General features: G+C 42.4%; 5 protein-coding genes, 6 long non-coding RNA genes and 1 other non-coding gene across 70 annotated transcripts; 6 read left to right on the top strand and 6 right to left on the bottom strand.

The window, feature by feature from the left end:
* Positions 1 to 1,305: 1,305 nt before the first annotated feature.
* SPRY4 (sprouty RTK signaling antagonist 4) lies at positions 1,306 to 17,661 on the bottom strand. 6 transcript variants are annotated; one of them, XM_527058.8, is made up of 4 exons: positions 17,559 to 17,661; positions 15,732 to 15,918; positions 10,642 to 10,692; positions 1,306 to 6,013 (listed from the first exon to the last, which is right to left on the bottom strand). In XM_527058.8, the coding sequence occupies exons 3-4, from the start codon at positions 10,661 to 10,663 to the stop codon at positions 5,067 to 5,069; spliced, it is 969 nt and encodes a 322-aa protein (XP_527058.5). In that variant the 5' UTR covers positions 10,664 to 10,692; positions 15,732 to 15,918; positions 17,559 to 17,661; the 3' UTR covers positions 1,306 to 5,066. The 6 variants fall into 6 exon arrangements, with proteins under 6 accessions (XP_527058.5, XP_001153185.3, XP_009448137.3 ...); XM_001153185.6 differs by lacking the exon at positions 10,642 to 10,692 and having other exon boundaries at positions 17,559 to 17,660; XM_009449862.5 differs by lacking the exons at positions 10,642 to 10,692; positions 17,559 to 17,661 and adding an exon at positions 7,919 to 7,996 and having other exon boundaries at positions 15,732 to 15,988.
* On the top strand, positions 16,071 to 43,771 carry LOC104006586 (uncharacterized). 2 transcript variants are annotated; one of them, XR_010157338.1, is made up of 4 exons: positions 16,071 to 16,257; positions 36,290 to 36,359; positions 37,908 to 38,113; positions 43,277 to 43,771. It is a non-coding gene; the product is annotated as an uncharacterized LOC104006586 (long non-coding RNA). The 2 variants fall into 2 exon arrangements; XR_001717951.4 differs by lacking the exon at positions 37,908 to 38,113 and having other exon boundaries at positions 16,171 to 16,257; positions 43,277 to 43,634.
* A 36,917-nt stretch (positions 43,772 to 80,688) lies between these two features.
* LOC107974888 (uncharacterized) lies at positions 80,689 to 405,978 on the top strand. Of its 4 annotated transcripts, XR_002943956.3 has the most exons (7): positions 80,689 to 82,080; positions 154,622 to 154,711; positions 273,080 to 273,192; positions 393,069 to 393,291; positions 394,228 to 394,337; positions 398,596 to 401,017; positions 403,664 to 405,978. It is a non-coding gene; the product is annotated as an uncharacterized LOC107974888 (long non-coding RNA). The 4 variants fall into 4 exon arrangements; XR_010157339.1 differs by having other exon boundaries at positions 80,690 to 82,080; positions 398,596 to 405,978; XR_010157340.1 differs by lacking the exons at positions 398,596 to 401,017; positions 403,664 to 405,978 and adding an exon at positions 396,466 to 397,128 and having other exon boundaries at positions 80,690 to 82,080.
* Positions 283,461 to 388,898, bottom strand: FGF1 (fibroblast growth factor 1). 14 transcript variants are annotated; one of them, XM_063811544.1, is made up of 6 exons: positions 388,774 to 388,896; positions 388,487 to 388,580; positions 376,557 to 376,730; positions 304,913 to 305,115; positions 291,708 to 291,811; positions 283,461 to 286,767 (listed from the first exon to the last, which is right to left on the bottom strand). In XM_063811544.1, exons 4-6 carry the CDS (start codon positions 305,079 to 305,081, stop codon positions 286,576 to 286,578), a joined length of 465 nt encoding a protein of 154 aa, XP_063667614.1. In that variant the 5' UTR covers positions 305,082 to 305,115; positions 376,557 to 376,730; positions 388,487 to 388,580; positions 388,774 to 388,896; the 3' UTR covers positions 283,461 to 286,575. The 14 variants fall into 14 exon arrangements, with proteins under 14 accessions (XP_063667614.1, XP_016809469.1, XP_016809468.1 ...); XM_016953980.4 differs by having other exon boundaries at positions 283,461 to 286,770; positions 388,487 to 388,577; positions 388,774 to 388,895; XM_016953979.4 differs by having other exon boundaries at positions 283,461 to 286,770; positions 388,774 to 388,895.
* Positions 316,806 to 316,942, bottom strand: LOC112209344 (small nucleolar RNA SNORA36 family). The gene has a single exon (XR_002944085.1). It is a non-coding gene; the product is annotated as a small nucleolar RNA SNORA36 family (small nucleolar RNA).
* Positions 405,979 to 406,121: 143 nt separating the features above from the next.
* On the top strand, positions 406,122 to 458,377 carry LOC104006587 (uncharacterized). 5 transcript variants are annotated; one of them, XR_008548287.2, is made up of 8 exons: positions 406,122 to 407,131; positions 408,912 to 409,062; positions 413,043 to 413,334; positions 436,002 to 436,506; positions 443,901 to 444,027; positions 447,530 to 447,626; positions 448,612 to 448,719; positions 449,871 to 458,377. It is a non-coding gene; the product is annotated as an uncharacterized LOC104006587 (long non-coding RNA). The 5 variants fall into 5 exon arrangements; XR_010157350.1 differs by lacking the exon at positions 413,043 to 413,334 and adding an exon at positions 440,914 to 441,022; XR_001717956.4 differs by lacking the exon at positions 413,043 to 413,334 and having other exon boundaries at positions 449,871 to 450,220; positions 456,742 to 458,377.
* Positions 458,378 to 461,203: 2,826 nt separating this feature from the next.
* On the top strand, positions 461,204 to 919,578 carry ARHGAP26 (Rho GTPase activating protein 26). Of its 28 annotated transcripts, none has more exons than XR_010157343.1 (25): positions 461,206 to 461,746; positions 564,204 to 564,299; positions 565,914 to 565,975; positions 570,308 to 570,379; positions 576,228 to 576,329; positions 585,140 to 585,250; positions 592,816 to 592,920; positions 594,421 to 594,550; positions 598,541 to 598,641; positions 604,036 to 604,130; positions 622,919 to 622,997; positions 704,806 to 704,842; positions 727,945 to 728,010; positions 732,552 to 732,626; positions 745,178 to 745,265; positions 746,766 to 746,824; positions 748,368 to 748,473; positions 811,547 to 811,706; positions 824,564 to 824,702; positions 837,839 to 837,989; positions 897,778 to 897,888; positions 898,024 to 898,053; positions 899,084 to 899,272; positions 904,575 to 904,666; positions 912,940 to 919,578. XR_010157343.1 is itself a non-coding variant. In XM_054685252.2 (24 exons), the coding sequence occupies exons 1-24, from the start codon at positions 461,593 to 461,595 to the stop codon at positions 913,026 to 913,028; spliced, it is 2,310 nt and encodes a 769-aa protein (XP_054541227.1). In that variant the 5' UTR covers positions 461,206 to 461,592; the 3' UTR covers positions 913,029 to 919,578. The 28 variants fall into 28 exon arrangements, 19 of the variants coding, with proteins under 19 accessions (XP_016809471.1, XP_009448139.1, XP_009448140.1 ...); XR_010157344.1 differs by lacking the exon at positions 912,940 to 919,578 and adding an exon at positions 906,764 to 906,965; XR_010157345.1 differs by lacking the exon at positions 912,940 to 919,578 and adding an exon at positions 906,767 to 906,965.
* Positions 613,952 to 616,987, bottom strand: LOC134810112 (uncharacterized). Its single transcript, XR_010157352.1, has 2 exons — positions 616,300 to 616,987; positions 613,952 to 616,204 (listed from the first exon to the last, which is right to left on the bottom strand). It is a non-coding gene; the product is annotated as an uncharacterized LOC134810112 (long non-coding RNA).
* On the bottom strand, positions 905,058 to 908,979 carry LOC129144109 (uncharacterized). Its single transcript, XR_010157351.1, has 3 exons — positions 908,334 to 908,979; positions 906,653 to 906,920; positions 905,058 to 906,545 (listed from the first exon to the last, which is right to left on the bottom strand). It is a non-coding gene; the product is annotated as an uncharacterized LOC129144109 (long non-coding RNA).
* A 29,905-nt stretch (positions 919,579 to 949,483) lies between the features above and the next one.
* Positions 949,484 to 1,000,543, top strand: LOC107974891 (uncharacterized). Its single transcript, XR_001717967.3, has 3 exons — positions 949,484 to 949,667; positions 974,975 to 975,067; positions 1,000,401 to 1,000,543. It is a non-coding gene; the product is annotated as an uncharacterized LOC107974891 (long non-coding RNA).
* Positions 968,323 to 1,124,061, bottom strand: NR3C1 (nuclear receptor subfamily 3 group C member 1). Of its 6 annotated transcripts, none has more exons than XM_063811547.1 (9): positions 1,123,820 to 1,124,061; positions 1,088,993 to 1,090,189; positions 1,004,298 to 1,004,467; positions 1,000,394 to 1,000,510; positions 990,799 to 991,077; positions 988,994 to 989,138; positions 985,784 to 985,914; positions 972,995 to 973,152; positions 968,323 to 972,454 (listed from the first exon to the last, which is right to left on the bottom strand). In XM_063811547.1, exons 2-9 carry the CDS (start codon positions 1,090,174 to 1,090,176, stop codon positions 972,302 to 972,304), a joined length of 2,337 nt encoding a protein of 778 aa, XP_063667617.1. In that variant the 5' UTR covers positions 1,090,177 to 1,090,189; positions 1,123,820 to 1,124,061; the 3' UTR covers positions 968,323 to 972,301. The 6 variants fall into 6 exon arrangements, with proteins under 6 accessions (XP_063667617.1, XP_063667616.1, XP_009448151.2 ...); XM_063811546.1 differs by lacking the exon at positions 1,123,820 to 1,124,061 and adding an exon at positions 1,093,711 to 1,093,852; XM_009449876.5 differs by lacking the exon at positions 1,123,820 to 1,124,061 and adding an exon at positions 1,093,321 to 1,093,416.
* On the top strand, positions 1,004,715 to 1,024,690 carry LOC129144110 (large ribosomal subunit protein uL30-like 1). The gene is made up of 2 exons (XM_063811549.1): positions 1,004,715 to 1,023,548; positions 1,024,248 to 1,024,690. The coding sequence occupies exon 1, from the start codon at positions 1,023,189 to 1,023,191 to the stop codon at positions 1,023,540 to 1,023,542; it is 354 nt and encodes a 117-aa protein (XP_063667619.1). The 5' UTR covers positions 1,004,715 to 1,023,188; the 3' UTR covers positions 1,023,543 to 1,023,548; positions 1,024,248 to 1,024,690.
* Positions 1,124,062 to 1,153,433: the final 29,372 nt, after the last annotated feature.

Below are 1,153,433 nucleotides of genomic sequence, written 5' to 3' on the forward strand. Positions count from 1 at the left end.
AATCGCTTAGAACCTGGGCGGTGGAGGTTGCAGTAAGCTGAAATTGCGCCACTGCACTCCAGCCTGGGCAGCAAGAGTGAAACTCCATCTCACAAAAAGGCTGGGCGTGGTGGCTCATGCCTGTAATCCCAGCACTTTGGGAGGCCGAGGTGGGTGGATCACGAGATCAGGAGTTCAAGACCAGCCTGGCCAACATGGTGAAGCCCTGTCTCTACTAAAAATACAAAAATTAGCTGGGCATGCTGGCATGCACCTGTAATCTCAGCTACTCAGGAGGCACAAGAATTGCTTGAACCTGGGAGGTGGAAGGTTGCAGTGAGCCAAGATTGTGCCACCGCACTCCAGCCTGGGCAACAGAGCAAAACTCTGTCTTGGAAAAATAAAAAAGTTCCCATAGCTATGTAAATTGAGAAGTGGCTGGGTCTAAAGTTTGAGTGCACTGGTCAGGGGTGGGGGTACAAGGGAATCAGAAGCAAGGTGCTGGCCAGGCATGGTGGCTCACACCTGTAATCCCAGCATTTTGGGAGGCAGAGGCGGGCAGATCACTTGAACTCAGGAGTTTGACACCAGCCTGGCCAACATGGTGAAACCCTGTCTCTATTAAAAATACAGAAAATTAGCCGGGCATGGTGGTGCATGCCTATAATCCCAGCTACTCAGTAGGCCGAAACAGGAGAATCGCTTGAACACAGGAGGTGGAGGTTGCAGTGAGTGAGATCACTCCACTGCACTCCAGCCTGGGATGCTGTCTCAAACAAAACAAAACAAAAAACAGAAGGAAGGTACATTAGAAGGTCATGAAATGGATGGCAAGCTTTCGAGGCTAAAAGGACTAGTTTTGTGCAATATGCACCAATCCTGTGAAAATACGGAAATGACCAAGGGCTTTTCTATTTAGTTCCTTGAAGCATGTATGTTGTGTGTTCATGTGTGTGAAAACCTGCTTTGGGGGCAATCAGGACATAAAGGGAGAGGAATGGACAGGTCAGATGACACTTTTCCCCCTCTACCTCTTCCCAGTTTTGGAGCTTTGCTGTCCATCTGCAGCACACTCCAGTTTAGGGGACAGCTTTCCTAGGAAGGAGGCTCTAGCAGCTCCTTGCAGTATTCCGCTTCATAATGAAGAGCAGCTTTCCTCCGATGGTTCTACGGTTGTCCTAGAGCTGGGAGAAGGGATTGCCCAGCCCAGGAAGCCCTATCTTCTCTTCCCCTTTCAGTGGCTGCTTATTCTCAAACTTGAGGCCTTGCTGGCTGAAGAGGTCAGGGAAGTAAACACACAAACACACCAGAAACGGCAGTCCCGTGTATATTTAACAATATATATTTATATATATTTTCTAAATCAGTACATTCAGTTTTTAACTTGTTTTTTTCTTCACAAACAGAAGAACTCTTACAATAGTAGACTTTCTAAAATAAATACTATTAAAATAGAGCTTCAAAATAAATATTCTATACAAAGAAAACCTTCTGTGGCAACTTTGTGGTGGGGTGGAAATGGGCTACAGTGAGGGGGAAATGAAGTTGGGATGTGGCGGGGTGGGAGCCTCGAGCTTTTCTGTTTGTAACATGAAACCAAGTTGTGGGACAGTGAGAAGAGAAAGCAAGGCAAGACACTGCACGCAGTTACCCACAGCAGAAAATGGCAACGCAAGATTCATCATCGACTGTCACAGTAAGCAGAGGGGGCACAAAAATGCTTGTCAAAGGCATGAACCAGAAGGCTAGTGAGGCTCGCAGGATGCCCTAGTGAATTGTACAGTGTAGAGCTGTGCTGCCCACGCCCGCCAGACACTTCCTGGGACAGCACACAAGGAGAACAGGATGCTTCAAAGTGACAGTCATCCGGCTTCTGGTGCAGATCAACTTTCCACGTGTGCCATCTTGGACAAGTCATTATCTAGCTGGGCCTCACTCGAGGTATGATGGCGACTGACAGGCTCCACAAGGCTGAAAAGAACTAGCCATGTCTTCCATCTCAGCTCTGAGGGGGTGCGTACCAAAGGACCAAAGGAAGGGATTGGTCTTCACCCCCTTCCTGCTCAGGAAAGCCTTAGTTGTGCCCATCTTTTCTCTGGGAGGGCTTTGCTACCCAAGACCCAGTTCCCAGGGTGCTCGCAGAAGCGCTGTCCTTCATTAACACGGGCAGCCAGAGCCCCCTAGAAGCGTCCTGGATCCCAGGTGCCCCTCGAGTTAAGACAGAACCCCCACCTACCCCAGGTTTACCAGGGGCGGGAACTAACCAGCACTTTTCAAAAAAGGTCAAGCCGAGGCATCGTCCAGCCAAACAGGCCATTGGTGACAGGAAACACACTCAGCCAGAAGCAGCTACACATGTGTGTTGTGTCTCTGAGTGCTGGGTCCCTCAGTGGCTCTCGACTGGCCCCAGAGCGGGGGAGGGTCCACAGGCAAGCCAGTTTATCCTTCTGTTTTTTGTTGTTGTTTTTTTTTTTTAATTTTTGCCAAGAAGCTGAGAAAAACAATGCTGAGGGATTGCTACACAACCAAGCTGGGAGAACCAAGGATGGTTCCTTCGCTCCTTCCCATGACCACTGAGCACACGAGGCACTGAGGTGGACTCTTAGAGAGCACTCTGCAGACATCCATCAAGCAGGTTGAAAGCAAACCAAGAAGAACAAGCTAGAACAGGGGCAGGGGGAAAAAAGGAAAAAGCAAACCAAAACCCAGAAAAATCCGTGTTTACAAGTATGTACACAAAAAGTCAGGGTTCAGGAGGCCGTTTGCCAGGAAATAGGGTCTTTGTCGGTAGACAGTCAATGTGGGGTAGGGGTGTGTGTGTGTGTGTGTGTGTGTGTATACACAGCTTATGTAAATCGACTCTCCACAGAACGGGTGTGTAGACCACCAAGATTACCAAAGTGCAACTTGCCACTGGGTCAAGTTTCCCATGGAGACAATTTGAGGGAGGGGCCCTGGGAAAAGTTCTGAGGCCTCGCAGAAAGCGTGCAGATGTGCACTATCAATTTTGGGGCCCCCTCATCTGAGGAAGACCATCTCCAGTCCCTTCAGTACACTTCTGATACATTCAATTCATATAAGTGGTTGGCTGAATGTGTTTTTTTTTCTACCACTCCCTCTGAAATGTTCAAGAAATTCCATACATCCGTCACAACTGTGGCAAGGGTAGCTACACGAATCAGCCTTGGAAAATGCAGATGCAATATTTCACATTCGCCTTTTACAAGCTAGCAAATGTTACATAAATAAAGCCGAAAATATGACCCTCCCTTCCTCCAATCAATAAATACCTATGGTTACAATTAACTTACTCTAAATCATAAGATGTTACTACTAGTCTTCAAGAAGGAAAAAATAAGTCCTTGAGAAGCATTAGGTGCCTGCCTATCATAGCTACCTACCTCGCTGCCTCCTTCCCGGAGGCACCTCTGTTCCTATACAGAACAAACTGGAAATGCTACGGACGCTCTGCCTCATGCACTTCCAGTTTCACCTGGGGTAGCTCTTCTGACTCAGGCCATGCCCTCTCGTTAGAGGGGAAAACAAAATACCACACAAAGCAAGAACCCCACACAACAGCTGGGGAGGAAGGACCAGATACACTACAGCTTTTGCATGCAACAAGTACCTACCCACTGGACGTGCTGCACCTTCTGAGTCCTTTAGCACCTTGAGAGAAAGAGTTGCTACGTCTTTGAGGGCTGTCAGGAGAGGGTGGCGTGGCTGTGCACAAAAGCAGGGCTCAAACCCAGTGGCCCCTGGAAAAACCTTTCCCCTACCCTCTCCCCAGCTCTTCCAAGCTCTTCCGACTCCCCTGCTGGGGCTTCCTAACACTAAAATAGACTCTTTTTTTCATCATCTCTCTATTTACATTAAAGATACAGACACATCACTATACACAAAAGGCTATGACAGTGAGCAGCAGAATCAGAAGAGAAGAAACCCAAACCCAGCCTGGCTCAGCGGTCATTCTGCCAATGGGAGGTGCTGCCTCTCTTCTTTGCTGTTAAAATCTTCTTGTTGATAGGGAGGGAAATTGTGTTCCTTGAGGTTGCTCGCCCCCAGATTTTGAAATCAGCCCTTCCTGGGGGTGGCCAAAAGGAAACAAGTTGTTTTATTATTATTTTTTAAAACACCGTTAGCATCCGGTTTAATTATTCTATAAAAACATAATGACTGGATCCAGAGACCACAGCCTCAGACTCATTGGCAAAATGATATTTGGTCTCGCATTTGCCGCCCTGGCTTCCTCTACCCATATAAAGTTTCTGGAAGGGATCTGAGTAGAGAGAACCCAGGACACGTAGTGGGCAGGCGAGTCTGTGACTCAGTAAGAACCGAAGGACGGTGTGGTGAGCAGAACACCCCCGAGAGTTAGTTGATGCAGTTGGAAGGGAGAAGTGCACTGAGCAGTGGCTCCTAAATCCATCCTGTGGCTCCGGGGAGGCAGGAGGAGGAACGAGGCTTGGACTCACTGGCCGTCCTCTGTTCTCAGTGGCTCCCAAGTATATACAATAGGAACTGCTAGGGTGTTCTACACCTTCCCCAAGACATCAGGGACAAAGTGGGGTGGAGTGAGATGGGGGAGGAGAAGAAGGTATAGAAGACTCCAAGGGTCTTCTTTAAAGGTACCCTGGTACTCAGTTAACAATTCCTCCCAGGCAGCTAGCTCCTGTGAGAGCCAAAGACAATGGAAAAGAGGAAGGCGGGGGGCGGAGGGAGGGAGGGAGAAGGAGGGGCTGGGAAGGCATTCAAGCAGCTGCAGTTTCCGGATATGTGTCCACATCTGTGTTCTGTCTTCTGAAAAAGAAAAATTTCCCCCCAAACCACACCCTGCCCCTGCATTGTCTGTTTGACACAAAGTTTCAGGACCCTGAAAAAGAAGCCCCAAAGTGCTTCTTCATCATCTTGGGGAATACAGGGTACGTGGTGGTGGTCTCTGTATTTTCCGAAGCTGGGGGTAGGGAGTGGGCAGACTAGCAAGGTCAGCCTCAGGAGGCTAAAACCTCTGACCTTGCTGCAGTCTTCTTAGATGTCAGAAGAGAACCAGGTTTCCAGGCAGAGCACTGGGGCTTCGACACAAACTGTCAGAAAGGCTTGTCGGGCCTGCTGGTCTTGGCATCCCCGCTGGCTGCTTTGCAGATGACGCTGTTCGTGTGCTTGCAGCGGCAACCAGGGCGGCGCAGACGGTCGTAGCCACGCTGGGCCAGCTTCACGCAGCCGGTGGCAGGCAGGTAGCAGAGCAGGCAGGGCAGCACCACGGAGAGAGCACCCATGAAGGACCAGCGGGCGCAGCAGTTGGAGCGGGAGCAGGAGCAGGGGTGGTCAGCGCAGGAGCCCTCATCGTCCTCATTCGTGCAGTGGTAGAAGATGCCCTGCACCAAACACATGCACGTGCCATAGTTGACCAGGGTCTGGGCTGAGCACAGGCACTCCTGGTTGCAGACCCAGCAGGAAGGCAACGTCCGGGGGGATGCACACTCCTTGCATTTACACTTCCCACAGGCCTCGCACAGCAAGAAGTGCTTGTCCAGCTCGGGTGGGACCGCCGGGCCCTTGAGGTCCAGCGGCTGGCAGTGGACCACCTTGGGTTGGATGCGCACAGCCCTCGGTGAGGCCTGGTCGGCCACGGGTGGTGGTGCCATGTGATCTAAGAGCCGTTGGTCAGAGGATGTGCTGCTGCTGCTGCTCACAGAGCTGGGGCGCCCGCTGAAGGAGATCCAATGGTGGGTGACATCCTGGTCACAGCGGGCGGGCGTCGGGGCCAGCTCTGGGGCCCCGCCCCGGGTCCGCTTTGGGCCGGTGGTCGGGGCCAGGCCAGGGTTGTCTATGTAGTCATTCTCCACGTGGCTGGTCTTCATCTGGTCAATGGGTAGGATGGTGAGTGGGTGCTGGAGCCGGCTGTGGGGCATCCGGCTGTCAAGAAGGGGCTGGACCATGACTGAGTTGGGAGTCAAGGGGGCGCTCTGTGGGATCGGGGGCTCCATGGGGCTGGAGGTCCTGGACTGTACGGAGAAACAGGCTTCTAGGGGCCCTGGGGGTGGGGTGGGGAAAAGGAAAAGAGAATGGATTCCAGGCATCAGTATGTGGCCTGCCAATACCTCACCCCCCATCAGGTCCTTGGGAGCCGCCCAATTGACATAGGAACTAAAAGCCCTCTGTGGACTTTCCAGTGACTCCCCAAGCTTAAGATGATTAATAATGACAAGAAGTCAGTGGTGGAAATAATACTACTGAGCACTTAAGATGGAGGTGCTCTCCTAAGCACCATATGCATTAAGTCATTGACTTCATGATAAGCCTAAAACGTAACTACTATTATCCCCCTTTTCTATTTAGAGAAAAGACATGTTCAAATTAATTTGTCCAAAGTCACACAAAACTATCCAAAACTATCAGTAGCAGGACTCAAACCTGGGCAGCCTGAGTTCATTCTCTTAGTCACTGTGAAACATGCTCCTTATTTAAGACACATAGCTCAGTGGATGTAAACACAGGCTCTGGAACAACACTCAAATTTGATTCTCACTTTGGTCTAGCAATATTGCTATGAATGAGTTCTTTCATCTCTATGCCTTAAATTTTGGTTTTGTCATCTGTAAAATGGGCTCTTGCAAGGATTAAATGAGAAAATACTATCTATTACCTAGCATATTACCTGGCACCCAGCAACAATTTATCGCTACCCCAGGGAATAAGTTTAGATCTCCTGAGCACTTACAAGCACTGCCTGCCAAGCACTGTGCCAGGCACTGGGGACAATGTGGTGAACTCAACAGACAGCTCTGGGTGCTCCCATGGAGTTTATCAGCTGGATAAACAAGCCCTTTATTTCAGATATTCACAAGAGAAGGGCTGTATCTGATGCGTGCACATCCAGGATATTAACTTATTACTACCACTTCTTAAGAGCAGCAACCTGCAGTGGCTAATAATCCCTGGGTATGTGAGCTTCTGACAACTTGGATGGGAAATCCTCTCGAGGGGCACTCACATCACCCATTTCCAAGTGCTGAGCTGAACATTCAGCCTAAATGCTATTTACTAGAATAGCTAAGCCAACCCTGGATCAGTTTCTAATTTCACCGAGAGAGTGCAATTTTAAGTTGGAATCCAGCCAGAGATTCAACTGCAGTGCCTGACACGGAACCCCAGGAAGTCACTTAAATCAAAGAGCGGAAACTGCTTGGTTCAAATTTAGAAAGTGCACATTGTTTTCTATTAGAAGTGCCATTTCCTTGCCTGCTGACCTTTACATTTGGAATTCTGCTGGAGATCAATTTAAAGAAATAGCAGCAGAAGGCCAAGACCTCTGCTCAAGGGGATACAATTTGGAATCCAAGGGAAAGATTACACTCTGGGAAGATTCCACCCCAATCTTAAGAACCCCAGGGAATGGGGAGGGAGGGTAAAAGAGAAAGATAAGTCTTTAAAACAAAACCAAAAAAAGGCCATTGCATTAATGTATTATGGGGTGGGGTTTTAGTAAATGCTTTTGCATTTACTAAATTTGCATCAAGATGCTAACGATGTTCTAATTAGGAGAGCTGATCCTGCCCCTCTGCTGTTAGGTTTATCTAGAACCTGTCTAAAATAAAAAGCTAGCTCTAGATAAAAGTTTATGAAGGGGATAAAAAGGGGGCTATCCACGGGGCTCCAGTATGTATATCACTTACACTGCTAAATCAAAAAAGCATCCAGTCTTTTCTGCGAGGTTCAATGCTCAGTCAACTGATATTTCCCATTCACGCAGGGCATCAACTATTGGCTTTGCTCCCATGGCCCTGCCTACTTAAAAGGATGCTGGTATTTCTTTACACGCCTTGTTTTTCCTGTCTTGGAGAAAGCCTACCTAGTGGCAGTGCCTGCCCCCATGTTCTCTTCGGATGAAACCATAGCATCACCTTTGAATTGGCGATTTCCTTGTGGCAGAGTTTACCTTAAGTGTCTGGCAGGTCTGCCACCAAAGAGTAGCCACTTGCCAAAGCAGCCTCCCGTGGAGATCCTGTGGTCAGGGCTGGAGAGAGGGAATGCAAGTAAGCATCTATGGAGAGGAGTTTTTCCAAGGATCAGGCTGATGACAACGTAGGAATTCCAGGGAATGCTACCTCAGCCTGCCCACTTATTCTCAATAGGTGTTCCAAAGCCTTGCTTCTAGAATAAATGAGTTTGGGGCAAGAGGCCAGGGTTAGGAGCCCAAGGTCCAACACTGAGGATGCTGCCTGGAGGAAAGGGTGTGACTTGGCCTAAGAATTAAAAATGCCACGGATAAGATTCTCCAGCACCAGCCAGAACCCTCACCCCCGGACAATGATAACATGAGTCCCTTGTTCCAGAAACCCATGTCAGGAATATTCAGGGTCCTGCCAACACAATGTAGGCAGCAGTTTGAAGCTTCTATTGCCCCATATAGTTGGGTTTTGTCTCTCAGGACCAGGATTGGGTCTGGTCATGCTGTGGAAGAAAGTAAAAGACTCCCTTTCCTTAAGCAGATTCACTTTTTTTTTTTTTCATTTGTGAGGTTCTTTAAAAACAGCCCATGTCCTACAGATAAAGCAAAAGAAATGGGCAATGCTCAGAAATTTTAATAGGCCTTGGAATCAGAAAGCAGATTCCCCAATTCATGGAAAAGTCCCACCAGGAAGCCAGGATGGGAGCAGCCGCTGCAGGCAATGGGGATGTTGGCATTCACAGGCTCCCATAACCCTCCAGAGGCAGCTGTCAACATCTGGGCCTGCAGTTGAGGCCAGACATGGGGATGGGAGCTTGGCCCACGATGACTTGGCTCTCTGGGGACGATGCAGCATCCGATGGCTCCACTGGGCATATTCTAAAATGTATCTTCCCTATTATAACCCCGATGTAGTAGGATTCCTTTCAACCACCAGCTCAGCAAAAACCAAATCAGAGTTCCACTGCTGGCCTCACCCCTCACCAGCAGGGACCCTCCAAGAGCCTCTGCTGAATTTATTTGGCTGACAAAGGAAAACAATTTTCTGAGCTGCCTATTTAAGAACCCCTCAGCACAGCTAAATGATGTCTCAAAAAAAAAAAAAAAAAGAAAAGAAAAAAGAAAGAAGAAAAGAAAGAAGGCCTGGCGCAGTGGCTCATGCCTGTAATCTCAGCCTTTTGGGAGGCCAAGGTAGGCAGATCACTTGAGGTCAGGAGTTCAAGACCAGCCTGACCAACAGGATGAAACCCCCATCTCTACTAAAAATACAAAAATTAGCCAGGCATGGTGGCAGGTGCCTGTAATCCCAGTTACTTGGGAGGCTGAGGCAGGAGAGTCACTTGAACCCAGGAGGCGGAGGTTGCTGTGAGCCAATATCGCACCACTGCACTCTAGCCTGAGTGACAGAGCAAGACTGCGTCTCAAGAAAAAAAAAAAAGAAAGAAAGAAAAAGAAAAAACAACTCTCAGTTGATTTGGTAGATCAATCTCTACTCACTGAGAAACACCCACCCTCCACTCTGAGCAATGCTGACAATATTAAGTGCAATTTAATATGTGCTCCCTGCTTCCCCTGCAAGGTAGTAAGAGATTTATAATATAAATAAGAGAGAGGAGGTTTTGCCTCATTTAAGCAGTTTGGAAGAGACTGATGGCCAATTTGGAAGACACTGGACAGAGAAACAAACCCAGCACTCAACTTAGCCAAAGAAGCACCTCTATCAAGTTTAGGTGGTACTCTTACGAACTGGCAAGAGGGAAGGGACTTTTAACTCCACTCAACCTTCTAATAATAATAAATAATAATTATGGAAGCGGCTAATATTTACGAAACATTTCGTGGTGCCAGGCTCCGTGCTAAGCCCTCAGTGATTTATTTTCTCACCATAAATCAAGTCATTTAATCCTCACCATACTTCAAGAGAGAACCCATTTTACAGAGGAGGAAATGGAAACACAAAGGGTCATAGAGCTAGCAAGTGACCAGAGCAGGATTTGAACCAAGACAGCAGAGGCTTCAGAGGCTGAAATATTAATCTCTCAGCCCTGACTTACAATGACTTGCAAAAGCCCTCCATAACCTCTGGGAATTTATGGAAAGGCATGAAAGTGCCATCACTTTCACAACCATGGACTCCTCCAGCCCTCACGGAACATCATTAGAACATCCTGGGGCTCTGCAATGCAACCAACAGGGAAGGAAAGCCAGATGGGGCTTACATCAGCCTGAACCCCAGGGAGGGGAATTTTCAATGTGGAGAGTGAAGGCTGTGGGGGTTTGTAATCTCTCTCATTCAAGGAAGGCTCAGAGTTCAAGTGCTCTTCACTCCAGTTCAGTGTTACATGCCATCCCCCGTCTTAAAAGTGGTTTCATTTTTAGTTTTCTTATAGTTGAATGGATTTCACTTGTAGGAGTTTATTACAAACCAGTCCCCAAAAGGAAACCCTGGGGTGGAAAGGAATCTCTACTCCTCCCCACCTATCTACTCCTCCCCACCTATCAAGTTGAACTTAAGGGTCCCTAGGGTACCTTCATTGATGGGGCTCCCTGGCCCAGGTCTGTGAGGAAGGGAGGGAGCCAGGGCACAGAGAGTCCTAGAATACTGAATCAGCAGGATATCAAAATCCCCAGAACACGCGCAACACTGTATTTGCTGCTTGGCGGGTCTGGGAGCCCAGAACCAGCCAGTCTGACACTCACTGCATTTGTACCTGTGGGGAGGGGGCTGAGCATCAGGCTGCAAACCGCTCAATACAGGCTGGCTGAAAAGAATCAAGAGGCATGTTAAATGTCCGCACAATTGAGCAGGATGCCTAATCCCACCCACCCACACCCTCCCCTTGACTTACCCTAGGGAGGTGAGTTGGGAAATATTGGGAAAACCTGACAGTTGTACTTTGAAAGCTACAGGTCAGCTAATGACAAACTGGCAAGAGGCTGTGAATGAATGAGTAGTTTAAGCACTGCCCCATTCAGTCTCAGTGGGTTCTTTCAGTGAAGGTTGTTTAACCCTTTAAACAACTCAGACTAAAGGTCTCTAGGCTGCCAGAGAGCCTGCCCACCACTATTGCTTGGTTCTTTGTGACACTATTCCAGTTTAGCTAATTAAGCTACAACCAAATAATGACTTATTGCTTTAAAAGGACTTTAAAAAGAGGGGGAGGGATGCTGAGGGAAGCAGAGGACTTGCCCCTCCCTATACCCTGCAAAGAAAGACAATCTCTGCTGAGAATGGCCCCAGTGGAAGAATAAAGCATTTGGGCAGCTGGATTTGTCTATGAATCCTTCTTCCTTCCCCCACCTCCCTACCCCCAGCACCAGCACTAAGAAGCTCACCTCTGGCCACAATCTGTCAGAGATCACAAAAAAAAAAAACGGTTGTTTTTCATCACTTCATCCCACCACGTTACCGGTTCCCAACCCTCTTCTCTTCTCTCTTTCACAGCCAATCAGCTGAGCTCCAAAGCCCCAGCACACGGAAGGGTGGGAATCTTGCTGGACTTTGGGCTATTTAATCAGCTTCGAGTTTCTGCTTCACTGTATTACCGCCTTAATTATCTGCTCGGATTCCCATAAAGAAGGATTAGAAGCCAAGAGTCAGTAAAGAAGGAGTCAGAAGGAGCCTGTTAACCACTGGCATAGTTTGGGAACTACTGGCCAAGTCCAGGTCTGGGTGGGACCAGAACCCTAGACTCCTAGGGCAGGGCTTCCTCCCACAGACACTAAGATCTTATTATTTGTCTTCTTACCCTCGACCAAGAAATGAACTTACAATAATAGATTTTAGCTTACTCCTGGGACAGGAGCAGGAAATGACTTCCCCTTCCCCCAACCAGAAAAAAGACTACTGACAAGGGAAACCACTCTTCTGCAAGTGGCCACCTGCCCCGAAGGGCCCCTTCCCTTCTCCGCCAGATCCAGCACATCTGTGCTCCCTCCCCTGTGCCCTTGCTTCCTTCACTGACTGGGGCCTGTCCTTGGAAAGAACAATCATGATCACAGCTGAACTGTGGAGCCTCTTAAGCCCAGCCACATGTCCCGGATACATTCCCCAGCCTTGTCAGCTGTCCGGATCTGCAGGGTGGCCCCAGACCCCGAGAGCCAAGAATACCCTCCCTCTTACATCATGCAACACCCCACACCTCCTGTGCAGGAAAGGGGCACCCTTAAAACTAGGCCCTCCTCCTAGGAGCCCAATAATAACAATGAGCATGGCCCTAGTCCTGGCCGCTCACTAGCAGCTCTGCTGGCCTCTGTCCCCTTGGGGAAGAGTTTATTTTCTCTACTGTGCAGATGGGGAAACTAAGGCCATGCTTAGCAGGTTTGCCTAGTCACACATCTGCTCTGTTCTGGCCCCTGGCTTGGTCTGGAAGGGACAATACAGCTTTCTGAAAGTTGTTCACCTTCCCCTGGCTCTTTTGAAAGAGCAAAAACATATTCTAATGAGTCACTGCTTTCTCCTTTCAGGGAGATAAGGTCGGCCCTGAGATAGAACCTTCTCCACTCTAGCCATTTCCCTTCCTTAAAAACTCTGTCATGTCTACATTCAAAACCCCAAATTTTCAACTTTGTCTCCAAATTCAGAGGCCTGGGCGAGAATCCTTAGCCAGGTTGTCATCACAAGGGAACTGCCACCTAAGTAGAGGCCAGATGACAAACACTGTGGATTTAGAACCAAATGGAACACTATGATTCTCCAAGAAACACTGGACTTTTCTGAATAAAGAGGGAGGGCTCCTTCCTAGGCCTCCTTTGCGCCAACACCCAGGCCCTCATCAACAGGATAGCCCAAGGACAGAAAAACACACTGTGGGGGCACAAATCTTGGAGCTAGAAGATGTCAAACCACGAGACATTCAGCCCTGTAAACTGGAATCCCCACATATGGTCCCAAAGTATTAAATCCCAGAGCAACACAGCTCAAGGGTCACTTCTGTAAGTATTAATGGGTTTTATTCCTCTCTTAACTTTTATATCACTGATTTTTCAAATTTGGCACTGAAAGGCTGCTTTCATTTATTATTCACGAAAGTCAGCCAAACCTTTGGTTTACCAAAGTTGGGGCTGGGGTCATGGGTGGGTGCGAACTGGGCAGGACAGATTTCCAAAGAGCCACATCTCTCCGCCAATTCTGGGAGGATGCAGATAAAAATGACATGTGAGGCCGGGCGCGGTGGCTCACGCCTGTAATCCCAGGGGAGGCAGAGGCCGGCGGATCATGAGCTTAGGAGTTCGAGACCAGCCTAGCCAACATGGTGAAACCCTGTCTCTACTAAAAATACAAAAATTAGCTGGGTGTGGTGGCGCACACCTGTAATTCCAGCTACTCGGGAGGCTGAGGCAGGAGCATCATTTGAACCTGGGAGGCGGAGGTTGCAGTGAGCCAAGATCGCGCAACTGCACTCCAGCCTGGGTCACAGAGCAAGACTCCGTCTCAAAAAAATATACATACATATAAATGAAAACGACATCTGTAAGCTCCAAATGTCCACCTGTCCACAGCCTCTGCCCTACTATGTGTTCTGTCTCCTCCCACCAGCCCCCAACTAAAGCTTCAGTGAGATGAGGCCATTTCAGAGGGTGATCTGGAAAAGGTCATGGGGCTGGGCAGGAGGGCTAAGGGCAAGAGGGCATTTACACTCCACCGAAAGGGAGTGACTCCTGATAACCAACAGATGCCTTTAAAGTCTGCTCACTGTAACTGACCAATATTTGTCCATGAAGATTTCAGAAATCTGCTTCTAAAATCCCCACCCTACACCCGTACTGGCCACACGGCGTGGTTGGTAAGTGTGTGTGCTGTTCACCACATTAGGATTTGCTGGAGCCTGGCAGCACGTGAGAACCCTCCCAAGAGATGGGAAAGAGGAAATGTGATTTCACACTGGACATCTCCACTAGTTCTTTCCCACCCTTCTGGGAGACAGAGAGGGAGAGAGAAAGAGAAATCTTTAACTGCAGCCCTGCCTCTCCTAGTTCTCCTGACACCCGCCCTAAAAAAAAAAAAAAAAAAAAAAGGCTGAAAATTTCAGAGATGTTTATGCTCCATTTGTGTGAAGATCTGGAGAACTCCAAACATTGTGAAATCCACCAGTGCAATATTGGGTAGGGCCTCAGGCCAGACTGAGCTCATTAAGAGATTGATAAACCCGCAGTTCCCAACTTCTCTGAGCCGTATACCTTCCAGCTTTGAATCCCGAGAGACTTGTCAGGGAGGTTAGTGCCTCGGTCAGCTACAGACACAGACGAGTGCTTGCTCCCGCCCCTCTGCAAGTTCTTTGGCCTCCAGTGTGTCTGGCCTCTCCCAAAACTGGAGAGAATCACGCCACTGATTTGGAGGCAGGAAAGAAGGGGCTGCCACTAGGTTTGGGCACCCCACTGTACACTCTTCTTTCCAGCACTAACTGCGCTGGGGGGTACGGAAGCCTTGCTGCGCCAGAAGGCGGCCTCCTGCCCTCACAGAGGCCTTGGCAATATGGATGCCCCTCCAGCAGCTGGTGAAAGAGGCAGCCAGCAGCTCCCTACTCTGCCTACCATCTAGCCCCTCCAGCCCATTTCGCCTCTTGCCCATCCTTCAGCCCTATAAGCCACGCAACCATTTTCTGTCTCCCCTGCCTCTCCTGCCCACAACCCCCTGCCCCCAATCAAGGAGAATTGAGAAACCGTCTTCTTGCACAAGAGCAGCTACTGTCTAAATGCTTTTTGATCGTCTGCATGGAGGGGGAACTGGGCACAGCCCTGGACCCAGTGATGGAGCCAAGCTCTAGCTGCCCTGGCTAGCCAAACCCGCCCTCACCCAGCTCACTGTCCCCGGGGTCTTGGCGATTCAGAATTTGTCAGAACATACCGTCTCTATCCTCTTCTCTGTGATGTCAAGCCTGGTACCACCAAGAAGGAAGGAGGGAAAGTAGGAGCCTTATCTCTCCTACGTTCGCAACCTCTTCCTCCAGCTCCCACACGCCTGGTGTTATGTAAACGCACCTTCAACCCCCACCGCAGCCCTAGCGCGGCCTGGGGGCTCCGGGGCCTGGCACAGCTCGGTGCCCGAGGATAGGGAGGTACAGGGTGGCCGAGGAGCCTCAGGCCTTACAGAGGCCAGGCAAGAAAAAGTCAACTGCAAGGCAGTTGCATAGCATAAAATGCGGCAGCGGAGCAAAGGTCAGACGGCGAGGAACCGCCTCGCCAAGGAGAGGGAGTAGGAATGCCCAGTCCTGAGCCAGCCCCTCGCTGACCATCGAGGGAGAGGCAGAAGGGGAGGGAATTCAGTCCGTCACGGCTCCGAAGAGAAAGAAAAAATCTACGTCGAGCATAGGCCGCTACGGCGGGCTGGGAGATACACGGCAAAGCTGGCACCGTGGGCACCGAGCTGGGAGGTGGGCGAGCCGCCCAGAGCGAGGGCGCCCCCCGACCCAAACGGTGGCTCCTGACCAAGCCCAGAGACGCCCGTTCCAGCGTTCGAGGCGGATGGTGGCAGGAGAAGGAAAGAGGCCAGGCCAGAGGCAAACTCCCGGGACACGCACGGGGCTTCCCGAGTCTCAGAGGGCGGGGAAGCCGGGCTTGGCAATGCCCAGGGGTCGGAAACGGCGGTGCCAGGCTGTGAACACCCCCGGCGCCGTGCCGGCCGGGCCGAGGGCGTCAGGGAGCTGCGGCGCACCGCAGCGACTCAAGGAGGCGCAGGCTGAGGGAAGGAACACTGAGGCGCGCCTAGAAATAGCGCACCATTTGCCCCAGCCCAAGAGGGGAGTCGCGTCGCGGCTCAGAGCGGGGCAGTTTCAGATCTCCAAACCGGCCATGGACTTACTTTGAGGAGCTGCAGGGTCACAAGCATCGCCCCACGTCTGTGTAAATCCTGGAGCCGGAGCAGGTTAGCCGCCGCTGTACTCGCAGACGCCGGTCGGAGGAACCGGCAAGGCTCCCTGCGCTCCACAGCGCCAGCTCCGCGCTGTCAGCTCAGCTCGGTACCTCCGCGGCGATGTTGCAACCACTGCCTGGGAAAATGGCTTTTTTATGAATGGGAGGGAAGGGAGCGCCAGTGCGCACGCGTGCCGTTCGCGATTCTATGAATGGGTGGGCACAACAGACCCTGAGCGCGCATGCGCTCCGCTCCTTTTTTTATGAATGGGGGGCGGGAAAAGATCTTAACCCGTGATTGCTGGGACTGGCTCAAGCTCCACCAGGAGCCGTCGTTCTTTTACAAAGAGGGGTGGAGGTTCCAGTGGAGGTTGTTGTTGCCTTTTTTTTTTTTTTTAAATGAATGGAGGGCGGCGGCGACTGCTGCAGCTGGGCCAGCTGCGCGGGCTGCACCCCCTCCCAGCCTGCGAGAGGAGGTAAAGGCCACCTTCACGCCACTGCGGGCCTGGGCAGGAACCGTCAGTGTCGCTGGGGGGTGGGGGGCGCTGCGGCCTCCGGATCCCGGGTTGAGAGCAGGGTGGGGGAGGACACACCTAGATCTGGGGATCTCTGCCCCCCGCAGGCAGTCAAAAGGGGGGGGCGGGAGGACCCCTACTGGGGGCCTTCTCTTGCTCTAGGCCAGAGACGCCAGGCGGGAGGGGTCTTGAAGCTGCGTTTACCAAAAATTAGGAAAATGTCCATCATTCATATCAAAGGGTGGGGTGAGGATTGGTGAGTGAATCTGGTTCTTTTTCCTGAGGCTGAATCTCTCGTGAGTGCTGGCCGCCCCTCCCCCCATTTCTTGGGTGTAGACAGTGACTGGGCCCAGGCCTCTTCCGGCTCCAGTACCCCCCGGGGCGATTCTGGCAACTCAGCCAGAGGAAGCCTGGCCCTCGCCTCCCAGCGTTCCCCCAGCCCCCCGCCCCAGTGCAATGTCCGCAGTGCCCGGGCGTCTGCCCGCTCTCTGTCGCCCTAGCTAGGTGTCCTCTCTCTGTCCCAGTCGGTTTCCCAGCCCTCACAGGACGCTGGCCTGAGGAGCCTCGGTCCACCGAAGGCCCACGGCCCTTCGCTGTTGTAGGCGCCTTTCCCCAATATCCCCCACCTCTCACCAGCCTCCCCTCCGGGGAAGTGGGAGCGGCCGAGAACTGGCCAGGTGGATGGGTGGAGCCGGCTGCGCCGAGGATGCTGCCGGGGTGGCCTCAGGATTAAATAACAACGGGGCTCTTGAGCCGCAGAGGAAATGGAAATGGCTGGGGATCCTTTCTTTGCTGTTAATGATGGTGGCGTTGGGGGGCGGGGGTGAGGATCAGCTCAAGCCGGTGAAAGAAAAGCCCCCGCCATTAGGCCTGACTCCAGGAAGGCGGGGAGCCCTCGCAGCAGGCCCTGCTCCTCCCTGGAACGGAGGAGCCTGTAGCCTCCGGGAAGTCCGGGGCGGGGGGTGGCTTTGAGGCGTGGATAAGAGCAGAGTCTGGGCCAGGGCTTGGCCCTGAGTCCCTTGTAAGATCTGTCTTGCCGCTGTTCTGGCCTCACGGGGAGATTGTGTGGCAGTCTTTTTCTTCCTACGCCACTATAGGATTGTGCTTGGCTGTTGTCAGAGGAACCAATGAAAGGCTCCCAGCCCAGGGCTGAGGTCTGGCCTAGGGCTGGGGCTGGGACTCTAGAGACAGGCAGCCCAAGGTCACCGAGTCCTAGCCTAAAATGCCTTCTCACCATTCGGCTCACCTCTCCGTGTACTTACCCAGCTCCTGAGGGCAGAGCAGACTCTCCCCTAGGGAACCTCAGCCTTCCTTTCAGGGGCGAGACCTTTCTCTAAGACCAAGAGAACTCTTCGCCAGAAAAATGGGTACAGCTGTGCAGGACTTCCTTTTAAGGGTGTTGAAGTTAAGTATCGCCCTCTCTGTCAGCTGTAGGAACTGAGGCCAAGGGTCCTGCACCGGGTATATGGAAGAGCTGGTAAATTGTAGCACTGATTTTCTAGGTCTTTGCAACCTGGCTTTGCTACCAACCCTTCTCAGCATCACAGACCTAAAAACCTGTTTCTCGCATGTCATTTAAGCATTTTAAACAATGAAAGCTGAAGCAGTAATTTTCCAGCTGGTGCTCACCCATGGCCCTTGCTGAAACAATTAGAAGGATGGGAATAAATAAATCTTAAATCTATGGCAGAAAAGGAGGATTGGAGGAGCCGCGGGGAGGGGGGTTGCTATCCTGTTTTCTTTATTAGAGAAACTCAGGAGACAGACAGGATTACATTTCATAGTCTTTCTCAGCTTCCCTGAAAGAGAATGCGAGGAGACCCCAGCCTGTGGTGGGGAGAAGGAGGAGCTCCCAATCTTGAGCTGGGAGGGGCCTCTGATGCTTAAGTACAGCGAGATTCAGAGCGTCTAGAAGGGCTCTGGAGGTCATATTCTGGTTGTGCTTGGAACCTAAGCTGAGGAATGGTTTGGAGCAGCAGTTATGAAAATTTCATTCATTCATTCATTCATTCACTCATTCATTGATCGATTCTGTAGTGGGGCCTGCCCTGACTCTGGAGACTCAGTGGTGAGGGACAGACAGCCCTCCCTGCCCTTGTGAAGCTCACAGTCTTTTGAAAAGACAGACAGACAGACAGACTGCAACATGAGGTTCTAAGTGCTAGGAGGGAAATGAGCTTTCTCTGGGGTATGTTGCTTGCCGGGGAGGTGGGGGATGGTGGAAGGAGCTGATTCTGATTTGGTCATCAGGGAATGTCTCTGAGAGGGCGGCTTCTAGTTGTGAGTTGAGACCCAAAGACTGAGAAGTGAATCTGAGGGAGGACTGGAGAAACATCTCAGGCAGAGGGAGCATGGGTGGAGGCCGTGTGTGGGAAAAGCCTGGCATATTAGAGGTACTGACAGAAGGCCTCTGTGGCCACAGCTTTATGAGCAAGTTTGAAGTGAGCCTGGTGAGGAATTCAGATGTCATCCTATTAAGGATTTTAAGCAAGGTCTGACACATTCTGATTTGTGTTTTAAACCTCTCCAGCAGCCCTGGGGCCACAGTTTAGGGGGTGAGGGGACAGAACGAAAGGTGGTTGGGGAATGCAGAGCATTTGCTCCATTGCAGGGTGAAGACATCATGTTCCTTCTTTAGGATTGGGTGGCCGGTAGGCCTGTGCTGGATTTGTTTTTCTGCTTCATCTGACTCTGTTCATTCCAAAGCTACTCGATGTCTTCCCCAGGTATAACTTTCCTGCTAGAGGCACATCCTAACAACCTTGCATTCCTGCCAGGGCTAATGACAATCTTTTACCCTGATTCCAATAAAAACAGCCTCACTCCCACCAGATTGTGGCCAGGGGAGTAGAGTAGGTTCAGTTTTGAGCTTTGTTCTTTTATTAATCTCCTAGGCTTGCTAGGACCTGGAGTTAGTGGGATTGAGGAGAGGCAGGAATTCCAATTCAATGACAGTCACTTCTGGAGCACTTACTGTATGCCAGTTGTATGTGCAGCATGTTTTCATATGTAAAATTGTTTCAAAAAGCTGGGTCTTTGGCTGGGTGCGGTGGCTCATGCCTGTAATCCCAGCACTTTGGGAGGCTGAGGCGGGTGGATCACAAGGTCAGGAGTTCAAGACCAGCCTGGCCAAGATGGTGAAACCCCGTCTGTACTAAAAATACAAAAAAATTAGCCGGGCATGGCGGCATGCGCCTGTAATCCCAGCTACTCCAGAGGCTGAGACGGAGAATTGCTTAAACCTGGAGGGGCGGAGCTTGCAGTGAGCCGGGATCGCGCCACTGCACTCCAGCCTGGGTGACAGAGCGAGACTCCGTCTAAAATAAAAAAAAAAAAAAATGGGTCTTGATTGTGTCACCCCTCTTTTGCAGACCAGAAGTGCAAGGCTCCATTTAAAAATTTTATTTATTCCACAAAAAATTGTTTTTTTGGTGTTATTTTTGTGACACACTTCTTATGTTTCAGGCATAGTGCCAGCTGTTAACAGTTATAGTGAGAAAAGGGACAGACACAATTTTTGCTCTTATAGGGCTTATAGTCAGTGGTGATGCCACAGGGAGGGCATGGAGAGGTGAGGATGGCATGTGTTTTCTTCCTACAATCTCCATCAGAACCCCCATTCATTTCTGTGTTCAGTTGACATTTCTCAACCTTAGTAAGTATTAAGCAATGGAAGCAAAGGCCCCCCTACCCAAACAGATTATTTCCTTCCACCTGTGTAGAAATTCTGGACTCCTACCATTTATAGTCAAGTTCGGGAGATAGACATTAAACAAATAGTTGATCAAAGAATCACTTAATTACAGTTAACATCAGCAGTGCATACAAAGTACAGAGAGCAAAGGAGGGGGGCACAGCCTGAGGCCCTCAAGAAGGTTCCCCAGAGCTCAGATCTGCAGAATTCAGACTCAGCCAGGCTGAGCTCAGTGGTAGAAGGCCCAGAACCAGGAAACAGCCTTGGGGACCCTAGTCCTTTGAGGAAGAGACGATGTGTCAGAACAAGAGGTTAGAACTCTGGCCTGGCACTACCTCCTAAGCTTTCCGGTTCAGCGTTTCAGCTGTTTCAGCTTTGGGCTGGACAGCTTGAAAGACAGATGGACAGACACTGCCTACAGATTGCTAGGGTTAAATCCTGCCCTTACATGCTCCATAGTCTCAGACAAGTTATTCAAACTTTATGTGCCTCAGTTTCCCCCTCTATAAAATGAAAACTGATAGTAGTACTTACCACAAAGGGTTGAGCGGAGCTTGAATGGGGTATTGAACATAAGGCACTTAGAACAGTGCCCAAGCCAGGCTCGCCTGTAATCCCAGTGTTTTGGGAGGCAGGAGGATCACCTGAGCCAAGGAGTTCAAGACCAGTCTGGGCAGCATAAGGAGACACCCCCATCTCTACAGAAAGAAAAAAAAAAAAAAGCTGGGTGTAGTGGTACACGTTTGTGGTCCCAGCTACTTAGGAGGCTAAGGTGGGAGGATAGCTTGAGCCAGGGAGGTTGGGGCTGCAGTAAGCCGTGATTGAGCTAATACATATTAGATAATTATTCAACATATGCAACTGTTTTGTTGCAAAGAATTAGTTAGAATTTCAACAGAAGCTCATTTATCTGGGTGCATCAAGAACTCAGAAAAACAATCTAAAATTTTTTAAAAGTCTTTATTAATAAAAAGTTAAAACAATTATACTGCAGTTGTCATCAGTGTTTTAACTAGAACAGTTTTTGCAGGACAAAAGCATTTTGAGGCCGGGCACGATGGCTCACGCCTGTAATCCCAACATTCTGGGAGGCTGAGGCTGGCAGATTGCCTGAGTCCAGGAGTTCAAAAACAGCCTGGGCAACATGGTGAACCCCTGTCTCTACTAAAAATACAAAAAATTAGTCAGGCATGGTGGCGCGTGCCTGTAGTCCCAGCTACTTGGGAAGTGGAGGTGGGAGAATCACCTGAGCTCGGGAAGTCTAGGCTGCAATGAGCCAAAATGGCACCATTGTACCCCAGCCTGGGTGACAGAGTGAGATCCTGTCTCAAAAAAACAAAAGTTTTTAATTGTGTGGTTGGCTACCTTAAATAGTTGACCAAAGGGTTGATTTTAACCAAGATCAACCCTTGTTTGAAGAGTTTCAGTGGTAACAGGTAGTGTGATATCAGGCTGAATGTGTATGCTGTTGGTTCTCTTGAATCTGTATAAGGGGGGGGACATGTTAAGCACTTGGTGACTTGGCATAATTCTTAATCTCTTCAGGCCTTGACTGTAGGAAGGGAATATACATAGCATCTACTTAGAGGGTTGCTGTAAGCACTAAATGGCATGATGCTTTTCAAGTAACTTAGCTCAGAGCCAGGTGCGTAGCTATTTTTGTGGTCTTCTAGTTGTTTTGTGTAACAGGGAGATGTTAAAGATTTTAACTTGGCTATGGTAACACAGGTCACTAGTTTCCTTTTCCCTGCCCTTCCTCCAAGACCCTGGTTTTCACTCGTGAATTTCTATGGCACAGTTCAAATTTGCATTTGTTGAAATTCACATTTAAATGCAAGCACACTGTCCATTATCAGATGTGAGAGCTAAATCCAGAACAGCCATTGTGAGCAGTGAATATGAAGAATAAAAAAAAAAAAAAAAAACCACAACCCACCAGTGGCCAGGAGTAACCTCCTTAGTCCTTGCTTGCAAATCACAGAAATTCCCTGGTAACCTTGAACACTCAGATGTGACAGTGGTTGACAAGCTCTGGCTTTGGGAACTCCATAAACGGACTTGGCCCAGGGTACGGCCACTTAGTTTGTTTAGAGATCTTAGGCAAGTTACTGATCACTTAGAGCCTCAATCTTATTTATGTAATGGGCATGATGATTCCAACTCCATAGGGTGGTTCAGTAAACACCTCATAAGTGTCTGTGTCCTTTATGTAAAAGAATGGGACCCTCAGGAGAAGCACAGGGATAAGGAATGCCCACCTGGACTCATCTGGATCAGTGACTTTTTGGAGGCCTGATCTTGGCTTTCATACTGCATGGGAGGGATGGGGGCTGGGCCTGTCTTTCTGACTTGACATTTGTGCTTTGGGCCACCTTTACTACTCTGGCCTCCATTCATGCCACTTCATTTGGTCATTCATTCATTCAACCAGTATTTAAGCCCCTTCTAGATACCAGGCACCATGCTAGACCCCAAGGACACAACAATGAATGAGTTAGAGGAATCCCTTGCTCTCAAATAGCTTAGTCTAATGAGGGGAGCATATAAAATTTAAACATCCACTGGGCGCGGTGGCTCACGCTTGTAATCCCAGCACTTTGGGAGGCCAAGGTGGGCGGATCACCTGAGGTCGGGAGTTTGAGACCAGTCTGACCATCCCTTGAGACACGACTCATGGGATGAATCTCAGTTTGTGTAGTGATTAAGCGCACAAGTCTTGGAGTCAGCTAGGCCTGGGTTAGATTCTCTCTCATCTCCTCTACCTATCTACTACCTCTGTGACTTCAGGCAAGTCACCTAATGTCACTAAGCTTCAGGTCCTTTATCTATCAAATAGTGTAAATACGGGAGCACTCATCTCATTCGGTCTTCCACCCATTCCTTTATTTGAGAAATGTTTATGGAATGCCTACTGGGCTCTGTTTCGGGCACTGAGAATTCAGAAGTGAACAAGACAGATAAGGCTTTGCTCTCATGGAATGTACATTCTAGTTAGGGGAGAGGGATGGTAGTTAAACAAATAATTAAGATCATTTCAGATAGTGATACATGCTCTGGAGGTATCAGGGGGCTGTGGTCAAGCAATGAGGTGAGGGTGGTAGGGAAATCAGGCAGGTGATGCCTGAGCTGAGACTCAAATGAAGGAACAGTGCTTTACACAGAAGGGCTAGCTGGTGCAAGGGCCTGAGGCAGAAACAAGCGTGGTGTATGTGAGGAGCAGAAGGAAGGTTGATTTTGTTGGAGCTAACTAGCCAAGGGAGAGGGCTGTTTGAGAAAGGCAGTAGAAATAGGCAGAGCCAGGTCATAGGGCCTTGAAGGCCGTGGTTAATAGTTTGCATTTTAAGATCGATGAAAAATCACTGAATGGTTTTCGGCAGGGGACCAATATGAGCTGATTTCCACAAAGATTTAAAAGAGATTTTATATATATAAAATCAATAACTTAGCACAGAGCCTGGCACAGAGTGATGTTCAGTATATGTTAGTTGCTGCTACTGTTATTATTATTATTATTATTATTGTTATTTTTTTTTTTTGAGACTGAGTCTTGCTCTGTCACCCAGGCTGGAGTGCAGTCACTATAACACCTCTGCCTCCCTGGTTCAAGCAATTCTTCCACCTCAGCCTCCCGAGTAGCTGGGACTACAGGCGCGTGCCACCACACACGCCCAGCTAATTTTTTGTATTTTTAGTAGAGACGGGGGTTTCACCATGTTAGCCAGGATGGTCTCGATCTCCTGACCTCGTGATCTGCCCACCTCGGCCTCCTAAAGTGCTGGGATTACAGGTGTGAGCCACCGTGCCCGGCCTACTGTTATTATTGTTATTATTGATGCCCTTAAAGAGCCTAAAAATCTTCATCCTCCTTAAGGATAGGAAGCCAAGGCATAGTTATTACCATCCACGTGTAAAGTCAATCAAATCAGAGAACAGGATGCAGATTTTGTTAATCGAAGGAAATGCTTTTGGTCCTTTTCCCAAGTGTGAATTTTAAAGCAGAGGGTTTTCTCTATGATTAGCAATCATCTGGAACCAACTAAACTCCTTCAGCCCCACTTCGCCAAAATGCCTGGAACTCAGTCACTTAGGTGCCATTGCCTATGGCCCCAACCACCATTTAGGACCCTTGGAAAGGCTACTGATTGATTGTTCAATCCAGCTGCCTTCGCTCTGGGTCTGACGGGCCCAGATGGGGAGAGGCTCCCTATCCTCCACCTTGAGTGCCCACCAGGTTTGCTGGGATACCTGGCCAATCTGCCATCGCTGACTTGGAGGTTCTCCCACAATGTTCATGTCATTAAAAGCCCAGGGGCTGTTTTGATGTTTCAGAGAGGCCCTTGAAGGAAGCTGCCCTGAATTCTCTCTGACCCAGAGAAATGGAAAGTGAGTAATATGTGCATGGGCTGGGCACAGTGGCTCACACCTGCAATCCCAGAACTTTGTGAGGCCTAGGTGGGAAGATCGCTTAAGCCCAGGGGTTCAAAACCAGCCTGGACAACATAGCAAGACCTTGTTTCTACAAAATAAATGTAAATTTAAAAATATATATGTGAATGAATGATTGCAAGCTGTGTAATGAAACTGGGATAAGCTTCTTGGGGTATATAGTATTTGTTTCTGGACAAAGTGCTTTACACCTGGTGAGGATTTTTCATTCCTTCATTCATCAGTATTTACTGAGCTTCTGCTAGGTGCCAGCCACTGTATAGCAGTTAGCAAAAAGGCTGCCATTCTCACCCTCATGGAGCTTCCAATCTAGTGGGACGTACACGCATCAAATAACTGCACAAGTATGGTCAGGTGTAGTGGTTCACACCTCTAACCCTAGCACTTTGGGACCAGCCTGGGCAACATAGCAAGACCCCATCTCTACAAAAAATTAAAAAATTAGCCAGGTGTGGTGGTGTGCGCCTGTAGTCCCACCTACTTGGGAGGCTGAAGCAGGAGGATCCCTTGAGCCCAGGAGTTCATGGCTGCAGGGAACCATGATTGTACTACTGCACTCCAGCCTGGGTGACAGAGCAAGACCTTGTCTCTAAAAAAAAAGAAAAATTAATTGCATAAATATAAGTAGAAAATGACAACAGCAATAAGTCTTCTGCAGGAGAGGCAGTAATGTTCTAAAGGTATATAATGAAGACAGAGTTTGGAAAAGTTTCTCTAGTAAGCGACATTTCAGCTCAGAGCTAAAAGATCAGTGGTATTAAGTGGGGTTTGGAAGGTGGAGTGAGAAATATTGCAGGCAGAAGACAGCATATGCAAAGGTCTTGAGGCTAGAGGGATCACAGTGAATCCAAGGAAATGCAAAAAGACCAGTGTGACTACGGGGATGAAAATGAGGTGGACCCTGGTCCCACGAAGAGCTAGAAATATGGGGGACAGGGCCCATGCTGAGGACAGAGCACAAAAGGCTTTGGAGGCTCTCTCAAGGATCTGCACTTTTATGCTTCTTGAGGACAATGGGTTACTATTAAAGGATTTGAAGCCATGGATATGTGTGTAAGTATTTGTGTTAGGGGGTGACAAGATCTAATTTGCATTTTGAAAAGCTCATTCTGGCCACAGAGTGAAGAATGACTTGCAAGGACCACAATGGGTTCTGGTAACTGCCCATCCCCACACTGCCCCTTCAGTTCTAGGAGTGATAGTGGAACCCTGTTGTTCCTGGTTCCAGGGTGCTGCACCATCCCTGTAGTTTCCCTACACTCTGCAAAGTATGTCTATTATGTTTGCAAATAGTTTCTTCATCAAATGACCTCTCCTCAAATGACCAAATTTGTTCTGCTTGACTTTATGGAGAAATTATATAGGCTGGAAAAAAACAGGAGGAAAGTTTAGCAGTCACTTACCCTAACTCCTTTGTTTTGCTTGTGATACACATGTATTACTGGATTTTGTTTCCTAGCAAGTTGGACAAGCTTTGTCTTTTCTCTATTTTCGCTACAGTGGATAAGCTTCTTGGGGTATATAGTGGAGTACATTTCAGATTGCTTGCATTAATATGAGTATTGAAAATTATTAAATTAGTCAGATTTCCTTCTATCTTATTTTCTTCTCTTTGTCCTGGTTTTATTCTTGTGTTTCTTTCTACTTTCCTGTCTTCTTATGGATTGGGCTTTTTTTTTTTTCAATCATCTCTTTTTTTCCCATTGATTGCCTAGTAAGTTACAGTCTCTCCATCTCTTCTTTTAGTGGATCCTCTAGATATTTAAAAAGTTAATCACAGGCCGGGCGTGGTGGTGGCTCACACCTGTAATCCCAGCACTTTAAGAGGCCGAGGTGGGTAGATCACCTGAGGTCAGGAGTTCGAGACCAGCCTGGCCAACCTGGTGAAACCCTGTTTCTACTAAAAATACAAAAATTAGCCGGGCGTGGTGGCAGGCACCTGTAGTCCCAGCTACTCGGAAGGCTGAGGCAGGAAAATCACTTGAACCTGGGAGGCGGAGGTTGCAGTGAGCCCAGATCATGCCACTGCACTTCAGCCTGGGTGACAAGAGTAAGACTCTGTCTCAAAAAAAAAAAAAAAAGTTAATCACAGTTTCTATCCTCCTAAAGAATACAAGGACCTGGCCAGGTGCGGTGGCTCATGCCTGTAATCCCAGCACTTTGGGAGGCCAAGGAGGGTAGATCACCTGAAGTCAGGAGTTTAAGAGCAGCCTGGCCAACATGCTGAAACCCCATCTCTGCTAAAAATACAAAAATTAGCTGGGTGTGGTGGCGCGTCCTGTAATCACAGCTACTTGGGAAGCTGAGGCAGGAGAATGGCTTGAGCCCAGGAGGTGGAGGTTGCAGTGAGCTGAGATCGCACCACTGCACTCCATCCTGAGTGACAGAGCGAGACTCCATCCCCCACAAAAACAAAACAAAACAAATAAAACCTGAATACAAGACTCTTAAATTGCATTAACTTCAATCTCTGCCCTCTCCCTTTACCTCAACACATATACACGTTTATATTCTGTAGTCCGGTGTTTTCATTCTTTTTTTCTTCCCTTAGGCCAGATTAGACAGTATTATTGTTTCTTTATACAGTCAAATGTTGCTCACATTGACCCACAGAACTACCAATCTCTTTTTTCACTGTTCCTTGTTATAAGACCATATGTCTAAGATAGACTTCCTTCTGCCTGAAATTCATTCTTGAGAATTTCCTTTAGTAAGAGTCTGTTGGTAGTAAATTCTGTTAGCTTTTATTGGGTTGAAAATGACTTTATTTCATCTTCATATTTGAATTCTTGAATAGAATTCTTGGTTGCAGTTGTTTTGTTGCAGCACAATGAGGAAAATACCATTCTGCTGAATTCCAGCTTCCGTTGTGCCTACTAAGAAGTATGCAGTGAGTCTAATTGTATCTTTTTAAAAATTGATCTGGGCTGGGCACGGTGGCTCACACCTGTAATCCCAGCACTTTGGGAGGCTGAGGTAGGAGGATTGCTTGGGTCCAGGAGTTTGAGACCAGCCTGGACGACATGGCGAAACCCCATCTCTACAAAAAATAAGAAAATTAGGCTGGGCGTGGTGGCCAAGGCCTGTAATCCCAGCACTTTGGGAGGCCGAGGTGGGCAGATCACGAAGTCAGGAGATCGAGACCCTCCTGGCTAACACAGTGAAACCCCGTCTCTACTAAAAATACAAAAAATTAGCTGGGTGTGTGTGGTGGCACGTGCCTGTAGTCCCAGCTACTCGGGAGGCTGAGGCAGGAGAATGGCGTGAACCTGGGAGGTAGAGCTTGCAGTGAGCCAAGTGCCACTGCAGTCCAGCCTGGGCAACAGAGCGAGACTCCGTCTCAAAAAAAAAAAAAAAAAAAAAAAAAATTAGCCGGCTTGTGGTGGCTCTTGCCTGTAGTCTCAGCTACTCAGGAGGCTGAGGCAAAAAGGATCGCTTGAGCCCAGGAGGCGGAGGTTGCAGTAAGCTGAGATCACGCCACCACACTCTAGCCTGGGTGACAGAGTGAGACTCCATCTCAAAAAAATAAAATTAAAATTAAAATTGATCTGGGCTAGGCACAGTGGCACACGGCTGTAATTCTAGCACTTTGGGAGGTGAAGGCAGGATTGCTTGAGCCTAGGAGTTCCAGAACAGCCTGGGCAGCATAGCAAGACCCTGTTTCTACAAAATGTAAAAATTGGCCGGGCGCAGTGGCTCACGCCTGTAATCCCAGCACTTTGGGAGGCCGAGGTGGGCAGATCACGAGGTCAGGAGATCGAGACCATCCTGGCTAACACGGTGAAACCCCATCTCTACTAAAAATACAAAAAACAATTAGCCGGGCGCCGTTGCAGGCACCTGTAGTCCCAGTTACTTGGGAGGCTGAGGCAGGAGAATGGCTGAACCCGGGAGGCGGAGCTTGCAGTGAGCCGAGATCGCGCCACTGCACTCCAGCCTGGGCGACAGAGCGAGACTCCATTTCAAAAAATAAATTTAAAAAATAAAAAATGAATGAATAAATAAATAAATAAAATAAAAATTGACTGGGCATAGTGGGATGCATCTGTGGTCCCAACTACTCAAGAGGCTGAGGTGGGCCAGGCACGGTGGCTCACGCCTGTAATCCCAGAACATTGGCAGGCTGAGGTGGGTGGATCACCTGAGGTCAGGAGTTCGAGACCAGCCTGGCTAACATGGTGAAACCCCATCTCTACTAAAAATATAAAAATTAGCTGGGCATGGTGGTGGGTGCCTGTAATCCCAGCTACTCAGGAGGCTGAAGCAGGAGAATCACTTGAACCTGGGAGGCAGAGGTTGCAGTGAGCTGAGATCATGCCAGTGTACTCCAGCCTGGGCAATAGAACCAGACTCTGTCCAAAAAAAAAAAAAAGAAAAAAGAGGCTGAGGTGGGAGGATTCCTTCAGCCCAGGAGTTTGAGGCTGCAGTGAACTGTGATCCCATCACTGCAGTCCAGCCTGAGGGACAAAGCAAGATCTTTTTTTTTTTTTTTTTGTATTTTTAGTAGAGACGGGGTTTCACTGTGCTCACCAGGATGGTCTCGATCTCCTGACCTCGTGATCCTCCCACCTCTGCCTCCCAAAGTGCTGGGATTACAGGCGTGAGCCACCGCGCCCGGCCAAAGCAAGATCTTATCTAAAAAAAAACAAAGAAAACAAAAGTGATATGTATTTGTCCCAGGCCCTCTGCTGTTTCACTGTAATATATCTAGATGTGAACTTTTTTTTCTTTATCCTGGACCCCTGGAATTTCTGGACCCAGAGTTTGGTGTTTTACAACAATTTGTAAAAATTCTCAAGGCCATAACTAGTGTGAACCTAGGGCACAAAATTTAAGGATGTGCTCATTATGGAGCGTGTGTAAATATAAGCCTGGCCCTGAGAGTGAGTGTCTACATTAAATTTTGTAGTCTACACATATCACTTACCTCACTCTAGTCTCTGTCCTATTCTATATAAATACTTCCTCTTCCTCGTTCTTTTCTTTATTAAATACAAATATGTATTGGAACTCTGGTTTTATCTTCCAATGTCACATATGTTGCTGTTTGTATTTTTTTAATCTCTTTGTGTCTCTGGGTCACATTCTAGATTTCTGCAGATCCATCTTCCAGTAAATGAATTCTGCCTTTAACAGTGTTTAGGCTGGGCCTGGTGGCTCACCCTGTAATCCCAGCACTTTGGGAAGCTGAGGCAGAAGGATTGCTTGAACCCAGGAGTTCAAGACCAGCTTGAGCAACATAGCGAGACCCCCATCTCTACAAAAAATTAAAAAATTAACCGGTCATGGTGGCATGCACCTGTGGTTCCAGCTACTCAGGAGGCTGAGATGGGAGGATTGCTTGAGCCTGGGAGGTAAGGCTGCAGCGAGCCATGGTCACACCACTGCACTCCAGCCTGGGCAACAACAGAGTAAGACCTTGTCTCAAAAAAACAAAAACAAAAAGTGTTTAGTCTGTTAATCTGCCATTTAAACCATGCTAGGTTTTTTTGTTTTGTTTTGTTTTTTCCAAATTGGCTTAGTTATTTTACAGCCTTTTGCTCCTGGCTCATGTATTTAAGCCTCACATTTACTTCTTGAAATATAGTAAATATACCTATTTATATGCTGTGCTTGATCATTTCTATATCTCATATTTTTGTGGGTCTGATGATGCTGCCTATTGTTTATGTTGGTTCTCGCTCATGGTGCCTTATTTCCTGTGTGTTTTGTGATTTTAACTTTAGGCTCAAGTTTCTTGAAACTTTATGGGCATTTCTCTGAGGTATGGGCTGAAATCAGTGATCTTGACTCACCACAACCTCCACCTTCCGGGTTCACCAGATTCACGTGCCTCGGCCTCCTGAGTAGCTGTGATTACAGGGGTGTGCCACCACGCCTGACTAATTTTTTTTTTTTTTTTTGAGACAGATTCTTGCTCCGTCACCCAGGCTAGAGGGCAATGGCATAATTTCGGCTCACTGCAACCTCCGCTTCCCAAGTTCAAGCGATTCTCCTGCCTCAGCCTCCTAAGTAGCTGGGATTATAGGCATGTGCCATCACGCCCAGCTAATTTTTGTATTTTTAGTAAAGACGGGATTTCACCATGTTGTCCAGGCTGTCTCAAACTCCTGACCTCGTGATCCACCTGCCTCGGCCTCCCAAAGTGCTGGGATTACAGGCATGACCCATTGTAATTTTTGTATTTTTAGTAGAGACAGGGTTTCACCACGTTGGCCAGGCTGGTCTTGAACTCCTGACCTCAAGTGATCCGCCCACCTTGGCCTATATTTACTTTTAACAGCTATATTTACTGGGGTTTATTCCTATTAGGAACTCCTACTAGCCACAGTGGCTTACACCTGTAGTCCCAGCACTTTGGGAAGCCTGAGGCAGGAGGATTGCTTGAGCCCAGTACTTCACGACCAGCCTGGGCAGCAGAGCTCCTTGTGCAAGGAACTTTGTCTCCTGTCCCCCTCACCTCCTATGTTAATCAAAATGGAAGCTTCAAGTCATCAAGTTGTAGCAGACATCCTCAATCTAAAGCTGTCTTGTGCACTCACTTATGTTTCAGAATTCCCTTTTTCATTTCTTTTGTTGGTCTCTGAATATTCCTTACTTTTCTGCCAGTTCAGCAATGCATTTTTGAAAAAAAAAAAAAGAGGGAGAGATTTCATTCAATGTTGGTCTGTGTTTTTTTTTTTTATTCGGAAGGCCATCTGATAGTATGGCTACCATACTATCAGAAACTGAACAAATTCCTTTACATTTTTGCAGAGAGAAAGAGGAGTAGAATGATGTAGTATAAGAGTTTTGAGGCCGGGCATGGTGGCTCACGCCTGTAATCCCAGCACTTTGGGAGGCCAAGGCAGGCAGATCACCTGAGGTCAGGAGTTCAAGACCAGCCTGCCAACAGGGAGAAACCTCGTCTTTACTAAAAATACAAAAATTAGCTGGGCGTGGTGGCACGTGCCTGTAATCCCAGCTAATTGGGAGGCTGAGGCAGGAGAATCGCTTGAACCTGGGAGGTGGAGGTTGCAGTGAGCTGAGATCATTTCACTGTACTTCAGCCTGGACGACAGAGTGAGACTTTGTCTCAAAAAAAAAAAAATTTTTTTTGAGGCTAGACCATACTGGGTTCAAATCCACATTTAATACTAGGGCTGCCATAACAAAGTACCACAGGCTGGGTGGTTTAAACAACAGAAATGTATTTTCTCTCAATTCTGGAGGCAAGAAGTCTGAGATGAAGGTGTTGACAGGATTCGTGTCTTCTGAGACTGCACTTCTTGGCTTGGGGGTGGCTGTCTTCTCCTTGTGTCTTCACGTGGACTCCCCTTGCTCTGTGTTCTAATTTTCTCTTGTTACTATTAGGACACTAATCATATTGGGTTAGGGCTCACCCTGGTGACCTCATTTTATCATAGTTACTTCTTTAAAGATCTATCTCCAAATATGGTCCTATTCTGAGTTGGTAGCGGCTAGAACTTCAACATATTAATTGGGTGGAATGCAGTTCAGCTCATAACAGGAGACAAGAAGCAGAAACTGAGAGGGGAGTGGGGAGGATGATAAAAAAGGGGATCCCGCAGTGGCTCACACCTGTAATCCCAGCACTTTGGGAGGCTGAGGTGGGCGGATCATGAGGTCAGGAGTTCAAGACCAGCCTGGCCAACATAGTGAAACCCCGTCTCTACTGAAAATACAAAAAATTACCCGGGCGTGGTGGCGGGCGCCTGTAATCCCAGCTGCTCGGGAGGCTGAGGCAGGAGAATTGCTTGAACTAGGGAGGCAGAGGTTGCGGTGAGCCGAGATCGCGCCATTGCCCTCCAGCCTGGGTGACAGTGCGAGACTCTGTCTCAAAAAAAAAAAAAAAAAAAAAAGTGGGAGTCCCCCAGAGAAACTGAAGGAGGAGAAAGGTGCTAGGAGAGGGATATCAAGTGTTTAGTGTTGTAGAGAGGTTGTGAGGGTTAAGAATGGAGGAAAGAGGGGCTTAGCAATGAGCACTCCCTGAGGATTACCTACGAGGAAGCCCTCCCAGCAGAGGCAGAGGCCAAGCCAGCGTGGTGAGGAGCACAGGGGAAGCCGAAGTCGAAGTGGGAGATACTCTGTAGAGGTTCACTGAGTGAATACAATGCACTTCTTTTCCTCACTCCTCTAATACTCCGTGGCTCTGGGACTTGGTTTCTCCTTAGAAACTCTGAGGTAAAGGCTGCATTCTAGGACCCTGACCCTGAACTTACTATTCATCATATGCAACTGGGTCTTGAGGATGAGCCAGGAAGAATAGAATATGTTTTCTCCTGGGAAGCCAGAGAGAGAGAGAGAGAGGGAAAAGAAGGGGGAGAAGGAGGAGGAGGAGGAGGAGGAGGGAGGCAAAGAAGAAAGAACTGAGAGAAAAACAAACCAAACCACATTGTCACTAATCTGCCACAGCCATAAAGAAAAGAATGGGGTGACATAGGAAGTTAGAGAGGCCTTGGGGGCCATTTTGCAATTTTCCTGTCTGCCCTCCAGAAAGAAAGAGGTTGTTCATTCAGTCACTTATTTAAAAAAAAAAAATTCTAATTAAGCACCTACTCTAAGTTGGATGCTAGGCTAGGCCAGAGGGAAACGTCAGTGAAGCAAATATCAAATATTTATGGACTGCTTATGTAACACCATGTCCTGTGCTAAGCACTTGGTGTACATCCTGCTCTCAAGGACAGTCTAAGACGGGGGCTGTTGGTGTGGCTTTTATACCAACGGGGAAATGGGCTAACTGAAGCTTAGGATGGTTCGGAAACTCACTGCAGGTCACAGAGTGATCAGTAAGCCAGTTGGACACAGCCCAGGGGCACCTTTTCCAGCTCTATCTTCACCCAGGCCCCTAAGGCTTCTCCCAGGGCACAGTCAGTGGCTGCTTGGAGTTGTGGATGAGTCAGGACGAGCTGGGGATAAGCAGTCCCAGTTCCTGCCTGCCCATCCCGTCCTTGGCCTGAGAAAGGACAGGCACTGAGGATGGATGTGGGCCGGGACAATAGTGCCGTGTCACTGCTGATGAGAGGCCTGTGTTCACCTCCTCCCAGCCACCACCTGAAGTCCATTTCAGCTACTGTCATTGCTGTCACACACACCCGTCCCAGCACCACTTAAAACACCCGGGATTGTGTCTCAGGAACCAAAAATGGCGTTTCCTTCCTCCTCTGGGGTTTCCTCAAGGGTACTTGAGAGCACAACCGGTTTCTGAAATTCGATTCCCAAATGCCCAGGATTTCCCCTGTGGTTCCAGAGAAAGGGAGATATGTGGCTTCTGTGAACACCTATTGAGTGGGATCACGAGGAAGCATCCCGTGACCTTTCTTCTATTTTGAGATGAGGACGTAGGTGGCTGTGCTGCTGACCAGTGAGTGAGTCAGTGGGCCCAGGGACTGAACATTGTGTATAGGTGGAGAACTTGGGAGGCAGAACCACATTGAAAGAAATGCTTCTGGTCATTCTGGTCTAATTTGGCAATCAAATAATTTTAAAACTGAAGGAGTCCACAGAGATTTGTATACAAGAATGTTTATCGTAATGTTTTAGTAGTAGCAACCTAAGTGTCCACCTGTAGGGGACGGAGGAAATCAACAATGGCTGATCTCTACAAAGGAAAGCTATGTTGTCATTAAGCAGTGTGTGGTGGATCTATTAGGTGTGGATACAAAAAGGTGTTCAAGACTGTTAAGAGAACAAAGCAAGACACAGAACAGTGCATATGTGTATATGCAGAAGTGTGTATATGCTTCTGTGTAGCCATGGGTGATTTCCGGAAATGCACATGAGAAACTGCTAACTTGAATTGGCTTACTTCCAGAGTAGGAATGGGGGTTTGGGTGGGGAGTGAGACATTTACTCTTCACTTTACACTCTTCTGTACTTTTACATTTTTTAAAGTAATGAGCATCTATTGCTTTTATAATACAATGTCATAATAAAGTAGAAGAAAGAAAGGTTTAAGAAGGCTCACAAACCAAAGGTACCAAAACAATTCAGCATAGCATCCAGGAGTGCTGGGGGCAGGAGGAATGATGAAGTGGGGTCGGAGATGAACTTGCATGTTGGAAACTGTCCCTAGCCACTGCTTGCAGAGCTATACTTTGAACAATCAAGGTTGGTCACAGAGGCAGGGACTGGCAGGAAATCACTATTTGCAAGGCTGATCAGTGACAGAAAGAATAAAACAAAGTCAAGGCCAAAGTTCAGCTCCAAAAACAGGGATTGAATTGTCTATTATAATAATAGCCAAGGCTGGGCACTGTGGCTTATGCCTGTAACCCCAGCACTTTGGGAGGCCAAGGTGGATGGATCGCCTGAGGTCAGGAGTTTAAAGCTGGGGAGATCTGCTGGAGGTGTGAGAATCTCCAGGTGTGTGATCTTGGCTCACTGCAACTTCCGCCTCCCGGGTTCAAGTGATACTCCTGACTCAGCCTCCCAAGTAGCTGGGACTACAGGTGTGCGCCACCACGCCCAGATAATTTTTGTATTTTTAGTAGATATGGGGTTTCACCATGTTGGCCAGGATGGTCTCGATCTCCTGACCTCGTGATATGCCCACCTCAGCCTCCCAAAGTGCTGGAATTATAGGCGTGAGCCACCACGCCTGGCTGATGAATTCAATTTTCATTCCAAACCCCCTTTCTTCCCAAGATGGTAAAGACTAGAACAAGAATTCGTAAGAACTCTTTCTATGCTCCTAATATCAAAGTGACTTTTTTCCCCCTAAAGCAATCCTATTCTCTACCCTAAAGTCTGGAGCATGCACCAACTGGTAAGGGCATTTGTCAAATATTTTATTATAGATTGTATCTTTTAATAAAAAATGCTATTGTGACCATTAATCTATTTATTTGTTCTATAAATATTTATTGAGTGGCACTATGGCTGTGAATTTTCAGCTGTCATGCTCACAATTGAGTGGAGGACACGGACAAGTTAACAGGTGGTAATGATATGACAAATGAGCATATGAAGAGGATAAGCACCAGGTGTTGTGCGATCTCCTAGGAGGCATATCCACCTAGCCTTGGAAGGAGAGGTGACAGGAAGGGAAGTTTCCCTGATAAGAATAATGAAGTGTTAGCTACACCAGTATAAGGGTGAGGATGGGGATATGTGTTCAATTGCGGGGGGAAAAAAAGCCCTTCTACTTTAAAGACCTGGACACTGGAGAGGCCTAGGCTTATCGAGGAACAGAGGTGGTGGTGTCAAGGAACAATTTATAATTTAGAGGCTGGGAATGGTAGGGGAGAGTGGGAAATAAAGAGTGGTTGATTAATGGGGACAAGTATATACTTGGAAGAAATAAGACTTGGTGTTCAATAGATCAGTAGGATGACTATAGCTAACACCAACCAATTGTACATTTCAAAATAGCTGGAAGAAAATAATCGAATGTTCTAAGCAAAAAGAAAATGTCAGTATTTAAGATGATGGATATCCCAATTACCCTGACCTGATTATATGAATACATGAAATTATCACATGTACCCTGAAAATATGTACATTTATTAATGTAGCAACAACAAAAAAATGAAGCTAAAAAAAACTAGAGTTTTATACCTAGCAAAACTATCCCTCAGAATATGAAAACAGGCAGGGTGCAGTGGCTCACATCTGTAATCTCAGCACTTTGGGAGGCCAAGACGGGCAGATCACCTGAGGTCAGGAGTTTGAGACCAGCCTAGCCAACGTGGTGAAACCCCCGTCTCCACTAAAAATACAAAAATTAGCCAGGTGTGGTGATGCGTCCCTATAATCCCAGCTACTCAGAAGGCTGAGGCAGGAGAATTGCTTGAACCCTGGGGGGTGGGAGTTGCAGTGAGCTGATATTTACTTCTGTGTATCTCTTTCTAGGAAGCTAGTAGAAGATTTGTACCAACAAAACCAAGGAGTAAACAACTTGAGAATAACTGCGTGAGCTCAGGTAGGCAGGGGCTGGATCAAAAGTGTTGTGTAGGCATAGTAAGGAGTTTGAACTCCATTAAATGCCAAAATTACTTAAAGTCATAATAGAATGATATTCTAGGCCAGGCGTGATGACTCACACCTGTAATCCCAGCACTTTGGGAGGCTGAGGTGGGCGGATCACCTGAGGTCAGCAGGTCGAGACTAGCCTGGCCAACATGGAGAAACCCCATCTCTACTAAAAATACGAAATTAGCCAGGCATGGTGACGCATGCCTGTAATCCCAACTATTTGGGAGGCTGAGGCAGGAGAATTGCTTGAACCCGGGAGGCAGAGGTTGCAGTGAGCCGAGATCGCGCCACTGAACTCTAGCCTGGGCAACAAGAGCAAAACTCAGTCTCAAAAAAAAAAAAAAAAAAAAAAGAATGATATTCTAAAATTGTGATTTGTTTCCTAGGACCCCTTTTGAGCAACATTGTGATTGGCTTCAACCAGAAACAATAGTTTTAATCTCGTTTTCATATTTTGCATTCCTTTAAAACGCTTCTGCTGCTTTTTTAAAAGTCTAGAAGCCACTATACTAGAAAGACCTTGAAATGTGTATAACACCAGTTAAACAGCCTTCTGCAATTTGGCAGGGCCCCCAGAAAATCCTGGGATCAAGAGGTTATAGGAATTTTAAGGTCTATGTAAGTGATCATAGGTTTATGGAAGTTCCTGGAGCAATACACTGTGGGAGGGGTATGATAGGGAGGTGAAATTCTTACTGAATTTCAGCAAGACTCTATTGGTCATTCTTCCTTCAGGAGCAAAAGTGATCCCTAGAACATTTCTACCAGAACAACTCTGCTTACCACTTAATTGCTAAAGCTGCTTTTGACTTTCCAGACTGCCAGCAAATACATTTTAGAAATGCAAAATGAGGTGGGGGAAAGACAATATGGCCAACGTTCTTCTTCTGCTAAATGCTGCCACAGCTGGAATAAGGCAATATCTGTATAAATGTGTGTGTGTGTGTGCATGTCTGTGTGTGTGTGTGTGTGTCTGTGTGTGTGTTCAGTGGGCTCAGAAGAAATTTATGGGTATGTTATATTCTAGCAAATCAGGGTTGAAGCCAGAGCAGGGATCCAGGTGTTCCCTAAATCTGAAGCCAAAGAAACTTTTTATTTATGGTTTCAGCAGACAGACATTTTCCTTCCAAAATCTGCGTTGTAATCTGTATCTACAAGGGTAAAAGATCAGCACACAAACCAAGCCCTATGTTATGATGTTTACTGATTTTCCTGGCCAAAAAGAGGGCATTCTCCAGTTCCCCATCAGCTGGGAGAAATCCTTCCCCCACCCTCTCCTGAACAAGTGCTTTCCCTCCCCACTAAGCAAGTGAATTTTAAATACTACTCTAAAGTTGTTGGCTGGTGACCCGGAAAATTCCTTTTGCTTTGTTATGCTGTTAATGGTCCATCAGTTTAAACCTCATATCCCCAGAAAGTTTCCTTCTCTTAACTAGATTGGAGAAGGAGGACGAAGTTTAAAAAAAAAAAAAAAAAAGAATTGCTGTTTCAACAGGCTTGGGGAAGATTCAAAGGCGGTGTTGGGAAAATTGGATATCCATCTGCAGAAAAATGAATGAAAAATGAAACTAGACCCCTATCTTTCACCATACACAAAAATAGATTCAAACTGGATTAAAAACTTAAATGTATGACCTGAAATTATGAAACTACTAGAAGAAAACAGGGAAAATGCTTCAGATCTGGGCAAAGATTTTACAGGTAAGACCTCAAAAGCACAGGCAACAAAAGCAAAAAGAGGCAAATGGGATCATATCAAACTAAAAAGGTTCTGCACAGCAAGGGAAGCAGTCATGAGTAAAGAGGTAATCTGCAGAATGAGAGAAAATATCTGCAAACTATTCATCTGACAAAGGGTTAGTATCCAGAATATACGAAGTACTTAATAATGAACCAAATAATCAGATTAAAAATGGGCTCATGATCTGAATACACATTTCTCAAAAGAAGACAGACAAATGGCTCATGCCTGTAATAATCCCAGTACTTTGGGAGACTGAGGCAGGCGGATCACCTCAGGTCAGGAGTTCAAGACCAGCCTGGCCAACATGGCGAAACCCCGTCTCCACTAAAAATACAAAAATTAGCCAGCTGTGGTGGTGTGCACCTGTAATCCCAGTTACTTGTGAGGCTGAGAGAGAGAATCACTTGAACCCAGGAGGCAGTGGCGCCAAGATTGCGTCATTGCACTCCAGCCTGTGCGACAAAGCAAGACTCCGTGTCAAAAAGGCCGGGCGTGGTGGCTCACACCTGTAATCCCAGCACTTTGGGAGGCCAAGGCAGGCAGATCACAAGGTCAGGAGATCAACACCATCCTGGCCAACATGGTGAAACCCCATCTCTACTAAAAAATACAAAAAATTAGCCAGGCGTGCATGGTGGCATGCACCTATAGTCCCAGCTACTCGGGAGGCTGAGGCAGGAGAATTGCCTGAACCCAGGAGTTGGTGGCTGCAGTGAGCTGAGATCATGCCACTGCAGTGTAGCCTGGCCATAGAGTGAGACTGTCTCAATAAAAAAATAATAATAATAAAGAAAAAATGCTCAACATCACTAATCATCAGGGAAATGCAAATTAAAACCACAATGAAAGCTGGGCTTGGTGGCTCATGCCCGTAATTCCAGAACTTTGGGAAGCTGAGGTGAGTGGATCACCTGGGGTCAGGGGTTCAAGACCAGCCTGGCCAACGTGGCGAAATCCTGTCTCTATTAAAAATGCTAAAAATACAAAAATTACCAGGCATGGTGGCAGGCGCCTGTAATCCCAGCTACTTGGGAGGCTGAGGCAAGGAGAATTGCTTGAATCTGGGAGGCAGAGGTTGCAGTGGGCCAAGATCTTGCCACTGCACTCTATCCTGGGTGACAGAGCGAGACTCCGTCTCAAAAAAATAAAACCACAATGAAGTATCTTCTCTTCCAGTTCAAGTGACTATTATCAAAAAGACAAAAAACAACAAATGCTAGCGAGGGTGAGTAGAAAAGGGAATTCTTATAAACAGTTGGCAGGAATGTAAACTGGTATAGCCATCATAGAGAATGATATGGAGGTTCCTTAAAAAACTACAAATAGAATTACCATGTGATCCAGCAATCTCACTGCAGTATTAATCCAAAGGAAAGGAAATCAGTACGTCAAAAAGGCATCTGTACTCCTATGTTAATTGCAGCACTATTCATAAGAGCTAAGATATGGAATCAGGCTGGGCGTGGTGGCTCACGCCTGTAATCCCAGCACTTTGAGAGGCCGAGGCAGGCGGATCACAAGGTCAGGAGATCGAGACCATCCTGGCTAACAAGGTGAAACTCCGTCTCTACTAAAAACACAAAAAATTAGCCGGGCGCAGTGGCGGGCGCCTATAGTCCCAGCTACTCGGGAGGCTGAGGCAGGAGAATGGTGTGAACCCGGAAGGCAGAGCTTGCAGTGAGCCCAGATGGCGCCACTGCACTCCAGCCTGGGTGCAAGAGCGAGACTCCGTCTCAAAAAAAAAAAAAAAAAAAAAACTGGAATCAACCTAAGTGTCCATCAAGGAATGAATGGATAAACAAAATGTGCTATAAATAAACAATGGAATACTATTCAGCCATAAAAAAAGAATGAAATCCTTCATTTGTGGCAACATGGATAAGCTTGTAGGACATTATGTTAAGTGAAATAAGCCAGGCACAGAAATATCAAGATCACATGTTCTCATTCATATGTGGGAGGTAAAAAAGTTGACTTCATACAAGCATTGAGTAGAAGAGTGGTTCTTAGAAGCTGGGAAGGGTAATGGGTAAAGGGAATAGAGAAAGGTTGGTTAATGGATAAAAAAATTACAGCTAGGCCGGGTGTGGTGGCTCAGGCCTATAATTCCAGTACTTTGTGAGGCCGAGGTGGGTGGATCACTTGAGGTCAGGAGTTCAAGACCAACCTGACCAAAATGGTGAAACTCCTTCTCTACTAAAAATACAAAAATTAGCTGGGCACTGTGATGGGCGCCTGTAATCCCACCTACTCGGGAGGCTGAGGCAGGAGAATTGCCTGAACCTGGCAGGTGGAGGTTGCAGCGAGCTGAGATTATGCCACTGCACTCCAACCTGGGTGACAGAGTGAGACTCTGTCTCAAAAAAAAAAAAAAAAAAAAATTACAGCTAGATGGGAGGAACAAGTCCTAGTGTTCTGTAGCACTGTAGGGTGAGAACAGTTAACAATTACTTATTATATATTTTCAAATAGCCAGAAGAGACAATTTTGGATGTTCCCAATACAAAGAAATGATAAATGTTTGAGGTGATGAATATGCTAATTACCCTGATTTGATTATTACACATTGTTTACATGTATCAATATATCACACTGTATCTATAAATACGTATAATTATTATGTCAATTAAAAATAAAATTGAAAAATGCAGTGAAGGAAATGGTTCTGTAACTACTGATGCAGAAATATTTATATTAAACAAAATAGATTGCAAATTAAATTTATTACAAAGCACAAAATAACTTTCAAACTCTTTGATTTGCCAAGTTTTGATAAGACTAGAACTTGGAATTCTGAATTGCAGTCTCAATAAGACAACTCTATTTTGTCATAGAAAAAGTAATTGAAACAAGAATAGATAAAGAATAACAGCTTAGCTTTTTAACAGCTTAGTTCTTTCATCTTTGTTTGAATACAAAGGCCAAGGAAAATAGTCTATGTGTTATTTTCAGGAAAATTTTCTGTATAAATTATTGTTATTGAAGCATTAATTTTCTATTTTATGGTCAGGTTGCATGCCTTGGAAAGGATGTAGTATATGATGAAATTGCCCAAATCATTTGAATGATAATAAAAGTTCAAAAAATAAAGGTGGCTAGGCTCCAGATGAATGGAAGGAAAGAATTTCATCTATTTCAATCTGTACAGCGGCTAGCACTAGGGCATATATAAGTAGGTAAAAAGGGCCTTATTAAATGATTTTAGATAAAGGCGATAATTTTTTTTTTTTTTTTTTTTTTTGAGACAGAGTCTCGCTCTGTCACCCAGGCTGGAGTGCAGTGGCGTGATCTGGGCTCACTGCAAGCTCCGCCTCCCGGATTCACGCCATTCTCCTGCCTCAGCCTCCAGAGTAGCTGGGACTACAGGTGCCCGCCATCACGCCCGTCTAATTTTTTGCATTTTTAGTAGAGATGGGGTTTCACCTTGTTAGCCAGGGTGGTCTCGATCTCCTGACCTTGTGATCCACCCACCTCGGCCTCCCAAAGTGCTGGGATTACAGGCGTGAGCCACTGCGCCCGGCCTGAAGGCGATAATTTTTTAATGAAGTAATTGATCAACCATGTAGGATTTTGGTGGACACAGGTCTTCTGGAGGACCTGTCATTCTGGAGGCCAAGATTCAGATTTCGATTTGAGATGTGTAAACTAGTAGGTGTGTCAGTGTTGATGAGCCACTTAGTCACCTTCCTTATTCTTATTTGTAAGGTACAGTTTACCACCTTCTTGGATCTTGTTGTTGTTAGTTATATACCACTTACCGTGTGTGCCAGGTTCAGAGCTAAGGGCTTTTCCTGTATTAGCTAATTTAATTCTCACCAACACCTCTCTAAGGTAAGTACTATTATTACAATATATTACATATTATAATGTTATATATTATATATTATATAATCTTATTATATAATATATAATTATGTCATATTATTCTATATTAATTATATGTTTTATATAATTATATAATTATGTATTATATTTATATTAATTACATATTAATATAATATATAATTAATGTTATATTAATTACACATTAATACAAGATATAATTAATGTTATATTACATATTAATACAAGATATAATTAATGCTATATTACATATTAATACAAGATATAATTAATGTTATATTACATATTAATACAATATATAATTAATGTTATATTACATATTAATACAATATATAATTAATGTTATATTAATTACATATTAATACAATATATAATTAATGTTATATTAATTACATATTAATACAATATATAAATGTTATATATAATTATATATTAATATAATATAATAATATAGCAATTACATATTATATATTATATTATTATATTATATTCTCTCTCTCTCTCTCTCTCTCTCTCTCTCTCTATATATATATATATACTTTTTTTTTTTTTGAGACAGAATCTTGCTCTGTCACCCAGGCTGGAGTGCAGTGGTGTGATCTCAGCTCACTGCAACCTCTGCCTTCTGGGTTTGAGCGATTCCCCCGCCTCAGCCTCCCAAGTAGCTGGTGCCCGCCATCATGCCCGGCTATTTTTTGTATTTTTAGTAGAGACGGGGTTTCGCCATGTTGGCCAGGCTGGTCTCCAACTCCTGACCTCAGGTGATCTGCCTGCCTTGGCCTCCCAAAATGCTGGGATTACAGCCATGAGCTACTGTGCCCAGTCTGTATTATGTTTATATATAGAATATTATAATTATACATTTACATTACATAAATATTATCTATATTATATAAATATTACATATTATATAAGTAATATTATTCCCATTTCAGAGAAGAGGAAACTGAGGCTTAAAAAGTTAGTGAAGCTAGAAATCCCACGTGGGTTTTCTGTCTCCTTAGCTCATGCTCTGAACCATGCCATTATGCTGTTTATAAACAGCAAAGATCTAAAAAAACAGAAATAAAAGGAAGCACAGAGTGGCCAAACAATTCCACCCTAGAGCATGACATTTCACCTTCTGCCAGTTGCTCAGGTCATATGTTTGCTGAGTTATCAGCTCCTAATTGGAGGGAACAGTCCTGCACATAATGTTGTAGGCAGACCTCCTACCCCTAGGCTTTCAGATTTTTGCAATAAGGTCTTTACCACAAAGCACTATTGTTTTTCTTCAGGGCTTGGACTGTCAGATTCCATTTCTAAGCTTCCAGAAGAACGACACATAGACACTGGGGAAGTCAGAGCCTTTGAACTCCAGTGCCATCCCCGTCACCCACCTCCACCACCAGCACCACCACCGAATGGCACTTTGGACAATTTTTCCCTCTCATGTGACTTTTGTCATTTCTTACGTCAGTTGGAGCCAGCACCTCTCAAATCCATCTTCTAAAACCCAGAAAATTGTGTGTAACACATGATGACTGAAAGGGAGTAGGCTGACCAGTTAAGAGCCTGCCACTGGAATGGAAGGCTGTGGGAAGGTGAGGGGACTGTGGACATCAACCGGGAAGAGCTGAAAGATGGCGTTACCAGGTATCTACCCTGCTACCCTGCATAGAATTCCCAAGACCCAGGGTGGGTTTTTATGCTTCCCCTTTTAATATTTATTTTTATTATTTGTCAGTAGAAGTGTCTTTATCTTAAAAAATTAATACATTATTGTTGTCACCAATTTAAATAATATGGAGATGAATAGAAAGTAAAAGGATAGATTTACACTACACACACCCCTTTACGACCCTCCCTCATGCCTCTGCCCAGCCATCACTCCTAACCCTAACCCTTTGGAGTCTATCCTTCCAGATGGTTCTGGGTGTGTGTGTGTGTGTGTGTGTGTGTCGTTTACAAAAATATCAGTGAGAGGACTCTATTCTGCACCTTGTATATTACAAGCATCTTTCTGGTCTATCAGCTCTCTTATTATTAACAGCAGCACAGTGCCGCACTGTAGAAAGGCATCATCTTCCTTTTCTTCTTATCTTTGGTTTCTCAGATCTTTTACTTTCCTGGGGAACCTGTCCCAGCTCATGCTTATACTCTCCCTGGGTCCTCCCTCAGGGAACTGCACAAATGGGAAGGTGGTCAAAGGTGAAAAGGGCATGGGGTGGGCCCTAGAAGGGAGATTGAGGAGGGTGGGGGAGTGTATCCTATCCTGGTTATTACTGGGGTACACAGGGAGTTCCTTTTCCTCCTCACCTTGCCAAATGTTTCCTCTGTCTGGCCAAGGCATACCTTTAACAATTTATGGGAATCATCTCTGAAAACGACCGAGAGGATTAGCACCAAGAAACATAAAAGTCTGTTTTCTTTGAGTTACAATCTCTCTTTTAAGACCTGAACTCTGGGCATCTAGGCCAGTCCGCTGCCTCTGTCCAAGATGTATGAGCAGCCTGGGCTTATAGCACCCCATGCTCTTCTCTGGGTAGCTACTCTGCCTTATTAACAACCCCATTAGGTAGAAATTTGTTCCTTGCCACTGGAAAGGCATTTCAGCTTACAGGATACAGACAAGACCACTTAATACCTGTGTGCCCTTGACCATATTTTGTGTCATCCCTGTACCCAGTTTCCTCATCTGTAAATAGGAATAATAATAATATCTAAGTTGGTAAGGTTTTTCTTTGTAACTTAAATTAGATAAAATACATATGTAGCTTACTTAGGGTATTATATAGCAGCTGCTAAGCACTCAATGAACGTGGATGATTATGCCCTGAATTGAAATAGCTCTTCCTGCACTTTATTTTTATTTATTTTTTTGAGACAGAGTCTCCCTCTGTCGCCCAGGCTGGAGTGCAGGGGCACGATCTCGGCTCACTGCAACCTCCGCCTCCCAGGTTCAAACAATTCTCCTGCCTCAGCCTCCCAAGTAGGTGAGATTACAGGCGCCTGCCACCATGCCTGGCTAAACATTTTTTTGTATTTTTAGTAGAGACGGGGTTTCACCATGTTGGCCAGGCTGGTTGGCCAGGCTGGTTTCAAACTCCTGACCTCAGGTGATCTGCCCATCTTGGCCTCCCAAAGTGCTAGGATTACAGGTGTGAGCCAGCGCGCCTGGCCTTCTTACTGCACTTTATTTTATTTTATTTTATTTTATTTTGAGATGGAGTCTTGCTCTGTCACCAGGCTGGAGTGCAGTGGCGCGATCTCGGCTCACTGCAACCTCTGCCTCGTGGGTTCAAGGGATTCCACTGCCTCAGCCTCCCAAGTAGCTGGGACTACAGGTGGTGCCACCACGCCCGGCTAATTTTTTGTATTTTAGTAGAGACGGAGTTTCGCCATGTTGGCCAGGAGATGGTCTCCATCTCCTGACCTCATGATCTGCCTGCCTTGGCCTCCCAAAGTGCTGGGATTAACAGGCGTGAGCCACTGCGCCCAGCCACCTTACTGCATTTTAAACCCAAACTTTAAATATCATCTAGGTCAGTGGCTCTTTTTTTTTTTTTTTGAAACAGAGTTTTGCTCTTGTTGCCCAGGCTGCAACGCAATGGCGCCATCTCAGCTCACCGCAACCTCCACCTGCCGGGTTCAAGTGATTCTCCAGCCTCAGCCTCCCGAGCAGCTGGGATTACAGGTGCACGCCACCACGCCCGGCTAATTTTGTATTTTTAGTAGAGACGGGGTTTCTCCATGTTGGTCAGGCTGGTCTCAAACTCCTGACCTCAACTGATCCGCCCGCCTCGGCCTCCCAAAGTGCTGGGATTACAGGCGTGAGCCACCGCGCCCGGCCCTAAGTCAGTGGCTCTTAACCCTGGTTGTACACTAAACTCATTTTTGAAGTCTTACAGAAATGCCAGTGCCTAGGCCCCATTACCAGAGATCCTCATTCCCTTGGTCTGAGGTGGGGTCAGGGGTGTCAGTGTTTTTGAAAGCCTCCCTGGGAATTCTCATTTGCACCTAGGTTGAGAAGTACTGTATCTAGTTCAGTGTCTCATTTTCCCTATAGGAAGCTGTGAGGCCGAGAGATGGAAGGAAAGGCTCAGGCGATATAGCAAGAGCAGAAGGACCCAAGCCCCTTATCAAGGCTTGTCCTCAAGGGGAAAATGCAGCCCTGGGGCTGCCCTTCACTCGGTCTTTGGGATGAGACTTCTGAGCTCTTTCCTGATAATAATGTTTGGACCTTTCCAACCCAGTTCTTCCTGGCACCCTTGCCTTTTCATCCTTGGATGCCTCAGGTCAGACCCCTCAGAGAGGTGTCCCTACAGAAAGCCGCTGTTCTAGAATGTGACCCATTAAAAAACTCATAGCACTTGTAGATGTGAAATAATCCTGTTCATTCATTTTTGAGAATCTAAGCCCCCTGTGGGCAGGAACCGTATCTGTGTTGTTCCTGCGGTGCGGGGGCTTAGAGTAGTGACCAGCACTTAGTAAAACATACTCATTAAATGACTGAATGAACGAAATCCCAGGAGGGCAGTTGAGTAGTTTTTTTTTTTTTTTTTCCTGGTCCCGACCATCTGATTCTCATTACTTCTACAGCTCGGGAAGTCTCTGCTTTGGCGTTTTATAAACCTCCTGTGCGTACGTCGACATTTTAACCATAAATCCACAGAGTTTTGGGACTGCAAAACTCGAGGCCAGGGGATTGGGGGAGGGGGATAACTACCCGGAGGTCCGAAGCCCGGCGGAGCTGCCCTGGGGTTGGGGGGAGGGAGGGGAACCCTCGGGAGGACGCCTCTCCGCCCCCTGCCCACCCCTCGGCGGGAGATGGCCCCGGGCCGGGACGTCCTTCAGATTGGTGCGCCGCCGCCGCCGCCGCGGCCGTCTCCTCCTGTCGGGCGGGGTGGGGGGTGGTGAGGGACGCGATCCAGGTCGTGGCCTGGCGGCGGCCAGCCCCCGCATTCCGGCCGCGCGCCCCCGGAGGTGACGCCTTGAGGAAGCTGTATTTTTTTGGGGGGAGCCGCAGGGAACCGTTGGGAGAGGGGCCCTGTGTGTGTCCCTTTAAGAGCCGGAGCGCTGCCCCCGCCTCGCAGGCGCCCGGAGCCTCACAAAAGAACAGGATGTTGTTGATTTGTCACCAAACCACAGAGAGGAAATGATTGTAAATTTCCTTTAAACATCCCCACCGCGCTCCGGCCGCCCCCGCTTCCGCCTCCTCCGCCCCCGCCCGGTTCGGCACAGCGGGGCCTCAGCGCTCCCGCGGGGCGCCTGTTCCCCGGCCGGGCCACGGGCCGAGCGGCTCCTGGGCGCCTGCGGGAGGAGCCCCCGGCCCGGCCGCTGCCCCAGCTCGCGTTCCAGTTGCTTTCTTGTGATTATTTTTTCTACAGTTGCAGCGGAGGAAGGTCATGGGCTTTTGTGTCATCCCGCGCGCCGCCCTTCTCTCCGGGAGCGAATGGGAACCGCGCGCGGGGAGCTCCGTCCTGTGTCTAGGGAGCGCCTTAGCGCGCCATCCCCGTTTAGCCTCGCAGCTTCCCTGTAGAGGCAACAACCGTTAGCTCCTTCGTTAGGGTCTGGAGGGAAACTGAGGCCCAGGTTAGTTACGTAAGCCGAAAGTCACCAGCTCTTAGAACGCTTTGGGGGCTCTTGGAACACACCATGCAGGTTTAGGTCACCCTAGACCTTATATTTGTTAATCAGTGAGCGACTGGAACATTCTAGAATCCCCAAGTCATCAAAAGTGGCAATTTACATTGGGAAGTCCAAAGCAATGATTGCCAAGTCCAAGTTTTTTCGTGGGGGAACGTCCCTCACCACTTCCAGCCGGGCACCCCCTTTTCAGAAGCTGTTTGGGTCTCAGTTTCTACCTGTGCTTTTTTGCACCCGAATTCCTCCTACTTTCACACCATTTGCTTGTAAGATTTCAGGAAGCCTCTGGTGGAGTAAGTGTTTGCTCCCAACCTGTGGCCCATGTTGGAGTGGTGTGGTCTGTGGTCTAGGAAAGGGCTGCCTTTGCTGTACAGAGTGTTCTTTTGGAGCAATTAATGCTTATTCCGGCATAGGCTGCACTGGGCTTCTTGAACTAAAAGCAGCAGCTAATGTCCTAGACACCAATGAACAGAATTCTCTCATTTCATCCTTTGACCAGCCCCAGGAGGTAGAGGTTACTTTTCTCTTTAAACAGTTGAGGAAGCAGGTTCAGAGAGGCTGAGGAAGCAGGTTCAGAGAGGCTGAGGAACCGGACCAGCTTGCACATTGTAAGTGGAAGACGAAAGACTCATTTAGTTACCACATTCTGATTACTGGTGATGTCTCTCTTTAATACTTTGTCTTATTACTCTATTGCGGAGACAGGTGGTGAAGAGAATACAGGATATTTTTGTTGGGTCTTGTTACCTCAACTTCCAGGGAGCTCTGGGCCGGACTCCACTTTCTGGGAATAGAGTTAGGTGGCCAGTGCTCTCAGACTGGAATCTTCCCTTTGCCAGCCTTATGAGGTCCTGAGTGGCTTGGGGACTGAGGTGGAGTTCTTTTCACTCTACTTGAATAGGAAAATGGGCTCCTTTAAACGATTACCTGGAGTTGGATTTCTAAGGCTGAATAGCCCCAGTCCAATGCAAGCCCTTCTATTCAGATTCTCAGCTCTAGGGGGCAATGGTAAGAGCTGGTGAGATGTATGGAGGGTTGACTTTGAATATTAAACGTGCGGTTCCTAACAGCTAATGTTTTCATGTGCCTGCTATGTGCCATGCACTGTGCCAGGTGCTGTGCACGTGTTTTCTCATTTGATCCTAAGCCACGAAAAGTTGGTACCCAGAGAGGTCATGCACCTAGAAATGATGGAGCAGGGGTTGGCATTTTTCTCCACAGGATCCCCTGTGTCTGTGCAAGAGGTCATCCAGGCACCCCAGAAATGAGACCACAGTTGCTTGCCTTCAATCATGTAGAAAGCCAAGAGGGTCCTTGGTGCGGGTGGATTTTGAGAGAGAAAGACAGTGGCCTTTGGCTCCTTTGTGCTGCAGCTGTCTGCAGTTCCTCAACTCTGAGGACATTTGTTGATGGATTTCCAGAGCGGACTAATGTGTCTCCACCTGTCCTTTTTGCTTTTATAGAATGCCAGTCACTGGGACATCCACATCCTGACACTTGGGAGGGTGAACCATCTCCTTGTTTCCATTCCTCAGATGAGGAGCACAGGGCACCAACCTGCTAAGTTGTTGTGGGCACTGAATGGGCTGACTTGAGGCAGAGCAAAGCCACTGAAGTCAGGGTCCCTAGTCCCCGCCACTCAGTTCTGGGGAAGCTGGAACCATAGGGCAGGTCATCTGATGCCACCTGGTCTGAGTTTCCTGGCCTGTGAAGAACTTTGGTCTAGGTGGTCTATGAGGGCCCTTCCAACCATTATAGAAAAAATAGCTTCTATTTACTGGTCCCGTTAATAATATTTATTAAACATCCATTACATGCCAGGCACTACTGTTACAGGCGTTGGAAACACAGTGGTCAACACAAGTTCTGCCTTCTTGGAATTTAGGTGAAGATGCCCGAATAAAATAATTTTATATATATGTAAGTGTATGTATATGTGTATATGTCTATACATATATATGTGTACAGTCGTAGGCTGCATAATGATGGTTCAGTTAATGATGGACTGCAGATAACGGCGGTGGTCCATAAGATTACAATAGAGCTGAGAAATTTCTGTTGCCTAGTGAGATCATAGCTATCCTAATGTCTTAGCTTAGTGCAGTGCATTACCTTTTCTATGTTTAGATACACAAGTGTTTATCACTGTGTTACAGTTGCCTACAGTATTCAGTACAGTAACATGCTGTACAGGTTTGTAGCCTAGTAGCAATAGGCTGTACTGTATAGCCTAGGTGTGTAGTAGGCTATACCATCTAGGTTTAAGTAAGTACACTCTAGCTCTACGATGTTCGCGTAACGATGAAATCGCCTAACGAAGCATTTCTCAGAACATTTCTCAGAACTTACCCCAGTTGTTAGGCGACACGTGAATGTATGTGTATATATGTAAAATGTCAAGGAGTACTTTGTTATGGACAAAAATGAAGCATGTAACGGGAAATGCAGTGTGTGTGATGGGAGGGCTACTATTTTATTTAGGGTGAGGAAGGCTCACTGATAAGGTAGAAGGGAAGGAGTGAACCAGGCAGCTTCCTGGGAGAAGCTTACTGTAGGTATTTGAAATGGCAGAGATAAAGACTGGAGATGGGACTGTGTTGCATAGCACTTGCTGTGTGTTGAGCACTGTGCTAAGTGCTTTGTAGTCTTATATGTTTAATCCTGCTTATCACTGTTTTGTTTTCTTTGAAGTGTGAGACTCAGGTTAAATGATTTACCCAAGGCCACACAGCTAGTATGTAGCGAAGGTGATATTCAAATGCTAGTTTTAATCATCATGCTGCTTCCCACTAGGGACTCTCCTTTTTGAGCTGGACCTGGCATTTCATTCATGACCTGGTTCTTTTGATTTCTTGGGGATTAAACAGCAACAGTGGCCAAGGTGACACCTGGCAACTGAGTTGCATGGTTGACAACAGCTTAGGGCCTGAAGTTCCTTTTTGTGAGTGGAGGAAGGTGATATGTTTAATACTGGAAAACCCCATGTTGTGTTTATGGCAGAAGGGGCGAGAAACACCTTCGGATTATTGTAAACAAGAGAAACGGGAGAACGGGGTAGCCTGAATCCCTCTGTCTCCCCCTCCTTTGTTTTAATTTCCCTAAGATAGGCCCAGCACAGCATGTTGTATTATACAGCGATAATTAAAACACTTGGATTTGTGAACTGAGATTTATAGGGCAACCAGGAGCCAGAGGAGAAAACGACAGTCATCTCTTTTATTTGCAGGCAGATATCCAAATTGCCACTTGCTTGCTTTTTCTTCCCGACACTATCACCTACTCTGCTTAATTAGATCCTTTCTTTTCCATATCATTTCCAACTGCCCGCTCTCCCTGCTGCACTGCAGTTTGTGAAGCCACACACTGAACACTTTCCCACAGCCCAGGGAAGATGTGAGTCAGAAACGCAGCAGCAAACAAGAGCGGAGGAGGGCACCTTTGCATCCATCGATCGGGCTGTCCCGCCTGCCTGTCCGTCAGCCTCAGGGAGCAGGGACGGGAGGAACCTAACCCAGGGATAAGATGAGAAAGTGCTAGACATTTTCCAGCCTTCCTAAGACAGTTTTCTACTGAGTGCCCGTTTGTTGTGGGGAGTGGAGAGGAGAATGAATTCCCCAAACAGCAGGCCACCCCCAAATCACATTGCAGTATCAAATAATATTTTGCTGTGTTCAAAACTGTCATTCTAAACTTGAAACAGGGAGGGATGGGGGGCAGTTATGGGGACTGAGATGAAGAAAATGCTGTCAAATTTAGAATCTAGTAGAAAGGACAGTCAAAAATAGCTAATGAGAATTTTTGGCTAAATTAATTTGTTTTGGCCAAAATATTTATTGAATACCTTGAGTATTTGCTGATACTACGTGTCAGACATTGTTTTAGGCACTGAGGGGATATAGCAGTGGCCAAACACCAAGAAATCCCTGCCCACATTGATTTACATTCTACCTGGGTAAAGGAGGGTTGTGACTGTTAATTTCTTACCAAAGAGCATAGAAACTATGCAGAAAAATGAAGCGAAGGGGCCAGGCATGGTGGGCTCCCACCTGTAATCCCAGCACTTTGGGTGGCCGAGGCGGGCGGATCACTTGGGGTCAGGAGTTCGAGACCAGCCTGACCAACATGGTGAAACCATGTCTCTAGTAAATAAAAAAAAAATTATCTGGGCATGGTGGCGCATGCCTGTAATCCCAGCTACTTAGGAGGCTGAGGCAGAAGAATTGCTTGAACCCAGGAGGTGGAGGTTGCAGTGAGCCAAGATTGCACCATTGCACTCCAGCCAGGGCAACAGAGCGAAACTCCATCTCAAAAATAAAATAAAATAAAAATAAAAACAAAGCAGAGAAAGTGGCTAGGGAGTAGTACTGGGATTTGTAATTTTAAAACAAAGTGAAGACAGTACAGTGTGGAGATTGACAGACCCGATCTTGAATCTGGGCTTTGACAAACCTGCCAGCTGTGTGTGACCTTTGAGTTTCTATAATCAACCAGTCTGAAACTTAATTTTTCTTATCTGCAAAGTGGGTCTAGTAATAAGGGGTTACATGAGAAAAACTATATATATATATATATATATATAAAATTTTTTTTCTTTTTGAGACAGAGTCTCACTCTGTTGCCCAAGCTGGAGTGCACTAGCGCGATCTTGGCCCACTGCAGCCTCCACCTCCCAGATTCAAGCGATTCTCCTGCCTCAGCCTCTTGAATAGCTGGGATTACAGGCATGCGCCACCAGGCTCGGCTAGTTTTTGTATTTTTAGTAGAGACGGGATTTCATCATGTTGGCCAGGCTGGTCTCAAACTCCTGACCTCAGGTGATCTGCCTGCCTCTGCCTCCCAAAGTGCTGGGATTACCATCATGAGCCACTGCGCCCTGCCAGAGCAAAACAATATAAATTTACATATTCAATCAGGGTTTCATTAATGTTAGCTGATATTAACTAAGTGCTTATAATATAGGGTGATGGGGGAGCCGAAGGAGGAGTGACCCATCGCATTTGGAAAACGGGTTATTGTCCCTGTCAGCTTTCTTTTTTCCAGTAATCCTAGTTCGACCATACACCAAGAAGGCAGCAGGAGTGCAGGAGAACTCTTGCAGCCAGGATTAAGGTTGGGAAGGATTTAGATCCTGGTTTGGTCTGTGGGACATAGGCTGAAGTTAGAGTAATTGTCAGTATTTTAGATTCTGTTTCAAAAATTATTTTCTACAAGCTTTGTGTTCAGCCATATAGTTCACAACAAGCCTGGTGGGGAGGCTGGGGCTGTCCACTTGACAAACGGGAAAACAGGCACAGGATGTGAGTGCCTGGCCAAGGTCACCTCTAGTCTCCAGAGGAGATCTCCTGCCGGCCCAGTGATGAGTCATGCTGGAGTGTTGCTCCCGGGGTGAAATCACAAAGGAAGGCAGGCTTGGATTTATTGCAGGCAGCAAGGGGAAGTTTCCTGTTCTTGAGAAATCTCAGAAACAGTAACTCCTCCACCTGAAGGACCTCACTGAGTAGCCCCCAAACCCACACAGGTACAGGGCCTGGTTTGGGGTGAGGGAGAGGCCTTTGGCCTGTGCAGAGGATAAGCAGTAAACAGTAGAAAGAAAAAAGAAGGGGCTGGGCACGGTGGCTCACACCTGTAATCTCAGCACTTTGGGAGGCTGAGGCGGGCGGATCATGAGGTCAGGAGATCAACATCATCCTGGCTAACACGGTGAAACCCCGTCCCTACTAAAAATACAAAAAAAAAAAATTAGCCGGGCGTGGTGGCGGGCGCCTGTAGTCCCAGCTATTCGGGAGGCTGAGGCAGGAGAATGGCGTGAACCCGGGAGGCGGAGCTTGCAGTGAGCCGAGATCACGCCACTGCAGTCCAGCCTGGGAGACAGCGAGACTCCGCCTCAAAAAAAAAAAAAAAAAATGGAAAGAGGAAACTTCTAGTGGAGAGCTTGAGCTGTGGGCCCAATGGACCTTGGTTTGCTGATTCTGCCCCTTACTGGCTTGGGCAAGTCTTATAACCCTTTCTGAGTCTCAATTTCTTCATTGGTTAAATGGGATCATCACAGTGCCTGACAGGTTTAATGAGAGAGTGAAATAACATATGTTCAGGTCACTTGATCCTAGGAGTTCAAGACCAGCCTGGACAACATAGAGAGATCCCTGTCTCTACAAAAAATACAAAAATCAGCTGGGTGTGGTTGTGTGTGCATGTAGTCCTAGCTAATCAGGAAGCCGAGGCAGGAGGATGGCTTGAGCCAGGGAGGTCATGGCTGCAGTGAGCTGTGATGCTACTGTATTCCAGCCTGGGCAACAGTGCGAGACCCTGTCTTAAAAAAAAAAAAAAAAAAAGATATGTGCCAGGTATTCAGCACTGTGCCTTGCACGCAGCAAACCCTTATAACATTGGTTGTTATTTATGGAGAGGAAAAGGATAAAGGGGTGGGAAGGCAAGAGAAGAGGGCTTAGAAGAGGCAAGAGAAGAGGGCTTAGGAATGGTCCATCTAATGCTGGACCATTCAGATGAGGTCTTGATGAAGCTCTGTCCACCTGAAGCTTTTATTTTTATTTATTTATTTTGAGACAGGGTCTCGCTCTGTCACCCAGGCTAGAGAGCAGTGGCATGATCTTGGCCCACTGCAACTTCCACCTCCCATGCTGAAGCGATTCTCCCACCTCGGCCTCCTAAGTAGCTGGGACTACGGGCACGCATCATCACGCCCAGCTGATTTTTGTATTTTTAGTAGAGACAGTGTTTCATCATGTTGCTCAGGTTGGTCTCAAACTCCTAGGCTCAAGCAATCCACCAGCCTCGGCCTCCCAAAGTGCTGGGATTATAGGCGTGAGCCAGCACACCTGCCTTGTCTGGAAGCTTTTAGAGTCACTCACACAGGAAATGCCGTCTTGGCTCTCCAGGGGTTCATGCTGGATCCAGCAGAGCAGGACTAGATAAACACCCGACATCTTCCCGTTTTCACTCACCCTCCCTGGCATCATGGTTCAGTGGTCACGGTGGGCCTGGGAGGGACCCCGTTGGTTCCCCCTGTTTCCCTTACCTTAACCTTTGCCTCTCTGACTGAGACCCATTATGCCTCCTGTCTCTGTTGACTCCATATAATGAAAATAATTGAGCCTGTCTCCACCGATAACTGTCTCGAAACAAGCCCCGCCCCGGTCATCTGCCTCTGACTGAACACACCCCGCCCACTGCACAGGGCCTGCCGTAGCCTGCTTCCAGAACCCAAGCAGGGAGAACCCGTAGGCGAGGTGCACGTTTCACAGTGAATGAAGGAACTGGGGCTGACGCCCTGGTGGACAGCCCTGTGGTTTGCTGAAGGGTGTCTAATGGTTCTGAGACTAAGGTTTGAAATCTCTGAAAGCGCCTCTAAACAAAACGTTAATTATGGTGTCTTTGCATTTCGACTTTGCCCTTCATCCTCAGCCTTCCTTCCTCGATGCTTCCTCCCCTGGTTTTCTGTGGAAGATTCCTTTTTTTTTTTTTGAGATGGAGTCTTGCTCTGTCACCCAGGCTAGAGTGCAGTGGCGCGATCTCGGCTCAGTGCAACCTCTGCCTCCTGGGTTAAAGCAATTTCCCTGCCTCAGCCTCCCGAGTAGCTGGGATTACAGGTGCCTGCCACCACGCCTGGCTAATGTATTTTTAGTGGAGACGGGGTTTCACCATCTTGGCCAGGCTGGTCCCGAACTCCTGACCTTGTGATCCACCCGCCTCGGCCTCCTAAAGTGCTGGGATTACAGGTGTGAGCTACCGCGCCCGGCCTTTATGGAAGATTTCATTAAGAAAACAGGTAATAGGCAGGGCTAAAGAGTTGCATGCGCTTGGGGAGGAGAAGCTACAGAGGCTCGTAATTTCTGATTTCTGTGTAAATTGTCCCAAGAGCTGACCTCATACTTGTAAGCACAGCACCTCCCAGGATGAGTGAGAAGGGCAGGGTTGTCAATTAGAGGAAACATTTAATTGTATAACTCTAGTTCAAAGCCCTCATTTATGTTTGTATACTTTGTTGAGATATTGTAACAACCTTAGATGAAAAAATTGAAATTCTTATAATGTTTCAGTGTCTTAAATGACCCTGCCCATTTGCCTGGGGTCTCTTCTCATCTTTATCCCTGCTCCTACACACATCTGCACATGGTGTGAGTTCTTTCACCATGGGCCTGGGTTGTGCTAAAACCTTTTACATATTTTTCACCGAATCCTTGCAATAACTCTAGAAGGAAGGAATTATTATCCCAATTACTCTGTTGGAGAAGCGGAGGCTCTGAGGGGTCCTATAGTCACAGTTGGCAGAGCTGGGATTCAAACCCAGGTCTGATTCCATCCAAAACCTGCCAACTTTGTGGACAGTATGATTTTGTGTCTGTGTTTTTCACTCAGTATTGTATTATAGATATTTTCCTTTATAGTTTTCATAATTATTGTTTAAAATGAGAGCGCAGAATTCCGTGAACCATTATTTGTGTAACCATTTTCTCCTCCTGGGCATTTGCACTGTCCTCAGTTTGTCACAGTTATGGACAACGCTCTAACACACATTATGCTTAAGGCTTTTCTCCTCCCCTCTTGCCCCTCTCCTCAACCCACATGTTGGATGATTTATTGACCTAAGTTTCTGATTCCCCTCCGGGGAGTTGCTTAAATATAGAAGGGAAGGCAGAGCCGCTCAGTGGTTCAGAGCACAGTCTTTACAGTCAGACAAAGCTTGGTTTGAAAATCAGTTCTGCTACTTCCTGGCAATATGAACTTATGCAAGTTACTTAACCTCTCTTTTGTCTCAGTTTCTTTTTCTGTAAAATGGGGATAATGTCTGTCTCACAGGATATGTTGTGAGGATTATATGAGATGATACATGCAAAGAACTTGGGGCCAGCGTATTAAATACATATTAGGCACTTGGTACTTAGAAATTGCTGGACTTGATCCACAGATGTGTTTAATTTGGTCTCCATAGTGTGAAGTTTTTAAAAAATTAAATGGCCAGCCCTTAAAAATTGGCAGTTTTGGCCAGGCACTGTGGCTCACGCCTGTAATCCCAGCACTTTGGGAGGCCAAGGCAGGCAGATCACGAGGTCAGGGGATCGAGACCATCCTGGCTAACACGGTGAAACCCTGTCTCTACTAAAAATACAAAAAATTAGCTGGGCGTGGTGGCGGGTGGCTGTAGTCCCAGCTACTCAGGAGGCTGAGGCAGGAGAATCACGTGAACCCGGGAGGCGGAGGTTGCAGTGAGCCAATATCGCAGGCCAATATCGCGGCACTGCACTCCAGTGTGGGCGACAGAGCAAGACTCCATCTCAAAAAAAAAAAAAAATCTCTAGACTCTCTTGAAACATCAGAATGTCTGGAAACATTGCACCTGCATCTTCACATGGTTGGATAGGCTGGAGCTGAGCAGCAGCTGCCCCCTTTAGATGTGGCATGAACTACCAGGTCTTTTTTTTTTTTTTTTTTTGAGACAGAGTCTTACTCTGTTGCCCAGGCTAGAGTACAGTGGTGTGGTCTCAGCTCACTGCAACCTCTGCCTCCGGGTTCAAGCGATTCTCCTGCCTCAGCCTCCTGAGTAGCTAGGAATACAGGTGTGTGCCACCACACCTGGCTAATTTTTGTATTTTTTAGTAGAGATGGGGTTTCACCATATTGGCCAGGCTGGTCTCGAACTCCTGACCTTGTGATCCGCCTGCCTCGGCCTCCCAAAGTGCTGGGATTATAGGCATGAGTCACCGCGCCCGGCCAACTCCCAGGTCTTTTATCTTAGGCTGGGTTACCCAAGGGCAGACCCTGAAACAGCAGAAGCTGACAAGGGAGTGAGGGAATTGGGACTGGAAAGGGGAAGAAACCAAGCAAAGGTGCAATTTCATGCAAAGGCCCTTGGAGAGTAGCTTCAGCCTGAGCCTACAGGGAACTCCGGAGTTGTCTTGGCTTGAGGCAAGGTCATTGGCTAAGGTCTACTGAGTACCTGGTAGTGGTAGTAAAGGGACACAGCATAGGAGGTCTAAGGTTTGGGCTGTTGGAATTACACTGATGTTCAGAGGGGCTCACAACTGGCAGAGGGATCTGGGTGAGGCACCGACAGTATCGGCTACATGTCATTCATTTTTGCATCAGACACTTGAGTTGGCAACCCCTGCACTACTTGGTCATTATTATATGTGTGTAAATTGGGTCACAGCTGGGTCAGAGTGGCAGCAGTTCTCTGCTTGGCTAAAGGTGGTAGGGAAGGAACAACTCTCTTGCAGTAGACAGGAAAGGTGTTTTTATCTCAGTTTAGATGAGGAAACTGAGTCTCAGGGAGGTCAAGAGACATGCCAAAGCGCAGCTTGGAAGTGGTAAGGTGAAGAACAGAGTGCTGGTGTTCTGCTTCCTGGTTTGTCTCTCTCCCTCTGGTTCATCTCATCCAGCCCATTTCTCCCTGTACATGGAGATGCTCCCTAAGCAAACCTTTCTGTGCAGATGCAGATTGAATACAGATGTTACAATAGGGTTAGTCCCACATAGCTGAACTCTTTCTAAAGAAAGACAGAATCGTTTGCAGAGAAAACCAGAGCTTGTTTCCTAAAAACTTCTCTGGTAGAGGGTGGGTTTTTGTCTTTTTGGCCCAAGACAGAGATGGTGGATGAAGCTTCTCCTTCAGATCTTCAAGATTTAAAGAAATTGCTCCGCCTCTTTGCCTGGAGGAATGCCGTGCTGCTAAAAACACACTTTTGGACACGGCACATTTTTCCGTCACAGTGGAAAGACCTGACTCCCTCAAAAGGGTGTCTGCAAAAAGCATCAAGTTCTCAGAATGACAAAACAGTTTTAAAAGAAAAAAACATTGTGTCAGCCCTGCAGCTTATCAATATAAAATGAAGACTAAGATTCATTTATGTGAATGGATCATTTTTTGGGGGAGGGAGTTGTTAAAAATTCATATATCTTGGCTAATGGAACCACTTCCATATCCACAATGAAAAAAATTAGAAAGGAGGCTTATAAAACCTTTCCTGGAACAACCAGAAAAGGAGTGAGTCCCTGAAAATACAAATTGGTGGTGTTATCTTTGCATATTTGCAAAATTCTTTGAACTTCTGAATAGTCTGTTGTGGACCTAGTCTGCTGTTACTTGACACAGGGTCTTGCTCTGTTGCCCAGGATGCAGTGCAGTGGCGTGATCCTAGCTCACTATAGTCTCAAATTCCTGAGGTCAAGCACTGCTTACACCTCTGCCTCCCAGGTAGGTAGAATTACAAGCATGTCACCACACCTGGCTAATTTTTTTTTTTTTTTCTTTTTGAGTAAGTGTCTCGCACTGTTGCCTAGGCTGGAGTGCAGTGGTGTGATCTTGGCTCACTGCAACCTCTGCCTCCTGGGTTCAAATGATTCTCGTGCCTCAGTCTCCCAGTAGCTGGGACTACAGGCGTGCACCACCATGCCTGGCTAATTTTGGTATTTTTAGTAGAGATGGGGTTTCGCATGTTGGCACAGGCTGGTCTCGAACTCCTGTGCCTGGCCCTAGTTATTTTTATATTAACAGTAATGACCAAGCTCTGAGAGGTTCCTTAATATTAGTAGCAGAGGTAGGATTCAAATGCAGGTCTGGATGACCCAAACACATATTGTTTTGCACTACTCAGTTTGCCTTAAATTAGCCCCTTCTTTGGAATAAAGCACCCTGTTAAGAAGACAAGTTGAAGGCCGGGCGTGGTGGTTCATGCCTATAATCCCAGCACTTTGGGGGGCCGAGGCAGGCGGATCATGAGGTCAGGAGTTCAAGACCAGCCTGGCCAACATAGTGAAACCCCGTCTCTACTAAAAATACAAAAATTAGCCAGGCATGGTGGCGCATGCCTGTAGTCCCAGCTACTTGGGAGGCTGAGGCAGTACAATAGCTTGAACGTGGGAGACACAGGTTGTGGTGAGCCGAGATGGCGCCACTGCACTCCAGCCTAGGCAACAAGATCAAAACGCCATTTCAAAAAAAAAGAAAAAGGCACCTTGAAGGTCACATTTGTCCTCTTCAAGGTACTTGCTATCTAAGGTGGGGGTGGAGAATCATCCTTTATTTTACAGAAACAGTGATTAGTTCTTAAGCCTTACTTCATAGATAAGGAAACTGTGAATCAAAGACGTCAAGTGGGCCAGGTGCGGTGGCTCACGCCTGTAATCCCAGCACTTTGGGAGGCCGAGGCAGAGGATCACGAGGTCAGGAGATCGAGACCATCCTGGCTAACACGGTGAAACCTCGTCTCTACTAAAAAATACAAAAAATTAGCTGGGTGTGGTGGTGGGCACCTGTAGTCCTAAGTAGCTTACTTGGGAGGCTGAGGCAGGAGTATGGTGTGAACCCGGGAGGCGGAGCTTGCAGTGAGCCGAGATTGTGCCACTGCACTCCAGCCTGGGTGACGGAGCGAAGACTCTGTCTCAAAAAAAAAAAAAAAAAGAGGTCAAGTGATGTGTTCAAGGTCACAGCTATGAAGTGACAAGGCTTTTTTTTTTTTTTTTGAGATAGGGTCTTGCTCTGTCACCCAGGCTGGAGTGCAGTGGCGTGATCCCCATTCGCTGTAGCCAGCGTCAAGCTCCCAGGCTTAAGCAATCCTCCCATCTTAGCCTCCCCAGTAGTTGAGACTACAGGCACTTATCACTGTGCACCACTAATTAAAAAATTTTTTTTTATTTAGAGATGGGGTCTATCAATGTTATCCAGGCTGGTCTCAAATTCTTGGCTTTGTGATCCTCCCACATCAGCCTCCCAAAGTGCGGGAGACAAGACTTTTATCAGGTGGCTGTTGCCAGTTGCCCTTAGCAGTTGGAGACGTTTATGTGGACTACCTCATTCCTGCATCCAAGGCAGGTGAAGGTCACAGCTGTCCTTCAGGGTCACCCAGAGGCCAAGGTAGCAAATGCCCCAGATATGTGTTTAGTGTTCCTGGAGTGGAGATTCTAAAGCAGATTTAGCTGTTAAAGATGCCTCTAGGGTCGTGGGTCCATGGCATTATGTGCAGCAGAACTCAGGTGTGTTAGCAGAACTAACCTACCCCTCTCTTTCTGTGGGGAAGGGTCCCTGCTTTGGCAGGCAGGCTTAGGAAACTTCCTGAGACCCATCCCCAGATTCTCCAGCAGGACAGTGGCCACTGAGGGCCGCTGAGTTGAGCTGTGCTTTGTGTTTGCCTAAAGGCTGCACAAGCCCAAGGAAGGTCTGTAGTGGCAGAGGGAAGGAGGGAGGGGAGCACTGGGAGATGCTCTTGTCCTCAGAGAGCAGTGAGCCCCAAGAGGCTGTTTCCAGGCCCCACTGCCCAGGAGCGTCATGATCTCCCCCCACCTGCCTGCTCCGCTGAGAAGTGGGGATCAGGATAACAGGGTGGTTGGGAGGATAGGAGAGGAATGGTTGGACCTGTATTTAGACATATAGTAGATGCTTCACGCATGTTTCTTTTTCTTTTCTTTTTTTTCTTTTCGAGACAGAGTCTCACTCTGTCACCTAGGCTGGAGTGCAGTGGCGTGATCTTGGCTCACTGCAACCTCTGCCTCCTGGGTTTGAGCAATTCTCCTGCCTCAGACTCCCGAATAGCTGGGATTACAGGCGCCTGCCACCACAACTGGCTAATTTTTGTATTTTTAGTAGAGGTGGGGTTTCACCATGTTAGCCAGGCTGGTCTCGAACTCCTGACCTCAGGTCATCTGCCTGCTTCAGCCTCCCAAAGTGCTGGGATTACAGGCATGAACCACCACGCCCGGCCTTCACATATTTTACTTACTTCCCACTTCCCTCCTTACCTCCCTTCCCTCTTAATTTCTGGCTGGTCAGTGAGCCCAGTAGGGCTATCCTGCTGCAATCACATCTGCAGTGACAGTGTTTCCCTGCTTCACACTCTGGGCTCCCTGGTGACTGTGCTGCTATGTACGAAGTTCATTGGAGGTGCACACATTAAGGGTGAAAAAATGCTGGGACCTCCTAACATACAGGGGAGGTGGGCTAGTGAGGCCACTCTGTATTTGGGCTTTAGAGTCACCCAGCCTGGGTGTTAATCCTGGCCTGTGCCACATTGGCAGTGTGACCAAAGGTATGTTATTTAATATATCTGTGTCTCTGATTCTGTATTTGCAAAATGGGGATGAGACCAGTACTTACCTCATAGAGATGCAGGAAGTTTTAGAAGCATTAGTTCATGACAGCCCTGGCACTGATAAGTGTTAGGGACTATTATCCAAAACAAACACAAAACATTAGATCCTACCTTGTTAGTTTTAGAGTTAATTGATTTAATTAACTGACAATAAAAACAACTAATAATAACAATAGCTAATATGTGCCCGGCATAGTGCCAAGTACCTTTAATTATTAACTTGTTTAAAAATCTGAAGGTACAAGAGGGATATGTCTCCCTCCTACCCTGTATTATTTAGGGTTCTGCAGAGAAACAGAACCAATAAGATATAGAGAGAGGCTGGGTTTGGTGGCTCACACCTGTAATCCCAGCACTTTGGGAGGCTGAGACGGGCAGATCACCTGAGGTCAAGAGTTCGAGATGATCCTGGCCAACATGGTGAAACCCCATCTCTACAAAAATTAGCCAGGCATGGTGGTGCACATCTGTAGTCCCAGCTACTCGGGAGGCTGAGGCAGGAGAATGGCTTGAACCCAGGAGGCAGAGGTTGTAGTGAGCCAAGATCGCACCACTGTAGTTTAGCCTGGGTGACAGAGTGAGACTTTGTCTCAAAAAAAAAAAATATGCATAGAAAGAAATTTATTATGAGGGATTGGTTCATGATATGGAAGCGGAGAAGTCCCACATTCTGCCATCTGTAAGCCGGAGAATCAGGAAAGGCGGTGGTGGAGTTCCATTCCAAGACCAAAGGCTGGAGGAACACAGGGCAATGGTGTAAGTCCCAGTCTAAGTCTGAAGACCCCAAAACCAGGAGTGCAGATGTCTAAGGGCAGGAGAAGATGGATGTCACAGCTCCAGAAGAGAGAATTAACTCGTCCTCTGCCTTTTTATTCCATGCAGGTCCTCAACAGATTGGAGGATGCCAGTCCACCCTAGTGAGGGTGATCTTTACTCAGTCTACTGATTCAAATGCTGATGTTGGCCCCGGTACAGTGGCTCACACCTGTAATCCCAGCAATTTGGGAGGCTGAGGCGGGCGAATCGCTTGAGCCCAGGAGGTTGAGACCAGCCTGGGCAACATGGCGAAACCTCGTTTTTACAAAAAATACAAAAATTAGCCAGGCGTGCTGGCGCATGCCTGTATTCCCAGCTACTCAGGAGGCTGAGGTGGGAGGATCAGTTGAGGCCGGGAAGTAAAGGCTGCAATGAGCTGTGATTGCACCACTGCATTCCGGCCTGGGTGACAGAGTGAGACCCTGTCTCAAAAAAAAAAAAAAAAAAAAAAAAAAAAGCTAATATTTTCTAGAAACACAGACACACCCAGAAAGTATTTTGCCAGCTATCTGGGCATCCCTTATCCCAGTCAAATTGACACATAATATTAACCATCACACCCCCATGGTTTCCTCCACAGAAGCAGCCATTATTACCAATACTCTGCGTATCTTTTCAGATATCATCTGTGCAGACGATTATTTAAATATCTTTCTACCCCTTCAGCTTTAAATGTAAGGAAACGGGCTCAGAGAAGTCATATAGTGAATTGTAATAATAGCTCCTATTCTGTGTGTGAGGCTCTGCCCTGGGCACTGTGTGATTTTGAATCCTGGCTACAACCATGCAGCATGAGACTTATTGTGTAGAATAGATGCTCCAGGCCTCAGTTTGCCTCAGTGGGTTGACTGAGGATTAAATGAAATAATCCATGTAGAGGGGCTTCTCAGATCCTAGCACATCATAACTGCCGAGTAGGTGATGACTGCAGGGGAGGGGAGGATCCGAGTTTTTTTTTTTTTTTTTGAGACGGAGTCTCGCTGTGTCGTCCAGGCTGGTGCACTTGGATCCTCGGCCGGGTGCGGTGGCTCAAGCCTGTAATCCCAGCACTTTGGGAGGCTGAGGCGGGCGGATCATGAGGTCAGGAGATCGAGACCATCCTGGCTAACACGGTGAAACCCCATTTCTACTAAAAATATAAAAAATTAGCCGGGCTTGGTGGCGGGAGCCTGTAGTCCCAGCTACTCGAGAGGCTGAGGCGGGAGAATGGCGTGAACCCCGGAGGCGGAGGTTGCAGTGAGCCGAGATGACGCCACTGCACTCCAGCCTGGGCGACAGAGCGAGACTCCGTCTCAAAAAAAAAAACAAACAAACAAACAATACTAGGAATGTAAGTGAATATTTATTTCAAGTGAGAAACAGAGCTCTAACGATTTACACATTTCATCTTTTTTTTCTTTTAAAAAAATTTTTTTTTTTTTTTTGGCTGGGACCGGTGGCTCATGCTTGTAATTCTAGCACTTTGGGAGGCCGAGGCAGGCAGATCACCTGAGGTCAGGAGTTCAAGATGAGCCTGACCAACATGGTGAGACCCCGCCTCTACTAAAAATGCAAAAATTAGCCAGGTGTGTTTGTGTACACCTGTAATTCCAGCTACTCGGGAGGCTGAGGCAGGAGAATCATTTGAACCTGGGAGGCGGAGTTTGCCACGAGCAGAGATTACACCATTGCACTCTGGCGTGGGCGACAAGAGACTGTCTCAAAAAACAAACATTTTTTTTTTTTTTTTGTAGAAATGGAGCCTTGCTATATTGCCTGGGTTGGTCTGAAACTACTGGGCTCAAGCATTCCTCCCACCTCAGCTTCCCAAAGTGTCCAGGCCAGTTTACACATTTTAAAAGCCAACAAATACCTCAAACACTACACACTCCAGAAGAATAATAGGACATTTTTCTTAATTTACTGCCTGACACACTTCTGTAGCACTTTTTATTCCTATATTATCCAGCTTCATACTCTTTGATCACTTCTTCATATGATAATGATTTTCTAAAATAATTTTCTGTAGAGCGAATAAAAGATAATTCAGCCTTTTCTCTAGCATGGGTGATCAAAATTTGCTTTTAGTTATTGATAGTCTAGACGCAAAAAATAAAGACATTCATAGACACAAACACTGTCTGTAGTATTACTACGTGTTTGTGTCTCTCAGAGGAATTTTAGTAAATTCAGTTTTGTGTTATTCCCACCAAAAATGAAAAAAGAATCTAAGGTGGGCCAGGCATGGTGGCTCACGCCTGTAATCCCAGCACTTTGGGAGGCTGAGGCAGGTGGATCATGAGGTCAGGAGATTGAGACCATCCTGGCTAACACGGTGAAACCCCGTCTCTACTAAAAATACAAAAAATTAGCCGGGCGTGGTGGCAGGCACCTGTAGTCCCAGCTACTCAGGAGGCTGAGGCAGGAGAATGGCGTGAACCCGGGAGGCGGAGGTTGCAGTGAGCCGAGATCGTGCCACTGCACTCCAGCCTGGGCGACAGTGCGAGAGTCTGTCTCAAAAAAAAAAAAAAAAGAAAAAGAATATAAGGTGCATTACAATTAAATGCACGTGTTAATAGAGTGTATTTCTTTTTTATTGTTATTATTTATTGAGGCAGAGTCAGGCTGGTCTTGCACTCCTGACCCCAAGTATTCCATCCACCTCGGCTTCCCAAAGTGCTGGGATTACAGGTGTAAGCCACCAAGCCTGGCCTAGTGGAGTATATTTCTGACAGACGAGAACTTCCATTTTGATTGACTCTTCACCTATTTTGCATGTCTAATAACGGGAAGCATTTTTCACAGGCGAGCATCTAACTGTATACATTTTAAACCTTCCTTCTTCCCCACCACATCCTTCAGGATTGGGCCCTGTAGGATGTGTTCATATGGTGATACAACTTCTGATGAAGTGTCAGGACCTTGGTGGGGGGTACTTGCTACTGGAGTTTTACTGGGAGCTGTTCCTACCCTGGGAGGGTTAGCAATACTCAGCTTAATGATCTGCTAAACTCAATGTACTACCGACTCAACTCCCATGTGCGTGCATCCCTGAATGCCCATGGCCACTCTTAACGTCACACAACAGGAAGGGAGAAGGGGCAGAAGGGAGACTGGAGTGGAGAGAGATGGAGGTCTTTCCACTTGTGGTTAAAAGACTTGATGCTGGCAAATGTTAGAGAAACCAAAGACCATCCGATGGATGCTTTTCTTTCCGGGCCCTTTGCAAGACCTTGGAAGGGGCTGATCCAAGCAGGGATCCTGAAGCTTCAGCTGTGTTAGCCTCACAGTGGACCTGGTTAGTTATCACTTATATTCATGGTTCAGGGCAGTGTCATTTGAGAGCGAGCCGTGGAGCCCACTCAGGAGCTGCAGGCCTCGCTGGCATGTTAACATGCTCCATAAACCTTGGTTCCTCAGCAGGAAGCATGACACTATTAATAGTCTCCACCTCACTGGGAATATAAAGTCCACGAGGGCAGGCACTGGTCTGCTTATTGCTGTGTCCTTGGTGTATAGAACCCATGGGCCGCACTGAACATATGGTATGCTAGGTGTTGGGTGGCTACCCCCAAACTCTCAGAGAAAAGGAAACTGAGGCACAATGAGCTTACATACCTTCACTTGAAGCCAGATGTGTCCAGCTCCAAATTCCTTTTCCTGTACAACATGCTGCCCCTAGTCAACTGGATGGAGATCCGGGGTCTCGGCCTCCTTTCCTTCCTGCTTATTCTCCCATGCAAACTGAACAAGCAGGGGAAACTTAGCCCACCTCTGAGTTCCTGAGATCATCATCTGAGTTATTCTCTCCCTTATGGATCTGAGAAGGAGTCCCTGGGATTTGTTCTGATCCATGGAATATATTGTTCTAGAGACTCTTTGGACTCCAACCTGAGTCCCTGGGAATGATGTGAGGTAGGAGATGTGGAAGAACAAAAATGAATGGTTTTGAGCCATAAAATAGCCTGAAAAACGAGTTTGGAAGATGAATGGCTTTGGGGCTTCTGGAACTTAGCAGGGGCTATCCTGGGAATTACTGACATTTCTGCCTCAGACCTCTGGGAGGCCACTGGTGAACCAGAGGCCCCCCCCTCCCTTCACAGGTCCATTGGATTCGAAGGGGTCCTCACACGAAGCAGGAAGTCATCCTGTATCTCAGAACTGTGGAGATCTCAGTCCGTGGTCATCTTGTCATACATGACATGGCAGGAGCCATGGTCCAGGGAACCAGGTGGCTGCCAACTTGCAGAACAGGCGATAAACCCCAGCCTGGACTCCCAGACCATGCACTTCTCCCTTTGCCCTGCTTCTCCTCTGCCTGGTACAGGTTTCCAGCCAAGCTCTGCACTGGCTTCTATGTCTGTTTGTTTTCCTTAGAAGCTTCCTATAGAAAGCACCAGGTAAGGCTGAAGATGCTCACTTCCCCCTGTTGTTTAACAACGCAACTGGGATTTTGCAGCCTCTGCTTCCAGCCTAATTCTCCATTGAGCCCTGGGATAATATTTACACACAAATGCTGGCTCTAATCTCCGCCCAGGAAAACACTAGCTGCTATTGAAAATCTTTTCACCCGTGATAGAAAGCAGAGCGGCCAGGCCTCACGCAGGCACCCTCGAACTTCTCTGGAGAGTGTTAGGGAACAGCAAGTGTGTTTTATTTATATTTTTTTAAAGTCATCCCAGGGCTGTGTCCAGGCAACTGAGGGCCTGTCAAAGAACCGAATGTCTAATTCCTTTTAGAAAAAACAAAGGGATTAGGTGTCCCTGGGACTTTAACAAATGCATTGTTGGTGGTTTTGATTTAGGTTTCATTTAGGGAAGGCAAGTGCAGAAACGAGGCTGCCAGTGTTGCGAAGATGCCTGGAGACAGGCATGCATAAAATGTTGGCGGGGATGTAAATTAGTGCAGCCTTTTGGAGGGAAATTTGGCAACATCTTTCATAAAAAATGAGCGTGACCTTTGATGCAGTAATTTCATGCTTTGTAAACTATACTATGTTAATAGTTGCACATGTATACAAAAACCTATGTTAAAAAAATGCTCACTGCAGTGACAAATAGGAAATCACCATGAATCTATCAGTAGGGGACTGGCTTGATAAATTATATTTTATCCACAGAGTGGACTACTACATGGCCAGTAAAGAAAAGAACAAGGTGGGGCCATGTGCGGTGGCTGAAGCCTGTAATCCCAGCCCTTTGGGAGGCCGAGACGGTGGATCACGAGATCAGGAGATGGAGACCATCTTGGCTAACACGGTGAAACCCCGTCTCTACTGAAAATACAAATTAGCCGGGTGTGGTGGCGGGCACCTGTAGTCCCAGCTACTCGGGAGGCTGAGGCAGGAGAAGCGTGAACCCAGGAGGCGGAGGTTGCAGTGAGCCAAGATGACACCACTGCCCTCCAGCCTGGGTGACAGAGCGAGACTCCGTCTCAAAAAAAAAAAAAAAAAAAAAAAGAACAAGGTGGATTATAACAATGGCCAACATACATATAGCACTTACTGTGTACACACTAGTCTGAAAGTTCTATGTATTTTAGAATATCTGCACATTTATAATATTAACTCATTTGATTTTCTCAACAATTATCTGGTTACTATTACTAGAATTTTTTTAAATCAGGAAAGAGATGTTAAGTAACTTGTCTAAAGTCACATAGCTGGCGAGTCGGGGAGCTGGGCTTCAAGTCATCTGGCCTCAGGGTCTGGGTCAATAACCACTACCCAAATGCCTGTATGTACAGGCATGGAAAGATGCTTTTGACATATGATTAAGTGGAAAATTCAAGTAGCAGAGAAGTAGGAGCTTATCTTTTTCAGGTAAAAAGAAGCTGCATGTGTGCATGCCTATGTGAATATATTTTATATATTTGTAATAGTAAAGGTTCTGGAAAAATACGTGTTCAATCAGCATGTCTCACCAGGAAGGGAGGTGAGATGGGCTACATAAAGAGGATTTTGGCTGGGGGCAGTGGCTCATGCCTGTAATCCCAATACTTTGGTAGGCCGAGGCAGGCTTGAGCCCAGGAGTTCCAGACCAGCCTGGGCAACATATTAAGACCCCATCTATAAAAGAAAAAAATTTTTGGCTGGGCGCAGTGCCTCACACCTGTAATCCCAGCACTTTGGGAGGCCGAGGCGGGCAGATCATGAGGTCAGGAGATCGAGACCATCCTGGCTAACACGGTGAAACCCTGTCTCTACTAAAAATACAAAAAATTAGCCAGGCTTGGTGGCGGGCACTTGTAGTCCCAGCTACTCGGGAGGCTGAGGCAGGACAATGGCGTGAACCCGGGAGGCGGAGCTTGCAGTGAGCTGAGCTTGTGCCACTGCACTCCAGTCTGGGTGACAGAGCGAGACTCCATCTCAAAAAAATAAAAATAAAATAAATAATAAATAAAATAAAATAAGTGCAGTGGCACAATCTTGGCTCGCTGCAACCTCCATCTCTGGGGCTCAAGCAATCCTCTCATCCCAGTCTCCTGAGTAACTGGGACTGCAGGTGCAAGCCACCACCCCTAGCTAGTTTTCATATTTTTAGTAGAGACGGGCTTTCGCCATGTTGCTCAGGCTGGCCTCGAACTCCTGGGCTCAAAGTGATCTACCTGCCTCAGCCTACCAAAATGCTGGGATTACAGGTGTGGGCTACTGCTTCCCGCCAAATTTCTTTTTTTTTTTTTTTTTTGAGATGGAGTCTCGCTGTGTCACCAGGCTGCAGTGGTGTGATCTTGACTCACCAAAACGTCCACCTCCCAGGTTTAAGCGATTCTCCTGCCTCAGCCTCTCAAGTAGCTGGGATTACAGGCATGCGCCACCACACCCTGCTAATTTTGTATTTTTAGTAGGGACGGGGTTTCACCATGTTGGTCAGGCTGGTCTCGAACTTCTGACCTCATGTGATCTGCCCGCCTTGGCCTCCCAAAGTGCTGGGATTACAGGGGTGAGCAATCATGCCCAACCATTTGGTTTTCTTTTCTAAATGGTCCTTTCAAAAGAAGACTTCCTGTTAATCGTGGGCTCAGAGTGACACTTTTGATTAACACCAAAGTAAGAGATGTGGAGCCAAGCCTAATAAGTCTTGCAATAAATTGGATGAAGGTAGACCAATTAATTGTTGTTCTGATTGGCTGAAGGGATCCTGAGATAATGACTTTTGTCCTCATTACCCTCTAGTCTTGCCTTCTCCTGGAAGCTTTGGCCCAGATGTTGGAAGAGTAATGTTGATTTTCTTGACATACAGCCCCTCCACATTCCATCTTCACTCCCCTGCCCCCCTGCATTTAATGTGTTCATTTAATGCATTATTGCACCTCATGTAAATACCCCTGGTACTTTACTTGGGCTGTTGTTTAAACCACTGTCCCTTCAGGGTCATCCAGTAAAAACTGGACTCAGGCTGCCTTCCATTTGCAGGCACTTTACAATCTGCTAATCTTGTTCCCATTCATTATTTTGGTTAACGGGGTGGAGCCTTGTCACTTTAATGCACGTTGTGCAATATCTCTTTCAAAGTAAAACTAAGCAGGGGCTTAGGAGAGGGTCTGATGAGGACAATGAGGGTTATCAAAATTTTAATCCCCATTTTAAAACCCCAGTGTTTAAACCTTGCTTTGTGAAGTGTAACCTATCACAGTGAATATAGAAAAATGACATAACAGCTTCTACTTACTGTGTCAGGTCAAAAAGCACCCAAAGTTTCCATGTGTTTTCTCAGTTTTATTCTTGCAGCAAGTTTAGGGGGTACTTTTTAAAAAAATCTCCCATTATCTCCATAAGGAAGCCGAGGCTCCAGGAGACTAGGTAATGTCCTCAACAATACACGTGTGGAAAGTGGAAAATGGATTTCTCAACCAGGTTTGTGTATCTGTCTGCAATTCCCAGTGCTGAGCCTCTCAATGGATGAAATAATTGAGAAAAGAAAAAAAGTGTAACTCAAAAACCACCTCCCTAATAGATAGTAGTACTCATATACCATCTCCCTAACATACTGTTAGCAATTTAGGTTTATTTCCTTTGTCTTATGTATCTAAACAAAATGAAATTTTGTTTGTTAAAAAAACAACTTGGTAACTAGAGGATATGTAAAATGTTTATATCCTGTTTTGATTTTTTTTTGTCCTACTAACATTGTCATCGTAACCATCTTCCTTATTGCTTCGTGTCATCATTTTAAATGGTTGCACTCTATTTAGAGAGTGGTGGCCTTGGGGGAGAGATTCCTAGACGTGGAAATTGGTAGGTCCAAGAGTATAAATGTTTTTATGGTTTTTGATACACATTGCTAAATTGCTTTCTAAAAGATCTATTTTAATTTGCACTTCAATCAACAATTTTGAGAGTGTCATTTTCATCACATTCTTGCCGGCATTAGTTATTGTTAGAAAACGAAAACAAGGCCGGGTGCGGTGGCTCACGCCTGTAATCCCAGCACTTTGGGAGGCCAAGGTAGGTGGATCACGAGGTCTCAAGATCGAGACCATCCTGGCCAACATGGTGAAACCCCGTCTGTACTAAAAATACAAAGAAAATTAGCCAGGCGTGGTGGTGTGCCTGTAGTCCCAGCTCTTCGGGAGGCTGAGGCAGGAGGGTGGGTTAAACCCGGGAGGCGTAAGTTGCAGTGAGCTGAGATGGTGCCACCGCACTCCAGCCTGGGCGACAGAGCAAGACTCCGTCTAAAAAAAAAAGAAAAAGAAAACAAGGCCAGGCACGGTGGCTCTGGCCTGTAATCTCAGCACTTTGGGAAGCCAAGGTGGGTAGATCACTTGAGCTCAGCAGTTCGAGACCAGCCTGGGCAACATGGTAAAACCCTGTCTCTACAAAAAAATACAAAAATTAGCCAGACATGGTGGCACGTGCTTATAGGCCCAATTACTCTGGAGGGCTGAGGTGAGAGGATCATTTGAGCCTGGGAGGTGGAGACTGCAGTGAGCCACGATCACACCACTGCACTCCAGCCTGGGCAACAGAGCAAGACCATATCTCAAAAAGAAAATGAAAACAAGAAAAAGTCCTAATATCTACCAAATTGTTCACAGTAGTTAGTGTCGAGAGTGGGCTGGGGCTGGTGAAGTGAGGAGGTGTCTATTTTCTTTTCTTTTCTTTTTTTTTTTTGAGACAGAGTCTCACTCTGTCACCCGGGCTGGAGTGTAGTGGCGTGATCTCCGCTCACTGCACCCTCCACCTCCAAGGTTCAAGTGATTCTCCTGCCTCAGCCTCCCGAGTATGTGGGATTACAGGTGCGTGCTACCACGCCTAGCTAATTTTTGTATTTTTTTAGTAGAGACAGGGTTTCACCATGTTGGCCAGGATGGTCTGGATCTCCTGACCTCGTGATTTGCCCGCCTTGGCCTCCCAAAGTGCTGGGATTATAGGTGTGAGACACCGTGCCCAGCCAGGTGTCTATTTTCTCCTGTATCTAATGTGGTATTATTAAAAATATTTTATTATAGGCACATATTACTTTTGTGTTTTTTATATATATACGTATATATATACACTTTTTTTTTTTTTTTTTTTTTTTGAGACGGAGTCTCGCTCTGTCGCCCAGGCTGGAGTACAGTGGTGCCATCTCGGCTCACTGCAAGCTCTGCCTCCTGGGTTCACGCCATTCTCCTGCCTCAGCCTCCTGAGTAGCTGGGACTACAAGCGCCTGCCACCACGCCCGGCTAATTTTTTGTATTTTTAGTAGAGATGGGGTTTCACCATGTTAGCCAGGATGGTCTCGATCTCCTGACCTCGTGATCCACCCGTCTCGGCCTCCCAAAGTGCTGGGATTACAGGCATGAGACACCATGCCCGGCCTGTCATATATATTTTAAACTTTATTTTGAAATAATTTGTCTTATAGAAAGGTTGCAAAAATAATGCAAAGAATTCCCTGTATACCCTTTGTAACACATATTTTTTTGTTTTGTTTTGTTTTGTTTGTTTGTTGAGATGGAGTCTCGCTCTGTCACCAGGCTGGAGTACAGCGGCGCCATCTCGGCTCACTGCAACCTCTGCCTCCTGGGTTCAAGTGATCCTCCTGCCTCACCCTCCCAAGTAGCTGGGACTACATGCCCGCGCCACCATGCCTAGCTAATTTTTTGTATTTTTAGTAGAGACGAGGTTTCACCATGTTGGCCAGGATGGTCTTGATCTCTTGACCTCGTGATCTGTCCACTTCAGCCTCCCAAAGTGCTGGGATTACAGGAGTGAGCCACCGCGCCCAGGCTGTGATACATATGTTTTTTTGAGATGGAGTCTCGCTCTGTCGCCCAGGCTGGAGTGCAGTGGCGCGATCTCTGCTCACTGCAAGCTCCACCTCCCGGGTTCACGCCATTCTCGTCCCTCAGCCTCTGGAGTAGCTGGGACTACAAGTGCCCACCACCACGCCCAGCTAATTTTTTGTATTTTTAGTAGAGACAGGGTTTCACCGTGTTAGCCAGGATGGTCTCGATTTCCTGACCTCATGATCCACCCGCCTCGCCTCCCAAAGTGCTGGGATTACAGGCGTGAGCCACCACGCCCAAGCCACTTATTTTTAAATATAAAGTAATTAAAATAAATGTTTTCTAAATGTCAGTCCTTACATCAACTTGTAAGTTGAGATTTCTTCATAGGTAGGCTAAGGCTCAACAGCAACTTGGGGAAATGCTTATTAAAAATGTAAACTCTTAGGCCTGAGCAAGACATCGAATCAGAATGTTTGGGGGTGAGCTTGGAAAATCTGTTTTCAGTAGCCCTTCTCCTGCCCTCTGAGGCCCATCAGGGGCTGAGAACCAGTGTCAGACAGGTTCCTCTTTATTTCCTCCAGCAATATTGTGGCTTCTTCACCTTGAGAGCCCTCCAGTGTGCAAGGGTTTGGAAAAGTGAGTGAAATCTGAGCATCTTTGTTGTAACTTTTCCCACTTGGTGCTGCTACTGCTCTGCTCCAGCCAAGCTGTCTGTAATTTGTTTTCACAAGAGCCTGCTCTCTCCCTCAAACTAGAAAAGACCCCTCCACAGGAGGCCAGGTCCGGAATGCAGGTTTAGGTGGTGTAGGCCCTTCTCACCCTCACCCCTTCTGTCCTGAGTGTTCCAGGTGGATGCCAAGGAGGTGGAGGAGGCTTCCCTGTCTCCTGGCTCTCCTGGAGGAGCAACTATGAGGCCCCGAGATGGGGAGGGAGCCCAGATTCTGGCTCTTGGTCTTCCTGCTGTTTCTTTTGTCTGATGCTGGTGCATTTCCATGGACAGTTTATTTCCCTTGTGGGCTTGGTTTTTCCATGAGTGTGTGACGCTGTGGTCATTCACCAGGCCCTGTTGGTGGTCTCGGTGGGGGCCACAAGGCTCAGATCTCACCTGCCCCTTTTCCTACCTCCTCCACTCTTTGCTTAGCCATCAACATTCCTTTCTGCCCCAGAAGTGTTCTTTCCAAAATGCAGATCTGCCCATGTCCCCTAATGACGTCACTTATTGACTTCGCTATGGAAAAGGAGCGATGGGGAATGCGGCCGGAAGGACAGCAGAGAGCCAGACTGTGGAGACCTTTGAATTCCAGAGGAACAAAAGTATTTTGGGTGGCTCACACCTGTAATCCCAGCACTTTGGGAGACCAAGGCGGGCAGATCACCTGAGGTCAGGAGCTCGAGACCAGCCTGACCAACGTGGTAAAACCACATCTCTATTAAAAATACAAAATTAGCCAGGCAGGGTGGGGGGTGCCTATAATCCCAGCTGCTTGGAAGGCTGAGGCAGGAGAATCGCTTGAACCCGGGAGGCAGAGGTTGCAATGAGCCAAGATTGCACCAGTGCACTCCAGCCTGGGCAACAGAGTGAGACTTGGTCTCAAAAAAAAAAAAAAAAAAAAGGCTGGGCGCGGTGGTGGCTCACGCCTGTAATCCCAGCACTTTGGGAGGCCGAGGCAGGCGGATCACGAGGTCAGGAGATCAAGACCATCCTGGCTAACACGGTGAAACCCGGTCTCTACTAAAAATACAAAAAATTAGCTGGGCGTGGTGGCGGGTGCCTGTAGTCCCAGCTACTTGGGAGGCTGAGGCAGGAGAATGGTGTGAACCCGGAAGGCAGAGGTTGCAGTGAGTCCACATCATGCCACAGCACTCCAGCCTGGGCGACAGAGCAAGACTCCGTCTCAAAAAAAAAAAAAGTGTCTTATATAAAAATATATACATAAAATATAAAAATAGGAGGGGGACAGTGTCTCACACCTGTAATCCTAGCACTTTGGGAGGCCAAGGCGGGCAGATTGCCTGAGCTCAGGAGTTTGAGACCAGCCTGGGCAACACAATGAAACCCCATCTCTACTAAAATACGAAAAATCATCCGGGCATGGCAGTGGGCGCCTGTAGTCCCAGCTACTCAGGAGGCTGAGGCAGGAGAATCGCTTGAACCTGAGAGGCAGAAGTTGCAGTGAGCCGAGATCGCGCTACTGCACTCCAGCTTGGGTGACAGGGCGAGACTCCGTCTCCAAAAAAAAAATATATATATATATATATACACACACACACACACAATATACAAAAAATATACTGTTTTATGTATAAACATACATAAAATATACATATACATGAAAACATACATATCAATATACATAAGTATATTATGGACTAATACAGGCAATTTGGAAAAAAAGAAAGTAGAAAGTAGGGGGAAAAAAGTTGCTAGTCGTTCTGCTAACCAAGTAAAGCTGCTGGCTGCATTTGGGTGTGGTCGTGTGCAGGATAAGGGCACAGGCCCTGAATCAGGTGAGTCTGGGTTCAGATGCCTTCCTTCTTCCTTATTAGCTGTAGGCAACCATCGGGCAGCTTAATTATCCTCTGGGTGCTTCAGTTTTCTCATTGGTGAAGTAAGGACAAAAAAAAGTTCCTAATGTGTAGGCTTGCCTTGAAGATGAAATGAGGTAAGTATGGAAAGCAGTTAGCTGGCTGCTTCCTAAGTGTTAGTTCTGTTTAATCTTGTTCATTTCCTTTCAGTCCTTTTACTCTAAAGAGGGGTGTGTGTGTTTGGTTTGTTTTCACATAGTTGTGATCATATTGTCTATATAATTTTATTTACTGCTTGCTTAGCATAACATCTGTAGCCAAGCATTTTCCATGTTATTTTCAACTCCTCATAAACATGCATCTTAATAGTTGCATAATAATCCGATGGAATGGATATATCATAGTTTAACCATTTCCTTATTGTTGGCCATAGGAATTGTTCCAGGTTTTCATTGTTACAGAAAACTCAAGGCATGACTGGGCATGGTGGCTCACGCCTGTAGTCCCAGCGCTTTGGGAGGCCGAGGCGGGTAGATCACTTGAGTAGATCAGGAGTTTGAGACCAGCCTGGTAAACATGGCAAAACCCTGCCCCGTCTCTACTAAAAATACAAAAATTAGCCAGGCCTGGTGGCAGGTGCCTGTAATCTCAGCTACTCAGGAGGCTGAGACAGGAGAATTGCTTGGACCCGGGAAGCGGAGGTTGCAGTGAACCAAGATCAAGCCACTGCACTCCAGCCTGGGTGACAGAGTGAAACTCCATCTCAAAAAAAGAAAACTATAGGCATGAACACCTTTATGTGTCAGATATCACCAGCAAAACCAGCCCCACTTTTCCCAGCCTGTTAGAACAAGTTCCTTGAGAGAAATTCTTAGAAAGGATGTTACAAAGTCAAATTATATGAATATTTCTCAAGATTTGTGACTTATCCTGCCAAATTCATTCCTGTAAAGTGAGTTCCCACTTCTATTTCCAAGACAGTGGATGAGACTGTGGCTGAGGGATGTGGATTTTGTTCTGCAGTGCTGCTGGTGAGGGCATGAGACCAGGGTTTTGATGGATTCATCCAGCAGCCATTGGGTGGGTGGCTGGGCAGAGTCGGTGTTAGGAGGCTCTCAGCGGTGACTTAACTATCTGCAAACCTGGCCCCATCCCCATGATGACTAGAGCTCCCATCCGTAGGAGAGGGAGGCCCTGTGGTCACAGTGTCACATTCCTTTTCAGTCCAGCATAAGCACTTTCACATTGTTTTTTTCCTCCGTGATTCAAATGACAAGAACTCTTCATCTTTAGGGATCACAGTATGAGACAGTGAATAAGTTCATGAGCCTTGGTGTTATCCTGCCTGGATTGGGATCTCAACTCTACTATTTATTAGCTGTGTGATTCTGGACCTCAGTTTCTCAATCTGAGACATGGTACTCACCTCCTAGGATTAAATTAAACAGGTATTTTATACACAACATAATAAGTGCTGAATGCTTCTTAGGTCTTCTTATCTATCTCCCTCTTTCTAAATGAAAGCGCCTGGTTGAAAGAAACTAATTGAACCTCTGTATTCACCACTTTCCTCCTCTTGAAAATGCAACAAGGGAAGCTGTATAAAGAAACAATACTGGGCCGGGCGCGGTGGCTCACGCCTGTAATCCCAGCATTTTGGGAGGCCAAGGCGGGTGGATCACCTGAGGTCAGGAGTTCAAGACCAGCCTGACCAACATGGCAAAACCTCATCTCTACTAAAAATACAAAATTAGCCAGGGGTGGTGGCACATGCCTGTAATCCCAGCTACTGGGGAAGCTGAAGCAGGAGAATTGCTTGAACCCAGGAGGCAGAAGTTGCAGTGAGCCGAGATCGCGTCATCGCATTCCAGCCTGGGCAACAAAGAGCGAAACTCCGTCTCAAAAAAAAAAAGGAAAAAGAAACAATACCAGAAAGCCCATCTCTACATTGCTAGGCAACCTTTCCAAGGTGTGTACCCACCCTGAAACCATGGGGATGAAGGGAAGGAGGTTGGGAGGCTACAGTGGTGCATGACCAATCATCTCGGGACATGGTACTGTCAGTGCTAAGACTGGGACAGTCCCTGGCAAACCAGGAGTGTTAGTCACCCTGGCATGGTGAGAGTGGGTGAAGGATCTGGTAAAGTTGTCCAAGGGTGGGAGAACAAGACTCTGGAGCATTTGAGAAGGGTTTGCTTTTCCTTTAATTATTGTTTGGCAAATCCCCTTGAAGCTCATTTCACCTGCAACTTCTGGGAATGAATTGGCTGCCAAAAATAAGACCCACCTGGGGTGGGGGCAGGGGGGTAATTAAGTGCCTCCCAGGAAGCAGGGGCAAGGATACTTCAATATCTTCCAGATTCCTAGAGTGTGAATGATGTGAGCTTGCCTTGGGGTGAAGGCTGCTGGAGTCAGCTCTTTCCGATCCTGGCTAGTTTTCTGCTCCTAATAAAGGCTTCTTTCATGGCTGGGCAAGAGGAAGAGTCAGATGGCCCTCCGTGGACAAGGGTTGGTTCCCGAATCTGTCCCAGGTAACTTCTTGTTCCTCTGGGTCTCTGTGTGTAATATCCCCAGAGACAGAGGCCAAGAGAGGGGAAAGTGACTACACTTACACTGCAGGCCAGCGGAGGGGGTGGTCAATAGCTGGTACTTCCTCTTCCAGCTCTTTTAAAGCATTTTAAAATTGGATTAGTGTTTCAACAAACACTTGAAGGTTTGCTTTCCTCGGAGAGGCCCGAAGGGCTGAGGAAGAGCCTTCATCTGTTTACTTTTTCTTTATGTGGAAATCTACTTGGGCTGTTTCTACAACTAGCTTGCCCCTCTCTCTTGGTGCCCCCTCCACCAGGTAAACCTCACCCCCTAACTTCCAGGCAGGTCTGCATTCACCCTCAGGGCCCTGGCCCACCATGGCTTTCTGGGTTGGCTGAACCCTCGTGTCCTCCAGGAGCACTTTGGAGCAGCAGGGCTCAGGCAGCTCTCTCTGACCTGTGCCAGCCTTGAAAGTTTTCCTGGAATGAAGAGGTGAGCTGACAGTGGACAGTCCTGTGTACTTCATCTGCTTCTTGCAGGGAAACCAACAGAAGCGGTCTCTTTCCTCCTGTGGGTAGAGAAAGCCAGGAAGATGGGGCAAAGCCTTGGGAAAACAGGTGGCTCTCAGCCCCACCAGGGCTCTTTGTCCTCATCCTTTTTATTTAAGCCCCTGCTTGGAGCCAGGCAGTGTGTGTGTGTGTGAGAGTTGTGCAAACAGATATGTGCATGGATGTATGTACAGAGGAAAAAAAGACTGGGGCAGGGCATTGTGGAGCTGTGAAAGGGAAGGAGGGCAGGCAGTCAAAGTAGACTTCTATGTTTTATTCTGTGTATTAGTATATTATATATGAACACATTTAAAGTACATATTGAATAATAAGAGAATTATCCTCTGAGATCCATATGATCACTGTTAACTGAAGTACAGGGTCAAGCCTTGGAAGATTCAGGAATGACTTCCCAGAGGAGGTGGCGGGCAAACAGAGATCACAGAATAAGTGGAGGTAGCTGGATTCATTTTATAGACATTTGTTGAGTGTCTGTTGTGTGTCAGATACTTTTTTTTTTTTTTATTTTTTTTGAGATGGAGTCTCGCTCTGTCTCCCAGGCTGGAGTGCAGTGGCATGATCTTGGCTCACTGCAACTGCTGCCTCCCGGGTTCAACTGAGGCAGGAGTGCCTCAGCCTCCCAAGTAGCTGGAACTACAGGTGTGTACCGCCACCCCCAGCTAATTTTTGTATTTTTAGTAGAGATGGGGTTTCACTGTACTGGTCAGACTGGTCTTGAACTGACCTTGTGATCTGCCCGCCTCGGCCTCCCAAAGTGCTGGGATTACAGGCATGAGCCACTATGCCCAGCCCCAGATACTATTTTAGAAGCAAAGGATCTAGCAGAGAATAAACACATAAAGATCTTGCCATTGTGGAACTTACAGTCCAGTGGAGGGAGAAAGATGAACAAAAAGATCATATGATGTCAGGTGGTATTAAAGAAGAATTAACACTTATGGTAAGGAAGACTTTATTCAAGACTATTGCAACAGGAGTTGACTTTTTTTTTTTTTTTTTTTTCTGTGAGATGGAGTCTCTGTCACCCAGGCTGGAGTGCAGTGGTGCGATCTCGGCTCACTGCACCCTCTGCCTCCCAGGTTCAACCGATTCTCTTGCCTCAGCCTCCTGAGTTGCTGGGATTACAGGCACATACCACCACACCTGGCTAATTTTTGTATTTTTAGTAGAGATAGGGTTTCACCATGGTGGTCAGGCTGGTCTTGAACTCCTGACTGACCTCAGGTCATCCACCCTCCTCATCCTCCCAAAGTGCTGAGATTACAGGCATGAGCCATTGCGCCCGGCCTAGGAGTTAACTTTTGCAATAGAGGAAGGAGGTTGAGTTCATCACTGAATCCAGCAAAGACCTAGTTGGGCATTTATAATCAGAGTGAGGGGGTCATTGGGTGGAAAATCACTAAGAGAAGACACGAAGGGTAGGGGAACTCTTGCTAAACCAACTCAACAGGATTCTGTGGAAGGCAGGCCAAGGACTTACACATTAAAAGTGGGGGATGAGGAACTTGGTCAGATATTGAGGGTGGGGGAATGACTCAGCTGAATTATTTGCTAAAGGCAGGCCACATGACGAAGAGGATCTAGAGGAGCCTGTCTAAAGTTTGGTCAAGGAGAGAGTCTTTGTTGGTGCTGTGAAGCAAATGAAGCAGCTGTGGGATAGTGAGGCTACAGAGTGACAGGTTAGGCCCTTTTTTTGTTTTTGAGATGGGCGTCTTCTTCTGTTGCCTGAGCTGTGGTGCAATGGCTTGATCATAGCTCACTGCAGCCTCGAACTCCTGGGCCCAAGCAATCCTCCTGCTTCAGCCTCCTTACTAGCAGGGACAACAGGCACCTGTCATTGTGTTTGGCTCATAGGGGTGCTTTTAAAATTTAATTTAGTTTTATTTTTGAGGTGAAGCGTTCACTGTGTAGCGACACGGTCTCGGCCCACTGCAATCTCCGTCTCCCAGGTTCAATCAATTCTCCTGCCTCAGCATTCTGAGTAGCTGGGATTACAGCCGTCCTCCACCACGCCTCACTAATTTTTGTATTTTTAGTAGAGACAGGGTTTCACCATGTTGGCCAGGCTGGTCTTGAACTCCTGACCTCAAGTGATCCACCCGCCTTGGCCTCCCAAAGTGTTGGGATTACAGGCGTGAGCCACCGCACCCGGCCTGCAGTGCTTTTTAATACTCAGTGTTAGCAAGGTCTTTAGGGCTGAAATCTGGATCATGTGTCAGAGCCAGACTTTCAAATGACCCCCCTGGAGGGTGTGTTCTGGGTAAAGGAAACAGCCTGTAGAAAGGCCCTGAGGGGTGTGTTCAGTGTGTTTGAGCAACAGTGAGGAGGAGGGGGTTTGTAGGGGAAGAGTGATAGGAAATAAGGTTGAAGAGGGTGGGGTGAGAGTAGATCACGCAGGCCTTATAGGATGTGATAAAAAGGGATGAGAAAGAAAGCTGGGAGGAAGGATAATTTGGATTTAGGGTAAGGGACAGCGTTGCTCATCTACAGGACCACAAGGGGTTCTGTGCTGCAGGGGCATAAGAAGGAGCATGTGCCATGTGGGGAAAGCAGGGAAGCAGGGCAGAGGGACGTAGGAGAGGAAGATTAAGAGCCAAGGGGGAGGGGCAGGCAGGCAGGTCCTTTTCCATCTTTTCAGTCAGGGTTTCTCAATCATTTTAATGAGAGCCTCAGCCCTTGCGTAAAAATCAAGCAATAAAGGGAGGAATGCCTCTCTGTTTAACTTGAAGGAGAGCTACAGAAGATGGAAAAGAGGGTTAGTTGAAATAAAGTTGGAGCTGATCTCGCTTGGCTGGCTGCCCTTTCTATAAATATCGCCCTCCCAGTCCTGGAAATGCAGCAGTTAGGGTCCTTGTGAGCTACTGAGGAACATCCTTCCTGTTCAAATGCCCAGGACTTGGCTGCCTGTGCACTTCCATATGCAAAGCGCCTAGAAGCTGGGGAGAGGGAGAGTGCAGGGTCAAAAGTGGGGAATTCTGAGCCAACTCCTTTTATCCCCTGGGGGTGGCCTCACTTCCTCTGGGGGCACTGACAGCTCTCTGGCCTGTCTTCAGCTTAGAAATCTGCAAAAGTCATTGGCCAGGCTCAGGAGAACTAATCCTTTGTGCCAGAGGTATGGTGGTATGGTGGGGAGCTAGCTCCTCGCTGGTGCTGAGCCCTGCTGCCCCTGGGGTTTTACTGGGAGAGAGGGAGAGGGTGGAGGGGCTAGTGTAATTCGGCAATTTGTGAGTTAAAAAGCAGATGAGAACCCACAGAGTAACGAGACATTCTTCTCTTTGCATGCAAGATTCTGCTGAATGTTGGAAGAGGAAGGAATATTTTTCTTGCTTTTCAGACATGACATCCTGTGAGGGGAAGATTTGGAACAGATGGGGGCCAGGGGAGCCTCACTGTATTTGCTTGTTTCACCACCACCTCCTCCCTCCCACAACCAGAAATGTCTTTTTCTTCCCCCCTAGTGAAGTTAATGTAAAGGCAGGTAGGGGGGATGTCCTGTAGATTAGGAAAGTAAGTTATCAGGGGTCAGGGAAAAATAATCCATTAGGTTTCCAGAAAGAATCCACTTTTCATTGCAGTCTCCTTCTAGGTCCAAAAATAGACAACTAACTCAAAATTGTATCTTCGCTTTAATCACTGCTCTGGTGATATTTGCATTAATGAAAGAGAAAAGAAAGCATCCCCAACAGATGGAAAAGGCGGCTCTCTGACTAGTGAAAGGTAAGGAATTTTTCTGAAATCTTGGGTGCACAATGTGGGAAAAACAAAATTGGTAATGTCTCATGGGATCAGCGCAGGCATCTGCACAGTTTTCACTCCGACTTCTGTCTGTCAGATTGACTGCATTAGAGAAGACCGTAAATGTGGTGATGGAAGTGGGCTGTGACACACTTGACTGGCTGTAGCAGTGTTCCTGGTAGAGCCACATTCCCAGCACAGCTGTGGGTAGCTGGGCAGCTGGTATGATGTTAGCCCCCAAATCACAGCCGATTCTTTCTGCTGTCAAATGTACAGCCCCTGAGCCCCCTTCCCCTGAACCTGGAAGGGGGTTCTGCTGGTGAAGTCAGATGGCCTTGTTAGCCAGGGTGGGCCAGTCTAACTGCCTGTTGCATCTTGTCTGTTCCCCAAAGACAGCTTAGCTTGATGTGATGTGAAAAGGATGGGGCAGAAGGAGAAGGGGACAGATTCTGTGCTTTCCTTCTGTCGTTCTTTTTTGGCTGGTGGGAGCCTGTGTTGTTTTTCTCTTCCTTCATAGGAGGGGATTTTGAGTTCTGGGGTCTGGCTGAGGAGACACGTGCCAGAGTGTCTGGCCCTTTTGGGTCAGGCTGCCTGACTCTGGCACACAGTTCTGGAAGGATGTCCTGGAGAGCTGGTTTACTGAGGCAACAGCTGCAAGCTAACTAGGGAAAGAGAAGAGGAAAGTACTAGGTTGCTGTGTGCTCAGGATCCCCGGTTGAGATATGGAGAATTATGTCTGGGGAACAAAACCTAACAGGCTGTCCTCATCACATGAGATATGTTCCCAGGCTGGAGTGCAGTGGCGTGATCTTGGCTCACTGCAGCCTCTACTTCCTGGGCTCAGGAGATCCTCCCACCTCAGCCTCCCAAGTAACTGGGACTACAGGCACGTGGCACACCCCATGCTTGGTTCTTTCTTTCCTTTCTTTTCCTTCTTTTCCTCCCTTCCCTCCCTTCCCTTTCCTTCCCTTTCTTTCCCTTTCCTTCCCTTTCCTTCTCTCCTTCCTTCCTTCCTTCCTTCCTTCCTTCCTTCCTTCCTTCCTTCCTTCCTTCCCCAGGCTGGAGGCTGGAGTGCAGTGGCACAATCTTGGCTCACAGCTGAGATCAAGCAGTTCTCCTGCCTCAGCCCCCTGAATAGCTGGGACTACAGTTGTGCACCACCGTGCTTGGCTGATTTCTTTTTGGTATTTTTAGAGATGGGGTTTCACTATGTTGGCCAGGCTGGTCTCAGAACACCTGACCTCAAGTGATCCACCCACCTTGGCCTCCCAAAGTGCTGGGATTACAGGTGTGAGCCACTACGACCGGCTGTCTGGCTTTTTTTTTTTTTTTTCTGTATTTTTACTAAAAATGGAAGGGGTGGGGTTTGCCATGTTGCCCAGGCAGGTCTCGAACTCCTGGGCTCAAGTGATCCACCTGCCTCAGCCTACCAAAGTGCTAGGATTGCAGGCGTGGGTCACTGCACTCGGCCAAGGAAAGACATAGTTGAAAAATCACTTGCTGGCCAAGCACGGTGGCTCATGCCTGTAATCCCTGTACTTTGGGAGACTCAGGCAAGTGGATCACCCGAGGTTGGGAGTTTGAGACCAGCCTGACCAAAATGGTGAAACCTTTCCTCTACTAAAAATAGAAAATTAGCTGGGCATGGTGGCAGGCGCCTGTAACCCCAGCTACTTAGGAGGCTGAGGCAGGAGAATCGCTTAAACCCGGGAGGCAGAGGTTGCAGTGAGCTGAGATTGCACCATTGCACTCCAGCCTGGGCAACAAGAGTAAAACTCCATCTCAAAAAAAAAAAAAAAAAAGGTCTCTTGCTAACAGAGTAATGTGGCCTGTGTGCCTAGCTAGGATGAGATTTCCCATCTTGATTCTTTACTCTTCTAACAACTAGACAATGTAAACTTGATACATTTAGTGGGAGCTCTAGGCTCTCCCTCTCTTCTCTGTTGTTACAGTTCCCATAGGCATGTTATCTGCCCATTGGAAAGGACGATGGAAAAACAAAAAACCTGTCCTGGACCCTGCAGTTAGGACTTCAGGGGACACATGAGTGAATATAAATAATACAGGTCCGCCCCATAGAACCCAAATGTAAATATAAGAACATTTAACTCGTAGTGGACTTTCTAGGGTCAGGCAAGGATATAAGCAACAGACATAATTAGTTAATTCAAGAAATATTAATTGAACCCTCACTATTTGCTAGTCCCCATGGATACAGTGAAGAATGGACAGACACAGCCCCACCTTTCTGGACCTGTGGTCTTGTGCTGTGTATGCAGACTCGTAGACAGGCTTTTGTGATACACTCTGTGAGAGGTGCTGAGATACAGGACATAAGAAGAGTTGTGGGCTTTTATGGAGTGGGGGGAATCAGGAAGACCTGCCCGGAGGAAGTGATGTTGAAGTTAATCCACGAATAAGCAGAGTTGACATTGAATGTTTATGCTTAGTTGACCTGCTACAGGCGTTTGGTCCTGGTATAATTTTTATTTGCACCATCTTTTACTCTGAAAAGTGCCTGGTTTGGATGGTGAGCTCTTTGGTGCCCTAACTATGTGCCAGGCATTGCTCCAGGAGCCCCATCATAAGAATAGCCCTGGCTCATAGTGAGTGAGTAAAACTGAGTTGTTTGCCAGTCACATGATTTATGTCATTCAGTCCTGAGCTGGGCCCTATTTTATTAGTTAGGGATGCTTTGGGCTGCAAATAAGGGGAACCTCTGTGAACAGCAGCTTTAATCAGACTGGTGTTTATTTTATTTTATTTTATTTTTTGAGGCGGAGTCTCACTTTGTCCCCCAGGCTGGAGTGCAGTGGCGCGATCTTGGCTTGCTGAAACCTCCGCCTCCCAGGTTCAAGTGATTCTCCTGCCTCAGCCTCCCAAGTAGCTGGGACTACAGGTGCATGTCACCATGCCCAGCTAATTTTTGTATGTTTAGTAGAGACAGGGTTTTACTCTGTTGGCCAAGATGGTCTCGATCTCTTTTTTTTTTTTTTTTTTGAGACGGAGTTTTGCTTTTGTTGCCCAGGCTGGAGTGCAATGGCATCTCGGCTCACCGCACCCTCCACCTCCACCTCCCCCTCCCAGGTTCAAGTGATTCTCCTTCCTCAGCCTTCCCAAATAGCTGGGATTATAGGCATGTGCCACCAAGCTCCGCTAATTTTGCATTTTTAGTAGAGATGGGGTTTCTCTGTGTGGATCAGGCTGGTCTCGAACTCCTGACCGCAGGTGATCCGCCCACCTTGGCCTCCCAAAGTGCTGGGATTACAGGCGTGAGCCACCGCGCCTGGCCAAAGGACTGCTGCCTCCTTGTCAGGGAATCGAACCCCAGTCTCCCGCGTGACAGGCGGGGATACTCACCACTATACTAATGAGGGACGACAGTCTTGATGTCGTGATCTGCCCGCTTCGGCCTCCCGAAGTGCTGGGATTGCAGGCGTGAGCCACCACAGCCAGCCTCCAAATTACCGTTTTAAACAAGCTTTTCCTTATAAAATGTTCACAGTTATCTATTAAAAGTAAAAGGCAAAATACAAGTTAATGTTAATGTTTTGATCAAAATTATTTCAAAACTAAGGAAATAACATTTTGAAAATTTAATCTTAGTTTTACTTCAATGAGATATTTAATACCTGAAATTCCAGTGCTTAATGTCCATTTAATTTCCAAAGAAAAGAATTGGCGTTGGCTGGTGCAGTGGCTCATACCTGTGATCCTAGCATTTTGGGAGGCAGAGGCAGGCAGATTGCTTGAGCTAGGAGATCAGCCTGGGCAACATGGTGAAACCCTGACTCTAACAAAAATACAAAACTTAATCGGGCATGGTGGTGAGCGCCTGTAGTCGCAGCTACTTGGGAGGCTGAGGTGGGAGGATCACTTGAGTCCCGCAAAAAAAAAAAAAAAAAAAAAAATTGGTATTATTGGTATTATGCATCCTTCAAGTTTTATTTTATAAATATATTTCCCATATCTATGTGAGATAATGTATCTGCATTTATGATACATATGTATGCAATGTGATATAATTTTGCAAAATATCCCTCTGCCACCATGTGCAACTGGTGCTAATTTAGTAGCACTGATTTGTGAGTCCTCTGGAACCATGAATAGGAACAGAAGCAAAAAAATGGATATTCAGTTCTCCTGAATATCCTATTCATGCTCCTATTCATTTTGCAAGAATGTATTGCATTTGTGCTGAGAGGAAGGATTTGACAAGCTAATTTGTCTTTTCTTTTCCCTAAGTGCTCTACCACTCCAATCCTTCCCACACTCCACTGCAGCATTGGTCTCTGGTGTTGGCAGTGGCATAATCCACAAACCTTCTTATTTAGACACAGTTACCTTTTGTTTTGAGGGGACAGGGGAAGAGGTGTGAAGTGTTTCTCTGGGGCCTGACTGGTGTTAGGTGTTACTTGTGCTAGGTGTTACTTGTGATGACAACATGCCGTGTGACCCTCGATGACAGAGGTGCCCATGTGTTGTTTAACTTTTACGCATGTGTTTGAAATAGGTGGGACCCTGAAGCACAGGGCCCAGGGCAGGGGCCTCTCTTGTCTGGTTCTAAGGGCAGTACTCTTGTTTTCCAGAAACCCTCAGTAGGCTTCCTTTTACATTTCATTAGATAGAATTAATCACTGCCAGAAAGAAGGTAAATTTCTGTAACTTCCTTCTGCCAATCATGAGTCATTCCCTGGAATGAGCACATGGTCTCTGGACAAAATTGGGGTTCTGTTAGTGAGGAAGAAGAAATGGCTGGACAGTCAACCAGTGATATCTCCACAATTATTATTCCCATTTTTTTGAAGGGGAAATTGAAGCTTAGAATGGTTAAGGTTGTACACCTGGAAGTGGTGGAACTGTGGTTTGAACCAAGGAAGGTTGGCTAAGGAATCTATCTTAACCACTCTACTTGCTATTTCCCATGGCTGAGGAGCAGGAGTTAGCTGTATTGGAGTTTGAGAAAATCCCAGGCAGAGGAAATAGCATGTGCTGCAGCCCAGAGAAGCAAGGGGTGGCATGGTCTCACTGCAGATTGAGAGATGCCGAGAGACTCAAGTCTGTTGTGTCAGGGGAGTGCTGGGGGATGAGGCTGGAGAGGGTGTGCAGCTGGGGCTGCTGAGTGGAGATGGGAGGGGACAAGATTGGGAATGGCATGGGCTGGAAGACTGTTGAAAGATTTTACTAGGGAAGAGATCCAGGTAACCTGAAATAGGAGAGGCAGAAGGGAAGGCATGCAATCAAGAGAGATTTAGAAAGCAGAATTGGGATTTGATGATATGAAGGTGGAGGAGAATCACCTGAGTTTATGGCTTGGAAATGGGTTACCATTCAGAAACAGGAGGCAGTGTTACCAGTGGAAGGTCTTGACCATGAGTTGTCCAGGTTCTTGGCATTTTGAACAAAGAATTGGACAACACACACAAATCAATGAAAGAATGAAGCAATGAAAGCACAGATTTATTGAAATGCAAGTACACTCCACAGAGTGGGAGTGGGCTGGAGCAAGCCCTGGTTACAGAATTTTCTGGGGTTTAAATACTCTCTAGAGGTTTCCCATTGGTTACTTGGCTACAACCTATGTCAATGAAGGCTTGGTCCATGACCAGTCTGTTTGGTTGTGGGAGGTGACCAATTAGAGGCTGAAGTGAATTTACAGAGTTACAACCTATGCAAATGAAGACTTGGCCAGGGACCAGTCTGATTGGTTGTGGGAGGGGACCAATCAGAGGTGCTTTCCATTTTTCATTTGCAATGCAGAAAGGGGGTGGAGTTGCAAAAGGAGTAGCCTCTGATCCTTTTGTTACTTGGGCGTAGAGAGGTAAGATTTTCCTTTTGATTCAGTTCTAGGAAGTCAGCACAAATCAGCCTTAGGTTCCCTACCTTCAGACCCTATTCTCCTGCCTTAACAGTACCAGGTGAGGGCATAGGGGAGAAGGAGTCCACTTTTTATTTTTTGAGTCTCATTTTGGACATGTTGAGTTCAAGGACATAGAATGGAGCTGTCGTGTAAACATTAGAGTCTGAAACTCAGGAGAGACATCTGGACTAGAGAGAAATGTGGGCTGCTTCAACACGTAGAACCCCTGGGTTCCATGGTGGGTGAGAGTGTGTAACACATGAAAAGAGAGTCTAGGACAGAGCTGTGTTTAAGGAAAGGAGGCCCACAGAGGAAACCGAGAAGACATGCCTCACATAGAAGAAGCCAGGAGAATTTGGTGATACTAACGCTGAGGAAAGGGAGTTTTAAGCAGGAAAGAAAGATAAGGCCTGAGAAGTACCACAAAGGTCATTGATGATGACAGCAAGAGTGTGACAGCCAGATAACAGAAAGTTGATGGGAATGTAGCTCCTTCATTCAAGATATTAAATATGAAGGGAAGGGTATGTGAGGATCCAGGAAAGCTTTTTTTTTTAAAAAACAAAACAAAACAAAAACCATGCAGGAAGATTGGAGCATGTTAAATTGCTTCTGAGAGGTAGACTTCTGGTAGAACAGAAGTTGAAGATAGAGACGAGGTGGGTAGTGGAAAGTGTGAGGACCTGAGAAGGTGGGGAAGAGTATGGGATCCTGACTCAGATAGAAAGAGGACTCCCATTGGAACAGGTAGAGTAGAGACCAGGAGAATGGGTGGGACTGGGACATTGAGGAACTTCCTTTTAGATGGTTTGTTTCCTATATAAAGTAGCTGCAAGAGAGGGAGTGGTGGGTCAGATGTTTAGGGAAGTTGAATTGCAATTTTCTCCTGTAAGGACAGGAGAGCTGAGTGGGGAGCAGGGCTGGCTTCATGAGTGGGCAGCTTGAGCAGTCGCACGGGTCCCTGCACTTAAAAGGGCTTCTTGCTTTGTATAATGCTCTGGCATCACTGTCTTGAAATTGTTAATTATTTTTGAACACAGGCCCCCTCGTTTTCATATTTGTTTTGAGTGTAAGTGTGTCCCATGCAATATCTGGGACATACTGAGATTAACAGTTACTCACAGCCGGGCACAGTAGCTCACGCCTGTAATCCCAGCACTTTGGGAGGCCGAGGCGGGTGGATCCCCTGAGGTCAGGAGTTTGAGACTCGCTTGGCCAACATAGCGAAACCCCATCTCTACTAAAAATACAAAAAAATAGCTGGGCGTGGTGGTGGGCGCCTGTAATCCCAGCTACTCAGGAGGCTGAGGCAGGAGAATCGCTTGAACCCAGGACACAGAGGCTGCAGTGAGCTGAAATCGTGCCATTGCACTTCAGCCTGGGCAACAAGAGCAAAACTCAGTTTCAAACAAACAAACCAATTACTCTTTATCTGAAATTCCAATTCGGTATCCTGTATTTTATCTGGCAACCCTAACTGGGCGCTACAAATTATGTAGCTGGTGCTGCTGGGGAGACAGGAGAATTGCAAAGTGGTGTCACAGGCTCTGGGGAGGTTTCCTCTGTGAAGTATCTGAGAGTGGGGAAGTGATGGGTGTAGAGACTGGACTTGTGGCTCTAAGTTGTGGGGCTGTGGAATGGTCTCCAGCAGGGCCAGCCACCTGAATGTCTAGACAGTGCAGGAAAGGCAGGTGGCTTAGAATATCTGGGTTGTCTCCAGATATCTCACTTGGGTGAGACCGAAAGCCCTTACCTTGGTTGGTGAGGCCCTGCCGTCCCTCTCACCCTTGCATACAGCAGCCCGCTGCTCTGCTGGCTCTTCTGCAAACACCCTTTGCTCCTTTAGTCTCAGGGCCTCTGCTCTGGCGGTTCTCTCCGCCTGGAATGTTCTTCCTGTAGTATCCCCAAGGCTCATGCCCCTTGTTCCCCCTGGGCCCCTGAGAGGCCTTCCCTGATTATTACTTCCTGCTCCATCTTTCTTTATGTCACTTCCCACCTCCTGACATATTATATATGTGTATTTTCTGTCTCTTTCCATTAAAATGAAAGTACTGTGAGAATGAGAGGTTGGTCTTGCTCACTGATATAACTCCTGTTCCTGGACATGCAGGGGAAACTGAGATATTTGTTGAACTGATATGTAAAATAATGATACATGGGCCAGGCAAAGTGGCTCACACCTATAACCACCACTTTGGGAGGCCGAGGTAGGTGGATCACCTGAGGTCAGGAGTTCAAGACCAGCCTGGGCAACATGGTGAAACCCCATCTCTACTAAAAATACAAAAATTAGCCAGGGGTGGTGGTGGGTGCCTGTAATCCCAGATACTTGGGAGGCTAAAGCAGAGAATTGCTTGAACCCAGAAGACGGAGGTTGCAGTGAGCTGAGATCGCGCCACTGGACTCCAGCCTGGGCAACAGAGCGAGACTCTGTCTCAAAAAAAAAATTAGTTGGGCATGGTGATGTGTGCCTGTAGAACCAGCTACTCGGGAGGATTGCTGGAGCCCAGGAGTTGGAGGCTGCAGTGAGCTATGATTGTGCCACTGCACTCCAGCCTGGGTGACAGACTGAGACTCTGCCTCTTAGAAAATTAAAAAAAAACAAACAACAACAACAACAACAAAAAAATTATTACCTAGATTTTGGTAGGAGTATTTGGGCATTTCTAGTGAATGTTAGCTAATAACTCACTTTGCCTGGGTGACAGAGTAACCCAGCCCTGTGGTGTCACTCATGCTTACCACTGCCAATGAATGTCTGTGCCAAAAATCAGATTTGATCTTAAAGCAGGAGAGATTTGTTTAGGTGGAAATCTGTTTCTGGTTTCCTTTCCATTATCGCTCATTCCGTCTGGGAAGAGAACACCTTTTCTTGTGGAGTTGGATGGGGCTGACCTTTGCCCTGTGTCCTTAAGAGTAGGCAGGTGGTCTGAGTCAGTTGAGTCCTTCCTGGTACTTCTCTGCCAGAGTTGTTGGCGAAGATGGTCTATTTCTGCTGGACCTGGTAGGATGTGAGTGTGAGGCTGTTGATTAATATCCTGCTCACTAAGTGGAGAAAGGGAAGGGAGAGCTGATGTTTGAGGCCTTAGATCCAGCCACTCCCTAGTGACATGAGCTAATGAATTCTTTCTTTTTTTTTTTTTTTTTAACTTATGCCAGATTGACTTTAGTTTCTGTCACTCACAGCTGAGCAAGCTCTGACCCATACATGTTATGTTGCTCAGGCTGGAATGCAGTGGCTATTCATAGACATGATCAGATCATAGTGCACTGCAGCCTTGAACTCCAGGGCTCAAGCAATCCTCTTGTCTCAGCCTCTCAAGTAGCTGGGACTATAGGCACACGTCACTGCACCCAGCCCACACAATTTCAATTGAAAAATTACAACAACTTGACCTGTGAGATAATAGTAGAAGATTAGACAGTTAACTGAATTAATGAGTTGTGAGAGGAGCTTCTCCTGATTTCCCTGATTCTTTTTATTATGGGAGTGGGAGCAGGGGCAGAGGGTAGAGATGGGGATGAATGAAGGAGACTAAAGTGAGCCCACAGGCGTGGCCTTCGCCAGATGGCGGTGGGGATGCTGAGGCCCCAGTTCCCTCCTAGCTGTGGCTCGCTGGCAATGGCTGAGGAGCCTGGGGTCGGCAGGCAGCTGGACTGGAGAGAGCTCTCCACTGTAAGCCAGGTCCAGGCTCCTGTCCTGTTTCTGTGTGTGCCTTGGGGCACATCTTCAATTTCCTGAGCCCTTGCTTTCCATTTCCTAAAGCGGGAGCGCTGACAGTGCCCTGCCGACCTCCGAGTTTGTGAGAGAGCCTCCCAGGAGCTGATGAGAATCTCTGAAACCATCGTGAGAACCATCAGGACTCTATAGCTGTAAGGTGGTTTGTCTCTCTCATTTGATTGAAGGCTGGACTAGACAAGTGCTAGGAAGACCCTCAGGACTTGGGCTGGGATCTGACCTTCTTCATGAATTGCAGACTATAGACCTTAGGTAAAAAGTGGGCAAGAGGAGGCCGGGCGCGGTGGCTCCCGCGCCTGTAATCCCAGCACTTTGGGAGGCGAGGCGGGCAGATCACGAGGTCAGGAGATGAAGACCATCCTGGCTAATGCAGTGAAACCCCGTCTCTACTAAAAATACAAAAAATTAGCCGAGCATGGTGGCGGGCGCCTGTAGTCCCAGCTACTCCGGAGGCTGAGGCAGGAGAATGGCGTGAACCCGGGAGGCGGAGCTTGCAGTGAGCTGAGATCACACCACTGCACTCCAGCCTGGGCGACAGAGCGAGACTGTCTCTAAAAAAAAAAAAAAAAAGTGGGCAAGAGGAAGCCTAAAATGTATGGCCCATGGCCTGAAAGTTCTTAGGGGTCATGGATGAGGATGTGAAAGGAGTTTGCTGGGCAGGGCAGTCTCTGGCCTGGGGCAGGTTTCTGGCTGGAGTAGTTAATTCAGTGCCTTTTACTTGTTAGAAAGACAGAAAGATACTTTTTCCCCCCTTTCTTTTAAAAAGTAATAGGGTTTTCTGAATACAAAAGAGTCACATATCTATTTAAGAATGTTGGGCTGGGCACCGTGGCTCACGCATATAATCCCAGCACTTTGGGAGGCAGAGATGGGTAGATCTCCCAGGAGTTCCAGACCAGCCCAGGCAACATGGCGAAACCCCCTCTCTACAGCAAATACAGAAATTCGCTGTGCATGGTGGCACACGCCTGTAGTCCCAGCTACTCGGGAGGCTAAGACCAGAAGATGACTTGAGCCCAGGAGGTCAAGGCTGCAGTGAGCTGTGTTCACGCCACTGCACTCCAGCCTGCGTGACAGAGCGAGACCCTGTCTCAAACAAACAAAAAAAAAGAACTTTGAAAATAAAAAGACGTGTAAGGAAATCAGAACCTCTCATGATTATCCAACTCCCATAAATAACACTGGTAATATTTTTGTCTATCTCCTGGTATTTACTTCATTGTGCCTATGTGTCATGTATATGAGAGATGGCTTACAAAATTTGATATGTACAGCCTCAGAATCTGTTTTGTACATAACATAAACATCTTCCTGTATCTTTAGATTTTTCTTACAGCCTGATGTTTAATTGTTATGTAACAGTTTTAACTGTTCTGCCATATATAACATATTCCTTTTATTGGATAGAAGCCTTTCCAATTTTTTAGCATTATAAAATCATATTGTGGTTAAATCTTTACAGATAAATCTTTGTGCATGTGGAATTACGGGGTCGAATGGGATGTCCATGTAAGAATTTTTGTATGCTCTAATTGACCTAAAGAAATGCTAATTTGCCTTCCTATTGTTGTGTGAGGGGGCATCATGATTCTCTGAATCCTGGCCCTTGCTGGGTATTATTGGATTTTTAGGACTTCGCCAAATGCTAGATGGGAGAAGCTTTGCTTTTTTTAATTTTTTTTTTTATACAGATCTTGCTCTGTCGCCTAGGCTGGAGGGCAGTGGTACAATAATAGCTCACTGCAGCTTTGAACTCCTGAGCTCAAGCTATCCTCCTGCCTCAGCCTCCTGAGTAGCTGGGACTACAGGCATGCCACTATGTCTGGCTAAATTTTTATTTTTGTAGAGACGGGGCCTCACTATGTTGCCCAGGCTGGTTTCGAACTTCTGGTCTTGAGCAATCCTCCCACTTTGGCTTCCCAAAGTGTCGGCATTACAGGTGTGAGGCACCATGCCTGGCCTTGTTTTTATTTTATTATGCCTTTTTTTCTGGTTCCCAGTAAGGTCATTTTTTTCCCCATATAATTAATAGCTATTTTTATGTTTTTGTGAATTGCTTTACGTATCCTTTATTCATTTTCCTATTGGGGTGCTTGTATTTTTCTTACTGATTTATGCAGACTCTGTAATAAAAATATTAACCCGTTGTGGGGATCAATACATTTTTAATAGTGTGATGAAATATTTTAATAATGGATCAAAGCAGAAGGCTTGATTCCAGGGGGAAAATTTTTTAAGCTACCCGCCTCTTTCCCTACACATAAATCCAGAGATAAGTAGTATCTTAGTACTTAAACATGTCTTAAAGCACGGACAGGCTCCCTTCCTTCCTTCCTTCTTCTCTCCCCTCCTTTCTGTCCTCATTTCTCTCCTCCTTTCTCTTTCTCTCCTTCTTCCTCTTTCTCTCCTCTCTTTCTTTCTTTCTCCCTCTCTTTCTCTCTCTTCCTCTGTCTTTTTCTCTCTTTCTTTTTCTGTCTCTCTCCCTCTCTCTTTCTCTCTCTCCCTCTCTCTTTCTCTCTCTCTTTCTCTTTATTTTTTTTATTTTTTATTTTTTTGATGGAGTCTCGCTCTGTCTCCCAGGCTGGAGTGCAGTAGCACGATCTCCGCTCACTGCAACCTCCATCTCCCAGCTTCAAGCTATTCTCCTGCCTCAGCCTCCCGAGTAGCTGGGATTACAGGCGTGTGCCACCACGCCTGACTAATTTGTGTATTTTTAGTAGAGATGGGGTTTTGTCACATTAGCCAGGCTGGCCTCAAACTCCTGACCTCAGGTGATCCGCCTGCATCGGCCTCCCAAAGTGTTGGGATTATAGGCGTGAGCCACCGTGCCTGGCCATTACCTTTGTTTCATGGGTGGGTTAGTCTGGCAACTAGACTAGGGCAACCCACCCACCCCACCCCTAGAGCTGGTCACAGGCACAGCTGAGCTTGAACTTGGGCTTCACACGTGTGTTTACACGCACCACTTGTCATTGCCTGTGACTTTCCTGTCCCTGCTCCTCCTCTTTCAAACACTCCCTGGAGCCATTTAGTGCCTAGATGATGCGTGTTTTTATACCAGCCACTCTACTCGAAAGCACAATCTGTTTGAAAGCTGTGTTACAGGTTTTTCCAGAACTTCCAGTTTTTAAGAATCTCTTCCCCTTGCTGCAGCTTCCTTTGTACCATGCAGCCACTGGCTCCAAAGGGACCTTCTACCAGGGAATTTGATTGCTTGGATAGAGCCCTTCTGTCGACCACTGACCTCAGGGCTAGCTCCCCAAAATGTCGCCTTCTCTACGCTCGTTTCTGCAAAGTAGCAACAGGTCAGTTAGGATGTGGATTTTCTTGCTCTCTCAAAGGTTCTTTTATTTAAATATGTTCATACATTTTTCTCCTACCACTCTCTTTCCTGAAAGAATGAAGTTAGAGGATTAGGTTGCTAAATTTAGCTCTTGCTGACGCACTGGCCTCTCACTAGCAGTCTCCTCGTGTCTCAGTGTTTCTTTAAGCCTCGCTTTTTTGCTGGTAGACGCACACCATCACATCCTACATAATATTTAGCTCTGAGGCGTTTCCAGATGGGAAGTGCGTTTCTGTATTTTCATAGCCGTGTTCTCTACGTGAATGGACTGGCGTGAAGCTGGGGGCTGACGGCTGGCAGGGCAGGTAGGGAGGCTGGCAGCGGCCTGAGAGAGGTGAAGATCCCCAGGGTGGTGGTGGGGAAAGCAATGCAGTCCTTGTCAGATGTTTGCTTGCTGTGAGGAGAGGGAGATGGCTATGAGAGGAGATCTGGGGATGGCAGTTGACTGGGATATGAATGGAGCATTTTCAGGCAGGGGAGACCCTCCTACTTGAAGCAAGCCTGAGTGTTGTTAAAGAAAAAAATTATTCTGGCACTTGTAAAAATGGTAAGGAAGACTTTACTCAGGAGTCTTGCAACAGGGTTATTGCAATAGGGGAGAGAGATGGGGCTCAACTCTAAATGCAGCAAGACAGTTGAGGATTAACAGCTAAGAAACAGAGAAGAGGGGGTCAGTGGATGGAAAGTTACTAAGAGGAGACATCAAGGGAACGGGATTCTCGCTAAACAGACCTAAAAGGACTCTTGCTAAGGGCAGGCCAAGGACTTACACACCCAAGGTAGGGGATGAAGCGCTTTATCAGGCATCAAGGGTAGGGGACTCCCTAAACTGAATTTGCAGGATTCTTGCTAAGACTGGGCTCTGCAGGCCTGGCAAGGACAGGAGGGACACAGAAGGCCAACGTTCAGAAGAAGGCTCAGAAGAGCCTAACTAAAGTTTGGTCAAAGAAAGGGTTTTTGTCAGTGCTTCCTCTCGTTCAAGGAAAGAAAAATTCTTCTTTTCTCTGAATAATATAGGTCAATTTTTTGTTCGGTCGCCTTTTGTTCATTAAGGACCAGCTTGAATGTCTGTTGGGGCCTGGCAGTAGAGGATACTTGATGGACAACCATCAGGCATTTAAACGAGGGAGATTCATGGTCTGCTGTGGTGATGGGTCCTTTGAAGTTTATGTCAAGTCACCCAGCTTGCAAGCCTAGTTTAGATCTTGGGGGGAAGATCAGCTATAAGACAGCCTAGAGTTGCAATGAGGATTTGGGCAGTCAGCCTTTAGCTCTCAGTGACGTCAGGAGGGTGGGAGAAAACGTAAAAAGTAGAAAAATTGAGAAGTTGGTAAGAACGGATGAAATGTGCAGAATGGCAAATCCAGTCCAATTCACAGTAGGTAACAAAGTAAACAGTAAAATGTAATTTATCAAGAGGTGAAAAAAGCTCAAAGGCAATGAACGGGACTAGAATTCGATAATCTGCAAGGATGTGCTATAGTTTTCTATTGAAATACAAACAAGCACTGGTCCCTGGATGGGCGTGTTGAAATGTCAGCATGGAGGGTGGCCTGGTGTTAGACAGGTCTCGGTTCAAATCCCATCACCTTACCGGAGATGCTGGGCAGATTGGCTGCTCTCCTAGTGTCTGTTTCTTTAGCTGTGAGACATAATGAAAGCTAACATTTATTATTTCTCATGTGCCAGGCACTGCCATAAGCATTTCACATGCTTTACCTCGTTTAATCCTCACAACTTAGTGAAGCAGGTTAATCATCATCTCCATTTCGCAGAAGAGTAAACTGAGGCTTTAATATATCCTATAATATGTCCACAGATGTTGCTAACCTGCAAGTAGAGATTGAAGCTCATGTACTTAAAATGAGTTTGGCACTTTTCAGGTACCTGATAAATGTAAAACATTTTTTTCCTCCAAAGTATATGTGGGAAAACTGAAGCTATAGAGTGTGCCTGAGCCCAGCCAGATTCAGTAGGCGGGGCTCTCCCCCAAAGAGGGAAAATCCTGAGACACTCATCAGTGGAGGGATGGAGCCTACTGTGAGGGTCCTGGCAGAGCCCCTGCGTTTTGTCCTCTGGGGGCAGCTCTCCTAGGAGTTGGAGAGAGGCTTTGACCCAGCCTTTGCTGGCCACTGGGCAGGACCTAGCTGGGAGCAAGTGCCAGGGCCAGCAGAGGCTTGTCCAGAGATGGCTCTCGCTGGCTGTGCTGTGTTTGCTGTGTGCCTGGTAGGCACGCATCTCAGTTATTCTCACATCTCTGCGGTAGGTATCCTTCACCTTCCCATGCAGATGGAATTGAAGCTCCAAGAGGGTAACCAACCGCCCAGACACATTTGAAGTAGTGAGGCAGGGATTTGAGCCCAGGTCTGGTCCCTGAGCCCATGCTCTCTGTTCTGCTGTGCACCCTGGGTGATCAGGGAAGCAGACCCAAGCTAGGGAAGAAGTCATGTGGGCAGGGCTGAGGCACTGGAACAGACTGGGTAACGCAGGACCTTGGGAATCTGACACACTGGGGTTCAAATCCTGGCTCTGCCGCTTCTTAGCTCTGTGAGCTTGGAAGTGACTTAATTTCTCTGATCCTTGGGTCCCCATCTATAAAAGAGGAGAGCCATAACTACCCAGAGAGTGTAAGGATGACATGAGAATGTATATAGAGCCTTGGCATTGGCCCTGGGGTGTGATGAGCATTCAGTAAATGCTGGCTGCTGTGGGCACATGGGAATTGCTGGCACTTTCTCATCCACTTGATCTCCTTGGCTCTTAGGGAAGGCAGACGCTGGACGGCAGGTCTCTCAGACACAGGAGAGACCCTTAGCTTTATTTATCCACCCTGGGATGTATCCCTGGGAGCTGTGTATCAAAATTATAGCCACTGAAGGTTGGAAGGACAAAGGGGAGGCTAGGCCTGGATATAGCATCTTTACAGTGGTCCAACTTCCCTCTTGCTGGTGATGTCCAAAGAGAAAGGCCAGCACAGCGGCTCAGATGGGCGTAGCGGGACTGCCTGGAGGAGCCTATGCAGTGGGCTTGGGCAGGGTCCAGAGTTACTGGTGGCGGGGGTGGATGCTGTCAGTGTCTCCCCCAGACTCCACTGAACCTTTTATATCAGGTGCCCTAGAGTAGCACCTGTTTACCTAGACCTGCCTTCCAGAGACACTGTCTCCCCACCTTGTGAGCTCCTGGGTGCCATGACCTCCGCACTTGCCCTGAGAGGCTGTGAGGATGAAATGCTGATGTACATGAAGCTCTTAGCCTAATACTTCACATTCAGCGAGCGCCCACCTTCTGACTGTGGCCATTAATTTGTGGATTCAAGTAATGTTTTAGGTTGAGAGGTCATAGTTATGAAGAAAACAGTCCCCACCCTCATGGAGGTCACACTCTAGTAGGGAAGATGGATGAGAAACATGTAAGCAAGTAGATTTGATTGTAATATTGGAGTGAAGAACAGTAAAGCAGGGAGAGGGAACAAAGACATCGTTGGTGTGGCTGGGAAGGAAGGCTTTTATTGGGAGATAACAAGTGAGCAGAGACCCTGGGGATACGGAGGTGCCAATCATGAGAATGTTGGGGGAGGCCAGGTGCGGTGGCTCATGCCTGTAATCCCAGCACTTTGGGAGGCCGAGGCGGGTGGATCACTTGAGGTCAGGAGTTCGAGACCAGCCTGGCCAACATGGTGAAACCCTGTTTCTACTAAAAATACAAAAATTAGCCAGGTGTGGTGGTATGCCTGTAATCCCAGCTACTGGAGAGACTGAGGCAGGAGAATCACTTGAACCCAGGAGGCAGAGGCTGCAGTGAGCGGATATCATACCACTGCACTCCAGCCTGGGCGACAGAGCAGGACTCTATCTAGACAGACAGACAGGTAGGTAGATAGAATTAATGTTGGGGAGCATCCCAGCAGAGCCTCCAGGTGGGACTGAATCTGGTACAACAAGACAGAGAGGAGGGATAACTAGGAAATGAAGCCAGGGTGGAGGCTACCAGGTCACATAGGACCTTATTGTTTTCAACAATCATTATTTCTAGATGTCGCTGGGCAGGATCAGCTGTTCCTTCTCTTGTGCTATTCTGCGTAGTATGCACACAGCCATTGTAGCAAGTCACCCTTTGTTAGGACTGTGTATTTTACCACCACACTGGGAGCTCTGGAGGCCAGGGACTATGGCTGTTTTGCATATACCCAGCACCTAGCATGGGAACTGTTTATCGAAATTATAGCCACTGAAGGTTGGAAGGACGAGGGGGCGACCAGGCCTGGGTATGGTATCCTTAGAGTGGTCCAACTTCCCTCTTCCTGGTGATGTCCAAAGAGGAAGGAGCATGGAGTCTGTGCTTCACACATTTAAAGATAATGAATCTTAGTGGCAATGGATGCTGTCTATTGGGGGTTTCTGTGTGCTATCCACAGCAGTTAGCATTTTATATTTCATTGTCTCATTGAATCAATACAATAGGCTTGGCCCCAAAGTGTCATCTCCATTTTACGGATGAAGAAATAAGCTCTAGAGGCCGTCCCATGCCCCAAGCACACACACCTAGGAACTTGCTGAGCTGAGATTTGAAGCCAGGACTCTAAGGACCACACTTTCAACTCTGACCAAGCTGGAAGGTCGACTGCCTCCGGCAGGGGCTTGGCCCAGGCCTGCCCTTCCAAGGGCTGTGGTGTTTACTGCCCAGGGTTTTGGCATCCTTCGGCCTTCTTGGTCCCTCAGGGGTCACCTTGCACCCCAGCCTTCCCTGTAGTATCCTACGGAGCATGAGGGGCTGTCCCTCAGACTTCCTCACAGCTTTGTAATCCACAAATGGAAAAGTGGCACTTAAAATGAATTTATTCAGGTGGGAGCTGTGTAAGACATGAAAATAAGGCTTTTGAGCTCCTCCACATAAACTTGAGTGTAAATGAAAAGCTTTTTATTTGGTTTCTGAGCCAGACTTTGAGAAGCCAGTGGTCCGTGCGGTCTGGAAGCGCATGTTATGGGCGCTGGGTCGGAACAGGGGCCACTTTGAATGGCAAGGAGGGAGAATCGCTCCAGCGAAGCTGGAACGGCCAAGAAGCTGGGATGTCAATAAACACAGGCAGGACACAGAAAGCCTTTTCCGAAGAGATGGAAGGCGGGGAAGCGAAGGAAAGGCAGTGCCTCACTCCCGGTGCATTTGAGAAGGAAAATGCTTGAGGTAACCCGTGTTGGCAGCTTTTATAGCTTCCTCCCGATAATGTGCTGGGCAGACCCTGAACAGGCTCGTGTTTTATTTTTGTGTAACGAAGCCGAGTGGACCAGGGGCAGCTCTCCAGCGATGGCTGGCCTGGGGCTGTGCTCACGGAGGGAGGCAGGGCTACCTGAGACCTGGGGCAGGGGGCAGCCTCCTGCCTGCTGGGGCAAACCGCGGGGAAGGCGGGGACCAGGATTTCTGACTTCCTCTGGATGATGTTTGGTTTGTCACAATCCTTAGACGTAAGGCCCCTTTATGGCCAGTGCGGGAGGTGGCAGGCAGCCGTGGGAAGGCAACTGCTCTGAGAAGGAGGGCACAGGTCCACGCTGTCTAAATGTTACTGGTTGTGAACTACACAGGAACCTTAGCGTGGGGAACCCACAGAAAGGTCTTTGTGCCCTTTGCTGCCTTTTGCCAAGGTACTTTCTATGACTAGATTTACCTTGCATTTATATTCTCTTCTCTTTGGTAATATGTACATATGTGTGTGAGGTATATTTGGACCTGGGATTATGTGTGTGGTTAAAAATATACATCAGTACGTTAGTGACCTGCATGGGCGCATTAAGCAATGTATTTTGAGAGCCATGGGCTGGAAGGAAACACCCAACTAGCTACTTTGAGACACTAGCAAAGCCCAAAGTAATTCTGTTAGATGAGCGTATGAGCTACTGTTTTATATGTTTGTTACAGATTTTTTCTTCCTGTTTTCTCCTGGATATTATGTGAAAACAATATATGTATTTAAACAAAATTTTAAATTTCAATCTTAAGAATTTCAGGGTTGGTTGGTTTGTTTGCTTTGAGATGGAGTCTCATTCTGTCACCCAGGCTGGAGTGCAGTGGTGCGATCTCGGCTCACTGCAACCTTTGCCTTCCAGGTTCAAGTGATTCTCCTGCCTCAGCCTCCCAAGTAGCTGGGACTACAGGCGCGCTCCATCACGCCCAACTAATTTTTTGTATTTTTAGTAGAGATGGGGTTTCACTGTGTTAGCCAGGCTGGTCTTGATCTCCTGACCTCGTGATCCGCCTGCCTTGGCCTCCCAAAGTGCTGGAATTACAGTCGTGAGCCACCGCACCCAGCAAATTTCAGGGTTTTTTTAAACCCATGTTTATTTTGAAAAATTGAAAATATCAGGAAAAATAAGAAGATAAAAGTCTTCTGCAATGCTATCATTCAAATAATTGCTGCTGTTCTTTAGGTATTTGTATGCTCTTCCAGACATGTTCCTAATGAGTATATATTAATGTAAAATAAAATATCAATGGCGAACATTTGAGTGTTACCATTTGCCAGCATTTTGCATGTAGGGACTCACTTCATCCTCAACAATTCAATGATTGGTTTTATTATTAAACTCATTGTACAGATGAGAAAGCTGAAGCCCAGAATGATTACCTTTCTTAAGATCACATAGGTAAGTAGCCAAGCCAGGATTTGAACACAGGCAGTCTGGTTCCAGAGCCTGTGCTCTTAAGGCACTTGCTATACTAACTTGCAAAAGCATTCGGAGAATACTATCCATACCAATTTGTAACCTGTTGTTTTTCCTACTCAAAATATTATGAACTCCCTTCCATGCCAATAACCTTATATCTAGAACATCATTTAAAATGGCTCCGTTGTGATGCATACATCCCCAAAATGGAATGCTGCAATGCTGTTTCCCTTTGTGGCTGTTTTGGGTAATAATAACAATTAAACTTAAAAATAGCAAATATTGAGGTTCTGTGTCTGGTGCTGTCCTAAGACCTGTTTACATCTCATCTAATTTAATCCTTGTAATAACTCAGGCTTCTTACAGGGGAAGAAGTTAGGGAAGAACAGGAAGAAATTTGCCATGACATCTTCCTTACATAAAACCTCAAGGTTAGATTTTTGACATCATCTTCAAATAAAATTATATATGTAATAATATTTTTGTGTATTTGTTAATTTTTTTAAACTTCTTATTTGGAAATAATTTGACTCACAGGAAGGTGCAAAAATAGTACAGAGAATTCCCGTGTTCCCTTCACCCAGCTTCCCCCAATGATATCTTAAATAACTAGTATGCATCAAAACCAGGAAATCGACATTAGCGTTTCCTGTTAGCTCAGGTTGTATATTTGTTACTAATTTTTTTTTTTTTTTTGAGATGGAGTTTCGCTCTTGTTGCCCAGGCTGGAGTGCAATGGTGCTATCTCAGCTCACTGCAACCTCCGCCTCCCCGGTTCAAGCAATTCTCCTGCCTCAGCCTCCCAAGTAGCTGGGATTATAGGCACCCGCCAACATGCCTGGCTGATTTTTTGTATTTTTAGTAGAGATGGGGGTTTTCATCATGTTGGTCAGGCTGGTCTCGATCTCCTGACCTCAGGAGATCTGCCTGCCTTGGTCATCCAAAGTGCTGAGATTACAGGTGTGAGCCACCACGCCTGGCCTAAAATTTTTCTTTTAACACTTAAAATACGTCACACTATGATAATCTAACTTTTCTATTCTTTGTTGGGAAGTATACAGGAGCCTCTAAGTGGAAGTGGCTCAGGGCTCTCTCCTGGCCTTTGAGAGGTTAACACTATTATTTGCTCCATTCAACCAGCAAGGGATTGGAGGTCTAGGGAGGTTGTCACTTGCACAGGGTCACACAGCTGTAGTAAACTTCTGAGTTTGGACTTAGCCCCTCTGCTTCTAAAATCCCCTCTCTGAACCTCATACTCTCCAGCATCTCTTCTAGTTTTTTGCTGTTCTTTGCTACTCAGGCTGAGGCCCCAAATATAAGTAGATGTGTGTTAATAAGTGTCTGTGCATGCATGTACCTATACACAGACATTTCCCCTGCTCTCTAGAGTCCCTTCTCCCAGACTGGAGAATGCTGAACTGAAGAGGACCTCAGGTATTGAGCACATAATCCTGACTCCTTATTAAACGGGATGGGAGGATCAGGCCAGCTTGGGGACCATCTGCTGTGTCCTGTGTGGCCTATCCCCAAGGGCTCTGGGCCATATTCTCCTGTAAATCCTCTGCCTCATTCTCATGGTTGCCTCTCCCCAACTCTCCTCCAGTTGCCCCTTTTGCCCAACTTCCAGCCACCTGGCTCTGCATGCTGTCAGTTCCATGCTTGGGTGGCAGTGGGTTTAGCCTGAGATGCCTGGACTTCACTCTCGCATTGCTTCTGTTATCCTCCAGCCTCTGTGCCCCATGGCCAGTGACTGAGACACGAGAAAAGGAGAAAAAGCCACATGTATAGGGAAGACCTAGGAGAAGAAATTTCTCTAAAGTCCCCTCTAGAGGAAAAGGTATTTTTACCTCCACCCCAGTCACTCCCTCTCTTTTGTTGCCTTCTCTTCCCCTTTTATTCATAGCTGTAGGTGCCAGCCCAATCCACTTTTGTAACCCAAAAAGCAGACAAAGGCCTCTGCCCTTGCCTTCCCAGACACAGTCAGGGTCTCATGATCTGCCAACCTAAGCAGGGCTGGCATGTGGGATTTAAGTAGCTCTGTCCAAGCTTTTACAGGAGTCTGCGCTTGGAATTGTCAGAGTGCAGAGCAGTGTTGTTCTAGATCCCTGCTACCCACTTCAGAAAAACCAGATGCGCCTGCCACTCTAGGTTGACCTGACAGTTGTTTGCACGTGTGTGCATGTGTATGAGAGCAACTGACAGCGTATGTGCGTACCTAGTGGCCTGTGTGGGCCTCCTGAACATAGAACTAAGCACTCGCTTGCTGAGCCCTGTGGCTGCTTTTGGTAGAAAAGCGACCCCAGGGCCAGGAGCTGCACCTGGTAGAGACCAGGGTGGGAGATTGATGAGTTTGCAGGAGTGCTGCCTGGAAGGGCTGGGAGCGCTGGTCTGTGAGCTAAGCAGGGGTTGCTAAGCAGCATCGCCACCCCTAACCTCATGGCACGCTGGCTCCTGCCCTTGCCATCCTCTGAAGCAGGTAGTAGGGCTATATTTCCTAACAGGAAGCCCGTCAGGCTGACAGAAGGGGAAAGAGAGAGGAGTAACTTGCTTCCCCCTTGGACCTGAACTTCCTTAGCTCTTCAAAGCTTGGTCTGCTGTTGAGATCTCTGGTGTGCAGGGGTGAACAGCTACCCTCCCTAAACATGTGGTGGGTTATAGAGAGAACATTCCAGGACTACAGGTGACAGTCAGGTGCCTGCCAGAGAGGGGCTTTCCAAAGGACAGCTAAGTAAGAGAAATCCTATCTACCTTGTGAGTATATCTGGACTCTTTGCATTTGTGACCACTTCTGTTACCACTACCTTGGCCCAAGCCACCATTATCTTTTGCCTAGATTATTGCGGTCAGTTCCTAACTGCTTCTACTGCTGACCTGCCATTCTCAACATGGCAGTCAGAATGATCCTTCTGAAGTATTATCAAGCCAGGCACCGTAGTTCATGCCTCTAATCTCAGCACTGTTGGAAGGCCAAGGTGGGAAAATAGCTTGAACACAAAAATTTAAGACCAGCCCGAACAACATAGCGGGACCCTGTCTGTAAAAAAACTTAAAAAAAAATAATCTAGGTGTGGTGGCACATGTCTGTAGTCCTAGCTACTTGGGAGGCTGAGGTGGGAGGCTTGAGCCGGGGAGGTTGAGGTTGCAGTGAGCCATGATTGCACCACTGAACTCCAGCTTGGGTGACAGAGTAAGAACCTGTCTCAAAAAAAAAAAAAAAAAAAAAAAAGGATCAGTAGGTCCCGTCACTCTGCTCAAAATCCTTCAATGGCTGCACATGCCACTCAGAATAAAAGCCAGAGTCTTTAAAATGGCCTTATGAAGCTCGGCCTGAACTGGCCTGTTGCTGCTTTGACCTCACGTCCTGTCACCTGCCCTTTGCTCATTCTATTTCAGTTGTCCTGCCCTCCTTGTTGTTCCTACAACATTCTAAACTTGTTACCTAGAATAATTTATTTGTTGTTCCCTTTGCCTAGAATACTTTCTCCCCCGCTACGTACAAGCCTTACTTTTACATCTATATTAGGTCTTTGTTAAAGTGTCTCCACTCCATCTAAATTTTCATTCCTTTCACTGCATTCCTTATCCCGCTCCCCTTCATTGTTTTCCTCCCGACCTCTTGTTGCCATCTGACATACTAGTATTTCGCTTTTTTATGTTGTGGTTTCTGTTTAAAATGTAAGCTCCATGGAGGCACGGATATTTGTTTATCTTCTTTACCGCTGTATCCCTGGCATTTAGGACAGTACCCTGTGCATAGGAGATGCTAAGACATATTTTCAAATGAATAATAAATAAGTCCATATTGGTGAATCATTTAAGATTCAACTTAGAAATAATGAACCTTCAAATCCATGAACATGGTAAACCTCTCCACTTGGCTAGATCTTTATTAATCTTTTAGCCATAGTTTGTAGTTTTCAGTGTACAAGCTATGCATATTTCTGTTAAACTTATAGATAAGTATTTTAAGTTTTTAAAAATGCTATCACAAATGGTATTTTAAATTTCACATTCCAATTGTTTATTGCTGATCTGTAGAAATGCAGTTTACTGTTGCATATTATTTTGACTTTGTATTCTGCAACTTTGCTAAATTTACTTATTAGTTCTGGTAATTTTTTGGTAGATTCCATAGGATTTTCTACATATACAATCATGTAGTCTCCAAATGAGGAGTTTGACTTTTCTTCTAATTTTTATGATTTTTATTTCCTTCTGTGGTTTTATTTCCCTGGCCTGGAATCTAGTACAATGTTGAATAGAAGAGGTGAGAGTGGACATTTTTGCCTTATTCCTATATATAGGCAAGTGCTTTCTCTCTCATCTGTCTCTATTTCTCTCTCTCTGCGTGTGTGTGTGTGTGTGTGTGTGTGTGTGTGTCCATTACTCTTTAGCAAATTTACAGTTGCCTGCACTTACCTAAGCCAAGCTCACAAAGATTTTTCTCCTATTTTTTTTTCTAAAAGTGTGATAGTCTTAAGTTTTATATTTGGGTCTATGATCCATCTCCAGGAGGCATTTTGGACACTGATGAGGGCATTGTTGTTTGTCAAAGTGACAGGGGAGGGGTTTAACCAGCAATGGATTGGCAGGAATGCTAGATGTACAAGAAATACACCCACCATAGCAAAAAGCCTCATGACTCATATGACCATCAAATGTCCTACCAAACATTTATATAGGCAAAATGTTTATAATTATATAGATATCTATTTAGCTTTCATTTCAAAATACCAAAAATTTTAAGGAAGATTTTGACAATGTTAATAGATTCTTTCCTTTCTTCTCTTAAATCCAAAGTTTTTCCTTAAAAGCTCCTATTTCATTATGTCTTTTAGTATATTTGTTCCTGTGAATTTACATATTGAATTAGAAATTTTATTATAAACTCATTTCCTTTCACTTCTTTATAATTCAATTATGGCATTAAATTAATTTTTTATCATGTGTGTAGCTGGTTATATATTAGCAACATGATGAGATTAAAAACATTGAGCTGAGTGAAAAAAGATTGGAATGACATCTATAAAATACCACTTATTAAAATATTAGCATTTTATAATTAAAAGTTTTGGAAACCTACATACATATTAACTATACACATCTTACAAGAACACGTAGGGAAAGATGCACATTACACACATTAGGATAGCTGCCTGAGGGAAGAAGAAAATGGGAGTAGGGAATGAGTTAGAACAGGAGATAATGACATCACAGGAGAGCAGCCTTGCTCAGCCCATCAAGGAGTAGACTTCATCCCCTGCCCTGGAGCTCGGTTAAAAAAGAAAATATTTTGGCTGGGCACGGTGGCTCACTCCTGTAATCCCAGCACTTTGGGAGGCTGAGGCGGGTGGATCACGAGGTCAGGAGATCGAGACCATCCTGGCTAACATAGTGAAACCCCGTGTCTACTAAAAAATACAAAAAATTAGTCGGGCGTGGTGGTGGGCGCCTGTAGTCCCAGCTACTTGGGAGGCTGAGGCAGGAGAATGGCGTGAACCTGGGAGGCGGAGCTTGCAGTGAGCTGAGGTCGCGCCACTGCACTCCAGCCCGGGTGACAGAGCGAGACTCTGCCTCAAAAAAAAAAAAAAAAAGTGTGTGTACATATATATATATTTAAATATTATTAAATTTAATTATATATTTTATATAAAATATAATTTTATACAATATAATATATATTTTTATATAAAATATAATTTTATATAATATAATATATATTTTATATTATATAAAATATAATTTTATATAATATAATATATATTTTATATTATATAAAATTGCTGTAGTCCTAGCAACTTGGGAGGGTGAGGTGGGGGAAAAATGGCTTAAGCCTGGGAAGTCAAGTCTGCAATGAGTTGTGATTGTGCCACTGCACTCTAGCCCAAGTGACAGAGCGAGACCCTGTCTCAAAAAAATAATAGTAATAAATAAAGTTACATACCTAGGAAGGTGAAAGCAGCAGACAGCCTCATAGGCAGGGCAGGAGGAGGAGGACCTAGGCATTGCTCTGCAACACTCCCAATATCACCAAGGGGCAGAGCAAGAGAAAAGCGAGCAAACAGACTTGTATATAAGTATTCATAGCAGCTTTGTCATAGCCAAGACCCAGAAACAACACAAATGTCCACTTGCGGATGAATGGGTAAACAAATTGTGATATATCCAAAATGCCCCAGGGTGGTATTTCCCCTCCGAGAACCCAAAATCCAAATTTCTTTTGAAAATTATTTTATTTTTATTTTTATTTTTTTGAGGTGGAGTTTCTCTCTTATTGCCCAGGCCGGAGTGCAATGGCGTGATCTTGGCTCACCGAAACCTCCACTTCCCTGGTTCAAGTGATTCTCCTTCCTCATACTCCCAAGTAGCTGAGATTACAGGCATGTGCCACCACACCCAGCTAATTTTGTTTTTTTAGTACAGACAGGGTTTCACCATGTTGGTCAGGCTTGTCTTGAACTCTTGACCTCAGGTGATCCGCCTGCCTCGGCCTCCCAAAGTGCTGGGATTACAGGTGTGAGCCACTGTGCCCGGCCTTTTTTTTTTTTTCTTTTTTCTTTTTTTTTTTTTTTTTTTTGAGACGGAGTCTCGCTGTATTGTGGAGGCCAGAGTGCAGTGGCACGATCTTGGCTGACTACAACCACTGCCTCCTGGGTTCAAGCAATTCTCCTGCCTCAGCCTCACAAGTAGCTGGGATTACAGGTGTGCCCCACCATGCCTGGCTAATTTTTGTATTTTTAGTAGAGATGGGGTTTTGACATGTTGGCCAGGCTGGTCTTGAACTCCTGACTTCAAGTGGTCTACCTGCCTCGGCCACCCAAAGTGCTGGAATTGCACGTGTGAGCCACTGCACCTGGCCTTCTTCATAGATTTTTTTTTTTGAGACGGAGTTTCATTCTTGTTGCCCAGGCTACAGTGCAATGGTGTAATCTGGGCTCACTGCAACCTCTGCCCCCCTGGGTTCAAGTGATTCTCCTGTCTCAGCCTCCTGAGTAGCTGGGATTACAGGCACCTGCCACTACGCCTGGCTAATTTTTGGTATTTTTAGTAGAGACAGGGTTTCACCATGTGGGCCAGGCTAGTCTCAAACTCCTGATCGTGATCCACCCACTTCCACCTCCCGAAGTGCTGGCATTACAGGCATGAACCACTGTGCCTGGCCAGATTTTTAAGTGTATGATATGGTATTGCTATCTATAGGTACAGTGTGATACAGCAGATCTCTAGGACTTAATCTTACATAATTGAAACTTTATACTGTACCCATTGATTAGCGACTACAAATTTCCCTTTTGCCGCAGCCCCTGGTAACCCCATTCTCTCTGCTTCCATGAGTTCAGCAATTTTTGATCTCTCCTATAAATAGAATCATGCAGTATTTGTCCTTCTCTGATGGGCTTATTTCACTTGGCACAGTGTCCTTCAAGTTCATCCATGTTGTCATGTATTGCAGGGTTTTCTTCTCTTTTTAAGGCTGAATAGTATTCTGTTATATGTATATACCACATTTTAAAAATCATTCATCTTTGGATGACATTTAGGTTGTTTCCAAATCTTACCTATTGTGAATAAGTGCTGTAATGAACATGGAGTGCAGTTAGCTCTTTCACATCCTAATTTTAATTATTTTAAATAAATAACCAGAAGTGGGATTGCTGGATCATGTAGTAGTCCTATTTTTAATTTTTTAAGGAATTTCCGTACTTTTTTCCATAGTAGTTGCACCATTTTGTACTCTCACTAATAGTGTACCAAGATTCCAATTTCTCCACATCCTCATCCATGCTTGTTGTCTTTTACAATTTATTTTTATTTTCTTAAATAATAGCCATCCTGACAGGCTTTTAGTAGTATCTCATTGTGGTTTCATTTTGCATTTCCCTGATGATTAGTGATGTTGAGCATGTTTTCATACACCTGTTGGCCATTCGTATGTTTCCTTTGGCAAAACATCTATTTAAGCCCTTCGCCCTTTTTTTTTTTTTTTTTTTTTTTTTTTGTAGAGATGGGGTCTTGCTATGTTGCACAGGCTGGTCTTGTGTATATACATTTATGTTGATCTTTTATTCCTCGTAGTAACCTTATGAAATAGATACTAATTATTATCTATTTTTAGATGAGGAAAATGGGACATGAAGAGGTTAAATAAGTTGTTAAAAATCACATGCAGGTAAATGGCAGAACTGAGGTTTATAAGCCTAGATGGTCTGGTTTTGGAGTTCCTGCTCCTAACTGTTGCACCATATTGCCTCCCAACATTTAAAAATGAGGGGCTTTCAGCTGGGCGCAGTGGCTCATGCCTGTAATCCCAGCACTTTGGGAGACTGAGGCGGGCGGATCACCTGAGGTCAGGAGTTTGAAACCAGCCTGAACAACATGGTGAAACCCTGTCTCTACTAAAAATACAAAAATTAGCTGGCTGTTGTGGCATCTGCCTGTAATCCCAGCTATAAAAGAGACTGAGGCAGGAGAATTGCTTGAACCCAGGAGGCAGAGATTGCAGGAAGCTGAGATCGCACCATTTGCACTCCAGCCTGGGCAACAAGAGCGAAACTCCATCTCAAAAATAAATAAATAAATAAAAATTAGGAGATTTCCTGTCAAACCGTGGAGAGCTGGCTTCTCTTGAAAAATCAGAAAAAGAGAGGACACTGGGCCATATCCCCTGAGGTCACAATTGGCTCGTGCTGCATCAGGCCAGCCCCTTAGCGAGGTGGTGTTCTCTGGCTCACCCCCAGCCCCACCAGTCCCCCACTTCCCTGACTCTGAGTTCCTGTTCACTTGACCCAGTTCCTACACTCGTTTGTACCAACAGACACTTTAGTCTTCAACCCCTGGGTTAAGGTTGTATGATAATATTTATAGATATGAATATTTATACAAAGAATATTTATGCAAGCACCAGGCACTTTTGTTCTGAGAGAGGAAGTGTTTTCTTCCCCATTTTATGTGTGAGTAACTGAAGCATGGTGAGGGCCCGTACTTGCATGAGTAACAGAGACAGGGTTTGAACTGTGCAGTGCTTTCGGCTGTATTATCTCCCCTTCCTTTGTGGTCTGGGGGTTCCTGCATCCTGTTAAAGATTCTAGGCTGGGCGCGGTGGTTCACACCTGTAATCCCAGCACTTTGGGAGGTCGAGGTGGGCAGATCACCTGAGGTCAGGAGTTCAAGACCAGCCTGGCCACATAGTGAAACCCCATCTCTACTAAAAATGCAAAACTAAGCTGAGCATGGTGGTGTGCACCTGTAATCCCAGCTACTCGGGAGGCTGAGGCAGGAGAATCACTTGAAACTGGGAGCAGAGGTTGCAGTTAGCCGAGAGTGCACCACTGCACTCCAGCCTGGGGGATAGAGTGAGACTCTGTCTCAAAAAAAAAAAAAAAAAAAAAGATTCTAGGGGTAAAGTTGATCATTCGAGCAGATGAAATTTCGGCACTGAAGGAACCACATGTGAAGAAGCCGTACGAACAGCCCACGTCTGTTTTTGTCTATGCACTGAGTAGATTCTAGCCTTAGAGAGCATAGTCAGCTCTCTAGAACTATTTATTGAATGAAAAATAGACCAGGAAGAGTCACCTGTTGAGAGTCTCATAAAGAGGAGAGAAATCTGACAAAATTTCAAACAGCGAATCAGTACCTAGTAGAAATTAAAAATTTTTATTTACTGAATTTTTTTTTAATAACTGGAGGAAATGCCCTGTTTGTTTTTTTGTTTTTTTTTCTAGCTAGTATTAAGGATTTTTTGTTTTTGTAAGAAAATGATACAATTCTGGCCCATTTCTCAAGCAAGTTTATTTTAAAATTCCCACAATTCTCTTTAAGTGTTTTGGGAGTTGGAGCAAGTGATAACAAAAGCAGCTGAGAAATGAGGCTTTGGCCTGGTTATTGTCTAACCAGGTGGGTTGAGGTCCCTGAACTTTAAGAAGCTTTTGTGCTTCCAGCTGTACCAGGGGGATTAGTGGCTTAGTCCTACCTCATGGGAGCACATTTTATTGTTACTTCTCATAGAGCTGAAACCATAATGTTATGGTTTTTTATACAGCACCATCTGCTTCAGGCTCTTGACATGCTTAGAGTGTTTCCCCTCACTCCCCCTTCAAGTTTCTCCCTCCAAATAAGTTCAGTATCTGGAAGAGTGAATTCACTTTGGGCATAGCAACAGATGTGCATGGTAATATGTAAAATGCAGTCGGTTAGTTACCAATCAGTCATGTGGTCATCAAATGTTTAATGCAGACAAGGCAGTGTGCTAGACTGCTGTGATGGAAACAAAGTTAAGTAAAATGTGGTTTTTGCTTTACGGGACCTAGTGGGGGCATATTATACAAAGACATACAAAAGGTTTAATAGCTGTAGGAAATAAAAAAGTTAATGAACATAAGTAGAAGAGAGTATATGCAGCTCATCATTAATTTCCAAATGAAGGCTGCAGTTGTTAAGTGCTATAGGAAGTCAGTGTTCTCTTTGATAAAGTTCCTTCTTGAGAAGCAAAGTCCAGAATGAAGTGCACAATGCAATTAGAGGGACACTTTGACAGGAACAAAGCTGCTTGTGTAAATGCAAGGTCTCTCTTCAGCATGGTCCGGAAATTCATTCTGTAACAAAGAACTGTAATTCCAAGTCAATGACACCTTCTAAATCCTCTCAGACTATGCCCAAAATTATAGAGAAGGAATGGCGAGTCAATTCCGTTCAGTCAGAACTGGATAGCTGTGTACTTTGCTCAAATGCCTGGGATCTAATGGAGATGGGACAGCAGCCAGGAGATAAAGCAAGTCAATACAGGCCTGGGAGAACTCTGATGCTAGAGCAGATAATGAGGAAGGGGCCAGGATTTGAAAGCGTGACCTCTAAGTCTTCCTGTGTAATGAACGGAATATAATGGAGGGCTGAGATCTGAGACCCTAGTGCACCTGTGTCTGTGGCTCCCCGGTCAGCAGCCTGGCTTTATCCCTAGATAACTTGGATGAGCGCTGTGGGAACTTGACAACCTTCAGGCTACCATTACTGCTTACTGAAAAGAGTAGAAGGCAAGAAATTTCCTCTAAAGGAAATAGGTGTGGGGCTTCGTGGTTAAGAACTTGAACTTTCATGTCAGGACCTAGCTTCCCCACTCACCAGCTGTGTGGCCTTGAGCAAGTCACTTACCCTTTCTGAGTCTCAGATTTATCACCTGAAAAATGGGAGAAAAAATGATATTACCTACCCTGTTGTGTTATTGTAAGGGTTAAGTAAGACAAGGGATTCAAAAGGCACTTAGCAGTGTATATGGCTCATGTGAGATCACAATAAATTATATGTTATTGTTATTAAAGAAGATGAGGCAGGAGGATTGCTTGAGGCTAGGAGTTAGAGACCAACCTGGGCCCTCAGCTAAAAAAAAAAAAAAAAATTAGCTGGGTGTGGCAGTACATACCTGTAAGTCCTAGCTAGTGGGGAGACTGAGGTGGAAGGATCCCTTGAGCCCAGGAGTTTGAGGTTGCACTGAGCTAAGATTGCACTGCTGCACTCCAGCCTGGGCAACAGAGCAAGACCCTATTCCTCAAAAAAAAAAAAAAAAAAAAAAAAAAAGAGTCATGAGGATAAATATTTTTAAATTACTATTTCCTTGTAGAAGTTCAGGAACTGGCTTAGAGACAAAGCAGGAATTATTCCACTCTTCCCCTAGGTTCTCCATGAGCAACCTTTGAGAAGATAGCTAACTCATGTTAGTGTTATGGTAACTCATGGTAGAGGGTGGGATGAGGTTTTACAGCAGGGCCCTCACTTCTAAAATCCAAACTTACATCAAGCTAAAAGGGCAGCTCTCTGAAGGCATAGGTGCAAGACTGCTGCTGAGGGACCAGAATATTTTTATTTCTCTCCCCTTAGAAAATCTTAGAGCAGTGCTTCTTAAGCTCTGACATGCAGATGAGTGAGAGCTTAAGAAGCACTGCTCTAAGACATGAACCTGAGATTCTGCACTTCTAACAAGCTCCCAGATGATGCCAATACTTCTGGCCCTCAGACTACATTTTAAGTAGCAAAGTCCTAAAAGGCCTTGGGTCATTTAGTCTAGTGGCATGACTGAACCCTCTCTATGACTTTCCTGAAAATGCTAATTCAGTTTTTTATTGAAAACCTGCAGTGATGACAAGCTCCCTACATGCCAGGCAGCCTTTTCTGTTTCCAGATGGCAGGCATGATAGGAATGTCTTTTTATTGAGCCGATGCTCACCTCCATATGACACCCATTCATTGGTTCTAGTTTATGACTTTGGCAAGGGGTGGGCATTACACAGGTGATGCCTAATCCTGAGGCTCTGAACGCTGGTTTTGGTCTTCTACGGGGGTTGTCTGTGGATGGGCTTTGGCAGTGGTGGTGGAGGGGCAGCAATCCCCTAAAAATGTTTGTAGAATTTGGTTTCCACGTACAATTTCCTGGGGAGAGTTCCCATAGCTTTCAACAGTTTTTCAAGAGAGTCTGTTGGCTGTAGAAGATTAAAAAGCACTGGATTCCTCATGGAATGCCATATCCCTCACAGATCTTCTGTTTGGAAGGCTAGACCTTCTCAAGTTTTTGGATCTCTTGTTTATCTGAGTCTCTCTTTTTTTGTTGTTGTTTTTTTGAGACGGAGTCTCGCACTGTCACCTGGGCTGGAATGCAGTGGCACGATCTCGGCTCACTGCAACCTCCGCCTCCTGGGTTCAAGCAATTCTCCTGCCTCAGCCTCCCAAGTAGCTGGGATTATAGGTGCCCACCACCATGCCCAGCTAATTTTTTGTATTTTTAGTAGAGATGGGGTTTCATTATGTTGGCCAGGCTGGTCTCAAACTCCTTACCTCATGATCCACCCGCCGCCTCAGCTTCCCAAAGTGCTGGGATTACAGGCGTGAGCCATCGTGCCTGGCCCTGAGTCTCTTTTATTTATTTATTTTTACATAAGTCTCCATGGAACATGGTTTCAGGGATCCTTGTAATCCTGATAGTTTTTCCTAGTATGTCTGTATCCCTCTAATTTTGGTACCCAGAATCATGTACAAGCTAAAAAGCCACCTGACCAGCAGGAAGGGTAAGCTGTCTGTCTTTCATTTGACCCGAGGCTTCTTTCAGTTCTTCCTAAAAGTGTAATATCTGCTTTGGAAACCTTGGTACACTTAATAGTGCTGTCAGTTTGGAATGTTTATGTTGCAGATTAAAAAAAAAATTTAAACAGAATTCGTTGGTGTATTTACAGGGCTGGGGGCAGCAGGGTAGCAGTGTCTTCAGGTGAGACTTAATCCAAAGGCTCAGATTCCTTTATCAAAGATCCAGCTTTCTTTTTCTTTCTTTCTTTTTGAGACAGGGTCTCACTCCATCACCCAATCACCCAGGCTGGAGTGCAGTAGCAAAATCTTGGCTCACTGCAGTCTCCATCTCCCAGGCTCAAGTGATCCTCCTGCTTCAGCCTCCCGAGTAGCTGGTACTACGGGTACATGCTACCATGCTTGGCTAATGTTCTTGATTTTTTTTTTTTTTTAAGAGTCAAAGTCTCATTACATTGCCCGGGGTGGTCTAGATCTCCTGAGCTCAAGCGATCTGCCCACCTTGGCCCCCCAAATGCTGGGATTACAGGTGTGAGCCACCGCGCCTGGCTGCCAGCTTTTTGTTCTCTCTCTCTCCACAGTCACCAGAGTCCTGAGTCTTTTTCACATGTACTACATGAGTCTTTTTCACATGTACTATCTTCCACCATCCTGGATGGTTTGTGTGGTTTCTGGACTATGTATGCGGGATCTGTTCCTGTTATTTATTTCTATAAAGTATCTTGTTAGTCCATCGTCCTGATTATACCATCTCCCCTCTCAGACTCCCTGCCTAGTTTAGGGTCATCTTCAAATCTGATCAGCATGCCAGCAAATTAATGATGTTGAACCAGACAGGGTCAAAGACAGAGCCAACGACATGCCCCTCAGTTACTCCTGCCAGGGTTGGTGTCACATCTCCTTTGAACATGGATGAGCATTTCTCAAAGCATATTCCTTTTTTTTTTTTTTTCCAATATCCTCTCTTGAGGTCACCTTTGGCAGGCTATTGATTGATTGATTGAGACATGGTCTTGCTATATTGACCAGGCTGGCCTTGATCCTCCTGCTTCAGCCTGAGTAACTGGGACTACAGGCACTGGCCACCACACCTGGTTCAAAGCATATTCTGAAGAATACCAGCCTGAAGGATACTCAATAACAGAGCCCTGTGAGCAACACTGGAGACTCAGAAGGGTGGGGAAGGAGAAAAGGGTGGATAATGAGAAATTACTTAATGGGTACGACATCCATTATTTGGGTGATGGATACACTAAAGCTCAGACTTAACCACTACACAATATATCCATGTAACAACATTGCACTTGTACCTCTTAAATTTATACAAAACAACCCCAAACCAACCAGAGCCCTGTAATCAAATATGTTTAGATAGTGCTGTCTACCGTAATCCCTTCTGGAAGGCTCATGATGCTTATGAGCATATCACAAACTCTGAGAAGAAGTTGTTAGATGTAATTTTCCAAACATAACTGACCATGAGGCTCTCCCCTTCCCTGCCATGATAACCTGTATATAAATGTTGTAGAGAGCACAGTCTGAGCAGTGCTCATGTGGATATTCCACCCGTTAACATTCCATTTCGTTGTGTTATCATCTGATTTCCTCTGTCATTAACCACAAGGGTGAAATGACAGATGACATAAAATGCCTTGCTGAAAACTGGTGTATCTTGCCAGCCTATCACCGATTCAGAAGGGAGTCTGTCTTCAGTTGGACACGATTCACCTATTGCTGCTCTCATCCTAAGTCTGCCAGGTTGGCAGATTTAGGCACCCTGGCTGGGTACTTTTCAGGTGTTCTGTTAAGAGCAAAACCCAGACAGGCCTGGAGGCTCTCAGGAAAACCCAAAGCCAGGGAGTAGCCTATCATCAACCACAGTGGTCATAGTAACTGAAATTTAATAATAGTCCACAGTTATTGAATTTTTACTTTGTGCCAGGCCCATAATACATACTTCCTCTCCAAATCCTCACAAGAACCAGATGAGATGGGCAATACGACATCCTTACTTTGTAAATGAGGAGCCTGACGCATGCAGAGCTTAGAGAAGTTACTCAAAGGGATACAGCTAACAACAAATGGAGCCAACTGTCAAACTCAAGTTTGACTCACTCTGTAGTCCATGTGTTCATCAGATTCACTCTGTTTTGTTTTTTTTTTTTTTTTTTTCCACAATCGCACAATCATCAGGCATTTATTAAATGTCAGCTTTGGGTCTGGCTCAGTATTTGGTGAAATTGAAGACACGACAAAATATTAATAGACACAAGGAATTGACACTTTATTTGGAGGAACTTTTGTAGTTCAACGGAGAGAATACTTAGCAAGCAAATAGAAGTGAGTGCATGAAAACAGAGTGCCAAATGCCACATAAGTGGCACAGGATATGCTTCCGTGGCCTGCTCAGACCTCAACGGCCAGATCTCTACAGCTTGCTTTTAGAAATCCACTTGCCTATGGATGCCTCACTCCCAGTCTTCCGCTTTGTCCATTCTCACAAATTCCCCTGTTTGTCTTTGTCTTCCCCTTGTGTGACCTCCGCTTGTCCCCAGGGGAAACCACTAACCTCTTGGCTCCTCAGTTCTCGGTCTGTGGTGAACTCCCCGCTGACATCCACAGCGCTTGGAGGTGACCTAGTTTGAGTGAAACGCTGGCTTTTCAGTTATATATCCAGTAGGCTGAGCTGGCAGCTTGTCAGCAGGCTTATGTCACCTAATGACTGTGTCAATTCCCTCCTTGCCTGGCTTCCTGCGAGTAAATATCCTCAGGATGCTCTTGGAATCCAGAAGGTGTAGGAAGCCTGTGAGGTGGCCAAAGAGAAAACAGGAAAAAGAAAGGGGGAGAGAAGCAGAGAGGGCCTGCTCCTCCCTGCCAAAGTCAAAAAGAATGCACACCAGGGAAGAAAATGCTCTAAAACAGAGAGAGAAACTTGTGATGAGGTATCTCCCTATAGAACAGTTTTGCTCTAAAGGACATTTGTTTTTAAACAAAAAAAATTTTTTTTTGGCCTAGTCCGATCTCTCATTTCCCCCCTCATGCCATTCCTTCCTGTTTGGCGCTTTTCAAGTGGTATTACTTCTCATCCACAATAGTGACCTGCTGGGAGTCATAGCGGAGACATTTCCTCTCCTGTGGCTCTAGTTGTATTTTTAATCATCGACCTCCCCCCTCTTTCTTTCCCCTCTGGTTTTCTTCATAAACATTTTCTTAAGGCTGGGCAGCAAAGCCTCAGGTGTACCCATCATGTCCCTCAAAGCTTAGCTGTGTCTGGGGTTGATTTTTTTTATCCCCTCTCCAGGGGCTGCAGCATCCAGCATTCTGCACCATGACCTCCCTTTTGCCCAGTGAGCTACAGCCTTGAGTTTGGATGGTGCATACTCAGCGGTTTGGCTCTTTGCATTTGAGGGGAATAGTAATTCTGTGAGCTCATTCCCAGGGGAGCTACTCTCAAGATTCTAGGCCCTTCCAGCCCCGTTGGAGTTGGGTTAAAGGTTTCAAGTGGCGGTAGAGACGCTTGCCTGTCCAGCCTTGCCTGGGGCCCCACAAGGTCATCCTGGGAGACTGGTCAGCTCCATGGTCCCCTCCAAAGACTTAAGAAGGCAATGTTTAAGTTGCACAAACCACCAGAACAGATGAATTGGTTAAGAGTTCTCTGTCATTTTCTCCAAACAGGTATTAATAAAACCATGGATTCATAATCCTGAAGTTTAGCCTCAAATTTTTCCACCAGAATACTGCTACTTTTACTGAATGTATATCTCCCAGTGTTGAGAAGCAATTCTTCCCTCTCTTTAGTCCTTCCTTTGATCAGTTCATTTGTTCATTCATTCATCCATCCATCTGTATGTTCAATCGATAAACATTTGTTGAGCAGTTCATGGCCACGCACTGGGTAAACACAACAAACAAGGCCCTGCCCTTTTGTGGTTTATGGTCCATGGGAAGAGACCGCCAAGATGTAAAACAGGAACATGTGGCCATCCACTGGGAACCCGCTGTGGAGGGAATGGCGAGGATGCTGTAGTAGAGAAGCAGAATGGGGAGGCCCATCTGAACTCAGACGCAAAGGATGTGAAGGAGCTGACAGGTGGGGAGCTGGTAGGTCTACTGAACATTCCCTGCAGACGGTCAGCAGGTATGCACATATATGGAGGGGGGGGCAGGCTGTTAGGTACAAAACTTTAGCAGTCTTAATCCAATAGGACCCTTGGGGGAAGAATGCCACCATATCAACTACTCAACTTTTGAATGCCAGGGCCCACCCATGGCAGACAAGAAAAAGATCCACAGCATCTGCCCCTATTCTGCGTACCCACCTGGCCCCACCAAGTTTTATATCCTTGACTGAGTCTGTGATGAACTGTCGGCAGATGTTTATGTGCTGTCTCTTCAGTCAGGTCTGTAATCTCTTGGCAAGCCCATTCTGTCACTCTCCCAGTTCCTGCTGTTGATCCATTCAAGGGAGTGGTTTCCTGAATCCTATCACAGTTTTATAGTACTTGGAGCCCAAAGTTATAACAAATGTTTGCATGATATATAATATGTTCCTTACAATATGTTCACTTATTTATATTAAAAGGTATTAACCACCATTCATAGCAAATGGAACTATGGCTCCAAGAGGATAAATAACCTACGGAGCTCCAGGCTGGTGAAGGAGAGGAGCTGGGAATCACTCCTGCCTTTTCTGGCTGTTAAGTGACTTTCTCACCAATTTGAGTTGCAATTACTGTCATGGATACCAGTTGGGTACAGTTTCTGTTTGGAGTCTTCTTGGGAAGGGATAGAACAGTCAAGAAACTGCCCCACTATCAAACCCACAGAATCCAAAGAATTTGCATCCACAAATCTCCTGCCTCTCATGAAGCCCATTCTGCTTGTCCCACCCTGGTGAGACTTTAAAGCTGATCCCTGAGCTGAAATGACCGGATGGAGTGAGCATTATGTATTATGTTGTTATTTAATAAAGGGTGTGTTGTTCCCTACTTGGCAGTGGGGCCAAGTCGCTGTTCTAGCAGGTGGTGGGTAACTGAACCCAAGCCCCCTGATCTTCTCTCAGGAACTCCCTGGTCAAGCCTTTGATATCAGAACAAGAGGAGAAAACAGTGACATAGGACACTTCCTGTCCCAAAGGGGATGTGACACAGGACACCTGAAACAACAGGCAGAAGAAAAGTTTCACTGGAGCCGCTTCGGAGAGCTGCCTTCAGCCTGCCCGCCATGAGCCATCTCAGATTTGGGAAGAGTGGGACTGGGCCAGCTGTTTCCATGTTTAGCTCAGTGGATTAGCTTTTGTCCTCTATGGGTTAGGCACTGACATTCCAGCTCCCGCCACTTCAGAGGGTGTGACGCAGTGATGGAGATGGACAAGCAGGCAATAAAAACTAGTATAATGAGGTTCAAGTTTTAATAGAGAAAGTAGAGCCCAGGTGCCTAGACTATCCTGGAGAAGTCAGGGAAGGCTTCCTGGAGGAAGAGGAGTCTAGGCGGGGACTTGAAGGATGAATAGAATTTGACCACATACAGTTAGTTGCACAGGCTCCAAAGGTCTTAAAAGAAAAATGAAAGCTTAGGCTTAAGAAATCTGACAAATTTAAGAAATTGAAACTTTAATGCCAGGTTTGTTTCCTTCTGCCCCCACCTCCACACCTTCCGCATCCGCCTATGCCCCAAGTCTCTAGCCCCTCCCTGTTGCTAGAGGCATGGCTCACATTGTGTGGGGCATGTGGAAAGGGCTGATATGTGGTTGGTTGTCTTGGGGCTAGATGTATGCAAATGAGACTTTTATCTTTAGAATCTTGGAAGCAAGAGTCCCAGATTAAAATCACCCAACATGTTTTTGATTTTTTTTTTTTAATCTGGTTCATATCCAACCAGCAATTCACTTCAGGGCTGTGAAAGTTAACTGTTTGAGACTGTCACAAATTCCAAGTGCATTGTTTTATGCAACAGAGATTAAAAAGATATGGGAGTTTGGATATTTTGGTCATAATCTCAACTCTGCCAGAGACTTTTGTTTTTTAGAGACAAGGCCTTGCTCTGTTGCCCAGGCTGAGTGCAGTGGTGTGATCATAGCTCACTGCAGCCTCAAACTCTTGGGTCCAAGTGACCCTCTGCCTCAGCCTCCTGAGTAGCTAGGACTACAGGTGCACAACCTTACACTTGACTAGTTTTTTTGTTTCTTGTTTTTTGTTTTGAGACAGAGTCTCACTCTGTCACCCAGGCTGGAGTGCAATGGCACTGTCTTGGCTCACTGCAACCTCTGCCTCCTGGGTTCAAGCGATTCTCCTTGCCTCAGCCTCCCAAGTAGCTGGGATTACAGGCACCCGCCACCATGCCCGGCTAATATTTGTGTTTTTAGTAGAGACAGGGTTTTACTGTGTTGGCCAGGCTGGTCTCCAACCCTGACTTCCGGTCATCTGCCCGCCCTGGCTTCCCAAAGTGCTGGGATTGCAGGCATGAGCCACCGCGCCTGGCCACTTGACTAGTTTTTTTTACTTTTTTTTTTTTTCTGTGGAGATGGGGGTCTTGCGTTGTTGGCCAGGCTGGTTTTGAATTCCTAGGCTCAAGCAATCCTCCCGCCTCAGCCTCCCAAAGTGCTGAGAGTACACGTGTGAGCCACTATGCCTGGGCAAGACTATTCTTATGATCTTGGATGACTCATGTCACTTCAACCAAAAAAGAGAACAAAATCTCTGACATTTATCCATCTATTACGTTTGTTTGTTTGTTTGTTTGTTTGTTTTTAGAATTTGACTCTTGTTGCCCAGGTGGGAGTGCAGTGGTGTGATCTCTGCTCACTGCAACCTCTGCCATCCAGGTTCTAGTGATTCTCCTGCCTCAGCTTTGGAGTAGTTGGGATTATAGGCGTGAGCCACTACACCCGGCTAATTTTGTATTTTTCAGTAGAGATGGGGTTTCACCATATTGGTCAAACTGGTCTCGAACTCCTGACCTCAGGTGATCCACCTGCCTCAGCCTCTCAAAGTGTTGGGATTACAGGTGTGAGCTACCGTGCTATTATTTAATAATAATAAAATTTATTTTATTCCCCCATTTTTTCACTTTGAAATATTAAAAACTATAGAAAAATTGTAAGAATAAAAGAATGCTATATGTGGGTGTGTATATACAAGTATGTATATTTTTGCTGAGCCATTTGAAAGTAAGTTGCAGGTATCGTCACATTTCCCTCCTACAGTACTTCTGCATGCATCTCTGCGTTCTCATAACGGTGGAATTCTCAAACTTGGAAAATGTATTATGGATGTAATACTCTTCTTTAAAATTTCCCTTATTGTCTCCATCATGTTCCTTTTCTGTTGTTTGTTTGTATTTCTGACCCAGGCCAATCAAGGATACATATTGCATTAAATTGTCATGTCTCTTTGGTGTGCTTTAATCAAGAATGATTCCCCAGCCTTTTTTTCTCCCATGAGTTGACATTTTTGAGGAGTCCAGGACAGTCATTTTGCAGATGACCCGGCTGGTTTGTTCAACAGTTAGCAGCAGTTGAATACCTCCCACGTGCTGGGCACTGTGCTGGTGATAGGAAAACATCTGAATCAAGGCAGGTGGGGTTGTTTTCCTTTTGCTGCTCACAGTCTAGTGGGAGAGCCTGAGGATAAATAAGTTACAGAAAAGTGAAAAATACTGGGAGAGACTGAAGAGCATTCCCGCCTAGGCATGCATCTGCTCTAAAGATAAATAGGGCCCGAGACAGGCCAGCCTCGGTGCTCACACCTGTAATCCCAGCACTTTGGGAGGCTGAGGTGGGTGGATCACGAGGTCAAGAGATTGAGACCATCCTGGCCAACATGGTGAAACTCCATCTCTACTAAAAATACAAAAATTAGCTAGGCATGGTGGCGCACGCCTGTAGTCCCAGCTACTCGGGAGGCTGAGGCAGGAGAATCACTTGAACCCAGGAGGTGGAGGTTGCAGTGAGCCAAGATGGCACTACTGCATCCCAGCCTGGCAACACAGCAAGACTCCGTCTCAAAGAAATAGGGCCCGAGACAAGAAAAGATGAAGTGGAAAATCATGGGGTGCTTTGAAGAAAGGTCTGTCTCTGAGATGGTGATATTTAAGTTGGAGGCTGGGGTGACAGTGGTGGCAGTGGCATTCCAGGCAGGGGAAACAGCATGTGCACAGGCCTGGAGGCTGGAAGTGTTTGGCCTGGTTGAGGCACTGAGCAACAGCCAGTTTGACTGCAGCATGGTGAGCAGGAGGCGGGAGGTAGGAGAGGAGGTTGATGCCGTGGGCAGGGGTTAGACCATGGTGTGGTGGCTTTTCGATCTAATTTTAGGTGCAATGAGAAGCCCTTGGAGAGTTGATAAAGTGGACCCCATGAACTGAGGCATGCTTTAAAAAGATTACCAGCCTCTGTTTGAAGCACCCCTGAAGCCATTTGCTGGGTTGGAATGAAATTTCTTCCACAAATTCAAGAGGATGGATAAATTCAAAGTGGTGTTTGTGAGAATTTAGAGCTATCACAAAAGGTGGTTTAAAACTCCTGACTTATGTTTGTTATTTGAAATTATACCTGGGTAATTTCTGAGGCATGGACTTGGCTTGGCTTTCCAGAGAGGTGGGTGGGGACATCTCTTGTTCTCTCGTCTTGTCTGGTTTGTCCCCTTCATCAGTGACATCATCACACCCTAGAAACCACACAGTAGTCCCATTGCCTCCCCGGCAGTTTTTAATTTGGACTTCGGCTGGTGTCTCTGGGGAATTCTGCCACCCCTGGCTGAGGAGTGTGTGCCTCCCACCTGCTCCCCCCGGGCGCCCCTTCCGCAGAGCCCACCCACCTTTGCTTCATGGTCCTTCAAGCCGACCACACTGGAACTAAACCAACGCTTAAGAGGAAACAGATTAGCAGGCGCGGTGAGGCCCCTGCCTGTTCCTGGGCAGGCCCCATGCAGCTAGAGGCGTACGCGGTGCCTGTGCTCGTTGGCCTCCTGCCTGGGCTCACCCGGCCAGAGTCTGGGGAGGGTGGCCGCCAGGTGTGTAAGGGCCACAAAGATGCTGGCAGTCTGCTTGAAGCTTCAGAATCAGAGACCGAGAGGAAAGACTCCCAGTTTGCAGAAGAACATCTCCAGGGTTTATTGCACTGAAGTTAGAGTTACCTTAACCTGTCTGCTGCAGCTTTATGCTGGTTGATGTGTATTTAATTCACAAACTTGTGTTAATTTCCTCTGCTTTTTTGTCCTCCACAAAGTGTGTCCTTGTCACTGTTCTTCTCATACACGCATTCATCCTGACCTTACTGAGGGCTTCCTGTGTTGAGAGCTGGGTGAGGTCACTGAAGAAAGTGTTCAACCCAGAGTCTGCAGTGGATGGAACAGCCATGATGCCGTGCTGCAGGTGTGGAGATGCTTATCAGATACTTCCTTGCCTGCGGCCTGGCCCCTGCAGCCCACACTCAGCTGCAGGAGCTCTCTCAGGTCCTGGAGCACACCATGCTCCCTGCTTCCTTAGGGTCTTGGCATTTGCTGTTCCCTCTGCTAGAATGCTCTTCCTGTGCCACCTCCTTCACCTAGCCAACTGCTACCCTTCTCTGCCCACCCTGGCAATGCCTGATAACCTTGTCATCTGCATACATAGGACCGTGTCTCTTTCCTTCAGACTACACAGCTCCATTTGGAATAATGTGTGTACGAATGTGTGTGATTATTTGATTCCTGTTTGTCTCCCCTACTTGGGTGTAAACTTTGTAAGGGATGGGAAGATGTCTGTGGTTGCTCATCACATAACCCCAGTGTACCCTAGGCCTAACTCTTTAGTGGTAGAGGGTTCTCTAGAGAACGGCTAGTTACTGATGGAATCTCAGGAAGTGTGTGCATGGTGGGTGGCTTCTGTGAAGTTGGGAAGTCAAGGCTTGCTCTCCCCTGGGCAGAATCCAGTACGATGAAATGAGAGAGAGATGGAATGCAGAGCACTCGAGAGCGTTTGGAGATACTGGGTGTTTTCTGGCATCCTAAACAGCAAGGACCCAGGATACCCACCCACTTGCCTTCAGAGCAGACTACAAGGAATCTTCCTGTTCATTTTCCTGACTGTCTCCCCATATCCCCATTCTCCATATTGAGTTTTTCTGGAAAGAAGCAAGGGGTGTGTTTCATTTTTCTGTTCTGTGCCAAACCTCAACTAGGGAGAGGAAGTTCTGTAATCAGATTTTTCCCTTCTGGGCTTCTTTGTTAGGATGTTGCCCTGAAAGAATGTCTCGTTTCACTGGAGACCTCAGCCAGCCTCAGCATGAGCCCTGTTCCACTTGGGTTGTATTTACTTCCAAATGGTGTGAGACAAATGCACTTCTGTGTCCCCACTTCCCTGGGATGTCCTGCTGTACAACCTTCTGAATTAAAACTTAGGATCTGTGTGGCAGTGGGTGAGTAACTCAGGAGCTGGGTGGGGACGTGGTGGTTGCAGTGTGGAGGAAGAGACTATTCTTGTGTGGTCCCAAACTGTGACCCAGGCATTAATATTCAACTAGCCTGGCTCCTCTGCCTTCTGATAAGATCAAATAACAGCAGCATTTGGTCAGAGACTCAAATGCCTACAAAGCCTGGGAAAGTGGAGCACCCCATTAGTTGAAAAACTGTACTCTCTAGTTAACTCTAGTCCCCACCACTCCCGATTGTCCCCAAGACAAAAATGACCACTGGTTTTGAAGAGCAGACTTCTTGGCTGGCCACACATCTTAGTTTCCATTTTGGTTGTTGGATATTTGGGGATAGGGACTATGGTGAACTAGAAAGCTTGTGCCCCTCTAAGAGGACAGCTACTTCTCAACTCCAGGTAATTGTTGCCACATGAAAATATGGGCCCAATGTCACCAGATAATCTGTTTCTTAAAGAGAAGCCAGATAGCTGGATTTGTTTTTATTTTTATAATTTTTACATTTCTTGTAGAGACAGAATCTTGGTACATTGCCTAGGCTGGTCTTGAACTCCTGGGCTCAAGCGATTCTCCCACTTTGGCCTCCTAAAGTGCTGGGATTACAGGTGTGAGCCACTGGGCCCAGCCAGATATCTGGATTTGTATGAAAAATCTTCTAATTTTTAAACGTTGGGAACAAACACGTTTTAAGGCTGGGTGCGGTGGCTTATGCCTGTAATCCTAGCACTTTGGGAGGCCGAGGCTGGCGGATCACCTGAGGTAAGGAGTTCGAGACTAGCCTGGCCAACATGGTGAAACACTGTCTTTACTAAAAATACAAAAATTAGGCGTGGTGGTGGGCACCTGTAATGCCAGCTACTTGGGAGGCTGAGGCAGGAGAATCGCTTAAACCCAGGAGACAGAGGTTGCGGTGAGCCCAGATTGTGCCACTGCACTCTAGCTTGGGCGACAGAGTGAGACTCCGTCTCAAAACAAACAAAAAACCCCAAATACATGTTTTTAAACAAATTTGTGCTGGGCATGGTGGTGCACACCTATAATTCTAGCTACCCAGGAAAGAATTCAAGGGCAAGCCAGAGATAGAAGAAAACAGCTTTATTGAAGAGGCAGTGTTATAGCTCCAACAGTGTTACTGCCCCATGACAGCTCCTGCAGAGCAGGGCTACCTCACAGGCAAAGAGGAGCAGCTCAGAGCAGTTTTGCAATAACATTTTTACTCACCTTTAATAACATGCAGATTAAAGGGCGGTTTATGCAGAAAATTCTAGGGAAGAGGTAGTAACTTTTGGGTCATCGGGTCATTTCCATAGAAAGGGGCGGTAACTCCCAGGTGTTGCCACGGCACACCATGGGGTGTGTCTAATTGGAAAGCTGCTTCCACCCAGGCCCTGTTTTTGCTAGTTCTAAGTCTGGTCCGGTGTCTGAGCCCCACCTCTGGAATCAAGTCCTGCCTCCTACTTCACTATGACTGTACCATTGAACTCCAGCCTAGGCCACAGAGGGAGACCCAGTCTTTAAAAAAAAAAAAAAAAAAAAAAAAAAAAAAAAAAAAAAACCATACACACACACATATATATATATAGCATATGTCAAACGCAACTTGCGTGTGGGTTTTGCTTTGTTCAAAAGTTGTCAGCCGTCTGTTGGCCAGTGTGGGGTGGTTCATCTGAAAGCAGCCACTTCTTTAGATGGCAGGACATGAGCAAGTGGGTGTAAATGGAGAAAAATAGAAGCCCAAAGAACAGCTGCAGGGAAGCTGCACGGGCTGGTCCAGGGAAGTAAGCCTTGGTCCAGAGAGGCCTGGATTTGTACTCCAGCTCTTCCTTGCACGAGGGTGTGAAGGGCCTGATCACTCCACTTCACCCAGCCCCAGCTTCCCACTATGTGATATAAGATGAGTGGCATTTGTTTCACAGAGCACGTCAGGGTGCCCAGCGCAGGGCTCAGGAGCTGTTACTCCAGCAGGCCTCACCTTTAACAAGCTCTAATGAAACTTTTTTGCTGTTTTTTTTTTTTTCTTTCGTGACGAAGTTTCGCTCTTCTTGCCCAGGTTGGAGTGCATTGGGGCAATCTCAGCTCACCGCAACCTCCACCTCCCAGGTTCAAGAGATTCTCCTGCCTCAGCCTCCCTAGTAGCTGGGATTACAGGCATGTGCCACCACGCCCGGCTAATTTTGTATTTTTTAGTAGAGACAGGGTTTCTCCATATTGGTCAGGCTGGTCTCGAACTCCCAACCTCAGGTGATCCACCCGCCTCAGCCTCCCAAAGTGCTGGGATTACAGGCGTGAGCCGCTCTGCCCCGCCATTTTGCTGGTTTTTAAATAGCTCCATGTCCCCAGTCCCCAGCTGGGACTCAGCTTTCTCCCTTGACCCCTAGGCATTCCTGGGGTTCTGACCCACCTCTCTCTGCTATCTCTCTTGAATTCCTTCTCACCTCTATTTTTCCTTGCTGCTCGCTCCTGTCATAGTCATTACCTCTACCTGGATGTGGTCATTGTTTCCACACCACCAGTGCTGCTTCCCCTCAAAGCGCTTCACATGTGTCTCCAGTCCCACCTTCCTGAAGTGCAGCTCTGCTTGTGGCAGTGTTCAGACCCCTCCAGCCTATTGGTTGAGCTTCCCTAGCCCTGTTGTTATGAGCTTCCGCTTGACCAGCCTCCATCCCTTTCTCCATTTTCTCCCTTGCCAACCTCTCCCTACCCATCTGCTGTTACTCTCTGCCTTACTCCCCTCACCTAGCGTACCCCAGCCCTTCAGCTTTCTGTCACTTCCTCCAATTTGCCATTGTCTTTCTACAGTCTGTGTAATTGTTCCTCCTGATACTTGGCACGGTGATGTCTCCTGTGTTCCCCCAGCTAACCTTCATTTGTGTCTTGGGGGGTCTGTCTCAGATAAACTTCTTTCTTACCTGCTCTCATTACACCCTAAACTCCTTCGCTCTTATCCCTAGAATTATTTGTGTATAAACTTGTCCATCTCTGTCTTCCCTATTAGACCAAAGTTCTGGAGAGGCAGTGCCATGTCTGGTTGTTCTGTGCATCTCACATTTATGGAATGAATATAGACTCTCCTTCCACCTCTTTATATACCTCTTCCTGGAGAGAAATGGAACTGCCTGCTATTCCCTGCACACACCTCAGAGTCCTTAAATGCGTGAATTCTGCCATTGTCTGCCTAGGTTTAAAGCCTCCCTCTACCCATTCCTGGCTGTACTGCATTGGATGGGTCACTTTACCTCTCTGGGTCTTAATTTCTTCAGCTGTAAAATGGGACTGATAAGAGTGCCTGTCTCATAGAATGCCTGTCCTGCCTCATGGTGGCTGTGTAATGCTGGGCCACTGAACCTCCCTGAGCTTGGTTTTCTTGTCAGTGCGATGTGGATGTTGATGATGATACTATATCATCCCCATTGTGTTGGGGATTAAAGAAGTACAGAAACGCACCGGAAGTGCATGGCCCGATGCCTGGTGCAGAGCGTGGGCTTGTTAAGTGCTTATTGCTGTTATGATTGTTATTAGTCTAGTAGTGGCTCTGGCACAAATTAGACCTGTGTTTCTGGTTATGCTTTAGGGCCATCTGTGGGGAGGTGTGTTAGATCCTCCTGGGTCCATCCTGTGCTGACCTTTACATTGCTTAGTGGTGAGGGAAGAGAAGAGACTGATTAAACAGAAAGACCCCACCCCCTCTTCAGTCTAATCCTTCTTTGGCTTGGCTCAAGTACTTCATTATTGGGTCTGTTTTTTGTTTTTTTGTAGTTTATTTATCTATTTGTTTTATTTTTTTGCCTAGGAAATAAAGAATTAGCAAGATAATCTGTTTTGTGTGACTGGTGCAGCCTCCGGTTATATATCGCTTCCTCAGGGAAGCCTTCCCTGACCACCTCAACTGAGGGTATATCCCCAGTCACTCTCCATCTCAACACCCACTTTATTTCTTTCATAGGATTTTTCCTAATTGATGACTTTATGGTCTGTCCTGTCTCCTAGACTGTAAGTTCCATGAGGTCATAGACTTTGCACTGCTCACTGGGAGGAAAACTGGAAGGGAAGGAAGGAAAGAAAACCTTGTAGGGGTCCTTGAATATGCTATAAAGTCTAAGATTTTAATCTGCTGTTGACTCTGACTTGGGAATTGAAACTATTAAGAGACACAGGGGCCGGGCTTGGTGGCACATGCCTGTCATCCCAGCACTTTGGGAGGCCGAGGCAGGTGGATTGCTTGAGCTCAGGAGGTCGAGATGAGCCTGCACAACCTGGCGAGACCTCATCTCTACAAAAAAAAAAAAAAAAAATTAGCCAGGCGTGGTGGTGTGTATCTGTAGTCCCAGCTATTTAGGAGACTAATGAGAGATGGGAGGATCGCTTGAACCCGGGAGGTAGAGGTTGCAGTGAGTGGAGATTGTGCCACTGCACTCAAGTCTGGGTCACAGAGCCACACCCTGTCTCAGAAAAAAAAAAGAAGAAGAAGAAGAAAAAGAAACAGAGGAAGGCAGCTCTATTGGTCTCACTGTAGTTTAACTCAGTTGCTGGTGGATTCTTTTAATTTCACACAGATGTTTCTTTCTGAGTGTAGCTTGTTAATCTCTAGGGAAGATGCCAAGCCTTCTCACCCCATTCCAGCTGAGGAGGCTCTTCTCCTTGGTCAGCTGGTGCCCACGCGAAGCCTCCTGGCCCAGCTGCACCCAGATCCTCTCTGATCATAGGGTTGGAATAGAACAGGTAGTACAAATAATAGCAGCTAACTCTCATCTGTAGAACTTTTCCTGTGTGCTTGGTGCTTTACACAGATTATTTCATTGAATTCCCACAGTAACTCAATGAGGTAAGTACTCTTATCTGATGGAAGAGCAAGGTGAGGCTTGAGGAGCATAAGATATTAGCCTAAAATAATAAAACTTGTAAAGATCAGGGCCAATGTTGGAACCATGTCATCTGTTTTAAAAGCTACTGCTGTGCTGCTGAGCTGCTGAAGACTTTCGATCATTGAATTTTGGCTTTGGGATGTGTTGTGGGCAGGCAGAGGAGGAGGAGGGGAAGGAAATGTTGCAGATTTATTTTCCTAATTTTGCTTGGCTTCAGCTAATATTAAAATTATTTTGAGCACTCCACTGACAAAGGCGGAAGAGAGAATCCAATTTGATATTAAATATTTGCAATGGAAAATTTGCAGAGTCTTTTTGAATAGAAGATATTTCCGAGTAATTCCCATGGGACTAATTCGGCCAGTTGTTCCCTTTTGCAGCATGCTTCCTGTGGTTGCTTCACTGTTCTCAGAAATGGACATTCCTGACTTTGAAGTCCTGGGGTTATGCTGGGCTAGATGCTGAACTGTGCCTTGGTTTCCCTGGCAATGTATGAATAAAGGGGAGAGGGTTACGAACTGCACTTAATTGTCTGAGTTATAATTCTGTGATCTATGACAATTGCATTAAACCAGGCGTCTTTAGCTGGGTGTGGGCTTTATCATAATAGTAATATTCATAGTAGCTGATGCTGACTGAGCATTTGCTTGTGTGCTACATAGGACACTGAGACCTTTATATGCCCCCACTCTTTTCATCCTGACAATGACCTTGTTGTGAAGGTCCCATTAACCCTATTTTATAGACTAAGAAACTGGGGATCAGAGAGGTTAAGTTCTGAGCCCAGTTGGCAAGTGTCAGAGCTGGGACAAGAAGCCAGGATTGTTTGACTCAAAAATCCCATGCCCTAAACTAGTATGCTGTGTGCCAGAACCATCTTTGAAGGTGTTTTTTTTTTTTTCTTTTCCCCCGAGATGGAGTCTTGCTCTGTCGCCCAGGCTGGAGTGCAGTGGCACAGTCTCGGCTCACTGCAACCTCCACCTCCCAGGTTCAAATAATTCTCCTGCCTCAGCCTCCTGAGTAGCTGGGACTATAGGTGCGTGCCACCATGCCAGGCTAATTTTTGTATTTTTAGTAGAGATGGGGTTTCACCATGTTAACCAGGCCGGTCTTGAACTCTTGACCTCAGGTGATTCGCCCATCTCAGCCTCCCAAAGTGCCGGAATTACAGGCATGACCCACTGTGCCCAGCCCATCTTTGAAGCCTTAACTGCTTGATGGAAGAGCTGATCCCTTCCAGACCAGTTGCCATGGTGAGCTAGAATTCCTGGCACAGAGTGTGGATGTCCTCCTTGTTGGACTTGGTTGCCCTGTCACCTACTGCATTACCACGGATGATTTCCATCTGGCATATAGCCAGACAGATAAGGGAAGAGGGTCTTTCCTCACTGTAAGTTTCAAGGCCCATGCTGTAAGGCCATCAGATGAAGACATCCTTGAGCCTCTGAAGCAGCACTGTCCATTTCCTCATTGCAGTCATGTAGTTTGAATCAATGACAGTTCTACCAAAGTCTAGTTTCTCACTAGGTGAACATCTGGAATGTAAACTCCAGGAGGATGGAGACCTTGCAAATTGTGTTCACAGCTGCATTTCCCGTGCTCAGAGCAGCACCTAGCATGTCACAGGCTCAGCACACATTTGTTGAATCTTTAATCCTGACGGGTCTGCAGCTAGCACTACCAGTTTGTCTTCCTCTGAGCTGGACCATCTCATGCTGTTCTTTGTGCATATAATGCTGTTCCCTCTGTGCAACATGCTGTTCCCTACCCTGCCTGCTTAGTACCCTCTCCCCTTCAGGTCTCAGCCTAAATGTCACCTCTTTAGATGGGCTTTCCTGATCTCCATATAGGCTGTCCCCTATGTCCAAATAGCGTGTCTGTGTTAAATGGTCTCATAACACACTGTACTTTTCCTTCAAGGCATGTGCCTCAATTTATAATTATACTTACGTGAATAGAACTGTTTTACATGTGACCTCTCCTTAAACTTTTAGTTCCATGAGGGCAGAGATCCTGTCTATTTTGCTCACTCTTATCCTCCTAGGGCTTAGTAGATGCTCACTAAACATTTGTGAGCAAATGAGTTCTCCACTTTCCCCACCAACACCAACATCCCCCAGAGTGATAGATTCTAATGCATTTAGTATTTACAACTGGATGAAGCCTTTTCTCTCCATCTCTGACCCTCGCAACCACTTCCTTGGCACTAATCAGACTCGCTGCTTCACAGACGGAAGGGATTTATTTTCCCTTTGGATCTGCCATAACTCAGGTTCAGGGAAGGCTGTGATCTACCCTCACTGCAGCTACCTAGCCCCAGGCCCAGGGAGCCAGGGCTGCTGTTTTTAGAGCAAGTGAGTAACTTCAAGTTCTCGAGAGTCATCTATAAAAAGTCTTAGTCTTCAACCCTTTATTCCGTGGGCAAGGTGAAAAGAGTGGTGCCTCTGCAGACTGCCTCCCTCCTTAGCACACACTCTGCCTTTTGTTCCTTCTCCCTGCTTATGATGTCTTGTTAGCACTGAAATGAATGGATCTTTCACCAGGGAAAATGGGGGAGGTTGGAAACATCAAAACCGGTAATGCTTTTTATCAGGTAGGAGCCAGAGGAGGAGGGAGGCGTGTGAGCAAAGCGTGTCTCAGGCTGTGAACTGTCGCTGGGCGCTGGCACCCTTGGCCTTTTAGAGTCGCCACTCTGTAGGATAAGACAGACGTGGAGAGAGGCCAGAGGTTTCTGCGTGGCTCCCTCTGGTCTCGCTCCTTGCTTCTTTCCCCTTTCTTCTTCTTGACATATGCAGCTCAGACTCCTCCTCACTTGGCCCTTCCTCGTCAGTATTGGCTTTCAGCTCTCCCAGCCCGACATCCTGTGGACGCTGCAGTTCAGACAAATAGCAAGATCATCAAAGAGAGGCGCATGAATGAAAAACTGCTTTATGACATGCCTTCAAAGTGTCTTTTTAGAAGTTCAAAGGATGTGGAGAGGAGGCAGGGGAATCAAAGAAGATGGGGGAGAGCAATGAACTCTCCAAGGAATCATTGGGTTTTTCATTGTATATTTTCTATGACGCTTGTGATGTAAAAATCAAAAGTATTCCCAGCCCTGAAGGGTTCTCAGTAAATAGATCTGATGCAAAGAAGGAAACAACACACCTTGCTGTGGAAGGCTCTACCCTGGCATTCTGAGTCCCCCATTTTGTATCTGCAGTTCCTGTTTGGACCTCACTCGAATACTTTGATTAGGGAAGACTGTCCAGAGATGGAGATTGAATGCTGTTTATGTGGTTCGATGCAAATGAATAATTTAGTCTGTGCAGATATTCCCCATTACCTCTTCCATTTAAAGACGAGCTAGGGTCCGGCTGTAGCGATGGATATGCAGAGCTTAGAAAAGATCTGGCATAGATCATACAATTCAGATACTTTTTTTTTTTTTTTTTTTTTTTTTTTGAGATGGAGTCTCACTCTGTCACCCGGGCTGGAGTGCAGTGCTGTGATCTTGGCTCACTGCAATCTCTGCCTCCCGGGTTCAAGTGATTCTCTCCTGCCTCAGCCTCCTGAGTAGCTGGGATTGCAGGTGTGCGCCACCACGCCCAGCTAATTTTTGTATTTTTGGTAGAGACAGGGTTTCACCATGTTGGCCAGGCTGGTCTTGAACTCCTGACCTCAGGTGATCAACCCGCCTCAGCCTCCCACAGTGCTGGGATCACAGGCATGAGCCACCACACCCAGCCTGATCCCAGAGACTTCTTTTCTGACACACAGGAGAACCAAGATTTGGCTTGTGGCTGCAGTTGGTCCTAATTGATATGCTGGTGGGAATATCATTGATATTTTCATGCAGGAATGCCTTACGCCCAATCCACCCAGAAGGTTTTGGCAGCTAACACAGTGCCTGGCACATAGAGGGTGCTTGAATGAAATGAATGAATGACCAAACAAATGAACAACTTTGTTTTTGTAACCCTAGAGTAGACTCTTTCTTGGGGATTCTCATTGGGCCAGTCAGGCCCAGAATACAAGGATATGAGATGAGATCTGAATGACTGCATTAGTTAAATCTGCAAGGGATTTCAAGGCAAGGGACATATACACCAACTCAAACTGGGTTGAGGCTGAAGGAATTTTGCTGGAATACTATTATTGAAAATGCCAGCCTAGTATTTGATAGCATGCTAGGGTGACCATAGTCAATAATAATTTAATGGCATAATACATTTGAAAATAACTAAAATTATATAATTGGATTGTTTGTAACAAAGGAAAATGCTTGAGGAGGTGGATACCCCATTTTCCATGATGTGATTATTGCACATTGCATGCCTGTATCAAAACATCACATGTACTCCATAAGTATATACACTTACTATGTACCCACAAAAATTTTTTGAAAAAGAAAACTCCAGGGGTAGACTTGACCTCTGCCTCGGCTGGTTTAAGGGGCTCCAGTGATTCCTGAGGGCTCTGTCTTACTCTCTGCATCTCTCCACTCTGCTTCTCTGTGCTTTAGCTCTCTGTTTTCAGGTAGACTCTCCTTTGGGGGTGCCAAGGCAAAGGAAGTATTTGATGGTTAAGAACACAGCCGGCTGGGCATGGTGGCTCACGCCTATAATCCCAGCACTTTGGGAGGCCGAGGCGGGCAGATCACAAGGTCAGGAGATTGAGACCATGCTGACTAACATGGTGAAACCCCATCTCTACTGAAAATACAAAAAAATTAACCGGGCGTGGTGGCAGGCACCTGTAGTCCCAGCTACTCGGGAGGCTGAGGCAGGAGAATAGCGTGAACCCGGGAGGTGGAGCTTGCAGTGAGCTGAGATCACGCCACTGCACTCCAGCCTGGGCGACAGAGTGAATCTCTGTCTCAAAAAAAAAAAAAAAAAAAAAAAAAAAAGAACACAGCCTCTGGAGTCCAAAACAGCCTCAGTTTAAATTCCCAGTCTGTCACTTGCTAGCTATACAAACTTAAGTCAACATTTCTGTGTCTCACTGTCCTGGTATGTACCTTAGAAATGATGATAGTCATAGCTAAATTTTATTGAGCATTTGCTGGGTGCCTGATGGTCTTCCAAGTGCTTTACATATAAGACCTTACTAACCTTCACAACAACCCATGGAGTAGGTAGTATTATTAGCCCCATTTCATAGATGAAGTAAACTGAGGCACAAAATGTTTAAATATTGCCTGTTACACAGCTAGTACCTATGGAGTGAGAGTTTAAACCCAGGCAATCTGATTCCGGAGCCAGTACTATTGACCTCCAAACTATGCCACCTCATGTAATAGAACTTACAACTTTTGGAGTTGATGTGGGAATTAAATGAGATAATGTTGATATATATAAAGACACTTGAGGCAGTTCTTAGCACATGAGGTGTATTCAAACTCATCAAGAGAAAAAAAGCTGCCAGTAACTTCTGACCTATATTCTGTGCTCTCAGTAACATGAGCAGAGAAAAGCAATTCTTCCTAAGAGATCCTCAGAATTCTCGGAACTGGGTCTTGTTGACTCTCTTTGGGTCCCATATCTGTTGCTGAACCAGTCATTACGGCTAACAGATGTCAGTGTTCCACTGAGCCAGGCTGGTTCATAGGCCCACCCTGAAGCTGAGGGTAGTGTTGGCACCACCTGAGCCACCTCAACTAAAAGTGAAGGAGGGTTGTTTCTTTGGAGCAAAAAAAAAAAAAAAAAAAGGTAGCATTACTAGAGGTAGAGAAACAAGAAGTCCTCTATATCATGCATTTACACTAGCAAAAGAGGCTGTCTGGATTTCTTGGGGAAAAGACACATTGTAGCTGATGAACTGAACAGAGAGGGTGGCCAGAGGCCCTTCCACTAAGTCCTGTTGAATCCTCCAGCATAGAGTAGGGAGGAAAGAGGGTTGGAGGGGTTTGGCAAGAATCACCATCTTTTTATTTATTTTTATTTTTTTAAATTTTAAGTTCCAGGATACTTGTGCAGGACATGCAGATTTGTTATATAGGTAAACATGTGCCATGGTAGTTTGCTGCACCTATCAACCCATCACTTAGGTATTTAGCCCCCCATGCATTACCTATTTATCCTGATACTGCCCCCTCTGCCCCCGCTCCCACCACAGGCCCCAGGGTGTGTTTTTTCCCTCCCTGTGTCCATGTGTTCTCATTGTTCAGCTCCCACTTATAAGTGAGAACATGTGGAAGAAGCACCATCTTTAAGGCTCAACCTGCTATGTCACTAGGGGCAGCATTAAGAGAGGTCGTCAGGAAGTCCATGGTCAGTTCATTGAATCTGCAGGAGGGTAAATAGGACATAATTACCCAAATGGCATGTGGGCAGGCCCCAGGCCATCCTGCAAGAAGTGCTGGGTAAGCATCTGCAACCACTAATGATGCCCCTCAAGGCCCTGGTGCTGCTCAGAGGTGGCGCCGCCAGCCCTGAAGCCCCTATTCCCATGCTCCTGGGTGAGTCAGGCTGTGCTGAAGGAGGGCCCCACCTGATTCACCAGTCCCACTTCCTTTACTTCCTGGTGGTCCCCACCCACACAGCCACCACACCCAGAGCAGCACTGACCAATAGGACCAAAATTAGCTTCTGAGGCATAATGGGAAAACTTGGTCCAAGATCCTGTGGGCGATGGGTAAATTACAAAGGGACCCCGGGTTAAAGATATCAGCTCACCAGTTTCCACTTAAATCCCTACCACCTTCCACTTACTGGGGCCATTTGTTGCTGGAGTAGGCATAAGGAGACATTTCCTTTAGTGCCAAGTTTAAGCAGCTAACTCCTGTCAAGCATCTAAGGGTTAGTTCGGAAATAAGAGTGTACAATGGCACCAGCACCATAAAAATAACTGGATGGTTGTATTAATCTGTTCTTGGATTGCTATAAAGAACTACCCGAGACTTAATTTATAAAGAAAAGAAGTTTAGTTGCCTTACGGTTCCACAGGCTCTATAGGAAGCATGGCTAGGGAGGCCTCAGGAAACTTACAGTCATGGTGGAAGGCAAAGGGGAAGCAGGCATGTCTGTCCTACATGGCTGGTGCAGGAGGAAGAGAAGGGAGAGGTGCTACACATTTTTAAACAACCAAATCTCATGAGAACTCACTATCACAAGAACAAGGGAAAAATCCGCCCCCATGATCCAGTCACCTCCTACCAGGCCCCTCCTCCAACACTGGGGATTACAATATGACCTGAGATTTGGGTGGAGACACAAATCCAAACCATATCAATAGTAGAGACTCAGCTGCTGTTTCACAACTACTTGTTTACTAGTGTGTGTGTTGGGAGTGAGGGTTCTAGTCGTTCCGGATATTATTTCTCAGGCTCATTTTTCTAAAGATGACTTCTACTTTACCCTGCCTTATCACATTCCATTCACTGATGACCTTGCTTAGTAATCAGTAAAAAATGAGACCAGCAACATCACAGCTTTCTCTCTCTCAGTTCTTCACTGAGACCCCAGAACCAATTCCTCCTGCAAACCCTGGGAACTTCATGCACAATATTTCCTTCTCTCTCCCTCCTGTTTCATCAGTCTGTGTTTTCTCACTCCTTCCTCTAAACCTATACTAAAATGACCCATCCTAAAAATAATCACCTTCCCACAACTTTCCACTCTCCTTGTAACTATCCGTACCCTTCCTCTCTACCAAATGTCTTTTTTTGTTGTTGTTTTAAGCGAAAGCATGTTTATTAGGAAAGCAAAGAAATAAAGAATGGCTACTCCATATGCAGAGCAGCAACTTGGGCTGCTGGACTAATGGTGCTTATAATTATTTCTTGATTTTTATGCTAAAAAAGGGTGGATTATTCATGAGTTTTCTGGGAAAGGGGTTGGGCAATTCCTGGAACTGAGGGTTCTTCCCCTTTTAAAACCATATAGGGTAACTTCCTGACATTGCTATGGCATTTGTAAACTGTCATGGCTCTAGTGGGAGTGTCTCTTAGCATGCTAATACATTATAATTAGCATATAATGAGCAGTGAGGACAACCAGAGGTCACTGTTTTTTGCCTCCTTGGTTTTGGTGCCCGCCACCAAATATCTTGAAAGACGTTTGCCTGCTATCTCCACTGCTCAACTCCAGTTACAGTCTGGTTTCTGCTTCTACCATGGCACTGAAATTGCCCTGCCGGGCTTATAGCAAGCAACTCTGAACTCTCCAGATGTTTTGAGAGTTTCATCCCTATCAGTGAAAACAAATTGAGTATGTGCCTCAACATATGAATATTTATTTATAAATTATATACATATGCTAATGTATAGATATTGTGTCTACTATGAAATATACACCAAAATAAATACTTTAAGAGATGATTTAATTATAGAAGTTTGAATATTTTCCCTAGTGGATTGTCTTCTGCCTGCCTCTTTGGTCTACTTACCGATTTCAATATATTTATTTTTTTGTCAGCTTTATTGAGACATAATTTAATGTGGTAAAATCAATTTTAAGTATACAGTTCAACGAGTTTAGACAAATGTATAAAGTCTTATAACCACTACCCCAATCATAATATAGAGCATTCCAACACCTCCAAAAGATCCCTCTTTTATTTTCAGTGAATTCCTTACCTCTTCCCCGACCCCTAGCAACCAGCAACCTGCTTTTTAATCACTATAATTTGCATTTTCTAGAATTTCATATAAATTAAATCACGCAGTAAGTAGTTTTTTTGTATCTGGCGTCTTTCACTTACCATGATGCTTTTGAGATTCATTCACGCTGCTGCATGTGTGGGTAGTTTTTTCATTTTTATGGCTCAGTAATTATCTGTTGTATGAAGATGCTATAATATGTTTACTCATTTACCTGTTGAAGGACAGGAATTTATGACTAAAGCTGCTATAAGCATTGACATATAAATATTTGTGTAGATATGTGTTTTTATTTCTCTTAGGTAAATACCTAGGAGTGGGATTTCTAAGTCATATGGTAAGTATATGTTTAACTTTATCAGAAACTGCCAAACTGTTTTGTAAAGTGCCTGAAAAATTGCATCCTCATCCGCAATCTATGAAAGTTCCATTTCCTCCCATATCCTCACCAACACTTAATATTGCCAGTCTTTTACATTTTAGCCATTGAGGGGGATATGTAGTGCTATATACAAAGCTGATTACTGCAGCCTTATAAGAATTTTTGAAATAATCCTTTAATTTTTTTAAAAAATCAAAATTGTTTAGACCTCTCTCCTTTTTTTTTTTTTTTTTTTTTGAGACAGAGTCTCACTCTAACACCTGGGCTGGAGTACAGTGGTATGATCTTGGCTCACTGCAACCTCTACCTCCCAGGTTCAAGTGATTCTCTTGCCTCAGCCTCCCGAGTAGCTAGGATTACAGGCACACACCACCACAACAGGCTAATTTTTGCGTTTTTAGTAGAGATGGGGTTTCCCCAGGTTGGCCAGGCTGGTCTCGAACTCCTGACCTCAAGTGATCCACCCGCCTTGGCCTCCCAAAGTGCTGGGATTACAGGCATGAGCCGCTGCACCCAGCCCCCTACTTTTTAATATAAATATCTAAATCTGCCATCTTGCTACTTGTTTTCTATTTGTCCCATCTGTGTTTTATTGTTCCTTTTTTCTTTTTCTGCATTCTTTTAGATTAAGTGCTTTAATATTATTTCTTAGCAACTTTATTGAGGAATAATTTACATATCATAAAATTCTTCCATCTTAAATATACAATTTGGCCAGGTGCCGTGGCTCAAACTTGTAATCCCAGCACTTTGGGAAGCTGAAGTGGGAGGATTGCTTGAGGCCAGGAGTTCAAGGCCAGCCTGGGCAACATAGTGAGACCGCTGTCTCTACCAAAAAAAAATTTTTTTTAATTAGGCATGGTGATGTGTGCCTGTGGTCCTAGCTACTTGGGAGGCTGAGGTGGGAGGATCGCCTGAGCCCAGGAGGTTGAGGCTGCAGTGAACCAAGATTGCACCACTGCACTGCAGCCTGGGAAACAGAGCGAGACCCTGTCTCTAAAATATATATATACATACACACACATTTTTTTTTCTGAAAAAAAATTTTTTCACCCCTTGTTTAGCACGTAATCAATAAATATAACTATCCTTAGTCCAGCAGCCCAAGTTGCTGCTCTGCATATGAAGTAGCCATTTTTTATTCCTTTACTTTCCTGATAAACTGGCTTTCACTTAAAAATTTTTTTTAAAAAAGACATTTGGTGGAGAAGAAGGGTATGGATAGCTACAGGGAGAGTGGAAAGTTGAGGGAAGGTGATTATTTTTAGGATGGGTCATTTTAGTATAGGTTTAGAGGAAGGAGTGAGAAAACACAGACTGATGAAACAGGAGGGAGAGAGAAGGAAATATTGTGGATGAAGTTCCCAGAGTTTGCAGGAGGAGTTGGTTCTGGGGTCTCAGTGAAGATTTAAAAAGTAATGGCAAAAACCACGATTACTTTTGCACCAACCAAATGTATAAATCATTATATATTTATAATGTGTATATAAATACAGTTGTGCTGTTCATTATATATTTATAATGATTTATATATAAATCATTAAATTACACACTTCATGATTTTTAGTAAATTTACAAAATTGTGCTATGATCACAACCATCCAGTTTTAGAATATTTCTGTCACCCCAAAAAGATCCCTCATGCCCATTTGTAGTCAATGTGATTATATTTTATCTCCTTTATTGGTTTAATTAGCTATACCTCGTTTTTTGTTTTAGAGGTTCTTTTGAGGTTTACAGTGATTATATTTTATCTCCTTTATTGGTTTAATTAGCTATACCTCGTTTTTTGTTTTAGAGGTTCTTTTGAGGTTTACAGTGTACATCCTGAACTTAGTGTAGTCTGTCTTCAAGTAATATGTCATTTAACGTTTGTCATAAGAACCTTGCAACAGTATATTTCCACCTCTTCTCCTTCCTAGCCTTTGTGCTCTTCTTGTCACTCATTTTATTTTTATTTCTACATGTGCTATAAACCCCTCAAAACATTGTTGCTATTTTCCCTTTGAACAGTCAAATTTCAAGGTTTGTTTTTGTTTTGTTTTGTTTTGTTTTTTGAGACGGAGTCTCGCTATGTCACCAGGCTGGAGTGCAGTGGCCCAATCTCGGCTCACTGCAACCTATACCTCCCAGGTTCAAACTATTCTCCTTTCTCAGCCTTCTGAATAGCTGGGACTACAGGCACATGCCACCACACCTGGCTAATTTTTGTATTTTTAGTAGAGATGGGGTTTCACCATGTTGGTCAGGATGGTCTTGATCTCTTGACCTCATGATCCTCCCACCTTGGCCTCCTAAAGTGCTGGGATTACAGGCCACCATCCAAGATTTTTAAAAGGGAGAAGAAAAGATATTTTATATTTGCCGACCTATTTTTCATTTCTGGCACTCTTCATTCCTTTGTGTAGATCCAGATTTCCATTTGGTATCATAGCCTTCTGCCTGAAAGACTTCTTTAACATTTCTAATGGTGGTCTGTTGGTGATGAATTCTTCCTATGTTTTAAAATGTCTTTATTTCACTTCTGGTTTTAAAAAATACTTTTGCTGGGTCTAGGTTAACCTTTTTTTTTTTTTTTTCCTTTCAGTACTTTAAAGATACCACTGTCTTCTGAGTTGTATTGGTTATGACAAGGAGTCTACTGTCAATCTTTATTTCTCTTTGTTTTTTTCTCTACTTTAAAAATTTTCTCTTTATCACTAGTTATAAGCAATGTGATTATCATATGCCTTGGTGTAGTCTTCTTTATGTTTCTTCTGTTTGAGATTTGTTAAGCTTATTGCACCTGTGGGTTTCTAGTTTTCCTTAAATTTGGAAGAATTTTGGCTATTACTTCTTCAGATATATTTCATGCCCCTTATTCCTGTCCTGTTTCTCATGCTCCAATTATATTAGCCTGCTTCATGTTGTCCCACAGCTCACAGATGTGCTGTTCATTTTTTTTAGTTTTTTTTTCTGTCAGTGTTTTTACTGACAGATGATTTCAATTCATTAACCTTTTTTTTTTCTGCAGTATCTAATGTCTTAATCTCATCCAGTTTATTTTACATCTCAGACATTCTATTTTTCATCTCTGGAAGTTTGATTCATAACCTTTTTTTGCCTTCCATGTCTCTCCTTAACACGCTCATGCTTTCCTTTAATTTTCTTGAACGTACATAATTAGAATGCTGTTTTAATGTTTTCATATACTAATTGTGTCATCTGCGGCATCTCGGGGTCTATTCCTCAATAGGGGGTATGTTTTCCTACTTTTTGCATGCCTGTCAACTTTCGATTGGATGCTAAATATTGTGAAGTCTACATTGCGGAGTGCTGGGGTGCTTTGCATTTCCATAAACATTGTTGGACTTTGTTCTGGGATGCAGCGGGATACAGCTGTGTTGCTTGGAATTAATCTGATCTTTGAGTCTAGCTTTTCAGCCTTGTGAGGGTGAGTCTAGAACAGAACTTAGTCCAAGTCTGGAGCTGACAAACTATGGCCCACAGACAAGCTGCCCGTATTGGTAAATAAGATTTTATTGGAACACAGCCGCACCCATTTGTTTGCCTATTGTCTAGGGCTGCTTTTATACTTCAGCAGCAGAATTGGGTTGCTGCAGCAGCAGTGGCTGTTATGAACCATAAGCCTAAAAAAATTTGTATCTGGTCCTTTAAGAAAAAGGTTGCCTGGCCGAGCTTGGTGGCCCATGCCTGTAATCCCAGCACTTTGGGAGGCCATGGCAGGTGGATCACTTGGGGTCAGGAGTTTGAGACCAGCTTTACCAACATGCAAAACCCTGTCTCTACTGAAAACACAAAAATTAGCCAGGCATGGTGGTGCATACCTGTAAACCCAGCTGCTCTGGAGGCTGAGGCAGGAGAATCGCATGAACCTGGGAGGTGGAGGTTACAGTGAGCCAAGATCCTGCCACGGCACTCCAACCTGGGGGACAGAGTGAGACTCCATCTCAAAAAAGAGAAAGGGTTACCAATTTCTCATCTAAGGTAACTTGGGCTCAATATTGAAGAAGTGTTCTCCTGAGGACTCTACTTGATGCTCCATGTATTAGAAGGTCTTTCCCCTTTGATTGGTTGGAACATGAACTACTCTTGGCCATGTCTTAGCTCTGGGGATTATTCCACCTACTTTATTCCTCCCTGCACTATGGCCTGGAAACTCTATCCAGACAGTGAGCTGGGGCGCTCTCAGGGCTCACCTAATTTGTTTTCTTTTCTCAGGGGATCATTGTCTTGTGCTTTGTCTAAAAACTTGTCCAATGTCTGAAAACTGTTGTTTCATAAATTGCGTGTGCTTTTCTAGTTAGTTAAGGTAGGAGAATAAATCACCCTCTGTTATTCCATTATGGCTGAAAGCTAACATTCCTCACCTTTTTTTTTTTTTTTTTTTTAACTTTTTGTCCTCTTCTGATTACAAAAATGGTATGTGTTCCTAACCTACTGGCTTCTCTGCCACAGTGGATCTGATTGGCCACCCCAGCTTTTTGCAGTTACTCCACATTTTTTTTGAGACAGAGTCTGGCTCTGTCACCCAAGGCTGGAGTGCAATGGCACAATCTTAGCTCAATGCAACCTTCGCCTCCCGGGTTCAAGCGATTCTCCTGCCTCAGCCTCCCAAGTAGCTGCTACAGGTGCCCGCCACCATGCACCACTAATTTTTGTATTTTTTAGTAGAGACAGGGTTTCACCACGTTGGCCGGGCTGGTCTCGAAATCCTGACCTCAGGTGATCTCCCCGCCTTGGCCTCCCAAAGTGCTTGGGTTACCGGTGTGAGCCACTGCGCCCGGCTACTTTTATGATATCTCTTCCATCTGCAGTCTCTTTATCTGTTCTTTGTTGGTTTCGTCCTTTTTATCTGCCTTAAATATTAGGATATCAGGTAGTAATAATCCCAGTTTCTCACCATTCCTCCATTCTCCTATAGCTTCAACCTCCATGTGGATGGGGATCCTTAGGGATTTAAAGTATACTTTTCAGTTGTTCAGTCCTAAATTGAAATCTTGGTTGTACTATTTGTTATGACATGGGCAGACTCAGGTTTTCTGGAGTTGAGAATAATCTAACATTTTTGTGCTCTTAATACATACCTGGACTGGGCACAGTGGCTCACACCTGTAATCCCAGCAATTTGGGGGGCCGAGGCGGGGGATCACCTGAGGTCAGGAGTTCGAGACCAGCCTGGCCAACATGGTGAAACCCCGTCTCCACTAAAAATATAAAAAATTAGTGGGGTGTGGTGGCAGATGCCTGTAATCCAAGCTACTCAGGAGGCTGAGGCAGGAGAAGCACTTGAACCCGGGAGGCAGAGGTTGCAGTGAGTCAAGATGGTGCCATTGCACTCCAGCTTGGGCAACAAGAATGAAACTCTGTCTCAGAAACAAAAAACAAACAAAAAAAACCATACCTGATGATGGGCTGTGTACATCACACATATCTCTAATCCTCCACAGCAACTCTGTGAGGGAGGTACTTTTGTTGTTCCTAGTTTATAATGGAGAAAACTGAGATTCAAATAAGTTAGGTTACGTGGCTCAGGTGGACAAGCTAGAATTTGGACCCAGGATTTTCTGATGAGACCGGGCTGACCAGCTGTCCTTTCTCCCTAAGATCTTGATCTGATCTTCTGTCTTGGCACTGAAAGTCCTGCTTGCTGGGAAACCCCTCAGTCCTGGAAAAACTGGGGTAGTTCACCAGCGCAGTAAATTGCCCTGTTCTGCCGGGATCGCTTCCCTGCACCCACTTCATACTTTGTATAATTTAAACTCTAAATGCATGTTGACCAATTTGTATGGTGCCTGACACACAGTAAATGCTTCAAAGTGCAAGCTGTTATTACTGTTCCTGTTTCTAACCCTTCTGAATATAAGTGGTGAACATTTGTTAGTCTTTCTGATGACCCAACATCTGAACGTTATTCTCTGTGTTGGGAATCTTGCACCTTTTGGGGCTGAACGCGCTTCCCACTCCAGAGTAATCCTTCCCATGCTGGCAGCGAGAACTCAGGCATGTGGCTCAGGCCCCACCTGTCAGAAGCCCGTGCTCTGATCCCGATTAGAAGCGGGGCCCACACAGATCTCTCCTGGTGAGGATGACAGTGGCAGGATTCTGGAAGCAGAGCCCAAGCCAGGGCTGTGAGTGAGCTAGAGTCAGTTTCCAGCGGTATCAACAAGGGGCTCCTCACTGGCTGAGGTCCGGAATGAATTCGATGTTTGCTCCTGGCTGTAAAGGGGCCAACCTTGGTTCTCTGGCTGTTCTGGAAATTACAGGAATTGCCAGATATCCTCTAGTAATTTCCTCTTGTGCTTGAATTAGCCTGAGTTGCTTTCGTTTCTCTACAACTGAGTGCACTGATGGATACATATACCATCTGGATATTGTGGGCACTTCAAACTTAATGCATCCCAAATAGAATTCATTGCCTTTCCTCAGAGACTGCCATCTCTCGTATTCTTCGTCACAAGCACAGGTCCTCAGCATTTGCTGGATTTATGAAATTAAAAACTATAGTCACCTTCAACTCCTCCTTCCTAAACCTCCAGCTCTCAGCATTTATCAAGAAAGGGTCAACCCCTTCTGGGTTTCCCTCTCTGTCTTCTCTGCTGTTGCTTTCACCCAGGCCCTCTTGCCTTGAACGTGGCACAGCCTCAGATCTGGTCATCTTTTTGCCATTCTCCTGCAGAGATGAAGAGCAGGAAACAGAGAAGGTCCAGCGTCACTTGTGAGGGCCAAAGATGAGGACAAAATAGAAAAGAAACGGAGGTGGATGAGGGTGGATCCAAACTAGAGAAATTAATGCTTGGGATGGAAGAGAAGAAGAATCTTTTTAAAGGGGAAAGAGTGAAAAATCCATATTTGTAGCACTTTTGTGTTCATTTGTGGACATCATGGGACCAGAACAAAATTTGAGTCACTCAGTTCACATGGTCCCAGCTGAGTTGGAACAACAAGACACTCTGCCTTCACTTTTCAGCCCTCATACTGTGGTCAAGTGTCCTCTTAGTATTCTGCGTGTGCTGTGTTTTTCACGTTTTTGTGCTTTTTGCTAGCGATTTTGTTGTTCATTTTTTATTTTTATTTTCAAAATTTTTTGAGACAGGATCTTGCTTTTTTGTCCAGGCTGATGTGAAATGCAGTGGTGTGATTGTAGCTCACTGTAACCTTGAATTCCTGGCCTCAACAATCCTCCTGCCTCAGCCTCCCACAGTGCTGGGACTACAGGTGCACACCACCACTCCTGGCCTTGATTTTGCTGTTTAAATGGCCCCCAGGCATTGTGCTGTCTAGTGTTCCCAAGCTCCAGAAGGCTGTGATGTGCCTTGCAAAGAAAATACATGTGTTAGATAAGCTTTGTTCAGGCTTGAGTTTTAGTGCTGCTGGCTGAGTTCAGTGTTAATGAATCAAAAATATGTATTGAGTGAGTTGTCTTTAAACAGGAACATACATAAAGCACATCGATGTATTGATCAGTTGACAAAAAATGTTGATCCGTTTGGCTAGAGGCTTTAAGAAACCTCCTTCTGTATTTCCCTTGGGAGAAATGGTTTAATATTTGCCAATGCAGTGTTTGCAGTCACTTTATGGAACATAACTACTGCGAGTTATAAGAATTGACTGTGTACTGGTGCTCATATTCAGCCCTTTGATCCTTAATATGCTTGATTTGGAAAAGGGGAAGTGGTTCATTGCACCCTCAAGTTAACACTTCTGAGAAATGTATCAGTCAGAAGTCAAGCAGAGAAGCAACACCAGTAGGAGATACATGTTTTAATAAATGTATGACAAAGAATTGGCTTACATAATTGTGGGGCTTGGCTAAGTAAGCCTGAAACCCACAGGGCATACTATCAGGAAGGAAGAATCACATGGGCATTGCTGAAGCTTGTCCACAGGCAGCCAAATAGGGAAAATCCAGTGAAGGAAAAGCAATTGTGGATCCACCTGCTGTTGGAATCTCTTTTACCAGGAAAAGCTCAATCCCTTTTAATGGCTCACCTGATTGAGTTGGGCCCATCGAATATCATCTCCCTAGATTAGAGTCAACTGATTAGGGCCTTTAATCACATCTATAAAATCCCTTCACAGCAGCACCTAGGTTAGGGTTTGATTGAATAACTAGGAGAAGGTGTATGTCACAAAAAGGTTGATGCCCATGTATTTAGCCACATAGACACATCTAAAGATCATTGCAATGATGTATCAAATGTAGATTTTAGGCTGGATGTGGTAGCTCACAACTGTAATCCCAGCACTTTGGGAGGCCAAGGTGTGAGGATTGCTTGAGCCCAGGAGTTCAGGACAATCCTAAGCAACATAGTGAAACCCTGTCTCTCTAAAAAATACAAAAATTAGTCAAGTGTGGTGGCATGTGCCTGTAGTCCCAGCTACTTGGAAGGCTGAGGTGGGAGGATGATCAAGCCTGGGAGGTTGAGGCTGCAGTGAGCTGTGATCATGCCACTGCACTCTAGCCTGGGCAACATAGCAAGACCCTGTCTCAAAAAACAATGTAGGTTTTAATGCAAGTTATTTTGTTTCTGTAACTTGGAATGATGAGTTCTGCACAAGTAAAGTCACATGATTTCACTTGGCTGTCTTCTTATCAGCTGAGGTTTCCTTACTTCTCCCTTCTTTCCTAGGACCAGGCACCATTCCGAGTTTCTTCTATAAACCAGGTACTCTGACCATCCTCATTTTACAAGTGGAGACACTGGAGCATTGGAAAGTTAACTATCTCTACTAAGTGATGAAGCCAGGATTTTAATCCAGGTAGTCTAGGGCCAGAGCCTGTGTTCTTAACCTTCATGCTATGCTGAGTCTCAATATGACATGAAGCAAGTCATTTCTATCAAGACCCCTTCATGTTTTAGGTAGGCAGGTCTGTATGAGAAGCACATGAGAACTCGTGCGGTTCTTGGTTGTCTGGTAGCACAGCGGGGCATATACTCTTGTTAAAGACATTAGTCTGTCTTTCAATACTGGAATCTTGGGCTCTACTCCAAGAACCCCAGTCTGTCTGACCCTTTTCTTAGACCATATACCACCTAAAGTCCCTTGAATTATTTAAAACTTGAAGTCATACAGATTCCCCACTTGCCCCACACTCATGCCTTCTTCCACAAAGTCACACAGATTTGTGTTCTGAGGCTTTAATTAACTCTCCTGACCAGGTTAGACCTTCCCAAAGAACTTTATTATTTGGTTCTGCTCCATCCCCCATTAATTTATTCATGCATTCATGTATTCATGTATGCAAGCAACCCAATGTTTGAGCATTTACTATGTGCCAGGTACATGCTAGGTACTGGGGATATAGTCATTAATAGGATAGACAGCTCTCAGCACCTTGAAAGTGGTTATAGTCCCGTGTCCCAGAGAAAAAGTCTGGGGAGTAGGATCACCTGCTGATATGGTTTGGATTTATGTCGCTGCCCAAATCTGGTCGAATTGTAACTACCAGCGTTGGAGGAGGGGTTTGATGGGAGGTGGTTTGATCATGGGGGTAGATTTCCCCCTTGCTTTTCTCATGATAGTAAGTTCTCATGAGATCTGGCTATTTAAAAGTGTGTAGCACCTCCCCCTTCACCTTCTTCCTCCTTCTCCAACCATGTAAGACGTGCCTGCTTCCCCTCCACTTTCTGCCATGATTGTAAGTTTCCAGAGGCCTCCATAGCCATGCTTCTCATACAGCCTATGGAACTGTGAGTCAGTTGAACCTCTTTTCTTTATAAATTACCCAGTCTCAGATACTTCTTTACAGCAATGCAAGAATGGACTAATACACCTGTCAAACAGGAAAGCAGGCCCACAATGCCTTGCATGCTGCATTTCTTCCTGATTTGGCAGATATTTGCAAAAGTGTGTGTTTTCCCCTATACAGGTGAATGTGTTAAAATAATTTTACATCAGTAAAAGCCCCTCTTCATCAGCCTCCTTGTTTTTTTCTTCCCCTCCCCTTTCCACTGTCACAGGGATCCTTGGGGGGTCTCTTCGCCAGCCAGAAACCTCTGTGGCCAGTGGTGCCATCTGCCTGAGTATTACTTGCACCCACTGGGTTCATTCTGTCTACTCGGCGTGGCAGGCAGCGCTCGGCTCACGCTAATGGGCTGGATCCACACCTGCCAAGGGTGAGCCAGGTGCAGAGCAGTGAGGGGTGTGTGGGTGAGCAAGTGCGGGGTCTGGCCACTGTGTGCAGCCAGGCACATTGGCTGCTGTGGCAAGGCAGGCACCTACAGGCACCAACATAGGTGTTGGCTCTGTGCAAGGCTGTGGCTGGACCAGATGTACTGCATGCAGCTTCTGCTATGGGCACCTGTGTCTTGATGAGGGGAACGTGGTGGCACCCAGAAGCTTGTAAACACCAGGAACCACAGAACCCCAAAGAGGGCGTCACAGTCCTGGCTTGGGAAACTCTAAGTCTGGGCTCCCCTAAGGGCTGCAGCTCTTTTCTCCTCGTCATCTACAATGTGGTGAGCAGGGGGCGTGTTCCAGCCCTATTTGTGTTACAACTCTTTTAATCCTGTCATTTGGCAGGTCCCGAGTTCTTGTCCCATGTCCAGGAATAGTGAGGTACACGTACAACTGGAGAGTGAGCATGGCAGAGAGGAGCTTCACTGAGCAGCAGAACAGTTTTCAGGAGACCTGAAATGGGAAGCTCCCATCCGCAGGCAGGTCATCTTGACAAGTGTACAGCTCTCAGTGGAGGGGAGACCTGCAGAGGGTAGCTCCTCTCTGCAGGTTGGGGGGCATCCTGACAAGTTCATTCAGCTCTCTGCTGAGAGGAGACCCACAGTGGGTAGCTCCTCTCTGCAGACAGGTCCTCCTGACTTCTGTCAAAGTCTGGTTGAGTTTGGGGTTTTTATGGGCTTCAGAAGGGAGGAAGTGCATGCTGATTGGTCCTTGGGCAGCCATGAGCAGGCCTGGAAAAAGCACTGTAAGTTCTCACTTGAGTCTGCAGAACTGGCAGCCCAGCCCCCAGGCCATCCCTGGCCTGAAGGTGGGATTTCACTGGGGACCCACCTTTTTTTGGCTGGGAACCTGTCTGCCTCCTGTTGCTGTCCATGGTGCCCAGGCTGTTCATACTGAGGGGTGCCTGCAGGCCCTCACACCTTGCTCAGCCTCCCTCCTGTGCTTATCAGCACCCAAAGTCCAGAGGGGGCTGAGGAAACAGGAGGCTGGTGTGTCAGCACTACCCTAAGTGTGCTGGGTTGTGACAGTGCCTGGGCGTGGCCTCAGCTTCACTCTGAAATTGGTGCAGGTGCTGAGAGTGAGGAGAGGCTAGGCAGTGGGAGGAGGCGCTTCTGAGCCTGCAGGGGAAAGGAGCCTTCTCAGGCCCCCAAAAGTGCAGAGATGCCCAGGTCCACAGCTGTGGCTGGGTGGCTGCAGCTGCACCTGGGAGGGTGGGGCTCCCACCCCTCCAACTCGGAAGGGTTGGAGCTTCTGCCTGTTTCTGGCTTCCACCAGCTCTGTGAAGTGCACAGCCCTGGCTGCATCTCCCCCACTGCAACCAGTGTCATGGCAGTGGCTGCTCCAGACAGGCCACTGCTGCTATCACCACTCTCTACTCCATCAAACTTTATTCATTTAGTGTATACCTTTCCAGATCTTTCTTCCATGCATTTATAAACAAATATGAATATATTTTGTTTGAAAAGAATTTATAATGGTATACAATATTCCATAAATGCTAATTGGTGGATGGAATCATTTTCACATGTGTTTCTCTCCAGTTTGCTTGCTTCCTTCCCTGATTTCTGTACCTTTTCCAAGTAGAGTGGCTAGGCAGATAAGGAGAGTAATGTCTCTGAATTCCTGTTTTTTCCCATCAGCCGTGTTGACTAGATGTGGCCATAAGAGTTTGCTGTTGTTAGTCAACTCAGGCTGCCATAACAAAACATTATAGGTTGGGTGGCTAAAAGAATAGAATTTTATTTCTCATGGTTCTGAAGCCTGGGAAGTCCAGCATGGTCAGTTTCTGGTGAGGGCTCTCTTCCTGGCTTGCAGACAGCCACCTTCTTGCTGTGTCCTCACATGGTGGAGAAAGAGAGAGTTCAATCTCTCTCTCTTTTTTTTATAAAGATCCCAGTCCTATTCAATTAGGACCTCATCCTTATGGTTTCATTTAACTTCAGTTACCTCTTAAAGACCCTATCACCTAATAGTCATTTTGGGGGTTAGGACTTCAACATGTGGATTTTGGGGAGACACGACTCAGTCCATAGCATTGTCCATGATGTCTGTACATGCCTCAGGGCAACCATATACATAGCTGGGCTGCTCCAGTGCAGCTAGCTCAGGGCTCTGCCCCCAGTGGGCACTCTTTAGGTTTGTTGACACATGCGCTTCTTAGATTAGAACTGCTCCTTGCCCTGTGTCTTGAGATAAGCTGAGGGCCTCCCAATGGCCTCCATCCCTAGCATTCCATTTGAATTAGTGGAAATTTCAGCTACCACTTTGTGAATGGTTCCAGGTGTGCAGGCATGGGGAGACCAAGATAGCTGGAAAGCCAAGCTTAAATGTTAAATCAAGCTTGGGGTGGAGGGCAGTTATCATCACCTAAGGATCTAGGAATAGGGAATACTACCATCATGGGATGACTCAGGCCTGTTAAAAACAGGGGGATAGGCCTATGTCTTGATGAATCAAGTGGCATGCCAAAGCCAGTTAATTAACCTCACACTTCAGCTCAAATCTTGGTTAGTTTTAAAGGCTCAGAAGGACAAAGAAGCATATAGAAAAGGATATGGAGTCCACACGGAGTTACTGAGAAGAGAGAACTGTTCACTGGGAGATTTGAGGGCCAATTAAGGCGATTTCAAAGAAGAAAACTGTCAAGTGGCCACACAGGATTCTGTCGTGGGGATTCTGAGTCACTAGGATGCTGTGAGACATGTTTCTGTAGTGGTTTAGATGCCAGGATGAGAGTGTGAAGCAGGGCTTCAGGGTAGATGGAATTGGAGGATGTTTGTGGAAGAAGTATTGGGAGGGAAATGAGCCCCTGGCTTGATATGGCATGAATACTTGCAAGACACGTCAAACATGAAGACTGCATATATTATCTAGAAATGAAATGTCATTCTGTCAAATGAAATGACAGAACCATATGGCAAGTGGGACGGCACAGGTAGATCTGCAAAAACCAGAAGGTTGGTTGAGAGTAGGCAGAGGACCAAGACTGTGAGGCTAGTAACCTGCTCTCATTGTGGGGTGACTTCTGTCAGCCATGAATGTGGACAATTGTTCAGCTTGAGAAGTTCATATTTGGTAGCTACACTGTGGAAAATCACTGTGCATCAACAGGCAGTGAGGAAAGAAGGTACCAGAATGGTTATAATCCTAGACCTTGTAATCAGACAACCTCCAGGACTTTCTGAAGACTAGTTATAATTTCTCCAAGCCTCAGTTTCCTTATCTGTAAAGGCAGATAAAAATAGTACTGATATGGTTTGGCTGTGTCCCCACCCAAATCTCACCTTGGGCCAATACAAGTACCTACCTGTTAGGGCTTTCAAAAGGACTAAATGAGGCCAGGTGCACTGACTCACACCTATAATCCCAGCACTTTGGGAGGCTGAGACAGGAGGATGGCTTGAGCCCAGGAGTTCAAGACTAGCCTGGGCAACATAAAAGGCCTTGTCTCTACAAAAAATAAAAAAATTGACCTGGCACAGTGTCATGTGCCTGTGGTCCCAGCTACTTGGGAGGCTCAGGTGGGAGAATCATCTGAGTTCAGGAGGTCGAGGCTGCAGTGAGCTATGATCACACCACTGCACTGCAGCCTGGGTGATGGTGAGGCCCTGTCTTAAAAAAAAAAGACTAAATGAAGAAATGCCTGGAAAGGGCTTAGATCATGGTAAGTGCTTATTAAATGTTAGTTATAATTATCACAGTTAAGCAATATAATTTGTGTCCTTATAAGGAAGAACATTCAGTTTCTCATGTCAGAAAGAATAGACAGTGAAGAAGGAAATAAACAGAACACAGGTGCACTTAAATGGATTTTGGCCAAAATCTTGCAGAAGAGAGCCTAGGAGAGTTTTCAAGCTATGTTAGAAGTGTTTATCAAGTTCAGAAGCGAGATTGAGTGACATGGGTCTGGGAAGGTTGAAAGGGAGGAAAGAAAAGAAAATGAATTTTATATCCCTGTTATCTTGACTGTCAGTAGCCTGTGTAAAGCACCCATTGTGTGCAGTGTGCCCCATTAGATATATAGGATTGCACAGATATAGATGAGCTGACCTCTCCTCACGTGGAGTTGACCATACATGTTGTCATGATCAGTAAAACAAGTGTAGCAATGATATAAGAACTAAACACAGCAAATGGGCAGGATCATAAATCTAGCACAGGCCTGACTGTATCCAGCTGAAGGCACATCACCTCAGGGACTTCATACATCTCTCTGATAAGTTGCATACCCGCTTCTTGTACTGTGCTTTTCTAGATGCTCTAGGAAATTCGCAGCCTTATCCCTGATTTTAGTGTTGTTTTGGAAGGTAACTGGGGAGCCTATTTAGGAAGCTTTGATGATAGTCCAGGTAATAGGAGATAAGCCCAAATGGGGATAGTGGGATTGGAGAACAGAGAGCAGGTGCAGAAGCTGGTGATATTACATTGGTAAATATCAGTAGGACTCAGCAAGAATGAGGGATAAAGGGGCACGTGCTGCAGTTCTAGCCTGGGTGACCACAAAGTCCTATTCGCAGAGCTTGGGAGACACTGGAGGAATTTGGACCAGTGGTTCTCATGTTTTATAGTGTTTAGGAGTCAACTTTGGAGATTGTTAATGCAGATTCCTAGGATCCACCGCAGGCCTACTGAATCTGAATCTCTAAAGTAGACCTGGAAATCTGCCTTTCTAGCAGGTACCCCAGAGGATTCTGATGCAGGTGGTCTGCAGATCACGCCTTGAAAAATGCTGGTCTAGAGAAAATAAACATCTTAGCTTTGGTCCTCCAGAAAGCAGAGTCGGAGGCAAGGACCCTGGTGCTAAAACTTCATCTGGGAGGTGAAATCGCAGGGTGAGGGTGTGTGGGGCACAGGGAGACACAATGGGATACATGAATTTCTTTCATTTTCTTTTTTTTCTGCTGGCTATCATTTCAAAATAAGCCATGAAGGATCAAGCAGGTCACTCAGCATGCAGGGCTCTTCCAGACAATTTACTGGAGGAATCCGGCCTTAGCATAGCGGGAGAAAGAAGGAAACAGGAATCCAGCTCTTTCCCACTCTGCCCCTGCTCCTGTTTCTCATTGGTAAAGCACTCCTTGGGGGCTCAGGGTTGTATCACCCATCCTCTCAGTGGCCTCTCAGGAAGCCGGACCTCAGACCATTAGGGGTAGAGGGGCAACCAGGACAGTTGGGATCCTGGCCTAGAGAGAAAGGAAGAAGGAAGCAGCGGAGGGTGTCTGAGAAGGTACACAGACTTGTTTCCAAAGAGAGTAAAGAAGTGAGGCTGGGAAAGGTAGATTTTTTTTTTCAGTTCTCTAAGTAATTACAGTTTTGAAGTTGAATAAGAAAGTAGGGAACTTGTCTAAATAGAGTTATATTAACAATGGGAATAAGAAAGGAAGCCTAGAATTTGTACCCATCGTACATTTTCTTTAAATTTTTCTTTATTTGTATTCCTTTCCTCAGAACAACTTCCAGTAAAAGAAGGCTCTGAGGATTAAGTGCTACGTGGGAGCAGTTGCCGATTTTTGCAATGGGAGGCTGCATAGATTCAAGGTATCACTTGTTTATTTTATATCCTGAATTAACTTTCCACCTTCCCAGTCCAAAGTTCTAATAAAAGATTTCACTTGGACTAGAGAGCAAATGATTTTGTGACTCTCATCCAAAATCCCACAGCTTTTTCTCTGAAGACCTGTAAGTTCCTAAGACACTCTAAAAGGAATATAAAAATAATAATTGTAATTCTTAAGGAGTGCCAATTGCATACTGGATTCCAGAGAGTAATAACTTTGCTTAAGGTTTACATGAAGCTTTCCCTCTGTGTGTTACCAGAACTTGGCTAACATTATATGCTGGCAAATGGCATTAATCTGTCACAGAAATAGGGGGAATTTAGTTACAGGAAGTTTAAATAACTGATCATGTCCTACAAGGCATTGGCAAGAAATGGACAATTACATTTACTTTCCACTACCATCCCGAACCATGTAAAAATATCTTGGGTGGCTGCGAGATCTGATTCTAGGAAGAAATATCCCTTGGCTCTCGTAAAGATGTTGATAACTCAGTTGTGAGAAATTGATTTTAGCGGGTGTGTGTGTGTGTGTGTGTGTGTGTGTGTGTATGCATGTTTGCTTGGGGACAGGGTGTAAAAAAAATAGCTGTTTTTAATGCAGTCGAACTATGTGTGAGGATAGGTTAGAGGATGGGTGACGACGGATAGCTGATTCAGGGTTTGCAGTAGAAGTTAAAGGATGGAGAAGTGAACAACGTGTAGATTCTTTTTTTTTTGAGACGGAGTCTCGCTCTGTTGCCCAGGCTGGAGTGCAGTGGTGCAATCTCGGCTCACTGCAAGCTCCGCCTCCCGGGTTCACGCCATTCTCCTGCCTCAGCCTCCTGAGTAGCTGGAACTACAGGCGCCCACCACCACGCTCGGCTAATTTTTTGTATTTTTAGTAGAGACGGGGTTTCACCATGTTAGTCAGGATGTTTGCGATCTCCTGACCTCGTGATCTGCCCGCCTCGGCCTCCCAAAGTGCTGGGATTACAGGCGTGAGCCACCGTGCCCGGCCAACAATGTGTAGATTCTTAAGTGCCTATAGGTAATGTGGAATCAAGAAGTAAAGAAAAGTTTTGAGCAAAAAAGGAAAGGGCAAAATAGAGAATAGAAAGAAATGAGAAGGTAGTGTCAAGCAAAGAAACAGAAGGAAGGAGAGACAAACTGCTGTAGGAGGTGAAAGTAATCCACTCAGGGAATTATTGGAAGAGATACATGCCTTGTAAAAAGAAAAGCAGGCCCGGCGTGGTGGCTCACATCTTAATCCCAGCACTTTGGGAGGCCAAGGTGGGTGGATCACCTGAGGTCAGAAGTTCGAGATCAGCCTGGCCAACATAGTGAAAACTCGTCTCTACTAAAAATACAAAAATTAGCCAGGCATGGTGGCACGTGCCTGTAATCCCAGTTACTCAGGAGGCTGAGGCATGAGAATTGCTAGAACCCAGGAGGCAGAGGTTGCAGTGAGCTGAGATCTCAGCACTGAACTCCAGCCTGGGTGACAGAGTGAGATGCTGTAAAAAAAAAAAAAAAAAAAAAAAAATGGTGTTTACTAGCTGCATGTTTGAGAGAGAGGTTGGTTATTGGTGACTGGCTCTGTAATGTTCAGTCAAAAAGGTTTTATTGAGCAACAGCCTCATACAAGGCATTGAGGCAGCAAGGGGAAGAAGAGTTTGCCTCTTGCTTACTATGTGCTGTCCTTCCTCCCTGGACCTCTAGGTACATACCCACTTAGAGAAAGAAAGTCAGCAATGGTGGTTGAACAGGATGTGTTGTCTCCAAGGTCTCTTCCACCTCTATAATTCTTTGACTCTGGCCGAGGTCTCCATGGCTCCACAGAGGCTTTGGCAAGTGTGTTCTTGGTAGGCTGGATCTCTGTTAGATTGAATAGTTGTTGTTTTAACTTCTGCCTCCTGATCTTATTGCTACCAGATAGGATGATTTTAGTTGCAAATGGACAGAAAACCTAACTGAAGCCAGCTTAAGCATAAAAGGAATTCATTGGCTTACAATACTGAAAGGTCGTGAGTGGATTCATTCAGCAATAGCTTAATCCAGGACCTCAGATGCTATTCCAGTGCTTTTTGTGTGTGCGTGTGTGTGTGTGTGTCTCTCTCTCTCCCCGCTTCCCGTGGGTTGTCTCCATTTTCAGGTCTGCTCCTTCCTATGGCAGCAAGATGACTGCCACACCTCCAGTCATCACCTTTCAATCCCCAAATTGCACAGAAAAACATAGCTACCCACGTGTGAGCTCCCACACACGTCCTGAGCATCATGCTGATTGTACTGGTTCAGGGCAAACACTCATCCTTGAACCAGACACTCTGGCCAGAGGGATTAAATTGATCAGTACTGGGCCACATGCTCCTCCCTGGAGCCCGAGGTATAGCCCTGCCTGAGCCTTGAGCACTGGGGAGTTTGGGATGACATAACTAGGAGACAGGGAAATGGATTCTGGGGAGCCAAAAATTAATACTGGGCTACCCCAGGCTCTGTGAAACCTGGGAAGAGACATGAGGTTCTAATCCAAAAAACAACAGGAAAAGGCCAGAGGGGCAAGAAAGAATCCTGATCCAGAGATGACCCCAGGATTGAATGACAGGTCCAGAGTGGCAGCTCACTGCCCACTCAGGCTGCCCTTTGTTCCGGGCACTGAATCAGGGATTTTGGATGACCCTGGTACATAGTTACTTCCAGGAGATTACGGGGCGGGGAAATACTCCACTTCCTGTTTAGGATTACACTCTCAACCCTCCCCTCCCACGCAAGCCATATGTTCATTCTAAGCCGCAGCTTCCAGCCAAAAAAGCCCTTTGTGTTTTCTTGGCAAAACTGGAGCCCAGTAATTAAAGTCCATATGCAAAGCTGCTCCCTCCAGCCCACACCAAGTTCTTTTAATTAGTATGTAATTGGTCAGAGAGGTACTATCAAATAGCTCCCAGTTTGGCCGGCTGGAAATGCAGTGTTTGAAAAGTCCCAGACCAGAGAGGGATAATAAATGCTTTAAGTCCCATCTGTTGGAATGATTTGTTTAAGGTATAAATCGCTGTTCTGTTACTATTTTTAACAATTCTGCTTGTAGCATTTCTTCAAATATGGTAACAACTACCAGAGTATTTATTGGAGGTAGGAGTATGAGTAAATGAACTAGAAGAAGGCTGAGCAAATCCATGTTTTCCCTTCAAAGAAATTCATATAATGCAGTGGAGGTGGGGAGACAAAGAGGTGAGTTGGGCATTTGGTTAACTATTTGTGGTCTTCACAGTGAAGAGCTCCTATCGCCCATTAACCTTGCTCCAAACACACCATGTGTGAGAGTGTCTGTGGTGATGTGAAGAAAGACTTTGAATGCACCTTGGTAGACAAGGGTCAGCAGTTGCAGAGAAGCAAAAGGAACAAGCAGGAAAGTGGACACTCCATTGCCCCTAGAAGCCATGGCAATCCAGAGTGAAACTGGAGTAAGGTTTGAGAAGCAACGGTCTAGGGCAGGGGTCCCCAAACCCTGGGCTGCAGACCCTGTTACGAACCGGGCAAACAGCAGAAAATGAGCAGTGGGCAGGTGAACATTACCACCTGTGCCCTGCCTCGGTCAGTTCAGTGGTGGCATTAGATTCTTGTGAGAGCGGAACCCTGTTGTGAACTGCGCATGTGAGGGATCTAGGTTTTGTGCTCCTTATGAGAATCTAATGCCTGATGATCTGCCACTGTCTCCCATCACCCCCAGGTGGAACCATCTAGTTGCAGGAAAACAAGCTCAGGGCTCCTATTGATTCTATATTATGGTGAGTTGTATAATTATTTCATTAATATGTTACAATGTAATAATGATAGAAATAAAGTGCTCAATAAATGTAACGCACTTGAATCATCTCAAAACCATCCCCCCAACCCCCGGACCTTGGAAAAATTGTCTTTTGCAAAACCGGTCCTTGGTGCCAAAAAGGTTGGGGACCACTGGTTTGGGGATCTTTAAAATTCCTTCCAGCTCTGACAGCGCAGGTCAATATTGATGCTATTCTTTTTTTTTTTTTGAGACGGAATCTCGCTCTCTCGCCCAGGCTGGAATGCAGTGGCGTGATCTCAGCTCACTGCAAGCTCTGCCTCCCGGGTTCATGCCATTCTCCTGCCTCAGCCTCCCGAGTAGCTGGGACTACAGGCGCCCACCACCACACCTGGCTAATTTTTTGTATTTTTAGTAGAGATGGGGTTTTGCCATGTTAGCCAGGATGGTCTTGATCTCCTGACCTTGTGATCCGCCAGCCTTGGCCTCCCAAAGTGCTGGGATTACAGGCGTGAGCCACCGCGCCTGGCCTATTATTCTTATAGTCGTAGTGATAATATAATAACAGTGCCACCATCATCATCGCAGCTGCCAGCTTTTACTGCATGCTCACTGTGTGCCTGGCACTATGCTCAGTGTTTTACATGGATTGTCTCATCTGAGCTTCACACCCAACTCTGAGGTTGCTACTATTGCTCTGCCTGTTTCATAGATGAGGACACTGATAGGTTTACTAACTTGCTCAAGGTCACCACATAGTAAGTGGCAGAGCTGGTGTGTGACCCCCCCGGCCATCTGACTCGAAGCCTGCGTTCTTACCCACCACGCTTGCCACCTTCTGCCCAGCATCGCGGAGTACCTGGGTTTTGCTTGATGAAAACGCCATGGAATCAGGAAGCTGGTGGAAGGAACGTGGCTGAGCCCCTTCCAGGTTCTTTTTGTTCAGTTAGCCCCTTGGGCAAACCTGTAGGAAAAAACTTATATTTCAGAACAAAAAATTTCAAGCTCATAGAAACAGTAGAAAAGCATTTGCCAGGGGCTGGGTGGGGGGCAGAGGATATGGGGAGATGTTGGTCAAAGGGTACAAACTTTCAGTCATAGGATGAACAGATTTGGAGGCACTGATGTACAGCCTGATATGACTATAGTTAATCATACTGTATTACATATTTGAAATGTGCTGAGAGTAAACCTTAAACCTCATAAAAAAAAACAGGTGATGGATATGTTAATTTGATTGGGGTAATCAATTTACAATATTTACATATATCAAATCATTACATTATACTATTTAAATATATACAATTTTTTTTTTTTTTGAGACGGAGGTTCACTCTTGTTGCCCAGGCTGGAGTGCAATGGCGTGATCTTGGCTCACCGCAACCTCCACCTTCCAGGTTCAAGTGATTCTCCTGCCTCAGCCTCCCTAATAGCTGGGATTACAGGCATGTGCCACCATGCCTGGCTAATTTTGTATTTTCTTTAGTAGAGACAGGGTTTCTCCATGCTGGTCAGGCTGGTCTCGAACTCCCGACCTCAGGTGATCCGCCCGCCTCGGCCTCCCAAAGTGCTGGGATTACAGGCATGAGCCACTGCGCCCAGCCTAAATATATACAATTTTAACAGTTATACCTCAATAAAGCTGAAAAAGATAAAAATAAAACCAAAAAAATGAGGTTTAGAAGCATAGACGGCTATGTGACATGGTTCTCTAGGAGAACGAGTCGGAGGTCCATCTCAGCACCTTAACTTCCCAGCTGGCCACTTCTAGGTGTGGAATTGAGGAAGTGTTGCCACAGCCCACAGGTGCAGGTGAGAATGTGCGCCTGTGTTGAGGAGGCTGGGGGAGGTGGATGGAGCATTCGGCTCCACAGCCTTGGATGCAGACTTGTGGGGCCTTTCTCACTCTGCTTTTGTGTGGCCAGACCCCTAAGCACTGGACTCCTGTTCCCTCCGGGGACCTCTCTCCTGCTGTCTCCTCACTCTCTGCTTCTGAGGGTAAGAGATGGGGCCTATTTTTGCCCTGTCTGCCCTCCTTCCCAGGAGGCTGAGAAATAACTTGGACTGAGGCCTGCCCCATTGAAGAAGGCCTGACAGTTCTTTTTTTGCCCCCTTGTCATGTTGTCTGTCTGTTCATTCATTCCCATTCATTCCCTCCAGGGTCCACCCTTACCCTCCTCTGGCTGGAGAGGACGGGGGGAGTGGCCTAGGTTTACTCCGTTCTAGGCATTGGGTCCGTCGCCCCATTTGTCTTGCTTGTTCTTCTTGCTGGTGTGTTGTGGTGGCTGGCTCTGGGTGGAGGCACAGATTTGGGTCTGGGGGTGGGCATTCAAGAAAACCCCTTGGGGCACTCAAGCCTCGCTAGCTCCAGTGAGGGAGCTCGCAAGCCAGCCAGTGTTGCTGGGGTTCTACTCAGAGCCAGAGGCCAACCAGCCAATAATAAGGTGTTGCTTTGCCTTGCTCTGTCCTCCTTGCACCCCTTTCCCTTGGGGCCTCATGGGGAAGGGTGGCTGATTTGTGGTAGGATTTGGGTTTTCTGTGTCCTGGCCAGTCCCTTCATGATGCCCTGTTACTCTCACTCCTGCAGACTCTGTGTGCCTATGAGTGATGAGCAAACTTTGTTAGGTGAGTGGGGTCCAGATGGAAAATGATGGGAAAAACCATGCTAATGTCATGATGCATTGAACAGGAAAGCCACTGATGGAGATGAAAGCATTTGTGTAAAGTAGCCTGGAAGCCTGGAAAGGGAGGGGAACTGTGGGAATTGACGGGAAAGGGAAGTCAGAAGGCCTGGCTTCTAGATGGAAGTCCTGTTTGAAGAGAAAATTAGTGATGCTTAAAATACCATGTTTAACATAAATTAAAGGGGATTTTGACTAGAATCTGGAGTAAATCTTATTTGTCTGACACTTAAATCCTTGCTTCTAGAATGCCCTCTCCTTGCAATATAACAGTATTTCAGGTTTTGGTTACAATGCTGTATGAATAGATCTTGGTTTAGAAGAGCAATTGATCAGCCCCATATGAGAGTTATTTACAGTACCTTTCCTTTTAGTAACATCTGAAACAAAGGTTGGTTTTTTAAAAAGTCTTTGTAGCATTCCTGACAAAACTTAAGAGACTTGCCTGATGGCACCGCTACATGCAGTTTGGTTTGTAATCTAGGGACAGTTCCAGCATGCAGAGATTCAGAGTGGGTTTCTTTGTGGTTTGTCTGCACCTGCCGGAGATCTGGTGCACCTATTAAACTTACAAGGCAGCTGTTAGCCACCAACTGACACCAAGATTATAGGTTAAACTCTGAATTGGTTTAAACGGTGTCATCTGTCCACCAGGGCAGAGAGCAAGGTGGGGGGCATGTGTTTGGCAAATGGTAGGAAGTCGCTCCAGCCTGGGGAGGAAAGTCTGTTTATTAGCAATGGTAACACACAAAGAGGAGCGGGGTTGGGGTGGGCTTGTTGGAAAAGCCTTGAACCTGGAGTCAGAGAGACCCAAGTGTTGAATCCTGATTGTGTAACTCTGGTAAGCCTCAGTTTGTCATCTTGAAAATGGGAATGATAGGCCGGGCACGGTGGCTCACGCCTGTAATCCCAGCACTTTGGGAGGCCAAGGAGGGCAGATCACGAGGTCCGGAGATTGAGACCATCCTGGCTAACATGGTGAGACCCCGTCTCTACTAAAAATACAAAAAAATTAGCTGGGCGTGGTGGCGGGCGCCTGTAGTCGCAGCTACTTGGGAGGCTGAGGCAGGAGAATGGCATGAACCCAGGAGGCAGAGCTTGCAGTGAGCTGAGATCACGCCACTGCACTCCAGCCTGGGTGACAGAGCGAGACTCCATTTCAAAAAAAAAAAAAAGAAAAGAAAATGGGAATGATAATACCTGATTTACAAAACAGAATTCAATGAATTTGAATTCACACAATTCTTGCTGACATTCACACAATTCTTGCTGACACATTCACACAATTCTTGTGACATTCACACAATTCTTGCTGACATTCTTGCTGAATTGTGACATTCACACAATTCTTGCTGACACAGTACCTCACACCTGTAATCCCAGCACTTTGGGAGATTGAGGCAGGTGGATCTCCTGAGGCCAGGAGTTCAAAACCAGCCTGGCCAACATGGCAAAACCTCATCTCTACTAAAAACACAAAAATCAGCTGGGTGTGGTGGTGCATGTCTGTAATCCCAGCTACTCGGGAGGCTGAGGCACAAGAATCGCTTGAACCTGGGAGGCGGAGGTTGCAATGAGCTGAGATCGTGCCACTGCATTCCAGCCTGGGTGATAGAGCAAGATTCTGTCTTAAAAAACAAAACAAAAGAAAACAAAACAAAAAACAAAAAAAAAAGCTACACCGAGCTGCCTTAGTAGAAAAATAGCAGCAGCAGCACTGAAAAGAGAATTTTGTATAAGTCTCCAGCCTGCTGAATAGGGTAATTGAGAGAAAAGTTAAGCGTGCAGCTCTGGAGTCACACAGACTTGGATTTAAGTCTTGGCTGTGATACTTACATATGCTCAGGGTGTGCGACCTAGGGTGACCTCTCTGAGCCACAGTGTCCTCATTAGGATCATGGTAACATACATATCTATAGAGTCATGAAGAGTAAATGACACTACAATACAGTGCTGGGCTCACAGCTCCGGAAATGCTCATAGGCTCCGGAAATGCTCAGTCACCTTCTCTGTTAGTCACCTTGTTCCATCAAGCAGCATTTTTTCCTCTTGCATCACCACTACTTACTCTAAACTGGATTTTACCCTGAGTAGGGTAAAATTTTTCCCCTCTTCCTACAAGTACCCCCAGAAGCTTCCCACAAGCATGCCCCAGACTTTACTAATTGCAGGCCACCTGCCCAATTTCTGCCACCATTGCCTGCCTCCTCCATTGTTATTTAATATTTCTTCAAATTAACCTTTTAATACTTAAATGCATTTAAAGAAAACTTCACATCACTATTATAAGCAAATATCGAATAGATCTTTAAATAGAATGTCTATGAATCACCTAAAATCCTCATATGTGCTCTCAGACACATCCACGTTATACTTGGGGAAATACTGGTCTGGTCCTTTACTCTTTAAAGTGTGGTCTCTGGACCGCAGCCTCAGCATGCCTGAGAATTGTTAGAAATGCAGTATCTCAGACCCCATCCCATACCTCCTGAATGAGAATCTGCATTTTTAGAAGATCCCCAATGATGGACATACTTTTTTGGGGGGAATTTATTACATTTTTTATTGAAGTGGCATTCATATGCACACTTTTAAAGTTTGAGAAGCAGTAGTCTAGGGGATCTTTTTTTTTTTTTTTTTTTTTTGAGACGGAGTCTCGCTCTGTCGCCCAGGCTGGAGTGCAGTGGCGCGATCTTGGCTCACTGCAAGCTCCGCCTCCCAGGTTCACGCCATTCTCCTGCCTCAGCCTCCCGAGTAGCTGGGACTACAGGCGCCCGCTACCACACCCGGCTAATTTTTTTTTTTGTATTTTTAGTAGAGACGGGGTTTCACCGTGTTAGCCAGGATGGTCTCGATCTCCTGACCTCGTGATCCGCCCGCCTCGGCCTCCCAAAGTGCTGGGATTACAGGCGTGAGCCACCACGCCCGGCCTAGGGGATCTTTAAAATCCCTTCCAACTCTGGTGTGTGCCTATATCCCAGTGACTTGTAACTCTGGAGCAGGAGGATTGCTTGAACCCAGGAGTTTGAGGCCAGACTGGGCAACATAGCAAGACCCTGTCTCTGGAAAAAAATTCTTCTAGTTCTAACAACAAATGTCAACTATTGATATTACTCTCTCTCTTTCTGAAATCCAGATCCATATTTCCAACTGACATATTCTACTTCAGGCCTAAACCTTGCCTTTCCCACCTCCTCATCCTTGTAACCTTAGAAGCATCCATCATTAACTCCTTCCTCCCTGTTCCCTGACATCAGTTCTTGCCAAGGATGCCCAACCCTGTCTCCATCAGCCTCTTTCTGTCCATTCCTGTAGCTCCAATTGCACTTCCAGTCCCTTACGTCTTAGTGCCTGGGCTGTCACCCTCTCCTTCATTCTCTTTCCTCCAACTCTTGACAGCTCTGTATTCTTTTTTTTTTTTTTTTTTTTTTGAGATGGCAGAGTCTCACTCTGTCTCCCAGGCTGGAGTACAGTGGTGCGATCTCAGCTCACTGCAACCTCTGCCTCTTGGGTTCAGGCAATTCTCCTGCCTCAGCCTCCCAAGTAGCTAGGACTACAGGTGCCCACCACCATGCCCGGCTAGTTTTTTTTTTTTTTTTTTTTGAGATGGAGTCTCGCTCTGTTGCCCAGGCTGGAGTGCAATGGCATGATCTTGGCTCACTGCAAGCCCCGCCTCCCAGGTTCACGCCATTCTCCCACCTCAGCTTCCCGAGTAGCTGGGACTGTAGGTGCCCGCCACCACGCCTGGCTAATTTTTTGGTATTTTTAGTAGAGACGGGGTTTCACCATGTTAGCCATGATGGTCTCCACCTCCTGACCTGGTGTTCTACCCGTTTCGGCCTCCCAAAGTGCTGGGATTAGAGGTGTGAGCCACCCCGCCAGGCCACATCCAGCTAATTGTTTGTATTTTTAGTAGAGACTGGGTTTCACCGTGTTAGCCAGGATGGTCTCGATCTCCTGACCTCATGATCCGCCTACCTCGGTCTCCCAAAGTGTTGGGATTACAGGCGTGAGCCACCGCGCCCGGCCCAGACAGCTCTGTATTCTTAAGGCAGCGTTGATCGTCTCAGTCCACTGCTCAGTTACCTTTAGTAATTCCCTATTATCTACCACATAGTAGCCAGGCTCCTTGGTCTGTCACTTAAGGCTCTCCACTAAGTGACTGATTGTGAGCTCTCACCTGCATATACCCTGAGCTGTAGATAAGTCAGAGGAGCTATTGCTTTATGTATGCAAAGCTTTCCTGCCCCTGCATCCTTGACTAAGGATTTCTCATTTCTGAAATGCATTTTTCTCCAACCTCCCTATTTGCTATCTCCATCTCTGAAAACTCTTAACAGCCTGAGACCCCTGCTCACATTTCACCCCCTCCCTGAAGCCTTCTGTGGCTCCCCAACTGCATAGCTGTCCTTACACGTCATAGCATGATGATGATCTCTGCCCAGAGGCAGTTATATTAGTACAAACCTTAACTCTTCAATTCTGTGTAGCAGGTGCCACTCCCAGTGCCACAGAGTCAATTTAATTTTCTTATAACTAAGTTTCTTTTCTGAGCTCCCCTTCTGCTTGTGAATATACCATCCCATTCCCCACCCTACTCCCTTTGCCTCAGGGCAGCATCTATATTCTAGAGGATTAGGGCCAAGGCAAGATGGGATCTCTTGCCTTGTGTCATCTGTCTATTTGCTAGAATGCATGTCATCCTGTCCAGTCCTTAGTCACAGGGACTGGACAGTATGCTTCTTTGTCCCTTGTTTCCCTCTGCAAGACCTCGTTAGGTCCTGCAACTCTGCTCTTCCTGCATTGTCATCTCCCTTAGGCCCATGGGACCCTTCTTCTGCCCCACACCATGCTGGGGGCAAGGGAGCTCTGCATGGTTGCCTAGCACCCGGATGCCTTAATGCAGCCCTGCCTCTCTGAGGTCTTGACAGTTCCCCTAGGGATGGGTCACCTCAGCTCTCAGAGCTTCCAAACCTGTCTGGAATTTTTTGCTGTTTCCCCCTCCCTTGGAGTTCATCCTGTTTGGAGGTTGGTTGGGAGACTTTAATCTCCTGTGGGGTCAGGAAGCCTTGTTCTTACATTATCATGTATTTTCCCCCAAAGTGTTAATTACCGGAGTCCATTCCATTCCCAACAGGGTGTAGTCTTTGAAGCTCAAAAGAAATTTTCTTCCTGCTTGTCATCCATTCCTTCCCTAAGGCAAGAAACACAAAATAGTCCTGCTGACTGAATAGGGCAAGGGCCATGGAAACCCGGAGAAAAATTCAGCATTAATGTTACAAAATATTCTCCTGCTCCATGATTTGTAAACCGCTTGAGGACAGGGAACTTGATTTCATTCATCTTAATATTTCCCTAGGGCAACTGAAATAGTTCCTTGCACAGAAAAGGCATTCAATACACATTTTTCAGGCATAAGAATAAATGATGGAGTATGTTTTAAATTCTGTATTATTAGCATCTAATTTATGATTTTTCGTCTCACCGATATTAACAGCTGTCCATCTTTCTATAATGTGATGTTAAAATATGAATAGAAAAAAGTTAACCTAGTGATTGGACTGACTGGATAAAATCACATAAATGGGAATAAAGATATGTAACACATTCCTTTATTTATACAGCCTATATGTTAAGGACTTTCTCTTGCGGGAGGCATTGAGAGATAGCTGTGGATGAAAGATTCAAGGCCCCTGGCAGGGTTGTAGGGAGACAGATAATTAACACATGTTCAAATAAATAGGATATTTTTAGATATAGACAGGTGCTGTGAAGAAATTCTTACAAGAAATGTAAAACTGCACAGAAGGAAAGGTACACGGGGCTCTGATACAGTAAAACAGAGATACCTGGGAGGAATTCTTGTGCTGAAATCTAAAAGAGGAGTAGGAATAAGCAGGCGGAGGAGACAGTGAAGGCGAGGGTGAGGAGGGGCAGAGCATTTCAGGCAGAGAGAATAGCCCTGTGGCAGGAAGAAGCACGTCCCTGCCCTCATGGAGCTCACAGCCAGTTGGTAGAGGGAACGTTCTCTGTGGCAACACTACCATGGCACACTAATTGGTTTGTTTAATTTCTGCCCGTTATTTCTTTAGGAGCTTGTATCTTGCTAAATATAATTTGTGCCTTTTTAAAAAAAATGACAGCGTGTTCTTGGTGTATGCTGTTTTATGGAATAATGCACTCCTAGTGAGAATATCACTGGTCGGTTAAACAATTCATGAGAGTGACATGGACAGGGCTAACACAGGTATAGTGTGTTGATTGCATTAGTCTGTTGATTGACTTAGACTTATAACCTCTGACATGGTCTTGGGAAAACTCAGTGTTTGCAAATGCCAGAGTGAGGCTGCATGGGGGACATGGGTAAGATTTGAGCTGTATATTAGTTAATGTAACCCTAGCTGCTACTAACGTATTTTGGTGGCTTAATACATACATGTTTATTTCTCACTGGATGTTCTAATCAGCAGGTGGTTCTCCTGTAAGCAGTGGTTCAAGCTCCCAGCTTCCTTCCATCTTATGGCTCCACCATTGTCAGCGTGTCTCTTCCAAGACCATGCAGAAGGGTAAAGGGCATGGTAGATTATGCATGAGAGGTTTTAGTGGGCCAGGCCTGGAAGTGACACTCATCACTTCTGCCCATATATCTCTGGCCCGAACTCAGTCACATGGCTGCAGCTTACTGCAAGGAAGATGGGAAATACAGTCTAGTGATGGGCCCAAGAAAAAGTAGAGACTGCTTTAATGAAGCATGAACATCCCTTCTGCAGTTTAATCCTGTCACCCCTTCTACTTGGGTTCATTTTCTTCTACGGCCTCTGTCTATTCCTTAAAAAATAAAAAAAGCCACATATGGAAAGTATGTTCATATATGGCATAAATAAATGGCACTCCCCAAAATTACTCATACTTTTACTTTTCTTTCTTCTGTTCATTCATTCATTCTTTTTTCTTTTGAGACGGAGTCTTGCTCTGTTGCCCAGGCTGGAGTGCAGTGGCACGATCTTGGCTCACCGCAAACTCCACCTCCCAGGTTCATGCCATTCTCCTGCCTCATCCTCCCTAGTAGCTGGGACTACAGGCACCTGTCACCACACCCGGCTAAATTTTTGTATTTTCAGTAGAGACGGGGTTTCACCATGTTAGCCAGGATGGTCTCAATCTCCTGACCTCATGACCTGCCCGTCTCAGCCTCCCAAAGTGCTGGGATTACAGGTGTGAGCCACCGCGCCCGGCCAAGAGTCAGGAATTTTTATTAATTTTTTTTTCTGAGATGGAGTCTTACTCTGTCACCCAGGCTGGAGGAGTGCAGTGGTGCGCTCTTGGCTCACTGCAACCTTTGCCTCTCGGGTTCAGGGATTCTCCTGCCTCAGCCTCCCGAGTAGCTGGGATTACAGGCACATGCTTGTATGCCTGGCTAATTTTTGTATTTTTAGTAGAGATGTGGTTTTGCCATGTTGGCCACACTGGTCTGGGACTCCTGACCTCAAGTGATCCACCTGCTTCGGCCTCCCAAAGTGCTGGGATTATAGGCGTGAGTCATGGTGCCAGTGAATTTCTATTAATTTTGATTATTATTTTATAAGTTTGAATATAACCAACTCACCTTTCATATATTTATAAGTCTAAAAAAGTCAATGGACAATGTATAATTTGAAAATCACTTATTTCCATTTGGAGGGGGATCTCAGGGGGATATAGTTAGCTTTGGAGAACATAAGATCATTTGGTTTTAGAGGTCACCTTATCCTGATCGCATGAAAGGAAAGGATGGAATTCAAGCTTTTTATGACCTAAACCCTCAATGTCTGTCTCTATCCTTAGTAACAAATGGGGAAGGGGAACAATAACGGGAGCATTTTTGAGAGCTGTTAATTTTCTGCTTGATTATACAGGGCTATGAAATATGAAAGACATTGGGGACTGTGAGCATGGTTCCCCTAAATGCCCCGTTGCCCACAGGGAACCAGCCCAGGGACTGGGTTGGCTTCAGATGACTGGACAGGTGGCTTGGTAATTAAAACCTTTCCCTTCTAACTGCAGGCCTTGTTTTGCCAGGAATCTGAGGTGAAGAAAATGTTCTGGTTATATGCCTCTACCAGCTGCTTTGAAAGCTTCCTCACAGCTGTCCTCAAACCACAGCAGACAGCCACATCTCTACTTTCAAAATCTTGGGGGCTTAGTGTTATTTGAGATGGTATAAGCAGACATGGAGGTGAGGGAAGATTTATTCCTGAACTCAAATGTTCTGAGCCCTTTTGAAGAATCAAACAGCACAAAAGAAAGTCTGGCATGCACACGTTTCCTCCTTGTATCAGCTCTATGCGATGGAGGCTATTATTAGTCTTTGTTTCATGGATGAGACCACTGAGGCACAGAGGATTTAAGTAACTTGATCAAGATCATGCAGTTGAGTGTCAGAGTCAGGACTCAAATCCAGTCCGCCTTGACCCCAAGTTCAGGCTTTGGTAATCTCCACTCTTAAGAATGTTCAAAATTTAACTCTCAGTTTTTCTCCAAATACGGGCTCTACCCTCAGTTTTCCTCCATCTCAGTTTGTAGCCATTCAGCCTTCCAATTGCTCAGGCCAAAAACCCTGGCATCATCTTTGAGATGTTTCTTTCTCACATGCCCAAAGTAGAATTTATCAGGAAACCCACCTAATTGTATCTTCAAAATATATCAGGAATTTGACCACATCTCACCATTTCCAATGCTATCACCTTTGCCAATGCTCTTGTCTCTTGCATGGGTTTCTGTAATAGTCTTGAAACTGAACTCTGCTTCTTGCCTTACAATCCTCCAGTCTCTTCTCGTCACACCAGAGAGATCCAGGTTAGTAAGCAGCTGTACTCTGCAAGATCGTTGTGGGACTGAAACTCCTTCCATCCTGTTGTTCACCTTTCTTTAGGTTTCTGTGCCCACCAGTATGGTCAGAGCTGGTACAGCTCCAAGTCTGCATTCAGCCCACAAAAAAGGGAGCAAGAGAGGAAATCCTGGGAAGCAATTTCCTTTTAAGCAAGTGATGTAAAATTTGCATGCATCATTTCTACTCACATTTTACTGGCAAGTGTGTGGTCCCATGGCCAACCTAGCTGCAAGGGAGTCTGTGGATGGAATGCTGTATTCTCAAACCCCCACAAAGAGGAGCACTGTGCCACAGAGTTCCAGAGGGCCAAGGGGGTAGACCAGTTGTAGGGTGCTCAGGAGCCAGGGTGAGTGTTGATGATAGCTGAACCTAAAGAGGAGGCAGTGGAAGTGGGGAGAGCCAGGCAGGTTTGGGATGTATTTTGGAGGTAGAGTTGACCCAATATAAAATGGGGTGGGCATAGAGACTGAGGAGAAGCAGGAATTAAGGATGATTCCCAGCTATTTCTGCCTTGAGAGAGAGGGTGGTATCATTTTCTGAGGGAGCAGTCATTGAACATACCTGTCTCTGGAGCAGCCACCGTGGACTAGTGCATGAGCCACCTCTTAGGGGGTCCATCTTGCATCACAGTGGAGGCAACCATGGAGGTTGGAATGGCCCAGAGGTAGAGTCTGAGGGGTAGTCTGCCTGATCCATCAAATGTATTTTGTCTTAAAATGCTTCAAAGGAAGAGGGGGGCAGGTCAGCCTCTTCTTGGTGCATTGATAGACGAATGTGCTGGGCAGTGTGGAGGTTGAATAAAAAAGACCAGGCACCCTAGAGACCATACTGCATGTGGTTGAAGCCCCTGTTGGGTCTGGATAGCTGTTTGGGAGTTGAGAGAAGGGAGGGGCTGGGTAAAGGCCCCTACATTTCAACACCTGGGTCAGAGGGGTCATGTTCCCAGCACCTTGGTGCCCTTGACTTTGAGGGCTCCCAAGTGTTTTTCGGTCTCTTGTTTGTCTGGGTTGGAGCATGTAATAGGGAACTGTGTTTGCTATTAGAGTAGTTGAGAGGCTGAGGGTCTGGAAGGATGAATAATAACTCACACAGCAGGGCAGTTACAAGAGGAAGTAAGGAAAAGGGGGTTGTGGTAGGCTCAGAGGTTGGACACACCTCACTTTGAGCCTGGAATGAGCCCAGCTAGTGCTGTCCCCTATGAGAATGTGCCTGGAACACTGTCAGGTTCTAAAAATGTTAGCTAGTTTAAAAATGCTGCTTAATAGTAGTTTCCAGGTCTCTCAGGATTTTGCCATGTAACTTTTTTTTAACCTCTCTATTTTACAATGGAGAACTTAATTAAGGTTAGGGAATTAGTACAAAGCACCATGGTAAGTAAGGAGAACCAGGATTTGAACACTTGCTCATAAATACTCTGATGTTCAATTCATATCCTGGGTCTTCTAGTGTCTAGAGGGTTAAGTGTTGACAGGACCTGGGTAGCTCATAGTGTCCTTTAGGGAAAGAGCTCCAAGGCATGGGATTGCAGCATGGGTTTGATTCCAACTCCACCTTCACTGGCTTCTGGGACCCAGAGCCTCCAGTCACTTGTGTAGCCTCCTGGAGTCTGTTTCTTCTTCCTTAAAAGGGGAAGTAACCATTTTCCTGCTACCTTTGGGTATTGTTGGAAGAATTCCATGAAATGGCACCCACAAAGGCACTTGGATGTTGGTCAGCCACAGATCTCATAGAAGTGACCAAAATATGGACATGGGGACCCAAATGCCTGGGCTTAGGCTAAACCTGTGGATGCTGTTTGTGAGTAGGGAAATGTGGTTAGCTGTTGGAAAATGCAAGTTGTGTTCATGGTAAACGGGAAAAAAAAAAAAAAAAAAAAAAAAAAAACTTTAGATAAGTGCCAAGATGAAAAGTGAGGAAAAGTCTTAATTTCCCTCTGAAGATTGATGTGTTATTGAGGGGTGACCAGAACTCCTAGATCAGTGGATTTGTCTATATAGCCATGATCTCTCCTGATTGTCATCATACCTGGGACATGTAGGAATCATCATTTTCCTCATACCATAGATGAGGCAAAGGCAGAGCTGGACCTGCAAATGCTGTGGCATCCTCAGTCTAAGGCCTCCCTCGCAGGCTTCCTGGCTAAGGAACCTCTGTCTCACCAGTTCCTCCAGCACGGATCAGGCTTAGGGGACTCACCTACTGGCAGCAAGACCCTGAGCCGTGAACAGAATGCTAAATTATCAGAGGAAGGATGGAGAAACCATGATAATTGTTCTGGGAGTCTCAATTTCAAAATCCAGTAACTGAATCAGTCTTAGCAAGCCTGAAATCAAAGCAAGAAGCTAGGGAGTCTTTGTGGGATATTTTATCTAACCTGTCTGGATGAAGACCATTTGAGCTTCCACTTTGTCATTTATCTTCCAACAGACCAAAACTCTCCAGCGCATCAGATATAGGGCCTCCTGGGTAAGCTCTGACATGTTCTTCTTACCCAGTTCTCCCTTTTTGGCATCCGCCTCTGAGTCACCAAAAACTTCTGTCTTTGCAACTCCTCCTCCTCACATGGTATGACAGTTTCTGAGGCCAGACCTTCCGTGCCATTAGCTGAATTGAAATCAATGTCTTCCTTTTGAGCTGAATTGAAATCAATGTCTTCCTTTCGAGTTTTTTTGAGTCTAGGAGCCTTTAGGATGTACCCTTGTCACATGAGCCATGCACTTAGGCATCAATGCTTATGTGGTAAGTTTCTGGAGGAAAATGTTCATTCAGCTAACTACATTTCTTTTACGCTGGTCCCTTTTAGCTTCCACACCAGCATAAGGCATCTTCTAATCTCCAAATTCTAGGTTATGTCCTCTTTGGGAATGCCCTCTCCTCCGCACTGAATATATTTATTTCAATCCAGTGAATATTTGTTGAGGGCCTCTCATGTATATGACACTGTGGTGGCCACTGTAGGCTTAGCAAGATTCGAATAATGTTTTGGTTAAAGGGTACAGGCTTTGGAATCCGACCTGGGTTTGCGTTCTAGCTCCATCACTTACTGGCTGAATCAAGTTACTGACTTCAGTTTCACCCTCTGTAAAATTGGGATAATAGTACTTACCTCAATAGATTTTTTTGTGAGGATTAAATAACGAAATGTATATGAAGTGCTTAGCTCAGCGGTTGTACATAAGTGCTTGGTGAAAATAAGCCAAACTTAAAAATACAGACAATGCTCTGCACATCCCCAAACACATGTGTATGGAGTTCCCTCCACAGGCCAGACTTGTTCTAGGTGCTGCAGATCCACAGTGGTGAAATCAGAGTATGTTTGTGTCCTCATCAAGCTCAAAGTCTAGTAGGGGGGTGTAAATAGTAAGCAAGTAGACTCACAAGTATAATGTCAAACAGTGAAAAGTGCTTTGAAGAAAAATAATGTGGAGTAAGAGGACAGAATGACAGGGGTAGGCGGAGTGGGGGTCTTGCTTCTCATGCTTGCCCCTTAACCTAGAGCCTTTGTATCTGCCGTGTCCTCTTCCTGGAGGTTTCCCACTTTCCCATACCCTCAGGGATTGCTCTCACTTCTTTCAGGTGTCTGCTTCTATATCACCACCTCCAAGGGGCATACCTAATCTAAACAATTATACACAAACTCAAAATATGTAAAGAGATGCCATTCCTGCCTTTGAAGTTTATAGTTCAGCAAAATTGATAAATGACTCCATGCTCAGATTAAGGTAATTGACTGATTTGTTTGTTTGTTTGTTTATTTATTTATTTAGAGATGGAGTCTCACTCTGTCTCCCAGGCTGGAATGCAGTGGCGTGATCTCGGCTCACTGCTACCTCCACTTCCCAGGTTCAAGCAATTCTCATGCCTCAGCCTCCCAAGTAGCTGGGATTACAGGCGCCTGCCACCACACCTAGCTGATTTTTGTATTTTTAGTAGAGACAGGGTTTTGCCATGTTGGCCAGGCTGGTCTCGAACTCCGGACCTCAAGTGATCTGCCTGCCTCGGCCTCCCAAAGTGCTAGGATTACAGGCATGAGCCACCGTGCCCAGCCTGTAATTGCCTTATGAGAAGTACAAATAAAATTCAGTGAAGGGAATCGGGAAATGTGATATTTTAAAAATGGTACTTAAGATGTTGCTTGGTATAAAAAGACCAGGGACTTTGGAATCAGAGCAACTGGGTTCAAATCCCATCTCTGCCCTTCACTACCCTGGGGATCGTAGGAGTCACTCAGTAACACAAAGATAAGAAATCTACCCCCAGGGGCTGCTGTGTTATGTGAGAAACACTTTAAGCCCCCAGTGCCCGTGGTAGTACCAGAGGTCGGCTCTCAATGGCATCCCTTTCCATAAATCCATATTGTTAATTGTAGCGTTTGGTTTTGGTTTTCATCAACATTCTACTCTCACAATGTGGTATTGTCTTGGGATGGTCTATCTGGGCATCTAGCTCTGCCAGGAGAAGATGAGTTTCTTGAGGACATGGACTGCCGTGTCCCCAGCGTGGGTGGCCATGCCTGTCATGCAGGGGACTGTTGATCAATGATAATGGGTGCATGCATCTAGCAGAGACACAACTGTTCTGTACGGGCAGGAACCCCAAGGGATGGTCTGTTCTGTTCTCCGTCTCTGCACCTCAATACCCCAAAATTGTTTCTGACAGATGGATGTTTAGCATGTTCTTGAAGGAAGAAGCGTCTGTGCCCCCTCTAGGGAAATGCACACTGGGTTTAACCGCATAATTCAAAACAGGTGAAATGATGCCAGCATACCCACCTCTTCTAGCCTGGATTCTGTTTTAATGCCCTAGCTTTTACAGGAATAAAAGAGTATTGATTTTTCCACTGCAAGAGCTGTAGCCAGATTTGTTATTATTTTAAAATCAGAGATACTTTTTAAAACATGGAAATTTTTATGTTAGCTAAATCCTAGTTATCCCAGGAATGCCTAATGTCAAATAGTAGCCTTTCCTGGCATATTTCTCCTCCTGCATTTTTTAAAAAGAGCTTTCTGTTTGTTTGTTTCTTTTTGCCTCATAGCAGCTCTGCCATTAAATACATAAGACACAAAAGAGAGACAATCTAAATAATTATCCTTAGGAAATTTTATTAAGATATGGGTGGGAAGAGGGGGCACAGAGGCCACTGCCTCCTTGCGAGCTCAGTTGCTCACCGATGTTGCTGTGTATCACCCCTCGCTTCTGCTCACCCTGTATCAAAACATAGTTTAGGGAAAAGGTCACTGTGAATTTAGAGATGACATCTGGAATTATATGTCAAGAAGCTTGAGTGTGTTGTGAGTGCTCTTCTGGTGGGCAGTTCCCTACTCCTCAGGGTTCCTACCCTGGATCACAGAATGTGGACCACCAAGACACCCATGCTCTGGGGTCTCTGGTAGCCCTGTAATGCTGCAGCCACAAACCATGAGGGGCTTCTCTTCTTTTATCTTCTTTGTCATAATCAAAACCTTGACCTGTGACAGTGAGCTGCCAGGGGACTCTATTGCCTTGGAGTCTCCCTGGCTCCCCAGGATAGAAAGCTTCATCAGAAAAGAAATGCCCACTGAAAGTTGCTATGGCAGATGTCCCCCATAGAAGAAACCTGAAGACCTTGAATAAAGGTGGCACCCAAGTGCCTACTCTTTAAAGAATGTGTGCAGCATCCAGCAAACAGGAATGCATGCTCATTTTCTTTATGTGGATTGGTGTTAACAGTTGGGTGACATGCTGGGGCTTTGATGACACCACTTGCATCTGTGAGTTGATGGGGCATCTGCAAGAGTGGAGTTATGTTTAGTCCATCTTGGTTATGGTGGATGCTTCTGGAGTGAGTTAAGCATAGGAAAAGGGGCGGAACACTCACCCAAACCAGGATGTGTACCAGAGAGGGCTCCATTGTCTACAGCTCTCAAGGCTGTGTGTGATGCTGTGACTGCCTCCCCTCCCAGAGCTTCCTGCCTCCCAGGAAGAATGATCATTCCACTGTGCCTGCACATTCCTTCCCCTCTGCTGATAGGAACTTAGCCTCCAAGGGTTTGAAAACCAGCCTCCAGGGCTTGCTCTGCTCTTTACCCATTGCTGCTTGTAAGTCAGGACCTGTGAGTGATAAACCTCTCCACCCCAGCCTTCACCCCAAATGGAAAAAGATGGGCACCTTGGAGTATTCTTTTGAAAGATTACTGATTTCTCCATCCCACCACCACCTCCATCATGAAAGGTCCATCGATAGCCATCAGATTTCTGAACACACTCAGGTTTAGTGTCCCCTGCTATGCACCAGCCTTGGAGGCCTGGACACCCCTCCTGTTATTGGTGGATCCAGCCACTGGTGCCTGACTCTTTTGCTCCTCACCTCCACCACCTCCTCTTGGACTTGGTTCTGTTGTTCATCCCTGTGTGGTACATTTCTATGGCCTTTCTTTCACCAGTGGCTTATTTCTCCCATTAAGATGTCCAAGTCTCACTGATCCTTAAAAGGGACCATCCCATGGCCCCATATCCTCTCTAGCCTCCACCCCACCTTTCTTTTCCCTTTCTCACCCAAGTAGTCTATGTGAACTCTGTCCACTTAACTCTCATCCTCTACCCAACTCATTGCCCTCTGGCTTCTTCCCTCACCATGCGAGGGAGCAACGCTCCCTGTGGCACCCACAGCTCATCTCCCCAGTGCTGTGTCTCCTTTGGCTCCTCCTGTCTTTGGACCTCCCTGCTGCACCTGGCCCAGGTGGGCACTGCCTCCAGCTTCAAACTCTCCTCTCTTAGCTTTTGAGACTTCAAGCTTTCTTGCTTCTGCCCCAATTTATTTGACTATTTCTTTCTCTTCTACATGAATTTCTCTTCTATTTCTAAAAACTTGATGGCCCCAGGGATACTTCCCTGACTGCTTCTCATTCTACTTCATCTCTGGGCAATGGCACCCACAGTCAGGGCTTCTGCTGCCACCTAAATGCCGGTGACTCCGAGATGTATATCTGCAGCTCAGACCTCTTCCCCATCAGAGGTGTCAGATGGAAATGTCCTCAGGGGCCACGCAGGTAAAGAAAATGAATGAAACTGACTGTGAGTGTGGCAGACCAGAGAGCTGCTGGTTTTAGCCAAAGTGGGTGGCTGCTGCTGGGCTCCAGCCAACTCTTGATGCATAGGAATTCAGAGCCAGTGTCACCAGATTTTCCAATTTTCCCACAGAAGCTAGAAATACATAATCCTATTTGGAATCTCTCAAAGAGTAAATGGTGGTTCAATTTTTTTTTAACATCTTTCTGAACCAAAGCCCATCTGAGAACTAGATCTGACTATGGACCACCACCCTGGGATCATGGTTTGCACTCCACTGACTGTTCAATGTCTTATTCCAATGCCCATGGGCACTTCAAATTGAGCCTGCCCCAGACCATCTCTTCCCCAAACCCACCTCTCCTCCCCACCGTGTACCTTATCTCAGTTAGCAAACTTCCTTCTAACCTGCTCACCCAAGCTGGAAATATGGATGAGGGTGTCCTTTCCTTCCTCCTTTCCCTCCTCCTCCCACATTCACTAAACTCTACCAACATAACTTGCTAAATAAATCTTATCTATTCTTACTTCTCCATCCCTTACCACCATTATTGTAGCTTGGGCTGCTAGCATCTGTTGCCTGGTCCAGTAGCCTTTCAAGAGTTTTGACTGATGATTCATAGCAGTTGACTCTCACCATGTGTAAATTATGCTAAGCCAGACATGTAAACTTATCCCCTGACAATGATTGATTTTGGAATGGGGTGTGTGACCCAATTGGGGCCAGTGAGATGGGCGGGAGGGTTTGCTGGGAAGTTTCTGGAAAAGTTTTCTTGCTAAGAAAGAGATAGATAAAAGAGGCCAGGCATGGTGGCTCATGCCTATAATTCCAGCACTTTGGGAAGCCGAGGTGGGTGGATCACTTGAGGTCAGGAGTTCAAGAACAGCCTGGCCAATATGGTGAAACCCCATCTCTACTAAAAATACAGAAATTAGCCAGGCATGGTGGTGTGCACTTGTAGTCCCAGTTTCTCAGGAGGCTAAGGCAGGAGGATTGCTTGAGCCCGAGAGGAGGAGGTTGTAGTGAGCCGAGAGCATGCCACTGCATTCCAGCCTGGGCAATGGGAGTGAACCCTGTCTCAAAAAAAAAAAAAAAAAAAAAAGATACATAGAAGAGATGGCTCCCTTCTGTCTATGGTCATCACTGTGCCTGGATGCCTGGATGTCACCCTGGGAACTGCTGCAGCCATCTCTTGAAGATGAGAAAAGGCAGCCTGTAGGCAGAGCCAGCCACAGAGAGAAGTGGAGTGATGAGAAGGAGAGCGGTAGGGAAACTGGGTCCGTGGTGATGTTGTTGAGCCACTGAATAAGTCTTCCGTGTTGTTTGTCATCTCAGAGCTTCCAGCTATACCAGATAATATGTCCCTTGATAAATTCAGCCAATTTCAGTCAGAGTTTTGTGTTTAAGGAAGCCAAAGGCATCTTGGCTGGTACCCCTGTCTCCTGCCTCCAGGCCTGTGCTCCATCACTCCACGTGACATCTGACTGCCAGGGTGGTCCCTCAGGATGCTAATCTGATGGCATTGCCTCCTGCTCATTGCTCCTGTTGCCCATAGGATAAAGCCCCAGGACCTTGGCAGAATATACAAAGACCTCCATGACCAGGCCCCCTGCCTCCACAGCCAAACCAGTTCTCACTCCTTAATGCAAACCTTATGCTCACTGTAGTCTGCCCTGCTTGCAGTTCCCTACATACATCAATGACACTGTTTAACTCTTTCATTCATTTGACAAATCCACACAAGTGCAGACTCTGTGCCAGGAGCAGTTCCATGTGTGGGGATACAGAAGGGAACAATCCGGATGAAGTCCCTGCCTTCACTGATGTACCGGCTACTGCTCCAAGTCCTCTGCTGTCACCATCCCCTCTCCCTAGAGTGCCTTCCCCTCTGTCTTGATCTGACAAATGCCTTCTTTTTTCAGTGCAGTGTTTAGCCCTTGAAATAGCTTTACATATAGATTGAGTATCCTTCATCCAAAATGCTTGGGAACAGAAGCTTTTCAGATTTTGGAATATTTGCATTATACTGGTTAAACATCCCAAATACAAAAATCCAAAATCCAAAATGGTCCAATGAGCATTTTCTTTGAGCATCATGTTGGCCCTCAAAAAGTTTTGGACTTTGGAGCATTTCAGATTTGGGGTGCTCAACCTGTATGTGTATTTCAAGTTGTTTACCAAATTTTTTATATTATATTATATTATATTATATTATATTATATTATATTATATTTTAGGAGATGGAGTCTTGCTCTGTCGCCCAGGCTGGAGGGCAAATGGCGTGATCTCAGCTCACTGCAACCTCCGCTTCCCAGGTTCAAGTGATTCTTCCACCTTAGACTCTTGAGTAGCTGGAATTACAGGTGTGCACCACCATGTCTGGCTAATTTTTGTATTTTTAGTAGCATTTTAGTTTCGCCATGTTGGTCAAGCTGGTCTCGAAGTCCTGACCTCAGGTGATCCACCTGCCTCAGTCTCCCAAAGTGCTAGGATTACAGGGTGAGCTACCACATCCGGCCCAAATGTTTTATTTTGAAAAACTTCAAACACAAAGAATTGTACAATGAAATATTCATGTACCTTCACCTAGATTCACTGATTAACATTTTGCCATATTCTCTCCTTACCCCTGCTGTATGTATGTGCACACACACACACACACACACACAAACAGGAAAACAAATGTTTTTCAGAACTCTTTGAAAGGAACCTATAGATATCATGACTCCTCACACATAAATAGTTCCTCACGTGTTCCCTAAGGCTAAGAATGCTCTTGGCCGGGCGCGGTGGCTCACACCTGTAATCCCAGCACTTTGGGAGGCCGAGGCAGGTGGATCACGAGGTCAGGAGATCGCGAACATCCTAGCTAACACAGTGAAACCCCGTCTCTACTAAAAATGCAAAAAATTAGCCAGGCGTGGTGGCACGCACCTGTAGTCCCAGCTACTCGGGAGGCTGAGGCAGGAGAATGGCGTGAACCTGGGAGGCGGAGTTTACAGTGAGCCGAGATCGCACCACTGCACTCCAGCCTGGGCGACAGAGCGAGACTCCGTCTCAAAAAAAAGAAAAAAAAAAAAAAAAAAAAGAATGCTCTCTGGGAGCCTGAGGCAGGAAGATCTCTTGGTCCAGGAGTTTGAGGTTGTACTGCGCTGTGATCCTGTGATCGCGCCTGTGAATAGCGACTGCATTCCAGCCAGGGAAACTAAAAACAACAACGAAAATGCTCTCCTATATAACCACAATGCCATTATGCTCAAGAATTTTAAAATCAATACAGTAATATTTAATATGCAGTCTATATTCAACTTTCCTCAATTATCACAAATATGTTTATGGATTTTTTTTTTTTCCCTACCAGGATCTTCTGAGCTAAGTTCTCATCTCCTTCAGGGGGCCTTCCTTAAACTCCTTCTGGCACTCACTGCCTCATGCTTCCAGAAAGCCATGTGCAGATGGCTGTCATGGTCTCAGCCTCTCTTGTTACATGTGTCCACCCCTGTTTACATTGAGTCCCATGCTATGCTCACCTCCGTGTTCTCAGTGCCTGGTGCAGTGTGCGGCACATAGTAGGGACTCAGCACTTTTTGGTTGAGTGGATGATCAAGTAAGTGGCAGAATTAGAGACAAAACCCATGGCCTCATAGCTATTTTCTTGATTCCATATTTAACTGCTTTTTGCAGACAGTGATTGTTAATAATGTAAGAGCGGAAAGTCCTATCTGCCAAATGGTGAGAAGAGAGAGGTAATCTAGAAAGATAATTGTGAACAATGGAAAGAACCAACAATTAATGATGTTCAAGATCATGCCCTTATAGAAGCATAACCCAGATCTCTGAGAACATCCATACAGGCAAAACCCTGCCTTCTAACAGTTGTTGCAAAGCCTCCGTCGTATTTGCAGTCATATCTTATAAACAGAATCCAGGACTCCTTCCAAGTGAAATGACTGCAAACCCCACATCTACCTAGAGCCACACTTTCTCCCAAAATGAACTTGTTAGCCCTCCAGAATGGGCTGATAAAACCAGGGAAAGTGTCCCTTAGCTTGGATGCATCATTTCTTCCCTCTTCAGTTCTAACTTTAAGTCTGGAGTTGGCTCTGATTTTTTTAAGTATATAACAGCTGAAACCATAATTAATATTTGGATCCAGGGACTCCAAATGTGAACCCAAAGAACATTTCCATTTTACTGGTGACTATTCCCTAACCAAGATGAATGTGGAGGCAGGATCAAGGTCAGCCAAGTTATTCAGAAAGAGGCTGGCCATTTGTGGGAAGCGACCACTTGCTATGTTTTTTGGAGGACTCACTTTTTCTTTCCTAACTGGCCACAGTGTATGTTGCTTGGTCTCTTAAGACCCCTAGGTTCACTAGGAAAGTTCTTTCCAGCAACCACAGGGACCAGTCTAAAGGCCAAATAACCTGTCCATCTCACACTGTGCTGTGCACAGCTCAGACACCTATTAAGAGCCAGGCATTGTGGATACAAAGGTAAATAAGCCACAGCCTCTAGGAACTCATCATCTATGGGGGTAGGCAGACACACATAGTCCTCCAATTTATGGAAAATGCAGTGGGAGAGACATGCGTGGACACTACAGAAAGGGTACCAGTCCAACTTGGGGAGGGCACGTCAAGGAAGGCCTGGCTGGGGAAAGTGGGCACGGACTAGATAGGAATGAGGTAAGCAAGTTGGAGGGCTGTCTAGACCAGGGACATGGAAAGAGGCAGTTATGGAAATAGTCATCATCCTGATGAATGTGGGGACAAAGTGGACATTCACTATATGTTAAGATGATGCATGAAGAGTTCCATTTTTTTTAAATCACATTATGCTGACAACAGAAGGCCAAAGACTATCTCCGAGTGGACATGGAAAGTCTTTGCCTCCCTGACACTGGGTGATCCTTTAATGTTATTCCCACTAAGGGTTAAAGGTTGAAGACAACCCCCACCCCCCACAGAAAAATTCAGTGAAGGTAATTATACCACCATCTATTTAGCTGCTAAAGAATTTACCATTCAAGGAGATGGGACCCTGCCTCACCAGAGGCGTTTAACAGGCCAGCACTATCACATTACCCAGATTGTATAAAGAGTATGAATGATTTCCGCTCACAGACCTCTAATGGAGGTATCTCTTTACAAAGCCCCTACTTCAGGCCAGCTGAATGCCTCAGCAGTGCCTCCGAAATCCCGCGGTCCTAATCCCTTTAGCAACAAAGATCTGTTTCTTTGCTTAGCATGAAGTAGGCCTCAGAGGCCTGTGTGTGTCTTCGCCTGTAGGCCAGAAGCCTCCTGTTTACAATTTCCCTATTCCTGTTTTTAATGTTGTTCTGAGAGCAGCCACAAAGGGCTAGTTTTGTCCAGCAGGAACAAGGGAGCTATTAGAGAGAGAGGGAGGAAGGAAGGAAGGGGGACCGCAGGGAGGACTCCTCGAGGGATTAGCAGACACAGCTGTTCCCGAAGGGAGAGGAGCTTTAGGCTGTTTATAATTTCCGTCACATTTACATGTTTTAATATTTTATTTCCTTATTTTTTTTTTTTCTGATCAGTTTCCTATCCACCATGTAAAGCGAGCATCTTGTGGCCATATTGACAGACTCAGAGTACCTGTTTCAAATGTTTGGGTCAGATGCTGCTTTTCCCTTCAGTGCCGCGCAGCTCTGGTGTGTCGGCCTCCAGCTTCTCCTGGGGTCACAGACCTCGCGACCACCAGGTGCCCAAGGAAATCAATCGTTGAGGCGAACGGCTTCACTTCTTGTCCCATTTGTGTGTGTGGCTGGAATTCTCTAGCCTGAATGATTCATTTAGACTCCATAGACCACCACCTGTATTCACAGAGTCTCAGACTGACTTTTAAGATGCATTTCATTTTTGTCTCAAGGTTACATATCTAACCAGTGTGTTATAAAGGGTATTGGCCACAGGTAGAGAATGTATCATATTCCATATTTCTAAAATGGCTTATGGCAATTGCTTTAAGAGAATTATCCACGATTTCATCCTAAAGCAAACAGGTTTCCGTTTGTGTCACCTTGTATTTCTTGTCTATGTACATACTCAGTGTTTGCATTTTACAATGAAACCAAAGATAGAATTTTAGTCTTAATTTTCCGTAATATTATGGCGTGCATATTATCCAAGAAAATTTGTTTCCAAAACAAAAAATTCCAAAAATTTCTATCCAAGAAAATTTGTTTCTCTTTTTTTAAAAACTCCTCCCCCCTCCTCCTCTTACTCTCTTCCCTGTTACAAATATTCGCAGTGGGTTGTACATCCCTCCACATCTAGCTCTGTGCTCAAATAATCGTATAAAAGCTTTTTAAAATCTTGGATTAGAGGAATCATTATTTTATTAAAATGGAATTATATGTTATCTATTTCCCTGCATGTTTCCTTACTTAATATACAGAGGAAAATGCCTTTAATATAATATTTTTAAGCTGACATGGTGTATGCAGGGTCACTTTGCCTGAGAGCACCCTTTGGTTAAAGTTGCAGATGCCTATGTATATGGCAGTTTCATTTCTGCTCTGTTTTTCTTAAGTTTTACTTTTTCCTGGGGAAATTTAGTCAAGAAATAAATGACTTTTTCAAATGTCCAGTCGGCCCATTGCTGACCCTATGGGCTCTCATTGCCTTGGAGTAAGTTTCCAGACTTGAGCATCTTTTAGATCTGGCTGACATGCTACTACTGTTACAGAAATGTTCCTCACGATAGTCTCAAAAGTTAAGTATATGCGGTTTCCTTTTGCAGGGGCCTGGGATGTGAGCTAATCTTTAAGTAAAAGAGAGAAGGGACAGTGATTAACATTCTCCAAACTCACCGAGGGACAGCTGTTCCAAACCCTTCCTTCCTGCTCAAAGTAGTTTTCAAGAGGAACCTAAAAAAAAATTTTTTTTTTTTAAAGAAGAATATGGAGTTCTTCCAAGACTGCTCAATTTTTCTTTCTCTAAAGTAAAATAGTTCAAACCACGTGCCAATCCAAATGCACTTTCTGTATTCGGCCCCACTGGAAATGTGGACCATAAGATAAGATGCACAGCTTCTGGAATATTGTTTTTCAGATCTGGCCAGAAAAAAAAAAAGCCACAATTTCAGCTGCTTTGATTTCCCCTCATGCTTTTTAAAGACAAATGCAAAGGATATTTCAGGGAACATGAGCTTCTGTGAGCCCCTGTCATCTCACTGCCCCATTGAATAGCTTTCTTTGGCAGGATTACAGATCTGAGGTGGTGATTATTGTTTTGGTGATAACATGCATTTTGAGGGGACCATTTTCTGATGAAAAAACTTTTTTTTTTTTTTTTTTTTTTTAGTTGGAGTTTTGCTCTTGTCACCCAGGCTGGAGTGCAGTGACATGATCTCAGCTCACTGCAACCTTCACCTCCCGGGTTCAAGTGATTCTCCTTCCTCAGCCTCCCGAGTAGCTGGGATTACAGGCATGTGCCACCAGGCCCAGCTAATTTTTGTATTTTTGGTAGAGAAGGGGGTTTCCCTAGTTGGCCAGGCTAGTCTTGAACTCCTGACCTCAGGTGATCCACCTGCCTTGGCCGAGTAGCTGGGATTACGGCCATGTGCCACCAGGCCCAGCTAATTTTTGTATTTTTGGTAGAGAAGGGGGTTTCACTAGTTGGCCAGGCTAGTCTTGAACTCCTGACCTCAGGTGATCCACCTGCCTTGGCCTCCCAATGTGTTGGGATTACAGGCGTGAGCCACTGCGCCCAGTGAGAAAAGGTTTTAAAGATGTCTTTGCATTCCAAGTATAAATTAAAGGTTCTGTGAATTTTACTAAATGCTTTTATTAAAAAATCTAGAATTACCCAATATACACATAACCTTTAGGTTTTGAATGTGATTGTTTCGTTAGCCCATGCCAAGGACATGCCCTTAACAGACGAACTATCTTCCTTCATCTGAAAATGGGGATTCTTTGATGCAAAGTGGTGCACGTATGGGGCCATGATATAGGGCAGGATCTCTGTGTAGCCATCCAAGGCAACAAAATCAATACTGACCATCAGTGGGTGGCAGACACCACAGTGCCAGCATCCTACATTCATCAAGACTATGTTAATGAAAATGCAGATGGGAGAATGCGTCAGACCCTTTTCTAGCTTTAGAGTGTGTATCAATTTAACTAACTCCATATACATGATCAAATTATAGGTGAAGAAAACAGAAGATGAAATTTGTCCCTTTTCCTTTTGCCCAATATACAATCTAAAAAGTTAACCAAAAGGGCAAAAAGGAAACTTGGTAACATATTAATTTTTTTCAAAATTGATTTATTGATTTTTTTTTTGAGACTGGTTCACTCTGTCGCCCAGGATGGAGGCACAATCATGGCTCACTGTGGCCCTGACCTCTTGGGCTCAAGCAGTCCTCCTGCCTCAGCCTCTCTAGCAACTGAGACCACAGGCTCATGCAACCACACCCGGCTAACTTTTAAATTTTCTGTAGAGATGGGGTCGCACTATGTTGCCCAGGATGGTCTCGAGTGATCCTCACACCTTGGCCTCCCAAAGTACTGGGATTATAGGCATAAGCTACCATGCTGAGCCAGGATTTATTTATTTTTTACAGTAAAAACTGCCTTTTCCAGGAAATAATAAAAAACATAATACAGAGTCAAGGAGAGTAAAAACAAAAGTCAAACCCCCCAAATTATATTCCCCAGTAACTACTATTTATGTGAGGTATTAAAATTAAGGAGAAGTACAAACATGCTCTCGTGGCCTAAGTAAAGACCAGCTCTAAATGATGCCAGTTCAATCAATTGAAAATAAAAAAATTCATCCTGAAACAATTTTTTTTTCATGTGGTTATCCGGACAGTAGGGAACAAAGAAGAGTATTGGGATGGGGGCAGGAGGATGAAGGGAGGGCTGAGCTTCCAGGAACCCTGCTTTACAGAGCAGTTCTGGTTTTTTTATTTTTTATTTTTTTGAGATGGAGTCTCACTCTGTTGCCCAGGCTGGAGTGCAGTGGCGCAATTTCAGCTCACTGCAACCTCCGCCTCCTGGGTTCAAGAAATTCTCCTGCCTCAGCCTCCCGAGTAGCTGGGACAACAAGCACCTGCCACCACACCGGCTCACTGTGCCCGGCTCATTTTTGTATTTTTAGTAGAGACGTGGTTTCACCATGTCCCGGCTGGTCTTGAACTCCTGACGTCAGGTGATCCACCTGCCGCAGCCTCCCAAAGTGCTGGGACTATATGCTTGAGCCACCACACTTGACCTGCTACACTAATTTTAATGCTGCTTCGACTAATAGTATTTAGGCCTTATGTGGGCAAAGTCACAGTTATGGCTATGGATTGATTTTTTAAAAGGTGCATGCTTAGAATCATCCAGATTTCAAATCTTCCAGGGGTTGGAAGTGATTGGAAATGTTTTCTCATGTTGAGTATTAAGAGAAAAAAAAAAAAAAAACTCCAAATGCCCTACCATCTGTCTATATTACAAATTGCCCAGAGCTATGAGAATAGTTTTCTGTAGGAAAAATCATGGTGGCTTATACACATAAAATGTGAACTTGCAGTTGCTGACAAATGCTGCTAGACCACAATCATGGTCCACCAAATTACATTTGTGGAGTGAGAGAATCAGAGGTCTTCCTTCCTATTATTGATTGTTCCCCATGTCTCATTCTGATAAAACATTCTTTCCTTGGATTTTAACCAGTGACATGGTGCAGAATTAGATCCACATGTGCTGATTTTTCTGTTCTATTTTTTCCCTTGGAGTCTGAAGAAAGTCAGTCCTGGAATGCATGCATCAACCCTTTAGAGAATATTTTCTATGAACAAATACTCTAGCCTTTGTAACTACAAGTGCTGGAGTTACAGTAAAATATCATTATAATCCCTATTTTCATTTGCTTCTAACTTTCCAATAAGGTATCCTTTGGGTTGAAACTTTCCATGCTTCATTTCATCTCAAAGGTGAATTTATTTTGGAAAGTTCACACTAATTTAATTCAGGGACTTGGAAGGGATGTGAGAATAAAAATATACCTTCTTCTGCTCTACAAACAAATGTAAGACTTCGGTCATAGATAACTCCAGAGTAGCCAAGCAGTGGAACAATAAACAGGTCTCCGAAAATCTGTTGAAGTAAAGCAGGTTGAAGTGATTAACCACAGATTTCTTGCACGCAATGAACAGCCTGTAGTGCCTTGAGGCTCTCTGGACTCTTCTGAAGGACCATGGCCAAAATGGGGAATCTGGGGGCCTGGGTGGGAGAGATGAGAGATTTAATTTGGGTCAGGGCAAACTACCGTATGGTCCACAAAGTTTTAAAACACACTGATTATTGTCAAAGGCTCTTCTTTTAAAAGAGGAGCTGATTGAAATGCCATAGAGACTAAGTTACTCAAGGCTGTGACATGATGTCTATGAATATAAGGCCAGAGTCCCTAGGACATTGAAATAGAATGGTCTAGAACAAGGTTTCTCAACTTCAGCACTACTGACATGTTGAGCCAGATAATTATTTGTTGGAGGTGGTGGCGGCGGTGGCGATTGTGTTGGTTGTGGTAATGGTGGTGGCAGTGGCGGCAGTGGTGGCAGCAGTGGCTTCAGTGTCCTATCGGAGGTCTAGCAGCATCCTGGTCTCGACCTACTAGATGCCAGTAGCAATCCTCCCCCTCAACCCCCTAGCTCAAGTCATAACAATAAAAAATGCCTCTGGGCATTATCAAATGCTTTTTGGGGGGTAGGAATAGCACCCAGCTAAAAACAGATAGTGGAACTTAAGAGTTTAAACCCATCTGAGCAAGGCATTTGCAATAGAATGGAATCCATGCAGTAGAAAACCTGACTTTTTTTTTTTTCTTTCTTTCTTTCTTTCTTTTTTTTTTTTTGAGACAGTCTAGCTCTGTCACCCACGCTGGAGTGCAGTGGCATGATCTCAGCTCACTGCAACCTCTGCCTCCCAGGCTCACCATGTTGGTCAGGCTGGTCTTGAACTCCTGACCTCCAGTGATCCACCCACCTCGGCCTCCCAAAGTGCTGGGATTACAGGCATGAGCCACTGTTCCCAGCCAAAAACCTGACATTTCTAATAAAGGCTTCTTAAAAAGTAGAATCAGCATTGCAAAGAAGTGGCCCTCCCATCCAAAACCTGTCCTCCCCTGAGTTACACCTGGCACAAAGCAGATTCAAGAAGGTTTCAGACTCTAGAGCCCTGTCTCTTAGCCTCTGTGCCATTACACTCTGCCCATACAACTGTATAAAGCCTTCCTTACCATTATTAAAAGGAAAGGTTTAAAAATACATCTTTAGTAACCCAACAAATACTTATTAAATATGATAGGGCCCCATACTATACATTGTGTAAGACAATAATGATCACAATGTAATCCCTCCCCACAGTTGTGGCGCATAGTCAGAAGACTTAGAACATAACAGAACAGTGCAAAATGTGAAATGTACCTAAAACAAAAGTACAATCCAAGGACAACTGAAGTAAAAAGACTGTAGAGAACTTTTAACCTGGAGTAGGAGAAAATCAAACATGCAAATTCCCTGGAGAGATGAACACTGTCCTGTCTCCTATGAGACCACACTGTGTGGCAGGCACTGTCCTAGGCACAAGGGATAACAGTCTAATGAGGGTGGCAGATGTGAATCAGATGATCACACAGATTTTGGTGAGAGGTGCTAAATTTGAAAGGGACATGGTATGATGACTGTGAAAATGATTGAACTTTCTTTCCCCCTCCCCCTCCCCTCTTTCGACAGAGTCTTGCTCTATTGCCCAGGCTGGAGTGCAGTGGTGCAATCTCAGCTCACTGCACCCTCCGCCTCCCAGGTTCAGACCATTCTCCTGCCTCAGCCTCCCAAATGGCTGGGATTACAGGCATGTACCACCACGCCTGGCTAATTTTTGTATTTTTAATAAAGAAGGGGTTCCACCATGTCGGCCAGGTTGGTCTTGAACTCCTGACCTCAAGTGATCCTCCCGCCTTGGCCTCCCAAAGTGCTGGGATTACAGGTGTGAGCCACCACGCCCGGCCTGGACTAACTTTAAATGAGTGGTCAGGGACATGATGGCTGACCTGAGTGCTGAAGGATAAGTAGGCATTTGCCAGGTGAAGGAAGTAGGTATATACATGAATGTGTGTGTGTGTGCATTGTGGGAGTGGGAAGAATGAGGATATTTGAGGTAGTGAGATCAGCATGTGCCAAGGTCCTGAGGTTGAAGAGATCATAGGGCAGAGAGGCAACAGGAAGCCAGTGAGACCAAGGCAGTGAGGGGGAGTAGAGACGAGAGCCCGCAGGGCCATATACGCTATGGTAACAATGTTAGTCTTTATTGAAATAGCAGTGGGACATCATGAAAGCATTTCAGGGAGATGAGTGACATCATCTGATTTGAGTTTTCAAAAGATCCTTCTGGCCGCAATGTGGAGAATGGATTAAGAGGGGCCAGAGTGGGCTGGGGCCTCTGTGGTTGTTCAGATGAGAAACCATGTAGCACAGAGGCCCATGCAGGTGTTTGCTTTTGTTCTTTTTCATGGAAAGATCTTGCCTTTTTATAAGAAAAAAAAAAAAATGAGAAGACTCCAAAGGAGTCCTCTGTTGAGCTGGATGGTTCCATACCTCTGTCCCAGCTTCTGGCAGGTGCCAACAATCCTTGGGATTTCTTGGCTGGTGGATAACATTGCTCTGAGCTCTTCCTCTGTTTGCACACACTGTTCTCCTCTCTGTGCGTATTTGTATCTCTCTGTCTCTTTTCTTTTCTTTCTTTCTTTTTTTTTTTTTTGAGATAGAGTCTCGCTCTGTCTGGCCCAGGCTGGAGTGCAGTGGTGCCAATCTTGGCTTACTGCAGTTTCTGCCTCCCGGGTTCAAGTGATTCTCCTGTCTCAGCCTCCCAAGTAGCTGGAACTACAGGCATCTGCCACCACACCCGGCTAATTTTGTATTTTTAGTAGAGACGGGGTTTCACCATGTTGGCCAGGCTGGTCTCGAACTCCTGACCTCAGGTGATCCACCCGCCTCGGCCTCCCAAATTGCTGGGATTACAGGCATGAGCCACCGTGCACAGCCTCTCTGTCTCTTTTCTTAAAGGACACAGGTCACTGGAGTTAGGGCCCACTCCAATCCAGTATAACTTCATTTTAATTTAACAAATTACATCTGCAAGACCCTATTTTCAGGTAAGGTCATATTCTGAGGTTTCTTGGTGGATATAAATTTTGGGGACAATGATTCAACTTAGTACACAGCCCATCCTGACAGTGTCAGGACATTGGGTATAGACTTATTTCAACCAGAAGAGATCTGCAAAGAACTCCGTTCAAGAAAAGCATCCTGAAGTTAACATCATCAACTGGAACTGAGTGGCCTCTCTCTCTAGGCAGGCGGGGACCCTCTGGTTATCATCTAGCCTGCTTTGTTCATTTATATTATCTGGCTGGCTCCCATAGACATTTGATTTTGTGACCCCAGGTTTGCAGTAAAAGTGAGCAGTATTATAATGTGGGAACAACTGGAGGCTGCCGGGGAGTGTGTGACAGGGGGACCGAATTTAGTAAAGGTTGCGGAATGGGTGAATGGCTCTATTTGAAGGCTGTAGTGCAGTTGTTCTGGCAACTTAATCTCTGGAAGACCACAGATGATGTCTATTATATCCCTATGCACCAGCTATGACCTTGGAAACAGGCCATCCTGACAGCATGTCAAGGAAGTTGTTATAGGGAATTATTTCAGCCAGAAGAGATCTCTGCAAAGCAATCTGTTCCAGCCTACTGTGTCATGGAGTAGTCCCCACGTCCCCAATTTTTTTGCTGGAAATGCAGCGGCAGCCAGCGTGAAGCCTACACCTGTCATGAGCTAATGTTTGATTCCTGCCAAAGTTTGCACTTGGGTTCCATTACCAGGGTAGAGAGTCCTTCCAGGGAAGCGTGTTAATGTTTAACCCTTTACCCACAAATTCTATCTGTCTCCCGGAGAAACCTACCACTTGCCAAACCACTACCATGCCCTTTGGAATTTTGCTTTTGCTTTTTAACATTTTTTTGGTTTTGCAAGCAGACTAGAGAAAGGAAAATTAATAGAAACTGGGCTTCACATGCAAGGTCCATAGGCCGTTTTGAAAAGTCAAGGAAGAGTGAAGCTCATCCTTGGCCAGGAGAATATGCATTGGCAGAAATGATATAAAGCCTGATATAGGAAGCAAACCTGTTAGTGTGTTAAATGTCTCCTTTTTCTCCAGCTGCATCCTGAGCAGGACCTATGGATGCATGGTTGGGAGGTTAGCAAATCCAAGCCTCAGAATAACAATCCTATTGCTGTGTCTAGCAAGGGGCGGGAAGCCTTTTTCAGATGCAGATTTGCATTTCACTGTGTATGTCCCTACTATGAGAGTTGGGGGTGGTCTTAGTGGGGAAGACCACTCCACATTCATTCCTAGCCTTTGTAGACTTGAGAATGCTCTCATCAGGTCAGGGTTGGAGTCAATGAAGTGGAGTTAAGTGGCACAGAGGCTAATGGTTATGTTAATATTCGTCAAGGAATTGCTGAGTGCCTGGGAGAATGAGAGGGCTGGGGCTCAGGCTAAGAGTTGGGAAAGCAGAACTGGCGGTGGAAAAGCACTTGGGACTAAGACATGATTATGTGGAGTATTAGGGAATGAAGAAACTCTGGAGTAGGAGGCTCTGTGTTGAGAGAAGAGATGTTTACAGAACTGGGCCTGCACATAGTAGGCCCTCAGGAAATATTTGTTGAATGAGGAGTGAATGATGAATAGAGAAATTGTCAGCCGTCAAGTTGAGGTTCCTGGAGCCGAGAAGAGTTACTTTGTTTTATTTCATTTCTTTTATGTATGTTGGGGGAGAAGTCCCATTGCTAGGAAAGACATATCCAATTTATTTAAACATCTTAAAATTATTTCTAATTGTATAAGTGATACATAAATACATTGTTCTTATAAACAAAATCAGAAAATGTTAAGTAAGACTGAGGTCCTTCACCACTAGTCCGAATCCCAGGGCCCTTTCCTCATACTCTCCAGAGAATCTGAGGTTTTCCATTTGTGCTTAGCCTTGAAGACGTTGATGAGCCTTTACAAGTATATTCATGGCTATTTAAACATGTTATTTTGTTTATTGGTGAGAAATGATTATGTAAATCATATGGTAAGTAGTAGTCTGCCACTTGCTTTTGTCACTCAACAGAAGTGATCTAGATCCCTCACCATATTAGTCCCTATATGTCTTCCTCATTCTAACTGCAGCATAAATGTTCCTTGGATTGACTCTACAGGTTGAGTATCCCTTATCTGAAATGTTTGGGAACAGAAGTGTTTTGGATTTGAGATTTGTATTATTTGCATTCTACTTACCAGTTCAGCATCCTAAATCTGAAATCCAAGATGCTTCAGTGAACATTTGCTTTGAGCATCTTTTTGGTGCTCAAAAACTTTTGGATTTTAGAGCATTTTGGATTTTAGATTTTCAGATGAGAGATGCTCAACCTGCACCACAGTTTGTAGAGCCATCCCCTATGGATGGACATTTAGATTGTTTCCAGCTTTATGCCATGACAAATAATGGTATGAAGAACATCCCCATACATGCCTCCTTGTCAGGTACATGAATTTAATTTCATTAATTACTCATCGGAGGTAAGGCTGGCATCCTGAGATGCCTGGCACCCCCTAATAGTTTTAAACTTTGACAAGGGATGTTACAGAGAAGGGGTAAAAGAAGAGAACTGACAAGAAAAAGATGGCTACCCCAAGGCCAGGATCCTTAGAGAAAAATAATCTGACCCTTTGCCTGCCAAGGTTCTCTAGATGACATGTGCAACATAGCTGTTTGCTTGTATGTGCTTGTATATATCTGTATTTGTATGGGGAAGTTGTGTGTGTGTGTTTGTATGCATGCTGTGGTCTGAGTGCGTCCCCCAAAATTCATGTTTAAACTTAATCCCCAATGCAACAGTATTAAGAGGTGGGGCCTTTAGGAGGTGATTAGACCAGCAGACCTCATGAATGGATTAGTGCCTTATAAAAGGCTTGAGGGGATGAGCTCGCCCCTTTATCCCTTTTGCCACGTGAGCACACAGAGTTTGTGCCCTCTGGAGGATGCAGCAAGAAGGCACCATCTTGGAAGCAGAGAGCAGCCCTCTCTAGATACTAAACCTGCTGGTGCCTTGATCTTGGGCTTCCCAGCCTCCAGAACTGGGAAAAATAAATTTCTATTGTAAATTACACAGTGTGTGAGTTTTTATTTTTTACAACAGCACAAATGGAATAAGACAATATATAACCAGCAAACCCAAATCTACTTGCTTGTTATCACTACATATGTTGTCAGGGATGTTCTGGTCATAAGCAGGGGAAGTTCCTGATGGCCTTTGACACCTTCATTTGATACGGGATTAGTTTTGCATTCCATCTAGGCAGAGGTTGGAGCTTCCATCGTTAGGATCTAACCCACTCACTCTATTGAATGAGAAAGACTGATTCTGTTTTAGATACAGAAGGAGTAAGTTCTCTTTGGTGATCTCTTGTCAGTCTAAGGCATTCTGATTTTCTATATAGTTTACCAAATTGTCTTAGCCTCTTTGGTGGCCTGTGCAGCCCAACAAGTCTGCAAATCATTTGTGGATCAGGTTAATAATCTCATCACTAACATCCTCATAATCTTTAAAGCATTCTGTAACACGTATGATCCTTGTAGATAACAAGTGGGTATATTGCCATTTCTTTTGTGTATGTGTGCTAACTGTATAGCACTGATCTGTGGAGCTTGGTGCTAAAGAAACAGGGTAAAGAGGTTATTGGCAATGGCAATATTTTCTTTTCACTAGGTCTTTCAAAAGATTAGCATAAGTGGCCGGGCACGGTGGTTCTCATGCCTGTAATCCCAGCACTTTGGGAGGCCAAGGCAGGTGGATCACGAGGTCAGGAGATCAAGACCATCCTGGCCAACATGGTGAAACCCCGTGTCTATTAAAAATACAAAAATTAGCCAGGCGTGGTGGTGTGCACCTGTAGTTCCAGCTACTTAGGAGGCTGAGGCAGGAGAATTGCTTGAACCTGGGAGGTGGAGGTTGCAGTGAGCCAAGATTGCGCCACTGCACTCCAGCCTGGGTGACAGAGCGAGACTCTGTCTCAAAAAAAAAAAAAAATTTAGCACAAGTGCAGATTTGGCTGTTCTGTTATTAATGAAAATTCTTCAGTGATCACTTCTAACCATACCATTTACACATCCTCAAAGATGACACCAAAGAACAGGTTATTATCAGTTTTTCCATCTTTAATCATCTTCGATGTACTTCTCTTAAGCAACAGTTTACTGCAACAAAACTTTGAGTTCCAGAGGGACCCTTTAATACCCCTCTATATTTTTACCTGCCTTTCATATTCCTGTCCAGGCCCAGGAACCTTCAATGAGAGGCCTGCTCAGCACTGTCACTAAATAAATCAATGTTTTTTTCCATTGGAATTCAGTGAATCATCTATCTATGCACTTGTAAATTTCCTACCTCGTGTGCTGAAATCTCCCCAAATTATGAAAAAATATTTATGCCATGGAATCTGGCTTGGCTTAGGTATATAGGAAGGTGAAGCTTTCAAACCTTTTCATATGTTTTCATTTGTTGCACCTCAAGACACCCTTGGTAAATCACTCTGTGCTGGCTAATATAAGGCTCTGGAGTAATAGTCATCAGTTTGAAGTCTGGCTTCATCACTTATCAGCTGAGTTTGTCATTCAAAATTTTAAACAACAGGTTTATCACCTGTAAAATGCTAATAATGATTGTGTCTACATTGTAAGTATATTGTGAGGATTAATGAAGCAACATGTATAAAATATGCCAGGCATATTGTAAAAGCTAAAACAGGAGGATGAAAATGATGAAGAGTATTGTGGGGAAATCACCAGACAGGAAACTGAAAGCAGAGGTTGGAGGCGGGCATAGTGTGATGGTTAATATTGAGTGTCAACTTGATTGGATTGAAGGATGCAAAGTATTGTTCCTGGGTCTGTCTATGAGGGTATTGCCAGAGGAGATTAACATTTGAGTTAATGGACTGGGAAAGATAGACCCACCTTCAATCTGGGTGGGCACTATCTAATCAGTTGCCAGAGCGGCCAGAATAAAAAGCAGGCAGCAGAACATGGAAAGACTAGACTGGCTGAGTCTTCTGGCCTCCATCTTTCTCCTGTGCTGGATGCTTCCTGCCCTCGAACGTTGTACTCCAAGTTCTTCAGCTTTGAGACTCTTGAACCTTCGACCACAGACTGAAGGCTGCACTGTCCGCTTCCCTACTTTTGAGGTTTTGAGACTCGGACAGGCTTCCTTGCTCCTCAGCTTGCAGACGGCCTATTGTGGGACCTCACCTTGTGATCATGTGAGTCAATACTCCTTAATAAACTCCCCTTTATATATACATCTATCCTATTAGTTCTGTCTCTCTAGAGAGCCCTGACTAATACACATAGCATGGGTGGAAAACAATGGTTAGTTTCCCTCTTCCCCAATTTTGCATAGCTACGTTCTTCTTACATGCCTGCAAGTGATGAGAGCCCCACTGTGTCCATCTTCTTACGCCTTTAGGTTTTTTTGTTTGTTTGTTTTTTGTTTTTGAGATGGAATCACACTCTGCCACCCATGCTGAAGTGCAGTGGCTGAATCTCGGCTCACTTCAACCTCTGCCTCCTGGGTTCAAGCAATTCTCCTGCCTCACCCTCCACAGAAGCTGGGATTACAGGTGCATGCCACCACGCCTGGCTAATTTTTGTATTTTTAGTAGAGACAGGGTTTCATCATGTTGGCCAGGCTGGTCTTGAACTCCTGACCTCAGATGATCCACCTGCCTCGGCCTCCCAAAATGCTGGGATTACAGGCATGAGCCACCACGCCTGGCCCGCCTTTAGGTTGTTTTGTAGAAAGTTTCAATGCCAAGACCTACAATAGGTAAGATTTTCTATAAACCCAGAATTCCCTTTATAAATTGGAGGGAACACATACCGAACCCCTGTCCCATCCCTTGTTTCTGCTGAAAAACTGCATGTTCTTGTTTTACGGGATCTTCCTGGGTGTGTTTCAATAGAACAGATTCAAGAGTCCACCCACTGGTCATTCACTGAAGTTAGAAAGGTTGGTACTGATGACAGATCACAGAGATGACCAACTAAGGCAGTTAAAAAATGATTGCAGAGGCTGGGCGCGGTGGCTCACACCTATAATCCCAGCACTTTGGGAGGCCGAGGTGGGCGGATCACCTGAGGTCCAGAGTTCGAGACCAGCCTGACCAACATGGAGAAACCCCATCTCTACTAAAAATACAAAATTAGCCAGGTATGGTGGCACATGCCTGTAATTCCATCTACTCCGGAGGCTGAGGCAGGAGAATGGCTTGAACCCGGGAGGCGGAGGCTGCTGTGAGCCGAGATCACGCCATTGCACTCCAGCCTGGGCAACAAGAGCGAAATTCCATCTAAAAAAAAAAAAAATTGCAGAACTCAAGACCTGTGAAGTCTCTGATTTAGCCTGAGTCACTAAAAATGGCAGCCTCAGTCTTTGGAGGGTTTCCTTATTATTTGTATCAGCTGCTGAGGATATTCCAAGAAATCACTTTACATCAATCAAGAGAATAGAAAGAGGGTGAAAATGTCTCCCTGAAAAAGGCATTTCTCCAGCCCAGCCCGCCCTGGCCCAAATATTTGATGACTCTCAGAGCCAACATAATCTTTTGGTAGATTTCAAGCTAACCTGATGTGGTCCACAGTGAGCAGTATTGGGGTTGAATGATTTCCTGTCTCGTTTTCAATTTTCATCTTCAGCCTTGGCACAAGCACCTGAAAACCCATGGAAACTATTGTACAGTGCTAATGCTTTTCAAAATTTTTGAGTTTTTTGTTTGTTTGTTTTCTTGATCCAACATCCTAATCCTGTAGGCAGGGTCTGGAGGCGGGGGTACAGACACATATTGAATACCACCGTGGGACACAGTTTGAAGACCAGTGTGATAGGTTGCTGTAACCCAAATCCAAATGATCAGAAATATGATAACAGCTGACTGTAGGACCAAAGGGTTCTATCTCAAGGTGAACTTGCTGTACAGCTTGACTGATGGCATGCACAGTTTTTCACCTCATAGAAAATAAGTTGTGTCTTGCCAAGCAGTAGAATTTGTTAATGGTTATCAGACAGAGTTTCCTTCTGGTGTGTTCTCCCCTTAAGGTGAGTCAGCGGAGCTGAAACCGCATTGTTGGCCTCTCCCAAACCTTCCGTGGTGGGGACTGTGTGCTTCCCTTTTCTTTGGAGATCTTTTCCCCTGTTCATCTGTAGAACTAAAATACATGCAAAACTTGCACAAGGAATTTGTTTCATTCTCCTTTGAAAGCTTCTGGTGGTTGAAAAGATGCAGGGAAGGAGGATGGTGAAGGGTCAAGGATGCTGTTGTGGAAAAGAGAAACAGACCATGAACCTGGGAAAGGACAGCGAAGGAATCCTGAACCATGCAATGCTGCAGGAGAGCGGGAGGAAGGGTCCTGCTCTCTTTCCTACTGGGATGTCACAGAAAGATGAAAATCAACTGGGAAACCTCAGGAAGGAGTTCTCCTTCAGAGAAGGAAATTGCTTCTCAGCTCACAGAGGCACTGATAAAATACATCAGTGTCTATTCAAAACACAGCTGAATTTCTAGTCTGCATTGCCTGAAGCCAGATATTGGGGGCAATAGGTGGTCCAGAATGTAATTCAGAGCCACTATGTTTACTTTTACATGGAATGTGTTAATGTGAAGAAAGGATGAGCAAAATCATCTCATGACCATCCGAAAGCTATTGCTGCTTCTCTCTGCCTGTGGTCCCCTTTGAGTGAATTATAATCGTGGCAGGCTCAGGAGAAACCCCTACCCATGAGGGAGAAGTCCCTGGCCGAATGGTGCATCTCTCCTGCCAGCAGTTAACTTACAATTCAAATGGTTACACCCTTGGCACATAGTCAAGCAGATTGCCTTCTTATTCACGTTGAGTGAGGATGGCTACGCTCTATATGTCACAATCAAATAACTCAATAAGGATGATGGATGGAACAAATAATTATTGACAAACTTAATACATGTGTTTACGTATTCCTCCCAAAAGAAATAGCCTATGAGAATGACTAGGTTCTGCTTGTGATCATTAGTGTATAGTTTAATTTCCTCAAATATATTTATCTTAGAAGTTCTACATTTCATAAAAGAAAACCGAACACATCTTTTTATGACTGATGTGAGCATTTGGAGTTACAGGAACACTTTTACATATGTGAGCGTTTCTTGCTACAGCCATTTTCAGTGTGAGCTGTGTCTTGTGTATCTTTCACAAAGAACACAGTGCCTGAGGTGAAAATTGTAATGGATGGAGGGAGAGAGGAAGAAGGAAGCGAAGTTTCCATCATTAACAAGAGACAGAAGAGTGTTTTTTAGACTCTAGAGGGCATGTGAATCCCCAACAGAGCTACTTCAGAAAGGGAGATTCTCGAGCCCCACTCCCAAGAAATTTTGATTCAGCGATGGATATTGTCAACAAGTTCCCCCGGTTTTTCCGATACAGGTAGCCCGCAGGCCTCACACTGAAAAATGTTGTCATAGGAACTGTGACTATGACTAATCAGTTTTACCCTGTAGAGCATGAAGGTGGGTGTATTAGTCTCTGTCAATGTTTTCCAGAGTTATAGTCGCCTCTCTCTATAGAGAAGGAGAGTTGTTTACAGAATTATGCAGACTGCTGGTGAGGGGACAAACCGATTCACCATTTCTGCTTTCAGCCGGACTCAGAGTTGTAGTTGCTGAAATGTCAGTATCTATTATTCCTCAGGGACCTGATGACTACAGAGCTGACGACTACAGACCTGACATTTTCCTTTTCTCGAGGTTCTTAGCTTTCTTTCAGATTCAAGCCAACCACGCCACATGACTTTCTTGAGGGAACAAGAAAATCTAGTCTATCATAAATATTAACTTTTCAGAAGTCTCCACTGCCAGAGTGTGTTAGGCAGCTTATTCAAGGTGCCGATGTTATTGTGCTATCTGCCCCATGCTCAGCTCTTTTCTGTAATTCATATTTCTTCCAAAGTGGACTCTGCCACTGACTGACAGGATTCCTTTCCAGACGTTTCGATCTCCTTCCTGTCTGACATTTCTTGGCTCTCAACCCCCCACATCAAGTTGTATGTGGCCGCTGTCGTACAGCTAGATTAGGTGATGTTTACTTTGTTCTGCAGGAGTGTTTGTCAGGGTTTTATGTGAGATTAAAGAATTCTCCGTAAATTAAGACACCGCGCGCCAGGCTGCCTTCCATGCACCGGCCTTTGGCAGTCGCAAAAGATCTTTTACCCTGTACCATCTTTGGCTGCTTGACTGAAGCAAATGCCTATTGCTTTTGGCTTTTTTATGTTTGTTGCTGTTAGAGAACTCAGCAGAAACCTCCAGATAAACCCTTTAGTTGTCCAGGTAGGAAACCGAAGTGGACCCTGGGCAGTTTTATTTGGAGACCTCTTCTGCTTTTGTGATTGTGTGTGTGCTGGTGGTACTGGAATACAGGTCTCTGGGTTGGAGAGCTTGTGTTCCGGATGCTGGCAATTTGATGTGAATGTGCTAGGGGAAGTCTGTATAGATTATCTTATTGGAAAGGCCAGATGGCAGCAAGCTCTAGAGTTCTAAGTCCCACTTTGCTCAAAGGTGCCTGAGGAATAGCAGCCTACTGACAGCTTGAAGTATGGTGCACTGGATAATTGGCTTCCTCATTTAGTAATTTGTCTGCTTTCTTTCCTCTTCCTCTGCTTCCTCTCTTCTTGTAAACTGATAGCCTCCTGCCTCTTCAATAGACTGATAAAGAGTCCCTGAGCAGCGGCTAAAGGGAGGGGGTGGCCAGAGCCCCAGGTGGAGAGAGTCATTTGGAAAACTGACACAGAAAATAACCATCCTTCTTTTCTGCTTTTCCTCTGCTTCAGTATCTCGATTTTAGTCTCTCCCTTTCATCTTCCCGTTATCTTCCATCACTGTCCCTTGCCACTTCATCTTATATATATTTTTCTTTTATGGAAAAGAAAATTTCTTTGCTATTTTGTCTCTTTCTTTCTACTTTTTTCATCTTTCCCTTTTTTTTCTTTTATCCCCCTCATTCTGTTCCCTTTGCCTTCTTTGCTTTTGCAATTGTTCTAGTTAAAACTTAATTCAAAACAGGAAATTGCATCACATTTATTCAGGTTAAATTACCTTTTCCTTTTTTCATGTTTTTCTCTCCAAGGAAGAAAAGAAAATTGAAAAGCACATTTCCCGCTCATTCTGGCACCTCCATCCCCTCAAATGTGTTTATCTTTAGGTGTTGGAAGTCTCAGGACACAACATTTCTGCTTCATTGAAAGTGCAGATGCACCCTCAGAGCTTTTACCCTTGGACCTGGAGAATGACGTCTGGTTTCACTTAATAAGTCATTTTGTTCTCCAGGTGGAATTCAGATTATTCCGTGGCAAATTTAGGAGAAGACCTGCCCCTGGTGCTGGAAGAGTTGGGTCAGATGCCTTAGCCTGTTTGCAGTCTGGAGGGTTGACACTGAAGTTCACCAGCTCCTCAAAATGCCCCCAGATGTTGAGCCATCCTGACAACAGAGGTAGAAGAAGGTCTCTGCCTCTGCCTTGTGGTAGACCAGTTGACTCCCCAGTCACCTACTGTTCCCTCTACCATCATAAGGCAGCCTGAGTGAACACCAGTGACAAGGGACCTTGTTCAGAGGTAGGGGGACAGCTGCTGCATTCCACTACTCATCCCCATTTTTTTTTCTTATAGTTTACAGAGGCTGCCTGGGCCAGTGGCTCCCATTTTGTTTTAGAGAGCAGAGAATGGACTCTGGAGTCAGGATACTCCAGTTCAAATCCCAACTCTACCAACTGTGCTGTGACCTTAGGCAAATCACTCTGCCTCTCTGAACCCCAGTTCCCACCTGAGCTTCATGAGGAACTTTTGGCTGTTTTGTTCATAGCTGTATCCCCAGCATCTATCATACCTGACACATAGGAGGTGTTCAATTAAATACATTCCAGGGATGAATGTAGTGGTTAAGAACAAGGACTTCATGCCAGATTGCCTGAGTTCAAATTCCAGCTTGCCACTTACTAAGTATGTGAACGCGGGCAAGTCACTTCATCTGCTGGGCTCAATTTCTTCATCTGGGAAGACATATACGATTGGCATTGATGTCCTAAGCCTACTGTAACAGATTACCACTGACTTGGTAGCTTAAAACAATAGGAATTTATTCTCTCAGTGGCGAAGGGCAGAAGTCCAAAATCAAGGTGTTAACAGAGCCATGCCCGCTCTGAAGGCTCTAGGGGAGAATCCCCTCTTGCCTCTTCTAGTTTCTGGTGGCACCAGGTGGTCATTGGCTGTGGCAGCATCACTCCAGTCTCTGCCTGGTTCTTCACTTGGCCTTTTCTTCTTCTCTGTGTCTTCTCCTCTTCCATCTCCTATAAAGACATTTGTCACTGGGTTTAGGACGTGCCCCAATAATCCAAGTTAATTTTGTCTTGAGATCTTAACTTAATTATACCCACAGATATCCTTTTTCCAAATAAAGTCCCATCTACGAGTTCTAGGGGTTAGGATGTGGTCATGTCTTTTTAGGGACCACCATTCAACCCACTACAGGGTTGCCGTGTTGATCAATTGAGCTAATATATATCAAATGCTTAGTTAGGACAGTGCCTTGCATGCAGTAAGAGCAAATTAAGTGCTTTTTAAATTTTATCTTCAATTTTTTAATTTTTTTTTTTTTTAAGAGATAGGGTTTTGCAATGTTGTCTAGGCTGGACTGAAACTTCTGGGCTCAAGGGATCCTCCTGCCTCAGTCTCCTGAGTAGCTGGGACTATAGATGTGAGCCAGTGCACCTGGATTAGTGCTTTTTCAGATCTTACAATAATCCTATAATAAAAGCTGAGACAGAAGTTGTAAATTACTACAGTGTCTGGCACATGGTAAGTGCTCAGGGGATGTTAGTTGTTAATTTAACAATTTTGGACCAAAGGCCTACTGTGTGTCAGGTATTCTGTTCTAAGTGCCAGGAATGCAGTAATAATAAATAATAAGTAATTAATAATAATAAAGGACAAAGAACACCAAAAAGGCTTTCCCCTTGCCTGTGCTTACATTCCAGTGTTTTTGTGAATACTATTCTCACCAGCCCCACCATCATCATAAATGCCAGCCTTGCAATACCAAGCCACCCAAACAAGATGCTGAAGAATGAGTTTCCTATGTGGAAGGGGTCAATGAAGACAGCCCATAGTCAAACCAAATTTCTGCTTGTGGTTTCAAAAGCATGAAAGATCCATTTTAGCTTTAGTAAAACAGGGCTCAAAGGTTTGGAGTTTGGTTTACTAGGGAGTTTTTTTGTTTTGTTTTCCAATTTGTTGAGATTTGGTAGACAAGCAAGGGGCATCAGTCTTGTCTGAAAGTTCTGTCAGCTCATGGTCTGGAGGTGGTGCCCAGGCTGCTGGTGGGGAAGGGCCCAGTGGAGGCAGGGCTGTTGGGGATGAGGCTGAGAGGCCTATGGGCAGAGGGCCACAGGGTGCATTAACCTCAGAGAGCAGCAGTGCTGGTCCCTGTTGCTGTGACAACAGCAGACCGCGCCAGGAGACCCAGAGGACGAATTAAATGGAAGAAAATTGCTGGTGCCCTCAGAAGAAAAAAGAAATTAAAGCAAGCTTCTCAGGAATCTGTGGATGTTGCTGTGACCTCCACTCTCATGTTGAACATGTCAGCAAGGAACATTCTTGGCAATGGGGTTGGGAGGACCTGCCTTGCCCACAGGATGTCCTTCGGAAAAAGAAGATTGATTGCACAAATCACAGACGCTAACTTTCCCTGGCTGGCCCCGGAACAAGAAAGCCCCCTCCACAGTGAGTGCCAGGCTGTGCTCAGCAATGGCAGGATGGCCCATTTTATCTTCCAGCTTATCCCACATCTGTTGAGTTTGCCCCGATGGGACATGGTGACCTGGAAACTCACACAGAGCTCAGTTTCGGAATGGATCATATAGAAAATAAACACATGGGATAAATACAGCACAGGGCAGGAAGAAATGGTTTTAAAGTTACCAGGAGAACTGCGGGTGAGGTCAGGTTCAGAAATGGGACTGATTTCGGAGGCCCTTAGTACTGACATCACTCAAATTGCTCAATAGAGACCTCCAAGTGGAGCAGTGGCTTTTGGAGTTTGCCCAGCTCTATGTGTGCTACCAGGCAGAAGTGCTCTGACCTAGTTTTCTTTCTTTTTTTTTTTTTTTTTTTTAAAGAAAATTTTACTGCTTGTTGTGAGGCCTCCAACAGGGCACTGAACTTGAGTAGATTTTTTTTTTTCTTACTATTTTACATGTCAGTTTCCACATCTCTCTCACAGAGACGTGCCGGCCTCCAAATGTGCTGCCTGGCGACAGGACCAAAGTGAGAGCCTGGGCATGGCGTCAGCCTCTGTCCTTTTGCTCCCTCAGCTCAGGCTGCATCCCAAGGCACTGGGATTCTGTGTTTAGGGCTCTGCCCTGCTGAGAAAGAGAGAAAATGGCCTTTTGAGGGATTGAACCAGAGGGCAGCCTGCAATACAACCTCCTGGTAATTGAATCGTGAGTCGTCAAGCCCTCGCTGCAAACACGCCAGCAGCTCTCCTTTGCATTTAGAATAGCATCCAGACTCTTCACCATGGTCTCTGAGGCCCTGCCTGACCTGGTTCCTGCCTAATTCCCCGCCCTCACCCTCCAGTACTTTGCCTTCCTCCTGCCTTTCCAGCCACAGGCATGCTCTTTTGTTCTTCAAGTTCCCCAAGCTCATTTCCTCCCCAGGATCTTTGCACGTGGTCCTGACCTCTGCTTGGACAGCTCTGACCCCAGATTCCCATCTGTTGACTCCTCATCTGATTTGTACTCAGACATCACTTTCTCAAACAAACCTAGGCCACCACCTTGTGCAAAATGGCCCTGCCGCCCATGGGTCACTACAGGTCACAGGCCTGTGCTTGCTTTCCTTCTTGGCATTTATTGCTATCTGAGGTCATCTTATTCAGTTATTTGTTTACTCCTTTGTCGTAGCCCCGCATCCTACCCCCCAGTGTAAGCTCCATGAAAACAATGAGTCTGTAATTCTTGTTCAACACTCTTATCCCAACCTCTAAAATAGTGCCTGGCTTATGGTGGGTACTTAATAAATATTTGTTAAGTGAATGACTGCTTACCAAGAGAGTGACCTTTCCAAAATCTTGCCAGGAGAAGAAGGATTGAAAATCCTCAAGGAATGAGTTTCCCTTGGCCCAATAAGCCCGATTTTAAAAGACACAGGCTGTCTCCACAGAGATGCTCTTGCCCAAAGTCTCAGTTAATTGAATCTGATAATCACTGTTTGGGGTTGGAGTGTAGCTGTTAGGACAGTTTCTGCTACAAGAAACAGAAAACCTGATTAAAACTCACTTAAATAGTGAGGACATTCACTAGATCACTTAACAGGAAATCCTAGGGTAGGGCTCTTCCAGGGTCAGTGAATTCAGTGGCTAATGATAGTATCAAGGATTCGAGTTCTTTCGATCTGTCCATTCTGCCATTCTCTATCTATAGCTGTTTCTCTTAGGTTTGTCCTCTCATGTCACAGGATGACTGCATTAACCAAGGGTATCATCTCAATAGTCAATTTGAAAGACCAGAAGAGGGAATGAGCCTCTTTTCCTTTTTAAGAGCAAAATGAGTTTCTTAGCAGACTTTCCTTCCTGTCCACTTGGCCAGAGTTGTAACACATACTTATTCCTAAAACACTCACTGGCAAGCGGAATCCTCCTCTATTTGGCTTTGACTAATAACAATTCATCTCCTGGGATGAGAGAGGGGCCTAACTTCCCCCAACACACCTAGCCTCCAGATACATGCGTCAGTTGGAAGCTGTTAGGTTGACATCTACAAGCTCTACTATAAAATGAAAGGCCTTCTGACTATAGCGCTTTTTAGAGCACAGATCACCCTGTTAGCAGGTGATGGACTTGGAGAAATCCTTAGACACCCAATTAAGTAAACTTTAAGGCCACATTAATAGAAGCAGAGTATCATAGGAAAGTGGAGAAAATGGCATAAAAATAGAAGTAAAAGGGGAAAGAGGAAGTATGAAGTATTCATGGTCCGTGATGATAGAACTTCATCTAAAAGAATTAAGTGTCGCATAGCTTCTTTGTTCATTGACCTCAGTTGTCCTCTATTTATTGGGGCTGTTTTGTTAAGTTTAAACAATGCTCACTGAACATCTACTTCATACTAGATTCTGGTCCGGAATTTTGTTTTCCCAAGCAGCATTTCACTCAATCATGTCTGTTATTCATTCTCAAAAATTTCTAGAAAAGGAGATGCTGTCATTAACCTTATAGCCCTTAGTCTGTGACTTCAAGGAAGACTTTTTGCCTCGGAAATACCTAAGAGAAGAGTAAACCCTTTGGGTCTCTGCATACAATTTCTCTGGAGACCAATCTTTGACAGCCTATGGCCTGACCAAATGTATTTTCTCAGGATATCACAAGGGATACTTTAGTTTTCAGTATTTTACACTAATGAGATATTCTCATCTCTTTGTTTTCTTTGGTGCTATTTTCATGGCAGATTTATTAAGAAAAAGTACAACGACATTATCTCCTGGCTGCTGAAAACATTTGGTATCAATATAGCATTCTACCTTTGTTATGATCAGTATCTCCATTCCTCTATGAGTAAATACTACTACTCATATTTTGCTTTAACCAAATCCTATAGGAGTTAGTCCTCATAAAAATATTTTTATTCCTGCTTCCCACCATCTTTCTTTGAAAAGACTGGTGACCTAAACTATTCCCCCTCTTTCCATGCATCACAGTGAGAAGCAGCTCACTGTGCACTGGTATCAACTTGCCTCAGTCTGGTGAGACAGAACACCCGTACATACAATGAGTTACCCAGAGTGGGTTTATTTTGGATAGGCAGCAAGGGACAGCAGAAGCCTAGGATTCAGGGTGAGACAGTCCCCCAAGGCTCAGGAAAACTGTCCGGGGCAGTTGGGGTCTCAACTGCACATGCCCCACTTGGATAATAGCTGAGGGACCCCAGAAAACAGCTCAACCTGGTTTCATACACAGAGGTCACATGATTCACTGGTATAAAGCATTGAAGGACATCCTGTTTCTAAGTGGGGACTGGAACAGAGCCTGGCCGTTCTAGCCAGCTCACTCTTATCTCAGAATGTTGAATTCTCAGCCCATCCTACAGTTATTCATGAGAACTACAAGTGAGAAAAGGGAGAGAACTGGGTCAGTCCAAGGATACCTGGAAAACTGTCCTACACCCAGGACTGTAATGGACTATGTCAGTCTTACCTAATAACAACTTTGTGGCTGTTCATTTTTGTTTTTATTGTTTAATTATTAAATACTTCAGCCTACACAAACAATACAACAGACATCCATTTACTCATCACTCACATTAACAACTGTGTTAACATTTTGTCATATTCACTTCAGATCTTTATTTATTTATTTATTTTATTATTATTATACTTTAAGTTTTAGGGTACATGAGCACAATGTGCAGGTTTCTTACATATGTATACATGCGCCATGTTGGTGTGCTGCACCCATTAACTAGTCATTTAGCATTAGGTATATCTCCTAATGCTATCCCTCCCCCCTCCCCACACCCCACAACAGTCCCCAGAGTGTGATGTTCCCCTTCCTGTGTCCATGTGTTCTCATTGTTCAATTACCACCTATGAGTGAGAACGTGCGGTGTTTGGTTTTTTGTCCTTGCAGCACTATTCACAATAGCAAAGACTTGGAACCAATCCAAATGTCCAACAACGATAGACTGGATTAAGAAAATGTGGCACATATACACCATGGAATACTATGCAGCCATAAAAAATGAAGAGTTCATGTCCTTTGTAGGGACATGGATGAAACTGGAAATCCTCTTTCTCAGATCTTTATTTTTTAAGGCAAGAAACATTATAGCTAAAGTCCTTTCCTCCAACCCCAGAATAAACTGTTAACTGAAAGTTGATGTGTGATATGATTTGGCTCTACATCCCCACCCAAATTTTATGTGGAACTGTAATCCCCACATGTTGAAGGTGGGACCTGGTGGGAGGTGATTGGATCATGGGGGTGGATTTCCCCCATGCTGTTCTCGTGATAGTGAGTTCTCATGAGATCTGATGGTTTAAAAGTGTGTGGTACTTCCCCCACCTTCCTCCTCTGCCATGGAAAGATGTGCTTACTTCCCCTTCACCTTCTGCCATGATTGCAAGTTTCCTGAGGCCTCCTAACCATGCTTTCTGTTAAGCCTACAAAACTTAATTAAGTCAATTAAACCTCTTTTCTTCATAAATTACCCAGTCATAGGTAGTTCTTTATAGCAGTGTGAGAACAGACCAACACAGAAAATTGGTACCGGGAAAGTAGGACATTGCTATAAAGATACCTGAAAATATGGAAGTGACTTTGGAACTGGGTAATGGGCAGAGGTTGGAACAGTTTGGAGGGCTCAGAAGAAGACAGGAAGATGTGGGAAAGTTTGGAACTTCCTAGAGACTTGTTGAATGGTTTTGACCAAAATGCTGATAGTGATATGGACAATGATGTCCAGGCTGAGGTGGTCTCAGATGGAAATGAGGAGCTTGTTTGGAACTGCAATAAAGGTCACTCTTGCTATGCTTTAGCAAAAAGACCAGTGGCATTTTGCCCCTGCCCTAGAGATCTGTGGAACTTTGAACGTGAGAGAGATAGTTTAGGGTATCTGGCAGAAGAAATTTCTAAGCAGCAAAACATTCCAGAAGTGTCCTGGCTGCTCCTAACAGCGTACAGTCATATGTGTTCACAAAGAGATGATCTGAAATTGGAACTTAGATTTAAAAAAGAAACAGAGCAGAAAAGTTTGGAAAATTTGCAGCCTGGCCATGTGGTAGAAAAGAAAATCCCATTTTCTGGGGAGAAATTCAAGGCTGCCATAGAAATTTGCATAAGTAAAGAGGACCCAAATGTTAATAGCCAAGATAATAGGGGAAATGTCTCCAGGGCATGTCAGAGACTTTCACAGCAGCCCCTCTTATCACAGGCCCAGAGGCCTAGGAGGGAAAAGTGGTTTCATGGGCCAGGCCCAGGGCCCAGCTGCTCTGTGCAGCCTTGAGACATGGCACCCTGCATCCCAGTCACTCCAACTCCAGCTGTGGCTAAAAGGGGCCAAGGTATGGCTCAGGCTAAGGCATCAGAGACTACAGGTCCCAAGCCTCGGCAGCTTCCATGTGGTGGTGGGCCTGCAAGTGTGCAGAAGGCAAGAGTTGAGATTTGGGGACCTCTACCTAGATTTCAGAGGATGTATGGAAAGGCCTGGATGTCCAAGCAGAAGCGTGCTACAGGGCAGATCCCTCTGGAGAACCTCTACTAGAGCAATGTGGAGGAGAGGAAATGTGGGGTTAGGGTACCCACACAGAGTCCCCACTGGGGCACTGCCTATAGGAGCTGTGAGAGGAGGGCCATCATCCTCCAGATCCCAGAGTGGTAGATCCACCCACAGATTGCTCCGTGCACCTGGAAAAGCTGCAGGCACTCAATGCCAGCCTATGAAAGCAGCTTGAGGGGCTGTACCCTGCAAAGCCACAGGTGGAGAGCTGCCCAAGGCCTTGGGAACCCATCCTTTGCATCAGTGTGGCTTGAATGTGAGACATGGAGTCAAAGGAGATCATTTTGGAGCTTTAAGAGTTAATGACTGCCCTGCTGGGTTTCAGACTTGCATGGGGCCTGTAGCCCTTTTGTTTTGGCCAATTTCTCCCTTTTGGAATGGGAGCATTTACCCCATGCCTGTACCCCCGTTGTATCTTGGAAGTAACTAACTAGTTTTTCATTTTACAGGCTAGTAGGGGGAAGGGAATTACTTTGTCTCAGATAGACTTTGGACTTGGACTTTTGGGTTAATGCTGGAATGAGTTAAAACTTTGGGGGACTGTTAGGAAGACATGATTGTGTTTTGAAATGTGAGAAGGGCATGAGCTGAGAGGAGCCAGGGTGGAATGATATGGTTTGGCTTCCTGTTAAGCCTTTCAAACTATGAGCCAATTAAACCTCTTTTCTTCATAAATTGCCCAGTCTCAGGTATTTCTTTATAGCAGTGTGGGAACAGACTAATACAATGTGCATAATTTGCATCCATGCTTTGTACTGTTTATTACATGTGATTGTTCACATAATAATATATAATACTATTTGTATTTTAACCAATTTACTTAGATGATATTGTTCTGTATATATGCTTTTGAAACATGCTTTTCTTTGGACATTATGTTTTGTAGACTTATCCATGTTAATTCAATATACTTATTTCATTTTAACTGCTGTAAGTAATTAGCTATATGAATATAGCACAGTTTGTCTATTTACTACTCTATTGATGGATATGTTGGCCTTTTACAATTTTTTTATAATTATAAACATTGGCAAAATGAACATATTTACATACATTCCTTGTGCACATAGATGAAATTTTCTTCATTATGTATCTAGAAGTTGATGGGTCATGGAATATGTGCATTTTAAAATTAACTAGAGGTTAAGAAATGGCTCTGTAAACTCATTAAATGAATTAACAATATCATTAGCAATGTAGAAGCACTACCATTTCTTAACCTTCTTGCAAACTGTTAATGTTATTAGATTTTAAATCTGATCTAATATATGGGAAGATAGTATCTAACTTTTAAAATTTGCATTTGCTGGTTTGCTGGATTGTTAGTGAGACTGAGCATCTTTTCATTTGTTTATTGGACATTTGGGTTTTCTTCTTAGTGAATTGCCAGCTTTAATATCCTTTGTCCAAGTCTGTAGTATTAGGTTATATATTTCCTGATTTGTAGGAGTTCTTTAGTAAGTATGGATGGCAATTATCTATCAGAGTTGTGTGTTTCAAATATCTTCTTCCAGTTATTTGCATTTCTTTTATATTTTGAGTCATTTATTGTAAAGACTTCTAAAATTTTCATGTAGCTGAATTAATCATTTGTTTATACTTTGTGGGTTTTTTTTGTTTTGTTTTTTGTTTTTTGAGATGGAGTCTTACTCTGTTGCCCAGGCTGGAGTGCAGTGGCACAGTCTCAGCTCACTGCAACCTCTGCCTCCCAGGTTCAAGCAATTCTCCTGCTTCAGCCTCCCGAGTAGCTGGGACTACAGGCTCATGCCACCACGCCTGGCTAATTTTTTATATTATAGCAGAGACTGGGTTTCACCATGTTGCCCAGGCTGGTCCCAAACTTCTGAGCTCAGACAATCTGCCCGCCTCAGCCTCCCAAAGTGCGGGGATTACAGGCCCAGCCTATACTATGTGTTTTTTGTAGCTTGTGGTCCTTCTCTACCACAATATGAAAAATTCTTTTTTTTTTCTTCTAAAGATAAAGGATTGCTGATTTTTAACGTGCAGATTTTTCATTCATCTAGAGTTGAATTTTGTGTATGGTATGAGGTGGGAATCAAGTTTTTATTTTTCCTCATGGATAGCCAGTTGTCCTGGCCTCGTGTTTTGAACAATTTCACCTTTACTATGTATCTGTAATAGGTGTTGTGCGGTAACCTTGGCCTATCTGAAAATATGGATGAAGAAAATGGATTTGTTTTATTCCAGGAGGCTCGACACTATAGTGTTAGTGCTTTTCCAACTCCCAGGCACTTAAAAATTACTAGAGGAGCATGTTGAACATGCAGATTCCCAGGACCCACCACAGGTCACTCAGTCTGAACTTACCGGGTGGGGAGTCCAAGCACCTGTATTTTTTAAAATTTCACTAGGTTTGGGGGAACAGGTGGTGTTTAGTTACATGGATAAGTACTCCCACCCTTCCCCTCGAGTGTCCAAAGTTCATTGTATCCTTCTTATGCCTTTGTGTCCTCATAGCTTAGCTCCCACTTATAAGTGAGAACACACAATGTTTGGTTTTCTATTCCTGAATTACTTCACTTAGAATAATGGTCTCCATCTCCATCCAGGTTGCTGCAAATGCCATTATTCCATTCTTTTTTATGGCTGAGTAGTATTCCATGGTGTGTGTGTGTGTGTGTGTGTGTGTGTGTGTACCACATTTTGTCCACTAGTCGATTGATGGGCATTTGGACTGGTTCCATATTTTTGCAACTGCAAATTATCAAGCATCTGTATTTTTAACATACATGAGTTTGGTGCAAATCACCTATAAATTACACCGAGAAACCTTCCTCTTAACAGCAGAAAATAGTTTTCCCTTCTCCATATTTTACATCTTCCAGGAGACACAGCTTAAAATATTATGCTCTTTCTCTCTCTTTTTTTTTTTTTTTTGAGATGGAGTCTCACTCTGTTGCCAGACTGGAGTGCAGTGGCACCATCTTGGCTTATTGCAACCTCTGGCTCCCGGGTTCAAGCAATTCTCCTGCCTCAGCCTCCTGAGTAGCTGGGACTACAGGCACATGCCACCACACCGGCTAATTTTTGTATTTTTAGTAGAGACAGGGTTTCACCATGTTGGCCAGGATGGTCTCAATCTCATGACCTCATGATCCACCTGCCTCGGACTCCCAAAGTGCTAGGATTGTATGTGTGAGCCACCACGCCTGGCCGTGCTCTTTCTCTTTTACACACACGTTCTTATAGTCATATGCAAAAGGATAACCCCTAACTCACTCCTTTAATGAGAATAGGAAGAATCTCAATCCTAAATTTTCTGTGATTGCTGTGGACCCTTTAATTCTCCTAAGCCAGATAATATTAATTAGGCCAGTAAAAAATGAACAACAGGGAGTCCAGAGAGCCACAGTACATATGCCAGTGTTCTGCTCAATGTGACCATCCATCAGGAATATTTCATGCTGTTATCCCCTCTCTGTACAACTTTGCTGTTTCATGCCTAATCTGTGCTCTTCATTCTGGTTGGAGACCTCAGAGAAGTTTTACAACTTGGAAGAAGACCATGTAAACAATAATAATTCACCCATAAGCACTTACCCTTGGTAGTGGTTTTCATTCCTGCTGTCAGCAGGTACTGCCCAGGGGCCGGCCTGTGTGGCCGATGATCTAAGCCCTTTCCTGGGATACCTAAACTCCTCTTTACCATGGGGCCAGGCAGCCTTTTGTGTTTCAAAAGCAGGAAGATTGAGTTTCTCATACTTTCATGTATGTGTGTGTAAGGGGCAATGTGGATGAGTTGCTGATGGTCACAAAGGTTTGTCTGCTCACTGTGAATGTTAAAGAATCCCGAAAAGGGATGTTTCTTAATGCAAGAGCACATTTGCTCCATTTCCTGGCACAGGTTTTAAAAGTAGATAAAAACTCAAAAGCCTCGCCTGGAATATTTATTTTTTGACTTGTAAGAGAGGGCCTATTTTCTCTTTTTCACTTTGAAGTATATGATTAGTTTGATACTGCGATGGTTCTGACTGTCAGGAGAGCATGTCAAATATATGCAAATCATTACAAAACATCTATTCTCCTTGTTGCTTTATTTTCAGGCAAATTTCAGACCCCAAAATGAGAACAATGGAATAATGCCTCTCAATATAATTTCTAGAAACCAAAGATTATCACTCTCAGAGCTCTTCCTTTGACTTGAGATGGGAAATCTGATCCTTTCCGTTGATGAGGATTGTCCTGTCTTTTAATAGGTTTCAGGGGAGATTAAATTTCCATTTTTTGTCTTTGTTTTGAGTATTACTAGCTCAGATAAGCAAGGCAGAGGGGTAGAGAGTGACTCGTGTGCACAAATATGACCAGTTGTTGAGAAACCAGTAGGAAATCCTAGGAAAAGGGTAATCTTTCTAACAGGTGCATTTCTCTTTGACTTATCTGAGTCTCTCTTGGGAAATGCTTTGCTGTGTGTTTGCCTGGTGTCGACAACACTGAGTCCACCTCCCTAGCCAGAGATAAAATAGAGTTGTTCATTATTAACCTCTCGGACTTTGCACGGACACCTGTTTATGCAATTTAGCGATCCTTGGTGGCTGGAAACCCTTGGAGGTGTGGACTGTCTTCACATCTGCCAGGCAAACTGAGTGCCTGGCTTGGGTCACCTGTATTCATAGTTTTCCAATGCTGAGGTGGATTTTAAAGTGGTTACAGTATATATTACCTACAGTTATATGTACTGAGCAGTCACTGAGTACAAGATTGGAAACTCAGATATGGTATTAATGAAGTCTAGAAGACAGGCAAATATTTGGCTGGGATCTGTATTTATTATCTATCACATTAAAAAGAAGCAGAACCAAGATTTAAAACTTAGGTATGCGTGATACTAAAGTCTGTATTCTTATCATTAAACTATATTGTTCCCCTTGGGATTCTAGGAAAGTCCTGTATAATTCATAATCGAAAGGACTGACTGACCATATCACCAAGAGAAAATACCCTTATTTTACAGGGCTTTTGCTACATATATAAAAGATTAAAAATATACATGGGATGTTAAATGTAGAATCACTGAAATCAGTGACCACAAGTGCCTGTTCATAATCAGATAACAGTGGGATTTTGTTCTCATTGATAACTACATAATCTGTTTTTATCTGTTTTAAAAATAGCAAAATATAATTAGCTGGGTGTGGTAGCAGGTGCCTGTAGTCCCAGCTACTCGGGAGGCTGAGGCAGGAGAATGGCGTGAATCTGGGAGGCGGGGCTTGCAGTGAGCCGAGATCGTGTCACTGCACTCCAGCCTGGGCAACAGAGTGAGACTCCGTCTCAAAAAAAAAAAAAAAAAAAAAAGCAAAATATATCCTTTCCCCCTCTTTGGGAACATACGAAGTAAGAAAAGGAAAGCCAAGAATAGGCAGGCTGCATTTGGATACAGTTATGTTCATACAGTCAAGACATAGTGGATTTTCCTTATTAGTATATAAACATGTTCTTGTAATTCCAACATTAAGCAAAGAAAACTTTCCTTGACCTAGATCCTCCTTCAGCCACTGCCCCTTTCTTTCCCCATTCACAGTGTAACTTCCATAAATACTCTCCATGGTCACCATCTTGACTCCCCACTGCCTTTCGTTTTCTCCTCAACCCACTCCATGTGGGCTTTTGACCCTCATTCACCCCTCACACACTGCCAAATCTGTTGTTTATTTGTTTGTTTGAGATAAGGTCTGTCTGTCACCCAAGCTGCTGTGCAGTGGTGCAATCACGGCTCACTGCAACTTCTGCCTCCTGGGCTCAAATGATCCTCCCACCTCAGCTTCCCGAGAAGTTGGAACCACAGGTGTGTGCCACCACTGCTGGTGAATTTTTTTTTTTTTTTTTTTTTTTTTGAGTCTCGCTCTCGCCCAAGCTGTAGTGCAGTGGCGCCATCTCCGCTCACTGCAAGCTCCGCCTCCTGGGTTCACGCCATTCTCCTGCCTCAGCCTCCCGAGTAGCTGGGACTACAGGCACCCGCTACCATGCCCGGCTAATTTTTTTGTATTTTTAGTAGAGACGGGGTTTCACCATGTTAGCCAGGATGGTCTCGATCTCCCGACCTCGTGATCCGCCCGCCTCGGCCTCCCAAAGTGCTGGGATTACAGGCGTGAGCCACCGCGCCCAGCCTGCTGGTGAATTTTTGTATTTTTTTGTAGCGATGGGATTTTACCATGTTGCCCACACTGGTCTCAAACTCCTGAGCTCAAGTCATCTGCCCGCCTCGGCCTCCCAAAGGGCTGGGATTACAGGCATGAGCCACCACGCCCAACCCCACACTGCTAAATCTAAAGGGTATTCTATATCTCATTTTTCTCAAATTCACAGCAGCATTCAGTTGACTTATCATTTCTTATTAAAGCATTTTTTTTTCTTGGAGGCTTTTCTCCTAGCTTACTTGAAACTTCTACATTTTCTTTTGCTTTTTTTTCTTTTATTCAACTTTCAAATTTTGGCAAGTCCAAGAGCTTGTTCCTGAGACCACTTTTTTTCATCTTCACTTCCCTCAAGTAAGCTCATCTAATCCCATTTTGTTGTATACCACATATAACCTAAAGCTCCCAATCTATACCTTTCACTCCAACCTTTGCTTTGAACTTCAGAGTCAAATATCTGGCCATGTACTTGCCATTTCTTCTTATATATCTAATAGGAACCCTAAACTTAATATGTCTTAATACAGCCTACTGTCAACTTGCTTCTTCCTAAATTTTCTCCATTTCATTAAAAGACACCATTATCCACCTAAGTGCTCAGGAGTCATCCTAGGAGTCATCCCTAGGAGTCATCCTAGAGTTGTTCCTTCAGTCACTACATCGAATCCTTTAGCAGATACTGTTGACTTTACCTTTACATTTGAATCTGTCCACTTCTCTTCCTTCCTTCTATTCCTACCGTAGTACAAGCTACCACCAACTTTCTCCTGGACCATTGCAATGGCCTCATCATTGGTTTCCGTGTTTCTCCCATTGATCCCTGCTACAATACATTCTCCCACATAGCAGCCAAAATTATCTCTTTAAAAAGTAAATAGGCCGGGCATGGTGGCTCATGCCTGTAATCCCAGCACTTTGGGAGGCCAGGGCAGGTGGATCACCCGAGGTCAGGAGTTCGAGACCAGCCTGGCCAACATGGTGAAACCCTGTCTCTACTAAAAATAATAATAATAAATAGAAGATCAAAAGAGATATGACAAAATGGTTCAGTCCATTACCGAGTAATTATAAATATTCATGCTCCTGATAATAGAGCTTCAAAATATATGAAGCAAAAATAGAATTAAAGGGAGAAATAGACATAGCCAGATTTATTATTAGAAAACTTAACATTACTCTCTCAGCAACTGACAGAACTAGACAAAAATATAAATAAAACCACATAAGATATGAATAACATCATCAACCATTTTGATGTAATTGATATTTATGCAACTGCAGAATGCACATTTCTCAAGTGCATATGGTACATTCATTAAGATAAATGGTATCTAAGCCAGAAAACAAATCTCAATAAATATATGAGGACTAAAGTTATACAGACTTTATTTCCTAACTACGGTGGAATCGAATAAGAAATTGGAAACATATCTAGAAAAACTCCAAGTATTGGGCCAGACGCGGCGGCTCACGCCTGTAATCCCAGCACTTTGGGAGGCTGAGGCGGGCGGATTACGAGGTCAGGAGATTGAGACCATCCTGGTTAACACAGTGAAACCCCGTCTCTACTAAAAAATAGGAAAAATTAGCTGGGCGTGGGGGGCGGGCGCCTGTAGTCACAGCTACTCGGGAGGCTGAGGCAGGAGAATGGCGTGAACCCGGGAGGCGGAGCTTGCAGTGAGCCGAGATCCCGCCACTGCACTCCAGCCTGGGCGACAGAGTGAGACTCCGTCTCAAAAAAAAAAAAAAAAAAAAATAATAATAATAATAATAATAATAATAAAGAAAAACTCCAAGTATTTGAAAAACAACACGTTTCTTATTGGCTTCTTCTATTCATCTGGGGCTCAGTGAAGCTTTCCATGACCACCAAGGTAAGGGAAAGTTCCCGGTGAAGTCCCGCTGTATCACTCTGCTGTACTTTGTTGTTGTACTATTCACAGATATTTTTTCTTTAGCCATTGTTTTAATGGTTTTCCCACTAACATGTGAGTTCTGAGGGGTAGGGACCTTGCCTTTATTATTCACTGCTAAAATGGTAGCTGAAACACAGTAAATGCTCAATAGCATTTCATTGAATGAATGAAGAGTGAATATGAATCCTCCACAATCCGTCATAAGCTCATCTGGATGGTGATAATGAGAATGATGATAAGATCACTACCATAAAAATAATATTCTGCTGGTGTTGTTATTGCTCAGGCACTTTAAGTGCCTTATCTCATTTAGTCCTCACAATTGCCTGTGCAGTAGATCCTTCTGTTATCCCCATTTTACAGAGGGAGAAGCTAAGATACAAGGAGGTGAAGCAGCCGATGCCATTTGGGTAGTAAAGAGTGAGCCAGGATTCAAATTCAGGTTGTTTAATTCCAGAACACTTGTTTTGAGTAGCCGGCAGTGAATTCATGATGGGAGGAAGGAGGCTGGTGGTTATATATGCGTATTTGTAAGTGAGCCAGCATAAGCTCTGTCTAGTCTTAGAATCAAGGCTCTGGTCCTCTCTCTTGAAGCCACAACTGACTTTTAACTAAAAATATGGAAGAATCTCCTCAGTGTTAAGGTCAGTATTTTGTTTCTGTGGCATCAGTCCTGATAATGGCAGCATTTTAAACCAGTGGAGAAAGGATAGATTTGTCAATAAATGGTGTTGACAAACTAGTATTTGGAAAAATAAAATTAGATTTTTACTTTACATAATAAATATAAACAAATTCTAAAAGAATTAAGGATTTAAATTTGAAACATGAAACCATACACAAATATATTAGGAAAGAATATAGGTGAATATTGGCCAGGCTCGGTGGCTTATGCCTGTAATTCCAGCACTTTGGGAAGCCAAGGCGGGCAGATCATCTGAGGTCGGGAGTTTGAGACCCGCCTGGCCAACATGGTGAAATCCTGTCTCTACTAAAAATACAAAAATTAGGCCTGGCGCGGTGGCTCACGCCTGTAATCTCAGCACTTTGGAAGGCCAAGATGGGCAGATCACGAGGTCAGGAGATCGAGACCATCCTGGCTAACATGGTGAAACCCTGTCTCTACTAAAAATACAAAAAAAAAAAAAAAAAAAAAAAAATACAAAAATTAGCTGGGTGCGGTGGTGCATGCCTGTAATCCCAGCTACTCGGGAGGCTGAGGCAGGAGAATCACTTGAACCTGGAGGCAGAGGTTGCAGTAAGCTGAAATCATACCACTGCACTCCAGCCTGGGCAACAGAAAATGTCTCAAAAAATATATGTATTTATATATATAATATATGTATGTGAATATTTAAGCTTGGATGGGAATGGCATTTCTAAGTGTGTTAGTATGTCCTAGCTGAATCTGAATCAGGAATTTGGGTGCCTTTCGGTGATCTGGTGAGCCAGCATAGACAGTGCAAGGTAGGATCTGGAGGGTTAGGAAGTAATTCCTTCACCTGTGTTTGGTTCAGCCCTTTCTCATTGCCTTTTGCAGCTGTTCCAGCCTTCCCTGGACTCAGCAGATGATTCATCCCAATGTCCAGAAGAAAAATAGACCAGGGTTTTAAAGTATAAAATAATAAATCTCATCATTTATCCTTCTTATGGTTTTCAGAGAAAGTAGTGTTCATCTTCTTGACCTAAGCCAATCCTTCTACAAGTACTTTAACATGTATTAATTTACAGTGAGAAATATTACTATGAAATACACAGGAATGCTCATATTAGTTCTTCAATGCATTCTCTCCCTGAAAGACAGTAATATGGGAAGCCAAATGATGATCTAAAGATTTTCTTGTGGGCAAGGACCTATCCAAGCCAAGGGTGTGAATGGGACGCTCTTAATGCCTGGGGCAGAGTGTGACAGGTTCAGGATCTAAGACTGCTACAGGGGTTGTGTCCACCAGGACCTAGAGAAACACTCTACTGACTGGTGTTAACCAGTTTAAAAGAAAAATAATAGGTTTGTTTCACAAAATCAATATATGTACATTGTTGAACCATTAGATAAGGAACATGAATTAATATAAATAACACTCATAATGCTTTATTTCAAAATATGCCATGGCAAATACCTTGTATATCCTTTCTAGGCAAATGCCGTATATACCTTTTCTAGCCTTTTTCTCTGCACATCTGTTAAACTGCTTAATGCCCTTCTAATTTGTTTCCTCCCCAAAAAGATGATTACCCTTATGAAAAATCACTCTAGGTAAACTGCCCGTATTGTTTGCCTCTCTAGCAGAGTTCAGCTTCTTATTTCAGCTTCTCTAACCATAAACAGTATGAGAAGACCTCTCTAGCTATAATTGTTTCACTTTCTCACTTCCTGCTTTTCGGAATTATTTCTTTGTAAAAACCCTTTGTATTGTAAACAAACAAAAAGCCAGAAACAGAAAATCTTACAAAACAAATATACAGTTTAATGAATTATTCTAAGGCAAACCCTTCCCAGGTCCACAAACATAACTGAGCTGCCTCCTCCAGAAGGTCCACCCTGGGCTCCGTCCAATCCTACTCCTTCCTTCCCCCAGAAAGTTCCTGCTGGCCCGACTTTAATCACTTCCTCATAGTTTAGAAAATAGTTTTATCACCCAAATATGTATTCCTATATACTACAGCTTGGTCTTTCCCTCTTAAAACAATTTCTTAAAAGATTCTTCAACAGATTTCTCACCATTCTTTTCTTTTCCTTAGAATTTATCTGTTGAGGCCAGGCGCAGTGGCTCACGCCTGTAATCCCAGCACTTTGAGAGGCCAAGGCAAGGGGATCACCTGAGGCCAAGAGTTAGAGACCAGCCTGGCCAACACGGTGAAACCCCGTCTCTACTAAAATTACAAAAAATTAGCTGAGCATGGTGGCGGGTACTTGTAATCCTAGCTACTTGGGAGGCTGAGGCAGGAGAATTGCTTTAACCCCAGAGGCGGAGGCTGCAGTGAGCTGAGATTGCCCCTCTGCACTCCAGCCTGGGCAACAAGAGCGAAACTGCGTCTCAAAAAAAAAGAATTTATCTGTTGAAAAATTAGAGGTACTCAACCCGTAGAGTTGCCCATGGTCTGGAATTGGTCCATTTCGATCCCATGGTGCACTTCAGCGTGTTTGCCTATGTCCTTTTTATTTCCTGCAAATTGGCAACTGATTCAGAGGCTTGATCAGACTTTTGGCTGATCCCTTGGGCAAGACTATAAATGGTACTGCATTTCTTCATCAGGTGGCACATCAAGTTTGCTTGTCTCTTTTTTTTTTTGTAATGTTAGTAGCTGTTGGTGCACATTGCCTCAGTCTTTTTTGTTTGTTTGTTTGTTTTTTTGAGATGGAGTCTCGCTCTGTTGCCCAGGCTAGAGCGCAGTGGTGCGATCTCAGCTCATTGCCAGCTCCGCCTCCTGGGTTCATGCTTTACTCCTGCCCCAGCCTCCTGTGTAGCTGGGACTACAGGCGCCCGCCACCACGCCCGGCTAATTTTTTGTATTTTTAGTAGAGACGGGGTTTCACTGTGTTAGCCAGGATGGTCTCGATCTCCTGACCTCTTAATCCGCCCGCCTCGGCCTCCCAAAGTGCTGGGATTACAGGTGTGAGCCACCGCACCTGGCCGCCTCAGTCTTAATTCATTGGGGTTATAGGCTGCTGATGATTCTAATTCTTTTTTCTCATTCATTCACTGGAGTACTTCTTATTATAAAGAGGTGCTGTGCCTCATCTAATATTTGCTTACACAGTGGCACAATTCATATAGGAAAGGCAAAATAAATGCTTTCTCTTTATTCATCAAGTTTTTTTTTTTTTCGGAAACAGAGTCTGGCACTGTCGCCCAGGCTGGAGTGTAATGGCATGATCTCAGCTCACTGCAACCTCTGCCTCCCAGGTTGAAGTGATTCTCCTGCCTCAGCCTCCCGAGTAGCTGGGATTACAGGCGCCTGCCACCACGCCTGGCTAATTTTTTGTATTTTTAGTAGAGATGGGGTTTCACCATGTTGGCCAGGCTGGTCTCGAACTCCTGACCTCATGATCCACCCGCCTCAACCTCTCAAAGTGCTGGGATTACAGGCATGAGCCACCATGTCTGGCCTACACATCAATTTTTAAGATAATGAATTGATTCCCTGTCATCATCAAAAACTGACTTAAAACAAAACAAAACAAAACTATGAACTCATGGAGGTGTCTCATCATTAGGGAGGTGAGTCAGGTTGTTCAACAAGACCAAGGCTGTGGAGTCAGCCAGTGTTACTTCCTCTACATTCCATTGTTGAAAGCAAGTCCAGACACAAAGAGTGGAAGGATAGACTCCAGCTTTTGATGTAAGGAGCTGCAGAGTATTTGCCACCATTATTTAATCTGTAATATCTAGTTTTGCTGTAAATGCTTCCATGCTTTTTTGGTTTTCTGTTTCAGTGTGAGAATTCGAAGAGATTCAAAGACTATGTCACCACCATGGTCTTGCCAGAATCTGCCCTCTGAGTCATTTCTTAATCTACTGATTATCTGTAGAACCAGCCTTATATAAACAAGGAAGCATCTAGCAGGTGAGGTGGCCACAACTTCTGCTCCTGATCCTCATGCGTGGCAGGCTTTGCCTCCATACTACTTCCATTACCTTGTAGACCTCCACGAAAGCCTTGAGTCCTTGTGCTTTCAGGCCCAGAAGGCCTTCTGGGTGCTCAAATGGTCCCTTCCGTGCTCATTGTGCTAGGGCCACACTATGTTCCTAACAGAACTGTCCCTACTTCATGGGCACTCAGATCTGGTCCCTGGGGCCAGAAGCCTCTTACCATAACCTATGTCCATTTCAGTCAATATCTACCATTAACTCCTTCCTGCCACCTCACCTCCTGAAGGCCTGTTTACCTGCAGACAAATAAAATCCCAAAATATATATTTGCTCCCAACGCACACCGGCTGTACGAGCCTGCCCAGTTCCAAACAGAGCCAAACTCTGAGTCCCAGTTCAGGCTCAACTGGGACATCCTAATACATGTAGAAAAACCATCCCCATCCAAGATCATATTACTATTTCCCTATATACTTTTCTGATAGCTTCATATATGATTTCATGTCATTGATTTACATTTAAACCCTAATCCATTTGGAATTTGTCTTAGTGTATTATAAGAAGTAAGAATCTAAGTTTTCCTCTAAATGAGTTGCCAGATATATTTAGACTGCTTGTTGACTAAACTGTCTTCCCCAACTGATTTGAAATCATATCCCTATTTCATTTACTGAATTCTTAGACACACACACAGTGTACTGTCTCTCTCTCTCTCTCTCTCACACACACACACACACACACACACACATACACACATACACACACTTGGGTTCCACCTCTGCAGCTCTCACTGTGACGTGGGCTCTGAACTTCTGAGCCTCCCGATGGCTGCCCCCAAGCACCACGTGTCAGGCCATTACCCTTGCCACAAAATGGATTATGCATGTTACTCTTGTGAAGATAAGTCTCTCTGATTAGAGAAGACTGATCAAATACCTTCACTCCATCTTCAAGGAAGGCCAGGAATGTGGGGCAGCAGCTTCTCTGAGAAGTAGGACTTAATGAGGTAAGCAATGTCCCAGACTTGGAAACACCCAGAAGTTACTTACACTTACAAGGACAGCTGTCCAGCAGATACATTTATTACATGGGCTTCAGGAAGTCAGCTGGGCCTTATCATACAAGTGTGTGTCTTAAAGCTGAGAGACCTCTCTGAATCCAGACCTTGAAATAATAGTCACTAACACTCACTCCATGCCAGGCCTTGTGCTAAGTTCTTTACACACATTTTCCATTAGACCTCACAACAGTCTTATGAAGTGTCTACTGTCATCTCCAGTATGTATTATTATCCCCCATCTCACAATTGAGGAAACCAAGGCACAGAGAGGAAGTATCATGTTCTATATCATTCAGGTAGTAAGCAATAGGCATGGACTTGAACCCAGTGGGCTGCGCATCGTTCTGCCTTTGACAAAGCCGTTTATTGTGTTGAAGACCAAATCCTGGTGCTGGGTCACCACTACACTTTCCTCAGTTCAGAACTCAGTTCTGATGCCAAAACCAAAGAGAATTTTACAGGAAAATAAGGTCAACCAGATTTGAAAGAATCATTATACGTAGTTCTCTTAATGTTTTCTGAGATGAACGGGTTTCAGTACAAGGATGTTTTATTATCTTTGTTAAAATGGAAGTGTTGGCCGGGCGCGGTGGCTCATGCCTGTAATCCCGGCACTTTGGGAGGCCGAGGTGGGCGGATCACCTGAGGTCAGGAGTTGAAGACCAGCCCGGCCAACATGGTGAAACCCCGTCTCTACTAAAAATACAAAAATTAGCCAGGTGTGGTGGACATCTGTAATCCCAGCTACTCTGGAGGCTGAGGCAGGAGAATCACCTGAACCCAGGAGGCGGAGCTTGCAGTGAGCCAAGATCACGCCACTGCACTCCAGCCTGGGTGACAGAGTGAGAGCCCGTCTCAAAAAAAAAAAAAAAAAAAAAAAGGAAGCATTGAACATTCTTGTTGGTTTTGTCCTTCTTTACCCTGTTATACTGGGAATTGTGTCCCGAAGGAATAATGTCACATGAACTTAGTTCCCAGGCCCCAACTTCAGGGTCACTATAGAGTTCTGGAAACCTTTGTAGAACAGTTCCTGTTCTCACCCCTTCATATGCATTCTTTCAGTTTTTCCAGACAGAATCAGCGGCCAATTTGGAGACACAAATACTTAAAACAATCCCACTTCCTACCTTGCCATAGATACATGAGCATAAGCTCTGGTTGTGAAATTCAATGCTTATTTGGCTCAAGGTTAAATTGTAAAGGAGCTTTAAGGGCCCCATTTAGGATGGAGATAAATGCACAAATGAAAATGCACATAACTTGGGGAACACACGCAATTAATGATGGCCACTGGAATACCCTGCCTCCTTGGGCCAGCAGCTCTCCTGTTTTGGAACTGCTTAGATAAAATTGGCGGGAGCCAGGAAGGAGGGGACGCTGTTGCTTCAGTGCAAGATGACAACTGAAACCAGGAGGGAAGTAAGTGGGAGGAGAGGCTAGAGCAGAGGGCCATAATTTCATTATGAATTCCTGCCTATTCTGAGCAATTGTCCCCAAATCTGTCAATGAAAGTGCAATTTCCTCTATGAAAACTGTCTTTCCAAGGACCTTGGGAAAGATTATGAGAACAGGAAGTAGGGTATCCAATTCTTGTTGGTAATGAACTTTATTCTGTATTTGTTATTTATGAATTCTGTGTGCTGTTCAGTCTTGTCTGGTAATAAAGTTAGTATTTTTATTCCTTCATTTGTCCAGCAGACACCTGCTGATGGCTCACTGTGTGCCAAGTGCTGTGCTGGGCACCAGGCATATTGAACGGGTCCTGGTTACTGCCCTCTGGTGCTTACGCTCCATCAAGAGAAGCAGACAGGAAGCATCTAATCACAGACAGAAGTTTCATACTTATCAGGGTGATGTGTGCTATCAAGAGTCAAAGGATGTGATGAGAGCAGGCAACAGAAGTGACATTTGAGCTGAAACTAAGGACAAATAGGAGAAAAGTCGGCAAAAAGATGAGGGAGAGAGAAATAGGGAAAAAAAGCGATCAAATGCCAGAAATGGGGCTGAAAAGATGTAGAAGTGGTTTCTAAGCATGGGTTTATCATCTCTTTTCTCATCTTTGCATCAACTACATGAGTTTTTCCAAGCGTGGTCTGTGAGTCTCTTGCATCAGAATTCCCTGGAAGTACAGTCAGTCCTCTGTGTCCACCAGTTCTGCATCTGCAGATTCAACCCACTGTGGATAGAAAATATTGGGGGCTGGGTACAGTGGCTCATGCCTATAACCCCAGCACTTTGGGAGGCCAAGGTGGGTGGATTACTTGAGGTCAGGAGTTTGAGACCAGCCTGGCCACGGTGGTGAAACCCTGTCTGTACTAAAAAATACAAAAATTAGCTGGGCATGGTGGCGCACGTCTGTAAATCCCAGCTACTCAGGAGACTGAGGCAGGAGAATCACTTGAACCTGGGAGACGAAGGTTGCTGTGAGCCAAGATCGTGCCATTGCAGTCTAGCCTGGGCAACAAGAGCAAGACTCTATCTCAAAAAAAGAAAAAGAAAATATTCGGAAAAATACCCAAAACAATAAAAGTATATATAATAATAATAAGTACAAGTAAAAAATGGTGTGACTATTTATATATCATTACCATTGTATTAAGTATTATGAGTAATCTAGAGATGATGTATATGGGAGGATGTGCCTAAGTTATATGCAAATACTAAGCCATTTTACACAAGGGACTTTGAGCATCCTTAGATTTTGGTATGTGGGGTCCTGGAACTAATCCCCCATGGATACCAAGGCACTACTGTATGTTAAAAAATCAGGGCTGGGTGCGGTGGCTCACACCTGTAATCCCAGCATTTTGGGAGGCCGAGGCAGGTGGATCATTTGAGGTCAGGAGTTCCAGACCACCCTGACCAACATGGTGAAACCCCATCTCTACTAAAAAAATACAAAATTAGACAGGTGTGGTGGCACACACCTGTAATCCCAGCTACTTGGGTGGCTGAGGCAGGAGAATTGCTTGAACCCAGGAGGCGGAGGTTGCAGTGAGCCGAGATCACGCCATTGCACTCCAGCCTGGGCAACAAGAGCGAAACTCCGTCTCAAAAAAAAAAAAAAATTCAGATTCCTGGGCTCCACACCAGGCCACTAAATCACAATCTCTAAGAGTAGGACCCAATAATCTGCACTTTAAATTCAGCCCACACCCCTCCACTTAGGTAATTATTTTACATACTCAGTTTGATTTGAGAGCCACTTCTTGTATTAGAGATTTATAATTTCTGCCAAGACTACTGTTTATGTAATACCATTTGATCCCCACAGTAACCTTATATGGAATACAGGTATAGGATATATCATCATTCCACTCTTACAGATGATGTAGCTGAGGCCTGGAAAAGTGAAGGGATTTACTCATTCATGTGCCTTCTGCCCTCCTCACACCAGCAGGCTATGCCTCTAAGTTAGATTACATAATAATCCCACTCACTTTATAAATATGATGTCATATACCCAGGCATAGTTAGCTTGAAGGCATACTTCTATTTCCTTTACAGTGTTTGTTTTTGGCATAATATTACCTAGTAGTTTAGCAGGTTTAAAGTCAGAAAGACCTGGAATTGAGTCCCAGCTCTGCCATTTACGAGCTGTGTGACCTTGTGACCTTGAATAGGGTACTCACCTCTCTGTACTTCAGTTATTTCATTTGTCAAATAAGGATGAATAATAATGCCTACATCACTGAGTTGTTACAGAGACTAAGTACTGCATGCAAATACCATGTACAGAGTTTTTTGAGCACTTGGTAAATACTAAAAAAAAATCGGCAACTATTTTACCTATAACATTTAGGACACATTGAAGATGTAGTAAGTGTTACTAACTAATTGAAACCCAGATAAGTATCACAAGAGAGGTTACACATGGAAGGCTTAAATAAATGCTATAAGTCATTCAGGCAAAGACATGTAAGAAAACCCAGTATCAAACCCAGTATCAATGAGCACATCTAGTATCCTGATTTTGGTATCTAAATACCATTTCTCACAAAGCCAAGCTAGGCCTCCTTGGAGAAATATTGATTTAAGGTCTGAAGAAGGGAAAGTACAAAGTGAGTCTGAAACATTTTGTGGCCCAGTGCTGTGTCTCACACCTGTAGTCCCAGCACTTTGGGAGGCTGAGGCAGGTGGATCACTTGATTCCAGAAGTTCAAGACCAGCCTCAGCAACATGGTGAAACCCCATCTCTATAAAAAATACAAATATCAGCCCCATGTGGTGGTGTGTGCCTATAGTCCTAGCTACTTGGGAGGTTGAGGTAGGAGGATCTCTTGAGCACAGGAGGCTGATGTTGCAGTAAGCCAAGACCACACCACTGCACTCCAGCCTGGGTGACAGAGGGAGACCCCATCTCAAACAAACAAACATCTTATTGTGCCACTGTGATATTGTGAAACAAATATATATTCAGTCATGCATTACTTAACAAGGGGGATACATTTTGAGAAATGCATCACTAGGTGATTTTGTCATTGTGCAAACCTCATGGAATGTACTTACACAAACCTAAATGGTGTAGCCTACTGCACACTTAGGCTATATAGTATACAGATAGACTTTTACTCCTAGGCTACAAACCTGTACAGCATGTACTGTACTGAATACTGTAGGAAATTGTAACATCAGATATTTGCGTATCTAAATATATCTAAACATAGAAAAGGTACAGTAAAAATGTAAAAGACTTTTAAAAGTGGTTTGCCTGTATAGGGCAGTTCCATTACAATCTTATAAGACCATCTTTGTATATGTGGTCCATTGCTGACTAAAAGTCACTATGTGGCACATGACTATATACATTTATGTGTATATTTTTGTTTTCATGCACAGTTCCTGACTCATGGCTTCTAAAACGCTTGTAATTTCCTAAGTGATGCGAGCAATTGGTATACCTTTTGTTAAAATATTTCGCCCTTTGTCTTGGGTTTCTGAAACAGGTGAAAGGTGAAAGTTGTGTCTTTGGTTATACGTAACAAGCCTCTTTCGACTACAGTGAACTTATTTTAATGATGTGATTTTTGGAAAGTCCCTAGATATCCACGGCATGGGGGCTGGTTGCCAGGGCAATCAACCATGTAATTATAGGGTTCAGTTCTCCGGCCTCCTCCACCTTTGGGAACGGGAGAGGGGCTGAAGGTTGGTCACCAGTGGCCAGTGGTTTGATCAATCATGCCTATGTAATGAAGCCTCCATAAAAACCCAAGTAAGACTGGGTTCCTGGAGCTTCCAGGTTGGTTAACAAGAATGCATTCAAGTGCTGGCAGGGTTGTGCACCCCAGCTCCACAGGGAGGGAAGCTGCTACACTTGGGATCCTTCCAAACCTCACCTTATGTCTCTTTTCTTCTGGCTATTCATTTATATCCTTTAAAAATACTTTGTAATAAAGAGGTAAATGGAAGTAACTTGTTTTTTTGAGTTCTGTGAGGTACTCTTGCAAATTAATTGGACCCAAGAAGGGGGTTGTGGGAACCCCAATTTATAGCTGATTGCTCAGAAGTACAGGTCCCAACCTGGCGTTTGTGACTGGCATCTGATGTAGGGGGCAGTCTTGTGGGACTGAACCCTTAACCTGTGGGATCTGGCCATCTCTTCAGGCAGAGTGTGTCAGAATTTTTATTTATTTATTTATTTTTATTTATTTATTTATTTTTATTTATTTATTTTTTTGAGATGGAGTCTTGCTCTGTCGCCAGGCTGGAGTGCAGTGGCACAATCCCGGCTCACTGCAACCTCTGCCTCCCGGGTTCGAGTGATTCTCCTGCCTCAGCCTCCCGAGTAGCTGGGATTACAGGTGTGCGCCACTACGCCCAGCTAATTTTTGTACTTTTAATAGAGACGGGGTTTCACCATGTTGGCCAGGATGGTCTTGATCTCTTGACCTTGTGATCCGCCCGCCTCGGCCTCCCAAAGTGCTGGGATTACAGGCGTGAGCCACCGCGCCCGGCCAAGAGTGTGTCAGAATTGAATTGAGTTCAAGGATACCCGGAATATCCAGGTGTCTGCTGGAGAATTGCTTGGCGTATAGGAAAAAGCTACCTCCACACATCTGGTGTCAGAAGCGAAATGTTTGACTGTGTAAGAGAGTAAGACACTCTGTCCTTTGTTTTTTTCCCGTCTTTAGACACATAAAGCAAAGAAATACTTAAAGACTGATGGGAACACATCAGAAAAGATAGATGAGCTAACTCAAAGTGGATCCCATTTCCCAAATTTGGGACAAATGATGTTGATTATAATGCATTGAGTTAAAAAAAAAATCTATGAGTTCGCAGTGGAGATTAAAAAGATGGTGGCTCACGCCTGTAATCCCAGCACTTTGGGAGGCCAAGGAGGGCAGATCACGAGGCCAGGAGATCGCGACCATCCTAACACGGTGAAACCCCATCTCTACTAAAAATACAAAAAATTAGCTGGGCATGGTGGCGGGTGCCTGTAGTCCCAGCTACTCGGGAAGCTGAGGCAGGAGAATGGCATGAACTGGGAGGTGGAGCTTGCAGTGAGCCATGATCACGCCACTGCACTCCAGCCTGGGTGACAGAGTGAGACTCTGCCTCAAAAAAAAAAAAAAAAGATGGGATGGAGCAGGGAAAGCACTTTTTTTTTTTTTTTAACAAAATGCCCGTGTCTGTATATAGAAGGAATTATAGAGTCAGAAAAGCCAGAAAATTACTATTTTGTAACACCATTATAATAAGGGATTCAGGTAACAATCATCGTTGGGTGTTAAAACCATTGGTTAAAGGTTGTTGGGAAACAAGATATTCACGTGGTCTTAAATATTACTTAATTTCACTTATTTTAATATTATACAAGAGAAAAGTGTATCTTTCTGATAGGGAGATCTGGTAAATACCATCTAACCAAATAACCAAATTTAGCATCACCTATCATCGGACAGACTGACGTGACGTGTCTTCTGATGTGATGCAACAGGAAGTATGCAACCTCACCCACGCAGTAGTGTTGCCAAAATTGTCTAATCTGAGTCAAATAATGGAAACAATCAGACAAATCCAGAAAGACATCCTTCAAAACATCTGACTGGTACTCTTCAAAACTTTTACTGTTGTAAAATGGGAAGAATGTTCTAGGATCTAAATCTAGATTAACATTCTAGAATTAATGTTGTAGCATTTGGATTAAAGGAAACTAGTGACTGGCAACTAAATGCAGTGTATAGTCCTTGATTGGATGCTGGCTTTTAAAAACAAGTATAGCACAATTTAAATGTCTACCAACTATCAAATAGATAAAATATAGATGAACCCTGAAAACATTATAGTAAGGGAAAGAAGCCAGACACGGACACATATTGTGTGAGTCCATTTCTATGAAATTTCCATAATAGGCAAATCCACAGAGACAGATTAGTGTTTGTCAGGAGCTGCAGGGAGGTGAAGAATAGGGAATGACTGCTAATGGGTGCAGGATTTTTTTCTAGGTGGATGAAAATGTTCTAGAATTAGATAGTGGTGATAGTTGTGTGACCTGTTACTGTTCTAAAAACCTGAGTTGTACCCTTGAAAAGGGTGAATTTTATATGTGAATTATATCTCAATTTTATAAAAATATCTCAAATTTTAAAATCAGAGACAAAGTTTAAAAGGCTATAACGGGCCGGGTGTGGTGGCTCACACCTGTAATCCCAGCACTTTGGGAGGCCGAGATGCATGGATCACAAGGTCAAGAGATCCAGACCATCCTGGCCAACATGGTGAAATCTTGTCTCTACTAAAAATACAAACATTAGCCGGGCGTGGTGGCGTGCACCTGTAGTCCTAGCTACTCGGGAGGCTGAGGCAGGATAATCGCTTGAACCCGGGAGGCAGAGGTTGCAGTGAGCTGAAGTCACACAACTGCACTCCAGCCTGGCGACAGAGTGAGACTCTGTCTCAAAAAAAAAAACAAAAACAAAAAAACCCTATAATGGACATTGGGACAATTGGGGAAATTTGAATGAGCTGTCTATTAGGTAATATTTTTTTCAATGTTAAATGTCTTGTATGTTCTACCTTTTAGGAAATATTTAGGGATCATTGTGCTTCACTTTCAAATGTATCAGAAAAAATTATTGGGAGAAAGCAAATGTGGTAATATTGTAATACAGTTGAACCTTGAATAACAGGTGTTTGAACTGCTATGGTCCAGTTATGCTTGGAATTTACTTCCACTTCTGACATCCCTGAGACAGCAAGACAACCCCCCTTTTCCCCTCCTCCCCTCCCTCCTCCCCTCCTCCCCTTCCTGCTTCCCCCCTTCCCTCCCTGCTTCCCCCCTTCCCTCCCTGCTTCCCCCTCTTCCCTCCTTGCTTCCCCATCCCCTCCTTCCCTCCCTGCTTCCCCCTTCCGTCCTCCTCCCCTCCCTGCTTTCCCCTTCCCTCCTCCCCTCCTTTCTCCCCCTCCTTCCTCCCCCCTCCTCCTTCGCCTCTTCTTCCCTCCTCTTCTTCCTTTTCTGCCTACTAAATGTGAAGACCTTTATGATGACCTTTGTGATGATCCTTTTCCACTTAATGAATAGTAAATATATTTTCTCTTCCTTATGATTTTCTTAACATTTTCTATTTTCTAGCTTACTTTATTGTAAAAATACCACATATAATACATTTAACCTACAAAATATGTGTTAATCAACTGTTTATGTGATTGGTAAGACTTCCAGCCCACAGTAGGCTCTTATTAGTTAAGTTCTGGGGGAGACAAAAGTTATACTCCATTTTCGGCTGTGTGGGGGTCTTAACCCGCATGTTGCTCAAAGTTGAACTGCAGTTGGTGATTTAGGTAAAATGCATATAGGAGTTCATTGTATTATTCTTTTAGTTTTTCTGTAGCTTAAGCTTTTCAAAATAAAAAGATGGGGGTTGGTGGGACCACTTACTGAGTGTCTATGGCAAACCAGATAGGAGGTTGTAGATTCCTGTGGATTGTGATAGGGATATTAGGAATATTAAGGCATATCTCTACCTCCTTTCTGAGTGAATCCTCAATGAAGAGTGAATTGTATGCTTCCCTTAAAAATTTTCTCTTGGTTCTACCAGCATCAGAGACAGAAAATTAGGCTGTTTGTCTTTTGGAAAAGTCATTCTGTGCTTGCGCTTCCTAGGTATAGTGGGTGTCCTTAATCACGTTGTCTGATTTAATAGCATTGGGGGTCTTAAAGTCTTCCGAATAACTAGTGTTAACCTTATTAATGAAATTGAAAGGTTGATGAGATGCAAGTTGGTCAGGGGCGGGGGGGTGGGGGGTGAAGGTCTAAGAACAACAAAGAAGAAGAGGTGGGCCATGGGCCCCTTTAGTGGGGAAAGCAAATGGTCAAGGCTAAGAACCCAAAGCTTGGCTGTTGAGTTTGGGTAATAAACGGGAAGTGAGGCAAGCCAGTGCCCCAACCCCATCTGCAGGCTCTAAGTAGTAAAATGAATCCATGGGAGCATCTCTGTTCAGGCCCCAGGTGCTCCTGGCTAGTGGTTAGGAAGCGGGTAAATTGGTGTCTCCTATTGTCCCACCTATTCACAGTTACCCCTCTTAACCACGGAATCATTGTCATCTGTTCAGCGATTTTTCTTGTTATTTGATATTTGTTCTTTTTGCCTCGAGGAGGCTAGGAGAGTGCCCTATAGAGCTGAACTAAATAGCATGTACATTTGGACAGAGATTCAGGGTCTCACTTGGGAGCGGGGGCTGGGGGTATGGAAGTGGCTGAGCAGCAGCAGCAGCGACATAAGGAAGTTTTTGTGAGGCTGACTAGGGAGGGTGGGGAAGACTGGATTTCTGGTTCACCCCGACCACTGGTGCTTTCTGTTTTTAAAACAGACGTGCTTCATCCTTCCCAGAGCAGGGGCCAAAGATGGGAACTCGAAATGCAAAGTCCCAGCCGGGGAAATTAAGCTGCAAGAGCTCAACGCCTGAAAAATATTGACTGTTTCTTTTTTTAAGCTAATATTCCAAATTTCTTATGAAAGTCAACTTAGACATCCAGGATACAGGAAACAAGGCAAGAGGCCGCAGCCAGCTGCCTCAGAGGACCCGGGACACTTTCTTAATAACATCCAGATGGTTCCACAGGAATTGCTAACATCTTGAAAAAAAAAAAATCAGCTGCGGGAGAAATGAGATTCAAGTGGTTTAGGAAGGACAGCCTGGAGGAGACTCCCAAGGGACTGAGAGTGGGTCTGAAATAGAAACCTCTCTGGTGGGATGACTGCTTCCTACAGCAAGGCTGGAGAGGACTGGGTGTAAAAATCCAGGGCTTCTCTTGGAGACTTAGGGTTGGCAAGGAGCCTTGACAGAACTGGCCTCCTAGTCATGTTAATCCATTCACTAGCCTGGGGTTGCAATAACTTTTTACATTATTTTTTCTTTTACATTTACTTCACAATCTACTGTATCTGTTAGGTTCTGCAGGCACAGGGCTCAGGGCCAACAGGTTTTTGAGGGCCTATAGCAATATTTAGCCCTGAAAAAATGTTACATAGATAGTATATATAAAATCCTATATATGATATGCATCTGTATAGACAGCAAAATATATTTATTTATTTTTTATTGATTTATTTTTTTGAGACGGAGTCTCGCTCTGTCGTCCAGGCTGGAGTGCAGTGGCACAATGTCAGTTCAGTACAACCTCTGCCTCCCAGGTTCAAGCGATTCTCCTGCCTCAGCCTCCTGAGTAGCTGGGATTACAGGCACCTGCCATCACGCCCAGCTAATTTTTTTGTATTTTAGTAGAGAAGAGATTTCGCCATGTTGGCCAGGCTGGTCTTGAACTCCTGACCTCAAGTGATTCAACTGCCTCGGCCTCCCAAAGTGCTGGGATTATAGGCGTGAGCCACTGGGCCCAGACTTAGACAGCAAAATATAAATATATTTTCCAACAAATGAAAGAACCCCACCCCCCAAATTTAGTGGATTAAATGCCTATAATAGCTAACCGATTGTATCAACTCCATCAGTTCTTAAGTTTAGTATTCGTTAAAAGCTTTATTTCATTTGGAAACAATCTGTATGTTAGATTTTCTCATTTCTGAGGAATTGTTTCAACATCACCTCCTTGGAGCCAAATAATTTTAAAAGCAAAATTTTTGAATCCTTCCATAGTTATGCTGCATGCTGTGGAATGAAGAGGCTGCGACTCACCAAGGCTCACAAAGACCTTACCACGATCCCGGGTGTTCAGAAGAGGTGTGTGTTTCTTCCTCCCTCTTGTCACAGTTGCTGTCCCCCAAGGAAGAGGAAATGACTTGCTTGTGGAATCTGTTTGCAAGCAAATCACTTATTTGGAACCAAAAATGGGGGAGAAGGAAGTAGGAGCCATAGACTCAGGGCTTGATCAGGATTCCGCAAGCCTTAGAGTTTTCCACTCCCCACAACATACCTCTCACCTGGGCCATTTAGAGGCATCCCCTGCCTCCCACTCTGTCTCTGCCTGAGGGCTACACTCCGTGCCCCCCACCACCCTCCAGCCCGACCCCCACTTTAACAGGATTCAACTGCTTTGTCTGACTGTGACCACAGGTGATGAGAGCTGGAGGGCGAGTTGGTTGGCCTTTCTTGCAGCTCCCACATTCTAAATCAGGAAGCATGCAGGAGTGGAGAATGAACAGCAAGAATATACACAGCCTGGAACTTCCAGTCTGAAATGTCTAGGGCATTTAGTATGAAAAATCTGTTCATAATTGAAAAAACAAAACACCTAATGCAGGAACCAGAATTTTCTGCAACAAGCAACATTACCAAAAAAAGACCAGCCAAGAGGGCTTGCCAGAATTGGCTATAGAGCGTTATACCAGGTAAACTCGTCAGATGGAAGCATGTCTTTCCTTTGGGAGAACACTGACATTTAGGCTTTGGCTTCTTGAGATTCTGCTGGAGGACTTTTCAGTGGAATGCAATGACTCCTTCCTTCCTCCCTGAACTGAAATCCGGGCTATTACAATTCCAAATGGACACAGAGTCCTGCCAAGTTTATAGGAAATTGGAATGACAGCTTGGGTTCCCACCACTAGGGATAGCAGAAGCTGAATGCTCAGAGAATAAGTAACATTTCCCTGGTGATTCCCAGTGTGTCTATTTTTATTTTAAGGAGTTCTGTGTTTTCATTCAGTTTTGTGAATGGAGGAATCCATATGGAATTTTCACCAACTCTACTAAAATAAAAGCATGTAACTTTTCAGCAGTGTACTGAAATATCCACAAAGATTCAAGGTTAGGTTGGAAAGAATTCCAGACATTCACTTTTGAAGACCTGTGAAAAATCTGCTAACTTCTAATGGGTACCTTCTGGGCACATGACAAAGGACAATATCAGTTGCTAAATCCATCCATGTACAAGAGACATTATCTTCAACAAAGCACAGCTCATCATTTAATAGAAGTTACAAAGTAGTTACTCTAAGATAAGCAGCTTGTTTTAATAAATATCAAGTATGAATATTTATATATTTTATTGAAAGTGCAGGATTTTGGGGGTGGAATGGGAAAAAGAGACTGAGAAGTCCCATGCCTAAAACAGGTATATTTTTATTGGTAATTTCCAGTAAGTTTTCTTGAACATGTATATTATTCACGACTATTTGAAATTATCTTGTTTGTTCATTTGTTTGTTTACTGATGGTGTGATTCCCAGCTCGTTCAGTGTCCACCTCCACCTCTTTATTTCCTCTCTAACATAAGCTGCACAAAACAGGGATCTTATCTATCTTGACTCTCTACCTCCAGACCTAGAAGAGTGCCCGAAACATGGTTCTAAGTAAATGATTTTCTCCCCTCTTCATCCAACCGACAAAAATTTCCTCCTCTTTCCTTATTTTTTTAAAAGGTTAGTAATGAAAAAAGACATTATACATATTCATACAGGTGACTGGGATTTTTGTTACAGTTGTTACTGTTTGTCTTGTCTTATGGTACACGTTAATTGGACAATGTGCCCACATTATTCATGTAAAAAATATGTGTCTTCTCTGTACCCAGCACTGTTCTCAGAAGGAAAAATCCTGTATCCATGGAACTTACATTCCAGTGGAGAGAGACAGACAGTAAAACATAAATATATATTTTGTCAAGTGGGGATAAGTGCTATGAAGAAAAGTAAAGCTGGATTTTAAAGGGGTGGTCAGGGAAGCTTTCTGATAAGGGGCCATCCTTATCAGAAATGAGAGCTTAGGAAGCTAAGCTTGCTGATAGCTGGCGGAAATGCTGCCTGGGTAGCATCATGTGCACAGCTTAAAGCCGGACACATGCTTACCTCCTTTGTGGAGCAGCAGGGAGGCTGGAGCAGAGTTAGCCACAGGAGGGGGTGTAGGAGGTGCCATGGGAGAGCTGCGGCAAGTCACAGAGGGCTTGGGGGCCTGGGCAGACTGTGGCTTCTACTCTGTGTGACATGGGGAGGCCCCTCGAGGGTCTAGAACCAATGGGCACCATGACGTGGCTTAGGTTCTAAAAGGCTTCCTCTGGCTGCTGTGTGGCAAAAAGAATGGGATGGGTGGCTTGGCAAGAGGGGAGGAACGAGACCAAGTAGGAGGCTTTGTAGTAATCCAGGTGAGAGGGATGGCAACCCAGACTAGTGGAAGTGATGAGAGATGGTCAGATTTTGAATATGCTTTGAAGGCAGGGCCAGTGAGATTTGCTGATGATTTGAAAGTGGGACATGAGAGAGGGAGCCAGGGATAGTTTTGAGGCTGTCAAGCTGAGCACTTTGCAGAATGATTTCCTGGCCATTTAGCGAGATGGAAAAGCAGGCTTGAGGAGAACTCAAGGGTTGACTTTGGGTATAGGTTTGAGAAGCTTTGTTGAGCCTGTAGGGAGAGGCCAAGTAGGCAGTCGCACGTAGGAGGGTGAAGTCCTAGCTTGAGACCTTCACTGGCATGGTGACCACTGAGCCCTGACAAGCCAAGGGCCCAAGAGGATGGGGCCAAACATGGGGCCAGTGTCAGCTGACACAGATGCCAAACCTGCATGATCACAGTCCTCAAGTCTGGAACAATTCTCCTACATAGTTACCAGGGAAATCTACCAGGGTTGAAATTCCACCCCTCTGAGTAATTCAGGGGCCTTATTTAGTCTGTTGTCTTCATGCTAATGTTCTTTTCCTTTATCTCTATACCCTTATGCTATTTATTGATCAAAGAACCATGAAGTTACTTGTTTTTAACAAGACAGAATACCACAGCATGGAGGTTTCACTTTAGGATTTAAACATTTGGCTTTTTACTGCTAACTAATGGGCCTGCAGGCTAGGAAACATAAAAGAACCCTCATTTGTATTCCTAGTGAATAACCATCCTGTGTCTGGGAAAGCCTGGCAGTAAATGACAGGTAAGGCTGGGGCAGGGAAGCTTCAGGTCCCTTCTTTGCAGAGGCCTAATGGACCACCAGTCCCTAGACTCTGAAGATTGATGTCAGGCAAGAACACCCAGGGAGTCTGCCACTGTCTGTTCCAAAACAGGATTTAGTCCTTCCTAACCTTGGGAATTTCTGAAGCCCCAATTCCTTTATGACTGTTTACTATCCTTAGTCCCCTGGGATCTAGTATAATCAGCTGGTGGATTCCTTTTTCCTTAAACCTAAGTCTGAAGCCCCATGGGCCTTTCCCATAGCATAAATAACATTCTATTCCTGTACATATTGTCTCATTGACAGGAAGTAGTCTCTAAATTACATCACAGGCCAGTTCTACTGTATTCCATTGACGTTTATTATGGAACCATTGTAGGAATGACATGGTTCCTGTCTCCAAAAGCTAGCTAGCATATCCTATCCATTATGTTCAAGATTCTGGAGTGGGTGGCAGAAATGGGAGAAACACAGGTGACTGAAATCCCAGGATGTCTCATCATCCTCTCTAGGTTGTAGCAAATCTTTTCTCCAAATATTTCCCTAAGTTCATAGGGGTGAATGTATGACAAAGCAGGATAACTTAGCTATGCCGTTGGTTGACATGATGGAATGCTAAACACATTTATCTTTGGAAAGTAGATTAGAGGGGAAAAAAGTGGGTTATATCAGTGTTGCAGAAAACCACTAGTCATCTCCCAGTATCTACCCTTCTCTTCTTCTGTGGTAATAACATTAAAGCCCCAATTTTAAGCTGGGCATATGGCCACTTGGGATTAAGACTATATTTCCCAAATTCCCTTGCAGCTAGGTAGGCCGTAAGACTGAGTTCTGGCCAATGTGAGTAGGTTAAAGTGTCTAGGGGCAGCTCCTAGAAACCCACTTAAGAGGCATTGTGTATACACACTTTCCCCTTCTTCTTCATGCCTGCCTTTGTCCTGCTGTCTGAAATGCAAATACTGCCATCTTGGTTGAGTCCATGGATGATGAAACAAGAGAGAAGGAACAGCCCGCCAGGCACTGACTGTCGTCAAGGCTTCTTATATGATAGAGAATAAACTTTTATTTATTGGAGGGTCTCTATTCCTCACAGCTGAACCTAATCTCAATTCAACTAGCTAAATATTCCTCCAATTACAGTGCTTAGTGACAGGCTCCACAGTATCATTCTCAGCTGCTGAGAACAATGTGCCCATTCCTGCCGAGTCATGGAATCTTTACTCCAAGAGATGGTAATATATCATCAAGATCATTCTAAAAGCTTAATGCAGTGAGCATCACTTAGTACCTGAATACCAAAAAGTGAAAATAATGGTTTCATGTCTAATGGGACTTGAGTTCACATGTCCCCTCAGCCACAGGGACTTGTGCTGGCACACACCACTGTCCTCTGCTTTTGTATTTCTATCACTTGGACTCTAGATATAGGTGAATAAAGCCAACATGGTTTTTTTTTTTTTTTTTTTTTTGAGATGGAGTCTCGCTCTGTCGCCCAGGCTGGAGGGCAGTGGCAGGATCTCAGCTCACTACAAGCTCCGCCTCCCGGGTTCACGCGATTCTCCTGCCTCAGCCTCCCGAGTAGCTGGGACCACAGGCGCCCGCCACCACACCGAGATAATTTTTTTGTATTTTTAGGAGAGACGGGGTTTCAACGTGTTAGCCAGGATGGTCTCGATCTCCTGACATCGTGATCCACCCATCTCGGCCTCCCAAGGTGCTGGGATTACACGTGTGAGCCACCACGCCCGGCCAAAGCCAACATGGCAGATGAGAGAAGTACCTACCATTTCTTGAGGCTGGCTTTACCAAGGACGTAACACGTGTAAATTATTCAAACAATACAGAAATGTATAGTAAAACGTGCCCCATATCCCATGAGCCCTTATCTAAAAGTCATGATGTTAAAAGCTTTCAGGATATCCTTCTAGATGTTTTCCATGTATGTAGAGCCCTTCCTTTTAAAAAACACACATATGCACACATATATATAAACATAAATGGGATTGTACTGCACACACTGTAATATACTTTGCTTTTACATTTAATCATAGTTCTAAACATCTGTCCAAAACAGCATATATATACATCGACTTCTATCTGACTGCATAGAATTCCATTGTACAGTAGATGTACTGTAATTTATTTCACCAATTTCCTGTTAATAGACATTTGTTTCCAGAGTCTTGCTCTGGAAGTCTGGACAAAGATTGCTGCAACACATTCCTTTGGACATCTATCTGTGTATCAATACATTGGTAGACGTGATTCATAGAATTGGAGTTGCTAGGTTAAATCGTATGTTAAATATCTAAGTAGTGCTCCCTGCAGTTACGTTCCCAGCAACTGTGCCAAAGCTGCTTTTTAAACTCAGATGGAAACCACAATTGGACATTAACTTTATATCTTATTCACTTATTACTTTTGTTATCTGGGTTTCTGTTCAGAGAAAGAATGACGTCTGACTTTTCAAAAGACAAATGAGAAGCAGGTGAGTGATCTGCTTCAGTATAATGCTTTCTTTTGTTTAAAGTGCATTATGGGCAAAAGTTCTGTCTTATTGCTGAAAAGATGCTAGTGATTATTCTTATTCAAGAATTCAAGATATAGGCAAACAGGAGGTCAAGGCTGCAGTGAGCTGTGATTGCATCACTGCACTCCAGCCTGGGCAACAGAGCGTGACGCTGTAAAAAAAAAAAAAAAAAGATATAGGCATATTAAGCTCTCAAGAAATGATGGAACTAGCAGAAAATCATTGGAGAGGAAGAATAGGGAATGCCACCAGGAATATAAAACCTGGTCTTCTAGATCCCAGGCTACAGAGGGGTTATTTCACCACAAATACAAAATGACTTTGAAAATAGAATTATATTCTAAATAGAATATAGGTGATAGAAAGATACCTTATTTAAAGACTGGAAGAAGATCCACATTTAGGGCTCATCAATATACTGTGATCTCTGACCACCCAACCCTATACTTGACACTTCCCCTCTCTTCTCAGAATCTTTTAAAAGCAGTCTCAGAGTATATGCAGCAGTAGTAGTGGTGATGATGGAGATAATGGAGTGTTTTTGTTTGTTTTTTCTTTATCCCCAATATCCAGTGAGCTGCTTGGATAAATGCTTAAAACAAGATGAAAATCTTTGTCCTGGATCTGTACATCCATGTACTCTTTTTGCATCTGCTCTGCTGATATTTTCATGCTCCCTTGACACCTGCCTGCTATTTTAGAAGAGGTCTTTGTATCAAAGGAGGGGTAGGGGAGTCGGGCATTTCCTCTGCACTAGCGAAAGGGCTGCGGGGGAGCCTGAGCCCCAGCCTCACTTCAGGTGGCAGAGGCCTTGCTGCTGGTCTTTCTTGGAGAGGCTGTCTTAGAAGTAGGTAGCACCCTCTCCTGGGCTAAATGCAAACAATCTCTGTTTGTCCTGAAATCATCTGGGATAATAACAGGCATCTCCGTTTCTCTGGCAAGCTCTGCCCCATCACTGCCCCCTCCTGGCCCCTTCTATTTTTTTTTTATTTGAATGCCACACTGGACCATTTACAAGTCCAAATGAGTCAGATTGGAGATTCTAAGTAAGACTGGTTAGGGAGCAGAAACTTATTTGAATACTCACCGTGTGCAGGGCAGGGATGTGAATATAAAATGAAATAAAAGCTTGGAGTCAGTATAGATAGAGAATATGAAGAATGAATGACTAAATGTTTATAAAATACTATTTAAACAATTCCCAACATGCTAGAGGAACTCTGCATATGGTAGAAATCGTATAGCGGTGAGGTGATGTGTGCTACCTGGCAGTCTCTTCATGAAATGGTAGACCCTGAGAAAGGAGTTGTCCAAAGCAGGAGGGTAGAGCCTCAGCTTGCGAAGTCTCTGGAAAGAGATATACTGGACGTTTCTTTTATTGAACAGTTTAACAGAAAACTGCAAAATTCAAACCTTCAGGACTCTCCTACCACCACCTTCTACCCTCTTGTCTTTTCTTCACCAGTCATTTGTTTTTCTCAATGACATTTGCAGAAAATGAAGACATTTTAATGATACCTTCGCCTTTCTACTCAGCATTCTGGTTTCTGCTTCATCTGAACATTTACCCTAATACTTCATCGAACTCCATCTACATGCTACATACTGATGACCATGGCTATTGTTCATTTTATCCCATAAGTCAAAGATTGTGTCTGTTTTGCTTGTTCAATTGTCAGTGTAACAATAATGAAAAATAATGGTAATAACTGTCACTTAGTGAGTTTTTACCTGAAGCCAAGCACATAATCATTTACCATTCTTTCAACTGATGCTCACAGTTACCTGATGGGATAAGAGCTTTATTATCCCAGTTTTTACAGATGAGAAAATTAAGGTTCAAAGCTATTCAGTAACTTGCCCAAGTTACAGAGATGGGACCTGAGCTTGGAAGTCTAGCTCTAAAGACCTTGTTCCTGTCCACTGTGAATATTGTTCTGCTTAGCATTCACAAGTAATAGATGAACGTTCAGGAATTCAGTGACTAAGGAAATAATCATGTTTCCAGGTATAGTTCATTGCATAAAAATTAATGTGACTTGAGACATCACAGAATTGAGCTAGGAGGGAAGTATAGCATTTCCAGTGTCTTCAGAGCAGTTTGTTAATAGAAGAGGTGTTGAGAGCTGGGTTGGCTTATTCCTAACAGAGCACAGAGCACTGACCTCCAGGGACACAGCCAAGACTTACTGAATACTTACTATGTTCCAGGCAGTGGGCTCAAAGCCCAGCGTGTTTTTCTGTTTAATCCTCACAACAACCTCACCTTACAGAGGAGGCTCAGAAAGGTGAAGCAACTTGCCCAAGGTCATCCAGCTAGTGGTTGGTGGAGTCAGGACACTTCATTGCTCTGCTGGACTCCTCTCAGGTGCCCCTGGGGGAACTTCAGATTGTCTTATAGGCCCCAGCTTCCCAAAGGATGCCCTCTGAATGGAGGGAGGAAGTTAGAGGGAGGATCAGGGTCTACCAGGAGGCTGCCAAAGGTGTGCGCTGGGAAATGCTCCTGGTCTGGAGGGTTTGAGGGAGCATGTCTGCTCTAGGAAAATCCAAATGGGCTTAGAAGAATCATGTCAAGGCCCAGGATAAGACTGCAAATATGTTTGGAATCTAAGCCTGTAAAACCTGTAAAATGTGCCCTCTAGTTATCTTTGTGTTTTTTTGTTTTGTTTTGTTTTGTTTTTTTGAGACAAGATCTCACTCTGTCGCCCAGGCTGGAGTGCGGTGGGGCAATCATGGCTCACTGAAGTCTCAACCTCCCAGGTTCAAGTGATCCTCCTGCTTCAGCCTCCCAAGTAGCTGGGACTACAGGCACTGTGTCCAGCTATTTTCGTTGTTGTTGTTATTGTTTTGTAGAGACAGGGTCTTGCTATGTTGCCCAAACTCCTGGACTCAAGTAATCCGTCCACCTTATCCTTCCAAAGTGCTGGGGTCACAGGCATGAGCCACCACTGCAGGCATAAGGCCTCTAGAAGGCCTAAGGCTTCTTTAGAAGTCAGAATGTGTCTTATAATTTTATAGTACCTAACTTTGCTGGCCACACCATAGGTACTTAATAGATACGAAGGAACAAGTGAATGAATCAATGAATGACAAGGAGAAGGCAGCCTGTGTGTGGGTAGCAGTCTGCTTAGGAACCCTTTCCTCCAGATACACGTATAAAGTAATGGTTCTGGTTGCTCTTATGAAAAGTTTGTGAAGTATGTTTTCAAGTTGGATTTGAGTGTGGGGCTCTGGAGACAGTGCCTGGGTTCAAATTCTTGCTCTGCCACCCCTAGTGATTGTCTGTGGCAAGTCAGTGAACCTATCCAGGCCCCTTGCTGTGAGTTGCAGGTGAAGCACCTGGCTAGAGGAGGCGCTTGGTAAATCCCAGCTATGCTAATCACAGTACCAAAACCCAGTCCAGCTGGAGGCAGTGCATCCGCCGTGGTTTACAAAGGCACCAGGGAATTGTTTCCCTCAGCATGTGAGCGTAAAATTCTCAGTCCCAAGTTGAACCCAAATGTGCAGGAACAAACACCTGGCCCCAAATATAATTTCCTCCCGCGGCTCATTGCAGCCCCGAGGAAATCACCGGGGGAGGGCTCGGGAGTGCGGCGCGGCAGCCCCATAATTTCCAGGGCCCTTCTCCTACACTGACACGTAATTGTCAGATTGTTTTATGAGAGCAGCTTCCTGCCCGCTTCCTGCCTGGCTTCCAAATGTGCTCATTCCCGAGGAAGCCTCACTTCTCCTTCTCGCCCTTAATCGCTCCTTTCCTGCCCGCCCCAGCCCCCAGGCTGGGCGATTTCCTAAATCACTCGGAATTGGCTTCCAGCGCCGGCGCCCCGGGTGGGCTCCCGGAGCGCGCGGGCCTGTGACCCGGAGGTCAGAGATGCCTCCGTCCTGTTTGATGTCTTGCCCTGGGGGCCTTCCCTCGCCCACCCCCTTTCCCCTCCCCTCCGGAGCTGATTTGGCTCCTGAAGTCAGGGAGAGATAATTCCCTGATCTGTTGCTCTTTGCTCTCCCTCCTGGGCTGGAGAGCAGGAGCCCTGCCTGGGTCCTCAGCCCACTCCCCTTCCCCACCCAAATGGGGCAATTCCAAATATTCCACCCTGAAGGAACTCCTTTCCTTAGGACCATTTCCCTGTCTCTCCAAAAGCCAACTGTTAGGAGGAAGTGATAAGCCCTAACACTTTTAGCTTAATTTTCCCCATTTGAAGAATTTCCGAGGAAGCATCATGGGGCTTTTTATATCTTAACTGTGTATTTTTTTATTACTAAAGAAATATGCAATCACGGTAAAAAAAATTTCAAACAGATCGTTTCCAGACGGAACCACAGTTAACAGTATTTTGAGTATCCTTCCAGAAGTGTTCCATACACATACAAGCATATAAAAGTATATATATGCTTTTTCTTTGCTTTACACAAATGGGAGCATATTGGACATCTTGTTCTACAACTTGCTATTTTTTATTTAGCACATTTTGGATGTTTTCCATTTCAATAAATCTAGCTTTACTCATTAAAAAAATTGTTACATCGGGAGGCTAAGGCAGGAGAATCGCTTGAACCCGAGAGATGGAGGCTGCAGTGAGCCAAGATCGGGCCATTGCACTCCAGCCTGGGTAACAAGAGCAAAACTCTGTCTCAAAAAAAAAAAAAAAAAAAAGTTCATGCCAGTGAAAACTCCAGTGAAAGTGTGTAGTTGCACGTACCATCACAAACACACATACAATCAAACTTTTTAACAGTCCTAAAAGAAATTTTAGTATTATTTAACTATTTAGGGGTGGGCTTCTAACCTTATTCCCAAATAATGACTGATTATTTTCTGTGATTCTCAGCTCATGAAAATTTGACCATTTTTCTATTATTTATCTGCATCTTACTGATTTGAAGATCTCTTCATCTAAATAGGAAAATAACGCTTTTCTATCATAGATTTTATCCGTAGTTCCCAACTTTATCATTTGTCATTTAGGCTTGTTTATGATATATTTTTCCCAAATAATATTTTAAAAATTATTTAATATAATAGTGAATTTATCAATTCTTTTGTTTTTTGCTTCTGGACATGCTTAGAAACCCTTCCATAAGCCAAGTGTGGTAGTTCATGCACCTGTAATCCCAGCACTTTGGGAGGCTGAGGTGGGAGTACTGCATGAGTCCAGGAGTTCGAGACCAACCTGGGCAACATAGTGAGACCTCATCTCCACAAAAATAAAATTTAAAAAATTAGCCAGGCATGGTGTTATGCACCTATGATCCCAGCTACTTGGGAGGCTGAGGTGGGAGGATTGCTTGAGCCCAGGAATTTGAGGCTGTGGTGAGCTGTGATTGTGCCACTGCACTCCAGCCTGGGCAACAGACTGAGACCTCAACTTAAGAAAGGAAGGAAGAAAGAAAAAGAGAAAAGAAAGAGAAAAGAAGCCTACCCATAAACTAAGCATTTTTGAAAAATAACTCATGTTTTCCTTTGTATTTTTCACATTTAAATCTTTAAAATGTTGAGGGGAAAATAAATCATATAATACAGGTCGGACATTATTTCCCACCTCCCTTATCAGGTATTCTCATGCTATTCATTAACTAATGTGTCTTTTCTTGGCAGTTTTAAAAAATAAAATGTCTTCATATAAGGAAAACACTTATTGTTTCATAATGATAGCTTTCCCAATATGTGAAGCTCTTTAGAGAAGAAAATAATTTGATCCTTAGCAGCTTTAAAGATGATGAGACCCATCTTCCAGAAAAAACAGGTTCATTGCTTATATTTGACTAGTCTTAGTGAAATGAGTGGCCCATAAGATGGATTCTCAGTGGCTGTTTTCCCCTCATTCATTAGGCAAGCCCTCATTGCTACTGTGTAAAGTGGTCTATGGCATCACAGGAATGACCATGTCTAATTTTTGCCCTCAGGAAGTATATAATCAAACAGGAAAATGTCAGACCTTTATTTTCTGGAGGGGTCTGGCTGCACGTGCGTACGTGTGTGTGTTTGTGTGTGTTTACTGTGGGTTCCTAGGGCTTTGAAAATGTAAAGAAAGGAGATTCAGATTCGTTTAGTTGATTATTTCAGGAAATACACTGTTGAATAGTTGAAAGTTGGAATAGAACATCGGAAAGTATTGTAAGGAACATGCATTTTAGAAATGCATACTCTGTGTGAATATTCCTGTTTATTTTCATTTGTCAAAGAAGCAAAGTCCTTTTTGGGTACAGACCCCTCAGATTTAGAATTTCAGAGTCAGGAGATAGGAAGGAGACTAACTTGTTAGTTATTCCTGTATGTTGCTTATCATACCCATTTTACTGAATGAAAACTCCATGTCTTACCCACAGGTATTATTACCAAGTAGCAGAGGTAGAATTGCATGCAGCTTTCTCAACTCAAGAGTTGTGGTGGACATTTTTAGTTGCCTACCCAGTAGCTACTCCCCCAACCCTTTCCTGGCTAAGAAAACTGATTTTGTATGAGGTGAGAGTGCCCAGCCTGAGGCAAGGATGCCACTGAATTCCCTTGCTAAATCACCCTTTTATAGACTCTCTTTTGCAGCTAGGGGACTGTATTAGTTTGCTAGGGCTGTTACAACAAAATCCCAGATTGAGTGGCTTAAGCAACAGAAATTTATTTTCTGGGTTCTGGAGTCTAGAAGTCCAAGATCAAGGTGTCAGCAGGGTTGGTTTCTCATGAGGCTCTCTTTCTGGCTTGCAAATGGCTGTTTTCTTGCTACGTGCTCACATGGTCTTTCCTCTGTGCGTGCATGTCCCTGGTGTCTCTTTGTGTGTCCAAATTTCCTCTTTTTTTTTTTTTTTTTTTTTTTAAGACAGAGTTTCACTCTTGTCACCCAGGCTGGAGAGCAGTGGCATGATCTCGGCTGACTATAACCTCCGCCTCCTGAGTTTAAGTGATTTTCCTGCCTCAGCCTCTCAAGTAGCTGGGATTACAGGTGCCTGCCACCACACCTGGCTAATTTTCGTATTTTTAGTAAAGATGGGATTTCACCATGTTGACCAGGCTGTTTTCGAACTCCTGACCTCAAGTGATCCACCCGCTTCATCCTCCCAAAGTGCTGGGATTACAGGCATGTGCTGCCATGCCTGGCCCCAAATTTCCTCTTCTAACAAGGATGCCAGCGAGATTGGATTAGGGCCCACCCTACTGGCTCCATTTTAACCTTTTTAATGGCTCTATCTCCAAACGGATTCACATTCTGAGATACTAGAGATTAGAGTTGATAAATTTATGGGGGACACCATTCAGACCATAACAGGGACCAAATCTAGTCTGGCCATTGAGACCTAAGGAGAAATCTACTGGGTGCTACTGGGCTGGATTTCCTTCTCAGATCAGTAGGCCCTTGCGAAGAGAAGACTTTTGTCTCCCTGCCTGCCTCTCCTGCTTGGGACACTGACACCTGGAGCTGTGGCAGCTATCTTGTACTCATGAATTGAAAAGTATAAACACAAAAACCCTTTATGCCAGGTGTGGTTAAGCCGAAGAATGAATGGAAAGACCTGCAACCTTCACAAAATTGTTGAGTTGTTGAATGAATCTTCAGATCATGCATTTCCAGACTTCTTGTTAAGTAACGAATAAAAGCCTTTATAGGAGTTCTGTTCTTGTTTATTAGGTTTTCTGTTATAGCAGCTGAAAAACATGTCTAACTAATATGCAACTTCATTGTTTCTTCACTGAACTGTACTGACTCCAGGGAGATCATGGCTGATCTGTCTTGTGTTAATTTTAAAACACTAGGGCCAGGTGTGGTGGCTCATATCTGTAATCCCAGCACTTTGGGAGGCTGAGATGGGAGGATCACTTGAGGCCAGGAGTTTGAGATCAGCCTGGGCAACATAGCAAGCAAGACCCTGTCTCTACAAAATAACAAATAATTAGCTGGGTGTGGTGGCATATGCCTGTAGTCCCAGCTACTTGGGAGGCTGAGGTGGGAGGATCTCTTGAGCCCAGGAGGTCGAGGCTGCAGTGAGCTATGATCATGCCACTGCACTGCAGTCTGAGTGACAAAGTGAGAACCGGTCTCAATAAATAAATAAATAGGAAAAAGAAAAACACTGGGATGCTGGTTAAACTTCTCCAGCTTCCCTCAACTGTTAAGGACCATCAGCCAAGAATTCACCCTAAACCTTCCTGAGCCCTTTTACCTTTTTATGTTCCTGCCAACTCCCCAGGTAGAGAGTTTCAGGAGTATACTTCCTACTAAGTGTGGCTTTTGTTTCCTTCTAAAATTACTCCTATAAAGTTCTCAGAACTATCGGGGTTCTCATAGTCCAGGATTTGATGGACAAATCTACATTCTGTCTATGCACAAACTCTGATTTTTATGGACCTTAAACTTACCTCTCCATACTCTGAACATTAGAACAAGAGGCTGGGTGTACCAGAAGGGATTTGATTTTCATTCTAGAACCTTCTCTGCAGTTTTACTTTTCAATTATTACTTTTATTATTTGTATGTACTTGTATCATTTGTACAATGAGTACAAATTGCGATAACCTGTAAGGTAGAGGAGGGAGGAAAAACAGAGCCCATCAGTCTTCCTTTTTCGAAGTAAGTGCCCTGAGAGTTTTCCTGCTTCATTCGATGTTATTTTGTCTCTTTGAGTTAACTTTCAAGAATGTATTTCCTCCATCCTGTAAAGGGAGAAATGGTAGAATGGTAGGTGCTAGGGTGGTGGCAAGTGAGAAACAATCTTTGGAGCTACTCTCTCTAGGTCTGAATTCGGCCTCAGCCTCCTTACCAGCTCTATGACCTTGGGCCCTACCCAGCCTCTCTAGGCTTCAGTTCCCTCATGTAAGACATGGAGATGTAATTAGTGCCCATGTCATAGAGTTGTTGAGAGGTCTCAATATCTAATGGTAGGCCAGTGTGTGGCTCAGAGCCTAGCCTATTATAAACACTTGCTGAGTATCTATTGCTATTAGATTTTTATGCTGTGGCATCATCATAGACTTTATTTTTTCATATTTACAATTTTTTTTTTTTTTTTTTTTTGAGACAGAGTCTCACTCTGTCACCAGGTGGACTGTAGTGACGCAATCTCGGCTCACTGCAACCTCTGCCTCCTGGGTTCAAACAATTCTTCTGCCTCAGTCTCCCTAGTAGCTGGGATTACAGGCACCCGCCACCACGCCTAGCTAATTTTTTTGTATTTTTAGTAGAGACAGGTTTCACCATGTTGGCCAGGATGGTCTCGATCTTTTGACCTCGTGATCCGCCCACCTTGGCCTCCCAAAGTGCTGGGATTACAGGCGTGAGCCACCGCACTCAGCCTCATATTTGCATTTTTTGCTTTATATTTTGGCATAATTTTAGGGTCAAAGAAATAGTACGAAGAGGGTACCCAGAATTTTCATATACTGCCGACTCAGTTTCCCCCGTTGTTAACATTTTACATTGCCATGGTACGTTTGTCAAAACTAAGAAACCAAGAGACATTGGTACATTACTATGAACTAAACTCTAGGATGCAGTCCGGGGTACATTGCACTTAGCTGTCGTGTCTCCCCAGGCTCCTCTGTTCTGAGAGTTGCCTAGTTTTCCCCTATTTTTCATGACCTTAACAGTCTTAAGAAGTGAGTCCTGGACTCTTGAGTAGAAGCCAAAAAATCCACGCTACTTCCCCTGGACCAAATCTTTTCTGTTCCAGAGACTTCTGAGCCCACAGAAAAGAGCAGAGAACATTAGTCAAAGGAAATGAACTGTCTTTTTTTTTTTTTTTTTTTTTTGAGACGGAGTCTCGCTCTTGTTGCCCAGGCTGGAGTGCAATGGCGCAATCTTGGCTCACTGCAACCTCCGCCTCCCGGGTTCAAGCGATTCTCCTGCCTCAGCCTCCCGAGTAGCTGGGACTACAGGCATGCATCACCATGCCCCGCTGATTTTGTATTTTTTTTTAGTAGAGACGGGGTTTCTCCACGTTGGTCAGGCTGGTCTCAAACTCGCGACTTAAGGTGATCCGCCCACTTTTGCCTCCCAAAGTGTTGGGATTACAGGCGTGAGCCACCACGCCTGTCCTGAACTGTGCTTTCTAAATAATAAACCCTCTAAACAACTCTGTGGCATGGATACTAATTTCATCCCCATGTCTTAGATGAGAGAACTAAAACTGAGAGAGGTTAAGGTAGTTTCCCCTCTGAGGGTGTACTCTGTCTTTGGAGGACACCCTTTTAGATGACTCCATTCGCAAATGGAACTTGTCCAAGGAGGATAATGTGAGGACCAAGGGAAAGTTCTCATTGGCCCTCCAAAGTCTCACTGAAAAATCACCTTGTGAAAAGCAGGTTAATTGGAGAAAAGACATACAAATGTACTTAACACGTATATACAAGAGCCTTCAGAATGAAGATACAATGACACAGGGGAAATTGTCTATTTTTATGGTTAGGTTCAACAAAGTATAGGCAGTTGGGTAGAAATATGATTGGACGAAACAGGTATGCTGTAATGCTAATAGACTAAGTGGGGAACCCCAGCCAGGCCTGTCTGTCTAGATTGTTGTGGGCCTCTCTGAACTTGTATTCCTTCCTTCTGGGTGTGAAGCAGGACCTTTTCTGGAATCTGGGTCTTTTGGCCTGCAGTCAAACAAGGTAGGTCAGACCTTTTTTTTTTTTTTTTTTTTTTTTTTTTTTTTTTTTTTCAGAGACACAGTCTCGCCCTGTTGCCCAGGCTGGAGTGCAGTGGCATGATCTAGGCTCACTGCAAGCTCCACCTCCTGGGTTCACGCCATTCTCCTGACTCAGCCTCCCAAGTAGCTGGGACCACAGGCGCCTGCCACCACTCCCGGCTAATTTTTTTTTTTTTTTTTTTTTTAGTAGAGATGGGGTTTCACTGTGTTAGCCAGGATGTTCTCGATCTCCTGACCGCATGATCCGCCCACCTTGGCCTCCCAAAGTGCTGGGATTACAGGCATGAGCCACCACGCCCGGCCTTTTTTTTTTTTCTTTTTTTTTTTTTGAGATGGAATCTTACTCTGTCACACAGGCTGGAGTGCAGTGGTGCGATCTTAGCTCACTGCAACCTCTGCCTCCTGGGTTCAAACAATTTTCCTGACTCAGCCTCCAGAGTAGCTGGGATTATAGGTGTATGCCACCATGCCCAGCTAATTTTTGTATTTTCAGTAGAGACGGGGTTTCGCCATGTTGGCCAGGCTAGTCTCAAGCTCCTGACCTCAAGCCTCCACCCGCCTCAGCCTCCCAAAGTGCTGGGATTATAGGTGTATGCCACCATGCCCAGCTAATTTTTGTATTTTCAGTAGAGACGGGGTTTCGCCATGTTGGCCAGGCTAGTCTCAAGCTCCTGACCTCAAGCCTCCACCCGCCTCAGCCTCCCAAAGTGCTGGGATTACAGGTGTGAGCCACTGCACCAGGCCAGAACATTTCTTTTTAATGGCCAGTTTTCAACACAGAAAGGCAGAGTAAAAGTTAGCCTAATATTTTTAGGTTTTATGGCTGGGTTTGGGGAAAACGGATTTTGGTTTTTACGACCCACTTTGGGGAAGAGGGATCCTAGTTTCCATGCCTTACCCCAGGGAGAATGGGACTGAGAGACAGGAAGGCAGGGAAGGTCAGAGAAATACTTTTGCTTCTGAGGCTGTTTCTTGGGTCTTCATTTTGGGATCTTGTTTTCTGAGCCCCAACAATGGAATGGGGATTTATGGTCAAAGTAGAATGTCCTGGGGAAACTTGGATGTATTTGTGGTAAGCCTGGAGACGGCTGACTCTTGCTTCTCATTTCTGTTGGGCACTGGAGGACATCAGAAGCTCTCCTGGTCAACCTTCATCAGGAACACCCCTCCTCGGACCATGTTGGATAGCCCTATGATTACCCCTTCAAGGGATATGGTCCATAGCCCTACGGTTACCCCTTCGAGTTCCAGGTGTATGCAGGGAGGGGAGGAGAATGCATCACTAAATGAAGAAGAAAGTCTTCAGTTAAACTGATCCACAGTCGTACACTAATACCTTCAGGGGCTTCAGACTTGTCCATTCATGGTCAAGTTCAGACAGCCCCGAAGGACATCTGAGGCCCATTAAGTCCAGATTTACATTCTTCTCCAACAAATGGCAGTACTTCAGAAAGTTTGTTTATTTAATTTAAAGTACAATTTAAAAAAAATGTAGCCCCTAGAGTACACGAGTTTATGGGATTTAGTGCCCCTCTTTTTGGGGTAGAATAAACAAAACAGGGCAAGGGCAAATCCTATAGGGTTCTTCCTCTCTTCCCATGGATGCCTAGTCTTTTTTTTTTTGTTTATAATATTGTTTGTGAAACTTACATGTGGGAAGGAAAAAAGATTGTTTTGTTTTCTCTTGAGCAGAGTTGTTTGTGTTCATATATCTGGAAGCTGATTAGTTTTGGAAAACCTAATTTCTTATCACTTTTCAACTGACTTTATTCCTCCTACTTCAAGTTGCAAATTTAATTTTACTGACCATAATATGTGAAGTTTGGGGAAAAATCTTGGATGTGGTGGAACTAAAGAATCTAAAACTGTTCTTTGTGCAAATGTCGAGGGAGGGGGCCAGAGGGCTGTGCCTGAACAGTTCTCCTCCTTAAGGCTTCATTTAGCCTGCAGGGTTGACTGATCCTAGCAGAGCTTTTAAGCTCTTTGCCACTTTGGGGTGGAGTGGGGATCAAGATAGAGGGCATGGCCAAGGACAGCTGGGAAGACTAGTCAGAGGAGAAGAGAGATGACCTATAAATAACAAATTATGATTACAGTTTTCTAAAAAGATGCAGGTCTTAGTATTAAACTTCTTGAAATGCTGCACAACTGTCAGTCATTGATGTGAAAAATTTATAGAAAAAGTCAATGCTTGGCTGGGCACGGTGGCTCACGCCAGTAATCCCAGCACTTTGGGAGGCCGAGGCAGGCAGATCACCTGAGGTCGGGAGTTTGAGACAAGCCTGACCACCATGGTGAAACCCCGTCTCTACTAAAAATACAAAAAATTAGCCGGGTGTGGTGGCGCATGCCCGTAATCCCAGCTACTCGGGAGGCTGAGGCAGGAGAATCGCTTGAACCCGGGAGGTGGAGGTTGTGGTGAGCTGAGATATCACGCCATTGCACTCCAGCCTGGCAGCCTGGGCGACAAGATTGAAACTCTGTCAAAAAAAAAAAAAAAAAAGTCAATGCTTGACTAAAGATCTTTTTTTTTTTTCTTTCAACATATTCATAGGTCAACTTCAATATGAACAATTTTTCAAGGATTATCAGACTCTGGGTTATACTAGAGTTACATGGCATTAAATATTGATAGAAATAAGTGGACCCTGGTAGAAGTTTGGGTTTGTTTTTTGTTGCAGTTAGAGTCATGGTTATGGAATTTGGTTTTCCTGGAACCAAAAGTTCTTTGTTAAAATGCACATCCCTAACAGATACTAATTCTCATTGAAAGTTATTCTTGGGAATACATGGAGAAGTGTCTAGTTCTCATTTCAGGGGAGAGAGACCCAGATTGAGAGCCTTGTCGTGAAGTCCTATAGTTAAGGGTCCTGAAGGATGAGCCCTGGTAGCTCTTGGAATAAACAGTCTCAGGGCAGGCGAGGTGTGCAGAGTTCATGCCAGGCCCTGGTGTAAAAGTGGTCAGCATGGAGATGGCCAACACTGACTGTTACTTCTCACACAGTCTTGTTTTCATGCTGCTTCCTCTAAGGTCTGTCATCCTGATTCTAACGCCCATCATGACCACATGCTATCTCTAAGAGTCACGGAAAGGCACCACTTTTAAGAGAATGTGCCATGGGAGAGCAAGGGTGGCTCCACATCCTACCGCACTCTTGGTTTGAGTCTGTTTCCGTAATGAGCCTGTTTCATGAGTCAAGAATATTCCATTAACCAAATGGATGCAGCTGCCAACAAGAATGTTCCAAAGAAAATAAATGAAAACGTGTCTACTTTGCACTGTTTTGATGGGCAACTTCTTTTTTAAATCCTGGTGCCTGATCTGTCTCTTCTCAGGTTGTAGTTTATTAGAAAAAAAACTTATACTGAGAGGCCTAGGAATGTTTTCCTGCAGTGATAACTCACAGCTCAAATTTTACAGTGCTTTACACTCCTCTCTCCTCAGTGCTCAAGGCGCTGCCTGGTAAGAAGCTAAACATTTAAGGAGGCACATTAACTCTTTGGAGCCATTGGCTTGCAAATCTAAACACTGAATGCAATCGCAAGACAATATTATTTTTATTTAAAAATATCTATTGAGATGACCTCCTATAAATGCTCTTTTATCATTGTAAGTGACAAGTCCATGTCAAGTGAATTTGAAAAGTGAAGAGAACTCTAGTAACATCGAATGACCAATGTCAGTCTTTTCCTCCACATTAGCAAATGTGGAGTTCTTTTGGTAAAAACTGAGGACTTGGCCTGTCATAAGTCCGACTTTCAGCTGGCCCGTCTGTTCTGGGCCTCACAGACCAAAATCAAGGTGTTGGTAGGACCAAGTTCCTTTTCTGGAGGCTCAGAGGAAGAATCCACTTCCAAGCTCATTCAGCCCGTTGGCAGAATTCAGTTCCTTGTGGCTGCGGGGCTGAGGCCCCCATTTATTTGCTGGCTGTCTTCTGGGAGCTGTGCTTAGCTCTTCATGGCTTCTCATGAGAAAGCCTTGCCAAGAAAAACAACAGGCTGTTAGAACCTGAAGAAAGGACCTTAACTCTTGTAAGCCTTGATGCCTGAGCCCTTGGAAGCCATCTAGGGCCATCAGGCACATGGATTTTTGATGCACTGTCTCTTCTGGTTAGTTACTGGGTATTCAGGGTTCTCATAGTTTGGGTTAATTGTTTTCTGCTGTTTTCACCATTGCCCCCTTTCCCAAGACTCCTCTCTGACAACTTGCTGAGAATCTTTGGTGTAGGAAATAAGTTTCCATCTGGGTGACTAGAGCTCGTTGGGCCAACTCCACCGAATACTGTGGCCTTTTAAGGATTAGGGCCCCCATTAGACAAGCTTGGTTTCAGACTTTTTAGAAAAAAATCAATTTTGGCCAGGCGCGGTGGCTCACACCTGTAATCCCAGCACTCTGGGAGGCCGAGGTGGGTGGATCACGAGGTCAGGAGATCAAAACCATCCTGGCTAACACGGTGAAACCTTGTCTCTACTAAAAATACAAAAAATTAGCCAGGTGTGGTGGTGGGTGCCTGTAATCCCAGCTACTCAGGAGGCTGAGGCAGGAGAATCGCTTGAACCCGGGAGGCGGAGGTTGCAGTGAGCCAAGATTGTGCCACTGCACTCCAGCCTGGGTGACAGAGTGAGACTCTGTCTCAAAAAAAAAAAAAAAAAAAAAAAAAATCAATTTTATTGAGCTGTAGTCTAGTACCATAAAATGCACCCATTTAAAGTTCCATAATGATGTGATTTGAAAAAGTTATACATCCAGGCCAGGTGCGGTGGCTCACGCCTGTAATCCCAGCACTTGGGGAGGCCAAGGCAGGTTGATCACGAGGTCAGGAGCTCGAGACCAGCCTAACCAACATGATGAAACCCCATCTCTACTAAAAATACAAAAATTAGCTGGGTGCGGTGGCACATGCCTGTAATCCCAGCTACTCGGGAGGCTGAGGCAGGAAAATCACTTGAACCCGGGAGGCAGACATTGTAGTGAGCCAAGATCTCACCACTGCACTCCAGCCTGAGTGACAACAGAGGGAGACTCCCTCTCAAAAAAAAAAAAGAAAAAGAAAAAGTTATATATCCAGGACAACCACCATGATCAAGATGTGCATTTCCATTACCCCCAAAAGTTTCCTTGGGCCCCCTCCCTGTCAGTCCTCACTGCCCATTTCTCCCCATCTTTACCCCCCAGCAATCACTGAACTGCTGTCATTTGATTTGTCTTTTCTACATTTTGATATAAATGGAGTCATATATATCTATATGTCTATGTCTATACACACATATTTTTTTGTCTGATTTCTTTTACTCCATGTAATTTGTTTTTTGTTTTTTTTTTGAGAGGGAGTCTCCCTCTGTTGTCACCCAGGCTGGAGTGCAGTGGTGAGATCTTGGCTCACTACAATGTCTGCCTCCCGTGTTCAAGCGATTCTCCTGCCTCAGCCTCCCGAGTAGCTGGGATTACAGGTGTGTGCCACCGCACCCAGCTAATTTTTGTATTTTTAGTAGAGATGGGGTTTCATCATGTTGGTTAGGCTGGTCTTGAGCTCCTGGCCTCAAGTGATCCACCCACCTTGACCTCCCAAAGTGCTGGGATTACAGGTGTGAGCCATCGTGCCTGGCCAATGTAATGTTTTTGAGTTTCATCCATGTTGTTATAGGGATCAGTAGTTGGTTACTCTTTATTGCTGAGTAGTTTTCTGTTATGTGAATATATCACAACTATCCTTTTTCTTTATTTCTAGAATAAATTTGCTAATGTTTTGTTAGGGATTTTTGCATCTATGTTCATAAAGGATATTGGTTTGTAGTTTTCTTTTAATGTCTTTGTCTGGTTTTGGTATCAGGGTAATACTGGCCACATAAGTTGAGTTGGGAAGTACTTTGGGTATTTATTTCCAGGTGGTTTTTCTTGGCCATCTGTTGGGCACTACTGCCCCGAGAGGCCCAGAGATGTCCTTCAAAGAGCTTTTTTATACGTCCACGGAGGGTGTAGAAGCCCCTGGCACTGCTCTCAATGTTTTGTGGCTTAGCAGCTGTTCGCCGTTCCTGTTCGGTGTATGGTGTGCCAATAGGGTGCAGACATCCAAACACTGTACACGGAAACTCCAAAACCCTGACCTTCTATTGCAGCCACCCTCTCAAATCTGGCTGCTTCTGCTTTTTTGGCACAAGACAGTGGCCTCCATCCTTCCCTCTGGGATGATCCAATGAAACCCCCCTAAACTAAAAAATGTAGTTTACTTTTTTTGTGTGTGTGTGATGGAGTCTTGCTCTGTCACCCAGACTGGAGTGCAGTGGTGCGATCTCAGCTCACTGCAACCTCTGTCACCCGGGTTCAAGTGATTCTCCTGCCTCAGCCTCCCGAGTAGCTGGGACTACAGGCGCATGCCACCATGCCCAGCTAAATTTTTGTGTTTTTAGTAGAGACGGGGTTTCACCATGTTAGCCAGGATGGTCTTGATTTCCTGACCTCATGATCCGCCTGCCTCTGCCTCCCAGAGTGCTGGGATTACAGGCGTGAGCCACCACTCCCCGCCAAAATGTAGTTTACTTCTAAGAGAAGGGGTGACGGAGAGGGAAGGGAAGGAGAGAGGTTGGTGAGAGGGATAGGGTGCTCAGATCTTTAAAAACGAATTCAGACCTTGCCTGAGAGTGGAATGGGGAAAGGAGACAATTTCATGTTCCCCGGTAAGTGCCCAGAAGCAGTAGTTCAAGAAAAAAAGTTAGGTTTTGCCTTAAACACCCTCTGTAAGGCAAACCCAGGAAATTTTAGATCCATATGTAAACTTCTAGAAAAGGAATCTTACACAACATATAATGTCCTTCTCAACCATTTATCTTTTACAAATGTGGAGACTGTCCCTTATCTCCACCCATTACAGATAGCCAAAGATGCTTGAAAACCACTATTTTATGAGGTTTTGGGGGCCTCAGGCAAATAAAATTCCTGCTGATCTAGGCTGATTCCCCAGCTATCCTGAGTTGGCATGCAGATCGGGCTCTAGGAGTTCTGGCTCAGAAAATCAGGACAAAGAACACATTATAATGACTTCCAGACTGGGATGGAGTCTACTGCATCATGCAAGGTAAACTCCCATGATCTTCAAGGGCCTTTATTGCTGGTGTTTTGGGCTAAACATTACAGCAAGAACAACCATCATCAACACATAGGCTCTAATTTGTATTGTGTGAGCTTGTGTCTGTGTACACACATATACAGCTATTGTTATTATATGATTAAGGCATTAGTACATCGAAGGTGGACTGTTCAACATTTGGACAGCCCACTTCCCTAGGTTGTTTGGGAGAGTCACCATAGATTTCCAAGGGGCTGGAACAAGTTACTTGAGCCACGGTCATTTACAGAGACCTGAGGATGTCAGTCCCCATTACTAGATAACCTCACTGTAAACCAGGTATGTGGCTTAGCTGGGAAACTGGAACTGAGTGGAAGGTTTACAAAGAAAAAGGGTCTGCGCCAGGAGCAGTGGCTCGTGCTTATAATTCCAGCACTTTGGGAGGCTGAGGCGGGTGGATCACTTGAGGTCAGGAGTTCGAGACTAACCTGGCCAACACTGTGAAACTCCATCTCTACTAAAAATACAAAAATTAGCTGGGCATGGTGGTGGGCACCTGTAATCCCAGCTACTCGGGAGGCTGAGGCAGGAGAATCGCTTGAACCCGGGAGGCGGAGGTTGCAGTGAGCCGAGATTACGCCATTGCACTCCAGCCTGGGAGACAAGAGCGAAACTCCGTCTCAAAAAAACAAAAAAGGGTCTGGTTTATTAGAGGAGCTGGGGTTTGACCTTGAATACAGCAAGATATTTGGATAAATGAGGAACCAAGGAAACAAGGCGGTGATGGGAGACTTAGTAGGGAGACAAGTGGGGGCACCCCTCAGGGTGGAGGGACGCAGTCAAGACCTTGTTTGAGTGGCTGCTTGAGAGAATGAAAAGGACCTAAGACAGGCTGTGAAGTCAGCAAGTTCAGGTTCAGCCTCTGCCACAAAATAGTTTTGTGTCCTTGGGCCCATCACTTACTCTCTCGGGACCTTAGTCTCCCCGTTTATAAAAAGATAGAGGTTGGTGATTGCTTGTTCCCTGCTGCTGCTGCTGAATCATGTGAAGGCTCAGGTGTGGCCTTGATTTGGCTTCAGTCGTGACCCACCGCCAAGGCCCAGGAAGCCACTGCTGCAGGAAGTGTCCTGGACGTTAACACTGCTTTACAAGAAGTGCTGACCGCCCTCATGCATGATGGCCCAGCATAAGGATTTACAAAGCTGCCAGAGCCTTAGATGAGAGCCAAGCCCATCTCTGTGAGCCTGCATGATGAGCCCACCTCTGTCAAATCAGGGGAGGCCCTTTGTGCTGAACTCCAGGTCAATAGACTTAAGGGAGGGTGATGACAGAAGAAGCCAAGGGGACAGGTAGGTGGTCCCTGTGAAATTGACAGAGAGGGAAGACCCTGTACAGCGGTCAGTTGTGTTGTGTCATAGTTAAGAACTGTGGCAAAGAATCTCAGGTGGAGTATGTTATTGAAGAGTACTTCAAATGCAGAAATGAACAAACAAGCTGGGGGTGGTGGCTCATGCCTGTAATCCCAGCACTTTGGGAGGCCGAGGCGGGTGGATCACGAAGTCAGGAGATCGAGACCATCCTGGCTAACACGGTGAAACCCCGTCTCTACTAAAAAATACAAAAAATTAGTCGGGCGTGGTGGGGACGCCTGTAGTCCCAGCTACTCGGTAGGCTGAGGCAGGAGAATGGCGTGAACCCGGGAGGCGGAGCTGGCAGTGAGCCGAGATTACGCCACTGCACTCTAGCGTGGGCGACAGAGTGAGACTGCATCTCAAAAAAAAAAAAAAAAAAAAGAGAGAATCCATTGTTTGGTTTCTTCATTTCTTATTTTAATTGAAAAAACGGGCTCTGTAACTTCCTTCTTGTAGGGAACCAACAAAGGAAGACAGGCTGGTACTGGTGGGTCAGTGAGAATATCACAGATTCAGGTCCAGTTTTGGGTCTTGTCCCACCACTTGGGGCTATCTCCTTCAAGTATCACCAATTTTTCACCAGGAATGAGATAGAGTAAGAGTCATGGTTGCTTGAATACAACCTAGTTTCTTCCTCTCATTTCCATGATACTGGAGTCAAAAACATAGAAATATCGGTTTCGTTGTGTGAATATTGTTGTGTTTCAGTTCACCAGTCACAGAAAATAAATGGACATGGTTGCAGTTTGAACTACATCCCTGAGGTTTATTTATGTATTTAAAACATAAGTTCAGTTTTGCAGTTGAGTAAAAAAAGGAATACTTGGGCTAAGTTCAAAATTCACAAAAAGTACTTTTGGTTCACAGTATGGGTCAAACCCCTAGCTATTTATTCTTAGCTGTCTGTTTCAGAGGAAGTTGAGAAAACATCTTCCCCTTTACTAGAAAGGCCTATGAAAAATGAGTTACTTAATATTCCTCCTCTATTTTCCTCTGGGTAAAGGTGCATATTCCTAAGTTTAGTAAAGTTTAAGTAGATCTTCCTCCCCTTTTCACATCCTTCCTGTTTTGTTCATGATCTGGGGGATTGGGGGAAGTATTTTTTTTAAGTAGTGTTGCTGTTTCTCTTTCTGCTTGAGCATTAAGGATAGATCCTATGTAGTAATTCCTGAGCATCCTGCCCTCAACAGACGACCAGTGATGAGGTTAATGAGGTGTTGGAAGATGGCAAAACCAACTCTAGTGTTAGGCTTTCCAGCTTTTTAATTAGGAGTCCTGATGAATGGCTTGCCTGTAAAATACTCTTTCACTGGGTGACACCCCCACCCAGACAGGAGAGATGAGGAAGCGCATGGTGAGATAAAACAGGGCAGTCAGTCCTCTGCTTTCCCAGGTTTGTCCAGCTCACATCCAGGGCCTGTAGCTGTCTGTAGCTGCCATAAATAATGTCCCAGGGCCTTCCAGAGGCTTCCAAAGGCCAGAGCTGCCAGTGCAGCATGAATTATCACGGAAATATGAGATAGCTGGGAGCTTTCTCTCGGCATTTTTCTTCTGCAGACCACTGGGCTGGATCCAGGGTCTCCCACAGTTTTTTGTGTGTGTTTGTTAGATGGAGCCTATATGGGCTGTTGTGGACCTGGGTACTTCCAGGTACTCACAGTCATGAAACCAGAAGGTTTTCAGGGGCTATCCTTATTAAACAACCTAGGAGACTTGCACTTTGAGAACATGCCAGTGTTGCACCTCAGAGGAAGGGTTCCGAGCACTGCCCTCATTGTGCCGTGATTGACGTGTGTTCCAGTATTTTCCAGGACTCTGTGGACATTATCACCGGGACACAGCCACGTTTCTTTTTCTCAAGTGAAAGAAGTTTTGTCCAGGAAAGACGTCAAGGCTGAAAAGACAAACAGTGTGACTATATGTGGGTGGATGAGGTGCAGGGAAAGAATCTCTTCTAGGAATAGAAATATAAACCCTTTACTGTAATTTTACAAGTTGTATTTCCCCCCAGACTGATCTTTGGACAATTTTAAGAGATTAAGAAACCCACAGATACTATACTCAATATCTGGGTGACGGATTCATTTGTACTCCAAATGTCAGCATCATGCGATACACCTTTGTAACATGTCTGTACATGTACCCCTTGATTCTAAAATAAAAGTAGAAAAAAGAAACAGGAAATCAGAGTTGTAAGAGCAGTGATAGCAATTGGTGCCATTTCTCCTTCTACCCCACTTTTAAAAAATAACTTGGCTGGGCACAGTGGCTCACGCCTCTAATCCCAGCACTTTGGGAGGCTGAGGGGGCAGATCACCTGAGGTCAGGAGTTCGTGACCAGCCTGGCCAACATGGTGAAACCCCGTCTCTACTAAAAATACAAAAATTAGCCTGGCGTGGTGGCATGCACCTATAATCTCAGCTACTTTGAGGCAGGAGAATTGCTCGAACCCAGGAGGTGGAGGTTGCAGTGAGCTGAGGTCGCGCCACTGCACTTCAGCCTGGGTGACAGTGCGAGACTCTGTCTCAAAAAAAAAAAAAACTTGATTTTTAAAAAATTTGGTGACTCATTCTATGAATTTTAACATTTGTATAGATTCTTGTCACCACCACCATAATCAGGGTTCAGAACAGTTCCATCACCCACCCCCACTAAGCTCCCTTGTGCTGTCTCTTTATAAGCATACGCTTCCCTGACCCCTAACCCCTGCCAACCACTCATCAGTTCTCTATCCCTATAGTTTTGTCTTCTCGAGAATGTCATATACATGGAATCCTAAGCATGTCACCTTTTTGAGATGGGCGTCTGTGACTCACCAAAATGCCTTTGGGATCAATCCAAGTTGTTGTGTATATCAATAGTTGGTTCCATTTTATTTCAATATATGGATGTGCCACCATTTGTTTATTCGTTCACTTGTTGAAGGACATTTGAGTTGTTTCCAGTGATTCAAGTCCTTTATTTTTTTTTTAGATTGTGCTGAAACATATAACATATAATTTTCCCCTTTAGCTATCTTGAAACGTACAAATCAGTACCTGGTATTAATTACGTTCACACTGTTGTGCAACCATCACTACTATCTGTTTCCAAAACGTTTCCATCACCCCACATAGAAACTGTGTAACCATTAAGCAATAACTCTCCATTTCCCCCAGCTTCTGGCAATTCTGATCTACTTTTTATCTCTATGAATTTGCCTATTCTAGATATTCTCATATAAATGGAATCATACAATACTCGGCCCTTCGTGTCTGGGTTTTTTCACTTAGCATAGCGTTTTTAAGGTTCATCCATATTGTAGCACCTAACAATGCTTCATTCCTTTTTATGGCTGAGTACTAGTCCATTACATGTATATAACACATTTTCTTTCTTTTTTTTTTTTTGAGACGGAGTCTCGCTCTGTCACCCAGGCTGGAGTGCAGTGGCGCGATCTTGGCTCACTGCAACCTCTGCGTCCCGGGTTCACACCATTCTCCTGCCTCAGCCTCCCGAGTAGCTGGGACTACAGGCGCCTGCCACCTCGCCCAGCTAATTTTTTTTTGTATTTTTAGTAGAGACGGGGTTTCACCGTGTTGGCCATGATGGTCTCCATCTCCTGACCTTGTGATCCGCCCGCCTCGGCCACCCAAAGTGCTGGAATTATAGGCGTGAGCCACCGCGCCCAGCCTAACACATTTTCTTTATCCACTCATGTAGGGGACACTCGGGTTATTTATACTGTTTGTTTATTGTGAATAATTTTGCTTTTCACATTGGCATACAAGTATTTGTTTGTGTCTGTGCTTTTAAAAAAAATTTTTTTTTTGAAATAGGATGTCACTCTGTCGCCCCAGCTAGAGTGCAGTGGCATGATCTCAGTTTACTGCAGCCTCAACCTCCCCAGCTGAAGTGATTCTTCCACCTTAGCCTCTGGAGTACAGGCACACACCACCACACTTGGCTAATTTTTTTTTTTTTTTTTTTTTGGTATTTTTTTTTAGAGATGGGTTTTCACCATGTTGCCTAGGCTGGTCTTGAATTCCTGGGCTCAAGTGATCCACCCGCCTCGGCTTCCCAAAATGCTGGGATTACAGGTGTAAGCCACTGTGCCTGGACTTTTTTTTTTTTTTTTTTTTTTTGAGACAGGGTCTGGCTCTGTCACCCACGCTGTAGTGCAGTAATATGATCTTGGCTCACTGCACCCTCAGCTTCCTGGGCTTACCTGCTTTTCATTCTTTTGCCACTCCTACTTTTTAATTTAAATTGGCAGGAGAAGGAAGATTTTAGTTCTAAGAATCTGATACTTTGTATGAATCTAGTAATTGTTCTTTGTATTTCGTAAGCTTAAAGGATTTTAGGAATTCTACCCGTTTTTTTGCCATTAATGTCTGTTGTGTCCTGAGAGGATGAAGACGGTAGTCAGAATTTGGTTATGGGAAAAGGGGACTCGTGGAAGTGGCCCAGGGCCCATCGGGGGAGCCAGCCTCTGTTTGCGTGCCCTGGCTCAGGTCGTGGTGTAATCGTTTGCTTGGGTCTGGAAGTAGTCTTTGATAGCATCTCATGTGATTGACTCTGTCTGGCCCTTGCTTCATTTCTCCACAGGGTTTGCCAGGCCATTAGAAGACTTAAGGAGATAGGGGCCAAAAGTACCGTGTGGGAAGAAGCTTTCACACTCTGCAGGATCTGTTTTTATTTGTAAGATGTGTCTGAACCTACCCAGACTTAGAGCTCAGCTAATTCCGCACTCATTTAGAATGATTGGTAGTAGGGCCAGTCTGAACTGTAAAATGTTTGAGAAATAGATTATGATTACCTTCAAGGATGCACCTTTGTGACAAAGAACTTAATAGACTTTCTTTAATTAAGAGATAGCTATAATTTATATTTAAGTAGCTTCATTTGTATACGGTAGGGGCTAAAGTCATTAAAAAGCAATGGTATTTTTAAGTAGTGCAGTTTCTCTTCCAATGTTGCTAGTTGGCCTATTAAATTTCCCCTGATAAACATTGTAAAGATAGGAGTTCAGTCTAGCCTTTCTTATCATGAATTGCCACCCCATAGAGACTATAAAGTATAAGGTTATCGCTCTGTACATCTAGGATTGCCCTCTTTGTTGACTGGATATGTAGCAGAGTTTTGTTGTTTTTTTTTTACGTGCATAAGCATTCTTTTGACCCTAGAGTGTAACAAACCCTCCCCTTTACCAGTCCCCAGCCTTAGCCTTCCGCCAAGCCTAATATTCTCACCCCAAGAGATTCTTTTGGCTTAAAACCCTTCTTTCCAGGAAGTTGTTAAATCTAACAGAGAAAGAGAGAGAGAGAACCAGACTCCGTATATACATTGTTAAGTGTCAGAGAGTTCTAGGAGGGGTGTGTGTGTGGTGTGGGGGGGCGGGAGGGATGAGTGTGTATGTGTGTGTGTGTCTATGTATGTTTCTGTTTTCTTTTGAATGGACGAAAGGACTGTAAATCTATTCTGGATCACCTGGATGATCACTCGGGGAGTGTTGACCACACTCTTTCAGTTCCCAAGTTTGCGTGGAAGTTGATGCTCACACAGGGACCAAGGGAAAGCTAATACTACCCCATCCCAAGGTAGACTGAAGAGAAGACAGAGTGTGAAAACTAAGTCATCAACGGCCCACACTAACTAAGGTATTCCAAACTCAAAAAAGCCTGGTAGTTGATACCTTATTCATTGCTGGTGAAGGTGAACACAGAGCCAGCTTTGTAGGTCCTAAGTTCATTAGGATTTTTTCCTTGAATAATCTTTTGGTATTATATTTTGGGGTCTCATTAGATTGATTAACCTTTCAAAATAATGGAACAGAGGTTAACGTGGGTTTATCATTAAAAAGGAGTAATTACAACAATGGTAATAATAACTTATGAAGCCCTTTGTGTGTCCTGGGCACAGGGCTAAATGCTTTCCTTGTATTGTTGCATTGAATCTTCACAACTTCCCCATGAGTAAGCATTCTTACCATATCCACTTTACAGGAAAGCAGATAGAAACTAAGAGTTTCAGTCGCTTACCCGAATCACACAGTGGGATTTAAACCCAGGCAGTCTGACTCCAGACCCATCATTCTAAGCCACTGTGCTGGCCTCCCACAGTGAAACAGAAAGCATAAAACTATATTGCAGGATTCTAGATTCTAAGAATCTGGTATTTTGTCTGTGGAAACAACTCAAGTGTCCATCAACAGATAAATGGATGGTGCATTCTGTCACATTTATGTCAATGTGTTGGATTTTATTGGCACTGTAACTTTGTTTTTAATTTATAAATAAATCACATATATATATTTACACATTTGTTTGGGTTTAATAGTTGTTTACTATTAAACAACTTTATAGTTTAAAGAACTATAAGCATATGAGGTTTATACCTAGTTTTATATATTTGTGCATATTTTAGTAATATTATAATAAAAGTGGCTTAGGTCAACACTGGCAGGCCACAGTAGTATGTCATTAACACCCTGAACACATTAACACTGTTTACTTTAAATAAAATCCCTTAATAGCCTAAGAGACTGAACCTATTTTGATGGCTGAGAATGAAGAGGTCATGAGAAGGTTCAAAACAGAAGTTCAGAAGTGGATCTGCGGTTGGTTACGAGGCACCAGACGGGCGGGTTGATGGTTATTTTCTCTCAGCTTTTTGAAGACCAGATTCTGCTCTGTCCTGGCCACTGTCGCCGTGTTGAGAAGTCTGCTGCCACTGTAAATGCCACTGTGGAGGACATCATTCTTTCCTCCAGCTATTTTTTTTTTTTTTTTTTTTTTCGAGACAGAGTTTCACTCTTGTTGCCCAGGCTGGAGTGCAAAGGCGTGATCTCAGCTCATCGCAACCTCCGCCTCCTAGGTTCAAGCGATTCTCCTGCCTCAGCCTCCCTGGGATTACAGGCATACTCCACCACGCCCCACTAATTTTGTATTTTTAGTAGAGACGGGGTGTCACCATGTTGGTCAGGGTGGTCTCGATCTCCCGATCTCAGGTGATCTGCCTGCCTTGGCCTCCCAAGGTGCTGGGATTACAGGTGTGAGCCACCACTCCTGGGTCTTCGAGCTATTTTTAAGATATTCTCTGTAGCATTCTTCATGCTCACAAAGGTATTCCTAAATGTGGATATGGTTTTATTTGTACTGAAGGGGACTCCATGTTCTTCCTGAACCTCAGGATTCTTGTCTTTCCTCAAAACTGGAAAACCATCGGTGATAATCTCTCCACACACCATCTCACCACATTTCCACGCTTCTGTCCTACAGGAACTCCTCCTCTCATTCTATTTTTCATGCCTCTGCCCTGCTCATTTATCTCACCACATGGCATTCTGGTTAATTTCTGCAAATCTATTTTTCTGTTTTCTGTGTTCTCTTCAGATGTGTTCAATATATTAACCCATACATTAGGATTTTTTTTTTTTTTTTTTTTTTTTTTTTTTGAGATGGAGTCTCGCTCTGTCGCCCAGGCTGGAGTGCAGTGGCTCCATCTCCGCTTACTGCAAGCTCCACCTCCTGGGTTCACGCCATTCTCCTGCCTCAGCCTCCCGAGTAGCTGGGACTACAGGCGCCCGCCTCCACGCCTGGCTAATTTTTTTGTATTTTTAGTAGAGACAGGGTTTCACCGTGTTAGCCAGGATGGTCTCGATCTCCTGATCTCGTGATCCACCCGCCTCGGCCTCCCAAAGTGCTGGGATTACAGGCGTGAGCCGCCGTGCCCGGCCACATTAGGATTTTTTTAATGGAGGGGGGAAGTTTATGTCATCATTTACTTTTTAAAACAACTTTATCGAGATTGAATTTATGTACAATAATGCATACCTATTTATATTTATTAATATTTATTTTAACTTCAAAATCATCACATTTATTGCTCCTTTAATTTCCCAAGTTTTCTTTTTTTAACTTTTATTTTAGGTTTGAGGGTACCTGTGAAGGTTTGTTACATAGGTAAACTCGTGTCATGGGGGTTTGTTGTACAGATTATTTCATCACCCAGGTATTAAGCCTCGTACCCAATAAGTATTGTTTCTGTTCCTCTCCTTCCTTCCATCCTCAAGTAAACCTCAGTGTCTGTTGTTTCTTCCTTTATAAGTTCTCATCATTTAGCTCCCACTTACAAGTGAGAATGTGGTATTTGGCTTTCTGTTCCTGTGTTAGTTTGCTGAGGATAATGGCCTCCAGCTCCATCCATGTTCCCACAAAAGACTGGTCTCATTCTTTCTTATGGCTGCATAAAAAAGTACATGTGGTACATATACACCATGGAATACATGGTGTATTCCATGGTGTATATATACCACATGTTCTTTAGTTTGTCATTGATGGACATTTAGGTTGATTTCGTGTCTTTGCTATTGTTAATAGGAGCACATCTATTTAAATTGTACAATTAGATACATTTTGATGAATGTATATACCCATGAAATCACCACCACACTCAAAATACAGAACATTTCTATCAACCCTAAAACTTTCCCTATGACCCTTTGGGAAATTTTCAATAATTATTTCTTCAGATATTTTTTCTATTCCCTCCTCTCTCCTCTTCCTCTGGAATTACAATCATACGTATACTGAACATCTGGATATTGCTCCCCCAGGTCTCTAAGGTTCTCTCCATTTTTCTTCAATCTTCATTTTTTCTGTTGTTTGGGTGTGGCATTTCTGTTGCATTATCTTTATGTTCCTTGATTCTTCCTTCTGCCATTCCCAATATTCAGTTAAGCCCATCTAGTGAACTTTTAAATTGTCAGATTTTGTACTTTTCAGCTCTAGAATTTCCCCCTTTTTTATTTTATATGTGTTTTAGTTTTAATTTCTCCACTGAGAGTTCCAAGCTGTTCATTCAATGTATACCACATTTTCCTTTGATTCTTCAAACATATTTATAATAACTTGTTTAAAGATTTTTGTCTGCTAAATGCAACATCTGGAGCCACTCAGAATCAGTTACTATTGGCTGCCTTTTTCTCTGAGTGTAGAGTGCACTTTAATGTTTCTTTGCATGTATAGTAATTTCTGGTTGAAAGTTGGGCCTTAAGGCTGGGCGCGGTGGTTCATGCCTTTGATCCCAGCACTTTGGGAGGCCAAGATGGGCGGATCACAAGGTCAGGAGATCGAGACCATCCTGGCTAACACGGTGAAACCCTGTCTCTACTAAAAATACAAAAACAAAATTAGCCGGGCATGGTGGTGGGTGCCTGTAGTCCCAGCTACTCGGGAGGCTGAGGCAGGAGAATGGGGTGAACCCAGGAGATGGAGCTTGCAGTGAGCCGAGATCCTGCCACTGCACTCCAGCCTTGGCGACAGAGCGGCCATCTCAAAAAAAAAAAAAAAAAAAGAAAGAAAGAAAGTTGGGCCTTATGGATAATACATTATGGCAACTCTAGATTCTGTTGTATTCTTCTGAGGACTACTGAGTTTTTGTTCTAGTAGGCGCTGACTTGTTTAGTCTCCAACCACAAACTTTGTCTCCCTGTGATACACAGCAGCCAATATCTCTCTTCTCATGGCGTCCTATTGCTGCTTTTCTGCCTGCCCCTTTGGGGGTTTTCCCTGTTTCTGTGTAATTTGGTAGTTAGCCAACGATTTCAGCAGAGATGGAAGTCACCTTCTTTGTGCACTTTCTTGCTTATAGGTGTTCCCTCTCCCTGATTTGTAGCTATTTGGCTGATTTTAGGCTGTCTCTGTCATTTCAAGGCTGCAAGATTCAATTTTCTGCCACCTGCATTGTGCATGGTTAGGAAATGTACTAAGTCTGTTTGTTTGTTTGTTTTTAAAAGGCAACACATTCACATTGCTCTGTTGTATTCAAGGGGAGATTTCTCTCTGGTTTCTGTCTCCTTTTTCACCAGGTTCCTTAGGGTCTTTTACCACATATGTGTAGTTTAGCTTTTGGCCACAGACCTGGACAGAGTTTATACTCAGAGTTTTATACTTCTTCAGTGGTTTTTCTGCTGCCAGTACTTTTCCTGTAGACTTCTAGCTACTCTTCAGCCTTGAACTCCTATCTGTGGAACCTTTAGCTAGTAAGGCTGTGGTTTTCCATGGCTGTTTTTCACAGCCCTAGCTGTGAGGGCTGGGCATCACCCTCGGGTGAGGAAGATATAAAGTTGAAATTCCTAGTCCTTCCTGTGGCAGTTTTTAAGATTAAAGTCTCCTGCTTCTATCTGCTTTTGGATTCTCTCCAGGGTCTTTAAATAGTTCTTCTTAAAAAAAGTTGTTTGTTGTTTTTTTTTTTCCCCCTAAACCTGTTTTTATCATTGTTGTCGGTGGGAACATTTCAAAACCACTTCAATCCTCTGCCATTTCTGGAAGTTTCTGCCTATTGGGTTTTTAATTTCAATGTCTCCATTTTTCATTTGAAGTTTTATTTAGTTACTTTCTGAATTAAATCTGCTAGTGTTTATGATAGCCTTTTTATTTCTCAATTTTAAGTCCTTTTTGAAAAACGTGTTGGATCATTTTGAAGATGCTTATTTTATGGCCTGTATCCAGTCAGTGTCCTGAAGCTCTTGAATGTTCAGTATCTGAAGCTCTTGCATGTTCAGAAGTGCCTTTTGGTGTGTCTGCTGACTCTCTTTTAACTTTTTGTAAGTAATTTTTGAATTATGAGCTATTGATCGGGGTGCAGTAAACATGGAAACATCAAGCATCTTGATTTAGGGCTTTAGATCTACAGAGAGGCTTTTCTTTGCTGTCACCTGGTGTCCCAGGAATATCGCGGACCTCTTTCTTATGTTATTTTCTAAGGCTAAGGGTTCCTAGACCAAGCAGGTATAACTTTGTAACCCAAATCGTCTTGAGGACAGGCTCATGATTATAAAGTCTTGGAGAACTTTCTTCTTCATGGCACAGGGTTGAAGAGAGCCACATCCTCAGGCCAATGAATAGGCTATTTTTTTGATCCATCCCTTCTCTGACTAGAGTGTAGTTCTTCAAAACTCCTGGTTAGGAGATGTCTCAATTGTGGTTCCTGCCTACCTTCAGCTCAAGACCTTGTTTCCTACCTGCTCCTGCTCCCTGAGGAGTGTAAAAACCTCATCTACTTGACTAATGAACCCCCAATACTGCCCACTTACTGCTATGATTTTTTAATTTTCCTTTTTGATTTGACTCTCTACTTTGGGAATTTTAAAACAGAAGTAAAAAGAATAGTGTAATAAACACTCATACACCCACTGCTTAACAACTTACATTAGAGTTTTCCAGAGAACCAGAACCAATAGGGTGTGTGTGTATGTGTGTGTGTGTGTGTGTGTGTGTCTGTGTGTATGAGATAGTTAGATATTTATTTTAAGGAATTGGCTTGCATGATTGTGGAGGCTGGCAAGTCCATTGTACCTGCAGGGTATGATGGCATGCTGAAAACTCAAGTAAGAGCATGGTAGTACTTGCCTGTAGTCCCAGCTACTTAGGAATATGGGGTGGGTGGATCCCTTGAGGCCAGGAATTTGAGGTTGCAGTGAGCTATGATCATGCCACTGCACTCCAGCCGGGAGACAAAGTGTGAGACTCTCATCTCAAAATAAATAAGGAAAAAAATACCTAAAGGAAGAACTGATGTTGTAGTTTGAGTGTGAAAGCTGTCTGCTGGCATAATTCTTTCCTCCTCAAGGGAGGTCAGTCTTTTTCCTATTCAGGCCTTCAGCTGATTGGATGAGGCCCACCCGCGTTATGGAGGAGAATCTGCTTTACTCAAAGTCTAATTAAATGTTAACCTTACATAGAAGATATCTTTACAGAAGTATCTAGAATAATACTTGACCAAATATTGGGGGACTGCAGCCTAGACACATTGACACATAAAATTAACCACTATACAAATTAATAATAATTCCCTAATATCCTTCAATAAATCCTTAATAATTTTTAAATATCATTTAATGCCCATTTCATATTCACATTCCTCCAATTTTTTCAAAATTGTCTTTCATAGTTGTATTTTGCAAATCAAGTTCCAGTCAAAGACTAAGCATTTATTTAATTATTACGTCTTTTAATTCTTCCTTAATTTAAAACAAGTAGAAGAAATCTTCCAGAGAATATGACAAAAAACACCAAAAGATGGAAAATAAGAGAGAGATAGAAAAAAAAGAACATTAAAGGATCAAGTCAGGAAGTCAAGCTTCTACTAACAGTAAAGCCGGGTTGGCGGGGGATGCTTAATAAATGGATAGGAGACAATTATCTAAGAAATTTCACCAAAGAATTTCCTAGAACCAAAGGACATACGTTTCTAGATTGGAAGGGCCCACCGCAAACTCAACACAGTGAATAAAAAGATCCACACTAAGACTCACTATTAAAACATTTCAAATACTGATGCAAAGAAGATACTGAAAACTTCCAGAGGAAAAGAAGGCATGCCATATAATTGATCAGAAATCAGAATGACATCACACTTTTTCATTTCAATACTCTTAGGGGACAAGAGAACAATGCCTTCATGTTTATGAGGGAGAATAATTTCCAACTGAAATTTCCATACCCAGCCAGACTGTCACAGAAATAAAAGGTTAGAATGAAGACATTTTCAGCACAAAGCCCCTTTAAAAAGGGACTTTCCATGTACCATTTATAAAAAAGCTACTGGAGGATATTCTAAAAGATGAGTAGGTGGGTGAAGAATAAATCAAGAAAGAAGATTCTGTGGGATCCTAGAAAAGCCAGTTTAAAACAGGAGGGAGTTATAAGGAATCCCAGGAAAATCATGGAGGGAAGCCACAGGGTGACTGCTCTGCAGAAGGCCCCAAGAACAGCCTCACAAATTGGAGAAAGAGATTGGAGGGCTTCAGAACGGATATTGCAATGAAAAATTGAAGTGATAAGCAATGTAGTTGACTGTACTGAGAGGCTTTTTAGAGTTTTACCAGAAAGTTTGGGGCTGAATTAATGACTTTTTATTTTTTTTTTGAGACGGAGTCTCGCTCTGTCACCCATGCTGGAGTACAGTGGCGCGATCTCAGCTCACTGCAACCTCCACCTGCCGGGTTCAAGCAGTTCTCCTGCCTCAGCCTCCTGAGTAGCTGGGACTACAGGCGCCTGCTACCACTCCCAGCTAATTTTTTGAATTTTCAGTAGAGACGGAGTTTCACCGTGTTAGCCAGGATGGTCTCAATCTCCTGACGGTGTGATCCGCCAGCCTTGGCCTCCCAAAGTGCTGGGATTACAGGTGTGAGCCACCGCACCTGACTTGAGCTAATGATAAGTAGGTTGAAAATGGAGGAAATAAAAACCAGACACTGATGTAAGAAAAGACACGTAATCATCTGTGTGGTCTTTATGCAACTAACAGTTACATAGTTTTACTAATGTAAACATTGAATGTTGATCTAACCAACGGTGTGCTGTGGCTACATAGGGAGGGTGCAAATGGCACTGGGATGCAGTAGAGTCTATGTATACATCTGGCTGGCGGATAGGGCAAAAAGCTAAATCCTTATTTCCCATAATGAAGCAAATAGACACTGTTTAATATTGAAAAAAAGATCAGGAAATGCAATATCAACATGACGTTTAGAAATACAAAGTTATCAAAAGAAATATCTAGAGGAAATGAAAGTAGTTGCCTCTGGGGAGCAGGAAGTGGGTGCAATGGGAGGGGAAGCTGCTGTTTTTTGTTATAAACCCTATAGTATCGTATGACTTTTAAAACTATGGATCTGCATTCATTTGATAATATTTTAAAATAAAAAATTTAAAATTCATTAATTTCAGATTTTGTTTGTTTTGCGATAGGGTCTCACTCTGTCGCCCAGGCTGGAGTGCAGTAGTGCGATCCCAGCCCACTGCAGCCTCAACCTCCCAGGCTCAACAGATCCTCCTACCTTAGCCTCCCAAGTAGCTGGCAATATAGGTGTGTGCCACCACACCTGGCTAATTTTTGTATTTTTTGTAGAGAGGGGATTTCGCCATATTGCCCAGGCTGGTCTCAAACTCCTGGGCTCCTGGGCTCAAGCAATCCACCTCCCAAAGTGCTGGAATTACAGGCATTAGCCACCACGCCCACCCTTATTTCAGATTTTTAAATACTCTTAGTAACTTACTGTGGCACACATCACCATGCAGTATAACATCATCATGTTGGTGAAGTTCTAAGTCACCATCACCTTCTTCAGTGCAGGATAGTCTACCTCCTAAATTTTCATTGTTCAGTACAGTAGCCACTAGCCGTGCATTGCTATTTCAATTTAAATTAATTAAATTTACATAAAATTCAAATTTTAATTCTTCAGTCACACAATTCACATTTCCAAGTGCTCAAGAGTCACACGTGGCTAATGACTACCATACTGCACAGCACAGATATCATTTCCATCATTATAGAAAATTCTGTGGACAGCACTACCCTAAATTGTTCTCAGATTCATCCCTTATTCCCAGCATGCTGCCATTCTCTCTGATGCAGTATAGAGTAGTGATGGAAGATGTGGACCCTGGAGTCAGAATACATGAGCTCAAGTATGGGTGTCATCACTTACTTGCTGTGTGAGTTTGGGTATATCATATATCCTCTTGGTGCTTCAGTTTCCCCATCTATAAGATGAAGATATAAACAGCATCATCACCTCCTGAGGGTTGTAAGGGTAGACTGTGATAATGCATTTATATAAAGTGCTTAGCACCATGCCTGGCCCATGGGAAACACCCAGTAAAGGTTGCCTGCTGCAATTACTCTTCCTCCTCTTCCTCCGCCTCCTCCTCCTCCTCTCCAACCCCCCATATCCTGTCAGCCACTTCTGAGCTCTCATGCAGCCCTGAAGGACAGTTCCCAATCAAACTCAAAGCTTCCCACCTCAAAGCCCACCTGTCTGTCTTTCTCTCCCCAAGGACTTCCTTGAGTGCTCCAGGAGCTTGTCATTCCAGAGACAGAGCAGCCCAGAAGTCCTGGGATTTACACCTCTAGTAGAAACCCTCAACCAGAGAAGGATGGAAGTCAATGGGTAAGTACCCCAGCTTCCCTTTTTGGGCAATTCTTAGGTGTTTCATCCATAATTCCTCAGAGTGCCCCCATTGGAATTAAGGCCAGTTTTCTACAGCAGTGACCTGCTCAGGGACATGCCTTTTGTTGGCCCTTCTCCCTTCCATGTCTGACTTTCTCCTCCCTCAACTTGTACTTCTTGGACTTTCCTCTCAACCTGCACCCAAGTCATGGTCTCAGGGTCTGTTTTTGGGGGACCCACGCCAAGACTATTATTATCATCGTCATTGTCATCATCATCATTGTCAATTCATTTTCTTTCTTTCTTTCTTTCTTTCTTTCTTTCTTTTTTTTTTTTTTTTTTTTGAGACAGAGTCTTGTTCTTTTGCCCAGGCTGGAGTGCAGTGGTGTGATCTCAGCTCACTGCAACCTCTGCCTCCTGGGTTCAAGTGATTCTCATGCCTCAGCCTCCTGAGTAGCTGGGATTACAGGCATATGCCACCACGCCCAGCTAATTTTTGCATTTTTGGTAGAGATGGGGTTTCACCGTGTTGGCCAGGCTGGTCTCAAACTTCTGGCCTCAAGTGATTCTCCTGCCTCGGCCTCCCAAAGTGCTGGGATTACAGGCGTGAGTCACTGCACCTGGCCAATTTATTTTCTCCTTTTCTCAACACCAAGCTCCTGCAGGAGCCTCCTGGCTGATTTTCCCATCTTCTTTTCCATACTACAGCTAGAGCTATCTCAGTTTAATCAAAATGTCAAGTTATGACTTACCTGCTTAAAATCTCCACTGGTTCCTTCTTGCCTAAAGGCAGAGTGGAAGCTTAGTCCTGCAATAAAGAACCTTCCCAAATTCCCCAGATTTGTGAAGTAAGTTTCCTACTTTACAGGCTTCACCTCTGGCAAGTTGTGCTGCTCAGCATCCTTTAAGCCTGGTGTTCTTGTGCTTGTGCCCAAACCCGTGCTGTCTCCTCTGACTGGAGTCATAATAATAGCAGTAATAGTAAATACTCATGGACCACTTTCCCTGTGCCTCACAGTGTTTCTGTGCAATCTGCATGGCTTAGTTCACTGAATCCTCCTGCCAACTGTGTGAAGAAGCTTATGCTATTCTCTCTGTATTAGAGATAGGGAGACCAAGTCTTAGGGAAACCACAAATACAGTATTGGCATCAGAGGACTCCAGAGCTTGTGCCCTCTACTTGGCAGGAAAGTGACATCACACACACAGTTAACTCACAGGAAAGAAACTTACTCAGGAGAGAGAAAAGAAAAAGTCACAGTTAATAGTATGGGTGATCTGCTCATTCTTCTACTCCTTGCATTTGTGCTCTGGGCAGTGAGAGGTGAGGTGGGAGTCTGCTGTTACCCCAGTTTTCTGGGCCTCTCATACCAGGAGCACTTCTTGGCCAAGGGTGATTATGGTGCTTAATTATTCACTATATTCATAGGATGTAGCCCCCAAACACATGTCAGTGACTTCCTCTGGTGCTCAGCTGAAGAAGCAGTGATCTGTAATCTGTTTCCATGTGGGAGAAAGGAACGGCCATGTTGGATTTGCCCAAGGATGGTACATGCGTTTCCCTGCAGGCTTGTCGGGGGTGACTTTGACCACTTGTGGCTCCCTTTCATGCGTGACTCTCTGGTATCTAATCCACGAGTGAGGTGAGACTCCATGGTCCTGCTTCCCTTTCCTACTTCCCCACCTGGTAGACACCTGCTGTCTTAGTCTGTCTAGGCTGCTGTAAAAAAAAACTCACAGACTGAATAGCTTATAAACAACAGAAATTTATTGTTCACGATTCTGGAAGCTGGGAAGCTCGAGATCAAGGCACCAGCAGATTTGGTGTCTGGCAAGGGCCCACTTTCTGGTTCGTAGAAAGCGGTTCATGGCTCCTTTTGGCTATGTCCTCACAGTGGAAGAGACAAGGCAGTTCCATCAGGCCTCTTTTATAAGGGCACTAATTCCATTGACCAATCACCTCCCAAAGGTCCCACCTCCCACCACTATCACTCTGGTGATTTGGTTTCAACACATGAATTTTGGGGACATGCAAACATACAAACCATAGTGCCTGCTTGTCTCTTCTGATAGGACTGAAACGTTACTCAGCTGGGAAGTCTTCCCTAACTCCCCTGGGAAGAATTTTTCCTCCTACCTGTGTTCTGGTAGCATCCAGTCCATGTTCCTCTTAGTGCTCTCCTGTTACATTCTAATGATTTGTTCGTATATCACATTCTCCAGCCAAGTTGTGAGTGTGAAGCTCTCAATAGTGTCGGTTTTTTGTTCTCTAGATTCTTTGGTGTCTATTACAATCCCTTCTTCCATACCAGGAATTCAGAAACTACTTTATTGTTTAGTTGTCAGGAAGGCAGATCTCCATGCCTTTTAAACTTTTATTTATTTATTTTTTCTGAGATTTTCCGAGACAGTCTCACTCTGTCACCCAGGCTGTAGTGCAGTGGCACGATCTCAGCTCACTGCAACCTCTGCCTCCCAGGTTCAGGTGATTCTTGTGCCTCAGCCTCCCGAATAGCTGGGATTACAGGCATGCGCCACCATGTCTGGCTAATTTTTGTGTTTTCAGTAGAGATGGGGTTTCTCCACGTTAGCCAGGCTGGTCTCGAATTCCTGACCTCAAATGATCCACCTGCCTCGGCCTCCCTAAGTGCTGGGATTACAGATGTGAGCCACCGTGGCTCACATGGTGAGGCATGGCACCCAGCCCCATGCCTTTTAGAAAAAGGAATGAGATCAATTCAGAGTGGTTATTATAAAGAATCAGTCATGTTTCTTATAGAACCTGGAATACCAAAAATATTCTGTCTCTATTCACTTTATTTCCCTTTGGTTTCTTTGTTCTTTCCATGGGATCACTATTTGACCTTAGGACTCTAAGGAGCTAGTTTCTGAAAAGTAATGTGAGCTGTTGAGTTTTCCTCCTTAGATCTATAAAAACATATGTATGTTGTCTATTTTCATACCCAGATTAAGACATTGCCTCCAGCCAGCCAATTTCCCTTCTCCTGTCTCTGAATCATGAAACTGGCACCATCTCTGAAAAGCTTCCAAGTTGTCTTTCTGTTTTTGTAGCTTGTGAAAGATGTGGTTTTTGGTTGTGTGATTCTTTTTAAGCTGCCTCATTTGTTTTTGGACTGAATAGTAGCATAGCTACCCAAACTTGGACAGAAACATCAAATTCAGAATCTCTGGAAGTACAGCAATAAGAAGCTAATTACTTCATGTTTTCAATATGAATGAGACTCAGATACAGAACAGAATCACTGCTTCCCTGTTCTAACTCGCACCTCAGCTATGCTGGCAAACCTTGTTTTTCCTTTTGGGTTTAAGGGAATATGCTGGGAATAAAAAGCATTTTCCTCTACTCCACCTGCTGAATGGAATGAATAAAAGCCTCCATGAAAGATCTAAGTATTTAGCAAATACAACTTCAGCTTCCAAAGTTTCACGTCTGAAATACATTTCAAAGTTTCATATTTGAATCTAGGCCAGAAACGTGCATGCTGATACTGATTATTTGTGTCCTTTGGCAGAGGGTCTAGGGAAGTGTTACAATTCAGCTGTGTGGTGAGAGAGGATGATCGCGTATATGTGGCTTCTATGTGGTTGTCTGCAGATGGTGGAGAATGAAGTCCACCAGCTTCCCTCTTCTATCACTAGCTTCTACCTCCCTGCCTGGCCTCCCTTCATACCATGCCCTGCCGCCCCTTGCTTTCTATACTTGAGCCTCGCTGGCATCATTCTTCCTGCCACAGGGCCTTGGCACATGCTGCTGCCTCTATCTGGAGTGTTCTTCATAAGCCTTGCCATATCTCTTTAACTAGTCAACTCTTACTCTTCCTTCAGATATCAGCTCACTTACTGGGGGAAGCTCTTAAGTGAAATGAAGTGAAATCCCCTTCTTATATGGTCTAAGGACACTGGATACTTCTTTGCAAGCAGCTGTGACAGTTGCAGTTTTACATTTCTCTGTGTGATTCCTTGGGTAAATTACTTGCTAAAGTGTGGTATCTGTATGATGGGAGAGATGATATGTGGATGTCCTTTTATGATGTTAAAGTTATATGTTTATTTTAATGTGTATTAGAAGAAATATCTATATAGTACTACTAGTAATGAATACTTACACTTTTATGAGTATTTTTGCATAAAGTGGGCCTTAAAGTAGATAAAACAATCTGTCTTACATAAATTATATGAATTAGAAGTACCATAATCAGACAATAGGTATATATGGCAAAAATTTTGGAAGTAGTATGCAAATGATTGAAATTTGAAAAATGAGGTGTTCATCAATATCTGTCTCCTTTTATGAGAGTGTAAGCTCCAGGAAAGAGGTTTACTGTGCACCCTTGCACCCACCAGACCGAGTGCATATTTAGGTCTCAAGAAATATTTGTTGAAAGAATGGACAAGTGATTGAATGAAAAACCTAGTAACTTAACCAGTGCCCCTCCCAAGTAACATTAGGACAGGTGATTAGAAAGAAGGTTAAGGTTTTATTGAGGATCATCCATATAGATTGCAGACAGGGGATAGGCTGGAACTTTGTAGAATGCCTATACTCATTTTGATGACCAGAGCAAGAAAAACGATATGACCCTTGAACTAGCTGAAGAGAGCTATGGTATCTTTTAAATCTTCCCATAACTAAACAAATCTCGTTTCTTTAGTTGTTTTTTGTTTGTTTGTTTTGTATATGTTTTTCTGGCCCTTTACTAGTCATCTGTTATTCTCCACATAATTTTGTTTTAAAATTTATAAAAGTTTATTTAATATGCAGCATCTAGAATAAGATACCATAGTCCATATATGGACTGACCAGCTGGAACTACAATAGGGAAATTATCATCATCTGGGTCTTATTAAACTTGGAGTCAATTAAGATTCTCATCTTTTTCATACGCACTGCTGTGGAACAAGATCTCTCCAAATATGGATTCATGAAATTGATCACTCGGAACTTAAATGGAGGCTCTAAAAGGTTATTTTTAGTCCTATCTTATTATATAATATATAGGATATTTATTATAAAAATAATGGCACGTTTATTTAATCCTTATTATATGCTAGATATTTTGTTAAAAATACTTGCATGCCTCCCTCTCAATCTTCCCAACAACTCTATGAGGTTGATACTATTTGTATCCTCATTTTACAGCGGAGGAAATGGAGGCACAGACAGATTAAGTAATTTGCCCAAAGTTACAAAGTCAGTAAGTGGAGGAGTCAAGATTCCAACTCTGGCTGTCTGACTTCAAAGCTATCTTCTTCTGTATCTGTATCTCACGTTGATTTGTGTTAATTTAAATTAGGGAATGACTTAACAATATGTAAAGATAGTACCTTGAACATACCTAGTGTTCTTCTGAGAATCTCAGAAGGCTTAGAAAGATAGCATTTTTTTTTAAAGGAAATAAAGCCAAAAAGATTAGCACTTTCTCCACCACTATAAGCTTTTTCAGAGAAAGGACCACCTCTTTTCATCTTTGAATACTCTGTATCTAGCAGAGTATCTAAATCATGTTTATGACAGTTACCAGTTTATTGCTTTTCTGCTCCAAATCTACTCTCTGCATCGTTTTGCTACAGTGAAGCGGAACCCTGAAAACATTTCTATACCAGCTGATATGAAGTAACGTTTGTCAGTAGAGGGCGCTGGGTAGACACTATCAGAAGAAGGGGCATTTCTTTGGGGTTCTTGTGCTTTTCTTCTTGCTCCTGTGTTTCTTCTTGCTCCTATGGTGCACACCTTTTGGTGAGTTTTACTGGCACCCCAGCAAGTTGCTTCCAGAGAGTTTCACCAGCATTCTAGTGGGAATGAAGCACCTCGGTGAAATTCTTCACCATCCAGTGGGCCATGGCCACATCTCGAATGCAGCCTGAGTCTCATCTTGACAGGGTGTCCTCTTTCAAGTGAGTTCCTTCCTTGAGTACTCTCCTCAACTTTGAAGATAGTAGTTGCTCTCTACACCTGCTATTCCAATGTTCTTTAGAGATCTCCTTACCCTTCTTAGTAGTTAATCCCTTTTACTAGTTAACAATTCTTTCCATTAAAATATCCCCCCTGTTCAAATGATTTGTCTGGTTTCTGTCTCCTGACTGGACCCTGACTAATATAGACAATAAATGGTTAATGGATGGGCTGGGCATAGTGGCTCACACCTGTAATCCCACCACTTTGGGAGGCTGAGGCAGGCGGATCACTTGAGGTCAGGAGTTCGAGACCAGCCTAGGCAACATGGCAAATCCCTGACTAAAAATACAAAAATTAGCCGGGCGTGGTGATACTCGCCTGTAGTCCCAGCTACTCAGGAGGCCGAGGCAGGAGAATCACTTGAACTCAGGAGGCGGAGGTTGCAGTGAGCCGAGATCATGCCATTGCCCTCTAGCCTGGGTGACAGAGTGAAGTTTTTTGAAGTGAAGTTTCTCGGAGTTATACATTTTCTCTCTCTCTCTCTCGTTCGTTCCTTCCTTCCTTTCCTTCTTCCTTTTCCTTCCTTCCTTTCTTTCCTTTTTTCTTTCTTTTCTTTTTTTTCTTTCTTTCATTTCTTTCTCCCTCCCCCTCCCTCTTCTCTCTTCTCTCTCTCCCTGCCCTGCCCTGCCCTACCCTGCCCTGCCCTGCCCTACCCTGCCCTTTTCTTTCTTTCTCTCTTTTTCTCTCTTTCTTTCGTCTTGCTCTGTTGCCCAGGCTGGAGTGCAGTGGCATGATCTCAGCTCACTGCAACCTCCACCTCCTGGGTTCAAGCAATTCTTATACGTTTTCAAGCAATCTATAAAACCTACCTCTTTTTGGCTGGGCACTGTGGTTCACACCTGTAATCCCAGCAGTTTGGGAGGCCAAGGCGGGCGGATCATGAGGTCAGGAGATCGAGACCATCCTGGCTAACATGGTGAAACCCCGTCTCTACCACAAATACAAAAATTAGCCGGGCATGGTGGCGGGTGTCTGTAGTCCCAGCTACTCGGGAGGCTGAGGCAGGAGAATCACTTGAACCTGGGTGGTGGAGGTCGCAGTGAGCCGAGATTGCACCACTGCACTCCAGCCTGGGCGACAGAGTGAGACTCTGTCTCAAAAAAAAAAAAAAACCAAAAACCAAAAACCTACCTCTTTTTCACCTCAATTAAATATACAGCAGATTTCAGTAGCACCAAGGATATAGAAACATATTTCCCTCTCGTGTGCTCTCTCTGCACAACCATCTTGGATTTGCAATTTTGTCCCGTATTAGCAGAAACAATCTGCCCAGTCTTAAAACTTGTACCATTTCCTGGGTCAATAGCACTGTCCCTACTGCAGGTGTTCTATTTTGAGAATGCAATAGATTTTACTATTCATTTCCACAGGAAGTTGCTAAACTCTTAATACAGTTGATATTCCCAGGCTCTGAACAGTCTTGTTTTTCTAAACCATGCAAAACAAGTTAGTATATAATACGTTCCTATAACTTATTTTGGAGAATAAGGCATGTTAGAAAATAATCCAACATCTTACTCTTATGTATCTATGGGTCAGACTAAAAAAAATTATTTCCTAAGAAAACATGAAATGTGAAAATCACGGTGAAGTGTGTCTCTGTGACAATTGGCACAAATTGACTATTTACATCTCTATCCCCAAACACTTTGGCCAAGTGAACCAAATCCTTAAATTGAACACAGTTCCAAACAGGGAATGCCCAACCTTTCATTAAGGCTGATAGAAAAGCACATCAAGGACATGTGAGGTTTTCCTTGTTTATGTAATAAAACAGACACCAATGTTTAGCTGCTGAATGTGTAAATATAGCCTGCGTGACAGTGGGGAGCTAAGAAGGAAGGAAGCAATTTGGGAAATACCTCCTTCCCACATCACAAACATTCTCAGAACCATCAGAAGACCCCAAAGCTAGGTCCTACAGTATGTGCATTTTATAAAGCAAACCCACCCTCTGGCTTCAGGCTGTGTGTGACCTGGTTTCTCTTTTTAATTTTATAACTAGGGTGGAAAGCTAACAGTGTAGTATGTCATGGTCAATATGTCAACCACAAAGTGGGTCCAATGTTGCAGAAAGATTCCAGTAGTCATTTAGTACATTTCCCTTGTTACTTGAGAGAATGGTAGTTCAATCACTAGGGTCTGGAGTCCCTAGCGTCAGATCCCCAAGCCTGAGGCTCTGAGTTCTCTGAGTGGATTTTAGTGTACATTTATGTACAATGGCAAAAGGAGTTTTTTCTGGGGGGTGGAGGACAGCTTTGGGGAGTGGATTTGAAGGAGGGGGTGCCACTTTTTACTAGCCATTATTTCAATTTTAACGGTCATCAAACAAATCATCCCTAGTCATTTTGAAATGGAGAACATACAAGTCTTGCTGCTCAGTTGGGCTTAAATATTTCCACATTGTCACTACTGCTTCTAAAAATATTTTTTGTTAATTTGTGACAGTGTAGTTGACAGCACATTTTTGTCTGATGTGCTACTACTACCATACTAGCTAACATAACAACCCAAAAGTGCTTAGGATTGGACATTCCTCCTCCCTTCCCACCCCATGATAAATAGGACATCACTCAGATAAATATGAAAAGTGAAGACTATATTTATATTTTTCTCTTTGTGGTCAAGTTCACTGACAGGAGGTCCATTCTCAGCCACCCACACCCCACCAAATATTTAAGACATAGAATTACTTTGTTTAGTTGGTTCAGCCAAGATGGAAAATGCAGATCCCTGTATAAGCTGCATACCAGCAACAATGGTGTTTAGCTTATGACTGAGCCAGGAATGACACACTTTTTAAAAGGTAGATAAGAGGTGAGAGAGGATCATTTCCAGAAAGTGATGGGAGCTGGGGAAGATGCATAGAGGCCCCAGGTTATAGCCTTTTCTTGGTTCAATCTGCTTTTTATGTTTTTATTAGATATGGTTAAGAACTAGGAATTGGTGAGGGGTTGGGGAGGCAACAGAGAGGAATGAAGTGAAGACTGTGGGAGTTAGGGAGGGAATGACCTCAAGACCCAACGTGATGAGAATTCCAAAGGAGGGGGAGGGGGGTCAAAGTCTCCAGGGCTTCCAAGAGCAGAAAAATCTGCTAGACCAGCCTTGGAGGCAGCAGTGGGCGCCCATGGAATCTGTTCCATTACATTCATTTTGCATGATTAGCAGCAAACCAGGCTAAAAGAATTAACAGAGCCTTCAAAACAGATGATTCCTGGGTAACAGGATGTCCTCTTGTCTTGTTTACTCAAGAACAAACTGCGTCTTTGAAAACACTAAAGTCATAACACAAGATCCTCATTGGGTCTCGCCATCTTTGGGAAGAACAGTTGCTTTAAGTCAGTGTTTTTCAAACTGCGGTTGTGACCCATGAATGTTGTCAACCAAGTTAAATGATGTTTGACTAGTGTGTTTTAGTGGAATGTAACTGAAGAATCGAAGTGCCTCTCATCTAGTTTTGCGAAATTTTTGTTTCAGTGGTGTGTATGTATAACAGTATGTATGTGCCAGTTTGTAATGGAAAATTAGTTCTTACGGTGGAGCAAGATCCAAAAAGTAGAAAAATATTGCTTTAGGCAACTTTAGAAGGAAAAGAAAGGATTGACTGTGGTATACCAATATTGTGGTATGTAATTAGCAGAGTGAGCACACTCTCCCCACCTTTTTCCTTAGACGATGCGTGTGCATCTGTGTGTGTGCCTGTGTGCGTGATTCCGCATGATGTGCTAGGCAGCAGCGTACTTCCTCCTAAGAATAAGATGTCATAAGATCCAGAGGTTTATTTAAGGAAACACTGCTTAAAATGATAATTTAGAAAATCTGAGAAGCAAATCTATAGCTCCACACCAGGGCTCTTAAGATGAAGAGATCCACCCTCTTGCCATTGACTTAAAATTGTAAGTAAGTCCTTAAATGTTTTTTTTTTTTCAGGTCATATCATATCTTTGCCTAAGCACGAGCCAGTCACCTCAACAATAGTAGCATAATTTTACATGGTTTATGTTAAGAAGAAAAAGTTTCACCTGAGTTATTTATGGTGCCTGGCTCCTCAGGAGGCGAATTTCCTGTATATGTATATTACCCTAACAGAAATGTAGAAAATCACCCATACTGCCTTCTGTTTCCAAACACATTGAAAAATGTTTCTACCTTCGCATTCCCTGTTAGCCTTTAAAGTCTGACATCTGGTAACAAGGTAAGTATCGAAAACTAAGCAGCCACACCTCAGGGATGCTGGGGAGGTTCTTTGATAGAAAGATGAGGCAGCAGGATGCTCAGAAACTCAGAGACATTATCACCTATTATTGGAACATTTATTAATATTTGTAAGGTGCAGACTATGATACACAAAAAGACAGTGATGTGAAATAACAGGCATCTTCATCAGAGGTCTGCTTTGCAGCCTGTGAGTTTAGTTGTCAGCAGTACACTCAAGGCTGAGGACTTGGCGACTTGGGTTCCTTTGCCTCTGACACAAAGCAAGGACCTTCAGTAATAGCTGATGCTCCAATCAGTTTTTTGTTCATACACACTGTTGGCCATAGTGAATCTTTCTTATCATGCCTTCCAAGGAAACCAATACCTACCTCCACCACCATCACATTGCAAACGACCAAAAGCACATATGTTCATGATGCTTTGTTCAGAGCTGGCCCGAAAATGAATCCATATGAGAATCACGTGACAGGAGCTGGCTATGAGACTTACTTAAGACAGCAATGGGAATGTCCCCAGGTTAATAAACTAGAGCATGTTCAAAACAGAGCAGGGAACTACCAACCTCTTCCTTCTAAGAAGATCTGACAGGCTCTTTGGCTGATTTGAAAGCAGTCCCCCTGAAGCTGACCTGGTTCTAAAGTTGAAAATGCTAAGTTTACCTTGCCATGTCCTCTGACATTTTGATAGGGGTTTATTTTATGCTGGGGGTTGCTGATTCTTCCAAAATCTGGGTTTCTGGGATTTGCTTTATTCAGCAGGAACCTACAAAGTCTGTGTTTATTCTTGACTGAAAGAATTGAATCCACAGCATCTTTCATCATAAATATAATGCCCTGGGAGAAGATACAGCAGCAAACCAGACAGACAAGGTCCCCGGTATCCAGTACAGTGCCTAGCACATAGTAGGCACCTTAATAGTCATTGAACAGATATATGAATGATATCTGGGCTGAGATGGTCGAGGTCACATTGGTGTTTTTACTACAATGCTTTCCATCTCTGAAATCACAGACTTCCATTTCACAAGTTAGCAATGGTATTTAATTTTCCTTGGCCAATGTTATTCTTGAGTTTGATTCATACAATAAAAAGTATGGACCATTATAATTATCTTAGGTTTCCTCTCTGGGTATCTTTTTCTGGCCAAATCTTCATACTAAAGAGACGTTAAGCCACACTGCATTTTCTCTAACTTGCCTGCAAAGATTTACTAAAATAAAACAGATTGATCTTATCCAAGTAACAGAAACAAAAAAGTTATGAAATTATTTTGCTGCACAAATCTAAAATACTGTTATTAACCATAATGTCAGCTTACTTAGGTCAATTCTTCAATTGCACTGTTGCTTTGAACTTTCACAAATTGTCATTTTCCTTCCATTCTAAATATGACAGTTCAGTTACTAAGGAATTGTTTTTAGTTAACAATTACTTCAATTTCATATGAAACAGGAGCTAACACTCTCATCAATTTTTATTCACAATTACCATTGCTTAAGAGTTCCTACTTTCAAAAGAAAATTTGTAATAGCACAGTGGAAAACAAAAATCTCATTTTATAGGTAAATGTAAGTATCAGATAAGTGAGTAGCTTATACATTGTATCCTATTACTATCATTTTCAGTGCCTGAATACTAATCAGTTTAACTGCTTTCAAGCTATATATTTTTAAATGCAATTAAAACATACAGTCTCACAGTAAATTTCAATGACTTATTAAAGGCCTTTACATGGCATCAGTATCATATGTTAGAGATGAATGGTGTTTCTAATTTGCTAGCCACCTGGGTCAAGTTTAAGCAGGAAGTGTATTTATACAAGTAATGGTAATACAAACGGTCTCCTGGGGAAAGCTGTTGGTAAGGGTTTAACATTTTTGAAGTATGTTTTTGTATATTTTCGAAATGGGCATTTTATAGGCATTGGGCCAAAGCATCTTAAAATCATGCTCCTTAGTACAGGCATAACTATTGTCAGTGCTGCCTGAATGCTCAGGTAGACTCATGAGGTGTGCATTTTTAAGGGTGAGTTGAGGTCAGGTGAGGTTCGGGGTGTCGAACCACCTTCATTTGAATAACTCTTTAGGACCAGGACCCTGCTCCTTAATGTATGGCGGGTAAGGCAGCAGTATTGTCAGCACCTGCACCTGGGGGCCTGATGGAACTGCAGAAACTCTGCCCCCAACCCACTGAATCAGAATCTCCATTCAAACCAGGTCCCCAGATGATCTGCAAGCACTTCAGTGTTGGAGAAGCACTGGGCTAGAACCCCAAAGCCTCTGCTTACCAGGGGCCAAGCACAATGTGTGGCATTACTTTCTTTTTCCTTCTCCTTCTGAAATCATCCTCTTTTTATGGTATCCCCTCAGCCAGTTTCCCTTTCTTTCTCTGCACTCCCACACTCAGTCCCCAGATCCACATGAATTTCCCAGCTCTGATATCCTTGCTTGTTATCAGGAAACCACTTCTAGTGCTCTCCACCTGAAGTCACCCAGGGCTCTCTGCTGCTGAGTAACCTTGGGAAGGTCAAGGCGTGGTAGTGACTCCCAAGGATTTATTCTGCCTTCCTGCGGCTGGACCTCCCTTTCTTCATTTATTCTACATGGAGATGCCATCCTTCTAAGTTACCCACCAAAATCCAATCTCTCTTTTCCATTTTAAATGCCTCTGTTCTGAAGGGGGGATTTCTTTGTCCCTGTTTCTGGTCATGGAATGCTGCCTTCCTAACCTGGCATGAAGCGTCTTTGCTAATATTTGCAGGGCACAGGAAGGACAAAAGGGAGCCATGCCAGATGTTTGGGGGAATCACAGACAGGCTTTACTCAGCAGAGGGAAATAGTGTGCAGTTACTAATGTCCCACTTAGCAGACCCCTTCACACACTTCATTTAGCCCCACTTTTGCATGGAGGGACTCAGCCTGCAAGAGGCAATTGGAGATCCAAACCCAGACCCAGACTGGCCAGCCAGTTGACTCCTAGAAGCAATTTGGTCCCTCTGTTCTAAACTGTGCAGGGGTAAAAGGCTCTGCAAAGAAGTGAACTGGGCATTTAGAAGCAAGTCGCTTACAAATTCAGGCTCTGTGGGCTGGGGGTTAGCGCAGCCAATGGTCAAGGGAACATTTTTGGGTCAACCAGGTGAGGACCCCTCGAAACTTCTCTGGAGTGGTCAACACCCAGAACAGATCTCTTTAATCGGAAGAGACTGGCAGGGGGAGAAACAAGATTGCTTTCTGGCCATAGTGAGTCCGAGGACCGCGTTTGCAGCTTCCATTCTTCTTGAGGCCAACAAACCAATTCTTCTCTGCATGCTTCTTGGATATATAGGTGTTGTAATGGTTCTCCTCCAGCCGTTCCAGGAACAAACATTCCTCATTTGGTGTCTGCTAAAAAGATAAAACCACAAGAGAGTAGGACAATCAGCGAGTAGTTTCACATGGGGGTCCCCATTTACTAGCTGTGTGACATTGGGCAAAATACTAAAGCTCTCCATGCCTCAGTCTCCTTTTCAGGAAAATTGGGGTCATGGTGGAACTTATTTCACAGGGTAGTCATAAGGACTTAGAACAGCACCGGGCACTAAAGAGCTGTCAATATGCATTTGCTATTATTGTAAACTTCCTTTCCATTTAAAATCCATTGTAAAGTAATTAAGATGCTACTGATAAGAGCACTTCTAAGAGTCCTCAGGACTCTAGAATCTCCCACTGGGGACATTCTGCTCGACTGTAAGTACCTTGAGGGCAGGGCTGGATCTTTCATCTCTGTAGTGGCCCGGCACACAGGCCTGACCATGGAAAAACATTCAAAATAGGTAAAAACCAGACTATGATGTAGTGGGTTGTTGTTGTTGTTGTTGTTTTAACTTGAAGACTAGACTTAAAGAATAAACAAAAAGCTGCTAAAATGCCTTTTATCCTGGTGATTTTCACTAACGTCAGGATTTTACCTAAGTATTGTTATGAAGATATGCTTGTGCAAAATTTATCCTAAGCATGAAACATATCGTAGAATGTAAATTTTTTTTAAATGAAAATAGCTTTATTTTTTGCTACTTATAAAAAGAATCTTATAAATAGATGCTACTTGTGGTCAGGCACAGTGGCTCATGCCTGTAATCACAACACTTTGGGAGGCTGAGGCAGGAGGATTGCTTGAGCCCAGGAATTTGAGGCCAATCTGGGCAACATAGCAAGACCCATTCTCTACAATTTTTTTTTTTTTTAATTAGCTAGGTGCCATGGTGTGTGCCTGTAATCACAACACTTTGGGAGGCTGAGGCAGGAGGATTGCTCGACCCCAGGAGTTTGAGGCTGTAGTGAGCTATGATTGTACCACTGCACTCTAGTCTGGGTGACAGAGCAAGAACCTGTCTCTAAAGAGTAATAAAAATGCTACTTATAAGAAGAATTGTACTTTTAAAAATATACCTTTACTTTGTAAAAAGAAAAAACTATCCCAAAACCCACGACCCAGATATAGGCAACTGTTAATCACTGATAAACATCCTGCCTTACATCTCTTTATGTACATACAGACTAGATAAGGCTATATGGATATAGACTTATGATATCATCAAAATGTCATGTTTTATTTGATGTTTTAAAAATGAACAACAAACCTATGAAAACATTCAATACTGCTAACGAGAAAAATGCAAATTAAAAATTATTTATCATATGTTAGCTATCCTATGTGCAAAGATAAAAAAAATTTGCGCAAAGATAAAAAACCATTTGCAAGACTTAGAATGTGGGAACTAGGCACTGCCATGCACAGTTGGCGAGAAAAATTAGTGGAAAGTTTCTGAAGACAATTTAGCAATATGTATCAAAATTTACAAGATGTATTACCTTTGACTCAGCAATTTCACTTCTAGGAATCTACCCCTAGGAGATGGTTGAGTAAGTGTACAACTGTATTTTTCAGGATGGTCTCTGAACCAATGGTTATAAGCGATCAGGAGTAACCTATATGTCCATGGAAAGGTGATTGGTTAAGTGGATAAAAGAATATCCGTACAGTAGAACCCAGTGCAGCTGTACATTCATTAAGTTGAAAATCAGCCACAACATATTAAAGAGTGCAGTTACTTGAAAAAAATCCAGCAACCACTATTTTGCTTACTTGTAGTTAATCTGTTGGTGGAAGGGGAACTGAGTTTTTGAACTTTCTATTCATCAAGATCTTAGAATATATTTATTACATTTGGGTCTAAAACAGGTATATTAAAACACTTATGCTGGAACTGAGACATCTGACTTTGCTTTGCCTTTTTCAAGTCGTGTGACCCCTGCAGTCTCTCTTCACCCACAGTGGTTGGTGATTCCCTGTCTGGCGGTTTCCAATTATATTGTTCATTGTTCTCTATGTGTGAGCATGTTTGTTTCTTTAGATTATAAACCCTAGTGAGGAAGGAGATGGAATCTTGTTGGTCTTCTCTCCATCCCCCAGACACAGAGCCTTGCAAATAATAGGTGCTCACCAGCTAAGTAATGCGTTTAATTTGATTCTTGAGATAATATAAAGCAGTCAGTAAAGTCAGCCTTTCTTAGTAAGGAACTGTGTAACAGGAAGTATCCTGCTTCTTATTCATTCATAATCTAGTGAAATGACAACAGGGTGAGACACTTTAGATCATATTGGAACAAGATGAGATATAAATATAATATTTTATTGGATGACTCTGCTGCCTCTAGAGGAACTTGGTGCAGACATTCGTGTTTGGTGCATGTTGTTGGGGGTAGAAGGAGGTAGACAGCTTGGACCTATGTGGGTTGCCCACTCCCTTGTAGGGAGGACTCATGCCTGACACCTCATAGTGGGCATCAGGCCTGTGTTCTGTGACGAAGGTGAGGATGGCCACATTCCCCACCTGATGTCTCTATTATACTGGAGGAGTTGACACACACAAAATAGCTGAGTCACAGGCTGAGTCAGCAGGCCAGATCAGCGGTGCTCCGTCCCTCCACCAGGATTTGTCAGCACTCATTATGCACTTGGTACAATGCTGAAGACATGTGGGTTAACTATTGATTCATGTCTATTGTTTAAATTGTCTTCTTTTTTATATTTAGCATGTTTCCCCTCCCACCCTAAATTACATAGGTGACATATACTTACTGTAAAAAAAAATGGGAAAATACAGGAAGTTATTCACATATTATAAAATCACCCATTCTCCACCCCCAGAGATAACTATATCAGTATTTTGATATATAGCCTTTCAAACTTAAAAAATATATATATATCCTTTCCTCACACACAAGTTTGAATCAGGATGGATTAGTGCCTAAATTTTGTGAAGAGCATGAAGCAGAGCTTTGAGATATCTTAGAACTTCTCTTTATCAATGGGGAAAATGCAAACATTCTTAGGCGTAATATACTAAGATCATATTTCAGGTGAATTGCAGTGATGGCCACGGCTATGGTGGGAGAAGGGGGTGCTTGGAGCCTATCGGAAATTAGATTCTGGGAGTTCTCCCTCAATATTTTTATATAAGTGAAAGCAGGTTACAATAAACGTCAAAATTTATTTAAAGGGGGAAAAGCCATAAAACTGTGGCATAACCTAAGACACGGTGAGGGTGAGGGCTTCTAAGCTGATGACTTGTCTTACAGCCACCACCGGTCTGTGACGTGCCAGCCACTCTGATGGGCGCGTTCTGTGTGTTGCACCGCTGAACCCACGTACGCTCTGTGTGAGGCGGTTATGATCCATGACTGTCCTCATTTTAGACAAAGCTCAGAGTGGGTAAGTGACTTGCCAGAGTGGCAGAGGCGTGAGATTCAATCATGAGTCTGAGACTAAACGATTGACTGATGGATTGATTTTACTACCACTTGGAAGAACTACCTTAAAAAAATCCCCTACTGCCAAACCCCTTAAAGCCGTCCCCAGTGATCTGTACTGAGCACACAGCATTTTAGAGGTTACCTATTATGCTGATGATTTAATCTCCTGATCCCTAGTGGGCAGTGAGAGGAAACGAAGCTGTGTTCACATTGGGACCCTTGGCTGAGATGACAACTTCAAGAGAGGGTTTCTGTGCCCTCTGTCACTTGGCAATTCGATGTAAGTTGAAGCTCCAGACTAAAATTCCCCCTACTGACTGTCTTTTTGAAGACATCTTCATAAAAGGGAGGAAAGGGGTGTGGATTGGGCTAGGAATTACAGCCAAGCCTTAGTTTATCAACTGTTAGGATACAGAGGAGGGAACATTAAAATCTAGAAATAACTTCAAAACCCGCAGTCATTGGTTTAAGCTGTCTCTCCAGTTAACTCCTGTCACAGAGATACCAATAGGGGCAAAATCACATTGCCTCTATTTCTATTCCTTTCCCATAAAGACCTATCTATACATGGTCAAACCTGTATAAAGCACTAGCTATGATAGGGAAAGGGCAGGGAACATGGAGGATTTTAGCTACTGAAGAAACAATTAGACTACGCCTCTCCATGCAGCTCATTCATCCTCACACCCTTTCAGTACCTAACATGGCACTTAGACACAGGAGACATTTGATAAATGTTGAATTAAGTTATTAAGCTTTCTATCCTTTTAGGTGATCCTTTCAGAATAAAAGGGGCTATTTTCAAAGTTTTGTGCATGACATATAAACTACGAAAGCCCAGGCTCTGCCATTTGTGTAAAAAGCAATAAGAGACACACCTATAGCACGTAGTACCTAGGTACTCAAGAAACATTTTTGGGCTGTGTGTGGTGGCCTATAATCCCAGCACTTTGGAAGGCTGAGTCTGCTCGAGCCCAGGAGTTTGAGACCAGCCTCAGCAACATAGTGAGACCTTGTCTCTACAAAAAATAAAAATATTAGCCGGGCATGGTGGTATTCATCTGTGGTCCCAGCTACTCAGGGGGCTGAGGGGGGAGGATTTCTTGAGCCCAGGAGTTCGAGGCTTCAGTGAGTCATGATTGTGCCACTGAACTCTGGCCTGGGCGACAGAGCCAGACCCTGTCTCAAAGTGAAAAAAAGAAAGAAAAACATTTTTGGAATGAATGAATGAATGAATGGAATGGCATTAGATATTCTAAAATGAGTGACTGAAGAGTTACCAAAACATCAATCAATCTTTCCTCTGTGTTTATATGATAATACATTTGAGTGTTTTGAGAGAATACCACAAGAAACTCTTTTATGTTTGTGCCTAAAATAAAGCAGAGTGAGGGTGGGAATCCTTCTGGAAAAAATAACAAACAGAGGCTAATTGTTGCTTTATAGTTTGCCTCACTCCATGTAACAAGATTTCTGGAAACCTCAAACCTTGGCCACGTCTGGAAGCATGTCAGCTTCATACTTACTGAGCCGTATAAAAGCCCGTCGGTGTCCATGGCCAAGTACTGGCCAGTCTCGGTACTCTTTATATACACCTCCCCCACGCTTTCCGCACTGAGCTGCAGCTGAACTGGAATAAAAATAACACGAGCAAAAGTAAATAAACACTACGCTTTTGCCGATAGGACCCGGCAGCCAGGACAGTTGGCCATGGAAAATTCTGCTCATTCATTTCACGGAGCCCTCAGGGATGAGCCTCAGATTAATCAAAACATAGAAATACAGTCCCTTTTTCTTTGCCTTCCAAAGAAAGCTGTCCATTGGGAATTACGTCCTTGGGAAAGGAAGGAGAGACAACGGCCGGCTCACCTACCTGTCCACCCTGTTGGTTACAAAATGACCCTGAGTGCACCTTCACGGTGCCTCGCTCCTTTCTTTCTGTCACTTGTAGGAAAATAATCACAGGAGGAAATGGCACTCACTCCCCCGGGCTCCCCCGTCCCTGCAATCTTGGGATGCCATAGAGTAGGATCTGGCCAGCCTGCATGTGTTCTGCTTTCATTATCAACCTGCACAGGGGTGCCTTTTAATTATCTGCGCCTTCTAGTCATGGGAGAGATTCCTGTCCGCAGATCGTTATTTTATAAAATCTGAGATTGCTGTTTTCCCTGAGACAGAAGAGGTTCCCAGGGAGTTAGGACTGGTTGCCACATATGAAACTCGGGGAACTCCCTCACAATGAAGTTTCCGTCAATCCCTCAGCCTCTATGGCAACCCACCTGGGGTAGAGGCAGAGGGGAGATCACCAGCTTCTGATGGGGGGAGAATGAAGCCGTTACCTGGAAATGCAGTGATGAGAACAGTGGTTCCCAACTGGGGGTGATTTTGCTCCAAAGGGGACATTTGGCAATCTCTGAAGACAGTTTCTGTTGTCACAGCTAGGGGGGCGGGTGCTACTGGCATCTAGTGGGTAGAGGCCAGAGATGCTGCTAACATCCTACAATGCACAGGGCAGCCCCCAACAGCAAAGAATTTTCCAGCCCAAAAGTCAGCAGCGTCCAGGTTGAGAAACCTGGAGATGGAGGGAAAGGACTATGAGTTACAGAGTCACACTCTCCTCATTCACACTGATTGACACTCCCAAGGTGCTGGACACTTAATTGGAATCCAATGTCCATTTGATAATTATTAACTTGTTTATTCACCCTAGGGTGCCCTCTTGAGAAAGGTGCTTTGATAATTCACATTTGGGAATTGGAATTAATTCTAGACTCTTCGGGATAATTTATTTGGTCACTAGACCGTCACAACCATCATTACAACTAGGAGTGAAATCTAGACCAGGAACCAGTGGCTGCCCAGTAGTTAGTTCCCTAGGAGGATGAGGGGGCATCTCTGAGGTTCATCTTGGCAGAGGCCGAGGGGCAGGGGAGGCTGGAACACACAGAGCTTTGGTTGGTAGATCTCGACCCCTCATTGCCTTTTCTTTGTGTTCTTTTCTTTCTTTTTTTTTTTCTTTTGAGACGGAGTCTTGTTCTGTTGCCCAGGCTGAAGTGCAGTGGCGCGATCTCGGCTCACTGCAAGCTCTGCCTCCCGGGTTCAAGCAATTCTCCTGCCTCATCCTCCCCAGTAGCTGGGATTACAGGCATGCACCACCATGCCCGGCTAATTTTGGTATTTTTAGTAGAGATGGGGTTTCACCATGTTGGCCAGGCTGGTCTCGAATTCCTGACCTCATGCTCTGCCTGCCTCAGCCTCCCAAAGTGCTGGGATTACAGGTGTGAGCCACTGTGCCTGGCCTGTTTTCATTTTTAATTTAATTTCTTTGAATAGGAAATATACTTCCATTTTCCCAAACAGCAGAGGAGATAGTGAAAAGCTTCGTTCTGGAGTGCACATCTCCTGGGGGGATGCAGAAACAAGGAAACCCCTCCTAGACACCTTGTGTGTGTATCCTTTCTAGACAGCTTGTGTGCGTATATTGCAAAAGACATACTATCTCATACTAATGGTAATGTACTGAGCACACAGTTCTGTACCTTGCTTTTTTTTTTTTTTTTTTTTGCTTAACAACTAATTGTAGATCTTTCTACATCAGTATGGAAAGAGTAAACTTCTTTCTTCTTGCTGATTGAATTGTGTTCCATTATGTAGCTATACCATAATTGTTTAACCATTTCTCTGTTAATATGCCTGTATTTTCTTATTTCTCTTTGCCTTCCTTATCTCCTGGTTCACCCCCAGGATGATTCATAGTTTCATCACCTTTACCTAAGATGAAATTCTCCCTTCCTTGGAAGTCTTTGCTATAGAGACTCAGGACTTCCTCCAGCTTCCAGTGGCAACTGGAGTTTATTTAATTCACAGGAAGGAACTGGAAGCCACTGATGCACTTTCTCACGGGTCCTCCTAGGAATGGTTAGCCCTGAGAGTGTAGCCATGAGGGAACAGGCCTATGGGCCTCCACCGTAAGCTGGGCCCTGCTTTCTTGAGCCTTCAGTCACACCACTTGCTCGCTCTGTCTTTCTGCTCCTATTAAACTTCAAACTTTCCCTGTTTTCCTGGGATCTTTGCACATGCTATAGCCCTCTCTCTGGGACCTTCCTCCTCCAGATATTCACAAGGTCCTTCTCCTCCAGGCCTCAGCCTAAATATCCTAAAAGAGACCCTCCCCAGTAACCTGTGACACTCTGCGCACGGGGTCCTTTCATCCCCACCCCATTCTCCCTGCCAATGCCACCCTCCCCCACATCCTCCTCCTCCTCTGCCCCTTGTTTCTTTCATGGCACTTAGTACAACATGCAATGATTTTATTATCTAGGGAGCTACTGATCTATTTCTGCCTCCTCAGGAAAGCGTACACTCTGAGAGGAAGGGCAGAGATCTTGTCCTGTTCCCTCTGGGGTCCTCAGCACCTCCTACAGTGCCCTGCACACAGGGGGCAGTCTACATTATTTGGTGAATGAATGGTGTTGGGCTAATATTGGCAGAGATGATTCTCCTGGCCCATCATCAATAAGCTGTGCACTTTGAATTATGTCTCCAATAACTCTCTGAGGGGGGCAGTAAGATGGGACCACGTGGAGAGTTGTAAGGCTCAAGGCTAGGCTCTGAGCTGAGTGACCTTGGCTAGGCTGCATAGCCTCTTAGACACAGTCTCTTTTTCAGTAAAATGAGGGGTATTTGCGCTCAGTCTCCATAAAGTTATTTCTTAGTCTAACAGTCTATGAAGCAAGTAGATACATGGAATGCCAATAGAATATTCTTTGGCAATAAAAAGGAACAGAGTTCTGAGGCATGCCACAACACAGATGAGTCTGGAAACAGTGCTGAGTGGGAAGAAAGCATCACAAAGGACCATGTGTTTTATGTTTCCATTTAAATGAAATGTCCAGAATAGGCAAATCCATAAAGACAGCAAGTAGATTCAGGGTATCCAGGGCCAGGGTGGGTGGAGATGGGGGAATTATGGTTAAAAGGCATGGGGCTTCTTTTGGAAAATATTCTAAAATGGATTGTGGTGTTGGTTGCACAACTCTGTTAAGTTGTAAGAAAATCCATTGCATTGTACAACTTAAATAGGTGAATTGTATGGTATGTGTGTTATCTCAATAAAGCTGTTTTTTTTTTAAATGGTTATCAGACTTTATGGTTTTCAGAGAACCTTCACATATACTTTTGTGTCAATTTCTCAGCATAATCCTATATGTTTAAGAGAGATCAAAGGAAGGGGCTAACTTTTATTGATCACCTACAATGTGCCAGACACCATGCTAGTTTCTATCTTGATATAAACAGTATAAAATTAAAGAGTGTGGGCTCCAGAACACAACTACATGAACTCAAGTTCTGCTTGGCTGCCTATTAGCCGTGTGATCATCGGGCAAAGTATTTGCCTCTGTTTCCTTATCTATAGTGGGAGTTGTTGTAAGGGCTAATGCATGGAAAGTGGCCAGTACTCATATGACTGTTTCCTCTGTGCTTTTGTGACCTTTTCTCCTCGAAGTGTTCCCTGGAGGAAGGTGTTGCTTGCTCTGTCCTTTGGTGAAGAGCTGAAGTTTGGTGAGAGTGTGTTTTATGCAACGTTATACTTCTAAGAAGGGGAAAAATCATGACCAGACCCCAGGTCGAGTACTCCAAGTATCCTACTTTTTCCTGTCTTTCACACAATCTCTTGGGCTCCAATTATGGGAATGGATTGATCCAAATCCAGCGATACTCTCCTGCTTGGACCCTCTTGTGTTCAAGATCACACATGGACAAGATGGTGGGTGGCCATGCAGGACCCCATTTGTAGCCATGGAATGGAGTGAGGTTAGTTGCCTGGGACTCTTTTCAACCTATCGCCCATATATGTAGATATTTAGTCAAACACATTATAGGTGCGACAGAAACCCCAAAGGGGAGGTCTTTTTAGGTAATCAAGGAAGTTTTTTTTGTTTGTTTGTTTCTTTTTTCTTTCTTTTGAGATGGAGTCTCGCTCTGTTGCCCAGGCTGGAGTGCTGTGGTGTGATCTCAGCTCACTGCAATCTCCACCTCCCAGTTCAAGCGATTCTCCTGTCTCAGCTTCCTGGGTAGCTGGGATTACAGGCACGCACCATCACGCCTGGCTAGTTTTTTTTTTTTTTTTTTTTTTTTTTGTATTTTTAGTAGAGACAGGGTTTCACCATGTTGGCCAGGATGGTCTTAAACTCCTGACTTCAGGTGATCCACCCCCCTCGGCCTCCCAAAATGCTGGGATTACAGGCATGAGCCACCGTGCCCAGCCAATCAAGGAAGATTTTTAAAAAGCTTTTCATTTCCTATGCATTTCTGTTTTGCTGCCTTCAATAGCACCCACTTGTCTGGCCATGGGGCTGAATAGGGTTGGCTTTGCCATCTGTGGAGTTCCATCATGGCCATGAAGAGGCCTCATAGAGGTAAACAAGAGCCAGAGGCCTGCTTAGCACATGACTTCAGCCCTCAGCCATGAGTCCCGACACCAGGTTTGTTGTGCCGGTGAGAGTTCGTCTCAAAAGTTTCCTCTGTAAATATTATTTCTCCAGGATGTCCAAGTTTCATAGCTCATTTTCACTAGATTTCTTTCTGGCTAAGTTTCCTAAACATATATCCTTCTGCAAGTAGGGCTGGCAGGAAGGAGCAACACCCAGGCTGAGCGGCTCGTGTAGCTGGCTTGGTGTCCAGCTCTCTAGTGTGACTTCATTCCAGTTTTCCAGACCTACATCCTCTTGCAGCTGCTGCTGAGGACAGGCAAGGAAGGAGAGAGCATGAGAAAGTGGGGCCTTGGGAAGAGAGGGAGGGGCTGGCCACACAGCAGCAGCTTTTTCCTCGGGTAGCAGCTCAGGGTTGGGGGACGGAAAACCATTCAGTCAACACATATTCATCTACTAGGTGCTGGGACTTACGCGCAGTGCCAGCCATGGTCCCTGCACTTGGGGCTTCTGCATGATTAGGGATACAGACAAATGAACCTGGGAGTGATACAGCAACACAATAACAAAAGCTGCAATTGTTTTTGAGCTAAAAGCAAACAAAAGCACAAAATCTGCAACATTCTTTCTCTGTGTGTGTGTGTGTGTGTGTATGTATGTAGTTTTTTTTTAATCCCCTTTCAAAGAAAGGTAGAATATAACATACAGTGAAAAAAACTAAATTGCAATGGGAGAATATAATAAATCCTTGATGAAAATCATATTAAAAAACACAATGCATTCAGGAGGCCGAGGCAGGTAGATCATGAGGTCAGAAGATCAAGACCAGCCTGGCCAACAGGGTGAAACCCCATCTCTACTAAAAATACAAAAAAAAAAAAATTAGCCAGATGTGTTGGTGGGCGCCTGTAATCCCAGCTACTCGGGAGGCTGAGGCGAGAGAATTGCTTGAACCCGGGAGAAGGAGGTTGCAGTGAGCCGAGATCACGCCACTGCACTCCAGCCTGGCGGCAGAGCGAGATTCCGTCTCAAGAAAAGAAAAGAAAAAGAACACAATACGTGTGTAGCTCATGAATATATCTATAGTAAAATATAAAACTGTGCACCAGATACTGACCAGATTCATACAAGTAGCTGCTTTGGGAAGGATAAGAGGAACTAAGACTGGGAGAGAAATTGAGGAAATGTGTCCTTCATCCTAACTCTATTTCTTTATAAACAGTTCTGAGGTAAGAACAGCCAGCTGGTGACACTGGAGGACTCTGAGTGATGGGATTCCTAGTGTTTGCTGGTGTTTAGTCTATATCTAGTGCATAGTTTTCTATTTTACTACGTATGCATGAAGTATACATATGGTTTTGTGTATTTTACAAAATTGTCATCAGGGATTTGCTATGATCTCCCCTGATTCTCCTTCATACACTTTAGGATGGTAGCTGATGTGTTAAAGCTCCGTTCATAGTCAATGGGACACTTAGAGCTGGCCAAGACTCCCACTTTTTGTTCCTTGTGACCCCTGAGATGTTTTATGACCCAGCTTAGGTTTGAGTCCATGTTGCATCTAGACCAGAGCATAGGCACTTATAAAAGGTGGATCTTCTTGGGGGCAGACAGGGACCCAGGAGAAATGGGGAGGCAGGACGGGTGGATGAGGCACCTCTAAAGCTCTAACTTCTCTGTCCACTCCCTTTTTCAATACCCCCCGACCAGGTTAGCGCACAGAGCAAATGAGGAGCAAGCACTCTTCTTTATCCCATACAGGGATCTAGGAGTTGCTATCTCTGAACAGGAAGGTCAGTGTCTCTCAAGTATCCCAGGGATGAAGGGGCTAGTACTTTTTGAAAAACAAGATACATCCATGGTCTGTAGGGTACTTCATTTTCCCCTTCTGAAATGGGGACATTAACAATTAATTTAGCTGAAGAAATGGAAAGCAACTTTTAAAAAGGTACTCTAACGATAGAAATTTCTTGGAGAAATTCAAACTCAGATAAAGCATTGTAAAAATGTACGGGAAGAGGGCTGGAAGTGTTTACTTGGTGGATTTGTGACTGTATGTGCCCGCAATAGAATCCAGAGTCCTGCTCCTTTACTAAGAATGAGTTAAGAAGTGTTGGTTTGAAAACAGCCTATTTGTCAGAACTACATGTCAATGAAACTGAAATGTGCAAACTCACCTTTGTGGGTCATGGTCTTCCTTGTCCCATGCTCATTATTTAAACTGCTTCACGAGTCCCTGCATACCTGGGAAACCTACATAAAGGGGAGCCCAGAGCTTTTGCATGGCTGTGCTAGCCCCCAACTCGCTGTTCACACCTTTTGTCTGAGGAACTAAGTTTGTAGCTTTGGTTTTCTCCTCTGCTCCCCAAAGCCTTCCATTAGGTCTTAGCAGTAGTTTGTTCACAGTAAGAATAGCAATCCCTTACTTTCCAAAGGTAGAAAAAAGGAAAAAGGGTTATGAGCCTGCCAGTGCCAAGAGAAGTCAACTTTGAGGTCTTGCACCCTGTTTCTGAGCCCCAAGCTATCCTAGCGTCTTCCTGTCCCATGCCAGGCAAATGTAACAATAAGACCACAACTGGTGCATTCAATGAGGAAAATGCCCGGAGAGAGAGGTTCTGCTTCTGTAGCATGTCTGTCTGTGGCCTCTAAGCCTGCTTTCCGCCTCTGCTCTCCAAAGAGAGGCCAAGAGAGATTATGTGCCCGGTTTATTCTGGGTTGGAGACTTCCCGTCCTTTGCCGTGTTTACCCAAAGTGAGGTCAGCCTCATTCAGAACTTGGTGAGGTTGTTTTATGTCAGTGGCATTTATAATTAAAATGTAGCCACAAGCCGGGATTGGTAAAACATTAGAGAAAGACAGAGAAGGGGAAAAATCGAATTTGGGGGAAAATAATTCCAGTGGTAAAAAATATATATATATGCACATACATATATATAAATATATTTACACATCTATATGTATATACACACACACATATGTAAATATATATGAAAAAAAAAACACCTTATCTTAAAAGGTGTCTGCTTCTTTAAGGCCTGAAAAAGTTGCCTGGAAAATTTTGATACAGTCCAGAGACTGAATGACATATATATATATATATATACACACACATATATATCATATATATAGAGTATATATTATGTGTGTGTGTGTGTGTATTTTAAAGTTTATGTATAAAAATCCTCTATGTAATCAGATGAGGGTTGTGGGGAGGAGGGCAAGGAGTCCTTCCCATCACATATGACCGAGGTGAGAGCACCCTGTCGCGGAGTACATTCCTGCCTGGAGACCTTCCCTTCTCTCTGACTTCTGGCAGTGGGGTCCAGCTCTCCCCATCGTGGTCATTTGAAAAACTGTTTTGACTTTGGGTCTATGTTGGTGGGGAATAAAGTGCCTTAACTGCTAGGTGCTGAGTGATCCCAACCAGAGAATAGAAGTCTGGACTCCCCTAAAGCAACAGGGCAGGAGGCACTTCATGAAGAGGAATCTGCCGTTTAGAAAGGGCTGCAAGGTAGGATTGTTTTGACCAGTGAACTCTGCTAGCGCCTTTAGGATGTGGCTTGATTTATAAATATTTGATTGGCACGCACTTTGCTTAAGAACATTTCCATTTGTGCAGTGAGTGGTGCCAGTAATTCTGCTCCCCACGTAGTCTCTTGCGTGCTTGGGGAGCTGAGGAGTTGTGGGCTGTGGCAGGCAGCTGAAGGTTTGGAATGCTTGTGAGGAAATTATTCTCTAATTATTGTTGCAGTCATTAATCCCATTGAGGGATAAGTCATGGTCCCCCTTCACCTGAGAGGAAACTCCCCAGAAAGATCAGAGTCAATCACAGAGCAGACTTGCCCTGCCAGAGGAGTGAGACGGGGCGGGGCTTGCTGCACCTGTGCCTGGGCACATTATGCCTCTGTGTCAGGCCTCAGGGGCTTCAACCCAGATAGTCCCAGAGAAGCTGGGACAAAGAGTCACCCTCAGTTCTGCGAGCAAGCATAGCATTCACTTAATCTAACAGACTTGAAAGGTCAGCTGGTTAGGTGAGGAAGGCTCAGGAATCCCGGAAGAATGATGATCAATACCATTTTTTTTGAGCACTTATGTGCCTAGCAGTGTGCTAAACACTCTTACAAACATTATCACATTAAAACTCCTACGTTCCTATGAGTGGGTGCTGTTGTCATTCTTGTTTTTAAAACAAGGAAACTGAGGCACATTGAGAAGTAACTGTCCCAGGGTGATACAACTGGTGAACAGCAGTGTTGGGACCTGACCTACACCCATCTGATCCATAACACAGATGTGTTTATTGAATCAGTTTGTGGGGCGGAACCACTGTCATGATGTTGGTGTCGGATGGTTGTGGGATACAGAAGGAGTCTTAGTCCTGGAAGCAGAAGACGTGGTTGGTGCCAAGCCCTCCCAGTTAGGAGCTGGTCACGCCTGTCAACTGCAGTGTTCTTAGAGTGCTAATAATTAGTAACTTCTCAAGGTTGTGGTTAGGTAGAAGTGAAGGAGTTCAGCATAATGCCCAGCACATATCAGGGCTCATAGATGTTTATTGAATATATTGTTGACTTTGAATTTAGCTGCCACCAATACAATTCAGTCACTTATCAAATTAATGTTTACTGGGCATTTTACCAAGTGGCAGGCAGTGTGCTAGACACAAAATTTGTAGTGTTGAGCAATAAGAGACAAAGTCCTTGTCCTCTAGGAGTCCAGTAGGAGGGAAAACCATTAAATAATCGCACAAATATATGGAGAATTATAACCCTGAGGACAGCTGCGTGGTACGTGAGACACTCCTCAATGCTTGTGTCCAAAATGGAACTGGCCATCTTCCCCTGGACCTGATCCTCTTCCAGGACCTCCCCCTCTCATGGTGACACCACTTATGTGTCCCCCTGAGCTGAAGCTTAGGGGACAACATGAACCTTCTCACAAACTGTGCCCATCAGCCCTGGAATCTATGCAGCACTCCCTGGCTGATTCTGCCTGGCCTTCCTAGCATGGCAGCGTAACCAATGTTCACAGTCCATATTGGTAATTGCCTGCAGCAGCGATCTAAGGAATGGAAATGGGACAAACCAAAACCACCTTCTCTGCGGGCTAGAAGTCCACCAGTAGAGACATTTTACTCAGGTCTCTATTAGAACAGCCCACACACAAGCATCTGCCCTAGGGTTATACCACTATAAGAAAGGTTAGGTACTTGGAAACTCATTCTCCTAGAGGTAGGAAGAAGATACATTTGCCCAGGAATGATCAATGACTTGGGGACAAAGAGAAGCCGTGAAAGGAGTTATTTCTGCCTTGTAGAGCTCAAAGGCATACGGTTCTATCTTGTGTGATTTGTTTAAATTTTTCGATTGGCTTTTAGAAACGCTCTTTCTGAAGGAAGTCTTAACGTGTGACTCTGTCACCTCAGTCTCTAATTATGCTCAAACTAGTGATCAAGGAATCAAAAATATCTCCTTGCCAGGCCGTGTGGATCACATTTAGTCAGGGAGCATCCGTCTCATGCCTGGCCGAGGCAATTCTGTTTCTGAATAACCCTTGAAACTCAGAAGGGCTCTGGCAGTACCACCACTGGGCAGAAGAGGGCAACAGAACCACATTCAGGGAGTACATCCGTGCCCAGGACTCCTCTCACCTGCAGAACCCTAGTAAATAGAAGCTTCGCCCTTGTGAGGCACACTGGGCAATGCTGCCATTCCCATTCCACAGGTGAGGAAACTGAGTCTCAGCGAGACTAAATGATTTTCCTGAAAATTATCTGGGAACACTAGAGACACTTCAATTTCTAGTCAGGAAAGGACTGGAAGTGTCCCAGGGCTGGGGGGCTTAAAGCTTCTTTTGCAGAGTTTGCAAACAGAAAGAATGCATAATGGCAAGAACGTTAATTGTCCAGGGCTGCTCCAGGTAGAAAGGGGCGGAGTAGGCTTGAACTCGAGCCTGCTGACTCTTCAGTGGAATATCCAGTTCCAGTACTGACAGGTACAGGGATGGGCTTCTGGCCACCCACCCCACTTACTCTGATCTCTGTCCTCTTGGTCCTTGTTCTTAGTTCCAGAGTAAGCAAATAATAGGCCCACACAACAACTCCAAGTGTTCGCAGAGAGATGCTGAATCTAAGCCTGCATCTAGCCCCTTGACTTTCCTGGGTGGCAGTACTGTTAAAAAGAGGAGTCTGGAAGGTCCTTCAATACGACCCTGTGTTACCATATGCTAGGCTGATTATATGGAAAGCTTGATGATGATAACTGCAATATGAACCAACACGTGCTGTGCTGTTCCTCTGTGCCAGCCACTGTGCCAAGAACTCTCACTATATTATCTCATTTAACCCTCCCAAGAAACCTGTGAGGCAAGGAATATTAGTATTCTTTTTGTACAAATGAGAAAAGTGAGGGTGAAAGGTGCAGTTGCCCAAGTTCACTTGGAAAATAATCTGGCATTCCTTGAATGCAGAAATCCTCACCTGCACTCCCCGGGCTACGTTGTGCTGCTTTCTAGGGGCTCCTGACATCTTAAGTCAGGCGGCCAAATCCACTGTGGACTCCAGAAGTTGTGCCAGTGTTACACACCCAGAGTGCAGTCTGTTGTGCTAATGATGGAATGGCAACAGTTAAGCCATTTTCCATTGCTACAGAAATTCCAGTATTGGAGCCTTTTTTTACTCCAGAAGTCAAGGTTTCCAGAAGAGCTAGCTTAACCCCAAGTAACATATCATGAAGTTTGTCTTTCCTCTTGGGTTCTGAGGACCGGAAAGCATTCCCTACTTTTTCAGAAAATTGGTAAGACGTATTAGGAACACTTAAAACCCAGAGGAATTAAAGCTTGTTCGTGTTGTGTGGGGCAGATCACGTGAGTTGTGTATCATGCCTGACACAATGGACTACAATCTAAGTTTGCTAATTTGCAGTGAATATTGCTTATGTATGCTATTTAACAAACTAGAGTCTTTTTTTTTTTTTGCCTCATTCTGACACCTGTTTTTCACTGAGTATAAGGCATTCAGCAAGCCCATTTGAAGATAAGCCATCAAAACAAAGCCCAAAAGAGCTAATTCTGCAGCTGCAAGCCCCAGCCTCAGCCTTCCTGCTCCTCATCTCCAGGGTCTGTGCAGTGGGTGGGGAGGAAGGAACAATGTCACCTCGTGTAAACGCCAGCGTCCATCCGCATTACCTGTGCCTCTGAGGGTAGAGCGTGAGCACCAGCGAAGTGGTCATTTGTTCTTAGAGCCTGCAACCTCTGGTGCATGGTCCATGAATAGTTAAGACCACCTGATGTATAAACCATCATGTCAAAGTGAGTGTTTTGCATTGCATTTTGAAGCCAGTCCTACAGAAACTTCCTTCCTGCCTGTCTTCTTCTATGTCTCCTGATTTTCCTTCTCTTGATTTGTGGCAAGTTTGACTCTTGAGATTGCTGACCCTCTAAGCAGGGACTGGATCTGACTTTAGGCTTCTTTGTAACCTCTGATGCTGCAGTGGGACTCAGGGAATCTCAGATAACATCACGATAGGACCTGGACACCTAATATCAAACATACACACCAATGCCAGAAGTACCAAAGCAGAAGGAAGAGATTTTTTTATACTTAGATAGTCAAGAAGATTCTTTTCTCTAGAGTCATACCTTCATTTGTCAACACCTCTGAGAACCGGGCCGCCAGGAAGTCCTGGAAGAGATATTCAGCATTTGGCGCTAGTCGCTCCTACTCTCCAGTTTCTATAAGGTCTGGAGAATGACTTTACCACTGCTGGTTACCACAGCCACATCTGCGTGATACGCAGAGGGAAAGCTGCATAATTTATGATGTGTAAGACTACGATTATGAACTGGGATTTCACAAATCAAGCCCAGTGGAAACATAACCAGGAGAGTCAGTTGACTTGAAACGGAGCCCACATCTCTGTGCAGGATTTACCGCCATGCCTGTCTGGTTCATCCCATCATGAAGCGTGCAGGCCCCTGACTAGCCTTCGGGGCCAGATCTTTCACTAGTTACAGAAACCTGGGAAAACATACAGCAATTGAGCACCGGCAGCCCGTTCTGTTGGGTCAGCAGAGAGTGCTTTTAAAAACTTGAAATAGGACACGTTTGGGTAAGTGGTGGCCCCCACAAGTCCCTATTTTCTAAACCCAGACATTTTACGCATTTATGTGACTCCACCTCTGAATGTGTCATGCCTGAATAGAACCTTGGAGAAGCAAGTACCTGTACTTAAATGTGCACCTTCCTCCTACCTTGACTACAGAAGATGTCAGAAAGGGAAGGGGGTGCCATAGAGATGGGCTTACTGTGCTGGTCGCTCCTGTCCCTTGTCCCATCCACTGTGCCATCCGGAAGGATCCTCAGGAAGTGGCCCCCGTTGCTACAGTAGAGGAGTTTGGGCTTCTTGTAATTCCCTGGAGGCAGATTAAACTTCTCGGTCAGGGCTGTGAAGGTGGTGATTTCCCCTTCAGCCATGGCTCAGCAGCTGCTGCTTGTGGCGCTTTCAAGACTGTAAGAAATTGAACAAACCTGTAGTCGGTTCTTCCAGCAAAGGCACAAAATGCACTTTGAAGAGAGGAAGGACAGCTCCAGGGCACAGGGTTCCTGGGTAGTGAGTAAGCACAGCCTGCCCAGGTGATGCCCACAGTCCGCGGGCCTGTGAGGTGGCTGGTGGTTAAGGAAGGATGGTCCCAGGCCTGGGAGGGGTTTCCAGGGCATTTTTCTCTCTTCCCAATTGGACACAGCTTTGGACCAAACTGCATTTTTTAGAACTTCAAATTTAATCATCTGACCATGGGGAAAAGAATCATGTTTTGGTCCCTCCTTCTGGTCCACACACATCCTCAAATTAAACACCAAAGTTGCACTAAAATAACACCTAGGGTCTGGCTGAAACCCACAAAAGCTGAGAGGCCAGGACCAAGGTTCTGCCCTCCACCCTCACGTTGCGTTGGTGAGGTACCGCGAAGCAGATAGCACAGATGGCCTGGACGTTCGGGACCTGCAGCCAAAGGCACAGGAGGCCTTTCAGGGACACAACAGGGAAAGTAAAGGGTTAGTATGTTAAGGGAAGCTTCTGGATTTGCTGGGGGAAACAGAACTGGAACCAGGGAAAAAGGCACAGAGTGGGAGTAAGTGGGGTTTTTAAAGGGCAAATACCATATCAAAGGAAATGTTATAAGACAGATCATTATGAGGGCTATGCCTGGTTCCTGCCCATTCTGCAGCTTTCCACATAGCTTCATGTGGCACAGAGAAGGTGGGCCTGTCCCTTGCACGCAGGCTGTTTTTGTCCTAGCTATTTTCTAATGTGAGATAGAACACAGAAACCACCATATTATATATAATATACCTTTAACATTATATGTAGCCACTACATACAAACTTATATTATTAATGTGAAAATGCATCACTTACACCTCAAAGGATTAAAAAACAAAACCAATGAGCATTAGAATTGGTTAAAACATATACTTGCCCCACCATTTAGGAGAAGGAAGTGCTGGTGACTCTAAAAACTGAAAAGAAAGAGGCCAAAAAGAGACCAGGAAACTAACGTGTGAGCTGCACTTTTTTTTTTTTTTCTCCTGAGACGGAGTCTCTGTAGCCCAGGATGGAGTGCAGTAGCACGATCTCAGCTCACTGCAACCTTTGCCTCCCGGGTCCCAGTTCAAGCAATTCTCCTGCCTTAGCCTCCCAAGTAGCTGAGATTACAGGAATGCGCCACCACACCAGGGTAATTTTTATATTTTTAGTAGAGATGGGGTTTCACCATGTTGGCCAGGCTGGTCTTGAACTCATGACCTCGTGATCCGCCTGCCTCGGCCTCCCAAAGTGCTGGGATTACAGGCGTAAGCCACCGCGCCCGGCCTGGGAGCTGTACTTTGTAAGTGTGAGTAGTGAATGTGATCATCAATACATATTGATTATCAAGTGGTCTTAGAATAAAAATCATCACCCTCATCATTAACGTATTTTGGGCTACAGGTTATCTCAAGTAATCTCACCATAATCCCTTGAAGTGGACACTAATATTATCATCATTTTTAATAAAACCAAAGCTTACAGATGTTCAGTGACCTGCCCAAGGGCAACAGCTAGTAAGCGATGGAGCTGAATCGCAAAAGGAGTCTGGGAAGAGAAAGCCCCAATTTGCCCTTGATCACCATGAAAAGGTTTAGTGACTTTATCCACACTAGTCTTTTTATGAGGAGTGGGGTTTTTACCCATTGCCTGACATGTACATCTGCCACCATTAACTTGTCATTCATATATTTATTTGTGACCCAAAGGTTGGCTAGTCTCCACGAACAGCCTCTCCTTTTGCCCCCATGCCATCTGTGAAACAGGACTCCATGCATCTCCACCTTCTCCAGGAGAAGCCCACCCCAGCAGCTTCGTGAGCATCATGGAAGACCAGCAGCTACCCTGCCTTCCCTGCACTAACCATCCATCAGTGCCTGTAGCAGCCGTGTGGAGCTGCTCTCATAGGAGATGGTTCCATCATAAATCAAGACACCGATTACAATAATTTGTCCTTATGACTTTAAAATGAGGGCTCGTGTTGGAAGCCTCCATCTGTTTTCTCTGCTCCTGGCATTTTAATGTTTCTGGTACATTTTTCCCACTCTGCCACCACATGGGCCAGCCATTGTCCCTGGTTTCAACTACTGTTGGAGGTGCCTCCAAGAATCCCAAAGAGAATTTCTCATATACCATATAAACTGTATTTAAAGTCAGACCATCCCAAATGTCCCCTCCATCCCATATGGTGAAACTTCGATTAATTCTTTTCACATAATACAGCAACAGACAGAAAATAAATATAATACCACATATATGTAATTTTATTTATGTCAATTTCACAGAGAGGATTGCAGAGTTTACCTTGCATAGTACAATCTCTCTCCATCCTCACTGTCTCTTCCAAACCTTACTTTCTTATCCATAAGCCTCTAAGTCCTTCTGTGTGCAGCTCTGGCTCTCTTACTCTCTGTCCCTCTGTGTCTTCCTGTCTCTCCACTCACTCCTCTCTCCACCCAGCCTCTCACTCTAACTCCTCACTCCACTCCCTTCTGGATCCACTTCTAATGTAAAGCAATTTAGCTCTTCCCAGTGTGGATATCTTTATCCCTCACCTCTCTATTAGCACTCAACCATCACCAGATTCCCCTTCCTTAAAATACAACTAAGAGATAGTGATTTTTTTCTTTCATTTATTTTTTTCCAAGCACTTCCTAAGTTATGTACTTCATTTGGTACGGGAGACAATAATTATATACCAGTGGTTGCCACTTAACTGCACAAATAGTCATTTGTATATTGTCAATCTTAGGTGGGCCGAATTTTGTTTCTCCTTGCCTCTGGACTTCCTCCAGTGTAGGTCCCCATTTGCCTCTGATTGTGGGGCAATTTCATGTTAAGAATGGCCTTTCAGGCCAGGTGTGGTGGCTCATGCCTGCAGTCCTAGCACTTTGGGAGGCCGAGGTGGGTGGATCACCTGAGGTCAAGCGTTCAAGACCAGTCTCGCCAACATGGCAAAAACCCATCTCTACTAAAAATACAAAAATTAGCCAGTTGTGGTGGTGCACGCCTGTAGTCCCAGCTACTCGGGAGGCTGAGGCAGGAGAATGGCGTGAACCTGGGAGACGACAGTTGCAGTGAGCCAAGATTGAGCCGTTGCACCCCAGCCTGGGCGACAGAGCGAGACTCTGTCTCAAAAAAAAAAAAAAAGGATGGCTTTTCTTCTAGATTCTAGACCATGTGTGTATGAGCCATGCAGCCCAGACTTCATCACTGTGGAGTTTTCACTGGCTAAATAACCTCAGCCAGAGCCCAGCAGGTCCTCAGGGGCCCCTCCCTCCTGACCACAGTGTACCTGCAGTCATACAAGGCCACACCTCTGCTCTCTGCCTGATCCCCTCAGTGAGAGGGAGCATCATGAGGGTGCCTATACTGATGTCAGATGGCTCCCTAAACCCTTCAGATCCACAACTGAAAACCTGAAGGAGACATGTAGACTTCTGAAAATAAGCCTGGAGTCAACATGAAACTGACAGACCATGGTAGCTGAGATTGATGACTCAGCTGAAACATACAAAAAATGAAATCCCTTTTTGTTGCTAAAGGAAACCCCAGGGGCATGAAAAGCCCTTATTTTAAACTTTATTTGTAATTTACCTATAGTTTGAGCAGTAGTTGGTCCAAAGTTCCTTGCCAATCCACTATTTGTTAAAGGGTAGAAATAAAGGAAGTATATGGCGTGATAAAACCATAAGGCAGCAACGTTAGCAGGCCCTTGGAGATTTACACAAATTGCTTTAATAAATGGATCCATTAACTAAGTGAAATCAGGCATTAAGTGTAATGGAAATTTATAAGCTCTGCTTCTTGTTACTATTTTCTTTTTAGTGGCTGTCAGAGGAGGGGATTGTCTGTGTTGTGTTGGGAAATGGAGAAGATCAAGCCCAGCGAACTCCGTGTCACCATTGTGCACGAAGCCCAGCCCTTTGAGATTTGGGGTATGGGTGAGATTTTAGGAAATCCAGATGATTTTTTTTGATTTATCAGTGACACCCAGGTTAGAGGAACACCAAGCCTATGGAACATCTGTGTTAAGGCTGACATACTTTTTCAGCTGTGGCCTCTGGAAGGGAACCTGAACTCTGACACATGAACAGGATGTGGATAGTAAGCAACCACTTTGGCTCTGGGAACCCGGGCGAGTCATTCACTCCTTCTGAGATGTTTCCTCTAATAATTCTCATCCTGCCTCTCACACAGTTGTCTGAAGGATTAAATGGGTACAATATTGATACAGTGCTTGAAAAATGGGACCTGACCTATAGGAGATAATAGTAACTGGTTATGTTGAACTAGTTGGAGCCTGGTGTGATCTAAGTCAGCTGTGATTAAATGCTCAATTTAAAATAATTTTTTAATTGGTTTGAAAATAGAAGTTTTTCATTCCCATATTTGGCAGAAATTAGCTAAGCTCCTCCCCCTGTGATGTAAGCCACAAACGTAGCAGAGAAGATGAAAGACACAAAGGTAAGCCATGGTTATGTAAGAAAAAATCCTGGTCTGCATTTCAGACTCAGTTCTCAGCTTATCAACAGTTAATATAGTGACAGTTACTATATAGTTATTATAGTTATTTGCGAGGCCCATTATTTCTAGGAGACATTTGTGCTCAGCTTGGCCCTGGAAACTAAGCTGGAAGGAAAGACCGTGATGTGTTAAGAATCAAAGGCAGGCAAACACTGACATTTATTTTTTAGTTTTGTTTTTAATCCCTGTCACTGTGTAAGCAATGTGGAATACCCATGAAGGAGGATATTTTGCAAAGTATATAAAGCCACTGAAGGTAGATGTGTAGACAGACACCTGCTAAGGTGATAATTGGATGTATCCTCAAACCCAGCATATACAAAACAGGCCTTAGCTTTGGTTCCAAATATGCTCTAAGTCCTTGCTGCCTGTGGCTATGAATGGCATCACCCAAAATCTTAATTCTTCCTTAGAGATATTAACTAAATTTTGTTAAGTCAAATATACATGTTAAATGTTAAAGGTAACTACTAAAAGAAAAGAAATAGAATGTATTTAGTCCAAGCGGCAACTGGTAGGCGTAAGGGGGATAAGGTGGAATAAATAAAACTGTGCTTATCTTCGTGACCAGCCTGACGAACATGGAGAAACCCTGTCTCTACTAAAAATACAAAATTAACCGGGCATGGTGGCGCATGCCTGTAATCCCAGCTACTCAGGAGGCTGAGGCAGGAGAATCGCTTGAACCCGGGAGGCGGAGGTTGTGACGAGCTGAGATTGTGGCATTGCACTCCAGCCTGAGCAACAACAGCAAAACTCCATCTCAAGAAAAACCAAAAAACGAAAACAAAAACAAAACCCTGTGCTATTCCAAAATAATCTAGAAAAAGAAAAAAAGAAAATAAAGTAAAAAAATTGCTCAAAATTAGGTGGCCAAAATAAATCCAAATATATGTATAATCACAATAAATGTAAATGTGCTAAATTTACTAGCTACTGTTTTTTTTTTAAGTCCATCTGCACTCTGATTACAAGAGACACATTTAAAACATAATGACATAGAGAGGTTAAAAGCAAAAGAATGAAAAATAGATACCAGACAAATGTTAACAAAAAAATTGAAAACTCGGCTGGGCACGGTGGCTCACGCCTGTAATCCCACCACTTTGGGAGGCCGAGGTGGACAGATCACGAGGTAAGGAGATCGAGACCATCCTGGCTAACACAGTGAAACCCTGTCTCTACTAAAAATACAAAAAAATTAGCTGGGCATGGTGGCGGGCGCCTATAGTCCCAGCTGCTGGGGAGGCTGAGGGAGGAAAATGGTGTGAACCCAGGAGGTGGAGCTTGCAGTGAGCTGAGATCGCGCCACTACACTCCAGCCTGGGTGACAGAGCAAGACTCCGTCTCAAAAAAAAAAAAAAATTGAAAACTCGTGTGGCTATATTAATATCAGATAAAGTAGGTCTAAGGCAAAAAGAATGACTAAAGGTAAAAGGGATTGCCACATAATAAGTGGATTAATTCAACAGAAAGATATACAAATTCCAAACATGTATATATCTAATGACATAGCCTCAAAATACATAAAACAAAAATTGACAAATATGTAAAGAGAAAGTGACAACTCCGCAATTATGGTGGGAGATTTTATAATACATTTCTGTCATAAATGATAGAGCAAACAGACACCAAATATTAATATGTAGAAGATTGAAATACACAACTAGTAAACTTAATTGATGAGTGTATAAAAGAATCTTGTACCCAACAATGAAGTGAACATCATTCTTATCAAGGACACATGGAACATTTACGAAAATTGACCATGTACCAGGTCATAAGGCAAGACAACCCAAATAGAAAAATTTGTTTCATTCAGACTATTCTTTGGGCAGAATAGAAGTCACTCCCACCTGTTCGGTTGGTGACAATGCCCTTTCAGTTTTACCTTTTTAGTGTCTCCTAAAGCCGTCCTCTTTTCTCCAGCCTCACTTCTGTTGCCTTAGCGCAGACCCAGCACCTGTCTCACCTGGGCTGCTGCGGCAGGTCCCACCTTTCCAGCACTGCCTTCTTTCAATCCACTGTCAATTCTGCTGCTAGTGACCATTCTAACTCATCACTCCCCTGCTGTAGATCTTTGACTGGGTCATTGATTTCCCATTGTCTTTCCAGATAAAACCCAGACTCCTGCCATGACCTGTGAGGCTCTCATCATTTGACCCCTTCTTAACCCTGTGACTTTTTCTCTTATTGGCCTCTTTTTATAGTCCCCCTACACCCTCATACTCACCCAGGTCTTAGCCCAAACATTGTGCTGCTGCCAACAGTATTTTTTCTCTCTCTCTTTTTCTCTCTTTCTCTTTCTCCCTCCCTCCCTTCCTCCCTCCTTCCCTCCTTTCCTCCACCCTTTCACCATGGTCTGACTAAGTCACACTCACCCTTCAAAAATTTAGCTGGATATTTCGGATATTTCCTCCTCGAGCAAGCCTTATTTGGACACATCCCCCAACCCTAACCTCCCTACTCTTTCTTAAAATTCACATATACCAGTTTAGGTGGGTTCATTCCCCTGAGCTCTCCCAACAGCAGACAGCATTTCCTTTACTTCACTGCAGCGCTGGGTGTAATTCCCATCTATATCCCCCTGCCTAAACTCTTCAGTGATTTCCCATTGCTCTGGGACAAAAACAAAAGCCTTGCTGTGGCCTGCAGGACTCTGGGAGGTTCAGCCCTTACTCCCCCTCTGCCTCATTTCCCATCACGTCTCCCTCCAAACTTGCCTTCCATTTTCTGATTCCCCCCACCCTAGGACCTTTGCCCACGCTGTTCCCTCTGGAGTGATGTTCCTCTCTTTCTCTCTACCCTACTCCGCTGGTTAACTCCTAATTTTTCTTCAAATCTTAGTTCAACTCTCAATTCCTCATGAAAGCCTTTCCTGTCTTCCCTGAACTGAGTCAGTTTCCTCCAGTTCTCATAGGACCATTTGACATTTCTTCATGGCTCTTACTACCAGTGTTTAATTACACATTCACTCTTGTGATTATTTAATGTCTCTTTTCATGACTGGACTGTCAGCTCCATGATAGTACAAACCAATTGGTCTTGCTCACAATGGCATCCCAGTGCCTAGCAAAATGCCTGGCACCTGATGGGCATTTGATAAGCATCTGTTGAATGGGCAAATGAGTGTAATTTAACTACGTTTACTTCACTGACTCCTTCATTAGTCTCTGAGACCCTGGGACAGAAACTATGCCTTTTCTTTCTGTATCTAGCATTGAGCAAATACCTATGCATTATTAGTGTCCTGTGAATTCTTGTTGATTGAAGGGCCAGTCGTTTCTCAGGAGCCTCTTGTGGAACATCTTATCAGACTACCTAATTAGCAGGTGATGTCCTATAGGTATTGACAAAGAAGCTAAGCCAAGAGTCTAAATGTATTTTAATTGGGTTCAAATTAGGCCAGAATACCCTACCTTTGGTTAAAGGCAGGCTCAAACCCTGTCCTCATCTTGTAATAAATACTTCCTTATTTCTTTAAAGAAAATACTATGGAAACTAAGGATCTCAGAAAGGAAGTGATCAGCTCCTTTAGTCTCAAGTCTGAACTTATCTAACCAAGAAAAATATTTGTAGGGCCTGGAAAAAAAATCCAGGCTTTTTAAATTTCTGCCACAGCGTGTTAGGCTGGCAGGGCCCCACCTTCCACTCCCTGGTGAAGGAAAGTTTGCCAAAGAAAGGGAGGCAGTGTGTTCTTTGCTTTCTATTTCTTCTGCTCCATGTTCCATGATCTGTAATGGGTCTGAGGTAGGAGTGTAGCCATGGCTGACTGGCCTGGGCTAGCATCTCAGCATGCTGCCCCCAAACCAGTTCTGTTCCATGAGCTGAAATCTCATCTTCCGTGGTTGACAGTAAACTGTGGACTTGACTATGGGATGGACTTGACAATGGTGTGCAGGAGACAGCTCCCAGAAGCTCATGAAAGCCAATTATTAAATATTCAGGAATTTTACTATTATTAAACCATTAATATCTTGAAATCAACCCTGGTGAGAGTATTTATATCATAGAAATTGGCAAATGCCAGGGCTTTTAAAATTCTCCTTTTTTTTCCCCTCTGATAGCTGGTTTACCCAGCATACTGCTAAACTTGGGTTTGAATCCTGGTTGGACACTCACTAGTAAATGACTCATTCTCACAGTGCCCCAGTTTCCTCATCTGCAAAATGGGGCTGCATAACAGTAGCTACTGAACAGAGTCACTGTAATCTCAGCACTTGAGAACTTGTAAGTATTCGATAGATATTAGCTTGACTATCACCAGCTGTGTACCCTTTTGACACTTTTTTTTGTTTTTTTTTTTTTTTGAGACAGAGTCTCGTTCTGTCGCCCAGGCTGAAGTGTAGTGGTGCGATCTCGGCTCACTGCAACCTCCACCTCCCGGGTTCAAGTGATTTCTCCAGCCTCAGCCTCCCAAGTAGCTGGGATTATAGGCACATACCACCACGTCCAACTAATTTTTGCATTCTTTTAGTAGAGACGGGGTTTCTACCATGTTGGCCAGGCTGGTCTCAAACTCCTGACCTCAGGTGATCCACCTGCCTCAGCCTCCCAGAGTGCTGGGATTACAGGCATGAGCCACAGTGCCTGGCCCCTTTTGTCACTTTTACAAATCATCTGGTATTGATTTAGGATTGAACAAGCTTGATTTTTCATATTTAGAAATATTTTGTGTCATTTCATTAAAAAATTTTTTTTTTTTTTTGAGATAGGGTCTTGCTCTGTCACCCAGGCTGGAGTGCAGAGTGCAGTGTACACTCATGCTCACTGTAGCCTCAAATTCCTGGGCTCAAGCGATCCTCCCACCTCAGCCTCCCAAGTAGCTGGGACTACAGGCATAGGCCACCATGCCTGGTTAACTTTTTTTTGTTTGATTGTTTGAGACAGAGTTTCGCTCTTGTTGCCCAGGCTGGAGTGCAATGGCACAATCTTGGCTCACTGCAACCTCTGCCTCCTGGTTTCAAGCAATTCTCCTGCCTCAGCTTCCCAAATAGCTGGGATTACAGGCACCCGCTACCATACCTGGCTAATTTTTGTATTTTTAGTAGAGACGGGGTTTCACCACGTTGGCCAGGCTGGTCTCGAACTCTGGACCTCAGGTGATCCACCTGCCTCAGCCTCCCAAAGGGCTGGGATTACAGGCATGAGCCACCATGCCCGGCTGCCTGGCTAACTTTTAAAATTCTTTTTTGTAGAGATGGGGTCTCACTGTGTTACCCAGGCTGGTCTTAAACTTCTAGGCTCAAGCAATCCTCCCACCTTGGCTTCACAAAGTGCTGGGATTACAGGCATAAGCCATCACGCCTGGCCCATTTAGTAATATTTTAGGAGTATTCGAAAAATACCATGTTCTAAGTGATAGGTTAGAACTTTCCATTGTCATTTATAAGCACTGATGCACTCCTCTCATTTGCTTAGGCGCTCAACATGACATGCTAGTGATGAATTTTCAGTATATTTCATGGGTCTACATGTGTTACTGTTCAGGATGACAGAGAATGTGCTTAATAGTCTTTCTCTTCTGCTCTTTAATTTAGGATACTTTTAATTCTAAAGACTCCCCAAGTCACTGAGAATAAACTGTCCCCTGGTTTCTAGAATCAAATATTATTTGAGGGAGATCAAGATGTCACATACTCTAGAAGTCAACAACTTCTACTCAGTGCCTGCCATGGGCAGAATGTTGCAGACGTCCTGGAAATTTAAAAAAGAAAAGAAAGAAAAAGAAAGACCTGAGATCCCTAATCCACAATTCTGAAATTCAAAAAGCTCTGAAAGCTAGAAGTTCTTTCATAACAGATTGTGGCAAAACCTAGCCCAAACTGTCCTGAGACTTAAAGTCTATTTGTTCTGCTTTGTGTTAATAATACTTATATAATCTGGTACAGTTGCTAATGTGTTTGATTCTAGGGTAGTGTCCCAGACACCACTGGAGTTGTTCCATAATATACAATATATGCACCATACTACCTCGCTAAAATTACCCAAATTCTAGAATCTGAAACATATCTAGCCCAAGGCTTTTCAAATAAGGGATTATGGGTTGGTAGTAGAAATCAGTTGCTGCCTTTAAGGAGTTTACAATCTAGCCACACCAGACTCATCAAGCCATGTTTCAGATAAGAGGGACATAGATGCTTGCATCTAGTGTAACTGGCAGGAAGTGGGGGCTGTTATCTAATCCAGCTGTGTCACCAAACAGCTCAGTCCCAGCCCCAGCTTGCACACTTCATAACGAAGAGAGAGAACTACAAGCAGACACACACACACACACGTGTCCTGTAGTATCCTTTATTTCTTCCCTTGATTCTGTATGTTTTTTCCCTGCAGTCTGGCTTATTCATCCACAAAATACTTCCCCTCATAGAGCATCATTCAGTTGGAGGTCAGGAATTCTTTTAAGTGCTTAGAGAAAACAGTATCCACTCCAAAAGGAAAAACAGAGTGCTCCCTGGTGCAATGGTGTGCTCTGCCGGCCCCCATTCTGTCTGAACTTTAATGGTACACCACGGTCCAAACCATCCTGCCGGCCCTGGGCCATCCTGAAGACCTGCACACATCTTAAATGGAAATATCCTTCCTGCAGACGGACACATTAAAGCCCCAGGGCTTCACGCCAAATGCAAAGTGATTCTGCAGGGGCTCTGGCAGCCCTTCGCCACCTCCTTTAGCCTTCTCTTACTGATGTGTCTCCAAAAATCTTTTGAATCTGTTGTTGTGCAAGTTACAATTTCCAGAACCAGCCCAGCAAGGACATTCCTTTCTCGAAATCAGCCAACATTCCAGCTTATAGGAAGATGGTCTGTTGGCTGCATCTTTTTTTTTCTTCCCTCTTGACCTAGAAAATTTAGCTTCTCCAGACGCAGTCTTTTGAAGTATGTGTTTGTTATCTCTTTAGAAATGCTGAGGGCTTGCCCTGCCATTTGTTACTCAATAGCCGACTCTGGACCTACCCGTAAATAATAAAATATGTCCACAAATAATAATATAATGACCCTTCTTGAACATTTACTGTATGCCAGATATGGTTCTAAGCACATTACATTAATTAATCCTCAAATTCTGTTAGGAAAGTATTTTTGTTTTTGTTTTTGGCTAGGAAGGAAATGAATAGAATAGTATTCTCTGTGCAATCACCTACCCTAGCCTGTTTTAATGCCCCAACATTCCAAAGTTTAATTAACAGAAAAGGGAAGCTGTCCTCGACTGAACTCAAGGCATTGTCTGAGTTCCCCCATTTGGCAGCTAAGGAAGTGAGGCTCAGAAAGTTTATGTCACTTTTCTAAGATCATACCACTAAATATTAAAAGTAATGGCAAAAGCGCAATTACTTTTGCACCAACCTAAAACGTGTTGGAGCTGACATCTGAAGGTAGGGTTTGCTGACTCCAGAGTCCACTATTTTCATTGCTGAATAAATGTGGATAAGAGAATAAAATGCCCCTTGAACTGAGTGACCCTTGAGCTTCTCTATTCTTTTTACTCTACCAGCCCCCGGAACGTGTACAGCCCATTCGTTCATGTTCTAAAGGAGATATGTTTTTATTGAGTGGAACTTTGCAAGTTCCTCCCCTGATGGCCTGTCCTCTTCACCGGGGTGCAGCGTCCCACCATCAGCACTTTCCTGATTGTCACTCCTGTGCCTCCTTTAGGTGACCCTGCAGCCTGTGAGACCATCTTGGCCCTTGTCAGGGCAGCCATTTGCCATTGCAGATGAAGGGTGGGAGAGAGGCCAGAGACTCCTTCAGACTGGGTTGGAAATGTCATGAAAATGGAAATTCTCACAACCTGAGAGTCATAGACCTGGATTTGGGTTTCTGCTGTGTCATTAAGTTCTTGCAAACCAGGCAAGTCATGTAACCTTTCTGGTCCCCAGTTGTCTTCTCTGTAAAATGAAGCTGTTAAGAGCTCTGATCTCATCACGTTGCCATGAGAAAGGAATAGGACAAGGTCCAGGAGGGAGCTTGCATATAGTGAGTGCTAGGAAATGTCAGCTATCGTTATCCTTGTTAATATGAACCTGTGTTTAGTGGGTTGATTATCTGAACTTTGATAGCAGTTGGGGTTTCACGGAGCATTTGGGATGAATAAACAAGCATCTCTGGATAGCTGTTGTGTAGACACTATATGAGGTACTTCATAATCATTTTGTATTTGCTGTTCCTCTATCATATGGGCTAGATGAACACCTCTCCTTCTTCTCCAGCCAAGAGAAGTGTGTTGCAGAGAGAATGGACAGCTTACCAAAGCAAATCTGTGGCTTAGTCAATAATAAAACCCTCAGTCCCGAAATACCAGTTTATAATGTCATCCCCATTTCCAAGGGGCCCAGCCTCCCTCAAAACATTAAAAAATAAAAAGGACAAAACTCACATTTCTACTAGACAGACAATATCCCGGCATCTCTGGAAGAACAGTTAGCAATCCCAGCATGCGGGTTTGTGTATTAAGGTGCTTGGATATGAAAAAGGAATGTAAACCCTGTGGAGCTCATTTCATACGTCAGACTCCATTCTGGATCTTGAAAGGGGGCCATGGAGGCCCCAGCATGCCCCAAGCACCACGCAGGAAGCAGGCAGGGGAGCAGGGCCCAGGATATGCAAAGCGACCCAGTTGGTATCACAGCCAAAGGGCAGGAAGAAAACAGTCACTTGCCCCAGTGCTAGGCTTCAAGGGCCAAGTTTTTGCAGAGCCTACACTAGGACAATGTAAAACTTGTTTCTTCTTGCATTTTTTCTTTTTAAGGATGTGGTCTATTTTTAGAGGTTCCATGTACTTGCCAACTCCCTTTGATCCCACATAAACAGTCCAAAAGGAACCATTCTCCCATTTGCACTGTTTGCTCCCTGTTTCAGCACCACCGATGGCTCTCATGGTCCTGTGACCACATCATTAGTATTCTACACCTGGCTCCACTCACAACCCAGCTGTTGGCAGGCAAAGGAGTCCTCCTTTATGGGAAGGAGATGATGCAAGAGAACATCACCAAAGGCCCCAGGACATGACTGGTGTCTGATAAGGGAGGAAAAGGCTTGGAGGTGAGTTAAAATCTTGAATCCAAGAAGCTATACTAAGAGATAAGTCTGCCTTAGTATCTACCATCTTCAGGAAGGTGCACATTGCAGTCAAGATGTCATTTATCAGGGCTGGGCGTGGTGGCTCACACCTGTAATCCCAGCATGTTGAGAGGCCGAGGCAGGCAGATCACGAGGTCGGGAGTTTGAGACCAGCCTGACCAACATGATGAAACCCCGTCTCTACTAAAAATACAAAAAATTAGCCGGGCGTGATGGCACGTGCCTGTAATCCCAGCTACTCAGGAGGTTGAGGTAAGAGAATCACTTGAACCCAGGAGGCAGAGGTTGCAGTGAGCCGAGATCGCACCATTGTACTCCAGCCTGGGTGAAAGAGCAAGACTCCGCCTCAAAATCATGAGGCTAGAGATAGTTGCCAATAACTATGTCAGTAAACTCATCCGTCAAACATGGCCTCTCGAGGGAGTTTTCTTTAACTTTGGCAGGTAGCTCAAAACATGGTTTGCTTTTATCCCTTCAACTCCTCATGGTTTTTCTCCTTGTTTCTTTTTTTCTAACTGACCTTTCAAAGCCATTTATATCCTTCATGTCCACAGCCCCCTGTCATGTTTAGAGATTAAAGAATCACTATGTTGGGCGGGGTTGTTTGAAAAATGGAGAATTTTGAATTTATTGGCCTTTGAAAGCAGATTAGGCAACAAGAAGTAAGGAGGAACGTCAGAGTGACTTCTTGCTTCTCGGAGCTGCCATCTTTTCGCACATAATTCCTCTTCACATTCAAGATCCTGCATTCCTTGGCTCCTTCTTGGCATTGTCAGGTTCAGTGGGCTCTTATGAAGTTTGATAAATCTGGATGTTTAGATAGGCCCCTGGGGTGGGGCAGACAGAAGGCAGAACTTTTCCTAGTGTTTCACGATATTGTACTCTTGAACCCTCAGTGGTGAGAGCAACTTTTCTACAGATCTGTTCCAAACTTTCCAGTTACTAGATTGTAAAATTTTATACAATGTAGGAAGTTTGATAGGCTTGATTTGCAAAAATTATTTGTCTGTGTGTAACAGGTTCTTGCTCTGTTCCCCAGGCTTTAGTGCAGTGGCACGAATACAGCTCACTGTAGCCTCAAACTCCTGGGTTCAATCGATCCTCTTGCCTCAGCCTCCTGAGTAGCTCAGACTACAGGCACGCACCACCACGACCAGCTAATTTTAAAATATATATATTTTTAGTAGAGGCAAGGTCTCGCTATGTTGCCCAGGCTGGTCTTGAACTCCTGGGCTTAAGCAGTCCTTCCACCTTGGCCTTCCAAATTTCAGGGATTATAAGCATGAGCCACTGCGCTGGGCTGCAAAAATTTTCATTAACACATAACATTTCCAGGCAGAGCATTTGCCTCCAAATCCAATTGCGTTAGGCCCAGCCTATCTAAGAAGCCCTCCTGACTTCCTTGTCCTCTATCTCAGACTGAAACGTGTTTCTTTCATGACAATTATGATAATTTAGGATTGTGTTTACTTTTTTGTTTACTTGTTATTGTCTGTCTCACTCCACACAACTGTATATGCACACTAATGTAAGCCTCGTAGGGGCCCATTTCAAATTTGTTTTGCTCACATTATCACTGTTACTCATCCTGTCTTTATTATTATTATTTAACATTTTGTTATATTTAATATTTTGTTAATCACAGATATTTTTGCATTAAATTGGATTTTTGAAAAATACGGCATTAAAATATGATATTATATATACATATATATATTTTATATATATATATATATTTTTTTCTTTGAGATGGAGTCTCGCTCTGTTGGCCAGGCTGGAGTGCAGTGGCGTGATCTCGGCTCACTGTAAGCCCCACCTGCTGGGTTCAAGCGATTCTCCTGCCTCAGCCTTCTGAGTAGCTGAGATTACAGGCGCCCGCCACCATGCCCAGCTAATTTTTGTATTTTTAGTAGAGACGGGGTCTCACCATGTTAGCCAGGATGGTCTCAATCTCCTGATCTCATGATCTGCCACCTCGGCCTCCCAAAGTGCTGGGATTACAGGCGTGAGCCACCGTGCCTGGCTTAAAATATGATTTATCTTGAGTGCTTGAGTACATTTTTACCCAAAGCAAGTGCCTCCCACACCTCACCCTAGTCCCAGCTGTGTTAGCTGGCTGACTTCTCTGAGGTCTGCTAATCGAGCCCTTGGACTGCCGTGAGGGGTTATCACATTAAGTACTTATTACCAACCCCACTGTCCACAGCAGGTCCAATTCACCAGCAGCTCCTATCTTACCTTCTGAAATAGCCCCATCTTTTGCTCTTGGCCCCCTCCCGTCACTTTTACACATAGAGCCAGAGAGATCTTTTAAAGTTTATATCAGATTGGCTACTCCCTAGCTTAAAACCTGTCATGGCTTTCCATTTCCATAAAGTAAAATCCAAACCCTTACCATGGCCTATGAGATCCTGTATGGTCTGGCCTCACCTACGGCTCCTCCCTCCCTTTGCCCCTCTATTCCAGCCACTACATGTACCCTTGGGTCCTTGAGCCCACTATGGTCTCCTCCATATGGCTGCCTTCCTACAAATTGGTCTCTCTGCAGCAGTGCCCTTCCCTAACAGTTTCCCATGGGCTGCCTCCCATGCCCCTTTCAGAGGGCAGCTAAAGTACCACCACCTCCGAGGTCTTCCCTGGTCTCCCCAGCTAAGGTAAGTTCCTTCTCTACCTCCATGATTCTCTTTTGCAGCCTGTTGTTCTCTTTCTTCCAACATTCACCATCATCTGTAATTAATTATATATCCATCCATGCGTTTTCTTGACATCTTTTTCCCACACTGGACTGTAAGCTGCTGGAGGACAGAAGCCATGTTTATTCAACACCTTCTGCGCAGCCCTCAAACGATGGCCAGCACAGAGGAATTGCTCAGATATTTATCGAGTAAATGAGGGAGGGAGGGAACAAATGAACAGATAAATTTCAGCTTGTAGAATCTTGACCTAAGGACTCTGCTACGCACTAAGGGACTTCAATGTCCCATTCTGCTCTTTGTTGTGATGAACTTTGCTCTTCTAAAGCAAGTGTTTTTCCCCTAGATTATTTTTATAGAAAAAAGTGAAGCAAATATAGAGATAATTATTGATTCTCGCTCATCAAGTCCCTGTTCCCTATCACCAACATCCTCCTGAGAGCCTGCTGCAGAATTCCTGGGAACCACAGGAAATACGTCCACTGACCACTTGAAAAACACTTATAAAAATAGACCGGACTTGACCTTCTTCCTGTGGCAGGGCCTTTTTCCTCAGGGCAAACATTGCAAAGAAATTTTATCTCTTCTTAGGAACCTCTCTTTCCAATCACTTTCCCAGCAGGATTTATCTGGACGTTCTCAGAATCCTGTTCTGAAATTATTTCCCCACTGGCTGGGTCATCACTTGAGCAAATTGCTTATTTATTATTTCCATGCTATTGTTTTTATATTAAAGTGATAAGATAGAAATCAAGACCTGGGGGAACTATTGGGATATTTCACAGTAGGGGTAGCTTTATCCTCACCAGGGTTTAACACCCGTTGCCTCAGACTTCAATACAGGTGCGCTGCCTTCCTTACTTTGATCATTATCCTCTCAACTCATTCCTTACTTTTAAATTTTATTTAAATTAGCTTTTTTTTTTTTTTTTTGAGACGGAGTCTTGCTGTGTTGCCCAGGCTGGAGTGCAGTGGCGCAATCTCGGCTCACTGCAAGCTCCGCCTCCTGGGTTCAAGCGATTCTCCTGCCTCAGCCTCCCCATTAGCTGGGACGACAGGCATGTGCCACCACGCCCGGCTAATTTTCTTGTATTTTTAGTAGAGATGGGGTTTCGCCATGTTGGCTGGTCTTGAACTCCCGACCTCAGGTGATCCACCCGCCTTGGCCTCCCAAAGTGCTGTGATTACAAGCACGAGCCACCACGCCCGGCCTAATTTTCTTATTTAAAGCCAGCTTTATCTCCCTGGTGTAACTGCAAAAATTTCCTATAAATAGAAGGCAGTGATAAAGATCAATACAATGAAGCACAGCAATGGCATTGACTTCTGCTTAGATGCTGCCTCCTGTCTGCTGGGCTCTTTTGGTTATAAAGAGAGAAGAGCAGTTCTTCTAGGGAAGTTGAAAACATAATTGTCCCAAGCCAAGGTTTTCTCCTTGAGTAACCAAAATGACTAAGGAGACTTAAAGATGGGGGCTTCCTTTCTCTCTGCAGTGTTGTTCAAAGATACTTCTCAGTACCACTCAGAATTTCTCTTATCAACAGGGGCACATGTACCATACTTTTGGGAAACAAAGAAATAATATTTAAGGTCTGTTGCTTTGGTGTTTTATCAATTCAACAAAGCAGGGGACATCAGTCCACTTACAAACCCTTAACCATAAGGGGATGATATAAAAATTAGAAAATACAGATAAACAATAAAAAGTTTTAAGAGATTGTCCATGATCATATCTGCCAGAGATACCTTCTGTTAACTTTTCTGTTCATAGAGATGTAAGCATCTTACAAAGCAGAATCATATATAGTGAACTGTTTTATAACCTGCTCTTTTATGATCTGACTTTACTCAATACATTAGGAATTTCCCCCTCATTAATAAACAGAAACCTACACCTTCATTTGTAATGGTTGCATACAGATGGTTCATTTGTAATGGTTGCACCTTCACTTGTAATGGTTGTAATGGTTGCATAGGAGTCCACAATAGGAACATGCAAAACTGTGTCAACTAACCTTTTATTGTTGGACATTTAGGTTGTTTACTTTTTTTTTTTTTTTAGACGGAGTCTTGCTGTGTCGCCAGGCTGGAGTACAGTGGCACAATCTCGGCTCACTGCAACCTCCACCTCCCGAGTTCAAGTAATTCTCCTGCCTCAGCCTCCTGAGTAGCTGGGACCACAGGCGCCCGCCACCACACCCGGCTAATCTTTTTGATTCTTAGTAGAGACGGGGTTTCACCATCTTGGCCAAGAAGGTCTCAATCTCTTGACCTCGTGATCCACCCGCTTCAGCCTCCCGAAGCACTGGGATAGGTTGTTTACTCTTTATCACTATTATAAGCAAAACTGCTGTAGTCATCTTTGCCAACTATCCCATTACTTCCTTGGGAAGAATTTATGGAAATGGAATTACTGGGGGAAAGCACATGCATTTTATTAAGGCTTTTACTCAGACATTTCCGAACGTGTGTACCTTTTACAGGCTTGAGTTCCATTTTTATTCCTTGACTTCTCTCTACTTCCTTTCTGATGTATATGTCTGCTCTTTAAGGTAGAAGAGAAATTAATGTGAAAGTTTTAGATCTGCTGACTTTGGTGTCAAAATCTCCTTGTAAAAAAGAGGCTTGCTTCCTTTGCCTAAACTTCCTCTGAAGACATACAATAGCATTCATGGAATTTCCCTGCACCCATTTTTGTGCACGTGCCCTACCTGAGGGACGCTCTTCCAGCAGTGTGGGCCTGTGACTCTTGCCAGAGTCCAGTGTGCCCCAGGCTCACGGGGAACAGAATGCCCACTGCAGCATTGGCTGAAAGCAGCTTTGGACTTGCCTTTTGCCTTTGACTCTTTGGGGCCCAATTTACTGCTTTGCTATACCACCATTAGAGGTGTCTCAGCTCCGACCTCTGTTCGAAGCTCATCCCCTGACTTCTGACCTCTCCTTCACTCCTGGCATCTGTTCAAAGCTCAGCTCCTCCATGAATCTCCAGGCACTAATGACTCTGTTGAATCAAGACCTCCCTCGGCTGGGCGTGGTGGCTCACGCCTGTAATCCACGTACTTTGGGAGGCCGAGACGGGCGGATCACGAGGTCAGGAGATCGAGATCATCCTGGCTAACACGGTGAAACCCTGTCTCTACTAAAAATACAAAAAAAAAAAAAAATAGCTGGACGTGGTGGCGGGCGCCTGTAGTCCCAGCTACTCGGGAGGCTGAGGCAGGAGAATGGCGTGAATCCAGGAGGCGGAGCTTGCAGTAAGCCGAGATCGTGCCACTGTACTCCAGCCTGGGCAACAGAGCAAGACTCCATCTCAAAAAAAAAAAAAAAAAAAAAAAACTCCCTCTAGTGAAATCGCCTCTCTAAAGTTTTATGTGTGCTCCTTTTATCCACTGTGACCACATCTCCCACTTATTAAATGCAGGGCTTTTGTGCCTGGCACAGAGCATAGTGTATTGAAGTAATACTTGCTGAAATAAGAATCCAGCCAGTCTCCCAGATTGAAGTGAGGCTTGGCACAGCCAAGTTAAAAATGGCAGACGGTTGTGAATTCTTGCTCACTTAGCATTCCAAACGGTATCCTTGTATTTAAAATAAGAGTATTTAAAATAAGAGACAGCCTAGATTCAGGGTAAGAACCATGGCTGGAATTCAGACCCCTTGCCACTAAGCAGATGTGTGACTATAGGCCAGTTGCTAGCCTCTCTGAGTCTGGTTCCTCATCTGAATAGTACTTACTCATAGAGTTGCAAAGATCAAATTTGATAATAACGTGTAGAGGGAATAATCCAGTACGCAGCATGTGATAAGCTCACCACAAATAGTATTATTAACGTCTTTCATCCTTTGGGAGTTCACAAAATAATGAAGCCTCCCTCTTCAGTTTGGACTGCAGAGCTCCTGGCTCCTACACTTTTGTGGATAACGGTACTGTTTGACTTTCTCTAAAAATCTGCTGACTGTGCCTTTCCATGGAGAAGAGAAAATAGTTGCTTTGGTTATTGCTTTTTTTTTCTTTTTTTTCTTTTCCACGACTCCTTGTAACAAAGAGTAACAAACAGTCAGGCTGAGTAATTAGCCAGAACAGGATAAGTCTCACCAGATGTCCCCAGGTCGATTGCTCGTTGTTGCACAAAGCTGTATAATTTGGAGTACTTCTTTTGATTTTCTTGTACCTTTTCCACTTAATTTAAGTATCGGAAAGGCAGGGGCTGAATGTCTTAAGGGAGACTTACACTATAATGGTTGATACTAGACTCCAGAGTCCGGGAGACCTGGCTCCCCCTGTGGCTCTGCACTAACTTGCTGGGTGACTTTGGGTAAGTCACTCCACTCCCTTGTGCCTCAATTTTCTTCAGTTTTCTTGTCCACAGAATGGGGATGATGACAGTACCTCGTAGGGTGTTGGGGAGGATTAAATGAGATAATGCATGTAAAACACTGGCACATACTAAGGTCTCAGTAAATGTGAGTTACCGTCATCTTCATCTTGCTCAAATCCACTGCCATCATCACCTTTCTATTGTACCTGGCACAGGCCCTTCCCTATGGGAGCAGCTCAGTCAGTGTCGACTTAAGTGAATAAAATGAATAGAATATGCCCCCCGCCCCTTCCACAGAAGGTGAAATCAACAATCTTCATTTTTCTGCATGTCCGAAGTCAAGCTTATGGTGCTTTATTTTAAATGAGGTTTGCAGCGCCTGACGCTGGAATTCCCAGTTACAGACCTGAGCTTCTTACCCAAGCTGCATCTTGTGTTACAAGGCACAGGACATACCATGGCACTCCCACCCTGAGCTTTCTTCCCCAAAGTAGGGCCCACCTGCCTGGGAATCACATAGGTTCCCCCAACAAAGGGTTCTGACTTGCTGGGCCGAGTCGGGGCTGGCACCCACATGTTCAACAAGATTCCACAGAGGATTCTGATGTGAGACTCCCTAGTCTGGGTGATATTTTTTCTACATCAAGATAGAGGAAAGCAGTGCAGCCTAGAAAGGAAAGGAAGGCTTGATTATTTTTCTCTTTTTAGCAAAGCCACTGAAATATCTCCAAAGCTACTCTTGTTTTATTTAAAAGCGGTGGCCCTGGGGACACTGCCCATTTTGATATGTTTATTTTTTTCTATTTCTTTCCATTACTTGTATTTCCTTTATTGAATTACTGTTTGTTGCTGCTGGGGGGAGGAAAATAAAACAGAGGGTGAGGCAACATAAGTGAAGACTCCCCCTCCTTCTTGCTCTGTTTTGCTGTGTGAGGCTGGGGCCGGATTTTCTGCTTCTGCGGTGAGACGGGAGGCACGGCCCACTAGCAGGTACACCAATGCATCTGCACCTTATCTGATTTGCTCCACAGTTCTGCTTTGCTGATCATGATGGTGCCTGGTGGAAAGGCCCAGCTTTCTCTGAACTGAGCCAGAAACCGGATCTCAAAAACTGGGACCTAATCACAACACACAAGCCCATAATATGATGACATCAGGCCTTTAGGGTGAGGAAGGGAGGTGGCTCAGGATTACCATGAGGTCCTGTTACATTTCAGTTTGTCTCTGCCTCTTATTTTATTTGGTAAAATTGTTCCCAGCTGTTTAACAATCGGAGGACTCATTCATTCACTTGTCACATATTCAGTGAGTACCTACTATGTGCCAGACATAAGGAATATTGTGAATAACAAGGCAGGCACAGAGAGGCTCTCTTGAAGTTTGAATTCTGGTGGGGAAGACCTTTCCCCATGCAAGCGATTTTGAATGAACTGAGTATTATAGTGGCAAAGTCCAGGTTGCCCTGAGAGCCAGGTAATAAGCAATCTATAGGACCTGGGAGACTTCGGAAGACTTCTTAGAGGAAGGGGTATTTCTATTACTAGTGAGTAGAGAGAGGGAGGTTGCAGGTAAAAGTATGTGCAGAGGTCATGAGTCCAGAAAGAGCAAGTTTTACTTGGGGGAACTGAACAGAGTCCATTATGGATGAGGGGAGAAGGCTGTGGCTGGGGAAGCTGGCAGGGCCAGGCTACACAGGGTCCTGTAGGCACCTGTCTGAAGAACTGTGGGAAACTATGGAATACTCAGGCTGGGATGTGATGTTATCAGATTTGCATTTTTAAAATGTCATTCTGGCTGCTGAGTGACTAATTGGAGGAAAGGCAAGGAAATCAGCTGCAATTGCCCAAGTAAGAGGTCTTGGGACCTCAGATCAAGTGGTATATGTGGGTATGGGCTAAATGCTGTGTCCACTGCTCACAGCTTTCCAGCCAGGACACCTTGAGTATGTGAGCCCAGCGGCCTTCTCTGGGAGAGACAGTGGCATTTAGCCAGGGCACGGTACTGGCAGATGAACTAAACTCGAATTTTAAAATCCCAACACCAAAGATACAAGGAATATAATTTCCAAACAAGATGTGCTGTTTTGAGAATGTGGAGGTCATTGACCTCCAGAGACAGATTGGGAAGTGAAGAACCACGGCGTTTTTGTTTTTGTTTTTTTTTTGAGACAGAGTCTTGCTCTGTCGCCCAGGCTGGAGTGCAGTGGCTCGATCTCAGCTCACTGCAAGCTCCGCCTCCTGGATTCACACCATTCTCCTGCCTCAGCCTCCCGAGTAGCTGGGACTACAGGTGCCTGCCACCACACTCAGCTAATTTTTTTGTATTTTTGTAGAGACAGGGTTTCACCATGTTAGCCACGATGGTCTCGATCTCCTGACTTCGTGATCTGCCTGCCTCAGCCTCCCAGAGTGCTGGGATTACAGGTGTGAGCCACCATGCCCAGCCACCATGGCATCTTAATAGTTGACAAACAGTGCTGGGAGCCAGAGCTCTCTCGTTGCCTGCCATGCAGCCTGGGCATCCAGGACTGTCGTCCCTGCTCTTCTGCACCCTGCCTTGGACTCACCAGATGACTGGACACATTGTCTCTCCCTTGGTGTGAGTATGATCTCAAGAACCCAATTGAAAAGTCATGCTACTGTAGTTTATAACATCTACAAAACAGTGCCATTTGTGGGAGGTTTAAGGGCAGGACAGAGCCTGGAGGGGAAAGGGTGGACCAGCTGGCTCTCAAGTTGCCTTCTGGTCTTATGACTCTGTGGGGCTTGGTGATGCTAGAGGAGAAAGCTGAGACCATCTATGGGGGCTTCATTCACCTACTCAGCAAATGGTCATTAAGAATCTACTATGTTCTGGCTGCATCCTCAGACAGCGAACAAAGCATGGCAGTGAACAAAGCCGGCAGAGCTTTCATTCCAGTCATTTCCTGAGGACAGCTGGTGACCCACTCTGCCCCCAAGCTCTCCTGGCCTTTGTACTGAGTAAAGACAGATGGCCTGAGAGTTCCCCAGCTTTGAACCATCAGTGGCCTCAAACAAGAGTGAACTCCTTTTAGTTCTCACATGTGCCATGCTTACTCTCACCTTGAGCCTTTGAACTTGCTTTTCCGTTGGCATGGACCTCTCTTTGCCAACATTGCCACCACCTCCACCTGCTACGACCCCCAGGATATTCCTTCTTCTCCCTCAGACTTCACCCCGGAGGCCTCGCACTAGTTATTTGAGTGTTTCCTCTGACTTTGCTCCATAGGGCAGAACCCCTATCTTGCTCAGCTTTTTATCCCATGTCTAGCATAAGCCTGGCACATAATATGTGCTGAATAAATATGTGTTGACTCACACAAAGTACAAAGATCAACTCAAAATGAATTGAAGTCTCACATGTAAGACCAGAGTTTGTAAATCTGCTAGAAGAAAACACAGGGGAAAGCTTCTTGATGCAGGTCTGGGTAATCATTTTTTGGATATGATTCCAAAAGCACAGACAACAAAAGCAAAAATAGTTCAATGGAATTGCATCAAACTAAAACGTTTCTGGGCAGCAAAGAAAACAGAGTGAAGAGAAAACCTATGCAATGGGAGAAAATATTTGCAAACACATCTGATAAGGTGTTAATATCCAGAATATATAAGGAACCCAAACAACTCAACAGTAAGAAAGCAATCCCATTAAAAATGGGTAAAGGACCTGAACAGACAATTCTCAAAAGAAGACATACAAATGGCCAGCAGGTACAGGTAAAAATGCTCAACATTGCTAATCATTAGGGAAACACAAATTAAAACCACAATGAGATACCACCTCATGCATGTTAGAATAGCTAATATCAAAAAGACAAAAGATAACAAGTATTGGTGAGGATGTGGAGAAAGGGAAACCCTAATACACTATTGTGGAAATAAAAATTGGTACAGCCATTATGGAAAACAGTATAGAGGTTCCTCAAAAAAATAAAAATAGCACTACCACATGATCCAGCAATCCTACTATTGGGTATATATTCAAAGGAATTGCAATCAGTATCTCAAATAGATATCTGCACTCCTGTGTGCATTGCTACATTATTCACAATAGCCAAGATATGGAATCAACCTAAGTGTCCATTTACAGATGAAATGGACACTTCATTTCATCTGTATCACACATGAAATCTGTAACACATTTCTTCTAAAGAAAATGTGGTATATACAGACAATGGAATACTATTAATCCATAAAAAGAGGAAAATCCTGTCATTTATGACAACATGGATGAACCTAGAGGACATTATGCTAAGTGAAATAAACCAGACACAGAAAGACAAATACCACATGATCTCACTTATATGTGGAATCTAAAAAAAGTCAAACTCATTGAAGTAGAGAGTAGAATGGTGGTTGCCAGGGGCTGGGAAGAGGTGACTGGAAATGAGATGTTGGTTAAAGGGTACAAGGTTTCAGTTAGACAAAATGAATAGGTTCTAGAGATCTATTGTACAGCATGGTGACTATAGTCAATAATGTGTGGTATACTTGAAGATTGCCAAGAGGGTAGATCTGACATGTTTTCACCACACACACACAAAACGATAATGTTGCGAGGTGATGGATATGTTAACCAGCTTGATCATAGTAATCATTTCAAAATGTACACATAGATCAAAACATCACATCATATTCCCTAAATATGTGCAACTTTTATTTGTCAATAATACCTTAATAAAGCTGGAAAAAAATAGTTGTTGAGAGAAAGGATGGTGGGAGGGATAAATGATGATCTGTCCCATCCAGTGTTGCATATCAGTTTACCTGAAAAGATGCATGCTGGCTCAAGTCTCTTCACAAACCAAAGTCTGTTAAACTCTGCTAATTTGTCAATTGCCATACTGAACCCAAGTATGAGCATTTTTGATTAAGTCACTTTGGAATGAATCATATATATTTTCTAAAACCCTGGACCCCTCTTCACAAAAACAAACCAGAGAGAGGAAGAAACTCGAGAAGAAGAGACTGAATTAGACTATTATTCATTAATTCGTTCAACAAATATGTATTAAATACTGTGATTTATCAGGCACTGGGAACACAGGGGTAAACAAGAAAAGCAAAGACCCTGCTTTCCTTGTCAATTTTTATTCCTATAGGGGGAGATATTAAATTTTTAAAAGTGAACAGCTAAGAAAATCTAAAATGGTGCTAATTCCCGTATCTCCTGGTAGAAAGGAGCCCATGGGGGCTGGAATGGGAGAGTGCACCAGGAGGTGGAGTATGGTGGGCGGGGGGTCTCTCTGAGAAGCGGCATTGGAGCTGAGGCCTTTGCCAGGTGGGGTCAGGGTTGTGCACAGAGCCACATGCACCTAAGCCTGTCTTGTGGGCTTGTGATGCGCATGAGCAGGGAGATGGCCTGTCTCAGAGAAGAAACAGCAGGATGCGGTACCTTCTTCCAGCTGTTATCCAAGAATAGGCAAGAGACTCGAAATAATCCACCAATTGAGGGGTAGGGCACAAGAGTTAATACAATCTTTTTAAAGTCAAATGCTTCTCGGAGAACCAATGCTGCCTCCATCTGAACCTGTCCTCATCCCCACCAAACCAAAAGTCATTTCCTCCTATGACATCCTGTGCATATTGGCTGTGGCTGTTTGTGGCAGTCACTGTATTCTACCCTGCAATTAGAGCTATTTGCATCCTCCGTTTGGCCTCCCTTGGGAATCTTCAACTCCTCGAAGGCAGGGATTGGATCTTGTGCACTCCCTTCCCCCACAGACATAGACTCTCTCCATATACTTAGTAGATGCTCGGTGAATATCTGTTGGTGTTTATTCAGTTGAATACTAGGATTTCCGGATAACACTTTGGAGACATACATATTACAAAAGGAGAAGAGTTTTGATTGCAGGGAAGGGAAAGATAATTTGGGCGTATAGAGACCCCACACTTAGGTGGTTCTTCTAATGGAGAATGTTGAATGCTTTGAGACTTTCCAGTGGAGATTGGCCAGGATAACAAAAGAAGTTGTGAGGGCCACAAAAAGAAGATGAGGCAATGAGGACTAACTGCCTATTTTGCTGTTTTGGTCTTAGTGGTTAAAAAGCCATTGAGAATTCTTTTGCATGCTTCCTCCAACTCTTGGTCCTTGTTTGATCTGAGATTTCTGCTGTCTGGTTAGCTGGTTGATTTAGGGTTCAGTTAGGGTTTCTTTTCTTCTTGTGTTTGTCATTTCCTTTTTCTGTGGGGGTTAATTTTCTATATATTCAGAATGTTTTTTGTCTTGAATAATCTAAATATATACAGCTAGAATGTATTTTTTATTTAATTAGTATTTTTGAAGTATTTTCACTTTAAGCTGAAATTCATTTTAAATGGAACTTGACATCAATAATGAAAATGAAAAACCAGTATCACTTGCCACAGATGGTCATTGTAAAGGTAAATTTGTTGTAAAAACATATTGTAATGAATTGAATCTAATTTATTTGTACTATATTATTGAGTACTTTCTTATCTCATGATTTATTATAGCAGCACCACCGTATAAACAGTGTTATTTCCATTTTTACAGATGATAAAACTGAGATCTTGAGAAATTAACTCCCAGGGCTAAGAGGTATTTTAGGCATCCGAATAATTATTCAATTTCGGTTTACAAATGGAATACGTAAAGAGAATCTTATGATTCCATTTTTACAGATGATAAAACTGAGATCTTGAGAAATTAGGTCACTCCCAGGGCTAAGAGGTATTTTAGGCATCTGAATTATTATTCAGTTTCGGTTTACAAATGGAATATGTAAAGAGAATCTTATGAATTTCATGGAGCTGAAAAATGGATCTGAAGGTGGCACTGGAGATGATTAACCTCTCAAATAGACACATAAATTAACTGGTTACTTTAGTAAGTAAAAAGAAAATCAAATGAAGCATGGGAAAACAAAGCAGAAAAGCAAGAGTTAAGAGAACCCTCTTCTAGGAGGAGCACAATAGGGCATCCACCACTGTCAGAGAAGCCAGCTGACCCTTGGCTTCCTGGGTCACCAGATGGGTGCTGTCAGCAGTGACCTTACCTCCAGGACCAGGAATGGCCCAGGAAGAAAAGGTTACATGGAGACAGGAAGGGAAGAGAAGAACTAGGAGCTTTGCTTCCCTCTTGGCTGTCACTTATGAAGTACACTCAAGTTCATTTTCCTTGTCCCCTTGGCCTGGGGGTAATGTCCTGATCAAGGCCTGAGGGGATAGTTCTGTGGGGCCTTTTCAGGGTCAGAAAACTCACATGCCAGCAACTTTGTTTGCATCAGCAAACCCAGCTGCATCATGCAAGCACTTGACTGGCCACTGACTCCCAACACAAAGCAGATATCAAGATATGAAGAGGGAACACACAGGGCTTCTGAACTGGTAGGGCTTTGTCTTGATGATCTGGGTAAAGGACAAGAATGGGTGGCATACGGTATGCCAAGAGTGAACAACAGCAGCCACCAAATAGATCTGGCTTTGTGCTGGCTTGAGCCACGTGGGCTCCCAGAGGAGACACTCACTGAGGTCTGTGAAGGCCTTGCTGCACACCTGCCTGAGAGAGCCAAAGAGCTGTGTGTGTTGGACTGTGGCTTTTTGAAATATGTTTGGCTGGGAGATGGGAAGACCTGGGATCCTGTAGACCAGTGAAGGGGAGGTGGGATCAGGACAGACTCCACTTGGAGCTGAGTCCTAGAAACTGATCTTCTGTTTTTTTGTGTACACAACGTCAATGAATGCCATGCATAGCCTAGAGTATGGAATAAATCTCTCCTAATAAATATATGGTTGCCTGATTAGGTTAGTCATTATGCTAAACATTTGTTTAGGCAATGCTTACCAGCTAGAAATATAACAAATAAGGAAAAACCAAGTTTTTCTTAAAGAACTAGGCACTTTCACATACACTATATCCAACGCACCCCAGGAGGCTCCATGGCTTCTGCCTCCTCATTTGAACAAACCAGCTTGTACTGCCTATCAACAGATTTGCAAAACTGAATGTTGTGATATAATTCTCCCTTGAGGAAAGGGCTAAATCAAGGTCATAACAATTATCGAAGATATAAAGAACTGTAATTTAAAAGACAGTATCACCATATATGCATCAGAAAAAGAGACTACAAATTACACACACACACACATACCCCAAAATATGACAAAAGCCGTTCCTGGGTGCTAACAGTAAAGATGATTTTTGTTTTCTTCTTTATGTTTTTCTATTTTTTCCTAATTTTCTACAAGGAGCATGTATTATTTGTATAGTCAGAGAAATTATTATTCTGACAAAATCAATTTTAAAATGCTATATATACATCTTGCTGCAACCTAGGAGGCAATACCCTGAGTTACTGGCTAAAGTTCCTCACTCAAGTCTCCCTCTAGGAAAATAGGGCTTTTCCATTTTGGATTCTATTTGAAAATTTCTCAGTAGGGACCAACAGCTGACCTTAAGTTTCAAAATTGTACCCATGAGAGAGGTGACCGCTAAGGAATCAGGCTTCCTTCCGATCGCTTATTATGCACATAACATTCTTCTTCATCTGGCCCTCACTTTTTCATGTTTTCTGTCAACAGACTCTTAGTTATAGTAAAACAGATCTACATTTGCATACCAGCTCCACAATTTGCTAACCATGGGATCTTAGCCAAGTCATTTAAAATCCTTGTGCCTCAGTCTGTTCATCTAAACTGATAGGTTTATTATGAGTATGAAATGAAATAATGCATGTAAGCTCATGTTAGCGCAAGCAATAAATGTTGGCCATTATCATTATCCTATTGGCTTCCCCCAAACATCTTTTCCAATTCTCATGCAGAGAACATTTTTCTGACTTAGCTAGGCTCTGTAATCTCAAGGCTTGTAGTGAGAACTGTGGCCTTCCAGAATGTCCCCAGGAGCCCTAAAACAAAAAAGGAAAGCCTTAAAACATGCTTACCTGCTGGCCCGTGGCTGGCTTCCCTGCAGAAGTGGCAAAGCCCTTCTTTGAGCAGTGAACTCACTCACTAAGGAATCCCCCAAGAGTCTGGCCAGCCGGCCCCACTGCCTGGTTGCCTCACTGAGTTGGTGCTCTCTTTAAGCTGTTCCTTTTGTTTTCTCTGACTCAGAATATCTTAGGTCATTTTGAGACAGCCTTCTCCTCCACACCTTCCCTAATTCTACCTGCTGTTCTGGAAATTTGTCATCATTTTGACTGCCCAGCATCTGAATCCCCACCCCATGTATTTGAAAGTTACACCCGCCCCCTCACTCCCCACCACACACATACACACGTACATCTTGGTCTGGCTGGACCATTCCTGCAGTGTGATTTGGGGCCACCACACCTTCCCAGTGACTCTGGGAGCAACCCCAGGTTCTCTGAACTCTCCTTCTAGAGTCAATTTTGGTTGCTTACAATTAAGAAACCAAGCCAGCTCCTCCTCATCCTTCATACCTACCTTAGTATAAATCTTCTGGCTGTTGGTTTCCAAAACTCCCTGAGCATGCATGTCATATAATTTAGCATATTCTGTTATGATATTTTACTATAATTGTCTGTTTATCCCCACACCCCCAGACTGTTAGCTCCCTGAGGACAAGGACTAAAGCTGTTTAGCTTGTGATAGTCTCTCCATCATGGGCAGAGTGCATGGCACATAGTAGACCCTCAGCAAATGCCAAATGAATGAACAAGCAACAAAACCTTAGCACACATGAGAGGACCAGAAACAAGCACGGTAGCTCCACTTGGAGAACCAGTTAACTCGCAAGCTTTCTGATATTCTGGCATCACTCCTAGTCGGATTCCAGGGGAAATCAGATTTCTTTTAGGCTTTGGCAAGGAAGAAGATCTTCCAGCAGCATCCTGAGTGGGAGGGTGCATTGTGGGCAGCGTCTTGAAATGGGTGAGTAATCTCCCAGGCAGCTCTTAGCTTTAAACCCTGGCTTGTAATGCAGTCATCTCCTGAAGCTCCCAGCTTAAAATGGAAAGTGGCATTACTCATGGTGAAGGGCAGGCAATAAAAAAACATTTAGGTGGGGCCAGCACAATGGAGTGAGTATTCCCTGATGGCGGATGAGAACGTCTCCACTCTGAGCACTCACAGCCCTGGCAGACGGCTCAGTCATAGCAGAGCTTTTGAGCTATACCTCCGAGTTAGCTCATCACACGGCACCTCACTCTTTGGGGTGCTGGGAGACATCGCATTCCTCAGCCTACAGCAGGCGTGGTGGGAAGAAATGCCCCTGAGTCAATATTGGAAGGTGGTAGAAGGAGTGGATGAGAACCTGGGCTTTGGCATCCAACTGACCTGGGTTCCAATCCCAGCTCTTCTAGTTACTAGCTCTGTGACTCCAAGCAAGCCCTCTAACCTCTCTGATCCTCAAGTTCCTCATCTGTAAAATGAGTAAAATAATAGTACCTACCACAGAGGCATTGGGATAAGTAAGAAAGACTATCCCTACAAATCCTTATCACAATGGCTGGCATGTAATCAACATTCAGTAGGGTGACAGCTGCTGTCATTGACAGAGTTGTTCTTTTACCACCTTCCTCCAACGGCCTCCATTACTCCTCCATCCTTTCTGTTTTATTTCTGTGTTAATCTCACTCAGCTTCCATACCCTTACTTCCTCCAGAAGTCATCCTTTACCTCTGATATTCTCCTGAGCTCAGGCCACAGCCCAACCTCCCTCCACAGTCACTGCTCATTTCTATCTTGTCTTTCTCTCCCTTACTTTGTTTTCTGTTTTATTTGTTTGTTTGTTTTAGACGGAGTCTTGCTTTGTCGCCTAGGCTGAAGCGCAGTGGTGCGATCTTGGCTCATTGCAAGCTCTGCCTCCCGCGTTCAAGTCATTCTCCTGCCTCAGCTTCCCAAGTAGCTGGGACTACAGGCGCCTGCCACCACACCCAGCTAATTTTTTTGTATTTGTAGTAGAGATGGGGTTTCAGTGTGTTAGCCAGGATGGTCTCGATCTCCTGACCTCGTGATCCGCCTGCCTCGGCCTCCCAAAGTGCTGGGATTACAGGCATGAGCCACCGCACCTGGCCTTTTTTTTTTTTGGAGACAGAGTTTCACTCTGTCACCCAGGCTGGAGTGCAGTGGTGCAATTTCAGCTCACTGCAACCTCTGCTGCCTCAGCCTCCGAAGTAGCTGGGATTACAGGTGCCTGCCACCGTGCCCAGCTAATTTTTTTTTGAGAGGAGACTTGCTCTGTCCCTCAGACTGGAGTGCAGTGGCGCACAATCTCGGCTCACTGCAAATTCCACCTCCTAGGTTCAAGCAATTTTCCTGCCTCAGCCTCCCAAGTAGCTGGGATTACAGGCCTGTGCCACCACGCCCGGCTACTTTTTGTGTTTTTAGTAGAGGCAGGGTTTCGCCATGTTGGTCAGGCTAGTCTCAAACGCCTGACCTCATGCTCTGCCCACCTTGGCCTCCCAAAGTGCTGGGATTACAGGCGTGAGCCACTGCGCCTGGCCCCGGCTAATTTTTTGTAGTTTTTAGTAGAGACGAGGTTTCACCATCTTGGCCTGGCTGGTCTTGAACTCCTGACCTCGTGATCTACCTGCCTTGGCCTCCCAAAGTGCTAGGATTACAGGTGTGAGCCACTGCGCCCGGCCTTTTCTCTCCTTTTCTATGTGTCTGTGAACCTGTGTGCTAAGACCTCACCACCTGATGTCTGACCCTGTCATCGTTTCTTCCCCACTTCAGAATCTGGGACCTGGCCCACTGTGAAGCAAAATGTATTAGGATAAATCAATCGGAGTTGAAGGAAGCCTCATGGACAGATTGGGCATAAGGTCATAAAACGATCAGGGCTCAACACCAGTTTTCAGCACCCAATACCAGTTTCCAGGGCCCCAGTATAATGTACACGCACCCACAGAAAGAAAAGTGGTGAAGAGAGGGAGGGGAAGGGTGGCAGAGTATGCAACCTCCAAATAAGCCAATTTGGCATATCAATTATTTTTAGTTGAAGACAATTGAGAATAAGCAGATAAGGCTCTCTGCCATTTCTCATTTGCTTAAAAGCAGAGCATAAATTTGTGAAGTTGCCCCCTCACCACCAGGAAAGACTGAAGTTAACCACTGGAACAAACCTTACCAACTAGCCCTCCTCTCTGTTCATTTCTCCCATATGTTTACTTTCAAAATTTGCTGCTCTAGAAACTTGAAGTCCTTTTCCTTTGTCTTGTCACTTCTCTAAAAATCTTTTGTCCTTCTGTTAAGCTGCTATATAAACCGAAGTTCTCACCACCGCGTTGAGGTAGTCAGTACTGCGTGCTCCCATGTGCACACACAATGCACATGTTCATAAACTTGTAGTTCTCCTCTTAATTTGTCTTTTGTCAGTCTAATTTAAAGGGCCTCACCAATGGGCCTAAGATGGTAGACCACTCCACTCCCACCTGTTTAGATGGGACCCAAATCTAAATACTAAATTCATTTGTTTCATATACACTTTATATACCTAGTCTGAAGGTAGTTTTATACAATACTTATAATAATTTTATGCATGAAACAAAGTTTTGACTGCATTTTGACTTTGACCTGTCACATGAGGTCAGGTGTAGAATATTCCACATTTGGCATCATGTCAGTGCTTAAAAATTTTGGATTTTGGGTTGGGCACGGTGGGTGGGATCAAGCCTGTAATCCCAGCACTTTGGGAGACTGAGGTGGGCAGATCACTTGAGGTCAGGAGTTCGAGACTAGCCTGGCCAACATGGTGAAACTCCATCTATACTAAAAGTACAAAAGATTAGCTGGGCGTGGTGGTGCGCGCCTGTAATCCCAGCTACTTGGGAGGCTGAGGCAGGAGAATCACTTGAACCCAGGATGTGGAGGTTGCAGTGAGCCTAGATCGTGCCACTGCATTCCAGTCTGGGTGACAGAGTGAGACTCTATCTCAAAACAACAACAACAACAACAAAACTTGGATTTTGGAGCATTTTGGACTTAACGATTTTTTGGATCAAAGATTCTCAGCCTGTACTGTGTTCACACCAAGAGAACAAGTGTCTTCACACACACGTATGTTTATTGCAGCACTGTTCACAATAGCAAAGACTTGGAACCAACCCAATATCCACCAGTGATAGACTGGATAAAAAAAATGTGGCACATATACACCATGGAATACTATGCAGCCATAAAAAAGGATGAGTTCATGTCCTTTGCAGGAACATGGATGAAGCTGGAAACCATCATTCTCAGCAAACTAGCACAAGAACAGAAAACCAAACACTGCATGTTCTCACTCATAAGTGGGAGTTGAACAATGAGAACACATGGACACAGGGAGGGGATCATCACACACTGGGGCCTGTCGGGGGTTGGGGGGCTAGGGGAGGGATAGCATTAGGAGAAATACCTAATGTAGATGACAGGTTGATGGGTGCAGCAAACCACTATGGCATGTGTATACCTATGTAACAAACCTGCATGCTCTGTACATGTATCCCAGAACTTAAAGTATAATAATAAAAAAAAAGTGATTTGTCCCCCTCCAACCAAAAAAAAAAAAAAAAAAAAAAAAAAAAAGAACAAGTGTCTTGAGGAGGAATGGAGAGAAGCTTTTCTCAAATGAGAGACCTGAGAATGTTTGTCACTGGAGAATAAGCCTGCAGGGAAAGGGACTGAATGGTTTGAAGATGGGGAGAGAATTTAATCGATAGGACCAGGCCCTGGAAGAGGTCGGAGAGAATCAGATGAAGAATATGGATGAGATGTATGTGCTTATTAATGCATGGACAGGCCTAGACCTAGACAGATCCAAGAAAACAATAGCAGGACGGCCGAGAGAGGAAACAAGGCGACCAGGGGCGAAGGGACTACTTTTTTTTTTAATTTAAGAAAAACAAAAAGGAAAATAAGAAACACCTGTGTGCACTTTACTCTGATTTAACAAATGTTCATGTTTTCTGGAATTTACCTCAGATCTTTATTTATATAAAAGAAATAAAATGTTAGAAAGTTGTGATCGCTCTTGATTCCCTTTTTCATAACATTTCTATCCCCCTTCCTTGAGGCAACTGCTCTGATGAATTGTGTGTGTGTGACACACATCAACAGCTTGCTCCAGATGGATGGTTCTGCAATTTGCCTTCATTTGTTCAATATTATTTCTGGGATTATTCACTTTCATACATTATTTATATTTATTATCACTACTATAAGTACATTCTCATCTTGCAAATAGCCTACCTTGCATTTATGTATAATCTCTAGGGGTAGACTTTTTCTTTTTTTTGAGACGGAGTCTCGCTTTGTCGCCCAGGCTGGAGTGCAGTGGCGCGATCTCTGCTCACTGCAAGCTCTGCCTCCCGGGTTCACGCCATTCTCCTGCCTCAGCCTCCTGAGTAGCTGGGACTACAGGCGCCTGCCACCACGCCCGGCTAATTTTTTGTATTTTTAGTAGAGATGGGGTTTCTCCATGTTAGCCAGGATGCTCTCAATCTCCTGACCTCATGATCCGCCCACCTCAGCCTCCCAAAGTGCTGGGATTACAGGTGTGAGCCACCACGCCCGGCCGGACATTTTGTTTTTAATTTTTCACTATTACCAAAACTGCTGCCATGATCATCTTTATCCATGGGGAGGGATGCTTTTTACTATCTACTCTTTTAAACTTTCTGACTTTTGTTTTACCGTATACACTTTTAACAGGTCTCTTAAGTAAGAAAAAAACAATTTTCTTTAAAAACCCACAGATTGGTGTTTGCCAAAGTATGACTCAAGGAACAACAAAATCAGAATTACATGGGACATTCGATCACATCTTGGCCTTTTGGCTAAGATCAAGTGTAGTCCATGGGACATTTGTTTTTAAAATGCAGATTCCTGGGCCCCACCTCAGCTCTAGTGAATCAGAATCTTCATGGGTCAGGCCTGGGAATCTACATTGCAATAAACATCCCCAGGTAATTTTTAGGCATCTTCCAGTTTGGGAGGCACTGGATAGACAGATGTTTCCTCTGAGAAGGAGAAGGGGAAAGTGGAGTAAGGGCGTGCAGGGGGAGGGATGGAGATGACATTGACTGACTGCTCTTCTATGCCAGGCACCATGCTAGGGCGTGACATTTGTGTTACTCATTCTCCTTTAAAGAAGAGAGAGGGAATCCATGACATTTATCAAGATAACATTGCAAAAGGTTCAGAAAGACAGTCAAGGTGAACATGGTAGTTTAAAACGAGGTCTGTGAATTCTGATAACCTGGCCTCACCACTCACTTAGTGGCTGTGTGCCCTTGGGGAGTTATGTAGCCTCTCTGAGCTTCAGTTTCCTCATCGGCAGAAGGGTAGTAATTACAGTACTTACCTCCTAGGAATTTTAAGAAGATCAAATGATTTAAGGCTTCAGTAACCTGCTTAACCCAGAACCTAAACTTCTTAAGTGGCCAATAAATGATGATGGCAGGGAGAATGATGCTCATGACTGTTATTGTTTGACCCCTTTATAATCAATGCATATACATTTTATATGTGTGTGTGTATATATATACACACACACTATGTATACTGTGGTCTCATTATTTGAAACTATAGCAGTAGTTAAAGTAGCTGGATATTGCTGTAGTATTAACTGATAGAAATCCGAAACATGCAGTCCCCATTACTCTATTATTCTCACAGGAAAATACGAGCAACAGTCTTAAGCAGCTGGTTCCAGAAATGCATTCAGGAGGGACATGGAGATTTCCTATGTTGGGGTGGGGAGCAAGTCAGAAGGGTGAACATTTTAAAATTTAAGTAAAAATATATAGTTTAACACTCATACTCATTCCTAGCGTGCACACAGCCCAAATCAACACCCACTGGGAGCCAAGTGTGTTAATGGGAGGGTGGTGCAAACGCAGCTTCAATGTCTCCTCCCTATTCGTGCTTTTGCTCAGAGAGAGGTGAAGGAAGGCGGCTGCGAGGGCTGGGGATCCTGCCTGAGTACCGAGAAGGGTGCAGTGATAACCCAGGGCCATCTGGTATCTTTCCTCCCTGGGTCTCCACCTCCTTCTTTTGGGTAACCTTCATCACCCACAGGAGCCTGAACCCACCACGACTTGCCTAGGAAAGTGGGCAAGACCCCCGGCTCTGAGTTCAGATTTGAATCTCATCTCTGCCTCTTAGGAGCTGGGTTGCTTAACCTTTTTACCTTTTTATTTGAAATTCATAGTCTTTATTGTTTGAGTAGTTTCAGGTTCCAGCAAAACCGAGCAGAAAGGACAGAGAATTCCTCTCCCCCAGCCCCACCCCTAAACAGCATTCCCCACCAACCACACTGGTCCATTTGTTACAATCAATGAAGCTATGTGACACATCATTATCACCCAGGGTCCATAGTTTATTTTAGGGTTCACTCTTGTGTTATACCTTCTATGGGTTTTGACAAGTGTATAGTGACGTATATCTACCATTATCGTTTCCTACAGAGTAGTTTCACTGTCTTAAAAATCCTTCATGTTCTACCAATCCATCCTTCCCTCCCTCCTAACTCCTGAAAACCACTGATATTTTTACTGCCTCCATAGTTTTGCCTTTTCCAGAATGTCTTATAGTGGACATCATGCAGAACATAGCCTTTTCAGATTGTCTTCTTTCATTTAGTAATATGCCTTTAAAATTCCTCCATATATTTTTTGTGTCTTGGTAGCTCATTTTTCTTTTGTGCTGAATAATATTCCACCATGTGGACACTTAACCTCTTTCCAGCCTCAAATTTCTGGGCTGTAGTACAGGGGTAATAAGTGGCCTAATCTGAGAGAATTTGTAATAACGATAAACATGAACGTTTATTAAGTGCTTCGTACCATGCGCTCTGTTAAATGCCTCTTTCTGCACTGCCTCACATAGTCCTTTCTGAACGCTGCGATGGAGGAATTATTAGCACTTCCATTTTCCAGACAAAGAGACTCAGACCCAGAGAAGTTAAATAATTGCTCAGGGCCACAAGTCCAGGAAGGAATGGGTCTGGGATTTGAACCCAGACATTCTGAAGCCAGGTCTTAGTATTTGGGCTATAATCTCCTGGGAAGGTTCTTAACAGTGTTTGCACATAGTAAAAACATGTTGCCAAATGGTGCTTCTTCTTGTTAACGTTTTTGAAGCAGAGCCATTTAAATTGTAAGGTCGTAGTTCTTCTCTAATGGCTGAGGATGAAGAAACACAAGAGGCGCTGGGACATTCAGAAGTCACCTAGTGCTATGGGGCAGGTGAGTTTTAGAACTGGACCTAGAAGCCTTGGGTGATGGAGGCTCTGCACTGCTCTGAAGAGAGCACTGATTCATTACTTACTAGGCCCTTCCTGTGTAGGTCATCCCATTCAAGGCCCCTCACAATGACCCTGTGAGCTAATTACCCTGAAGACCCCCTTTAGGAAACAGAAGGGCCCAGGAGCCCCATGGTGTTCTTTGCAGTCCCCTTGAATCTTCTCCCCACATTGCCTGTGCCCACCCCAGGCCACTACTCTCCATCTCAGCCCTGGGCCCACACGTGCAGCCTGGCACACATCACAGCACAGAAGCAGCCCAGGAGTGCCTGCGTCTGTCTGGGTCTGGCTGGAGGAGTGGGTGCCTCGGCGGTGGCCGCAGCCCTTCCTCATCACCTCGTCATAGTGCACACGTGTGTCCACGCCAGGCCCCAGGCGGGCAGGCTCATCCTGGGCACATCTGCTCACTCACTCCCTGTCCCCTCCACTTCCTTCTGCCCTGGATTTCCAGACAGAGTCAAAAATGGGTTCACATCAAATAAGATTTGTTTTCTTTCAGTGTCACTTTCCATTTATAGACAGCCTTCTCTTGGGAGGCTCCGTCCTCCTTCCTCTGTCTCGTTTTCTTTCCTGGGTATTTGGGGATAAACTCTTGGTGGCTGTTTTGAGCCCTGTGGTCGGCAGCCCAGCCAGTCATTCATGCAGAGCGTCTCCAGAAAGCCAGCGGTTACCTTTACAGGAGTTTATGCTCATTTCTGTGGCCTCTGAGACCTCTGTGGAGCTGTGCCCACATATCGAGTGTGAATTGTTAAAAAGACACATCCGACCTGAGCCAGCAGGGTCCTCCTCCACCAGCTCAACCTGGCGAGGATGACGAGGGGGATAATTACAACAGTCACGGCAGCCGGTAGTTGCGGCACCCTCCTCTAAGTGCCTTACAAAAATGGACTCACTTATTCCTATGAGGTAGGCGCTGTTCTGATTCCTTCAGGCACAAGAGGAAAGGAGCACATAGAAGTGAAGGCTGTGGTCCACCAGATGCTACATGGGGTCCAGCCCTGCTGACCTCTCCAGCCCGGCCTCCCAGTCTCCCCTTCTAGCTTTGTGCATTCGCCATACCAGCCTTGATTTGGCCCCTGGGATACGTCACGTGCCTTCCTGTCACAGTTCCTTTGCACACACTCTCCTCACTGCCTGGACCACTGTTCACCGCCCCCTACAGCGAATTAACCCTGACCCATCTTTCAGATCTCAGCTGTGACTTCTTCAGGGATGTCCTCCTCTACCCCTCAGCTCTCATTGCGCTGCCTGCCTGTCTTCTACGACACCGGTTGGGGCTTAAATTCTACTTTTATTTGTGTATTTTCTGATTAAGTCAGGCTCTCCCTCCAGACCATGAGGGCAGAGGCTTGAAAGTTCCACCTTGGGCCTGGTGCCGTGGCTCACGCCTGTAATCTCAGCACTTTGGGAGGCTGAGGTGGGTGGATCACAAGTTCAAAAGATCAAGACCAGCCTGGCCAACATGGTGAAACCTCATCTCTACTAAAAATACAAAAATTAGCTGGGCGTGGTGGCGTGCACCTGTAGTCCCGGCTACTCGGGAGGCTGAAGCTAGATAATTGCTTGAACCTGGCAGGCAGAGGTTGCAGTGAGCCAAGATCATGCCACTGCACTCTAGCCTGGCAACAGAGCGAGACTCTGTCTCAAAAAAGAAAAGTTCCACCGTGTATGTAATTCTAACATCGCATTTACCATGCTGGACTGACATGATCTGTTTATTCATCTATCTCATCTTTTGGTCTGTGAATTTCCTGAGGGCAGCATCCAGGTCTTTTTCTAACACAGTGCTCAGCTCAATAAATAGCTGGAGAGTTAAACTGCATTTAAGTGAACAGCATAATTTGGGAAAGGGCACATGAAATTTGGGGACTTTTGATGGAGCAAGCTCACAAAATACAATCCTTTTGTACCACCTTCTTGGAACTCAATGATTTTAGAGAGAACGTTAGCTTTAAGAAGGCAAGTTCACTTATAATGAACTGCTCGATAGTTCATTGAACTTTGGATAGTAGAAAGATTCTTACTTTTCCCAAAGAAATATCAAGTTGTGGTTATAAAGCCAAGATAAGTGAGGAAGAAAGGATGTCTGCCCCTTCGAGGTTCATCTGAAGTTTTAGCAAAAGTGGGGCATAAATAACTAGTGGAATCTTGGACATTGTGTTGTGATTTGATACCTTCCAGCCCTTGGCCTTGTGTCCTTTCCTTATCTGTCTTGGATGACATTGCCTGGCTCTTCCACCAGGGCTGCCATCTGCTGTCTTCGACTCCATGAATGTTGTGGCCTCGTTGGAAGGAAACACTCCCTCTTTAGGGCTGGCTCCTTCCAGAGGCCAATCTCCCTTTGCCTGGCGAGTGGGCCCCAGGCATTCACACGGGACTGAGAGAGAGAAAGAGGGAGAAGGGGCTTCTCTTCTACCTGCAGGAGGAGCAGGCGGGGGAGAGCAGAGGGCTGCAGGCCTGTGGCTCACCCAGCAGGGTTGATGAAGATAGAGCCAGGTAACCGCAGGCTCCCACATCCAAACAGGGCCGGGCCTCAGCTCTGGCCCACCCCAGCTCCAAGGAAAACAGGCAGTTCTTTGGAAAAACTGTTTTCGTTTATGCTGCTTCCTCCTTCCTATCATAACAGATTACAAGCATGTTCCCTGGAGGACCGAATGGTGCCTTTCAAGAAGTTAGGAAGGAGCCATTGCTGAGTTGAGAGGATTAACTTGGTTCAACGTGGTAATAGCAGCACGGGATAGATTAACTGGGAATTTGAAAGAACATGATGGAGGCTTCAGTAACCCTTTATGACGCTTGTAAAATTCCAAGCATTTTGCAATATTAACACTGCCTAGGTATCACACATAATAAGTGAAGCGGCCCTTCCCTCATCTCGTCCACCATTGAGACCTGCTCCCAGCACACTCCCCACCACACCATAGGTACTCAGCAAATAGTTGTTAAATGAATACAAGAACTAAGAGGCTGACCTAAGGTTCTGACAGCTTTCCAGAGTGGACAGAAAACGTCAATCTCAGCCATACTTTGCTCACAGGCATTGGGTAATGACACATAGACCTGCTTGCTGTTCTCCTTTGGCTTCTAGATCTAGTTCTTGCTTATCCAAAATTACTAATTCCCGACAGTTAACAAACGTAAATGCAATCCCAATAGCTTAACTCAGATCTAAGAAGGGTGTTTTTAAAAACTAGTCATCAAGAAATCCTTCTTACAGAGGAGGAAGAGCTCAGAGTAACTTGAAAATATTGCACAAATATTGAGAAAGAACATCTTGGGGTTTCAGTGGCCACAGCAGAAGAAGCTGAAGGATGTGCTGATATTGGAACGGGAGAGCCAGAGCAGCTTTCCAAACACTGAAAACCCGACTTGTCCTGTGGGCGGGAGCCAGGCTGGTGCAGGGGAGCCCGCAGCCAGAAGAGGGCGCTCCGAGCTCAGTGTGCTGGCCGCGCTGGTGAGATCAGAGGACCCTTGCAAAGAGACTGTTTACACTTCAGCTTTGTTTTTCCTGAGTGTTTTTGCGTTCTCTGCAAGAGTGAGGGAGGGTTTTCCTCACTCTGTGCCAAAGAATGATCTGAAAATATAATTAAACTGATGACTTCACATATTAAATACCAAGTCCTAGGAATATAATTGTTTTTAAAATTTCTAATGGACTTAAGTCTTTGATCTCCCTGAAATCTGTGAACAAATTTCCCACATCATAACTCTTTTAACACATCTAAATGTGCCCTCAGGAACCAGTATCTTCTTCCAATATTGACTCTAGCCATAGAAAATGGATGGTTAAACCGAGAAGAGCAGACTGTTACCTCTCTGAGAGTTATTTCTACCTGGTCCATCTTATCAGGTTAATAAGTGTTACTATGTATAAATATAGTCACCCACAATATCTTGATTAAAAAAAAAGCTGGTGTTCAGTTGGGATACTTTAAAGCCTTGTTTTCCATTTACACGCCTCCTTGGAAATCTATCTTCTTCCCCCAATTTTTCATTCCCAGTCCATAAGGGAAGAGCAGACAAATCCAAGAAGCCCTTCAAGGAAAACAGCATACTTATGTGTAGACCCCGTGACTGACAACTCCCGCATTAAGAATTTGTCCTATACAAGGACTCCCACAAGTGCCCAAACATCAATGCATGAAATTCACTGCAGTGCTGTTTGTAATAGTGAAAATTTGGAAACAATGTTGCTTCAGAATGGAGTGATAAAATCAGTTATGGGTCTAAGCAAATAGCAGGCAGCCGTAAGAAACAGAGCACTAGACACACATGTACACATATGAGTGGGGAAAAGGAAGCCTCAGGACAATATATCCAGAATTATCCCATGGCTTATTTTAAAAATCATATATCTATGTGTAGACACATAGATAGAAAACTGAAAAAATGATTACCCCTGGGGAGTGGGATGGGGTGGCTGAGGAGGAACTCACATTTTATTTTGTTACTGCAGGTATTTTTTTTTAATTTTTATTTTTATCTTTTTTGGGACGGAGTTTCGCTTTTGTTGCCCAGGCTGGAGTGCAATGGCGAGATCTTGGCTCACTGCAACCTCCGCCTCCCAGGTTCAAGCGATTCTCCTGCCTCAGCCTCCTGAGTAGCTGGGATTATAGGCATGTGCCACCACGCCCAGCTAATTTTGTATTTTTAGTAGAGATGGGGTTTCACCATATTGGCCAGGCTGGTCTTGAACTCCTGACCTCAGGTGATCCACCTGTCTCAGCCTCCCAAAGTGTTGGGATTACAGGTGTGAGCCACCGCACCCAGGCCTACTGCAGGTATTTTCTAATGTAAAGGAAAAAACAACAACTTTTCAAGAGGGCAAGGATGCTGTCCACTGAATGTTTCCCTTCAGCCCCCAAACTTGCTAAGTTCTCTCTCCCTGGAGAATCTTGCCCATCCACCTGCTCCCGCCCCGTTCTCTGCTTCTCTGCACAGCCCAGCTTTCTGAAGGATGTCAGCACCCCCCCAACACCTCTCAGGCATCCCCAGCCCTCTGCAGTACCCCATCTAGCCCACCCCTCCACCAAAACAACCTTGGAAAAGCTTGTCCATGGTCTCCTCCCACACCTGATTGCAGTGGCCTGAGGCCGTGTGGTCAGCTGTGGATGTTGTTCTTTTTTGACTTGACTTTTACTGATTCAGAGATTCCTGCTATCTGGGTTCCCTTTAACCCCCAGGAGACCTGGTCCACCACACTCGCCATGCTGCTGGCTGCTGGCTGCGGCTGCGGCCGAGTGTCTGCCCAAGACTGGGTCTCAACCACATTCTCTGCTGGACTCTCAGCCCAGTGGGCAGCGGAACTTTCCAACCCACTCTGGACAATTCTTGCCCCTCTGGTTTCAATAATAACGCTGGTGTCTGGGTCTTCTTTCTCCTTCTCTTGCTTAGTATCCTGCCCTGGCTTCTCTGCCTTTCACCACCTTTTGGAGTGTGGTGTCCTCAGGGGCCTGTCCTAGGTGGTTCTGTCTTAAATGCGTATATGCTCTCTGGGAGTGCTGGCCTGCCTCACATTCTACCCAGGACTCCCAAATCCTGCCCTGTGCCTCCACCCTGGTCTTTGCATTCAAAGCTCCCATCACCTCCAAGAAATCTTCCAGGACATTCTGCAGATAACAGCCCACGGTGGACGTCTTGCATTCTCCTTCTTCCATTGCCTTTGCTTAATTAATGACAGTGCAGTGGTTACAAAATAGCCCAAGCCACTTAATATGCCCTAGTCATATTCCCTTTCCCTCACTCCCACAGGCATCTCCAAATGATTCTACCTAAATATTTCTTAAATTTTCCTTCCATCAGTGTCTCAGGTCAGGCCAGCAAATTCTCAAGCCTTATCCATGGCAATTGCTTCTAGTTTTTCTCTCTGTAGCTTATTCCCCTTACCTCATTCACAACGTGGCCATCCTTGGCTTCCCATTCACAGATCTGTTCATGCCTTGCCCCTGATCACATTTCCTGTTATTTCTCACTGCCTAAAGGCCCAAGGCCAAACTTCTCAGCATGGCATTCAAGGCTCTTGACTATCTGGTTGCAACTTTTTTTCATTCAATCAACAAACTAAGCACCCAGGATGTGTCATGCCTTGGAGATACCTTTGTGAATAAGAGAGTGTGGCTCATGCCCTTATGGGACCACATTGTAGTGGGGCTTCACAGGCAGCAGACACACACACACACACACACTCACGAGTTAAAGGACAAAGAAAGAAAAATTATCAGTTGTGTTTTGGAGGATATTTCCTTCGGTATCAAGGAACTGAGGTAGAAAAATAGAGTAAGACCGACTAGCAAGACTCCTTGAAGAGGTGACATTTAAGTTGAGATCTGAAGGAAGAGAAAGTATAGGCTGCGGAGAGTTGCCGTCCTGGTACCTGTGTGCATGGTGCTCTGGGGATGCTTCTGCCGTGATCGTGAACTCTTCCAGGGGAGGAACTGCCAGGTCACTTGAGTCCCCAGTGCCTGGCATGTGGTAGGCTCAGTAATTGTGAGAAGAAAAGCTGGGTGGATAGGCAAGCGGAAGCATGCACTCTGAGATGAGCTGGGTATAATGTCTTTGGGGAACAATTACATAACCAACAATGCTGAAGCCTTGCATTTGCTGGTGTTGGCGTGTGTTGGGGGAAGAATGTCTGAAATGAGCTCTCGTTCAGGTTCTTTATCACTTTGGTTCCATGGTCACCATCCTTATTATAGTGAAACAGGCATGTATTTTTTTTTTTACAAATAAAAGATAATAATTTTTTTTTGTATTTTTCTTTGATAAAATGCTTCACCAGATCTTGCGTCAGTTTTTTTTTTTTTTAAGACAGGGTCTCGCTCTGTCACCAGGCTGGAGTGCAGTGGCGTGATCTCAGCTCACTGCAACCTCTGCCTCCCGGGTTCAAGCGATTCTCCTGCCTCAGCCTCCCGAGTAGCTGGGATTACAGGCACCCACCACCACACCCAGCTAATTTTTGTATTTTTAGTAGAGACAGAGTTTCACCACGTTGGCCAGGATGGTCTCAATCTCTTGACCTCGTATTCCACCCACTTCAGCCTCCCAAAGTATTACAGGTGTGAGCCACCGCGCCCAGCCCTTGCATCAGTTTTAAGGGTGAACTTTGAAGCAGAATGATGAAAGGCCGTGTCAGCGGTGGTTAAGTGTCCAGCACAGGCAGTTACATCTCTGAGTTCAAATGCTGCCCGACAGCAGATCCCAGGAAACCACTCAGCCTTCATAGCTTTATCTATAAAATGTGAATAACAAAATCTTTCAGAGAGTTGCTGGCGGGAGGATTCAGTGACACATGTGAAGAGTTAGCCCAGAGCCTGGAACACAGCTGAGGGGTGCCATTGTTGTGGGAGTGACGTTTCTCAGCCTGGCCCATCCAAATGTCTCCAAATGCTTCTGAGAGAGTCACGGCCAAAGATGACAGGGAACATGCCCTTTGGTCTGTTTCTCTAGTCAAAGGGGAGAAATTCTCTTGCTCAGAAGCTCTTTGACTCCAGAGCAGGCCTCTGAAAGTGGCCACTGCCACAGCAACACTAATGGGACTGCATCTCTGGTCTTGCAGGCCCGGCGTCGGGCGATTTCACTGCTGAGCTGACCGGTCCATAAACAGGCCATGGGCAGTGTCACACATTTTCTCACACAACATGACTGTGGTTTCTCTTAATTTGTCTCTTCTCTGGGCTTCTTCCCGAGGCCTCAACTGTGCGGCAGCTGAAAACCATCTTCACGCTCATCCGGGGTGAGAATTAAACAGTCCTGTTAGTAAAGCTCTGTCCTTCAGCTCCTCTGTCTTTGGCCGCCCTCCCTGCGGCATGGCTTTAGGAGGAGTGGGAGCCACTCAACCTCTGACTGGAAGGGAAGAGTTGGCCCCCGGCACAGGGTCTCCAGCATGGAGCCTTCAGCCTGCCCTGTGGCTGCCCACCCTTTGGCCTTCATGACTCAAGTTGGGGCCGCTGGTCTCTCATGGCTGGGTCAGGGCCCAGGGCGGCTCCTTGGCTGGCCAGCTCTTGTTGGCTGTGGGTTTCTCCTTCCCTGCCCAGGAGGTCTGCCCCCGCTCTGCTGCAGGGTCACCCCACAATGGCCTCTGGCTCTCGTCTCAGCATCTATATCACGCAGGAGCAGCAGAAATCTGGAGTGTAACGCACACCCACTCGCCTTCTGATCACACCCATTCAGCCTCTCAAACTCTGCAGGCCTCCCCATGCTGCAGGGCTGCCCTGCCTTCCGTGTTCTCCTCAGCTCATCAGCAAGTTTTTAATGCCAAAGACACACACTCCATATCTTCTTTTCTAACCCCATATCCCATACCCCAGTGACAGACAGGCATCCCCTACCATGGTAAAAGAAATCCCACAGTCTGTCTGCCAGGCCTAGCCCCTGCTATGTTACAATGGAGTGAAAGCCATTTTGCAAATCTTTCCACAAATCTTGGTGGTTGAGCCAGCTGTCTTCTTTATTCTGTGTTCCTCCTTCCTTCTCTGGCTCCAGGCAACAGGACTCCTGGCCCAGGCTCTGAGAAGAGAGGCTCCAAATGGAACATGGTTTAAAGGCAGGATATGTGGTAAGAGGGGGAAAATGCAGTGCTTCATATCTGCAAAATATTATCCATCATACACCATTCCTCTTGCAGGCTTGCCATAGCTAATAGAACCCTTGTCCTTCAAGGTACTTTTCTTTGCTCCACTCTTACATTCATTCAACAAATATTACTGAGCACCTGTGACGTGCAGGCATTGTGCTGGACACCAGATCAATAGCTGCCTCACAAACATGATGCAGATGTTCTCATCTCCACCCGAAAAGATGCTCAACCCCATTTGCCACCAGGGAAATGCAAATCAAAAGCGCAATATCACTTCACACCCACTAGGCTGGCTTTCATCAAAAAGGCACCCAATAACAAGTGTTGGTGAGGATATGGGGAAATTGGAACCCTCATACACTGCTGGTGGGAATGTAAAATGGTGCAGCCACTTTGGAAAACAGTCCCTCAGGTAATTAAGCATAGTGTTACCATATGACCCAACAATCCAGCACTTAAGTATGCAACTAAGAGAAATGAAAACATATTCATGCAAAAAAGAGTACATTAATTTTCATAGCAGAATTACTCATAAAGCCAAAAATGGAAAGCAACAAATGATGAGTGGATAAGCAAAAGGTAGCATATCCATGCAAAACATTCAACCATAAAAAGGAATGCAGTACTGATACATGCTACAACGTGGATGAACCTTGAACACATTATATTAAGTTTAAAAAGCCAGTCACAAAAGACCACATATTGGCCGGGCGTGGTGGCTCACTATCCCAGCACTTTGGGAGGCCGAGGCGGGCAGATCACGAGGTCAGGATATTGAGACAATCCCGGCTAACACGAAGAAACCCCGTCTCTACTAAAAATACAAAAAATTAGCCGGGCATGGTGGCGGTTGCCTGTAGTCCCAGCTACTTGGGAGGCTGAGGCAGGAGAATGGCATGAACCTAGGAGGTGGAGGTTGCAGTGAGCCGAGATTACACTGCACTCCAGCCTGGGCGACAGAGCAAGACTGCGTCTCAAAACAAACAAACAAACAAACAAAAAACACACAGACAAAAAAACCCCCACATATTGTACGATTCCATTTACATGAAATGTCTGGAATAAGCAAATATCTAGAGACAGAACGTAGATTAGTGGTGTGCCCGGGGCTGAGGGGGGGGGAAGTGGGGAATGACTGCTGATTCATATGTGTCCTGAGATTAGATAGTGGCAGTGGTTGCATGACACTGTGAATATACGAAAAGCCATTGAACTATACACTTTGAACGGACGAACTGTATAATTGTGAATTATATCTCAAGCCGTTAAAAATGTTCTCTCCTCGTTCACTAATTGTGTCTCTTTTTTCCCAATTTCTTAGCTCTCTTGGAGCAAATGCGAATTCAACTTTCTGTAATTTCGAGACTTTCTCCAACATGCTTATTAGAGTTCAATATTAGGTGGACACCAATTCAATGATTTTTGAATGGTCATTTTCCATTAGAAGATAAGCTTCAAGAGGGGAAGGATTTTTGTTGATGTTGTCACTATTATACCCACCATGCTTAACACAAGGCTTGACACACAGTCGGGTCTCAATAAATACTTGTTGAATGAATGGATGCCTACGTGAGCTTACTTTGTAAATGGACACAAAAGCCCAGTGATGATTGCTGGTCATTCATTCATTCATTCAGCACATATTTTCTGCAGCCTCCTCTGTGTATGGAGTGCGTGAATGAAACAGACATCTCTTTGCCCTGGGGGAACTTAGAACAAAGGAAACCTGTGGGTAGCAGTTTTCATACTTTGATTAAATACTGAAAATAAATAAATCTAACATCCAGTAAAGGTTTAGAGTATTAAAATTGTAATTTTTTTTTGAGACAGCATCTCACTCCCTCACCAGGCTGGAGTGCAGTGGCATAATCTCAGCTCATTATAGCCTCGACCTCCTGCACTCAAGCAACCCTCCCACCTCAGCCTCCCAAGCAGCTGGAACCACAGGCACATGCCACTAGGCCCAGATAAATTTTTTTGTATTTGTAGAGATGGGGTCTTGCCGTGTTGCCCAGGCTGGTCTGGAACTCCTGGGCTTAAACAATCCACCTGCCTCAGTCTCCCAAAGTGCTGGGATTACAGGCGTGCACCACTGTGCCTGGCCTACAAAATGTTTTAAAGTTCTTCTCAGCAGGGCTTTGAAAGAAAGTTAGGCTGAGTTGAGACAGCCATACAAAGAAAAAGATTCCGAAGGACAGAGGATAGGTGAGAAGAAGGTTAATCAGGAAAGAAAAAAAAGAAAAAAGATAATGAGCTTTTCCAGCAGAACGATTTTACCAGTTAGGAAGACTTTTCAAGTCGTGATATTAATTTCTTGTTGAAGTAGGGAGTAAAATCAGAAAAGGAGAAAGTGCCAAGTCCTAGCCCTCATCTCCAGTGACGGGGAAGTCTTTGAGAAGATGGGAAAGTATGACTCAGTGGCTTGGAGGAGAGAGAACAAGGGTGTTTTAAAGAGATGGGGAAGATCTAATTTAAGTACAATTGCCTTCTTCACTATGGAAACTTACTGGAAAGATAGCCAAGAGGTCGAGACAGAAGGCAAGAAGATACTCCGTGATGACCCGAGTTGAGAAACCAAGAGAAGCCAGCTTATACGTACACAGCCCACAGCGGAGGAGGGAGGTCTTGGGGTCAAAAATCAAAGCAAGGAAACTTGTCCAGTTGACTTTTTTTTCCACACAGACAACCTTTTCGTTCCACCTCTCTCGCCCCAGATTTCCATCTTAACATGCAGGAATTCTAGAAAACCATTAGTGATTTGATGTGAACAGAGCTAGGAAGTGGTTAAGACATGAATAAGGCTTTCGAAGAGGCAGGGTGAGGCTGAAGAGTTAAGACACTTGGAGAGATGAGAGAAGGCAAGGAAGATGTGGGAAGAATAAAGTTCAGGATCAGGGATGATGCTTCCAAATCTGGCGCAAATCACAAGTGGAGCTCGGGAAAAGAAAGAGATGGGCCCAAGAAAGAGCCTATACCATGGAGGCTTATGAACTAGGAAATCAATGGCCAGAGCTGCTGCTAGGGTCCTGCTGAAGGCGTCACCTGGCCTCACAACCAGCACCCCTAAAGTCCAGGGGGAGTGAGCAGTTCCAAGTGAGCCCAAGCACAGATGAGCCCCAGGGGGAGGAAGGAGGCAAAGTGTTCTTTTTTCCTGCAGTTAGGTGCTCCATTGTGTTTTCTGTTTGCCAAGCTGGCTGCCCACCTGAAGGAACAAATAACAAAGGCGCCCCCCACCTCCCAGGCAGCGTGCACTGATGGGTCAGGCAAGGCAGGGATTTGGGCCCAGGAAGTTGCCAAGGACAGATCTAGGCTCTGCGGCTCCCTAGCGCCGTGTCACTGGCTATGGGCACAGACGCCACTGCTCTAAGCCCTGTATTCTCTGCAAATGTAGTGGTGATACAAAAGGGCTGTCTTTGGGACGAATTAGATCGTGGAGGCAACGCTCCTAGCATGGTATGGCGCTTGTAATATTTTATCAAGCCTCAGATGCACATATTTTCAGTATTTGAACGTCTCTAAAATCAGGCCGTGCAACATTCTTTTTCTTCATGGTACATGAAGTGACGGTCTAACTTCCAATTTACTGTATCTTAGATCTGATAAAATATGGAAGTAGCCATCCAGTAAGTGGCAGTGGGGTGTTTTGTGATTGCTCTGCCTGTGTTTCATTCATGGCACCGTCGATGTCCAGGGATTTCCTCTTCTAAGCTGGTTGAGTCTTTTTCCTGGTGGATGGGAGCCTGGGCTCTGGAGTCAGCCCAGCTGAGGACAAGTCTTGACTCCGCTGCTAACAGCAGTAAGATGTGGGCAAGGTGACGTCACCTCTCTGAACCTCAGTTTCCTCTTTTCTATAATGGAGATTACAGTATTACCTAAACTCATAGGGTTATTTTGAGGATAAAATGAGGTAAAGTTATGTAAGGTGCTTAACACAGTGCTGCATTGTATAAATGTTAATGAGGATGATAAAAACAAATTATTAAACAGTAACATTGAAAAAATAGTAACATTGCCTTATGTAACAGTATTACATTTTATAAAAAGTGTTATTTGTGCTGCAATCTCAGCTGCTCTGAAGGATGAACTGGAGGATTGCTTGAGCCCAGGAGTTTGAGATCAGCCTGGGCAACATAGCAAGACTTCATCTCAAAAAATAAAAAACAAAACTCACAAACTTTACTTTAGAAAAATATTCCTGAGATACCTTGGGAACCTCAAGACAACACAAGTGCTCTATCTCACCTCACACCCCTCACCCCTGCCCCTCGTCCACCCCCTTGCCCTTCCATCCTCCGTTCTGGGTGGGGCTTTCCATCTCCCCCTGTCCCACTCCCCTCCTCAGGACTTTGGCCCCTTCTGGAAACATTACTTTAGAGCTGTTTACCTTGGAAAAAGGACTGGCTCACTCCTCCTTGGAAAAGGTCGCCACAGGTTCTGGCTGGGATTTTCTCAAGCAATGAATGACCCAGGACCTCCCCCCAACAAGGCTTCTCTGTCTCTTCATCTTCCTGTCTCCTCTCCCACCCTGGCTCACTGCATCCAGCTAGCTGCCTCTGTCCTCCCGGAATTCCCTCAACACTCAGTGACCTCAATATGTTCTCCTCAAAGCCTCTCATCTCTACCCATTGAGTCCTGTCTACCAATAAAGCTTCATGCTTTTAACGTTAATAGCTCACACACTCAGAGCCTCCCCATATCTTCAGAAACCCATGGTCCTTCCCACTGAAGGTTCTACAGTGATCCTAAGAGGATCACGGGTACGTTGCTCTCCTCTTCAAGCACAACCAATAAGCTTTTCCTTTGGGGAGGCTGGAGAGGCCCACAGGTGATCAAGCATTGCCTGTTCTTTTCTCGATCCCCAGTCTTTCTCATCATCTCATGAGCACTCAAGATGGAGCTAATGACTTCCCCCTAGGTTGGCTCTCTGGCAAACCCTTCTTTTTTCAAGGTGAGACCTCCTGCTCCTACAGCCTGCCTTTGATAACTGGCCTGCTCCACCACCCAGGGTCAGGAAAACCCAGACTTTTGCCTGCCACTTTGACTGCCAGTGGAATTGCATCATAACACAAGCTACTCTAGTATGGCAACTGCTGAAAGTCTCAGACTTGAATGAAACTTAACCAGTGCTCAACCTTAAAGTCTTGTTATATTGGGGTTGAATCTGTATCAGCATCACGGGCCCTGCGAAATAGGACTTTTCACTGGTTTCGTAACACAACAGGATGACTCTAATGGTCTAAGGAGCATGTCATACACACACACACACACACACACACACAATCCTAGCTTCTCAAAACTTGTTTCTGCTCCTTTAAATTTCTTAAAGACATGATACAATGTACTGGATAGGATGGGGTGTAAGATTTCATGAAATCCAGCAGCAGTGCGGTGTCGTTGAGTCAGAGTCTAGAAAGCGCAGTGTGTTAGACAAGAATCCCAACATTTACTTATTCATCAGTCTGTCCATTCACCAGTCTGTGTATCCTCTGACATGTTCCCCACACAAAAAAACGTAGCATTTCAGCCAGGATATGGAGGACAAAGTGGCATATAAAGATGTCTACATTATAACAAGAGAAGCCAAACTCAAGCCAAGTAAAGAAATGGAGCAAGAGGCCTGGTATACCAGTTCACGCCTACAATTCCAGTACTTTGGGAGGCCAAGGCAGGAGGATCACTGAAAGCCAGGATTTTGAGAGCAGCCTGGGCAACACAGCAACACTTTATCTCTACTTTTTTTTTTTAAATTAGGCAGGTGTGGTGGTGAGTCCTTATAGTCTCAGCTACTCAGGAGGCTGAGGTGGGAAGATCTCTTGAGCCCAGAAGTTTGAGGCTGCAGTGAGCTGTGATAGTGCCACTTCAGTGAGGCCTTGTCTCAAAAAACAAAAACAAAAACAAAAACAAAATGAAGAAAGAAAGAGACAGAAAAAAAAAAAAGAAAGAAAAACAGAAAAGAAGCCGGGCACAGTGGCTCATGCCTGTAATCCCAGCACTTTGGGAGGCCAAGGCAGGCGGATCACAAGTTCAGGAGTTCGAGATCAGCCTGGCCAATATGGTAAAACCCCGTCTCTACTAAAAATACAAAAATTAGCTGGGCAACGGTGGTGACGGGAGCCTTTAGTCCCAGCTACTCGGAAGGCTGAGGCAGGAGAATTGCTTGAACCCAGGAGACAGAGGTTGCAGTGAGCTGAGATCACGCCACTGTACTCCAGCCTGGTCAACAGAGCGAGACTCGGTCTCAAGATAAAAGAGAAAGAAACAGGCCGGGCGTGGTGGCTCACGCCTGTAATCCCAGCACTTTGGGAGGCCGAGGCGGGCGGATCACGAGGTCAGGAGATCGAGACCATCCTGGCTAACACGGTGAAACCCTGTCTCTACTAAAAATACAAAAAATTAGCTGGGCGCGGTGGCGGGCACCTGTAGTCCCAGCTACTCGGGACGCTGAGCCAGGAGAATGGCGTGAACCTGGGAGGCGGAGCTTGCAGTGAGCTGAGATCGCACCACTGCACTCCAGCCTGGGGGACAGAGCGAGACTCCATCTCAAAAAAAAAAAAAAAAAAAAAAAAGAAAGAAATACAGCAAGGAAAGATCGCCGGCTTTTAGTCCCTCCCAGGCTGATGGGGAGAGGGAAAGGGAAGATGACAGGAGCGGGCTGTCCTCCCACTACCAAACGTCCCATGCTAATGATGTTGAAGGCCTCGGGGGGCTCTGAAAAATCCGAACTCTGGACTCCGTTCCTCCAGGCTCCCTGGGGCTAGTTCCAGCCTCATCCACATGCTGTCTTGTTCATGCCCTGGAAAGGAATGGAGGAAGCGCCCTGGCTAGCCTGACGGTGACTGTCTTCCCTTTCTCAACCTTCCCATCCTGACTGTCCCCTCTGGCCTCACTCCCACTGACTTGGGATGCCACAGCGGTCTTGCAGTCCAAGAGCCTTCCTGCCCGCCAGCCCACCCCTGCTCACAAAGGCAGACCTGTGTGGAGCTGAGCAGGCAGGCCCCTGGGGGAGGGCCTGGGCTCCACGCCACTCCGTTTCTTTAAGAAAAGGGACAGGTTCAGTCCAGTGAGGGAGGGAGAAGGAATTTCCCTTGTTAAATGTCTCCTCCCAGGCTCAGGCAGAGGCCATGGTAGCTGGGTGCAAGGAAAGTTCTTTGCTTCAGGCACCTGGTCCAACAGGGCTGTGTGACTTGGCACATCACCATCCAAATTAAATCAGACTCAATCAATTTGGATTCAACACGCTGTCATCTAATCCTTTGCACAGTCAAAAACATTTAGTTTCCCTTTGAAAACTGTTACTTCCATTTCCTAGGTAAAAGGTGTAGGAGAAAATGTGGTCGCTAAAGCTCCCACGTTCGTGATGTTTATGTGACCGTGACTTGTCACATGACCTTGGGGAGGCTGCTCTTGTCTTCACTGTCCCATCCTCTTGACACCCCCCTGCCCCGGCCCCAGTAAGGACTTATATACAAGGAACTCACCCAGACACAGTTAGGTAATAAAGGTGAAGTCATGGTTAAGGGCATGGGTTTTGAAGTAAAGCTTCCTGAACTTAAGTCCAGAAAGTCAATTCATCTCTCTGAGCTTCCTTTATAAAAGGAGGCCAGTGATATACCTACCTCACGTGTTTGTCAAAAGGTTGCAACAAGATAGTGCAAGGGAAGCACTTAGCACATTGCCTCATATGAATAAAATATGCATTCTAGCATCTCATAATTTTAGCTATTATTTTTGTTGTGATTATTCAGGATGAATGAGATAAGCTTCCTGTCCTTGAAAGAAGGTGAGAAGCTAAGTCATAAATACCATGACAAGTTATGATAAGTGCTGTGAAGGTTGTGCCAAGGGCTGGGGGGATGGATGGAGGGCTGAAGAGGAAGGGGTCAGGAGGACTTTCTGGAAGATGTGGCATCTCAGCAGGAAGGACAAACAGGTTTTACATATGTGGGCATGGAATAAAGGAATCACTTGAACAGAGGCCCAGGGGTGGGCAAGTAGAGGGCATCTTTGCCCAGCATGCATGGCTGATGCCGCTGAGCCGGGGGTTTGCAGGGACACACAGGGTTAGTGCAAGCTAGCTTGGAGTCAGATCATAGAGGACCTTGAATGATGCCATTCCAAAGCATTTAGACTTTTTTCTGCAAGCAAATGAAAGTGGAGCCAGTGGAGACTTTGGAGAAGGGAATTTGGAAATTCTTCTGGAAAATTGTTGGTTACTCGTAGGGGGCTGGGCAGAGCAGAGGCCACGGGGCACAGTGTCCTCTATTTCCATCTCTGAAAAGCTCATCAGCCCTCAAGTCTTCTTGACTAGACTACAAGCTAGTCGAGGACAGAAGCATGTGCTTCCTTCTCACGATTATGTCCCCAGCACAGCCCCTGGGGCTCAATAAATGGCTGTTGAATTGAAATAGACAAAAGATCCTAAACTTGAGCCATGAGAGTGGAAGGGAGAGATGGCTCCAAAGACACTCCAGGAGAAGAATGAAGAGGATTCTGCAAAGGAGTAATCAGAGGTGACTCGGGCATAGAGGGACCGGAAGGATGAATGGAGAGGCTATGGGGCGTAGAGGGGCTGGAAGGATGAATGGAGAGGCTATTTACTGAGAGAATGGACGCAGCCAGGAGCAGCCCATCTGGCAGGACGACTGCTGCGCTCGCTGTGGGGCGTGTCGCGGCTGAGGTGAATAGAGTCATCCATCTGCTGACTGGCAGGCAGTGGACGCGAGCTCTGGAGAGAACCCAGAATATGAGGCAGGCACAGGAGAAGCAGAGCAGAGGGGAAAGATGAGATCTGCAAGGAAGAACAGCCTGGAGCCTGAAGAGCGAAGCAGACAGAGGCAGCCACCCTGGGGGTCACTCCACACTCTGAGATCCCCAGTGCAGCTGGTTACCACAGAGGAGCAACCCCAGGATCCTGGGGAGAAGAGGCACAGTCAGGAGGAGAGCCAAGAAGTACAGGATCACAGCCTTCAAGGGGGAAATCAGCTGGTCTGCACTGCCCGAAGCTACAAAGAGGTTAACCAGAGTGGAAAGTGGGTGCCGGAGCCTCGGGATTGATCTCCTGCCCCACAGCTTTGCTGTTCCCGTCACTTCTGCACACTGGCACTGAGGTCATGCTTCTCAAGAAAGATCTGCATGTGCCAACCATTGGCTCAGAAACCTTCCCTTGTTTCCTACTTCCCAGCTAGGAAGGCCAAAGTCCTTGGCCAAGCATTTAAGTGACCTCAAATCTGGTGTGAAAAGCCTTACCTTCCACTACATCCTTCCACGTCCCAGCAATCTGAGCTGCTCCCTCTCCCCTGTTGCACACCAAGAACTTCCATGCCTTCTTATGTTGGTTCTTGCTGTTCCCTCAGCTAGGAAGGCCATTTTGCTCAATGTTCTGCTAATTAAAACTCTCCTCATCCTTCAAGGCCTATGTCAAATGCTACCTCCACTGCAAAGCCTTCCTTGGTCTCTCCAGTCAGTAGGGTCCTTCCTTCAAGGACCCACGGTGTGGTGCTTTGCCTAGTCATTACTTCATTCTTTCTACAATTGAGTTGTTGGCCCCCATCCACTCACACATGACAGCATGAGAGCAGAGAACATGTTTTATCTTTGAATCTCCCATGGTATAGATTCTTACATGCAGAAGGCACTCAACCAGCGCCAGCAAAGCATATGAAGAAATTAGGAAAAAAACCCCACAAAAACCTGACAGCAGTAGATGCTACCACTTCCAATCATTTATTTGGAAATTACGATGTGCCTCACAGTTATTTGGACTTCAGGGGTTTTGCCCTGCAATTAATGTCTCGGCCCGATGTTGGGTTGCCTTACAATCACATGTGTTATCTGTGATCTCTAGGGCCATTTCGGTTTTGAGAGCACACTATTACACATACACTAAGATGTTTCTGAGTATTTCCCATAGTTAGACAAAAATGGAAAAACTTGGCCCAGCCGTCAGAAGCGCTTTATCACATGTGCTGCCTATGACAGTGGTTTAAGGAAATCTCTACACAATTCCACCAGGATCATAAACACATTTCCTGAGCTATGAATTAAGAGGAAAAAGTTTCTCAACATGCAACACAAACTCAAAAAGCAGCTGTTCATTTAACCATCTATCATCTTCTTCTGACCCTCTGAACAGGCTCTGACAGTATTTAGATTACATGAACATACTGTTTTATTCCTCAATAGCTTGCTGTTTGTAAGGAAAACATATATTCAAGAAATGTATTCAACATGGTTCAGGAGAACCTTCTATGTATGTGTCAGTGGAGTGTCTGTGTTAACAAATGATGTCCAGTATATGAATCAGGTTAGTTCTTCTTTGGTCTGTGTTTTAGGGGTAAGACGTCTTCTGTATTGTTATATAAAACTGAGAGCAACTTAGGATTGATCTAAACAGTCCTGCTTTATTTCTTTTTCTTTTGCCTGCTTTGTTTTTGCTTTAAGACAGACAATCGTAAAACACAGCTGCTAAATAGAAAGGAAGGCTACATTCCTCTTGCAGCTGTGAGCAACAGAATTATTCAAATGTTTTCTAATCCAACAAACCTGGTTCTTCGTAAGGAAGAGAAAAAGAGCTCATTGTCTTTAACACTTAAGACTTTAACACTCCCCTCCTTAAAAAAATTAGGGGAAAGGGAAATATAGTCAGAGGGTATTTTGAGTGATTTCTAAATTCATTTTTCTTGGATCCTGCAGAGTAGGATGGGAGGGAGTTTTCGAAACCACTGGACTTGTGAAGAAACGCTTCTTCTAGCTTCATAACGATAGCAATGAACACGTTCTGCACATTTGTTTCATGCCAGGCAGAGTGCTCGGGAGACCTTTACCTGTTTTACCTGATTACATCCTCTGAGGTATGTGCCATTTATACCTGGGGAAACTGAGGCTCAGAAAAATGACCTTGTCTGTGGTCACACAGCTGGTAAGGGATAGGAATGGAATTTAAACCCAGTTGTCTAACTTCAGGACCCACATTTCAGCCACAACTGAGGTTTTTCCTAACCTAACCCCATTGTGGTGGAATTGCACAAAAAACATACTTGAGAGGTGAGTAATGTCATCATTCCATTACATACAAGTTAAAAGACTATACAGTATGATACCTTTTTTGCTATGCACACACATATATGTGAATACATAGGTAGATAAAGAGACAGACACAGACATAAACAGGAAAAAACTGAAAAGGCATAAATCAATGTTACCAATATTTTAACAGTGATTACCACTGGATGATGAATAAATTTTAATCTTAAAATTCCTGAAATTTTCTATTTCCTATAATGAGATCTATTACTTTAGTTATTCAAAAATAATTTTAGAGTAACATATACTCATTAACTGAACAATTTAATTAAACAAATAGATTTTGAGCATCCACTCCACCAAGTACCAGGCACTGTATATTCAAAACAATAAAAAAAAACTACATGAAATACACAGCAAATTACTCACATCCCTGCTCTGCTAACGTTTTGGGTGCTCTCCTTCAGGTCTTTTTCTGTACAGTTTTGTTTTTTTTTTTAAACCAAGTCTCACTCTGTCGCCCAGGCTGGAATGCAATGGCGTGATCTCGGCTCACTGCAACTTCCGCTTCCCGGGTTCAAGCCATTCTCCTGCCTCAACCTCCCAGGTAGCTGGGATTACATGCACGCACCACCATGCCTGGCTAATTTTTGTATTTTTAGTAGAGATGGGGTTTCACCCTGTTGGCCAGGCTCGTCTCGAACTCCTGATCTCAGGTGATCTTCCTGCCTCGGCCTCCCAGCGTGCTGGGATTACAGATGTGAGCCACCGCCCCCTGTGTTCTATGCAGTTTTTAAATTAACTAGCAACCAAGGCAGATAGTCAAGCCCTGGTTTATAGTTAGGAGTTTGACCAGCTTCCGGACCTGACCCTCTGCTCCTACCGTGAGACTTCACATCACTTCTCTCTAAGCCTCAGTTCCATCATCAGTGAAAAGGATTAAGAGGGGGACTTACCTCATCAGTGATTAAGTGAGTTAATGTAAGTAAAGTGCCTTGAAGCAAACAACAGATAATAGCTATTATTATTATTATTCGATGGAGAATCTCTGCATTGTGGTACTGTTGTTTTCCATCTCCTTTCTTCTGAAGAGCAGTAACACAATAGTGTTTTTCTTGGAGAGCACGGAAAATTGTTCAGGCTCTTCAGGCATCTAAAGTCAGTTTTGAGTTTTGCAGGTGAGTGACATCACTCAGTCAAGGCAAATTCTATCAGAGTTGAGAATGTGGGCCTTTTCTCATCTTTTATTCTTAGTTGATCCAAAAATTCCTCAGGAATAGTGGAGTTGGTCCATTTGGGCTCCTATCTCAGCCAGTGATACAAAGAACAGACATAGCTACCATGGTATAAAGAGAGAGGAGTATTTGCACACCATTCAGAAAATCAAAGAGGCAGATGTTGGACAAAGATCTTATTTGTGTTTGGAAACGTAATAAATATGACCAGTTACAAGCAACAGGCTATCTAAACTCTATTGCTTATACAATTCTATGACTTCAAGCCTTGGTGTTCTGTTCTGCCTGATGATTGTGGGATATGGTTCTATGAGCTCTTTAGAAGGAAGATGTTTGGTATCAAGCTAATTTCTGGAAGAGCCAGCCTGATTCTTTTGTGGTCCTGCTCCACTCCAGCCTCAGCCACCATTATCTCTTTTCTACATGACTCGGTAGCCCCCTAAATCATGTCCCTGCCTTTCCTTCACCCCACTTAGGGTGAGTAGGGTCAGTTCTCCACTCAGGGGTCCACCTTCTTTATAGGAGAATATCAATCTTCAGCGAGGGTCTTAAAATGTCAATCATTGCCTGACCCCTGCTACATCCAACACGCCCAGTGACTTTCCACTGCACTCAGAACAAAGCCCCAAACTTTTTGCACGGCTCCAGGGCCCTGCATGAGGTCTTTACATGCCTCACCAGCCTCATTTTGACTACTTTCCTCCAGAACCCTGGCCTCTGTGGCATTTTAGCACACACCAAGCTCATGCCCACCACAGGCCCTCCCACCTGTTCTCCCTCCCTGAGGAACAGTCCTCACCCTGCTTCATGTGTGCCTGGTGCCCCTTGTTCTACTGGCCACCACTTCTATGTCACCTGCTCAGAGAGGCTCCCCTCCCCTCCCAATGTATAATAGCTTTCCCTGTCCTGGTGCCTTGTTTGTTCTCTTTGGAGAAGACATCTTATCACAATCCGTGTTGACTTGGTTTATTTCTTTGTTGGCCTACTTTTTTGTGTGTTATGCTCTATCTGTCACCCACTCCTCTGCCCCATCAGAATGTCAGTGGCTCAAGAGCATGGATCGTATCTGCTCTTGTGTTGTTCTACCTCTGGGGAGGGCCCACATGGGGTAGGTGCTCCCTAAATATGAAAGGAAGGGAGGCAGGGAGGGAGGGAGAAAGTCCCTGGAGAGGGGGACACCTTTCCAAGGCAGCCCCATTTCCTGTGAATGTAGGTGGTATCCCTGCTCAACCCTAGTGTTACTGTGCAAGTTAAAAATAAAACCCTTGGGTGGAGTGAGAAGCCTTTAAAGAGGCTGGGGGAGAGATAATGAGAAACATGAGCCAGCCAACGCAGGTCCAGCAGGATGTGGGACCGGCCAGGAAGCAATGGGATCTTGGCTCCGGAAAAACACTGACTTTGGGGCTGCAATAGTCTGACCAATGCACAACTCCCGATTAGTCACCAGAAGCCTCTCTCTGGATCTGCTGTGTATGAAAAGACTTTAAAGTGGCCAATTCAGGATATGCTTCCATCCTAGAGCAAGACGTGGTTAGAGGTTTCTAAAGAGATATTCTTTATAATTCTTAGAACAAGGGACTCCACACCCCTCCTCTGCCTGCCACGGGTCAGAATAAGAGGGAGAGGCCTGGAGGGAACGAGAGGCCATAAGGCCTTCATTGGCTCACCCTCCCTCTGACCTCCCCTAGGGCCCATCCAGCGTGGGAGCCGAACCTCCCACCACAGTAGGGCTGCAGCCAGAGATCCCAAGGTGAAGCCGCCCTCCAAAGGCTTGGCTTGGTTCAGGGGCGGCGTGAGGTGGGGAGGGTCAGGTCAATGGGTCGTTAGAAACAACTCGGCCATCGCCTTGGAAACGCTCCCCCCTGCGCCGCATGCATCTGGATCCACCCTGAACCAGCTGTGTATTAAACCCTCAGACCTCAGTGGGAGGTGGGGAAGCCTTAGGGAGGGTCATAGTGGGACAGGAAGAGGTCCACCTTCTGTACAGGAGAAAATCTTCAGGCCTTAATGAGAGGCCTAACGACCCAGGGGAGCAGCAAGTGAAAATCCATATTCTGGCCTCCCTTGGTGAAAGGATGGGCTGAGGGGAGTGTGGGGGCTGCCAGCATCCCCTCCTCCAGACTGCGACCTGGACCCCTTCCCAGAATCCATCTCTCAGTGCTGGTGCGGAAGCCAAGTAATGTGCTCATGGTCACCTGGTGCAAGGGAATATTCTCAGACCTCGAAAACATTGATCACCACTGGGTTTTTCCATATCCACAGCTATGAGGCAGTCAGGAGGACCACAAAAGAAGGGGAAGAGAATTAGCAAGAATCAAGAGAGACAGCTATGCTGAGAGCTTTACATGCCACCTTGAATTTAACTTCCACCACCGTCCTCTGAGACAGGAGCTCTTACAGATAAGGCAACTAAAATGTAAACAGGACCTGTTCCCCACCCAAGGTCACCCAACAAGGGAGGGTGGAGCATCGGGCAGCCAAAATGCAAAATGGCTGTGCAATTTACCACCTATAATAGCCTGTCCTTTTATCTCTGCAGTCACTGTCCAAATGATTTGAACTCAAAGCTCAGTGCCAGGGGACATTGAGCAGAATTTTCAAAACGTACATATATTGAGGAACTGAACACCCCCTGGCTGGTTGGGAACCCCAAAGCCTTTTTGTGCATTGAGCAAAAGGGATCTATTGAAGTCAACTCTTCTTTAATCATTTCTTGGGAACATCCACAGCTTAAAACTTCTGAACAAGTAGCCTGTGTCTGCCCTGGGCTTAACCCCTTTAAGGAGGCTATTTCTTTCTTGGCTAGTTCTAGGCTCCTGACATGAGGATTTCAAGTGCTTAAAAGGCACAGGATAATAACCTTCCCCTGGAAGAAAAAAGACTGACAAAGGAACAGCAGGGAAACAGGTGACCTGCATGTCCTAGTACCATTTTTTGAGTTCAAGTATTCTCATGAAGACTTCCAAAAAAACCTTTGCCAGAAAATTTGCCAGCCGCAACAATCATTCTTTTCTTATTGAGCAAATACTAGGTGCTGTGCATTGTGTGCTAAAACATTTTAGGCACTCTACATGGATTCTCTCACTACATTCTTACACCAACCCTATGAGATACGAACAAGTTACACTGATGCAGTGCTGGCATGTACTATAGACTTTAGATATATTAACTCACATCTTCCTGTCAACAACCCTAGGACAGAACTGCTGCTATTATCTCTATTTTATGGAATCAAAGAGGTTGTGTAACTTGACCAGGGTCACGCAGCTATTGAATGTCAGATCCAGAATTCACACCCAGACAGTCCCACTCCAGGGTTCATGCCTTGACCAACATGCTACCCTACCAGAGTGCCACAGGCTGTGGCTCTGAAATAGGGAAAGGTTAATGAGAGATGGGTCAGAACTGTCAGAAGTATTCCTGTCTTCTTCTGTGTGAGCTAGCTTTCCAAGGAGCTTGGGGCTCTGCTTCACACGCCTTCAGCTGAGACATCCCAGGACCAGCCTGGGAGAATGGCAGTGAGCTTTGTGTGGCCAACTGAGTGAAGATTTCATCCTTGGAAATAACTCTCAATTGAAAGAAACCATTCTGAAGTCACCCTGCATCTCTGCCATTTAGAAAGATCCCCATTTTTACTTCAAAACAAAAACAAAAAACAAAACAACAACAACAACAACAACAACAAATCAAGGCTCAAGGAGGAATGTTTTACTCCTATAACTTAAATACCACCTTATCACCAAAGGCAATGCAGCCAACTGCAAAAAGCCTGGACTGGCCCAGGCAGCAGCTCTCTTCTCCTCTGGGCTGCGAACTTGTTCTGCATAGACTCCAGGGAGCGACTCTGGAGCATTCATTCTCAACTTTCCTTTAGTTGCTGTTTCTTAATTCTGATAGATATTCTGACGAAGGGTAAGAAGAGTCTCATTTTCTAGAAGCTCTTTATGTCCTTAAAGGTATTGGTTCAGCACTTTGCACACATTGATTAATCAATGCAAACTGCTTCCACTATTCCCATCAGACTGATGGGGAAGGCAGAGATGAGCTACATTGTCTGTCTCCATGGGTGCAAGGGCTGGAACATGCTGGATCCATGTCTCCCTTCTGGGTGCCTGACATCACTTGTTTGTCTTTGATGCCCATCAGCCAAAAGAAGTTATTCATCTCTAAGCATGAATAATACCACTAGGGTGGATTTTTCCAGGCTTCCGAAGTGAGTTCTCTGCAGAGATGACACTAAGCCGACTAAGCCAGAGCAGCTGACACATAGCATAGGGTCCTGGGAACTGCAAGAGGCCAGCCCACCTGAGTTAGGGTGAGAGGCTCTTTATGCAAAAGTCTCAGCTTTACTTTCCAGGCCCCTTTCCAGAGCTATAAGGGGCAACAGAGGGTAGAAGGTCCCATTGCTGTCCTGAGTCTTGGCTTTAACACTCCCAACATTTAGTGATTCACTCAGTCATTCATTAGACTGATATTTGAGCACCTACTCTGTGGCACGGCTCTGTCCTATTCACTGGGGATATAGCAGGGAGCAAAACAGACAAGGTCTTATTCCTGCCTTCATGAGGCTTACATTCTAAGGGGGAGAATGGGTAATAGAAAGTTTTTTTTAAAATTGACAAGAAAATTACGAATTGAGGTAAGCGGCATGAAGGAAAAATAAGTCAGAGGGGAGAAACAGGGAAAACTTTTGGAGGAACTGACAAGAGAGGCAGGGCCTGAAGGATGGAAAGAGGCCTGCTACCTGAAGAACTGGGGGGAAAGCATCCCAGGCAGATGAAACAGCAGTTGCAAAGTTTGAGAGTCAGGAAAGGGCCTAGAACAGCAGAGGAGCAGACAGGAGGCCAGGGGCTGGATGGGTGGGGGTGATGTCGGATAGGTGGGAGTCAGATGGATCTTACCCCCCAAGAGGCCTCCTGTCTACTTTCTCACCTTCCTGAAAATCACCACTCTCCCTTACAGTATGCTTCAGGAACTCATCATTGCTAAGCCAAATCCAGTCCCTCTGCTCAAACTAAAGAGAAGGGAATTATTTTTGTGGCAGACGGGGTATGTGGTAAAGGCATGGCGTTCGGTTTTATATGCAGACTTTTTACATACGGATCATGCCAACAACAGCTGAGAAGCTCCCCAGCGATGGATGTGTTTGCCTCGGAATGGAGTCATTCAGGCACCTGCAAGGCTGCAAACACCAAGCTGGGACTCTCCCTCACCCGCAGCACCCACCCTGCTGCTTCTTGGTGACATCATGAAAAAGGCAAATTGGGCTTCGGGTACTCTGCACTCCTCCTTTCAGCGCCCTCTGCCCCTTTTCAGGCTTGTCTCCACCCATTCTCTCCCCCAGTGCTCTCATGGGCTCTGCCTGGACTAATCTCTGCCATTCGCCACAGTCCCTGATGAATAAGTCACCTTCTGAACACACGCCTGCTCCTGCAACTTCAGGCAAAGTACAGGCAGGCAAAAGAGAGGCTAGATTTATAAGACCTTTCTGTGTCCTTCAAATGATGCCAAAGAAGGGGCTGCCTAGTCCACTGCAGTCTGAGCCTGGCCCGGCTGCCCAGCTTACTAATTAGCTGTACTGACAGGAGAGTCCCTATTCAGACCCTTCCCAGTGGAGCCATTGCAAATTCCTCTGTTGAGGAAGGACTATGGCTAAAACACTTTGAGGAGTGGCCTGGAACTTCACTCCCTAATGGCCAGGCACCCAACCTTGGGTATGTGAGCTCAGAAAGCCTGACGTCTCTCTCCAGGGCTGACCCACTGCTAAACCTTGCCATCTGCTCCTCTAGCCCATCGTTCCCTTCGTTGAAATGAGAGACTGCCCTACATAGGATCACTTTCTCCCCTGGCTTTCTAGGGCTCACAGCTTAAGGAACTAAATCCTCAGTATGGCCGCACAGTCTGACCCCACCTGCTTCTTGGGTTCTGGCTCTCCCCTTCATCCCTGCACTCAGCCACACTGGCCTTCCTCCCGCTCCTTGGTGATGCCAGGCTTCCTCACACCAGGCAACCTTTGTGCATGCTCCTCTCCCTGCCACCTGAAATATTCTGCCCTCACCAGTTGAAATCTGCCAATCCGTCAGACCTCAACCCAAGCCTCACCTCTTCATGGAAGCTTTCCAGGACCCCCTGTTGGGGTCAAGTTCCCCTGCCATGTGGTTTTTCAGGACCACTCGGTAGAATTGCTGCTTGATTGATGTCTATACCCCCATCTAGCCTCTAACTTTCATGAAGGTGGGGGCTCTTGTCCTCAGGCACTGCTGTAGCGCAGTGTCTCACATGCCCTCTGGCACACAGGAGGCATCCATGCTGAGCTGAATGAACCTGACATGGCCCTCAGTAGGCCCATCCCAATCCCCTCTCCCTTTCCTCTTTTCCTCCAGCCTCCCTTCTCTTATTTACATTTGCTTCCTTCCTCCCTCTTCACTCTTTCTGTTCATTCCTTCTTCCCTCTTGGGCCTTGGGCCTACTTGTTGCTCCCAATTTGCCAAACCTTTGCATAATGTGTAGGCCTTCAACCAGATCACCCCAGAGCCATGGCCTAGCGGGGGAACCTAGGAATCTGGCTTTCTACGGGGTTAGTCTGTTATGGTTGCTGTAACAAGCACCATAGGCTGGGTGGCTGAAACAACAGAAACAAGAAACTTATTCTCTCACAGTGTTGGAGGCTGGAAGTCCAAGATCAAGGTGTCAGCAGGGTTGGTTCCTTCTGAGGCTATGAAAGAAGGACTTGTTCCAAGCCTCTCTCCTTGGCTAGTAGATGGCCATCTTCTTCCTATGTCCACTCACTTTGTCTTCTCTCTATGCATGACACCAGTTATAGTGGAGTAGGACCCATCCTAATGATTTCATTTTAACTTGATTATCTCTGTAAAGACCCTATCTCCAAAATGAGGTTGCATTCTCGGGCAATAGGGGATAGGGGGTGAATTTCATCTTATGAACTTGGTAGTGGACACAACTCAACCCTAACACCTACCACCACATGTCCATTGCCCCAACTGTCTTCGACTCATTGAATGAAATAAAAATAAGGAAACACCAGACATGTCTTCTGAAGAAAGGACACAGGAGTCTGGGAATGGGATGGGCATGACAGGAATGGCAACTGGAGAAAGACACCCCACCGAAGAATGAGAAAGGAGCGTGGTACTGACAGGAGCTAAAACTACTCTCATTGAATGGCGTAGCAGTTAGTTACACATCTAGGCTCTGGTAAGCTGCTAGTTCTGAGTTCAAATCCCCACTCAGCCACTTACTACCAGTGAGGTTTTTCCGTTGCTCATAAAATGTGGGTAATAGTAATACCTCACTTATGGGATTGTTGTGAAGATTAAATGAGAGACTAGCCCAAGCATAGGGCTTCACAGTGTACCCAGCACATAATAACTCAATATGTACCAAATGTGCTGTTATTGTTATCATAATAGGGGTGGTCTCACCAGGTATTTCAGGAAGAAGTGATGACAAAGAAGAGGGTAATTGCCATGACTGAGTCCACACGACTCTGTGTTCCCTCTCACAGTCACAACGAGAAAGGCAGCCGAGCAACGGCCAGACCTGATCTTCTTTAATTGTGCTCTGTGGACCAAAGGCAACAGAATTACCTAGGCCCCACCCAGAAAATGCAGAATCTGGGTCCCTCATGAAGCCACTGAATCAAAATTGTGGGGAGCAACCAGGAACCTGATTTTTAAACAAGTTCCCCTGTGATTCTTACGCACATTAAAATTTGAAAACCCCTGGACAAGACCACAGGTCCTGGAGGAGCAGAGATGAGTCATGTCCATGAGTAATACCCCATGTTGACACAGCCCTGGTGCAAGGTAGGCACGCCCCTCACACCTGTTCTCATCACCAACATTCCTTGGGCAAGGTCAGGAGACGGTCTTGAGCAATTCGGTATAAAACAAATCTCTGTTAAGTCACATTTTAAATATAATATTTAGAGGGATTGCATTGGCAAATCAAATTGTTTTCATTATTGTAAATTGTACTGTGCTCAGATACTTACCCAATCTTGACTTCAAGTTTAGCTCAACATGACCTCTGGCCTTAGGCTTGAGGATTGTAAGGCCCCCTGGCCCAGCACGCTTGCTGTGCTTGGGGCTCTGTTGTTAGCACTCTGTTTATTTTGTTCTTGGGCACCATCCACTACCTGGTCAGAAAAACCTTAGCCCCACTGTTCCCCAGTGCCTGTGTTCATGTCTTGCCCCAAAGACCCAATCCCAGAGGCTACTGGTCCTCAAGGTTGAGATTCTACCTATGGCCCAAGCTAAGGTCCTGCCATCTCTTAGCAGAATTTCCAAATCCTGGCCTACTTTCTAGGGTCTTCCAATATCATCTGGTGCTGAATTCCTATCACCAAGCTCCATGTGCCTCTCAGGACACCTCTCATAATCCCCCCAAACCATATACAGCCTATCAGTGAGGAGCACAGGCTCGCTGGACAGCCTAGGTATGAAGCTTGGCTCTGCCACTTGGTAGCTGTGTGACCTTAGCCAAACACCCCACCCACCAAGCCTCAATTCCTGCATCTATAACAGCCCCTACTATTATATGCAGCGTTGTCATGAGTATTGAGTGAGGTGATACACTTACAGCCAAGCACGGTGCTTGGACACAGCAAGGGCTCAATAAATGTTGGGGACCAGTCCAAAAACTGTTCTATGTCTGAGTGCGCATACATGTGAACAAAGCTCCATGCCAAAGCAAATGTGTCTCCAAGCTACCCAAGCAGTGGCACCAGGGGTCACTTATAGAGTGTCACTTTGGGCTTTGGGACAAATGGACTTGTAAGCAGCCTTTTCTCCTCTATTTTTTTTTTTTTTTTTTTTTTTTGAGACAGAGTTTCACTTTTGTCACCCAGGCTGGAGTGCAATGGTGTGATCTCGGCTCACTGCAAACTCCGCCTCCCAAGTTCAAGTGATTCTCCTGCCTCAGCCTCCCAAGTAGATGGGATTACAGGTGTGTACCATTATGCCAGGTAATTTTGTATTTTTAGTAGAGATGGGGTTTCACCGTGTTGGCCAGGCTGGTCTTGAACTCCTGACCTCAGGTGATCCACCCGCCTTGGCCTCCCAAAGTGCTGGGATTACAGGCATGAGCCATCGCACCTGGCCAAAGCAGCCTTTTTAGAATTCACCTTTGAATAATAATAATAATAGCAAATACATAGTACTCACTATGAGCTAGACCCTGTGCTGATAAGGGCATTACTCATTTGATTCCTTCCATAACAAGGCTGGTACTTTATTACCCCCACTTTACAGATGAGGAAACCAAGGGCCAAAGTCACAGGACTAATAAGTGGCAGAATTTGGATCCCAGGCAGCCCAGCTACAGAATCTACGTACTTAGCTAATGTGTTATGCTCCCTCTCGTAAGTAGTATAATTTAATTATTAAAAAGGAAAGGGGAAAACAAGGAAAAAGTTAAAGACAGAGAAATGTTTTAAGCACTTAGCATTGGCACCAGGACTCTTGCAAGTGAATTCAAGAAGCTCACTTCTGGCTGGGTTTAAACCATGGTGTATTTAATAATCAAAATAATTGCTATTCCTTCTCTCCCCTTTTCTCTCCCGGTAGGCCACTGGCCCAGATGCTTGTTCTTGTTCCTGTACCTTGGACTCCTTGCTTATCTTTCCGCTGAGTTGGACAGGCCAGCCCAGGCCCATTCTCTGTTACCTGCCCACCCAATCAGTCCCCTTCCTTCTCTGTGGTTGTTTGGGCTGGATCCAGTCATATCTCAAGATGGGGACACCTTGTTGGTACTTGAACATTTGTTGATTAGTGAACCCTTTCTTCAGAAAAAGTACTCTCACCCACACGTATAGATGTTAGATTTACCTAAAGCATGGTATGCCTATGGCACAAACAACTTCAGATTATTTTTCCAGCAACCTAAATCAAGGGATACTGTATTAGCCATGCAATGCTTATTTAATGAGGTGGAAATGGGTGTGTCCACTCTGCACAATACCTAACCCCTGGGAGCTAGCATACAGGCTGACAGTGTCAGAGGCGTTCGAACCAGAGCAACTCCATCTTGAGTGAGGGCTGGGAAAATGAGGCTGGGACCTGCTGGGCTGCATTCCCAGAAAATTAGGCATTCCTAGACTCCAGATATTTATGGTTAAGGGAATAGATTGATAATGTTTACTACACAGACTCAGACTTGGGAGTGTCCAGATAGCCCGATATTTTGAGAACAAAGGCATTCCTAATTTTGCTTTAAAGATAATATGGATTCTTGCAAAATATAGTAATTAAGAAAATTAGGCCGGGTGCAGTGGCTCACACCTGTAATCCTAGCACTTTGGGAGGCCGGTTGGATCACCTGACATTGGGAGTTAGAGACCAGCCTGAGCAACATGGAGAAACCCCGTCTCTAATAAAAATACAAAATTAGCCAGGCATGGTGCCGCACACCTGTAATCCCAGCAACTCGGGAAGCTGAGGCAGGAGAATTGCTTGAACCCAGGAGGCGGAGGTTGCAGTGAGCCGAGATTGTGCCATTGCATTCCAGCCTGGGCAACAAGAGTGAAACTCTGTCTCAAAAAAAAAAAAAAAAAAGAAAAAGAAAAAGAAAATTAATCCTTTATCACAAACCCTTGTAGCAGAGCACATCTCCCCATGATCTTTTTAAAATCCTATATATACGAGCATGGTACCTAGGATGGATGTGTTCCTCCTCTTACTTTTGGGAACACCCTACTCTGTCAATGGAGTAGCTGTGCTTTCACCACTTTACTTTCTTAATAAAAAGAAAGTGCTTTTGCTTTGCACTGCGGACTCGCCCTGACTTCTTGCTTGCTTGAGATCCAAGAACCCTCTCTTGGGGTCTGGATCTCTTTCCTGTAACAGCAGTCCCAAGATCCTAATAGTTTATGTGCAGTTCACAGAATGCATGTCACCTAAGTGAGTGGCTGCACTGTCCCAGGATGAGATGTCCCTTCAATGTAGATACGGCATATGGATGTCCGCCCACCATCTCCACTGAATGTTATCATCATGGCTGGTGCTACTCACCTGTAAAGTCAAACCACTTAACCAGATATGGCTTCCTTGATCCTTTGCAGAACTAGTCAAGTCATATGTAAACAGCAGATTTGAGAGAGAATTTAAAAGAAACTCATTGTGTTTTCTCTTAAAGTTTTGCATACTAAGTTTGCTTTGGATTACATACTTCATTTGCAAACCCATTTATTCACATTAACAAAGGCAGGGGCAACAGAAGAAAGTCTCTCTGAGTCCCTCTGCCAACAGCAAATTGTTGATCTTGCCTTCAGATCAACATCTCAAGAGGGGACTTTCCTCGGAAGCCCTCAAAGACCAACACAATGAAAACAAAGGAAAAGGGAATTTGTGACTGTGAATCAGAGTCTCCACCAAAATCCTCAGTCATCCACACTGACAAACAGCTCCAGTAAACTGCTGGCCACCCTTCACTAGACACCACTTCCCAAAGCGAGGCCCACTTCTTTCAGCCCTGATGCCACTGCTGCTGGCTCACTGTTACACAGAGCTGGCGGAGGGGCAGCCTGGCTCGCCGTCAGCCAGGATGCTCATGTCCTCCCACTGGGTCGGGGAGCTAACTCGTAAACAATCGCATCCCTGTGGAGAATGAAAGGAAAAGTGCCGGTCACCAGTGCAGAAAGGAGGGAGGCAAGTGGGGGTGGTGGGGTGGTGGGTGGATGTAACATAGCTAGAGAATAATGGAGTGTTTGAATTCTGCTGAGGCAGAGTGAGCCCTTGGGTCTCCTTGGGTCTCTGAAAAGTGGGTACTTGATTAAATGCCTGAAATTTCCATCTCAGTATCTGGAGGGCTGCATTTCTGAAGTGCTCCTCTGCAGCAACCTTGCATACCTTTGGCATGTAATTGTGATGTGGGTGTGGATAGTGTATGTGCCAGAGACTCTGTCCATTCTGACTCCTTCTTTCCTAGTGCCCATCGGAGGGGTACTGAAACGAGGATGTGATATTCCAAGATCAGAAAGGAAGGAAAGAAGTAATCCGAGTGACCATGGGGCCATGGGAATACCACCCTACCAAAACCCTGAGTTGACACACCCAGATAATCCTAAACTTCAGCCTGACTTCTATATCAAAAGGTTAATAAAATCTAAGCTGCCCACCATGTGGACAGCTTCTCCAAGGCAGCTGAATATCCAGGCTTCCCAAGAGAGAGCTAGTGTGACACAGCAAGATAATGCTAGCCACACTCACCACAGCCAGACTTACCGCAGCTTTCTGCTTCTGCCGAAACTCAAGGGCTGCATCCAGCACTTTAGTAAATGAGAAATGCCTGCCCCCTCCAGCCCTGATTCAGGGCCAGTGTCAGGCGGGCACTGGAGGAATGGAGATAATGTGGCGGCATGGTGCATTCATATTTTTGCAGTCTCTAAACTAGAAGTACTATTTTTACATGTCTGTGACATCAGCACGCCCTTCCCCCAGAGCAGTCTGCACCATGGTTTAAACCCAGCCAAAGGTGAGCTTCTTGAGATTCACTTGCAGGAGTCCTGGTTCCAGTGCTATCTGCTTGAAACATTTTCTTTCTTCTCCAAGTAGCATTACATTTGCACTTGGACACACACACAAAACACACACACACACACTCACACACACGACCTCAGCTATAACCTGCTCTGTTTCCCAGATCAGATGCCCTGATTCTTACCTAAAGAGCTTGTAGGCCGAGGGCCGTACCTCTCTCCACACTCGCTCAGTGCTGTCCCAGGGGAAGCAGAATCCACTTGGTGTCTTCTTCTCTGTGTTTGTCACTGTCACTGTGCTGCGGCCGCCGCCCCAGCAGCCCCAAGCCGGCTCTCTGAACCTCCAGGCTACTGCAGCTCTGAGTGGGGAGAGGGACGGGCCGTGGCATGCACATCAGGTTGCTGGCCTGCCTCCAGATACCATGCCACAGAGCTGGCTACCCGTCCCTAGGGCTGTGTGGGAAATCGAGGTGGGGGGGGGGTAGGCTGGGGGAGCCAAGAATGTCAGCCTCTAGGTCTATCTCCGGTCCTTGTTTATCAGTAGAGGGGACCTGCCTTTAGACAACCGCCCACTCCCACACCACCCGCAGGGATGCACACAGCTCTAAGCAACCCCTACTCTGGACAGCCAGCAGCAGGCCCAGGAACACAGAGCCATTGGCCAGCCAGGAGGGAGGTAGAGACAGAAGACGGTGGCAGGAGCTACCCTGGGTGTTATTTTAACGTGGTTTGTCTTGGGGCAAATGTCTGAGCCGAATGGACTTCTGGCCCGTCTGAGCAGAATCCTGTTTATTTTGAGGCCTGAGTCGCCAGGGAAACAGCAGGTCGTGGCTCGGAGACTCTCCTCTGGAGTCAGAAGGCTGCTGGATGAAAGGGAGGCCTTTTCTGTTCTGTCATCTGGCATCCCTGCATGGGGTGTAGGTGTCTGTGTGTGGCAACGTGTATGTGTGCGTGTGTGTGTCTGTCTGTGCCATCCCCAGAGCCAAGCCCTACAAATGGCATTTTGCGAAGTCAATCCAGGCGAAAGCCATCCAGGTTGGGACTGGCGAGGGGCTGCAGAGGTGGCAGCTCTGTCCTCCCTTTCCACTGTTCAAGCCTGTCCCCGTTGGATGAGGTGAATCCTCAGGTGAGCTCAACTTCAGGGGTGGGAAATTCTTCAATGGGCCATGGACATCCTCTTTAGACTTCTGGCCAGGACAGGGTAAGGAAGGGAGGGAGCTGTCTGGACAAATAACTCTTTGGCTAGAAGGTGGGGAATAAGGTGGACTGAAAGGATATGGATCAAGAGCTGTCTTTGAAGAAACCAAATGAAAACATGATTAATAGTTTCCAATAATTGAAGAATCGCTCCTGCTTATGCAGGCGTTTGAGCCCAGAAGGCATGAGTGTGTGTGTGTGTGTGTGTGCACGCATGCACTCCCATGTATGTACACAAGCCTGCTCACCTGATGATTCAGGTAGAGAGGTACAGATGGACCTGTCAGAACTAGAAATATGCTCTCCAGTCTCTACCTCCTCTGGGTAGTTGCTTAGGTGTAGAGAGGATGGAGTTGCAGTTTGTTCCCCACACTCCCCACAGAGCATGGGGGTGTGGGGAAGCCATCCACGTGCCTTCTGAAGGGATGAGCCTTGGAGAAGGAGCTCGTGTCCTGTACTAAAGAGCTAGAGGCTCAATCATCACAGAACTCCAATCACGGATAAGCAGCAGCTCCCAAAAGGGACTTGAATATACAGAAAATGTTGATTTCTTGAGACCCTATTAATTGGAACCCTCGTGAACTACCACTTCTACACCTGCAAAGGATACTGATAATTTGCTTTAAAACATAATAATCTTCCTGAGTATCTGCAAGGTTCCAAAGGGCCTTCTGAATCCTTAAAGAAAATATTTTGGACAATGGTTTTCCAAGTATTAAAGAATCATTATGCTAGATGTGGTATGCATGTTAACCCTTTTTAACTACGTGAAATGATAGACTTGAAAGTTAGAAAATACCCTGAAAATCCTAAGGACAGAGATGCAGACTCAGAGACTCACTCAGGTGGTACCCTTAGTTAAAGTCCTCATTGTGACTAAAACCAGTTCTCCCTGCTTTAGGTTAACCCCATGTTAACCTGCCTGCACTGTGTGGTTGGCCATTGTTGGGCAATTCAGCCCAAGGGCTCCAGATTCCCCCCCTCCTAGTGGAAATTAATAAGACTTTCCCACTCATATCTTCCCTGCAAACTCACAGGATTATCATGACAATCAAATGTGTCCAAGTGTGTTCGAGCACCTTGAACGCAGGGAATGCAAATGCAAGTCATTATTTTATTTTATTTCTCCATTATGTCCAGTTATGAAACCCTGTTTAAACACACACACACACTCACACACACATACACACACAGCTTTTAGGCAAATATAATCCCTAGCTACTGACATATGCTAATTTATCTACTGCATATTGGGTGTTTGGCAATATTACTGTCCAAATACTGGGAAATAATCCTCAGTTAAGGTATTTACTGTAATATAATTCCCGCCAATGTGGAAATTTTTTAAAATTTCATTATAATATCCTTCAATTTCTACATTTATTTGAACTTCTGTTACTATCTAGATTTACCTTTTAAATAACATATATTGAGATTTTTCCCAGTCTGGAGACATGATCATGTGAATGCTTTTCAGCCCCACTGTTATTTAGAGTAGGAAGGGACTTTGCGATGACCTAGTCGAAAAGTCTGGTCTCAGAATAGCCCTCCAGCTCTGTGCCTGGAAATAGTCAGTGGAAATAATAGCCGTCGAAGCTGCTTATTAAGCATCCACAATATGCTAGATCGTATGCAGAACATGTAACAGAAATCATGTCTTCCTCCAAAGCTCTTACACCACTTTAAAAGCCATTTCTGCCCTGATAAAACCTTGTAGGAGAGGCTGCTAGTACTGCAGAGGGGTCCCCGGAGAAAGGAAGAAAATTACAGGTTTGGAGGACCAAAAAAAATTCTAGTAGGTTTATCCACAGAGACGTGGGCTTGCCCTGGAGTCATCCACATCTAAAATGTTGTGGCTCTTGCCAGAGGTGAGATTTTTCCTTTCGCATCCTAACAGATGGACTCAATACAGAGCACTTAGGCAGCTGCTATTACAGAAAGTGGCTCTACACCTCTCCTAAGAGCTTTAGAAGGGCAACAAAGGTAGAATGTGGTGGTTCTGTGGTTTTACTTATTTTGTGCTCAGTGCCTCTGAAAATCAGACATATAGCTATCACATTTTAACTGTACCAGCATGAAAGAAGCAGAGCATTATTGAATCAACAGGGTTCAAAATGCCCCCAATATATACATTTTTTTTTTCTCTCCAGGCAGAACATAAGCCCTGGTGTCTTGTCCTTGATTCTTGAGAATGACATTCAATATTTGCTTTAAAAATTCCCCTTCATTCATCCTGTTTACACAAATGATACAGTTATGTGAAACACACACCAGACATATTGCATTTTCTTTCTAATCTCATTTGACCTTGTTCAGGCACAACAAATCTTAATCAGCTGACGGGAGAAATTGGATGCTGCATGCCACTCTCTCCCTCCAGCAACACATTTCCCTCTGTTTATGCCCAATGAGGCAGTTAAATGAAGGGTGTCCTGGTCTCATGGTGAAGCAAGCGCCACGATGACAGAGGGCAATGGGAAATGCAGCGGACATTCATGGGAAATTGTATTCGTTGCTCAAGGAGACCAGCCAGCCACAAACATCACCAGAGCTGCAGGACAGAAGCTGAGTCCAATGACCCTCAAGAAGGAAGGTGCCTCACCCTGATCCCACTGAAATCCAATCACATGCGCTTGCCCCCCGCTGGTTAGCCTGATTCTTCAGCAACTTCAGGGGAGGATGCTTGGGAAGGGTCCTACCCATGAGAGCTGGGTTTCCTCTCCTCTAATATTGATTGTCTGTCGCCTATTCTACCGTGTTTTCCTCGATCCTAGTTTTTTTTTTTTTTTCTGAGACAAGAGTCTCGCTCTGTCGCCCAGGCTGGAGTGGAGTGGCGCGATCTCGGCTCGCGGAAGCTCCGCCTCCCGAGTTCACGCCATTCTCCTGCCTCAGCCTCCAGAGTAGCTGGGACTACAGGCGCCCGCCACCACGCCTGGCCAGTTTTTTGTATTTTGTTCAGTAGAGACGGGGTTTCACCGTGTTAGCCAGGATGGTCTCGATCTCCTGATCTCGTGATCCGCCCACCTCGGCCTCCCAAAGTGCTGGGATTACAGGTGTGAGCCACCGCGCCCGGCCCCTCGATCCTAGTTTTTTAATTTTAAAATATTTTACCTTGGCCGGGCGCGGTGGCTCACGCCTGTAATCCCAGCACTTTGGGAGGCTGAGGCGGGCGGATCAAGAGGTCATGAGATCGAGACCATCCTGGCTAACACGGTGAAACCCCGTCTCTACTAAAAATACAAAAAATTAGCCGGGCGTGGTGGCGGGCGCCTGTAGTCCCAGCTACTTGGGAGGCTGCGGCAGGAGAATGGCGTGAGCCCGGTGAACCCGGCGAACCCGGGAGGCGGAGCTTGCAGTGAGCCGAGATCGTGCCACTGCACTCCAGCCTGGGTGACAGAGTGAGACTCCGTCTGAAAAAAAAAAAAAAAAAAAAAATTTACCTTTACTTAAAACAAACACTGTGCACATGATAACACTGCACCAAGAGGTATAAAACGACACTCATTAACCCTCTTTTCTCCAAAGATAACCACTATTCACTTTGAATGTATTGATCCTTTCAGGAAAGAAAACTGTCTTTGTACCCTGAATATGTGTATGCTAAAAACACACATTACTGTGCACAATGTCCTGCGTAATTGTTTATTTTTCACTTAATAATAGATGTTTGCACATTGGTCTAGTTCATCCAAGCACCAAATTTCTTGCCTGGAGTATTGGGGTGTCTTCCTAATTGGCCTCCCTGCTCTACCCTAACCCTCTACAGTTCATTTCAGAAGGAACTTGCTAAAAGGTAAATCAGACCATGTACCTATTTGTTCAGAACTGTCCAGGGCCTTTCCCTTGCACTAGGAACAAAAGCTAAGCTCACTACCACCACCTGCCTCTGCAAGTTCTCCCCCAACGTACTCACTGCTCACCGTGCTCCAGTCACTTGCTCCTCATAACGGGCCAGGCTTGGTCCTAGCTCAGGGCCTTCGTACTTCCCATTCCCTCTGCCCAGAATTATGCATTTATTTTCTGCCTCTAGGTTATTTGCCTGGCTGGCTCTTTCCTGTTATTCTTATCTCAGCTCAGGCCACCTGCAGCCTGACCACCCGTTCTAAATCAGCCCCTTATCACTGTATTTTTACATCTCCCACTTTCTTTTTCCTCATACTACTTATTACTTTCTCAAAATTATTGTATTCATAAAATGTTTACTTAGGCCGGGCATGGCGGCTCATGCCTATAATCCCAGCACTTTGGGAGGCCGACGCGGGTGGATCACCTGAGGTTAGGAGTTCGAGACTAGCCTGGCCAACATGGTGAAACCCCGTCTCTATTAAAAATTACAAAAATTAGCTAGGCATGGTGGCTGGCGTCTGTAACCCCAGCTACTCAGGAGGCTGAGGCAGGAGAATCACTTGAACCCGGGAGGTGGAGGTTGCAGTGAGCCGAGATAGTGCCACTGCACTCCAGCCTGGGTGATAGAGTGAGACTCTGTCTCAAATAAAATAAAATAAAATAAAAATAAATAAAATATTTACTTACTTGTTCGGTCTCCCCTACCACATACACTGGAATACAAATTCCACAAGGAGAGCAGGACTTTGTCTTCTCACTGTTATATACTCAGTACCGAGACCAGTGGTTCTCAAGCTCGAGTGTGCACTGGAATCACCTGGAGGATTTGTTAAAACACAGATTGCTGGGCCCCAACCTCAGAGTTTCTAATTCAGTAGATCTGGGGTGGGCCTACTGAAATAGAGTTTATATTTCTAATAAGTTTCTAGCTGCTGCTACTGCTCCTGGTCCAGGGACTGCATTTTGAGAGCTACCAGTCTTGACGATGCCTGGCATATAGTGGGTGTTGCATATACATTTATTACATGAATGCATGAGCCTGCACATAGGATCTGCCACCTTCTTTGTAATGGCAGTTTTGTTTTCAGTTTATCATTTATTTATATTTATGGGACTACTAGGCTGTGAACCTTGCCTCCTCAAAGTCTTTGTGACAGGAAGGCCCCAAGTTTTGTCAGCTAAAATTGTGCACTATCTCCATTGATTTGTCAGTTGATGATTAAAAACCTAAAGTTTAGGCCAGGTGCAGTAGCTCATGCCTGTAATCCCAGCACTTTGAGAGGCTGAAGCAGGCAGATTGCTTGAGTCCAGGAGTTCAAGACCAGCCTGGGCAACATGATGAAACCCCTTCTCTACCAAAAAAAACCCCACAAAAATTAGCTGGGTGTGGTGGCATGTGCCTGTGGTCACAGCTACTTGGGAGGCTGAGGTGGGAGGATTGCTTGAGCCCAGAAGGCGGAGGTTGCAGTGAGCTGAGATCACACCACTGCACTCCAGCCTGGATGACAGAGAAAGACCCTGTCTCAAAAAGAATAGCAGCAACAACAAACTAAAGCTTTATAGACCCAAGAGGAACCAGTGAGAGACTTCTCATTCTTTGCCTCAGCAGAACATCAAACCAAAAGATGGTGCAACTCTCACTTGACATGTGACAGAGAACAGAGTGATCTCTCAGGCCTCCCCTGTAATGATTTAACAACTATCCTGTTGGTTTAGATTGGGTCTTGGTATATTGGAGTGTATGCAACATAACCCCAAGCAGGTTATGAAATATAGAAAGCCTACTGGTTTTCCTGAGTCACAAAACTTCTTGAAAATCTTGACAAGATCTATAGCTCTATTCCCCAGGACACACACACACACACACGCACACACACACACACACACACACGCACACACACACACACAGTTTTACATTTAATTTCAGGAAGTTACAAGATGCCCCAGGCACACTTTAACCCCAAATTAAGAACTTCTGGTTTAATAATTGTCTAGCTATTTGGCAAAAACAAACAAACAAACAAACAAACCCAATCTGGATCCCCAGTTTCTTATTTAAATTCCTGATGAATCCGAGGTTTAAGTGTAAAGAGACAAGCCTTAGAGGAAAACATTAGTTAATAAGATTTATAATCTTAGAATGGGAAACACTTTTTGAAGCATGATTTAAAACCCAGAAGTGAAAATAAAGTAGTGAGACTGATTCTAAAAAGTCTAAAATGTCTGTCCAGGAAAGAGGAAAAGAACTCTCCTGGTTTAGACTCTAAGGAGAAATTAATTGATCCTATCTTTTCCATCTATCTTCTTCTCAGTGGAATTGTGTGAGTGACCTATGGCCAGGCTCTATGGGACAAGACAAGCTTATCAGAGCTTACAGGGTGAGATCACATCCTTTGGCAAAGCCCTGTTGTGGGGTTAATTATTTCAATAGCAGTGGTTTGGGTTTTTTGTTATTTATTTTTATTTTTTTATTTTTTGAGACAGAGTCTCACTCTGTCGCCCAGGCTGGAGTGCAGTGGAGTGATCTTGGCTCACTGCAACCTCCACCTCCCAGGTTCAAGCTATTCTCCTGCCTCAGCCTCCCGAGTAGCTGGGATTACAGGCGTGCGCCACCACACCCAGCTAATTTTTGTATTTTTAGTAGAGACAGGGTTTCACCATATTGGCCAGGCTGGTTTGGGTTTTTAAATGACTTTATTGAGATATACTTCACATACTCTGAAGTTCACCCATTTAAAATGTACAATTAAGTGGTTTTGGTATATTACAAAGTTGTGCGGCCATCACAACTATAATTTTAGAATATTTTTGTCACCCCCCAAAGAAACCCCATATCCATTAGCAGTTCATTCCCCATTCCTCCCTCCTGCCAGGCCTGAGCAACCACTCATCGACTTTCTGTCTCTGTAGATTTTACTGTTCTGGCCGTTTCATATAAATGGAATCAAACAACATGAGCATTTTTCCTTTAGTGTGATGTCCTCAAGGTTCTTCTGTATTGGAGCACATATCAACATTTCTTTCCTTTTTACTGCTGAATAATATTTCATTGCATGGATACACCACATTTTATTTCTCTGTTCATCAGCTGATGAACATTTGGGGTGTTTCTTCTGTTTGGCTATTATTATACTGTTGTTATTCATGGGCAAGTTTTTGTGTGAACATGTGTTCATTTCTCTTGGGTCTAGCAGTGTTTTTTTTTCCTCTTAAAGATTTACTCGAAGAATTTATCTATATCTCTATCTATAATCTATCTATCTGTCTGTCTGTCTGTCTGTCTGTCTGTCTGTATATATGTATTCCCCCCCACCCTGCCCACCATCATAACCTCATGGAGAACCAAGCAGATTTGGGTTCTAAAGACCTCAGATCTCTTACATTCCTGGCCTGGGACCTTCTGTGCAAAGGTCACGACTCACTCTCACTATGCCTCAGTTGTGCTATCAATGGAAGGAAGGTGAGAACACCAGCTCTTTCACACTGCCACAGGATTTTGTAAAGATAAAGGAAATGACGTAAATCAATAGGATCTGCTCTTTCCACGATATGAAACCATATGAAGAGGCCAGTGTGCATCAAAGAAACAAGATACACTTGAACCAAAAGTTTTGCCAGCACAAAGATGACTGCATCAGCCGAGTCCAGTGGCTTGATGTGGGGGCATAGATGGTACAAGAAATCACCATCTCAAGATTTTGGTTTTCTTTGAGATCAGAATTTGGTTGCCTTCCAAATCCTGCCAAACACCCTGAGGGAGGAACCCAGCTTGGTCACCCTGGTGGCGGGTAGGAGAAAGGGCAGGGCCATAATGTACTGACCGGCAGCCCAAGGGGCAAGCTTAAATTCTAAAGCCTACCCTCTAGCCAACATTTCCCGCAAAGACCACCCTACCCCCGTTTAATTAAAAAGCACCCTACTCTCTGCAGAGTCCCAGAGACACCTCTTTTTGTGAAATCCCTGACATTCCTGTAGGCTCTGGGGCAGGGGAGTGACCCCTCACCCCTGGGTAGAATCTAATAAGAACTTCCCAGTAGAGGTACTGGGCACCCAGGTGGCAGAAGAGGGGTCTAAAATACATGTACTTCTTCCTGCTCTCTGACCAATCACCTGTGCCCTTTGTTCTTTAAACTCAGGCAGCAGGAAATTCTACTGATAGGTGTGTAAATGATTAGTGGAATAGGAAATGAGAAGGTGGCATCCTGGGTTATAATCCGCACATCACCACTTACTAGATGTATAATTTAGGATAAGTAACTCATTTCTTTGAGACTTGGTTTACCCATCTGCTAAATGGGATAATAGCAGTACTTGCCTCGTAGGGTCATTGTGAGGATTACCTGAGATGATGCCTGTAGGGACTCCAGCATACCATCTGTGTTTGCTATAGTTATTATATTACTTCTAAAGTCAGAATTAAAGACCTCAAGGCTGGGCGCAGTGGCTTATGCCTGTAATACCAGCACTTTGGGAAGCCGAGGTGGGGGTGGATCACCTGAGGTCAGGAGGTCAGTTCGAGACCAGCCTGGCCAACGTGGCAAAATCCTGTCTCTACTAAAAATACAAAAATTAGCTGGATGTGGTGGTGGATGCCTGTAATCCCAGCTACTTAGGAGGCTGAGGCAAAAGAATCGCTTGAACCTGGGAGGCGGAGGTTGCAGTGAGCCAAGATCTCACCATTGCACTCCAACCTGGGTGACAGAGCAAGACTCTGTATCAAAAAAAAAAAAAAAAAAGAAAGAAAAAGAAAAAAGAATTAACGACCCCAAGTAATCCATCCATTCTCCCTAATCTATTTAGGAAGACTCATTTTCTATTGGTCAATTAACTGGATGCACTTAATCAAGCACCTAGTATCTATTAGCTACCACAGAGAGGGCTTGGGAATGAAACTTAATTTTCCCGCAAGAATGGAGAATTCAAGCTGTGAGAGAAACTAAGATACATGAAGTTCTTAAAGAACATATAAACAGTAAACTGCAATCCTGACAGTCAATGCCATTCTGATTCAGAGAGGGGAGACAGCAGGAAAGTCTGGAAGGGCCAGATAAGGCCTCAGAGGGGAGACAGCACCAAGGTGGGCCCTCACAAGTCAAGATGAGTTCACAGCAGAAGAGGAGAGGGAAACAGAACTGGGCAAGGGTGGGTGAGGGAGAAGGGAGACCCATGTGAGCATGGGCAATTTGGGAGCCCAGGTGGGTCTGGGCCTGGTGCATGGTCTGGGAGCTAAGCCACAGACAAGCCTCCTGCTGTCTTTCCTACTCTCAAGGATCTCTAGGAATAACATGGCATGGAGTCTTTTAGTCACCTTTTCCACTAATAATTATCCTTCCTATGAGAACTTCTGTCACTAATACATTTTTATGGCATGTAAGAGGGAGGAGCTGCTATCAGATGAGCTTTGAGTCAATCTAGACCATTGCAAAAAAGCGACATAGAGTGGCAACCATTGATTTCGGCCACCCTGCATCTAGCCCCCTTTGTCCTGGGATGAGAACTCTGATCATTTCTGGGGAAACACCACTTCATTGCTTTCAGTCCATGCATTTTTGGGGATGGGAATGACTCCATGCCCATGGCAAGGATGGGTACAATACCCACATTCGTTCTATGAGATTGACCCTGAGATTCTAGCTAGAACTAGAAAGGGAAGCACCTGTTCTTGTACAGTGCTGTGCTAGTAGGATGTCAGCTGGGAGCTGCTGCAGCCATGTGGCCTTCACAATGGGCAGGTCTTCCTGGAAACAGAAGGACGCAGGGGAGGCAAAGCCAAGAAATGGAAAGACAGCTTCACGATGCCATCATCTAGGCCCCTGGATCTCATGATACCAAAACCTTGCTTTTTCAGGCACATCAGTTAATAAAAAAATCCTCTTGGCCGGGCGCGGTGGCTCACGCCTGTAATCCCAGCACTTTGGGAGGCCGAGGCGGGCGGATCACGAGGTCAGGAGATCGAGACCATCCTGGCTAACACGGTGAAACCCCGTCTCTACTAAAAATACAAAAAATTAGCCGGGCGTGGTAGCGGGCGCCTGTAGTCCCAGCTACTCGGGAGGCTGAGGCAGGAGAATGGCGTGAACCCGGGAGGCGGAGCTTGCAGTGAGCCGAGATTGCGCCACTGCATTCCAGCCTGGGCGACAGCGAGACTCCGTCTCAAAAAAAAAAAAAAAGAAAAAAGAAAAAATCCTCTTTTTGCCTAAATCTCTTCAAACTGGGTTTCAGTCCATGGTTACTAAATGAATCCTGACTTATTCAAGTAATGACCTTGTTCCTACCAGAATTTTGTTGGTTGCTTCTTAGCATGGGTATTTGTAGTCCATAGCCTAGGGGCAGACTACATCCAGGATAACAGTTTGTGTGTGGAAGTGATAGTGGCGTCTATCCATATCCCTAAATGGATATAGGTACATGTTCTATGAGGAGGCATTATAGGGGAGACCGAGGCTGCAAAATCTGTTTCTCCTCTTTGTCTCTGAAGTCTGTGTACAGAGCAATTTTCCCCAAACCCCTGATTTTATTCCTCTTGTTTTCAACCAGAGAAAGGAATACTTGAATCTGTTAAGTATGTTTTGCAGGGCTCTAAGAAATCAGGAAGAGATGGGGAAGGGAGGTGATGGGGAAAAAGAGGCTCTGCATGTCTCATTTTTGTTTTTTCCTTTTTGCCAACGACAAAGAATCAGCTGGCATCCTTTTATTTTCTATTTCATGCAGTGCTTTTTAAAATGAAGCATTAAGTCTACTGTAATGGGATTTGTCTAATGATTTCCTGGTAAACATCTTCTTGGATCTCAGCAAAGATAATTCACTTAGTAGGAACCATTTCCTGCTTCCCCACTAAGAACCAGACCTACCCAGTTCTTTCTGGGAGTGAATTGGCCTTTGAATGAGAGAAGGCAGTACAGGAATATTTCACTCTAACATTCATCACATAGACTCAAGCTTGCCACAGACCCAGATCAGGGAGGAGAAAAGGAAGGCGGGGGTGAGGGAGAACGTTCATGCTGAGCACAACATGAAGCCAAGCAGAAAGTCTGTAGCAATCTGAGCCCTTTGCAGAAACAGATGCACTCACCTCTTTGCCTTGGCTCTGGGGTGCTTTCTTTCTGGGGCAGTGACAGCTTCTGCAATGTCCACACTGTTCTACCAGGACGGCTGCAGGCAGGCTGCTGCAGGAGGAAGGGAGTTCCCATTCACCATCAGAAGGGAGTGTCCTCCCAGAAAAGGAGGCGATGCCCTGATTCCCCTGGAGCGAAGGCTGTTGGATCCACTTGTCCTCTCTCTCCTGCTCCCTTTCTGGTATGAATGGAGCTCAGAGAAACCCCATGAGAAGAGCTGAGTGAAACCACACACCATACCCACCTGTTAGTAGGTTGGCCTCCTAGCCTTGGGGATCCTGGAGAGGAAGGCTGCGGAGTGGGTCATGAGGCACTTGGGCCCCTACAAGTGCAGCTGACACTGGTATGCCCACAGAAAGGCCAAGGACAAGCACTGTGTATTTATTTCTCCCCCTCTCATGTGATCTTATTTTTGGACTGGACACAAAAGCTATTTGGGGGCTGGACAGCTGCCAGGTGAAAGGACAGTGATCTCATCCGAGTTCTCTCCATGCCTCTCTCTGCACTAGTCCCTGTTACCTTTCCCTATATGAGGCAGAAGGGAGCGGGTTTTGCTCTGAGCCTTACTTTCAGTACATCCGAGCAATGTGTCCAACTTATCATTTTTCTTCAATTAGCTGATTGCTACCCTTTGAGGTTTCACAGAGGATCAATGTAATGAACGAAGTCCTTACTTTTATGTCTGAGGCAGGTGAGTATTTCTGAGTCTGGTGGTCGTGTCGCACAGTCATCATACACACTATTTTAGATGCAAAGATCCTCTTTTCAACACCAGGATGGGAGCCCCAACCCTGAAAGGCAGATGTGGGCAACGCCACAGAGCTAGGCTCTCAATGTGTTGATTCTGCCTTCTGTCCTGGCTGTTTCTGCCTCTGGCTCCTAGGCTTGTAAAACTTACAACACTGAGACAGTTTGATTTTTCACCTCTGATCCTTCCTCTTCAGACATGAATGGAAAGTTTTGAAAATGTCATGCCTGGCAAGATGCCAATTCAATATCGTCCTTTTCACCATTATCACTGTTATTTACTGGGCTCTTTCTTGCTGAATGCCCTTCATTTGAGGAGTACTTCCGCATTCTTGTATTTAATCCTCACAACACCGCTGCCAGGAGGGTAAGATTGCTCCTATTTGATATCCAGGGAAGCTGAGGTTTGGAAAGGCTCCTTACCTAACCTTTGGAGAGGGTAGAGTGGGATGGGAACTCCCGACTGTCTGAGCTCTTGGCCACTTTGCCCTACCGTCTCCTGAAGATGTGAATCGTTGACATTTCACTGTTGTTTTCACTTCATAAGAGGGAAAACAAAACCCTTAGGGTTGATTCAGACCCACAACTTCAATCCTTGATTTCTGTTCCAAATCCAGTTATTGAAGGGGAGAGAAAATAAGGTTTTCATCTGTTTACAGTCCCAGGCCCTGGTTCTAGGTACAGGATGGAGTCTCTGGCCGCCATTCTCGTTGGAGCCATTTTCCTGTGAATAATTCGTTGTGCAAACACACACACCAGAGAGGACTGGGCTGGGCCGCCCAGGCCGGGTTCCCACTGTATCCAAGCTGGACTGCACTTTCCACTAACCTGAGAAAGAGACAGAGAGATTGAACCAACAGCTTGTCCAACACTGCCCTCTGCAGGTCACTAGGCTGCATTACCCCAGATGGGAGTCTGCAAGGCTTTCCAAAGAGGAGGGCCACACCAAGGATTATTTTTAGACAATCAGTTAGTTCTCCATTTCTGCAGCTATTCTTTCCTAAACCTGGTTTGCCTGAGCACGTGTCTGTGTTCATAACCCTTCCCCTACTGTATGAAAGGAAATCATACCTGTCAGTCTTCACAAGTCTTAATAAGGTGCCATTGCCCCAAGTATAAAAATATCAAAGTTCCCAAACTAGGAACTTCCTTTAATACTTTAATTCAGTCTTTTTAAATGATTAATTAGGCATTTTTTAATTCAACAACTTTGCTTTTCCTTCCTTGAATATTGAGGGACAGAACTGTGGAAGCAAATCAAAGAGAATATTAGAAATAATAACAGATTAATAGGTACACTTAAAGAATGATGCCACAGTTTAATTTTTTGTTTGTTTGTTTGAGACAGAGTCTCGCTCTGTTGCCCAGGCTGGTGTGCAATGGTGCAATGTTGGCTCACTGCAACCTCCACCTCCTGAGTTCAAGAGATTATCCTGCCTCAGCCTCCTGGGTAGCTGGGATTACAGGCGCCTGCCACCACGCCTGGCTAATTTTTGTGTTTTTGGTAGAGATGGGGTTTCATCAGTTTGAGGCTGGTCTCACACTCCTGATCTCAGGTGATCCACACACCCTGGCTTCCCAAAGTGCTGGGATTACAGGCATGAGCCACCACACCTGGCCCACAGTTTAATTTTTAAATTCCAGCTTTATAATATATTAGAAATTATGCTCTTGAAACCATATAAACTTAATGATGAAAATTAATATAAATGTTTAAATGTGGGTATATGTAACATTGTTTTTCAAAATTGTTTTAGAAGGTACAAGAACAATTTGTGAAGTCTGCTGTACCCTTGGGCTGGCTATTGCTGACTGATATTAGGTTGCCATCTATCCATCCATTCATCCAGCCATTCCGCAAATACCCATTGAGCACCTACTGTGTGCCAGGCCTTGTTTTAGGCACTAGATATAAAAATAGTGAGCAAAAAATGGCATGTTCCATGGCAAATTCTTAGTGATGGCCTCCTCTAGGAAGCTCAGGGAGGGAAACAGATTATGGATACACTTTTAATAATTAATTCAATAAATGTAAGAATTCAACAATGATAAGCACTACTAAGTGTTCTGTGCGGGAAACGTGTGAGGGGAGAAGAAAAGGCACACACAATACTTTTGAATCCCATATAAATAGCAATGCAGATATAATAAGCAAATGATATAATAAGCAAATTGCAATGGGAAAGGGAGAAGAAAAATATATATATATATTTATACCACCAGACTATGGAGGATTCATCACCAGGCCAGGAAGCAATAGCCTGGGCTCCAGAGTCAGCCACTCATCTGTGCACAGACGAGGAGAGGTCTGTGAAGCTTCGGCACAGTCTGGGACCCTAGCTCTTTTGTAACGAGTTGTTTGGCATGAGGTCCAGTCACGAGGGCCCTTCACAACTGGGCTCAAGGAACACAAAAAGGTCAACTTGTTTTTGTGATTGTCTGTTGTTTTTCAATAACTAATGTATAGGAATAGATTGAAATGGAGATTTCTCCGAAACAGTGCTGGATGAATGCCTCAAGGGGTTCACACAACCTGTTCCGGGACTTGGTGACCATTGTTTGTGTCCACGTTCAATTGAGCTCAAATTTAATATTTTTTTCCTCCACACCAAGGAGGGGTATTTGGTAATTAGAGAATGAATAATGGAGATTAACAATGTATAATGAAGATTAGTATACATTATAATCCTCATGTATATATACATGAGTTGATGGGGGAGGCATCAGGGAAGGTAGCCCTGGAGAAACGAAATCCAAACCAAAAATAAGGTATCCAAGAATCTCTATGAAAAAACTGTGAAGACCCAGGGAAAAAAGGCCACTATAACATGAGAGGATCAGGGAGAAGTAGGATCAACGTTTTTAGAGTTAGTTGGGGTTTTGTTTGTTTGTTTTGTTTGAGATGGAGTCTCACTCTCTCTCCCAGGCTGGAGTGTGGTAGTGCGATCTTGGCTCACTGCAACCTCCGCCTCCTGGGTTCAAGTAATTCTCCTGCCTCAGCCTTCCCCAGTAGCTGGGATTACAGGCCTGGCACACAGTGGGTGCTCAATAGGTATTTGAGGAATAGGTGGATAAATGGATGGATAGATGGCTGGGATTACAGGTGCCACCATGCCCAGATCATTTTTTTTGTATTTTTAATAGAGACGGGGTTTCTCTATGTTGGCCAGGTTGGTCTCGAACTCCTGACCTCAAATGATCCGCTGGCCTCAGCCTCCCAAAGTGCTGGGATTACAGGCATGAGCCACCGTGCCCAGCCTAGAGTTAGCTGTTTTCATAAAGGGCCTTTGTCCTTATACAACTTTAACCCGTATTATAAATCAGTGGTTCTCAATCAGGAGCGATTTTTCCCCAGGGGATATTTAGCAGTTTCTGCAGACATTGTTAGTTGTTGCATCTGGGGTTGTTCTAGTGGCATCTAGTGAGTAGAGGTCAGGGATGGTGGTAAACTTTCTACAATGCTCAGGACAGCCCCCCATAACAAAGAATTACCTGGCCCTAACAGTCCATAGTGCTGGGGTTGAAAAATCCTATTATAAATGGGGGCAGGGCAGGCCTGACAAGTGTCTATAGTGGATGTGGATTCACTTGTTTATTCATTCATGCATCCAGCAAATACTTATTGAGTGCCCACTATGTTTTAAACACCATTCTGGGCATAGTTGAAGCCCACCTGTCACCCATTAACCAAAAATAACCATCTCAAATAGCTGGCCTGGTTGTGTTCCTTTGTTACTCAGCTTAACATTTTTACCATTAGAATGGTGACAAAGCTGGTCTTATTGCCTGCAGAAAGAAGATATTGAAATGCATGGATATTATTTGCAAGGATGGTCACTGAAGAATTGTTTGCAATTGTGGAAACAACCTAAGTGTCAACAGAATGGTTGCCTGTGATACAGTGGTACTATGGCATACTAAGCTGCCAATGAAAAAGAAAGGCAAATCTCTTTGCGGTAACATGGAAAACAACCATGGAGATATTATCAACTGGAATTTTTTTTCAGAATTGCAGGTAGAATATGATTGATGCGATGTGTGTTTTTTTAAATTGGTGTGTATGTGTGTGTGTGTTTGCATGTGCATGCAATTGCTGAAGAAATTCTCACCAAATTCTTTTTTTTTTTTTTTTTAATAAAAAGCAGAGTCTTGCTCTGTTGCCCAGGCTGGAGTGCCATGGCGTGATCTTGGCTCACTGCAAGCTCCGCCTCCCGGGTTCATGCCATTCTCCTGCCTCAGCCTCCTGAGTAGCTGGGATTACAGGCACCCACCATCACACCTGGCTAATTTTTTGTATTTTTAGTAGAGACGGGGTTTCACCGTGTTAGCCAGGATGGTCTTGATCTCCTGACCTTGTGATCTGCCCTCCTTGGCCTCCCAAAGTGCTGGGATTACAGGCGTGAGCCACCGCGCCTGGCCCTCACCAAATTCTTAATAATGGCTACCTCTAGAGAATGAGAAACAAAACCAAAAACTGTAATGTGTTCATTGGTAGTAGCTCTTTACCTAATTCCACCCTTTCATACTGATGAGCTTCTTCCTGGTTCATCTCCATTGTTATCAGTAGTCAAGTCAGTCACCAACTTCTGGAGATCCTTCAACTTGTAGGACAATATCCAATATTTACTGTTAAATCCATGTCCCTTTAAAACTTGCCTCTAGCCAATCTTCATAAGCTCTTCTTGGGAGCTGCTTTCTCTGCCTCAATCACAATTCCTGTGCCCATCTCCCTGGAACTTAAGCCAGTCAACTCACCAGGACTGTATCACACCATATTCTTTCAAAACAGGCTCACCTCTGTGCCTGGAAAACAGCCCATCTTTTTTTCTATGTGTATTAGTAGAAAAAAAGGTGAGATGACTGTGATCATGAATAATCCCCACCTCTCAGTGGCTTAAAATAACAAAGGCTCCTTTCTCACTCACAGTTGGGCACGTCTGTCCATTTGCAGGTGGGTTGGGAAGCTCCATTCTGTATCACCCTCGCTCAAGGACCTGGACTGAAGGATTTCTGCTTTCAAGAAGAAAAAAAAAAATAGAAGACATGTTTACTAATACACTGGTAATTATTTCTATTCATATTTTATTGGCCAAAGCGAGTCATATGGGTATACAACATAAAATGAGGTGCAGAATTTCAATCCTATCATTTGCTTGGAAGGTGGAGAGTCATATTTGGAGAACATGAGTTCTATAATTGTTGGATGTAGCAGTCTATACATGTCCACTAAGTCAAGTTTGCTAATCGTGTTTAAATAATCTATATCCTTACTCATGTATCTGTTCACTTCTTGCAGTTTTGTCAATCTTAGTTTTATATTTTTGAAGCTATATTATGTGTACAAGTTTTATAATCATTGTACTTTCTCATGAGTTAAACTTTTTATCATTATGATAATGCTTTTTGCCTTAAAGTCTACTTTGTCTAATATTAATATAGATAACATTAATTTTTGTTAATATTTATATTTTTCCACTCTTTAATTTCAACATTATAATACAAATGTTTTAGGTATGTTTCTTATAAACAGTATGCAGATTGTTATCCAATTCAATCTTTGATTTTTAATTGAACTATTTAATTTATTTACATTTAATGTAATTACTGATATATTTGAATTTAAATATACCGTCTTCTTAAGTGTTTTCAATTGTCTCACATGCTCTCTGTTCTCTTTATCCTCACTTTTTGCCTGCTTTTGGAAAATATTGTTTTTGCCTCCATTGTTTTGGAAGTTACATATCTTTTTAGTAGTCTTTTAGAGTTTATCCTATAGATCACAGTATGGGTCTCTGAGTTAGCAAAGGCTAATAATGTTAATTGGCACTTTCATTTTCTTCCATAATAGTACAAGGACCTTAGAACGTTTCAATTCATTTACTTCCTCTCCTGATTTGTATGCACTTTTAATATTTTTAATTTTTTAAATCTTCAGCACTGTGTTACATTGTTTCATATGGTATAATTCATTTAGACTTCCTCAAATGGACCTTCGTGCTGGACCTCATTTCTTTCTGCATCTATATAACCTATCATCCTTAATCATCTTCCTTCTGCTTAAAGAACATCCTTTAGTATTTGATGCTGGTAAAGAATCCTGAAAATGTCTTAATTTCACTTTTATTATTGAAGGCTATTTTCACTGGACATAGAATTCTAGTGTTGACAGTTATTTTTATTTCAGCACTTGAAAGACATTTAAATTCCACTAATTTCTAGTTTCCATTGTTTCTATCAAGAGGTAAGCTAACAGTCTATTACATTTTTTCAAGTAATGACAGCTGCTTGTGATTTTTTTTTCCCTTTGTCTTTGGTTTTCATCTGTCTTATTGTGATGTACCTAGGTGTGGCTTTTAAAAATTTCTCCTGCTTGCAGCTCCCAGGGCTTCTGAGATTTGTGGCTTGTTGTCTTTAATCAATTTTGGGAATTTTTCAACTATTTTCTCTTCAAATATTGATGCTGCACCATTCTCTTTCTCTTCTCCTTCTGAAATTTTAATTCTCATTTTATCTCCATATCTCTTACTCTCTGTAGCATTGCTATCCTTTTGTCTCTCCATGTTTCGTCATGATGTTGTCTTCTAACCTACTTTCCAGTTCATCAATTTTCCCTACAGCTGTGTATAATTTTTTGTTAAACCAAGTAAAGAGTATCCACTGAGCTCTTTGCTTTTGTTAGTATATATTTTAAATTCTAAATTGTTCACTGGTTATTTTTTACATCTTTTTCATCCTTTTTTAAAGTTTTCAGTTCTCTGCCAAATTTGTTGATACTGTCTTTTATCTCCATATGTGTAGTAAACATAATTAATTTAAAGTCTGTATCTGATAAATCCATTAACTGGAGTTCTGTGGGATTGTTTCTATTGTAGTTGTTTTTACTGGATCTCATGTTTTCTTATTTCTTTATGGGCCTGGTTATTCTCTTGTGTGCTAAAATTGTATATGAAAAATTGTTGGTTGAAGTAATGTAAAACTTATTGTGTTATATTCCTCCTGAGAGTACAGTCATCCCTCAGTATCCACAGCAGGATTGGTTCCAGGACCTATTGCAGATACCAAAATCCATGCAGATTTCATTTCCACAATCAGCCCTGTGGAATCCATGGATATAAAACATCGACCCTCCATATATAAGTGAGTTTGGCATCCTGCAACTACTGTCTTTTATATTTATGTTTGGTTGCAGATGCAGAATTCACCAAAGCCTAATCCAGAGCAAGGCCCTAACTCTTCAATTCTATGAAGGCTAAGAGAGCTGAGGAAGCTGTAGAAGAAAAACTGCAAGCTAGCAGGGGTTGGTTTATGAAGTTTAAGGAAATAAACCATTCCGTAACATAAAAGTGTAAGATAAAGCAGCAAGTGCTGATGTAGAAGCTGCAGCAAATTATTCAGAAGATCTAGCTGAGATCATGGATGGCGGTGGTTACACTAAACAACAGAGTTCCAGGGTAGACAAACAGCCTTCTATTGGAATAAGATGCCATCTAGGACTTTCATAGCTAGAGAAGAGTGGGCTGACTATATTTATTTTTAAAATCCATGTATAGGCCGGGCGCGGTGGCTCACGCCTGTAATCCCAGCAGCACTTTGGGAGGCTGAGGCAGGTGGGTCACCTGAGGTCAGGAGTTTAAGACCAGCCTGGCCAACATGGTGAAACCCTGTCTCTACTAAAACTACAAAAATTAGCTGGCATGGTGGCAGGCACCTGTAATCCCAGCTACTCAGGAAGCTGAGGCAGGAGAATTGCTTGAACCTGGGAGGCGGAGGTTGTAGTAAGCCGAGATCGCGCCATTGCACTCCAGCCTGGATGACAAGAGCGAAATTCTGTCCAAAAAAAAAAAAAAAAAAAAAAAAATCCATGTATAAATGAGCCATACAGTTCAAACCCATGTTGTTCAAAGGTCAACTGTATTTATATTTGCTTTTGCAAGATACCTGGGGATGTGAGGACCTGGGATCACCTTTATCCAATTTGAAGAATTAAGCTAATTGGATCTCAGCTGAGGCCCTACAAAATCTCATCTACTTCCATCCAAGTCATCCTGTCTTTTCTCTTTTTTAAATTTTTTTGGAGGTGGGGTCTCACTGTGCTGCCCAGGCTGGACAACATAGGTCCAGTGGCACAAACGTAGGTCACTGCAGCCTTGCACTCTCGGGCTGAAGGGATCTTCCCAAGTAGCTGGGGCTACAAGCACATGCCACCATGCTACCACGCTGCGCTAATTTTTTCATTCAGTCTTAAGATGAAGACTTTCAGGGTCCTAGCCTGCTATGGGGAGTTATATGTCTACCCTCTCCTTTGGTGAGCACTGGATTCCAACTTGTGTTTATGTGGCCACACAAAGCTGCCCAGGTGCTGCTTAGTCTCTTCAGTTCTTTTTTTTTTTTTGAGAGGGAGTCTCACTCTGCACTCTGTCGCCCGTGCTGGAGTGCAGTGGCATGATCTCGGCTCACTGCAACCTCTGCCTCATAGGTTCAAGCTCCTCCACCTCCTGGGAGCCTGGGTGATTCTCCTGCCTCAGCCTCCTGAGTAGCTGAGATTATAGGCACCCGCCACCACACCCAGCTAATTTTTCTTTTGTATTTTAGTAGAGATGGGGTTTCACCATGTTGGTCAGGCTGGTCTCAAACCCTAACCTCAAATGATCCGCCTGCCTTGGCCTCCCAATGTGCTGGGATTACAGGTGTGAGCCACCACACCCGGCCATCTCTCCAGTTCTTTGTTGTCGTTTCCAGAAGCAGCAAATGTACCAAGGGGAAAAGAGGCCCAGTTATTGGGCTTGCCTCCTTGAATACCCATCTTTCTCCAGATCTTCATTGGTGATTCTTCATTATCTTTTTAAGTCTGATGTTTTCAAGCAGATTTTATTTTAATTTTTTCCCACTTTTCTAATTGTTCTCAGCAGGACAGTAGGTCTGAATTTAGTCTGCTATTACCAGATGGTAGGAAATAGACAGGTATGCTTCATTTTATCATAGTTTGCTTTACTGCACTGCAGATATTATATTTTTTACAAATTGGAGGTTCGTGGTAACCCTGCATTGAAGAAGCCTTTAGGTGCCATTTTTCCAACAGCATGTGCTCACTTTTTGTTTCTGGGTCATATTTTGGTAATTCTCATAATATCTCAGACTTTTTCATTATTATTATATTTGTTATGATAATCTATGATCAGTGATCTTTGAGATTACTCTTGTAATCATTTTGGGGTGCCATAAACTGTGCTCATATAAGATGGTGAAGTTCATTGATAAATGTTGTGTGTTCTGACTTCTCCACCAATCAGCCATTTCCCATCTTTTACATTCTTTTCAGGCCTCCTTATTCCCTGAGACACAACAATATTGAAATTAGGCTAATCAATAACCCTACAATGTCCTCTAAGTGTTCAAGTGAAAGCAAGGGTGGCACATCCCACACTTTAAATCGAAAGCTAAAAATGATTAAGCTCGGTGAGGAATGCATGAGGAAAAGCCAAGAGAGGCCAAAATAGAGGCCTTTTGTGCCAAACAGGTAGCCAAGTTGTGAATGGAAAGGAAAAGTTCTTGAAGGAAATTAAAAGCACTACTCCAGTGAACACACAAATGATAAGAGAGTAAAACAGCTTTATTGCTGATATGGAGAAAGTTTGAGTGGTCTGGATAGAAGATCAAACCAGCAACAACATTCCTTTAAGTTAAAGCCTGATCCAGAGCAAGGCCCTAACTTGCTTCAATTCAATGAAGGCTGAGAGAGGTAAGGAAGCTACAGAAGAAAAATTAGAAGCTAGCAGAGGTTGGTTCATGAAATTTAAGGACATAAGGCATTTCCACAACATAAAGTGCAAGGTGAAGCAGCAAGCGCTCATGTAGAAGCTGCAGCAAGTTATCCAGAAAATCTAGCTAAGATTATGGATGGTGGTGGCTACACTAAACAATAGAATTTCAATGTAGACAAAACATCTATCAGAATAAGATGCCATCTAAGACTTTCATAGCTAAAGAGGAGAAAGCAATGCCTGGCTTCAACGCTTCAAGGGACAGGCTGACTGTCTTATTAGGGGCTAATGCAACTGGTGGCTTTAAGCTGAAGCCAATTGCTCATTTTCCATACAGAAAATCTTTGGACCCTTACAAATTATGCTAAACCCAGGCCAGGCACAGTGGCTCATGCCTGTAATTCTAGCACTTTGGGAGGTCAAGGCAGGCAGATCACTTGAGCTCAGGAGTTCGAGACCGGCCTGGGCAACAGGGTGAAACCCCATCTCTACAAAAAAATACAAAAACTAGCCAGGTGTGGTGAAATGTGCCTGCAGTCCCAGCTACTCAGGAGGCTGAGGCAGGAGAATTGCTTGAGCCTGGAGGCTGAGGTTGCAGTAAGTCAAGATCATGCCATTGCACTCCAGCCTGGGTGACAGGAGTGAAACCCTGTCTCAAAACAAAGAATTGTGCTAAATCTATTCTGCCTGTGCTCTATAAATGAAATAACAAAGCCTGAATGACAGCACATCTGTTTATGGCATGTTTACTGAATATTTTAAGCCTACCGTTGAGACTTACTCCTCCAGGGAAAAAAAGGGATTCCTTTCAAAATATTACTTCTTATTGGCAAATGCATCTAGTAACTCAAAAGCTCTGACAGAGATGTACAAGGAGAGTAATATTTTCATGCTTTTAACACAACATCCATTCTGCAGTCCATGGATCAAGAAGTCATTTCAACTTTCAAGTCCTATTACTTAAGAAATGCATTTTTTAAGGCTATAGTTGTCATAGATAGTGATTTCTCTGATGGATCTGGGCAAAATCAATTGAAAACCCTCTGCAAAGAATTTACCATTTTAGATGCCCTTAAGTACATTCACGATTCATGGGAGGAGGTCAGAATATCAACATTAGCAGGAGTTTGGAAGAAGTTGATTCTAACCCTCACGGATGACTTAGAGGAGTTCAAGACTTCACTAGAGGAAGTCACTGCAGAGGTGCTGGAAACAGAAAACTAGAATTAGAAGTGGAGCCTGAAGATGTGCCTGAATTGCTTCAATCTTGTAACGGTTAATACTGAGTGTTCACTTGATTGGATTGAAGGATGCAAAGTATTGTTCCTGGGTGTGTCTGTGTGAGCTTCCCTAGTTTTGAGGTTTTGGGACTTGGACTGGTTTCCTTGCTCCTCAGGTTGCAGATGGCGTATTGTGGCACTTCACCTTGTGATCATGTGAGTCAGTACTCCTTAATAAACTCCCGTTCATTTATACATCTATCCTATAAGTTCTGCCTCTCTAGAGAACCCTAATACAAATTTCATGATAAAACTTGAACGAAAGAGGAGCTGCTTCTTATGGATGAGCAAAGAAAGTGATTTCTTGAGATGGACTCTACTCCTAGTAGAGATGCTGTGAACATTGTTGAAATGACAATAAAGGATTTAGAATATTCCGTAAACTTAGTTAATAAAGAAGCAGCAGCATTTGAGAGGACTGACTCCACTTTTGAAAGAAGTTCTACTGTTATTAAATGCTACCAAATATGGTACAGAGAAATATTTTGTGAAAGGAAGAGTCCATTGATATGGCAAGCTTCATTACTGTCATATTTTAATAACTTGCCACAGCTACCTCAAACTTCAGCAACCACCAGTCTGATCAGTCAGTAACCATCAATATCGAGGCAAGACCTTCCACCAGGAAAAAGATTATAACTCACTGAAGGCTCAGACGATCATTACTATTTTTTTTAGCAGCAAAGTATTTTTAATTGAGGTATGTACATTTTTAGACATAATGCTCTTGCACGCTTACTAGACTACAGCATACTGTCAACATAACTTTTATAGGCACTGGGAACCAAAAATTTGTATGATTCACTTTGTTGCAATACTTGCCTTACTGTGGCAGTCTGGAACCAAACCCACAATATCTCCAAGGTCCACCTGCAAATGCAGGCAGTGGGCCAGGTATACATGCATACAAATGCCTTATGTGAGGGGTGGGCACTGAGGTTAACTAGAAAGCATGAGCCTATTTTTGCCTTGTGGTAATAAGGGCCTCATATTGCCAAATTTTTCCATTTTTTTCAAAAGAAGTAGGAAAGGAAATGCAGGCTTTTAAAATGTGAAATCCCAATTTTCAATTGTTGGTTCAAAAAAAACTTAAATCTCAACTAGCCAAATAAAATGCATCTGGGGTCCACACCCAGCTACCCTATAGGATACTAATTTAAAATATCTGGACTATAGTCTATACTGATGAGAGAAGTGGAGTGAAAGTTGGCATTCCCTTGCCATTAACTTCTAGCCTCCCAGTAGTCCAGGCTGCCTTGAATAAACACCAGACCATCATACAAAACATAGTTTTTATCTTATTTATTTATTTATGAGTTGGGGGTCTTGCTGCATTACTCAGGATGGAGTGCAGTGGCACAATCATAGTTCACTGAGGCCATGAACTGCTGTGCTCAAGTGATCCTCTCACCTCAGCCTCCTGAGTAGCTAGGACTACAGGTGTATGCCACCACATAAGGCTAATTTTAATTTGTTTTTGAGAGACAGAGTCTTGCTATGTTGCCCAGGCTGGTCTTAAACTCCTGGCCTCAAGCAATCTTTCCACCTCGGCCTCTGAAAGTACTAGGATTATAGAAGTGAGCCACTATGCTTGACCAAAACACAGTTTTTAAATCAATTTATGTCTTTACTGAAATCTCTTAAAGATGCCAAAGGGTGGGGTTTGGGTTCCATTCATAACACCAACATTTCTGAAGAATCCTCTTCTCTTGTCTCTTTCTCAAGTCCTCCTCATGACATCTGTGTTAGTCCGTTCTCACACTGCTATGAAGGACTGCCTGAGACTGGGTAATTTATAAAAGAAAGAGGTTTTAATTGACTCACAGTTCCACAGGGGTGGGAAGGCCTCAGGCGGAAGGGGAAGCAACCACATCCTTCTTCACATAGCGGCAGGAAGGAGAAGTGCCAAGCAAAGGGGAAAAGCATTTCATAAACCCATCAGGTCTCATGAGAACTCGAGAACAGCATGGGGGTATGTGGAGGAAAAGTTAAATCTTAAATTTGAACTCAATTGAATGTGGACACAAACAATGGTCACCAAGTCCCAGAACAGGTTGCATGAGCCCCTTGAGGCGTTCATCCAGACGGTTTTGGAGAAATCTGTTCCTGTATGTTAGTTATTGAAAAACAACAAACAATCATAAAAACAAGTTGACCTTTTTGTGTTCCTTGAGTCCAGTCATGAAGGGCCCTCGTGACTGGGCCTCATGCCAAATAAGTCGTTACAAAAAGAACTAGGGTCCCATACCACGCCAAAGCTTCATGAGACCTCTCCTCATCTGTGCATGGATGAGTGGTCAACTCTGGAGCCCAGGCTGTTGCTTCCCTGTCTGGTGATGAATCCTCTATAGTCTGGTAAGTGTAGTGGCCGACTCTGGAGCCCAGGCTGTTGCTTCTGGTCTGGTGATGAATCCTCCATCGTCTGGTGAGTATGTGTGTATATATATATATATAGTCTATGTTGATGGGAGAAGTGGGGTGAAAGTTGGCATTCCCTTGCCATTAACTTCTAGCCTCCCAGTAGTCCAGGCTATATATATATATATCTTCTCCCTTTTCCCCTTCCCATTGCAATTTGCTTGTATCATTTGCTTATTATATCTGCATTGCCATTTACATGGGATAAAGGTTGTTTACCCTTAAAGGTATTGCGTGCGTGTCTTTTCTTTTCCCTTTGTGCATCTCCCTCATATAACAGAGTAACCGCCCCCATGATTCAATTGCCTACCACTGGGTCCCTCCCACAACACGTGGGGATTATAGGAACTACAATTCAAGATGAGATTTGGGTGGGGACACAGCCAAACCATATCAACAGCCCAGCAGCTACTTCAGTCCTCCTTAATTTATCTCTTGAATTCTCCCAAACCCAGCTCATCCCTGGCTTGTTTCTTTTATTCTTTCTCTCGCCTTCTGATCCATTCTGCTTTCGTTAGTATGTAACTCCCTGCCTTCTCTTAGGTAGACCCATCGACCCATCCTACCCATGGTACTGCACAATTCAGAATCCTTTCCCACATTTTCCCTTATTATGCACAAGAAATACTCCAGGGCCAGGTGCAATGGCTCACGCCTGTAATCCCAGAACTTTGGAAGGCTGAGGCAGGAGGATCGCTTGAGCCCAAGAGTTCAAGGCTGTAGTTAGTGATGTTGGTGCCACTGCACTCCAGCCTAGGCAACACAACAAGACACTATCTCAATTAAAAGAAAAAAAAAGAAAAAAGAAAAAGAAATACTCCAGAACTTGGCTAGTGAAGACTAATTCCTCCTTCACAGGAAGGAAGTGGGGGCAGGGGAAAATGTGCTGTAAATACTCTAAAATATGTATTTTTTCCTGTCCCATCAGCTATGCCATCTGGGATGGGGTGACGCCTGGATGAGATGTCATTTTAAAGGACATTTCTGGGACATGCTGGCATCAAGGCAAGTTTTCAGGTGGCTGCCATTTCCTTGTCATTTACCTTCTATGGACAGGACAGAGTCTCCACCCAAACCACCACCCTCCCACAAAAGCGGGAAGGAGAAGCCAGAAGGGAGAGAAATCAGACTTTTCCTGATTTGTCTAATAATAGAAAGTTGGCAGAGCACGTCACAGAATAGAAAGTATTTGATAAAAACAGCATCTGTTCAGCTTGGGACTCGAGCCGGAGCTGCATGGAAATTTAATTTATTCCTTCCTCGAGTATTCCCATTAGAGTATCACAATTCTGTCTTTCTCATTAATGAGAGAAGTTGAAAACGTTGCTTCCTGTGACCAAAATGGCTTTCTTTCCCAAGGGCTGATGGCAGAGGAGGCGACAGCGCAGCTGAGCGAGCGGCCAGCAGGGGGCGCGGCCCTGTCGTCCTCACACCCACCCCGGACACGGAGACGCGGGGCGAGCGGGGCGCCCCTTACACAGCCTGCGAGGGAAGACCCAGGAGGTTTTCCAAACAAGAGGCTTTGCTGACTCTAGGGACCTAAGAATAACCACTGTGTAGTATCCTGACTGCCGGCGGCCTCAGTAAAAGTGGTAGACAGAGGCTTCCCTGTCGCTCAAGGAGCTCCCAGGGCTTTCTAGGCTTCCCGTTCTCCTCCTGTTTCCCAGGACCCACCAGAGTGCCCCCTGCAGGTCAGGACGGGAACCGACACCTGGCCTTTGTCAAAACGCATTCCAGCGCCCAGTGAATTACTGTCCTCACGCCTGTCACCTCTCCATCTCCGGCTCCTCCCTGCTCTGGCTCCTTAAAGTCCTGCTCTGGGCAAAGTGGCCTTAACAGGAAATCAAAGCTGAGCCAAACTAATAATAGTTTGGCTATTGATCAGGCAGCCCCTTTAAATCACCCGGTGTTTTGTTTAATTGCAGAAAAGTACACATAACATAAAATTTTCCATTTTAAATGTACAGTTAGTTTAGTAGTGTTAAGTGCATTCACATTCTTGTGCAACCATCCCCACCATCCATTTCCGGGGCTCTTTTCATCCTCCCAGGCTTAAACTCCACACTCATTAGACAAAAACTCCCCATTCCTCTTCTCCCAGACCTGGAAGCCACCATTCTGCTTTCTGCCTCTGAATTTGACTACTCTATGTACCTCTTATAAATGGGATCATATTGTATTTGTCCTTCTGTGACTGGCTTGGTTCACTTAGCATAGTGTCCTCAAGGTTTACCCATGTTGTAGTGTGTGTCAGAATTGCCTTCCTTTTAGGGGTGAATAATATTCCACTGTACGTATATACCACATTTTATTTGTCCATTCATCTGTCAATGGCCACCAGGATTGCTTTCACCTTTTTGGCCATTGTGAATAATGTTGCAATGAGCATGGGTGTCCTTTTCGAGATTGTTTTGACCTGTTGGTATTTTAACAGGACTCTTTAGGAAGGTAATCCCAATGGAATAGTTCAAGGTCCGAAGAAAGCTGATGGGAACTATTTTAGGAAGAAACAGATTTAATGTCCCTTGCATCAAACCATATCACCTACATAGGGGGCTGCCCTAGGATATATGTTCTGATATCATGCATTTTGTATTTCCTCACTGAAAAGGATAAGAAGTTGTGCCCAGTGGAGGGAAAATGTTTCTGACTCAAACAACTTCCAAGCCACTTGGCTCTCGGAATCTTCGATAGCCGTAGATTGTTAGGCAGTGACAGTGGGAAGCCAGAGAGTGATGCAGACACGAGCAGGCTTTGGTGTCAGACCCGGCGAACATTTCTCCCGACATGAGCTTCAAATATCTTCATGAGCGGATTCTTTGGGGGTCCTTGCTGATTCAGCTTCTATCCGCCCCTCTATGCTTTCCTGTGCCTTCAGCTCTTAGTTTTTCCCCCATCAGCATTGCAATATGCTCAAGAAGTTAACAAAACAAATTAACACAGAGAAAGCACAACCCTCCCTTAAGCCCTGCCTCCCTTCAGTTCCCATCCTTCCTCTCTCTCTCCTGCTGTGGCCTATAGCCTGTCTTCTTGAAGGAATCATCTTCACTTGCCACTTCCATATCCCCACTCCCATTCACTCTTGAACCCGGTGCTCTCCTGGCACTGGATTCTGAGGGTTTCTGATGTGACATCTTGGTTCAAGCTTCTGATGGGAACTCAGCCCCCTGTTCAAGTCAAAAGCCCTGCATCCTGAGAAGTCCTGGCACCTTGCTTCAGAGACAGTTCCTAGAATACCAGAAGATATATATATATATGTATATATATATACACACACACACATATATATATATGTATACATATATATGTGTGGTGTGTGTGTGTGTGTGTGTATATATATATATATACATATATATATATATATATACTTCCTCATCAAAAGAAGGCCTAACAAGAACTTTTGTAAATCATCTTTCCTGGCAATGGAGTATAGAGATTAGGGGACCAACTGTATCATCATCCACAGCTTGATATGACCCCCAGCTCTGCCAGTGGCTAGCTGGGTGACTTTGGGCAAGTTACTTAAGTTCTCTGCACCTTCTTACCCTGCCTCTAACATGACGATCGCCCCAGCACCTACCTCATAGGCCTATTAGGATAAATAAATAATGCATGTCAAGAGCTGAGCACAGGGCATGGCTCACAGGAAGCATTTCATAAGGGTTAACTCGTGACTACTTTTTATTGGCATAATACTTAAAGGTTGACCTTAGTAATTTATCTTGATTTTCATACCTGTAAAATTTGAATGAACAAATGTGGTAAGACTAAAGGGTTTACTGCAAATTTTCTAGAGAATAATTGGTTCCCTAAGTGATCAGAAACATTTGCTAAGGATAACATGAGGAACGACAGGGAGAAATATCACATAGGGCTAATGAAAAGGCAGAATCTCTGAATGGAGATGAACACTCCTAGATATTGTGAGATAAACCAAAAAGCGGGAGAGTGTGATTGAACTTGTGCATCAGTGATTAGCGTTGGATAGGATTAGCATGCATAAACACAGACTTTTTGGAAAAGCCCCTTGAAAAGCTATCAGAACTAAAATATGATAATAGTCAACACAGTCTGGCCACCAGATGAGGTATTCTGCTGTTTGATAAATTTTATAAAACTGCAGACCTTATTTTAAACTATGTGGAACTATTCCAAGGACTGATTGCAGAGTACATGAATAGGTATGTGTGTCTGATAAAATAGCTGAAATAAGGACAGGATTGGAAGGACATTGAAGTAAAATTGGCACGTGTTGTTCCACATCTAAAGGCTGGAAGCCATTTGGGCAGAGGCAGAATCTCGGCTCAGAGTCTAGCCCTGCAGGACCCAGTGTGGCAGCTGCGTGTCTCTGGAGCACTGGAGACGAGGCTACTGCAAATTAAGATCTGCTGTAAAGGTAAGATACACACTAATTACAAAAACAAGAATGTTAAATATATCAGAGATTTTAAAAATATTGATTACATACTAAAAAGCATCAGCACAGTAACTCACACGTACTAAGCACTCAGGATATGTAGTCTATTTTTTCTGTTGTTGTTTAAACCCAAAGAGCTGAGAGTTTATTATATGTCAGTGTCCTAGGTAAGACAATACTTGCAGATACCCTCACAGTCTGCCAAATGGAAGAGGAAAATATTCCACTTTTTAGAGAGGTGGTTCTCAAATGGGAGAATTTTGCCTCCCAGGGCCATCTGGTGATGTCTGAGACACATTTAACTATCAAAACCTGGGGGAAGTGGCTGCTACTGGCATCAAGTAGGTGGAGGCCAGGGATGCTGCTAAAATCCTACAATGTACAGGACAAACTACCCCCACAACAAAGAATTGCCACGTCAAAATATCAATCGGGCCCAGGTTGAGACATCCTGAATTGGTGGCTCTTGATCACTCACAGATGTGACTGATTAATAATCAAGCTCAGCAAGTGTGTGGTGGAAGGAGAATTACAAGTGTTATCCAAAGAGGCATTTCCTGGCCAGCAGCATTGGCGTCACCTAGAATTTACTAGAAGAGTAAATTCTCAGGCCTACCCCAATCCTACTGAGTCAGCTCTCTGGGGGTGAAGCCCCTATATCTACATTTTAACAAGCCTTCCAGGTGATTCTAATACAAGCCAAACTTCTGAGAAGCGCCGCTCCACTGCCCCTGTGTCCTAGTTACCAACTCCTGCTCGTTCCGGGTTGAGCAGTAGGTGGCAGTGAATCGCAGAACGGTATTTGGACGGCTGCTAAATGCTGAGAAGGGGCTGGCTTGCACCAGATTGGTTGGTGATGGAGCTGGTGACAATTGCTCCAGTGTTCTTACACTAGCCCACAGTTCATGATGCCAGCTTTCTCATTTCAGGAAAGTTCAGGGAACAAATCCAAACATGGTTCAAAGTCATTCTAAGGTCTCTTCTTAGTCACATGGTGTTTCCAAGGCTTTGAAATTGTTTACTTCTAACTCATGTTTTCAAAGTTGTATCCTTCAACAGATAATTCTGTGAGTATCTGGGTTTGGACTATTCTCCTAAGATACCTTCCCACCCTATAAAATCCCAAAGTCATGAGTACAAATCATTTCTGCCATCCTTGGACACCTTTTGGGCAAAGTATTTGACCCATCTCATGCTGAATGGACCCTTGGCCCCTCCTCTGCAATGGACCAGATCCGGTGAATGGTGAACATCCTGTTTCCCTGGATCTTTTGTCAGGCAGATAAAATTCAGTGTTTGGCAAACTTTGATAAGGCTGAGAGTGAGGTCACTGCAGTTCAGGTTATTTTCTATTTGGGCCACAAGAGGACACCCTCCACTCAGCCATGAGCATCTATAGTCTCCATAAAGCTCCGAAGTGGGTTGAGTGATGTGCTGGATTATGAAGAGGGGACAGTCACCTGCTAGAGAGGGAGGGGATGTCACTTTCCTTCTGTAGAGTGGTGGGAGGAAGTGGCTTTGGATCAGACCTCAGCCCTGAACTCTAGAGCTGGGTTGCTCGAAGTGTGGCTCCCCGACCAACCGTATCCCCATCAACTGGGAAGTTGTTAGAAAAGCACATTCTGGGGTCCTAGCCCAGACCTGCTGAATCCGAAGCTCTGGGGGTGGAGCCCAGCAATCTCTGGTTTAACAAGACCCCTCCCCTCCCAGGTGATTTCCATGTGAGCTCTCGCTCGAGAACTGCTATTCTCTCCTCCAGAGCATCTTCCTGGTTATTCTCTGGGACGCAAAACCATGGTGGCATCTGATCTCATCACACTTCTGCCAGGAGGTGAAATCGAAGAGGCTACATTCTTGATGCTCAATGTCTTCTTCAGGTCATTTGCCTGAGGATACCTGGGGATACTGAGGTCAGTCATTCTGCATGAACGTGTGCAGTCCCTGGGCTCAGCCCTGGGCCAAAGGCTCTGAGGGATGTAAGGGTCACTAAATAATAATTTGTCAGCCCTCACAGAGCTTCCAGTCCTCCATGAAATGCAGGGTTGCCGCCTGAAAACAGACCAAAGGGGGCACACGACATGGTTCTGACAGCATGGGTAAATACAAGGAAGCTGGGAGCCGTGCAATGCTGCACGCGTCCCCTCCCCGGCTTCATCTCCCATTCCCTCCCACCCAGCTGCTGTTGCAGGGCCCCCTGCCTTCTTTTTCACTCTCAACAGCACACCCTCAGTTTGCCCTTGTTTTCATTTCCTTTTCCCCTTACCTCCCATACCTCTTTTCCAATCTCTCCCCCTCCCGTTCTGGTTTTGTTGTAAATCACAAAATTTCAGGAACAGGCCCAGCAAGGACAGAAGCCCCAAGGGGCAGGGGAAAAGGAGAGAAACTGCATAGATAAGAACAGGCTTCTTTTCAGAGTAAAGACTAAGAAGACACAGACATACTGTAATAGTAGTTACCCTTGTCCGAAGGGCAGTGCAAGCCTGGAAAAGGGAGACCACCCGTGGGCTAGGGAGTGGGAAAGAAGCTCTTTAGGGTGTCTGGACACGAGCTAAACCTTCACAGGGCAGGGGGACTTGGGAAAGCAGAGGGGACGGAGAGGCCATGCCAGCCCCATAGCAGGGAGGAGCTGGGGTGGGAGGGGGGCCGGGGGCAGCCTGGTGGGGAGGGAGGATGGATGGGGAGTCATAGGAAGTGAGGCAAGATGGGCTCCCAGATGGAGGAGGAAGCAGTTAAAGTCTGAGTTTTATGATAGATGTACCAAAGAGGTGTGATAGCTTCTGAGCAGAGGAAAACTGTGTATATTGTTATTGTGAAGACATCTTCTCTTCCTGAGGTCACAAACTCAAATGCCTATAGCATGAAGCAGGCCAGGTAAGAAGCTGGAGGGCCTGGAGGGGTCGCGTGAGCTGGAGAGCACGTGTCCACCCTGAAGTGGGCAGTGATACACAAATCCCGACAATTATTACCAGGGGCAAGTAGAAGCTGAGTTGCGAAGTCATCCAGTTTTTCGACAGAAATTGGATGTCTGGATTTCTTTCTCATAATGTAAAATTTCTTCATTTTTAAATAGGCAGCTCATTGAAAATTAAAAAAAATCTGTACACCTTTGGGTGGTAACTTCTGACCTGTATTTTAAAAAATTGGACCTGAGGGTTTGTACCATACTCTTAATCTAAAATATTATGACCATTGTTTCTTCTTAGTTTCCTCCCTCACCCCTTTCTAGCAAATCCATTTATTATGAACAAAAAATATGATAACATCCAAACATGAACAACGTACTGTTTTCAACACTGCACACGAATTATCTCATCCTCACACAACCCTGTAAGATTATCTACTCGCACTCTATAGATGAGAGAACTGAGGTACAGAGAGGGAAAACAACTTGCTCCAAATCTCAGTAGTTTTAAGTGGGGGAGCCAAGACCGAAGCCCAGCTGGTCAGACTACAGGGTCGTGAGTTCAGCCTGTGTGTTATATCCTTCCCTATATTCTTTGGTGACCATATTTCAGTTGTGTTTTTCCCTCTTCCAAGTATGAGTGACATTTGTGAGGTTGTATTTTCCTTCTTGTGTTAAAATATTAGGTTCACTGTCTTTATTGCCCGTGCCCTGGTGCCTGAGGCCTGTGAGTCAGCTGTGCTCAGTCTAGCAAGCATCCATGGAGGACCCGCCGTGCGCCATGCATCGTGCTGGTGCCAGCTGTCCAATTTCATGAAACTCCATTTTAATAAAGGATACTGACAGATAGAAACCAAAAATTTCAACCTAATATGGGATGTTATGTTGAGACAAAGGCATCTTTGGTATGCACTGCGATCATATAATGGAGTCATAAATGTGGAGGAGGGGTGGGTCAGGGAAGACTTCCTGGGAGAAACATCCTGGGGGCTAAGTCTCAAAGAACTCTGAGGAACACCAGGTTCAAGAGGCCAGGCATTAGAAGTCAGAGGGGTGCAGGGAAGGTCAGCAGAGTGGCGATAAGGCAGGAGGAAGGAGCCTGGGATGGTAGGGTTGAGCCTACCTGAGACAGCTGATGGATAGGAGGAAGGGACCAGTCAGAGGGGCTGGGGAATCATGACCTGACATTGTGTGTGTTGATTCAGTGTCTACACACTCAGTGTCAGGCCATGGGGAAGACCCCACAGAGAGGGCAAGGCTTGTCATTGAAGTGGATGGATGAGAGGCTCTACCCCTCATTATTTGTGGGGCCTTAGGCAGGCTGCTTTGCCTCTGGGAAGCCAAGTTTCCTCACCTGTGAAATGAACTCAAACTTATTCAGCTTAGTGAGTACTGAATAAGAAGATGCTAGTGCCAAGTCTAGCACAATGCCTGACCCCAGCAATCATTCAGACAATGTTTGCGATTACTATCATTTCTGACACTTAGTAAATGTTTATTGAAGGAGTGAAAGGGAGCAATGGCTTAGGTGACCCCAGCGGCACCCAACGCAGTTGGGAGATCAGATCATCAGCTAAGCTTAAGCCTGGCCCATGATTTCCACTTGTCTTACGAGGACTGGGAAATAAGGGTTACATTAGTTTGAGGGAGACTTCAGCTTTAACATAAACTCCAAGTGACGCCATCCAGTCCACCGGAGAAGCAGCCTGCCTCAACAGGCAAGTCTGACCACAGAGACTGCAGCTGAATCAGCCGTAACTCGGAGCTGAGGCTGATAATTTTCTGAGGCTTGCTGCACGCCTGTGAATCTTGCGTTCCTGTAGGTTACATCATTCTGTCCAGGTGCAGACAGTCCCGCTGATGGAACACTCCCCGGCAGCTGCAGCAACCTGGCACCTGGCATGGAGGAGTCCATCTGGTGGTGATATGCAGCCACTCAGGACTCGTGCCAGCCACGCCGGCTCCTGGATGACAGGCAGATATGGCTGTGGCTGCCTTGCTTACTCCCAAATAGCACAGAGCGGGACAGTCTTCCAGCCAGGTGGGTAGTTCCAGGAGGCCACATTCACCTTGGAGATTCCTACGATACTCAGGAAAAGAAAGAAAAGCTGCGTACAGTTCTTACAATCATGCTTGTCATTTCTGTAGTCCTTTTTGTTTAAGGATCTCAGCTGCTGGGGCACGTGCAAGTTTTCCTTCAGTTTCTGTGCCAGCAATAATGTGCCTTGATTTTCGGGCAGTTATAAGTGGCCAGAGAGAAAGGGGACCTTAAAAGTGTAAGCCTGGCTTATTTTTTCTGGAATGAGATTTCTGCAGCAGTGGGTCCCAAACTCAGCACTGTGCTGGGTTTTTCTAGAGGAATATGACACACACAGGACTGCCAATTCTGATTCAGTAGGTGTGTGGCCAGCCCCAAACACCTGCATTATTAACCAGCTCAAGGGGTGGTCCCCTAACTGGCTGCCTCCAATCCCCTGAGGTACTTGTTAAAAATGCAGGTCCCTTGGCCATACCCCAGACCCACTATATAGACAGCTCTATCTAGGGTGTGGATGGATGGAGTTTCACTCTTGTCACCCAGGCTGGAGTGCAATGGCATGTTCTCGGCTCACCACAACCTCTGCCTCCCGGGTTCAAGCAATTCTCCTGCCTCAGCCTCCAGAGTAGCTGGGATTTCAGGTGCCTGCCACCACGCCTGGCTAATTTTTTTGTATTTTTAGTAGAAACGGGGTTTCACCACATTGTCCAGGCTGGTCTCGAACTCCTGACCTCATGATCCACCCGCCTCGGCCTCCCAAAATGTTGAGATTACAGGCGTGAGCCACTGCACCTGGCCAATGGCTTCCTTTTTAACAGGTGACTTTTGCCACAGGTCCCTCAGCGGCTCTTGAACACAGTCAAGTTTTAGAGCTGCTGCCGTATGTGATTCTGATGCACTGTATTTGACTACTACTCCAGAACAATTATGCTTGAATTTCTGTCTTGCAGACCCTAGATTTTTTTTCCCCTGACTCAACTAGACTGTCCTCAGCAGCTGAGAGAAGTGTTGTTGGCCAACATAACACAAAAGAGGCAAAGAAAGTAGAAAAGTGATGTAATCTGAAGCCATGTGGAGTCTGAGGCCAAGAAATTGTGATGGAAAAACACCAGGGATCCTCACCTTGACTATGACCCAGCTTTGAGTGTTGAAACGGAGTGTGTGAAGACACTGCACAGTTCTTTGGCGAACGGGCTAGTTGGATTAGCAACCTTCTGCTTGGAGAAGCTTCTGCCACTGCTTGTAGGTTTGCTTGGCTTTTGTACTTCTTTTTTTTTTTTGAGACAGTCTTGCTCTGTCACACAGGCTGGAGTGCAGTGGTGCCATCTCAGCTCACTGCAACCTCTGCCTCCCAGGTTCAAGCAATCCTCCAGCCTCAGCCTCCCAAGTAGCTATGACTACAGGTATGCACCACTATGCCCAGCTAATTTTTGTATTTTTAGTAGAGACAGGGTTTTGCCATGCTGGCCAGTCTGGTCTCGAACTCCTGGCCTCAAGTGATCCGCCTGCCTTGGCCTCCCAAAGTGCTGGGATTACAGGCGTGAGCCACTGTGCCTGGCTGGCTTTTGTACTCTTCTGGGCAGTCTTGGGGCAGGGACTGTGTGAGCAGAGAGTTTGGAAACTTGGATCCCAAAGGTCAGAGGCAGGGTCTGACCTCCAAGGGAGAGGAGAAGCACAGTCTGTGGATCTGGGAAGTGTTTCAGGACAGGCTTTGCTGCCAGTCCCCAGGAGCCTTCCTCCCCTGTGGGGAGCCAGTACAGAGGCATTCTCCAGGAACCCAGCTGGCCAGACAATGCCACTCTGTTCCTGAGTTTGCTGGCACCTAGGCGGTTAACCCAGAAGCCGCCTCTGTGTCCTTTAGGGCAGGCAAGTTTTAAAGCTCTCCTTTCAACTTTGGGCCAACAACATCTCACAGGGTAAGAAGATGCACTTTCCTCCCCCAAGGCACTGTTTTTCAGTATTCTTTGACCATGAGGTCCTCAAGAGTGTATCTTTTCTTCTTTTCTTCCTCTGCAGCTGATGATCCCTGGGAGAATTTTTTTCCTTTCTTTTCTTTTTTTTTTTTTTTAGAGATAGGGTCTTTCTCTGTCACCCAGACTGGAGTGCAGTGGCTCAGGCATAGTTTACTGTAGCCTTGAATTCCTGGGTTCAAGCAATCCTCCCACCTCAGTCCCCCAAGCAGCTAGGATTACAAGAAAAAGCCACCATACTCGGCCCCTGAGAGAATTTCTACATCCTCAGAAGAATTCTCCCAGGAACTCTTGAGATGAGAATAACCCATGTCTACTCAGCACTGTGAGCCAGGAACATGCAAAGTGTCTTTCTCCTACTCCATGTTGGCCAGAGATCAAACAGCCATTCCAGAAGGCCATACACTGGAGACATTTTTTAAAAACCTGTTTTAAAATTTATTTTATTATATTCCATAACATGTCAAAATTTAAGACAGCTTTAGGCCGGAGGGCTCACGCCTGTGATCCCAGCACTTTGGGAGGCTGAGATGGGTGGATTGCTTGAGCCTAGGAGTTCGAGACCAGCCTGGACAACATGGCAAAACCTCGCCTCTACAAAAAGCAAAAAAATTAGCCAGGGTGGTGGCACGTGCCTGTAGACCCAGCTACCTGAGAAGCTGAGGTGGGGTGGAAGGCTCGCTTGAGTCCAGGAGGTCAAGGCTGTAGTGAGCTGTGGTCATGCCACTGCACTCCAGCCTTGGTGACAGAGTGAGACCCTGTCTCCAAAGACAGCTTTAAAATTGCATACAGTATATCTCAAGAAGAGGAATAACAACAAAGAGAAATAAAGGAAGGGGAACCAATGAAACTAGGTAGAGGTTGATGCATGAACTCCTGGCACACTTACTAAAGACAGTACACCAATTTGTGTGTTTTTTTGTTTGTTTGTTTGTTTGTTTTGAGACAGAGTCTCGCTCTGTCATCCAGGCTAGAGTGCAGTGGTGTGATCTCAGCTCACTGTAACTTCTGCCTCCTGGGTTCAAGCGATTCTCCTGCCTTAGCCTCCTATGTAGCTGGGACTATAGGCACGTGGCACCACGCCCAGCTAGTTTTTGTATTTTTAGTAGAGACAGGGTTTCGCCATGTCGTCCAGGCTGGCCTCAAACTCTTGACCTCAGGTGATCCGCGTGCCTCAGCCTCCCAAAGTGCTAGGATTACAGGTGTGAGCCACCACACCCAGCTGGTTCTAAGCTTTTTAACAAGGAAGAAGTGGTCAGGCTTAAAGATAACCCAAACGACGTCAATTCCTTTACCCTTTTCTTTATTATTTTTTAAATCTATCATTTTTTGAGCTTCTACTATGTGCCAGGCACTGTCCGAGGCACGGAGGATACAGCCGCAGTCAAAATGAAGCCCCTGTCTCTGTGTAGCTGACTCTCCAAGTGGGAGAGGGAAACAACATGCAAGTAAGCAATGCCATACATGATAATCATATGTCAGGTGGTGCTAAATGCTAAATGAAAATGACCACAGCATGCCCAAGGATGGAAAGTAACTGGGAAGAGGTGTGGCCATTTTAGACAGGGGCACTATGGAAGCCCCCCAGGGACGGGCATTCGGGCAGCAACCTAAAGATGGAGGCGGGGAGCTGCACCGATGTGTGGGAGAAGAGTGTCAGGCAGAGGACAGTGTGTGCAAAAGCCACGGAGCGTGAGAGTCATGGGTGTTTGTGGAACTCCCAAAAGACAGCGTGGCCCAAGCACAGTAAAAGGGGAGGCCCGGAAGGGGTAGGAAGTTCACAGCACCCTGGGGATTTGTGCAACATGGCGGCCCTGGGGAGGAGATGAGGTCAGGAGGAGAATGCAACTCCCCAGGCCATGGCCTTAGGGCAGGGAGGCAATATGATTTCAAGAGACCACTCTGGCCACTGTGTAGAAAACAGGGAGTCAGCAGGGGCGGGGCATTAGTTTGCTGGGGCTGCCATAATAAAATGCCACAGGCTGAGTGGCTTCAACAACAAAGTTATTTTCTTACAGTTGTGGAGGCCAGACGTTCAAGTAAGATCAAGAGGTTGGCAGGTTACTTTATGCTGAAGTCTCTTTCCTTGGCTGGCTGCCACCACCTTCTCACTATGTCCTCACAGGGTCTCTCTGTGTGCACACATCCCTGGTGTCTGGGTGTCCAAATTTCCACCTCTTATGAGGGCATCAGTCAGATTGGATTAGGACCCACCCTAATGACTCATTTTAACTTAATCACATCTTCAAAGCCCTTATCCCCCAATACAGTCCCATTCTGAGCTACTGAGGGTTAAAGCTTCAACACATGAATTGGAGGGGACACAGTTCGACCTGTAACAGGGCAATGACAGAATCAGGGAGACCAGTTACGAGGCTAATGCCATGATCCAGGCAAGAGATGATGGTAGCTTGGACCAGAGTGATAGGTGTGAAAGTGTGAGAAGTGGTCAGATTCTGCAAATATCTTACAGGTGGGATAGGATTCATTGATAGAATGGATGTAGAGTGTGAAGAAGGAGGGGAGACAAGGATGGCTCCAGTTTTTTTTTTTTTTGTCATGAGCAACTGGAAGCATGGAGTTGACATTTATTGAGATGGGAAAACTATGAGAGGAGCAAATTTGGAGGGGAATGCTGAGATCAAGGAGTTCAGGTTGGGAACTCCTTGTAAGTTTGACGTACCTGTTAGGCATCCAGGTGGAAATACCAAATAGCCAGGAGGAGATAACCAACATTCAATTTAGGAGAGAGGTCAGGGTTGACTGACATCATTATTTTTTTCTCATTCCTATGGTTTCTTTTTTTAATATAGAAATTTTGTTGAGAAATAATTCACGTACCATAAATTTTTCTTTCTAAAATGTACAGAGTGGTAGGTTTCAGTATATTCACAGGATGGATGGTGCAACAATCACCACTATCTAATTTCAGAACATTTCATCACCCCAAAAAGGAATCCCATACCCATTAGTCATTCCCCAGTCCTCTCTCCCCTTAAGCCCTTGACACCATGAAATTGCTTTCTCCCCTACTGATTTGCCTATTATGAACATTTTATAAAAATGGAATCATAAAATATGTGGCCTTTTGTTTCTGGCTTCTTTCACTGTGCATAATGTTTTCAAGGTACACTTATGAGTATCAGTGCTTCATTCCTTTTTATCGTTGAATAATATTCTATTGTATAGATTAGCCATGTTTAGTTTGTCCATTCATCAGTCAATGGGCATTTGGGTTGTTTCCACTTTGGGCTGTTATGAATAATGTTGCTATGCACATTCATGTATAAGTTTTTGTGTGAACATGTGTTTTCAGTTCTCTTGGGTATACTTAGAAGCGGAATGCTGAGTCATAGGATAACTTTATTTTTAACATTTTCAGGAACTGCCAAACTGTTTTCTAAAACAGCTGTACATTTTACATTCTCACCAGGAATGTATGAAACTTCCAATTTCTCCAGATATTCAGCAATCCTTGTTATTGTCTGTCTTTTTTCATTATAGCCATCCTAGTGAGGGTGAAGTGGTATCTCACTGTGATTTTGATTTGCATTTCTCTGATGACTAATGATATTGAATATTTTTCATGTGCTTATTGGCCACTTTTATATCTGCTTTGGAAAAAATGTCTATTCAAATTTGTTGCCTATTTTTTTCACTGGGCTGTTTATCTTTTTATTGTTGAACTGAGAAGTTCTTTATATACTCTGGGTATAAGTCCCTGTCTGATATATGACTCACAAATATTTTGTCCTATTCTGTGGATTTTCTTTTCCCTTTCTTAATCATCCTTGGAAGCATAAGAATTTTTCATTTTGATGACCCGACATACAAATTTGAGAGTCATCAGCATATAAATGTTATTTTAAGCCACAAGACTCCTCAAGATCCACTGGAAAGTTAGCTTAATAAGAAATAGAAGTGGGTCAGGAGCAGTGGCTCATGTCTGTAATCCCAGCCTTTGGGAGGCTGAGGTGGGTGGATCATTTGAGGTCAGGAGTTTGAGAGCAGCCTGGCCAACATGGTGAAACCGCACCTCTACTAAAAATACAAAAATTAGCCGGATGTGATGGTGGATGCCTGTAGTCCCAGCTACTTGGGAGGCTGAGGCAGGAGAATCGCTTGAAACAAGGAGGTGGAGGTTGCAGTAAGCCAAGATTGCACCACTGTACTCCAACCTGGGCAACAGAGCAAGACTCTGTCTCAAAAAAAAAAAAAGAAAAGAAAAGAAAGAAAAGAAAAGAAAAAGGAATAGAAGTGTCCAAGGACTGAATCCAAGAATGCCCACCATCCAGAGATCCAAGACATGAAAAGAAACCAACTAAGAGGACTGAGGACTCCACTCTCACTTCCTCTTTTCTCTGAGTTTTGGAGTGCCCATTCCTTTCCAGAGTAGCAACAGAAAATTAAAAACTCATGTTTGTTTTTTAGGAATTGCAATTCCAACCCTCTCTTTCAATTCTCACCTTCAAGGCCATGCAGGTTCCAAGGGCTTTGCCCATTCTGATGAGGAGTGCTAGCATGTCAATTCAGGCCCCAAGATGGCATTAAAACCACCAGAGATTTATTGGATTTCCTGGCCTTGAAAGATAAGGGGGAAAGGGAGCAGCAGTGGTCAGCAAGAGCCTTCAGACTGCATTGTAGCTTTGATGTCTCTGAAAGGAGAGGGAGAAGAAAGGAGGGCTGGGTAGGAAGAGCTTCAGGCTGTAGAGCGGTTCTGAGAACATCTTGTCAAGCCCAACTGGGGCCCCAGCACAAAGCTTGCCCACAAAGTTGTCCATGCTGGCCAGAAATGGCTTGGCTCTAGTACTTCTGCCAAACTATCATTGGCTGGGAACAGCTTAGGGAGAATGCTGCCCTAGCATGAACACTGCGGTTGATCTCAAAGATACTGAATCTGGAGACCGTCTGCTAACTGCAATCCTTCCAGCAGGTTCTTTCTTGAAGCAAGACCTGAGTGCTGCATTCCTATGGCTTCCACAGTCCATCTCTAGTCCTCACAGACCCGCTTCTCCATATAAACTCAGGAAGCAGCTCCTCTGGAGTTTTCATGAGTTTCTCTTCCTGGTGGGGAAATTAGAAGGAGATGAAAACTGACTACAGCTTCTGTAGCTTCAGTAGATGCAGCTTCTCAGTGCTGCAGGTGATGCTGATCCCCTCCCTCTTGCTAGCCATTTAAAATTCCCCTCACCCTGTTATCACCCCTGCAGGTCTTTATGGCTTACCTGGTGATGTGACTTAAATCCTCATTCTTGAGGAGCCTGAGTCTCAGCCTTCTCAACTGGGGTTGCTGTACCTATCTACATGTCACCTGGGTTCCACATGCATGCCCTCATACTTCCATTGTGTACGGGCAGCCCTGTATGCTTTTGCTGATCAGGATCAATTACCTCTGCCAAGATGGCAACTCCTTGCCTATTGGCTCCTAGACACACAGTCCAAAGTTCCCTGGCAGCAGCCATAGCTTGTAGTTCAGTGGGACCCTTGCTGTGTCCTCTGGCAAGAGTGCACCCTTTCTGAGAACCATGACCTCCAACCCTGCAGAGCCTAGAGTTGTGGGGACAGGAAATACCAAGTCTCTCAATGGGTCATTAGGAGTAGTGGTAAGTGGGGACACTCCTGCTTCCATTCCTTGGTTTCCTGATCAATGTATTCATCCTACTGGGGACACAGTGACATTGAGATCTCTGATTTAATGCCTATGACAGATCCTGATGCATGGCACCCATCCTTCAGCTGTGCCTGTAGAAAGCGATTTCCACACACTGCAAGGCCCACTGCATCTAGATGGTGTGCTTCTGGGTGATATGACCAGTGGATCCCATGTTAATGGGCCCACATCTGCACTTCTTTTGCTGTGAAGGGACCTCTGGTTAGATGCTGTGTTGGGTAGGACAACAACTGTGGATCATTTATTCCTTAAGCCCCTGAATAGTGGTGCTGACTAAGGCTTTGTCAGAGGGAAAGGCAAATCCATATCCTGAACAATTCCTTCTATGAGGTTGAACTAATAGCCCTTCCAAGGCAGAAAGAGCTCAATGTTGCCAATTTGTCACCAAGTAGCCAGCTGGTTTCTTTCAGGAATAATGCTACATTGGGGGCTATATTAGTTTCCTGGGGCTGCCATAACAAAGTAGCACAGACTGGGTGGCTTAAAAAACAGAAACTTATTGTCTCACAGTTCTGGAGGCTACAAGTCCAAGATGAAGGTATGGCAAGTTTCACAGGGCCATGGAGGAAGTATCTGTTCTAGGCTTCTCCCCTTGGCTTGTAGACGGGTATCTTCTCCTTGTGTCTTCACGTTATCTTCTCTTTGTATGTGTCTGTGTCCAATTTTTCTTATAAGGACTCTAGTCATGTTCGATTACAGCCAACCCTAATGACCTGATTTTAACTTAATGCCCTTTAAAGACCCCATCTCCAAATGCGGTCACATTCTGAAGTACTAGGGGTTAGGACTTCAACGTATGAATTTTGGGGGGGGGGAACTATACAGCCCTAGCAGAGATAGATCACTTTGCCATTGGGTGCAAAGTGATCATGTATCTGAAACTGCCTATTATGAGCTGGTTTTGTTGGATCAAGTCATAAGCTGGGTGAGCCCAGCAGCACCACATTGTAAGATGGAAATGATACATTTGGAATCAAGCTGCATGAACAGGTAGTCCAGACCCCAGGTCACCTGTCACAGTTGCACAAGTGTTTCTCCCCTAACTGGTACCTATGCCATGGATCTCAGGACTGGTCTATGTTGCTTCCAAGTTGAACACTCAAAGGTAGCAGTAGCTAGATCAGCCACAGTAGGTGGGGATCCATGTTGTTTGGCCCATACATGTATGGGCACCCTCTCTGCTACCAAGGCCACTCCATGCCTGTGCCCACCATGCACATGACATCAGCCTGCTGAATTACTTGTCTACTTGGTTGTTGAGTATCTCTTCCATGGTGGATGCTTTCTGGCAGGCATTAAAATGTGATACAAAAATCCTCACTTTGTACCCATTCCCATATGTGTCTGCTCCAGACCTCCTTGTCTCCCAGACCCCTAATCTGATGAGCAGGCCATTGGCCTCTGCCCATAAATCTCTATAGTCTCACCTCAAATCACACAAAATAGGTGAGAACATGCACCACTTTCTGCTCCATCCATTGGGAAAATTTTCCATCTCCATCCACTGTGTTTCAAGACGACTCCTGAATGTAGCTGGAGTCCAGCTGCCATACCCTTTTGCGTTTCACCTGTCTAACAACCCAAGCCATTTATAAATCAAGCTAGGGCTTCTTTCTCCTCCTCCAGCCCATGGCACACGTTTACCTATGTAACAAACCTGAACATCAAGGGTAAGTTAAGTACCCTTGAACTTAAAAGTTGGGGAATAAAAAGAACTCCCAACATGGCATAGGTACCAGTTGGGGAAGAAACACTTGTGCAACTGTGACAGGTGAACTGGGGTCTTAACTACCTGTTCATGCAGCTTGATTATAAATGTATCATTTCCATCTTACAATGTGGTGCTGCTGGGCTCACCCAGCTTATGACTTGATCCAACAAAACCAGCTCATAATAGGCAGTTTCAGATACATGATCACTTTGTACCCAATGGCCAAGTGATCTATCTCTGCTAGGGCCCAGGAACACATTATGAGTTGTTTCTCCAGTGGCAGATACTTGTCTGCTGTGGATGGCACGGCCTTGCTCTGGAATCCTGGGACTTCAACATGAGTCTTTGACTGGGGCTTACAGCAATGTTTCTTTTATCTTAGAGGGGATATTCCGTTAAGCCCCTGAACACTGGACCCCTACAAACTTTACTAAAGTGGCGGGTCCCTGAATCTTCACAGCATCCATCTTGCACACTGAGGGTACACTTGTCTCACCTAGGCTTCCAGTGTTTAGCCACCTCTTGCTCATCCTGTTGGATCAGCATGACACCATCAATCAGCGTAATGCATTGGTGTGATGTTCTGTGGGGTGTCCGCTTAGTTCAGGTCTTTAGGACTGTATCATGACAGAGGGCAGAGAATTAAGAGAGCACAGAGGCAAAATTATAAATAAATGTTGCCAGTTTCATGATAAAGTGAATTGTTTTGGATCCTCTTTTCTAATCAGAATAGAAAATAACACATTTACTGAATCAATGGCCACATATCTTATATGTACTTTAGGGCTCATTAATCCCCTCTAGCAGAAATCCCACCTCCAGCACAGCAGCTATGATAAGGGCTATGACTTGGTTGAGCTTGCAGTAGTCTGCAGTCATTCTCCGGGATCCATCTGTTCCCTGTAGGGTCCTGACTAGCAAATTAAATAAAGATATGAGAAGGACCATCAGCAATGCATCCCTTAGGTTTTTAATGGTGATGCTAATTGTCTCCATCCTTCTAGGGCATAGTATTTTTTATTTACTCTCTTAGCCAGGAAGGAGCAGGTAGCTTCAGAGGATTCCACTTGACCATCTCTACTACCATCATTCTTACCTCACAGGCCGAGGAGCCAATGTGGATGCCATACCAACTGCTAAGCTTATCAATCCCTGTTTCACACTCAGGGACTGGGGAAATGATCATATTGTGGTTTAACAGATCCAGGAGACCTTCCATGAACTAGATTTTAGCCATGAGTACATTCATATCCTAATATTTGTAAGCCCCGTCTTTAACAAGGGGACTGTGCTCATCCTTTGGGTCTCTGGGCATCAACATCACTTCAGATCTATCTAGAAGTGTTTTAAATATCTGGGTATCCCCTTTTCTTAGTGTACAATAACCTAAGTAAATATTCTAGTATATACCTCCCATAGCCTTTCCAGATCCTTTCTTTTAAGGACTAATTCACCCCTTCAGTCAACTGGTTCTGGATCTGAAAACTGACAGTGGTTCAGGAACTGAGTAAGAGTCCAGATTTATTTATTTGTTTATTGAGATAGAGTGTTGCTCTGTCACCCAGGCTGGAGTGCAGTCGCAGGATCTTGGCTCACTGCAACCTCTGCCTCCTGGGTTCAAGTGATTCTCCTGCCTCAGCCTCCCGAGTAGCTGGGATTACGGATGCATGCCACCACGCCCGGCTAATTTTTTATATTTTTGGTAGAGATAGGATTTAGCCATGTTGGCCAGGCCAGTCTTGAACTCCTGACCTCAGGTGATCTGCCCACCTCGGTCTCCCAAAGTGCTGGGATTACAGGCGTGAGCCACCGCGCCCGGCCCCATGACTTCATATTGGGGTAATTTCCCTCAGTCTCCTGCTCCTTCAGTCTTGCTTTTCTTGGGGATTGGGGGAATTATAGAGGTTAAGCATCACCTTGTAGGCTGCCCATCTATCTTGCTCCTAGGAGTGCCATGCTCTATCAGTCACTGCCACAACTCCATGAAGCTCTCTTAGCTGCCGCTTCAAACTTGCCAGTCATTATGGTAAAAGCTGCCAGAGCTGGCTCTGATGCCTAATGTACCTGGCCTCTGTTACTTGAGAATGAGGAGACATCCCTGTGGATACTAACCAGCCCAGCCCTGTGACCACCTCTCTGGCCTGGAGAGGAGAGCTACCACTGGACCTCTTCATGGTGATGGTACCCCTGATAGCCTTGGTTGATGGTGTGTGCTCTGAGGCCTCTCATAGAGCATGATCCTCTGGCCTCACATAATGTATCCATTCCAGCTTTCTCACTTCCTTCAACTTCTTTATTTCTTTCTCTACTATCTTTCAGGGGCAAATCAGGCATTTCTATGTTGTTCAGCATGGACCATTACTTTCTCTGGGCTTCTAGGAGCTATTGAATTTGTCGTTGATTGCTGTGCTAAGTTATTGTTTTCCATAACTTAGTGGCTTAAAACAACAAACATACATTATCTCAGAGTTTCTGTGGGTCAGATTGGGAGTGGTTTAGCTGGATGGTTCTGGCTCAGGGACTCATGAGGTTGTAGTCAAGGTGTCAGTCAAGGCATCATCTGAAGCTTTGATTGGGGCTGTAGGGTCTACTTCCAATAAGGCACGCTCACATGGCTGGCAGTTGGTGCTGGCTGTCAGCTGGGATGCCTCAGTTCTCCATGCGGCTTCCCAACCTCCAGGACCTCTCGTCTCCATGTGGCTTCTCCAGAAAGATAGCCTGGACTTCTTTACTTGGTGGCTGGGCTAAATAAAGAGGCTAAAGAGAAAGAGAGCATACACCTAAAATTTCAACCAATGTAATCATAGAAATGACATCCTGTCACTTCTGCTGTATTCTAGTTATTAGAAATGAATCCACAAGTTCAGCCTACATTCAGTGGGAAGGGATTAAACAAGGGCATGAATATTAGGAAGCGAGGTCATTGAGACCATTATGTTTGAGGCTGCCTACCATAGCTACCTAGCAGCAAATTTGCCCCCAGCTCTGGGGATCTTTAACCAGGTGTTAAATCCCATGGCCCAAGAAAGTGCCCCCAAGTCAGTGAATTCTTGCTTATTCAGTCCTATATTATTACTCCTTGATCAAGAACTCTCAAATCTAACCCTTGAGATCCTTCCCTTTCTCCTCTTGATTCAGCTAGCTCATTCTTATTAATCATTGTATAGTCTCTTCTCTCCCTTATCAGGCTCAGCACATCCTGAAATGTAATCCTAGGTATTGGAAAGTGAAGGCAGTTCCTGAGGGACCAGAGAACCTGTGCTTTGTAGGGGAGAGGTCTCTAGCATCAGTCAGCATGGGGAAGTACTAACTTGGGTTACCTCTGCAATCTCTACAGTACAGAACCACCTCATGGAGGTGTGGATGAGGAGGTTCATCCCCTTGGATATTACTAATAAGAAGCCCAGAGCATCCATCTAGATGTCCCCATATGGCAGGGGCCAGGTTTTCCAATTAGGATCTTGACTTTAGTAAAAACAGACTAGTCTAGCCTGAGCATTTGAATGCCTTTGGAACTCTACACCTCTAACAATCAAGTCCTGCAGCTGTTTCTCAGCTCTGTTAGCCCTTCCACTACAGGAAATAAGGGCCTCTTGGCAAACTTCCAAATAAGCCCTCTGGTTTTCACACTTAGCCTTTAACTGTTTGTATAACTGTTTGTTAAAGAACCTCAGTTTCAGCCGGTGGGGTGGCTCACACCTGTAATCCCAGCACTTTGGGAGGCCAAGGCAGGCAGATCATGAGGTCAGGAGATTGAGACAATGCTGGCCAACATGGTGAAACCCCATCTCTACTAAAAATACAAAAATTAGCTGGGCATGGTGGCGCATGCCTATAGTCCCAGCTACTCAGGAGGCTGAGGCATGAGAATTGCTTGAATCCGGGAGGCGGAGCTTGCAGTGAGCAGAGATTGAGCCACTGCACTCCAGCCTGGCGACAGAGTGAGACTCCGTCTCAAAAAACAAAACAGAACAAAACAAAAACAAAAACCTCCCTCTGGTGGGCTTCAAGAAAATTTAGCAAAAAAACAGCGAACTCTTCTGTCCCTGTAGACACTGCCTCCCTGAATATCTTTCAAGTGCCTGATTTGTCCCACCTGCAAGGCTGTTCCCTTCCACCAGTATGCATCCCCAGGCTACCACCAGCACAGCTTCAGCAATTAGGCTGCCACCTTGTGCCAGGGACTCTCTGTGCCCCACAGTCTACTTAGGATGGTGTCCTCTTTGCCTCCCTAGTAGTGAGTGAGGCAGTTCCCAAGCCCTATCATTCTGTCTGTTTTCTCCAACCATTCCTGTGCTAGTTGGGGTCCTCTAAGAAACAGATGCCAAGGGCGATGATGCGCAAGAGATTTATCTGCAGAAAGGAGAAGGAGCAAGATTAGACAGGGAGAGCCTTCAGACTGCTCTGCAGAACTGGTATCTGGTTAAGGAGACTGAGAAGAGGATTCATTAGGAAGAATTTCAGACTCTGGTGCAGTTCTAAGAAAGTTTCAGCCAAGCTAATGGAGAGTGCTCAAGCCATGGTTAGAGGGGCCTGCCCTAGAACCCCGCCATGTTTCGTCATTGGCTGGGAGCAGCTCTAGGAAGCAGAGCCTGGGCATAAACAACGAGGCAGGTCCAGAATGGCTATCAGTCAACTACACACCCCACCCCTCCGCAGCTCCTTAGGGGAGGATATCTGAACAGACTTTTCTTGGTCTTCCAGTGTGCAAGTGCCCAATTGCTGAGAACTCCAACTTCCCTGCTCACTGAGCCTGGTGAGAATGTGCAAATATCCTGAGTCACCAATCGTCTGAGTCTGAGGCCCCCTCTGTCCTGGAAGTGCAGCCAAATACCCCTTCTGGGCCTCCCCTTACATGCCCCACACTGGCCCTGGGCATGGGCCTGGTCTCAGGAATGAAAACTGATAGGGCATGGAATTGCAGCAAGGCAGGCAGAGAGAGGGTGGGGCATATAGTGCACTTTCTGTGAGCCTCATCTAAGATTTACTGGTCAGACTTGAAAAATCTGAGACACTGAAGGTCCCAACAGCCAAATGGGTTCCTCAGGGTTAAGTCCCAAGAAAGAGACTTACTTTGTAATTTGAGGGGATCACAGCTGTGTTCCTGCTCTGTCTTTGTAGCCTCAACTTCCACCCTCAGAGTCATTCTTTTATCTAGAACACAATCTTCTCTAGACTCCTATTTTTAAATGATGTTCCTCACCCCCCTCCCAATCCTGCCCTCACTTCTCAAGAATGAGGTGATGAAATTGCAAATCCTCCCATATGAACTCATTTTCCTGGTCCTTTCCTCAATCCCAGGAATAACCCTGGGTAGGAGGAATGCACCAGGGGGTGCTTACAAGGGGAAGAGCAGATGGGAAGGCAAGCGATCTACTGCAAAATAGGCTGCTCTTCCCCACCAGGAGGGAGCAGTTGATTACACATTTTTTTCTGCGTGGTATTTGACCATGTTACCTGTTAGTACTCTAGGAAGAGATCTTTGTGTCTTTGAGGTAGGAAAACAACACTTAATGTCATGCAATGGGTAGACCAAGAAATGGATAAAATCAGGCAATGTCTGTGTCCCCTTGCTGCCTCCAGTAGGTGCTGGAGAGAGGGGAGAACGTGAGAGTCGGCTTAGCCTACCTGCACGCTTTTGTCTTGAACCTCTTGAGGGTGAAAACGATCCCAGTTCCAAACTGGAGGGGAGCAATACACCCTTCTCTCACCCTGCAGCTTTGTGGGACAGAACATTGTGCTCAACCTGGAGAGCAGACGGCTGTGATTGTTCTCTTTGCAGGCAGGCAGCCCTTGCTTGTTCCCAGCTACAGGACAAAGCCGATGCAGGAAGAGCTAGTCTGGGGATTGGCTTTTGACCAGGAGTTCTTCACAAACGTTACAGGCAGAGTGGGGAAGAGTAGAGGTACGGGTCTCAAGGGGATTGGCCTCCAAGGCCTCCAAAGTGGAGCCCCCCACTACTGCCTCTCACCCTGTGTGGACCTGGAGATCTAGTAATCAAGCATCTCTGGGCCTCAGCTACCAACTCTGATAGATGATAGATAGATAGATAGATGGATGATAGATAGCTCCTCTCTCATAGCATTGTTTTAAGATTTAAGGGGGTAAGTTGTGGAGTGCCCAGTCCAGGCCTGGCATTCTAAGTTCTTATCAATGAAAGCTGCTGTAAGTGTAGTATTCCTGGGCTGGGTATTGAGCAGCAGATGTGTACTCTTTCCCAAGCTCAAAGGTGTCTGAAATGTCCCATGACTTCATTACTTTTAAAAAATGATATGAAGTCCAACTCCCAGCCCCTGTTCTATCAGGCTTCAGGAAACTCCATCTCAGTTATTATTACAAACCCTCCACCCTCCAGGTTTCCCAGGCTGCGCAGACACTGGGGGCTCCACTATAGTTGACTCAGGGGACTAGTGCATGGGCCTTGTCCAGGCTCACCTTGTCAGGTGAGCACCTGAAACCTGAACTTCTGTGCCTCTCAGGGTGCAGGACTCTCATACCTGGCTCCCATGCCTGGTGTCTGCCTTCCTTAGCCCACGTTGAAGCTCTCTGTTCCTCCTCCATTTGCAACTCCCCAGATCCCACATGACCTCAGGGATCTATAAGGAGGTATCTCTAGGACCCATCGTTCACCAGCCTGCAGATCTCCCACTGCTTGAAGAAATCCTGTTCCTCCTCTTCTCAACCAAACACAGTAAGGCCCCACATGCTCCAGTCTCCGGGGCCCCAAGCATCTGCTCCTTAGCTTGGTAAGATCTTCACGAAAGAGAGAATGACAAGCTGGCTTCAGACAACTTCTGCTTTTAGCTCTGAATCACAAACTCCCCCAAGGCAGGAAGGTGCTGGGGTGGGAGTAGTAAGAGAGTGAAATATACATTTATTTATTTACTTATTTATTCAAACATCTCTTCTATGTGGCAGGTACCATTCTAGTTCCCGAGGTTCATTAGTGAATAAGTTCTCTCTCTCCAGAGGCTCACTTCCTAGCAGGGGGAGTCAGGTGATAAGTGTATAAACATACAAGGCAATTTTGCCTAAAGTGCTATAAAGAGAAGTTTTAAAAAGTAATCCAGGAGAGAATGGGGTGGGAGAATTAACATTTGGTTGGGTGGTTGAGGGCGGTCTCTTTAAGGAGGTGATGTCTGACTGGAGACTCTGCTGCTAGGAAACCAGCCATGCAGATATCTGGGCAGGAATGTCCAGGTGGAGGGATCAGCCCCCACAGTGGGAATGAGCTTGGCCTGTTGTAGAGTCATGAGCAAGGTGGTGGTGCAAGATGAGGCCAGAGAAGTCGCTGGAGGCCAGACCATGACCTTTAAATTGTTAGGGTTTTATTTTAAATCCACTAGGAAGCCCACAGGATTTGAAGCAGAGTGGTAACATAATCTGATACTTTTTTTCTTTTTCTTTTTTTTTTGAGACTTCCTCACTCTGTCACCCAGGCTGGAGTGCAGTGGTGTGATCTTGGCTCACTGCAGCCTCGACCTCCCAGGCTCAAGCCATTCTCCCACCTCGGCCTCCTGAGTAGCTGGGACTAGAAGCATGCGCTACCACGCCCTGCTAATTTTTGTAGTTTTTGTAGAGATGGGGTTTAGCCGTGTTGCCCAGGTTGGTCTTGAACTCCTGGGCCCAAGCTATTCTCCTGCCTTGGCCTCCTACGGTGCTAGGATTAGAGGCATGAGCCACCATGCCCCAACCAATATGGTTTTTTTTTTTTTTAATATCAATAGGTTTTTGGGGAACGGTGATGTTTGGTTATATAAGTCAGTTATTTAGTGGTGATTTGTGAGATTTTGATGCACCCATCACCCGAGCAGTATACACTGAACCCAATTTGTAGTCTTTTATCCCTCACGCCTCTCCCACCCTTTCCCCTGAGTCCCCAAAGTCCACTGTATCATTCTTATGCCTTTGCATCCTTATAGCTTAGCTCCCACTTACGAGTAAGAACATATGATGTTTGGTTTCCCATTCCTGAGTTACTTCACTTAGAATAATGGTCTCCAATTCCATCCAGGTTGCTGTGAATGCCATTATTTTGTTCCTTTTTATGGCTGAGTAGTACTTGATGGTGTATATATACCACAATTTCTTTATCCACTTGTTGATTGATGGGCATTTGGGCTGGTTCCATATTTTTGCAATTGCAAATTGTGCTGCCATAAACATGTGCGTGCAAATATCTTTTCTGTATAATGACTACTTTTCCTCTAGGTAGATACCCAGTAGTGGGATTGCTGGATTAAATGGTAGCTCTACTTTGAGTCCTTTAAGGAATCTCCACACTGTTTTCCATAGTGATTGTACTAATTTACATTCCCATCAGCAGTGTAAAAGTGTTCCCTGTTCACTGCATCCACGCCAGCATCATTATTTTTTGAGTTTTTGATTTTGGCCATTCTTGCAGAGATAAGGTGCTGATATGTATTTTTTTTAAAAGTAACTTTGGCTGGTAGGCAGAGAATGATTTGTGCTGGGGCAAAAGTGGAAGCAGGAGACCTTTGAGAAGCCTCACCGTAGCAGAGGGGAGACCGTGGCGCCTGTACTACAGTGGGAACAATGCCATTATCCCACCACAGTATACCACCATGGATGTTATTATTTTAATAGTCACACTACTAGATTACCAGCAAAAGCAGTATGGCCTCCTTTATCACTTCTAGTGGGCATTTTAATTACATTCTTTCTTATTTCTCTTTTTGTTTAGGAATGAACATATGCAGTTTCCTACTAAGTTATTTTAAATCTTATGCTCTGTCACCATAAAATTAAATTGTATTTCTGAGAAGTATATTCTTATGATGAGTTCTTTATCTTTCACGTTTTCCATTCCCATTTGGTGTTTCAGAACCTCATTATTAGCCAGCTAGTTCTTCTCCTTATGATGGTTAATTTTACGGGTCAACTTGACTAGGCTAAGGGATGCCCAAATCGCTGGTAAAACATTATTTCTGTGTGTCTGTGAAGGTGTTTCTGGAAGAGACAAGCATTTGAATCAGTAGACTGAGTAAAACAAACTGCCCTCCCCAATGTGGGCAGGAACCATCCAGTCTGTTGAGGGTGCGGCTAGAACAAAAAATCAGAGGAAGGGCTAATTTTCTCTCTCTCCTCTTGAACTGGGATATCCATCATCTCCTGTCCTCAGACATCAGAGCTCCTGGTTCTTGAGCCTTCAAAATCCAGGACTTATGCCAGCAGCACCTACACCTCCCTACCTCCCTTCCTATGCCCTAACCCCGATGTAGACCTCTGGTCTTGGACAGGGAGTTACGCTATGAGTTCCCGTGTTTCTCAGGCCTGCGGACCAGACTGAATTACACCACCAGCTTTCCTGGTCCTGCAGTTTACAGACTGCTTATCATAGAACCTCTCACCCTCCATAATCCCCATCATGAGCCAATTCCCAACGTAAATCTCCTTTATATCTCTATGAATCCTTTTTGTTCTGTTTCTCTGGAGAACCCTGACTAATATCCCCTTCCTCTTTCTTCTTTTATCTTCTAGTGAGGATTGGATTTGGTCGACTTCTGTCTTCATTTTTGAGCCAATTCCTCTTCATAACCTTTGCTGTTCTTCACAAAGAAGGCCATCAAAGGCTAAATAAAGATTTCTATCATAAAAATCAGTCATATTTAGTCATAATCATGTGTATCTTAAGCACTTACCATGTGTTAGGCACCAAGCTAAAAGTTTGTCTCATTTAATTCTCAAAACGAAATGGATATTTCTATTGTCCCATTTTACAGAAGAAGAAAAGCTCTGGGAAACTAAGCACACTTCCTAAGGTCTTATGCTAGAGTGAGTGGCAGAGCCAGCTTTCAGGGCCAAGTGTCTGATTCCGAGGTACACTCTTGATTAGCCACCTCATCTATCATTGGCCCAGTGGATGGTTTTTCCAGGCCCGACTAACCCAGTTTGAAAACAGAAGGACATGGAGCTATGTGAGCATAGACCACAGTTGCATTCTTTGCACCTACGGGAAGTAAACAACATGCCAATCCAAGTTCTAATGCAAATAAGAGCCTATTTGTTTTCTGAGTCAATCCTTCAGGCATTATCTGTAACAGGTCTGTGGCTCCTCTGGTAAGACTGGGCCTTGATTGAATGTGATGTTGCCGTCAGTCTAGATTTGTGCTTACATATGTGACTGGTCCCCAGATGCCATACAACACTTAAATGCAGCCCAGTAATGGTTCCTGACCACCGCACCTCCACTCCAAGAACACATAGCTGATGCAGCTGCTGAGCTATTTCCTAGCCTAATTACTTTCTTTATTTTCATGCCTGGCCATTGTTAATGACATTTGGCCATCACGCACACAGTAAATAGAATTAGGATAGGATGTATTGGAAAAATATGACTTCTGTATAGAAAGTTGAGAATCCAGAAATTGCCATCTGGATTTTATGTCTTCTTGCACAATAAGACAGCCTCTCAAGGCAGCACATTTTGGGAGTAGCTTGGCAACATTCAGCAGCAGCTTGATTCCTCTTTCTTTATCCTGCCTGCTCCCAGATGCTGAGTCCTGCTCTGTAGCTTGAGTGGAGCAGGAGATGGGTCCGTGGAGGAAAAACCTAAGGCTATGTCTTCCTTGTTCTCTGGCTCTGACCACTGTCAGTCCAGCACAGTTCTGTCTACGCTCATGCTGCCATGCTGCTGCTTTTCCCTCTGAAGTTTTAATGAAATTGTCCTAGTAAGTCTGACCCTCATATTCTGCATAGAGCACCCTTTATTGTTTCATGTATTTTTGAAGGCTAGTAGAGCTTCCTAAGGAAGGCAGGTCAGGAGATGGTAAACCAAAGCTCTCACTAAATGCTAGCCGTTACTACTACTGCTACTGGTAAAAACCTCAATGTGGGGTTTGTCCTTTCTCTGCCTCTTACATCTTCCTTGATGCCTAGAAGAGTGCTGGGTACGCAATAGATATTCTTTCATAGATACTTGGTGGCCTGGCTTTATGCTTCCATTTCACTACCTATAAAATATCCATCAGTGTTTGCCAAGCTTCCGTCATTTCCCCATTACCTTTGCATATTGATTACTATCTGTACAATTATTTCTTCAGTATACTTTTTATTTTATTTTATTTTTTTAGACAGAGTCTCACTTTTTCACCCAGGCTGGAGTGCAGTGGCACCATCTCAGCTCACTGCAACATCCGCCTCCCAGGTTCAAGTGATTCTCCTGCTTCTGCCTCCTGAGTAGCCAGGATTACAGGCATATGCCACCACGCCCAGCTAATTTTTGTATTTTTAGTAGAGTCGGGGTTTCACTATATTGGCCAGGCTGGTCTTGAACTCCTGATCTCAAGTGGTCCGCCCACCTTGGCTGGGAATCCCAAAGTGCTGGGATTACAGGCATGAGCTGCCATGCCCAGCCTTTCTTCAATATACTTTAAATCAATTGATGCTCTTTTAAAAAATTGATTCCTTTTGCAATCTATATATTTCATCACTACCACAAACTGGAAACCAGCACCTTGTGCATTAGGTGGAAGGGAATGTTGAAACTTAATTTTTAACTATTAAAAAAATGTGTCCTTGTATTATCTAAAAACATCTATGTGCCCTGTGAAATAGGACATTGAAGTCGGAGCTTTGCTTGAAGGGGGTGGTGGTCAGGGCTGTCAGCGCACATCAGATCTTACTGCTTCATTGTGCTCTGGACACATCTGATTGCCAGTATCTGCATCTCTGTGCATGAGGGATTTTCTGGGAACCATAGAAGGCCCCTCTGCCCTGGCCTGTAGGCTGCCAGGGAATTAACACCCTAAGAGTAGCTGATGGCTGATGGGAATTGGTGGATAAGTACCCCAGCTCCCCATACCTCTTGTGGGATACTATTCCCCAGAGTGTCCCTGTGGGGTTAGACTCTTGTCACTTACTGTAGTAGCTGGCTGAATAACACATCCTTTTTTGGCTGTCTTCCTTTCCTCTATCACCTCCCCAACCCATAAGCAGTGTCCCTACACTTCCCAAATGAAAGGCTTTCACTTGAATCATTGTTTCCAGGTCTGCTTCTGGGAGAGTCCAAACCAAGTCAGGGGCTGCTTGCAAATCAGGGGTCAGTGGTCGTTTTTATACTCACCAGCTAAGGTTTGCATGATGTGTGCTTTGTACAACTGTGCGTTGACTATGCCAATTTATCAAATGATAAGTGGGAACAGATGCAACCACACTTTGACAAATATTTCATCCAGGTGACATTTTCCCTACAAAATAAATGATTTGAAAATATTTTTCCAGAAAAAAATTTTAAAACAAAATCTAAATGGTTTCCAGTAGTAATGGCTGTTTCCAACACACACAAGTAAATATGAGCTATTTTTTATTTGGATAATGTTTTGTTTGGATAATGTCCTCCAGTGAAAGAAAGTCAATGTGCTTCAAGCCTGGGAGATATTAAGCCGAAAGCTTGGTTATAAATGCAAATAAAGCTGGGTGCAGTGGCTCATGCCTATAATCTCAACACTTTGGGAGGCCAAGGTAGGCAGATCGCCTGAGCCCAGGCATTCAAGACCAGCTTGGGCAATATGGCAAAACCCCATCTCTACAAAATAATAATAATAATAATACTTAATAATAATCATTTTTAAAATTAGCTGAGCATGGTGGCCTATGCTTGTAGTCCCAGCCACTTAGGAAGCTGAGGTGGGAGGATTCCTTGAGTCCAGGAGTTCGAGGCTACAGTGAGCTATGATTGCACCACTACACTCCAGCCTGCGTCACAGAGTGAGATTCTGTGTTTAAAAAAAAAAGAAGAAAAGAAAGAGAGGAGAATGGGTCCTGGATAGGCAGCTAACAACTCTGTCACAGAATAAGGGTCAAGGAAAATTCTTTTGAGGAAGTGACATCTAAACTAAGACTTAAAAATAAAGTAGAGTTACCTATGCTAACAGTGGGAGAGGCATTCTGGGAAGAGGGAAGAGCAATACATGAAGGAGGGAAAGGAGGGGAGGAGAAGAGAGTGCAGCTTCCCAGTTGTGCATCCCATACTAAGCAGCATGAGATGATTCTGGCCCCTTCCTGGCTTCCCATAGAGAGGCAAAAGGACTGCTGTCAAATAATAAAAGAATGCCGAGCAGGAATATTAAGTGACTGTTCTCAGAAAGAGAAGATTATGTATCACCGTTTCTCCATGACTCATCCCTTCCCACATATCTTCAATTTTGAGCATTTAGTCCTTTTTCCACTGGAAGTATGAAATGGTGGTCCCTCTTCCTGCCAAACTCCCCATCAGCTTTGTTTTGGACATTGGCAAAAAGAAATCCTGTTTCCTGTCTTTTGTTTCCTGGCTGTAGCCTCTGGTTCCACCCCCTTCTCGGTCTCACAGTGTCTATTTCCGCCTCAGGCCCCAGAGTTTCTAACAAACCCGTAGATCAGTTTTCTCTTCCATAGTTACCAGTTACACAGAATTATCAAAGAGGAAAATAACTTTTCTTCATCCCAGGGTTTTTTTTCTCCTTGGATCACTTTGTTTAGTTTTTTTCTTAGGTTAAGTTCCCAGGCTCTCCTCTGCAAAGGCAGGAAGAAATTAGCAGGTGTTGGGGGCCCAATTCTCCCCGGGAACATACTGGAGCCCTACTGGTGTCAGACCAGAAATGATGTAATCAAGTCACTGGCAACAGAATGAAGACAAGGAAAACTCCAGGGTTTATATCTTGGGTGTGGAGATTGAGATATAATACTATGGCCAGGAGGGGGAGTAAAGCGGGCCTCCTTGCAAAGAACAGTTTTTGAGTTTGCATAATTTTTCCCACTTCTAGGCTGGTTGACCTTAAGCAAGTTACTTGACCACTTTAAGGTTTGGTTTTTTGATCTGTAAAAAAGGAAATGACAGTACCTACCGATGATGTATCTATCCACTTGACTGGGCTAAGGCATGCCCAAATAGCTGGCAGAACATTATTTCTGGGTGTGTCTGTTAGGATATTTCGGGAAGAGATCAGCATTTACATCAGCAGACTGAGGAAAGAAGATTCACCCTCATCAATGTGGGCAGGCATCGTCCAATCTGAATAGAACGACAGGGCAGAGGAAGGGTGAATTTGCTCTCTGCTGAAACTGGGACATCCATCTTCTCCTGCCCTTGGACATTAATGTTTTTGATTCTCAGGCTTTTGGACTCTGAGACTGACACCAGCAAGCCTCTTCACCCTCCAGCTTCTCTGGCCTTGGGCCTCATACTCTGAGTTACACTATAAGCTCCTGCTCCCGTTTCTCAGGCCTTTAAACTCAGACTGAATTATAGCACCAGCTTTCCTGGTTCTCCAGCTTGCAGACATCATACTGTAGAACTTCTCATCCTCCGTAATTGCGTGAGCCAATTCTATAATAAGTCTCCTCATGTATCACTATATATATCCTATTGGGTCTGTTTCTCTGGAGAACTCTAATAATATACTACCTAATCAAATTGTTGCGAGGATTAAATAAAATGATATATGTCATAGTGCCAAATAACAAGCCCTCAACAAATGGCCATTATCTTTATTACTAGTGGGATTTAGATCATGTGCTTCTTACTAAAATAATAAATAATATTTATTGTTTGTTTCAGCTATGAAAAGAAAACATTTGGAAGATCACTGATTCCTTCATGGAGAGGCTGACTTGGGAATAGATGACGTGTCAAAGATTGGCATCAACCTTGAGTGCTTATTTGTGGACTTGAGATACAGATAAAAAAAAAAAAACCTCCCTAGAGTTAGGGCTACTTGGGATACATGCTATATCCCAAGGAGTTCTCAGTTTGAGGTCAGCCCCAGCTCTACAACTCACCAGGAGAGTGCGCGAGGATGAGGGAGAGACAGCCTGCTCTGGTTCTCTTCAAGGTGACAATGACACCTGTTGACAGTTGAGAATTCCAGCCAGGAATACAGATTTAGGAATCATGTTTCTCACTCTCATGATGACATAGAAGAGATGCGTCTGAATCTTTCTGCCAGTGTGTTAAAGCTATTCTGATATTGACTGTAGTTCTGAGCTTTGTCTCTATCCCACCAAACCACTAACTTCTTGAAATTACTTGTAGACCAAGATGAGAGGACTCCGTGTGTGGCTCCGTGAGTATGTCTGTTACACATATCAACTGCATTTATATATATTCTATATCTTGTTAGGAAAGGCTAGGCTATGCTGCAGAAATGAATAGCCCTAAAATCTCAGTGGCTTACAATGACATAAAGTTATTTTGCTTACGCTGCATGTCCAGATCAATACGAGCTGCCCCTGGCAAAGAGAAGGGGGACACAGAAAGATGTATTCTGATTCTTATAAACTACTGCCCGTATTCCGATAGCTCAAACAGATCCTTAGCCACACCTAACATTAGGAAAGAGTTCTCTCGTCAGTGTTAGAATTTTTCTAATTCAAATGGATCTACCTGTAGTCAGTGGGATCTAACTGACGTCTTGAACCTTTGAAATTATCTGGCTTGAAGCTGTTGAGTACTGACCAGTGATCTAGTGAAAACAAGACAGGATGGGGATTTTAAAATGCCTGCTAAGAATCTCTTTTAAGAAAAGAGTGATATTTCATCTGCTCACTATGTTCAAAATTAAACCTGTTTCATGCTTTATATTTAAGTCTTAAAATAGATACAGAAAGTTTGGACAATAGAACAGTCAAGATGCAATAGCAATGCTGATTTTTAAAATAAATGGTTAAAATAATCTTTGTAAGAATAATAGAATTACAGTGTTTTGAATTTTTCCAAGGCAGAGATCAGGACAGATGTTTCATTTGTATGCCTGTATCACTTCATTGCCTTAGTTCAGATTAATTTTGCTTATAATTTGGAAGTTGATAAACTAATCCACTTAGTTGAAGGTTGACTTCAGATCACAACTGCCAGTTAAAACACCAGGAACACACTGGACTTTTCAACTGTTTTGAATGAAATGTGCAAGTGAAGCCAGCAGAAATATCACTGTAAGTCACTATTTACTGACTGCCTCGCATGTGCCTGACACTGGTTTAAGCACATTAAACACATTATCATTTACCATCTTCCCAGCAAGAGACAAGGCTGCTAAGGCTTTGAGAGCTACCATGTTCTGCTCAAGGTCACGTGGCTGATACATGTCAAAGCCAAAGCCTAATCTCAGGTTTATCTGAATCCAAAGGTCAAATTGGATTAATTCACTGCTATTGAACTAAATAGCAGTGACTTAATGAGACTGACTCCACTGAGGGAACCTCACAGATTTGGAGGAAGATTTTGACTGTATATGTGCTTATTTGACTGTTTTCCATTCGAGGAACTGAGACACGAAAAGAGTTCACTCAGGGATATGTTGTGAGTCTTATGTCAACCAGAAATTATCTCTAGTTATTATTTCTGAAAATGATAAAATAACATTATGTTCCCAGTCCTTGATGGAGAGCTTGATCCCTGGATTTGAGCTCTCTGAGAGCTTACTGGCCCTGGGAAAAGTATGACTGGTACTTGAGCCTTTTAGCTTATACTTCTCAGTCAGATTTTTTGAAACTTCTGTTCCTCATAAACTCAAGCCAAAGCATGACTATGCATAGAAGATGCAACAGCTCTTCAGGAAGGGAAATTGCTGCCCAGGATTCCAAATTTGAAATCATGCAATGCTATTTAAAGGCTTGGCCAAACTTCAAAGTTGGTTGAATTCACTAGGGGTAACCTGGAATTTCTGTTTCCCAGAAAGGGATTTCTTGACATTTTCTCCTAACCTTGTGATGGTCCCTTATTCTGAGGACCCTATAGGATATTCACTGATTCTATAAGCATTTTTTGAGAACCTCCTCTGTGCTAGGCATGTGCTGGTAATATTGTGGTAGACAGAACATAGTGTTTGCCCTTAAGGAGCTTATAGTCTAGTCAGGAATATAGAACATGACATGGGCAATGAGTTCAGTTGTCTTTTTTTTTTTTTTGAGCTACAATGCCACATTTAATATTCTTTCCAGTGATGCCTTGGACTAAGCAGGTACTTTCAATTTAAGGCAATGGGTCACAGTGTAAGGAAGACTTGGGGACAGATAGGGACACACAGGTAAGTGATTGGTCATGTTGCACATTAGCCCTATTACTTAACCTCACTGAGCTTCAAGTTTCCCCTCTGTAAAATGGGAATAATAATACTGGCTTTGAAGGGCACTGTAAGGATTAAATGAGGTAATACGTGTCAAACATCTATCATCGTGCCTGGTTCACAGCAAGTGCTCATGACTGTTAACACAGCCAATAAAGGTGAGAAATAGTGAGGATGTCAGTAACAATAAGAAAGAGTAAAAACTGTAACAATGAGATGGGGGTAGAAATAAAATATAGGCTGATGAGAGAAAAGGGTTCAATCACTAAAGCTATTTTCTCTGCAATAGTCACCCCTTAAAATGTGTATTTGGATGCAATTTCCAGCCTTTAAAAAAATACATAAAGAGTCAACTTTTTATTAAATTTGTATGTAAAGGGCAGATATAGCTGAATGGGAGCTGGTTTAAACTGAGCCCAAACTTTTTTCCTTTTTCTTTTTTCTCTTGTCCTTTCCTTCCCTGGGTCCAGAACAATAAGCTTTGTTTAGAGGAAGAGTATTTACCCAAGGCCTGTTTCCACTTAAGATATTTCAGCAGGACAGTGAATAACCTCTTACACTATTGAGAAATTTTCACTGTCTGGAATTACTGGAACAAAGATGTCATTATTAAAACAAACTTTTGACCTTCTATAGAACTGTCACTTTAGCTACAAGAGAATCATTCACAATGGCTTTATAAGAATGGAAGCTATGACATCATTATTATATACAACACTCTATCAAAGATCTTGATTGTGAGAATCAGTTAGAATTCTTTGGTGGCAAGCAACAGAGCTAACTCTGGCTCACTTAAGCAAAAGAAACAATTTATTCCAAGGCTATCAGGGTTGCTTACAGATCTGAGGGAAAGGCTGAAAAACCAGGTTTCTGAGAGCACAGGAACCAGGGCAACAGCTTAGGAAGCAGAAACTAACAGATTTTTGGGGTCACCCGTACCAGATGAATCAACTTCATTTATTTTGTCTCTGTTTCAGCTCTCTCAGTATTTAATTTCCTGGGAGAGAAAATCTGGTTGGCCAAACTTGGGTCTTGGGCCCAGGGGGCAGCCAGAGGGCAGCAGAGCACCTTGATTGACAGTCCGACAAAGCCTTCCTCCAGTCAGTGAGGGGCAGGTAGTTCCTTGAGGAAACTGAGGCTTGGCCACCCAAAGTGGGACTAGATCATGGGAAGATATCAATACTTTCATACTATGCAAGCTTCTAGGGCAGAGATATCATGGAGGAATCATCACTTTACTTAAAGGGACAACTGAGGAACTGAATTAAAGTAGTTTGTCCAGGAGCCACAGGTAGTGGCAGAAAGGAAATGTTCTGACTCCTACCAGCCAAATGGGAATTTCCCTTATTCCATCCAGTTGGCTAAAGCAGTGGTTCAGAGACTTGGCAGTGCATCAGAATTACCTGTGGAGCTTGCTAAAAATAGAGAAGCTAGGTTTGGCATAGGGCTGGGGCATCTGTATTTTTAATAAGCTTCTTGTGTGATTCTGCTTACAACCAACTTGGAGGCCCACTACATCATCAAATTTCCATAGGATCTGATATAGGAAAAGAACATTGCAGAAATAAAAATGGGATAAGGTATGATACAGTTTGAATATTTGTCCCCACCAAATCTCATGTTGAAATGTGATCCCCCAATGTTGGAGGTAGGGCCTAGTGGGAAGTGTTTGGGTCATGGAGGCAAATCTCTCATGAATGGCTTGGTGCCCTCCTTGCCATAATGAGTGAGTTCTTACTCTATTAGTTCATGCGAGAGCTGGTTGTTTAAAAAGCCTGGCGCCTCTCCTCCATCTCGCCTGCTTCCTCTCTCACCATATGACTCATCTTCTCTCCTTTCACCTTCCTCCATGAGTAAAAGCTTCCTAAAGTCCTGACCAGAAACAAATGCTGGTGCCATGCTTTTTGTACAGCCTGCAGAACCATGAGCCAAATATACTTTTCTTTATAAAGTACCCAGTCTTGGGTATTCCTTTATAGCAATGCAAAATGGATGAATGCAGTAATTTTAGGGGAAAGGTTTGGGTTTGTTGACAACATTTTTTGAGGTCCAATTTGTGTTAGCTGATTTCATGGTTTGAGGTTTGAGGGAATGTGAGGACAGGGAGAGGTCTTTCCCTATTTGTGACAAGCCTGCACCAAGTGGATCAGGCAGGTTAGGCTGTTTCCTAGAAAGCATCTACCGTTGAGCATACTAAGCATTGAGCATATTAAGCATTGAGCAAGGAGCAAGGCTGGGACCCCTCTTGGGTAGTCCTGACTATCTACAGTATTAAAGGGGGAGGATCAGATTATACGGGTAGTGTACCCAAGTGCCAAGATCTAGAATACAAAAAAGGGTTGGGAAATAGGCCTGAGCTGGCACAAACAGGAAAAGATCTGTTACCTTTATCTTGTTTCTTCACAGCTGATGAAGACAGGCTAATGCTAAGTCTCTTAACCAACCTGGAGGATGGAGAAGATGGGAGAGTGCTATTCTTCTTCTAGGAAGCTGCATTCCTCCACTCTTTACCTGGGTACTCCTATCCACCCTTCAGGTCCTTGTTTAAATATTACCTCCTCAGAGAGGCCTTCCTAACACCCTCTTCCCCCAGCTCAGTCTAAACTAGGGCCCTTGCTGTTCTTTCTGTGGTCATCTGGTCTTTCCCAGAGCCAGATTCATGGACATGCAATATGTACAGTCATTCTGCACTTAGAAGGACTCCATGCTTGGTTTAATGCTCTGCTGTCACCATCCTGAAATTCTTAATACTTTTTGAACCAGGGGTCCTCCATTTTCATTTTTCACTGGGTTCTGCAGATTATATAGCTGGTCCTGTTCTTTCCCTTTCTTGAACTTAGCACCTTTAATTGCTATTAATTTAGGTGTTAATAGTCCTAACATCTAGCTCCATGCCTCCCACTGTCATACAGGCTTGATAAACATTGCTTAACCTTTTCAAATTATGGTTATTTGACTACTTTTGACTTACAAAAAAGCATATTCATATGATTAAACCTAAACTATTCTGGATGAATGAATAGATGAATGAATGAATGATGGAAGGAAGAAAGATACTTTGGACAAGTGCATTGTTGACCCAATATCCACTCACCTACTTCCTTTCTAATAGAACCTAAATTATGATCAGGTGTCCATCCCTTCCCCAGTGACTCAGGGGAGGTGACCCAATTCCCAATTCCAAGGTAGATCCTGATTAGCCTACATTTTCTTTTTCTTAAAAATAGTCTCTCTCTGGACGTTGTCAGGTTTGAATCTGACTCCCAGGACTACTAAAGTCATCTTGCTGGCGGTCTAACAATTAAACCAACCAAAGCGAAAAGTAGCGCCAAGGAAATTGCATAAAAGCGGTAGCAATATGCATAAATAAAAGCAGTATTCTAGATGGCCCTTGCTGTACCCTGAGCTTCTTATTATGTGAGATAATAGAATTTCTGTATTGTTTCTTCTGGTTGTCTATTGCTATAAAACAGTTACCACAACATGGAGTGTCTTAAAATAGCATCCATGTTATTAAATTTCATAATTTTGTAGGCCAGGAAGCCAGGAAGGACTTACTTAGGTAATTCTTCTATTCCATGTACCATTGACCGAGGTCCCTTAGTGATATTCAGCTGGCTGATGGACTGGTCTTTAGAGTCCACATATTTGGCACCTTGGCAATGCTGGCTGGAAGTGCAGGCTCAGCTGGGACATTTAACCAGAACACACATACATGACCTCTTCAACATGGCCATCTCAAGGTACTCAGACTTCTTCCCCAGGGTGAAGGGCTTCCAGAGAGAGTATTCCAAGAGACAGGAAGTAGAAGCCTTCGGTCTCTTAAGGTCAGAGCCTGGACTGGCACAGCATCACGTCTGTCATATTCTATGGGTCAGAGCAGTCACAAAGTCCATTGAGATTCAAGGGGAGAGGACATAGTTTACCTCTTGATGGGAAAATTATCACTTTATGGCTATTTTAATGCTTCACATTATTTAAGTCAATTGGACACTGATTTTCTGTTATTTATAGGCTAAAGAATTCAAGAATTCCTGAGGAATTCAAGGAACTCAAGGTTCTCTCAAGCTTGGGAAGATATTTCTTCCTGTTCCCCTAAAACAGAAGTCTGTACACTTTTTCTGCAAAGGGCTAGATAGTAAATATTTCAGGCTTTACAGGCCACATGGTCTCTTTTGAAACCACTCAACTCTGCCAATGAGGCATGAAAAACAGCCATGGAAAATAAATAAATGAATGAGTATGGTTACGTTCCAATAAAAATTTTCTTTATGGTCACTGAAATTTGAATTTCACGTAATTTTCACATGTCACAAATTGTTTTGTTTTTCATCCATTTAGAAATGTAAAAATCATTCTTAGCTGTGGGCTGTCCAAAAAAAAAAAAAAAAAAAAAATTGCAGGCCAGGTCCCTCTGTTATTTCTTGGGCTGTATTTTACCAACCCCTACTCTAACATATCAAGCCAGCTTCAGGCTCAGGACTTTGCACGTGCTGTCTCCTGGAATGCTGTTCTGGGTGGGTCTCCATGTGGTTTGTACATTCTCTTCATTGGGTTTTATCTCAAATATTACCACTTCAGAATAGTCTTCTCTGATCACTCTATCTAAAATCGTACCCTTACTCTGAAACACATTATCTCCTTGTATTTTCTTTTCTTTTCCTTTTTTTTGAGACAGAGTCTTACCCTGTTTTCCAGGCTGGAGTGCAGAGACACGATCACAGCTCACTGCAACCTCCGCCTCCCGGGTTCAAGTGATTCTCCTGCCTCAGCCTCCTGACTAGCTGGGATTACAGGTGCCTGCCATTATGCCTGGCTAATTTTTGTATTTTTAGTAGAGATGAGGTTTCACCATGTTGGCCAGGCTGGTCTTGAACTCCTGACCTCAGGTCATCCACCCGCCTCAGCCTCCCAAAGTGCTGGGATTACAGGCATGAGGCACTGTGCCCAGCCTCTCCTTGTATTTTCTTGATAGCATGTCTAACTGTCAGAAATTTTGCTCGTTTATTTATTTACATATTTGCTGCTTTTTCTCCACCCTCACTAGATTCTAATCTGAATAAAGCAGGGATCATGTCTGTCTTATTTACTTCTATGAACACATTATCTAGCACGGTGCCTGGCATGTAATAGATGCTCAAGTAAATATTGGTTGAATCAATAATGGTTACAATTCAATTCACTAGTGCTTGAGAAGAACATAAAAGGCTACTCCATTTATACTGATTGAATGAGAGAAAGATAATAAAAGCAGAGGAAGGAGATCAAGTCATCACCTTTACTCAGAGAAGCTTTTGTCCCTCTGTTATTTCTGTGTGTTTCAGGGAAAGCTGAAGGAAAAATTCTTCTCCTCTTATATAATTTTGAAGATAGCTATTTTTCTCTCTTGGCAGATATGAATGACTTATCGTGCCTGTCCAGAGGCAGGGAAAGGAGAAACAATCTTATTTGAGAAGGGAGGATATCACTGCGGTGGTTGTGAAATCGTGTTTGGAAGCTAGATTGCTCTAGACCACTAAGGTATGATTTCACAGAAATTCCCAAGATCCCTGCAGGGGAAATAACAAAGGTCCTGGGTGGCATGGCAACAATAGAGATGACAGAATTGGGAATAATATCAGGCTAAACCTGTCCTGGGAGGCAGGGAGGAAAAGCAGCAGCAAGTACAACATTTGGGACAGAGAGCTTGAGCTTGAACAGAATGTACCGGTGCTGTTGGGTGGCAGCCAGGCCCAACAATTTAGCATTGGGCTTTCTAAGCCTGGGGACAGAAGTGGCTTCCATCCAGTCCTGCCTCTACTTACTAAAACAAACAGATTGGCAAAGGAGAAAGAGACTGTTCTAGGTGAATATAATAAACAGGAAGTGTCCATGGGAAACAGTGAGGTCCATAGCTTAGGCTGTGAGTTCAGTGAATTCAGCTTAGGAACCGAGCACTGACACAAATCACAAAGTAGTGGAGAGTGGGCCTGATACAGAAGGTAACAAGGGGCTGACCTGAAAATGTTGAGCACAGTGTGGAAGGCACAATAGGCTAGCTGGGAAGAAGCATGAACTTGGACACTTGAGTCCCTGTTGGTAGATGAGGCAGAGAAAATAGAGATCAAATGATGTCTATAACCTGGACTTACTGGTTGCAAGTAGTGGAAAAACTAAAAAAAAAAATTGACCAAATCTTAAAAAGGGCACTTATAGGCTCACATATTTGAGGAGTATGGCAATATGCTAGCTTTAGGGATGGTCAGAGACAGGATCTCGAAGACTGTCTTCAGTCCTTGGTCTCTCTCTCTTTCTTCATCTCTCAGCTCATCTTTCCTCTGTGTTTGCTTCATTCTGAGTCTTTCCCCATGATGCCCAGTGTGCTATGGCAGCAGTGGTCCACATCAGCTCTAGGTGTATATCCATCCAGCTTCAAGTTCAGCTAAGATTACTTTTGGCCTGGTTGTTCTAACGAGTCCAAGAATTCTATCTCATTGCCTCTGACTGGGTCATAAGCTCGTTCCTGAGCCAGTCACTGGGCCCATGGGTTTGCAGTGTTTCATTGGTCATCTCTGGGCTGCATGCCCTCGCCTGAAGCCCAGTGGACTCAGCTTTACCAAAATCCCTTGGACTAGGAATCAGAGAGAAGTGGTTCTTCAAGAAAAACTTGGTACTATTTATACCAGAATTGGGTATGGATGCTGGATAGGCAAAAACAAATCAAATTAAAACAAATGAAAAATAGATGTTTGCAACCAGTAATCATCACACTCACATAGAATTGACCAGAAGCCACAATCTCTCTCATCAGTACATGAATATAATTCTAAATGTTATAACCCAATCTTAGACTTTCAGTTGTTTTTACACTGACAAACTGCATGCTCTGGTTTAAATTAGCTTCAGGGAGTTAATACCAAGAATAGAAAATAATCATCATAAATGAGGAAAAAAGTATCCGCAATTATTTAAAACAAAAATGCACAATAGCGTAAACTTGGAATTAAAATTGGTAACTAGAAATGCAACTACCTATTGCTCAAATAACCCTTGAATTAGAAGATTAGAAAGCTCTAGAAAAAAGAAATGTTTATATTTTCCATCTAGAGACCTACTTAACTCTTATTTATTTATTTATTTATTTATGGCAGAGTCTTGCTTTGTCACCCAGGCTGGAGTGCAGTGGCATGATCTCGGCTCACTGTAACCTCTGCCTCCTGGATTCAAGCGATTCTCCTGCCTCAGCCTCCCAAGCAGCTGGGACTACAGGTGTGCACCACCACGCCCAGCTAATTTTTGTACTTTTAGTAGAGATGGGGTTTCACCATATTGGCCAGGCTGGTCTGAAACTCCTGACCTCGTGATCCACCCGCCTCGGCCTCCCAAAGTGCTGGGATTACAGGCGTGAGCCACTGCGTCTGGCCTCTTTTTTTATTTTTTATTTTTATTTTGAGATAGGGCCTCACTGTGTCGCCCAGGCTGGAGTGCAGTAATGCAATCATGGCTCACTGCAGCCTTGACCTCCCTAGGCTCAGGTGATCCTCCCACCTCAGTCTCCTGAGTAGCTGGGACTACAGGCATGTTTCACCATGCCTGGCTAATTTTTGTATTTTTTGTAGAGACAGGGCTTCACCATGTTGCCCAGGGTGGTCTCAAACTCCTGGGCTTAAGTAATCTGCCTGCCCTGGCCCTCCAAAGTGCTGGGATTACAGGCATGAGCTACCACACCTGGCCTTCATTTTCAATTTAGGATTAATTCGTGAAGAAATGTTAACATGGGAGAATGCTCAGATTTTACAAGCCCTTATGAAACCTGATGAAGTGTGGTGGTGTCCTTGGCTCCTATGCCTATCTCACTTTATCCCCATGACACCACCTTTCTGACCACTCCCTTTCTGCCTCCTTTACCCACCCCTGAAGCATTGTGTTTCTGGAGGTTCATCTTTGGTTTCCAGCTCTTCTCTTTTTATATACTCTTGCAGAGTAACTCTTCCTTTACTCTCTTCAACAGGCACCCACTGAGAGCCTCCTTTGTCCCAGGTACTGGGCCAACCATCCTCATAGGTTAACTCCTGAATATCCGTGTGCCAATGATACCCAGCTCTCTAAAGTCTAGACTCTCCCTCCAAATTCACACTTGGAAATTCATGTAGAGTTCCTTTATAGGTAGTTTTTGAATGGACACATAGAATGCTTCTCCCTTAGTGATTCAAGTTTAGTGTACCTAAAAATGAAATCCTCTTCCTTCCTGATTCTATCAGTATTTGTATTAATACTTGGTAATACCCTCCAGGATTGAAACTTCAGGATTGTCCTTGCCTCCTCCCTCTAGTCTCCCTAACATAAAGTCCCACTGATTTTTGACTCAGTATTTCTAAATATGTCCTCTTATCCCCCATCTTCACTCCTCCTTCCCTAATTCAGACCTGTATCACCTTTTATTTAAATGCTGGTCTCCCTCCCTCCAAGCATATCCATGTATCAATCACATTCCCCTGCTTCAGTGGCTCTCTGTTGCCTATTACACCTTTAATATGCTAAATAAAGTTCTCTGTATCCTGCCCTCTGCTCCGCTTCCAGTTTTACCTCTAGAATGACCTGCCTCAAATGTCTGTAGTTTTCTGCACACCTTACACAGATTCATGCCACTGTGGCTTTGTGCATGCTCTACCCTCTGTCTGGAATATATCTCACCCCAAGCGTTAACTGAGGTACAGTTCCTCTAGAGTGCCTTGTTGGCACTCAGGCTGAGCTGAGTGCCCTTGCATTGGCTCCCATAGCACACTGGGCATCCCTCTCTCATTGCACTGTGAAGTTCAGGTCCTCTGGCTGTCACTCAGACTCCCTTGTGAGTTCCTTGAAGGTGTGGGCATGTCTCGTTCATCCTTGGCTCCCCAGTGCCTAGTCCAGCACCTGAAGCATAGTAAGATTTCAATAAATGTCTGGTGAGTAAAAGAACAGTTATCATTGTAGATCTATGTTTCTTCTTAAGTGCTTATGATTCTTATAATTATAGGTCTGTGTCTCCTCTTGGTCTTCACAGCTCTCTTCATGTGACAAAGAAACTTCCTAAAATACTAAAAGCTAAAGGAGATTGTTATCTAAGCTTGAGATGGAAGGTTGCCAGCAGAAACTTGGAGGTAATCTAATTTGCATTTTCTGGGCCAAAGGATTAATTCTAGAGGCCAAAACAAATACTACAGAACCTAAAATACATACTAGTTTGATACAATGGATTAGAAGAATGACTAACAAAAAAATAAGATCCTATTTCTCTAGTTTAAACCATTTATTTACTTATAGTCAATTTTTCTAAGCCTTATCTGGAATTGTCAAACTAATATTTTCTAAATTAATTTTAAATCCATATGGAATGTCAACTAGTCTTTGTACTGCATTCTGAGTATAAAATGAACAAGCACAGTATTCAGCCTGCAGAAGGCATTCAGCAAATGGTTATTGACTTTACATTTTCCTATTGAAATATACAGAATATTTCACCAAAACACTATTATTCATTAATTCATTCAATAAATTTTTTGAGTACTTGTTATGTGTGAGGCACTGTTCTAGGCCCAGGGGATATAGCACTGAACAAAGGACTTTTCTGTCTAAAAGAGCACACTCCCACTCTCTTACCCTGCTGTCATGGGGTTTTCATTCTATTGTGAAGAAAATAACAATAAATCATGCAAAAAGTATACACACCAACAACCAAGATAAGGATTGTGGCGAAAAATAAAACAGGGTGAGTGTGTGTGTGTGTGTGTGTGTGCTATTTTGGATGGGGACGGTAGGGGAAGCCTATCTGAAAAGATGATATTGGAATAGAGACTTGAAGGAAGAAAAAGAATGTCATGTTGATATCTATGAAAAAAGAATTATAGGCAGAGAAAACAGCAAGTGTAAAGGCCTTGAGGGAGGAGAGTAGGTATGCCTTGTTTGAAGAATGTCAAGAAGGCCAGGTAGCTGGGACAGAGTGGGCAGAGGGAGAAGGGCAGGACACGAGCTGAGAAGAGTATCTGTGTGTCAGATCGTGGTTTCGTTTTTACTCTGGTAAGATGGAAACCACTGGAAGGTTGTGATCAGAGGTGTGACATGCTATCTTCTATGTTCACTCTAAAGGATCACAGCCAGTCGCCTGGGATTGACCACAGGCAGTGGCAGAGGCAGAAGGCAAAAGACCAGTTGCAATTTTCCAGGTAAAAGATGGAGGCTGTTGCAATAATCCAGGTAAAGAATGTTTGGTGGCTTGAACCAGGGTGGTAGCAGAATAGGTGGAAAAGTAGTCAGACAATAGGTATCTGTTGGAGACTCAGTCAAAAAGATTTGCTGATGACTGGGTATGAATTGTGAGGGGGGGAAATGGTGGCTCTAAGATTTTGTCTTGAACAACTACAAGGATGGGTTTAGTGGGGTTTGGGGAGAAAAATCAAGATTTCGGAGGTGAGAGGGAGAGATTTAAATTCTGGTCTCTTTTTAAATTTGAGATGCCTATTCAGATATACAAGTAGAATGTTGAGCAATCAATTGTGTACACCTGTATGAGTTCAGGAGCGAGGTCAAATCTGGGCTAGACGTTGGAAGTTGTTAGTGTGCTGACGGTGTTAAAAGCTACGGAGTATTCAAAGTTGGGGTCACCTAGGAGGTGTGTTTGGATAGAGATTTGAGAACTGGCCTGGAGTATTCTAATGTCTAGAGATTGGGAAAATGAGGAAGTATCAGAAAAGGAAACTGAGAAAGAGGGATCAGTGAGCTAGAAGCAGATCCAAGAGAAAGTGAGTGGGTGGAGACCCAGAGGCCAAGTGAAGAAAGATTGTTATGCCTGAAGTAAGAAACAACCCGCCAAGTTCTCATTTACCCCAGGTCTCAGTGGATGGTGTACTTCCACATCTATATGTGTGTAAAAATGTTTTTTCTTTATTCTTTTCGGCCTGGGGTTACCCAACTGCCATGTATTCCCTTTGTTCCTTCCCCTGGAAACTCTGAGTCTATGTGGTCCAAGACTTCAGTACTGGGCCTGTGTGGTTATGAGTTCATATTTCTCTTTTCCTCTTATAACAGCTGTAAGATCAGTTCACCTTTTGTTTACAGTTCTAAGGAGAATTTGAAGCACTGAGCATATGCCAGGGTTGTCCATTCATAAAATCACTCATTTATTCATTTGCTGTGTAGTTACTGGGAATTTGCAATGTGCAGGCACTGTTCTAGAAGCTGATGATATAGCCATGAAGCAGATAGACCCAACATGAGATCTGCCGACAGGGAACTGACATTCTAGTGAACTAAGAGGGAATTACTTTCAATCGGGAGGGCAGGGAAGTATCTCTGAAGGGCTAGATTCTGCTGTCTCCAAAGTAACCAATTCATCTGTTCCTTTTTAGAATCCTGAATTGAGCCTGTGTTCCCAGTTCCTAGAAACCCTCAAGGTTATTGGTTTCCTCCTCGCTTAACAGACCAGTGGAAGAAATCTACCTCCAGTTCTATCTTCACATGAGCAACTGTTTACAGTTTACAATATTACTCTGAAAATCAGTTCTTTTCAAGTTTTATCTAACACCCACCAGAAGAAACAGAAGATTATGAAAATGGAATTTGTCAAAGTTCCTCTCCCAACAATATGATATTTAATTTTGCTAACATTTTTTTTGAACACTTACTATATTGCAGACAATGGTCTAAGTAAAGCACTTTATGTGCATCCTATCATGTCATCATCACACAGCCCTGTGAGGTAGATACTATTATTATTAACTACATTTCACATTAAAAAAAACTGAGGCTTAGAGAGACTAAGTAAATTTTCCAAGGTCACACAGCCATGAAGTGGCAGAGCTGTGGTTAAAACCTATGTCTGTCTGAAGTTTAAGATTTTGCTGTTAGCATTACTTTGAAATGACAATATGAGGGCATTTTATGTATTTTTTTGCCCCAATATGATCTGCAGAAACTATGTATTTTAAGTACTACATTTCTTTTATTTACCAAATTATTGTCAGATAAGAAACCGAAATAAAAGTTTACAGGGTCTAGGATTCCTCCATAATGAATGAACTTTGGGGTATTTCAGTGACAAATCGGCTTTAACACGATCAAATTCCATCCTACAATGAAAGTGTGTTAGTTTGTGGTTTCAAGTTTAAAAACAGCACTGTATTGTCTTCCAGAAATATATAAATAGAAATTCAATAAGTATTTCAATGAATACAGATAAAATTAGTTTTGTTAGAACATCAAATATGTGGGTTTCATTTCTTAGCTCAGCTTAGAAACTGTAATTTCAATTTTTTTTAGCAGCTGTGGTAAATTTTGAGATTTGAAATTTCATATAATATAAATCCTCATTTATTGAGCATTTAAATTATATGCCCAACAATTTACTGTGTACATTACTTCACTTGTTCTTAACTATAACTCTATAAAATATTATTGTCCTTGATTTATAGATGAAGATATTGAGACTCAGTTAAGTAACTTGCTTGAAATTCAAAAACGTTAACTGTGGAAGGCAGTATTTGAACCCAGTGTTCAAAACCCCATGCTCTTTTTATTATATGACCTTATTTCCTATTCAGTCTTCAGAAGATATATTGTCTTATTAGATTATTCTCGTTCTCTAAATAAGTGACCTTGGGCAACTATCTTTTTCCCTGGTATTTTCCCCTGCCTTTAAAACAATGTGATCAAACTGGAAGTTTTTCATGATCTCTCTTAGCCCTAAAGCTCCTTGGTTCTGTAATTCCACAAATAGCCCATTTCAAAAATAATTCTACAGTAATCAGTGGGACTCCTGTTTTTCTCATCTTTTTTTTTTTGAAACAGAAAATTGAAACTTTTAAATTAGTTTAGTAAATACATCTACTAGTTTTTTTCTTTTATAGTCATGGTTATATTATTTGGTCCTTCTTAGTTGCAACATGTTTCCTTGCTGTCAATTATAATACCTCTCATCAACAATAGCCTGAAGAAATAGATTTGAATTGCTTTCCCTAATTTATAGCTGGAAAACTAGGCTATGCTGGTATCTTAAATTGACTTTCCTGAGGTCACGGGCACTCAGTGCCAAGAAGAGTTGGTACCTATGCATTTGAAATTTCTGGATTTCTGGTCTTACTCTGTACTTAGTCACTCTTTTCTTTCATTTGGCCCTATGGTGGGCAAACTACAGCCTACAGGCCAATTCCAGCCTACCATCTGTTTTTGTATGGTCCATGAACTAAGAATGGTTATCACATTTTAAAATGGTGGGAAAAAAAGACTATTTTGTGACATAAAAATTATATGAAATCCAAATTTCAGTGTCTATAAATTTTGTTGGAATATAGTTACCACACTCATTCTTTTATGCACTGTTTTTGGCTAGTTTTCTGCCTCAACAGCAGAGTTGAGTAGGTGCAACCAAGACTGTATGGCCTACAAAGCCTAAAAGTTTGTTATAGAAAAGTTTGCTGACCAACTCTATTCGTTGCTTAGTATTGCTAGGCACTCTGCAAGTCACAGGGAACACAGCAAACTAGACACATGACTGCCTTGGGCTTAAGAAGAGGTTTCTAAACTTTTGAATAAAAAACAAAACAAACAACAAACAAAGTTGGAGGGACATAAAACTTCCAAATATTAATTTTGCCAGTGGGGTTTGTTTGTTTTTTTGTTTGAGATGGAGTCTTGCTCCGTCACCCAGGCTGGAGTGCCAATGGCGCGATCTCGGCTCACTGCAACCTCTGCTTCCTGGGTTCAAGCAATTTTCTTGTCTCAGCTTCCAGAGTAGCTGGGATTACAGGCACCCGCCACCACGCTTGGCTAATTTTTTTGTATTTTTAGCAGAGACGGGTCTGGTCTCGAACTCCCGATCTCAGGTGATTCGCCCAGCTCCGTTTCCCAAAGTGCTGGGATTACAGGCATGAGCCCCAGTGGGTATTTCTTAAAAACACAGCTACTATTTTCACTCATCATTTTATTTAAAAAAGGAGTATGTTAATACAAAAAAGTATATTAATGCCAAATTTGTAGGAAGAACATAATCTCAAAAAGCACTCTTTCAAATGGAATATATTAAGCTTCATGAAAAACTTTACATGGTCATTGTTTTTCTCATTTCATTATGGATCAAAGTAAACTTTCTAGACTGGCCTATATCATCAGACCAGCTTTGGGAAGCACAGGAGTAGTTCACATTGTTACTTTTCAGGCAAAACAATCTTTAAAAATGTTTAGTCTTTATAGTGATAGAATGCTTTAGTTTGAGAATTTAACAGCTAGTAGCTTTTTTTTTTTTTTTTTTTTTTTTTTTTTTTGAGATGGAGTCTCGCTCTGTATCCCAAGCTGGAGTGCAGTGGCGCGATCTCGGCTCACTGAAACTTCAGCCTCCCGGGTTCACGCCATTCTCCTGCCTCAGTCTCCCAAGTAGCTGGGACTACAGGCGCCCACCACCACGCCCGGCTAATTTTTTGTATTTTTAGTAGAGATGGGGTTTTACCATGTTAGCCAGGATGGTCTCGATCTCCTGACCTCGTGATCCGCCTGCCTCAGCCTCCCAAAGTGTTGGGATTATGGGTGTGAGCCACTGCGCCAGGCCAACAGCTACTAACTTTTTTAAGTCAAAAATAGAAATATAGTGATGGGAAATTCCAGAAAAGAAATACAAAGGAAAATGGGGAAGTAAAGAAATCTGCCAATATTCACTCTCCCCTAACAGACATTGTATCCCATTAGCCCTGTGTTTAGATGGAGGATAATCCATTTTAGCATTGATTTTTCATCCTGGCTTCTCCATAGACAAAAAGAAGATCAGAATACTTTATCTATTGAAATATTGCCCTCTTCACTGCCACTAAGCCACCTTCAACAAACACATGCACTCACTAAAAACCACAGCATCATCTCAAAACCAGAGCCATCAAAAGAAATGTGAATTCCCATGGATGAAAAGCCCATCCATCAATAAGGATTCGAAGTTGGGAAGTGATAGTTTCCCACTTGCTTTAGAAAGTTTGCTAATGCTTCATGACAGACTGCCTATTTTGCAATAACTAAAATGACAGAAGACTAGAAATTATCGCTTTATCTTATATGTCCTTATTCCTGCAGTCTATGTTAGTGTTTATGTCCTGAATGCATTTTTTTTTTTTTTTTTTTTTTTTTGAGACGGAGTCTCACTCTGTCACCCAGGCTGGAGTGCAGTGGCGTGATTCCGGCTCATTGCAACCTCTGCCTCCCAAGTTCAAGCAATTCTCCTGCCTCAGCCTCCTGAGTAGCTGGGATTACAGGCATGCGCCACCACGCCCAGCTAATTTTGTATTTTTAATAGAGAGGGGATTTCACTATCTTAGCCAGGCTGATCTCGAACTCCCGATCTCAAGTAATCCACCTGCCTCAGCCTCCCAAAGTGCTGGGATTACAGGCGTGAGCCACCACACCCTCCTGAATGCATTTTATAGAACACTATGCATAGGATGTAATGTTTGGGGGAAAAACATGATTCTGTGCTCAAAGAACTACGAGAAATACTTGGTTAAGCAAAATCTCAAGGATTACTTAACACAGGATTTCTCAGGATCTATAATATGCTATTGTCCATTTAAAGCATATACTCATGTATAAGATTCAGAGGCAAGAAAGAGAGCAAGGCACATAGGAATGCTTGAGTTTAGGTTACTGAAGTGAACTACTTTATTTGGCCATTTTAGCACCAACAATTATAGAAGAATAGGCCAATTATTTTTATTGACCCAGATAATTCTGGGTCTCTGTTGAAATTGTCTTTGATAGTTTTCTGGTTTCATATCAGCTTTTGAACAGTTTATTTTTATCAATAGATTGTCATTTTTCTTAAATACTTTTCCTCATTTAATACATATTCCTGCCCTGTAAATGCAGATATCATCTTTTAATGTTTAAGAAATCATCCTTAAAACTATGATTTTCTAATGTGAAAACTGCCTAAGGACCATGGATTAATGCAGCTGCTGAAAATCCAAGAGGAGGTGAAACAATAGGTTTTATAATTAATGCATTTATCAACTAGAGTAGTTTTGACTTTGAGTAACAGGAAACCCCATTAATGTAGCTTAAACAAATAGGTTGTTTTTTCCCTCTTTATGTGATGAGTAGTTGGGAGGTGGGTACTCTGGAGGTGGGTGTTGTGGCTCGTGGGTGTCACCAAGCTACCTGGCTCCCTCTGTTTTCCCATCCAGCCATCCTTAGCATGTGGTATTCATCTTCATGACTGCAAGATGGCTGCTGCTGCTCCATGCATTGCATCCACATTCAAGGCAAAAGGAATAGGGAAATGAAGGAAGCAGAAGGTGTGTGTCAGCAGTTGTCTCTTTATTAAAAAAAAAACAACAACAAAAAAACACACAAACCTTTCCAAAGCCCCAGCCAATACACTTCCAAGTGTATCTCAGTGGTCAGAAAAGTGGCACATGGCCACCACCAGCTGTGTGAAAACCTAAGAAATTAAATTCTTTAGTTGGGCACATTGGGGTTCTGCTAGAAACGTAACCTAAGTCTGGAGCCAGACTACCTTTTGAGAATCTCAGCTCTGCCACTCATTAGTTATATGATTTTAGGTGATTCATTTCACTTGCCTCCCCTGTAAAGGGAGATAAGATAATAATAGGGTTGCTAAGTATTAATTGAGTTAATATTTTTAAAGTGTTTAGAACTGTATCTGGTATACAGTAAATGTTATATAAGCACTTTCAATAAATGAGTAAGGTAAAGAGTGAATATTAGGTAGAAAAGTGGCAAGCATGAAATAAATCATGAAAACTGAAAATAAAAATATTGCTAACATGTAAAACTTGTGTAGAACAAATGCTATGAGTTTCACTAATTTCTTGAGCCAAAGAATGTTAAATAGGTGCTGCTACCTCCCTTAAAGAACTATGAGCCAGTGGCTTTATGAGGATAGATTATTCTTTTTTCTTTAAGGAAACTGAGAATTTTATGTCTGTTTCAATCAACTGCTTCTACATAAATTGTAGGGCCTGTGATTTAAAGCTAAAGCAAATTAGAGGCTTGTATAATTATTGACATATTTGGGACATACCAGCAACAAGCCCTGGAAAACCACATACAGCTCATAAGGAGCGATAATGAGATCGCTCCTCTGTCATTCATATGTGATCTCATTCAAGTTTTAGGTGTTAGGCTATTATTATTTAACAATGTTTTTAGACATATAAAATGTATTTCTGTAGATATTTTATATGGATGTAGTTATTTAAGCCAGATAGATTTGAATTCTAAGTCTAGCTCTATCAGTAACTACATTAGGCATCTTACTTCTCTAAGCTTTAGTTTCCTTACCTGTAAAATGGGGATGGTAGCAGCATCTAATTCTCAGGATTGTAGTAAACATTAAATAAAGAAATGTAATAGAGTGCTTAGCACAGATCCCGTTACATAGCAAAAGCTTAATAAATATCAGCATCACTGCCATCATCATTATTTTATTATTATTATTATTTTTGAGACAGAGTCTCATTTTGTTGCCCAGGCTGGAGTGCAGTGGTGCGATATTGGCTCACTGCAACCTCTGCCTCCCAGGTTCAAGCGATTCTCCTGCCTCAGCCTTCCGAGTAGCTGGGATTACAGACGTGTGCCACTACGCCCAGACAATTTTTTGTATTTTTAGTAGAGACGGGTTTTCACCATGTTAGCCAGGATAGTCTCGATCTCCTGACCTCGTGATCCACCCTCCTTGGCCTCCCACAGTGCTGGGATTACAAGCATGAGCCACCGCGCCGGGCCCATCATCATTATTTTTTAAAATCAACCTTTAATGAGGTTTACACACAATAAAACGCACCCATGAGTTTTGACAAATGCAATGCTTGTGTAACTACCACCATAACTGAGATATAGAACATTTACATCAACCTTAAATTGTTATTTTAAAATAGGAAAACTGGTATCTTATCTAGTAATAATAAAAAGGAGAAGTCACTGTGCAGCACAAAATATGGTATCAACCATAAAAAAGCATGAATAAGTGCTAACTAGAATTATGGGGCCATGAGAATGTGGCAGGAGGCACATTCATTGTGAGGGAGTTGGGGACAGGTCAAATGCACTATACATTATTTATACATTATTGCTTCTGCCTGTGCAGCAGTGATCCCCGTTTTCCCTGTTAAATGCGCTGTGCTTGTCCTTTGGTGGAACAACTTCACCCCAGTACTTTACGTTTTTGGAGTGGGGCTGTTTTATCCTTGACTCCAGTCTTGTCATTTCTGTTGGAATTCTTAGAAAACTCTCTTCCTGCTAATATTGCTGGGCGTAATTTGGAGAAGCTGAGAGAGTCACTGAGACTGAAGCCACCACAGACAAAGGTCAGCTTGGGGATGGAGAGAGAAACCTGTGCTGTTATCATCTTCTAGATCCCCAGAGGCTGCCTTGAAGCTGGATCTACCCCTGAACTTCTCAGTTACATAAAGACCCATGAATGCTTCATCATGGATCAGATCTGTTCACAAGCTGGTGTTCAGGAACCAATGTGTGACTGGCCCATGCCCACTTCTGATTATATGGACTCAGAGACAATGTACATGGGAGTGCTTTGCCAGTGGTAAAGTTTCTACAAATGGGAGGTAATTGCATGGCAGGTGTAAAGTTATTTGGACCATTGAGGCCAGAAAAAATGTAGATTTAAAATATACTGATACTGAAAGCAGAACTGTTTGAACTAATTGCTAATTTTAAGGAATTCAGACATTCATCCAAAGGATTTAGGCCAAATGTTGCCTAAATTGTTTCTCTATTTCATATGAAAGTGATTTCTGCGGCTTAACTGTTCTCTTCTATTTATGTGCATGGCCATAACTGATGTTGTCACATGAGTCCCGTTTCTTTCTTATTAAACATGTGTCCCGCTCATTGATGTTCAGCACCTTTGAAGTTCCAATTGCTGTTCTAAGCTGGGGTTGCTGCATTGAATAATACAAAATCTCTACCCTTATGAGCAGATTTTCTGGGAAGAGAAAGACAACTGCACCCTCCATGCGCCAGTTTCTGTACTGCTGCATTCTTCTTTTTTTTTGAGACAGTCTCACTCTGTCACCCAGGCTGGAGTGCAGTGGTGCGATCTCGGCTCACTGCAACCTCTGCCTCCCAAGTTCAAGCGATTCTCCAGTCTCAGCCTCCCAAGTAGCTGGGACTACAGGCATTCACCACCACACCCGGCTAATTTTTTTACTTTTAGTAGAGACGGGGTTTCACCATGTTGGGCAGCCTGGTCTCGAACTCCTGACCTCAAGTAATCTGCCTGCCTAGGCCTCCCAAAGTGCTGGGATTACAGGCTTGGGCCACCACACCCAGCCTGTATTGCTGCATTCTGATTCTCTCTTTCTAGTAATACTGCTGAAAGTGTGGGAGGTTTTTTGTGGAAATTCCAGATTAAATTTATGAGAAATTTACACATTATTCACATATTTACATATTTGTCTGTGAATGGGCATATTAAGTTATATGTTTGTGCCACACAGAGTTATTAATATTATCTCGGTAAGCTGGTTCAAGTTACAACTCTGGGCCTCAATTTCTTATCTGAAAAAATGGGAACTATCATAGTACCAGTCTCACCCTGTAGGGATTATATGCATGTAAATAATTTTTTTGTTTGTTTTTTGAGACGGAGTCTCTCTCCGTCACCCAGGCTGGAGTGCAGTGGCACGACCTCAGCTCACTGCAAACTCTGCCTCCTGGGCTCAAGCAATTCTTGTGTCTCAGCTTCCTGAGTAGCTGGGATTAAAGGCGTGTGCCACTATGCCAGCTATAAATGCATGTAAATAATTTACCATAGTGCCTGGCATAAACTGAGAGCTTAACAAATGATAGCTGATATATTATTGTTGTTATTATTAATACATATATATTATTTTACGCACATTTGCCTACTATTCCTCAATGGGATAAAACAAATAATTGTGGATCACATTTTATTTCATTCATTTAGCATGTATTGAATGTTACCATTTATGCTGGGCCCACTGTGGCAGATTATGTTTTTCAGAAATAGCTACTATAATATCTCCCATTCTTGTCATTCCCCCATCAAGAGGTACAGTCTAATCTCCTTCCTTTGAATCTGGGTGGGCTTATGAGTTGCTTGTAGCCAATGAAAGTGGTAGAAGTATGTGGCTTCCAAGTGATTCAGGGCAGGCAAGGCCCAACATTGCAGCTTAGCCCAGGAGGCTTCTTGGCTTTGCCCAGAAAAGAATTCAAGGGCAAGCCAGTGGTAAGAGAAAGCAACTTTCATTGAATCAGTGCTGCTCCTTGTGGAACAGGGCTATCCCATAGGGAGTGTGCTCAGGATGGGCAGTGTACAGGGCTGTTGGCAGCTGTACCTATACCTACCTTTAATTATATGCTAATTAAGAGGTGGGTTATTTAGAACTTTCTGGAAAGGAGGCAGGGAGTTTCCAGAACCATATAAGGTAACTTCCAGGCCATTGCCATGGCCTGTTGCAATGGCATTTGTAAACTGTCATGGCAATGGTGGGAGTGTCTCTATGCTAATGAGCAGTGAGGGCAACTAAAAGTGTCTTTTTTCCTTGCCTGCTGGTTTCTGCTGGCTGCTTCACTGAATCCCGTTTGGAATGAATCCTGGTTTGATCAGTGGGGTTGTGATTGGAAAACAAGTCCTGCAGGCCTCTCACCTCACAAGGCTAGGTCATAAAAGGTGATGCACCTTTCTCCTTGTGAGCTGTATATGTTCACACTGGAGCCTTAAGGCTGCCATACTGGGAGGAAGCCTAAAGTGGGCCACAGAGAAAGGCCATATGGAGAAGCCCTGAGTCTACCTGAAAAGTGGGATGCCCAGCTAACCATCCACTCCTCCAGCTCCTGTCACCATCCAACTGCAATCACATGAGAGACCTCAAGCCTTTGGCTTCCCTAAATTTCTAACCCACAGAGATTGTGAGAGAAAATAAAATGATTGCTGTTGTCTTAAACCATTAACTTTTGGTATCATTTATTCTGTATTAATAGATAACCAGAACACCTACCTTTAGGTGCTCAAGATAAAGCATTAAACAGATTTACTTTCATAGGGTTTCCATTCTAGATCTTTCTCATCTTTGGCAAGTGAAGAACAATTGTTTTTGGGTTGTAATTATCTATCAGATAGCTGTCTGGACCTGCTATCAAGTCTAAATTTGTAGATACACGTATCAAACAGATCACATTCATTTATTTATACATTTACTTATTTATTTTACAATTTTTTGTAGAGATGGGGGGGGGGTCTCGCTGTGTTGCCCAAGATGGTCTTGAACTCTTGACCCCAAGCAATCCTCTCACCTGGCCTCCAAAAGCTATGGATTACAGGTGTGAGCCACCATGCTCCATTTATGAATTTAATACATCAATTGCTTTCTTAATATAGATGGGACACCTCTGATCCCTCCTGAGTGAAAAATCCATGTTCCCAAGCACCCAGGCCTTCTATCCTATCACAAGGCATGGTTATCGCTTGTTTGCTTCCATCTCACCTAATACCACCAGCAGCTAAATTCATTCTGTTATTCATCTTTGTATTCTTACCATCTAGGCTAGTGCCTGCACATAGCAGACCTATTTAAAAAACAAACCAACCCAAACAAACATGAAGCCCCCACGTAGCTGAAGGAGGGCTGCTGGTTCCTAGACATAGAGATAATTTATTCAAGGACAGTCCCTATCCTCCAGGAGTTAACAATTCAGCACTAGACACCCTGTGGGACCCAGCCTGACAAGTGCAACGAGTGAGATGCCAGAATTGAGTCCTGCGGTCGAACAGAGGGACTACAGGGCCACGCACTGGGCGTGGGAGGTGGAGACGGCTCTGGGAAAGGATCCATTCATTTATTCTACATTTATCAATCACCGTAGCACACACAGCACATAGTAAGTGCTCAATATCTGTTATTAAATGCCAGCCACTGTGCTAGGTGCCAGGATGCAACAGCGGACAAGAAAATTGCAGGGGCACTTGCCCTCGTGGGGCTTACCGTGTAGCGAAGGATGACAGGCAGTAGACTGTCATCTTATTATGTAAAATTGTGCTAGATGCAGAGCAGGAAAATAACAGGCGGCTGAAATTCTAGTAATGATGTGAGCTCCTTTGGCTGAGGGGAGCCGTGGGCGGGTTCTGAGCAGGAGTGGCCGTGAGGGGGACAGACCGTAGGGGGCGGGAAGACTGCAGGCAAGAGCTGGTAATTTTAAGATGCAAATAACATTTTTCTGCCTGACTGGAAGAGGAGTGTTTGGTCGCTCGGGATTCTCCCGGAGCAGGGGGCTGTATTTTGAGTGTAAAATCGGTTGCCCTGCAGTGCAGGGCAGGCGGTGGTGAACTGCAGCCCTAGTCCCCAGGTTTTTCATGCTTGGCACATCGAGGCTCTTCGGCCCCCAGGACCAGCAGACTCGCCATGCGCGGCTCGGATTCGGGCTGGAGCAGGCGGGCAAGGTAGCGGGGGCGGGTGCACAGCAAAGCTCACCCCTAGGTTTCGGGGTCTGCAACGCTGGGAGGGCAAGAGGAGGCGGAGTTTGCGCTGCGGACCTAGGCGTTGGCGAGGGCCACGCCCCCAGCCGCAGACCCTGCCTCCAGGCCCCTTTGATTGGATCAAGACCGCGGAAGGGCCGGGCGTCCCCGGGCGGCCTGAGGGTCGGGCAGGGGAGGGTGCGCTGATTGGCCCGGCGGGGATTAAGTCATCGCTAGCAGGTTCGAGCGGCCCAGACACCGGCGGGGCGGCCGAGGCTGCTGTGAGAGGGCGCTCGAGGCTGCCGAGAGCTAGCTAGCGAAGGAGGCGGGGAGGAGGCGTCTGCACTCGCTCGCCCGCTCGCTCGCTTCCCGGCGCCGCTGCGGGTCCGCGCGGCGTTTCCTGCTCGCGATCCGCTCCGTTGCCCGCGCCCGGAACAGCAGCACCTCGGCCGGGTCCGAGCTCGGTTCGGGAGTCTTGCGCGCCGGCGGACACCGCGCGGGGAGTGAGCCAGCGCCACACCTGTGGAGCCGGCGGCCGTCGGGGGAGCCGGCCGGGGTCCCGCCGCGTGAGTGCTCTGGGCGGCGGGCGGCCCGGGCCCCGGCGGAGGCGCGCCCCCCGGCTGGGCGCCGCGCGCACCATGGGGCTCCCAGCGCTCGAGTTCAGCGACTGCTGCCTCGATAGTCCGCACTTCCGAGAGACGCTCAAGTCGCACGAAGCAGAGCTGGACAAGACCAACAAATTCATCAAGGAGCTCATCAAGGACGGGAAGTCACTCATAATCGCGCTCAAGAGTGAGTGTCCCGAGCCCCTCGGGGACGCGGCTCCGGGGCGGGAGGGACTGGGAGGTGGCGCTTAGCCCGGTTTGCCCGCGCGTCTGCCGGGTTTCTGCTCCCGGTACACTGGGGGACGGGTGTCGACGCCTCCGAGGCAGGAAGGATACGTAAAGCGGGCGAACCAGCAACCATCAGATGAAGAGAGAGACCCGTCGCTCCGCCTTTTGCGTTCAGGGATGGTCAGGAGGTGACCCAGCGCGGGTGGTGCTCTGGGGCAGCGCGGGTGGGCGTGGGCGTGCGCGGCACGCAGGTGTCCCAGGAGTGGGGCCAGAGTGCCAAGCGCGCCGCAGCCTGCGGGCAGATCCCATCGTGTCCACAGCTCCAGCTCCCTTAGGGGCAGAGTTGCTCAGCCTTGAGTGCCCAACCGTGAGAATGGAGCGTGCCCTGCCGAGGGGGCGCTGCCTCCCCTTGGGAAAAGGCGGGTTGTGACTGCTTCGCTCCCTGTACGCAGCTCCAGCCTAGTCAGGCCGCCGGGTTCCCTGGGTGGAATGCTTGGTTAGCTTGCGATTCCTTGGAGTATTGGCAGCCAGTAATCTCTAAATCTGGAATCAGTACGTGCGCAGGTTCTGATTCTTGTGTTTAGCAGAAGGTGATAGGGGTGGGAGTAGAGAATCAGAGTGTTCCTTTACTCTAAACTGTGGGCGAGGGTTTAAAAATAGAATGTACATATCCCAACTCTCTCCCTCTCCTGCTCCCAAGCTCTCCTTTTTACCTCTTCCGTTATCCTTGTAAAGGTCTGAGAAGGAATATCCATAATCCTCAGAAAGAAGTTCAAACGTATTTCAAAGATTCTTGGACCTTTTGTAAAACCATTTTTGCGTTTTTTCCTTTTGGTACAAGGGGAGAGATGCAATTTTGCATTCTGCTTCACTTTTGCAGAGCCAGGGAGTTTCTTTTTCTGGCCAAATAAGCGTGCTCTAGGGATGAGTGCTTTGGATTGTGAGAACGTTTTTGGTGCCTTTTCAGTCTCTCCATTTAAAAATAGCTCAGTCCATCTTTTAGTTTTAAGAATCAGGAACCACATGAAGGCAGATAGTGGAATTGTCTCTGACTCTGTTACTGTATCTGTTTCTGTGATGGATTTCTTAGTAGGTGATACCTTTCAGCTAAGAAATCTTGCCTTAGCAGAGTAGAGTCGTAGCTGTGGGAATTGTTCCCAGGCCTCTTTAAAGGGCACTTACAAAAGTCAGGTGCCTGAGATGTCATTTTGTCAGCTTGTTGCTTCTAAAAATGAAGAGAGAGACAATGGAATGCCAGGGCAGCCCAAAGTGCCAATCTTTTGGGATGAAATGAACACAGGACTGTGATGTGATGAGGCTTCTTAGAGGCAGATTCTTAGGCTGTGCCTTACCTGAAACATATGAACAGACCCTTCCTTTGTCAATAATCAAGGCCATTCTTGGTTTAGGGGATGGGGGTCCCTGGTTTGGAGTAAGTTAGGGGCCCACTTACAGGTTGGGCCCAGGAATTTTGATTGAACCTCAGGCTGGCTTTAGTGGGTTCTCTGCTTCACTCAGCAAACTTTTGGTGTGATTGTGGTGTACTGGGTACTGCACTGGGCACTAAGGGTGTAGGAGTGAATATTTTGCTACTCCTGTGCTTACAGAGGTGTACTTCATTCCAGGCACTGCTTCACATATAATTATCTCATGTGCTTAGATTGATTTTGCAAATGAGAAAACAGAGACTGGGGGAAGCATTACCTCTGAGTCACACAGCTCTAGCAGCAGGACCAGAGCTTTTGAATCCACCTGGTTTGAGCCAGAGATGGAGTCCCTGCCAGTGCAGAGCTCTTTCTTCTGCCCCATCTCACTTGCCCGGAATGGAACCTCTTGCACCAAGCCCTAGAATTTGGAATTGTGTTTTCTATTCTGGCATTGAATCTGAGGAGGGTGCGTTTGGGTGACTGGCAGTTTTCCTACCACTAGTTTTTGGGGGCAAGAATTCTTTGGTAGGAAGAAACATTGCAGTGATAGAGTTGAAGGGTTATTTAAGCTGTCTAATGGAATGGATCAGCCCTGTAATCTGGAGGAAAGACTGATGGGGATCTTGGTGTTCTGCTCTCTCTACGTCCAGCTCTACTAATGTATTCTACCACTACTAACTACTACTTGATCAAGTCAGGTGACCTCTAAAAATAGAGGGTGGAGTCAACCATTGTGTCCTGGATTTCAGACATTCCGATATCATGAGATGCTTGCTGCGTGGTATACTACTGTATTAATGTTTGTGTATTATTTTTCTTCAGTCATGTTTATTACATCTATAAACAGAAGTGTTTTCCCAGTACAACTTAGACATAAATACATAATTATATAAACACTGGGTTTAGATAATCTATGTTCTCTTATAGCTCTAAACTTTTGTGGCTTTATTTTATAGCCATATTTTATTTTATTTTACAGTTATTTTATAACTAGTATTTCTAGCTCTTTGGATTTAGCTTGGTTTTGAGTGTTAATCATAGGCGATAAAACTGTCCTCTAGGGATTGCCAAAGTTCAGGTAGATCATTGTTACTGTTACTTCCACTTTATGAATGAGATGCTGGCAATGGAGATGCAAATTCTTTATAGATCTAGATCCCGTAAAGGAGAAACATGTAGCAGGTGCTTGATTAAGTGAAAATATTGCCAGTTGTTTTTTAGACTCCGAGCCCTGGGTAGCAAAGACCAGCTAAGATTTTGTATTATCCTCTGAAGTTTTGGAGTTCTTTCTCCATCACGGGCTTTGAAGGCTAGAGGGACAGATGAGAGTGGCTGAATATGTCTTGGCTTTGTAAAGCAGCAGAGTTTCTTTTGGGGGTAGCACTGAATGATTATCAGTGATTATCTTTTCACTGAGTAATATAGCATTGAATAGAGAGGCCAAAAACCTGTTCTTGGTGTGATTCAGTAAGGTAAGTAAGTGGTTCATCCTCTTTGCCTTTCAAAGCAAGAGTAAAAAGGTCAGCACTGAGTTACATGCTTTAAAGCCTGTCACCCTTTCGTACTTGTTAGAATTAAACGTGGGCATTTTGCAATACATAAGCGCTTCTTGAATGGCATAAACTCTCAAAGGATGTTCGATGCCAACCTGCTTTGTTTAGGAGTAATTATGTTACTCAGAAAATCCTAATGGAACAAATGGATGTGGAGTTGGGTAGCAAAATATTTTCCCCAGATCCTTTGCTTTGCTTCAGTACCTTGTGAATAAAGAAAATCAAAGGCATTTCCTAATTATTTGTAAATGGTAGTAATTGACATTTTGAATATTACTCATACAAACATAAATGACAACAAATTAAATTCAAACAAATTTTTATAGTTTTTATATAACATTGGCTGAAAAACATCCCTTCATTTTACTCCATTCTGTGTTCTTAGTTGGACTGAAAAAATTTGCATCCAGTCTGTAGTTCTCAATTCATTGACTTTGGCTTAAACCCTCCTCCCCTGCACTTAAATCATTAATGGACTTTTTTTTTTTTTTTTTTTAAGAGCAGTTTTAGATTCACAGAAAAATTGAGTGGGAAGTGTAGAAAGTTCCCACATAGCGCCTCATACCTGTCCCTTCCAGTTGCCCCTATTTCTAACATCCTGCATTAGCATAGTACAGTTGTTATAGTTGATGAACCAATATCAATATAACATTATTAACTAAAGTCCATAATTTACATTAGGGCTCACTCTTTGTGTTGTACATTCTGTGGATTTTGACATATGTATAATGACATATAACCACCATCATAGTAACATACAGAATACTTTCACTACCCTAAAAATCCTATGTGCTCCACCTATTCATCCCTCCCTCCCCACTAACCCCGGGCAACCACTAATCTTTTTACTGTCTCTCTAGTTTTACCTTTTCCAGAATGTCATATAGTTGGAATTAAACAGTATGTGGCCTTTGCAGATTGACTTTTTTTCACTTAGCAATGTGTACTGAAGGTTCTTTCATGTCCTCTTATGGCTGGGTAGCTCATTTCTTTTTATTGCTGAATAATATTCTGTTATCTAGATGTGCCATAGTTTATCCTTTCATCTATTGAAGGACATTTTGGTCGTTTCCAAGTTTTATCAATTATGAATAGAGCCGATATAAACATTTGTGTGCAGTTTATATGTGGAAATAAGTTTTTAACTCATTTGGGTAAATACCAAGGAGTATAATTGTTAGATTATATAGTAATGTATATATATATAAAATAAAATAGTACGTGTAGTTTTTTTTAAGAACTGTCAAACCGGCTTTCAAACTGATTATACTGTTTTGCATTCTCACCAGCAATGAATGAGAGTTCCTGTTGCTCTACATTCTGCTCAGCACTTGGTTTTGTCTGTGTTTTGGATTTTGACCATCCTACTAGGTGTGTAGTGGTATCTCATTTAAAAAAATTTAGCTATTTCCTTATGACATATGATGTTTGGCATCTTTTCATATTGCTTTCTTGCCATCTGCATATCTTCTTTGGTGAGGGGTCTTCAGATCTTTTGCCCATTTTTATTTGGGTTATTTCTCTTTGTCGAGGTTTGTTTGTTGTAAAATATACATAACACAACGTTTACCACTTTAGTCATTTTTAAGTATATAATGCAGTGGTTTTCAGCATGTTCACCATGTTGTATAATTACTGTCTCATTCGAGAACATTTTCATAATCTCAAACTGGAACTCTGTTCCCATTAAACAATAACTCCCCACTTTCCCCTCACCCAACCCTAGTAACCTCTATTCTCCTGTCTCTATGAATTTGCCTATTCTATGTACTTCTTATAAGTGGAATTATACAATATTTGTCATAAATATCTGGCTTACTTCACTTAGCAAAATATTTTCAAGGTTCATCCATGTTAATAGCATGTGTTAGGATTTCATTTCTTTTCATGGCTAAATATCTTATTGTTGAGTTTTAATTATCAACAGCTGTCATTAAGAAAGACTATTCTTTCTCTTTTAAAGTCATAAAAACGTATTTTTTCTTTCCATTTCGTTTCCCTTCAGTATGATCACTAACACTTGGAATTGACATACCAATTTATCATGGTTGTCTCTCACAAGAACACTATATTTATATTTATTCCTTTCAAAGCAGTTACTTGCTTCAGGTCAGCATGTTTTTGGGGGAATTTTTCATAAAAGGTTAATTGAATTATAATTTACATTCCATAAAATTCACCTTTTAAGATTTTATTTTTTATTGTTTTTATTATTTGTAGAGATGGGGGTCTCACTTTCTTGTTGCCCAGGCTGGTCTCGAACTCCTGGTCTCAGGTGATCCTCCCGTCTTGGCCTCCCAAAGTGCTGGGATTACAGGCATGAACCACGGCTCCTAGCCACTCACTTTTCTTAAGTGTATAATTCAGTGGTTTGTAGTTACAGAGTTATGCAACCATCATCCTAGTCCTGTTTTAGAACATTTTTGGCACCCCAAAAAGCTTTCTCATGCTCATTTGCAGGCACTGCATTTTTGCCTGAAGCCTCATACAACCACTGATCTACTACTTTCTGTCTCTATAGATTTCTCTTCTCTGAAAAATTAAGCTAAATGGAATCATATAATATGTAGTCTTATGCATCTGGCTTCTTTCACTAAGCATGCTGTGTTTCAGGCTCATTGTGTTGTAGCAGGTATCAGTAGTTTGTTCCTTTTTATTGCTAGAAAATATTCCATTTTGTAAACCATAAGTTGTTTATCCATTCACCAGCTGATGATTTGGGTCGTTTCCAGTTTTTTGCTCTTATGAATAATGCTGCTATGAATGTTTGCATACGTGTCTTCATGTGTATATATGTTTTCACTTCTAATTTCATTTTTTACCTAGGAGTAGAATTTTGCTGGGTTGTATGGTAAATTTATGTTTAAGTTTAATTTAAACTTGTGTTTATTTAAAAAAACCTACCATACTGTTTTCCATAACAGAAGCACCGTTTCACATTCCCACCAACAATGTATGAGGATTCTGATTTCTCCACATCCTCGCCAATACTTGTTGTTGTCTTTCTTTTTGATTGTAGCCACTCTAGTGGGTGTGAAGTGGTATCTCATTGTGGTTTTAATTTGCATCATCCTGATGACCAATGAGGATGAGCACCTTTTCATGTGTTTGTTGGCCATTGGTGCGTCATCTTTGCTGAAATGTCTATTCAGATCTTTTTTTTCCTTTACTTTGTCCCATAAAACTTTTGATGATTAAGTGAACAGCACTTAGTATATTTTCTCCATTTGCCCTCTTTTGGGGACTATTTGTTTCCATGTGCTTCAACCTTAGATGTATTTAACTGATCAGTTTCAGGATCTCAGGAATTAGGAAGTGGTTCTTATGAGGCTGTGGTTCAGATTTCTGCTCTTGTTAGGCCAGTGGGCATCGCTCTGGGCAGATGCCACAGGCTGGACTTCCTAATTCTGGCCTGCATAAGCTAATGATCCAAGCCCTCTCAATGGACAAAATGAGAACCGGCCAAGGAAGAACTGTTATCACCATTGAGCTACTGCGGAAAGCAAGTTGTAAAGGGGACTTTGTTATCCTGTCAAGGTCATTGCATTTCTAAAAATCAGCCAGTGGAGGAATACTAACCTAGCAGTCAAAGTAGTTTTTCTAGATTTAAGTTTCTGAGTGAGCCTCGTTTTACCTTTTAAAATTATAACCCATTCTGTTTCAAATTATATATTTTTTGCCATCAGAAGAAGAGTTTCGTTCAGGAAATATGGAGACCCTGCTCTGCCTTTACCATGTCCTCCAGAGCCCTAGACTAGAGTAATGGCTTTTTGGATGGAGGTAACCAATGTAGGAGTCATTAGCGGGGAGATTGAGTGGGATGTTTGGGGGCCAGTGGCGCGGCCAGTTGTGACTGGAGCAGAGTGAAGGCGAATGCACAAAGAGATAGGCCAGGGCAAGGTCATAGGGATCTTGAATTCTAGAAAGGACTTAGAGTTTTATTCTAAGTGTGATGGGCAGCCATGGAAGGCTGTGCCATGATCGTACTCGTACTTTAAAAAGATTATGTAGGCAGCTGTGTAGAGACCAAGCGTAGTGGAGCAACAATGGAGGCAAGATGACCAGTAAGGAAGCTGTTGTAATAGTTGAGGTGAGAGATGATGGCACCGTGGGCTAGGGTGGCAGCATCACAGATGGTGGTCAGAGGCTGGGTATTTTTGGAAGTAGAGCCCACAGGATTTGCTGCACAGCATATGGGCTATGAGAGAAAAGAAAGAGGTCTAGAATGATTCAGATATTTTTGGCCCGAGCAGTTATGTGAATGATGGTACTATTTGCTAAAATAGTTTGCTTGGGAAGGATTAGGTTTAGGGGTAAAATTAACAATATGAATGAATGACCTAATCTTATAACGCAAAGACAAAATATTATGACATGGATAGTTCCTGAATACATTCTCATGCAAGCATCAAAGAGTATAGACTTATACAGTGTAAAAGCACCCCCTTTTCCTAGCTAACAATAATTGTTAGCAGTTTGGTATGCATTTTTTCTTGTCCTTTTTCTGTGTGTTTTTTTCATAAATGGGATTATACTATAAGGATTATTTTGTGTTTTGCTTTTCCAGTTGATCATTTGTCTTGAAGACCTTCCATGTCAGTACATGCATGTAGTGCATTCTTTTTAATGACTACAGAGAGCTTTATGTGGATATGCCATAGTTGGTATTTACTCAGTTTCCTGTTGAAGGATATTTGGATTGTCTCTGTTGTTCACTATTAGAAGGCATGCTGCAGTGATTATTTGCACACCTGCTTTTGTGTGTGGATTCCAGCATTTCCCTGAGATGGATTCCTTCAAGTGGAATGGTTGCTGACTCCAGTTTTTACAAGCCGTTTGACATCTGTTGTTTAGGTCCTTTGCATCCTTGTAGCCGGTTGATAATTTGGTGCTCCTTTGAGTATGTTAGATTGTTTCTGAAGCTTAATCTTTTGGTTAAATCAGAAGCATCCTTAACAGACCCTTCTGTTAGACACTGACACTGATTTTAAAACAACCAAGGGATAGAAAAAAAAAAAACTTAGTGTGTGTGTATGTGTGCCAGGGAAAGAGAGATGACAATTAATTGGATGTGTCCCTATTAGCCCTGGAACTGCCCGATATGCTTTCTGAGTGGCATGTTCTTATAGGTCAGTTGGGAGATGGGATGGGGCTTTGCCCATATCTAAGAGTCTATTCTAACCTCCAGGCTCAGGGACTAGGAAGGAAATCATGTTTATTTAGGGTGAGAACAACAGCATTAGCAGCCAGAGGAATTTTTACAAATTATAGTGACTGGGGTTTACACATTTTTGTAGCAACTCAGAATGGAGAGAGAGGAAATGGTAAGGAAAACAGCTTGGCAGTGTGGGCCACGAGCTGTCATGGCATGTTTGTGTCTGGCTCATTTCACCTTGATTGGAAGGCACAGAATGCTGCCCTGGGTGAGCTGGAGACTGGGCAGTTTCCTGCTATATTTAGAAAGAGGAGATTCCTGGGGTTAGGGTGGTGTGTGTGTGTGTGTGTGTGTGTGCGCCAGATAGACAAAGGTTTGAGGGGTTTGTGAATTCCACACCAAACTGTTAACTAGCTGGTTTCTCTGGGCCAAGCCAGTAGCTACTCTTTGACTCTTGCTGCTGCCACACAGCAAAAGCTCAAAAAACTCCTATTTTATATGGTTTGAAAAGATACCGCTGGTAAGTTTCAAAACTCATCTGATCTTGCTGTCACATCTGCTTTTAAGTTTACTGCAGGCTAATTTGAACACTTTGAAAATATGAACTGCCTCCTCCTCTGAGACTTCAGATAGATCTCCAAGCTGACTGAGTTGAACTTTGGCTGTTTCTGTGCCAGGGAGACTGTCAAACAGATAGGACCAAAGCCTTAGCAAATTCCTGACTGCGTATCTCGTTATCACACTTGTGGGTCAGGGGTAGACAATGAATATTAGTCAAACAAATAAAATAAGGCATTTTTACTTTAACTCATAGCTATGTTTCTTTTTAAAAGGGTTGCCTAAATAGGTAATACCTATAAGTGGTTCATAATTCAAAAGAGACAAAAGAGAATGTGAATATCCCTCCAATGCTTCCTGTCTCCTGATCCCCACTTCTTCCTCTGGAGGCATGATTTTTTTGGTTTCTTTGGTATTTTTCAGACGTAATTTATACATGTGCCGACAAATACACATACACATTGTGCCATATGTGCTGTTTTACCCTTTGCTTTTAATATATTAGATATTATTCTACATTGGTACATAGAGAGCTCACTCATTGTTAGATTGCATTGTATTCTATTGTATGAATTAAATATAGTGTATGTAACCATTCCCCTAATAATAAACATTTAGATTATTTCCAGCCTTTCACCATTGCAAGTAATGGTGTTGTGAACATCCTGGCACCTCTGGCATGAGGCACATGAGTGACAAATTCCTAGAAATGAAACTGCTGGACCAAAGGGTATGTACATTTTTCATTTTAATAAGTATTTCATAACAGTGTTTCTGAAAAGTTCTAAGTGAACTGAATTTGATAAACCATGATTTTAGAGTAGGAAGGAAACTCACCATTTTAGACAGTTTATTACAGAATGGTCTCTGTAAATAAAACGATACTTAGAATTTTCTCCATTTTCCCCTTTCCAGTTTGTATGTATTGTTAATTCTGGGATTAAAAGCCACAGCAAAAATCATTCCCTAAACTGAGACAGCTGTACCTAGAAATCAGTTGAATGTAGGATCCCAGAGACCTTGTTTGTGTTCCTAGTGATGGTGCTGTTGAGTTTTTATCTTTGTGCGGTGCGTGTAACATTCAGGAGATTCGGCAGGTTTGTTGAAGGAGGGCAGTCTTCTGCCTTCTGTGACCAGAGACCATGACTCTGGTCTAGGGGACACTTTGCCTATCATAGAAGCTTCCCGGTGGGCACTGGAATTCCTGGGAGCTGGTGAGGGAGTGGGGAGTTTTGCATGACATCTCTCTCTCTGGCAGCTTCTCCTGCAGTGCTTAGCACTTTTCCCTGATAGAGGACAGGATCATGCCACATGTCCTCTGCCATCTCTGTTCCAGCTCCTGTTGATGTAGAAGGCTACATTGGCCAGGTTCCTGGCATGAAGCAGGCACAGTCCTTGTCTCCTAGATGCTCACTGTTTTGAGAGGAGGCAGGGAAACAGGCAGCACACAGCACAAGGGGGAGATTGCTAGCAGTTTAAAAGGGTCTCTGGGGGAGGGAGCAGAGGCCTGTGGGAAAGGCAACTGAAGGCTTATCAAGCCCAAGGGGGCAGTGTGGTCACTAATGATCAGTCATGTGAAGGGTACCTCTGTTATTTTTGCCCCACCTCACCACCATTTATTTACTTTGAAAAAAGTCTACTCATTACAAAATACATTTATTTCAAAAAGGAGCTTTTGAACCTGCATTCAGAAATTGCAAGTTTGATATGGTTAACTTTTTTTTCTAAATACCTTCAAATAATTATTAAATCATAATCATTACATTGAAAAGTATTTGTCATTGTATTGCCTAAAATAATCCCATATTTCACCAGTGGTATGAGAGTCATTCTCTTCTTAACACTGTCCCAAGGCAGAAGTATGTGAGAGAATGGACACCATCTGCACATCACACCCGGGGGAAAAGGGAGGGGAGCAATGCACTCCTTAGGCTTGGGTGCAGGTGTCTGGGGCAGGAGGCTGTGTGCCAGGGAATACAGTCTGCTGAAAATCTGTTTTAGTCAGTGGAATCACAATTTGAATATTCAAATAAACACTGATAAGTTATAGAGTGGAATGCAGAATTCATGGCTTTTTTTTTTTTTTTTTTTTTTTTTTTTTGAGATGGAGTCTCTCTCTGTTGCCCAGGCTGGAGTGCAGTGGTATTATCTTGGCTCACTGCAACCTCCGCCTCCTGGGTTCAAGTGATTCTCCTGCCTCAGCCTCCTGAGTAGCTGGGACTACAGGTGCGTGCCACCATGCCCAGCTAATTTTTTGTATTTTTTTTTTAGTAGAGATAGGGTTTCACCGTGTTACTCAGGATGGTCTCAATCTCCTGACTTCGTGATCTGCCCGCCTTGGCCTCCCAGAGTGCTGGGATTACAGGCATGAGCCACTGCGCCCGGCTGATTCATGGTGTTTTTGAGAGTAGATGATCAGGTGTGGATGAAGAGAACACATAGTCAGCAGCATAGTGCCTGAGGAAGGGATGACAGAGGAGTTAGGGGCATCTCCAGAGTTTCCTTCTTGGGCCTTGGGAGGATGGCTGAACTGCATACAGGAGAGGAATCGTGGTGTGTGATGGGGGATACAGAGTGAAGTAAGGTTTGTCCTTGCTGAGTTCCTGCAGGGCATGCAGGTGGAGACACCCACAAGGCTGTGGGAAGCACAAGTCTGGAACTCTGGAGGAAGATGAGGGCTACAGGTATAGATTTGGCTCTCTCCAGGTGGTATTTGAGGCCCTGCGAGTGACTGAATCTATAAGAGTGAGACCCACGCAGGGGTCCTTAGCCTCTGCTGTCCATTGAAATCACCTGAGGAGCTTAGGACTCACCTTCAGAGATTCTGATATAATTTGGCTGGGTTGCAGTCTGGGCATGGGACATTTTAAAAACTCCCCAGGTGATTCTAATGTGCAGCAAGGGTGAAGAACGCCTGGCATGGAGTGAGAGAAGAGAGTGGAAGCTGAAACCATAGGGAGCATCCACATTTAACAGGTGGGTAGCAGAGAGTTGGAGAGACTTTGATGACTTGATGTTTCATCCTGGCCAGTTTAGGTGAGGACTGTTTGGAGGCCTTTGGATTTGACCTTTGGAGATGAAACTGGAGAAAGCAGCATAAGTGCAAGGGAGGATAGTAAATATCTATTATACCTTACAATATTATTGTGAGGAGCAGCTGAGATAATTGTAGATATTGTGTTTAGCAGTGTAAGCAGGCTTGTGGTAAGTGACCTGTTATTGGAATCTGCCTTTAGAGTGTCCTTGTAAGATAGTGGTTCTTAAAAGTGAAGGTGTATAAGAATTCCCCTAACTGCAGATTCTCTGGCTTTACCCAAGGAAATGCTGATGCATGAGCTCTAGGCAGGTCTGGAAACCCGAATTTCCTATACCCCCGCCCCCACTCCCTTCCATCTCACCCCAAGTGATTTGCATGGTGGGAGTCCTTGGACCACACATTAAGTCTAAATAGGTCAGAAGAGATTCTGCATAAATCTAGTCCCCAAATCCTGTTCTTCCTTAATGTGCACAGCTGTGCTCTCCAGCCTCATGTGGGCACATCTCAGATATCTGGAGGGTGTTTGCATTACTGCAGGCCTAGGAATGATGCAGGAGGGTTTCAGAAGCGTAAAAGTTCTAGCAGCTTGAGAACATGTCAGCCAGTGTGGCTCCACGCCTGGGATCCAGTTGTTCTGTGAGCTTGGCCTGTGAGCGGGAACCCTTCAGCAGCATTGCCAGCGGATGTGGGGGAGCTCCTGAAAGGAAAGTTTTGCTCCTGGGCAATCACAGGGAAACTGTATTCCCACAGTGAGTCTTGGGTGCTCTTGTCAGGGTTAAAGTCATTTGGGGTCAGAGCCTGTAATTATGTTTCACATTTTTTTTTTCTTTAAAAACATTCAGGAAGCATAATGAGCTGGTTGAGCTGTTGCACAGCAAGGGGAACTCAGGATCTGGGGAGAGGAGGAGAGAGACTGGCTGATGGCTCTGGAGCTGAGATGCCTTAAACCCAGAGAGAGCTGATCTCCCCCTTCTACCTGGAGGTGCCCCTGGGCAACTCATTTCTGGCAAATACTGCTGTCTCTGTTCTGATCTCAGCTGGTTCTCACCCTGTTAAAGCAGGGCTGGATGACTGGGCAGACCACAGCTGCTGCTGGTGTGATCCCAGGGTGTCACCACCAGGAAATTAGTGCTGCTTTCACTCTGCTGTTTGCTTCTTAAGAAAATCTGTGGGTTGCTCTTCCAAAAATAAGGTTTTCTTGCATTTGTATCTGACTAGTGCACTGAAATGTTTGACACAGACTTTACCGTGGGCGACTTACCCAGCAGATCATCAGCCACACCACCCCTGCTGTGGACAATATGTCATTGTGGAGGCCCGGGCAGGCACTGGAGACGAGTGCCTCAGCATCCGTAGGCTTCGGTATCCAGATGCTCCTGCTGCATCTGTGTCTGCTGGCCAGGCCTTGCCGCAATCTGCCGGCCTTCTGACTGAAGCTGTCCTGAGCTCAGTGTGCAAGGTCAGCAGACTACCATGTTGCCAGCTCTGTTTAGAGCAGCAAGATGGGTTTCTCTCTGGAAAGAAAGCCTGTTTCCTCTTATGTAGCCAGCATGCTTGTAATGGGTTCCCCAGCAGGGAAGCTCTGCTCCATTGCATAGGAAATTGGAGTGGAACTGATAGCTTTTGGCCTCTGTGTCTTTTGGGATATAACTTTGGCTTGCTTCTCATCTCTCCCACCTCTCCTGGCCAGCTTAACTTCATACCATACTGCAAGGAAAAGACACAGCCCCATGGGGTTTGCTTGGGATTTTGTGCTTGAAACCGTACGTAATTTGTACATGAAGATGATCACCAGTTGAAGATAACTTAAATTTTGCTTGTTTTCCTAAGGAGTCTAATCCTTACTGCCCCTAAACTGAGTCTCTTTAAGAAAGACAATTTAAGTGTTTTTTGATGGTTAAGCAAGAAACTTGTAAAATGTCAAACTGGAGAAGGATGACTCATATCTCTTAATGTGCCGCCTCAATCAGCCATATTACTGAGCTCCCCAAATGGGCAGCATGGGGGTAGGCGATGGTAGGCAGAGACCATGGACGATGTTTTTTGAAAACAGCTTTTTTGAGATACAATTCACACGACACAATTTACCCATTTGCAGCATACAATTCAATGGCTTTTAGTATATGCACAGGATTTTGCATTCATCTTCACGATTAATATTAGCATATTTTCATCATTCCCCCAAAGCAATCCTGTAGTCCTTAGCTAATATCTGCCATTCTTTCCATCCCTACCTCTCATCCCTAGGCAACCACTTCCTTAGGATTTTTTTTTTTTTTTTTTTGAGATGGAGTCTCGCTCTGTTGTCCAGGCTGGAGTGCGGTGGTGCGATCTCGGCTCACTGCAAGCTCCGCCTCCCTCCTGAGTTCATGCCATTCTCTTGCCTCAGCCTCCCAAGTAGCTGGGTCTACAGGCACCCACCACCATGCCCGGCTAATTTTTTGTATTTTTAGTAGAGACGGGGTTTCACTGTGTTAGCCAGGATGGTCTCGATCTCCTGACCTCGTGATCCGCTCGCCTTGGCTTCCCAAAGTGCTGGGATTCCTTAGGATTTTTAACTCATGTCTCCAAGTGTGGCACTCTCCTATCTGCTTTGTCTCTTGATCTTGTGAAGCCACATACCCTTTTCCTTCAGTGCATCCAAACAATTTGCAGCTCCTCAGAATGCTGCAGTTCCAACACCAGGATGTTCCGACCTGGCACTGTTCTTGCTCTTCACACATTCTTGTCCTCTGACAGATTTACTAGTGCAACCTGACTAATGCACACTCACTGCCGAGGGGGCCTATAGGCCTCTGGTTTCACACTTCTTTTATCTTGTCTGTCCCTTGGTGTTGATCTTGCTTTAGGGAGAGTAATTGGAACGAGAGCATGTTATTTCTGCTTGAGAATGGGTACCCCAAATCCAGTAGGTAGATGCATTCCTTCATTTCTACAGAGGAAAAAAATTTCCAGTACTATCCTGATTTGGCTGGTTGCACTTCAGGGTTTCAGCTTTAACCATTTTAGGGACTATTGACAAAAGTAAACTTTTTACATGCTGAAATGGTGATGTTTGGGGGTGTCAGTGGTCTTAACAGGAAAGCCCTTCTTCTTCACTAGCAACCTTGCATTGTTCTAGGAAATTCCAGTCCAAATGTAGAAAGTGTGTTTTCTACCATCTGTATGTTTTCTCTTTCTCTCATTTGCTTTCCTCCCTTCTTTTTCTTTCCCTTCACCCTTCCCCACACACCCCCATCATTTGTTCACTGTGTCTGGCCTTCTACCATCTCTCTCTTGCCTTGCCAAAGGACCAGGGAGGTGACTGATCCCCGGTATTTTTTTTTTTTTTTTTTAAATAGACAGAGTCTTGTCTTGTCACCCAGTGTGGTAGTACAATCATAGCTCACTGTACCCTCAGACTTCTGGGCACAAGCAATCCTCCCACCTCAGCCTCCCAAGTAGCTGGAACTACTGGCTTTTGCCACTATGCCTGGCTAATTAAAAAACATTTTTTTTTTTTTTTTGTAGCGATGGGGGTCTCAGTGTGTTGCCCAGCTGGTCTAGAACTCCTGGCCTCAAGTGATCCTCCTGCCTTGGCCTCCCAAAGTGCTGGGATTACAGGTGTAAGCCATGGTGTCTGGCCCTAATACATTTTTTAAAAAGTTAATTTCTTTAAGAGTTGGGGGTCTTCCTTTATCACCCAGGCTGGAATGCAGTGGTGTGATCATAGCTCACTGCAGCCTCAGACTCTTGGGCTCAAGTGTTCCTCCCACCTCATTTTCCTGAGTAGCTGGGACTAGAGGAGCATGCTACCATGCTCAGCTAAGTTTAAAAAAGTGTTTTTAGAGATAGGATCTTGCTCTGTTGCTCAGGCTGGTCTCAAATTCCTGGCCTCAAATGATCTTCCCACCTTAGCCTCCTGAGTAGCTGGGATTCATCCCTGATATCTCAGTTATGGAGAAAACAAAGCCTTTGGTAAATGGAAATGACGTGAAACAGATTTCTGGAGTTCTAGAATTTTTTTTTTTTTTTTTTTTTTTGAGGTGGAGTCTTGCTCTATGCAGTGGCATGATCTTGGCTCACTGCAACCTCCGCCTCCCGGGCTGAAGCAATTCTCCTGCCTCAGCCTCCCGAGTAGCTGGGATTACAGGCACACGCTACCACAGCCGGCTAATTTTTGTATTTTTAGTAGAGACGAGGTTTCACCATGTTGGCCAGGCTGGTCTTGAACTCCTGACCTCGTGATCTGCCCGCCTTGGCCTCCCAAAGTGCTGAGATTACAGGCATGAGCCACTGCGTCCGGCTTGGATTTCTATAATTATAGCTAAAATGACTCTCAGCTTTGAGGTGACTAAGACATTCTGGTTCTAGAGAACTCTTAGTCGGACTGTGAGTGGTCTCATCTAGGTGAACAGCACTGTCTAGGGCTCCCTTTCCTGTTATACTTCCTGTGTTACATTTCAGAGTGAGAGGATGTGCTCAGAACCAGGGTGGGCACAGAACATCTGGCTCACTGCTTAGCCGTTCTGATGGGTAACATTTAGTGGCTTATTTTCTACCTCCCTAGTGGGACCTCATGACAGTGTCAAGTGTCCCATTTTTATCATTGGGGTGGGAGAGTGCCATTAAAATGGTCTTTAACAAAGTAGGTCAATAATTTATATTTCAAGAAGGGAAATTTGGGGACATGGAATGAGAGCATGTTATTTGGGTTAGTTGAACAGCTCCAGAAATAATTACGTATTTTCAGTGCCTATTAGGGACCTAGAAACCTATTTGGGGAGGTCAGGAAACTGGGTATGAGATCTGAGTCTTTGCAGGTGCTCGATCTAGAATCTCCAGGGAGAATGTATTTTGGACATAAACAATGAGACGTGGATAAGATGGATGGCTTACATCTCCCTCCCTTGGACAGCCAAACCCACAGCTGACAAAGCCACTGACAAAGCCAGCAACACCAAAGGAGCAGGCTGACCCTTCTGCCTTCTCCTGACTTTCTGTCTACATAGGTTAGTCATTAAAAGGAAAAAAAAGCAATCCAAAAACCTGTATTTTTTCTTAGATAACGTGATTATATAGACAATACATATTCATTAGAGAAAATTTAGAAATTACAGATGGATAAAATAAAATGCAAATTATGCCTATAGTACTGATTAGAGATTGTCATTTTGGTTTTATAGTCTTTTCAACAGTTCATGATCATCCCTATGTATCATTAACTACTCTCTAAGATGGTTTTTGGTGGCTACATAATACTCCAAGTATATTGTGTGAAGACTTTTTGAACTGGTGACCTATTTTTGGATGGTTAGGTTGTATCTCTCTCTCTTTTGTCCATGATTATTAACCAATTCTTTTTTTTTTTTTTTTTAAGACGGAGTCTTACTCTATTGCCCAGGCTGGAGTACAGTCGCATGTGGCATGATCTCGGCTCACTGCAACCTCTGCCTTCCAGGTTCAAGTGATTCTTGTGCCTCAGCCTCCCCAGTAGCTAGGATTACAGGCACGTGCCACCATGCCCAGCTTATTTTTGTATTTTTAGTAGAGATGCGGTTTCACCATGTTGGCCAGGCTGGTCTCGGACTCCTGACCTCAAGTGATCCACCCACCTTGGCCTCCCAAAGTGCTGGGATTACAGGCACGAGACACCGCGCCCGGCCAATTAATCAGTTCTTTTAAAAACAGCTCCCATTTCTCTGCTTGCTTCCCGACTCCCACCCCATTTTTTTGTTGCTGGTTTAGCAGAACCTTGGGGACAAAGAGAAGATACCTTACCAGAGTGTCACAGAATAACACATTTCATATGTTGAAAGCATGATTTAAATTTATTTGAACCATACTAATAGTACAGTTGACCATCTGTATCTGTGGGTTCCTCATCTGGGGATTCAACCAACCACAGATCAAGAATATTGGGTTGGGAAAAGAGCATCATTACTGAACATGTTCAGATGTTTTTTCCTTGCCATTATTCCCTTAACAATACAGTACAACAACTGTTACAGAGCATTTACCTTGTATTAGGTATTATAAGTAATCTTGAGATGATTTAAAATATGTGGGAGGATGTGCTTAGGTTATATGCAAATACTATGCCATTTCATATCAGGGACTTGAGCATCCATAGATATTGGTATCTGTTGGGAGTCCTGGAACCAATGCCCCACAGATACTAAGGGACAACTGCAGTAGAATATTTCCACCATTTAAGTGTTTTCTGTGAGTCAGATGCTTTTGTTAAGTGTTTTATAAACTTTATTTCATTGAACCTTCACAACGGTCTTAATGAGATATGTACTGCTCTAGTCATTTATAGACTAGCAACGGAAGCATAGAGAGATTAAGTGTCTCAGACAGCTATAAAGTGCTGTTGTCAGAATTTGAACCTTGATCTAATGCCAACCCTTTTGCGTGGAACTATTGTTATACTGCTGACTATAAATTGTTAGCCCAGCCCTTAAATCTTCTGTTTTCTCATTTACAAAATGGAGACACAAGTGCTTACTTGGGAGCATTGGAAGAGTTAAATGGGGTAGCACGTGCAAAGCAGCAGACACAAAAATGTAACAGCTATTGCTACTCTAATCACTCATTATTTTCACCTTTTGTGAGATAGTATAGACATTTAAACAAATTGTCTCTCTGCTGTCTCTACATCTGAATCTCTGGCTTGCTCAGTGGAGATAAATCTTCATAATTATCTCTGGAAATTAGAGTAGACCTCGTACTCTGGCCAGTATTATATTGAATTTAATCCAGATGTCTTCGTTTTAATCTATCTAGTCACAAGATTCTGCAGTCTTTTCTGGACTGTTTGGGAGGCTGAGTTATCAAAAATCATTATAAAAGCAACAACATCACATGAGAGCCCCTCCCATCCCAACCCATCTCACTACCCAGAGGTGATTACTTAAGAGTACTTCTTTGAGTCTAATGTAAGTATCTGTTGTAGTACTTAACAAAAAGTTGCCTTATTTATATAATTGTTTGTGTTAAGGACTGACCTCCATTCGCTGGTCATGAATTATTTCCGTTCTCAGCACTAAAAGTTTACATTTCCTTGCACCCCCACCCATACACACTCCTGCCACTCAGCAGACTCGAACACTTGGGCGGTTCTGGGGTAAACAACAGCACAAGACACTCCAAAACATATCTAGACTGGGTTATGATGGGATCTAGGACAAGGGAACCCTTCTTTCCTTATGTATCCAGGACCAGGGCACTCTTTCTTAATCTCTGCTGAATTTCTGAAGTAATTTTAGTTATAACAACCCACATAAGAAGCTGATTGCCCTAGAAAGGAATCTAGAACTGGGGACTGGTAGAATTTTTTTTGAATACAAATCAAGATAAGGTGTTTATTAATCCAGTCAACAAATGTTTATTGTACTCTAGCTGTATGGTAGGCATTGTTATAGTGTTGAGGGGTTAGCTTTGAACAAGATTAAATTCCAGCCTTATGGAGCTTTTGTTTTTGTGGGCAGACAAACAAGTAAACAAGTAAGCAGGATGCTAGTGGATAGTGTAAAGTACCATGATGGAAATAAGATAACACTGAGTGATGGATGGTAGAGGGTAGAGGCAACTTTAGATTATGTAGTCAGAGAACACTTCTCTGAGGGGCTGAATGACCTTCCATTCTGGGCCTATAGTTGGTGACCACAGTGTTGAAAATTGTAAGGCATCCCTTTATTAAAGGAAAGACTCTGCTGGATAGTATTTTTTCCCATCGTATTTCTCCTATTTTTGTAGGCAGAATGATATTCTTACTCATTGGAATCATGACCACCTGGAACCTTAGTGATCTTGGTAAGATAGAATCCATTTCTTACATGGCAGGCAGACCAATATTTTAGAAGTCATAAACCTTATTCCACTCTTTCTCATCCAGAATTTCCCAGTGGCTTCCCATGCCATTCGTCATACAGTTCAGACACCTTACCATGGTTCATGCGGCCTTGTATGATCAGGCGTCTGCCTACCTTACCTAATGCCTCTCTGACCTTCCTCTTTCTACCTCACTGTGCTTAAGCTTGGCTGACCTCAGATTCCTCTGATGCTCTGAGCACTTTCCCGCCACCTTCTCTTACTGTTCCTCTGGAATGCCTTTGCTACAGGTTTTTATGTCATCAGCTTTTCATCCTTCAAGTCTCAGCCAGAGGTCCTCTCAAAGAGTCCTCCTCTGACCACCTGACCTAAAGTCTCAGGTAGCTGTCCCATCCTTCCCCTTCTATCTCATTACCCCATTTAGTAGTCTTTACGGTACTTCTCACCCTCTAAACTCCCTGCTGCATGTTGAATAAATGATGTCGAATGTTCCTTTAAAGGGCCCTTCTCAACCACTTGACTTTTTTCTAGAAGCAACTCTAAGTGTGGATGGCCTCAAGCATCAAGCATCTCTTGGTTCTCCTTAGGGTTTATTTTGCTTTAAAGTTTTTTTTTTTTTTTTTTTTTTTTTTTTTTTGAGACAGAGTCTCGCTCTGTTGTCAGGCTGGAGTGTAGTGGCACGATCTCGGCTTACTGCAACCTCCACCTCCCAGGTTCAAGCGATTCTCCTGCCTCAGCCTTTTGTCTTGGATAAACCAGGTGTAACTGCTCTGATAGGGTGGCATCTGGCTTCCTTTGGGGTAGCCCAAGAAATGATGAGTTAAAAGAAGCAAGAATCAGAACTAAGTGTAGATTAATGCTGTCACCAGCCTCCATCTCCTCTCCCATTCTTTTGCCAGTGTGCTCATTCTGTTTCTCTCTTAGGTCTCTATTGCTTTACTTTTATCAGGTAGGGGAAAGGGGAGAGAAATTGAATGTTTCTAAATATCTTTCATAAGTAGCAGTATGCAGGAAGGCCAGGTCTGCTTGGCTGGGCCAGTTGACTTTCGGTGAATTGATGTGTTTCCTAATCTTCACACCTAGAAGAAATGGACTGATGGCTGACTCTTAAATTGACAAAGCCGTTTGTTTGTGTATATGAAACTGCTTTAAAAAGAGAGATTTTGAATATTAGAGTATATATTCTCCTCCCTACCCCTCACATTTAAAGGTGTTAAGTTGGCCGGGCATGGTAGCTCATACCTGTAATCCCAGCACTTTGGGAGGCCAAGGCGGGTGGATCACCTGAGGTCAGGAGTTTGTAACCAGCCTGACCAACATGGTGAAACCCCGTCTCTACTAAAAACACAAAAATTAGCCAGGCATGGTGGCACGCGCCTGTAGTTCCAGCTGTCTGGGAGGCTGAGGGACGAGAATCGCTTGAACCTGGGAGGTGGAGGTTGCAGTGAGCCGAGATCACAACAAGAGCAAAACCCATCTCAAAAAAAAAAAAAAAAAAAAAAGGGTGTTAAGTTTTGACAAATCAGTTTAGTTATAGTGGCACAAATGGGAAGGTATACTTTATAAGCCTCCTAATCAATTACAAAGTAGTCATTTTTCACTTTCCTTTAAAATTAAAAAGAAGTTTCTCTTTGTCCATATTTCAGGCCTCTCATACATTGTTTGCTGACAGCGTTTCTGTGTTGGAACCACATCTCTTGTTCTTCCAGTAGATACCCTCAGGGCATAGTTTCTGCACAAAATTTATCTGAAATCTTTAGTGACCTTTTGCAGGATTTAATATCAGTTCATTTGGATAGTTCCACATGCATAAATGGGCCTTAACAGGAATTTAGCAAACAAAAGATAGTGCCTCCCATACAGCTTATTATTTTTTAGGCTTGCTAAGTAAAATTTAAGCAGAAGAGACTGTCTCTGTCTCTCTCTTGGGCTCAGTTTCTGTGTTTTTTGTGGAACACTACCATTCTTAGGTAGAGTGGGTAGGGAGAGAGAAGGAACAGCATCACCTCTTCTCTATTTTTGCTCACACAGATGCCCTGTTTGGCGACATCTAAGCACTAGAGACTTATTGACCCACATTTTTTTTCCTCCTTCTCCTCCAGGGTACTGACCGTGCAGGGATCTAGTACCACAGTTACTTCTAAAATGTGTTGCCAAATGTAGAAATCTCTATCCCCATTGACTTCTCAGTTGGAAATTAGTTCATGACCTAGAGACTGAGAGCACCCCGGCTGTGCTTTCAGAGCAGGAATCCTTGGATGTAGCTGTGGAACGAGCAGCGTTGGAGGATTTGAAAAAATCCTGGACCTGAAGCGTAAGCTGGCCTGTGTTTCCCTGATGTGCCCTATGCCTTTTATTGTGCTGATTTCTACTATCTTAATAAATAGTAACATTAAAGTTCTTTCTGTGTTCAAAACCTTTTCCTTGTTTTCCTATCAAACTGTTTTTGAAAGCCTATTTCATCTATTTTGAGCAACACTGATAACTGATGTTCATCGAAGGCAGAAAGGTTGGAGGAACTTTGGCCAGTGTGGGGCAGACAGAAACCCATGGGTATTCCCCTTAGGCATCAGGGGCTTTGTCAGCTGCATTCTGCCAGCTTTGTAGAACAGCATGAATCCGCTCCTGCCCTCGAGTAGTGGGACCGCAAACAGTACATGGTGCATGACCTGGAGGCCTGACATTCGTTCCTCTGCCTGTCCACTGGAATGACCAGGCTGAGGCTGGTCGCCAAGCAACCCTGGACCTAAAAGAAGCAGGAGAATTTGCCCACTGATTGTTATATCCCTTTGCTTTTTTTTTTTTTTTAATCTATCTTTCTTTAGAGGCTTGAGGGGTCGTAGCTTTGGTAGGAGGTGATGAAGCATGCTAGTTTGAAACACTGATGGTGAGGCTTAGTGTTTTAGTCTCACTGGTCCCAGCTCTAATCTGATCACTTGGTGTTAAATTAGGAGGCCTTAATGTCTCTCTGAGAGCCCCAGAGAGATGGAATAGATGGGGAAAAGAGAGTTGAACCCCTTCAGGTCTCAGTATGGACATGGAGTATTGGTGAGGAGCTTTGCTGACAGTGAAGGCAGTGCTAGTTATCACCATTCTCTCAGTTGGTTTTATTTATTTATTTTTTCTTTTTCTTTTTTTCGAGACAGAGTCTCACTCTGTCACCCAAGCTGGAGTGCAGTGGCATGATCTCGGCTCACTGCAACCTCCACCTCCCGAGTTTAAGTGATTCTTGTGCCTCAGCCTCTCGAGTAGCTGGGATTACAGATGTGCGCCACCATGCCTAGCTAATTTTTGTATTTTAAGTAGATACGGGGTTTCTCCATGTTGGCCAGGCTGGTCTTGAACTCCTGGCCTCAAGTGATCTGCCTGCTTCGACCTCTCAGTGTTGGGATTACAGGCATGAGCCACCATGCCCAGCCTCAGTTGGTTTTAATAAGTTACGTTTGTAGAGGCGGTGCTTTCTTCTGGCCACACCAAACGGTATTTTCCATGGTGAGAGAGAGAAGAACCAATCCAAGCGGCTTAAACAGAAAGGGAATTTGTTGTGGTACATCTCTGGAAAGCCCAGTGATGTTCTAACTGAAGACCTGCCAGACTCTCATGACTCCAAAGGATATCAGCAGGCCCTGGTCTCTGCATCTCTCAACTCCACTCTTCTCTAGGCTGGCGCCATTCTCAGGCAGTCTTTTCCTTCACATTGGTGGGATGACTTGGCCAAGATTTTGAAGGGAAGCCCTCAGCATGGTTCTCATTGGCTCTTTGTTGAAGCCTGTGCTCATCCTTGAGATAATCCCTGAAGCCGACCTGACCCAGCCCCAGAGTAGAGTTGACAGTGGGTAAAATAAGTGTTCTGAAAGTCAGGGAGGGATGATTTCCCAGAGGAATACTGGGGTGCTATAAATACAGAAGGAGGGGGGACAGAGGCCAAGGCAATGCAGTTACTCCACACTGGCATAAGTAAATTGAACACGGTCATCTGTGGAAGAGAAAGGGCCCTGCCTTCCAGATATAGCATGGTTGTTACCCACATTTGAAAATTACTTTGGGTGATCAGGCTGTGGTTTAATAAAGTAACCCTGGACATTCAAATTTGTAGGGGGAAAAATGAGATAGTTTTAGTATTTTAGTATTAGGCACCACCAGGATTGGGCAGACTGTGAGCAGCCTAAGAATAGTGTTTGGGAGTTAAGTGCCTAGAGAGTAGGGAACAGGGATGTCAGGCAGATAGGCGGGAGAGAGGGGACTGCCCCTGTTGGGACAGATGATAAGAAATGAAAACAAAATGATGTATGAGAACTATTAAGTAATGCCACAGAGTTCTGTAATACCCCGGCCAATGATTGATTGCCCTGTAGCCCAGCTGGTACGAGAGCTAGTTCTTTATCTTCCAGAGTCTCTTTCTCTTTATGATATTTACATTTTGGGAAATAAACTACAACTAATAGAGCTTGTTGTGAATCTGTTGTTGTCTCGTATAATGGATTAGACTACAAAGGTGGGCAAGCTTTTTCTGTAAAGGGCCAGTTAGTAAATTTTTTAGGCTTTGTGCGCCACATAGTGTCTCTGTCATATCTTCTTCTTCTTCTTTTTTTTTTTTAATTTATAGCCCTTTAATAATGTAAAAACCATTCCTAACTCACAGGTCATACAAACACAAGACAACAGCCACATTTTGCCTACCCCCAGAATGGGTTTTGGAGTCAGATAGACCTGGGTTCCAGTCCTGGTTGTTGCCCATTGACTGTGTGGGCATTTTAATCTCTCAGAAACTCAGTTGCCTCAGTTTTCTCATCTGTAAAGTGAGGCTGATGAAAGTGACCACCTCGTAGGGTTGTTGTGAGGATTGCTCAGAAAGTATTGGCTCTTTGGAATGATATTGTTGACCCTTTACCACCGCACAGCATGCTCTAGGGAAGAAGAGGCCAAGCTCTAATGGTCTTTGTAATCTCAGTTGTTCTTCCTCTTCTGGTGCCTCCTTTTTCTCTGTTCTGGGCAACTCTTCATCAGGTTTTGGGAACTTGGTGCCAATCTCAGTTTCATTTCTGGTGTGTTCAGGAAGTGACCCACATTTTAATCCATATTTGGCAGTAACCAAAATAAATTGGCTTGGTTCATTATCCAAGTGTAGAATATGTACTTGTTTTGCTTCCAGCCCCAAATTCCCTCCGTATCCACTTTTTCATTACATTACAATTTATCAGCCTATCAAGGCCTCTTATTAAAGCCAGGAGGATAATTTTTTCCAGTTTGAAAAGAGAGAATGTTAGAATTGTGGAGTTTTGCTTGTTGAACTTGGTAGATGGATGTCACCAGGTTTGGAAAAGGGGCTGAATTTATCCCCAGAATCTCAGCCCTATTACCTACCACTTTGTACAGGTAAGTTATGATGGAATGGATAGAAATCATGTGACCTCTCAAATCCCCAGGATCCTGAAAGTATCTGCCTTCTTTAAGACTTTCTCAAATGTCATCTCAGCAAATTCTACCCTGACAGCCTCCCCCATCCCACTTCTCTGCTCTACTTTTTTCTGTAGTACTTATCTTGTTTTAACATGCTGTATAATTTACTTTGTTTACTAAGGTGTTTTTCTGTGTGTGTGTGTGTGTGTGTGTTTGATACGTCTCTCCTACTAGAATGAAAACTCCACAAGGGCAAAGATGTTTGCCATTGTTCATTTCTGTATAACCAGTGCTTAGGATGGCATCTGCTGTATAGACAAATATTTGTGGAATTAATGAATGAATGCTTTGATTCTTATATTGGAATGTTTGCTACATCCTATTCTCTCTGGCCAAAGAAGACATAAGACTTGGGTTTAAATATTGACTCTGCCACAAATTGCCTCTGTCTTTGAGCAAATTATTTAATCTCTTAGGACCGTAGTTCTCTTATCTTTAAAATAAGGGGTTAGAGTAAATGATTGCTAAAGTTCCTACTAGTTCTATAGTTCTGTGATTATAATCGCTGGTTAAAAGAGATGATGTACTGCTATTAAAATTCCCACATATATTTCCTAAAAACAGTTTGAATTTCATTGGTGGGCAAACTGAATCAAGAGTTTCAGAAAAAAGTCTTTGGAGGCACCTTCTGCTTTCACTAAAACAGTTCTCAAGTATTACAGTGTAGTTGCTTTCAAGAACGTTTCTGCTAGCCCTTTTAGGATAAAGTTCAGACGTCTTGATAGGGCTTTCTGAGCCCTGTGGACTCTGGCCCCTGCCAGCTCCTCCAGCCTCACATTGCCTATGTGTATAAGCTCTCTGCTCCAGTCCTGAATCTGTTTTGATTTTTTCTAATGGATAATGGGTTTCCCAGCATCAGTCCACTGAATAGTTCTGTTCCTTCTGCCTGGTGTCTCTGGTACCATCCCTGTCCTCCTTTGTTTGGCCAGTGCCTACTGGTTGTTTAGGTCTCAACACACAGAGGGTGTGGACTTAGGGAGGGATTGCCAATGGGGTTCCGTTTCCACTGGGAAGCTCACTAGCTATAGTGTGGTGTCAGAAACTGACTAGCCTGGTTGGCTATATCATCTGTGCAATAAGAATCCAAAAGTTGTTGGAATTAGATTGCGGAAGGTTTAGGTGACACAGTGAAGAGTCTTTGTTCAGTGGACACTGGGAAGTCACTGTAAGTTTTTTGAGTAGCATAGTGACATAATCAAAGCTTTGTGAACTAAATAGCCCAGATATACCTCTAAGAGCATTGTATCATTTCTCTGATCCCTAAAACATCCTTTGGGAGATAAATGCTAGGGTTCCTGTTTTGTAAATGGGGAAAAGCTAGGACACTTAATGATTAAAGGACTGATTTTCAGCATCATAGGAAAGCAGTTGATTGAGCCAGTGTTTTTATAATTAGATAGAATTGTGATCTGTGGGATTGATGAATGTTGCAAGTAGTTTTGTTCATTTTTCAAGTGGGCAACAAGATGAATATTTGAGTGTTGAGAAGCTGTCCCTCAAAGGTGACTGACTCAAGGATTTGTCAGGAAGCTTTGGCAGAGACTTAGATTCTGCTTAGGAGATAAGTGATGCTTTTGGGGGTGGTCACAGGGTGATTTTTTGTATCATAGCTGTCTGTGCTCACCCTACGTGGTTGCTTTTGTTGTGTTGACTTGGCAAGATCAAAGAACAGGTGGATGCTGATTTCCCCTTCTGGCTAGTTCAGGAATTGAGAGTTCTCTCACAGCAACCCTCGTCTGTGATTCCATTCTATTTAAACCTTAAGGCAGGTATTTCGGTTTTGCAGCTTCATTAACAAACTGTTTAAAGCTGAGTTTGAAAAGGCAAGTCTTTGGTGGTATGATTGATCATCTCCAAAGACCAGTTCCCACTCTGTTGGGGGAGTGCTTTTCAAACTTTAATGTGCATCCAGATTGCCTGGGGACCTTGTTAAAATGCAGGTTCTGAGGTGGGGCTTGACATTCTGCATTTCTTACAAGCTCCAGTTGATGTTCATGCTGCTGAGTTGCCTGTGCTAGACCAAGTTTCCCTTTACCTGACCCTTGTTCTTTTCCGCTATGTCCCAGCCTTTCTCTTTCTTGATGTCTTGGACAGTGGTCCCCATTTAGGGGCTAGTAGCATTTGCCAGGTGGACTCATTGATTAGCTTGTGGCTACCACTATAGCCAGGGTGGTCTTTTCAAAATGAAAATCTGATCACATATGCCACTTCAGTGCTTAAAACCCTTTAGTTGTCTCCCATTGCTCTTAAAATGACCCCCTTATTGTGGTCTGGCTTCCTTTGCCTCTCCACTCTCATCTTACACCATCTCTGCATCTTCCAGCAACAGGACCCTTTTTCTGCTCCCTTTGATGCTCATGTGCCTTCTCTATCACAAGGCTGTGGTACATGCAGTGCCCTCTGATGCAGCATTCCTCTGCTTCCCTTCACCTCTGCCTCCTTTTACGTCTCAGCTCAAATGCCACTGCCTCTGGAAGCCACCTGGTTTCCCAGTCTAGTGACCTTCTGTCATTGGTAGGCTTCTTTGGTGTATAGCTGGGACCAGCATCAGAGAAACAGACTTGGTTGGGGCATGGTGGGATATTGTGCTCTGATTGTGCTCTCAAATGGAGCATTGTGTAGCATTTTAGGAAGTTGTAGATTGCCTAAGAGCTGTCTTTCAAAAGCCACTCTGCCTGGAAGGGTGGTGATGGTGCAAGTACACTTTGTGGTATGTAGTGAGAAGAGGAAGAGCAAAGAGTTTCCGCCCAGGACCTATCATGCCATCTAAAGCTGGGTTTGTGTCTATGTATGCACTTGGTGAACAGTTATATATCCCTCCCCTCTTCCCCATGCTTCTCCTTTTTCTACTGGTCTTGTCATTTTATAAATGCAGGAACTATATACCCTCAGGGAAGGAATTGACTAGTTCAGGGCTGTGGGATATATGGCTGACCTGAGAAAAGAATGCAGGTCTCATTGCAGCATGGAGCCCCTTCATCCACCAGGCCAGGCTGGTCTGGCATTTGAGTGGTAACCTTGAAGGCCCAGTAGCTGCCTGGCAGCTTTCCTGGGCATGGAAACAGCCCTGTTTAGGTGATGCTGTTCCTTCCCAATCTGGTATACCTCGAAGAGATAATGTGTTCCACATTAAACCTAACAGACATCGCTAATTTGGTCACCTTTTCTGCTTTTACTCTTACTGTAAGAGTAAAGTAATGCTGCAGGTATTCACTCTTATAGCAGTGAATGGTATTAGGAGTAACAACTGTGGTGGGGTTTTTTTTTTGGAGGCATATTGTAATGTGTCTTTATTTTCTTTAGAGATATGTGTTTCTGCATTTTGGTTCTTTCTTACATTCGTTACAACTCAGACTATAAGATCCCCTTAGATGCTAAGCTCCAGAAGGATAGGGTTCATGGCTATATCCTGAGTAGTTTGCATGGTGCCTGGCACACAGTAGCCATTCTACAAATGCTTGTCAAGACGAATGTCTTAATTTGTAATATGGTGAGAAGTTTACCCTCCATCTTTCAACAGTCCCAAGAGTGGATGCTTTGAGGCTGAGAGTATTTGTACCTGTGAATTCCTCAGCAGGATTTATTCCTTGAGCTGTAGGAATGACATGTACCTTAGTTCGTTTTGTGCTGCTCTAACAGAATACCACAGATTGGGTAACTTATAACCAACAGAAATTTATTGGCTCAAAATTCTGGAGGCTGGGAAGTCCAAGATTGAGGGCCCAGCATCTGGTGAGGAGGGGTCTGCTTTCTGTGTCATCCCATGTTGGAAGGGCAAAGAAAGGATGAGAGAGGCAAAAGGGAGCAAACCCATCTGTTTATAAGGAACCCATTCCTGTGATAATAAACTCACTCCCATGATTACAGCATTGATTCATTCATGAGGGCGGAGCCCCCATGGCCTCATCACCTCTTAAAGGTCCCCACCTCTTTGTACTGTTAGAGTGGCAACTACATTTCAAACATGAGTTTTGGAAGGGACATTCAAACTGTAGCAAAATGTAATTGACTTCACAGCTGCTTATTCACATGCTTGAGTCACTGGCCTGATGTAGTGGGACACGCAGTGTTAAACGAACACTTTTAACTCATTGGTACAAATTTAAGTTGGTACCTTCTTATCCTTGAATGCAGGCTCCGAGAGAGCCATACTTCCCATTGTCTGGCACAATGATCTGGAAAGAAATACCTGCGTAATAAGTAACTATAAAAAATCCAGACTAAGTTTCTAATGATGAATAAAATTTGCACTACCTGAAAGGCTTAAAGATTGAGCCTTTAAAGGGGAACTAGGGAGGGCTCTAGAGACATGCAGCTTATTCGCTTCTGTTCTTAGTGACTCATTGGAGTCTTTCCTCCCCCTCTCTCTGTCTCTGTCTGTCTCTCTCTCTCAAACTGCCATCAGAAGGCCGAGGTCTTTTTCTTTGTTTTTTTTTTTTTTTTTCTGAGATGGAGTTTCACTGTTGTCACCCAGGATGGAGTGCAATAACGTGATCTCGGCTTACTGCAACCTCCGGGTTCAAACAATTCTCCTGCCTCAGTCTCCCGAGTAGCTGGGATTACAGGCACCTGCCACCACGCTCAGCTAATTTTTGTATTTTTAGTAGAGTCGGGGTTTCACCATGTTGGTCAGGCCGGTCTCTAACTCCTGACCTCAGGTGATCCACCCACTCAGCCTCCCAAAGTGCTGGGATTACAGGCGTGAGCCACTGTGCTCAGCCTCAAGGTCTTTTATCTAATTCCATTATTTGTGCTTTGTTAATAGACCTGCTTATGGTGTCAGTTCAATAGTTTCTCGGCTTTCCACAACTATTCTCGTGAACCTGGCAGCACGTTCTCTTGTGCTCACGTGTGATTTGATCCCCATAGCTAGAAGGTGCCTGCAAACTGGAAGGTCTTAGAATCAGGGTGGGAGGAAAGCGGAGGCCGTGGCAGAGAGAGATCAAAATGATGCCAGGTTCATTTTTTGTTCCAGTCTAAGAAGGTATCTAAACCTCCACATTGTATGACTCCTGTTCCTCCCTGATGGAGAACATCAGGTCACAGATGGGGCTCTGGGCAAGAGTGTGTGTGTTTGCCTGTACGATTCAGTCATCAGCTTACTGCAGGTGCCGTTTCCTGTTCTTGAGGCATCTTTAACTGCATGATGGTGGCTATGTGGTTTTAGTTGGTTGGAGCACAGGTCTGATTGCTTTTTCTTTCTTTTTAACATTTTTTCTGGGCATAGCTTTGACTCTTTCCTCTGGGTTTGAGCTGTGGAATTGCTGTAGGAGCTTTTTGCATTGTGTTTTACACATCATCTAGTTCTCCCTCCTGTCATCTTGAAGTTCACATCTGTGCTATTCTAGTGCTGCACTGTGGGATAATAAGAGTTATAGTCATAGCGAATAGAAATTGATGACGCCCTATGTGCCAGACCTTAAAATCTTGTATGTACTGTCATTCAGTCATCAGAACTTTATAATGTATAGTGTCACTGTTGTGCCACCATCTCTTTTTTTTTTAGATGAGGAAAGACATGAGATCCATGGGAAAGACACTGGATGCCCCTTTTTGGTAAATACGGACAAACATAAAAACCCCAATCATCTTTTTGAGAAAAAGAGTGGGTACCTTGTCTGAATCCCTGGCATATTTTCAAGGCTGCCTGCTAAGGTGTAAGATTTAGTAGAGGGTTTTTTTTTTTTTTTAACTGTTACCAAGGAGATGGATTGCCTTCCAAAGGCAAATATGATGAAGAATTCCCACCCCCCCCCCAGCCCCCGCCTTTGGCTGCTGTTGTGTTCAAAGAATGTCACTGTACCCAACTGTTTTCCTTGCAAGGAATAGGGACGAAAGTACCTTGTCTTAAACTTTTGTGGTTAGAGAAGCCCACAGCCCTTAGGGAAACATTGCATTTTTAAAAAATGACTTTAAATCCGTGCTGTTGATACTTATGTCTAATGCCAGTCATTGGTCTGGGATCTGTGTGCAGAGTTGCCTTCTGTCTGGTGAGACTGGAGTGGGTGCAGGTCAGATTCCGTAACCTCGTGGAGAGAGGATAAAAACTAGATTGAAAGAAGAACATCAAAGGGGATCTGTTCCCTCTTAAATCCCTGGAAGCTCCAGAGGCCGTGAGAGTTGAGATGAGAGAAACTATTCTGTGGTACCTTTTATATGAATGAGGTATTTGTTTACAACAATATCCAGATAATTTTCTTTTTACAGTAATGGCTACAATTTTGCCCCATCCTGTTATCATTGGTGATGAAGGCTATAAACAGATGTGTGGAAGTTGATGTTTTTCAGATTTCATTTTCATTTTATTCTGAGCATTCTTTAACAGAGCTGTACCCAGTTAGCAGGATTTACCTTGTTTAAAGTTTGGTCTCCTTTTATTTTTCTGGTCCTTAATTTTAGTGGAGAGGTCAAATTTAGCGAAGTCAATTTGCTGAGATCTGCCAGTAGATGGAGGAAAGAAAAAGTACAGTAAGTCCTCACTTAACATTGTCGGTAGGTTCTTGGAAACTGTGGCTTTAAGTAAAATGGATTCTTGAATAATGTCATTTTGTTCAACGTAGTTTTTATTGTAATGTTGAGGACAAAAAAATTGGTTTTGTTATGTGTTGTTTTACTTAAAGTTGCAGTTTCCAAGAACCTATCGACGATGTTAAGCGGGGATTCCATGTAATTATAATCGTCAGTTGAAGTGGCTCTGGAGTGTTTTTGGGATTGAAGTTTTATTGATGAAAAAGTAGGCATTGGCAAATTTTTTTTTTAACAGCTGTGTTGAAATACAATGCACATACTAGGGCACTGGAAATTTAGAATTAGCTCAGGGACACTAGAGTAGACAGTAGACCAAGTCTGGGACTCTGATGAGAGGCCCATTGACATTATTTGTTTGTTTAAATTAGGAGGCCCAAACCTGAGTTAGATTTCATCCTCTCCAAACCTCAGTTTCCTCACCTGTAAAGTAGAGAAAATAATACTTGGGCCTACCCCATAGGGCTCATTCAAGGATTCAGTAAGCCTCTAGTCCATATTAAGTGTTTTGGGGCCATGCAGGGCCAACTGAAGTTCCAGTATGTAGTGGCGGGGAGATACCCCTTAATCCAGCCTCATCCGCAGACTGTCATAAAGTATGGGAACCTTATCTTTCTGGTCTGCATAGTTTCTTCTGGTGAAAGAATGGTTAATTGAACTGAAAGTACATTGTGTCTTGTGTTTGGGAAATAAAATAGTGATCTGAGATGCCAATTAAATCTAGTGTTGCCAGATAAAATATGGGACACCCAGTAAAATTTGAACTTCAGATAAATAATGAAAAATTTTCAGAATAAATATGTCCCAATGTAATTGTAGTTTACCTTAAATTTAACTAGTTGTTCTGCATTTTTATTGGTGAAGTCTGGCACCTCTAGTTTTGTCTCATTGTTTCCCCATTTGGAATCTTTTGGCTGCCTTTATGATAGCTAAAAATGAGTCGAGGAATTTCAAATAGGATGCAGAGGTATGATTTTATTTGCATCTGCCCCATAGCTCCTGTCCTTTGTTGTTGCTAATAGAAACCTGGCCTTTCACGAAAGGTCCCATCATCTATTAAAACACTGGTTGCATAGCAGCCAAACATTTTTGTTGAGAAATAAGCCGGACGGAAATCTCTGTGATGACACTTCCTTCAACCTCACGCTATTGCCGAACATGCGACAAGGAGGATGTTGGGAATGGAATCATAAGAATCCTCCTGCAGCACGTCAGCAGTTCACCCTGGAGCAGTTAGAGGTCAGCAGGCAGGGACTCTGGTGGCATCTGGGGATGTGTTCTTGGGCTTTAATAGCAGGTAGGAAGCCTTATCTGTGGAGGAGTCCAGCAGTGAACATCCCATTCTGCATGCCAAGGGAACGCACAAATAGGCAACATACAAAAACAAAAGAAGTCAAAGGCCTGGTCCTTGATCACTGAGGAGTGTATAGTTCCAGAGAGGGATAGGACCAGCAGGTATTTACACAACACTTCCTCTGTGACTTTGTGTCAGCACTGGTAGGTGCTTTCCACGCACTGTCATAGTAATCCTTACAGCAGCCCTGTGAACAAGATCCTGTTATTATTCCCATTTTCCACATGAGGAGACTGAAGCTTAGGCTGTGGGATGGAGCCTGCAGCCATAAAGTCAGCCTGACCTAAAAGTTCCTGTTCTGTCTCTACTCCTTATCAAATATTGTAAGTATAGGTTGAATCATATGAAATTGCCAGTATGTAACAATTTTGACCTACAAAAAACGACAGTTTTATATGGTTCAACTTCATCCAAAGAACGAGACCCAATATTATATACACACACATATATATATTACAAATAACTTGCTATTCCGTAACTATTACACATAACTTGCCGAGGCTGACTAGGGTGAATGAAATATGTGGACCTAGTTTTGGTCTAACCAGAGATGCTTCTGGGAAGCTAGTTTTCATTCATTCACTCACCCACTCACTCATTGGCTCACTCACTGAATGGAAACTTACTGAATTCTTCCAAGCATATTATTAAGCATAGGTTTGAACAGATTTTATTTTTTATTTTTATTTTTTTGAGACCGAGTCTCACTGTGTTGCCCAGGCTGGGGTGCAATGGTGTGATCTCGGCCCACTGCAACCTCTGCCTCCTGGGTTCAAGCAATTCTTGTGCCTCAGCCTCCCGAGTAGCTGGGACTACAGGCATGTGCCACCACACCCAGCTAATTTTTGTATTTTTAGTAGAGACGGGGTTTCACCATGTTGCCTAGGCTGGTCTCAAACTCCTGACCTCAGGTGATCCACCTGCCTTGGCTTCCCAAAGTTCTGGGATTACAGGCATGAGCCACCATGCCCGGGCTGAACAGATTTTTTTTTTTAAACTTTTTATTCAGAAAAATTTCCTTCCTGCTCATTTGTAGTGAATTCTGCTCTCACCATCATGCAACCACTAATCTGTGTTTTGTATGTGGGCCATTTCTGGCCATCTTGTATGAATGGAATCATTCAACGTATGATTGTTTGTGTCTTGCTTCTTTCACTTAGCATAATGTTTTTCGGGTCCATTCATGTTGAAGCATGTGTCACGAGCTTATTCCTTTTTATTGCTGAATAGTAGTCCATCATGTGGCTATACCACATTTTCTTTTTCTTTTTCTTTTTTTCCTTTCTTTTCTTTTTTTTTTTTTGAGATGGAGTTTCACCCTTTTCGCCAGGCTGGAGTGCAGTGGCGCAATCTCGGCTCACTGCAACCTCCACCTCTCAGGTTCAAGCAATTCTCCTGCCTTAGCCTCCCAAGTAGCTGGGATTACAAGCATGTGCCACCACACCTGGCTAATTTTGTATTTTTGGTAGATGTGCGGTTTTGCCATGTTGGTCAGGCTGTTCTCGAAGTCCTGACCGCAGGTGAACCACCCGTCTTTGCCTCCCAAAGTGCTGGGATTACAGGTGTGACCCACCGCGCCTGGCCCACATTTAGTTTTTCTATTCTCCAGTTCATAGACATTTGGATCATTTTTACTTTTTGGCTATTATGTATGTTACTACTATGAAATTTTTGTACAAGTTTTTGTGTGGATGTATCATTTCTCTTGGGTAGGTAACTAGGAGTGGAATTGCTAGGTCATGTGGTAAGTTTGTATTTTACTTTTAGCAGGTTTTTGAGGAGGGAGAGCGAAAAATGAGTTTATATGAAGGCCCAAAAGTGTGACTGAGGTTTGGAATAGCTAATGAGGCAACTGTAACCTGGAATGAAGTACCAGAACCCAGAAAGATGAGCTGGACAGATTTTAAAGTAGGAAGGTTAAAGGCGCTCTGGAGTTAGCCAGTGATCCTGCTGCCTCTCCTTCTCTATGAAGCCAGTGTTCCTTTCTTTGCATATTTGGTAGGGTGGGTAAAAGGCTCCTCTTTCTGTTGCTGATTTTGGACCAGGAATGTCATTTTTTAACCTTCCAGTGGCAATAGTCCTTAACCCGGAAGTAGCAATGCTCCGCCTTCTAGAGCATCAATTCCCTAATGTGGAAATCCAGCCCCACAGTTTTCTCTGAGAAAAATGTGGACAGTGTAATATAATGGGTTATTCATAAGCCTAAATTTATATAATGCAAAGGTGTGTGTCTTATTCTTGGAGTGTATCTTTCTTACTGTTTTGGAATAATGAAGACTTTTTGTTGTTGTTGTTGGAGACAGAGTCTTGCTGTTTTGCCCAGGCTGGAATGCAAGGCACAAAGACGGCTCACTGGAGCCTTGACCTTCTGAGCTCAAGTGATCCTCCTGCTTCAGCCTCCCAAGGAGCTGGAACCACGGGCATGTGCCACCAGGCCCATGTATTTTTTTATTTTTATTTTTTGTAGAAACGGAATCTCACTATGTTGCTCAGGCTGGTCTTGAACTTTTGGGCTCAAGCAATCCTCCTGCCTGGGATTACAGTGCTGGGATTACAGGCCTGAGCCATTGTGCTGGCCATGACAGCTTTTTAATTCAGTGATGTTAATATATGTTTTTTAACGGTTGTACATGGCATAATAAGTTATAGGCAATGAAGTGTGTGTGTGTGTGTGTGTGTGTGTGTGCGCGTTTAGTTTAAGTTGGTTGTTGAAATTCCCAAATCTGGGGACTACTGCTCCAAAGAAAGTTTTGGGAAGGCATTAGTTAACATCTTTGTATTTTGCCTTCTTCCTTATTTTCTTACATTATTGTGTAGTGTGGGCATCTAGAGTGATGCCTGGACGACATCACAGTGAAAGATTAGTGCAACGAAGAAAAGACAATCCCAGTTATGTACCCCCCACTACTTAGACATCTAACTCTGTGTTAATATATGCAGTTGATGGGCACATGTCATCTTAAATCCTTTTGGTAGTACAAAGAAGCCAGAACTAAGTTTAGTTTGGATTTCTTACGCATATTTGGAACTAACCAGCAGTTGACTCTTTTCAGGATAAGCAGTTGTTTTCTATGGATATTCTGCTGAGGTTGGAGGCTCTGCACCAACTGTATGTGGTGAGGGCTTTGATATAGAACAGCAGCACTGGATCCAAAGTGTGAAGGGAGCCCTCAGGCTTGCTATACTGTGCCCGTCCTCAAGGTTGGGGCTAGGGAGAGGGATTTTTCTGTAACATGATCCTACAGTGCACATAGCCACATTCTCCAGTTAATAATGACAACCGTGATAATGGTTGAAATTAATCACAGTGAAATTAATGGCATGAAATTAATAACAGTGAATGCATTGAGCCAACATCATGCTAAATGCTTTCAGGCATGATGCAATTTGATCCTAGCAACAGTTGTGTTAGACAGGTATGGTTATTCCTTTTTTGTGAGAAGCAACTTAGGGGCAGTAGTGTTTGGTAAATTGCACACTTACCTTGCCACTGACTGAATGAGAGATGTAGAGCCCATTGCCAGAAGGGGCCAAGCCAGGGTTCAAACCTAACCTGTTCTTTTAAAACCATGAGCCTCTCAGATCAGCAGTTTCTACACCAAATTGTATTCCCAGAGGCCCAGCGCTTCAGTTCAGCTGTGCTGCTGAGGTCTTGTGTGTGAAAAGGGAACTGGGAATGGATTCTGCAGGCCATGCTTAGCAAAACCTCCCTGAGGCAGCCCACGGCTCTGGTGTATCCAGCACACTTTATTGCTGCCCCTCTGTCTACAGACAGCTCTATTGATTCAGCCTTGGGAAGTCTTTGCCCCCTGCCCTCTTCACCCCTTTTGTTGATACATTCCCAGAATGTTCAAGTTCACACCCATGTTACAACCCTGGCTCCTAAGCCTGAGGACAGGATGTGAGTGCCTGCCCTGGTGCTCATGGGTATCAGCGGGACAGAGATTTGTGCTGAGCTGCGTGCTGCTGGCTTCCCCCTTGCCTGTCCTTGGGAACTGGGGACTTTACCCGCTGTCTTTATGCAGTTCTTACAGGCCATATTTTAATGCTGTGTCATCTCTTAGAAAGATGGGTTGAAAAGGATAAACTGGAAGCTTCTATTCATTTCTCTTTTATTTTTAAGAATGTTGTATTTTGGCAGGGTGTGGTGGCTCACGCCTGTAATCCCAGCACTTTGGGAGGCCGAGGCGGGCGGATCACGAGGTCAGGAGATCGAAACCATCCTGGCTAATACGGTGAAACCCCGTTTCTACTAAAAATACAAAAAATTAGCCAGGCGTGGTAGTGGGTGCCTGTAGTCCCAGCTACTTGGGAGGCTGAGGTGGGAGAACGGCATGAACCCGGGAGGCAGAGCTTGCAGCGAGCTGAGATCACACCACTGCACTCCAGCCTGGGCAACAGAGTGAGACATTGTCTCGGAAAAAAAAAAAAAAAAAAAAAAAAAAAAAGAATGTTGTATTTTAGGAGAACATTGATCCGAAAGGTGATTTGCATGTCTTTTCTGCTTGTTAAACTCAGCATAGTTTGAGGTGGGGAAATCCCAATCATCTAACTGGTGTCAAATTTTGTTTAGTAGTAATTTCTGCATTCCCTTTTCTTTCCTTTCCTCCTCTCCTCTTTTTTTTTTCTCATCAGTTTAACATTTGCCATAGTTTATGCTTTGCAACCTGTGAGATATGGCTAGTGTCACTCACTTTTGGTAACATGGAGTCACCAAGGTACAGAATAACCAAGTGGGGTATGCAGGGTCTGGCCAGAAATACAATCTTTTGATTGCTAGCCCAGCTGCTTTCCTTGTTATCACTTTGTGGAGCAGGCTGGACATTGACAATGAGTTCTGAGACTGAGTGGAATGGGAGACCCCTCCCAGCTGGTGGTCGAGCTGCCTAGAGCATGGTCCATCTGTTTGGGACTAGGGTTGAGCTCCAAGATGGACCAATCAACCCCACCAAGAAAGAAACCCCTTCTATCACTGCGGAGTGTACCATAGCTCCTGTCAGCCGCTCTGGAAGTTTTTGCCACCAGAAGAGAGATGCAGAGCATCTTTTCTTACCACAGCTGAACTGAGAACATATGTTTCATCCACATATGGCACCTTACTTATTAAGCTTGTGTCCTTGTCCTTTCTAATACTCTGGCACCTTGCCCATCAGATGGCTGCCCCTTTTTATAAGATAAGTGCCTGTATGGCTGGCTGTTCTGATTTTAAGTCATGAGCTTTGACTTTTATCAGAAATTTACAGCTTGGTTTTCAAAGGACTTAGTTGAGTGCAACTGCATGAAATGGTAGTGTTAAATTTTATACTGTAGAAATGTTGAAATGGAACTCTATAAAATATGCGTTTTCAGTGTCTTTTTTGAATGGTTTTATTTGTGTGTTTTATCAGTCTTAGACATTTTTATTACTCAAGTAATCTGTTCATTGTAGAATGATTAGAAAATACAGATAAGCAAAGAGAGAGAGGAAAAGAAAAGAAAAAAATATAGGTCTACTGTAAATAAAAGTTCCCCAAGAGAGAAGCCAGGATGTGAAGGACTTTGAGCTTCTTAGAAGAAGGGGTCAGATCAGCTGGTGCAATTCTGCATTCCCAGCAGCACTCTGTTCTTCCTGTTTTGGACACTAGCAATCAAGACAGAAGTTGGGGTGTCTGAATATGTCCTGGAGAAAGTCAAGATGGCTTTTGGTTTGCTGCCCCAGGCAGTGAGTCCCGGTGGTTCAGGGGCCAAAAGTCCTGCAGTTAATCCACCACCTGCAAGGGATGGCTGTGAAAAGAGAAAAATAGTCCTCCTTTGGAGTCCCATTATTTATACAGTTGCTAGCTTTCAAGCAGATAGAGAGAAAATAATCTTACAGTCATGCTTTCCCTCCTCTTAACTTCTGCCAGTCCTGCTGGAGCCATCCACTCCTTCATTCATCTGTCCATCCATCCATCCATCCATCCAATCACTCATTCATTCATTCATCCACTTAATGGCTCACTTCATTCATCCATTCAATACCAATTTACTGTGTACCTGCTGAGCACTAAACACTGTTGCATTTGGTTCTGGGAATACAGCATGAATAAGATAAGGCCCTTCTCTCATGGATCTTACATTGGACTGGTGCAGGTTGTAGTATCATTGCTTCCCTTTCAGCCTTACCGTTCTACAGCTGTGGATAAGATGCCATGAATTTGCGAGTAAAAGTGTTTATCTCTCCCTGGAGCCGACTAGACCCCTAGGCCCTGTCCTAGAGCACAACTCACCCTTAGCTGCCCTGCAACCTGATCATCTCCAACAGGGAAGGTGAAGAGAAGGCAGTATTTGGCTGATGAATTCTTCTCAAAATGATACTTTAGTTTTGTCTGGGAGGGGCAGGGGAACAGATCACAGAGGGAGGGGTTCTTGGCTTTATCAGAGAAAGAAGGCCTCATTGTGTGTTGTTGTTGGAACAGGTCCCAGAGACCTCAGTACAATTCTTTGGACAGGGCTGAGCTAAGCTACCATGTATACAATAATAGTCGAAAGAATAGTGTGGAATTTAGGTAGTATCAAAGAGAGCTCTGTGTTACAGCTGTCTTCAGGCAGAGGGCATGACTTCAGCCCCAGGTCAAGTCCTGTTGTTAACTTCATAATATTTTAATGAACATGCCTTTTTGTGTCTGTGTCTGTTCCTCTCCCCTCTCCCCCATCTCTTTCTTTTTTTTGTGTGTAGTCATTTATTAAGGGATTTTGATAGAAAATTTAAAACTTAATCTCTGTAAACTCTTCCTTTTGAACTATGGCATACCTGAGTGGACAGGCAAGTTGCAGGGATGGGGACATTTGACACAGAGAACTTAGGAAGTTCCAGGAAACCAGTATTTCTGAAACTGTAGTCAATTCTATTTTGATTTTTTGCTACATTGATGTAATACCTATTTCATTGTTTACCTAATATTGTTCTTTAAGTGGGAGTGCTTGTTCTTTTTGAAGGGACACTCTTCGTTTAATAAAGAACAAGTATAATTCGCCCAAAATAGTAAGTAACCATAAGCGTTGATATGTAAACTCTAGTGTTTGTGTCCTACATAAAGCGATTTGTGGTATGCAAGGACATATACATACCACATTTTGGGAAGTTCTGTTGTAGATTGTACCAGCTGTATTCACCATATTCTTGGAGAGTCAGATGAATAAATCTACCCGCTTCCAGTCCTTTCCTCCCATCTCCCTCTCCCACACTAAAGTGAATTGTGGGGCATGACACAAGTTGGAGAGAGGCCCCAGGGAGTGTTCCAGGACTGAGGGAAAGGAGGATTTGTGGCTACTCTGTGCCCTGCCAATGGAAGTAAAAATAGACCTACCTCCTGGGGTTATTGTTAAGTTTCAGTGAGCCAGTGCATACGGACTTTGCTTATTAGCACAATGCCTGGCCTTCCACTTTTCCTGATCATCTATAGGCACTGGCCCCTTGAATAACTTCACTCTGTATGCTGGGTATACAGTAATATTGCCAGCGCTGAAGCAGAAGATGCAGACACTGTGAAATGTGCTGTGGTCAACCAAGCTGTCCACATGCCAGGAGATTTATTTCCCATCTCTTCAGCAAGCTCTCTCCATCCTGGGTGGCATAGAGTAGAAGCTGAGAGTGTGGGCTCTGGACACCGACAGCATGGGTTCCAATCCTGGCCTGTCCGTCACGTGTAGTTGATAAGTACCTTATCTTTTTCATGTATTCAACAAAAAAACACTGTGTGCCTGCTGTGGGCCAGCCACTGTTCTAGGCTCTAAGGATTTGCTAGTGAACAATCTGAGGGACAGAATCATGCCTTTGCGGAGCTTATATTCTGGCCTTATTTTAGTCTCTTAAATGGAAGTAATAATAGACTTACCTCCTGGGGTTATTGTTAAGTTTAAGTGAGCCAATGCATACAGAGCCTGCTTATTAGCACAATGCCTGGCGTGCAGCTATTACTTAATAAATGCTAGCTTTTCACTTATGATACTCTTGTGCCCAGCCTTGCACCAGGCTTAGAACCCATTTTCATCATTCCGTTCCTGCTCTGGCTTCAGTAGCACCCAATTGAAATATTCTCTCCTTATTTCTTGGCCTCTAAGTAATTCTTGAAACCTCCCAGCTCTAGGAACCTCTTATGGCTTGCAGCCTCCTCACCTAATCATAGCACTCGAAGAACTCCTGGTCACCTCCTGAAATAAGCTTACTCATCACCTAGCTGCTGTGATGAGTTGGCATTCTCATCTCCTGGATGACGTTTTTTGGAAAGGATCTTTTGTGAAAGGCTCCCCCCCTCCCCAACCCCGTCTACTGCCTTTTCCCCCCAGTGCTTCCTCTTCGCTTCCTGTAGTATGAGGGTTGTTTGGGCAGACATCCTGACCTTGCAGTTGCTGTAAGGATCTTTTTAACCCAGTTCTTTACAGGAAAACTCACTGTAGCATGGTTGGTCTAATACAGAGGTATTTTTTCATATTTTTAGAGCTGGGGTCTCACTCTTTTGCCCAGGCTAGAGTGTAGTGGTGCAGTCATGGCTCACTGCATCCTTAAACTTCTAGGCTCAAGCAATCTTCCTTTTTTTTTTTTTTTTTTTGACAGAGGAGTGTAGTGGCGTAATCTTGGCTCAGTGCAACCTCTGCCTCCTTGGGTTCAAGCAATTCTCGTGCCTCAGCCACCCGAGTAGCTGGGATTACAGGTGTGCGCCACCATGCCTGGCTAATTTTTGTATTTTTAGTAGAGGTGGGGTTTTGCCATGTTGGCCAGGCTGGTCTCGAACTCCTAGCCTCAAGTGATCCTCCTGCCTCGGCCTCCCAAAGTGCTGGAATTATGGGCATGAGCCACCACGCCCAGCTTCAATCCTCCCTCTTCTGCCTCCCAAGTATCTGGGACTACAGGCACATGCTATCATGTCCAGCTAATTAAAAAAAATTTTTTTAGCGATGGGGTCTTGCTATGTTGCCCATGTTGGTCTTAAACTCCTGGGCTCAAGCAGTCCTCCTGCCTCAGCCTCCTGAGTCTTTGGAGTTGAGGGCATAAGCCACCATGTCTGGCTCCTAAAACAGGGTATTGATGCTGAGCCTTAGCAATCAATTATCTGTGGGAGGGCTTGACTGCATGTTAATTCTATATAATTTCTTTTTCTTTTTCTTTCTTTCTTTTTTTTTTTTTTTTGAGAAGGAGTCTCACTCTGTCGCCCAGGCTGGAGTGCAGTGGCGCGATCTCGGCTCACTGCAAGCTCTGCCTCCTGGGTTCACGCCATTCTCCTGCCTTAGCCTCCTGAGTAGCTGGGACTATAGGTGCCGGCTACCATGCCCGGCTAACTTTTTTTGTAGTTTTTTAGTAGAGATGGGGTTTCACCGTGTTAACCAGGATGGTCTTGATCTCCTGACCTCGTGATCCACCCGCCTTGGCCTCCCAGAGTGCGGGGATTACAGGCGTGAGCCACCAAATTCTATATAATTTCTAAAAAGAAAAATTCTACCTATCATCCCTGTGTAATTGACATAAGATTTTGTCCTGGGTTCCCAGCCTCTGAAAGGCAATACCAGGTCAGTCTCCATTGACTTCAGCACTCAGTGGCCTGATAGGACTTTTGTGCTCGGCCGTGCCACATGGCTGACTGTTTCAGAAGGAAACCAGACTGCTCTGCCCTTCAAAGAGTGGGAGGGAACTGGGTGACAGGGGTGACTTGGACAGTGTGTGTATTAATCTGCTAGGGCTGCCATAACAAGGTCCCACAGACAGGGCAGTTTCAATAACAAAAATTGGTGTTCTCATAATTCTGGAGGCTAGAAGTCAGATCAAGGTTTTGGCAGGGCTGTTTTCTTCCCAGGTCTCTCTCTTTGGCTTGTCTTCTCCCAGTATCTTCACACGGTCTTTTCTCTGCTGTGCCTGTGTCCTAATCTTCTTTTCTTATAAGGTCACCATATTGTATTAGGGCCTGCCCTAATGACCTCATTTGCCTTAATTACCTCTTTAAAGACTCTATTTCCAAATACAGTCCCATTCTGAGGTACTGTGAATGAGGACTTCAACATAGGAATTTTAGGGGCCTCAATTCAGCCCTTGACAGTGTGGTTCAGGAATGCAGTTCCAAAATACACTCATGTTACCTAAGCCTTGAGTTCCTCAGGTGGGCCTCTGAGGGCCAGCAGGGAAGACAAGGTCAGCCAGCTTTAGGCTTGGGTGTGGACTTGGTGGCCACCATTACTAGTTTAATAAGATCTTACTGGTGGCTTAGGCGAGTTGGCTGTTCCTCAGGAGGGTTGGCCAGGCCTGAAGTAGGTGGACAGTGTTATCCACAAGTAGGTAAGCTTTGCTTATTAACCCTTGTGTCTTGGCTACTTTCAGACAGGAGTTGAGAAAGAGGAGTAGGAATAGTTTGGGGAAGAATTTGTTGATAGTAAAAGTGTGATATTGTCCTTCAGACAAGACTCAGAACTTTGTCAAGAGTTGGGAACACCATGGCTAGAGGCTTCCGGTAATCTGCAACTTCCCTGTTCTTCCTGTTAGATGTGCTGTAAACAGCGACTGCCTACAAGAGAGGTTTGGAATCTGTTGACTTTGGCTGGGATGTAGCCTAAGGAGATTCATCGGTTTCCAATTCCTGTTCTCTCAGGATATTAAGTATTGCCATGAACTGGAAAATTTTTCTTTATTAAAATTGGAGGAAGAGTTGGAGTGTTTTGAAAGAGACCTGGAACAGGAAGGGAGCTGACATGAGAAGTTCCACTGCATTGCTTCAGAGATGATTTTTATCTTTTTTGTGTTGCCGGTGCTCAGTGGCTTAAATCTTCAGTACAACAAGGTGAGATAAACAAGTAAATAAGATTCTGGAAGTACTGACATGGTAGCTAGCTTGTGAGGCAGTGTAGTATGGTGACTAAGTGTACAGGCTCCGGAGTCCCACTAACCCGCACTCAGAACCTAGCTCTACTGCTCATCACCTGTGTGACCTTCAGCCAATTATTTAACCTCTCTGGGCTTCAGTTTCCCTATCTGTAAGATGGTAATGATGTTGGTACTTACCACACTGGTTGTTGTGACAATCATATGAGATAATGCGTTAGTGCCTGTAGACAGTGCTCAATAGTTATTAGCCAGTTATTAGCCTCTGCTCTTGTTATCAATGTAGGATGATTGAGAGGCTGTTTCCCTAGTCAGTTGGCTGGCTCCTAACTCAGGGATAGAGCAACATCATATTACTTACGGAATTACATGATTTTTATCTTTTAGAGACAGAGTCTTGCTCTGTCACCCAGGCTGGAGTGGGGTGGCATGATCTCGGCTCACTGCAACCTCTGCCTCCCGGGTTCAAGGGATTCCCTTGCTTCAGCCTCCCAAGTAGCTGGGATTACAGACCAGCACTGCTACACCTGGCTAATTTTTGTATTTTTAGTAGAGATATGGTTTCACCATGTTGGCCAGTGTATTTTTAGTAGAGATGCGGTTTCACCATGTTGGCCAGGCTGGTCTCAAACTCCTGACCTTAGGTGATCTGCATGCCTCGGCCTTCCAAAGTGCTGGGATTACCGGTGTGAACCACCATGCCTGGCCAGAATTACATAATTTTTATGCTTGCTTTTCTATTTCTATTTTAGCTATGAGAACTCACTTTAGTCTTTTTTAGAGAACAGCAGTTACACTGAAGGAGGACATTTCTTTTAAATGGAAAAGAGTATTTTTTAAGTTATATTTTGTGTTTTGTTATAAATCTAAGGTTGGTTAGTTTTATTGGTTAAAAAAGTTTGCTAAGTGATGAGGGTCATGGATTCTTATTCACTGCACACATTTATTGAGATGTCCCTGCCACCTTCTAGCACCTTCCCCTGCTTCCTTTGCAGTCTCCAACCACACTGGCTGTCAGCCCTGGTCCACCACAGGGCCTTTGCACAGGCTGTCCCCAGGACCTGGAGCACTTTTGCCACTTCCCCTTCTCACCACTTTCAGACTCATTCGAGCCTCACTTTCCCCGGCTAGCCTTCCTGGTCCATCTGTGCTACTGCTGCTCTTTCTTCTTATTTTTTTGAGACCAGGTCTCACTCTATCACCCAGGTTGGAGTACAGTGGTACAATCATGGCTCACTGCAGCCTCAACCTCCTGGGCTCAAGTGATTCTCCCACCTTAGTCTCCTGAGTAGCTGGGACCACAGACATGCACCACCATGCTTATTGTTTTTTTTTTTTTAATTTTTGTAGAGATGAGGTCCCGATATGTTGCCTAGGCTGTCTCAAACTCCTGGGCTGAAGCCGTCCACCCGCCTGGGCCTTCTAATGTATTGGGATTACAGGTGTGAACCATGGTGCCCAGCCCCTCTGTGCTTCTGTAGGACTCTGATTCTTTCCCTTCTACAGCATAGAGATATTGCTAACTGTACACTCATTTGGGTACAATTTGATTGAAGTTTGGCTCATCATTAGATGGAAAGCCCATGAGGGTAGGAACCATGTCTTTTTTTGTTTACCATCATATACTGAGCAGCTGAGAGCAACTTGGTGCATGATCGACACTGGATAAATATGTGTTGATGAGTGAGTGGATATCATTTTGATGTAAAGAGTGTTAGGTACAGTGGAGGCTGCAGCGATAAAGCCTGTTCAATCTCTTCCCCTAAGGAGCATCTAGTATCATAGAGAACACAATTAAATAGTGCCATAGGAGGAGTACATGAGTGAAGCCACAATTCACAGGAGGATAGTCACTCTCCGTTAGTGGAGAAGCAAAGGCATCTTGTAGGAGATGCCATGTGCGCCCTGGGCCTTGGAGAAAGAGGAGTTGAGTCAGAAGAAATAGGAAGAAGAGACACATGAGATGGAAAGAACTGTGTGAGCAAAGGCTTGTGAAGTGCAGTGTGGCTTCAGGGAATGGGAGTCACATGGTTTGGCTGGAGCCCAGCTGCCTTGCAGGGAAGCAGTGGGTAGTAAGTTGGAATGTATGTCACAGCCACATTGTGGCAGGCCTTCAGTGCCAGGCAAGTCATTTGGGGTTGGTTCGGAGGAAAAGATAGGGGGAAGGTGTGATCAGTCCTTGAGCAGAGGGTTAGTGTGATCAGCACTGTGCTCAAGAAGATAGTGTCCAGTGTGGTTTGCATGGAGTGTGGAGGCAGGAGCAGCGGGAGGGGGAGCAGGTAGGAGACAGAGTGTGGGAAGAAGAGGGCTTACGGAGAAACCTACAAGTGGGCTGTGTAGTGAGGAGAGAGAGCACGTGGATGGGGCTTGATCACTGACTAGATGCAGGAGCCAGGGCAGAGGGAGGGGACAGAGAGGGTGATGGGATTTTGCATCTTGGGATTCTGAGACGTTAATGATTCTTTTAAATTAAGGAACTGGAAAACACTCAGCATGGTCCTGGAAGTGTGGGAAGTTCAGTAAATGTTAGTTCTCTTCCCAGTGCCAGAAATCAGGAACTCAGGCAGAGAAGCAGGTGGGAGGGGAGGGGGAAGGTGGAGGTGCTGGCACTGTATTCGGGTGATGAGACCCAGCAGCTGGCTGGAAAGAGCAGGAGCAGAGTTGGCAAGGGACAGTGGCGAGTGCCACCTTCACAGAATCATTGTTGAAAACAAGGGAGAGAGAAGAGGCTTGGGTAGAACCAGGGAACCATTCCCCTTTCAGGGTAAGAGGAGGAAAAGTGAGAGGCAAGTGCAGAACAGTCAGAGATAAAGGGGAAAGGCACTGAGAGGATGGTGCCTTGCAGTCCTGGGTTCATAAGACAGGTCTTCCTGCTGTAGAGGTGAAGGATAAGAGGGCTGTTGGTGGCCTGTGGGTGGGATTGGGTCTGGGGTCGGGCCTCGATTTCAGCCAGCCATCTTTGTTACTCATGTTCCCTGACCACAGACCTAATCCCCATCCCTGGGTGGCCATGTAGTAAGTGCCCACCTCTCATGAGGTGGTGTGGACACATCAGCACAACTTCAGTGCTGGCCTCAGTGACTTGCCAGGAGCAGTCATTACATCTGTGCTCGCCAAATTGCACTGTTTGCCCCTGCTGCAGAGATGGTGGAGAGTGGTTGTATCAGCATTATTTTTATAGGACCAGCCATACTAATGTTGAAAAGCTCAGGAGACTTACTTAAAATTCCTGGACAGAACCTGAAATCTACTTGGAGTTTGGGGAATCAGAGTTTTAGTTGTGATTCATTTGTGAACTTTGACAGGTTTGTTGTCTTCTCTGAGCTTTAGGTTTTGGAAATGAGATATGAGTTATAGGGTGTCAGAACAGGTTCTGGGCTTGTATTTAAGGTTCTGCTTTCTCTTTCTTAGCATGTCATCCAGTCCTAACACCAGGAATGTAGTTTCTGTTCCAGTATTTGTTAGGAGTTGGGACAGCTTGGGTATTGGCAGGCTTCCTTGGTTCTGCCTGGCCTGGAAGTGTATCTTTCCTTCCACCGTGCCATGTGGGACCACAAAGGAGAATGCCATGTACCAATTATTGTAAAAAAAAAAAAAGTCACTCTGGTTTAACCCTCTGTGATCTGGGACCAAGCCAGGCTCCACTGGGCCTTGTTCTGGCCAGCCAAGCCATGCCCCGGTCAGGTGGCACAGCCTCTCCCCCAGCTCTTACCTCTGCACACCCTTGTTTCTTGGTGCTGTGCCCATAGGTGTGGCATTGCTGGCTGGGGTCAGGGACTGACTGGCACAGGAGACAGGGCTGCTGGAGGGAGGACCTTTTGGTGGCTGCACTGTCTGCTGTCACTCAGACAGTAGGTCTACTCGGGGTCTCTGTCCTGTCCTTTAATATCATTTAAAAAAGCAAGGTAGTGAGATGGCTCAGACTCTGGAGTTTGGATCCTTTATTTATTAGCTATATCACCTTGGAGATCACTTAATATTTCCGAGTCTTCATTTTCTCATGTATAAAATGAGGAAAATGACATTACCACCTTCATGGGGCTCTCAAGAAAGACAAAATGAGGTAACAATTGTAAAGAGCCCGATTCACATGCTAACATACACAGTAACTGTGAGCTGTGTTTGTCGTCATTGTTTCCCCACCATCAGCAGGAGGGAAGAGCTTCAGGTACCCTCCTGTTTGCTCCTTCTTGTGGCACCTCTCACCTGGAGTAATGTGGAGGGGACCCACATTAGAATGCCCCTTCCCTGACCCTATGATAAGGTTCAAGCTCTACCCTCTTTTGGGGTATATCTGGGAAGGGTGCTCACCCAGCTTCTAGCCTTCCTTCAACTCCACCTGGACATTGGAGCCAGAGCTGTGCAGCACAGTGAGTCTTAGGGGTGATTTGGTTGCCAGGAGAAACTGCCTGCTCAGACCAGCTAAAGAGAAGTTTATTGCTAGGTTACTGGGATGTCCCTGTGCCTACTTTTTCTCTAGGGCAGCTGGTGTCTCCTCTTACTTGCCTCTATGGACTGGTTTTCTGCCTCAGGAGGTCACCCTAGTCCAAGTCGAAAACATTCCTCAGTTTGCTTGTCTAACGTCAATTAACAAGTTCCTCTGTGCCCTAATTACAAATTCCCCTGAAGAAAAGCAGATTGGCCCCAATAGGTCAGAGGTCAACCATGGTCCTTGCAGTGGGGAGTCTGGGCTGTGGGTGGGTGGGCATGTTTCATCTCACTGATGGGGTAGACAGGTCACAAAAAGGACACCTGGACAAGTCAGTCACACCCACAGGTGACATAATTTTCTGGCCTTCTGGCAGGAGGGAAAGCCCTCTCCTCCCATAGCCTGCTCTGCCAGGCATGTGCAGACTGAGGCTGTTAGGTCTTCTGGAGTTTGCCAGAATAGACAGCCTTCTGCATCACAGGCCATGCATGCCTCATAAAATCCTCACATGGTTCCAGATCTCTGGATTACACAAACTGATGTTACCTGAACAGGAAGAGTAGTCATATATAGGTGATAGGGGAGATGATTTTAGGTGTACAGTGACACAATATTTTATACTGATAATTATATGCTGTATTTGGAAAACTTATAACTAAGGATCAAACCCACAATTTCACAATCATTACATAGAAAATTTACTTTCATTATAGATGTAAGTAATAATGAGTTTCTTATAAAAATTTACATAGTATGGACTTGATTTTTTTTTAAAGTGAAGGTGGGATAATTGAATGATGAAAGTTAAGAAGCCCTGACTGGTGTTGCATACACCAGGGATTCTTACCTGTGAACCTGTGGGAAGACTTCAGGAGGCCTGTGAAGCCCTTGAAGTTGTAGACAACATTTTGGATTTACTTACCGGTCTGCCGTTGTTTGTGGAGGAGGGAGAGTGAGTCATCGCTTGGTTTAGAAATTTAGTGTTGGAACTTTCTGGGGGTTATTTATTAAAGGTTCCAATTTCCTTCCCCAGAGATTTTGATGTAGCAGTGGAAATGGAATCCACGAATGTGCATTTCACATGCATTTAGATGAGGAGTGCAGGTGGTTCTCAGACCTCACATTGAGGAACACTGCTTATCAAGAGTTTCAGGAGACCCCAACGTTGAGAATTCAGTTCTGACCCATCCCAACTTCTTAGGATTGTTGTGCGGTGGTTAAAACTTTCTTGTTAAGAGTTTTTGAGATCTTTGGATGAAAGGTTTCTGGATAAATTTATATCACAAATTAGTAAGGGTTTCATAGTAAGGTGGCTTTCTTTTCCCTGATCAGTCATTTTGTGGTTGGGTTTGATCTTTTTAGTCCAAGATGCTTAAAAAAAAAAAAAAAAAAAAAAAAAAAAAAAACCAAAAAACCCACCTAAGGCTTATATTGAACATTGCCATCCTGGAGCTGAAGGCGGTAGAATAACTTCAATTCAGTGTTAGAGAGAGACAATCACAAGTGTTTGTGAGCAGCTACGATGGCCTCCAGCATGGTTCTCAAACAGCAGGGGTGTATCTGTGCAGCAGTGGGATGGGCAGAGCTGGACCTTGCCCTAGACATGCAGAGCAGCAGTTACACTCTTCCATTTAGAAAACAAAAGCCTTTTCTTTTGAATGGATCTTGATCTTTGCTTGTTCATAAAGGCCATAATAATAAAACATAAGAATGAAACATTTTTAAGCAATTGCAGTGTGTCAGGCACATCACGTATGCATTTTCTTATTTTTCCCAGAACATTATGAAGTGGAGTCTATTCTTGATTGCATTTCATAGACAAGGAAACTCAGACTTCAAGGGTAACTAGGTAGGACAGCCAAGATAACTAGCCTTCTGTCCCTCCACCTCCGCTAGAAATCAAATTACTCGGGAAGGCAATGCCAGGTAGTGGTGGGATTAAGTAGCTTTTGCTCTACTTAGAGCAGACAGGATGCCAGGAATGAGGACTCCTTGAGGTGGAACTCAAGTGGAAGATGAGTAAACTATATCTTAGAGCTATATTACAGAGCTTCTTGGTATTCTGTTTTTATTTTCCTTTTATTATCCCCTATCTTTAAGGCATCTTAACTATGTTTCTGTGGACCAAGAGAAGAGAGGGTGAATTACTCACACATGGGCCAAAGTGATCAAAGGAGTGCATCTCTCTATTCCACCCCAAGCTAGTTTGGTGTTGGCAGCAGTTGGCAGGCTTCCTAAGGTAGAGTGGTTTTTTTTTTTTTTTTTTAAACTTGGCATTTCAAGGACTGCCTTACAGAGGTGGGAGGTTCTTTTGATGGCCCATAGTAGAGTTTGGAAATTTTGTGTGTATATTCCCATACCTGCAAGTGCACTCATACATTTTTCTAGGTGGTAGAGTCCTTGATTTCCATTATAGTCTCAGAGTCATCTGTAACCCTGAAAAGATGCCTTATGGCAAGGGGAATGTTTTATTGCTGGGCCACGCCTGGGAATTATCATTCCTGGACCAGCACCATCAACATCGTCTGGGAATTTGTTAGAAATTCAGAATCTTGGGCCCCATCTGGTAGCTACAGAATTGGAACTGGCATTTTAACAAGATACCCAGGTGATTTATCTACACATTAAAATTTGAGAAGCACTTGGACTGAGTAACCCTTCCCATTTGGTGAGTTAATTTACAATGCCAACTCTGTGTAGGAGGAATTTTTATTAAGAAAAGCCATGTTTCCTTACAGCTTTGTTTAGAAAGTAGGGTGCCTCTGGTAAGTGTAATAGTTCTCATCTTTGCCCCTTACGTATTGGTGCTCAGCTGCTTATAAATTGAGTCAGATCTAGATAAAGGAATTTTTGTCCTACATGGATTAATTGACATGAGCTGTTAGGTTGGCCATAAAGGGCTGACCCAGCCCTTTGAGGGAAATAAAAAGTTAGAGATGACAAACTATTAACCTGTTAAACATACTCCAATCCCCCATAAAGCTGTTCTTCTAAGAGTTCATTGGTGGGTTTTAAGGAAATGATTGCACTGGCTTCTCAACTTGTCATGATTACCTTGGAACAGTCTTTACTGGTCTCTCTTCCTCCTCTTCTTGCCTTTTGCCTAGAATTGACTCACTCTCCATCTTTCTATCACACTAACTGTTTGATGAATCATCAACAGTAGGGCAGTTTAGTCTTACATTTGCTCAGAGTGCTGCCTGATGACTCAGACTCAAAGTTAATAAATGCAGCATCTTTAGTTTTGTGATTATATGTTTTCTGGTGACATACATCCTGGGCTCTGTTAATCTTGAAAGGGGAAAGCTATCTTCATTTTGGCATGCTTTGATCTGGCAGCTCCTCCAGTTAATGCTGAACTTTAGCTCACTGTTGAACATTAACTCTCTGTGATTGTGTTGGCAAGAGATCTGCAGGGTTAAATCTCAGTATAATTCCTAAACAGGAAACAAATATAATGTGGTACTGGAGATACATACACAAACACACACACATGGTGTTTGTGTACATATTTATCAGATACCATATATATATATAGCTGATATATATGTATATGTATAATATATATACACACACATATATCTCACCGTGTGTGTATGCACACACACCATACATATATGTATATTCATGTCACAATTGAAGTCCATTCTAAATTACAGTAAAGCATTCGAATGGTTGAATTGTATGTGCTTCTTATTGGTCTTCATCTGGAACCTTGGACATTATATTGGTTATATGACAGTCTCCCCAGTGGAGGAGTTGTTGAAGGCTAAACCCCATATTATTCCCTTTTATATCCCTAACCTCTAGCCTGGTGCCAGGCACGTGGGAGACCAGTCAGTAAATAGTTGCTGAGTGATGGATGAACCATCTAGGGATCAATAACTGTGCTGGTTCACCAGCGAGCCCTTATTTATTGAAATATGAATGATGTTGATAATAGCAGCTATCATTTATTGTATGCTTACCATCAAATAGGCACTTTAAATACATTTCATTGTACAATTCAATAACCTTATTGGGCAAGGGGCATCACTATTCCCATTTTACAGCTGAGTTTCTTATAAAGTAACTTGGTCAGCGTCATTCAGCTGGTGAGGGTGGAGCTGAGGGTGGAGCTGAGGATTGGACCCTTGGGCCTCTGGCATGGAAGCTCGTGCTAAACACATGAGCATTTAATTCTCTTCAGGTAAGGACACTGACCTGTAGAAAGGGATAGGAAGCAGCAAGCCATGGCTTCTGCATGGCTCCTGTAACATGATCAGTATTATGCAGATTACAAATGTTGGCTACCCCAGTGCCTGGTGCTCCTCCCTTCATTCAGTGTGCCCCTCCCTTCTGTGATTTTTTTTCTTTCTCTTCTTCCCTGCAGAAATAAAGCCACAGACATCTGAATGTGTTCCCACTTCTCCCATTGTCCACCCTAAAGCCTGGCTCTTGGGACTGTGTGATGTTATACACCACTCTTTTTGTTTTTGGAACAAACTCTGTTACTTTGCCGTTTGCTGGTGTTATGGCAAACTAATCTCAAAGCACTGATCATAAGCAAGTACTACAAGAAAAAAAAAATCCTGTTTCCTTCCTCAAGGCGTAGGACCAAGGGTCTGGTTTGAAAAGTATTTTTATTTTTTAGATTTTGCTAAAAATCAGTGTCCTGCTGTCTTACTGAAATATGAATGTCACGGTGTGTGTGTTAACAAGTATTTGATGGCAATAATTGCTTTTGACAGATTATAGCTTGCTGATGGTTATTTAAAGGCAGTCTTTCCTTAGGCTACTTCTGTCTACCACTGCTTTGGGTAAAATGATTTGTTCTCTCATAAGGCCTGTCGTGACAGAATTTTCACTTTTTAAAAGTGGTCGTCTTATTTGTAAAACTGAAAAGATCTTTTCTTTCAGTGGTTTATAGACAAATAACAAAGCAATGGATGAGTACTGTAAAAGTTTGGGGATGACTTCACTTATTTTTGTGTGTTCCAGGGCTGGATGTGACTCATGCACATTTGGGGACCAGCTCCACAATGGGTTTCACACCATAATTTTTTGTTTGTGGAACACTGTATGAGTTTCAGTATGTTGTGTGTGTGTGTGTGTGTGTGTGTGTGTGTGTGTGTACATTTGCTGCAGTTCGCGTTCCCATGCTCTGTGTCTTAACAGCTGTGTCCTGGGATGTTCTTGCAATCCAGGTTCTTGAGGATGTGTTGTTGCTTGCTGAGTGGAGCTCTGCTAGTTGCTCTTGCATTGGGCAAAATCGGAATATTAAAAAATCCCCAAGAGCTAAGCATGGAGTAGGAAGCATAGTTCCTGAGGGTCGTCCCTATCAAACACCACACCCTGGTTCTCTAAGACAGGACAGAGCTGGAAGTGTGTGGTCCCCAAGGCTCAGTACTTACTGGTTTAGCTGACATCCCACAGGCAAGGCTGCAGCCCTAGCATCAGCAGCTGTATAAGCTCCGGAGTGGGTGTCCTGGCAAGAGAGCCAGACAGGTGATTTGTTAAATTATTACCTGTGTGTAGCTTCTGGCCCCTGGTGCCAGGCAGCATGGAGCTCGGCAGGATTAAAAGGAGGTTGATTACACAGCCAGCAAAGGTAGGAGGTGAGACTGCCAGCTGCTACTGTGCTTAACTCTTGAGACACCCACAGAAAATGGTCCCTGCAGCTGTGTCTCTGTGGGACTTAAGAACATATAGGGAATGAGAGATCCAAACACAATGCATTGACAATGATAGGATTTCCTAGGAAGCCTTATTAATGGGCAGGGCACCAAGAGTGCCACGGAAGGGGCTAGGCTTTCAGCAAAATGTGCAGGAACTATGTTTCAGGAGTTGGGGAGAATCTGGCAAATGTTAAATATATATTGAGGATCATCTGTCCTCTGCTACTACAGGCAGAGAAGGGAGAAAATGGGCTCTTAACTCTTATTGGGGCAACCAGTGAAAATGGACCAGCAACTCTTTTCATTCATTATAATTATTCAGTGTCTCCTATATGTAAGAACAAGAGGACCCCTCCCCTCTCCTTCAAGCTTGGAAAGTGGGCTGGGATAAGTAGTAGAGGCAGCTGTAGAGCATACTGTTCTCTTGCTGTGCGATCTTGGGGATAATAACAGTGCCTCCTTTACAGGATAGTTGTAAGGATTTAAACCAGGTTATGTATTGAAAGTGCTTACAACAGTACCTAGCACACAGTACATGCTCTATGTTAGTAACAGTAACTGTTGTTATTGCTACTACTGCCATCCTTATTGAGTAAGCAGGGGTCCTTGTGGAGGAAGAGGGTAGTTGGGAGCCCACTCAGGAGGTGGCCATGAGGGACAGAGGCCCCCTTCCATCCACTGTTGGAGGGGCTGGAGGTCTTGGTGCCCTTCCTGCTCGAGGTGCACATGGGGCTGAGGTTATGGAGATGAGAAGGAGGAGCCTGAAGGCTGGTCTCCTTCCCGTTGTCCAGCCCAGCAGGGGACCTATGTCAGCAGCCTCTCCTTGGGGACTGCCTGAGTGTCGTCACCCTGAGCAGCACAGGCTCCTTGATTTAATTTGTTTCCTGCCCACAAGCCACCTGAAGTTCAAAGGGTTATTATTTTTCTATTGTAATTCCTTAGCGGGACAATAAATTCCTTCTGGGACCTGCAGGACTTTTTTTGCAAAGCTAAATTGGCAACACTGACTCAAGGAAAAGGCAAGTAGTTAAGAGCCAATATTCCAAAGCAAGGTATTCTAAAAAGGCTTTTCTGTCCAGTAGAGACTCCAGATCAGAGAGCAGGAAACTTTTCCTGAGCCAGAAAGTATCATTTATAGGTGTCCTTGGCGGAATCCCTCAGAACACGGTTCTCGAATCTGCCTGTAACAATGTTGCCTTTCCCGTGCTGTGTGCTGGCTTGGGAATTGTGGAATTCTGCACATGATGCATCTGGGTATTTAGTTTCTGGTGGCCGAGGAGAGATGATGAGGAAGCAAAGATAGAAGACCTAGATTTTCTTATCGATTTGCTGGTTAACCCAGGGAAAATTACTCTGTGCTTCATTGATAGAATTAGAACATCTTTCTGTCTCACAAGAGTGTTAATGACCAGTCAGACAGTGTTGAATCTGGGAATTATTTTTCAAGGAGGGGGATATGATATGTGATCAAATTGTCTTTTATATATTTAACAGACTAATGAACTGATGCTTCGTCTGTCCATTATTATCAGGGAACGGAGGCTGCTTCCTAGGTCAGATTTCCAGATAACTGAAGATTGTCCATACACTTGTCATGGTAGAGTAAGACTCACATCCGGGGTGGAGGAGGCGCTGTACACAGTTAACTCATTTAACCCCTACCACAATCCCATCATGTTAGGAATTGTCATACTACCCATTTTGCAGAGCAGGAAATTGAAGTTTAAAGAGGGGTAAATAAGTTTAAAGAGGGGTAAATAAGTTGCCCAGTTCATTCAATTATTGGATAGCCATTTATTGAATTTCAACTACATGCTAGCACGAGGGTTATTATCACCACGGTGAGTGGACCAGGCTTGGGTTGTCCGTAGGGGAGTTAGGATTCTTCCCAGGGATGTCTGGCAGGTGACTTGTCGCCACACCATGTTCTCTCTCACAGGATTTTAGTGGTGGGAGGTACAGGGCCTTCTTGAGACCCGTGAGGTGGGGTGATTCCCTGTGTCCCTGGCCCCATCACCAGGTGCGATCTAGTTTTCAGCCTTAAAGCCCAGGTCAGTCTGCTGTCCTCTGTGCCTATCTCCACCAAGCCCTCCCGCCTGCTACTATTTCAAATGCCAAGACTTGAAAACTTTTAAATACTTGATAAAAACCTGGCCTCCAAGTTAGGCATTTCCCTGCTTTTAAAAACAGAGGAAGCTTGAGCAAAAGCCAACATTTTTCTGGATGACTCAGACCTGTCATTATGTGCTTCATTGATATAATTTTGAGTCTGTACTTTCAGGTTTTCATTTTCTTTCTTTGTGTCACTTGTCACCTCACCTGTGGCCACTAAGATTGTCACTAAGTGCCTCTCATTTCCTTTGGGTTGGCTGTTTTTCATCTCCTGTGAATGAGGAAACTGAGCTTCTGTTTTTTTTTTAATCCTATTTTTTTTCTACCCTATTTTTTTTCTAATGAAAAGCCGGAAGTTGCTTGGTGAGACCTGAGGAATGAGTCAGTGATTGTTACAGCCACCTCTGGTGTTGGCTGGCCTCCATGGTTGGTTGTGGCATGGCCCTGTGTCCTGTGGTCATGGTCTTACTACAACTGTGGCATCTGCAGGAGGGATTGAGAGCTTGGGCGCAGGAGTCTCCTGAACGTGGGCTCAGGTCCTGGCTCCACTGCATATTAGTTTGGGAGCTGAGTCAGCTTAATGCCTCCAAGCTAAAGTTTTCTTGTCTTGGCACAGAAAGCCCTGCATAAATGATGCCCTTTATTATTAGGGGTTGTAGAATTTGTGGTGCTGGTGGTGGAGGTTGAGGTTGGGGCAACATGACCAGTGAGTGTTTAGGTAACTGTGTAGAGTATAGGTTAAGAGCATGGGCTTTAGGGCCAGGATGACCTGGGGTTTAGTCCTTACTGCCTCATTCACCAGCCAGGTGACAGATAATCAAGGGATACTTCCAGAGGTCAATGGCGTGGGCTATTGAGTTAATGTGGGAGTCTGTTCCTGGCTCTGCTGCTTACCCTCTGGTGACCCAAGTCTAGAAGCTGCTTTAGGTTTCTCATCTCCAAAATGAGGAAAAAAGAACCTACCTGTCAGGATTATTGGGGGAATTAGCTTAATGCGTATACCCTCAGTGTTTCAAACAGTGTCTGGCACATGTAAATGCTCAATAAACGTCAGCCGTTACTAGCTAATGATTCTCCTGGCATCCGGGAAGTGTAGATACTGCTTTTATTTTTTAAATATTGTCGTTTATGCTGTAGCCCTTTTCAGCACTTCTTCCTGGTCTTTGTTCCCTTGGCTTCTCTTGGTCTTCCAAGTATTGAAGTAGGACTAGTAGATGGTTCATTCTGGGAATAGTTACGCACGCTATTCAGAGGGAATGGATGCTTTGCTTTGTGAGTTTCCCTGGATCAAGTTTCCTCTACAGGTAGGAATTGTCTCCTTATCAGGCCCTCAGCCTGGACCTCCCTGGGAGCCGCTGGCAGATTGTATGAAATAACAACAATACTCAGGGGATGAAGTATCTGTTAAAAATTATGAGTGTTGTCCTCTTTGACATCTCCACCCTTTCTTATGGAAAAGATTTTGAGTGCACTGTAGCTGAAAGATTATTCCTGCACTCTGTACGATTCCACTTTTACCCATGTAGTTTCTCTTCTTTTCTTGGTAGGTTTACAGCATATGCACCACAAAATGAGTCATTATGACTTAAGTTTTTTTTATTTCTTTTAAGCCCAACATGTAGGTGGTAAACTAGGGTCCTTCCTGGTCAATTCTAAAATGGTTGGGAAAATGAAAATTAAAAGAAAAGCATGGAGAAGGAAATTACCAAGCATATATTATTCTTTTCCCCCTAAGGTTTTTGCCTTCACGTGGGGTTGCTTTCATTTTCCTGACAATTAGTTGTAACTAAAATACTGTGTGTCTTTGGAATAATTTAAGAAGAAAGGTTTTGCCCCCATGAGGCATCAACCATGTGCAGGGTACTGGTGATGGACGGTTGCTGTGACTGGGGTAGTCTGGTTTGGCAAGGGCTTGTCATGTAGGGGATTGTCTCTATATTTTGAGGGGTTGGCAACTCTCTCCGCATGCTCAGGGAGAGTTGCCACCTGGCCCATCTGTAGAGTGGCCCAAATCTGGTTTTTGCCTCCTCTAACAAGACAGGTTTGGTGTGCTAGGTGATTCTGACACACACCAGGTCCCCTCATTCCTCCAGCAGCCTGACCCTGTCCTCAGTCCAAATCAGCTAGAAGGCCTGCGTATCTGTTTCACCTGTTTAAGTGTTTCTGTGTGCTCATGATCTTCACTACTGGTGTGTTATTGGAAGTTAGCCACTGTGTTCAAAAGAAAGGCACAGCTTGATTAAATAGGTTAGTAAGTGCTGGTTAGGCATGTGCTTCTGTTGAGTCAGGGAAAGGCTGGTGGTGATAAGGAGAGGAGGCTTTGAGATTTCTGTAACCTTTCTGTCCTCTAGATTTCCGAGGTTGACACTTGGTAGAAGGGAGAGAGAATGCTGTATACCATCATATTCTCTGTGCAGGACCCAACCAGGTTGACCAAATGTCCTGGGTCACACCTGCTATCTCAGCATGGTTATTAACAGTGCCCCCTTTCTCGAAACCGTCTGTTTGGATCTGGCCACCCCATGTATGTGTCACACAGGTCTCTTTGAAACTTTTGTCAATAGGAATGAACCTCATTTTCCAGTGGCCTTTTCCCCCTTAGTAGATCATGATAAGAGTGAGATCACCTTCTTTTCCACCCAAATTAGCAAGAAAGAACAGTTCTGTGAATGGTTGTTACAATTCTCACCATTAATAACTTCAAAAAGCTAGAGATCTGCAGAGCAGAGGGCACCTCACATCACCATTGTGGAGAGGGTGAGGTGCAGTGTGATATAATTGGTATTTATCTCTGTGGCCTGCTTGCCGCACTGGATTAAAACAAACCAAGAATTTCAAGGCTAATTGGCTAAAATTACATGTGTAATTAGAGAGAGCAGAAAAGCTAAAGGAAATGAACTTACCCAGTGTCACCTGGTCAAGTAGGTAATGGTGAACAAAGAGTGTGTGCCCAGGTGTGTCTGGCTGTCTCCACTGCCCCTTACTGTCCACCATATTGGCCTAATGTTTTCCACTCATGACACTGAGGATGGTGTCATTCTCATCATGCAGGGGATGAGCTGATTCAGAGCATGGTCATTGTTCCCACTGCTGTCTTCCCACAGCTAGGAAGTGGCAGAGGTTAGGTTTAAGCTCAGGCCTTTATACCATTATTACTTTGGGGAGGGCTAAATGGTGGATGTTTTCGACCTGATGAGAATAGTAGGAAGGGGCAATTGGTGTGAGGAAATATTGGTCCAGGGTGAACCTTTTCAGGTTTATTGGTGTGAGTTAAGTCATTTCCCTAGAATGTTGGCCAAGCTTCAGGAACGCAGCACGTGGGGATGTTATTCATGTTCAATAAATGTCAAATAGCATCCACAGATTTGTGGGTTTGTAAATCCAAATGAAGTGCTATTATTCAGGTTTCTTGCATGCTCAGGATTGCTAGCATTTGTTTTTGAATAGTTCTAATAAAATAGCTCATTACTATCAAGTATGGATTAAATACCTGGCTGAGAAAAGTAAGGTGATTTATATATCTTCTAATTAGTGCAATTGAGAGTGACTATGGCAATGATTAAAAATTATTTTGTGGTGATAATAAGTTGCGGTGGAGGGTAGGAAGGGGAAGTGAAGGATTTTTCCATTTGTGTTACATTTCCACAGGTTTGGGATGTTTCTGACAGTACATTATGGCAATCAGTCTGTTTTTCCATAATTGTGATGACCTCTGAGTGAAGACTTGACCTTTAAAATTAATGATCTGATCAATGCACTCTTTAATTAATACAGTTGTGCAGGTGGATAAAAAATACCGGTCTTCAAAAAATGTTACCGATAGTATCAATTTTCACTGGGGCAAAATGACCAGACTAGCATGGTTTTGTATTTTTTCTCCCAAGCAGTTCTTGTGGGAGAGACAGACAGACAGATACACACACAAAATATGTAGCCTCTGGGAGTCAAGTTCATCTCTTTGCCATTGTAAATACTTTGGCCATTGTGATTAGTCACTCAGCCAGACTGCTCCATATCCCCCTCTCTCAGTTTGTATCATTTTCCTTGATATCTGATTCCACCTACATGCCTGCTCTCAAGTCTCCATAGCTACATCAAAATATGTATGAGAGGTATGTTTTTTCAGACAGGCAAATATGACCTTGCAGATGAGCTCCTTTCATTATTAAGTTTTACACAAAATGCTCTGAATACAAATTATAATAGCACCTACCCTGTAGGAGTGTTTGTGGGGACTAAAGATGATAATCCATATGAAATTCCGATCACAATGCCTGGCATGCACATAGGTACTCAGCCTGTCAGTGTCTGTTTCTTTCTTGCTTTCTGTGGTTCCCTGATTTGCTGTCTCCACCCTGTTGAGTTGGTTCTCTCAAGGGTTCCACTGATCACGATGGAGCCAGATCCGAATACTCTGTGCTCAGTCATTTGATATCTCTCTACCTCGTTCAGGTGCTGAACACTCTGTCCATCCTGGAAACAGTTCTTCTCTGGGTTTTGTGGCACTGTGTTATTCTGATTTTCCCCCACCCCCTGGCCTTTCCTCATCTCCTTTCCTTTGCTCTTTGGTCTCCTTTTTTCTCCTTGTTGTCCACAGAAGACAATCTCTGAGTTTCTGTGCTCAGTTCATTTAGGTTTTATCAGCCGTCTGATTTACTTCTGTGGATGAAATTCAGATGTTCACCCCTGGCTTGATTTCTAGGGTTCCATACATCCATTTCCAACTGCATGCCTAATTACCTCTGCCTTGATGTTGTTTCATGTCAGCTCAGATCCAACATGTCTCAAATGCAAGCCACCCTCCCCTCCCTTCTCCAAAGTATCTCTTCCTCCTCCAAACCCTCCTCCTCCTCCTCCCTCTCCCAACCTGCAGCCCCCACCCTCTGCCACCCATCCCTGGGTCTTTGGATGGTGAAGCCCTTCTCTTACCACCTCCTCCCTTTACCTTAACACTTTGCTGCTTTTTCTATCTCCCATTATCCAGTGGGTAGCAATTTCTCATGGATTCAACCTTGATGATTCCTTCTTGCATTTGCTTTTTCCTTTCTCTCTCTGCTCCTTGCAACATAGCTACCTACATAGCCGCTTGACTGACTCTTGCAATGGCTTCTCACCTCCTGTGTGTCTCTGTTTGCATCAGATTTACTGCCGCCTCATTACTCCTCCTAAAGCACAGGTTTGGCCATATCATATCCACCCCCAAATCTTCCCTTGGCTCCCTGTTGTCTATTATGAAGACATACCAAAACTGTACACATGTCCTTTGGTATACCCTGTCAGTGGACACAAGGGATGCCGTTGTTCAGATGGTCACAGATAATAGTCTATTTTTGATGTCAACTTAGTGGTCCCCTGGTGAGTGAAGTGTTATCAGTTTCCCTTTAATAAATGCTATGGACTGAATTGTGTCCCCAGCCAAAATTTGTATGTTGAAGCCCTAACTCCCAATATAACTACTTGGAGATAGGGCCTATAAAGAGGTAATTAAGTACAGTTAAATGGGGTTATATGGGTGAGGCCCTGATATGATAGGATTAGTGTCCTTATAAAAAGAGACAACCAAGAGCAGGCTCTCTCTCTCTCTCTGCACACATGCACAAAGAAGAGGTCATGTGAGTGCAGAGCCGGAAGGCAAGCCAGGAGGAGAGCCTGCAGCAGGACCTGACCTTGCTGGCACCCTCATCTTGTCTTCCAGCCTCCAGAACTGTGAGAAAATAAAGTTCTTTTTCTTATGGCAGCGCAAGCTGACTAATACAAATAACAAACACTTATTTCAGGTCTTTTGTGTGCCTGGCACAGGACATCTAGGGAAGCGTGGCCCCCTGATGTTATGCAGTTTAGGTAAGTCCCTCTGTCCTTGCCCTGATATCTTGCAGCTTTCGGTCAAAATGTAAGAGCAAGACACTGTGTTGGGCATTGAGTTTACAAAGATCATGAAGAGCTTATATCTTAGAAGGAAAGAAAGAGAAATGATTCAGTGGGAGTTGAATCTGCTCAGATGCTTAAGACACGGGTATAGCTGAAATGATGAGCTAGGCAAGCAATGTAAGGAATAGATTATAATATTAATTATCTTTCAGCTCAACACAGTTTTTTTCTAGTTTTTTACTTAAAAAACTTTTTTGATTATAAAAGAAGTGAAAAATACCTGTATCTGTAGAACATTTGAAAAGTATAATATGGAAAATTTGTAAAGCAGTAGGATGGAATACACTCATAATCTTACCACAGAGAACTTTTATTTCTTTTTTTTTGTTTGTTTTTGAGGTGGAGTTTCACTTTTGTTGCCCAGGCTGGAATGCAATGGCACGATCTCTGCTCACTGCAGTTTGCCTCCCGGGTTCAAGCAATTCTCCTGCCTCAGCCTCCCGAGTAGCTGGGACTACAGGCACCCACCACCACACCTGGCTAATTTTTTGTTTTTTGTTTTTAGTAGAGATGGCATTTCACCATGTTGACCAGGCTGGTCTCAAACTCCTGGCCTCAGGTGATCTGCCTGCCTCAGCCTCCCAAAGTGCTAGGATTACAGGCATGAGCCACTGTGCCTGGCCCTTTTATTCCTTTTTTAAAAAATGTTTTTTAAAAAACATGTTCATGTACTTTTAAATGTGTACTGTTTCTGTTTTATGGATATAAGATAATTTTCTTACCTCTTAACTTTAAACATTTAGAGTGTTTCCTTTTTAAGTTTCTTTTAAACTATTTTAAAGAATATGATGGACATTTTCGTATGTACTTTTTCCCCCCATTTAATTTCCTTCAAACAGACTCCTTGAAGTGGAATTACTTGGTCAAAGGGCACAAGCATTTTTAAGGGCTTTGGGGACATCTTACCTACCACTGATATTTGCGTTCTTTCTGTGTGAGCAAGGGTCATGTTTGGCTTTGGCATTAGGGGCGGAGGCCTGGGGACAGTGAGAGGAGAATGAGATGTGGCCACTACCCCTACAGAGTCTGTGTAATCTACCAAGAGAGGCATACCCAGAAGTGTGGGAGCTGTGAGGACCTTTTACTTTGTAAGTAATTTACCTCGTCTTTCTGAAACAACACAAAAATTTCAAACTACCACTTGGAAATATCTTGACCTTGGCATTGGTAAATTTTCTGGGATTTTGGGGCCATCTTTAGACTCATAAGTGGGATAGTCATGCTTTTGGCAAGAAAGAAACATACTCATATTTAATAAGCCAAGTTCAGTTTTAAACTAGATTTGTGTATGTTATATCGGGGTGCTTCTTGAGGAAATTTTGATTAGTGGACAAAAAATTATGAGCATGATAATTTATTTCCTTAGCCACATACCCCTATTTCTCAAAGAGATTTGCCAAGAAAGGCTTATTTTAAACTATTTAAATGTAAGCTTAGCATGTATCCAGAAAAGTACACAGCTCAGAAATGCAGAGCTTGATAAATTATCACACAGTGAATACACTTATGTAATTGCAACCCAGGCCAAGCAATAAAAATGATTAGCATCCTGGAAAGCTCCATCTCATCTGTAGCCTTTCCCTCTTCTCCTAGAGCAACCATTCTTCCTGAGTTCCAGCAACTTGGATTTTGCCTCCTGTTGAGTTTAAGAAAAGTTTTTAATCATTTTGGAAACTTATTTTAAAAATTAAATTCAAAAGCCCTAGCTAATCTACCCGTATCCTTTATCTATTATGGTATAACAAATCTTCTCAAGCCTTTGAGACCAAAGATGACAATAGTGTTTATTTCTTGTGACTCAGTGGATTGACTGGGTGGTTCTGTTGTCCTCTTCTGGGCTCACTTGTGCAGCTACATTCAGGGCGGGGACCACAGGGCCCCTCCCCATGTAGTCTTTCATCCTGGGCATCTACATGCTCTGGCAGCTTCAGGGCAGCTTTCCAAAAGGACAAAGGTGGAAGCTCCGGGCCTCTTGAGGCCTAGGCTTTGGAATTTGCATGGCCTCACTTCTGCCACATTCTGTTGGCCAAAACAAGTCACAAGGGATCCAATTGTATCACAGAATCCAGAGAGTGGAGAAACTGCCTCCAACTCTGAATGGGAGGAATGGCAAAGTCACGTTGCAAAGGAACATGCATTAAAGGTGCGTGGCCATTAGCAATCTACCATATCACCCAAAGAGTACTATGATCCTGTGTAGACCAAGTTTATTGTTAATACAGAGCTCTATAATACTGAGACTCTGTTCCACCTGGTTCACGTGTGAACACTGTCAGTTGACAGAGCCAAGATGCCTGGGGCTAGTAGGGGATGTATTGTCTCCATCTGATAGAAGAGGATTAGATCAGAAATAGGAGAGCTTTTAAGGATTGCTTTTCTTTGGTAAATCAAGTTTGATCTGTACTAAATCATTTTCTTTTTCTTGATGTTTCTTTCACTGTTTGAAATAGCCTCTGTTTATCTCATGAAGTGATTTGAAGTTAATGCTTTAACAACATGAAAACATTTCTGGACTTGGAATGGCTGTTCTTCAAAGCACATTTGTACCTTAACCCATCAGAGGTAGAATTTATGGTATAGAGATGTCTTCTTTTTCTTCTGGTTCTAGATACCCAGTGTAAGAGAGTATTCAGGTGGCCCCATTCATTTAACTCCTGGGCCTTGCAATCTTTATCAAAGTGAAATAGTCAAGGTAATATCAAGTCTATTTGATACAAGAAGAGTCTCTGACTCATCAAAAACATCCAACTGACATATTACCCAGATAGATGCTTATAGGGTGGTTAAGTCTCACAATTTCTTTGACTTGTCTTTTACCCAGGTGTCTTTCAAAATGGAGGGAAATGGTGTTTTGGATTTGATTTGGTGATTTTGTGATTTGGTAATGATAATAGCAAGGAGTGGATCGTTTTTATTGAGCATTTTCTATGTTCATGGAGTTCCCTGAGCTTAGTACTTTTCACACATTGTCTCACAGGGTTTGTGGGGAATGAAATTAGGTAACCCATGGTTAGCACATGATACATAATAAAAACCCAATAGTGGTTAGCCACCAACACCAAGAGATGGATAATAATAATTTTCATTTAATTTAGCTCTTACTGTGATCTCAATTAGATTCTATTTGTGTTATTAACTTGTACAATCAAATCATCACAAAACCCTCTAAGATTAGTTTTAGTATTACACCCATTTTATATATTAGGAAATTCAGGTACACAGAGTTGAAGCAATTCACAAGAGTTAGTAAATGGCAGAGCCAGGATTTAAACCCAGGCCAGGGCATCTGAATCCAGGGTATTGGTACCCTTTCTTGGTTCTTGGGAATGGAATCTTCATGTACATTGACTTGGTGTCTGGATTCTTGGAGAGCAAAAGTAAGATATCAACCCACTTCCCTCCTCTAATGTTTAATTCTGGGTCCAGGCATCCTGGGCAGGGGCTCTGAACTGGTGATGCCAAGTTGCTGCTTCACTCAGTTAATGATCTCTCTGGGTTTTTGGCTTTTCACTTAATCTGTGGTTCATTCTTCCCCTCTGAAGAGAGGAGCTGGCTTCCTTAAAGCCTGACAGCTTTTTTCCCCGGTGATGAACCAGTCATATAAATCATTTACAACTTACTCTTTAAAGAGATGTTCCTTTTTCCCAATGCCAGAATTCAAGATACTCTGTAAGGCAGGAGCTCAAAGCCCTTTACCTGGGCTAATTAGACCACCTGTGCTAATTAGACCACCTCTTCTCATTTCTCTGTTTGAGGCTTCAAGTAAGAAGAAGTCTCCCATGCACTCAGTCTGAAGTAATTTCCATAGTTTTCCTTGGCATCACTGAGTATTTTGAGACATCTCGAGGCCTGTGTTTTCACAGAAGTTGTCTCCGGGTTACTTAGAAGAGTAAGGATTGGAATAGAATTGCAGGGTACCCCAGTTTTAGTCTCCTCATGGAGTAGTTCAAAGGAGTTTGAAACTGCAAATATAAATAAGACTTTATGGTTCATGTTTTTATTGCCACCCTTCCCAATTTAGAAAACCTTTGGATCAGATACCATACTAGGCATTTTACAGGTATTATTTCATGTATTCTTTAAAACAGTTTTATGAGATTGGTATTATCGTACCTACTTTCCAGACATGGAAACTGAAGGACAATTATGTAACTTGCCTCAGGTCAGGTAGGGAGGAAGTAGCCCAGGTGGTACTGAGATCAGAGCTCAGGTTTTTCATATTTCAAATCCTGTTTTTTCCTGGGTGACTTACCCCATTGATGTGTCCTTCAGGCACCCTTTAAATCTCTCGCAGAACACATTTGGAAACCAAAACAGTTTTTGTCTAAAATTCATTATCTGGAACTTCTGTAGTCAGTACTCTTTCTTCACCTCATCCTCTTTCCATTTTTTCCTCTGAGTTCTTGGGATGAAGTAATGAAGTTTGGAGGCAAGAAGGCCTGGGATTAGGTTCCTTTTAAGTTACTTGGCAAGAGAAAACAAAAGGGTAGACGTCATGAGAAAGTTTCCCATTGTATCTCTAAGCTCAGTGGAGGATACTCTATTGGAAAGTTCTGTTCTTCCCATGAGAGGAATTAAGGAAGGGAAGAAAGATCTTGGCAAAATTCTGTTTTTTTTTTCACCCTCTCCCTCTGACCAGCCTTAGTGCTTTGTGTTCACTTCTGCTTTCCTCTTCTACCACCCACCCTGGGTTCCTCGTAGTGAACACGTCATTCGAACTTGGTATCTTGTTACTCTCACGTCTCACTTGAGCTTCACTTGGCGATGATAAGAAGGCCTGGTTTTTAGGCTTGCAGTGGCCAGTTGTGCCTGCTTCTCCTGCCTTGTGCCCTGTACTTGCCCTTTGGTACTTTGTGCAGCTGCGGAGCTTAAGGGTGAGCTAGTCCTATCTTTTCTCTGCAGTAGAAGATACTTTTGAATGTGAAATCAGTATTGAGTATTTCGTAAGATCCCTGATTCTTCTTGTTCCTTTTTGGGCATCATGGTTTATGAGATTCTGGATCGTCAGCCTTGGTAGAATAGTTACATGTTTATACTCCAGCTCATTCTCTTTTCTTAGGACTAACTCAAACAATACAAAACAGTTTTGCCCCTCACATTGCTTCAGATGAAAGCAGAAGAAAAGAATAGTTATTTATGTACATAATTTCACAGTAATCAGATCTTTCATTTTTCCCTACAGGGATATTGGCAGATAGCAATCTGAGTGTTTGCAGGTATGACATGTTGAGGGTAGGCTGGGCGCAGTGGCTCATGCCTGTAGTTCTGGCACTTTGAGAAGCCGAGGCAGGTGGATCACCTGAGGTCAGGGGTTTGAGACCAACATGGCCAACATGGTGAAACCCCGTCTACTAAAAATACGAAAATTAGCCGGGCATGGTGGGTGGGCACCTATAATCCCAGCTACTCGGGAGGCTGAGGCAGGAGAATTGCTTGAACCCAGGAGGCAAAGGTTGCAGTGAGCTGAGATCACACCACTGCACTCCAGCCTGGGCAAGAGAGTGAGACTCCATCTAAAAGAAAAAAAAAAAAAGTTAAGGGTAAAATATTGATTGATTCTATAGTAATGTTTGTATGGTACCTTAACAAGGAAATAGGTTTTGCATTTTTCTTCCTCCTTATAGCCAAGCTTTCATTGTTCTTACCTTTTGATGGAACAGAGAAATACAAAGGAAGTTAATTTTATAATGAGATGGCCAAAGGCATAATGATATACTAACGCAGGTATGAGGTCAGGTAAACCTGGGATAGAATCTAGGTTTAGCCACGCTTATTGGCTGTGTCACCTCAGACAGGTTGTTGAACTTCTCTGAGTTTTGCTTTTATCATCTTGGACAATAATGCCTACATTTCAAGACGGTTGTGACCATTAAAAATAATTAAATGAATTCGTAAGCATCTTGGAGTGTCTTGTATATAGTGGGGCTTAGTATATTATTGTTCTTATTTTGTTTGCTACAGATGCACAGAACAAGCTTGTTTGAGGGACTTGTGTCTAGTAGTCATGTTGTGGGATCAACTTTGGAAAAAGAGACAGCTTTGGAATTATCTAGTCTGAAATTTTCATTATACAGACAAGGAAACAGACTCAGAAAAGTTAAGTGACCGCGTCAAAGCTGTAGAACTGGATAGGGACAAAGCTGAGACTAGAACTCGTACCACTGACTCTTAGCTTATGGTCTTTTTATGCCATCATGACTTATTTGGTCTAGATATGTATACCAGCATCTCTAGGGCAAGATTTCCTAAAATCACCTGGGAAGTAGTAGCGTTGATGTGGTTAAAAAAAGTACCTTCCTGGACTCCGTCCTAGATTAATGACTCAAATCTCTGGAGTATAACCAGGGATCTGCATTTTAACAAACATTTCAGACGATTCTTATGTATTTTATAAGTTTACATTTATTTTGTGATGTAATACAAAATACATTTACAAAGTGAGTTTGAGATGAGTCGTTTGAGTTTACTGGGTTTGAGTCTCTGTTCTTATGCTGTAATTAAGATTCGATTTTCACAGAGTTATCTGAGCACCTTCAGGCACTTAAAGAGTGCCTGGCACATAGCAAGCACTTTACAAGTGTTAGTTATAATAACCCCATTTAATTGTTATAACAATCCTTTGAAGGTTTTTTTTTTAATTTCTTTTACAGATATAGGAAGCTAATGTACAGAGCGGTCATATAACTTGCCCAAGGTCATCCAGCTAGCAGTTGACAGAGACGATACTTGAACTTCTGTGTGTCTGATGCTGAAACCCATGTGGGATAGTAGATTTTTTTCAATAAATACTGAAAGTTAAAGGATTTTTCTCATTAAAAGAATACCCCTCTGGGTTTGGTTGATATTAGTCTGTTGAGGTAGACCAAAGAGAGACCTCATATAGGTAAAATAATCCCTATTCTGGTTTTCAAAACCAAAAAGTTCTGGAATGAGGCTTTCCTGAGAGTGAGAAAGCTGGCAAAAACAATTTGTTCGAAAGGGAAAGTTTTTATTTTCATTCTCTGTGCAAATGAAATGGATGGTTAAGGGAGAAAGTGGCAGCTGGCCGAAGAGCTTGACTCAGCTTCTTCAAGTCCAAAGAGCTCAGAGACTGGAGACCTTGGGGAAATTTTGTGTGCTGTCCAGTTTTGTGTTGCGACAGAGAGAGAGAGAGGAGGGGAGGGGAGGGGAGGGGAGGGGAGAGAGAGACTGAGCTAGCCTCTGGAGTCATGCATATTATTTTCCCCATGTTCTTTTTGTTGAGGCAGTTACAGTGGTCCAGCTAGGTTCAAGGGAATATAGATCCCACTGCCTGGTGGAGGAGTGCCTGTGTCTCATTCATCATTAAGAAGAATATGTGGGATGGGATGTATGGGTGTGGCTATCTTTGGGATATAGAATCTGCCACACGTTTTGACTCTACTGTTGCTAAATAGGTTCATTCAAGGACTGGGTAGTTTATTGAGGTCCTTTATCCTCATAGTCAGTGTGATTTATGGATTTGCAGTTGTTAAAAAGGCTAAACTTAAACAGTTTTTGGGTGGAACCTGAACTGTGTTTATTCAGAACTATGTAAATATATGATGGGGAGTGTCTGGCAAAGCCTTACCTCATCATGGAGGAATAATACATTGGTTATTTTTTTCTTTTAGTAGGGAATAAATCCTTAGTCTTTGTCCAGAATCTTAGGCAGTACATAATCACTGTTTTTGTTGTTGTTGTTGTTTTTTGACTATTGTTAAATAGGGCCTAAAATGTCTTAGGGGTTTGTGAACAAGACAGCCAAGGTTCTACTCTTATGAACCTTCAAGTCATGTGGAAAAGACAGACAGTAAACAAGAAAATGTTTAAGAGTTGTGCTTCTAAGGTTCCTAGGTAAATGAATGGGGAGGGCCCATGGCAAGTGGTAGTTGTCATCATCTTATTTGAGCCTAGTTGGTCAGTAGAGGCATCAGAAAAGCCATGTGAGGAGTTTCACTTAGCCTCTTCTCTGAGGTCCTGGTGTGTGTACTCCACCCAGAAGCTGAGATGAAATTGTCAGGGAACAAACATGGACTTGTTCACAGAATCCTAGAATAAAAGCTAGATTAAGCAACCCTTCCATATCTACTCTGCCAGTTCTTTTTCTTGCCTTCCTCCTCCAAAGAAAGGTTCAGTAGCGGTAATGTAAGAACATAAAAGGAAGTAGTACTTTCACACAGCAGACAGTAAACACGTGGAATTTATGTGTTTTCCTTGAGATGGAAAGTGTGAAAAGATGGAGATTTCATAAGTTCATGAAAACTGGATCTATAACAGGTTATTTAGGGAAGTTAGTAATATTATGATCTATGTCTCACCATTTAAGGATATCCAGGGACCTCTGCTTGATTTCCTTTCCTCATCTTACCCCACCCATACAATAAAGATTAATTGCCTGGCTTCTTTGTATCAGCCTCGGGGGTCTGGGGATAAAACAGCATTCAGGCTTCCTACCTTCATGTAGGCAGACAAAGAAGAAAGCAATGAGACACAAATCACTGTAAGTCATCAACTAGGAAAGAAACAAATCCTGGGTGATAGGGAAAGACTAATGTCAGATGAAGTGTCAAGATCTGTCCCTGAGGAGGTGGCCACAGGTTTCAAGTCTCACGGTGCTAAGCCCAACACCTAGACTGGAAGATATATTAGGACAAATCCAGGACATCATTGCCGTTACGTTTATGGTGTAATTAAGGAAAGATTGGATGGGAGCTGAGGATGCAGCGGTTCCTGCAGTGTATTGAATCCTTGGAGCCTTCACATTGAATAAGAATCCTTTACCCTAGCTGGAGGTGACTGTTTAGTCACACTGAGTGCGGGCAACCCTGCAAAGCTCCTCAGCCTCTGAGCCCCAGGTCTGATGGAAACTGTAGATTTCTTGGCTCTGCTGAAAGCTTGTCCCATGAGTGCAAGGGAGTAGGAGATGTCAGAGGCCTGACTTCATCTTGGCTCCTGCTTTTGTTGGAGGGCAGTTGCTAAGCAACGCATCCCTCTGGCTGGAGCAAAGTAGATGGCTGGCGGAAGAGGGTAGAGACAAGGAAAGTAGAGTAGTGCCTGAGTCCTGTGGAAGGATGACTTCTAGGAACAGAAATCCATAGAGAGATTTTTGCTTTCAGAGGGAGGTCCTGTTGCAGAATTTCACATGTTCATTGTGTCTACCTCTCCCCACCTCCCTTGTGAGCTCTGCTCTTGGTTTAGGGGTTCATAGACTTTTGCGTGTTTGGTAAGAGCCATGCAAACCTCCAGGTCTGGTGGTAATTACTGAAGCAAGGTGGCCTGGTATATGAGAGTGCATTTTCCCTTGTACAAACCTTCAAGGGGGAAAGGGCTTTTAAATGGGAACATTTGGTTCAGATTATTTTGATTTGTGTTAATGGGTTGGTTCCAAAGTCATGATTTGCTTTGGGAAATTTAATGGAGACCACTTGCAGGGTGTTATATGTTTGCTTTTTTCAAGTGATATTTCCCCTGCATTCTTCTGTGGTCACCTTTCCTTATTCTTTAGATACTCCACCAACATTTCAAGAATTTTTTTGTGTTCTGAAGAGGCATGTTTCTTGAAATTGTTCTTGAAAAGAGAGGAGTGTGGAGTTATCTGGGTATGTAGTCTGTGGGACAGAAGGTTTGTGGCCGCTTCTTCCATTCCTTCTACCTGTTAATATCCACCTCATCCATACTTTGTGTCATTTATGCCCCCGTCTTGTGTGCTTCTAAGCATAGCAGAACCTCTGGTTAGTGCAGTTTATTCTTAGGTTCAGCACCCAGCACAAGAAATCTTGGGGAGTAGGATAGAATGGAATAAGCTCATCCCTGTGTGTCGGGAAGGACTAGGAGAAAAACATGCCTAGAGGTCCCACAGGTGAAACCCAATAATTGATCTAAAAGTGCATAGTAGTAGAGCATGGGATTTAGAAATCTGTCTTGTCACCTATCAGCCCTATGTCTTTGGGCAGGCACTTAACATTTCTGAGGCCAATTTCCCATTTGTAAAATCAGAATGGAAATTCCCTCAACATTTCATTTGGAGGAGGATTATAGGAGGTAATATATGCAATAGGCTTAGAACGTAATTGTTTAATAAATGAATGGCAGCTGTTACGTGTGGAGACTTCAGAGATTATACTAGTGATGGTATATTCTTGTGGGACAAACTCATGAAAATTATCCTCCTTGAAGAATCACATCAGTTAGATCGACCTCTTGTAGGGATGTAGGGGATGTGATTCAAAGGTCCCCCAAACCTTTGTTCCCCCATACCCTGGCTTTTTCTTCTGTTGGCATATCTGGCTCAGAGGTGGACCTACCCCGCCTTTGGCAACTTCTTATACTTATTTTCTGGGTTGCTTTCTATGTCTGGAAAAGCTTGCCATGAATGTTCCCTACCCCCTGTAATCACACTGGAGGTTTCCAAGACCTTTTGGCACCTCAGATGATGTTGGATAGTTGGCTCTGGGACCCAGGCATGCTCCCAAGTCTCTCTGGCTGCTGCTGCTGTTGCTTCCCAAACATGCAGCTGAGGCAAAGAGTGTGATCACTCCTGGGAGCCAAATTGAGGCCTGTGTCTTTCTGACACTGAGTGGAGTTCAGGGATGCAGGGACATGGGCTCATTGAAGCAACTAATGTAGGGTTCATCCACATAAAGATGATACCTTTGATTGCTAAGGCATGCTGTTTCACTAGATTGTCATGATTACAATGATGCCTACCATTCATTGAGTGCTTACTCCGTGCCAGACATGCCAGGCAAACCCACGTGCTTTGCACATTTTGCCTCCTTTTAATCTCAGTAACATACCTATGGAGTAGTGATGTATAATCCCTGTTTTTCTGCGAGGAAGCTGAGGGTTTTATGGTACCACTACACTTCCTTATGGCGTGTTTTTTTTTGATGATTAAAACATTTCTCAGTATGAGTTGTATGAAGACATGGGGCACGGTGGATATAGTAGAAAAAGCATTGAATTATAAGTCAGGTTCTAACCAATCTCTCATAACCTCTACCTTCTTTCCTTCCACTTTTCCTTTTAGTTTATAAAATCTGGGGCTTGTTCTGCAGAAGGTGACACTGTGATATGGTGATGAAGAGCCTGAGCTTTGGCTTCATGCATTCTTAGGGCTGAGTCCTGGCTCTGCCATTTGTTAGTTATGGGGTCTTGGGAAGTGGTGTGCTCCTGAGCCTTGGTTTCCTCATCTAGAGATGATAACTGTCTCCTTCCATTGTTGTGGGGACTAAGTGAGTTAATATACAATAAGATACTTGACAAGTATCATTACATGTGAGCTAAAAGTGAGTTTTTTTTTTTTTTGAGACAGACTCTTGCTCTATTCCCCAGGCTAGAGTGTAGTGGCACGATCTCGGCTCACTGCAACCTCCACTTCTGGGTTTGAGCGATTCTCATGCCTCAGCCTCCTGAGTAGCTGGGATTATAGGTACCCACCACCACACCTGGCTGATTTTTGTATTTTTAGTAGAGATGGGGTTTCGCCATATTGGCCAGGCTGGTCTCAAACTCCTGACCTCAGGTGATCCGCCTGCCTCGGCCTCCCAAAGTGCTGGGATTACAGGTGTGAGCCACAGTGCCCAGTGCTTTATATTAGTCTTTCTCAGACATTCTTGTTTTGCATGAATGAGTTGGCAGTTTTAAAGCTTTTTTTTTTTTCTTTTTGAGGGTAGTGTCAAAGACTTTGAAATATGATGAAAGTTCAGGACAATTTCCCAAGAAAATGCTTCTTTACCCAAAATTCATTTTCAATTTCAGAGGGTTCAGGGCCAGGACCTTCTAGAGCTCTTTGAGAACTCCAGAATAAGAACTCTTTTAGGCTGGGCGTAGTGGCTCACGTCTGTAATCCCAGCAGTTTGGGAGGCCAAGGCGGTGGATCACCTGAGGTCAGCAGTTTGAGACCAGCCTGGTCAACATGATGACATCCTGTCAATATAAAAATTAGCCGGGCCTGGTGGTGGGCTCCTATAATCCCAGCTACTTGGGGGGCTGAGGCAAGAGAATCGCTTGAATCTGGGAGGTGGAGGTTGCAGTGAGCCAAGATCACACCACTGCACTACAGCTGGGACAACAGAGTGAGACTATGTCTCAAAAAAAAAAAAAAAAAAAAAAGAACTCTTTTAGTTGATTATAGGATGGCAGCCCCCGTTTTGCAGGCCATTCCTCACCTGCTCTCTGACGCCTGCTGAACTTAAACTGAGACCAGCACGTGTGGAGGAGCCCTCTGTGAGGACTGGAGGGATGCACTTCCTTTTCCTCTTCTCCTCCGTTCGCTAATGAGCAGACTCCTGATTTCTTGGCCCGTGTTGCTGCCCAGAACAAGCACCAGGAATATCCTGAGGAGCTGCAGCTCTTGAGGGAGGCTGCTACGAGAGCAGGGAAAATCAGTCTTTCTCTTCCTCAGTTGGGTTATTTCAGGGATGAGAGGAGAGGGAGCAGCAAAGACTCTGGGATTTTAGGAAGAACCAAGCTACTGTGTGTTGATCGTCTGTTCTGTACCAGGAACTGTGTCTAGGTGGTTTGCATTCATTATTTCTCATCCTTAGAAGAACGCTTCCAGGTGGGTATTTGTTATCACCCCGCTTCACAGATGAGGAAGCTGAGACTCAGAGCAGTTAAGAATAGCAAATGTCCAAGGTGGGAGTCAGGTCAGCTCTCTGAAATCATGGAGGTCTTCTGTGCCATGCAGTTCCCCTAGATGGAGTCAGGCCTCTGGGGTAAAGGGTGACTTCACGCCCTTTGCTGATAAAGGAAATGCTTTTCCTTCTGGTGGCCAGACATCCGCAGTTACTGTCTTTGTTATATGCTCTAGATGGCCTTCTCAGTGCTGAACTGCAGACCCGTGTATTTTTAGAAAAGGAAGAGGCTTCTGTGTGTACTGTTTATGTACAGACACATATCAGCTTCTCAATACTAAAATCAGCTAAAGCAGCTGAGTGTCAGCTCTGGCTGGTGTCCAGATAACTGGCGGCCCTGTCTTCTGGCTGGCAGGTCCTCACCATGATGGCTTCAGGGACATGACTGACCCCTCACGTCTCTCTTCTTGATAGACTAAGCTCTGAGTCCCCACAGAGACCTGCCTCTACTTCCTCCCCAAGCTCAGCTCTTGGCTTGTCAGCAGTTGGTCAGGCTGCATCCTTTTCTTTTTTTCCATTTCCCTGCCTGCATTTTCTCCTTGTTTCCTCACCCACACGCCTTTTTTTCCCCTGTGAGACCAATCGCGTTTTGATTTTTTTGTTGTTATGGTCAAAGAGGTTTATTTTGTGCACCGCAGTGAAACTGGCTACCTAAGGTATCCATGTGTGAAAGCCACGCATTAGTTTCATGGGAGGGCAGTGTACTGCAGCGTTTGGGTCTCTGTATCACCATTGTCTGCTCACATTTATAGCTGACTCATGTTGAGTTATATGCCAGACGCTGGCTTTGTGTATTACCTGTTGGGCCACAGTTACCTGTGTGAGGGTGGTTCTGGTATTATCTCACGGGCCTGAGACCTTTCCAAGGTCACATGGCTGGAGTTGTATCCGAGCTCAGAGGGGTGCCGAGGTATATGTGTCGGGTGAGAAGGAGTCACCAGTGCATAGGTGGGAGGGTGGGGCATGCCACCTTTCATGCCTGTCTCTTGCTCCCAGGGGAATGTCTTTTGATGTGGCCCAGGTGAGCCAGAATTTCAGGTCTTTTTGAGGATTAGTCTGTTTGACCTTCTTCTCCTCTCTGGCAAAGAGGATTTGGATGGGATTTCCCTTCAGTGGGGATTTTATCTTAGTAAGGGCTGCAGAACTGGGCCTGCTGCTTCTAGGATGTGCTATGTCATTCCTGCTCACTCCTCTGCTGTGACCACCCCTGCCACTTCCCCTTTATACCCCAGAATGAAGACTGCATCTCATAGACATTTGGGAGCAAAAGAGACTTACATTTTGTGCTGTCCTGTGAGAATCTATATATAGGATGTTGAGTAACCACTTGTAAGACACTTTGGTATCTTATTTGAGTAGTTTGGCAGATGTCCTTTAGTCTTGTTTTCTCTTTCTTCATTCATTAATTCAATATGTATTGATTAGTATGCTTAAAGCATACATGTATGTGAATAACTCTCCCTTAAAGGAGGATACCATGGGGGACAGTGAGATGCAGAACCAGTCAGTGTGCTAAGGACTTTTCACGTCTTATCTCAGAACAACCTTATGAGGTGGGTAGGAAACCTAAGAAGGGGTCTGTGAAAAAATGGGTAGCGGGTGGTGATTCATGAAGGGCCCCATGTGGGGCTGCCAGTGTGAGAATCTCAGCTCTGTTGCTTGCTCTCGGTGCACCTTGGGCAAATCACTGTGCCTCTCTCACCTTCTGTTTTCTCATCTGTGAAACGGGGATAACAGTGCCTGTCTCATGGGATTTTGAGAGTCAAATGAAACAATGTTTGTAAATTTCACAGCATTTCTCTGATACACAGTAAGATCTCAATAAAAGGTGGCTATTTTAAAAATTACTATTATTAGGTACTGTTATCTCCTTGTTTTCAATATACAGAACCTGAGCCTTGGGGAAGCTGCCTCAGCTTAGGTCACACAGCGAATACAGCAAAGGATGGAGATGTCTTTTTTTTTTTTTTTTGAGACGGAGTTTTGCTCTTGTTGCCCAGGCTGGAGTGCAATGGCGCGATCTCGGCTCACAGCAACCTCTGCCTCCCGGGTTCAAGCCATTCTCCTGCTTCAGCCTCCGGAGTAGCTGGGATTACAGGCATGCGCCACCATGCCTGGCTAATTTTGTATTTTTAGTAGAGACGGGGTTTCTCCATGTTGGTCAGGCTGGTCTCAAACTCCGGACCTCAGGTGATCTGCCCGCCTTGGCCTCCCAAAGTGCTGGGATTATAGGCGTGAGCCACCGTGCCCGGCCAGGATGATGATGTCTTAACTGCCATTAGGTGGCACAAATAGAGTGCCACGAAGAGGCTCAAGGGAGAGAAGCAGCACCTGTGTTGTATGGGTGGTGGGCAGTGCTGCAGGTGGACTGGCGTGGGCCTGGGAGGACTCCATGGATGAGATGGCATTTGGAGGTTTGGCCCATCTGGACACCTGGAGGTGGGGAAGTGCAACATTGCTGGTGGAGTGAACATCAGGGAAGATACTCAGGGTTGAGAATTGGGTTGTGTGTGAGCTCAGGCATCCTGATTCAGAGCAGAGGTGGGGCTGTGTAAGCCCATGAGGGCAGGGGCTGGGCTGGGTTAGTTCTGTCCTAGAAGAGTGCCTACCACCTGGGAGGGGCTCCACACACAGTTGTTCAATCCAATTGAATGGCGGTGTCTGGAGGTGGCAAGCTTTAGTTGGTGAAGGGGAGTGATCTGGGAGAAAGGAATTTTGAACTTCAGTTGGAGAAGTTGATTTCTGCCCACAGTGAGACGTGGAATTCTTTCATTTGTATTGCAAAAGGCTAGCTCTCTCAGCCGCCTGGTATTAAACTGTAAGTTGCTCTAGACACTAGTTTTGGTTTTATCTGGACAGTGAATCTGATACTCTCTGAGCTGTTTGGTCAACATTGCTTATGGTAATAGGAGATTACAGGACTGGGTGGCCATCACTCCCTGGGGTCTTTTAAATTTAAGACCACAGAACCTTGAACCAAACAAAAGCTTGTTTGAAGTAAATAGCGTGTATGGCCCTGTGGTTTTCCCAGTCCCATTTTCCTCCTTTACTCCCTTCCGGTTCTTCCTTGTTTTCTGTGGTCAGATTCTCACCATAGGTGGTTCTCCAGCCTTGGCACATCAGCTGAGTGCAGGCGCTCCTCACTTTGTCTAACATATGTGTTAGAGTAAGGCTGTGTGAACATCATAGTTGTGTAGATGGCGTGGAAGCTGCCGAGGTGAGCACAGTGTGAAAGAATTTTGCTTATAATGAGTCCTTAGTGAGGCAAAGGATGGCATTAGTTTTGAACATCTGTACCCTAATTCTGTATATGATTCTTTGCATGGTTTTTATATGTTAGGTTTTCCTGTAGCAGTCTACAAAATTGGAAGTTCCTTAAGACAGGGGCCTGCTCCCTCACTATGTAACCTAGCCATGGCTTGTGGGAATTAACCAGTGGGCATCTGATTTATGGGCCAGGCAGCTCTTTCTTTCCCGCCTACTTGGTTTCTTGGCCCTACTAAGTAATGACTGTCAGAGGACAAACATGGGTGTGTTAGAGATCTCAGGAGCAATTAGTTATCTTTGCACTAAATTGGTTTTAAACTAGAGATAATGATCTGAAATTTACTGGAAGTCTCTTCCATGTTGTTTATTGGTTCCATGGTGATATCATGCCCAACTCTAGCTTGATTTTTTATCAAATGTGTTTATTACCCTCTTCTCTGAGCCACAAACAACACTTTAGAAGGGCATAAAGGGATGGGAGTCAAGGTCAGCAGTTTTGACAAATGATTTGAAAGACTGAAACCATCTCAGGATAATTTTCACTAGCTAAAGCAATTCCAGTAGGTTTTCATTGTGAAGTAGGTGTGGACTCTTGTGTTCTCACTCTTGGGTAAGACAGGTTCTCACACCAAAAAGACCCAAGACTTCAGAGCAGGGGAGGCACACCTCTTATCTCTCCCCTCCCAGAGCATTTCCATTTGTATTTGGCTTTTCTTTCAAAAAGACAAATGGTGCTTGAGAAGGTGTGCATACTTTCAAACATTAGCCGCCGTGAGATTTTGCTAACATTCCTTCTCTGTGTTGAAATTCTCTCCTCCTCCATTGACAGTGTGCTCTCCATGCTTCATTCATCCCCTTCTGAACGTCCCTTCCTTGCTCACCTTCTTTGTCCTGTGGATCTTCTCAAGGTTCCCTCCCTTGTGGTCTTCTCCTCCCCAACCAGAAGGTCTGCCTCTCTTTGTCACTAATCTCTCCAGTCCCTAGCTTCTGCCACCACCCACATGAACATGACTCCTAGACTTCCCTCTGGCAGCCCCAGCCCCTCTCCAGTTCTTTAGTTTCTTGATGTCTGCTGGCATCTCTAATCTGTATGCATTGCTGGTGCCTCAATCCTGCCGTGTTTCTGTCCTCTTTCCTCCAGTCTGCTTCACCTCCCATGCTCCCTGTTTCTGTTAAAAATGCTGTTGCTGTCCCTGTCATCCAGGCACAACCTCTGGACCCACATGTGATGATTTATTTCACCCAGTTAGTCCCCAAACCCCACGGGTGTTCTTCTGCACACACTCTTCTCACCACGCCAACCACTGCTGGTTCAGACCCTGGCTACCTCTAAACTAGGCCCCAGACAGAGCCACCTCACTTGGATCTTTCCTTCCCTTCCTCTGTGGAGACAGAGACTCTGCTCTGCTGCCTCCTGCAGCCTCATGCCCTCATTGTGTTCCCCAGGCCTCTGCAGAGCTCCGCCTGCCTCTCCTGCTCTGCCTATGACTTCTCCCCTTCTTTCGGCCCTACTGCTTCCCGTGTGTGCAGCCCAGCGTCCTGCCTCTGTGCTTTTTAAATTGTCCCCTCTTCCCATAGGGGTTATTCTCCCCATCTCTCCTTGGTCAATTCCTTAGTGACCAGTTTAACTGCTCCTTCCTTAGAGGAACATCATCCTTTCAATGGGGGCAGTTTCTCCTCTGACTGAATTCTTATTACAGATGCTCTCTCTCTCTCTATGGTGCTTACTGCTTTTTCTTTTTCTTGCAACCAGCATTAAAAACAACAACAACAACAACAACAAAACACACAAAAAAACAACATTCTGTATTTTTGAAGCATGGTAGAGTTGTTAAGAGTAAACTTAGGAGTCAGACCTATACTTGCATACAAACTTTCGAAGTTATTAGCTATATAAGGTGGAAAAGTTTCTTAATATCTCTGAGCCTCAGTCTCTCCGTAAAATAGGTATAATGATGCCTTCCTGATTGAGCTCTTGGGAGGATTGAAGGAGATGGTATAAGTCAATGTCAGACACATAGTAGGTCCTCTATTAGTCCTATTTCTACCTCCTTCCTTCTCATTAGGCTGCTAACTTCTTCAGTCTGCATACATTTTAGTTTTGTATTATGCAGAGCCCTGTGCCTCATATGTAGCAAATAAGGAATAGCTATTAGCTGGATAGCCAATGGATCTGAAAGGACTTTAAAGAGAAAGGATTTTAAGAGAATCACTGGTATAGCCAATGCTTCTACTATGCAAATGTCTAGCATTAGAGCGGTGGATAAGCTCGATATGCAGTGTCAACCAGGCCACAGGAAGATTTTTGTATCACCTCTGAGACACGAATAGTTTACACTACAGATTAATCAGGATGGATTTAATGATGAAATAATTTAATTGTTTTGCAGATGAGTGGATTTCGTATTTTTGTTCCCATGGAAAATACATTTTTTTTTTTTTTTTTTCCTGAGACAGAGTCTCACTCTGTTGCCCAGGCTGGAGTGCAGTGGCATGATCTCGGCTCACTGCAAGCTCTGCCTCACGAGTTAAAGCGATTTTTCTGCCTCAGCCTCCCGAGTAGTTGGGATTACAGGTGTGTGCCACCATGCCCGGCTAATTTTTGTATTTTTAGTAGAGACGGGGTTTTGCCATGTTGGCCAGGCTGGTCTCGAACTCCTGACCTCAGGTAACCTGCCTGCCTCGGCCTCCCAAAGTGCTGGGATTACAGGCGTGAGCCGCTGCGCCCAGCCGGAAAATACATTTCTGACATTAGCTAAGATAACATCAGGCATTAGCTTGTTAGCAAACATTATTCTACCATATCCAGGCTTGAGATTGTAATTTTAGTAGTTCAGTTCAGTTGTTTTATTATGAACAGCTTGGCATTTTGCCCCTCAGAGGCTCATGCACAAGAACTGAGTTTTACCTCATAATCAGAAGGTAACTCCCAACTATTTATGGATCACTGATGGAACTGGTGCCTCCCTGGCAGCTGTGCAGAATTGGTTATAATCCTTTAGGCCCTATGTGGCCGCCCCCTCCCTCCCGTTTTACACTGGTCTCACCACCCCTGCCCTTTCTCCCACATGCTGGCCTTTAGTTGCTGTGTTTTCTCCAGCCACATGGTCTTGTGCACCTGGTGCTCTTTCGGCATGGCCTTCTCTTCTCTCTCATCTTTGTCAGGTTGACTTTATTTCTGCCTATTAATTTCACACTTTGTCATACAGAGGTCCAGAGACTTGCCTGAGGTCATAGCAGGTTATTCATGGAGTCTGGGTATTTCCAGGGTTCACTCTACATAGGCACACAGTCCCTCCCCAGTCTTGGAAAGATGATTCATGTTGACCAGAAATTCAGCTGTCCTCTAGCAATAGTTTGGGTTTGTTGACAGTCTCGCTCCTTCCGGAACTTGATAAAATAATGATAAGCACTTGTTCTAGAGGGTTGGATAGGTTTTCTGTGAAGAGGCAAGTAATGCTGTGCAGAAGAATGTTAACGAGAAAAGAAAGAGTGAGGTATGCAGCCGCCGGCAAAGCATCAAAGAGGTAGTTTGGCCTGCAGGGCCTCTGAGCGGTCAGAGGTAGTTTAGAAGGGACAGATCTCAGGTGGGAGTCATTCAGCCTTTGCAGTGTTGTGGGATGCTCACATATGTTAGTGAGTATTGTTGAGGGGACCTCATTGTCCTCTGGGGACATGGAATTGGCCCTCCTCACAGGCATTGCTGAGTTCTTAACTAGTGCTGGCTAAGGTCAAAGGCATTCTTGGGAAAGCAAGTCAGCATGGCAGGATCAGCAATCTTAAAACCATCCTTCTAACTCTTACAAAATTCAGGGAGACTGTCTTGGAGCAGATTTATTTTATTTTTCCCTAAATGACTAATTATAGCATTTGTGCTATTAATATGGATGCCTATGGCTTGTAACAATAGGGATTTCTATTCACATCTCACATGCATTCTCGCATGTTGATGCATTTTGGCTGCTTGCTGCCTGTGGACTGCCAGCAGTTGAATTGGTTTTCCATGATTTGGTCGAGTGTCTTGGATGGAGACAATGGGAAGGTTCTTTGATCCAGAGGAGGTCTGTGTTTCCCTGGAACTCTGTCATCATGATAACATGATCTCACTCAGTAAGTTGGTGACTTACTTACATTCTAAAAGACCAACAAAACAGAGTTTACCATGTAGAAGCCTTGTGTGTCGCTCTGCCTGCAGTCAGGGATTCGAGCTGCTATCTCTGCATGTCCTGTTGAAGCACCATGACATTGAGCCTCTCCTTTGGCACAGAGATGTCAGAGTCTCTCTTTTGCAGAGGCCTGCTGCTTTGAAACCTTTGACCTCCCTCATTTCTCAAGCTTGCCTTTATCAAGCTCCAAAGGTGGAGGAAGTACTGATGAGGGGAGGCCAGAGAGTCTACTCAGCAGAGAGCAGTGTCAGCTGATTCTCAGTTTGGCCCAGAAGAAGTACTTAGACTCTGAAGTGGGTTTCTGGGGTGATTGGTGAGAACTTATCTTTATGGTAGCTTAGATTTTATTTTTTAATTTTATTATTATTTTTTGAGACAGGGTCTTCTTCTGTCGCCTAGGCTGGAGTGCACTGGCACCATCTTGGCTCACTGCAACCTCCGCCTCCTGGGCTCAAGTGATCCCCCTACCCCTACCTCTGCCTCCCAAGTAGCGGGGACTGCAGGCATGTGCCACCACATCCAGCTAATTTTTGTATTTTTAATAGAGATGAGGTTTCACCATGTTGGCCGGGCTGGTCTCAAACTCCTGACCTCAAGTGATCCACCTGCCTTGGCCTCCCAAAGTGCTAGGATTATAGACATGAGCCGCTATGCCCAGCCTAGCTTAGATTTTATATTGAGGGTTCTAGAGTCAGGCTTCTGGGTTTTCACCTTGGTTCTATCACTTACAGGCAATTTTCCCTTTTGTAAAAGGGATTTAAACAATAGTATCTACCTTGTAGGGATTTGGGGAGAGTTGAATGAATAATATCTTTGAAAGCACTTGGGAGCTAGCACAGAGTAAGCTTTCAACAAATCGTTGTCTATCATGATGTTGAAAATCCCTCAGAGTAGCCTTGACTCCACGTTCTCAGATGCTGTAGGTCCTTCTCAGTGTGTAGGCAGCACTTACCTTTTCCACTTGAGTCCACACTGGCAGGAGGCTACAAGCTTCCAGAGAGTTGGGTTATGCGTGTTTCTGTTTGTAGTGTAATGGGAAACACTAATGGACAGTACTAGCCCTTAGTAAATGTTTAATAATTACTTGTTGAAGGAACGAATGAAGCTGTGAGCAGGCCAAGAACAACAATGTGGCAGGGTGGTGTGTTTCCTGTAGCTAAGTCAGTTTTGTTAGTTTATGACTACAAGAACCTTCATCATCCTGGAGATCTTGAGAGATCATAAATGAGTAGCAAAATATTGGGGAAATTATTATGTTTTTAAAAGCTTGTCACAGAAAAAACTGCATGTGTTTAATGGCACACTTTGATAAACTCTGTTACCTGTATACATTCATGAAGCCACCACCACAATATTGGGAGAATTCTTAATGCCTGTCTCTAAAGTGTTTTATTTCTCTGTTGCTGATAAACCACTTCCACCTTTGCCTTGAATATGGCTCCCTGCCTCATAAGGAAGGTAATGGGAATCTGCTTTGTTCCTCTCCACCATATTCTTTTCTAGCTTGCATCTGCAGTTTTACATTCTTGCCATTGAAATTTTCAGTGTTTATAGTGTGTATTTGTTGAGTGTCTGTCTCCAGTAGGTTGTAGGTTTGGGGAACGGAAGGACTATGTCAGTTTTGTTCAGTGTCTTATTCTCCGTGCCTCCCACAGTCCCTGAAATAGGAGGTGCTCAATGAAGAGTTAAAGGATGAATGGGTGAGCCTATTGCCAGAATAAATATATGACACTGTTCTAATATATGGCCCTGAGTTGGAAGCAAAGGAAACTTGACTTGTTCTTGGAGATTAAAAGTTATTCTTACCTTCAGCAAAGGAAAATGAAAGGGAAGAAAGGTCTCCTAGGATCTGAATTACTTTAACTTCGTTACTGATATGAGACCGAGTAGACCCTGGAAATGCAGGGAATCTAACATGGCTTAAGCCAGACCCAAAGATGAGGCATGTTGGGGTATTGTGAGACCGCTGTCATTCTGAGACCCAGCTGCTTTGTAGGAGGTTAAATGTTGATGTTGGGACTTTGTATTTTTGTTTTATTGCAAACTGTTTCTCTACTCTACGCTCCCATGGAAGGGGGCTTTAACTGGGTGTGCTGTTCAAAGGATCCCCCCCAGTCCCTTTTGTTCTCCTTCAGCTTGTGGTATCCTTCCCTTGCCTCCCCATCATATATGACAGTAAAGTGTTTAGAGTCAGCTCTGGGTCCCTCAGAGAAAAGTCTCTCTTAAGGCACTAGATAAAAGAAGAATCACAAAAATAATAATTAAAAATGATACAACCTGGCAGTGGTGTGTGGTATGCATTTTGGCAAGAGTGAAGTCACCGTTTTAGAACATAAATGCTCTCAGTGGTGGAGAAAGACTGGCAAAACAGCCTTTTAAAACCCCCATTACAGAAAGAAAGGGCAGGGGTGGGAAGAGAGAGAGCATATTTGTGTTTGTGAAGCTGTTTTTCTACTAAATGTTTACAGAGGAGGTGGAATACCAGATGCATTTAGGGTTATTGTTTTTTTCAGATACTAGGAGGCTGCTGGTTGGTCTGAGATGAAATGAAGTGGAGGTTTTAGAGGTGCCACTTAAGGAGGCTCTGGTATCTTTTGCTCTTTTGAGTTGTGCTTTGTGCACATTTCATCCCAGGTGCTTTGCTCCCTAGATATCCATCCACCCTTCCATCTGCCCATCATTATTGACTGCCTGTTACGTACTAGGCCTATATCCATGCATCTGTCTGTCCAACCATCTGTGTGTCCATCTATCCTGCTGGCTGCCCGTTATGTACTACACACTATTCCTTCCTTCTATCCATCCTCAGTGTCTTCATCCTCTGTCCATCCAGCATTATTGGTTGCCTATTATGTGTCAGGCACTGTTCTCGGCCCTGGGTACCCTGAGTAGGAAATAATTTAGCTGGGAAGACAGGCTCATGAGCAAGATTGTTTTATTGTTTTCTGGTTTGGATGTGAGGCTACTAATGACTGAGTTATATACCCTCACTTGTAATGCCATGAAGGCACAGCCTGTCTACTTTTTACTTACTGTTGTCTCTCCAGTGACTTGTACCAGGAATGTAGGTCCACAATACATAGATTTTTGAATGAATAACAATAAATGAGTGGTCTTTATGGCATAGTCTACTCCTTTAAGAGGTGTATAATCGCGGCTGTGAGAAGTCACACAGCAGACAGACCTCATTTCTGGACCAAGTAATGAAGAGTGAGGGACGTCTCTTTATGTCGTTGTGTTCGCCATCTGTTTGCTCCTGTGGACAAAGCTGAAGTGAGCACTGGGCTGTGGGTGGTGCACGAGACTGACCTGGTCCCTGTCTTCTTGGAGCTGCCCACACTGAGCAAGTGTGAAAAGTGTTGGGAGAAACCCAGGAGCTGTGGGCACACAGTGGGGGCCAGCCTGGGCCATGTGCGTGAAGCCACACCTTGAAAGAGGTTCCTGGAGAGCCAGGTGGCAGTCGGTTGGTTGTGTTGGTCAGGGTGGGAGAGGGCTTTCGGGCCAAGGAGGATGTATGAGGGTGCCGATCTGAGGACACCTATCTTGGAGGATCGCTGTTTGGCCAGTGGGAGGGTGACTCTGAAGTGAGGCAGAACAGACCACCCACAGTGTTGAAAGAGCAAGGTTTCCTTTTTTCGCTGTGGCAGAACCCCTAGGTTTTGGTAACAATATGACTTTAAGGCCCAGTCTCCCTAAGGAGGGAGGTGTATTAGCCTCTTTAGGCTGACATCACAAATTACAGCCAGGCCTCTGTATCTGTGGGTTCTGCATCCATGAGTTCAGTCAACTGCGGATGGAGAATATTTATTGCATCAGTACTGAACATGTACAGACTTTTTTTTCTTTTTTCTACTCTCTAAGCAATACAGTATAACAACGATTTACATAGCATTTACATTGTATTAGGTATTGTAAGTAATCTAGAGATGATTTAAAGTATACAGAAGGATGTTTGTAGGTTATATGCAAATACTATGCCATTTTATATCAGATACTTGAGCGTCCATGGATTTTGGTATCTGTGGGGAGTCCTGGAACTAGTCCCCATGGATCCCGAGGGACAACTGTACCATGAACTGGGTGGCATAAAACAACAGAAATGTGTTTTCTCACAGTTCTGGAGGCCAGAAATCTGAAATCAGAGTGTCAACAGGGCCATATTCTTTTGGAAGGCCCTAGGGAAGAATCATTCCTGGCCTCTTCCTGGCTTTCCTTGGTGTTCCTTGGCATGTAGCTGTGTCACTTCAGTTTCTCCCTCCATCTTCACAGGGCCTTCTTCCCTGGGTGTGTGTGTGTGTCCTCACTTCTTCTTACAAGGACACCAGTCATTGGATTTAGGACCCGTCCTCATCCTATATGACCTCATTTTAACTAGTTACATCTACAAAGACCCCATTTCCAAATAAAGTCACATTCTGAGGTTCCGGGTAGACATTAGTTTTGAGGGTACTATCCACTACAGGAGGGGATATTGAAGTGGGTGGACCTGTGCTAGGAGGCTTCCTCCAAGTCTTTTCATTCTTCAAGATTCCTGGGTTGATGGGCGCAGTGAGGCTGCTTGGGGGAGGGTGGGCCAGCAGCTGCTAGGATTCCTGTCTCTGGTGAGGGCTCCTGGGTACAAGGTTCTTCTCAGGTGCCCAGGAGAAGCTGTGTGACTGAGAGAGGTGGCCCTGCTCATGCATGCCTCTGGCTCAGGGTCACCTCGTCCCTCCTGCAGCAAGGGAAGCATGTCAGGGTTTCTTTCTCACTGTCCTAGGAGCACCTTGATATAGGAGGAAGTGTCTGTGAATAAATAGCTAAAATAATTAATGACCCTAGCAAACAATGGCTTAGGGTTTTTCCACGGTTCTTCTCTCCTCTGGGAACAGTTTCCTGCTGCTTTCTTGGAGGTGTGTTGCCAGGGACTTTCCGGGTCTTCGGGACATCACTTTCCTTTTCTTTCTTGTTTCTCTGCTTGCTCAGGTTTAGTGCTATTAGCTTCTTCCATTTCTCTGGTATTTAAATATTACCTGCAGTGTCTTTCTGTAACAGTGGTTTTTAAACTTATTGTGCATAGGAATCATCCGGAGAGTTTATTTTAAAAAGGCATACTTCCAGATGTATTTTCCAGAATTTCTGATCCCATAAGTCTGGGGCAGTTGGATTCAGGTGAAATTCAAAAGCCAAATCAAGAAACACGTCTCCAAAGAGAGAGGGAGAGGGAGAAAGAAGGAATGAGAGAGAGAGAGAGAATCTGTGTGTGTGTGTGTGTGTGTGTGAGAGAGAGAGAGAGAGGGAGTGTGTGTGTGTGTGTTGCAGGCATGCTTTCCCTCAAGTGATATACCTGATGTATTAGAAGGGATGGTTTTTGTATTTACCTGATGTTAATTGGCACGGTTTGTCACTAGTTTATTTAAAATTCTGGCCTAGATACACTGTTTAGATACACACATGCAAATTCTTCTTTTATCATTTGCCTAGTGGCAAAGTGGTTTTAAAATAATATCAGTGGTACCTTGAAAACATTATAGGCATCTTGTTGGCTAAGGAAGAAAGTGAGTGGGGAATGAAAATGGGTGTTTTATGGCTTCAAGACTAAGCCTAGGAAATGGTGTTCTGATTGTTTTGTGTGTCGTGAAGGAGTGAGTAATGGGATGGCTGTTTTGTCTGCGTTTCTGGGACTTAACATTCCCTTTTTAGAGAAAGGGGATTGCAGGGTTTATCATTCTTCTGACCGAACTCTTAAAAAAGGTTACATTCTTATTTGCTTGCTTATTTATTTATTTAGAAACATTATTGGGGGCTTCTGGCGTGCTAGAATTGTGATGACTATCCTTTTATGAACTAAACAGTCACGGCTACTGCCTGCCTGGGGTTTATAATGTCATCGAAGCTGTTCACATTAAACAGTCACCAAACTCAAAGGAGATTACCAATTGAAGGGATAAGTAAGGGAATTCTGGGGAGCTATGAGAGTGTACCCCTGGGGTGGATAGGGAATGCGAGGAGGCTGCTTCCCTGAGGAAGTGACCCTTCATGGAGAATCTAATGGGCTAGGGGGCAGTAACTAGGTGGGGAGACAGGGGAGTGTTTCAGAAAGAGGGCACAGGACAAGTGCTAGGCTTTGTGGCCTGATGGATTGCGGCACCTTTGAGTATCTGCAACTTGGCCAGTGGGGCTGGGTATGGAGTGAGGGCAAGGCCAGTGGGGTGTGCAGACGAGGTAGGTTTTGTAGACCTTGGTTGGATTTATTTTGAGTGGCGTGGGAAGAGTTATAATCAGGGAGGGTATGGAAGGGACCATCAACAAGATCAGGTCTGCCTTTTGAATAGGTTGTTCTGGGCAGCTGAGTGACAAATGGACTGGGAAGCATCAGGAGGGAAGCGGGGAGGCCAATTAGGAGTCCAGGCCAGAGATGATGGTGGCATGGACCCAAGTCTTTCTCAGGGTACCAGTTGGAGGAGAGGAGAGCTAATTGAGGTTGTAAAGCAATCCTAGGGTATTCCCGTGCCCAGGACCGGGTACTTAATCTGTGGGGCTCCTTTTCCAAAAGCAGACATAAGTACTGTTAAAAGCATTAAAATAGAAAGCTGTTTTCTTTCTTTCCTGGTTTCTTTCCTGACGTGTGGTGGTATTTTTAATCTGCCCATGTTCTTCTAAAAAGGAAGAATTAAAATTTTAAATTATTAGTATGAACTCTTCTGTTCATCTTTATATTGTACAATGCCAATTTTCAATAAGATCATCTGACTTATATGCAGAATCACTAGAATTATACAATCCATATTTCATAGCTCATATGCATTTATTTCATTCTTCCAAGAACAGTGGAAATGTTGCACAAAATCAGTTTTCATTTTTCTTCTTGAGGCATGCACATTTTCCCAGTATGCTCCACCTTCAGCTTACGATGTGTGAGGAGGGCCTGAAAGGAAAGGAACTATGGGTTGCCCAGTCTGTCTCTGTCCTAGGTTACCATGATCAGTGTCAGTGGTTGGCTTATCCAGGGAAATAACATGAGGAAGAAGGCTATGATAGGGTTCCTGGGCCGTTCATGGTTCTTCGGATGCCATTGTCTCATTGTCGTCTTCTTGCATCTGGCAAGTTCTGGTTGAAATGGTAGGTGTAACCCCTCAGGGCTGTCAGCGTTCCCCCTTACTCAGTCGTAGATATAAGACACTTACCTTGCACTTACTTTGAGTCTCACTGAGCTCCCACACATGGTGGGTCCACCAGAATTCTGTGCACTGGGGCCACAAGGAGCCCCAGTGGGCCCGCATGACATCCAGGTTGTTGTTCCTGTCTCCTCTACACACACATGCTCCACTGTCGCACTGGATCTCACTTGCAAAACACAAGTTCAAAGATAAAATTATTAAAAATTTCAAGAGAGCTACAGCAGAGCATTAAGCCAAGCAGGCCCTTCTGAGCATGGGACCCTGTGCATCTGTACTGGTTGAATGCCCATGAAGCCGCCCTGCCTATACCTTAGGCACTTGCAATTTTCAGCTGCCCTGTGAGCCTGTTTTCTGGATTCACTTGAGTCTGTGTGTCAGGTTTAATATTTGCAGGCTCAGAGAAGATTAGCTGGGCAGAGCCTGTATTGGCAGCTCCAGCCTAGGACTGTAGTCCAAGAGTGCTTGGCTCTCCAGCTGCCTCTTCTGTGGGAAGCCTGGTTTCCGGATTGGTTTCTGGGCAGTCAGCACCAGGGCCATTCATCAGCTCCAGGTGCCGTGAGCTGGGTTTCTACAAAACAAAGATGTGTTCCCAGTCAGTTGTGTAGGCTTCAGAATAAGGAGACATGATTGAGAACATGTTTTGAAGAAGACTCAGGCTTCAGAATTTGTGATTTTTAAATTGAATTAGGATGTTTCCTCCTCCCACCCCTGCTGTCACCTAGCTTTCTTCTACCACGAGCATTAATTGCCTGCTTTGGGAACATTTGTAAACCCACTGTCATGATTTAGAAGATCCAGCTTGCTCTGTGGAGCTCCACCTTTGTCATCTGGAGGGGTTCCATTACTGGTACTTAGTATTAGATGTTCTGAAGGGTTAGGTGGTATCAGCTCTCAAACTTCAGCATGGATAAGAACTGCCTGGGAAGCCCAGGCTCCTAGGCCTCAGCCCTAGAGATTTTGATTGAGGGTGGGCTCCCTGGAAGGGCTCTTGCAACACCTATTGCAAGCGGTGTTCAGACACGTTTTGAGAAACACTTATCTTTGGCCTCTCTCATTCTGTGGTGGTCTGCAGTGGCAAGGGGTACTCCTTGCTGGAGCATGAGTTCCTGCCTGGACTGGAATCCAGGCTGGAGAGGAGACGGTGCAGAGTGGGGAGGCGGGGAGCCTGGGGATTTCGTGGGCACCTATGAGGAGGGTAAGTGTTTGCCCACTCAGGCTGAGCACAGCCTCCCCTGAGGTATAGCAGAAAAGTGACTAATTAAAGAGGGGATAAAAGAAAGTGAAACCAATTTCTGGGAATGTTATTAGGTGTGGCTTTGTTCAGAATGGCTAGGTCCGTTTTTTTTTCTTTTTTCTTCCAGAAACATGAATTTAATCCAGGGGGAGATGAGTGGATTTTTGTTTTTTAACTGAATTTATTCTGATGCTTAGGAGTTGCCACCTTGCTTCCTGTGGTATTAGTGGCAAGGAGTGTCTGAGCTGTGTCCAGGGATCAGGTGGATTCAGTTTTGATCCTAATTATGCTGTATGGACTGACGGTGAGGAGGAGGGCGAGAGGAAGTCAAAGTGGTAGGGGCCGGGTGGCTTCATTGTCCTTTCATTTTTACGCAGAAACAAATCAGCCTGGCATGTTATTTATTAAATATATATGTAAATGATTCTAATACCTATGGTTTATTGAGTGTTTGCTGCCGGCCAGGCCCTGTGCTAAGCACTTCAGTGCATCATCTCTCTTCTCACAGGAGCCTCAGGAGATAGGTTTCCCTTTAGTGCCTTTTCACACAGGTGGAAATTGAGTACCTTGTAAATGGGTGAGATGGGATTTTGAACGCTGGGAGTCTGTTAACCACAAATCTAAGCTTATTTGGCTGGATGAAGGCCTCGATTTACCCACCATGCCTTGTTTTTCCCTTGATTGCCCTCAAATTCACGTTAGCTGTTGGTAGGAACAGTGCAGGGGTTTCTGATCCTTGTGTATGGCTCCAGGTTCTGCCGTCTGTGACTTTCCGAATTCACAACTGTTGAATGCCAGTGAAACTCTGATTCTTTGGGCTTGGTTATGGGTTGGCTTGTTTGTTGTTCCTTTTTTTCTTTTTGTTCTTTGCTAGAGAAAGCTAGAAAGCTCAGGGATTACAGGGAGGTGACAGGCCTTGGTTTCTCTTTTCCTGCTTTTCAAGTGAGGTTCTTGCTTGCCCAAATTTGTTCAGGGCAAATGTGATTGCATGGACCCTGGAAGAGGCAGGCCTAAGGATGTGGAAAGACAGTAAGTTGTAGAACTTATAGACGTTGAGTTTTCCATTCACAGTTCTAACTCCAGTCAGAAAACCTTGTAACAGAAAGATTTGCATCCTGTGATGACCTGTGGAGAAATTAATTTGGCTGGAAATGTATTATCAGCCCTAATTTGTTATTTTGAAGTTGTCCTCTTTTTCATTTAAAGGTTTTATAATTATTTTGGTAACTATTTCTGCAGACTTTTCTGAGGTAGCAGTATTTTCCTTTTGTAATATGCATGAAGAAAGGCATAGAACAAGGATAAAATGGCAGTCTTTTGGTAACTCCCTGGTAGAAGTGGTGGTACTCAGCTTTGTAACTGTTTAACCAAGTTCTGGGTTCTGTCTGGGTGCGTGGGCCCTGACTGTGTGAACCTGGACAGGCAGAGCAGTCCTTCCCAATTTCCTCATCTGCTTGACTTCTCTGGCTCTTTGTCCTGAATTCCATTTATTGGCAAGGCCTTTCTTTTACTTATAAACCTCTTCCAAGAAGGTCTGGCTTTCACTGTAAGTTTACGACGATAAATTTTCAGATGGTACACGTCACCCTCTTAATCTAATTGAGCCAGGACATCATTGTGAAGACATCATTTCATTTGGGGGGTATTAGTTGCTATGGTTATTTGCTGAGACTAACAGAGTCTGTGTTCTCTCAATTGGATTTTTGGAAACTGCTCTTTGAGAATGACATAGAGGTGTGCCTTGCTGTAGGAATATCCAGTATATAACCTCACCATTAAAAATAAAAGGCACAGAAAAGATACTTTGGGAGGGATCTTAGAGCTAGAGAAAGGGGTTGGCTCCTTGGTTTTCAAGTGAGGTTTTTTTTCTTTTTGAGAAGGAGTCTTGCTCTGTCACACAGGCTGGAGTGCTATGGCACCATCTCGGCTCACTGCAAGCCCCGCCTCCTGGGTTCAAGCGATTCTCCTGCCTCAGCCTCCCGAGTAGCTGTGATTACAGGTGCCCACCACCACGCCCAGCTAATTTTTGTGTTTTTAGTGGAGACGGGGTTTCACCGTGTTGGCCAGGCTGGTCTTGAACTCCTGACCTCGTGATCCGCCCACCTCGGCCTCCCAGAGTGCTGGGATTACAGGCGTGAGCCACTGCGCCCGGCCTCAAGTGAGTTCTTTTAAGGCCGAGTGTGTCACATAACTTTCCCTAGGTTCACATGTATAGTTGGTGGCTGCACAAGGAGACACGCCATTTCTGGTTCTTTTTCTAGGTTCTTTTCTATTCTGTCTGCAACAGCTTAAGTTCTCTCAAGGAATTTATTCATTCATTCCTCCAATATATATTGAGGTCCTGTATGTTCCAGGCACGTGCTAGGAGAATAAAGAAGCTGTGATCTTCGCTGTCAGGGTCTTGAGTGGGAGTCCAAACCCTTGCCTTGGAGGGTGTGGTGCTTGGATCAGCACCATTGGCTTCACCTGGGAATTAGAAATGTAGACTCTCAGGCTCCCAGGCCTGCTGGATCACATTGGAATTTTGACAAGATCCCAGGTGATTGGGTGCACCTTAAAGCTTGAGTAGCTGTCTCTGCTGCAGAGGAAAAGGCATTCCAGAAACAAAATCTAAGTCTTGAGGCTCAAGCCAGGATCAACCCTCCCAGCCCCACTGCCTCCTATCTGCGCACCTGCTTGGTGTTGAGCAGAACAGAACTGCTGAGGTGTTGAGAGAGAGGAATCCCTGCTCCACCTGCCCCTCCCCACCATTCTTAGGCCTCTATCTCCCTCCATCTCCACCCACCAGCCCCTACCGGTTTTTCCAGCCCTAGTCTGACCCAGTGAGTGGGTCTGACTTGTGTGGTCTCCTCTTAATTCACCACCCCCTCCCCTTTCTAGAAACGTGTCTACCTTAGGGGCCAAGCTCAAGTTCCACCTTCTGAGGAAGCCCAGTACTTCAGGCCTGTGAACGCTGTCAGTCTCTTGTGTCTTAAATGTCGTCTTAACACACTCATTCTTTTATCTGTTTCATCTGGGGCTGGCCTGCCTCCCCAGGCAGTGGACAGAAAGGATTTGATGATAGCACTGTTTCCCCGGTGCATTTAAAAGGCACGACTTGAGCTTAATAAACTTCACAAAAAGAAACCCATACTGCTTTGAGTTCATTTAGTTAAAAAATGGTTTAGTTAAAAAATGGTCCATCCGGGTTTTGCCTTGCCTTTCATCTGCCAGGGGTGAAAGGAAATTGTAAATTTGTAGAAGCATTAGGGGTTTTCTGAGCACTGAAGAAAACCCTTAGGAACTCAGGTGTGTTTTTAGTAGTTCACAAGAATGGGGTTGATCTGGTGACTCAATGAGGCAAAAATTGCTTAATTGTTATGGTAATTAAGATTCTCCTTTGGTTGATTCTCCTTTCTCTAACCTGCTGGTAAACTTCCACTCCACCTCTGCTGTGGGAAGGAAAGCAAGGCAGGGCCGAGGGCATCCCTGTCCTCTCTCTTCCAGAACATGTGTCTTTCCTATTTTGAATTCCCACAACAGCACAATGTACCTGTGAGGTACATACTATCCTCACAGTTACATACATGCTTGGAAAGGTTGGGTAATTTGCTAAAGGCCACACAGCTGGGAAGTGAGAGACCGGGATTTAAGCTGATGTTTGCGCAGCCAATGCGCGTCATACGCCTCTGAATTACCTTCCCCTTGCCCCGTGTGTGTGTGATATTTGTACTTGAGCTGCCTGGAATTACCCTCTCTTTTTTGTTCCCTCACTTGATTAGTCCCTCTCAAAATGGGTTTCTTTGTTTTCATTAAGAAATGTCCACAGTCTTCCTTGAGGGAGTTTTTCCTGTGGTGACCTTCTGCTGTCTTATCATGTCTTGGGGCAGCATGTGAATGCAGTTGTTCTAAATACAGTACCTCAGTTCTCTGTGCCAGGGCTGAGCTGGGGCTGGGCTCTTTAGGGGTTGAGTTTTCATCAGAGATCCAATGCTGACTAACTCACTTGACACAGCGGTCATTGATCCAGTAAATGTTTATTAAGCACCTACTATGTGACTTGCACTGTCATTAAGCCAGTCCTTAATTTCTTCATCTAGAAGAGGTCAGGTACTTTCACTTAACTCTCAATGTTCTTATGAGGAAAAGCCAATATAGCACTTTGGAAATACATATGTATTTGTATACATTATTTGCATACAGTTAGGTATAAGTCATAGTGGGCCCAGAACTTGGAGTTTTCAACACAGAGAAGTTTTTTTTTTTTTTTTTTTTGAATCCCTTATAACTCTTTCCTTATCTCCTGGCTGACCAATGGTCTGTGCACAAATGTCCAAATTGAGAGGTGTTGCCTGTCATTTAGTTACCTACAGGGAGAATGCCCCTTGGCTGTGGTTGCACATTCTCATAGTGAAGCTTGCTGGAGGAGTTACAGTAGGTGTCTCCAACAAAGTTCTGGGCCAGCTCCTTAGTAAAAGGCTTAATTGTTGTTTAAGTTGATCTTGTTGCTCCTCTGTATAACAATCCAGTTCCCATTTCTTTAAGGTAGTAAGTTCAAATTCCTTAGCTTGGCATACAGGTCCTTCCATGGTTTGATTCTAACCGGTCTTCCCACTCTGACCTCCTGTCCATCTAGTTAAACTTGCTGCTTTTTCTGGGTAGGTTCTGCATTTCGCATCTCCTTGCTCCATGTTTCCACTTCTATAGCATCTTCCCGTGACTGCTTCCGCTTCCCTTTTCTACATATCCAAATAGGACTGAACTTTAAGGTTCAGCTCAAATGCTACTCCCTGTTCTTTTTCTTTTTTCTTTTTTTTTTTTGGAAGCCCCCTCCAATGGCCCTAGCCGGAATAATATCCCACTTGCATTTCTGTAGCCATTTTTGTCTACTCTCTGATTGCCCTAGCACAGTCTACCTTAATTTTGTAGTTTTGCACACACAGATTAGGCCCTTCTAAAAATTGTATTCCCCTTAAGGCACAGAATGTATACATACCATCTTTTCATTTCTTTGAATACATTGATACCAGATTCTCAAATATTTGAGTAAATGAGGCAATATAGTGTAGTAGTTAAGAGTTTTGGAGTCAGAGAGACCAAGTTTCTTACATTACCACTCATTCCCCGCATGATCTTGGGCACGTTATTTAACCTCTCTGAGCCTCAGTTTCCCATCTGCAAAATGGAGGTAATAATATCTACTCAACAGAATGGTTGTGAGGATGGAGGGATTTAAAGTACTTGGTAAGTACAGTATTCAGTAAGTTAATGTATATAATATATTCATAGTTATTTGGATGTAGATTAAGGTGAGTTTGGGTAGCCCAAATTATTTTTAAGGGGTATTTCATCTAAATAGAATTAGAAACCTCATTTTGGAAAGAGGAACACGTCTTTATTCTACTTGATTTCATTTTAAAAATCAACTCTGAAAATTTCATTAGCCTTAGTGCTCTGGTTGGAAAAACAAATTTTCCAGAATCAGTGCTGGTGATGGCCTCATTTAGGAAATGCTGTTTTAGGGAAATGGCCTCAGGAAAAGCACGCAGATGTATGATCAGAATGCATGTCATGTAACGTACCGTGGCTGATGTGGTCGGTGGGCACATCATCCGCCTGGGGGAGATAAGAGGTTTTCTGAATCTGCTCCAGCCAGATCTGAAAGAATGTGAGAGACACTGTGGTGGTGACTTCATCCCTATACCCCTCCCACTCCATGTCTCAGGCTTGACTTGCTGTATGAGAGCACAGGCCCTCCGAATGTGTTAGAGCACTTCTTTCCATGTGGAAGCCAGGGCCCCTCTCTCAGTTGCTGAGTGTCCACTGGACATTTCTAGGTGGTTATTTGTTCCTCAGTGGGACAGGATCTGTTCTCAGCACTGCCTTTAAGGCTGGCCCTGTCATTTCTCCTTGAGTCTTAGCTGTTTAAATTAGCTGCTTGGTCAAGGTGTTCTCTGATATAGTTGATTGCCACCTAGTGGCCACAGGTAAGACCGTGTGTCACGGAAACGAGAAAAATGCTATGGAGAATTTTGTTTCATTCTAAGATTTGCACAGGGTGTGTGTGTGTGTGTGTTTTGTTTGTTTTTGCTAGTACAATGCCAGGAGTCTGGGCTGCAGAATGGTATTTACAAGGGACTGTAACTTGCTTTTCTAATAATGAAGCACATCGAAATAGGTTTAAAATGCTACATACAGACTTGGGGAAATGGGGAGTCGTTGGAAATGCCTCTCTCCAAGCACAGTTTCTGATTGGATATGTTCTCAGTTTTCCCAGATACGGGGAGAAAGAAAAGAGTGATCTCTGGGGACTCTTCCTTAAACTGTTTTAACTGCAACCTGGGGCTTGTGCTGGGGCTAAGAGAGGACAGTTGGTTGTGGCCAGCAGTTGGGTTGTATGTAGCTCATTTCTCCAGCTTCCTTGGTATAGGTGAGGTTTTATTTTATGCTCCTGCTGGTGGTAGCTCTCCCTCCAGCTCTGTGGGACTCTTCCTCAATGGACAACATGAAGGGAGGTGGTCACATGCTAATAGGAAGCACATTCCCACATATATATCAGGCTCTAGCCAGACTTACGTAAGTTGGAGAGTTTGTCCTAACTTACCTGCTTTTTTTTTCACATGTCAAACATTGAGTTGGGAGGTTCACCTTTGATGAAGGCTAATGGACTTATGGAGTGCCCAACTTCCTCTCTCTTTGTTCTTTCTGCAATACCTGCTCTCAGTCAAGCAGTAGAGTGTTGGGCTTTGGGGATAGAGTGGTGAGCATGAAGGGATATGATCCTCGTCCTTATAGAACGTACTAGTTGGGGAGGCATTACTTGAAGAGAAGAATTACCTGAACAAATATAAAATTGCTCTAAAGAAAAGATGTATAGTGTAGTACTCAGAGAGTGAGAAATAGGGTTGGGTTCGGCCTGATTAGAGAAGTCAGTGAAGGCTTCCTGGAGGAAAGAACTTTTGGGCCAAGGGCTGCAGGCAGAGGTGGCATGTGGTGGCAGGTAGGAGTTGGGCATGCCCCAGGAACTGGCAGAGGCTGGAGCAGCTGGAGCCCAGAGAGGGGTGTGGGGAGGCCAGACCCTGCAGGGCCTCTCAGGCCTTGGGAGGGCCTTTCGTCTTCACCTCCAGAGCTCTGGGAAGCCATCACAGGGCTCACTGCTGGTATTGACACAACTGGGTGGAGAACTGATTTGACGGACAAAAGTGGATGTGGGGAGGCCAGAGAGGAGCAGTTGCAGTTATCTGGGCAAATGGAGGTGTTTTGTTTAGGGGCTGCTGATAGTGATGGGAAGGAGTGGGCAGAATTGAGATGTGCTTAGGAGACTTGGGAATGGACATGGCACATGAGGGAGCCTGCTGTGTGAGAGGATGACATGTACTGGTGACTTGTGCAGCAGGGTGAATGGTGGTGCCCTTCATCACACTGGGGATGCAGGAAGAGGCCCTCGGCTGGCTCTCTGGGGAGAGGGTGGCAGAGGGTGTTTGAGTAGAGAGAGTTTTGTTTTGAGTGTGTTGAGTTTGACCTAGGAATGGGGGTGTGGGCTAAACCTGAAGTCTCTCTGGGGCTCGTGTCCATCCATGTCTCAGCTCTCTGTCATGGGTCCTCTCTGGGGACTCTCAGGTGTTCCACCTGTAAGCCAGCTTGTGTTTTCTTGCCCGCTCACATCGTACAACAGGTTTGGAGGGACACTGTGTCCAGCCCTGTCCGAGGCACTTTTTGTGCATTGTGACATGAAGCCATTCATGAATAGTTCCAGAATTATTCCAAATACAAGGTGATGAGGCACAGGGAGTAATTGGCGTCCAGGAAAGGAAGAGATTAACAAGGCCTGGGGACTTTGGTATTCTTGAGCTTTAGGCAGCCATGAGGCCAATCCTGTTGCAAGTTCTAACCTCAGTGATGGCCTTTCTGAACTGTAATCACTTTCTTTTCTTTTCTTTTTCTTTTTCTTTTTTTTTTTTTTTTGAGACGGCATCTCACACTGTCGCCTAGGCTGGAGTGCAATGGTGCAACCTCGGCTCACTGCAGCCTCAGCCTCCCGGGTTCATGCAATTCTCCTGCCTTAGTCTCCCTGAGTAGCTGGGATTACAGGTGCACACCAGTACACCCGCTATTTTATTTTATTTTTTTTTGTATTTTTAGTGGACATGAGGTTTCACTATGTTGGACAGACTGGTCTCGAACTCCTGACCTCGTGATCCACCCGCCTTGGCCTCCCGGAACTGTAATCACTTTCTAAGTCCAAAGAGAAAGATGTGACTGAGCAGCAAAACATTTCAAGGGTAGTTAATACACAATTTTGGTAACTGTGGAGGTCACAAAGGCAATAGATGCACTGAAAATACAGTAGTAAGGTTACCTGAGTCCATGTTTGTGTGTGCACATGTATGTTAAGTTTTACCCAAGGAGAAAAAGGAAATGGCTTGACTTGTGGTATTACTGGTACAACTTGTATAAAATCAAGGTAGATTCTAATTTTTAAAAAATTATGGTAAACCTTCTGTGTTAGTGAAAGTTGGATCTATTTGGGTTAAATTCTCTTAAATCCGGTGCAGATTAATATCTGCTGGCATCTCCAAGAAAAGAAGGGCACTTCCTCTAGTCCCTGAGTGAGCAGATGGCTCTGGGAGCAGTCTCTCAAGGCCCAAACTTCTAGCTGCTTCCATATTTCTTAGCCATCTGGTCCCCTCACTCAGAGAAGCACAGCCCTACCTACTCTGGAAAGCAGATACTTGGCCTCCCCAGATGCCGGCAGTTATGACTTCCCTCCACTCTGGCCAGCATTCTGCTTTTCTAGCAACAGATGTTTCTGCAAAGTAAATATTATTGACTCTGATTGGCTCCTTGCTGTGTCTTGCACTGCCTGTACATGAAACAGCAGGGTTATATGAGGAGGGTGCCACGACGCTTGGCATGCACCCAGCACCAGTGCCAGCCTCTTCTCTTTTCTCTCTCCTCTTACTGGAATGTGTGTGTTAGATTCCTGTGTGTATCAGAGGGAAAGCTCTTGAAATAAATCTTTGGGCTGCTCCATATCCAAGGTGAAAATCTACATAAGATACCACCAATCTTACTGGATTGAAATTGGCAAGAAGCAATGGTTTTTAGGTAGAGAGTTCTCTTTTTAGTGTTGTTTTCAATCTCTCAAGTAACATAGAGGGTTTACCTTAATGGGGTGAAGTGGTATGGTTTTCCCACATACTACAAGGATCTCAGTTCACAGGACTTAAGTCACAGGTCCTCTCCTTAGTGGCCTTGCACTCTTAGGTCAGTCCTTTAACTTCTCCGAGCCCCAAACAGTTATTCATGCTTACCTTTCCTGGTTCCTCTTACTGGAGGATTCATATATGAGGAAAGAATAGCCCAGCTATACCTAGAACTGAGTCTTGTGATGTGCAGAGTGCCTATACAGTGTTTCTCACTGGATCCTCCCTGCCTAACCCACAGGCTGACAGTCTCCGTCAGATGAGATAACTGAGACTTTATGACTAACCCGGGGTCGGTTACATATCTGATCTATGTTGGAGCTGGAACTTGAACCCAGGAGCTGTGGGATTGGGGTGGGGGCAAGGGGTTAGGGTTGATCACCCTGTCACCAACACCCCATAGAATGCAAGTGGAGAAGGGAGGTTCTCCAAAACAAGCTTGAGATGCTGTCCCAAAGTCTGGGGAATGGATTCCAAACAAGTAAAAGGACAGGTGTCCACTTTAGCTTTACTGAAAAATTCCTCTATCAAGCCTGAGGTGAGTTCCTTTTTGAGGTCCATTCATTAGGATTCTCACTCTACCCAGCTTTCCTCATTGGCCTGAAGCCCAATACTGACTCCATACCAGCAGTCATTACCTAATCGTCTATCGGGGGATCAGCCTGTCCTTCAGCTTCATGGGGTCCTCACTGCTTCTCAGGCTTGCACTGTGGCAGGGTGTGCTCTGTGCCAGTGGACAAGGAAATCAGGTCACCTGCTGGTCATAAGCTAACAGGCCCTGCCCTGGTTCAGTGGGTCCCCCTGTGCAGAAGCCTCACAAAGGCCCCGTTGTGCATGACCAGCCACTCCCTGATCCTCATGGCAGCTACCCTTGGCAGTGCGGCTTTTCAGGTGTGTGCTGGGAGCTTTCCCGAGCCTGGCTTGCATTTCACCTGTTTCCACTTTGTTGAGGTGATTGAGTTTCTCTTGCTTATGGGGGAGGCACAGGATTGTCGGGTGGGTAGAAAGGCAAACCTGTGTTACTCTTAGTGCAGATCTTTGTGAGTTCTCATCAGGGAACATTCTGACTAAAATGGGAATGTGTATAACCACACCCACATTTGATGCACACACATTTGGAGGCTCCAACAGAACATTGTCTTCCACTCTAAAATATTATTCTTTCCCTTTTTTCTCGTGTCTACCTGTAGCCTCCTCCTGCCTTCCTACTCACGGTGTTCTGGCATTTGGGTGCATCTGTTTCCTTCTTGGCTTGCCTTTTGTCATTTGTATTCTGAGGGATAGCCTCAGCCTGGGCTGGCCATTTTTGTCAGATGCCTGAGTCCCCTGCCAACATCTTTTGACATTTTGGTAAGGACCATTCTGTGAAAGTGACTGAACGAGGGAGAGATCAGAGACTGTTGGCTCCTGTGTTCCCCTTCTCCACCCCAAGTGCCTTCTTTTGGTGTAGAGCAGAGTGCTTTGGACAAGCCGCAGCTATCTCGGGACCGTGTCATCACAGCGTGTGGGAGGGCAGTCCAGGAGCAGGAGCTGCAGCTGCTCTCCATGCAGTAGCTTGAGCCCCGGTCCTGAGAACATCAGCACAGCCCACGCCCAGCTCTTCCACTAGCAGCCATTGCTTGGAATGAGCACTGGGGATTGGATTTGTATCCAGTGCCCCCATCCCCACCGCCCCCCACATTTATTCAGCATACACTGAGCAGGATGCACTGCCAGGTACACAGAGGAAACAAACCAAAACAAACAGAAAGATGGAAAACACGATCCCTAACCTCAAGGGACAAATCTGGGAGCTAAGAAAAAGTACTGGGAGTCGCGGATGCTTTTATTCTAGTAGGTTATGTTGATCTGTGCAGCCACAATACACGCCCCCACCACCCATATCTTATTAAAGCCAGGCCTTGTTGCTGGTTCTGCCTCATGTTTCCCTCCCTTGGGCATTTGGACATAATGCCATTTCCCCTTCAATGAGGGAACCATGTATGAGGGTAATTTGAATGATTAGCCTAATCTGCAGGAAGACTGCACATGGAATTAAGTTAAGCACATTTGTCCTCAGCAGCCAGATCTGCCAGTCCACTTAAAGGTACCTTGGTGGTTTCATACCCTTAAGAGATGTTGAAGGCTCCGGAAGGATCACTGGCTTTCATTACTATCTTCAGTGAAAGTTTATGATGATGACTTTTTAATGATAAGGGCCCTTGAGAGTTTTTCTTATGGATACTGTGTGTGGAATGTGTTTTTACCCTAATACAAAACATTGCTGGGGCTTTGTTCTCCTGGTGGTGTTGGATGTGGCCAGCCAGGAAAATTCAGGTGAGCTTTGTCAGGCTGGCGGTCCACTCTGCTCATGAGGAGAGTGGAGAGGGTTGTGAGAACCTGGGCCTCGCCTGTGCTTGAGTCAGAAGAGGAAGGCCAGGTGCTATGGGCAGGGCAGTTCCCAGCCCCTCCTTCCAGCCTTCTCCAGGCTCCCTCCCTAGTGAAAGTTTGTGTTGTGAGTGGGACCTAGGGGAAATTGTTGTTGAGTCAGACTTGTGGGGGAAACTGCACTGACTGTGTGGAGGGTCACTGGCAGAGCAGACCTGCAGGCTGTGGACACTAATGTTGGCTCTGATCCAAGCTTTCTCCCCGACTTCCTTTGGCAAGTGGATTCCCACATGTCAAACGGAGATGACAAGTTGCCTTTAGGAAGTAGAGATAGAACTTAAATTGTTAAAGCCAATATAACAAAAATATTACCTTCTAGAACAAATCAGTGCTTCATGTTATAACCAAGTGTTGACTATTTTGAATTTATATTCTTTTGTGCTTTGAAATGGACTCAGGAACAAATCCGCCTCCTAAGATATTCCTAGAAGGACCAATAAGGGCAGCAAATCAGAAAGCCAGTTTAATTTTAGTAATTCCTGATTTTTCCTGTCTTTTTCTTGCTAGATTTGTCTTCAGCGAAGCGGAAGTTTGCAGATTCCTTAAATGAATTTAAATTTCAGTGCATAGGAGATGCAGAAACAGATGATGAGATGTGTATAGGTAAGTCATAACTGTGCAGAAGATAAAAATGTTCATTGTTTGTCATAGCGTTCAGTGTCCCAGCAGAGCCTTTTTCCTGAGATAGGAAGTCTCTAAGGTTAGTAAACAAAGAAGTCCTTAGTGGAAGTGGAGGGCCAGAGGTATGTGAGGATCGGAGCTTGGGGCTACTCTGGTCTTCTCGAGTTTTGGGATTGCCTCACCCTCCAGCATGCAGGAGAGAAAGCTTGAAGTTTTGCAGTGGGACTCTCCTTTCCACCTCCCTTTAGTATTTTTCCGTCTGGTGACATTCTTCCCCTCCAGCCACAGTACTAAGAGCTTAGAGCATACGTAGAACACAGGTAGATGAGGGGAAATTTAGATCAGAGGTTGCAAAATGATAGGCTGAGATGAGAACACAGCCCAGTTTTCTTTGGCTCTCATTTTTTAAAATTGAATTACCATATAAATTCAATTTATAATCTAAAATTCCAGTTTTCCAGCTTCTTTGAAAAGTTTGAGAATTTGATCTACTGGCCCCCTCTTCTGACCTGGCAGCAGGTGGCTGAACTATGCGTCTGCCACTGCCTTCAGATAGGGAGAGGAGCTCCGTATCTGGTTCTCCTGTGCTGTGGACAGGAAGGTCCCCGCCTCTCCTGTTTCCTTAAAAAGAGGCTGAGGTGGGTTACTGTTTATTACCACGGTGTGTTGCTTCACTCTTCACCATCACCTGCCTTGGTCTGTAGGCAGCCGTAAGCATGGAGGATTTGCAATGTCAAGACACCTTTCTTTGCCAGGGCCTTGTCATTGCACACTATTCTTCTATGGGCACCTTGGTTGACTCCATTAAATAAGCAAGAATTGAGAAAGTTTTATTGGATTAATTAATTCATCAAATGCTTATTGAGTTCCTGTTGCCATGCAGAACATCAGCATCTGGGGCTGAGTACAGGCAATTGGGAGACAGCTGAGAGTGGTGAAAATGTATCCTTGTAACTTGTGAATGTATGGCTGCTTTTCCCAACATGGCTCAAGGGTCTCGAGTATCCTCAGGGCCATTGCACGTAATGCTTATTGCTTTTATGAATAATTTTGGCAAAGACGACTGTTCATGTATGAGCACCATGCTTCGAGCTGCATTCTATTAATGAGTGGCTTGAGGACTCAGGAGGAACCCAAAGAGAAGCCAGAGATGTGGCTTCCAATGCCAGCAGCACTGTTTGTTTAGCTCTGGTGCCAAAGAAAAGGCTGGGTTCTGACGCAACGCCATGACAAAGGTTGAGGAGGTCGAATCCGGACAGGAAATCCTTCAACTCCTAAGCGGAACTCTGCCCCTTCCAGCCCGGGGCCTGGAAGCCTGCCAGCATCTCACCAGTCCTGGGTACTCTCAGGAACAGGCAGATCTTTTCCTTGAAGAAATCATTCCCTAGCTAGAGTGCCAGGTGGAATTAACCTGCATTTCTGGGTCATCCTTAATGGTTAATGATTAAAAAGATGAAGGGAGCCTTGGGAAGCAATTGACTTTAGGCATCTGTATGTGCCAAGGAATTAAAATCCATAACATAATAGCCAGAGCTGGAAAGGCTCCCCAAGGCCCATGACACTCCTTCCACCTCATGGCCCCTTTCTGTTTTCCAGCAAGGTCTTTGCAGGAGTTTGCCACTGTCCTCAGGAATCTTGAAGATGAACGGATACGGATGGTGAGTAGGGCTGGGCTACTCTTGGTCCCAGATAGTATATTCGTGTTGAGGGAGCAAGGGATGGGTTATCAGAAGAACTAGATTCAAATCCAGACTCTGCCATTTGAATGTTTTGAGCTCTTCAGCAAGCCTCATCTTTGTAGAGTTTGAAGGCTTTTGTAAATATTAAAGGATTACTCTGGTGGATAACTTTAGAACAACATAGTTAAATGATGTCCTTCTGAAGATTCATTTTAAGGTCTTTTCGTAAGGTGTATGACTTAAGGGTGGATCTTCTGAATTATTTCACTTTTTTGGACGTCGGATTCTCTACCAGCAGAATGGGAAAGAAGGTGCCCCACTCTGCCCCTCCCCCCATCTTATTGAACCTGATCAAGCGCTCTTTGAGGGCAGGATCACTTCGCTCTTCATTTTTAAGCACCCAACACAGTGCCTGCCAGGTAGGAGGGACCCAGTAAACAGGTACTTTGTAATGAAGGTAACTATAAAAAGCTCTTCAAAGAGAGGCATTGTCCACATTTAAGAGTCAAATGCTGATCTCCAGGTTCTTAAGAGATATCTTTTGTACTAGAATTTATTGTTCTGGAAACAGAGAGGGTCTCACTCTGTCACCCAGGCAGGAGTGCAGTGGTACCATCATAGCTCACTGCAGCTTCAAACTCCTGGGCTCAAGCGATCCTCCTGCTTCAGCCTCCTGAGTAGCTAGGACTATAGGTGTGCACCACTGTGCCTAGCTAATTTATTTTTGTTTTTTGTAGAGATGAGGTCTTGCTGTGTTACCCAGGCTGTTCTCGAACTCCAAACCTTAAGTGATCCTCCTGCCTTGCCTCTCAAAATGCTGGGATTACAGGCATGAGCCACCCTGCCTATAATTTATTCTGATATAGTTCAGCATTAGCAGATAAGAGATTCCACATCTACAGGAAGTTCCTTTGCATTTTCCTCCATATCCCTAAGATATGAGGAATGAAGTCCCCTGCTGACTTGAAGTCCCCTGCTGCCTGTACACTGATTTTCCGCTAGGAGGGCGTGTCTTCAGGCAGCAATGCTCTAAAGTCCTAGGAAATACTGCATCAATCAACATTTTCTTTTCTTCCCATGCTAACAGTTGGTAGTTCGAACACTATTCACCAAGATGCATTTTCTGTTTTAACCCCCATGATGGCAGCAATGCTCTGAAGTCCTAGGAAATAATGCATCAATCAACATTTTCTTTTCTTCCCGTGCTAACAGTTGGTAGTTCGAACACTATTCACCAAGATGCATTTTCTATTTTAACCCCCATGATGACTCTGGGAAGTGGTATCTATATTATTGCTGTTTTTCAGATGAAGATATTGAGGTTTACAGAGGTTAAGTAACTTGTCACAGATCACACAGTTAATAAGTGATACAGTCTGGGTTCAAACCCAAGTCTGCATTATATTAAAAAATATTTAAAAATGTGGGGGCCAGGTGTGATGGCTCATGCCTGTAATCCCAGCACCTTGGGATGCCGAGGTGAGAGGATCGCTTGAGCCTGGGAGTTCAAGACCAGTCTGGAGGCAACATAGTGAGACCCCATCTCAACAAATTTTTTTTTTTAAAGAAGACTGGCATTGTGACGTATGCTTGTAGTCCCAGCTACTTGGGAGGAGGGAGGAGGATCGCTTGTGCCAGGGAGGTCAAGGCTGCAGTGATCTGTGATTGCACCATTGCACTCCAGCCTGGGCAACAGAGCAAGACCCTGTGTCAAAAAAAAAAAAAAAAAAAAAAAGGATTTCTTTAAAACTCCGAACAGAGTAGAAACCTCTTACCTTTTGCCCTACGGAAAGACCACTTTCTCTTGATTGCTCACTGCTGGTGCCTGAACCAGAATCAGAAGGGTGGTGGCGGCAGCAGTGGGGGTTGGTGGTGGGTGGAAGCAAGGGAAAGCTTGTGTGTTTGTGCACGTGCTGGTGCCTAAGAAAGGGAAATGATTCTTTTGAGTCTGATTCTTGGCTGAGTTAGTATTTGGGGGTGGGGGTGTGGCAAGCAAATCACCATGAATACCCTGCAGATTGCTATGGCCTGTGGTAAGGGAACAATGACTGGATTATACTTTTCAGCTTGCCTCTGCAATTTTATTATTAATGTCAGTGAATTGAGTTTCTACTGTCTGCATCTGAGTATCTGGCCGTAGCAAGCCCCTTCTCTACCTCCTTGCCCTGTGACAACTCCATCAGTTCAGTTAAGCTCAGCAAGCAAAGCCGCACCTTCTCTGGGAAGCCTTTCCTGACTTCTGGGTTATATGGCTACCCTTGGTATTTTCTTAACATCCAGTTCGTGCTTCTGATCCTGTGTTTACCACATTGTGTCCTGATAAACATTGTACCTGTCTGTGCCCTGTAGTAAATATGAGTTCCTCAAGGGCAGAGACTGGGCTTCCATGTCCCCAACATCAGGCAGTGTTGGAACCAAGTGGATGTTACACAGTCGTAGAATCTTAGACTAAGTGGGACCTTATTCGTCACCATCTGCAATTGCTCATTTGACAGATGAGAAAACAGGTCTTATTAAGGCTGATAGCAAGTAGTAGTATGGCTGGGCGAAGGACTTGGGGGTCCTGATTCCCAGGTGAGCAGTTGAGCACTTTCGTTTTATAAGCGACTACTTATGACTGCATTCTCAATCATGGATGTCCACTGGAATAACTTGGGGAGTTTGAAAAATACTGATGTCTGGGACTAAGTCCAGGGATTCTGAGTTAGTTGGAGTGTAGCCTAAACTTAGGGATTTTAAAAGCTTTCCAGGTGATTCTACTGCGTAGTTAAGGTTGAGAATCATTGACTTTAGGGGCTTGGCACACCTTTGTAAGCTTCAGAGACTTGCAGATGGTTTGTGGAGAAGACTTCAGTGAACCAATTAAGTAACATCAAATAACAATAAAAATCACAAAATCAAACAAATTAACACCGTAACACTCTAGTCTTAAATTTCACTCTTCTGAAATAAGTGATCTCCAAATTGAGAAAAAGGCAAATGGGAATAAATTTGGAGACTTGACTTTTTCTGTCCCTTACATTGTTCAGTTAGTTCTTTACTGTGTCCATCTGTGACTTCTGGCATTTACCCGGTTAGTTTCATTGCAGTGGACATGCATGTGGCTTAGGAAAAATAATGCTTTGTTGCAGCAAGATTCCTGGAATAATTAGTTGAGCAAAGAGTGATAAATGAATGACTTAAAAGGAAAAACTGTAAAATATTGTACTGCCTTAGAAAAGACCATAGAATCTTAGCGATGGACAATTCAGCCCACTCATTTTGCAGATGACGAAATTAGAGCCCAGAGAGGTTAAATGTTTTGCCCATGGTCACACAGTTGGCAGCCAATCAAGAATTAATCCATTCATTCATTTAGTCATTCAAATATGTTTGAGTGCTGCTTTGTCTCAGCACTCTTCTTTGTTTTGGGGATAGTGGTGTCAAAGTGAGCCTTTACAAGATACTGATGTGTATGTGTGTGTGTGTATGTGTATGCACGCATGTGTGTGTGTGTATAAATGTGTAGTGTGTAGTGGTGAACCAGAACACACTTGGTAGGGGAGGGAAGTTGAGTTATGTTGGTAGTCAGGGAAGGCCTCCCTAAAGAGGTGACCTTTAAGCTGAAATCTTAATTACATGAAGGAGCTGTCCCTGTAAGGGTTTGGGAACACAGTGTCTGAAAGAATAGCCAAATGCTACGGCCCTGAGGTGGGACGAGTTTGGTGCGTTTGAGGTGCATTGGAGTGCCAGTAGGTTGGAATGCAGGACCTGAGGGGTGAGCCCTATGAGATGAAGTTGAGAGGCAGCCAGTAGTCAGGAGGCACAGGTGTCCTGGCTCTAGTCCAGTCCTGTCTTGGTAGAGCAACACAAAATCAAGCTTGGAAGGTTTTTATGCCATCAGATGTCCAGAGGTGTTTCTTTGTTTATTTGTTTTTAACCTAGACTCAGTGTTGATCTACTTTACCCATAACTTGGGTAAATTAATATTTGCAAGAAAATGTCACCGAAGCTTGTAACTTAGACCCCACTCTTTTACCAGTTCCCCTCTGCCCCTTCAGAGGATCGCTTACAGTTTTAGAGTTCCTCATTTTTACTTTTAAATAACCAATATTAATCATGCATGGGAGGAAGATTATCATGTTTTGAAATGATGACAGTTTTGATTTGACATGCTATTAGTTTGAAGGTTGTAAACAGTTGACATGTACAACACTGCCTCCCCAAATTTTATTTTAAGACATGGGGAGGCATCTCATGCTGGAGCTGCTGTAATTCTTTACTGATACTGCTTTCATGTCTTCTTTCCCTTACTCTGTTGTTCTTCACCAGATTGAGAATGCCAGCGAGGTGCTCATCACTCCCTTGGAGAAGTTTCGAAAGGAACAGATCGGGGCTGCCAAGGTGAGAATTTTGCAAGCTTTGGTCTGGATTTTAGGGTGAGAGGTCTGGAAAACACAGCACCTTCTTTAAAAAAAAGTCTTCAGAAATGTCTTCAGAAAATCGAAGCCCACATTCTTCAGAAAATCTTAGGCAGAAAACTCTATAGAGCCCAACTCATCAGTTCTTTACGGGTGACTGAAGTATGACCATCTGAGCCATCAACCCCGGAGGGGCCATTCTGGTATTTTGTTACCTCATTGTTTTGTGCTTGTTCATGAATCATCCAAAGGTAGAAACCACACCTCATTTGTGTTATTATAATAGATAGCTGTGTGCTTAGACAATTGCCTTTATTGAACAATACATTTGTTTTCGTGGAATTGTATTTTGTGGAGGTCCAGGACTTGCAGCCTAAGCAGGGGTTACAAATTTGTGCCCTGTGGGTACAGGGACTTTCTTTAAAAGGAGGCAGCTGGTACTTAGGTTTAGCTGATTTTTGTTGGGTCTGGAAATGGGCCCTCTCTTGCTGATTCTTTAAATGTTTCAAGACAAACTGAAAAGCCAGTTTTATGTGAAATTTCTTGTTGGCAAATAATTTTAAAATATGTATTACCCATTGTGCAGGTCAAAAAACGACATCTGCAGGCCTGCTTCAACCTGGAGATCACTGTTTGTTATCACTGACCTGGAGGGACTGTAGCCTAAGCTTGACTAATTCTAATGTGTTCTTGAGAGACTGCAAAGGGAATCCTGTTCCTTTTTAAAAGGTGGATTCTCCAGGGCTCCTTTGCCCTGTAATAAATCACTAGGAGGGCTGGGCACAGTGGCTCACGCCTGTAATCCCAGCACTTTGGGAGGCCGAGGCGGGCGGATCACAAGGTCAGGAGTTCGAGACCAGGCTGGCCAATATGGCGAAACCCCATCTCTACTAAAATAGAAAAATTAGCTGGGCATGGTGGTGGGTGCCTGTAGTTCCCAGCTACTCGGGAGGCTGAGGCAGGAGAATCGCTTGAACCCAGGAGGTGGAGGTTGCAGTGAGCCGAGATCACGCCACTGACTGCAGCCTGGGCAACAGAGCAAGACTCCATGTCCAAAAAAAAAAATCACTAGGAAACTCTAGCTGGTTTGACCTTCGGTAGAGTGTTAGAGGCTACCTGCAGAGAAGATGTTTTCATTGGAATCAATGAAAGCAAAAAGATTTCCAACGTTTTCTTCCTGTTTTTCTGGAACTGTGAGTCAATTCAGCTGCGGTCTCTTACTCCACCTGCAGGGACTTTTGGGCAACACCACCCTCTTACTTTGTGTGGATTTTGCTTAGTTGCAAAATGAGGTATTCCTCACCCCTACAACACACACACCCCTAAGTGCATCTGCTTCCTGGAAATAGATATGATTAGGGCCTGCAAAAGATGATGTTTAGTCAGGGTCTTTCAGAGGGATGGTTGATCACAGTTTGAAAGAGGGACTGTGGCAAAGACTTTCTCCCAGTTTTAGAGTATTTTCTACTAATTTTAGTTTACACATTTATGAGGAAGTGGGAGCTCACTGGTGCTGTATCAGAGATTAAGGAATGTATAATTTGCACAAAGTCTTATTCCACTAAGAATTCATACAGACTGTGAACCAGTCCAGTGATGGCAGATAATAAGCTGTGAGCGAATGCTCCCTCAGTTCCTGGCAGTGCAGGCCCCGCCTGCAGGCCTCCTCTTGGTGGCCTTGGGGCCTGTGCCTCCCCACTCTTGAACATGCTTGGCAGTGGCTTCCAGGGGTTATGCAGAGCTTGGAGACTGAGGCAGAGCAGACCTGTCTGTTGAGTCATCTTTTCAATAGTTACTTCTCCTTCTGAGCACAGATGCCTCTCTCTCTGGCCTCTTCTCTCACTCTCTTGAGGGTTACCATGGTTACCAAGGAGGTGAGGCAAGAGTCTGAGTGAGCTCCCTTTGGGCTTGATACCAGTGATCTTAATGATAGGAGGAGCTACTGTGCCCCGGGGCGGCGGCTGGGGGGTGGTATAGATGGTGACATACTAGAATAAAAGAATTTAAATAGTCACTCACCAAAGCATGTTTCCCCTCATGCATATTCTATTCTCCTATTCATTAAAACATGAATAATTATTGATTATTAAATAACTTTTGGATGATCACTAAAGAAGAATTGTGATGACATTTGGGTGATTTCTCATCCCTCCCCATTTGTCATTTTTTCCTCCTGGCGTGTCCTCCTTTGCATCACTCCACACACACATACATTTATATCATAACATTATGTAAATTTAAGAGACAACAAACAAGCAAACAACAGATCCACTTCTAGGCGACCCAGGGAGCAGTCTCAAGAACATCTCAGAGCCAGCAAGTGCTCTTCAGCTGGTTTGGGTATTGGCCAAGTGGAGGTTCTGAACTCTGTCTGTGCCATGCTAAAATTACTTTTTCCTCCTCCTCCACTCTCTGGTGCTGCTTCGGTTGCCATAACAGCCTGTTGCAGAGTGCGCCTTGTGAAGGCTGCCAGGGAGGAAGATTCTTGGGCATTCTTATGCTAATGTGCTACTCTGGAGTAGGGCATGACCCCTGGTGCTTGACATAACCATGGCCCTAAGTTTCTATTTCCAAGTTTGAGGAAATTATTTTTTCCTGTATTAGAGGTACATTTGGAATGCTGGACTCTAGAATAAGTATAACAGACATAAGAGAGTAGCGTAGAGAGTGGATCTACAGCTAGACTGTCTGAATCCAAATCTCACTTCTGCCATTTGCATGTAGACTTGGGGAGATTACTAAACCTCTTCATGCCTGTTTCCTGATCTCTAAAATGGGGGTAATAATAAAACTTGCCTCGTAGAGTTATTATGAAGAAGAAGTTAGTGAACTCCTATCAAATGCTTAAAACGGTGTCTGTCGTATAGCTACCTGAACACGAGAACAAGGTTGGTCATGTAGTCATTCAATGTTAGTGATTATATTAGATACACACAGTTCATTTGTTTAAAAAATATGTGAGAGCCTGCTCTGTGCCAGCACTGTTCTGTGCCCTGATATTTGGTGGAGAACAAGGCAGGCGTGGTTGCTGTGCTCATGAAGTAGCTGGGGTGAAAGACATCAGACAAAAAGATACAAATAAATGTCTAATTTCCAATTGTAGTAGGTTCTTGGGAGGGTTACCTTCATGGCACACGGGACATGGAAAGCAGGTGTGTTCTTGATAAGAAGGAGGCAGGTTTAGGTGATGAGCTCACCACTGTCACCACCATTGCTGACATTTATTGAGCACTTTCCATGTGGTAGGCACCCTGCCAAGCACTATATGTGGTTTATTTCATTTAACCCTAGAAATCCTTTGAGGAGGGGGTGTTCTTATTTTTATTTTGTTATATGGTCCTTGAGCTGAAAGAAGAAACCCGAGCAATTATCTAATCATCCTCAATTTATAGTTCAGGAAATTGAGTCCTGGAGAGGGATGGTGATTTGTTTCTAGCCAGTCCATATTGAGTTGGGAATAAATTTTAGGATTCTAACTCAATCCTTGACTTAACTACCCCACAGTAGACTCTCTGGAAGGTGAAAACCATCTTGTGTCCTGAGTAATGGACACACTCTCCCATCTTAAGAACATTATCTAAGCTGTAGTACTTTTTTGCTGCAGAGGTCTTATTGCTGTTTTCTCAGGACAGAAACGGCTTCCCTTTCTCCTTATTTTTTTCTCTAACTTTGGGTGTCCTCTTAAACATGGAATGTGGAGGCACAAGTTGCCAGAATGTCCCAGAATGCCAGTGACTCATGTTCCCTGGCCTTTTCTCACCTCTGGCCAGCTGGACTGTCTGGGACCAGGATTCTCCTTTTGGAGTTGCTGATAAGGCTGGTGGGAGCGGATACATGTGAGCAGCATTTGGAGTTGGAGCCCCAGTTCAAAGTTGCTGGTTGCACTAATGGAAAAGAATTGCTTGAGTCAAGTCTCTTGCCTGTACCCTCCTCAAATTTGAAGGAGTAATGTGTCCTCAGGCTTTTTCTTCATTTGCTGCTAAATGTTTAATTGTTCTTGTATGTGAACAGTCTTTTAAGCAAAACTCAGATTCATAGAAATGAGTATATGTCAGCTAAAATGGATGTATGGTTATTCTGCCCACTCTGTGAGCATGTACCAGATGAGTGGTATTCTGACATAGCGGAGCTTGTTAGGGCTCCGGGTGATGGCTTCTGGCTCCGAGTGTCCTGCCCCAGGGCATTTGCACTTGATGGTTCTGCTCTAGAAGGCTCTACTCTGCTCCTTCTGTATTTCACAGGTAGGTCTCAGCTCACATCTCCCTTCCCCAAATGATGCCTTTCCTGGGTGCCCTATCTACAGAATCTCTGTGACTGCGCCCTGTTTATTTCCTTTGTAGCACTTGCAGCAGTCTATAATTATGCTGATTATTTGTTTACTGGTTAATCATGGTTCTCCTACTAGAACATTTCTACCATGAGGGTTGGGACCATTTTTGTCTTGTATTTCTGGTGCCTAAAGTAGAGCCTTACACAGAGTGGTTGCTGATTATAAATTTGTTAAAGGAATAAAGAGATGTGTCTGAGCTTCTTTATTTGGCCAGAAAATATTTTTTGTCTTCTAGGCTTTGGAGTTGCAGAAAAACATCCCTATGGGTTCAGGCTCCACATGAGTCAAAAGCAGGAATAATGTACCCAATTAGCAAATTTGATCCCGTTTATCAGCCAAGTGCCAACCTTCTTCCAGCTTCCTTGCCTGCTCTCCCCGTTGGAATGTGGAAGGAAGGCAGACTGCCTGTGACAATGTCTCAGCTGTGGTGGAGAACATGGGCTTTGGAGGCACATTGTCCTAGGCTCCAATCCCAGCTCTGTCACTCTCCGTGACTTTTCACAAGTTCACCTCTTTGGGTCCAAGTTTTCTTATCAGTCAAATGGGAGATAGAAATAGAACCACAATGACCCAATGATTCAGTGGTGGGGAGCAGGGATTAATTATGGTAATTATTTTTCATTTTGAAGACAGTAATACGGATAATAATTTCTTAAAGAGAAGAGAAAAATAACTGTTACCCCATTACCATAACTCAGGTATTTGCCTATAAGTAAATTCCCACCTCATCTTTGTCCATAGGTAGACACACTCTATGTAGGATGCAGCAAGTTTATATAATGCTGTTTTACTTTTCTCTCTAGTTTTCCAATGACTAGTTATGCTTATTGGATGTTCCGTACTTTAATTATGCCAAACGCTATCCTTGGAAGTGATGTTGCTGCTGCTGCTTTTATTTTTCTTTTGCTAGCATAAATGGTGCCGTAGTAAACAAATGTGTGTGAAGATAATATTGTTGTTTTGAATTATTCCTCAGCTTGAAGACCTGCATGTGATATTAAGTGTCAAGAGATATTTAGGCTTACATACCAAGAAGTGTTTTTTTGGACAGTATTAAGGCTGGATCTAGCCTTAGTCTAGACTTGTCTCATTCAAGCTGTGAGGATATCTTCCTTCCTTGGTGTTAGCTTCATAGGTACCCCCACTGCTGCTGCTCCCCAGCCCCCAACCCCTGGCTGCCTTCTGGCCTTGAATATCCTTATGAGTTAGAAAGTAGAAATTTCTGTTTCACAAAGTTCTTAGAGGGGGAATCTTGGCTTTGCCACCATTAGATATTCATGTTTACCTCATTTCTGGTCTTGTCCTGGTTGGTGCCTCTCTGCTAGACACTCAAACTCAGGGGGCTGTTGATGGGTGGCTGCAGGATTTAATGGGCATTACCTGAAAGGTAGGAGCTGAGTCGTCATCTGTGTTCTGAGCAGAAGGATCTTGAGAGATGGAGGCTGCTTTTATTCCTGCAACGTGTCACTCTTTTTCTTTTTCTCTTCTCTTTTCTTGCCAGGAAGCCAAAAAGAAGTATGACAAAGAGACAGAAAAGTATTGTGGCATCTTAGAAAAACACTTGAATTTGTCTTCCAAAAAGAAAGAATCTCAGCTTCAGGAGGTAAGAGACTTTATTAGTATCCTGAATAAAGTGTTCAGTTTGTACACGATGCTGTGGATATGTGCTGGTTGCTCTTTGCTAGAAAATCTTAGGGTTAGAAGGGACCTGGGAAGCCAGGAGATTGCTCCTGATCCCTCATCCAGTGCCTGATGCCTGGACTGCCTTTGTGTCCTCCCATCCCACCCCATCCTTTGTAGCTTTCCCGCCTGTCAAGGTGGAAGACACTGCTGGCCGAGATGACCACCTCCTTGTTGGGCTGCCCTGATTGCTAGATGTCTTCATTTCATACTGACATTTCTTTTCCTGTTTCTCTCACCCTTGGCCTTAATTCTGCCCTCTGTTACTTTACCTTTTGACTTCCTGCCTCTTATCAGTGATTTGAAATGTTAGCATCTCAAACACTTTGGTTATCCTTCCTTAATATTGATTTTTTCATTATTTCAACCAGCACTTGACATTAGTTTTCTTTCTTTTTTTAAAGCAGTGCTTTATTGTCCTGTATATGTTTTGTGCTTTGGTAATGTTGTTTCAAGAAAATACATTCTTAAATTTGCGCTTGGTTTTTCTGGGTTTGCATGGTATCTTTTAAAAAGTAGTTCACTTGGAAAGAAAAATGATGGAGCCATCACAGCCATGGAGCTGTGACCATTTTTATTTAGTTCATGAAGATTGGCATGTTAAGGGAGTTTATGCTTCTTGGAGATAGGGAGTTTCCTAGTGGAACCTCAAATTTGGCTTTCAAAATGTCATCTTATTTAACTCAACAGTTTGCTTGACCTCTCTCATATTTTTGCCAAAAGAGGCTACCGTGGCTTCCAGGCCGGCCCTTGTTTTTAAATTTTAATTCTTTTTGAGCCGATACCATGCCAGTACTTCTGTTAGGTGAAAGTTCATATGAGGACAGTAGAGTCAGAGGTTGAAAGGTTGAAGTAACTCAGGAGATGGTGGAGTTCAATCCCCTCCCAACCACAATTGGTTACATATCTTGGGATAGGAATGTGTTGTTCTCAGAACTCTTTGCTTTGAAATAAGTATTTAATCCAGTTTTAAGAGTAGTGATAAGGACCGTTACTCAACAACAATGACAACTGTAGCAGCAACAAAGGTTTATAATGGACTTTGTAGATCAGTTCTTGGCCAGCCAATAAACAGCATTGACTATTTGGTGTGTGCTTTACAAAGTAGAAAATACTAATTTATCCTTGAAGATCTTGTGCCTGAGTAGGGAAAAAGAAACAAAAGCGGAGGAAGTGCTTCTTGAAGTGGCATAGCTACTCAGGTAAATCTTGTCAAATGTGATTGAAAAACCTAAAAAATAAAAAAAAAATCTTATTTTCACGAGATACAAAGGCTATCCCAACTTGACATGAGGATATGGGCACTATCCCACAGACACAGATAATCCATGATAAATTTGGGATTCCATTTAGAATCTGTCTTGATGCCCTCACTTTTTAGTTATTCTTCTGGCATCACTTGGCATTTAGGATTTGGAAACTAACTTATATTTAAAGAAAAGCTTTTTGGCTGTGCCTCACAGTGACCAGGTCTGCCCAGCTCTCCAGTTTCTAAGCAGGTATAAATTATGGATTAGATGACTATGCATCATTAGTACAGACATTCAGAGTATTCAGAGTTGAGCAGGTGTGTGGTTATTCTAGCACCTACTGAATCTGGGAGGCCCACAGCACAGTTACCCTGTAGGCATGGCATTCTCTAGAACAAAGGTGCTTCTCCACCAGATCCATTCTCTCCGTGGTCAAATATTGCAGACTTGGTCTGGAATGAGTCCAGCATTTTCTTTTAGGGCTGTGAATGTCTTCTGAATTACCACAGTGTAGGGACCAGAACGCTGGGCTGGCAAAGAGGATACCTTGCCTCAAAACCTTCTCTGCTGTGTATTTACTCTGTGACCTGGGGCAAATTACTTAGATTCTCTAAGCTTTATTTCCTTTATTTGTTAAATACTCATGAAATATCTGTCCTACTTATGTTATACATGAGAAGGCAAATATAACTGCTGCTCAAGTATAAAGTATATTTAATATAAAATGTGTAAATATCCTTATGATTGGCCTGTTCCGCTCCATTTTCTGTTCTCAAATTGGATGCCACTATTCCTGACTTTGACAGTTCTGTATTTCAGTGGATGTTTTCCATTATGCTCTTTTATTATAGTCCTTTATGTTCTTGCCTTTGACCTAGTCACACTTTCTAAGTACTTTGAGTGTAAGGATTGGGTTCCAGATCTTGCAGGTTCTGGTCTGTTCAGGTCAGTTCTCAGGCATTGCTTTTTAGTTGTACCTGAACTAAATTAAACTGTATAAAAATCTAACACTAAAGAGGTAAAGAGATCGAGACCATCCTGGCCAACATGGTGAGACCTTGTCTCTACTAAAAATACAAAAATTAGCTGGGCATGGTGGTGGGTGCCCGTAGTCCCAGCTACTCAGGAGGCTGAGGCAGGAGAATCACTTGAACCAGGGAGGCGGAGGTTGCAGTGAGCCATGATCGCGCCACTGCACTCCAGCCTGGGCAACAGAGTGAGACTCTTTCTCAAAAAAAACCAAAAACCAAACATCAAAAAACAAACAAAAAAAGAACAGTGATGATATTACTACTGCCACTAACCACATCAATAACAACTATAATATAGGGAAACATTTGTTGAATGCATATTTATGGCCCGGGTATGGTGTTAAGCACTTTACATGGAATCTTCTGGAATCCTCACCCTAAGAGGTTAGATGTGGTTATTACTCTGTTTTACACATGAGGAAACTGAGGCTCAGATAGGATAAATAGCTTAGTGGTAGCGAGTTAACTCCAGCACTGGCTGTGCAGCCCTTTCCCTTCACCCAGTTTGCTTTTCTACGTCTCTATCTGGGGAGGGATGTTGAGGCTCTCTTGCCTGCTGACCATGTTATTTAGTGCCGGTGTCATGATATAGAATTGGAGAGAGGGAAGGACCTTAGTGATCATCCATTTCAACTTTCTTGAATTACATTTTATGAGGGAACTGAGTTTCTTGTAGGGGTCAGGTGTTTTGCTCAAGGTGTTCAGCTATGTATTGATCATTTTCTTCACATTTATTAAAAATTCAACTTTTAGGAACATTGTTGAGCACGTGGTACACCTTTGATGAAACCTTCCACTTTGATTATCCAGAGTTGTTCCCTGATTTCAGGGTTCTGCACGGAATGCTTTTAAATTCCAGCCCATCCCTAGATCCCTGGAAGTAGAAACTACAGGGCAGTGATGTGGAATGGCACTGCCATCTAGTGGATGATTTAAACAAATGCATAGTTTTTGAATGGTAAAAAAGCTCGCCTCAAAAACAGTAGTCATTCATTCAACAAATACTCATTGGACGCTTCTGCAAAAGTCTGTCCTGGCACTGGGTGTTTTGTAGAAAGTGAAATGAAGGATCTTCTTTCATGGAAATTACAATCTAGGAGGAAGTCTCTTTTCCAAGAAGCGCAGAATGGTTGACGGGTTTAATCAAGCCAGTAGATTTATAGCTTCTCAAGTGGCAGGCAGGGAAACTGTCTTGAGCCGTCTGCAGGGTGGGTTGGAATCCTGGCTTATAATTCCATTGCAGGGGGCCCAAGGATGTGATGGATTCTGTGGCCCACACCATTCTGGGGCATTGGCAAGAGAAGCATAACATTCCACTTAGGATTTCTTCTTCCTTTTCCTTTGGGAATGCATTGAGTTATGCATTTGTTCTTAGTTTTGGGTCACTGACGGGACGTGCCTTTGATGCTGACTGATGGCCACGTGGGGATCAATTCATTCATTCTGCATGCATCTGTTGAACGTTTATTATGGGCCATACACCATTCTGAGCACTGGAGGAGAAAAATGAAAAAATTAGACAAGGTCTTTGTTCTCATGGACTTTATATTCTAGTAGTCTAGTAGGCCAGGCGCGGTGGCTCATGCCTGTAATGCCAGCACTTTGGAAGGCCAAGGCGGGTGGATAACTGGAGGTCAAGAGTTTGAGACCAGCCTGGCCAACAAGGCGAAACCCTGTCTCTAGTGAAAATGCAAAAAAAAAAAAAAAAAAAAAAAAAAAAATTAGCTGGATGTGGTGGCATGCGCCTGTAATCCCAGCTACTTGGGAGGCTGAGGCAGGAGAATCACTTGAACCCAGGAGGCGGAGTTTGCAGTGAGCTGAGATCATGCCACTCCACTCCAGCCTGGGCAACAGAGCGAGACTCTGTCTCAAGAAAGGAATAGATAAGAGATTAAATTGGGAGATGAGACAGAGATTTCCTGGTAACCTATTTAAAATGATGTAGTCAATGAAAGCTTCTCCTAAAGAGGTAACATTTAAACTGAGCCCAGAAGGAATGAGCTAATGAAAGGCCAGGACAATCTTCTTCAGGTTGTGAGTGTGTCGCAAAATCACAATTATTGGGTTATGCAATAGGGTAGGCTAAAATAGAATAAAAAATACGAGGCCTGGCGCAGTGGCTCATGCCTGTAATCCCAGCACTTTGGGAGGCCGAGGTGGACAGATAACCTGAGGTCAGGAGTTCGAGACCAGCCTGACCAACGCGGAGAAACCCCATCTCTACTAAAAATACAAAATTGGCCGGGCATGGTGTTGAATGCCTGTAATCCCAGCTACTTGAGAAGGCTGAGGCAGGAGAATATCTTGAACCTGGGAAGCGGAGGTTGCGGTAAGCCGAATTCGCGCCATTGTACTCCAGCCTGGGCAACAAGAGCAAAACTCCATCTTAAAAAAAAATATATATATATGAAAGTGCATTGCACTTAACCATTATAAATGTGTGTTTATTGAGTCATAAAAAGTATTTCTTACTGTATGTTGAAGTTAAAATGTGTGTTTATCTAGGAGAAGAGGTTTTTGGGCAGGAGGAACACCAGGTGCAAAGGTTGTGGGAAAGAAAGGGGTTTGGAGTGTTAGAGGACAGGAAGGAGATCCAGCAGTTACTCATGTCACCATGCTGGAGCATGGTGACAGTGGGTTAGGATGGGAGGAGGTGAGGCTGGAGGGTTGGGCAGATTATTACAGAGGGTCTTGCAGACCATGGTAGAGGCCATGAGAAGTCCTTGAAAGGGCCATGAGACCATCTGATTTAGATTTTAAGGAAGATATTCTGGCTCCTGGGTGCAGAGTGGATTGGGACAGAGGGAGAGAATGAAGACAGAGAGACCAGTTAGGAGAGAAGTGTAGTAGCCCAGAGATGATGTGGCTGGTTTAGGGTAGAGCAGGAAGTGAGACCCCTGTGTTCTGAAGTGCCTGGTGACAGCAACCACTGACATGCACAGGACACTTTCCAGTTTTCAAATGGTTTACATCATTTGGCCCATTTTCTGTTGGAAACACTCTACTCAGAAGCAAGGGCTGATATTATCTCCATCTTCTAAAGAAGATCAATGACTTGAGCAGGTCTCACCAGCTAGGATATTGTAGCATTGGAGCTTGCACTTGGGCAGCTCTCTGATGTGGGAGTCAATTCTGTTTTCCTTATAGGAATTTCCTTCTGGATCCTTCTTCCCTGCCTTTGCAGATTTTCAGAATGATTTCTCCTGTTTTCCCCCTCCACTTGCAGTGTCAGTTGGCAAGCCCAGGCAGAGAGAAGCTTTGAGGCGTGTGGGGTGGTTGGGAGTAGATGCATCTCTCCGTGTAAGCGTGTTGGATTTGCGCTACAAGAAGATCAAAGGCTACAGGAACACATGGGGCTTAGCCGCAGGAGCCCAGTTGGAAGGCGTATCAGCCCAGTTGTCTAAGCAGCCACACGATGCAGGGGGTGGTGGTGGTGAGAAGCAGGACCTTCTGAAACCTGTCTCCAAATAAAGATTCATCAGTGCTCAGATATCTCCTTTCCCTGCTTGGAAGCCTTAGAAAATGCCCCCAGTCTTAGCCTTTCAGATTGGTTTGATCCAGCAGTTACTCAGCAGACTGGCTTTTGAGTATGAGAATGTCCATTGCTGTGGGAGGAAGTTGCTAGCATGAGAGACTTGAATATATTCTTTCCGGGTGTTTTATAACATATTGTGTTTTACCAGAGCTTGTAGTTTTCTCTTAACTTACTTATTTGACTAATGTCTGTTTTCTTTACTATGCTGTAAGTTCTATGAAGGAAGTTTCTTTTTCTCATGATGGTGCAATGGATGGATGATTTGTTAAGCTCTTAAGATGTCCAAGTAGCATATTGTATTTGGTATAATGGAAGTAGGGGTCTGTTCCAAGTTTCTTCTGTAGGAATGTTGACAAAGGAACACTGAAAGAAATATGCCTTTGGGAGCTGTGTCTTAGTAAAGGGTGTTATAGAACGGTTTCTGACTGTGTCATTTCTAAGGAAAACAGTGTTTTGTTTCTTACTAGCAGGATATTCATTTATATTAAAAATACATATTCACTTTAGTGTTTTGTCATTGAAATATGCTTTCAGTGTAATTATCTGCTTTGAAGGAATGATTTGACACAGACACCTTATGGAAAGGTTTAGAGCTTTATAGTGAGAGTTGAGGTACTTCCCAGCATAGCATCTTGCAACTCCATACATGGAGTTTCTCCTTGGGTGCCAGATCCCAGATCAGTGGTTCAATTGTACCTGCTCGTGGGCCTGTCCTGGACACACACCTGCACAGAGGGAGAAGTGAAATTGAGAGGGAGTGTTGAAATTTCCCTGCTTGGAGTAAACCATTGTTCTTATCACAAAGAAAGTATTTGGGACTTCTGTGAACATGGCCCATTGCCTTTTCTGAGATTCCCTGCCCTCTGACAGCTTGTTTTGTGTATTGGAAAGGTCTAGATGAGCATGGCTCTGCAGGAATTTCTTTTTCACTGTAAGAATCTGTCTCCCATGGAACCCAGGTTGTCTCAGGGTATGGGGAGACAGTGGGGACTGGTGGTTTCAGGATGATCCAAGGGCCTTGGGGGCAGATCCACCAGGACAGAAATCCCAGCTCTGCCTTATACTAGCTGTGTCACCTTAGTCAAGTTCCTTAATGGCAATGGATTATATTTTCTTACTGTATGTTAGAGATACAGATAATATCTCTTTTCTAGGAATTTAGTGAAGATTAAATAATTAAAATTAATGAGGATTAAATAAGGTAATGTATGTACAGCTATGGGCATGATTCCTGGCAAAAAGTTAGTGCTCAGGTAACCATTATCATTATTCTTATTTCTGTTTGGTTTGTTGATTACTTTTAACATGTGACATACTATTTGGGCTAATATGACGTCCGCTTGGCTCACCCACTTACCTTTTTTATTGATATGTAATAATCATACATATTTGTGGGGCATGTATGCTATTTTGATATATGCCTATAATGTGTAATGATCAAATCAAGGTATTTAGGGTATCCATCACCTCGAATATTTATCATTTCTTTGTGTTGGGAACATTTCATATCTTAGATATTTCATCATAGATATTATGAAATATACACCATACATCAGTTAACCATAGTCATCCTACTGTGTTATGAAATACTAGAACTTATTCTTTTTATCTCACTGTATTTTTGTACCCATTAAGCAACCTCTCTTCATCCTTCCCACCCCACCCCACCCCCCCCTTTTTTTTTTTTTTTTGAGACAGAGTCTTGCTCTGTCACCAGGCTGGAGTGCAGTGGCGTAGTCTTGGCTCACTGCAACCTCTGCCTCCTGGGTTCAAGTGATTCTCCTGCCTCAGCTTCCCGAGTAGCTACCATGTGTGCTACCATGCCCAGTATTTTTAGTAGAGATGGGGTTTCACCATGTTGGCCAGGATGATCTCGATCTCTTGACCTCATGATCCGCCCACCTCGGCCTCCCAAAGTGCTGGGATTACAGGCATGAACCATGGCGCCTGACTCCCACCCCTTTCTTAGCCTCTGATAACTATCATTTTACTTTTTACTTCCTTGAGATCCACTTTTTTAGCACCTACATATGAATGAGAAGATGTGATATTTGTTTTTCTGTGCCTTCACTTGACATAATGACCTCAAGTTCCATTCATGTTGCTGCATATGACAGAATTCCATTCTTTTTCATGGCTGAATAGCAGTCTCTGTGTGTGTATTTATCCATTCATCCATTGAACACTTAGGTTCACTTCATATCTTGGCTGTTGTGAATAGTGCTGCAATAAACATGGGGGTACAGGTATCCCTTTGATATAGTGATTTCCTTTTCTTTGGATAAATACCAAGTAGTGGGATTGCTGGATTATATGGTAGTACTATTTTTAGCTTTTTGAGAAATCTCCATACTGTTTTCCATAATAGTTGTACTAATTTACATTCCCACCATCAGTTCCCTTTTCTCCCCATCCTCACCAGCATTTGCTATTTTTAATCTTGATCATAGCCATTGTAACTGGGTTGAGATGATATCTCATTTTGATTTTGACTTTCATTTCCCTGATGATTAGTGATGTTGAACGTTTTTTAATATACCCTTTGGCCATTCGTATGTCTTCTTTTGAGAAATGTCTATTCAGATCTTCTGCCCACTTTTTAATGGTATTATTTGTGGGGTTTTTTTTCTGTTGAGTTGTTTGAGTTCCTTGTATACATTTACCTTTTTAAACCAATAATCTCATTAGAAAGCTTTTTTTTGTTTTTAAAAAAATATGTATTTAAGTTGTATAATATGATGTTTCAGTACACTTTTGCATAGTGAAATAGTTACTATAGTTATTCTTCTTCTGTGTAATGCTATTTGATTTGTTTTTGAAAATTATCTCCTGAGATTTTTTTTTTTCTGACCTGTTTTCGGAATGCTATCCTTGGGTAGTGACTTGATTTTTCTCTTAAATTCCATCTTGTTTGTAGGCAGACAGCCAAGTGGACCTGGTCCGGCAGCATTTCTATGAAGTATCCCTGGAATATGTCTTCAAGGTGCAGGAAGTCCAAGAGAGAAAGATGTTTGAGTTTGTGGAGCCTGTAAGTAGATATTCAGGGTTTAATGATGTACCCATATATTCATCCCTCATTCTAACTAGTAGTAGATTACAAAATGCTATAAGTTGTTGATGAAGAGGTTGAGCAGCCCTGACGCTGTCCCTTCTGTAAGTATCAGTGCTTTGTGAGCCTGGCTGCCCTGGATTCTTCCCAGCAGCCATTCCTGTACAACACGCAGCAATGGAGATAGAGCGTCCAGCAGTCATTCCTTCCTCTAGCTACCCAGTGATGTGCCATATGATTTTCAGGTGGACAGAGTGGAAATGGGAGTCCAGAGGGGAGGGGTTCTTTATCTTGCCATGAAATAGTGATTATACCTTAACTTCCCTCCTCTCTCCTACCCTTCTTCTTTTCCTCAAATAATTCAGATGTAGTAGTCACCCAAAGACATAGTACATTTCTCTTTTTACCCTCTGGTTCAAAGCCCCTTCTCACCCCATTCAGGTATTAAAAGATGCTATATAAAATTTCTCACATGGATTTCCCACATGGATTTGTTATAAACAGAACAGCATAGAGACTCTGCTGAGTGGACCATGATGGAATTTGGACTTGGACACTGTCCCAGTGAACATGAAGATTGCATTGTGGGAAAAGCCTGACTTTAGTTTAGGCCACACCAGCATGGTTGTGGTTTCGTTTGGACATGGTGCCACTCCACTTTGCTGGGTGTGGCACTGGTGTGGAGAATCCACAGCAGGAAGACTTCATGGAAACACCAAAATAGTATATGGACCTCAATTTAAAACTCTCGCAGACCATGGATTTTCCAGCCAAAATGCAGCCTCTGATTTAGACTCAAGCATGGCATCTCTGTACAGATAAGATTCTCTACCTAGATTTAAGAAAGGATAATTTTCTTTTTTCTTTTTTTTTTCTTTGAGACAGAGTCTCGCTCTGTCACCCAGGCTGGAGTGCAATGGTGCAATCTCAGCTCACTGCAGCCTCTGCCTTCTGGGTTCAAGCGATTCTCCTGCCTCAGCCTCCTCAGTAGCTGGGACTACAGGTGCACGCCACCATGCCTGGCTAATTTTTGTATTTTTTAGTACAGACAGGGTTTCACCATGTTGGCCAGGATGGTCTCAATCTCCTGACCCCGTGATCCGCCCGCCTCGGCCTCCCAAAGTGCTGGGATTACAGGCATGAGCCACCATGCCCGATCAAGAAAGGAGAATTTTCTTAAGCAAATAAGAATAAAACTGTAAGAAACTGAAAGAAGTGGCCGCTCTTTCTAGTAAAGAGTATTGTGTACCCCATGTCTAATTTATAAACTTTTGGGGTGGATTTTTTTAGGCATGTAGACTTGCTAGTAGTTTCATCAAGACTCCAATTGGTGGCCAGGCACAGTGGCTCATGCCTGTAATCCTAGCACTTTGAGAGGCTGAGGCAGGAAGATCACTTGAGACCAAGAGTTTGAGATCAGCCTGGGCAACTGGGCAACATAGTGAGACTCCATCTCTTAAAAAAAAAAAAGATTCCAATTGGCTTTGGAACCTTATGTCTACATCTTTTACTATGCTAGAACTATAATTTCTGGATACCACTCCCAGCTACCTCATTTGGCAGATTCCTTAAAGTCAATTACTTCAGTCTCCATATATGAATATTAAAACCTTAGACCTAACTTCCAGCAGTGGTTTCAGTCAAGGTCCCAAGTCAAAAATCCCCATCTTTCCACAGGGTCTGTTAGGTGTGAGCAGCTATCTGTCAGATAAAGCAGCCTTATTGATTTTCCTGCTTAAAGCACAAACTGGCCTTTCAAGCAGGTTTACTGAAGACTTGCTTCCTGTGGTCAGGGCAGGAATTCAAATGCTGTCACATAGAATTTGCCTTTAGCATTATTTTTATTTGCTTTTGCCAGACTTTCTAGAGAAAAAGAACAGTGCATTTCTAATAATCTTTATATATACTTCGATTAATATTATTCCAAATTTGCTTGCTTTTGATGAATTTTTTTTTTGTAATTGGCCCATCCAGCTTTTTTGAGGTGAGTGTTTTGTTATCCACTTTGATCTCTCAGTAGGTGTACCTAGTGAGTCAGGTATTTTATCTGTTGGCTTTTGCTGAACGGTATCCACAAAACCTCATACAACAATAGATGTTTACTTCTCACACATCAGTGAGGTTCAGCGAGCTTAGGCTGGGCTCAGCTGGTTAGCTTTGCTGATCTAAATGGGTTTTCCTCCTCCTTCTTCTCCTTCTTTTGTCTCTCCTCCACCTCTTCCTTCCTTCTTTTTTGAGAAAAGAAATCTCTAAAGATTTACCATTCCATTTCCTGGCATTCTGTTGTAGTGTGTCCATGTCTTAGGGAGTTTTCACTTTAAGAAGCAGTAGCATCATGGTTAAGGATTCTAGAGCTAGACTCCCTGAATTTAAATCCCAGCCTAGCCATTTACTAGCTGTGTGTTCTTGGGCAAGTTATTTCTCTGAGCCTTACTTTCCCCATCTGCAGAATGGGGATAGTAATATCACCTACTTTATAAAGTTGTATGAGGATTGACTGAGTGTTTATCCATGTGAGGTGCTTAGAACAGAACCTGATTAGAACCAAATAAAAACTTAGCAATTATTATTTTTTATTTAAGCAAATGAGTGAAGTACCAATATTTACAGGGCCTACCTGTTTTAATATAAACAGTTTTGGTAGCTTTAAAAGTATGTATTTATTGAATACCATAGAAAATGCTGAAAACCCAGGTGCTGTGGCTGAGGCATTCACAGCCTCACTGGAGTAAGCAAGATGTGTGTAGTAGAGAGCTAGTCAAGGTAGCAAGCAGTTCAGTGACAGCTTGGACAGGATGGATGCTATAGATGTGACAGAGGGATTTAAAAGTATAACCATCGTAGTGTGCAGCTATTTTTCAGTTCATACAGTGAGAAACCTGGAGAGCTAATGAAAAGAAATTTTCAGTCTCATGTTAGGACAGAGATAGTAATAGGGATTTGCCCAAAGTTAAACTAAATGCTGAGAGGCTGGATATAGGATTCAGATGTTTGGCCTTTGCTTTTCTACAGAAGTTATTGTCTCTGCACATCAGCTTCTAGGCAGGTCAGTGGCTTCAGGAGCTGGGGATGGGGAGAAGGTATTCATACAGTGAAAAAGCTACTGATGAGATCAGTGATTCTCAGTGTTAGACATGCACATTCTCAGGCTTCACTCCAGACCTGAAATTTAAGGGAGGGGCCCAGTAGCCTGTAGTTTAGTAAACCTTCCCCGTGATTCAGCTGCACATTTCAGTTTGAGCCAGTGGCCTAGATTATACAAAGGAAGAACATGAAATAACAATTGATGATATTATCTGAAACTGTCATGTACCGTGCTAAGCGCTTTACCTACAGTATGTCAGTCAAACCTTATAACATCTCTGAGGGTAAGTACTGTTTTTATCCCAATTTTCAGATGAAGAAATTGAAACAAAAAGTTTCTTTACCTGTCCAACATCATATCTAGTAAATAGCAGAGCTGGAAGGGTCTGACTTTTCATCTCCATGAAATAGCATTTGATTGCTTACAGGTGGGAAAGAAACCAGCAAGAAATCTATTGAACTAAATTGCTGGAGTGGGTATTCATATTTGAGTTGGTTACAGTCAAGGGAATCTTCCAGTCATGTAAGGGACCTCTATGCAAATCGACCGTGTTCATTTGTTTCTTGAAAGTAACTTCAAGTACCAGGATATTATTGACCTTCAGAAAAAGAAACAGTTGTAGTATTCCCAAGGAAGAAAAATCAGACTTCTGGGATCTAAATCAGATCTTCTGGGATATATATATATATATATATATATATATATATATATATATATACACACACACACACACACACACACACACACGTACATATACATATATATATGTATATGTATGTATATATTTGCACTGGAAGCTTTAATTTTCTTGTCACAGTACTAAATGTTCTTGAGATTTGGATTGCAGATAATGACATATTGACTCCATGAAGGTGAAGCCACATTCCCTCTGTTCCCTGAGTTTTCGTAATTGAAGGTTGGCTAGTGCCCCAGAGAACTCATTCTCCATGTTCATTAGGCCTGCATCCTCCGAGTTTTACGTCCTGAATATTTCTTGGTGCAGTGTCTCTTCCTCTCCTTTCCCTCTGCTTCTGTCCCATTGCAGGCCTTCATTCTTTTCTTTGGACTTTGCATTCTGCCTTGGGCCTCCGCCTTCTCCAGTCTGGCCTGGACCAGAATGCACCTTCTAACACGTCAGTCTGATTCTCTCTCTCTCATTTGCCAAGAAGCTCCTGACAGCACTCCTGTGCTAAGCCCATTACATGGATGATCTGAATTAATCTTCACTGCAACTCTGTGCAATAGTAAAAACCACTGTTATCCTCCTGTCAAAGATGAGTTAAAGGGAGTTATGTGGCTTAGCCCCCTCAGCTTTTCATCACTCTACTAGCTGCCCTTCTCTTTGTTGCCTGTGTGGATGATTCTTGGTAGCTGTATTAGTTTGCTAGGGCTGCTGTAACAAAGTACCACAAATTGGGTGTCTTAGAACAACAGAAATCTGTTGTCTCACAGTTCTAAAGCCTAGAAGTCTGAAGTCAAGGTTTTGGCACCAAGATCCCTCTGAAACCTGCAGTGAAAGGTGACTTCCTTTCCTCCTAGCTTCCCGTGGCTTGTGATCATGTTTGGCATTTCTTGGCTTATAGATGCCTCCCTCCAGTCCTTCATCCTCACATGGCCATGGATGTCTGTGTCCACATTTTCACCTTTCTAAGGACACCAGCTATGGCATCTTTGTAAAAGTACTAGGGCCCACCCTAATGTCCTCATTTAACTTGATTACCCATGTAAAGACCCTATTTCCAAGTAAAATCACCTTCAGAGGTATTAGGACTTCCACATATCTTTTTTTGGGGGACACAGTTTAACCCAGTAAAGTAGGTCTGTTCTATGAATGGTGACAATCCAGAGTGATGCAGCCAGCATTAACTTGGGCAATTAGATTTTTGCTTTTTAAAATGAAAAAAATAAATTATGTTGTCAGCTAGGAAGTAGGAATAGGTTTTGCTTATGGTTATTCTTTTAGGATAACAAGGATAGAGAAGGAGGCACAGGGAGGCGGGAAAGATCTTTCCTATGTCAGGCTGTGATGTTGTGGTTACCCCGTGGACAGCTGACCCCTCTTATTTGATAACCAGGTGGGACTGCAGCAAGCTCTTCCTCCTAGTGTTTGGGTAGAAGCATTTCTTTGAAGCAGACAGCTCCCCCATCTCTGGAATCCCGTGGGCTTCATCCTGCCCCCTGAGGAGTGGACTTTCATTTCCCACTTTGTAATACTTCAAAGGTTCATATAGTGTTGGGGGTGGGGGAGAGAAAAGGTGCTGGGAAGAGAGAGGCAAGGGGGAAGTGGGCCAAAAATAGCAATATGTTAAGGAGTCATTTCCCATAAAAAAATGGACAATCAAGGCATGAGACTAAAGGAGGAAAAACAAAGTAAATATTAGTAACTCCCTGCCTTTGGGGAGCACTTGTGGGTATGCCCAGGTGGCATCTTAGTGAGCTGTTTGAGAATATTTAATTACCCCGAGCAAGAGAGGCTCTGTTTACTCTAAGTGAAGGATAAATCATAGTTAATAGGAGGAATGACCTTGGAATTAGCTGCTTATCTTCTGCGTTATTCTCAAGTCAGGGGTAGTGTCATGCCTTGGAAAGGCGATGGGGCAGGGCATTTGCAGATAGCAGGGAGAGCAGAGTTAAGAAGAGGCAAAACAGTTTTCACTGTGAATGCTGGGACTCGGTTTGGCAGAGGAGCCTCCTCTCCTCTGTTATTGGAGCCATCTAAAAGGAAAGGTATGGGTCTTCCTCTCAGAAAAGTATTTTGTATAGAATAAGCCCAAAGCCTTCGGCCGTCTTTGAAGAAAAGCATTCATTATCAGTCTCTAGTGACTCGATGGGGCTTACCACTCATTCACGGATTTATGTTAGGGGTCTGTATATGGTGCCACTGGATAGTTTTATAGCCAGAGGACTCAGCAATGCCTACTCTCCCACCACCCATGAGAATCTAAGGGGATAGATGGGCCAGGGACAGTGGCAATGGGAAGTTAAGGGCCATATTGTCATAATCTGGGTTTTATCTTCACAGGGCCCAGATCTTTGATTAAACTGCCCTCTGAGTTTAGGTCCAGTGCTATATACCTTTGTGCTTACTATTCCTGCTGCAAACAAGGTGGGAGAGTAGGGGGAGGGGGGGCGGGATGAGATTCCTTTACCGTCACTTATTATAGCTGCCTCTCAGAAAAGGAGAGTTAGTTAGGTGAAAATAAGTGGGATGGGATTATGTTTAGTAAGGAAAGTAAATTTTTTTTTTTTTTACATAATAAGTAATGTTTAACAAGTAAAAAAAAAAAAAAAACAATCATTTAGGGACTGAAAATCTGAAGACCACAATGTAAAATAAAGCAAATGTGTCTTGGAATAAGGTGGTATGGCAGGTCAGGGAGGTCAGAGTGGACCCCTCAGAAAATGTGGGTCAGTCTTCAGAAGCCGAAGTTAATGGGATAGCCCCCAAATACCATGGAGCTGTGCTTTGTGATAGAGGTGAGGCGCTGGTCTTTCCTAAATCTCGTTCGGGCTTTTATTATAATCCTTTCTTCAGGTTGAAGTTTAGAACTGAGGGAAGATGTGTAGAACTTGAGAAGGGGCCAGGAAAGCATAACAACAGTGAGGTTTGGATGTAAGCTCCGAGAGGAAAGACCACAGGAATGCTGTTTGTTTAGTTTGGATAAATGAAGGCTGGTAGGGGCTCAGGGAGGGGACATTAATAGTTTTTAAGTATATGAAGCCGTGTGGTGAGCATTGTGGTGAACAGATGTTTTTACCATTCACTAAAGACAAGACTAAACAATGAAACGGGCTTACCTTTTAGCCTGAGGGATTTAATTGAGAATTTAGGGAAACCACCATAAGTGAAAATGTGGGAATATGGAAATATTTTAATAAAGGAATCCATAGTGTTTACTTTTGAGTAGTTTGGGGAAAGCACGGAAACACACTTCAGTTGGATGATTTTCTTTGATTTGACTTTGCCTGTTAGACTGTAGACTCAGGACACCCCACTTCCTTTTCTGCCTTCCTCTTCTGTGTAATAACCTGATACTACAAATGTACTAGAGGGAAACTGAGTCAGAACCCTGGTCTTTGGTTTCTGAGGAAATGATGTTCTCAGCAGGTGGTGAGGCCCACAGGGCAAGGGCATGGGTGTTGGTGCCAAGGAGACCTGGTTTCAAGTTCTGGCTGCCACTTACTGTGTGTTTTGGGGCAAGTTTCTTAACCTCTCTGAACCTGCTTCCTCATTATTAAAATGGGGATAACAGTAGTGCTTAGGTCATGGGATGTTGTGAGTACTCACCCAGGGCATGGAAGGGCATAGTGCCTGGCACACAATTGGTGCTCTTTAAATGTCAGCCATTATTATTCTTTATTTTAGACTTTCAAGCCAGTGTTGGGAGCTCAGATACAGCTACATAATACCTCTTTTCAACCTGGTTATGTGACCTTTGCCTTTCTTCCTTCATTACAGCTGCTGGCCTTCCTGCAAGGACTCTTCACTTTCTATCACCATGGTTACGAACTGGCCAAGGATTTCGGGGACTTCAAGACACAGTTAACCATTAGCATACAGAACGTGAGTGGGCATAGGGACAGGCTTCCTTTCTCTGGTTAAGGAAAAACAGAATATGGGCCTGATTGCCCTAGAAACCATCCAGGTGGCTTGGAATGTAGGTGAGGAGGGTGGGTCTTGCTTGGGTTCAGAGGGAAACTAGGGGCAGGCGTTTCTAGAGTGCTTGGTGGCTCTGAGTTAGACCATCATCCTCTTCTCCATTATTTCAAAGCCCTATTTATGTTCTCGGAAGTGCTGCTGCTGATTATGTTTCAAATCTGTAGCATCTGTAGCATTGGAGTCAGGATTTCCTTTGGCGGTGGAAATCCCAGCCCAACCCAGCCTCCATTCTATGCATCCAGCTGCCTGACTACATGAGACCATGTGGAGTGTGTGTTCTGGGAATGGGGGCTGGGGACACATGCTGGCCTCCAGCTCAAAGGATGTTCTCTTGTCCAACTCTTAGGAAGGCTGGCAGGAAATCCAAGTCCGTGCTTCACTCCCAGTGTGGTCAGCATTCCCAAGGTTTAAACACAGGACCTTTTGGTGCACAGAATCCTGCATAGGGCTTTTTGGTTAGCAGTCACTGGGGCTTGAGCCTCCTTCTTCACTGTGGGATTGGACCATGTTATTCTTCTTATTTTCTTTGTCTCTAGGTGATCTTGTGTCCATGTGGGTTGTACTGCATGGGTTTTAGAAGCCTGGAGGTTACATAGTAGTCAGTGTTGTCTCAGAGAACAGGAAGTTGCAGAATCTTGGAAAAGGTTTCACAAAGCATGGCTTCCCCTTAGGCCAGGTTTCTCAGAATGCAGGCTCTGAAATCGAGATTGACATGCAGTGGGCTTACTGGAGGTGGGGGCAATGCTGGTGAAAACACCCGTGACAGAGTGAGGGCACCTGGACTCGCAGAGGGGGAAATAGAGCTGTGATGCAGATGCAGCAGAGGTCTCAGTGCAGGGGAGGCTCTGGAGCTGGGATGATCCTTCACAGTCGCCCTGAATACAAGCAAGGGGGCCAGGCTTTCAACCCCCTTCTGCCTTTCCTCTAGCCTTGTCTAGTCATTGGGTGCAGGCTGACCTTGAGTGAAGGAACTCCCCTTTTAAGGAGGGACTCATCTGTGAGCCATCAGCAAGCAACATTCACGGCAGCTGGAGAAATGAACGCCTAGGTCCTTAAGTCATACAGGGCCCTAGAGCATCTGAATCAGAATCACCTGGGAGGCTTATCGTAAAACACACTTTTTGGCATCCAGAGGTGCTGAATTGATCTGTAGGAGTGAGGGCTGGGCATTTGCATTTTCTATAAGATCCCTAGGTGATTTTGATAGTCACTAGAGTTTGACAGTCATTCTGGTATAGGACTTTAAGGCCAAAGTATACTTCTCATAAGGGAGTATTTGGCCAGTTCCTGGAAGGTTGAATGTCCTTTATCTCATTTTAGATCTAAGGATTCTGTTAGGTTGATCTGGATTGTTAAAACAGATACTTTGTTTCTTTGATTTGAATAAAATTATTTTCATCCTAGACAAGAAATCGCTTTGAAGGCACTAGATCAGAAGTGGAATCACTGATGAAAAAGATGAAGGAGAATCCCCTTGAGCACAAGACCATCAGCCCCTACACCATGGAGGGATACCTCTACGTGCAGGAGAAACGTGAGTGCTTTGACTAGCAACAGCTTGGGATGTACTCAGGCCTCTTACCTAGAAGGTGGAGGATGTATCCAGCGGTGCCTACCTTACTGTAAATACATGCTTGGATAACAAGAACAATTTTATAGTTCATCTTTCCAAAGGGAAAGATGATGTCCACAGAATCTTGTCTACCTTTGTTTTTCTTTATGAATGGGAATTCCTTTGGGAACCTGCAATTCTTTAAGGCTCTGTGGTTGCTCTTCTCTCTCTAGTGTTACTCTACTCTTGGGGTTCCTGTACCCCTAGTCCAGCTTTATGTACCATACCCTGAGCATAGCAGCCTTGGAAAGGTCTTACATGCTAGGCCCCTGTTATCTATCAGCAGTGTATCCTTTGGTAGACTTAATACTTGGTGATTCTGTTTTCATTTGACATTGTTTCAGCAAGGCCCAAACAATCATGACTTAGGCCTTTTTCCTCTTCTCCTCAACTCATTTCATTCCAACACTTGAATTTTATGAAAAGTAGAAACAAAGGCTCACTTCAAGAGCCAAGAAGAAGGCTGCATGCGGTGGCTCATGTCTGTAATCCCAGCACTTTTGGAGGCTGAGGTCGGTGGATTGCTTGAGCTCAGGAGTTCAAGACCAGCCTGGGCAACATAGTGAAACCCTGTCTCTACAAAAATACAAAAAGTAGCCAGGTGTGGTGGTGTGCACCTGTGGGCCCAGCTACTTGGGAGGCTGAGGTGGGAGGATTGCTTACTGGAGTGAGCCTGTTGAGGTTTATAAGAGCTCAGGAGGTGGAGGCTGCAGTGAGCTGAGATTGCCACCACTGTACTCCAGCCTGGGTGACAGAGCAAGACCCTGTCTCTTAAAAGAAAAAAAAAAAAAAAGAGCCAAGAATACTCATTGTTCTGCCAGTGATGTCTAGGAAAGGAATGCCAGGTGCTGCTAACATGGACATTTTAGTGATGACTCACAAGTTCATGCCTTATGGCTGGGGAAAGGCTCTGTGATGGGGCCGTGCCGTTTAGGATAGCACATTCAGACTTAATTCATGTATGCAATGCTAGGAACGAAAGAAAGTGAATGTTTTTTCTTTAGTGGGTAATTCTTCTCCTAGTCCTTTGGTAGAGAACATTGGTCTTTTCAGATTTTTGCAGGTTTTGTGTTCTTTCATGTCCTGCTCTTCATGTAGAGTTAGGCAGATGTCTTCACTCCTAATAGCTTTCCGGTGGGATAGAATAGAAATACTTGGCTTCACTAATTATTCTATTTAGTAATTACTCAAAAATTTGTTTGGACTTAAGTTTCCTGGTAACAGTGGGGCAGTAGTGGTGTTGGAGTATTGGCTGTGATGAGGATTACATTCCTTATTCTTACAGAGATGAGCCTGTTGAGGTTTATAAGAAATGTAACTACTTCAGTTGTGTGTTTTGTGTATGCCTGAATAAAAAGTGATCCCCTCTTTGCCCAGTGAGAAGATCCCTGCAAAAGGTTTTAGGTCTACTTGAAAATATAAATTTTTAGGACTCTAAAAATATAGTTCAAAGTCCACCTATAATACTTAATTTGTTAATATATCATTCACCTACATATATAAAATCAATGTTGTTTTTTTGCACTCTCATATCACACGCTTTTATTCAGACACTTCACATGCTCTTTCAACATTAGTGTGTTGATTATCACGAGGACACTTTTTTGTTCCCTAACACAGTCCAGAGCACATGATGGGGATACAGCACTTTTTTTAATTTTAAATTTTTTGTAACTTGTTATTTTGAAATAATTTCAGACATACAGAAAAGTCGCAACAATGGTGTAAGGAACAACCATAAACCCTTTACCCAGTGCACCAATTTTTAACATTTAGCCACAATGATATCATTCCTTCTCTCTCTGTGTGGGTGTGTGAGTATTCATGTGAGTACAACTTGCATACACACACATACACACTTTTTTCTGAGTCATTTGAGAATATGGTTGCATATACCATGCTTCTTCAGTAGTGAGTATTTTCTAAGAATAAAAGATATTCTTTTTATGTAAACACATCTGTTAGGTTGGTGCAAGAGTAATTATGGTTTTTGCCATTAAAAGTAATGGCTAAAATCGCAATTGAACTCTTGCACCAACCTAATATCAAATTTAACATTGGTGCAATATTTAATCTGAACTACAGTCCGTATTCCAGTTTTGCCAGTTGTATCAATAATGGCCTTCTAAAGCATTTCGTTGTTCTCCAGTACAGAACCTCATACTGCATTTAGTTGTCATGACTTTAGTCTCCTTTAATCTGGAACAGTTCTCCAGCTTTTCTTTGTCTTTCATGACATTGACATTTTTGAACAACACAGTCCAGTTCCTTTATACAGTTTTCTTCAGCATGGGTTTATCTGGTGTTTCTTCATGATTAGATCTGGATTATGCATCTCTGGTCAAATCCTACATAAGAGTTCTTCTCTGGGGCCACATCTGGACACATGTGGTGTCGACCTGCCCCTCAGTGGTGATGTAAATTTCGATCACCCAGTCAAGGTATTGTCTGGTTTCTCCACTATACAGTCACTATTTTCCCCTTGTAACTAATTAGCAATCTGAAGGTAACACCTTAAGATCATGGAAATATCCTTCTCCTTATCACACTTTACCTCCATAGATTTAGCATCCATTGACAATCCTTGCCTGAGCTGATCTTTACTATGATGGTTGCAAAATGGTGACTTCTCAGTTCCACCAACCCCTCCACATTTAATAGCTGCCATTCAGTGTACTTATGTAAGGAAGAGTCCTGCTCCTCTTTCTTCCTCCCTCTCTCCCTTCCTACTGTCTATCCATCCATCCATCCGTCCGTTATCCATCTTTCCATTGTCAGTTTGGATTTATGGGTTCCTATTTTGTTCAGGAGGCTATAATTTATCACTGTCCTTATTTATCTTGATGCTCAAGTTGTCCAAGATACAGTGCTTTGGGAATCTTTGTGTTGTTCAATTGCTGGAATTTTTTCCCCAATCTGTAAGAATACACTAAGATGGTTTGTATTTTCATTTGTCCTTGACGGCCCAGTGGAAACATTTACTGTTTTGTTTTTTAAGTTTACTAAATGACATCTAACACTTGCAGTTGGCAGTCATGCCATACCATTGATAATTATTAAATGTCTGCTAATTCTCTTTATGTTTAAACAATTTTTTTTAAAACAATTTCTGCTGTGTGATCTCCATAAGCACCTAAAGCTAGTATTGGTTGAAGTCCTTTGCAGGCTGACTAATGCCTTCTTCCTTTAATAGTGCTTTGTTTTCAAGTAATTGGCTAAGCACTGAGTAAAATCAGAGACTTGGCCAAAATATGACTGCATGGCACCTCCCTCTTGAGGTGACATACTAATCTTGAGGGACATAGTCCTTAGAGGTTACGTGTAGGCATTGACAGTCACTTCCACTCTGCATCTCTGGTGTCTCTGAGCTCTCCTTGTCTGCTTTTCAGATCTTCCTGAGTTCTGCTAAAGTAAGTTAGGGGTTTGGAAGTAGGTCAGAACCCCTGATGTCTGTGCACAGAGTCACAGAGCAGCTGTGTGGGAAGCATGATGTCATCGCAACAGATGGGAATGGTCACAAGCGCTTGGAGGAGGCTTTCTGCGTTCTCTCCTCAATCATCTTACTCCTGTCAGTGAAGAGAGTGGAAACTTCAGTTGGGGCTTGATGATGGGAACGTGGATTAGTTTCCCCAGAGAACCTTTACTTCCGTTGTATTTTAAGACCCACTGGATGTAGCATTAATGGGAAACAGTCTTCTTTGGTCCCTGGGGGAAATCCCGGGGTTGGTTTCATTTGAGCCTGTGGGATCAGATTTCTGTCTATTCATTCTAGCTAGTGTGGAGAATATATTACTTCTAACATAGTTTAAGGGTAGATGAGCATTATGAATTATGGGTTGTGGTTTTTCCAGCTCATGATGTATAGCATACAGTGGAATGTATAGATATTTTATGGGAAATATTACCTTTCAGGTCACTTTGGAACTTCTTGGGTGAAGCACTACTGTACATATCAACGGGATTCCAAACAAATCACCATGGTACCATTTGACCAAAAGTCAGGAGGAAAAGGGGTGAGTTCATTTTTAAAATTTGATGTTTGATTTGCTTGGCTAACATATAATGATTATAATGCATGTGTAAAGTAACACCTCCAGTGTTATATTTATGTTTCATCATAAATTTAAAATTAATAATTTAAAAATTTTTATATAGTAGTTCCAGGAAGCCTAAGAGGCTGAAGAATCGCTAAAATAAGATGATTACTCTTAGCTCTAACTTACGTTAGGAATTGCAGTTAAGAAATATTTTTGTATTTCACATATATACAATATCAAGCGTATCAAATATTTTTATATGCTAAAAATTATTGAATAACCTCATCCTGTGAAACTGATTCAGTCCCACTCCCACTTGATACCTGGAGAGCTGCCAGTGGCAACATAGATGTCCTGGTTACCTATTGCTGTGTAACAAGTCACCCCAAAACCTAGCAACATTTAAAACAACAGCAATCATTTTAGTATTTCTCATTGTTTCTGTGGGTCACGAATTCAGGGGGCATTTGGATGGGTGGTTCAGGCTTGAGGTTTCTCATAAAGTACTAAGCAGACAGTAGCTAGAGCTAGAACAAGGAGGGTCTGAAGCAGCTCAAGCTGGCCAGATACAGCTGTCATCCTCTCTCCTGTATCCTTCTCTTCCCTTTTCCCTCTTTCTCTGCATACTCCCAGGGCCTCGCCATTTGGTCTCTCTGTATTAGCAAGTTTGGGCTTCCTCACAGCATGGTGGCCTCAGGGCAGCAAAAGGTTTTAGGAGTGAATGTTCTAGAAACTAAAGTAGACACTGCATTGCCTTTTCATGACTTAATCTCAGAAGTCATAGAGCCTTACTTTTACCTTATCTATTGGTTAAAATGGTCACAATAGCCCTCTCAGTTTCAGTGGGGGAGGAGGTAGACCCTGCCTCTCCATGGGAGGGGCATCAAAGTCTCATTGTAGGAAAAGCACGTGGCATAGAAGGTGATATGTAGCTATCTTTGGAAGAGACAGTTGGGCACATATGGCTCCCTGGTGTCCCCGCCATTGGGCAGCTCCTTGAATGCTCCTAGTTCTTCCCTCCTCCTGGCTGTTGCCTCTCGCCTCCTGCCTGCTTGTGAGTCTCCTCTGAGTGTTCCCACAGCAGGCCACATGCATTTCTATGGAGGTGACCTGTCTTTTCTCTTTGCTCCTATACTTTATTTTCTTCCTTTGATATTCTACATTTCATTATGATAGCCCTAGCTTTGATTTTTTTCTTTTTTAATCTATTGCTTGGGAGTTTTTGGTTTTCCAGAATTTGAGATTTGGTCTCTTCCAATAACTCTGGAAAATTCTCACCAATTATCCCTTTGAGTTTCGCCTCCTTCCCATTCTATTGTCTCCCTCTGGAGATATTTAAATGTTTTTAATAAAAATATTTACATGTTTTATCTGTTTGAGTCTCTGGACTATATTCTGAATAATTTCTCTTACTCTGTCTTCAGCTTAAATAGTTTTTCATTTGTGTCTAACCTGTCGATAAACTAGTCCTCTACAAGCATTCCACTTCGGTCCTCTCTGCAGTACATTTTTATGCAACATGTTGAGTTTGCGTGTGTGTGGGCATTATAGAGTAGGGGTTAAAAGCGCTGGCTTTGCTCTCAGTCTGCCTGGGCCAGTGCTATTAGGTGCTGTTGTCATTACTGTTAGGTACTCAGCCATGTTGTGCCCCTTGTTCTCTTCCACTTCCAGTTTTTCTTCCTGGCTTTCTTTTACTTAAGCCATGATAGAGAAGTTTATCAGCATCTCTGTTCCTTCCCTGAATCAAAGCAATAACAAAGCCCTTTTTATGCTTCTTGGCAGGGGCAGGATTGATTTATAAATAATCTCAGGAAAACAGACATTAAAATGTCATAACAGAGAAATTACATTTAGGAGGAATATTAAAAACCTACATTATTAGATGTCCCCTAGTTTTCATGAAATGGAAACAGAGTTGTGCCTGCTTTCCTTGGATTGAGCCTTAGTCCCTTCCCAATTCTTAGTCCTTCTAGAAATCAGCTTCACCAAATTGTTCTCTCACACAGTCTGTTTTTGGGCCTTTTATCTTGGACTTTCTCAGACTTTTAATGAAGAACTCTTTTGTATTTTCTCTATTCCTTTCTTATCACACTTGAAAGTGAAGGGTAGAAACCAATTATAGTGGATGTTTGGTTCTCCAGAGACTTTAGAGAGTTACTAGAAAGCATGTCATTGGGTAGTGAAGAGGTTTATGTGAATTAGTATATATAAATTTTTTGGAACAAATCCTGACACATAATAGGTGCTATATTAGGACCTTGATATTATAAGAGTTAATTTTCCTAGTAATTCCTTACATTTAAATTATGTTTTATATTTTTCTGCAACCTTTTATTTATATTACCCTGTTTGATCCAGTTTTCCTCCTTTTACAAAGGAGGACATTGAGGTTAGGAGAGAGTATGATTTCTAAGGTCATTTAACAAGTTACAGAGCTGGTGCTCAAACCCTCTTTCCACAGTCTGAATCTCCTGATTCTGAACTCATTATACTTCCCATGACATCACTATTTCCTCAGCTTTAGGGTGAAGGAAATATGAGGACTGGCTGTCTAGAGGTGATGTCTTCTCGATTGTGTGGAGGAATCATGTGATGTTGTTGTATATATTTTTTAAAAATAGAGACCGAGGCTGGATGTGGTGGCTCACGCCTGTTAATCCCAGCACTTGGGAGGCTGAGGCAGGTGGATCACCTGAGGTCAGGAGTTCAAGACCAGCCTGGGAAACATGGTGAAACCCCATCTCTAATGAAAATACAAAAATTAGCCGGGTGCAGTGGCGCATGCCTGTAATCCCAGCTACTTGGGAGGCTGAGGCAGGAGAATCGCTTGAGCCTGGGAGGTGGACGTTACAGTGAGCCAAGATGGCGCCATTGCATTCCAGCCTGGGCGACAGTGCGAGACTCCATCTCAAAAAAAGAAAAAAAGAAGAAATAGAGATGAGTCTCACTATGTTGCCCAGGCTGGCCTCAAACTCCTGGTCACCTTGGCCTCCAAAGTACTGGGATTACCAGTGTTTTCTACTATGTTTGGCCTGCATACATGTTTGAACAGCGCTCTCCTAGGAGCTAGAGGTAGATAGAACATAGATAAATAGATAACATAAATATCTTTTAACCTAGATAATTGGGTGTTTTCTTTTCCTAACATGCTCTTTCTCCACCTGTTAGGTTCCCTCACTGTCCTTTTCATTTGGATTATTTTCCTTTAAAAGTACCCACTGTTCTCACAGCTTCAGATCTGGAGTTGTGAGCAGATTTGCCACATCCTCCTGGAGACCAGACCCTGTGTGTGACGGAAGAATTTCCCTGCATCCTACACTCTGACCTGAGGCACCTCTGCAGATCTGGAGTAGCCCAAAACCGATCCTATCCCTTCTTTTGATTGAAACCCTTCTTTATTTTCCTGCTGCTCTCAGGATACAAACGAGAATCCTACATGGTCTTGCCTCTGTCACTCCTCAAAGTCTTCTTCTTTCTACTTTCCCTCACTCTGGGCTTCTAGCCACACCAGCTGCCCTGCTGTTTCTCCAAGCCTATGTGGACCCTGACCCCAGGGCCTGTCCACCTGCTCCATTCCCTCCTCCTTATTTTATTTCCTATGAATTCTTTCAGTTTCAGCTCAAGAAAGCTTTTCCTAACCTTCCTGACCAGGTCAGATCTCCTTAACTTTGGCTTTTTAAAAACAGAATTTGTCATGGTTATAACTTTTCATTTACTTGTTTAAGTGATATCCACGTCCCCCACTTTTTAAAGCAATCAGTAGTTGAACAGACCATCTTTATAGATTTTTGCTGATATGGTATGGTCATCCTTGGAACAGAATATTAATCTTCCTCCTCTTTCTGCATGTATTTGGTGATCCTTTATATATCCCTATTCCCTCCCATTTCTCTGGGACACCTCATGTAATCTTTCAAAGTGGAAGCTGGTCCATAGCCATTAAATCAGATTTATAGTTAGACATCAGCAAAGTCAGAATCTCTTATGTTTGGGTGTTTGCACTCAGATATTTTACAGACTAGAGAAAGAGCAGTTCTGTCTGAGAAATTAATCTTTGCTATTCAGTGGAAGACAATAGGTGTAAGGCCTGTGAATATAAACTGTCTCCTCCTAGGCCTTCTGTGTTTTGTTTGCTCTTCTGATATTAGTGGGTGGTTAAATTTTACCTTATGTAGCCACACTTTCTGTTATTTCAACAAACTGGGCAAGCTTGCTAATTTCCCCTGTTAGTTTAGATAAAAAAGATTGACAGAGGCAGGAGAAACAGAAACCCTAACAAATTCCTAAGTGACAGTAAGAAGAAATCAGGGACAGCAACTTCTGTGTTTCTGGGCAATAAACTAGTGCTATGAGATGAAATTGTCACATTCAGTTGAACAATGGAATACTACTCAACAATAAAAAGAAATAAGCCCTTGATATGCACAACAATATGGATGAATAGCAAAGCAATTACGTTAAGTGAAAAAAGCCAGACAAAAAGAGCACATACTGTGTAGTTCCATTTATATAAAATTATAGACTATGCAAACTAATCTATAGTGACAGAAAGCAGATTCAGCGATTGCTTGGGGATGTACTAGGAGGAGGGATGGATTGCCAGGGGATACAAGGAAACTTTTGGGGATGATGGAATTGTTTGCTGGCTTGGTTGTGGTGTTGGTTTCATGGATGTATATGACATCAAAATCTATAAGTTGTACAGTTCAACATGTACAGCTTATACCTTAATCATATGTCAGTAAAGTTGTTAAAATGTATTTATTGAGGAGCTACTCTTTTCTAGGATCCAGTTGGGCCCAGGAGACAAAAGTAAGCAAAATTTGACCCAGTCTCTGTTCTCAGGGTCCTGTGGTCTAATGGAGAGAGAGACATTATTGTATTCATCACCTATATCAATGCGCAGTTTCAGCTATGGTCAGTGCTGTGATGGAGGGAGAGGTACATGGTGCTTTGTGAACATGTTCTGGGGATATTTGTTCTGGTCCAGGAAGATTTTTTTGGAGAAGTGATGACCAACCCAAGATCATAGAAGCTCAGAGTTAGGAGGAGACCATCTTCTTCTACTCTTATCAAACCTGCAAATTAAAACAATGTCAACACTCGTTTATCTACCATGGACTGATGCGGTGCCATCATGATCCACCCGTACTAAAGATGTTTGGGTCCAAGTCTAACATGGTATATGAATGTAAGCTGCATGAGGCTTTGTCCTGGAAAGGTTTATAGTCACCCTTCCACTGCCCATGGTCATGAGCACTCAGATTTGAGAAGATGAAATGATTGCTCCTGTTTTCATGTCATGTATGTCCTGGGAGGAGTAGAGCTCCCATTCTGGCCTCGTCTTGATAGTCTGTGTGTTCCCACTAGGGAGAAGATGAATCAGTTACCCTCAAATCCTGCACACGGCGGAAAACAGACTCCATTGAGAAGAGGTTTTGCTTTGATGTGGAAGCAGTAGACAGGTGAGTAGCTGGCATGCTTTTCTCAGGAGCAAATAGAGCTGAATTTCTATATCTTACTTTTTCTTTCCAGTCAAACCTTTTCTGCTTTTTTTCCCTTCTCCCCCTCCCTCCTTCCTTTCCTTCTCCCCCTCCCTCCTTCCTTTCCTTCTCCATCCATTCATCTATGTCCAGGGTGCTGGATCCAGGCTATTGCTGATTTGCGAGAATCGTTAGAACCTCCCTATCTTTTGGGTTCAGCACTGAATCACTGGCTTGGTTTTGTTTTACTTTAATATTAGTGCTTTCATGCTCAGAAATGTGTGTTATATCTCCAGGAGATTGAGTAGTAGACTTTTAAAGAAAACTATTTAGCATGATTGTATCAGCTATTTGAATTTTTTTTTAACTGAAAAAGTTAGTATAATGATTCGAAAGGCATTGAAATGGAAGAAATTTTTCTCAAATAAAAAAACAGCTTTTAGTTACATTTCACCTACCAATGTGTGTGCGTGCCCAGGAAAGACACCAAACCACTTGTGAAATTACAATTTTTTGGAGAGAGAGCCGTGTGTTGTATTCCTCGAGATTTATAGAGTCTCTCATTAAGTTGTACCATTTCGTGGTGTTAAGCTAGTTTGACAACATTCCAATTCTTTGAGACACTTTACTTGGCAACAGGTTAATTTTTTCAATGAAACCCACGTGTTAAGCTTATTTGAGCTGCCTGTTCAAGATCAGGAATGCTAGCACCAAGATCCTTAAATCTCAGCATGATACTCCGTATAATGCCATTTAATCTCTTCCTTTTATTAAAAAAACATTATACCATTTCATCAAGCCAGTACTCACCCCTCCCTGGGAAGTTCATCTGTGGCCACCTTTCCCTGGCTCTATGGCATCCTGAGACTGAGTACTGCCTGGGGTTGCACTGCCTTCTTCTGGCAGGTGTCTACTCTGCACTGCAGGCTGCTGGGGCTGCTGGAGGCTGTTAGGCCTCCCATGGAGACAGCGTGCCCTCTTAGCCTTTATCAGAAATTCGTGGAAACTAACTGCATCTCTTAAGCAATTTAGTCATTACATCTTTGGCTGTCAAGCCAGACAACCTGGGTTCAAATTTTGACTTTGCTGCTTAGTAGCCATGTGACTTTGAGCAAATTATTTAATCTTTCGGAACCTTGATTTTCTCACCTGGAAAATGAAGTTCCCAGGATGGTTATAAGGATTCAAGGAAATAATGCATGTAAAATGCTTGGCAGAGGGGCAGATAATAAGTGCTCAACAAGTATTAGCTGTTACTCTTTTTTGCTAATAGCTTATCCTGCGTGCTCCTCAGACTTGGTATTTCACTTCTGAACACAGAGAGGTACATATCCTTTACTGTGTGTAGAGGTGTGAGAGGGGAAGGTAAAGAAGAATAGCATGGGTGTGGGGTCGGAGGATAGGTTGAATTGGGGTAGCAAAGGGGAATTGCAAACAGCCTTCCCCAAACCAAATTTTGTTATTACTGGTTTTAAACAAAACCTAAACCTTGGTGCTTTAAGCATCTCCCTTCTCTTTTCTAAGCATGTGATTGAAGGGAATTCATATTATTGGCATCCTTGAAGGAGGTTCAGAAGGTCTGTTTGCATGGAAGTACAGCCACCTGTGATGCTCATCAAATGCACAGTTCCTAGAGATAACCGTCTGCTGCAGAGCTGCTTTGAAGAGGGCATGCTTTGTGTTGCAGCTCTCTGTCAGATTGAAAACAAGCCCAAATTTGCTGTCTGAAGCTGAATTATTTTTGTGTTTTCATCTTCAGAAGTTTCCCGAGAAGTTGTGGAGAGTGGCTTTTTAGGCGATTAAAGCTCACTGTGGCACCTCCATCTTATTTCCACCCTTGCCAGCACTTCCTAGCACCTTCCCTCCTTTATGACTCCCACAACAGCTGTGCATGTCCCAATCATAAGCAAAGAGCGAATGTGTCACATTCAGCATACTGAGTGGGCTTGCGAGTCGATTGCTCCTGAGTTTCTGTCCCTGGTTCCCTCTGCATGGCGTGGAGAGATTTCAGTCATGGTTCAGTTGAGGGGGCTGAATCTCCTCTTTTTTTTTTTTTTTTTTCCTTTTTTGAGATGGAGTCTTGCTCTGTCACCCAGGCTGGAGTGCAGTAGCATGATCTCGGCTCACTGCAACCTCTGCCTCCCAGGTTCAAGTGATTCTCTTGCCTCAGCCTACCGAGTAGCTGGGACTACAGGCACTCGCCACCATGTCCGGCTAATTTTTTGTATTTTTAGTGGAGACGGAATTTCACTGTGTTGGCTAGGCTGGTCCTGAACTCCTGACCTCAAGTGATCCACCCACCTTGGCCTCCCAAAGTGCTGGGATTACAGGCATGAGCCACCACGCCTGGCCTGAATCTCCTCTTAATGAACTGGAGGTAAGTAGACCGTCCTAGGAAACACCTCCTCTCAGTTTTCTATATAGATCCCAAAGATTAGGTTACAATACGGCAGGATTTTCCTCCTTTCTCCTTTTTTGACCCCAGTGCCTTTCTGTTTTTTTTCCCTCAATGTTTAGAAGGGAGCCCGGGTAGAGAAGGAAAAGGCATTTTCATGCGCTGGGTAGCTGCATCCCTGGGAACTCTGCCCAGAATCCTTTTCTCTCGAAGACTCCTGTACTTTCCTTTTTCACCAATGTCCTTTAGCGAGGAGGCGATTGCTGCTAGATGCCCTGCTGTCCTGCCTTCCACAGGTTCCCCAGCTCCACCTGCTGGACCAGAGAGGCAGAGGATCAAAATGCAAGTTTAGCACCTAGGAAATGTGGAAGTGAAAGAGGGGATGGTTATATTTAATCGCATAAGGGTTCAAGGTACTCCTGGAGTATGTTAACTGGAGAATACACAAACATTTATGTAGTGACTAGAAATGTTTTATTCTATCAAGATACAAATACATGTTGAAGTGGGAAGTATGTGACTTAGAATATGGGATATTGTGGATTTTTAAGATTGAATACATTTATCCTTTATACTTAATGCTGATATATCATGTTATTTTGTAACAAAAGCTGTAGCCTTTAGGAGGTGATATCCTAGGAGGTCAGTATTGTGAGTTGATTACCGTACATCAACATATTTTACTGTGGTGAAAACCACGTGCACTCAGTTACAGATTCCTGGTGCTTGTCCCACACCCACACAGTTCGACTTTCTGGGACTGAGACCCTGAAATCCATATTTTCAAGCTTTTTAGTTGTCCTTTATTCTTACTACTACTTGGTATGTTAAATACAACGTGTTTCACAATACAGTTTCATCAGAACACATGAAAACATTTTCCTAATTTGAAAAATCACAACAAGCAACTACAGCAAAACGAAACAAAAAAAATTTCAGGCTCCTCTACTAAGGAGCTGAATGGTTACCTGTATGGAGGAGGAGAATGTAACTACTAGGAAAGGTGATTTCTAGTCTCTGAGACAGATTACTTGACCAGGCAAAAGGCAAAAACAACGACCGCAGTAAAACCCCTGCCTTTTTAAAGGATGTGAAAATGGAGGAGGAGTGAGGCAACTGGTAGTATCAGAGCATTTCCTATAAGCTGAACACTTTCATCCTTGTGTTATGTCATCCTCACTACAACCCAGGGGGGTAGGTCCTCCATTATTCCCATACTGCTGAGGAATCTGCAGTGTAGGGTGGTGAGGCCGTTTACTCAGGGCTAAGGTGGGATTTGAACTGAGGTTCTCAGGAGCCTGTTCCAGGGCACATTGGTGCCTCAAGACTTTGGAATTTTTTTTTTTTTTTTTTTTTTTCAGATGGAGTCTTGCTCTGTTGCCCAGGCCGGAGTGCAGTGGCACGATCTCAGCTCACTGCAACCTCTGCCTCCTGGGTTCAAGCAATTCTCCTGCCTCAGCCTCATGAGCAGCTGGGATTACAGGCATGCACCACCATGCCCAGCTAATTTTGTATTTTTAGTAGAGATGCGGTTTCGCCGTGTTGACCAGGCTGGTCTTGAACTACTGACCTCAGGTGATCCACCTGCCTCGGCCTCTCAAAGTGCTGGGATTACAGGCGTGAGCCACCATACCTGGCCTAAACTTCAGATATTTTAGAAACATTTTCCAGTGATGAGCTCAGAGCTGTTGGTGGTTGCATTTCAGAGACACCGCAGTGTCCAGTTTTCAGGCTGTGAAATCTGGGAAGTGCTCTCAGTTGCATTTGGCAACTGTTGCCTTCTGGCACCCTGTCAGTTGCATTTGGCATTGTAAACTACAATGAAACTGTACAATATAAAGTACAATGAACTGAAGCAGCAAACTTGCCTCTCTTCTTACATCTACTCCTCTGTGACCTTCAGAAAGTCCTCCCGTGACTAAATTAAAAGAGGCAATGCAGATAGAGCACAGTGACAGGCACATGGCACTGAATAGGTGTTCCATGAATGGTTTTTTGGTTTCTGTACACCTTTTCTTCCATCTTTTATTTATTTGTTTAGAGGTAAGTGGGGTCTCCTCATGTTGCCTAGGCTGGAGTTGAACTCCTGGGCTCAAGCAATCTTCCCACCTCAGCTCTCAAGTAGTTGAGAAGATAGGTACACCACTGTCACTGTCCCTAGCTCCACCTTTTATTTTTAAGGTGACACTCTTTTTTTTTTTTTTAATCCAAGACAGCTAGCATGAGTAGGAGATATCCTAGCAGTAGTATCATTTGTCAGCTAATTGTTTTCATTGTATCACAATACATTGCTGTCAGTTTGTTAATCCTCAAATCCCAGACACGTAAGTCCTACAGAAAACTGTTGCCGTTCTTTGACCAATGAATGAACTGAAAATCAAATTAAGTGTTAATCCAGGTCAATGGGATTTAGATCTATGGTTCTTGAACTTTATGTGTCAAGGATCCATTTTATTTTATTTTATTTTTTATTTTATTTTATTTATTTTATTTTTGAGACAGAGTCTTGCTCTGTCACCCAGGCTGGAGTGCAGTGGTGTGATCTTGGCTCACTGCACCATCTGCCTCCCGGGTTCAAGCGATTCTCCTACCTCATCCTCCTGAGTAGCTGGGACCACAGGCGTGCACCACCCCGTCTGGCTAATTTTTCTATTTGTAGTAGAGATGGGGTTTCACCATGTTGGCCAGGCTGGTATCAATCTCCTGACCTCAGGTGATCCGCCTGCCTCGGCCTCCCAAAGTGCTGGGATTACAGGCGTGAGCCACCGTGCCCGGCCGAGGATCCTTTTTAAAACCAAATACATTTCTAGAAATCTACTTTTAATTCTTATATATCTAAGTTGTTTTACCTTTGATATCTAAAAAGTAGACCTATACTCTCATCTCTGTGTCCACACCCTTTTGTATTGGCTTCTACATGATTTCAGAGGCCACATCTCCTCTAATTTCTTTTCTCTAGTGCCTTCCTTTTTTTCAGAACTAGTTTTGGGGGGCGGGGATGTTCAAACCTGAACTACTGAGGACCCTAGGATTACATGGAGCAAATGTTTCACAGACTAATATTAGCTCTTCATATCTCTGCTTTCCCTCAAAAAGATTTCATTGTTCCTAACATCGAAAAGCTAAAGTTAGTAGAAATTCTTTGTATTTCTTCAATCTCAAACCGAAAACTTGCTTGGATCAAGGTATCATGTCAGTCCAATCAATATAATGATTCTTTGAAGGTTCCTTCTGATTTCTTTTGAAATTCAGTTTAAAGACTTTAGCATTAATAATATGATATGGCTTTAAATAAATGTAACTTGTAGTAGTTGTGTGGTATGGCCACAACATGCTCCAAAGGATAATTTTTAAAAATTTCCTAGCAGATACTAGTTATAGATTAAATTGTGTCCCTGCCAAAATCATATGCTGAAGTCCTAATCCCTAATATCTGAAAATGTTGCCTTATTTGGAGATTACTTGACAGAGATAATCAAGTTAAAATGAGGTCATTAGGGTGGGCCTTAATGCGATATTACCATTGTCCTTGTAAAAAGGGGAAATTTGGACCCAGAGATGGACATGTACACGAGAAGATACCGTGTTAACATGAAGGCAGAAGTCGAGGTGATGCACCTACAAGCCAATGAACACCAAAGGTTGGCAGCAGAGCACCAGAAGCTAGAGGAGAGGCATGGAGCAGATTCTTCCTCACAGACCTCAGGAGGAACACTTGATCTTGAACTTTTAGCCTCTAGACCTGTGAAGCAATAAATTTCTGTTGATTAAGCCAGCCAGTTTGTGGCACTTTGTTACGGCAGCCCCAGGAAACGAACACAGTGTTGAATAGGGAGGGCCTTTCTCAGTGAAGCAGCACTCATGCACCCAGCAGCCTTTAAATGGATAACTCAACACCTACTGCTTGAACAATCCCATTGCCAAGGAACCCCACTTCACAAAGCAGCCCATTCACATAAATTACCTTCTTCCTTTCTTTTCTTTTATTTTTTTACATGATGATAGCCTAAGCTTTCATTAGCTTTTTAAAAATCACCCTTTTTTGGCCTAGCGTGATGACTCATGCCTGTAATCCCAGCATTTTGGGAGGCCGAGGCAAGTGGATCATTTGAGCTCAGGAGTTCAAGACCAGCCTGGCCAACATGGCAAGACCCTGTCTTTACTAAAAATATGGAAAAAAATTAGCCGAGCATGGTGGTGGGCACCTGTAATTCCAGCTATTCAGGAGGCTGAGGCAGAAGAATTTGCTTGAACCCAGGAGATGGAGGTTGCAGTGAGCTGAGATCACGCCACCACACTCCAGCCTGGGTGACAGAGGGAGACTCCATCTCAGTAAAATAAAATAAAAATCACTTTTTTTATTCTTTAATGAAGCAGCATTCTTGGGTGCTTTTGTATTACTTTGCCATAGCACCAAGCATTTGAAGGTTTATAATTTATATTGGTTAATTGAATAAAGACTAGATTGATCATTACAAAATGTGTCAACTCTTTGAGAGGATTTAGTGTAAAATTTCTGGGTTAAAAAATGGGACATGATTTCAAAGCAGCCATTAGTGGTAGCAGGATGTGAATCGGTAGTACTTGCTCATGTCTGTGTTCTGTCACTTTGAATAATTAACTCCGTCATGCAGTGTCTTAAGGAAATTCATGAGCAAATATAGGGAAAATATTTGTTTAGGCTAAAGAATCATGGTACTAGTCATTTGCCAGCATCCCTGGATTTGTTTATTTTTAAGAAATTTCTCACAGATGTAAGTGACACGTGGATATTTTCTCTCAAGTGTTTTCCAGGAGGGCCTAGTAAACCATGTGAAAAATAATAAAACTTTTTCTGATTCCCTGAATCAATAAAGTCTCTTGAGGGGCAGTGTTTACACTGGGGAAGGGAAATGATTACTTTTTTCTGGGGTTAGCTGACTCTCACCAATGTCCATACATTTGAAAATGCTGTGTGTTAAGTGCCCCTTTCCCAGCATTGGTACTCTCTAGAGGTGGGCAGCAAGGATAGCTTCTTAGAGATGGCAAGGATATTTAGTGCTGGAGTTGTAATAAGGGATAAGGCAAGAATAAACTTGTCTTCATGGAGCTTACCTTTGAGTTTGGAATGCTCATATATATTCAAGCAGCGAAGGTATAAACACCAGGATGTTGAGTGTTCCAGCAAACCTGGAGGGCCAGAATACTGGGGGGAAAGTAACAAACAAGAGGACTTTACCCTTCCATTCTTACAGGGGACGATGGCATGACTGGAATACGCTGAATTCATTCCCTCCCTCCTTCCTTCCTTATTTTATTGAGCATTACTACATGCTAGAGACTACTGGCAGTGGAGATATAAAGTTTACAAATCTATAGGACTTTCTTAACAGACCTCATCTGATTTTCTTTCATACCAATTCCAAAGTCCTTGTTTTGCAAGCTTTCCATGAATAGGTAAAGGGCAGTAGCTCTCCTCTGATCTAGTCCCAACCTAGCATTTCACATCCACTGTCAACTCTATTCTTCTTCTTCCCAGGTAACCTGCATTTGCACAGTAATAAGCTTTTCTTTGTATTGGTTGGTTAGGTGTTTAATTAGGTATGTTTTATATACCTGTTCAATTCTAAATATCTGTCTCAGGTGATTTGCTTCCAGAGGCAGAAAAACATTTTATGCAGCTTTTAATACAGTAATATGTGCATATGGCTGTTCAATTTTATTTTTTATGGTGACATAATTTTGACATGGATTAATTATTTTCTTTGAGGCCATGGTAAACTATTGTGTAAGAGACTAGAGGAGCTTAATCAAGTTAGTTGCTATTTAAACTAAAATTGTAGCAGGTGCCCACGTAACCTGCATTTGTGTACTGTTAGGGAAGAGACCCAGGAAAATTGAAGATTGGTGAAAGTCAGAATAGTGGAGGCCAGAAAGATTTTTGAAAGATCTGAAGAATCTACTGGAACCCTCAGCACCCTCATTTCAAATATGTTTGTATGGCAGGCTGCATGATGCAGGTAAAAAAGATAAGAGCATTCCTAAATTTGAATTTGGGATCTGTTCCTTACTAGCTGTGTGACTCTGGGTAAGTGGTTTAACCACATCTGTAAGATGGGGTGAATTATCACTACATTGCAGGATTTTTTCTGAAGGTGGAACACACTAATATTCCCCTCTGATGGAGTCCTATGTCTGAAAACATGGCTGTTGAATTTTTTTCTATACCCTAAAACCTGGGACTTTATTGTTGTGATGGTGAACCTTAGCTTTGGTGGATATTCCTGTGAGCCTGCTTTTTGTCTTAATGGTGCTCCTTTTCCTGTAGTGTCATGAGTTTTCAAGTTATCTATAAGCTGAGAGGAAATACAGGTGCATTCAGGTTATATGTGCAAAGGGCCTGCTAGGGTAAGATTCCATTTTCAAACTGTGTATGTGATAACCTGTTATTGATACATGCTTCAAATAAAGATAAAGTTTTATGCCCTCTCTTTCCAATTTATGGCCTCAAGAAAAAACTGTATTAATTTTAAATTAAAATAATATTGTTTCTTCTAGCTTGGTAAGAGGTGTGTGTGTATGCATTTGTGTGTTTTTGTGAAATTGTGTGACTGAGATTATGTGTTTTCCAAAAAGGATCATCTTATGTAACAGACTTTGTTTCAACATTCAACCTCTAGATGGCAGTTTTGTGTATGTATTAGTAACTATTAGAAGGTCCAGTTGAAAATCAGCTGTCCTATATACACCTTGTATACATTGACAGAAGAGTGTGTGTATGTGTGTGTGTTTTCTGTAGAAAAAAATAATCATGAGAGTATTATTCCTTAAAGGAAGAAGAGTATCCTAAATGACTCATTCATTCTCTAGAAATTCCTTCCTCCCACCCTTTCATCACAAATCATTCATACCCACTTTCTTGCAAAAACAAACATGCTCAGTTAGTTGGGCCTCTGTTTAAACATTACCCTTTACCTGGCTCTTTGAACTAAAGTGCCAGGCCCTTTGCTTTAGGAATGGCTTATTTAGGATGGTGCAGAAAAGATGAGTGATTTCACTGTCCTATGTGTGCTGAGAACCTGGCAGTCCTACTTTTCCCTCCTGGTGCAACGTGCCTTTATCTTTTGCAACACATGAATCCATTTTTCCTGGTTTCAAACTTCCCCTCCCTCCCCTTCTCACCCCTTGTTTGAAATAATATTTTATTTTGCCTTCCTGCTGGTTGGATTAGAGTGCTGGTCTCAATGCCATGACATTTCAGGCAGGAAATGGAGTTTTCCTTCCTCAGAGGGTGTTATATGACTCTGACTTCCATGACTTGAGTTGGGAGACGATACCATAGTTTCTGAATTGCTTTTTGGCTGTTCTGTAAAATAAGTTAGTGGAGAAGTTCTTGGAATCTTAGAATTCATGTAGTTTGAACTTGTCATGGAGTTTTTTTTTTTTTTTTCTTTTAATTAAATGAGAGCATGCCTGTTTGCTGTTTGATTCTGGTTTAACAAAGAATGGGGTATGGTGGTTAATGGACTTGATTGGGATGGTGATTGAGGCAACCCTATTTTTACTCTTTAGTCTGCCTGGTGAAATATGGAGTTTTATTGGTTGGATATACCAGTTTATTTACCAATTTCTAAATATAAAATGAGTTTGTCTTTTTAAAATCAAAACCAAAAATGAGCTATTATGTAATTCTGGATAGAAGAAACAGTTCAACCAGTACATTCCACTTATGTACATTTCTGTTGATTGTGAGATAGAATAGTAAAAATGAAAAAAAAAATACATGAAACAGAAGCTATATTTTCATAGTTTGTTATCAATAGTAGTAACAGGTATTTGCATTCTCCTTGAGTCTCACTCATCCCATCAGTGAATAATGCCTTGTCCTTGTGCAGTGTGTTAACATTTGCTTGCTTCTATGTCCCTGATACCTAGCATGATGACTGGCACATAATAGGAACTCAGTCAATATCTGTTGCATTTAAGAGCCATGCAATTTAATATGCCAAAGATGTCTTTGGGCTTCCCGATGTTTTACGACTTCAGTCTCTCATAAAAATGTAAGAGCTTATCTGATGTGGTTGGTGATACCTACTTTTTAGACTATTATTATTGCTATGATCCTAATTATTTTAGGAACATTCCTCTAAAAATACCAAGGTTGCAGGCTTTAATAGGTTATGATTCATTCATTTATTAGGATCAGATCCTTTTTTTTTTTTTTTTTTTTTTGATACGGAATCCTGCTCTGTCACCCAGGCTGGAGTGCCGTGGCGCAATCTCCGCTCACTGCAAGCTCCGCCCCCCGGGTTCATGCCGTTCTCCTGCCTCAGCCTCCCAAGTAGCTGGGACTACAGGCGCCTGCCACCGCACCTGGCTAATTTTTTTGTATTTTTAGTAGAGACGGGGTTTCACCGTGTTAGCCAGGATGGTCTCGATCTCCTGACCTCGCGATCCACCCGCCTCGGCATCCCAAAGTGCTGAGAGGATCAGATCCTTTCTAAATAATTGATTAGAAGCTACTTCCAAAACCTTCTTAGAGGGTTGACCCTTGCTTCCTCCCTCCCTCCTCTTTCCAACTCTCCTTCCCTCCCTGCCTCCTTCCTTCCTTTCTTCTTCTCCTTAAGATGCTGGTCTTTCTGGATCCCAGGACATGTATGCTACATGCACAGGGGGGCAGTACAACATTGTCATTAAAGCATGGGCTTTGCTTTAGATTCAGGCACACCTGGGTTCAAGTGCAGGCTTTGGCACTTACTAGTGGTGTGACATTATGCAAGTAATTTATGTGAGTCTCAGTCTTTTCACTTTTAAAAAAAGAAATAATGGTAGTGTCTACTTCATACAGTTATTGTGAAGAATGAATGATAATACAAGTAAAGTCCTTAGCACAGTGGTTAGCACATAATAAACACTCAGTAAATCTACCTGTGGTTTGGGGGCTGCCAGTTGCAGCATCTTCTGGTTTCTTACTTCCTCTGTCTCTCACCTGTACCACACCCAGATTATCATGGCATATTATTAATTCTTTCCATGCACAAAGGTCTTGCAGAAGGACCTCAATGGTTTATTACATCAGAGCACGCATAGTAGTGCAGATTCATATGTTCTGTCTCCAAATAGTAGATTACCATTGCCTTCCAGTGATGGCACTGTGTCCTTGAGTATTGGAAGAAAAAGGGAAGTAGCCCAAGTTCCTCCTTTGTGGATGACCTGGAGATACTCTCCTGAGTTTGACTGTAAGGTGAATCAAGAATATAGACAGGCATCCTTCATTGTTGGTCTTAATGCATGAGATGGATGACTTTATAACATGTAATGATGACCTAGGGTGAAGCTCAGATAGATTCAGAGGAAGACACAGACAACAGAAGTTGCAAACTGGTGGTCCACAGACATGCTTGGTTTGGCTTGAATAGTGTTTGAGGCAACAGTTTAAAACTGAAAAAATCTTTAACTGCTGATCATGCCTTCCCACATGCCAGCTACCAGTTGAGCTGAATGACAGATATTTCCTTTAGGTGGGGTGTGTGCTCTCTGTTCTGCCACAGTCCCCACCATGCCCTGTTGCCCACCTCCCCCATGAAGACGAGTGACAGCTTTTTTGCTTTGCACTTGCACTGTTGTTTTTCCCACAGAGGGGAGATAATTCTTTGTTCTTTGTTTCTATCTGAAAGTAAAACTGCAAAAGAAAAAACCAAGAGCAACATAAGACCAAGTCTATTTTCCTTGGATTAAAGAATTTCGTATCCAGTTTCCCTAATTTTTCTTACTTACCGAGTCTCCGTAGACATTTGGGTCTGTAATCTCATAAACAGACATGGAAAAGGTGTCATTCTCCAAGATTATTCTATGTGGCTTTGGCCATATCTTTGTGTAAATGAAGCTCTTCTGAACCCGAACCATTGCATTGTCCAGGAACTGTTAGGAATTCATTTTCCCAGTAGCACTTTAGAAACAAAGGACCACTTCCCCTCCCTGGCGCTTGCAAAACCCTTCTTGCAAGTGGATGGCAGCTCATGCTCCATTCCTTATCATTCCCCTTTGTCTCCTAAATAAGCATAAGGGGCAGGTTTCAGACACAGGCTTTGAGATTGTGTGTTCCTGTGGGTGCCTCAGCTCTTCTACTTTGAATTTGACCCTTAAATATACAGTAGTGTGGATGGAAGCTGGGGAATGAACTCTTGCCAACAGAAGATTTATAGTCTTATGAATGAATAAATTCTAGATCTTTGGAGGTTGATTTAGAAAGAACGGTACTGTTAAATTCTGAGTGTTTTTGTTTCAGTGGGGTGGAGTTAGTAATAGCTTTTCCTTGTCCAATAGGAAGTGGGTAAATTGCCAAACCACTGAGATCACTATTGTTGACTCAGATTCAGGAATAAGATTAGCGTAGGAAAGCTGTCGAGTAACCCTGGAATTGGGGCTGGTTGTGATTCTGTTTGCTCTTGGCTGGTGAGCAGGCTATGAGTTGGTATAGCCAGTGGTCCCAGGATCCTGAATGTGTTGCTAAACCATATACTGCTTTCCATGGGCTGTTTTTAGGGGCCAGGGTTGGAGGAGATATGGTGTTGGGTAGCAACTTGCCCTGTAATAGATGGAGAGCTGTTTTCTCCATGGCTCCTGCAGTGTGAGAGGTGAGGTGCCAGCTTAGAGAAAATTCCAGATCCTCATTCATGATTCTTAAGCAGATCCAGATTCTTAAGCAGATCCAGATTCTTAAGCAGATATAGCACTAAGGACATATTCAGAGTGAAAAGGAAGTGCTGTATTTTAAGTGGATTCTTAGGGTTGAGCTCTACAGAGGATTTTTAAGTCATTTGCTCCTTCTCTCATCTGGCGGGTGGAGGGAGCTCCTTGGCAGATTTTTTAGAATTTGCCAAAGACCCCTTCTCTGTTCTTATTAGTTATCAGATGTTAATTTTAAAAGGGAGTGGTAGGCCACTTTGTTGCGTTACTCAGGAGGAAAAAGGAAATGGCCATTATGTCAGTGCAGGTGTGTCCCTTCAGCCCTCAGCCCTGTGTGCTTTGTGGTAGAGGCATGAATTTCAGTGCTGTGTATGAGTGTGTTGGGAGTGGGAATCACACATGTCATTAGCACCTGTGGGTTGTTTCTTTTCCCTTTGAAACTATACACACCTGCCCTTCTGCAGCCGTAATTTTAACCTTACCCCATACTTACCATCCTGTTCCTGCTCACCCCACCTCTACCTGCCCCTGTGATTACAACTAATTTTTGGAGCATTCATCGTGTGCCTGACACTTTGAAATGCCGCATACACTTCTCATATAACCTTCCCAGCATGCCCTGAGGTGTAATCCTGGTAACGCTGGGAGACAAGTAATTGAACTGCTCTATGCTACTGTTGTTTAAAACATAGGTAATAAGAGTAGCACAGAATAGTTCAGTTGCTAGTCTGCCGTGGTTATACATCTAGGAAGCACTAGAATCAGGATAACTAGTGAGCCTAAGTTATTGATGAGAAGTCATAGCTCTTGGGTATTTAAAACGATTTTTACTGAGGTGTAATCACAGTAAAATACATGACTCCAAAGTCTGTATTTTAATAACTTGTTATACACACACAACTGTGTAACCACCCAGATGAAGATATAGAATGTTTCTGTCACTCCAGGAGATACCCTTGTGCCCCTTCTCAGTCACTGCCCATATCTCTTTTCAAAAAAAAAAAAAATCACTCTTCTGACTTCTGTTGCCATAGATGAGTTTTGCAAGTATTTGAACATCATAGAAATGGAGTCACACAGTCACATAATCTTTTGTGTCTGGTCTCTTTCCCTCATCATTATGTCTCTGAGATTCATTCGTGTTGTTTCATTTAGCAGTAGTTGACTCTTTTTTTAAAAAAATTGTTGTATGGTATGCCATTGTTCAAATATACAACAGTGTATCCATTTATCAATGGATATTTATTTGTTGTTGTTTTTGCAATTTTTGGCTATTCTAAATAAAACTGCAGGTATTCCTGAATGCATCTTTTGGTGGACATATGCACTCATTTCTCTTGAGTATATATGTAGAGGTAGAATTGCTAGGTCATAGGGCAGGTGTATGTTTAGTTCTAGCAGATATTGCCAAAGTAGTTCCATCAACTTATTCTCCCACCAGCAATGTATGAGAGTCCCAGTTACTCTACATTTTTTGCCAGTATTGGTTATTGGTGGCCTTCTAATGCCCTCTATTCAGGAGGGTACTTGTTATATCTCATTGTGGTTTTAATCACATTTCCCTCATAAGTAATCAGTTTGGGCTCTATTTCTCAGCCTTATTGGCCATTTGGATGTCCTCTTTTATGAAGTGCTTATTCAAGTATTTATTGTATTGGGTGGTTCATTTTTTCTTACTTACATGTAGGCATTCTTTACATATTCTGGATATGATTCTTGCAGGAGATAGATATTACAGATATCTTCTCTCACTCTGGTTTGACTTTTAATTTTTTAAATAAAAGTAATTAAGTAATTAAATTCATCTTTTGATGAGTGTAAGTTCTTCATTTTGGTGAAGTCCAATTTTTCAATATTTTTTCTTTATGATTAGGACTTTTTTTGTGTGTGTGTGTGTTTTTTTTTTTTTTTTTAAACTCATTGCCTTTCCATCTCTTGAGTATTTTAAGACAGATAAAACATGGAGAACCACTTTCTATAGAAAGTAAGCCCCAGTTATTCTGGACGCTATTGAATTCTTGTTTTGGATTAGCTCGTTGCCTAGAGTAGCGTTGTAAGCCCTCATATTTATGAAGCACTTTAGGTTTTTACAGAGCTTTTTATCATTCTATCTCATTTAATCCCGTGCAGGAGCTCACTAAGGTGTTTGCAGAAGTGCATGGCTGATTTTGACACCAGAGGACTTGGGTGGTCAGCGTGAGCTCTCTGGGGGCTGCGGTGCCATCACATTTGCCATGGCATTGTGCACAAGAGTTAAGGGTTGGAATGCCTGTGTTCACATCCTGGCTCTATTATCTTGCCAGCTCTGTGATTGTGGACAAGATACTTAACCTCTCTGAGCCTTGGTTTTCTCATCTGCTAAAGGGGAATAATAAGAATATACTTTTCTCATGATGTAGCTGTGAAGATTGGGTGAATTAATTTATATATAGTGCTTAGCACAGCAACTGGCATATACTGCTGGGTTATAATTATTACTGTTCTTTTATTGTAGAGGGTCTAATAGGCTCACAATTCTTTGTAGAGGTAAAAAGAGCTCTGATATTTACTCCATTTCTCTTTCATTGTTTTATATGTTCCCTTCCTCATTCCATATTATCCTCCTTCTTTTTTTATTTTGAGACGGAGTCTCACTCTGTCGCCGGGCTGGAGTGCAGTGGCATGATCTTGGCTCACTGCAGCCTCCGCCTCCAGGGTTCAAGCGATTTTCCTGCGTCAGCCTCCCGAGTAGCTGGGACTACAGGCGTGTGCTACCACGCCCAGCTAATTTTTGTATTTTTTAGTAGAGACAGGGTTTCACTATGTTGGCCAGGATTGTCTGGATCTCTTGACCTCGTGGTCCGCCCACCTCGGCCTCCCAGAGTGCTGGGATTGATGTTAGTCACTGCGCCCAGCCTATCCTCCTACTTTTAATCTCTCTCTTCTCTGTCTCCCCTGCCCTGCCCATTTTTTGCTATGAAGAACCACATGCATTTCAAACATGAATTAAATTGACATCCTGTAAGAGAAGGTCTCAAAGTATGTTATTGTATAGGAACTGACATGGAAAGTGGAGGGTCGTTGAGGGTTTTGCTTGTTTTATTTTGTTTTGAGGGATAGTTGTTAGTAGGGACATAAGGAAGGTAAATATGGAAAGAAAGTTATTGTTTTACTCCAGAATAAAGATAGTTCACCCTTTTTATCTTGGTTCTTGGAAATTCACATGCAAGACATGTGAATCCGTCCCCTACCCAACTTCCCCTGCAAAAGGGAACAAGACCACATGTGGAAAAGAACTTGTATTTTGATATTTCTTCTTGGAATGAAAACAAATCCTGTTGACTTTCCTGGTTACCAAGGCCAAGTGGCCCACCCTTCACAGCCTCTGAGGTTGTCGAACTTCCTCTGTGGCTCGGGGTGGAAATCTCACACTGTGTGCCATGAAGTTGATGTAATATATGTGAGCCCCTGAGACCTTGGTATGTAGACAGCTCTTGTGATCTCACTGTTTGCTGGTGAGCCACTAGCAGGAAACGAACTAGAGACATGTTGGCTCCTTGACCTCACTGCAGAAAGGAGGGTAACTTTGCTCTCTAGGGCAGGGGGAACAGGAAGGAAAAGAGTGGGGATGGAGTGGACAGCCCAGGGTGTGGGCCTCAAACTTAACTCTGCATCAAGATCACCTGGGGAGTTGCTTAAAATCCAAGTTCCCAGGCACAGCCCAGTTCAGATTGAGTAGAGTGGGGTTGGGCTGGAATCTCCATGTTAAGGGAATGTCTGATTCTGAAGCAGGTGGTACAGGAGCAGCACCTACAGCAACACTCAAAGACCCAAAACCGGGGACTTGAGAGTTCTGCAATAGACAGTAGCTGCAGAGGCTTTTTGTTTCAAAGCTATTAAGACGTCGTACTTGGTCTTTAGAGAAAGGTGGAAGGGTGGAATCAGTTCATTGTGCCCTCAAGCCACAGGGTCAGTTCTGTGGAGCCACCACTGTCAGCTGTCTGCAGATACCCACTGAGTCTGGCACACTGAATGGGCTGATGGTGGGAAGTGGGCACTTGGTTGGGTCTGAGAATGAGAATTTCTGAGAAGAGGAGGGAGAGTCCTGGAAGGTGCTCATGGAGAGAAGAGTTATTCCATCTTCTGAGTCATCTTTGTATTATGGTGCCAGTCCCAGTGTGACCTTCATGGGAATGACCATCCTCTTGGGATCAGTGTTCCACCATCATCAACACGCCCACCCATCTAGCTGCCCACGCCTCCCACCCACATACACCCCCACTCCCCTTTCTGTCTCTTGCTTGTTTTCTCACTCCCTTCTCTTGCTCGTTTGCGTGCTTTCCCTCTGTCTCTCCCGACCCACACACATTTACACCCTCACACATTCACACCCCTACCCCATGCCCCTTGTATCCTCAACCTGTCTGTATTTACATGCCCAAGGCTCTAAATTTTTAAGGGGATGTCGAGGAATGGTTAATGAAAAGAATCAAATGTGACTTTTAAATTATGTTAAACACAAATAGGTTTAGCATATTCGTTGGAACTATAGCTATAAGCCAGAAGCAGAGATGATGGGTGGGTGAGAATGACCAGGCTTGGGTGCTTATGGGGCCCAGGCTTGTGCTGCTCAGGGTGTTGCTCAGCCTGTGTGGTTTTAATACTATGTTGTTGTATGATCATTAGCAGTGTTTGTGTACTCAGACAGGAATCGGACTTTAGTTCTTGCTCAGTGGATCTCTTCCTCCTTTTTAGGCTGTCTCAAACTTTAAAGAGGATGGTTTTAACTAGCAATTCTTAACTTTTTGAGGGTTGCAGTTCTCTTTGAGAATCTGACAACAATTTGAATTGTTTCTACAGAAAAATCCACATACATTTGAGGGAGAGGAGGAGGTGGTTTGGGGACACTCTGGGATCTATTTTCACCCTAAATGAAGAACTCCTGCTTTAATGGGCATAGAGGGCTTTCGGCCGCTTCTCCCAAGGTCGTTTTTATGGCGCAGTCTCTTTTTCTTGTGGAGTACCATTTGTGATGGGAACTGAACAAAACCCATTTGATATTGTATGCATGTCTTCTGGAGGGCTTGCGCTCAGTTTTAGAGAGCAAGCAGATTTCAGTGAGTGAAATGATCTCATGCATGTAAAGCACTTAGCACCTGACATGATTAAGTATTCATTTTTAAAAAATACTGTGCACATTTAATCATAACTACCAAGATGAAGACCACCATAAAACTTCTCCATGTCTGAAGCAGTTTAGAAGCAGTGGACTAGATATTAGGAGACAAGCATGCCTCCAGGTTGGATATTTTCTCCTCTTTTTTTATCTTGAGTCCAGTAATTCCATTCACTTCCACAAACATTTATTGCATTTCTACCGTGAGTAAAATACTCTGTTAAGCGTTTTGAGGTCTAGAAATGAATAAGATTTCAAGGAATTGAACAACGTCTAAAGGCATCACTTAACTCCTCTACGTCCCTTACCTGTAAAATAGGATCATGTCTTCTGTGTTTCTGCCTCTCTGAGGGAGATGGGCTGACTGAGAGGAATTTGGGCTGTCCTTTCTGAGAGTAGAAGGTGGCTTAGTAAAGCCGAGTGTTTTGCCCCTCTTTGTGTTGTTAACCCTAGCAGCCACTGACTCTTTTGAGTGGATGTTTAAGATTTGCCTTCACCAATCTCTCTACATGTGGCACTGGTTTCATATCCATGTCCCTCCTTTCTCTGCAGGCCAGGGGTTATCACCATGCAAGCTTTGTCGGAAGAGGACCGGAGGCTCTGGATGGAAGCCATGGATGGCCGGGAACCTGTAAGTAACAATTCAGGGAAGTAGAGCAAGAATGAAGGCCCTGAGTTGTTTGTTGCTTCCTTAGTGCAGTGATTTTTGCTGCTGTTCTAAAGCCTTGGGTTCTTGAAACCAATGTACCAGAGGTGGTTTTTTATTCCTAGGTTTATGTTTGTGGATATTGATATTGCTTCTGTATAGATGTAGTTCTTGAGCTTTGGCCTCTCTGTCCTAAGGCATGGCTTCTGCATAGAATTACACCAGAACTCCCATCTTTTATCACTGACTTCTGGTTCAGCCTCCCATAGTAACTTACCTCCTCTTATAAGCAGCGGGACATTATCAGGATGGATGGAGGGAGGTGAGCCTGGTAATATGATCCCTGCTGCCATTTCAGCGATGCTGGCCTCAGCTGGGTGATGTAATCTTGTAGTTGTTCTGCATCTTGTGACGTGTAAAATCCATAAGAGCCCTGGAATCATTGTAGTCGTCTTATCTTAGTTCCAAGGATCTCAACTCCAGTGTTCAGCAAATCTCAAGGTTGCAGAAATTGTAAGAGTACAGTCTAACCATGTGCCACCAACAAAAGAGAAAAAGAATCTACAATGCCAGAGGGCCAATAATTGATACTTACACAGGTACTGTCCAAAGGGAGGAAATGTGTGCAAGGAAGAAGTAGGCCATGGGCTCCATTGACTATAGAACTCTTTGCGTCAAGCTGGATAATGCCAGCTGATTTGTGTGTGTCTTTCTCAGCTTACCCTGATGAGGTGGTCTGGCAACATAGATTATGTACCTTTCTACTCAGCCATATTTTATACAAACATGGGACGTAGTCAACTAGGCGTAAAGAAATAGCTAGTATTGTATGACATTTAATAATATAGAGCAAGATCTCTTAAAGATTTAAATAACTGATGATTTAGGCACAGTTTGCTAAACTATAATTAAGCACTGTTTAATCTTAATTCTTCTCCTGGGCTAAAATATAAGATAGCTCTGATTATCTCTGAATACGTTGTTACCCATAGGAACCCTCAAAACCAGATACACATTTCTACCTTTGAGGCTTTATGGGCACAATAGCTATTTGATGTCAAAGGCCTTTGAAAGAAACTTCCTAAGTAGGTCTTTCTTTTTGCTAGCATTATCTACCATTTGTTGAGCACATTTTTACATGTTAGGCACAGGATTGAGCACATTACATCTCTTAACCTGTTTATTTCTCTTAGCACTTAATGAAATAAGTGCTGTGATTCCATTTTATAGATAAGTAAACTGAAGCTTAGGGAGGTTAAATAACTTGCCCCAAGTAGCACAGATAGTAAATGGCTGTATTAGTAGGGTACAGGCTAGGTTGCTATAACAGAGAGACTCTGAAGTACGGTGGCTTATGTAAGATAGATAAGTGTATTTCTCTCTTAGAGCCGAGAAGGGAGGAGTCCATGCCTAGTAGGGTCATTCTGCTATCCTCAGCCCATGGCTTCCCACATTGCTCCAGTCATTGCCATTTTCCAGCCAGAAAATGAGGATGAAAGCATTTCGAAGGACCCAAAAGATGCACACGTCACTTCCATTGGCTCAAACATAATGGTACAGCCACATCTACCTGCAAAGCAGGCTGGGAAACCTAAGCTGTACATAGGCAGTCATGGGCCCTGCCAGGACCCTGGACATGTTATTACTTCAAAGAAGAAGAGGAGAAAGGATACTGTGAATAGTTGGCAGTCTCCATCCTAGTGGCAAAGCTAGAATTTGACCCATGTCTAATCCTAGACATATTTGGTTTTCATCTTTAATGGAGATAAAATTTCAAATTGCCTTCTAAGAATTCTCAGTTCATTTTTACAGTACTTTCACTCACTCCCTTGAATGATTCTTCAACTCATAGGGGAGGAAGTGCCCAGGAAGAACAATCCTGTATGGCATTCTATTCTTGGTATGGGCAAAAAAAAGCCAAATTACAACAACAAAAAAACCCAAACCCACTACTGTCTCTCCCCCTGCCTCCAATAAGCTGGAGTTCTAAAACTGCCTCACCAATTAATTCCATTTTAAGTCTCCCCATCCTCTCTCCCCACCACTTAGATATTTGTTCTCTGTCTGTGTATAATTGGTCTTCTTACTAACCACTTCAGTTTTCCTGTAGATTAACATCTGGCCTCTGCAGATGGAAAGTGTGCTGTTGAAAGAAACATCTTCTTGCTCCAGAATGTACAAATGAAAACAAGTTTAAACACAAAATAATTTTGTTTCTAAACATGATATAAAATTATTTCCTCACAGGAACATATAGCTTGCACTGAAAACCACACTTCTGTGTGCTTTTTAGTTTCCTAAAGAGAGAGATAAATATAGACAAATGATGTCTGTGTAATTGACAGTAATACTAGGCTTAATTTTGTCTCCCATTGCTGAAAGCCTCTAGGGGACATTACTAGAGATATATGTCCAGTAGACAATTAGCAGCTCCAGCTTTAATCACCATCTCCCTAATTAGTTAAATCTGTCCCCGTGGGAGCTTTGGATTTCTCTAGTTAGCTCTTTCTCTAGTCGGTGTTAGTGTCGTTGCCTTATTTCAGGGAGCTGTTATAGTGGCAACTATTTCCTGTTTTATACTTCTATCTCAGTTGTTCTTTGATGGATTATTTGGTGTTGGTGGATTTTTTTTTTTTGGAGGGGGTTAATTTTAGTTTCTGTTCTTTTTGTTCTTTCATTGTCCAATAATACCTTAGGATGGTTGGTTGAAAAACAAAGAAAAACTAAATGAATCCCAAATCAGTTGATTTTGCAACATTTCATTTTTAAATGTTAAATTTAGTTTTAGCATTAAATCATACTTTTTTAATACACAGTCATATCCTAGTCTAAAGAAATGTTGAATGTCTTTATGGTGTCGATGGACATATAATGGAGGAAGAAATTAGAATTGTCTTCCTACAATAAGCATTATGGATTTTATCTATGTAGTAAATTTGAATTATTTTAATTCAAATGTGGGAAACTCAATTCAAACTTGAAGAAAAGCTGGATTTATTGGGTTACATAACTGAAAAATACTGGAGTCTAATAGTCTGTGGCTCATCCGAATCTGGGAACTTACATAATATTTGGAGTTGGTTTCCTCTTTTGTATTGGCTTCATTTTCCAACACGTTCTTTTCAGAGTGGTGAGATGCTTCCTTACTATTCATTCCAAGCTTACATCTTATTATTAAAAACATGGGTCAGTAACCTTTTTCTGCAATGGGCCAGATAGTATTTCAGGCTTTGTGGGCCATGTGGTCGCGGTTGCAGCTACTAACTTTGCTGCTGTGGCTAAAAAGCTGCCATGGACAATACGTAAATGAATAGGTATAGCCTTGCTTCAATAAAACTTTATTTACAAAAACAGATGGCTGGCTTGATTTGGGTCATGGGCCATACATAGTTTGTTGATCCCTGATCTGTAAGTCTAGTGGAAAGAGAGCTTTTATGTAATCATTCCAAGAAAGTTCTTTAATTGGATTTTATTGGACTAACTACTTGGTCCAGAGGCTAGGATGGATGAATTGACCAGAACTTACTCATGTGCCCATTGCACTGGAGCTGTATAAATGATGGCAGAAGGTCATCTTCCTCTGAGAGAAAAAGCATTGTTGTATGAGGGAAGGAGGTAGACACTAGTCAAGAAAAGCAGCACAGTTTCTACTTACTCTCAGATGTATGTTCCTTTAAATTTTATGTTCAGAAAACTTCCTCTTTGATACTTGGCCAAGGGGGGAAATGCCAAGTTTACTGCTAACATCATAATTAGGGTAAAAGACTGAATGCTTTCCCCCTAAGACTAGGAACAAGTTGAGGGTGTTTGCTGTCACCACTCTTACTCAGCAGAGGACTGGAAGTCCTAGTCAGTGCAGTAGGGCAAGAAATTAATATAACAGGCATACAGAGTGGAAAGAAAGGTATACAACTGCCCCCACTTTCAGATAACACAATTGTCTATGTAGAAAATCCCGAGGAACACACACACACACACACACACACACACACACACCCCTTCTATAATTAGTAGGTGAATTCAGCAAGGTCACAGGATACAAGATAGACATATGCACAAAATCAATCATATTTCTGTAGATTAGCCATAATCATATGGTGATCAAAGTCAAAAGTGTAACACCATTGATAGTCAGTCTCCCCAAAAATGAAGTGACTAGGTATAAATCTAATTAAGCATGTAGAGGGCCTGTGTGTTGGAAATTACAAACTGCTGCTGAAAGAAACTAAAGAGGATCTAAGTAAATGGAGAGACATTAATGGGTTGGAAAAATCAACATAGTAAAGATGTCAATTCTCCCCAAAGTGATTATAGGTTTAATGCAATTCCTATTAGAATCACAGCAAGATTTCTTATAGATACAGACAAGCTTGTTCTAAAATTTATATATAAAGGCACAGAAACCAAAATAGATAAAACAATTTTAAAAAAGAAGAATGAATTGGAAGTAGTCTGTCTACCCTATTTTAAGACTTTCTTTTTAGTGACAGTAATCAAGACTGTGGTATTGACAGAGGGATAGGCACGTAGATCAATGGAACAGAATAAAGAACCCAGAAATAGACTCACACAAATATGCCCAATTGATTTTTGACAGAGGTGCAAAAGCAGTTCAATGGAGGAAGGATAGTTTTTTTGAGAAATGGTGCTTTTTAGAACTAAACATCCATAGGAAAAAAAAAAAAGCCTTGACTTAAACCTCATATCTTATACAAAATTTAATTCAGAATGGATGATAGATCTAAATGTAAAATGTAACACTTGAAAACTTTTAGAAGAATGTGTGGAATCTAGGACTAGATGAAGAGTTTTTAGATGCAATGCGGAAAGCATACACAACCCATAAAATAAAAAATGGATAAAATTTTCTTCATCAAAATTAAACGCTTTTGCTTTGTGTGTGAAAGACCCTGTTAAGAGGATGAAAAGGCAGTCTACAGAATGGTAGAAAATATTTGCAAAAACATATATCCGATAAGGGACTTATTTACATCTAGTTCTTTTTTAGATCTAGGATTAAATAAATAAATAAATAAATAAGAACTCTCAAAACTTAACAGCTAAAGAGAAACAGTCCAATTAGAAAAAGGGCAAAAGACACAAGGAGACATTTTACCAAAGAGAATATGGCGAATAAGCACAGGAAAAGATGTTCAATATCATTAGCCATTAGGGAAATGCAATCTAAAACCACTATGAACTATCACCTTCCAGAATGACTAAAATTAAAAGTAGTGAAAATACTGAATGCCGGCAAGGATGCAGAGAAACTGGATCTTCTGTACACTGCTAGCGGGAATGTAAAATGAAACAGCCATGCTGGCAAGTCACTTGGCAGTTTCTAAAACTAAATATTGCTGTTACTCTATGACACAGCAATTGCTCTGGGGCATTTAATCCAGAGAAATGAAAACTGTTCGCACAAAAACCTGTATGCATAAACCTCCCTCATAGCAGCTTTATTCATAATAGCTTGAAACTGGAAATACTACAGATGTCCTTTAATGGGTGAATGGTTAAACAAACTGGTACATCCATGCAATAGAATACTGTTTGGCAATGGAAAGAAATGAACTATTGGTACACAACAACCGGGTGCATCTTAGGAGCATTATGCTAAATGAAAAAGGCCAGTCTCAAAAAATATATACTTTAATTTTGTAACATTTTTGAAGTGACAGTTTTAGAAATGGAGAATGGAATAGTGATATCCAGGGTATACGGACATTGGAAGTAGGAAGCCACTATAAAGGGGGTAGCACAAGCAAGTCCTTGGTGGTGATGGAATAGTTCTGTGTTTTGATCTTGGTGGTTAGTTATATGAAACCATATTAAAGTAGTTATGAGAAACTGCAGCAAAGTATATGTGTATACTTCTGTACAATCCTACATACACACAGATGAACTCATGTCAAAACTGATGGAGTTTGAACAAAGTGTATAGTCTAGTTAACAATATTGTCCTAGTGACAATTTTCTGGTTTTGATGCTATGTTATAGTTTTAAAAGATAGTATCATTGGATTATGGGGGGGAAGTAGGGCAAAAGATTCACAGGACACTACTATTTTTATAATAGTATGAAATTATAACTTTAAAAAACAACAAAGTTAGCTAGTCAGATAGTCAGATAAAGCTTTGAAATGATTCTGCTGGATTTTTTCACTTTCTGTTAAATCTGGGTTGACAAACAATAGGGTCACTGTTGCAACTACATAAGCTTTTGTTTTACTTTTGTGTGGCCATTGTCTAAGGCTTGGGAACAGATGACTTTTCATATTAAATTGGACATGGAAACCTTAGTTCAAACTGCATAAATACCACAGCTCAGGAAAATTTTAGAGACAGCAGAGTTTCTTTGGCGAGTTTCCAATAACTAAAGTTGTCTCTCCTTTTCTCATTGCATATTGCTGGTAAGCATGTTTGCTAAAAGAAAGTAGAATAGAATTTCTACCAGCCCATCATCATTGCCAACATATACACACCCAACTTGAAGTATTTAATATCCATCTGCTATGGAAAAGATGGCTCAGGAAGCCAGGGGGACTGAGTGATCCACAGCTTCAGGGCTTGCGTAGCCTCTTAAAACTGCATTTCCATATATCCCCTTAGCTGTGATTAGTGGTGTCTTTCTGCAACTGCTTATATCGCCTCCTTATTTTAGATGTATTAGTCCTCCTTCACATTTCAAGGATTCTTTAGTTAAATAAAATATTTCTCCACTTTGAGCTGGTACTTGAATCTCTTTTGACAGCCACAAGTTTTGAAAGTTGGCAGATGCTAGAATTAGGTGGAATTAGATTAAGAAGGTAAGAAACAGATACTTTAGCATCAACAATTGTGTGTAAGTCTGTGTATTAGGAAATCACCACTCTTGTAGGTCAAAAATAGCCAGATATTGGCAATTTCTTATGGCTCCATTCATAGCTGTGGAGCAGGAAGAAGCAAGCCAACACGTAAGTCAATATCATACCCTTATTTATGGAAGAGGGAACACTGCCTAAAAAAGGCTGGTAATTGGTTGATCTCGGATAGATGATTCAGGTCTCTTAGCTTCCAGTTCTGTGCTATTTTTGCTGCAACACACAAAAAATTGCTGCTGAATTATTAGGAAGTCACAGTTGAATGGTATCAACCTTTACTTTTTAAGTAGAGTTACTCTGCTGTGGCTACTGCAGTGGATGAAGGGAAAAGAAGGAAGAGGCTAAGGAAAAACCACTCCTCTAGTAAAAGACAATGTTACTTCCTTCTGCTCACCTCCATTTTAAAGATATCTTCTGTTTTCGTCTTTGTGGACTTTGGGGCTGAACAAAGTGTGTCTTCTCTCACCTTTCTCTACCGTGCCCGAGCTCTAACCCCCTAGTCCTTCTAGAACTCCTGGAATAAATGGGCAATTGCATTGCATATGTTCTGCATCTAATATCTGAAAGAGTGAGCTGTGAAAAGTTTTTAAAGGGAAAAGTAAGATTGATTACTGTTAAGATGAGCTCTCAGGATTAGAAGCAGAATGTTATGGTGGTTAAGAATGTGCACTCACACAGCCCAAGTTTAAATCCTACACCACTGCTTATTGGCAGTCTCAAATTGGAAAATGACAGTCTCTCTGAGCAGGTTTCCTCACCTGCAAATTGTGATGATAATAGCCCCTACCTCATAAGAGTGCTTTGTAAGGATCAACCTATATGTAAATGCCTGTACATGGCAAAGTGATCATTTAAAGCTAGTTCTTACTATTGTCTTTTTGGAGAGGAAGATGGATATTGGGATACCTGGGTTCTATTTCTAGCTCTGTTTTTAAATTACTTGATTCACTTAGCTCAAGTCACCTTGTTCCAGTTCACCAGAGTGCAGGGCAGGGACTGCTTTCAATAGTATGGAAAATGTGATTTCGTTTAGCAGTCAGTGTGAACTTTCAGGATATGACTGGAGGAGCAGGAAGTAATCTTTAGCCTCCTTTGCTGTGATGCATCCCAGGCCTAGCAGTTCATAATCCTGCTGTATGCTAACCTCAGCTCACCAGTCTGCGGCTGACACTTGCCTTTTTCTTTCTTTGTTAAAATAAGTGATTGAAAGAGTATGGATAGTTAGGAAGGTATGGGGTGAGCTTGCTAGGCTCTAGTGTGATGATGCAGGCCTCAGTCCTTTCTGAGCTTTCTTTTTATTTATTTAATTTTTTTTAACTTTTAGGTTCAGGGGTACATGTGCAGGTTTGTTATGTAGGTAAACTTGTGTCATGGGGTTTTGTTGTACAGATTATTTTGTCACCCGGGTACTAAGCCTAGTACCCAATAATTACTTTTCCGGATCCTCTCCCTCCTCCCGCCCTCCACTGTCAAGTAGGCTCCAGTATGTCCATGTGTTCTCATTTAGCTCCCACTTATAAGTGAGAACATGGGATATCTGGTTTTCTGTTCCTGTGTTAGTTTGCTAAGGATAATGACCTCTAACTCCATCTGCATTCCCCCAAGGGGCATGATCTTATTCTTTTTTTATGGCTGCATAGTATTCAGTGGTGTATATTTACCACATTTTCTTTATCCAGCCTGCTATTGATGGGCATTTAGGTTGATTCCATGCCTTTGCTATTGTGAATAGTGCTGCAGTGAACATATGCATGTATATGTCTTTATGGTAAAAGAATTTGGCCAGGTGCGGTGGCTCATGCCTGTAATCCCAGCACTTTGGGAGGCCGAGGTGGGCAGATCACAAGGTCAGGAGATCGAGACCATCCTGGCTAACACGGTGAAACCTGGTCTCTGCTAAAGATACAAAAATTAGCTGGGCATGGTGGCGGGTGCCTGTAGTCCCAGCTACTCGGGAGGCTGAGGCAGGAGAATGGCATGAACCCAGGAGGCGGAGCTTGCAGTGAGCCGAGATCGCGCCACTGCACTCCAGCCTGGGCGACTGAGAGCGACTCCATCTCAAAAAAAAAAAAAAAAAAAAAAAGAATCTATATTCCATTGGGTATATACCCAGTGGGATTGCTAGGTCGAATGGTAGTTCTCTTTTAAGTTCTTTGAGGAATCGCATTACTGCTTTCCACAATGGTTGAACTAATTTACACTCCCATCTGCAGTGTAAATTGTGTTCTCTTTTCTCCACAACCTCACTAGCATCTGTTATTTTTTCACTTTTTAGTAATAGCCATTCTGACTGGTATGAGATGGTATCTCATTGTAGTTTTGATTTGTATTTCTCCAGTGATCAGTGATATTGTGAACTTTCTTTTTAATATCACATACTATGAATGGGTGAAGAGTCTGAAAGTGAAATCCCCAGTGTGGTTTCTGTTTCCCCGTCTCCCATGCTCACCCACCCCCGATGGCTAGGAAATTACATTATATGCTTCATATTATTTTGTTTGCGTGTCTTTTCCTCTAACTGGATCAAGAAGCCAGTTGCAAGCTTCATTTTTGTGTCATGTGAGTGCTTTTATTTAGGTGGACTTCATAATAGGTACATATGATATCACATCAATGCGCTGAAGTCTTACATTTAATAATATTCACTTATGTCCTTGTTCTCTTTGGTTAGATTATTCAGAAGAACAATTTCTCATGAAAATTAGGAAATATTTAATTAACCAACCTGAGTTACAAGGTTGGAGAAAAGAGAAAGAGGTCAGTTAAAATTGTTTTATGTTAGAGTTGATGAAATTTTCTAAGAAATGGAAATTTTGGTAGCCAGAGAATTTTTGCTTGAACTTTATGACTTATATATGTTGGTGGCACTTACTCAGGTCTTAGACATTCTTCTTTCAACATTGAGCAAATATATTTAGATTGTCCAGCAGTCACTTTGATGGGTAGTAAAGATACTAAGATGAGGATGGGTCACATTAATAGAAATTTCTTTTTTTTTTTTTTTTGCTGTACTTTCCCCATTGCCCAGCACAGTGGCTGGCAGAGTAAGCATTCAGCAAGTATTTGTTAAACAACTAGAGTCAAAACTAAAGGGAAGGGTGGAGGATGACCAAAATTGTTTCTTAGGGAATTGAGTTGCCTTCATTATCTGAGACCTGAATTCCTTGATTTTATGGTTTATCTTGACACATATTTACCTACTTGTACCAGAATTTAGCTCAGAGATTACATTTTTTGTGCTATGGATACATTTGGCAATCAGGTAAAGCCTTTAGATACTTTCTCAGAATAATGCTTTTACATGTATAAAATAAAATACATGGTTACAAAAGAAAAAATTATATAGAAATATAGTTATCAAAGTATTAAAACATTTATGATACAATAAACATGAAATAAGATATCTGGGCAGGTGTGATAACTTATGTAAGTGATATTTTGGGCTGTCTGCCTATACATTAATGCTACATGGATTTCTGCTGGTGACAAAGTCACAAGTACTACTGTGGTGTGTTGCCTGCATTCATATTTGAAGGAAACAATAAATTTAGAAGTTAATGAAAATAAAAAGGTTTTTTGTTCCCACTCTCTAAGTTCATGGACTCCCTGTATCCTCTCTCTAGACCTCACTTCTTCATTTCTTTGCAAATATATTTAGAGACTTTTCCTATGAAGTGCTTAACTCAGCCAGGAATTATACGTTGATTAGTGGGACTGTTTGATTAATGTCTGTCTGCCTGCTGGATTGTGATTGTGGTGGGTTTTTGTTGTTGTTGTTGTTTTGGAGACAGAGTCTCACTCTGTTGCCCATGCTGGAGTGCAGTGGTAGGATCTCAGCTCACTACAACCTCTGCCTCCCAGGTTCAAGCAATTTTCCTGCCTCAGCCTCTGAGTAGCTGGTATTACAGGCATGTGCCACCACACCTGGCTAATCTTTTGTATTTTTAGGAGAGACGAGGTTTCAACATGTTGGCCAGGCTGGTCTCAAACTCCTGGCCTCAAGTGATCCACCTGCCTTGGCCTCCCAAAGTTCTGGGATTACAGGTGTGAGCCACCACCTGTCCTGGATTGTGATCTTGAAGTGATAGGAACACGTGTGTTGTTTTTTTGTTTGTCTTTGTGGCTTTGGCACATAGTGTCTGGCACAGAGTAGGTGTTCACTAAATATTTGTCAAATATTTAGATAAACCTAGGGAATATTAAAGTATGGTTGGCTTGGCATGACTTCCTATCTGAGACTGGTTCCTGAAGATTTCCTGCTGTCTTAATCCATTCAGGCTGCTATCACAAAATACTATAAACTGGGTAGTATAGAAATACGTATTTATTTCTTACATTTTTGGAATCTGGGAAATCCAAGATCAAGGCACCATCAAATTTGGTGTCTAGTTAGGGCCTATTTTCTGATTCATAGATGGCACCTTTTATCTCTGTCCTCACACAGTAGAAGGGCAGGGCAGCTCTCTGGAGCTTCTTTTATGAGGGCACCCATCCCATTCATGAGGGCTCTGCTGTCATGATGTAATCACCCCATAAGGCCCTACTTTCTGTTATCATCACATTAATGATTAGGTTTGCAACACATGAAGTTTTTTGGGGGAAGGCACACACATTTAGACCATAATGCCCACCTACCTTTAAGGATATTTAGAAATCCACTGTTCATTATTCTAACTTCTTTATTAATTTATCGGGTCTAAATATAGCACAAAAGCCCCTTTGATTGTCTTTAGCATTTTTTGCAAGCCTCAGATCATTGTTGATTTTATCTTCATACCACTCTCTTTATAGGCTTGAGCACCTCTTATTTTAATTTTGATTACATGTACTTCTTTAATCTTTTGCCATTATTTTTGTTTATATTAGCTTAACCTTTGGGGAATAGGATTAGTTGTGAGACTTTTTGAACTTTCTTAATTTGCTTGAATTTTTCATAATGCACGTTAATTTTGTTATTAAACAAAAATCCTACTGGTGGGGGTTCCTGTGAGTCTCATTTATTCTTTACCCATCTAAAGAATGACTTTTTCTTTGTCATTGGCATTAGTTGCAATTATGTAGTCATGCCTGGGTTTGTAGAGCCTCCTATCCTCAGCTCTAATGTGAGGGAGAAGTCCCTCTCTAGAGTTAAAAGAGTAGTGTGATTCCCTCCAGAGCTTCTCCTGTGTGTTTACTCCTATACCTGCACATCTAGAAATAAACCCTTCTGTTGTGTAGCATTTTTGACATAATAATAGCTTTAGTAATAGATTATTAGACCTTTAGTCTTTTACATTTAGGTTGTTTTCATCTTTTGATGACATCATTATGAACAACGGCTTGGAAATCCTTGTATGAACTTCACTGTTTACTATTTTGAACATTTTTCTAGGATACATATCAAGTGGAATTACTAGGTTGAATGGTATGCATATTTAATATTCCAGTAGATATTGCCAATACATAGCCCCACAAAAAAGCACCAAATTGTGCTCCTTCCAGTCACTTATGAGGGTGCCCATTTTCTCCACACCTTTGCCACTTCTGCATTTGATGAGCCTGGAGGTGAATGTATATGTGTGTGTATCAACCTGAGAGTGGAAAATTGTATCTTGTTTTCATTTGTGTTTCTCAGATTACTAATGAGATTGACAATCTTTTCTCATGTTTATTGACCATTTCTATTTATCCTTTTTTATACAAAAATGTATGTAAGGTACTTAGAACAGTGTCTGGCACATGATTCATGCCATGCAAAGTAGTAGTATTCCTTGTTTGAGTTTCTGGCCTTGGGATTATACCCATTGTTTTACTCAGTTCTGCTTCTAAAAGCCCAAGGTACAAACCTAATTTTCGCTTGTGTTCTTTCCTTAACTGATTAGAATTCTCCTGCTTTATCCTGGCTGGTGTATCCTATTTTCTAGCAGCGCCGCCCCCTCCCCAACCCCATGGCTCAGATTTGGAGCAGTGAGCAACAGAGGGTGTGGCAGCCAAATGTGCACTCCTTACCTCTCACCTGGGCTGTCCTCATTCACCAGGCTGTGTGATTCGACAGGGAACCCACTGATCTTCTGCGTGTCTCTGACAACAGCCAGTAACTTGTTGTATTTCCCCCAGTGCTACCAAGTCCTTTCTAACTCCCGAGTAGAAAGTACCCCATCCCATCTCAAGGAGCCACAGGAGTTGCCGTGTCTAACCAATGCAAGAGTTCTCAGCTTAGAAAAGCTCCCTGAGGGATATGGGTCTCTGCCTGGCTGACGTGTGTGCTCTTTCAGCCTTTCTACCTGTGCTTCTATCTCAGAGAAGAGATGGAAGATGCCTGCCACTCTCTATACCTATTGTATTCTAAAGGGCAGTCTCTGTTCTGCCTGCTCTCTTTTTGTTAACGCTACACACAATTTTATATTTTCTGGAAGTTCCTTCCTCCATTTTTGTGGCCTAGGTTAACTACTGCCCAGTCTTCTCTGAGGAGGTTGGTGTGAGGGAGGCTGCAACGTTGAAGGTTTCTATCGCCAGCTGGTTGCTCATTTGATTCAGAATTAAGGCCAAATTAAGAGTTCTCTATTTTGTTTCCTCCATCTGGAAGATGATATTTTGGCAAGTCAAGAATTTATCAGAGGCTTGGTTGTGTGTGTGTGTTTGCATTAGCTCATTAAAAGTTTTTTTTAAACTTTTTATTTTGAAATAATTTCTGACATAAAAATGTTACAAAAATATTACAAAGAATTCCAGAATACTTTCCACCCAGATAACCTAAATGTTAGTGTCTTACATAACACAGTACAATGATCAGACCTGGAAATTAACACTGATACAATATTATTATCTATTTTACAAGTCTTAAATTTTGCCAGTTATCTCACTAATATATATATTTTTCTGGTCCAGTGTCTTTTATCCCAGATCACATATTGCAATTAGTTGTCACATCTCCTCAGTCTCATTTAACCTGGAACAGTTAGAGGCTTGGCTTTTTAAAGGAACATCACCACCAGCTGATGTCCAGATAGTTGAACATCAGGAGAGCATCCTATCTCTGTTCCCATCTTGCAGTGTATCTGGGGACTGTTGTCACTATCCTCCCTTCATCTAGGTAATAATTCATACATTTCCATAATCAAACCACTTACATTTCTCTCTCTGCATCTTCTAAAGCCTCTCTGACATATATTCAATCTCAGTTTTGTAGATTTCCTTGTAATACATCTATTGCTTTTGAACATTGTATCTTCTACCCTATCTACTCACATCATATATTCTTCCTTATACAGTTTGTTATCTATATTGTAGTTGTTGGTTTAAAGACATTTGAGGCCATAATATGATCTTACTAGACATTCCGAGGTGTGACCTCTCACCTCCAGCAACAGCACCAGTTACATTGACCCTCTTTCAGATATTGGGCAGTGATTTGTGGGAGTGGAGATTATGGTTGGATTAGCTTCAATTTTTTTTTTCTTTGTGGGAGATGCAATTTGCAAAAGAGAGTTCTTATAAGAGTGAGACTTTTTTCATTTGAAGAATGATGGAGCTGGCTTTTCTGTCAATTTCTGCAGCTTTTTCTTATTCTCTAAAAACCAGAAAGTGGTAATATTTGTTAGTGATCAAATCAAAGATGATATTTAAAAACACGTGTTGACAGGAGGACCTAGAGGCATTATGAGTATTAGAAAGTCTGCAAATTAGGTTGTTTGCTTTGTGGTGAGGTGTGAAACAGGATACGCATTTTTGAAAATGTATCTTTGGATTTGCTGAACTGGGCTCAAATGTGGTCAAATTGAGAGAGCTTATGATGCCAGTTTTACTGCATTCTTTTTAGTTGTGTTCCCCAAAATCCTGCCCCATGACCTTTACCAGAACAAGTAAACACATCCTAAAAACAAAGTTATTTTCTAGTATGGTTTTAAAAGTCTTCCCTTTTGGTTATTTGGAAAATAGTGCAAACGTGCGGTCTAGTGGTTATGGCCAAAGGCAGAGCAAAGGGAGTGCGGCCTTAGCCAGCCCCAGCCAGCTGCCATTGCTCCCACGCTCTGTGTGGTCTTGACCCAATGCCCAGAAAAGCAAGGTTCCCCACTTTCTACCTCTTTATTTTTAAAAGTAAAAAAAAAAAAAAAAAAAAAAGAGGAAGAGAGAGAGATGGGGTGGAGGGAGAAACTGAGCTGAGAGACCTCTCAGGTTAGAAATATGTCCTCTTGCAATTAATCATTGCTAGTTAGTTTTCACTATAAATCTAAAGAGAGCTTTATCTCAGCCAAACTAAGGAAATCATCAACATTCTTGGGGTAAATTGATGTGGACTTTTTGTTTGTTCATTTGGAGGGAGGGAGGGATGGTGGTGCTGCTGCCTAGCATTGAATATACTGGAGTACTTCTTAACTTAATCTCTTCTTATTACTACTTTGCTGAGATGAATGTCATCTTTCTCCTACAGTAGTTGTTGGCTATGCAAGGCATTTTGGATGGATACCAATACCCTTCTTTGGCAATTTCTCTGCCTAGTTCTTACCTCTGTGTGTTGTCATGCCAGGGAGATGTTGACCTGCTGAGGGCAGGGATTGATCCTGTCTGTTATAACCTTAAAATTTTTGTTAGGGTGCTTAGTAGAGTGCTGTGAAACATAATAAGCACCCATTACTCACTGAATTAACTTGGAGGCAATAAATTGAGTGGTTTTATGTTAACTAGTCTATACTCAAGTTGATTTGTTGAATGTCTTGGGTTTTGTTCATTATTGGGCCACTCTGAATGGAAATCCATGAAGGCGAGGATCTTGACTTTCTTGTTCTTCACTATAATCCCAGAACCTAGAACAGCCCCTGGCCAAGATCGTTGAGTATACTGACTGAGAATCCATGTTCAATAAATATTTATTATTAAACTAGGTGCAGTGGTGTACGCCTGGAATCCCAGCTGCTCGGGAGCGTGAAGCGGGTGGATCACTTGAGCCCAGGAGTTTGAGGCTATAGTGTGCTGTGTGATTGCACCTGTGAATGGCCACTGCACTCCAGCCTGGGCAACATAATCATACCTTGTGTCTTAAACAAAACATTTTTTTTGAATGAATGGATTTTAAAAAGAGAACCCAAGAGCATGTTTCTCTTTTCAGACGCGGGCTTTGATGCGGCACTTTAGACGCGGCACTTTCAAGCGATTCAGGATGCCTTTTCCTTTTCTTAGTAATTTTTAGTATATGGCAGAAACCATATACTAAATGCCACACCAGAGAAAGTCTCAGGTCAGAAGGCTTATTAGAGCCCAGGGATCAGGAATTGGTTGGGAAGTTTGTAACACTGTCTCTAGCACCAGCAGTAAAATTAGGTTGGGTGTGCATGTGTGTATATATGAATATGTGTGCATATGTGAATATGTATATATATATGAGTATATATGACTATACGTACTTGTGTGTATTAAATATATATATAAAATATGTATTTTAATTTCTTGCCATCTGCTGGCTTTCTTTGAATTTATGAAAAATATATAATTGTGCCCAGAGCTCTGGTTCCTGGTGGTTGTGTTGCCATGTTGTAAAAGCAAGTGTGACCACCAGCATCCTTGTGGCCATGCTGAAGAAGCTACTTATTGATAGTTAACAATTGATTTTAGTCAGCCTTCCATTTCCTGAGACAATTCCTATACTTTCCTTAGCTCTTTTTTTTTTTTTTTAAGAACATTAAAAACAGAGGTTAGAAGGGGATATAAAGCAAGAAAACAAAATAATAATACTTTAAAAATCTTAGGACTTAAAATTGGAGGGAAACATGATTCTGAAATTCAGGCCAGTTTTATTAATTTTGTGTCCATATGGTAAGAGTACATTAAACAGGTCGGGTGCGGTGACTCATGCCTATAATCATAGCACTATGGGAGGCCTAGGCGGATGGATCACCTGAGGTCAGGAGTTTGAGACCAGCCTGGACAACATGGTGAAATCCCATCTCTACTAAAAATACAAAAATTAGCCAGGCATGGTGGCGGGTGCCTGTAATCCTAGCTACTTGGGAGACTGAGGCAGGAGAATCGCTTGAACCTGGGGGACGGAGGTTGCAGTGAGCCAAGACTGCAGCACTTCACTCCAGCCTGGGTGAAAGAGTGAGACTCCGTCTCAAAAAAAAAAAATTGAAAAAAGCACAGAAATGTCCTGCTGAAGTTTTATAGTTGAATTTCCAGAGAGAGAGAGAGAGAGAGAGAGAGAGAGAGAGAGAGAGAGTGAGTTGAGAATAGTAGCGAGCACTACCGTCCAGTTTTTGTTGCAAAGGATTCAGAGGCCAAGTGATGAATATGTTCCTCTCTATGAACAGGTTCAGGACCCGAGCCATATCACTCACCAGTTCCAGTAAGCCTACATTTTTGCCACTGTCATCTCTCCAACCCTAAAATCCAATCATTATGAGTATTGTCCTTTTGCTGTTCTTTGGTTGGGGCCAATATTAATGCATCAGAATCAGTGTTTGGAAGTTCAGATCAATTTTACCCAGAAGGTAGACTGTTTCCTTGGATAGGTATGAGTATTTTTTCTTTGGCTCAAGACTTTTCAGTACAATGTTCTAAACTCCAGCTACCATGTAGTTGACTTTGTCTGTTTATTCATCAGAATCAAAGGAGGATTGGTACAAGCAGAGGGAATAGACACAAAGAGCAAGTATGAGGGGCAGAGTGGGAGGGAGGTAGCTGGAATGTGAATGAGCCAACTGATTTGGTGAGCAGGGCTTCTCACTCTAGGATCCATGGATCAATATGGACAGGGGCGTAGTGGTCATGTCTGTGAGCCCTCTGCAGTGGCATACAGGGTGTTGGCATATGGACTTGCTAAGGAGAAAAGTTCATAGCATTTATTAATTTGTCAAAGGGCCCTGTGGCCTACTGCCAATAAATGAAAACTATTGACCAGGTCATTTCATGAGAATAAGTATTTGGAGGAGGTTGCTTTGTTCTTAATACCTAGAAAAGTAATGGCACATTGTCTCTCCTGGGCCCACTTGTGAGCTGAAGAGGGCCTTGGAAGGTCTCAGCTGAGTGCATCTTTCTGATGTCTGCCTGCATTTTGATCTTGCCCAGAGATAAAATACAACCTTGTTTCTTTCACAGATGAGTTTATAGAGAGAACAAACTTTTAGGTATGGGTAGGGTGTGTGTGTCTGTGTGTGTAGTGGAGGAGTGAATGGGGAGGGGCAGGACAGGCAGAAAGCTGAAGGCGGAGAGAGAGGGAACCCACATGCATTTGAGGGATGTCTTCAGTCTCATCATGGGGTTTCCATGTTGGATTAAAACTGATTATATTTACTTCATTTTGATTAGCATATATACTTTCCTTTTTGTGACTGCAACAATTAACAGTTAAACTAGTGGTGGGATTTTTTTTTTTTTATAAGTTTTTGGGATAGGTTCTAAAAGTTTTACTTGCAAGAAAGAAGTAGTATCAATGCTGCATGTTCTTTTTCCTAAACAACTCTATTCATTTCTTTTTCTATTCCTGGTTCATACAAGAAATCCTTAAGGTGATCCTTTTTTTGCTGCATTTATTTTTTGTTTGGTTCCACTATTGTTATCAGAATGCCATGTTTCCTACAGTGACACCCAATTTGAGTTATTGACCCAGAAAGTCAACCTCAAGGTCATAGAAAGTTCTGTGCATCTGCCCTCGTTTTAAACTTATCTCAGGCTGAATTATGATGGATACCTATTTAGATTAGAGAGGGCCCCTCCCAAGTAAATACACAACGCAAAGATGACTATATGAGTTATAGAAGTAAAGAAAACTGTTCAGGAATGTGGAATGGGTCCCATGGAAGGCTAGCATCTGTCAGGAGAGCCCATCTTGCTTGCAAACCAAGTTACTCCTGTGGTGTGTTTCCTGTGAAGTAGATTCTAGGTTGGTAGATCTTTGAGAAGTGGGAATAAGACCTTTCCCTTTCCCTTTCCCTTTCCCTTTCCCTTCCCCTTTCCCTTCCTCTTTCCCTTTCCCTTCCTCTTTCCCTTTCTCTTTCCCTTTCCCTTCCTCTTTCCCTTTCTCTTTCCCTTTCCCTTCCCCTTCCCCTTCCCCTTCCCCCTCCCCTTCCCCTTCCCTTTCCGAGACAGAGTCTCACTTTGTAGCCCAGGCTGGAGTGCAGTGGTGCGATCTCAGCTCACTGCAACCTCCACCTCCCAGGTTCAAGCGATTCTCCTGCTTCAGCCTCCTGAGCAGCTGAGATTACAGGCATGCACCACCACGCCCAGCAAATTTTTGTGTTTTTAGTAGGGATAGGGTTTCACCATGTTGGCCAGGCTGATCTCCAACTTCTGACCTCAAGTGATCCGCCCGCCTCGACCTCCCAAAGTGCTGGGATTACAGGCATGAGCCACCATACCTGGCCAGACCTTTTCTTAAAATGGTAGTTGTTTTAGGAACCTTTAAGGAAGGCTGGAAATGTAAAAAGAGAAAAGAGGAAGCACCAATATTTATTGCTTATTTAGGCCCTGGTGCCTCTGTGTATTATTTGGAGTAGCAGAAGGAGGATCAGTTTGGGATTTGGGCTGGGGTCTAATCTAGTCAGACTTTAGGCCAGTTAGCTAACTTTCAGGTCTTGATTACTGTCAGGGTGGTAGTATGTCCATCTTGAGGATCTTATCATCCTTTAAGGGTCCTTCCAGCTCTGAGATGTGAGTCCAGATCTTCTGACTAAATAATCAGCCACAACCTGGCCACTCAGAGTAGAGGAGGGCCCTATCTTAGGGAGTCCCCAGGCTGCTGTGGCTGTTCATTCAGAAAGCTTTTCTGCACCTTGCAGATGGGAGGTGAACAGACCATGAGCGGAATACCTGAGTTGGAGGTATGGCATGTGGATTAGTTTCCTAGAGTTACCATCACAACTTCCACCAACTGGGTGGGTTACAATAACAGAAATGTGTTCTCTCAGTATTGGAGGCCAGAAGTCCTGAACCAAGGTGTTGGCAGGCCATGCTCCCTCCAGGGAAGAATCCTTCCTCACCTCTTCCAGTTTCTGGTTGCTCCATGCATCCTTTGGCTTGTGGCTGTGTCATTTCAGTTTCTGCCTCTATCTTCATGTGACCACTTGTCTTTTGCTGCTCTTCTGTCTCTATTAAGGACATTTGCCATTGGATTTATGGCCCACTCAGGTAATTCAGGATTATCTTACCTCCAGATCCTTAATTACACTTTTTTTTCCAAATAAGGTCACATTCACAGATTCTGGGGGCGAGGACACGGACCTGTCCTTTTGTGGGCCACCATTCGACCCACTAGAGCAAGGGACTTTTCTTTCTTGGTCTCTGCATTTTATGGGTGTCATATGCCATCCTTGCTGCCAACATTCGGCAGTGCAGTGAACGATGCCTCTAACTGGGGAGGTTTCTCTTCTGGGAGTGTTGTTTTATTTCTTTTTCTGTTGTCTGAGTCAGAGGTACTCTCATCTGTTTTGGTGTTTGCCTAGAGATGACTTTCTCATTCCCCCTCAACATCCTATGTACCATAGTGTGTCTGCAAACAGAGAAAAGCCTTGATACCTTGGTGGAGGTGATAGGGTGGAGTGCTGGGGCACTGGTGATAGAAGAGTGCAAAGTTATGTTTAAAAAATGGACCTGACAGTTCTGTGGACCATTTTTTCAGCTATTCAAAGGTACTTATATTTACTCTTTGGGAGATCAGTCATCCCATTACCACTGGCAATTGGCTGTTACTGTATATATTTTTTAGCATCCCAGCTGTACTTTTTTTTCTTTTTTGACGGAGTCTCGCTCTATCACCCAGGCTGGAGTGCAGTGGTGCCATCTCGGCTCACTGCAACCTCTGCCTCCTGGGTTCAAGCAATTCTCTGCCTCAGCCTCCTGAGTAGCTGGGATTACAGGCACCCTCCACTACACCTGGCTAATTTTTTTGTATTTTTAGTAGAGATGGGGTTTCACCATCTTGGCCAGGATGGTCTTGAACTCCTGACCTTGTGATCCTCCCACCTTGGCCTCCCAAAGTGCTGGGATTACAGGCATGAGTCACAGCACCCGGCCCCAACTGTGCTTTTTTGTGTTAAGATGATTGTAGCCACAATGTCATGGAGAGGATATAACTTATAACACCTTGCACTAGCTAGTCCATGTAAGTTGTTCTGTGGTTTAGCTTGACAAAATGAACGCCCACACCAACCAGGATTGTCCTCACTGGATCCCCACTACCGCTCTCATTCTTGACATACAAGGGAAGGTGAGCTGCTCTTCAAAATTTTGAGCCTCTGAAATTTAATTCAGTGAATATTTATTGGGTATAAACTCTGTACCAGCCACTCTATAGGTGCTGAGAGAGTCAACAAGCAAACAGATTGGTCACCTGCACTTATGCCGTAAATAGTTCCCTTTTTCCTTCTCGTGTACCTTTTTCTAGCCCTGTACGGTGCAGTGGTTAGTTATCTTAAACTGAAAAACTTTTCATTTTTAAAACTTTCATGCAAAAAGTCTTTGAGCACTAGATATATACAGATGTGGTCCATCGTAGCTGGAGTCCATTTCTCCTGGGTTTGTAGCTTTCAACAGTCTAGTTCAAGCACCTGCTTGTTTCACCACCTTCTTCCTTTCTAATAGGCTCTTCAAGTCCTGACCCTGGAGAACACTGCCTGGTACGCTGGTTCACTATTTTGGGACTTGCCAAAATTAAGGCAGCCTGTCCTGTATGGACAAGACTGTCCTTTTATTCTTTTTTAATTTAGTGAGGTAAAACTTATGGAGTGCCAACTGACAAGAGACCAACCAAAAGAATTTTACCGTGTCCCCTGTTTTCTTTTAGATGTAGTGACTTGGTATTACCTCTGCCTGAAGGTAGGTCTCTCCACCATCTGCCTGAGATAGGGGCACAGAGCTGTCTCCGTTTGGCACTAAAGAGGACTTCCCACAGAACCTTGGTTGACATTGCCCATTTGGGATGGGGTGCTAGAACCACACTCTTCAGACTTGGGTCCCTGTTGGTATCTGATCATAATTTTCTTGTCTCCTTTGGACCACCAAGGGACAAGTTTCCCCATTTTAAAATACATGATATATGGCAAGCAAGTATGCTGTCTGAGCAAAGGCGTTTTTAAGCGAGAGCTGTACAAATATTATGCATTCTAACCCCACAGCCCGTCTCTGGGAAGGGGCACCCAGACTTTGGGGGCTGTTGTTAAATACCACTAGGCAATCATCAAGATCTGTTTATCTCATTCTTTCCATGAAATATAAGAATGTTAGGCCCCATATATGGGATTTTCCTGAGAATTTTTTGTAATGTTCACTCAATGCAGAGCCCACATCAGGTTATGCTTGCTTTCTCTGCTCCCGTGGTCAGAATTTTATCTGAGCCTTCATCTACCCCTTTGGCTTCTCGTAGAGTCCCTTTATTCTTATAATTGAAAATTCCCAAGGCTACCTGTACTCTGTGTTATAAATAAATATGGTTTCTAACAAGTTGATGAATTATACTTCCCATGCAACCTCAACTCTTCTGGAGTCATTCAGTTGGTCCTGTTTTCTCTCCAGCTTTGTTTTCTGTGTCTCTTAAGAACACTCAGGTTCCTTGTTAGTCCACACTCCCTGGCTTCTCATCCAGGATCTCTACACCCTCCCCTCTGGGGATCTTGCCAGTTCCCTCACCCAGATCAGTAACATTTTCAGGTGGCATATTATCTGGCACACAGTAGCATGCAGTACATGTTGTATAAGCATATGAAACTTGACTAGTGTCCAGTGGTGATATGACGTCAACTCAGATGTGTTTCAGGTGTTCTGATGCCCAGCTGACTAGATCTAGCCCTTTGTCCTTATGGAGACACTGCAGTATCTGTCTAAGGGTTTTTCTTTGTTTAGGAATGTGCAGTATACCTTTTACTGAGATATTTGGTGTAGGGCCAGTTCCTGCACTGCTTAAATGTCATTAATTCAAAGGCTTATCATCAATTTAATAATCACTTTTGAGGAGCAAGAGGGAAACATCTCGTTAAAGATAAAGAAGGATTATAAAATGCATTCTGGGCTGGGTTCAGTGGCTCACGCCTGTAATCCCAACAGTTTGGGAGGCTGAGGCAGGAGGATCACTTGAGCCCAGCAGTTCAACATAGTGAGACCTGTCTCCACACACACACACACACACACACACACACACACACACAACCCATCTCTGCACACACACACACACGCACACACACCCTGTCTCCACACACACACACACACACAACCCATCTCTGCACACACACACATACAAGTTTGGTGTGTTGGCATGTGCCTTACTCTCAGCTACTCCAGAGGCTGAGGTGGGAGGATTGCTTGAGTTCGAGAGGTTGAGGCTGCAGGGGGCTGTGATCATTACCACTGCCCTCCAGACTGGGCGACAGAGTGAGACCTTGTCTCAAAAAAAAAAAGTTTTTTTAAAGCCCCACAAAACAAAACAAAGAAGATGCATTCTGATTGCAGAAAAAGAGGTGTTTGAGAAACGAGGAAATATGGTACATAGAAATTCCTGGTGATGTGCTGTGATGGGCCTAGAGGACTGAATAGGAAAATTATGTACACAGGAAGTTTTTGATAGGAATGGTATTATCAGAGACCCCTTCAAAAATCCAGTGAATACTGTGGACTCTCTAAGAAATTTGGCACAACACTTATGGGGATTTATGGATCCTCTGAATCTACCCATATCACAAACCTCCCGCCTCAATCATTGTAGAAGAGCATGTCCTTATTTGACACCGTTGGAAAGCTCTCCAAGAAATGACTGAGGAAGAAATTTGTGCTGTTTTCTATCAGGAACCTTGTTTAGATTATTAATACCAAAAGGTTCTTAAGGCCTTTAATAGGGAAAATGGAAATAGACAAATGACCGGTTCCAGATGTTAGTCTTGTTGTGGCCTCTTTGGCCAGGGTGCATCTCATGCTGTCTCCATGCATCTCATGCTGTCTCCATGTTGCACCCTCAGAGTGAATCCTTGTGAAGCTTTCTGCTTACTTGGCTTTACTCCCTCAGAATGCCAGAATCTTGGCTGCAGCAGTGAGTGGAGTCCAGCCAGCCTGGTATTTCTTTAGAACAATCTCTGGAGGGCTTCTTTTACTTGGGACTCTTGAAGACAACAGGGAATTATTTGAGAATATTCAAACCCATATTGTGTAATGAAACCAGGCATTGGTATTAAGCATAATTGTGGGCCAAGGCATCCTTGTTTATCTATGTTTTCATTATCTGAGTCCCTGAAGTTATGATTAATCAAAAATATTAACTGATGACTGATCACTAATAAAATTAATCACAGCTCAAATAGTCCTCCCTGCTTAATACTTTGATTTATTTTAGGATATCTTGTCTGTGTCCTGGTCTGTCTCTGAATGACAGATAAATAATCAGAAGCATGCCAGGCACAGTGGCTCATGCCTGTAATCCCAGCACTTTGTGAGGCTGAGATGGGAGGATCACTTGAGCCCAGAAATTCAAGACCAGACTGGGCAACACAGCAAGAACTGGTCTCTACTAAAAATTTTAAAAATTAGCCAAGTGTGGTGGTCCATGCCTGTAGTCCCAGCTACTCGGGAAGCTGAGGCGGGAGGATTGCTTGAACCCAGGAGTTCGAGGCTGCAGCGAGCTATGATTGCACCACTCCATTCCAGCCTGGGTGACAGAGAGCCTGTCTCAAACAAAACAAAACAAAACAAAAAAGCAGGGCAAACAGAAACTGTAAATCATTCAAGACATCTGTGACTTTATGAAGTCTATGAACATGGTATTGGAGACTTGTATTAGTCCATTTTTACACTGCTGATAAAGACATACTTGAGACTGGGCAATTTACAAAAGAAAGAGGTTTAATTGGATTTACAGTTCCACTTGGCTGGGGAAGGCCTCACAATCATGGCGGAGGGTGAAAGGCACTTCTTACATGGTGGTGGCAAGAGAGAATGAGGAGGAAGCAAAAGCAGAAACCCCTGATAAACCCATCAGATCTCATGAGACTTACTATCATAAGAATAGGATGGGAAATACCGGCCCCCTTGATTCAATTATCTCCCCCTGGGTCCCTCCCACAACACGTGAGAATTTTGGGACAAACAATTCAAGTTGAGATTTGGGTGGAGATACAGCCAAACCATATCAAGACCTCTTGAATTGTGTACGTTGTCATAGACAAAGGAGGAGCTGGCATATTAGAACACTTAATGAAGAGAAAACACAGGAGTTGATGACTTGATGGGCACTTGAAAAGAGTGATTTGAATCAAAAGAATGAGGATGGATTTGGGGAAAATTGATGAGGCTCTCAATTGCTTTTGCAAGAATGATAATCTTTTTGATAGTGCTGTAATAAAGCCAAACTTAAAGGCTATCTTACAGCATTATCATAAAATCTTGTAGAAAAAATTGTATCTCTCATCAGCACTTAGTCTTTGTGATTTCATACACAGTTGAAATAAGAACATAAATCTTACATAAATATAAGATTACCTTATTTTGATTATTATGTTATTTTTCAAAATAAAGTTCCATTTAGCTCTCTGCCTTCCCTCCAAGACCATCATTGGACCATAAGATATTGGTCCTCATGTTAGGGGATTCACTTTGTGGCTCGTCTTTGTACCATTGGTAATAAGACCTTCCTTCCTATACACTACATATGCATAATAGACAGTAGGTTTGATACAGATTTCTAGATCCTCCTCCCTATGGAGAGTCTCTTACGTAGTTTGATCTAGATTTCCGTGCTGCACTGTTTTTATTCTCTGCTACCGTGTGCCAGGAAGCCTCTTCTCGCATTGCAGTGCACACTGCTTTTTATAGAAAGTGCTCCTGCACTCTCTGCCATGACCCAGAGTTCAGCTTAAGTACAGAGAATTTAGCAGTTGAATGGCAAGGAAAACTTGTGCCTATCAAAACACTGCAAACAGCGGTCTCTCTTTTTCTCTCTTTTACCCCTTCCAGTTCTTCCCACTTTCACGCATTGCGTTTTGCACATGCTCAGGTTCTCAATCTGCAAACGTACTTGAACTGTGGCATAAGCCTTTGAGAGATGCTGCAGATAGTTTTTCTAGAGAGATTTTTGTTTCATAATGCTTCAGTTAAGAATGGCATGCAACTTTAACATAACTTGAACACATTTGAAATAACAAAGGGGAATGTGTGTAAAGACCCTTCTTTCTGTTTGTTTTAAAATAAAAATTAGTAGTGAAAAAACTGAAAGGACAGATATGAAAAATTTGAACAGAGGCCCCCAAACCTATATGGTCATTTTTGTCAGGGAGCATTTTTTGGGCTTTAAGTCATGTGTTTAGATAAACCATTTCCCTTCCCCCATTTCTCCTCCCCCTGGTTTGGCACCCAGATTGTGTTTTAAACAAGTTTTAGGATTATGTTAACTCAGCTTTTATGCAAAGATGATCTATGTAAAATGCCTAAATATTTAGTTAATTTCAAGATCGAAAAGCCTCTGAGGTGGTATTGTAACCAGAGCTAAAGATAAATGCACCAATCATATGTTGAATATATTTAAGATCAGTATAAGCAGATTCTGGCCAGGCATAGTGGCTCATGCTTGTAATCCTGACACTTTGGGAGGCCAAGGCAGGGGGATTGCTTGAGTCTTGGAGTTTGAGACCAGCCTGGGCAACACAAGTAGACCCCGTCTTTACAAAAAATAAAACAAATTAGCTGGTTGTGGTGGCACATGCCTGTAGTGCTAGCTACTTGGGAGGCTGAAGCAGGAGATGGCTTGAGCCCAGGAGGTTGAGGCTGCAGTGAACTGTGATCGCACCACTGCACTCCAGCCTGAGCTACAGAGCAAGACCCTGTCTTGAAAAACAAAACAGTATAAGTAGATTCCTTTTTCAGCAGCCTTCCTTAACTATTGTGACCTTGAGATACAGGTATGCTAATTAGCTGGGAAAAATGAGTGTCATTAGCAAATTCAACATAGGCCGGGTGCAGTGGCTCATACCTATAATCCCAGAGCTTTGGGAGGCCAGGGCCAGCGGATCACTTGAAGCCAGGAGTTTGAGACCAGCTTGGATGACACAGTGAGACCCTGTCTCTTAAAAAAAAAAAAAAAAAGAAAAGAAAAAGAAAGAAAGGAAAATATATAGAGGAAAATGTGCATATTTGTTTTTAGTTGTTTTCTAATGTAATAAGGAATTATTAAACTTAGAGACTATCAGAGCTTGAAAAGACCTTAATAGTCATTTTGAGCACTTCTCTCATTTATAGGAAAAAGGCCCAGAGAAAGAAAATTCATTTTTGTGAGTCACACAAGTGGCTGGTAGCACAGTCTGAACCCAGAGCTGCTGGCCCTTAATTTTATGCTCCATTATGTCATGCTATTATGTGGACATTTGTACAGATGATAGAACAAAAGCACATTCATTTATTTTATCATTCTTTGTCAAACTTACTAGACACTCATTTCACCAAGTATATTAGTTTTCTGTCAGTGTAACCAGCCACCACAAAATGATTAGCTTAAAACAACCTCCATTTATGAGCTCATAGTTCTGAAGCTCAGAAATCTGGCATGGTGTGTGTGTGTCCTCTGCTCAGGCTAGAAATCGAGGTGTTGGTTAGCTGTGCTTTCACCTGGACTTGGGGCCCTTTTCCAAACACATGCCTGTGATTGGCAGATTGGGTTTCTTGTGGTTGTAGGACTTGAGTCCACAGATCCTTGCTGGCTGTCAGCCAGGACCCCCTCCCAGCCTCTGGAGGCAGCGCCATGTTCCTCCTCTTGAGGCTCCTCCATGTTCAAGCCAAGGCCAGCATGTTGAATCCACCCTATGCTTCACATCACTCTGACTTCTTTTGCTACCAGCCAGAGAAAACTTCCTGCTTTTAAAGAGCTCATGTGATTCAATTAAGCCCATCTGGATATCTCTGTATTTTAAGGCCTACTGACTTGGGACTTTAATTGTATCTGCAAAACCCCTTCACAGTAGTACCTAGATTAGTGTTTGATTGAATAACCACAGGAGGGAAACCTCAGGGGAGCTATTTTTAGAATTCTGCCAGCCACATCTGACAAGTCTGGTGGCCAAACTTTGGACAAACCCTACCATGTGTGACACTGTTGTGAACCTGGAAATAAAGGTGGGAAAAGGCAACTATATGGGATTGGTCTGCTTTTGTATTCCAAGGGCCCAGTAATAGAAATGGCCTCTAGGCAGCAATGACTATCACAAACCCCATGTGCTTGGTTGAATAGAAAAGACAGAGTCATGGCCTCATGGCCATAGCTGAAGCTGTCTCATCCAAATAAGACAGCTAGGACAACCTGATACAGCAAGAAGTGTTTGCTGGTAGCAGCAGCAGAAGAAAGTATACTATAAAAGCACAGTGATCTGGGTTTACATACTTCTGTCCTTCCCCTGATGACAGAGCACCAAATAGTAATCATGAGCCTAAATTGACAAAAGAAGTTAAGTTCTGTATACTCAGTCTAAGAGCAGAAAATCTATAAGCAGTTCTCTCTCATCGATGGATTCACTTTCCATAGTTACCTATTAAATTAACTGCAGTTCACTGCAGTCCCAAAATATTAAACGAAAAATTCCAGAAATAAACAATTCATAAGTTTTTAATTGCACATCATTCTGAGTAGCATGATGAAATCGCCCAGAGCGTGAATCATCCCTTTGTCCAGTGCTGTCTATCCATTAGTCACGTAGTAGCCATCTAGGTTATCAGATCAAACGAACAGCAGATACAGGGTTTAGTACTATCTGAGGTTTCAGGCATCTACTGGCGTCTTGGGAGGTGTCTCTTGTTATGAGGGGAGACTACTGTAATGTGAAAGAAACTCCCATTGAAAAATGGTTTAAAGTTTAGTACCTAAAATGGCTAAGCTTAATTTATTGAGAAAAGTAGTTCACTTTAGTGGAACCCCAGTGGCTTCTCATTACCTTGAATAAACCCCAGACCTCTGGTGTGATCAGAAAGGCAGCCCCACTGGCCATTTTTCTATGCCCAGCATGCCAAGCTATTTCCCACCTTGGGACTTTTGCTCATGCTGTTCTGCTGGTCTTCAGTGTTCTTCTTCAGTTTTTCACTTGCCTCTTTCCATAGCTCACTCTTTCTTCTTCAGATCTCAACTTATAGGTCACCTTCTCAGAGAGGGCTTTCCTGATTACCTGATTTTATAAAATTACCATTTGCCTCTTCCCCACCTCTAGAAGCTTCTATCAAATCACCTGCTTATCTTCTGTACAGCCTACTATGTTTTCTTGTTTATAATTTTTCTTTCTTTTAGAGTGGCATTCCTTGAATTAGACCTTATCTAACCCAACTTTGTCTCTTCCATGTCTAGATCAGAGCCAGGCACACAGTAGAAAGCCATTGTTTGTTGGAGATTTAAAAAATGGATCCACGCTGGGCACAGTGGCTCATGCCTGTAATCTCAGCACTTTGGGAGGCTGAGGTGGGAGGATTGCTTGAGCCCAGGAGTTCCAGACTAGCCTGGGCAACGTGGTGAAACCCCATCTCTACAAAAAATACAAAAAACTAGCCGGGCATGGTGGTGTGCACCTGCAGTTCCAGCTACCCGGGAAGCTGAGGTGGGAGGATTGATCGAGGTTGGGAGGTGGAGGGTGCATTGAGTTGTGATGGGGCCACTGCACTGTAGCCTGAGTGACAAAACAAGACCCTGTCTCAAAAAAACAAAAGGGGGGTCCAGAGAGTTTAAATGTCCCATTGTCACAAAGGAAAATCATGGCATAATAGGGAGTAGCACTCAGTTTAAGGGAAATATCAGCCTGTCACCTGACCTATGGGTATTACTGGCTATGAATTTGGCAACTGGGATAAGAATGGCTTAATGACTAGCCCTCGTGCAGTTAATCATAGTAAGAGATAAAGTCTATCCTCCTGTGCCCTTGATATTTTCAGCCATTCTCCCACAAGGAAATATGTTGAAAATATTCAACTTTTAGAATTCTTGTCTTTGTTAAATAAAATTAAATAAATGATCATCTTTTAATGTCCCATTTGAAGTGTTTTTTAGTTCTTCTCACTCTTCATATTCTTCCTGCTTGCAAATTCTCTTTTAAATTTGTTATTTTCATTTTCAGCATCTGTTAGACAAAAATGACGACAGATCCATTTCCTGGTAGAAATTGCACATCTTTTGAATGGTGTTCCTAACCCTCAGCATTCCCAGGTTTGTTTAAAATATCACTGACCCTTTGAGATACTGCTGTGTTTGGTACTGAGACTGAGTTAATGTGAAACTTCAAAAGCAAAGCAGGAGAAATGCGAGTGGCGAAAAAATGGACGATGGAATTTTTTCCAAAATAAAACTCTACGCCTGTCTTCTACAGATTATACCAGACATTTCATGCCCTACTGAAATGTAAATGAGGGTTATTTAATTTGGGCAACTCCATGTGAATTTTACCTTGACAAATTTGAAATTGTGCTTTCAGGTTTTTGTTTGTTTTGCCTTTTTTGCATCCTTTAACCTCAGTTCAACTCTCAGCCAGGAGCTGTCTTGAGTAAGCAGCAATTCACTGTGTACTCTTTGGGTGGGGTTGCTTTTGGTTTTTAACAAATATGAAAGAATAGGGGAAAATAACAAGAACTAAAAGAGTAGGAAAAGCCAACACCCTTTATGCCCCATTTCTAGATCATTTCATTGTTGAATAATAATATGATAACGGATACAGGGCATCTTTATAGTCTTAATCTTTTCCCAGGTTATAGGCTGCCAACCAGAAATCCACAAGAATTTTCCTTGTTTGACTAACAGGCCTGAATGGTGAAAGGTTTTTTTTTTGGTTGTTTACTTGTTTGTTTTAAAGTCTGGTTGATAAGCTATCTATGTACAAAGCTTTGCTTCTATTTGAGTGTGAGATAAGTAACCTGAACCCCCAAACAGATGAGCCATGTGAACTGTGGGTAGAACAGAGGGTGGGCACAACTTTTTCCACAATGAGAGGCAGCTTAACTCTTGTTTGTTTTTTTAACTTTTAAGTTCAGGGGTACATGTGCAGGTTTGTTACATAGGTAAACTCATGTCATGGGAGTTTGTTATACAGATTATTTTGTCACCCAGGTACTAAGCCTGGTACCCAATAGTTATTTTTTTCCAATCGTCTCCCTTCTCCCACCCTCCACTCTCAAGTAGGCCCCAGTGTCTGTTGTTCCCCTCTGCGTTCATGAGTTCTCATCATTTAGCTCCCACTTGTAAGTGAAAACATGCAGTATTTGTTTTTCTATCTCTGCGTTAGTTTGCTAAGGATAACGACCTCCAGCTCCATCCATCTTCCCACAAAGGGCATAATCTCATTCTTTTTTATGGCTGTGTAGTATTCCATGATGTATATATATATGTATGTGTGTGTGTGTGTGTGTGTGTACCACATTTTCTTTATCTAACCTGTCATTGATGGGCATTTAGGTTGATTCCGTGACTTTGCTATTGATAATAGTGCTGCAATGAACATATGTGTGCATATGCCTTTATGGTAGAACGATATATATTCTTTTGGGTGTATACCCAGTAATGGGATTGCTGGATCAAATGGTAGTTCTGTTTTTAGCTGTTTGAGGAATTGCCATACTGCTTTCCACAATGGTTGAACTAATTTACACTCCCACAATATAAGCATTTTCTTTTCTCCACAACCTTACCAGCATCTCTTATTTTTTTACTTTTTAATATAGGAAGGCTTAACTCTTAATATCTAAACACCGTACTTACAAAACAAATTAGGATTAAAATAACTACATGTCAAAATTATTATTAAATCTCAGATCTCAGCCTAAATGTCACCTGCGTCTTCTCAGAGAGGCGATTACTCCTGATTACTCTTCTTTATAAAATTAGCACTTTCCCTCTTCCCAACCTCTAGAACCTTCTATCAAATCACCTGCTTATCTTCTGTGCAGCCCACTATGTTTTCTTGTTTATAATTTCTCTCCCTCCTTTAGAATGGCATTCTTTGAATTAGAGGATCTCTGTGCCTATTTTATTAGAATATCTGCAATATTTTTTATAGATCATCAGAAATTTAACAGAGTGGAAAACTGAAAGGTGAAGTGTTCCAAGTCATTAAAGATTAAAAAGTAACCAGAATTCAAGAGAAAGCAAAGTTAAGTTATAATGATATTTTAAATGGACATAAGGATCAATGGGAAATCAAGATAAAGCAAAGCTGAAATTATGGTATTTTGATGGACTTAGTGTCTAGTTTTAAATGTTTTGTTTTGACTGACAGAACTGAAATGCTAGACTGTCTGTTTCTATATAGGATACCTGGCAACTGAAGTAAGACATATGATATTAAAATATAGCCTTTTACCCTGAAGGATATAACAGTTACGTTGAGGAGATGAAGACATAAAAAAGATAAGCATGAAATGTAAGTAGGCTTAATGCAGTTTCCCAAACTTTAGTTTTCTCTCTACCCCACTTTCAGTTTTGATCATATCCCTGTAACATTTGTTCTATTTACTAAATTCTTTTCTTTGATTTGATTCACTTTATTTACAAAATTTCCTTTTAAAAAAATAAGTGCGTATCCTATTACCTATATCAGTATCACTTGCTGAATAAGGAAACCCTGAAAATAAGTTAAATGGCAACAAAACTATATTGTTAAGTTCTAGCTAGATACTTTGGCTCCTAAAGCCACTGAGCTTATGCCTTGCTTTTCTCTGTTTAAAAAACACACACACACACACTCGCACAAAAAACAACAACAACAGCAAAAAAACCGATGTTAAGAACTGTCAAGTCTTGGAGACTTGCCAATATCAAGTAGAGACTTCTTTTAGGCTATCTCACCAAGTTTCAAAAAGACTAGGAAGGGAGTATCTTTCTCAGGACGTGACACACAACCTGACATGCATTTCTGGATCACCCGAAATTATCTCTTGCACGGTAGCCTGTAGGGGCCAGCCTCACAGGGTCGGTGGGCTTCTCCCTGTGTGCGGCGACGAGAGAGTGTAGAAATAAAGACACAAGACTAAGAGATAGAAGAAAAGACAGCTGGGCCGGGGGGACCACTACCACCAATGCGCGGAGACCAGTGGTGGCCCCGAATGTCTGGCTGCGCTGTTATTTATTGGATACAAAGCAAAAGGGGCAGGGTAAAGAGTGTGAGTCATCTCCAATGATAGGTAAGGTCATGTGGGTCACGTGTCCACTGGACAGGGGGCCCTTCCCTGCCTGGCAGCCAAGGCAGAGAGGGAGAGGAGACAGAGAGAAAGACAGCTTATGCCATTATTTCTGCATATCAGAGACTTTTAGTACTTTCACTAATTTACTACTGCTATCTAGAAGGCAGAGCCAGGTGTACAGGATGGAACATGAAGGCGGACTAGGGGCATGACCACTTAAGCACAGCATCACAGGGAGACAGTTAGGCCTCCGGATAACTGCGGGCAAGCCTGACTGATGTCAGGCCCTCCACAAGAGGTGGAGGAGCAGAGTCTTCTCTAAACTGCCCCAGGGAAAAGGAGACTCCCTTTCCCGGTCTGCTAAGTAGCGGGTGTTGTTCCTTGACACTTTTTGATACCGCTAGACCACGGTCCACCTGGCAACGGGCGTCTTCCCAGACGCTGGCATCACCGCTAGACCAAGGAGCCCTCTGGTGGCCCTGTCCGGGCATAACAGAAGGCTCACACTCTTGTCTTCTGGTCACACCTCACTATGTCCCCTCAGCTCCTATCTCTGTATGGCCTGGTTTTTCCTAGGTTATGATTATAGAGCGAGGATTATTATAATATTGGAATAAAGAGTAATTGCTACAAACTAATGATTAATGATATTCATATATAATCATCTCTAAGATCTACATCTGGTATAACTATTCTTGTTTTATATTTTATTATACTGGAACAGCTCGTGTCCTTGGTCTCTTGCCTCGGCACCTGGGTGGCTTGCCGCCCACAGTAGCCTAGGTGCCATACTTGGGCAATCCAGGCTCAGTAGGATGCTGCCGAGACCTAGCCACAGTGATTTTGTTGGTCTCGTGTACTGGGAGTAGAGGGGAGTTTTTGAAAGCCATCCAGTGTAAATAGTTGGAGCGTTGTGTTTTAAAGGGCCTGTAAAAATTTTTAGTTTAATCTTTAATAGCCGGTTCTAAATAAGCCTTTTGTTGTCTCTCTCCCACTCCTTTTCCCCTTGCATTTTGGGCAGTTTAGTTTCTGTTTTCAGTGGTTTGCTTTGTAGCATGCAGAATGGGAATGATTCTGTAAGGTTGGGATGGCAGAGAAAAGAATACAGAAAAGAGTCAAATATTGACACACACACTTCTCTTTCTGTTTGTAAGGTCTCAGCTGAGGAGTCACACATAGGAAAACTTTCCTAATTGCATTTATAACGTACTGTAGGAGAGGGCATGCACACCTACACAGACAGCTCTCAGGTATCTGTATGGATGACTTTTGGCCTATTTGGAATTCCGTGACTAATTTCCTCCTGCTCCCCAATAGGGTTCAACTTTGTATTTTTTTTTTTAATTTTCCAGAGTACTTTGACATACCTGATCTCATTTTATCTACATGCCTTCTGTTGGCCTGTGAAGTGCAATTAAGAAGACAACTATTCTGTAAAAGTATGTGTAAATATTTGGCCTCCTAATTGCAAACAGAATGACTCGGGTTATGCTCAGCATTGTTTCCTTCCATGAGTATGAATAATAAAGTGTTGATTGTAGGTGCATTTAATTGTTAAAACCCTTCAGAACAGCCATATGGCCATGAAAGACTTTGTTGTTTATTTAATAGCTTTTGGTCTAATAATCTCATTGCTGGAAAAATGTATTCCAAGTCTGTAATTGAGAAGAAGAAAGATAAAGATTCTATACAGGAAAATCGTTCATTAATGAGTTATCTTTTTTCAAATTTTTTATTTTACTTTAAGTTCTGGGATACATGTGCAGAACGTGCAGGTTTGTTACATAGGTATACATGTAATGAGTTATCTTTTAAAAGTGTAATAATCTGTGTTTTAGCCAGCAGGGCAATAAGTAAACTATGGTATGACAACCCTCTGAATGCTTATACTGCTATTACAACCATAAATACTGAATGTAGAAAAATGCTTAGCCAATAAATGAAAAATATATGAGGATGTATGCATGTTATTATCATAACTCTTTGTGTGTATGTAGTGCATATTGTACATATGTATATGATACCACACATAGACACACACGCACACTCACACATACGTACAAAAACCCACAGAAGATACAGGAAAATAAAACAGCTGCTGTTAGGATGGCAAATTTTTTTTAAGGTGTTATTCTTAATGTTCTTTTAGTGCTGTAATGTTTTTATTGGAAGTAAGATTCAGGACAGGGAAAACAGAACGATAAAAATTGACCACATATGTATAAAAACAAGTGCCAGTAAGACAGAGTGAACTCTGGTTGTATAGAGAAGTCAGATATATGTAAATCTTAATAGAGCCATTCAGTGTCAAGCGGTTAGAAGGTGTGTGTGGCATCAGTTTAACTTCTGATGGTGTGGTGACCTCCCAGCCTCAGATACCCACCCTAACCTAACCTAGCACCTAGCACAATGCTTGGCTTGTTATTGTCATCACTAAAGGATGGATGGAATCAGTGGATGGTTTTCTAAGAACATAAATCCAAATTAGAATTTAAGAGGCCAGGTACGGTGGCTCACGCCTGTAATCCCAGCACTTTGGGAGGCCGAGGCAGGTGGATCACGAGGTCAGGAGATCGAGACCATCCTGGCTAACATGTTGAAACCCCATCTCTACTAAAAATACATCATTATTCTATTGATGTGCCAATCTAGGCACTTAGATGATAGAATAATAAGGTAAGATAGGTGGGAAACACTAATTAGAACCAGAAGCATTTAGTTGGGTAAATAGAAGGAAGGAAAGAACCCAGTTTGTTAGAGAACAGAGGATCTGCAAAGCTGGGGAAGTAGCATTCTCTTGGGTATGAAAGTAGGAAAGGGTGGTGCACGGATATGGATGATGGCAGCTGGGAGGTGGGTAAACTGATAAAATCAGTGATGAGCAAGAGTTTGCTAGAAGTTCCTGAAGCTTCTGGAGAGGTGGTCCTTGCTACTATTAAAGGCATTGTTCAAAGAAGGGCCAGAAAACCCTTGGATCAGGCTTGTACTCGGAATTGTTTTTAGATGAGGTTCCTTGCTCATAGGTAATAGATCCGGAGCAGCTTTACTTCTTGCTTCTCCTCCTCTTCCTCTTCCTCCTCCTCCTATTCCTCCACCACCATTACCACCACCATCATCATCCCTTTTATTATTAGCTCATTTAATCCTCATAACAACTCTATGAGGTAGGTCGTATTTCCCTCAGTTTACGGTTTTGGAAACTGAGACACAGAGAGATTAAGTATTTTACCTAAATTCACACAGCTAATAAACAGAGATAAAATTTGAACCCAGAGCATCTGGTATGAGAGCCAGTGCTCTTCTCCACTGTTACACTGCACAGTTGCGCCTGGGTAAGCAATGATTATTTCCTTATTAAAAATAAAGACCTATAGCTTCTTAGCCTGTCCTTTCTCAAAAAATTATATTAGGATCTCTGGATTGTTTTTGTATGATATATTTCAAAAAATTTTTAACATACAAATATTAGATATGCTCACTCTCAAAATGCAAATAATATGGAAATAGTATGAAGAAGATAAGAATAATTACCCTCATTCCTCCCTTCTAGGGATGACCACAGGTAATTTTTAGTGACTATCTTTTCAGTCCTCTCTGGTTGTGTATATATTTACATGCATAGGATTGCACTTCTTTTATTATTTTATACATATATCTTTACATACGTATGTATTGTGCATATGGATGTACATGTGTTGATGGAATTGTGCTTCACATGTTCTTTTGCTTTTTGTAGTCTTTGTATCATTGTCACTGAGATCTGGCCATGTTAATGAGTTTAGGTGTATATCACTGGAGCTCTTTGATTTGCCGTTGTGTATCCCTTCCCTGACAAACTGCTGGCACATAATAGATGCTCAATAAATATTTGTTTAATGAATTGTGTTGATTCCATTATCTTATGCCACAATGTTTAAGTAGTCATTTTTTATTTTACTCATTTATTTACTTATTTTCAGACAGGGTCTTACTATGTCACCCAGACTGGAGTGCAGTGGCGCAATCATGGCTCATTGTAGCCTTGACCTCCCAGGCTCAAGTGATCCTCCTGCCTCAGCCTCCCAACTAGCTAGGACCACAGGTGTGTACCACCATACTCAGCTCTTTTTATTATTATTATTATTATTATTTATAGAGATGGGGGCTTGCCATGTGGCCCAGGCTTGTCTTGAACTCCTGTGCTCAAGCAATCTGCCCACCTCAGCCTACCAAAGTGCTGGGATAACAGGTGTGAGCCACCATGCCTGACCAAGTAGTCATTTTTTAATTGAACGTTTAGTTTGTTTCCTGTTCTCCACTACTATAAAAAATGCCATTTCCTCATTTCAGGAAGGCTGGCCATTTTGTGATGAGACCTTTATAGTTTGGCAGGCTCTTGGCAGGATGAAGATGAAGCTATTTTCTCTCCATCTGGCCAGGTATTTGCTGGCTGCCGTTGATCAGTCCCAATGGAGACGATGACTCTTGGGAAATTATTTCCTCCTACATTAGAGGCCAGATTTAAACAAACAAAGCTTGATTTTATGTTGGCCTGCTCTTTAGAGACTCTTTATCTTTGGTGGGTAGAAGAGCTCCAGTTGGATTATTTGTCTTTTCCATGAATAATGTTCGTTTAACTGAATTAGCAGGGGAAGAGCAATGAAATATTAGAAATGCTTATTGTACCCTTTAGAGTAGTGCTTCTTAACCTTTCTGGAATCTCAGAGCCCTTTTAGAATGGCTCTGGGACTAAGCTGTGGGTCCTCTGCTTAGAGAAGTGCACATGGGTGGTCAGTGTATCACGGCCCTGAAAATGAGGAGTATGGGTTGAGGACCTCTGTACTTAGGGGAGCTGTTGCCTGTGTTTGCCTTTCCTTCCTGCATAGTCTCTTTGCTCTTTTCCTGTGACAGTGTTTTGGTGACACTGCTCTGGAAACTTCGGTGGCTTGTTGTTGTTGTTGTTCTTGATATTTTTGAGATTGGGGATGTATGTAAAGAATTAACAAGTGGATTGCATCTTGGTAGGCAGAAAGGAAGAATACAGCATTTTATTTTCTGCCAGTGTGCATAAACAGCCCACACCAGGGACTTTTTGTAGATACTGTTAGTCATGTTAAGCAGATGAACAGGGTGCATATAAAGTGTTTGTTGAACATGAGAGTTGGTTGTAGGAAAATTCCCACTGAGCCCAGTGCTGCACACATATTCAGCACTCGTGAACCAGGCCTTCTGCTAGATTACAGGAATAGAAAGATAATAAATCCCAGTTTCTGCCCTTTAAGGGCTTATGTTCTAGGAGAGGGTAAGGGTCATGAAATGAAATAAATGGAGTAGTTTTATTAGTGAGCCTGGTTTGTTTCCAAAGGCCAGAAACTGGCTCAAGGAAAAAAGAGAATTTTTTGGTTCATGTATCTGAAAATTCCAGAAGTAGCCTTTGACTCTTTCTGTTTTCCTCTCTGTTGGCTTCATCCCTAGGTTACATCTTTGTGTGTGACCCACCAGCCATCCACTTCTGGCGGCTCCAACCTCATATCACCCTTAACAGTCAGCAGTTCTGGCAAGACGACATACTTCTTCCCCATTGTTCCAATAGAAGTCTTGGAGTTGGGTCACATGCCCATTCCTAAGCCAATCACTGGGGCCAGGAAGAGGGCAGATAGAATATGCTGATTGGCCAGGGTGTAACGGACAGGGGAACCATCTGGACTGTCATCTGGGGAGGAATGGTTCCCCAAGGGAGAATCAAGGTGTTGTTACCAGAAGTGGGAATGGATGTGGGGCAAGTAGAAACAAGGACCACTACAGCAGTAATCTACTAATAGAAGTTTCTGTAAGATGTGGGTGGACAAGGAAGAGGATGTGACGGTCACTCTAGAAAGGCTTTCTGGAGAAGGTGATGCCTAACCAAGTTTCTAATGAATGAGTCAATGAATCAAAGACTAAAATAGCTATCTTTCAGGACATAGGATTCTTTCATATGAAACTTTTTAAAGTGTGATTGTGTTAGTTTAAATTCTGGTTTCAATCCCATTTTGGTAAAATTTAAGATTCTACAAATTTTTTAGGTGGCATTGGAGGTTTGAGTTTAAGTAAATTTGAAGACTGAGATACAAATTTGAAAATAATTTTTTTTCAGAGATGTCCATTATAATGATACTTAATGTGGTGGGTCTATGTATTTGGTACATATTCTAAGTAGGAGGAAAATAACCGAAGTTATAACTGTTTCTCCTTATCACTGATCATTTGTAAGGGACTATGCTTGGTACAGTACTATAAACTCTTGATTTGTTGGTGGGGCAGAATAACCATGGTGATAAGTAAATAAAACTAGCATGCTTTTGAAGAGAATGAAATTGCAGGAGAAGGCAACCATCTATATCTTGGAAGGTTCCAGGTGCCTGGAACTTGACAGTAGCCATTAGGAGACTGCTACCCGGTTTCTGGTCAGATGTTTTCTTGTCTCACTGAAGCCCTGGATTAGCTGCTATCTCCTCAGCTGGGGAGACCCCAGGGTATCACTAATTAGCAGCGCTGCAGGAAGTTTGAGCAAGTTTAATCATATCTTTAAGCGAAATCTTCTGGTAGTACTAGACTACCCTTTTCTGTACCTGCTGATTTTTTTTTAGAAACGGAGGCTGATGACACCTTTTGAGTACTTACTGTATACCATTCTTTCTGCCAAGAAAGTCTCATGTATTGTTTCTTGATCCTATGAAGGTAGACACAATTATCCCTGTTTTGCATTTCAGGAAACCAAAGCTTAAAGAGGCCATACCCTCAACTTTTTCAGTTTAGCACCAAGCTAATCTGAGAGTGCTTGAAGGCTTCTCTGATGAACCCAGAGAAAGACAAGAGGAAGCTGACATTAAGGATGAGGTTGATTTCATTTCCTATGTGACACACGGAGTTTAAGATACAGTTGTGGGCCAGGCACGGTGGCTCACGCCTATAATCCCAGCATTTTGGGAGGTCGAGGCGGGCAGATCAGTTGAGGTCAGGAGTCCGAGACCAGCCTGGCCAACATGGTGAAACTCCTTCTCTACTAAAAATACAAAAATTAGCTGGGTGTGGTGACACACGCCTGTTATCCCAGCTACTCAGGAGGCTGGGGCAGGAGAATTGCTTGAACCTGGGAGGCGGAGGTTGCAGTGAGCCGAAATTGTGCCACTGCACTCCATCCTGGCTGACAGAGCGAGACTCCATCTAAAAAAAAAAAAAAAAAGATACAGTTGTGAGGTTTCTTGATGAGGAGGAGCAAGTCAGAAGCAGTGAGGGGTGACTGCTGTCTGGCCTTCATCATGGGAAGGCCTGCTCTCCTTCTGCTTCCCTTGCCAGGCCATTTAAGATGCTTCTTTGCTCAGAAACCAGTTGCTGTCTGCATATTTTCTTCTAATATTTGAGTGAAAGGAAGTTCATCTGAATAGGGAACTTGGAGCCAACACTAGGGGACTGCCTTAAAAGACTGTTACCTCTTTGAGGGGCCTTTTTTTGTTTTGTTTTTTAATAAAGGCTTAATCCCAAACCTTTGTATTGTATCCTTATTTTTAAAAATAACTTTTATTTTGTGTGTTTAAGGCATACAACATGATTGTAAGATACATATATATAGTAAAGCAGTTACTATAGTGAGACAGATTAACATAGTGATCATCTCACATAGTTAACCATTCTCCACCCCCCAAGAACAGCTGTAATCTCATTTAGCAGAAATCCTGAATGCAATACACATTATTAACTGTAGTCTTCCTGTTGTATCTTTAGACTTGTTCATCCTATATATTTGCTACTTTGTGTCCTTTGACCTCTACACCTCATCATTTCCTTTCCACTACCCCAAACCTGGTAATCACTATTTTGTTTTCTATCTCTGTAAATTTGACCTTTATTCTTTTTTTTTCAGATTTTACATATAATTGAGATCATGCAATATTGTTATTATTTTAATTTTTTTCTATGATGTTTTTAAAATGGTAAATATTTCTGTGTATTGGAAATAAGTTTCTCTAAACAAATTTTTGTTTCATTTTATACCATATTTTATTAAATTTTAATTGTTAATAAGGATTGATTTGGGGTTGTTTTAGACTGGTAATTCCCCCTAGTCCAGTTGACTGAGAGTTAACTGCAGGATGAAAATGGACCCTGACAGCTCAGAGTGGGCTAGAACAAATGCCAGAACTACAGGTAAGGGTGTTTGTTGCAGCATTGGTGGAAAAGCTAAGATAGATAGAAGAGATCGTTAAAAAGGCATTGCTCAAAATAGCTTACTAGTATGGGACTGACAATTTCCATTATGTGTATCCATACCATGGAGTCCTGTGCAGCATTTTCTATGTGATGCAGGTCTGTGTGTCCTGTTAAGAAAAGCACTGTGACAGTAGCGACATCCAAAACTTCTTGAATAATGTGATCTCATTTGAGTAAATAAAAGGATGTTTATGAAGTCTGTGCACATGCTCTTCCTTGTATATAAATAATTTCTAGAGATGATACTCAAAAATCGTTGAAATGTTCGGGGAGCGAGAATAGAGAATTTTAACCTTCCATTTTTAAACTTTTCTGTATAGTTTGATTTTACTCCATGCACAAGTATTAGTTTTATTTTTAAAATAACAGTCCTAAAAGTAACACTTATTGGTTATGAATGAAAGAGAAATTTCAGTAATAAAACCCAGTTAAGTTCCTTAATTAAAATAAATCCGTGGGTGTGGTTTTAAGTAGCTAGGTCTGTTACATACCTTAAGACCCAGGACATTTCTTTTCTCTCCCTCCTCCCAGGCTTTATGAAACTATAGTTATTTATTTCATAGATGTTTAAAAGTAGGTCAGCAACACAACCAGAAAAAGACTCTCCGTTGGTTTAGGGGGAGGTGGGTGGGAGGGCACTAGCAGAGGACATCAGGTTGGCTTCCTTGATCTTCCTCTGCCTTTTTGTGTTTGTTGCTGGTTTCTAACCATTTCCCTCCCTTTTCCCACATACATTTTGAAGATTATTTTAGACTGGGCAGTGCCCTAACATTTTTAGCTTTTGCCTTCTGTATTTTTACAGCATGTTTTTAGAGTCTGTTTATTTTCTTAGTGTCTATTTGATCAGTTCCTTTAAATTTTATATCTAGTGCTTTATTGCTTCATATCCTGCTTGCTTCTGCTATAGTTTAGTGTGCATCTGACTTTGGTCATTCCGTTGCTATCCTGTTCCATTTATCCCTTTTATGTTTGTATTTCAGTTTTTTTTTTTTTAAATATCTGAATAATTCAATGTCTCCAACCCAAATAGCCAGTGAAACTTTTCTCGACCTACCTGGTTACGATGGCTGAAATGATACAAGCAACCATCAGGCAGGAAGGGCTCTGGTTCTCGATGGTGTATTATTGTTCTGACAGCTAAACCCTGGCAGGATGATGCCTACAGGCTCCTAATATGGAGCGCGAATGTTTGGAAATGTTGGAAAATTACAGGCAAGGGCCCTCTTTACATGGGCTTTTCATGGGAATAGATGAATTCATATACAAATATTGCTTAATGTTTTATTTTAAGAGGCAGTAACTTTACAAACTGATGAAATGTTTACAACATGTTTTTTCTGAACATTAACTCATGTAAAGTGTTTGTGGTTCTCATGGCTCCCATCATGGGTGGATGAGGAAGCAGAGCCTCCTCCACATTCAAGCCTTCTGACTGCAGGGCTCCGCTCCCGCCTGAGCTTTTCCTTCCATCCTCGCTTGTCTTCACATCAGTAATACTGAAAGTATTTGGCAAGCTGAGCTTCTAGAAAGTGATACATTTTTGGAAAGATTTTTTCCTCCTCAACTATTTAGCATCGTGAATAGTTTCCCCTTTTGTTCCTTTCGCCCTCTGTCCCTCAGGCCGTGTTATTTTCAAGACCTTCCATTCCATTTTGCTAGCCTCCCTTGTTCCACATCCATACCTCCCTTCTCATACTTTTCATTCCACCTGAAGAGTGGGAAATGGCTTTTTCCATTAATCCTGCCTTGCTTTTCCTGTAAGATCTAGCACCAAACCTCCCTCTTCCCAGAAGTCTTGTCTGACATGGTACATCCAACTTCAATCGTTTCAAATCTCCATTGGCCCTCCCCTACAATTCTGAAAGATTCTGTCTTACACATGGGGTGGTCGAGGAGGGGAGGCAGGTTTGTAATGGAAATGATGGTAGACTGAGCAAGGAGATATAGCATCTGCTTCCCTTGTGCTGCTAAACGGCATGGCCTTGGAAAAGCTGCTCACCCCTCCTAGGCCTGTGGTTCTGCAGCTTTAATATAAAAGGGGTAGGACTAGAGAACTGCGTCTACAGTAGTGATTTTCAAATTATGTTTCAAGAATCTTTGGGACTCTACAGTTGCTGAGGTGAAAGAAACCTTTCTCCCAGCTTCTTCCAGAGCTGCCCTGCTTTCATCTTGCTGGTGTACTGGGGTTTCACATTCAATTTTTATCTGTCTGTCTATTTTTGATAAAAGATATTCTGTACTAATAGTTTTAAAACCATCAGATTAAATGACCTGAATGTGGTTATTGTTTCTTACACATAGTTAGCTACTTAATAAATAGTTTTAATTCAACTTAGCTTTGATTATTTAGCAAACTATAAAGATGATCCCTGAAAGTTTAGTCTTAGCTTTGTTCTTTGGATGTTTCTTGTGTGTATCATCTCCCAATCGACAGTCAATAAACTTCATCATTCCCAGTACCTAAGATTGCAGTGTGTATACTTGTGTATACTTTATTACCCAGGGTCCCTGAGATTACTTAATAAAGGATTTTTTAGGATAAAAGTAGCTCCAGTCTTTGTGTCCTGGGTTGCCTGGAGAGTATTAAGAAAACATAATAAAATTGGTCGAGGTGTACCATACATGTATTTATCTTACATGAATTCAACTATAAGCATTCTGCAAATAACAAGAATATAATGTGGCCTCTGAACACCAGTAACTGCTTTGTCTGGTGCTCAGCTGAATAAACCACCGTATGGAGGAAAAACGCTCCGTGGAACTTAGTGACAGGCAGTACAGTACAGTTTAAACAAAGCAAAGTATATTATGCCATATGCCCGGCTCAAGGGCTTTTCACGAGAAATTCTCACTCTATCTGGATTTTGCCTTAAATGTTAGCTGTAGAACCTAACACCCAAGTAAAGATATGGTATCATCATATTCTATTTCACTTCATTGGAAGCTCTTTCCCATGAAGGATTCTGCAGATTTTTAATACATGGTGATGCTTCCATAAAGTACTCCTTTAAAGCATTTGAAATAATCTTTTTGAAATAGAATTATGAAACCATTTAGAAAGCACCTCTCTAAAGGAAATTAAGTTTATGAAGTGAATAAGTGAACTAATGTCATGCTAGCAGCCTGTGTAGAGGATCTTCTGCTTCTGAGGGACAGGGGTTATCGGCTAAAGGAAGGACAGATCCTCTTGATCCCTATTTGGCCCTTTTGCTAACCCTGAAAGTAGCCCAAGAGCAAGGCCTCTGAAATGCTAGGACATTTGACCCAATCATTATTACTACATTTTTGTATAGTCTCAATGAAGTCTTTAACATCCATACATAATAGATGTATCCATCCAGTATAAATTCAATGAATAAAAGTGCACCTAAGTAAGATTGTGTATTGAAAAATGCAACGTTCATAAGATATCCTGTTGGGAAAAGATATTTTTTTACATGCCAAAAATACAAATTGAGACTTTACTAAACTAGATTGGAAAGACAGTTCTGTAGAGACATCTGGTTCCCTGTAGGTGGAATTTCAACTCTTAAAAGCGAGCATATCAACTTAAATAGTATGTGAACTAGAGAATTTAGATTTTGAACCTGCTGGTTCAAACTTTTCTGTGTTTGCCATCATCCTCAGGTAGGTTCTCCTCATCGTGTCAAAGATAGGCCCGTGGAGACCAGGAGAAGCTCCTGGTCTGTACCCTACCCATTTGCACGCAAGAGTACACCTCTGTGGTAATAGTTCCAGCAAAAGTCCCAGGGCAGGCCCTTTCATTGGCCTGGGCCAGGTTCTGTATTCATCCCTAAAGTGGTCACTGTGACTGAGGCCACTCCTGAGTCATATGCTAGCCCTGGGGTTAGCTCCGCCCAACCACACAGACAGAGCTGAGGGAAGGAGTACACTAAAGGAAAATTGAGAAGTTTTAGTTAGAAAGTGGGGATGGATTCTGGGCTGGCAGAAAGAACAGATGTTCCTCATAATGAGCAATTGCAAGGGCTCATACAAGACAAGTTTCAGAGGGGCTATTGATGGTGTGGGTAAAGAAAATTATATAAAAGTAACACCTCAACCCGCGGTTCTTCCTTGAGATTATGGTTCCTTTTATTTCACAATTTGTGGCATTGCTGGGCCAATAAAGAGAACTTCAAACAGATATTCCACATTCTTTTATTGGCACACAGAGGGCCATCAATTAACCTTATTTAAAAAAAAAAACAGTGGAAGAATCCTGTTTTGAAATCTTGATTTGCTTTAAAAGCACGTAGATGGTTGTTGACAGATTTTTGTTGGTCCTGGGGCTGCCACAGGTCAGCCAGGTGTTTTTCTCCCCCTGCGGGATACGGATCTTTGGACATTTGCCTCCAGTCTTTGCGTTGAACTCAGCAGTTTCCTGGGTGAGGAGGCAACCTTTGTGTGCTCAGCTTCTTCCAAAGCAGCTGTCTCTAGAAGTTGCTAGCCATCTCCTGGTTAAGAAAGAAGATGGAAGGTGGTAGGGAGAGGAAGCAAAAACATTTCACACTGCCTCCCCAAAGACAGATCTGTTATCCTGCCTTGACCACAAAAATTCACGGAGGAAGTCAGTGAGTCAGAGATGCGCCAGGGTGTAAGTTGTCAGCACAGTTCAGCGAGCTCTGGTATCTTGTGTTTCTCTGTTCGTACCACTACTGCTTTCCTTCCTGGCTACATTCACCAGCATGAAGAAACTGGAGCAGCACCTTGAGAGGTTTCATCAGCCCATGGCTGGGATGGTTGACAGATCACTTGCAAAGCCATGGGAAAAGGACCTGGTTCCTCTTGACTCCTCTGACTTATTTTCAGTGATCCGACATCTTGAAAATATTTTCCATTTCACTCCTAGGTTCTTGTAGGCCTTCCCACAATGAGCACATTCAGTCTTAAAGATTTTTTTTCTGCTTTAATTGGCGTGGGGTCGGATCGCTTCTCCTTGGGTCTTAACTGTATTCAGAGGGGCTTAGGGTTTGCCCAAGGCCTCAAAGGCCATGAGTGGTAGGTCATGGTCAAAACATGTCCTCTTTCCTCAATAGCAGTGTTGGCCTAAATTCATTCTCCACTTCTTCGACTCTCTTTCTCTTGGGTGATGAGGAGGTATGAGATAATGTGTGAGAAATCCTTGGCCATCTTTGGAGAGAGGGGCACTGTCTATGTACCTGTGTCCCCATCCAGAAAATACATAGCCAGGGTTGGCTGGTGCTGCTCTCATCATTGACATAACCAATCTGAAACTGGAAACCGAAGCACCAGTATAGAATGGTGGCCAAGAGGGTGGTCTGGTTTCAGACAACCTGGGTTGAATTTAGGTCCCATCCCTGACTACTTAGAATAATTTTATGCCCCAGATTCTTACCTGTTAAATGGGGATGATTTTAACACTGACTTCATAGAGTTCTCAGTGCATTTGAATGAGATAATCCATTGAAATCAATTGGCATGATACTTTCCACCTCTTGAACCACCCTATAAATGTTATTATTATCTTAATCCTGGAGCTTTATGTCAAGAAAGGAGTTTGCCTTTTTTTTTTTTTTTTGTAAAAATTGAAAATTTTCAAGATAAAAAATTGGGGGAAAATATAAAGAAGCATAATGGATGATATAATGGCCAGTCATGTCTCACCAGTCAGCTTCATCAAATCTTGACACTTTACCACATTTATTTTTGAAAAAGAAATTAAAGCATTGCTGATTCATATCCTCTGATAAAGCAATGCTAAGGTAAAGGAAAAAGGAGGCAAAACTGTTTAAAACAAAAGTGACTTAAGACACCTAATGAAATGCAATGTGTGGACTTGGGTTGGGACTTGATTTAACCAAAGCAATTATACAAAGACCTTTTTGAGGCCATTATGGAAATCTCAGTGTGGGCTGCCTATCAGATGATATCAAGGAATTATTAATTTTGCTAGGTTTGATAATACCATGGTGAAGATGAAAAAAACGTTATTAGCTTAAAGAAGATAGGAATTTGTAGGAGAGAAGTTTGTCTTTTTAATGTTTCTACTTTCTGCCTCCTTAATAAATAACAGTGTTACCTTGGCAGTTTCATCTGGGCGTTGTTTCTCTCCTCTCTACATCATCCCCCAAGTCTACTGAATTTTGAGGTCCCAGCTGGTGTCAGAGTTTTGCTCTGCAATTGCTTTTTTCTGGCTCAGTCTGTGTGTCCAGTTGGAGTGAGTCTGCTCAGAAAGTGGATTCTTCCACCTTGGGAACCCTGTGCATCCAGAGACTATGGGACATCTTCCTTTTGACTCAATGTTTCACTTGGGATCTGGCAAACATAGATGTATCTCTTGAGGGCTAGGAGTGCCACTGATGGGGCCACATTATCAATCCCTGCAGAAGAAAACAGCAGGAACAGGCTGATGGCTTGTGAAATATTTTTCAAATTTCTTCCATACACAATCAAGGAAAAAGGAAAATGCAGAAGTGGAGGCCCCAGCTTCTGTTCTGGCTGTATTGTTTGCCTTCCAGGCAAAGAGAGTATTTGTGTGAGAATTAAGGGAAAGTGTCTCACTGTGAGCCCAATCCCAGAAGGTAATTCCATATGAAGTTTATTCTCTGCAGGCACTGTTGTGGGCGTGCCAGAGGGGAGGGCGGAGTGTGGGAGGTGGGCAGACAGCACTTCCTGCCTACTATAAATCCCTGGCCAGCAGCTGGAAACTCCGGAGTGAGGCCTTCAGAGAGGAATGTCACCTGGAGTGGATCATGCTGTGTTGTCACTTTCAAGCCAAATTTATAAATATGTGATCACCAACCAGATCAAGATGTAGAACATTTCCAGCATCCCAGAAGGCTCCCTAGTGCACTCAGTCAATACCTTCCTCGCTCCCCTTCTCCCTCCAGGTAACCACTCTTCTGACTTATATTGCCATTGATTAGTTTCCCTGTTCTTGGTGCTTCATGTAAATGGAAACTTATACCATCTACTCTTTGTGTGTGGCTCCTTTCATTCAGTATAATACCTGTGAGACTCATCCATGTTTCCATGTAGCAGTAGTTTGTTCTGATTGTTGTAGAAAGCATTTCGTTGTAGAGAACATATCACTAATTATTCATTCTTCGATTGAACAATGGATTGTTTGTAAATTTGAGCTATTGTGCATAAAGCCTCTAGGAACCTTTATTTTATTTTATTTTATTTTATTTTATTTTTGAGATGGAATCTTGCTTAGTTGCCCAGGCTGGAGTGCAGTGGTGCGATCTAGGCTCACTGCAACCTCCGTTTCCTGGGTTTAAGCAATTCTCCTACCTCAGCCTCCTGAGTGGCTGGGATTACAGGTGCCCACCACCACACCCAGCTGATTTTTGCATTTTTAGTAAAGATGGGGTTTCACCATGTTGGCCAGGCTGGTCTTGAACTCCTGACCTCAGGCAATCTGCCTGCCTTGGCCTCCCAAAGTGCTGGGATTACAGGTGTGAGCCACCTCATGCTGTCTGGAATGTTCTTCTACAGGTGTTTTGAGGCCATAAGTACTTATCTCTTGAGTATATTCCTGGGAGTGGGATTGTTGGATCATAAGGGACACAAATCTTTACCTTAGTAAATATTGCCACATAGTCTTGCAAAGAGGTTGTACCCATTTTCATACCCACCAGCAATGTGTGAGGGTTTCAATTGTTCCATGCCCTCACCTATGCTTGGAATTATCCATCTTTTTAGTTGTAACCATTCTAGGGCATGTGTGTATTGTAGTAGTAGTTGTCATTGTCGTTGTAGTGTCACACTTGGTGTTTATTTTCATTTCTTGGGTGAGTAATGATGTTTGGATATCTTTTGAGAAATACCAGTACCATCTTTTGGCCATGTTTTCATTGCAAATGTATCCTTTTTATAAAGGTGATTATGAACATCAAAAGTCATCATGGAAAGAAAAATGCAGATAGAGAGGCTGCATGTGGCAGCAGTATCAGCTGGTTAGTGATAAAGAATATAGGCTTTGCTGCCCGACAGCAGGAGTTCAAGTCCCAGCCTTGCTACCCACTAGTATGGTATTAATTCACTTTCTAATCTTATTTCCTAAACCGTAAAATGGGGATAATAACAGTGTCTATCTCACCGGTGTGCTGGGAGGATTCAATGAGACATGCATCCTTAAAATACCTCTCTGTGAAGCAGCTTGGGCCACATGAACAGAGCATTAACAACACACAAACACAAAATGTAGTCTAAATGCCCTGGTGGTCTTTCTTGAGCCATGCAGGCACCTTCCTCTGCCTCCCTATATTCAGAAATGATAAGGCCATGAGCTACCCTCGTGATTTGGTTTCCTAAATCTGTAAAGTCTGCTTTATTAGCTAGGGTGCAAGTTAGTATTTGGAACGTTTTTTGAAGCCATGAGTGTGCTCTTGATAGTCATTATTATTATAAGCAGCAGCTTGGCTCCTTTCCTGCAGAGCAGAATTATCTTCAATCAAATGACCTTTCTGTATACTTTCTACTTTAAAGGATTAATTGCGTCTTCCTTCCTGTCTCCCTCTTCACTTCTCCAGAACGCTCAGCCCAAAACCAAACTGGAGTTGCCTTTGTCCCTAAGTGGTGCTGTGGTACCACCACACCCAAAGCCTGGCTCAGAATGAATTCAGCACCCATTCCTTGCTTTTTAAACCTCAAAAGTTCCCAACTCAGTGAAAGGCTTCCATTTTCCTATCCTCTTCTCTGTCTGCATTTTACTCTGTAATTTATTGACATAGAAGAGGCCTCGTGCAGGCTTTCATTGCATTAGTCCACTTGGAAGTCTTTTCTCCAATCCATTTGACCTCAAGCTGCTTTTTTGCTGCTGCTGCATGTAAGCTAGACTGATCCAGCTCACCTTATGCTGCTTTTGAAGGCTGAAAAGCCCTGTGACCAAATGTTTAGCAGGCTGTTCAGACAGTGGACTGATGGCTTGATCTAAGTCCATTTCCTGCCTTACACACACCTCCCCATCCCCCAAGGCAAAGGTGGAAAACCCAGCAAGTTACATAAGTTGTTGGAGCAGTCCAGATGGCTGGCTGCTAGCCCAGGCAAACTCAGCTTTGGAGCACTTGGGGATGCCTGCACTGGCAATGAAACATGGGCTCATTTTTTAATGAGAACAATCATTTTGTTCAGCTGTATGAATCCCAGTAGTGGAGTGAGATCAGGGCTGTGATCCCCTAAACATGGCTGCTGGCTTCCCTCTGGGGCAGGACAGGGGGTGTCTTGTAGTGGGAGGGTGTCTTGTCCTACTGTTTGGACTTTACTAAACAGGAAGGAGTGGGCAGGGCTGCAGAACAGGAATTATACCATTGTACAGCCTGGCAGTCCTGTGGAATTGGCTGAATAGCGGAAGGAAGGAATCTGAAAAGGAAGGGAAGGATCTCACCACCCAGTGTGAGCCAATTCCAGCCTCGCTATTTTATCTGCCCAGTGACTGATCTTAGCCTTTTGTTGTATACCTTTCTTCTTGAGAGGTTTTGAAATGGTATGCATTCCTTAGCTTTGAGGCACCATGTGGCTGCAGTTAGTCAGACTAGCTCCAAATCACAAGCTTGGATTGTTGAACCTGTTTTTTCTGGAGTGGGAGGAAGATGGACCAGAAATTGATGTGAGGCCCTGGGATCTTCAGTCCAGGTGGCCAGGGGTATGGCTTACAGGATGGTCATCTCTACGTCTGACTTTCCCTGTGTGTTGTCCTGATGTGACCAGGAAGCAGCTGTCCAAGTTGCCTGTCCACCTCTGATAGCACATGCAGCCTTGCATCTGGGGTTGGTGGTTATTTCGTGCAGGTGACCTGAGAGCTGCCTTGGATTGCTGTGCTTGCCCAGCCCGCCACAAGGGGTTGCCCTTTGTTGGCGGTGGTGTGGAGGAGGACAGGTCCCCTGACTGCCGGCTACTCCAGTGCATCTGAAATGGAGACACCTGTATGTCTGTGACCTCTGAGCCTTATCTTCCCTTGCTACCCCACGGTGAATTAGACCTAAAGATGCTATGCTGGTTCGTTGTTTTTTTTTGAGATGGAGTCTCACTCTGTCACCTGACTGGAGTAGAGTGGTGCGATCTCTGCTCATTGCAACCTCCACCTCCCGGGTTCAAGTGACCCTCCTGCCTCAGCCTTGTGAGTATCTGGAACTACAGGCATGTGCCACCACACCTGGCTAATTTTGTATTTTTAGTAGAGACAGGTTTACACCATGTTGGCCAGGCTGGTCTTGAACTCCTGACCTCAAGTGATCTGCCCTCCTCGGCCTCTCAAAGTGCTGGGATTACAGGCGTGAGCCTCCACGACCAGCCTGGTCCTTTGTTTCTATTGTTTTCAAAATGGTCTGAGAAATAGGAAAAATCCCAAAGTCTATAGAACATAGATATAAAGGTACAGAAAAGAGAATGCAGATTTTCGTGCATTTTTACATCAAAAAAATAAACTATATTTTTTGACTGAAAGAATAACATAGAGTAACAAACAGTAGAAAATGTGGAAAATAACTAAAAAGATGAAGAGGAAAATGAATATCACTCATCTTAGAAAACAGTAGTTAATTTATGATATTTGTGTTTTCAACTCTTTTCTATCATTATGTGTTTATATATATCTAGACACACATCTATTCATATATAAACAAAACATGCATCCCTTTCCAGGTATTGTACTTTAAGTAGGATTTTCATTTAATTTTTTATATTTTCTCATATCTGTCAGTTTAGCAGTGAGTTTTGCTGCAAACAAGTGAAAATCCAACAAACAATGGCTTAAAATAAGTTTTAGGCATTAATATATATGATAGGCCACATGGGACAAATAGGGTGGCTCTGTGAAGCCATTAAAGACCCAGCTTCATTGCGTCTTTTTACTCCTCCTTAGAGTGAGGAGGATCCTTTAGGATGTAGGCTTTTGTCTTCCTTGTAGGCTGCTGCACCTCCTGGCCTCACATCTGTGGTTCAGGCAGGGAGAAGGAAGGCAGGAAGAGGAAGGAGTGGTGTCTATGTCAGCGAAACAAAGGTTTGCCAGAAATCCCCTGTATATATCCACTTATGTCTCATTGGCCAGAACTGTGTCATATTCCTAAGAGGAGTGTGTGTTTTCAGCTGGATAAAATCTTGCTCCCACATATCAAGGGTCTGATTAAGGAAGAAAAGGAAACAGACATTGTACAGTCCATTAGCAGTAGCTGTCACACTTGTTTCTAAATACTATTCTACAACCAGAAGTGTTGAGTGACTTAGAAACTCCTTTGATGAAAGAAGAAATAATATTAAGAAAATTGTGAACACTTTCCTCAGAGAAGTATATAATTTGTAACATTTTGTATATAAGAAACAGATCTGTGCATTCATCTCTCAGTGGGCTGCTATACATGATTCTTTTCTTAGCGTAATGCATAGAAGTAGATTTGCTTGATGAACATATACAGTCACACACCATATAAAGATGTTTCAGTCAATGACAGACCACACATACCACTGTGGTCCCATAAGATTATAATGGAGCTAAAAAATTCCTATCTCTTAGTGCTGTTGTAGCCGTCATATTACTGCAACACATCATTCATGTGTTTGTGGTGATGCTGGTGTAAACAAACCTACCACGCTCTCAGTCATACAAAAGTAGAGCACATGCAATACTTGATAATAAATGACTGTGTTACTAGTTTATGTATTTACTACAGTCTACTTTTTATTGTTATTTTAAAGTGTACCCCTTCTACTTATTAAAAAAAAAAGCAGTCAGACAGCCTTAAACAAGACCTTCAGGCGGTATTCCAGAAGAATGCATTGTTATCATAGACGACAGCTCTATGTGTGTTACTGCTCCTGAAGACCTTCCAGTGGGACAAGATGTGGAGGTGGAAGACAGTGATGTGGATGATCCTGACCCTGTGTAGGCCTAGGCTAATGTTTGTGTTTGCGTCTTGGTTTTTTTAACAAAAATAGCTTAAAAAGGAAAATAATAATAATAAATACAAAAAAAACTTGTTGAATAAGGAAAAAATACTTTTGTACAGCTGTACAATGTGTTTGTGTTTTAAGCTAAATGTTATTACAAGAATCAAAAAGTTAAAAAAAATTAAAAAGTTTGTAGAGTTACAGTAAACTAAGGTTAATTTATTATTGAAGAAGAACACTTTAAATAACTTTAGTGTAGCCTAAGTGTACAGTGTTTATAAAGTCTACAGTGTTGTACAGTAATGTCTTAGGCCTTCACATTCACCCACCACTCACTCATTGACTCTCCCAGAGCAACTTCCAGTCCTGTAAGCTCCATTCATGGTAAGCACTTTATACAGGAATACCACTTTTTATCTTTTTTTTTTTTAATTTAAGTTCTAGGGTACATGTGCACAACGTGCAGGTTTATTACATATGTATACATGTGCCATGTTGGTGTGCTGCACCCATTAACTTGTCATTTACATTAGGTATATCTCCTAATGCTATCCCTCCCCCCTCCCCCCGACCCTACAACAGGCCCTGGTGTGTGATGTTCCTCACCCTGTGTCCAAGTGTTCTCATTGTTCAATTCCCACCTATCAGTGAGAACATGCAGTGTTTGGTTTTCTGTCCTTGTGATAGTTTGCTGAGAATGATGGTTTCCAGCTTCATCCATGTCCCTACAAAGGACATGAACTCATCCTTTTTTATGGCTGCATAGTATTCCATGGTGTATATGTGCCACATTTTTTTTAATCCAGTCTATCATTGATGGGCATTTGGGTTGGTTCCAAGTCTTTGTTATTGTGAATAGTGCTGCAATAAACATACGTGTGTATGTGTTTTTATAGCAGCATGATTTATAATCCCTTTGGTATATACCCAGTAATGGGATGGCTGGGTCAAATGGTATTTCTAGTTCTAGATCCTTGAGGAATTGCCACAATGTCTTCCACAATAGTTGAACTAGTTTACAGTCCCACCAACAGCGTAAAAGTGTTCCTATTTCTCCACATCCTCTCCAGCACCTGTTGTTTCCTGACTTTTTAATGATCGCCATTCTAACTGGTGTGAGATGGTATCTCATTGTGGTTTTGATTTGCATTTCTCTGATGGCCAGTGATGATGAGCATTTTTTCGTGTGTCTGTTGGCTGCGTAAATGTCTTCTTTTGAGAAGTGTCTGTTCATATTCTTTGCCCACTTTTTGATGGGGTTGTTTGATTTTTTTCTTGTAAATTTGTTTAAGTTCTTTGTAGATTCTGGATATTAGCCCTTTGTCAGATGGGTAGATTGTAAAAATTCTCTCCCATTCTGTAGGTTGCCTGCTCACTCTTATGATAGTTTCTTTTGCTGTGCAGAAGCTCTTTAATTAGATCCCATTTGTCAATTTTGGCTTTTGTTGCTATTGCTTTTGGTGTTTTAGTCATGAAATCCTTGCCCATGCCTATGTCCTGAATGGTATTGGCTAGGTTTTCTTCTAGGGTTTTTATGGTTTTAGGTCCAACATTTAAGTCTTTAATCCATCTTGAATTAATTTTTGTATAAGGTGTAAGGAAGGGATCCAGTTTCAGCTTTCTATATATGGCTAGCCAGTTTTCCCAGCACCATTTATTAAATAGGGAATCCTTTCCCCATTGCTTGTTTTTCTCAGGTTTGTCAAAGATCAGATGGTTGTAGATGTGTGGTATTATTTCTGAGGGCTCTGTTCTGTTCAATTGGTCTATATCTCTGTTTTGGTACCAGTACCATGCTGTTTGGTTACTGTAGCTTTGTGGTATAGTTTGAAATCAGGTAGCGTGATGCCTCCAGCTTTGTTCTTTTGGCTTAGGATTGTTTTGGCAATGTGGCTCTTTTTTGGTTCCATGTGAACTTTAGGGTAGTTTTTTCCAATTCTGTGAAGAAAGTCATTGGTGGGGATGGCATTGAATCTGTAAATTACCTTGGGCGGTATGGCCATTTTCACGATTTTGCTTCTTCCTATCCATGAGCATAGAATGTTCTTCCATTTGTTTGTGTCCTCTTTTATTTTGTTGAGCAGTGGTTTGTAGTTCTCCTTGAAGAGGTCCTTCACGTCCCTTGTAAGTTGGATTCCTAGGTATTTTATTCTCTTTGAAGCAATTATGAATGGGAGTTCACTCATGATTTGGTTCTCTGTTTGCCTGTTATTGGTGTATAGGAATGCTTGTGATTTTTGCACATTGATTTTGTATCCTGAGACTTTGCTGAAGTTGCTTATCAGCTTAAGGAGATTTTGGGCTGAGAGGATGGGGTTTTCTAAATATACAATCATGTCATCTGCAAACAGGGACAATTTGACTTCCTCTTTTCCTAATTCAATACCTTTTATTTCCTTCTCCTGCCTGATTGCCCTGGCCAGAACTTCCAACACTATGTTGAATAGGAGTGGTGAGAGAGGGCATCCCTGTCTTGTGCCAGTTTTCAAAGGGAATGTTTCCAGTTTTTGCCCATTCAGTATGATATTGGCTGTGGGTTTGTCATAAATAGCTCTTATTAGTTTGAGATATGTCCCATCAATACCTAGTTTATTGAGAGTTTTTAACATGAAGAGCTGTTGAATTTTGTCAAAGGCCTTTTCTGTATCTATTGAGATAATCATGTGGTTTTTGTCTTTGGTTCTGTTTATATGCTGGATTACATATATTGATTTGTGTGTATTGAACCAGCCTTGCATCCCAGGGATGAAGCCCACTTGATCGTGGTAGATAAGCTTTTTGATGTGCTGCTGGATTCAGTTTGCCAGTATTTTATTGAGGATTTTAGCATTGATATTCATCAGGGATATTGGCCTAAAATACTTTTTTGTGTGTGTCTCTGCCAGGCTTTTGTATCAGGATGATGCTGGCCTCATAAAATGAGTTAGGGAGGATTCCCTCTTTTTCTATTGATTGGAATGGTTTCAGAAGGAATGGTACCACCTCCTCTTTGTACCTCTGGTAGAATTTGGCTGTGAATCTGTCTGATCCTGGACGTTTTTTGGTTGGTAGGCTATTATTGCCTCAATTTCAGAGCCTGTTATTGGTCTATTCAGGGATTCAACTTCTTCCTGGTTTAGTCTTGGGAGGGTGTATGTGTCGTGGAATTTATCCATTTCTTCTAGATTTTCTAGTTTATTTGCATAGAGGTGTTTATAGTATTCTCTGATGGTAGTTTGTATTTCTGTGGGATTGGTGGTGATATCCCCTTTATCATTTTTTATTGTGTCTATTTGATTCTTCTCTCTTTTCTTCTTTATTAGTGTTGCTAGTGGTCTATCAAGTTTGTTGATCTTTTCAAAAAACTAGCTGCTGGATTCATTGATTTTTTTGAAGGGTTTTTTGTGTCTCTGTCTCCTCCAGTTCTGCTCTGATCTTAGTTATTTCTTGCCTTCTGCTAGCTTTTGAATGTGTTTGCTCTTGCTTCTCTAGTTCTTTTAATTATGATGTTAGGGTGTCAATTTTACATCTTTCCTTCTTTCTCTTGTGGGCATTTATTGCTATAAGTTTCCCTCTACACACAGCTTTAAATGTGTCCCAGAGATTCTGGTATGTTGTGTCTTTGTTCTCATTGGTTTCAAAGAACATCTTTATTTCTGCCTTCATTTCGTTATGTACCCAGTAGTCATTCAGGAGCAGGTTGTTCAGTTTCCCTGTAGTTGAGCGGTTTTGAGTGAGTTTCTTAATCCTGAGTTCTAGTTTGACTGCACTGTGGTCTGAGAGACAGTTTGTTATCATTTCTGTTCTTTTACATTTGCTGAGGAGTGCTTTACTTCCAACTATGTGGTTAATTTTGGAATAAGTGTCGTCTGGTGCTGAGAAGAATGTATATTCTGTTGATTTGGGGTGGAGAATTCTGTAAATGTCTTTTAGGTCCACTTGGTGCAGAGCCGAGTTCAATTCCTGGATATCCTTTTTAACTTTCTGCCTCGTTGATCTGTCTAATGTTGACAGTGGTGTGTTAAATTCTCCCATTATTATTGTGTGGGAGTGTAAGTCTCTTTGTAGGTCTCTAAGGACTTGCTTTATGAATCTGGGTGCTCCTGTATTGGGTGCATATATATTTAGGATAGTTAGCTCTTCTTGTTGAATTGATCCCTTTACCATTATGTAATGGCCTTCTTTGTCTCTTTTGATCTTTGTTGGTTTAAAGTCTGTTTTATCAGAGACTAGGATTGCAACTCCTGCTTTTTTTTGTTTTCCATTTGCTTGGTAGATCTTCCTCCATCCCTTTATTTTGAGCCTATGTGTGTCTCTGCACATGAGATGGGTCTCCTGAATACAGCACACTGATGGGTCTTGACTCTTTATCCAGTTTGCCAGTCTGTGTCTTTTAATTGGAGCATTTAGCCCATTTACATTTAAGGTTAATATTGTTATGCATGAATTTGATCCTATCATGATGATGTTAGCTGGTTATTTTGCTCGTTAGTTGATACAGTTTCTTCCTAGCATCAATGGTCTTTACAATTTGGCATGTTTTTGCAGTGGCTGGTATTGTTGCTTCCTTCAGGAGCTCTTGTAAGGCAGGCCTGGTGGTGACAAAATCTCTCAGCATTTGCTTGTCTGTAAAGGATTTTATTTCTCCTTCACTTATGAAGCTTAGTTTGGCTGGATATGAAATTCTGGGTTGAAAATTCTTTTCTTTAAGAATGTTGAATGTTGGCCCCCACTCTTCTGACTTGTAGAGTTTCTGCCAAGAGATCTGCTGTTAGTCTGACGGGCTTCCCTTTGTGGATAACCTGACCTTTCTCTCTGGCTGCCCTTAGCATTTTTTCCTTCATTTCAGCTTTGGTGAATCTGACAATTATGTGTCTTGGAGTCGCTTTTCTCGAGCAGTATCTTTGCGGCTTTCTCTGTATTTCCTGAATTTGAATGTTGGCCTGCCTTTCTAGGTTGGGGAAGTTCTCCTGGATAATATCCTGCAGAGTGTTTTCCAGCTTGGTTCCATTCTCCCCATCACTTTCAGGTACACCAATCAGATGTAGATTTGGTCTTTTCACATAGTCCCATATTTCTTGGAGGCTTTGTTCGTTTCTTTTTACTCTTTTTTCTCTAAACTTCTCTTCTCGCTTCATTTCATTCATTTGATCTTCAATCACTGATACCCTTTCTTCCACTTGATCAAATCGGCTACTGAAGCTTGTGATTGCGTCGTGTAGTTCTTGTGCCGTGGTTTTCAGCACCATCCGGTCATTTAAGGTCTTCCCTACACAGTTTATTCTAGTTAGCCATTTGTCTAATCTTTTTTCAAGGTTTTTAGCTTCTTTGTGATGGGTTCGAGCATCCTCCTTTAACTCAGAGAAGTTTATTATTACCGATCATCTCAAGCCTTCTTCTCTCAACTTGTCAAAGTCATTCTCCGTCTAGCTTTGTTCCATTGCTGGTGAGGAGCTGCATTCCTTTGGAGGAGGAGAGATGCTCTGATTTTTAGAATTTTCAGCTTTTCTGCTCTGGTTTCTCCCCATCTTTGTGGTTTTATCTACTTTTGGTCTTTGATGATGGTGACATACAGATGGGGTTTTGGTGTGGATGTCCTTTCTGTTTGTTAGTTTTCCTTCTAACAGTCAGGACTCTCAGCTGCAGGTCTGTTGGAGTTTGCTGGAGGTCCACTCCAGACCCTGTTTGCCTGAGTATCACCAGTGGAGGCTGCAGAACAGCAAATATTGCAGAACAGCAAATGTTGCTTCCTGATCCTTCCTCTGGAAGCTTCATCTCAGAGGGGCATCTGGCTGTATGAGGTGTCAGTCAGCCCCTACTGAGTGGTGTCTCCCAGTTAGGCTACTCGGGGGTCAGGGACCCACTTGAGGAGGCAGTCTGTCCATTCTCAGATCTCAAACTCCGTGTTGGGAGAACCACTACTCTCTTCAAAGCTGTCAGATAGGGATGTTTAAGTCTGCCGAAGTTTCTGCTGCCTTTTTTTCAGCTATTCCCTGCCCCCAGAGGTGGAGTCTACAAAGGCAGGCAGGCATCCTTGTGCTGCGGTGGGCTCCACCCAGTTCGAGCTTCCTGGCCGCTTTGTTTACCTACTCAAGCCTCAGCAAAGGTGGATGCCCCTCCCCCAGCCTTGCTGCCGCCTTGCAGTTCGATCTCAGACTGCTGTGCTAGTGGTGAGCAAGGCTCCGTGGGCGTGGGACCCTCTGAGCCAGGTGCAGGATATAATCTCCTGGTGTGCCGTTTGCTAAGACCTTTGGAAAAGCGCAGTATTAGGGTGGGAGTGTCTCGATTTTCCAGGTACCATCTGTCACAGCTTCCCTTGGCCAGGAAAAGGAATTCCCTGTCCCTTTGCACTTCCCAGGTAAGGTGATGCCTTGCCCTGCTTAGGCTCACACTCCATGGGCTGCACCCACTGTCCAACAAGCCCCACTGAGATGAACCTGCTACCTCAGCTGGAAATGCCGAAATCACCTGTCTTCTGCATCACTCGCGCTGGGAGCTATAGACTGGAGCTGTTCCTATTTGGCCATCTTGGAACCTCCCCCACTTTTTATACCATATTTTTACTGTACATTTTCTATGTTTAGATATGTTTAGATGCAGAAATACTATTGTGTGTCAGTTGCCTACAGTATTCAGTATGGTAAAATGCTTTATAGGTTTATCTCCTAGGAACAATAGGCTACACCATATAGCCTAGTTGTGTAGTAGGCTATACCATCTAGGTTTGTGTAAGTGCACTCTATGATGTTTGTAGGGCAACACAATTGCCTAACAATGCATTTCTCAGAACATATCCCTGGCATTAAGTGAGGCATGACTGTATATTTATCTTTGAAGCTTGCTCTTCATGAAGACTGTGCCAATTTATACTTCCATGAGTTGCATATGGGAATATCCATTTCCCTGAGCCTACATCTATACTAGTTGCTACCAAAGTTTAAGAAAATTCTTAACTTTTTCAAAAAGTGAAACATATTATCATTGTTATAATTAGGATTTTTTTTTTTGTTTTTGAATATTCCCTATGCTTATTGAATTCTTTTTCTCCTTTTGCGATTAGTTTATCTTTGTACATTTTTTTTCTTTTGGTGTATTCACCTTTGAGTGGTAATTACTCTTTCTGTATTAAGGCTGTGAGATACTTTATGCATCCTATCTTTGTTTGAATGGATTCCCATTATAAGATAAATATTTACCTGAGATTTGTTTTGGCATCAAGATGTAAGGTGAAGACCAACCTTGATTTTATTCCTCCAAATGATTTTTATTATCTTAACACTATTGAATAATTAACTATTTCACAACTGATTTGAAAGGCTCCAAGATGATTTAGGAAGTGCAGTAGTGATTTATTTATTTATTTATTTATTTATTTTTTATTTTATTTTTATTTTTTTTTGAGAGGGAGTCTTGCTCTGTCACCTAGGCTGGAGTGCAGTAGCGTAATCTCTGCTCACTGCAACCTCCTGGGTTCACGTCATTCTCCTGCCTCAGCCTCCCGAGTAGCTGGGACTACAGGTACCCGCCACCATGCCCGGCTAATTTTTTGTATATTTAGTAGAGAAGGGGTTTCACCATGTTAGCCAGGATGGTCTCGATCTCCTGACCTCGTGATCCGCCAGCCTCGCCTCCCAAAGTGCTAGCATTACAGGCATGAGTCACCACGCCTGGCCAGTAGTGATTTTTTAAAGCACATAGGGTATGCAAAGATCAGCTGCCATACAGAGACCATATGAATTGTCATCCAAGACATTGTTATTTTCATAGCTGACACTGCTGGGTTCTGTGCCTCGCCTGATGCGGACTGCTTAACCTTCTTGGGGTGAGCACAATTGTAAGTGAGCAATTTAATACTTAAAATGCTGCTAGACAGATGGCAATTTACTCTTTCCATATTTGAAGAGCTTCCTCAGTCCTAAGTTCTTTATTTTTATTTTTATTTTTTTGAGATGGAGTCTCCCTCTTCTGCCCAGGCTGGAGTGCAGTGGCACGATCTCGGCTCACTGCAACCTCCACCTCCCAGGTTCAAGCAATTCTCCTGCCTCAGCTTCCTGAGTAGCTGGGTTACAGGTGCCCACCACCATGCCCGGGTAATTTTTGTGTTTTTAATAGAGATGGGGTTTCACCATGTTGGCCAGGCTGGTCTCGAATTCCTGACCTCAGGTGATCCACCTACCTTGGCTTCCCAAAGTGCTGGGATTATAGGTGTGAGCCACCATGCCCAGCCCTAAATTCATTTTTAATTACAAACTAGATTGTTGATTTTTTTTTTCTTTTTTTTTGAGACAGGGCCTCGCTCTGTCACCCAGACTGGAGTGCCATGGCATCATGATCACAGCACATTGCAGCCCCAACCTCCTGGGGTCAAGCTATCCTACTGCTTCAGCCTTCCTCCTAAGTAGCTAGGACTACAGGTGCATGCCATCATGCCCAGCTAATTTCTTTTTCTTTTCTTTTCTTTTTTTTTTTAAGTAGAGGCTAGGACTCCTTATGTTGCCCAGATCAGTCTCAAATTCCTGGGCTCAAGTGATTCTCCCACCTCACTTCCCAAAGTGCTGGGATTATAGGCAAGAGCCACTTTTTGAAGTTAATGTAAACTGAATCTAAGATGTGCATTGACAACATTTTAGATGGCCTTGGTTCCTCATGTCATTCAACCAGTGTTCATTAAATGCCTGCTATGTGCAAGGCCCTCTGGTCTACCAGGATAAATTTGTCACCTTGCATTTCAGAGTGAAAAACATCAGTGTGAGGTGTGAACATAGTGCTATTGAAATAGAACAGATGATTTTAGACTGAGGGAGTTGAAGGCAGCTTCACAGAGGAGCATGTATAGGTAGGGCATTGAAGGATGTTCACGGGCAGAGATGCATAGAAGGGCTTCCTTGGCAAGAAATATGGCAACACAGATTCTTAGAAATCATGGGACAGATGAGGAAACAGCTAGTAGTTGCATGTAGATGGTCATGAGGTTTGGGAAGGGAAAGTAGAAAAGTAAGGTAGGAAATGTTGGGGCCAGCTTATCAGAGGCCTCATGTAGAAATCTGGACATTATGCTGTTAAGGGGTGACGCAACTATAAAGGATTTGAGCAGAAGTGATTTCAGAGCTGTGGCCACATGAAGGATATGCAGTTTATGGGAAGGCAGAGAGTAAACCACTGTGAAGGCATTCCAAGCAGGAGGTGCTGAACTCCCAGATGGGACTGTTGGGACTGAAGAGAAAGATACAATCATGCTGGAAGCAGAATCCAGTTATTGTCACCTGATTAGATATGGGAGTGAAAAGACAGGACTTTAAGATCTTAGGTCTAGCCACTGAGATAAAAGTGATGCCATTAACCAAGATAATGATTATTGGCTGCTGTTTACTGAGCATTTACTCTGTGCCATGCATAGTGCCAGCTGCTCTGCTGCTGCTACCTTCTACTTTATGTGGTATGCTCTCCATTTTATAGATGGGGTAATGAGGCACAGAGAAATGTCACAATGAGAAAATAACAGTTGCTAGATGAAAATAGGTTTGACAAAAACAAACAATGGGGGAAGGATTCCGTATTTAATAAATGGTGTTGGGAAAACTGGCTAGCCATATGGAGAAAACTGAAACTTACACCTTATACAAAAATTAACTCCAGATGGATTAAAGACTTAAACGTAAGACCTAAGACAATAAAAACCCTAGAAGAAAACCTAGGCAACACCATTCAGGACATAGGCATGGGCAAAGACTTCATGACTAAAACACCAAAAACAATTGCAACAAAAAACAAAATTGGCAAATGGGATCTAATTAAACTAAAGAGCTCCTGCACAGCAAAAGAAACTATCACTAGCGTGAACAGGCAACCTACAGAATGGGAGAAAATTTTTGCAATCTATCCATCTGACAAAGGGCTAATACCTAGAATCTACAAGGAACTTAAACAAATTTACAAGAAAAAAACAACCCCATCAAAAAGTGGATGAAGGATATGGACAGACACTTTTCAAAAGAAGACAAAATTTATGCAGCCAACAAACATATATAAAAAAAGCTCATGATCACTGGTCATTAGATAAATGCAAATCAAAACCACAGTGAGATACCATCTCATGCCAGTTAGAATGGCAATCATTAAAAAGTCAGGAAATAACAGATGCCGGAAAGGATGTGGAGAAATAGGAACGCTTTTACACTGTTGGTGGGAGTGTAAATTAGTTCAACCGTTGTGGAAGACAGTGTGGTGATTCTTCAAGGATCTAGAACCAGAAATACCATTTGACCCAGCAATCCCATTACTGGGTGTATATCCAAAGGATTACAAATCATTCTACTATAAAGACACATGCGCACATATGTTTATTGAGGCTCTATTCACAATAACAAAGACTTGGAACCAATCCAAATGCTCATCAATGATAGACTGGATGAAGAAAATATGGCACATATACACCATGGAATACTATGCAGCCATAAAAAAGAATGCATTCATGTCCTTTGTAGGGACATGGTTGAAGCTGGAAACTATCATTCTCAGCAAAGTAACACAGGAACAGAAAACCAAACACTGCATGTTCTCACTTATAAGTTGTGTTCTCACAACTCCCACTCCCATAAGTGGGAGCTGAACAATGAGAACACATGGGCACAGGGAGGGAACATAACATACCGGGGCCTACTGGGGGGTGGGGAGCAAGGGGAGGGATAGCATTAGGAGAAATACCTAATGTAGGTGACAGGTTGACGGGTGCAGCAAACCGACATGGCACATGTACACCTATGTGACAAACCTGCACTTTCTGCATATGTATCCCAGAACTTAAAGTATAATAAAAAATGAAAATAGGTTTGTGGCTGGGTGCAGTGGCTCACACCTGTAATCCCAGCACTTTGAAAGGCCGAGGTGGGCAGATCACCTGTCAGGAGTTTGAGACCAGCCTGATTAACATGGTGAAACTCCGTCTCTACTAAAAATACACAAAAATTAGCTGGGTTTGGTGGCATGTGCCTGTAATCCCAGCTACTCAGGAGGCTGAGGCAGGAGAAATACTTGAACCTGGGAGGTGGAGGTTGCAGTGAGCCAAGATCACGCCACTGCACTCCAACCTGGGTGACAGAGCAAGACTCTGTCTTGAAAATTAAAAAAAGAAGAAAATAGGGTTTTGTGTGCATATGTGTGTATGTGTTTCTGTTCAATGGCCTTGCTGTCAGCTAACTAAAAACAAGTACTAAGTTAGTGGCTTGTTCACAGGTTTTAAGGTGTTACCCCTCCTATTGTCTTGAGAAACCCTTCTTGGTGGTTGTAGGAAGGATAGGTGCTAGATTTGAGGTTAGGGGAAATTCCTAGATGAAGATGGCCAGCAAACAGTTAGAAATGGAGGTCTGCTCCTAAGAAAACTGGAGGGAGGTTGGGGTTGCAGATTTAGAGGTGGGGCACCATCTGCATGGAGGCATTGTTGCAGCTATGGGAATGGATGAAATTTCTAGTTGTGGCTTATAGAAAGAGAGAGAGAGAGATGAGTAAAGAGGTCCAAGGAGGAGCTTAGGGAATTTTTAGAGTAGGCTATGGAACTCTCATAATGTACTGCTGGTGGGAGTCTTAATTAGTACAACCATTCAAAACCTAGTAAAGTTGAATATATACATATTCTGCAACAGACTGTTGAAACTACTCAACTCTATTGTAGCACAAAAACAGCTATGGACAAGTAAGTGAATGAGCATAGCTGTTTTCCAAAAAACTTTACATATATGCATTTACATATATTCATATATGTATATTGTATGTGTATGTGTATATATATATATATACACACACGTATATATCCTCATTATTCATGGATTCCATATTTGTGAATTCATCTACTCACCAAAATTTATTTGTAACCCTAAAGTCAATACTTGCAGAGTTTTCACAATCATTTGTAGGCATGGGTAGAGTGGTGAAACATTTTGATCATCCACTGTGCATGTTCACTGCTGGTGTTGCACAGGCCCTACTCTACCTTCTTGTTTCAGCTCTCATACTGTAAACAAATATCATTTTCCTTTTTCTTTTCTTGAGGGGTTGGTGGGGACAGGGTTTTGCTCTGTCGCCCAGGCTGGAGGGCAGTGGCTCCATCATAGCTCATTGCAGCCTCGATCCCTTGGGCTCAAGTGATCCTCCTGCCTCAGCCTCCCAGGTAGCTGGGACTACAGGTGCATGCCACCATGGCTGGCTGATTTTTTTTTTTTTTTTTTTAGTAGAGACAAGGTCTTACCATGTTGCCCAGGCTGGTCTCAAACTCCTGATCCCAAGCAGTCCTCCTGCCTTGCCTCCTGAAGTGCTGGGATTAGAGGTGGGAGATACTGCACCTAGCCCAATAAATGCCCTTTTCACACTCCATTTAGTGCTCCTTTTTTTTTTTTTTACATTTTGTGGTTTCTTTTGGTGATTTTGCTAAAGTGGTCCCCAGAAGTAATGCTGATATCGTGTCTAAGTGAAAGAAGTTTGTGATGTGCCTTGTGACATAATATGAAAATACTTGTGAGATGAACTTTGTTCAAGCATAAATTATAATGCAGATGGATATGAGCTCAGTGAAAACAATTCAGCAACAGAAATTGAATAAGGTGATGTCTTGGGACAGAAATACACATAAAATAGGGTTATATATTGATTGGTTGATGAAAATGTTGGAACCAGAAGCTTGCAGGAACCTAACTGTGTTTCTCCTAGAAGCAATGGTTTAGTGTTTGCTAACTCAGTGTTTGTTGCTGTGTTATAAAATGTAACTCCTGCAAATAACAAAAATTGATTCTATATGTATGTGTGTATATATGCACTTATATAGATTTTATATTTATATTTATGATTGTATTTGTATGTTTATATATTCCTTTTATGTTAAGATTAGTACAGGGCAGAGGAACCTGTGGAGAGCTGTGGAGCAGGGCTGAGTAGTAGGGCCAAGGAGAGGTGGACATTTAAAGGACACAGGTGGTCAGCTGTATCAAGCATGATAGGAAAGGACCCAGAAGCAGCCTTTGGATTTGTGCGTTCATCTGCCATGCTCTCAAGACAGACATGCCCTATCTCTCCCATCCTCCACTCTGGGGAGGGGACCCTACTGGGCTTAGTCCACTTGGTTGCCTTGGCTGCTGGCTGTGCTTGTAAATGTATGTTGGTTGCTCAGGTCCGGTGTGCTTTTGTTCTCTCTAAAGAAGAAGCAAGAGAGGCTTGGCTAGGCACTGTGAGCTTTTGATGTGAACATACTAACAACCTGTTTCATCCAGGTCAACTTTAAACCACATTGTTCAGTGAGCATTGTTCAGTGAGCTGTGATCCAGCCACTGCCCTACAGCCTGGGTGACAGAGCAAGACCCTGTCTCCCTACCCCCTAAAAAAAGAACAAAAAAAAAAAAAAGGAAAAGGAAAAGAACATTTGTTTACAGTATGAGAACTGAAACAAGAAGGCAGAATATGGCCTGTGCAACACGAGACGGTGAGCTAGTCTGATCAGCAGCTTTCCAACCTGCTGTCCCTTTCCTTTCCAGTTCCTACTCCCTCCAACATTTGCAGGACCTTATTCCTAGTCAACTGTCAGCAGATCCCAATTTTGCTGTTTGCTGGTAAGATTTGAGATGTTACCATCCTAATGTATATATGAAATTATTAAAGTGCATAGAGAGCCCTTCAGGACCTAAAGGGGTTCATTCATGATGGTGAAATATTAAAAATTATAGGTACTAAGAGTATGGAATTTCAAAGCTGGTTTGTTTCAGGCCCCCCTTTTGATGCCTTAGGAAATTAAGATACAGAGAGATGAAGAGGTTTGATCAGGGTCCCACAGTAAGGCAGTGACTGATTAGGGCCACTATACTTGTTAGCTCCCAGGGCTCCCTGCCCATTCAAATCATAGCTTATAGATGGCCATGTAGTCAGGTGAGTCCCCTGAAAATTAGCCTCGAGCATATAGATCTTTACAATGCTCAGCACACTTACCTGCTTGTCCTTTTAGCTGAGGGGGTAGGAGGCAGATCTCAGTTTTATTAATATAGTGAGGGTTCCCAAAGGATATATGAATCAATTCTATAATATGAGAACTGTTTTGGGGGAAGGAGAAAGAGAAGGAGAGTGAGGCGGGTTAAGGCTACTTTTTCCTAAATTTGTATTTAAAACCAGTGAGTTTCAAATCTAGGTTATGACTCAGAAGCACCTCTAAATAATGTTTATAAACTAGGCTAACTAGGGGGATTAATTCAAGGTGAATTTTTCTTTCTGGCTGCTGTAGGGGTTAAAAAATATCAAGGTAGGTTATAAACATAAAATCTAAAACTATAAAGCCTCCAGAAGAAAACATAGGACAAAATCTATGCAATCTGGGATTGGCGAAAGTTATGTAATAGGACATAGAAGGTGATAGCCCTACAAAAAAATGAAAAAAAATTGACTTGATTTAAATTAAAAACTAGTGCTTATCAAAAGACACCATTAAGAAATCAACTGGCAAGCTGTAGGATAAGAGGACATATTCGCAAACCATATATCTGACAAAGGACATATCCAGAATGTATAGAGAACCCATAAAACTCAGTAATAAAAAGAAGAACCTAACTAAAAGACAGAAAAAAGACTTGAAGAAACGCCGGACAAAAGATGGCCCAATACATACATGAAAAAGTATATACATCATGGATCATCAGAAAAATGCAGTTTGAGACTATAATAAGATACTACTACGCATACCCATCAGAACAGCTAAAAGTAAAAGACTGACAACACAATGAAAAGATTGGCAAGTGCTGGTGAGGATGTGAAGCAACCCAAACTCTCATACATTATTGGTGGGGGTGTAAGTAAAATGGCACAACTACTGTCGACAAAGGCTTGGAAGTTTTCCGTTTAATAACAAAAAACTCTACTGTAGAATCCAGCAGTTCCACTCCTAGGTATTTACCTAAGAGAAGTGAAAACACATGTCTTCAAAAAGATTTGTACAAAAACCTTTGGACCAGCTTTATGATAGCTACAGACAGGGAACCACCTAGGTGTCCATCAACAGAGGAATCAATAAAACTATGGTATATTCAAACATTAAATTTCAACTCAGAAGTAAAAAGGACTAAAGGTATTGGTTCACACCACAACATGGATGAATATTAAAAATTTTATGCTGAGTGCAATCCCATTACTGGGTATATACCAAAAGGATTATAAATCATATAAATCATTCTATAAAGACACATGTACATGTATGTTTATTGCAGCACTATTTACAATAGCAAAGACTTGGAACCAATTCAAATGCCCATCAATGATAGGCTGGATAAAGAAAATGGGGCACATATACACCATGGAATACTATGCAGCCATAAAAAAGAATGAGGTCATGTCCTTTGCAGGGACATGGATAAAGCTGGAAGCCATCATTCTCAGCAGACTAACATAGGAACAAAAAACCAAATACTTACATGTTCTCACTCATAAGTGGGAGTTGAACAATGAGAACACATGGACGCAGGGAGGGGAACATCACACACCAGGGCCTGTCGGGGGATGGGAGGCAAGGGGAGGGAGAGCATTAGGACAAATACCTAATGCATGCAGGGCTTAAAATCTAGATGACGGGTGGATAGGTGCAGCAAACTAACATGGCACATGTATACCTATGTAACAAACCTGCATGTTCTGCACATGTATCCCACAACTTAAAAAAAAAAATTTATGCTGAGTGAAACAGAGTAGCTATAAAAGAATATATATGATGTAAGTCTGTTTGTATAGTGATCTAGAATAAGCATAACTAATTGGGGGTGCAAAACAAAACAGAACAGTGGTTGCCAGTGCATGGGGTATGTGAGGGGTGGGAGTAAGATGGAAGGAGGTCTGAGGGAACTATCTGAGGTGATGTTTCTATCTTGATAGAGGTTTAGCTTACATGGGTTTATGAAATTGTCACAATTCATGATTGGCATGCTTAAGAATTATGTATTTTATTGTATGTACATTTTACATTTAAAAATGGACAAATATTGAACTTTAGATGATATGTGTTCTGAAATGTTTAAAAGTGCTGATATCTGCAACTCCTCTTAAAATTTATTAAAAAGCAAGATGGACTGATGGATGATAGAAAGATGGCTAGATATGTGATAAGGCAAATATAGCAAAATATGAACAACTGTAGAATGGAGGTGATGGGTATATGCATGTTTACTGTCTCTTCTTTCATCTTTTCTGTATGTTTGAGAATTTTTATAAGGGCATGTGGATTGGGAGTAAATGTGCTGTTCTGGCTGGCCTAAGTCACACTATTCCTGGAGTTGGAAGTGGAGTGGATTCTGCCTGTGATGGAGGTGGGGGACCCACACAGAGTGCAGAATTCTAGAATCTACAGTTCCATTTTAGAAACCTCATTCTGCTCCTTGGGAGTTGTGGGAGAATACTGAGATACTCCATGTGATCACAGTGCTGGGGATACCCTTTACTGCCAGCTCAAAGCAACAGAATAAAAGAGTGAATATTCTCAGAATCTCTTGTTGCATCTATACGAGTTGGCATCAAGATTATTTTTGGATTTGGGGTAGGAAACTCAGCTTCGAGTCATAGATCTAGAAATGCAGTCCTCTGAACTGACAGCTGTCTGTGGCAAGGGAAGAAGTCACCTTTCCCTGTGTCTGTGTTGGATAACATAACATTCACCTTCTGCCTCTCCAAGGGGCATTGTGGGGATGAAGGCGATCATGAACGTGCTTTGAGTTTGTCTGACTGCATCAGCCTCGAGTTGCAATGAAGACAGCTATGCATGCCACTGCCCGGAACCTCCTGGAAGGAGGGACTGGAGGTTGAAAGGAGCAGCATAGTGCTGTGACTCACTCTCTGCCCGTTGTTTCTCCTGGGCTGGGCCCCACTTGGGCAGCAGAAGAGCCTTATGAGCTCCTACTTTGGTGTCCTGCATACCATCCCGAGGAATTTCTCATATGCAGTTTTCTAAAGCACAAAAGAGCAAGGTTCTCTCTTCTGCTAACAGAGCTGTATAACTATTTCCAAAAACACTGGGTTGGGGGTTGGGGGTTGGGGGTTGGGGAGGGGAGCACATAAAGACATTTTCTGTTTAGTATTTCAGTTTCTTTTGGGAGGATGGGAGGTGGTCTCTCCTCTCACCATGAAAACGGCATGCTGACAGATGAGTGGGTTCACATCCACTTTTTAATGTTGCATCAGCCTGAAGCCAGGAAGTGCTAGAGCCGTAAGACTCCTCACACTGTGACCTGGCCACATCCTACATACATGTCAGCTTGCACGCCATCTCCTTAACTGTCATGCACTTGATAGCAAATAAGCTTGTGCCCTTTCTGCTGCCTTTAAAAATTTCCTGAAACACTTTTCTGACTTGCACATTACTTAGATTTCTTTCTTCCTCTTTTGCATCCAGTTTTTGTTTATGTTGGCTGTGACTCCAATCTTCGGTTGAAAGCTAGGGAAGTTGCTTATAAAGGTTTTCAGGATTGCTGAATATGAAATGCAAGGAAATTGCATAACATTGCAGTGTTTCCTCCTCTTGTTGCTTGCTTGTTACCCAAAATACAGTAGTTCCTTCTAGAAGCTTGAAGAAATTTGGCAGATCCTACCCTCTGATGGTCTATTGTGGTCTAGAGAGTCAGTGTTATCCTGATTTGAGGTTGAATTTTTCTTAAGGTCAAACAACAAAGCTTCCTGAATTATAACTATGGCAACAGTGTTTATGTAACACACAAATCAAAGTCACGGGGTAGCGGAGGAGAAGCACCCACAACAATCAGTGTTAATAACCCCAGAACAGTTAGCCTGTGCCTAATTCACCAGAACCAAAAACAAGTTAAAATAAATGGCCTACTCCTTCACTGGTTATTGGGGTGTGACCTACCACCTACATGCTCCAGGAGGAGCTGTTTCACCTTTTCTCTTGAAACTATATCAGCTTAATTTGAAATTTCTCGCAGAGAACTGCGGTAAGTGCCAGTGACACTCAAAATGTGAAAGCATTGCCATAAGGATAATTTGCTCATCAAGGTCATCATGACCTGCCTCTGACCTGCAGAGAAAGACCCAGACGAAGGAATGCGCATCCTTAAGCCCCTTGTCCTTTAATGAGGAATAATTTCTTGGACACTGAATATATGCAAACACTTAGATGCCACATAGATCACTTCCCCTATACCCTGCCCCATAGAAATGTAAAATTGACCTTGATTGGAGATTGGAAATGATAAGAATGAAAAATTATATTTGGAAGTATTAAATTCTGTAGAATATAGACTGTAGGAGCAGTAAGAGATCAAAGAAACGAGAGATTAAGGTTGTCTGCAGCCATCAAGTAAGTTAGGAAATATTTGTGGAGTAAGGAAAAGGGAAATAACGTTTTTGAGCACCTCCAGTCCCTGTGATAACTATTTTAAATTCTGTTAATACTCTCATAAGTATTATTACTTAGCTCTACTTTGCAATGAGAAAGCAGACTCAGAAATGTTGAATGATTATCTAAGGGCGCATAGTTCAAAAGTGGTAGAACCAGGTGACAAAATAAAAACTTCATCCAGATTAAATTTAAAGGAGTTTAATTGAGCTATGAACAATTTGCGAATTGGGCAGCCCCCAGAATCACCACAGATTCAGAGAGACTCCAGGGATGCCTCGTGGTCAGAACAAATTTATAGACAAAAAAAAAAAAAAAAAAAAGGAAAGTGACGTACGGAAATCAGAAGTAAGGTACAGAAACAACTGGATTGGTTACAGCTTGGTGTTTGCCTTATTTGAACATAGTTTGAACACTCATCAGTGTATAAGTGGTTGAGGTATGGCTGCTGGGATTGGCCAAGACTCAGCTGTTGTTATAGGTAAATTTTCCTAAGTTAGGTTTTCAACCTTGTCTACCTATTAAGTTAGGTTACAGTTAGTCCACAAGGACTCAGATATAGGAGCATGGAGTCCTTCTCAGGCCATATTTAGTTTGCTTTAACACAGACCTTAATGTCAAGTTTCCAAAGCCCACAGCATGCTCCATCCACCACTTGACTCAACTTCATCCAAATCCATTTCTCCCTGTTTTGGAATCTGTCCAGGGCCTATACCAGTGAAAGGGTTAGGCTGACAATGATTAAACCTCAAATGCAGCGAAATTAATCAGCCCAGGAATGCCCGGGATGCCTTCTAGACAGAAGGGGGCTTAGGTCTGTGTGTAAGAGGATGCTGGGTCAGCCTCCTGCTTTAGTGGACCATGAAGAGCTCCTGTCAGTTATTTATGTTCAGCTGAAATCTGCCTTCCTGGGGACTCCACCCTGACCTTCATCTCTGTTCAGCACAATAAGATTTCCCCTTCGTCACATCACTGCCCTTTGAGAATCTGAAGACTGGTATTGTGATGTTTTGAAGCCTTCTCTTCTCCAACCAACACTGTGGTTTAGGGAAACACATCTTGCAGAGCAAGTGAGCAGAGCCAGAGGGTGGAGCCAACAAGAACCAGGATATAGCCAATGTCAAGGTCTAGGTGAGAAGGCAAAGACAATCTGACCTTGGGCAATAGAAGAAGAAGTGGGGATGAGGAATAGGTTCAAGACATATGAAAGTAATAGAAGTGATACAACTAGGAACTGATTGGATATGTGAGGTAGAAGGAATGGGAAATTCAAGGATGACAGCACAGTTTCTCGTTCAACTTTGTTGCACATTTTTCTCCTTCACTCTAGAGTTCCCTATAAAGCACAAGTAGGCTTTTCTGTCATGCACTTAAAAAAAAAAAATTACCACAACTCTTGTCTGCGAGCAACAGAAACACAACTAAAAAATAAAAAGGATGTTATTGATATACTATAGAAAGAGCAGGGATGAGCTTCTGATATGTTAAGATAAAAGGGCTCAAATGATACCATCAGAATCCCATGTCCCTTCATTCATGGCTCTGCATTTCTTTGTTTGACCTTTTCTGCTCAAGGCTTTGCCTGTGTGGTAGCCGAAGTTGGCCTCAAAAGCTTCAGGTATGCATCCTGTTTTCCTAGCAACACAAGGCCTCATTTCCCATAATTGTAATAAAAAATGAGTGAGTGTCATCGGCTGAGTTTGGCTTGGGCCAATCATATGTGCAGTAGGATGCATAGTCTGGATCACATGCAACAAACCTGAAGATGGAGTTGGGATCAGCCCCACCCAAACCATATGAACTTGCCTTGGCAGGGAGGTGGCTCCCCAAGGAAAATGAGGGTGGTATCCCTGGAAAAAGAGGGGCATGGATGTTGAACAGTAGTATTCACGGGTGTCCAGAGCACTTTTTTCCCCCAATGTTACTGAGGAATAATACTAAGAGATAAGTTGCTTATATCCACAAGGTACAAAGCAACAGGCAATGCTTGAACTAATGGAAAGGAAAGTTTATTTTTCTATTCATCATCATTGTTGTAATCATGTTTTGAACAGCAAGCAGCAGTTTTTGTTCACCAGCAAGAAGGCTTCCGGGGCTGTTAAAAGACTCTGTCTTTTGGATGGCTGTAGGAGCACAGCCATTTGGTCACTTTTTATTGGGCCATTTTCTAAGAGACTGCCTAGTCTTGAGATGCCTCTGATTGTGTAGGGGAAGGGACTCGGCACCAACAGGTACAGAACCCCTTTCTTAGCCCTTATTTCAGAACTCCCCAGTGGTACCATAGGCTCCAAAACTATTAGAAGCATTCGTTGTCACCTGGTGGATGTAGAGCTAACACACAGCGGTGGAACATAGAAAATAAATGGCTATGTGAGGGATTTTGATAGCCTTGAGTTAAGCCAAATAAGATAAATCTGTATCCTGTTTTCTCCTAGGAAGGCCTGAATTGTCTGTTTCCACTCCCTTGTAAGAAAGATTCATAGAGAATTTGCCAGGTGTTGGGGAGAACAAAGCGGTCACCTGGACACCTGAGCACACATCTAGCTTTCCTTTTCTGTCTGGCCAATGCATTGTCCTCACCAACTCCACCTTTAGTGTTTTTTCTGGTTTTTTTTTTTTTTTTTAAATTGCAGTTTCTCTCTTATGCTCTCTATTTATCCAATCAGTACTTTCTGAGTGGCTGGCTATGTGCTAGTTACTGAACCCCCTTTATGTATAATTCTACAGGGTAAGAGCAAGGTCTTGACATTGGTTCAGGAATCGGTCTTTGGGAAGTGCCATCAACTATATTTTTATTGGTTTCACATTTGAGGGAGCCTCCCTAAGACAGCAAGTGCAACAGTGGTAGCAGTGGAAAGGGAAAGCCTGGCAGAGTATTGTCAGCTGAGAAACAGAAAAGTAGCAACAGCCATCTTATTTTTGCTCCACTGAGCACATTTCACCACTCAGACCATGGTGATGAGAGTCACATTTCTGATGGGAGGAGGAGGAAGAACCAATAGCTGGCTCCCTGGCTCTGACCCCTTGAGTTGAGACACATCCTTATTTACTCCAGGCTATTCATGCTTCAGATTCAAACAATTCCTTCCCAAAAGCTTTTCCAAGTGTGGCCTGTGGCCCATGGGTGAAAAGAGAAGCCCTGATCTAGAAAAATCATGTCCATTCATGGGTGGCATTCCACAGACTAAGGGTGTCTTACTAGTAACTTCTCAGGGGTGTTATTAAAAGTTCCTAAGCCTGGGCACAGTGGCTCATGCCTGTAATCCTAGCACTTTGGGAGGCCGAGGCGGGTGGATTGCCTGAGCTCAGGAGTTCGGTGAAACCCCATCTCTACTAAAATACAAAAAATTAGCCAGGTGTGGCCTGTAGTCCCAGCTGCTCAGGAGACAGGAGAATCGCTTGAACCCAGGAGGCAGAAGTTGCAGTGAGCCGAGATCGCACCACTGCACTCCAGCCTGGTTGACAGCAAGACTCTGTCTCCAAAAAAAAAAAAAAAAAAAAAAAAAAAAGTTCCTAAATTTAGCCTGTATTAGTGTTTGCCGAGCATTCTAATGTGCTCAACTGAGAAATCTGCCACAGAGTCTTTGGCAACCCTGGCCAGTTCTCTCTGTATGTGCTGATAGGTTTTAGGAGGGTTGTTTTTTGGGCATCCTAAAATGTCTCAAGCTGGTTGTGGTTTTTAATTACTGCCACACTTGTATTAATTGGAAGTTTGTAGAATTCCTGTTATGCTTAAATTGGGTGGAAATTTTGTTATTACATAATGGTTGCATTGTTGCCATTTTAATTACTGCTTAGCCTCTTTTGAGTTCTTTGTTAATTGGCAGGCTATTTTTCCTCTGGAAAGCAGGACTGGGTGGAGAAGTTGTATGAAGTTGTGGCTGAGTACAGACTCTACTGTGCTCTGCCTAAATCGAATCCTGGCTCTGTAATTTGCTAGTATGTAACCTTTGGAAAGTTAATTAACCCATATGATGCTATGAAATAGAGGCAGGTGTAGTACCCCATAGGCTTGAGGATGAAATAAAATCATTCGTTTAAACGCTTAGTATGGTGCTTGGCACATAATTGATAGTGAAAAAGTGGTTGGTGGCAGGTGGCTATTTTTATGTTTGATTGCTGTTTTAAAAAAGATTAAGAACCATTGATTTAAACGTTGACCTTAGATTGTCTCCTTTCCTTTCCCTTCATCTCTTAATTAGTTTCAGTTGGTTATATTACATTGCCAACAAGACCAATGCCACAGGGTCCCTCAAATGACATTTCCCATCCTTAGCCATTTATCCCATAGGGGATACATTTCCATCACCAGAAGAGGCTTTTTGTTTTGTTTTTTTAAACACAAAGTGGGAAGAGAAGGAAGGAGGAAAATGACAGTGATGAAGATGAAAGTTAATCCTTATAGAATGTTCAATAGGCCATAGAATTTACATTCAGTGCTGTGTTGAATATTGTATATCTATGATTCCATTTAATTATTACAACAATCCTAAGTGGTGGAGAGTGTTACTATCCCCCTTTTTCAGATGGCAAGACTGAGGTCTAGGGATGATAACTGATGTGCATGTTAGCCAATAAACAGTAAAGTTGGACTTTGAACCTAAGCAGTAGATTACTACACATCTGTTGCCACTGACAGACACAATTCAAAAGAGCAAGCTCTTTTGACTCTAGTGATGGTGGACCCATTTTGTCATGCAGAGGAGATGAGATGGTATTTGATGGTGTAGAACCAGCCTGTTGTTTCAAGATGTTGACACATTGCCTTATTCAGTGTGTCTCCACATTGGTACATCAGGGGAACAACCAGGTGGGAGGAGACTTGGAGAAAACCTCAGGGGATCATAGAGTTTGGATGTGCATTTGGGTAAAGATGGTGCAGTTTAGAGAGGAGCATCAGTTTTAAACAAATTTCCTTATGAACCTATTTCCCCAGCATCTTTATTTTGTCCAGATTTTGATCCAAAGTGTGGTATGGCTAAGCTCTAATGCAGCTGTGTGTGAAAGGGAAAAGTTAGACTGTTTTGTCAAATTTTTGCTTTACTTATGTCTTTAATATCTACATTTGAAAAACAAGCCTCTCTGTTTTCTCAGTATGGCTTGGATAATGGTAATAAAGGTACTCATAGAAAAATTCTGGGAATCCAGATGACTCTGTGTATTCTCTGTTAATTCTGTAGGGACATGTAAACTGAACTGGCTCAGCAGTGAACAGAATTTATTGCAAAATCACATCTTGGTGCAGAGGAAGCATATGAAGGCTTTCCTCGCCCTCCTTTGATTTATTAAATTGTACTTTCATTGCAGCTTCTGGGTAAGGACTCAGAATTGCAGTGCCCTGTGATTTGTATCAAAGAGCTACTCTCCGCCCCTGGTGTTTATCATCAGGCTCGAACCCTGTGGTTCAGAGAGAATATGAAGTGTTACTTCTACACTAGATGCCAGCTGGTTGCATGGGTTGGTGGTAAATACTCCAGGCTAGAATCAGAAGGCTGTTCCCAGTTTCATTTTCTTTCTGACTCAGGGCAAGTTCTTCCTTCTGGTGATTCACCTGCCCAGCTGCCCACAACATCTCACCTTTATCATCGTCAGCATCATCATCGTCGTCATTGTCATCATCGTCATCACAATGACTTATTGATCATGTGGTTAGTGGTTAAGTGCTTGGGCTCTGGAGACAGACCGTGGGAGTTCCTGTCTGGACTCTGCCCATTTCCAGCTGTCTGACCTTGGCCATGTGACCTAACTTCTCTAATGCCTCAGTTTTCTCATCTCTGTGAAAGGAATAATTAGGCTGGTATGAGAACCGAATAAGACAATGCACACAGAATGCTTGGCATGATGTCTGGCACATGGCAGGGGTTTTGTCATCATCATCATTATTAATTTCTATCTGTCATAATTATTCTTTAATGATTCTTAGATGGATCGTGATAAGATAAAGTAAACACATGTAATTTCTCTTCTTCAGAAGCATATACTTGAAAATAGATACTTGTTGGCACGGATCTTTAACAAATCTTCATATACAATGGTCAGTAGAAACTAGACTATACCTACATCAAAGTATAGAAACCCAAAGGAGGTAATGTTCCCAGGTTTTAGAGTACTCAGATAGAGCTTAGCTTCAGTTGGGTTGTCAAAGGTGCATTAACTGTTTCAGTCTTCTGAGGAGCCACAGATCAGGCATTTAGTGCCCCTTGTCCGCTTGGGTTGCTCCTGGAGAGTTGAGTTCTATTGTATTAAGGTAGATGCTCTCAAGAGGCTTACCTGAAAGCATATAAATTTGAGATTGCTAATCATAAGACAAAGCTATGGTCAAAGTGATCTTTCAGGACATTGCTCTTGCCTCTGAACCTCAGTCTGATGCTAGTGGGCAACTGTGAGATCTGTAGAAGAAGGATAGCCCAGAGCAGACTGACCATTTCTAAAGGGTGAATTGCATGCTCTTTGCTTCTGTCAGTATAGAAGGTATTTATGAACCATAATACCAACCACTGGAGTGACTTGGTAGTGATATACATTTGCCACTGCCTAGAAAGGTAAAAGGGTATTGGAACATCCTTTTAGAGGCAAGATAGAATAGTACACCACTGACCAGCTCTGTGTCCTTAGACAAACTGTGTAACCACTCTGGGTCTCAGGTTCCATATCTCTAAAATGTGAATAATACTAGACCTCATCCATATGGTGGTTGCAAGGATTAGATGTTGCCATGTGTGGTGCTTGGTAAGTGCTAGGTAAACAAAACCATTCCTGCTTAGTGCTGTGACTGAGCCACCATCTGGTTGCTTCCCCACCCTGGGCCTTCTTTGTTGGGCCCTGTAGTCACAAAGTCCTGGTAAGCAGGATTTGTTAGCTTCATTTCAAAACTCATTCTCTTTGGCTCATTAACCCAAACCAGACAGAGATTAACAGCCTGGCCTCAGAGGAGCAGGTAAGTACATGTTTCTGGTGCCTTTGACTCATTGATTATCCTTCTCCAATTCAGGAAATGCTTGGGTGTTCCAGGAAGGGGTCTCCCGAGACCCAGGAAACCTTGAAAGAGAGTAATTTGGCACAAATTCATCTCCTAATGAAGGAGGGCTGGAAGTCCTGCATTTTACTATTCCTTCTGGATTTTGCCAGCTATAAATAGAAGCAAGTTTCCCTTGGATAGAATGTTTGAATTTACTAGGAGAAATGCAGGGATCAAGGATGGCTGAAAAAAAATACTTGCCAAAGTGTGGTCTTCTCTTCTGCACTTCCCTTGCCCAACTTTCCAAGGTTAGTGAATGCCGGTCAGCATGGATTGCTGGTCCTAGCTATTACACTGTGACCCATTTCACTCACAGGTCACAAGGCTCTGCAGGATCGGATTGCTGCCCCTCTGCCCTATCCTTATCTCCTACCCCTCTCTGCATTGCACTGATTGCTAACCACACTGGCCTTCTTCCTTCAAATGCAATGACTTTTCACCTTCCAAGGACCTGTACTTTCTGTTGGCACTAGCCCCCACATCTTCCCAAGGAGGTACCCCTCATCATTCAGGCCTGGCGCAAACGCAAACGTCATCTCTTCCGAGAGGCATTTCCTCGCTAAAGTCCACAATAAACCCCCGCTTTTTTTTTTTTTTTTTTTTTTTACTTTCTCCAATGTACTTATCAATATTTGAAGTAATCATAAATGTGCATCTGTTTATTTCTGTTTTCTTCAGTAATTGGAAAGTTTTATGAGAGCAGAGATTACAGATGTCTAGTTCATCTGTATCCCCAGCACCTGGAACGTTGCCTGACCATTATAAGCACACAGTAAATATTTGTTAAATACATGGATAAGTAAACGAATTGCAAGCAACATGGGAAATTACTATTTAGGAGGTCTTCAAACTTTTCAAAGCCGCTATGCCCTTCTTCAATAGCCACATGAGTAAAATGGATAAAAGCCAAGGGAGGGGTCATTTGGTCTTAGCTTCTCTCCAACCCCTTTGTTTGTGCAGGTGCTGTGGGGCTCAATTTGGAAACCATGATCTAGCTCAAGTTCATTTATATAGATGATAAAGATGCTGCTGAGGGAGAGTGGGCCACTGTGTTTCCTCTTTTAAATAGAAATTACACAACCTCTATGTCAGCCTCCACCTGGACTTGGTGGTGACTTTTGCCCTCCCCTCAAATTCCATGAATGTTAAGCATTTCTTTTCTCAGTAGTAGAGTCCAAAGCGCTTGCATTGTGTTGTGCTGTTTCAGTATATTTCTTTGGCACAGTCTCATTTGATGTTCACAGCAGCTCTGGCTGAGTTAGTCAGAAAAACCTATCATCGCCCACATTTTATAGATGAAGAAATTAAAGTTCAGCAAGATGAAGTTACCAATGGGGAAGCCCAGGCCAGGATCAAAATCTTTTGACTCCTTATCTCTAGAGCTTTTAGGTATATGCATTGATGCCTTTTCATTCATTAGACAATCCTCTTTAAGTACAGAAACCTGTTCTCTTTATCCTCATCTTTCTGACCTTTAATAAGTGGCCTGGTAGCTTTAGTTTTCTTTAGAAAATTAATAATAAAATGGGATGATTTGTTATATTTAGAGCTTGATAATTCAAAGACCTTCTGGGGCGACTCCTTCAGTTTATGGATGAGGCAATAGATGCCCAGAGAGGCTAAGAGACCTAATGACACAAAGCAGCTGAAGGGCCAAGTGGGACCTCTTGACCAGCCATTCTCCGTCATATTTCTTAAGTGAAAAATCCCTTTCTGGATTTAATGGTTCTTTTCAGAGGTAGTTGCCTTGGTTTCTTTAGGGGTTAAATAAGTGCTTCTCAACTGAGAGTAGCCATTAGAGTCACTGGAGGGATATATTTATATATATACATACATGTGTATATATATATATATATATACACATGTATATATATATACATATATACACGTGTATATATGTATATATATATATATATATAATGATCAGGTTCACCTTATGCCTTTCTATACCTACAGAACCTTAATGACCAAAGAAGGGCTTGGGTTCTATGATTTTTTTTCATTTATTTATTTAAGACGGAGTCTTGCTCTGTTGCCCAGGCTGAAGTGCAGTGGCGTGATCTCGGCTCACTGCAAGCTCGACCTCCTGGGTTCATGCCATTCTCCTGCCTCAGCCTCCCAAGTAGCTGGGACTACAGGCGCCCGCCACCATGCCTGGCTAATTTTTTGTGTTTTTTAGTAGAGACGGAGTTTCACCATGTTAGCCAGGATGGTCTCGATCTCCTGACCTCATGATCCACCCGCCTGGGCCTCCCAAAGTGCTGGGATTCCAGGCATGAGCCACTGTGCCCGGCCGATTTTTTTCTTTTCTAAAGTAGAGGTTTCATCTTGTTTAATTATGACAGCATATCAGAGATGGGCAAACTGTGATCCAAAGACTGAATCCAGCCCACCACCTTCTTTTGTAGAGCCCATAAGCCAAGCATCATATTTACAAACAAATATCTATAATTGACTTTATAAGGAATACTAACTTTGAGTACCAATTAAGCTAAATATCAACCTCTCTTAAAAAAAACTTATTCTTCTGATTAGTAGGCTTGCATTTCAGAAAATCATACTCAAATATTATTAGATTTTAAATTTTGTCAAAAAATGTATGAAAATTTGCTTTCTATCTTGTTGTAGAAGTACCTACATAATGTCATTGATTTTGCCTCTTGGCCCACAAAGCATAAAATGTTAATGTCTGACCCGTTGCAGGAAAAACTTGCTGACCCTTGCAATATGTCATTGTCTCTTTTATATTGGGCATTTTCTTTTTCTTTATTGGGGTACTTTCCCTTTTTGTGATTTACATTATTTAAGGGGTTTCTATGGAAAATATATATTCTCCTTATAACATTCAAATTTCTAGAAGTATGTAGAGTAAAAAGTAACAGTTCCCACTCCCCAGTATTAACAGTCAACAGTTTTTGATGTAAAGGTCCTGACTTTGCCACTAACTAGCTGTGAGACATTAGTTAACCCCTCTAGGCTTCATATTCTCCATCTGTGAAACAGTGATAATAACAGCTCCTGCCCAACAGAATTGTCATGTTGATGATTTCAGATCATTCATGTGAAATGCTTAGCACATTGCCTGGTGCGCAGTTCATGCTTAATGATTTGTAACTAATTTTAATTTTTTTCTCTTTTCTATTTATGTACGCATATACATTTACTTGCTTTCTTAAAAAGAGGGAATTTTTTTTTACACAATAAAGTTGCACAGATGATTCTGATGCACACACACTTAAGAACAACTAAAGTAAATACTGAGAAGTAGATAATTATTGAATGGGTTCATGTTTGGGAGCCAGAAATTACCTTCCACTTCATGGTGCAAACTAGGGAAAATGAGGAAGATAATGGTTTTCTGCAGTGAACCTATAGGGTGGTATACAATGCACATAAGTGAATTTTTATTTTTATTTTCCAGGTCTACAACTCGAACAAAGACAGCCAGAGTGAAGGGAGTAAGTACGATGCTTGGGTAACCTTCTACAGCCGGGGTTGGGAGTGGGCTTTGAGAAGTTGCTACTCCAGGTGTGAACCACCAGGCGGTGCTGTGGGCGTGTTGGGTTGGCTCCAGTTCCCGAGTGCAGTGGGACATGCCTCCACCCCAACTTTCCGCCAGTGACTCCAGAGGGACGGTAAGTGAGCCTGGCTGGCAAGGCTGTAGTGTAGTGACACCTTGCATTGAAATAATGGGTCACACTTTACAAAGCATTCTCGTGTACATTATCTCCTTTAATCGTAGGTCTTAAGACTATAGCTCGTCACCACTTAAAAGTTACTTAATACAACAATACTCAACTCCCGGAGAGCCTTATCCTGTGGGAAAGCCAAAGTTGCTGTTGCCTCCAGCACGGTCTCGCTCAAAGGACTGGAGAGGCAATAACTATGTTAGGTGATTTCTTAGTAACTGTTTTCTTTGTGGTCTCTTGTGGGAGGAAAGAATGGAGATGAATTCTATGGTAATATTCCTCTCTAATGGAAGTGTCCCTGGGCAGCCTCTGTAGACTGTAGTGCATTTGCCCTGCTGCTGCCTGTAAGCACTCTGGTTAATCATGATTTCCATGGGTACCTGTAACCTTGTAAAGGCAATGGGATTAAACTGAACCTGCAACTGGTAGAATGTTTGGGCTGATTATCTCCTTGGTGTATAGGAGAAAAAACAAAATCCTTCCAGGTTGCTGCAAGAGTACAAAGGAAATCCTGTCACCTTGCTTTGTAAAATCCACTTGAGAAAAAATTTAAAGGTTGCCCTACTGTGAATTCCAGTTGTGTTAGGAAAATCAGTAGAACAGTGCCTCTCCATGTGGACCAAAGGATGAAGTTGTTTTTTTGTGAAAGCCATTACAGGACAGAGATTTCCCCCCCCCCTTTCTTTCTCTTCAAAATATAATTTTTTACCCAGGAGTTTTGTATGAAATATTAACTAATTTGGAATGCCTGCTGTGGGTAGGTTGAGAGGCCTTTATGAGATGGAAAAAAAATGTTCCCCTCCACCTCCAAAAAAAATAAAATGAGCAAGGGAAAAATTTCAAGTAAATATGCAAGGAAACAAAGAAGTAATTCCACCCTACCCCACCCTTAATTAGGTAAGATTGTTTTAGAACACTTGAAGTCAACTCTGACTAACTGAGGCAAAAACAACAGTAACAATAATGAAGGAATGTGTAAGGCTGTATGGTAGCTCGTAGTAAGGTCAGAGGAGCTGAAAAGCTAGGCTTGAGAATAGACAAGTTCTGGAGACCTAGGAACCCGGTGAGAAAGGGTCTTCTGGATAATACGATAAAGCTCTAAACTGTTTGTAGTCCTTGCCTCACCTTTCTGAACATTGAGATTTCCAGGCAACAAGTTGGTCTAATTTGGGTCCACCCAGGGAAAAACTGTACATTTTGATTGAGAGTTTCAAGACTGCTGCAAAAAATGGGAACAGAGTAGTTTCCCAGAGGGAAATCAGGGAAGCCATCAGGACCAGAGGGGATGGATGCCAAGCAGGCTACACTAACAGATACTCACACCTGGCCCTGCCTGGGACACATTGCCTCCATAATAAAGGACCCAAGAGTGGTGGGGTGGGGGAGGAGAGGCACGTGAATGGAGACCTCCCCCTACACCAGCCAGAAGTTTACTTTTAACTTGTGACCTTATGAACCTACATCTCTCTACTTGGGATAAATCCCAATAGATTTGAAGGACAGCCATGGTTCTAGTGGTGGGCATCCCAACTGGTTCTGACATTTCTTAAGGCATTTCGAGAATATGCTTTGGAATCCTTAAAAAAGTGACCACCCTCTAACTCCCCAATGGCTTATCCTAAAGAAATCATTAGAGTGCAAAGATAGTTTGTACAACAAATAAATTTGTTGGGGCGTTGGTGATAATAGCAAAGAATGAGAGACAATCTAAATACCAAATAGGGAGTTGGCTAAATAAATTAAGGAGTAATACACAGCCTTTAGAAAGAACCGGAGAGGGCTGGATCTATTTGCAGAAATTGTGCTGATAGTTTGTTAATGATTGAAATTTTAAAAAAATTAGGATATAGAACAACATACATAATAACATGCATTACTTGACCTCCCTCAAGAAAAGAATAAGACAAACAGTTTTATTTTGGAAAATATAAGCAGTTGTGACATTTTGCTTTTTGCACCTCATTATTCACAGAGCAAAGAGAGTTGCTTGCCTTGGGTGTCTAATGATTCTTCAGTCATTACCCTTTCATCTAGCACACAGGAGGTAAAAAGATGGGTTAAAAAAATTGGTCACTTTTGCCAGCACGGTGGCTCACGCCTGTAATCCCAGCACTTTGGGAGGCCGAGGCGGGCAGATCACAAGGTCAGGAGTTAGAGACCAGCCTGGCCAACATGGTGAAACCCTGTCTCTGCTAAAAATACAAAAATTAGCCAGGCATGGTGGCACACGCCTGTAATCCCAGCTACTCAGGAAGCTGAGGCAGGAGAATCGCTTGAACCTGAGAGGCAGAGGTTGCAGTGAGCCAAGATCGTGCCATTGCACTCCATCCTGGGCAATAGACTGAGACTCTGTCTCAAAAAAAAAAAAAAAAAAAATTGGCCACTTTTTCAGGAGTCATTTAAATAGGAATTGTTTTTTTAGGGTATTGATTGATTTCTAAGCTGGCAAACCAGTGTGATGGTCTGGTTTAGTGCTTCCTCACCCTTTTTTGAGTTTGGACCCTTTCCCACATGGTACAGGTTCTTAGCTTCCCCTCCTTGGTGGGGTTGTTTTACTGTATCTCTTGATTGCAGTAATTTACAATTTAATGCAAACCCCCCATAAGGCTCATCTACCACAGGTGGCGCTAATGCTCTGGGTCTTGATTGTTCTGCAACACTCCTTCTGTTTATGACACAATCTAAACTCTTTTAAAGATATGAAGCCAATCTGATATGAATTTAAGAGTGAGACACTGCTCTTCTTAACCAGATTCCAAATGTCTAGAGTCCAAATTCCAAATGTCCGGCATTTTCCTTTCTAGGAAATGTTTTGGTGGGAATTTCAATGCAAACATTTTATCAGAGAGCCAGAATGTTCTGAAGGAGCAGATAACAAAAGGGAATTTCTGAATTCGTTTGCTTTCATCTCGAAGTTTCTCTCAGGGCATACGGTGCCTGTGGAGTATAAGACAGGGCCATAAGTAATGTCTGTCAGCTGCTGGTATTTTCCAAATGACCCAGTTGCCAGGGAGAGGATGGCAGCTGATAAATATATGTACATTTCTTTGCAGAGCCTTTTCTTCTCCTCTTCTCTATGCTCTGTTTGGATCTCAGGTTTAGAGAGATGAATTCATCACACTCCCCTGTTCATGGCACATTATCAGCACAGGTTTCTTGATTCATTCATTCTTTCGTTTCATTTTATTTATTCATCCATTCCCTTTTAGTTCTTTTTTCTAAAATGTGTGTCTTTTATCTTCCTGTGTTCTTGATAAATGGTGTGTGTTAATAAATGGTTCTGGGTCTTGTTTTATTTCTTACTTTGTGCCCTCATCATTGTGTCAGGAGCCATTCGTATTCCTCTGTGTCCTTTTATGCTGTGGCTTCTGACTACTGCATAATTTGTGGTACACAGCACTTTGTATCTGTTTTTGTAGAGATGTACTCCATCTTCTCATGCCTCCAACTCCTCATCACTACTCACACCACCACAATGGACATCTTTGTACATGTCTTCCTGTGTGAGAATTCCTCTGGGATCCACCCACCCAAAGCATTGCTGGCCAAAGGCTATGCATATACTTAGTTTAAGCACTCTCTTGTATTGTTCTCCAGAGTGGTCGATCCGCAGTCCCACCAACCCTACATGCAAATTTCTCCATTCCTGCCAACTCTCACCAGTATTCAGCTCTCTAATTTTTTGCCAGTCTGATAGGTGTAAAATGATAGTTCATTGTTGTTTTAATTTGCATTTCTCTGGTAATTAATGAATTTGAGCATCTATTCATAGGCCTGTTAGTTTACTGGGTTTCCTCTTCTGTTAATTGCCTATTCATGTCCTTTGCCCATTTTTCTATTTCAGTTACCATCTTTTCTTTTTGATATGTAAAAAGTTCCTACTGATTCTAGATACTAATCCCTTGTTAGATGTAGCCAGTTTAAATATGTTCTCATCTTGTCATCTGTCTGTTAATACGTGGTATCCTTCTTTGACTATAAATCCTTCAAAGCCCTTTTATATATTCAAATCATCTCTTTTTTGCTTTCTGGTTTATGATTTTCAAGTTGTGTTTTGGAGAAGGCCTTTATGACCCATGTCACAAAGATGTGTACCTATGTTTTCTTTTATTGGCTTTATGAGTGTGTCTTTCACATTTAAGTTTCTAATCTAGCTGATTTCCACCACTGTATGAGATGTTCCATGAAGATCCATTCTTATTTTTATCCTTGGGAAGAGTTAGTTTTCCTATCAACATCTACTAAGCTATCCATTCTTCCCTCGATTGATTTGTAGTGCCAGTGTTCTTGCATTTTAGGTTTGCATATTTTAATTCTGTCTCTGAGCCCTTTATTCAGGTTTTTTGTGTAGCTGTTTTTGTCCCAATACCTGTCTGTTTTTAATAATAACTTTGAGGCAACTCTTAATATCTAGTTATATAAGTCTCCTCTATTTATTCTCCCTTTTTAGGTTTGACTTGGGTATTTATGAGTCTTTATCCTTCTATATAAATTCTATAATAAGTTTAAGAAGCTTCCCCTAAAATAAAATTTTTCTTTGCGAGTGCATTGAATCATACAGGTTATTTGGAGAAAGTTGACACCTTTGTAATATTAAGTCATGTCTTCCAAGGGTTTTGAATGTCTTTCCATTTATTCAGACCACCAGTGTTTTTTATTAGGATTTTATTTTTCTGCCTAGAGATCGTGTGTGCTCCTGGTCAAGTTAATCCCTAAATACTAAATTTAAAAACCAATATTTTATTTTGCCAGCCCTGCTACCCATGGGGACCCTTCCTGGATTTGCTTCTAGAATGTCAGGAATCTATATCAGTGACACCAGATTCTCTAATTTGTCAAACTCTTACCTAGTAGAGAAGGGAAGGGGAAAAAGGGAGTATTGGTAATAAAGAAGAAGAAAGTATGATATTGTTTCTTCTTAAGCTTTTTTTTTTTTTGAGGAAGTGGTCACTGCCAGTGTCAGTCACCTAGTTATCTGATACTTGTCATTGATTCGTCCCTTTCATTATTACAAAGAACAAGACTTCCCTGGGCAAGAACCATTTCTCCCATCTCACCCCCTGCAGCCCCGTTTGCTGTATCTCTCGATGTCTTTTTGTCTTTTTGCTGTTCCCTACCTTTGGGTACAAGGTAGGGAATATCTTTAGGGAGTTATAAAATTTACTCCCCAAAGACTATGAGAATTGGTTCATTTTTCTTTGTAATGAGTCCAGGTTGGAAGCAGGATGAGAGGCCTGTTCTCAGCTCAGGCTGCTATTGTCCTGCCGTCCCACCTGAGGGAAGGTTAGAAAGCCGAGAACTTGTCAGAGAGAACACACCAGTCCAGTGCAAGGGAGTAAGAGAAGAGCAGGCTCTTACAGTGTGAGTTGGTCTTTTCCAAGTTTGACGTTTTAAATAACAAATGTCACTGCCTACCTAACTCTAAAAAGATTAGCTTGTTTACAAGAATGCTGCCCTCTCACTGTTTCTCCAGCTGCTTGAAGGCTGAAGTCTGACAGATTGAGGCAGAGAGGGCTCAGTCTCCTAATCTTGACTTTATAGTGCCACTTTCCTCAATGTGGGTATTAACTCAGATTCCATAGGTTAATCGGGTTATGTTGAAAGGAATATGCTGAAGTTGCTGCAGGCATGCCTTCTCATGCATGTCAGGACCTGGCTTAACACTGGCCATCTGGCTTTTCAGAATGGCATTTTGTAGTTCACTCCACTTCTCACTCTTGTTCAACATTTTCCTGTTACTGCCACCTGGATCTTGTGCTGGATGAAACTGCAGGAGTCCAGGCTTCCTGTAGCTCTTCTTTCAGTGAATGCCTCTAGAAGTTCTTGGACTCCTGGCCTCACGTGATCCTTCCATCTTGGCCTCCCAAAGTGCTGGGATTATAGGCATGAGCCACCACGCCCAGCCTTCTGGGAGTTCTTAAGGGCAGGTGGCACTGAGATATATGAGTACCGAGAGGTAAGGACACTCATAACTAGAACACACATCTGTCTCTACCTTTAAAGCTCATGTGATCTGCTGTGGAGGTTCAGACCACAGGGGAACAATAGACAGATGGCCCAATTACATCGTGTGGGTGTATGTCATATTCATACCATCTACAGAAGTACCCAGGGTGCAGACTACATGCCCAGAGCTCATGGATTTGAGAGTGAGCTCAGAGTGGAATTCCATCTTGGTTAAAAAACACTTGAAAAATGGAAATTTCCTCCCTTCTCTCCTCCCCAGAAGAAGAAAATATAACACTTCCTCCTCTTTGCATCCAAGTCCTAGTCCTTTCTTTCCTTGTGGTTTGTTTTTAATCTAGTGCTCTAGTGCTTTTTTTTTTTTTTTTTTTTTGAGATGGAGTCTTGCTCTGTTGCCCAGGCTGGAGTGCAGTGGCGCGATCTCCGCTCACTGCAAGCTCCCCCTCCCGGGTTCACGCCATTCTCCTGCCTCAGTCTCCCAAGTAGCTGGGACTACAGGCACCTGCCCTCATGCCCGGCTAATTTTTTTGTAGTTTTTAGTAGAGACGGGGTTTCACCGTGTTAGCCAGGATGGTCTCTATCTGCTGACCTCATGATCCGCCCATCTCGGCCTCCCAAGGTGCTGGGATTACAGGCGTGAGCCACTGCACCTGGCCTAATCTAGTGCTTTTATAAGAATCCTTTATATTTGAATAAAAATGCTGAAGAACCCACTGCAGTTTGCCAATTTGTCATTCACACTGGGAGGTGGGGAGAAGAGCAGTGATTGAAGAAAGAAATATGAACTCATTGTAGAATATTACAGAAATACAGCAAAATGATTTTGAAACATTCAGTCAAAAATCATTGGTAATATTATTCCCAGAGATATTTCCTTCTTGCCTTTTTTAAATGATGTCTTGTATGTATTTTGTCAATGTCAGTATGAATTTTAATTTAACTGGCATTATGTTGAATATGCTTGTTGTATTCTGCTTTAAAAATTACAGACATTTTCTGATGTCATGAAATGTTTAGAAGTATCACCTGTCATGGTTGTTTAATATTCTGTCATTGGACTATATCTTAATTTGTTGAATCATTTATCATTGTTAGACTAATGCTCTTTCCAGGTTTTTGGTATTACGAATAACATTGGCCTATGTTATTCATAATAGCTTCAAAAGTTATTAATTTCATCAGTTATTGGCCTTGTACATCAGCCTTTGTACATGTCTCAGATCATTCTCTTTGGGTAGATTCTGCCACGTGGATTAGAGAGAGGGTTTGCATGGAGGAGTAATGTGTGGCTGGTGTAGAATAGCATCCTGGGTGTAGAACTTTGGACAGGTGGTGCGCCTCTCTAAGCTTCCATTTCCTCTTCTGTAAAATGGGGATAATAATACCCCTGCTTCATAAATTCATTGTGAGAATGAAAGTTCAGCACATTAGTATCTGCACATTAGTTGGTAAGTGCCTAATTACTCTTGGTTATTACTCTTATCATCTGGCCAGGCCAGTTACTCCCACAACAAAAGGAAAAACCCACTGGAAAGGAAAAGCCAGCTGGATTGGTAACACTGCTCTTGAAGGGAGGAAGACAACCTGCTACTGTTTCTCAGTCTTGGTGCTTTATGAGTGTTCATTCATTTAATCCTCGTTACTGTATTTCTCAAAGTGGAGTGTGCACACCACTGGTGGTACACTAGGTCATTTGAGAGAGTATATTTTAAATTACCATCTAGATTTCTGTATTTATTTTAATGTGTATTGTGGGGAACATAAGTACTCTTAAATCCCCTTATTTTATTTTATTTTATTTCATTTATTTTTTTGAGACCCCTGTCACCCAGGCTGGAGTGCAGTGGTGTGATCACGGCTCACTGCAACCTCTGCCTCCTGGGCTCAGGTGATTCTCCTGCCTCAACCTCCCTAGTAGCTGGGATTACAGGTGCCTGCTACCACACCTGGCTAATTTTTTTTATTTTTAGTAGAGATGGGGTTTCACTGTGTTGGCCAGGCTGGTCTCGAACTCCTGACCTCAGGTGATCCACCTGCCTCGGCCTCCCAAAGTGTTGGGATTACAGGCATGAGCCACTGTGCCTGGCCAATCCCCTCATTTTACAAATGTTATTGCTTAGCACAGGGGTCCACTGTTTTAGTAAAGGGCCAGATAGTAAATATTTTTATTTTTATAGGAGTATTCAACTCCGCTATGGTAGTGTGAAAGCAGTCACAGACAATATGGAAATGAGCAGGTGTGGGTGTTTTCCAGTAAAACTTTGTTTTACAAAACAGGCAATGGTGAATTTGGCCCAGGGACTGTAGTTTATTAACCCTTGGCTTAACACAAGGCTAAGTTTTTAAAATTAGTCTAAATAGGATGGCATGAGGTTTTGAGAGGGAGCACGAAAGTGTCACACGATGGGCTGCCATTTGTACAAATGCTGTTCACAGCAACTGAGTTTCCAAAGGAGCTCACAGGCTTAAAGAGGTCAAGGGAGCACAGTTGAGAAGTAGTGAAGCTCATACTCAAACCCTAGCCTGCCTCATTGCCAGGGTCATTTTTTTCCTGCGACACTTCATATGCTTGAAATCTTTGATCCATTCTGCCACCCTGTTCATATGTGGTCCACCCATGGGGGCTGGAAGGAATTTCATCATCAGACTCCAACTTCTAACCCCTCTAGTTCTTTGTGGCTGAGGGGCCATCCCATATTCCTTCTTAGTGCACCACCTCATTAGAGCCCTCAGTGGTTCCTCAAACACCTGTGCACAGTGCTGGGTGCACAAGGGTCACGCATTTCACGGACTGGCTTCCCCAGGGTCAGACCCTTAGCGTGGCCCACCACTCTCCCACAGGGATTTGGCAACACAACATAATGCTTTATATGTTGTTTCTGTACATCCACTCATCCTTCTTTAGGCCGTCATTCAGAGCAAACTCCCTGATGGCGTTTTATTCAGGTTTGCCTTGTTTTATGAGGACAAGATTGAGGACCAGGAGAGGAGATGGGGAGGGACATCATTACCATTGCTCTGTTTCCTATTGTTGTGCCTCTGACTGTACATTTCCTTCATCTCTGTGCCTCAGCCTCCCTTGATCTGTAAAACAGAAAAGGAGATTTAGGCTTGAAAACTGTAGGGAAAGCCTTGATGGGATCGCCTGGGCCACTATTTTTAAAAGACATCTAAAGCCTTCAGCCATTACCAAAAATCCACCGTCTCATGAAAGCAGCAGAGGGCAGAAAAGAGGATTTTTTTTTCTTTTGCTTCTAGTCACCTTTGGCCTTTTGCTGTTAGAACACCCACAGTTGAGAGGCAGGAGGAGGCAGCCACCGGTAACCAGGATCCTTTTGGGATCAGAGCCATCCAGAGGCTGCCAGGCCTCTGCTGGTTGGTGGCTTATAAATAGAACATTTCCCCTTTTAAACCTGAGAAGGGTGGAAGGCATTAATGGGCACAGTGGCCTGGCCTCCTATGCACTGGCCCACGAGGCAGTCAGCTGAGTGCAGCATCCCCTCCAGCTTTCTCTCCAGGCCTGCCAGGTCTGAGCCGATAGAGGACAGACACTCTCCCTCCCTCCCTTGCCTGTGTTCCTTTCTGCCCTCCTCCCCACACCCTTTTTCTTTCCCCTTTCTCCTCTCTCCTGTGCATGCAGTTTCCGTGGCCACCACTTTCATCTTCTGAGCCACAGTCAGGCGAGGTGGTATAATTCTAGCTCTCCCTAGGTGCTGACTTTCTACACCTCACTTTTCATTATGAGTTGCCTGTGCAACACAGTTGCTGTGGTGCGTTGAGCTTGAATTACATTTAGTTGAGCTGTAATACCCCAGCTCTAGAATAGCCCTGGCTCGGAGGGCAGGGGGCTGGAGAGAGAAGAAGGGGCAGGAACAGCTTGTTTTTGCAGATATTTTATTATTTGAGTTCCCAGCTATTTTGTTTGATGAGACCCTGGCCCCCAAAGCTATGACTGGTGGTGGTACTCCTTGGACTTGCATGGATAATCAGAAGCCTTTCTGCGTGTCCTAAAAGACACTTGACAAATCCACCCTCTCTCTCAGCTAGCTTTAGACTGGCAGATGCAGCCAGTGTATGCCTCTGCCATGGCCTAATATTCCCCTTTCCCTCAGTGACGTGGGCTCTGTACTGACAGCAGGCTGCAGCCTGAGCAGGTGTGAGCCACCCGTTGGCATCCCAGTTTGGGCTTCAGCCAAGAGACAGTGAGCAGGTCCCTGGCTACATCTTTAACCCCTAAAGCCCAGTGCAAGGGGTTATTGAGACAGAAACTAAAATATTTCCCCCACTGCCACCGAGTACAGGCTTCCAGTTATTGTGGTTAATGTTTATTGAGTACATACTGGGGAGTGGGCAACATGTTCACTGCTTGATATACGTTATGTCATTTGATCCTCCTAAGAACCCTATGAGCTAGATACTATTATTGACCCCATTTACAGATGTGAAAACTGAGACTTCATTCTGAGGGCAAACTTGGTCACTCCCTGCACTGATCAGAGTTGTCAGAGCCTGCAGCTCACAATCGGCATGTAAGATTGAGCAGAGGGTAGAGTAGTGCTTAGAAGTGTTAGCTCTGGAGTATTCCACACGTGGTTTGAAATCCCAGCCTCAAGAATTACTGAGTGTGTGATTTTGAGAAATTAATTTCTCCAAGCCTCAGTTTCTTTGTCTGAAGGTGGGAATAGTTTTAATAATTAAATCTTTGGTTTTTTTGGAAGAATAAATGAGATTAGGATGGACATCCTTTGCTCAATGGTGCCTGGTATTATCGGCAATGATTAAATGTTGTGCTTTATTCTTATTACCAATAATGTCATCATTATCCAAAGCCAGAGCCCGTTTATGTAAAAGCGTGGCACTGTACAGTCTCTTTAAAGTTCCTCCGGGCATTGCCTTATTTGATTTTCACAACACCTGCATCTTATATGTGAGGGGAATGGGTCAGAGAGGTGAAGTATGCCCAGCTTACACAAGCAGTTTGTGGAGACACCAGGGCTCAAATCTTAGGCCTTTGATTCTGAATGCCCTCTCTTTCCCTGCCCTTCGCTGCCTCAGAGTTTGTTGTGACCAACAAATTGTTCTTAAAGCATTTCGAGGTAAGAAGACAGATAGGTAAAGCAGGAAAGTGACCTTGATGGGCAGAGGCAGTTGGTTCTCTGTTTGAAACACTTCCACCCTCAGAAAGCTGATGATGATCTCTTTCGGTTGAGAAATCAGTGCAAAACCACCAGGCCTTAAGGCAGAAGGGAATTGAGGCCACTGTGTAATTCATTCTCAGAATGTCCAGATCCCCATGTAGGAGACAAATGGTCCTGATTAAGCTGGTCAGTGTTACTGCAGTGTGCATTAAGCCTTGCTCTTTTGCTGCTATTCTGATTTGGAATTTTAAGGTGGACTAGGAGATTGCAGAAGTAGAAACCCACAAAGAAACACTCCTTCCATCCCAGGCAGATGTATAGTCCTCAGCCTGTGCTGTGCAAGAACCTACGTGCTGTCACCTTGGATGCCTGTCTTTTGCCAAGAATTGGAACACTCTTTAGAACCTCCCTTGACTGTGGCTGAGAGCTGGTAGGTTTATTCCCATCCAGGCAGATTTTTGTTTCTGTTCCTGCTACCTATTTTACTTTACTCTATGTCTCTTTCAGCTTATTTTTCTGTGTGTTTGTTTTCAAGAAACAATGAAAAAAAAATAGATGCCTTTGTATCTGGTAGGCTAGGGAAGAAAAGTCTGACTAGCAGTATTCTTGCTTTGAGGTCAGGGTATGAATGAGATCTCTGTCAAACCTGTTTGTCTCATGCTTCCCACTGCAGGGGCCTGAACTCTAGAAGGTACCAATATATGCAGCCACCTGTCACTATTCAAGGCTCCTGGAATGTGGAGACTTTTGGCCTGTCGGCTCCTTGTGTTTTCAGCTGGTGAAAACATGGATTGTATTTATTCTTTCAGGACATATTTATTGAGATTAGTCATGAACAGGGCAGATTGTCTCTGCTCTCATGGAGCATATACAATGAAAAGAAATTGACAACAAAGAGTAAGCAAGTAGATAAAGGTATAATTTCTGGTAGAGATGAGTACTCTGCAAAAATAAGGGCTGGTGGATAGAGGATAAGGGAGAAGGGAGTGATTTTAGATACCTGGAGCAGGAAAGGTCTCTCTAAAGAGGTGACATTTGAGAAGAAATCTGAACAAAGGGAGGGAGGGAAGCGTGTCAGGAGTGGGTAGATGAGTGTTATTGATGGAGTGACCAACATGTGCAGAGGCCCTGAGGTGACGTTAGCTACTTGTGTTCTAGGAATATCAGGAAGAACAGTGGTGCCCGGATGGGAGGAGGCCCTGGGGGTGAGTGGTCAGGTAGGCTGGGGCTAGACCATGTGGGGCCAGGAGATAAGACTGCATTCTTAGTGTGAAGAGAAGTCACTGGATAGTTGTGATCAGGTGCATGACATGAGCTGATGTATGTTTTTAAAAGATGACTCTGGCTGCTGGTGGGGAATAAACCGTAGTGGGGTGGGTGGGGGTGGGGGGTGGGGGCAAAATTGAAGCAGCTGGGAGACTGCTGCAGGCAGTCCAGGCAAAGGATGATGGCAGCTTGGATCAAGGTATTAGCAATGGATATGGTGAAGAGTAGTTAGATTCTGGATACGGTTTTAAGTTATTAGTGACAGGATTGGTTAATGGATTGGATGTGGTGTGTGAATTGGATATAGGGTGTGAGAGAAAGCAAAGATCAAGGATGATGTTACTGGAACAGAATATCTTACAGGTAGAATATGGTCCTCTCCCATCTCATTCTTTCAGCCAGGTTGAACATAGTGCATGTTCTGGGACACATTAGGACTTGAGCTCCCCAATTTATTATTTCTGTCACCTTCATGATTTTTTGTGTTTTTTTTTTTGAGATGGAGTCTTACCCTGTCACCCAGGCTAGAATGCAGTGGTACAATCTCGGCTCACTGCTACCTTTACCTTCCTGGTTCAAGCGATTATCGTGCCTCAGCCTCCCAAGTAGCTGGTATTACAGGCACCTGCCACCATGCCTAGCTAATTTTTTTTTTCTTTTTTTTTTTTTTTTAGTAGAGACAGGATTTCACCATGTTGGCCAGGTTGGTCTCGAATTCCTGACCTCAAGTGATCCACCTGCCTCGGCCTCCCAAAGTGCTGGGATTCTGGGTATGAGCCACTGCACCTGGCTGACTTTTTAAATATGTACATATACTACTTTTATTATTAATTTGCTTACTGGTTTTAAACCAATTCATCCCTTTTTTACCTCAGTTTATTTAAAAAAGAAATATATTTTGCTATGTGTGATAAATCAGTAGATTTCTAATATTCATTAAAATAAACGTATAACTGAGAAATGTTTGTGAACCTCTTGGAATCATCCCATATGCCAAAGTGGAACAATCCAGCATTCCATATTAAGATGCATAGCACTGGCAAATAGTTGTTGTCCAGCAGGGAATGTGGTATAGATACTGGCAATTGACTAAATTAAGTCATTTTTGTTTGTTTTTGGTGGTAATAATCTTAATTGCTTAGTATATAGTACAGTGTTTTTCCAAGTGGGGTTCTCGCATGTACTGATGCATAATTGGCGGGAGAGGGCCCAGAATCTGCATTTCTACAAGTGCACTCTTGTTCACTGGAGTTGAGAGCCGCTACTGGAATAGAAATGGTAGGATCCACAGAACCTGATCCACAGCCCCCAGTTCCTTTCTGACTGTCTCTAGCAGAAAGCAAAGAGTAGAAGAGGATGAGCCCAAGAGTCAGACTGAGTTAAATAAAATCTTGGTTCCACTACTCACTGACGCTATAATCTTACAGAAATTCCTTAACCTGACTGAGCGTAGGTTTCCTATCTACAAAATATGGATGATGATGATGATGATGATGATGATGATGATAAGAAAATGATACACCTAACTGTGTAGCTCAGAGCAATGTAGTCTGTGCTCAGTAAGTGTTAGCCACGGTTATCATTGCTGTTGTTACCACTTAACGTGAGTCTGGCTTTCCTCATCATAAAAACTTAGCAGAGATATTGGGAAAATCAAATAAACTATAGTTTATTAATTTATTTTATAAACTGTAATGTATTATCCCTCATTACACTCATTAGTGTGAAAACACAGTAGTTATGAGTAAGAAGAGTAGCAAGACTTACCCTATGGGGTTATCATAAAGATAACATGAACTTGAATATGAAAAGTATTTCATCAACTGGAAGATTTCATTCAAATATTAGGATATAGTAACATTCTAATATTGGTAATACTAGGTAATATTGGTCATGATCATGTATTGAATACCAAGTAAATCCCAGTTGCTATACATTTCATTTGACCCTCGTAGCATCCTGTTGGGTTATCCCCATTATACAAGCGAGGAAGGTGAGCCTCAAAAAGGTGAAGCTAAGGTCATATCCAGCCAGAGGTAGCTGAGGCAGGGTTCTAATCCAGGTCTGTCTGGCTTTATAGCTCATTCAGTTTCCACTACCTACAATTCTGTCTGTGTGACTTTAGTTAATATTAAAGTTAGTTCACATTCCCTGAACATACCAGCCAGGGGGCAGAGAATAGTCTGGTGTAGGGATGGTGCATGGCGGTCCCTGGAGTGCTGATCTGGGATTAAAAATTGGCTGTGGGTAACCTCCACAATAGAGAATGCACACCCGGATAATTAAGAACCAGTTGGCCACCTTTCCTGGGCCCCACTGAAGCTTCTGAGAGCTGCTATCATGAGGACAGCTTTCCAGGGGCCACAGCCCAGGGAGCCCTGGCAACCCTGGGGCTTCACATGATTAGGGGGAAACAGGCAAGCCCTTCTAGTCTTCCCTCTGTGTGTGTGAAAATTGGAAATTATTCTTCAGGTGGAATTTATGTTCATTTCAATGTGGGTGGTTTTCTCAATGGCTTTTAAGGGTGCTGAAATTGATTAAATTCAGAATGAGGGAGGCCAACCAGGCTCTATAAAGAGCAAATCACATTGGAAAATTGCATAAATTTCTGTGGTGAGAACATGCCCCTGAAGTGGCCTGCTCACAGCAACTGGACAATTTCCTGTATCCATCCATCCATCCGTGTTAGAAATCCTTTACTTCTCAGTTTTTTTTTTTTTTTTTTTTTTGAGGCAGGCTCTCACTCTGTTGCTCAGGCTGCAGTGCAGTGGCATGATCATAGCCCATTGTAACCTCAACCTCGTGGGCTCAAGCCATCATCCTGCCTCAGCTTCTTGAGTAGCTAGGGCCACAGGTTCACACCACCATGCCCAGCAAATTTTTTTTTAACCTTTTTGTAGAGATGAGGTTTCACCATGTTGCCCAGGTTGGTCTCAAACCCCTGGCTTCAGGCGATCTTCTCGCCTCATCCTCCCAAAGTGCTGAGATTACAGTTGAGAGCCAGGGTGCTCAACCTCAATCCTCTTGTTTTTATGCATAACCTACAGTGCTTCCAGCAAATTCCATTTCTCCCACAAAAAAGGCTTGGTTTGTTTTTTTCTTTTTAATCAAAGGAGAATTGACTAAATTTCCTGGGGAAAAAATTCAGACTAGGAAAAACTTGTTGAATACCAGCTTTAGGGACAGTAACCCTTTCTAGTTCATGTTGAGGCTAATTCAGTAGATTAGCTCCTCTCCTTTGGATGAGGATTTCCCTCCCCAGGGTTTGGTTAGAATTCCAGGGATGCAGGCATGGGGTCGTTTGAGGGCATGTCCTAGTGTGCTGTTTTTATAGACTATATATATGTGTCCATCAGTCAGCTTATAGTATGGAAAGTTTTCTTCTATTCAAATTGCGCGATTTGGCCACTTCTTGCCAAATTTCTTGGTTTTCTGAATACTGAAGGTTGGAGTTGAGCAACTGCAGGTCAGTGATTTTCAGAAGAGGGGCTCTTGAGCCTGAGGAATCAGGTCTCACGGGTAGCATGGTGGTCTAGCGGAGAATACTTGTGTTTTCCAGGGGCTCTCTTGACCCTCAGGCCTCAGGCCCCTCTTGACCCTCATTTAGATGGCCGAGTTAGTGTAATATGGAGAAGCCCTCCTCTCAGCCCCAGCTTCACACCACATGCAGCTCAATGATGATAATGCCTTGACGGACAAAATGCAGGAGGTCTAAAAGTGTCCAGAAAAACCTAAATTTGCTTTTGTCTCCTATGTTTCATGGCTTGGCTTGTGCCACTTTTGTTCTTCCTTTTTCTTGGGCCCATTCTTGGGCTTCGCTGCTAGGTGGCATGCCTGTATTGATACAGGAAGGAAGGAAGTGGTTAGATCAGCCTATTCATTTCTTTATTTAACCTTTATATCATCACAAAAAAAAACGAGAAAGCGGAGGACCAAAAGGTTAAAAGAACTCATCTGCTCTCAGAGGGTTTATATCAGTAGAAATTGAAAGGTCATTTTGACACACTGCCCCTCGGCAACTCTCTCTACCATTCATTCACTAATTTACCTATTCATGTATCCAAAATGAAAAATGACACGTGCATGCACACACTTCCAATTCATATCCATTGCTATAGTTGATGGTGAAAGATAGAGCTGTAGTAGCCAGTGAAGTAAATATACCTGGACCATTGCCCTCATGAGTAAGTATTCTAGTTTGGTAGACATTTTTCACAGAATCACACATATCAGCGTAAACTTGCAGTGGTGCATCATAGTCTGAAAGAAAGGTTGATGGTCCTGTATCTGAGTGCACGATGGGGGCTTTAACCTAGGTGGGAAGGTCTGGGTGAGTTTCTTGAGGAAGGGACACTTGAGGGTAATGTGAGTTGGGAGCCAAAGGGCTCCCGTGCGAAATCCACAGTCTGTGCTGGGGAGAAAGCATGGTTAGTTGAATGTTCTTGAAAGACAGCCAGTGTGGCTAGGTGCTCAGAGCTGGCACAGTGGCCCCTGAAGAAGCTGGAGGGCCAGGCAGGGCCCCGTCACACAGAGCTTTGTGAGCAAGTAAGGATTGGGCTTATTCTCCCAAGGGCAGAGAGGTGCTGCAGGGACGTGATATGCTCTGATTTTGTCAAGACCATAGGGGCTGCAATGCAGAGGGCAGACAGGAACAAGAAGAATAAGAAGACCAGCCAGGAGGTTAATGCAGTCATCCTGGCAACAGATGATTGAGGTAGGGACCAGGATGGTGATGATGATGATGGAGAAATTGGACAAAATTGAGAGGCATTAGAAGATACAATTGAGGGACTTGGTAATAATTTGGATATGGGAGGTAAGAAGTGGTGCCAAGGGTGATACTTGTGATTTTGTTATAATTTTCCGACCACCTACACACCTCTTTTTTTTTTTTTTTTTTAAATAGCTGGGAGGAGCCAGTGAAAAGTATCTCAGATGAGGTCCCAGAAGCTTCAGGACATGGCATTGACCTTATGGTTGTATAGCAGTGGCAGTTATGCTAAAATCCATGTCTGTCTCCCTGGCCCACCAACCTCCTCCTTTTATTTATTTTTATTTTTTGAGACAGTCTTGCCCAGGCTGGAGTGCAGTGGTGCAATCTCGGCTTACTGCGGTCTCTGCCTCTTGGGTTCAAGCGATTCAAGCCTCCTCCTTTTAGATAAGAAAATCATTTGATTATACCTTAGAGTTGTTCTTTTAATCCCTTTGCAGTAAGACAGCTAGTCTCTGGATGTAACCTGCCTCCAGCCTCCCGGGGTTCATATCCTAGGCATGATAGCCCAAGGCATCCTCTTCCCACGTCTGTGGTTTTCCCTAAGATTCTTCAAGGTTACTGAGCATAAACCCACCTCTCCTGTGTTCACATGTTCTCCAGAGAACTTTGAGAAAATGGACTTTGCTACCCTAGCATGCTGCTTTCTCTGAAAGGAGACAAAGCAACAAGGCTTCAAAGTTGAAATGAAAGTTAAGAGGATGGCACATTTCTAACCTGGGAGGCCAGCCTGGATATTTGGTGCAAGCTCCGCCAGCATTCATGATGAGACAACTGTTTGGCCTGCCTCTTGTGTACACTGAGCAGAGCTGAACCTGAGGCTGAGGGAGGGAAGTAAACCAGCCGAATCCTCAACTGCAGGATGGTGGATGTTGGGCCTGGGAGACACAGGTCCTGCGACAACTCATCACAAGTCAAATTAAGGGACTAATGCAAGCCTAGTAGATATTTAATGAGAGATTATTGCTGGAGATTATAGGGATACAGAAATTGCTAATAAATCCCTGACCTTTTCTGAGCCTTGGCTCAGTGAAAGAGCTGAATCACCTGCTTGAGGGGATTAAGGACAGCCGCCTCCATCTGGCGGGCCACTCAGACTTTTTCTGTCGTTAGCAAATGCAGCTTGGTGGTGATAGTGTTCTAAACCTTTTAGTGGGAGTTTGCTTTTCAGACTAGGAGATCTCAATTAACTTAGATTATATCCCTACTGGGCAGAGATCAGGACTAATGATCTGGTTATGTGTGCACTGTAGTCCCTATCACATTATGGTACTTGGTCCATGATAAATAATAAAACCGTTGTTAATTATTAGTAATCTAATCAGCAGGAAACTCAAGTTGATGAGAGTAGAAATCAAGCTCTTTGTGTGTGTGCATGCATGCACATGTGTGTGTGTGAAAGAGAAGAGACAAAAAGAGTTGGGGGTCCCCAGGCAGTGGGCAATGTGATAATTTACACTAGTTCCAGTTTAGAGGTTTAGAGCAGTGGTTGATAACCTGTATTTCTTGAATTCCTTGTTGGAGAAACAGTTGTTTGAAAGAGATTCCATTTCTTAACACAGTGTTATCTGTTTATAGGCTGTAAATAATCATCATCAATATGCAATTTTAATACATTAGAGGCTAACAGAGTTATCTTGAGCTCATAATGTTTGACTTTGCAATATGTAAATATCGTATCCATTTGAACTTAGACAACTAAGATAAACTGAGAAATACTGGATTACACATGTCATATGTAAGACCTTTATGTGTAACATCTGTGTAAGACTTAATTCCAAGAAAAGGAGTTTGCTGGTTTCAAACAAATTGGAGTATCTCTAACGCTGGGAAAACCAAAGGAGGAACATTTACTCAGATTGAATGTGGAGGTTTTGCTTTGCCATTTACCAAAAGAAGTAATTGTAGTAGTGGGTAAAATTTTGATTATTTTCTGGATGTATTTGGAAGCGTCCATTTTATTCTTTTCCAGTAAATATTACTTACCTAGAAAAGGATGCACTTCCTACAGTGCCACACACACACAAAAAGGTTCAATGACTGATTTGCCTCTAGAGGGTTATGTCCACTAATTGGGCTGATGGCTTTACATGCATGTATCTTCTGACCACTGGGGTCATCACTGTCAGATGCTAGGTTCTTTCCAATTTTTCAAAACTTTTATTGATGTTCAGAGGGTAAAGAAATAGCCTTTGTCTAGGGCAGAAGTTCGTCAATGCCTAGAATAAGACCATGTTCACAAGCCTACTCTTAAAACATCCTAGTTCAGAATCAATGTCTGCAGCTCCCCATAGCACTGTGTAAAATGGCAATTCTTTCTCTCCCAGACTTCTTTGATTCTCATTGCTATGAAAAGATGATCTTAAGCACCTCTCAAAGGAAGAACTAAAAGGCTTCACCTGACTATTGAATCGTAGTTATAAACATTTTGGGAAACTCCTTTAGCACAAAACGTAATTCCCCGTCTGACAAATGCTTTCCAGTAGGCTCTATTGTGACTACTGTATAAAGGAATGAAAATCCTCCCTGCACATGAAAAGATTCCCAACATTATTAGTCATTAGGGAAATACAAGTCAAAACCACAATGAGATACCTCTTGACACCCACTAGGATGGCTATAATAAAAAAGACAATAACAAATGTTGGCAAGGATTAGGAGAAATTGGAACCCTCATACATTGTGGGTAGGAATGAAAACTGGTGCAGCTGCTTAGAAAACAGTTTGGCAATTCCTCAAAAAGTTAAGCACGGAGTCATTCTGTGACCCAGCGATGCCACTCCTAGGTGTATACTCAAAAGAAATGAAAATACCAGTTCACACAGAGACTTGTACACAGATGTTCATAGTAACATTATTCACAACAGCCAAAAAGTGGAAATGGCCCAAATATCTATCAGCCGATGAATGGATAAATAAAATGTGATATATCTGGACCATGGAATATTATTTAACCATAAAAAGAAGTGAAGTACTGATGCTACAACATGGCTAAGGCTTGAAAACATTATGTTAAGTAAAAGGAGCTAGACATAAAAGACCACATAGTGTATGATTCCCATTTATGTGAGGTGTTCACAATAGGCAAATCCATAGAAAAGGAATTCTTCCCACAGCTGGGAGAAGGGAAGAAATGGCTAATGTGTATGGGTTTTTGGGGTAGGGAGGAGGGCAAAAATGTTCTGGAGTTAGATAATAGTGATTAATACACAGCTTTGTAAATACTCTAGAAATTGCTGAATTGTATAGTTAAAATGGGTAAACTTATGGTATATGAACTATATACCAAGAAAGCTGTTATTTAAAAAAAAAAAAATTCCTCCCCTGGATTCCAATAGGTATTTGGCCTCTGTATTATAGGTTGTTATTAAATTTGAAAAATGCCTGCCGCATGAGTTGAGTTTTATTTGGAAGAATTATTTTGATTTGGCTTTCAGCCTGTAATCAGAATCTTGAGATGCCATAATTTGCAGAGCAAATACTTTATTTATACTGGGAAAAACAAGGGATTGGGTTAATAGGCTCCTTACCATTTTAAGGGAATAAAAAGAATGGTTTGTATAGCAAGTAATCTCCAGGGAGAAAAACATTGTTTTTCTGTTTGTTTTCTGGTACTTTACTTACTATCCTAGAGGCTGAGTGTGTTTGTAATAAGCATCACTAAGCAATAAGTATGCATGTAAGTATAGGAACTATTAATATTTCAGTTTGGGAAGAGTTGTTTTAGGAATTAGCATTCCTTTTTAGTTTGATTTTGGGAATTCTTGGTGATTAAAAAATGTTTTAAAATCTTCAGCACAATTCACAATTGCAGAAACATGGAACCAGCCCAAATGCCTATCAGTCAACAAGTGGATAAAGAAACTGTGGTGTATATATATGATGGATTACTACTGAGCTATAAAAAGGAATGATTAATGGCATTTGCTGCTACCTGGATGAGACTGGAGACTATTATTCTAAGTGAAGTAACTCAGGAATGGAAAACCAAACATTGTATGTTCTCACTCATAAGTGGGAGCTAAGCTATGAGGATGCGAAGGCACAAGAATGACACAGTGGACTTTGGGGACATGGGGGAAAGGATGGGAAGGGGGTGAGGGATAAAAGCCTACAAATAGGGTGCTGTGTATACTGCTTGGGTGATAGGTGCATGAAAATCTCACAAGTCACCACTAAGGAACTTATCCATGTAGGCCAGGTGCGGTGGCTCACGCCTGTAATCCCAGCATTTTGGGAGGCCGAGGCGGGTAGATCACCTGAGGTCAGGAGTTGAAGACCAGCCTGGCCAACATGGTGAAACTCTGTCTCTACTAAAAATACAAAACTTAGCCAGATGTGGTGGTGGGTGCCTGTAATCCCAGCTACTAGAGAAGCTGAGGCAGGAGACTCGCTTGAACCCAGGAGGCGAAGGTTGCAGTGAGCCAAGATCATGCCACTGCACTCCAGCTTGAGCGACAGAGTAAGACCTTGTCTCAAAAAAAAAAAAAAAAAAGAAGAACTTACCCATGTAACCAAACACCACCTGTTCTCCAATAACCTATGGAAATAAAAAAATAAAATGTTCATTTTATCTAAGTTTACCCATATACGCTAAGAATTAAAGAAAGATTCAGTTTGGATTAGATCCAAGGTGAGTTCAGGTTCTGCTCACTTCTCAAATATTACAAGTTTATTACTTTCCCTGAGATGACCGCAAATCATCTATAAATACTTGCTTTTCTACTTTCTGCCATTTTCTCTTCCACTGTGACCATTAAGTGGTAGAATGCCTTGTCCACTGTCCTAAGAAGGTCAAAGATGAACCCATTCTTAAAGATTATCACCGGGTAACCAAAACATGGGGGTGAATTTTAGGGAATTTCCAGCCTTGTTGTCAGGTTAGAAGTTTCCAGCCTTGTGTGGTTCTCTGCTGTGGAAGAAGTTGCTGCTGTTGATCATTTATTTTCTGGGTGAGAATCCTGTCACCACTTGCTCATTTCCCCCTAGAGGATGGCCCCACTGCCTTCATGCTGCTTCCTTTGGTAGTGTCTTTGTTCTTGGCTGTTTTAATTTTCCTCTGAATCATTTTTCTTCTTTTATTCTTTGTTCTATTTTTCCTTTCTTCTAGTCACCTGAGCAGGATTATACTTAACTCAAGGACACGTTTAAGGCAGTTTGATGGTATGGGCTCTAGAGCAAGTCTCCATGTATTGGCTCTGCATCTTTGGTCAAGATACTTAGTTTTACCAAGCCTCAGTTTCTTCATCTGTAATATGGGCTAGTGATAATGTCAACCTGGAGGACTTACTGAGATCAAGTGAGAAGATCTATTTTAAGCACTTACCCAACATTTATAGACCACTTAATTTGTGCTTTTTGAAGGAGACCGCAATTAGTTCTACAGCTTCTGTTAATAGCAGAGCAATGTAAAGGTACCTGTCACCTTATGCTGCAGTTTCTTCACCTGTAAATTGAAGATAATTTTACAGGTTACTACAGCTTGAGGTTACTATGAGAACTAAATGAGATAATACATGCAAAGCACTTAAAACCATACCTAGCATATGGAAAGCTCTCAATCAATGCCAGCTATTATTATTATTATTATGTTATTCCTGTACTGTTATTGGGAAAAATTAAAAGGATATGTGACCACAGCATGCGATTGATTCATCCTGGTTTGGTTAAGCCCTATCCTGAGGTTGATTTCCATGGCTAGCAACTTGACTGCCCTTCTCTTGCTCTTTCAGCTGCGCAGTTGGACAGCATTGGCTTCAGCATAATCAGGAAATGCATCCATGCTGTGGAAACCAGAGGTAAAGTAGTTTAACAGATGGCATTGTTCTCATAGAAGGTCACGCATCTGGTGAGGAGTCAGACCTGCTACCTGCTGTTTCCTGACTTTAAGTGACTCATTAGCTCCCCAAGTGCCATTGTCAGTGGATTTCCACAAGTCTTGTTGGTCTCAAGCAGGAGGTCCTAACTGATTTTGTGTCACCAACTTCTTTGGCTGATCAGAAGAATGTGTTAAATATCTAAAATACATATGATTATAGAAACCAGTTACTGAAATTCGATTTTTAGAATATTAAAAAACACAGGGTATCATGATATATGTGTTTCTTTGTTAACACTTTATAAGTGATAGTGGTGGGTCTGATAACTGACATAATTTGGGAGCAGTGATATTTCAAGATATCCATAATAATTGTAATGTGTTATGAAAATATCTGTGATTTCTGACCAAGTTGCAGGTACCGCTAATGCTCCTGTGATTTGTTGCTTACATCCATAAAGGAAGGAAATGCTTAATGTCAGTTATAGGTTAGTGAAGATAAAGATGTAATTGTTTTCCTGTCTAAGTTCACAGACACCCTAAATTTTCTCTGGCAGACATCTTGGGGTCTGTGAACCCAAGATGCTCTGGGGAGCTAGTCCCTGGGGACCACCCAGGTAGAGAAAAGGGGTCAGGCCCATGTTCACACTGATCTTTCCCAGGTCTGTGGGAGCAGGACATTAAGATCAAGGAGGCTGGTTCATCCTGATGGTCTCCATCCCTTCTTCAGAGACAGCCACAGAGGAGATTCCTCAGTCCCAGCAGTTTGAAGCTTTGAGTTTGCTGGTCTGTTGTACCGCTGAGAAAAGCTATTAACCATCTTTCCACTGGATTTGATTTGAACCGTTGTCAGAGATGTGAATCTTATTTACTCACAGCCTCTCAGCCTACCAGCCCTTTTTAAGTAGTGGAAAGAAATTCTCTCTTTTAAAGCAGGATTCATAACTTGCCAGTTGAGAAATACACACTTTTTTTTTCATAAGGACTGTGAGGCATTAAGTAGAGGGAAGAGAGAGAATTTAAAAACCTACCCTTATGTATACTGTCAAAAGATATTTTTTCCAAAACAGTTGTAATGTATGGAAACATTTTTTAAAATGTTCAGTTATTTCCCCTGTACCTCTCTTAAATAAAGAATTAAGGCATCTTGTGAAGGTATGTAAGATATATCCAGAGAATATAAAGTAGAAGTAGGTGACATTTCTGGGAATTGGTCTTGAGGAAATAAGGATATGGGCCAGATTGAGCCATAAGGATGTTTACACTGTGGTGATGTTAAGGTACAAAATCAGAAACGGGCCAAATGTCTCAAAAATGGGTTAAATCAACAATGGTACATCTGTGTAGTAAAAAACTGTGAATCACTGACAATGCAATGGAAATACATTTTTTGACATACGGTCTTTTTTTTTTTTTTTTTTTTTTTTGAGACAGAGTCTCTTTCTGTCCCCAGGCTGGAGTGCAGTAATGCAATCTCGGTTCACTGCAACCTCCGACTCCCTGTTTCAAGGGATTCTTCTGCCTCAGCCTCCTGAGTAGCTGGGATTACGGGCACACACCACCACGTCCAGCTAATTTTTGTATTTTTAATAGAGACGGGGTTTCACCATATTGGCCAGGATGGTCTCGATCTCCTGACCTTGTGATCCACCCACCTCGGTCTCCCAAAGTGCTGGGATTACAGACATACGGCATTTTAAAAATTATTTATAATACATGAAAAATGCAAGTTACAAAGCAGCTGCTCAGTATGAGCCCGTTCTGGGAGCAGTGGGGAGAGGAGTGGTCATATTGCACAGGTTTCATTGTGTTCTCAGTGGCTGTCTGCTGATTTTTACTGTTTCCGTTTGACTCATCTATTTACCTCAACTGTAGTTTCTAAGTTTTTTTGAAATGTTCATTACTAAGGTAATTTTTCTTTTTTCTTTTTCTTTGGGGGGGACAGAGTCTTGCTCTGTTGCTTAGGCTGGAGTGCAGTGGCTCAATCTCTACTCACTGCAACCTTGGCCTCACAGGTTCAAGCGATTCTCCTACCTCAGCCTCCTGAGTAACTGGCATTACAGGCGTCTGCCACCATGCCCAGCTAATTTTTGTACTTTTAGTAGAGATGGTTTTACCACATTGGCCAGGCTGGTCTTCAACTCCTGACCTCAAGTGATCTGCCCACCTTGGCCTCCCAAAGTGCTGGGATTACAGGCATGAGCCACTGTGCACGGTCTAATTTTCAACAGGAGTTTTATTTTTTTTTTTTAATTTAAAAGAAAAGACCGAGAATAAAATGTACAGAGTTTAAAGGTAGAGGCACAAAAATGGAGCCAAAAGCGAGTCTAAAAAAAAAAATCTCTTTCCCCAGTAAAGTTCATATACTTGCTTGAGCTGGGCCACCTATTCGTCTCTCAGTCTTCAGCAGCCAAAATCAAGAGAGAAACCTAATCATTTAAAACTGTTCACAGAGTCTGTAGTAAATGCAAACTGGTAGCTCAGGAGGACAACTTTTTCTGATGTAAAACTACAAAATAAATACAATAAGTAGGAGAAGAAGAGGTGTACAAGTTCCTCTTCCCCCTCTAAAATGAAAATGGAAATGATGTATTTTAACTTCTACGAAAGTCTTCATTGAGCACAAAGAAGAAATAAGGACAGTATGAGTTAGGTGCCATTTTAGCGTAAATAGTTGAAAAAAGTGGGTATCTCCCGATTGCAGTGTGTGTATGTGCATACGTATTTATGGTGATCAGAGATGAACAGACTTCCCATACTCTCTGGGATTTGACAATTGTCCAGTGGGAGGTGGGATTGTGTAAAGTCCCGGGAAAGCACAAGGATAGAGGAAGTAGAGACACTTAAGACTTTTCAAGCCCACAAGCTGACATGTTACTGAATCAAGTTTCTGCCACTGAGTAACTTGGGACCCATCACTTAGTTTTTGAAGTTTTTGACCAGGGACTCCTAGTCCGTGAATCTTGCAGAATGATGTACATGATTTTACAGGTCCTTTTTCGCTGTAAAATTCTATCATTCCAGACCACTTCTTTTATTCATTAGTTCCATGTCTACATAGGTCTTGTTGAAAGTACTGCAGAATTGGTCCTTTCCTGAGTTTCTTTTGGAAGATTGTGTTTTGGCCCCCAAGTATTTTATACTGGCCTTGATGGAGTATAAACTCGTGTTTTGTTTATTATCATGTACCATATACTGATCCAGGGGCTGAGGATATAATGGTGAACAGGACACAATTACTGTTTACATTCTATTGAGAATGTAACAGAAAAAACAAGTAAAGAATCAAATAACAAAGATAATTTCAGATTTTGTTAACTGCTATAAAGAAAGAAAACAGGGTAAGGGAATGACCAGTAATGTTGATTGTGGGTTGCATTAGATTGAAGCGGTTTGCATTTAAGCTGAGATCTGAATGATGAAAAGCTCTGGGAGAAGAGCAGTCCAGGTAGAGGAAACAGCTGGAGCAAAGGCTATGAGGTGGGGCCATGAGCTTGGCATGTTGAGGTGACAGGAAGGCCAGTGTGTGGAGCAGAATGCATGTGGTCAATGATGCAATCAGAGGTAGTCAGTGCTCGATAGTATAGGCCTTATAGGCCATTGTAAGTAGTTTTGATTATGGTCTAAGTGCAATGGGAAGCTATTGGAGGGTTTTAAGAGAAGAGGTGGTATGAACTAATTTGCACTTTAGACAGTTCACTTTGGCTGCTGGTTGAAGAATGGACATCAGAGGAACAAAATAGGAAGCTGGAGCTCTATTACTTGAGAGGGGTCAGATATGATGGGCTTGGAACTAATAGGAGAAAAATCATTTCAAGTCACCTGGTCTAAATTGCCTTCTTTTGTAAATGGTACAGTGGTGATCTAATCCATGTATTTAAATGAACAGAAACACTGCAGTGGATTAGTTTTTGATTTTTTGTTTAGATGTTTAATTTAAAAGTAAACCCTTACTAGTCTAATTGTACAGTTCCTTGGGTTGAAATAAAGGTGGTCTTTTTTGATAAAGAATATTTGTATTATAAATGAATGGATCTTCTAATTTCTCAGTCTTGGCTAACATTCCTTAAAATTAAAAACATTCTCACACCTCTGTATTTTCATTTTATATGTAAAAATAGATTATAAAGTGTCTTTTTCTGTTGTATGAATTTTTAATGTCATTTTTGGCATTTTAATTTTAAAAATTGGTTAAATATGACATATTTAAAAGTGTACATTTTGCATCTTTTAGAACTCTTCAGATGCTGCCTTTGGCAAGAGAAAGGAAAGCTTCTTTCGCCTCTGATGACTGAACTAACATGAGGGCTGAAGTGTGCAGCACATCCGTGAAATCCTAGACAGCTGTACCAAATCCCACTCCTTTGCTAAGAGCTGAGCTGAGTGACAGGGGACTTTAATTAGAGCAGCTTTTAGGAGGACTGAGAAAATGAAAAAAAAAAAAAAAGTGCATTTGGCTGGATTGGCCTGACTTGTGTTCTGACGTGCCTCTAATTAAATCATCACTGTTTCTTTCCTCAGGGATCAACGAGCAAGGGCTGTATCGAATTGTGGGGGTCAACTCCAGAGTGCAGAAGTTGCTGAGTGTCCTGATGGGTGAGTGCCGCAGTGGCTCTGCTAGGCAGGTCCCTGGATGGGGGGCCCACTCTGAAAAGTCACCAGGTCTGTGAGTAGATACAGCCTGTGGCAAAGGAATCGGGGTGTCCGTGAGCTGTCACCTAGAAGTCATCTGCCCCATCGGTCAGTTGTCATGGCTTCAGACACTGCTGGGAAAGGTTCTGAGTAGGACTGGACAAAATAAAAAATGCCAGGGCCCAGACACCACACCCTCTCTGTCTGTAGGCTCAGTGCTCTGGTCCAAGTGGCACTCGGTCACTCAGGTGACCACCACACCCTACTCTGTCTTTAATAGCTTATGACTCCCTCCGTTCTCTTTTGGGACAGGTATTTAGTGGGACACACCCAATGCCCAAGGAAAGGCATCATTCTGGGCTCCAGAGGACCTCAGAGTTCATGTTCCTGATACTGAGCTGGTGTCATGTAACTCTCAGATAAAAAGTATATAACCAGATAAATCTTCTGATCCTCTTTGCTTCTAGATTTCAACTGAATACCTCTCACTTGAGCAGCAGACCCTCCTTTGCCACTGGCTGATATAAATACAAAGCACTGTCTCCAAATGTGCAGTATTTGAATCAAAAGCCCATGAGTCCATGAGCCAAATTTGCTTAGGCTGCAGATTTCCTGTATTTTTAGATATGAGTGCAGCCAGCCTCCATGAGTCACATGGACCTAAATGGCAAACAGATCAGGTTTCACAGAGGCTGTTATTCCTCCCCATGGAAGCCCTGCCTTGTAGAGAGGGACTATCACTTGGGGTACGCGGCTCAGTGTTTTGGACAGGGACAGTTCTTGTGTTAGTATTTGTAATTTCTTTTGCCATCCCACTTTCTGAAAATAGCTTTCTTGTGTAAAGAAATCTCTTCTCTCATGTTGGCCAGAATGACTGTCTTCACCTCTTTTTGAGAGAGTCATTCACTTCTTGTAGCCAAAACCCTATTGTATTGCTAGTTAGAGTGAGATCTGTTGTTTAAAACTATGATTATTTGCGAGGTACTCTAGCAACGAGTATCTGGGTTTTTTTTGGTTAAGATTTGAAATATGGTTAGTTTTTGTTAAAATTAAACTTTTCATTTTGAGATAATTGTAGATTTACATTCGGTTGTAAGAAATAATATAGAGATCCTGTGTACCACTTACTCGGTCTCCTCTAAAGGTAACATCTTGCAAAACACAATTTTAATATCACAACCAAAATATTGGCATTAATTTAGTCAAGATGCAGAACACTTCCATCACTAAAAGGATTCCTTGTGATGTTGTACAAGCACATACCTCACTTCCCGCCTTGCACCCTGTGTCTAACCCCTGGCGATCAGCAATCTGTTCTCTATTTCTATAATTTTGTCATTTCAAGATTATTATTTAAATGGAATTATACAATACAGAACCTTTGGGGATTGGCATTGTTTTTCAATCAGTGTAATTTTCTCAAGATTTATTTTTGCTGTTCCATGTATTAATAGTTCTTTTTTATTGCTGAGTAATATTCCATTGTATGGATATGGATGTACTGCACTTTGTCGAACCATTCATTTATTGAAGGGCACCTGAGTTGTTTCCAGTTTGGGGCAATTATGATAAAGCTTCTATAAATTTTCATATATAGTTTCTGTGTGAGCATATATTTGTTCCTCTGGGATAAATGTCCGAGTGTGCAAATTGCTGGGTTGTATGGTGATAGGGTCAATTTTTGAGAAATTCTAATATAAGGAAGAATTAAGAGTCTAATAGGTGTCAATCCTTAGTTTTTCATTTCTGACCAGAGCTGCAAACATTTGTGGGGTGTCTGCTGCTTAGAACAGATGTCAGGTGCTAGAGATTAAATTTTAGAAAGAGCTGTTCCTTTTCTGTAAGGAGTCCTGATAGGGTGAAATATGTGTGTATATGAAAGCTGTAATGTAAAGTATGATATTCATGCTTAATCTGTGCTGGGTCTAGAAGATTGAGTAGTGTAGTGAAGGAGAGAGTAGAAGAATAATTCCAATTCATGAAGTATTCTGAACAAAGGGTCTATGGTGGCTACAGCAAAGGGTATTGATTCTATGATTATTATTTTAATATTTCTGAAAGACTTAACTTGAGGCTGGGACAGGAGAGTTTTAAAGCTGAATAGCTAAGGTGGTCTTTTTTGTTGAGGAACTTGAATACTGAGCCAAGGTGTTTGGGGTTTTTTCTATAGGAAGTAAGAAACTATTAAAAGTTCTCAATAGTGGGATTATATCCATTATGATGCTTTTGCACACAAAAGTGTCAAGAAGACAATTCAGAATAGTTTACAAGGAAAAAAAAAAGCATCTATTTGCCCACATAACTGGTAAATCCAAGACAGAAGCATGGCAGAGTCAAGGATGCCAATGATGTCTTTACTTTTGCTAGATCCTTTGCCCCTTCCTTCTTCTGGCTTCTCATGTTCTCTGACCTCTTCTGGGCTTGGTGTGGCTTTGTTCTCTGTGGGAGTGTCCCAGACAGGTTCAGCCTCTGCAGTCTTTGGAGCCTGTGGTCACTGAGAAGAAAGTGCCTTTCTTGACCATGTTGGCAGAAGGCTCCAGCAAGGACTTTGCTTGGTCAGTATGGGGCCATTCACATGATTCGTTTCTCAATCTCAGACCAGTCACATGGCCCACGGCAGATGGCCTGGATCCTGTGCGTATGTTGGGGGATGTGGGGGATGGGGTGGACGGTTGGGGTGGGGACGGGGTTAGTCCCTGAAACCCAGTGGACTGAGCAGGATTATTGATAGGAAGATGGAGAAGTGCTTTCCTGAAATAATGGCTGCTGTTAGCTTCTTAAAAAAAGTATATCTAATACAGATGTAACAATATCAGATTCTAGCATTAGGAGCATAATGTTGGCTACAATTTGGAGCATGTGTTTGATTATGGAAAGACATGGAGGAGGAAGTTGGTTGTAATAGATTAGGCAAGGCAAACCCTATCAAAGACTGAACTAAATAGGTGCTCTGAAGTCAGGAAAAAAGGACACACTCATAGTGAGTATACAGAGAGAATCAACAGGACTTTTAACCAACTTGATATGGGGGAACAGAAGGGGCAGAGAGATTTCAAAGATGACAGATTATTATGTAAGATGACACTAATGAAAAGAAATATGACATTTTAGACTGCTTTGCTAATCTAAAAAAGAAGCACTTTAGCTCAGTTGTGTTAAGCAAAAGAGTGGTTATGAAAGGATCTTGTTTTTATCACTTTTCTTAGTGGCCTTCACACAAGATATTTGTCTTGTTCTCTTCCTTGATTTTCCTGGGGATAGAGAAAATAATCATGAACATTTGAGAAATGTCATGAAAAAGTAATAACTAGCAGCTGAAAGTCACGAGGGCAGCTGCCTCTGCCAGGAGGACATTACAGATAGACTGGAATCTAATCTGAGATCCAACCAGAGCTGCAAGATGACCACAGTGTAACATCTAATTGAAAGTTGAGAATGATACCCATGATTCTCCCTACGAGTTAAATAAGTTTGAATCTCTCAATTACGGAATCACCAGGGCTCTAGACCTGAAGGGGGAGCTTCATCTTCTCTTTTGTGAACATGCCCACAACTTCATCAATTCTTGGTACTGGTAGTGTCTGGGCTAGCCAAGAGTATAAAATAAACATGGCACCTGTGCTCCAAAACCTTCCCCTGAGATGGCTGGGCCGAGTGAATCTTTCATTAACTATTTCTTTATTATACATTCATTGGATGCTTATTATGTGCCAGGTACTGTGTACGATTTGGTTTATCTGTCCAAGGCTCTCAAAAGTGGGGTAGTATGTTTTGGTTATTGAAAATATGGCTGGTCAGGCGCGGTGGCTCACGCCTATAATCCCAGCCCTTTGGGAGGCCGAGGCAGGTGGATCACCTGAGGTCAGGAGGTCGAGAGCAGCCAGGCTAACATGGTGAAACCCCATCTCTACTGAAAATACAAAAATTAGGCTGGGTGTGGTGGCTCACACCTGTAATCCCAGCACTTTGGGAGGTCAAGGTGAGCGATCACCTGAAGTCAGGAGTTCGAGACCAGTCTCGCCAAATAGTGAAACCCTTTCTCTACTAAAAATACAAAAAAATTAGTCAGGTGTGGTGGTGCACACCTGTAATCCCAGCTACTCGGGAGGCTGAGGCAGGAGAACTGCTTGAACCTGGGAGGCGGAGGTTGCAGTGAGCCAGGACTGCGCCATTGCACTCCAGCCTGGGCAACAAGAACGAAACTCCATCCCCAAAAATAAAAAATACAAAAATTAGCCGGGTGTGGTGGTGTGCACCTATAGCCCTGCTACTCAGGAGGCTGAGGCAGGAGAATCCCTTGAACCCAGGAAGCGGAGGTTGCAGTGAGCCAAGATCACACCACTGAACTCCAGCCTGAATGACAGAGCAAGACTCAGTCTCAAAAAAAAAGGCTGAGAATTAAGCAAAACCAGAGACTTTTTTTGAATTACTTCGAGTTTATTTTTTTGTACTCTTAATACATTGGAGGACTTTGGGTTGGAAGAGGAATATGAGAGCCAGTGCTTTGAGAATGTCTTCTTTGTACTGATCAGGATTCCTTAAGAAAGCTTGCTAAAATTCCTCATAGCAAGTGCAGTGTGGCTTTGTACTAGTGTCCTACCAAGAGCTACCCTTGATCCCTTCCTCCTAGCAACAGAAGTCATTAGTCTTTAGAGAGTGAAAAGGACTCTCAAAGACTTGCAGATTCCTAGAAATAGAATGCCTTCTGTGTGTCTGGGGGTTTTCCCCCCTGAATATTAAGTAAAGATAAATCTTTCCAAATTTTAGCCCAACTTTTTTATCTATACTATTTAATATATAAATCAGCTATATACTTGTTCAGTGTATGTCTATCTCTCTTCCTGTCTCTCTGTACATATTTTAAATAAATTTTTTCCTGATGAAAAGTTATGAGTGGTCATTGTGAAAATTTAGAGGAATACAAAAAGTAGAAGAAAATAACAGTTCTATATACTAGAGTTAACCTTTATTAACTGTTTTGTCATATGACATCAAAATGTTATATTATTACCTGTTAAATTTAGTATAGTATAGTATACTAAAACAGTATGTTTACAAAATTAAACTCACTGTGCAGATATTACAGGTTTTATTCATGTAACACTATAGAGTGTCTATTGTCACATGTCATTCAAGTTCTTCTAGAGTGTGATTTTCTCAGGCACATATTGCACAGATGCTCTATAACTTTTTAATCAGTCCCCTGTTCTTGGATACATGGGCTAATTGCAATTCTTCATCATTCTAGAAAGCACTCAGGTAAACATCCCCATAGAGGCAGGACAGAGGGTAAACATCCCCATTGAGGCAGCAGAGACTAAGAGCATGCATTTTGAGATTAGACAAGTTACAGTTCCACCGCTTATTTCTTTGACTTAGACAAATGATTCACACTGGTCTAGTCATCTATTTCTGCATCTGTAATAATGGCTCCTGCCTCCATAGTAATGTGAGGATGGAATGAAAAGATGCCTGTGGGTTGCTGAGTCCAGAGCCTTCACATGTTAAATATAAAATGTTAGCTGTTATAATTTTTATATGCATCTCTAATTATTTCCTCAGGACTTATTTTAAGATGTTGAATTGCTGGGTCAAGGTATGTACATGTTTTCAAGGCTCTTAAATGATATTCCCAAGTGTGTAGTTAGCAAAGTCTGAGGGAGACTATGCTACACCCCACATCTTTGCCATGCTGTGTATTACTGTTTTGCATATAAATTATTAACATTTTTAAATGTATCTTTTTAAATTTAATTTTGCATTTCTGTAATTTTGGGTGAGGTTAGACTGTTTACATATTTATTGCTGATTTATACTACTTTTGTTGAATTGCCTATTTGTATTCTTAGCCTATTTTTCTATTGGTATGTTCTTCTTTTTCTGAAAAAAATTCTTTTTGTTTTGTTTTTATTATTATTATTATTCCGCTCTGTTGCCCAGGCTGGAGTGCAGTGGCTAAGTGTTGGCTCACTGCAGTGGCTAAGTGTTGCAGTGAGGTAGGAACCTCCTACCTCCCAGATTCCAGTGATTCTCATGCTTCAGCCTCCTGAGTAGCTGGTATTATAGGTGCATGCCCCCACACCAGGCTAACTTTTGTATCTTTTTAGTAGAGTCAGGGTTTCACCATGTTGGCCAGGCTAGTCTTGGACTCCTGACCTCAAGTGATCCACCCACCTTGGCCTCCCAAAGTGCTGGGATTATAAGGCGTGAGCCACCGCACCTGGCAGTGTGTTCCTCTTTTGATTACAAGACCTTTTTAGATCTATAGACTATATTTTCAATATGTTTTGTAAGATTATTATTTGTCTTAAACTTTATGGTGCATTTGTTTTTGTTGTCTTATGACTATTTTATTGAGATGGGGTCTCACTCTTTCACCCACGCTGGAATGCAGTGGCATTATATTGGCTCACTGCAACCTCCACCTCCTAGGTTCAAGCGATTTTTGTGCCTCCGCTACCTGAGTAGTTGGGACTACAGGTGTGCACCACCATGCCCAGCTATTTTTTGTATTTTTAGTAGAGATGGGGTTTCATCATGTTGCCCAGGCTGGTCTCAAACTCTTAAGCTCAAGGAATCTGCCCACCTTGGCCTCCCAAAGTGCTGGAATTACAGGTGTGAGCCACCGTGACTGGCCTATTTTAAATTTTTATGATGTCCAGTCTGTTATCTTTTTTCTAAACGAATTATGCCATAGAAGACCTTCCCCAGGCCAGGTGCAGTGGCTCACACCTGTAATCCCAGCACTTTGGGAGGCCGAGGAGGGCGGATCACAAGGTCAGGAGTTCGAGACCAGCTTGGCCAACATGGTGAAACCCCATCTCTACTAAAAATACAAAAATTAGCCAGGCGTGGTGGTGCACATCTGTAGTCCCAGCTACTCAGGAGGCTGAGGCAGGAGAATCGCTTGAACGTGGGAGGTGGAGGTTGCAGTGAGCTGAGTCGTGCCATTGCACTCCAGCCTGGGTAACAGAATGAGACTCCGTCTCAAAAGAGAAAAAAAAAAAAAAACCTTACCCAATCTAGAATGACAAAAACCTTAATTTTCCTTAAAATCTGTCATGCAAAGTGGAAACTCTTCTTTTTCCTCTAATACTTATCCACTTGACCAGTATCCATATAATGAGTCATCTTACCCCTTTCCACTACTTTTATATATCACCATGTAATCATTCTTTTATACATATTGGGGGCCACTGAAGGAGTTTTTATACATATTTTTCTAAAGACAAACAAATCTCTTTACTGTATGTTTTTCTGCAATTCTCAATCTTTTAAACACACCAACATTTTTCACCTTTTTAATGCTTAATTTTTCTCCTGATTCTTTATATTCTATCAAAAATTCTCAAACTTGTCCTCCATCTCAGTATTACTCATTTAAAATTGTTGGGTTGATTGTGATTATTATTTTGCTGTTTATAATGCAGATTTTAACTTTTTGTAATGGATTTTCCAATGTCTTTATTATCTTTACTTATTTAACTCCTTTTATTTCTACTTTTCAGGTATAATCTTTATTATTTCAGTCTGCTACTTGTTTTATTTTGTTGTCTTAGTTCCTGGCATCCATATTTTTAGGATTTTACTTATATGACAGAGCTGGTGTTTTCTGAATTATTTTTCAGAGTGCTTTGGTCTCTGTATTTTTTGCCAACAAATATTTTATAGGATTTTTTATCTTCTGTTTAATCAAACCTTTGCTTTTAAGCTCACTGTGGATAGATTCTCCTTGTTCTGCTATTTTCCTGATTCCTGTTAGAATCATTATCTTACCTGATGATTGGAGGGCTATTGTACATAATTTGAGCCAACTTTCTGGTATTCTTAAAGCTTTCCTTTAGTGAACCTATAAGCCTGCATTGATTTTTCCTGGTTTTGGTATTTGGTCATGGTCCTGGGAGAAGCCGGATTTACTCCTGGATAATCTGAAGCATGCTGTGGTTCTTCCCTCGTGACTCTCATGTTTCTTCTACGGCTCTCCTTCTGATTCACTTGCCTTGATATAAGAGGACCCCCCTCCACTTCTGCTCCGTAGTCTGATTTCATTGCCTGGATTATAATCTCATGACAGCTCTGGGTGCCCCAGAAAGTAGCCCCCAAAAGTGTGTTTGCTGGAGTGGGGTTGGGGGGTTGCAGCATGGCCTTTCCCCCACACCCCTGGGTGGCTTGGGCTATGTTTTTGGTGGGCAGAGGGCCACCACCTATCACATTGTTTCCCCAGCTGGATTTTCCTCAGGCCTTCATCTAAGCTTTGCCTAGTGGATATCCTGGTGGCAGGAGAATGTTGACTGAGAGCCTAATTTTCTGTGATGTTAAAAATTTGTGTCCCTTTTTTGTGTGTTTTTACCATGATGATAAAGGACTGCAAATTCAGCATCACTGTTTTTCTCGTCCTGTAACCTTTTTTGTTCTTCTTCTTCTTTTTTTTTTTTAAACCACATTTAAAGCAAACTTAGTAAAACAGAGAACACAATGAAGGTATTATAGAGCAGTACTGTAAAGCACGGAATTATAGTAGCATGCTTCACCCACTTACCGCCGATCCAGCCATGAACTATCCTTCCTTACTCTGGGACCTTGAATGTCTGCATTTCTTTTTTCTATGCCCCTTATTTCCCATACCTTTTCACAGAGTGGCATAAATAAAAGCAATCAATGACTTCTTTCTGAAGAAATCAAAATGCTTTATGATGATTTCTAAGACCTAAAGGCTTACATAGGATTAAGTGGAAACAGCCCAGACTTTGAAGACTGTAGCCTACTGGAGTAGGGGAACCATGAGAAGAGCAAATGTCCAATTTTGTCTACCAGTGAAGGGTAGCAGACAAAAGATGACAGGACCAGAAGATGATAGACTACTTGGATAGAGGATTGATCATTCTGGGAGCTAGCAATACGGCTACTAATCACAATCCTGAGTCCCCAGAGAAGAAACACACAGATGGAAGCTCACCTCCTCCTCTGCTCCAGCCACCATCACCTTTGCCTGTTGGGATGCTTCAGGCAGGCTCTCCTAAGACTGGGTCTTGAGCCAGTAAGAGCTTTTGGATCTCAAAACAGAAGGGACTGTTAGAGATAGGAAATGCACATAAAAAGCTGGCATTAGCAGTTGCCTCTACCTTTTCATGTATATCTGGTTTTTTTTTCTTTGAATTCTTAACATGTGCGTGTATTACTTTCTCACTTAAAGAGAGAAAAAGATTAATTTGCATACACTATAATGTGTTATTAGGAAATTCAAGAGTAACATAGGTAACTTTCCTAATAATTTCCTCCAAAATATCCTTCATTTTGTCTGCAACACAGTAATAGACTAGATGGCCCTTGGGACTGATCCAAGTGTGACATTTCTAAGACGTTCTCCCCTTATAACCACTGCTTCCAGTCTGTGTCTTCTGATTTTCTGAATTCATGTGATAGTAGGTTCAGGAGGAAATAACATTCATTCTGCTTTCCCCACATGATGCCTTTTGTACATTGGATTGCTCCTCTAGTTTAGATCTGTTTTACTAAGCAGCAGTGGTCAAGGGACATGGTGGAGAGAAGTGTACTGAGTTCTAAAGAAGAGTGTAAATGACGTCTCTGTGGCATATTCAGATGCCATCGGGAAGCTTCTGTAAGTGAGGGGAGCATCAGGAGGGAGGTGTGGAAATCAGCAGCACTTTCTGAAAATGGTGTAGCTTGGGAGGCTGTATTCAACTTAGTTTGGATTTTAAATGAATTAAAATGGATGTGCTCAAGTTATGAGCCTTGCCTCATCAGTGCTATAAAAAGCCCTTTAGCCGGGCTGTAATTTGACTCTCCTCTCTAATGTTACGCAATATTCCTATGGTTACAGAGCCCGAATAAGTGGAAGCTAATCATTAGTTTGCTAAATGTGGTTCATGGAACAGTTCACAACTCCCAGACTTGCCAACTGCTGCTTGTTCAGTTTCATGTTCACTCTTCTTGGGTAGAAGTTGGTTTCTTCTTTAGAAAAATGTACAGTAACATTTGTCTCACATCCAGGAACCATGCAGGATGGCAGCTCTCCATGTGTCTTAGGATGGGGAGGGAAAGAGGTCATGCAAAGCAGAGGTTTTTGATACATACTCTTCTGCAGGAAAAAGCCATTCAGGGAGTGCAAGATGACAAAGACACAAATTAAAGTGGCAGACATTTTGGATACTGGGAAAATCACATTTTGTGAACTTTTCAGAAATTTGCTGTGATAGAACTCTATGGAATTTACTGTTCTGTGGCCCCAGAAATAAAATTATGCTCTTGGGCCAGGCGCGGTGGCTCATGCCTGTAATCCCAGCACTTTAGGAGGCCGAGGCGGGCGGATCTCGAGGTCAGGAGTTCAAGACCAGCCTGGCCAATATGGTGAAACCCCATTTCTACTAAAAATACAAAAATTAGCTGGGCATGGTGGCGCATGCCTGTAATCCCAGCTACTTGGGAGGCTGAGGCAGGAGAATCGCTTGAACCCAGGAGGTGGAGGTTGCAGTGAGCCAAGACTGCGCCACTGCACTCCAGCCTGGTGACAGAGTGAGACTCTGTCTGAAAAAAAAAAGAAAAAAAAATTGTGCTCTTTAGGTTCTTCCTTGTTTGTTTCATGTGACAAGAAAGACTTCATTTTATTGCTCAGTGTCACCTGCAAACATCATACAGGTACTGTGCCTTTGAGAGCCACATGTTTCTGAGCTGGGGACCCTTTCCTCTCTCATAACCCAGTATGTGTCAGGAGAACACACGGAGAGCAGTAGATACCAGCTGGATTTGTGCCCCTACCTGGTGATGATAGGCTAAATCCTGAAGCCATTCTTGAGTATTTGGCCTCTTTCTATTTGGATGAAAGTGGTTTCTTTCCCAGGAAATAGAAAATGTCTTCTGCCCACCTGTGACTTATTTTTTTCCAGCTGAAAGGCTGTTGGCCCTGCAGGAGGAACAGCTTTCTTCATTGATGTCCTAGAATTATTCTTGGAGACTCTTCAGCAAGACGCAGTCTGGTGGCTGCCTCCCTTTACCTGGTGCATCATTTAGATCTCTTTGCATTGTAAAAAGACGGAAAACCTGACCTCACCTGGCTTAAGGGGAAAAAGGAATTTACTGGCTCATATGATAAGAAGGAGAGGCAAATACAAGGGTTCAGGATCCACCATTTCTGCTTATCTTGTCTCTGGGTTGTCGGACTTTCAGGCTCTGTGTGGTGGCACCTGGCAGTTACATAACCTCCTAGTGCAAGCCCAGCAAACAGCAAATATCTGTTCGTGAGTCCTGGAGAGTTACTCTGATTGGGCAGGCTTAGGTCTTGGGCCATCCATCATCCGGGCATTGAGTCCAGAGAGTTGATATACTTTTGGCCAGTCTGTCCTGAATCTCATTCTCCACCCCTGGAAAAAGTAAGAAAAGAGTTGCTCTCCTACTCAAAATGAGGTGCTATGCAGAAAAAAAAAGGACTGGGAGCTGGTGGCAAAGAACTAGTCTTTAGCCAGTATGAGGGAGCTGGATTCTCCCTCCTGTGCACTGAAAAAGACTCTGTGACCCTCCCACCAGTATGTGTATGACCTGGCCTGCCTCACCAGGGACAGGATGGGGATCTGTGAAGCCATTACACTCCCCAACCTCTGCCTCTTCTTCTCACCTCCTTGTGTGCTACTCAGGAAGATTATAAGAATTATCTCTCCTGTTCTTTTATCATACATGCTTGTTTAAAATATACTGATTTGTTTAAAAGTCCATGCAAGAAGAGACAAAAGAAATTGTCAGAGCTGATATGGTGGTTCTCATTGCACATTTGAGCTTAAAGCAATTTTTTTAAAAATACAAAAGTAATGGAATAAAATCATACCACAGTCCACCACTTTAACCCAACCACTAATTTAGAGTATTTCCTTTCAGCCTAGTTCATATAAAAAGTTCATAGAAAAAGTTTCTCATAAACATATCTTGTTTTTTTTTATTTGACATTATATAATGCAGGCATTTTCCATGTTGCTTTACAGTCATCGTTGTCATATAAATCGGCAAGGTAATATTCCATCAGGTAGACATACGGTAATTCACTTAATCATTCTTCTATCGTTGGACATTTAGGTTGTCTCCTTTTTTGTTGTTTTTTCTGCTTTTGCAAAGAAGAGTGTGTGCTGAACATTTCTGGGGTCTGTAACTTTTCTCGTGCCTTATCTTATTTTCTGAGGATAGACTGTGAGAAATGAGATTACTGGTTCAAAGGGTATAAACGTTTTTAAGACTTTGATACATATTACCAAATTGCTTCTCAAAACTCTTGTATTTGTCTCTCCTGCTGCCAGCAGGATAGGAGAGGATCAGTTTCACTGCATTCTTGCCAGCAAGAGATATTGGAATTTTTAGATATTTTCCTAATTTAATAGGTAAAAAAAATACTTGTCATTTTTGTTTTACTTTGCATTTCTCTAGTTACTAGCAAGATTGGATGCCTTTATGTGTGCTTATTTATTAGTTCCATTTTATGCTGTGCTTTATGTATTGTCTTTTCTTCATTTTAGACCCCAAGACTGCTTCTGAGACAGAAACAGATATCTGTGCTGAATGGGAGATAAAGACCATCACTAGTGCTCTGAAGACCTACCTAAGGTAGGGACTTTCCATTTGCAAGGCAGAGTGCCAGCTAGTTATCATGCAATCAGGAAGAAAGCAGTTTTATTTTCAGACTCCGGAGAGCTGTCGGGTGGGTGTTTGAGATGTGGAAACAGCTTCTGTGTGGGTGCGTTTAGCTCAGCTGGTCAAACCAATCGTAAATCATCCATAGTTGATGGGTTGCCTTTGTGCAGTGACACCCTGAGTGATTTAGGAAACTTTGTTCTATATGAGAAGTATTGTGATAATTAGCCATGAACAGAACCTAAAATGGGGTCTTCCCCGAAGTCCCTGAATAATCTGTTAAGAACACAAGGAATCATGAATCACATTCTGTTAAGAATGCATGATTACATACCTCATGTATTTTGATAGTTTCATACTTTACACAGAGTACATTGCTGACAATGGTTCTTAAAAATGAGAACTTAATGGAACTCCTTTTTGACTCCTTCCCTTACACTGGACAATATTATTTCCCTGCAGAGACTATTTTCCTTGTATCATTTATATATGATACTACTGTACCCTCTCTATGCCTCCTTTCATTATTAAAGGTTGGGTTATTGACCAGCTGCCTGCGTCTTAGTTTCATGAATAGACCAAAATATTTATGCTGGACTTGAAGGACAGGAATACCATAGTTCTTACCAAAAAAGGTGGGACCTAGTCTTAAAAGGAGAGGGGAATGGTCATCAGAAATAGCATAAGTCTCTGTGCAGATTTTTTGAAGATGCAATTGGCTGGAAAGCAAAGGAAGGAGGCCACAGAAAAGGAATTGCTGATGTAGATTTTATTGGCTATTGGGTAATTAGAGTCGAGAGTAAGATATAATGTAAGTGTTAACTAAAACTAGGAGTCGAATTAAGGGACCCAATGAGAATAAAATCTGAGCCAAGAATAATGTATAGTCCTATTGAGAAGTTTCTTATTTGAACTATCAGGAAAAAACCCTCAAGTTTATGGTTAAACATACTCATACCCCAGCAGGTAAAATTTGTTTATATCATACCTAATGTTAGGGGTTCTAGCATTCTGGAGAATACTCCATAGTGAATTCACCACCACAACACCTACAAAAATCTTTTATAGTGTTTCTAGATGAATTGATTCTAACAACAAGCCGCTGGGAAGATCAAGACTTGCAAATATGTAGTTAGTTGCCTGTTTCTCAGACACATCTTAAAATGCTGTTGTTGATAGATGAGTCACTGACTGAAAAGGAAATCTCTTAGTTTGTGTTAGACTCTTGCATTAGCACTATTTTAGTGTTGACAATGAAACATAGTTGTATCTATTCATTTAAGAAAGAGAGAGAATAAACATTTTGGGTGAAATCTCAGAACGCTTGCAATAGGGAAACTACATTGTTATTGTTTCCCTGTGATCTTTGTCTTCGAGAAATGTAATACAGTTTGTCAGTCTCTAGGCTGCTATTTAGAGAGAATATGATTATTCTTATTATTAAGCTGACTAGCCTATCTCCTTTTCCTCCAGAATGCTTCCAGGACCACTCATGATGTACCAGTTTCAAAGAAGTTTCATCAAAGCAGCAAGTAAGTCTTTTTTGTCTCAGTTTTAAGGGGAAGAGAATAGATTTTTCTATTTCAAAGAAGAGTCAGTATCCCAAAATAAATATTACCTAACCCTTCATATTCTGCACGTAAACTGGCCACATAACATACTCATGAGATTCTAACACGGAATAAAAATGAAACAAATAGGGATTGCTAAGGGCCTTTCTACCACATTGAATTTACAGCAGAGGACAGAAACTTCAGAAGTCTTTTTTTTTTTTTTTGAGGGGAGGAGGATGTTGGAGGGATAGAGAAAAACAAGTTTGCCTTTCTAGTTTTGATTATTGGAGTTCTAACTTCTTAGGTTTTTTCCAGCCTTTGAGTAGCATTTTGCAGAATGAATCAGACATTGCACATTACCTAAATTGAGCATTGGAAATGTTTCCCTGAATATGACACCATTTATATAACTTCACAGTCCTCTTTTCCATTATGTCTTCCATTTACAGCTTCTGATCATTCTTCAACTATATCATCCAGGTCCCTGGTGTCATATTACTGGTATTAAAATACATAGGGATTAGGTGCAAGCTACTCTAAGTATACTGGAATCTCTGGCTACATGGGTCAGGCCTCTTGTAAAGGGGCAGAAAGATTCTCTATCAGATTTAAATCCAGCATGAATCTTCACAGTATTATTATGTCGATAACTTGTGTCTCTCCCGGGTTCCTTTCAGCCTTTAGAATTCATTTACTCTGGTAGCTACCACTGGCCTAATTTAGTAGTACCTAATGTTCTGGTGTCCTTATCTACTCATAGTTGTCCCCTTAAAACAGGAAGGAGAAAGCCAGGAGCGAAGATGGTGTTTATGTCATTTCTTTCTAGAGAAATTACAAACCCATAGCAACCATTCTCTACTTAAACCTCACATCAGTTCTATAAATAGGTGTGATGAGTACCATCAGTCTATTTGCCAGAGTAACAAAGCCACTTACCTTGGTTCAACCAAGAGAATGTGACAAGCCATGATTTAGGTTACAAGTTGGCAGAAAGACTTGAATATTTTATCTGCCATTTCTTTCTAGCAGGCTGGTTGTCATATGTGACTTGAGGATACTGGACATTTCCTTTGATATCTTTGATGCTGTCTCAAGGTGTTATTTTGATATTTGAAACCCTTGCAATGTTGTTCATGTAAGATTTGTTTATCACTTTACAAGTGCATAAAGTTCCTTACTTCCTTGAAATGAAGTCTTCCCTCTAGGGAGCCAGCTACTCCTGAGTTTGTTCTCAGGAGCAGCTCTGGGTGTGCAGTTGACTGGCTCCATTTCATCACATCATCATCTTGGCTTTGATTTTTTGACGACAATTTTTTTGGCAACCCTGTTCCAGAAAGCACCATTAAAAGGACTTCCAGATCTAGTCATGCTGGCCACGCAGTATGCACACAAGACAGGATTGTAAATCTTTGAGAAATCCTTGGGCTGTTAGTGCTCATCCTTTGGTTTCCCTTAATTTTTCAACCTTAAAGTTGTTTAGCTGTGACACTGATAAGATATTACCTCCCTCCTTCCTTTGCAGAACTGGAGAACCAGGAGTCTCGGGTCTCTGAAATCCACAGCCTTGTTCATCGGCTCCCAGAGAAAAATCGGCAGATGTTACAGCTGCTCATGAACCACTTGGCAAAGTAGGTTTAAGACCAATTACTAGCCTTTTTCTTACCCCTGAAAGTTCTTATCTTAGCAGTGAAGCTGGTCTCAGTTCTGCTTTTGTTTCTCTCTCCCACTATTGCATCAGGTATGCTGGAGGCTTAGGAAAGAAATGTGTGAAATGTTCATTGCAGTGGAGAACAGCAGCAAATGCCAGATGGCCTTCCCAGAGGATGCTGGGGAAGTGCTCATGCAACCAGGCCACCAAGCAGAGTTTTCAGGGGGATTTTACCTATGGTGATCAAGGGCAAATTGGAGTGTGTTGTCCATGATACCAGGTCACCACACAGAATTTTGTGGGATTATATGTTCTTATGCTCATCAAGAACAAACAAAAATATGTTGTGGGTTTACAGAATTTGGGTTTTTAGTAAAGAGGACTGGATTCTAGAGCTGACTCTGTTATTAACCTGCTGCTTAACCAGCCCTGAACAAACTGCTGAACTTTCTATTCCTTAGTTTCCCCATCTGTCTAATATGGATAATAGACTCCCCTTTTTCTACAAGGATCATTGATTTTTGAAGTTACATGCATTAAAGCCTTTGAAGAAGTATAAAGAATAAAGGAATTATTTTTGGCAAATACTCACTTGTCGTCTGAGATAATCAAAGCATTCAGTAGGGACCTGATTTTCTTGGAATGGTTTTGAATATTTGTGTATTTACTGTTCCTTGACCCTTTCACAAATGGCATTGCTGACTTCCCGTGCTGCATTCATCACTACTTGTGTGTGTGTTCTAACCTTCCGTTGACTTTGATGGTATATTCTTGATTGCAGACTGGAGCGCAAGAAAAGAATGAGAGCATAACAGTTAACCTAAATTATTAAACCCCACATTCTATTGAACTGATGTGTTATAAATTTGGCCCTTATAGTCCATACTTTGCTATGCCATTGGGGTATTTCTTGGGGATAAGTTGATATTCTTCTGAGGGAGATTGTAATGGTTAGTTTTCATCTTTCTGTCAAGCACTTGATATTGCCTTTGGGAAAAAGAGTGATATATATCATGAAGATTTCCACCATTTCCTCATTTCCATCAAGAAGCCAAGAGTGTCTTGTGTGTTATTGGGAAGGAATTCGGCAAAGCCACAGTTGCTCCGTTATTGACCAACTTTTTTTCTTGGCTTTCCATATCAGAGCTGCTTGTTCAGGAGTACTTAGGAAGAATAGCAGATAACATGCAAGTTTACTGGAGAATGCCCTAAAGGTGTCAAAGAATCCCGATGAAGCATGTTTAAAATAATGGGAACTGGGCTTTAAAAAGTAACTCCAGATGCTCTGAGATGACAGTTGAGTACCGGTTCCACACAACCTAGAGTCAGGCGTTTGTTAAGCAGAGAAGCTGGTTTAGATCTTAGTTGCAAAACTTTGCACACTTGAAGGACAAACACCAAGACATAGAAGGTTCCAGGTGCACCCTCCAGCCTAGTATGTGTGGGGATGCTCATGACTGCTTCATGGCCATCGGGTCTGAAAGAGGCCTTCAGGCCTGCAGAGAGCAGCTGGAGAAGGGTTAGGGACCATCTGAAAGCCATGGGCCTTTTCAAGCTGTGCAATTGGAAGGAGAGCTTAACTGAACTGAGAGAGACCAAAAGTGAAGGGTGACCCAGCAGAGCCAGTGTTGCGTTTTTCCTACTTTTAAATTTCCTTTAGGATTGTTAGGATTCTTTAAAGAAGAAGAAAAAAGGATTTAAAAAACAAAACCAAACCCTTAAGGTAGATCTTGAACAGTTGAACTTGTTCATCTCCTGGTTGGATGACTCACTTTCTCCTCCTTTTCCCACCCTTTCCCCCTGCAGTCCCATTACATTCAGTCCATCCTTGTTACTAACCTAAGAGTTGTAAACTGGAATTTGCAAATCACAGTTGTGACCTTGACACATTTTTGTTTTTTTGGACTTCTAACCAATTTAAGGCAATTTTATTTTTGGAGTTGTTTACTTCATAGCATTTCTTGAGCATTGTCTTATCTGTGAAACTTGAGAATGCTTTTCTGTGGTTTTATGGCATGTTTTGATCATTTAATTATCAAGAAATCTACCTGTAGACAAGCTCTCATGCTGTAATGTGAGTTGGTTAGAGCTAGTATTAGACTATAGCAGACTCAAATTCTTTGCGTGCTGTGTTCTTGTCTCTCGAGCCTCTATATTTAAAATGTCCCTGTGGAGAAGGATATGAATGAGCAGTGTTGAATCCAGTAAAGAGTATTTATTTAGGTCTGAAAAAATTCTTTGGCATCCAGAGGAGTTCTAAGATTCCACTTAAACTTTATATTCTCATTTACAGCACTGTCCTTATTTTAAAATCAAGCAGTAAGGGAAAGTTAACTTGGGACAAGAAGTTTGTCTAATTCCAGTTTTCTCAGGTTTAGACTTACCCTAGGCTATGCCTGAGCTATTGTTCCTCTGGGCTACTTACTTAATGGTCAGCTTCCTTCCTAAGTTTTGGTTTCAGGGCTGATTCTGCTGGAAAACTGGTGTTTACTTCTCTTATTACTTACAGTTTGCCTTGTGCATCTCAGAATTCTGGTTCAAAGGCAAGCATTTTGTATTGTATATTTTTTAAAGTACTCTTTTGAAACATTTTCCAAAACTGATTTCCCTTAGCCACAGAGGGAGATTTAAGGCATTTTATATTTAATCCCAGCTAAAAATTCATTCAGAGGGGAAAAAAAGTATTGGGTGGGGGGAAGGATAAAAACTCCAAACCTCTAAAGCAAATGATTACCAGCGTACATCCAAATCACAGAGATGTTGGATTTGTTTCAGACCTCAGAGGGAACATAAAAATTATAGGCAACCATGCACATATTTTTGTAGTTTCAGCTTAAATCTACTATGATAATTAGATGTTTTCTGTTTGGATCTTGGAATCTAGTATACAGTCTGGAGTCATGTGCCTCAAAGCATGGTTAGAATAACCCGGGGCGCTTGTTTACATTGACATTTCTGGGCTCTGGGGGTCTACTCAGTCAGGCTCGCTGCCTGGGAATCTGCATTTCTGATTTATTTTGCAGGTAATTATTATGTGAACAGTGATCTAAGAACCACTGGCCCAGAGAATGGGCCATATGCAAGGATTTTCTAGGAGAGAGAAAAATGATATTGAGAGGAATATGGATTGGGATGTAGGCGAATATTAGAATTAGAAAGAAGAAGCTCAAAGCAGTGAGTTCAAAAGGGAGATTTTATTGTCGTGATTAAATTAGCTTTTAAAAATCCAGTTTTGACTTTCCAAGTCTTTGCAATTTGACTTTGTGTTGAGTTTTCAACAAATGTTTTTGTTTTAAAATCATGCAAAAGGCATTTTTACTTTTGCATGATTTAGTTTTGCATGATTTACTTTTGCAAGAAAAAAATCATTCCCAGATAGCTGTGGATCCTTGTGCCAATTTTTCTACCTCTTTGAGCCTCAGTTTTCTTTCTCTTCCAATTGTATAATTCTGTTATTTTTATCAGGTGGAGCAGGACACGAGAAAAGTATCCCACTCTTATAATCACAGAGGAAATAAGAGTAGATGAGTAATAAAGACTAATTTCATGGTAATTTCCTAATGTTTACATATTATGACTCCAAGTATGTTGTATATCCCCACACATACCATTCGTAGTGGCTCATTGTAGATTTATTACCATGTATGCAGTGAGGAAGGATTTCAAAGAACTCTTCATACATCAGGAGTAGATATTAAAAATACCTTTTCACAGCTGGTTTTCCCAAAATACTTATTGAGAAACAAACCTGAGTCTTTTTCCTTTTTTGGAGCAACTGTTCCTTTGTTGCAGGGGCATTGGAGAGGCAGAGCACTGTCTTGCCTCCCCAGAGAGATATGGTATCATTTAGGATGCTTTGAGCTGCAAGAAACAGAAAATCCAATTGAAAATGGCTTAAACAATAAGGAGATCTGTTGTGTCATGACACAGAATCTGTCCTGAGAGTTGGTTAGTTTCTCAGCTCATGAAGGACTCAGGTTATTTTCATGTTCCTGCTCAGCCAGCGTCTTGTGTTGGCTAGCTCCTCGCAGAGTCCCAGCATACTTTATTGTGTCCTTGCATGTTAGTGCTTGTCCAGAAGCAGAAAAGGCATTATTTCTTCTCTGAGTCCCTTTTTAAGGGCTAGGATGATACTTTTCCCAGACATCTTCCAGCACACTTTATGTCACATCTCATTGGTCCAGAGCAGTCATTGAGCACCACCATGATTATTTTCCACCCAACAGGATTTATCTGAGCCACTTGTGGGAGGATTGGATATCAGAATAAAGGCAGAGCTTTGACAGAATAAAGACAGCCCACGGTGTCTACAGCAAGTAGTCTTGGTAAATCACATTCAACAGAGAGTATTAAGTCTGTTGCATGGTGTGCTAACACAATCAAGATATATAGGACAAAAAAGACCAATTTTTGGAGGAGAGATGAGTACATCTGCAGTGTGGGCACATAGGCACTAAATTACAAGATTTTAGCTGGTGGGAGGTAAGAGAGGGTAATGAAGAGGGCAAAATTGACTTTACTCCATTGCCTCTTGCTGATTCCCTATGTGTTCTTTTCATTACCCAATTGTCTAATGTTTATTTTGATCATCTGTTATATGTTGTGACTTTCCAAAATGGACAAAATTCTGTAGATCACTGGGATTATAAAGGAATATTGTGGGGAAAATGCTTGGCATACAAGTGAGACCTTATCAAAATATGTAGACTCTGTTGGCAGAATTATCAAGAATTAAGCATGTTGTAGCTTGGGTTTTTTTTTTTTTTTTTGGTTCCTGTGACTTGAGTCTGAGTACTTCCAGGCATCTCTGCAAATCAAAAAGGATGTATTCATATTTCTTTAATGATCTAGAAACAGTGAATTGGGTTCATGTACAAATGCTTGTGGTTATAAAAAAAAGTCTTGCCAGGCATTGGCACCAAGGAGGATGAGCCCTAGTGGTTCAGTAGCATTCCTTGAAGTTCTTAAGAAGGGTTCAAAATAAAAGAAAGTGAACATTAATACTTCACATAAGCACATTTTAGATACTCTAATATTCCCTCTTTTTCCATCCCAAGTCTAGAAGATAAGATTTAACTTACCAATGAGCTGTTAAACATGAGAAGTGCTAGTTATTCATTTGCCATCAAGACTAGTCCAAATAAAATAGCCGTAGAATTTTACAAAACACATTTAAAGAAAACAGTATGTTGTGATGATGGCTTAGATGGAAAGCTCCTGTGAGTTTCTCTGGCTGCCTTCCCTCAGCCATACACCCTGGCTCCGGAACCTTTGTTCTCTCTAGTAACCACTGAACACCGCAGTGCTGCCAGTGCAGGATTGCTTGGCCGCTGGGCCACTGGTGGTATGGCCTGATACCCCCACGCAGCCACATTGACCCCATTCTCCAGTCCCATCGGGCTTTTCCCTCACTGACTCCCACTGGGAACTCAGAGTTCTAGTGATTTTAACCCTTTTCTATCTCTTGAATCTGTCTACTTTTCTCTGTCTCCATCAGTACTCCTGTAGTCCAAGCTGCCATTGTGTCTTTCCCACGCTGCTTGCGAAGGCCTCCTCCCTGTTGCTCTGGCTGGTGGAGCTCTGGCTCCTCTCCAGTCCGCAGAGTGCATGTTGTGCTTCCAGGGAACTTTGAAAACTGCAAATCTCAGCATGTGATTCCCCTGCTTAAAAAAACTTCAAAGGCAGCTTCCCCATTGCTCTTAAGATAAAACCCTGGAAATGGCCTCCAAAGCCCTGTCTGGACCAGACGTTTTTGGAATTTGCAGTTTCATCTTGTGTCTGTTTCTCATGATCACCATCCTGTTCCTACTGCATGGCACACAATAGATGCTCATGAATATTTGTTGGGCAAATGCATGAAGAGTCTCTTGACCGCTTCTCAAATACCCACCTCCCTGCTCCATCTTTTTACCTTTTGCAATTCATTTTCTCCTGTCTGGAATGGCCCCTCCCCAGCCTCTGCCTGCCAAAGGCTACCTCATTCTTCTAGCTTCAGCTCAAATGTCACTGCCAACAAGAATCCTTCCTGCCACAAGTGCCCTCTTGCTTTCCTGAGCTCCCACAGCCTTTGCTTGTTCGTCTCTTTTAGCATGTATCACATTCCACCTGGTGGGACAGTTTGCCCAGGTATGTATCTCTCCCTCCTGTGACATCTTAAGCTCTCAGGGGATGGGCAGTCTGTCTCCCTTGTCTTTGTTTCTTACCTAGAAGTTACAAATGAAGCCCATGGCCAGAGCAGCCCACACGTGTGTTTGGTGGTGGTGGTATCCTACACATTACTGTTTTGAAACTTTGAACAGGTTTCCAACATCTTTAAAGGGGGCGATTTTACTTGAAAAATTCGTATCTCACCACTGACAATTGGCTGGAGCTGAGTAGAAGCCACACCCTATCCCCCAGGGTGTGCCTTCTCCAGTTTGCCTTAGTTCCTAACAGTCCCTGTTGTCTCTTGCTCCCGGCCTACTTCATTCAGGTCTCCTACCTGCCTGGCCGTGTTGTAGGCATTTGGGTTTTCAATCCTTGCCTACCTATTGGCTTATGCCAAAAGAGGAGCTCGATGTTTGGTGAATCACATAAATGAGCAAGCAGAAATGGGCTAAGGGAGTTACTTCCTTGACTGGCTCTTTTTTTTTTTTTTCTCCTGAAAGATTTATTATTTCTGATAGATGGGAGGTCCATGAAAGAAGTGAGTGATACCGCTTCCTGGCCTATTTATGGGTATGGGGCAGGAAGAAGAGTGCATTTTTTTTAAGACTAAGAATGGGATTCTCAAAGGACCTTCTCCAGCTATTTTTGGCAGAGTCAAAGGAAAATCTATTTAAAGGGACATCGCACAGAGCACAACGACATATTTTAAAGCAAACAGACAACTTAGCACTTTAAATTAATGGAAATGGAAAGGAAGAAATCAGAGCTCAACATTATTTAGCCTCACCGCCAGACCTTTGCTTACTTTCAACCCAAGAATTTGTCTGTTCTGTGGCTTTGTAGCCTTTAGAGATAGGAGAAAGAAAGATATCAGTTCAGTTTAAATTTTTTGCCTTAAAAAACTCAACAACATTTCTGAATTCAAGGAACTAAATCTTTCACATCACATGTAACGCCCATTCTGAAAGGGGAAATGCTTGACTTCAAGCTGTTAATGTTCAGCAGTCTTAGAGCTCCTTTGATTTGGGTCTCTTGTTTGTTTTGAGTTGTTCCACTTATGTTTGGATTTATTTTCTCAATAAATTTCCTGTTTTCTGATTCATCTCTTCCTTTTCTGAGTCCATGGAATCCCCTCCCAAATTAAGGGAGGAGTGGGAGGAAGACACTCTGTTTTTCTTACTTGGTGCCGCCTTTAATTTCGGGAGTATTATAAAAGTGAGAGAGTATCAGCAAACATGAACATGACTCAGTTTCTTCCTTGCTAATCCTAGCAGAGCTTAGATTTCTTATACATTGGCCTTGGGAGCGTGTTCTTCATGAAATGCCTCTCTTTTTGGCTGAGTGGTGGTGGATAAGTTGATTCGCTCACACTGTTTTGGGCACTGAAGTCCTCTCTTGCTGCATCCTCTTTGAATTGCATCATGAGTGTTATCTGCGATACTTATGTTCTTACATTGACTGGTTACTCACCAGCTCTTCAGAACAATTGTGGCTGAAACGTGGCAGCTGGCAGACTTCTACGTATATGAAGTTAATCCGTGGGGCATAAGAGCACAGTGGTGAAGAGAGAACATTCTGTAGCCAAACTGCCTGATTTTGATCTCATCTCTTATGTAACCTTGCATGTGAATTATTTCTCTCTGCCTGAGTTTCCTAATCTGAAAAAGATGATAATAATTGTATCAGAAAGTTTTAACTTGGCACATCAGGTTTTCTTGGCTTCTCCTGTTTGTATTGCAGCCACCACTGAGATGACCACTTCGGTGTGGGCTCCGCTGCCCTTCCTGCAAGTGCAGCCTGGTAGCCTGGAGCCTCATGCCTGCGTTTCTTACCTCCCACCCTAGGGAGGCATGACACAAAATGGCATTCACACACGGATATGCTGGGACAAGGGGAAGTTAAAAAACTCTGAGGGGAAAACCTTTGGCCAGTGGGAGAAGGGAGCTGAGTATCTCAGAAGCAATTGTTCAACAGCCTCTTTGAAGATGGTCTCAAGAGATTGAGCAATTGTGTTAGTGCTTGAACCAGGTGGGGTCTAGCTTCTCTTCTCCGCCTCATTCCCCCAAGAATCCCCTGGTAAAGTAGTGTCAGGTAAGCCTTTATGTACAGTCATGTGCCACATAACAATGTGTCTATCAACGATGAACCACATATATGACAGTGGTCCCTTAAGATTATATCATGTTTTTACTCTATAGTTTCTATGTTTAGCTATGTTTAGATGCACAAGTACTTCCCGTTGTGTCACAGTTGCCTACAGTGTTCAGTACAAACATGCTGTGTGGGTTTGTAGCCCAGTAGCAATAGGCTATACCACAGAGCCTAGGTGTGCAGCAGGCTCGACCATCTATCTGGGTTTGTGCAAATGCACTCTATGATGTTCACACAGCAATGAAATTGCCTAATGACATATTTCTCAGCATATCTCCATTGTTAAGCGATGCGTGGCTATACTTCAAGTCTCTTCTTTCTGGAAAACCTGAAGTAATACGGTAATAGTGCCCACCCTTTTAGAGTTGTGCAGATTAAATTAATCTACACAAAGTTCTTAGAAGAGTGCCTGGCACATAGTACACCTTCCATAAATGTTAATTTCTACAATCTGTTGGAGAAATCCGGGAATGGGAGAAAGAAGATGATAGAGCTGGCTTTAGGGTATGGGAAATTGGGGCAATTGTTGAAACCAAAATAAGTCATTCTTGCTGACTAGATGGGGCTTTCTTCATAGTTTTGTTATTGGCAAGCAAAACCCTTAGGGCTGGATGCTAAAAACATAGCATACACAGTTCTTGTCCACTTGGGAGATTTCTGTGTGTGCATGTGTTTATTTTTGCCTTGCTTGTGTTTTCTTGGCAGTTTGTGTGCATTTGGCCCAAAGGGCTGAGCATCTCTCCCTTCCTAGCAGAAGATGAGCCAGCACAGGGCCAGCTGGGAGAAAGAGCTGTTCATATCTGGTTTCAGGTCCTACCTTATTGCAAGTCTCACACTTCCCTGTGAATATCAGGGCTCTTCGTGATTCAAATGCTCTGTGGGGTGGTGCACCTGTTTGAAGGAACAAGCCATGTAGGGCTGATTTCCATGGAGGTTACCTCCCCCTCCCCCTCCTCTGCCCCTCCCCCTCCCGCTTCTGCTTCTTGGTGTCGCAAGGCTGATTTCATCTCCGATGCAGCTGTCTTTGCTAGAGTTTAATAACTCTTAATTTCCTGGAGGGGGATGGCGCGTTATATCATGAAGACTCATCTTTGTCTGCATGGTCTGGAAATTTCCACTCATCTTTGTGATCTTTGAGATGTTTCCCTTTGTGGGAGAGTCTGACTTTCCTTCTGTTTTACTCAGTTTGACTGCCCTCTCAGATGCCATTCCCAGATTAAACATGACCATCCACTGTGAAAACGGCCCTCTTGACCTTCCAGTTTCCCCCTGGGAGCAGTCTTCACATGGATTTCCTTTTCCGAGTTACTGAAATCTGTACTGAAGTATTAATCTATACTCTAAAGAAGGTCATGCCTATATTCAGCTTCATTCTGTTTTGATAGATATTTTTTCACTTTTGCAGTTTCAGTCCAAGAAAGGGCTTGAACAAAAGTTCAGGGGGTTTGAATTTTGGTATCAGTCTTTTCTGCTTCCACACATACACAGGAAAGTTGTTCTTCCAGCAGTTTAGCATCCTGATTTATTTTGTGTTTCCAATTTGGTATTATAAGTCACTATTCTTGATTCTCTTCAGTAGGCGGTAAAGTGGGTCTTGTTGGTGTATTGCAAGCAGGTCTTGCTATGTACTTGGAGATGCCTAGAATTGGGTAGAATAGGGTCACTATTTTATTAAAGTCAGATATTCCATGAGAAAATGGGGCACCCTAGGCCTCAAAAATCAGTTTGTATATTAGTTCTTTGGCTGTAAGCAACAGATGTCAACTGTGGCTAATTTAAAAAATTAAAACAGGGTCCAAGAGCAGTGGCTCATGCCTGTAATTCCAGCACTTGGGGAGGCCAAAGCAGGCAGATCACTTGAGGCCGGGAGTTCGAGACCAGCCTGGCCAACATGGTGAAACCCCATCTCTACTAAAAATACAAAAATTACCTGGGTGTGGTGGCATTTGCCTGTAGTCCCAGCTACTTGGGAGGCTGAGGTATGAGAATCGCTTGAGCCCAGGGAGGCAGAGGTTGCAGTGAGCCAAGACCATGCCACTACACTTCAGCCTGGGTGAGAGAGCAACACCTTGTCTCAAGAAATAAAAATAAAAGGAATAAAATTTACTGAAAGGCTCCTGGGTCAATCACGTAATGGAAAGTAGAATTGAACCATCAGACATCGCAAAGCAACCTCAAGGGCCCTTGTGGTACCTGGCATCCTACTACGTTTCTCTAGGCCATTTCTTCTCTTCTAGATGATCATCTCAGATGTTGCTTTTCATTCCACAGAGAAAATAGATACAATCAGAAGAGAACTTCTACAAGCTACCACCACAATATCCACACCTGTGCCTATGTTTCTGCCATCTCTCCTGTGCGACAGGGGAACCCAGTGCTCCTACCTAAAGGCATTCCCTTTCCTGGGACACTAGAGCCGATTGACTCCCCGTTGGATCTGTAAGGACTTGGGTGCTTCAGTAGTTTCTCCCTCTTTCTTCTATGCCATTAACTTTTCTGTCTCTACTAAATCTTTCCCATCAGCACATAAGCATGTTGTAATTTATGCAATCCTTTGAAACATGAGAAAGGAAAAAGCAACAACTACAAAGAATCTTTCTCAATCCCATGTCCCCTTTTAGGTACTATCCCATTTTTCTGTGCTCTTCCCAGAAGAACTCAAATAGTTGTCTGTGCTTGCTGTTCCCAAATCCTCTCTTCCCACTCATTCTTTCTTGAACCTCAGGCTTTTATGCATACTAGTCCACTGAAATGCCTCATTATCAGTATTGCTGATGACCTCATGTTGCTGAATCAATTTCAGTGTTCCCTTCCTTAATTGCTCTGAAGGATTTAACACAGATTCCCACTCTCTCCTCCTTGATAAGCTTTCTTCACTTGGCTTCCAGGACACCATAGTCTCCTGGTTTTCCTCCTGCCTCCTTGACTTCTGCTTCTCAGTCCTGTTTGCTGTGCCCCAGGACTCTGCCCTTCAGGCCTCAGACCTCATCTCCCCTCCTGCCATCCTCTCTCCTTCCCAATGAGGTCTTCCTCGATTGTTTTAAGATTGCAGTCTCCAGCTCCTTCACTCCCTACCTACTAGAATTGCTTAATTTTTTCCCATAACCATGTCAGTATCTAATATACTATATATCTGATTTGTTTACTCGTTGTTTTCTTCTCCCTGAAATGTAAGCTCCACGAGGTTGGCAATTGCTGTCTGTTCTACACTACTGTATCCTTAGCAACTAGATCAGTGCCTGCACTGCTCAATAAATATTTGTTGAATAAGTGAATGAGTGGAAAATATCCAGGTAACTCATGGGTAGCCCTTTTCAAGCACTACCTTTATGATGTCTCAGTTCCAACTACCTTTGTCCCCTTGTGAATCTACTGCAGGTTAACATTCCTGGTAAAAAGAGTTATAATGGTCTCTCCTGGGTAAGGTCCCCACATCTGTACTAAGGCGGTAGTTGGGGACTCACCTGTCTTTCTTGATAGGACCACATGTAATGGGAGAAAGACATCCAACTGGAAATTTTCCAAGGAAAAATTGGATGCCATCATTCAAAAGATGCCAAACAAGTAAAAATGTCAGCTGTTTATAGGAGTTGTGCTTGCTGAAATTCAGTTTTTTGCCTTAGAGAATTCCTGTTTTATATTAGAAGTTTCAGGTCTTGGTACAAATTTTAACTCTGTGATGGATCTTGTAAGTGCCTCAATAGCCCTATTATGCATCATTATGTGGAAGATAAGACCATCATCATAATAAATACAAAACAGCAAACAGCATTCAGATATTTTCCTAATACTTGGTTACACAGCTTGGTTCCCCAGAAGCCTGATTCTGTTTTTTCGGGAGCTAGCACTTCCCAAAGGCCTGGGCTCCCTTCACAGCATGTCTTCAGGTGTCCCCTGGGCCCAGAATTGTCTCCAGTGGTGTTTGGTGGAGTGCCGATGGTAGCTTCTTGGTTCACCAGTCCTCAGAATCCAGCACATTTAAACCTGTTTTTTTTAAAGTCACCAGGCAGATGGAGAGGGGGTTCCCATGTCAAATATGCCTCTCAGGCTAGGTGGTTAGTCAGGTTTTCTTGTTCTCTGTATTAAAAGATAATCTTGCCATTTTGCTACTTTAAGAACTACATTTCCCTTCATAATAGAACTGCCACTTAAACTGCTTTGCATGCTACCTAGTTATGAGCTTCCCTTCCAAATGTTGTCCGTCCTACAAGGTCATTCTCCCCAGCCGTAGCCAGATTGTTAATGAAGCAAAGAACACTGGGAAACATGTAGATTATCCCTTCTTTGTTATGTTATTAATATATAGTGACTCTTGACATAAATAGGCACATACCTACGCATAAATTTAACTAAGACGATTGAAAACTTCTACTAGAGAATCTACAAAACACTGATGACAGAAATTGAAGAGAATACAAACAAATGGAAAGACACCCCATGCTCATGGATCAGAAAAATTAATATTGTTAAAATGACAGTACTACCCCAAGCAATCTACAGATTCAGTGCAATCCCTGTCGAAATACCAAGGACAGGCCAGTTGAAGGGGCTTATGCCTATAATCCCAGCACTTTGGGAGGCCGAGATGGATGGATCACCTGAGGTCAGGAGTTCCAGACCGGCCTGGCTAACATGGTGAAGCCCCATTTCTACTAAAAATACAAAAATTAGCCGGGCATGGTGGTGGGCACCTGTAGTCCCAGCTACTCTTGGGAGGCTGAGGCAGGAGAATCACTTAAACTGGGGAGGCGGAGGTTGCAGTGAGCCAAGATTGTGCCACTGCACTCCAGCCTGGGTGACAGAGCAAGACACTATCTCAGAAAAAAAAACAAAAAACAAAAAAACAGGGACATTCTTCACAAAAATAGAAATAAAAAGTCCTAAAACTTATATGGAACCACAAAAGACCGTGAATAGCAAAAGCAGTCCTGAGAAAGAACAAAGCTAGTGGTATCACACTACCCAACCTCAAAATATACTACACAGCTGTAGTAACCAAAGCAGCATGGTACTGGCATAAAAGCAGGCCCATAGACCAATGGAACAGAATAGAGAATCCATAAATGAATCTACACATCTCCAGCCAGTTTATTTTTGACAAAGGTGCCAAGAATACTTACTGGGGAAAGGATAATCTCTTCAATAAATGGTACTGGGAAAACTGGATAATCCACATGCAGAAGAATGAAGCTAGACCACCACCTCTCACTCTGTACAAAAATCAACTCAAAATGGATCAAAGTCCTAAATGTAGGACCCAAAACAATGAAACTACTAGAAGAAAACACAGGGGAAATGCTTCAGGACATTTTTCTGGGAAAAGATTTTATGAATAAGACCTTAAAAGCGCAGTCAGTAGAAGCAAAAATAAATGTGGCCCAGGAGTGGTGGCTCATGCCTGTAATCCCAGCACTTTGGGAGGCTGAGGCGGGCAGATTGCCTGAGGTCAGGGGTTCGAGACCAGTCTGGCCAACATGGTGAAACCCCATCTCTACTACAAAAAAATTAGCCAGGCGTGGTGGCATGCGCCTGTAATCCCCAGCCACTTGGGAGGCTGAGGCAGGGGAATTGCTTGAACCAGGGAGGGGGAGGTTGCAGTGAGCCGAGATTGCTCCACTGCACTCCAGCCTGGGCGACAGAAGGAGACTCCATCTCAAAAAACAAACAAACAAAAATTTGATGTCAAAGTCCCATTGTTAAAAGTCTTTTACACAACAAAGGAAACAATAGAATGAAAAGAACACCTACAGAATGGGAGAAAATGTTTGCAAACTACTTATCTGATCTATTATATACAAGGAACTCAAACATCTCAACAGGAAAAAAAAAATCCCAATACAAAATGGGCAAGTGATCTGAACAGGCATTTCTCAAAAGAAGACAGATGGCCTGCAAATATATGAAAACATGTCCAATGTCACTTAATCATCAGGGAAATGAAAATTAAAACCACAGTGAGGTATCATCTCTAGGATGACTATTATCAGAAAGGCAAAAAAGTAAATGCTGGAGAGAATGGGGAGAAAAGGGAGGTCTTATACACTATTGGTGGGAATGTTTTCCATAGTACAGCCACTGTGGAAAGCAGTATGGAGGTTTCTTTAAAAACTGAAAATACAACAACATGATCCAGCAGTCCCACTACTGGAAACTATTCCAAAGGAAAGGAAATCATTACATTGAAGAGACATCTGCACACTAATGTTTCTTGCACCACTATTCATGATAACCAAAATATGGTACCAACCTATGTGTCCAGCAGCAGATGAATAGATAATATGTGACATGTATATATACACAATGGAATACTATTCAGCCATAAGAAAGAATGAAATCCTGTCATTTGCAGCAACATGGATGGAACTGAAGAACATTATACTAAGTGAAGAAACAAAGTTAAATACTGCATGTTCTCACTCATGTGGAAACTAAAAAAGGTCGATCTCATAGAAATAAAAAGTAGAAGAGAATACATAGAAGTAAAAAGTGAAAAAAGAAGTTACTAGAGACTGGTAAGTGTAGGGGGAAGGGAGGATAGGGAAGGATTTGTTAAAGTATACAAAATTACAGCTAGATAGGAGAAATATAGTCTAGTATTTTATACTACTCTAGGATGACTATAAATAGTTTCAAACAGCCAGTAGGAGGATATTGAACATTAACAATGAGTGTTTGAGGTGATGGATATGCTGATTACCCTGGTCTGATCACCATACATTATGTGTAGCAGAACATCACTATGTACCCCATGAATATGTACAATTATAATTTGTCCATTAAAAAATAAAATTTAAAGAAGAAATTGTTTTAGTAATGGTTAAATCTGATCTTAGCTGAAACTTAAGGCAAACCTTTTACAAATATCTTGATGCTTTTTGCTCCTTCTAATTTAGTTCCTCCTTAGGTGATGAGGGGAATCCAACTGAATTCCTAATAAACTAATCCATAAAGGACCCAGAATAGTGCCTCATTTTAAAAAAAAGTTTAAAGGTAAGTTCCAAAGCAAAAATTGTAAGTTACATGCCAGTAACTTTGGCATGTAAGGAGGCTGTTCTTGTATCCCTGTGTTCTTTGGGATTTGACAGCTTGTTGAAAACTATACTCTCTAGTGTTATTGATAAAGTTGGGAGCATCTCTGATTAAGCTGGCTCAGACTGAGCCAGACTGAGGTAAAGGAATGGGTCAGCCCAGCTGGCATCATTCATTTTGCCATGTATTAATATATTAAGTAATTGCTATGGAAAAGGCACTGACTTATCTATGAGGCTAATTATTTATTTCCCTATTGGCGGTAGGGGAGAGCATTGGCCCAGCAGGCAAGAGGTTCTAATCCTGGTTTTTACTAACTCTTTTTATGTATGATCTTAGGCTAATGTACCAGGCCTTCAGTTTCTTCATCTACAAAATGAAAGAGATTACTTTTGTATTTAAAAAGTATGTACACACACTGCAGTCAAGGAAAACTGTCTAGAAGGGTAGCCATCAGTATCTTAACTTGGGTTTTCTTCTCCTGGCTTCTTTATTTTTGAATTTTTATGAAATAACTGTGTGTGCTATTTAAAAAGTTGTAATTATTTTTTAATGAGAGGAGCAGACTCTGTGACTCTGAGCTCCCGTTAACTTCGAAGACATCTATGATTTTATACAGCAGGACTGGGTAGGACAGGACAGTCAATCCTTGGTTATTCAGAAACAGAATCCCTTTTGTCTGCTTTTGCTCCCTGACTTTTGTCTGCTTTTTGCTCATTTGCATTTTTACTGGAGAGTAGGCAGCAGAGAGAAAGAATACATTTTAGCAATGTAGAAATGGTGGTAAAACTTTTTATCTTAAAAAGGTTTTTGTGGCTTTTTTTTTCATTTTAACTAGTATTGCTAATGACTTTTAAGTACACCAATTTTTTTTCTGACTTCCTTAGACATTAATTAGTTAATTAGTGACCTTTCCTGTTATATAGAACTGGTTTAAAATAAAAGAAAAATAATAATAACAAACTGTATTATTTTGTGTGTGTGTTTCTGCATTGTTTTTGTCCTACTTACAGGTACTGTAAGGATCCACTGACTTTTCGTCCATTATAGAACTTTCTCTTCTCTTTTACTTCTGCTTCATCTATTTCAGTCTGTCTGGTATCCTGGCCTTTTTCCATTAATCTCTCTGCCCAGGTCTGCTAGAGAAGGGGTTGGAACACTCCATTGCTGGTTCTTGTATGACCTATAAGCTAAGAATTTTTCTTAACATTTTAAAATAATTGAGAAAAAAAATCAAAAGAAGAGTAATACTTCATGACACATGAACATTATATGAAAGTCAGATCTCAGTGTTCATAAAGTTTTATTGGAACAGAGCCATGCTCATTTATTTATGTGTTACCTATGGCAGCCTTCAAGCTAGGATGGCAGGTTGAGAAGTTGCAAGAGAACCACATGGCCTGTAACAGCTAAATATTTACTCTCTGGTCCTTTAGAGAAGGTCTGCCAGAACTCCCTATTCTTGAGATTCCTTTTCCATTGGATGTCTCAGACCTAAGACATGTTTGGACTTGCTAACTCATTCAGCAGCTGTTATATCACATGCCTACAGCATGCCAGACACACTACTAGACACAGGTATCCAAAGATGGACATGACACCTTCTCTGTTAGGAGGGAGGAGCTCACAGCCTAGAGGGTAGCATGGGCCTGTCCACAGGTGAACTACACTCCAGCTCTGTGTGCTGGTGCCAAGGTGTGAGATAGGTGCTGGGGAAACTCAGGAGGAGGACTGTGACTGCCTGGGAGGTGGGAAGAGAAGTGGGTTATCATTAGATAATGGATAGCAAAGCCTAGATAGCCTAAAGCTGCATGTTTTCTGTGCTGGCTACTTTTTAATTATAACTCTAGAATTGTTCCATTAAAGTTAATTGTTACCTAGAACAAGAGTTGTCATAATTTTAACAAGTGTGCCTTTAACATTTCAATTGCACATTAAAAATATTCCTCTATTATAGGGTCAACATTTTATAGAGCTATGTAAGTAAATATTGTATATAGTGATTTTAGTTTCTTATCAAAATATAAATATAAATATATATAAATATAATTTTATTTAAAAATATGTATAAATTTATTTTAACAGTTGCTATTGGCAAAGGGGAATAGACTTTTAGGTTAAAATAGCAATTTTCATTTGCTTTTAAGTTTTTGGGTTTTAAAAAAAATGTTTCTCAGAACATTTAACAAAGGCTTAACTATTATGCCATAGTAGGGACGTTTGGTTTTTGTATAAAAAGGAGATCACTGGGCCTCATTCAAGATTTCCTGAATTATAATGGTGGGGATATAGCATGCAGGGATTTCTATTTTTAATAAACTCCCAAGTGATTTCTATTTACACTAAAGTTTGGGAACTACTGCTAAGGACAATATTGATTAAATGTGCATTTTAAAAATTGTTATTAACTTTTTAATAGTTATGTTATGTTTTTGTTTTTGAGGCAAGGCCTTGCTCTGTCACCCAGGCTGGAGTGCAGTGGCATGATCTGAGCTAACTACAACCTCTGCCTCCCGGGCTCCAGAGATCCTCCCACCTCAGCCTTCCAAGTAGCTGGGACTATAGGAGCATGCCACCAGGCCCAGCTAATTTTTGTATTTTTTGTAGAGATGGGGTTTTACCATGTTGCCCAGGCTAGTTTTGAACTCCTGGGCTCAAACAGTCCACCCACCTCATCCTTCCAGAGTGCTGGGATTATAGGCATGAGCCACTGTGCCTGGCCTTGTTTTTGTTTTTGTTTTGAAACAAGCTCTCTGTCACCCAGGCTGGAATACAGTGGTGCAATTACAGGTTGCTGCAGCCTGGACCTCCTGGGCTAAGGTGATCCTTACCCTCCCAAGTAACTAGGACTACAGGTGTGCGCCACCAGACCTGGCTAATTTTTTTTTTTTTTTTTTTGAAAAGCCAGTCTCATTATGTTGCCCAGGCTGGTCTCGAACTCCTGGCCTCAAACTATCCTCCCACCTCAGCCTCTCAAAATGCTGGGACTACAAGAATGAGCCCCCATGCTCAAGCTTTTCTGTCATCTCTGTCAGCCCCTGAAGTATACTGCACTTTTTAAAATTCTCTAAGACAATGTAAAGGAATCCTGATTGTCCAAAATGTGCACAGTCTCCCTCTTCTCCCTTTTTTTATTTTGAAATAGAGCAAAATGCACAAAAAATAATTTGGAGCATACATACTTGTATGTTTTGCTATAATCTTTCATGTATATATTTATATGTGTGGGCATATTTATATAACAGCTAACATTTGTCAGTTTGTTCCTTATCCCCAAATGTTAACATTGGCATCCTCTTTTGGCACACCCTGTTCAGTTCCCTTTGCTCTCCCGTGGAAAGCATTAACATGAATTTTAGCATATACCCTTTTGAACTATGTTTTGATACTTTAAAAGGGATTATTTTGTGTGTCCAAATATAGACGTCTGGTATTTGTATATGTGTTGTAATTTTCATAAATGCTATCAGGGTATACTCTAATTTTTCAGCTTGGGGTTTTCATTCAATTTTATTTTTTTGAGGTAAAAACTAGTTCATCTCTTTAAATGCTGTGTAAATATGCCACACGTTATTTATCCCTTTCCTCGTATTCCTAAGTGCACTGATGGGTGCTTAGAGTTGTTTCTAAGTTTTTACCATTATAAGCAATGCTGCAGTGAACATCCTTGCAAACATCCTTTTGCACATGTGTGAGTTTTAGTAAGATGCATACCTACCTAGGAATGGAATTGCATAGTTTTTCTAGATAGTGCCACATTATTCTCTGTCATGACTGAATTGGCTTATATGCCTGATAGACTTTTCATTTTGGATCGATGGCTAGATATGGATACAGAATACTTCAGATGGCACTTAATGTGTCCCAGGCGGTGCTCTAAGTTCTGTGAATGCCTCAGGTATGTGGGCGCCAGTATTTACCATTTACCATGAACTGTAAAAGAGTGGAGCAGGTTAGCTAAGCTACAGGTCTTGGAGTGGAGGCTGGTGGAATTGTGTTCCAGGCCAAGAATTGGAACAGCTTGGCTGAAGACCTGGAATATCAGGGAAGAAAAAGAACCCAGGAACTGAAGGATTAAATATCTTCATAGGATTACAGATGGGCTGATGTTGAACCACCCAGAGAGATCTGACATAGAAAACCCCAGCACCGGTTCTTCTCATTGTCCTCACTGGGGCTTTGGCAGGTCCTGCTTATGATAAAATGCAAAGGCTCTTAACCCTCTGCCACAAGCCTCCCTAAAAAGGGCTCTACCACCTCAGAAGCCAAGCAGCAGCAGACAGAACTCATAAAAGGTTCACTGTAGATGACTAGGGCTCCTGGCTTAAGCAGGTCGCCGTGGCTATGGGGTGCCACCATTTCTGGCTTGCACAGATGATAGGGCACTGCCAGTGTCTTTGTGGAAAGTCTCTCTTGAGGATGGGTCTGAAATGTCTGACTGTTGTGAGCAATTTCTAAAAGTAAACTGTGCAATCAAAGAGAAGTCTGTCTTTCTGACCTTGGGTCTGCATAGCTATTCGGACCACCTAGAGGGTTCAAAGGCCAAGAGTGGGGTGGGGCTGTAGCTGTTGGTACCTAGGCTCTTCTTTTCTGGGATGCAGACTGAGCATATCTCCCCTCCCCCAACCCTGGTTTCCAGGAATCTCCTTAAGCCCCTGATTGCCTCTCACCTTTGCTGCCAGCCTCTAAAGGCCAGTTAATCTCTGCATACCCTCTCCTATATTCTACCACCATTGAAATGAACAAACTATTGTATTTTGTCACCTTCTGTGAATGGACAGGAAGAAGGGAGGGAGGAAGCTAGCAGGCTAGTCAACAAAGAAAGAAAAACCTTAACAAAGATTAGGTTCCTGCATTACCCAGCCAATCATGTTATGCTAACTCAATAAAAAATGAAGTTTCATTGCAGGGAAAGTAAGTCAGGACACCAAAATGATGTGTTAGCAGGGCTGGGCCTAGGGCAAGGCAGAAGAGACACCTGGGTGCAAAATTGAAGGAGGCAATAACCTGCAACCATCCCGAGAGTGAGTGAGGGCCTCTTTAAATGTGGCCTGGGTGTGTCTCCTGTCTAACTCTAGTCCTGGCCCTGCTGGATTTCAATTCCGATTTTGGTTTTTTATTTTGGTCAGTATCCAGACCTGAGTGTGTCCGTTTTATTCCCTCGGCTGTGGACACTGATGGACCATGCTAGAGAAGAGATTGATTCAGTCTGTTTTTAGTTTGCCATCTCAGACTACATCTGGAATTTTATAGCAGTTGGGCGGGGTGGGGGAGGTTTTCAGATAATAATATTTTATTTTAGAGAAAACTTTTCAGGAATGTGTCTTGCTGGTAAGCAGAGACAATTGAAAATTGCTTCTCTCCTATTAACATCAATAATTTAAACCTGTCCTAGAACTTAAATTATAATTGAGGCAAGAGGCAGATATTCAGACATATTCATTGAAAGCTGGCCTGTGTACAACTGTGGCAAAATAAGACAGGTGGGTTTGATTGGCCTAAGAGGTGGAAAAATCAACTTTAGAGACTTTCTTAGCATCTGAGCTCTTTGGGTTCTTAAATACTTTCTTGATGGCTGACTGGTGAAACCGGTGGTTATGGTAGCATCACTAAACATACATGGCATTTTTATTTCAAGAAACCAAACTTCCAGACATGCACCTGATATCTTGATTGTGCTCTGCAAATGCAGAGTAATTTCCAGCTGGATCAGTAAAGGATAATATTGGCTGTGGAAAAAGTGCTAGGATTATTACTTTATCTTATCATGTGTTTAACTTTTCCTTTGTTTTCACATAACTAGTCTGCAGAAGGCCTGTCTCTCCCTCCTTTAACTTGTGCTCTCTTGGGAGTGCTTACAAGCTTTGTCATGTCTGAGTGCAAAGTCAGTTTGGAAATGGTAGAGGGATGGGAGGGCACAAAGGATCTATAGAGTTGGACAACCAAACAAGTTAGGTGGAGGAAGCCTATGAAACATTTTTTTTCTCAGACAGCTACTGTGAAGTAAGTGCTTTCTCCTTTGGAGACTGCTAGAGCAGAAACCTCCCCATTTTTCTCCTTCTCTGTTTCCAGCGTCCTCTATGTGTCTATAAACACCTTTGCTACCAGGCTACGATTCTTTGGTCTTTGTAGTCAGCATGGGAGAAAGGCAGGCAGGGAGATCACCCAGGAAGCTCCCTTTGCCTTTTCAGAGTTAACGGTGCTGTGCAGCTGATTTGATTATTACATTTAACTGAAAAAAGCCTGCAGGGTCTGCCAGACACGGGACAACCAGCCTGGTATTGTCGGCCCCATACAAACCCTTCTCACTGTCAGACCGGATTAAACGAACATGTTTTTAAATATATTTACCTTGTTCAGGTCTTGGAGCAAGCACTTGCTTCATCTCAATTGACTCCTTGGGATATTGTTATGTGTACATTGGACCTATTTTACCTGTGGACTCGTTTCCCTATAGCCTTAGCATGGTAACATTGGTGGAAATTGATCCAGTGGTGCAGTGTGCCTAGGGAAAGTGAGCTTGTTTGACAGAAGCTTTGCAGGGCCTAGGGAGAATCTAGAGATAGATGAGATGCAGGATTCTCCTGGTGCCCAAAGCCTAGGCTCATGTTGCCTCACATGGTCTTCTCCCTCTTTAAAAGACCAAGCCAGCTGTCACATAGCTCCAGAGCATCTGGATGGGGAGGATATACTGGGGAGCCTCAGGAGTATGACCTACCTCTGGATAGTGGGGGACCTTATACTATTCAAACACAAGTTCAGATGGCCATTCTAGTAGGTGAGTCCTGGTCACTCTTTTGCCTATAAGATGGGAACTGACCTTTATATGTAGGACTGCTAGGAGCCTTTCACTTACTCATTCTTCAAATATGGGGATGCCTATTATATACCAAGTGCTATTCTAGGCATGGGGATATAGCAGTGCCCAAGACAGAGTCCCTGCTGTCTGTCTTAGAGCTTAAATTTAAATTGAGGCAAGACACAGATATTTGCACATATTCATTGAGCACCTACTCCGGATTTACAACCTGTGAATACAGTGGTAAATTTTTTTAAAAAACAGAAGTATAGACTAAATCCATTATAAAGATAATTTCAGGTGGTGGTAAGTGCCCTCAGATAAGAGTAAGCCCAAGTGTTGAGGATGGACAAGGAGCTGTGTTAGGCCAAGTGGTCAGGGAAGGCTCTCTGAGGAGGTAGCATTTAAACCATGACCTGAATGAAGTGAGAGAGCAAAGCCCTGTGAAGAGGTAGAGGAAGGTTCCTCCAGGAAGAGGGTACAGCAAGTGCAAAAACCCTGGGAAAGGCACCTGTTTGGTGTGGAAACACCCTGGGCGTGGTCACAGAACAGTAAGATCTGTGTGGTACAAGCTGAGTTTGCAGAGCTAAGCAGGGGCCAGATGAGGTGGTAGCTTGGGGACCTCAGGAAGAAGTTTGAATTCTGTTCTAATTGTAATGGGGAGCCACTGGAGGGGTCTGAGGGTGTGAATGGCACAATCTGTGGTGAGGGTGTTTCTTTTCCCAAGGACACCCAGTTGCTCTATGGCAAATGAGCTGAACAGGAGCTAGTGTGGTGTTGGGGAGGCTGATGCAGTAGTGCAGATGAAAGACACTGGGACCTGCACTAGGGTAGTAGTGGTGGAAATGCTGAACAGTGGGCACATTTGGGATAAATTTTTAAAGATAAGGCCAACAGGATTAACCAATGAGCTAGATGTAATATGTGTAGGGAAGGGGGATAAAGGATGACTCCTGGGTTTTTGGCCTTCACTGGGGGAGAAACGGAGGTCTTGTCTTGTTTTATTGTTGTGGTGGAGTGGGTGGGTGTTGGGGTAAAGACACCAAAAGTTCTACTGAGAGCTCTCAGCATACAGATTATTCTTTCTTGTGTATCAACCACAGGACTGATGAGATCACTCAGGTCTGTGGATAGAGGAGGAGAGGAGCCAGGACAGAGTCCTGGGGCTCTACAGCATTTAGAAGTGGGAGGAGGAGGGTCTGGCAGTGAAGATGGGAAGGAACAGCCTGGGATCAGAGCAGAGCCTTTGGCTGTATTCTAGTCAGGACTTACACCATAGAGAATAAAATAAAATCAAACTCTGGAAGACTAAGCACGCTGTTTGGGGAATATATTACTTGGTTGATTTAAGACAATGACCTATGTTTTCCATTGATGTAATTGGAAATGGCACAGTTTTGAAGAGTGGAAGTCCTGGAGTCAAACAGACCTGAGTTCAAATTCCATTTATAGCACTTACCAGCTGGGGGACCTCCAGGAAATTACCTACCATCTGAAGACGGTGAAAACAGAGGTGTCCTTGTTTATAAAATGGGAAGAATAATAGGATCCGTCTCAGAGTCAGTGTTGTCAAGATTGAGTTGATGCATGCAAAGTGCATATCCAGTTTCTGGCATGGAGTAAGGGCTTAAAAATGGTAGCTTTTGCTGGAAGCAGTGGCTCACGCCTGTAATCCCAGCACTCTGGGAGGCCGAGGCCGGCGGATCACAAGGTCAGGAGTTCGAGACCATCCTGCCGAACACAGTGAAACCCCATCTCTACTAAAAATACAAAAAAATTAGCCGGGCGTGGTGGTGGGTGCCTGTAGTCCCAGCTACTCGGGAGGCTGAGGCAGGAGAATGGCATGAACCCGGGAGGTGGAGCTTGCAGTGAGCCGAGATCGCGCCACTGCACTCCAGCCTGGGTAACAGAGGGAGACTCCATCTCAAAAAAAAAAAAAAAAAAAAAAAATGGTAGCTTTTATCTGAGTAACGCTTTCTCTGGATCTGTTGCTGGGGACGTTTGAGAGTTTGGAATACTGTATTTTCTACTTTGCATTTTTGGGTCTTGCTTTGCTATTTATAACTTCTGTTTAGTATCTGTTGCTGGCTCTTAGCATAGTGATAATGCCGTGATTGCTTCAGCCTTGACACTTGTCCCAACCCCCAAGACAATAATTATGTCACCCTGGAGGTGTTAGGAAAAATTCTTCTAGGATGAATGAATTGAGCATTCTCTCTGGACTGTCACAAGAATATGGAGTTGTGTTTACTGTTCCCATCCAGAAAGAAATGCTCTCATCACTATCTGTCCCTGCTCAGAAGTCACGAGGAATAACAATTTATGCCCAAGAATTTATGAGGAACATAAAAAATAATAAAATTAGTTTGAATTTGTTGAAAACCTGTTATATGTCAGGTGTTTTAGATATCTGGTATCTACTATTATTGCAGAAGTCCCCAAAAGCAAAAATTGGGATTTTTAATTTACAGAGGAGAACACTGAGATTCAAAGTTACATACCTTGCCCAAAGTCACACTGCTACCAAGTTTCAAAGTCAAGAATTGTATTAATGTTTCTGGCTGAGTCTTGAGCCTATTTTGTTCTCACTATACTGTAGCCGCACATAAGCATAATTACAGATCTGAAACCAAGATGATGGGAGTTGTATATAGCTCACTTTAGACATACCTCTCCTTCTAAAGTATTTTATTTCTCTTTGAATTTCATAAAATAAGATTATTCCTTTTCAAATCACAAAAGCCTAACTGATGTTTTCCCATGGCTTCTGTTTAAAAGAGTTTTCCTTTTCTACAGAACGTCACGGGTTTTTGAGTTTAAAAATGAAGGGAAAAGGTTGATGTAGCTCATTTTTATTTTGGTATTCATAGCTAAATATCATATTCCTTAAGCAAAGATTGTCACTGTAGAGTGACATTTTGCATTTTGCTGGACCATATCGATGAGTTAGAACTACCAAGAATCTCAGCCGAGTATAATACAGCAGTCGAAGGCAGTCTCTATGTATCTTGGGGAAGCTAGAGCTGGAGACTTTTTCTTCGTCTTCTTCCTTTTTCTTTTTCCCATTAGTCACAGGTGTCATTGTTTCCTAGCTATGAGCTAGTTTACATTATTAGGCCACGGATCACTTCCTCTGGAAACTGGTTTACCATGCAGATATGATCCTAAAATTCTGGCTGTATTTCTGCTCAAGCATACATCGCAGTAACCGGCCTAATGATCAGTTTTACTCCTGCCAAATTTATCTTTGTCTCGTTTTCTCCCTCTTTGCTCCACTCAGGCATACCCCGTGAGATGAGAGAGCAAGTCTTAGGTCTCTTAATATCCCCAGCATCCATTCTGTTGACCACATCATAAGAGCACAGTAAATATTTGAGTGGAGAAGAATTTCCTGTTTACGCTTTTTTACTTCTTTTTGTTGTTGTTTGGAGACAGAGTTTCGCTCTTTTTGCCCAGGCTGAAGTGCAGGGACACAATCTCGGTTCAATGCAATCTCCGCCTCCTGGGTTCAAGCGATGCTCCTGCCTCAGCCTTCCGAGTAGCTGTGATTACAGGCACCTGCCACTACACCCGGCTAATTTTTGCATTTTTAGTAGAGATAGGGTTTCACCATGTTGCCCAGGCTGGTCTCAAACTCCTGAACTCAGGTGATCCATCCACCTCTGCCTCCCAAAATGCTGGGATTATAGGCATGAGCCACTGCACCCAGCTGCTTTTTTATTTCTTAACTCAGATTCAATATATCTTTCTCCCATCTTATATCTCAGACTTATCCCTCTAATAAGAAAACCTTGAGATACTTTATTTGCAAAGGTTGAGTTTCAAGTCATTATATTACGTGTCATAAAAATTAAGGCATGATTTTAGAGCAAACAGTGTTCTTCAAGATAAGAGGAAACACTCTATAGTTCTTTCCACTTTAAAGCATCTGCAGGCTCTCGCCGTCCACATCATTGACTTTTATATGATGCCACCAGCTCATCCGGATGCATTCAAAGTGTGGTCAAAACTATAATTGAGTGGGAGTTTAACAACCTGAAAAAGACTGCCTTAATGACCCGACTGTAGGGGACAGATTAATTTTCAGTAAGATTTGGGGTCATAACTGTGGTCACAGTATTCCCTGCCATTAAAACTTAATCCTACTTTAAAAAATTAAAAAATAAGTTTTTCACTATATGCTATTAAAATAGAAAAAAGAGAACAAGAACCAGACAGATTTAGCTGTCTGTGCCCAGCCATGAGCTCTAGATTCTCATCACTCTGTGCTGATTGATTTGCAATGGCTCATAGAAATGAATTTGGAATGCATGGAAAAGCTGCTCACCCTCTTTTTGTTCCCTTGAGCGGAATGCATGGGGTGCTTATGGGAAATCTGGCAGAAGAGCAGGGGAAGGTTTATGGCCTGAGTTTCCACAGATTTGGAGGGAGGCGTGTTTTTAACCAAAAGGGAGCCCTGCCCTTTTTACTGCCCTACTTACAGGGAACTCTGCCCTCTCCAGCGTGGCATACAAAGACATCTTGTGATCTGGATACTGCTTCCTCTCCAGCCTCGCCTGTCTCCACTCCATGCCAAAGGCTCGCTGCTTTGGGAATAACCAGCTGCTTGTAGGGCCCACAGTCACACCTCTTTGCCTTTGCTTATGCCAACATCTCCGTTAGAAATACTTTCTCGGCTGGGCGCGGTGGCTCATGCCTATAATCCCCACACTTTGGTGAGGCTGAGGTGGAAAGATCACGTGGTCAGGAGATGGAGACCATCCTGGCCAACATGGTGAAACTCCGTCTCTACTAAAAATACAAAAATTAGCTGGGCGTGGTGGCGCGTGCCTGTAATCCCAGCTACTCAGGATGCTGAGGCAGGAAAATTGCTTGAACCAGGGAGACGGAGGTTACAGTGAGCCGAGATCGCGCCACTGCACACGAGCCTGGGCAACAGAACAAGACTCCATCTCAAAAAAAAAAAAAAAAAAAGAAATGCTTTCTGCACGGGTAGAGTTTCCTCTCCCTCACCCCATGTGTTGTGCGAGTTGTGGTCCCGGCCCCGGAAACTCTTGATTCACTTGTTTTTCTTCCTCTCTGTTAGAGGACAAGCTTCTTGATGATAGGCCCCGGTGTCTATCACATCATTTGTCCCACTCGGCCTGGCCTGCAGTAGGTGCTTCATAGAACATCCTCTGGTGGCAGATAGTAGGGGAGACATTCACCAGTTAGTCTCATATGTGATGAAAAACAGAGGCAGAGCATAGGGTCTCTAATTTGGGGATAGGAGAGGTGGGTAATGTAAAGAAATTGAGAAATTAGTTGAGAAAAAAGAGGGGGACAAGAGGGAAGAGAGTTCCAGTTAATGGCATGTGTGAAGGCAAGCAGTGTCACAGGAGTACAGAGAGGAAAAGGTCAAGGTACAGATTAGCTTAGGAGAACGCGACAGAGGCAATAATGTAACTGCATATGATGATGAATTTTTAAGCCAGATAATTAGTCTGAGTTTTATAACTAGGCAGGCAACACTGAAAGTCAGAGCTGACTCTATTCATGCTGTCCCTGTCCCAGACTTTGAGGATAGCGGCAGCAGATGCAGAGCGCTCCACAGCATTGGTTCAGTTAAACCAAGTGTTTATCCATCTGGTTGGATTTGAGTGAGTGCCAAAAGTTAGCTGAGGATTCCCAGCCCTGAAGTGGCTGTGGGTACGAGGAAGGAAACAAACCTCCTTAACCAAAAGAATGTCCTGAATTTCAAACTCATTGGAAACCATCTTGGTTGCTCAGATTGTCTTACTTTTTAAAAAATGGTTTCTTATAATATTTAAATAGTTTTAGCTACATTTTCCCTATTATGCAAGGAAAGGTTTGACTTCCTAAGGCTGATAGATTTCCCATTAATAATTTTTTTTCACAAAGAAACAAGGCAAAACTCTTGTTTTTATCCTAGTCTTTGACGGTCAGAGCTGGCCTTTCAGGGTTCCTTATGGTATCTGCTAATGGTGGCTTCTATCACCTGTAAAAGAACAGGAGTTGATCAGATCTTGTCATCAGATATGATGATAAGAAAAATGTTGGAAGAATGTTTTTCTCTCCAGAGTATCTGGAAAAAGAATTATTCCAGATGGCTATATTAAGTTGCATATAGCCATTCAAGGAACTAGAAAACTGCCAGTCCCCTCTGGCATTACTAAAATGACACAAACCCATTGTTGATCATTTTTCTAGAATTTTGACTGTGGGGGAAATAAACTTGGGCCTCCATCTTTATTTTTAGTGTCTTATACAAGCAACTTTTGCCAGCACACTTGGTTGGGTTCCTGAAGAGATGAGAAAGTAAGAAGTTGCTTCAACGAGCCATAAATTGGGAAATAAACTTGGGACTCCATCTTTATTTTTAGTGTATCATGTAAGCAAGTTTTGCCAGCATACTTGTTTGGGTCCCTGAATAGATGAGAAAGTAAGAAATTACTTCAAGGAGCCATAAATTCTAATCCTGGGTTCCTTTCACCTTGGACATTCTAGTCTGAAGAGTGAAATGCTCACTGCTCTAGGGTTTATTAGCTGGAGATTGAGCCAGTCTGCCTTGTATTAGTCAAGATGTTTTCTGTCTTTCTTAGCACTTAAGGCTGCTGGTGAGATGCTTTGGCTATAAATTTTCTTGTCCAGCCTAAGTCCACATCTTGAGTCTTCCCTCTCGCTCAGGGGTCTTATTACCACAGAACTAACTTTAGTTGATATGGAGGGGGGCCACTGGACATGACTGGTTCTTCCAACACTCAGATATCCATGAATGTCTGCAGCCACATTAAAGTTTTGGATCCTCCCCGCCTACCCCCTACCTCCACTGTCTCAAATATTTATTGATATCGCCCATTTGGTGCAGCTCCCGCAATTGTCTGCTGAGTTTTACGAGCTTGCTAGATCATGTTCCAAAAAGATTCCCAAGCACGAAAGTGTTTGCCAGGGTCCTTGGCATTGTGACTCATGTGTGTTATCAGGGGCCTCAAATATACTATGCCTTAAGATTTGTGCAGAATTCAGAGTGTAGTCACTACCTCTTTAGAGTCCAGACTTCTCTGCTAATGAGGACCTGCTGAGGCATCAAGACATTAAATATGATTCCTTACATGCATTCAAATTAAGGTGTTGTAAGCCTCCCCTGTTTTCTCACACTGTGGGAAGCCAGAGCTGTTGCCACTTGTGCTATAAGAACTTGGTTCTTTCATTGGAATTAAAGGAATTTGCCCTTCAGCAACTATAAAAGGATGAGTATCTAACTGTTGTGTTTGTTTGGAAAGCAGTTTAGTGCCAGACAGGCATGCCTAATAGAGTTCAGGAGACTGTAGTCCCTCCTAACCCTTTTGTTTACTCATGGCCAAATTTAGTATATGCCAGCCCCTAACATCTGGCACTGTGCTCCCCATACCCTCTCCATTGTAGCCATAGTAGCCTTCGAGTTCTTCAGACATGCTCTCCTCTCTCTGACCCTAGGGCTTTTGTCTGTTACCTATGCCAGAATACTCCTCCTCATCTAATTAACCCTGGCCCATTCTTTTTTTTTTTTTTTTTTTTTTTTTGAGACGGAGTTTTGCTCTTGTTGCCCAGGCTGGAGTGCAATGGTGCGATCTCGGCTCACCAACCACAACCTCCGCGTCCCAGGTTCAAGTGATTCTTCTGCCTCAGCCTCCCGAGTAGCTGGGATTACAGGCATGTGCCACCACGCCTGGCTAGTTTTGTATTTTTAGTAGAGACGGGGTTTCTCCATGTTGGTCAGGCTGGTCTCGAACTCCTGACCTCAGGTGATACACCTGCCTCGGCCTCCCAAAGTGCTGGGATTACAGGCATGAGCCACCACTCCTGGCCTTATCCTGGCCCATTCTTTAGAAGAGTGAGTCCTTCTCAAACATGAATCACCTGGGAAGCTTGTTAAAATGCAGGTTCTTCATTAGGGCTGGAAGGGTCCTGGGATGTGGCATTTCTAAAAGGTCTCACATAAAGCTGGTGCTACTGTTCCTCACGGAATCCTTCCCTAGTCTTCAGTTAAGTCAAAAGTTCCCCATTTTATGTGCTTCTGAGATTATATATCTGTCCTTCATAGGGCATTCTTCACAATTGCATATTTCCTTTTACTTGTGCCATTTTCTGATTAATGTTCATCATTTACACTAAACTGTAAGCCCTATGTGTGCAGTGACCACCTGTGATCTTTGCTCACGCTTTTGTTTTCAGAACTTGTTATAGTGGGTCATATACGGTTGTACTATATATGTACTAGGATATACAGGTAAGTAGATGATGGTTGTATTGGCTGTTGACAGAATGGTTAAATATGTTGTTCTGAGATGCCATGATGATCATAAAACTCAGGGGTTTGGACCAAATTGTTAAAAAAAAAAAAAGTGGTTATGTCTTTATTATTTTCAAGGTAAGGACCTCCTATAACATTTAAATTTCATGTGAAGCAGAAAGAACCCAAGATAATCTGAGACTGAAAAAAACTCATGATAATGCTGTAAATAAAGTTTCGGTGCCGCAAAAGGAACAGCACTCGAATATAAAATTTTCTTTATAATTCTCAGCAAGGCAAGTTACTTCTATAGAAGGGTGCGACCTTACAGATGGAGCAACGGTGAGCGCACACTTTGACAAGGGAGGGGAAGGGGTTTTTATCCCTGACATATGTGATCCCTGCCGCTGTGTCGTTCCCCTATTGGCTAGGGTTAGACTGTACAAGCTAAACAAATTCCGATTGGCTAATTTAAAGAGAGTGACGGGGTGAGTGGTTTGGCGGGAAAAATGGTTATGACAGAGCAGATAATCGGAATGAGTCAGGGGGTAGCAGGTAATGGGAATGAGTCGGGGTAGCAGGTAATTGGAATGAGTCAGGGTAGAGCAGGTAATTGGAATGAGTTAGGGTGGAGTAGGTAATCGGAATGAGTCAGGGTGGAGCAGGTAATTGAAAAAGGTTGCTTTACGAGGAAGTTAAGTTTAAAAGTAGAAGGCAAATAATTGAACATACTGACGTACTGATTCTTTGAAAATAAATTTAAAACTTATATCTAACAATCCCTCCTCTTGCATTTCCTTACAGCTTTCTTTTTAAACTTTTTAACGTGTCTTGGCTTAGTTGTTTTGCTGGATTTTCCAAAAGAAGAAGCTTCTCTGGATAAGGTGGAGGATAGTTAAGGGAGGTTTTAGTAAGTGCCATTTTTATGAGCCTCTGCGCCAACCCACGGATGCATAGTGTGACACAGCACCCGACAAGAATAAGTACACCCATTATGGCTGCGAGGGAAGTAAGAATTGAGGCTATTATTCTTTTCCATTTACCGAACTACTTTCTATTCATGCTGTAAAGGGGTCATTTACCCCTGAGTTGTTGGCTAACTCATTGGACAGAGCAGTCAGACCTTGTAATGCCTTTGTTATACTTCCATCAGGGGTGGTGGTGTTTTGGGATGAAGGTACAACACTGAGTTTTAATCACGATACAAACTCTTCCTCTTTTTGCTACTATCATGTCTAAGGCTATCCTGTTTTCCCAAGCCATCTGGCTAGTAGCCCCTAATTGCTCAGCTATTCCATTAACAGCATCTCTAGTGTAGTTAATAAATCACTGTTGGTTGTAGTAGATGTAGTTTATCCAATCTACATTTTTATTAATTTTCACTCACCAAAATATTGACTCAAATTCTGCAGCTATTTTATTTCGGTCTTGAAATTGTTCTGGTATTCCCCATGGGACTCTAATTGTGTCTAAATAGACGTAAGAGTTGAAAGACCTATAAGGGCCTTCTCTCGCTTCACGACGTCTTATTTTTTTCTTTTTCTGGTTGATGAAATGCCAGGGTGAAAGGCATAGCCAATTGGACTAAAGCATAAGTGCCACTCCAGTTATTCGGCAGAGTGTCCAGTAAAGGTCCACCACAATACCACCACACATCCGTTTGGGGATGAACAAGGGCTGACTGATTGATGAGCTCTTGAAAATTCTTAAGCTCACTGCATCCTTTCAGGTCTCCAAGGAACACTAAGTTTCCTCCCTGTCGTGAACTTAGTGTTGGGAGACGGAAGCTGGATGGCCCTTGGGGGCTGACCCGCAGGGTGCCGGACTTCGGGATATAGCAGAGAGAGAGCGTGGCATGACTTGTTACTCCAGGCTGTAGAATCCTGGGAAAGAGCTACCATGCAGCCCATGCCCGGTTGACTGGAGGACCACCCTAGTGGAAAGGGGACCGTCTGGGCCTCTGGCCTGCTGTGCGCACAAGCATAACAATTGCTTTTGTTTAACGTGTGAATGGAATATTTGATCCATTCCAACCAGGCATTTGCATCTTGGTATCCTGTCTTAATTGCCAAAGTTTGTTTTAAGTCTTTAACTTCTACGATAGCTATCTTGGTCGTGTCATTAGATGGAGAAGGAGAAATTGTTCCCTTGTGAGAAGTTTTGGAAGAAGGCTTAGAGGAAGGTGCAGGTGGCGGGGGATCAAAGAAACGCATTTCAAATAATCTAATAGGGTCTGTCCCTGAAACCTCAGCCCCCATAGAAGAAGGGAACTGGCTTAGAAAAGGGGGAGAACTTGAGGGTTTGAGATAATAACCTGTGTAGAATTACACTGGGTTAGCTGATGGGGGAGGGCTGTCCCTCTAGTAAAATGAATGTATGGTTTTAGGAAATTGCAAAAACGTGTTGGGGCAATTCATTCTTGCTCTTTAGTGGTCCGCAGAACATTGGACCAACTACATCATAAAAGCTTTACATTGGGGAGCAAGACTCCTGGTTGATACTGGGGTCTTTATCGAAATCTCCCCAGATTAAATGGTCCCAATTCACTAATGCCCAGTCTTAGGAGACTCAGGAGGGACAGAGGTACTTTTCTGAGGTAGAGAGCTGTCTTTGACTTGGTCAGTCCCCACAGGGTATAACAAGACAAGCATTAAATGCAATAGTTTGAGGCAAAATTGACTTGGTTATATTAATAACTAGATGGTCAGCAATAGAGCGAGTAAAGAAGAAAGAGTAATAGAATAGATGAATGAAAGTTAAATTTCTTAGCTTTAGTTTGGTAGGGTTTTCCCCTGGGACTATGGCCCACGACTCTGGAGGGGGCGGCGCTTTCTTGACTCGGGTGTGATGAGTCCATCCGCTTTCCGCTGTATGAACAGCAGTCTCAGTGGTTAGCAGCACAAGGTAGGGTCCTTCCCAGGCTGGCTTGAGTTTTCCTTCTTTCCACCCTTTGATGAGAACGTGATCCTCAGGCTGGTGCTAGTTTACCAGAAATTCTAGGGTTGGTACCTGTGCTAAAAGACTTAGTTTTGCGGGAAAGGAAAGTGGAAGATAAACCAAGTATATAATTTCTAAGAAATTGATCTTTTGTTTTAAATGTGGGGACATCAGCAGTGGACTTTATAGTCCTTGGTACCTTTTTACTGAGAAATTTCCTTTAGCACCTATTTTTATTAGTTTCTAGACCAAAGAAAGCCAAACACCATTTTATATTTGACAGTGCTTCCTGTATGATTTTTATACCAGATAAACTAAATTTCACCTTTATCTTAATGTGTTTTTAATGTTAAACTCAATTTTAATAAAACCTTGTTGACATAGTTATCCAATTTTAACATCTGACCATAAGGTAAGATTTTTATAGACTCTTTTTAACCTTTTATAATTTTTGTTAAAGAGCAGGTTAGTGCTTTAAGAAAGACCTGTTGTGCTTTTAATATCCAGTTCACAGAAAAACTGGATACCCCTTTAACTTTAGCCAATATGTTTACACACGGAATTTCCTTTACAATTAATGTTTCAAAACTTGCTTAAACCTTTAAAACAAAATATATATTTTTAACCTTTTAATGTAGGTAGAAATCCACATTCTTATGCCTCCTTATAATCCTTTTACCAAAGATTTATTTTACTTTCCTTATACACCTTGCACATAAACTGTTTCTTCAATAGTTTTACATTCAGGAGGCCTAATTACTTTTAAATTATGCAATATTTCTTGCATAAATTCCCTTTTATAACTTTTTTTCATGACTTTTACAGACAATTCTTCGACATGCCTCAACGCTCTGACTTGTTGCAAACATCCCTTTGTTTTTTTTTTGAGACGCAGTCTCCCTCTCACCCAGGCTGGAGTGCAGTGGCACGATCTCGGCTCACTGCAAGCTCCGCCTCCCAGGTTCACACCATTCTCCTGCCTCGGCCTCCTGAGCAGCTGGGACTACAGGCACCCGCTACCATGCCTGGCTAATTTTTTTGTATTTTTAGTAGAGACAGGGTTTCACCATGTTAGCCAGGATGGTCTCGATCTCCTGACCTCGTGATCCGCCCACCTCGGCCTCCCAAAGTGCTGGGATTATAGGCGTGAGCCACCGCACCCGGCCACATCCTGTTCTTTAAACAACCAGTTAATTTATTTTAGGATAAGAATTTACCATATAACATTCCTTTTTACATAAATTCTACCCCCCCCCCACCTTTTTTTTTTTCAAAAATGATAACCATGCATTTCCAAAGTGAACTTCCTTCACGTCGGTGGACTAGACTGTCTAAGGCCACAAGATTAGAAGTTAGGATAATACATGTTACACTGTTAACTTTTAGCAAACTTTACTTTTGTTGAAAACCTTTTAAGTTTGGGATTTCAATTATTCTTTGCTATTAATAAGACCTCGTTCAGTCCATATTAACTTAGAATTGGTATAGATGGCTCTTTCCTGATTCAGTAAGCACTTTAAGGCTTGACTGAGTGCAAACAGCTCCCACGTCTGAGCAGACCAATTATTAGGCAATTTTCCTAACTCTGCTTCTTCAAGAGTTTCCTTATCACTTACTGAATACCCACTGTGTCTTTTTCCCTCAATCACCGGGGAGGAACCATCTATCGTCCTGTCCTGAAGGGAGTTCCTCCTAGGTCTGCTCGGACCTTTGTGTGGTAATTAAGATTTAGATCCCCTGTTAGGAAACCTGCTGGGTTAAGGGAATTTTTAGTGGTTAATGTTAAATCATCTTTTTCTAACAGAATAGCTTTATATGTTAAGGTTCTTGAGTCACTAAGCTACCTTTTTGCTTTTTTTTTTTTTGGACTTAGGGTAGTTCTGATCTGATGAGGTGTGCTCACAATGAGGTTTCCTCTAAAAGTCTTTTTAGACTTTCTGCTTTCTTCTGTTAGCAAAGCAGTTGCCGCTACAGGTTGAATGCATTTGGGCCATCTGCGGGTTACTAGGTTAAGGATTTTTGGTAGGAAGGCTACTGGTTGTCAGTGGCCTCAGTGCTTTCGGGCCTTGTTTACACTGACAACAAGGTGGTATTGGAGTGTTATAGGGTCAGGAGAAGACCTTCAATTATCAATTATAGGTTTTAAATTTACCCTGGATTTTAAAGGAATAGGGTACACTGTTTTCTCTTTACTATTTCTATCTCTCTCTTTCTTTCTCTCTTTGACTTTCTGTCTCTTTTTCTCTTTGACTCCCTCTTTGTGTCTCTCTTTCTCTCTCTCTGCCTCACTCTTTCTCTCTCTCTGCCTCACTCTTTCTCTGTCTTTGACTCCCTCTTTGTCTCCTCCTCTCTCTCTCTGCCTCTTTCTCTCTTTCTTTCCTCTCTCTCTCTCTTTCCCCCTTTCTCCTCTCTGCTAGTCTTTCCCCTCTCTGCTAGTCTTTCCCTGCCTCTGCCAACCACTTACGCTACTGTTCTCCCCTCTCCTTCCCCTTCCCCTAGGGGAGGGACCAGCGGGAGTGGAGCTACTCTTTCTTCCTCTGAGAAGAAAGGAAAGGGGGGTTCTGAATATTTTTCTTACTACCAGAGATTTTTGTGAGGTTCAACCCCACACCATGGGGATTTCTCACCTCTTTTAGAGGTTCAACTCCCACTTCATGGGGATTACTCGCCTCTTTTTGAGGTTCAACGCACCCCATGGGGATTTCTCACCTCTTGTTGAAGTTCAACCCCCCCCGCCATGGGGATTTCTCACCTGTTTTTGAGATTCAGCTCCCACCTCCTCATGGGGACTTCTCACCTCTTTTTAACCTCCAAGACATCCCGACTAAGGAATACTTCACCACCACTGCCCCCGGCCGCGGCTTTCTTTCCCTAATCCTGACTAAGGAATGCTTTACCGCCCCTGCGGTTTCTTTCTCCTTAGTATGTCCTAACCAAGGAATGTTTTGCTGCGTGGCGTCTTTTTCCTTAGTCCAGACCACCAAGGAAATACCTTACTGCCTCCCGTGGCATCTCCTTCCTTGGTCTGTGCACAGAGTCATTGCCGCAGTATGTGAGGATCCTTTAAGCTAGGTTGCTGGTCAGTTTCTTTTTTCCCTCGCGTTGCTGAGAGCTCAGGTTATTCCTCGCACTGGGTGGGTCTTGATTTCTCACCCCTGAGGCTGCCACAAGGGGGTGGGGTGCACCTCCTCACGAAAGAGAACCAGAGACCGCCCCCAGAGGGGAACGTAATCCCAGAGCAGCCCCTAATTGTTATATGTAAAGTTTCAGTGCCACAAAAGGAATAGCACTTGAATATAAAATTTTCTTTTTAATTCTCAGCGAGGCATGGTACCTCTGTATAGAAGGATGTGCCCTTACAGATGGAACAATGGTGAGCACACACTTGGACAAGGGAGGGGAAGGGCTTCTTATCCCTGACACGTGTGGCCCCTGCTGCTATGTCGTTCCCCTATTGGCTAGGGTTAGACAGCACAGGCTAAACTAATTCCAATTGGCTAATTTAAAGAGAGTGATGGGGTGAGTGGTTTGGGGGGAAAATGGCTATGACAGAGCAGGTAATCAGAATGAGTCAGGGTGGAGCAGGTAATGGGAATGAGTTGGGGTGGAGCAGGTAATCGGAATGAGTCAGGGTGGAGTAGATAATCAAAAAAGGTTGCTTTAAGAGGAAGTTAAGTTTAAAAGTAGAAGGCAAAGAATTGAACATACTGACATACTGATTATTTGAAAAGAAATTTAGAATTTATATCTAACAATAAATAGACTCATGTCTCTTGGTTTTAATTCTGTGAAAGGAAATTGTGCCATATCACCTGGACTTTTGACTTATGGGTTCTAAGATAATATATTCTTACATATATACATTCATTTTAGATATATTCATATATTCATTATATATTACTATATAATATATATGTATAAAAACATATATACACAGTCACATACATTTTTTTATTGAGGTGAAATTCACTTAACATAAATTAGCCATTTTAAAGTATACAATTCAATGGGATTTAGTACATTGACAGTATTATGCAACCATTCCCTCTAAGTCAAAACATTTTCATCACTCCCAAATGAAACCCTGTTCAAGATACTATATTCTTAACTCAGCAGTTCTAAACCTTTTTGTCTCAGCACCTCTTTACGCTCTTAAAATTTATTAAGGACTTCAACAGCCTTTGTCTATGTGGATTCTATCTGTTTATGTCTTACAGTATTGTAAATTAAAACTAAAACAATTTTAAAGCTTTATTTATGAATTTATTAAATGACATTTTACATTTTTGTAAATCTCCTTAATGTCTGACTTAATGGAAGATGACTGGATAAATCATATCTTCTTTTTTTCTCAGGCTGGAGTGTTGTGCTGCAATCTTGGCTCACTGCAACTTCCACCTCCCAGCTGGGTTCAAGCAGTTGTCACGCCTCAGCCTCCTGGGTAGCAGGGATTACAGGCACCCGCCACCATGCCCAGCTAATTTTTGTATTTTTGGTAGCGATGGGGTTTCACCATGTTGGCCAGGCTGTTTCAAACTCCTGACCTCAGGTGATCCACCTGCCTCAGCCTCCCAAAGTGCTGGGATTATAGGCATGAGCCACTGCTCCAGGCCTCATATCTTCTTCTTCACTCAATCTATTGTCATACAAAAATCAGTCCTAGCATATGCATATAGTCGGAAAAGGAAGAAATATATTTAGTAGCCTTTTCAGATAATTTTGGATATTCTTTTTTTAAAACTCTACCAACATTCAACAAGTGGTAATTTTTTAAAAAAATTATTACAATGTGAAAAAATAAAATCATATTAGTGAATTGTTCACATGCAGTTACATTAAGATCTATTGACCTACCTTGTACTTTGAGTGGATCTTTTACTTATGCATGATTTTTTCTTAGCCTACATTGCTCATTTAGAAAATATTAGTTAACTGAGTTATGCAGATCTTCCAATGCAAACACATTACATCATATAACATCAAAAAATTACATTTGTTAATATCACCACTTATTTTAAAAAGTCATTAAGTATTGGGAAGTTGTCATGCTCGTGGTGCAGATCCAGATTTTCTAAAATTATGACGTTTTCTTGAAAGCATAAATTTTATCATTGCAACAAATATTACTGTTTTCCTTAAAGTAGACACTCACTTGGTTCATTTCTGAGAAAGTGTCTGCCAAATACCCAAGTGTCAGTAACCATATTTTGTCTGTCAGTTATTCTTTTACATTTACATGGTGTTTCATGAAAAAAGAGGTTCAGCTTGCAACTCAGTCGCACAACTGCTTTCCCTCAAGTCAACTTCAGTATGCAGCAGAGGTGCTTTATGCACCTTTCCTCCTTCGTTATTATATAAAAGGTGTGCTAAAGGGTCAGGATTAAATAAAATTAATAATTTTGCTCATTTATCAAGTAAAGCTAGGCTTTTTTTTTTTTTAATCTGTGAGTGTGTAGCAGTGAAGAATACAATGACTATTGGTATAACTTGGTACCACTGTCTAGATTCATGCGAAGCATCACAGTTCAACTCACCTTTTTTTTGCATCTCATGGAACCCCTGAAGGGTGTTGGAAACCTCCCCGTAGTTAATGGACCAACAGTTAGAGAACCACTGTCCTAAAGAAAATAAAAATCACAAAATAGCTTTGTATGGCCTAGAGAACATAATATCCTCATTCTAGCCACCTCTTAAAAGAAGCATGTCTGGGCCGGGTGTGGTGGCTCACGCCTGTAATCCCAGCACTTTGGGAGGCCAAGGCAGATGGATCACATGTATCTCCATTTTCTGGACTCAAATAGAGACCATGCGCGGTGGCTCATGCCTGTAATCACAACTCTTTGGGAGACCAATGCGGGAGGATCATTTAAGGTCAGGAGTTTGAGACCAGCCTGGCCGACATAGCGAAACCCCGTCTCTACTAAAAATACAAAAATTAGCTGGGCATGGTGGTGCGTGCCTGTAATCTGGGGTGGGGCAGGGGAGGCGGCTGAGGCAGGAGGACCGCTTGAACCTGGGACGTGGAGGTTGCAATGAGCCGAGATTGTACCACTGTACTCTGCACTCCAGCCTGGGCAACAGAGAGAGACTCTGTCTCAAAAAAAAAGAAAAAAAAAAAAAAAAAGAGGATATCTGACTGTAAAGTACAAATCAGAGGGAAATTCCCTGTGAGTACATTCAGGTAAATTTACCTAATTCTATAGAAGTCGTCATTTACCTTCCTGAGAATTTGACAAATTCTATTGAAGCAGAGCTAATGTGAAAATTGCCCCATGCAATGGCCGGGCGCGGTGGCTCACGCCTGTAATCCTAGCACTTTGGGAGGTCGAGGCGGGTGGATCATGAGGTCAGGAGATTGAGACCACCCTGGCTAACATGGTGAAACCCCGTCTCTACTAAAAATACAAAAAAATTAGCCGGATGTGGTGGCAGGCACCTGTAGTCCCAGCTACTCGGGAGGCTGAGGCAGGAGAATGGCATGAACCTGGGAGACGGAGCTTGCAGTGAGCCAAGATTGCGCCACTGCATGCCAGCCTGGGTGACAGAGCGAGACTCCAACTCAAAAAAAAAAAAAAAAAAAAGAAAAAAGAAAATTGCCCCACGCAACCTACTGATGTCTAAGATTTTTTAATTCAGATGTCTCTGACATATTTCATTTGGTGACAACGTTCAGTGGGACATATTTTGTATTGGTTGTAAAAGTCTGGAGGTTTTTTTAATGAATTATTTGTAGAATTCCAATTTTTAAAAAGTTGTAGTTCTGCCTTGGAATCTTCTCAGAATTCCATAGAGTTTTTACTATACAGAAGAACTCTTCCTTTATAATAGCGCTGCCTCAATTTTGTTCTACTTGAGAACCTAATTAAATAATTTGGAGTTTCAAGCTTAGAATTCTCATTTTAAGCCTCCTTTAAATTCTTGTTCTACAGCTGTGCTTGACGTATTTGACCATAAGTTCTAATGTTAGGGTTCAGACCATATATTCTTCTTTAATATTTACATTGGATAGCATAACTGTTAAATGGTATTTTAAAAAGCCGATTCCTTCTAAGCATACAATTCCACAGTGTCATTTTAACAATGACATAGGTGATTTTTTTAATTTTTAAATTAAATTTTGTTATATTTTTTACAAGTATGTTACTCTTAATGGTGAATTCAAGTTTGACTTAAAAGCAGTTCTTGGGAATAATTAGTATGGGAAGTTTAATTGACAGTAAGGTCAGCATGAAACAACAGATTGATCGATCTACCCTCAAAAGCTAGTGTAATTTTAATCTACATTAGCTGAATTATTTTATCTAGAAAAGAGAAAGACCAATTCTTTATAATATTATCAACAGTGGGTAGACATGATAGGAAAACAATATTCAGCCCATAATATTGCAAAGAGAAAAAAACATGAAGATTGGACTTGAATCATGGATCTGTTCCTTCTTAGCTAGGTGACAACCTTGCTAAGTATTCAATTCCTCCGAGCCTCAGTTTTTTCATCTTTCAAATTGGAGTAATAACTTCTCCCTCATAGAAACTGAATTTAATAGTATAACACATATTAAGAAATTAACACATTGCCTTAAACTTGATAAACATTCAATAAATAGGGTTAGTGTTAAAGTATAACTTTAAAAATATTTTTTAAACATGACTTTGTGAAAGTATAGTATAGAATAAACACGTCAAAGGTCTATGAGGCTACCAGTAGAAATAGAAAGTGGCTTCAAAAGAGGACAGCAGAGGCTTGTTTATATGTCCAATGAAAGACACAATGCTGAAAAAAGGTCACAAAGTTAGATTTAAAACTGGTTAATGTTCTGTAGGGCAGTAAAACCTCAACTTTTGAGATTATCTTTTCTGCTGGACAGAAGTTATTTGCATCTCTACCAGACAAAAATAATTTGCAAACATACCAATTTTAACTTAGTTTGATATCTATCTTTGCAGAAGCTGAGTCTTCATTCATAGTAAATAGCGTAAGTTAAGCAAAACTTACATATCCCTAAAAAATTATATTCCCAGAAAGTAAGGACCTAAGCTGACAACATAGCTGCCCTGGGCAGGTGGGGGGCACAGGTAGAGGAATATAGAATTGCCATTGTTGGTTAACTTGGATTTCAAAACCATGTGAGAATGAAGATGAGACATGGGGACCACTTGTGGGGTGGAAGAAGTTGGAACTGAGACCCTACCTTAATCGGGGATCCTTGACAGGCCAGGCCTCACCATCATTGAAAGCATAGACGAGATAAAAAATCTACTTTCTAGCACAGGGATTCAATAGGGAATTTATTTTTCTATCTCAGCCTGGCATCTGTAAGGAAATTTGTAACCACATTCAAATTCATTTTCGCAATGTCACTCAGTGATACCTCTTGTATACTCACTCTGTGTGCACTTAACCTGTGTTATTTAGGATTTCCATAAGTGAAGTTCCTCTGCTGATAAGTCCAAAATTATAAACACACAAGGAAGTAACCCACCATTAGCTAGAGTGGTGGCAATAGCGGAAGCAATGTGGGGGAATATCAAAACCCAAGAACTTCAAGAATAAAATCATAATAGAAAAATTCCATTGAGACCATAAAATAGTTATGTTTCAAAAATAAAAACAATAATAAGGGATTAAAACCAAAAGAACAGGTTTTTTGAAAGAACCAACTAGAAGGTACAGAAATTTTTAAATATTGTTGAAATTAAAAACATAGCTGATGCAATAAATATCAGACTAACCAAAGTAGATGCAAGACTGAGCAAACAGGAAAATAACTTCAGACAATTTGCCAGAATGCAGTCCAGGGAAATAATGAAATAGAAAACACTTGAAGATACATGAAAGGCGGTATGAGAAGGTCCAAAATATGGCTATGGGAGCTCCAGGTGAGACTAGAGCAAATGGGAAGAGGTCATATTTGAAGAGAATGGCTGAGAATTTTCTAAAATTGAGAGACGTGAAATATCAGGTTCAGTATCACAGCCACTTCTGAAAAGAAAAATAAAGGTAAATAAGTCCACACAAATACTCATCCTAGAGAAGCTGCAGAATACTTCTTGTATACACAAAGGGAAAATCCATAAAGAACAACCCTTGAATAATAAATAAGAGCCAAACAGCCATGGCCTACATTGTGTGGGAAATAGCGAAGGAACATCCAGTCACTAGCCTTATCCTTGGCACCATAAATCCTGGTAACACTAGCAAGTTAAATGATGCAGACTTTCTTCTCTGCTGTGAAAGTAGTTTTACACCGACATCCCTTAGATGTGGGATTTACAACTGGACATTGTTTCTTGTACTTACAGTATCACCTCTAATTTTCGGCTTAATCACCTCCCGTGGTGTGAATTTGGGAAGCGTAGCTTCCTTTCTTCCAGTTTTAGGTTTTGGACATAAAACCCAGGTAGTCACTGCTTGGCAGTCTCCTTAGGGACTCTGCTGGCTTTGTGGGCAGGAAATGAAGTCTGTTTACCTTAGGCATGCACTTGATTTTCATAAGGTGCTCCTTTGCTTCTCCTTTCTAGTATGAATGGGTACATGTATCTCCATTTTCTGGACTCAAATAGAGGCCATGCACGGTGGCTCATGCCTGTAATCCCAGCTCTTTGGGAGGCCAATGCGGGAGGATCACTTAAGGTCAAGAGTTCGCGACCAGCCTGGCCAACATGGCGAAACCCTGTCTCTACTAAAAAAACTGAAAAACTAGCTGAGTGTGGTGACGTGTGCCTGTAATCTCAGCTACCTGGGAGGCTGAAGCAGGAGAATGGCTTGAACCTGGGAGGCGGAGGTTGCAGTGAACAAACATTGTGCCACTACACTCCAGCCTGGGCAACAAAGCAAGACTCTATCTCAAAAAACAAACAAACAAACAAAAAACCAAACAGTTCTGAAGCCATTCTTCACTTGAGAAGCATCACTGAGAATGCGTCATATGCCAGAACACCTCTCTCTTGGATCATTGCAAGAGAGTTAGGAAGGAATGAGAATGAGTCTGGCAGGAAGGATGCATTTTTAGAGATGAGGGCAAAACAGAAAATTACTCTGGTTCGAGTGTGTCATTTCTCTTTCTCATAATTTTTTGTTTCACTTTCAGTGCTGGGGACCAACAGGTCTCTTGATGTAGGGTTGTGGCCCCATACACCTTCTATTTCTGCTCAGGGAGTGGGCCTTAAATGTGTCTTTCCTGGGCCTTCAGACAGTCCTCACTCTTTCCTTTGGTTTTTATTAACAAAAGGTGATTGTTTTCTTAGCTCTTTGGGGTGACTCCTTCTCATCAGGTGTCACCATTTCTGATTTTTTTCCCTCTCCTTTCCTTAGCATCCAACCAGGCAGTGCTTTGGTGTTTGTCAGATATAATGCTCTTCAGGTAATGTCTTTCTTTAATTACTTTTCCCTTCTTTTTTTTTTTTTAATTTCCCTGAAACAGACACACACACTGTTGCCTTGAACAATTGCTTCCTACCTCCCTCTCTCTGGGAACTGGATTAATTTTTTTGTCATTGCTTAATGGAAATGTCGACATTTCAATTTCTGCTGCATGTTCTACACAAAATTTAACTGGACAAGATAGGGAGAGAAGCTGGAGAAGGGAAAGTTCGTCATATGACATAAAAGCTTTTTTTTTTTTTTTTTTTTCTTCCGTAATGGCTTGGAGTGTGCCTTCCTTAAAAAGGGGGAAGCAGCTACTATGGCAACAGGTTCTATTTTCCTGAGGGGCTGTGGTGGCGCTGATAGAACTGGAGTCTGGAGAACATGAAACAATAGCCAGGAGCCCCAGGAGCCTGCAGCATGTTTTTTTTGTAGTAATTACTAGCCTTTTCCATGATTCAAAACTATGTGGTAAGTGGGACTGGGTAGGCTGGCGGTGGCTTTGTTTCTGAGTGATATAGACAGCAGGACCGGGAGTAAGGGACCCTCTCTACATCTCACAGAGAACCCGTACAGTGCACGCCTGGCTGGGGAGACTGCTCTGCTCCAGCCCAGATATCCCTCCCTCTTCTCTTCACTTCCTGCCTTCCAGGCCTGGGGCTCCCTCCTGATAAACTTCAGTCTGTTCCACTAGCAAGTACCAGAGTGTGAGTCTCCCCTGGCAGGTCTTCCTAGAAATGCCACCTCCATTTCTTTCAGAGGTTTCCCTTCATTAAAGACCTCAGAGTCGGCCCCAAACATGCAGAAAAGGGGTGCTTGTTTGACTCTCCTAGAACAAGTTCTTATCAGAGGCAATCTTTTTCCTCCCCTAACTCAGAATGCTGATCCTAATAAAGCTTGAGCAACAGTGCTCGGTTCTGCTAATCACTGACTTCCCTGCTGGACCCATGCCGGTCACACAATTAAAAGTTGGCGTTTGGGACTTTGTGGCCTGGTTACACCCCTGTGCCTGTTGCGTCGCCCATCTGGGCTCTAGGGAGACAGAGACTCTTTCATTGCACAGCTCATGAAATACCAGAGGAGAAAGCTTGCTTTCTTACCAAAGCATTCTTCACTAATAACGTTCTCTGCATATACTCCAATCCTGCCTCTTTGAAACTTCTGTTTAAATTAGTTCTCCTCCTCCTTCTCCTTATCATTGTGCTTTGTACAGCCCTTGATAATTTTCAGTACTTTTTTCACCTCCCTTGCTTGCTTTGTCCTTACAACATCCCAGTGCCTCTATGAAATAGACCAGGGAAGAGGCAGCACAATCCATTTTTGGTCTCTGTGGTAGCCACAAACGTTTATATAATGCCTCCCAAGTGCCATGGTGGAGTCTGGTGGAGTCTGCCCAGCTTCACAGGGGGGATCTGACATCTCCCAACTATTTTTCTTGCCCATGAAAATTTGTGAAAGATATATGGATTATAAACACAAGGATACCTTAATAGGTGTAGAGCTTTATTAAAATTTTAAAATGTAGAACTAAGGTGCCATCCTTGCCTGGTATGTCGTCTTCTTTACCTGTTCTTTTGATTTGCTTTGCTGCAGACTAATTGTGCCTGGGACCTTAAAAGTCACTGGATCAGTAGACATGGGAAAAAGTTCAATATCATTACTCTTCAAAGAAATGAAACTTTTAAAAGTCAGGAAACAACAGATGCTAGAGAGGATATGGAGAAATAGGAACGATTTTACACTGTTGGGAACGTAAATTACTTCAACCATTGTGGAAGACAGTGTGGCAATTCTTCAAGGATCTAGAGCTAGAAATACCATCTGACCCAGCAATCCCATTACTGGGTATATACCCAAAGGATTATAAATCATTCTACTTTAAAGACACATGCACACGTATGTTTATTGCAGCACTGTTCACAATAGCAAAGACTTGGAACCAACCCAAATGCCCATGAATGTTAGACTGGATAAAAAAAAATGTGGCACATATACACCATGGAATACTATGAAGCCATAAAAAAGAATAAGTTCATGTCCTTTGCAGGGACATGGATGAAGCTGGAAACCATTCTCAGCCAACTAAGAGAAGGAACAGAAAACCAAACACTGCATGTTCTCACTCGTAAGTGGGAGTTGAACAGTGAGAACATATGGGCACAGGGAGGGGCACAGCATACACCGGGACCTAACAGGGGGTAGGGGGAAGAGGAGGATAACCTTGGGAGAAATACCTAATGTAGATGACGGGTTGATGGGTGCAGCAAACGACCATGGCACATGTATACCTATGTAACCAGCACATTCTGCACGTGTATCCCAGAACTTAAAGTATAATAAAAATATATATATATATACACACAATGGAATATTATTCAACCTTAGAAAAGGAGATCCTGCTATTTGTTACAACATGGATAGACCTAGAGAGAAAAAAAAAGAGAGAAATGAAACTTAAGATAAAAGCTTTCAAAATAGCAATACCTTATTTTGGTGCTAGTGAAAGCACCAAAAGGAAAAATAAAGGTCCTAGGGAAATGGGCATATTAAAATTTTCTAGGTGGGAATGTAAATTGACATAGATCTCATGGATGACAGTTTGGTAATATCTATTAAAAATATTTATGCTGGCTAGGCACAGTGACTCACGCCTGTAATCCCAGCACTCTGGGAAGCCAAAGCAGGTGGATCATTTGAGGTCAGGAGTTTGAGACCAGCCTGACCAACATGGTGAAACCCCATCTCTACTAAAAATACAAAAATTACCCTGCAGGTAGTGGCACGCACCTGTAATCCCAGCTACCTGGGAGACAGAGGCAGGAGAATCGCTTGAGCCTGGGAGGCTGAGGTTGCAGTGAGCCGAGATCACACCACTGCACTCTAGTCTGGGCGAGAGAGTGAGAACCTGTCTCAAAAAAACAAAACAAAACAAAAAAAGTATGCCCTTTCATCCAGAAATTCTATTTCTATGAATTTATTCTAGGGAAAGAAAGATATATGCACATACTTGTGTACATAGAGATTCACTGCAATATTAGTGGAAACAATAAAATATTGGAAACAATCTGACTGTCCAATAACGGGAGATTTCTAAATTATCAAATGCCCATACAGTGAAACACTGTGCCACCATAACAATGTTGAGTGAGACAATGAGTGGTACTTGAAAAGTTCATAGTAATGCAGTAAAAAACAAGTTATAAAACTAGGTGTCTGCAATATGATTCCAACTTGATTTGAAATATGAGTGTGTGTGTGTCTAAAAAAACATGGAATGTGACATGTATACCTTAAAACATTGAATAACATTTAGTTATTTCTGGATGGTAGAATCACTGGTGATTTTTATTTTCTTTGTGCTTTGTATCAGTTATTCCATAGTAAATACTTTCACTTATCAGAAAATAAAAGAGAAAACATGTATCTTTTTTTCCCCCTAACGATAGCACTGAAAGAAAGAGTAAAGGGTAAGCTATTTAAAAATAGGCCTAATCGTCTGGGTGTGGTGGCTTATGCCTATAATCCCAGCACTTTGGGAGGCCAAGGTGGGCGGATCACCCGAGGTCGGGAGTTTGAGACCAGCTTGACCAACATGGAGAAACCCTGTCTCTACTAAAAATACAAAAAATTAGCTAGGCGTGGTGGCACATGCTTGTAATCCCAGCTACTCAGGAGGCTGAGGCAGGAGAATCGCTTGAACCCGGGAGGCGGAGGTTGTGTGAGCCAAGATTGCGCCATTGCACTCCAGCCTGGGCAACAAGAACGAAGCTCCATCTCAAAAATAAATAAATAAATAAATATAAAAATAGGTCTAACCTAAAGACCAAACTGACATTAGCTAATGTCATTACATGATTCTGTCTTAACGAAGATAGAAGCATTTTATTGTGTAAGTTTTCTTCTGTGTGTGGGAATATGTGGGTGTATATATGTTTAAGGGGTATGCATCCGGGTAGACGTTTGTGTGTGGACATGTGTGTACAGGTATATAAGTACATGTGTCATAGCCTTGGTACAGGTCTCATAGCCTTGCAGCACTGTGTTCCTGGCGGGAGTGGCATCTGTCTGCATGTCTGAAAATGCCATGTGTGCATTCTGCTGATCACCAAGGTTCGTGGCTGTAGGCATCCTCTCTTCGGTGCGTCAGAAGTCTGAAGAACATGTAGCTGCATTGGGGCGTTATGGGAAAGTAACGTGTAGGATTTATTAACTCATTTCTTGAAGCCACTCACTGTTTGTTTTTAAGTACCAATTTTTATTTTCCATTGCCAAATAGAGAAGAGACTTTTTTTGGTGAGTACAAGTATGAGTGATTTTTTTTTTTTTTTGGTCATTTTTATAATGAACTATTTGAATCCTGACTTTTCGCAGAGTAGCAGGACTCCCTGAACTGTGTTTCTTCCTCTCCCCACAAGTTTACCAAGCCCAAAGGGTCTTTTTAAAGGGTGACTTTTTCTTTTGTTGTTTGTCTTGTTTCCCACCCTTACTTAATGATTACTTAGCTCTTTATATAATCCAGCTAAATGCTGGTACATAGCAACAGGATTGTGGTGTGGCTTTCTCCTTGATGTAAATTTCTGGAAGGTGGCCTTCTGTATGGAAGACTGAGCAGTGGGATCTATTAGTGACATGTTTTTGGGAGGAGCTGCTTCCTAAATGGGTTGAGGCTGCAGAGATGGGCAGGAGGAGCAGCCAGAAGCCACAGGGTGTTCGCATCATTGTGCGGGTAACCACATGGTGGCAACGATTGCACGGCTTCCAGTTGTACTTAGCAGCTGTTGACACAGACTTCAGAATTCCCATGGAAAAGGAAGTGAACTCCTTTGGAATACAATGCATTGGGCTTTTTTTTTTTTTTTTTTTTTTGAGGTGGAGTCTCAATCTGTCACCCAGGCTGGAGTGCAGTGGTGCAACGTCAGCTCATGGCAACCTCCGCCTCCCGGGATCAGGCGATTCTCCTGCCTCAGCCTCCCGAGTAGCTGGGACTACAGGCACGTGCCACCACGCCCAGCTAATTTTTGTAATTTTAGTAGAGACGGGGTTTCTCCATGTTGGTCAGGCTGCTCTCGAACTCCTGACCTCAGGTGATCCACCCACCTCGGCCTCCCAAAGTGCTGGGATTACAGGCATGAGCCACTGCACCCAGCCTGGGCTTCATTTTAAAGCGGTCTCAGGCAGGCATCGCTGATGCTTGTGGTTGAAGATACAACTTATTATTGCCTAGGTGTATGAGGGTGTGATTTGTTGTCTGCCTCTAGGCTGTAGACTTCTGGACTGCACCGTTTGATTAATGGGCTCAGCTCACAGGTCCCTTCCCTAGAGAGGCCTTCCTGGCCTACCTAAGTTGGTCCTCTTAGGTTTTGTCATATACCTCTGTTTGATTTCTTCATGGCACTTCTGTAATCTGACATTTTTACTGATGTATCTGTGTGTTATCTGCCGTCGGAATGAAAGCAGGGATCTTGTCAGTCTCGTTCACTTCTTTATCCCAGTGCCCAGAAGGGTGCCTGGCATCTCATAGGTGTTCAGTCGGTATTGGGTATGAGCATACTTGGTGTGTTTAGGAACAGACAGAAGGCCAGGGTAGTTAGAGCTCTGTGAATAAGAGCATGGTGGTATGACATGAGGTTGGAGGGGTCAGTAGGCAGGGGCTGGATCGTATAGGCCACGATGAGGTGTTTAGATTTGCTCAAGGATCTGGTATTCATTAAGTGGTTTCATCTCTGTAGATTTATATACTCTCCAGATTGGTCTGCTAAAGTCAGTTACTGATGGCTTTTCTGCTGGGAATTGTGCATCATTCTGTCCTTGAAGTGCCACTGTAGCCTACACTGTATTTCTCCCCCTATCTCAGCTGCCATCAGCTTGGCCTTCTTCACCCACCTTTTCTGTTGAGCCAGGCAAAGCAAGATGACAGCAACTAAGATGTCAGGCTGTGATGCCTGCACAATAGAAAGCATTTTAGAACTTTGTCATTAAACACTTTGACTTCCCCTTTGAAAAATATCTGTTTAGGTTTGGGCTTTGTGAGTGACTCTTGCTGAGAGTGTGAATGTTGGGTGGATCAGGGACCCAGATCTCGACTTCACTCTGAATCGTTTGGTGTCTTTGTTACCAGACACGATCTGCTCTTCTCTGCCTAATGATAGTTGGTTTGCTCACCTTGGATCTCTGGTTTCTGTTGTCAACCCTGTATTTTAAAATTTGCTTTCATGGTAGCAGAATTCAATGAGTTTCCAGCTTTGTGCCACCTTTGAGGAGGATAAATCAGGTTTTGCTTTGCATGTGTTGAACTTTATTGGCTTCATTCCCTGACAAATCTATTTTTGTGATTAAGGCAATAAATATAACAGAAGGGTTTGTGTGTTCACTCTAATCCTCACATGTACCACTATATATAAACACTGTTATTTTGTATGGATGAATAAATAAGAGGAACTGTTGTATCCCTTAGGCTTGAACTTACATTGAAATTTTAGGAGATAATGATTTAGTGCAGCAAGGAGCTAGGAGGTGTTGCCACAGAGTTTCAGGAGGAGAGGGATATAAAGGTGTAATCAATTCAGATTGTTTCTAACTTTTATGGATCGTGAAGATTTGTATTCCTTTTTCAGTGGATTCCATTCATTAGCGTTAGACATGTAAACATATGGAATGTGGATGTACTATACCAGTAATCTTCATGGATGTTAGAGATCTAGGATGTTTTTCACCTTTTACCGTATGAATTGACCTCCAGAACTTTCCCATGGGGTCTCAGCTCTTGTACATGAAGAGCATAAACTTTTCTGGACACCATACATTACTGTTTTTTTTCTGTCTTCTAATCAAATATCCAAACATAATCTAAAAGTACCGTGACAGGACATGTAGGTTTGTCAATTCCAGTCACTTTGGTAGACTGGCCCTTGAAATAAAGCTAACGTTTTCAACTTCAGCCTCCCAGTTTTTTTTCAGACTTATGGCAGGGAATGTAATTTTCTGTTTGCTTTTTGGGATGAAAGTACATTCCATTTCAAAAATATGCCAGTCACATGAGTTATTTCCCTCATTTAAAAAATCCCCACAAAAGGAGATAGGTTACCTAGGGTGGGTATTTCATGAGTGTATGCTTCTTTATCAGTCTGTCCATCTCTCTGTAACATTTCCCATGAACCCTTCTGTGGATTTGGAATCTTAGTCCTTCCAGAAAGGATTATGGTCATGTCCATAGAAGCTGCAATGAGATTTACATCTCTTGGGAAGTGACAAGCTCTCAGCGCAAGCTCTCAGCGCTGGGTCCCAGAGCCACTGTTCCTGTTGGAGCTAAGCCACATGGCTAAGGGCCAGTCCCTTAACCTTTGATTTAGCTCCTTTTGTCCCTGTCCTTTCATCTGTAAAATGGTGCTAGTAATGTGGATCTGGTTTCAGAAGACTGGTGATTATTTTAACTAATTAAAGATTGTTACAATGGTGAAATTCAATGGACTCTACAAATATTAATATTGGTGCTGATCATGGGTGGCTATTAGCTGGGTAGCAGGTAACTCGCACCTAGAAGCTCTTACCTGCTCTACGCCCCAGTTCAGGTTTGGCTAAGATTCTGTTCTTCCACCAGGCTTCCCAGTAGAGGTCTCCAGCACAATGACCAAAAGGAAAATGGGGAACAACTGCAGAAACCTATGAGGTTAACACAGATATGTAGGCGCAAAGGCACAGGGCCTGACACATTTTAATTAAATATGAACAGTACTGTAATCTGGTTTGTACATGTCTTGAATTCTCTTATTGGGTTTTATGCTAGCTTGTAAAGTTCTTATCTCTTTTTGGTTTTTGTTTGTTTTTGTTTTTGTATTTTTTTTTTTAGACAGCGTCTTGCTGTCACCCAGGCTGGAGTACAGTGGTGCGATCTCAGCTCACTGCAACCTCCATCTCCTGGGTTCAAGCCATTCTTATGCCTCAGCTTCCCGAGTAGCTGGGACTACAGGCACACCACATTTTGTATTTTTAGTAGAGATGGGGTTTTGCCATGTTGGCCAGGCTGGTCTCAAACTCCTGGCCTCAAATGATCTGCCCACCTGAGCCTCCCAAAATGCTGGGATTACAGGTGCAAGCCGCCACACCCGGCCATATCTCTCTCTCTTTGAATGTTAAGCAACCTATGGAATTTCAGCATTTAGGTCTTAGTTGAGACCTTTCCGAGTCTACAGAGAGGATGACTAATACTGTTACCCCTCTGATCAGAATTTTCTAATTGCTTTTCATCTCACTCAGTCAAGAACAAAGCTTTTACAGTGGCCTGCAAAGTTTTCCAGGATTTGCCACCCTCAAGTCCATTATGTCTCTGACTTTTCCTGATACTTGCCCCCTTGCTCTCTGGGCTCCAGGTACACTGGCATTACCAGCATGCCACACAGGTACTTACCCCGAGGTGTTTGTACCTGCTGTTTCCTCTGCCTGTAGCTCCCTTCCCAGATGTCCTCATGGCTTGGCAAGACATGCCTTCTCCATGAGATGTCCTTGACCACCAGTCTAAAGCTACAGACATTTCCTCTATACTCCCCATCCCTTTCATGGTGGCTGTTTCACCATAGCACCATATATTTTCTTTGCTTATCGCCTGTCCTACTCCAAAAGAATGTAAGCTTCTCTAAGGCAGGAAACTGGAGGAGTCTGTCTTGTTCACCAGTATATCTCCAGCACTTAAAGCAGTCCCTGGCACACAATAGGTGCTAAAAAATAGTTGGTAATTGAAAAATAGATGTTGCAGTTTTGGCCTTTGTGCTGGGTCACCTTGCACTTTCTTCATTGGGTAGAAAGTCCCAAAGCAATGTCTCCATGGCTTTCTTGACTTTGGGACAATGTTAGCTTAAAGGTAGTAGGTTGTGTGGTTGAAGGAAATGTCAGTAACAACAGGAACCGGCATTTGCAGCACTTGGTAGCACCAGACTGGCATACACATGTGCAACTTTTAAATCTCCTCTATTTACCCTCTGGCATCTTTTTCTAGATGTGAGAACTAATCAATAAATCAATGATAATGAATGTGAAAGCATTTTATGAACTATAAAATGCTTTGCAAATGTTAATTACATTGGACTTTAGAATGAATTGTTATGTAATTTAAAATAGTTAAGTAATTTTCCAGGAAGAAAGGCTTTCTGAGTCAGCTTCTCTGCACGTCTTTTTATATGTGAATGCTGCTCTTCCCCATCTGCGCCCTGTGGACTGGGACCAAGAATACAGCTACTAGCTGAAGCCTAAACTGTCCAGGATGAGATAGGTGAAAGCTAATCAGTTAACCCCTGGATCTAAGGAATGTGTTTTCCCTGTGCATAAGACTTCTCAAATCCCAGGTAGCTGAGACAATGTAGGGCAAATAAAATGCAGGTTGGCCTATTTAATCTCTAAATGACTAATTTTGGAAAACTAGGCAGCTTACAGCAAAAGTATCATTCTTCTTGGGTTCTAGTAATTCCCATGACCCAGATTAGTTTATTTACCAGTAGAGAAGCTTAGAGATTTTATACTGTTGGTGGACATAGATGACCCTAATATTCTTGTTTGCTTTCAAATTATCCTTGTAAAAATAATCAGGTTCTTCTTTGACCCATGATCTCCTTAAGGTTAGGCCATGTAGAAAAGAAGAGAAGCAAATGAGATAAAATAACAGGATATGTATTGTATCTCTCTCTCTGTCTGTCTGTCTCTCTCTCTGCCTCATACTAGAGCATTTAAGAGCAGTAGCTTTGAAATCAGACTGCAGACTTTTTGGTCTCAAATTCTAGATATGTGACCTTAGACAGATTTCTGAATTTGTCTGAGCTCCAGCCTCTCCATTTGGGATATTAATGGAATTTCCCTCCTAGGGTTACTTTAAAGATCACATGAGATAATTGAGGGAGTGGTTATCCCTGGCTCACAGTAAGTTCTCAGCTCATGTTAGTTGCTGTTACTGTTGATGGAAATCCTAGTAATAATAAAAGACGGGCAGGAAATAAAGGAATTTCAGAAATGGATAAAGAAAAGGAGAAATAGGAGACACTGTCTTAGAGAGCTATTAAATGTACTGAAAGGATCCTGGTATAGTAGTGTGAGCTCATGCTATATTATACAATGCATATTAGGTAATGCATGTAATAATTATTAGACCTCGTAAATATTTTTTTGGCTGTTATACCTTCCAGATTGTCCAGGGAGAGGCGCCTAGTGCATTATATGCTGTCTGTGTCAGCATGAGCTGCTGTGGCCAACCACGCCCCCCAACTGCCCCCAGCTTGGCAAAGGCTCTAAGACAGCAGTAGGTGACGTGTTTAACCCAGGTACCTAGTGCAGCTGAGCCTTGACACACTTAGAAGAAGGTGGCCTCCCACAGCATCCATGTGTTCCTTTGTTTTCCATTCAACACATGATACGCAAACTGCTAGGCACTGGCGTGTGGCAGTGAGGGAGGCTGATGACATACCTGTCCTCTTGGAGCTCTGCTAAGTAGGGGAGACAGAAAATGTCAATTCCATGAATGGTGGTATATTTATAATTCAGTAAGTACCAGAAAAGAGAATTGAAGAATTAGAATTATAGTAAGGGACCTGACCTAGAGTGAGGTGTCCAGAAAGACCACTTTGAGGAAGAGTGGCAAGGAGGACAGAGCCAAGTCAAGAGGGAGAGGGGCTACAGAGTGGCCCAGGAATGGGGATCAGCATTAGGAAGGAAGGAACTGAGGCCCAAAGAAAATTTTAGCTCAGAGGTGGGAGAGTACAGGGACTGGGTAGAGGAGGGCCTTGAGAGGTCAGCTGGATCCTGTAGGTCCTTTGCCAAGGGTTTTCTTTAAGAAAATATATTTTTGTTATTATTGTAAAATACATATAATGTAAACTTTACTACCTTGACTATTTTTAAGTGTACAGTTCAGTGGTGGTGTATAGTCACCAACACCATCCATCTCCATAACTAATCTTGTAAAACTGAAGCTCTGTATCCATTAAACAAAAGCTCCCAATTCCCCTTTCATCCGGCCCCTGGCAACCACCATTCTACTTTTCAACTCTGTGAATTTGACTACTTTAAGTACCTCATATCAGTAGAATCATACAACATTTGTCTGTCTGTGACTGGCTTATGTCACCTAACACAATATCCCCAAGATTCATCCATGTCATAGTATATGCTAGAATTCCCTTCCTGTTTAAGGCTGAATAATATTATATTGTTTGTACGTAACACATTTTGCTTACCTGTTCACCCATCAGTAGACATTTGGGTTGCTTCTGCATTTTAACTATTGTGAATAATACTACAATAAAAATGGGTGTACAAATACTTCTTTGAGATCCCATTTTCAATTATTTTACACATATACCCAGAAGTGAAATTGCTGGATCAATGGTAATTCTGAGTCTAATTTTTTGAGGAGCTACCATACTGGATGCTAAAGAGTTTCAACTTGAAATTTAGAACAGTCAGAAGCCTTTGGTAGATTTTAAATAGGGAATGGAGTTGAATTAGAGAAGATGAGTGGAAATAGAGCTAGTTACACCCTCAGATTTTAGAATACCTCTGCGTTAGATTGCAAGCTATATGCAAAGAGGTATCTTGTCTTTTTTTAAGACAAATCCTTTTTCCTTTTCTCTAAACAATTTTCAGTACCAAGTGGGCCTCTGTTAGTGGAGGTTAAAGTGGACCTAAGTAATACTGAGCAGTACTTAACATCTCAGCAGCCTTCTTTACCCATCTGAAATGTAGCTATGTGTTTCCCCAGAAGCAGAGAACACTTTGCTAGTTATTCACAGAGCTTTGACATCCTTGAATGAAAGCAGTACAGCCTGGATGAATGCATATATGGCCATAATTATCTCCTTTTTGGACTACAGAACCCATTTTGGCTATTTTTCCCTCCTTTTTAAAATTTCTCCTCCTCTCTCAATCTTACAGGGCTCACTCTTTCATTATTAGGAACCGGCTCTGACTGTGCCAGCCAGCTATAAATGGAATGCCATCACATTTAAGGGTAGTTCATCATTTTCATAGTTTTGTCAAGTGTGCAGCCATTTTCCGCTGCAAGAAAGAGGAAGAAACAGTGTTTAGTCCAGTATCACTCCCACAGGCATAAATGCTCTTTCTCTCTTTTGTTTTTACTTCTTCCAATTTAGTGATTTGTGAAGTGAATGAGGGAGAGGCCCTCTTTTTCCTATTATAACCACTGATTTTTCCCCTACGGTGACTTCATTTTGGGTTGAATTTTCTGAGGAAGAAGAATGCCTTTTTAGCGTAGGTTGGACTTGCCCTGGTGGTGTGGGAGCAGGAGAGAGCTGGGGTTGGGAGTATGGACTCTGCAGACTTCATTCCCCTCCTGACTTTGCCCGTCATTAGCTGTGTAACCTCGAGCCAATTACTTACCTTCTCAGTGCTTCTCTTTCCTCATTTGTAAAGTGGTAGTGACAGTGGTACCAGCCTGCCTCAAAGGGTTCTCCTGTTAGGAGACACTGTGTAGAAGTACCCACCATAAGCACTCAATTAATTATTTCAAGCTTCCTGTCTGGCTTCTCACTAGATAACCATTCCCAGGAAGATGTTAAATGTGGTTGGTGAGCCAGGCCTCAGTCAGTACACAGAACGATGTATCTGACACCCTCATTCTGGTGCCACCATTGGGGCAGTCCAGCAAGCTGTGTTCATGGCCCTGAAGGGTGTTCTTGACAGAGGCCTCCTCAGCGCTGTTTGGAGCAGTCCTGCCTTACCGAGTCCAGGTAGTATTCAGGCAACACAGAGTCTGACTTGGTAGAAAACACGCAGTGAGTGGCAGTGAGGATTCCCCCTGCCATCCTCTGTTATATACTAAGGATAGATTTAAGGCTGGTGAAAAGAACCAAATTAACAGCCCTGGAAACTAAACTTGTCTGGTTAGCCACAAAAAAGTATTGTTCCAGCATCTTCATTTCCTGCTAATCCTCTTCAGCCCTAGAGCTTGGAGCTTCTCTGAGAGGGTAGTAGATAGAAGGGTGATATTGACTGCAGCTTAGGTACCCACCCACTTACCTATAATACTTTCAGAATTGGTCATCTCAGGCCTACCCCAGCACCTGCCTGTGTTCTGCAGAAGATGCATTCCAAGGTCATGATCCAGCCCCTAGTCCTAAGGTATTTGTGAACAGGGGAGCAGCTGGTGTAGAAATGTCCCATGGGATTGACCGTGACGTATCTCTTAGAGGAAAAAGCTTGGTATGGCCTCCAATGGTCAGTGGAGTGCTAAGAACTGTTCTTTGTAGGGTGGTGGGCTTTGTATGGTGGGGGAGAACTTGCTGGGCAGGCTAGGGGCATGATGTTGTTGGTGTCATGAAGGCAGAGTGAGTTTGGTGGCTTTGCTTTTGCTCCATGTGAGGCTCTCAGCCTGTTGTGCCAGAAGTACTTATAGGGAAGTGATAGAAAATAAGTACTATAGCCAGGTGTAGTGGCTTACGCCTGTAATCCCAGCACTTTGGGAGGCTGAGGCAGGTGGATCACCTGAGGTCAGGAGTTCGAGACGAGCCTGGCCAATATGATGAAACCCCATCTCTGCTAAAAATACAAAAGTTAGCCAGGCATGGTGGTATGCACCTGTAATCCCAGCTACTCCGGAGGCTGAGGTAGGAGAATTGCTTGCACCTAGGAGGCGGAGGTTGCAGTGAGCCAAGATCACGCCATTGCACTCCAACCTGCACAACAAGAGTGAAACTTAATCTCAAAAACAGCAACAACAACAAAAAAAAAAAATGAAAGAAAAGAAGTACTATTATGATTTGGGGTTTTCTATAGATTCAAAGTATTTCATTTTTTTTTTTTTACACCAAAGAATGAAAAGAGGAGAAATACAAATAGGTAGGGTACAGAAGTCTTTGAAACATAAGTGGAGAAGATGCAACCTCTTGCCCCAAGCAGAAGCAGGCCACTAGGGGTTCCTGGGCAGGATACCAAGTGAAACTACCAACTAACAGTGTGGCTTTAAATTGGCAGTTGCTGCTACTGCTACCACTTTCATCAGCACTACCTCGACAGCCACCATGACAAGAGCAGATGTCATTTATTAAGCCATTATTTCATGCTAAGGGATTTACTTGCAGAATCATACTTAATCAGCCTTTCAAGTTTACAAGCTACAAGCTACATATTATTGCTCCCATTTTATATGTGAGGAAACAGGTTTAGAGAGGCCAGGTGACTTGCCTGCTGCCATCCAGCTGTTTGTCTGATTCCAACCACTGTGCTATGATCTCCCTTAGCTTTATTGTCCAAATTTGCAAATTGGAGAGAATATTTGCACTTTATACCTCTATAGCAGTATTTCTCAAATAGTAGTTCACGGCATATAAGTGGCTCATGAAAACAATTTATTGGATAAAAATAGAATCGAACAGGATAAGATGGGAATAGAAAATATCAGAGTGTGTCATACTTACTATTCCTGAAAGCTTTTGTTTCTGATATAGTGTGGGGGTGTGTGCCTGTCTGTTTATGTATGTGTGTATTGCTTGGTAAAATATACTTCCTACCTTGGGTCATTGTCAGAAAGTTTGAGCGCTACTATTATAGAGTTATTATATAGGTCAGATAAATGTAAAAAGTTGTTGTAGAGCTTTTTTAAAAAGTCTAAAATGCTCTGTAAGCCTAAGTTCCTGTTTAATATTGGAAGGTGAAGCAAACAAGGAAGGGATGGTGGATAAGTGGGATGAGCTGTTGCTCCACCCATCCAACCCATGGTACATTGTGAATCTGTCACTACATTGTATCCAGTGGAGCCAGTACTCCTCTTTGACATTTTTCAACATAACACTCTAGGCCTCAAGATGAAACTTATCTCCAAATCCTACAATAAGCTTATGTATTGTTGGAATACTTTAGGACCAGTCTGGTGTTTTAAAGTACTACTTAGCACTTATAGAGCTCTGGCTCTCATTTAAACTCTAGGAAAACAGATGTGATCCCTATGACAGCCTGGGGGTCTCTGCCTTACAAGCCCTACAAGGGTTGGCTACTGCTATTCCCATCATAATGCTCCCTCTGCCACCATCCCCACCACCATCTTTATCTGGAAGTGATTTACCTCCTTCTGCCTCTCAAAGGACATCAGACCAAAACAGAGTCTCCATCTATTTCCTCTTAAAGCAAAGGTGGCAAGAGGCCCCTCTGCCAAGGCCATTTTCATGGAACATGCTCTTTCCTCATTGAATCCAGTTCATGCGGGAACTGCCTGAAACATGGCGTACCTATACCTCCCTACCCCCAACAACTGCCCTGAAGTCATGCCCCTCGGGAGATCCACTGCTTCTCAGTGGATGCAGCCATTCTGATGATCACAGAAGAAACTGGATCTCTCCCAAGTGAATATCACATGCAAAACTGTTTCTCTGCAGCAGCCAAAGGAAGCCTGTAGAATTGGCAGTTCTTTCAAAAGACACCACAACAGAGTAGTCCACGTGGATGTAGGGATCTGAAAGGCATGTGTCAAAGACTCCTTCACTGCAACGTGAAGTGTACAAGAAGCTTCTCTGTGTAGATTTTAAGTCAAGACTTAACATGACATTCTGAGCCATGTGAGGAGGAACTCAGACGGCTCAATTTGACAAAAGAGCAGGTTCTCTGTGTTTTATAGACCTTGCTAATGAACGAGTCCCGTGGCCTCTGCTGGACCGGCTCCGCAGTGCTCTGCCAGCCTGTTTCCCACGCATCTGTAAATTCATCGAGCTATAATGGATGGCTGGTGCCTGCAGAGGCTGACGTCTAGGCCTTTCTGTCCGGGATACATAGAGATCTCAAGCCATTAATAATTCATTCTGGAGTAATGAACATAGCTGTACCAAGTTGTGAGCAGTAATAATCAAGTGATGGATCAATTTATTACTTCAGTGTGCCGAAAGATAATGGTCATTGATAATGAAAGGTGTAACTCTTCCCACCCAAAAAAAAGTTTCCTAAGACTTAGATCAATGTGTCTTTTAAGTTCTAAAATAACATGGATCATTAAAAGGGAAATGAATTATGCTGGGTAACCTCAAGCTTATTTATATTCAGAGTTGCTAATCCAGAATTAATATACCTTTTTTCCAAATGCCTTTGGGCACTGGGGCCTGCAAATCAGAGTAATTATTACTCATTAATTAAGTCTAAGAAATGGAACATAGCTCAAGACTTTGAAAAGGGAGGTTGGGATAGTTGAGATACATTCCCCAAAAATCATTTGAAGTTTAATGAGTAAGTAGCTGGGTTGGGAATAATTGTTTTAGGCCTACTCAGAAACTCTCCTCATCTTTTATTGCGTTAATGAAAGCTCATTGTGCACCTCCTGTGCCAAGCAGTGTGCTCAGCACTGGTGCTACCAAATAAAATACCATACTTCCTCTTCTCAGGCCTTGGTAGGGATGACAACACTGTGTAATAAATGCAGGAGCAGGCCAACACTTCTGCCTTCACTGGGTATAGAGGATTGGAGAAAGGTGAGAGGAAAGTACAGAAAGGAATGGGCCATTTGAGCTGAGCCTTGCATATTAGCAGTTTGCCAAGCAAAGAAAGCAGCAGCAGAAGAACATTTCAGGCAGAGGAATGATATGGACAAAGGCAGAGAGGTGTGGAAGTGGAATGAGAGTGAAAAGTGAATTAGTATGATAATTACCACATATCCCATGCATTCTCACATTTAATCTGTACAACATTCACATGAAGTAGGTATGTTATTCACCCAACCTCTTCTTTTTTTTAAAGATGAGGAACCCAAAGCTTAGAAATATTGAGTCACTCTGCCCAGGGACCCAGACAGAGCTGGGAGGTGGCACAGGCAGGCCTAGTAGTGATTTGAGGAAAGGTATGCTGTTTTATAAGAGTTCAGTCTTTGTGTTAAAAATAGTCGGGCAGGCCAGGCACAGTGGCTCACGCCTATAATTCCAGCACTTTGGGAGGCCAAGCTGGGAGGATCACTTGAGACCAGGAGTTCAAGACCAGCCTAGGCAACATAGCAAGACTCTGTCTCTACGGAAAAATTTAAAAACTAGCCAGGTGTGGTGGCGCATGCCTGTAGTCCTAGCTAGTCAGGAGGCTGAGGCAGGAAGCTCTCTTGAGCCCAGGAGTGTGAGGGTGCAGTGAACTATGATCATGCCACTGCACTCCAGCCTGGATGACAGAGAAAGGCCTTGATCACACACCGGGGACTGTTGTGGTGTGGGGAGAAGGGGGAGGGATAGCATTAGGAGATACACCTAATGCTAAATGACGAGTTAATGGGTGCAGCACACCAGCATGGCACATGTATACGTATGTGACAAACCTGCACGTTGTGCACATGTACCCTAAAACTTAAAGTATAATAATAAAAAAAAAAGAAAGGAAGAAAGAAAAACAGTGGGGCCCACTACAGGTTTACAGTCGTCATTATCAGAACAATTAAACAATAAAAGCACTGCTAAACATTCACATATGCCATGCCATTGTGTTCTCCCCAGGGGAGGTGTGAGAGCTGAGTTTTAGGTGGAACTGCTGATAGCAGGGAGGATAAAGCTGAAATTAGAGGTTCTTGGGTCAGGAACCCTAGTTAGGAGGCTGTTACTTTAGTCAGATGTAGTGTGAAGCCTGACGGGGAAAAATGATCATCATCCAAACCATGTATTTTTATATTGGTCTACAATTTGAAGGTACTTTCATAAAAAAATAGCTTGTTGATTCACTTGCACACGGGACTTTTGTGACAAGAGGCTAAGTTTAATGACTTAGCTCTTTTGGGAGGGGAAGTATAAGGACATAGAATTTCCTTGCCACACAGGGGAGCTGATGTTGAAAGTAGTGATGTTAAAAGCAGCTTGTAAATATGCATACTTGCTGATTGACTGAGGCACAGAACCGAAGTCTCTCCCCCTTGCCAGGTCAGAATTTGACCATCTGCATTAACTTTGTCAAACTGGAAATGTGATGTGATTCTGGGTAGAATGGAAAACATAAGTAAAACCAGGAGACTCAGCAAGAACTAAGAAAATGTTTATAAAATATTCTTTATGTGGACCAGAAACAGGCCACTCTCCCTGCTGCAGGTGTTGCTTAGCAATCAAAAAGCAAATCCTCTTTCTAACTGGGCTGTGCCACAGTTAAAGTTTCATAAACCTAACCATGCTCTGCCCACCTTTAGAGGAGAAAGTTAAACTCTTAGCCCTAAAAAAATTATAGGAAAGTACACATCTGCTAATAAAATTGGTTGATATGGTATTTCAATAAAGGCTCAGTTTAAAAACCAGCGCTTAAGGCAGTATAATCTCTTTTCTTCCTTAAAAAAAAAAAAAAGTGTACCAGAGAAACAGTGAGAAACACTGCAGGCATTTATAGAATTGTGTGAAAAAATACTCCATATAAATAGCACTAAATGCTAGGGAGGTAGGTCTGTGCAAACTGCCTATCTCTACCCAATTTGTCTCTAGTTTCAAGTTAGTAATGAATAGCTTCCTTCTTGTAACAGGTGATTTAGGGAAGCTCTTGATATTTTCTCAACAAAACTGAATGGCATTAACTTTTAACTTATTTGTTGCCAAGTAGATGATTTATATGTTTTTATACATGGGGCCAGCAAGTGAACAATTGAGTTTTATAGCTAGGTGCTGGTGGCCTGGGTATGGAGTTCAGATACATCTTTTGAGTAGTTGTTTATTCAAAAATATGCCCACGTCTTTAGCAAATTACTCACAGGGTCAGCGACTGTTGACCCTGTGTGTTTGTTACACTTTGAGTGTAAGTGACAATATAAACACAGCCATATAGATGAATATACACTAGTGCATTTTTATTTCTGTTTATGCCACGTTTCACTTAATGTGAGCCACAGGTTTAATCTGATCGGCCTTTAATACTTTACATCTAAAGTGCTGAATTTCCTTACTTGGTTTTAAATATCCAGATCTGCCCATTTAAAAAATTATGTCTATTTAATGCTTATGTTTGCAAATGTATTAAAGCCATCAAGAGGTTTTACATTTGCCATGGAGAAAAATGCTAACGATTGCAGTTTAAGCAGCTGCCAAGTACATAAATTGTAATTAAGAGGGATTAGCAGTTACCTGGACTTGCAAAACAGGGATTCAGATGTTCAAAGGTTAGTAATTTGGCAAATAGTTGCTTTGGTTGGTTGGTTGTTCTAGGCAAAATGGAAATGATAAAGCGTGTCATATCCTGAAATAGCAAAATAGCCTGGATGCTGAAGATTTCTGAAATGTGGTAGATTTTCTGACTCCTGTGGCATCTGACGATGACCCAAGTTCTGGCTCCTACAGATGAGGAGTCTATAAATAGGAAGATAGGAAGGATACAGGGTGGTTGGTATCTCTGTGTACACGATTTCTCTCATTGGTACCTTTTCTTTTCCTTCTTCCCAGTGTTGCTAACAACCACAAGCAGAATTTGATGACGGTGGCAAACCTTGGTGTGGTGTTTGGACCCACTCTGCTGAGGCCTCAGGAAGAAACAGTAGCAGCCATCATGGACATCAAATTTCAGAACATTGTCATTGAGATCCTAATAGAAAACCACGAAAAGGTAATATGTAATTGATCACTTGCAGTGAAGAATGTACCTGGGGGGAAGCTGCATTGGAATTGACCTTCAGAGTTGGCTCAGATTTGCGTGGCTAATCACTCTTACACTGTCATGACGATGAAGTTGCTGGTGGTGGTAGTGATGGTGGTGATGATAATGTAAGGTTGGTGGTAAAGGTGTCAACCGTGGTAGTTACGATGACAACAGCCATGGTTATGGTGGTGGCAGTGGTGGGTAAAATTGATTGAGCATTATGTGCCAGGAACTGTGTTAAATACTTTATATGTATATTGTTATTTTATCCTCACAACAATTCAATGAAGGAAGTACTCTTATGAACCTCATTTTGGAAACATGCTTTGCCCATTTCTTACTTGATTGTTTTCTTATGAATTTATGAGTTTTTTAAATTTTAGGGATATTAAACTTTCTTCATTTGTGTTGCAAATATTTTTACCTATAGTTTGTCTTTCAATTTTATAAATGGTGTTGTATTTTTTATACCGTTTGTGTGCGCACGTCTTTATGGTCTGTCTTTTCTTTTGGGGAATTGGGGTTCCTAGTCTTTCTTTCGAAGGTTTTCCTCATCCCCCAATTTGAAGAATATTAACACAGAGCTGCCCTTATAAAACTGGGGAGGGGACATAAAGCTGCAGTCCTCTCACCCACTTCATTGCTCTTATGAGCAAATCCATATGAAGTTTCTCAGAACTTGTGCAGGGTTCCCTAAAGCACCATTTGGCAGCAACAAATCTGGAATCTAATAAAAAATGCTGTTTCTCTTAAATAAAAACTTTGCCTAGAATGGCAAATTAATCATGCACAATAAATCCAGAATCTGACCGTGCCTCACCACGTACACTGATAATGTTGTAAGCCACCACTACCTCTTGTCTGACTTTTTACAAGAGCCTCCTAATTTGTTTCTTTCTTCTACCCTTGGCCTGACAATTCTGATACCAGCCACCAGAATGAGATTTTTTTTAATGTTAAGCCAGATAGTATCAGTTTTCTCCTAAGAATTATCCAGTGGCTTCCCATTTCATACATTTGCCCACATAGTCTCTGTCCTCTTACTGTTACTACCTGATCTCGTCTCCTGCATCTCTCGTATAGCCATCTTGTTTCTGCCTTGCTGTTTCTTGGACACCACAGGCACATTCCTACTTCAAGGCCTTCGCAGTTGCTGTTCCCAGTGGCTGGAACACTGTTCTTCCATAAAACCACATGGCATACTTCTCACTTCCTTCAAGTGTACTAAGTGAAGCCTACCTAGATCTCTCTGTTTAAAATTATAATCCCAACTTCCTGCATTCCCTTTTCCTTTTATTCCACTTAGTCTGTTTTCATATCAAAAGACAAAATCACAACAAGTTTAGTTTAAAGATGTTAATTGACTTTTATTTGTGATTCTAGAATTGGGCAACACCTCATTCTGTAAAATAGAATGAATGTTCCAGGAGCTGAGCAGAGGAGGTTGGCTTTATAGACAGAAAAGGGCTAAAGAAGAGAACAAAAAGCAGATTAATTGTTTTGAAGTTACTTTCCTTGTAAAAGTTAAAGCAGAGGGGACTTCCTTCAGTGCTGACTAAAACTGGCCTGTTTGGGGATTTGCCTGTTATCTCTCCCCTCATTTATTGGAAGGTCAGACAAACAACTTATTTTTGGCTTGATGGCATAGAACTTCAGCAGAAGTAACTGCATTTTGATTTGGTCTCTTGAGCCTAGGGCAGGAGCTCAGTCCAAACCAATGGCCTCCTATCAATTTTATTTAACACATAGGACTTCACAAATTATAGAGCATGTAATAAAATTTACTTACTGATTAGATCCATTGGCTTTCTGACCTCTTCAAGCATGTGTGCTTCAGGAAAGCAGGGACGTTGTGTTTTGTTCCTCAGTAGGCACTAGTACATTGGTTTTGGGTGAATGTGGCAGCCAGCCTCCAAAATGGCTCCCAGTGATCCTGTCCACCAGTGTTCATTCCCTTGTGTAGCCCCCTCCACCTCTGAATAGAGCTAGCCTATGTGATCAATAGAATATTGCCAAAGTCATGGTATTTGACTTCTGAGAACAGAACATGTACATTACTCTGGGAAGGTCATCCTTCATATTCATAGGGTTTGTCGTCTTTGTGAGAGCAATTGGAATAAGCCATCTTGACTCCTTTTTCACTGTAGCTTCAGGCCTAGCCTGGTATGAAGCAAGGAGATGCTCCCTCAGTCTTTTTTGGAAGTCTGTGGTGTTCACCTCACAGCAATTCTAAGCATCCGTGGCTGTGCTCTGGCCTCTGGCTTTCTGGAGATAACACTTTGTATAAACTCCCTGCCAATAGAACTTAACTTTAGCCATCAAATCCAGAGCAATTTTATGTACTCAGAAGGATGTTGTCGGAGACTTACTCTTTAAAATCCACAATCTTGGCCAGGCACAGTGGTTCACACCCGTAATCCCAGTGTTTTGGGAGGCTAAGGTGGGAGGATCATTTGAAGCCAAGAGTTTAAAACCAGCCTGGGCAAAATAGCAAGACCCCCATCTCTACAAAAAATAAAAATGAAAAATCAGCTGGATATGGTGGCACATGCCTATAGCCCTAGCTATGGGAGGCTGAGGTGGGAGGATCACTTGAGCCCAGGAGTTCAAGGTTACAGTGAGCTATGATTGCACCACTGCACTCCAACCTGGGTGACAGTGAGATCCTGCATCTAAAATAAATAAATAAAATGTTTTAGAACATAAAAATTCATAGTATTTAAGGTCTTAGTTAATACTTACCAACCATTTCCTTAGACTTGGCTTTAATTTTCTATAATAGAAACACACACACACACACACACACACAAACACACAATGTCTAGGGGTGACTATTCTTCTGTCTAGTCTTAGTGTCAAAAGTTAGACAAAATCCTGAAACCCTATTTGAAGAAATGCTTTCCAGCAGCACCTTTTCATGTGAAACAAGTTTGCTTGAAACAAGCCCTACTACAGGGCTAAAGTATATATCCCCCATAGCAACTAGCACAGTATTCTCTCATGTTGTTAACATTTTATATAAGGTATTTACTTTGTGCTTCGGAATAATCATTAGGAGGGCTCTAGGAATAAATGGAACATAGCACTGAGAAGAAGGTGTGGAAACCTAGGCATCTAGCCATTGGAGCCACTCCATTGACGGAGAGATGAAGAGAGCCATGAGATGTTTTAATTTTCTATTGCTATATAGCAAATCATCTCCAAACCTAGTGACTTAAAATAGCAATTATTTTATTACTCTCAATTCTGTGAGTCAGAAATTTGAGAAGGGCTTATGTGTGCCCCTTGTGGTATCAGCTGGGTTGGTTTGACTGGGACTGGAGGTGTCCAAGGTGGCCTCACTCCACACAGCTGGGACTTTGGTACTAGGTGTTGACCAGAATGCCTTGATCCTCTGCCACAAGACCCCCCTCTTTCCAGGTGCTGTCCCATCATTCAGGAGTCCAGCCCCAAGTTCCAAGAGGGCAAACACAGAAGCAGCAAGGGCTATTAAGGCTTAGGCCTGGAACAAAGTATCATTTCTGTCACATTCTGTTGGCCAAAGCAAGTCACAAGTCCAGCCAGATTCAAGGCGGGGGGAGCTAGATGCCACCTCTGGGTGGGAGGAGCAGTGTGTGCACACAGGCGTGGGAGGATTGTTGACTGTTATCTCTGCAGGGGATCTATGGTACCCAGCAAGTTTGCATTTAGTTCCCTTTAGGAATGACTCTGCTTTCTTATCAGTGGCTTGTGCTGAGCATGGGTAGCAACCCAGTGTTTTTATGGAGAGTGCTTTTCCGCCTCCTCTCTGCATTGCCATTTTTTATTCAACCAGGGGCCTCAGGCATCTGGTGGTAGTGACAATTTCAGCCCTTAAATGCCCTTTGTGAGCCTTGGTATGGAGAACCAACTCATAAATATCTAAAATTGGAAAAACATTTTTAAGATTGGCATTAAAGAAAAAGGAAAGAGAAGTGGGTAATTCAGTTTCTTTAACCTGGTAAAACACCTCTTTTTCAATAGAAGGTAAGAGACCTCTGTGTTCTAACTAGCTAAGGCATACAATCTTTTCTCTCTTTGCCTACCTGTCTTTCTGTTGTTTTCCAAGGGTTAACATTAGACATTCAGCTGAGGGTTAACAGTGAACATGATCTCCTTTATTTTGTCACTCACACCCACACATCCTCAAGATGGTACCTGCAAGTCTAGAAACACCCTCTCCCCCCAACCCAGAGAATCCATCTATATCTTCCTCCTGGGAGCCATAGTGATGTGTTTCACACACAACTTGTGTTTGGTCAGATAGAATGCACTAACGACATGCTTACCCTGTCACAGTGGTCCAGAACTTCTGTCCTCCACCTCTCTCACGGACCTGGGAGGGAAGCAGTGTTTGGCACAATTCTGGGAAATAAATATCCTAGATTGGGAGGAGACAGAGAGGAAAACAGCTAGGAGATATGATATTATGTTTGGGGGCTCATGGAAATTTTTCTTTTTCCATGTTGGTAATACATACTGATTGTTTACTCAGTTAAAATTAATGAATCCTTTAAATGAATACAGTCCAGAAATAATAATGATGATAGTAATAGCTAACTTTTACTTACAGCTTATTGTTTACAAGATATTGTGCTAAGCAGCTTTATATCCATCAGTCAATTTTCACAGCAACCCTATAAAATTAATATTTTTAGCTCTGTTTTTACAAATTATAAGCCTGAAGTGCAGACACTTTAAGAAGCGGCTGATTAGGAGAGGAACAGGGGTTGAACTTAGTACTACTCTCAGAACCCAAGCTATTAAAATCTACTGTAGTTAATCTCTTTTCAGTGCAGTAAGCATTTTATTGAATATCTACCATTAGCCAAAGATAAGTAAAATAGGTCCTTCATTTTTCAAGGCACTCCCATTTTATCAAGATAGAACTAACTATAATACAGTGTGCTAAATGACCTCCAGTAAGATGAATAAAGTGTTATGGCATCACTGAGGATAAATAATTTAATTCTACTGGCATTGGGCTCTGACAGATCAATAGAAGTTTTCTAGGCAGAGAAAGAGTAGAGATGGGAGGGACAGCCACTCAGAGGAGCAGCATTAATCAAGTTGTTTGTATTAAAATGACATGGTTGTGAAAGACTGTGGGTTGTTAGCAAGTAGTGGGTGATAATGCCAGAGAGTTGGATTCAGTCCATTTGCTAAGGGTCCTGAAAACTATAGGAAAAGGTTTTGAACTGACTCCTGAAAACTGGGAGCTCTCAGAAGTTTCCAAGTGGAGGCTAAAATGATTATGTCAGCACTTTAGAAAGACATCCTTGGAAGCTGAACCAAATAGTACTTTGATTGCTGACATCAAAATCACACATTAAATAAATAACAACACCATAGAGTTAACCATACTGTTCTAAACTTGCAGCTCAGATAGTGTCACCTTTGACCTACAGGCTTTGCTTGGAGGTTAGAGAGAGATTCTTAATTTGTTTCTTTTTGCCAGACTTCCTAAGGGGAAATACTAGCTCATAGCATCATTTCCTATTAATGACTCCTTACCGTGGACTCTCCTTGAATTATATGAGAACTAAAGAGTAGATTTGATGGTGTAGCTCTTTTTAGCTACAGTCAAGTTTCTGAGTTGAAAGCTCAGATGGCAAAGATTTTGGCTCTTCCCACGCTATGTTAAGGTAGCAGTCAGTTATGCAAAATTACCATTTCCGTATGAACAGAATCTTTTCTCCAAACTCACACCTTATCACACTGAGTCTTAAAACATAAAGTAGGCAAAAACTTAAGGTTATGGTTAAAGCAACCAATATTTTTATGCTTCCAGCTAAGATTTTCAAACAAAATATTGAATGCTGTCATGGTCCAAGATCTCAAGGGCCAGAAATTATATTTATTATAAGGTTTTCTCTTTACTTAGTGTTTTAAAGGCTTACTTGCTAATGACTATGACAATTTTAGATGTTTAAGAAGGACAACCATATCAAGAAAACAAACTGCTTGCTTTTCGTAGTTTTGGTTCAATATGAAATTTCAGGCTACTTAGTGTGTGTGTGTGTGTGTGTGTGTGTGTGTGTGTCCGTCCGTGTCCCCTTGCTGTTAAATTCCAACATATAATAGTAGGATTGCACTTGTTCTGTAACAATCCATGCTGTTTCTTGTGGCTGTGGCACTCGAAACGGTTTCTGTACATGGAGCAGGCTATATGTGTGTTCGTGTGTTATGTATCACAGGCTTTTGCCAGCATTGCCTCTTTTGATGCCTATTAATGTTTGACAAAATAAGTTATAATAATTCCTTCCCTAGTCCATCAGTTAGCTTTGGAAGAGGTGGGAGTGTTGATCATTGAGCTGTTAATTCTCAGAAATCCCCAAAGATCAGTGCCCCTTTTTAATGTGTTAACTTTTAACCTCAGATGTCAAGGAGAGGAGCTAGCAATCATGGATGACCCCCACTTAACACCTGGACTAAGCACTAAATCCTAAGCAACCTCGCATTCCCAATAAAATGCTAGTGAATTACAATGTAGTTAGCTCAATTTGAGTTGATTTGGGCCACCAATCTGCCTTGATCTGCTTTTACCAAAATATTGGTGACATTGAAATCCACTGGACTAGTTCTGGACTTTGTGCACAAAATGTACATTAGTTAATAAAGTATAGTTGGTTTGGCAACTGACAGGTGTTTAGAAGTCGCATTTTATTTCTTTGATATTTCAAACAGTTGTTGATATGCAAAATTAATAAAAAGGTATGCCTGGATGCTTCACTATGTTGAGATAGTCATTGGTACTCTTGCCTGCTCAGGAAGCTAATCTTGTCCTGTGGTCATGGCTTTTGTAATTTGTTCATCAATTTTTATTTTTAAATTTTTTGTGGACTTTCCTTCCAATGGTTCTTGCTTGTACTCTCTTTGTTCCTCTCCTTGTTAGGGTTCAGAAGCAAGCTAGATTTACTTGGGTGTTGAGCTAGAATGCTTCTGCCACAGGGCTATTTTCTTTTTTTAGTGACAAGTGCTGTGTAAGATACTCTTCATTAATGTGATAAGGTAGGTTGTGCATTTGAACACATATATTTCCCCCAATAAATCCCAGATAAACCAATAATTGTTTGAATTGTGAAGCTCCTTTAATATTACTCAAATAAAGGTGGAGATTGTTGTTGTATTTTAATCTATCCATCTTTGTCAGCAAAGAGAACAGGAAATAGAATCTTTCTGGAGATATGGAAAATCACAGCTCTCCATGGATTACCCAAGCTGTCTATATATACCCTCAGTTACTAATGTAATTGGTTCCTTTTGAGAGATTTTTAATACAACTACCCAAACTACGTTCTAAATTGTTGATCCCTCTGCCAAAATGCTGATATCAACAGGACATAGGACTTCCAACTGTCCTTAAAAAACCTCTGCAGTTACAGCCTCTGAATTTGGCTTCTTAACAGTTACAATACATAAGCCCTGCTAAGACTTGCCTGGCTTCCACTGTGAAGGTGCTGGGTTTATGGCTTCTCTGAGAGCACCACGCAGTCCTCGGTCCCATTGTCTGTCATGAGAAGGAGTGAGCTGTGCTCAGCTGTTGTAGGTCTACTTTCCTAATGCGTCAAACAAACCAGTCCCACATTACTAGGGACCCTGGTACATTTGTGTCTTGAGAAAATGCTCAGTCTCATTTCTCGTATAAACCTTTCTGTTTTGCTTTGTAATCCCCAGGCCTCTGCTGTTGATTTATTGTCTCAGAGCTACTTTGCAGTTATAGACTAGGAGCTCTTCATCATGACCTAATTTCCCTCCCATAAAAATCACAGCACATAATAAAGAGTACACCACACACATTACAGGGAGACTCCTAATCCTTTTAAATTGCAGGCGCATGTGACAGATGGGATTGAAGAAGGTCTAAAAATGTGTATGTGACATGGATAAGAACAGATTCCACAAGTGTCAATGCTTTGCAATGTCAAGATGGGCCAGAGGGGGAATCAGTGAAATTTAAATTTTGTAGACAGTGCAAGGGAATAAGAACAGGAAATTCTGTCATTGCTGTAAGCAGTTAAGATCAGTGTTTTGCAAAGAACAGTAATTATATTTACACTTATAAATTAAATCCTCATGTCCTGACTGCAAATAATCCATTGTTGAATCTCCAGTTATCTCCCTTCTTGTGTGTCTCCTTTTTTACTGACTACAGTAATATCTTTTGAACACTGAATGTCAAACTGTATTAGGCGCGTCAGTCCTCACCACAGTCCTGGGACTTTTTACAGATAAGGTCTCTGAAGGTCAGAGAGTTATATAATTTGCCCAAGGTCACAGAGCTAGTAAGTGACTAAAATCAGATCTGCCAGACTCCAAAACTTATGTCTTCCCATTTTGTCCTCTGTCTCTCAAATTAATAGTAGCTATAAAGACCACAAGTGCTTAAGACCCAGACAGTCAAGCCATCTAGGTCCCAGTCCAGCTGCACTCCTTATCTATGTGACCTTGGACAAATCAGTGAATCTCAAGGAGTGTCAGTTTTCTCATCTCAAGAGGGCAAGAATAATAGTACCTCCCTTACATGGTTATTGTGAGTAAAATAATCCATGTAGATAATCCATGTAAATAACTTAGCATGATAAGTGCTCAAATTCTGTTTTTATTGTCATTTATACCACCACCATCTCATGCCTACTCTTTGCCACATACTGCACTGAGCATTTTATGTGCATTGTCTTTTCAGTAGCTTTGCAAGGCAGGTATATAGATCCTTGCTTGCACAAGGGAAACAGACTCAGAAGGGTTAATTATCTTGACTGAGATTACATAGCTAGTAGGTAGCAAAGTCAGGATTTGAACCCTACTCTGTCTAGCTCCAAAGCCTGTTTGATTTGTACCCATATGATGATCTTAAGTTCCTTTCCTGTATTTGATGTGATGATATGGCAGTGATATCAGCGTCAGTGATGGTGAGGTCCGTGTAGCTGTAGGTGTTGCTGCCCACTGAATGAGAAGCAGAACCAGGATCAGCCCAGGTTTGTCTGACTGCAGAGGCCAAACCACCCCTGACCATTGTGACTCGCAGCTTAAGGCGAAACAGTAGCTTGGTATTTATGGATCTGCTAATTCCACTTACAGGAAGCTTGAAATTGGGGATACTTAGAAGAGTTACCCAGAGTTATATTTTTGTTTTACAATTTTATTCCCCAATAGCTTCCAGAAGGCTTACAGTCTTCCTTACTTTTATCTCTAAGACATTCCTGACTAAGTCGGAATTACTTTGTGAGTTTGGACAGTATTAACAGGGCACTTGGGGCAGAAAATAAATCTCCCCCTTTTGTGTTAATTTGGAAAGTCTCTGTGAAATGAGTAGATTGTTCCAGCCACATGGTAGAGCTCCATAAATCCATGGCTCATAGGTTATATGAGCTCCTGCTTCCGTCATTCAGCAGGGTTGTTTGCACAGTGATTCTTCTCTACAGACTGAAGAAAACTTCATTTGATTCTCTTGAAATCATCCCTTCCAAAATGAAATAGGATTGGAATAACCAACAAAGTTGTGAATAATTCAGATTCTCATTAGAATCCCAACTCGAGCCTTTAGCATAGAGGCAAACCCGTGGCCAGACAGTCAGCAGGCTTTAAACAATTTGCATGTGTTCAAGTGTCAGAGTTAAATAAACAGCAGTCACTTGGGGAATGATTTTCCAGAGTCATTAATGAAAGTTTGTGTCGTCTGCTCTGACTTGATCTAATTTGCAAAAGTACCCTGTACCTTGGAAGAATGTGTAATAGTAATTATGATAATCACATGTCTGGCACTGGACATTTTGCAGTGTGCTTCCTTGCACATTATCTCATTTGATCCTGAGAATAGCCCTATCAGCGGTCTTCAGCAGCCTGGGCCTGGCTCACAATGAGACCCAGGGAACTGACCCTTGGGACTATGGCTCTTGCCCATGGCAAAAATCTCCTTGTAGAGCTGATTCTCTTATGCTTGAATAACTTAATTATTTTAGAGGAAACAGCTGATGAGCAGAGTGAACTTCTCCCTTGTTTGTTACCATGTCTCTTCCTGCTCTGCTGTATATAAATATTGTCTTGGAAGCAATTTTTCACGCATCTGTCTAAAGCCATGGTCCTTCCTCACCAGTTACTCTTTTTTGTTTCTCCAGCATTTACTACAGTTCTCAGGAAGTAGTAAAAGCTCACATTTTTGTTGACAGTTGAAATTGAAGTCCACGTTATTTTTGCTCCCATTGTAATTGGGTAAGGATCTCATTTTCAGTAACTCATTAGAAAAAAAAGAGACAAAATTTGGAGGCCAGAGGCAAAGCAGGATGAGAGGGAAAATAGTGAGAACCAGGCCTATCGCTAACTCTGAATTCATTTTCAAATGCTCTTAGCTAGGGATTGCTGAAGGTGCTGTAACTGAGGCCAGAGGCAGAAAGGTACTAGAAGACACTGTTAGGTTGAAACACATCCTTGTATGTTTGGGACACCAGCTTTTGTAGTGAAGATTGCCTGGAGATTAGCCGAATGAATGGCTGCTGCAGCCCTGGGACTTCACTCCTGGTCACTCTCCTGCTTAGCTGTGTGGCATTGTAAGATAGTCATCCAACTTGCTATGCTGTTGGTCTCCAGCTTAGAGATGCATCATGGGATGCATCTGCCTAGCATAGTGCCTGGTAGGTGCAAAACTCATACATAGTAGCCATTTTTAAATGTCAATGATAATGGTACACAGTGAGGTTGTCACCAGGGGATGGCCAAATAAACAGTAGGGAGAAAGCTTCTTAGAGGTTGCAGTCCTTGAGCTTTTCTTTCTATTATAGAGGCTCAGTAAGAGACTAGAGATGTTTATAGCACTGGTAAACTTGTTTTTTGGGGTTCCAGCTGCTCGGGAAGTTAGGAGTTTTTTCTTGCTTTTACTTGGTTTCCTTCTCTTCTTATTCCCTTGCCCCAGTTGAACTCAGCTACGTGTAGTGATTCAGTTTATCTTGTTGAAAATTTTCAGTCCTCTAGGGAAGATATGATACTGCTGTTTTCAGACAGCTGTGTTTCGGAGTGAGACTGATTTAACCAGCTGGCTGGCATCATTGGAGCCCGAGGACCCACCAACCCATGGAGAGCAGCTGTTTGGGCTGAAATTCTCATAATTCTTATGATTTTGTTTCCTACACATCGGCTTTTGAGTTCTGTTTTTAAATGCACACAGAAAAGGAGAGAGGACCATGAGAAAGACTGATGTATCTAGGGCCACTCATGGGTGAAATGTGGCCCTAGACACATCAGAGACTGTTAGGAAGGAGAAAACTCAGGAGGGAGGAGACCAACTTCAAAGAATAAGAGATGGTAATGAGTGGATCCATAAATTTTGATTTTTCAATATATAGTGGGGGTGTTATGTAGCCATTAAGAATCATGTCTGAAGATTTTTTTAATGAATGAGGAAATACTGTATAATGTTAGATGAAATGTATATGATACAAACAGAATAAAGAATATAATTTCAATGTTGAAAAGTGTGTGTTAACATTAACTGGAATAATTCATACAAAGCATTTAACTTAGTGCCTGGTGTGGCAAGGACTCAGTAAACCATAGCTACAGGAGGGCAGACTCTAACCACAGAACGTGTTTGCCTCTTTCACTGTTATACCCATAGTGCCTACTATAAAAGAGATGCTTAAAAGGTGTGTGTTTATTGAATGAATGAGCATCAGTATTATTGTATCCATTTAAAAAGGAATCTGGGGTAAAAAAAAAAAACTGTTATCTTCTGAAATTGTATCTACAATTGTGGCTACTGAACCTCCCTGAGCCTTAGTTCTTCATTATAAAATGCTGAGGACATTACCTGTTGCTCAGGATTGCTGAGAACTGAGTGAGCTACATGAAAAGTACACAGTGTGATGACTGGTACCTAAGGGAGTCTGCAATAAGTGGCGGCTACTATAATCATGGTAAGCACCATATAAGTATTAGCTATTATAATTATTAAAGCCTGCCATACTTTTATCTGTAGAAATAAAGATGAGAGTTGTCATGATTTCTGTCTATCATCTTCTTCTCATTTTTTGGCATGAACTTTTAGAAGAATAAAAGCCCCTCCTCCAAAAAAAAGCTTATAAATAAATAAAACCTAAATGCTAACAGTGGTTATCTCTAGGTGGTAAAATCGGGATAATTTTTTGTTTTCTTCTTGAGACTTTTCTGCATTTTTCAAATTGTCCATAGTATGTGTGTGGGTGTGTGTGTGTTACTTTTATCAAGATAAACGAGGAAAAGCTCAGCATCACAGATAACACGGAGCTGCTGAACTAGAAAAGGATGCTGCAGCTGAGGACAATTGATGAGGATTGGGAAATGGTGCCCTGCCCTGGGACCCTTTGTGAAATGTTATTTAAATACATGTTTCACAGTTTAAGAAAGTTGTGAAGTAATTGTTAAGAACTTAGAACCAATGGAGAAAAATAAAGGAATTTTTGATTCATTGGTTCTGGACAAAGGTAGTCAAAAAACTTCAAGTGCTGTTAACAGACAGTGGCTTCTATTGAGCACAGCTGCTTTCTTTTTCCCTGGAGAGAACAATAAAAAGATGCTTAGTGGAAATTGTGGCAGAAGAGGTTAGAAATGGAAGTGGGTGGTTATCAAACTCTGGGATAAGCTTCCAAACAAGAATGTTTAATGCCATTTCCTAGAAAAGTTTAAAATGAAGTCTTGAACAACTGCCAGTGGTCTTCTCGGATCTTTTCTTGCTAATTCCAAGACACTGCCAAGCTTTCCGTTGTACTGCTTCAGGCCTGTTTTCTTCCCAGTTCACAGATGTGAGTAACCTTGTTGTGAAACTTTGTTTGCAGATATTTAACACCGTGCCCGATATGCCTCTCACCAATGCCCAGCTGCACCTGTCTCGGAAGAAGAGCAGTGACTCCAAGCCCCCGTCCTGCAGCGAGAGGCCCCTGACGCTCTTCCACACCATTCAGTCAACAGAGAAACGTGAGTCTTTGCTGCATAGGGCCAGCGTGGCATTCAGGGACATCCCATGCTACCTGCATGGCTCAGGGTGGACACTTCCAGCTTTTCTCTGTGTGCTACTGGCTTTTTGTGTCCTTGAAGACTGTATCATTGTGCCCTCCCAAGTGCCTTTGCTGAGTAACCCTGATAGGACAGGAAGCAATATTATTGAGAATGAAAGAGAAGAGCTGCCATTGAGGATTCTCTTTCCAGATCGCCTGTGGACAAACAGCTGAGTCTGTTTTCCTCCTGCTCCTACACAATAAGAGCTGAGCTCAGACACTGCTTCTTAAGCTCCCCTTTTGTTAGCAATTCCCATAGATCCAGTGTCCTTTCCTTTTCTCAGTTGTAATGAAATACCCATTAGTGTGAGTCACATGCCCTACTAGAATGTGACTCTGTGAGGGTGGGACCTTGTACGGCTTGATGTTTTACTCCACCTCTCATGGTGCCTGGCATGGAGTCGACACCTAAAAATATTTGAAATTCATTAGTGAATTAATTAGGGAACAATACCTTACTTGTTCCAGATACCAGCGTGTTATCACCACAATTATATCACATCCGTTTTTCATCTCAGGATTTCTGAGTTCTTTGCAATGATCAGGTACTGACCCCTAAAATATACAGTATTGTTTCAGCCTTTGCTCTAAGAGAGCCTCCATTTGCTCATCTGTAAAATAGGGATAATAGGACCCACTCATAGGAAGTTATGCGAATTAAATGAAATTATGCATTTCAGCATCTGGCATAAGGCCTGGGACATGGCAAGGGCCAATTACTGAGAGCAGCTAATACCATTATTGGTTACCGTTTAATCACACACAGATAACCAAGGATGGTTCATTCATGCAGCTGACGTTTACACGACACCTACCAGGGACTGGGAATATAAACATGGGACCTTGGCTTTAAGGAGTTCAAAACTGAGTAAGGAAGGTAGACAAGTGACTACAAATGTGAGTCAGCATCACAGCTGCTTCATTAGAGATATACACATTGAGAGAGGTAGCAGAACACAGTGGTTAAACACACTCTGGCCCCAGGTCGTCTGGGTGTGATTCTGCCTCTGCTGCTCATCAGCAATGAGTGGCTTGGGAAGTTACCTAATATCTCAGGGCCCCATTCTCCTTTTCTGCAAAATAGGGTTGATGCTTTCTATTTCATGGGGTTGTTCTGAGGATTAAGGCCCTTCAAATGTTGCCAGGAGCAGAGTCAGTGCTCAGTAAATGCTGGGTGGTAATGGCACAGGTATTGCCATCATCATCATTATTATAACTCGTTTCTGTGAGGTACAGTAAAGGGACAGAGGCAGGACAGTGAGCTACTTTGCCTTGAAGAGGAGAGGCTTCATATCTGGATTGGTATCTTTCTTTTTGTCACCAAAAAGGTGCTTGTTTAATCCCCTTGTATTTCTAAAGTAATGGCCTTCCTTACCATAACTTCTAAAAGCAAACCTTCCCCATCCCAAAACCCTTACTGCACTTCAAGATGTCATTGAATCTCATCATGTGGCTGTACCTTGGTATATTTAGCATCATTCGGGTTGTTTCAAATATTTTGCTTTTATAAGTAAAGCTACTATTAACATCCTTATAACTAAATCTGCTCTTTTTTCATGAACATTTCTTTAGATAAATTCTTAGAATAATTTCTAGGTCAACAGATATACAATGTTTCAGGACTTTGACCCTATCCTGGGATTGGCTTTCCTTCTAACAGTAGCCTGTGTTCCTTTTAAATATCTGGCTGGGGTCATTCTCACTGTGGTCTGCACGTGGCCTGGGCCCCTGCGAGTGTACCAGGGAACACTTGGAACAGAACTGGCCTCACTCACACCTGCTGAATGAATGAGGCATCAGGCTATGGGGTAATGTGCTTCTCAGGTTTCCAGGACAGCCACGGTCACCTAATGTTTTGTACTTATCAGTGTACGGTGTAGATTAGGAGAGGCTAGACAGTATTGGTAAATTCCCTAAGCTTAAAATAGTGCTGGGTATGTGGTTAGAATGAAGCAGAAGCAGCTTTGGAATAGGCTTTAAAGCATTCTCTGGGAGCTCATAAGAATGAAGATGGAGATCAGGAGAAAATCAGCTAGATCTTTGTCCAAGATTAATTTTATCACACAAGGCAGAGGATGAAAGTTAAGGATGTGTGAAAGCAGGTCTGTCTCAGCTGCAGAGCAAGCTGCTCTGTCCATGTCTGCAGATGGTAGACAGGGGATTGGAAAGGGGGAGACAGTGAACAATAGGGCCTTTCTCTTAATGTTAGGAAATGCTCCCTGGAAACATGACCGGAGCATACAGATATGCTCAGATATTTGTAGGGAGCCTAACTTTCCCTCCTTTCTCAGAGAATAAACATTTTAACTGCAAGTCTGTGTGTTCTTTAACTGCAATTTATATGTGTGTCTGTGTGTATATATTGGTTTGTTTTAGAGACCCCTTTTTTTCTGCGAAGCTAGCATACTATCCAAACCGGCATGGAAGGCACCCTATGGGGGGGCGGTGGGAGAGTTGACTGGGGAAGACTGAGCTAGGAGCTGGAAGGTTCTGCTGGGACCTGCTCCCTCCCAGGTTGTAATCCAGCCACCCGTCACTGTCGGGTGAGCAGATGATAATGCACTGTGAAGTTTTCACACACTTCACCTTTCTCTTTGTCTGGTCTATGGACAAAGACAGAAAACTTTATCCTAGCACTTTGCTGAATTTACTGTTTGGCATTAAAGTACAGGTAACGATTATGCAAATATAATAATTTGTGAAAAAAAGTATATATTTCCATATAACAGTGATTTCAGTTTGAGGCCTCCTGACACACCTAGCTCATTGCTTCCCAAATGCCAGTCATGTGCATAACCCCTCATTCACTATTTGTGCCACAGCCACATAGCTCATGCACTGTGACTTATTTAATATACTTCTTTAAGTTAACCTTAAAGCAACTCACTTCTTTCCCTGGCTTCATCCTGATACAAAAGATCTCTAGAACATGACTTCAATGGTCTCACTGTATTATTCTCTAATATATGTTAAAATAAACATGTAACCATTAAGATGGAAAGTGGTCATCCATATCCCACCTTAGAATTATTTTGTGTCCCACTTGTGGAATGCATATCACTGTTTGGAATCCACAAACTGGCTTTTAATTTTGACTGACTTCCATCCTTCCTCTTAATTTAAGTATAGAAACTCAAGTTCCTTTTCTCCACTCAACTAGAATTGGGTTCAGATATTGTCAGTGGGCTATGGACACTTGCCGTTCATGTCAGTTTCCTGCTGTGCCCTTTCAGTTCATAGTGACACCTGTCCTGGTTTGATGCGACCTTACCTTTCTTCAGGTTCTTGCCACAGAGCAGATACCTGGTTGGAGGGATGTGCTGTGAGGGCACACATGCACCCATAGGCACATGCACATGCGCACTCCCGCATACCTCTCCTCTACCTTCACACTTGCCCTGCGATCATTTTCAGAACCTCATTTCTTTTGATAAGTCTGTCCACCTGATCCCTTTTGAGTCCAGTCATTCTCCTTTTTCTCTTCATTGATGCACTTGCAAGTTAATGTTTATTTGGCATTCCATTTGTCAGTCCTCTCTCCAGTCCGCAGTTGAAATGCTTAGTGGGGCTGAGGCTTCCAGAGTAGCTCACTTAGGTATTTCCCTCAAAGAGACTCCAGGTGTTGTTGGCAGCATACATTTTTCTCCCAGCCTCTCTGCAGTGTCCTTACTCTGTGCAAAAGTTGGAGCCCACTGTTTGCTCTTAGAGGTGAATCTTGGCCTTGGATTGTCATTTGCCTCTTCCTTCCCAGAGAAGAAGCTCCTCAGGCTCAGGCGTCTGCCTTTGCACCTGCACTTCAGGCTCATGGTCTGGGATATTAGAATATGCTCATAGATGTGTGTCTTATTTTCCAGAAGGGGTTTTTCCTTCAGTGTGAGTAGACCAGTTGTGTGCCCAGGTCCCTGCCTGCGACTCTCTCTCTTTAATCTATGGGTATTAGTATAGTCTTCTCTAGGTGGTTTTGTGTTTTGTTTTGTTTTGTTTTCCTTTTCCTAAACGTAAAGCTGTGGTCTATTCTCAGAATGAGGAGCTTGATGGTTTCTCATGCTCTGTGCTGGGCAGGGACTTAGGTCAGTTATAAGACAGCAAGTGGCTCCTCATATCATAGGCAATGTGTGATGGAAATGGGGCTAGGAGTGAAATGGGAGCAGCCTCTGAGATGAAAACTTTGTGGACAAGAGGAAAGGGAATGATGGGGAAATGCAGGATTTAGAAAGCATCATAGCAACAAATACAAACCATCCGGAAACCACTGAATATTTTAGTGAGGAAGGAGCTAGATATCAAAGTTATCTGTAGACAGTCAAGGAAGGTTTTCTGAAAGGAAGAGTTTTGAGAAAGATACAAAATGATATGAAGGGTCCCATTCTGGCCCAATAGATAGGAACGGTGGTCTGTGATGGGAGAGTCTCTCTGTGAGTAGCAGTGGGCAGCTCTTGTCTGTAGAACTGCGGAGAGAACTGTAGAAAGGTGATTTAGCCAAACTGAACCTGGAAGACGTTTTCCCTAGAAATTGATTTTTTGCTTGTCTGTGTTTAATATCTATGACTATATAACTTACCAGGTGGTTTCTTGTGTTGGACATTGTGCACCACAACAGCCCAACTAATCTTTAAAATTATATGACACAGGTACTGTCCCTGTTTTACAGTCGAAAGGAAATAAAATTTACATTAAATAGTGTACGCTCAGGGTTACACGGCAACAACGTAGATTTGAACCCTGTCATTCTACCTCAAAGTGACACTGTTAACCAGTCGTTATTTTGCTTTCAAATTGTGGGATGGTTCCCCAGGAGATGCGTTCTTTTAGGGTTAGCTGTTGTGACCTAGTCTGCGAACTCTTCCTTATCTCCAAGGGAAAATGTTTCCAGTTCCACTTAAGAACCTGGAGTTCAAAGTTTCATTAAGCTGGGCATCTGCCGGTAAAATGCTGAGGGGCTGGGGTGGAAGTACAAATGGATACATTTGGTAAAGAACTTTCAGGCCAAACTAAATTTGAACCTCATCTAATAATAACAATAAAAATAAAAATAATTATAGCTCTACTTATGTGCCTACTAACTTCATTATCTCGTGTCATCCCCACAATTGATGATAATCCTGTGAGGTAGGTTCTTCTATCCACATTTTACAGACAAGTAAACTGAGGTCAAGAGGTTAAGCAGTTACACTGTCAGCAAATGGCAGAGAAGGGATTTGTACCCAGATAGTCTTCTAGTCTTCCTTCCCTATACTTTGTTATCTCCAAAAGGGTACCTTTGTCAGTTCTTGAGCTACAGAAGTGAAAACCTTGCTAGCCTGAGTTACAGAAGCAATGAAAACCATCTGTTCCAGCTTCCAGGGCTACATGGGGGCAGCTGAACCATATTGAATGGGTTCCTCAATGTGCGTCCTGGCAGGCTGCAGCCACGTGACAGTCTCCCCTCCAAATCTAGCACCAACTACACAGAGAGCGATACGTGTTGAATGGTAGCTTTAATATGCTCGGCCAAGCCACTCACGCTCATTTGCGATCACCTTCGAACAGATGGAACGAGGTTTTTCAACTGTGCTGCCAGATGAATGGCAGCAAAGGAGATTACTCTTTAATCTCCAAGTTTCCACACAGATACACCATCCAGCAGAGACTGTACTGGTACATCTAGGTGAAAGGTACTGACACACACGCTGTGCTTTTTCTGGACAACTGTAGAAGGGGGAGCCAGAAGGACTGAAGGGAGCCAGCAACAAGGTCTTGTACCTTATAGATTTCTTCCAAGGGTTTGCAAAGTGACACTTAGGATTTATTCTGTCCCAAATTTTTAGCATTTATACCAAGATGTTGAAATGCGTTTCTTGGAACAGTGGTTCATAGACTTGAGTGTGCATTTGAATCTTGTAGGGAGCTTGTTAAAAATACAGATGCTTGGTCTCCTACCCAGGATATTCTGAGTCAGGAGGTCTTGGCTGGGGCTCAAGCATCTATATTTTTAAAGCACCCTAGTGATGCTGATGCTAACTCAATTTAGAGAAGTACTGGCTTGGGAAGGTGGGGACAGTCAGGGTGGCTTGTCTTCTGTCATTAGCAGAACATCTCTTTGAATCACTGTTGGAGTTTGGAGCACCCTGGCATGGTGGTTGAAAGTGGAGGCTCTGCAGTCAGACTGAGATGTTTTAATGTCATCTCTATCACCTACCACTCTGAGACCTGGAGTACGTTACTTTCCTTTTCTGAGCCTCCATTTTCTCATCTGTAAAATCTATCACTAATAATAGCTTCCTTGGAGGGTAATTGCCATGATTAAGTGAGCCAGTATATATAAAGTACTTGACACTGGGCCTAGACCATAGTAAGCACCTAATAAATGTTAGCTACAATTATGATGATTATCATCACGCTGTAGTTGTATCTTACAACTGACTAAGGAAATATCCTTCCCTTTGGAGCCTGCAGATTCCAAAAGAGAGGCCCATATGTGAGGGAAATGCAGAGTCCCCCCGGCCCCTGAGACAGCCTGTCTGATGCTTGAGTGCAAAAACATCAGCAGCCTAGGACACATTGTACAGTGTCGGTGGGGGTGGGGGTGGGGGCAGGAGTGGATTCTTGGGCCTTGTTTTACATGGATCATGTTAACTAGCTGCTGAGATTATAGCTCTGAATAATTTTTTTAGTTCCGTTAATTCATCCTAGACCCTCTCCCAGACAGGCCCAGTGAGAGGTTGAGAATTCAGCTTATATATTTCTCATGTGTGTCTTCCTTGTTGAAAAATGACTGGGAATTCATACTATTCAAAGGCTTACGTAATGCCTTTCTCTGAGCAGTCAAAGCTGTAGCATGTGCCCTTTCTCAGGTTGCCTTTGCAGATCCCGGGTGCCCTGGGCACACCTGTTTGCTTTGGCAGATGACATGTTTATTCACATGGATTCCTGTTGTCACACGGGCTGCAGAACGTGTGTAATGTGTTTCTTGGGTTAATTATGTGTAATTACTACACGTGACTGAAAACCACGTTGATAATGTGGCTATTAAAAAATGATGCTGTGGAAAGCTGGTGGCAGGAAAAAAGTTCCAGCTAGACCCATTAAATGAAAACAAGCCATTCTAGGCGCATACTTTTGGCACTATCATCAAGTGAACAAAGCAGATACCATTAAGTATGATGTGAGTCTGCTTCGTTAAAAAAGTACATGTCTGTGTGTGTGTATATGTATATATTCCTCTGTGTAGCAGATCGTTTCGACATTTACACACCAAAATGAATACAACTGGAGGGTGGCCCATACGGGATATTTGTGTGCAGATGCAAATGCTTTTCTAGACTTTCTAAATTGGAGAGAAATGCATATTTCTTATATATTCACTTGGTTTTAAGTTATTAAAAACAAAACTCCCTAATTGCACCTTTCATGTACTATCTCAAACCCATTTTGCTGTGAGTCATGGTATAAAAGTAGGTGTGTAGTTTCCTTCTAATGAGCAAGAATATAAGCCGTCTGTACGTGGACTCCCTCAGATCCCAGTCAACTGTAAGTTAACGGGAAATCAACTTTTCCTAAAAGCAAGTTCTCACATAGAAAAGAGGGCTGTCTTGTGAGTAATACAGTGTCCATTTAACTCTGATCGTTCAACCCCCTAGTCAACATTCATTAGAGGCCCATTCCTCCTTTGCGGTTTCTGAAATGGTGTTTTAGGGCCAGTCTTCCTCATTGTGCCTCCACGTCTCTTTCCTGTGGATCAGTGCAATCCCAGGCCACCCACAGTGACTTCCCCATTCTCTCATGAAATTCAGTTTTATTGGCATTTTTTCCCTTTGCAAAGAAAAGGGTTATTACAGGTGCTATAGGGAGTCAGTCTGTCCACACAGAACCAAAATCAGAAGTCGTTTTGCTGAAGATAATCTGTCAAAGGTTTTAATATCATCTTTCATGTACTATGATCAAAACAACAGATTGACTCTACTTTTCACCTTTTTTTTTTTTTTTTTTTTTTTTTTTTTTTTTTTTTGAGACAGAGTCTTGCTCTGTTGCCTAGGCTGTGGAGTGCAGTGGCACGATCTTGGCTCACTGCAACCTTCGCCTCCCGGGTTCAAGTGGTTCTCCTGCTTCAGCCTCCTGAGTAGCTGGGACTGCAGGCGCCCGCCACCACGCCCAGCTAAATGTACTTTTAGTGGAGATGGGGTTTCACCATACTGGCCAGGCTGGTCTTGAACTCCTGACCTTGTGATCCACCTGCCTCGGCCTCCCAAAGTGCTGGGATTACAAGCATGAGCCACTGCGCCCGGCCTACTTTTCAACTCAATGTATAGAGTCTATCATCACCCAAACTCCTTTTTAAGATTTAAAAAAAAAAAAAAACATTGCCCAAACTGTTTTTATATACCCAAACATATTACGCAGACTGCTTTTTTAAGTTTGTTTTTATCATAGGGACTGAGGCTGCTGGGTCAGCCTGAAATGAGACCACCTCAGATTTTAGTGTGGCTTGGCATGTCACTATTATCAGGAACAAGAGCTACAGGGGGTAAAAATTGCTTCAGAAAGTCTGATTCCAAGCTTCCCATGTACTTGGGTATTTCCCAGAGATGGTAAACTCAGAAATTGCTGTGCACTCATCACTTTTTATTGCAAAATTCATTAAGCTGCCGTGCTATTATCATCCCATCTTGTCAAGATGATACATTACAGACTTCATTGCAAAACTTTAACAAGTAGGAGAAAGTACACCTCTCTCCTGACCACAGCACAGGAAAGCCTCTGGGTATTTTGTGTTTGCCTTCCTATTTTTTTTAATATAAATCTCCTTGTCTTTGTAAAACTTCGCTCTGTCTGGTAACTCCCTTTTCTCCTTGTTTGATCATGTGGAGAGTCTGTTCCCTCCTTTTGGCTCTATGAGGCATCCTGAGATGCTGTTAAAGAACAGTCCTCTTGCCTCTTCTTTTTGCCCTCTACTCTTAGGCACCATGGAAAGTTGGGATATTAGCCTGTATTCTGACAGAGTCCCATGCATGGGGGGAAACCTCCCGCAAATGTTTCGTATTTACCCTCCAGCTCTGTGTATTCAGTGAGCCAGACCTGTTCGGGCCTGCCAAGACGTGTGAATTTGGCTTGGCTCTGTGAGTGCTTTCCTGGCCTCGCCTCTGGGTTCTGTGATAAACAGAGCTCCTGCCTCCCCTGTGTGATGGGGTTGCCATTAGAGTGGGTCGGAGTCACTTGGTAAATATGGAAAGTGAAGTTGCTTAGCTCCCAGATTTCCATGGCAACCCCCAGAACAAGTACAATATCACCAAAATTATTCTGCGGCTTTCCTTTTTTAGTTGCAGTGATTTGGTTGCATACTCATGTTTTTCCGTTCCTGATTTGTACAAAAAACAAAAACTCTGCCCACTGTCATCAGTACTTTGGTTTCAAGGACATTTATGGTCCCTGTCTAAAGCACCTGAAAAATTCAGTCACACAAAACTACCCCTTTCTGTTCCAGCAGCATAAATTTTTGACTGTGTATTATTCCCTTATATTTAATATTTATCTTATAACCATTCACGGAGCCTTAGTGTCAGTGACCCATGGGCTAGGCACCAGGAATGGACGGCTAATGGTGACCTCACCTGCCACGTTAATGGATGCTGTATGGCCAGACACCATGTCCCTGCCCTCGGGTAGTTTGCATCCTTAAGGACCAAGTTCACATGCAGTTTGTCACTCCTTATAGAACATATGTTTGTGAAAGCACTGCCCATGCATGCTTACCATTATTTGGGGATTTATTTTATCATGTTCTTGTTGCTGAGGTCTTGTTTTCTGTGATTGATACAAAGACAGATTCTTGTTGACAACCATGTTTGAGGCGGGCAAGCATTCTCACTGACTTCAACCAGTTTAGGCCTACTCCTGAGTTGTGGGCATTCTTTCCTTTTTGACATGGTCCTCTGTGATCTTGTTGACTTGACTCATAACTAGCTGTTTTTCTTTTGAAGCCCACTAGCCTATAATTTTTTTCCTTCAGCAACATAATTGCCATCAGTCCTTCTTATACCTTCTATGAGGATACCAGAGCTGGATTGAATCATCAGTGACTCAGGGAAGTCTAGCTATGTTATTTGAAGGATTTGCTTAATTTTAATTTTTATTTTTTAAAGTGTCTTCTAGGCTGCCTGTTCTTGTGCACTTCTGTCAGGAGCAGTACTCATTTGCCTAGCTGATGAAAAACTTTCCTGTTTCGAGTGACATTACGGGATCATTTTTTCTTTATTATTATTATTATTATTTTTTGAAGGAGGCAGAGTCTTGCTCTGTCACCTAGGCTGGAGTGCTTTGGCACCATCATACCTCACCACAGCCTTGAACTCCCAGGCTGAAGCAGTTCTCCTGCCTCAGCCTCCCAAGTACATGGGACCACAGGTGTGTACCACCAGGCCTGGCTAATTTTTAACTTTTTTTGTAGAGATGGGGGTCTCACTGTGTTTACCAGGTTGATCTCAAACTCTTGGCCTCAAGTGATCCTCCCACCTTGGCCTCTGAAGGCGATGGGATTACAGGCATGAACCACTATGCTTGGCTCATTTTCTCCTTATTTCCTAATTGACTCCAAATGCTTTAAAATTTGTCTTGGTATAGTTTGCTATAACCACTAAAACATTTGATTGGCTGTTGGTCTTGTTCTCTACCCTTTCCCTGGAATAATCCTCACCTGCCTACTTACCCTCAGTAAAGATTGTCAGCCTTTTGGCTTCGATCTTCTACCTAGATGTTCTCAGTCTCATTATGTATTGTCTACAGATGATGAGACGTTTCTTCTACAAAATTGTAGTCGTTTTATAGTCAGGGAATGCCAGGTTTCTGGGTTTTCTTGTCATATGGCCCAGCAAGGGATACCAATAAAGAGTCAGCCTCTCAAGATGCATATTTGGCCCTCTTGGCTGTAAAACTATGAAGCCTTATGATACATTTTTATACCCTCCTTTACTAATGGATAGTAAGGGAGAAAAATAATCTCCTGGTAACATTTTAGAAAGACGAATATACTTTTAGCAAGATATTGTTTTTAGTTTGTAGAATGATAATCCTCTCCTGGAAAAGTAAATATAATCACAGGAGAAATGTGAGCGATAGTTATGCTCTTCTGTTCCCTAAGAATTCTGAGAATTATGTCATGCAAACTTAGCCCTTTAAGCTTCTCAAACTAAAGTTAATAAAACTGTTTTTCTTCCTGTCCTGTGAAGCAGTAAATGTCTCCAGTTGAAGCCCAGGGAACCGTCCTCACTCTCTCTCTTTATATGGTAGCCTCCAGTTCCTCATGGTCTTTCGGGCATCTTTGTATGCGTGTCTTGTGAAAAGGAAAATTTTACTGATACTGATTCATACTGATAAATGGCACATCCAATCTCTCAATGATCCCCTTATTATGTAATCTTAGCGTTGTTTTTCTTTCTGGTAGGAAGTTCCCATTTACAGGCCCTGTTAGTCCTCCTACATCTTGGCTCAGTGTAACTCTTTTGGTTTCTCTTTGTTGTCGTTTCTGTTCAAAAACGAAGCTCTTAAAATATGAACAGTTTTAAATCTCAGGCATCAATTCAATCTACTTTTTCCAAATCTACTTTGAGTACAGTAGTCAGGAGCTAGCCTCACAGGGTTTTTCTCTCTCCTGTGGGGCTTTATCCAGGGCATTAAGGATTTGCTAAGATATCAGGGGTATTGGGGTGAATGTGTATAACGTGAGGCTTACTCTAGAATCACTTTGTAAGCATACTTTATTTTTACATACATGACTCGTGCAAAGGGAAAAGTATTTTTATGACACATCACCCTCTTAATTGCCTAAAGAGACCTGAGTTCAAATGTTGGCCTTTAAATTATCATACCAGTGACTCTAGACTGTCCTCTGAGGGATATATTGTAACATACCCCTGACTCGCTGCAAAAAGGTCCAGGATTAGCCTAGATATGATGTTTAAGTGAATTAATTTTCAGAAATATCAGTTGATTTTAATATGGTATATCTGTAATAAATAGGGGACAAGAATCACATTCCACATCTATAATATTTTGCTACAGTAATGGTGGATGCTGGTACCATTTAGCTAAATTATCTCCAAAAATTGTGTTTTCCATTTATGATTCCAAGTTTTTAAAGATGGGAAGAACATAAAGTTCTGTTCTTTGAGCAGTGTTCTGAAGTTTACAAGATACATTCCTGCCTATGATCCCACTTGATCCTCATGACAGTTCCACAAGCTGTGAAAGGCAGTTCTTGTTCTCCCCATTTTATAGATTGTTAACCAGGAATCCAAGATCAAGTAGAAATTGCCTGAGGCCCCATAGCCAGTCAGGGCTTGAAGAGAACTCAGGTTTTCTGTCTCTTGGCTTGGCAGTATTCTCCAAGCATGAATATGACTGCTGGGACTATGGACTCAAGTGTTTTGTTGTTGTTTATAGGCAAACCATTCTGCAGCCCATTACAGAGCGATTTATCAAAGAATTCACTTGAAGTTAAACACCAAGTACATGGAGCTAGAGGCAACACAGAAAGATGTGTCTGAGAAAGGGTCAGGAATTTAGACTGGTGGAGTCGTAAGGACATTGGTGGCTAAATAGTAGATCTTCTCTGGTGAGGCTCTATGGAATTGGAGGTGGGACATGGCCTGATCAATTAGAGCAATATTAGAGGCAGGAGTTTTAGAATAAAAGGTGAGTGTCACAGAAGCCAAGGGGATCTGGGTGAATGTGAGGGGTCTGTGAAGGCTTTTCTCTACTCTGGCAATCTGCCAGTCAAAAGAAGATGCAATTTATGGTGCCATAGTAGGGCCACTCTTAGAAAAAATCCTGGCTTATATTAAAGGGGAGATATATCCTGTTATGACGAGGAAGGGGGTTTGCTTTAAAATTTCGAGTCACCTGTTCCCCCTTGACTCTTCCTTTCCCACTTTTAATTCTTAACCTTTTCTATGTTGTTTCTTAAGCTTCCCTGGGATCAGAGATCTTGATCCAGTCTTATTCTTTATACATTTTTGTGCATGTAGCAATAGACTGTCCCTATGCAATAATATTAATATGGGACTTGTGGCTTTTTCTCCCCAGAGGAACAAAGGAACAGCATCATCAACTCCAGTTTGGAATCTGTCTCATCAAATCCAAACAGCATCCTTAATTCCAGCAGCAGCTTACAGCCCAACATGAACTCCAGTGACCCAGACCTGGCTGTGGTCAAACCCACCCGGCCCAACTCACTGTAAGTATGATGTCCAGCTGCCTACCCCACAAGGGCTTTGGTCAGCCATTCCACCTAGAATTTGCTGTCTGGCTCCATCTGACTTTGGACCATTATCCCCTGAACATTATTTAAACCTCCTCCCTAAACTGGGAGCTCAGCTGGCTTGTTGTGGGTTTTTAAAGCATCATCATCTCAGAGGGAGTCGTTATTCTTAACATATTGCTTCTTAGCCTTGGTGATTTTTGATTTACTGTCCTGCTGAGATGGCTTTGGTGATAGCTATTGCCTGTGCTGGCTGCTAGGCATGAAAAGCAATTTCTGTAAGTTTTACAAACATCCAGGGACTGTAGCAGCTCTGTGGCCGAGTTTGTTTCACTCATCTATGTTGTCTCGGTTTCCCTCCCCACTGACTATGTTGGAAATGTTCAATGCCAACTCCGTGTCCACTTCCATAAGGAAGAGCCCCCAGGAGCCCTTTGTGTCTTCACATCCTCAAACCTTAGCATGACTATGACTTCTTGACAGAGACTATGAAAGAGAAGAACCCTTTTTGCTTTATTTTTCAGCATTGAGCACCCATAGTCAGGACAATTAGTTTGGGGGCTGGTTGTCTAGCCCTCCACAGAAACTAGGTCTACTCTGCTAGGATCAGAAAGTTCTCCCTCATGGTTTCAACCCACATTGCTTCACATGCTTCCTTAGACCACCCCATAAATCTTGTCAACTAGCGCCTTTGCAGAAAGAATGTGAGGCCATGACCGGAACAGTTGGACTCTCAGGCTACAGTTATGTAAGACTCAGGAAAAACAGAGATGATTTTCCCATTCTCTAAGTGAAAATACATTGAGGTTCAGCCACAGACTGTCTTCAGGGCAGTTGTTTCACGTGGGGAGACGCTAGCATGGCGGTGAGATGCTAGGATGTCGGTAACCTTTCCCTGCTCCTCCACATGCCATAGTTTCATGACAGCACCCTGCCATTCAATTGCTGTGAGATATTTACAAATCTGCAAAATGAGTCTGATAATTTCTGCCTTAGAAGACACTAAGGGCTATTAAATGCTTGGGAGGAGAGATGACTCCAAAATGGACTTAAGAGGTACATAATAAAAATATGACTATACTGTAGGATGAAATCTTAAACTGAGAATATAAGATCTTTTTAGTTGTTGGCAGCTTTAAATCATACTGATGTTCAGGAAGTTTAATTATTTGCCCGTTGAGTGGTAAATCACATGTTCCTTCACCAAGAAGTGGACCAGTGCCTCAGGACCTCAAAATAATTGAATTTGTTTGGCTTATGGGCAGTGAGTCTCTTCCGGTTCTCCATGGCTGGGCTTGCCTAGGGAGCCTCCCTGCCTTGAGGTTTGACCTTCTCAGGTTCTCCTATACCCACTTTCCTAGACTTTAGGGAGATTCTATTTTCTTTACTTGTTTTTTTCTTCAGTTGGTTTAATTTTCTGTACCTAGCAGTTGCTGAAGTTATTCCTTGCTCTGTATGAGCAAGGTTGAATTTCTAGCCCAAGTTGCTTAACATCCCCTGATTTTAGCCAGCCGCTACCAACTAGTGGTCTGTAATTTTTTTTTCAGTGGCTGGTAACTGTGGGCCCCTGAGTCACTGCTGAGTACAGTGTGTACAAAGAGGTTGCTTAAGCAGCTAAGTGGAAAAGGGGAGGTGTGTCTTTTAAACAGGTCCTGAGGAGAAGGCTTGGGATTTTTTATTTTTTAGGTGTCTAGATACGATTTATTTTCATAACATCCTGGGAATCGCTCTGCCCACTTCACACCACCCAGAGGGACTGTTCCCTGCCTGGTACAGATCTGGGGGGCTTTCCTGGGGAAGGGAGGGTGATAACAGGAACGGTTCTAATTGTCTCTGGAGGAGAATTAGAAAAAGAAGTGTGTGTGTGCCTCCAACAAGACCACTGTCCTTCCAAGCTCAGTGAGTCGCTGATTGATACCTTTGGGTCTTGAGGTCAGGGAAGGTTGTTCCTGAGGTAGAAGCAGTACCAGCATCAGCCCTGATACCAGCGTCTGCCATGGCCCTGAGTGAGAGCCATGTCAAAGTCCCCCATAAGCTCTGCAGGCAGGCTCGCAGCCACTTCTCAAACCCCAGGCAGTGAGGTGATTTTCCTGGGTTCCTGTCTCCCTGATATTTTCTGCCTGGGATTTGCTGGTGTGGATCATGCATGGCTGTTAGGCAGTCCTAACAAATGGACCCACAGTACTTTCCCTGAGCAATTTGATTCTGAGAAATCTGTCGGCACACAGATGTGCCACGGTAACAATCACCTGAGACGACTTGGGTCTCAGCCTCAGGTGTGGACCCTTTTGTTCCCTCTATCGTTGTTGAGTTGAAAGTGTCCAGAGATCCTCCAGTGGGAACACTTAATGATGCAGATGAAAATAAAGAACAAAGGTAGGCTGGGAGGATTACCATTAACTTGACTATTAAATACGCATGAGGTAGGGAACCAGTCACCAGGAAGCTATGTGTTCTTTTTATTTCATTCCTTTATTTCACTATTTTTCATAATGACTGGGATATCATTATGACCAGAGAGAAATCATAGTGAAAGAAACATGTTTGTTACTCATAATACAGTGGTACCTCTGATAATACGTTTTGCTGTATTACTAATCTTTCCTAATTCTCCAAGGACATCAGGGCCCTCTTATTTACATGAATGTAATGCTAAATCAGCCATCAAAATTAGAGAGGCCATCATTCTACCTGTGCCAGGGCAAGGCTGTTGGGTTTAAATCTTTGGCAGGTCCTCAGCTTGACTCCTGAAGTAGCCATCTCTCCTGAAGAACAAAGGACAATTGGTAAGTCAGGACCAAAGTCCAGCTAGTCTGAAATTGTTAGCAACTGTGGCTGAACCTATTTTATGCCCAGACCCATGCATGCCAAGCTACCTGGGGTAAACCGGAATAAGAGGGTTCCTGTCTTCCCCAAGAGTTCACAGTCTAGCTAAGAAAGAAAGGCAGTGGCATATGGCAGTGCTAATGGGGACTTATAAGACATAATGTGTTCAGAGTTCAACCACTGTCAACTGAATATGTGGTGAGTGAACACACTAGGTCGAAGTAGTGGAAAAGGTCGGGTAGATGGAGTGTGAGGTGGGCATTAGGAAAAACTTAGGTGGATGGATGAAGAGCATTCCAGGTAAGAAGGATGAAGGAGGCAGAGATTATCCAGGATGGATAAATGCATTCTGCAGACATGTGTATTAGGGGAGGAGGGAGCTGTAATTCCTCCGGTACCACTACCACCAAAAAAAGACTTGAACAAACCTTTAAAATCAGGAGTCTTCACATAAAATTCAGATTTCATGCTGGAACAACTGGACATCCATATACACAAAAATGAATCTAGATACAGACATTATACCTTTCACAGAAATTGATTCCAAATGGACCATAGGTCTAAATGTAAAATGCAAAACTGTAAAACCTCTGGAAGATAACATAGGAGAAAACCTAGGTGGCCTTGGGTATAATTATGACTTTTTAGATACAACGTTAAAAGTATAATCTGTGAGATAAAAACTTAAGTTGGACTGTGTTTAAACTAAAAACTTCTGCTCTGTGAAAGACACTCAAGAGAATGAAAAGACAAGCCACACACTAGGAGAAAATATTTGCAAAACACATATCTGATAAAGGACCAGTATCCAAAATATACAGAGAACTCTTAAAATTCAATAATAAGTAAACAAAGAACCCAATTAAAATATGAGCAAAAAATATGAACAGATACCTCATCAAAAAGGACATACAGGTGTCAAGTAAGCATATAAAAATATGATTCACGTCTTATGTCTTCAGGGAAATACAAATAAAAACAACAGTGAGATGCCACTACACACCTCTGAGAATGGCCAAAATTCCAGAACACTGACAACATCAAATGCTGGCTAGGATGTGGAGCAGTGGGAACTCTCACTCATTACTGGTGGGAATACAAAGTGATACAGCCATTTTTAGAAGACAGTTTGGTGGTTTTTCACAAAACCAAACATATTCTAAGCATACAATCCAGCAATCATGTTCTTTGGTATTTACCCAAATGAGTTGAAATTTATGTCTACACAAAAACCTGCACATGGATTTTGTTAGAAGCTTTATTTATAATTGCCAAAACTTGGGAAGCAACCAAGATGTCTATCAGTATGTGAAAATGGATAAACAAACTATGGTGCACGCAGACAATGCTATATTATTCAATGATTTTAAAAAGTGAACTCTCCAGCCATGAAAAGACATGGAGGAACTTTTAATGCATATTGCTGCGTAAAAGAAGTCAGTCTGGCGGGGTGCAGTGGCTCACACCTGTAATCCCAGCACTTTGGGAGGCCAAGGCAGGCAGATCGCTTGAGGTCAGGAGTTTGAGACCAGCCTGGACAACATGGTGAAACCCCATCTCTACTAAAAATGCAAAAAAATTAGCTGGGCATGATGGTGTGAGCCTGTAGTCCCAGGCTCAGGAGGCTCAGGCAGGAGAATGGGTTGAACCTGGGAGGCAGAGGTTGCAGTGAGCTGAGATCGTGCCACCGCACTCCAGCCTGGGCTACCGAGCAAGACTCCATCTCAAAAAAAAGAAATCAATCTGAGAAGACTACAGTATGATATGATACCAACTATATGGCTTTCTGGAACATGCAAAATTATGGAATCAATAAAAAGATCAGTGATTGCCAGGGATTCTGGGGAGAGGAAGAGGGATGAATATTTGGAGCACAGGGTATTTTTTTCGCGGTGAGACTATTCTGTATGATGCTGGAATGGGATATACGCAAGACATTATGCATTTGTCAAAACCCATAGAACACAAAGACTGAATGCTAATGTAAACTATGGCCTTTAATAATAATGAACCAATATAAATATTGGTTCATGAGTTGTAACCAGTGTATCGCATTAATGCAAGATGTTAATAATTAAGGAAACTCAGAATGTAGAAATAGAGAGGGTATGTGTAAAACTTTCATGCAATTTTTCTGTAAACCCAAAACTGCTCTAAAAAATAGAGTCTATTAACACATCTTTTTAAATCCAGATTTCCAGCTTCTTTTGAAGTGTCAGAAGAGGTGGTTACACTAAACCTATGTGAAACTTGGGAGCAGATGATACTCTCTGGTCTCTATAATCTCACAGCTGGCCTGCTTCACTTTTATACCTAATGCCTGTAGGCCCATAGTAGATTAAAAATGGCCACAGAATCTTTGCAACCCCTCCCATTAAGAGCTGGAGCCCTTGAATCTAGGCTGACCTTTACCCTTTGACTTATTTTGGCCAATAGAATGTGGAGGAAGTGACATCATGTGCCTTCCCAGGCCCAGGCCACAATGCCTCACAGCTTTCTCTCTCATTCTCTTGGAACCCAGTCACCATGTAAAGAAGCCTGTTGTAGCCTCCTTAAAGATGACGGATTACTGGAGAGAGAAGCCCAGCTATCTCTCTCAGTGCAGCTCAGTATTGGGACCACCAGTCGGTTGAATGCAGCCACCTGGGTTAGTCAGGCAAGACCAGCCAAAGCTTCCCAGACAACCTATAGATTCATGATAAATATCACATTGTGATTATTGGAACCCAGTGAGTTTAGGGTGGTTTAATATGCAGTGATAGTAAACTGACACAAGTCCTGTGAGTTTGTGACCGCGGAGTCATGGGCAGCTGTCTTGGGATGGGGCTGAGCTGTCTGCATGAATAGAAAGGTATGGAAGAGTCTCACTATAGTATAGTGCAGCATGGAGACTAGCCTCTCAGTTTTCAGAATCTTCTTGGAAAGAAAACAACTCGTAACTGAGATTCTAAGAAATTTAAGAAACAAAATTTATGGCTAATGGCTGAGGCAAACAAGAAAGGTGGCTCAAATATTGGAATGGAAAGCAGGAAACCCTAGGTTTTAGTTCTGGCATCGACATTGCCTGGCTGATGATACTGGTCTCTGGACCTGAGCATGCCCACTACCACCATCTTCCACTGTCTCTGGTGGAAGAAATGGGGCTGATCCACCTCCAAGGATGAGGGTCGTTCAATGGGTGCTTACTGAGGGCTACAGAAATAAATCATTCTCTCCTTCCACAGTGACCAGTGGGGCATCATGCCAACTCCTTTCTGGGAGAGAGTGATTTTAAAGGAGGAAGTGAACAAATGCTGAGAAAGAAGTCAGGGGACGCCCCACCAGGGACATAACATGCTGCAGTAATTTCCCCAAATTAGAAACTACTAGGTAAATGCCTTCTTTAGACCACAAAGATTGAAAGATTGAAAGAAAGCTAGGAGGGCCGGGATGATTACTGCAATGATGGAACCCAACCTTGGAGTTCTCTCTGCCTAAGTGGTCCCCACCCCTAAAAAATAACTAACTGCTCAGTAGCCTCATAAATAAAACTAATTTTTCTCGTCCTTCCGTCTTAACACACACGCTCATGCATTTCCAAGTTATTTCTGGTGACCTAAAAGACGCACGCATGCCAAACGCCTGCAGATTCTGCCAGAGTCAACCTTCCTCTCCTGTCTTAGTGGCCAGAGAACAGTCCCTGGAATTCAAAGGATAAACAAGGCCTGCGTCCAGACAGAGTTGTTTCTCTGAAACATTGCTGGCTTCTTCTGAGTTTGATTCAGCTGTTCTCTGATGAAATTCAGGGAAAACTTGCCTTCAGAGATATCTCTCAAATTTTACTTATCTTCAGCTTTAGTTGGTCAACATTCATTCTACAAATATCAATTGAACTCCTACTATGGGCCTGGTGGTGGTCTGAGTGCTGAAGATACAGTGATTTAAAAATATTAAAAAAAAAAAAAAGAGTTTCTGCTTTCATGGATTTTATATTCTAGTGGAGACAGGAGATAAATCAGTGTTTAACACAGTATGTCACACAGTATATTGAGAAGTCCCAGGGAGAAAACTAATGGAGAACCAAGGAGATAGGGATTTGGAGGAGAAGGAGGCAAGTGACTTTAGCTCTCTGTACCTCAGTTTTCTCATCTGTAAAATAGTGTGATCATAACCTCCTCAAATAGGTGGCATGAAAATTAAGATCATCTTTTATTTACCTATTTTAGTACTGTGTATGGCAATTACTAGTATTATTTTGGAGGGCTCCCCCCACACACTGTCCTTACTTTTTCTCCAGTCCCTCAGCCATGGTATGTATTTTTCCTGTGCAGAGAAATGTCCCAGGCTGTCCCACTCACCTTCCCCCACCAGCCTCCTACCTTGAATCTGAGACTGGAGCTATAACTCAGTCCAGGCTTTAAGTGATCAGTGAAGAGGAGGAAGGAACTTCTGCTGTAGAGGCAGGTGCTACCCCTCCTTAAAGCAAGACCAGCTAGGGTAGACACGCCACGCCCTGTTCCTGAAAGATCTGGAAACCTCTGAATCCCACAGGGTACCTGATAATTGTGTGCATAGCTGTTATTTATTGAGACCAAATGAATGGCAAAATGAATAATATGCATTAGACAAGTGATAATTCATAGCATATTTTTTTTAAAAAAGCAATTTTACCATCCCCATGCTATTTTATGCCAAAGGGTTACACCCAAACAGGCAGCTATGATTTTACTAGAATTGTCTCTATTTGTCATCCTTTGGAATGTGGGGCTTTGAAAGAGGAAGTTTTCCTCTGTGGCTGGATCAACTTTTTGTGGAGAAGGATCTTTCCTTTTAGATGGAGAATTCTGTTTCTCACCCACCACCAAGCAGAAAAGATCTCTTCAGACCGGTTTGCCTGAAAAGTTGGTGACATTCCCCACCTTTGGAAATAACCTGAACGCCTCATTGTTTTCAAGAGGATTCATTTGCCCCTCCTTGCTCCCCACAGTGCCCTTGGGGATTCCAGCTTACTTACTCGTTCATTGTTGTTTCTTGGACATGCCAGATACCCTCCCTCTGTCACCTCAGGCTCCTGGGCTGTGGAGGCCACAGCTCTGCCCTGTAACTAGGCCACATTTCCTTGACATTTTCAGTTTGTTACTGGTGTGACCCATTTTCTGAGTGGCTTCATGTCCACTTTTCTCTTTCCCTAAGCAAGATCTCACTCATCAATCGGGAGTCCAGCTGGGCTTCCCTTGGTTGAGGGTGGAAATTCCTGCCTCCATCCAATTTTTATGAGATAAATGTGTTGGTTATTAGTGGTGGTTCTTCTTTTTTAAAATATAAAAATTGCTTGAGACAGCCCTCACACTTGGTGACCCAGCAGGATTTCTTTCCCAAGCACCAGGGACCCATCGGTGGCACTTGGATCTCTACAGCCTGTCAGCAGAGGGGGTATGGGAGGAGGTAGGGGCAGAGCGCCGTTTGAATGCCTAGCCACATCCCTGTTTTCCAGCAGAGTGGAAATCACAAATGGAAAAATGTTTTCCTTTACACATATTGTTCTGTTCTTTTCTCCTGTACAAGCTAAAATCATATAAAGGGTCTGTATTTTTTCTATAAACTTATAAATCTTGCTAAATAACCTAAAACAGTTTCCAAAAATTGCTCTGACATACACAGTACATGCTTAAAGCTTTGGAGTTTAATTAAAGGTATGAATGACTGAATTTCATTTTGAATTTAGCTGCCCTCAAATGCCTTATGACACTGTATTTTATTTGTGTAAGTGTTAGGCATTTTAAATCTCAAATTTTTGGTAGAATATTTGGGAAGGAAATAGGCTTAAGATTTTGCATGGCTTTTTCAACATTGTTAGGCCTGTGAGGGAACTTTGAAGGAAATCTAAAGTGTTATTTTTCTTATTTAGGATTAGATTAGAATTGTTTCTACCTCTGTGTATTTAATCTGAGGGATCTTATTCGTAGATTCAGATTCTAAATTGGGTAAATTAAAAGTACATTAGAGTTCAAGTACTGCTTTTGAAACCTTTTTTAGTCAATCTGGAAAGCAGATGCTTACTTAGCTAGGAAAGCATTCCTAGTTGGAAACAGCCTTAGAATCTTGTTTTTAACTCCTTCTCTGCATTAGGGATCTGGAAAGCCAGGCAGGATCTACCATAGGCTTCATTTGGTCTCTGTTACACTGGTCTTCCAAGGCAGACCCTTAGCTCTGTGCACTGGTTCTCAGAGTGTGGTCCTGGGACCAGCATCATTGGTGTTACCTGGGAGCCTGTTAGATCTACAGAATCTCAGGCCTCACCGCAGACCTATAGGATCAGCATATTCTGGAAGGAGGGCCCTGCAATCTGTGTTTTACCAAACCCTGCAGATGATTCTGATACATGCTCAAGTCTGAGAGCCATAGTGCATAGTGATCTAGTGCGTTAAGCTCATGGACTTCCACCAGAATAAAATCAGGACTTACCTCAGTGTAAAGCTCTCAGGGCCAAGCCTGTGTCATCACCAGCACCCTCTGATTGTCTGTGCAGTGATGACAGTACTGGGGCTTAACTGAGCTCTGCCCGTGGCCTTTGGGATCAGTCACAGCTTATATAGCTGAGGAGGGATGGGTTTGCTTTTCACAGGAACCTATTAGCTCACCAGTGCTGCACTTTCCATCTCCCCCCAAAAGCCCAGTCAGCTGCTTCGCAAATGCGTGCCTGTTGGTTACAAATCAAGACAGGGTGGGTGCATCAATTAATCAAGCCAGTAGATGTTTTTATTGTTTATCTATTGTGTGTGTAACATGAAAAGATCAAGATGCTGGTATTGACAGAAAAATAGCTCTCAGGCTATGTGATACTGAAGGTGATGGATGAGCATCGGCGTAGACAGATTAGAGATGTCTAAATCAGCATTTCCCAAACTGGTACAGGAAGGGAAGGGGGCAAGAGCTGCTTTGGACTAAGTTCAACACATTCTTTCTTTTTTTTTTTTTTTTTTTTTCTCGAGACAGAGTCTCACTCTGTCATCCAGGCTGGAGGTCAGTGGTGTGATCTTAGCCCACTGCAACCTCCACATCCTGGGTTCAAGCAATTCTCCCACCTCAGCCTCCCAAGTAGCTGGGACTACAGGTGCACACCTCCACATCCAGCTAATTTTTATATGTTTTGGCAGAGATGGGGTTTCACCATGTTGGCCAGGCTGGTCTTGAACTCCTGACCTCAAGTGATCCACCTGCCTCAGCCTCCCAAAATGCTGGGACTACAGGCGTGAGCCACCATGCCTGGCCAGTTCAACAAATTATTGACTAGAGAACTTCTGAGCCTTTAATATGTCCATCTTGAAGGGGCATCTCTTACGCTACATTTCCTAAATACGTTGACCATAGTACATGATTTCTACAGCACTTCTCTTAAGCCTCTTGAAAGAGCATTCCATGGTTTGGGAAATGCTATTCTAAATTGACATTCTACTTTTGAGGGGGGAAAATGTATTTCTCATAATGGATGGCATTATTATGGTAGAGATCCTTTCAGAGAACAGAGATTTTGTTTATATATAAGTGTATGGCCACAAATAGCTTTCCGAAGACTGAAATGGGTTATAGGGTTATATCACGTGAAAAGCATTGGTAAGCTTTAGAATCTGGGGCAGGGCAAAGCCTGTGTGGCCTGATTGTGGATCTACCAGGGTCAAGCCTCAGCTCTGCCATTTCCTAACTGTGTAAACTTGGGAAAGTTATTTGCTATCTCTAAGCTAAACCTCTTCAGTGAAATGGTAATAATAATAATAATACCTACTTTCAAGGTTATAAGATAATGCCTTCCTAACACTTAGTAAATGGCCTCGTTCAGAGTATCAATCAATAAAACCAACCAATAAAAATTGGTTTCTACGATTATTTTTATTCCTTCTTATTGTTTGCTCTCAGACTGCCCCCCCTACCAATGAACAAACCCCTAGTATTGATTTCTTTCCGTGGTGGCAGCAGATGGACACTCAATGTTTACTTTTGTTTATTTGTTTGATCCTGATGTAACATAAAGCAACCCAGATTAAAAACATTGATATAATTTTAAAAAGGAATTAAAATACCCCAAATTAAATTAACTATAAATAATAAAATACACTGAAATCAATAGAAGTGCTCCTCTTCCAAGACAGGCATCGAACTGTTTACACAAAGAGCGTTGGTCAAAGCCCCCTACCCTATTGTTCCTCCGTTGGGTGGAGCCAACTGGAAACTACGCTAATTAGGCTAGAAACTAATTGCAATCTCAACTCTCCACTGGGGAAGAATTTAGCCTCAGGAATTCCTCTCCAGCCTAGGACTCTGTGTTGATTTGACTGTCATTATGGCAAAAAGGAAAAGAGCTTCTGAAAAAAAAAGTATCTGGAAATGTAGCATCTTAGTCATTCACTGCATTTGCACTATCAAATTCTCTTCTAATATCTATCACCTTCCTTCAGAAGGAAGCAGTGGAGTTCTCACTAAGACATTGCTTTAATGTTCTTTCTAATATTCTTTATGAAGTAAAGGCAGCTGGTGATGGGGCTATTCCCTGGCTGTTGTCAAAAATACTCAGAAAAGGGATAAAATAGCTGCATTACAGACTACCCTATTACCTCTTGTTGCCCTATACAGGAGAAGCCTTGTCGTCAGGGAAAACCAAGATGTTATTGTCCACAAACAAACAAAGGCAAAGGTGTTCATTCAAGGTTGATGTATTAGGATCCTAAGAAGAAACTTTGGTGCATTCGAAATAACATAACTCAAGGAGGGTTTATTAACAAAAGAGTTGGTGCCGAGGAATCACAAGAGATAGTAGAGTAAGCCAGGGCTAGCAGCTGCTGCCCAGTCACCACCCTTAGCTGAGAGAACATGAGAGGAAAGTGGTACAGGAACCCAGAAGGATATACGAGTTGGTGTCTTGACAGGAGCAGTGACCTTTGGTCAAGGGACACAGCCAGACCTTTCAGAAATGGAATAAATGCCTTGGCCCTCTCCTTCCCCCTGCTAGTCTTAAGAGCTCCCCATTGGTGAACCCAACAGGAAGCCCGAGGTTGCAAAAGCCCTGTTTGAAGAAATCCATGCTGGTTAGATCCCAGAGAAGAGATCAGGGTAAAGATTGTGTCTGGAGAGGCAAATTAATGATGTCCAAAGAGTGGAAACAGCAGGAATAGCTATCAATAAAGGATGGCCTAAATAAATAGTAGAGTTGAGTACTATCCAGTACAACAGAGGAATTAGGTAGTTCTGTATGTGCTGGTCTAGAGCTGCCTTCAAAGGCACATTAAAGGGGGAAAAAGAGGTGCAGGACAGTGTGCAGCTGTGACTCTCAGTCCAGGTGGCACATTAGCACCACATGGGGAGCCTAAAATAAAAATTACCAACACCTAGGCCCCTTCCCTGGAGCCTCAGAGTTAACTGATCTGATGTAGGGTCTGAGTGGTGGTATGTTTCTGAAGCCTCCCAAGTGATTTTGATATGCATCTAAATTTGAAAACCATCAGTGTACATTATATGATACTATTTTATATAAGAATCCAGGGATATAAACACAGGATTTATAGACACACATGGGTGGGTATAATATCGGTAATATTTCTGGGAAGATACAGGGGAATGAATCTGTGTGGTTTTCCCTGAAGGAGGCAGACGGGATGGTGATCTGTGGCGGAAGGAACACTGCCTTTTCATTTTAACACTACCCTCTTGTAGTGTGGGATATTTTTTTTTTTTACGTGTGTGCATTGATTGTTTAGCTTCAAAAACTCAGAAATACATTTGCTTGGTTTTGAAATAACCATTCATTCATTCTCTTAAAGCTTTGGAACATGTCTTAGTGAGAAAAGATTTTTCTTTTTCTTTTTTTTTTTTTTTGAGACTGAGTCTCGCTCTGTCGCCCAGGCTGGAGTGCAGTGGCGCAATCTCAGCTCACTGTAAGCTCTGCCTCCTGGGTTCACACCATTCTCCTGCCTCAGCCTCCCGAATAGCTGGGACTACAAGTGTCCACCACCACGCCTTGCTAATTTTTTTTATTTTTAGTAGAGATGGAGTTTCACCGTGTTAGCCAGGATGGTCTCAATCTCCTGACCTCGCGATCCACCTGCCTCAGCCTCCCAAAGTGCTGGGATTACAGGCGTGAGCCACCATGCCTGGCCAAGATTTTTCTTTCTAACCTTAAATTTTTTTGTGTTACCTCAATAGCTAGGAGTCCAAATGAGATGCTATTTGACAGAAGAGTAAGGCCTTTACCAAGAAGTTGTTGCTTTTGGTATTTTTTTTTCTTTCTTTCTTTTTTTTTCTTTTTAGACAGGGTCTCACTCTGTTTCCCAGGCTGAGTTCAGTGGTGCAATCACAGCTCACTGCAGCCTCAACCTCCTAGGCTCAAGCGATCCTCCCACCTTAGCTCCTGAGTAGCTGGATAGTCCCAGGCATGTGCCACCATACCCAGCTAATTTTTTATTTTTTGTAGAGATGGGGTCTTGCTATGTCGCCCAGGCTAGTCCCCTGGATGCAAGAGATCCTCTCACCTTGGCATCCCAAAGTGCTGGGATTACAGGTGTGAGTCATTGTGCCTGGCCTGGTATATTTTAAGTGAAAATGAAATTAAGGCCATTGGTCATTGAATCATTCCATCAATGGCCAAATGGCTCCCTCTCTCCAGGCTGGCCTCGCCCAGGGCTCTGTGTCAGTGTAGTAAGTGGTAACTGTTGGCACAGCAGAAGAAATCATATATGGAGTTAACTGAGCTCTCACTCAGGAAGCTGAGTAGAACCAGTTAGACCCCAGCCTCTGGGCTATTTCAGATTTTTTTTTTTTTTTGAGATGGAGTCTCTCACCCTGTTGCTCAGGCTGGAGTGCAGTGGCGCGATCTCAATTCACTGCAACCTCCACCTCCTAGTTTCAAGTGATTCTCATGCCTCAGCCTCATGAGTAGCTGGGATTACAGGCACGCAGCACCACACCCGGCTAATTGTTGTATTTTTAGCAGAGACGGGGTTTTACCATGTTGGCCAGACTGGTATCAAACTCCTGACCTCAGGTGATCCACCCGTCTTGGCCTCCCAAAGTGCAGGGATTACAGGCGTGAGCCACTGCACCCGGCCTCAGATTTCCTATTAAAATTAGGGAGCCCTAACTTAAAAAACCAGAAAGTCAATGTTAACATTGAGCAGCTACTCATGAACTCCTCCTCCAGCCCCCAACGAACATTGTGAAATGTAAGTAGTTCAATTATGTTGAGCTATATATAGTTCTTTCACCTGATCTTCATCTGTCATTCTCCATCTGCTATCTACCCAATTTCCTTTGAAAGCTCCATTTTAAAGCAGAATATATAATGGAAAAACCTTAACTCCTGACCTTTATGGAGATATACTAGAGTTACTCAATAATAATTAGCAGTTGCCCTGGTAACCTCAGACTTACTGCTTAAATCACCCATATTTGTCACCATCCCCTGCCTGCAGGACAATAAGATCACCTGCTTTGTGCTAATGAAAATGGGGACATTTTAGTAATTTTATAATCCTTTTCAGCCTCTGTTGTAAGGGTAGAAGTGATATTGTTTGTGATTATGCTCACTAAAAAGAGGCTTTTTGTTTTGTTTTGTAGTTACCAAAGCAGTGAGATAGAAATCATTCTGGGTTTTGAGCAAATCGGAAAGCCCTGTTCAGTCTATTTTGTTTACCACTGTATTGAAAACCTTCAAAAACTTAAGTAGGTGAAACCTGCAGACTAGAATTTAAGGATGATGGCCCTGAGATAGAAAAGGAGAATGAAATTGGCAAGTCTGTCATCATATCAGACGTCACAGACAAAGATGAGTAAAGCCCACTAACTCCAGCACTTTGACTTGCGCAATGCTGCTGGAAGGTTGGTAAATCCAAAGCTGAAGCACAAGAGAGATTTCTTCAAATGAATGTGTTGGCTTCTGCTCTGTCTCGGGGGAAGCCTACATCCCCTCTGTAGCATCCATATACTGTGCCTTACAGCATAGACCTCATGGTAGCATGGTAGGAGCTCCATATAACCCTGCTTCTTCTGGAGGAGAAACAGACACTCTACTCCCAAACACACACACACACACACACACACACACACACACACACGCAATCCCCTTTCCCATTTTTCCCTTGATCCTTTGCGTGGAAGTAGAATTAGAGGAAATATGTCCTTAGTCATCCCATGACAGCACTTACAATGTTCAGTTGTCACAGTGAAAATAAACTGGCAAGAAATCAGAAATCAAGAAGTGGAGTCATGGGAATCCTGGACATGCTAATCCAATAGAGACAAGATCTACATGTTAGTGATGGCCATGGCCCAGGTAATCATCCCAGACAGCAGTCAGACTCAGCATTATCCCAAGAGAAGACTACAAACATTTCATTTCATATGAGGAAATAAACACCCACCAATTGCCCTTACTGCCTGCTTTCCCCTTCAGCCTCAGTGGAACGCAAACTTATTTTCATCTAATGTTTCCCTTTGGAGTATGGCACCAACTGTTGAATATTTGCTACTGTAGCCTAACTGCACTCTGGAGCACTCACTAATATCAGCATCCAGAATCGGCCAGCTCTGACAGACAGTCCCTTCCCAGTCAGTGAGCAAACACGAATTGAATGCTTAGTGTTTAAGACACTATTCCAGGGTGCAGTGGCCCACACCTGTAATCTCAGCACTTCAGAAAGATCACTTGAGCCCAGGAATTTAAGACCAGCCTGGACAACATGACATACCATCTCTATTAAAAAAAAAAAAAAGTTAACTGAGTGGTGGTATGCACCTGTGGTCCCATCTACTTGGGAGGCTGAGGGGAGGATTGTTTGAGTTCAAAAGGTCAAGGCTGCCATGAGCTGTGATTGCACCACTGCACTCCAGCCTGGGTGACACAGTAAGACCTCATCTTAAAAAGAAAAAGAAAAAGACACTATTCCAGGCACTATGAAAAAGACTAAAATATACTCTCCTTGCTGCTGCTCAGATGAGGGAGATCAGATCTACGTATGTGGGGGAGCATTGCTGCCAATGCAAGATACATTTTAAGTGGTAAGTGAGCAGTTGGGTCATTTACTCAAAAATATTTATGGTTGAATGAAGGATCTTGGCAATTGTAGGCAGGGTTTCCAATAATTTCCCTAGTTCGTTTTCTAGATCTGCCTTGAAGTGTATAATTTCCTTATCTGCCTTGGTCTTATTGCTGTGAGTTGGGTAGAAGGAGTTCTAGGTTTGTTTGTTTGTTTGTTTTTTTAAGATGGAGTCTTGCTCTATTGCCCAGGCTCGAGTGCAATGGTGCGATCTTGGCTCACTGCAACCTTTGCCTCCTGGGTTCAAGCGATTCTTCTGCCTCAGCCTCCCAAGTAGCTGGGATTACAGGGGTGCACCACCACACCTAGCTAATTTTTGTATTTTTAGTAGAGATGGGGTTTCACCATGTTGGCCAGGCTGGTCTCGAACTCCTGACCTCTGGTGATCCATCCACCTCGGTCTCCCAAAGTGCTGGGATTACAGGCATGAGCCACCATGCCTGGCCGGAGTTCTAGTTTTATGATCCATCTTTTTTCTCTTGTTCTCCAGGAGGCTTCCTACCTCTCAGACCCTACCAAGCTATGTCCCCAATTTTTTGTTTTTTTCCCACTGAGACCTCTATGGCTCTAATGTTTTAGATTTCAAGAAAACTTAAAATTTGGACTATAAGAATGACATAGAAAGGAAAAAATATCACAAAGAATGAAAAGCTGCAATTTGATCATTTGCATGTGTTGCATTTTTGAAGTCCTCCCCACCCCATTGCAACAAGAGACTTTATCTTTAGGTTGTATTTGTTCTTTTTTTTTTCTTCTCCCAAACATCTAGCAGTTTACTAATATTTGTAGTGGGCAAAAATTTGTAACAATTTCTTATATAATGCAGTATATCAAATATCCTATTAAAATAAAATTTAGTTCATATCTTGAAGGATTATTTTCTGACCTTATATGGAAAAGGAAAGTTTTGAGAATGAGTAGTTCTTTAAACCCTGAATCAGTGTAACCAGGAAAAAATAAGTAAAGAGAGACTGTGCCTTGCCATGGGTCAGGGGAAGTTTTACTATCAAATTTTCATGCAATACCCAAATCTCTGTATAGGTATGAGGGCTCTCTTTTCTGTTTCTTTGTCTATAAGGAAATTCTAAATTAAATTTCCTCTTCCTTACAAGCCAGTTATTAAGTTATTAAGTTCTGCCTTTAATTTCAGCTTGAATCAATTAGGTTAGATGCCCACAAGCAAGTGCCCTGGTTCATCATTTCAAAGAATGAGACTCTTTTTGCTGTATTTTTCTTTGCATCCATGGCTGATTTTTCTACTCTTCTACTAGCAGCTCTTCTTCCGCCTCCAGGAGTTTATTCTTTTCACTTGTATGCCAACTCCAGTGGCATTACAAAGGGAGGGTTAATAAAACCTGTGTTGAGTTGGTATTTTGACTATAGCTAGCTCTGAAATGGAGCATAGAGAGCACTATTAGCCATAACCTGAGTGTTCCTGATGAAACTCAGAGCCAGCTTTCTGCCTTAGTCATCATTTTTGGTTCACTTTGTGTAAGCAAGTTCCCAGTGTAACCCACTGGCCTTGGCACACCTCAGGAAGAATTAGGTCTCTATGTACAAAAATGTTCGACAGAAACCTAAGACCCTCATCTAGAATCTGAATATGTAATCAGTGTGTCGGGCCCCAAAAGAGAAGAGCAATGTGATTTCATGTAGAACCCTATTTGTATGCTGCCACAGCCCTATGCTTTGCTTTACTTCGGATTCATATAGAAATCCAAGAATTTGTAGTAAGTAAGAGAAAGAAAACACCATCTCTGCTCAGCTGAGCTGGCCCGTGTGCCGAACTAGGAAGATGGCTCTTTTCCTCTGGAGAGGATATGATCTTTTCAAGGTTGCTTTTTACACATCACCATGGGGCTGGCCTGGTTGCACGCTGAAGCTGTGAAACCTGAGTGTGTATCTGTGCAAAGCTGGGGTCGAATCAGGGCCCCTAGGGGCCCTGCACTGGTTTTGTTGAGTGGAACATACAGGTTGGGGTTTTTGGAGGCTGGATGGGGAAGAGGGAGGAGAGATGAGGGTGTTGTCAGTGAGGGAGGAACTTTGGGGAACAGAAATATCTAAAAGGAAGTTTAATGGACTTTCCTGTACATGGTGCATAATGTGAATCCTCGTCCTTGTCACCTCATGCGGGCTTCGGTAAGAACCACTCCCTCATTCTTCAGTCTTCCACCGTATTAAGAGCTTGGGTTCTGGGGGCAGATTTACTGAAGAGTTCACATCCCAACTTTATTAGTTGTTTTACAATGATCACTTCCTTTTTAAAATTTATTTTAGATTCAGGAAGTACATGTGTAGGTTTGTTACGTGGGTATATTGTGTGATGTTATGAGGACTGGGCTTCTAATGTACCCATCACCCAATAATGAACGTTGTACCCAATGGGTAATTCTTTAGTCATCACCCCACCGACCCTCCCCACTTTTGGAATCCCCAGTGTCTGTCATTTCTATCTTTATGTGCATGATGTGTATTATTTATTCCCTGCTTATAAGTGAAAACATGTAGTGTTTGATTTTCTATTTCTGAGTACGACGAACAGTTCCTTGCCCTCTATAAGCCTCATCTGTTAAATGGAAACAGTAGTAGTATCTACCTCCTAGGGTTGTTAGGATGAAATGAAATAGTTCATGTAGAGCACTTTGCATGGCTTCTGGCTCATAGTCAGGGTTCAGTAAAAGTTACCTGCCGTAATTATGGTCATCGTTGCTCTTTTAACAGGCACTGGGGATTTGGAATGTGTTTGGAGGGTTGTACTGAGGTGCAGAGTCCTGCTTCGTGATGGGCACAAGGTGAGAAGGGAGGCTGCCCTCTGGGTTCCAGTCATATCTCAATTAAAGAATAACACACGCCCTTCCCCTAACTCATCTAGAACAACCCCATGTACGTAGCTGGCAGTGAACACAAAAGCTCTCTGAGTAGCCGGAAGAGCCCACAATTTCATCAGCTCTCTAGACCTGTTGGACACCCTCAGATCAGGGTGACTGAGGGAGTGTGGGCAGGAAGCCCAGGCCAGGAATCCAGGAGAGGCTGCTTAGGGCTTTGGGGTCCAGGCAGAGCAGGAACTATAAGGAGGTGGAGCCACTTGGAGGAAGGCGAGGACCAGAATGGAGTGGAGTGGCTCTTTTGGCCCCACATGACCACCATTTAGCTACTTGGTGTGTTGGCCTCTCTACATCCAGTTGCTGCTTCTCAGTGCTCCCCTCTGGCTTATTCTTTCCCACCATTCTGTGCCTGGGCTTTACTCTCCCTCACAGCTTCTGCTTCCTTTTAGCTTTGGATTGCCATGACCCCTGACAGCCCCAGTGCTTTCATAGCCTCATTCTCCTTAGAATTTCACCTGCTGCTTTGCTAAATTCTCTGCCATCCAGCCCTGAGGGAAAGCATCTATGGACTGGAGACCTTGAGGCAGGGGATTCTACAGTTTAATCATCTGTAGCCACAGTGAACTGGGTTACACAACCTTTCAGCAGGAACTGAAGGTAGAGCACGTTCGAAGACTGCCAAGTCCAGGACATACCTTTTGCAGACAATTACAACAAACTTGGCTCCTTGGCTTTCTGCCATCCAGTATTTTGGGAGTGACAGTCATACCACAAAAGGTGGTTACATTCACAGAATAGAAAGTTAATAATTGCTGATGAGGCAAAGTACAGAAGAACTTTTTCTGAATTCATAAAAGCTGTAATAATACAAAGGTCTGGATAAAGAACTAGCTACCCTTCAAATCCAGCAGCAGCTTCTTTGGTCACAACTGTATAACAGCACAAGACAGTATTGATTTTTATAATTTTCTCACCTCAAGTAAATTGCATTTGATATATTCTGTCTTTGAAGGTAGAAAAATATGTGCTGTGTTTTAGAAAGGTTTCCTTTGGTTGACCTGGCACGGTGGCCCATGCTTGTAATGCCAGCATGTTGGGAGGCCAAGGTGGGTGGATCACTTGAGGTCAAGAGTTTGAGACCAGCCTGGCCAGCATTGTGAAACCTCATCTCTACTTTAAAAAAAAAAAAAAAAAAAAAAAAATTAGCTGGGCCTGATGGCATGCGCCTGTAATCCCAGCTACTCGGGAGGCTGAGACATGAGAATCGCTTGAACCCGGTGGGGAAGAGGTTACAGTGAGCTGAGATCACACCACTGCACTCCAGCCTGCATGACAGAGCAAGACTCCATCTCAAAAAAAAAAAAAAAAAAAAAAAAAGAAATCCATTGTTTGTAATAAGAATAGGGGCGCTCAAATGATTACATTTCATTTGTTTGTAGAGTTGTTCATCAATGATGTAGATTGTGTATCACAATTCCTTAGGACCTAGAGATGGTAATAGCATGGGGGCAAGCACATGACTAAGCCAGGCCAACCATAATATTTTCATGGATTTTTTTGTTTTGTTTTAACTGGTGCTGGGTTAAGAATCTGTCTTGCCTACCAGAATATCCAGCAGCCGTGTTCCCCATCACATATAGAAAGTTCAGCTGCAGCCATTCCAATGTGCAAAGAGAAACTGACAAGAGATAGTGGAAGCATTTTTTGAGCTTTTTTAAACTCTCTCTGCCATTCAACAGATTTTTCTGAATGTCTTCAATATGTAAACACATTAAAGATGAGTTAGAGGGGATCGTGCCCTTCATGATGAGAAATAACAGAAACATAAAGTACCTGTATTGAATGGTCTAGGTGCTACAGGATAAAGTGCTGCTGGAATTCCTAGGCAAGAGAGATGACTTTGAACTGGGATGATCAAGGAAGGCTTTGTGATCAAATTGGCACTTGAACATGCATCTTGAGGATAGGTTGGATTTAGGCAGCAAACAGTGGGAAAAGGCTCAGAGGCAAGATCATACAGGGCACATGTGGGGAGCTGCTAATAGTTAACTTTGAACGTATGCTTCTCATCTGTAATATTACAATTGTTTTGTTTTCTTGTGTCAATATGCTTTTTACCTCTTCAGACACTAAAGCTGGGGAAGCCTAGTAATGTTGTCTTCCCATTCCAGAATTCCATGCTAGCTGGATCCTGATGGAACATCTTTTGTCAATTTATTTCATGTAATTGACTTGCCTGAGACGTTCCCTATTTTCATCACAGTTTTGCTTCATAGTCAAATAGACCTCACCATCTGGAACTCTTTTTTTTTTTTTGCTCAAATTTTCTTCCACAAAGGGCCTGTTTTGGTTTCTAAGTGTCACACAAGATCTTACGACATTCTGCATCATCCTCTTTGCTTTGAGTTTTATAATGTTAAAAAGCCAACAAAATAGGTTCAAAAATAAGCTGTATTCCTCTTCTGTGTTGCAACCCAAGACTAAGCACATCAGACAAATTCTGACACCTTCAGCTTTTAGCAAAGGCTGTTTGGTTGCCTTGGAGTTAGGCTATATCTCTAGGAGATTAGCTCTAGGCTCTGAGAGGGTAAAGCAACTCAGAAACAATCAGGATAGACCAGATTCATGGTGGGATTAATAAGGAGAGGATATAGATAGTGATCACATAGACTTACAGAAAATGCCTGCTTATTTTTACTCCTTACACAGAGTTGTTTTGTTTAGCCTTCACTTACTATGCTAAACCTGCTAAAGTACATGTGGTATTTATTTTCATTTGGATGGGTAGCATCCCTTCTCTTTCTCAAACTGTAAGTGAACTATGGAAACTGCATCCCAGACATTCAGTGGTGATAGTCTGACACATTGTCAGAGAGCACCATGCACTACTAAAGTGACTGTTGGGGCCTTTGCTTTTGCAATGTTTGCATTTCTCTCAATCCAGGGCCTCTCTGGGCTCTAACAGGAGCTATTCCTGTCTTCCTCACATGTTTCTGAAAACTGAACACTGGTGTAAATTTCCCTAATGTGACATCTTTTACATGTACAGACAGTTCTATTCAAGACCCTGTATGTCAGGTTGAGCAGATTTACCAATCAGTGTTTTTGGTTGCAAGTAACAGAAAACCTAGCCCAAATAAGTTAGGCTAAAATGGAACTTACTGGTTTTCCATTGTGCAGGAACATTTGTATTCAGGCATGGCTGGGTCCAGGGGCACAGGTGTTGCCATCAGAACCCAGCTCTTGCCAGCTCTCATTTCAGCTTTCCTCTTTGCTGACTCTCCTTAGATAAGCTCTTTCCTTTTGATTGCAGGGTGGTTACCACCAGCTGGACTTACCTTCTTAAAAAGCCCAAGCCCAGCAGAAAAGAAAGAGAGAGCCTCTTTTTCTCAGCAGTTTGAAATACAGGCTGAGCCTAATTTCTGTTGGTCCACATTGAGTCCCATCCCCATCCCTTAACCAATCTTTGTGGCCAGGGGTATAAGTGAGGCTCTGCGGGGCTGGGCCTGAATCACCTGTTCACCCTTGACTGGGTGGGAGGGGAGAACAACACCCAAGGCACACGGACTCTGCGGATGGAGAAGGGGTGGTCCTCAGAGAAGAGACAGCCACAGATGTCACTACACTGGACCTTTCTTATGGGGACTTCGTGAAGGATTTGGTGACTTTACACTCCAGGATCCAAATTTGTACTGCTTTCTTTCCCCTCAATAGTGTCTTATATGTTCTCTGAAAATATCCCCTTTTTTCAGTCCAAATGCTTCTTGCATAATTTATTTTATTCCTAGTTGACTGACTGCCTCCTTTAAGAATAACGTATTTTATAGTTTTTTAAAAATGAAGAAAATGTTATCTTCCTACTTAGCCCTGGACACAGTTGATTCATTTAAAAAACAAATTTCTGGGGAAAGGCTTTCATTATCAGTGCCCGTTACAGGTTATTAGAGAACAAATGGCAAACACCGGTGTGCTGGGGTTGGCCTCCATTCATTTTAATGACAGTGTTGTGGAGAGTGCATCTTAGAATGTGACTAAGCAGAAGGAAAAGAATCTGAAAAGGACTGGCCCCTTGTCTTCTGTGAGGGCTGTGAACATGCAAAAACAGTGGCTCAGCAGCTCTGAGAGCTCCTCAGACACAGGCCACTGGGTGGTGGCATCTTTTGGTGGCCTGCCAGAAACAGTGGGGCAGCCAGCATCCACCTCACGAGCTTTGCAAAAGTCTCCAACTTGTTGTGACATTGTCCAAAACCTATGAGTTTGGATAAGAACTGTTTCTTCTGCCAGGAATCACATTGAGTGGCTGGAAAATTCCACCTCAGTTTGATCTTCCAGTGCCTGGTTCATATCCTGAGAACAAATTTTGCTCTCAAAGGTTGAAATGAAGTCTCCATGAGCTATGGTGATGATAATGGTGGTAATGACAATGATAATTCACATTAAGGAAGCCCCAGTGTCCCAGGCATTTTACATGTGTGTACTTATTTAATCAACATAATGCCGGAGGTACTGTTGTACTCCCCATTTTACACATGAGGCATAGAGAGATTACCTAACTTATCTGAGGGTAGAGGTGGGATTTGAACCCAGGTGGTCAGGTTCTAGTACTGCCCCACCCACAACCACTATGCTTAGTTGCTTCTGCGGGCAATGGTTGGGTATTGGCAAGCTGCAGAAGCTGGGTGTGTTGGGAAAGAGACTGAAGCAGCCCAGTCATGTTTCTTCTTTTTCTTGCCCTCCATTCTCTGGTATCGTTCAAGTGTCAGATGCTGGGGGAGTTTGGGGAGACAACAAGAGCATGGGAGAATAGGAAGCAGAGAATGAGTACCTAAAAACAGAGGTCAGCAGGCCACAGTTTAAGAGAAAAAGAGAGGGGAAAAAAGAGCAGGAAATCCTTGAAAGGAGCTATAATAAAGGACAGAGAATATAAAGGATAAAAATGGATTCCAAGGAGGAAAAAGAATGGGAGGAATGTTTATTGACCATCTGCTGTTGCCAGGCACTAGCCTAGGGCTTTTCCATATGTTATCTAATCTTAGAACCCAGTTAGATGAACAACCACTATCAATATTCCCATTTTACAGATGGGGAAACTGGGTTTCAGGGGGATAAAGTGACTTCCCCAAGGTCACAGAACTGGAAAGCAGCAGTTTGAGCTGAGGCCTGTGTGACCCCCCCCAGCCAACAAGTCATCCATCGTCTTGAGGGCTAGTCCCTCATTCCTGGCCATGGTTTGTAGCCCTAGATGAGAGCCGCACTTGAGATCTTGAGATTTGACAGATACTTGGAGATCATACTCCAAGGAATATGGCCACTCCTTTGCTGGGAGGCAGTTGCTGTGTACTTGCATCACAAGGAGGAGAGGGGAGGGGAGAGGAATAAAGTTTTATGGGACACCTCCTTACTTCCCAAGTTTCAAACTTTTATCAAGCCAACTCTTTAAACTTTAAATATGTTGCCAGAGGTGCTGTCACTTCCTTAAGCATTCCATAACTCTCCAATCTCAGGTAAGCTATTTTTTTCCCATACTTGTGAGATTTCCTCCTACATTTGCCCATTTCTGCCATTAAAAACAAAACTAAAAACTTTCCCTCAAAAGCTGACCATCTGCTTGTCACTACGCTTTCTTCCAAATTGAAGAGGTGGTAGCAGGATGTTTGCAAGCCCAGTATTTATCTCTGGCGTAGGCACAATCCCAGCATCTACTGATTACATTTCCCATTTACTGTTAGGTTTGCGATTTGGGATTTGAACTTCCTCTGCACTTTTTTTTGTTTCCTTCCTTTTATTTCTTAGAATCCAGGTCTAATTGTCCCCCTAAGGGCTAGACTGGTTTCAATAGATTTATTAAGTGATGACTTTACAGTGTGGGTGTTATGTCCATCTCAAAATCTGTGCAGGCAACCATCACATACATGCTTGTCCCCTATTGCCAGCTAAAACTGAGGCAGCATTTTCAAGAATGCCAAGCCTTTACTAAGTGCAGGCATTTGTTTGTTATTTCAAGTCTTTGTATGCTGACAAATTCTGTACATGCATGCGTGTGTTTAGAGCACAGTTGGGTGACATGTGCCAGGTATCTGGTGGCAACTGTCCTCTGAGCATGGTTGATAACCAAATAAAATCCAGGAATGTGAGGCTCGTTACTCTTTAAAAAAAAAATACATGTACAGTTGAGTAAAATGAGAATAAAAAAAAAGATTAACAAAGGCTGAGAGAGGAAGAGAGTAATTCATCATAAAACTGTCCTGAGCCACCTAGCAGCCACGACAAAGAAGGGAAAAAATATAATGGGATGTATAGTTCAATTGTCTGTTCAAAAAAAGCATACCAGTTCATCAAGAGCTACAAGTTATAATATTAATTTGTCATGTGAATCTCTATATTAATGATTTTGAATAGCTCAATAGATAATATCTTCCAAAGCAGTTTCATGCAAAAAATAAATGAGGCCCTCTATATAGGGCTGTTACTCCCATTGGTTTTGATTAAATACAGAGTCTGATATTAAGCTGAAGTATTGAAAGGTTGTTTTTACTATGGTGCAACAAGGAGAACAACCTGGAGAAAGCATGTTTGCTGGTGATCGGCCTGGTAACAGAATGATAGATGGAAGGCAGGATCCCTCTTAGAGGATCCCAGTTATCTTGGCCATGCTTTTGATAGGAGCTACATGACATGTATTCTAAATTGAGGTCTGTGGGAATATAAATACCCGAAGGGCAGATACCCATGTTGTTGGTTGAAAGAAGATGCCAGAGGCATAGATCATGTTTTATTGAGGCCGACTGGAATTCTTGTCTCCATAGGGTTCATGCGAGTTCAGCAAGCAGTTACCATGTCTACGGCACGCCAGGACACTGTTGGGAAGGTAGTATTCCGTGTACGTGAGACCTGCACCCAGGTTTCTTTAAGGTAGCCTGGCAGTGCTGTGACAGAGACAGACTCAGGATGCAGTGGGACCCAGGGGAGGGACACTGAGCCTCACCCTCTGGGCTGCATCTTGGTAAGTGAGTAAAAGTTACCAATGGGAAGATGGGGGACATTGCAAGCAAATGGAACTGTGCAAGCACAAACAAGGAAAATAAATATGGAGTGCCCTCGAACTCTTTGGCCTCAACTGATCCTCCCACCTCGGCCTCCCAAAGCACTAGGATTACAAGCATGAGCCACTGCACCCGGCTCATGCTGCGTGCCTGAGAAGTAACAAACCATTCTGCAGGGTGTGCAGGAGCCACGAGGGCCTAGAGGGAGTGGAGTCAAGAGAGCGGAAAATCACCACAGGCCAGAATTTTCAAGAGACGTATTTTTAGGCAGGTCCAAGATGTTTCTCCAAAAACGAAGTGGCTTTGCATTGTTTTATTAATAAGAGTCAACATTTCCAAATTCAGGCACTTCTTTACGTAGGCATTGTTTTTCTTAATCCTCACAGTCACTTCTCACAGGTGGGTATTGTTTTCTCATTTTTACCGGTAGCAGCCTCAGAAAGGTTAAGTAACTTGCCCAAAGTCCACAAAATCTAACTGCAGAGACTTCCCCACCTCACCATTTGGGAGCTTTTTTGTCCAAAGACTATGAATGTCCTAAATCAGAGCCCAAGTAGAATTGGAGTTCTGAGTCATGCTGTGTGGAAGGGAGAGGTGACCTTGACCTAGACTGCACCCTAGGCTTCCCTATACCTAAAAAATTTACCCTGAAGATGATTTTTCTTTGGTGAAGGCTGTTAGACATTGAGGCTGGTCTGCCCACAAAGATGAATTTGGTTTTGGCAAAACTAAGTAGCTCCTCCTCCCAAGATTCAGTTGCTGTTTGAGGGCAGCATCAAAACAGAGAAGTGTTGTATCTTCCTGTGTGTAAAGCAGGAAGGGTGACATCTGTTTCTTCCAATAGCCTCTCCATGTTGTTTAGAAATCAGTATTTCTTAAAAGGAGAATGGCAGCAGGTAGAACAAAATGTCAATATTCATTCAGCGCCTCTTCTGTTTTATCCAGCTCAGAGATTCTGTCCCATGCAAAATAAAAGATAGGTAACAATCTATTGTTCAGTGTTAAGGATCCGGTTGGGTATGTTGTTGTACATCTCCACAATGGCATGCTACATAGCCACTAAGAAAGAACGAGGAGGCAACTTTTCGTGTAATGATGGAGCAATCTCCAGGAGATACTGTTAAGGAAAACAGTCAGGATTCAGAACAATGTGAATAACTGGTGGTCATTTGTTTTTAAAGGGAAGGGGGGTGTGAAATCACACACACACATCCACCCACACCAGCTTGCAAGTTCATTTAGTATCTCTGGAGAAAATATGAGAAACTCATACTAATGGTTACTTCTGGAGAGGGAAGGAAGAGTTATTTTTCCTATCTACCCTTTTATACTGATACCCTTTTATACTGTCTGGAAATTTTATCAACTGATATAATAGCCATTCCAAGCAATAGATTAATATAAAAATTAAAGAGAGAAAATGCCCCATCCCCTAAACAAGTTGAAACATATTCATATAATTTATTTGTAGATATATACCTCTATCCCACGGTTGTGAATTAGCTGTCATATGAGTATTTTAAATTTGTAGTCTATAAGCAGGCAACTTTTTAGCAATATGGGATTACATAGGATCATAGGTAATTGGAACCCTCAGCCAAATACTTGCTGATACACTACCTCTGAGTTTCTAAACAAGTGAGCAAGAAAGTCCTGTATTGAACTTCTAAGCCTCATACCTGTCAGGGACTGATAAGTACACATGGGCAGGTTCTTTGATATGTTTCCAAGTCCATTATCAGAGATAAGGAAGCTTAAGTGTAAATCTGTGATTTAACTACATTTCAAATTTGATGTGGAGCTACAGGAAGGATGCCAGAGAGAACCTGTGTGCTCCGAATACATCTGTTGCTCTAGCTCTTTAAAAGACTTTCTTTTCCCCACATAAAAGGAGCCCAAATGTTCTCTCTCCTATATAAGGCTATTTAACTGACCTAAGGGCTAACTCTTACTTTTTGGTGCTTCACAGATGACTAAGTGGTGGTATTATTTTAACCAGTAAAAATTCAGAAATCTAGGGTCAGGCTTGCAGCTGGCAGAACTTGTAAACAGTTAATGATTGAAAGGACTAATCAGCATCTTGAAAGGCAGCTCATGAGAAGCATAAGCAAAATGCTTAGGGGTGCCTGCAGATAGAGGACTGTGGCACTCTGTGGTGACAGTGAAGGAAAATGTGTTTGATGTCATCTTGTCACAGAGAAAGGCTATCTGTCATACCTCAACTTAGCATGAGTTTTTCTTTTGTAAGTATGTAAGATATTTTCAGAAATGTTTTAGAAAAAAGATTGTTTTTTAAACCAAATTTTCAGTGTCTACTCGAAAAAAATGGTACACTTTTTTTTTTAATGAAGAATGATGGATACCAAAATGTAAGAGATTTCTAATAAACAGCCCTTCTCAGTTGGTACAGACTTCAACACCTGGTCTAGAAGTTTTATACTATTGGGCATATGTGGGGTGTGGGAATTATTGTTTGTTTAGTATTTTTGCAAAAGCAGGCTTGGGTTTCTTTCTGATTCTTATTTAGGTTTGAGAGAGAACTGCCGTAAGAAGGTTTTTGTTTTTAGCCAATTTTGACTTTTTCCCTTAATTTTTAAATTTCCTCATCTGAAATATGGCACAATAGGCCAGGCACAGTGGCTCACGCCTGTAATCCCAGCACTTTGGGAGGGTGAGGCAGGTGGATCAACTGAGGTCAGGAGTTCGAGACCAGCCTGGCAAACATGGTGAAACCCCTTCTCTACTAAAAATACAAAAATTAGCCGGGCGTGATGGTGTGCCCCTGTAATCCCAGCTACTCAGGAGGCCGAGGCATGGGAATCACTTGAACCCAGGAGGTGGAGGTTGCAGTGAGCTGAGATTGCAGCACTGCCCTCCAGCCTGGGTGACAGAGTGAGACTGTGTCTCAAATAAATAAATAAATAAATAAATAAATAAATGAAATATGACACGTGACAATGAAACGGAATCGTCTTTATGAGATTTATGTCTTCTCTTAGCCAGAGATTAGCCAAGCATTTGTTCCTTAAAAATGAAAAGTCATGATGCCTGTGTAGTGAGCCATCTGCTGCTCAGTAGACTGCATAAGAGACTTGCCAGCCACGTCTGCTTTTATATTTATGAACTGACGTTCACTTCTTAGATGGTAGGAATTAATCCAGTGGGACTCTACTTTGAAAGTAAGTTTCTTATGGGAATTTACCTGCAGGCTTGGCAGGCGAACCCTTTGGGCAGAATAGTGACTCCCAAGCACCATGGCATGTTTGTTTTCGAGAGTTTTTGTGTCCCTCCTCTGGTTCTTCTTCCTGGGAGCACCACCTCCATGCTCATATGCATTGACATAGAAGTCCTTTCACCACTGAATGTAAAGAGCCAGCCTAAAAATGAGAAATTAATTTACCTTCGCCCCAGGGTAGCTTAGAGACAGCTTTTAAATTTTGATGTTAAAAAGCACTTGGAAAGACAGTTCATTTTGGAGCCTGCGGAAGGAATTACTTTAGTTAAGGGCTTAACATAAACCTGAGTAGCAGACCATTAGGCAGAGGTCTACATTTGGCATTGAAACTTAAATTTCAATACTCTAATGAAAATTTCCACCATAAAAGAGACTCGGGTGTCTGATTTTCATCGTTATGCAATTTTCAGCTCATAATCTCAGAATCCGTAAATGCCTTTAGGATCTAATTTGCAAAGAGAATTACGTATTGCAAGGAGCCATGTAAAGTATATAACTAGTTCTGTGGAAAGCAAAGCTGTGAGTGACATCTAATTAGGCTACAATATCAATGTGCTTTGGCTCTGGCACTCATCTGTCATTACTTTGAACAAGCCATTTGACCTTTATATTATAGGTAGGGACCATACCTCTTCATTTGCCTGTTAGTTCTGTTGCCCTGGTATAAATTTAATTGCGCCTTTCTGCTTCAATGTGCTGGTTTGGGTGATAAGTTATATGATCACTCACTATATACAATCTAGAATAAATGATAACACCTCATCATATTAGTTTCCCAAGTGTCTTTTTCACTAAGTTGATCATCTGTGGACCAAGGACCATCTAGTTGGCCTCTCAGAATAGTGTTTGGCTTTTGTTTGCTACATAGTGCTTGTCAAATGAAGGAATCAGCTTCTCAGGCTGCATCACGAGCCTGTAGGATTTGGATCCGTGAAATGTATGTGAGATCACCAAGCATAATGCTCCCCAGTGAAAACAGGACTCATCGAATGCCAAGACGCTCAGTCATGGTTGATTACCAGACCACAGAAAACCTGGCAGAGCTGGCATGTCAGTAGCAGACACGTACATGTATTTGATATGCACGCTCACCCATAGCTGCCTTGGAGACAAGGTGCCGTCGGCAGACCAGAAGTGGGGAAAAATTTCTGATAGGCTTAGGATCTGGCTGGCACTGTTGTCAGGAATAACAATAATACTACAAAATATATTTATAGTGCTTTTCAGTTTTCAGAGCCACTTGAAACAGTTTGCAGAGTGTTTCATTTGATTTTGGCACTAACCCAAATCATAGCACTTGGCATACTGTACCATAGTTGCCCATTTTCTTCTCTGATTCCTGCTCTAAGCTGTAACGTAGGTCAGGCCCACACCTGTTTCTTGTTCACTATTGTTTCCCCAGCACTTGAGGGTGCTCTTTCCAGGTGTGTGATAAATATGGATGGAAAGCATGATGAGTGCAGGGCAACTACTATCTCCTACATTTTCTAAATGAGGGACACTGAGGCTCAGAGGGCATAAGTGGCCTGTTCAAGTCTGTGTGGCAGTCCTTTTTTTTTTTTTTTTTTTTTTGAGACAGCATCTCACTCTGTCACCTGGGCTGGAGTGCAGTGGCGTAATCTCTGTTCACTACAACCTCCGCTTCCCAGGCTCAAATGATTCTCCTGCCTCAGCCTCCCAAGTAGCTGGGATTATAGGTGCATGCCACCATGCCCGGCTAATTTTTGTATTTTCAGTAGAGATGGGATTTCACTATGTTGGCCAGGCTGGTCTCAAACTCCTGACCTCAAGTGATCTGCCCACCTCAGCCTCCCAAAGTGCTGAGATTACAGGCGTGAGCCACCGTGCCCAGCCTGTGTGGCAGTCTTAACCTGTAAGCTCCTGTTCAAGCCTGGACCTTTGGATTCAAAGTTCAGTGCTCTTTCTGTTGAATCAGTACCCAGAAGAAGGAGCATTGTGTTCATTGTATGAGGGTGACTTTGTATGAGGTTCATTGTATGAGGTGTTTCTTTGCAAGAAACATAGAAAAATGGGAGACTGCAGTTCCTTCCACATGGGATTTGCTTCCCCTACCTACACTTGCTAACATCTGCTGTTTCTTTTAGGATCCACTGAGCCCTCCTCCAGGGAGCCTTCCCTGCTGCCCTGCCCCTTGACTGGCTTAGGTGCCACTATTCAGTGCTACTACAATAGCTGGTGCTCATTTCTGTCGTTGTACTTAACAACAGCTGCTGCTGCCCATGGGGGCTCCCTTGGTGCCAGACACTGAGCTGAGAGCTTCACATTTCCTCACGATTGCCCCAGGAGGGAGGCTGTTCATACGTCATTTTTCAAGTGGGAAACTGAGGTTCAGGAAAGTCATCTAACTTGCACAAGGTCACCCAGCTTGTAAGTGGTTGACCTAGAAATCATCTGACTCTAGGCTGCTGAGCCCACCACACCCCACTTAACTACATGATTTTTTTTTTTTCAAGGAGTCTCACTCTATCACCCAGGGTGGAGTGCAGTGGTGCAATCTGGGCTCACTGCAACTTCCACCTCCCGGGTTCAAGCGATTCTCCTGCTTCAGCCTCCCAAGTAGCTGGGATTACGGGCACCTGCCACCACACCTGGCTAATTTTTATATTTTTAGTAGAGACCCGGTTTCACCATGTTGGCCAGGCTGCTCTTGAACTCCTGACCTTAGCGATCCACCTGCCTCGGCCTCCCAAAGTGTTGGGATTATAGGCGTGAGCCACCACGCCCAGCCATTTATCATGTATCATGATAAATACATGATTATCAGACATTAATATACCAGCTTTCCCCCACTGGACTGCACACTCCTCAAGGGCTGGGATGAGGGCTTATTCATCTTCAGCATCTAGTACCTTTCCTGGCACCAAGGCAGCACTTACTAAATACTTGTTGGGTGTACGAGCAAGAGAGGCAGTGAAGAGAGCTGTGGGAGCCCAAGTGAAAACAGGGACTGCATCAGCTTCTTGGACCAGCCTGGGATCTCCTGGGTTGCGTTGCTTTTTGTGACTGACTTTCTGCTCTGCTGGCTGTGATCACTGCTCCTGCACATTGCCCTGGCTGCTCAGAACAGACACTGTGAGCTATGCCTGGAGGCTTTTGGCCCTGGGGCATCTTCCCCACACCTGGGGCTTGGCTCCCTGGGAGAGAAGGAGAGTTTTTAGCTGCAAGCCATTGGGTGGCCACTCCAGAAGACATCTGGAAGGAGGAATCTCTGGAGGGTTTCTTGGGCCTTTTCTTGTCCGAAGTAATTTGCTCCCTTTTATTTCCCATTTAAAAAATCTGGAGTTATTTCCAATGTTTGGTAATTCCACACTTCATTTGTTATTGTGGGGAAAGTCCTGTGCTGAATTTTTTTCATCCCTACTCTTAAAACTAAATATAGGAATGCCTCATGTCAGCCTGCATTTTGTCCCCACTCAACCCACTGACACTGCCTCTCACCAAGGTTACCATGACCTCCCTGTCAAACCTCATGACCCCTTTCACACCTTGTTTTACTTGATTTCTGGCAACAATGGTCATTGTCAAGAGCCCTGTTGGTTTAAAACCCTCAATTTGCTTTTGTCTTTGGTGGCACCACACTCTTGAAGTTTTCTGGACATCTCTCTGTCTCAAAGGAGCCTCCTTTGAAGGCTCCTTTCCCCTTAAGAGTTCTTATTTCAGAGAGTCAGATTTTAAATTCTCTCTCTTTTTTTTTTCTTTTTTTTGTTTTGTTTTGAGATGGAGTTGCACTCTGTTGCCCAGGCTGGAGTGCAGTGGTGCGATCTTGGCTCACTGCAACCTCCACCTCCTGGGTTCAAGCGATTCCCCTGCCTCAGCCTCCCAAGGGGCTGGGACTACAGGTGCATACCACCACACCCAGCTAATTTTTGTATTTTTAGTAGAGACGGGGTTTCACCATGTTGGCCAGGATGGTCTCGATCTCTTGACCTCGTGATCTGCCCACCTCAGCCTCCCAAAGTGCTGGGATTACAGGCATAAGCCACCTTAAATTCTCTTCTTAACTCCAATTGATCTTGTCCCTTTCTATAGTTCCATTTATCAGCAACATATCTGTGTTGGTGCATTTTGTCACTGCTATAAAGAAATACCTGAGACTGGGTGCTTTATAAAGGAAAGAGGTTTAATTGAGTTACAGTTCCGCATGGCTGGGGAGGCCTCAGGAAACTTACAATCATGGCAGAACCAGAAGAGACATGTCTTATATGGTGGCAGGCTAGAGAAGTGTTAGGAGCGAAGAGGGAAGAGCCCCTTATAAAACCATCAGATCTCATGAGAACTCACTATCACGGAGCATTCACCCCCATGATCCAGTCTCCTCCCACCAGTCTCTCCCTAGACATGTGGGAATTACAATTCAAGATGAGATTTAGATGGGGACGCAGCCAAACCATATCAATGCCAAAAACCATATCCCAGATCTCCTACCTGTTCTTTAGGCCCATCTACCCAAATGTCTGCCAAGCCAGTTGACTGTTATACATGAATGGTTCCCCTTCCTCCCCTGCACCCACACCTGTGTGTCTCCCTGTTTCCATGAATTCCATCTGGTGCATGGAAACCTGGCCAGCTTCCTTTACTCATCACTGACTTCTCAACAATGTTCAAGACCTGTTGATTCTGTTCTCACAGCAGCCTACCAGTCACCATCCCCACTGCCACCACCTCAGCCCAAGCCTTGGCCATCTGGCCTTCCTGACCCTTTTTACTGGCTCATTCTCTACACTGAAACCTGTGGGATTGTTCTACCATGCAAGCTTGAACACAGCACTCGCCTGCATAGGAGTCTTTGATGGCCCCATGGATACTATATACTCCTTAATCCTTTTATTAACTGGGAGGCCTGGGTGACCTACTCTGGCTTGCCATTGCAGCCTCTGTTTACACTCTTTACTTTGACCTTACTGTACTTGTTGCACTTCTGCAACCTTGCCCTGTTTCCTCTCATCTCTGGGGAACACTGTGTTCTTAAACATCACTTCCTTCAGAAAGCCTTTCCTGCTTCCCCCTCCTTACACCTTCCTCCTCCATGCTCCCTAAACTTGATGGGAGAACTCTCGCGTGTTAGGGAAGCATCATCCCCAGTGGGGCACTTATCAGTGTGTTGTCATCACCTGGTTATTTGTCTCATTCTCTGTGGGCCATACCTGTCTTCCCAGTTGTATCTCCTCAGTGCCAAGCACAGTGGCTGGAACAGAGTGACAAACATTTATTTATACGTGACATGAATGAGTAAACAAATGAATTACACCGGAATAGATTTCTGGACAATTCATTTTGCAAAAAGAGGAACTTTAGCTCCCCACTTTGGAGATGCCAGTGTCTTTGAGATGTTAAGGATTTTTTGTTTTGTTTTTGTTTTTAATTCTTTAACTATGTTACAGGTTTAGCAATGCCTCCGATTCAGGAATTTGTTTAAAACCCCCCAGTGGCTTAGAGCTGCACATAGAATAAAATCTAAACTGTTTCTCATGGTCTACATGGTCAGCCATTGTTTACCTGACTTAACTAACCTCTCCGACCTCCCCTGACATGGCTGCCTCCCTGGCTTGTACGCTCCTGTGCTTATTCTTGTCCCCGTACAAAGCACATCCATTCTCGCTGTGAGGCCTTAGCAGCACCTGCTCCTGCTGCCTCAGAAGGTTCTTCCCTGATCCTTACATGCTATAGCCTGCCCTGACCCTTCTGTCCCCACACCCATCACTGTCTACCACATCACTCTGTGTTATTTCCCTAATGGTAGTAAGAGTTGACAACTCTTACTACTCTTACTACTGTTAACTCATCTCAGCTACTATTCTGGAGGAACACAAAGCACTCGGCTTTGGTGCTAACCCACTGGGAGTTGGCCTTATCTTGAACAGTTGCAAAACTCATCCACAGTTCATCATCTGCTGAAGAGTGGCTTGCAGATGATGAACTGGGAAACTCCATCGGTTTCCCTCTGAAATGTTCTTGCCCGGTAATTCACTCGTTTGTCTCTCCTCATGACACTAAGCTCCATGAGAGTAAGGCCTGTCCTGTCTTGTGTATCACAGGATTCTCAGCACTTAGGACAAGACCTGGCTCTGATGCTTCCTAAATATTTGTTAAGTGAATCCATTTTAGTTTTAAAAAACAATAAAACTTGGTTTGTTGATAAGCTATGAACTCCTTTGCCCAAAGCCTGTCATTAACATGAAAGATGCACAAGATCATTTATTATCTACCCTAGCTAATTGGCCTAGGAGATAATTCACATAACAATTGATTTTTATATACTCATAGCCCTGAAATTTCCTGGCTATAAAGACAAATCCCTTGCTCTATGTGTGTGGTGGCCTGGCCATGCCAGTTCTCTTAAGTAAACAGTCACTCTGTCGTATCCACCCGATTCTCAAAATCAAGCCCCATGTAAATAGTCATCTCCATAAATCCTGTCAAGAAAATTAATTTTTAGGGTATAGTCATTGGTTTTATTGTAGTCCTCCTAATCCTGTGTGACATAGATCCTTTGGAAAGTTGGTGCTACCAGTTGGGAAGTGCCCCAGCAGGCCCTGTGGTTGTCTGGCTTTGTTGACTGTCTGAATGCAACACGTTGACAACGGGTTAGCTGCTTTGGTTTTAGGGTTATTCTCCTTATGCCTCATGCAAATGAAAAGTGGCAAAAAAAAAAAAAAAAGAGAGAAAAAACCTCATTTCCTTTCCTAGATAAGGCCTGTAGGGGAATTTTGGCTGTTCTTGGTGGCAGTATAATCTCACAAAAGATGTATAAACACAGTGCTTTGCCAAATATTTACAGAGCTGAGGGGCAAGAGGTGGGTTGGCATAGGGCCAGATTAAAATGTCCTGGAAGGTTTTCTGTGATTCCTCAGAATGCCAAATTCATATACATGGTCTCCTCACCTGTGAAATGGGGCTAATGGTAGGACCTGCCTGCTGATCTTATCGTGGGGATTGAGGAGATAATGAGAGCCGTGTGCTCCGTGACCTGCCTGGTAATAAGCCTTCAGTAAATGTTAACTCTTAGTACTATTAGCTCATCTCAGCTACTATTCTGGAAGAACACAAAGCTCACAGCTTTGGTGCTAACCCACCGGGAGTTGGCCTTATCCTGAACAGTTGCAAAACTCACCCACAGTCCATCATCTGCCGGGGAGCAGCTTGCAGGCAACTCATTTCTTGAGCTCTTCCCTGCCCACACGTACTGTGAGTTGCCAAGAAAGCAGCAGCTGCATTCACCAGTGGAAATTCCCCCGGGGCCTCCTCGGACGCCACCCCTACCTCTGGTTATGGGCGAAGGCGTACCAGGGGAATGGCTTCCTCCACCAACTCCTTAGTGTCTGATGTAGGTCTCTGACTACCAGTGTGAGTCCTGTGGCTCCTCAGCAGTGTCTCTGCGCCTGTCTCTGTCATGCTCCTAAGCAGGCAGAGATGCTGGTGGAGAATATAGTAGAAGGGACTTGGGGAAGGACTCCATTTTCTTAAGTTTCAGTAGAAGTTTGGATAACCTGTAGTTTTTAAAGATTGATGCTCCTGCCTTCTTTCCTCTCCTCATGGTAACCAAATGGTTTGAAGTTCCCTTTGCCCCTGTTCAGAAACTCTGACCCTTGAATAAAGGGGTAAAGTATTTAGATTCTGAAAGTTTCCTGGGGGAAAGGGGTTAAGGGAAAGCAGCGTATGTGTGCAAATGCTGACAGTCTGAATATTACATTATCTATTTCAACAAATAAACCTTGGACCAGATCAGGCTATCCAATACAGAGACAACATTGATCTTTCAGGAGGGATCTGCCAAGTCCAAAATGCCAGCTGTCCCTTCCTGCCCATTAGGGGGTAGAGAATGCCTCTTTTGGACTAGCTGAAATACTCATTACAAATATTCAGGCCTCCCCCTAACCTGAATTAATGTATTATTGCTTATCCTTTTGTCTCTCCCTTAAAAACATGTATAAGGAGCATTCCCTGGTGATTCCCTGAGGGTTATGGAGGGATATTTTACCTGCCAGAGTGTCTCCAGCATCACAGCTGGAGGTGCCGTGGGTGGGGGTCTGTGTGCCTGTGTGTGTGCGGCATGTGTGTATCTACTATATAAAAGCTCATTCATTCCCTTGCTATAATTCAGTGTTCAGACTCAGCTTGCTGACTGATGGACTGGGGGAAGCCAGTAATTCTTAATTCAGGAGAAGAGGCTAAGGGAGAACAAATCTACCCTCCTGTCTCTCATCGGCCCCCTTGTTCTGAAACACTGCAGTGGTTCAGAGAAGTCCCCTCTTAGAGCTTTCATTTCTTTTGGAGGGATGGTTTGAACCTAGACTGGATCTGCCCCATTTTTGCCTTAGCAGTCTTGATGAGTTCATTGGACAGAGGCAACAAAATCCATATACTCGAGACTGAAAAAGGGGAGAGGAGGGAAGGAACGTGTGTGAGGCCAAATTGCCCCACTGGGGGTGGGATTATAAAGGAGTGCGACCTTTCTAGCAATACGTGTTATAAGCCTTATGATGGGCTTATCTTTTGACTCAGCCACTGCACCCCTAGTATTTATCAGAAGGAATTAATGAGAGGTCTATGCAACAGTGAGTGGATTTTTACCCCTGTATTATTTACTATAGTAAGAGAAATAATTTAAATGTCCAACAATACTGATGGTTGGGTAGTTTTCACACAGCCATGAACTACAATGCAACTACTGAAAATTATATTGCTGATAACTGTTTATTAATATGGGGATATTACATAACAAAACTACTTTGTTGAAGAAAACAGAGTGAAAAAGTATGTAAATTATGGTGTCATTTTAATGCACAAGATGAAATATGTATGGATGCGTATATACACAAAGAAAGATTCTAAAATAGTCACTAATGTGTTAACTGTGGTATCTGGAGTAGGAGTACTGATAAGATTGGTTTGGTTTTGTCTTTTGCCTATTGTTTTTTAACAATAAGTATGAAGTCTTTTTATAGCTAGAAAAAACAAAGTTTCTTTCTGTATTAAGAAAAAATTTCTGCATTAAAAATATATGTTATGGGGCATCCCTCCTTTTTTTCTTTTACCAAAAACGAAGTAGAAAGAAAGTAAGCTGGCTTTGAATATTTGAATTAAGCAGAGCCCTGGAGTCCTCCTTGTTTATTTTTGCTTTTCCAAAAGCAAATTTTTCCAAAAGCAAAAAATGGCTGCACACACCCTAAGGCTATTTATTTCCTTCCTTAACTCCACTACTTTATCCGGTTCAGCAAGTATCAATCCTTGCCATTCTGTCAAGAGAGCACTTTCTGTTTACCAGACACGGTGCCCACCTCTTGATGTATGTTAACTCCTGCAGTCCACACAAACACCCTTTAGGGTAACTTTTACCCTCGTTTTCAAAAGAGGGGAGTGAGGCAGAGTTGTCACAAGGCTGGCGAGCAGAGGAGTGAAGCTTCCCAGCCACACTCTGCCTGCACTACCCCTCCCTTGCTTTCCCACTTGACCTTGCATCCCCGGTGGGAAGTTTCTCACTGAATGTCCTCTAGGCCTGTCTTCCTAAAGGAGCCATCCTATTTAAAGAGCCAGGATTTAGCTTTTCTGCAGAGATGAGGGCAGGGAGAGAAGTAAGAAGTTAAGAGGCCATGGCTCAGAAGGAAAAGGAGGGAGGAAAGCTATTGCAATGGCCCACCTGCCACCCTCAAGAAAGTCAGCCATTCTCAGAAGCCTAACATTCAAGGATCCAGTCCAGCCTACCTTGTCCAGCTTAGAAATGGGAACTGTTTGTCACTCACCTTGTGGAATATTATAATATCACCTTGTAGAGTATTATAATAAGAATGAGCAATGCCATCTCTGGCAGCATTTGTATGAAACGTATGTGATGCTGCTTTTAAGAACATGGAGTCCAAGGATAAAGCCAACCCCAAGGAGGAAGTAATGCCCTGTGACTCTGTCCCTTTCCCCCAACCCTGTCCCCACTCCATCTCCACATGGGGCTCCTAAGAAGCCATCCACAGCGGTGCCTAGGGACTCAGACTCCTCACTATGCCACCATCAGTATGAGTGTGGACTGGGAGGTACTGATTCTTCCCCATCTTCCCAGGCCTATTTGCTACAACATCAAGCCTCTCTTTGATAACACCAGCTTTTCTTTGAGCAAACCAATGGAGAAACAGACATCTCCTGTTTTCCTGCCCTGAAAGAAGAGTCTGGGGCTTACTGAAGTTTCATAAATGAGCCAGAGCTCAGGATTGACACCTCCATGTGAACATGAAATTTTGAGCTTTGGGCACAGGTAATTTGATACCTGTGGACCTATTTGCCACTGGTAATACAACCTGAGCACCTAGGAACTTGTCTGTGAACATTTTCCATTGGGGAGCTTTGCTGTGCAGACACAGTGACAGGGCTGTGCTAAGACAGGAAGTAATCCTAGAATGAAAGCTCTAGAACCTGAGATGTAGTACTTTTTCTCTCTTTCCATTTGGTTGCATGATGATGCAATTCTGTCTTCATTTTCACTTCTGTGTGGATCAGTGCCTTAGGATTTAGAGATGGTACAAATACCAAGTCCTTAAATCTACTCTTCATTTTAAAATAAAAGCAGCATTTTTTCAGGACAAGCCAAGCATATTCTAATTATAACAGCTACCATTTAGTAAACACTATATGCCAGGCTTTAATATACTAAGTATATTGTATATATTATCTCCTTTAATTATCACCAATCCTATGAGGTGTAAGTATTATTAATGATCCCCATTTTGCAGGCAAAGAAAATGAGGGACACAGAGGTTAAGTTGCCCAGGGTGACACAGCTAATAAGTGGCAGAGCCAGTAATTGAAGGCTATCTGACCCTAAACTCCTGCACTTAACTGTTAATTCAGTATTCTTAAGAATATTGTTTTCTTTTAGAAATCTGCTTATCAAGTATGACAAGTTTTCTCTGAAAACAGATAACCCATGAAACTATTGAGAAGCTTCCAAGCCATTTTTTCCTCTTTTCTATTTAATGTGTATTTATGAGATCATGGAATGGGATTTCACCTGTTTCAACAGCTTCTAGGGCAATTCAAGCAAATTTTCTGGAAGTCTGCTTGGTTTGTGTCAGGCATTTCCTGGTCCCTTGTGTCTGCCGGGCTTGTGGAGGAGGCGTGTGGAAGCTTTTTTCTGAGCCATCCGCCCTGTGGAAGCCACACAGGCAAGGCCAGAGGAGAACAGTGGCACAGGCATTCAGAAAAGCCCAGGTTCCCGACGTCAGTTTGCCTGAGGTCAGGCGGAGCACCAGCACTTTCTGGCTCTTAGAAAATGACTCAACCCCTTCAACCTGCAGCTTACCCCTATGCAAAATCAGGGCTGCCCTTGCAGGACTGTTGGGACGAGTCAGTGACAGGGGAGTGTCCAGCCCTACCTGGCATGTCATAAATGCACTCTATCCATTGGGAGCTGTTATTTTAGAAGCAGGACTTTGTGTTGTTGCTATGTCTTGCCTCAGCAGAGAGAAACATTTTGCTCTTGACACTGATTCTCCTTTCTCAGCTGTAAGGAGGCCACAGCCCCCTTGATTTTGAACCCAAAAATGGAAAATGAGAGCATTCCATCTCACAGGACACTTTCGCAAACTACACCAGCCCAGTCTGATCCTTCCCTTCTCAGAATCCCTACAGTTCTTTTGACCAAATCTCAGATTAGCACTAAAAGTTTATTAATTCAGTGGATAAGAAGCTTACACATATTTCCAGAGCCAAAAATAATAATAAAATCCATGCGAACAAATAAAAGGTTTTAGAGGAACAAAGTAATCACAACAGTGTTTTGCTACTAAGTACAATACGTGGGGCATTCACACTTCCCAGTCATTTCCAGAGCTGACCTAGAGCACAATAGGAACCAAGATCAGTGGTTCCCATCTCTGGTTGCTCATCAGAACCACAAGGCCAGAGCAGGAATAGTATTTTGAAGATATAGCTTCTTAGGCCCCAACCCTGCCATAGTCATTCAATTTCTTGCTAATGTTAGGACTTGCCATTTTGTAAAGTACATTTGATTTTCTTTCATTTTTGTAATTTTGTCATTTGTAATAGTCCTTCCCGGAGGGGAGTCTCCCTTCCTTCCTATAGTTTTCTGGGAGAATGACAGAAAGTTTGAGTATATATAGTAGAGTACCATTTTGTCATGATAAGGCTGGGTGACAATGTTGGAAGAAGGAAGAGCTGACAGAGACATGCTGTGGGGTTTTGGGGATGACATTGTGGAAAGTTTACCCTCACTAACATTTCAGGTAGGTATATTTGAAAGTGTAGACTGATGATTTCTGAAGGGAACTGAATGAGCTTGTACCACTGTGACCATGAATACCGTTGCAAGTGAATTAACATAAATATACTGACAAAAAGTGAGTAGAACTTTAGAACTGTTACATCTCAGGTAGTGAAAGTGAGGGTAACCTAGAAAAAGGAGGTGTAATAACTGTAGTATCAAACAGTGTGTTGCATCCTGCAAATAGCTAGAGATGTGGCAGGTTACACAGAAGAAGAGAAGTCCCTGGGCTGTTTGTTTGGGGCTTGTGTAGTTCCCCGTTTCCGAAATGGAACAAGCGACATACTCTTTGAAGGGTGCACAGAGACTTCATTGAAAAGGCAAGCATTTGTTTCCCTAAACAGAATGACTTTTTAGCTTTACCAAGAAACAATTTCTTGCAGGAAAAGTATGTTTTGCTGTTATCAGCTACTACTGGGAATTCTGCTACAGACAGGCCAATGTTTACTACTGATCTTCTTTCCACAGTTCTTTCAAAATAGGACCCTTTCCATTAAGTTCACATAGTATTCTGGGAAAAGTCTCTGTGATTAAGCAAAGAGACTGTGAAGGAGCTTAGGCAGAAATGGGGTTTAGCTTTGTTTTAATCCTAAATGTTTAGCCATAAAAAAGATGCACTTGGGCTTAAGACAGTGAGCCCTCAGCAGTCTACTTTGTTGAGATCTCGGCTCAGATGTCACCCAAAAGAAGTTGCCCTAGCCACAGAATCCAAATTACACCCACACACCCTCCCCACCCAGGCACCTGCTTTCACACTGCCTTGATTTTAGTTGATTTCATAGCTCTTAATACCACCTAAAATTATCTTCTTTGGTTGTTTACGAGTTTATTTTCTGCTTTACACACTCATAAGTAGTATTTCCTAAATTTTTTCCATTATGATAATAATTAAAATATTATCAAAAAGCATGTACTTCCAATAAGTGTTTGTTTTTATTTACTTAATTATAAAGTGTATACCTGCCTTAGTAATTGCTATATTACACACATTAGAAAACATAAAAAATATAAATGTTATAAGAATCAGATATTTAAAATGCCAATAGGAGCTTTGATATTTTTCTCCTCCACCAGCCTGTGTTCTCCCCCACCCTACCTTGAAGCCTACTGAACTTGAATGTAAGCTGCCTGAGAGCAGAGGGCTTGCTTGGCTTGTTACCTGCTGTGTTTCCAGTGCCTACAACTGTGCCTGGCATGTACTAGGTGCTAAGTAAATATTTGATTATTAAATATTTATTGTTGAGTAGTAAACAAGGCTAAGGCACAATTCACTCTTCCAGGCTCCTAATAGCTAAGGTTTTACTACATCTTTGGAGGACAGAAGGAGGGGGGAAAAAAAAAAAAAAAAGACCTGGTTTCTGGGGTTCAGAATGCCTTCCTAATACAATATGCGCTGAATAAGGATTTACTGTAATGATTCAAATCCTTCACCAAAGAGGTAATTACAGCTTCCTTGGTAAGAGCAGAGCTCAGGCAGACAGACAGGTGGTTTCTAGTTTCTCTTATAACAGATGGCACAAATGGACCAGCTTCTGAAGCTTTTTGAGGAAATTTGCTCATAAACAGTTTTAAATATTTTTCTTTTATATCTTCCAACACATGCTTCTTAAAGTAAAAATGCTTCAGTAGATTGCAGGCAAGGGCACATATTATGAATAGTGCTGCATGGGGCAGGGTGCTTGCAGTTTGCCTGAGTAGCAGATGCAGCATGTCAGGAACATAAGAGGGAGGCTCTGTGCACCATGGTGGCTAGATATACATTGAATTTTCGAAGTGCTTAAGGAAAAAACAAAGCTGTCCACCAAGAATTTTATGATCAGCAAAACTATTCTTCTCAAATGAAAGTGAAATAAAGATATTCCCAGACAATTTCTAGAAGAAAGCATAGGAGAAAATGTTTAGGTTAGGCAAATACTTAGATTTAACACCAAAAGCACAATTTAAAAAGAAAAAAATTAACAAATTGAACTTGACCAAAATTAAAAATGTTTGCCCTTCAAAAGACACCACTGAAAAAATGAGAGGACAAGCCACACACTGGGAAAATATATTTGCAAATATTATCACTAATAAAGAACTTGTATCCAGAATCTATGCAGAAATCTTACTACTCAATAAGAACATGGTGTCCATAGAATGGAATAGAATTCAGTAATAAACATGAATTGACTACTTATACACGCCAGAACATGGGTGAACTTCAGAAAACATGCTAAATGAAATGTCAGACACAAAAGACCACACAATATGCAATTCCACTTTTGTGAAATATCTAGAAAAGGCAGATCTCTAGAGTTAGAATGCAGATCAGTGGTTGCCTGTGGCTGAGCATGGGAGCAGGGCTTAACTGCAAATGGCAGGAAGGACCTTTTTGGGGTGATGGTGGCATTATAAAACTGAATATGGATGATGCTTGCACAGCTCCATCAGTATTCTAAAAGTTGTACACTTAAGTAAGACAGATAAATTTTGTGGTATATAAATTATACCTCAATAAAGCTGTTTTAAACTCTCCCAGGAGTACAAAGCATTCCTTAAATGTTGATAACTGTTGTTGTTTTTATTATTCTGTAGGTAGTGTAGACAAATGATACCAAAATTACGAGAGAGAAACATTAAATGACTGTGTACACCTTGCTTGAGTGGACAAATATGCTTTTCATTCATTAAATTGGCTCTTCCGAATAATTAAGTAGATCTTGGGAAAATATATGCCACACTTTTACAAGAGGGTATAAAAGGATTAGTGGCCGAGAACAGAAATTTCCAAAATGTGAACTGTGTGACACTGAGATAGCTGAAATAGCTTTAAATGGTGCTTGGGTGAACTTTATTCTATATGCTAATAATAATGAGATATTATTTGCAATAGACTAAAGTAGACATTTGTTAAAGAGATCAATCTAAAGAAAATATTAAGAAAATATGTATTAAAATTACATGTGATACACAGATGTGACAAACGTCATGAAGGTGGGACACTCATGACTGAGTTTGGGCACCACCACCCAGTAGCCAGGAGCAAGAACAATGCCAGTGGGTGGCTGAGAATGAATACTGAAACACAGGCATTCATCCAAGTTTATGCCCAATGTGCCTGTCTCCCTCCCAACCAGAAATGAAATGTCTGAATGTCCCCTTCCATCGTATTTGTCAGGCCTGTCTTAGGCAAGCCGACAAGTGGCCATATGTGGAGCTGTCGTGACAACACCAGAATGAGAGCTGTACCGTTTTATGACATCAGATAATTCTGACTCAGAAATGTCTGCCTTCCCTGTCTGCCAGCAGTCTTACCCTTGGTTTCTGGTAGATCCATTTCCTTTCTTTTAACTATTTACTTGATCCTGTGGAGTCTTTCTTAAAAATACAGTCTTTAGATATTGTCAGTTCTAAGCATTCACAGTGTGCAAGAGATAAAAGAGGGATAAGACAACTGCAATTCAATGTAGCATCAAGACGGGAAGAAAAACACAGCCCTTGAAGATTCCAAGGAGAAAGATCTAACTCACTGGAGAAAGATCAAACTCATTGTGATATCAAAGAAGCCTGAGGAAGGAGGTCGCATTTGAAATGGGCTTTGAGTGGCGGATGAGCAGTGGTTACAGGAAAGGGAAAGGCATTTCAGATGGGAACAGCAGCACCAGCAGGAACATGGAGATGCAAAAGGTTAAAGCATACTCATGGCACAAGTAAAGCCATTTGTCTAGAACAGGGGTAGGCAAACCAAGGCCCACAGGCCACATCCAGCCAGGTGCCTGCTTGTTCTATGGCTTGTGAGAAAAGAGTGTTTTTCCATTATTACATTTTAAATGGTTATATAAGTAGCTAAATAATATTCTCAGTTTTGCCTCTTGGCCTGCAATGTCTAAACTATTTACTTTATGGCCCCTTAAGAAAAAGTTTGCTGACTTGGAGACCCCTGGGGACTTTGAAGGCAAGTAATGAGTACTGAGAGGGGAGTTGGGGCTCTATTGTGAAACGCCTTGGAATGAGGAAACCCAGCTAGCTTAAGGGAAAAAAATGGAAGTCATAAGCTGACATCTTGGGAAGTCTCATGGTGGATCTAACCCTCAGCACATTTGGATTTAAGAGCCCAAATTATCATTTTGCTTGGCTCTTCTTCCCTCTTTTTTTTTCATGTTAACTTCATTTGCAGACAGATGTTGGCCATGTAATATGAAAAAAGATCTCTGGTCACCCTAAGCCAATACATTTTATTGTTGGATCCAGAAAGAAGAGCATTCATATGCAGTAGGCGCTCCTCATCTACGGTTTTGCTTTCCTTGGCTTCAGTTACTTATGGTCAATGACTATCTGAAAATATTAAATGAAAAATTATAAAAACAAATAATTTGTAAGTTTTAAACTGCATAGCATTCCAAGTAGCATGATGAAGTCTTGCTCCCCGCATGATGAAGTCCTGCTCCCCGGGACAGGATTCATCCCTTTGCCACACTGTGGACACTGGCCACCCTTTAGTTGTTTAGTAGCTACCTCAGTTATCAGATTGACTCCAGGTATTACAGTGCTTATTTTCTTTTCTTTCTTTTTTTTTTTTTTTTTTTTGAGGCAGAGTCTCGCTCTGTCACCCAGGCTGGAGTGCAGTGGCACGATCTCGGCTCACTGCAATCTCCGCCTCACAGGTTCAAGTGATTCTCCTGCCTTAGCCTCTTGAATAGCTGCGATCACAGGTATACAACCACCAAACCTGGCTAATTTTTGTATTTTTAGTAAAGGTGGGGTTTCACCATGTTGGCCAGGCTGGTCTCGAACTCCTGAGCTCGGGTGATCTACCCACCTTGGCCTACCACAAGTGCTGGGATTACAGGCGTGAGCCACCATGCCCCGGCCTACAGTGCTTATTTTCAAGTAACCCTTACTTTACTTAACAGTGGCCCCAAAGTCCAAGAGTGGTAATGCTGGCAATTTGCATATGCTAAAGAGAAGCCGTAAAGTGCTTCCTGTAAGTGAAAAGGTGAAAGTTACTGACTTAAGGAAGGGAAAATATATGCTGAGGCTGCTACGGTTTATGGTACAGTAAGATAATTTTGAGACATTACATTCACATAATTTTCATTATATTGTTATAATTGTTTTATCATTGTAGTTGTTCATCTCTTATTATGCTTAAATGTATAAATTAAACTTTACCATAGATATATACTTATAAAAAACATAGTATATACATAGTTCGGTACTATCCACGGTTTCAGGCATCCACTGGGCATCTTGGAACATAACCACCGAGGATAAGGGGGCACTACTTTGTTAGACTCCACAGATGAACAAGGGTCAGTTGTCCACACTGACCACTGTGGCCAGCCTGGATCACATGCCTGCCCTGCAGTGAAATCAGCAGGACACTGGACTCACCTGGGTCACTTAGGATGGAAAAGAACTTCTCCAAGTGAACCAGAAGAAGGGGAATGCAAAAATTCTAGAATAAACTGTAACTACATATTCCAGTCTGCCAGAGTAAGGAATTTATTCTACATTCGTTAAGTAACGAGAAATTTATGAGCAGGAAAATGCTCTTCATTCAACAACATTCAACAAATATTTATTAAGCTATGTCTTTAGCAGGTGTTTGTACTTACAGTGCACAGTAGGATGGACTGGAATGGTAAAAGGTAAAGAAAACAGGCTGGAGATTCTTATAATAGTCTAGGTGAGAAGGCCTTATCCTATGAGCAATGGGGAAGCATTGAAGTGTTTTAAGCAGAGAAATGATGTAATCATCAGATTTGAATTTTGAAATGTTCACCAAGAATAGTTCTCTTAAGTTAAGCATTTATGTATAAAACCTTTTTGCACTATAAGTTTGGTTAGTAACTTGTAGATTTTCCAGAGTAAATTTGGATCCACCTCAGATTTGGGAAAAAAAAAAAAATTTTGTGAGATCAGAATTGTGTTTTGCCATGTCTATTTTTCATTGACTTCTCTGTGGATATTTGGTTTTGAAGTACAAGAACTAGAAGAGAATATAAAAATGATTTTCCTTCAGTTTGTTTTTATTCACAGATGGTAAAACTCTTTTCTCCAGCGGAAAGGGTGATTTTGCTGGAAAATCATTTAAAGTTTTTTCCGGTCAAGTCAATAAGCTCCTCAGAACCAAATGAACACGGGGTAAAAATCACCATGAAGCTTAGTAAGATTACATTCCTCCATGGCAGCCTGCGCCAGCCATTGTGGAGGGCCAGCGGGAACACAGGGAGAGTGTCAGGTTTGTGAATGGTCACGCTGAAGGAGCAGGGCCAGGTGTGGAAGATATAAATGGAGTAGAGAAGAAGCTTGAATAGATTAAAATCAGATCAGAGACAATTTTCCACATGTTTAGACTACTAAATAAGCACCAGAATTAGAGGGAAGGCTGCTACTCGCTTGGAGGGAAAGAAAGAGACTTGGAGACTTTTAGCCTTTTCATCAAAGTTCATCTCTCTTTCTCTCTCTGCCTCATCTGCCTTTCATGGTGTCTGGACCAAGGTTCGTGCATTTGCAAGAGTTTAACTTAATCATCCTGGACATTGTCCTTGCAGAAGTGCTGCTTCTATTGCTGAAAAGTCCTGAACATAGTGAAATATTGTAGGCTCCTTACTCAAGGAATCTCCTCTCCAGGGTTACCTGTAAGCTGAAATGCCTTGGGCCACTGCTGCTAATTTTAGTTACTCCTTTGTTTTCAGCAGTGGACATTTAGATTCTTATTAAATCTTTTTCCTCCCCCTAGTCCAAACAGGAAATATTCCCTGAAAGTAGACCATACAGGAAAGTATGCCAGAGAGCCAATGCCTCTCAGCCTGTGTTGTTAACATGTTGTGCAGCTTACTCAGAATGCTACATCAGAGACATCCTCCTTGACGTCCCCCTACCCCAGGTAAAAGGAAGAGACCATTGATTTACTGTAATAAGTTTCCCAAAATAAAAAAGTCTCTAAAAGAGTCAACATAATTTCTCAGTGCAGTAGGCAGAGAAACAGTACAAGTTGGGAACTGCCAACCGTATTATGCAACCTAAACCGTGGATTGGTGCAACAAAGGCTGAACTATCATTTTGCCTCTATTAAACATCCTTCTTCTATGGAGTAAAAGTTGTAGTTTGGGTGGCTGGGGAGACTTTTTGTGTGTGTGTAATATTTATTAAGTTGTGGTTATAAAAGTAACATGTTAATTGCAAAAATATGTTTTAAAAGCACAAAAACTTTGCATATGGGAACAAGGGATATAGGGGAATTCTATACTTTCTGCTCAATTTTGCTGTGAACCTCAAGCTACTCTAAAAAAATAAAGCTATTTAAAAGTTACCTTTAATCTCATCACCCAGGGAATGCTACTAATATGTTAAGGTACTTACTGTTCATATGTTTTAAGATAGGCTTGAACGTATATTAAAAAGTACATGAAATATAAATGTACGTCTTAACAAATTATTATTTAGCAAACACCCCCTAAATAATACTAAATTATTATTTAGTAACCACCCCCTCACCCCCCACTGGTTAAGAACTGCAGCCTTGCTGGTGTCCACATCTCTTGCTTTCTCCTCCCCCATCACAGTCCTCTTCTTCCCCACAAGGGCTCTAATCTCATGTTTATGGTAATCAATTAGTTTTTATTTATATTTTAACCTCATAAATACAGTCCATTCTTGTTATTCGCGGTAGTCATGTTCTATAAAGTCACTGCAAACACGGAATTACTGAATACTAAGCCATTGCATGGAGGGGAAATACAGAGTGAGCTTCCTGTAAGCCCCTGGTCACAACATTTTCATCACCTGATCAGTACACCACCCTGTTTTATATGTATTTCTGCCTAAAGACACCTCATTTAATATTATTGTTGATTTATTAACATTGAACTTAGGACCAGCAGCACTGTTAACTCATGCCTGGAGCTCATCTAACACACACATTTTCTCTATAAGGCACATTACAACCTTCTTGTGCTTAGGAACATTTGACAGTGCTTCAGCTGTATGCTTAGGGGCCATTTTAAATGGCAAAATCACCATTGAAGAGCATGAAAATGTGGTACTAGGTAGACCTCAAACAGACACTTGTTTACAGTATGAGAGCTGAAACAAGAAGGCAGAGCTTTGCCTTGTTTGACCTCAGCTGGGAATGTGCCGTTGGGCGACCCAAGGTTTTTGCTGCTTTGCACATGTCCTCGGATGACCTCAACAGCACCCCAGGTATTGATTTTGAGGTTACAGATACATTTTAGTAAGTAGGTGAATTTGCAAATAAGGAATATGGAAATAATGAGGATAGACTGTATATATCCTTAAATGCAACATTTTATTGTTTTGAGTTCAACTTCATTTGCTCAACCATATTTAAGTCATTTATGTTGCTGTAGTTCATTTTCATTGCTGTAGAGTGCACCATTGTATTAATACACAAAAATTATTTTTTTATTCCACTTTTTCTAAAATTTTGAATTTCCATTTTCTGCTTTTACAAATAATTTGCTCTACACATTCTAATACATGTCTTCCAGTGTACACATAACACACCTTTCTCTGGGGTGTATGTCTAGCAATGGAACTACTGGGTCCAAGGGAATGGTATCTTCACCTTTGCTAGATAATGCTACACTATTTTTGAAAATGATTGTAGCAATTTACACCCCTTCTGCAGCAAAATATGAGTTACAGATGAGAATGAGATGTACCTCATTCTCATAAACCTCTGGTATTTCCAGCATTTTGATGTTAGCTATTTAGTCATTCTGGTGGGTGTGCAGTAACATCTCGCTGTGGTTTTAATCTGCATTTCCTGCAGCACAGAAAGGTTGAGTGCCTTTTCTTTTGGATTTTCTCTTTTAACATCCCTATTCAGGTTTCTTGCCCATTTCCCACTTGGTTGTGTTTTACTCACCAGTAAGAAATCTTTACATAGTCTGGTTATAAACCCTTTGTTCATTTTTATGTTGTAGGCTGCCTTTTTACCCTTTTAATATTGTTTTTGATATGCCCTCTCTATGCCCTACTGGATAAATTCCAGCCCCTGTTTGGGAACCTTCAGTTTCTGGAGTTATTTCTTCTAAAATCTTTATTGTTTGCCTTTGGCATTTAGGTCTATAATCCATCTGGAACACATTTGTTATGTATGGTGTGAGGTAGGGGATTCTGTCATTTTTTTCCATATAGATATCCAGTTAGTCTAGCACCGTGTATAAAAGAGCACTTTCCAGTAGTAGTATAAAATCGTATAGGTCCATGATAAATTCCTAACAGTATAAATAAAAAAGTGAATGTCTAGTCCATATCTGTACATCCAGTTCCCCACTCTCAACCCCCTGAGGCAGTCATAGTTTCTTGCTTACAGATTTTAAGAATCATGTTTAAACATCTCTAGCATTTAAACAGTGGCTTTAGATTATACCCCAGAACAATGAAAGATTGGATGTAGTAGCACTATTGCGTTCCTTTTATTTGTATGTTACTTGAGTGAATTTGTTTTGGCAAGCACAATATCTTCATTATGTAGAGAAAGGCAATTGTACCATACTCAATTTAAGAGTTATATGCCTAGTAAGGAAGTATTGGGATTTCTTAGCAACTATTCAGATCTTTTGAGATAGCAATTGTTACCATATGAACACTTTATAATGCCCCCAAAATGCTTTAGTGTTTTCTTACAAATAAATTCACAAATTGTGAAATTTTTTAGTTGAGAGAAATTTTTATTCTAGGCAGTTCTGTTGTGCCTGAAATGCGGTATTGGAAAAGATTGAGAGGCTACACTTAGGTTCAACAGGAAAGAATATTAAGGTCAATAAGTATTGTGAGCCACGGTGCACAATAGAAGCATTCTGCCCATTTAACCTTTCTGACCCTTTCCCTTGAGGTTTTTCTGTACAATGAGCAATTGAACTAGGACTGTTGTCCAGATGTCTTTGTTTCCAATCTGGAATTTTTCCCTCTACCTCATATTTCTATATTATTCAGTGAGAAAAGATTCGGATTATTGACTTGGGGAACATTAAGGATGATGTATGTGCTATTCCAAAATCTTGAATTTTGTTTAAATCATAGAATTACTTACCATTCCTACTCACCCCATCTAAGTTTAAAGTTTATTTAAAACTTCAGAAATTATTTTATTTGTGTAAATAATTTCAACTTTTAGATTCAGGGAGTACATGTACAGGTTTGTTCCATGGGTATATTGTGTGATGCTGAGGTTTGGGGTACAAATGATCCCATCTCCCAGGTGGTGGCCACAGTACCCAATAGTTTAAGAATTATTTTTTAAAGCTAGAAAACAGAACCACTGCATTGTAAACTAGTCAAGCTATTTTTAAAGTAAATTATTGAAGAAGTATTTTAAAATGCATTTCCCTATTATTGTTAAAACCTTAAGGGGATTTCACTAGTTTCATTAAAATAAGAAACCGAACTCTGTCATTGTTTAAATAAAAATGCATGTTAAATTATATTAGATGAGGGGAAATAATCTGTGCAAAGACATCTGCACATGAGTAGTAGAAAAGAACACGAAACAGTCAAGCTCAGGGACGTGTGGATTTTTTCTGCTCATAAAGTTGTGAAGTACATACTGAAAATCCAGGAGGTTAGGACTTATATAGAATTTCTTTGTTGTAAAAGCTTGAGTGGACACACATAAGGAATATATGTCTTCAGATTTTCAACAGATAAAAACTGGTTTTGTGTCATTTGGTCTGGTTCACCAGTAGCCAATTTACCACTGTTCCTTTTGGCTCTATTTTCTTGGCTAAAGTTTGATTTCCCTTTACCTTAAGTCAAGCCAGAAAGGGATATTTTCCAAGGAAGAAGAATTCAGTGAAATGGGATTAGATTAGATAGGACATTTTAGATTTTCATGGAATTTTCTTCTCTTTTTCATCATAGGGGCAAAATCAAAGCCGCCCCCTGTTAGTTTAATAGCACCATCCCCACCTAACAGTCTAACCTGGAAGGGGAACTGACAGCATTAAGACTAGCCCTGGGCCGGTGATTCGAGGCTCAACCCAGGCCTGAGACATATCACTGGGGACCTGGACTGCAGATCATGGGCCACTGCCTGGCAGAGACGTGCAAATGCAAATTTTGCTGCTTCTCCAAAGTCTGACACTGTGGAGACTCTTAGTGCAAGACTCTCAGGCCCTTCCTTGTGTGCCTTATCCCTCTGACTTCATCCTTGTTTTGAAAGTCCTACACTAAGCTACAAATCCACTACTTTCTTTTCCTCTGGGAGCAGCCATACCTTTCAACTAGGGGGGTCTCACATCTCCAGGTTGTGGATATCTGTCTCTTTATCCATCAGCCTGTCTCCTTCCCCACACAACCCTCTTGTCAAAATGCCCTTTGGAAAATTAAACATTGCTTCCACGTGGAAACAGAACACAGGAAGGGAATTGTATTCATTCGTACATCACTGAAAAGACCAGGAAAGCAAAGAGTCCAGGGTAACCTCTGAACACTGAAAAAATGTCCATCCAATTTTTTTCTAATGATCATGCTCAATGTTGGTGGGGTAATGGTGAGAAGGAATTCTCAGTGTTGGTGGAAATGCACAGCAGTAGAACCTTTCTGGAAAGCTATTTGGCACGGTATATCAACACCTTTAAAAGAAACTCCTAGCCTTTGACCCACTAATTTTACTTTCAGGAATTTATGCTAAGGAAACAATTGAGACACTGGCAGGGATTCTCTACAAAGATGTGAGTTGCAATGCTATTTATAATAGCTAAAGGGGGATAGGAGTCTGAATATACACAATAAGAAAATGGTTACAGAAATCAGAGTATACCATAAAATAGAACAGCCTGTAGCCATTTTAAAAATATGTTATCAAAGGCTATATAATTGCATTGGAAAATGCCTTATTAAGGGAAAAAAAGGAGGGTATTAACTACATGTGTAGTATAATTCTCCAAAAAAAAGTGAGGAGAAATATGCCAAAGTGTTAACAGTGATTATCAGTGGCATAAATTATGTATGGTTGTATTTCTTTTCTTCTTGGTTTTTGGTATTTTCCAATTTTCTACAAGGCCATCAGTAATTTTCATTATTAGAATTTTGAAAGATTAACTTTCTTCTTCGTGGTCAGCTTACTCCTCCAGTTACGGAACCTCTCATCTTATAGCAGCTCTACTACTGTAGTGTGGAGATCAGAGAGGGTCTGCCACATCCCTTGTCAGACTGGGAGCCTGCCTGGGCAGCCCTGCCACAGTATGGCAGGCATGCCCTGGCTGGTCCAGCAGATGTTCCATCATTCAAGTGAGTCACCACAGAAGGGTGTCAAGCTGATGATATTGCTACACACTGTACTTGAACTATCAGCCACAACCCAGTATGCTGCCAAGCCTTTTAGCCTTATCTTCCTAAACCGTTATTCTTTCACTGTCCAGTGAATTTCAGAGACTGACTGGGACTGTCTGACTCCTTTTGAGGACACTGTGGGCCAGCAAACTAAAGTGGATGTAAGCCTACCAGTTGAATCCAAACCAGACCAGCAAATGTTCCTTGCATGCTACAGTGTATGCTGTGTTGTTGCTGTCATTGGGCCTAGATGTGGGGGCCTGGCAGGACCCCAGGAATATTTAGGGGCACTGGGCATTCAGCTTAATACACCCATCTGGACTCTGAGGGTTGTAGGAATGCCTTTAGCAGTCATCTGCTAAAATTGTAGTTATAAAATCATTTTCTCCTCTTTTAATTGTTTGTTATCCTTGGCTTCATTAGTGGGAAAGGGGTTGCAAATTTGATATTGGAGGTTTCAGAGCCAGGAGTGAAATTGACCATTTTGAAATTTGTCTGTTTTGTTTTGGGTTTGGTGAGGGGCAGGAGGGAGCAAGATTTTTATTTTATTTATTTATGTATTTATTTTTGTCTGCCGTTGTCATTTTTAAGTAACCTACAGCCAGACACTTCTGTAGTGAAAGGAGAATTTAAGATTCTACAAAGAGTCTTGGGCCATAATAACCATCCCTGTGCGTCTTATATCTCACATATGTGTTCTATGAGTATGAGAACACATAGTCATACACCCTTAGTTTTGCATCAGAACTAAAATACAATGTACTCTCTATTTCTTGTCTGTTTACAGTCCTTCTGTTGCGACATGCATCTTTGCGGTACATAAAATGTGCAGTAGTATTGTTGATAGGATTATTGCCATGACTCTAAAGTACAAATAAACAAAAGGCATAATTCCTTTAGTCATTTCAAAAATCACAGAAGTGAAGAGTGCTATAGATGTCTATTAGGTCCGCTTGGTCCAGTGCTGAGTTCAAGTCCTGAATATCCTTGTTAATTTTCTATCTTGATCTGTCTAATATCTCAGTGGGGTGTTAAAGTCTCCCACTATTATTGTGTGGTAGTATAAGTCTCTTTGTAAGTCTCTAAGAACTTGCTTTATGAATCTGGGTGCTCCTGTATTAGGTACATATATATTTAGGATAGTTAGCTCTTCTTGTTGCATTAAGTTAGCTCTTCTTTTTGCATTGATCCCTTTACCATTATTTAATGCACTTCTTTGTCTTTTTTGATCTTTGTTGGTTTTAAGTGTTTTATCAGAGACTAGGATTGCAACCCCTGCTTTTTTTTTTTTCCATTTGCTTGGTAAATTGAAGTGAACTGCCATTCACAATTGCTACAAAGAGAATAAAATACCTAGGAATACAACTTACAAGGGATGTGAAGGACCTCTTCAAGGAAAACTACAGACCACTGCTCGAGGAAATAAGACAAGGACACAAACAAATGGAAAAACATTCCATGTTCATGGATAGGAAGAATCAGTATCATGAAAATAGCCATACTGCCCAAAGTAATTGATAGATTCAATGCTATCCCCATCAAGCTACCATTGACTTTCTTCACAGAATTAGAAAAAACTACTTTAAATTTCATATAGAACCAAAAAAGAGCCCATATAGCCAAGACAATCCTAAGCAAAAAAAACAAAGCTGGAGGGAACATGCTACCTGGATTCAAACTATATTACAAGGCTCCAGAAACCAAAACAGCATGGTACTGGTACCAAAACAGATATATAGATCAATGGAACAGAACAGAGGCCTCAGAAATGACACCACACATCTACAACCATCTGATCTCTGACAAACCTGATAAAAACAAGCAATGGGGAAAGGATTTCCTATTTAATAAATGCTGTTGGGAAAATTGGCTAGCCATATGCAGAAAACTGAAACTGGACCCCTTCCTTACATTTTATACAAAAATTAGCTCAAGATGGATTAAAGACTTAAATGTAAGACCTAAAGCCATAAAAACTCTAGAAGAAAACCTAGGCAATACCATTCAGGACATTGGCATGGTCAAAGACTTCATGACTAAAACACCAAAAGCAATGGCAACAAAAGCCAAGATTGACAAATGTGATCTAATTAAACTAAAAAGCTTCTGCACAGCAGAAGAAACTATCATCAGAGTGAACAGGCAACCTACAGAATGGGAGAAAATTTTTGCAATCTATCTGACAAAGGGCTAATATCCAGAATCTACAAGGAACTTAAACAAATTTACAAGAAAAAAAAACAACCCCATCAAAAAGTGGGTGAAGGATATGAACAGATACTTCTCAAAAGAAGACATTTATGTGGCGAACAAACATATAAAAAAAACACTCATCATCACTGGTCATTAGAGAAATGCAAATCAAAACCACAGTGAGATACCATCTCATGCCAGTTAGAATGGCAATCATTAAAAAGTCAGGAAACAACACATGCTGGAGAGGATGTGGAGAAACAGGAATGCTTTTACACTGTTGCTGGGGTTGTAAATTGGTTCAACCATTGTGGAAGACAGTGTGGTGATTTTTCAAGGATCTAGAGCCAGACATACCATTTGACCCAGCAATCCCACTACTGGGTATACACCCAAAGGATTATAAATCATTCTACTATAAAGACACATGCACACGTATGTTTATTGCAGCACTGTTCACAATAGCAAAGACTTGGAACCAACCCAAATGCCCATCAGTGATAGACTGGATAAAGAAAATGTGGCACATATACACCATGGAATACTATGCAGCCATAAAAAAGGATGACTTCATGTCCTTTGCAGGGACATGGATGAAGCTGGAAACCATCATTCTCAGCAAACTAACACAGGAACAGAAAACCAAACACCGCATGTTCTCACTCATAAGTGGGAGTTAGTGAGAACACATGGACACAGGGAGGGGAACATCACACACCGGGGCCTGTCAGGGGGTAGGGGGCTAGGGGAGGGATAGCATTAGGAGAAATACCTAATGTAGATAATGGGTTGATGGGTGCAGCAAACCATCATGGCACGTGTATATCTATGTAACAAACCTGCACATTCTGCACATGTATCCCAGAACTTAAAGTATAATTTTAAAAAAAAATCACAGAAGTACTGTGGAGTATGCATTTTATTATTATACCAATTCAAACATAGTGGTAATAAATGTTAAAATGCAGTCACTTTATACCAAATGTTACTGCTATGGCTAAAACATAAACAAATGAAATTCTGAAATTCTGTTGTTAAAAATTACATTTGAGGCCAGGCATGGTGGCTCATGCCTGTAATTCCAGCACTTTGGGAGGCCAAGGTGGGTGGAACACCTGAGGTCAGGAGTTCAAGACCAGCCTGACCAACATGGTGAAACCCTGTCTCTACTAAAAATACAAAAAATTAGCCAGGCATGGTGGGGGGGATCTATAATCCCAGCTACTTGGGAGGCTGAGGTAGGAGAATCGCTTGAACCCAAGAGGCAGAGGTTGCAGTGAGCCAAGATTGTGCCATTGCACTCTAGCCTGGGCGACAAGAGCAAAACTCCGTCTCCAGAAGAAAAAATTGCAGTTGATACTACGGTAATTGACATGGGGATTGAGGAGTAAGTTATTATAATAGTTACGAATATCCTGCATTCCAGCCGCACCCCCAGATAATTTCAGCCGTGTACTTCTGGCCAAAAACCACTTAGATATCTGAGGATGTGAAAAACATTTAGAACCCACATTGTGTTCACAGAATATGTTCCAAACTATGCCATTAGCCAAAGGCATAATTCTTGGTACAGATGGAATAGGAAGCTGGAGGTGTTTCCTACTTATTAAAGTCATTTAAAAAAAAAAAGTTGGAAGGACTTTTTAATTGTCCTGTGGTAACCACTGACCAAAAGAACAGATTGGTACAAGCCCCTGGGTCTGGGCTGTTCTCTTGAACCTCCAAATTGTCCCTGGTTCTGCTTGGGTTCCTGGGCTGGGCTGTGGTTTGAAAGTTGTTGCCAGGCCTTGCCTACTAGGTCATTGTCTGGTGGGGCAGGGTTGTGTTGAGAGGACTGAGAAAGTGAGGCCTCTCTGACTGGCAGCAACTGTGGAAGAAAATGGAGACTGCACAGTAGAAAGGAGTTGACACTTTTCCTAGGACTCAAGACAGAGTCAAGGGGGAGCCAGGTATTAAGCTAGTACTAGCTTAGCCCTCAACTGATGGATCTTACTGTCTTACATTACTGTTGTTTTTAAATCTGCCGCTTCTTGTCAAATATATTTTAAGCTCTTGAAGTCAAGGGACCTTGGCAAATATCATTTATTGTCTTGAACATACTGAGTGCTCAATGACTAGTTTTTGCTGGATTAAGAAAAAAAAGTTTTAAAGAGACATACTCTTTACATTTTATTTCTTCTCTTATATGAATTCCATCTGCTATATGAATCCGCCAGACCGAACACTGGAGGCAGGATTGGGGATTTTGTTGGAATTTAGAATATGTTGAGTCTTATTGTGATTCTCTATCACTGTATTGTCATTTTCCCTTGCAAATAGGGTAGGTATCTAAAGGAAACACATGAATCAGTGGTTAAGAAGAATTCTAATGCTATGACTGAGTCTGTAAAGAAGCTTGGCACAGGCTAGAGGAACAGGGCAAGTCCTGCTATGTCAGAGGGAGTACACTGGCTGCAGGAGCCCTGGGCTTAGAATCAGCAGATGAGGTTTGAACCTCAGCCCTGTTACTTATAGGCTGGGTATCCTTAGAGAAGCCTCAGCTTAGCCCAGGTTTCCACATCTGTGAAATGGGAATTATAGCAGTACTTGTTTGTGGGCTTGTTGCGTGGGTAAATGAGACTCATTAATTTACTCAATAATGATTTGTTAAATATAGTACCTACAGACACTGGATATTTTAGACACTGGATATACAGCAGTAAGCAAAACAAAAGCCTCTGCCTCATGGAATTTATGTTCTAAAAATATACGTAATGGAATTTAATAAAGTGTTTATCAGTCACATTAGTTTGAGCCTCTCTGATGAACTCACACTGTGGTTTTTGCTGTTATTTGTCTATAGGTGTTACAACAGTAAGTAATTAGGGCTATTATTGGGTCTCATGTTTGAATTGGTATAACCCTAGGGAAGTCCCAGTAAGTAGGACATTTGTGTGTGCCTGCTAAATTGCAGTACGCTTAGAAAGTCTGTTCCCCTTGAACCGGATTTCTGTCATTTTTGCCCCCATGAAGGGGCTTGATTCAAACAGTTCAGCAGTCCGCTGAGATTCAGGAGTGGCAAGTGGTGGTGTGGCTGAACTGGTTTCTCTCCGTCATTGGTGTTTGCACTATTTGTGATGTATGATTTCACAGAGTTGTGAAGGTGCTTGTGTCATTTGTGGAAATAAGTCAAAGGGCTAACACAACCAATTAAAATCCACAAGCCACATTTCAGTGAGTAATTTCAACCTTTCCTCTCCAAACTTTTGATTAGCTACCCGTCAAGGAACAAAATGAACAAATTGAAGGTTTCAGTTCGTTTTTTTCATTGCCTTCCCTCTGGGGCTTTTTCTTTGAGTATCGTAATGCCCAAATTCCACGAAAGGAGAAAGGGCAAGCCCAGGCAGCAAACCTCAGAGGAACCGCATTCTGCTGGTAATCGCATGCCGTCTCCCAAGAGGTGTATCTGTATTCACCTCCATCGGCTATCACCTTCTTCATGCAGTACTTCAGATCTCCAGTGGCACACAGCCCATCTAGTTAAAAATGCAAACAGGAAATTATTTTCTCACCGAATGGCCTTTGTGGCCCAGAAGAAAAAAAAATGGTCATTTCTGCTGAGACATAACCTGAAAAACACTCCCACAAGAGTGGAAGCTGAAGGCTCGCTATAAGCTAGCCCTGCCTCAGAACAAGGCTGGTGATAGCATGTGGGTGTGGGAACTCATGTGCGTGGGCTCAGGGCATTTGTCGCCAATGTACATGATCGAAGAAGCTTCTATCACCTGAAAAGCAGTTGTTCTGCAGGGCAAAGCTTGTTTATACTCCGAGGAATTACAGAACAGACGTTTACTTGGACGTGGAGGTTTGGTCTGGAGGAATGTGACATGGCCCTGACAGCACATCCCTGGGTTTCGGTGCTCCTCTGCTCTGCCCAGCTTTCCGTCATCTGGCCTCCCATGACCTCCTGTGCTCCCATTGTGGTTTCCCTGTGTGCTGACAAGTTTTCTGGTTGTTATGTCTTGCAGCCCCCCGAATCCAAGCCCAACTTCACCCCTCTCGCCATCTTGGCCCATGTTCTCGGCGCCATCCAGCCCTATGCCCACCTCATCCACGTCCAGCGACTCATCCCCCATCAGGTCTGTTGCAGGGTTTGTTTGGTTTTCTGTTGCTGCCGTTGTTCTCTCATTGGCTTGGTCCTCTCTTCATGCAGTGTTCAGCCTCCTCGTCAACTTTGTTCCCTGCCATCCAAACCTGCACTTGCTTTTTGACAGGCCAGAAGAAGCGGTACATGAAGACTCCAGGTAAAATCTCGGATGATGACCAATCTGTTCCCGTTTATCCAAAGCTGGCCAGGGACAACAGGGGGCTGCCCCTGCTCTCCTGTGGTTCCATCCTAAGAGACCAGAGCTAAAAGGGACCATTTGCATGAATCAGCATGGCATTTTTCACACCCTTTTCAACCCTGACTCAAGTTTCTGAATTAACCTCTCTGGTGCCTAGAGTTAGGGGAAGGAGCACCTCCTGAACCAGACTCTGGTTTTGATGGCTCTCTCAATTTCATGTGCTCTCTGCACTTTGGTGTAAGATAACATAAGAGGAAACAGTGTTGAGACATGTGCCAACCTTTTCTTTTCTCGTTTTTATCAGGCAGCATCAGGCAATATTTATTTGTGGGGTTGGGCCCCTGGCCCTAAGCACTGACACCCAGTCACTTAGACCAGATCCACTGGGGGAGAGACGTCGAACATAGAATAAAAGCTTGAGAGACGAAGCGATTTCTCTTAAATTGCTCATGGCTTATGCCTCATTGTCCCCCATATACTCCCGAAACCATCCATGCTCCCAGCCTGCTTCTGTCTCTGTGTGTCATGAAGCCTGAGCTGTCCTGGGAACAGGCACTACCTCTCTCTGAGGGAGAGCAGCTTGACCTAGTTCCTCTTCTCAGGGCCATGCTGTAGTTTTCCCTGCTTTTGTGACTTCCGCACTGAAGTTCTTTGCTCTTGTGCTCTTTGGGAAAAAAAAAGAGCTCTTTACAACCAGGAAAAGAACGAATAGGGATCCTGCAGAATTCCTTTGCTGTGGAGCTCCTAAACATGCTTCTCTCTCAAGCTTAGTCTCAGCTTTCAGACAACCAAATTGTAGAGCCCAGTTATAAGCATCAGAAGCGTTTTGGGCTTTGGGAGTATTTTCCCTTCTGTCTTTTTCTCCAAAGGGTGGATCCAGCAGAGAGGCTTAAATAATTTATGAAGCCGAGTTTCACTTTTAGAAGAAAAGAAAACCCCATGCTATTTATATATATACAGATACATATATTACTTTATTCCCCACTAGGCACTTACACATCTATCATTTCATTCTATGCTCGTGTGAGAATGAGAAGAGAAATGGCCTGAACCCTATTGTGGAAAAAGAAAACCAAAGCACAGGGAGGTGACTTGGACACAATGCCATGACCAAATGAGAGCCAATCCAGAATTCAGGACTTCTCCCCCTCAGCTCAGCACTCTTTCCTCCAAACACGTGGGTAACCCCAACTTTGAGTTTCCGTGCAGCTCCCAGCCCAGAGCCTGACTTGCTCTTTTAGGTTTTATACAGCTTTCTACCTGGCTTTGTCCTGGATGATGGGAAGGAGATTTTCAGTAATTCTTTTTTTTCTCACTCTATAAATAAGGGAAATTTTCAGATCATGTCTTCCTGACATTCTAGTGATTTCCTAATCATTTCTTGGACATCTTCTGGGCACTTTGGGAGACATCAACTTTCTAAGATACCAGAAATAGCATAGATTATTCTCATTAGATCATGAGGACCTGAAACAGAGGAAACTAAGTGACCACAGACAAGTCAGCTTCCAAAATGCCTCACTTACTCATTAGAGAAACTTGGGCTTTAGGAAAATGTAATCCCTTCATTTTTATCAAAATGGAGTAAAAATCTTCAAAATATTGGCCCTTTGGACAAAATGGGTTAAGAGACTCAAGAGAGTGAAATCACTCAGCTAAAATCCTAAAATGTCCTCTCTGCCTTGATGGTACTCACTTTTTTGTGACTCTGAGATTTGGGGCCCTGTTTCTTGTCAAGTATCTCTACCTCTTCACTCGTTTTCATCTCCCCAAATATTTCCAGACTGTTTTTCCTTCCTACTTCTTCCTACCTCCCAAAGTATTTCCAGATTGACAGAGGGCAATGGCAATAGAATCTGCCATTCTATTGCCATCTTGTGTGTCTGGGGTCACAGTTACTCAGTACCTCCTCCCCTGGCCATTGTTAGAATAGCACTATTTGGACACCCTTTAGGAAGCTGCCCTCTTGAAATAGTCAAGGCAGGCCGGGCACAGTGGTTCACAGCTGTAATCCCAGCACTTTGGGAGGCCAAGGTGGGGAGATCACCCGAGGTTAGGAGTTCAAGACCAGCCTGGACAACGTGGCAAAACCCCATCTCTACTAAAAATACAAAAATTAGCCAGGCATGGTGGTGGGCGCCAGTAATCCCAGCTACTCAGGAGGCTGAGGCAGGAGGATTGCTTGAACCTGGGAGGCAAAGGTTGCAGTGAGCCAAGATCGTGCCATTGCATTCCAGTCTGGGTGACAGAGCTAGACTCCATCTCAAAAAAAAAAAAAATAGTCAAGGCAGAGTTGGACTAAATGTGTGTGCCCAGATGAGCACAGATAGCAACACTGCTGAGGAGCTAGCCCATCAGAGGAACAGAGAGGGCCGAAACCTGTACACTGTAGTGTATAGCAAAGAGGTGGTGGTATACACCCGTTATTCAGGTCCACTGGGGCCTCCCTCAAATCCACTTCCAGAGCATGAAGCTTCAGATTTCCTTCCCTGAGCAAAGCCTTTATAAGTAAATATTGAATTAGATCTAATCAGTGGTCCCATGAACTTCTGAATGATGTCTCCTCTGGAAATTGCTTACTGTCTGAATTAGTCTGTTTTCATGCTGCTGATAAAAACATACCCGAGACTGGGAAGAAAAAGACGTTTAACGGACTTACAGTTCCACGTGGCTGGGGAGGCCTCACAATCCTGGCAGAAGGCAAGGAGGAGGAAGTCACGTCTTTCATGGATGGCGGCAGGCTAAAAGAGAGTTTGTGCAGGGAAACTCCCGTTTTTTAAAATCATCAGATCTCGTGAGACCCATTCAGTATTATGAGAACAGTACAGGAAAGACCGTCCCCAATGATTCAGTCATCTCCCACCGAGTCTCTCCCACAACACGGGAATGATGGGAGCTACAAGATGAGATTCAGGTGGGGACACAGAGCCAAACCATATCACTGTCCCCTCTTCAAACCATTTATAGACCTTGTTTGTTCAAAGTCAGGAATGAAGATGCCTTTTGCAGCACAGTAGAGAAAGGGTGCTGGAGACACATTCCCTCCGTATTTCCCTTTTCTTTCACTTGCTCACCCCTCCCCCAAAAAAGCCCATAGCCCCAAACCCATAACTTGCATTTGCCCAGGGGTCCCTGGAAATTATGCCTAAATGATCAACCCCTTTCCACCTGCCAGTCTAGCTGGTCCCACCTCCCTGTAGTGCCATATGATGGTCATCATTTTGCAAGGTTTGCAAGGGCATTTGAGGGAAACTCCTGTGAGTGCTTTCCAGGCCTTGTGCCATGCTCAGAGGCGAAAATTAAAAGGGAACTAGCAGGAGGATCCAAACTTGTTCATGCCCTTAAAGGCCCAGCTGAGGTCTGAAGGGCACTGTGACAGGAGCAGCCGAAAACTACCCCAGGCCCTCTGTATCCAGTTTTGAGATGCACTGTGGAGAATAGGAAGCCAAAGAACCAATGATGCCTGGTGGAGATTTTTTATTTTTTATTTTTTATCAGAGCCAAAGCCTACAAATACAATCTCTCTGCCAACAGGATTTGTCTGTTTTGGTAGGAACCCTACCTAAAGCAAACTGCTTAAGACCTTTCAGAAGGAGTTATGGGACACTTGACTTGTTGGGCTGACAAGCTTTTAAGAAGATAAGACTTTTTGGATAGGGTTGCCAGATTTAGCAAATAAAATAAAAATACAGCAGACCCAGTTAAATTTGGATGGTAGATAAACGACAAAAATTTTTTCATATATGTATGTCCCATGCAATATTTGGGACATAACGTATACTAAAGAAATATTTATTGTTTATTCTGCCATCCAAATCTAACTAGGTGTCCTGTATTTTATCTGGCAACCCTACCCATTCCTATTCCTTGGGCAACAGGAATGGCCCCCTTTAAAAGCACCTCTTCTGTCATTTCTCCCATTTTTGTGCCTATCCTAAGGCAGTAGAGGGAGATCTCAAGGGAAAAGCCCTCCCATAGACTGTCGGTTGCCTATCAACTTGAGGAAAAAACAAGGCCCTTTCTTGGCCTGCTTATTTATTTATTTATTTACTTACTTACTTTTTTTTTTTTTTTTTGAGCCAGAGTCTCATTTGACTAGAGTGCAGTGGTGCAATCTCAGCTCACTGCGGCTTCCACCTCCTGGGCTCAAGCGATCCTCCTGCCTCAGCCTCCCAAGTAACCTGGACTCCACACGTGTCCCATCATGCCTGGCTAATTTTTTTTATTTTTTTGTAGAGATGGAGGTCTCTACAGTCTGGTCTTAAATTCCTGGGCTCAAGCAATCCTTCCACCTCCCAAAGTGCTAGGATTACAGGCATGTGCCACAGTGCCTAGTTTGTTATTTTTTAACGTACTATGTTATTGCCACTTCATTATTCAATTTCACAAACCTAATATCAATGGAATGTTACTCCTTTTGAATGATAATCTTGGGCACCTGGACCACTCCCTTTTATTTCTGGCTGCCAAATACCCCTGCTGGTTTTCCAGCTTGCCCCTGTTTTGTCCCATTATCCTTGTTTAGTGAGGTTAATAAATAATGTTTGTGAAAATCCAGTCAGAGGAGCCTTTCCTCAGATGCTGTTTCCCTTACTTTTAGTCCCCCCTTCCCTGGTCTCTTTGCTTTTTACCCACCTGCTCTGCCCTGTCCTCAAGAGGCAGAAATACTGCCTCAAAACCTGGTCTCTGAGACCCTGGCTAATGTGAACTGGATTCTCCTTTCACCTTCAATGTCAATGTCATAACAGGCTCCATTTGCCTGTCAGTATAGTCTTTTATCTGTTTTAGCACTTTTCACAGCCAAGTCACTCCTCCTGTCTGCTTCCCAGCCTCTCAAAAAAAAAAAAAAAAAAAAAGCCTCTTATATTCCTCCCTGGAAAGTTGCACATAGGATGTTTGGTCCTTGCTGGCCAATACATAGACTTGGTTTCTTTGGCTCACAGACAGTGCCCCTTGTCCTGAACTTTATTCTGTCATCATAATTAGCCAGGAAGAGCTGTTTTCCTGTTGGAGCTGGTGAATACTAAGGACTCTTCTTTCCTTTGTTCCCAGGGGTCCCACTTCATTTTCTCCCACTTTCCCAATGTTTTCCCACCTGGCCATCATCTCTTGGCTCCTAGAAAACCAGAGGGAACAACAGTAAACTATGGCCCAGCAATAAATTCGAGATAACCATTTACTCTGATCACTCTGCACGATGGAGACCATGTGGCTCACAAAGCCTGAAATATTTACCACCCGGCCCTTTGCAGAAAAAGTTTGCCACCTTCTGCTCTAGAACAGTGGTTCTCAACCCTCACTGCACGTTGGAATTACTTGGAGAGCTTTTTTAAAATACTGATGCCTGGCCGGGCGCGGTGGCTCACGCCTGTAATCCCAGCACTTTGGGAGGCTGAGGCAGGCGGATCACGAGGTCAGGAGATTGAGACCATCCTGGCTAACACGGTGAAACCTTGTCTCTACTAAAAATACAATAAATTAGCCGGGCTTGGTAGCAGGCGCCTGTAGTCCCAGCTACTCGGGAGGCTGAGGCAGGAGAATGGCGTGAACCCAGGAGGCGGAGCTTGCAGTGAGCCGAGATCGCACCACTGCACTCCAGCCTGGGCGACAGAGCAAGACTCCGTCTAAACAAACAAGCAAAAACTACTGATGCCTGTATAATATCTGCACATCTGGGTAGAACCTAGACATCTGCATTTTCTAAATGCTCCCCAGGTGATTCGGATGCACAGTGAGAGTGATTGTAAACATTCAACGGACATGAGAAAAGCAAAAACAAACCAAAAAAAATGCCTCATGTCCCCTCTCCCTTCTTCCTCCTCCCCACACTCCCCATACAGGTGCACGTGTGTGCTCATGCACACACATGTGTAATTGCCCTCATGCACCTTGTCTATTCCCTCCCCTGGGGGTTGGAGAGCTCCAGCTCTGGAATCCTGTCTCACCAGCAAGACCCAGTCTAGTAAGAAATCAGGAACATCTGGGAGAGCTCATGTCCGCCCGTGGCCTGGAACTGAAACTTGGCTTTGCTGGAATTTCTTCTTTTTGACTCACTGAGCATTGCCAGCTTTCAACAGGTTCTGTCGGGAGTGTGTTCCCCAGAGCAGCTTGGAACTTCTTTCCTGCCCCTGCTTCCCTCCCTTCCCCCAAGGCACTCCCGCTCCAAAAATGGGGCCCAGCCTGCCCTCCTGCTGTTTGGCTGTTGTAACTCCCAGGTAAAGTTTTAACATGGCACAAGGTGACCCCACAAAAAGTGTAGTTTCTTGAAGCTTATGGCTTTTCTCTGAATATTTCTCATTTTTCTCCTGTGATCTTTGCAGCTTTCCCACCTCAGGTCTTGCCATCTGGCTGCCTTGCCAGGCACTTCCCACGAGAGGGGACTAGGTAGCTTACAGGGAAAGGGAAGAAGAGAGATGAAATGTCTGGGGCTTTCTAAGGGTTTTTTCAAAAATGTTAAATAAACTCCTGTTTTCACACAGCACACCGTTCCGGAAGGCAAAAGCCTTGTATGCCTGCAAAGCTGAACATGACTCAGAACTTTCGTTCACAGCAGGCACGGTCTTCGATAATGGTGAGTTTCTCATCCCCTCACAAAGATATGGGCGGGGGGCGGGGGCAAGGGGAGCACATAAATAACTGGCATTTTCAAAGCTCCTCCCTAGGGAAAATCTCAATACAATGGGTAAGAAAAAAAGTGTGTGTGCGTCTGTGTGTGTTGGTTTCTGTGTCTTTTCCCAAAATAAAATAGCAGCAGCAGGACTTCCGGAGACATTGTGAAGAGTGGACTAGTGTAATCAGCTCCATGTTGAGTTGTTACCACTGTAAATGAGATTGTGCCTGCAAAAGACCCAGCCCAGGACCTGGAAGTGGCTTTAAGAGATCATACACATCACATGTTTAAAATGGTGCTCAACACGTATTAAGCATTCACTAAGTTAATATTTTTATTATTAAAACCATCATCATCATTGTATCCATCTTCGAAAAAGGCCCTGATGCTCTCATAGTTCACAGTGACAGTTTTTCCTCACTTTTGTCTGGGCAGTGGGTGCTGCACCTGATTCCGTGGGTCCTGGCTGCATCTGTAAACACATTCCAGGCCAGAGCAGAGATGAGTTCCTGGGGACCAGCCCTTGACTGTAGTCATGTCCACAGGGGCTGCCATTGTGTGTGCCCAGCCCCTGCATTCAGCATAGCAGAGATATCCATCAGGTACAGGTAGACAAAAGGGGGAACAAGGCACAGAGCATGAGGGTCTCTCCCAGGTCACACTCAACCCTTGGCCTTCTGGGTCAGCAGGAGTGGGGGGGATTACCCCAGAACTGCATGTGGGCGTCTGAGTCTGCATTCCCTTTTATCGTTCTCAAAGCCTCAAGCACTGTCCTTAAACCTTTGCTCCATTAACTTTCATCTAGGCCCTTTATAAATCAAAATGCACAAACAGCCAGCCCAGCCACCTCTCCTGTCCACAGCTGGGGCTTGCAGGCCCCAGCAGACTGCAGGTGCAGTGGGTCTGCTGAAGGCTGTCCAAAGCCATTTCACTGGTGAGTGTCCCCCACACAGGCCCAGGCGGCGGAGTCCTGGCCCTGCTGTAACATGACACGGCCCTTGCAGAAGACAAACCAGAATGGGCTGCGTTGCTTGGGCTTCTGCCCCCTGCTTTGTCAGCAAGGAAGGGGCTTCTGCCTATAGAAGAGCAGGATTTGAGAGATTCCTACATTGACAGGTGAATCCAGGGCTTAAAGGTCTGTCCTCTAGGTCCCAATTCACTGCTCATATGGGCAAGAGATCATCATGTTTCTAACAACCATTCCCTCTGACAACACAAAGGACTCCTGATCTCAGGGGCAGAACTGTTTTAAACTATCAAAAGTTATGTATATGCTTCTGTCTTCTTTGTGATTCCTTTTGGTGAGTGCAGCCTTCTTCCATTTTTTAATGGTTTATTAAGATAGCCATACAACATACAATTTACCCATTTAAAATGTACAATCCAATGGTTTTTAGTATATTCAGAGTTGTGCAACCATTGCCACTATATAATTCCAGAATATTTTCATCACCCCCAAAAGAAACCCCATACCTTTTAGCAGTCATGGCCCACTTACCACAACCCATTTCCATCCAGCCCGAGGCAACCACTCTTCTACTTTGTCTCTCTAGATTTGCCTGCTCCGGACATTTCATACAAATGGAATTATACAGTATGTGATCTTTGAAACTGAATTCTTTAGTTTGCATAATGTTTTCAAGGTTCATCCACATTGTAGCATGTCAGAACCTTCTTCCTTTTTATGTGCGATGGTATGGATATAGCACATTTTATGTAAGCTTATTCATCAGTAGATGGGCACGTTGTTTCCTCTTTTTGGCTGCTTGAATAATGCTGCTGTGAACATGTATGTAGGTTTTTGTGAGGGCGTAGGTCTCCAGTTCTCTTGGGGATATACCTAGGAGTGGGATTGCAGGGTCATATTAATTCCGTGTTTAAGTGTTTGAGGAAATGCCGAACTGTTTCACAAAGAAGTTGCACCATTTTACCATTTTATGTTCCTACCTTCTTTCATTTTTAAGTCTTTCTGCAGTAGCTTCAATAGTTAAGCATAAAGGGGGAAAAAGGAAGAGAAGCCTGGGTGATTGTTAACTGCCAAGTCCTTTTTTTCCCCAGCAGAGTGTCCTTCAGCTTCCACAGCCATCTTCACTGCCACACCGAAGCTCCGGGCACCTCCACCTCTCACCTGGGCACTTCCACTGGCCGTCTGACACATCTTCTCACATCTGCTCTTGCCGCCATAACCCCCTCTTTACAGAGCAGCGAGAGTGATCTTTGAAAAACGGAAATGACATTAAAGCCCTTCAGTGGCCTCCCATTGCTCTGAGAATTACTTACAAGGCCCTGCAGGGCCCAGTTCCTGCCCCTCTGACCTCACGCCCTCACTTGACATACTACAGCCTCATAGGCCTTCTTCATGTTCTCAAGTAAGGTCGGCAAACTATGACCTGCCCGTCAAATCCAACCTGCCACCTGTCACCTAACAATTCTGTAACTGCTCCCGCATACAACATGGTAATCATCATAAATCCTATAGGTATTGTTGAGAGCAGGAGGAAAGTTTGGTTGAATGAGTGAGAGACCTTACCCAAGCCTTCCTGTGGTCTCTAGGAGTCATGGCAGAGTTCGCTGACACTGGTTTGTTTTTAACCAGCCTTGCCAGTGACCTTTCAAATTCCCTGAGGAGCAAAAGGCCAAATTGAACCTGAAAGAAAACACCTCTCAGTGTTGACTGAGTTGCAGTAGAAAATGGACCTGACAAAATGTTAGTACACTTTCTCGATTGGGTTAGCTCAAAATATGTTATTAGGTCTTTTTTCCAGAGGAAAATGCTTACACAGACCCTCTTCCTCCCCACTCCTTCACTTCTACAGGAGAAAATGAGGCATTACAGAACACTATTATTCTGTCAGGCGGTGGGTGGGGTGGGGGGTCGTTTTCCTTGTTCCATTTCTTGTTAGTTTACTGCTGGGGATATGAGGTAAAGGCTATTTAATTTGTATGCTGTGTAGTTGTCAGATTAAATCATCAAACCAATCAGAAAGTGCACGTGTGTGTGTGTATGTGTGTCTTTTTGTGTGTTTCAGGATTAAGAAGAATGAATAAGGAAGAGGAAAAGGGAGGGGCCCGTGGAGGGGAAAGTCTGTTGTTTCGTAATGATTAATCTTGAAGCCTTTGGATTCCAGGGGCCCCTACTGTGACTCTGGAGTGGCTGCTGCTGTCAGCTCATGGACTTTGTGCAGTGGGAAATGGATGTGCAATACCTAGAAATAATTCCAGTGTCATCCCTGGCCAATCTACTGGGAAACTGTCCATTTCAACAAGAGCACCTCAGACAGTAACTGGAAAGAGAAATAGCTCATATTCTCAGGAACGTTAGTCATCTTGAAGCAGCATGATTCGTGATACCTGGAAAATGCACATGGCAGTCACTAAAATTGGGTTCTAGGGATACTTTTAATAAGATTTGAGAGGAGCTGGATCCGTTCATTCCCATGGTACCTAACACAGTGCCACTACACAGCAGGCATGTCCCAAATTTCCTTTGCTGCTGGAGAACATCCTCATGGGGGAGCCCCCAAGCTGCCTAGGAAATGGGTTAACAGGAGGGCACTCAGGGATCTCCTTCAGCTTCTCCAGCCATCTTCGCTGCCATGCCCAAGCCCAGGCCACCTTCACCTCTTACCTGGGCACTTCCACTGGCTGCCTGACACATCTTGTCACTGGCTTCCACTCTTGCTCCCAGAACCCCTTCTTCACATAGCAGCAAGAGTCATCTTTGAAAATGAAAATCACATCATGTTATTTCCTGCTTAAAATCTATCAGTGGCCTCCCACTGCTCTGAGAATGACTTACAAGGCCCCTAGGGCCTAGTTCCTACCCCTCTGACCTCCTCTCACCCTCACTTGACATACTGCAGCTTTGCAGGCCTCTTTACGTTCTCAAGTAAGGTCAGCAAACTATGACCTGCCAGTCAAATCCAACCCACCACCTGTTTTTGTAAATAAAGCTTTACTGGAACACAGACACTCATGCCTTTGTGTCTGCGTGTTATCTGTGGCACTACAGTGGCAGAGTTAAGGAGAGAGACACTCTCACTATGAGGCCCTTTAAGAAATAGATGCACACCACTGTTGTAAAATCACACCCAGCTTTTTCCCGTCACAGGGCCGTTGTACTTGCACTACCCACTGCTCTAGTCTTTCTCTCTCCTTTTACCACTACCTAAAATTATGTGCTTGCTTATTGCTTGATTGTCCTGCCCAGCAAAATCTTGTCTGCTTGTTCTGTGCTATGTGCAAGGACCTAGCATGGTGTCTAGCACGTGGTAGGTGCTCAGTAAACCTTTGTTAAATGAGTGAATGTACTTTAATTACCCAGGGGTCTGCACCTCTTTTAGTTAAGACTTCTTTTGGGGACAGTCAGCCATTAGAGACCTTAGTCACACACTTGCTCCCTGTCCATGGTGAGTAAAGGAGGGCAGAAGACATGAGTTGTGTACACAGGGATGTATGGTGTACACGGGTAGAGCCGAGAGAAAGTGGTTGGCAGGAAGCACACCCGTGTCCCCAGCAGTTTATATTTAGTATATGCTGTTGAGCTGAAGAGCCACTCAGGCAGCTTGTGGCAACACCTTTTGTGTTTGTATAGCATGTTGGACACTGGTGCAGTTCAGCGTTGCACATTGGCGCCATTCAGCCCAACAAGCACTTAGCATCTTTGATGTTCAGAGCATTGGGCTAGGCAACAGCAGTAGTAGTTAAGACGACAGACTCTGGGATCAGATGTCCTGGTCTCTGATTCATTTTCATTGTCTACCAGCTATTAATATTTAATTTTGGCCAAGATGCTTAACTTTTCACAGCCACAGTTTTTCATCAGTAAAGTGAGGATAATAGCAGAACCAACTCCATAGTCATTCTGAACATGAAAGGAGGAAACTCAGGTGTGAAGTGCGTATTCGCAAAGGGTCTGCCACCTGGCATGTGCTCAACATGTTATCATCCTTATCAGCATGGGTCACACCCTCTGGTTAAATAGAGGCCTGATACAGTGGGAAGGGAGTTGGTCTCTGGAGTCAAACAAGCTGGGTTCAAATTTTGGTTCCAATATTATGACCATGCACAAATTATTTTACCTCTCTAAGCCTTAATTTTCTCATCTGCAAAATACAGATAATAATAATACAAGCTGGGATCCTGAGGATCAAATGAATCAATATGTCTAAAACTCCAAGCACACAGCAGCTTCATAACACATCTAAGTGTTAGCTTGTATCATTATAATTCACGAGGCAGAAGGGAGTTACTGAAGGTTGTGGAGCCAGGAAGTGCTATAATCCAAACCAAAACGCACTGAAAAACTAGATAGAGAAGCAAAGCTTAGCACGTTTGAACAGCATATAAATAGGACCCATGAATACTATGTGGAATGTACGATGAGCATTTTAGGTGTCTGGAGGAGGAGGGAGCAGGTAGAAGGGGTTCCATGGTAGTATTTACAAAGGAAGTGGGGCTTCAGCTAAGCCTTAACATGGAAACAGAAGACAGCAGAAAGAAAGGGGGCACTGGTGCTGCCTCCCTCCTCTATTAGTAAATGACAATTTGCATTTTATCTCAGAGGCATTTGGGCACAGAAAAGTTATAGCTCCTAACTTCCTGTGAGCTAGTGAAAATACAGGTTCCTGGGTCCCATTCCCAGAGATTCTGCTTTAATTGATTTGCCATGGGGCCCAGGAATGTGCAGTTTGAATAAGCATCCTGAGGGTTCCGAAGCACATGGTCTGGCACGTGCTTTAGTATAAATCCTGGCTTGAAGCCTCAGTGAGTCAGCAGTCCAACCCAAAGGCTGTGTTATCTCCTGCCATCTCGTGTGACCTACCTTTTGGCCTCCAGTTTGGAGGGCCTCTCTTGTCCCCTCTAATTCTTCCCTTAGCCCTCAAATTGCATTGTAAATGTTTTCACCCCAGTACCTGTGCTATGGGTGAACAGCTAGCCAGGAAAAGGAGAAAGGTCTGAAGGAGATGGACTCAGTGCATCCAGTAGAGTAATAACTCAACTTGGAGCTTTGCTGTAAAGCGGGAGGGCCTGGTTTTTGTTTTTTTGTTTTCAGTCTGGCTGCTTTATTCTTTCTACGTTTTTATTTTGGAGAATGGGTTTGATTTGTTAATTTTATTCTAAACATTTGATTTTTCCTGAAGCTTAGGTGGGTGGTAAGGGCCATCTGGTTTTACTAGGTCGCTACTAGGAGGGGGTCTTGCTGAGCAGTCCCGATCCAGGGTCTCCTACTGACTAGCCTGTACTGAGCATTTGCTCTGTGCCTGGCTCTGTGCCGAGTGCTTTATCCACACCAGCTCCTTTCATATTTGCAAGAACCCAGTAAAGGGAAGAGAGTCTTGTTGTCACCAGTATGAAGTGCAGAAACTGAAGTGATCTTGGAAGCTTTGGTTGGATGGATGGGCAGAGGGCAGGGGTATATGGGTGTTCTTTAAGAGTGGCATGGGAGAGCTTTGGTCATTGGAGAGGCCAGGTTGCTTTTAAGTTGTGTCTTCTTCCAAGGCACTTCTCTCCCAGACTGTCTCTTGTGTGGGTTGTCATGAACCCAAAGTATCCTTGCTGTTTATTCCTGAAGCTTAGTGATCTGAAATTGGCCAACTGTGGAGGCCAACTAATAGATGTTTAACCTTGTCTTTTCCTAAGGAGGCACTCAAGGTGTACCCAAAGTTGACTGACACTGATCTTCTGGAAGCCTCAAGGCCGATTCTTTTGCTGCCTCCCATTTGCCTCCTTTGGTTTCTGTTCTTGCATCTTTCCCTACAAACTGAAACTAGAATTCTGTAGCAGTGTCGGAGCGGAAATGCTTTTCTAAAACAAGCTCAGGAAGTCATTTAATTAGCCCAGGAAGGGAATAGGGGAAAATCTATTCTCTCCAAATAATCTTGGAAAATTGGAGTTTTCCTAACACATTAAATGTCCTGCCTCACTGCAGAGTGATCTGTATATCTTCAGTTGACAAGCATGAACATCCCCCACCTCTTAGTCCCATGATTCCTTCTCTCTTCCTTCCTGCTATTGACTACTTTGCAGACTCAGCTGGATTTTAGATAATCTTTATAATATCACAATGGTTTCCATGGAGATGGATCATGATGTCACCAAAGTAGATATATATTCTTTGGATACTGAAAAATCAAAGGGCAATAGAGGGAGGAAGAGAAGAATTTTCAAACTGGTATATAGAGGAGGGGGAAATCTAGAGAACAGGAAAGAAAACTAAGAAAGGGTGTGAGTGAAACAGAGAAATGGCTATTCAAAGGCTATTCAAAATGACAACAACCAAAAAAAAAAAAAAAAAAAAAACCCAGAAAATTTGCAAGGAAATTAGAAGCAGGGGGTAAGGATTTGAAGGAAAGTAAGATGATGACGAGAAGTTGGATTGATTGATTGAGACAGGGTCTTGCTCTGTCGCCCAGGCTGGAGTGCAGTGGTGCAATCACGGCTCACTGCAGCCTCGACCTGCTGAGCCCAAGCGATCCTGCCGCTTCGGCACTCCCCCTCCTCCAAGTAGCTGGGACTACAGACACGCTCCATCAAACCTAGGTAGTTTTTGTATATTTTGTAGAGACAAGGTTTTGCCATGTTGCCCAGGCTGTTCTTAAACTCCTGGGCTAAAGCAATTCACCTGCCTCAGCCTCCCAAGGTACTGGCATTACAGGCGTGAACCACCAGGCCCAGCCTCTAGAAGCTGGATATCTTTAAAGAGTAGTTCTTAGCAGTCTTCCATGGGCACTGCACTGAGTACATAGTTGATACTGGGCAGGTGGATGGGTGGATGGATGGAAGGAAGGAAGGAAGGAAGGCAGGCAGGCAGGAAGGAAGGATGGAAGGATGGAAGGATGGATACATGTATGGATGGGCCAGGACAACTGTTGCCCTCTAACAAGAGTAGGAATCTGTCACTTCTTTGTAGTTTAAACCAGGAGCTTCAGAAAATCCGTGAAACCCCTAAAATTGTACACAAAATTTTGTATGTCTGTGTCTGTTTCCTTTTTCATTGTAAAGAAAGTTCAGGACAGCTTTCATCAGAAGGCTTATATTCCACAAAAGGTTCAGAACCTTTGGTTTAAACTTCTAGAATGATGTAACTTAATAAGTGATTGTACTCATTGTCCAAGCTTCCTTCATACACACACACACACACACACACACACACACACCCCACACACACACATCTGCTGCCTGCTCTATCTGTAATGCCATCTCTTCTCGCTTTCTCTCCCCTTCCTGTACAGTTCACCCATCTCAGGAGCCTGGCTGGTTGGAGGGGACTCTGAACGGAAAGACTGGCCTCATCCCTGAGAATTACGTGGAGTTCCTCTAACCGTGGGCCCCAGCAGAACTGCTGAGCTTTACATGGTATCCATGACAACTGCTGATTCCAGTGTTGAGGCCATTTCTCTTTGCCACTGAGAAATGCAGCGTGACTGACTCTGTTGCTACCTGTCAACATGAATGTTTCTGTGAGCTCTGGTGTCACTCATCTCCATGATCATCTCAGCCAACATGCATCAGTACTGCAAGAAAAGAAGTCAATCAGCAGAGGAGACCATTTGATAACTAAGAGGAAGACTTGCAAAGCCGTTTTCTCATGAGTACCCTGAATAGGGGCACTCATTTTGTTTCAACGGTCCAAACGCCCAACCTTCAGAAAGAGGAAGTCAGATAGAAATAGTCCCTGAGAGCACACTGTGTAGCTAAGCCTGCTGGGGCTGGGTGAAGAAATTGGCGCTGAGATCCAGGCTGGATCCATTGCTTTTGTTTACAATAGGCACTCTCTCTACCCCACCTCTCAGTACTTGAGACTTAAAGTGCTACAGGCAGCTGGATCTGTTTGCATGCAGGATGAAGAGGGTTAAAACACTGTTTATATAAGATCCAATCTCTCACCATCTCTAAAGCAGCCGTTGGCCTGTCATCAACGAGATACAATCCAGTCTTCTCATGCACGGGAACACACACACCCTGCGTTTCTCCCTCCCAGGCTAGGAACCTCTCTGCCACCAAGGACTGCCATCCATCGCCTAGTAACCACGGCAACCCAACCTACTCTAAAACCAAACCAAAAAAATAAAATAACACATCCTCTTTGCATGACACATTTTTTTCTCTCCCCTTTTTGGTACACTTCTTTTGAATGGTTTTCTAACAACTTGAAGCACAGGATCAAGGAATTAGGGTGGTCTACTTGAGGCAGATGGGATAGTAGCTGGGAACTGTTCCCTTTCTGATGAATTTCAGCAGCATCGGGATATATTTGGAGCACACCCTAGTAACCTCTTGAGATTAAATTACATAGTCTTAATATTTCTGTTCCTCCATGCAACTGATGTTTGTTTTTTAAAGGGTAAGATGCTGCCTCCCAATGGGTGATGCCATCTGACTGGTTTCCCCATGTCCTCCCATTCACCCATCTCTGCTCCCACCCTTGCCTGCCTCTAACCCACCACTGGCCAGCCCCCTTGCCCTACTCTGGGCTGCTGAACACTGGCGCTGTGGTGGTTTTCAAGGTTAATTCCTAGGCTAACCGTATGGCCTATAGTTTAAAAGGACATCTATGTTCACTGCCACTCTGAAAAAGGGAATTCTTTCTCAGTCTTTCAAGGCTTGAGACTAATATAGGCCATTGTGATTCAGGAAGAAACCCAAGGTTGGAGGGTGGGATGAGTACCCTCTGAAAAAGGGAATTTGCTGGTGAAAAGAGGCTGGATCTTGTGGAAGACTGTCTTGGATGGGGAAGTACTACCTGGAGATTTCAAATTCACTTGGCCTGCAAACAACAGAGTTATCCGTATCTTCCACATGTGAATGTCATTGCAAGGGTGACTCTAGACAAACTACAAACCGATGGACCGTCAAGCTCCCCAGGAGCCCCTTGGATGGCAGCGTTGCTTCAGAGTGTTTCCTGTTTCTGGAATTCCTTGTTAGGGAACTTTAAAGAAGAAAAGAAAAACTTGAATTGTGTTGAATTACTGTATCTTTTACTTTTTTTTTTTTTTTGAAAAGATAAACTTGTAAATAGAGTGATTTGAAATACTATATGGCAAAGTTTTATATTTGATATTCTTTAAGCTAGTTGCTCACACACTTAGGCTTCGAATGCTGAAGAAGTATGTTTAAGAGGGAGAGAGGGGAGGCAAAGCTAAAGAGAGTCAAGGTCACTGTCCCCCCTTCGGCCTGAAGGAAAGAGAAGACATTTCTATGGCCTTGCTCTCTGCTGTCCTGTTGGTGGGCACGACACATCAGTGGTGTTCAGTCTTTATGTGTTTTTAAGCATCCCTTGGGCTTTGGATTTGGAGATGGGAAGAGCATCTCCAGGCAATGAGTTTTTCAAAGAATGCCTACTTAGTAGTAAGATGAAGCTCAGGATTTAAATAAGTGGGGTCAGGCATTCGAGTTTTTGTCTTTCTTCTCAGGTGTATTTCTTGGTACCCCCAAGATATCAGGCCAGAAAGAGATGAGTCAGTTGCTGTGCTCTTTACTTCTTTTTCTCCACATCTTCTGAGGCTTTAGAAATGTGGACAAGCTAGTTTTCAAATTTTGTGTGCGTCTGTAAGTTCTTAAAGAACCAGCTTCTTAGAATGTTCAGTTCTCAATGTGGTGCTGCTTTCCCTTCTCCTAAACATTTTAAAACTCTTCCCTTTCACCTCCAATTCCCGTGATCCCAAAAGAAGAGGAAGACTCCAGGAGGGGTATAGATTGTGCCATCATAGCTTTACAGGTGGTTTTAAAGTTAACAGGGGTTTGTCATGGTGATTCACTACTCAGTTTATCAGCTCAAGGATTATACAGCTCTTTTCCAGGAACTCACCCAGGAGCAAGCGAGACACTACCATTGAATCAGGGAATAAGAATTAAGAATGGACAGGACCAAGACAGAACTCAAGAAAGCCATTGGGGAAAACTCGAGAAGAAAGGGAGTATACTAGTAGGTTAGATCTGTGAACTTGAGGACAAGAAGACCTTGGGAAATGGGGGCCTCAGGGGATGTGCATTCACATACTATTGTGCTTCCCAAAGAGAGACCAACATCATGTTTTTAACACATTTGATGAGGTTTTTTATTTGTGTTTTTGTTTGTTTTTTGAGATGGAGTCTCACTCTGTGGCCCAGGCTGGAGTGCAGTGGCGCAATCTTGGCTCACTGCAACCTCCACCTCCCAGGTTCAAGTGATTCTCCTGTCTCAGCCTCCCAAGTAGCTGGGACTACAGGCATGAGCCATCACACCCAGCTAGTTTTTTGTATTTTTAGTAAAGATGGGGTTTTGCCATGTTTGCCAGGCTGATCTCGAACTCCTGACCTCAAGTGATCTGCCCACTTCAGACCCCCAAAGTGCTGGGATTCCAGGTGTGAGCTGCTGCGGCCGACCACATTTGATGTTTGAAGTTGTGATCTGTCCCATCATAAACTTACCTGGAGCTCATGTGGAGGAACAGAAGGCCAAGATCCTTGCTTTGGGGGTGCCTCACGAAGCATCCCTGTAGACACTTGGCCCCAGCTTCACTGCTTGGAAGCATGTCCCTCCCTCTTGAGTTGGCTCTGATTTGAAACCGGGAGAAACAGAGCTGCTGCCAATGGGATCTTTTAGGTAACTCCCTCCCCAGCTTCCGTGTGTCTGTGCAGTGCCCATGAGCTGCTGCCAATGGGATCTTTCAGGTACCCCCTCCCCAGCTTCCCTGTGGCTGTGCGGTGCCCTTGACAGATGGCTGCTCTGTTTCCCTTTGCCCAGCCAGGCTCCCCTCCTTCCTATTAGCTACAAAACTGGATAAACTTCAGAATATGAGCCAATGAGTAGGAAGGAACTTGAAGACTAAAGATTTTACTCTCTCCCCTATCCATGCCCCCTACCTCTGACTCTCTCTGTGTGAACAGGAAACTTTAGGGTAGATGAGGAGAATGAATTGGTTATCAGAGTGGAAGACCATGGCCCAGGATCCCTGAGCTTTCCCAGTAGCCTCCAGTTTCCTTTGTAAGACCCAGGGATCATTTAGCCATAGCCTGAATCTTTTAGGGGTATTAAGGTCAGCCTCTCACTCTTCCTTCAGGTTACTAACAAAATTTCGTAGCTAAAGAATGCCATGGCCAGGTGCAGTGGCTCACGCCTATAATCCCAGCACTTTGGGAGGCCGAGGCGGGCGGATCACGAGGTCAGGAGATTGAGACCATCCTGGCTACGACGGTGAAACCCCGTCTTTACTAAAAATACAAAAAATTAGCCGGGCGTGGTGGCGGGCGCCTGTAGTCCCAGCTACTCTGGAGGCTGAGGCAGGAGAATGGCATGAACCCAGGAGGCAGAGATTGCAGTGAGCCAAGATCACGCCACTGCACTCCAGCCTGGGTGACAGAGCCAGACTCCGTCTCAAAGGAAAAAAAAAAAAAAAGAATGCCATGCCAGGAGAAGACAGCTGGTTTCAAATCCCTGCCCCCAGGCAAGTAAAACCCTGACTTGCTCAAGACAGAAGATCTTTTCTCCTGTTTTTCAAAATAAACATATATAGGGATGGACCCTGTGCATTGTGGCCTGCCTTGGTGTCCTAGAATTGGAGCCAGTCTTTAGCTTAATGTCTGAAGTATTTATACGGCCAATATGTGTTTTCTTATGTCAGACCAAACTGTCTTTTTGAATATCAGTTCATTTCCTCTCACCGAGTGCTTTTCGGTGAGAGGCAAAGAGAGAGAATGAACAGTCAAGTATTGACAGACTGGCATTAGCAGGACAGAGTCATACTAGTGACAAGGGCATCCCAAGGCACTTGCCCAGAGCTACAGAGTTGTGTGTGCCATACCTGCGGCTCAAAGGGAAGGCCTTCTAGCCCCTGAGTTTCTATCACCTGAAAATGGCAACTGCTGTCTCAGTAAAAGCTCTGTCTTGCTTACAGAGGCTCCAAAAGCATTCACAGTTGAGGGGGAGAAAGAAAGAAGAAGCCAAAGATAACCTGATCCCTGCCTGTCTGTTGGCACCTGTCATCCTCTGGCTTCTGCTCCCAAAAGCAAGTCTGGATGGCTGAGTTTTGTGGACATGGCACTCCCGGAGACAGCAGTGGCCACCATGGCACCCAGAGTTTGCCCAAGTACTGAATGTTTTGTGAGCAACCATGTTCCCCAAGTAGGTAGCCAGCACTGCAGAAACCAAACAGCCTCTTAGCTACCTGACTTTAAAAGGAATGACCTAGGTGTTCTGCCAAAGGAGTTATCTGTCATCTCTGGCAAACTTGACAATCATCACTTACCTCAACAACCCTGCCCCACATCCCTTTATAAAGTCAGCAGGATGTCCTCTCACCCAGCCTGTGCTGGTGTCTAACAAATTTATCTTGTCACGTTCAAATGTGTTTGGCAGCCACACCGATCGGCTGGGTGCTGAACCGCCTCTCTGTAATTGTAGCATCAAAATGACAACAGCAGCAGAGCAGCGAATCTTGCACAGCCCCACAGCATGCCTGAGACAAGACTCCAACAAGTAATAATTAACTTTTTTTCTCCTGCCGCCTACAGTACCTGTCTAACTAAAGAGCTTCCCAAAGTGGAGGGAAAGGCCATAGAATCCAGGTGTCATTCAGAGCCAGTCCTTGCTGAAATGTGGTCTTCCAGTGGAAGCACCTGTATTATTGAGAGGAAAAAGTGTTGGATGCAAAGTAACACCAGGACTAGAGAGAAAGAGAAAGGTGAACCATCCTAAGGAGCTTTGGATACTTTTTTAGAAGGATAAATATTGTGTTTACTGAGGAGAAAAAAAAAAAAGCGATCACAGAAAAATTTCACAGCTAATATTTTTACAAAAGTTGTGCCAGACATTACAGAGTGAAAACGCCTCTCAAGGTGGAATGCTTTAGAGAGCAAAGCATAGATCTAGACCCTTGTGTGGGTATGACATGACATGACATGTCCATGTCAAAATTCACTTTAGTCAGAACCAGAGTATTGATAAACAAAATGTCAGTTACCTGGAGCAGTCCTGGAGAGGTTAAGACATTCTATACTGTTCTACATCAACCATGTCTACAAAGTTGTCCAGACACCTAAAAGCAGCTTTCTTGGTTATCCAGATGCCAGAATCAACCTTGTATCTGACAATGCACATCTGTTGGTTCTAAAGTATATTTATGTGTGTGTGTATGTGTGTGTATACAGCACATATTTACATCTATGAAGACACAGACACTTATAGAGACCCACATGAGCTGGCACTTTCTGAGCCTTTACAGCCTTTAAGACTCGGAGGTCGAGAATTAGAGACACAAGAGAGGCTCTGGATGGCCTATTAAAATGATTAAAGATGTAAATTCAGTGCCATGTTAAAACTGTTCGTATTTATCAAACAATTACTGTCTACAGCTACATTTTTTGTTAACTTACTTAAAGTCATGTCGCAAAAAAGATCAAACCCATGAATGCTTAGTAGCTAAGGCTAGTGTTCAAAAGCACTCTAAAAGACATTTTGTCCACATTTTGGAAAAGAAAATATTTGCATGTTTAATTCATAATTTAGGCTATCTTTGAGTATACTGTAAAGTGCTGTGTGATATAATATCAATAAAGTACTTATTAAATGGCACTTTAATGTTTTCTTTTAAAATAACGCACTGTTCTAAACTTCAGTATTGACTATTGACTCGTGCATAGAATCCAATGCTGTAATTAGAAAGTAATCTGTGACTAGAATAGACCTTTGTCCCTGTTAGTAGCCCTGTTGCCATGTTCAGGCTTTTAAAAAATGCTTTTGTGTCACAAAATATATCTATAAAGAAAACAAAATTTCTGTTCAGAGGCCTCTGAAACTTGGCTTTCTTACATGTGGTTGGTTTATGTGACAATCCCTATGAAATGAGTGGACGTATGGTTTTTGAATTAAATGACTTTTCCATTTGGTGGTATTTTCTTGAGTTTCTGATAGAGTTTGACTCAATACATGCTTTAATATGGCTTCAAATAAGCATATATAGACGATGATCAAAGGTCACAAGTCTCGGCTCCTGCAGTTTTTGGTGACAACCACCGTGCTTATTTCTGATGAGCTCTGAGAAGCTTTGCTTTCCATTTAGGAAGAGGTCAGATGCTAGGAAACTTGAGAATTTGCTCCTCAGGCATATTAAACAATTGAGCCCAAAGAGTCATAGTCCACTTCACATTTCTAACGTTCTTCTCTTAGAATACATATTGTTTTATTCTTCCTAAATTTGACTTTCTAATCACCTATTTTCTGAAACCTCATGAACGCAAGGATGGAATCATCAGAGCCAGAACACAGGCAATGCCCCCAGCACAGCTGGTTTGTAAGTCTGCTGTTTAGAGCTTGTTGCATGCTGTCCCAGGCCAAGCCAGATCACTGAGTCTTCGCATTCATCATGTCCCTTCCAGATACATTCTGAGTGGCAGCCTGGGACCCAGGCTTCCAGTGAGCTCCCAGCTTCTGCCACAAGCACAGAGGACTCCCTGATGTGCTCAGTGGAGGGGGCATGGGGAAGCCAGCGCTCTGGGGACTGAGGGTGAGGCTTCTGGCTTCAGATGCTTGCCCTGGGAGAGGAGGAAGGGATGTGAAGCTCCCTTGGTCCTGGTTCTAAGGGGAGGGGGGCTATTTAAATGCGTGGGTCACATGTGAGCTGTCTGCTTGTCCTCATTTGCCACTTAGGGCACTCGTTTACCCCTGTGAACAGCACAGGCTGGCAGCAGCTGCTGCCCTCACTGAGTTGACAGCCTCCTCTGGAAAACTCCCCCAGCACCCAAAACCTCCCACATGTGTGGGTCATCCTGTAACTAGGCGAGGCTTTCTGAGTATGGTGTACATCTATGTCTGATCCTTCGTGGAGAGAATGAAATACGTGGTGTGTATTTTATCTTTGTCCTTGGCCTTTCCAATAGATTTCCCAATCACTTCAACTTTCATGCCTTCCTAGCAGAAGGTTTTAATTTTGTTTTGCTTTTAACAGCCACTCAGAGCAGAGCGCAAACTGTCACGTCCTGTGGTTTTGCTTGGTGTTTTTCACTCAGTTCTGACTGCATGATTAGTCCTAAGAGCACCTGGGTTAGAAGTGGATTTGATTGACAGTTGAAATTAGGTAAATGTTAGAGAGTGAGTGTGATGAGAGATTTTCTCAGACCCCAAACACGCTTGCTCATGAGAATTAAGTCATGGCTCTAATTTCTTATTTTCTCAGTTCTTTCTCAACCTCCACTCAGATACCACACTTCTCTCCTACCTGAATGTGTCAGTGTCATTGGCTTGCCCTGCTTTTAATAGCACCAAGCTAAGCTGCCACTAATTAACTATGCGGGGTTAGTCAGTATTGGCTGACTGCAGCCTGCACAGCAGCCAAGGGAGGCTCTAACCTCCATGGTAACTGCTCGGGGTGGGTGAGGTTTGTCACATGGAGGAGCTTTGCATAACCATCCGCAGGGAAGGGGCATGCCCATGCCGGGATGCATCCTTCAGAAAGCCACCCTGCGGTACCCAGTCAACATCAGACAGTGAGGACCAAAGCCAGAAGGTTTTAATTTGAAATGATTAACACGGAGACCCTCTGTATCCCACAGCACTTAGCAACTCGTGTCGCACTGTAAATCTGTCACGTCTCTTACGTCATTGGCTCCATGAAGCCTGCTGCAACTTCCTATTAGCTGAAAGCCAGGTAGCTTTGATGCCTTCCCCAGGCCAACCAGCAAATTAGTAAAAACGTGAGTCCATGGGTTCTTTCTTTAGGTGCCAAATCACATCTTACCCTCCAGGTCTTGTGCCCACCGTAAACTTGAAATATTTGTTCTGACACTGTGGCTGGATGTCCTTTTGGGATTTGTGGGTGGGGGTAGATTATTGGAAAGAATTATTAACTGTTTTTCTACCTTTTCTGAATCTTCATGACAAAGAAATGGAGTAGTCATGCTTGCCTCACCTGTGATGAGCAAGTTGAAATTATGGCCGTAGAGGATGGCCATCTTTCTGTTACACCTTTTCTCCTATCACACCATTTTTCTCCCTCATGTACTTTCTACCTATAATTAATTCATGATTTGTCATCAAATGTTTGAGGCCCATCTTGCTCTTAATAAACAGCTCAGTTAGGACAGAGACCAGGTCTTGTTCATCTCTGCCCAGTACCCAGCCCAGGGCTGGCACGCAGCAGGTGCTCATAGCCCCTGGGTGGGCTGACCAAGGGGAAAAAAAAGTGGGAAAAGCACTGCACTAGAAGGCAGTTCCTCCTCCCTGTTTTACTCTACAGTTATAGTTGGAAGAAAGAAATTGCATGTTATTACACTTGGGTACTTGAACACAGGGTAACTTTGTGACCCTTGGCAAAACGCACCGTTTGCTCACACACTGGGATTGGAGCTTGCGGGAGGAAGACCTCCCACCCTCCACTCAGGCACACACAGCCACATTCTTTCCCAGCCTCCTTGGCTGGTGCTGGGCACAAGAAACCATCTGGAGAAGCAGCTGACCAAGAGCCAGAGACCCTGTGCTGTCATCTGGGTTACTTAGGGGTTGTTTCATGAACCTTATGTGAAAAGGGCCTGCCTTCAAGCAAAACCACATCAGAATCACCCCCAAACATAAAAGAAGTATTCCTTTGTAAAGTCCCTTCACGGAAATTCCACGCTGTCCCACAGGAGTTTGGTCTGATATGTAACACTCTCACTGAGGGAATTCTTTGGGTCTGACTGAAGTTTCCCATGTGGCAGCTTAAGTCCATTTCCGTTCTGTTTTTCCTTACAGTGGGGAGTAACTGGCCATGGCCCATTGAGAGCAATCACCCTCAATTTTTTATGCTTCCATTCAGCAATCAGTTATTGACCACCTCTTCCATGCCGGAGCTGCTACAACCAGGAAGTGTAAGACATGATCTCTGTCTTCAGGGAACTCAAAATTGGCTTCTGCCATAGGGAAATATACAAGGAACAGCGTTTGCCATGTGGTATGACCATACTAGCAGTGTGTGGCAGGTAGTGCAGTGCGATGAGGAAGAGGCATCCTTCCTACTGGGAAATAGGAACCAGAGTTTCACGGAAGAGGTGGCATTCAAGATGGACCTTGAAAGATAGAGAAGAGTTTCCCACTTAGGCAAATGGAGAAATGTCCCAAGCAGAAGGGCAGCAAGGATCAAGAATGAAGGGGGGAGAGAGAGAAATGGGGAAGGTGGGAGTGGGGAGAAAGAGCAGAGAGAGAGAGGTGGCTGGGTGGTTAGGTATGATTTCAATGTGACTGAAACATGAGGAGTCAGGGCTTTCTGGAGAATTGAAAACTCTAGTCACCCTTACCCACCCCGCCTGTTAGCCTTTAGGCTCTGTTTTCTCTCAATGACTGACAATATTAGCTAACATTTAACTAGGTACCTAACGCTGTACTATATTAATCACTGAATCCCCAAGACATTTGAATGAAGTTCTATAATCATCTATAATCATAGATGAGAAAACTGAGGATCAGGGAGGTCACACAAGCCAGGTGGTGGTGAACCTAAAGTTCAAACACAGGTCTCTCTGCTTCTACAGCCCATATGACTTTTTTTTTTTTTTTTTTTTTTTTTTGAGATGGAGTCTCACTCTGTTGCCCAGGCTAGAGTGCAGTGGTGTGATTCCAGCTCACTGCAGCCTCCACCTCCTCGATTCCAGCAATTCTCCTGCCTCAGCCTCCTGAGTAGTTGGCATTACAGGTGCAAGCCACCATGCCCAGCTAATTTTTGTATTTTATTTATTTATTTATTTATTTTCAGTAGAGACAGTGTTTCACCATGTTGGCCAGGCTGGTCTCGAACTCCTGACCTCAGGCAATCTGCCTGCCTCAGCCTCCCAATGTGCTGAGACCATATGACCTTTTAAAACTTCTGAATTTATTTATAGATACACACACATCATTTTACATAAATGCATAAACATAATCACATCACACGTGATCACTTTAAAATTTCGTGGCAGTTTTTCCTTCTGGTTTTGATTTGGTTCTTCCATCCCCCACATCAGCCTCCTCCCTTTGCAGAACCCATGTTGACAACCTCATTTTGCCCTTCTCAGCAGTGAGCCCTTCAGAAAGCACAATCTCTGGCACACACTCAGCTTTGGTTTTCCAGTGGCAGGAATAAGAGCAGGAAATGTTTGGATTAAAAATTTCCTTTCCTTCTAGGAGCCCTCTGCTTACTCATCTTGGGTAAATAGTTCCCCATTTCTTGAGCTCTGTGCAGATACTCCTCATTCCCTGGGCAGCCCCGGGGACTCCAGCTGCAAGTGTTGGCCAGTCACTTCATCTTTGGGGATGTGGCATGGAGGCAGCCCCCACAGAGGGCCCAGCCGTGCTTTGCTGGCTGGAAATATGTAATGTGAAATTTTTAAAAAATTTAACAATGTGAGGCCGGACACGGTGGCTCACGACTGTAATCCCAGCACTTTGGGAGGCTGAGGCGGGCGGATCATGAGGTCAGGAGATGGAGACCATCCTGACTAACATGGTGAAACCCCGTCTCTACTAAAAATACAAAGAATTAGCCGGGCGTGGTGGCAGGCGCCTATAGTCCCAGCTACTTGGGAGGCTGAGGCCGGAGAATGGTGTGAACCCAGGAGGCAGAGCTTGCAGTGAGCCGAGATTGCGCCACTGCGCTCCAGCCTGGGCAACAGACCCAGACTCCAGCTCAAAAAAAAAAAAAAAAAAAGTAACGATGTGAAAATGGCTCCTTTCTCCACCCCGATCCAGCTGCTGACAACAGACCTTCAGGCTCTGTGGGATTGCCAGGGAAATCCCATGAGCGTGTGTCTTCTTCTGGGAGAACCAGTGTGTTTCTAACCCGATCTGCTAATGCTTAAAAATAGATCATTTTCATGGCATTTGAACCCCCTCTTGAGCCTAATGAGATTTAAAGAAGTCAGAGCTAGCAGAGAGAGCGTGAAGACTCAAAGCAGATGATGGGTGAGTATCTGTAGGGCACAGGAATAGTGGGAGTCAACTAAGGTGGGCTTACCGAGCAAGACTCTCACTCAAGTCTCCTACACTCCCTGAAGGGGGCTAAACTGTTGCATGTTAAGAGGCCAGTGATGAAGTCTGTCTCATTGATGGAGCACTTCCGTGTTATGGGCATTGTACTAATTGCTCTACATTAGTCTCATTTAATTCTCAAATCAGCTCATGAAATAGGTGCTGTTGTTACCCTATTTTGTAGATGAAGAAGCCAAACATTAGATTGGGCAACTTGTTCAAAGTCACAGAGTTAATAAATAACAGAGCAGAGAATCAACCCCAGTGGGCTGACACTAGAGCTTAACGCTTAACTCCCATACTCTTGACACTCTTAATTCCCGTACTATTCTCACTCTGGGAACGATCTCAGAAGCTCCACTCCCCAAACGTCCTTCACTTCTTTCACCCCAAGGGAATATCTTTTGTTTTGTCTGCTTGGCATCCAGTACCCATCTTTCTGGTAACAGCACCTCTGTTTTCCTTTGGGGAGCCACCCTGCCTCTCCCCTCACCTTGGGTTCCATGGGTTTGGGTGAGCTGGCATCAACCCATGATCCAACCGTGAACCTGTGACCCTGCTCTGGCCTATGAGATCATCACATCTACCCAGCCAAAGTGATTGATTGATTCAGGAATGGGCACAGGGCCTAGTTAAGTCCCCAGTGCCAGGGCTTTGTCCTGGGGAATGGTATACAGGACACAGCAGAGGAATTCATCCTATCGGGAAAGAATAGTAAGTGCTCTTTCCCCCAGCCTCAATGTCTCCTCAGCATGAACACTGTCTGCCACTTGTCTTCATTTAGAGGCCCAGTATAAAGGCTCCTATACTTTATGTTGACTATTTACTGAGATTTGAATAGTGTACCTCTCAGAAAAGTTGTTTCAGATAGCAAGCAGAAGATGTGAAATATTCATTACAATATAAAATGGACAAACAGTGTCCCACTTTGATCAATCCTGGAATGATTTCACTAAAAGAAAAATCTAGGCCAGGTGCTGTGGCTCATGCCTGTAATCCCAACACTTTGGGAGGCTGAGGTGGGAGTACTGCTTGAGCTTAAGTGTTTGAGACCAGCCTGGGCAAGATGGTGAGACCTCCATCTCTGCAAAAAAATGTAAAAATTAGCCGAGCACAGTGGCACATGCCTGTAGTCCCAGCTTCTTGAGAAGCTGAGGCAGGAGTATCCCTTGAGCCCAGGAAGTCGAGGATACAGTGAGCCGTGATCATGTCATTGCACTCCAGCTAAGCTACAAAGTGAGACAGTCTAAAAAATAATTAAGAAAAACAGAAAGAAAAGACTTTATGCCTTCCTCCACTCTGGAAGCAAAGCTTATTTTTAGAATACTGACTTTCGTTCTCCATTCTGGGCCAGGAAAAGCCATGACTGGATCTCATAAGAATAGGGCGGAATTGTGTCATACAGAGGCCTCTGCAAATACTTTCCCAACCACAGTTGATTCAAGTCGTCACTTGATGATTTGGCCCATCCCAGGGGTGCATCAGTGTTAAGACATTTCACCCTGGAATTCTTACAAAGGACCCCTCAGTCAGTTGTAATAAAGAATGGCAATAAATCATGCCCAGATCATGACATGGAATTGGATGGCATAAAGTGCTCCTCAGTTCAGAAAGATGTTCACACACCTTGGAGGCCGCACCCAAACCTGTTCAACCATCCCACAAGCATGAGTCTGAGACACTCTGGGGGCACCCAGTTCAGACCTTCACCTTCACTGGGGTGGGACAGCTTCGTTGGAGGCCCTGAAAGGGGGTAGGTATGTCTAATCTCAGATACCCTGCTGCTGCTCTTCCTCCATGCCGTGCTCACATTTTTCTTGTTTCAAGGACTGCCAGATAAAGGGATTCCAAATCTTTTTTCTTTTCCTTTTTTTTTTTTTTTTTTTTTTTTTGATACAAAGTCTCGCGCTGTTGCTCAGGCTGGAGTGCGATGGCATGATCTCGGCTCACTGCAACCTCCGCCTCCCAGGTCCCAGTTCAAGCAATTCTCCCACCTCAGCCTCCTAAGGAGCTGGAATTACAGGCACGCACCACCACACCCGACTAATTTTTGTATTTTTAGTAGAGATGGGATTTCACCATGTTGGTTAGGCTGGTCTCGAACTCCTGATCTCGTGATCCATCCGCCTCGGCCTCCCAAAGTGCTGGGATTACAGGCGTGAGCCACCGCTCCCAGCCAGGGATTCCAAATCTTGCAGGAACACCTTCACTGGCAAGGAGGGCACTCCTGGCCCACAAGAGATAATACATTCACTTAAGTACAGCACTTCAAAATGTTCAAGGGATTTTTTTCTGCTCCAAATTTTGATCATGGCACACCTCTGATCAAAAAATTTCAGAAGCTCCTTGTGTCCTGGAAAGGAAGGAAGGAGGGAACAAAAGAGGGAAAAAAAAAGAGAGAGAGAATCCTTGCTCCTTAGCATAGCATTCAAGGTTTTTCCCAGTATGGCCCCAACCTCTTCTCCAATGCCCCTGCATGCAACTCATGTCCCAGAAGCACCGACTCTTCATCATATCACAACCGTCTGAAGCAACATCCATCTATCCATTCATTCATTCTATATTTATTGGGTCCTTACTTGTATCCACACCCAAGGCTAGGAACTGTCTCCCACTTGTGTTCCTGAGGTTCACATGCCCTCCACTTCTCCCACCACAAGGAAATATCTGTTGTTTTTGCCTGTGTAGCATCCATTACTCTTTCTTCTGGTAACAGCACCTGTTTTCCTTCACGGAGGTCCCCCCCTACCCCTCAGATCCCATGGGTTTAGGTGGCAACAATGATTTATTTATGAACCCAGTCTGGCCTATGAGATCATCAAGTCCACTGAACTAGAGTGATTGGTTGATTCAGGAATGAACCTAAGATCTAAGTAAGTCCAGGGAGAATCAATATTCTAGATTTTTTAGAGAGGTAGTGGTGAGAGACTTGGTCTGCTAGATTTGGAGCCATGAGGACTGCTGGTGGCTATCTTTTCCCCTCAATGAAGGAGGCTGCCTGAGATCTGGGTGGCTTAAGAGCAGTGCTGAGAGAGACAAAGAATAGCAGCACCCATGCCATTGGGCCAGATGCACCTGAGCTTTTCCACTACATCAGCCAATAAATTCTCATTTTGCTCAAAGCAATCTGAATTGGGTTCTGTCACTTACAATAGAAATCCTGAGCTCTAGATAAACTCAGGGGTGATTTCTGCACCAGCCCTCTGTCCCACTTGATTGTCTGCTCCTCTGTGAGGAGACAGAGAACCTGACATCAAGTGTGATTCTATGGGATCTTGAGGTAATCGCTCCTCTTCTTTGAGTATCAGTTTACTCATCTTTAAAATGGACATAAGAACACTTCCCTTCTAAGGCTGTATGGATTAAATGACATCTATTAATGTGCTTTATAAAGTTCATTGCCCTCAAGTCAATAATATAGTATCACAATATGGATTGTTTTTTTCAATTTGTGGAAGGAGTTGGCAATGTCTTGATGTTTCCTAAATTGTTGCAGAGCCATTACTGCATTCAGCCTGCCAGTCTTGGGAGTCACCTGGGGCTCTATGGGTTCTGCCCATTACCACTGTAAAGGAGAACCCTACATATCAGGTGTCATCCATTTCTCCCCACTTGTTTCCCTGGCCATGGCCAAAAGGACTAGACACGAGTAGACACCTGATAGGGTCCGGATCTGTGTCCCTGCCCAAATTTCACATTGAACTGTAATCCCCAATGTTGGAGGAGGGGCCTCGTGGGAGGTGGTTAGATCATGGGTGTGGAATTCTCATGAATGGTTTAGCATCATCCCCCCTTGGTCTGTATAGTGAATGAGTTCTCATGAGATCTGGTTGTTTAAAAACATGTAGCACCTCCCATCTCTCTCTCTTCTCCTGTTCTGGCCTTGTCAGATGTGCCTGCTTCTCCCTCACCTTCCGCCATGATAGAAAGTTTCCTAAGGCCTGCCTAGCAGCCATCATGCTTCCTATACAGCCTGTGGAACCTTGAGCTAATTAAACCTCTTTTCTTTATAAATTACTCAGTCTCAGGTATTCATTTACAGCAGTGCAAGAATTAATACAACACCCAAGCCAGAGGCCATCAAAATGCCAGTGGTCTGGCTTAAACACATGATGCAGGCCAATCAGATTTTTGCTCCTGTGAGTTTGACCTTTGAGGGAAGCTGTCCTTAGAGATGGGTGCATGAGATGAGAGCTCCTGATATCCAGCTAGGACTGGTGGTCATGCTGCACTGGGTACAAGTTTAAGACACAAAGAGGCCTATCTGCAGAGGCAAGAGATTGGTGCACAAAGAAAAGACCAGAACCAGAGAAAGCAAAAAGCTGCCTCAGTCCTGAACAGCTTTCTATTTTCCTAGAAGGACTGTGTTCTGTGCTCTGTTTTAGGATCCCAGATGATCCCTGTATCCTTACAATTAACACCTCATAGTATTTGGGTGAATTTGAGTGACTTCTCTTCCTTACAACCAGAAAGCCCTGTAGTAGTCTGTTCTCACGTTGCTAATAAAGACTTACCCAAGACTGGGTAATTTACAAAGGAAAGAGGTTTAATGGTTTTACAAAAGAAAGAGGTTTCATGGTTTAACTCACAGTTCCACATGGCTGGGGAGGCCTCACAATCATGGCAGAAGGCAACAAGGAGCAAGTCATGTCTTACATGGACAGTGGCAGGCAAAAAGAGAATTTGTGTGGGGAACTCCTCTTTATAAAATCATCAGATCCCATGAGACTTATTCCCTATCATGAGAATAGTATGGGAAAGACCCAATCCCATGATCCAATTACCTCCCACTGGGACCCTCCCATGACATGTGGGAATTGTGGGAGCCACAATTCAAGATGAAGTTTGGGTGGGGACACAGCCAAACCATATCAAGCCCTCTCTAGAGCCATAATAGGTCCCAAATGGCAATGGGGAAAGCCAGAGGTTCTGGCAGCCCAAGGTCAGGTACAGAAACAGTTTTCAGCTTCTGGGCTTTTTACCCTCAGTCTGGAGCTCCAGAACTGGGGTGCCCACCCTGAGGTTTCACACCAGGAGAGAGAAGGAGTGTGGATATTGTGCCCCCTCCCTTTCCTGCTAGGGTTGGGAAAAACAGGTTTAGAAACTTGCAGGAGTTGGGCTGGCCACTAATTTCCACAAACTACCTTAATGTCTTATTGTTATTAACATTAGCCATTGCTCTTAAAACACACACACACAGCAAGGATGTTGCAGGGAGAGCCAAATAGAAATGACAACTTCTTACTCCCTCAGCCTACTTAAAGCTCTTTCCTTTGGTAATACCTGGAATGGTTTTCTATTAAGGGCAAACCCGAGGGCCCTGAGGACTGTGAACAATCTCAAGCCCTCTGCCACATTGCTCCTCTCAAATGCCAGGGGAAAAAGGTTGAAAATCTTGAGAGGCAGGGACAGTGATTTTCTTTCCTTGGAGGCCTAAGCTGACCATGTGGCACTGGCCCCATTCATCTGCTGTGCGGCAGAGTAAGTTCTGCTTCTCTGCCCCATCCCTGTGGTAGCCCCAGCTGAAGCTGATGAATCTTATACTTAGAGTCCCTGGTGTGCTGGAACTGGCTCATCTCAGGTCACCAGAGCCAGCTTGAAACTGGCCATGGTGGGAGTTATTTATACCACCAAAATCACCAAGTGCTACAAATCAGCCCTCCGCCTCCACACCCACCCCCACCCCCGCCCCAGCCCGTTTTTAAACACCTCCTAGCACACCACTGCTTAGTCTACTTGGGTGTTAATATGATAGATGACACCTGAACTTGGCTCCATACAGCCTAGACTGGTTTCCACCTAAGTGAGGGTGGGCATGTGGGAATGGGGGTGGGGTGGGTGTAGAACTAGAGAGGTGCAGAGTCACCTTTCCCAAGAGCAGGCAGTACTCTGCCCTGTGAATCGACAGCTGGGTTTTGTTTATTTGCACTGGTTTTCACCAGATCTAGAAAAAGGAGTTGGTTCCCCACCTCCCTCAAACAAGCTTCTTAAAACTTGCTTAGAGCTGCCAAGACCTCTGTACAAGTCCTGTGCATCAGAGTACTTAGGCAGTGATGCCTTCCCTCTGCTGCTCCATTTGCTGCAGGAGGGAGGCGGGAGCTCAGTGAGACGGAAGCCACCACAAGTTCATTCTCCAAGGTCAGTGGAACTGTCACTAACCATTCCAGGTCTGGTTGCCTCACTTGGGGAACCACAGAATTACTCTTTCCATTGGTAACTGCTGAGGGCAAGAGGCCCAGAGGTTGGCATTGCCAGTATACAGCCAGCTGTGAGACCCCAGGAACCAGGCTTGGTCAGAGGCCCCACCACCTCCGAGCTCACTTAGTGACTGACTTTTAGCGTCCTCTGGGAAGCTTATTGAAACCAAAGATCCTGACTTGGTGTACGTGGGATGAGGCCCCAAATTCTGCAGTGTGTGTGTGTGTGTGTGTGTGTGTGTGATGAGATCTCACTATGTTGTCTGTGCTGGCCTTGACCATATTCTGTGTTTTTGATGACACTTGGGATGATTATGAGGCTGGTGACCCTCAAAACTCATTTTAGGGTCAAATCCAGACATGACTGATGCTTTAATAGACACATTTCTTTTTTTATTAAATATTAAGCTTTTCTGGGTTCTGTGTATGCTGTTGTTAGCAACTTTCCTTGTGCCACAGATGTATGAATAAGAAGCTTCTTCACTGTGTCTTGATTAACATAAGCATAATATGGAAAAATCCATATTTAGGTAGATCATAAATTGGTAGCTATATGATGAAAGACCTCACCAAACTTTTCCTTTAAATACTGGAATGAACTCACTTACTTTAAAAGATTAGATTTTCAGTAACCCAATTGCCAGAAACTATTTCAAGCACACAGGGATTCTGACAGGATCTAAATCGACACACCTTCCTAACTTTAGTGCTGATTAGAGTCAGGGAGGCTTTTGGCCAAAGCAGAAATCACTACAAATACAGGCTGTCAGTGACAAAGCCACGGTTTCTCCTTCACCTCCTCTGTCCTGAATAGATTTGAGTAAGTGGCAAAAAAGAATAGAGGCTTAAGTATCCCATCTGCAAAAGAAAAATATCTTAAAGGGGCAATGTGTTCTGGAAAAAATCATGGGATTTCGAGTGGGCCTTTGAATTCTCATCATAGCTTTTCTGACAGGTTATTTATCCTGTCTGAGTCTTTCTCATTTTAAAATGGCGCAGGGAGGTGCCGGGCGCGGTAGCTCACACCTGTAATCCCAACACTTTGGGAAGCCAAGGCAGGTGGATCACTTGAGGTCAGGAGTTTGAGGCCAGCCTAACCAACATGGTGAAACCCCTTCTCTACTAAAAAATATGAAAAAATCAGCCAGCTGTAGTGGCGCACATCCGTAATCCCAGCTACTCATGTGGCTGAGGCAGGAGAACCACTTGAACCCGGAAGGCGGAAGTTGCAGTGAGCCCAGATCGCACCACTGCACTCCAGTCTGGGCAACAGAGGGAGACTCAGTCTCAAAAAAAAAAAAAAAAAAGGTGTGTGGCAGGGGAGAGGAGATAATTCCTGTGTGGCAGAAACATCAAGAGGGATCCCCACCTCATAGAGTTGTTTTGAGAATTGAATGATTTAAATTTGATCGCTAATGAATTAAATGAAATAATTGTGTCTGGCAAACATTTGGGACAATTGAGTATCAAAATACATACATTAAAGAATTCCAACAGACATGAGTGATGCTTTAATGACACATATCTTTTTTTATTAAGTATTGAGGTTTTCTGAATAAGAATTCATGAGTCCATGCTGATATAAATAAATAAGGCATACAAGAAAGTTCTTCCTTATGGTTGAAAGCCAATTAATAACTGTAGAAGGAATGACAGAATTAGAATATCACCATTTGGCAACCATAATAATAAGTATATGAGTCATCAAGAATCATCAATGAATGATTCATATAGGATATTTACACAGTTTCAAAGTATCTTCTCACAAGAGACTTATTAATCACAAGGGATAAAACAGTAGCTGTACGGTAGAGAAACCTAACAGACACCAACTTTAAATGGGTCTAACTGACAGCATGTCCCTCCTATGAGGCATTGAGAAGAACTGAAAAAATCCTGGAAAAAAAAAAAAACCCCATATAACCTGAATCTCACCATAAGAAAGATAGACCCAATTGAGGGGCATTCTACAAGATAACTGGGCTGTTCACTTCAAATATGTCAATGCCATGAAATAAAAAGATTCAGGAACTATTCTAGATGTCCGTGGACATGACAAGCAAATGCAACACATAACTGGGTTTTCTTTGGCTAGAAAGGACATTATAGGAACGATTGGCAAAATCTGAGGAAGGATTATAGACTAGATAATTGTGTTCCATCAATATTAACATTGTGATTTAGATAATTGTACTGTGGTTTTGAGAGGCAGAATTTTTAGGCAGGCTTTTAGGAAATATACATAACTATTTAAGGGAATAGGGCATCAGGTCTCCAATTCACTCTTAAATGGTAAAAGAAAAAATTTAAAGGGAGATAGATGATAGATAAGGCAAATGTAGTAAAATGCTAACTCTTGGGGTATCTGGGTAAAGATTGTCCAGGAATTCTTCACTGTTTTAGCAACTTTTTTTGTAGGTCTGATGTTATGTTTTAAAAAAGTATTCAGTACATACTGAGACCTGCTGTTTTATCTTAATGATGATAATAGAACATTGAGTCTATTGTAAGGAGTTTAGAAGTCAAAAAGAAAGCAAATACAAAACCAACACAGGGATTTGCTAGAGGGAAGTTTGGGGTTTTATAGTGCAAAATGTAACTGGCCACCAACCTTCCCTCATTCACCTTGATTTAGTCCTCTTGGTGGCTCTGGTCCCAGGACTAGGGGCTAAGGTGGAAGGTGTGATCTTATAGGAAGCGCAGGCTTTATGAAGCATGTCCTGTGTAAAGCGGAAGCCAGTGTGCTTCACTCTGATGTTGTTTCTTAGGCTCATGCCTGGAAGGTACTGCAGGATACCGGATACTGGGTCTACCTTCCAGCCCCAGAGGACACTGTAAAAAGCCATCTCAGGCTAAAGGTTTCATCTTGGCCCTGTTTCTGTCTATTTGGAGGACATAAATATAAGAGAGTACTTTTGGCGGTACAAAGTGCCATCCACATGTGTCAGTCACATACACGTGCTGGTGGAGCCTGTGGCTAAGAGGGCAGCCTCTGGAGTCAGACAGGCTGCTTCCAAATCCCAGATATGCCACTTACCCGGTAGGTGATTTGAGGGAGATCATTTAACCTGTCTGCCCTCCACTTTCTGCATCCATAAAATGGGGATAATAACTGTAATATAGAGCAAACTAATAGGATTGGTGTTCAGTAAATGAAACAGTGCAAATGGCACAGGCTTTATGTTCATGCATCCCAAAGTCTCTTCAAGTGTAAAATAATTCTATTATGCTATCCTGAAATTACCTAGAATCAGAGCAATTGTATTAAAATTTGCTGTAACTTGTCTCATTCTCCTTGACCTGTCCTGGCCAGCCTATCTTCTGATGGCACAAATCACCAATTGCTTTTAGTGTCGATTTTCTCTTGGTGCCAGTTCCTACAGCACCAAGAGGAGCCAGAGGGCCTGGCTCCTCTCCTACCTCAAGATTCTAATTTGCTAGGAACCTTGGGACTCCTGAGATTTCTGTGCTTCTGCAGGAATTTATCCTGCTTGAGAAGCTCACCTGGAAAACGTGCGGCTGAAGATGGAAATTCAGTGTTAGGCCCCAGAGCTGTGGAAGGTGTTTTCAGTTTGGCCTTCTTGCCAGGCACACTTGAGCCTGCACAAATTCTGTTCCCCACGCAGAGACAGGGAAAGAAAGCTGCCTTGCTGTTAGGACTGTAAGACTACACCCAGGATCTCAGAACAGCACTTCCCCCACCAATCTGTCCACGGTGGCCTTAGCCAAACCCGAGGAATGAAGGCTTAACAGGAATGTGTCATAAGAAAAATATTCCATTAGAGTTTTCTCTCCCAGATTCCACGCCCACATTTCTGCCTGCCTGTTGGACATCTCCAGTTAGATGACCCACAGGCACGTCCTTACCAAAACAACATGCCCAAAACGACACTTCACTCTCTCTTCCTGTCTTGGGTAGTGTCACAAGCCAACTGAAAAGCCTGGAAATCCTCCTCCCACATCTCACCCCTCCTGTTAGGAGGTCCTTTCCATTGCAAATCCCAAATGGCTCAGATTCGATTCTTCCTCTTCGTGCCGCACATATTGACGTTCAGGGCTTCAAGATCTCTCGCCTGGACTATTTCAGCAGCCTCCTAACAGTCTCTCTTCTCCCAGCTCCCGCCTCTGGCTCCTCTGCATGTTAAGAGCAAAGTCGCCCCAAAGCAGGAAATGGGATTACTCTCCTATCGTGATGAAGCCTGGGTTGCCTCTCCCAGTGACTCAGGGATGGAGTGTGGACTCTTGAGTTGCCATGTAAGGGCCCAGCCCATTTCCCCAGCTTCATCTCGCCATGAACACCTCTCCCTCCAGAATCCCAAACTGCTCACGGGTTCCCTAACTCCTCCTTAGGCATTTGCTGGTGAGCCTTTGAACAAAATCTTCCCTCGGTCTGGACCTTCTCTTCTCCCCCTTTTTTAACCTGGAAGATTCCTACTTACCCTTCAAATTCAGCTAAAAAGTCACCTTCTCAGGAAAGGAAGTCTCCCTATGCCCTCTTCTTTCCTCCCAGAGCAAGTTTTCAGTGCCTTTTGCATCATAATCTATTAGTTCATCTTGTGGTTGTTGGTTTATATATTTACACTAAATGCTTTTCAAGATCAGGGATTCTGCCCTGTTCACTTCTGTACTCCCAGGTGGACATGGTGTTTCTTCAGGAAAGAGTGCTTGGGTGGGTGTGTATATAATGCACCAACAATGCCACAGAGCAGCCCTGATATGGTTTGGCCGTGTCCCAACCCAAATCTCATCTTGAATGTAGCTCCCATAATCCCCACATGTTGTGGGAGGGACCTGGTGGGAGGTAAGTGAATCATGGGGGCAGGTTTTTCCCATGTTGTTCTTGTGGTCGTTAATACATTTCACAAGATCTGATGGTTTTATAAATGGGAGTTCCCCCACACATGCTCTCTTGCCTGAAGCCATGTAAGATGTGCCTTTGCTCCTTCTTCACCTTCTGCCATGATTGTGAGGCCTCCCCAGCCATGTGAAACTATAAGTGCATTAAACCTCTTTTTCCTTATAAATTACCCAGTCTCTGGTATGTCTGTATTAGCAGTGTGAGAACGGACTAATACAAGCCCTGTACACTAGAAGCACTGCCCTTTGCTGTAGCTTCATAATTCTGCCTAAGTACTAGAAGGTTGATGCTATGAAAGGTGGCATTCAAGGCTCCAAATTCACCTTTATCTCAAACTTCTTTCAATAGAACTTGTCTCCTTTCTTTACCTGCCTTCTTATCCCCTTTCTCAGCAAATCTCTGAAAGGATGTCTCTCAGCCATAAAAAAAAAAAAACATTGTATTGTGTATTTGCTGGCTACAGAAATTTACTTTCCTGTGGAATCAGAGAGAGAACTGATCTTGTTAAAAGGCTCTAGCTATAATCCCTTAGAGAGAGTATCCACTGAGTAGAAAACTGTCAACAGTATAAAACGCTGACACTTTAGGTGTCTATTTCCACACCCAGCCATGTTTACGTATATTTAGAACCAGGATTCAACTGATCCTGGCACTCAACAACCTTCGTTCTAATTTCTTCCACGTTGAGTTTTGTTCCAAGTTTCTGACCATTTCTACTCTGGAAGGTGGCCAGGGTCCTGGGGTGGCCACGGTCATGCCAAGTCTCAGTGCCCCCTCCGCTTCAGGGGCTTAGACCGCCGCTTGGAATGCGTGCATTCTGGCAGGTGCGGTGCATGCAGGGGTCAGACCCCTATGGTTTGATGAGATAAGAGCCTCCTGCACAGAATCTCATTTTTTCTCCATCTGCACTGCCATTTGGGCCTCGGGCCTCATGACTCACACAGTGGCTATCCATCTGCCCATTTACTCCAGAAAGAGAAAAGGACTTCTTTGCACACAGTGAGTCATCGTATCACATTTCAGAGCCACCTGCCTGACTCATAGACTATAGCAGAGCTCTGTAATAACGGGGCTCCCTATTGCATGAAGATGAATATTACTTGCATATGACCCTTTACACCCCCAAACCAACTTGATATTCCCACCCTGAGCCAATAATGGGATAGGTCAGGGTTGGCAGATTTTTGTCCTCCTGTTCTTGAGTCCCCTCCCTGCACCTTGAAGACATGCTAATTGATGGATGAGCTTTCCTCTGCTGAGGCCAGCAGAGGCCTCAGCATCAGAGTTAAGACAACACTCCCAGCGGCAGCCCTTCACAATTGGTCAGACTTGGTTCCAGTGGTTAAAACATATTGATATGCTAAGGTTAGATTGGGAAGACAGGACTGTTTTCAGGGTGAGCACTGTGGTCTCCAGAAGGCTACCCTTCTTTTCGTATATAGTTAATTATTTGAATCAGGAATATAGAGGGAGGTAACATACACACAGGGTACGAAACTCAAAAGGTATGCAAGAGTATGTAGTGAAAATTCTCTTTCCCATCTCAGTTCCTCAGTTCTCCTCCTAAAAGTAACCAATATCATCAGGCTTTTTAAATTTTTTTTTATTTTTATTTTTTTTAATTGAGACAGAGTCTCACTCTGTTGCTGAGGCTGGAGTGCAGTGGTGCCATCTTGGCTCACTGCAACCTCTGCCTCCTGGATTCAAGTGATTCTTCTGCCTCAGCCTCCCAAGTAGCTGGGACTACAGGCGCATGCCACCACACCTGGCTAATTTTTGTATTTTTAGTAGAGACAGGGTTTCACCATGTTCGCCTTGCTGGTCTCGAACTCCTGGCCTCAAGTGATCTGCCTGCCTCAGCCTCCCAAAGTGCTGGGATTACATACATGAGCCACCATGCCTGACCAGGCTTTTTAAAATGTGTATTTTTTCCATATATTATATTGACAGATACACACAAATATACACAAAAATATTTTGTGTGTGTGTATACGTAAGTGTATGGATGTATAGATAGATAGATAGATAGATAGATAGATAGATGATGACTGATTGATAGATAGATAGATAGTAAGTGGGTAGGTGGATGGATGGATGGTTAGATGGTTGGATGGATGGATATATAGATAGTAGGTGGGTGGGTGGATTGATGGATGGTTAGATGGCTGGCTGGATGGATGGATAGATAGTAGGTGGGTGGATGGATGGATGGTTAGATGGTTGCATGGGTGGATGGTTGGATGGATGGATGGATGGACAGATTGATAGATAGTAGGTGGGTGGTGGCTAGATGGATGGATGGTTAGATGGTTGGCTAGATAGACAGTAGGTGGGTGGATGGATGGATGGATAGGTAGTAGGTGGGTAGGTAGATGGATAGATAGATAGTAGGTGGATGGGTGGATGGATGGATGGATGGTTAGATGGTTGGATGGATGGATGGATGGATAGATAGATAGTAGGTGGTCGGGTGGGCAGATGGATGGATGGTTAGATGGTTGGATAGATGGATAGATAGGTAGCAGGTAGGTGGATGGATGGATGAATGGATGGTTAGATGGTTGGTTGGGTGGACACATAGATAGATAGATAGATATGCTATATTAGTTTCTAGGGTTGCTGTAACAGTGTGCCACAAACTGGAAATTTATTATCTCACAGCTCTGAAAGCTGGAAGTCTGAGATCCAGGTGTGGGCTGAGTAGGTTTCTTCTGAAGACTGTGAGGGAGAATTTATTCCATGCCTTTCTCCTAGCTCCTGGTGGTTTGCTATCAATCTTTGCCAGTTCCTTGGCTTGTAGAAGCATCACCTTGATCTCTGTCTTCATATTCATAAGGCGTTCTCCCTGTGTACATGTCTGTCCAAATTTTCCCTTTTTATTCAGCACACCAGTCTTATTGGATTAGGGTTCAACCTAATGACCCTATTTTAACCTGATTACCTCTTTAAACACCCTATCTCCAAAGAAAATCACAGTTGGAGGTACTAGCGGTTAAGACCTCAACATTTGAATTTTGGGAAGGGCACAATTCAACCCATATACCACAGGCATCTAAGTATATGCTAATTTTTATGCAAACGCTAGCCCATTCTCAACACTATTCTGTGTCTTGCTTTTTTTCATTTTAATATTCTTGAAGATTTTTCTACATCAATACATAGAGACCTGCCTGCCTCATACTTTTTAATGGCTATGTAAAACTGCAGTGAATCACATGGGAGTAAAAATATTTACTCTCATGGTGAGGGATACTTAAGCTCCGTTCTAACTTTTGTTATTACAATAAAGTTTCAATGAATGCCCTTGAACATATCAGTTCATACTTTACGTGAAGCACAGCTGTAACATATTAAAAATGGAATTGTTTGTTTATACGGTAAGTGTATTTTGATTTCAATATCTACATAAACTGTTCTTACTCAGAGAGAGGACAGAGATGAGTTTATCAGATTAGCTAACAGCCACCATGGGTCTATTTCAGGTTAAAATTCAGGACTAGGAATGGTTCATAGAAGGAAGGAGGGGGATCTTTTTAAATTGACACTCATGAGCCCCCCAGTTTGAAATGACGCCCTTGATTTGTGCCACCAAAAAGTATTTCTCTGTGTCTGCTGCAAGACCACATCTTCACTACGGAGCCCATGGACTGAAACTGTGTCCAGAGATTCTAGAACCTTCCTGAGGCTTGAGCACAGTGTTTGGAGCAGCACTGGTAGGTGGAGAGGAGAGAGAGGAGTGAGGGACTTGGAGGGTAGAGGGTGGTGCCCCAAACACAAAAGAAGAGATGTTCCGACTAATGCGAGGCCTACTGTGCATGTCATTTCCCTTCTTATTCTCTCTGGTTCCCTTTCTAGGAGAATGTCTGTTCAGCTTCTGTTGAACCAAACCTCCAGGTTGATTTTGGCCAGGAATCCCCACTGGGGATTCCTGGTGGAGGGCTCTGAACTTGCTGAGGATGTGAAGATATCTGAAGTCAATCAATCAGATTGCAACATGACACTTTTTATCTTTTTAACCTAACGGCCAGCTGGAAACCTGGAAATCCTCCCTCAGTTTTTGCTTATTATGGGAGACTGACTCATGGACATTAACTTGCTTCCAGCCCTTTCTAGCCCTACCCTCCCTGACTCAGCATTTTAGTATCACAAAGAAGTCCAGAAGTCATGTCCTTGGTGACTGTTGAAGCTGAAGCACAAAGAAGTGAAGTGACTGACCCAACTTTCTATAACCAGGAGCAGCAGAGCCTGGGTTACACATCCATATCCATTCACCCATAGGTGCATGCATAAGACTCATTCAACGCACACTTATTAGCATCTACCAGGTTCCAGGCGATATGCTAACTCCTGGGGCTACAGAGTTATAATTAAGATAGACCCTCTTCTTGCTCTGTTAACACTCATGGTCCTGTAGAGAAGACAGTCATGAAAGGAATTATTTGCATTTGTAAAATGTGCACAAATAAAGAAATTAACAAAAATGAAAGATGTGAGAGCTGTGAAGGAGATATTCATGGTGCCATGAGAGTGTGGGGGGTGGGTCAGAGACTGCTCCAAAGGGGAGCTGCATTTCAGCTGTGACCTAAAGATGTCTCCATCCATGAAGAGGCTTGCTGCTGAGGTGCCCTCTTCCCTTGGACCAGAAAAGTAGGACAAAAAACCATTCCTCTCACTGACCACTCCAGACTTAAACAATGAATGAGAAAAATCCCTGGCAAGACAGGTAGCTAGCCATGTCCTGCTGAAGAAGCCTAATAGAGGGACTTTCCTGGCCCAGGAATAGTTTGGAAGATTCTTTATAAATGACTAAAGGACTATTCACTGCAAGTTCTAGCTTTCCTGCCTCTTCTCTGGACGGGGAGTTAGAACATCTTGCCTCTACTTCGTTGTTAAAAAAGAAAGCTTCTAGCTCATCAGGCATATCTAATGCTTCCTACCTGGCAATGAGGGGCCTGCTGGCCTCCACCCCAACCAGGGCAAGGGCAGCTGTGGAGGGGATTTCTTTTTTAACTGTGCTCTTGAGCCTGGCCTTCCTTAGACCCTGTTTTGTACCAGCAATAATTAAGTAATTGATGTATTCCTAGTTTGAAGACACAAGCACAGGCCTGGGACCCAGCATGTCTGGAGCTGAGCCCAGGCATCACCAGCTCAGTGACCCAGCAAGCATCACTCGGGCCTTCCTTACTGGATCCTATGATTGTGAAAATGTGGGAAAGGAACTTATCTGTGGTTCATAAACACTGAAGAGAGAACCACTGTCTTCATTTCACTCTAGCACCATATGAAGTTGATATAATGATCTCCATTTTACAGATGAGAAAACAGAAGCATGGAGTTTTTGCCCAGAGTCACAAAGTCTGTAACTGATAGAGCTCAGATTTGAACCTGTATCTTTCAGATACTGGACCTTGCTTATAAACAGGCATCTAAGGCCAGGTGGTCAACAGAAAATAGACCTTATAACACAGTACAGGACTTTCTTCCCTCTCCACCCTTTCCTTCTTGTCCCAGGTAACTTACTTCAGCAGTTCATTACCTAGCAAGACAAAAATAATGAATATGGGCAGAAATGGGGAGGCTGGCCTTTCTGTTTGCTTTACAACTAACCAAGGGGAAGGGCAACTCTGGGGAAAGATGTTTTGGGGGGATGGGAAATACAGTGGGGATTTGATTGTTTCCCAGTCATCTAACTTTGTGACAGAGGAGGGGCAGGTTTAGAATCTTATCCCTCATCAACACATGTGAACCTGTAACTGCCGGTGGGCCCCTCTCTCAACTGTCTCAGGAGCAGTCCCTGTAGCTTCTCCATCACAAAAGCCCCTCTGGGAGGCCTGATCATAAGATGGTGTGTGCCAGTGTGAGGTGCCACCTGGCATTTGGTGAGGTTTCTACTTCTCCAACCCCACTACTCAGTTGTGTTTAAAACAAGGACCCAGGCAAGTGCCAGTATCTTTGCATAAAAATAGGCCAGTCCTTTGAAACTGATGGCAGTTGCCAAATTTTTGAGCATGAAAGCAGTAGATGAGAAAGTTCCCTACCCATACCCACATCCAGTGGATAGCAAAAGCCCTAGGAGCAGAAATGCACCAGGCCCACAAAGGGTTTCTGTTGAGTCTTGGTCATCTGTTTCACAGGTTCCCAGGCACTATGCTTCTCATTCTTACTGCATTGTGGACAAGTGCAAGTTAGACCTTGGTCAAATGTATTCCCTCCTTCGAGTTTCGGTTTCTCATTGATAAGATGAAGTGATTGAATTAGTCTGTCTGAGATCATATGGATTCAAAATCTAAAGTTCCTCTTCCTTCTACTGCATTTGTCAGACCAAGGCAGAGTTGGGGAATGGTAGGGACAGGGCGGGAGGAGAGAGTGGGAGCAGTGTGTCCTGGGCTGGCAGTAAGGAGGTGTGTTGTCTATACAGAATTTAAACAGATAAAATCAACTAAAGGCTGGTGTCCTTCTTATTACGAGCTGGTGATTCTAAACAAGGTTATGATAAAACACTCCTCCCTGCAGGGTGGACTGATGATGCAGGGTATGATGATGAGCATACCACCCTGCTCTTGGTATGCTACTTACTGATACTCTTTGGTTGCCAGTGAAAGAAACACAACTCAGAATGGCTTCAATGAAAAGGATTTTATTGGTCCACATAAGTGAAAAGACCAGACATAATTGTGCTCAGACAGGGCTGTTTGCAGGTGCTCCATGATATCCTCAGGGATCTCCCTCTCTTCATCTCTTAGCCTCAGCCTTTCCCCTGACTGTACTAGCATCGCTCCCAGCAGCTCCAGGCCTGCACCCTATCAGCTAAGCTACCTCAGTGAGTCTCACTGACCCAAAACTTTCAGCAAAAGTTTTGGGCTTTCCCCTGGACCAGCTCGAGTCTCATGACCGTCCCTGATTTAATGAGATGGAATATGCTGACTAATCTGCCTCCTCATAGAGCAGGTCATCACATATATACTAAGAATGGTTGGTGGGGGGGGGGTCATTTATCCAAAGGAATATCGAGGTGGTATTGCTAGAAGAAGGGAGGATGGATGCGCAATCACCAAAGCAATACTGTCTATCATATTCCTGCCTCAAAGATGAGCTCAAATGATCTCCCTGGCTTGGAATCCTCCATCCACATTTTCCCATTTCTTCCTTCCAGTGCTGAAGATCCCACCTCCTACTCCCATGAAGGCTTCCAGATTCCTGCCGCTTATCTTCAGTTCTTTTTCCTTTCAACTCCAAAGAATTGTCATGCATACCTGTCATTCTGATAGTTAACTATTAATAAGATCAACTGCTAGTTTGTTGTCCATTATGAAGTTAATACATGTCTATTTTAGGGAAAAATAGAGAAGTAAAAAGAAGAAACAAAAATATCATCTGTGGCCCCTCCATTACATGGAAACTAGAAAGAAGAAATTAAAACCACTAGGTTTCTTCTATGCATAATTTTTTTCTATTTTTAAAAGTATAACATAGGCCCTTTATATAACATATATACATATATACATTTATGCATTTACACAAATCAACTCAATGAATTTTTGCAAACTGAACACATCCATATCACCAGCACCTAGAATTAAGAAACATAACAGTATCAGCATTCCACAAGCCCCTCCTTCTTGCTCCTTCCAATCAATACCCCTCCTGTAGGGTAACCAACATCCTAATTTCTAACACCTTAGATTAGTCCTGCCTGCTTTTGAACTTTATATAAATCATACATTGAAAAAACATAGTTGAGATCATTGTTCACTGGGTTTTGTTGTTGTTGTTGTTTTGTTTTGTTTTGTTTTTTGAGACACAGTCTCGCTTAGTTGCCCAGGCTGGAGTGCAGTGGCACAATCTTGGGTCACTGCAACCGCCCGGTTCAAACAATTCTCCCACCTCAGCCACCCCAGTAGCTGGGATTACAGGCATGTGTCACCACACCTGGCAAGTTTTTATATTTTTAGTAGAGATAGGGTTTGGACATGTTGGCCAGGCAGGTCTCCTGGCCTCAAGTGATCCGTCTGCCTTGACCTCCCAAAGTGCTGGGATTACAGGCATGAGCCACCGTGCCCCGCCTGCTTGTTTTATTTAAAATGATGGTGTGAATCTTTTCTATTTTATTTATTTATTTATTGTTTAGGAGCAGAGGTTTAATAGGCAGAACAGAAGAGAAACAGAAAGGAGAAACAACTCTCTCTATAGAGAGCAAGGGGTCTCCCAGTGGAAAAGACCAGCCGTCAGCAGATGTGCTGGATTTTATAGTCAGGTTTGAGGAGGTGGTATCTTATTTACATAGGGTAAAACTTCCCGCACATTGCATACACAGAGAGGATAAGAGATATGGCAGTCATGGACAGGAAAGGAGGAAATTACCATAGGAAAGTTGGAGATTCTGTTGCCGTCATCCCATTGGGCGGTCGGAAGCGGGGGTCAGTCCAGAAGCCTCTGGATAAACCTGGGGGTAGTCCCAGCCAGAAATCCTCAGTTGCCCCAGGACTTCTTCCAACCCCAAGTGATGGCTAAATCCTCCGTGAAAGGAAGCTGGTTCAAACATGGCCAGCATGCCCAGCAACCCATGGGTGCTGGGGGATTCTCCATGTTCTCCCCAGAAAGCCTGTCCCCCGAGTCTTGTAAGGTTGGCAGCCATGCGAATCGTTTTTAAATGGCTGACGGGGGCCCAGCATTTGGCTTGATTTGGTTCTAAAATGGGGGCCGAGAGCCTTGAAATGAAAGGACAGAGTTGGCGCTGGGCGCAGTGGCTCACACCTGTAATCCCAGCACTTTGAGTGGCCACGGTGGGTGGATCACGAGGTGAAGAGATCGAGACCAGCCTGGCCAACATGGTGAAACCCCGTCTCTACTAAAAATACAAAAATTAGTTAGGCGTGGTGGTGCATGCCTGTAGTCCCAGCTGCTCGGGAGGCTGAGGAGGGAGAATTGCTTGAATCTAGAAGGCAGAGGTTGCAGTGAGTCGAGATTGCGCCACTGCACGCCAGCCTGGGCGACAAGAGCGAAACTCCATCTCAAAAAATAACACAATAACAAAAAAAAAAAAAAAAAAAAAGAAAAAAGAAAGGACAGAGTTGGAGTCTGCTCTTCTACTCACCATTTTGATGAATGTTCTATCTTGGTATCCCGGATGAGGTCCCCAATATGAAGGGGCTACGTTGTCTGGGGTATATACCCTGGGGTTCGTTGTCTCACACCAGGAAAATTTAGGACACAGACACACAACGAGGAGTTTAGGAGCAGAGGTTTAACAGGCAGAAGAGAAGAGAAAGAGAAATGAGAAACAGCTCTCTCTGTAAGAGAGAGAGGGGTCCCCAAGCGGAAAATATCCTATTTTCTTTTCTTTTCTCTTTTCTCTTCTTTTCTTTTCTTTCTTTTTTTTAGACAGTCGCCAGGCTGGAGTCAGTGGCACGATCTCTGCTCACTGCAATCTCCGCCTCCCGGGTTCAAGTGATTCTCCTGCCTCAGCCTCTCGAGTAGCTGGGAGTACAGGCGGGTGCCACCACGCCCACTCTCAGGCATGAGCTAAAGCTGCAGTGCACAGGTGGAATTTCTTCAAAAAAACTTCGGTTCTACTTGTCAGGCCTTTCAAATTATTGAATCAGGCCCACCAAGAATTATCTAGGATAATTTCCTTTACGTAAAGCCAACTGATTATGTTAATAGATGTTAATCACATCTGCAAAATGCCTTCACAGCCACACCCAGAATAGTGTACGATTGAATAACCGGGGATTGTAGCCTAGCCAAATTGACACACGAAACTGCCCATCACAATTATTCCAATAACGTTTGGTTTATTAAAAGAGCCATTCTTTCCTCCATTGCTCTGCGGTTGCTGCCTTCAACATTAACCATGTACATTATCTTAGTCTGGATATCTGTTTCTAGGATCTCCACTGGCCCATCCAATTATCCTCTCCCAATACCAGACTTTATCAATCATTTTATCTTTTATAGTAAGTCTAAACATGTGGGAGAGTCCTTCCGTGCAATCTTAATATTTTCAAATATATTGTATAAGCTATTTTGAAGAATAATATGCATATTCTCATGTATTATATACTGATTTTGACACATGAGAGGACATTACCATTTTAACATGGCTATCAGGCTGACTCATTTTTATGTGATCCTTGGATTTAAACTTCTATTATCATTATTATGCATACATTAGAAATTTTTTCTTAGTCTTTGAAAAAATTGAGATCTGGGCATATATATTTGCATATGTAACACTGTACAAGCATGTATACTACTATGGCACATATGTACCTCACTTAATTAAATAATAGTTAAATTCTAGGCAAGATTAAATCCCGCTGCTCAGTGTATGTTCTCTTGACAGTTTATCTTAGAATGATATTTGGTAGCTGGGTGCAGTGGCTCACGCCTGTAATCTCAGTACTTTGGGATGCTGAGGTGGGCTGGTCACTTGAGGCCAGGAGTTTGAGACTGGCCTGGCCAACATGGTGAAACCCTGTCTCTACTAGAAATACAAAAATTAGCCAGGCATAATGGTGTGCACCTGCAGTCCCAGCTACTTAGAGGCTGAGGCATGAGAACTGCTTGAACTCGGGAGGTAGATGTTGCACTGAGTTGAGATCGCACCACTGTACTCCAGCCTGGGTGACAGAGTGAGACATTGTCTCAAAAAAAAAAAAAAAAAAGCATGAGATTCAGTAAAGTTATTAAAACTAATGAATATTTAGCAGTGGCAGTAATATTATTATTGTAATTTCAGTTTATAATTGAGATGCTTTGTTTCTGTTTTTTATATTTGTGATAAGGAATGTAAACAGTAAGACATTCATTCATACTAATTTGCTAAATTCTTGGTGATTTTATGACTCAATATTTAAAATAATTTTTCATTTCTTTAAAGTCAACCTTTAAATCATTTTCTGTTATCCATCTTTTAAGTTTCTAAGCCATTTTAAGAGAAGAGTAGCTTAAGATTGTGAAGTAAACTGGTGAAGAAAAACTATTACCACTTGCAGACACTTATCTGTGTACATCAAGATTATTTTTGATAAATTGGATCCTGAAGTTTATATGGAATATAAACTATCAGACCTAACTTATAATTTAGAATTTTTTGAGCTCACTAAAACATAAATATAAATTTGAACATAATGTATACTAATAAAATGCTAATCAAATAGTCTTTATTTTGTATTATATATGTATCATAAGACTTTGAAAAAAAATCTGCTGCTAAAATCATTATACAGCTACTGTATTAGTAAAACTAGTATTACTGAAGTGGATAAGATCCATATACACTAGTTTATTATTGTTTTAAAATAACCTAAGAAATACCCAATCATTGCGTAAAAATTAGGAAATTGTAAAGGATTAAAACCTCTAGAGAGATTCTATCATTCAGAAATAAACATTATTAACATTGTCAGGTATTTCCTTCCAGATACGTAGTGCATGTGTACGTGTGTCTGTGTGTGTGTGTGTGTGTGTGTGTGTGTGTGTGTGTGTATGAAGACATTATAACATGGTGGTTAAAATCATGGGCTCTGGATCCAGTCTTTTTGGGTTTGAATCACAATTTTGCCACTTACCAGGTTTGTGATCTTAGGAAAGTTCACTTTTCAATGCCTTGTTTTCTTCACCCATAAAATGGGGATTATAAAAGTACCTATTTCAAGGGGTGTTGTGAGCATTAAATGTAAAGCACTATTCTGAGTAGTCCCTGAAACATAATAAATGTTCTATAAAATTAGTGATTATATATTATATAATGTATGTATAGACCTACATTGAAAAAAATTGTTCATATATATACACATACATACATATATGTACACACACACACACTGTGGTCATATGTAGGCTAGATCTTTTCATTGCTTTCATAAAAATCAGTTTTATTGAAGTATAATTTACATGTGATACGATGTACCCATTTTAAGCAAACAGTTTAATGAGTTTGAAAAATATATACACTCCTGTAACTACTGCAGTCACAATCAGGATATAAGGCATTTCTGTCATCCTCCCAAATTCCCTCCTACATAGTGTCCCAGTCAACATCTATCTACCCTTAACCCCTGGCCCTAGGCAACCACTGATCTCCTTTCTGTGACTGTAGATTAGTTTGCCTTTTTTAGGATTCCAAATAAATAGAATCATACAAAGTGTGCTCTTTCGTGTCTGTTTTCTTTCAACAGTTTTTGAGATTCTTCCGTGTTGTTGCATGTACCACTCTTTTTTATCACAGCAGTATTTCATTTTATGAATACACTATAATTTCCTTATCTATACACTGTTAGTGAACACTTAGTTTTTCTCAATTTTTGACTACTATGAAAAAAGCTGCTATGAACATTTTATGTATAAGCCTTTGTGGGGACATATACTTCAGTTTTCTTAAATATAGATATTTTAAACAGAGAAACCTAGTAGTAACTTGCCTTGTTGGAGAGTGGGGTGAGCCAAATTCAGGAGTCCAGAGTGGCATTCTCACAGAACAGGACCGGGTCCCAAAGTGCCACATCTATCTTTGATGAGAATGGCTTGCCTACTGTAGCCCCATCAGCAAAGAAGACTGTTTTAATGGTTGTCATTCCATTTATTGTACTGTACATTTTGAGTCAGAGAAAATGTGTCTTTTCTATTTTTACATGCAGTTTACATGAAACTAAAGCTGATTCAGGATGGATTTTTATGGATGATAGCAATGGCTAACATTTTTAAACATTCAGGATGCTGACCATTTCCCATGTTTTATTATTGAATTCTCATAACAACATTGTGAAGTAGGAACTGTTGTTTCCCCAGTTAGAAAACCCGAGGCCTGGAGAAGTTAGGCAACTTACCGAAGACTATATACCTAGTAAATGGTAGAGTCAGCATTGGAACACATTTAAACCAAGGTCTTTCCTCCCCTCCTCTCCCCTCCCCCTCTCTTTCCTTTTCCTTCCTTCCTTCCTTCCTTCCTTCCTTCCTTTCTTTCTTTCTTTCTTTCTTTCTTTCTTTCTTTCTTTCTTTCTTTCTTTCTTTCTTTCTTTCTTTCTTCTGTCTCTCTTTTTCTTGTTTTTAAGTTGTCTCACTCTGTCACCCAGGCTGGAGTGCGGTGGCGCTATCTCAGCTCACTGTAACCTCTGCCTCCCGGTACTAAAGCAATCCTCCCACCTCTGCTTCCCGAGTAGCTTGGACCACAGGCGTGCACCACTATGCCTGGCTAATTTTTTTGTATTTTTTGTAGAGACAGAGTTTCGCCGTGTTGCCCAGGCTAGTCTCGAACTCCTGAGCTCAAGTGATCTGCCCGCCTCTGCCTCCCAAAGTGCTGGGTTTACAGGCGTGAGCTACCGCCCTCAGCCCTTATCCTATGCTCTTAACCACAAATTACACTCCACATAGTTCCTGACTCATACTACTTGCTAGGTAATATTAATGGCGGTCTATGCTTAATTGCTGATAGCTTTCTGATGAAGTCATTTTGGGTAGATTCATCCTGCTCTATCTTTAATTGTGTTGAACTAAAATCAAAAGCAGGTATTTTCCCCCCTGCCCGGTCCCCACAGGCAAATTCTTCTAAAAGAGCACAGATTATATTGTAGATCCAGCCATTCATCATTTCATCCATGTCGTCATCAGATATTTACTGAATGCTTTGTAGTAGACACTGTGATTGAATCTAAAATATCCTTTCTACCTCTAGAGAATTAGGATTTTTAGCCAATGATGATAAATCTGCTCTCCCTTGTCACAGATTGGTTGAGGGGTGGGCCGACCCTAGCCTGTTTGGGCCAATGAGAGGTGAGTACAGGGCTGTCAGGATCTTCCGGGAAGAAGCCCTACCTCCACCGCCCTCAAGCTGGTCTCTCCATCTTGCAGCCCGAGGGAGGCCTGATGTGGCGTGAGGCTGTGGTCTGCAGAGTGGAAGGCTGCAAGAGTCTGGTTTGGAGTCTCACCTTCTGTGTCTCCAGTTAATACGAGGTACAGCTTTACTTTTTTTCATTGCTTAGGCTGATTTGAGTGGAGTTTCTAGCACTTGCAGCCGAGTTTCAGAGATTCCTCCACGGTAAGTACCTGCCCAGGTGCCTCAGGGCGTCTCTCTCACCCTGGAGAGGCAGGTGCTCGGCAGCACCTGGGCCTGCTCGGTTATGGCTCTTGACAGGCACTCCTATTACCCATCTCCCGTGCTTGAATGTAGGCTCCCTGTGGACAAGGACACCTCCCAATTCATTTTGGGATCCCCAGGGCCAACCTCGCAGGATGCATGTGGTGGACAACTGCTGTAGATGAAGGGAACCGTTATGGGGGGTTGTGTGTGCGTTTCCTCTGAAAGAACTGAAGGTTTAGGGAGGGGATTTACATGTTTGCGTATCTACTCTCTGTGCCAGGTGTTTTACACATACGTAAATTCATTTCTTCCTTGTAGCAATCCCAAGAGCCAGCCACAGCAGCAATTCCATGTTTTATAGATAAAGAGCCTGAAGCTTTCATCTAGAGATGAAATAACACTTATTTAAGGTCCCACAACTAGTAAATGTGCTAGGAAATGCTTAAGAATAGAGCTTGAAAAAGCCCTTTAATGATTCTCTCTCTCTACAATTTTTGTAAGAATATCTATGTAAGATAGATGGGTAACATTTTCTTCAATTCTGGTTTATAGTGGCTTAGGGTCATTATTTCAGATATTGGTTTTCATCAATTAATTAAATTTTTGGATTAACACAAAATTTCCCCCAGACTTTACTGAGGTATAATTGACAAAATTGTATATATTTAAGTTGTGCAACATGATGCTTTGATATATATATATATAGTGAAATGATTACCACAATCAAGTTAGTGAATACATCCATCACTTCACAAAGTTACCTTTTTTTGTGTGGTAAAAAAGTAACTTTCTGATCTTTCTTGGCAGATTTCAAGTATACAATACAGCATAATTAGTTGTAGTCACCATGTTGTACATTGGATTGCCAGAACGTATCCATCTTATAGCTGACGGTGTGTATCCCTTCACCAGCACCTCCTGTTTCCCCTACGTCCTAGCCCCAGGAAACACCATTCTACTCTCTGTTTCTATGAGTCTGACTTTTTTTAGATCTCATAGATAAGTGTGACTATGTGGTATTTGTCTTTCTGTTCCTGGCTTATTTAGCATAATGTCCTCCAAGTTCATCCATGTTGTTGCAAATGACAGGATTTATTTCTTTTTTATGACTGAATAGTATCCCATTGTGTGTGTGTGTGTGTGTATATATATATATTTCTTTTTTATGACTGAATAGTATCCCATTGTGTGTGTGTGTGTGTATATATATATACACACACACACAAATGGGCAAAGAAATGTAGAGTGTATCCCACACAATGGGATACTAGTCAGTCATAAAAAAGAAAGAAATACACACACACACACACACACACACACACACTACATTTCTTTGTCCATTTATCTGTCCAAAGACACTTAGATTGTTTCCCTGTCTTGGCAATTGTGAGTAATGCTGCAGTGAACACGGGAGTGCAGATGTCTCTTTGAGATACTGATTTTGTTTCCTTGAGGTGTATATCCAGAAGTGGGGCTGCTGGATAATATGGTAGTTCTATTTTCAATTTTTTGAGGAATCTCCCATAGCATTTCCTATAATGGCTGTACTCATCAAACATTAAGAGATATTATAGATATCTTGTAATTAGATGCTAATCAGTGTACTAAGTTCTGAGTGTACATGAGCAACACAAAAGTAGGCCTTGGCTTTCAAGCACACACATCTATGGGGTCATGAACTTGGCTTGAGTGTGTGTTGACCCTTACAGCCCCTGCTAACATCCTAGAATTTTGGATTTGGAGTGTAAACAGTAAAGTTGCACTCATTTTCTTTAAAGATAGAATGCTAAAAACTATTATCAGTGGATTTTAGTGTTCTGGTTAGTTGGCCCTTTGTTGATCTTCATTATAATTGAGATTTTTCAGCTTTTTTCCAGACAATTGAACATCATTGATGATGTTAATTACTGTCTTTGAGGCAGATTTCTGCCCACATACCCATAATTGGCAGGGCAAACAAAGAATCCTTTTAGGATTATATTTAATGCAGTGCTTTATTCCCATGTTATAGATACAGAGCAGAATCTCTTATAAAACACCTCACTCTCCAGAAACTTCAGTATGTTCTAGATAAATTTGTATTCAGGGTACAAAGTAATGCTGAGACGTTTTCCCTGTGCTCCTAAAGGCCAAAAGATGGATCTGGCTAGAGCAGGGAGTGCTTGTGAAAAATGTTTTGTTCAGCTCTGTACTGTATATTTTTTGATAAACTGTTTTTTTAAAATGAATTCTTGGGACACATCAACTATGAAAGAGGTTGCAGCACATCCAGCCTTTCACCTGAGTCCCTGGCAGTTTTGTATATGAGAGGTGGTATATTAGCTTTCTGGTTCCTGTTTGCAATTTGATAGTGCGTTTTTTGGACTCTTTGCCACAAAGAGGTATGTAATCTGTGGCCTACTGTATTTGAGTAGGAAGCAGCTAAACTGTTCATGGCCCCCGGTCACAAAGATGATGCCATGTTTGATCTGTTCCATCACCCTGCTCTGACACACTGTATTTTTAAAAATTGAGATATGATTCACCCTTTCAAAGTGTAATTCAGTGGTTTTTAGTATATTCACAAAGTTGCGCAACCATCACCATCATCTAATTCCGGAACATTTTCATCACTTGAAAAAGAAACCTTGTACCCATTGCCAGTCACTCCCCATTCCGCCGCTTCCCTTTGCTTTTGGTAGCCACTAATCTACTTTCTCTCCTATGGATTTGCCTATTTTGAACACCTCATATAAATGGAATCACACATTATGTGGTCTTTTGTGACTGATTTTTTCTATTTAGCAATGTTTTCAAGGATCATCCGTGTCGTTGCATTTAATAGTACCTTATTCTTATTCATGGCTAAATAATATTCCATTGTATGCATAGGCCATATTTTATTTATCCATTCATCAATTGATGAACATTTGGGTTGTTTTCACCTTTGACTATTGTGACTACAGTAATTCCCCCTCTATTTATGGGGGATACATCCCAAGACCCCCAGTGGATTCCTGAAACTGCAGATAGTACCAAACCCCATTGTGATAGTCTGTCTGGTAACCAAGATGGCTACTAACTGACTAATGGGTGAGTAGTGTATGTATAGCATGGATACACTGGACAAAGGGATGACTCATGTCCTGGACAGGACAGTGGGATTTCATCATGCTACTCAGAATGGTGCATGATGTCAAACTTTCAAATTGTTTATTTCTGGAATTTTAATATTTTCAGACTCTGTGGGTAACTGAAACTGTGAAAAGTGAAACCACAGATGAGGGGGACTACTGCAGTGCTGTTATGAACATTCATGCACAAGTTTTTGTGTGATTATATGTTTTCAGTTCTCTTGGGTATATATCTAGGAGTGGATTGCTAGATTATATGGTAACTCTGTGTTTAACTTTTTGAGGAAATGTTTTCCATGGTGGATGTACCATTTATATTCCCAGTAATGTATAGGGGTTCCAGTTTCTTAGTATTCTTGCCAATACTTGTTATCGTTCGTCTTTTTACTTATAAATTTCCTAGTGTATGGTGACACACTATATTTTGCTGGAAGAAATGTATAATCATCATATTTTCACATTTTCAGCCTTAAAGGCCTATTCAATGCAAAAATAATCATTTTCTCTAAATCTTTATCTTTTACCTATTGAAGGCTATCATTGGAATAATTCAATTATGTTATTTACTTGAACTTATAGGCTAATCATTGAAAATTCTTAATTATGACTTGAACTTTTGCCAGCTCTGAGGTGGATTTTATTGAAAATTTCAACCACATCTAAAACAACTCATTATTTAGATGAAATTTAAAAATTATTTTAAATCACTTGACTATGTTCCCTTGCCCCAGACTATTTCCAGTGCCTCAGACAGTTAAATAATGTTATTGAAACAACTACAAACACAAGATTTTCAAAGTCATTACTAAACATTGCAGAAGAAATATTTGCTTCCTTGCTTTATAAGTCACCCTGGCCAGTGCCTTTGAAGATATTTTCAAATTGTTTACTGGCATTGTGCAGTAAACTCTTTCTTCAGAGTAGGCTCTGTGAGCCAGAAAAATAGTAACCTTTTTCTTTGTTAATACTAAAATTTATGTTGACCGTATGATTCACAAACTTTTGACATTATGTTATCTCCTTGTGGTGGTTACATTATCCCTTTGAAGACAGATATTAATATTCTTCTTGTATATATGAAAAATATACTCAGAAAGATTAACAATTGCCCAAGGATTCACAACTAATAAGTTGCTCATGTAGGCTTTCGATTTCATTTCTCTTGATTTTTTTCCCTCACAGCTGTGAACCCCGTATATCTGAGACAGGTCTCAGTTAATTTAGAAAGATTTTTTTGCCAAGGCCTGTCATGACACAGCCTCAGCAGGTCCTGACCACATATGCCCAAGGTGGTCAGAATACAGTTTGGTTTTATACATTTTAGGGAGACATGAGACATCGATAAACACATGTAAGATGAACATTAGTTCAGTCTGGAAAAGGTGGGACAACTCCAAGTGGGGAGGGGGCTTCCAGGTCATAGGTAGATAAGAGACAAATGGTTGCATTCTTTTGAGTTTCTGATTAGCCTCTCCAAAGGAGGCAATCAGATATGCATTTATCTCTGTGAGCAGAGAGATGACTGATTAGAATGAGAGGCAGGTTTGCCCTAAGCAATTCCCAGCTTGACTTTTCCCTTTAGCTTAGTGATTTTGGGGCCCCAATATTTATTTTCCTTTCACACAGAACTCTCTTCTAAATGTAGAATGCTCTCTTAACAAATATAAAAATGATGATATTAATACAATTCTCAATAGTTGCTCTTACTGCTTTAGTGATATGAAAAAACAAAAATTTAACTTAAAGTCTCAGTAACATCTGCATTTACAAGTCTCTGGTCTACCAAAACACCCATTCACTTAGAATAGTGCTAGGCCCTGGAGAAACAGCTGGGTCAAGACATGGCCCTGGCTGGGTGTTGTGGCTCACACCTAGCACTTTCGGAGGCTGAGGTGGGCGGATTGCTTGAGCCCAGGAGTTCAAGACCAGCCTGGGCAATTAAACCTTGTCTCTACAAAAATACAAAAATTAGCTGTGAGCGGTGGCATGCACCTGTAGTCCCAGCTACTTGGGAGGCAGAGGCAGGAGGATCATTTGAGCCCAGGAGGTGGAGGTTGCAGTGAGCTGAGATTGTGCTATGGCACTCCAACCTGGGTGACAGAGTGAGACCCTGCCTCAAAAAAAAAAAAAAAAAAAAAAAAAAGTATATGGCCCTGTTCGTGAGAAGATCTCACTTTAGGGAGTGTAGACAAGTCAATTGACTGTAATGTGTGTGCTGGATGCTGTAAAGGAGATGTGTCTTGTGGTATACAGGGGAGGGGATGGGCCCTGGAAAAGCCTTCCCTAAGATGATGTGTATGAAAGAACCAGATCAGAGAATGGCAGTTCAGGTAGAGGTAGCTCTATGAGCTGAATGGTATGGAGGACCAGAGGAGATGTGGAGTGGAAATTTCAAGTGGTCTGAATGATGCAAACTTGGGGTGTATTTGCATATATTGAGTTAAAAGTTTGTGTTGGGGAAGATGGAACAGAAAATAGGCCTGAAGAGGTAAGTTAAGACTAATTTGAGAAAGGCCTTGCCAAATGTCTTTGGTTTTTTATTCAATCTATGGAAAAGCATCAGAGGCTTTTGAATGGGAGACCTGCATGATCAGATCTGATTTAGAAAGAATGGACAGCGGTGGTGAGGATGGTTTGTGGTGCAGTGAGAAAACAATGAGGACAATCGGTTGAAGGTTTTTGCTGTGACTCAGGTGAGGAATAATAAGGACCTGTATGGCAGAGCTAGTGGTGCTTTAAAAAAAGACAGGTATTCCAGGTTTTTTAGTTGGCAAGTAGAATTTTCATATGTTAGTGATGGTCACAGTTTGTAACCTGAGAATGTTTATTTGAGCTCTTTTCTAGTTCTTAATGTTCTTTACTAAAGAAGGACATCTAAGTCTGTGACTTACTGATTTTTTTCTAAAGGCAGTATTTGTTGGCTCATGGAAGTTGCAGATTGCCTTACAGAGAACTCTGATTCTGCAAGTTTAAGGGTTTTTTGCATTTGTTTTTAAACTTCAAATTTATTGAGACCTAATTTACATACAGTAAAATCCACCCTATTTAGTGTAGAGTTCACAGTTTTGACAAACATATATTGTCAAGTATGTAACTACCACCACAATCAAGGTATTAACCTATAAAGTTCTTTCCTGTGCCTTTGTAGTCAGCTGCCTCCTCTAACCCCCAGCCCCTGGCAACCACTGATGTGATTTCTGTTCCTATGGATTTGCCCTTATTTACATAATATCACACAGATGGAATCATACAGTATGAAACCTTTTGTGTCTGACTTCTTTCACTTAGCATAGTACTTATGAGATTCATTCATGTTAATGCATGTACTAATTATTCACGTTGACTGTTGAGTAGTATTTCCTTGTAGGAATATACCACAAATTATTTATCTTTTCATTTGTTGATGGATGTTTTTATTGTGTCCACTTTTTAACTGTTGTAAGTAAAGCTGCTGTGAACATTCATGCACAAATGAACACATCTTTACATGGACATATAATACTTTTGGGTTAGTACCTAGAGGTTGAAAGTCTAGATTATATGGGAGATGTATATTTAACTTTTTACGAAACCACCATACTGTTTGTCATAGCAGTTGTACCATTGTAGATTCTCATCAGTAGTGTATCAGAGTTCCCCTTCCTCCACATCTTCACCAACACTTGGTATGGTCAGTCTTTTAAATTTAGCATTGTAATAGGTACATAGTGATATCTCATTGGGTTTAGTTTGTATTTCTCTAATGACTAATAATGATCATCTTTTTAAGTGTCTGTTCTCTATCTGCATTTCTTCTTGGTGAAGAATCTATTCAAATATTTTGCCCATTTTTGTGGGGTGAGGATTTTTTTTTCTTATTTTTGAGCTTTGAGAGTTCTTTACGTATTCCAGACACAAGGTTTTTGTTTTTTTTTTTTTTTAAATCAGATTTATGCTTTGCAAAGATTTTTCTCACAATTTTTGGCTTGTCTTTTCATTCCCATAAAATTGTCTTTTGAAGAGTAGATATTTTAAATTTTGATGAAGTCCAGTTTATCAATTTTTTAAATGAATTATGTTTTTAGTGTCATGTCTAAGCAATTTTTGCCTAACCCAAGGTCACAAAGATTTTCTCCATTGGTTTATTCACCAGTTTTATAGTTTTAGATTTTACATTCACGTCTTTTTTCCATTTTGAGTTAATTTTTGTATATGGTGTGATCTATGGATCCAAGTTCATTTTTAAAAACATACTTAGCTAATTCTCACAGCACATTTGGTTAAAAAAAGGTTATTCTTTATTGCATTGCCTTTTTAAAGGCTATTTTTTAAAGAGAGGTTTTAGGTTCACAGCAAAATTAAGAAGAAGGTACAGAGATTTCCTGTATACTCCCTGCCCCCCAAATCTGTAGCCTCTCCATTATCATCTCACCATGAGAGAGATAGATTTATTGCAACTCATGAAGGTATATTGATACATCATTGTCACCCAAAGTCCATAATTTACGTTAGGGTTCATTCTCGGTATTGGACATTCTTTATGTTTAGACAAATGTATGATGGCATGTATCCAACACTGTAGTATCATAGAGTATTTTCACTGCCCTAAAAATTATCTGTGCCCTGTACATTTATCCCTCCCTCCCATCTAACCCCTGGCAACTGTTGATTTTTTTTTTTTTTTTTTTAGCTGTCATCATAGTTTTGCCTTTTATGGAGTTATATAGTTGGAATCATACAAGGATGTAGCCTTTTCAGATTGGCTTCTTTCACTTACTAATGTATACTTAAGGTTCCTCTGTGTGTTTTCATGGCTTGATAGTTCATTTCTTTTTAGTGCTGAATAGTATTCCATTGTCTGGATATACCACAGTTTATCCATTTACCTACTGAGTGACATCTTGGTTGCTTCCGAGTTTTATCAATTATGAATAATGCTGCCATAAACACCCCTGTGGATGTTTTTGTGTGGACATAAGTTTTCAACTCTTTTGGGTAAATACCAAGGGATGCAATTGCTAGACCATATGGTAAAAGTATGTTTAATTTTATAAGAAACCACCAAAGTGCCTTACAAGATGGCTGTCCCATTTTGCATTCCCTCTAGCAGTGAATGAAAGTTTGTTTTGTTCCACATCCTTGTCAGCATTTGGTGTTGTCAGTGTTCTGGATTTTGGCCATTCTAATGGGTTGGTAGTGTTTGCTCGTTATTGTGATTTTCACTTCCCTGATGACATATAATGTGGAGCATCTTTTCATTTGCTTATTTGCCATTTATATATCTTCTTTGGTGAGATGCCTGTTTAAGGTCTGTGGCCCATATTTTAGTTAGGTTGTTTGTTTTCTTACTGTTGAGTTTTAAGAGTTCTTCTGGGTTTTGGATAACAGCCTTTTATCAGATATGTCTTTTTCAGCTATTTTCTTCCAGTCATTGGCTTGTCTTTTCATTCTCTTGACATTGCCTTTTGCAGAGCAGAAGTTTTCAATTTTAATGAAGTCCAGCTTATCAATTCTTTCTTTCATGGATTGTGCCTTTGGTATTTGTATCTTCTGGAATTTCTCCTATATTATCTTCTAGGAGTTTTATACTTTTGCATTTTACACTTCGGTTTATTAATGTTGAATTAATTTTTGTGAAGGGCATAGGGTCTATGTCTAGATTCATTTTTTGCATGTGATGGCCAGTTCCAGTGCCAGTTGAAAATTCTTTGCTCCATTGAATTGCCTTTGTTCCTTTTTCAAAGACCAGTTGACTATATTTACACAGGTCTATTTATGGGCTATTTTGTTCCATTGACTATTTGTCTATTGCTAATACCACACTATTTTTATTACTGTAACCTCATGGTAAGTCCTGAATTCAGGTAGTGTCAGTCTTCCAACTTTGCTGTTCTCCTTCAATATTGTGTTGTCTATTTTGGGTCTTTTCCCTCTCCATATAAACTTTAGAATTGGTTCGTTGATATCCACAACATAACAATTCTGGGATTTTGATTGGGATTGCATTGACTCCATAGTTCAAGTTGGGAAGACCTGCTATCTTGACAATACTGAGTCTTCCTATCCATGAGCATGGAATATCTTTCCATTAATTTAGTTCTTTTTTGATTTCTTTCATCAGAGTTTTGTAATTTTAATTGTACAGATCTTGTACTTTTTTGTTAGATTTATACCTAAGTATGTTATTTTTGGAGGTGCTAATGTCAATGAGGTTGTGTTTTTAATTTATAATTCCACTTGTTCATTATTGGTGTATAGATGAGTGATTAACTTTCATATATTTACTTTGTATCCTGCAACCTTATTGTAAGTGATTTTTAGTTCCAGGAGTTCTTTTGTCAGTTCTTTCAGATTTTCTACATAGACAATCATGCCATCTGTGAACAAAGACAATTTTATTTCTTCCTTTCTAATCAGTATATATATATATATTTTAAATCTTACTGCAAATTAGCTGGGAATTCAAGCACAGTGTTGAAAAGGAGTGGTGAAAGGCAACATCCTTGCCTTGTTCTTGATCTTAGTGGGAAAGCTGCTTGTTTCTCACCATTAAGTATAATGCTAGCTATAGGTTTTTTGGTACATATGTATTTTTTTTAATCAAGTAGAGGAAGTTCTCCTCTATTCCTAGTTTACTAAGAGGTTTATCATAGATGGGTGTTGGATTTTTTTTCAAGTACTTTTTCTGCATCTGTTGATAGGATCATGTACTTTTTCTTCCTTAGCCTGGATTACATTAATTGGTTTTTGAATGTTGAAACTTGCATGCTTGGGGTAAACCTCACTTGGTTGTAGTATATAATTCTTTTTTGGATTTGATTTGCTAATATTTTCTGAGTATTTTTGCATCTGTGTTTATGAGGGATATTTGTAGTTTTCTTTTCTTGTGCTATCTTTGGTTTTGGTACTGGGGTTATGCTGGCCTCATAGAATGAGTTAGGCAGTATTTCCTCTACTTCTGTCTTCTGAAAGAGATTGAGAGACTTGGTATAATTTGTCAACCTCAAGTGTTTGGTAGAATTCACTAGTGAACCCATCTGGGCTTGGTGTTCTCTGCTTTGGAAAGTTATTAATTATTGGAAGGTTATTAATTATTGATTCATCTATTTTTTCTTGTGTGAATTTTGGCAGATTTTTGTCCTTCAAGAAATTTGTTCATTTTGTCTAGGTTATAAACTCTGTGGGCATGGAGTTGTTCACAGTATTCCTGATAATCCTTTCAGTGTCTCTGGGATCTGTAGTGATGTCCCCTCTTTCATTTCTGATATTGGTAATTTGTGCCCTCTCTCTTTTTTCTCCCTTAGCTTGGCTACAGCCTTATAGATTTTATTGAACTTTTAAAAGAAACAGCTTTTGGCTTCATTGATTTTTTTTTTCTATTAATTTTCGTTTTTGATTTTATTCATTATCCTCTAATTTTTATTATTGCTCTACTTTTGCTTACTTTGTATTTAATTTGCTCTTTTACTGATTTCCTAATGTGGAAGCTTAGATGATTGATTTTAGGGCTTTTTTTTTCTTTTCTAATATATGTATTCAGTGCTCTAAATTTCCATCTAAGTGCTACTTTCATTGCATCCCACAAATTTTAATAAATTGGGTTTTCGTTTTCATCCAGCCCAAAGTACTTTTATTTTATTTTTTGAGAAATGGCCTCACTCTGTCACCCAGGCTTGAGTGCAGTGGCATGATCACGGCTCATTGCAGTCTTGACCTCCCAGGCTTGGGTGATCCTCCCACTTCAGCCTCCCGAGTAGTTGGGACTATAGGAATGTGTCACTGTGCCCAGCTAATTTTTGTATTTTTTTGTAGAGGCTGTGTTTCACCATGTTGCCCAGCTGATCTTAAACTCCTGAGGTCAAGCCATCAGCCCGCCTCTGTCTCCCAAAGTTCTGGGATTACAGGCGTGAGCCACCACACCCAGCCTCAAACTATTTTTAAATTTCTTTTGAGATGTCTTCTTTGACCCATGAGTTACTTATTAATAGAAGTATGTTGTTTAATCTCTGTGTATTTTGAAATTTCCAGTTACCTTTGTTATTGATTTCTAATTTAATTCTACTATGGTCTGAGAGCATACCTTATATGATTTCTCTTAAATTTGTTAAGGTATGCTTTATGGCTCAGAATGTGGTCTGTCTTTGGTGAATGTCCCATCTGAGCATAAGACAAAGGAATTGCCTTTGTGCTTTTATAAAAAATCATTTGTTTTTGTATATTTATATGTGGGTTTACATCTGGACTTTCTATTCTGTTCCATTGATCTATTTGTCTGCCTTTATGCAGTACCACACTGTTGTGATTACTATAATAATTTTTGGAATCAGATAGTGTTAGTCCTTTAACTTTGTTCTTTTATTTCATAGATATTTTGGTTGTCTTAAGTCCATTTCATTTCCATGTGAATTTTAGAATATGCATGTCAATTTCTACATAAACCTGCTGGAATTTTTATTGTGATTACACTGAATCTATTGACATCTTAATAATACAGTTTCAGCATCCCAAGCTTGAAATCCTAAATACTCCAAAATCCAAAACTTCTTGAGCACCAACATGTTGCTCAAATGAAGTGCTCTTTCTAGAGCATTTTGGATTTCAGATATTCAGATTTGGGATGTTCAACTACTCAGTATAAAGCAAATATTCCAAAATCCTAAAAAATTTGAAATCCAAAACATTTCTGATCCCAAGCATTTTGGATAAGGAATACTCAACCTGTATTAAGTCTTTGAGCATATCTATCTCTCCATGTATTTAAATCTTGAACTTTCCTCAGCAATATTTTGTAGTAGAGGTTTTTAGCATTTTGTCAGATTTGTCTCTTAAATATGTCATAATTTTGAAGCTATTATAAATGGTATTTTTAAAAATACTAATTTCTGGTTAATTGCTAGTATGTAGAAATAAAATTAATTTTTATGTTGATTGGTATCTCAGGCATCAGAAAACTTTTCCTGTAAAGGATCAGGTAGTAAATATTTTAGGCTTTACGGGCCATATGGTCTCTGTTGCAACTACTTAACTCTCCTTTTACAGTATGAAACCAGCATAGACAATATGTTAATGAATGAGTATCTATGTTTCAAAACATTTTATTTACAGAAACAGAAAGTGGGTTGGGTTTGGCTGTAAGTCGTAGTTTGCCAAACTCTGTTGTTGTATCCTGCAACCTTGCTAAGCTTGTTAGTCCTAGTAGCTTTTAAAAAAGTAATAATTTATTGAAGTGAAACTCACCTAACATAAATGTAACCATTTTAAAGTGATAAATTTAGTGGCATTTAGTATATTCACAGTGTTGTACAGTCACCACTTTTGTCTGGTTCTAAAACATTTCCATCACTCCAAAGTAAAACCCCTTACCCATTAGCAGTTTCCCCCCATTCCATTCCCTTCTTCCCCCAGCCCCTGGCAACCGGCAATCTACATTCTGTATCTATAGGCTTATATATATGTCATATAAATGGAATCACACTATATGTGACTTTTTGCATCTGGCTGCTTTTACTATGCTTAATACTTTGGAGCTTCACTCATGTTGTAGCATAAATCAGTACTTCATTCCTTTTTATGGCTGAATATTTCATTTTTATATATACTATGATTTGTTTATCTGCCATTCCTTGATGGAGACATTTGGACTGTTTTCACCTTTTGGTTGTTGTGAATAATGCTGCTATGAACTTGTGTACATGTGTTTGCTTGAGTACCTGTTTTCATTCTTGTGGGTATATACCTAGGGGTGGAATTGTGGGATCATATGGTAATTCTACATTTAACTTTCTTTTTTCTTTCTCGAGACAGGGTCTCACTGTCACCCAGGCTGGAGTGTGATGGTGTGACTATGGCTAACTGCAGCCTCAGCCTCCTAGGCTCAAGTGATGTTTCCACCTCAGCCTCCCAAGTAGCTAGGAAAACAGGCATGTGCCACTATACCCAGTTATTTTTTTTTTAAAAATTGTGGAGATGGGGTCCCACTGTGTTGCCCAGGCTGGTCGTGAACTTCTGGCCTCAAGCAATCCTCCTGCTTTGGCCTCCCAAAATGCAGAGATTACAGGCATGAGCTACCACGCCCAGCCTTTTTGAAGTCTAGTAGTGTTTTTTAATTTTTAAAGATCACATCAGAATTTCTAAACAGATGATCACGTCATCTGTTAGTAAAGAGTTTTACTTCTTTGGTGATCTGGATGCCTTTTATCTCTCTTTCTTGCCTGATTGCATTGGCTAGAGACACCAGTAAAATAGTGAATGAAAGTGGTGAGAGCAGACCATGTTTTGTTACTGTTCTTAAGAGGAAAGTATCCATGAAGTATGTATAATGCTGGAAGATGATTTTTTTGTGTGTGATGCCCTTTATTAGGTTGAGGAGGTTCCTTCTATTTCTAGTTTGCTGATCTTTTTTTTTTTTTTTTTTAATTGAGAGTGTATGTTAGATTTTGTCAAATGGTTTGTCTGGCATCTTAATCACATGGATTTTTTCTTTTCCACTATTGTGAATTGCATTGGTTGATTTGTAAATGCTAAGTCAAACCCATATTCCTGAGATAATCCTTTGGTCATGATGTATCTTCCTTTAATATATTATTATATTCTATTTGCTAAGATTTTGGTTAGAACTTTTGCATTTATGTTCATGAGGGATATTAGTGTGTAGTTTTCTTATATTTTGTCTAATTTTGTTATCAGAATAATGAAGACCTCATGGAATTAGTTGAGAAGTATTCCCCCCCTTCAGTTTTTTTGGAAGTTTCTGTAGAATTGGCAAATAACAGAACAGCCTCCCTCAGCCTTATGCATAGCTTCGATTAAGAAATGCAGGGTTGGAAATTTGTGTGCAGTTATTGTGTTCATACTGCTCTTCATCATTTGCCTCACTTCTGTACATTTTTGGGGACAGCATTAAAAAATTCCCCTTCTCTTAGATTTTCATGAGGACTTAAAAAACAGCTAACATGTATTGAATGCTTGCTATATGGTAGGAGTTGAGCTAAGCAGCTACATATATTTTTCAGATGTAGAAACAGATATAAAGTGATTATGGAATTTTCTCAAAATCACAGACTTAGTAAATAAAGAAGCAAGGCTTGAACCCAGATTTGTTTATTCCAAAGTTGTAAGACCACTAAGGTCTTAACAGTTATTAACACTTAGAATTCATACAAGACATTGTTTTTGTATTTAAAATGAGTAGTCATGTATATGCTGTGAGTTTTTTTACTTGTCATGTTGGTGGTCTCTTTGTACATGGTTGCCCTCTCTGGGGATGGGTAGAACATATGACTAATTAAACATTACAGGGGCATCCATTAGTATTAAACGAGTAAGGCTTTGTGCTGCTGAACTCCAGCTCATCCTTTAACATGTAGCACAATGAAGACATCTTCTGACAGGCTTTCCAAAAAAAATAGCTGCACTTGTTTTAGTGCATTCAAAGTGCATTTAGTGCATTTGTACCTGCTTTTGATACAACTGAATGGCAATTACACATTTGCTTGGCTGCCTCTCTCTATATATTTTTAATACGTATTTATTGAGATTTAATTTATATACCATATAAAATCCACCCATTTTAAGTGTAGCATTTATTAAATGTACAGAATTGCACAACCATTACTACAGTCTAGTTTTAAAACATTTCCATCGCCCCCAAAAGTACCCTCATGTGCCCATTTGCAGTTAAACCCTAATATTATCCCTAGCCATAGGAAACCACTGATGTGCTTTCTTTCTCTATATAGATTTGCCTTTTTTGAACGTTTCATGTAAGTGAAATAATATATGGTCCTTTGTGTCTGGATTCTTTTACTTAGCATGATTTTGAGGTTTGTCCATTATGATTTTGAGGTTCGTCATTTTTTTTTTTTTTTTGAGACGAAGTCTCACTCTGCTGCCACAGGCTGGAGTGCTATGACACGATCTTGGCTCACTGCAACTGCCACCTCCCTGGTTCAAGCAATTCTTCCACCTCAGCCTCCCGAGTAGCTGGGACTACAGGCGAGCGCTACCACACTCAGCTAATATATATTTATTTTTTTGAGATGAAGTTTCGCTCTCTTTGTCCAGGCTGGTGTGCAATGACGCTATCTCGGCTCACCACAACCTCTGCCTCCGGGGTTCAAGCAATTCTCCTGCTTCAGCCTCCCGAGTAGCTGGGATTACAGGCATGCGCCACCCGGCTAATTTTGTATTTTTAGTAGAGACAGGGTTTCTCCATGTTGTTCAGGCTGGTCTCAAACTCCCGACCTCAGGTGATCCACCCGCCTTGTCCTCCCAAAGTGCTGGGATTACAGGCGTGAGCCACCGTGCCCGGCCAATTTTTTGTATTTTTCATAGAAACAGGGTTTCACCATGTTGGCCAGACCGGTATCGAACTCCTGACCTCAAGTGATCCACCTGCCTTGGCCTTCCAAAGTGCTGGGATTACAGATATGAACCACCGTGCCCAGCCACATTTTGTGTGCCACATTTTGTTTATCTGTACATTGGTTGATGGATATTTGAATTGTTTCCACTTTTTGACTATTAAGAATAATGCTGCTATGAATATTTGCATGCAAGTCATTTGTGTGGACACGTTTTCATCTCTTCTGAGTAGATACATAGGAGTAGAATTGCTTAGTCATTTGCCTTTCATCTTTAATTCCTTGAGGGCAGGAACCTCTCCTTGGAGTCTTAGTATTGCCTTAGTGGTCTTTGAATTGCTTCATCTAGCATGCTTGCCACATAGTAGGTCTTGAAATTGATCAGGTGGTGTTTGTGACATATTCTCATGTTTTGTGAGCCTTTGCTTGCTTTTATGCACACTGTCCCCCTTTCTTGCCATATTGAAAGAGTTTCATTTTTATCTTGATTCTTTGCAATCCTAGTGAACAATTGTAGCGGTTTTGGATGACCTAGATTTTTATTTCTAGCAAAACCCCATGTATATACTCAGTACTTTTAAGACAATGCAACTTTAACAAAAATAGAAAAACGTGTGCCTTATTTACATTATATACACATTATTACCCTATTGAATATTTTTGGTGAGGGTACATAAGGTGAACAGAATATAAATTGTCTCTTACTCAAGTGGGTAGAGTGAAGAAAGTCTTTTGAGTGTCTGATATGGTCTGCACAAACTCTTTTGTTCTGAGACTTACATGTTTGTAACCAAGTGAAGTAAAAATACTTCCCTAACAAAGTACTGCCCCATTTTAACTAGGAAACAGGAAGCCTAAATAAGAGGGAGGATGGGGTTATTTCACCAGAAAGAAAGTGCTATAAAGTTACCAATACTGTTAAGAACGACTTAAGTTAAAAGAGATTAGTTGAAATTCTAAAAAAAAAAAAAAAAAAAAAAAAAAAAAAAAAAAAAAAATCACCTTATGTAAAAGCCTCGGTATTTTCAACTTTTTTTCTACACCCAAAGTCTGGCTCTTTACCTGCAAAACTAGGAGCAAATTTTAACTTGCACTATAGTTCTCATTTATAAACAACTTTCTTCCTTGGTTTGACTGTACCCTATATGCTCCATATCACTTGAAGAAATGTTTGATTTTTCTGTGGGCATTAGTGAGATAGGCTCCCTGTTGTATATTAGACAAACCAAAGGGCATTCTGTAATCTGTGGGCAACTAGTTTCCACCATCAACCACCCCAGGGTACAGGACACGTTTTTGAGAGAAGGAAATACAATAGTGCCCGCCTTATCTGCGGTTTCACTTTCCGTGGTCTCAGTTACCCTCAGTATAGTACGATTTTTTGAGAGCTCACATTCACATAACTTTTATTACAGTATATTGTTGTAATTGAGTTATTGTTAATCTCTTGCTGCATCTAATTTGTAAATTAACTTTATCATAGGTATGTAATATAGGAAAAAACATGCAGTTCAGTACTATCTATGTTTCAGGTGTCCATTGGGAGTCTTGGAACATATCCTCCGTAGATAAGCGGGGACTAATGTATCATTGTTAAATTCCTAAGTCAAAATTGATACGGTAGCAAAAGGGATTAAATGAGGACATGTCAAAAGGCCAGACACATAATGATCAATATGGGTTCATTCGCCCTAGTTAGCTCATATTAATAATTTCTCAATAGTGGTTTTTAAAACTATGGATTCTGGAGCTAGCTTTGTGACTGTAGGCAAGTTACTCAATTCTTTAAGCCACAGTTTCCTGATATAAATGCAATGAGGATAATAGCACTGCTTTACAGTAGTACTTTAGAGGGGTACTATGATTAAATGAAATAATATATTGAATTATCATTGTGCGTGGCACATAGTAAGTGCTCAGTAAAGCATTAGTTTAATTTAAAACAGAAAAACATAACCAGTTCCCTGAGAGGCTCATAGGCCAGAGACATGCTCTTTGACATCTGATAGATGAATGGCCTCATTAGAGGCTTTCCATTCAAATTTCAATAACATGGGAGCTAGGGGCTATGAATCAGTGCTTAAATTCTGAGCCTGTTTACTTTCTTACAGAGTTTACTTCCTTATAAAATGGAAACGAGAATAATCTGCCTCATTATTTTCATGTCATTAATTCATTCAGTGAGGATTGTTAAAAATGTATGTGAAGGTGTTCTACAGAAATGTAAGGTTACTACTTAAAGTGAATGGTACAGCCATAATGTGTATACACATTGATGCCGTATCTGGTATCTCTGCATTATACCTGAAGACACTGGGAAAGGTTTGTTATACACTTTTCCAATCACATACTCTGATTGAGGGTAGCAATAGTATTTTTCTTATTCACGTTGTATCTTCAATATTATATAGTAGGCAGGTAGCAAATATTTGGTGCACATGATGATGGATAAGGCAAATTTGGCTTTTAAATCACAATGCTTTTTTTCTTAGTGATGGAGATCTCTTGTGGAAAAAAAAGTACTCAGAGAAGTTTGTTAGGTCATCCAGTTCCTGGATATGGCCTGAACATCAAATGTTTTGGAAAATACTGAATGGATTGTATAGAATAGCTGACTTCCACTACCCTGCCCGACCTTTCTATTCTATGTGCAATGCTGCTATGATATTTATATTAAATGTTTATTCCTTTTCTTGAAGAGTTGATTTTAAAATAAGCTAAGAATTTTGACTAGATAACATTAGCTTACATAAAATGTCATCTTTTGTGATAAAGACATACATTTGAAGCAGCCTCAGGAGTGAATTTCTCCTTCCCTTAGTACCCTTTGCAGTAATTGGCACACAACCATTTGAGGCATGGATGGGATAATCTTCAGGTCTTTGGCACCAGGGTTAAGCTTATTTTGAATCTATGCCATATTAGCAGGCGAACATTGCCACACTGACATTTAAATGCCCACCATATTATCTTAAGGTTCCTGAAGCGAGGGTAACTCTACTTTCAGTAAACAAAAATCAGATTGGACAATCGGAACTGTACAAGTTCTACAAAAGCATGTTGGAGTCACATAATGAAAAAGCAGATTTTTTTATTATGATGTTTCTCCATATTTGGCATTGCTGTAAATGGCTAACTAACATTTACTGCCAATTCGGTACAAATGTGTGGTTTGGTAATACCAGAACAGCAAATTTAAATGAAAAAATAAAAGTTAAACATTTCCACACAAGGTTTTACAGTCTGACATTTCACTGCGTAGGTAAAAAGACACTTTTTTTTTTAAACTACAGATTATTATTCAGCATGAATAAAAAACTACAACTTTTATTTTTAAACAGGAGTCACTGGTTTTAATTTTTACACATTTTAAAATTACTGTGATAAAAAATAATGAAAAAGCTTCTTAATAATGCCATACACAGTATAATATAGATTTGTCCCCATTATATAGCATTTAATATACAAAATAGAATATTGACACACTTGAATCTATATGTAGTTAAGCAAGTTATTTGAGGAGGGTATTTTCATACAGCCTTTCATCAGAAAATAAAATCCTTTCAGACATTTTCTAGAGAGAAGCAAATCCTTTCCTGAAAACCTGGTCACTAATCCTGGGTGGACCAGGTTGCTTGAAAATAGTCTGGGAAATTATGAAACTCCACCCAAAGGGTTTAAAGTGTCCTCCTTACACTTTTATTTCCCTTCTGACACTAAAACCAGACACACACACAAAAAAACACATTCACCTACAGCTACAGTCAGGGAGTGACCAGCCAAGATGGAAATCTCACTGAAGGCTACCATGGTTCTGGAAGTTTGACAGATCAATGTATTGTATAACAATATTTTTCATTCCATGGTGATGTAGTTTTCAGGGTTTTTAAAAGGGAACTAAAATTATGAGACTTAGGTGAAACTGGAATTGCTCCCTGCCTCTGAATTCTGAAGGGAGCGTGGCTTTCCTTCATGGCATGCCCAGAGCTCATCCCATGCTAATTATCCAGCACTTCATAGACACAAATCATGTGAGTTTTCCTTTTGGGGTGGCCAAGGTTTCCTCCCATAGTTTTAGGCATTTGGATATATATACCCCAAAAGTGTTATGTCCTAAGTGCCTCAGTTCTGCTTGTATAGTATCCCACAGAATACCTACAAACACTAAAAATACTTTTCAGGATTTGTTGTGAGTAACCAACTCTCACTGAAGTTACTACAAACTTCAATAGTTTGGGTTGGGATGGCCAGATAACACATACATAGGAAATAAATCTGCTTTCAAACAGCACCACCATATAGCACTTAAATCCACAATTAAACATAATTAAGATGACTTTCTTTTCCCCCACGTATCCTAAAAGGGCACAGCTTCTTTTCCCATTTAATGAAAAGCCTCCTATAGTTGTCGATGAGCATCAGTTGACTTATTATTGACAACGAAGTGCACATAATCTTCTTTTTCTCATTGAGTTCTATTTTTTGAGCGCCAAGATTGTTGGGATGAAAATCAGATTAATGTGTGAGATGTGCTTTCTGGTTTTAACCACATAACATTCTATAAAGGAATGATAATCTACGTTTTAGAAGCTCTTTTTGAAACTTAACACTGTCATTGATAAGAATATTCAAGCAGTTTTCTTAGGCACCAAAAATTTATCCAGCCGGGTTACACACCATCTTAAAATATTACATTCCCTTTTAGAGAGCATTCAAAAAGCAAATGATTGTTTTTTTATTAAATAATTTCTCCAAAATACTGAAAATAACAAATAACATTCAAAAAGCATTCAAAGAAAACAAAAACATGTCCTCATTTTATTTGGAAATAAACTCTTGTTGTAGGATAGAAAGGAATTAGTGTATTATTGGCAACCTATGAGATTCTGCACTATTTACATATTGCTGGTACCTCTATGCAAACTATTGCCAAACTTCTGAAGCTTCTGTTGTCATTCAACTGCTGGGGGAGGGCTGTATGTGAAAGTAACCCGCTATTAGATGGTGCCTTTAAGGATGTAAGCACCACCTTCCTGTATCCTGTTTACATACTTTACATACTTTAGTGCAAGGGGAGATTGAGTAAACTAAACCTGCGCCGACAGACTCACTGTTGGAATGAGAAGGGTGGTCAGAATGGGAGGCAGAGGATAACTTCCTCTGTAATCTCACTGGGTCAGAGCCTCAGCAGCCTTCACTGCACACAGGACCAGTCTCCATCTCCCTCTTCCCCTAGAGCAAACTGTTTGTTTGGTTTCTGAGACCATCGCTGCCTGTATGAATGCATGTACAAACTATAAATCATACAGGTTATCCATCAGCATTTCTTTGACCCCTACAAAAAATATATAACATGTCATGATAAAACAATCTCATCTAAAAATCATTCTTATTTTACACTATACAAGCTATTTTACAATCATTTTAATAAATTGCATGTAAAGCTGCAGTAGCCCTTCCCTTCCCAGATTAGTGAATACCAATATGATATATATCTGAAACTATAACTAAATATAAAAATATATTAGAAGTTCCATATTTTTAATATTAGATTTTCAGTTTTCTATTACACAAATAATTTGGCCACCTTGAATAGAAATCAGATTTCTTGTGGCTTAGTAAATATGTTAAGTTTTGAGTTTACAGAAAGTTGGTAAGGTGCACACAGAAAGGGCTACTACAGCTTCTATTTTGTTTAAAATAATTTTCAACAGTGAAGAAATTCACAGGACTTGTGTTAAACTCTATGGCACACATTAGGGATGTGTAGTTTTACAAACATGGATGTCTGACATACAGTTCTAAATCACAAAAATCAGTAGCTGAGCTTTCCTGTACCATCAGGAAAGATTAACCAATTGGTGACAGATGGGAATGTGAAAATGGGTGTCTAGCCATTTTTGCCATATTAGAGATTTAGTTTTTGGGTAAAGTTTAGTGAGAGGAATTACTTGCTCTGATTAAAAGTCTCTCAGCTGTGTTACAGCTGGTTATCTGGAATCACAACTTTTAAGAAGTTATACAAACTACTTCAAAAGGTCCCGAAAGACAAATAGTTTACCAGCTTTCTTGCCATATAGCCATTGCAAAAATAGGGCATTAGGTACAGACAGGGCCTCTTGGTAGTTATTTTTTAAATTAGTCTTTTGCAACCATCATCCACAGTTTACCCAGCAGGTCACTGGACTAGGTGCTCTATACCAGTTAGGACTGTTAATTTGCACAACCTATATAATTCTCCACTGAAGCAGATATATACAAAATATGAGCTTTTTTTTTTTTTTTTTTTTTTGACAAGAATACTGGAGATTTGAGTCAATTTTTGTGGTCTTCTGATAGCTAAGTGCCATCAGGTTAGAAGCACCAACCCATTTTCACACAGATGATTGACTGATTAATGTTTAGAGTTTATTTGGGAAAGCTACGAACTAGCTGCCCATCTTAAACAGCTGTACAATAACTTGAATAAAAAATTATGTAAGAAAAAAATGAGCAAGCGTAGTTCACTAAATATAAAGGAAATTGTTAAAACCAGACAGTAATAGCTATAAAAGGCACAACTTCCCTTTTCTGATATACACTTGTAAACTTTTTTTCAGGTTTCCATGCATAAATCAAAAATGCTATCCTAACTATACAGGGGGGGGGGGGGATACACCAACAGAAAGTCTAGAAAATTTCATCCAGCCAACTGTGAAAAAAAGTATGAAGAGAAAGTTCATCACACAGACTTTGGGCACTGGTGGTTTAGGTGCCATCCTTCTTTGACTGTGGAGATTACATCCACATATTAAGGTTTCTAATTTCTGGGATATATTAACTAATAAATTTCACCGTCTACTCTCCCATCACTGAAAAGTGATGACGACTCAATTGCTTCTGTTGCCAAGTCTTGGCCCTCTATAAACCACATGTAGTGCGTATTTAAAACAAAACAACAGATGAAAACAATAAAAAATAAAACAACAAAACCTCTACAGGACAAACTGATAGTTTATACAATAAAAGCTATTAATTCGACTTTCTTTAAGGCAACCATTCTTATTAAGGCAGTCACTTTTGATGAAACAGAAGTTTTTTGATATTTCCATTTGAATATTTTGGTATCTGATTGGTGATGATTTCAGCTAACATCTCTGGGAATTCAATACTCATGGTCTTATCCAAAAATGTTTGGAAGCAATAGTTAAGGAGATTTTCAACCACCTGCAAGAGAAGATATAGTAATGATCAGGCTTCCAAATTGGTCAGTGGGAACATCTCATGTTTGTTGTCCTCTATTTTGAAAAAATTATCTGGCCTAGAATATACCAATCTCACTGGAATTCCCCAGATGAAAAATAAGCACTTCCGTACAAAACACATTTTATATTTCTTTGATTGTATGTAGAATTATATAGAATTGAGTATTTCATGAATCACTGTAGTACCATAATATATGAAGGGTGCATTATTCTAATTTAATGGATTAATCATACTTTTTAAAAACAGTGTTACTAAATTCTGTAATAACATGGTGATTTTATATACACATGACTAGGTGAAAGGATATTTCATAATTGGCCTTAGGAAAAATGTCTACAAAACTGAAGTTCATAAGTTGAACTCAAGCTATCACCAACATCCACAAACTGGGGGCGGGGCGGGGTGGGGGTGGGGGCGCAGTTGGTATATAATTATATTCACTAATCAAAACATACTTTGTCCCAGAAAACTCTTATATTTGGCTTTATGTTTGACACTTACTTCATGCATAGAATCCAAGAGTTTTGTCAGTTGATAAAACCGCTGCCAGTTCTGGCTGGAGTTTCCTTCCCTCTTGACAATGGCTTTTCCTAGCTCTTTGATGTAGGTCATTCTAATTTCATCAAATAGCTCTTGGCTCTTCAGACCGTCCTTAGGAACTAAAAGGTTAAGATGAAGTCAATTAAAGGATTTTCTTTTTCTTTTCTTTTTGAGATAGGGTCTCACTGTGTCATCCAGGCTGGAGTGCAGTGGCATAATCATAGCTCACTGGAGCCTTGACCTCCTTGGCTCAAGTGATCCTCCCACCTCAGCCTCCTGAGTAGCTAGGACACAAGCCACTGTGTCTGGCTAAATTTTTTTGTAGAGACAGGATCTCCCTATGTTGCCCAGGCTGGTCTTAAACTCCTGGGCTCAAGCAATCCTCCTGCCTCGGCCTCCCAAAGTGCCAGGATTACAGGTGTGAGCCACCATTCCCAGCCAGATTTCTTGCTATAACTTTTTACACATGCAAGATGGGCATTTAACATTGTTTATGTACTCTTACTGCACCCTAAAATATAAGCATTTTCTTAGGATTATTAAACTACAGCCAAGAGAAAATGCAGGATAACAAAGAATTGGAGGACTTAACCTTGAGTAAATCACTTGATTTCTCATCTATAAAATGGAAGTGGTGATGATACACCTTCTCCTCCCTAGCTCACAAAGCTATTTGGAGGACCAAATGAAATAATACAGTGATTTTTAGTTAACTTTGTCTGCCATTCTGCACTTGAGTTTAATTCTAGTATTGCGATAGATAGAAGGCTTCAACAACAGTGTTTATTCCAGCAATTATATCTTAGAATATCTGTGATATCACCAGTTAATTATAACTTTAAAATCGGCATGCAATACTTTTTTTAATGTAGCTAATAGATATGTCTTAGTAGGGAGCAAATATCTGTCCTTCCTTATGTACATGGATTCTGGTTAGTGAAACTAGTATAAAAGTTTTGGGGGGATACATTACTCTTCAGAAAATGGTACTAATAAGGACAAGGAACAGAGGGTTAATCATGGTTTCACTTAATCCTGTGGAGATTAGGACTTTTGTAGAGTGCTACATTTTTCACAGTGTGCTCCTGGGAACACTGATTCTGTGTTAACTATGGTTAGAGTGAGACAAAGGATTTGGTGGTCAAAGTTTGAGAAAAGCTAAATGTTTAATACATATTAGGCAGACTTCTGAATTTCAGTACTTCTTGGAGATATAACTGTGCACTCTCCAGAGAGGGGAAATGCATTATTTCCCAAACTGAAACTTCACTGCTGCTGACATTTTTAGAAGATGCTGGTATAGAGGAAAAGCTATGGATTTAGGAGCTTCGAGAAGTCTTATTATTATTATTATTTTTCCGAGACAGAGTCTTGCTGTGTTGCCTAGGCTGGAGTGCATTGGCATGATCTCAGCTCACTGCCACTTCCGCCTCCCAGGTTCAAGCAATTCTGCTCACCTTGGCCTCCCAAAGTGCTGGGATTTCAGGCAGTAAGTCACCATGCCCAGCCGAGTAGTCTTATTTCTTACTTGCCATGTGGACTTGAATATAACCTCCTTGAGCATCTTTCCTGCTCTTTTTCATTGGATTATGATTAGACTTAGACTAATGAATATGTATAAAAATGTTTGATTCCATAAAGCATTACAAGACATCAGTATTAACATGAAAATGAAGACCGCTTAATCAGGAGTGATAACAGCATTCTATATTAACAATGGGTTAATTTTACACATTACTATACTACAGAAAATCTAATTATTGCAAAATTGTAAAACAGTGATGGCTTATAGTTTTTTTCCCTGCTGGTTAGTCCTAATTCTAAAAATAACTATGGTGAAGCCCAATTCAATATGCATATAAAAGAATTTCATCCATCTTAAATTTTTTTTTAATGTTTTAATATTGAAATCACTAACATTACTTCCTCTTTTGGCTGCAGGAAGTAAGTACAGCCTGGAATTCCCCTCCTACTGGAAAACTGGACAACAAGCAATACATGATTATGATCCCTAGGAAAAGAGAAACAAATACGGTAAGCCATACCTAGCCCAGGAGTAAGAAATCTTAATTCTAAACCTTTGTGCTTGAAAGTAATTATCATACTGCAGTGAAGGGAAAGGGAACCCAGGGTCTAGCAATCTTGCTGGGTTGAGGAGAAAGAGATTGAAGTTTGGGGAGGCTAAAGCAGCTTTAATTTATGGGTCAGACTACTGGAAACGAAGGAGGTACACAAAGAAAGGCCTCCAGAAATCTGTACAATTTATGGGTCAGACTACTGGAAACGAAGGAGGTACACAAAGAAAGGCCTCCAGAAATCTGTACAATTTATGGGTCAGACTACTGGAAACGAAGGAGGTACACAAAGAAAGGCCTCCAGAAATCTGTACAGTCTTCGGCTGAATAAAAATTTGTGCATACTTAGCGTGAAATCCCTTGAGGCCATAGAGGAAAGAAAGATCTAATTAAATATGCAGGGCATTCAGTAGAGACCTAGGGGCCACATCTCAGAAGCAAGGCTAAATTAGTCCCAGAAAAAAGGCTACATAGATCAGTGGTTCTCAAAAGGGAGGGGGAGATTTTGCCTCCAAGGGGATATTTGGCAATGTCAGAGATATAGCAGCCAAATCTACCATTATAAACACCTTTGTCTCAGAATCAATAAGAATAAACAAGACTTAAATTTGACTGACATTTCTGAAACAGTCTACCCAAGAACTTGCATTCTTTTCAAGTATACACAGAACATTAATCTAGAACATAAAACAAGTCTGAATACATTTAGGAGGATTAAGTCATACAATGAATGCTGTCTGACAAAAATGAGATTAAAATAGAAGTCAGTAACAAACATATCTGTAGAAAAACCCAAATGTTTGGAATTTGACATTTAGTAAGCTATGGATTAAATAAGGCATCATAAAATTAAAAATCTCTAGTACTGAAAACACAGCATATCAAAATGTGTGGGATGCAATGAAGACAGTACTTAGAAAATTTACAGCATTAAAAGCTTTGATTAGAAAAGAAAGGTCTCAATTATATATGCTTCTACCCTAAACACAAGAAAAATGGAAAGGATAAAGAGTAGAAACGAATAACTAAGAACATGCATAAACAAACAACAACAAAATCAAGACCAAGCTGGTTCTATGAAAACATCGGTAAAACTGAAAAACTTTTAGCCAGACCGATTAAAAAAAAAAAAAAAAAGCAAGAATATATTAAATACCAATGTCGGGAATGAAAGGGAATAACACTAGAGATACTGGAGCCATTAGAAGGATATTATGGGAATATTATGAATAACTTAACTTTATACCAATAAATTCAACATTTGAAGGAAACAGTTAAATTCCTTCAAAGATGTAAACCAACAAAGCTCACTCAAGAATAAACATATTATCAGTAAACATTTGATGAACTTGTACTTGAAAACCTTTCTACAAAAAAGGCTCCAAACAAACCAAGACAGCTTCACTGCTGAGTTTTACCAAACGTTTAAGAAAGAAATAATACCATATTATCATAACACCAAAGCTATAGAATATATCCCTCATGGATTTAGATGCAAAAATACCAAAATTTTAGTACAATGAATTCAGCTATATGTAAAAAGGATACTATATCATAACCAAATAGGATTTATCCCCGGAATGAAAGGCTAGTCAATTACTCAGAAATTAAACAGTATATTATACCACTATACCATATTAGTGACTAAAAACGAAAAATATATGATCTTGAGGCACAAAAGCATATGATAAAAGTTTTTTTTGCTATTATGAATAATGCTGCTATGAACATGGGCAGTCATTAAATGCATGGCAAGTCACAAGGGTCAACTACATACTCTCTAGGATAGCGATAATAAAAAAACCATACCAAGCTCTGGCAAGGATGTAGACAAAGTTGTAGGATCTAGAACAACTAGACAGAAAATCAGCAAAGATACAGAAAACTTGAACTAGTCTATCAATCGACTTGACCTAACTGATGTTCATAAAACTCTACTTAACAAGAGCACAGTAAGTTTTTTTTCAAGCACTCATGGAACACTCAGGATAGACCATATGCAAGTGCCTAAAAAAGTCTCAGAAGACTTATTAGAGTCATTCAATATTAGAGTCCTTCAATGTAACTCCTACCTCAATGGAATTAAATTAGAAATGAATAGGAAGAGATATGGAAAATCCCCAAATATATAAAAATTAAGCAATACACATGGGTCAATGAAAAAAATCATGAAGGACATTAGAAAATGAAATGAATGAAAATATAGAAAAAATTTATAGCTTTAAACATCTATATAAGAAAATAAGGTCTTCAACTAACAATGGAAGCTTCTACCTTAAACTAGAAAAAGAGGAACAAATTAAATGAAAAGCAAGCAGAAAAAAAGAAATAATCAATGACATAGGAAACAAAAAGAGAAAATCAATGAAACTAAAAATTTCAATGAAACTAAAAATTGGTTCTTTGTAAAGACCAACAAAATTGATAAATTTTTAACTAGACTGACCATGAAAAAAAGATGATCAGGCACAAATTATGAAAATCTATAATGGAGGGGACACCTCTATGGATCCTACAAAACTTAAAGGATTACAAACAACTTTATGCCCAAGTTAGACAACTCAGACAAAATGGCTCATTTCATAGAAACACACAAATTACAAAACTATGTCAAGGAAAAATATAAATTCTGAATAGATCTATATAACAAATAAGCAAATAATTAAAAATCTTCCCTGAAAGAAAACACAGACCCAGATGGCTTCACTGGTAACATGTATCAAATATTTAAAGAATAAATAAGATCAATACTCTATAAACTCTTTAAGAAAACAGAAAATACTTCTCAACTCATTTTAAGAGGCTAGTACTACCCTGGTAGCAAAGCCAGAAAAAGATATCACAAGAAAAGAAAGTTGTAGATCAGCATCCTTCATAAAGAGAGATATAAAAATGATCAGCAAAATATTAGCAAACCAAATTCAAAATATATGTGGAAAAGATTATATACCATGATCTAGTCAGAAAACTAGATCTTAAACCATTTCAAGCCATTTTCCTGATTTTGCAAATAAATTTGTATTAGAACACAAGCATTCACATACTGTATATAGCTGCTTTCCTGTTATAACTGTAGAATTGAGAAATTGCAACAGGGACTATATGGCCTACAAAGACAAATATGTACTGTGAGTCTCTTTACAGAAGAATATTTGTGGAACTATACTCTGCTTAGTAGTATTTTAGTAGTATTTCTGGAAAGAGGATTTGATGGTCTCCCCACTCCTCCAAAGCTGGAATTCCTATTCTTTCTCAACAACTGGAATTTTTTTTTTTTTTTTTTTTTTTTTGGAGATGGAGCCTCACTCTGTTGCCCAGGCTGGAGTACAGTGGCACAATCTCGGCTTACTGCAACCTCTGCCTCCCAGGTTCAAGCAATTCTCCTGCCTCAGCCTCCTGAGTAGCTGGGACTACAGGCATGTGCCACCACGCCTGGCTAATTTTTTTGTATTTTTAGTAGAGACAGGGTTTCACCATGTTGGTCAGGCTGGTCTCGAACTCCTGACTTGATGATCTGCCCACCTAGGCCTCCCAACGTGCTGGAATTACAGGCGTGAGCCATAGCGCCCGGCCGGAAATTGGAAATTTAAGATGTTAATTATTTTCAAATGGATCTATAGATTCAAGGCTATCGTAATAAAAATTCTATCAGACTGTGTTTTTGAGACAGAGTCTCACTCTGTTGCCCAGGCTAGAGTGCACTGGCATGATCATGGCTCACTGCAGCCTTGACCTCCCTCCTCAGCCTCCTGGGTAGCTGGGACTACAGGCACAAGCTACCATGCCTGGCTAATTTTTTCTATTTTGTGTAGTGACAGGGTTTCGACATTTTGCCCAGGCTGGTCTCAAACTCCTGGGCTTAAGCAATCTGCCTGCCTTGGCCTCTCAAAGTGGTGGAATTACAGGCATGAACTACCACACCCAGCCCCAAAAGACTTTTTGGTAGAGATTGTCAAGCTAATTAAAAAATACGTGGAAGACCAGGCACAGTGGCTCATGCCTGTAATCCCAGCACTTTGGGAGGCCGAGGTGGGTGGATCACCTGAGGTCAGGGTTTGAGACCAGCCTGGCCAACATGGCGAAACCCCGTCTCTACTAAAAATACAAAAAGTAGCCAAGCATGATGGTGGGTGCCTGCAATCCCACTGCTGGGGAGGCTGAGGCTGCGATGAGCCAAGATCATGCCACCGCACTCCAGCCTGGGCAACAATAGTGAGACTCCATCTCAAAAAAAAAAAAAAGGAAGTGGAAATGCAAGGAAACTAGAATATCCAAAACAACAGTTTGGAAAAGAACAACAGATTTGGAGAATTCATATTACCAAATTTCAAGATTTACTGTAATGCAACAGTAATCAAGACAGGATGTTATCAATATGAATATAGGCATACAGATCATTGGGTAAGAAATACAGATCGTTGGGTAAGAAAGAGAGTCTGAAAGTAGACCCACACATATACAAACAACTGATTTTCTACAAAATTGCCAAGTAACTCTATAGGGAAAAGAGAGTCAAGTTCTGGAGCAACCAGATATGGATTTTGGGGAAGAAAATGAACCTTGTCCCTTACCTTGCATCATATACTTAAGCATGTGAGCTGAAACTACAGAATTTCTATAAGAAAACAAATAGTAGAAAATCTTTTTAACCCTGGATTAAGCAAAACTTTCTTAGTAAACAAAGACATGAAGCTTTCTTCAAAATTACACACTTTTGCTCATCTCTACATTTTGTTAAGAAAACTGTAAATGTAATCCACTTAAAGAAAACATGCAAAACATATATTTAACAAAGGGCCATATTGAGAATATTTGAACAATTCTTAAAACCCAGTTAAAAAATGGGCAAAAGATTAAAAGAGGCACAATACCAAATAAGAAATATAGGTGGCCAATAAGCCCATGAAAAGATGCTTAATATCTTTAATCATCAGTATACCTACGATGAAAGAGGCTGACAGTACCAAGTACTGAGGAAGATATAGAACGTATCTTAAGAAGTCTCGTACATTTCTGGTAAATGTTAACAATTGCGGAAAAGTTTGGCAATTTTAAAAATAAATTTAAACACACACTCAACCTATGTCCCAGTGATCTCACACCTCAGTATTGACCCAAGAGAGATGAAATGTACATCCATATCCTTATTTTTTTGTCTGCTTAATTTGTAAGAAAGGTATAGTAAAATCTCATTATTTTTACTAGATTTATCTAAGTATTCTTGTTTACTAGATTTATCTAAGTATTCTTGTTCTATGAATTTTTGTATTATGTAATTTGAAACTATATATTTACAATTATTTTTCCTGAACAAATGCTTTAAGGAGTATTTTGCCTTAACATCTATTTTGCTTGGTAATAATGTAGCTCCTTCGGTTTTGTTTTGGTCAATATAGGGGCCAGCAAACTTTGGCCTATGGGCCAAATCCTACTTGCAGCCTGTATTTGTAAATAAAGTTTTATTGGAACACAGCCATGCCTGTTCTATTTGAGTACCGTCAATGACTATGTTCCTGCCACAAGGGCAGAGTTTAGTAGCTGTGACAGAGACTGCAAAGCTAACAACATTTACCATCTGGCCCTTTACAGAAAAAGTTGGCCATGTCTTGGGTTATACTATGCAAAGTAGATCCTTTTACTTCAGCCTTTCAATATCTTTATTCAGATATAGCTTTTTTTAAATAGCATAAATTTGGATTATTTCTAAAATCCTGTCAGATTAGCTTGGAGCATTCAGTCCATCTCTACATTTATTTTATTTTTGAGACAGTGTCCCTCTGTCACCCAGTTTGGAGAGCAGTGGCACGATCTTGGCTCACTGCAACCTCCATCTCCCAGGTTCAAATGATTCTTGTGCCTCAGCCTCCCGAGTAGCTGGGATAACAGGCATGCACCACCACCACACCCGGCTTTTTATAGTTTTAGTAGAGTCGGGGTTTCGCCATGTTGGTCAGGCTGGTCTCGAACTCCTGACCTCAAGTGATCTGCCCACCTCAGCCTCCCAAAGTGCTGGGATTATAGGTGTGAGCCACTACACCTGGCCCCATCTCTATATTTAATGAAACTAAACTACTGATGTGTTTGAATTTAGCTGTACTAATGTACCTTATCTGTTACTTCCTGTTATCATGCCCTTGTTTATGCATTTTTTTCTCCCTCCTCTCATGTCTTTCATTCTTTTGGATTGTTTTTCTTAGGTATTCTCTTCCCCCGATGGTTTGGTACTTTGCATACCCTGCATACCCTATTTCTAGTTGTCATCCTTGAAACTTACTTTAGTTCTACTTTTTAGCCCTCAAGGAAATTGTTACTGTTGTTATTTTATATACATAGTAAATGTCAGTTTAAATGTATCTATATTATTTACCACTTTTGTTATTCTTCAGTCCTTCTTAAAGATGGGATTACTTTTATTTTTTTTCTAAGATGGAGTCTCCCTCTGTCACTAGGCTGGAGTGCAGTGGTGCTATCTTGGCTCTCTGCAACCTCTACGTCCCAGGTTCAAGTGATTCTCCTGCCTCAGCCTCCTGAGTAGCTGGGACTACAGGCGTGCACCACCACCCCCAGCTAAGTTTTGTATTTCTAGTAGAGATGGGGTTTTACCACGTAAGCCAGGATGGTCTTGATCTCTTCACTCCGTGATCTGCCTGCCTCAGCCTCCCAAAGTGTTGGGATTACCGGTGTGAGCCACCACGCCTGGCTGGGATTACTTTTCTTTAGCCTAAGTATATCCTCTAATAATTTTTTAGTGAGCATCTGGTGGCAAACTTTATTTTCACCTCCTAGTTAAAAAAATAGGTGATTGGTGTACTTAGAGCATTCAAATTTAAAGTAATTACTGATACAGCTGGATTAATGTCTACTATGTTCATATTGCATTTGAGTTTGGGGGAATTTCCTTTGACCTATCTTCAAGCTCACTGACTCTTTGCTTGGCTGTGCTCAGTCTACTGATGGGCCCATCAACATCATTCTGCATTTCCTTACAGCATTCCTTAGCATTTATTTTTAGAGTTTCCATCTCTCTGCGTACATCACTTCTTGCATGTTGTCTACTTTTTTCCATTGGAGCCTTTAACCTACTAATCATAGGTATTGTAAATTCCCTATCTGATAATTGAAATATTTGTGTCATATCTGAGGACTGCTTCTGATGCTTGTTTTGTCTCTTCAGACCGTGGGTTTTTCTTGCCTTTTAGCATGCCTTGTAGTTTTTTTGCTGAAAGCTGGACATGATATATCAAAACTGAAGTAATTAGACTTTTAGTGTGAGGTTTCATGCTAATCTGGCTAGGAGCTGGGCTGTATTTAATGTTTGCCATAATTGTAGGTACTGGAGGCTTCAGTTTCCTCTAGTTTCCTTGTTTTTATTTACTTTTTCTTCTGTTGTTTTTGGGTTTCCTAAGAACTCCTTAAACAGCTTGTGTCTTGCAGCTCTCTCAGTTGTAATCCACTGTTATTTTATCCTGGAGCCCTGTTTATATGGTGGTAAGGTGTTGGGGAGGGGGAGGGGAATTGTTTTTTAATCTTTATGATTAAATCTCAGTTTTTTTTAGTGGGTCTGAATCCCTGGGCTGTGACTTTCAGAAATGAGACAAGAAGGCTAAGGAAGGGCTAGAATCCTCTATTTGCTTTTCCCCCAGGTCACATAAGGGCCTGTTGAATTAGTTTTCCTTACAGGGCCGGCCTTTTGTTGTGAACACTCTGCTACATATTTCCAAATTTTACCTTCCCTCTACTCCTACCAGAAAAAGGAGGGAATTTTTCTTGCATCTTCACCATAAGAACCTTGTGGAGTTTCTGGAAGTTAGAAATTTTGTGGGGTAAACCCAAGAAATTGCAGGAAACCCCCACTAAGACTGGGTCCCTGGGAGTTTTTAACTCTGAAACTAGTCCTCACTCAGCCTCCAGCAATTCATCAAAATTGCCATAGTCTTCCTGGCTTCAGTGGCATCTTTTCCCAGTAAGCTGATCTTGGCTGTTTCTCTGTATTTGTCTATTCTTCTAGATTTTGAAGTGGTGGTTTGTCCTATGACCTCCATTCTCTGAGGGATCTAAGAAAAGTCATTGCTTTTCCAGTTTCTATAGCTTTGTTGCCATTTTCCTGTTGTGATTTTCAGTACCTACAAATTTCCCTTGTGGTTTATATACACAAACATGTACACAATCATTAAAAACAATTGTATTCTGGCTGATTTTTTCAAATATACATTTCAAGTGTTTCTTCAAATGTGTCCAATCTGCTTTTAGATCCATCCACTGCCTTTTCAACTGCATTTATATTTCCATCCCTTGTTTTTAAACTTACTAAATATACAGAACCAGTCCAAATGCCCATCAATCAACGAGTGGATAAAGAAAATGTGGTATATATATACCATGGAATACTACTCAGCCACAAAAAGGAACAAAATAATGGCATTTGCAGCAACCTGGATGGAACTGGAAACCATTATTGTAAGTGAAGTAACCCAGGAATGGGAAACCAAATATTGCATGTTCTCACTTCTAAGTGGGAGCTAAACTATGAAGATGCAAAGGCATGAGAATGATATTATGGACTTTGTGGACTAGGGTTGGGGAGGGGATGAGGGATGAAAGACTACACATTGGGTACAGTGTACACTGCTCGGGTGATGGGTGCACCAAAATCCCAGAAATCACCACTAAAGAACTTATTCATGTAACCTACCACTACCTGTTCCCCAAAAACCTATTGAAATCATTTTAAAAAAGATTATAAACTTAAAAAAACCCCAACTTACTAAACTTACTAATTTACCAGGTTCTACAAATGCCGTCAAAGAGCAAGTTGGCTTGAGTTCCACTTATCTCTGTAGGTTCCTGCCTTCACTTAGTTCTTAATTTTTTTAGTCTAGCATTTTTGGTGGGAGGTTATATACCTATTCCAGTAGTCTATCATAGTAGAAGTCTATATCTTAAGGTATATATTTCCATCCTTATGATTCTATTATTTTTTAACAAGAAGAACTCGTGATATTATTTACAATGAAAAAAATCATATAGCTCAATTAGTCTGGGATGTATACAATTGAAACCATTCTTTTTTTTTTTAAACAAGTAAAGTTGTTTGTTAGTATCTAGGCACTGAATTATACCTTCATGGTATCAATCAAAGCTATGATCAGAATTTTATGTCACTGCTTAATCACTTCTTTAACAAGTGTACTGCTACAGGTAACATTAAACGTCTCTAGCAATGATCTTTATCGGGTTCTCTTGCCTTGATTGAAATATTATTAATACTTCTTATATCCAAATACTTCTTATATCCATTAACATAAAATAACTTTTTGTTGAGCAAAAATAGTGTGAAAACATTAAGATGAATGTGCGCTTTGGAAATGTTTAAATAGATATGAAATGATTAAATAAAATCACAGTCTTGTGCAACATCCATAGCTTACAGTTATTTGGCAACTATGAAACCACAGTTACTAATGGAATTAAGACTTTTTAAAAAATTGCAAATGTACTTATTTGTATATGAAAGAGGTATTCAGCTATTAACTCAGTATTTAATAAACATTGATATGTAATTTTTACTTGAAATGGCCTAAGGTTTATAATACCAACTAGTTCATAGAGCTTTTTTTAAAAAAGACTTTTTTTAGAGCAGTTTTAAGTTCACAGCAAAATTGGGAGGAAGGTACAGAGATTTTTCATATACCTCCTGTCCCACACATCATCACCCAAAGTCCATAGTTGAGGGTTCACTCTTGGTGGTGGACATTCTTTGGGTTTGGATAAATGTATAATGACATGTTTCCACCATTATAGTATCATACGAAGTATTTTCACTGCCCTAAAAATCCTCTGTGCTCTGCACATTTATCCCTCCCTTCCTTCTAAACCCTGGCAACCGCTGATTTTTTTTTGCTGTCTTCACAGTTTTGCCTTTTATGGAATGTTATATAGTTAGAATCACACAGTATGTAGCCCTTTCAGATTAGCTTTTTTCACTTAGTAATATGCATTTAACGTCCCTCCATGTGTTTTCATGGCTTGACAGCTTCTTTCTTTTTAGTCCTCAATAGTATTCCATCATCTGGATGTATCATAGTTTATCACTTCACCTACTGAAGGACATCTTTGTCTTTGCTAGCTAAAAAGTAATCTCACAGAAGTTTGTTTTATAAACTCTTGTTGCCATTTTCTACATAATGAATCTCTGACAATCCAGCTCCCATGCTATGTTAACCAATCCCCAATAGTAATTAAGCACACCTTTTCTAGGATGCGCCTTTTTCTCCCATAATTTCTTATACATGCTAATACTCATTAGGAAACTAAAATTTTTAACCAAATAACAGTGTAGTAGACAAAATCACTGTAGTTAGCTTTCTTTTTCCATGTCTTCCCATGATCAAAGATCAAAGGAAGGAAGGAGAAAAAAGTCTACACAGATTCTTATCAACAGAGATCCCTATGCAGCTCATATACCTCTCTGTTTCTGCCATACCTATTTGTCTTATTAATCTTGGTATCACTTACTGTGCCTTTCTAATATTTTACATTCATAAAAATCATCTGACTAGTAGGAAATAATAGTAGACTTGGTATAATTATTAGTACTATGTATATAAATTAACCTTTGTTTCTAGGCCTTCATATTTCATGCTTTTGACATAAGGTGAAAAGGTGTTCTACCAACCTGAAGAGAGAAGCAGTAAGGTTTTCATACAGAGATACTCTTCATAAGATACTTGAAGCCTGTGTAACTCAGAGGAAACATACAGCATGTGTTTACATTGGTCGTACATGCAGGGTAGAGTCATTCTCTGCCTGTGAAAGATAAATAGCAGGGTATTAGTTAGAAATACTGCTACTTCCCCCCAAAAAGCACATTTTTGTTTTGTTTTGCAAAACTATGAACTCATAAAGAAAAACAACTACTGCAATAATATTATTGCTAATTCCCTATAAAATCAGAATTTTGGAGAACTTTCCTTAAACTTCCTGCATCTTGGCTGTTTAAATAGACTAATGAATAATCTAATGTAACAGTGGAGATATTATTTTCTATCATGCATGCCATGTATTATTTTATTATTTAATTAAAGTGTTAGAATTCTTATAGAACTTATTACTAGTTGCTCATTTAAATCAAGGTTTATCATTTGAATACGGTCAATTAGACGACAGTTTTAGGTCCTACACACTTGATTTTTAAAGGTAAATTTTTTCACAGCATTCCATCCTAAAGACAAAAATGTGTGACACTGTTCACAGTTATGCAGAGGGCGAGACCTAGAACTTGATTCTAGACTTCTGATGCTCAAAATCTGCCTCTGACAGGCATATGCCTTAATATTCTTTAAACTAAAGGTACTAAACCAATTCTTGCTTATGATTCTGAAGTCATTACATACCTATGATTTTCAAATAGGTCTCTAAAGTTTCCTGACTTGTGAAATGACACTAAGAGCCCGAAACTGGGCCCAGTTCACAGCTTTTAAAATGCTTCAAGATTTTTTTTTTTTTTAAGTTTCTGACAGAAAGTCGTCTTGGACTTAACAACAGAAAGGTTATTATTTTTCTCTACTGAATATGTGGTTTATTCCTTTATATAAAATAAATTAGACATGACTTATATGCTGCCAAAGTGATCAGAGGCTCTTCAAATTTAAAATCTGCTCTTACCGAAGAGGCACCTCCCTAGTCCTTAATAGTAGGTAAAGCACTCCTTTTCTGGGAGGCACCTTTTTTTCCTTTAGTTTCTTGTACATGGTTATACTCATATAACTGAAAATTTCAACAAAGTTATAGTGTAGTAGAATAAGTAAAAACTCATTCTTGTTGGCTGTAAAAACAACAACAATTTTTTTTTTCCCCACAACGTTCTGACCTAAGGGCAACCATGAGAGACTGTTTGACAGCTCTATAGAGGGTCAGAACTTGAATGCATACTTTCTGATATGCAATATCTGCCTGTCACAGACACCAGAGCAGTATGGAAACATAGTGGGCTAAGAAAAAAGGGTGGTGGGCTGGGTGCGGTGGCTCACACCTGTAATCCCAGCACTTTGGGAGGCCAAAGTGGGTGGATCACTTGAGGTCAGGAGTTCAAGACCAGCCTGGCCAATATGGCAAAACCCCGTCTCTACTAAAAATACAAAAAATTAGCCAAGTGTGGTGGAGTGCGCCTGTAATCCCAGCTATTCGGGAGGCTGAGGCAGAGAATCACTTGAACCCTGGAGGCAGAGGTTGCCATGAGCCAAGATCACACCACTGCACTTGAGCCTGGGTGACAGAGTAAGACTCGTCTCAAAAAAAAAAAAAAAAAAAAAAAAGAAAAGAAAAAGGTGGAGGACTGCCCATCTTTTAGGCAGCAGCATGAGAACACAAGAATAGGAAGTACATATCCCTTAATGAAAATGAAACTAATGTAAATCTGTTGAGGAAAAAAAATTATAAATCCCACTTTATGTAAGGAATGTATATGGCATGATTAGATTTTGCTGTGACTGCTTAAAGCTAAATCTGAATGCCCTAATAATAAAAACCCTAAATTAGGTTAGTTTTATAAACCAGGATAAGTTGGTGTTTCATACAAATCTGTTTATGCTTTTAATTCCACTTAAATGCCTTCAAATTACATATTAGAAAGTGACTAAAAAACAAATACTGCCAACATGGTATTTTTTAAACAGCATGGTAGGATTCTGATGAGTAATAATGTCTTCAGTTTCCCCAGAAACTAAATATATTTACCAGTTAATTTAAAATTGGATCCAACTACCTAATCTTGTTACATTGTGATGCAGTAGTTTGAACAGTCCTCTTTTTGGCAATAAAAGTCAAGGTGACTTCTGTTTTCTATACAAACAGAAATCTCCTTCATTTTTTATTCTTCTTAGACCAGGGGTATGTGTGTGTGAACTCCCTGTTTACACTGTACTAATAGCAATAAGCTAGGGGTACGAAAAGTAGTAATACAAGGTAGAAAGTGAGAGTAACTAGGATGTGACTTCTCTGCTGTGTATCTGGTGATGTGAACACCAAGAGTCTAAGAGTATGCTAGAAAGGATGGATGGGAATGAAGAGTGTGTGAAGGAAAACAATGGGAGAGGAAGTGAGGTCAGATTCTGGAAAGCCTGAAATCATGCAGAATATGTACTGGAGGGTCAGTGGGAAGATACTGAAGACAATCTGTGTACTGGGGAGATATGTGATGCAGTCAGACTGTGCTTGAGGAAGCAAACATTAGCCAACATGATGAACGTTACACTGGAGGGAGAAAACGAGTGAGGAAACAACTGCAATGAGGTAAGGGGAAATGGACACCTGAAGTATTTCGCAGACACAGGAATAAGCTTAGAGGATAAGAGAATAGCTGATTTATAAAATCTTAAAGGCTTGGTCTTCTCTCAGTTAAACAAAACAAATTTGTTCCCATATTCTTAAACCATAGACACTGGGTGAGCCTTGCCATGCAAAGAGATACCTCTTGTGTCTGGGTCCATATGTCCCACCCCATCAGCCTAGATATCCTCATCTACAATTGTCCCCACTGAATCCACATGAGTTTTACCATGCTCCTTTTTCTTTCTGGAATAGGGTTATGTAAATAATATCACAGTAAGATTCGTTGTTGCTTGCGACAGACTTTACTAACCTCAGATATGCTGTTAAATATCCTCAAACATGTCCTGGGACAGTAATAATGCCACATGTACATTTGCTTTACATTACACTTGTCCTGCCCCAAGCACTCATAACTCTATTTCCAGTTTGCCTAGATCCTAGATACCTAGTAGGATTGTTTCAGTCCTGAATTATCACAATAGCAGTCAATCAGGAAAACATCAGCTGGTTAAAGATACCCTATGAATATAGGGAAAATGACACACATACAACTTACTCATTAATAATCAGATCAGGAGCAAAACACAGCAGGTTTGCACTTGATTGTCTATATGATCTCCACCCCAGAGCAAATGCCATAAGAAACATCCAGGAGTACTGCAGTAGGGTCATTTGGTCATCCAGGTGTAAGTTCCTGAAACCTGAATTAAGAGAAATAAAGGTATGAGGCAACACTCTTCAGAAGATCATCTCTGTGGGAATTGCCAAGGAGCAATGAGATCAATTAGCCCTGTCAAAACAAGGGCACCCCTAACAGAAAACGGAAATTAAATACTAGGTAGACACAGTTTTCTTCTGTCATCTGACACTTTAAGACTCACAAACCCTCTGTGTTTTTTTTTGTTTTTTAATTGAGACAAAGTCTTGCTCTGTCACCCAGGCTGGAGTGCAATGGTGCCATCTCGGCTCACTGCAACCTCCGCCTCCCGGGTTCAAGTGATTCTCAGTGCCAGCCTCCCAAGTAGCTAGGAATACAGATTCATACCACCATGCCTGGCTAATTTTTGTAATTTTAGTAGAGATGGGGTTTTGCTATGCTGGCCAGGCTGGTCTCGAACTCCTGACCTCAACTGATCCACCCACCTGGGCTTCCCAAAGTGCTGGGATTACAGGCGTGAGCCATCGCACCCAGCCCCCTAGGTGCTTTTTAATAGCTTTTAATTAAAAAAAAAAAAAGCCAGTTTTGTCACCTTTGTCTGCTTAAGTAAACATGAACTAAATAGTAAAAATAGCCAAAATTCTTGGCTTGGCGGTTACCAATGACCGGGAAAGATAGTGGTGATGGGGATGAAGCGGGAATGGTTGACGGGTGCAAAAATACAGTTAGAAGAAATAAGTTTTAGTGTTCAGTAGCACAACAGGATGACTATAGTTAACAATAGTTTACTTTATATTTCAAAATAGCTAAAAGAGAAGATTTGGAATGTTCCCCAAACAAATGTTTGAGGTGATGGATATCCCAGTTACTCTGATTTGATCCTTACACGTTGTATGCTTTTATTAAATTATTACATGTACCCCCTAAATATAAATACGTACAGTAAATATGTACAACTATTATGTATCTATTTTAAAAAACAGAAAAGAATCTTGGCTTGAGGTATTAATCAATGAGTTAAGCAAAATATTTGCCCTGCTATTCACACCTCTTTCCCCCTTAATAAAACAAGGATGACAGGAGGTCAGGTTACTTTCTTGCTCTCTCCCTAACTATTTGCATGAACACAGGCTTGTCAATTCCCTGTCTTTAAAGTCAGAGCTGACACTAACATTGACCTCTGCCATTCCACACCAAATTCCAATAGGGTAACTTTTATTTAAAATTATCTTTAAAATTACATTCAATGTGTAGCATTTCATTTAGTGAAGGGTTAAAATCATTCTACTTTAGTACAAATTTTGACAATCAACATACTTGATGTTTACCAGTCTTACAAACAACCTGATTTTTAAAAGTGGCACAATGAAGGAAAACAAATGGAATTAACTAAAAACATTTTCTTTCCCCAAACTTCAGTGTAAAAGGAGTTTTGAGTGAGTCTTGTAACTTGAATTCTGATATTACATCATCCTATGTGAAATTACCATCCTGTGCATAATGATTTGAAAAGCAGGGAGTAATGTAAATGTTTTATTATAAACTCCCTATCACCTGTATTCACCTGACTCTCCCCTTCATAGTCCCCAGAACTAAGAGAAACAAGATAAGCCATGGGCTCACGATGATATAAAAGCCAAAGTGTTTTTGCTGAAGAAAACACAAAGGTTTATATAGTTGCTCTTTTATGTTTTGCATCTTACCTGGTATTGCCTTTGCCCATTTCACTGCTGCAATCACTTGCCGCCCTCCTAACATGTTGAGCGTAGTCATGATCCTCCAAGTTGAGTCTGGAACAGAGCTATCATATCCTGCATATAACACTTCAGGTTCAATAACCTCCAACAGTGACACCAGGGTAGGGGTGAGTTGTGGTAACGTTGCAGGAACTATTGTTTTGTTAGCAGGATTTTCAGAGGTTTCTTGTGAGACTCCTGTAGTGGCCTGCTGAATTCCTTTTATTTTTTTCTTTGTTTTTCGAGCTGTGGGTATTTAAAAAAATACATAGAAATGAACTGTAATGGGAAGGTCTGCGCTACATAGTTTATTCAAGAAGTATTTTTACTTTCTAAAACTATTAAGATGGGAGAAATATTTTATTTAGCAATTATGATAAAGTGACATGGAAAAGGAGAAAAAACTTTTTTTTTTCTGAAAGCAAAAGATCCAGAGGAACCTATTCCCAATTAATTTTGCCTACAAATAGGCCAGAAACTTCATTAGAGTTATTCCTTATACAAAGTATTATAACGGTATGTTAAAACAATCTGAGTAAATAACTTTTGTAAATTCTTCTATAAATTTTTTTTTATCTCACTTTCACTCTAAATGCAACAATTTCATTGGTTATATAAGGCAAATTACTCTTACTATAAACTGAAAAAAAAATCTAACCTTGGAATAACGGATTACAAACTGTGGTTTAAGATTAATCTAAATCATGGTAGTATATATAATGAAGAGAATTACACTATTTACACTTGTTCAAAGCCACTTATAAAGATAGGAAGATGACAGCAGATTACATGCTAAAAATAGTATTAGTTCTACCAGTAGAAAAAATTCACTTTTCACCTTTACATAGGTACTAACATAAATACTGCGTGGGACTAAAAACATTTGGGAAGATGAAATGAAAAACTTTACATTACATAAATTATAAGTGGGAAATTTCCCTTTTATAAGGAAGATTTATATTGATTACTCTATAAACCTAAAGCAGCCATTTTCATATTATATATAAATTATCTTTTACCTTGACTTGGTATGGAACCATCTACTCAAACTACAACATGGATCCTGTAGACTTTTTAGTAGACTTATTCATACTCCTGAAGTTATTTTAGTGACTAAATAAGAATTACATTGTTCTCTCAGAGGGAAAGTACTCAGAATTCCAGGGAAAGGCAAGAAATGTAATTTATATCACGAAGAAATGTACTTGTCTAAATTATTAGGGATGCAAACCATTTTGCAAAGGGAAGAGTAAATGTAAATCACCTTTAAAAATCATTTTTAGATCCTCTGTCCTTAAAATGACACACCATATAGTCTGTGGAGGACAGATATGGTGGTGGGAACGATATCTCAATGTACAATGTTAGAATAGAATGGTTCCATTCTTATTGTGTTCTATACTAAATGGGGTAACTGAGAAATGCAAAAATTTTTATTAATAGTTCAAAATAGAAACAGAATCATGCTAGAACCATGCTAATTAGTTTACCATGCTCTCTTGGAGGCACAGTATGATATAGGACTAAACAGCAGAAACCTGAAATCAGCATATTTGGATTTAAGTCCTGGTTCTGCCATGTTGTAGCTGGATATCTGTGCAAGTTACTCCCTGACTCTTCATTTCCCCTTCTGTAAAATGAGGACAATATTAGTCCCTACCTCATAGGGTTGTTGTGAGAATTAAATATGTAAAATGCTTAGAACAGTTCCTGGCATATATTATAGTAAGTACCATATAACAACTATCATTACCTCAACTTGCAGGAGAACATGTTTTTAGAATATTTTAAATTTGGATATCGCAACTTAATAGAGGAGTGATAAAATTTTAAAAAGGAAAGACACCAATACATAAAGAAACTCTTTAAACAACCAGAAGTATCTCAGTGAAATCTTGATCCAAAATCATAAAATGTACTTTTGTTGACAATGTAAAAGAGAACACACATGTGCCAAATCAATACACTGAAACAGTACTTTGACAGCCTCAATTAGTCATAACTTTAAATGGTTTGGAATGCATATTTCTTTACTCCACATTAGAACAAGGAAGAAAGAGTAACAAGCTGGAGGATTAACAAAAAACATTTTCTATGACTCAGTTTGTAATTAATTTCTCACTACTTATATATAGTTCTAAATGAGAAAACTGATGTTTTTCAATACAGCTCAGAAAGTACAATTGAACCCAATTGTGCTGTACTGACTAGAGCAAGAAATCATACTAATTAATTTTTCAAAATATCTTCAGGAAGGAGCTAACTGAACTGAATCATTTAGTTAAGCAATCACTATTTTAAAGCAACTTAGTTAATACAACTTTATATAAATTCCTGACCCATTGGAGCATATAGTTGATTAGCAGTCAATACAGGAGCTCCACAGAAGTGTTCATGAGTCTGTGGTAACACTACTTCCTTCTTAATGAAAGTAGAGAAATCTTAATTAGCTTAAAACCTAGTTTATAAAAGTTGGTTACTTGAAAGGATAAACAAGATTGATAGACCACTAGCAAGATTAACAAAGAAAAAAAGAGTGAAGACCCAAATAAGCACAATAAAAAATGTAAAAGATGACATTACAAGAGATTCCACAGAAGTGAAAAAGATCTTCACACTATTACAAGCACCTCTATGCACACAAAGTAGACAATCTAGAGGAAATGGATAAATTGGAACAAAGGCTTTAAAAAATCTAGGGTTTATGCGTGTGTGTATGTGGGTGGGGGGGCGGGTGGAGTTTACTATGAAAGTATCATTTTTGTTTTCAGCTGACCCCCGTATATATAAGGCCATTATTTGGAGGAAGTATGTATGTGGAAATGGAAACACACAACCTGCCTAGATTGAACCAGGAAGAAACTGAAATTCTGAACAGACCAATAACGAGTTCTGAAATTGAATCAATAATAAAAAACCTACCAATTAAAAAATGCCCTTGACCAGATGGATTCACAGCCAAATTCTACCAGATGTACAAAGAAGAGCTGGTACTAATCCTACTAAAACTATTCTAAAAAAGCAATCTAGAAAGAGGGCCTCATCCCTAACTTATTCTACAAGGGAAACATCATTCTAATACCAAAACCTGGTAGAGAAACAACAACAACAACAAAACTACAGGCCAATATCCCTGATGAACACAGATATAAAAATCTTCAACAAAACACTAGCAAACTGAATCCAGCTGCACATCAAAAAGTTAATTCACCACAATCAAGTAGGCTTTATTTCTGGGATGCAAGTCTTGTTCAACATATGCAAATCAATAAATGTGATTCACCACATAACAAAAAAAATAACGATCATCTCAATAGATGCAGAAAAAGTTGCGATAAAATCCAGCATCTCTTCATGATAAAAACCTTCACCAAACTAGGTATTCAAGGAACATACCTCAAAGTAATAAAGAGCCCTGTATGACAAACCAACAGCCAACATCATACCAAATGGGCAAAAGCTGGAAGCATTCCCCTTAATGCAATAAGACAAGGATGCCCAATGTCACCATTCCAATTTAACATAGTACTGGAAATCCTAGTCAGAACAATCAGGTAAGAGAAAGAGATAAAAGGCTTCCAAATAGGAAAAGAAATAATCAAACGATCTCTTTTCACTTATGATTCTATACCTAGAAAACCCTGAAGACTCTGCCAAAAGGCTCCTGGAGCTGATAAACAACTTTGGTCAAGGTTCAGGATTTAAAATCAATGTACAAAAATCAGTAGCATTTCTATACACCAGTAATGTTCAAGCTGAGAGCCAAATCAAGAATGCAATCCCATTTGTAACAGTCACAAAAAGAGTAAAATACCTAGGAATGCATCTAAGTTAGTTTAAAATTTTTACAAGGAGAACTACAAAACACTGCTGAAAGAAATCAAATATGACACAAACAAATGGAATAACATTCCATGCTCATGGACTGGTAGAATCAGTATAGTTAAAATGGTCATACTACCCAAAGCAATTTATAGATTCAACACTATTCCTATCAAACTACAATGTCATTTTTCACAGAATTAGCAAAAAGCATTCTAAAATTCCTATGGAACCAAAAAATGCCCCAAATAGCCAAAGCAATCCTAAGCAAAAAGAACAAAGTTGGCAACATCACATTACCCCAAATCAAACTATACTACAGGCTATAGTAACCGAAACAGCATAGTACTGGTAAAAAAAAAACCACACACAATGGTACAGAATAGAGTCCAGAAATAAAGACAGACACCTACAGCCATGTAATCTACACAAAGTTGACAAAAATAAGCCATAGGGAAAAGACTCCCTATTCCATTAATGGTGCTGGGATAACTGGCTATCCATGTGCAGAAGAATGAAACTGGACCCCTACCTACTGCCATATAAAAATTAGTAAGGTGGATTAAAGATGTAAATGTAAGACCTCAAACTATGAAAATCCTAGAAGAAAACCTAGGAAATAACCTTCTCAACATTGGCCTTGGGAAAGAATTTATGACTAATCCCCAAAAGAAACTGCAACAAAAACAAAAATTGACAATGGGACCTAACTAAAGAGTTTCTGCAAATCAAGAGAAACTATCACAATCTACAGAATGGGAGAAAATATTTGCAAACTATGCATCTGACAAAGCCCTAATATCCAGAGTTTATATGGAACTTAAATTAACAAGCAAAAACAACCCCATTAAAAATGGGCAAAGGACATGAACAGACACTTCTCAAAAAAAGACATACGTGTGGCCAACAAACATATGAAAAAATGCTGATTGTTAATCATCAGAGAAATGCAAGTCAAAACCACAATGACACCACTGTGGAAAGAAGTTTGGAGATTTTTCAAAGAATTAAGAGTTTAACTACCATTCAACCTAGCAATCCTATTGCTGGGCGTATACCCAAAGAAAAATAAATCATTCTATCAAAAAGACACATGTACCCATATGTTCACTGCAGCATGGTTTGCAATAGCAAAGACATGGAACCAACCCAGGTGCCCATCAACAGTGGACTGGATAAAGAAAATGTGGTATTTACATGCCATGGAATACTATGTAGCCACAAAAAGAATGAAATCACGTCCTTTGCAGCAACATGGATGTAGCAGGTGGCCAGTATCCTACATGAACTAATGCAGAAAACCAAATACCATGTTCTCATTTATAAATGGGAGCTAAACATTGAGTACACATAGACATAAAGATGGGAACAGACACTGGGAAATACAAGAGGGGGGATAGAGGAAGGGAGGCACAGGTTAAAAAGCACCTGTTAGGTACTGTGCTTACTTCCTGGATGAAAGGTTCAATCATACTCCAAACACCGGCATCACACAATGTATCTTAGTAACAAACCTGTACATGTACCCCTAGAATCTAAAATAAAAGTTGAAAATAAGAGAGAAACTACTAGATTGGGTTTTTGAACTTAAAAAAATTAGTTTCAGTAATATTTGGTTATAAATCTGATAATGCCGTAAGACTAAGTTTCATTTGACTGTTTATACTAAAAATAAAGCCATACTTTGGATTGATTACAATATATCTTAAAATGAAGTGAATAAAAACATTTAGTTTCAAGAGAAAAACAAGCAAGTTTTTAAAAAAAAAACATTTAGGATCACCATTAAAAATCTTATCTGTTCTTAAATGCTAGGCACTTTAAGCAGTGAAGGCCACTCCCTTAAAATAAATCTTGAGATTTACTTGGTATGGGGCAAGAGTATAAAAATACACCACTTGGAGTCCTAAGTTACATTTATGGAGAGACTTGGGCAAAGTTATTCTGGGGCTATCATCGAAACTGCTTGGCTTAGGGGAAGCACTCTGATGAACAAGAGAATATTTCTGAAGGTTGTTAAAAAAAAAAAAAGTGTGAAACACATGGCTCATCTGTATTGTAAGTGTTAGGGTCTGCCAAAGATTCCTGGCATACGTACATACCAGGCCAAATAAAGATTTTATGTATACTGAGGTTAGTTCAATACAAAAATGATAGTTTTACAGTGAAACCACACACACAAACCCTAAGAACTTTTTTAAGCCTTTCTTTCAATTCATCTACAAGTAGAATTGGATCATTTATATGATATGTGCCACACGGTACATATCATAGTAGGAAATAACAAATCAGAATTTTCTTCCACTATGTAGTATAAAAATGGATATAAAGTAAATCATGGCCCTACTCAAAGGTGTTTTTAATAATCAGGGTCCAAAAAGTAGAAGAATGTATATCAAAGACTAACATGTAGTAGTTTTCAACAAATGCCAATTTCTACACTAACTGGATACGTTATACTGACTATAAAAGCATATAATTGGTTATTTTTAATACAATATTTTGAGAAACTGCAGCCTAAATTGTATGCTTAAATTTTTTTATTTTATTTTATTTTTTTTTTGAGACGGAGTCTCGCTCTGTCGCCCAGGCTGGAGTGCAGTGGCGCGATCTTGGCTCACTGCAAGCTCCACCTCCCGGGCTGATGCCATTCTCCTGCCTCAGCCTCCCGAGTAGCTGGGACTACAGGCGCCCGCCACCATGCCTGGCTAATTTTTTGTATTTTTAGTAGAGACGGGGTTTCACCGTGTTAGCCAGGATAGTCTCGATCTCCTGACCTCGTGATCCACCTGCCTAGGCCTCCCAAAGTGCTGGGATTACAGGCATGAGCCACCGCGCCCAACCGTATGCTTAAATTTTATTCATGTAAGAAAAATCTCTGATGTCCAACAAAAGATTCAACTGGAAATGGCAGTGATGGTATAATTAATAGAAAAATCAGATGTCAGTCACTGCCTGGGGTCGTCTTCTAGTACAGTAAGGGCAAAGGGCACTGCAATTGCTATTAAACTGTAAGAAGGAGGAAAAAATGGACAGATTTCGTAGCCTAGTCCATCAAAATCATTACTTTGTAGTTGATGTATCTTTTTTCTTTTGATGAAAGAAGTCCCTCATAGTTTGGATAGGGAGAAATTGCCCAGAAAAACATTATATACTTAAAGCTCCAAAGATCTTAAACTTTATATGTATTCAGAAAAGCACCTAAAAATGTTACTGGGTAAGCAACCACAATATATTAGAGATACGACAGAATTTTATTTGGGTTTGTCCTTTGAGCTTCATTCAAAACCTATTTCGAAATATAAAATAGGTAAAATGAAAAAATGAAGATTAGAGATAATTGGGACCGGAGAAAATAAACCAAAGGGCACTAAAAACTCAAGTGTCTTAATACATATTTAAATGGTCAAAGTATATTACATACATAGGAGATTAGAGAGCAGCAAGATGAAACTGGGTAAAATCTGGGCAGAGATCTGGTATCTAAGAAAGTGGGGAATACTGTTTTTATAACAAAAATAAACTACCCTTGTGGAACTGAAAGCAAACTTCTGTGTGCATTTTTTAGTTAATCTCTGCAGTTTTTATAACATTTACAAGAAAGTGGGCAGCTATCATTTTATGTAAATCAATGTTTAACATGCTGACACTCTGCAGTTAAGTTTAAATAGCCTGGTCAAACGTAGATAGAGTTGTGTGTGTGGTTTGGGGAATTAGACTCTTCATAGTCATACCCATAAATCTATTTTCTGTTTAACAAGATGTCTACACACAGTGTGTGCTAGATAGCACCAACAATTAGTCTCTCCTATCAAAAGAACCACATAGGTCAGTTGCAGTGGCTCACACCTGTAATACCAGCACTTTGGGAGGCCACGTTGGGAGATCACTTAAGGCCAGGAGTTAGACACCAGCCTGGGAACATAGCAAGACCCCTTTGTCTCTACAAAAAATTAAAACAAAAATTAAAAAAAAATCAGCTGGGCATGGTAGTGTACATCCATAGCCCTACTGGGTGGGAAGATGGCTTGAGTCTAGGAGTTCAAGGCTGCAGTGAGCCATGTTCATGTCACTGCACTCCAGCCTGGGTGACAAGAGTTAGACTCTGTCTCTAAAATAATAATAATCATCATAATCATAAAAGGAACCACATGGTTTCCATTCTCTCTCAGTACTGCCATCTCTTATCTGGAGGACTGCCATATTCACTTAATTGGTCTCTCCATGTAAGATTAGTCTTTGTAAAATACAAATCTGATCATGTCTCTGCCCTTATTTTTCATCTATCTAATTCCTACTCAGCTTACAGATTTAAAATTCAATGTTACTTCTTCCTTGACTTCCAAGACAGAATTAGGTGACCTTCCTCTTGTTCCTGTGGCCCTATGCCCTCTATGGTGTGCCATGCTATTTTGTGACTGACTCTGCAACCTAACTAGCAGATAAACTACTTGAATACAGGCACTATTTTATTCATTTTATACCTAGTGACTGCCTTGTTGGTGCATATTTGTTGAATAAAAGTGCTAATTTCACAATAAATACTAAGCATATGTGTTATTAGATCACCACTACCTTCACAGAACTTGCAATTTCAACCACAGCAGAATTCCAAACTTTTTTCAGAGGAAAATTTTTTAATGCTGAGATCAGTGTTAATTATACAACTTGTTATATAAACAGGGATATGAAACTCTAACTTATAACTAGTTTCAGGTTTCTTTTTTTTTTTTTTTTCCAAGACAGAGTCTTGCTCTGTCGCCAAGCTGGAGTGCAGTGGTGTGATCTCGGCTCACTGCAACCTCTGCCTCCCGGGTTCAAGTGATTCTCCTGCCTCAGCCTCCTGAGTAGCTGGGACTACAGGTGACACCACCACGCTCAGCTAAATTTTGTGTTTTTAGCAGAGACAGGGTTTCACCATGTTAGCCAGGATGATCTTGATCTCTTGACCTCGTGATCCGCCTGCCTTGGTCTCCCAAAGTGCGGGGAGACAAGAAACTTTCTCAGAAACTTCTCAGTGTTGTGTGCATTCAGGTCATGGAGTTGAACGTTTCTTTTGATTGAGCAGTTTTTCAAACACTCATTTTATAGAATCTGCAAGTGGATATTTGGAGCGCTTTGAGGCCTACGGTGGAAAAGGTAATATCTTCACATAAAAACTAGACAGAAGGATTCTCACAAACTTCGGGGATTACAGGCGTGAGCCACTGCACCCGGCCCAGGTTTCTTCTTTACTTGAAAACCAAAACAAAACCCATCCAGTTCTTCCTTGAGGTTTTTTTTTCCCACCCCCACCACTTGAAGATCTGTAATAAAACACAGATCTCCAAGTAAAAGGTATGCTTTTAAAAGGCAAACAGAAAAATGGACATGTAAATATGTATGACACAGAAACATTTCCAACCCTAGGGAATAGTTTTGAGGCTGAAAAAAGGAGTAAGAATAATAAAGTTGCTGCATGTTGTGTAAGTTTCATTATTACATAATTTCCTTTCTTTGTATATAGTCTGGCTGTACTAAATTCAGTGTGTGTAAGAAGAACTGGTGGATAAACAAACAATATGACATATTCATGAAAAAAATTTCCCATTTTTATTGGGCAGTAACATTATGCTAGTCAAGCATATATATACTGAACTGACTACATTAATTACATCTGCTTACTTGTATCTTCAAAAGTAAAATGATAAATTTTTATAAGCTACAGAGACAAACAATTGCTTTCAGATATTTATATTACCTTCCAGGTTCATTCCAGCCTGAAGACATTTTCGATAGCGGCATGCTGGGCAGTTTTTTCTTCGAATTTTATCGATGATGCAATCATTCCTTCCAGCACATAGGTAATTGTGCTGTCCTATATGGAATAAAAGGCACTATTAAAGTTTCACAGGTCTTCAAAGATATTTTATACGGACAGCCTCTGTCTTTGTTTCCAGTGGAATATAACCAAGACACCCACAGGTATTGCCTTGAGGGAATGCTCTTGCCTACATTGCCATTATGAGGTCGAGAGGTCAAAAACAACAAAAAGAGTCTCCCTTTTTCTGTTCAACAAACTGAAAACAGTGCAATAAAAAACCTTACTGCAGTATTCACATATAAAAAAAGTACACAAATCAGTGAACCATTTAATAAATTTTTACAAACCAAGAACCTTTATGTAATCAGCTCTCAGATCAAGAAACAGAACAGTACCCCAACAGGCCCCCTTTCTGCCCAATTCCAGCCAGTACCCACCAAGGGTAACTACTTTTTTGATAAACTGTGTTTTACATAGTTTGATAGATTATGTTTTTTTATTTTTATTTTTATTTTTTTGAGATGGAGTCTCGCTCTGTCGCCCAGGCTGGGAGTGTAGTAGTGTAGTGGCATGACCTCACTGCAACCTCTGCCTCCCAGGTTCAAGCAATTCTCCTGGCTCAGACTCCCGAGTAGCTGGGATTACAGGTGCACGCCACCACGCCTGGCTAATTTTTACATTTTTAGTAGAGACAGGGTTTCACCATGTTGGCTAGGATTGTCTCGATCTCAGGACCTCGTGATCCACCCGCCTCGGCCTCCCGATGTGCTGGGATTACAGGCATGAGCCACCACGCCCGGCCAATAGATTGTGTTTTAAACAAATAATAGTTTGGGGTAGATGGTTAACTGTATCAGGTTCAATTCTTTGTAAAGAATAGGCCACAAAATTGACCACTAGACTATAATTCACCTTTGTTCAGAGCTGCTCTCCAATGCCAAATATCTGTACCAGCTGTTTCAATTTCTTTTTGTACTCTATAAGTTTCCTAGCTTCTTTACTTGGACACAAAATGGAAGCACTAACCCAATTCTATCCCCTATAAATCAAAAGTACGATCAACAGATACATCTATTGATGAAGTGGTTATAATACAAAAAAGTTATACCCTATAAGGAATCTCTAAATCATTGTCCTACAGTTACTGGAAGAAAAAAAGAAAAAAAATCACCCACTGCTAAAAATGAAAAATTCCAAAGTTTTGTTTATATCCAACTGAAATGTCAGGATGTGCACATTACGCCAATATTGATTTCTTTATCCCAGGTATGTCTTGTGCACAGCTAAGACTCTGAGCTATAGGATCAGAGGCACTGTACCTTCATAAGTTAAAAATAGCCCTTTGTGGTTATTAGCATGAAGTTGGACAAGTCTATCTATCTGTTCCTTATCTATAAAATGAGGAGTTTTAACTAGTATTCACTATTTCATAACACATGGCCACGTACAACTAATAGTCATTTCCTGTCAATCCATTCATTCATTCCTTGACTCATTTATTTATTTATTTTTAGACAAGTTCTTGCTACATTGCCTAGGCTGGAGTACAGTGGTGTGTCATAGCTCTTTGCAGCCTGAATCTCCTGCTTTAGCTTCCTGAGTAGCTGAGACTACAGGTGCGATGCCTGGATAACATTTTTTTTTTTTTTTTCCTGTAGAGACGGGGTCTCGTTATATTGCTCAGGCTGGTCTCAAACTCCAGGCCTCAAGCAATCCTCCCATCTTGGCCTCCCAAATTGCTGGGATAATAGGTGTGAGCCACAGTGCATAGCCCATTTTCCTTGAGCCACAGTGCCCAGCCCATTTTCCTGTCAACCCTTCTGATAAGACAATGAGATATCTTATTTTGGAGTTCCTGTGTCTTCTACTACTTGGTAAATTCCCTTTCTAACTAATAGAAAGATGAGTCTTCAAGTCAGCTGAAATTTTGTGACATTGTTTTGTTTATATGGTATTCATTTTTGTGGTTAAAGTCTATTTTTGGCAAATAATTCTGGTTTTCTATTTATGGTGGGTGTGGTAGCCAGCCTCCCAAGATGGCCCCCAGTGATCTCTGCCTCCTTGAATGCATGGTCTTGTGCAGTCCCTTTCCGTCCTTTACCAAGATTGGTCTGTGTGGCCAATAAAATATGGCAGAAGTGATGGCATGTTACATGTGAAATCAGATAATAAAAGACAATAGTTCTGCTGCATTGATCACATACTCTCTTGGATCATTTGTTATGGGGGATGTAAATTATAATGCTACTCACGTTACTCCACAGAGACCACAAGGATGCCAGCTTTAGCTAGTGTAGTAGTCCCACCTACTGATTAGAGTCAAAAGTAAAGCCCACCCCTGCCTAGTGTAAAGCTCTGAATAAAGTGCAACAACTTGCTGATACCCATATTATACTATGCCAATTTTGAGGGATAATCTATAATTCTAGCAGGTATTAAGAATGGAGTGCTAAGTGTAAGATATTTTCAATTCACAATGGGTTTATCTGGAGGCAACCCCATTGTAAGTCGAGGAGCCATACTGAATGCGTATCACTTTCCCACCATCATAAAAGTTGAAAAATCGTTAAGTCAGGGACTGTCCGTATTATTATTATCACTGCATTTATATCGTGGAAATACTTAAGCAGTTAAGAAAGTGAGGAGTAAAGTGAGGACACGAAGACGCTTCTGTCTTCTGTGTATGTGTTAAGTAACATCCACTTTATTAGGAGCAATGCACAAAGCAGGGCTGGGCTTTACTTTTGACTCTAATCAATAGGTGGGACTACTACACTGGCCAAAGCTGCCATCCTTGTAATCTTTGTGGTGTAATACGAGTAATTTTATAATTTGCTAATGTATTAAAAAGTAAAACAAAAGAAAATGACTCATCTAACTCTCATGGATATGCAAACACAACATGAGACAAATAATAATAATCCTCATACAGTGAATGAATAATTGTTTCTTTAAAAAATTAATATAATCAGAGCTTTAGGCCAAGCTACTTTCAAACTGCTTTAGAAATAACTAAATTATATGACAATTTTTTTCCTAGAGGAGTCACTGGTAGTATTAGGACATTTTAGACTCTCTTCTAATAAATTTGCTATGGAATGAATTTCTCATTCTTTAGGGAGATAATGCTGTTGCCCTGTCAGCAGTCTGAATCCATAACAAAGTAAGATTTGTGTTAATACAACATTTATATAGTGAAATCAGTTTCTCTAAAATACCTTTCCTGACCTCCTCAGACCGAGTTTCTCTCTCCCTCATCTATATTATAATCTCTGTACCTTGTCATTGTTAACTCATCTTTCACTTCAGTGGAGTGTGACTTCCCAGAGGGTAAGGATCAGGTCTTATTGGTATTTATACCACTTAGCACAGTGCCCTGGCTTAATAGAAAAAAAAAATGAATAAGAAATGAAATGAATATCTTTTTTTTTTCCTGTCACAGTTCTCACTGTGACTCATTTTTGCCAGGCCAGTATAGTTGGTGACTTTGAAACCTATTAGCTTATGGAAGTTAAAGCCCATGTTTCTAATACAATGAACATTATGTTATGCCCAAACTTAACACCATCATTTCATATGATAGCACTTTCTTATAGTGTTACCTTATGCTCCCTGACCAAACTCCCAGACATCAACTTATACTTTTCTATTTTATTCTAGATCTTTTTGTATTGTTGTTTTAAATACTTTCCTGCCCATTAGAGGACCTAGGAGCCACCCTCCTCTCCCCTCTTAACTGATATTTAGCCTTTCATGGGCTTTGCATATAATGGAAATTTCAAAATCCACCCTGAGAAATGAAAACCAAGTAGAGGAAAAATAAACTCTTCAAAACACACACTACCTTCCACTGCTCTTTTGAAGAAAACTTTACAGCTTCCACAAGTTAAGACTCCATAATGACATCCTGAAGCTTCATCAGAGCACACCAGGCAGAGTTTGGGAGGTGGTCCTGTTGTTGCTGTTGAGGAGCTGGATGGAGGAGAGCTTACATCTGGTCTCATGCTGGGGCTAAAGAAGGGGAAGAACAGTGTTATGATTTAACTGTCAAAGGAATATCAAAATACAGTTCTCTTAGCTTCTCACTTCATAGTCAGAATGCTCACAGTGAACTCTGGCTTCAAGTGCTAGCAGGCACTAAAATATCCTAGCTAAATATATTCAAATCATGTTATATTCTTCTTTAAACAAAATTAAGAATGAGGTCATTTCTTTTGAAGTGTCTCCAAAATAGAATGGTGTGGTTCTGGTTCACTTCTTCTTCTTCTTTTTTTTTTTTAGATGCTTAGGATTTATTTTTATAATCACGTTTATTAAGGTGTCACATACAGTAACATTTACTGTTTTCTAAGTCTATAATTTATGGTTTTTGTTAAATGAATATTCATGTAACTACTATCACAATCAGGAGAGAGGATATTTCCATCATCCCAAAAAGATGCCTCTTATGCCTTTAATTGCTTAGGACATAATTTTTTTCCTTATTTTAAGATCTTATACAGGCATCTTTTAAAATTCAATCAAGTGTCGTTACAATTCTACCCATGTTTCCTACTAGAGTCAAAATTTTTTTACAATCTTAAAGTTTTTGTCCCATGTCTCTAATTCCTAATGTCATCTTGGCTGAAACCACAATTTCATATGACTCAGAGAAGACTGATCCAGAAACATTTTCTATAACCTTCCTGTCTGGCTTGCAGTAAGATTGGACAAAGCACTAGGCTTTCAAAAGTGAGTTCCATTCTGCCCACTCCACTCTATGACTGTTTGGCTTGAAGAAGAAGACAGAAATGTGAATCTGCTTCTCTTACTAGGTCTTTAACATTTTTCATAGTCTCACCACAAAGAGTGCAGGTCTAGTGATTATTAGCTGTTTAAAAGATAATTTGTTGTTTTAAAAATTTTCAATCTCAAAAAAAATTTGAAAGAATTGTACAATGGATATATACTTTTTACCAATATTCACCAAGTCTTAACATTTTGCCACATTTAATGATAAAGATGTATTTTTATAAACCAATGAAACAGTGATCTTTTTATTACTGGAGGAAAAATTAATTATTGCATTTCATATTACATGACACAATGGTTTTCAATGTTGTATTTTCCTAAGGAACTTTCCTCTTACGTGCTGACTTTAGAACCAAAACTGTATTATGCAGCTAAAATGATTTTGTAGCCTTCTGCTTATAATTAGAGACTGCCCATTCCATTTTTGGTTGTGTTCTTAAGCAAATCTTCAAAAACATGGATGCTGGCAACCTGTTGATTCTGGATTCTACATATTAAAGTCCGTTTTGCTTATCATCTATACAAGTTCATAAACATACTAGTACCTCTCTCTAAACTTTTCTTAATTTGCCTTTTCTCTAAAAAAGATGGAACTTAGAAATAAACTTAAATTGGGTGTTCGTTGTCTCTGTTATTCTTTATTATCTCTTGCTTTTATTTATTTCAGCCAATAACAGTAGTAAGTCTCAATTACAAATATGTTTAAACTAATTCACAGAGCAAAATAACTTAAAATTTTTTTCTAGTTATCAATCTGGTTAGAAATTACATTTATCAAGTAATGTAGTTTGTTGCTAATGTTCTGTTTAGGAATAAAAGTTAAAAGGTAATAATAATGGAATGACAATTTCTTTTATAAATGTTACCTTAAGTAATTAAGCCAGTAAATCCAAACGATCGCCCTAAATTCTATCTTCAAATGAAGCTTCCTGAATCTTGCCAACTGCCTGCTTACCTAACAGGCTTAGTCAATAGGACAGCATTCCCACCACCCTAATTCTGGGAAAAGGCCCCAGGGTTTCACATTGTTCTCTGAACACTGTTAAGAAGAATTTGTAGATGCTTCCGTATTACAAGGCATTCATTCCCTGCTAGATTTGGGCGAGTGGACTGACTACACGTCGAAAGCCTGTAACAGAATAACCTGAAATGACTCTGCTGTAGGTCCGGCACAGGCCACCCCTGATTAATGGAAACTTGTGACTAATGTAGAGGAGCTGCTTTGGGCCAGAGTTTTCCAGAGAAGTAGGAAGGTCCTGGAACAGTGAATGGTGCGACAATGTGTTGGGGAAGCAAAAACTCCTCTGGCTTCTATTCCGAAGATACTCCTATTCTTGCTCAGCCAGTCTCTGTCACCTGACATCTATTTTTAGGGACCAAACAGTTGTTTGTATATTAGTTTACAGAAAATGAGTGCATTGTTTAAAGGTTAGGACAGTATTCTGTAATGTTTCCCTCATTAATTATATATACACACATATGCATATATAGTATGTATTTATATTTTAAATAATAGTTTGTAGTACTTCGTAGTTTTAGCTCTCAATAACCCTGTGAAAATGACATCATCACCCCTGGATGCGGTCATACGGGCCATGGCAGGTGGTTCATCAGGGAGCCTATCTACGGTGAAGCTGACATATTTTAGATCCCAGCTGTACCACTTCACAGCTTCTGTTACCTTGGGTAGGTATCTACTACTTTGACCCCTGAGTTTCCTCATCAGTAAACTGGGAAGGATATCACCTGTGTGTGTGTGTTGTGAAAATAAGGTAACACATAGAAAATCTACTACAAGTTCCTGCTTCTAGCAGGCACTCAATACATGTTCCTTTTTCTTTTTCAGGAACACTGAAGATTTTATGAGTAAGTATTATATAAATGGAAGGTAGTATTAAGTCTAAATCCTAGGACCGTATTCCCAAATTCTTAGATATTACAATGTATGCAAAACATGTTCAGGCCACTCAACTGTAGGCTACAGATGACAAGGGAAAGTAAAAATGAACAAATGGATTGATAGTACAGTAGCTGAAAATTTGGAACCTCAATCAGGCTTTTGGCATCCCTTCAGGCAGTCGTTCTGGGCTACATCAGATAAGAACTGAGTACATGGAAAGCTGCCAGATGTACCATAGACATCGGTGAAAAAAAATTTTTGTCATACAAATAGGAGGAGTAAGATAGCCTATAATGAACACCATTGGAAAAAAATGGATGAATGCTAAATGGTATTCAGTTGCAAGTTTGATATTGTTAAAAGGGCTAGGGTACAACAAAATGGTTAGAACTCAAGAGAAAACCATATGGAATTGACATCTTTTATTAAGGATACATGGCAGAAGGAACCAAAAGTATACCATAGTAAGAGTGCATATTTCACCCCCTTTGAATGGGAAAGCTAAAATATCCTGGTCTTAAGGGCATCATTATCTGTAATAGTTATTGATTGCTCAATGTGTGTTCACTCACAGCTGTGCCAAACATTCTGAGAATGTTAAGTTCCATTATGAACTATTGCTAGGGTGCTTGCTTTTAAGTGAGGAACCCTTGGAACAAAATGCCTTGTTCCAGGTGAATACCTGAATGCTGGTGGTTCCCAATCAGAATGGCAAATGTAGTAGAAACCGAATAATTCCTGAGGCTGAGTTTATGTTAGAGTTCAGAGAGAGAAAACCATGCATAAAGCTAGATATGTCTACTTAGTTTTGTTGCAAGCAAAGCAATTGCTACAAGGAGGATTACGGGTGAAAGTCATGGATGGATTATGAGTTAATCACACACCTAGAGAAGCATGTAAAATGTGCAGGTAAATTACACCCATTCATTCAGGCAGACGTTTCCTGGCACCTGAATGAAAGGCAAGCACTGTGAGGATCCAGTATCATGCTACAAATGATAACGAACCTTGAAACTCTGGTCTAGGATGGAGTACCAGAATATTTTGTAGCCGCCTCTTGTGTCTCAGTACTATTACGAAGAGAATCAGCTTTACATACAGACAAATCTGGGTTCAAATCCTAGTTCCAGTGCTCTAATAGCTGTGACAGTGGCTAGCTGACTTAACTTCTTTGAGTCTATTCCCTTATTAGTGCCATTTTAGGGGGTTTGTGTGGATTATATATATTAGAGTTATATAAAGCATTGTTACATACTTGGTGATCATCACACAATAGGTCTCTACCCTACCCCCAAGGATTATCTTCTTCCTTTCTGGAGGATCTTAGGGAAAGAGAAGTGCTACAGTCTTCCCCATGAGCCTGTAGAAGGTTAATGGTCCTCCAGAAACTGAAGTTCAGGTAATTATAGATTGCCTTTTCTGATTACTACACCAAAATTTGACAATTTCGTTTTTTAAAGGTTTTAGTATTGCAATGTGGAATCCAAAACTGTTATCAATGAACTTTTGATTGTTACATTGAAATCTGTCAGTCTATCTTGCACTTTGAATGTATCTTTTACCCATGCATGATTTTGTATTATCATGCATTAGTCATCTGGAAAATACTGGTTCACTGAGTTATGCAGATCTTTCAAATGTTGACATAGTTCATTATGTAATATAAAAGAGTCACATTTGTCAAGCTCACAGTGGCAGATACAAGTCTTCAAAAATTCTGATTTTTGCTTGAAACCTATATTTTATCAATTGGCAACAAATACTTTAAGTTGTTTTCCTTAAAGTGCTAAGTTTACTTCAGTCATTTTTGGGAAAACATCGCCAAATACCCAAGGCTGAAAACCAGAGTTTATCTCTCATGGTACTCCATGAAAAAAAGTAGGTTAACTCACAGTTTAATCTCATACACACTTTTCTTTGAGACAACTATCAAATGCTATATGCGATATAAGTGGATTATGCACCTTCTCATTTTGTCACACTGACATGAGAAAGACCACATGTATTTAAGGGTTGAAATTTAATGTAATTAATAATTTTTTTGCTTCTTCAAAGATTTTAAGTGCATGACAGTGAATACAGTAACTACTGTATACTAAGATGCCAACAGTTTTACTCATCTTTGCTTTTGTACCATTATTGCAAATGTTGACATAATGAAATGGCAAATAAAGTACGTGTTACTGTGAAAATAGTCTGCCCTTTAAGGGGAGACTCCCAGGGCCCCATGGACCACACTGGAAGAATTGTTGTTATGGAGACTAGTAAGGTAAAGATTCTAAACCAGATAGGCTACAATTCATAACCTAATTCTACAATGTAATAGCTTGGTGACCTTTTAATCTTTCTCAATCTCAATTGCCCTATTGCTAATAGGAATGGTAATGTACCTGACAAAAGGATACAGTATCGCTTACTAAATTAGAGGCTTCCCTGACAGAGAAAGGGGCAGAGTTGGTAAACTATTACCCAAATGACATGATTGGCTTAGTCTTCAATTTAAGTGAATTAATCAGCAATTTTTCAGTGTAATGCAAGAAATCTATTTGGGAGAAAAAAAACAAAGATATTATCACCTCAGAAAGCAAGTGTTAATATGGAAAAAAATTCCAGAAATACAGCTGCTATAACTGGATTAATTTTTTACAACTACCAATAGAATATTCCCATTGGCTTGTCAGTTTTTGTCCAAACACCGTAACACAGTAGTTCTCAACAGAGAGCAATTTTGCTCTCTAGGAGACATTTGGCAGTGTCTGAAAACACTTTTGGTTATCACGGTTGGGGAAATGCTATTGGCATCTAAGTGAGAAGAGGCGAGGGATGCTGCTAACCAGCCTACAAGGCACAGGACAGCCCCCACCACAAAGAAGTATCCAGCTTCAAATGTCAATAATGCTGAGGATGAGAAAACCTGGCCATAAAGCTTTAAGCAACATAAAGTGGAAAAGAAAAAAAAAAGGGACCAGAAACATTTTAAAACCTAAACTATGCTTAAAAATGCAACAACTGCACTACTGAAGCAGCCCTAAACAGTCCATTCAAGACAAGTCCAAAAAGAGATTCAAAACAGAACTGAAGCCAAGCCATGGACTATACAGCTTAGTTATCAAGTACAGGATTGGCTTGAGCCAGTAATTTCTTTTTCCCTCTAGCGCTAGCACTAAAAGGTAGTTTTTACACATTAAAGTCACCTGCACTTTTCTTATCTTTGTTCATTAGGAAAAATGTAAATACTCAGCTGCACACACCAGGTGATTATATTTTCTGACTGCCCATTTATCTCTGCATTAGCTAAAGGATTACTGATTTGTTTGATAATAAGCTATGGAATAGTTTTCAAATCAAATAGAAAAATGCTTTAGGGGAAACCTTTCACAATATTTCTGTTAAATGGTTTTAGCAGAACACATTTTATCTTATTTAACAAGCCAAAGAAAGACTGATTATTCTCTTTGCTTTGCATTTATTGAGAGAGGTTTGCATTGGTTTCAACTTTAGGTTCTTATTAAGATAGTTCATCCAAACTCTGCATCATTTATATTCACTCCTCTTGGGGAGAGGGTTACAGCAACAAAACCTATACATTAATAGATCAAGAGAATGTTCAGTAAAGGATTTTTCAGACCTCTAAGACACCAGTGGCCTACTACTCAGTGTCTCTGGGCTTGGTTTCCCTGTCTGTAAAACGAAGGTCTTGATTTAATTAGCTCCAAATAAGCTGGCCATATCTTGCAAGATGGGTTTGGGGATGGAAAAGTGGAGAGGAAAACACTTGGATCTGTAAAGGGTTTCTTAGGTCCTGTGTATTTATTTGTAGAGAGAATATAATCATGTTATCTATGCTACTTAAAGTCTAATCTGTCTCACAGAAATAATGTATTTCTTTCTCATTGGAAGAATTAATCCAGTTTGGTCACTGTGTTTGGGTAACTTACTTCCTAACAGCTGTATCCTTCTTTGCTCTTCAAACCAAGTGTCAAAGATGGAGAAAAACAGAGTAAGTCTTGAGACCCCAAGCACTCCCTTCTCAGGCTGTGTGTTATCAGTTCTGTTTGCTCAGGCTTGCATTAGGGGATGCGAGTTTTAAGCAGAAGCAATAATAGTACATTGAATGGTAAACAGAATACCAAGAACCAGTATGGTAAGAAGAAAGACTAAAAACTTTTTGATCGCATGGTTATTTCTAGAATGAAGACCGGATTTTGTTCCCACCTTATGGTTCCTCACACATAAGAGCATACAAGGATAATAGATGGTTCATAATTCAGAATTAGGAACATGATGTCTTCAGAGAAGGCAAGAACATGTTGGAGACAATAGTGCAGTTATTGACTTTTTCCAACAAGGTATCTCGAGCATCTTTGAAATGCCATTTGTGTTCACCTCAAATACAACAGTAACTTATTTCTAAATATTTTATTCGATTCTTAAAGAGAGATTTGAATTTCTCTCACTATGTTTAGTAACCCAGACTTACATGCAGAGATTTTGCCAATTCTAACCCATCTTCCACATCCTATTTATTACTCCCTGTAACACTATGTCAGGACCTATTCCTTCCCATCCACTCTGACCGCTGCCATTCTAATGCATGCCTTCTCTCACCTCTTGCTTTAACCACTGCAATGGTTGATACTAAGTAGTCCTTCTGGCACTGGCTTCTCTTTCCATTCTATCCCCCACACACTGCTAAAACTCTTTTCTCAACATGATTAAAAATCTGAAGGGCTCCTCCACTGTTTATAGTACAAGCTCAGTATGGTCCATAATTTGGTCTTTTTATTTTTCCAGTCATATGTCTTATCACTCCCCTACATAATCCATGTAGTTTCTTTATCACTACAGGGATCCTGGATTCTACAAATATTTATCAAGTACCTATGATAGGAGTAGCTTTTGCTAAGATCTGTTTTCCCTGCCTGAAGTGTCCACCATGGTATTCCTGATCCATGACAGCTTCTAGACTTCCTAAAACACTGCCATATAGCACTTTGCACAGATGATCCTATGTTACCTTTTGATGTATATGTATCCTGTTTCTATCAATAATCTCTTTTAGGTAGGGCCCATGTCTTGGGTCTCTCCATATCGCCAGCATCTTGTACAAAGTTCAGTATATGTTCACTTATTTTTTTATTTATACTTTCTATCTTTATCTGTTTTGCAAAAGAACTCTGAGACAGCTAACATGGTAAATATTTATGAGATTATAATCAGAATACAGGTATAACCTCACCATTACTTGGCACTATTATGCAAGCTCTTTCTTTGTATAGATTATCCCATTTAATCCTCTCCACAGACCTATGAGGTGGGTACTATTTTCAGCATTTACAGATGAAGAAACAAGATTTAGAAAAGTTGAGTTGCCTAAAGTGATCTAAGTAACTAGTAAAGTCAGGGTTCAAACCCAGGTCTTTCTGACACCAACATCAGTGTTCTTAAGCAATCTTCTTCCTTTTCCACTATGATAAAGTGTCAGAACTGAGAAGCTGAGGTATATCCAGGCCTTCAACTTGAGAAATAACACTTTCTACTTTGTAGGCTGAAGTTTGATGTCTTGATGACATAATGCAAAAAAGGTGGCAATTTTTTTCTGTGCCTGCCTCCAATCATGACCTGCAAATGAAGATTTTTGCCCAAATAGGGATTGCCAGACTAGGTCAAATAGGTAAAAACATTTGTCTTAAAACTGTGTGACGATCTGTGTCATTTGACCAAATTTTCAAATGTTCCTCAAACTAATGGATATCTGATATTGCATAATTAGCAGTTCCTAAATCCTAAAAAGACATTTATAAAAACAAATGGAAATGCAGAACAGTTGTGTCTATATTCGTATCAATATAAAGGAAGGAAAAGGAACCCTCAGAACCAATCTCAACCTGATTTAAAGCCACATTACCCTTTCCTTCCCTCAAAGGCAAAGGCTTAATTCTTTAATTCTTAGATTCTCACATTAACATGAGAACTTTTTGGTTTCTCTGTCATGCCAGTATACTAGACAAGTTTCTTTTGCTATCTGGATTTCCCTCAGGTTTTGATGCTGCTGCTCTCACTTCACACTCAGGTCCCTACATATCCACTGAAACAATTTAAAGGAATAATCTTAGGTACAGGACTCCCCACTTATCTGTGGTTTCACTTTTGACAGTTTCAGGTACCTGCAGTTAACTGCAGTTTGAAAACATTAAGTGGAAAATTCCAGAAATAAACAATTAATAAGTTTTAAATTCTGTGCAATTCTGAGTAATGAAATCTTATGCCCTGGAACGTGAATCATCCCTTTGTCCAGCATATCCACACTGGAGATGCTCCCTGCCGGTTAGTCCCTTACTAGCCATCTGTATTAGTTGTTTTCACACTCCTGATAAAGATATACCTAAAACTGGGAAGAAAAAGAGGTTTAATTGGACTTACAGTTCCACATGGCTGGGGAAGCCTCACAATCATGGCAGGAGGTGAAAAGTACTTCTTACATGGTGGTGGCAAGAGAAAAATGAGGAAGAGGCAAAAGTGGAAACCCCTGATAAACCCATGAGATCTTGTCAGTCTTATTCACTATCATAAGAATAGCACAGGAAAGACCAGCCCCCATGATTCAATTACTGCACCCCCACCCCCGGGTCCCTCCCACAACACATGGGAATTCTGGGACATACAATTCAAGTTGAGATTAGGGTGGGGACACAGCCAAACCATATCATTCCACCCCTGGCCCCTCCGAATCTCATGTCCTCACATTTCAAAACCAATCATGCCTTCCCAATAGTCCCCCAAAGTCTTAGCTTATTTCAGTATTAACCCAGAAGTCCACAGTCCAAAGTCTCATCTGAGACAAGGCTAGTAAGTCCCTTCTGCCTATGAGCCTATAAAATCAAAAGCAAGCTAGTTACTTCCAGATACAAGGGCCGGAGGGATGGGGGGCAGGGGGTAGGGGAGTGTCACAGGTTAAATACAGCTGTTCCAAATGGGAGAAATTGGCCAAAACAAAGGGGTTACGGGGCCCATGCAAGTCTGAAATCCAGTGAGTTAGTCAAATTTTAAAGCCCCAAAATGATCTCCTTTGACTCCAGGTCTCATATCCAGGTCACGCTGATGCAAAAGATGGATTCCCATGGTCTTGGGCAGCTCCGCCCCTGTGACTTTGCAGGGTACAGCCTACCTCCCGGCTGCTTTCACAGGCTGGCATTGAGTGTCTGTGGCTTTTCCAGGTACATGGTGCAAGTTGTTGGTGGATCTACCATTCTGGGGTCTGGAGGATGATGGCTGTCTTCCCACAGCTCCACTGGGCAGTGCCCCAGTAGGGATTCTGTGTGAGGGCTCCAATCCCACATTTCCCTTCTGCACTGCCCTAGCAAAGGTTCTCCATGACAGCCCTGCCCTGCAGTAATACTTCCGCCTGGGCATCTAGGTGTTTCCATACGTCTTCTAAAATCTAGGCAGAGGTTCCCAAACCTCAATTCTTGACTTCTGTGTACCCACAGGCTCAGCACCATGTGGAAGCTGCCAAGGCTTGGGGCCTCCACCCTCTGAAGTCACAGCCTGAGCTCTATATTGGCTCCTTTCAGCCACAGCTGGAGCAGCTGGGACACAGGGCACAAAGTCCCTAGCCTACACATAGCATGAGGACCGTGGGCCTGGCCCACGAAACCACTTTTTCCTCCTGGGTCTCTGGGCCTGTGATGGGAAGGGCTGCTGTGAAGGTCTCTGACATGGCCATGGAGACATTTTCCCTGTGGTCTTGGGGATTAACATTAGGCTCCTTGCTACTTATGCAAATATCTGCAGCCAGCTTTAATTTCTTCTCAAAAAAATGGGTTTCTCTTTTCAACTGCATTGTCAGGCTGCAAATTTTCTGAAGTTTTATGCTGTTTCCCTTTTAAAACAGAATGCTTTTAACAGCACCGAAGTCACCTTTTGAGTGCTTTGCTGCTTAGAAATTTCTTCCACCAGATACCCTAAATCATCTCTGTCAAGTTCAAAGTTCCACAAATCTCTAGGGCAGAGGCAAAATGCTGCCAGTCTTTTTGCTAAAACATAACATAGTAACCTTTGCTCCAGTTCTCAAAAAGTTCCTAATATCCATCTGAGACCACCTCAGCCTGGATCTTATTGTTCATATCACTATCAGCATGTTGGTCAAAGCCATTCAACATGTCTCTAGGAGGTTCCTAACTTTCCCACATTTTCCCGTCTTCTTCTGAGTCCTCCAAAGTTCCAAAGTCGCTTCCACATTTTTGGGTATCTTTTCAGCAACACCCACTCTACTGGTACCAATTTACTGTATTAGTCCATTTTCATGCTTGTGATAAAGACACACCCAAAACTGGGAACAAAAAGAGGTTTAATTGGACTTAAGAGTTCCACATGGCTGGGGAGGCCTCAGAATCATGGCGGGAGGCAAAAGGTACTTCTTACACGGTGGTGGCAAAAGAAAAATGAGGAAGAGGCAAAAGGGGAAACCCCTGATAAACCCATCAGATTATGTGAGACTTATTAACTATCACGAGAATAGCAAGGGAAAGACCAGACCCTGTGATTCAATTAGCTCCCCCTGGGTCCCTCCCACAACACATAGGAATTCTGGGAGATACAATTCACATTGAGATTTTGGTGAGGACACAGCCAAACCGCATCACTATCTCTGTTACCAGTTGGACTGCCACAGTATCACAGTGCTTGTGTTCAAGTAACCCTTATTTTACTTAATAGTGGCCCTAAAGCACAATAATAGTGATGCTGGCATATTGTTACAATTGTTTTATTTTATTATTAGTTACTATTACTCTTTTACTCTTCCTAATTAGTAAGTTAAACTTTAACCATAGGTATGCATGTATAGGAAAAACAATATACATATAGGATTTGGGATTATCTGTGGTCTGTGGTTTCAAGCATACACTAGGGGTTTTGGAACCTATCCTCCATGAATAAGGGGTGGGGGCTGCTATATTTAGTAAATAATGAAAACATTGGTAACCTTACCCCTAGAAGATCAAGGAGGAAAGAAATAGTTTTTAAAATTATATAAAAGTTATATAGCAGACATCTGCAATACAGCCAGTTAGATAAAAAATTTAAGACTGAAAAAAGTTTTCAGTAGGTGAAACAAAATATCTCTTTCACAATAATAATCATACTGGAAACTACTGACTTGTAATTCTGTGTGTCAAGCTGCATGACTAGGTACAGTACACAAATAAATTATCTCAAATAATTTTTACTGAGTCCATTTTACAGATAAGAATACAAAAATTGGGCCTTTTATTTGCCCAAAGTCACATTATAAGGCAACACCTGGATCTGAATTCAGCTCTGCCTAATTCCAAAATCTATGCACCTCATAACCTTGTGACTGTTGCCTGGCAGGGGCCTGCAGAGTAGCATCCATTAAGCTTGACAGAGTTTTTTAAGATTATGTGGGTCACTTAACAGACAGTCTTAAGGTAAGGTTAAACATCAAAGTTAATTTCTGTTTTCTATCTATCCTGGCCCTTCTATCCTTCATATCACAATGGAGCACAAATTATAATTAAGAGATACAAAAGCATTCAGTCACTTCCATTTTTTTCTTTAGATACTTACTATATTAAGTCTTAAATGAACATATTGGCATTCCAAATTATTAAGATAATGTCATGCTGGTCATTAAAATGCTAAATTAACATGAAGACTACATTTCAAAAATACAAAAGTATAAATAGGAGTGTTTTGTATATTCATACCACGATTTTTGCCCTTAGAGGAACTCTGAAGTACATTGTTATATGTCTGACTAATGTATTCAACCCTGGAATTTTTGGGGAAGCATTTGTTTTTTTTCTGAAATATACTGTCCCACTAAAGTATCAAATTGGGCATACATGATGACATGAAAAGCATTTCCCAAACCATAGTTAATTTAAGTAAAATGAACTTAATATTATACAGCCTTAACTAGAAATGAGATGTCTTGCCACACTACCAGTTTTGTCAATAGAAGTTGAGTGAATAGATTTATATCTATTAACTAGAAAAAAGTATAGGCATAAATTAACATGTCATCTGATGTGAGCAGATTGAGAAAGCCAACAAATTTCTAGTTATTCAATTTAAAGGACACTGAAGTACCACAATGTATACATTCAATTTGACTACATAATAATAGCTGCTATTTACTTAGCACTTCTTCATCTACATATTCTGTAATCTTCATTACTATCCTGTATTAGTCCATTCTGACACTGCTATAAAGATACTATCTGAGACTGGGTAATTTATACAGAAAGGAGGTTTAATGGACTCACAGTTCTGCATGGCTGGGGAGGCCTCAGGAAACTTATGATCATGGTGGAAGGGGCAGGGGAAGCAAGACACGTCTTACCTGGCGGCAGGAGAGAGAAAGAGCACAGGGGAAACTGCCACATTTAAACCATCAACTCTCCTGAGAACTCCCTATCACAAGAACAGCATGGAAAAAACTCCCCCCATGATCCAACTGCCTCCCACCAGGTCCCTCCCCCAAAACATGCCGGTTACAATTCAAGATTAGATTTGGGTGGGGACACAGAGCCAAACCATATTAGTTTGCACTTGCTCCCTCTCAAATCCCATGTCTTTTTACATTTTAAAACCAATTATGCCTTCACAACAGTCCCCCAAAGTCTTATTACAGCATTAACTCAAAAGTCCAAGACCAAAGTCTCATCTGAGACATGGCAAGTCCCTTCCACATATGAGCCTATAAAATCAAAAGCAAGTTAGTTACTTCCAAGATACAATGAGGGAACAGGCATTGGGTAAATGTTCCTGTTCCAAATGGGAGAAATTGGTCAAACCAAGGGCCACAGGCCCCATGAAATCTGAAACCCAGCTGGGCAGCCCTTAAATCTAAAAGCTCCAAAATCCCCTTTGACTCCATGTCTCACATTCAGGGCACACTGAAGTAAGGGGTGGGCTTTCATACCCTTGGGCAGCTCCGCCCCTGTGGCTCAGCAGGGTACCCCTGTGGCTTTCACAGGCTGGCATTCTGTGGCTTTTCCAGGCGCATACTGCAAACTGTCGGTGAATCTACCTTTCTGGGGCCTGGAGGACAGAGGCCCTCTTCTCACAGCTCCACTAGGTAGTGCCCCAGTGGGGACTCTGTATGAGGGATCCAACCCCATATTTCCCTTCCGCATTGCCCTAGCAGAGGTTCTCCATGAAGGCTCTGCCTCCATGGCAGACTTCTGCCTGGACATCCAGGCGTTTCTATACATCCTCTTAAATATAGGCACAGGTTCCCAAACCTCAACTCTTGTCTTCTGCGCACCTGCAGGCCCAACACCACGTGAAAGCTGCCAAAGCTTGGGGCTTGCACCCTCTGAAGCAATGGTGCGAGCTGTAACTTGGCCCCTTACAGCCACAGCTGGAGCTGGAGCATCAGGGATGCAGGGCACCATGTCGTGAGGCTGTACAGAGCAGCAGGGCCCTGAGCAGGAAACCATTTTTCCCTCCTAGTTCTCAGGCCTGTGATGGGAGGGTCTGCCCCGAAGATCTCTGCCATGCCCTGGAGACATTTTCTCCATTGTCTTGGTTATTAACATTCGGCTCCTTGTTACTTATTACTTATTACTTTTTACTTATTATTACTTATTACTCCTTGTTACTTATTCAGATTTCTGCAGCTGGCTTGAATTCCTCCCCAGAAAATGGGGTTTTCTTTTCTACTACATGGTCAGGCTGCAAATTTTCTAAACCTTTATGTTCTGCTTCACTTCTAAACCTAAGTTCCAATTTCAGACCATATCTTCGTGAATGCACATGACTGAACGCTTTCAGAATCAGCCAAGTCACCACTAGGATGCTTTGCTGCTTAGAAATTTTCTTCTGCCAAATACCCTAAATCATCTCAAAGTTCATCAGTTCTCTAGGGCAGGGGTAAAATGCTGCCAGTCTTTTTGCTAAAGCATAGCAAAAACAACCTTTGCTCCAGTTCCCAATAAGTTCCTCATCTCTGAGACCATTTCAGCCTGGACTTCATTGTCCAGGTCACTATCAGCATTTTGGTCAAAAGTATTCAAAACAAGTCTCTAGGACGTTCCAAACTTTCCTATATCTTCCAGTTTTCTTCTGAGCCCTCCAAACCGTTCTAACCACTACCTGTTACCCAGTTCCAAAGTCACTTCCGCATTTTCAGGTTATCTTTATAGCAGTACCCAACCCTGCCAGTACCAATTCTCTGTATTAGTCAGTTTTTACACTACTATAAAGAATATCTGAGACTGGGTAATTTATAAGGGAGGTTTAATTTACTCATAGTTCTGCATAGCTGGGGAGGCCTCAAGAAACATACAATCATGGCAGAAGGCAAAGAGGAAGCAAGGAAAGTCTTACATGGTGGCAGGAGAGAGAGAAAGCACAGGGGAAACTGCCATATTTAAACCATCAGATGTTTTGCGATCTCCCACACTATCACGAGAACAGCATGGAGGAAATCACCTCCATGATCCAAACACCTCACACCAGGTCCCTCCCTCAATATATGGGGATTACAATTCAAGATAAGATTTGGGTGGGGGGACAGAGCCAAACCATATCACATCCTGAAAGTAGGTATCTCTAATCCCATTTGACAGATGCAGAAACTAGGACTCAGAAATGTTAGAGAATTGGTCCCAGAACACTATATTATACATTTATTAAGAGGCAAAATCTAAATTTGCATTCAAGATTCCAAGTCTACTGCTGCTTTATTTTTTTGCACATGCCAATAGTAAAAGCTTGGTTTTCAAACTGTATCACAGATTAAGATAGATTAAATTAGAACAATATTAAAATAATTAGAGGATGTTAGAACTCCTCTATTTCACAGAAATAAAGGTTAAATGATACCCAAAGTAACAGGTATCATAGGTAAGAAATTAACACCTTTTTTAAAATACCAATACTCATGTATTATTCCTTTACCCTGCATTCTCCAGATACAGATAAAAGGGCTGACTACATTTTTTTAAAATATGTGAATTGTTCTAAAATTCAATACTTTTCTACATTCTGGTGAGATCCTCTTGGTAAATTATATAATTAAATATCAGTCAAAACATACTAAAAAATGTATTGTGGTGCTGCATATAATGTATATGTACTCTGATTTTCACATATTTGTCTACATATACATTTGTCAATTCACAATAACAGAGTGATGTGCCAAGTAAACTATCGTGTAGTTTCACTTTTGAAAATTTAACAATAGAATATAAGTTTTGTTTTTCACAGTCTAAGTAAGTATAGGTTACTGTGGTTCATTTTAGAACATTCATTAGAAAAGTAACGTGTCTCTTCTAAAATGCTATCTGCTAACATTTTAGAAACTGTATGTTAAATAAAGAAGAAACATTTAAAGCAAGTGATGATGTAATTTTTGTTTTAAAATTTTAGGGATATTCTGCACAATGTAAAAATTTCAAGGGCACACTTAGCACTTTTTTCGAGAAAGAATAAATGGTAGCTACTGTTGTAGTGGGAGATGTGCAATGTGGAAGCTTTAAAATTGATAAACATTTATAAGCAAAATAATAGTAAATAATCTTTTCCTTTTTTCTAAAATAATCGTCAGATTTACAAGTGAAATCAATACTGTATTCTCTCAAACTTGTTTTAAAAGCTTTGTCAGAGTTTGTATCTTCATAAAAGTATTGCAAAAATTAATTTTAACAAACCAAATGCCTCTTGAAAAGAATCAAAAGGAATAAGAATGTGAATGTCAGCCATAAGAAAGCATTTTTAAAACTGTGTTTTCATATAAGCAGTTCTGCATGCAGGAAACAGAAACTGCTGAGTACCACTGCAGATTGGACACTGCTGTTAACAGCTCCAAAGTCTAAGAGAAGTGGAATCTCTGAAAATAAAAGTCATTACTTAAAATTTTAATTATCAACATAATTTTTAGAGTTGTTACTTTCAACAAAATCATCCCTGAAAAAACTTCACAAGTAAAAATAGTTAAATACAACAACAAAGAATTGCAGGGGATAGAAAGAATCGATATTGTTAAAATCGCCATACTGCCCAAAGCAATTAGCGGGTTCAGTGCTATTGCTCTCAAAATACCAATGACATTCTTCACAGAATTAGAAAAAAACTATTTTAAAATTCATATAGAATCAAAAAAGGACACAAATAGCCAAAGCAATCCTAAGCCAAAAGAACAAAGCTGGAGGCACCGTATTACCCGACTTCAAACTACTACAAGGCTAAAGTAACCAAAACAGCATGGTATTGGTACAAAACAGACACATAGACCAATGCAACAGAATAGAGCCCAGAAATAAGAGCACACACTTAAAACCATCCGATCTTCAACAAAGTCAACAAAAACAAGTAATGGGGAAAGGACTCCCTATTCAATAAGTGGTGCTGGGATATCATCTCACACCAGTCAGAACAGCTATTATTAAAAAGTCAGAAAATAATAGATCCTGGTGAGGTTGCAGAGAAAGGGAAATGCTTATACACTCCTGGTGGAAGTGTAAATTAATCCAGCCATTGTGGAAAGCAGTTTGATGATTTCTCAAAGAACTTAAAACAGAACTACCATTCGACCCAGCAATCTCATCACTGGGTATATACCCAGAGGAATATAAATTATTCTACCATAAAGACGCATGCATGTGTATGTTCACTGCAGTACTACTCATAATAGCAAAGACATAGAATCAACCTAAAAGCCCATCAACAGAAGACTGCATAAAGAAAATGTGGTACATATACACCATGGAATTCTACACAGCGATAAAAAGAATGAGATCATGTCCTTTGCGGCAACATGGATGGAGCTGGCAGCCATTATCCTCAGCAAACTAACACAGGAATAGAAAACCAAATACCACATGTTCTTCTCAGTTATAACTAGGAACGAAACATTGAGTACACAGGGACACAAAGAAGGGAAGGACAGACACTGGGGCCTACTTGAGGGTGGGAAGAGAATGAAGACTAAAAACCTATCCATCAAGTACTGTGTTTATTTCCTGGGTGATGAAATAATCTGTACAGCAAACCCCTGTGGCACAAAATTTGCCTATATAACAAACCTGCACATGTACCTCTGAACCTAAAATAAAAGTTTAACAAAAAAGAATTGCAGGGTTTTTTGGGGAGTGGGCAGGGGAGAAAAGGAACCAATAAAACAATGATTATGACAAAACCTTTATCCATAGTTTAAAATTAGAACACAAAACATCTAACCATCTGCCAAAACATGAATCACAAAATTGATATTTTAAGGACAAGTCATTAATTTGTAGCATAAATAGCTGACAATCTTAGACTAAATGTGTCATTGCTGATAAATGATTCACATCTTCAATACTGAAAGCTGACAAGCATTCAGAACATTAAAACAATATATCACAACACAGACTGTTAAATATTAGGTGGACAGTCAGTGCATGAGTTTAGCTGTACCAGGATTATTTTAAGAAAGTTCGGGCACTTTGAGTGTTTTTTTTTTTTTTTTAATCCATAACTTTCTGTAAGAACCACACTGTGGATCATAACATCTGAGCTATAAGGATTAAGAGTGTAACTGGGGCCCGCTGGGTGGGGGGGTGGGACAGCATTAGGAAAAATAGCTAACGCATGCCGGGCTTAATACCTGATGGGTTGATAGGTACAGCAAACCACCATGGCCACATGTTTACCTATGTAACCTGCACATCCTGCACATGTACCCTGGAACTTAAAATAAAAATTATAATTAAAAAAAAGAATTGAGTAGCTGCACCACTAGAAAGATGGCGGAGCAAGACAGAAGAAAGGAAAAGGGCTCAGGTTTAAATGACTGGAATCATTCCTACATGATTCCTGGTGGCAGAAACGCGACAAGGTGCGTCTCAGACGACTAGAAGTGAAACCTCATGCCTTGGAATTGCCAGATAAACATTCCTTGGCCTTTGTTGTACGCATCGAAAGGATTGATGGCGTGAGTTTACTGGTGCAGAGAACCATTGCAAGACTTCGCCTAAAGAAAATTTTTAGTGGTGTCTTTGTAAAAGTTACCCCCAGAATCTAAAAATGCTGCGTATAGTGGAACCTTATGTGACCTGGGGATTTCCAAATCTGAAGTCTGTCCGAGAACTCATTTTGAAATGTGGACAAGCCAATGTCAAGAATAAGACCATCCCTCTGACAGACAACACAGTGATTGAGGAGCACCTGGGGAAGTTTGGCGTCATTTGCTTGGAAGACCTCATTCATGAAATTGCCTTCCCAGGGAAGCATTTCCAGGAGATCTCATGGTTCTTGCGCCCTTTCCACCTCTCAGTGGCCCGTCATGCTACCAAAAATAGAGTGGGCTTCCTCAAGGAGATGGGCACACCTGGCTATCGGGGTGAACGCATCAATCAGCTCATCCGTCAGCTGAACTAGACCCAGGTGAGGCAGGGCTGAAAACTGCCCTTGGGCTGACTTTTGACAGGCCATGCCTTGCCACTTTACAAGTTCTTTTTGCATTTACTAGTATTTAAGAGTAACCTTGAGATTGGGAGGAAAGAGGAGGCTGGTACAAATAGATGGAGACCTGCTGGGATCAGTGAATGCCTGATTAGGACATGGGGCTATGCATAGCCTAAGAGTTATAGGCTTAAAGATGTCGAGTAACTAAAAACTGTATTGCTGGCTGGGCGCGGTGGCTCACGCCTGTAATCCCAGCACTTTGGGAGGCCAAGGCGGGCAGACCATGAGGTCAGGAGATTGAGACCATCCTGGCCAACATGGTGAAACCCTGTCTCTACTAAAAATACAAAAATGAGCTGGGTGTGGTGGCGCGTGCCTGTAGTCCCAGCTACTCGAGAGGCTAAGGCAGGAAAATCACTTGAACCCAGGAGGCAGAGATTGCAGTGAGCCAAGATTGCGCCAGTGCACTCCAGCTGGGCGACAGAGCGAGACTCCATCTCGAAAAACAAACAAACAAACAAACAAAAAAACTATTGCTGCAGTCATTCAGATGGAAATGGGGAAAGAATAATATTAATAACTGATTTCAAAAAGGACTTGAAGATGTGAATCATCTATTTTGCTGAAGAAATCTTAACTTTTTGAAATTACTTTTTATTGCTGTTGTCATACTCTTAGGTGCCAAACTGCGGTAAATTTTTTATCAGTGAAGTGGAAGCATGTGTTTTGTTGTTTTGGGAATTTTTATCAAGTATCTTCAGAGAAGATTATTTCCTGCTTTATCTTCAAAAACTGGAAAGGAAGGGTCAAAGAAAAGACAGTAGCTGGCCGGTCGTGGTGGCTCATGCCTGTAATCCCAACACTTTGGGAGGCTGAGGCGGGCAGATCACCTGAGGTTGGGAGTTCGAGACCAGCCTGACCAACATGGAGAAATGCCATCTCTACTAAAAATACAAAAATTAGCCGGGCATGGTGGTACATGCCTGTAATCCCAGCTACTCAGGAGGCTGAGGCAGGAGAATCGCTTGAACCTGGGAGGTGGAAGTTGCAGTGAGCTGAGATCACGCCATTGCACTCCAGCCTGGGCAACAAGCGAAACTCTGTCTCAAAAAAAAAGAAAAGACAGTAGCTTATGTTCATGTCAAGCACCTCTCATCACAGTCTAGTTCCAAGGAAAAATTCCAGCGTTTTCTACATTGGGTGCTGTGTCATCTGAAATCGGCACATTCCATGGAGGAAGGAGTCCTGCTTTGTTGCATGTATCCTAGGGTTTAATGTTGGTAAATGAGTCACTCTAGCATTTGTAGAAGGCTCCCTGAGACTCCTGCAGCAGTCGACCAAGCCCAAGGACATAATTGAATCTGGAGAGTCCTGGGGCCTTGTTTTGATAAAGACTTGAAATACACATAGGAAGAAAGGCATAAAAATAAATGTTCACTTGTCTCTGCTGTGAAAAAAAAAAAAAGAATTAAGAGTACAGAGAGCAATAGAAAGAGGGAGATCTTTTAAATTACATTGGAAGCAGTAAGTTTTCTTAGCCTGAGGAGGAACTCTGTCCCTGTCCCCGCCTCCCAAAAGGGAGCAAAAGGGTATACATAGTTTATAAGAAGCATCCACTTGAAAGTTTAATTTTTCTCACAGTGCGAAAAAGAATAAAATAATACCAGAAAAGGTTATTATGATTTCTGAAATGTAGCATAAAGCCAAAACCTGAAAAGAAGAAGAAACACTGAATTAGACAAGGGTATGCAACAGAGAACATGAGGGGTTCACACCTTCTTGACACTGCAGGGAGTAGCTGAAATGACTGGTTGATGCTATTTGTGGGTCTTGGTTTGAATAGGAGGCAATTTGATTCTCTCCCTACTAGCATCAAGAAATCACATCATACACAGTACAGTGGTACATGCCGAGGCCCTTCCAGTTGTAGGCTGGCCCCATTTTTCATTCATGTGGGAAAGGAAAACTGAATAAACTCAATACAGCTATGATCCCCACACTGAGGAAAACTCTCTGTAACCATAAAGCCCAAACCATTTTTTTTCCTAGCTCATGTTTTTACATCTAATCCGTAGTCTACTCTAAGATTATTGTTGTAAATTCATCTGCTCTAAGATTACTGCTGTAAATTCATTTAGAATTATATAGCTAGATAGAATGAAAAGGTAATTTGTCAAATGAAGCTAAATTGGAAGATACTTTTACATTATAAAAACTATAACTATTTAGACAATTTAGAAAACAGCAAAAAGTTTAAATTAGAAAATAAAGTCGCCATTCTTTTGACAGAAAACCAGCAAACACTTCCATATATAGCCTGCATCTTTTAAAAAAACTGCATCTATTTATTTTGGGGATAACAATATAAATGGCTAATTTGCACCTTGCTTTTTATGTGTGGTACTATTCATCTGTATACTTCACATTTTGATAAAACTCCTATGTCAATAGATATTTTACATGATTCTTTAGTAGTTGTAAAGTATTTGGCTGTAACTTCCATTCTCCCATTATTGGTCATTCTTTGGTTTTTCACTATTAGAAATACCACTGTACACACCTTTGCAAATGTCTGATTATTTCCCTAAGTTAAATTCCTAGAAGGGACTGGAAAGCCAATGGACAACTTCAGAGTTTATCACATGGATCCTTAAACTGCCTCTCCTTACCTGCTCCAGGAAAAGTAGGCAAAACATGGGCACATGTATTTCCCCATATTCGCTTCTAACAGAAAACAAATCTGGTGAACTGGCTATTGATAAAATTTGCCTATTTCTCTGTTGGGGTGTTTGTCTTCTCTTGATTATTAAGAATGTTTTGGATGTTAAGTACTTAAACACTTAGTCCATTGAGGACATATCTATAAAGCTCTCATTTTGAATCAAAATTTCAAATATTTCAAGTATGATGATATAATCTGTGATGTTCAGAGCCCTGGCTGTTGTTCACATGATAATTCCTTTAGCCATATCTCTGTTTGAAGTGTATGTGAGCTTGAAAATAAAATGACCAGTCAAATGTAGTTCTGGTTAAAGATGGTATATTTAACACATGCTTTTATTTCAGCTCCCTCTCAAATCCAGTATATGTTTTTAAAAGCATACACCTCTAAGAATAAAGAGAAGAGACAATACCAGCAACAGTTCACAAGACAGAAAGCAGATGGACAAGGATTGTTGGCTTCCTAAGATATGTTAAGTCACCAGTGGGGAAAGCTAAGAAGCAACCTAATTATTATGAAAAAAAATTCTGAAAGGCTCAAAAACTGGGGGTAAAGGTAGGGGTTCAAAATCAGGAAGACTGGTTCAAAGTCTGTTTAAGAACATTTACAGGTTTCTTTTTATAGAAATGGTAGGTCAGACTATGAGTGCCAACCTGCCTGCCAAAAACCAAAGTGCTAGATAAAAAATATTTTTAAAAAATATCCAGGCCAGGCACGGTAGCTCATGCCTGTAATCCCAGCACTTTGGGAGGCTAAAGCAGGCAGATCACTTGACGTGAGGAGTTCGAGTCCAGCCTGGTCAACATGGCGAAACCCTGTTTCTATTAAATACAAAAATTAGCTGGGTATGGTGGCATACCTGTAATCCTAGCTACTCGGGTTGCTGAGACAGGGAAAAGCTTGAACCCAGGAGGTGGAGGCTGCAGTGAGCCAAGACTGTGCCGCTGCACTCCAGCCTGGGTGACAGAGTGAGACCCTGTCTCAAAAAATACATACATACATACACATATATGTATATACACACACGCACATGTGCGCGTGCACACACATATATATCTCCTTAAAAGCACCATCAAGCTGACAAAATGATAAAGAATTAGCCTAAATCTAAAGGAAAGCATCCCAAGTTACTTGTGCTCAGAGAATAACAGATTTAGGCAAATTTGGATTTCAACTAAAAGGACAGAAAACTAGAAAAATGGACAAAAAAACTTATACTTTACAGTACAGGAACTCCAAATGGCCAATAAACATATGAAAAGTTACTCAGCTTAATTAGTAATCAGGGAAATGCAAATTAAAACGACAATAAAATAACTTACATACCCATCAGACTGACAAAAATTAAACATTTGACAATAAGATGTGTCCTGAGTTTAAGGATGTAATCATTTTGGAAGACAGTTTGGTATTATCCAGTAAAGTCAAAGACAAGAATGTCCTATGATGTAGCAACTCCATCAATAGACATGTATTCAAAAAGAAATTTATACTTGTAAATAAATTAATGTGCATATACAGTAAAATGTGTAAGAATGTTGGCAGCAGCATTTTTTTGGTTAAATAAAAACTACAAACTAGTCAAATGTTCGTAATAGTGGAATGATTTATAAACATCCATATATCTTATCTCTGAGGATATAATTCTACACAGCAATGAATAACGACAGCTGTATACTACAACATGAATGAATCATACAATGTTGAATGAAAAAAGCAAGATGCAAAATGACATATATAATATTCTATTCACATAAAATTCATATACATATGATATTCTATTAATATGGAATTCAAAATATACAAACTGAGTTATATTGTTTAAGGATGTTTATATAGGTAGTAAGAAAAACAAGAAAATAACGATCACATTTGTCAGGGCAGTGGTTACCTCTGGGGAGGAGGAACAAAATAGGATTTGTAAACTTATATGGTCATACTGGAGGCCTCCAAGGTATTGGCAATATTCTATTTCTTGCCCTGGTTGGTAATTACACACTGCTAGCTTTATTATTATTATTTTTCATTAAATTGTATGTATGGTCATGCACGACATAAATTTCAGTCAATGATGGACAGCATTTATAGTGATGGTCCCATAAAATTATAATGGAGCTGAAAAAGTCCTATCACTTAGCTGCAGCTGTGCATTGTAATACAACACCATGCTTATGTTTGTGGTGATGCTGGTATAAACAAATCTACCGTGCTACCAGTTATAGAAAAGTACAGCAAATACAACTGTGTACAGTACATAATACTCGATAATGATAATAAATGACTATGTTGGTGGTTTATGTATTTACTGTATTATACTTTTTTCATTATTTTAGAGTGTACTTCTTGTCCTTTTTTTTTTGTTAACTGTCAAACACTCTCAGCCAGGTCTTTCAGTAGGTATATCAGAAAAAGGCATTGTTATCACAGAACACGACAGCTCTGTTTGTTATTGCCCCTGAAGGCCTTCCAGTGGGATAACATGTGAAGGCTGAACACTGATGACACTGACCTTGTATAGGCCTAGGTTAATGTGTGTGTTTGTGTATTAGTTTTTAGTAACAGTTTTAAAAATAAAAACATCTTAAAAATGGAAAAAAGCTTACAGAAGAAGGACATAAAATTTTCTTTACAGCTGTACAATGTGTGTGTTTTAAGCTAAGTGTTACTAAAAAGGAGTCAAAATGTTAAAAAAATTAAAAGTTTACAAAGTAAAAAAGTTACAGTAGGCTAAGGTTAATTTATTATTGAAGAAAATTTTTCTATAAATTTAGTGTAGCCTAAGTCTACAGAGTTTACACTACAGTAGACTTCATATAATAAATGTCCTAGGCCTTCACATTCACTCACTACTCAATGACTCACAGCAACTTCCAATCCTGGAAGCCCTATTCACAGTAAGTACCTATACAGGTGTACTATTTTTTTCCTCTTTTATATTGTATTTTTATTGTACCTTTTCTATGTTTAGATACATAAATACTTACCGATGTATTAGAGGTGCCTACAGTGTTCAGTACAGTAACATGCTGTAAGTTTGTGGCCTGGAAGCAACAGCTATACCATATAGTCCAGGTGTACTGTAGGACATACCATTCAGATTTGTGTAAGTTCACTCTATGATGTCTGCACAATGATGACATCGCCTAATGATGCATTTCTCAGAACCTATCTCTGTTGTTAAGCAATACATGACTGCATATTTGCTTTGTTCATTCTCATGTACATATGCTTGTTTCACAGTAAAAAAAAAAGTAACTCAAAATAAAAAATTGAAAAAGAAACAGATAGCATGACCTCCCCTACTCCAGTCTTTGATGATTTCTTACCTTTTGTTGTCTACATTTTCTCTTTCTAGAACTCCTAAGCTGGTTCTCTAATTCTCTTATCTTCTCCCCTATTTTACATTGCTGTCTTTTTGCTCTTATTTCTGGGATATTTTCTTACTTTTATCTTTCAATCCTTCAACTGAGCTTTTCATTTATGTTATCATCCTTTTAATTTCCAAGAGTTTAGTTTTATTCTCTGAATGTTCCCTTTTTCAAAATCCTTTAATTTGATAAATGCATTATTTTTCTTATTTCTGAGGATATAAGTAATAGGTTTGAGGGAAGTTTCCTTATCCAAGATGACTGCTCTGTTGTTTGTTCTGATCTCTGTCCTGAAGCTAGAAGCTCTCCCCTTCCTTTCACCCTATCCTTCTCCTCCTTCCTTCTAGGCTGAGGGTTGGTGGGGCTCCGGACTAAAGGATTCCAGACACAGCTGAGAGTAGAAATATCTTAAAAACAAAAGGAAGTTTAAGTGAGCCATTACATACCAAATTATTAATGGCATTCATTCAGCTGAAGAACACAGAAAAAAAAAAGAATGAAGAAAAATTAACAGAACTTCATGGACCTGAGAGACAGTATCAAATGGCCTTACATATGAATGGAGTCCCAGAAGGAGAAGACAATGAAAATTCAAGAGAAAGATAATGAAGACATAATGACTAGAATTAGTTAATTTAGCATGGTCACAGGACACAATATTTTTAAAACATTCTATATATGCGACAAAAAATTGGAACATAAAATTTATATTAATATAATTTAATAACTAGCAAAACACATATACACAATAGATATGGGGCAAAAGATGTGCAAGAGCTTTACAGGAAAAATGAGAAAATATTGCTGAAAGGAACTAAAGATCTGAAAATATTGTTGAAATAAACTAAATATCTGACTAAATGGAGAGATATACAGTGTTCCTGGATATACAGTGTTCCTATATTGAGATTGAGACTCAATATAGATTCAATCCCCAAATTGAAGTCTCTTATACCCAAACTGATTTAATTTCAATGCAATACCAATCATAATCCCAGCAGGCTTTTTTTGTGTGTGTATAGAAATTGACAGGCTGACTCTAAAATTTATAGGGAATACAAAGGACCTGGAAGAACCTTAACTTTGGCCCTGCCTTCTGGGGAAGGGTTAGTTATCTCTTTAAAGATGATTTTTTTTTTTTTTTTTTTTTGAGACAGAGTCTCGCTCTGTCGCCCAGGCTGGAGTCCAATGGCACAATCTTGGCTCACTGCAACCTCCGCCTCCTGGGTTCAAGAGATTCCCCTGCCTCAGCCTCCCGAGTAGCTGGGATTACAGGTGCGTGCCACCACGCCCAGCTATTTTTTGTATTTTTAGTAGAGACAGGGTTTCACCATGTTGGCCAGGCTGGTCTTGAACTCCTGACCTCGTGATCCGCCCGGCTTGGCCTCCCAAAGTGCTGGGGTTACAGACATGGGCCACCACACCCAGCCAAAAGACGATATTTTTTAAAACACATCAATTGATTTACCAAATATATATTTTTAAAATTTTAGGCTTGGGGATACATGTGAGGGTTTGTTAAATAGGTAAACACATGTCACGGGGGCTTGTTGTACATATTATTTCATCACCCAGATATTAGGCCCAGTACCCAATAGTTGTATCTTTTCTGCTCCTCTCCCTCCTCCCACCCTCAGTACCAGGAATTAAATATGAATAATGAAGGTAGCTCAGCCAATAAAACTGAATCAGTTCTTCAGTCTGTGGGCAAACACAAAATTCTTCTTTCAGAGGTTTGATAAGCTGTTGTAGTTTCGAAATGATCCAAATAATAACTTACATGACTTGATTTATTAAGAAGCCTGAAATATATTAAACAAATCACAGCTCCAAAGAATGAACAATAGGATAATGGAATGTTAAAGGAAAACAAACCAATTTAAAGGAAATTTCCATCTGCAAAAGGCTTAGTAGGATCTGCTAACTCAGAATCAGGAGTGTTCTTTAATTTATGAGGTTCTCATTTCAGTACTTTAAAAAATTAACGGTAAATGGCCCCATGGCTTATAGCAAAAGGAGACGTTCTATTCAAGCAAAGTTATTAGAACAATGGTGATTGTGAGAAGAGCTGAAAACAAAAGTCAGTCACTCAGCAACTAGAATGCCAGAAAGAAAAAAGAAAAGACAAAAATAGAAATACATCTACCACTGGTCCTTTCAGGACATCTGGATACATGGCTCATAACTACCCCAAGTAACATCCCTTTCAAACACAAGAAGAGAAGTCTTCTAACTGCCAAAACTGTTCTAACAGAACATGTGTATCATATCCTAATTAGTATTAGCATATTTTTTGACCACCAGAAAGTTGAAAGTGAAATGACGTTATTTAATATAAACCTGTTCTTAAATAATACTTCTCCTAAGAATATTTTTTAGTTATTAAAATAGAATTTTGGGGAAAGAAAAGACCCACTTCAAATACTCTGTGGTCAAATATAAAATTATAATTTACAACAGATAATATATTCAAATGCCCTCAAATTTTATTATGAATTGAACTGAAATATTAGTACTATGGGCTTAACATCAATAATTTTACAGCAAAGAAAATACAGAGAGGGAGGAGGGGCAAAATGAATGTCTTTTTATCACATGTCCTGACTCACTTCTACTGGTGCTTGTCCAGGATGATGCAATTATTGAATCATAAGCTGTTCCACTGATGCCATGTTCAAAATGACAAGTCTCAGTCTCTCAGACTTTCAACAAGAATCTACGACAGCCACAGTCAAAACAGTATGAATAACAAAAAGGTGCCATGCAGGTGTTTCATAGAAAAAAAAAAAACAAGAAACTATTACATTTTAAGAATTAGAATTTCTTTCCTTCTGGTTACTTCGTTTAGTCTGTTCATTTTTTATGATCATACTATAATGACGGAGGCTAACTCTTGCTTAGTACGTGGCAGGCACTATGCCAAATCATCTACAGGAATTATCTTGGTTATTTTAATCTTGGCAACATCTCTGAGAATGGGTTCTATTAATATCCCCACTTAAGGGATAAGGAAACTGAGGCTTAGAAGGTCTACTGTCCAAGGTCACCAAGGTGGTGGCTCCGTGAGAACTGGAATCTAGATTCTCAGACCTCCAGGGGAGGAGTTTACTCACTGCATTCTGTTGTTGCTCTCCATATTGATGACATATCAATGACATTTATTATGGAAAAACATTTGCTGAATCAATTTAAGAGAAGTTGGAAATGTCAGTAAAAACCTTCATAGCAGTATGAGAATATGTTTCCAAAAACCAGGAGAAGGAGATGCCCCAAAATGTTTTAAGATGGAATCAGAAAGTCCTGAGCAAGGATGCATCGAAAAATGATCGAGTTCCTAGCCAGGAGCCAGGAAATGTGCTTTGTAATTGGAATTATAACTGCCCTGAGTAAAACAGATTGTGTTTTCATGAAGCTTCAACAGCTCATTGTAGGAGACATACAAGGAAAAGGCCAGTTAAAATACACTGTGATTCATGCTGCCATGTGAGAATATCAAAGGACCTTTAGACATAGAGAGGTGTCAGAGAAGTCTTCTGATTTGCTACGAGCTGGAAAGGTAAGTAGAGAGGGAAGTCGAGGAAGAGAAGACAGTCATGTGTGAAGTTTCCTGGCACCCAGAGTATAGCTCTTTTAGGGGAACCCAAAGACAACAGAAGATGACAAAAAAATATACTAAATAACACTAGAAAACACTGTCCAACCAAGGTTCTAAGTGATCTGAAAGTCACAGGTTAAATTTCATAAGGACAAATATAAGATAGCATCTAGGGAAGGGAAAGTGACAAGCACAATGGTCATACTGCCTTTTCATATTTAGAATGGCACAGTATTCTAGGGCAATGCAGAGCCCAGAACTAGGAAATGGGCAACTGCTGGGATTCCAGATATCTTTCTATCACCAACTCACAGGGTGACCATCAACAGCTCTTTCAGCTTCCCTGGGTTTTGGCTCCCTCTTTGGTAACTCATGGATAAAGCTAATTGTCTAGCAGGAGGCAGGTTGCTTGACCTGATAGTCTTCTCGGGACTTTCTAAAATCAATGACTCTCTAACTCAGATACATGATGGCAAACAACCAGGGATGAACAACAATACTATCTTAATGAGAACCACTAATAGAAATTAACACTATGTGTGAGGTAGGTACTATTATTATCCCCATTATATAGACAAAGAAAAATGCAAACTCAGAGAAGTTAAATTATCTGCACAATTTCATATAACTAGCCATTAGTGGAGTCAGAGTTCTCTTTCAGGCATCCCAGCTACAGAGTCCATATCCCTAACCATCAGAATATGCCATATGCTTCCTCTTTCTTACAAGTTGCAATATTCCCAGTATTGTTACTCTGTGTGTATTTATGATATGTAACTTTTTAATCTTCATAATATTCTTGGAAGGTGTTATTCCCATTCAGAGATGAAATCAAAACCTTGAGAGTTCCTACAGGGATTTAGTTGTGGCACTGGGCCTAGATTTTATCATGACCTCTATCACTATGCTCTTTCAAATACAGCAAATTATAGAGATTAAATAAACCAGCATCATAGAGAAATGAACTGCAAATCTCATTCACTCAATTTTTTGTCATCAATTAATTTATAAAAAGAATATTAGTATTAACAAAAGATATTTTACTTTTATAAATCAGTCACTGTCAGCTATTTTTTTTTCTAAATTGTAGAATTTTACTAATTATGTTCCTTTTGGACTGTATAAGATGTAGCACCTTTAAGTTATTTAACTATGACATAGTGCTTAGAATTTAAACATTTTTAAACATTATATTTTGCTATGGCTCATTTGGAAAATCTAAGCTTTAAGAAGACTAAGACAAATTAGGTAAGAGAGAAAAAGTAGACTCCCAACAATTTTTCATACCCATATCGTACAAAAGTTTGCTTTTCTAATATTATAAAGCCAATTCTTTAATTTTATTTCAGCATGTCCTGATAGCACACAGGTGAAACCAAACAACCACCACATCAAAATAATAGCAAAGACAACAACTAATACTAATTAGTTATTATGGTCTAAGTACTTTATTAATTCTAATTCTTACAAAAACCTTATGCATTATTACTAGCCCCATTTTATGAATGAGGACATTTAAGCTCAGAAAGGGTTGTTAACTTTCCCAAAGAAAGTCACACAACTAGAAAATAGCCATACGGCAGGTCTTTGAATAATGCTTTGTTCAACATTGTTTTAACATTGATGAGAAAAAAAAAATGATGCTGACTGGGCGCGGTAGCTCATGCCTGTAATCCCATCACTTTGGGAGGCCAAGGCGGGTGGATCACCTGAGGTCAGGAGTTCCAGACCAGCTTGGCCAACATGGTGAAACCTTGTCTCTACTAAAAATACAAAAATTAGCCAGGTGTGGTGGCGGGCGCCTGTAATCCCAGCTACTTGGGAGGCTGAGGCAGGAGAAACTCTTGAACCTGGGAGGTGGAGGTTGTAGTGAGCTGAGATCACACCACTGCACTGCAATCCAGCCTGGGCGACAGAGTGAGACTCCATGCCCCACCCCCACCCCCCACAAAAAAAAGAAAAAAAACTGATGCCTGCCCAGCTCTGTCCAGGGCCACTGTCTTGTGTAGAGTTGGCTCGTTCTTCCCATGTCTGTGTAGTTTTTCTCCAGGTACTTCGCCTTCCTCCCACATCCCGAAGCTGTGTGTGATACAGTAACTGGCATGTCTGAAGGGTCCCAGTTTGAGTGTGAGTGTGCATGTGAGTGCACCCTACAATGGGGTGGCGTCCTGTCTATAGGGTCAGTTGCTCTGAGCTATGAGTATAAGCTGCAGGCCCCCTGGACCCTGAACTGGAATGAACACATTGGAAAATGAATGAATACAAATTATTATTATTGTTTTTTGAGACAGAGTCTAGCTCTGTCACCAGGCCGGAGTGCAGGGGCACAATCTCGGCTTACTGCAACCTCCATCTCCCAGGTTCAAGCGATTCTCCTGCCTCAGCCTCCCAAATAGCTGGGATTACAGGTGTGTGCCACCACACCCAGCTAATTTTTGTATTTTTAGTAGAGATGGGGATTCCCCATGTTGGTCAGGCTGGTGTCGAACTCCTGACCTCCAGTGACCCGCCTGCCTTGGCCTCCCAAAGTGCCGGGATTACAGATGTGAGCCACTGTGCCTGGCCTACAAATTATTATAAAATGAAAATTCATAAAGTCTGCGATAATCATTCAAATGCATGACAATAAACAGTGCAGTTTAAAAATGCTCAGCAAGCCTGCCCTAATTATTATTTCTGAGCTATGTGGTGACAGGGGGTGCTTTTTACAATTTTCACTTTGCAAATATTTATTCCTTGATTTCATCCACCATCACTATGATCACTATCACTCACTGGTTCACCAAAAATTGGGTAAATAATTATTTTTTGTTTTTATTATTCTTAAATGTATATATATAGCTCACATTTATTTCAGTGGTTAATATTATAAGTGTTTTGGGTCTTTATTTAGAAGTTTAGTGATATTTTTGTGACCAGAAATATGCCACAGGAACTTAACTCTTGTTTATATCAATTAGCCTGTGGTAAAATTGGTTTCATTAGAGGTTGTTTTGCTTAAGGTCACAGTTTCCAAGAACCTACTGATGATGTTAAGTGAGAGCTTACTGTATGTGGATCCCAAATAAGTAGACCATTCCAGATGGCAGGCTCTTCACCATTATGCTAAACATACAATGTTATGACTTTCATAAACAGCAGATTATTATGAGGCATACACTGCATGCTGTCAGAATCCTAAATCTAGGTTATCAAAGTAAGTTACTGACAAGTTAGAGATAATCAGCAAGCAATTGAGATGATATCTACTTGCTCAAGCGAGATATCTGCTGTGGTCAACCAAGGGGCTGTGTCAGGGTCATTGTGCCTCTTCTTCTCCTCCTTCGTAACAGGCTTAGAATTCCATGGTATCTGCCACTTAACATACAGCACAATCTCCTAATCTGTTCTAGCCTAGGTCCTAGGATCTCAAACCTTCAGTCCACACAGAGTGGTCTCCAGAAGAGGAGATGTAACAGAAGAGGAAAACAGATTTCTATCTAGCCTTTTAACAAAGTCAGTATCAGTTTGGCCTGAACATAGTTTATGATTTTTTCATTTATCATTGATACTTTATTTTGACAAAGGTATAGGGGCCTTGAAAATATATAGGAAATTAGACTTTTGTGTTACTGTAAAATTTATAAATCTAACAAATCAAAATTTCCCAAATTTGGTTGATGTGATTACAAGGAGATCGCCACCAAAATAATGTTTATATCCTAGTTGTGGCTAAAATGAAATATTCCTAAAATATGTTAACAAAGTATAGCAGCAAAATTGAAACAACTGTAAACTTCAAAAACTTAACACAACTATACTTTAAATGTCTTTTTACACATTAGCTGTCTTAAAAACTAAAAACATAGCATGCCATTGTTCAATTTAGGAAATTTTCTTTATGAGCAGAAAACAAGAGAATCACAAAATCAAATAAGATTCTTTTATAATTTAAGATTGCTTGGCAGAAATAGTGAATGGTATAAGGCTAATGAAAATCGACTTCTGATGCTACCAAAGCAGCAACGTGTGTGCTCAGTGCTTTCTGATTTACAACACAGGCTTTAGTACACAGCACTGTAAAGGAAATCCCTTTTCAGAGAGGGTGAAGCTCTTTTTAATGAGCACTTTCCTCCCTGCCTCTCTCTCTTTTCTAGAATGTTTATACAGTACAAGAAATGTATATTTGACATAGAAAATGTCAAATGTTCAAATATTCAAAATTCTTTTGCAATTATTGCAGTTTATTCAAATTGTCTTACCAAACTAAAAAGTAGAGACTAAATTTCAAAATCTTCTCATCTGTTACAAAAGGGAAGAATATAGTCTGTAACATTTTTATAAGTTGCAGTCATTAATATTTGTAAGAACTGAAATTGGCATTTCCTCCTTCTATTTGAAACACACACAGACACACACACACACACACGAATAAAAAGAAAAACTTGCACTTGAAAACAGACTTTAACCCAGTGCTGCTATTTCTAGGCCTCAACTCTAATGTTAGTTATTTTTTTACAGAGCATCACACTAGTAAAGAATTAAAGGCCCCCTTCCTCTGTAAATCCCACTTAAAGTACATGTTATTTCTAATGTCTATTCAAAGGGATAGAGAGTGACTTTCTGGGAAATCCATTTTACTATTATAGAAGTGGAGATTGCCAAGGGCTAACTTAAGTGTTAATTTTTGCTACACAAGAATTTCGGCCTGAAAAACCTACTTCCTTCCCCAGTAAAGACTATAAAATCACATTTTCGTTGTAGAAATTTAGATCAAACACCAAGGGATAAGTATCATTTGTGTGAAATGACATTGATGTTTTCAGGCAGGTAACAGCTCTACCAAAATATATGCTGCTAAAATGCAGCTTTTATGCAACCTTCAAAAACCAATAGCTTTGTTTTGTAGAGGATAAAGTCTAAATTTCTTCAGTTAGCAAATACAGCTCTCCACATTCTGTGCCCAGTCTGCCTTTCCAAAATGGGCTCTCACTTTTTTAAGTACACATTCCAGTGTCAGCTTTCAATCTCTGTTCCCCAGTGAGGCCATCTGAGTTTGTTCATTTGGTGTCTTTTTGGTTTGAGGACTACACCCTCAAAATACAGGCAGCTTGACAGAGTAAACCTGCCTATGATTCTTCAGTATTCATCTCAGCTCTCTGGGCCTCCAAGGTTTCTTGAGCATTCTAGCCCACACTTGTGATGGTGGATTACCTTTGATTTTGTCTCACAGCATCAACTCGTGTTTCCGGTAGCATACTTTGGAGCTTCAATTACAAAATTTGAAATGTGACTTCAGATAAAACTACTGAAAATGCCCAATGAAACTATAAACTACAACACTCAGTGAATGGGGCAGGTTATAAGGTGTTACAATAGTACTTTAAAAAACTGATTTAATGATCAGACTAACATAGTTGATTCTAATTACTTGTAGATTCCACATCTGCAAGTTTACACATTTGCTACATTTTATTTGTAACCCCCAAATCCACACTTGCTTTCCTATCGATTCGTGGATAAGCACAGAATAGCAAAAAATTTGAGTCGACTGATATGCATGTTCCCAGCTGAAGTCAAACGAAGTGACACGCCACCTTCTTGTTTTAGCTCTCAAACTGTAAACAAGTGTCCTTTTCATGGTAAATTTAGTGGCACATTTTTTGAGTTTTGTGCTTTTTGTTGGGAATTTTGCTGTTTAAAATGGCCTCTATGCATAGTCCTGAAGTACTACCTAGAGTTCCCATGTACGAGAAGACTATGATGTACCTTACGAAGAAAGTACATGTATCATAAGTTTTGATCAGACATGATTTATAGTGCTGTTAGCCATGAGTTCAATGTTAATGAATCAACAATATATATTAAGTATGGTATCTTTAAATAGAAACACACATGAAACAAGGGCACAACTTAAAATTTTCCCATAAATATAGAAAGAGAATAGGTCTTACTGTATTTGTAAATATTCTTCCCTACAAATGCTCCTTGTATTATTGACAAAGAAAAACATCTGAATAATTTTTCTCTCCATGCATGCCAACCTGGTGAAATTTTATACAAATTCTTAATTATTGTTGCATTACATGTGGTAAAACTGAAGTGGAGGGAGGATCAGAGAGAGAAGCCTCTTCTACAGATTTCTCTCTTCTTAGTCCTCCAAGTTCCTGAGAAAGGATGAGGGGGGTCAAAGATGATCCTACTGTCTTTTTGTGGCGATTGTTAAACAGTGGTAGTATATTCTTTCTTAGTTGCTTTGCTTTACCAAAACGCAGGTTTCCCCAAGGATATCATTTTCCTTACAACACTATCTGATGATGGCTGTTCCTTCTCTAACTGCTTCTACCTGAGAGATTCAAGGTTAAGAAGGGTTAGCATCCCCTTCTTCACTGGACAATTGCCTACTCTCTTCATGATGACTCATCATTTCATGTTTGAGATCTATGAGTGGAACAGGCTCATATTTCTATCCCCTAATCCTTCTTACTATAATCTATCTTCTTAGAAGACTTTACCCCTTCTGTTTTGGAATCTGGCTCTCTTCCTCTCCAACTCTGCCATGCATCAGTATCCACTGTTATCAGATAGTGGACTCTATCCACACCCAGGCCTTGGTTTTTTGCTTCAGTTATAGTGGTTTAAAACATAGTATTTCCTAAAACAAACTCTTCTTCTAGGTTTTAACCTGCTGCTTTCCTGCAGCTTTCATAGCCTTGTTTCCTAGTCTTGAAACTTACCCTCTTCCTGTTCTCTTTCTCATTTCTTCATACATCTAACAAATATTTTGAGAGCTTATCATATACTAGGCACTGAGGTATACCACAGTGAAAAACACAAACATGAACCTTTGCTCTCCCAAAACTTTTAGACTAGCAGGAGCTGTAGAGACAAGTACACAGTAGTTGTAATACAAGGAGGCAAATGCGAGGATAGGGGACACACCTGGTGCGGTGATGGTACTGAAGAGGGATATCTAACCCAAACGTGGGAGATCAAGAATGGGCCTGCATGACAATGTGATATTCAGCTGGATTTTGGAGGAAGAGGAGAAGTGAAAAGGAAATGAAGGTTAGACGTGAGGTGAAGTATAGGGAACAGCATTATGCAAAGACACAGAGCCAAGAAAGAGGGAAGTAAAGGCAGTTTAGAAAGGTTATACAATAAAAAGCTCACCAAATCATAAAAGACCCTGTAAGCCGTGGTAAACCCTTAGACTGTACTCAGGACAGTGAGAACCCTAGGGTGTTCTAAAGAGGGGACTAATCTGATCACATGTTTATGTTTGAAAGCTCTAGCTGCAGTATAGAATATAGATTGAAGATGACAAGGGAGCCAGTCAAGATGATGATGCAGTCATCCAGCTACAAAATTATGGTAGCCTGGCTTAAGGTAGGAGCAGTTAAGAATATAAGTAGAAGGGTTTGCGAGGTATTTATTTAGTCCAATATATGAGGCCTAATGACTGAAATTATATGCACAGAGAGGGGAAAAGGGTAGTTAGGGATTATGTCCAGATTTCTGCTTTGGGGTTGATAGCACCATATATTTCCTGAGATAGGGACTACAGGAGAAAGAGGAAGCAGGCCTTAGAATAAGTCAATGAATTATTCTGGACATGTTGTGTTTGAGAGACCTATAACTCATCCAAGAAAAGATACCCAGTTAGATAGTTGGAAATATGGGTCAGGAGGCAAAGAGATACATCTGAGCTGGAGATACAGTAGATATGGCTGTCCTTTGCATAAGGACAAATGGTAACTGAAGCAACAGAAAAGGATGGGATCACTTAGAGAAGGAGAAAATGAGAAGAGGGCCTAGCACAAAGCTCTGAGAAACTCTGAAAGAAGAACTTGCCAAGAGGCTAGAGAAGTAGAAGGAGGAAAACTAGAAACAGAATTGTGTCACAGAAACCACTGGCAGATGCCTTTACAAACAGGATCCTGGTGTCTAGCACAGGGCTGGTGCAAACAGTAGGTTACTGGAAAGTGCCCACTGAATTTAAGGACAAGCAGGTCACTGATAACCTTGGAAAGGTCAATGTCAATGGAGTGGAAGCAGAAAACCAGTGATTCTGTAAGGTCAATGAATTGCCTCATACTTTCCAAATGACTCCCACATCTATCCTTTTATTTCCTTCCCCACTGCTACCACTCCAGTTAATGCTTTTACTACTTCTTGCCAGACCTTTAAGTAATGACTCATATCACTGCCTTCGTATGTAGTCTCTCTTCGAGAACTGTCTCCCCAAACAAAACAAAGCAACATACAGCTCATCCTATGTACAACTGCCAGAGTAATATTTCTAAGGTACAGCTTAGAACAAGTCAATCCTGGCTTAAAAACATAATGGTTCTCTACTGCCTTCAGAGTAAAACCCAAACCTCTTAGCATGATGTTCAAAGCCTTCCATTATTTGGTCCCAATCTAACTGTCCAGCCATATCGCCCACATTCCAAACACCTATCTTTATAAAAAATGCTGACTTTAAAAAAATTAAAGCCATTCAAAGAGTCAGGATTATAGACATACAGACAAGAATAATTTTCCTCTTTTGTTGAGGAAAAAAAGATGTGTCCAGGCTCTCTTCATTTATTCACCAAAATGAACAAACAGCATCTGACAGAACAGAACTGTCATAAAACACAGACAATTGTCCCTTTTGTGTTGTGGCATGAAACACATGGCTTACAGAGAAAAAAAAAATGGTGTTTTAGCATTTAATAACACATTTGATCAATATTAATCTGTTACAGAAAACATTTCTACTCTATTATTAGCTAACTTATTTTATATTCTCAGCTAAGTAAAATGACAAAAAATTTATAAAGATATAACTTTCTTTATAAAGGTTCTCCCCAGCAATCCTGTAGAAGCTATCCGATGGTTCCTAATTGAAAGATGGTAGTTTTTACATACTTCACTAACCTAGCAAGCGTGATAGCTTTGCACCTATACTACAAGCTAGTTGGGAAATAATTATATAGGTAAAAAGCCATTTTAGGCTTTCAGACCAATTTTAATCCAAACAGATGAGAGAGACCTATAACAAATTTAAGAGAAGATGTTCTAAAGATGACCTAATAATAGATGAAGAGAGTTTTGTTATATAATTTTAGGGGTAGCTTAATCCCTTCACAACATTCCTAGTCATTTAACTTTTCTGGGGTGGCTTTCTAATATTTTATACAATCACACACATGCACAAACACACACATGCATGCACACACAATGCAGTATGCTGATGACAAAATATGCTTAGCAAAAACTTTGTCCTTCTATAATTTGGTCTGCTTGTCTTGGTAACTACATTGTAATATGGGGTAAGTGGTTGTAAAGTGATCCTAGGATTGATCATAAGAAGATTACTGTGTACTTTATAAATTCTATATCCCAAAGAAATAACAGCTATTAAAAGTATTCTTACTGAGATTGGTATAATGAGTTTTCATATTATGAACTGCAAGAATTGGCTATCTCAGACATATTTTCTTGGTTTATATCCTTCCCTAATTATAATTTATCATGTTCTTCAGTTAGAGAAAAACATTTTCATCCATATTACTGAACTCTCAACATATTCTACGTTTTTTTTATATGCTGGGTTTTTTACTTGCAAAATAATATTAATACAGGCATACCTCTGAGATATTTCAGGTTCGGTTCTAGACCACAATAAAGTGAATATTGCAACAAAGCAAGTCAGACGAATTTTTTGGTTTCCCACTACATATAAAAGTTATATTTATACTATACTGTAAGTCTATTAAGTGTGCAATAGCATTGTGTCTTTAAAAATGTATTTACCTTAATCTTAAAATATTGCTTAAAAATGCTAACAATCATTTGAACTTTCAGTGAGTTGTAATCTTTTTCCTTGTGGAGGGTCTTGCTTCAGTGTTGATGCCTGTTGACTGATCAGAGAGGTGGTTGCTGAAGGTGGGGTGGCTGTGGCAATTTCTTAAAGTAGACAACAATGAAGTTTCACTTTTCTTTTGATAAAAGATTTCTTTGTAGCACGAGATGCTGTTTGATAGCATTTTACCCACAGTAGAAACTCTTTCAAAACTGGAATGAATCCACTCAAACCATGCTGCTGCTTTACCAATTAAGTTTATGTAATACTCTAAATCCTTTGTTGTTATTTCAACAAGGTTCACAGAATCTTCACCAGGAGTAGATTCCATCTCAAGAAAAAAATTTATTTGCTCATTTGTCCATAAGAAGCAACTCCTCATCCATTCACGTTTTCTCATGAGATTGCAGCAATTCCGTCACATTTTCGGGCTCCACTTCTAATTCTAGTTCTCTTGCTGTTTCTACCACATCTGCAGTGACTTCCTAAACTGAAGTGTTGAACCCCTCAAATTCATCTATAACTGTTGGTATCAACTTCTTTCAAACTGCTACTAATGTTGATCCTTTGACCTCCTCCTGCGCATCACAAATTCTTAATAGCATCTAGAATGGCCAATCCCTTTCAGAAGGTTTTTGATTTACTTTGCCCAGGTCCACCAGAGCAATCACTGTCTATAGCAGCTATAGCCTTACAAAATGTACTGATTTGAAACTTGAAATTACTCCTTGATTCATGGGCTACAAATGGATGATGTGTTGGCAGGCATGAGAACAACATCCATCTTGTTGTACAATTCCATTAGAGCTCTTGGGTGAGCCCAGGTGCACTGTCAATGAACAGCAATATTTTGAAAGTAATCATTATTTTCTGAGCAGTTGAACAGGTCTTTACGGTGGCCTTAAAATATTCAGTGAAGCATACTATAAACAGATGTGCTGTCATCCAGGCTTTGTTCTTTCATTTCTAGAGTACAAGCAGAGTAGATTAAGCATAAGTCTTAAGGGTCTTCGGATTTTTGGAGTGGTAAATGAGACCTGGCTTCAACTTAAAGTCACCAACTACATTAGCCCCTAACAAGAATGTCAGCCTGTCCTCTGAAGACAGACATTGACTCCTTTCTAGCTATGAAAGTCCTAGATGGCATCTTCTTCCAACAAAAGGCTTTTTCATCTACATGGAAAATCTATTATTTAGTAATCTTAGCTAGATCTTCTACATAACTTGCTGCAGTTTCTGTATCAGCACTTGCTGCTTCACCTTACACTTTTATGTTACAGCGCTGGCTTCTTTCCCTAAACCTCATCAACCGACCTCTGCTACCTTCCAATTTTTCTTCTGCAGCTTTCTCACCTCTCACAGCCTTCATAGAATTGAAGAGAGTTAGGCTTTGGCTTAAAGGAATGTTGTGAATGGTTTGATCTTCTGTCCAGACCACTAAAACTTTCTTCGTATCAGCAAGAAGGCTGTTTCACTTTCTGATCATTCACATGTTTGCTGGAGTAGCACTAGTTATTTCCTTCAAGAGCTTTTCCTTTGCATTCACAATTTAGCTGTTTAGTACAAGAGTCCTTGCTTTTGGCCTGTCTTGGCTTTTGATGTGCCTTCCTCACTAAGTTTAGCCACTTCTAGCTTTTTATTTAAAGTGAGAGACATGCAACTCTTTCACTTCAACACTTAGAGGCCACTGTAGGGTTATTAATTAGCTTAATTTTAATATTATTGTCTCTCAGGGATTTGAGAGTCCCAAGAAGAGGGAGACAGACAGGGAATGGCCAGTTGGAAGAGCAGTCAGATCATGCGCAATATTTATCAATTAAGTACAGTGCCTTATACAGGTGAGGTTTATGGTGCCTGAAAACAATTAAAATAGTAACATCAGGCTGGCACGGTAATCCCAGCACTTTGGGAGGCCAAGGTGAGCGGATCACCTGAGGTCAGGAGTTCGAGACCAGCCTGGCCAACATGGGGAATCCCCATCTCTACTAAAAATACAAAAATTAGCCAGGCGTGGTGGCACACGCCTGTAGGCCCGGCTACTGGGGAGGCTGAGGCAGGAGGATTGCTTGAACCTGGGAGGCAGAGGTTGCTGTGAGCCGAGATTGAACCACTGCACTCCAGCCTGGGTGACAGAGCAAAAGTCTGTCTCAAAAAAAAAAAAAAAAAAAAAATCAAAGATCACTGATCACTGGTCGTAACAGATACAAAAATGATGAAAAAGTTTGATATATTGAGAGAATTACCAAAATGTGACACAGAGACACAAAATGAGCACAAGCTGTTGGAAAAATGGCACTGACAGACTCGCTTAATATAGGGTTGCCACAAACCTTCAATTTATAAGTGAAACAAAACAAAATAAACACGCAATATTTGGGAAGTACAATAAAACAAGGTATGCCTATATCTAAATATCACAGAATACCCCTATAATGGCCACAGCTATTATGTTATCAATTGTTCTTAGAAGCAATACCAGAAACATTTGGAGGGCTTTACTAAAATTCAGATACTCAACCCCAAAATTCTAATTTAGGAAATCTGGTATACAGCCTTGGAATTTGCCAGGTGATCCTTACTTAATACTTAGCTACTTGGGCTGAGGTGGGAGGACAGTCTGAGCCCAGGAGTTCAAGAATGCAGTGAGCTAGGATCATGCCACTGTGCTCCAGCCTGGGTGACAGAGCAAGACCCTGTCTTTAAAAAATAATAAATACATAAATAAATACATTAAATAAATAAATAAATAAATAAATACATCGAATGGGGGAAAAACTCCAAAACTCTTGGTTTCTAAATATCATATAACATTTTCCCCCCAAATAGTGATGGTCAGTAAATTAAATACATTGAAAGTAGGGCAGAGAAACTCCCAAATGTGATCCTAAATAAATCAACATAAGGAGCAAGCCAATTTGAGAAATTCCGTTTAACTATAAAACCACCCTTTAAAAACTTCTCATTATCATGTTAAAGGTATTCAGATTCAATGAAACAGTACTAATAACTTCCAGGCCATTCCTAAAAGATCTTATAAGCCCTAAAAGACTTTATGAAATACTTAATAATTAGTACAGTTGTGCCTTTAATGTTTAAAAGAGGCAGAGACAAACAAGTTAAAAGGCATTTTCCTAACCCTGACTGCGAGTCACAAGCTTGATGCTGCCTGAAGCCAACTGGCATGGTGCCCATTTACAGTAAGTTGTTTACTCCCTGTCTACCAATCACACCACAGAGAAGGAATGCCTAGAGACATAGAGTGTCTTTTCAAGACAGATCAACAGAGAAAGAGGAATTTATAAGTTTATTAAATTGTTACAGATACTGTTTTTAATATTGCTCCAAAATATTCCAATCCACTTTCCATAATCTCAGCATTTTTAAACCAAATAACTAGCCCTCAATAGACAAACTTACAGTAATAGTTATCAGTGGAATGGGTAGTATCCTCTCATCAGTTTAAATATCTTCTAAATAAAATTTTTAAAGGACACAATATCGATCTTAAAATGGATTTGAACTTAAACCAATTAGACTGAAGTTGATTTAAATTGTTTTAAATAACCAATTTTTAGCATAAAGACTGAGAGCTTAATATTAATATTAATATTAAGAAATGGAGCATCCAGAGAAATAGAAAATAGAAAAAATGAACCCTGATTATCAAGAGAAAAATGGGTGGGAAGTATCTGTCTAGTATATCAACAATTTCACTTAATTCCCAAGCCCAAATAGCAGAGCAAATCACTCCAGTAACAATATTTAATACTTTCTTTGGACCCTCAGAGCTAGTCTGGACTGTCCCTTTCCTCCACTGCCCTGTTTTTAGTACATTATGCCCAATAATTTTGGAGTTTTGGTTCCTGCAATCTTTTGATCCTATAATGATATTTCTGCTGCTGCTTCTTTTACTTTTCTGTTTCTCACAATTTGTATTTCTCAAAAAAAAAATCACACGCAAATGTTGTCACATTATTAAATTACTAAATTATCCTATACTTCTTTATAAACATATACTTTTTGCTGAAAAAGCTCAGTGCTAATGATCATCAGATGTACGTTACTTTTCCTTTTAAGAGCCCAAATGAGAAAGAATATACACACAGAATACTAGGATTAGTTTACAGGTCAGAGTACACACGTTATTTCTAAGATCTTACTAGGTGCAAGATTTAAGTTAGACTTCAGTCAATAGGTAAATAAATAAAATCAAATTCTATCTTTGTCCCAATAGTTAGTACCTGGAAAGGTGCTGGATTCATGACCTTGGAAATTGTATAGTTTATAAACAGGATTTCAAAATAATGCTGAGGCAGCAGTGGTACTTCCTCACCTCTTCAGTGCTTGTATTTTAAATCCAAAGGGCTAAAAAAGCATCAACTGTAAATAGGTTGAAAGTTACATATTTATAACGTATTGCTAGTGTATTTGCCACAGGAAAGCAAGTTTGTCAACATGGTAAATAGCTTGAAAAAAGATTATGCACAAAGAAAATTCAAATTTAGATTGATACTTTAATAATTACAGGGAAAGTTACATTTTTTAGATAAATTTCTAGCTTCCACTTTCTCTTTAAATTTTAACCAATGGGAAAAAGAAAAACAAAAAACACCACTTTGTCAATTTAACCAAACTATATATGGTATACAAAATTGAGCATCGCAACATGAGAAAGCTGAAATTGGAGAAAATCAAAAAATACACGTTTTACCTAATAAGTGAAAAATAATTCTACAAACATTTAAAAAGAATTCTGTAATCCTCAGTGTGCAGCTGCATTGGCGAAAGGCAATTTAAACCCACCTCATGAACTACAAACGGGAATGCCATGCTCCCTTTCTCTTGCTCTCCTTCAGTTTCCACACTTAAAAAATTTCCTAGAGCCACGTAGATTCCTAGATTCCACACTCACTTTTTCTTTTTTTGTTGTGCAAGGTAGTAGCTCCAAAATAGAATTTCTAACACTCAATAAAAAAGAAAATTCTGTGCAAACATTTTAGTTGTCTTCACTGAAAAATACGTATCTTCATAACTGCATTGTAATTTGTCTATTTTAAGGTGGTATAGTTACTAGAAGTTGATAGGCCATTCCGAAAGTCTCCCTTCATCTTCTCTTATTACTCCTCACCTTCTCTTATATATTTTAGACTTCCAGAACTAAAACTAGTTCTTTTGGTTAATAACTAACGTAAAACCCTGAGATAACAAAAAAAGTAAGCACTTGAGTGAACGAATAAATACTAAATACTTGATCAAGCCAAACGATAGTTCTTTCATCTGAAAACAGAAAAGCTAAGATGCCTTGATCGTTAAGTTATTGTGTACTACTGAATAGGAAGTTTATGTTCTGTAAAGCGGGTAAGAATTTGGGTAGATTTCTCTTCCCATCCTTTCTTGCCAGCAGCACTTCCCGTTCACCACCCCAATAAATTAAACATTCACTATATACAGAACTCCCCACCTAAGATGTTTTTTCTTAATCATTCAGTGAGACCCATGTTAGCTCAGCAGTGGACATAAGAGGACATGAGAAAGGAAGAAAGGCTCTGGGACAACTTCTACATTAAAAGCAAGTTTTCCACAGGAGTAACGTATTTAATTCTGAAGAGGGATAGCCTTATAATGTTCATTTGGATCATGAATCATGAATATGATAGCATCCTTTGAACACTTTTGCCATTATAACCATCTAATATCTGGTACCATTAAATATTTGTGGAAAGAATTATATTGTGTAAATATTAGCAAAGAATTCCAAACACAAAACAAACTTTGCCTTTAGTTTTAATCAGTCTTAATCCATTCTTGCTAAAACAAGAGTTTCCAAACCCTTAGCAAAATATTTTCTTTTAAAAAATTAAATCTTGGCCGGGCGCGGTGGCTCACGCCTGTAATCCCAGCACTCTGGGAGGCTGAGGCAGGCGGATCACCTGAGGTCAGGAGTTCGAGACCAGCCTGAACAACATGGAGAAACCCCGTCTCTACTAAAATTCAAAATTAGCCGGGCATGGTGGCACATGCCTGTAATCCCAGCTACTCGGCAGGCTGAGGCAGGAGAATCACTTGAACCCAGGAGGCGGAGGTTGCAGTGAGCTGAGATCACCCTCCTGCACCATAGCCTGGGCCACAGAACGAGACTCCGTCTCAAAAATAAAATAAATAAATAAATAAAATAAATCAAGTTTTTATTTCTACTGGAAGGAGAAAAAACCCATTTCTGAATTTCAAAAGTGAAGACTTGAAACCCATGTACTATTTATAGGAAATGCATGTGCAAATGTGTACAGTTTAAGTGGTATTTGTGGTTTGTTTACTCTGTTGAGTACTTTAAAATTTTAAAGTCACAGTTTGGTACACAGAAAAGCTACTTGGTTGTCAAAAAAAGCCACATTTTACACACACATGATTAAAGAATAATTATCTAAAATGTTTTTCATAGCACAGTATTTGATCAAAAGTTTCAAACATATTAAATGCATGAGTTCCACTCTACTAATATTTGTAAACTTAATAAAAGTACTTCTAGTGGCTTGTATACAATTCAGTTTTAAACTATGTTTACATTTTTCTGTGACTTTCTGTGCTATCAAGCTTTTTTAAATTTATAAATGACTGCCTTTTTTTAGAGAGGACTTGAGACAGCTTTAAAAAACAGGTAAAATTCAAGATGGCAATTTAAAAGAGAATGAAAAGTTTATCAATTACATTTCTACAGGAGTAGCTAATTGGATCACTGTTAAATTATTTAGAAACACAAAATATTTAGGATAGTATCAGACTTTTATCTTTGTTTGCTGATTAACTTAAGCCTAATCTAAAATTTTCTATTGCTACATCAAGGGAACAATTTCAACATGACAATAGAAGAATACAGGTCTTTAAACACCTAACCTTGATGCCACAAATAGTACTAGGCTTTGTCTTACCTATAACACTTAATAAAGCATTAAAGACACTGTTCCACCTAATGATGTTTCCGGGGTTTCTGGTATCTCATTAGGGACTCATCTAATATGACTGATATATCAACAGTAAGCAGAGTGACCTCCAAGTTAGATACATGTAAATACACAGCCAAGTTCTAATGTAAATTTCCTCTGCTATAAACTGATAGCTACACTGCAGGGTACCAGGTTTTATCTTGAGTCTATCCAGTGAAAAACAGAAACAAGCACACAAAAATCACAACATATTAAATACAATTTCAAACAAATAAGCTATCCTATAGAAGAACAGGAATGAGATAAAATGATCCTACTGCAGGACAATTCTGAATTAAGCATTCTCCTGTCAGCAACTAGAGAGTCTACTGGGTATTTAGTTTGAAAACAGTTCAAACTGTTTTTCTTAACTTAGGCAACAGCTTTCTTTTTTGATTGTTAGATTAAGCTAGCTTATTCAGTATAAGTAGGAAGCATGGCTGAATGACTAAAGACAAAATAGGTAGCAGCAACACTGGCATTAACTTCATTAGATTGAAACCTTGGTCTGGATTACAGCATAAACTGAAAATTGTTAAATTTTAATAAAATTCAAAAAGGAAATAAAAAATTAATTGTCAGAAGCTTTAACCAACATTCTTAACACTAGTATCAGTGCCTTAATTTTTCTACTTTCCATTGATTTCTCTAAAATAAAATTAAAATGCAATATAAGTGGCATTCAAGGTAATTTTTTAAACCTTAGAACTCTTTCTTCAAAGGAAAGCTTCTCTAGAAATAAGATGTGTAATGCAAGCTGGGTGGATTTCTCTACTTGCACCCAACTCTCTGAGCTACCTCTATAACCCCTGATAGTTCTTCTGAGTAGTTAGGAAAACACTAATAAACAATTGCTCAAACACTGCCTTACAGATAAAGATCACTCTACTACTGAAGCTGTTGCCTGGTGGACAGTACCACCAGGCACTGACTTGAAATATTTGTCAGCTGCTATAAGAAATTCCTAGATGTCCCACGAATAACAGTTTGATGGAGGGGGCCATCAATGTAATTTCCAAACAATTGGAAACTTGCACACAAAAAGTTCATTTGTTCCAAAGTTGAACTTATGACAATTGAGGACCACCAGTATGCTAGACAATGTACAGGAATCATTAGATTCTAAAGTTTAGATAAATGGTAAAACAGCTTGAAAGACCTCTAGTATTGAATTTTGGTCAATACGAATTCATTTCCAAAATCAAAGGGGAGTAACAGTATTTTTAATTATTGGCTAGCCTTGAGAGAGACAACATTTGGGTTTTACAAAAAGTGCTTTTAAAACAATGTCAGCAAAACTGGTGGAAAAAAGAACTCAAGTTCTACATATCCATAAAAGCAAATAAAAAGGGCAAAAACTGTCAAACTGAACTTTTTCGGAACCTGAAAATTAATCAACAGCTTGAAGCAGCCCAGGGAATTTTTATTGAAAAACAAAAACAACCCTCTTCCCCAGCTTATTCTTGGTAAGAACAGCAAACTCTGTGGTGTTTTACCCAGTCCCATCTATCCCTTGATTCCTAGCTTAGCAGTAGCCATGAAAGTAACAGTCCACATTCCACATTCCTAGTATGAAAGACAGCAGAATGGACCTCTTTCATGAAGACTTGTTTTTTTTTTTTTGAGACGGAGTCTTGCTCTGTCACCCAGGCTGGAGTGCAGTAGTGTGATCTCGGCTCACGGCAAGCTCCACCTCCCGGGTTCATTCCATTCTCCTGCCTCAGCCTCCCGAGTAGCTGGGACTACAGGCGCCCGCCACCACAGCCACCTATTTTTTCGTATTTTTTAGTAGAGACGGGGTTTCACTGTGTTAGCCAGGATGGTCTCAATCTCCTGACCTCGTGATCCACCTGCCTCAGCCTCCCAAAGTGCCAGGATTACAGGTGTGAGCCACTGTATCCAGCCAAAGACTTGTAATTAATTATTTGGTTTACCTGTCTGGTGACTCCATGGAAGACCACCTCAAAAGGATTGTCTTTATTTTGCCTAACTTAAAACTGGCTTAGTGCTTCGCTGGGGCACATGACGGGTAGAGGAGTTGAAAACATTTATGCTAATCTCTTAATTTGCTGCTGCCTGACAGATAACCGTTGAAGAAAACAACAGACTAGTCTAAAGATTGAGAGGAAAAGCTGGGGAGTCTGTAAGGGCTTTGAAAGGGTCCAACATATTCCTGGAAATCTAGAGGGCCACATGCATGAGTAGGGCTGTGTATGTGCTCAGGAAAGATGGAGTAGGCTCCAAACTCTCACCACCTGTTGACCTTAATGCTCTGCAGAAGCTGGTAGTAAAGGCTAAGGCAGGGTTGTAAACTCCCTGGGTAAGAGTTCAAGGCCTGCCCTAATGCATACACAGAGGCCATGGGCAAAGACTGGAAGATATTTTGCTTCTAGGCATTTAATGAAATCTCTGTTAATTATTAGGTGACCACTAAACTAACAAACAGAGACTTCAGGGTGCCCACAATCTTCAAAGAATATAAAATTTACAGAATTAGCCATGAAAAGTCACTAAACAAACATCTACAATACTCACCAACAACAAATACTGGGGAGGGGAGACAGTCTGACTGCCAGAGTTGTTACACTATAATATTCAAAATGTCCAGTTAACAACAACAATTACAAGGTATACAAAGAAACGAAGTACACAGGAAAAGAAAGAAAGAAAACAGAAACTATGCCTGAGGAAGCCCAGATACTAGACTTCATAGACAAAGACTTAAAATCATTGCGTGAACCCGGGAGGTGGAGCTTGCAGTGAGCTGAGATCGTGCCACTGCACTCCAGCCTGGGTGACAGAGCGAGACTCCATCTCCAAAAAAATAAAAAAAAAGGCTTAAAATCAGCTATTTTAAATATATTCAGTGACATAAACTATGTCTAAAGAACTAAAGTATAAAACAGTATCTCATTAAACTGAGAATAATATAAAGATAGCAATGATAAAACTGAACCAAAGAGAAATTTTGAAGTAGAATAACTGAAATGAAAAATTCTCTAGAAAAAAATTCATCTCACAGATGTCACTTGGAGAAGAGAAAATCCATGAACTCGAAGATAGGTCAAATTGAGATCATCCAGTCTGAGGAAGTGAAAGAAAAAAGAATGGGAGGAAAAAAACTGGACAGAGTCTCAGAGACTTCTGGGACACCACCAAACAAAGCAACATACAAATAATCAGAGTGACAGAAGGAGCGGAAAGGGGCAAAAAGATTATTTAAAAAAAAAATAGTGGCAAAAGAACTTGACAAATCTGATGAAATACATCTACAAAGCTCAACAAACTCCAAGTAGAACAGACTAATAAAGTACACACTTAAATGCATCACAATCAAACTACCAAAAGCTAAAGGCAAAGAATGAATCTTGAAAGCAGCACGACAAGCAAGTCATTACAAACAAGTGATCCTCAATAAGATTAACAGTTGATTCCTTATCAGAAACCATGGAGGTCAGAAGACAGTACGATGACATATTCATAATGCTGAAAGAATTACATGTCAACCAAGAATTCTGTATCCTGGCAACACTATCCTTCAAAAATGAAGGATAAATTAACACATTCCCAGATAACAAAAACTGTGAGAGTCCATCATTAGCATATCTCCAACACATGCTAAAAGGAGTCTTTCAGGTTGAAACAAAAGGACACTCACAATAACCCTACTTTGCCTTTAGAAATACAACATCAGGAAAGGGAATTACATAAGTAAACATACAAGACAGTAAAACTGCATCTTTTGTTTATATCTCCTTTTCTCCATATCGGATTCTAAAGACAACTACTGAGCAATATTTTTAAATCTACATTGATAAACACACAGTGTAGAAAGATGAAAATCTATGACAATCACAGCACAGAGTGGAAGCAGAAGAGGTATACAGAGGCAAAGTTTTTATACACTGTTGAAGTTGAGTTGGTATTAATCTAAATTAGATTTGTTTTTTCCTTCATTTCTTTGGGCTAGTTTTGCCCTGGTACCCAGGCTGGAGTGCAGTGGTGTGATCAAAGTTCACTGCAGCCTCAACCTCCTGGGCTCAAGCTATCCTCCCAACTCAGCCTCTCAAGCATCTGGGACTACAAGCACACACCACCATGCCTGGCTAATTTTTGTATTTTTTTTGTAGAGACAGTATCTCAGTAAGTTGCCCAGGCTGGTCTTGAACTCCTGGACTCAAGCTATCCTCCTGCCTCAGTCTCCCAAAGTGCTGGGATTACAGGCATGAGCCACTGTGCCCAACCTAGGCTGTTAAAATGACAATAAAATCTCCATGGCAACCACTAAGAAAATAACTAAAAACATACAACAAAAGAAATGACAAAGAAATTAAAATTGTTACACTAGAAAATATGTAATACAAAAGAAAGAAGGTAGTAATGGAAGAATTTAAGAACAAGAGACACAAAATAAAGGAAACAAATGGCAAAATATCAGAAGTAATCTTCCTCATCAATAATTATATTAAATGTCAATGGTTTAAACTCCCCAAATAAAAAGCAAAGATTGGCAGATCCAATTGCTATCTACGGAGATTCACCTTAGACTCAAGAACACAAATAGAAAGTAAAAGAAGAAAATATTCCATGCAAACAGTAAACAAAAGAAAGCTGAAGTGGCTATACTAATATAGACAAATAGACTTAAGATAAAAATTGTTCTTATAGGGCACTGTATAATGATAAAAGAATCAATCTATCAAGAAGATATAATAATTATAAACTTACTTGTACCTAACATAGAATTTCAAAATATATAAAGCAAAAAGTGACAGAACTGAAGAAAACAATAAACAATTCAGCAATATTAGTTGGAGATTTCAATATCCTACTTCCAATAGACAGAACAACTAGATAGAAAATCTGCAAGGAAACAGATTTGAACAGAACTATGTACCAACACACCTGTCAAACACTCTACCCAACAAAAGCAGAATACACATTCTTCTCAAGTGTACATGAAACATCCTCCAGGATAGACAATATATTAGGTCATAAGACAAGCCAAATAAATTTTAAAAGATAGAAATCATACAAAGTATGTTCTCGGACCAGAATGGAATGACACTGAGAATTAACAAAGAAGGAAATCTGGGAAGTTCACAGATATGTGGAAATCAACAAGTTCCTAAATAATAAACGGGTTAGAGGGGGAAGAAATCACAATGGAAATCAGAAGAATATACCTTGAGACAAATGAAAACAAAAATACAACATACCAAATCTTAAGGGATGCAGTGAAAGCATATACATTTCTGAGAAGGAAATTCATAGCAGTACACGACCACCTTACAAAGAAGTAAGAATTCAAATCAGGAACTTAATTATCCATCCTAAGAGACTAGAAAAAGAAGAACTAAGTCCAAAGCAAGCATAAGGAAGAAAATAATAAAGACCAGTGTAGAAATAAGTGAAATAGAGAAGAGAAAAACAATAGAGTAGGTCAACAAAAATAACCAAAGCTGGGTTGGGCACGGTAGCTCACACCTGTAATCCCAGCACTTTGGGAGGCCAAGGCAGGCAGATCACCTGAGGTCAGGAGTTCGAGACCAGCCTGCCCAACATGGTGAAACCCCGTCTCTACTAAAAATATAAAAAATTAGCCAGGCGTGGTGGTGGGCGCTTGTAATCCCAGCTACTTGGCAAGCTGAGGCAGGAGAATCTCTTGAACCCAGGAACCGGAGGCTGCAATGAGCCGAGATTGCACCACTGCACTCTAGACTGGGTGACAAGATGGAAATTCTGCCTTAAAAAAAAAAAAGGCTGTTCCCCTGAAAACGGACAAAATTTTACTTTAGCTAGACTGACCAAGAAAAAAAAGGAGAGAAGACTCTTAAATTACCAGAATCTGAAATGAAAGAGTGAACATTATGACTGACCTTACAGCAAAAAAATAAGATTATAAAGGAATACTATGAATAATTATACACTAACCAATTAGATAACTACATGAAATGAACAAATTCCTCAACCAACTGTCAAAAATGACTCAAGGAGAAAAAAATCTGAATGGACTTATAATAAACAAGTAAAGACATTAAGTTAGTAATCAAAAAACTTCCAAAGAAGACCCCAGATGGCTTCACTAGTGAATTTTACCAAATGTTTAAAGAACAATTACCAACAATCCTTCTTCTCAAAGTCTCCCCCAAAACAGAGGGAACACTTAGTAAACTATACAGCTTACTATACTTACTGGTCAGCTACAACAGACCAATATCCCTTATAAATATAAATGCAAGCATCCTCAACAAAATACTGGCAAACTGAATCTACAAGTATATAAAAAGGATTATAAACCATAACCAAGTGAGATGAAACCCAGGAACACAGGGTTTGTTTGACATATGAAAATCAATTAATGTGATAAACCATAAAAGACCAGAAAAACACACAAAAATCTCAATAGCTGCAGAAAAAGCATTTGACAAAACCTAATGCCCTTTCCTGATTAAAACAATCAAAAAGAAAACACTCAACAAACTAGGAACAGAAAGGAACATTCTCAATCTGATAAAGGACAACTATGAAAACCCCACAACAACACACTTAAACTGAAAGGTTTCCCCACAAGATGAAGACCAACACAAAGATGCTCATTCTCACCACTGCTATTCAACACTGCACGGGAGGTTCTAGCTAGGGCAACTAGGCAAGAAAAAGAAGTAAAAAATGTCCAGATTGAAAGGGAAGAAGTAAAATTATCTCTAATTGCAGATGACATGATCTTATATATAGAAATCCTAAATCTATTAAATACTCTATTATGCTAATCAATGATTTCAGCAAGGTTGCAGGATACAAAAATCAACACACAAAAATCAGTTGCATTACTAATCAGTAGCAATGAACAATCTTAAAGTGAAATTAAGAAAACAAATTCATAAAAGCATCAAAACCCAAAATATTCAAGATAAATTTAATCGAAGTACAAGACTTTTATATTGAAAACTACAAAATATTAATGAAAGAAACTAAATATCTACAGAAATGGAAAGAAGTCTTGTATTCACGGGTTGGAAGACCTACTAATTGTTATGATGGCAATATTCCCCAAACTGATCTACAGGTTCAATGCAATCCCTATCTGAACTTCAATTGCCTCTTTTTTTCTTCCAGAAATGGAGAGTTGATTTAAAATTCATATGAGTTTGCAACGAACACGGAATATAGGCAAAGTAATCTTAAAAAAGAACAAAGTTGGAAGACTCACATTTCCCAATTTCAAAACTTTGTACAAAGATGTAATAATCAAAACAGTGTGGTACTGGCATAAGATTAGACATACAGACTCATAGAATTGTAAGTCCAGGAATAAGCCTATATATTTATGGTCAGTTGATTTCAACAAGGTATCAAGACCATTCAATGGGGGAAAGAATAATCTTTTCAACAAATGGTGCTGGGACAACTAGGTATCATTACACAAAAGAATAAGTTAGAGCCCTACTTCACACCATATACACAAATTAATTCAAAATGGATCAAAGGCCTAAATGTAAGAGCTAAAACTATAATTCTTAGATGAAAACATAGGTGAAAATCAGTTTGACCTTAGATCAGGCAACTTTTTAAAGATACAGTGCCAAAAACAAAGAATTAAAAAATAAATTGGACTTCATAAAAATTAAAAACTTGTGAGTCAAATGACACTATCAAGAAGTGAAAAGATGGCCTTCTAAATGGGAGAAATTGTCCTCAAATTATATATTTCATAAGGGTCTAGTGTTTAGAATATATCTGCATATACACATACACATATATTCTAGATACACACACACACACACACACACACCCCGACAACTCAACAATAAAAAGACAACCTAATTTTAAAATGGGCAAAGAATGTTAAAGACATTTCTTCAAAGAAAATACACAAATGTCCAAAAAGCAGATGAAAAGATGTTCAACATCGTTAGTCATTTGGGAGACACAAATAAAAAACACAATGAGATACCCATACCCAATAGGATGGTGTCTTAGTCTGTTTTCTGTTGGTATAACTGAATACGTGAGACTGTGTAATTTATTAAAACAAAGAAATGGATTTCTTACATTTCTGGAGGCTGGGAAGTCCAAGGTCAAGGGGCCACAGCTGATGAAGAACTTCTTGCTGCTGGAGGACTCTCTGCAGAGTCCCAAGGTGACACAGGGCAGCAATCACATAGTGAGAAGGCTGAGCTTACTAGATTAGTTCTCTTCCTCTTCTTATAAAGCCACTAGTCCCAATCCAGTGATAACCCATTAGTACATTAACTCATGAATGGATTAGCCTATTCATGAGGGCAGACCTCTGATGACCCAAGCACTTCTTAAAGGCCTCACATCTCAATACTGCCACATTGGGGATTATGTTCCAACATGAGTTTTGGAGGGGACAAACATTCGAACCACAGCAGTTGGCTAATAAGAAAAGACAGTTAATAAATATAGGCAAGGACAGAGAAATTGGAATTCTTATACATTGCTGGTGGGAGTGTAAAATGATACAGTCACTGTAGAAAAATGTTTGGCAGTTCCTCAAAAGGTAACACATAGAGTTATCATATGATCCAGTAATTCTACTCCTAGGTATCCACACAAGAGAAATAAAGATATATGTCTACACAGAAACTTGTATATGAATGTTCTTAACAGCATTATTTATAATAGCCAAAGAATGGACACAACCTAAAAGACCATCAGCTAAGGAGTGGATAGACAAAATATGGTAGTATATCCACATAACAGACTATTACTCAGCCATAAAAAGAAAATGAAGTGCTGTTACATGCTACAATATGGATGAACCTTGAAAACATGTTAAGTGAAATAAACCAGGTACAAGAAGCCACATACATATGATTCTATTTATACGAAATGTCCAGAATAGGCAAATCCATAGAGACAGAAAGTAACATTTGTGATTGTCAGGGATGTTGCTAACTATCCTGCAACACACAGAACAGCCCTGACAGCAAAGAATTATCCAATCAAAAATGTCAATAGACCAGAGGTTGAGAAACTGTTCTACGGTGAAGTTTAATCTATTAAAAAGCAAAAAATAATCAATCATGAGAAAATAAATTAATATCATTCTGTTCCAAACTTACTAGAGCACTAAGTCCTCATTCATTTTGACAATATCAGATCAAAAGGTGAAGGAGTATTCAGTTATCAGTCTCAAGTTTAAAGTGCACCTTGGAGTTCACCTATTTTAAGATGTCTTCAAAATCTTGCAATCTTCAAGTTTTTTCTTTTTAAATGAACCAAGCTAAGAATTCATAGAAGAGCAGATTAAATTGGAATCTGGCTCTTTCCAGTCCTTTAGTTTAAGATATTATGATACTGAAGCAGTTCAGTGGATCTTTATAATAATAGTCCCTCCAATCCCTTTGCCCATGCTGCCCTGCAAAGATGGTTTCCTGCTACCTATTCAAAAATAAGATTCTCAAGTAGCTCAGAAACACATTGAGGGATGCTATCAATGTATTATGATTGCTCTCTTTAGCTGACTTTATAGCACCTTGGAATAGCAGCCAGGAACCAAGGACAAGATGGTACCCCTTGCATACACTCCAGACAGAAGTAACCTACTTTTTGTTTATTTAGGACCTGAAAAATGTTAACTTCAAAGAATAATGCATATCGTCAGCATTCTTCTCAAATTCATTAATTATAAATATGTCCTTATTGTTTAGCCAACTTTACTTTAAATGAGGGGATACATCAATTTTGCAAATGTATCTTCTACAGCAGAATAACTTGTATTTTTTAAACTGCATATTTACAGAAGAGAGTCATGAGACATGAAGCCAACATATTAAGGGCACTGGCTACAGACTTGTACATTGTAGAATACCACACTGGTCCTCCCAGACTTTAGCAAGGTCGGCATTTAGCTGAAGCTGTATTGGTCTGGCTTCAGCCTATTACTGTTTCTACTCCTATTCAAACACCTACTTATTTGAGCAGCTTCATGATAGATGCAGAAACACAAAAATTCCCACTTGGAAATTTTTAATGACTCAATATTTCAATCAAATAGCAACTGAGGAAAAGAAAGTTTAAAGGAAGAGAAATTAGGTCTGTATAAAAGCAAGATATCAGGAACCTATAAGTGGTTGGAAGCTTCGCATCTGAGAGTGATGGCAATCTGATCCTAGAGATCTATCAATTTAGCATAAAGTTGTTAAAATCTGTCCTTTAAATTTTCATGGATTATCTAGACCATAGCCAAGTCAAGTATCTGTGTAAGGTATGGAGGACATTAATAAAAGTATAGAAATATACTAAATGTTTTCTATGTGTCTTTCTTTGATATTTAAATAAGTCCTTAATTAACCAAAGACCAGAAAAGGGGGAAATTTTGTTTTAGATTAGATTGTGGTCCTTAAAAATAAAATGTTTGCTTTTGTCATTATATGTACATCTTCTATAATATTAGGTGGCTCCCTGAAGGTTATCAAATTAGTAATACCATAATTACCAAAATAAAACATGTTTATCTTGAAAAAAATTCACAACTTTGAAAATTCCTTTAATTCCAACATTTCTATTCCATTCTGAAAAGACTGCTCTTGCTTTTGACTTACAGCTAAAGCAGATTTTTACTACATAGTCTAGCACCTTATTATAAATCATTTTGGTCTCTTCATATTTCATATCATTCTTTTCTGTTGCTCCAGCAGACTGTAAACTCCTGACTTTTTCTTTCCAGTCCTTGCTAAGACGTAAGAGTGCTGAAGGCAGGGGATCAATGCTTGCTGACAGACATTGTCCACAGTAGAAACTGCAGCCATGGTGATCAGGAGGCAAAAAAGTATAAAGCAAAAAAACCGTGGGCTTGGCGAGAAGAGCCTTGGGGTCCCACCCCATCCCTGTCTCTTACCAGATGGGTATCATTGGCCAATATGTTTCATCTCTCTTACCTTTTATATCTTTATCAATAAAGCAGTGGTAGATGATACCTTTCTTTCAGAGTTATTGTTAAATGGGATCACAAATGTGAACGTTCTGTAAATACTAAGAGTTCTGTGTGACTATAACTTATCATTATCTATGCCACTATTGCTAAGGTAAAATACTAATCACATTTTTCTTCTTTCTCAAACAATTGTTTACCTATACTCAAACTGCTGAACTAATCTTCTCCAACCTCTTCCTCATCTCTGTTCCTTAGTGTTCATTTAACACTAAAAGAGTAGTCTCCCCTTATACTCAGGAGACCCCCAATGGATGCCTGAAATCACAGGTAGTACCAAACACTATATACACTTACCTTAAATACCTTTTTCCTTTTAACTAAGCACTTATCATACACATTGGCTGCAAACTTTTGCAGTCTGAGATATGACAGCAAAACCAGCACGCATTTCTTTTTCATTCTTCACAATTTCATGTATAAAAGATTCATTCTTATCATAGATCTTAGCAGTCTCAGCATATGATTTCTTTTCTTTATATATAAGTCTAGAATTTTCATCTTTCCCTTAAGGGAAGCAATTTACAGCTTCTCTTTGACATATCTGAATTGCCAGGATCACCACTCCTGCACTTTGGGGCCACTATGAAGTAAAATAAGGATTACTTGAAGCCAAGTATTGTAATACTAGAAGAGTCAATCTGATAACCTGGATGGCTACCAAGTGACTAAGGGGCAGGCAGCACCTACAGCATGGAGATGCTGAACAAAGGAATGATTCACATCCCAGGTGGGATGGGTGGGAAGCATAAAATTTAAAACTCTTCGATTCTTTATTTCTGTAATTTTTCACTTAATATTTTCAGAACACAGTTGACTGCGAGTAACTGAAACCTTGGAAAGCAAAACTGCAGATAAGGCGGACTACTGCATAAATTTTGAAATCCTTTGCAAGGGTTCCCTGTGTTTTATCACAGCTGGTCACCATCTGGCCTATCAAACATAAGCCCTTAAACCTTGTTGCAACTTTTAACATAAAAGTTGGGGAGGCTAAAACTGACCCACAACAAGTGTCCCTTGTACAGTACAATCGTTTAGAAACTTTTTACTGCCATTCTGTTCAACAATCACAATTATTGCTCTGACTTCTAAACTACACATGCATAATTTAACATACTTATTTTATTCAGTACCAGAAAAGCTCCAGAATACCAAAAAAAGTTTTCCTTTTAGGAACTTTGCAACCAATGTTTATTCCAAGTCGTAATCTCAATGTCTGCATTAAAACAAAACAAGCAAAAAATAAAAACAAAAACAAAAAACTGCCTTGACTTCTAAATATTTTTTAAAAAAAATTATTAAATGGCACCAAGAAAAACTAAACATAAATATTTCACACCCACCATACTGCCACAAATGTGAAAGACTAGCACTAGTAAAAGTTGATGAGAACACTTCTAACGCTCCTTGGAAACAATTTGGCATTACCTAGCAGAAGTTGTAGATGTGTATGCCTTGTGATCTAGTTATTCAGTTTCTAGGTATAATTCCCTTGCGAAAAAAAAACTCTTATAAATGTGTTTCAGGAGACATTTTCACAGCAGCGTTGTTCAAAACAGCAAAACTCTGGAAACAATCCAAGTGTCCACTAACAGGGGAACAGAGAAATGTATGTACTGTATTCATTAAAAGGCTTAACAAAGATCTCTATAAAAAAGCTTCAGCTTACATGGATGAATCTTACAAACAATGTTGAGTTAAAAAAACAAGTTATAAAGACTACATTTATCGGGGGGTGGGGGGCTAGGGGAGGGATAGCATTAGGAGAAATACCCAGTGTAAATGACGAGTTGATGGGTGCAGCAAACCAACATGGCAAGTGTATACCTACGTAACAAACCTGCATGTTGTGCACATGTACCCTAGAACTTAAAGTATAATATAAAAAAAAAAGACTACATTTAATGTGATTCCACAACATAAAGTTAAAACATATGAAACTAAATAATGTATTATTTAGGGATACGTAGATAAGTAGTAAAATCATAAAACAAAGCAAAATAATGCAAAAAATACAAAATTTACTAGTATAGTCCTGCAGATGGGAAGGGAGGGGGATGTGACTGGGAAAGGGCATCCAGCGAGCACCAAAGGGAATAGCAGTGAGCTGTTCCTTAAGTTGGGTGGTAGGTACAAAGAGGTGTTCATTATTTCTTACACACATACATATATTTTCCTATGTGTATGAAATAAAAAAAATTTAAAAAATATGATGCCTATGGTATTACACAAAAAATGTGTTAAGATAAGCTCCTAACTTCAGTTACTCTTTCCTGTCCTTCAACAACTGTCTTATTTTGCCATTTTATTGATATATAAAGTATTATGCTACTACCTTCATTGTTTTTTCAGGATGATCATTATCCAATATTTATATTCCCCAGATTTTAAATTGCTAAAAATTTGCCTCAGCTCCAGATTGGCTTGGGGAATGTTTTACAGTGGAGCAAATGAAAACAAGGGCTTAAAAACGTAGTGAGTAAAGGGCTGGGCGCAGTGGCTCACACCTGTAATCCCAGCACTTTGGGAGGCCGAGGCGGGTGGATCACGAGGTCAGGAGATCAGGACCATCCTGGCTAACACAGTGAAACCCCGACTCTACTACAAATACAAAAAATTAGCCGGGCGCAGTGGCAGGCCCTGTAGTCCCAGCTACATGGGAGGCTGAGGCAGGAGAATGGCGTGAACCAGGGAGGCGGAGCTTGCAGTGAGCCAAGATCATGCCACTGCACTCCAGCCTGGGCGACAGAGCGAGACTCTGTCTCAAAAAAAAAAAAAAAACATAGTGAGTAAAAAAGACATGATCAGGTGGGTGATCATCCAAATTTTCTAGAGAGTTTTTAGTAACTCTGATTCTTGGGTTCTGCCCCTATACTTTTAAATGGGGGCGAGGGCAGGGAGGAGAGACAGTATACAGAAATCTATTTTATGAGCCCAAATGACAAGGGCTTCAAAGCACAGTGAGTCAAAAACAAAAACAAAAACAAAAAAAAACAGTGAGTCAAAAAGACACTAGATTCAACACTTCACCTTGCCAGGCTCCAGGCTGACATACGCTCAGCAGCTGTACTTGAACACAGCTTCCACAAAATCCTTCAGAGGTCCTCATTCTTTAAATGCCCAGGATACGTTTTTAAGAGAAGTAATTTGTATGCACACATACATGCACTCACATGTATTTTACTTGGGCCTTCATACTCTACTGATTTTCTAGAGACTCCATCTTATAACTTGGGATGATTACCATGAAGTGATGAAAACCACAAATCTCATCAGTAAAGGGATGCTGGCATGCAGGCAGACACTAGATTCAACACATCACCTTGCCAGACTCTAGGCAGACATCAGGTCAGCAACTATATTTGAACACAGCTTCTCCAAAATCCTTCCTGGGACCTCACTCTTTCGGCTGAGAAAGTCTAGTCATGCCACCTATTTTTAAATGGAAGTTTTCGGGAATTTTATGCAGAACAAATTACTGAAAGCTACTCATAGAGATGACATAAAACTTCTAAAAGAAAAATGTAAAAAAACCATGATTTAATGCTTCTGAAAATACTTAAGACAATTTCAAAACCTTTCCTAAGATTTAAACCTAAAAAAAAATCTGAAATAGCCAAGGGGAAAATATATGTACACTCGTACAAAGATACACACACAAAGATACATACACAGATACACACTGCAACACTATAGTAGCTACAAAAGAGTCAAAATTCTTTTAATAGGGGCCTAGTTAAATATATTATGGTATACCCATATGGCTATTAGAAAGAATGAGGTAGATTTGTTTGGACACGGAAAGATGTCTGTGATACATTTTTAAGAGACATAATTCGTATGTACACATATCACACACATACATGCTGCTCACATCTATTTTACAAATTAGATTGTTACTAAAAATTTTTAATACAAATTATGCACTTTTATTTACAAGTAAGTTGTCCACTTCCAGAAAGTATAAAAAATATGAAAAGTAACCAAAAGATTAGTAACCATGCTAACAGCAGAGAGCCACCTGACAATTTCTGTAAGAAATCTACTTCCCTGAAGACTGTTTACACTACTGGAAAAATTGATCAAAGAGGAACATAAGGGTTAATGTATAAAGTAACTTTTTTAAAAACTAGGGGAAAATCCTTATTTCAAAATAATCATGTTACATTCTGAACAGTATCTGGATGAGTATCTGGGAGAATACAAAACACAGGACAGGGTCTGGCATTTCAAAAATTTTCATGAACCACTTCTATTTAAACTAATATGCTAATAGGCATAATGCTCTACATTATATTTTCATGAATTCTCAATGTTATTTAGCTTTCAAGGGAGGCTCCCTGAAATTAGATCTATGCCAATGAGAATTTTTCTAAAGCAAAATAAGGAAATTTTTTACCCATCAGAAAGCTGAAAGATGTGAAGAAAAAAAAAAAGTTGGCATACACCTTGCATAATCACAATAAGCCAAAAAAGTTTCTGTATTTGACACACAAGGGTAGTGGGAGAAATACATTGATGAGATGATACAATGGAAGGAGACTGGACCATAGCTTTTTGCTGTCTCACAAATGCAGCTGGAACCAAAGATTGTTAGAGTGGGAAAGAACTGTGGATAAATTCTCATGGGAGGACACAGACACCTAAGCAGGGCTAGGACATTCAGAGCACCTCTTTACTTCTTGCACATGATTCTTTCCATGACACCTAGTGCCCTTCTCCATCTAGAGCTACCTCTATATGTCCACGTTCCTTCTCTCTAAGCTCATGATAGACCTCAGGAGAAAGTCAGGTAGGCCTGCTGCTTTTGGCTTTATTATAATGTAACTAGTACATGGACTATTTGGCTATTGTGGGATTCTCCTCATGTTATCAGGGTTCCAGCTTGCATAATCACCTCCTTGGCAACAGAATTTATTGGCATATTTGTTGTCCTTCTTAGAGCAGTTGTTCTAAATGTAGGTGATCATCCAAAATTTTTAGGGACTTTTAAAAACTCAGACTCTTGGGTTCTGACCCTGTAACTCTTAAATGGGGGTAAGAGCAGGGAGGGAAGATGATGTACAGAAATCCGTATTTTTCTTACTGCATTCCAGGTGTAGCTGTGTACCACTAGTTTTTAACACTACTTTTGACTGATTCACCATCTGTGACTTAAGGGTATCGGGGTTTGGATAAGGTGCGGTGGAGGACTGGAGATTTAGAATGAATGATGGAGGAGGGAGGAAAAACAAGGCAGCTACTGCTCTATGGGAGAGACAGATAGGACTGGTTTCCTGTGTATGTGAAGTAGGTGCTGTGATCTCGGTTACACTGGGAAGGCTCTTTTGTCTCAAAGTATCTCTCATCAGCTTTTTATTAATGCCTGAAATTCCATCCTTATGATTTCATTCCTTCAAGTTATGTCATTTGTTAAATAGAAATACCCCTTACTCCTCAGTATTCCACTGTAACCTTTCCCTAATGAAGCATAAATTCATTCACTTCTTTTTAACAATCCACTAAAACAAAGCAGGTTTAGGAGGGCACTGTATTCTTTGATTTGGCAGACAGGAAGGGGATGCCATTCCCCTCCCCCCACACAAAAAAAGGCCATGACTCAATATGATGGCTTTTGCAACTTGCCTCAGGCTAGCCTTAGGGCATTACCTATGGAGCTGCTGCGTGCCAGGATGATACTTGACCCAGAGGAGATGTGAATTTGCATAAGGAAGAATCATCTGATGATGCTCTGGGCTATACCTTCGCCCACACTAGCTCTACCATTCTCTGACCTGCTGGTATATTCTTCAGCACCTGCTACAGTTAATTGTTTCTTAATTATTTCATGTGTCTGCATCATGTCTCTCTAGCCAGATACAGGCTCCTTTGAGGTCAGAAAAAACACATGATTTATCTTTCCTCCCTATGAGCACGCAGTGCAGCGCTGAAAAGGTACAAGGTCCTTAGTAAGACCTTCATTGTTACACCCTATCAGCAGGCAATATAGGGAGAAACATTTTTATGGCTATCTCTTTATGATCCTCTCATTTCTGAACACTGAACTCGACCTGCCTCTCAAGTTTCTCTTCTCTCCAAGTAACTGTCTTTCCCAAATTAAGAGTCTTTCTTTACTAGTCCATTTTTGTAGGTTTTGCAAAAATGTATTGATATGAAATTAGCATTAATCATTTGGGAAAATATCCTTGGATCCCAAATATGTCTGAGGGAGCTGAAGTTTCCGTTGATTTATGGTTGAAAGTAGTCTTTGTAAAGGATGAAATTGGGGGCCAGGTGCAGTGGCTCACACTTGTAATCCCAGCATTTTGGAAGGCTGAGACCAGAGCATCAACTGAGGCCAGGAATGTGAGACCAGCCTGGGCAACAGAGCACTACCCTGTCTCTACAAAAGATTTAAAAAATTAGCCAAGGATGGTGGTGCACACCTATAGTCCAAGCTACTTGGGAGGCTGAGGTGGGAGGATTGCTTGAGCCCAGGAGTTCAAGGCTGCAGTGATCCATGTTTGCCCCATTGCACTCCAGCCTGGATAACAGAGTGAGACCCTGTCTCTTAAAAAAATAAATAATACAAAATGAATTGGGAAATGTCAATCAAAACAGCGAAGACTGCAATCCATAAAGGCTGGTAGTTCAACTTAAAAACAAAAAAAACTAAGGGCTTCTATGCCAAATGCCTTTACTGTCTACACTAAATTTCACCCTTAATAAAAAATTACACCCAAATGTTACCTTCTTTTCTTCTAAGAAAAGAAGCTTACATGAAAGGTAGCTATGGTGCAGAAAAATTCAGACTTGCTTGTGTTCACAAATAGATAATGCCAGAGGTGGTGGTCTCAGTTTCCAGTTCTTTGAGAACACTTACCTGGTACCTCTCCTAAAAGAGGCATTAACTCTAGTCAACATCTCTGACTGTCTGAATTCTGAGATATCTGGCCCTTTGTATAAATTAAATTAATCTAGTTTTACTGTGTGTGTGTTTCATCTTTTCTATTACTACTAGTTGGATGAATTTAGGTGTTTAGTCCTCACCCAATATGACAACTATGTTTAACACAAGAAATTTATGTGATTTTATTTCTATATGGCCCTTTTAATTTTTTAAAAGCAGTCATCTTTCAATTGTTAATGTGGAATGATACTGTTCTTTTTCCTATCTTATGTAAAACCTGATTTATAGGAGTGATAATTGCCAAATATAGTATTAAGGCACCAAGTGTGTATAGGATGGACCACAATTCTTTAAAAAAAAATCTAGACTGGGACTGTGTCTAATGTTACACCTCTCAACCCATGAATCACAGGGAATCCTACCCCAAGGAGACTTTTGGATTTGCATCTCTTAACTCTGAGCCTCAACCATTCTTTTCTTACAGGAAAATACCCCCAGTGAGTGGTCACTTTATTGGGGCCACAATTAGTCAAATATTTCTCTTCCCTTCCCTAACACACTTTCTCTTCCTTTTTAATTCAAGGAAGACACTGAGTCTTACACTTTGAATGGAGGGTGGGAGCCAGGTTTGCAATAATAAAAGCAGTTACATAAGTGCTTTGCATTTACCTAGCCCTTTCTTTAAAATACATAAAGAATCTGAGGTTCAGGTGAATCAATCATTACTGAATGCCTATCAGGAAGATTAACTTCTGCAGGATTGCAGAAATAAGTGATGGAGCTGGAATCTGAACATTTGTTAGTCTCTAAATTCCAAGATTTTATCCTTCTGTCACAATGATTCTGCCTTTCCACCAGAGGCAAGGTTCATGAACAATTCGGATATCACAGAAGGATCAGAATTTTAAATACACCTGACTCCTACAACTACTGTGACAAATCGCAAAAAAATAAAAATAAAAAAACACCTCTCCCTACAGTCACACTCCTTTGCAGTGTAATTGCAGCTCCTCCACCCACTTGAATGTAGACTAGCCCCGTGATTTGCTTTGACCAATAGAATGTGGTAGAAATATAGTTGTTCCAAGCCTAGGTCTTAAAGAGTTTTGCATGGTTCTGCTGGTTCTTTTGTAACTCTAATGCTACTGTGTGAAAAAGTTAAGGGCAGCCTACTGTCACCATTCATTGCTACAGTCAACCAGCCAACTGACAGCAGATATGCTGAATGTGCCCAGCTAAGATAAGTTCAGCTTGGCCAGATCAGCAGAACTGCCCACCTGATTTGTAGACTCATGAAGAATAATAAATGGTTGTTATTTTAAAGCCACTAAATTTTAAAAGCAGTCAGCTCTAAATTGTTAATATGGAAGGATACTATTCTTCTTGGAAAGATACTGTTCTTTTTCCTATCTTATGTAATATCTCATTTACAGGAGTGATAATTGCCAAATCTAAGTGGGAAGGCACCCAGTATGTTTGTTATAGAGCAAATACTAACAGATACAACAAACATAGCTACTTTGAGCAAGCAGAGAAAACAAAAGATTGCTTATAAAAGAGGGCCCCAACATGCAAAAGCTTGATATTAAGACAAATATTTAACAAATCCTTAATTATTTGACTTAAATTTGCAAAATAAGACTGAAAAATAAGACCTGATCCATTCAAGAATTTGCTAGGTGCTTTGGTGTAATAAATCTACTTATAAACATCAGTAATTGTGTATTTGAAAATCTACATTAAGAAAGTAAAGTCCTTTTCACTGTGGGATTTAATTCACACTGAATCATACAAAAACCATTTTTTTTAAAGTCCTTATTTGAAGAGGCAGAACCTTAGTATTATGACGTTCAAAATGTTAGTATTCTCTTTAAGAAGAAGCCAAAGTAACTGGAGAAAAAAAGCAATGAAGTTATTTCTAAAACCCCAAGAATTTCTCAAGACATGAAAGGCTTGCTCTTCTTCAGACAGTTTTATTCTAATTTACCTTAACCCCAAGTTCCTCAGAGGTTCAAGTAGTTGATGAGTGACTGAGAGAGGAACTTGTGTAGATTATAGGGCAGGGGTGTGGGAGAAGAGAGCCAAATAGGAAGCATATGCATCACATATGCATTTTTCAGCTCCTCTTCAAGCTTATGGCCGAAATATAAATCTGATAATGGTACCACAAGTTAAAGTATCCACTTCCTAACTATAATCAATTAGTTTGAAAGTTATGCCATCTGCAACAAACTGACAGCTAGTATCATACAGAATGGGGAAAAACTGAAAGCCTTTCTTCTAAGATCTACAACAAGACAAGAGTGCCCACTGTTATTCAACTGGAAGTACTGGAAGACCTACCTAGAGTAATCAGACAAGAGAAAGATATAAAGGGAATCCAAAATGGAATGGAAGAAGTCAAATTATTCTTGTTTGCAGACTGTATGATCTTATTAGAAAAGCCTAAAGACTCCACCAAAAAAAATTAGAACAGATAAATTCAGTACAGTTACAGGATACAAAATCAACATACAAAAATCTGTGGCATTTCTAGATGCCAACAGAGGACAATCTAAAAAAGAAATCAGAAAGTAATCTCATTTACAATAGCTACAGATAAAATAAAACACCTAGGAATAAACTCAACGAAAGAAGTGAAAGAGCTCTACAATGAAAACAATAAAACACTGATGAAAAATATTGAAGAGGACACACAAAAAAAGAAAGATAGTCCATGCTCATGGATTGGAAAAATCAATATTGTTAAAATGTCCATACTACCCAAAGCAATCTACAGATTCAATGCAATCTTTATTAATAAATATCAATGACATTCTTCACAGAAATAGAAAAAAAAATCATAGGATTTATATGGAACCACAAAAGCCCCAGAATAGCCAAAGCCATCCTGAGCAAAAAAAATAAAACTGGAGGAATTACATTATCTGACTTCAAATTATGCTACGAAACTATAATAACCCAAACAACATAGTTCTAGCATAAAAACAGATACACAGACCTAGAGAACCCAGAAACAAATTCATACACCTACAGTGAACTCATTTTCAGCAAAGGTGCCAAGAACATACACTAGGGAAAGGACAGTCTCTTTAATAAATGGTGCTGGGAAAACTGGATATCCATAGGCAGAATGAAACTAGACCCCTATCTCTCACCACATATAAAAATCAAATAAAAATGGACTAAAGCCCTAAATCTAAGACCTGAAACTAGGATACTAAAAGAAAACATTTGGGAAGCCTCCAGGACACTGGTATGGGCAAAGATTTCTTTAGTAATACCTCAAATGCACAGGCAACCAATGCAAAAAATGGACAAATGGGATCACATCAAGCTAAAAAACTTCTGCACAGCAAAGGAAACAACAAAGAAGCAACCCACAAAATGGAAGAAAATATTTGCAAGCTACCCATCTGAGAAGGGATTAATAACCAGAATATATAAAGAGTTCAGACAACTTAACAGGAAAAAATCAAACAATCCAACTTAAAAAATGGACAAAAGATCTGAATAGACATTTCTCAAAAGACATACAAATGGCCAACAGGTGTATGAAGAAATGTTCAACATCCTTAATCATCAGAGAAATGCAAATCAAAACTACAATGAGATATCTCACCCCAGTCAATTATATATCACCCCCACAATTGCATGCTTGCATCAAAACATGACCTGTACCCCATAAATATATATGCCTACTATATACCCATAAAAATTAAAAATAAATTTTAAAAATAAAACTGAAATAAAGTTAAGATCATAATGAAGCCAGTTTGAGATCAATTAATGAAAAAGGCTTATCTTATGAACAGCGTGTAGTATGGCACAACGGACAGAGTTCTGAAGTAAAAACCTTTGGCATTAAGGAGTTGTCTAATCTTAAAACACATCACTAAAAATAACTTCAGGAGTGCTTTTTAAGTGCCAGACACTGTGCTATGCAGTTTACATGCATCACTTTGTTGTGCCCATTTTAAAAGTGAGGAAACAGAGTTTACAGGGTTATGAATTTGGTCAAGTTCACACAGTTGTTAGTCAGATTCATACCCAGGGAATCTGAAGAGTCCTAATTCTTACTCACAATACTGGACCTAGTTTCCTCATATGAAGTGAGATCTGGATATCAAAACTAGCTCCATTTGGAATTCTATGATTCTTTGACAATGACGGGAGCATACTTCTTAGTGGTTTGTGTACTGGGTACAGGGATGAAGACTGGCACCTTTCACTAAAAACAAATGTCCCTGGGGTGTATGCTGACATGAATCCCTATATCTAATCCTTTCCTCGTATATGCAAATACAGAAATGGTGAGGCTAGTTTGGGAAACAAGTCTACTGCCCACAGTCATCCTGGTCAGTTCACTACCTCTCAGGTAAGGTCTGCCTGTCTTTGGGCTTTCTCTTCAATTCCTGGCAGAGCAGGCACTAAGTAAATGCTGAATGAACGGAAAAATATTCCACAGTTTCTGCTGGAAAGAGCCTGAAATTGGATGGCATTTTAGAATGTGTCCTACAAATGTCTTGAATGTAACACCCATAAACCATAAGCTTCAGAAAGGCAGAAACAACTAAAGCTTTGTCCACTGTTGTATCCTCTGCAGTTTGAACTGTGCCTCACATATAGTAACTGCTCAATAAAAGTGCTGTTCTTATTATTGTTACTAGATTCTTACAGTTCCAGTTTTCCCTAAGAGAAAGTAAAATATATGTATTAAAGGCAAGGCCATGCTATTTGCTTCCTCTGTGGTTCTTTGTTCAAACAGCCCTACCTAAATTGAGTACCTTAAGTGCTAGGTGTTATAGTGAAAACATTCCTTGTCCTTAAGGAGACTGGATTTACTTGGAGATACATTAGAAATATATAAACAGTATTAATTCAACAAACATTTACTGGGTACCTACTATGTGCTAATGACTAATTTAGGTAGAAAGAACTGTGTGGTCTGTGGCTGCCAGAGGATACCATCAGATGAGGTGGGGGGCTATGGCCTGGACTACATAAAGGAAAGCATACAAAATAAGTGGCACTAAATTGGTCTTGAACATTACACATATTGTTAAAAGCAGAGAGAAGGAGCCTGAATTCCAGACTGCAACAGTCTTCAGCTATGTCATATGGCACACTAGTATGTTGTTATCAATTTAGGACTCATGGCAAGGAATTTGTTAGTAATAATGATTTATGTATTTTTATTATAAAGAAAAGTATAAACACTGCCAGGGGGAACTGTGACTTGCCATAATCCTCGAAAAAAGTAATTTGGAAATATCTGTTAAAATTTTAAATACACATACCCCTGACTCAGGAACCCAACTTTGGGGAAATCTATTGTATTATTCCGTTTTCACACTGCAATAAAGAACTACCTGTGTCTGGATAATTTATGAAGAACAGAGATTTAATTGACTTACAGTTCCACAGGCTTCAAAGGAAGCATGACTGAGAGGCCTCAGGAAACTTAGAATCCTGGTGGAAGTTGAAGGAGAAGCAAGCACATGTTCACATGGCAGAGCAGGAGACAGAGAGAGAAGGGGGAAGTGCCACACACTTGCAAACAACCAGATCTCATGAGAACTCACGATCATGAGAACAACAAGAGGGAAGTCCACCCTTGTGATTCAATCACCTCCCACTAGGCCCCTCCCCTGACATGTGGGGATTACAAGTGATTGAGATTTGGGTGGGGACACAGAGCCAAGCTGTATTATTCTGCCCCCGGCCCCTCCTAAATCTCATGTTCTTACATTTCAAAACACAATCTTGCATTCTCAATAGTCCCCCGAAGTCTTAACTCCTTCCAGCATTAACTCAAAAGTCCAAGTACAAAGTCTTCTTGGGTCAAGGCAAGTCCATTCTGCTTATGAGACTGTAAAATCAAAAACTAGTTACTTCCAAGAAAAAATTGGGATACAGGCATTGGGTAAATTCCCCCATTCCAAATGAGAGAAATTGGTTAAGACAAAGAGGCTACAGGCCCCATGCATGTCCAAAAACCTGCAGGACAGTCATTAAATCTTAAAAATCCGAAATGATCTCCTTTGACTCCACGTCTCATGTCCAAGCCACGCTGACACAAGGGGTGAGCTCCCAAGGCCTTGGACAGCTCTGCCCTGGTGGCTCTGCTGGGTACAGCCCCTGCAGCTGCTTTCACAGGCTAGCATTGAGTGCCTACAGCTTTTCCAGGCACATGGTGAAAGCTGTCAGTGGATCTACCACTCTGGAGTCTGGAGGATGGTATCCCTCTTCTCACGGCTCCACTAGGCAGTGCCCCAGTGGGGTCTCTATGTGGGGGCTCTAACCCCATGTATCTCCTCTGCACTGCCCTAGCAGAGGATCTCCATGAGGGCTCTGCCCCTGCAGAATGCATGGACATCCAGGCATTTCCATACATCCTGAAATCAAGGCAGAGGCTTTCAAGCCTCAACTCTTGCCTTCTGCACACCCATAGGCCCAACACCACATGAAGGCTGCCAAGGTTTGAGGCTTACCCCCTCTGAAGCAAGAGCCCAAGATTATCTCCTGGCCCCTTTTAGCCACAGCTGGAGCTAGAGCAGCTGGGATGCAGGGCACCATGTCCTGAGGCTGCAGAGAGCAGCGCAACCCTGGGCCTGGCCCACGAAACCATTTTTTCCTCCTAGACCTCCAGGCCTGTGATAGGAAGGGCTGCCATGAAGGTCTCTGACATGCCCTGGAAACATTTTCCCTATTCTACTGGCTATTAACATTAGGCTACTCTTCACCTATGCATATTTCTGCAGCTCACTTGAATTGCTCCCCAGAAAATAGGTTTTTCTTTTCTACCACAAGGTCAGGCTGCAAATTTTCCAAACTTTTATGCTCTGCTTCTCTTTTAAACCTAAGTTCCAACTTCAGACCATCTCTTTGTGAACACATATGACTGTATGTTGTTAGGAGCAGCCAGGCCACATATTGAATGCTTTGCTACTTAGAAATTTCTTCTGCCACATACTCTAAATCATCTCTCTCAAGTTCAAAGATCCACAGATCTCTAGGGCAGGGGCAAAATGCTGTCAGTCTATTTGCTAAAGCAAAGCAAAAGTGAACTTTGCTCCAGTTCCCAATAAGTGCCTCATCTCCACCTGAGACCACCTCAGCCTGGACTTTATTGTCCATATAACTATCAGCATTTTGGTCAAAACCATTCAACATGTCTCTAGGAAGTTCCAAACATTCCCTCATCTTCCTGTCTTCTTCTGAGTCCTCCAAACTGTTGCAACCTCTGCCCATTACCCAGTTACAAAGTCGCTTCTGCATTTTCATGTATCTTTATAGCAATGCCCCACTGTCCTGGTACCAAGTTTCTGTACTAGTCCATTTTCACAGTGCTATAAAGAACTAACTGAGACTGGGTAACTTACAAAGAAAAGAGGTTCAACTGACTCATAGTTCCACAGGCTTAACAGGAAGCATTACTGGGAGGCCTCAGGAAACTTACACTCACAGTGGAAGGCAAAGAAAGCATGTTCTCACATGGCAGAGCAGGAGAGACAGTGAGTGAAGAGGGAAGTGCCATACATTTTCAAGCAACCAGATCTCATGAGAACTCACTATCATGAGAACAGCAAAGGAGAAGTCTGCCTCCAGGATTCAATCACCTTTCACCAGGCCCCTCCCCTGATATGTGAGGATTACAATTCAAGATGAGATTTGGGTGGGGACACAGAGCCAAACCATAGCATTTATATTTAGAAAAAAAGTTGCTATTTGTAAAGGGTACATAGAAAAGGGTGTTTATTAGAAACTTGCTTGTAGTGGCAAAAATCATGAAACCACATGAATAGAATATTGTCTAACTATTTAAAAGAATGGGATCTGCATCTGTTAACCTGGAAGGACGTTCAGGGTGTACTTGTTAGGTGAGAAAAGCAAGCTGCAGACAAAGGGGTATAAGATAATCCCATTCTTTTATTTAAAGGCAAGCAACCCAGAAAATCTCATATGTGTCTGTTTATGCTTATATAATTACAGAGAAATGTGGAGGATAAGGGGAGATGTGCAGGAAGAAAGAGGAAAGAAAGAAATAGGAAAGGAGACGTGATGGAAATAAGCTTATTAACATATTGGGGTATAATTTTACTGATGGAATGAACACACTATTTCTGTAAATTCTGAAGGGGCATTTGCAAAAAGAAGAACAAATTTTAAAAGGAGTCAATTCTAAGACTATCCCTATAATGCTCACTTACACTCAGATATGCTTTCTTGGATAACAGACTGTGTATAACCCAAATCCTCCAAAGGTTATGGAGAGTTCATGTGGCTACCCACCATCTATCATCGAGCATATGGGCTGTGGTACAAAAAAGGAGAACCACTATGCTATGAGCAACAAAACCACAGACATTTTTTGATCAGGGGAATAATACTGAAAGTGGTGTTCTAGGAAGATTAATCTGGCAGTAGACTGCAGAATGAATTAAGAAGGGAGAGGAGAAAACTAGAGAAACAATTAGGAGACTATTGATAAGAGTAATAAGAGTTTGAACTAGGGTGTGGCCAGTTTTTTCCTGTTGTGTTGGCTTCTCAGGGAACAGAAACTTAATTCCCTTCTGGCTTCCAGCCTTTCTACCTTACTCTTAACTGAATCTCAGGGTCTTTGTGGTCTCAGAAGTATGTTTCTTATTATTGGCTTTAATTACATCTAAATTTCAAATTTAAGTCTCCTTTTTAAAAAAATTATAAACGAAATCACTAGTTATATTGTGCCATTTAAGATTTCCCTAATTTATCTGGCTTTGATTTTTGGGAATGTTCCCATGTTTTAAAGACTGGTTTCAAGAACAATAATCACTCATATATTTATGTTATTCTATTCTGTCTCTTCTATGCTAGTTAATGTGACAACTACCCTCTCCCTGCCACATTTTAAGATTGTTGTCTCCTAATTCTTCAGCTATTCATTTCTTTTGCGGCTGCTCTCTCTGGTTGCCTTCTAGAGCCCTGTCTTTGTCCCTCCCCTCTTTTTTCCTGAACATTAGAGCAGTTCATTCTTAAATGACCTCATCTGATTTTCTTGCTATGGCTAACACCTACTTAACTTGCATTTTCTCTTTTCTGCGACTGTCATTGCCATATTAGGTTGAACTCTCCTATAACTCTTAGTAGAAGAGATGAACTTATCCTACCAACCTCCTGACTGTTATATACTATAGACAGAATAAGTCAAATCTAAAATATAAATAAGCTGAAGAAAGATATTTTGAAAATTCAGGCAAAAATAAAACACCCCTCCTCTCTTAAGGTACTCAGTGATTACACACACACTTATCTGAAAAATGAGGAAACCGATTTCTTGCCTGATCTTCTAGGTAAGTCAGTACAAACATATACATTAGACTCATCTGCTTAAATAATCTCAATTCTTATAAAAGTGAAAAGCATAAAGCTTCTGCTACAAAAGTTCCTATATTGACAATTTACTATGTTACTGCCTTGAGCAAGCTTTTAACAAACCACCAAAGGAAAAAACCCTCTAACCCTTCATTTACAAACATTGGCTACTCTAATTTTTCAATGGTAAACAGACCAGAGTTATTCTAAGAAATTATGAAAAGCAATCCATTTCGAAGTCTTAAAGCAAATTTAGAGACTGACAATTGAAAATACATCTTCTTTATGTATACTCTCTGTATTCATATACATCTGTCAGTCTTAAGGCTTATTTCTATCTGGGGAAGATAACCTGGGCTATCATCTCTCTCTCAGTGATATTCAGTATCTGCTGACATTTTCCTCACTCGAGAAAGATTAGAAATATAATCCATTCCTATATATCTTTTTGGTTTATATGTTAAATTTTGTTTATTTAGGTATTCAACATGTATTTGTAGAGGTCTTACTATGTGCTAGACACTATTCTAGACGCTGGCATACAGGAGTAAGCAAGGCAGACAGTATCACTGCTCTCATGGAGCTTACATTGTAGCAGGTGAGCAGATAAGACACAAATAGATGATGTCAAGAAGAAGGAAAGACTGTGAAAGATTCTACTATTTCAGATAGAGCAGTCAGAGATCTCTTTTACAGAGCTGACATTTAAATGAGAGAGTAAACCATGTGGGTATCTGGGGAAAGAACATTTCAGGTAAATTTTCCTCAGATTTGGGCTTATACACTGGGGAGCCCAGAAAGAGGATTATTTCTCCTAGACAATAAGGATATTCTTAAGTGACTAGAAGAAAAAAATATCTTGCAACTAGGGTACACAAACTGAGGTTATGGTGAAAGTCATGTTTTCTCCTTGTCTTGTATCATGTGATATTTGATGACAACATGCATGCACATAATACTTTCATCCATTAGTTGCTGAAGTCTCCTGTTGGCTCATTCCTATGTACTCAGTCCTCATCTAGTCAACTAATTCTTTCCATCTTTTCTTTCATTTGTTTCAGACTCCTTGTTGCCCCTTTTCTTATTCCAAATAGTTGAATCAAATCTTGTTTCTCATTCATTCGTGCACTTTCCTCCATGAAGTTTCAGTTATGTCTTCCCAGGAAGGAGTTTGAGATCTTTCAAGCTCACATTTCAAAAAGCAAACTGAGGGAGGGGGAGGCAGGGATGACTATCATCAGAGTGCTCTCCATGCTGCTGGGGATTTTCATCTTCTTCATCTCCATATGCCTAGTGTCTAGCTTGATAAATGCTTGCTGCTGCCAAGTGCAATTAGAAGGACCTTGGAGATCATCTAGTTAACCTCCCACTCTACCTACCTCCAGAATTCTTGGCCTAGAACATGTCTTTGTAGTTCTTTAGTTCTTCCACTTATGAACATAATAACGTAGCTAGGTTGCTTATTGATTTCCCAGTGTCCATAGAGAAACACTGAGGCATACAAAAATCAAATTTAGCCAGGCACCAGAATTGAAGTTTAGAATTTTCATTTTCTTTCTTAATAGTTTTATAACTTTTCCTTCTGGCTTCCTTATTTACTGTTTTCTTGTTTAAACATGTCTGTGGGACCCCCAAAGCACTGTACAGCTCTGTTAAATATCATTATCAATTAAAAGGTCACTCATCCCTAAAATACTGAATTAGAAATTACTTCACCAATTTTTCTTTCCTTCAAAAACATTTCTTGATTAAAAATGTAGTGCCCATCCACAGACTGCACTAACACCAGCCCATGATATGTGTTTAGGGATGAGAAGCATTTGCTACCTAATAGAAAATCTACCAGCCTCCCAGCTGACAGAACAAAGAGGTTCAAGGCTAATAAAGCAGTGCAGAGAAAACCTGTTAGCAGTAAAACATTACCTGCCATGCTAGGATGGCTCTTCCTTCCCATTTCTTAGCTCTGAAAACTTATAAATCATCTTTTGGGGAGAAAGAACAAATATCCAAGAAAACAGTTTGCTTTTAGTACAATTCTAAAAAATCTAAAGTTCTTAAGCAGGCTGTTGTCACAAAGAAATTCTAAGAACTTCGGCACTAACAGAATAGTTACAAAATGAATATCCTATTTTTGACACCACTACACATGTCTTCATCATTTCAAAGATTAGGATCCATTTTAATCTAGCATTTTTTGAACAGTAAACATGACTAAATTTAGCAAATAGTAGTAACAAAATTCATTTAGTTTTTAAAAGTACTATCAGTAATCGCAGAGGTTTTTTTCAGGTTGTGAGGAATAAAAGTCAAAAATATATGAATTTTATATTGTAGCTATAACTCAAACTATTTTATGAGTATAAATAACTTCAGTATACTTGAGTTGTTCTTGCTATACTGATAATCAGATACTTAATTCCCTGGTACACTAAGGGAAATGTGTATGAATGAGAAATTAAACTGTTTGGGAGACTGTTGTAGGAATTCACATTATGTTTACTTTATATCTGCTATTGCCAAATTCAAGTCCAAGCCAAAAGCAGACCTACCTTACTTAAACATAAAATAAACACTTATTTAAAAAATCAGGCTTAGAGGTGAATAGTCTCTATTACTTCATTACTATGCCAAGAAGAGGGAATATATAAACTGTTAGCATAAAGTTCCTTAATAACTTCAAGAAAACACAAATCAGAACTTAACCACTAAGCATCACCCATTTCAGAATAGTCACCCTGGGAAGCTATTCACTTATTCCAGGCATATTCAAAACAGAATTAAACATTTTCTGTAGAAATATCTATGTGGGCTCTTTTAAAAACCCTCAAAGAAAATAAATGTTATCATTCGAGAGAGGATTAAATTTCTAAATATCTGGCAATACTCAAATGATTTGGAGTCACACAAATAAAGCTAAGGGATAAATACATTTTCTTTGAGCAAGAACAGTTAGGTGTTACTATAGTGCAATGTGTCCGATTTTCTTTTATGGCTTACAAGGTGGTTCTGAAGGCAGTTTCAAAGAGGAGCAATATACATAGCCTCCTAAGGTGGAAACTTAGAACATTTATTCTGGGTTTTCTGTTTTAAAAAAAAAACTCAATCTATTTTATAGCCATACACTTTGTCCTTAATAAACCCAGCTGAATTCCAGACGACAAATTTCACATAATGTTCTGATTAAAATTTTTTTAAGTTTCCATCTAAGAAAGCTGCCTACAAACTTAGGTTCTACATCGGTATGTTTACCAATTTAAACTGACGTTTAATAATTCTATGCTTTCCTCTGCTTTTATAACTTTGGTTTAATACATCAAATTTGTTTAACTGAAGTTTTTTTCAACCATTTGATCAATAAAGAAAACAAGTCAGTGCAGTCAAGTTTCACAATCCTCCCAACTTTATGCAGTTAGGATAAATTTTGGTATTCAATATACTCAAGAGCTTTTTCAGACAGCTTCAATAAATGTAATAAATGTAAAAAAATTTTAAACCTGATAATTTCATTCCCATTTTCAGGCAAATTAAGGTTTCCAATGACAAAGAATCTTTGCATACTTGATTATATAAAAATATCAGAATAGGAAATACCAGAAAGAGAATACTCTAGCATTTATTAATAAAAATATAACAATGTGGTTGGAGTTATCACTATGGCTATTATGTAGATGGCATACTTAATATCCCTCAACAAAATCCACTGAAAACTTTGTCGAAGGCGCTTTCAAAAAATAATAAAACTGAAAAAAAAAATCATTGTGAAGATACTACCTTGGCATTTGAAGGCTTTAAAATACAGTAGTCTTTATGAAACTGCGATCCATGACCCTTCAGGGATTGCACATAGCAGACCCTAAAAGATTCTTGATTATAGGAAATACCTACACCACAGTCACAGATGTCATAACGTACTTAGCCAATGAGAGTCATGCTGGTTTAAGCTAAGTGGACTTGGCAGAGCTTTAAAAATTCCACCTTGCATTTTTACAATGCTTTTTAATTTTCTTTTCTTTTTTTTTTTTTTCTTTTTTTTGAGACGGAGACTCGCTCTGTCGCCCAGGCTGGAGTGCAGTGGTGCAACCTCGGCTCACTGCAAGCTCCGCCTCCCAGGTTCACACCATTCTCCTGCCTCAGGCTCCCAAGTAGCTGGGACTACAGGCACCAGCCACCATGCCCGGCTAATTTTTTGTATTTTTAGTAGAGACAGGGTTTCACCGTGTTAGCCAGGATGGTCTCAATCTCCTGACCTCATGATCTGCCCGCCTCAGCCTCCCAAAGTGCTGGGATTACAGGCGTGAGCCACCGCGCCTGGCCTAATGCTTTTTAATTTTCAAAGTAAACGTACATGCACAAATCCTGTCAGGTAAAAACCCTCTCACTATTTTACAGAAATTGAAACTGTGACAAAAAGCAGTAAGTGACTTTACAAATATATGCAGGAGAGCAGAGGCCTGATCCTTTATATTTTATTTAAAGATTCGCTGTTGACAAAAATTATTAAAGATACATGAGGAACTAACATACCCAATATTAAATATTTCCCTTCAGATAAGTGTTAAGGTTTCCTGTTTTTTTTTTTTCTTTTTCTCTTTAAATGCCTTTAGTTTTCACATCTGTAAAATTAAGGTAAATAACAGCTGCCTTCTGTGCTTCATGGATATTGACAGAATTGAGACTTAATACAGTAACTAGAATAAAAACTTTCACAGAGTTGAGATTTAAATGAGATGAATGCATGCAAAGTGCTTAGCATAGTGCTGTCACATAATTGGTGCTTAATCATTATTAGGTTAAAAAAAATTAACAAAATGAATAGGGAAGAATACAGACACTGTATATTTTAAAAATCTAAATGAGTCAAAAGTAACTCTTATAAAATATGTGGCTAGTCTGTATTATGTCAATCAACTATTTGTTCCAGATGTCTAGAAGAGACCCAGATAATTAAAGAAGCCTACCGGGGAACTTAGATAACTAAGAATTGAGATATTCAAACTGGCAACACCGCTCATTAAGTGTTTTGTGATCTTTACCTCAACACTTTCTATGGATCTCAATTTCTCATTCGAAAAAATTAGGGGGTAGAATTAGGGAAACTCTCAAGTTCTTTTAAGTTCTAATCTAAAATAACTGTAATGAACATAGAAAACAAGCTCTGAGAACCCAAGAGCCCCACCTCTCGGGTGCTAACAACAGCAATAGTTTATTTTTATATATCACCAACTACATTATTTTAAATCCTTATCTTATAAAAACACCAAATCTGCATTCACATCTATTTGTCTTACATTCGATAATCTATAAAGAAAATGTCAAAGAACCAACTTTGTTATACCATTCCCTACCCTAATTACTTCCCTCATCAAATTGACGGGTTAAAAGGATTGTGGAATTTTAGAAACACACACACAGGTGTTTTGAAAACAATTCAAACACAGTTGTAAAGAAAGTATTTTTGACTCCAAAGTACCTAGTTCAAGGCCATGGACTGTCTCCCTTAGCATTAGAAACTAGGTCTTTGGACTTTTAGTTGAGTATTTTTCTTCTGTTTCTACTACTGAATATCTAAATCAAATTCTTTGGAAGGGATGGTTAAAAAAATAAAAAAGCAAAATCTGCAATTTAAATAGTCTTAAAATTAAGGAAGCTCTTATCCTCAATAATTATAAAAGAAAACATTAAAACGATAACATAAAGTAAAACAGTGTCCATAACAAACTGGTAGAGCTTTAGTGTTCAGCATGTGACAATCATAAGGTCACATGATCATAAGTCACAGCACTGCCCCAACCAGCATGAAATAATAAATCATGTAGTGAATTGTATCATTTCATAATAGCTTTCAAAATTTGGCTATCAAATATACTTTCATAATAGCCACAGCCAAATATTATGGACAGTTATGAAATCAACTAGAATAAAGGCTAATTTTATTGTAAAAAGAAATAGTAAGTTAACACTTTTTGCAACAAACTGTATGTCTTAAACACTGCATACTTATTGAACTCTCAAATTATTAGTTACAAAAATAAAAATTCAACGTAAGATAATGTGTAAACATTTACAACTAATCATATCATTAAAACTTTTTTCCCCTTATACATATTTTTGGTGCCCTACAGTGAGAATGAAAAAAAAATTCTAAAACAACAGGTACTTTCACTGAACTTGCTGCATTATAGACAGGATTAATCTTGTTGAAACTTGCTAAAAAGAAAAAATATTTTAAAGCACTCGAAATTAATACTTGGGTTACTCTGAAAAAGCATGTTTAAGCATGCAGCTCTATTGGGATGTAATTAATATTTAAATTGGCCAAGTGATAAAATTCGGGGATAACACACTTTCGTTCAAAATACTGAATTTAAGGAATGTATTGCAATATAAATGGTTTAAGTGACTGTCTAGCACTTGCAGAACCCCATAATTTATTCGGCATATTATGAAAAATTAATTTTCTCAATATTCCAGCAGAAAAATACATAACCCATAGAAATATATTACCAAAGAAAAGGGTTGCTCTCCAGTCAGTTGACAATGGCTGTAAAAGGGCACTATGATATATGAAATGATTATATCAACATTAGGACATTAGGTCGACTACATTCAAGTCATTAGATTTTCATTTATTAAACAGCAGCTTAAATAAAAATGGGAAAAATATGAACTTAATCTTAGCTAAAATAATCTTCAAGTAAAATGTGCATTTTATCCTTTTTTGATAATAAAGCATAGTAAGAAACAACATAACTCAAAAATCAGTTTTATATAGCCATGGTCAGTTTTAGATTTCTACCTGAAATAAAAGAAATTAAATTGTAATTCTGATTGATGCATTCCCTTGTACCTATAGTCCTAAATTTTTCTTTTCTTAAACCTCTAATTCATGACAGTTGATCCAAACTGTTAGTTTTCAGAACTGATCTGGATATTCCTAAACTTATCTATAGCATCCCACATCTCTGTTGCTCCTCCCTCTTCACCCTCCACCCCCAATTAATTCATGAACTCCACTGGAAATTCTGTATTTAGAGACATTTACAACAGTATTGAGGACTAAGGAAAGCAACCTGTCACAATTAGGTGTCTGGGGGTTAAAACCACTGTCTACAAATAATTTTGAACTGCAATAAAATTCTATTTCTTTCTTAATATGTAAAATAAACAAAAATCACCATCACAAGTCACACCCTAATCTAGTTTAGCATAGAAATGATCACACATAATTCAACAGGGAAAGGAACACTTAGTAGATCTTTTCTTTTTTAAAATTGAAATTCTCAATAGGAATATTTTATTTACTTGAAAAATACAAAACCCAAGTATTAATAGAATATGCCAGAAGAAAATAAGAGCAGTTGGCTCTCTGAAGCTGCAGAAATAAGGCAGCATGGGCTTTTAAAAATCCTTTGTAAAGGTCAATATGTAATGGATTTTTTTTTGTAGTTATAGCTTAATTCAACAAAATTTTCTTGAAAACTCTTTATGCAACAGGAATCATCAATGTATATTTTCCATGACTCAGAAATATGAAAACAAGTGCCCATTAATCTGGCAAATACCTGTAAATATTGCATTACACAATTACTCTTGATGAAAATATTACCAGGATGTCCTCAGAAGGGTAAATGCTATTCAGCACAAACCTATTTTGCTTATTTAATTTGTCCACCTAAGTACTAGTACACAATGAGAACCCACTGCTCATTAAAATTAGGAATAATCATTAAAGTAAAAAAGAATGTGCTTTAAGAACTAAGCCTCAGACCTTGTCTAAGCTTAATGTAAATTAAGATTTCCTGGGCTGTTTCAATCACCTGCAGGCCAGAGTAGACTGAGATTTATGTAACTAACCAATTAATGCAGATGTTCCGACTTTCACATTAGGCAGTCACATTAAAGTAAACCCTTTTGATCCAATCTTTCCTTCACTAAATCTCAAAAGGCCCCTAAAGTGATCTCTACCCACATATCCATTTCACTATTAATACAATTTGCATTTAACCTACATTTATGCAAGGTATATTTCAGAATAAGTCTTTCATAAAATGTATAAACATTAAATAAGTAGCAAAAGTGGTCAGACTAAAATACATGTAACACAAATAGACAAGACCAAAATAACATATGAATTATGTTACCAATTATAAAAATATAAGGGGACTAGCCATAGAAACATCGTAAGTAATTTCAATAAAATCTGACCACATGCTAGTCACATATTTCTGTATTAGTCATTTCACACTAAAATGACACACCTGAATACACAGTGTGTTTTAAAAACTTTTTTTACTAATCATGTAGCCATAACAAGTTACAGATTTAAAAAATAAGATTCTCATCATAAAGCTAAAAATAAGTGAAAATATATTTAAAAAGAAATCTCCTTTAACATTCAGAAATCACTTTACATAAATGAGTACCAGAAATATTAAGCTTAAAAAACACTGAAACACCCATTGCCAGAATCTTTAGAAGGAAAAGAAAAAGAAAAAAGGTAGGAAGTAAAGAAAGTATCCATGGGGGTGAGGGTAAATCACAGTCAAAACAAATCTCTTCTCTTTGTATTTCCTCTTTATCTGAGAAAACATTCAACATGATGTTAGCAGAATTTGCTTCATTCATTCTGTATTTGTACAGGTCTTCAATTTCATTACTTTTATAAAACCAGATACAGATGCGATTACTAATGAGACATTAAAATCTACATAAATTTTAGTAGCTTCATTAAGTGCCAATCATCAGAGCCCTAGACTCTGCCGAAAACTGAATTTACAAGTTCATCCTACATCATTCATTCTCTCCAATAATCCCTCCCTTCAGGATACGAACAATTTTTTAACACTAAAATTTCAACATAATCCCAATAAAAGCTCTAATACCACCTAAAACCATTTCTGTTCTCTACCTCTGTCATTAATGCTTAAATGAAACAAGGCTGAAAATCAAATAATGCAGAAATGTGCCTTCGTCACTAAGTTTATGCTAATTGTACTGAACTTCAGTATTTTTAAAAGCATATTAAGTTAGAATGACTAGTTTGTTTTACTTAAAGAATAGATTTTGAGAATAAGGTTTCTCTTGTTTTACTATAAATGAACTTAGAAAATGCTTTACTAAGCTCAATCATAATATTCATAATTTTACAATTTTATGTGATAATTCAATGTTGTGGTGGAAGGAAGGAATTGCCTCTTCCCACCCCCAGAGAATAAAGTGAGGATATTTTTTTTTAAGTATTCTGATAAAAACAATTTTAGGTGGCATTTTAAAAAGTCAAATTGCAATTTATAACTTTTTTTAATTTAAAAGGAATTCAAGTTATTAGTGGCATTTAATATTTTTCTACGTAAAGTCAGAAGGTCAGTATTCAAGTTGTGGTCTCAATGTGTTGATTATTTGCTGATCACTCAGGGTCACTGGTCATAGCAAATGTTTGGCTACAGTCATGTAACATATAGAGAAGAGAAAGCAACTAATTTTAGCTATATCAGGGCTGTTGTTTGGAAACAATAGACTAATTCAATGATGGTTTAAAAGAAACACTGTTTCAATTTATTTGGATGAAGCTTTGTTTTGGGTAATCATAGTTCCCAGTGCTAAGTTAATGCCATAAGGTATAAAATCTTCAAATATTAACAAAATACCCTGTATAAAGTATTATACCTTCTTGTTAGGACACAGACTACTGATTATATATCCCAATCACAGATTGGCATAAAAATAATAATTTCATTTGATATTAAAGAACTTCTAAAGAGCCACATCATCATTGCCTTGCCTACTACCTCCATAAGGTTATGGGACCCAAATTAAAAATACATAAAGATACTTTATGTCATGAAGTACTATAAAAGTTAAAGCATTAAAATCACCTTTAGTGATTTAAGAGTAACTATGTTCATCTACTTATACTCTATATCCCAGATTTTATAGGGTTTAAAAGTTCATAGCAAATGGAAAATAAGTTTTGTCCCTTGCCTTTTCTTTATAGTAAGGAAAATGAAAACCATGCCATGATGATTATCAGGGCAAAATCCATTAATAATCCCCAAGAGTTTCCTAAGATGTTTTATTTTTCTTTGTATAATTACATGTTTTATAAATCAATTTAAGAGTTTCCTACAGATAGCTTAGTCAAATCAACCGTACTTAACTCTTTTAAGAAAACCAAGTATGTGAATTCTATTGCCAAAAATTTGCAATTGAAAATTTTAAAACACAGCATGTCTTTTAGCATTTAAAACACAACAGCTTATGCAATAATAAACATCTCAAATCTCCTTACTGAAAAGATTTTAAACCTTCAACTCAGGTTGAAGTAGTGTTCTTCTAAATAAAGGATAATTATTTACACAATAGATTAGGAGGTAGTTCACATTAAGACATGTAAGAACCAAGGTTTTTTGGTTTTTTGTTTTTGTTTTTTTTTTTTTTGACAACTAAGCCTTTTAGAAGAACAGAACATAGCCTAAATCTAAGTCTAAATTATTTCCCTAACAAGAAAAGCTTCCTAAGTACAGAGGAAAGAAAAGAGACATCCTCCAGGTTAGGATAGCTTTCACAGAAAAAGTATTTTCAAAAATCTGAATAACTAGTTAATGGGAACGATGAATATCACTAACATTTAAGAAAAAACTTCAATAGTTACGTACAAATAAATCACTGTCTACCATGTCTTCTTTTAAAAAAACCCGCTGATTAATCAATCTTGTGTCACTACAATCCACATTTTTATATTTTCCTTCACAACTAAAATGGATATAAAACCTAGCATTTATCTGAATTGGGGATGAGGTTACGGGGTAGAGAAATTCACCCCTACCAACACGTATATCTACATTTAGAACTTTTTTCTGATAATTCCATTTTCTGACCTTTTTGGGTCAGACAAAAATATCAGTATGCTTATAAACGACTGAGTAAAAAAAAGAGAAAAATCAAACGAAAGCTGAAAATTGAAGCTTAACAATTTTGGCCACCAGTTATCAACTTGAGAACTTGCAGGAACATTTGAAAGTAAAATTTTGTTTTGCACCATGTTGGCACCAATTCCTCTCTTAAAGAGATTGATCGGCAGACATAACTTGTCTACTTTATAGCAAGAACCCTGTGAGCAAGACCTGTGTCTAATACTATGGTCTGGTACACTGTTCACTGCATTGCTTTAGCAATTTCAAAACTCAAATTCTTTAACAGAAGATTCAGTTTGAAGAATAGGGCTCTTTGTTAGTACTTCTGCTTTTAACTCTTTAATCTCAAGCTAACACTTAACGAATTTACAAATAAGGCAGCACAACTTTTGACTATGTAAGTAAGGGTATCATTTATTGTAATATAAGAACATATTCTAAAACAGCTGAATGACCATGCACAACACAATATGATATTATGAGACATTATACTCTCCTGAATTTATATAATTTTTCCTTAAGATATCTGTTAATGAGCAATATTATTTTAAAAATGTTAAATAAAATCCTCACCGTTGGCCAATGGGATACTGAAAACCACTATTTAAGGAAAAAACCTGAAATGGTTACGTACAGATGTCACTTAGGTTGTCTACCTTTTCTACTTTCAAAAGGCCACTTAAACTTATTCATATAAAAAAGCACATGAATCTTTAGAGAACACATATAAATCAATGAAGATTTACATCTATTAATCTACCTTAAATGTACCATTCTTAAGAAACAGAAAAACACTGATCTTACCTTGAATAGCCATTAGAAAAAACTGTTCGACCAGGGAAGTTCAGAGTCCCCAGAGAAGTCAAGTTGTCATCTCCAGATCCTTGGCACCTATTCCAATTTTCGGAACCAACGGGAATTGGTGGAATGACATTAAAAATAGGCTTCTGATCCTGCTGTTGAGAAAGGGATGCTGTATTCATGTCATAGTGGTACATCTGTCCTCCAGAGGTACTCACACCATGAACAGAAATGGCAGACATTTTATTACCAATTATATTTGCTCCAGGAAAGCTTGCCTGACAGTAAACTGTGCCCAGTTTCTCTTGCTTAATTACCCCAGGGGTGCAGAGTTCGATGAAATCTTCTTTTTCTGTTTTCACTTGGGGCAGTGTTACATTACTGGGGCTTGACAAAACCAGATCTCCATTATCCTTAATTTTGGGTTTAGTGTCCGGTAAAATGAGAGGCTTGCAGTCCTCATTCGAGTTTCCTTCCAAAAGGAATGAATCGTCTTCTCCCGCCAGAGGAGAAAGCAAACAGTTTTCATCTATCAACAGGTCTGATCTCCAAGGACTCTCATTCGTCTCTTTACCTGGGGACCCAGAAGAAAACTCCAAATCCTGCAAAATGTCAAAGGTGCTTTGGTCTGTGGTATACAATTTCACATTGCCACCGTTGGTGCCAGTCTGGCCCTTCAAATGTTGCTGTTCTGAAGATACATCAGAGTGAGTTTTTGGAAACTCCTTCTCTGTGGGGGCAGCAGACACAGCAGTGGATGCTGAACTCTTGGGGTTCTCTGGAACACTGGTCGACCTACTGAGGTTTGCAATGCTTTCTTCCAAAAGCTTTAAGTCTGTTTCCCCCGAGGAAAGGCTGATTTGGCCCTGCTGTGGGAATCCTAGGTCATTTCCCATCACTTTTGTTTCTGTCTCTCCCATATACAGTCCCATTGAGAGTGAAACTGCTTTGGACAGATCTGGCTGCTGCGCATTGCTTACTGAGCCTTTTGGAAAATCAACCAAAAGTCTTCGCTGCTTGGAGTCTGATTGAGAAGCGACAGCCAGTGAGGGTGAAGACGCAGAAACCTTCACAGTAGCTCCTCCTCTTAGGGTTTTATAGAAGTCCATCACATTTCCCCTCTCCTGAGCAAGCACACTGCTGGGGTTTTCTTCTCTACCAGGAGTTAATGATTCTTTGGAGTCCATCAGTGAATATCAACTACAAAACAAAAAACAAAAACGGGGGGAAAACATCATAAGCTCTAAAGTCACATTATCTTCCTGATCCGATTAGTAAGAGGCAGCTTGTTAAATGAACCTTTTAGTTAACTCCGAATCAAATTCTTTGTTACCAGAAGAGTAGTTTCTATCTTCCAGAATAAAAAGCCATGTCCCCTGCTCCCATTCAGCATGCCACATTTAAAAGTACAATGCAATCCATTTGCACAGCTGAGGGCAAAAGTGTATCGAACTAAGCTTGGCTATTCATCCTGCCGCTCACTGAACGTGTAGCTTTGTTAATCACAGACATTATAATTCATTACATCTGATTATTCTGAAGGTTCAAGTTGATGTCAAAGTATTTAATTTCAAAAAAAGGAAGTGTGATCATTAAAATTCCTACCTCTTTTCAATCACGGCTGTTTGCTTTTCTGAGAACCAATACATATAACATTTGATAAATACTATGCTAGAATTCTCAATCCCTAATTACTTCCAAATTTCCCTCCTACCAGCTAGTCACACATCCAAACCTTTGAGTACAACCAACTGGTGAACCATGCACGTTTTCTTTGAAAAATAAACAATGCTGATCTGCTTATCTTCCGACAGGCTGGGAAAAGGCTTTTTAACCCATACTTCTGACTGGATGTGCCTACCTCCAAATTTTGGATATATGAAATGAGATACACTTTATATAGGCCAACTAAAATTTAGATTTTAAAGAGCAGAAGAGAAGGTGTAGTAGCTTCTCACTACGTTGTTAGCTTACGTAACTTAAATATAGCTGACCCTTATAACTCACAAAAACATCTAGATTAAGCTACATTTGTTTACATTGCTTGAGATCCTCAATATGAAATGCTATTACATCTCTAAGTTCTTTCCTTTCCAAACAAATATCGAAGTACTGAAAAATGGAAAAACACAGAACCGTAAAATCACATTCATATAAATTCAGGTATAACTGTATCCAGTAAAATGTTCAAAATAATTTTCTCTGCCTTCACCTATCCAAACCTTCACCTATCCCAATTCTCAGCCTATTCTCAAGAGAGTAAGACTGTTAGTATATCGTTAATCAGGGTGTTTTAAGAGATGGGCTAAGACGGAGAAGCGCATTTGGGACACTGTAGTCAAATCCCGTCCAATAAAAGGTAACTTTTCCTATGCGATGACGTTAGGCAGCATAAATGTCACTGGCCCTCACTGAAAAGTGAATATGAAGGTAGAGAGAGGGGTGTGGACTTGCCACTACAAATCTTGAGGGTAAACTGCTTATCTCCCCACCTCTCTGCCCCGTTTATCTGAGGTGATAACGATCTCTAAACACGAGGTATCGAATGGAGCCCAATGAATTTCCATGCCGCTTTTTTGACAGCTGCCTTCAAACCCGAAACCAAAACAATATTTCCTAAAACGAAAACGCTCCCTCAAGCGACATTATCCCCCAGTTTAAGTTGCAAATAACCCAGCCACATTAATTGGCCCTAATGAACCATGCCAGAGGGTCTTAAGTGGTATTACAAGGTTGCAATTATCAAGTCTGCAACCCCAAACGTCAAAGTAGCACTTGTAAAAATCGCAGCACAAAACCATTACGGTTACAGGGGGTCTTTTTCTAAAAGGGGCCACTTAGAAACCTCAGGCGCGAATTAACAACAAACGCTAAAGAGCAAGCCCTTGCGGGGCGGGGGTGGAGGGGAGAAAAAAGTGCGAGGTTAAAAGAGAAGTACGTCCAGACCTGTTGAGTTATCTCTCCGACACGCCCACTTCTAACAGATAACGCCGGCCCCGGCCGGAGTCTCCAAGTTGCGGGCTGTCAGCCCCCGCGTGTGCACCCTCACGCGCCCCGCACGCCCTCCTCAAGCCAGGCGCCGCCGGGGCCTCCCCGGAGCCCGGGCTCGCGCTCGGGCGCGCCGGGGTGGCGTGCAAATATTCGGGCGAGTAAAATTCAGACGCGGCTTAGCGTTCACCACGAAAACGGGTGTCGGGCGACCCCCTTGGAGGGAAAGGGGACACTTGGGGGGAGAAAAGAGGCCAGGATTCCCGCGAGGAATGAGAGGCTCGAAGCCCCCGGCAGTTCGACAGGGCTCCGCTCGCCGTCCGAGGTCAGGTTCCTCCCCCTCGGCCCGGCCAGGAGACGCCGGCGGAGGGAGAGGAAGAGGCCAGCGCTGTCACCCGCGCGCTGCCCTTTCGTCACCGTCGCCCGGCCCTTGCCAGCCCCCCACCCCCACTCCCCGAGGCTAATAAAAGTTTGTAGGCTCCCGCGGCGGCCCCCGAGTTGTCTCCGGTCCCAGCGGCACCTCGGGGGAGCGAGCGCGCCCCGGCCCCCTCCCGCCTCGCTTCTTACCTCTGGCAGAGGAGCCGCTCGCCCGCCACCGTCCGCAGCTCCCGCCGCAGCCGAGATAAACAACTTAGCTTGTGAACGCAGAAGGAGCAGGAGGGAAATATATTTTTTTTTTCTAAAAAAAGGAAGTAAACAGCCGCCCCTTTCTCCATGGGTGGGGGGAGAGCCCCTATTTAAGAAAGTCTCCCATTGCCCAGCTGACAAGCCAGCCCTCCGCCCCACGCCGGGCTCCGCGGGTCGGGGCTTCCGGGCGCGCGTGCCCCGTCCCGGTCCCAGCTGCTTCGGCCGCTCCGGCTGCGGCGTCTCCTTCCACCCACAGAATCCGTCCCCGACGGGCAGGCGGTGACTCGGGCTCCCGTCACAGACACGAGCTCGCAAAATGGAGGAGGCGGCGGCAGAGGGAAGAGAGCGCGGACACGCGAAAGGGCAGCCCGGCCTGGGCGAGCGAGCGGGACCGAGCGGGGAGCGGGTGGAGGCGGCGCCACGGCGCGCACACACTCGCACACACGCGCTCCCACTCCACCCCCGGCCGCTCCCCGCCCGAGGGGCCGCGCGGCGGCCGCGGGGAACGATGCAACCTGTTGGTGACGCTTGGCAACTGCAGGGGCGCCCGCGGTCCCTGCCCCCACGCCCTCCGCGCGGGCCCCGCCACCCCGGCCCCGACGGCGCCTGCACGCCCGCGTCCCCTGGCGTGGCCGCCCCGCCCGGTGCGCCGCGCTTCGCCCCCCGCCCCCAACTCCCCAGGAAAAAGGGTGGCGGCGGCGGCGGCGGGGGCCGACCTGGTCTCTCTGGGGCGGCGTTAAGAGGGCCACCGAGTTTCTCCAGTTTCTCTTCTCGCTACCTCCTTCCCGCCCCCGCCCAGCTCCGCGGCTCCAGACCCACTCGGGAGCTCGCTCTGCCCCTTGGCGGCAAGCGCCGCCAGTGCCCCTGCGGGTGACAGCGGGCGGGCCACAAGAGCCGGGGCGCCGCCCGCGGCTGAGCTGCGTGAGTGGCCCGCGCCGCCGCCGCCGGGCCGAGTTGCGTGAAGTGTGTCACTTCGAAAGGGACTACGGGGTTGCACGGAAACGATGCCGCAGCGTCTTGGCCGCGCTCGGGGCCGGGCGGCCTGACACGCCCTCTGGGGAGGCTTCAGGGAAGGGACCGGATAGCGGGGGTCGGCGCATACGTACTTTGGGCCCGGGGGGAGTCGCGTGCCGGCAGGTCCCCCACCACCGCATCATCTGGGCGGCCGGGTCTTCAGCTGCCGCCGCCGCGCTCTCGCACTGGGAGAGAAGTTGCAAAGCAGAACCCACCCTCCCCCGCGCCCCGACCGTCCCCCACCCTCTTCCCCGAGTCTGCGAGGCGGCGGCGGCAGAAGGAGGCGCCGCCTGCCAAGTTCAACCCCCACCCCTCCCGCCCAATGCGCTCACACTCGAAGGAAGTTGCACGCCAAATGCAAAACCTCCAGCGAGCTGGATTTCTTTGCACTTTTTTTTATTATTATGATTAAGGAAAGCAGGGGGCGGCAGGCTTAAAAGCAAGTTGCAGGCGAAATAGTAAGTTGCTGGCGAAGTATAGCCCCCCTTCCGAAACTCCTGACCTCTTCTTCCACCCCTGCCAGGGCCCGCGTCCAAGTTCCCGGTGCAGGCCCCACCCCCGAATCTTGACATTTGCTGCCCTAGACTCTGTGCGTTGCTCACCCTATCACGTTCATAGGACCCCTGCCCCTACAAATAAAACAAAATACAGGCAGCTTTAAAATGCCAGCGTTCAACTCCCTATAGATGTTCCTGTTAGGAGCTTCCCCCTCAGTCCAAGGGGAAGGGAACTCGTGGTCCGTCCTGAGAAAGGAGAGGGCCGTGGGGCGAGGGGTGCCCGTGCGGGAAGCCCCCGCCCCAGCTCCCTTCCCCAGCTCGCCGCGTCGGGAAGGCTTGGACGATGCCGGGACCGAGCCTCCTACCTTGTGCGGCACAGATTATGATTTTTGTGACTCTGGGAAAGGTTGTGCTGTGTGGGTTTAGGGTTTGGGGAGGTAACTTTTGCGCCCCCACAGGTGACATCGCTTGCCAGCTCCTGACACGGGCGGGGGCTGCCGCAGCTCCACCTAATCCTGCTCGGGCGCTCGGCCACAGCCACGCTCTCACCTCCCGCCGCGCTCAGACTGACGGCGGCTCCCCCTGCTCTGACATCTTGAAGACGATTGGGGAAGCGCGTCCCGGAAGCCGCCCGCCGCCATCTTGGTAGGGTACAGTGTCGCCAGCCCGTCCCCGCGGCCACCATCTTGGCAAAGGTTCGCGATCGCGGGTAGCCTAAGCCGTCCTTCCTTGGTTCTCAAAGGTAAACGGTTCCCTGTGCATTGTCTGATGTGAAAAGAAAGAAGTAGGCTTTCAGCAAGCCTCTTGTCTGGAGACGATCTACGGGGGCCGCCTCCAGAGGATTCTGGAGCCGCCATCTTGGCAAAGGAAGAGATACTCGCCACCTCGGAAAAGAAGAGGGAACCAACCGTATGCCAACGTAGAACCCTCAGCCAGAAGAATTTTTATGAAGGGCGCTGAGCAACTCCATGTTAACAAAACCCCCTTCTGGACCCAGAAGGCAGACTCTGCTTCTCCTGTCCCTTGGCACAAGTCAACTAGAAGGAGGCCCTTGCTTTGGATGCTCATCTGTGAGGCTATGAGAACACTACTTGACCTAGTTGCCCGTTTTTCCAATTTCTGAGCCTCAAGCACTAGAATGAGATGTCTTTCGTTAATTTGGCCTCTAAACTACCAACAGTTTCATGGGAAACAAATCAAGACCCAACCCTACAATAATGTTTTACACGTTTTAAAAGTGAGTTAAATAGCCCATGCTAATAATTATCCTTGTACACTGCTTAAAATAACTAAGAATTCTATTTATATATACATGTATGTATACATATGTATACACGTATATATTATATACATATATATGTATATAATTAAGGGGACAATACAGTTGTCTAATAGAACACATCTCCCCATGCCATAAGCCTGTCTCACTGCTGAATCTCTGCTCTAAGAATCCACCTCATCGCTCATACATGCTCAAATCCTTAGTGGTAGGTACTCTGCTTAAATAATTTATGATTTCACAAGAGTTCCCAATTATTCTCCCTTCATTTTTTTTCTCTGCAGATCTTAATGGGGAAGAATACATAGTTTTAAATATGCCATTGAAAACGTTTTTAATTGAGCAAAAAAAAAAAAGTATCCTAATTTCTCTCTTCAGTGATCTAAATGTGCCTGTTAATTTTTTAATTTGATAGCAAAAAAATTCTCATTCTTTAGTCTTTCACATTCATTTGGAAGCATGCATAAACTATAAGTTAACCCCTCTTTTTCAGAGTAATACAAATAGTTATGATTTGTGGCTAACATTTATTGATCCCCACTCTTCTGCTGCCCACTTTTGCTGACAATTAAATGAGATAGGTATTGTTATTCGATTTTTCAATATGAGGACAACAGGCTTACAGAGGTTGATGCTTGTCTAAGTTCACATGGCTCCTATGCATTAAGAGAGGAATTAGACAATATTAAAGTGGTTTTCCTCACTGATCTCAATCATTAACATGAAGTAGTATATCAATTCTGATAGACTACTTACAATATGTGCTTACGGAATTTAATTCAAGAGATGAACTCCAGTGTGCCAGAAAGGACGTGAGATTTAGCATTATAATAATAACACAATTCTAACGAAAGTCAACATTTATTGCGCATCTGCTGTCTGACAGACACTATTGAAAGTGTTTTATGCACAATATCCTAAGTCTTTAGGTATGGCATTTACTAATCTGTAACCCTGGGAACTTATAATTACTACAAGAAATAGGATGAATCCCTATCTGAGTGGGAAGGTATTTGATTGTCTTAGAAGCAGAGGTGGAAATGAAGGTGATGTATTCAGACTCAATCAAGGCAAGGACCTGATCTATCTTGTCATAGCTTTATGTCCCACTCCTGGAACAGAGCCCACTACATAGCAGGCACCCAACAAATACATTACAGGGTTATAATAACATTGAGTCAACTAGTTAACTAGATGTAAAATCACTTTTACTGGGTTATTGTTGTGGCCAAATGGGTTAATAAAAAGTGTACAGATAACCCTCAAGATCCTCATTTTTATTGTTTTGTGTTTAAACATCTGAGTGCTCCCCCCACTTTTTTTAAAAATAAACTAGATTAGATTCTTGATTGTATGTTCTTATAGTATTCTGCATACTTTGTTAGCACATTACAATGATAGTTCATTATTTGTGCCCTCATTTGTTATTTCTCTGTATCACCCACCAGAACATAAGTTCTGCAAAGGCAGGGACTGTGTCTGTTTGTTCACCCCTGTATCACTAGTGCATAGTTGGTGCTCAGTGGGTGTTGGTTAAATGAATGAATGAAGATAATATATGGTCTTAGAGACTATGTCCTAAGGCCAATAAAACCTTAAGCCTGACTAATAACCAAACCACTTGATACATTGATTTCAGAAACTGATATATTACCCAAGTGAGTTCTCCCATTCTCTTCATGTTTTGTCATCTCCATTCCCACTAAAATAATCCAAGCTGTACTGCCAGATTACCCCTCCAAAACATCAACTAAATCAGGCTGTGCTCCTTCTCAAGTATATACAATAACTCTTGATTCTAGTGCTACACAGATCCCAACTCCCAGTATGGTATTTAAGATCATCACCTTTACCTACCCCTTTGTAGAAAGTGAAGCCTTCTAGTGGATGTGATTGAACTGGAGTTTAATTTAAAAATTAGTTAAAACAAGGAAATAATTTTAAGAAAGATAACTTGCAAACTTTAAACTTTTGAAACTTTTGAAACCTAAAACCTGTGATTGAACATTTATTTTCTAATCTTTTGATGAAGGTATAAAGCTTTTATGAGCCCACTGACTGGAGTTCCATGTCTTCTTTAGTGTATGTATAAACTATACCTGTAATGCATTGATATAGTGTAGCAGTTAAAAGCCAGACTATAAAGGCCAAATACAGTCTCCACCACTAAAAGGAATGTAACCTTGGGCAGGCTAACTCTCTGTGCCTTTTTCCATCATCTGTAAAATGGGGATAATAATAGTACTGATTTATAAAGATTAAACCAGTTTGATATATGTGAAGTGCTTAGACGAATTCCTGGGTCATAGGAAGTATTTGCTCATCATTAGCAATTATTATTCATCTGTAGAATTACTATTTTCCCCTTTTTTTTAAACAAAGTAGAACAAGAAATTAAAGATAAACATTCAGTATCCATGACCTGAAATGCTTAATACTGAAAGTGTTTTAGATTTTGGATTTTTTTTTTCTGATTTTGGAATATTTGCATTGTAATGAGATATCTCGGCCATGGGACCCAAGTCTAAATAGGAAATTCATTTTTTGTTTCATATACACCTTATAGCCTGAAGATAATTTTATACAATATTTAAAATAATTTGGGGCATGAAGCAAAGTTTGTGGTAAGTACTTCCATGTAGGATTTTTCATTTGTGGTATCATAACAATGCTCAAAAAGTTTTGGATTTTGGAGCACTTCAAAATTCAGATTTTCAAGTTAGGGATGTTCAATGTGTACTTTTAGAATAATTTTCGTGCAGATTTCTAAATTTTTATGATTCCTCACTCCTGCCCCCACCCCAGTCTTTTAAAATTGTCTCACATCCACCTTACTTGATGCAACTGTAAGTCAAGGAAGGCTATATGGCATCTTTCCATTTAGATTTTATGGAACAATTTTTTACACTCATTTCATCATTTTACTTAATATTTAATCAAATTAAGTAAGTACAGTAATAAGCAACAAATGGCATAAACATGTTTGGGAAGCAAAAGCACCAGGAACTGTTGGTAGCTCAACTGGTGGGAGCAGAATCGTGTGAAGTGCAGAAGTGACCATGGTTCCAGTGTTCAGCGCACCCTGGGCATCAATCCATTGTTTTCCAGGGAGACTGGAGAACTGGATCAGTTGAGATCGATATTGAGTAGTGTCTGTTACACGATTCTGTTAAAGAAAGGACATAAGACACCACATTCATTCCCATGTCTCCTGTTGTTTATCACATATATTTCCTCTTACATAAGCATACTTCTTTGTGACTTATTTTCCTATAGTCCGTGATTCTTTGTCATGGCTTCAGTTTCCATTTATTCTTTTTTTCTGTACTCTCTCACTTTAAATGTGTGATGTTAAATATAAATGGGAACCATGTATACATGTATTGTGTATATGTATTAATAATTTTGAACATGTTAAGCCCACACAAACAGCTTTTATTGGTGGTTATAACTTACTTTAAAAAATTATTCCTGCAGCTATCATAGCTATTATTTGTCTCTTTAAAATAATATCTTGACTTTGGAAAATACTTCTATTCCTATTTAACTTTATAAGGTAAGAGGTTCAAGGGAACCCAGCTGAGCTTTGAATGAGCCATCTCTGTCTGCTTCAATATTTGTATTTTATGCCAGACATGCCTATTATAAACAATTCACACTAGTACAGCAAGTTCTTAATCATAATGAACTCCACTTTGGTATTCCTCGTTGTAATTAGAATTAACATTCCCGCCTGGACTGGGAAATGCTAAATTATTACTAGCTTTCCTGCTGTTTTGCTGTCTTTCATGATGCTTTCAATGATTTCATCATAAGCAACCTAAAATATCACAATTTGTGCTCATATGCGTGAAATGCCCAATGGGTGTCCTGGTTGACTTTATTCTTTATGCTGGCAGAACTTAGTTTAAGCAATACCTGATTCAAGGATGAGGCAGCTATCAGCAGATAAATGAGATAAATGTTGCCATAAGCAGGAACTCAATGTTTTTAATGTTTGGAGGCATTAGAGCAAGCACACTGAATAATTGCAACAAGTATTACGTACTTTGTTTTTTCATTTGTGGCATTTGTGGCTCCTCATATGTCATTAGCTTTCTTCCTTTTTTGATTTAATCTCCTTTTCTCTCCCATGTTCCTTTGGTAAAGAGTGTTTCAATCTGCCCCACTGCTATGTGGAATCTTTCAGCTCATTTGAGAACCTGCATTTCCATTTTGGTTCTTATATCTTCTTATTAGAGCACACAGGGTTTTGTTTTGTTTTTAAGCTAACTTAGAAATAGTGGGGTTGAGATGAAAACATTCTTGGTATAGGGATCCCTTAACAAGATAAGAAGATACTTCATATCAAACTCCAAAGTGCTACAAAAGACATTTGTCACCATTGAAAAAAAATTGTTTTGAGATCAGTATTTGTCAATTAAATTTTCTCTATCCTCTTGTTGAATTTTCAATACAAGACCTGGTTTTTAGACCCTATTCTGCCATTTACTTACTTGAATGAGCCTGGGGTAGGCATTTGATTTTTCTCAGCCTTGTTTTTCAATCTGTAAAGGAAAGATAATGATATCTACCCCACCTATCACACAGGAAGTAATGTAGGCCTTACATGGGATCATGTGTTCAAACGTTTTTAAACACTAAGCTTTATTTGGAAAACTTAGAGGAGCTTATGGAATTTTTGCACTATCACTTCACCACAACAAAAATGAAAATTATCATTGTCTCTTTTCACTTATTTCCCAGGGAATCAGTGCAATGGGCAGTCTGGAATTTTAGGCAGGGGAGTGATAATTCAGTAGTGCACCGGAAACAATTGTACCAGCTTGCAAGCACTGACTGTTAAATTTTCAGAGATTTTGTAAGTTGGTTGTTAATCACAGTCATTATTAAAAACCAAATTATTTATAAACTCACAATCAAATATTTTAACAACAAAAATAAATGCTGAAAACTTTACTGCCTAATTATTTTACTCCATTTTACTATTATCTATGTTCTTAAAGTTATTTCTGTCTGTTCTGTATAAGAACATACCATACAATGGTATGATGCAGTGTATCCCTTCCTAACGCTGCATTCAGAAATGTTATTTTGGTAGTTTGAAATCAACCATGGTGGAGTACCTATACTATAGAAATTGGGAAACATGACAAACCAGAGCTTGATTTGTTTTGTTGATTGTCTAGACTGACAGAGTAGAAGAAATTTTAATAATGAAGATTGAACTTAAAAGTGCCTTAGTTTGTGAACACAAAAACTTGAGGAAATATTTTTCTAGTACTTGAAAGCTATTATCAGCAAAAGAAGTCACTTCTGTCATTAATGAACGAGTTTAGTTCCAACATCCATTTTTGTTGCTTCACTTTTATCTCGCTCATTAATGTAAAAATATCAACCAACATTCATGTTGGGACTTCAGTACCATGAATGACTTCTTTGCTGATTGGATATTAATCAGATATTTATTTGTGGTCTGATTTTGCCAGACATGTTTGAATTTTAGCTGTAGGTTGGCTATGGACACAAATATTCTGCAAAAATCACTGAAACGGTTCTGTGAAAATCACGTGGCCATATAGAATTTACTATTAAGAGTGTTATATTTTTTCTTGCTTTTTGTAAATTATGTGATATATATATGTAAAAATTATAAAACACATAGATACTCTGTTCCCCTCAGGAGCTGTTAAACATTTACTAACACACTAATGGACATAATCTAATTTACTATTTGGAAAGCTCGTTCTGCTTGCGATGTGGAGTATGAGTTGTAGGGGCTAAGGGAGAAAGCAGGGAGAGCAGTGAGGAGACAGGCACATTGGCCCAAGGAAAGATGACGAAGTTTGTATTGGTTGCAATGGCAGGGGAGCTGGGGAGCTATGGTTGGACAGGAGAGGTATTTTGAAGGCCAAAGGTAAGCAAAGCAGTCATCCAGCAGCTCTATGAAAGAGATGGACTTCCAGGAACTTTTTATGCTAAGAGAAGACCTTCTGGTGAAGAGTAAGCAGGCTTAGTTGAATGGGGTGAGTGCATAGAAAGCTGTGCCAGAGAAAAGGAGTCAGGGAGGGTTGTAGTAGGAAGTAGGAGATGTTGGCAGTTCTAGGATTTCAAGGTAAATATCTTTATATCAGATGGAGAAAGTTAGGCTGGATTGTTAGTCAAATGTCGAATTGCCTCAAAGTGCAGGGGGGGAGGGGGGAGGGGAAGCCCCAAATACCAGTAACATGTTGCAACTGGAACTCACATACTAAGCTACTCATCTAGTAATTTCATTGATTTTTGCCCACATGGAGGGGTTATTTGTTCATCTCCATGCCTTGAGCCTATACCAATTTATAGTAGATTTTTTTTTCTCACATTTGGCAATTTTAATTATAAAACTCTCACACTGAATCACCCTGTGTTACACATATATTGCTGTCCCCTTTCATGCTTCTCACTTCTTCATTCCTATTTTTCTTTGCTATGCCATAAAGAAGGACCCTACCAAAAGCCACCCTATTGTCTTGCCTATTAGTTATCAGAAAACTTCTGGCAACCACAGTTTTCCCCACTTTCCCTGCTTCCTCCATTATAACCTACAATCTATATTCCACATTACAGGTTTTTTTGTTTGGGTTTTAACATTTTTCAAGATAAGTTATTACATTTTATGGAGTTTAAAAAATAGTAAATGTTTTGCAAAAGAAAGAATCATGTCTCCACATTCACCCACCCTTTCAACCCTAATGACCAGAAGAAGGAAAGATTCTCAGCTATACAGCTACCAATGACTAACACTTTGAGGATTCAGTTTGGATATGTTGTTTACTTTGGTCTTCTGATGATTAGCTATTTTATGCATGGTTTCAATCAATCAGGGAATGTTTATTAATAGAAGAGACTTTCTTAATTAATATTCTCTCCATTCCTTCAACAAAAGAGAATTCCTTCAACAAAATACAATTCCTTCAACAAAATAGCAACTATTATATGTTAGGCCCCAGTATAAGGCTGCAGGGATATCAAAACAATAATCTCTTCTCTGGAGGAAATGGAGACAGATACGGTTACAAGTCATTATAGAACAATGCAGACTTACAGAAATGTGTTAGATGCATAGGGCACTTCATAAGCTTCAAGAAGTCATCTGGTGTTTAAGGTTAGGAAAATGGGTGTGGATATGGAGATGGTGGTCACGGAGGGTTTCCTAGAGGTTAGCAGGACTGACTTGAATTATGAAAGGTTTCCTTCAAGTTATTTGTTTTTTTTTTTCTCTTGAAGATAATACTTCTAATGGAAGCTTGTAGACAACATTCATTAGGTCATTTTTTGGTGCATTTATAAGAAACCCCACTGTTAAAAACAGTTTTTTGATTCACTGAAAAGTCCAGGGGAAGTTTAATTTCAGGAGGCGTGACTGGATTCAGGGGCTCAAATGAAGTCCAAAGGGCTTAAATTTTATCCCTTAGCTTCATTTTCCTGTTTTGTTTTGTTTTGTTTTTCTGGAAAGATTATCTCCACCTCTCCACCTGGTGGCCTGTGGCACCTGGATTTAACACATCCTGCCAGGTTAGTAACTTCAGTGGAAAGAGTTCTTTTCCCATAATTTTAGTAGTTGTTCCTGGGAGGGGTTTCACTGGTCTAGTTGGTTCAAATGCTTATCCCTGGACCAATAACTATGACCAAGGGATGTCAGGAATGTGTACTATGATGGGCAAAGCCTAGCTCAAGTGCCCACCACTGACACCTAAGAATGGGGTACAAATGAAAGAGAGAGAAGAGGAGGTGCTTCTCCAAATAATTGGAGATTTTAAATTTAAATAGGAGAAAAGGGATTTCTGGGCATGCAGAAAAAAAACCCAGATGTCCATGACAATAGCTTTTTGTCAAAATATTAACAGTGACATAAACATCATATTTTACATTTTAAGAGAATAGACATGACTTAAAATGTTTGTCAGCAATGGAAAGAACCCTGAAAATTAAGTATAGTTGTTACAAGTTTTATTGGTTTCACTTCCTGCCTTTAATAGAATGTGGGTTTGTACTTTGAAATTTCAAATGTTACACAAATGAATTGATGATTGCTTTGCAGAAATAGTATCTCCACTTAATTGGGCCTTTTTTGGGTGATGAAGTGATGTTTACAACTTTTAAGCTAGTTTTATCGTCTTCCACTGAAGGAGTTTGTCTCACTTGACTATGATTCCAACAATATGATGGGTATAGGCGGCTGCAGTGAGCCTCTGTCTGCTTATTTTGCTCCTTCTGTCTTGACAAGCTGAATGTCACGCAAATGTCTCAAGCCTCTGCACTGGGCAGGCAGGAAGCCAGAACCAGTAATAGAAGCAGTAGGCACTCTGTGAATACTTGCTGATTAATTTTAGCTCCATAGGCCTGATGGGTTTTCCATCCCTATAATTACCATCAGCAAATAGTTATTGAATGATGTCCAGCATATTTTTATTTCCCTTTTCTTGATCCTGATTTTCATTTTCTATTTTACCTCTCTGTGATTTTATCACATGTGTTTCTATTCATCAGACTAACAGAGCCTCCTGTGATTAGTTTATAATTACTCAGTTTTATTTCTACCTATGAGATATCTTTATCTGTCTGTCTAAATTTGTCTTTGTTATGACCCAGTTCAAGTTCTTTCTGGAATTAGGGAAAGGATGAAGTGTGAAAAAAAAGGAATTAAATAGTTCGGTTATTGAATGGCTATTTTGTGCTTGATGCTATATTAGTACATTTCCACATTTGCTTTACAAGTTAGTCTTTCTTATTAGAAGTAATGCTTAACAAGCCTACAAGTACTGACTGGGCTCACTTTATAGAGAAAATGGAGAGCAGTGAAGGGTGAGGAGGTTATGAGTTATGGATATGACAAATGGGGAAAGATCTTACAGAAGAGAGATTGGGGCCATCCAAGAAAAATCATTATCTTTGTGTAGACGGCATTAGAAGGATGAAAAATAACTTTAGATATTACTTATGCCTTTAAGAAAAAAACTTTAAAAGATGCTAGAAAATAACACATACTTATTGTAAAAGTCCAAACATACAGAAGGTAGAAATGTATAAAGGTAAAAACTTCCTCACACAATCCCATTTTGCAGATGTAACTATTTTTTTCTTTTTATATTTTGATGGCAACAAATTTGTAACTATTTTTGAGTTTTTATGTATATTCCAGATCCCCCACCCCATTATTCCCCTCTTTAAAAACTTTTATTATGTGAAATAGAAAGTAGAATTGTGACTATCAGAGGCTGGGAAGGGCAGGGGGAAGGGGAGGATGGGGAGAGATTAGTTAACGATTACAAAATTACAGCTAGATAAGAGGAATGAGTTTTGATGTTCTGCAGTACCATAAGGTAAATGTGATTAACTATAATTTATTGTATATTTTCAAATCCTTTTTGTCTATACATGGATGCATGCATGCATATATGTTTTTTAAAAACAAAAATGAGATTTTACTACATGTATTTTTCAACCTTTATTCATCAAATGTTATTGGACATCTTTTCATCTTTTCAATATTTTCAGGTAATAGTAGCATAGTATACCATTGTTTTAACCTTTCCTTATTGAAGTATATGTAAATTGTTTTCAATTTTTCACTATTGCAAGCCATGCTGCAATGAATATTTTTGTATCTAGATCTTTCTGCTATTGTACAATTATTATAGAATTGAAATTTCTCAGGCAAATGTGATTTGCAACAATTATCAAGCACCCAAAAGTGCTACATTATTGGGCTCATTTTAAAAATGCTTGTCCACTACAGCTCATTTTCTACTTTCATCTTCCTTTAGACATTCTAGAAAAAATCAATTAGAGCAGGAGTCATGGATGGCTATGCAGGACAGGCTACTAGCTGGAGACCCCTCATGTTTTGCTATTGATACAGTTTTGCTGAATCCATCCTTATGTTAAATGCATTAACAATTTAAGAGGATTGGTTTACATATGAACTGGGAAGGGATTATTCAGGGATACCATAATGCTTGATGGCTGCCTCCATCCTACCAGGGACCCTGATCTGCCCTGTTGTGGCCACATGGTAGATAGGTACTGTTTTACTTGCCAAGCATCCCCTCTCCACATATGATACTAGGACCTAACATTTCCTTTGGAAAACTATCCTTTCCCTAACTTTGGTCCATGCGCTTATGGTGGTATTAACCCATCTGTAACTCTGCATGGGCCAGGTCTGGTAATATCAGAGATAGGCACATGACAGGGACAGATACGCCTTAATTCTTGGCTTTCTGGGACTACTTGGAAACTTGCCTTGTTTCTCAACAGGAATAGCTAAGCTGATACGATGCAAGCTTGGAGCAGCTGTGGTCTACCACTTAGAGACTCCATTGGATTGAGGTTTGCAAAAAAAAAAAAAAAAAAAAAGCAAAGAGATCTGGAAATAGATTCTCAATTATATAATTTGAATGTCTAGATCCTAAGGTGAGGGCTGCTCCTAGACTTGACTATTACACACTTCAATACATTATTCCCCCTCCTTCTCTTCCTCCTCCTTCCTCTTCAGCCAGCTGGAGTTAGCTAACACTTGCATCAGAAAGGGTCCTGACATCAGAAGTAAAGGTCTAAAACATGGGGGTGTTGCTCCTTCTGGAAGAGAGAGGGAGGTTAAGGTTACCAGACATGGAGGATGACCCCAAAAGAAAAGGGGAGCCCAAAAGAGAAGCCAGTTGAATGTCTAAAAATAAACTTTACCTGCTTCACAAGTTTGGCTCGAGTTTCCTTTTAATGATTAACTAGATGAGATGGTCAAACTCCTTCTTTATTTAAAATACACAAACATAAATAAGAATATCAGTCTTTAGTTAATTCACCTATTCTGGTTACATCTGCCTCAGGTTTCTATTTTTTTTATTAATACATAAATTGCTTTTCTATTTTAGGCTGTGTTTAAAAAGAGAGAGAGAGAGAAACCTGGTAATCCTCTAAGAAATGTCTTATGTAGTTTTTCTTTCAGGCCTAAATTATTACTCTACTTTCCATATTGATCCAGCCTTTTGTTTTATTGTTTTGTTTATAGTAGATTTGGTAATATATTAACAGTACTTATAAATATGATCTAGTGGAATTATGTATTAAAATAGTTTAATATCTTCTTAGCATTTGCGATCTTGAAACTGAAACTTGATAGCTGAAGAAAAAGTTCCATTAAGATGAAAAATCAATCCCTTAGTGGAATTAAATCCACAATGCTTATATAAAACATTGCTTCTGTCTTATTTACATAAACTTTATACTTCTCTCTCTCATCAGTGGCAGGGGAATATGGAGTGGGATGTCATTAGTTGGATTCAATAGACATTTATTTACTTATTAGGAGCTTGAAATAGACTTGAGACTCTACCTCCTAGTAGACACATGTCTTTAGCAAGTTACTTAACTTTTCTGAATGTTAGTTTCCTTATCTGAAAAGTAAGGTTAATAATATTATCTGCTTCACGAGGTTCTTATACAGATTAAAAAAGATATTCTCTGTAAAGCATTTAGCATGGTCTCTGACATTTAATTAATGCATGGTAAAGGAACTTATTATTACGCTTTCAGAAAGTGAGATAGCCCTGTAGGCACACCCCAAGCAGAAAGTACATGTGCATACACAATACACTAACTTCCTTCAAACGAAGCCCCTTTTCTCCTTACATCATGGATTGTGAAGGGAGCACCTGTCCACTAAAAGAAAGATTCTGTAAAAGAAATCCAGGCACTGGCTGGAAATTTTCACTATATGATTTATCAGGCCCCTCCCAGCTTTGAGGTCCTATAATTCTATAAACCACACAAGTTTACATATCACTGTGGGATTTGATCCTTATGAAACCCAAGAGAACCATAGGTTTTCCACATCCAGCTGAGCATGCTCAAATAAAGACAGACATTTAAAAGCATAGACATTGATCACGTGCTCTTTAACCAGCAAAATACTACAGCCAAAAGAAACAAAAGCACAGAGAAATAAAATGATTTGTTTGAAGTCTCATTGATTTGCCAAGAAACCAGACTGAATGTGCAAGCTTTCCTAATTCCTAGTTGGGTTCTCCACACACTAAACATAGTGATATATAATCTTCAGTTGTCAATATTTACCTTTTATGAGTTTATTGCTTGTCATGTGTTAACTCATAAAGCCATTTATTTACTTATATCAGTGCCATCAAAAACCCTTTAATTTCACAATCACAGTTTGTGTAACGTAGCAGACAAAGCACTGGGCTGGGGACAAGGGACTGGGTTTTGGTTTTGGCTTTGTCCCCCTTTCTTCCTGCCCTCAACTGCATGATTTGGGCAAGTTACTTTTCCCCTTTTGGACTGTTTGCCTTTCTCTGCTTAAGTATCTGGACTTTCCCTTCCCTTCTTTCTCAACCCACACAGAAGTAATTATGTTTCTTTCATTATCTCTAACTGCAAAGTTTTTACTAGACAGCCCATATTTACTGGTCATCTGCTGAATGCCTCTGTGCAGTGAGCTGGAGATAGAGGTAAATAAGGTATGGCCCCTGCCCTCAGGGCTTTCCCAGTTAAGAGGGCACAGGGTGTGAAGGGGCACAGGTCAGAAGGTGAAGGCAGGGGTCAGGGAAGGCTCCTGGAGGAGGCAGAATGAGACTTAAAGGGTAAACAGTTGGTGCTGGGTGGCAGGCAGGTAGACAAGCTCCAGTGATGACACAGATTATGCTGAAAGGAAGAATAGTGTTAACAGAACTGGCTTGGACGAGGGCAGAACTAGAAAGAATCCAGACTCTGACACTCCAAGTTGTGTGACCTTGACCTAGTTACCTCTGTTTCCTCATCTACTAAGTAGGCATAACGATCGGGTTTCCTCTTAAGGCTGTTGTCACAATTCAATGAGATTACATTTGCTAATTTTAGTGCAGTATTTGGCATTACTATAGGTCAAATATCCCTAATCCCAAATTCTGAAATCGGAAATGCTCCAAAATCCAAAGCTTTTTGAGTGCTATCATGATGCTCAAAGGAAATGCTCATTGGAACATTTCAGATTTTGGATTTTTGGATTAGGGATGCTCTACCTGTATGTATTCTGCAAATATTTCAAAATCTGAAAATATCTGAAATCCAAAACCCTTCCTGTCGGAAGCATTTTGGATAAGGGATATTCAATCTATATTACTACCAATTTATTTTCACCAACAACATGCTGTTATACCTGTTCTCTTGTCCCCTCTTTCTCTTCCAAGGACACGGGCATATTCATACCCTGCTATCAAATATATTTTGTTTATAAATATTTTCAGTAACACACTGAAATACTTATTTGAAGCACTATGATAAAAGAAAAGTGGCATTCCATGCAATACTTTGGGGAGTATCGGGGAACCTGCCCCGATAGTCACGTAGGTTCTTTTCTATTTTCCCTAAGCGTCAGCCAGTTTGAGAAATAAAGGGACAGAGTTCAAAAGAGAGAAATTTTAAAGCTGGGTGTCTGGGGGAGACATCACATGTTGGTAGGTTCCGTGATGCCCCACAAGCCGCAAAACCAGCAAGTTTTTATTAGGGACTTTCAAAAGGGGAGGGAATGTACGAATAGGTGTGGGTCACAGAGATCACGTGCTTCACAAGGTAATAGAATATCACAAGGCAAATGGAGGCAGGGTGAAATCACAGGACCGCAGGACGGGGGTGAAATTAAAATTGCTAACAAAGTTTTGGGCACCATTGTCTTTGATAACATCTTATCAGGAGACAGGGTTTGAGAGCAACTGGTCTGACCAAAATATATTAGGCAGGAATTTCCTCTTCCTAATAAGCCTGGGAGCACTATGGGAGACTGGGGTTTATTTCATCCCTACAGTTTCAACCATAGAAGACAGCCACACCCTCAGGGGTGTATTCTCTTTCTCAGGGATGTTCCTTGCTGAGAAAAAGAATTCAGCGATATTTCTCCCATTTGCTTTTGAAAGAAGAGAAATATGGCTCTGTTCCCCCTGGCTCACCAGCGGTCAGAGTTTAAGGTTATCTCTCTTATTACCTGAACAATTGCTGTTATCCTGTTCTTTTTTCAAGGTGCCCAGATTTCATATTGTTCAAACACACATGCTCTACAATTTGTGCAGTTAACACAATTATCACAGGGTCCTGAGGCGACATACATCCTCCTCAGCTTACGAGATGACAGGATTAAGAGATTAAAGTAAAGACAGGTATAGGAAATCACAAGGGTATTGATTGGGGAAGTGATAAGTGTCCATGAAATCTTCACAATTTGTGTTTAGAGATTGCAGTGAAGACAGGCATAGGAAATTATAGAAGTATTAATTTGGGGAACTAATAAATGTCCATGAAATCTTCACAATCCACATTCTTCTGCCATGGCTTCAGCTGGTCCCTCCGTTTGGGGTCCCTGACTTCCCGCAACAGGGGAGATCATAGACACGCTATTAATTATAATGGTTTTCCCTAGACCACTAGTTTTCAACTGGGTGATTTTGGCCCTAGGGGATATTTGGAAATTCCTGGAGACATTTTTGGTTGTCACAGATGGAAAGGGAGAATCTTATTGGCATCTAGTGGGTAGAAGCCAGGGATCCTGCTAAACATCCTGCAATGCATAGCACAGCCCCCCACAACAAAGAATTACCCGGCCCAAAATGTCAATAGTGCCGAGGCTGAGAAACCCTGCCCTAGATGTAACCCAGTCACTGCTTCTTTTCAACAATCATTGGGAAACACGGTAAAACCATGTTTCTTAAGATCCTAAATTCAGCTGCAAAAGTGTATCCTTTGGATATTTTACACATTTTAACATCTCCTTTGAAAACAAAGTCCTTCAGAGAACCTGGTGGAATCATTCAAACTTTTTTTGCTACAAAGATAATGGAAATTATTTTATTTTATCATTTTTCTCCTATATGTATAATTCAGGACAAATTCTTCTTTTTTTATGTGGTAATTTTAATGAAATTCACCAAAAAAGATACTTGATTAACCCTAGTTTGGGAGTCTTTTCCAGAGCAGAGAAAATTCTGGAAACTTGCAACAGTGTGGGCTTTTCTCCACCATCACGGGGGATACAAATGGCTAGCTACCAATGATGGCTCCTGTAGCCTCTGGAGGAGAGTGCTAAGTGTCACCTTTGAGTTCCCATAGTCTTCCTAACACTCCTGCCAAAGTGGGGCCAACAACAGGGGGCTCAGAAGGGCTTGCATGTTTTTACTATCCTTCATCCCTTATTTTCTTTCTTCTAGAAGCAACATAGTGATTAAGAGTGTGGGCTCCGGGTTTGAATCTGGTTCTGCTGCTTGTTAGCTACAGTGACCTTGATAAACTCCTTAACCTCTGTGTGCTTCAGAGTCCTTCCCTGTAAAATGGGGGGAAACAATAGTACCTACCTCACAGGATTGTTATGAGGACTAAGTGAGTTCTCATGGGTAGAGCACTTAAAACATAGCCTGGCACATGGGTGTGGAGGCTCACACCTGTAATCCCAGCACTTTGTGAGGCTGAGGTGGGCACATCACTTGAGGTCTGGAATTGAAGATCAGCCTGGCCAACATAGCAAAACCCCATCTCTACTAAACGTGCCTGTAATTTCAGCCACTTGGGAGGCTGAGGCAGGATAATCACTTGACCCCAGGAGGCAGAAGTTGCAGTGAGCCAAGCTCACACCACTGCACTCCAGCCTGGGTGACAGAGTGAGACTCTATCTCAAAAAAAAAAAGGACATAGCCTGGCACATAATAAGCAGCAAATAAATGTGAGTTGTTTCTCTTACTTTTTATTCTTACTTGCTTTTGTGGACACACTGAAGTAGGCTTTAGGTATGATATGGACTTGGTGGAAGTTACATGTCATTGCAGAGTATGGAACACAGTCACAGCCAGGGCCAGCTGGGGCCAAGGTAGGGAGTGGCTGAAGCGGTGTTCACTGCTTCATCAGGTCTGCCTCTTTTTTAGCCTAGCAATATCTTGTGTTTTCCCTTCTCCATGATCTTTACTAATACCCAGTTTTCTCTTACTTTCCCTGGCTTTTCCTCCCAAGTATGACATCTCACCAAGCTCTCCCCATCTTTACCTTCCATAGAGTTTTATTTGGCTATTTCTTGAAGCATTGATTTTCATCTGAGTTGCCCATCAGATCATTTGGGAATTTGTTTAAAGTATAGATATCTGGGCCCTGCCTCCCAACGATCGTCCCAAGTATCTTGATTTTAGTGTTTATTTGAGAGACAGTATGGCATAGTATTTAAGAACATGACCAAAGAGCCAGGCTGCCTAGGCTACGGGTTCGTTGTATGACCTTGAGAAAATTATTTAACTCTCTGTTTCTCACTGTTCTTATCTGTAAAATGGGGGTGCTATGTTCTGAATGTCTGTGTCCTTTCCAAATTCCTGTTGAAATCCTAACCCCACGGTGATGGCATTAGGAGGTGGAACCTTTGGGAGGTGATTTGGTCATGAGGGCGGAGCCCTCATGAATGGGATTAGTGCCCATATAAAAGAGGCCTCAGGGAGCTTCTTTACCCCTTCCCACCATGTGAGGACAAAGCAAGAAGAGAAGATGGCTGTCCATTTGTAAACCAGGAAGCAGGTCCTCACCAGATAACAGTTCTGTCAGTGCCTTGATCATGGACTTCCCAGTCACTAGAACTAAGAGAAATAAATTTCTATTGTTTATAAGCCACGCAGTCTATGGGATTCTGTTATAGCATCCTGAACAAACTGAAAGTAAGAGTGCTTATCTCATAAGGTTGTAAGAATAAATGAGATGCCCCTTAAAACAGTGCCTGGAATGACTTTTGTCTTTCTGGTTCATTTTCCCTTCTCTCTTACTTTCTCACCTGGCCTTTCTTTCTTCATTACTTTCTTCTCTCCCTCCAACACATATATATTGTTTTATTCTAGTGGTTTCATACTTGCAGGCCTTAGATTTAGGTTTTTAATCCAATTTGATTTGATTTTTGTATATGGCAAGAGATGACATTGGTCTGGCCAAATATTTTTTGAATAAGACATCAAAAGCACAGTCAACCAATGCAAAAGTGGACAAATGAGATCACCTCAAGCTAAAAGGCTTCTGCACAGCAAAGGAAACCATCAACAAAGTGAAGAGACAACTCACAGAATAGAATAAAATATCTGGAAGCTACCTATCTGATAAGGGATTAATAAACAGAATATATAAGTTGTGTAAACAACTCAATAGGAAAAAATAATTTGATTTAAAAATGGTCAAAAGATCTGAATAGATGACATACGAATGGCCAAAAATACTCAACATCCTTAATCATCAGAGAAATATAAGTCTAAACTACAATGAGATATCATCTCATCCCAGTGAAAATTGCTTCTATCAAAAAGACAGGAATTACGGATGCTCTCAAAAGTGTGGAGAAAGGGGAACCCTCATACACTGTTGGTGGGAACGTAAATTAGTACAGCCACTATGGAGAACAGTATGAAGGTTCCTAAAAACAACAACAACAACAAAATAGAGCTACCATATTACCCAGCAATCCCACTGCTGGATATATACCCAAAAGAAAGAAAATCAGTATATCGAAGAGATATCTGCACTCCCATGTTTACTGCAGCGCTATTCACAATAGCCAAGGTATGGAATCAACCTAAGTGTCCACCAACAGATGAATAAAGAAAATGTTGTACATATACACAATGAAATGTTATTCAGCCATAAAAAAGAATGAAATTATGTCTCTTTCATCAACATGGATGGAACTGGAGGACATTATGCAAGAGAAATAAGCCAGGCACAGAAAGACAAATATCACATTTCTTGCTCATATGTGGGAACTCAGAGAGAGAAAGAATAGAATGATGGTTACTAGGGTCTGGGAAGGGTAGTGGGGAGGGGGGATAAAGAGGGGGTGTTTAATCGCATATTCTCACTCATAGGTGGGAATTGAACAATGAGAACACATGGACACAGGAAGGGGAACATCACACTCTGGGGACTGTTGTGGGGTGTGGGGAGGGGGGAGGGGGGAGGGATAGCATTGGGAGATATACCTAATGCTAGATGACGAGTTAATGGGTGCAGCGCACCACCATGGCACATGTATACATATGTAACTAACCTGCACATTGTGCACATGTACCCTAAAACTTATAGTATAATAATAATAAATAAAATAAAAAAAAAAGAGGGGGTGTTTAATGGATACGAAAATGCAGTCAGATATGAGGAATAAGATCTAGTGTTCAGTAGACAACAGGGTGACTACAGTTAACAAAAATTTATTGTATATTTCAAAATAACTAAGAGTGGAATTGCAATGCTTCTAACACAAATACATTACAAATGCTTGAGGTGACGGATATCCCAGTTACCCTGATTTGATCATTATATGGTGTATGCTTGTATCAAAATGTCACATGTACCCTTTACATATCTGTAACTCTTATGTATCCATAATAATTAAAAATAAAAACTTTTTAAAAGAAAAAAAACCCTATATACTTATGGTCTTAAGCATGGCTTTGGGACCCAGCAATGAATTAGATGTAATTCTAGCCTTATATGGCATTATAGTCTAATTAGTGGAAAATAGACACATAAACAAATAAAGATATGTATGTGTACAATGTATGAATGAGAGAGTTACTGATTTTCTTAGAAAAGAGAAGGGAGAGATGAAAGGCTCCAAAGGGGAAATGAACATGGCATTGAGTGTTAGAATAGAGATGAAATCAATCCATTCCATGCAACAAACATTTTCAAAAGCACCTACTACATACCAAGCACAGGTCTCAGTGCCTTTCTGAAATTGTCCTCCTTTAGAGAGTGGCAGCTTCATTTTTAACTTGATGTTTAAAAAAAATACTTAACTCAAAATAGCAAAACAATCTATAAAAAAAGGCAAAGTTCGAGGACTCACAAAACGTACTACTACTTACATACTACAAAGCTGCAGTAATCAAGACAGTGTAGTACTGGCATGAGGATAGGCATTCAGATCAGTCGGGTAGAATTGAGAGTCCAGAAACCCATATGCCTACAGTCAACTGATTTTTTACAAGAATACCAAGACCATTCAATGAGGAAACAATCACCTATTCAACAAATCGCATTGGGACAACTGGATAGCTACATGCAAAAGAATATTTAAAAAATTAACTCAAAATGGATTAAAAACTTAAATGTAAAAGCTAAAATTATAAAACTTAGAAGAAAGCATGTATGTACATCAGAATCTCGGATTAGTCAATGGTTTGTTAGTTACGATACCAAAAGCACAAGAAAAAAATAGTCAAACTGGACTTCATCACAATGAAAAACTATTCTGCTTCAAAAGACGTTGTGAAGAAAATAAAAAGACAACCCACAGAATGGTTGAAATTGTAGACAATGTACAGAAATGGTAGAATTTGCAAGTCATATATCCAGTAAAGGTCTAGATCTAGAATATATAAAGAACTTTTATATTTCAACAATAAAAAGACAACCAACATTTCAAAAAAAGGCAAATGACCTGATAGTTCTCTAAAGAAGATGTGCAACTAGCCAATAAGCACATAAAAGATGCACAATATCATTATTCATTACAGAAATGCAAATTGAAAATACAGGAGATACCACTTCATACCCACTAGGACAGCAATAATTGTTTTTTAAAAAAAGGAAAATAAATGTTGGTGAAGATGTGGAGAAAGTGGAACTCTCATACATTGCCAGTGAAATTATAAAATGGTTCAGACACTGTGGAAAACATATTGGCAGTTTTCTCAAAAAGGTAAACATAGAGTTACTATACGACCCAGCAATTCAACTCCTAGGAATTTACCCAGGAGAAATAACATGTCTGCCCAAAAACTTGTACATGAACGTTCATAACAACATTATTCATAATAGCTAATAAGTGACAACAGCCTAAATGATCAGCTCATGAGTGGATAAACAAATATGGTAGATTCAGAGGACAAAATGTTATTCAGCCATAACAGGAAATGAAGTGTGGATCGATGCATGCTACAACATGGAGAAACCTTTAATACAGTATGTTGAGTGGAAGGTGCCAGACACAAAAGACTACATATTGTGTGATTCCATTTATATGCAATGTTCACGGTAGGCAAATCCATAGAGACAGAAAAATAATTAATCAGTGGTCGCCAGGGGGCTAGGGAAAAGGGAATGGGGAGTGACTACTAATAGAACCAGAGTTTATTGTTGGTGTGATGGATATGCTTTGAAATTTGATAGCGGGGATGGTTGTACAAAATTAAGAACATACTCAAACTCACTGAATTGTACTTTTTAAAATGGTAAAGTTTATGTCATGTGAATTACATGTCAATAGTCATAACAAAAATTATTAACCAACATATGCTCCCTATTTTCTTTGGAATGTTGATACATTGATACAAATCAGCTAAAATAATAAAGCATGAGTTATGCCATTAATATTCGTTTTACAAAAACACGTGTTTTGCATTCTAGTCGAAAAGTTAAAGTTTATTCAGATTATGATCAGGAGTAGGCAGAGGCCAAGGGAAGGCCAAGCTTAAAGGACTTAGTTGTCAAGACTCCTTTGACTAATTTTTAAACTCCCACATGATAATTCATCTGCTCAGCAAAGCTTCGCTTTGAAAAAACAATTTTTATTAAAACGTTACGGTACAAAAATTAGTGGGTCAAATCCTGTCTCATAGGTACAAATTAGTCATTTTGAAATATGTACGAATTCTTGTGATGCACAGAACAGCTGTTTGGCTGATGCTGACCTGTGAGGCTCTGATGTGCTACTGCAGCCTTTCAGTGTGTCTCCTGGTGAAGAGTCCACCAACAGTATCTGCTCCCTTTTTCTTAAACGTGCTTTTACGAAGTTTATCCCTTGGGAGGACCACCCATGTGAGTGGATGTCAGATTTGCTCATATCATAAGTCCATAAATCATAGAGACTTAACCTTGTTTATTAAAGCAGGTCTTTTTCTTCATTTCTGTTCCTTTTGAAGAGTTCAAAAGCTAAAACACTAGCCCCAATGAACTCCCCATCACATCTTAGCAAGCCTAATATTTCTAATTCTAGAGGAAGAACCCCAGTCTGCACTATAAGTAAGAAATAGCATTTTCATTATTTTGTGTGACAAACTGTGTTCTTACTGACCATTTCACTCCAGATATAGCTTAGTATTTTTTTTTTCATAGAGATTTCAGGAAACGATAGCATAGTTTTCTAATAGTGAAAATATAAATACAGATTCTGAAGCAGTCTGTGGTCTTAGTATGTGGGAATGATTAGTCATATTGGGGACTGCCCTGATAGTAGGGTGGGCTGGGGGAATTACCCTGAGAGGTTAATTATGAAATTCATATAAAATGGATGAAAAGTCATCTTAATGGATAGAATGACAAATAAGGCAAGAAGAAGAGGGGAAAGATAGTTGGCAAAACAAACCTCAGCAGTGCCTCTTCCAGCACCATCTAGGAAATTATAGGATTTGGGAATTCCTATCCTAGTGGGAAGGCCATAGCCAGTGTTGTAAACAAACATGGAGGACCTGCTAGCATTACCGTTCTTCTGCAAGATGGCTGCATCAGGCCCCATTAACCTGATAACATTAAAATCAGATTTTTCTGCCTTCTTTTCCCCCATGGATTCAATGTCCACTAGCAACCTTCTGAACATGTCTCCTATGAGACACTATGTTGTAGTGGCTAGGTATCCACACTCTGCTTTACATTGTGTGGGTTCAAATCTCATCTCTACCACTCACTAGCATTGTGATCTTATAAGTTTATAACCTCTGACTTTATCTATAAGAGGGTTTTAACCACAATTCCTACCGATAGACTTGTGAGGTCATCACGGAAAATGCTTGACACTGTGCCTGGCACAATGTTATTGTTAATAAATGCTAACCATTATGGTCATTGTTATTCTAATATAAGTATGTCTATGAAAATAGAATGGGCTTCTCACATGTGGCAATTATGTTTTTCATTAAAAATTACTAAAATGGGCTTTTTGACTTAATATGTTAATCACCTGAACTTAGTGTAAGTCTTATAGGACTTACAAGAAAAGAGGACTTACAGGCTAATAGATTCAGGTTTCTGATCCTGCCAAGCCAAGGTCATGGCAAATCCACCAAGGCCACAAAAATGCCATCTTGTGAAGCCCCTTGGGGTCTGCCTCCTGGTCTTTCCCTGAAAATGCCATCTCATTCAGGAGCTTGCTTTCAATTTCCTTAAGAGGAGATTCTACAGAGGAAGTAACAAAATGGGATCAATGGTTCACATGGTGAGTGAATGCTGAAATACTGATCTGCTGAGGACTGAGCTTCTGTAATTCAGGTCATACCCTTTTCTAAAACCCTTCAAAGGCTTCCCTTCTGCTTTTAGGATAAAATCCAAACTTTGTGCTAGAGTTCCACAAGGTCTTTCCTCCCTGACTCCTTCTGCCTTTCCAACCACGTTCTACAATTCTCTCTTGCCTTACCATGCTCTAGTTCAAGGGCTGGCAAACTATAGGAAAGTTTGGTAACGTTTTATTGGAACACAGCACATCCCTTTGTTTAAGTATTGCCTATGGCTGCTTTCACACTGCAATGGCAGGCTTGGGTGGTTGAGACAGACACCATATGGCTCCACTGTAATTGTATGGTAACATTTAACTGTATAGGACTTGGGAAGTTAGGTCTAGCTGTGAGTCCAAGAAAAGGAAATGATTTTGTTCATCAGCCAACAATTTTTGCTATAAAAGCAAAGCGATGTGAGTGGGGGCCCTAAAAATCCCCACTGTTTTCGCCATTCTGACTACCACCCACTCCCCACCAAAGGTCCCTGGGGCACACCCTGCAGACCTTATTACTTTAGGGCACACATTTTGAAAAGGGCTGACTTTGCTAATTTGACTTGGCATTTTGATTAAAGTTACTTTCATATTTTGATTAAAGTTATAACTGCATGATACAGGCATACTCTTATCACCAGTGCTTTAAGAACATGAAACGGGAAGCTGATGACTTCTAAACCATTTCACATTGAGTCTAAATTCACTGCTTAATAATAAGTAACAATGATAATAATAGTAACAGATGTGTACCACTCACATATACCACCATCTTATCTCATCCGCACTTATGGTAAGTGCTTCTGTTATTCATTTTATAGATGAGGAAACTAAGGAGAAGAGAAGTTAAGTAACTTGCCCAGGTTACACAATAGGAAGTAATGAATAATGGATCCAGGATTTAAAGCCAGTAGTCTGACCACTGAGCACAATTAATTAATTTTAACTACAAAATCTCACCATATGGTTAAATGAATACCTCATTCTTGTGTAGTAGTTTACAGTTACAAATTGGTGAGTATCCTCATTTTCCATATTAGAAACAAAGGCATGAAAATGTTAAGAGATTTGGCAAGGTTATGTAGCCATTTTTCAGGCAAAAGAATATTAGGAACTTGGTCTTTGGATTCTCCCGCTCACAAACAAAATCTAAACTTGAACTGTATGCAACTATCTCTGCTATGGCAGTCATGCACCTAGAACCTGGTGGGCACTAAATCAGAATAAACTATCTGGATGGCATTTTAGCTACAACATATCCAAAATAAAAAGAGCCAAATATTTATAAAGAAAATGAGACGCAATGTAACAATAATAAAAGTTGGAAATGACCTTAATATTAACTAGTAGAAGAATGGTTAAATTAATTATATTGCATCCATAAGATGATGCCATCAAAAATCATGGTTTTTGGTCTGGTGCGGTGGCTTATGCCTGTAATTCCAGCACTTTGGGAGGCCGAGGTGGGCAGATCACCTGAGGTCAGGAGTTCAAGACCAGCCTGGCCAACATGGTGAAACCCCATCTCTACTAAAAATACAAAAAAATTAGATGGGCATGGTGGCAGGGGCCTGTAATCCCTGTTACTCGGGAGGCTGAGGCAGGAGAATTGCTTGAGCCTGGGAGGTGGAGGTTGCAGTAAGCCAAGATTGCACCACTGCACTCCAGCCTGGGTGAGAGAGTGAGACTCCATCTCCAAAAAAAAAAAAAAGAAAAGAAAAGAAAAAGAAAAAGAACAAAAAATCATGGTTTTCTAATAATATGGGGGAATGCTCACAATAAAAATAATAAGCATATATGTTTGTGTATATATAAAAATACATATACACACATACATATTAACTTTATTTTAAAATATCTTTATGAATTTCATGCTTTTATATTAGATTATGTTTTCAAACTCTATTAATGTGTACTGAATAACTTCACAGGAATTGTATTAAAATATTTACCATGGATATCTCTGGATGTGAGATGATGGTAGATTTTCTTCTACATATTTTTCTGTACTTTTTTACTTTCTCCAGTGAAGATATATTACTTTTATGAGTAGGAAAGTTTCACGGTACGTGTTGTTATATAGACTGAATGTTTGTGTCTCCCCAAAATTCATACGTTGAAATCCTAACCCCCAATATGATGGTATTAGGAGGTAGGGCCTTTGTAAGTAATTAGGTCATGAACGTGGAGCCCTATGAATGGGATTAGTGCCCTTATAAAAGAGTCTCGGAGGAGCTCTCTCACCCTTTCAGCCTCTTGAGGACAGTGAGAAGACAGCGGGCTATGAACTAGGATGCAGGCCTTTACCAGACACTGGATCTGTCAGTGCCTTGATCTTGGACTTCACAGCCTCCAGACTGTGAGAAATAAATGTTTGTTGTTTAAGCCACCAAATCTATGGTATTTTTACTGTAGCATCCTGAGCACACTAAGACACATGTTATTTTAAGGAAAGATGCTAATACCCTGCCCTTCACAGCCTGCCTCCTCAGCAAGTTCCCACCGTGTTTAGGGGTGTTGAGCCTTCACTGCAACCACTAAAAACACAGCCCCACATTATAAGTAATTCTGCTTAGGAACTTCCAGTTGACCATCAGTACCAAATAAACGTATCTTGAATTCAGTCATCTATATAAATGTTGTTTATGTAGAGATGTGGGAGGAGAGAGGAGAAGGTTATGATCTCTTTGTGGTTTCATGGGATGTACTGTTTGGTCCCTTTCTGGGGCCACAGGGGTACAGGTTCAGACATGGTTTAGGATACCAGGGTTCCGGGACTGGGTAAGAAATGTGGCTCAGGAGCTTCTGGGGAGAGAGATGGGCCACACCCTTCCCCAGTGCATTCATTTTTCAATAGGGCTTAGGAACTTTCAGAGAAAGGACTGAAATCCTGCCCACCAATGCACTGCAAACCTATGTCTGAGAAAGTAGGGTGTTCCCAGATGGAGAACAGATTATAGAGAAGAACAAATGCTTCCACTGAAGAACTAAACTGGCACTACAATTCCAATAAGAAAAATTGGTGTTATGCATGTTCTCTCTCATAAGTGGGAGTTGAACAATGAGAACATGTGGACACAGGGAGGGGAACATCACATACCCGGGCCTGTCAGGGGGTGGGGGGTAAGGGGAGGGAGAGCATCAGGACAAATACCTAATGCATGCGAGGCTTAAAACCTAGGTGGTGGGTTGATAGGTGCAGCAAACCACCATGACACATGCATACCTGTGTAACAAACCGGCACGTTCTGCACATGTATCCCAGAACTTAAAGTAAAATAAAATAAAATAAAATAGAAAAAGAAAAGTTGGTGTTAGCAGAGAGTGGGGGTTATAGGTAGTTTCCCAGCTGACATCAAAACTTGCCTGTACACAGCCACCCTAGGGGCACTTTTGTAGCCTTGGAGAAAGGTGCAGTGGGTTGATTTGGAAGAATAATAACTCTGTAAAAGGTAGTAACACTATGGTTTAATCAGCTTTGCAGTGGGGCCCCTGGATGAGTGGACTATAACAATTACTACAGCAATTACATCCTCTGGCTTTGAATGACATTTATATGGGTTTGGGAACAGAGATGACTCTCCCTGAGGGGGTGGTGGTAGATGCAAAGCTGACAGGAGCGGAGTTTCAACCTTGGTGGGGGTGGAGGAGCAGAATATGTGTACGACTATCAGGGTTGGCAGTAAAAACTGCCTTGCTTGGCTCAGCATGTCTCCAGTGAGGAAGCCCTGTCATGAGCCACTAGAATACCTGGGACTGGGGGCATCTACAGTGCCAGCCTAGCTGAATGTAGCACCAAGTGTGTTCATCTCACTTTGCTGAGTGGGAGGTGACACTGGACCAGTGATCTGAATCGCTGAATTATACATTTAAAATATGTAATGCACTAGGTTAAAAGTGCTATAAAGAAATAAGGTCATAACAAGGTAGTAAGGCATCTAGCATATATTCCAAATTCACAAACGTTGGTCCTGCAGGATTTCCAGGTGATGGTGACTGTGGTGGCAACGGGGATGGGGACAGATTTCTAGTCCTGAGGGGCATCTTTGTGGAAACATCAGAGCCTTGGTCCATGGATTCCTGCCATAGTGGGGACAGAAGTGAACTATTTCTGGCTGCACGTCAGCACCCTTAGGCATTTCCAGAAATATTTAAGGGAAAGACACTCTTTAAAAGGCTGAGGTAAAGCAGGGACACTCACAATTGGTGAAGTGTGAGATGCTCGGGATGAGTTTGTTTAAACAAAGTAAGCCAAAGGGGCTATTAAAGCGTACAGTTCCCCATGAATTCAATGTTTTTCTTTAAGCAACTCAACTTCTGTGGCTACTTGTTATAACTATTTCAAGGAGCTGCCCTTGGAAGCCTTAGTTTTTATGAGGTGTAAGAAAAACCATGACTCAGGTAAATCTGTCAACATTTTCCCATAGAAAGTTTATCTTTAGAGGCTCCTCCCACCGGGATCCTCTCCATCTGTCCACAGCCTACTGAGTAACCCACCGACTATTGCGTTCTCTGCCCCACGTTCATTCGTTCCTTTTCCCTATTCAAACTTCAACTAGCTCTAATGGCAGAAAAGTGATCTGATATATAACGTCACCTAAAAGGACAAATGACTGACAGTAGCTCGATTTAGTTTCCATTTTAAAGGAGGATGTTTGGAGTCCACAACGCCTTAATGGAAAGGAATTGGGCTAATTGTGTAATTCTTTCAACAAGGCAGGTCATTGGTGGGAGGCTTTTGGGCAGGGGAGCTTCCTGGAATCTGTTAATGATATACCCCAAAGGCAACTCAACTGACTCATGAAGTTAACTCTGATGGTGCTGATGATGTTACTAAGAAGCCCTAAGCCTGTGCTGCCTAAAGTTCACAGTTTTATTTAACATATTCTTTTGAGCTAGGCAGAGAAGAAATGACCATCTCTCATTAACAGCAAGGATACTGAGGACTGGAGATCACCCCCATTTGCCCAAGTGTCTCAGCTAGTAGCTGATGGAACCAGCACTAAATATATATATATATAATTTATTTATTTAAATTATATATATATTTAAATTATATATATATATATTTAATTTCATCTTGTGTGGGCAAATAAAGGCAGAATGTCCAAGACAAGGTTGTTTACCTTGGCTGTTATTGGCACCTTGGAATAATATTAAGCTGTAAGGGGCTTAAGATCAGCTAAATTACCTGATCTGTAAGCCTCTCTCTTTTTCTCATACCCCATGTCCAATCCTCCAGCAACTCCTGCAGGCTTCACATTCAAAATAAACACTTTCCACCATTCCACTGCTCCCCTCCATCTGAGGCCTTACCTCTCTCATGTAGATGGTTGTGGCAGCTTCCTGACTGCTCTCCTTCCTTCCACACTTGCCCATCTACAGTTAATTCTTCATACACCAGCCAGAGGGATCCTGTTCAAACCTAAGGCAGGTCAGGGCGGTCCTTTGCTTGGAACCTTCAGCAGTTCCTCCCTGCACACAGAGTCAAAGCCCAGTCTGCACCTGGCTCCTGGCTGCCTTGATGGCCTCAGCTCCAGTTCTCTTTGCTCCAGTCAGACTGTCTTTCCTTTTCCTCAAACTTGCCACACACCTTCCTACCTCAGGGCCTTTCTACTGGCTATTTCCGCCCTGCCCCTCGAGTCTTCCAGATATTCACATAACTGGCCTCTTTACTTTATTCAGACCCCTGATCAAATGTCACCTCCTCAGAGAAGCCCCTCCGCCACTATCACTCTCTAGCCTCTCATTGTGTTTTAGCTCTCCTTATAGCACTTTTTACCTAACACATTATATATATTTTAAAACGCGTTGTCTCGTTCTCCTTTCTAGTTGGAAGCTCCATGTCAGTTTTGTTTTGTTCCCTGCTGTATCTTCATTGCCTACAATAGCACTTGGCACATACTTGCTGAATAAATGAAACTGAGAAATTCAGAGCAAACTATTTCTTTTTAGATAAAGCCCACAAAAATGTTTTCTTCCTGTTCAGTTTAAACTATCCAGCACACAACATCAGCCTTGTGATTGTCTTTTTTTCTGATGCTCTGACCTCTGAGTGACCTTTAACAAGTAACTTTGTTAGAACTCACTTTACCCAGCTATAGAATGGGAATAAAAATATAACCTACCTTCCTTCTCAGACACTTTAATGAAGCAAAGTCTTCTTTGTTCTTTGAGGAAAGGAGCCAGGCAGATGAAAATTCCTGTTATTAAGGTACAACTAAAGCCCGAGGAGGGTAGGAGCTGCATTTTGTTCCTCCCCATTCTCGCACAGAGAAGGCACTCATTAAGTGCTTATCAAAGTTAATATCTGTGGCACACAAACTGCACCTGCCTCTGCAGCAGTCGTCACAGAAGCTGGCCCCTTTCCTGGGCTAACTGCTCTGAGAGCACCAGAATGAAATCTGACTTAGATATGACGCAGATTCCTTTTTTCAGAAGAAGCCAGCTACACAACTCTTGATGAACAAATAGCTACCAACGATGAGCACAAACCAGAGAATTTCAGAAGTGAAGAAAATTTCAGATCAGAAGATCCTGTCTCTCGGGTGTAACTTGTTTTTTGGAGAGACCCTGACTAATACAGTGACTCTCTTAATTATGGTGAATTTCCTAGTTCAGCTCAGAGCCACTGATTCAGCAGATATTCCCCCAGGCAGATCCTAATGGAAACCAACATGTGAGGTCTGATGCTGGGAATTTTATCATGCTCAACAAGGATTTGAAAACTAAATGAATGCGTGCATATTCACACTAAGCAATTTTCCTCCCTGCCTTCACCACTTTCCCTTTTTTCTTCTCTTACCCTCTTTCTGACTCTGTTTCTATTCCTTCCCCACTCATGCCCCAGTGCTTCTGTTGGACACATGCGCATTTTACGGTCCTGCAGGGCTTGAAAGATTTCTGACCTTCTAAGGTCCAGTGATTTGGTATCAGAAGATCTAAGTTTTCTCCTTCTCTCTGCCATTTAAAGAAGCGTGTTGCAATTTCCCCAGCAGAAGTGAAAGTGATTCGCCTCTACTCAAATGTCTGCATAGGCACAAGAATGAGGGCGAGAGGGAGCAAGAGAAGAGGAAGAGGTACATTTTGAATGGGGTGAAAGCAAACCCTTACATAACCTGACCACACAATAGGAGGAAATGAAAACTTGGGTTCAAGGGCAATTTTGTCATTGGTTATTAGTCTGTGTCATCAAGCAGGTGCCAGAAAAACAAATTTTATTTTGATTTTAGGCATTCATTTTAACAACTGGATTTTCCTAATTTCTCATTCCCAAGGAGGATCTATGCAAGAATGCACAATTTATAGTTAATTTGGAGATGAATAAAATATTAACATACCTTTTGTTCCCCCTAAAACATAATACCTAAATTAGTGTGATGCCTTGGTTACCATCCTACATATGTATTTGGATTGTAAATGAGCTCAGTTTTAAGCACATTTGTAACAGTGGAACAAGTGAGACTTGTATTACATGGCCAAGTTGATATTAATGATGGTGGCCTCGAGAACGGATTCCATCCCAAGACATCTGATCTGCAGACAGTTGAGCATTCACAGCAGTTTTGACTTTATTGACTTCATTGGCCCCAGTCAGAAGGTTTTCATCTAGTGCATTCAGTTACCCTGATTTCTAATTACAATAGAATCTTTCAAATAGATTTGTTTCCAGAGAGCTTGCTTGAGATAGATTAAATGGCAGAAGTTGCAAAGGATGTCATTGTTTTACATAAAAGATCTGTGGAAATTATGCCTAGAAACTTGTTGCCTTTTTATTTTAAAAGCTGCTATATACAAAATAACAGTCAGGGTCAAATAGTTACCACTGTGGCAACAATCATTTATGGTACATTTGCAATTGTTCTAAAAAGTTAATATGGAAAAGTTACCAGAATTAAGTGGTGATGTTTTACTTAAGAAGTAGAAAAGATTTACAATTCATTATGGATGTAAAAAGAAAGGGACTCTAAGAAACTTGTTACTGTAGTTGTTGAAAGAATATTGTCAAAGTGTTTATCCATATTAAGTGGCTCCATAGAACGTAGTTCCTTTAGATTTTAGTGTTACCTTCTATAAAACTGCTGGTTTGTTTTAATCTTTTGGAAACCATAGGTGTTTTCTTTTTAATACCAGTGATCATATTTTCCTTTGTGCTTTTGTTGGTAGGAAGCTCAGAGCCCAATTTACAATCTCTAGTGACTCCTATTGAACTTTATATTTGCACTTCTTTTAATTTCTTTTTTTTAGGGTGGGAATAGGGTTTTATTAATTTTTCCCTGGATTTATTTGCTTCACAATATTTCTCTTCACTTTGATTCAACTGTTTCTTTTCTCTTTTTCTATGATATATGTTCTTAAAAGTTGGCATGAAGGGAAATGGAGCATATCTGGTCTCAAAGTGACAAACTTAACACATCCAAAATCATCACCCTAGTGTGACTATTTATCCCATCTTACTATCGTTTTAGAACAATGCATTTAGAATGCTGTCCTCCTTCTTGAAGTTTTAAAAATCATTTAATTCTTCTCTGAATTAGTGTACACTATACTTATGTGTACATCTTAATCTTTTATATTTTGTTTGTTTTTATCCTTTGCTTCAAAAGAAATTAATGTGCACTGTGACCTTAGTTTCCATTAGTCATCAACTTGGGGACTAACATGACTGCCTCACTGTCAGTGAGTATCTTTTTCTGATAGTTCCAGGAGGGGTGATTAATCTCACCTGATTCATCATGTTCTTTTACTCTGTCTGCCCAGTGACTATGGCCTTGCATTTCCTTGCATTTATTTCTTTACCATCTAATTCAACTTAATTATTTATTGTTTGACCATTTTGCATGCTCTTTCTTCCTGTCTCTTGCACAGAACTCGCCATTCCTTCTCTGTTTCCATTCAGCCTCCTTTGCTGGTTCCTTATCTCCCCTACATCATAATGCTGGAGTGCCTTAGGGCTCAGTCCTTGGGTCTCTTCTCTTACCTGCAAATACTCTTACCTTGGTTGGTTTGTTTAACCCAATGGCTTTAAATCAAATTTCTACACTGAAGACCGAAATTTATGTCAGCAACTTGGATGTCTCTTCTGAACTCCAGACTCACATACGCAACAGCCTACTCATCATGTCCAGGTGGATATTTAGTAGGCATCTCAAAGTTATTCAAAACTGAACTTCTGGTCCCTACTCATAACAAACAACTGTGTTTTTCCTGCAGCCTTCTCCTATTCACTTTAGAGCAATTCCAACTCTATCCTTTCAATTGCTTAGGACTTCGAACGTCTTGGAATCATCCTGAGTCCTCATGTTCTCGCACACCTCACATCCAGGCCATTGATCCAATCCTGTGATTTCTAGCTTCAAGATATATCCATCTCTATCCTATATTTGCTTGGCTGCTAGCAGCATGACCCCAGCCACTGTCATCTCTTGCCTGGGTTAGCAACAGCCTCTTTTAGTCCTGGCCCTGTTCCTGCCCTTGCCCTGGAATGCGCTCTTCTCCACCCAGCAGCCAATGGGGTCATGTGAAAATGCATCCCCAGTAGAAAAGAAAAACCTTTTCACCTCACTCACACTTAAAGCCACAGTCCTTACAACGGCCTTCCCAGCCCTGCAAGATCTGGACCCCAGCCTCTCTGAGCCTCCTCCTCACTCATCATGCTTCAGCCACTGTCCTCTCCCTGGCCTCTCCCAGCCACATGCCTCTCCCCAGGCAGGGTCACTCTGTTTGCACACATCCCTCAGCTGCCCTTACTCCTTATCTCTTTCAGGTTTTTGCTCAAGCCTTCTCTCATCAGAGACTCTTCTGGTCAAATATCTGATCATCCCACTGAAAATTAAGGCTCCTTTTCTAGCCCCATCCTGTCTATCCCCGTTCTTGTTTTATTTTTCTCTGTAGCACTTATTACCATTTCAGATACCATATATTATTATACTTATTTGTTGTCTATCTCCACCCCCTTCTTCCAGAGTATAAACTCCATGTGGCTAGGGTTTTTTGTTTGTTTGTTTTTGTTTTTTAGACAGAGTCTCACCCTGTCACCCAGGCTGGAGTGCAATGGCACGATCTCAGCCCATCGCACCTCCTGCCTCCCGGGTTCAAGCGATTCTCCTGCCTCAGCCTCCTGAGTAGCTGGGACTACAGGTGTCCACCACCATGCCTGGCCAAGTTTTGTATTTTTAGTAGAGACGGGGTTTCACCATGTTGGCCAGGTTGGTCTCAAACTCCTGACCTCATGATCTGCCCACCTTGGCCTCCCAAAGTGTTGGGATTACAGGTGTAAGCCACTGTGCCCGGCCGACGGCAGGGTTTTTATCTGTGTTGTTTATGTGGTCTGCTGAACACCTAGAACAGTCCCCGATGTGTAGGTAGCTCAAACAATATTTATTGAATGAATGGATGAAACCAAATACTCTGGCCTCGTTGGCACTAATTCTAAACCATTAAGCTAATGAAACAGAGTGCCATCCAAAATAAATTAATAGAATAAAGCAAGTCCCCATTATCAAAGCAAAATAGATAATTAAAAATTAAAGCAATAACTAGTTAATTAGGGCAAAGGGATTTTTTTTATAACTGTGTTATAGGATCATATAGGACTGTGGGACTGAAAGAAAACCTGAGCTCTCACTCAGTCCTGCCTCCTAACTGCAAGACCGAGAGGGCACACTCCAACCATGTCAAAGAGGATCTTTTCCATGTTAAGGGTATTTGGAGAAATACTCTGGTTTTTCAGTTATTCATATATTTTCTTTTTAATATTCAACCACTCACCATCTGCTTCCCTTCTTAGAAAAGTCGTATCTCTACCTTAAATAACACCGAAACGAAAGGCCAACTGCAAGCACATGCAAACTCCTACTTCTCTTTGACTATCTGGCCCTAGATAGGAATGGAAAAAATACCATGTTCCTCAGGTGTCTAATATCAAAACAATGGCAACTCTACTAAAGGTACTGAAAACTTTAGCATTTTCCTAAGTTATCCTGAGTAATTTCCTTTTAAATACATTTTTTCTATTATAAGTTAAAACTTTTACTTTTTTAAAAAAGTAGAGGGCTGGGGCCGGGCGCAGTGGCTCACGCCTGTAATCCCAGCACTTTGGGAGGCCGAGGCAGTCAGATCACGAGGTCAGGAGATCGAGACCATCCTGGCTAACACGATGAAACCCCGTCTCTACTAAAAATACAAAAAATTAGCCCGGCCTGGTGGCGGGCGCCTGTAGTCCTAGCTACTCGGGAGGCTGAGGGAGGAGAATGGCGTGAACCCGGGAGGTGGAGCTTGCAGTGAGCCGAGAACCCGCTACTGCCCTCCAGCCTGGGCAACAGAGCGAGACTCTGTCCCAAAAACAAAACAAAACAAAACAAAACAAAAACAGTAGAGGACCGGGTGTGGTGGCTCACGCCTGTAATCTCAGCACTTTGGGAGGTTGAGGCAGGCAGATCACTTGAGGTCAGGAGTTCAAGACCAGCCTAGCCAACATGGTGAAACCCTGTCACTAGTAAAGATACAAAAAGTGAGCCAGGTGTGGTGGCTATAATCCCAGATACTCAGGAGGCTGAGGCACAAGAATCGCTTGAACCTGGGAGGCAGAGTTTGCAGTGAGCCAAGATTGCACCACTGCACTTCAGCCTGGGCGACAGAACAAGACTCTGTAACAAAAAATAAAATAAAATAAAATAAAATAAAATAAAATAAAATAAAATAAGGAAGAAACTGCTAGCCCATCTTTTAAAAGTATGTATACTGTAAGTCAAATTCTGTTATGGGAATGTGCTACAGTTTTTTAAAATCTCATAGGGTAAGATTTTCTGGTCAAGGGGAAGGTCTATTTTTTGCTAATATATTTTTATGTTAGATATTGCTTGAAATCGATTTAAAACACTGGCAAGTTTCCAATGAAACAAAAAACTTGCAGCATGAGAGAAGGTAGGCTAGACTGGAAGTTAAGAGACCTGGCTGGAATCTGGTTCCCATTATGTGATGAAACTGCTGTGTGAGCTTCAGGCAAGTTCCATCTTTCTGGCCTTGAATTGAGCTGTAGAACGAGAGCCTTAGATGTAAAGGAGCTATGTATTCTCTTTCATCCCTAGGATTTATGATTCTTTGTATAGCTGAAATGAATTTAGTCTGAAGTTTTAAATTTTGATTTTCTCTCTTCTTCTTTCCCTTTTTCCTTCTTCCTTATCTCCTTCCTTCCATCCTTCCATCATTATTTATATTTTGCTTCTCTATTTCTTTTTCCTTTCTGTTCTTTCTCCTTTTTTCCTCACCTTTCCTTTGTCTTTCAATTACTTTCTTACCTACTTCTTTATCTTTTTACTTGTCCCTTTTCCTTCCTTTTCCTTTTATTTTTTTCTTTCCTTTTCTCTTCATTTTTCCTTTCTACCTTCTTTCCAGCTTTCTTTCTTTCTTCTCTTTCTGTCATTCTTTTTCTCAGCAGCAAATCACTTGACATTTCAACAAATCCACAAAGTAGCAGTAGTTTTATGGGCTGGTATTAACACCTATTATGACCAGCCAGGCATTGCAAACTGATGTGAGTGCCGATAGGCCCGCTTTTAGGCCATGCATGGAAAGTAGCCAAATCTGCACATGGCTATTATTTAATGATGCCCAGAGTCAAACAGGAAGCCTTCTGCAAATTGCCTCACAAATTATACAGTGGCTCCCTGCCTGCTTGTTATTGGCATGAAATAGATTTGTAAAACCAGCTTTTGACATCCAAATTATTTCCCTGTCTTTTACACACACACACACACACACACACACACACACTCAAAGCTACCCTTTTAACATAAAAATTAAAAATATATTTAGATAGGAAATGTCATAGTCAAAGAAAGCACAAGCAAAAAACTTGAGAAAATATTTACAATATAATGACAATCACAAGGTCTGATTTCCAAAATATGCAAAATGTTATTATAAATCATTAATGCATATAATTTCAATATAAAATGGGCAAAATTTATGAATAGATAATTCACACAGAAGGAAATAAAAATGTCCAGCAAACATAATATTCTCAACCTCAATAATGAAAGAAACTCAGTTTGAAAGGGTCATTTTTTTTAAAGAAAAATTTGTTGTTTTAACAAAGTGTAATGCTTCAAACTGGCCTGAAGAATAATATTGGTGTATATTTTCTCTTCCGTAGCTTTTAATCTTACCATGCACACTTTCAAAGTGACTAAAAATACTTTCTCCCAATAAACAATTTTGCCCAATAATATCCATCCCCTCCCTGAGCCCAGTTCTCTTAAAACTCTAGGTTATAAAGAAATTGGGGAGTATTTTTTCTGAGTAATAGCCTATGCAAGCCAAATTCTTTTTTTTCTTTTAAGAGACAAGGTCTCATTCTGTTGCTCAGGCTGGAGTGCAGTGGTGCTATCACAGCTCATTGCAGCCTCAAACTCCTGGGCTCAAGGGATGCTCTCATCTCACCCTCCTGAGTAGCTGGGACTACAGGCACATGCCACCATGCCTGGTGAATTTATTTTGTTTTATCTTTTGTAGAGATGGGGCCTTGCTTGTTGCCTAGGCTGGTCTGAAATTCCTGGCCTGAAGTGATCCCTTCAGCTTGCCCTCCCAAAGCCCTGTGATTATAGGCATGAGCCACTACACCTAGCCTTGTAAGCCAAATTCTGTCAGACTGGGTCACCAATTATTCTTCTTTTTCCCTCATCCCTACTAAAATGCTCAGAGTATTAGATATCATTATCCTTATTGAAATATTTGTCATAAAACTGGAAAGGGTTGGACCACCTTGGAAACTTTTTTCACTTTTATCTCTTGCTTAATCAGTATAATAGAAAGCTAAGAGAACAGGATTTGGAGTCAAACTGAACCTAGCCTTAATCTTAGCTCTGGTATTTAGTATTGTGTTTCCTTGGGTAAGTTCCTTATTCTCTTGGAGCTCAATTTTCTCATCTATCCGCAAAACAGGACTAACCATAGCATCTCTTTCATAAGGTTGTGGTGAATCTTTAAGTGCTATTATGAACGTGAAGCATATAGCAGAGTACCTAACACAGGACAAAATAAATAAACTGCTGAGATAATGATGTCAATGACGATGAAAGCTTACAAAAGTGAGAGAACTGGTCAGAACGCTGATAAGAACTCCATATAGAATCTGCAAATTTAGAAAGAAGAGACTGAATCTCACTTAAATCTCAAGCAAAGAACTTTGCAACTTATTCAGGGTTTGAATCTATGTCTGTTGAAATCCCACTGAGTCAGTACAATGCTGAATGATGTCTCATTCTGGTGAATAGCCAGGCTGTAAAATCCTTCACAAATTTAAATACAGTATAGTGGGGGAAACAGATCAGAAAAGAGTGACAACAGTCAGAACAGTAGGGGAGGCAAACACACACCAAGGTCTATGTCTAATTTTGATACAATATGGGTCAACATCTAATAATATTCCTAAGATGATGAGAAGTAACCTTGACAACCCAGCTGATGCAGGCACTGAAAGAATAAGAGATTCACAGGGAGAAACAGGAGAAAATCTGGGCCATTTTCTTGGTTCAGTGCTGGCTCATACCTTTTGCTCTGTAGAAAATTTCTTATTACTTGTAAACCAAAGTCTTCTAATATTTAATTAACAAACATCTATTAAACACCTGTAATATGCCAAGACAATAGGTTAGGCCTTTGGGGATATAGAGGTCCCCTGCTCACAAAGGTTGTCAGGGAGGACATTACTATTCACAAGCGAGTAGGATACAGCTTAACCCACACAGTCCTGCAAGCTCAATACTCCTAGCGAAAGCAACAAAAGTCACTGATTAATTTTGACTTGGGATATGCTAATAATAGCAATAACAAATATAATACTGATAATAATAAATAGGCTAGGTTTTGCTGCAGCAGCAAACAGATCTCAGTGGCCCTATACAACAGAATTTTATTTCTTGATCATGCTCCACAGCCATGTATTAGGTTGGTGCAAAAGTAACTGCGGTTTTGCCATTATTTTCAATGGTAGGCAGGGGACCTGTCTCACATAGCCATAGAATGCCACCATTGAGAACAGGCAACCTCCTCAGCTGCTGTGGCAGGGCAAGAGAGCATGGAGAATTGAGTGCTGGCTCTTAAGAGCGACTTGCTATTGCAGCTCACTGGCCAGACCTTGTCACATGGGCTTACCTATCCTGTGACTAGAGTGAGGAGTGAGGTGTGAGGTACCCAGAATATAGTCTTAGGAGGCTCTCGCTCTTGGGATCATGCAGGTATAGGGTTGGTCCCTGTGTGGCTCTGTGTAAAAGCCAGTGGCTCCTTGTATTTTTCACCTTAGAGAGCTCACTGGTCTTATCCCAGTCCCAGCCTCATTGAAAGGGGGTTAGGAAATGTCATGTTCCTTATGTTGAGCTAGGGGAGGTCAGTTTTGGGGAGTACTAGAAATGTCTAGTAGCCTAGCCTTGAAACCTCGACCTCATCTGTGGCACTTCCTTTTCTCTCCACCTTTCTGATCCAGGCAGTCACCAAACCTTGGGATTTGAATCAAACATAACAAAAGAACTAATATGTCAGTTACTTAACTATTTGCCAAGAATCGTACTATGCACACTTATGCTCACTGATTCATTTATTCATTCCTAAGACAGCCCTGTGAGGAAGTTCCTATCACTATTTCAATTTTTAAAATGAGAAACTTGAGGCTTGGAGAAATTGAATAACTTGCCCAAGGTCTTCATTTGTAAGAGGCAAAGTTGAGATTTGAACACATATCTGACTACAATGCCACTAATCATTGTGGGAGCTCACACTTATTCAATATTCCAAAAATTTTAAATGACAGTGTGGCTAGATCAGCCCAACTCATAAGATAGCTGGAGCAAAGAATACTGACCGGCAATTTGTGAGAAGTGTATATAGATATCATCATCAATGATTTCAAGCTTATGTCATTGATAAAAAGGGATGGTTTTGTTTTGTTTTGGGTTTTCACATGAGAATGCAGTGCAATCTGTTATTAGAAGATGTAGGATATAGAATAGGGATCAAAAAATCTTTACTAATCAGATGTGTGATTAGGGCAACTCTCTTCCTCTCAGTTTTGCCAATGATCAAGAAAGGAGCTGAATCAGATCTTTTAAGGCCATCGCCAGTATTGATATTACAAAATTTTGTGATGACAGCAGAAATACAGAAGATAGGGAAGAAATATATATATATGATAGAAATATATATTAATATATATATTAAAAAATATATAGGATAGAGATATACATAAAAAATATATAAAAAATATAAAAATATATATAAAAATATATAACTATATATAAAAATATAAAAATATATAAATATATATATAAATATATAAAAATATACAAATATATATGAATATATAAATATATATAAAAATATACATATAAATATATATAAAAATATATGAATATATAATATATAAATATATATAAACATATACATAAATATATAAATATATATAAATATACATAAATATATATAAAAATATATAAATATATATAAATATATAAATATATAAAAATATAAAAATATATATAAATATATGAATATATTAAAAATATATAAATATATAAAAAAGAATATGTATAAATATATAAAAAATATAAAAAATATATAAAAAATATAAAAATATATAAATATATAAAAATATATTTGTTTTGTTTTGTTTATTATTATTTTTTTTTTGAGACAGAGTCTTGCTCTGTACCCCCGGCTGGAATGCAGTGGCGTGATCTCGGCTCATTGCAACCTCTGCTCTCAGGTTCACGCCATTCTCCTGCCTCAGCCTCCCGTGTAGCTGGGACTACAGGCACCCGCCACCACGCCCGGCTAATTGTTTTGTATGTTTAGTAGAGACGGGGTTTCACCGTGTTAGCCAGGATGGTCTCGATCTCCTGACCTTGTGATCCGCCCACCTCAGCCTCCCAAAGTGTTGGAATTACAGGCGTGAGCCACTGCGCCCGGCCAGAAAAATATTTTAAAAACATAAAAATATTCTATAGCGAAACTGAAACACTGATATCTCAAACTAGACAATGTCTGACTGCTAATATTGAAGCAAATTTATCATACTATTTCCAACATTAACCATAAAATAATCCCTTAATCAGAAAAAAAATGTGAGGTTAGTTGGAAATACAGCAAGAATTTTATAAGCTAATTTGGCAGAGATTAAATTTTCTTTGGTCAAATTGTTAATTAAAGTGTTTATTTGGGGTTTGTTGTACAGAAAATACAGAAGGACTATGAATAGAGCTAAAAGTTTGACTCCTCCTGAGGCCATGTGGGACAATCACAAATGGCTGAAATGCTGAGACTGTGAAGATAAAGACAATAGATGCTCTTACAAAGGACCCGGGGGAGAACTACTTAGTTTAATTAAGGAGGAGGAGCATTTGAAGCAGTCATTAAGGATGAAGTCATGTATACGAATGCACACAAAAACCTTGCCTTTACATTTTTTTTTTTTTTTGGTGGAAACATCTGGCAAAAACATGTTGAGAAAAGAAAACTTTTCTGTTTTGTGCAGCAGGATCTTGCTGTGAAGAGATGAAAACTTGAGCTAATTACAGGATGTCTGCAAAAAGAAAGGGCTAGCTTTATATTTTAGACCAATTTTTCTCCCTACAGGGTAGACTGTCTAGTATAAAAGCAGTGGTATGCCGTGGGAAACAAGTATGGGGTAGGAAACAATGAATTGAATCTAATCTATAATACCATACCATGAAGGTTATTAAAATAGCATTCAGTATATGCTTGCTTTTATAAGTGTGCCAAGAAAAGAACAGACAACTCTGAAACTTATATGATAAAGACTGCAGAATTGTACATTTTCGTATGTGTAATATGTTGCAGACCTTTTATTAGAAATGTCCCAGCTATTGTACTATACGGAAGTAAATAATATATCTTTTGGTATTTTGTTTTACATTTAAGACTACAGCTTCCTAAATCTCTTTCAAAAATTCCTTTCCCAATGTCTCTTTAGCTCCTTTTGCCTTTCCCCACAATCCTACATTCATTTCACCCCTTTTCCAGAGCTCTGTAGACTATTTGACCTAAAAAAGCACAAGCCAAAAAAAAAAAAAAAAAGAAAGAAAAGTTTGGAGTAGCCTGGTCCTAATCTCTCTTGGAGCATCCTGTGTGTGTGTGGCCCTCCTACTAACAGCAAAATGTCAAGACTGGAGTGATAGGCACCCAGGAGCTTAAGCTCATCCCTAGCCAGTTAACAAGTCCTACAGATAACTAACCATTCTAAAAGGATTAGGATTTGATTTAGGCAGAGTAATGTTTAATCCCAATGGCCTCTTCCTGTGGGAACAAGATGCTTAAAATCACTAGGAGGAGACTTTCTTTTTCTAACCATTTTCTGGAGCTGATTGAATAAAAAAGGTGAATTCCTCCCCACCCCCATCTCTAGAATTTGGGTTATTTTTTTTAAAGTTTTTTATAAAGGGCTAGGCCAGTCATTACCTACTTCCTATTCATGTGACATCACCTACACGGTCATGCTGAGCCTTGTGGGCTCAGGGACTCGGAGAATCTGGCTCCTGTAGCCGAGTCTCCGGGGGACCATGTTGCATCTTTCCCATCTCCTGTGCAACTGTCCACCATCCTCTGATCCTTCATGCATCACAAGCACTCCACAGTCAAAACTCAGATCTCCTCAGATGGACCCAGAAATCTCAAAACGACTTGGAGAATGTGCCTCTTTATTGCTCAACAGTGACATTCTCTCTAGCTCTCTACCCTTCCCACTGCTCCCAAACTGAGCCATGTCATTTGCCATTTACTATCATTCTTGGAATGTTGGTTTTCTTTAAGTTGAGAACTATTTCTCCATAACTATATGTGTATCATAAATGAAAAAATTGTGAAAAGATTGTGTGGCTTTTCTGTTTTCTGCCTGTTGCCAGTCAGTTGTTGATTTGCAGTCTTTGCAATAGGACTATAAACTCCCCAAGGGCCATGACTGTGTCTGCTTTTGCTCAACACCGCTCATCACTGTCCAGAGCCTAGAACCGTTTCTGGCATATAGTAGATGCTCAATAATTTTCCCTGTCAAGCACGGGAGCATAGGAATGAATGCCCTTACTTTGGCCATACACTGTGCTAGGTGCTTTGAGTACAGATATGAATGAGACACAGCTCCTGCTATCAAACCGTAGGAAAATGACTGATCTTTTAACATGCCTGTCATTGCTTTTGGCTTTAAGCAAAGCAAGAGAAATTGAAGTTCCCATCACAGATCTGGTTTAGGGATCCTAAAGGAAACTGTTCCCACATGTCTCTCCCATTAGCCTGACAGCTTGTAGTATTTTCTGTATTTATTAACAATGATAACAGCAATGACAAACATAATTTATGGGTACTCACCCTGTAATGAACAATGCACATAGTGTCTTGCATATATTCTAGAATATTATTCTCACAATCGCCCCTATACACTAGATATTTTTATGATTTTATTGGTGAGGAAAGAGAGGCTCAGAGAAGTTATGTGCCTTAGTTGTTATACCACCTACACAGCTGGTAACTGGAGGCAATTGCTTAGAACTCTGGCCTGTTAGAATTCAAAGACCAGACCCATAACCATGCTCTGTTCTGCCTCCCACTCCTTCCTTATGGCTAAAGTCATTTTGTCAAGAAAAGGCAACACAACAAGCAGTATTACTGGGTCTGACTCTGTCACTTATAGAAAATGAAACTGGGTACATTTTGATTTGATTTTTCCAACTATTCATTGACATGGGTAGGTCAAATGTTGTACCCCTACTGTATTGAGGAGCTTGAGACTCCCCAGAGGTCACAGAGGTCATAAGGGGCAAATTGCTAGTCTGTCTGGATCACTATACTGTATTCTTTCTCCAGGATGGGGAGGGAAGCCTTTAGGGATTTCAGAAAGAGATTTTCTGTTTCATGTTTTCACCAATGGATGGGACACCACATAGCCTTTTTGTGCTTAGGCCAAAGGAGACCAAACTAGTGATTAGAAAAACATCTGACCAAGAAGGCTAATGATAATTTTGCCTCATCTGAAAGATAGGAAAACAGTCTGCCTTCTAGCCTCTTCCTCCCTTTACACCAGGGGCTCTCAACCTAGTGTGTTTTTTGCCTACCTACGGCAAATTTGGCAATGCCTGGAGACAATTTCTATGGTTATAACTGGGGCTGGGAGGGTGCTACTGGCATCTAGTGGGTGGAGGCCGGAGGTGCTGCAAAATATCCCATCATGCACAGGGCAGCCTCCCACAACAAAGAGTTATCTGGCTGAAAACCCTTGCTTTAAAGCCATGTTCTACCTACCCATTAAAAAAAAAAATCCTTATTCTTCCAAAAAATATAGAAAACCCAGACAGTTCAATAGGCAAGATATCTAAATTAATTTTATAAGCAAGTTGTATAGGATCACTGAAGAGAAGGGAGATGTTTTACTTACTTATTTATATGAACATGATATTGTAAAAAAAAAAAAAGTATTTCTTCTCCTCCCCACTAGGAGAGACTTGGATAGTATCTTAAATTTAAAAAAAATAATAATTGAAAACAAATTATTATACCACAACTAATAAAGTATCAACTGGGGTCCTTTTTCTGTATAAATAATGTGGAACAATCCAAATGATGCAGCTAAACATTAATGATGCAGTGAAGTCAACATCAAACAGATAGGCATGGAAAATTCAAATAATTTCCTGTAAACAAAAAGAAATATGCAATGAGGTTAACGTAAACCTTTAGCTCACCCCCTCCTTTCCGAGGCTTTCAGAAGCATGTCATTTAGAGATGATTCCGCTGATGTGGCACATGGTCCATGCTTCTCTCTCTGCTATTTGTTTTGGGGATATATGTGGGTTAGCAAGAGTTCATCATCTTGTTTTTAAGTATCCTGCAGCACACATCAGGACACCAGAGGACTGCTGCTGCTCGGGGTTTGGGGAATAACCAGACCTAAGTCTTCACACTCAGAGACTGGGGTGGCATCACTCCAGGCCCAGCAATGGCCACCGACCTGTCCTCTGAAGTCAGGTTCTTCTTTTATTTTTTTTTTGAGATGGAGTCTAGCTCTGTCGCCCAGGCTAGAGTGCAGTGGTGTGATCTCGGCTCGCTGCAACCTCTGCCTCCCGGGTTCAAGTGATTCTCCTGGCTCAGCCTCCCGAGGAGCTGGGATTACTGGCACCCGCTACCACACCTGGCTAAGTTTCGTATTTTTAGTAGAGATGGGGTTTCACTGTGTTGGCCAGGCTGGTCTTGAACTCCTGACCTCGTGATCCACCCATCTTGGTCTCCCAAAGCACTGGGACTACAAGCGTGAGCCACTGCACCTGGCCGGTTCTTCTTTTCAGTCTTCTCCTTAAGCCTATGTCTTGTTTCTTCTCATTAAATCATTCAAGAAACATTTAGTTATTTTTCAGCCTAAGCCAGATTCTGTGTTAATGCTAGAAGTACGTACAGTGATGTGGAAACCAGATAGACACAGTTCCTGCCTTGATGGAGCTGCTAGTACAGTAAGGGAGAGAGGTAACTGATAATCTCATAAATAAGTATTCAATGACAGCTGTGGTAGATGTGATGGGGAACATAACCTAGGATTTGAGGAGCACACACAGAGGGGAGCCTGACCAAGTCTCTGTATCAGTGGGGTGAGGGTGGGAAGTATGAGATGAGGATGAAACTGGTTAGGGTGGTTTCTTCAAGGCTGTGATGTTTAAACTGCGATCCATAGGATTAATGAGTAGTCCAGGGAAACCATGTTCCAGGCACAACAAGCTACCTTATACAGCTTCTGTTTGCTTATATTTTTGCTCATATGCAAACTTACCATGCATGTAGGTCTTCATGACTTTTTAAGCTCCTGCTACTTCTGCTTATAGGCTTATTCTCTAATATTTTCTCCTTCACATGTATAACAAAGGGAAGGTGATTAGGTCAGTTTAGTTTTTCACCCTAGCTTTGTTTGACTTTTAAGTTATTCCTGTTTCTGCAGCTAGAGTCAAATTTCTTCACGGGCAGGAGCCAAGGCCCTCAGACAACCTTGCTTTTCATGTTCTGGGAGGCTTCTTGGTCACTGCCACATGAAAATCCTTCTTTCATATGGAAAAAGTGGGGTTTTGAACGGCATGGTAATTAATGCAACACTTAGGCTATTCCACTGTCATGTATTATTTATCCTAGTTAGAATAAGAGGAGGAAAGGAAAGCATGAGATATTCTTTGTCATCTTCATATCTTCCTCTGTTTCAATCATTTTGGGTCAAAAAAGCATGACACCCTTGCCTTTTCCCTCCCACCTGTCATCTTCGCTGAGCTTGGCTGTGATGGATCTGCCTGTCTATGCTTCCTAAAATAGCGTACATCTTGTTTGGACTTCTCAAACAATTCAAGGAAATAAACCTTATAAGTAGAATGCTGAGAAACAGTGTGGATAATATCTTATTATTATTTAATTTTATCCTGAGTAAAAAATAAAAGCGACCTTATTGAAAAACCCTCTTGGATGAATCCTGTCTTTTAGGGCTTAGCATCTTTTACCCATGCCTTGTAAAAGAATTAATTACTTAATTTATGGTTAACAAGGAGGGAGGAATCTCTTATTTTAGGCCTTAAACAGGGAGGGATGTCAGAGACTACTTCTTTTGCACACACCACCATGCGCAGCATGGGCTGGGCAAATGGTGATGCCAAAGATCACTGCTTGAATGTTTGTTTAATGAGTGGAGGAGGAATATTATGAAGTCTTAGTCCTGCCGAACTCTTTGGAATCTCACTGCCTTACTCCCCAGCGTACCCTTTTTATTCTTCTTCTGTTGTAGCACTTATCACATTACACTGTCATCATCATCATCATTGCGAACACTTGTTTTGAGTTGCTTACTAAGGGTTGTTATCAAAAATAACATTGCCAAACTTTCAGAAGCTTGATTGTTTGGGCCATTTGTGTGTCTGTCCATCTGTCTATCCATCTACCCATTCATCCATTCAAACATCCAGCTCTCTGAATAAGAGAGTCTTGGTACCTAAGTTATTTAAAGTCTAGTAGCACCATTTTGACCACAGACAACTTCTTCTTGGAGGTTTGAGTTCTTAAGCTACATACAAGTGGCAGAATGAGGGTGGAATGGGATTGAGTGGGGACAGGTAAGAGAAAGAAAGAGTGAGAAAGATACAGAGAGAGAAAGCGTGTGCCTGTGCGAATGTGAGTACATATAGTAGCAAGGAGGTACAGATTCGTTCAGCAGCTATTTTTGAAATAAGAGACTAATAAGTATATAAAACAATTTTACATATGAATATGTATGTATGTATGCACATATATATAGATTTCCCTAGAAAAATCCCAAGGTCTTAAACAAAGATCTTTTGTGAGAAGCCACAGATATTAAAAGCCACACTTATTTAAGGAGAGCATGCACAAAGAGGAGAAACTAACTCAAGGGAAACACTGAGAAATAAGGAAATGCTGAGAAATGCCAAAGGACCTTAATGAAGAGGAATGGGGTGGGAACAGGGAGAGAAAGCAAAGCCCACCATGCTGAAAAAATCAATGTAGCTATCTCACCTCTTTGCCAACCACAGTCTCAGGCATTGAAGCAGAATGGGGGAATCCAGGAAGAGTGACCCTGTTTCCGGCCCTAAAGAATTCCTTGCAGTTCCTTCAGACTCCCCGAACTCCCACCCCAGCACTCAACAGCAGTAAATCTGCTTTTGCTTCTCCATGAAGCCCTCCTTGATTTCCCAAGGCAGTGTAAGGCATAACCTCATTCTCACACCCGTATCCCCCACCCTATTCATCCTTCTACTAAGAATTAATGTTTTATGACATGGTATTTATTTGTCTGGATTATTAACCTGGCTATGGACTTGTGGGCAGGAATTTTGCTTAGGTTATCTTTTAATTTCTAGTGCCTAGCACAGATACCCTGTTGATACCTAGTAAGCATTTGAGAAATGGAGGAGGAATAAAGGAACAGTTTGACAACACTATTATAATTCTTAGATAGAAAGACACATTCAATGGGACTTTAGACAGTCATTCATTCATTCAACCACCCAATCTACAAATATTAGTATTTACTACATACCAATATGACATGATACCAATCCTTGAGGGTTGAATTCCCACTAGGGGGACTCAGACTAGTCAGTAGGCTGGTAAAATGAAATGAGCTACAAAGAGGTAGACGGTGGTGATCATTGCACAACATTGTGAATGTAATAAATGACACCAAACTGTATATTTAATAATGGTTAAAATGGCAAGTTTCATGTTATACATATTATACCAACATAAAAAACTTCAAAAAAGAGTGCGTATTGTATATTATATTTATATGAAGCCCAGTGATAGGCAAACTAATCTAGTGCTGGAAATTAGAAAGTTTATGCTTTGGATTATGGAACTTTTATTGTAGAGAGGTAGGGAGAAAGTTACTTGGCGGGAGAAACTTTCTTGGCAGAAGAAATGCTTATGTGTTGTTTGGGTTGGTGATTACCTGAGTATAAGCAATTGAAAAAACTCATCAAGCTGAATATTTTAGATTCATGTTTTCAATGGTATATTAGTTATTTTTCAATAAAAAGCAAAGTGGGAAAAAAAGAAGTAGAAGAGGAATTTATGTGAGTAACAGGAGGAACACCAAAACTCACTAGAAGATGAGATGGGGGGGTCAGAGAAGGCTTCTTCTTCTTTTTTCTTTCTTTTTTTTTTTTTGTTTGAGATGGAGCTTTGCTCTTGTTTCCCAGGCTGGAGTTCAATGGTGAGATCTTGGCTCACTGCCTTCACCTCCTGGGTTCAACAGATTCTCCTGCCTCAGCCTCCCAAGTAACTGGGATTATAGGCATGTGCCACCATGCCTGGCTAATTTTGTATTTTTAGTAGAGATGGGTTTTCACCATGTTGGCCAGGCTGGTCTCAAACACCTGACCTCAGGTGATCTGCCCACCTTGGCCTCCTAAAGTGCTGGGATTACAGGCATGAGCCACTGTGCCTGGCCATGGAAGGCTTCTTAAAAGACAGACAACTAAATATGTGGAACATCAAGGAGAAGTTTACACATTTGAAAGAAGGGAAAAGAGAATCAAAGGAGGGAAATGACATATCCAAGGACAAACTGCTGGTTGATGGCAAAGTTGGAAATAAGACCCAGTTTTTTGATTCCTCCTTGTGTTAGTCCATTCTCACTCTGCTATAAAGAACTACCTGAGACTGGGTAATTTATGAAACAAAGAGGTTTAATTGAGTCATAGTTCCACAGGCTGTATAGGAAGAATGGCTGGGAGGCCTCAGGAAACTTAAAATCATGGTAGAAGGCAAAGGGGAAACAAGCATGTCTTACTATGGCAGAGCAGGAGAGTGAAAGAGAAAAGAGGCAAGTGCCACACACTTCATCAAGAGAACAGCAAAGGGGGAAATCCGCCCCCACCAGGCCTGATATATGGGGATTAAAATTCAACAGGAGATTTGGGAGGGGACACAGAGCCAAAACCATATCACTACTCCAGGGCTCATTCCCTAAAGCTGTTGTGCTGGTTATTTATCTAATATCTTTCAATCCCAAGCTCACTTCTCCAATGCTGCATTTCCCAGGCATTTGAACCTCCTGTTAGACACTGTCAATGGGAGGCAGTGGTGGAAAATTGGAAGGCAGGAGGCAGGAAGGAAGTGCAACATACAGCTCTGGTTTTGTTGTTTTCTGGTGTTCCAAGTGTCAATCACCCATTAAAGGTATAGACACCAGCCACACAGTGCGCCCTCAGAGGTTTAAGTACTAGCCACATAGGGATCCCACCTAGAGATCCCTGTGCCAAGCCTCCAAACTCAGAAACACAATTTCAGGCCACATAACCCCCTTCAGAGGTCTGAACACCACCTATAGGTACCACACTTTAGAGGTGTGAGCACCAACCACTAACCTGAGCTGAAATGAAAACCAAACTCTTGATCTTTTCCCTAAACCATGTCTTCTTTCAGTGCCTCCAAGCTCAGTGAATAGCACCAGGTTATCCAAGGACTTATCTGACACCTCTCTCTCCTTCACTCTCTCCATCCAAAACCAAGACCAAGTACTGGCAATTCTGCAACCTAGAAAACCCTTAGATATGTCTACTTTATCTCTATGCTATCACCCTACCATCATCCATTGCCTGGACTTTTGTTTTGAGACAGGGTCTTGCTCTGGTTGCCCAGGTTGGAGTGCAGTGGTCTGATCTCAGCTCACTGCAACCCCTGCCTCCCAGGCTAAAGCTATCCTCCCATCTCAGCCTCCCGGATAGCTGGGACTACAGGCATGTGCCGCCATACCCAGCGAATTTTTATATTTTTAAAATTTAATATATAGATATATTTTTTAGAGATAGAGTTTTGCCTCAGCCTCCTGAGTAGCTGGAACTACAGGCATGTGCCACCATGCCCAGCTAACTTTTGATTTTTGTTTTTGTAAAGACGGGGTTTTGCCATGTTGCCCAGGCTGTTCTCAAACTCTTGAACTCGAGCAATCTGCCTGCGTCAGCCTCCCAAAGTGTTTGGCTTACAGGCATGAGCCACCGCATCTGGCTGCTTGCCTGGACTTCTATAATAAACTTCTATAATTACTGATCTGGCCTATCTTTGTTGACCACCTGTTCTCCTTTGATTTAATGCAGTTTTCAGACACCTAATAGGGATTCAGGAGACTTGATGTCTAGTCACATCTCTGTTGGTATCCAAGAGTACAGTCTCAGGCAAGTCACTTATTCTCCCTAGCTTCTAGTTTTCCTGTCGTAAAATATCAGGATTACTCTGTCTCTCTCTGTGCATGCATACAGATGCTTGTTGACTTAGGATGGGGTAATGTTCTGATAAACCCATGGCAAATTGAAAACATTCTGCATCAAAAATGCATTTAAAATACCTAACCTAGTGAACATCATAGCTTAGCCTGGCCTACCTTAAATGTGCTAAGAACACACTTACATTAGCCTACAGTTGGGCAAAATCATCTGGCAATGCAGATCACTGTAGAGTATCAGTGATTTACCCTTCTGATTGCGTGGCTGACTGGGAGTTGTGGCTTGCTGCTGCTGCCCAGCATTGCAAGAGGGTATCATACTATATATTGCTAGCCTGGGAAAAGATCAAAATCCAAAATCCAAAGTATGATTTGTATTGAATGCATATCACTTCCACAGTATCATAAAGTCAGAAAATTGTAAGTTGAACCACTGTGTCAGGAAACATCTCTCTCTCTCTCTCTCTCTCTCTGTGTGTGTGTGTGTCTGTGTGTGTGTGTGTGTGTGTGTATTTCTGAGCATTGTAAAGATCAAGGAACATTGCACAGAAGATGTAGCACTGGTTCTAGACACTGAAGGCTGAGGATCATGATTTCAAGTGAAAACCATGGCCCAAAGAATAGGCAATGTGCCCTTGTGTGTTTAGTAACAGCACAGACGTGACAAGTAGTGACACCATATAATAAAGTTGATTTCCCGGGATTTGTGATGAGATGGCCTAGAACAATGCTTCTTCTCTAGTCTTCCTTATCTTATTCAATGGCACCACCAACCATGACTTGCTCAAGCCAAAATCTAGGCATTATCTTTGATCTCTCTGTTTTTCTTCACCAACCCACATTCAACCCATCAGCAAGTCTTGTTGACACCATGCCCAAACAAAGTCAAATCACCTCCCACATCCCTCCTGTGCTACCACTTAGGTCCATATCACCACTGCAGTTGACTCTTAAATGATTTTTCTTCTTCCAAACTTTTCTAATGAAAACATAAAGCAGACAGACTAGCCTTTTTATATTTTATCTTATTTTTATTTATTTATTTATTTTTGAGACAGAGTCTTGCTCCATCGCCCAGGCTGGAGTGCAATGACATGGTCTCGGCTCACTGCAACCTCCGCCTCCTAGGTTCAAGCAATTCTCCTGCCTCAGCCTCCTGAGTAGCTGGGACTACAGGCGTCTGCCACCATACCTGGCTAATTTTTGTATTTTTAGTAGAGACGGGGGTTTCACCATGTTGGCCAGACTGGTCTTGAACTCTTGACCTCATGATCCACCTGCCTCGCCCTCCCAAAGTGCTGGGATTACAGGCGTGAGCCACCACGCCTGGCCTAGACTAGCTTTTTTAAAAGGCCAATCAGATCATTTGGCTTACTTGCTTAAAATTCCCCTTTGGCTTTCTCCTGCAGTTGGAATAACGTTAAAATTTCCTACCATGACCTAAAAGGCCCAGAATGATTTGACTTGTATTGTGAGTGCTGTGTCTCATTGCCCAGATTCCCCTTTGGACAGAAGGACTTATTTTTCCCACTACTGGGAGTGCTGCTTCCAGACAGCCCTCACCTCTCAGCCCTGGCGGTCAAAGAGCAGCCCACATCCAGGGAATGTTCAGTTTGGGAACACGAAGGCCTTTCTCCCTTGTCCCAGCTTGGAACAACCCTGAAGGGCCATCCCAGTTCACAGCTCCCCGCAGGGTTGACTGAGGCTGTCATGTCCATACCATAGCTCAGCTTTCCCCTCTGCCCAATCTTACCACCTCCCTTACTCCTGTAGTTGGTGATCTCAAGTGCTAGGGGACTCAGCCAACAGCAACCTCTATCTAAGTCTATCCTATGTCCTCCTCCAACCCAGTAGCCTCACACTTCGTTCAGTTCCTCTACTGCACTGTGCTCCTTCTTGCCTCAGGGCCATGGCTCTTGCTGTGTCTTCTCACAGTCTGGAAACCTCTTTCTAATCTTCACCTGGTCAGATCCTACTCATCCTTCAGAGTTCAGTTCAAAAAGACTTCCCCAGGGAATTCATCCCTGACCTGTCAGACTAGGTCAGGGGCCTTGTTATAAACTCTCATAACACCCCATACTTTTCCTGGCCCTTACTTCTGGTGACTAATAAATGATGTAAGTGGGCGTTTAAGATCTGCCTTTCCTGCTAGACTATCAGTGTCGGGAGAGTAGTGATTTTGTCAGCTTTTTTTCCCACCCTGTCTGCTTAACATTAAGCAGACTGCCTTATATATAATAGATGTTTAATAAATATATTTGTCGAATGAATCAATGAATGATTTAATTCCCTTGTCTTGACCCTTAGTGATAGGCAGTAAAAGGCAATTATAAGTGTCTCTGAATAATTGTGGCTGACAACTTCTTTCTCTGCTTGTGAGACTACAAAACAGAACACAACAGAAGAAACTAGCAGTACCTTAAAAAGGAAAGGTGTCTGGACCATCTCCAGCTAGAAACGTGAGTTTTGGTTAGAGCCTCAGTCAGCTGAGGCTTACTAATAAATACTTCAGCCAGTGAGATAATGAAAGGATAACGATCTCAGGAGAGACTAGCAAAACTCCTCTGTGTCCAACATGGAGTTAAGTGTTTTTCCAAGCATTCAAAATGTGGCAATTAAATTAGACTCAATTCAAGTCAAGAAGCATCTGCCTTTTCTTTTAATACTCCTAAGGCTTCATTTTTTTACATGGAAATTTTCAACCTTTGTGGAATGCTATCTGGTATACAGTGTAACAGCTAATCTTTTTTTTTTTCTTTTTAACCATATGAAGGCCTTGCTAACTATGGCTCAAAATCTAGAAGTTATAAAATAAAAGATAAATAAATTAGAGTACATAAAAATTAAAACAATTTTGCATGACAGAAACCTCACAAGTAGAGACAAAATCAAGTGATGCCTGGAAAAACATAATTGCAATTCATATTACAAAGTGTTTATTTCTCCGATATATAAGGAATGCTTTAAAAATGATAAGAAAAAGACCAACAACTTGATAGAAAAATGGGCAAGAGAGTGGTATAGACAATTCGCAAAGAAGGCGAAACTAATGGCATCCAAACATATTATAAGATCACCAACCTTACCCTTTATAAGAGAAGCTACATTGAGATGCCATTTTCTTCCTATATTGGCAAAAATACAAGTGTTTGATTACTCATTCATTAGTTAGGCTATTAGGAAACAGGCACTATCATTTACTGCTTGTGGATATATAAATTGTAAAATTCCTAAGGAGGACAATTTGACAATTTCAATTATCAATGCAAATACTCTTTATCCCCCATTTAAGAATTTATCCTACAGTTGTACTGGTACATGTATAAGGGACCTATGTAAAAAGCTACTCATTATAGCATTGTTTGTAACAGCAAAAGATTGGAAATAACCTATAGTGTGTTAATCAATGGCAAACTCTGTGATTTTTTTTATATTTTCTTTTTCTTTTCTTTTCTTTTTTTTTTTCTGAGACATGGTCTTGCTCTATTACCTAGGATGTGGTGCCTTGGCACGACCTTGGTTCACTGCAACCTCTGCCTCCTGGGCTCAAGAGATCCTCCCATGTCAGCCTCCCAAGTAGCTGGGACTATAGGCGCATGCCACCGTGTCCAGCTAATTTTTGTATTCTTTGTAGAGATGGGATTTTGCCATGTTGCACAGGCTGGTCTCGAATTCCTGAACTCAAATGATCTGCCCACCTCAGTCTCCCAACTAGCTGGGACTATAGGTACATGTCACCATGCCTAGATAATTTAAAAATTTTTTTTTGTAGAGTTGGGTATTGTTCTGTTGCCCAGGCTGGTCTTGAACTCCTGGCCTCAAGCAATCCTTCTGCCTTGGCCTCCCAAAGTGCCAGGATTACAGGCATGAGCCACTGTGCCCAGCCTAAAGCTTTCTGATTGATTTCTAAGTAGTTATTAGCAAGGAAGTTAAATATATACTGTTAGTTGGAAAAAAACCCACAAAGTGCACAGCAATGTTATGGAAGCTACCTTTTATGTGGCAAAGAGAAATAAGAATGTATATATTTTCACAGAGAGATATGGGGAGTTACAATTTTCTCTTGGGGTGGGGTGGGGTGGGAACCAGGTAGAAGAGAGACTGGGAGGATACTCTTCACTGAATACATTTTGTAATTTTGTATTTTTGAACAATGTGAAAATTATCATTGAATACTTAAAAAAATTGTGTATTACCTAGTCACAAATTAAATAAGAATTCAGAGTAGTACCTGTGGAGTTTGACCTGGGTACCGCACATTCTTCCAGTGCTCTCTCTTTGTGGAGCTAGCAAAGATCACTCTTATCTCAAGGAGCATGCAATCTACTGTGGATATCATATTGAAACATGCGAAGAGGAGGCGAGTCCTAGGAAGATAATGACTATATCAAAAGTGAAGTGAAGAAACAAAATGCTGAACAAGAGGATTAGGGACACAGGGAGAGGGCTAGAGCTTAAGGGATGAAGTTCATAGAAAAGATATTATACAAAGAACTAGGCCAAGACTGAGTCAATTTTGGAAGGAAGGTCAAGCCACTCTTTTTCAGGGGTCATATTAAAATTCTCTCAACAACCGTATGAGCTAGGTTTTATTTTCATCTCCACTTAGACTTGGATTGTGGATTTTTGAAAGGAAGACCACAGAGGTGAATTGTTATTCTCATTATATCACATCAAAGGTACATGCTAGCAACATTTGACTTCATGCTATCACCACTGTTGGTGTTCACGTTGATGACCTAGCTAAAGAGGAGTTTATCAGTTTTTTCCATTGTAAAGTTCCTCTTTTTTCCCCCGCCTTCTATACTACACTGAGGAAGAAAAGAAGGAAGGAAGGGAGGAAAGAAGGGAGTCACTATGCACATCCCACATTTAAGGGGTAGGAGCTAAGCTCCTCTTTCTTAAGGGATGAGTATCTAAGTTATTTTTAATTCTTCCACACAGGATATTTGCCTATTCTCCCTCATTTATTTATTTATTCCAATATTTATTTATACCAATAGGGATTAATGGATATTTTATTTTATACTTTGGGTTATAATTCAGTAGTACTTTATTTTCTTGTTCAAATTGTTCTGACTTTGGCCATTGGGAGCTCTTTCAGTTGCTTTCTATGCTCCTTTGACATACCCCTTCAATGGTGTTTGCTTTTAAGCACTTCCTTACTTTCTCATACTACAAGATGCTCCAGGCTTATCTTGTATATTCCCTCCCCCCATTTCTAGAACTACCTATTTCTCCAAGAAGTTATGATTCCTTTTAATGGGGAGTAGTATAAAGATAAATTCTGGAGACTGTATCTGTTCATTGCTGCTGGGGTATCATTGCTCCTAGACTCTCCCAGCTGACAGAGCAAGGAAATATATGTATGCATACTAACCCAAGTATATATACAAATCTATAAATACTTCTATGTGTAACCATCTATCTATGGTAAGCTAAACATCAGTTTATACTGAGGTTTCCAACTCTAATCTAGTACTACATGGATTTCTCTAGCTACTTCTCCCCCTTGCTTGTCTATAACCTCTCACTGTAATAGTGAGAAAGCTGGCTCCCACCATCCACCACCCATTTACTTAATTGTTAATTCCAGTAGACATGTGTAGTAGTTTCAGATGTGTTAACCTGTGCCCTCATGGGAAACAACTTTAACAACTAGAGTATGGCACCTATAACAACTACAAGCTCTCTTTGCCTTTAGTCTTATAGCTTCCACCCATTTCCAAAGTTACATAGGTCAGCATTTCCCCCCCCACCCCTCCAGTGAGGTTATTTCATGCATTTATGATAGAGCTAGATTCTTTTATCACAGCCTGGATTCCACCCTGGGATCACCCCATCTTCCTAATTTTTTTAAAATTTGCATATACTAAGATTCACTTTTTGGGCTGTAAAGTTCTATGGATTTTGACAAATATATACTGTCATGTACTTACCATTACTGTATCATACAAAACATTTTAACCTCCCTAAATAATCCCTTGTGTTTCACCTATTGAAACCTCTTCCCTCCCCAAACCCCTAACCACCACTAATCTGTTTACTGGCTACATAGTTTTGCATTTTTCAGAATGTCATATAATTTTTGTTGTTGTTGTTTTTGTTTTTTAGAGACAAGGTCTTGGCTCTGTTGCCCAGGCTGGAGTACAGTGGCATGATCCTAGCTTGCTAAAGCCTCCAGCTTTTGGCCTGAAGCAATCCTCCCTCCTTAGCCTCCCAAAGTACTGGGATTACAGGTGTGAGCCACTGCACCCAGCCCCAGAATGTCATATAAATCTGCATGTAATATTTTCATATTTTCAGACTGGCTTCTTTCACTTAGCAATACACAAGATCCATCAATGTTTTTGCATGGCTTGGTAGCTTATTCCTTTTTTTTTTTTCTTCATAGAATAGAATTATATTGTGTGGATGTACTGAAGTTTAACCATGTAATTTCTTTCTTTCTTCCTTTCTCTTTCTTTCTTTCTTTCTTTCTTTCTTTTTTCTTTCTTTCTTTCCCTTCCTTCCTTCCTTCCTTCCTTCTTTCTTCCTTCCTTCCTTCCTTCCTTTCTTTCTTTCCTTCCTTCTTTCTTTTTCTTTTTTTTTGTTTTTCAGATGGAGTCTTGCACTGTTGCCCAGGCTGGAGTGCAATGGCGCCATCTCAGTTCACTGCAATCTCTGCCTCTGGGTTCAAGCGATTCTCCTGCCTCAGCCTCCCAAGTAGCTGGGATTACAGGTGCCTGCCACCATGCCTGGCTAATTTTTTATATTTTTAGTAAAGAGGGAATTTCACTATGTTGGCCAGGCTGGTCTCAAACTGCTGACCTCGTGACACACCCACTTTGCCCTCCCAAAGTCCTGGGATTACAGGTGTGAGCCACGGTGCCTAGCCGTAATTTCTTTTAAAGATATATTTAACTTGTATCCTGCAAATGTATAAAATTCACTTATTAGTTATAGTAGTTGCTTTATAGAGTCCTTGAAGTTTTCTATATAAGTAACTATGCCATTTGTAAACAAGAATAGTTTCATCTATCTTTTCCAATTTTTATGTCTTTATTTATTTATTTAGGCTCCCATGTTGCATTGGCTAGAATATCCAGTATGATGTTGAATAGAAGAGGTGATAGAGGACACCATTGCTTTCTTGCTGAACTTTGGGGAAAAGTGTAAAGCTAGTTGCAGGTTTCGTAGGTCCTGTTTCCCAATGGAAGAAGTTCCTTCTTTTCCTTACTCACTGTGAATTTTCATTATGAGTGGTTCTGACTCTTGAAAATGCCTTTTCTGCATCTATTTAGTTAATCATATGATTTTTTTATTTTTATTAACATGATGAATTGCATTATTGATTTACAAATGTTAAACCAACCTTAAATTTCTGGGATAAACCACACTTAAACATGATGTACAATGTATATATCTTACTAGATGCAACTTGCTAATTTTTTTCTTTTTAAAAATTCACGTTAATGAAGGTACATTACATATAGTAAGGTCTACCTTTTCTAAGGTAAATTTTTAGACCAATGACAAACATATATCATTGTGTGATCATCATTATAATTAAGATACAGAGTAAATCATCCACCCAAAAAAGTCCTCTCAATTTCCTCCACCCAAACCCAGCCCTGGTAATAATTAATTTGATTTCTGTTTCTATAGCTTTTCCTGACTCAATATGTTTTACAAATGAAATAATGTCTTCTTTACACTAGCCGAATACCTTTAGGATTCATCCATGTTTTTGTGTGTATCAGGGGTTTGTTTCTAATTATTTTTGAATACTATTCCATTATATGGATATGCCACAGTTTGCTTATTCATTCACCAGTTGGTAGACATTTGGGTTGTTTCTGTTGTGAAGACATGAATAATGTTGTATCTTAGTCTGTTAAATGTTGCTCCAAAAGAATATCTGAGACTGGGTAATTTATAAAGAAAAGAGGTTTATTTAGCTCATGTTTCTGTAGGCTAAGATGTTCAAGGGCATGACCCTGGCTTCCGCTGAAGGGTTTTTGTGCTGTGTCACAACATAGCACAGAAGGTCAAAGGAGAAGTGGACACATATGAAAAGAGAAAAATCTGAGGAGTGACCTGGCTTTATAACAACCCACTGTCATGGGAACAAATCCATTCCTGCTGACAGCACCAGTCCATTCATGAGGGATCTGCTTCCATAATTCAAACACCTCTCATCAGGCCCCACCTCCCAACACCACCATATTAGGGATCAAATTTCAATATGAGCTTTGATGGGGACAAACAAACCATATCTAAGCCATCACATTCTGTCCCTGTCCCCCAAAACTCATGTCCTTCTCACATGCAACGTATAATCATTCTATCCCAATAGTCCCAAAAGTCTTAACTGTCCCAGCATCAACTTAAAAGTCCAAAGTTCAAGGTCCAAAGTCTCATCTGATATTTAAGGCACACCCCTTCCACCTATGAGCCTGTAAAATCATAACAAGTTACTTACTTCCAAGATACAATGGTGGTACAGGCATAACAGACATTCCCACTCAAAGAGAGATGATTAGGAAAAAAGAAAGGAGTAACAGGCCCCAAACAAATCCAGAACCCAGCAGGGAAGACGTTACATCTTAAAGCTTGAGAATAATCTCTTTTGATTCCATGTGCCACCTCCTGGACACATTGGGGTGGGAGTTGGGTCCCCAAGGCCTTTGGCAGCTCTGCCCCAATGGCTTTGCTGACCTCATTTCACCCAGCTCTCCCAGGCTGGCATTATACACTGGTAGCTCTGCAATTCTGGGGTCTCAGTGGTGGTACCATTTCCACAGCTCCACTAGACATTATCCTAGTTGGGATTCTCTGCAGTGGCCTTGTTCCTATGACTCCGGTAGGCATTGTCCTTGTGGGGACACCCTGTGGCAGTTCCAACTCCACATTTCCACTCAGTACTGCTTTAGTGAGGCCTCTCTGCCGCGACTATACCCCTGCTACAAGTCTCTACCTGGGACCCCAGGCTTTCT

Source organism: Pan troglodytes, chromosome 4 (genome assembly GCF_028858775.2).
Source record: "Pan troglodytes isolate AG18354 chromosome 4, NHGRI_mPanTro3-v2.0_pri, whole genome shotgun sequence".
NCBI lineage: Eukaryota > Metazoa > Chordata > Mammalia > Primates > Hominidae > Pan > Pan troglodytes.

Coding starts and splice junctions, on each gene's coding strand:
- SPRY4 (XM_527058.8), bottom strand. CDS start 10,663: ATGCTCAGCCCCCTCCCCACAG. Junction 6,014..10,641: donor GCTCAGCCCCCTCCCCACAG/GTACAAATGCAG, acceptor CCCCACCCCCAG/GGCCCCTAGAAGCCTGTTTC.
- FGF1 (XM_001153487.7), bottom strand. CDS start 305,081: ATGGCTGAAGGGGAAATCACCACCTTCACAGCCCTGACCGAGAAGTTT. Junction 291,812..304,912: donor GGACAGGAGCGACCAGCACA/GTAAGCCCATCT, acceptor TTTTTATTCCAG/TTCAGCTGCAGCTCAGTGCG. Junction 286,771..291,707: donor ACGGGCTTTTATACGGCTCA/GTAAGTATGAAG, acceptor TTATCTTTTTAG/CAGACACCAAATGAGGAATG.
- ARHGAP26 (XM_009449864.4), top strand. CDS start 461,593: ATGGGGCTCCCAGCGCTCGAGTTCAGCGACTGCTGCCTCGATAGTCCG. Junction 570,380..576,227: donor AACAGATCGGGGCTGCCAAG/GTGAGAATTTTG, acceptor TTTTCTTGCCAG/GAAGCCAAAAAGAAGTATGA. Junction 748,474..811,546: donor CTCATGAACCACTTGGCAAA/GTAGGTTTAAGA, acceptor CCTTCTTCCCAG/TGTTGCTAACAACCACAAGC.
- LOC129144110 (XM_063811549.1), top strand. CDS start 1,023,189: ATGCTGCGTATAGTGGAACCTTATGTGACCTGGGGATTTCCAAATCTG.
- NR3C1 (XM_063811547.1), bottom strand. CDS start 1,090,176: ATGGACTCCAAAGAATCATTAACTCCTGGTAGAGAAGAAAACCCCAGC. Junction 989,139..990,798: donor ATGGGCAAAGGCAATACCAG/GTAAGATGCAAA, acceptor CTCTTAATTCAG/GTTTCAGGAACTTACACCTG. Junction 973,153..985,783: donor CTTACTGCTTCTCTCTTCAG/GTTGGTAGAACA, acceptor TTAACCTTTTAG/TTCCTAAGGACGGTCTGAAG.